This window comes from Pleurodeles waltl, chromosome 4_2 (assembly GCF_031143425.1).
Source record: "Pleurodeles waltl isolate 20211129_DDA chromosome 4_2, aPleWal1.hap1.20221129, whole genome shotgun sequence".
Taxonomy (NCBI): Eukaryota; Metazoa; Chordata; class Amphibia; order Caudata; family Salamandridae; genus Pleurodeles; species Pleurodeles waltl.
The window spans coordinates 204654095-205807527 of NC_090443.1; the positions used below are offsets into that span (position 1 = coordinate 204654095).

General features: G+C 46.8%; 1 protein-coding gene across 1 annotated transcript; it reads right to left on the bottom strand.

The window, feature by feature from the left end:
* Positions 1-164969: 164969 nt before the first annotated feature.
* Positions 164970-789648, bottom strand: NTMT2 (N-terminal Xaa-Pro-Lys N-methyltransferase 2). The gene is made up of 4 exons (XM_069231083.1): positions 789271-789648; positions 574567-574742; positions 370931-371180; positions 164970-166767 (listed from the first exon to the last, which is right to left on the bottom strand). Exons 1-4 carry the CDS (start codon positions 789422-789424, stop codon positions 166511-166513), a joined length of 837 nt encoding a protein of 278 aa, XP_069087184.1. The 5' UTR covers positions 789425-789648; the 3' UTR covers positions 164970-166510.
* Positions 789649-1153433: the final 363785 nt, after the last annotated feature.

Below are 1153433 nucleotides of genomic sequence, written 5' to 3' on the forward strand. Positions count from 1 at the left end.
TGTCTTTCATTTCATGGTTTGTAACAGATGACAACATGTGATGGATTAAGGAAGCTTTATTACGATACAAGAGGGTTCGCTAACTTTGGGGGCACTGAAGCACTGTTTGGAAGGGCTCTAGTTGAAAATGATCCGGAAAACAGAGCACTGGTGAAGACGTGGTTATCTGGATAAGAAGCGTATTCACTCCAGAAGCCCGCCAAGAGGCATTTTAAGAGAAGACTTACTATCTCTAATGCGCAAGCACATTATCAATGGCAGGTGGACATAATCAGTCTTCAAGATTTAGCAAAGCATAATAATGGTGCACGATACATATTAAAGGTTATAGATGTATTGTCCAAGTAGCCTATGCAGAAGTGCTAAGCAATAAAAGTGGGTCTAGTGTAACTGAAGCATTTAAAGCAATCTTCAGGAAAGGGCGAACCCCTCAAAAGCCACAAACAGACACGGGAAAATAATTTTTAAACAAAGTGTTTCATAAATTATTAAAACAGCATAATGTTAAACATTTTGTAATGCACACGCAGGTAAAAGCAGCTGTGAGAGAGCATTTTAACAGAACCCTAAAGTCTAAGATGTGGAGATATTTTATGGCTTGTAACACCTACCGATACGTGGATGCTCTACAGGCTTTTCTAGACGTTTGTAATGTCACTTACCACAGGACCATTAAAATGACACCCGTAGAGATAACGGTTGATAATTTGTTAAAGGTGTGGAGAACTGTGTACGGGAGTTGGATTGCTGCAGATGTAAAGAAGCCCCTTTGAAAAGAAGGTGACCATGTTTGGGTTTCAAAATTGAAAGGGGTCTTTACAAAGGGCTACTAACAGACTTTTAGTGACAAGATATTTATAGTGGAAAGTGTGGAGCTTAAAGAGGATATATATATTTATAGGCTAAAGGACTATAATGGGAAAAGGTGTTGGGCTTCTTTTTACAAGGAAGAGCTACAGAAGGTACCTAATGATCTTCACAGGGTGTACAGGGTTGAAAAGATTCAGAAAAGAAAGGTAGTGGAGCTAACAGTCAGGTTTTTGTCAAATGGCGGGGGTGGCCTGAGAAATATAACAGTTGGGTGTTGGCCAGTTCCATGCAGGTTGTGTGAGTACGACGGGGTCCTGTTGTAGACACCAAGATGGATACAGCGCCATTTTATATCACTCTGCGTCCAATGCCTCAAAGGACATGTTCCTCGACAATCGCATTTCTAATTATACAGTGAAACTAGCTAACCCTGCAGACCTGAAAGGTGATTGGGAGGTAGCCCTAACAGAAATCCAATACCCCAGAATATGGAATACGTTTTCAATGCTCAATGCCAAATTTAATGTAAAGCGCGAGCAGGACACTTTGAGCATCCACATCAGACCCTCCTCCTAAACCTATGTCAGCTCAGTGGCTGTTATGCAACGCTCAGCGAGCGTGGGTTGGCGTTCTGTAGTTCCACTGCACCTCCCTCTGAGGAGGCACACTGCAGCCCATCCACCATGATGCCATGAACATACCCAGACTTGTCCTCTTAGGCACAGAAATGCGGCACACACCTGCACAGCTGCCATTTTACACAACACATAGACCTATACACCAGGGCCAGCATCAGGGCACGTGACTAACACATGATCACACCATGTCACAACCCACGTGATTCACCTACACCTACGTCAGTTCCGGGGCGGGCTCTTAGGGGTACCGGAAGTCCCGGTAACGGATGTTACGTCACTTCAGAGGGGGTGGGACAACTGTCACTTTTTGAATGATGAGTAAAGGTATCCCCATATGCTACTCTAAAGTCACGTAGACAACTTTCAAGACAAATTTATAAAGATACAATATCAGCAAGGGTTGGCCAAGGCGACAAAATAAGTTCAGGCGAACTAATATTAGCAGAACTAGGCACTCTACAAATACAATACAGTACATCAGTGGAATACCTGATGTACAGAAGACAAGCGTTGTAACTTGGTAATTTGGTAAAAGGAAATCTTGGGCAACAGGTCACTAACTAAAGTGGGCAAAAAGTAAGTGAAAAGGGAAGGCGTCAGCATCTCTGGAGCTCAGTCGGAGACTTCTTCTTTGGGTCAGTGGAAAAATCTCTCTGTCTCAGTAAAGCATTTCACTGAGGCAAGGGCAGAGAGGACACTACCTCTCAGAATTCAAGAGGTTTAGCAAGCAGCATGGTAAAAGTGTTCTGATCTCGGTCCAGCTGGGGAACGGTATGTTAAAGTTCATAGGGCAAAATGATTCATCAGTTCATTGATACACAATACTTTGAAGGAGTAACAGCCAATAAAATGTGAGCATGCAACTCAAACTTGAAACATTGGTGTGGATTCTCAGGTTGTTCTTGAGAACGGTGTACATCTGTACCCTTCCATGCAAGATTGCAACAATTGTATATGTTGCCAGTCCACAGTCCTAAATGTTCCATCCTCAAGGACGACTTCCCAGACTAACTAGGCGTACAACAATAGACATCTGTGACCAAGCTACCATTCACATGGGAGCGAAATCTGGAAGAAAGGTTCGCATTAGCAAGATCACTAGACATTTTCTTCACAATTATGAATACAGGATCTAACAGGCCTCACGTAGGCTAATGCAAGTACATTAATTAAACGTCACATTAAATGATGCAAATAAAACAAATTTCAATAAGCAAACTATGAATTCAGCATTAATAAACCTTCATTAGCATTCATGGTACAGTAACTTTAAACAAAATAACTTCAATACATTTCTTTTAATGTGGAGCAGAACTGCATGTCTCTGTTTTTATATACAATTTTAAAACACTTCTCATTAGAAATTTGATATAGTTTTAACACAGACTATTAGTTCATACTCTAAAATATAACATAGTGACAAATGAATTCTCCAAACATAAAGCTCAATCTCTATACCACATGGGTTTTGATAGTCTAGACTGAATGCACACTAATATGCCTTCTCAGTGCATCACTTTACAATCAAACTATTAGAAGTTTGATTAATATAATGCATGAACTTTCATTGAAAGATGATCACTGTGACAGGAAGGACAACTAAAATTTCTGCTACATCATGCATGAGCAAGAAGAGCTTTGAAAAGTATCTAAAGACTTCCTCTGGCTTCTTCTTCGCGAACAACATGTCACCACAAAACAAACTGCACATTTTGATGTGTCAGCTACCAATGAGAAATATAAATGCAATTAATAATATAAAGCAGGCATAGAAAATCAAGACGGAGTTGAGGCCTAAATGAGGCCCAGTTTGTCCTATGCCAGGAAAACATAGCTCTGTATATCACAGCATTAGCATTTTAATTGAAAAATGTCCATGTTAATAGGTATACACAATGCTAATTAGAAATTAGCTGTAACACAAGTAACTATCTACCACTGCCTAAAATGGTAAAATAGTGTGGCTATAGCTCTTCAAACTGCTCAAGATTTCTTTCAGCCCAGAACTATGGGAGAAACTGAGGACCTTATTTACAAGCGGCCTGCACCCCCAGTGCACCACTTTTTGTGATGCACTTGCGGCGAAGGCCTCTGACCCATATATACAAGGATATGCAAAGCCACTTTAGCATGGCTTTTCATGCCCTTACAGATAAAGAGTAAGGCAATGCAGAGCAAATCACTGTGTTGCCTTACTTTGCATCACAGAGGCATTTCCAGGGGTGTTGCGTGGGTGTTCCCATGCAACATCCATGGATCTTGAAGCATTCCCAGGTTTACAAGGTTTTGTGAAGCTGGGAATGCTTCAAAAACCTATTCCACTGCAGGGGTTCCATAAGAATGATGCTACTGGGAGAAATAGCTTTATTTCTCACTGTTTGTTCCTCTTTCTATGTGTGCTGCATCCTACAGCACACATAGATGGAGGGAATCGTCTCCATTGATTGTTTTTGTGCAGGAAGGTGTCCCTTCCTGCACAAAAACAAACATCCCTACAATGCAGAGGGGCCTGCATTAGTGCGTGGTAGCAATTTGTGCATCATCGCAGAGGGAGAGGACAGAAATACATCGCATCATGTAGGCCTTGAGTCTATTTAGCACCATGTTTCATATTGCTTTGGTTTGCTTTGTTTCTGTCTACTGCAGTCAGTCCTGTTTTGCACCTGCAAACCTCCCTGCTTCATGTATTTTTTTCGTGTTTCATGTTAGCTCTGACAACCACAAAAACAAATATAACAAAATAGCATATTATTTGAAAATACGAAACACTTTACCAAATAGAACCATGGCACAAAAAATGCCGCCTGAGTTCTTTTTCATGAAGTGATTTTCTAAACAACTGTTCCAAGTTATGTATCTTTAGACTGTAGTTGAATGGCTCACGTTAGAGTGTTGCCTGCCATCGGGCTACTTGCTAATATGCCCTTCCTTCATTACTATATATTGCATTATTTTGAAATCAAAATGTACAGTCTTAGGGCCATTTCGAAACACATATATAAATATAAAAGTAATTGAATTAATCCTAAGATATTCATGAATTTATTTAGTTTTCAGATCTCATAAAAGGTTCAAGCTAGACAAAAGGAAATCTGCTAGATTTCCAGACATGTACCCGTTATGCTAACCTTACCGCTGCATCTTTTCTATTGGCTTAATTGTACTAGTTTAAAAGTTTAACTGAGTAAAAATACAATTGCACATTTTACTGCCCCTTCTATGTTCTGTCATTAAACATTGTTACATTTTTACATATGGAGAAATTTCCCTACCCACACGACTCCTGAAATGACCTGGGGCATATTTATGAGCCCCTGGCAGCACCGGAGCATCACTTTTTGTGTCGCTCTGGGGGCACCATGCTCTGCGACGTATTTACAAAGTAGTGCCACCTTGTATATACGACCCCTTCACACACAGCCCTTTGCGTGGAAGGGGTGTGCAATGGGTGTTGCTGTGGGCGTGCCACAGCAACACCCATTGCATTTTGATGCTGCCTCAGATTTATGAGTTTTCGTAAACCTTAGGCAGCACCAAAATCTAACGCCACCCCAGGGGTGGCGTTAGCAAGGCGCTACAAGGAGGAATACTTTTATTTCTCCTCAGTCAATCAATCAATCACGGCATTTGTAAAGCGCGCTACATACCCGCGAGGGTCTCAAGGCGCTGGAGAGGGGGGGTGCTACTGGTCGAAGAGCCAGGTCTTGAGGAGTCTTCTGAAGGCCAGCAGGTCCTGGGTCTGTCGTAGGATGGTGGGGAGAGTGTTCCAGGTCTTGGCGGCGAGGTAGGAGATGGATCTGCCGCCGGCGGAGGTTTTTCGGATGTGGGGGACTGTGGCGAGGGCGAGGTTGGCTGAGCGGAGGCTTCGGGTGGGGGTGTGGAAGCTGAGTTGGTTGTTGAGGTAGGTGGGTCCGGTGTTGTGCAGTGCTTTGTGAGTGGATCAGGAACTTGAAGGTGATCCTTTTGTTGACGGGGAGCCAGTGCAGGCCTCTCAGGTGGAGTGTGATGTGGCTGCGGCGGAGGAATTAGAGGATGAGTCGGGCCGAGGCGTTCTGGATGCGTTGGAGTCGTGTCAGGAGCTTGTTTGTAGTTCCTGAGTAGAGGGCGTTCCCGTAGTCGAGTCTGTTGGTGATGAGGGCCTGGGTAACGTTTTTCTCGTGTCGAGGGGGATCCATTTGAAGATCCTGGGGAGCATACGGAGGGTGTTGAAGCAGGACGCGGAGACGGCGTTGACTTGCCTGGTCATGGAGAGAGTCGAGTCGAGGATGACCCCCAGGTTGCGTGCGTGGTCCGTGGGTTCCGGGGCTGTGCCTAGTGACGTGGGCCACCAAGAGTCATCCCAGGCTGATGGGGTGGGTCCAAGAATGAGGACCTATGTCTTGTCTGAGTTCAGAGTCAGTCTGCTGTCCTTCATCCAGTCGGCTACGGCCTTCATTCCTCGGTGGAGGTTAGCTTTGGCGGTGTGGGGATCTTCGGTGAGGGATATGATCAGCTGGGTGTCGTCGGCGTAGGAGATGATGTTGAGGTTGTGTTGTCGTGCGACGTGGGCGAGGATGTAGATATTGAACAGTATCGGGCTGAGGGAGGATCCCTGTGGGACGCCGTAGATGATCTCGGTGGTTTTGGAGCGGAAGGGTGGGAGGCGGACGCTCTGGGTTCTGCCGGAGAGGAAGGATGTGGTCCAGGCCAGAGCCTTCTCTTGGATACCGGCGTCATGGAGGGGTGCTGATAGAGTGCGGTGGCAGACCGTGTCAAAGGCTGCTGATAGGTGCAGAAGGATGAGGGCGGCTGTTTCTCCTTTGTCCATCAGGGTCCGGATGTCGTCAGTGGCGGCGATGAGGGCGGTCTCGGTGCTGTGGTTACTGCGAAAACCGGATTGGGAAGGGTCCAGGATGTTGTTAACTTCGAGGTAGCGGGTCAGCTGTTTGTTGACAATCTTCTTGGTCACTTTTGTCGGGAAAGGGAGTAGGGAGATGGGCCGGAAGTTCTTGAGGTCCTTGGGGTCCGCCTTGGGCTTCTTCAGAATGGCGTTGATCTTGGCGTGCTTCCAGCTTTCTGGGAAGGTTGCTGTCTCGAAGGAACAGTTGATTGTTTTCCGGAGGTGGGGCGCGATGGCTGCGCTGGCTTTGTTGAAGATGTGGTGAGGGCAGGGGTCCGATGGGGATCCAGAGTGGATGGAGTTCAGGGTTTTGATGGTGTCTTCGTCGCTGACGCTGGACCGGACGGTCAGGTGACTGGTGCGAGTGGTAGTCGCACGGGTGGTGGACTCGGTGGTGGGTGCGGGGGGGTCGGGGTTGAGGCTGTCGTAGATGTCGGTGATCTTGCGGTGGAAGAAGGTGGCCAGGGAGTCGCACAGGTCTTGAGATGGCGGGATGTAGTTGGTGATGGAGCGGGGGTTGGAGAGTTCTTTCACGATGCTGAAGAGCTCTTTGGTGTTGTGTGCATTGTTGGCTAGGCGGTCCTTGAAGGCGGCCTTCTTGGCGGTCCTGATGAGTTGGTGGTGTCTGTGGGTGGCGCTCTTGAGGGCTGTGTGGTTGTCTGGTGTTCGGCCGTGGAGCCATTTCTTCTCCAGCTTCCGACAGGTGCGCTTGGAGATCCGGAGGTCCTCGGTGAACCAGGTGGCTTTCTTGTTGGTGTGGTTGGTTGTAGGGGTCTTGAGAGGGGCGAGCATGTTGGCGCAGTCGTTGATCCACTGTGTGAGGTTGGTCGTGGCGGTGTCTGGGTCGGTGGGGTCGGTGGGTGGTCTCAGGGCGAGGGAGGTAGTCAGTTGGTCCTCGGTGACCTTGCCCCAGCAGCGGCGTGGTAGCTGTTGGGTGTGGTGGTGTGTGGTGGGTTTTCTGAAGGTGTTTTTTGCTTTTTGTATGTATGCGGCATTCTGCAGCACGCATTGAAAGAGCAAGATACCATGAATTATTATTTATGTGCTGGAATGTGTCCCTTCCTGCACATAAACAATCATTTCAAAATGACGCTTTGGCACTTCTGTTCTGCAGCACACACAGAAGTGCCAAATTGCCGTTAGTGATTGTTTATCTGCAGGAAGTGACACTTTTCCACACATAAAGAATTAAACCCCTCAATGCAGACATCCTTGCACGATGGTGCAAGCCTGCTTTGGAGCTAGGTAGCTCAATTTAGAGTCAGCGCAGGGGACAGCACAGGGGTGCGCCTTATTCAATTAAATACGGTGCATGCCTGCCTCATGAAAAAGGCGGAGCACGGCGCTGCCAATTTTGGGGCAGCGTCGCACTATTGTGTTGTCACCTTTACACTTTAAATGAACACTTAATGCAACAGTTTTTTGTAGTTAAATGTACTTGTTCCCTTTGCGTGTCAAAATGCATTGGAATATTCAGGAATACTCCTAATATTCCCAACATTTTAAATGGCATCAGCCTTGGGAACACCCACTTTTCTACCTCTTTAATAAAGCAACAATAGAATATGGTCCAAACCTGGGGGTGTAACGCAAAACAAAAGGGCCACTCTGCAGAATGTGGTGTGGGGCCATTGAGATGCATATATATTGCCAATATATTGTGAAGGAACAAGGGTCCCTATAACACACATTTATAAGTTCTTACTGTGAGAATCAATTACGCACAGACCCAATGTCATTAGCCTAATTAAAATCATCACATTTATTTAACAAATAAATCAAATCAGTGGGTGGAGGCACAAAACACAGAGGATACAAAAGTAAATAAACAAAAACAAAAGGCAATAACGTATGATGTAAATCAAAGAAATCTGTGAGTCACAAATAAATCTACAGCAACAATCCTGCCCTTATGTTCATTACTTTATACATTTCATAGGGTAAGTGCGCATGTCGGTGTCATCCTCTAGACATTACAATTGATAGCTGAGGAGTTTTACTCAATAGTAAACAAGAATAAATGGAATGTAAGAACCACTATGCCGAAAAGGTGCCCAGGGGCAAGGGTACTACCAATGGTAGCAGAGAGGCCAGTCAAGAAGGAAGATACCGGTGTGAAATTTGGCTCGGCTCATGGACTAGATCAAGGAATCAGCTGCTTTGGGAATATTTAAGGTGTGTCCAGTAGATGTCTGTGTGCAATTATGCTTGGCTAGGAAGCTAGAGCTAATATTATTAAGGTCCACCAGAAGCCAAGAGGTTTCGCCTCGATCAACCGCTGTGTAGGAGCAGCACAATTATGGTAAAAGCTAGTGTGTAATTGCGAACAGCTTGGAGGCTAGATTTAAGAAGAAGGAATCCACCAGAGAACAGGAGATATTGCTGTGACCGGCCACCTTGCAGGCAATAATATATATTACAAATATTAAAAATATTCATAGCTTTAGGCAGAAAGGAGGTCCTGGGGGCAGGGGTCCACCTGTGCTGCAGGGTCTTTTGGTTTACCCCTGATCCAACCAGTAGAGTTTCCACTGTCATAAGAGGAATTTAAAGGCTGAACGGCTTAGTAAATTGCACATAACTGGCCAAATTAGAATATGGGCATTCCAGGCACAAAGTCCAATGTTTCTGACAAGCAATGATATGCATAATCAGAAATAATTCCAAGAACTGACCTTTTTGTTGTGTTTGAAGTCTACATAATTAGTTCACCAACATCATTGGTCTGACTGCTATGCTTGGATTCCTCTTTGGCACAGCTACTGCAGAAGACCACAATATCATCAGGAATTGATATTGAGGGGGAGATCTGGAAAGGTATACCTGATGGTTTCAAATACAGTTTCAGAATCAGTCGTCTTAAGGGGATCTTGTTCCCGTACACATTAAAAAGAGAAAGGCTGTTACGCAATCCCCTCTCACTTCTTCAATGATTTTAATTATGTCCGACAGTCGACTATTCATTGCAGCAGCTGATCAAAGAGCGATACATCCCTGGGAATAACATCTGAGCTCAGGGCTTTCTCCGTTTTGACCTTCTGCACAAATATTTGACGCATATAATTTGACAGCAAAGTAGAAAGGCATTTCTGATGTGGGTTCTCTGTAAGTAATCTAGATAGTTCCTGGGTCCACTAAGTTGCAATGAAACAGGATTCTCATTTGGGACTGGTGACGTCGATAGCATCAAATGTGATCCAGATTGTAAGACGCTTTCCACCTCAATCACAGATGCACCTAGAATATTTTAGCTCAGTTTCTATGACCACTTGCGCTGGAAAAAAAAGGGAACATGTCTTTTATAACAACTAAATTGCACTTCAAATTCTTTGATCTGTCTCTTTTCCCTCCCGAAAGATAACTTGTGGAAGCTATTACCTAAAAAAAATTCATATTATGAAGAACATTTTTTTCTTATGATAAAGAATCAAAAAAACACTGGCCAGCCTGGTTTACAGCAATGTCTTAAATGCCGTAGGAAAATATTGGCTCACATTCACTGAAGTTTTGCACTTGGGCTCCTGAATGCAGGACGAAATGAATCCGGCAGTGTGCTCAAATGCTCAGCACACAGCTGTGTTGCATTGCACAATTATCCTCACTACCTTTGGAAATTGTGGGCCATAATGTTTTATTGCAATTGCACGCAAAATACGCTGCGCCACTAAAAGTACTGATAAAAGACACCATATGTTAAAATCTGAGGCACAATATTGTCATTCGTCACTATCTCACTTGAAACATCCTGTTGACAATTTAAAAACTATTTCTACTGGCTATGTGCCTTTTTCAGCAACAGCTGAAGTAGTTCTGGGAAAATCCCAGTTGAATTTAGTTTCGTCATGGAACTGTATATGTTTGCTGTCTTCACAGAAGAGTATATTTTTCCTCTCTGATGGGGTACCGGTTTTAGGTATTATTTATATTTATCCAGTCACAATTCCCTTGTTTTTTTCCTGGCATATATAACTTATGTTATGCTAATGTCTCATGCTATGTGTTCAATCACCAGAGATGCCCTTCAAGTCCTGACTTCCAAATCTAATATGCTACCTAACACTGCACAATCCAGAATTCTCGCAATGTGTTAATGAACTGGAATGGATGGGTTTTTCATTTCCATGTAAATTGACAAACGGTACTTTTGTAGTCTGCGGTAGGTTGGCAACACATTCTAGAAAGTATCTGCCTGCACTGAGAAGGCCACTTGTGTGTTAACTACACTTTGGGACTACCACCAATCCAGTATGAAAGGAATGAACGTGATGCTCGGCTTCATATAGCTGAAAGCTTCGAGATACAAGTGAGCGCTTGCTTATTGACTGCTCTGTCAGTAACAAAGGCAGCTTTGCATATGACCTGTAGTCGAGTAGGGAAACAATAGTACCTGGCCAGTGCTTGGTGATATATCACTAAAATGCAGATTATATATCACAAAAATGCAGATTATATAAACTCATTTACTCTTCACTGTATGAGACAAATTAAGCCTTTTAACCCAGCAGCTTATTTACAGACCACCATCCTGAGCCATTTCAAGCTGGAAAGCAACAAAGCTTAATTTCTAGTTAATCCTTCTCTTCTAATGGGTTTATAAGGTGGTACGCTGTTCAGCGGCCCAACGCATCTCAAGCCAGCAAAATATGATCGTATCAACCTACAGTTTCGTGAAAGGTCTCATATTTGTAGTCACAGGGACCCAAGAAGCTGCCATGATGCACTAACCTCATACTGCAAAAAGAGAGAAACACTCTTCTGTCTACCACCGCCTAAACGAAGTCCACATGCACTAGAATATGCAGGCCCGTGCTAACAATTGAGAAAAGAGAGAACACCGGACTCCACCACGCGGGCCATTGGTAAAAATTGAGAAAAGATAGAACCCTGGACTCCACCACTATGACTCACCACTCTTACGGGTGAGTGATGTTACAGGCAGTTTTCGATACCTAAAGGCAAACAGTGTCAGGAATCAGGCAACAGACAAGGAGGGCTGGAAGCACTGAAGGATGTGTGAAGGGAGCACTGGACCACTAACTCTTAGGGATGCAGTCTCGCTCACTTCCCAAGTTCATTTTCAGGTCAGGGTAGGTAGAGCTCTATTTAAACTTCCTGAAACCTCGGCTCAGTATCTGGAAACGAGTTATGTGGTTCCATTGGCTTTTCTGATATTCGCTATAGTTTGCACTCATTTTGACATACCTCACTATTTGTTATTTTGCCCTTTTCAGTTCCCCCAGTTTCTTCATTAGTGCTGTCCTTTGTTTGTCCTCATGGTTGTATGTGTGTTAATCCTCGTTTCTTGTAGAGTCTCGCCTGTGTGTGTCCAGCAGCAGCCTGGGGCCTTCGCCAGGTTTCTGGTCTGCTCCAGGGTGGTCATAGTGTCATCCACTGCTGGAACTACTGGTCAGATCTACACAAGATTCATACCATAAAGGCAAGGTTGTACAGTCCTTTGAAACAGACAAAGTTTTGGAGAGTGAGTGCCTGTCCTGGGTGTCTCTCTTGTCCCTGCTTCTCCCCCGTTTGCTGTGTAAGGTAATACTTATTACCCTGTTGACTAGTGCAGTGGCTAAGGGACGGCAGAGACTTTCAGCAGGAGAGATCTTTATTAATTTACCAAGAACTTTCTTTGTTCAGTTGTAACACTGCAGTATCTCTGTGTAGCCAACTTTCTGTTCTTTGATTTGGAACCTGTAATTCCTGAAACGAAACATACAAATAATGAATACCCTAAATATATATTCACTTAACACTTTTCCCTGTGAACAGAATAACTATCTCTAATTTTGTCACTATGCACTGTTTGTGGAACATGAGTTATAGTTGCTACTTGACTGCTGGCACTGTAAGTTAATTGTTATGTATTCTGCTTGTCTATATGTACCAAATTGTGTAAACACAATAGATCTGTTACACTTTAAAAGTTATTTATAACATGACCACATATTCTTGGCATGGTAGTCCTTCCTTTTCTTCACATGTTGCCTTCTAGTAAAAAGCAACAGACTCAGTTTCACATGAGTTCATATTTTCTTTCAAATAGTTTGTTTGTTTCAATCAACAACACAATTTACAGAAATACATCCTTGTGTTTCCATTCTCCTTCAAAATAATGCAAGGAAGCAACTGGTGTTTAGCAATGTAAACTGAAATCCATGTGTTGAGGTCCCCGCTGCAGAAAGATTGTGACACTCATTACAACCCTTGCGGTCAGTGATAAAGGGGCGGTAATACTGCCAACAGGCCGGCGGTAAAAAATATGGAATCACGACCATGGCGGAAACCCCCAACACAGACAGCCACTTTAACATTCCGACCTCCATGGCAGTAGAAACAAACACGCAGTGGTCACTGCCAACAGACAGGTGGAAGACAATGTACCGCCCACACTATTACAAGGCACCAATCCTCCAGCTTTTCCGGGCGGTACCAGCGCCATCAAAAGAATGGCGGAAACAGTCTGTGGAACGGAAACCATTCACCTCTCGACACCCAACGAGGAACCAGGACGCCATGGAGCCCAAGTTACAGGTGTTACCAATGTTTACCTTCTCTTCTACCAGGAACATCAAAGACAGCGGCGACGACCATGGTGAGTACTGCTCCTAGCACACAGGGGAGGGGGGGAGGAAAAAGAGTGTGACACACACAAACAACACGCAACACCCCCACCCCTCACCCACAACAACAGAGACACAAACACATCCAAATACATCACAGATACACCCCGTCACCCCCTGGAAGAACACAAGGACCAAATGAAATGATTATAACAAGTGTAATCATCGAAAATCCAGATAGGCCAAGATAACTTTAAAAGATCAGTATATACAAATATTTACAGCAAGTACACAAGTCTGTATACTGTTCCATTAAATGTCCGTGGACCAGTGGTCCCAAAAAGCATGGGCGAAGCCCACACATAACACCTGCCTCAAAACAGAGAGAACACTGCAGGGGCATCAGGTCGAAAAAAAACACAGGCACCTCAGGGGGAAGGGGAGGGGGGCACCTCAGCCAGAGAACGGGACAACGCCACTGCTCCATGAAGGGGCTCCATGCCTATTGCTTGCTCCTGGGGAGTGCAAAGCCACAGTCTCTCAAGTCTCTCAAGTGGGTGGGTTGCCCACTGCTTGGTCCTGGGGAGTACAAAGCCACAGTTTCTCTAGTGGGTGGTTTGCCCACTGCTTGATCCTGGGGAGTACAAAGCCACAGTCTCTCAGGTGGGTGGTTTGCCCACTGCTTGGTCCTGAGGAGTACAAATCCACAGTCTCTCAAGTGGGTGGGTTGCCCACAGCTTGGTCCTGGGGAGTACAAAGCCACAGTCTCACAAGTGGGTGGGTTGCCCACCGCTTGGTCCTGGGGAGTACCAAGCCACAGTCTCTCAAGTCGGTGGTTTGCCCACTACTTGGTCCTGGGCAGTACAAACCCACAGTCTCTCAAGTGGGTGGTTTGCCCACTCCTTGGTCCTGGGGAGTGCAAAGCCACAGTCTCTCTAGCGGATGCTTTTCTCCACTGGTTCTGGAGGGGGCATGGTGCTCAGAGTGCTTCATCCTGCCAAGGACTGGGGTAGTGGAGGCTGTTCTCCACTGGTTCTGGAGGGGGCATGGTGCCCAGAGTGCTTCATCCTGCCAAGGACTGGGGTAGTGGATGCTTTTCTCCACTGGTTCTGGAGGGGGCATGGTGCCCAGTGATGCTGCACCTGGGCTACGGCAGTTCCCATTCCCTCACCTGGGTGTCTGATCCACGAGATTTTCAGGGAACAGGTAGCATGGTACTACATGGATTCAGAGACACACTCCACCCTGCGGCGACCTAGCCTGCCAACTGCTGGTAGTGCCAATGCTGGTTGTGGTGCCTCACGTAGGGTCTGCAGGGTCCAGGACATCTGCAGCCTCAGATGGCTGCCCACTTGGGATGCTGCTGATGTCCGCGGTGGTGGCACTGGCTGGGCACGTCGCAGGGCAGGTGGCGGTGGCTGAGGCGGTGTCTGCGGCAGAGATGCTGCCGGTGGTGCAAGTGTCAGCACCTGTGGAGGGAGACACCAGGGCATCTCCTGCAGCCTCGGACAGCTGCCCACTGGGGATGCTGCTGATGACTGCTGTGGTGGCACTGGCTGGGCACATCGTGGGGCAGGTGGCGGGGGCTGTGGCGGTGTCTGCGGCGGAGATGCTGCCGGAGGTGCAGGTGTCAGCACCTGTGGAGGGAGACACCAGGCCATCTCCTGCAGTCTCGGAAGGGTGCCCACTGGGGATGATGCTGGGGACTGTAGTAGAGGCAGCAGACGTGCAGATGGCGGTGCAGGTGGCGGTGCAGGTGGCGGCCATTGCGGCGGTGGCCACTGCCGTACAGGTTGCTGTTCTGTTTTGCAGAAGGGGTGACACCAGTCCCTCACCCGGAGGCTCCGTGCCCTGAGCTGACTTCCCTTTGCCCTTGTGTCCCTTCCCCACCTTGGCAGTCACTTTTGGGACCTTGGCACTGTCCTCTTTGGTTCTGGAAGAGGCCTTGCTGGGTGGTTGGGGCGGCTTTTCCCTTGGGCATTTGGGCCCCTTCTTTACCTTGGCAGGTGGCGGAATAGGGTGGTCATTGGCCTCACTAGGTGGCACACTGGCATCCCTGATGGGTGCCACCTTCGCTTTTCCTGGACTTGCAGGGACCACAGTGCTCGAGGATTTTGTGGCTGAGGTGCTGGGCTGGGATCTGAACATCCTGGCCCGAGGGGAAGGACGGGGAGGTGTAGGGAAGAGGTCAGTGGAAGCTAGGAAACGTCTTTTAGACACACTGGGATGGGAAGATGGAGGGGGTTTGGGAGTGTAGGAAGAGGTAGTGGTTGTAGAAGGTGTACGTCTGCTGAGTTTGGGTGAAGGTGCATGGGCTGGAGGCTGTTGTGAGGTGGATGGCTGTTGAGTGGGTGTGTGCCTGTGTTTGTGTAATTTGGGAGTAGGGCTCACAGACACACTGGGAGAGGACACAAGGGACGTGTGCATGGTAGTGGGGGTTGTGACTGCACGTGAGCGGTGTGTGGTGATGGGCGTGCTGGTGATGGAGGTAGTGGCTGAAGATGTAGTGCATGCAGGTGTGAGTGCAGATGAGACAGGGAGGGAGGTGGAGGACGTGGAGGAGGGGGATACAGTGGAGGCAGTGGATGTTGGTGTGTCTGCATGGGTATGGTGCTTGTGTGAGTGCCTGTGGGATGTGTGGTGCTTATGTTTGCCTGAGACACTTTTGTGTGTTGATGTGTATGCATGCTGGTCTGATGGTGTGCTTGGGATAGGCTGAGGTAGAGGGGATTGGGTCTGGGTAGTGGAAGTTGGAGAGGGGAGGCTGTACACAGGGACAACGTCTGCCATGAGTGCTGAGGCCAGAGCCTGAAATGCTCTCTGTTGGGCCCCCATGCCAGAATGAATGCCCTCCAGGTATGCATTTGTTTGTTGAAAATGCCTCTCGACACCCTGGATGGCATTCAAAATGGTTGACTGCCCAACAGTGAGGGATCTCAGGAGGTCAATAGTCTCCTCACTGAGGGCATCAGGGCTGACTGGGGCAGGGGCTGAGGTGCCTGGGGCGAAAGAGATGCCCACCCTCCTGGGTGAGCGGGCACAGGAAACACGCTGAGGGGCTGCTGGGAGGACGGTGCTGGTAGGGGGTGGCAGCTGTATCTCTTGTTGCAGTGGGCACAGAGTTGCCCGGCACCACAAGGGAGCTCCCATCAGAGGAGGAGTTGCTGTCGCTGGTATCTCCTCCTGTCCCCGTCGTAGAGCTTCCCTCGCCCTCCGTCCCGCTGGTGCCTTCAGGCTCTGTACATTCACCCTCCTGGGCCATGTGGGTTGCAGCTCCCTCCTGCTCCGGTGCCACTGCTCCTCTGCCAGATGATGCTAATGCACACAAGGACAGGTTGACAATACAAAAAGGGGGGAAAGACAGAGGAGACACATGGTCAATGCCAGCAACAACACCACCGTTGGCGAACACAACACACAGGAAGTAGCCCTATGCACTAGGCCGTGCACTAACAGTTCTTAGGAAAATCACCTGGCCATGGGGGACTGTGCCTAAGCCCATTTGCTGCACACCTGGAACCCACAGGAGCCTGACTAGGTGTAGATGGCCACTACCACTATTGGGGTTGGAGTGCCACAGAGCCTGCCTAACAAGGGACCTACCTAGCAAGTTCACCCTGGCCTAGAGGAACCCACAGCCCACTTCCCCTACCCAGATACCTCATAAAGCGTGCAGGGTCAGCTGAATGAGACTTTACTCACCCCCTTGTGGCTGCTGTGATGCCCTCAAGCGCCCATCCAACTCCGGATATGCCACCGCCAGGATCCGGTACATCAGGGGGGTCATGGTGCAACGGGCACCCCTTCCACGTTAGGAGGCCATCGCCAGCTGGGCCTCCGTCGTCTTCTTGCTCCAGCGGCACAGGTCCTCCCATCTTTTGCGGCAGTGGGTGCTCTGTCTATGGTAGACCCCCAGGGTCCGCACTTCCTTGGCGATGGCACGCCAAATACCCTTCTTCTGGTGGGTGCTGACCTAGAGGAATGGTAAAGTAAGAATGGATTTACTCCCCCGTCCGGTTATTCTTCCTCATTGGCCACAACTTCCCAACCATGCCCTGAAACACATACACTGACCATCCTCACATGCTGGCCACAGCCCCCCCACATGTATCTTCCATTCACGCCACTCCATACATTCATGTCCCATCCATCATGCTCACAGTGTACTCACCTGTTTGTCTGGAGGACCGTAGATTAGCATGTACTGGGGGAGGACCCCAGCCACCAGCTTGTCCAACTCCTCTGCGGTGAAGGCAGGGGCCCTTTCCCCAGACACTGTAGCCATTGTCGCTTCCAGACTCAGGTCACAGCAGAAAATGGCGGTCACGTCCGCGGCGGAGCGTACCGTGACCTCCGGCTTACATCGCCATTGGCTCCTGGAATCCATAGAGCCCAATGATAACCAATGCTTAATTGCGCCGCGGTCTTCGCTCGCCTACCGCGATGCTGCACAACGCCAGCGCTGTTACCTCATTTCCCCTTGTCCCTCCTTACAGGTCAGGCAGCCCCCATTTCAGGGGGCCACATGGCAGGGCAACTAACTGCGTCACAGCACTTTTGGGCAGGAATACGGACAGACAGCGCCACAGACCAATTACATCACAATAGTGCAAAACACCCTTGTGCAACCTATGTGGTATATGACCCTCTGCTCACCCTTCTCCTCCATAGGGCACATCCGCTGGGGCAGATGATGAGATGGCGTCATCCTCCGGTATACAGACACCTGGTGGACCTGTCGACAATGGAAGACAGACACATCATTATCACCTACAGACTTGATCGTGCCACAATCCATGAACTGTGTGCACAGTTGGAGCCAGACCTGATGTCAGCTATCCGCCATCCCACAGGCATCCCCCCTCTAGTGCAGGTCCTGTCAGTGCTCCATTTCCTGGCCAGTGGTTCCTTTCAAACAACAGTGGCCAGGGCATCAAGGATGTCACAGCCAATGTTCTCTAACGTGTTGTCCAGAGTGTTGTCTGCCCTGCTGAAAAACATGCGCAGCTACATCGTTTTCCCCCAGGTGGAGGATTTGCCCACAGTGAAAGGTGACCTCTATGCTCTGGGACATATCCCCAACATCATTGGTGCCATTGATGGTACACATGTGGCATTTGTCCCACCCCGCAGGAATGAACAGGTGTACAGAAACCGCAAAAGCTACCATTCCATGAATGTGCAGATGGTGTGTTTGGCAGACCAGTACATCTCCCATGTGAATGCCAAGTATCCTGGCTCAGTGCATGACGCTTACATTTTGAGGAATAGCAGCATCCCTTATGTGATGGGCCAACTCCAGAGGCACCGTGTGTGGCTAATAGGTGAGCCCAAGGTCCCCACACAATTTGAATAGGTGTCTGGGTATGGGAGAGTCCCTAAGGGTTGGTGTGTGTCTAACAGATACCCCTCGATATTTGCAGGTTACTCTGGTTACCCCAACCTGTCATGGCTACTGACCCCAGTGAGGAATCCCAGGACAAGAGCAGAGGCATGCTACAATGAGGCACATGGGTGAACTAGGAGGATTATAGAGCGGACTTTCGGCCTCCTGAAGGCCAGGTTCCGGTGCCTCCATCTGACAGGTGGCTCCCTATACTACTCACCAAAGAAGGTGTGCCAGATCATCGTGGCATGCTGTATGTTGCACAACCTGGCTTTACGACGCCAGGTGCCTTTTCTGCAGGAGGATGGGCCTGATGTTGGTCTTGTGGCAGCTGTGGAGCCTGTGGACAGTGAAGAAGAGGAGGCAGAACAAGAAGATATAGACAAAAGAAACAAAATCATCATGCAATACTTCCAGTGAGACACAGGTAAGAGACTGGCACTGCTCCTCTCATATCAGACTACTGTAGGACATTGCATGATTCTGCCATTTTGCCTCTGTGTATGGACCCTGACACTTCACTTTGCCCCTAATTTTCACAGATCTGGGTACCACATCCTGCCTTCTGCTATATTTACTGCTGCCCAACGACTGTCATACATTGGTATGTGCAAATGAACATTGACATTGATATTTGTCAGAGAGGTTGTAAGAGCACACCTGTGAAAGTACAGACTGACTCCAGATCGTTTTGTGATTCAAGGGTGTTTTTGTTTTAAGTGCTATTCAGTGGAGGGGTATGTGCAATGGGCTGGGGTGATGGTGGAGGAATGTCCATGGTGGAATCCAGCCTCTTTGTATCACAGGTGCATTGTCCAAGGGGTCATAGGAAGTGGAGTAATGGCAGTTCAAGGTGGTCAGGATGACATAGTGGGACAGAAGGGTGACAATCAGGGGAGTCTCATTTCCTGACGGGGATCTTGGCAATGTTCTCCGTCTTGTGCCTGGATCGCAGGAACTGTTTGCGGGGGTGGTTCTCCTTCTGCAGGGGGTGGAGTTCTGGTGGCCTGTTGGTGATGTGGCTGGACCTCCTGCCCACTAGCGCCAGCGGAGGTGGATGGCTGTTTATCATTCAGGCTAGTGTCAGGGGCCCTTTGGTTTGCCACTGTCTCCCTCATGGTGTTGGCCATGTCTGCCAGCACCCCTGCAATGGTGACCAGGGTGGTGTTAATGGACTTCAAGTCCTCCCTGATAACCCAGTACTGTTCCTCCTGCAGCCGCTGGGTCTCCTGAAACTTGGCCAGTACTGTGCCCATGGTCTCCTGGGAATGGTGGTATGCTCCCATGATGTTGGAGAGTGCCTTGTGGAGAGTGGGTAGCCTGGGTCTGTCCTCCCCCTGTCGCACAGCAGTCTTCCCAGCTTCACTGTTGTCCTGTGCCTCTGTCCCCTGAACCGTGTGCCCACTGCCACTGACCCCAGGTCCCTGATTGTCTTGGGTTAGTAGGTTTGCCTGGGGTCCCTGTAGTGGTGGACACACTGCTGATTGACGTGTCCTAGGGACAGTGGCATGGGCCCGCTGGGTGGGTGCTGTGGTGGTGTTTCCTGAGGGGGGAGGTTCAGTGGTGGTTTGTGACTGTGGCAGGGGAACCGGCTGTCCAGAGGTCCCTGATGGGCTGGGCTAGTCATCTTGATCTAGGTGTGCAGAGCTGCTGTCGTCACTGTGGGCCTCTTCTGTGGGGGGACTGGATATGGCTGGCACCTCCTGTCCGGTGACGTTGGGTAGGGGTCCTGTTGGGATGTAAATGCATTTTTATTGTATCTGTGTGTGCCATCTTGTGCAATGGGTGAGTTTCCCTCTACTCCTGTGCTTGCATTATTGCCTTAGCCCTTGTGTGATTGGTGATTTTGTAGCCTGGGTGAGTCTCTCTACTGGACATGCTTTGGTGATGGGTGTCCATGCAGATCTGTAATGGCTGTCCATGCATTGGTGGTACATGCAGGGCTTGGTTTTGGGATGTGTGGGTTGTGATAGTGGGGTATCTGTGAGGTGTTGGGGTGATGGGTGTGAGGGTAGGGGTAGTAGTTTGTGATGGCATGCAGGTAGGGTGGGGGGGATATAATAGTAAATATTTGGCTTACCGGAGTCCAGTCCTCCTGCTACTCCTGCGAGGCCCTCAGGATGCATGGTCACCAAGACTTGCTCCTCCCATGTTGTTAGTTGTGGGGGAGGAGGTGGGGGTCCACCGCCAGTCCTCTGTACGGCTACCTGGTGTCTTGATACCAAGGAACGCACCTTCCCCCGTAGGTCGTTCCACCTCTTCCTGATGTCATCCCGTGTTCTTGGGTGCTGTCCCACTGCGTTCACCCTGTCAACAGTTCTCCACCATAGCTCCATCTTCCTTGCAATGGAGGTCTGCTGCACCTGTGATCCAAATAGCTGTGGCTCTACCCGGATGATTTCCTCCACCATGACCCTGAACTCCTCCTCAGAAACCCGGGGGTGTCTTTGAGGTGCCAAAATGTTGTGTGGGTGATGTGTGAGGTGATGTTTGTTGTGCTGTGTGAAGTGTTGTGTTTGTGTGTGTTCTTTGAGGTGCGTGGATGTCATAAGAATGATGGTGTTGTGTGCCTGTGGATGCTGGTGTTGTGTTTGCTATTCTCTCTCTCTCTGCTTATTCCAAAAAAGTCATTGTAAGGGGTTGTGGGTAATGTGGGTGTGTGTTTTACAGTGGTGTGAGTGTGTGGTGTGTGTATGAGTATCAGGTGTGAGTATTTTGAATTGTCCAATGTGTTTGAGTTTTGTAAATGTGTGTGTATTTTGAGCGCAGCGGTGTGTACCGCCAATGGATTACCGCGGTTGAAAGACTGCCGCGTTGATTCGTGGGTCATGATACTGTGGGCGTATTCCTGTTGGCGTGACGGTGTAGGTTTTGCTATCGCCAGTTTATCACTGACCTTTGGTGTAGTGGACTTGTGTGGGTGTCTGTATTGTGGTGGATTATGAGATGTTAGTCGTAATACCTGTAGCGGATTTCTGCCGCAGCCACGGTATCTTGACGCCCATCAGCACGGCGGTAAGCGGGATTTACCGCCAGGGTTGTAATGAGGGCCTGTATGTTGATTGCACTAGCAAAGATGCTATGGGTTAGGAGGAAAGTTTTACCCAGATGTCCAAGAAGGCTGCTGTGCCTACAGACTCCTTGAGAGTCATGTTCTGCTTGTAAATGTTGTTCATTGTCAGAATGCTGACACATAATGTGTTCTGCACATACATGAAGCATCAGTCCAGACAGCATATAAGATTGCATCTTTCTGCTGCAGATTTTGTGTGCATCTGTTTGTTCCATTGTCCTTCCAACTATGTGTTGCTTTCTGAGGGCTGGGGTGGATCTTCAGTGGACCCATTTAGCACCGCTCACTTTCAAGGATTTTTCCTTGTGCAGACTAAATATATGGATGAGAGTCTAGATCTTTTTGGAGTTGGGAAAGTCCTTATCTTGAAATGCCCTCATTTGACCCTCTAACAAGCCTCTGTTTTGGGACTCTCTCTCCTCAAGTAAATCTTACTCCATCTCTGACTTTTTTCAACGTCTTTCAAAGGCATCAATGTTATATACAAAGGTTCTGTGGAGGAGTACATGTGCCACAAAGTGATACTGAGGGCCAGATTAAAAAAGAAGTCACAGAAAGAAGCTAAGTTCCCAAAGTTGCTGCGTTGCGTGACAGGGAGAAAGCAGGAAAGTGCCATATATACATAAATATGGCATATCTTGCTCTCTCTGTACCACTGGCACAGAATCCTATTGCCTAGAGCCACACACACATCTCTGCACCATAGTGCAAGGGTTGGTGTGTGATGTCTAGCATAGATGTTGTACTTGAATAGTACCCTTCCACTACAAGCTACAATGCCTAGGTGAGGTTTAAAACGTTTCCAACTTCGAATGTGTGCTGTACAGTGCAGCACACATTCAAAGTTGGATATGTTAGGAGAAATAAAAACACATTTCCCTTTAACCCATGCTTCGAAGTGGGGTTATTTGTTGGCACTAAACCTAATATACAATTGTTGGTGTATTGTCTTGTGAGTATGTATAATGGAACCTTTCTGGAGCTTGAAGGACTCTGTATCATGATGGCATAGGTGTTAGAATGTGCGTGAAGTGAATGCAGGCTTAGAATGTTGAGCTTGCGATGACACGCTGAAGAATGAAGACATGTAATACATAGATCTGTGAGTGGTGTATTCATTGGCGGGTACCCAGGCTGAGGAGAATGCTACAACTGGTGACGAGATAGGGGATAAGTAACCTGAAGATAAACAGTGCTCTCCCAGAGTGTTTGCTGTGGTCTAAGCAAACTGCTTGTGTGTGCCATGTGTGCCTTCCTCAAAATGGTGAATCGAAGGTTGGCACATGTGCAGTCAAAGCGCAACTCCAGCTGGTGTGATGCAATTGATAATGAAGAAAGCTCCTCTGAGAACCAATTCACCAAGACCACCAGGTGGAGCCGAAGAGAGATCAAGGGTCAGTGTGAGTCAGTCCTGTGAACAGTTACAATTCTGGTGCTTTCGTGAACCACGACAACCTTTTGATACCGACTAATAGCAAAATATTGGTGATGAGTGGACTGCTCGGATAGAGACATGTAATTATTTTTTGATAGGCTAGAAGGTACACAAAACTGAAGGACACAAGATGATGTCTCCACAGAAAAAGAAGCTGTGTTTTGATGTGGGTTGCCATTTCCACACAAAGGTACATGTCCCTCCATCAGACAGATATGCATAGGCTGTGGTAAAGAGAACCATTTATTGACAGTCTGCAAGATGAAAGAAAATGTAAGTGCATAATGGAGAGAAGACAAAAGGGCCAACTGAAAGTTCCAGAAGTAACATTCGACGTGTGTCAACAAGGCCCAGCGACAACACCAGCTGAGATAAATTGACACCAAACGAAGTAGATGGTCATCTAAATCATCATCAAAAGGCTTGTCAGTATCAGTATCGAGTGAAAGTGAATCAGAAGATTGCGCAATGTCAATGTTCACCTCTTAGAAATGCGCACATGTTGGACTGGCTGCCTGTGAAGAGAAATACTAGTCAAAGAAGTGTCCACATGAGAAAGCACCCGAGTCATTCAAACATTGTTCAAAGACTACACTGAAAGTAAATGTTTGTGCAATACCTTTTAATATTGACAGCAGTGTGTCGATAAATAATATGCCTGAAGACCAATGTAATGAACTATCTCCATCACCAAGACTGACACCATTGAAACCAAAAGTGTACACATGGACTGCATTGATGCCTCTGAAAAGTAAAGGTTCATTTGTAGTGACTAGGAAACACGTGAAAACAAAAGTGCAAGCACCCATTTTAGTACTTCAAGGTACAGTGTCAAGTGCTTGTCTACTTAGCTTCAGCATGACTGTTGATATGGGACTGATATTTGTGAATTACAATATGAATGCTCATCACAAAATATTAAGTCAGTTCCCTTCACTGTTTCATGGGTTTGGAAAATTTAAGACTATTAAAGTACCATTACATATCAATGGAGATATTTGACTTCTTGCTCAGAGTCACAGAAGAATTGCATTTCCTTTACAAGAATGTGTTGAAAAGGAACTTGAATCATTACTTAAGCATGCAATAATTGAGCACCCTACTGATCTGACATCAGGAGTTTCTCCTATAGTGGTAGCGCCGAAAAAGGACAATGAAAGAGATTAATGCATCTGCATGGCTATGTGTCAAGCGAACAAGGCAACTGAAAGAGAAGGACATCCAGGTCCACACATTTCTGATATGATAACACAACTGAACGGTGTGAAAGTATTCTCCTGTCTTCATTTAAGTAAAGGATATCATCAGTTGGAACTTAAGGAGAATTGCAGGTGTATTACAACATTTTCTACATATAGTGGTCTGTTTCAATACAAAAAGACCAAGATTTGGTGTGTCATCAGCTGCCAAGATTTTTCAAGATGTCATTAGACGTATCATACAACCTGTTGTAAATGCTTTCAACTGTAGCAATGACATATTGGTTTTTGGAGCTACACAGAAGGAACATGACAAAGCGTTACCACAAGAGACTTGTTTATTTGTAGATGCCGGCTTAACGCTAAATGTGAGAAATGTGAATTCAATAAGACAAAGCTAAAGTTCTTTGGTAAAATCTTTTCTGATGGGGGCATGACACCTGATCCAGCTAAGGTACAAGCATTGTCAACTGTCAGTCCCTCACAAAATGCTTCCATGGTATGTTCATTCCTTGGCATGGCCAGTTAACATTCACAATATATACAAGACTTTGCTCCTGTGAGTGCACCATTGACAGAGCTAACGAAAAAGAATGTTTCATTTCACTTGTTACATGAATGAGAGCAGAATGTTAAGAGAAATAAACAAGCTACTGAAAACACTACTGAAATGGTATATTTTAATCCAAAGCTACATATTGAAGTTGTGGTTGACACTAGTCCAGTCGGGTTAGGCGCTATCCTTGCACAACACAGCAGACAGCCAAATATTCTAAGACATATTGGGGGTCATTACAACATGGGCGGTAAAAGGCACTTACCGCCGTGCAGAAGACCGCCAATACACCGCGGCGGCGGCGGGAGACCGCCACAGCTATTATGACACACATCACGGATTCCGCCGAAATTCAGACACCCACACAAGTCCGCCACACCAAAGGTCAGCGATAAATATGCGGAAACAAATCCTCCACCTCCACGCCAACAGAAACACGCCCATGCTATTAACCCCCGAATCCACGCGGCAGTCTTTCAACCGCGGCACACCGCCGCGCTCAAAATACACACACACCTCCAAAACACCGCCACATTGGACAATTACAAATACACACACCTGATACACATACACACACCACTCCCACACACCCAACACAATATAAAACACACACCCACATCACCCACAAACCCCTACGACCACAAATTAGAGACGAAGGCCAGAGAGAGACAGCACAGAATAGATAACACCATCACACAGAGGCACACTACACCATCACCCACACAACATCCACGCACAAAACACCACATATCACTACACTCACCACACTCATCAACACATACACCACCCCACACATCACACACACCACCCCATGTCACGCCAAAGACACCCCCGCTTCTCCTAAGAGGAGCTCAGGGTCATGATCGAGGAAATCATCAGAGTAGAGCCACAGCTATTTGGCTCACAGGTACAGTACACATCTATAGCCAGGAAGATGGAGCTATGGCAAAGAATAGTCGACAGGGTCAACGTTGTGGGACAGCACCCAAGAAATAGGGAGGACATCAGAAAGAGGTGGAACGACCTACGGGGTAAGGTGCGTTCCACGGTATCCAGGCACCACATCGCGGTACAGCGGACTGGCGGCGGACCCCCACCTCCTCCCCCACAACTAACAACATGGGAGGAGCAAGTTTTGTCCATCCTGCATCCTGAGGGCCTCGCAGGAGTCGTTGGAGGAACGGACACTGGCAAGTCAAATCTTCACTATCATATCCCCCACCCTACCTGCATGCTATCACACACCCCCACCCTCAAACCCTCCCCTATCACCCTAACTCCTCACTAATCTACCCATAACACCAACCACCCATCCCAACCCCAAGACCTGCATGACACAACTAAGCATGGACACCCATCACTAAAGCATGCCCACTGCACATACCCACAACAACCCCCAAACATCACCACACAAGTCCCCACACAGGAATGCCTGCACTGGGGTTCACGCACACCCAACCATTGCACACCATGAAACACACACATGCAATAATCATGTATTTATACCCCCGCAGGAACCCGAAGGAACGTCACCACACCAGAGGGTCCAGACAACACCACTCCACCCCCAGAAGAGGCCCACAGTGACGACAGCAGCTCTGCCCTACTGGATCTTCATGACCAGCCCGGACCATCGTGGGCCTCAGGACAGTCGGTTCCCCTTGCCCAGCCACAGCCCAACACCGAGCTTACACCCTCTGGTAACCCCAGCACAGCACCCACCCAGCGGGCCCATACCTCCCTACCCAGGACAGGTCAATCAGCGGTGTGTCCACCACTACAGGGCACCCAGGGTAACCCACCACCCCAACAACAACAGGGACCTGGGGGCAGTGGTAGTGGGCACACGGCCCAGGGGACGGAGGCACAGGAACACCGGGGAACTGGGAGGGCTGCTGTGCGACAGAGGGAGGACAGGCCAAGGGAACCTACTCTCAACGAGGCCCTATCCTCCATCATGGGAGCATACCACCACTCCCAGGAGACGATGGCAATGGTCCTGGACAAGTTGCAGGAGACCCTGCGTCTGCAGGAGGAGCAGTATTTGGGGTTCAGGGAGGAGCTCAGGACCATCGGCTCTGCCCTGGGCACCATCGTAGGGGTGCTGACGGACATTCAAAAGACCTTGAGGCACTCCAAGGGGCCCCTGACACTAGCCAGGACGATGAAATGCCCACCACCTCCGCCGGCGCTAGTGGACAGGACGCCCCGCCACAGGACCAACCCACCAGCACCCCACCCCCTGCAGACGGACAACCACCACGAAAGCGGGCCCTGAGATCCAGGAACAGGACAGAGCAAGATGGCAAGACCCCCGCCAGGAAATAAGACCACCCTGATTGTCCCCCCACTGTCCCACTTTGTTACCCTGTCCAGCTTGGAACTGCCCCAGCTCCACTTCCAATGGCCAGATGTGCAATGTACCTGTGAGACTAATAGACTGGACTCTGCCATGGACATTCTTCCACCATGACCTCTCCCCATTTCACAACCCCCCTACATTTTTATGCACTTCAATAAACACCCTTGAAACCTCAATAATATTGGAGTCAGTCAATGATTGTGAACTTTGTATTGTCAATTACAGTGTTAAAAAAGGTTACCCATTGGAAGGTCAACATACCAATGTCACACATCACAAGCCTTTCAAGGGTGCAAGCTGTTGACACGTAGGTTACCACATTACTGAAACTGAAATGGAAGGGGACAACTCAGTTACCAAATAGGGAGTGAAATGTACGTACAGGATAGAGGTAGACGTGTGAAATGTAATAGAATGTGAAACATGAAATTGTACTCACCTGTGTCTCATTGAAAATATTGCTGTATGACTGACTCCCTGTTGTCGTTTTCATCTTCATCAGCTTCATCCTCATCACTGTCCACAGGCTCCACAGGCTCAACCGCTGCAACAACACCGTCATCTGGATCATCCTCCTGCAGAAAAGGCACCTGGCGTCGCAATGCCAAGTTATGGAGCATGGAGCAGGCAATGATGATGTCGCACACCTTCTTCGGTGAGTAGAATAGGGACCCACCTGTCATATGGAGGCACCTGAACCTGGCCTTCAGGAGGCCGAAGGTCCGCTCGATCACCCTCCTAGTCCGCCCATGGGCCTCATTGTAGCGTTCCTCTGCCCTGGTCCTGGGATTCCTCACTGGGGTCAGTAGCCAGGACAGGTTGGGGTAACCAGAGTCCCCCAATAGCCATACACGGTGCCTCTGGAGTTCACCCATCATATCAGGGATGCTGCTATTCCGCAGGATGTAGGCGTCATGCACTGAGCCAGGGAACATTGCATTTACCTGCGAGATGCACTGGTCTGCCAAACAGACCATCTGGACATTCATGGAATGATAACTCTTCCTGTTCCTGTACACCTGTTCATTCCTGCGGGGGGACCAGAGCTACATGGGTCCCATCAATGGCACCTATGACGTTGGGGATATGTCCAAGGGCATAGAAGTCACCTTTCACTGTAGGCAAATCCGCCACCTCAGGGAAAATTATGTATCTCCTTATGTGTTTCAGCAGGGCAGACAACACTCTGGACAACACGTTGGAAAACATAGGCTGGGACATCCCTGATGCCATGGCCACTGTTTTTCTGAAAAGACCCACTTGCTAGGAAATGGAGCACTGACAGCACCTGCACGTCAGGGGGGGATTCCAGTGGGATGGCGGATTGGTGACATCAGGTCTGGCTCCAACTGGGTACATAGTTCCTGGATTGTGGCACGGTCAAACCGGTAGGTCACGATGACATGTCGCTCTTCCATTGTCAACAGGTCCACCAGCGGTCGGTACACCGGCGGATTCTGCCATCTTCCAATATTTCCCAACTGACGGTGCCTAAGAAGGACAACAGCGAAGAAACTGTCAGCATTCCTCCAGGTATGTACCCACAGTCACACACAAGACTACAACAGACAATTAACCCATCCGGGAAAGGTTTTGAGTGTAGGCCTCGGTATGTGTGACGCAGTAGTAATTGAAGCCATGTGGGCCCCTGAAATGGCGGCTGCCTGACCTCTGAACTGGGACATTGGAACTGTGGGGTAACTGCGCTGGCGTTGGACACCGTCGCAGTAGGCGGTCGTAGAGCGCGGCGCAATGCTGCATTGGTTAACATTGGACCCTATGGGTCCCAGGAGCCAATGAACAGGTGCGCTGGCGGTGATGATGCACACCGGCGCGGACGTCACCGCCGCGGACTTCACCACCATTTTCTATCTGTTCAATCACTAGATACCTGACCTTCGACAGGAGAGGACCTACACTGCTAGTGCTGCTGTGACCTCGGTCTGGAAGCGACGATGGCTGCTGCGTCTGGGGAAAGGGCCCCTGCCTTCACTGCACAGGAGTTGGAGAAACTTGTGGATGGGGTCCTCCCACAGTATACGCTACTCTACGGTCCTCCAGATCAACAGGTCAGTACACAGGGAGCACGTTGTATGGGCTAGGCCTGGGTGGAGAGGGCTGGGTGGATGAGGGAAGGGGGCAGAGTACATAGAACAGTCATGCATGGGGATAAATGGGCCACAGGGATAGAGTTGGGAGGGGGCCAATTACAATGACGGTGCTGTAGGTAATGACTGTTCCTCTTTCCTTGTGCATGTCATGTAGGTCAGCGCCCACCAGAAGAGGGACATTTGGCGTGCCATCGCCAAGGAGGTCCGGACCCTGGGGGCCCACCAGAGACGGGGCACCCACTGCCGGAAGAGATGGGAGGACATTCGCCGCTGCAGCAAGAAGACGGCGGAGGCTCAGCTGGGGATGGCCTCCCAACGTGGGAGGGGTGCCCGTCGCACCATGACCCCCCTGATGTTCCGGATCCTGGCGGTGGCCTACCCGGAGTTGGATGGGCGCTTAAGGACATCACAGCAGACACAAGGGGGTGAGTACAACCTCATCCTATGGACTTTGCGTGCAGTGGAGCTGTCTGGGTGGGGGTGGTGGGCTGTCGGTGTCCCTAGGCCAGGGCGAGTTAGGTAGGCAAGGCCCCTCCGTTATGTAGGCCATGTGGCACTCTACCCCAGCTCAAAAAAATGGCAAATTGATGAATAGTTGCCCCTTTGCCATCCATGTGGGCAGATTTCTACCATTGCCATGTAGGCCATATCCCAGAAATTGCATGTGCAGAGGGCAGGAGCACGGCGTAATGCAGGGGGCTGCTGCGTTTGTCTTGTCCGCCAACGGTAGCGGTATGCCATGCACTAAAACTCTCTTTCTTCTGTCTCCACCCTTTTTCTGCTCTCTCTGTCCTTCTGTACATCAGCATCAACAGGCGGAGGTACAGTGGCACCGGAGCACGAGGGAGCTGCATCCCACATGGCCATGGAGGGCCACACCACAAACTCTGAATTCACCAGTGGGGCGGAGGGCGAGGGGAGCTTCACGTCGGCCACAGGATCACCAAACAGCGACACGGACTCGTCCGCCGATGGGAGCTCCCCTGTGGTGGCGGCACCATCTGTGCGCCCCACTTCTACAGGTACAGCCGCCACCTCCCCTACCAGCACCGCCCTCACAGCAGCCCCTTAGCGTTCGCCCCGTGCCCGCTCACCCAGGAGGGTGGGCATCACATTCGCCCCAGGCATCTCAGGCCCTGCCCCAGTCACCCCAGCTGCCCTCAGTGAGGAGGCCATTGACCTCCTCAGGTCACTCACGGTTGGGCAGTCTACCATTGTGAATGCCATCCAGGGTGTAGAACGAGAGTTGAAACACGGTAATGCATTCCTGGAAGGCATTCATTCTGGTCAGGCTGTCTTTCAGCAAACTCTGCAATCTCTGGCCTCAGCACTGATGGCAGCCATTGTCCCTGTGTCCAGCCTCCCCCCTCCAACTTCCTCCACCCAGACCCAATCCCCTGTACCCCAGCCCATCCCAAGCACACCTACAGACCAGCATGCACACAAGTCAACACACACAAGTAGCTCAAGCAAACATAGGCACCACACACACCACAGGCACTCACACAAGCATCAGACCCATACAGACACAGCAACATCCACTGTCTCCACTGTGTCCCCCTCCTCCTCTTCTCCCTCCTCCCTCCCAGTCTCGTCTACACTCACACCTGCATGCACCACATCTACAGGCACTAGGACTCGCACCAGGACACTCAGCACCACAAGCTGCTCACCTGCACTCACCACCTCCACTGCCATTTACACGTCCCCTGTGTCCTCTCCCAGTGTGTCTGTGACGCCCCCTCCCAAAGTACACAAACGCTGGCAATCACTCACCCAACATCCATCCACCTCACGACAGCCTCCAGTACCTGCACCCAAAACATCTAAAGTGACACCTCCTACAACCACCTCCTCTTCCTCCCCTCCCAGAGCCCCTCCAGCTACCCATCCCAGTGTACGTCAGAAACTGTCCCTATGTCAAATTGACCTTTTTGCCCCCCTCCAATTCATCAGTCCCGTCGTAGCGCCTCAGCCAAAAAGCCTCCAGTACCAGTGGTGCGGGTACCAGGTTTTTGGAGTGCCCCGTCCACCAGGGCAGGCAGTAGGACCCGGAGCCAAGGCACTGTCAGCCCACCCCCTGTAAAGGCTCCGAAATTGGAGAGTGGACGACGGGACCGTGTCAAGACTCCTGGTGGGACAAACAGTGAAATGGGATCCAAGGCGATTGGTGAGTCATCTGTAACTCAAAAGAAGGTGGGGAAGGTCCCGAGGAAGTCTCCCCAACCTGTTGTGAGTGTCACGGCGGAGAAGTGCGCCATCATTTCCGGCGGTCCAGACACAACCGCCAGCACCGTCGTTACTGGTCAGGAGACCACCGCCAGAGTCATAGCCCAGGAGGGCTCAAGTATCGTCACTGGTCAGGAGACCATCGCCAGAGTCACAGCCCAGGAGGGCTCAAGTATCGTCACTGGTCAGGAGACCACCGCCAGAGTCACAGCCCAGGAGGGCTCAAGTATCGTCACTGGTCAGGAGACCACCGCCAGAGTCATAGCCCAGGAGGGCTCAAGTATCGTAACTGGTCCGGAGACCACCGCCAGAGTCATAGCCCAGGAGGGCTCAAGTATCGTCACTGGTCAGGAGACCACCGCCAAAGTCATTGCCCAGGAGGGCTCAAGTATCGTAACTGGTCCAGAGACCACCGCCAGAGTCATAGCCCAGGAGGGCTCAAGTATAGTAACTGGTCCAGAGACCACCGCCAGAGTCATAGCCCAGGAGGGCCCAAGTATCGTTACTGGTCAGGAGACCACCGCCACCGCCGGAGTCACAGCCCAGGAGGGCTCAAGTATCGTAACTGGTCAGGAGACCACCGCCAGAGTCATAGCCCAGGAGGGCCCAAGTATCGTTACTGGTCAGGAGACCACCGCCGGAGTCACAGCCCATGAGGGTCCAGAATCCCACAGCCCCGCTGGGCAATGATGGAACGTCAAGCCACACACCAACGTCCAGTGTGGAGTTCGTCATGCCACACACCAATGTCCAGTATGGAGTTCGTCATGCCACACACCAATGTCCAGTGTGGAGTTCGTCATGCCACACACCAATGTCCAGTATGGAGTTCGTCATGCCACACACCAATGTCCAGTGTGGAGATCGTCATGCCACACACCAATGTCCAGTGTGGAGTTCGTCATGCCACACACCAATGTCCAGTGTGGAGTTCGTCATGCCACACACCAATGTCCACTGTGGAGATCGTAATGTCACACACCAATATCCGTACCAGAACCGCCATGGCAAAGCACTGCTGAACAGGGCAAACACCGCCATGGTGAAGACCGCTGAACAGGGCAAAGACCGCCATGGTGAAGACCGCTGAACAAGGCCAAGACTGCCATGGTGAAGACCGCTGAACAGGGCAAAGACCGCCATGGTGAAGACCGCTGAACAGGGCAAAGACCGCCATGGCTAAGCACCGCTGAACAGGGCAAAGACCGCCATGGTGAAGACTGCTGAACAGGGCAAAGACCGCCATGGTGAAGACCGCTGAACAGGGCAAAGACTGCCATGGCTAAGCACCGCTGAACAGGGCAAAGACCGCCATGGTGAAGACCGCTGAACAGGATAAAGACCGTGTGGGTATGAATAGTCCAGGACATCAGACATCGTTCTCCCATGTGCAGCTGGGACTGTGACAGGACATGTACTTTCACGGGGAGACTCATCCAGTCTGGGCACCAGTCCCACCAAGTACCAGTAGAGAATGGCACTCCCCAGGATGTAACAGTGGGCAAGCCACCCACTGTAGAGACTTGAGAGACTGTGGCTTTGCACTCCTCAGTATGGCACAGTGGGCAACCCACCCACTGAAGTGACTTGAGAGACTGTGGCTTTGCACTCCCCAGGATAAAGCAGTGGGAAAACAACCCACTGGAGAGACTTGAGAGACTGTGGCTTTGCACTCCCCAGGATAAAGCAGTGGGCAAACAACCCACTGGAGAGACTTGAGAGACTGTGGCTTTGCACTCCCCAGGATAAGGCAGTGGGCAAGCCACCCACTGTAGAGACTTGAGAGACTGTGGCTTTGCACTCCCCAGGATTGAACAGTGGGCAAACCACCCACTGTAGAGACTTGAGAGACTGTGGCTTTGCACTTCCCAGGACTGAACAGTGGGCAAACCACCCACTGTAGAGACTTGAGAGACTGTGGCTTTGCACTCCCCAGGATACATCAATGGGCATGGAGCCCCGTCGTGGATCTGGCTTCGCATTCATCTGGCTGAGGTGCCCCCCCTTCCCTTCCCCCTGAGATGCCTGTATTGTTTCTATCTGATGCCCCGGCAGTGTTCTCTCGGATTTTGGTCAGGTATCTATTGTGGGCGTCGCCCATGCATTTTTGGACTGTTGGTGCACGGACATTGTTGTGTACATCTCTGCACTACTTCTTGTATTGTACATTTATTTTTGACAGATTTCGTGATATATATATCCGTATATTTTTTAATGAGTAGTATATTGGCACAATACAAAGTTTGACCGCTATTCGCTTTGTCTTTGCATTCTTCTGGGGGGATTGTGGGATGTTACTGTGATTTTTGTGAATGCACTGGTGTGTATGTTGTAATATGCGAGGGTGGGGGTGGGGGTGTTTGGTGGGTGTCCCCGTAACTTTTGCCTCCCCCCTCCCCCATGTCGTAGGTGCTGTACTCACCGGTATGTTCTGCGCCTACGTCGCTGTTGGTCGTAGATGAGCAGGAATGCAAGGGCAGGTAAGATTTGTAGTTCCGGCTCCATGGTGTCCTCGTTCCTCGTGGGATGTGTTGAAGTGAGCGTTTTCCCATAGCACAAGCTGTTTCCGCCGTGTATTTATCCACGGTGAATCTGCCCCGGAAAAGGTGGCGGATTGGTGTGTTGTGATAGTGTGGGCGGTACATTGTCTTCCGCCTGTTTGTTGGCGGTGACCGCCGCGCTGTTTGTCTGTACCGCCGTGGCGGGCGATGTGTTTAAGTGGCTGTCTTAGTTGGCGGTTTCCGCCAGGGTCGTAATTCACTTTTTTTGTCCGCCGGCCTGTTTGCGGTATTACCGCAGCTTTAACACCGTCCACCAGGGTTGTAATGACCACCATTGTGTCCTATACAAGTAAAAGTTTGTCCCAGACTGAACATGCTTATTCAGAACCAGAAAAAAAAGCTTAGCAGTGGTGAGGGCTTGTGAAATTTTCCATGTATTCCTGTAGGGAAAACCTTTCACGCTTGTGACAGATCATCAAGCATTGCTGACTATATTTGACAATCCAAAAGCTAAGATGCCTCCACGAATTGACTGTTGGGTCTATGATGGCAAGAGTATGACTGCACAATAGTGCATCAGCCAGCAAAAGATCAAAACCCTGCTGATTACTTCTCAAGAGTGCCTATACACTGTCAATGTACCCCGTCTATGATTGCTGAAACCTACATGACTCTCATTGTGAAATCGAATATACCAGCTGCCATTTGGCTTGAGCACAATTGTCACTGTCATGAGTCAAGATTGTGACATGTTGAATATGAAAGGCATTATTACACATCAGTCATGGAATCAAAATACTCAACCTCTTACCAGTGACAATGAGTATCAGAAATACAAGAATGTCAAAGATGAACCTCCAATGAAGAGGGAATTGTCCTGAGGGGTTCAGGAATTTTCATTTTGTAGAGTGTACGAGAGCAAGTGATTGAAGTGGCTCATGAAGTACCTCATGTAATTGTTGCCACTAAATGAGCTCTCCGTGATCGATTCTGGTTTCCTCATATGGAGGAACGAGTGGAAGAAGAATTAAAAACCTGTCATCTATGCAACTGCCTGTCCTCGAAAACTACTCCACACTACTTGAACATGTCAGAGATGCCCAAGCATGCCTGGGAAAGACTTGCTGTTGAATTTTTTGATACACTTGGAAATGGACATCACCTGATGGTAAGTGTGGATGAATACTCTTGCTTCCCATTAGGTGAAGATCTCTTGTCCATCACTCAGGACACAGTCATTGAGGGATTAAGTGGCGTCATTGTGACATGGGGCATTCCTACAATTTCAAAAACTGACAATGACCCACCTTTTAATTTAATAGCATAGCAGAGAATTCAGAGACTTCCACAATCTGCTAAAAGGTAAAGCATCAGAAGAGCACATCTCTTTGGCCACATGCTAAGGGCATAGTTGAATGTTTCATGAGTATGTTAAAGAAAGCTGTTCAGGATACTGTATTAGAGAAGCTCAAGACTGTCTTGAATTCTTCTTTCTGAGCTTACCATTTGAGTTCTTATTTGATCACAGGGGAAGGCCCTGCAACATTGATGTTTAAGAGGGTCATAACGACCAAGTTACCTCAGTGAACCATTGTCAGATCCGAAACTGTTATAGAAATATGTACAACTGACTTGAGTCATAAGCAGAAAATGAAGGTCTAAGCTGGCAAAAGGCAACATGGGAAGGACATTGGTTTCAAACGAGGAGATCGAGTGGTTGTTTATCAGCTACGAAAATGTAAATCTTATGCTCCTTTTGATGCCAAGCCATTTCAAGTTGTAACAGCAAAGGACACCTGCTGACAGCCCAACGTATCAGGAAATCTGTCACACAAGATTCCTTGCACTTCAAATAGTTGGCTAATTGCTCCTCAGGTGTTAATGTCAATGTAGATACTGGATCAGAGAGAACCCTTGGAGAATCCCATATTGTCCTTACTCCTACATCATCAAAGCAGATCATGGCCCCTCTGATCATTGATTCCAGTTTCCAAAGACACGATCTGGAAGAGTCATAAAAGCACAAAAAAGGCTCAATGAAGAATTATAATGTGCAAATATTGTAAAAAAAAATTGTTTTATTTAACTGAGGGTGAGATTGTGTGTCTTGTGAGTATGTGTGATGAAACCTTTTTAGATCCTGAAGGACTCCATAGCTTCATGACGTAGGTGTTAGAAAGTGGTGTAGTGAATGCAGGTTTTGAATGCTGAGTTCACAGTGACATGGAGAAGAATAATGACGTGTAATACATAGCTCTGTGTGTGGCGTATTAATTGGCGGAACCCAGGCTGGAGGGGATGCTACAATTAGGAGATAAGGATTTAATAAAAGGCATGGGTGGTTGCGTGGGAATGGCTATGTACCACCCATGGAATGCCACCTTGGCACAGAGTAAGGGAAAGCAGCAATTTGAGCTGTTTTGCATTGCTTTCATGCAACTTTCCAGCGCAAAACAAGTTTTACTCTGAAAAGTAAATTTTAAAAAATTGCACTGGTTTGCATCACTTTTATTTCGCAAATCCAGTTAAAAATGTTTCCAAATCTTGGCCCAGGTTTTGTGTTGATTTACTTACTAATAAAAAAGCCCCCAGGCACAGCAGAAGATTGTACAGCACTATGCGAGAACCCGCAACCCTTAATAAAGTCAGGCCTTACTGTTTATAAACGGACTTTTCTTAAATCTTAAAATGTGCTTTTTTTTTTTTTATTGTTCTATGAAGGTTTTCTTTTGCACTGTATTTTTTTCTGCTTTTGTTTTTTGACTTGCTGACTTTTACTTGTACATTGTTTGCTGTTGCCTCATTTCTTGTATTTCATTCTTGTTTTTGGGAGATTTCTATACTGATCAATAAGAAAATAACTGCTTTTATATAGACTCAACAACACACTAGTCATATAAAGCGCAATAAATCACAGGTGTTACAATTGCCCATTAACCACATTGTATATGGATGACCTAAAACAACCCTACCTTAATCATCAGTCCTTCTAATATCACGTCTCATTTCTAGCAACTATCACTGTGTATGTGCCCTGATCTACATCACTTTGCAACTGCAGCCATCCTCCATTGCCTAACTTTAGCTCCCCCAACTGAAATATTCCTTTGATGTTCTTGTAATTTAGTCTTGTTATTTGTTTTTAAGTATAGATCATAAACCTAGGTCATCGGGATGCTTTGGAAAGAAAATCCCAATACTAGCTTTGCTCCATAAAATAATCAAATTTTCAAATAGAAAAGCATGCATGGTGAAACAGTGAACTATCTTAAAGTTGCTCTTTGTCTTTTCTTTATCTTGGCTCCAGCTTTTTTCCATCAAAATATTACCTCACTGACCCTGTATGTTAAATTCCTTCCAAATAATTTTAATGTGAAAGCCCCAGAAATAGTGGACAGACATGTACATTAAAATAGCTCACTGCATGTGCATAGTTGTAAGAAAAAGAGCCACAGTGTATGATGAATGAGCTATAGCTACCCCAAATACAGCAGAAAGACTAGTGACCTGTATGACACAACACACCCAATATGGCAACCAGCACCCCCGATAGCATATGCAAACATTTAGGGGCATATTTACAAGCTTCTTGCCCCACATTAGTGTCATTGTTTTCATGCTAATGTGGCGTTAAGGAGGTATTTTCACTGTGCCATATTTGCAAAGCGGCAAAACATAAGCATTGCTCCACTTTGTAAATCCTTGCGCCACATTTTGCCTGTGCCAGGCATAATGTATGCAAGGAGGGTGTTCCCCCATTAGGAGGACCAGAAAAATGGCACAGTGAAATCTACAAGATTTCACTGTGCCATTTTAGTGACTTTCCACTGTATTCAATGGGTCTCTCTTTACTTTGGTGGATTAGCACCATCATTTTTGGTGCTAATCAACCAAAGCACAACATTAGCATCTTAATTTTTGACACTATTGGCCTAATGTGCACCATGGTCAGCTGTATTATAAATAGAGCGCACACATGGTGTCGTTAGGGGGTACAATGGTGTGGAAGAAAAGTGGAGCATCATCTATGATATGCCACTTTCTTGTAAATATGCCCTTTAGCATTTTGTTGTGGGTTGCTGTAGGCAGAGATGTTTTAAGGCATGGACAAAGTGGGCAAATACGTAGGGCCCCACCTTTTTAGGTGCCCCCTGGGAAAGTAAACGTTCTCTCTAGCTCACCTCTCTGTATTTTTTGTATCTTCATCTTTAACATATAATTCTAATTTTTAAGAAACATAAGGCTGAAATTTGCAAAAATTGGTTAATAATGTTCAAAACAGGCCCCAGTCCAAGTTTTTCTTCCCAAGGGCCCTAAAGATTCTTTGGATAGCACAGCATGGAAGCCCCAAATACAACGAGTGTGCCCAGAGGTGGGTCCCCTGCTTTTTGTGCCATAGAACTTATACCACACTGATACGACCTAGAAGAGTAAAATGATCCTTGCTGTAACAATCTTGTCGACCATCATCGCCAGTAAAATCGGTGGATTACTTTCCCATTTAAACCATAGCATACCAACTATTTTGTTCATAGGAATTCACTGAGACAGTGACAAGGACCAGTTTGTAAACATTTGGGCATGTGCCAACCACGTATTCGAATTGCTTTCTTATGATCGCACCTTTGCAAGACGGGCTGCTCTATTTGCTCTCTATAATCAAGTTCGAGGATCTGCTGGAGTGATATAGAAGTCATATATTGCACGGTAGACCAGTAGCCCATACTTTAAAATGCTTGTCGAAGTATACATTAAACTTATAGTTTATGTCACATCTATACTGCATATTGGTTCTGATACCGATTTCGACCACATTATTGCCCCTTTTCAAATAACGTCCACAATCGACTATTTGAACATCTATACATAGGCGGTCATTCTGACTGTGGCGGGTGGCGGTCGCCGCCCGCCATGCGGTTACCGCCGAATGACCGCCCCGCGGTCAAAAGACCGCGGCGGCCATTCCAACTTTCCCGCTGGGCCGGCGGGCGCCCGCCAAAAGGCCGCCCGCCGGCCCAGCGGGAAAGCCCCTGCAACGAGAAAGCCAGCTCCGAATGGAGCCGGCAGGGTTGCAGGGGTGCGATGGGTGCAGTGGCACCCGTCGCAATTTTCACTGTCTGCTAAGCAGACAGTGAAAATCTGTATGGGGCCCTGTGAGGGGGCCCCACGACACCCGTTCCCGCCATCCTGGTTCTGGCGGTGAAGACCGCCAGAAACAGGCTGGCGGGAAGGGGGTCGGAATCCCCGTGGCGGCGCTGCTTGGAGGATTCCCTGGGCCAGGGGAAGACCGGCGGGAAACCGCTGGTTCCCCTTTTCTGACCGCGGCGGTCAGAATAGCCCAGGAAGCACCGCCAGCCTGTTGGCGGTGCTTCCGCTGCCCTCTGCCCTGGCGGTCCTGACCGCCATAGTAGCTATATAAGGAGTTGCGCTATTCAGTAAGAAAACAGTAACTAAGGCTGTTGGAGTGGTCTAGTTGAGGTGGGTTTTTGCTATAATCTATATATGGTGAGAATCTGTATTTGTACCTCAATGGCTAGCATCACTTCTAAAAATGAAGATTTTTTATTTTATGTTTTTTATATTTGTATTCCCACATTCTAGGCCGCAATTGCTTTATCCTGGATTTTCTTTTTTATTCCGTGTTTTAAAAAAATATATATTTTTATGTTTCCCTAATTTCCATAATGGTCATGGGAGGGTTTCTGTTTAGTAACAGGGATTGATAGGGAAGTGGTTCATGCAGGTGTCTGTCTGTCCCTTGAAGCTTCTGTAATCCAACACTTAGGAGCTCCTATCAAGCTGTGAGGACTGATATTTTTGTTTGAAGTAGATTAGTCTCTGGTAATTCACGTTTGTGATCTCGTTAAGGAGTTGGTTCCAGCTGAAGGAGCCGGAACACGCGGATTCCATGCTTGTAAATACTACAGATGGAAAGACATGTTTTTTTCTTAAGTCTCTCTGGCCAGGACCTAAAACGGTACGTGAAATCGTGTATCTGCTACTGATCTGCCATGAAATGACGTTGTCTGAACTTTACAAATGATTTTGTTGTTAAATTACAGTTTGGCAATTATATTTTGAAAAGAAAAAACAATTGTGATATATGTACACACCATGTCACTGTGACGTGAAGTATTCACATATATCTGCACATGCATAATCACGGCCAGTGACTGTTGCTTGTAGATCTGTGTAATGAGCTGGATGTTCTTAGATCCGATACCTGCCAGTGGTTTGCACCTATCAGCAAATTTATAACCCACACTTCCTCCCAGTGGCGGTCATCGTAAACCTCAAGGGGAGGGGTGAGAAGAGGGTACGGGGGTGCTCCTCTGGTGCTATACCTAGCATGAGAGCAGTGTCAGAATGGGTCTAAGCGGCTTGGTCTGCCACTCAGTCAGTGCACTGGGGTCTGTGCAGTTTCTCCAACCTGGCCTATGACAGCCGACCAAACTGACATGCACACTTAGTGCACTGACTCCACTCTGCCTCCTCCACCTCCAGTGGACCAGCCCAGCCCCTCCCTGCACATGCTGGCTGAGCCAGCAGCTGAAAAATAAAACAACATTAAAATACCATTTTATTTTTCAGCTTCTGTCTCAGCCAGTGGAGTGACCCTACTTCTCCATTGCGAAGGAGCAGTCCCTGCTTCCACCTACAAAGTCACCACAGTATTCTGCTGTATATAAGAAAACAGTAAACACATGCCCTTAGGGAAAAGCTTGAAATACTCAGGTAGGTTGAGAGGTGAAACTCTGACACTATTTCGAAAGGGACTCTCTGGCTGTCAGGTTCTGATTGGTCTACAGGCAATGCCTAAAAGCTTAATGCTAGTTTGGGCCCATCAAAGCGTCTTTGATGAATCTCAATTTCCAACTGAGGTTAGTCATCAAAATCAATAGCTTTCAATAACGTAAACCACATTAGGCTCCAACAGGAAGACAGAGAGTGGTTAATTTCAAACCCATAAAGGTTTATTGAAGGGTTAACAAGTTACAAATTCAAATCATCCAATTAATGATTAATTGATAATCAATACATGAATGCAAATCAATCTTTATGAAGTTCAAATCTATTAGAATCATATAAGCAAGTTGTGGAATAATAGAAAATCATCACAAATAGAAAAAAAATAGCAAATCATTTCTCTCATGTAGAGCGTACCACACTCTGCTAAATGAGAAAAATGCTCTGAAAGGTTCAGGAAAGGGTTCTCGCAAAGAGCAGGGGCAGCTCCTCGCAATGGTGGAGGAACGTTGCTCAACTGGCTGGCTGATAGTTGCACTATTGTTTTATTTTTCATCTGCTGGCTCAGCCAGCAGTACAGGGAGGGGTGGGGCAGGGCCACCGGGAGTGGGGGGAGGAGGAGGAAAGGGTGTGCACCTAAGTGCGCATGTGTGTTTGGCCAGCTGTTTCAGGCCAGCCAAACACACATGCACACTTAAGTAACTGCACAGACCCCAGGGCTGTGTCTGAGCGGCAGTCACTGCCACTCAGACCAATCCTGACCCTCTTTCATGCTAGGTTTAGCATGAAAGCAGCAAAGCAGCACCAGGACTCCTGGGGAGCATGTGCTGGTGTCCCAGTGAATGCTGGAACACCACAAGAGGAGCGAGGACGCTGGAGGCGGTGGGAGACATGCGGCGCAACAAAAACAGTAAGTGTTATTTTTTTAAACATTGTTTCCCCCATTGTCCCCCATCATGCCCCTGATTCCCCCCCCCCCCCTTGATAGACAAAGAATCTGGTATAAAATCTTCTGAATTCTCCTCTGAATTGTATTAGCTTAAATCACACAATTTTAACATTTGATACACCTACACATTGTTCCCATATAAGGAACCAATCAGGTTAAGGTAAAAGTAGATAATTAAGGGCCAGATGTACAAAGCATTTCTGAGGACACAAATGGGCCACTTGCAACAGCAGAAATGCTTTTTCAAATGTACACACACCAAATTGCTATTCAGTAACTTGTTACCAAATCACAATATAGGTTTGCAAACAAATACCAATTTTGTATTTGGAAGGGGCAGACCTTCCAAATACAGAATCAGTATTGTATGTATTGTTATTTTGTGACTGAATTCCAGTTGCAAAACAGTAATACTTTAACAACAGTTTGAAAGTGGTGGTAACTGATTCACAAATGGAAAGGGGTCCCCTTCACATTTGAGAATGTTAAAAAATATATTTTATTAGGACAGGCACTGCCTGCTCATAAAAAATAAAACTTAAACCTTTCATTTTATTTTTTTAATCAGACCGTACAAGTATTATGCAAAAAAAAGCATTTCACATGAGAAAAAACAAGGACACATCAAAATTGTATTATATTTTCATGTGCACATGTTAAAGTTGATATAAATGCAAACATGTAATGATGATAAATTGCCTTTGCAGGTCAGTGTGTAGGCCTGTTTTCTGGATGTTTGTGGGCATTTTTAAAGGCATTGTGAGACGCTTTTTACTGTTGATTTACCTGATATTACCACAAACATTGTCTGCAGCTAGTAAAAATGCACATAGTCTCCCATACTTTGCAAAGCACGTATACAGCGTGTCTTAACAACTTCAGAACTACCCCGATCTGGAAATGTGGAACACTTTTATAGCTATCTGAATGGCTCATAATCAGCCACATTTCGTTGGTTGCTCAGGCCTATTCTAAGTCCCATCCCAACACTGCTAGTTGTGTCACTTTCTGAGTGGGTAGCTGAGTCACTTAGAGCCCTGATGTGCTTTTATGAAACTGAACAACTTTATAGACTATCTAGAGGATTCACACCAGCTGGAAAGCATGTCTAGCTTAGCCTGCCCAGATCAACAACTCCTTTTCCAGAGGAGGTGGGTTTCACCCTCTCAGTTTCTGCCCATGGGGGAAAATGTTTAAGTGCCAGACTGATGTTTAGATATGCCATAGTCCTCAATTTATGTTCACGCCCAACACCCCAACATAATTCCGTCACTTCTCCCAGTCCTGCTCAAACGTAGAAATGATAGTGCCTTCGAATGTACTGTGTGCCTCATGGTATGATATCAAATGCTACCAAAATCATCACATTTCTGAGCAATATTTGCCGTTGTATGTATCTTTCACCAGTACCATTAGCCTAGCAAAGTGAAGACCATGGTAGAAATCCATACAGGGCTGACCTAACCTTCACATATTTATTGCTCCATGTCTGCCGTTAATATTGCAAGGAATGATTGGAAATCTCACATGGACAGTGAAGGGAATTTTTGGTGAATGGCAAGAAACCTTTATGGCATGATAACAAGTATATTTGATTTGGAGTAACCCCAACTGAACAAAGTCTGTGACAGCTATAATCTGAGGGTTCACAATTCAAGAAAAAAATTGACAATAGATGGCTTCAATCCTGTCAAACACTAACTCCAAGTGGACTGTAATACAGTCTGATAGCCCACTGCTGAGGGCTATACTGGTTATTAAAGTCCCTAAAACTGAGTTCTATGCCTGAGCTGCAGGTGAGCGCCTATAAAGTGGGAGAGGGTCTTTAACAACAGTATCACCTGAGGTAGATTGGCAGAAGGGCTATAAGGCTATACAAACTTTCCCCTACACAAGACATAGGGGGTTATTACAACTTTGGAGGAGGTGTTAATCTGTCCCAAAAGTGACGGTAAAGTGACGGGTATACCACCAGCCGTATTACGAGTCCATTATATCCTATGGAACTCGTAATACGGCTGGTGGTATATCCGTCATTTTAACGTCAATTGTGGGACGGATTAACACCTCCTCCAAAGTTGTAATAACCCCCATAATGTTCTAAATTAAAAAGTGAAAAATAGTAAGACAAAAATTGGAATGTTGGAGCAGAAGGCTTATACCAGCCATTATTAGCCCTGAGACACTTCATTGTCTTCAATAGATCTCCCAACATCCCACTGTTGTAATTCCCATTTGTGCCAGTCAAATCACGACTTTCAAGAGAAGTGGGAACACAAAACTCCCAGTTTTTCCCAGTTGGATGCTACCTGCTCAAATTTGGTAACATCTAATATCTGAAATTGGTCAAAAATGGGGAATTACTATAGAAATCTTGTAACTTACTTTCATGACAAAACCCAATTTTTAAGGACTAGCAATGTTTGATTCCAAATAGCGTAGTATTCTTGCATCTTGGAATAAGCAATCTTGTCAGATTCAGCAATACCCGTCACATCAATACCAATGCAGATTTCCCGACCCTCTTTTAAAGGGGACCTCACTGACTATTCTGTAGCAGTGGAGTGCATGTATACTTGCATGTATGCATGAAATCCAGCACACTGTAGTACCAGGCCACCAAAGAGGCTAGGAACCATGGGTTGGAAGTTTGCAATATGATGGAGGTAACCAGATCGTAGACTAAGAAGTAGTTCTAGGCACCTGTCGTGACAGTTGCCTGTTTGATCTACAGCATTATTATTCCAGGAATTATTTCATATTTAGTTATGTATGGTGTCATGTGATGTATGATGCCCTGATTTAATAACTTTCAGCAATAACTATGATATGAGAAGTAAAAAGGTGGGACGTGGCCAAGATGGCACAGAGTGCAAATGTGCTAGCATGAGGCTCCTGCCTAGCCCGCCCAGATCATGCAGTCATCTGTCCCAACATGACCAACTGGGACTCCCATCGCCAGCTGTGACCCCACCCCCTTGATGCTCCTGGGGGGTATCTGGGATCAGCAGCCTGAACTGGGATCGGCTGCACTGTACCCCGTCTTGTATCACAGGTGTGCTGTGCCCCACTGTGCTTTTTGAAGTGGAAGTGGCAGCTAGGACTCAGCGAGAAGAGGCCCTCAAAGCCAGCGCAGAATGGGAGGCATCAGAGGCGAGCCAGGGGCTGATGCTGGAGGCCCAGGAAATAGGGGCCAGCACCATCCAAGCTGAGGTTTCTGACACTAGTGGGCATGCCCCTGTGGTCAGCAGTGAAGTGGGCCGCAGCCTGTGTGGTGCCTGCAGTCCTGAACAACAAGCATGGGCCATACAGTGAGGCCTGGAGACAGCAAGGGTTGCTTCACAGGTGTGCATTTCTCCCATGGACTCTTAATGGGGGCTGGTGCAGCTTGGTGTTAGCAGGGAACAGGAGGCCTCATAGGAAGAGCTTTGTTGATGTCAGTGGGCCCCGTGGAAGCCTGTTGTTCTTCCTCCCTACTGTTGGATGCTTAGGAGAACACACCCAAGTCGGCCGTGAGTGACGCCTTGAGGAGACCATGGACTGTATCTAAGAAGGCAGCACACTCTGCAATACGAGATCGGATTGGAAGTTCCAGAGTGGGAGGGGAGCTGAGACGCCAGGCTGGTAACCTGCGCATAATGCGAATGGTGGAAGAGGGGCCTTTGCCAGCGGTCCTACAGCCTGACAAGATCAGCTCTTGAGTAGCGGGGACCTGGATGAGAGTAGGCAGCTAAAGACTGGAAGGGACCCTGCTCTGGTGCTGAGGCAAGACACATATGGGCTCTCTTGCATCCACTGGTGGTAAGTGGTGGGCCTAGAGACTGACCATGGTTCGGCCCAACGCCCCCAGGCCATCCTTCAAAAAATATTATGAACATGTTGATGGCTACCCCAGCACAGGTGGACCCAATCCGTCAATTGGAGACAACTGCAGGAAAAATACTGGAATGTTCAACAAAGTTCTTCAAGCTATCCAGGACTCGAAAATGGCCATGGAGGCCCAACTAGGAACCATACAAATGGAAACAGGGCTACTGAGGGCGGACCACACAAAATTGGTGGACAGAATGGATGACGCAGAGTCTACTCTGACAAAGATGATCCCCACCTTGGCGTCCATGCAAGATCAACTAAAGACCTTGCAGACAGCAGTACGGGAGCTGAAGGCAAGAGCGAAAGATGCGGAAGGGATTTCCCAAAACAATATTGTCCATTTCCTTGGGTTTCCAAAAGAGTCAGAGAGCCCCAGCATGGAGTTATTCCTAGAGGACTGCACAGAATCCCAGGTCAGTTGCCCCACGCAGGGTTCCCCTGCACCCAGTGTTAGCGCGGTTGCTAAACATTCATGACCGGGCCTGCTGTTACAGTTGTTCTGGGCCAAGGGGCCCTGGAAATACAACAGACACACCATCACGGCATATCCAGATTATACTGTGGAAGTCCAGAGAAAATGCAGCACCTTTGGGGTGGTCAATGCACAGCTCCATACTCTGGGGGTATCCTGTGCACTACTCTAGTGGTGTAATCAGACATCTCCCACTTCTTTAACACACCGGAGGAGGCCTAGACGTGGCTAAGATCCAAGAAGGTTGTGGATCCCCCTGACATGACTGGGGACACCCTGGGCAATTAGAGCAGTGGTAGGCCCTGCTGCTGTCACCCCACCAACCCCGAGCCTGTCTGACAGAGAAGCATGCAGTTACGGAATGAGCCCAGGAGGTGGTGGAGAGCTCCCCACACATGCTCCAAGAGTTATGAGATCCTGCCCTCCAGAATGATTTGAAATCCATAGCAGGGTCTCCTGCCATGGAGGCCTCAGAGGAGGAGGCTGATGACTCCCCAGAGGGCTCACTGTGGCATCAGATGCCTGGACAGTAAGTGGCGTGGAGTGTGGAATCGTATGGGGGCTAGTTGTCCTGTGGTGATGACACTGGACTGCTCCGGACGGACCACATACTGGAGCCCATTTGTCTGTAGACAAGCCAGAACAGTCTTAATGGTAATTGGATTGCTTCCCAAATAGACTTATGATAAAGACACTGTATTTGCATTGGGTTTCAGCATCATTGTTAACCAAGTTGTATGGGAAGTTGTGGCACAATGCACGTTTTGCATTCAAGACAGGAGTGTGGGAGTTCTTTTTCTTTTATGTTTTGTATAGACTTCATGATTCATTTTGTAAGGGCAGCATAGGGGGTTGGTTGGGGGGTTGAAAGAGGGAGTGCAAATGCATGCATGGGTGTAACAGTCCCTGACCTCTGCACATGTTTTTTCTTAAACAAAAAAATATCTATATCACACCTAACTATAATGTTACTTTAATCTTTGTTGTTTCATTGAATGTGTAAAGTTTTTTAAACTTAAAGTAAAATTGTATTACCATACTTAGAACCAACCCGCCAGCTACGCATGGCTGAAGGGGCGTTGGTCACAAGACCTTCTGTTTTTAAAAAGGAGGATCCCATGTGGACACTCTCCCTCAGCCTTATTAGGCCCTGGGGACCCTATCCACCTGGGCCTTTATGTTAAAGAGGAGGAGGGCAAGTGGCCACCTCGCCCTGATCCTTATTAGGCCATGGGGACCCATCCTCAGGTCATTTTTTAAAGGAGTGGGAAGACACATGGTCCTTCTCCTGAGCTTTATTAGCCCCGGGGATCGGATCCCCTAGTGCCTAAGTTTAGCTCCCCCAACTGAAATATTCCTTTGATGTTCTTGTAATTTAGTCTTGTTAATTGTTTTTAAGTATAGATCATAAACCTAGGTCATAGGGATGCTTTGGAAAGAAAATCCCAATACTAGCTTTGCTCTATAAAATAATCAAATTTTCAAATAGAAAAGCATGCATGGTGAAACAGTGAACTATCTTAAAGTTGCTCTTTGTCTTTTCTTTATCTTGGCTCCAGCTTTTTTCCATCAAAATATTACCTCACTGACCCTGTATGTTAAATTCCTTCCAAATAATTTTAATGTGAAAGCCCCAGAAATAGTGGACAGACATGTACATTAAAATAGCTCACTGCATGTGCATAGTTGTAAGAAAAAGAGACACAGTGTATGATGAATGAGCTATAGCTACCCCAAATACAGCAGAAAGACTAGTGACCTGTATGACACAACACACCCAATATGGCAACCAGCATCCCCGATAGCATATGCAAACATTTAGGGACATATTTACAAGCCTCTTGCCCCACATTAGTGTCATTGTTTTCATGCTAATGTGGCGTTAAGGAGGTATTTTCACTGTGCCATATTTGCAAAGCGGCAAAACATAAGCATTGCTCCACTTTGTAAATCCTTGCGCCACATTTTGCCTGTGCCAGGCATAATGTATGCAAGGAGGGTGTTCCCCCATTAGGAGGACCAGAAAAATGGCACAGTGAAATCTACAAGATTCCACTGTGCCATTTTAGTGACTTTCCACTGTATTCAATGGGTCTCTCTTTACTTTGGTGGATTAGCACCATCATTTTTGGTGCTAATCAACCAAAGCACAACATTAGCATCTTAATTTTTGACACTATTGGCCTAATGTGCACCATGGTCAGCTGTATTGTAAATAGAGTGCACACATGGTGTCGTTAGGGGGTACAATGGTGTGGAAGAAAAGTGGTGCATCATCTATGATATGCCACTTTCTTGTAAATATGCCCTTTAGCATTTTGTTGTGGGTTGCTGTAGGCAGAGACGTTTTAAGGCATGGACAAAGTGGGCAAATACGTAGAGCCCCACCTTCTTAGGTGCCCCCTGGGAAAGTAAACGTTCTCTCTAGCTCACCTCTCTGTATTTTTTGTATCTTCATCTTTAACATATCATTCTAATTTTTAAGAAACATAATGCTCAAATTTGCAAAAATTGGTTAATAATGTTCAAAACAGGCCCCAGTCCAAGTTTTTCTTCCAAAGGGCCCTAAAAATTCTTTGGATAGCACAGCATGGAAGCCCCAAATACAACGAGTGTGCCCAGAGGTGGGTCCCGTGCTCTTTGTGCCATAGAACTTATACCACACTGATACGACCTAGAAGAGTAAAATGATCCTTGCTGTAACAATCTTGTCGACCATCATCGCCAGTAAAATCGGTGGATTACTTTCCCATTTAAACCATAGCATACCAACTATTTTGTTCATAGGAATTCACTGAGACAGTGACAAGGACCAGTTGGTAAACATTTGGGCATGTGCCAACCATGTATTCGAATAGCTTTCTTATGATCGCACCTTTGCAAGACGGGCTGCTCTATTTGCTCTCTATAATCAAGTTCGAGGATCTGTTGGAGTGACATAGAAGTCATATATTGCACGGTAGACCAGTAGCCCATACTTTAAAATGCTTGTCGAAGTATACATTAAACTTATAGTTTATGTCACATCTATACTGCATATTGGTTCTGATACCGATTTCGACCACATTATTGCCCCTTTTCAAATAACGTCCACAATCGACTATTTGAACATCTATACATAGGCGGTCATTCTGACTGTGGCGGGTGGCGGTCGCCGCCCGCCATGCGATTACCACCGAATGACTGCCCCGCGGTCAAAAGACCGCGGCGGCCATTCCAACTTTCCCGCTGGGCCGGCGGGCGCCCGCCAAAAGGCCGCCCGCCGGCCCAGCGGGAAAGCCCCTGCAACGAGAAAGCCAGCTCCGAATGGAGCCGGCGGAGTTGCAGGGGTGCGATGGGTGCAGTGGCACCCGTCGCGATTTTCACTGTCTGCTAAGCAGACAGTGAAAATCTGTATGGGGCCCTGTGAGGGGGCCCCACGACACCCGTTCCCGCCATCCTGGTTCTGGCGGTGAAGACCGCCAGAAACAGGCTGGCGGGAAGGGGGTCGGAATCCCCGTGGCGGCGCTGCTTGGAGGATTCCCTGGGCCAGGGGAAAACCGGCGGGAAACCGCCGGTTCCCCTTTTCTGACCGCGGCAGTCAGAATAGCCCAGGAAGCACCGCCAGCCTGTTGGCGGTGCTTCCGCTGCCCTCTGCCCTGGCGGTCATGGACCGCCAGGGTCGGAATGACCGCCATAGTAGCTATATAAGGAGTTGCGCTATTAAGTAAGAAAACAATAACTAAGGCTGTTGGAGTGGTCTAGTTGAGGTGGGTTTTTGCTATAATCTATATGGTGAGAATCTATATTTGTACCTCAATGGCTAGCATCACTTCTAAAAATGAAGATTTTTTATTTTATGTTTTTTATATTTGTATTCCCACATTCTAGGCCGCAATTGCTTTATCCTGGATTTTCTTTTTTATTCTGTGTTTAAAAAAAAAAAAAAAAATTATGTTTCCCTAATTTCCATAATGGTCATGGGAGGGTTTCTGTTTAGTAACAGGGATTGATAGGGAAGTGGTTCATGCAGGTGTCTGTCTGTCCCTTGAAGCTTCTGTAATCCAACAATTAGGAGCTCCTATCAAGCTGTGAGGACTGATATTTTTGTTTGAAGTAGATTAGTCTCTGGTAATTCACGTTTGTGATCTCGTTAAGGAGTTGGTTCCAGCTGAAGGAGCCGGAAGACGCGGATTCCATGCTTGTAAATACTACAGATGGAAAGACATGTTTTTTTCTTAAGTCTCTCTGGCCAGGACCTAAAACGGTACGTGAAATCGTGTATCTGCTACTGATCTGCCATGAAATGACGTTGTCTGAACTTTACAAATGATTTTGTTGTTAAATTACAGTTTGGCAATTATATTTTGAAAAGAAAAAACAATTGTGATATATGTACACACCATGTCACTGTGACGTGAAGTATTCACATATATCTGCACATGCATAATCACGGCCAGTGACTGTTGCTTGTAGATCTGTGTAATGAGCTGGATGTTCTTAGCTCCGATACCTGCCAGTGGTTTGCACCTATCAGCAAATTTATAACCCACACTTCCTCCCAGTGGCGGTCATCGTAAACCTCAAGGGGAGGGGTGAGAAGAGGGTACGGGGGTGCTCCTCTGGTGCTATACCTAGCATGAGAGCAGTGTCAGAATGGGTCTAAGCGGCTTGGTCTGCCACTCAGTCAGTGCACTGGGGTCTGTGCAGTTTCTCCAACCTGGCCTATGACAGCCGACCAAACTGACATGCACACTTAGTGCACTGACTCCACTCTGCCTCCTCCACCTCCAGTGGACCAGCCCAGCCCCTCCCTGCACATGCTGGCTGAGCCAGCAGCTGAAAAATAAAACAACATTAAAATACCATTTTATTTTTCAGCTTCTGTCTCAGCCAGTGGAGTGACCCTACTTCTCCATTGCGAAGGAGCAGTCCCTGCTTCCACGTACAAAGTCACCACAGTATTCTGCTGTATATAAGAAAACAGTAAACACATGCCCTTAGGGAAAAGCTTTAAATACTCAGGTAGGTTGAGAGGTGAAACTCTGACACTATTTCGAAAGGGACTCTCTGGCTGTCAGGTTCTGATTGGTCTACAGGCAATGCCTAAAAGCTTAATGCTAATTTGGGCCCATCAAAGCGTCTTTGATTAATCTCAATTTCCAACTGAAGTTAGTCATCAAAATCAATAGCTTTCAATAACGTAAACCACATTAGGCTCCAACAGGAAGACAGAGAGTGGTTAATTTCAAACCTTAAAGGTTTATTGAAGGGTTAACAAGTTACAAATTCAAATCATCCAATTAATGATTAATTGATAATAAATACATGAATGCAAATCAATCTTTATGAAGTTCAAATCTATTAGAATCATATAAGCAAGTTGTGGATTAATAGAAAATCAACACAAATAGAAAAAAAATAGCAAATCATTTCTCTCATGTAGAGCGTACCACACTCTGCTAAATGAGAAAAATGCTCTGAAAGGTTCAGGAAAGGGTTCTCGCAAAGAGCAGGGGCAGCTCCTCGCAATGGTGGAGGAACGTTGCTCAACTGGCTGGCTGATAGTTGCACTATTGTTTTATTTTTCATCTGCTGGCTCAGCCAGCAGTACAGGGAGGGGTGGGGCAGGGCCACCGGGGGTTGGGGGAGGAGGAGGAAAGAGTGTGCACCTAAGTGCGCATGTGTGTTTGGCCAGCTGTTTCAGGCCAGCCAAACACACATGCACACTTAAGTAACTGCACAGACCCCAGGGCTGTGTCTGAGCGGCAGTCACTGCCACTCAGACCAATCCTGACCCTCTTTCATGCTAGGTTTAGCATGAAAGCAGCAAAGCAGCACCAGGACTCCTGGGGAGCATGTGCTGGTGTCCCAGTGAATGCTGGAACACCACAAGAGGAGCGAGGACGCTGGAGGCGGTGGGAGACATGCGGCGCAACAAAAACAGTAAGTGTTATTTTTTTAAACATTGTTTCCCCCATTGTCCCCCATCATGCCCCTGATTCCCCCCCCCCTTGATAGACAAAGAATCTGGTATAAAATCTTCTGAATTCTCCTCTGAATTGTATTAGCTTAAATCACACAATTCTAACATTTGATACACCTACACATTGTTCCCATATAAGGAACCAATCAGGTTAAGGTAAAAGTAGATAATTACGGGCCAGATGTACAAAGCATTTCTGAGGACACAAATGGGCCACTTGCAACAGCAGAAATGCTTTTTCAAATGTACACACACCAAATTGCTATTCAGTAACTTGTTACCAAATCACAATATAGGTTTGCAAACAAATACCAATTTTGTATTTGGAAGGGGCAGACCTTCCAAATACAGAATCAGTATTGTATGTATTGTTATTTTGTGACTGAATTCCAGTTGCAAAACAGTAATACTTTCACAACAGTTTGAAAGTGGTGGTAACTGATTCACAAATGGAAAGGGGTCCCCTTCCCATTTGAGAATGTTAAAAAATATATTTTATTAGGACAGGCACTGCCTGCTCATAAAAAATAAAACTTAAACGTTTCATTTTATCTTTTTAATCAGACCGTACAAGTATTATGCAAAAGAAAGCATTTCACATGAGTAAAAACAAGGACACATCAAAATTGTATTATATTTTCATGTGCACATGTTAATGTTGATATAAATGCAAACATGTAATGATGATAAATTGCCTTTGCAGGTCAGTGTGTAGGCCTGTTTTCTGGATGTTTGTGGGCATTTTTAAAGGCGTTGTGGGACGCTTTTTACTGTTGATTTACCTGATATTACCACAAACATTGTCTGCAGCTAGTAAAAATGCACATAGTCTCCCATACTTTGCAAAGCACGTATACAGCGTGTCTTAACAACTTCAGAACTACCCCGATCTGGAAATGTGGAACACTTTTATAGCTATCTGAATGGCTCATAATCAGCCACATTTCATTGGTTGCTCAGGCCTATTCTAAGTCCCATCCCAACACTGCTAGTTGTGTCACTTTCTGAGTGGGTAGCTGAGTCACTTAGAGCCCTGATGTGCTTTTATGAAACTGAACAACTTTATAGACTATCTAGAGGATTCACACCAGCTGGAAAGCATGTCTAGCTTAGCCTGCCCAGATCAACAACTCCTTTTCCAGAGGAGGTGGGTTTCACACTCTCAGTTTCTGCCCATGGGGGAAAATGTTTAAGTGCCAGACTGATGTTTAGATATGCCATAGTCCTCAATTTATGTTCACGCCCAACACCCCAACATAATTCCGTCACTTCTCCCAGTCCTGCTCAAACGTAGAAATGATAGTGCCTTCGAATGTACTGTGTGCCTCATGGTATGATATCAAATACTACCAAAATCATCACATTTCTGAGCAATATTTGCCGTTGTATGTATCTTTCACCAGTACCATTAGCCTAGCAAAGTGAAGACCATGGTAGAAATCCATACAGGGCTGACCTAACCTTCACATATTTATTGCTCCATGTCTGCCGTTAATATTGCAAGGAATGATTGGAAATCTCACATGGACAGTGAAGGGAATTTTTGGTGAATGGCAAGAAACCTTTATGGCATGATAACAAGTATATTTGATTTGGAGTAACCCCAACTGAACAAAGTCTGTGACAGCTATAATCTGAGGGTTCACAATTCAAGAAAAAAATTGACAATAGATGGCTTCAATCCTGTCAAACACTAACTCCAAGTGGACTGTAATACAGTCTGATAGCCCACTGCTGAGGGCTATACTGGTTATTAAAGTCCCTAAAACTGAGTTCTATGCCTGAGCTGCAGGTGAGCGCCTATAAAGTGGGAGAGGGTCTTTAACAACAGTATCACCTGAGGTAGATTGGCAGAAGGGCTATAAGGCTATACAAACTTTCCCCTACACAAGACATAGGGGGTTGTTACAACTTTGGAGGAGGTGTTAATCTGTCCCAAAAGTGACGGTAAAGTGACGGGTATACCACCAGCCGTATTACGAGTCCATTATATCCTATGGAACTCGTAATACGGCTGGTGGTATATCCGTCACTTTAACGTCAATTGTGGGACGGATTAACACCTCCTCCAAAGTTGTAATAACCCCCATAATGTTCTAAATTAAAAAGTGAAAAATAGTAAGACAAAAATTGGAATGTTGGAGCAGAAGGCTTATACCAGCCATTATTAGCCCTGAGACACTTCATTGTCTTCAATAGATCTCCCAACATCCCACTGTTGTAATTCCCATTTGTGCCAGTCAAATCACGACTTTCAAGAGAAGTGGGAACACAAAACTCCCAGTTTTTCCCAGTTGGATGCTACCTGCTCAAATTTGGTAACATCTAATATCTGAAATTGGTCAAAAATGGGGAATTACTATAGAAATCTTGTAACTTACTTTCATGACAAAACCTAATTTTTAAGGACTAGCAATGTTTGATTCCAAATAGCGTAGTATTCTTGCATCTTGGAATAAGCAATCTTGTCAGATTCAGCAATACCCGGCACATCAATACCAATGCAGATTTCCCGACCCTCTTTTAAAGGGGACCTCACTGACTATTCTGTAGCAGTGGAGTGCATGTATACCTGCATGTATGCATGAAATCCACCACACTGTAGTACCAGGCCACCAAAGAGGCTAGGAACCATGGGTTGGAAGTTTGCAATATGATGGAGGTAACCAGATCGTAGACTAAGAAGTAGTTCTAGGCACCTGTCGTGACAGTTGCCTGTTTGATCTACAGCATTATTATTCCAGGAATTATTTCATATTTAGTTATGTATGGTGTCATGTGATGTATGATGCCCTGATTTAATAACTTTCAGCAATAACTATGATATGAGAAGTAAAAAGGTGGGACGTGGCCAATATGGTACAGAGTGCAAATGTGCTAGCATGAGGCTCCTGCCTAGCCCGCCCAGATCATGCAGTCATCTGTCCCAACATGACCAACTGGGACTCCCATCGCCAGCTGTGACCCCACCCCCTTGATGCTCCTGGGGGGTATCTGGGATCAGCAGCCTGAACTGGGATCGGCTGCACTGTACCCCGTCTTGTATCACAGGTGTGCTGTGCCCCACTGTGCTTTTTGAAGTGGAAGTGGCAGCTAGGACTCAGCGAGAAGAGGCCCTCAAAGCCAGCGCAGAATGGGAGGCATCAGAGGCGAGCCAGGGGCTGATGCTGGAGGCCCAGGAAATAGGGGCCAGCACCATCCAAGCTGAGCTCTCTGACACTAGTGGGCATGCCCCTGTGGTCAGCAGTGAAGCGGGCCGCAGCCTGTGTGGTGCCTGCAGTCCTGAACAACAAGCATGGGCCATACAGTGAGGCCTGGAGACAGCAAGGGTTGCTTCACAGGTGTGCATTTCTCCCATGGACTCTTAATGGGGGCTGGTGCAGCTTGGTGTTAGCAGGGAGCAGGAGGCCTCACAGGAAGAGCTTTGTTGATGTCAGTGGGCCCCGTGGAAGCCTGTTGTTCTTCCTCCCTACTGTTGGATGCTTAGGAGAACACACCCAAGTGGGCAGTGAGTGACGCCTTGAGGAGACCATGGACTGTATCTAAGAAGGCAGCACACTCTGCAATACGAGATCGGATTGGAAGTTCCAGAGTGGGAGGGGAGCTGAGACGCCAGGCTGGTTACCTGCACATAATGCGAATGGTGGAAGAGGGGCCTTTGCCAGCGGTCCTACAGCCTGACAAGATCAGCTCTTGAGTAGCGGGGACCTGGATGAGAGTAGGCAGCTAAAGACTGGAAGGGACCCTGCCCTGGTGCTAAGGGAAGACACATATGGGCTCTCTTGCATCCACTGGTGGTAAGTGGTGGGCCTAGAGACTGACCATGGTTCGGCCCAACGCCCCCAGGCCATCCTTCAAAAAATATTATGAACATGTTGATGGCTACCCCAGCACAGGTGGACCCAATCCGTCAATTGGAGACAACTGCAGGAAAAATACTGGAATGTTCAACAAAGTTCTTCAAGCTATCCAGGACTCGAAAATGGCCATGGAGGCCCAACTAGGAACCATACAAATGGAAACAGGGCTACTGAGGGCGGACCACACAAAATTGGTGGACAGAATGGATGACGCAGAGTCTACTCTGACAAAGATGATCCCCACCTTGGCGTCCATGCAAGATCAACTAAAGACCTTGCAGACAGCAGTACGGGAGCTGAAGGCAAGAGCGAAAGATGCAGAAGGGATTTCCCAAAACAATATTGTCCATTTCCTTGGGTTTCCAAAAGAGTCAGAGAGCCCCAGCATGGAGTTATTCCTAGAGGACTGCACAGAATCCCGGGTCAGTTGCCCCACGCAGGGTTCCCCTGCACCCAGTGTTAGCGCGGTTGCTAAACATTCATGACCGGGCCTGCTGTTACAGTTGTTCTGGGCCAAGGGGCCCTGGAAATACAACAGACACACCATCACGGCATATCCAGATTATACTGTGGAAGTCCAGAGAAAATGCAGCACCTTTGGGGTGGTCAATGCACAGCTCCATACTCTGGGGGTATCCTGTGCACTACTCTAGTGGTGTAATCAGACATCTCCCACTTCTTTAACACACCGGAGGAGGCCTAGACGTGGCTAAGATCCAAGAAGGTTGTGGATCCCCCTGACATGACTGGGGACACCCTGGGCAATTAGAGCAGTGGTAGGCCCTGCTGCTGTCACCCCACCAACCCCGAGCCTGTCTGACAGAGAAGCATGCAGTTACGGAATGAGCCCAGGAGGTGGTGGAGAGCTCCCCACACATGCTCCAAGAGTTATGAGATCCTGCCCTCCAGAATGATTTGAAATCCATAGCAGGGTCTCCTGCCATGGAGGCCTCAGAGGAGGAGGCTGATGACTCCCCAGAGGGCTCACTGTGGCATCAGATGCCTGGACAGTAAGTGGCGTGGAGTGTGGAATCGTATGGGGGCTAGTTGTCCTGCGGTGATGACACTGGACTGCTCCGGATGGACCACATACTGGAGCCCATATGTCTGTAGACAAGCCAGAACAGTCTTAATGGTAATTGGATTGCTTCCCAAATAGACTTACGATAAAGGCACTGTATTTGCATTGGGTTTCAGCATCATTGTTAACCAAGTTGTATGGGAAGTTGTGGCACAATGCACGTTTTGCATTCAAGACAGGAGTGTGGGAGTTCTTTTTCTTTTATGTTTTGTATAGACTTCATGATTCATTTTGTGAGGGCAGCATAGGGGGTTGGTTGGGGGGTTGAAAGAGGGAGTGCAAATGCATGCATGGGTGTAACAGTCCCTGATCTCTGCACATGTTTTTTCTTAAACAAAAAAATATCTATATCGCACCTAACTGTAATGTTACTTTAATCTTTGTTGTTTCATTGAATGTGTAAAGTTTTTTAAACTTAAAGTAAAATTGTATTACCATACTTAGAACCAACCCGCCAGCTACGCATGGCTGAAGGGGCGTTGGTCACAAGACCTTCTGTTTTTAAAAAGGAGGATCCCATGTGGCCACTCTCCCTCAGCCTTATTAGGCCCTGGGGACCCTATCCACCTGGGCCTTTATGTTAAAGAGGAGGAGGGCAAGTAGCCACCTCGCCCTGATCCTTATTAGGCCATGGGGACCCATCCTCAGGTCATTTTTTAAAGGAGTGGGAAGACACATGGTCCTTCTCCTGAGCTTTATTAGCCCCGGGGATCGCATCCCCTAGTGCTGTTCTTTTTAATTAAAGGGGAGGGGACTGCATGGCCCCTTGCTTGAGCCTTATTATGCCCTGGGCACCCCCCCCCGGGTCTTTTTTTTTTAATAAAAGGGAAGCATGGATGTGTAGCCCCCACTCCCTGAACCTCATTGGCCCTGGAGACCCCGCCCCATGGCTGTTTCTTTTGATTAAAGGGGAGGGCTCTTTGGCTTCCTCGCCAAGCCTTATTAGGCCCTGGGGACTTCATCCCCAGGGCCTTTTTCAATATAAAAGGAGAGGGTGATAAGTCACATGCCCCAGCCTCCCTGAGATTTATTAGCCCCTGGGGAGCCCATCCCCCAGGGCTACTTTATTTTAATTAAAGGGCAGGGAGACTGCATGGCCCTTTTCCCTGAACCTTATTGAGCCCTGGGGACCTCATCCCGCAGAGTCTTTTTTATTAGGAAAGAGAAGCCTGGCTGTTGCCCCATCCCTGATGCCTGTTAGGCCCTGGAGGCTCTATCCCCCAGGGCTGGTTCTTTTTATTGAAGGGGAAGGCCACATGCCCCGCTCTCTGAGCTTTATTAGGTAAGGGGAACCCCCTCCATCAGGGACATTTTTTCAACTGAAGGGGTGGGAGGCCCCATGCCCCCCCTTCCTGAGCCTTTTTAGGCCCTCGCAATACTATCCCCCAAAACACTACTAAAATTAAAGAAGAGGGATGCCACACGGCCCTCCTCTTCGAGACCTTTCCGGCCTGGGACCCGCAGCATTAAAGGTGGGTGCCCTGGTGCCCCAGCTACCATTTTGTTTTTGCATTTTTAACACTACCACATGAGTCCCATGGGATTGCAGCAATTTTTGCTGATTCGTTTTGTTTTTGGTCCCATGCGGGAGTCCCTCTGGTCCTCCCGATGGGGCCTAGCGGTAAGGGTATCCCCTGTAGAGGCTGTTCTGCAGATTATGCTTTTTGAGTTTTGGTGTAAATCCGTTCTGTAGTTTTGGAGTAATTTAAGGCCAAAAAATATAGATATCTTGGGACGCAGATCCACCACAGATCAATCCCCAGATCCACGAGCACTGGAAGAATCTGATTGGCTGGCTGCAACCTGACAGAAATGTTATGGCCGCCATTTAATTTTGTTCAGACATGGTACCTAGGGCTGAAATGTGGGGGGCAATGATGTTCCCTGACACCATGGGGGTGATATAGTTGTGATTAAGCACTAAATAATGGGTTTGAAGAGCACAAAAAAATATTTTTTTGCTGTTTCACAAGATCCTCGGATCTACCTGCAGTGCTCAGCGTGGCCCCCAGTTTGAATGAGGTGTCGGTGTGGGCCTGAAAGTGTCTATGTGGGTGAATCAGCGGACCTTGCGAAACATAAAAAATATGTATATTCATACACCAACTGAACCACCCAAACACCCTCACATCGACTCTCACACCAAGAGAGATACTGTCACATCCACTCTTATATCCACACAGATTCTCTCATGTTCACTCTCACAGAGAGACACTGTGAGACCCAGTCTTACAGCTAGACAGACACTCTCACACTCACTGTCACACCCAGAAGAACACTGTCAAATCCACTCTCACAGTGACACAGACACTGCTGCACCCTTTTCAGAGCCAGAGAGATACTCATACATCCATTCTCATGCCTTCACACACTCAAATACACTGTCACACTCAGGGAAACACTCTCACATCCAGAGAGACACTTACACATTCACTCTCATACCTAGATAGACTCTCACACACACTTCACAGTCAGACAGACACTCTCACACCAACTCTCACACGCAGAGACACTCTCACACCCCGTCTCACATCCAGACATTCCCTCTCACACCTAGAGAGACACTCTCACACCCACTGTCAAAGCCAGAAAGAGTCACACCCACTCTCACACCCAGCGGAACACTCTTACACACACTGTTACACCCAGAAAGACACTCTCACCCACACTTTCACATCCAGGCAAACACTCACTCTCACACCTAGGACACTCTCAAACCCACTGTCACATCCAGACACTCACACATCTAGACACACTCTTACAAAAAGCGTCACACCCGGAAAGAGAGTCACAGACATACTGTCACAGCCATAGACACACTCTGTCACACGCTCTCACAACCAGATAGACACTCTCACACCCAGTCTCACACCAAGGCTGACACTTGCACATCTACCTTCACACCTAGACAGACTCTCACAAATACTCTCAAAGCCAGAGAGACACTCTCATGCCCACTCTCACACCTAGAGAGACACTCTCACCCCCACACTCACCCCCAGAGACACACTCTCACATCCAGAGGGTCACATCTAGGAAGGCTCTAACACACTCACTCTCACAACTAGAGAGACAATCTCACACCCACTGTTACATCCAGACAGACACTCACAAACCTGGACGCACTCACAAACACCGTCCACATTCTGAAAGACAGTCACACACCCACTCTCACACCCAGAGATCCACTCCCACACTCACTGTCACATCCAGACAGACACTCACGGACACACTCTTAGAAACACTGCCACACCCAGAAAGACAGTCACAGACCTACCCTCACACCCAGAGACACTCTGACACATATTCTCTCACCCATATGGACACCCTCTTCCTACTCTCACACCCACTCTCACATGCAGAGAGACACTCTCACACCCAGAGACACACTGTCAAACACACTGCCTTGCCAAGAGAGACACTCTCACACCCACTTTCATACCCAGACAGACACTCACTCTCACACCTAGAGAGACACTCTCACACCCACTGTCACAGCTAGAGAGACAGTCACACACCCACTCTCACACCCAGAGGCACACTCTTGCACACACTGTTACACCCAGAAAGACACTCTCACCCCCACTTTCACATCCAGGCAGACACTCACTCTCACACCTAGGACACTCTCACACCCACTGTCACTTCCAGACAAACACTCACAGACCTGGACACTTTCTTACAAAAACTGTCACAGACATACTCTCACACCCAGAGACATACTCTGATACATACTCTCACACCCACATAGACACTTTCAGGCCCACACCGACACCCAGCCTGACATTTACACATCTACTTTCACACTTAGACATAATCTTGCAGCCAGAGAGACACTCCAACACCTACTCTCACATGCAGAGAGACACCCTCACACCCACTGTCACAGCCAGAGACACACTATTACACACACTCTCACACCCAGAGAGACACTCTCACACCCACTGTCACATCCAGGCAGACACTCACTCTCACACCTACAGAGACACTCTCACATCCACTGTCACATCCAGACAGACACTCACACCCCTTGAAACACTCTTGGAAACACTGTCACACCCAAAAAGATAGTCACAGACCTACTCTTACACCCAGAGACATACTCTGAAACACACTCTCACACCCACTCTCACACCCAGGCAGACAGTTACACATCTACTTTCATACCTAGACAGACTCTCACACACACTCTCACAGCCAGAGAGATACTCTGGCACCCACTGTCACATCTAGGGAGACTCTTACACACTCACGCTCACACCTAGAAAGACACTCTCACACCCACTTCTACATCCAGACAAACACTCACACACCTACACACACTCTGACAAACACTGGACAAACACTGTCACACCCAGGAGGACAGTCACAGGCCCACTCTCACACTCAGGAAGACCCTCACACCTACTCTTACACCTAGAGACATAGTGACACACCCAGTTTCACACCCAAAAACACACACTCAGACCCACTTTCACTTTCACATACATCCTCTCATACACACTGTTACACCCTGACTAAGACTTATGCACTCACAGAGATACTCATGTAGTGTTGCCTGAGTGTGACCTGAGAGGGTAAATTGTTGCTGTCATTTTGTTGTACTGGGAAAGATCCCAGGGCTAATATATGGCCACTCATGCATATGAAGGAGTCAGGGGAGGAGTTCCTAGTCACATGGCTTTACGTAAATATAGAAAATTGAAAAAAATGTGTAAAGAATATAATAATATTTTTTTTCGAGATCCACGGTTGTAACCCAGACCCAAATGCCATTTATAAAAGTACGTATTTAATTATAAATAAATATGTGCATGGTTAAAGGGTTGGCTCTGAAAAGAGCCTTTATGTTTCAGATGTGTAGCTGATTACTACAGATAAAAGAAGATGCAGTCTCTTAAGCTATGAAGGAATACCCTGTTGCCTTTGTCTGTTAGATGAACAGCATTATTTTAGTATATACCATCCATATTAAATTGTAAATTGTTGTGGTATATAGAGCCCATGGTATGATCTCAGGGTAATGCAGAAAACAGGTTTATTAACATGCTTCCTGGATTTGTGGGCAGAATTGAGGTGACCGGTTCCACTACTGTCTGTGGCAAACGTTAAAAAAAAAAAAGGCAGTGTGCGAGAAACCTGTCATTAATTCTCCAAAGGTATCCTTTGTTTGGATTTCTAAACCAACCCCTGTAATTGTGCCTAAGGCACTTCCGCCACACAGCAAAGTCATAATGTCTTGATGTTGGCAATCCTTAGTAGATTCAACCAAAGAGAGCAACTGATGCCCCTTTAACCCTCTCTGGTCAACTCAAGTAGTATCCACATTGGATAAATCCAGGTCCTTGTCAATACCACTTTTCTGTACTCTCTCTGACCCAAAACACAAAGCTGTGTCCCACAATCCACACTCTGAGAATTTTGGAGGGAAGCTCGAGTAGCTCCCAGGAGAAGCCTGCAGCTGAATGAGGCAAATTTGAAATGAAATTTAGTTAAAAGGGAGGGTGTAAGGTATAATCTGTAAGAAAAAATGTAATTGGTTGTTGTAGATGTGTTTGTTGGTGGAACTAGGAACAGAGGTTAAATGAATAGTAGATAAATGTTGGATTGGCTTTAGACAGATTTCAAAACAGTATTAGTACCTGTGATACGTTTATTGTGAAAGCTTCAACTTCAACACCTGCTAAAGATGGTTTGAAAGTAAACATGCTCTACTCAGAAACTTTTATGAACTTGTGACCTGCTGCAGCAGAATGTTGCAGACTGTATTACTGTATTATAGAGATAGACAAGTTCAATGCACCATCTTCTGAGAAACCAGAGTATGTGTTTATTAGTTGTCATCGCTCTGACTGTAATAACCAAACTCGTAAGGTATTCGTATTTTCTAAAACTGAACAAGATAACAATGATAAGTGACAGGAATTTGGTGCATATCTATTTGCAGAAGAATGCTTTGATTTAGCTACAAAACAAATAATATATAAGTATTGTTATGACAAATTAGAAGATAATAAAATGCCAGCTAGGGCAATTCATAATAGATTATAATTAGTACCAATGCCTCATGACCTTAATTAAATGAATTAAATGTGTATGAATCACCTTTAATACAAACTGTGCACCATGTTTTGAGCACTTGCTTGAATGACGCCAAAAACAGGGCAACTGCCAGAAAGTGAACAACAAAAGGGAAGAGTTGTATATTTACCTATAGATTTAAAAAAAAATGTTGATACTGTGGGTGTAGATGTGCCACTCAAAATTCTGGTAAATGGAGTTCCGACCAAAAGTAAACAATTCTGGCAAAAATTAGACATGTGAATAAAGTAAAAATAAGCTATAATACATTTGAAAGAAAATACAGTTTTTCATAAAAATATTGATATTACTAGAGATGTAAGTTGTGTTGAAGATGAAGTACTTCAATCTAGTGGACAAATTGAAAAAGTGGATAAGCAGAAGTCAGAAGAAAAATATGAACACTACGGTCTACATCCACTCCATTCAAAAGATGTTGTTGGGGATGGTATTGATCTGTTTCAAATGAAATAAGCTAGAGAAGGCCCAATGAGTATGTGGTAAAAAGGTTTAGAGGCTTGTTGCTTTCCACAGCTATTTTCCACAGGAGTAGGTGGCTGATACAATGATCGACCTGTATAAATACCAGCAGCTGAATACAGGTCAACAGGGCTATATTCAGAGGATCCTAGGTTTCTACAATGTATTACTTATATATTCCAACTGTTATTTGAGAGTGACTTCTCAGGACTCTCTTATGTTGTCAACCATGTTCTTAAGACAGGAGTTAATGTACAAAATCTGCGAGAGATTTTGTTGATAAAATACAAGGTAAGAATGAAAATCTAGAGTACAACTTAATTAATTTGATGGCATGTCAACGTAGGACTAATGAATACTGGTATGGTTGTCATGGAGAACTTAAATGTACTTAGGTTCACCTACTTGGTTTGTAATGCTTAGTTGCACAGAGTATGCGTTGGATGATTTACTAGAATTTCTAAGAGAAGCAAACTCTAATGTTAAGGATATCCATTTGAAGACAGCAAGAGAACTTTGCTCTTTGGATCCTACAAATGTATGTAGGTATTTCAATCACGTTTCAAGCAATGATGAGTTTTATATGCAATAAAAAAAACTTGTTATATTTTAGTTCAATGTTATAATTTAATAAGTTATATGTAAATAGTTCCATGAAGGTACAGTCATTAGATAAATGTAGTTGTTAGTTTATTAATGTCATTGGCAACAAAATGTATTAGGTACAGGTAGGACTTAGTTCATAATGGTATGATCCGCCCTCCCCTACGTGGGAGATTGAGGATGGAAGGATCGGAAGGTGGTTGGGATCTGAAGTGCATGATAGAATGTTGGGAGATGACAGAGAGGGAGATGAAGGAAGGCACAGAGTGGAGAAGGAGCAATAAAGTCTGAATTTGAAGTAAAGAAGGCTGAATTGGACTTTGTAATAAAACTCCTCTTGGAGAAGTTACAGAATTTGTTTGGAGAAAAGAATACCAATAAAAAGAGCTCCACACAAACACATACTCTTATGGATAAAGGATTCACTAAAACTTGGAACTGATCCTGATGATTGTCTACTGTCTTTCATAGAGCAGTATGTTACATGCCCCATCCCAGATGACAATAAGAACAAAACCTCTGAGACAGCAAGTTCTGCACTTCCAAACACATAGATGAGGCAAGTATTGCAGCCGGAGATATAGATCCAAAGGAAGATTTTATACACATTTGCCATGTTGGATTTCCAAGGCCTATCATCTCTAAGGGAAGAGTGAACAGCTTTTTATCTGCAGTGAGGCACACACTGACAATAAAATCACTAAAAAATACATATTGTCTCAAACGATCAAAAGCTTCCAAATATATTAACGATTATAATCCTGTCATCCTGAAATTATGGAATATAAATATGGACATACAGTTTGTTGCTGACAAGTCCATTGCTGTTTCTAACTATGTCACTTCATACATCACAAAGTCAAAGAAAACAGAGATGAAGGAAACATGGGAAAAGATTTCTGCAGAGAAAACTCTATCAAAGAAATTATACAGTTTAAGCTTGAAAATATTCTCACATATAAAGATAAGTACATTTGAGTGCTGTGATAGGTTGAGTTCAGTTAGCTTTTTCTCACAGTCTAGAGGAATTGTTTGGATTAGTCTAGGCCTTGCCAACACGCAAACCTGAGGAGCATATTTATAAGCCCCTAGCGCCACCTTACGCTGCCATAGTGTCCTTTTTTATGCGAAGGCAGCACTGAGGTGTCTGTTTCCTCCCCGCACGATATTTACGAAGTGGCACAATGCCTGCATTGCGCTACTTTACAACACCTTGCGCCACACAGGAAGGCCCGAAAAAATGGCACAGTGAAATTTACAACATTTCACCGCACCTTTTTTCTGTCATTTTTAAAGCCTGCTCAGAGGAGGCATTAAAATAATACACCCATTTTAATCAATGCGCTTCCTGTGCTTTGTTGCACTAGCATCAAAAATATTGTAAACATGGTGCAACCATGGTGTTGCTAGGTGGGGCTGGGGCGATGCAAGAAAAGTGGCGCATCGGACTGGATTGCTACTTTCTTATAAATATGCCGCAAAGTCTTGAAATCTTACACAGAAATTCAGTACTTAGCAGAATTTGATTCTGAGAGTACAAGATATTGTAAAAACAAATATGCTGGATACCTACTATCCAAGAAGACATCTGTACCTTGAAAATATGTGTCTTTATGAAATTCTGCAACACTATAGGTACAGAAATAATGTGTTGGAAAACATTGATCAAGGCAAATATGCAGTAGTTGGTTGTGATGGCTGTATAGTTTGGCATGCAAAAAGTAACTTAATCAACCTCAGAAAGCTTACTTGTCAAACTACTGTGAAAAAATATTGTTTCTACTGGGCACTTCTCTTGCTATTTAAATCTTGGCAATCTGAAATAGAGTTACCTGGAGAATCTGATTGCTATAAATACCTTTTCAATGCTGCAAAAGACAGCATTCAGTGTCCAACATTTTCTAACTACCTGAAAATTTTAAAAGAAGAATTTGAACAAGAAGAAACAATTGCTAATGAGATAAGGATAGCTCTCAAAGCAGAAAGAGTTCTGCACCTCTGAGTCAAGAACCCCTTGGTCAGCCAATAATTGAGAATGAAGCTGCCATAGCAATGAACAAAGTGGAGACAGCAGTGCAACAAGCACGAGGAGGAAATGTTAACTTGGAACAATTAGTAGAACAACTCAATGATGACCAGAAATAAACATACATGGAAGTCAAAGAAAAAATATACCATGGATTCCTTCATGAAAACCATAAATGTAAATGGTCAAGCTTTAAACCAACATTTTTGTAGGTCAGTGGTCAAACTGGGACTAGAAAAAGCTTATTTAATACAAGTTTTGACCACCTATGTACAGAAGACTACAGATTCTATTTTATCGTGTGTGTTAGAAATGGGGTCTTTGGTTGGCAGTCAGGTTACCCATGTCCAAGCAAGGACCCTCACTCTAGTCAGGGTAAAGGAAAATCACCCTCAGTTAACCCCGCTCATCCCCTTGGTAGCTTGGCACGAGCAGGCAGGCTTAACTTCAGAAGCAATGTTTCAAGTATTTGTACCAATGCACACAGTGAACCGACTACAAAATTACACAACACAGGTTTAGAACAATAAGTAATATTTATCTAAACAAAACAAGACCAAAACGATAAAAATCCAACATACACACATCAAGTTATGAATTTTAAAAAGAATAAGAGTCTTAATCCTTAGAAAACTGTGACAACGCTGTTATTGCACAAAAGTACCTGGGTAGCGTCACAATAAAGCCGCACGGGCATCATACAAGGCCAGTGATGCATTGATTTCTCACTCGCAAGCAAGACCATGCATCATTCCTCTACTGGGCGGGTCGGCATGCGTCATTTCTTCTCTCATGCAAGAGAGAGATGCGTCGATCCCAGACAGGCACCTCGGGTCCGGGCAGGCTTTGCGTTGATTTTCCACGCCCAGCGATGTTGCATTGAAATCCCATCTCGGGGTGTCAAGAAACCGTGCTGCATGGGCACATGTGTCGTTAATAGTAGCCGCTGCGGGTGTTGAGCTTTGTTTCTCCAGTCGCGTTGCATCGATCCCCCAGCCACGATGCAAATGGAGTGTTGATGTGAGCTGCAGGGCCAGCATCGTGTCGTTTATCAGCCGCGAGGCGGGTGGTGCGTCAAAAGTTTCCCCGCACGGCGGGCTTTGTGTGGATTTCTGTCCTTTTCCACCAGCTTCACCTTTTAATGGCAGAGACAGGTTAGGGCACCACTTGGCAGGCAGGACTCTCAGCAGAAAGCCCAGGTGCTGGCAGAGAGAAGTCTTTGTTGTCCCTGAGACTTCAACAACAGGAGACAAGCTCAGTTGAAGCCCTTGGAGATTCTTCACCAGTGGGAAGTCACACAAAGTCAGACTTTGCCCTCTCTCAGGTAGAAGAAACTACTGCAGGCCAACCCAGCAAAGCACAGTCACCGGCAAAGGGGCAGTACTCCTCCACCAGCTTCTCCAGCTATTCTCCCGGGCAGAGGTTCCTCTTGGTTCCAGAAGTGATCTGATTTTCAGGGTTTTTTGGTGCTCTTCTTATACCCCTTTCTGCCTTTGAAGTAGGCCTACTTCAAAGAGAAGTCTCTGTTGTTTTCAAGATCCTGCCTTGCCCAGGCCAGGCCCCAAACACACACCCGGGGGTTGGAGATGGCATTGTGTCAGGGCAGGCACAGCCCTTTCAGGTGTAAGTGACCAATCCTACCCTCCCCTCAGCACATATGGCCCATCAGGATAAGCAGGCTACACCCCAGCTCCCTTCTGGTCACTGCCTCGAGGAGAGGTACAAACAGTCCAACTGTCAAACTGGCCCAGACAGGGAATCCACAAACAGGAAGAGTCACAGAATGGTTTAGGCACGTTTAACACACACTGCACCCTGCTCATGGGGCTACCTAGGGCCTACCTTATGGGTGCCTTACATGTATAAAAAGGGAAGGTTTATGCCTGGCAAGTGGGTACACTTGCCAACTCGAATTGGCAGTTTAAAACTGCACAAACAGGCACTGCAGTGGCAGGTCTGAGCCGTGTTTACAGGGTTACTAACGTGGGTGGCACCACCAGTGCTGCAGGCCCACAGGTAGCATTTGATTTACAGGCCCTCAGCACCTCTAATGCACTGTACTAGGGACTTACTAGTAAACCAAATATGGAAAGTCTATTAGATATACATTTTACATAGGAGCACTTCCACTTTAGCACTAGATAGCAGTGGTAAAGTGTCCAGACCAAACAAAACAGCAAAAACAGAGTCCAGCACACAGACACAACCTGGGAAGTGGAGGCAAAAAGATAGGGGAGACCATACCAATGATGCCAAGTCTAACAGTGTATAATAACAGCACCTACTGGATTATCTGCACATCATCAAAGGAATTATTTTACGCAATTTACGTATGCTCCCTGTTGAACACAACAATAAACTGGAGTACCAAAAGTTATCTGGAGAAGCTTGTCACGAAGTTTCTAGAGTAATATAGAAACTGAAACTTTTAATCATCGATGAAGTGAGCGTGGTCTCAAATTTAATGCTTGTAGATTTGAGAATGCAACAGATATTGAAGGGAGAGTATGATGTTCTTTTTGGAGGAAAACCTGTTGTTTTTGGTGATTTATTGCAACATACATCTGTGAAAGGACAACCTGTCTTTAAGACACACTTACATGAAGACACTCATAATTCTTTAGGAAGCATTGGAAATGTAAACATTTGGTTGAATTTCCAATACAAAGAACTAATTAGAAACAATCGTCAGTCATCTAATATACAAGATGGAAATATTCTGAATGACATCAGGGTAGGAATACTGACAAAAGAAGGAAAACATTGTTTGAAAACCCGACTTATAAAGAATATATTTTCTTCCAAACATTTGCAGCTCAGCTAATGTTTGAATTTATTCAGCAACAAAAATCCATTGTGTGCCCAATGCCTACTCTTCAAGAATGCACTTCTTTCAATGAAGAACTGCTACAACCAGAGAAAGAAGAAATAATGAATCTCACAGAAATTGCTCAAATAGAACACCGAGGAGTAACAATACTGTTGAATGAAAAACTACAGTCAAAATAACATTCTTTGTAGAAGTCTGTTTCCAGAACTGCAGGATTAGAAAAGTGTCCATGGGTTCCGCCGCCCGCCAAACTCATAACGCCACTATACCGCCAATGCAGGCTAAACCTCGCTGGCCCTATTTTGAGTTTCCCTGTGGGCTGGCGGGTGGAAACACTGTTTCTGCGCACCGGCCCAGCAAGAAACAGGGCCGTCACATTGCAGCCGGCTCATAATTGACTAGCTGCAATGTGGGGGTGCGGCGGATGCAACAGCACCCATCACGCATTCCACTGCCTGTAATTTGGGCAGTGGAATGCGCGATGAGGCTGTGCATGGGAGCCCCTGCACGGCCCATGCCAAGTGTAATCCACCATGGAAAGGCTGGTGGATGGGGACTCGTAATCCCCAGGGCAGCGCTGCTTGTAGGGCTGCCCTGGCAGATTACAACCGCAGGGACTGCCAGGCTCCAGGCAGCCTGTTGGTGTCGGCGGTTGGACTGTGGCTGCTCCGCCACAGTCATAATAGGGCGGTCGGACCGCCCTGTCTGCGGTGGTCCAACTGCCATTGCGAGTGTGGCGGTCTTGATACCACCACACCCGTAATGATGGTCTATGTGTGTGTAAAAACTGTCCGGTGATTTTGCGTCAAAATTGAAATGTTGAAGAAGGATTTGTTAATGGAGTTATGGGTAAAATAATTGATTTAATTTTGTACCCAAACAGAAACGAGGTTGACTACCCAGAAACTAGATTTGATGATCTTTAAGGTGTAAATTAGCAAGATCTGTTGCGCTTTGTTACTTGTGAAAGACCTCTATGTTCTCAAAAAGCATGTTTTAATAATACATAAGTCTGAAGGATTGAGGCCCTCATTACAACCCTGGCAGTAAATGCCACCTACCGCCGTGCTGACGGCCTCCAACAGACCGTGACCACGGCTGTATTGCGCTATGGGTATTATGACCCACACTGAGAAATCCACCACAATACAGACACCCACACAAGTCCGCCACACCAAAGGTCAGTGATAAACTGTTGATAGCAAAACCTACACTGTTACACCAACAGGAATACGCCCACAGTATCACGACCCACGAATCACTGCGGTGGTCTTTCAAACGTGGTACACACACATTTACAAAACACCACCACATTGGACAATTCAAACTACACACACCTGACACACATACACACACAACACCCACACACTCACACCACTATAAAACACACACACCCACATTACCCACAAACCTTTACAGCAAAAAAAACGTAGCTCACAGAGAGAGGCAAGAGGACCCACTCAATCAGAGGCACAGAACACCATCACCCATACACCATCCACGCACATCACTGCATACACCACAACACATCACCCCACACATCACCCTACACATCCTCACACATTTCACGTACACCACATCCATAGCACCCCAAAGACAACCCAGGTTCTCAGAGGAGGAGCTAAGTGTCATGGTAGGGGAAATCATTGGGTAGAGCCACACCTTTTGGATCACAGGTACAGCAGATGTCCATAGCTAGGAAGGTAGAACTATGGCGGAGAATAGTGGACAGGGTCAATGCCATGGGACAGCACCCTAGAACAAGGGATAACATCAGGAAGAGGTGGAACGGCCTACGGGAGAAGGTGCGTTCCGTGGTTACAAGACACTAGGTAGCCGTACAGAGGACTGGTGGTGGACCCCACCTCCTCCCCCACAAATAACAACATGGGAGAAGCAAGTCTTGGTGATAATGCATCCTGAGGGCCCCGCAGGAGTAGCAGGAGGGCTGGACTATGGTAGGTCATATCTTTACTAATATATCCCCCACCCTACCTGCATGCCATGACATATGCCACCCTTACCCTAACTCCCATTACTCCATCACCTCACATATACCCCACTATCACAACCCACCCATCCCAATACCAAGCCCTGCATGCAACACCAATGCATGGACCCCCATCACAGACCTGCATGAATACCCATCACCACAGTATGCCCAGTAAATCACCACTCACACAAGGCCAAGCTGACAAGGAAATCACAATCATAGAGGAAAACACACCCATGCACAATATGGCCCACGCAGATACACTAACACTGCATTTGTATCCCCAAAGGACCCATAGTCAGCGTCACCGGAGAGGAGGTGCCAGCTACATCCAGTCCCCCAACAGAAGAGGCCCACAGTGATGACAGCAGCTCTAGGCGCCTGGATCTCGATGACCAACCTGGCCCATCTGGGACCTCTGGACAGTCGGGTACCCAGGCACAGTCCCAACTCACCACAGAGCCTCCCCCCTCAGGAAACACCACCACAGCACCCACCCACGAATCAGGGGACAGAGGCACAGGACAGCAGGGAAGCTGGGAGGACTGCTGTGTGCGACGGGGGACAGGCCCAGGGAATCCACTCTCCACGAGGCACTCTCCAACATCCTGGGAGCATACCACCATTCCCAGGAGACGATGGGAAAGATAATGGCCAAGCTGCAGGAGACCCAGTGGCTGCAGGAGGGACAGTACCTGGGGATCAGGGATGACCTAACAAAAATATACACCATCCTGGTCACCATTGCAGGGGTGCTGGCAGACATGGGCAAGACCATGAGGGAGGCTGTAGCACAACAACGGGCACCTGACACTAGCCAAACTTAGGAATAGCCTTCCACCTCCGCCGGCGCTAGTGGTCAGGAGGCCCTGCCACTGGAACAACAAGCCATCAGCACCCCACCCCCTGCAGAAGGAGAACCACCCCCAAACAGTCCCTGCGATTCAGGCAGGAGACAGAAAACATTGCCAAGACCCCCGCCAGGAAATAAGACTCTCCTGATTGTCACCCTTCTGTCCCAGACTGTCACCCTGTCCACCTTGAACTGCCATTACTCTCCTTCCTATGCCCCTTTGGACAATACACCTGTGATACCAAGAGACTGGATTCTACCCTGAACTTCCTTCCACAATCAGCCCAGCCCCTTGCACCATCCCCTCTACTTATGAGCACCTAAATAAACACCCTTGGAACAAATACCAATCTGGAGTCTGTCAAATGATTCAAATATGTATTAGTACAACATTATCAAAGCAATGCAAATCAAAAGTACAGTGAAATATACTTTAGGATGACCTCTGCTGGGCAGCAGTACACCTAGCAGGAGCCAGAGTGGGGCACAGAGATCTGAAAATGGAGATGCCAAAGGGTACAGTCAGTGGCCATAGGCATAGGGAAACAGGCTGCCTTGTACAATGTCCAACAGATAACTGAAATGTTAAGTGAAGTTACAGTGTCTTACCTGTGTGTCACTGGAAGTACTGCTGAATTATATTGGTTCTGTTGTCAACATCTTCATCCTCTGCCTCCTCTTCCTCACTGTCCACAGGTTGCACTGCTGCCACAAGACCATATCCAGGCTCATCCTCCTGCAGAAAAGGCACCTGGCATCTCAGGGCCAGGTTGTGCAATGTGAAACATGCCACGATGATCTGGCACACCTTCTTGGGTGAGTAGTACAGGGATCCACCTATCAGATGGAGGCACCGGAACCTGGCCTTCAGGAGGCCGAAGGTTCTTTCTATAATCCTCCTTGTACACCCATATGCCTCATTGTAACGTTCCTCTGCCCTTGTCCTGGCATTCCTCACCGGGGTCAGTAGCCATGAGAGGTTGGGGTAACCAGAGTCACCTGCAAATATCGAAGGACAACTGTTAGATACACACTGACCCTTAGGGACAACCCCAAACCCAGACACCTACTCATGCTCTGTGGGGACCGTTGGCTCACCTATTAGCCACACCCGGTGCCTCTGGAGTTGGCCCATCACATATGGGATGTTGCTATTCCTCAAGATATAGGCATCATGCACAGAACCAGGAAATTTGGCATTCACATGGGAGATGTACTGGTCCGCCAAACAAACCATCTGCACATTCATTGAGTGATAGTTTTTTCTAATCCTGTAAACTTGTTCATTTCTCCAGGGGAGGGATGAATGCCACATGTGTACCATCAATGGCACCAATGATGTTGGGGATATGTCCCAGGGCATAAAAGTCAGTTTTCACTGTGGCCAAATCCTCCACCTGGGGGAACACAATGTAGTTGCGCATGTGTTTCAGCAGGGCAGACAACACTCTGGTCAACACGTTAGATAATTTTGGCTGAGACATTCCTGATGCATGCATGGCCACTGTTGTTTGGAAGGAACCACTTGCCAGGAAATGGAGCACAGACAGGGCCTGGACTAGAAGGGGGATACCTGTGGGTTGGCGGATAGCAGACATCAGGTCTGGCTCCAATTGGGCACACAGTTCTTGGATTGTGGCACGATCAAGTCTGTAGGTAATGATAATGAGTCTGTCCTCCATTGTCGCTAGCTCCACCAGGGGTCTGTACACCGGAGGATGCCGCCATCTCATAATCTGCCTCAGCGGTTGAAGCCCATGGAAGAGAATGGTGAGCAGAGGGTGATGTTCACACTTATATTGCACTAATGATGAATTGTTGACTTTACAGAAACAGTATGTGGACTCGAGAGTCCGTTGATGTGCCAATGTCTGCTGTGACGCAGGTAGGTGCCATGCCGTGTGCCCCCCTGAAATGGAAGCTGCCTGACCTGTGAGGAGGGACAAGTGGAAATGAGGTAATTGTGCTTGCGTTGTGCACCGTTGCAGTAGGTGGTCGATGACCGCCGCGCAAATTAGCATTGGTTATCATTGGGCCCTATGGGTTCCAGTGGCCAATGGTGATGGACGCCGGCGGTGACGGCATGCACCACCGCGGATGTCACTGCCATTTTCTATCTAATCACTCACTTGCTGCCTGGCCTTCAACAGGAGAGGACCTACACTGCAAGTGCTGCTGTGATCTGTGTCTGGAAGCGACAATGGCTCATGTGTCTGGGGAAAGGGCCCCTGCCTTCACAGCGGAAGAGTTGGAGAAACTGGTGGATGGGTTCCTATCCCAGTACACGTTACTCTACGTGTTCTGGTTCTGGTTCCTCCAGAGAAACAAGTGAGTACACTGTGAGCATGATGCGTGGGCCATGAATGTATGTACTGCTGTGTGTGTAAGCCACATGTAGGGGGGCAGAGGGGTCCTGGCCAGAGTGCAGCATGTAAGGTGGTCAATGTATGCGCGTCAGGGGATGTGTGGGATCTGGTGGACAATGAGTATGACGGTCCGAACGGGTGAATAATTCCCTTTTCTGCTGTCTTTTCCCTGCAGGTCAGTGCCCACCAGAAAAAGGGTATTTGGCGTGCCATCATCAAGGAGGTGCGGACCCTTGGGGTCTTTGACAAGCAGAGCACCCACTGCCTCAAGAGGTGGGAGGACTTGCGTGGCTGGGCAAAGAAGACAGCGGAGGCCTAGCTGGGGCTGGCCTCCCAACAAGGAAGGGGTGCCCGTCGCACCATGACCCCCCCTGATGTTCTGCATCCTGGTGGTGGCCTATCCTAAGTTGGATGGGCGCTTGAGGGCATCACAGCAGCCACAAGGGGGTGAGTACAGAATCTGAAACCTGACTTTGCTCACATTAGGCGGTACCTGGGTGGGAGATGTGGGCTGTGGGTGCCCCTAGGCAAGGTTGAACATGACAGGGTAGGTCCCTTGTTGGGCAGGCTACGTATCACTCCTACCACAATAGTGTTGCCGGCCATCTACTCCTGGGCAGGGTACTGTGGGTTTCAGGTGTGCAGCTAATGGCCTTAGACATTGAACCCCATGGGCTGGTGACTTTCTTAGTAAATGGTTGGGCATGTTCTAGTGCATAGAGCTGCTCCCTGTGTGTTATGTACGCCAATGGTAGTGGTGTTGCTGGCATTGACAAAGTGTCCTCTGTCCCCCCGCCCTTTTTTTTTGTCACCCTGTCAAGTGTGCATTAGCATCATCTGGCGGAAGAGCAGTGAGCACCAGCGACGAAGGGAGCTGCATCCCACATGGCCCATAAGGCCGAATCCGCCGAGGGTGAGGGCACAGGTGGAACGGAGGACGAGGGGAGCACCACAACAGGGACAGGAGGGGAGACTACTGACAGCCACTCCTCCTCCGATGGAAGCTCCCTGGCGGTGGCGGACACCTCTGTGCCCACCCCAACAACAGGTACAGCCGCCACCCCCCCTACCAGCACCACCCTCCCAGCAGCCCCTCAGCGTGTTTCCCGTGCCCGCTCACCCAGGAGGGTGGGCATCTCCTTCGCCCCAGGCACCTCAGGCCCTGCCCCAGTCAGGCCTGCTGCCCTCAGTGAGGAGGCTACTGACCTTCTGAGATCCCTCACTGTTGGGCAGTCAACCATTCTGAATGCCATCCAGGGTATTCAGAGGCATTTGCAACAAACAAATGCATACCTGGAGGGCATTCACTCTGGCGTGGCGACCCAACAGAGAGCATTTCAGGCTCTGGCCTCAGCACTGATGGCAGCCTTTGTCCCTGTGTCTAGCCTACCCCCTCCAACTTCCTCTACCCAGACCCAATCCCCTCAACCCCAGCCTTTCCGAGGCACACCTTCAGACCAGCATTCACCCAAATCAACACACAACGGTGGCTCAGGAAAACATAAGCACCACACTTCATCTCACAGGCACTCACACAAGCACCATCCACATGCAGACACACCAACATCCACTGCCTCCACTGTGGCCCCCTCCTCCTCTTCGTCCACCTCCCTCCCAGTATCGTCTCCACTCACACCAGCATGCACTACATCCTCATCCACTACCTCCATCACCAGCACGCCCATCACAACACACCCCTCACTGGCAGTCACCACCCCCACAACCAAGCACACGTCCCCTGTGCACCCACCCACCCAACAGCCACCCACCTCACAACAGCATCCATGCACCTTCACCCAAACTCAGCAGAAAGACACCTCCTACAACAACTCCCTCTTCCTCCATTCCCAAACCTTCTCCATCTTCCTGCCCCAGTGTGTCTAAAAAACTTTTCCTGGCAAACATTGACCTGTTCCCTACCCCTACCCCCCGTCCTTCTCCTCAGGCAAGGCTGTCCAGAACCTAGGCCAGCACCTCATCCACCAAGTTGGCGTCCGCTGTGGTACCTGCAACTCCCAGGGGCTTCAAGGGGGCACCCGTTAGGCCAGCCAGTGTGCCACCGGCTCCTGCAAAGGACCATACCATACCGCCACCTGCCAAGGTGAAGAAGGGGACAGCATGCACCAAGGGCAAGGAGCACGACCCACCCAGCAAGGCCTACTCCAAAAACTGCAGCTGCCAGAGCCAAGGTCCCAACAGCAGCTGCCAAGGTGAAGAAGGGGCAGAAAATCCAAGGCAAGGCACCTCAAGCGTCAGAGCCTACAGGTGGGGGCCTGGTGGCCACCATCAGAACCGACAGCCCGCCACCTGCACCGCGGGCAGCACTGCCAGCATCCCCGCCGCAAGCACCGCCACCTGTACTGCAGCTGCCAACACTACTGTCAGCAGCAGCATCCCCAGTGGCCAGCCATCAGGGGCTGTAGGAGAAGGGCTGGTGCCTCCCTCCACCACTGGCAGCACTGGCACCTGCGCCACGGGCAGCACCGCCAGCATCCCTACCGCAAGCACCGCCACCTGCACCGCTGACAGTAGGACCACTAACAGCAGCAGCAGCCCCAGTGTGCGTCCGTCCGGGGCTGCAGGAGATGGGCTGGAGCATCCCACCTCCACTGGCAGCACCCCCACCAGCACCGCAACAACCACTGGTTTGCAGCCTTAGTCGCCGCAGGATGGAGTCTGTCCCTGCCTCCATGGACTTTCCTGCTACCTGTCCCCTGCAAATCTCGTGCCTCAGACACCCAGGTGAGGGAATGTGAACTGCCACACCCCATGTGCTGCATCACTGGGCACAATGCCCCCTCCAGAACCTGTGGAGAAAGGCATCCACTCACCCACTTCTTGGCAGGATGCGGCACACTAGGCACCAAGCCCCCTCCAGAACCTGTGGAAAAAGGCATCCACTCAACCAATCCTTGGCAGGATGAAGCACACTGGGCACAAAGCCCCCTCCAGAAGCTATGGAGAAAAGCATCCACTCACCCAATCCTTGGCAGGATGAAGCACACTGGGCACCAAGCTCCCTCCAGAACCTGTGGAGAAAGGGATCCACTGACCCAATCCTTGGCAGGATGAAGCACACTGCGCACCAAGCCCCCTCCAGAACCTGTGGAGAAAAGCATCCACTTACCCAGTGCTTGGCAGAATGAAGCACACTGGGCACCAAGCCCTCTCCAGAAACTGTGGAGAAAGGCACCAATTTGAGAGACAGTGGCCTTGCACTCCCCAGGACCAAGCAGAGGGCAAACCACCAATTAGAGAGACTGTAGCCTTGCACTCCCCAGGACCATGCAGTGGGCAAACCACCCACTTGAGAGACTGTGGCCTTGCACTCCCCAGGGCCAAGCAGTGGGCAAACCACCCACTTGAGAGACTGTGGCTTGGCACTCCCCTGGACCAAGCAGTGGGCAACCCACCTACTTGAGAGACTGTGGCTTTATACGCCCCAGGACCAAGCAGTGGGAAACCCACCCACTTGAGAGACTTGAGAAACTGTGGCTTTGCACTCCCCAGTACCAAGCAGTGGGCATGGAGCCCCCTTGAGGAGCAGTGGCGTTATTCCATCTTCCAGCTGAGGTGCCCCCCTTCCCCATCCCCCTGAGGTGCCTGTGTGTTTTCAACCTGATGCCCCTGCAGTGTTCTCTGCATATTGAGACAGGATTCAAGTGTGGGCGTGGCCCATGATTTTTGGCCCAGTGGGCCACAGACATTTGCAAAGGACAATGAATGGTCTTATGTACATATTGTATATTTTTGTAAATACTGTTTTTTGAATCGTTACGTATATCTGCCTATTTCTAAAATATCACTGTTTAACTCAATTCCTTTTGCCCTTGCGTTCTTCCAGGGAGTTACAGGGTGCAAATGGAATGTTGCTGCATGTGTTTGTGTGTATGGTGTTGTGGGTGGGGGTGGGGGTGTTGCGTGTTGTGTGTGTGTGTCACTCTCTTTTTCCTCCCCCCTCCCCTGGGTGCTAGGTGCAGTACTCACCGTGGTCGTCTCCGCCGCCTTTGATGTTCCTGGTGTATGATGAGGTACACCAGCATGGGGAGGACCTGTAACTCGGGCTCCATGGCATCCTGGTTCTTCATTGAGTGTCAAGAGGCGAGTGGTTTCCCTTCCAAACACTATTTCCGCCGTGCTTTTGATGGCGTTGGTACCGCCCTAGAAAATCTGGCGGATTGGCGGGTTGTAATGGGGTGGGCGGTACATTGTCTTCCGCCTGTCTGTTGGCGGTGACCGCTGCGGTATTGGTTGCTACCGCCGTGGCGGTCGGAGTGTTAAAGTGGCTGTCTATGATGGTGGTTTCCGCCGTGGTCGTGATCCCATTTTTTTTTACAGCCGGCCTGTTGGTGGTATTACCGCCGCTTTAACACCGACCGCCAGGGTTGTAATGAGGGTTTAAGTGTAGATGTAGCATTTATTAATATTGTTCACACTGTATTCAACGAAGGTATGTCTTCTGAAGGATTGTAACGCGTTAGAAGTTTGTCTGGTTTGTTGATTCCAGTTGTATACTGGAGTACAACCATTTGAGAAGTTTGTATGCTCCACATTCGGGACAGTATCCAGTTCAAAAAACGCCTGCAAAACAAAAGATTTCAAAGGATCAGAGTAATGTTCCTGAAAAAAAGTAGAATAAAATTGAAAGCAGTATTGGAGAAAAGGAATAGTAAAAGTGATGTTGAAATTATAGGTTACCAGTTATCAAATATTTCTTGAGTCAACTGCTATGCAAATGTAGTTCTCAATACACTGTTCTGTTTACCTACTATGGTTCATGAAGTTAAACAAAGAAAGACAAAAATATTATGCTCTGCACTCTTGAGCTTGTTGGAATGTTTGCGTTGTGCCAAACAAAAACATAATCTGCATCTTCTATTAGGGATCTTGCAGATCTGTGCACTGGATCAGTACAGTTCACTCAAAACACTCAAGAAAATGCATACGAAGTGTTGATGGTCCTGCTGGGTATTTTAGAAGAAGAGATGGTACCTATTGAGGAACTATTTGGAGTAAGTTATTTATAGCAGCATGATTGTGAAAATTGTTAATTTTCTTCAAAAACAGTAATAGATTCAGAACAATGTATCTGTCTAACTCTACCAGACTATAAAACTGTCAGTCATGAAAAATTGTTTAAAGATGCATCATAGAATAATAACTCCACAAAATGTAACTCAGAGCTTCTATCAACTTTGAATATCAGAAGAACTGGCATGTAAATTATCTTAATGCTACATCGATACAAAGCAGATGGAACTGAATTGGAAACTCAAATTACAAATTTTAAAGTTGGACAAATCTCTATTTCTACTAAAACATGTACCTGTACATCTATTATTTTCCATAAAGGAGTAACTGTTACATCTGGGCATTACACCATCTACATACAAAATAGAACTGGATGGACAGAGTGTAATGATAACTTACTTTCAAGCAAAGATTGCCACATAAATTACCAAATGCTCATCTTCTGTTTCTGGAACCAAAGTTTTAAAAAGGATTACTACTGCAAACACGGAGTAATACATCTCTGGGACTTTTAATAGAACAATATAAGACACCATATGGCCTAACAGGGGTGATGTCTTTATGAGGAACTCTACATCTTCAAATCTTCTTACTATTGGAAGAAAATCAGAAAAATACTACCAAACTGGAAATACAGATCACGAAGTTTCAACCAGGACAAATAGCTACAGAGCAGAAAGAGAACACTGCTAAACGTGTGATTGAACAACAGCTGGAAAATAATAATAATACAAGTGATATACTCTACTCTTGTCAAATGGATTACCAGACTTTATTACATCATATGGCCTACCAAGGGTAATGTCTTTATACACCTTTGTTCACTACTACCATGTTTCTTACACATGAATTGTACTATATTATATTTCATTATATTTAACCAGTTTAGGCAAAACAGTTTGGTAAATACTTGTAGTGAGTGTCATACATAGTAATGGTAATTTGAAACAATGTGCTATGTAGCATTCAGATTTTTTTACAGTCCATATGAGTTTTTTCCCACACTGTTCAAGGATGAGTACCTATACTCACTTTATTATTAGTGCAAAAGTATAGAAGCTGAGAACAGAAGATAAGTGAATGTAAGATGCTTAAATGTTATTTCTTATTTCTATATACTAAGATAATTTTGTTGTGTCTTATAATTAAATATATAATTTGTATTACAAAGTGTATACTTTTAATAGATAACTTAATAAAATTAAAGTTTAACTTTTATTTGTGTTTTCTCTCTTTTTACACAGATTGAAGGACCTATTTATTGCAGTACTGTAAGTAACTAGTTACATATTTGTTCATTAAGAGACCATCCGTAAACATACCCAAGTAAAAATACTTTGTTATAATGATAGATCAACATAGTAATGTCAATACAGTTATGTATATAGATAAGGAAACACTGATTCATAAAATAATATACGCAATGAAACACTAAGGTATATACTAACTCACACAGACACACAGTGATGCATACACTCACACATGCATGTACTCACTGATACAGTCAGTGACAAACCTAAGCACACACTGATGCCTACACTAACACACTCAGGTACCCATTGATACAAACACTGACACAACACACTCAGGTACCCATTGATACAAACACTGACACACCAAGGTGCACACTGATGCACACAGTGACATACCCAGACACACTCTCATGCATACACTAAGATACCCAGGCACATACTGATATACACTGACACACCCAGTCACCCAATGATGCACACAGTCACATACCCAGGCACACACTGATGTATACACTGACACGCCCAGGCACACTCCCATGGATACATTAACATGTCCAGGCACACACTGGTACATACACTGACAAACCCAGGCACACAGTGATGCACACAGTCACATACCCAGGCACACACTGACATATACACTGACACGCCCAGGCACACTCTCATGCATACATTAAAATGTCCAAGCACACACTAGTACATACACTGACAAACCCAGGAAAACACTGACGTATATACTGACACACCCAGGGACACTTTCATGCATACACTAACACACCCAGGCACACACTGATGCACACAGTAACACACCCAGGCACACACTGATACACCCAGGCACACTCTCATGCATATACTAACATACTCAGGCACACACTGGTGCATACACTGACACATCCAGGCACACAGTGATGCACACAATAACATACCCAGACACACATTGATGCATACACTGACACACCCAGGCACACACTGATGCATTCAGTGACACATCCAGGCATACACTGATGCATACACAGGCACACACTGCTATTACACTGACACACCCAGGCACACACTGATGCACACAGTAACATACCGAGGCGCACACTGATGCATAGAGTGCGACATCCAGGCACATACTTATGTATTCAGTCGCACACCCAAGTACACACTGATACATACACTAACATAGCAAGGTAGACACTCATATATACACTGAGCTACCCAGACACACACTGATGCATACACTGACACACCCAGGCACACTCTCATGCATACACTAACATACCTGGCCACACACTGGTACATACATTGACGCACCCAGGCACATAGTAACACACACAGACACACACTGATGCATAAACTGACACTCCCAAACTTACTCTCATGCATACAAAAACATACTCAGGCACACACTGATACATACACTGACACACCCAGTCACACACTGATGCACAATAACACACCCAGGCACAAACTGATGCATACAGTGACACACCCACACACCCACATACCTAGGCACATACTGATGCATTCAGTGACACACCCATGTACACATTGATGCATACAATAACATACAAAGGTACACACTCATACATACACTGAGCTACCCAGACACACACTGATGCATACACTGACACACCTAGGCACACTCTCATGCATACACTAACATGCACAGGCACACAGTGCTACATACACTGACACACCCAGGCACACACTGATGCACACAATAACTCACCCAGGCACACACTGATGCATAGAGTGCGACATCCAGGCACATACTTATGCATTCAGTCACACACCCAAGTACACACTGATACATACACTAACATAGCCAGGTATAGACTTGTACACACACTGAGCTACCCAAACACACACTGATGCATACACTGACACAGCCAGGCACACTCTCATGCATACACTAGCATACCCGGGCACAAACTGGTACCTACACTGACGCACCCAGGCACACAGTACCACACCCAGGCACACACTGATGCATACACTGACACATCCAGACACACTATCATGCATACACTAACATAGTCAGGCACACACTGGTACATACGCTGAGACACCCATTCACACACTGATGCACAAACTGATGCATACAGTGACACATCCACACACCCAGGCACATACTGATGCATTCAGTGACACACCTAGGTACACACTGATGCATACACTAACATAGCCAGGTATAGACTTGTACACACATTGAGCTACCCAAACACACACTGATGCATACACTGACACACCCAGGCACACTCTCATGCATACACTAGCATACCCGGGCACAAACTGGTACCTACACTGACGCACTCAGGCACACAGTACCACACCCAGGCACACACTGATGCATACACTGACACATCCAGACACACTATCATGCATACACTAACATAGTCAGGCACACACTGGTACATACGCTGAGACACCCATTCACACACTGATGCACAAACTGATGCATACAGTGACACATCCACACACCCAGGCACATACTGATGCATTCAGTGACACACCTAGGTACACACTGATGCATATACTAACATACAAAGGTACACACTCATACGTACACTGAGCTACCCCGCAACACACTGATGCATACACTGACACACCAGGGCACACTCTAATGCATACACTAACATACACAGGCACACACTGGCACATACACTGACACATCCAGGCACACACTGATGTACACAATAACACAGCCAGAGACACACTGATGCATACACTGACACACCCAGACACACACTGATGCATTCAGTGACACAGGCAGCACACACTGATGCATACACTGACACACCCAGGCACACGCTCAAGTGTACAAATTTAGAATTACATTCTTCTCACCTGGAGCTATGGTACAATACTTCCATATGTCACTCTGCTTTGTTGCACTTGATGCCCACGGTTCCTCTCCCATCATAGAATCTCACTGCTCTTCCTTTTGTGCAGCACTTGCCATTTTTTAAAACAAAAAAAGGAAACAGAACATGCATACCAGACCCTCTGTGTGGCTAGGGGACTCATCTGCAATATGGCTGTGACCCTTTCTCTGGATATTTTCCTAATTCCCTTCTCAATCTGGTGACCCAAATATTTCACTTCTTTCTGATAGTATTGTAATTGAGCTGGGAACACTTTATGGCCATTCTTTCCTAAATGGTTCAGTAAGGCAATTGTGTCATATTTGCACTCTTCCTTTGTTTTGGATGGAATCAACAAATCATCAATGTACTGTACCAATATCGATAGGAAAGGCATTTCCAATGACTCCACCTTCTTTTTTAAGATCAGGTTGAATATGGAAGCTGATTCTGAAAACGCTTTAGGAATTCTACACCAACAGTAGACTCGATCTAAAAATTTGAAACAGAAGAGAAATTGACTATCCTCATGAAGAGGCACAGAAAATAATGCTTGTGACAAGTCTTTAACGGTGAACCATTCAGCATTACATGGAATCTGAAACAAAATCACTGCTGGATTTGGCACTACGGGACAACATTTAATCACAATGTCATTTATTTTTGTGAAATCTTGAACAATTCAAACTTTCTCACAGGGCTTTCTCAATCCCATTATCTATGAATTACATGGACTGTTCAACACCTCTTTCAAAACCCCTTAGTTCACAAATTCTGCAATTATGGGAGCAACCTTTTCAATGATGTCCTGTGTCGTGTGGTTCTGGGGAACCTGGGGAAAAATTGTGTTTGGCTTTATTAGAACCCTAACTGGCTCAACTTCTTTTATCAGACCAATGTCTTTCCCTGTCAAATCCCACACTTTCTCTTTAACTTTTCCTTGTAAATCGGAAGGATTTACTGTGAAAATTGGAAAGAAGTTAGTCAGAGGATACTCCTCATTTATGGTCTCAAAATCTGTCCCTGGGGTTGGGTCATCTTCATCTGCACTGTTTGTATCTCAATTGCATAATTTGAGCAAGTAATCTAGCCCTGTTTTACACAACAAGTCCCTTCCCAGTAAGGATACCGGACTTGAGTCACAAACTACGAATTTGCGTAATCCTTTAAAGTTGCCAATTTTAACCTGAACTGGTTCTGTAATTGGGTCAAATACTGATTCGCTACGCCTACAATCTGGACTGTTTTTCCTGAAAGGGGCAGGTTTGGAACTTCTGCAGTTCTCACTGTAGAGCGTGTAGCTCCTGTGTCAACCAAGAATGGAACTTTGTGACCCATTACTTTTCCCTTCACAAATGGACCTTTCTGATCTACTTCTAAGGAAGATGCAAGCACACATTCTTCTTCAGCCAAACTCTCACTCACCCAATCATTGTTTATTCTATTCTCACTGTGTAATGGGAATTGGTGTACTCTGTTATTACTCTGGGTAAACCTTTGACCTGTGACCTGTTGAGGAAGCATCACCTGCTGCTGCTCCATTGGGGCTTGAGGTATTTGGATTTGCTGTCTAGGTACCGTTTGAACATGCTGTTTGCATCGACTGTGACTGTGCCATCTGCATGCGTGGCATTCACACTTGTTGCATGGGTTGAAAACCTTGCATTGGATTCATATTACTTTGAACATTTGGATTATGACCTCTAATTCTCGGTCCTCTCATGTTTTGGAATTAATTGATGTCACTTGTTTGCTGAATGACATCTTCCTGTACCACCATCGGACACTCCCGCTTCCAATGTCCAATCCCTCCGCAAGCGTGACATGGCAACAATCTCTTCATTCCCTGCACATCATTCTGAACCACTACAGTACCCAAATCAGGACTACGGTTTCCATTTGCTATTCCTCTGCAACCTCTACCTCGTGACTGATTTTGAAATACAAAATTTCCCTGCTGTTGCTGCGGAAACTTTCCCTGCATCCCTATGTGTGCCGCTTAAATTTGCATCACCTTTTCTTTCAACTTTGCCTGCTTCAACTCAATCTCATAAAATACAGTACTTTGCAAACTGCAATACCTCATTAATTGGCTTTGCTTGCCAGCAAATCAAATGACTCTTAATCATCTGGTTAATTTCAGGCCTCAATCTTTCCACAAATCCGAACGCAAAATTAATCATGTCTCTCGGCTCAATTGTTTCTGTACCACTGTAATGTTTAAAAGCCTGCAATAATTTCTCATATTACGCATGTATTGACTCTTTTCCCTCCTGGGCTGTCCTGTCTATTATCTGCCAGTCAATGTTTTTAGGTGAAATTTTTGTTTTCAAAAACTCAATCATCCTATAGAAATATTTAATTACTTCGGGAGTTGGTGAACCTGTAATTGGGTCTCTCTCTGGTTCCTTTGTTGGCCAATCAATCCATAAATCTGCTGGAACTACTATCTCTAACAGGCTGTTCAAATCTTCCCACAGACATTTTGCGAGTTTCACAAACTTGTCTGTCTGCTGGTACCATTTTACTGGCTTCTCCCTCAACCTGGGATAATCATTTGTAAATGACAGAATATCACTTCTGCTCCAAGGTAAATAAAAATTATGAGCTACTATGAATACGACTGGATAGATATTCCTCAAAAACAACATTACAATTTGTATTGATAATAAATAATGATGTATGTCTTCACCAACATATGTACATTAAATCATAAATATGGATCACCTTGGTGTTAGGTCTTGTACTAGATTGATATCTTAATGTAAATCTCCATAGATATATAACATCTCAAGTTTTGAATTATATCAACAATAGATTATTTTATTTAATTCATTTACAACATACACAATGTATAAAACCTACTACAAAAAATATACTATAAGACTAATTAAATCACCCCACAATAACATCAAGCTAAGACAGCCTTAAAATACAATACAAAATACCTAATACTTCTGAAAACAAAACAATGTCTAAATGTACAAATACTATTAGACTTGATATATATGCTAATACATGTCACTGAAGGTTTGATTTACAAAAGTCCAGTAATAATGATTCAACGATCTCAAACCTAATTACAAAAAGGAACCTATAGTCTCCGCGTGTTTCGATAATCCTCTAATATTGAAGCTACCTTCATCAGGGCAGTTCCCAATCTTCTAGTCCAATATTGATGTGGACCCAACTACAGGACATTCTGCCAACTTCATGTGCCAAAATCAGAATAAATGCCACGTATATAAATGATATCAGCAGAGAGAATCAATTATAATTTGTCAGACGAAAAACCTCTGCTAATATTGGGACAGGAGAAATGCCCTTAGCTGCCATTTGAGGAATATACCTAAAATCAAGGATGATATCATTTGTCTGTACATAATTTGGCAAATCTTTAGGTTAGGTGAAACTATGAAATACGCGTCGCTGTATTGAATATCCAGATCTTTTATACAAAATAACATATGCGGCCAATCCGATGATTTTAAATGGACACCTAACCTTAAGACTTGCTAGATCTCAGTTGAAAAATTATTTTGCTCACTTTGACTCACACTCTGACTTGTCGATCACGCCTGTTCGACCTACTAAACCAGAGAAATTACAATCAAAACCAAGTGTCTCATACAATTTTCAATATACTCCAGTGTCTTAGACCTCGCAGGGCCCGTATACCAACAACCACATGGACAATTTTTTAGCACAAAGCGCCACACACGTGACGTTCGATGACTTTCCTACTCTCACACTTCAGAGTACACAAACTCCTTCAACAACTTAATTTGGAGTACGCAAACTCCCTAAACCCTCACAAACATCACAATTCACCTGCAATTTGCATAGGCTGTGCAAGTGCAAAACCTATTCCATTTATGTTGTCACTAGAAAGTCAAAAAAATCTTTAAACAACCATTGGCAAGCTCCAAACTTCTGGGAAAGTCATTCTAAGTACTTAGGGACACATTTTCTCTCCACTTTGTATCATCGAATCTGAAAATCTAAACTTTCTGCAAATTATTTTCTCTTTAGGGGACTAACCATGTACCCCACTCCAACCTCTTGGTACCTGTTATTTCTCGCTTACTCTCTCTGGAGCAAAATACTTTATTATGGGCTCTTAAGGAGACAAACCATGTACCAAGCCTTTATGATGGGCTCTTAAGGAGACTAATCAGCATACTCTGTTACCATCTCTGTTAGCGCGTCTGACCTTGTATAGGACCTGGCTTCTTATCGTTAGTTTATAAGGGGACGCTTTAGAGATTCGATGGACCTTTTGACTGTGCTTAGAGTAGCTTCCACATAAGACTCAGATTCAATACAAATCAATAGCAATACCAATCAATAACATCAATAATTTTAGAATTCAGTAATTTCCGCACACTATGACTCATTTGGCCATGAATAACCACACCTTTATGTAAAAGTTAAAATGTTTGTTTCCCTATATTAACAATGCTAATATCACACAACTCAATCTCAAAATCAAATGATACACATACAAGAAACAATACTGGTTGACCGAATCTTCTAAAGAATCTCAATTTAATCAAAGGCAATAATAACTGTGCAATAGAAATAGCATACATTTAGATTCAGCAAAGAAAAGATATCAACTCTTGTTAATATTTAGCAAGCATCTTCTGTGATTCTCCTAGCTAAGCTTCTGATTAGAATGGCATGTTTGGGCTTCATGCAAAACAATTTAGTCAGCACAAATTAGGAAAAACATCTAACTATGGCTCTATCAAAATTGGCAATTGGTACCTAAAGACAAAAGCAAATAGACATGGCAATCAGTAAAATCGTCTTATACCTTGCCTCAGCATAGTTCAGCAAGCTGCGACAGTCTTTGTCAATTGGACATCGGTTCAGTCAGCATGACATCTGGACTCACCGATAAAGTTCAAGGTAGAAATGTCTCCGGAACGGACAAAATAGAATGTCGCTTCTTGGCAACAAAGTCAGGAAAAGTTAAGCACGTCTCCTGTCGGGATGGTCAGGAAAAATTAGGCCTCTCTTCTCGGTGCAGTCCGGCTAGGTTAGATTCCCTAAAACTTCTTCCCACTTTGCTATTGGTCAAAGAATCATACGTTTACAATTAGTCCAATGAAAGTAGAAACCTAATCAAATCTAAGCTATCACTAAACTGTCTTTCACATGTTGATGATTGGCTCCTCTTCTCCTGTTCCCATCGTTGGGCTTGTCAGGTAAAAACTTTTTAACAGTTTATACTCCAGTCAGTTCATCCATTGTTAGTTCCTGGGAACATCACCTTGTAGGAGACTGGCCTTGTTTTTAGTAGGTGCAACAGGTACTTACACCTTATACCAGGTCCAGTTATCCCTTATTAGAGAAATGTAGTCAATGTCTAGAAGCCAGGCTGTCTAGAGGTAGCTATAGGCAGAACAGCCAAGGCTGAACTAGGAGACATGCAAGCTCTTGCAATACCACTGTAGTCACACAGTACTTACACACAAGAAAGACAATACTTGCAGAATGTTACCAAAAGTAAAGGTACTTTATTTTAGTGACACAAGGCCAAATATATCTTAGAGGCTCTACACCCTTAGGAGGTAAGTATAATACATAAAATATACACTAGTAACCAAAATCAGGTAAGTAAACAGTCATAGAATAGTGCAAAACAGCACAGGTTACAATATGCCTAGGGGGAACACAAATCATATAGTAAAATAGTGGAATGCGAATGTCGGTTTCCCACCTGGGCAAGAGTAGTGTGTAGAGCGGCGCTGGGAGTGTAAGAAAACACCAAAGGTAAGTAAAGTATCCCACCCCAGAGCCCAGGAAAATAAGAGTAAAGTACAGCCAGTTTCCTCAGAACACACTGTAAGTTGTGATAAAGATTAATGAAAAAAACAAGCAAGACTGTAAGACACCAACAATAGATTCCTGGACCTGAAGACCTGTGGAGAGAGGAGACCAAGTCCAAGAATAGCTGAAGAGTCGAGGAAGAACAGGAGCCCCTGCTAACCCGGCTGAAGGTGCAAAAGTGAAACCTCTAGGTGGAAGAAAAAGTCAGAGATGCACCAAAGAAGACAGCTGTGGGTTCCTGCTTGGTGCAAGATATGTCCCATGTCGAAGAGATGAATGCAGGCTGGTTTTTGTCATTGGATTCCACCAACAAGCCTCGGCTCACGCAAGAGATGTGTTTGGCGGGAAAAGGCGCTACAGGAGCCCAGGAGGCACCTAGAGGACCCAACTCAGGCTCAGGAGACAGAGGGGGCTCTCAGCACTTCAGAGAGCCCTCCGAAGACCAGGCAGCACCCACAGGGTCCCAGGACACAGGGACAAAGAAGTTGCAAATCGCGGTCATTGCAGCACTACACAAAGGGATCCCACGCCCCCAGAGAACAACTCAGGGAGTTGAACATCGTAGGATAGAGTGCTGGGGACCTGGGGTAGACTGTGCACGAAAGATTCCTACTAGAAGTACATAAAAGTCCTAGAAGCTGCAAAAAACACAGTGCATAGGGGTACTGTCTGGCACGGGGATGCAAGCTCTTACCTCCACCAAATTTGGACAGTTGGACCTTTGGACAGACAGGGTCACTTTGGTCCACCACCTGTGTTCCAGGATCCACGCTCATCGTCAGAAAAGGGGACCCAGAATACCGGTCGAAACTGCAGAGAGGTACCTGCTGAAGCAGGGAAGTGACTCCGTCACTCCACAGGAGATTCCTTCAGTCCTACTAGTGCAGGATGAAGACAGGCAGTCATCGGAGCGTGCATGACCTGGAAACTGTTGTAGTTGCTGGCAGGTGCTGGAGTTACAGAGTTGCAGGAGCTGTCTTGCTGGAGTTTTGGAATCCAAATCTGAGGAAACACGCAGAGGAGAGACCCTAAATAGCCCTGAGAAGGGATTGGTCACCTAACCAAGTAAGCACCAATCAGGAGGGGTTTCTGACGTCACCTGCTGGCACTGGCCACTCAGATGCTCCCAGAATTCCCTGACCATCCTGAAAACAAGATGGCAGAACCCAGGGACACTCTGAAGGAGCTCTGGGCACCACCCCTGGGGTGGTGATGGACAGGGGAGTGGTCACTCCCTTTTCCTTTGCCCACTGTCGCACCAGAGCAGGGACTGGGGTCCCTGAACAGGTGTAGACTGGATTATGCAAGGAGGGCACCATCTGTGCCCTTCAAAGCATTTCCAGAGGCTCTGGGAGTATACCCCTCCCGTGGCTGTCATACCTATTTCCAAGCACTAAATAAAACCAAAAACCAATTTGTCCGTTTACTATAGGTAGGGTAACACAATCGCTTCAGAAACCTTACAGACTTTTCACTGACGGCATATCACTTTAGCAGCTACTCTTTCTTCCTTAGTTTTCCTAGTTTTTTATTAAAGGAAATGCATTGTTCTGCCTTCCTGGGATTGAGCTGCTCACGCCCCAGGAGGGCAGAAGCCTGTCTGTGAGGTGGCAGTAGCTGGTGCTGCAGTGCAAAGCTCAGAAGGCTGGTATGGTAGTACTGGAGGGCCATGGTGGAGCTCCCACAGTGCATGGGATTGTGCAGCCAATACTGGAATCAGTATTTGGGGTACAATTCCCAGTTGTTAGACACCTCACATGACCATATTCGGGGTTACAATTGTGAAGCTACATATATGTTGTTGGACCTGGCTCTTTTTTGCAGGGTCATCCCCAATCTTTTTGCCTCCTTCCTCCTATTTTTTCTGACCTGTTTTTGTTGACTTTTGAACTCTGGGCACTTTATCAGTGCTAACCAGTCCTAAAGTGCATATGCTCTCTGTATAACATTGTACTGTTGTTTGGTTTTTCCATGATTGGCATATTTGATTTACTGGTAAGTCCCTAATACAGTGCACTAGAGGTGACCTTGGTTTGTAAATCAAATGCTACTAGCAGGCCTGCAGCACTGGTTGTGCCACCCTTATTAGAAGCCCTGTAATCAAGTCTCAGACCTGCCACTGCAGTGTCTGTGTGTGCAATTTTAAACCCACTTGCCAGGCCTAAAAAATTTATTTTCTTACATGTAAGACATCCCTAAGGTAGGCCTTAGGTACCCCCATGGGCAGGGGGCAGTGTATGGTTAAGGTAGGACATATACTAATGTGTTTTATATGTCCTGACAGTGAAATACTGCCAAATTCGGTTTTCACTGTTGCAAGGCCTATCTCTCTCATAGGTTAACATGGGGGCTGCCTTTAAATATGATTAAAGTGTAGATTCCCTTTGGGAGCAGATAGACAACTGGAGTTTTGGGGTCTTTGAACTCACACTTTAAAAATACATCTTTTAGTAAAGTTGGTTTTGAGATTGTGTGTTTGAAAATGCCACTTATAGAAAGTAGGCATTTTCTTGCTTAAACCATTCTGTGACTCTGCCTGTTTGTGGATTCCCTGTCTGGGTTAGTTTGACAGTTGGGCTGTTTACACCTCTCTCTAGAGAGTGACACAAAGGGAGCTGGGGTGTAGCCTGCATATCCTGATGAGCCATCTGTGCTAGGAGGGAGGGGAGGAAAGGTCACTTACACCTGAAAGGCCTGTGCCTGCCCTCACACAATGCAGTCTCCAACCCCCTTGTGTGTGTCTGGGGCCTGGCATGGGCAAGGCAGGATCTCCCAAACAAGAGAGACTTTCCTTTGAAGTAGGCCTACTTAAAAGGCAGAAATGGGTATAAGAAGGGCACCCAAACCCCTGAAAATTAGATCACTTCTGGAAATCAAGAGGAACCTCTGCCTGGAAAGAGCTGAAGATCTGAGGAGAAGTGTTGTCCTGCCTGTGACTGTGCTTTGTAGAGCTATCCTGCAGTTGCTGCTTCTGCCTGTGCAAGGGGACAAAGACTGAACTTTGTTGTGCATTCCTGCTTGTGAATAAATCTCCAAGGGCTTGTCTTGAGCTTGCTTCCTGTTTTTGAAGTCTCAGGGCCATCAAAGACTTCCCCTGCCAGCACCTGGACTCTCTGTTGAGACTCCTGACCTGCCAAGTGGTGCCCTATCCAGTTCCTGGGGCCTTGAAAGGTGAAGCTGGCGGACCAAGACTGAAAATCCACACAAAGACCTCCATGTGGGGAAAATGTTGATGCCCCTTCGGAGACGCGGCTGAGAACAACTGACTGAGGCTGATAACGTTGTAACCCTTATATCACAGTTTTTCTGATACCCTGCGGCAGGATTTTAGATGCAAACCTCGCTGGGCACAGAAAAACAACGTAAAGCCTACCTGGACCCGAGGTGCCTGTCTGGATTGACGCATCTCTGTCCTGCGGAGAGGAAAAACGACACACGCCGACCCAACCTGAGGAGGAACAACGCTCAGTCTCGCTGGAGTTCTGATTAGCAGGACTCCAGTGACAACTTAGAAAACAGTGCAAGTGCACTGGCAAGCAGGCCACAAACCATAAGCACTGGGGTCCTGACTAGCAGTATCCCAGTGACACAGTCAAAACACATTGAAAATCAGGCAGAAATTGGTGGTAACATGCCAAGAAAGATGGTACTTTCCTACACACCTTCACACACAAAGTTTTGCAAAGTATCAATAGCTAGTACAACATATTCTAGCAAGCAGTTCTCATGGGAAAGAATTTTAGCTATTTGCATTGGGTCAACGAAATGGAAAATTACGTATCTAATTCTCTAAGCAGCCATTTTATGATTTGTTTAAGCAATGCAACTTGACATGAGGCAGTGCAAGTAGGCCCAAGACCTTCCTAATTTAAGGTCTATGATGAATTCTGCAAATACATATGCCCTCATTACAACCCTGGTGGTCGGTGTTAAAGCGGCGGTAAGACCGCCAACAGGCTGGCGGTAAAAAAAAATGTATTACGACTGTGGCGGAAACCGCCAACATAGACTTTAACACTTTAACACTCTGACCGCCACGGCGGTACAAACAAACACAGCGGCGGTCACCACCAACAGACAAGCGGAGGACAATGTACCGTCCACAGAATTACAACCTACCAATCCGCCACCTTTTTTGGGGCTGATTCACCGCGAACAAAAATACGGCGGAAACAGGACTTCGAAGGGAAAACGCTCACCTCTGCACACCCCACGAGGAACCAGGACGCCATGGAACCAGAGCTCCACATTTTTCCAGCCTTTATCTTCTTGCTCCTCTACCAGGAGCACGAACGCTGGCGGCGAAGACCACGGTGAGTACTGCACCTACGACACAGGGGAGGGGGAGGGAAGAAACTGTGACACACACACGCAACACACAACACCCCCATCCCCACCCTCACCCACAACAACACACACACTAATACAGCATGATACATTACAGTTACACGCTCCCAACCCCCCCCCGGAAGAATGCAAAGACAAAAGGAAATGAGGTGAACGATTGTAATATATTAAAACTCAGTATTCAAAAAATATACATACACTATTAACAAATATATACACCAATAATATTAGTCCAAGGTATTCCACCATTAAAGTCCGTGGACCACTGGGCCCAAAATGCATGGGCGAGGCCCACACAAGATACCCGAACAAGACAGAGAGAACACTGCAGGGGCAACAGATAGAAATAAAACAGGCACCTCAGGGGGAAGGGAAAGGGTGGGCACCTCAGCTGGTTGAGTGCACAACGCCAAATCCATGAGGGGGCCCCATGCCCACTGTTCAATCCTGGGGAGTGCAAAGCCACAGTCTCTCAAGTCTCTATAGTGGGTGGGTTGCCCACTGTTCAATCCTGGGGAGTGCAAAGCCAGAGTCTCTCAAGTCTCCCAAGTGGGTGGGTTGCCCACTGTTCAATCCTGGGGAGTGCAAAGCCACAGTCTCTCAAGTCTCTACAGTGGGTGGTTTGCCCACTGTTCTACCCTGGGGAGTGCAAAGCCACAGTCTCTCAAGTCTCCCAAGTGGGTGGTTTGCCCACAGTTCAATCCTGGGGAATACAAAGCCACAGTCTCTCAAGTCTCCCAAGTGGGTGGGTTGCCCACTGTTCAATCCTGGGGAGTGCAAAGCCACAGTCTCTCAAGTCTCTACAGTGGGTGGGTTGCCCACTGTTCAATCCTGGGGAGTGCAAAGCCACAGTCTCTCAAGTCTCTAAAGTGGGTGGTTTGCCCACTCTTCAATCCTGGGGAGTGCAAAGCCAGTCTCTCAAGTCTCCCAAGTGGGTGGGTTGCCCACTGTTCAATCCTGGGGAGTGCAAAGACACGGGCCCTCATTCTGACCTTGGCGGTCGGCGGAGAGGCGGCGGTCGGACCGCGAACAGACCGGCGGTCAAAAAAATGGCATTCTGACCGCGGCGGTCACCGCCGCGATCGACCGCCACTTCCCCACTCCGACAGCCACGGCGGTCATGACCGACGGGCTGGAGTCTGCGCACTCCGGTCCGGCGGTCGACCCAAGACCGCCAACGGTATCATGACCCTGCTTACCGCCGCGGTTTCTGGCGGTTGGGAACCGCCATGCGAACCATGGCGGTAGGCACTATCGGGGCCAGGGAATTCCTTCCCTGGCACTGATAGGGGTCTCCCCCACTGCCCCCCCGAGTCCTCCCCCCACACCCTCCACCCCCCTGCCACCCCCCAGAGGTGGTACAAACCCCCTCCCCACCCCCACCCCGACATGCACATACACGCACCCCGACATGCACACACCCCCAACATGCACATATACACACCCCCTACACACACACATACACAACGGGGACACATACCCGCACACATACATGCCGACATGCGCACCCGCCGAACTACACACATTGCCCATAGGCACAGCAGCACTCCCCGCCCGCATGCACGCACTCACACACCCCCTCTACACACTCACACGCACACCCCCATGCACGCACACATCACACAACACCCCCCCACCCCCTCCCCTCACGGACGATCAACTTACCTTGTGCGTTGGTCCTCCAGGAGGCGACAGGAGCCATGGGGAGGTGACCGCCAACAGAAGACCGCCAACAGAAGACCGCCACACAGAAATGTGGGTCGTAATTCTGTGGGCGGTGTTCTGCTGGCGTGGCGGTGGAGGTTGACCAGTCTCCACTTTCCCGCCGACCGCCAGTGTGGCTGCTGGCGGTTTTCCGGCGGAACGCTCCCAGCGGTCGGAATGCGCACAGCGGCATACCGCCGCGGTCGGCGGTCTTCACCGCGGCGGTAACTCGGCGGTCTTGCGAAAATACCGCCAAGGTCAGAATGACCCCCACAGTCTCTCAAGTCTCTACAGTGGGTGGTTTGCCCACTGTTCAATCCTGGGGAGTGCAAAGCCACAGTCTCTCAAGTCTCTACAGTGGGTGGTTTGCCCACTGTTCAATCCTGGGGAGTGCAAAGCCACAGTCTCTCAAGTCTCTCAAGTGGGTGGGTTGCCCACTGTTCAATCCTGGGGAGTGCAAAACCACAGTCTCTCAATTCTCTACAGTGGGTAGGTTGCCCACTGTTCAATCCTGGGGAGTGCAAAGCCATAGTCTCTCAGGTCTCCACAGTGGGTGGGTTGCCCACTGTTCAATCCTGGTGAGTGCAAAGCCACAGTCTCTCAAGTCTCTACAGTGGGTGGTTTGCCCACTGTCCAATCCTGGGGAGAGCAAAGCCACAGTCTCTCAAGTCTCCAAAGTGGGTGGGTTGCCCACTGTTCAATCCTGGGGAGTGCAAAGCCACAGTCTCTCAAGTCTCTACAGTCGGTGGTTTGCCCACTGTTCAATCCTGGGGAGTGCAAAGCCACCGTCTCTCAAGTCTCCCAAGTGGGTGGTTTGCCCACTGTTCAATCCTGGGGAGTGCAAAGCCACAGTCTCTCAAGTCTCCCAAGTGGGTGGTTTGCCCACTGTTCAATCCTGGGGAGTGCAAAGCCACAGTCTCTCAAGTCTCTACAGTGGGTGGGTTGCCCACTGTTCAATCCTGGGGAGTACAAAGCCACAGTCTTTCAAGTCTCTACAGTAGGTGGATTGCCCACTGTTCAATCCTGGGGAGTACAAAGCCACAGTCTCTCAAGTCTCAAAGTGGGTGGGTTGCCCACTGTTCAATCCTGGGGAGTGCAAAGCTGCAGTCTCTCAAGTCACTACAGTGGGTGGTTTGCCCACTGTTCAATCCTGGGGTGTACAAAGCCACAGTCTCTCAAGTCTCTCAAGTGGGTGGTTTTGCCCACTGTTCAATCCTGGGGAGTGCAAAGCCACAGTCTCTCAAGTCTCCCAAGTGGGTGGTTTGCCCACTGTTCAATCCTGGGGAGTGCAAAGCCACAGTCTCTCAAGTCTCTACAGTGGGTGGTTTGCCCACTGTTCAATCCTGAGGAGTGCAAAGCCACAGTATCTCAAGTGGATGTCAATCTCCACTGGTTCTGGAGGGGGCCTTGTGCCCAGAGCGCTTCAAACTGACAAGGACAGAGGTAGTGGATGTCTTTCTCCACTGGTTCTGGTGGGGGCCTTGTGCCCAGAGTGCTTCATCCTGCCAAGGACAGAGGTAGTGGATGTCTTTCTCCACTGGTTCTGGAGGGGGCCTTGTGCCCAGAGTGCTACATCCTGCTTGTGGCGGCCTCAGTAGCGTCAGAGCTTTTGGAGCTCATGGGCCTGCGGTGCATGTTGCGGTGGTGTCCTTGGCAGCGGTGCTTGTGGCGCCGGTGTTTTTGGCAGCGGTGCTTTTGGCAGCGGTGATTGTGGCGGCGGTGTCTTTGCTAGCAGTGCTTGTGGCGCCGGTGTCTTTGCCAGCGGTGCTTGTGGCGGCGGTGTCTTTGGCAGCGGTTCAGCTGCTAGCGGTCCTGTCTTGGGCAGCAGGGCTGCTGGCGGTCGCCTCCTGGGCAGCGGGGCTGCTGCTGGCGGTCCTGTCTTGGGCAGCGGGGCTGCTGGCGGTCACCTCCTGGGCAGCTGGGCTGCTGCTGGCGGTCCTATCTGGGGCAGTGGGGCTGCTGGCGGTCGGCTCCTTGGCAGTGGGGCTGATGGGGGTCTTCTCCGCCGTGCTGATCTTCCCAGACTTGCCGGTTTTCTTGTGCCCCTTCCCCATCTTGGGGAAGGGCCCCATCTATGAGTTTCTCCAACTCCTCCGTGGTGAAGGCAGGGGCCCTTTCCCCAGACGTACGAGCCATTGTCTTTTCCAGACTGAGGTCACAGCAGCACTTGCAGTGTAGGTCCTCTCCTGTCGAAGATCAGGTATTGAGTGATTGAACAGATAGAAAATGGCGGTCACGTCCGCGGCGGTGCGTACCATCACCGCCGGTGTACATCGTCATTGGCTCCTCAGACCCATAGGGTCCAATGTTAACCAATGCAGAATTGCGCCGCAGTCTTCGACCGCCTACCGCGATGGTGTACAACGCCAGCGCAGTTACCTCATGTCCCATTGTCCCACTTTACAGGTCAGGCAGTCGCTATTTCAGGGGCCCACATGGCTTTATTTTTAACTGCGTCACACATACCTAGGCCTTGGCTCAACACTCATACAGGCAAATATCGGGTTATGAATAGTTTTCTGAGTAAGCTGTGTTTACGTACCTCTGAGTTGGTTGACTCTGAGCTCGCTGTTGTCCTCCATAGGCACCGTCCGCTGGGACATGTGAGGAGATGGCGGCATCCTCCGGTGTACAGACCACTGGTGGACCTGTCGACAATGGAGGAAAGACATGTGATCATCACCTACAGGCTTGATCGTGCCACAATCCTGGAACTGTGTGCCCAGTTGGAGCCAGACCTGATGTCAGCTATCCGCCATCCACAGGAATCCCCCTTCAAGTGCAAGTGCTGTCAGTACTCCATTTCCTTGCAAGTGGGTAATTTCAAACAACAGTGGCCATAGCATCAGGGATGTCCCAGCCTATGTTTTTCAACGTGTTGTCCAGAGGGTTGTCTGCCCTGCTGAAACACATGCGGAGCTACATCGTTTTCCCTCAGGTGGAGGATTTGCCAACAGTGAAAGGTGACTTCTATGCCCTGGGACATATCCCCAACATCATAGGTGCCATTGATGGGACACATGTGGCCTTGGTCCCCCCGCAGGACGGAACAGGTGTACAGAAACCGGAAGAGTTACCATTCGATGAATGTGCAGATGGTGTGTTTGGCAGACCAGTACATCTCCCATGTTAATGCCAATTTCCCTGGCTCAGTGCATGACGCTTACATCCTGGGGAATAGCAGCATCCCTTATGTGATGGGGCAACTCCAGAGGCACGGTGTGTGGCTACTAGGTGTGCACCTGGAACCAAATCAGTGGGAATAGTTGTCTGGGTCTGGGGGATTTCCCTAAGAGTTAGTGTGTGTCTAACAGTTGTCCCCCGCCATTTGCAGGTGACTCTGGTTACCCCAACCTGTCATGGCTACTGACCCCAATGAACGCTACAATGAGGCCCATGGCCGAACTAGGAGGATTATAGAGCGGACCTTCGGCCTCCTGAAGGCCAGGTTCCGGTGCCTACATATGGCAGGTGGTTCCCTATTCTACTCACCAAAGAAGGTGTGCCAGATCATCGTGGCCTGCTGTATGCTTCACAACTTGGCTTTGCGATGACAGGTGCCTTTTCTGCAGGAGGATGGTCCAGATGAAGGTGTTGTGGCAGCTGTGGAGCCTCTGGACAGTGAAGACGAGGAAGCAGAAGAAGAGGACATCGACAACAGGAACTCTGTGATCCTGCAATACTTCCAGTGAGACACAGGTCAGAAGACAAACCTGCCTGCTACATGTACTTTAACACTACTACCTCTCTACTGTCTGTCCTTTTCACCCAGTGTATGGCCACTGAGTTTTCACTTTCCCTTACGATTTCACAGATGTGCTTCCCACTGTGTGACATCTGTTTTGTTTCCTCATGGACTAGAGCTGTGTGACATAGGTATGTTGACATTACAATTGAAAGACCATTTTGTCACTGTAATTGCTAATACACTAATTCGAAATCACAGACAGACTCCAGATTGTTTTGTGCTTTAAGGGTGTTTATATAAGTGCTCAATATTGGAGGGGGTTGTTAAATGGTGAGGGGTGATGGTGGAGGAATGTCCATGGCAGAGTCCAAGCTATTAGTCTCACAGGTGCATTGTCCAAAGGGGCATAGGAAGTGGAGCTGGGGCAGTTTGAGGATGGACAGGGTGACAAGGTGGGACAAAAGGATGACAATCAGGGTGGTCTCATTTCTTGGCGGGGGTCTTGGCATCGTTCTCTGTCTTTGTCCTGGATCTAAGGGACCGTTTGTGGGGTGGTTCTCCATCTGCAGGGGGTGGGGTGCTGGTGTGGTGGTCCTGTGGCGGTGCCTCCTGTCCACTAGCGCCGGAGGAGGTGGTGGGCAGTTCATCGTCCAGACTAGTGTCAGGGGCCCCTTGTTGTGCCACAGTGTCCCTCCTGGTGTTGAGGACTTCCTTCAGCACCCCTATGATGGTGCCCAGGGTGGAATTGATGGATCTGAGTTCCTCCCTGAAGCCCAAATACTGTTCCTCCTGCAGCCGCTGGGTCTCCTGAAACTTGGTCAGTACTGTTGCCATCGTCTCCTGGGAATGATGGTAGGCTCCCATGATGTTGGAGAGGGCCTAGTCGAGAGTGGGTTCCCTGGGCCTGTCCTCCCCCTGTCGCACAGCAGCCCTCCCAGTTCCCCTGTCTCCCTGGGCCTCTGTCCCCTGAACCGTGTGCCCACTGCCACTGCCCCCAGGTCCCTGTTGTTGTTGGGGTGGTGGGTTAGCCTGGGTTCCCTGTAGTGGTGGACACACTGCTGATTGACATGTCCTGGGGACAGAGGTATGGGCCCGCTGGGTGGGTGCTGTGCTGGTGTTTCCAAAGGGGGGAAGCTCTGTGGTGGCCTCTGACTGTGTGAGGGGAACCGACTGTCCTGAGGTCCCAGAAGGGCCGAGCTGGTCGTCTAGATCCAGTTGGACAGAGCTGCTTTCATCACTGTGGGCCTCTTCTGTTGGTGGTGTGGACATCTCTGGACCCTCCTGTCCGGTGACGTTGGGTAGGGGTCTTGCAGGGGTGTAAAAGCATGATTATTGCATCTGTGTGTGCCATGGTGTGCAATGGGTGGGTGACCGTGTACCCCAGTGCTTGCATTCCTATGTGGGGCCTTGTGTGATGATGGTTTAGGGGGGTGTATGGGTATGTGCAGTGGCCATGCATTGGTGATCGGTGTCCATGCTTTGTTGTTGCATGCAGGGCTTGGTGTTGGGATGTGTGGTTTGTGATACTGGGACATTTGTGAGGAGTTGGAGTGTTGGTGGTCAGGGCGAGGGTGGGGGTATGTGATAGCATGCAGGTGGGTGGGGGATGAAGTAGTTAAAGATTTGACTTACCAGAGTCCACTCCTCCAGCTACTCCTGCGAGGCCCTCAGGATGCAGAATAGCCAAGACTTGTTCCTCCCATGTTGGTAGTCGTGGGGGAGGAGGTGGGGGTCCGTCGGCAGTCCTCTGATCCACAAGGTGGTGTCTTGAGACCACGGAACGCACCTTCCCCCGTAGGTTGTTCCACCTCTTCCTGATGCCATCCCTATCTCTTGGGTGCTGTCCCACTGCATTGACCCTGTCCACTATTCTTCACCATAGCTCCATCTTCCTAGCTATGGAGGTGTGCTGCACCTGTGCTCCGAATAGCTGTGCCTAGCAGGCCTCACTTAGGCTAATGCAAATTAGTTAAACTGCATATTAATTTAATACATTCTAAGAAAAAGGTTTTAATATGACATTAATTATTTTCCATTAGCATTCATGTTACAGTAACTTTAAACAAATTGACTCTGTTAATAATTTTCAGCCAGTATAACGCAGAACTGCATTTCTCTACCTTTTTCTATACATATTTAAAATATTAATCATTAAAATTCAATATTGTTGCAATACACACTATTAGCTTAAAGTCTAAATTTCTGCTACATCACCTCAGTCCTTATTATTGTATTTCTACAAATTTTCCACACCTCATGTCACAGATTATAATTTCTCCTCTAAAAGGCATCTCCCAGAGCACAAAGCTAATCCCATTAACCAACAATAACCAAGAAAAAAGACTAACCTTGGGGTCTGGAGCAGCTTACTGCCCTTAAAGTGGTACAATATCTCTTCAGTGGTAGTAAGTGCTATATAAATTCAGGTGTAATACAATGCAATATATAATCCTCCTTTATATACTCCTTCCTCATAGTGAGAACACAGCGAGGCAGACACCCTTCCTACACATCAGAACACAAGGACTTGATCTGTGGAGTCACTCAAGGATAATATCTCAGCCCCACCCTGTTCAACATTTACATGACACCACTTGCCAAAGTCGTCAGATTTCACAGCATCTCCATCATATCCTATGCCAATGACACCCAGCTTATCCTTTTCATGTCAGACAAGTCCCCCATGGCCAGATCTGACTTCACTGAATCCATGATCGGTGTAGCAGAGTGGATGAAAACCAAATGCTTGCAACTCAACTCAGACAAGATAAGAGGTGCTAATCTTCATGAACAATTAGTTCCCTTGGGATTCCACCTAGTGGCCATCAGAGCTTGCCCACTAACTAAACAAGAAACATTGGAATCATCTTAAATGATAAGCTCAACATTGTGGTACTGAAAATTCTGGACCCGTGTTATAAACATCGTCGTATCACAACGATTTTGGTATCAGCAGACCAGGAATGATTAGAATAGTATGCACAAGCATTGTATTCATATTCGGGTAACGAAATCACCCGAATATCAGAGTTTCCGTCCTGAACCCTCGTGTTCCATTTAAACGACAGCCATTTTGTGATTGCCCTCACATAGGCCAATGTCTAATGCTGAAAACAAGTCTGAAGGACACGTACACCTTTGCTGACTCCTCTGTGACCTGGGCAAGCTGACTCCACTGCCTGAAGCCAAACCTGTTCGGCCAGTTTCTTTCCCAGTGGCCGAATGAGATTAGTATCAAGGCACAACACATCATAAACCTTTCATCACACACAAACCATGCCTAATCTTACACACACCTGTCCCTCTTTCTTTCTTTATGACTTGCTTTACAAGGAGGAGGTGCCCGTTTATATTGGGGGTCCGTCGATATCTGATGAAAGTACTAAGCCTTGCCGGGTAATTGATTGAGGGCTGGACAAACTGAAATATGGGCTTGTCATCATAAACCTGCTATTTCTTTGTAGTGAAAATATGTGAATGGTCAACTGTAATCCTGTTAAAACACCAAAGGCTACTCACATGTTGCCTCTCTAGCTTTTCTCATTTGTTTAGGAATGTGACTGGTACAGCCCCCTTGCATGCCTAGGGCATAATAAATGATATAAAAGGTCTGAGCTAAGACCATTTCTGGAGACTGCCTCTTTCAGTTGCTATAGGTCAGCTTCTGGGAGACGTAGTCTCACTCATTTGAGTTTAATAAAGATGTCTTTTCATATTTCAGCTCCTTTGCCAAGTTCTTTGTTATATTACCCTGAGAATGAAAATCTCTAGTACTACAAATGGCACAGCCAACGCGGGGCTCATCAGAGAAGTGACTTTCTGTGGGAGTGATCTTGTCAGGAGACTGAAATCTACTGAGGAGGACAGAACAGGATTCTACCAAGAAGGTACTCTGTGCGCAGGGATTCTGGAGATTCTTTGATTATGCAGCCCAGTATATTTCTGATCTTCCTGATTTTGATCCTCCACATGATGTCACCCCTGACTGAGAACCTTTTTGGCGTAAGTAAAAAAAAAAAAAAAAAAAGACTGTTAGGTCATTTAGAACTTGGCAATTAGAATTTGGACAACTATTTGTTTGGTATAGCTTTGATAGGTTTGTTTAGGTTTGTATACGCGAATTGCAATTTGAGTAGGCAGGTAATGAAGAGACTTTTTCTCCATCTGCTTTAGTTGAAGTATAAGTGGGTCGCTCCCAGTCCTTAGTTCTTTGGTCCTTTGGTTCTTAGTTTTTGGTTCTTGGTTCTTAGTATTGGTCCTTAGTTTTATTTGAAGATTGCAATTTTCAAAAACCGAGGGTCTCGTACATTTGCGAGTGTATCGATAGAGATAGCCCCTTGAAGTTTGAAGCTCGGTTAGTGAGCGAAGATGCCTAATCGTAGCAAATTTGGTACTTGGTTTGGTTTTTGGTGGCAACAGGGATTCCCGATTGGAGGATTCATGTCTGATACCTCCGATCGGAACTCCAACTTATGAGTTCTATTTTAAACACGGCGTGGGCCCCATCACGTTTAATAAAGTATGGGTCCGCTATTCTTGGAAATAAATGTCTGTGAGGCTGTTTTTGCAGTTTTTTGGAACACTATTGAGAAAAGTTTTCTTTTCTCTTGTAAATATGACTTACAACTAGGATCTGCAAACGGTTCTGTAAGTAAATTGCGACGGCGCTATTTATGAAAAATGGCTAAAGCGCGCTGTATTGTGTGTCCTGAGTGTTTTCTGTTTATATCTGAAATGAGCTCAATGTGTGTTTGTGGGTCTTCCTGATGTTTTCAGTTTGTTAAGTAAAATGTTGGTTAATTAATATTAAGTAGAAACTTAGAAAAAATCCAGAAATGAACCATGTGATGTGCTAACATAGCTATATGTTGCTCTTTAATTTATAGAATGAGCAATTGTGCACATATACAAAACTGCCGTTAAATGCTTAATAAATTAGAAAACACATTCAATAGATATAAATAGGGCCCCAAAAAAAAAAACGAAATTATCTATTTTTGCAAAAAAATAAATAAATTTACAGCATTTTTCTTAGATGCATTGTATTAGATGTTCACAGGCAAACTTTTCAGCTGCAGTATATTTGATAGGAATGTTCAATTCAGCCAGCACTTTCACAGTTAAACACGGGTGGAATTTTGCATAACCTTCCTTTTAAATGAAAGTGGCGCAAAAATGTGACGCATTTCAAGTTAGGCTTATGCGCTTAGGCTTGTGAGTTAATGTATCCCAAATAATAGGCAAGGGATGCAGCTTGCTTTTATATGTGGAATTATCACAAAAAAAGAATAATTTTTTTTTTTTTTTTTAAAGAAAATTATTAATTATGGAAAAATTATTTAAAAAATAAGTGCCTTTCAAAATCGTTTTTTAATATTTATAAAGCTTAATACCTATACTATGACCTCCTAGCATTAAAATTTAATTTAAGTTATGTTGCACCGCTAAAATGACATTTGTATGTGCAATTTCCCCTTGGCGCAGGAGCAAACAAGCTCATTTCTATAAAGTATAAGTTAATATTTTCAATGGCTGACTCATGGATTGTGTAATAGACATTCTGGTAATGCATATTATGCAAGAAAATTGTAGGATATTGATTTTTAATGCCAAAAAAATATCAAAGTCGATTTTGGGCAAAAGCACTGTTTAAATTGCATTTTCTTTCATTCAGAGTACTTTTTAAAGTGTCTCAGGCTTCAGTAAATGCATACATTTAGGTTTGATATATATTTGCAGGTTGTGCCTTCTTATGATTCAATGAGTCAATGTGCCAGTACAAAGGCTTGTTTTAATATCGAGGTTGAAGGTTCTAACTTCAGCTGGGCCTACTGAGACGTTCATTCATTCGAGGTTGATGAAATATGTACCATTGCATGGGATTGCAACAAGCATTTATTCTAACAACTGGTATGTGTGTTATTAAGGTTTGTGAATTATTCACAGTAAATGTAGTTTAATAATCTGGAAATAGAGATAAAAAATGTTAGCGCCTAAAAAGGAAAAAAACTTTTTTTTAAATAGAGTGAATTATTGCAGGTTAGAAGGAAAATAGGAAGGCCTACTGTCTTTGACAGACTCAGCGTGGCAGAAGCTAGGAGAGCTACAGAGGCTGGCTCAAGTCATGCTGCTGAGATGCTATCTTTAGTTTTCCCATAAACAATGGAGGAGGCTGTCATGTTGACACTTGTGACCTTTTAAATTAGGGCCTTGTCTCTGTGAAATGCAGAATGACCCTACGGGACTCTAAAAGTGGGATTTCTGGTTTCTCCAGAAGAACATCAATACAATTAAAGAACTTAATTCCAAAGGGAAAATATAAAAAAAAGGGGTTTCTTCAAAAGTCCCAACATCATGTTAAATGCTTTGCAGAACTGATACATTTGTGTCTCCGCTCTAAAAAAATAAAATGATGCCTGCTAGTTGCTTTTATTTGACAGAAAACAAAGTGTTGCATTAAGTCTTAGACAGAAAATAAGATGCAGCCCTTTTCTAAAATTTTGAAGGCTACATGCCTTAATGAGAACGATTTACCAATTAAGACTTATTTTTCACAGTGGAAATTGTAGGTGCCAAATTAATATGGAGTGTCAGTGTAACAATTTTTACTTTTAGAAAGGTAAAACTAAGGTGGCTTGATGTTGCGAAGTAACTGACAAGAGGGTAAGAGTTAAGTAATGGAAATTTATTTTCGTGTATTTGGTCCTGTCATGAATTCTTCTTGCTGGTCCTGTATGTTAGAAGAGAAACAGTAAAGTTATTTTTGACAGCAGATTTCCATTGCCTGGTGATCTACTATCAAAAGGAGGGTAAGGATTTTAAACCTGACAAATTAAAAAGGCCCAAATATTGGGTTTTGGGCTGCAGGTTTACAGTGCATAAAGTACATGACATGGTGTTGTGTGTTACCGCTTATTCACACATGCTATTGTTTTGTCTATGCTTTTTGTGCTTGATACACAGCAAGTATATCTGATGGCTTGACGTTTTGTGCGTTTTTATTATTTGTTTTTTTTGCATGTTTGTTGCTGCTTTTGATACTATTACAAGCTCCCCTGTGTTGTGAGGGGATGGTCATGACGATGCCCATCGCTACGCAACAGTTGGTTGAACTTGTTCTGGTTACTAAATTCCACAGATAATGATATTTCATGCTGTGAACATAAGAGACAACACTTCACCAGTGCATGTCTATTTGGCTATAATGGTATTGAAGGAAAATAAAAAGAGATATACAGGATCAAAGTGTGTCACCTGCAGTTAGTCACGTTACTGCCCCTTCCCTTAAAGGAACAGGCAGCCCTACATTTATGTAGCCTTGATTGGACCTAAGGATGAAATTATAGATCTGTGACTCAAGGTGGCCTAATTTCTATATTACATTAGTTAATGATGTTCTGTTTCCTAAGTAGCATATGGCTTTTGTTCCTTAAAAGAAAACCAGGTTTTCATTTTTTCCTGAAGAAGGAACTGAAACATTAGCTAGGAGTACCGTATTTGGTGTAGTCACCAACGGTAGAGTTAAAATTTGTGTAACTTTGGCCTTTGTATATCACCCGTACTCTCGGTGTTGTGTCACATGCCTGACTATCACCCAAATCATTTTTTTGTTTTTCCTATAGATTTTTTCTTTTGTTACTTCCCCTGACCAATGTCGCATCATGCTTAGTTATTGAGATTTTAGCTATGTCCTAGTCCCATTTCTCTTTTTCGAATTCCTTTCACCAGTCAGACCTTTTATTATTATTGATGTATTGTTCAGGTTCACATTTCCAGACTGCAGTGATGTACCAGGGACCCCCATGTTATGTATAATTCCCTTTGGTATGACCAGACTGGTTTTCAAGAATTTGCCTTAGGCCTGCTTCAATGTTTTCCAGCCTGACTGTCAGGGTAGCGATAGACTGGTTAACTGACTCAATATTATAGTAAGACAAGTTTTCCATCTCAATAGGAGATATCTTATGTTTACCTTTTTGAACATGACGAATTTTCAATGTCTATTTTAATTTGGTTTTCGGTTCCCTTCTGTTCCTGCTACTTTAATTTTTGGTGGGATCAGATGTGTCCTAATCATGCAAATATCAGGACCCTCTAGTTCTTGTCTTTTTGTTTGCACATTTGACTATTAGCCTGGGTATTGCATAGTGCACCTGATGCACAGTTTTTAAAGGAAGGTTTCTACATGTCCCTGATAATCGGTATCATGTGATTTCTCTATTGAGATGTTCTAAGATAAGGAGGAACACCTAGACTTAATCATTGAGGAAAATATGTGTTTACCCCATTAGACAATGCAACTGTGTGAGGAAATCCATTCAGATAGAATTCTCATGTAGCTATAGATGGCAGAGAATAATGGAGAGAACCCAATTAAAGATGCTAGAGACCCTGTTTTGCCCTTCTGCCTTTGTCTTTGTATTTTATGCCCATGGTGTATGGCTACTCCTTTGAAGATTGCAGACCACCTGCTTGCAGTCCCCTTGTTAAAAACCATGAACTGTTTTTGTACTAAATTGAAGGGAACTAACAACTGTGGCACATTTCCTACGTCACTAGATTCTGCGGGTATCAAGTCATAATAACCTGCAGGGCATTGATTTAAGCTTAATTCCCATCAGTGACAGCTACAGATGAAAGACGGACGTTTTGGCCCTACAGACTTAGCACCCAGAAAGTAGCAAAGCTGGACAGCGGTCGCCAGCACATGGTATCGTACTTGCTCCATCAGACGGCGTTGGACATCACAAAACCAAAGTTTCAGTGTAAAAGAGCTAAAGAGAAGGATTCCTGTTGTTGATGGCAGAGCTGTTTTGAGGTTTCATTTCTCTACCTGTCATGTGCTGGTAACCTCTGACAGTGTGCAATCCCTTGAGCCCCTTGGCCTGAGTTTTGGCTAAACCCCCCCTTTTCTTTGCTCCAACGGAAGAAGGGCAGTGCACCGGAGATTTCAAGTTTGGAAAAAGGCACTATATTGGGTGCCCATGAAAGAGCAGCTTGAGCGTCCTCTGACACTAAATAATGAGTGTTGGAGTCTGAAAGTGCTGCTGAGCTTGAGCTATTTCCCAATTAATGGTGCTTGGGTCTGCACGAGATGATTTGTGCCCTTGATCAATGAAGAGCACATTGTTTGTAGTGTCTGCCACAGAGGAGAGACACTGGTGCATTGCTTTAAGACATTGAGACTTTTGAGTGAGCTGTGGGTGTTTGCCAGGAGGGCACTCCAACTAAGCAGTACTTTTCTCACGAAGAGGCCTGAATTGAGAGGCCCATGCAAAAGAAAACAACAAAAGAAAATTTGATGGACAATAGAAGCCTGCCAGAGAGGCTTTTTGAACGGACTCTGGGCATAGTTGGTTTCACAAGAGGTTTCCGTGTGATTGTATAGACTAGGTGTTAGGAGACTGATTGTTTTGCTGGCATTGTTTTAAAGTACTATTCTGTTTAGTAAAAGCAGAATAAAGTCCATTTTCTGTGGAAAGAGTACCCCCTTTTCACCTTAGAGCATTGATGAGAGTCACCACTGTTCCACCTGAACATACCAAAATTACTGAAATGCAGAGGAGCCCTAAAAATTTTACTAGATAATTTTAGGATTTGCTTTTTGGTTAGGGTTGTGAAAAATTATTATTTCATTTGTAATAGTGGTCACTACTTTCTCCCGTTGTCTATATGTTCTTAATAACGTGTTTTCTAGTGTCTTTTAAACATGACGTTGTCATTTATGGGTGGCATTGTTTTTCTCTACTCAATTGACTTCTGCACCCACTTCCCAACCTATGTCTTTTCCTACTATTGTTTCTTTGCACTCTTTTCACCCTTTTCCTGAACATGAGCAGGTTAGAAGATCAGAATTCGTAAGCAATTCTTTTGTATAGCTTCTGCATCAACACTAGTTTGTAGTGAACATCACTAATTGTTGGGTGTGTGATCTTATGCCACCTACTGCAGATAGAGGTATTCCTTACTTTGTCCTGCCATATGTGGCCTTTTGTGCTACTTCATGTTCGAGGAGACCTGTCCAGAGAGAGTTACCAAGTACTAGAATTTTGCTCCAGCAACATCTCCATGGCCTTATGAATATAGACCCGGACTCAGATTAGTATGAGTATAGTTGTTGCCTATGTAAGGGCAAAAGGAGGGTCTGTGGTACTGAAAATTCTGGACCCGTGTTATAAACATAGTCGTATCACAACGATTTTGGTATCAGCAGACCGGGAATGATTAGAATAATATGCACAAGCATTGTATTCATATTCGGGTAACGAAATCACCCGAATATCAGAGTTTCCGTCCTGAACCCTCGTGTTCCATTTAAACGACAGCCATTTTGTGATTGCCCTCACATAGGCCAATGTCTAATGCTGAAAACGAGTCTGAAGGACACGTACACCTTTGCTGACTCCTCTGGGACCTGGGCAAGCTGACTCCACTGCCTGAAGCCAAACCTGTTCGGCCAGTTTCTTTCCCAGTGGCCGAATGAGATTAGTATCAAGGCACAACACATCATAAACCTTTCATCACACACAAACCATGCCTAATCTTACACACACCTGTCCCTGTTTCTTTCTTTATGACTTGCTTTACAAGGAGGAGGTGCCCGTTTATATTGTGGGTCCGTCGATATCTGATGAAAGTACTAAGCCTTGCCGGGTAATTGATTGAGGGCTGGACAAACTGAAATATGGGCTTGTCATCATAAACCTGATATTTCTTTGTAGTGAAAATATGTGAATGGTCAACTGTAATCCTGTTAAAACCCCAAAGGCTACTCGCATGTTGCCTCTCTAGCTTTTCTCATTTGTTTAGGAATGTGACTGGTACAGCCCCCTTGCATGCCTAGGGCATAATAAATGATATAAAAGGTCTGAGCTAAGACCATTTCTGGAGACTGCCTCTTTCAGTTGCTATAGGTCAGCTTCTGGGAGACGTAGTCTCACTCATTTGAGTTTAATAAAGATGTCTTTTCATATTTCAGCTTCTTTGCCAAGTTCTTTGTTATATTACCCTGAGAATGAAAATCTCTAGTGCTACAACATGGCCTCACAAGTGAACAGTCAGCTCCTCCTGTTTCCACATACTATGCATCCTCAGAAAAGTCTTCAAATGGAGTACTGTCACTCAAGTCCAGTAGACTAGACTACTGCAACACATTCTATCCCGGCACCCCCAATCATCTTTTCAACCAACTTCAGACCATTCTGAACACTGCAGTTAGATTCATCCTGGACATCTCATGGCCCAATTCACGTCACACCTCAGAGAACACCACTGGCTGCCGGTAGACAAGCATTGCCAATTTAAACTCCTCACACATGCATACCAGGCACTGCACAACATTGGTCCAGCTTACCTCAACTGCTGTCTCCACTTCCACCATCCCACCTCACTCCAACTCTCTGCCTCATTCTCCCTTATCCCTCACATATGCAAAAGCAGAACGGGAGGCCTAATTAGAGAGATCACTACTAGCAATATTTGTTGCAGTAGCATCTATATCCTCGTCCTTGTCCAATAACTCATTAAAAGACAACAAAAGAGCACATATAATACATAAAGTGAATAAATAATGCTTTTTTCAGATAAAAAAGTAAATTTGTTAAAATATCATTACATCGACCGGTATAGAATGTATGTGCTGTAAAAACAGCATAGTCACAAGATTCATGCATCAATCAATATGTCACGCATTGTCAATTAAAAGAAGAAAAAAATCATAAAATATCTATACTTCAGCTAGAGCGAAGCAGGGTCAATGCAAGAATCACAGGAGGATGTCCTCATACCTTTTTCTAATGACTATGCCTTTCTAGTAATAATTTAGCACCGCATTGCATGTTTCTATAGTAGAAAGATTCTGTAGATAAAACAGACCTTCTCTATGAGCTCTCAATTTGAATTTCTATAAAACAGGCATTAGAAAAGAGAGTGTAGGTACTGCACATATTGGACAGAATAGAATAAAGTGACAAGTGTTTTGTTTTGCTGCATGGTCACACTGGCATGGGGGTAAATCATGTGACCATACACATTGAAGGGGGAAAGAAACCTTGAAATGTATCATGCAAAATATGAAAACGGTGAGGTAAATCCGATAGATAGGATTTATAATCCAGACAAGCTATGTGTCTAAATTGGCTATGGTGGAAATTGTTCTCTAGCTTGCGAATGACACTATAAACTGTCATTATTTCAGCAATTCAGCAACAGATGAGGCAGAACACGAAACGAAGGACACACTAAAAGGGATTTGTCAGCAAATTAGGAAGTTTATAAATTGCTTTTGTTGTGGTGAACTGTGCCAGTGTGCCTGCTATAATCATCATGCAAATACAAACTGCTGATACATTTGTTAATAAATCTTTACCTTTGTCATGTCTGTGTTTCATGTGATGACACAACTTGAACAGCTGTACCGGCTTTCACATTCCATGCAAATCCTAAGGATGAGCATGGACATCATTTAGGGGTCCCCATGGGCTGCTGTTGCGACCCCTGGCTTGTGATTTGTGACCCCTGGCCTCAGAGATGCAAAACCAGTGCCAAAAACACAGGGGCAGCACACTGTTTTGTTGTTAGACTTCCTCTCCCTTTGTTTACTGCCCATTTTTTTTAATTTAACTAATAGTAAATAATACTTTATTGTTGACTGTTAGTGCAATAAAAATGGAGCACCAGGAGCTAAAAGTAGACTTTTGCTGGTAGGTAAATTAAATAGACAAATAATTTTGAGTGTATGTTGTGTACATGTTTGCGGGTGAGAGTTTGTGTGACAGAGAGTATATGTGAGTGTACTTCTCTGTATGTGTGAACATGTGTAAGTGTGTGTGTGTGAAAGTGGGTGGGTGAGACTCATTGACAGGTAGAGAGTGACAATGAGTGGGACTGCGTCTCAGCAAGAGAGTAAGAGTAATTGCAAGTAAGCAACAGAGGATGAATGAGAATGAATAAGAATGTATGAGGGAGTTTTGGAGTGAGAGTGAGCAACAAGGTGAGCGTAATTGTGAGTGAGAATGACAGAGCAACAGTGAGCGCAAGTCATTGTAAGTGACAAAGTATAAGCGTGTGAAACTAAAAGTGAATGTGAGTTTGAATGAGGCAGAATGAGCGAGTCATAGTAAGAATAAGTGAGAGTGAGTGAGAATGAAAGAGTGAAAGTATGAGTGAGTGTGACTGAGTAAAAGCCAGAGTACATTGCCTACACTTCCATCTCAGCATTACTGTGATTTCATGTGAAAAGGTCATAGGTTTGCGCTTACGCCTCTTCTGCAGCATTCAGTACATGTACCAGCATATGATATTTGCGGGAGATAAAATTTGAGGATCAAAGTCTTAGCCGGAGTCCATGTTGTGACTGAACTGAGGTTATGCCATTCACCTGAATTACGCGTTGCCTTGTTTTTTCCTACAAAATGTACTCCCCCCGATGGCTCTCTGCTTGGCAAGGTATTTGACAATGACAAGGGGGCTAGAAAGGTGGTTAGACCGGATGTGAAAAGAGTTGCAGAACTCCTAGATGAATGTGTGGGATTTCAGGTGGAAAATACACAATAAGGAGCCCCCTAAGTGTTTCCTGTTCAAAAAGTAGTGTCAAGTGTCAGACACCATCTGACAAACTGCTACTAATTATATTAATTAGCTTGACATGTTCTCTTGGTCTAAGATTTCTAAATAGAATAGGGTCATGCTTCAAAGTAGAGTCATCTTGTATATTGAACCGAATCACACTTGTAGTGGAGTACTGCAGATTTTAAATAGAAAATACAACAACATACCAAAGAGTTCTAAACACAAATATAAATTAAAAGAACTTCGGAAGAAAGGTTTTAGTGTGCTCAAAATGAAATGCGAGGGAAGAAGTCACATTAACTTTACTTTGCATGGTGCATGCAAAGTTGAAACTGCTGTGCCTATTGCAGTTTTAACTCATCACTGGCAAAACAAAAATTCCATCAAGGCATGCACAAAAGGTGCCACGTTAATGCCGGGAACATATGCTGGTGGCACGTGCAGAGGTAAAAATGTACAAATGCATCAACAACGGTGCTACCATGTCGGCCCAGATGTACTCGACTCTCAGGCATTGCAGCAGCCAAAGAATCAGCGCTTAACTGCGTGAGAAGGAGAAAACAGGAGAGCGCCATTTTTACAGAAATATTGCACTGTCCTCCCCTCTCCTTAGCGTCGGCACAAAAATCTTCTGCTGTGCGCCATGCACACACCTCTACGCCCTAGAGCAAGGGTGTGTGTGTGAGTCTAGCATAGATTTTGTACTGGAAGGGTATCCTTCCAATACAAAATACTATGCGTATACACACTTCACAACTTTTCCTATTTTGTATGTGTGCTGCACAGTGCAGCACACACGCAAAGTCAGAAAAGAAAGGAGAAATTAAAACATTAATCCTTTGATCGCCTGCTTTCACAGAACTTTTAGCGCAAAACACTGTCCCAGACTCTCAAAGGTTTAGCGTTGGGCTAGCATTACAGTTGTAACACTAAACCGATGCTACACCTTTTTGGAGATTCACAAACCAACACAAATTGGTATTTGCTTTGGTTTGTATGGAAAAGTAACGCAAAGCAATCCGAAACGCTGCTTTGCATTACTTTGCGTCAAGGGTGCCTTACGTGGATGGTACATGGGTGGTCCCGTGCTACCACCCATGCTTTTTGATGTTGTACCCTATTCTCAAACAATAGTAGGCAGGGTTTAGCTCCAAAAATTAACTACACTGAAAAGCAGGCATTAAACGGAGAACTGTTTTCATTTCTTCCTGCTTTTCTGACTTTGCATGTGTGCTGCAATGTACAGCACAAATACAAAGTAGGAAAAGCTTTTTCACTGGTCTAGCATTGTATATTGTATAGGAAGGGTTCCTTTCCTGTACAAAACCTATGCAAGACTACCGCACACACTCTAGCACTATGGAGCTAAGGTGTGTGTCTGGCACACAGCAGCTGAAATCAGCGCTGGTGCTAAAGTGAGGAAAGGAGAGTGCCATATCTATGTGAATATGACGCTCTCCTGTTCTCTCCTTGCCACCCAGCACAGCACAGCATTTTGGGCTGGTGAACTGTGTTGCCTGTCACCTCTCTGAATCTGGTCCCCTGTCTCTTATTGTTTGTAGATAGTGTTCTGCATCAAAAGCCATGGGTAGTTGACTGGGAACACCCATGTACCACCCATGTAACACACCCTTGACGCTAAGTAACGCAAAGCATTGCTTCACACTTCTCTGCATTACTTTTAGGGTACTTTCCAGCACAAAACATATTTCCACATCCCTTCAAACGGTACACAGAAAACTCCATGATCCAATCAATCAATCTCACCATCTATACCAAAGTAAAGGGTGCCAGAGAGACATAGAGGGCATAGGGCAAACACCCTGATTGCAGGACAAAGCAAGTCTCAATACTAAATCCACAGCAGTCTCTCCTCAAAGCAGACATTGCATCCACAATATTCCAGAAAAGGAGCAACCCCAGGCATGGCTTGTAGGAAAGTACCCTCTTTTTGGCATGTTACCCCCAATTTCTGCCTGTCAGTGTGTTTGACTGTGTTCACTGTGATCCTGCTAACCACATCCCCAGTTATTATGCTCGCTCTCCTCTAAATTTTGTCACTGCATACTGGTAACCCAGTATTCCACACAAAATTGGCATACTGGTCCCCCCTTATAAGTCCCTAGTATATGGTACCTAGGTACCCAAGGCATTGGGTTTCCAGGGGATCCCTATGGACTGCAGAATTTCTTTTGCCATTCATGGGGAGCCCATGCAAAGGCTTCTACAGGACTGCCATTGTGGCCTGTGTGAAATGGTGCATGCACCCTCTCACTGCCATTTACACTGCACCAGGCCACTTATGACCCCGCTATTGCAGGCCTCCCAGCCCTGAAGGCAGGGTGCAGAGTACCCATGTGCAAGGGCACTCCTGCACTAGCAGAGGTGCCCCCATGACCTCCAGGACCATTTTCCCAGACTTTGTGAGAGGGGAATGCCATTTTACAGGTGCACTAAACATAGGTCACTACCTATGTCCAGCTCCACAATGGTAAGTCCAAATATGGGCATGTTTGGTATCAAACATGTTGGAATCATACCCCAATGCTTTTGCAAGCATTGGTTGTATGATTACATGTGCTCTGGGGGCTCCTTAGAGGACTCCCAGAATTGCCAATACAGCCTTCTGAGGCTTTCCAGGCAGCCCCAGCTGCTGCCACCTCACAGACAGGTTTCTGCTCTCCTGTTGCTCAAGCAGCTCGAGCCCAGGAAGGCAGAACAAAGCATTTCCTTTGGGAGAGGGGTGTTACACCCTCTCACTTTGGAAATATGTGTTACAGGCTTGGGAGGGGTAGCCTCCCAGATCCTTTGGAAATGCTTTGAATGGCACAGATAGTGCCCTCCTTACATAATCCAGTCTATACCAGTTCAGGGACCCCCAGTCCCTGCTCTGGCACAAAACTGGACAAAAGAATGGGGAGTGACCACTCCCTTGTCCATCACCACCCCATGGGTGGTGCTCAGAGCTCCTCCAGAGGGTCCCTGGGTTTTGCCATCTTGTATTCCAAGTTGGCAGGGCACTCTGGGAGCAACTGAGTGGCCATTGCCAGCAGGTGATGTCGAAGCCCTCCCCTGATAGGTGCTTACCTGTTTAGCTGACCAATCCCCCTTTCAGGGCTATTTAGGGTCTCTCGCTTGGGTGGTTCTTCAGATTCGGATTGCAAGATTCCAGCAGGAATCCTCTGCATCCTTTACTTCACCTTCTTATCGAAGAAACTGCATCTGGACGCTCCAGGAACTCTACAAACTGCAAAACAGAAACAAAGACAACTTCTGCAACATTGTATCTTCAGCTCCTGCCAGTGGACTGAAGTGGTCCAGATGGTCCTGATGTCCAACTTTCTAACTTTGGTGGAGGTAAGGGCTTGCCTCCCCACACAATACAGTACCCCTGTGCATCACATAATTTGCAGTTGTCTAGGTTTGTTGGCATTCTTCCATGAACTTCTTTGTGCACCATGCAGCTCCGGCCCACAGCACTCCTTCCTGTGATGCACAGTTTCCTGCGTGGTTCTCCGGCGGCATGGGATCCCTTTGTGTAGTGCTGTGTGGGCCTCCTTTTGCACCTTTTTTGTCCCCATGCCGTGAGACTCCTGTGCATGCTGCCTGGTCTTCTCAGGGCTCTCTGAGTTGCTGGGAGCTCCCTCTGACTCCTCCTCCTGGGTAGAGTCCACCAGGTCCCTCCTGGTCCCGGGCCGCGCCATTTTACGTTAACTGCGAGCTTTGCTTGTGCCAATGCTTATTGGTGGAATCCAGCTACGCAAACCAAAATGTAATCATCCATCTGGCGTGGAACATCTTCTGCAGCAACCAGGAACCCGCATTTGTCCTCTTGGGTGCAGTATTAACTGTTGTTCTTCACCGGTGGTTCTTCTTTTGCACCTTTATCCGGGTTAGCAGGGGCTCCTGTTCTCCCTGGACTCTTCATTGCTTCTTGGACTTGGTTCCCTTTTGCCACAGGTCTTCGGGTCCAGGAATCCATCGTTGGTGTCTTGCAGTCTCTTCTTGTTCTTGCATAATCTTCTTTCTCGTGTTCTTGTGTGTTCTAGGAAAGTTACTCTGATTTATTCCTGCTTTCCTGGGCTCTGGGGTGGGTTTTATTACCTACCTTTGATGTTTTCTAAAACTCCCAGAGCCCCTCTATACACTACACTTGCTTAGGTGGGAAACCGACTTTCGCATTCCACTTACTTAGTATATGGTTACTGTTCCCCCTAGGCCCATAACTAACTATTGTGATTTTCACTATTTGCACAATTTTCTAACTGTTTTACAGCTATTTTTGCACACTAGTGTATATAATTTGTTTATTACTTACCACCTAATTGAGTATGGACTCTATGGTATTTTTGGCATTTGTGTCACCAAATTAAAGTACCTTTATTTCTGTAACACTGAGTATTTTCTTTCATGTGCATGGACTTTGCATGTCTCCTAGTTAGGCCTTGGCTGCTCATCCACACTACCCCTAAAGAGCCTGGCTTCTAGACACTGTCTACATTTCACTATTAAGGGATAACTGGACCTGGTATAAGGTATAAGTACCTTTGGTACCCACTACAAACTAGGCCAACCTCCTACATGGTTGTGTGAGGTTTCAAAGAAAGGAAAGAAGGGAGCTGTAACCACCACCTCCACTCCACCGTAAACCGAGATCCCTGGTTGTATCTTGTTTGCCGGAACTGTAGATAGTGAGTGCACATTCAAGTCTAATAGTGTGGGAGAGAGAGATGCACTGTGTACAGTGGTTTTGTATTCCTCCTCTCTCTAGTTTGTTACCTCTTCATGCAAATCAAAGCCTTATTGTTTTGTTTAACTGAACGCCTTTGCCAAAGTAATTAATTTATTGTTAGCCAGATAATATTTGTGAATATAAACCCTGCATCCTTGTACAGGGTATTCCGTTCTTATTTTCTTTGTAAAAGCCTTCTACATCCAGGCAAACTGTGTTAGTGCTAAAGAAAAACAAATGAACAACAAACACTGGCAAAGCCAACGGGTCGTGCATGCACAAGTTATTGGCTTTGTCAGTGTTTTTAGCCATGCTGCACAGCAGCCATACTGCACAACATGCCAGAAAAAAACACGGGCAAAGCCAATACACTGTGTAGGTGGGACCTATTGGCTTGTTAGTGCTTCTTAATAGATGCAGTATACAGACCCACTCCAAACACAGAATATTGGAGTATCTTCAGTTGCTGAAAATTGGAAATTCTGAATTATTAAATAAGGTATTACGTTCAGTAATAGATATGTATTTTTCCAGTTTGTGCAGTGTTTCTATGCTTAGTAGAGAGGAAGCCGAATAGTGAGGACAACAAAATTAAGCAATTTAATTCCATTATCCAGGTTGTAATAGCAAGTGACACTTCCCTCTTTGTTCCTTGGAGCTTCAGCAAGGCAAGAGTTCTCTTACAGTAAAAGGAGGAGAAAGATCTTTACCAGTTATAGAATTCCAAATTCATACCATTGAGGCATGATCACTTAATTTTCTGTATGTGCTAAATTAGTCAGGAGCATTCATGAATGTGACTCTGTAATGTCCAAACAATTGAAAGTCAGCTAGGAGTCCAATTGATGCCAGGGGCTCCAAAATGGGGCATTTGGGGGGGCAGGCTGCTGAGAGCCTTGCCACCTCGTGGTTTTCAGGTGAGTGGAGCAAGCCAAAGTGGCTTGCACCTCGAGCCTGGTTGAAGGAAAAAGGGGTGAGGCTAAAAAGGAAGAAAAAGCAGGAATAGGCTGGGGAGGGCCTCGGAGTTAGCGCAGGCCCAAGTATAGTTAGAGCAGTTGTTTTTGTAGAAGGGTTACTGGCGGGGATAACTCATATCATGCAGTAGGGTATGAAAGGTGCTAAAGGCCCTCCAAGAGGAAGGTTGGACTGACCTCCTCAAGCCAGGGGTCTTAGACAGACTTGGGTGTCTCTGGCAGCCTGATCAGCAAGAAGAGTATTGGGAGGCATAGCAGCTGAAGTATTGGTGCCCCCCCCCAAAATGGAAATCAAGAAAAGAAGTGGCCTCCCGGGGACACAGCATGGAATCTGCAAGGGCAATAGGGAAGGCTGTGTTGTCTGGAAAGCCACCTCATTTGTTCTGAGCAAAAAGGGCAAGCGAAAAAGTAACCAGGTGCTTGGCAGCGACAGGGGAGCAGCTGGCGAGGTCTTGGGTGGCTTCCCTACACAGGTGGACAAAAAGTTTTGGTATGGATCCCAACTCTACCACCAGGTGAGAAAGCAGTAGGGACAAAGGTACCATCAGTGGGGGTTGGTGGTGATGACGGCACAGAACAGGTGACATCATATTTGTGGAAAGTGAGTTACGTAGTTGATCAGAGAACTAGTATAGCAAACATTAAAAAGGACAAAGGTGAGACAAGCGAAAGTAAGTCATAAGACAAGACAGGGAACACTGATGCTAGGAAGGAGGGAGATAAGGACAAGGAAGAGGATGATGGTCAGGCCTCAGGACACGTTAGAAAGCACTGAGGTGTCTAGGAAATATTGCCTAGGTGGGTATAACTAAACCATAAGGGCCACATTTGGTGTTGTCCACGAAGGAGGACATCTGGAAAGCAGAATACAAGGAAGTTTTCAAGTTACTACATAGAGAAGTGAGAGCCAAGGTAAGATCTAAAGAGAAAGAATATGAGCTGGCCAAGAGGCCTGTGGTACCAAAAACATATTAAAATTGGCTTTTTTAATATATGTCAGCATTTGCTGCGAAAAGTACACAGAGTATTGTATTGAGCTGCTTAAATGTATGAATGTTTTCAGAAACGTTCAATTAACTTTCAAGGGCTTGGCTTTAGTCCACTCTGATGAGCAGTATAGAACTCAATTATCAGCAGATGCTACTCGGAAACGGGGTGAGTTTGACAACAATTTATGGTTACACAATGTGGTAACAAGTAAACCAGCACCCACAGTATACACAGTGAGTGATTAGAGTGGGTATTGCAGACAGATCACAAGGGCGCCTGGGACCCCAGGGGTGTGTTACAGTTTTAATAAAGGCTCTTATGTCAGAAAGTATTATAAATTTCGGCACAAATGCTTGGCAGGCACCCAATCACACACTTTGGTGTATTGGCCAATGAATCAACAGCAAGTTAAGGAGCAAGTACCTTCAACCAGAGAAGGGCAGGTTCTGGTAAGCCTCCATCTACTGGGGAAAAGGCACAGACACCAGTTAAACTGGATCAGTTAGGGAAATGGTTGCAGCAGTACCATGGCGAGGAAGCACAGAGGTTGTCACAAGGTTTCCAGGAAGGTTTTCGCCTGGGCTAAAGTGGTCCAAGGGAGGGAAGACAATTTATGTTCAGCAAGGGAATTACCTGAAGTGGTGTGGTCAAAGTTGACAAGAGTTGAGTGAAGAAAGGATGGCGGGCCCATTTACCAAGTGGCATCTACAGGATCCTCATAATATCCCCTATAGAGGTAATCCCTAAGAAAGAAAAAGATGAGTTCTGTCTGATACAGCAACTGTTGTGGCCAGAGGGTACTTCCGTCAATGATCATATAATAGAAGAATTGTCAAAAGTATCCTATTCCTCTATAGATATAGTTTTTGCTTTAGTGACACATGCCGGAGAAGGAGCTTATTTGGCAAACTCTGACATTAAGGGGGTCATTCTGACCTTGGCGGTCCATGACCGCCATGGCGGAGTGCGGCGGAAGTACCGCCAACAGGCTGGCGTTGCTTCCTTGGCGATTCTGACCGCGGCGGTAAAGCCGCGGTCGGAAAAGGGGAGCCGGCGGTTTCCCGCCGGTTTCCCGCTGGCCCAGGGAACCCGCCATGGCGGCGCTGCTTGCAGCACCGCCCTGGGGATTCCGACCCCCTTACCGCCAGCCTGTTTCTGGCGGTGTCCACCGCCGGAACCAGGATGGCGGGAACAGACAGACAGACAGTGAAAATCGTGACGGGTGCCACTGCACCCGTCGCACCCCTTCAACTCCGCCGGCTCCATTCCGAGCCGGCTTCATTGTTGAAGGGGCTGTCCCGCTGGGCCGGCCGGCGGTCTTCCGGCGGTCGCCCGCCGGCCCAGCGGGAAAGCCGGAATGGCCGCCGCGGTCTTTTGACCGCGGTGTGGTCTTTCGGCGGTAACCGCTTGGCGGGCGGCGACCGCCGACCGCCGCGGTCAGAATGACCGCCTAAGTCTGTATGTAGACTATTGCGAGTGTATCCAGATGATTATTTGCTGGTGGAAATCCAGTGTCAAGATTTTTGTTGTAGATAAACCTTTGCCTTTAGGCTTTTCAGTGCTGAAGGCAGCAGGTTCTGGTTGGCTGAGGTAAGTCCCTAGCCAGGCAGAATCTACCACTCGCCAGCGGTGCATGATAACACGCACTGTATAATCTGCGCTCACCCTTGGGTAACTTGGCACAGAGCAGTCAGGCTTAACACAGGGTCAATGTGCAAAGCATTGGCATAGCACTACCACACAACAATTACACTGCGCATCAAACGAAATGTATGTAAATTCAGTTTGTTTTCAACACACACATTAATTAACACAACATGAACACCATGTAAATCTGGACATAAATCACATTTAGAAATATATCTAGTGGCATTAGGCCCAACTGTGTTAATATGATGTTAGCAGTATCTATGTGTGAGTAAATTAATACTATCCCTCCTAGCACTCTCATGTGGTGTAACTCAATTTGCAGTACAAAGACCCGCACTAGCAACCACCCCAAATCAATATCAAACAGTTATAGGATGCATCCCGGTTCCCAACAACAGCACCAATGTGTACATACAGAGAATCTCAACTCTTTTAAAATAGCTTTGTGGCGTGGGCCGCACAAGGTAAACTTCAATGTCAACCATAATAGTAAACAATGTGCACGGCTCCACCACCATGCGATGTTGTCAATCCCTGGCAACAACTCCCACACACTCCCATTTACGCAGTGCCATTGATATCAGGCAGGCCAGTATAGCTCGCACACACTCACTTCCAGCTTCCTAATGCAGTGCTCTGACATTTGGCAGGTGAGTTGTCAAGGAGTTTGCAGACCCCTCTTGGACCCAAACCTCCCTCTACCCTCCAACCAATTTCTGCCCCCAGGAGCTAGAGATATAGTAATCTTTCCACGGATGCTAGGCCACTCATGGCTGGTGGTTACACTTATTCAGGATCTGTAGGCAAAGGTGGAGGGAAGAAAGAAAGAATGGCTGATCAGGCAACAGCCGAAAAAGTGAGTTTTAGCCACAACGTGGGAAGTTCACTCAAGAGTCTCCACACTGGCCTTTCGGAATGGGACCCAGTCTGTAAAGCATGTGGGGAGGGTCATAATGGGACACACGCTGTTCACAGTGGCGCACAGTCAAGCCACACACTCCAATCCACAAATAGTTACCAATTCCGCGCTTCCCAGGAACGGAGGCACCACATCTGGGCCACAATGATTTGGGCCACCCCAGGCATCCCAGTTGCACACAGTTACCAAATCCACACCTCTTGAAAGGAAGCACAATGTCAAATGTGCACTGACTTGAGTCACACCAGACGATTTTGATCACCCACAAAGATTTACCAATTTCCGTGCGCTCCTGGTATGGGCACAATGTCTGATGCGCGATGACCTGAGTGACACCAGATGATTCCGATTGTACATGCAAAGTGACCAATGCAGTGTCTCCCTGGAATGAGGCACAACATCTAGAGTGCAATGACTTGAGTCTCACTAGACAATTCTGCTTGCACACAATAAGTTACCAATGCAGTGCCTCCCTGGAATGAGGCACAACGTCTGGTGCACGATGACTTGGGACACACAAGAAACTTCCGGTCACACAATTAGTTCCAATCTCATACCTCCCTGGAATGAGACACAATGTCTAGTGTGCAATGACTTAAGCCGCGCCAGACAAATCCGGACACACACAGAGATGCAAGTTCAGTGGTGAAGTAGAAAATGACACTGCTCTGTGTATGACCCCACCTCTGAGGGTCGCAACCAGTGACAAGGACACCACACACAATAAGCAATCAGATGGGTGTTGCATGAGAGAAATGCGGCATGCTTGACAAAAGCAGGCCATGCGGGGTCCTGCAACTTTTGAATCCGGTCACTATCCAACCAGATGTTTGTGCGTGTCATGGCTCCACAATGAAATGAAGGTCCACACTCCTTGAATGCAGGAAGTACTTTGAAGGCTCTGCGACAGGCAAATCCAGTCTCCAGACATAATACTTAGTTGTCATGATTCCTCCACTTCGATTGTAGGCGAGCTAACAGACATGATTTGATTCTTGTGCACATCAGTGAGAGTGTTCATAGGCTATTGAGCATTACACTGTTGATAGTGTCCTTTCCCAGTTTGACTGTAGCAATCGGTTGCATTTGCCAAGTCTTGTTTAACTGAGCAGTAATCCTTGTGTCCTTTCTAAGTTTCCATAGTAGCTTCCACAGCCGTCTCTGAGGCTATAAAAGCAGCCCCTCCCCACCCACACATGCAGGTTATTCATGGCGGAGACGGAGGTCTGGTGTTGTCTCTGGGACGCTCTTCATTCTGATTCTCCAGAGAGTCAGTGTGTCATCGCGTGTTGCAAAATCTGAATTCCTTCAATGTTTTCAGTCACCGTCAGGTGGGAGATGGACAGTTTTTTTTACAGGATCGAAAGAGCGGAAATCCAGCAACAAGTTCAAGTGTTTAAGGTTTGGGTTTTTAAGTGTCTATTACAGGGCAAATCACCCCATGAACGTTTGTAAAGTTTTAAACCAGTGAAATCAAAGTCATAGCAAAAAATATTAACATATCAATGATTTTTGTAATTTCATTATGTTCTCATAAAGTGAGAAACGAAATCGAAAGTGAACTTTTGTCAAGTGTTGAAGCAGTGAAATCAGTCGCAACGAACAATATTAATATATTGATGACCTTCGTAATTTCATGATGTTCTCATAAAGCGGGAAACAACATCGAAAGTGAACTTTTGTTAAGTGTTGAACCAGTGAAATCAATGTTGTAATGAACAATATTTATCTTCCGATGATTGTTATACCTTTAATGATGTTCACCTAAAACAGGAAACAAAACCAAAAGTGAACTTTGGTCAATTGTTAAAACATTAAAGACAGCGTCATAATGAACAATACTTATATATCAATGATTGTTATAATATTCATGATCTTCACATAAAGCCAGAAGTGAAACCGAAAGTAAAGGGAAAAAGAGAAATAATCATAAATACAAGAAGGAAGTAAATCTAACAAATTCTTATGGTTTGATGGTGGTTTGAGTGTATTTAACGAAGAATTCAAGGTAGAACAAATACTGAGAACTTTCAAGTATTATAAAATGTATTCTAATCAACCCTTAGACAAAAGAAGGTCACAGTATTCGCAGCTATTAGTGAGCATGGTTTTGAACCTTAATATTTTATTGACTGAGAGCGAACAGACAGGATTTTAATTACTCTATTCTGCTTTCAGGTCTCCCTCCCAGCATTACCCTTCCTAATTCCCTCCCCTTGTCTGGTCATTCTGATACTCTGTATATATACACAATCAGAGTCAGAGCTGCCGGAAAGTGGGTCTCTTGAGGGTACCGCTCCCGAGAACCAATCAAACAAACCTTGACAGAATAACCCACCCAGGAATTAAGGGTCTCCTGAGCAGTGCTACCACGATGTCTTCTTCGGATGATTTGGGTAAAAATGCTAGGGAACATGCAAAGGGAACTAATGGCAACCAGACAAGAAACTAAGGCATTAGCTACCATAGTAACCCCCCTTCAATCACACCTAAACGCTACGTCACCCACTCCTAACGCATCTGGGAGAATTAACCCAGAATCTATTGTCTCATTTGTGGTTCCCCTCTCGATTCCTTTAGCTCCTCCGGAGCATTTTGCAGGTGATCCAGTCAAATTCTAAACATTCCTAACTCAAGTACAATGACATTTTATGGTAAGACCAGCTTCATTTCCAGACGCACAATCTAGAATAGCACTTCTCATCTCATATCTCAGTGGAGACGCCGCAATCTGGGCAGTTCCCTTTATAAATTCTGATGATCCTCTAATATAGAATTGGAGTAGATTTAAGGTTGAATTTGAAATTTGGATCGCAGAACTATTACTGGTTCGGCTGACTGAGAACTTTTGGAACTTAAACAAGGAAAAAAAAACATGATACATTATCTAACCCAATGCAGTCACTTGGTCTCGGAAACAAATTGGCCAGAAGATAAAAAGGTGGCCAAATATTACCTTGGATTAAAAGATGAACTGAAAGATCTCATAGCTCCTATTGACCCCCAACCTAGAAGTTGTGAAGATCTCATAGCATTGACTTTAAGGCTAGATCATCATTTAGCCGAACATAAAGGGCACAAACGTATACCAGAGTATCAATCCTACGTATGATTAAAACAAAAATCTACCCACAATTCCTCTAATCTTGGGGAACCCATGGATGTTGGTGGCATACGCAAACCACTCACTCAGGATGAGAAAGAATCTAGTTGTAAAAATGGATTGTGTTTAGCTTGCCATAAGAAGGGACATTTTGTTAGAGAATGCCCAACACGCCTTAAAGGACTTTTTGTTAAAGAAGAGAGAAGAGACAAAGAAGCAGGGAAACCAATAGGCTTGAGGAATGGACAGGAGACTTCCTCAAGTAAAACTATCATAATTCCTGATCAGTCCGTTGCTAACACATTACAAGTATCTGTACCGAATTTGATCCTTAATATGCACCTTAAGTTACCAGAACTACTGGAAAGGATGATAGTGGTTATGAAAGATTCAGGAGCCACTGGAAACTTTATTGATACAAAATTCTGCAACAAATTAAAGATTCCTACAAGAATGAAAGAGAAACCTGAGATGGTGTGAGCGGTTGATGGGATATTACTTACTTCTGGTCTAATTACTCAGTCTACAGTAGATATAAACATGGAATACCACTCTCAACGAATCATTCATAATAAGACAAACTCATTCAATTTAATTGATGCCCCACAGTTTGGGATCATCCTAGGAATGCCTTGGTTAACACAACACAATCCATGATTAATTGGACTGAAGGACCGTTGTTTTTGATTCACAGTGGTGTAAACAAGAGTGTCTCTCATCTAGTACAAACACCATCTGCACATGCCAACATCCCTCGGAGATGATTGCTAAAAGTCATTACATCCACAGCCGCAGAACAATAGGTACAATTACCAGAAATTTATGAAACCTTCAGAACTGTCTTCAGTGAAAACAGTGCTGAAACTTTACCCCACATCTCACATATGATTGTGAAATAGATTTGATTCCCGGGGCAAAAATACCCTGCAACTGTATTTATGCACTAACAGAACAAGAGAATGAACATTTACGTGAATACTTAGACAAAAATGTGAAAAATGGTTTCATACACCCTCTAACTCTCCGGCAGAATCAGAGCTCTTCTTTGTAGCAAAAGCAAATGGAGAGTTACGTGCATGTATTGATTACAGAGCATTAAATGCCATTACGATAAAAAATAGATATCCATTGCCACTGATTCCTGTTTTCTGGACCAGGTGAGAACAGCCACTATATACACCAAACTAGACCTAAGTGGTGCTTATCACTTGGTTCGTGTTAGAGCTGGCAACGAATGGAAGATGGCATTTCAAACTCGATGTGGTTTATTCAAATATTGTGTAATGCCATTCAGTTTATGTAATGCACCAGCGGCATTCCAATTCTTAGTAAATTATGTCCTCAAGGAGTATCTAGATCGCTTTGTTATCGTTTATATCGACGATATACAGATTTTTTTCAAATTCAGAGAAAGAACATTATGAACATGTTAAAATCATTTTAGCTACACTGCAGAAACATGGACTGTTTTGTAAACTATCAAAATGTGAATTTCATGTAACTCAAGTAGAATTCCTCGGCTTTATAATTTCCCCTCAAGGAATACTAATGGCAGAGCGGAATGTGCAAGCTATCATTGATTGGCCCGAACCAAGATCAGTGAAAGACATTCAACGATTTTTAGGGTTTGCGAATTTTAATCAGCGTTTTATCAGCCATTTCTCAACCAAAGTAACCCCTTTAACACAACTACTAAAAAGGGAGTGAAATGTACATGGACACAATAAGCCAATTCTGCCTTCGTAGAATTAAATAAAAATAATTCATGACCGTTCTAGTTCTGAGACATCCTGATGTTACTCAACGTTTCATAGTAGAAGCTGACACCTCTGACACAGCCATAGGAGCCATATTATCCCGGAAAGATCCAAAGTCAGGCCCCTTACATCTTGCGGCTTACTTATCAGAAAAATTCTTACCTGCTGAACAACAGTATACAGTGGCTAAAAAGGAGTTGTGAGCCATTCGTCTAGCGTTCAAATAGTGGCGTCATTACTTATTAGGAGCAAAATTCCCTATCACGGTGTATAACGACCACCATAATTTACAATTTTTGTGATGTGCCTGAGCACTAACACCCAGACAACTGAGATGGACTCTCTTCTTTGCTGAACTTGAGTTCGTAATAACTTTTCGACCCAGTTGTGCAAATAACAAGGCTGACTCTTTATCAAGATATAAAGAACCAATAAAAGACAAAGAACAGATAAAACCACCACCAATGATTTCCAAAGAACAAATAGTTGGAGCCACGATATCTGATCAATTTCTTCACAAGATCAGAAAACAAATGTCCTTACGAAAGATCATAGCTTAGAAACAAAGGGATGCTAAACGTTCCATGTTAGCTGAACTTCCTTTTCAAGGAGATCTATTATATGTTCCAACCAAACAATTACAGAAACAAGTGTGTGAGTTGTGCCAATAACACCCAATGGCAGGCCATCCTGGAAAGATGAAAACATTAGAACTAGTACAAAGAAATTTCTGGTGGCCTAGTTGGAAAAAAGGTGTAGCCATATATATATAAGATTGTGAAATATGTGCATGAGCTAAGTCGGATCATTTGAAAAAGAAAGTTCTCGTATACCCCTTGCCTACACCAACACACCTTTGGGAAGATATTGCAATGGAATTTGTCACTGATGTGCCAAAGGATCAGGAAATAATACTATCCTACTAATAGTAGACTGTCTATCCAAAATGGCTCATTTTGTAGCCTGTAAAGAAATGCCTACAGCAGCAACCTTGGTGAACTTCTTATTCCAAAACGTAGTGAGATTACATGGTCTATCTCGAACCATTACATCTGATGTGGGTCCCAATTCATATCTAATGATTATGGATAGCATGGTGCGATTCTTTGCATATTAAAAATAATCTTTTTACTAGTTTCCACCCAGAAACGGACGGCCAGAGTGAGAGAGTAAACCAAAAAAATGACTATTTTTAGTGGGGAGGACTGTCACGATTCCTCCACTTTAATTGTAGGCGATTCTTGTGCACATCAGTGATGTTACAGGACAGTGGTGGTGAGTGTTGGCTGTGTTGCAGGCTCATTTTAACATTGTCGATGTTTATGGGCTATTGAGCATTACAATGTTGATTGTGTCCTTTCTCAGTTTGACTGAAGCAATCGGTTGCATTTGCCAAGTCTTGTTGAACTTAGCAGTAATCCTTATGTCCTTTCTCAATTTCCATAGTAGCTTCCACAGCCATTTCTGAGGGTATAAAAGCAGCCCCCCCCAACTAACACGTGTGGGTTATTCACGGTGGAGACGGAGGTCTGGTGTTGTCTCTGGGATGCTCTTCATTCTCAGTCCACATAGAGTCAGTGTGTCATCGCGTGTTGCAAAATCTGAATTCCCCGAATCTTTTCAGTCACCGTCAGGTAGGAGATCAATGGTTATTTATTGGATCGAAAGAGCAGAAATCCAGCAACAAGTTCAAGTGTTTAAGGTTTGGGTTTTTAAGTGTCTATGGCAGGGCGAATCGCCCTTGAACGTTTGTAAAGTTTTAAACCAGTGAAATCAAAGTCATAGCGAACAATATTAACATATCAATGATTTTCGTAATTTCATCAAAAGGGAACTTTTTGTTAAGTGTACAAGCAGTGAAATCAAAGTCGTAACAAACAATATTAATATATCGATGACCTTCGTAATTTCATGATGTTCTCATAAAGCGAGAAACGAAATCGAAAGTGAACTTTTGTTAAGTGTTGAACCAGTGAAATCAATGCCGTAACAAACAATATTTATATTCCTATGATTGTTATACATTTAATGATGTTCACTGAAACAGGAAATGAAACCAAAAGTGAACTTTGGTCAAGTGTTAAAACATTAACGACAGCGTCATAATGAATAGTATTTATATATCAATAATCATCATACTATAAAGCCAGAAGTGAAACCGAAAGTGAAATCAAAAGATTTTAATTATTAAATTCCCCTTTCAGGTCTCCCTCCCCGCAGTACCCTCCCTAATTCCCTTCCCCTCGTCTGGCCATTCTGATACTCTGTGTGTGTGTGTGTGTGTATATATATATATATATATATATATATATATATATATATATATATATATACAATCAGAGACAGAGCTGCCGGAAGGTGGGCCTCTTTAGCGTACTACTCCTGAGAACCAATCAAACGAACCTTGACATTAGCTCTAGGCTCTCACCGCTGCTATCCGGTGGACTCCAGCAGATTACATAGATTCATAGGAGTGCACCACTCTCCAGATGACACAGGTAGAAGGTGTAGGTTCCTCGAATGTGGTCTTTGATGTCCGTGACACCGCTACATAGAACAGGGGCAAGCCAACAGCCTTTGGAGAGCACACTTCAGAGTGCCATACTGCAGCAAGCAGTTTGCCCAGGCCAGCCATGATGCAGGAAGGGTGCGCTGTCCCTTCCCAGGGCAGTAAATATTCTTTTGCACAACAGATTCCTCTGGCAGAGTGCACCACACAGTTCAGGGTCTCCGTCCCACATTCCTGCAAGAGTATCTCTAAGTTGCTGAAGTGTAGTACCTCTAGTTATAGTGCTTTTGATGTTGGGGTGGTTCAAATGGTTTGAATTTAAACAGCAGATGTCTCCATTAAATTTCAATCCCATCAGCCATGTGGCCATGAAATGTAGATCTTAATCTTTAGTGGGGCCATGATCTGGCTCCGAGAGGCCAAGTGTCAAAACCTCTCCCTCCAATCTATCCAGCCAGGCCCTCAAATGGCAGAGGTCTGTTGTTTCATTTGCCCAAGTTTTATAGCTGTTGCTGGGGAATGCAAAGATGTTTTTTCCCCCAGCCTCCAGAGAAATTAAGCTGAATTAAAAAGGTACACAAAAGGAGTTTTAGAACAAAGAAATGCCCACTTTCTAAAAGTGGCTATTCCAAGGCATTACTGACAAAGCCACCTTTACCATTGGAAAGGGCTTGACTTTGTGAATCCAAAGATAGTAAACATTATGGGGGTCATTCTGACTCCCGCCGGGCGCGGTCACCGCGCGCCCGGCGGGAGCCGCCAAAATACCGTACCGCGGTCGGAAGACCGCAGTGGGTATTTTGAGGTTTCCCCTGGGCTGGCGGGCGGCCTCCAAAAGGCCGCCCACCAGCTCAGGGGAAACCGTCCTTCCCACGATGAAGCCGGCTCGTAATCGAGCCGGCGGAGTAGGAAGGTGCGACGGGTGCTACTGCACCCGTCGCATATTTCACTGTCTGCTAAGCAGACAGTGAAATACAAGCGGGGCCCTCTTACAGGGGCCCCTGCAGTGCCCATGCCATAGGCATGGGCACTGCAGGGGCCCCCAGGGGCCCCGCGACACCCCCTTCCGCCATCCTGTTCCTGGCGGGCGAACCGCCAGGAACAGGATGGCGGTAGGGGGTGTCAGAATCCCCTCGGCGGCGCAGCAAGCTGCGCCGCCTTGGAGGATTCCAACGGGCAGTGGTAAACCGGCGGGAGACCGCCGGTTTACCCTTTCTGACCGCGGCTGAACCGCCGCGGTCAGAATGCCCTCGGGAGCACCGCCAGCCTGTTGGCGGTGCTCCCGTGGTCGGTGGCCCTGGCGGCCACCGGCCGCTAGGGTCAGAATGACCCCCTATGAGGCTGCTCCACTGCAATCCACAACTGCAGCTATGATTAATTGTAAATGTTCCCCCATATTAACCTATAGGCAAAGCAGCTCTCAATGGTACTGAAAACACACATGGGTATTCTTCCCTCCCAGGGCACATGTGCACCTGCGCAACAACAATCCTGCAGGGGCAGGCTGGAGACAAGTTTTAAGAACACCTCAAAGGTGCAAGTGCACCCATACAGGCCTGCTGTGACAGGCTCAGTATACATATGAAAACATCCTTGTGCAAGTGTGCACATACTGGCAAGCAGTGCCAGGCTCAGTCTATATGAAAACACAATTGTGCACATGTGTACATACTGGCAGGCTGTGCCAGGCTCAGTATGTATGAAACCACCATTGTGCAAGTATGCACATACTGGTAAGCTATGCTATGCCATGCTCAGTATATACATGAAAACACTAATGTGCAAGTGAGCACATCCTGGCAAGCTGGGGCAGGCTCAGTATATATATGAGAACGCCAATGTGCAAGTGTGCATATATTGGTAGGCGCCACTTCCTAACATATATATGATGGGCACGCACACTTTGACACTGTACTTACAGTGGGAAAGCATCCGAGGCCCTAAGCCCACTCTAAGAGAATCAGTAAAACCTCAGGGAAGAGCCGACCTCCTATGGAAACCCACGTGGGGGTTCTCACCTACCAGGGCATGGGACACCCTTGTGTACCTGCCCTGATGTTTGTCTATCACATGCTCTGCCCTCCAGGGGTGCTCTAGGGGTATGTGAAGGTCTACTCAGGATGGGCCAAGGTGGGGGAGATGCCATCCTGAGCGCAGGCGCACTTGTGCCTCCACAGGCATGCACTATCAGGCCTAATACATGTTGGCCAGGCTACTCTGGTGGGTGGCACACTCAGTGCAGTGTCCCACTCGTGGCCAGGACCGTACCTGCCCCTGGTATGTGGTGTATCTTTTTCCAGGGTACTCCTGGGTATGGCACCTCAACCAATCACATAAGCACCCCTTCCTGGCATGGGTAGGAAGGGTACACAAACTTTTCTACTGCAGTACAGTGGGAAAGTGCCCAGAGTCGGGCCATTCAAAGAGAGTTAGCAAGAAACTGTGAGGAAAAAGCAAAAAGTTTCAGGGAAATCCCCTAAGAAGGCCATGTCCTACATTCAGTTTCTTGGGCATTGTTTGAAAAATTCAGATGTTTCCTGCAAAGGGCTTTTGAGCAATATTTGGTACAAATGTCAGTGACACACTGCCTAGACAATTTCTTATTGGTGGGGACTTCGGAGGTGTAAGTTTGTGACTGGATGTTGAAGGATTTTCAGGTGGTAATGTTGGATTCGGGTGTTCCCTCTAGCTCCGGAGAAAACAGTTGGTCCAATACACATTTTGTCATACTTACAAATTGAGATAGGTATGCAAAACATGGAGGCCAGGCTACCTGAGGACCAGAGAAAAAAACTATTGCACCTCATAAAGGAGATCTTAGTCAGGAAAAAAACAACAGTGAGAGAGATTCAAGTATTGATAGGGCACCTTATTTTGCCTGCAAATGAAAGAGGGGCACATATTCTGTAGGAGACTGGGTTTGGGTTTGGCTTTGGCGGGCAATCATTTGCCACATCATCAAGTAAGATTGACAGCAGGAGTGAAAGTATACCTACGGATTTTCAGGTGTTCCTGGAAAGTTTTAATGGTGTGATTCTAGCTGAAATGGGGGAGAGGAGTGAATGGACAAGGAATCAACACATTACCTACTTAGAGTTTTTTGCAGAGGCGGCAAAGCTCTGGGGTAGTCATTTCCAAAACAGGAAGTTGGATTTATGGTGGACAACAAAAATGTAATTGAAATAGTGAACAGACATTTGGCAAGCGATACCAAATTCCTTCAGCTGTTAAAGGTGTTTGTTTTACTGTTTAACACCTAATGTGTAATTTTGAATGAGACACGTTCCCAGAGTCAACAATGATGCTGCAGATGCATTATCTCTTCGCAACGGAGGAGGTGCTGTGGACTTGTACCAGATGCAGACAGGGAGAAAACCCCTATGTCGATGAAACTTATGTCAGTAGGAGACACAGACTGCTTAATCTGGTGGAGGAGCCACTTTCTGCATCTACAAAAAGTCATATTGAGTGCCCTGGATGCAGTTTATTAAGTCAGGGGTAAGGAAAAGGAATTATTGGTGTAGGGAAGTGGGGGAACGCAGAGAGGATGTAGTAAACTTCATTGTGGGACTTATGGACAGAGGTTTGTCTGCAGTATCCATTGCAGCAAACCTGTCCAATGTGGCATTTTGGGGTAAAATGTCTTAGGGTTACTAGCCATCAGTGAAAGGAAAGAGAAGAAGGATGTTGGAAGGCTGAGCATGGGAATGTGAAGTTGCACAGTGTTGAAAATGGTCCTTTCCACAGCTGGTTGCAGAGGAGAGAAGGCTAGAGGCTGAAAAATCCTTAGCGCAGGAGAGGATGTTGGAAGCTAACAGACTCTTTGCTATGGAAAGGCATGTTTTTGAGGAAAGAAAACTGACCCATGAGCATAGTTTCGTAGCTCTGGACACGCCAGCCCTGCAGATGAAGCCCAGTGGTGGCAGCAATTGTGAGTCTAGTGTTAGAAAAACCACCCATATACCGAGGGACTTAGTGCTTAGCTACAGTGTGCAGGATCCCTGAGGAGGATTGGTGAGCTGGCCTGGGGAGTTATATTTTTATTCCTATAGTTATGTTCCTGGTGATGGGAGGGATGACCTACTGGCCCTACGGGAGAGACAGGCAGAGGCAAACACCCGTGAAGTAAGCCCTGATTGCAAAGTATGGAGTCAGGGCTAGTAAGAAACTGGCTTACGAGTCTTTGGAGGAGTTTGTGGAGAGTTGTTGTAAAGCACTAGATAGATGGATGTTGAATAGCACATCAAAAATTTTGAAGGGCTGTACAGTCTGATTGTCAGAGAGCACATGTTCCGTTGTTGTCTTCCAGAGCTACACCAAAACCTGTCGGAGTGTAATTTATCTGACCCCAGCGAACTTGCAAAAGAGGCATACCTCTGGGTATATACCAGAAGGTCTGATGAGGCACTAAGAAGTGATCCTAAAGGGAGTGGCTCAGGTTCCCCCAGCCAAGGGTGGGGGAGGTTCAGAATAAATCAAATAGCTCCCATTGTAGTGGGGTCGGTACAGGGCCCTATGTCCCTTCTCAAAGGAGGAGAGGTGGGGTTGGGAGACATCACAGGGGGCCCTATGCCCAGTCCCAGAGCCTGGAGAGTATCCCAAGGGGGCTCAAGGAAGGGAATCTAATTTGTTACAGGACACCATTCACTGAGTGGGGCCCGGAGTGATCAGGAGAACTTGAGCTGACCCTTGCGTCCTACCCATTCCAATATCTGGCAGTACGAATCTGCAAAGGAGGGTATGGAAGCCCAGATGGAGGACTGGGTTGAGGAAGGAATTGCCCCTAACCATAGTCCCCATAAGGGAGCAAGGTTCAGCGTATCACCCCTGGCTTGGTTCTAGGGGCAACTTCCACAAGAACAAATACCATTTTGCTTTCTGGGGGTACTGCTCCTGGTGGAAAGGCGTGGAACTCTAGAAGGAGGGGCAGGTGGAGGAAGGACTCACCTCTGTCCCAGGGTCAACCCAGGGTGCAGACCCTGTGTTGGGAGACCAGCTGCAAGGTAGCTCCCCTGAACTGGTGGTAGAGCTGAGGAGGACGGCTGACACAAGTGCCCTCACAGTTCTGGATTCTGTGGGCACCACTCCCAAAAGGAGGGTATGGAACCCAAGAAGGAGGGGCAGGGGAGGAAAGCCTTGTCCCTAGCCCCTGTCCATCCTGAAGGTACAGACCCTGGGCTGGAGAACCAGTCTCAGGATACCACCCCTGAACTGTTGGGAGGTGGAGTGGAGAAAGGATACAATGTACCTGGGGCTAAACACCCCCCCTCTGAGATGCCACAGGGGACAGAGACATCTTGATGGTCCGGGGAGTGGCTTTTGCCACTGACAGCTGTCAGTGGCCTCTGTTGCCTGCTGTCCTTATGGACAGAGGTTTCCTTGGGTTGGGAGCAGAAGTCAGACCCAAACTGTGGAGTGGGCTATATCACTTTGTTGACCATGGTGGTACTGTCGGCCTACTGGCATGAATCTGTGAGAATACTACATGTAGGTTCTTCACAGATGGGGTCCACAGGTGAGGAGAAGGATTCCCTATGGGTTAGTTTAGTGGTTCTTGAGAGCATAGACAGAGGAAACAATGTGGGTTCACAGTGGTGTAGAACTGACAAGTTCCCTTGCAGTTGCGGGCCATTGTCCACATTCTATTGCCCTAAGCAGGGAAGCCCATCAAGGCATTGATTGGTCTACCCTGACTTTAGGCTTGTGAGGGATCATGTTGGAAATGGCCCTGTCTGCAGGGTTATGTCCAAACTTTTTTGCTTCCCCTCCTCCTATTTTTCTGACCTTCTTTTTGTTGGCTTTAGGACTCTGGGCATTTACCACTGCTAATCAGTGGTAAAGTGCATGTGCTCTCTCCCTTAAAAATTGGTATGATTGGCTTGCACCTGTTTGCCATATTTAATTTACCTGTAAGTCCCTTGTAAAGTGGTACACCCTATACCCAGGGCCTCTAAATTAAATGCTACTACTGGGCCCGCAGCGCTGATTGCGCAACCCACAGAAGTAGCCTTTCAAACCTATCTCAGGACTGCCACTGCAGTGCCTGCATGTGCAATTTACTGTCACATTCTCTTGGCAACTCTAACTACTTGCCAAGGCCTAAACTCCCCTTTTACTACACCTCCATCACTCCTAAGGTAGGCCCTAGTCAGCCCTCTGGGCAGGGTGCTGTGTAGGTAAAAGGAAGAACATGTATTTTTATGTTTTATATGCCCTAGGAGAGACAAACAACTTTTTTCATTTTTTGCTACTGTTTTGGCTGCTTCACTCGTCGGTTACCATTGGGAATACCCTTATATACTTTTAATTCGTTCTGATCTGAAAGGAGTAGCGTTCACATGTTTGGTATGTTTGGAATGGTAGTGTGAAATACTGATTACTGGTGCAGTTGGATTTTACATTACTATTTTAGAAATAGCACTTTAAAAAGTGGCCATTTCTCTGTGCTTATAATTCTAGTGCATTGCAGCCTAACTCCAATCCACATCTAGGGCAGAGTGGCAGCTACACTTTGTGCATACTTTCCAGACAGCCACAACATAGGAGGGGCTAGATGTGATAGGAGAGTCATCTGCATCCGTCTGCATACTGATAGTCATCCTGTGCTGGTAGAGAGGGAGCGGGCCCACTTACATTTGTATAAGCTGTGTCCTGCACTGATACAAAGGGCTGATTTACCCCCTACTGGTGTCTGGAGCCAGGGCTGGGTTGAAAGGGGCTGGATTACACTTGAAGGGTTCCTTTGAAGTCACCCCTTGAACAAAGATATTTTAAAGTATAAGTACAGGGGATCAGGGCCCATGTTTTAGAGCACTTTGGAACTATGACTGAACCACTGTCAGAAGAATTGCTGCGCTGCTCAAAGGACTCATCTGTATTGCTCTTCTGCTGTTGGCCTGTAGGACTCACTGGATTGCTTTTCTGCTTGTTGCCCTGTTGCCAGCTGCTATCTTACTTTGGTTTCAATAGGCATTTATGCTACTTGCTTGGTTATACTAGCCTGCCTACAAGTTGGAAGCACTGACATTTTTTAACTTCCTTTGTATACTGGCCTGCTGCCTGTGCTCTGCCCTAGTACTTGCAAGTGTTCTGCTGGAACTGGCTGCCCAGATTTTGTCATGGGACTCTTGAGTTTGGCCCTCACAGCCACTTTCACTTCAGCAAGTGGTTATTTTTTCAGCGTGTGGTAAGTGCGTTTATTTATCTACCAGTTTGGGCTAAGTGCTTCACCTGCTGTTGAAGTAGTGCATGTTTTCTGCATCCATCTCTACCCACAGTGCCACCTCCCCCCAGTGGGAGAGACCTGCTGAAGCAGGAGAGGCAGGCCCTGTTTGCAGGGATTGTCTTCAGGGACTGGAGGAACTCCGCTAGCACTGTGCGTTAGGCAGGGCCCGGCAGGAGAAGCCAAGACCACCTTTGTCATCCTGTGGAGCAAAGGCATCAAGGAAGTCTTGGATTGGTGCGGCCCCAGAGTGCAGGAAGGTATGGAGTCCAAGGCAGGAGTCCCACAGGGTACTCAGTGAGCATGAGACTCTGCACGGTGATATCTGGTGCCAGAACCCACAGCAGTTGTCCCTTGTGTTCACGGGCAGAAGCCGGGCTCATCTTCAAGTGGGGTTCCAGCAAGGTCTTCCCTTTGGATTTCACAGAGTGTGCCTCCACCCCTTTTTGGGACCTACCTGGGGCACCTGTGCTTTGTGACATTTTGGGGTAAGCCCACAACGGAGGCCCCTGCTTCTTGGGTTTAGGAAACCTGCCAAAATTACCATACCACCTCTGGTAGGAGTGCAGATGCTTCTGCAGCTTACAATCTGCCCAATTACCATGTTACCTCTTGAAGGAGGGCAGATGCACCGGAACATAGGTTGGGTAACAATATATATTCTTGCCATGCTCTGTTCAAAGGTTTATGACCTAATGTTGTGATGTATGACAGTTAGAATCTTGTCTAGCGAAGGTCATGAGAAATGACTTAGGATTTGCATAGTGTCCACATGAATAATATCATTTTGGTCTATGTTATATACAATACACATCATTTTTATATAGCCGGTGTGAAGTCTCTTTTGTGGTGTATTTATTGTGTCACTGGTGTGAGTGTGTTGCACAAACGCTTTACACATCGCCTCTGGGGATAAGCCTGAGTTCTCTGCGCCAAACTACCAGGGGGTTAGCACAGGTTATCTTTGATGTGTAACTTACTTGCATTTGCACGTTCCCACTTTAAGACCAGCAACCTTTCACTTGGCCTAATTAACATGTGAGCAGTAGAACATTTTAGCAGCTTTTAACCTACTATTTTATATTATTTGTATCAGGAATGTTTTTCTTGTAAGTTTTAATTGTGGAATTTGAACTATTTTTCTTTTTCTTGATGTTTTGTGGTTTATCTGTGTTGTTGGTTCTGAGTAACCTAATAAAGTAATTATGAGGATTGACTTACTTGCCCTGACAAGAGTGGTGGGTTCTGCCTGGCTTAGGTGCATACCCTAGCCAACCAGAAACCCCAATTCTAACACACACAGAATGAGAAGACTGATCACGTTAGAGATCTCTAAGAAGATGATTCCATTCTTGAGTGCAGTTCAGTGCAGTGAGTCAGTCAGTTGACGAGGTGCAACTATTTAGGATTGTCATGGTGTGGTTGTTTCTTGGGGCTTTTCAAATCTCAGAACTACTAGAAGAATGGTTGGGAGGGGGTTTACAGCAGGGACATGTGTTGGAACATAGGCACTGGATTGAAGTTTTTATCAAAAGGGGCAAAACCGATCAGAGGGGGCTGGGTAGACAAGTGAAAATGAGAAGGTACCCGATTTCTGACATATGTCCGGTGGGAGCATGGTGCAGGTTGAAGGGCAGAGCAGTGGTTGGGCAGTCGCTATTTAGCCACCAGAATGGGCGTTGGCTGTGAAGTGGACAGATCCTGGCTATGTTGTGAAGGCTGTTGAGGAGGTTGGGACTACCAGCACATGAATTTGGTATGCACTCTTTTGGCACAGGTATATCTAAAGAAGCGGAGGCATAGGGTTTTGGGGAGGAATAGATAAAGAGGCTTGGGGTTGAAAATCTGAGTGCTTTAAGCTGTATATCAGGCCAAACTATGTTCTAGTATAAAAAAAAGAAAACAAAAAACAAGAGTTATTTTTTGGGGTGTAATGATTCCATTTCTGTTGGTTGCTTATAAGTTGCATAGAAGGTCCACTGAGCAGTGTCATTATAATTTGGATATGTAGACACTCTTTTATAAAATGGGCGCACAGCAAGCTGTGAGACAACAATATGGCTGTCAATTGGGGCTGGATGACCTTTGTTTACAGATAAAATGGTTTGGTAACGGGTGAATGAGAGGGTGTGATCTATTGTCCACGCTGGCAAAGCTGCAAAGATTGGGTAGTTGCCCTAATGTTCTAGTGCTGCACTTGGGAGAAAAACACTTGGCAAGAATGAAAGGGCCTCGTCTTTTGAGGGAAATGAGAGGGACTCACAGGAGATTAAGGCCCTCATTACAACCCTGGCGGTCGGTGATAAAACAGGTCGGCGGTAACAAAAATGGAATTATGACCACTGCAGAAACCGCTCAGACAGACAGCCACTTTAACACACCGACCGCCACGGTGGTATCAACAAACATCACGGCAGTAACCGCCAACAGCCAAGCGGAAGACAATTTACCGCCCACACTATTACGACAGGCCTATCCGCCACCTTTTCTGGGGCGGTACCAACGACATCGAAAGCACAGTGGAAACAGAACACAGAAGTCAAAGGACTCACCTCTGGAGACTCAGGGAACAACCACGACGCCATGAAGCCCGCGGTGCACATATTTCCGATGCTCATCTACCTTTTCCTGTATTATGAACACCAGCGCCGGCGAAGATGACCACAGTGAGTACTGCCACCTATCACACAAGGGAGGGGGAGGAAAAAGAGAGTGACACACACACGCAAGACGCAACACCCCCACCCCCAACACCATACACACAATCAGATACACAAACATTACATATTCACCCATACCCCTCAGGAATAATGCAAGGACAAAATGATAGGAAAAAAGTGAGTGTAATACGATAAAATAACATGAATAAGTGCATCAATATACAAACTTATATACATATTTACAAATGTAGGGACACTGCCCAGTCCTCAATGTCCGTGGGCCACAGGGCCACATCACATAGGCCAAGGCCCCACCTCACTCCTGCAACAACACGGAGAGAACACTGCAGGGGCAACAGGTCGCAAACACACAGGCACCTCAGGGGGACGGGGAATGGGGGGGGCACCTCAGCTGGAAGATGGTACAACACCACTGGCCCTGGAGGGGGCTACATGCCCTGTGCGATGTCCTGTGTAGTGCAAGGCCACAGTCTCTCAAGTGGGTGGTTTGCCCACTGCTTGGTCCTGGGGAGTGCAAGGCCACAGTCTCTCTAATGGGTGGTTTGCACACTGCTTGATCCTGGGGAGTGGAAGGCCACAGTCTCTCAAGTGGGTGGTTTGCCCACTGCTTAGTCCTGGGGAGTGCAAGCCCACAGACTCTCAAGTGGGTGGTTTGCCCACTGCTTGGTCCTGGGGAGTTCAAGGACACAGTCTCTCAAGTGGGTGGTTTCCCCACTGCTTGGTCCTGAAGAGGGCAAGGCCACAGTCTGTCAAGTGGGTGGTTTTCCCACTGCTTGGTCCTGGGGAGTGCAAGGCCACAGACTCTCAAGTGGTTGGTTTGCTCACTGCTTGGTCCTTGGGAGTGCAAGGCCACAGTCTCTCAAGTGGGTGATTGGTCCACTGCTTGGTCCTGGGGAGTGCAAGGCCACAGTCTCTCTAGTGGGTGGCTTCTCCACTGGTTCTGGAGGGGGCCTTGTGCCCAGTGTGCTTCATCCTGGGTAGGATGGGGTGAGTGGATGGCTTCTTCCACTGGTTCTGGAGGGGGCCTTGTGCCCAGTGTGCTTCATCCTGGGAAGGATGGGGTGAGTGGATGGCTCCTTCCATTGGTCCTGGAGGGGGAATTGTGCCCTGTGATGCAGATCTCGGGGAGTGCAAGGTCACAGACTCTCACCTGGGTGTCAGACCCACACGCTTTGCAGGGGCCAGGACGCACAACAGCCCATGGAGGCAGAACTACACACTGTCCGACGGCGGTGACGGCTGCTCAGTGGTGGCAGTGGTGGTGCTGGTGTTGGTGCTGGCAGTGGTGGGGGGAGGCTCCAGCCCATCCCCGGCAGCCTCGGACGGCTGCCCACTGGGGCTGCTGCTGCTGGCAGTGGTGCTGGTGGCGGTGCTGGCAGTGGTAGGGGGAGGCTCCAGCCCATCCCCTGCAGCCTCGGACGGCTGCCCATTGAGGCTGCTGCTCCTGGCAGTGGTGCTGGTGGCGGTGCTGGTGGCGGGGCTGGCAGTGGTGGGAGGAGGCTCCAGTCCATCCCCTGCATCCTCAGACAGCTGCCCACTGGGGCTGCTGCTCTGGCAGTGGTGCTGGTGGCGGTGCTGGCAGTGGTGGGGGGAGGCTCCAGCCCATCCGGTACAGCCTCAGACGGCTGCCCACTGGGGCTGCTGCTGCTGGCAGTGGTGCTGGTAGAGATGCTGGCAGTGGTGGGGGGAGGCTCAGTCCATCCCCTGCAGCTTTGGACGGCTGCCCACTGGGGCTGCTGGTGGCGGTGCTGGTGGTAGTGCTGGCAGTTGTGGGGGGAGGCTACAGCCCTTCCCCTGCAGCCTCAGATGGCTGAACCACCATAGTTGGGGGTGTGGGATCTAAATGAGTCCAGCACCAGGCCTTCTGTCCTTCCTGCCTGCTGGTGCAGGCCCCTTGCCCTTCCTGTCAGCAGCCAGGGATTTCCCCTTGCCTTTCCCTCCTGCAGCTGGTGGTGCCTCCTTGGCCTTCCCTTATGCAGCCTGTGGGCCCTCCGTGCCCTTCCCTGTCGCAGCTGGTGGTGCCTCCTTGCCCTTCCTTGATGCACCTGGTGCCGGCACCCTGTCAGTGTTGCAGCCTGGTACCCGGGATCCTCTCCCACTTGCAGTAGCTGTCGATACTACTGTTGCTGTGAAATGGGTGGCTGAGGTTCTCATCTGGGTTCTGACTATCCTGGCCCAACAAGAAGGATGGGGGGGAATGGTAGGGAGGAGGTCAAGGGTGGAGAGGAAAAGCTTCTTGGGGACTGTGACGGGCCGACCCGATGTGGACAAAACCGACTGATGCTGGCGCTGCCACAAGTGCTCCAGTTCCTCCTGCGAAGGAAGCCAATCAGCTGTCCCATCCGGCATTGAAGGAGGGACCAGGAAATGGAAACGCGGGACTCCAACGCGATGAAAGGCCGGCAGTCGAGAGACGAAGAGCGCGCAACGGAGGAGCGGAGGACAGCGGCGCTGAAGGAAGAAACAGCGAAATCCGACAGAGACAGGAAGACGAGGGGGAAGCGGGCGGCAAAACGGGCATCTTGGCGGCCCAGGAGGTGTAACGCGAACCCCCCAGCCACGCTTCAGGAGAAGCGTGGCACTCTCAGGTGCATTCAAGTAACCAACGAAGGGGCTCAAGAGGGTTTGGGAGGACGGGAGGAGAAGGGAATAAGAAACAAGGGGGAGTGTGAGGTCGGGAAAAGAAGGGAAAAGGGAATCAAAATTAAAAACTTACACCAGACAAATACCAGAACAAAGGAAAATACCTAGGAGTGAGAAAAGGTTTAAGAAAGGAACACCGCAGTAATTTCACACCTTTGAGAAAAGGAGTCAGAGGACACAAATAGGCAAAAGGATAGAAAGGAAAGAAGGAGAAGGAGGTATATGCAAAAGAAACAAGAAAGATAGAGAGGTCCAGGAAAGAGGCAGTGGAGACGAAGAAGCCAAAGAAAAGGACTGTATACTAGAAGCAATACCAGGAAGAAATAGAGACATAGAACTCTATAGATAGAAGAGGTACCTGAAAGAGAGACCAAAAGTTCATAACAGGATCAGAGAGAGAGAGAGAGAAAGAGAGAAGCACATACGATACGACAGAGAAGAAAGGAAAAAGAAGGGGCAGGGAAAGGGAAAAAGGACACAAAGAGAAAAGGAACTTACCGATACTTCTCTTGCTCTTTCCCACACATGCACTTCCTGGGTGCCCTGAAAGAGAAAAAAACCACGGAAGAGGTGAAAATCCAGGGAAAAGGACAATGAACCAACAAAGGAAACAGCACAAGAAAGACACGTAGATGACACACTATTGAGTCCTAAAAATCCAATAAAGCACATCCGAAACCAACCATATCTCTTTGTGTCGTCCTTGAACCCGACCGGTCACAGGGACATTAGGGTGGGAAGAGGGTGAAGGTTTAGGAGTGGAGGAATAGGAAGTGGTTGTAGGAGGTGTCTGTCTGCTGTGTTTGGGTGCAGGTGCATGGGCTGGATGCTGTTGTGAGGTGGATGGCTGTTGGGTGTCTGAGTGCTTGCGTTTGTGGACTTTCGGAGGAGGGGGCACAGACACAGTGGGAGAGGACACAGGGGACGTGTGCATGGATGTGGGGGTGGGGACTGCCAGTGAGAGGCATGTATTGATAGGAGTGATGGTGGTAGGGGATGAGGATGTAGTGCATGCAGGTATGAGTGTAGATGCTACTGGGAGGGAGGTGGACGAGGAGGAGGAGGGGGACACCGTGGAGGCAGTGGATGTTGGTATGTCTGCATCTGGATGGTGTTTGTATGAGTGCCTGTGGGATGATGTGTGGTGCTTGTGTATGCCTGAACCACTCCTGTGTTGTCCTGGGTGCATGTTGGTCTGCCTGTGTGCTTCGGATAGGTTGGGGTTGAGGGGAATGGGATTGGGCAGAGGAAGTTGGAGGGGGGAGGCTAGAAACAGGGACAATGGCTGTAATTAGGGAGAAGGCCAGAGCCTGGATTGATCTCTGTTGGGCCGCCATGCCAGAGTGAATGCCCTCCAGGAATACACTTGTTTGTTGCAAATGGGCTGCCAGCCCTTGGATGGCATTCACAATGGTTGACTGCCCAACAGAGATGGATCGCAGGAAGTCAATAGCCTCCTCACTCACGGCAGCACGGCTAATTGGGGTAGGGCCTGAGGTGCCTGGGGCGAAGGAAATGCACACCCTCCTGGGTGAGCGGGCACAGGAAACACGCTGAGAGGCTGCTGTGAGGGCAGTGCTTGTACGGGGGTGGCAGCTGTACCTGTAGTTGCGGTGGGCACAGAGGTGTCTGTCACAACCAGGGAGCTTTCATCGGAGGAGGTATCACTGTCAGAACTGCCCCCTCCAGTCTCAGCTGTGGTGCTCCCCTCGCCCTCCTTCCCACTGGTGCCCTCACCCTTGGTGGATTCGGCCTCCTGGGCCCTGTGGGATGCAGCTCGTCCCATTGCTGGTGCCTCTGCTCCTCCGACAGATAATGCTAATGCACATAAGGACAGGGTGATAAAACAAAAAGGGGGAGGAGAGACTAAGCATATCCTTGGTCAATGGCGGCAACAACACCACCATTGGCGTACACGACACACACACACAGGGAACAGCCCTGCGCACTAGGCAATGCACTAACAGTCACAATGCTAGTCACCAGCCCATGGACAGGGATACCTAACCCCAATTGCAGCATACCTGAGATCCACAGACACCTGCACAGTAGTGGATGCCTACTAGCTTGGTTGGAGGAGGTGTACATCAGACCCTGCCCAACATAGGCCCTACCCTGCAAAATCTGGCCTGGTGTAGGGGCACCCACAGGCCCACATCCCCCACCCGGATGCCACCCCACCACGTGCAAGTAGTATATTGGGGCACTGTACTCACCCCCTTGTGGCTGCTGTGATGCCCCCACCCGCCCATCAAGCTCCGGATAGGCCACCGCCATTATGCAGGCCATCCGGGGGATCAAGGTTCGACGGGCACCCCTTCCTCATTGAGAGGCCATCCCCAGCTGGGCCTCCACCATCTTCCTTGCCCAGCGTCTCAGGTCCTCCCACTGTTTGCGACAGTTGGTGCTCCGCTTGCCATACATCCCCAAGGCTCCACACATCCTTGGCGATGGCACGCCATATGCCCTATTTTTGATGGGCGCTGACCTGCACAGAAATACACATAGGAAAAGGTATCAGTCAGACTGTCCTGCCTGTTACACTCAGGGCCCACCATAACCTCACATCCCCTTACGCACAGACATTGCCCAGCATACATGCAGCACCCTGCCAAGGGCCCTTCCACCAACCCCCCCACCACACGAGGCCCTCACACTCAGCACTCCATGCATTCATGTCCCATGCATCATGCTCACAGTGTACCTTGTTGGTCTGGATGCCCATACGGCATTCGGTACTGGGGTAGGACCCCATCCACCAGTCTCTCCAACTCCGCAGCGGTGAAGGCAGGGGCCCTTTCCCCAGTGTCACGAGCCATGGTTGGTTCCAGACACAGGTCACAGCAGCACTTGCAATGTAGGTCCTCTGCTGTTGAAGGTCAGGTAGCAAGTGGGTGAACAGAAAGAAAATGGCAGTCACGTCCGTGGCGGTGCGTACCGTCACCGCCAGCGTACATCACCATTGGCCACTGTAACCCATAGGACCCAATGGTATCCAATGAGGAGTTGCACAGCGGTTCTTGACCGCCTCCCGCAACGGCGCACAACATCAGCAAATTACCTCATTTCCACCTGTCCCTCCATACAGGACAGACGGATGCTATTTCTGGGGAGGGCAGGCCATGTCACCTAACTGTGTCACAGTACACATAGGCACCATTTGGGCCTATCCAACAATATACTGTTACGGTCACAACATGCAATGCAGTGTAGTGTTTGGAAATATGGACTACTGACAAGCTGCTCACTGTATGCCCCCTAGATTGCAACTCTTGCGGATGAATAGGAGATGGGGACATCCCCCTGTGTACAGGCCCCTGGTGGACTTGGCAACAATGGAGGACAGGCACATTATCCTCACCTATAGACTGGACAGGGCCACAGTCACTTAGCTGTGTGCCTAATTGGAACCTGACCTGATATCTGCTATCCGTCAGCCCAAGGGGATCCCCCCTCTTGTGCAAGTCCTATTAGTGTTCCATTTCCTGCCAACTGGCTCCTTCCAAGTGACAGTGGGCTTGGCAGCAGGAACGTCTCAGCCAATGTTCTCAATGGTGCCAACCAGAGTTTTGTCTACCCTGCTTAAACACATGCACAGCTACATCGTTTTCCCCCAGGTAGAGGATTTGGCCACAGTGAAAGCAGATTTCTATGCAATGGGACATATCCCCAACATTATTGGGGCAATAGATGGTACACATATTGTATTTGTCCCTCCCCGGAGAAATGAACAGGTGTTCAGAAATCAAAAGAGCTTTCACTCCATGAATGTGCAGATAGTGTGCCCGGTGGACCAGTTCATCTCCCATGTCAATGCAAAGTATCCTGGGTCTGTGCATGAAGCCTTTATACTGAGGAATAGCAGCATCCCATATGTGATGGCTCAACTCCAGAGGCACAGGGTGTGGCTAATAGGAGAGCCCTGGTTCCCACCCAGTAGCTGTTGTTGTATGGGTATGGTGTGGTCCCTAAGGGTTAGTGTGTGTCTAAAAGTTGTCCCTCGATATTTGCAGGTGACTCTGGTTATCCCAACCTCTCATGGCTACTGACCCCTGTGAGGAATCCCAGGACAAGGGCAGACGAACATTACAATGAGGCACATGGGCAAACAAGAATAATAATAGAAAGGACATTCGGCCTCCTGAAGACCAGGTTTCGTTGCCTCCATCTAACAGGTGGATCCCTGCACTACTCACCCACGAAGGTGTGCCAGATCATCGTGGCATGCTGTATGGTGCACAACCTTACCTTATGTCGCCAGGTGCCTTTTCTGCAGGAGGATGAGGCTGGAGATGGGAGTGTGGCAGCAGTAGACCCTGTGGACAGTGAGGATGAGGAGGCAGAGGATGAGGATGATGACAACAGAAGTGCAATGATACGACAATACTTCCAATGACAGTTTTGTGTTTTACATTGTCACTGGCAGGCTGATTTTCCCACTTCACTTACTGTACCCTTTAGCATCTCTATTTTCAGATATTTGTGCCCCACTATCGCTCATGGTGTGTTGACTGCAGCCAACTACAGGTCATTCCTATGTATACATTACTGTACAGTTGTATTGCAGTGTTTCAAGCTTGTTAAAGAAATACATAGTTCAATTTGACAGACTCCATATTTGTATTTATTCAAATGGTGTTTATTTAAGTACCAATAACTAGAGGGGGATGTGCAATGGGCCGGCGGTGATGGTGGATGAAAGTCTAGTCTATTTGTATCACAGGTACATTGTCCAAGGGGTCATAGGAAGTGGCGCAATGGCAGTTCAAGGTGGACAGGGTGGCAGAGTGGGACACAAGGGTGACAATCAGGAGAGTCTTATTTCCTGGTGGGGGTCTTGGCAATAGTCTCTGGCTTCTGCCTGGATCGCAGGGGCCATTTGCGGGGTGGTTCTCCTTCTGCAGGGGGTGGGGTGCTGGTGGCCTGTTGTTCCTGTGGTGGGGCCTCCTGTCCACTAGCAGCAGCGGAGGTGGAAGGCTATTCATCGGTTTGGTTGGAGTCAGGGGCCCGCTGATGTGCCACTGCCTCCATCGTGGTGTTGGTCATGTCTGCCAGCACCCATGCAATGGTGGCCAGGGTGATGTTGATGTCCTTCAAGTCCTCCCAGATCCCCAAGTACTGTCCCTCCAGCAGCCGCTGGGTCTCCTCCAACTTGTTCAATATCTGGCCCATCATCTCCTGGGAATGGTGGCATGCTCCCAGGATATTGGTGAGTGCCTCCTGGAGAGTCGGTTCCCTGGGCCTGACTCCCCCCTGTCGCACAGCAGTCCTTCCAGCTTCCCTGTTGTCGTGTGCCTCTGTCCCCTGAACCGTGTGCCCACTGCCACTGACCCCAGGTCCCTGATCATCCTGTGTTTGTGGGGTGGCATGGGGTCCCTGTAGTGGTGGACACACTGCTGACTGACGGGTCCTGGGGACAGAGGTATGGGCCCGCTGGGGGGGTACTGTGCTGGTGTTTCCTAAGGGGGAGGCTCTGTGGTGGTATGGGACTGTGCCTGGGTTACCGACTGTCCAGAGACCTCTGATGGGCCAGGTTGGTCATCCAGATCCAGGTGTCCAGAGCTGCTGTCATCACTGTGGGCCTCTTCTTGGGGGGGACTGGATGTTGCTGGCACCTCCTCTCCGGTGACGTTGGGTGGGGGACCTGTGGGGATGTAAATGCAGTGTTATTGTTTCTGTGTGTGTCTTCTTGTGCATGAGTGTGCTGCCCTATATGGTTGTTATTGCCCTGTCAGCTTTGCCTTGTGTGAGTAGGTATTTTGTGGGCTAGGCGATTCTCTCTAGTGTGCATGCTTTAGTGATGGGTGGGAGGTCTGTGATGGGGATCCGTACATTGATGTTACATGCAGGGCTTGGTATTGGGAGGGGTGGGTTGTTATGGGGGTGTGTGTGTGATGTGGGATAGTGATGGGAGTGAGGGCAAGGGTGGGGGTTTGTGATGGCATGCAGGTGGGGGGGTGATAGTAGTATAGAGTTTACTTACAGAGTACATTCCTCCTCCTACTCCTGCCAGGCCCTCAGGATGCATGATTGCCAAGACGTGCTCCTTCCATGTTGCTAGTTGTGGGGGAGGAGGTGGGGGTCCACTCCCAGTCCTCTGTACTGCTATTTGGTGTGTTGCTGCTGTGGAACGCACCGTCCCCCATAGGTTCCACCTCTTCCTGATGTCATCTGTTGTTGTGGGATGTTGTCCCACAACGTGGAACCTGTCCACGATTCTCCGCCATAGCTCCATCTTCCCAGCAATGGATATCTGCTGCACCTTTGATCCGAATTGCTGTGGCTCTACCAGGATGATTTCCTCCACCATGACCCTTAGCTCCTCCTCTGAGAACCTGGGGTGTTGTGGTGTCATGGGTGTAGTGTGTGTGGTGTGGGTGACGGTGTGGGGGGGAATATGTTGGGGTGTGTGATGTAAGGTGCATGAATAGTGTATAGGTGATGGTGGTGTGTGGCTGTGGTCTTGCTATCTCTCTTGTGGCAATTGTTTGTATTCGTAAAGGGTTGTGGGCAATGTGGGTGTATGTTTTATGGTGGTGTGGATGTGTGGGTGTTGTATGTGTATGTGTGTCAGGTGTGTGTCATTCAAATTGTCCAATGTGGTGTGGTTTTGTTAGGTTGTGTGTATTTTGAGTGTGACAGTATGTACCGCCAATGGTTTAGCGCCATTGAATGTCTGCTGCGGTGATTCGTGGGTCATAATGCTGTGGGCGTAGTTCTGTTGGCGTAATAGTATGGGTTTTGCTACCGCCAGTTTATCACTGACCTTTGGGCTGGCGGACTTGTGTGTGTGGCTGTATAGTGACAGATTGCTGTGTGGGTCATAATATGGGTGGCGGTAATCCGCTGTGTGGCGGTATGTTGGGGGCAGTAAGCATGGCGGTAAGCGGTACTTACCGCCAATGTCATAATGAGGACCAAAGTCTTGTTGGGTCGGGATGACGGTGGTGATCACGGACTTGATTCTTAGGCAGAATTGGTGTGAGGCTCAGAAACAGAGTGCCATTGACAAGGCACGTAGAAAGATCAATAGGGAGCTGCAGCATTTCTGCCAGGATTAAAAGACTGATAGTTCGTGAAGACTTTAAGGTTAGCATTATATTATATTTCAGTGGCGATGGAATCAACCTGTCTGGGGTGACAATGGATTTATACTTGCTACAGCCTAGGGAGAGTCTGTTTCGATTGATTAAGTTTTAGCCAGTTAGAGGGATATGGTTAAAGAGTGATCTTTGGCTTCGAAGGCTGACACAGACTTAAAAAGGGGTTGTTGGGGTGGGGTAGAAGAAGCCTCAGATTGGATTTTTCTGAGTGGCAGGTTGTACACAGTAGGTAAGGTTATCAACAGGGTTGGTTTCGCTACAGGTCAGGCAGATTATAAGGAGGAGAGAGGGGTCATTTAGTTTACAGACGTTTACAAGGAAAAGCTCACATTGGGTACTAGCTTTGAGAAAAGACAGAGTTTTAAATGGCGTCACCTTGGGGGACAGTTGTGGTTAACAAGAGGAAACAATTGTGAGGGGAGGGTCGAGGTTTTTGTTCTGGAATATCATGTATTAGCGAGGTTGACTTTACTTTTTTAGTGGAAAAAGATAGGGGATGCTCACCTGTCTCGATAAATCGGGCTTCTGAACACCTATGTGTCAATAGTCAATTTGGTATGCAACATCTCGCCCGATAAACAAAGCCATCCTGGGTGACAGTTGTGGTCAAGAGATAAAAAATGAGTAGAGGATGGGTTTTTTGTGCAAGAATACCATGTATTAGCGAGGTTGGCTTTACCGTGTATGGATTTTGTGGAAAACCCGATATGGGATGCTCACCTGACTCAATAAAAGCGGTCTCTTGCACTCTTATGTGTCAATAGTAAATTTGGTACGTGACATCTCGCCAAATAAACAAACGGACCATGTATTATTCCCAGCCTTAATGAAGTATGGAATCAGCAACTTTGGTACAGTCACTCTTTAAATTAAATAGAACATTCATTTTTCACTATTTATATGACTTGTGGAATGACATTGGGGGCCAAGCATCCCTACTCTAAAAATTGTTCCAGCACCATTGTACATACTTTATATGCTCCACCCCATCCCACCTACCTATTTGCACTTAGGATATTTTTTGCATAAGCGTGTTATATGCTGCATATATTTCTTGGTTTCGTTCATTTTAAAATCATGCTCATTCTGTTCATGATAAAGTTGCAATGTTTGTAGGGATAGTCCCTATAACTCGTGAGATGACGTTAATGGCCAGGACCCAAGTCTGAAAATTCTTCCGGCCCCACTGCGCTGTGACAAAACTGTCAAGCTGATCTTAAATAAAGGGCAGCTGAGTTGCTCGCACGTTTATTAATTGTGGAAAATTAATATATACACAACGTTCAAATACAAGTTCAGTCCCTACTGCCAGAGGCTCCACTTCCAACTGCTGCTTTCTTTCTTATGTACAAATCAAGTCTAACAGACCATCTGATAGCTGAACTGCGGCAGCACGTACTGTGCTGCGTGTTACCTCAGACTGAGAACAAAGAAATACTGAACTGTGACTTGCTGGAATTTCATTAATGTTAGCACCATCCTATACAATCTTATAAAATAATTCAGACATTTGGAGGTAGTGAACTGGGTAGTGTTATTTGGGGCTGTGATAGTGAGTTCAGCAGAGACTTTAAACTCAAAAGCCTTTGACCTAATAAAGATTTGCCCACGTGTGGCAGTGTTAAAAAGAGGGTTGTTATGTCACTCCATACCATCTTCTAATTAGTACATTCTATGACTTTTTATTCTTTATTTGCTTCAGTTACTGTCAATGGAACCAATTGGACTAATGCAGCTGACAGCAATGGTTTGCAGAAGGAAATGATTGGTGAGAAGGCCCTGATGACGGGAAATTTGGCAACCCTGAGTTTATAGCACACAATGGCAAGGGCTGCAACATTCTGGCTGGATATAGCCTGCCACTTAATGCAGGATAGCTTTATAGGGCATTATGTGTATTGAGTGGTCAGTAATTCAGACAGCAGTATACATCTGGTAGGAGAGTTTAAGTTAAACTTAAAGGTAGGAGAGAGGCATGTTGTTTTCATTAACACAATATTTGTGTTTGGCACTTTTCTCATGGCGTAGTGTTTCAGGGCCTGATTCATAAAGGTAACCTTACACGTTTGTGTAAGTTTATGCTCATTCATTACTCACAAAACGACATTTTAATAGTAAGTTTAGGAGAGCGGAGACACCACAGTTGGGGTGGAGAAATCTGCAGGTAAAAAGATAGGCCTGTCCTTTTTGTATGATTGCATTGCAATCATCCAGATTGTGTGTACTGTGAAATAAACACCTCGACCAACCAAATTATGCAAATCTGTTTCCACAATTCCAGTGGGAATACCAAGTAAATTCTACGTATGATTTAATAAAAGGGAGAGAAATAGAGAGGAAGCGAGAAAGTGACATCGCATGACAGAAAGAGAGTTGATAAACTCTTTGTCCTGAATGGCAGAGTCAGCAAGAAAAAGAGAGATGATTATCTCCTTGGGTCTTATTTACAAGCCCCTAGCGCCACTGCTGTGTAATTTGTTTTGAAGCAGCAGTGGTGCTAAGCAGTCCCCTACAATGCCCCAGATTTATTAACTGGCACAGTGTGACCGTTTGTAAAGCCTTGTGCCACATTATACCTGTACCAGGTACAATGTATGCATGGCAGGCGTTGTCACGTAAAAAGCCATGCAGAACTGGCACAGTGAAATTTACAACATTTTGCTGCATTGTTCTGAGACTTTACTTCATCAGAATTTTAACGACTGCTCAGAGCAGACGTTAAACTGGTGTACGGCTTTTTCACATGGGTGCCTTCCTGGCATTGCTTGAGTAGCGAAATTTTTTGGACACTAGCCCAGCAATGTGTGACTTTAGAACCACAGATGCATGAGAATTTCTGAAGCATCTAGGAACTCGGTACTGTACATACATAGCACAATTAGGGCGGCCCAGGGCAACGCAGGAAATCAGACGCATCAGAGCCAGTGCCTCAGATTCTTGTAAATGAGGTCCTTTGTCCTGAATGACAGAGGCAGAAAGAGAAAGACAGATGATGAACTCTTTTTCCTGTCGCAGTATTATCTAGGCTCACCTCTATCACTCAATCAATTTAACTGGTCTGCTAAACTGGTGACAAGCTTTTTGTCATCAGGTGCACTAATACCCATATAGATAAATAATATCAACCAGAAGTTGGGCTAAGAACCCTTGACTCAATTCCCATAGATCAATTACCAGTAAAGAATGGGATATAACCTGATTCATGCTTCTTTATTCCATGAGAGTTCTGTTTGTATATCTTTGTTCCCTAGGTGTAATGCTATCTGTATTTAATCACCGGCTCCATCTTGACCACTAACTCCATTTTGTGCTTATCTATAAACGCAGTCACAGTCACATTTGTGGCACAGGTATTTTTCCGAGCACAGTTTGTTAACACATTTTCACTTTTTCTTACCAGGGAAGGGAATATAACATGGTGGAGGAACATAGATAAGGATGTACCAGACTGATAATGTTTATGGTAGAGGTGGGTAGAGCTCGGTCTTGGAAATACACCGTGAGATCTGGCCAGTCTTGAATGCGTTTTTTCAACACTGACCTGGTACGGCCAGCACTTGAATTTCACAACTCCCTCAAAGGAAGGGGGTTTCTAGAACCTTCCTCTAAGTTTGTTTAAAGTATATAAGGTGGGGTAGCTTGACAAGTGGGAGAAGAACTCATCTCTGGGAATGGACGCATTGCCCTGAGAGTAATCCCATCAGGGTTGTTCTCTTTTGTTTCAGTTGTCCATGGTTCTACAACCTGAAGTTGGCAGACAAGGGATGATGTCGGAGTCAAGCCCCATGGTGATGCATTTTTAATTCTTATTTCTAGCTTTGTGTTGTGCATGCATGATTATGTAGTCACCATATATATATATATATATCAATTCATTGTTGAAGTATTGCATTTTCTTTGATCATCGTTATTCTACTGCTGTGATTATTTTCAGAGTTGCACTTGTGTTGCTCACGTTATATTTGTGTAACTTGGGAGGTGCCTTCATAAATTCATTACTCAGGCTAAGAGTGCTGCATGCTTGCATTCCTGTCACTTTGTTCCCTCTCGGTTTGTAGTGAAGTAGAACACTAGGTTACAAGAACCAGACTTCCTGATGGAATACTGTACCGTTAATTTAAGGTGTTACATGTACTTTATATATAACTTGCCTTTTAATGTCTGTGAGCCCAACTATTGAAAACACATTGACAAGGAATTATTTTTTATAGTTGAACCTGTGGTTTTAGGGAATGCCTAGTACATGCAATCAGACCAAAATGGCAAGGACCTTTTGGAAAAACAGATAGGGTCATAGACAGCCCTGTAGATTTCATTTGTGAAGAGGGAGGTGTAAGTACACTAAGACTTTACCCACCCACAACATCATTTTAAATGCACTCCCAATTGGGATGTTTTCGAGTAGATCCAGTGATACAGAAGATAATCTAGATCACATATAGTCAGGGCTCAAGAGCATGAAGGAGTGTTTTGTGCTTTAACATGAGCGGCCATATAATGAAGCACGCGGTCTTGTGGCGGTGATAGCACTACATCTTTTTTACAACAAACAACAGATGGTGGAGAGTTCATCATTTGTGAAACTCCACTGAGTTTTACTTTTATTAGAGCAAACTACAATGGGGGTTAGGGTCAGTAAGCATGAATAACCAAAGGTAATATAGCTCTGATTAATTAAATATATGTTTACTGTAGTAAATCAGTGTTGTGGTTAAAATGTTTGATAATTAATTACCATACGTTTTATTGCTCTCCTTGCTTTATCAACGGGACGTCATAGTTGTCATTAAAATGCACTAATGCTCAATCTCAATCAAGATTGATTTTTAAATTCTCCTTTTTCTTTCAATTGGTCATTTTTCTAAATTTGGCTCTTGCTTCATCAACTTAGGAATCTTTTTGTTGTTAGACATGTGATACCTTGTGTCAACACCAGGGCAGTGCGCGCTCTACGGGCGACTAGAATGCAAAAACCCAGCACTCTCAAGATAACGTAATTTATGCATTGTGCTCATATGTTGTTGTTTAACCTTTTGCATTGCAGAGTTCAATCCTGAAGACTTATTTTTAAGGTGCTTATAACTACTGTTCATTTGCAATGTATTGCTGCAGGCTTTCAGAGTGTGTCAGGGTGTGGTCCCTTTCCAGGGCATTCTAGAAGCTTTCCCTGCAGCATGCCTGAGTGTGGTTGTGGGCTGGGCCAAGACTCTATAAAAGGGAGACAGCCCAGCTCCACGTGCTCACTATTCAGAGGTCCTGGTGCAGAGCAGCAGCAACTTCCTGAGCTCCTGTTCCGGTGGCCTACTTTGATCTTCCAGGCCTCTACCCTTCTTAGTACATTGGTGCTCCTTAATCAGGGCGGTAAGATGGAGGTTGGGCTGGGCCCCCGACCCCGTTATTAGAGGACGCTCAAATTCTTGGGCCTAATTCTTGCATGATAAACAAATGACTCTTGCGCGTGTGAATGTGTGCTTGGGCGTTTTTGTGGCATTTGCATGCTGTTACTAGAATCGGCAAGACGCGCGATTCGTTTTCTCGTGTTTAACTCTTGATATTCTTTGTGCGCTACCATTTCTTGACAGTTACATGGTGGCCTTCGAATCAGCAAGACGCGCAATTCGTTTTCTCGTGTTTAACCCTTGATCATCGTTTAACAGAATGAAAAGGAATGCGCAAAAAGACTGAAAAATATTCCTGGTGTGTTCACGATAACAGAGACTCAAGAACTCCGAAAGAAAGAACGCCGTAACCGATGGAAATTGGAACCATCAGGAGACCTTTGACCAAAGATGAAAAGGACCTACGCAGAAAGAATGGACAATGTCTCTATTGTGGGCGGAAGCGTCATTTTGCCAAAGATTGTCCAATCAAACCAAAGAGCAAGCAAGGTCCAGTTCAGCAGGTTGCAGCCAATGCACCAGTTGAGTCGGAAAACTAAAACACCAAAGATGCAGAGAAGGGTTGCTCTTGGGTGTCACCGTGGACCCTTCACAATCTAGACATCTTAAACTGGGAATATGAGTTCAGGTTAAGAAAAATACCTATTTCAAGAAGGCTCTAGTCGATTCTGGGGCTACCGGGAACTTTGTTGACGCCCAATTGATTCATGCATGGGGAATCCCATGTTTTGAAAAGAAGACCCCAGAAATCATCTAGGCAGTCGATGGAAAACTCTTGGCTGGAGGTCCGGTAACTCTTCAGACTGTCCCCTTGTCGGTGACTTGTGAAGATAAGAATCAAAGAAAGAAACATAAAGAGAAAATCATCCTTGACGTGATCCACGCCCCCCAGTATGGGATTATCCTTGGCTTGCCATAGTTAACTCATCACAATCCAGAGATTAATTGGGCAGAACGAAAGGTCGTGTTCTCATCTGCGCTGTAAAGAACAATGCCTCCAAAAGATTCAAGTATCAAAAGTTTGCAACTCTTACATAGCTACTGCCATGGAGAAAGAAGTTCAGCTGCCCAAACAGTATTCATCTTAAAAGATGTATTTGATGAGAAAGAAGCAGAGATCCTCCCTCCTCATAGATCTTATGACCGTCTAATTGATCTAGTACCAGGTGCGATACTTCCCAACTGTCGTGTGTATGCCCTGTCAGAACATGAAAATCAACATTTACGAAAATACCTAGATCAATTCTTGGAGAATGGTTTCATTCGCCCCTCTAAGTCTCCCGCAGCTTCTCCTTTGTTTTTTGTTCCGAAGGCGAATGGAGAACTTCGAACTTGTATCGACTATAGGGGATTGAACAAAGTCACCATCAAGAATAAATATCCTTTGCCCCTAATTCCGGTCATGCTGGAACAAGTAAAGAAAGCAAAAATCTACACGAAGCTTGACCTTCGAGGTGCTTATCATTTGGTCAGAATGAGAGAGGGTGACGAATGGAAAACAGCGTTCAATACAAGATATGGCCTTTTTGAATACATTGTCATGCCTTCTGGTCTGTGAAATGCTCCAGCAGCGTTTCAATCTTTCTTGAATGACGTTCTTAGAGAGTATCTCAACATATTTGCCATAGTCTAGATCGATGACATTTTGATCTACTCAGACAATGAAAATGAAGATGTCCAACATTTCAAGAAAATTCTTGCAGCCCTTCGAAAGCACCATTTATATTGCAAACTAACTCAGTGTGAGTTTCATGTTACCACAGTTGAGTTTTTAGGGGTTATCCTTACCCCTCAAGGTATGGTGATGGCAGAAAAGAAAGTAAAAGCCATATCTGATTGGCCCATCCCAAAGACAGTTTGCGATGTACAATGTTTCCTGGGGTTTGCAAATTTTTACCAGAGGTTCATAAATCATTTCTCCCAGACAGTGGCTCCAATCACTAAGCTGTTAAGAAAGAAAGAAAAATGTGTATGGTCCCCAGAAGCTGACCAAGCTTTTTCAACTTTAAAGGAAGCTTTCTCCACTGCCCCAGTCTTGACTCATCCTGATGCAGATCGACCTTTCATAGTGGAAGCTGATGCTTCAGATGTGGCGATAGGAGCAGTCTTGTCGCAACGAAACAAAGACACTGGCCAACTTCATCCTGTAGCTTACATGTCTCGGAAGTTGAACGAAGCCGAACAGAAGTATGTCATTGCGGAAAAAGAGCTTCTGGCGATTTGTGATGCCTTTAAAGAATGGAGACATCATTTGTTGGGTGGCAAATACACTGTCACAGTATATACTGATCATCGCAATCTTCAATTCATGAGTTCCACCAGACTTTTGACTCCTTGGCAATTACGCTGGATGCTGTTTTTTGCCGAATTTGATTTTCTGGTAACCTTTCAGCCTGGTAAAGATAATCGCAAAGCTGATGCCTTGTCCCGCCAAGAGTCTACCACATTGCCTGCAGTTCAAACCACCAGAGCTATCATTGCTCCTGACAAGGTTTTATGTATCATAAAAACTGAAGATTTCTTTGAAGAAATCCGCAATTGTTTCACTGTTGAGAAATGGCAGACGTGGGTCCAAGCAGATCCCAAAAGGTCAATCAAGCAAGGACTACCCTTTCATGATGCTCGTTTGTTCGTGCCCACTACCAAACTTCGCAATATAGTGTTTAATTGGTTGCATGTTATACCTACGGCAGGTCACCCAGGTTCTCCTAAAACTCTTGAATTAATCCAATGCTATTTTTGGTGGCCTACCCAAACAAAAAATGTAAAAGCAATGGTGAACAACTGCGAAGTCTATCCTCACACTAAAACAAGTCATTCAAAACCGAAAGGGTTGTTACACCCACTCCCAACCCCAAGTCGTCCGTGGGAGCACATTTCTTTAGACTTTATTACCGGTCTGCCAGTGGTTCAACAGCATTCAGTAATTCTGGTGGTAGTAGATAGTCTCACAAAATATGGACATTTCATTGCCTGTAAGAAATTGGCCACCTATAGTGAACTAGCAACTATTTTACTGAATAGAGTGGTTCGTTATCATGAACTGCCAAAAGTGATCCTCTCCGATCCGGGGTCGCAATTTGCCTCCAATTTCTGGAAGACATGGTGTAAAACACTCCAAGTGATGTCTACACTATCTACTAGCCACCATCCTCAAACAGATGGTCAAACAGAGAGACTAAATCAGACTTTGAAGCAATACCTACGTGCTTACGCTGAAAAAGCACTTCATTCTTGGATATCAATGCTCTGGTTAGCTGAGTTAGCCTACAATAACTCATTCCACACTTCTACTGGCGTTACACCCTTTTTTGGTTTGTTTGGCTATCATCCTGACACCTTGCCCATCACAATCCCTCAAGAAAGTTCTCTTACTCCAGCTGTGTCAGAAACCATTCAACATTTGCATCAAACCCAGAAACTGATTCAACAGCATTTAGAAAAAGCCAAACAAAAATACAAAAAGCATCATGACAAGAAACATTGTGAAGGACCGCAGTATCAACCAGGTGACAAAGTGTGGCTTTCCACAAAAAATATAGACTTCAAGAAGAAGCACATGTTCAACCCCAAATTCATAGGTCCTTACACTGTCCTTCAGCAAATCAATCCTGTGACCTATAAACTGCAATTGCCAAGATCATTACGGATTCATCCAGTGTTCCACACTTCCCTCTTGAAAAGGTCAGCCCAGAAGATCCGCCCTCATCCAGCTCCTTTTCTAGTACAGGGGAAGAAGAATACGAAGTCAAGAAAGTGTTGGATTCTAAACTGAGAGGGCGTAACCTATGGTACTTAATATCATGGAAAGGTTATGACCCTGAAAGTAACTCATAGGTTTCCGCATCTGATATTCATGCTCCAGTACTTGTGAGACGCTATCATCGTCTCAATCCAGACAAACCAGGCCCTAGAGCGCGTCTGGGAGAGGGGAGTACTGTCAACACCAGGGCAGTGCTCGCTCTACAGGCGACTAGAATGCAAAAACCCAGCACTCTCAAGATAACGTAATTTATGCATTGTGCTGATATGTTGTTGTTTAACCTTTTGCATTGCAGAGTTCAATCCTGAAGACTTATTTTTAAGGTGCTTATAAATACTGTTCATTTGCAATGTATTGCTGCAGGCTTTCAGAGTGTGTCCGGGTGTGGTCCCTTTCCAGGGCCTTCTAGAAGCTTTCCCTGCAGCATGCCTGGGTGTGGTTGTGGGCTGGGCCAAGACTCTATAAAAGGGAGCCAGCCCAGCTCCACATGCTCACTATTCAGAGGTCCCGGTGCAGAGCAGCAGCAACTTCCTGAGCTCTTGTTCTGGTGGCCTACTTTGATCTTCCAGGTCTCTGCCCTTCTTAGTACATTGGTGATCCTTAATCAGGGCGGTAAGACGGTGGTTGGGCTGGGCCCCTGACCCCGTTATTCGAGGATGCTCGAATTCTTGGGCCTAATTCTCGCATGATAAACAAATTACTCTTGCACGTGTGAATGTATGCTTGGGCGTTTTTGTGGCATTTGCATGCTGTTACTAGAATCGGCAAGACGCGCGATTAGTTTTCTCGTGTTTAACCCTTGATATTCATTGTGCGCTACCATTTCTTGACAGTTACATGGTGGCCTTCGAATCGGCAAGACGCACGATTCGTTTTCTCGAGCTCAACCCTTGATATTCATTGTGCGGTACCATTCCTTGGCAGTTACATGGTGGCATTCGAATCGGCAAGACAGGAGATTTGTTTTCTAGTGATTTAACCCTTGGTATTCATTGTGCGCTACCATTCCTTGGCAGTTATATGGTGGCATTCGAATAGGCAAGATGCGCAATTCTTTCCTCGTGCTTAATTCATGTTAATCATTGTGACGCTACCATTCCTTGGCAGTTACATGGTGGCATTCAAATCGGCAAGACGTGCGATTCTTTCCTCGTGCTTCCTGAGCTCCTGTTCTGGTGGCCTACTTTGATCTTCCAGGCCTCTGCCCTTCTTAGTACATTGGTGATCATTAATCAGGGCGGTAAGACGGAGGTTGGGCTGGGCCCCCGACCCCGTTATTCGAGGACGCTAGAATTCTTGGGCCTAATTCTCGCATGATAAACAAATTAATCTTGCGCGTGTGAATGTATGCTTGGGCGTTTTTGTGGGATTTGCATGCTGTTACTAGAATCGGCAAGACGCGCAATTAGTTTTCTCGTGTTTAACCCTTGATATTCATTGTGCGCTACCATTTCTTCACAGTTACATGGTGGCCTTCGAATCGGCAAGACGTGCAATTCGTTTTCTCGTGTTTAACCCTTGATATTCATTGTGCGCTACCATTCCTTGGCAGTTACATGGTGGCATTCGAATCGGCAAGACAGGAGATTTGTTTTCTAGTGATTTAACCCTTGGTATTCATTGTGCGCTACCATTCCTTGGCAGTTATATGGTGGCATTCGAATCGGCAAGACGCGCGATTCTTTCCTCGTGCTTAATTCATGTTATTCATTGTACGCTACCATTCCTTGGCAGTTACATGCTGGCATTCGAATCAGCAAGACGCGTAATTCTTTCCTCATACTTAATTCATGTTATTCATTGTGCGCTACCATTCTAAAGCATTTACTTGGTAGTACTCGAGTTGACAAGTCATATGATTTATTCCTTGAATCTACGTTGTGTTATTCATGGTGCACAATCCTTCTATGGTGTTTACTACCTATGTGAAAATCTGCAATGTGTGCAATTCATGTTCCAACATTTTGAGAGAAACAAAAGGCTAGAGTTTTAAGATGTAATGTTGTGTGTTCCTAATATGTGTTCTCAAAAAGGATTCATATGATGGTTCAGTACTTATTCAGATTGTTTTCCTGATTCTCATGCAAAGGAAAGTACTTGAATTTGAAAGTTTCATTTACCCTCTCTTGATTCCCTCACAGGTATCCAGTCATCTTGAAGCCTAGTCATTTTAAGTCTATTCTTAGGTTGTTCATGTTTCCAGAATGACAATGCTTAGAGTCATAGCCTAGTATTGATTTTATGAGATGTAATTTTGATGTTGTGTGTTTTAACCTTTTGCTTCCTATAGGTCTCCTTCCCAGCTGTTCCCTTCCTAATCCCCTTTTCCCCACTTGGACTCTCTTAGACTCTATGACAAATCTAATCAGAGTATTGGAGCTGTTTTGTGGTGGAAGTGTTGGGAACGTGCACAGACCCCGAGGATCTGGTGACTCTGACACTTTGTCAGAATGTCCGTGGATCTCAACTGCCTTGCTTAGTACACTGTGAGGGAGCTGAAGGAGTTCTGCAAGGGGAGGGGGCTGAATGTGGGTAAGAAAGCTTCCAAGGTCGACCTACTGATAGCACTCCAAGCCTATGAGGAGGTCAAGAGGCTACAAGTAACAACAGAGGAGGAGAACCCTGAGCTGCAGGATGCCCAGGATGGGGCAGAGAGCAGTGTACCTACCAAAGGCTTGTTGCAGATGGAGTTGGACATCAGCACCACTGAGAGCTACAGCAGGGCTGGGCTGAGGAAATTGTGCAGTCAGAGAGGACTGAAAATCCCTAAGGGATATCCAAAATGGAGTATCAGATAGCCCTTAAAGCCTGGGAGGAGGTTTGCAGAATGCAAGCTGCACCACAAGAACAGTCTGAGGAGGACTACTTTGCCACCCTAGAGAATGCAAAGCCTTGGTTATATCTGACCTCAGAATCGGGGCCACAAGAGGGCAATGGCCCTGAGAAGGAGGAGGAGGAAGAGGAAAATGACTTGGCAAAGGAGTCCAGAGGAGAGGGCATCCTTTGCTGGATCCTATGCAGGAGGCAGTGTCTCTTTCCAAGCCCTGTCTCCTGAAGAGCTACAGAGCAGACAGTCTGAGAGGGACCTGAGGCTGCAGCTGGCCCAACTAGCTGCAGAGGAGAGAAAATCTGACAGTCTTGGAGGAAAAGAGGCTGACCATGGAGGAGAACAGGATAGCCCATGAGCTCAATCTCAAGGAACTGGATTTGGTAGCCAAACAGCTAGTCGAGTCTGTCAGAAATGGTGACAGCGAAAGTACCATGTCCAGTACTAAAGGAAGAGTCCACACACCCAGAAACGTGGTGCTTGACTTCTGGGAGGGGGATGACAAAAACAGGTGGTTTGAGGGATATGAAGTCACTCTAGAAGCAAACAGGATCCCTTGGGAGGTTTGGGGAGCTGTCGTATGGAGGCCTATACCTAGCCATGGTAGGGAAGGCCTACTGGCCCACGAAAAGGGGGACAGGTTGAGGTATTCCATCAAAAAGAGACCCTCATCAAGAGCAATGGCTTCAATCCAGAAGAGTGCAGGTTTATATTCAGGGGCAGTAGGAAGCTGTCTCACCAGTCAGGGGGGATTTTGTGCGTTACTTTTGCAAGGCACTGGATGGTTGGGTGAAAGGTAGCAAGGTAAACACTTTTGAGGGGCTGAACAATTTGATTGCTAGAGAGCACATGTTCAGTCACTGTTTTCCAGAGCTATGCCAGCACCTGGTGGATGGTAAACGCACTGACCCCAGGGATCTGGAAAAGGATGCAGATCTCTGGGTAAGTACCAGATTGTCTGAAAAGGAATTGGCAAATGATCAAAGGAGGGTGGCTCAGGTTCCCCCCATCAGATTTAGGGGGGTGCTCAGTGGCCCAGACAGGTCTGAGTGTAGTGTGGGGGGAAAGGGGTACCAAGTACATTCCAGGGTTAGGAGGAGAGGTTAAGGTATGAAGGAGACCCAAGATGCCCCATTTCTAATCCCAGTACTTGGGCTGCTCCCAGAGGGTGGTCAAACAAGGGGACCTTATCTGTACCAAGGGACCATCCACTGATGGGAGCTCCACAGTGTCAAGAGAACTTGGTGAGCGATGCCACAGGCACCCTGCCAGCTCAGGTTTGTGGGGGTACCACTCCAGAGTGGAGGGCACAGAGGCCCAGATAGAGGGGCAGGGCAAGGAAGGACTCACCCCTGACACGTGTTCAGCCTCAAGGTACAGATCCTGGGCTAATTGACTAGTCTCAGTATACAGCCCATGAAGTGGTGGGAGGGAGAGTAGAGAAATGATACCTAACACCTGGGACTACTGTCCCCCACTCTGAGAAACCTCAAAAGTCAGAGACCCTGGGGAAAACTGGGGCCTGCCTCTTGACACTGCCAACTGACAGTGGCCTCTGATGGTTACTGTCCTTATGGACAGAGTTTCCCTTGCATTGAGGACAAAAGTCTGACCCAAGTGGTGGAATGGGAACCACATCACTTTGTTGGCCATGGTGGCACTGTCTGCCTTCTGGGATGCATCTGTGACCAAATTAATATTAGGTGCTGCACACAGGGGGTCTCCGGGTCAGGAGAACGGTTCTCTATGGGTCAGTTCTGTGACCCACGAGAGTGTAGAGAGAGGTCCAACTGCATTCAGAGAGGTATATCACTGACAAGAGCCACTGCATTAAAGGGTAATTGTCCACATTCTATTGCCTAAGCAGCAAAGTCCACAAGATATTGATTAGTCTACCCTGTTATTAGGCTAGAGGGGGTTCATGTTGGAAATGGCCCTTTCTACAGGGTCCCACCCAAACTTTTTGCCTCACACCTACTTTTTGCTGGATTTGTGCTTGTTGGCCTTAGGACTCTGTGCACTTCACCACTGCTGACCAGTGCTAAAGTACTTGTACTCTCTCCCTAAAACATGATTTGATTGGCATATACCTGCTTGCCATATTTAATTTACATATAAGTCCCTTATAGGGTGGTATACCATATATCCAGGGCATGTACATTAAGTGCTACCAGTCGGCCTGCAGCACTTATTCTGCCACTCCCTTAAGTAGCACTAATATGCAGCCTGAAGGCAGTGTTCCACTAGCATGTTGACTTGGCATTTATTACCCTTTCCAAGCCTTAAACTCCCCTTTTATTGCATATATGTCATCTCTAAGGTAGGCCCTACGTAGCCCATAGCAGGGTGCTTGGTATTTAAATTGTAGGACACATACTTTTTTGTTTTACATGTGCTAGAAGTCTTCAAATTCTTTTTTTTCACTACTGTGAGGCCAATCCCTCAAAAGATAACATTGGAATTCCTTATTATATTTAAGAAGCTGTCATTTCCTAACCATCGGTGGTAGAGATTTCATGTTTGGTATCTAGGAACTTGTAATGATAAACCCTTTTTAATGGTAAAATCTGATTTATCGTTGCAAGTTTGAAAATGCCACTTTTAGAAAGTTGGCATTTTCCTGCCCTTAGCCCTCTCTGCTGCAACCTACTTTAGGTCACATGACTGGGTGTGACTGACAGTAAGGACTTTGTGAATTTCTCCCAGAGAGTTACATGTTAGTGAGATTAGCAGAGGCTGAATGGGCCATTAACTGACTTGATGGGGGAAGTGGAGCTAGGCACAGCCCCACTTACATTTGAATAGGCTGGTCTCTACCACTACACAATAGGCTTAACAACCCTGTACTATCAGTGCAGTCAGCTAGGAGCCAGGGCAGGGGAGGCAAGAAACTCCTGGATCGTCAAAGAACCCTTCTGGAAACGTCTCCCAACTTCTAGGAGCTGGGCACCTGGGTATAAAAATAGGGCTCTCTGACCCACTCTTCAGTTCACTACTGGACTTGTGGAAGGACTCTCAGAAGCCTGCCTGCTGCTGTGACCTGCTGTGTACTCTGCAAGACTGCAGCTATACCTGGAAGGACAGCTTTGCTGCCAGGAGCTTGCCATGACCCTTCAAAGGCCAACCATGCTGTGGCGCCATGCATCTTCACCTACACCCAGACTTCAGAAGTGACTCCCTGGGCTAGTTTAGCTGGCCTCCTGTTTGGAGCAACAGGGACATAATAGGCCCAAAACATCTTGAACCCGCACCTGGACCCAGCCTGAGTCTTGAACCCCCAAGAGGGCTCCATCCACTCTTGGACTCCTGGCTGTGGTGCTAAAGGTACCTAGATGGCCATTTTCTAGAAATGAGGACTTGCTATTATGAACGTTAAACTTTAAAAATTCACTTAACTCCGTTTCTATTAATTGGATATTGCTGGTTTTGGTGTCAAATCATTTATTAACATTTACTCCTTAATTGGTTTGGGATTTTTATTGTGTTATGTTTTCACTGTGTTGAAATTTGTGTGCTGCATAAATACTTAACACATTGCCTCTAAGTTTAGTCTGACTGCTTTTTTGCCAAGTTACCCAGGGTCAATGACAGGTTAAATTAGTGACTATTTGTGGTTAACCCTGCAAGGGATTGTGGCTGTTGCTTGACCAGACCAGGGCTCACACCCTAGTCAATCAACAACCCAATTTCTAACACTTTCTAAGTACGAACATAGAGAGAGTTCACTGAGGCCATCAGCAAACAAGACTTCTCTGGATATGGATTCTGGACATTGCCCCCTTAGAGCTTCCCACCGTTGGTGATGACTGTGCCAAGTTTCCCGCCAGAGCCAAGGCTCACACTGAAGTGCTAGGCCTCACCAGGTTGCCGTCGTTAAGCCTTCCTTGGGAACCAACTTCAGCCCAAACCACAAACTGTTGATGAGGACTTTTCTGTAGAAAATCTTCTAAGTCAGAAGGTAACTTTCTACCGGGACAAACCTGGCCCCTATACCCAATGAGCAATAGCTCACAGTCAAAATTAACTCTTGACTTGGACATGGTCTAGTGCAACCAGATAACTGCAAGTTATACTTTGTAGTTTAGGCTCTATTTTGACTTAAAATTTCTAAAAATCACATCTCTTGTTCCCTTTATCCAATTTATTTTTGTTTTGGTATCTATTTGTTCATTAATGTTTACACCACTTTTATAAATTGGAGTGAGATTTTAGTGGTGCTGTGTTTTCTACTTGTTTTGACACCGATAAATGCTTTACACATTTCTTCTAGGTTAAGCCTGTCTACTCTGTGCTTCAGATATCTAGGTTTGAGCTCAGGTTTAAATTGTTGAGAACTAATTAGACCTTGTATAGAATTGTGACACTATTACTCGATGAGGCTCACATCTCGTCCAACTAATAAACCACTGTCTCATATTCCCCAATTCAGCCAATGGTATTTTATTGCCACCTTTGTCTCCAGAGTTTGGCACACTTGCACAACAACTCTGATGACATACAATGATTGTATCTATAATTATGTAAATTCTGAACAGCATTGAAATATACAAAACCTCATTGCACTTTTTTCAATTCTAAATACAGTTTTATGGCTACATATTGAACTTGTGCCAATTGGTACGCAAGCTGTTTTTATTTGGGTTAACAGAAGCCAACACAAACAGGCATCATTCCTGGATAGAAATCAGACACATGCCCATATCATTTTATGTCATAGGTTTATATGAAGGACTCCACATCATTTTAGGAGATTAGACTAGCTGGTGGGCAGAAGCAAAAGATGATCTGAAAATTAAGTACTGAAGATATATGCCAACCTACTTGTTTCCAAATGCTTCCATATGCTCTGTGTTCTCAAGACAATGGAATGCTTAAGGCTATGTTGCTGTCCTCAGGGCCCGAAGACCAGGGTTTCTAAGTCCTATTTCTGTATGTACCATAAAATATTTACCATGCTAGAAAATCACTTTATCCTACTATGTCTCAAATAAAAATATGAGTAATGTCAATAAGTGAAACCAATAATAAAATATACTGCTCACATCAGATATTCCAAACACATCCTGGTTTCTATTGTTTTTATAAAGCATTCTGTTGCTCCTAGGAGCTTAGTATACTATATATCAAAGTATTTAAAAATGCTTCAGTAGAATTGTGTTAATATTGGAAAAATGAATGCCAATGTACACCATGATATGCTCGCATATAGGAACTAAATCGCATCACTATTAGTGAATTCACCTATCATGAACTCTCCATTAACCCCGACTCCAAGGGACATGGTCAGGCAGGCTCTGAGATCTAGGTCTGAGGTTACTGACTGACAGGTCACAGGTGGGGTAGCACATAGCCTGCAAACAAATGCGCGATCAGGAAACTCAAGATCAGTCCCACAGATAGGCGCAGCAATAGCACAATTATCCCAGGAGATTGGTCCCAATAAACCCAAAAGGCCAGAGGGGTGCAGGCATTCCCAAACACCATAAAGTCAGATGCCAAATGCAGTTAGGAACACTCAGCCAATCAGAACACAGCACGCACAGTAACACATTGTAATCATGTGCCCCTAAGGCCGGACCTCTGGACACATTACCCACTGGCCTTCTTGTGTCAATGCAAGGTGGAGGTCCACCTGCTTTTGTTTTCAGGACCCTAATCATGACTCCAAGACAACTGCTTACATCCTTGAGCAAGAAAAGAATATTTACATTGTTTTATGGTACTCAGAGAAATGTATTAAAAAACTGCTCAGAATACTTGTACATTGAGAGACAGTCCTCAGACCCCATTTCTGTAACTGCTCTGCCGAGCGTAATGTTTAATTAAACAAACTGTTCCCGCTTTACCCAGTGCCTCTTGTCTTTTGTTTTTTCAAGGTAAATTCACATTCCAGCAAAAAATGTGTGGCCTGCAGTATTCTCAATTACACACATGAAATGCATTTTTCTTTCAGGAGAGAAATTGTAAAGGTGGTCATTATACGCTGTACTGTCTTTCTGAATTTTTGGTTTAAAGGGCATTAAGAACCCAGTATGTCACTGCATTGCGATCATCCAGATCGGGACAAGGGTCTCAGGGAAGCCATCTTGTTTCTGCTCACTGAGAATGTTAAAGCCAGCTTTATATATGATGCTTCGGAGAATGAATATGTCTCTAATCAGGCAATTGTCTATGGGGTCCAGTCTGCAGCCATCCCGGGCCACGTTGTCTTTGAGGATGATGACCCCATTCTGCCTTAAGGCGCTTTTGCATCTGCGAAGGAACTCCATAAAATCCTTATCTGTCAAATATCCTACAGGAAAAGAAGTGCATTTGATTAGCATTTTGCAAAAAGCAAGGCCTCAAAAATCTGTTTATGCAGCGCTGTACATTAACACACATTACATTCCATTTAAAACATATTCTAAAAGGGCAGTAAAAGACTCCTGAATTTGATCAAACAAATAGCAACATGAAAGAGATGTCAGTTTTAACACTGCATACACATTAATAGGTTTGTAAATAGAGCACAGGAAACCGTACTGAAAAATGCCAGCCATGTTGAAAGGTTTTTATTGAGTGTGTGAACTTGCAAAAGGATTTCAAGGCGTTTCAGTGTATTTTTCCATCAGTGATTACCCAACCTTACCAAAGTAGAATCTAGATATTTATGACAAACAATTATAATTGTCGAAGCTTTGTTCGACCTATTGTTGGACTGTATGACTAGAACTGCATAGGTTCCCTCTGGAAGCCAGAATTAAATTCTGAGCTGCCTGCATAGATTTCAAAACTCTAAAGAAAAACACCAAGAATACTTACATAAAGCCAAAAAAAGATCTGGGGTAAAAAACCTGAGGGGTCTCTCTGTCTGAAAACAGACATTTCTACATCAGGCGTCTAGTAACCAGTCTTGTTGAGGCGCGGTTTCAACTTTGTGGAACTTATTAGAAGAAAACATCATATGTACCAACTACCTGTTATTCATTAAGAAAAGGCTCAAAAATCACTTATTGCAGCTTTACCTACATTGACTTTTCAAAAACCGGACAAATACAAAAATCCAACTTTACAACAAGCAACCAATTCTCTTGATCACCACTGCTAAACATCATTAGTACTGCTAACGTCCTTTCTCCCGTCTAATTGTTATACATCCAATTTGTAATTTTCTCCGGTCTCCTCCTATCTATATTCCAACTAGCTCTTGCCTTTGTTCTCTTCTTCGAATCCCATACTTTCCAAATGATACGAAGTTCACTCAGTGGATTCTTCAAGATATTACTTAGTCGGTTCTTCAATAATTCATGGACTTCGATTTCTTTCTGCAGTTAATGTTTTGTTTAGTGTAAAAAATAATCTCTTTGTTTGATGTAAAGCACACTGATACACATTGGTCCTGCAGAGTTATATAAAATGGCAAATGAAATAGATTAATTTATAAACAACAAACAAATAAATAAATACATAAATATTTATGTATTACTGGCACAAACCAAATAACACGTTGTTTCATTTAAATGACAACGCAGTCATCGTTGGAATACAAAGCATTAATCTCCCAAGCAATGTAGCTTGTTTTTCCTCGGAAAGTGCTAGCTATAGATAGATGAAAAACAAATAATGATTTTATGCTGTGTGCAGAAGCTCGATTGCACATTGGCTCATAGTTTCATGAACAGATGTTGGAAAAACCTAAGTGCTCAAACGGACGGCAAAACACACATGCACACTTAGGTGCACTCTCCCCTCCTCCCCCTCCCACCTCCAGTGGCTCAGCTCCGCCACTCCCTGCACTGCTGGCTGTGCCAGAAGCAGAAAATTAAAACAATAGCAAACTATTGTTTTATTTTTCTGCTTCTGGCTCAGCCAGTGGGGAGACGCTCCTTCGCCATATCGAAGAAGCTGCCCCTGACAGAATGAATGGTGCAGTATGATTTAAACGGTTGTAGTTTCGCTACCACCTTAATATGTATGTATGTGGCTGGAATCTGGTGTTTAATATCAAACTTGTCTCTAGGTATATATTAAATTACAAGCATTTGCCTACCTTCTACAGAAGCAGACAAGCATTACAATTTAATGAAACACGAGGCGGAGTTTCAAAAAACAAGGATCGGGAAATTTGAATAATGTAATCACACAGAATACATTGTATAGGATTGTTAATTTTTTTTTCTCTAGAAACAGTTTCACACACACGAGACGACCAACGCCCACCTTTCAGAAATGTTCCCTAGATAAATGTGTCAAGATTACACCCCGATGGGAGTCTAGGAGGCGCACCTGGAAGCAATTATACATCCAACCCTCTGTAGAGCTCATTCTGCACGGACTACCAGGTTTCAGGTTTTGTCCCTCTTCTTTCCCCTGTAACTCCCTTGTGCGTGATAATACATATTTGTGTGGCATAATTAGCTAATTGTTTTCTTCTTGGAATATGTTCAACTGCCTCACTTTTCTCATCATCACACAAACGGCCTCTTAACTCAAGATATTTTATACTCAGCTCGCTTGCAAAACGCTTACCCCAGAGTCAATGCATGTAATATCACCTTTCCTCTGAATCTCTCAAAATATACAACGAAAAGCTTGAAACCAAAGATCCTGAGAGATTTCGCTACAACCCTATTCACGGAACAACACCTTGGCAATCCGAAAGGAACCTCCTCAAAACCGACCTCCTCCTTCTCACACACAGCACCGACCTCAGACCCAGCTTTTCACAAAACATTCTGCAAGTCTCCTCATTGACAAACATTTTCTTTCGACGTAAGCTTAAATGTGCATCACCACACAACTGAAATGGTAACTTTGCGATATCCATCTTTATAATGGGAAACTCATGTTCCAAGAAAATGTCAAGGGCATAACTCGCATAGTTTGCTGTAGCTAAACTAAGCAAAACTACAGCAAAATTCACAAGATTACGCTGAAATATGCGAGAAGCGTAACCCAAGCCTTGCTACAGTGAAAAGTCCCAACGTGACCAGAAGAAAGCTGGTTATCCTGAGAAGAGCGTTGTTCCGCTAAATGTTACGATTGCTATAGGTACGGACATGTCAAGGTGCCCCCCCCTCCTGCTCTAAGGGACAGCAGCCTCTTACTGGTGGGAAGACACTGGGGATTTTGCGGACACCTGTGATTTCAAAGGTCCAAACCATTGTGTGGAAACCCAGGGCTTAGAATGTCCCCATCAGCAAGGTGTCCTCTCTGGGGACTCTCCAGCGAAGTTTGACTCAAGTTTTGCTCTGGTTTTGGAAGGATTGCACCCACCTCGTGCCTTGAGACCCAGCTGGCTTTCACAGAGGCACGTCCTTGCAGCCTGTGACGAGGACAAGGTACACTAGAGGGGCTACAATAATTTTATAAGAATCAATCAATCAAAGAAATCTGTAGAGCGGGCTACTCACCCATGAGGGTCTCAAGACGCTGGGGAGGAGGGGGGCGGGGGAGGGGGAGCGGGCCAGGGAAGGTCACTGGTCGAACAGCCAAGTCTTGATGTTCTTTCTGAAGACTAGTAGGTCTTTGGTTTTGCGAAGGTCAGTGGGGAGGGAGTTCCAGGTTTTGGGGGCAAGGTAGGAGAAAGACCTGCCTCCTGTGGTGGTGTGCAGGATGCGGGGGACTGTGGCTAGAGCGAGGCCGGCTGATCGGAGGTTGCGTGTCGGTGTGTGGAAGTTTACTCTTTCATTGAGGTAGGTTGGGCCGGTGTTGTGGAGGGATTTGTGTGCGTGGATGAGGATCTTGAATGTGATTCTCTTGTCTATGGGGAGCCAGTGAAGGGATTTGAGGTGTGGTGAGATTCGTTCGTGTCGGGGGAGGCCGAGGACGAGGCGCGCGGCTGTGTTCTGGATTCTTTGGAGTTTGCGTTTGAGTTTGAGTGTGGTGCCAGCGTAGAGGGCGTTGCCGTAGTCCAGTCTGCTGCTGATGAGTGCGTGGGTGACTGTCTTTCTGGTCTCTGGGGGGATCCATTTGAAGGATTTTTTTAGGGTGCGGAGTGTGTGGAAGCAGGAGGAGGTTAGAGCATTGATTTGCTGTGTCATGGAGAGGGCGGGGTTGCGTGCGTGGGTTGCAGTGGTCGGTGCGGGGCCTAGGGCGGTGGGCTACCAGGAGGCGTCCCATGTGGTTTTGTTGGGGCCGAAGATGATGACTTCGGTTTTGTTTGAGTTGAGCTTGAGATGGTTAGTGGTCATCCAGTTGGCGGTGTCTAGGAGAGCGGCGTGTAGGTTGGTTTTGGCGGTGGTGGGGTTGCGGGTGAGGGAGAGGACGAGTTGGGTGTCATCTGCATATGAGAGGATGGTGATTCCGTGTGCTCGGAGAATGTTGGCTAGGGGGATCATGTAGATGTTGAAGAGTGTGGGGCTGAGAGAGGACCCTTGGGGGACTCCGCAGGTGATCTTGGTAGTGTTGGAGTGGAAGGGTGGGAGGCGGACTTTCTGGGTTCGGTCGGTGAGGAAGGAGGAGAGCCAGTCTAAGGCTTTGTGGCGGATTCCTATGTTGTGGAGGCGTGTTCGGAGTGTGTGGTGGCAGACGGTGTCAAAAGCTGCGGAGAGGTCTAGGAGGATGAGTGCGACGGTCTCGCCTTTGTCGACTTTGGTCCTGATGTCGTCAGTGCATGCAATGAGGTTGGTTTCTGTGCTGTGGTTCTTGCGGAACCCAGATTGTGAGGGGTCAAGGATGTTGGTTTCTTCGAGGAAGTGGGATAGGCGAGTGTTGACTAATTTCTCTGCAACCTTGGCGGGGAGCGGGAGGAGGGAGATGGGGCGGTAGTTGGAGAGGATCTCCGGGTTGGCTTTTTTTTTTTTAGGAGAGCGGTAATTTCTGCGTGCTTCCAGGGGTCTGGGTAGGTGGCAGAGTCAAAAGAGGAGTTTATTATGTTGTAGAGTATGGGGGCGATGGTAGGGCTATCTTTGTTGTAGATGCGGTGTGGACAGGGGTCGGAGGGGGAACCGGAGTGGATGGAGTTCATGTTTGTTTCCGTTTCTTCGTGTGTGGTAGGGGTCCATGTGGATAGTGTGGTGGGGTCTTAAGGGGGGGTTGAGTTGGGTGGGAGAGGGGTATGTGTGGTGGGTGTGTGTGATGTGAAGCTGTTGTGGATGTCCAAGATTTTGTGGAGGAAGTGGTTGGAAAGGGCGTCACATAGGGTCTGTGTGTGTGTGTGGGGTCTATGTTGCTGGCTTTGGGTTTGGCAAGTTTGTTGATGATGGTGAAGAGTTCTTTGCTGTTTTGGGAGTTGTTGTCAAGGCGTGTCTTGTAGTGAACTCTTTTAGCGGTGCGTATGAGTTGGTGATGGGTGCGAATGTTGGTTTTGAGTGTGGAGAAGTTGTTTGAGGAGGGTTCTATTCTCCATATTTTCTCAGCTTGGCTGCATTTGTGCTTGGAGTCTTGGAGTTCAGGGGTGAACCATGGGGCGTTCTTGATGTTGCGGGTGGTGATGTGTCTTCTGAGGGGTGCTAGTGTATCTGCGCAGGTAGTGATCCATTTGGAGAGGTTGTGTGCTCCTGCGTTGGGGTCGTTGGTGTGGGGGGTTATGGGCCAGTTGGGAGTTTAGACGTTCTGTGGAGATCTTGTCCCACATGCGGTAGGGTGTGGTGTGTTGATGGTAGTGTGTGGGGGGTTTGGTGAAGGAGAAGTAGACGCAGCGGTGGTCTGTCCAGGGGAGTTCGGTGGTGTGGGTGTAGGCTATGTGTTGGCTTGAGGTGAAGATTGCGTCCAGCGTGTGTCCTGCTGAGTGGGTGGGTGCGGTGACCAGTTGTTTGAGTCCGAGGTTGTTGAGGTTGTTTATGAGGGAGGTAGTGTTGTGGTCTTGTGGGTTTTCTAAGTGAAAGTTGAAATCACTGAGGATGATGTAGTCTGTGGAGGTGAGGGCGCACGGCTGATGCTGTCTGCGATGGTGTCGCAGAAGGCGGGGCATGGTCCGGGTGGTCTGTAGACTAGTGTACCTCTGAGAGTGGAGTTGTTGTTGATGTGGATGAGGAAGTGCATGTGTTCAGTGTTGCCGATAGTGTCTTGGGAGCTAGTGGTGACTTTGATGGTGTCTCTGTGTAGGATGGCGATGCCTCCACTTGGCTTGTTTAGGTGGTCTTTGCATTGGAGTTTGTATCCCTTGGGGGTGGCTAAGCCTATGTCGGATTCTGAGGAGAGGTTGGTCCAGGTTTCCGTGAGGAAGGTGATGTCAGGTGAGTGTGTAGTGATGAGGTCCCAGAGTTCTATGGCATGTTTGTGAAGGGAGCGGATGTTGAGTAGCAGGTAGTTCAGGTGGTTGTGGTGGGTGGCGTTGGTGTGAAGCGTGAGGGTGTTGTTGCGGGGTGTGTTCTGATTTTGGGCTGGTGTGCTGCGGGGTTGGTTGGTGGGGGCAGGGTGGGTGAGTTTTGTGTTGGGGGTGTTGTGTTTGTTGAGGGTGCGGTCGCTATGGTTGGTGTGTGGTGTGAGAGATGACGAGCAGGAGAAGTGGCAGGTGTACCAGGTGAAGGGGCCATGAGTGTGTGTGGGGCTAGATGTGGTGCATGTGAGGTGGGGGCCTGGGTTGAGGGAGTGGAGGGTGAGGGGGGAGTAGGTGTGTCTGGGAGGGCCAAGGGTTCTGGCGCTGGGCACGGTCCAGGCGTGGACGGGTGCAGACGGGCTTGCCTTTGGCGTGTCTTCGGCACCCCAGCGCCGCGCGTCCGCAGCGCGGCCGCGCCGCGGCTGCCATAAGATGAGGGGAGGGTGGGAGTGGCAGCTGGGAGGCGGGAGGGCCTGTCCTATGAGAGGGCTGGGGGGTGGGGCCGCAGGGGATGCAGCGGCAGGGTTTTGGAGAGCGAAGAAAGGTGAAAGAAGAACGGAGAGAGAAGAACGGTGAGAGAAAGGAGGCGGGAGGGGCAGCAGGGGATGCAGCGGCGGGATTTTGGAGAGCGAAGAAAGGTGGGAGAAGAACAGAGAGTGAAGAAAGGTGAGAGAAAAATGGAGAGAGAAGAACAGTGAGAGAAAGGAGGGGGGAGGCGGGAAGGGCCGCAGGGGACGCAGCGGCGTGGTTTTGGAGAGAGAGAGGACAGAAGAAGGAGGTGGCGCGGAGGGCAGGGCGGGGAGCGACCTACCTGCAAGCAGGGTCGAAGGTTGCTCCTAGCTAGTGCGCCGCGGCTGCCATAAGAGATGGGGAGGGTGGGAGTGGCAGCTGGGAGGGCCTGTCCTATGAGAGGGCTGGGGGTGGGGCCGCAGCGGCGGGATTTTGGAGAGCGAAGAAAGGTGAGAGAAGAACGGAGAGTGAAGAAAGGTGAGAGAAGAACGGAGAGAGAAGAACGGTGAGAGAAGGGAGGGGGGAGGCAGGAAGGGCCGCAGGGGACGCAGCGGCGGGGTTTTGGAGAGCGAAGAAAGGTGAGAGAAGAACAGAGAGTGAAGAAATGTGAGAGAAGAACGGTGAGAGAAGGGAGGGGGGAGGCGGGAGGGGCCGCAGGGGACGCAGCGGCGGGGTTTTGGAGAGAGAGAGGACGGGAGAAGAAGGTGGCACGGAGGGCAAGGCGGGGAGCGACCTACCTGCAAGCAGGGTCGAAGGTTGCTCCTAGCTAGCACGCCGTGGCTGCCATAAGAGGAGGGGAGGGTGGGAGTGGCAGCTGGGAGGCAGGAGGGCCTGTCCTATGAGAGGGCTGGGTGATGGGGCCGCAGGGGACGCAGCGGCGGGGTTTTGGAGAGCGAAGAAAGGTGAGAGAAGAACGGACAGTGAAGAAAGGTGAGAGAAGAACGGAAAGAGAAGAATGGTGAGAGAAAGGAAGAGGGAGGCGGGAGGGGCCGCAGGGGGACGCAGCGGCGGGGTTTTGGAGAGCGAAGAAAGGTGAGAGAAGAACAGAGAGCAAAGAAAGGTGAGAGAAGAACAGAGAGTGAAGAAAGGTGAGAGAAGAACGGAGAGAGAAGAACGGTGAGAGAAAGGAGGGGGGAGGCGGGAGGGGCCGCAGGGGACGCAGCGGCGGGGTTTTGGAGAGCAAAGAAAGGTGAGAGAAGAACGGAGAGTGAAGAAAGGTGAGAGAAGAAAGGAGAGAGAAGAACGGTGAGAGAAAGGAGGGGGGAGGCGGGAGGGGTCGCAGGGGACGCAGCGGCGGGGTTTTGGAGAGAGAGAGGACGGGAGAAGGAGGTGGCGCGGAGGGCAAGGCGGAGAGCGACCTACCTGCAAGCAGGGTCGAAGGTTAAGTTAAATGAAGTTTAAATCACATCTTCAGTAACTTCTTATTCTCGCAGTGATGAGTGATATAACTTGCTACAGCCTGATGATCACTGTGGGCCCTGACTACAAGCTCCAGACTTCCTGGTTCCTTCGGGACTGAGCCTGCAGGCCAACGCCATCAGGCGCATAAATTTCGGCCACAGTTACCAGGGTGTGGCATGTGCTGAGGGCACACTCAAGAGCGGGCCGTCTGCGCCCTTTCACACCTGGACGAGGCTGGGGTGGGCCCTCTCTCCCTCCCTGGCGCCTGATTCCTGATACTGGAATATGCTCCTTTAAAGCAATGGTTTTATGGTGCATTCATAAGGTAGGCTGTGACTACACTTTTGCGGTTTACATTACGAATAAGAGGACATTGATTCATTCTAAGTATTGTAAAGAATCACTCTCGTCTTCCTGAACTACAACCAACTATTTATCAACAAACAGGGGGCTTTAAAACCAAGATTGGCCAGTGCATTGGTGTGTTTCAGAGATTAATAAATGAATCCGACAATATTCTAAGGGGATTGCCCCTTGAGGTGGTAATTGAGTCAGGGTTAATATGAGAGCCTCAAGCATTGCTCCCCACCAGCTCCTCTCCCACGAGTCATAAAAGAGCCCTTTAAGCAAAATAACAGTTCAGTGACTTTAACAACACATACCTTGTGTGTCGTTTCGGCACTGCTGTGGAGGAAATTGGCTCTGCATCAAACCCTATAAACTCATCGCCATTAAAGCGCCAGCACAAAGATGGAAAGGCACAAAAACTATTACAAAGATTGACAATTTTGTCTGATAAATTGATAGTAACAGAGATACATTCATGAAAGTAGTCCAGTCACAAATCATCTGCCAAGGGTACTAAGACTGCTCGAAAAACATTGATTTATTAACTGAAGCACAATCTAACATATCTGCTAAGGGTCAAACCTCTTTTGATAAACTAGAAGAAATGTTGAAGGCTTTCCATACTGTTGTTTTTGAACATTTGGTTGATCTTAGCAGCAAACTTATTATGTGTACAAGGGACCAATGTAAGCATAAGTGTTCTTATTTGCACTGTAAAGCCCCCAGCCTATACTAGATACAAATTCTTTAGTTCAACCAGTAAACAGGGCCACATCACCTGTATCTGTAATGCAAACAATTCCTCTGATTAATAGGGGTGAAACTATAATTATTAATCACGATTCACAAGGGGTAGCACCTACTACACAAAGCCCATTTGAAAGTACAACAAAGGGGATGCTATTGCAGTTAACACAAGAGTGCACGCAATTACGTCATAGTGTTGGAAGGTGCACCCCCGTTAGAGAGTGGTAAAGAGAGGATTTGCAGGCCCTGAAGTTTACAGTAGCTCACTGATGCAAGAAAAATGCTAATTGGCACCAGGACCTGGTTAACGAAATTCTTATGGTATGCAGAGTAGAATGGGTTGGGTATTCAGTAAAACCTTCGATATAATCTGTATCATATCCAAATAAGATGAGAGGTTGGGTGAAGGCAGTCGCTGAGAGGAGGAGTACAGGTCAGCATAATGGGAGACCATAACACGCTGCATAGAATTTACCTAAGCATCTGCAGTTTGTTGGTCGTTTAGGAGTTCAACAATATAGTCTCTCACTCAAGGCTTGAGTAGCAATCCAGCAAGAGTCTCTACCGCCCTGCCTCGTTCGCCATAGCACCGGGCACGGGTTTCCCTAAGTGCTTCCTCCTCATATTACATAATTTTGCGGTGGATGGATGCCGAGGTATCCACGTAGCGGGATTCAAAGTACTGGAGTTCCAGGGCATCGATCTCTGCCTCTAACTGTGTCAACTCCTCAAGAGTTTTAGTACCCTTATCTGCTTAGCAATACAGATCCCATGAATTACCACCTTAAAGGCCGCCCACAATAAGGACTGGGAGGAAACAGACTGCAAGTTATGTTCAAAATACTTACTAATGGCCATCTATACCTCGCTCCGGAACACCTGATCCCGAAGCACGCTTGGGGGAAGCTGCCAAACGAATGCGTGCTCAGGAGGGGGGAACTCCAAAAGGACCGAGGCCTGGTCGGACAGCATATGCAGGAGATGCAGAGTACTAGTGGTTGAAGAGACTACGGGGCATATTAACAAGCCCCTTGCGCCTCCTTTCGCCGCCCTAGCGTCATTTTTTTAATGATAATGAGGGGTTAAGGAGGCCCCCACCATGCACCATAATTACAAAGTGTTGCAGTGCATGCATTACACCACTTTGTAACCCCTTCCAACACATTATACCTGTGCCAGGTATAATGTATGCAAGGGAGGGGGGTCGTTCCCACGCAGGAAGGTCCAAAAAAATGGTGCAGTGAAATTTACAAGATTTCACTGCACTATCTTTTCTGTCATTTTAAACGTCTGCTCTGGGCAGGCGTTAAAGTGACGCTCCCATAACCTGTGGGTCTCCGTGTGCTTTGCTGGACTAGCGCCATAATTTATGGCGCTAATCCAGCAAAGCACCACAATAGCATCATAAATTATGACGCTATTGTGCTAACATGTGCCATGGTGCGCTGTATAGTAAATACAGTCCTACCATGGTGACCTTAGGGGGGCACAGGGTGATGTAAGATGTGCCACTTTCTTACAAATATGCTCCTACGTCCCCAGTGACTGGCCAATGGTACATTTTTGACCAGGTGTTATGTGAAGACGCGACGCATGTTGTAAAATGTAAATTAGCACTTGTATAGCACACTACTCACCCGTTAGGGTCTCAAGGCACTGTACTCATACCACTATGGAACCCCTCCTGGCTTTTCCCTGTGAGGCGCCCACTCCTGAGCACCCCCAGGGTGAAGCCAAGCATCCAAGCACTGTTGGGGCCGTTGTGGAGATTAAGCAAGCTATTGCCCAGAGTTAGACCCATGAATTAGATTAGGCACCAAGGCGAGAATTATCTGGTCAAGGGGAATTGAGCCCAAGACCTGCCGAAGCGGGACTTGAACCCTGGTCTTGAGCCAGATCTCTGCTTGAGGGTCTGCTGCTCTAACCATTGAGCCACATGTTCCCTATGTGCTGTGTACATGGCGAGAGTGCAAAATATCAGTTAGGCTATTATCTGTCATTATCGTATGCTGTTGTGCAGAGGCATGAGGGTGTGGGCGTTGCAAATTGCTTAACCTGTCCACACTCACATCAAGAAACATATTGAAGTTCCCGCCCCAGAGCACCGCTCCTAGTTCCATTGAACCAACCAGTCCCCAAACTTCAGCAAAGAAAAGGGGGTAATCGGTGTTAGGACCATACACAGAGATCTATGCCAAGGAATGCCCCCATAAAGTGCCTGCCAGGATAACATAATGACCCTGCTTATCGAGAAGCAACCCAGGCGTGTGCTAAGTGAGTCCCTTGCAGACTTCTTCTGCATAGTTTGAATACTAGGCACCATGTCGCTCTGCTATCCAATTACCCCTCAACAGTGTCTGTATTGATTACGTCAGATGTAGCTCCTGCAGCAGGCAGATGTCAATATTGTGACAATGTAAATATGCAAGTACATGTCATGTTTTGTGCCTATCATTAAGCCCCCTAATATTCCAAATCAATCATTTAACAGATTCCATTTATGAGGAGGAAAGGTGTAAGGGGCATTGATAGTTGAACGTGTGAAATCGATGTAACGGAAGTAGAACCCAGTGCTAAGTGGCTTTAAAGAGGGAGAACACACATAAACCACATATCAGAAACATTGCCCTAACCAGCAACTCATCTCCTACTTTGGCCCCCCAGTCGGCCCAAATATTACCACCGAACCCACTGTCCAACACCCCATATAAATCAAAAAAGCATCCCAAGGGGGCATCCAGGGGACCCAACATTCACCTAGATAGGTTTGAGCTGGCTGTCTAGAAAAAGAAGATCAAGGTGATGGAGGAAAGACCAGGAGCAGTGCCCGGCATCTCCCAGGTGGGGCCACACTATCAAGATGTAATACACTGACAGCTTGCTGGCTCACCATTCAGAAAGGAGTCATTGAGAGAGTCCACCATATCTGGCGAATTTGGCAGCAGCCTTGGGGTCAGCAAAGTCTTGGTTTTTCCCCAAATGGTGTAAGCAGAGTCTGGCTAGGTAAATCAAAGAGTACTTGGCTCTCATTTTCTGTAACGTGTATTTCACTGTTAGAAAGTCCCACTAGACAGTCTGCATGGCTAAGGTAAAATCCAGGAAGAAGGTAATTTAATTGTCCCGATACTAGAGGGGCCAATGATCGCTGGCCAAAAGCAGCAAGGTATCCCTATCTCAATAGTAATGCCTGGTGATGATCGGGCGTGTGGGAGTGCCCAGGGCAGTCTCTGCCCCAGCAATCTATGGAACTTCTCACACTGACATGGGAAAGGATGCATCCCTAAAGTGAGCTTTGAGCATAACTTCCACATAGTCCTCCATTCAGTTCTTCATCGTAGACTCAGGGACTCCTAGGATTCGCAAATTGTTCAGCCTCGAACATGCTTGTAGGTCCTCATTTGTATTGTGGATAACATCAAGTACCTTCTCCATTTGGAGTAGGCGCTCCCCAACTGCGGAGTGTGCCTCTTCCACATTCAACGCAGCATGTTCAAGTTGGTCTATTCCCCCTTCATGCCTGCCAACTTTCTCCTTCAGGCAGTTGAATCAGTCAGCAAGTATGCCTATTTTCATGTTGATATCATTCAGGGTCTACTTCAGGTCCAGAAGCATGGAGTAAATATCTCGCTCAGGGCTGAGCCCTCCTCCATCCTGACGGCCCAGCATCTGATCTTCAGAGGGCAATTCAGTGGTGCACGTCATTCTACATGACTCAAAGGTCAACTTGGACTTCTTATTGTCTGTTTTCCCCATAGTGCATGTCACACACACAGGCAATCATTAAAGGGTTTTTCCACAACACAGGGGATACCAGGCTCACAAACCAGTTGTTGACAATCACGGGGCTTCACCACTCCCAAGGTGTGTCTCACAAGGGGAGTACAGGTAAGTCTGATCAGGCATCTCTGCACAAGGTGCTCAGACCGTCTGCATTCCTCAATGCGATGTCCGTTGCTTAATGTGGCCTCCACAACAACAGTTGCCAGCAATTGCAGGGTGTATCAATTAGAAGGCAGGTTTCATTAGCAGTTCCTCGCCTATAGGGCCCACCTCACTCTAGGGTCCACATCATAGGGGGGACATGAGCAGGCCCGCAGCAGTCAGATGTCCAAGGAGCAGTCTCAGCCAGAGAAGTGATCAGCACCATATGGCACAAGTGATGAAGCAGGCAGCGACTCCTCCTGACAAGCTCCTGTGGGGCCCAGGCAGCACGTGCAATCCATGTGGCACCAATCATATCACTTAGGCTGCGCCGGGGCCAGCCACTCCACACAGCAGCATCACTGCCCACTGAGCTTCTCAGGTAGGTGGATAGAACTTCTCATCCCCAATGACCCTGAGGAAGTAAGCACGAGTTGAACGAGCAGGAACCAGGTAGTCAGTAGGTCTCAATGTTAATACATCCATGTTATCCCCACTATGTTTTGTACTTTTATTGCTACTAAAATATTTACAACACAAAAAAGAGTCCAATCTGACTCTTAATAAACATTCAAAAGTGTCTATGGTGCAGCAGCACCTTTAACGGCAAGTCCCCAAGAGCCTGTTAGACCCGTAACAACTCTTACCCGCTCTGGCAGTGAGCAAGAGTTCAGCATCTCAGCGGGTGTCCCTATCGTGAAATCCTGCTTGGTTGAGTCAATCTGTACTCAGGATCCCTGGCAGCCCCTGACTGGCACAGGCTCTCTTTGAGCTGTGCAACTGGTTCAAACAGCAATAGAAGGTGATCTTGTGATCCGTCCACACTGTAAGTTCAGCACTTTGCAAACAGGGGAAGAGAGGGATTGATCCTGGTCTCCTGATCTGGTCCCAGCCATGTGGTGATGTCCTGTCAGCATCCTCCTGAGTCCACAGGACAGGTCAGGGCAGGTTTTGATGCTGGTTTTGTCTCGTCAAGTGCAACATTTAGTTTTCTGGAGAGGCAGCTTGAACTTCAGATTACCTGGTCCAGGCAGCCCCTCCTGGGTTGATGTAGTACCTGTTGGCAAAGCATTGGTCGTCAAGACCGCAACATACACCACAGCAGCCCCTCATGGAATATGGGGTCACTGCTAAGCCCCACATAGGCCTTGACACTGATAGCAGCAATTATTATTATTATTAACTTTATTTTGGCCATAAGCCATAAAAGCACATCCTATAAATAGCTAAAATACATAGGCCCTCATTATGACATTGGCGGTAAGTCCCACTTACCCCCATATTGACTGCCGCAAACATACCACGACCGCGGCAGAATACCGCTACTCATATTATGACCCACACATAGAGATCCGTTACTATACAGACACACACACAAGTCCGCCTGCTCAAAGGTCAGTGATAAAATGGCGGTACCAAAACTTACACTGTTACGCCAACAGCATTATGACCCACGAATCACCGCAGCAGACATTCAGCCGCGGTAAACCATTGGCGGTACATACCGCCGCGCTCAAAATACACACACATACAAAACAACACCACATTGGACCACACACCCACACCAATATAAAAAACACACACATTCTACCCACAACCCTTTACAACTCCCCAAAAATGTACAACTGAGAGAGAGAGATGCCAAGAGCACCCACTGAACCAGACCCACAGAACACCATCACCCATACACCATCCACGCACCTCACAGCACACACCCCAAAACATCACCCCACACACCCTCACACACACCACTCACACTACACCCATGGCACCACAACGACACCCCAGGTTCTCTGAGGAAGAGATAAGGGTAATGGTGGAGGAAATCATCCGGTAAGAGCCACAGCTATTCAGATCACAGGTGCAGCAGACATCCATTGCTAGGAAGATGGAGCTATGGCGGTGAATCGTGGACAGGGTCAACGCCGTGGGACAGCACCCAAGAACAAGGGATGACATCAGGAAGAGGTGGAACGACCTATGGGGGAAGGTGGGTTCCGTGGTTTTAAGACACCAAATAGCTGTACGGCAGACTGGCGGTGGACCCCCACCTCCTCCCCCACAACTAACAACATGGGAGGAGCAAGTCTTGCCAATACTGCATCCTGAGGGACTGGCAGGAGTAGCAGAAGTACTGGACTCTGGTAAGTCAAATCTTTACTACTTTCACCCCACCTACCTGAATGCCATCACAAACCCCCACCCCTACCCTCACCACCATAACACCACCACCTCACATACGCCCCACCATCACAACCCACTCGTCCCAATGCCAAGCCCTGCATGCCCCACCAATGCATGGACACCCATCACAGACCTGCATGGACAACCATCACCACTGCATGCACACTAGAGACAATCACCTAGCCCATCAAATAACAATTCTCACTAAGGCCAATCTGCCATGGCAATAACAACCATAGAGGGCAACATACCCATGCACAAGATAACACATGCAGAAACCATAACACTGCATATACATCCCCACAGGTCCGCCACACAATGTCACCGGAGAGGAGGTGCCAGCAACATTCAGTCCCTCCACAGAAGAGGCCCACAGTGATGACAGCAGCTCTGCACGCCTGGATCAGGATGACCAACCTGGCCCATCAGGGACCTCCGGACAGTCGGTTACCCAGCCGCAGTCCCTTACCACCACAGAGTCTTCCCCCTCAGGAAATACCAGCACAGCATCCACCCAGCGGGCCCATACCTCAGTCCCCAGGACACATCAATCAACAGTGTGTCCACCACTACAGAGACCCCAGGACACCCCACAAACCCAGGGTGATTAAGGACCTGGGGTCAGTGGCAGTGGGCACATGGTTCAGGGTACAGAGGCACAGGACAACAGGGAAGCTGGGAGGATTGCTGTGTGACAGGGGGAGGACAGGCCCAGGGAACCAACTCTCCACGAGGCACTCTCCAACATCTTGGGAGCCTACCACCATTCCCAAGAGACCATGGGACAGATACTGGCCAAGTTGCAGGAGACCCATCGGCTGCAGGAGGGACAATACCTGGGGATCTGGGAGGACCGGAGGGACATCCACACCACCCTGGTCACCATCGCAGAGGTGCTGGCTGACATGGCCAACACCATGAGGGAGGCAGTGGCACACCAATGGGCCCCTCACACTAGCCACACAGATGAACAGCCCTCCACCTCCACCAACGCTAGTGGACAGGAGGCCCCTCCACATGAACAACAGGCCACCAGCAACCCACCCCCTGCAGAAGGAGAACCACCATGCAAACGGGCCCTGCGATCCAGGCAGAAGCCAGAGAACATTGCCAAGACCCCCACCAGGAAATAAGACTCTCCTGATTGTCACCCTTGTGTCCCACTCTGTTACCCTGTCCATCTTGAACTGCCATTGCTCCCATTCCTATGCCCCATTGGACAATGCACCTGTGATGCAAATAGACTGAACTCTACCCTGGACTTTCCTCCATCATCACCCCAGCCCATTGCACATCCCCATTTATTGCTCAGCACTGAAATAAACACACTCTTAAAAATACAAGTATGGAGTTTGTCAAATGATTTAAGGATGTAATCGTTTAACAATCTGTAGACATTGTAATTAGACTGTACAGTTATGTATACATAGGTATGACCTGTAATGTGCTGCAGTCAATACACCAGGAGCCAGAGTAGGGCAAAAAGATCTGTGAATAGACATGTCAAAGGGTACAGCAAGTGGCCATAGTAGTGGGAACAGCAGCCTGCCAGAGAAAAATCACTACACAAAACTGCAATGGAAGGTGAAGTTACAGTGTCTTACCTGTGTGTCACTGGAAGTACTGTTGTATGATAGTTGTTCTGTGGTCCACATCCTCATCCTCTGCCTCCTCTTCGTCAATGTCCACAGGCTCCACAACTACCACATGCCCATCTCCAGCCCGATCCTCCTGCAGAAAAGGCAACTGGCATCTCAAGGCAAGGTTGTGCAACATGCAACATGCCACGATGATCTGGCACACCTTCTTTGGTGAGTAGCACAGGGATCCACCTGTCATATGGAGGCACCTGAACCTGTCCTTCAGGAGGCCAAAGGTGCACTCAATAATTCTTCTTGTATGGCCATGTGCCTCATTGTAACGTTCCTCTGCCATTGTCCTAGCATTCCTCACTGGGGTCAGTAGCCATGAGAGGTTGGGGTAACCAGGGTCACCTGCAAATATCTAGGGATACCTGTTAGCCACACACTCACCCTTAGGGCCAACCCCACACCCATTTGCCAACAATTACTGGGTGGGGACCAGGGATCACCTATTAGCCACACCCTGTGCCTCTGGAGTTAAGCCATCACATATGGGATGCTGCTATTCCTCAGGAAAAAGGCATCATGCACAAACCCAGGATACTTTGCATTTACATGGGAGATGTACTGGTCCGCAAGGCACACTATCTGCACATTCATGGAGTGAAAGCTCTTTCGATTTGTGAACACCTGTTCATTTCTCTGGAGGTGGGGAGACATACAAGGTGGGGAGAGGTGCAGAGGAACTCTGGTGAATTCTTGCAAGTCGTTATCTGAGGAAAAGCCCACTAGAGAGACTCTAAAGAGCCCTCAGAGGAGGATTGGCCACCTAGTCAGGTAAGCACCTATCAGTAGGGGTCTATGACGTCACCTGCTGGCACTGGCCACTCACAGGCCTCCAGAGTGCCCTCACACCTTTGGATCCAAGATGGCAGAGGTCTGGGACACACTGGAGGAGCTCTGGGCACCGCCCCTGGGCTGGTGATGGACAGGGTAGTGGTCACTCCCCTTTCCTTTATCCAGTTTTGCGCCAGAGCAGGGACTGGGGGTTCCCTAAACCGGTGTAGACTAGCTTATGCAAGGAGGGCACCATCTGTGCCCTTCAAAGCATTTCCAGAGGCTGGGAGAGGCTACCCCTCCCCAGCCTTTAACACCTATTTCCAAAGGGAGAGGGTGTAACACCCTCTCTCAGATGAAACTCTTTGTTCTGCCTTCCTGGGACTGGGCTGCCCAGACCCCAGGAGGGCAGAACCCTGTCCGTGGGGTGGCAGCAGAGGTAGCTGCAGAGAAAACCCCAGAGATCTGGTTTGCAGGTACCCGGGGTCCATAGTGGAGCCCCGGGGATGCATGGGATTGGCACCCCAATATCAGATTTGGCATGGGGGGACAATTCCATGATCTTAGACATGTTACATGGCCATATTCGGAGTGACCATTGTGAAGCTGCATACAGGTATTGACCTATATGTAGTGTCTAATTACACGTGTAATGGTGTCCCTGCACTCACAAAGTCCGGGGAAATGGCCCTGAACTATGTGGGGGCACCTTTGCTAGTGCAAGGGTGCCCTCACACTTAGTAACTTTGCACCTAACCTTTAGCAAGTGAAGGTTAGACATATGGGTGACTTATAAGTTATTTAGGTGCAGTGAAAATGGCTGTGAAATAACATGTGCGTTATTTCACTCAGGCTGCAATGGCAGTCCTGTGTAAAGGTTTGTCAGAGCTCCCTATGGGTGGCAAAAGAAATGCTGCAGCCCATAGGGATCTCCTGGAACCCCAATACCCTGGGTACCTAGGTACCATGTACTAGGGAATTATAAGGGTGTTCCAGTGTGCCAATTGAAATTGGTAAAAGTGGTCACTAACCTATAGTGACAAATTTAAAGGCAGAGAGAGCATAAGCACTGAGGTTCTGATTAGCAGAGCCTCAGTGACACAGTTAGTCACTACACAGGTATGCACATTCAGGCCACAAACTATGAGCACTGGGGTCCTGGCTAGCAGGATCCCAGTGAGACAGGCAAAAACAAACTTACATACATGTAAAAATGGGGGTGACATGCCAGGCAAGATCGTACTTTTCTACAGACAGGTGAAAATGAGGTAATTCAGCTGATGTTGTACGCCGTTGCGGGAGGCGGTCGAGAACAGCTGTGCAACTCCTCATTGGATACCATTGGGCCCTATGGAATACAGTAGCCAATAGTGATGTACGCCGGCGGTGACGGTACACACTGCCGCGGACGTGACCGCCATTTTCTATCTGTTCACTCACTTGCTACCTGACCTTCAACAGAAGCGGACCTACGCTGCAAGTGCTGCTGTGACCTGTGTGTGGAAGCGACCATGGCTCGAGTCTCTGGGGAGAGGGCCCCATCCTTCACTTCAGAGGAGTTGGAGAGACTGGTGGATGGAGTCCTACCCCTGTACCGATTGCTTTATGGGCCTCCAGACCAACAGGTGAGTACACTGTGTGTGAAGGCCTTGTGTAAGGGGGGGCTGGTTGAGGGTTCCTGGGCAGAGTGCTGCATGTATGGTGGTCAATGTATGTGCGTAAGGGGATGGGAGGGATATGGTGAGCCATGGGTGTAACAGGCCGGACGATATGACTGATACCTTTTTTCTATGTGTATTTGTCTACAGGTCAGAGCCCATCAGAAATAGGGTATATCGCATGCCATCGCCAAGGATGTCCGGACCGGGGGGTCTATGACAGGCGGAGCACCCACTGTCGCAAACGGTGGGAGGACCTGAGACGCTGGGCAAGGAAGATGGTGGAGGCCCAGCAGGGGATGGCGTCCCGACGAGGAAGGGGTGCCCGTCGAACCCTGACCTCCCTGATGTTCCGCATACTGGCGGTGGCCTATCTGGAGTTGGATGGGCGCTTGAGGGCATCACAACAGTCACAAGGGGGTGAGTACAGTTTCCAAATCTGCAAATTGCGCGTGGTGGGGTGTTATCTGGGTGAGGGATGTGGGTCTGTGGGTGCCCCTAGGCCAGGTCAAACATTGCAGGGTAGGTTCCATGTTGGGCAGGGTCTGTTGCACTCCACCCCCAAACATGCTACTGGGCATCTACTACTGGGCAGGGTTCTGTGGGTCTCAGGTATGCTGTTATTGGCGTTAGGCATTATTCTCCATGGCCTGGCATTGTGACTGGTAGTGCATCGCCTAGTGCATAGGGTTGTTCCCTGTGTGCTGTGTATGCCAACGTGGTGTTGTTACTGGCATTGACCAAGTGTATCCTCTGTCTCTTCCCCTCCTTTTTGTTTTGTCACCCTGTCCTTATGTGCATTAGCATCATCTGGTGGAGGAGCAGATGCACCGGCGACAGAGGGAGCTGCATCCCACAGGGCCCATGAGGCCGAATCCACCGACGGTGAGGGCACCAGTGGGATAGAGGGCAAGGGGAGCACCACGGCAGAGTCTGGAGGGGACAGTTCTGACAGTGATACCTCCTCCGATGGAAGATCCCTGGTGGTGGCGGACACCTCTGTGCCCACCCCAACTGCAGGTACAGCACCACCCCTGTACCAGCACCGCCCTCCCAGCAGCCCCTCAGCATGTTTCCCATGCCCGCTCATCCATGAAGGTGGGCATCTCCTTCGTCCAGGCACCTCAGGCCTTGCCCCAGTCAGCCCTGCTGCCCTGAGTGAGGAGTCTATTGACCTCCTGCAATCCATCTCTGTTGGGAAATCAACCATAGTGAATGCCATCCAGGGGCTGGCAGGGCATTTGCAGCAAACAAATGCATTCCTGGAGGACATTCACTCTGGTGTGGCGGCCCAACAGATATCATTCCAGGCTCTGGCCTCCTCCCTGATGGCAATCATTGTCCCTGTCTCTAGACTCCCCCCTCCAACTTCCTCTACCCAGTCCCATTCCCCTCAACCCCAGCCTATCCCAAGCACACAGGCAGGCAAGCATGCACCCAAGACAACACACAGGAGTGTCTCAGGCAAACACAAGCACCACACATCATCACATAGGCACTCACACAAACACCATCCAGAATCAGACATGCCAACATCCACTGCCTTAACTGGGTCCCCCTCCTCCTTGTCATCCACCTCCCTCCAAGTTGCATCTCCACTCACACCGGCATGCACTACATCCTCATCCACTACCACCATCACCATCACGCCTATCACTACACACCTCTCACTGGCAGTCACCACCCCCACATCCATGCACACATCCCCTGTGTCCTCTCCCACTGTGTCTGTGCCCCCCTCCTCCCAAGGTACACAAACGCAAGCACTCAGACACCCAACAGCCATCCACCTCACCACAGCATCCAGCTCATGACCTGCAGCCAAACACAGCAGACAGACACCTCCAACCACCACCCCCTCTTCCTCCACTCCCAAACGTTCACCCTCTTCCAGCCCCAGTGTCCATAAAAAGCTTTTCCTCTCCACCCTTGACCTCTTCCCTGTCCCTCCCCCCGTCCATCACTTCAGGCCAGGGTGGGCAGAACTCAGGCCAGCACCTCAGCCCCCCAGTCCACGGCCACTGTAGTTTCAGCAGCTACTGCTGGTGTGTGATGCTCCAAGGAGACAGCCATCAGCACTGGCAGTGTGCCTACACCAGCTGCCAAGGGCAAGGCCAAGGAACAACCACCAGCTGCCAAGGGCAAGAAGGGACCACCAGCTGCCAAGACCAAGGAGTTACCACCAGCTGTCAAGGCCAAGGATGTACCACCAGTTGCCAATGCCAAGGATGCACCACCAGCTGCCAAGGGCAAGAAGGCACCACCAGCTGCCAAGGGCAAGGGTGCACCACCAGCTGCAAAGGGCAAGAAGGCACCACCAGCTGCCAAGGGCAGGCAGGAGGGACAGGAGGCCTGGTGCAGTGACAGGATCTGAGCCGCCACCACCAAACATGCCTCATCAGCCGTCCAAGGCTGGAGGGGAAGGGCTGAAGCCTCCCCCCACCACTGGCAGCATCGCCACCAGCACCGCCAGCAGTACCTCCAGCAGCACTGCCACCAGCACCACCGGCAGCAGCAGCCCCAGTGGGCAGCCATCCAAGGCTGCAGGGGAAGGGCTGGGGCCTCCCCCCACCACTGGCAGCACCGCAACCAGCACCACTGGCAGCAGTAGCAGCCCCAGTGGGCAGCCGTCTGAGGCTGCAGGGGTTAGGGCTGGAGCCTCCCCCAACCACTGGCAGCACCAACACCAGCACTGCCACCACTGTACAGCCATGTCCGCTGGTTGATGGGCTGTAGTCCTGCCTCAATGGAGTGTCGTGCATCCTGCCCACAGCAAATCTTGTGGATCTGACACCCAGGTGAGGGACTGTGACCTTGCACTCCCCATGTGCTGCATCACAGGGCACCAGGCCCCCTCCAGAACCAGTGGAAAAAGGCATCCACTCACCCCCTCCTTGCCAGAATGAAGCACACTGGGCACAAAGATCCCTCCAGAACCAGTGGAAGAAGGCATCCACTCACCCCCTTCTTGCCTGGATGAAGCACACTGGGCACAAAGCCCCCCCCAGAACCAGTGGAAGAAGGCATCCACTCACCCTCTCCTTGCCCGCATGAAGCACACTGGGCACACAACCCCCTCCAGAACCAGTGGAAGAAGGCATCCACTCACCCCCTCCTTGCCTGGAGGAAGCACACTGGGCACAAAGCCCCCTCCAGAACCAGTGGAAGAAGGCATACACTGACCCCCTCCTTGCCAGGATGAAGCACACTGGGCACAAAGCCCCCTCCAGAACCAGTGGAGAAGCCATCCACTTGAGAGACTGTGGCTTTGCACTCCCCAGGGCCAAGCAGTGGGCAAACCAGCCACTTGAGAGACTGTGGCCTTGCACTCCCCAGGACCAAGCAGTGGGCAAATCACCCACTTGAGAGACTGTGGCCTTGCACTCCCCAGGCCATCGCAGAGGGCATGTAGCCCCCTTCAGGAGCAGTGGCGTTGTACCACCTTCCGGCTGAGGTGCCCCCCCTTCTCCTTCCCCCTGAGGTACCTGTGTATTTTCGACCTATTGCCTCAACAGTGTTCTCTCGGTATTGAGGCAGGAGTCAAGTGGGGCCTTGGCCTATGTGATACGGCCCTGTGGCCCATGGACAAAATGGACTAGGCAGTGTCCCTTCATTTGTATATCTGTAAATACTGTTTTGATTTTTGAGGACGTATTTCTAGTATTTTATATTATTACACTCACTTTCTTAAAATCATTTTGTTATTGCATTATTCCTGAGGGGTGGGGGTGAATATGTAATGTTGTTGCATATGTTTGTGTGGATGGTGTTGGGGGTGGGGTGTTGCGTGTTGTGTGTGTGTGTCACTCTCTTTTTCCTCCCCCCCTCCCCTGTGTGCTAGGCGGCAGTACTCACCGTGGTCGTCATCGCCGGCGCTGGTATTCCTGGTGTAGGAGGAGGTAGACCAGCATGGGGAACACCTGCAGTTCGGGCTCCATGGCGTCATGGTTCTTCCTTGAGTCTCCCAAGGTGAGTTCTTTGCCTTCTGTGCTTTTGATGGCATTGGTGCAGCCCCGGAAAAGGTGGCGGATTGGTGTCTCATAATACAGTGGGCGGAACCTTGTCTTACGTCTGGCTGTTGGCGGTTACCGCCGCAGTGCTTGTTGCTACCACAGTGGCAGTCGGTGTGTTAAAGTGGCTGTCTGAGTTGGCGGTTTCCGCTGTGGTCAGAATTCAATTTTTTTTACCGCCGGCCTGTTGGCGGTATTACCGCCGCTTTATCACCATCTGCCAGGGTTGTGATGAGGGCCATAATCTGTTACTAGTACTTTACAATAGTTAAAATCATTAACAAGTTAATTTCTTTAAAACTGTTAAATAGATGCACATTTAAATAAACATATCACTATAATTCATACTTAACTTATAACTATCCCAGATAAAATCCTTTTAATAAAGAAAAAATCCTCTTTTGCAATAATACTTTCCCTACATAGAGAGAGCTACCACATCAGGTAAAAAAAAAAAAGCTTTCCCCTGTTGCTACTACATGTTAACCAGTAGCCTCCTTAGATCTCACAATCCAGGCACTACTCAGAAAACCGGCTAATGAAAACACTACCTTTCCACTAGTGTCAATTAACAACACACGTAATGACTCCCTATATTTTTTAATTCCAAGATTTTGGCACAGCGGAGCAATCCATTTTGTCCTCAATTTTAAATACCTCGGGCAAAAAAATAAGAAGTGGGCTAAAGGTTCAGTTTCTGCTGGACAGAAAAGGCAGGAACTGGTCACTCCACTACTTTTCCTTTTTCTCATCTAGAGTTAAAGGAATTCAGTGGCAAAATTCTCAGTCTAAATTTTATAAACAAAGTCTTTGCCTGATGCATTTGTGGTTAAGAAAATGGTTTGTTCTGCTGCCCATTAGTTGTGCTTGCCAAGTTCAAGTTAATACTGCTTCCCAATATAACTTTTTTACACGGAATGCCACGTCTTTCTTTATATTCAACGGGCATCTCCATAGCTACTCCATTTTAATCTGGTGGAACAAGTCCTTTATATAGTTTAGCCACGGCATTGATGGCACTCTATCAAAAGATAATAGTGCCATCATTACCGTCCTATATGATCCCAGATGGGCAGAAGTCCACAGGCGCATCCAATATAAAAGAGGTTTCAAACCAATTACACAATGTATTGGACTTAATCCTAGATCAAATCTAACAGGAGTAAGTGGGGTGCTGGATGGTAAGCATAACATAGAACGCAAACATTTATTTTCAAACAGAATCAATTTGTGCAAATTGCAATGATCCCAAAGTTCTACACCATAAGCTTCAGCTGTCACTGCTGCAGCCTTATATACCGCAAGTGCCGGGGAAAGAGGCCCTCCAGCTGAGTTTGTTACCCTTCTACTGATGACCATTGTCCTCTTATGTAATAGCAGCAAACGTTTCTCTATTCGTGGAGTCCAAGCGAGGTTGTCTGACATTCTTATGCCCAAATAATCAAATTGCCTGACCTGCTCAATTGGGGTACCCCCATAATAATTTTCCCTCCTAAATGGCCATAAATTTTGATTTCTCTGAGTTAATTTCTAGCCCCCTTTCTTCACAGAATTCTGCAAAAGAATCTAGTTCATTTTGCAACCCCATCGGGGTTCTTGATATAAGCCGTGTATCATCAGCAAACATAAGGATGGGTATAGACATTCCCTCTACTTTGGAGGCATCATGATTGCACCTAATCAACTGGTCCACTGCCCCGTTAATATAAAGACTAAACAGAGTAGGAGCCAATATACATCCGTCTCACCCCCACTTACAGTTGGGATTGGATCAGTGAGGTCGCCTCCCGCCGTCCACCTCACCCTAGCATAAGTGCCCTCATGCAAATACTGTATTAGCCTCAGGAGATCACTATCTATTCCATAAGCATTTAAGTCTCTCCAAAGAGATTCACGTGGGACCAAATCAAAAGCCACCCTCAAGTTGATGAAGGCAACATACAAATGATCATATTTTAAAGTCAAATATTTCCAGCAAAGAAATTTGAACCTAAAAACGTGGCCATCTGTGCTAACTCCTTTTTGGAAGCCAGCCTGCCAATCAGCAACAATATGATGCTCATCAATCCATGAGTACAACCTTGTTAGTACCTGTTTGCAAAAAATCTTTTGACTGACATCAATTAAACTTATTGTTCTATAGTTCCCGGGAAGATCACGATCTCCCTTTTTGTAAATTGGCACAATTGTTGCACCCCTCCACGTGGGGGGATACCTTCTCCCTTCAAGATGGCATTACTTAGGGTGTTTATATGAGGTATCCAAATCTCAGGTTGTGATAAGTGCAAATCACCCAGGATGCCATTATGTCCTGGCGCTTTCCCCTTATTTAGGGTCTGCAAGGCCATAGAAGTTTCTTCCAAAGTAAATTCTGCCAAGTTATAACTAAAGGGGTCATGTTTACTATGCATTATAGGCCCCACAATGGTCCTAGTGGCCATTTCTGGAGTCTTCCCGGTAGTTCTAGCCCCATACAATCCTTTAAAATGAGTCATCCATTCCTCTGGCTGGATTGTTGGTTCGCATTCAAAAACAGAGGGATCTTTCCTACCTGTTACCAGCCTCCAAAATAACTTAGTATCTCCATCAGGGAGGGCATCAATTAATCTATCCCATTGCTTGCCTTCCCATTTCGTTTTGGCATCTCTCAAAGTTCTTTCATAATTGCACCTAGCACCCTGTATCTCTTCTTTGTGCCCTTTATCCAATGCATTCAGGAGGTGCAATTTTGCCAATCTACAGGACTTGCAAAACCACCTAGGTTTATTTGCAGTAGTCACCCCTCTACGTCTCAGCACAGTGAACAAGGGTCTCAGCTTATCCATCAGATCACAATGCAATTGGACAAAATTCAACGCTGTAAGATATCCGAACTCCAAAGGAGACAGACTTTCTATGACCCTAGTATAGATTGTGGACTGGACCTTGACAGCATTTGCCTACTCCTCCCACCTTCAGTTCCTCTTGTTATTTACTACTCGGATGTTATTACCCTCTAATCATGAGGACAGGCCACAATCTTTAAAAAGAGACGCTGCGAAGGTCACACTGGGAGCCTGGTGGTGTCTATCAGCTCTGGGGGTCACTACCATATCCACCAAGGATGGCCAAAGACTTTGATCTAAGAAAATTTAATCAAGGTGGCTCGCATAAGCTACCCTCCTAAATGTGGCCATGGCTGGTACATCTGATCTTGTGTTTCCATTGACCTGTTTTAGCCCCATACTAATGATCAGGTTCTCAAAGTGGACTGCTACCCCCATAGCTCTAGGTGTCTCTTCCTAAACTGGATTTGATCTACCCAGGGGTCTATCACAGTGATAGATGGTTGACAAATAGTCTTCATTAATTCTCAACTTAGCATTACAGTCCCCAGCAACTATAACTTGCACGTTCCCGTGGAGTTTAGCTAACATATCTACAAGTTGGTTCAATGTCGCAATTTGATCGCTTAGGGGGGCAGGTCTAACATAGACATTTATAATGACTGTACATTTCATTCCAAGTTGGGTCCAAATCTTGAGCTCTACTATCAGTATGCCCATACTATTACAGGGGATTTCTTTTGCTCTTAAAAATAACTCTTGCTTGAGCCAAACTACAAGGCCTCCTGCAGCACCTCCTGAGGATGAAGGTACCGCCTGTTTTTGAAAAGTTAAATATCCAGCTCTGTGTAGTATTTCTGGGGCCCAGGTCTCTTGCATCATAATAATATGGTGTTGATCTATAAAATTATACCACTCCGGGTTACTTAGCTTTGTTCTCAGACCCGCCACATTCCACAAGAGAAGCCTGACTGGTTCAACATCACACATTCCAAGTTCCCTTTTTCTGCCTGGTCTAGTTCCAACTGATCTCTCCTGTAGAGCTCTAGGTCCCTCAGTGAGAGCTCCATGATTGGATTTGCACCCTACCTCTCTATTAACTAGCGGCCAATCCAATTTAATATTTATCAGCTCTTCAGTACTTACAGCAGATGGTTCCCCCACAGGTGGTTGTCACACCTACTGTCAATCAACATCTAATGTATGCCCAGTATATTCTGAGTTTACACGTGTTTGGAGATGGGGGGGGGAGCTTTAGTATATAATGCATTTCTAGAGTTTGGAGGAGCCTGCGGGGCTAATGATGTAATCCTTATTTGGGACGTCATGTTTGGTCTAAATCTTTGCTCGAGTGATAAAAGGCCATCCAAAAGCTCTTGACTGGCTAATTCTAAGTCTATGCTTTTCATTCTCATACCATATCTTATATCCCTACTGATCTGCAGCACCTTGTTTGCCTAATTCAGTGGATTATTTTATTTTTAAGAGAATCTTGAGTTTCTCTTTTGTCTACAGACAGTTTGAGGACATTCCCAAGAACAGATCATACTGCATTCCTAGTTTGTTATTCCAGGGAGATGTTTCGAAAATTCCTTGGTTAACACAAGCCATATACCTTCCGTTGTCTCCTTACACCCATTCTTTCTCTCCTACTAGACTGGGGCTACTACTATGTGCAGTGGGTGGTGCTCAAAGTCCCATATAGGGCATATCCCTCAGGGCTTAGGTTTAGGTACATTACTTTGTGTCTTTCCACATTCTGTAATGTCATGCTTGCTAGTAGAAGGAATGGGAGGTGTAGGTTTCTGGCAATGTCTACCAATGAGGAAGGAGATTTGAGCTTTGTGACCATGGTCGTCAGACAATCCAGTTTATCTTCCAACCTTTTACTTAATGAGCTGATATAGGCTTTCACATTCTTAATTTCACCTCTCAATTGTGCTAGATACACCCCGAAGGGACTTCTTCCTTGCTGCCATCATTGTTATCAGCCTTATTAGGGTTAACCCTATCTTCAGAGGAACATTCAAGATCTTTATGGGGTGCATAACGATTAGAACTTTCAACAGATAACTCTACTAAGGGAGTACTGCTCTGCAAGGGACGGGAATGATTCATCAAAGAAGTTGCAAAAAGTCCATCCTCCATATGACCTCTCAAGTGATTTCTCATACTAGTTTCAGGGGCCTGGGTGTGATGACCAACTTTTTTGAAGTAGATTTTAATACCTTTATCAGCAGCCCTAGTCTCCCACCCCCATCAATAGCTTTGTTTTCGGGGTGAGGAGACTTTCTACTTCTCCAATTAAATTATCAATTTCAGTCAGGGTACAATTCTCAGCCAAATGCTTAGGGAGCTTTTTCCTGGTCCCTCCCAATCCCGAATTTTTATCAGAAGCTTTCCTCTTGCCCATTCTTGTACACTATTAGGTAGTGTTATTAGATTTAAAAAATAAAACAAATTAAAAAGAGAGAAGCAAGACAGAGAGCCCTAAAAATTGGTAAACTCAAGAGGGGTGGCCCTGCCCGGCCTCTTTCGGCCACTGACGGGCGCCCCTGCATGCATCCCATGCAGCGGAAGGAAGAGTCTAGTTTTATGCGCTTCTGGGTGTGGTGGAAATGTCAGGAGCGGCTTCTTGTCACAAAGAATGCAGGGATATGAAGTTCTGGCCCACCTGGTCCTTCGGCCGAGCGTCCCGCGCAGCGAGAGGAAGAGTCTAGTTTTATGCGCCTCCGGTGCAGTGGAAATGTCAGGAGCGACTTCCTGCTGCAAAGAATGCAGGGGTATGAAATTCTAGCCCCCGGTCCTTCGGGAAAGCATCCCATGCAGCAGTAGGAAGGGTCTAGTTCTATGCGGCTCACGGCACAGTGGAAATGTCAGGAGCGACTTCCTGTCGCAAAGAATGCAGGGATATGAAGTTTTGGCCCCCCTGGTCCTTCGGTCGAGTGTCCACGGGCTGCTATTACATCCACGGGTTCCCTTTGTGGCATACCTGGTTGCCACAATGAGGTGATATGGACCTCATTCTCCTTATGTGGCACTCAGGTCATTGTTGAATTCACAGTGGCCTTCTTCTGGCATTCAGATGTCACCGACCCACTCCTCCACATGCCCAACGGCCGTCTCCTCACACCCTGTACCGGGAGTCCTCTTGGCACCTTAGTGGACCATGCTTCCTCCAACACTTTCCTCTTCCTCAGAGGGCATATTGATCTTGTCAAGCAGTTAGGTGCTGGTGCTCCAGAGCAGGTGGTCTTGGTTAACCTGAGTGATGTCCTCTCATTCAGCAGGGAGAATAGCAGGCCTGGTCAGAGACGTACGTCTTGGAGAGCTTCTCCTTCTCACACAACCAATCTGGCTGCTTTCCAGATGATAAATGTTTGAGGTCTCAACCTACCCTTCTTTTAGTCCATTTCCAGACACCAAATGTGATTTAGGGTCTGGGTCTTTGAAGTTTTATGTTGGAATCCTGCTTCTTTTGAAGTGCACCCTTCTCTTCTCTCTTTTCCTCTTGAAAGGTTCTGTGTTACAGTAGGAGGGAGTCCGGAGCTGATAGTCCCATAACACAGGCCATGGGAATGACTAGAGTTCACACCAGGGTGTCAGTCTCAGAGATATGTGCTACAAAAGGTTAAACCCAGGGTCTCAGCCCTACTCTTTATGATTCCCTTAAGAGCCCCATCTCCTTCTTGAGATGTTTCCAGGCCCCTTCCTTTTGATCTCTCATTGAATAAAAGAGCACCCTTTGAAGTGTACGGGGTAGTCTCTCTCTTCTTTCTCCAGTGTGTCCCACCCAGCTCACATGAATACATCAATGCACAAATCTGTTTGGGGGAATTCTATTACTCCCTATATCTTCACCAGGCAGGCCCACGCTTCCCAAAATGGGAAAATTAGAAGTAGACCAATTTCAATTTTACACTGCACAACAACTTCAGAGACTGTGTCATTAACTACACTATTACCTAAATTAAAAGCTCTTAAATGAATATGACCCTAACAAAGTTATCTTATCAAACAAAGTTGTACTTTGTACTTTTAGCATTGTTGTGTCCTGTTTCATTGAATACAGGCAAAGATTTTATGTCTCTCTCTCTTTATGCATACTAAATACTTTGGGAATGAGTCTGTTCAGCTAGCTGCTGCCCTTTGTAGTGTTGTGAGACTATGTGCGCTAGGACCCTTGCAGTTCTAGGTGGATTCAACAGAGGGATTACGTAACTTGCTGGAGGAGTTAAGGTGTGGTTATTAACAGTTCTGATAAAATTGGAGTGCAGTGTGTGATCGTATGCTGAGGAAGAAAGAGGTATGCTGCAGAGCTCCATATGTGGCATGGTCATTTGTATGCTCCAGGACTGAGGACGATGCTACAACTGGCAACGAGTAGGGACTACATGCCCTGAAGATACAAGACTGCTATCCCTGAGAGTTTGCAATGATACAGCATGCCACATGTGCATACCACATGTGACCAGATTGATGAGAAGCAATTGGAAGTTGGCGTGTGTCGAGTCAAAGCCCCGCTCCATCCCATATATGGCCCTCGAACAAGATGAGGGCCTTGCGAGGAGAGCATTCAAAAAGCCCACCAGAATCAATTGGTAAGGCTGAAAGGAGAAATACTGGCTTGCACACAAAGTCACCATCAACACAAACTGAAATGCTAAGCGTAGTGACAACCAGGTATAATGCATAAAGCTAAAGGCAACAAGGATCAAGTGGAAGAAACAGAACCATTACTCACTGTCAAGAACTAAGATGACAATCTACAACCTCAAATGGGGCATAATGACCCAAGTGTGAGCACACGGCCACTACTTGCAGAGATTACTGGTCCAGGTGAACGGCAGCAGTCATCTGAACAGCATATGCTCTCAATGGTAGTAGAAAAGAGCATGAAGTATGATGCAGCTGTATTTCTGAAACCACCACCACCATTCGATGCAGCCAAAAAGCTAATTATTAGCAAAATAGTGGTGCCGGGTGGACCGCATGGACAGAGTTGATCGATGATTTCATAAATGCCCCAGAAGAAGTAGATGACAAGAAAATCATTTTGTATTTAGAGAACCTTGCTGGTAACAGAGTAAAAGAAGTGCTGAAGAAAATCTTGCAGACTGATGCAACGTCGTAACGTCAGATCAAAGAAGCACTTGGGACCAAGTTCAATCTGATGCCGAATGTCGACTACGAAAGGTACATTGTCACTCAAGTTAGACAGAAAGCTGGTGAAACAATGGATGAGTTTGTTGAAAGACTTGATGTGCTTATCAAACAATGTGGGCCTCATTATGACTATGGCAGTCTTTTTGAAAGACTGCTGCAGTGGCGGGCGCCATGTTGGCGGTATTCCGACCGCTGTATTAAGAGTCAAACAATGAAGGCCGCCAAAAAAACAGCCACAAATCCAAGGCAGCCAGGACAGAGCAGGGCGGGAAAGAGGCAGTTCCACTACCACCACGGACAGCCAGAAAACCCTCCACCTTTCAGATCACGACCTACAAATCAGCACAGCGGTTCTTCCATGGCAGAAAACCATTGGCGGTCCAAACCGCAGCGCTCCAAAACTCACCTCAGACAGAACACAACACCACATTGGACAGTTCGAATACCCCACACCTGACACACATACACACATCAGATACATCGACTCAGTGCACTATATAACACACCCCTGCCCAACCCACAATCCTTTGCAATAAAAAACACATACAGAGACAGCGAGGACTTACAAACTTATAACTTAGCACTTATACACCATAGGCACATATACACTTCACACTCAGCACACACCACACAACTATACGATCAAGACTATACATGCATCACTTCTGCACACAAACACCACAATCACCACAGCCAAACACCCCCACCCCACCAAGCACCCTACACTGCACCCTGCAGACTAAGGAGCCGGTCACGGAGGGCGCCGTTCCTGAAAGAATATGCCGAGATAATGGCAAGCCTTACCGGGGGATCGCGGAGCTTGATAAGTTGACGGAAGAGGTCCGTTTTCCCTGTTTTTTTTAATCCAGCGGCGGTGTGACGGACGAGGGAGCTGGCAGGAATACACCATTCTTTGAATCGCGGAGCTGCTCCATAGCTGAGTGCTTCACCGAAGCTCATTCGGGTCAGGGAGGCGACGGCTTGTGTTTCCCTCTGGGTGAAATCAAGGCAGAGTCAGCACAAGAGCAGAATCCGGTGGAAGGAAGAACAGGTGCTTCAGGATTTTCCAGCGTGCCGAGGACCTGGGGACTTTTGAGACTGATAGGAAAGTACCAAGATTGGAAGGTTTTTGGCTTCAGGGTTATGTTATCTCTGGTATAAATGCTGTAGAAACTTATTTAGACCTTATGGTGGACAGGGTAAAGGGGCAGGTGGGGTTCAGGAAAGATGGAGGGAAGGTGGCATTTAAACATAGTTTTGGTCAAGTAGCGTGTTCCCTCCATAGCGCTAAGAAAAGTAAGAAAAGAGTTGAAATTGAAAGTGTGATCCCCCCCCCCAGAAATCTTCTACAGTGAGAAGTAAGGCGGAACAAGATAATAGTTCTGTTATAACGAAACTAGATGCAAAGAGTTTTGGTGGATTGAGTTACAGGAGAGCCCGTGTCACCCCTTCAGTTAGGACTTATTTTCGATTATTGCGAGGCTCTCCCAGAATGTTAGCCGGGGGTACGAATTTGCAAGAACTGGACAAAATGGACAGATTAGAGTCTGCCGCTAGTTCAGAGGGTAGCTACTTTGACCTCCAGGTAGATGGGGGAAATGTGTTACAGTACTCTCTCCCTGTAGCATCATAGAGAGGTAAGCAGAAGCAAATGCAGTGCAGGTTTCCCAACCTGTCAGAGAGGATCATGGGCAATCAATTGCGAATATGTTAAACGCATTATCTGTGGAACTGAAGAGCGGCTTTGAGACTTCTAGTGCCAATAAGGTGGAGATTAGGGGTCTCTGTGAAGATTTAGGGAAGAAAATTGATGATTTGGCAGGTCGTACCGCCGCTTTGGAGGAGGAGGTGGGGGAGTTAAGAGTGGCAGTGGAAGAAAATAAGGAGCAGATAAGATATTTAACAGAAGTGGAAACAGGGGTGATGGCTAAAATGGAATCCCTGGAAAATAAATTGAGGAGGAATAACTTGAGGTTTCTCAGGGTCCCTGTAAGGGCTGGAAGAAGGTGACTTAAAAGGTTTTATGGCTCGACTGATAAAGCAAGAGGTGAATGTGGAAATATCAGAGGAAGACATTGTTAAAGATATTGAAAGGGTGCACCGGATTCCGGCAAAAATGCCTTACAACAGGGACAGACCAAGGAAAATCTTAGTTTATTTTCAGACATACTGTCTGAAGGAACATATTCTCGCCCTGGCGCTAAAAAAGAAATCGTTGATGGTAAATGGATCCCCTTTTGAAGTTAGGTCGGACCTTGCGTCTGTGACTTTGAATAAACAGGGGGAACTGGGTAAAAGAATAGATATTTTGAAAAAACTTGGGGCAACAGCTCAGTTGAGATTTCCTGCTTCTCTAAAAGTTATGGTAAATAAAAAGATGTATAATTTTACAGACGGAAGGAGGTGGATGAGTTGATTATGAAAACTGAGAAAGAGGGCAGGAATGAGGCAGGTTTAACCTAAGATTGGATTGTTCCCCCAGTGAGGAGGTTTTGTGGGCAGTGCCCTAACTTAGGAGTGGTGACCCTCCTCTGACCTTGGTCAGGTCAATGTTTGGGTGGGTTCACAGGGAAGGAGGGGGTTTGGGTGGGGTGCAGGATGAGGGTGGAGGGGAGCACTGGGTGGGGAGTATAATAGGGGAAAAAAAGATCATCTTTGGTGTAAGTAGTTTGGTGGGAGCGGGAGTGAGGGGTAGTGATGGTGAGCACTGGGTGGGGAGCATATTAGGGTAAAAAAGATCCTCATTTTGGTAGGTGGACCTGGGGGTGGGGGAGGGATAGGTGGGGAGGTGGAAGAAGGTAGGTGGTTTCGATGTCGGAAAATGGCAATAAAGAACTTGAGACTCCTGTCTTGGAACGTAAATGGTCTCAGGGTAAAGAGTAGGCAGAAAAGGTTGGTGCAATATTTGAGGTATGCCTCGTTTGATGTCTTGATCTTACAAGCGACGCATCTTTCCAGGGAGGAATGTTTTGAAGTTTTTAAGGCATGCAGGTGGGTTCAGCAGATAGCTAGCTCAAATTGCTTGAGTGGTAGTAAAGGAGTGGCTGTTCTAATTAAGAAACATGCCAGTATTACTTTTCTGGAAGGCCCTATAGATAACTTAGGGAGGTGGGGAAGCTGTCTGCTTTTGAATATGTCTTCACTTTTGTAGGATACTATGGTCCTAATAGGGATGATGTAGGCCCATTAAGGGAACACTCGGATTGTCTTTTACAATATTTAGATCCTGTAATATGGGCAGGTGATTTTAATGTTGTACTGAACTACGAATTAGCTAGATCAGCGGGTAGTAGGTCCAAAGTAAGCGAGAAAATGCAGGGTAAGATCTGGGTAATGATGTCCCAATGGGGGTTATATGATGTTTGGAGGGATAAAAGGGGGTCAGACAGAGGTTACTCTTATAATAATAAGTCAGTCCAGAATTGACTATTTCCGGTTGGATACAGGTTTGAGGGACTTTGTTGAGTCAGTAGTACATATTGGGGCCCATTTATCTGATCACTCGGCGGTTAGTTTAGTTATTAGGTTGCCAACGAAAAGGAGTGAAAAAAGGAGGACTCTAGACAGAACTTTGCTTCTGGAAGATGAGGTGGTTGCGGGATTGCGGGCGGATTCAGAGGAATTTTTTAGGCTATATTTGGGTTCAGCTCCCTTAGCGATAATTTGGGACACATTTAAGGCCTTTTTTAGGGGATGTCTGATTAGGATAGCTGCATATAGGAGGAAATTATATAATGAAGAATTAAGTAAGCTGGAGAGTCAAATACGACAGTGTGAGCAGGGAATGTTAAGTAAGGAGCAGGGTGAAGAATTGGACAACTTATATAAGCAACGTCAGACAGCCAGTCTGGAGTTGGCAGCTCTTTTGGATCGCAGGGTTAGATTGAAATATGAAGCTAATAGGGTGATGCATTTCGAGTATAGTGAGAACAGCAGTAAATTGTTGGCTTGGAAGATAAAATTAGACAGGGTCAGGAATCGGGTGACAGAAATTCGAGATGTGGACTTGGGCAAGATTAGTAAAGGTGCTGAGCAGGTGGAAGAAGGCCTTTTAACAATTTCTTTAGGGACTTATATACTGAAGATTTGAAGCCGCCTTCGGAGATTTTGAAGGAGTGGCTTGGGGAATTAGAGTTACCTACTCTGAATGAAGAGGAGAGAAGGGCGGTTAATGAACCGTTGCAGCTGAGTGAGGTGGAAAGGGTCATTTCAGCGTAAACTGGGAAAGGCATCAGGTCCAGATGGGTTACCAATGGAGGTTTATCGAGCTCTGGGTAGTAGCATTCTAAAAGTTCTAAAGCAATTATGTGACATTATCATGGGGGGGATGAGAATCTTCCTCCTTCTTGGAAAGAGGCGATTATTACGTTAATTCCAAAACCCGGTAAAGACCCTAGGAAGTGTGATTCATACCGCCCAATATCACTATTAAATTGTGATTATAAAATCTTTGCCAAACTCTTGGCTGATAGACTAGTGATGGTAATGGGGAAACTCATACATACAGATCAAAAAGGGTTTCTGAAAGGGAGGCATATGCATGAATTGATACAGGGATTGGTAGGGTCGATTGATTTAGCTACGTCATTGCATATGCCTCTGGCGGTGGTAATGGTGGATGCAACAAAAGCATTTGACAGGGTTAATTGGAGGTATTTGATGACGGTATGTGAATCATATAAAATTGGAGACCAATTTATTAGAATATTGAATAAAATCAATTAGGACCCAAGTGCAAGAATCTTGGTTAATGGTATGCTCACTCCTCCGGTAAAAATAGAAAGAGGGACGGGACAGGGGTGCCCATTATCCCCTCTATTATTTGATCTTTATATTGAACCTTTAGCCTGCAGAATTAGGAGAGATAAGAGAATACCGCCTTTCTGGTGTGGAGACCTGGTTAGCAAGGACTCTCTATATGCGGATGATCTAATGATTTATACAGCGAACTTAAGCCAGGCTAAACCAGTTCTACAAGAGTTAACAGAGGATTTGGGGGGGGTTTCTGGTTATGCAGTTAACAATTAAAAGACCGAAATTGTGGCATGGAAGATGGAACTAAATGATGATGTAGTGAATGCAAAAAAAGAAGTTAAATATTTGGGGATCACGGTGACACATGATATAAGTAAAATGGCGGAAACAAATCTTGCTCGGGTTATGAGGGAGGTGGATCTTTTACTGAGAAAATGGCTTAATCTTCCACTAACTATAATAGGTCGGATTAACATGGTAAAAATGGGGATTGTCCCTAAATTAACTTTTATTTTCAATACATTGCCATTAATGTTTAACAAGGTTGCTTTAAAGAAATTGCAGGGGAAAATTAGCAGTTTTATTTGGGCATCGAAAAGTGTTCGTATATCATGGAAAAAGCTCAGGAGAAAGAAAGAAAAAGGTGATCTCGCAGCCCCTGATATACAGTACTACGCATGGGCATATCTGTTAAAAAATGTAAGACAGAGTTTTTATGCATTACACTGTTCTGAGCTGGAGCAGGTGTTAACTGCTATGATGGAAGGGCAGGAGGTCCAGAAAAGTTTCTTGTATAAGGGGATGTACTGATAAAGATCAGGAAGTCTTTTATAACAGTTCGAGAGTGAGCCGACCGATGAGGCCATACCCACAGGAATCTAGAACAAGAATCTACAGTGACTAAAATGGTTTTGCATGGAGCATCTGGTTAAATGGACCACAATGGTCCAGGTACACACATTGTAGTGGCCTGCTGGACACTAAGAGGGATGTCTGCAGTGGGCTTTGATGTTTGAGCCCTTTATCTGCTGGCAAATGTCACAGCAAAGGACATATGGCTTGGTCTGTTTGTATAGAACTGGCCACCAGAAGCATTTCTGAATTGGGGCTGCAATACCAGAATGTGCAGAGGCGTCACCCTCATGCATTGCTTTGATTAGATCTAATCTATGGTCTCGGTTGGGGATCACTTGATCACCAAGCCCAGGAAGTGTTGCATAGGCAACATTCAGTGCACTGATGTGATATGAGTATTTTGTAGGATATGCTTTAAGGAGAGGCTTGCCTTCAGACAAGACTTTCATAGCAGCCAAAATTTCATTATCCAATCTCGTCTGGGAATGAGTCACTGCAGCAACAGAAGCCATTGCTACTGCTGATTTGGCCGCTTCATCAGCCAAAGTGTTGCCAATAACGTGTACTCCTACACATTGATGGCCCAACGTATGGACTGCATAAGCACTAGGTAGCTTATCCTTCAGATCAGCCACCCTCCCCCACAGAGTTTTGTGTTTTAGGGTGTCCCCCTTTGAGTCTCTGAATCCGTTCAATCACCAATGATTAAAATAATCATTGTAGGACTAGACACAGTAGTACGAATCACAATCAGAGTGGGCTGTCCTGGATCCGTATACTGTAGTACTAGGATAAGGGCTTTACGTTCAGCCATCTGAGCTGTGCAGTCCCCAGGGTCTGCATGTAGGTATTGTGAGGGTGGAATATACTATCTGTCATCACTCCGCTCACAGCTGTGTAAGTGGTTGAGTATTGATGTTTAATACCTACAGTTGGTTGTGTTGAACTATCAGTGTAAATGACAGTATGGTATCTCTCAAGCGGCAGGATGTTTAGAGGTGCGGGGTACTCCTGTTCGTATTAGAGAAATTCTTGTGCTTGAGGTTTGGGATCAAAGATGTAATCAACATCGGTGGGAGTCAGAGATGTTGCCCATTGAATCCAACATGGACGTACTGCTTTAGCGTTAGGAATGCTTGCTTTGGAAATGGCCTCTAAGGCTGACACCAGAGTAACGACAATAATGCGTTTCCCATGGGCAAATGGCCTTTCCTTGATGACAGCCATCTGTACTGCAGTTAGAATTTTTGATATGTTGTTCTGCATTGGAAAATAAATGTGATTTATATGCTATTGGCACTGTGTTGCCTTCTTTAAAGGTGACATAAGTGAACCCAATGGCACCAGCAATTATTCTGATGACCAAATTTGTTTTGTTGTCACAGGTGTGTAAGTGTTTTGCTTCTAGCATGTCCTGTTGCAATCCTCGAAGGATGCATGTGTGTTCTACTGCCCAGTGTCTGCTAGAAAACTAGAAAAATCAGGACATATTAAGTCATAGAGTGGCTCGATATGTTGTGCATAATCAGGTATGTAAGTTCTGTCAAAGTTAAAGAAACCAAGTAAAGACTGTAGTTTCTTGATTGTATTTGGTGGCTGGAGTTGAGCACACTTCTCTAAAAAGTGCAGGGTCAGGCTCTGGACCTCATTTGATAGCACATATCCCAGGAACAATATGCTGAGAAAGTCTATTTTAGTTTTCCTAAAATTAAATTTGTATTCTAAGGCTCAGAATCCTAAAAAGATCCAATCAACCCTGGAAAGATGAATGTTGAGGTTGCAATCTGTGAGATAGATGTCAGCACATAAGACAATGCCTCAGGATCAATATCATGCAATATTGGTGTTGCACGGGCTGAAAACAGCCCTGGGCTGTTCTTATAGCCCTGGGGCAAACGGCAGAAGCTTTTTTGTGAGCCAAATGAGAATGCACTCAGGTCCTGACTTTTGTATGCAATGTGTGGCCAGAAAAAAACATTGTTTTGTATTTTTTATGCACTATGTGTAGGAAAGTACCCGCTTTCTAGGCATGGTTACCCCCGTTTTCTACCTGTTGTCAGTGTGTTTGACTGTGTTCACTGGAATTCTGCTAACCAGGACCCCAGTGATTATGCTCTTGCCCTTGAAACTTGGTTACTTGAACCACATACACCCCACATTTGGCATACTGGTGCACCCAAGTAAGTATATGGTACCCAGGTACATAGGACATTGGGGTACCAGGGGATCCCCATGGGCTGCAGCATGTATTATACTACCCATGGGGAGCCTATGTAAAATGCAACTGCAGGCCTGCCATTGCAGCCTGCATGAAAAGGTCCATGCACCTTTTCACTACTGGTCACTGCACCAGGTCACTGTAAATCATCCCTATAGTAATCCCTCCTAGCCCCGAGAGTGCCCCCACAAACTCCAATTTCATTTTCCTGGACTTTGTGAGTACGGGGGTGCAGTTTTATGCGTGTACTGGTCATAGGTCCCTTCCTATGTCCAGTTCCATAATGATAACTCTGAATCTAGGCATGTTTGGTATCAAACATGTCAGAATCATTCCCTAATACTGTTGCCAGTATTGGAAGTATGATTCCATGCACTCTGGGGGCTCCTTAGAGGTCCCCCAGCATTGCTCCCACCAGCCTTCTGGGTTTTCCCGGGCAGCCCAAGCTGCTGCCACCCATCAGACAGATTTCTGCCCTCCTGCTGCTTGAACAGCTCAAGCCCAGGAAGGAAGAACAAAGGATTTCCTTTTGGAGAGGGGGTAACACCCTCTCCCTTTGGAAATAGCAATTAAATGGCTTGGGAGGGGTAACCTCCCCAAGTCACTGGCATGCTTTGAAGGGCACATTTGGTGCCCTCTGTGCATAAACTAGTCTACACCGTTTCAGGGGCCCCCAGTCCCTGCTCTGGTGCGAACCTGGACAATGGAAAGGGGAGTGACCACTCCCCTGTCCATCACCACCCCAGGAGTGATACCCAGAGCTCTTCCAGAGAATCCCTTGCTGCCATCTTGAGTCGAAGGTGGGCAGTGGCCTCTGGGAGAATCTGAGTGGCCTGGTCAGGCAGGCGACATCAGAGCCCACTCCTGATAGGTGGTCACCTGGCTAAGTGACCAATCCACTTTCAGGGCTATTTAGGGTCTTCCTCTGGGATGGGTCCTCATATTTGGCTTGGAAGATTCCAGCAGTACTCCTCTGAAACCTCTACTTCGACTTCTAGCCACTGGAACTCCTTCTGGACCCTCCAGGAACCGACAATCTGCATCCATGAAGAAGACTTTGCTTGCAACATTTTTTCCATGGCTCCTTCCAGCTTCTGCCTAGCTGTTCATCCTCTGAGGGCAGCAAGTAGTCAGTCTGCATCAGAAGGAAGAAGGAATCTCCTCTGGAGTGAAGGAGTCATTCCCCTGCATCCGCAGGCACCAAATGCAAGGACGGATGGCTGCGTGGATCTCCTCTCATCCTGAGCTGTTTGGGTCCTGCATCACAGGTGGTGATCTGGAGCAGTCCTCTAGGTCCTCTCTGCCAGCTGTCCAACTTTGGTGGAGGTAAGCCCTTCCCTTCCAACGTAGGACAGTACCCCCATGCACCACATCTCTTGCAGCTACCAAGGCTTCTTAGCATCTCCTTCAAAGGATCTTCAGGCTCTGTGTAGCCCCAGCTCCCAGCACTCCTTGCTGCGATGCAAAGCCCTCTGCATGCTTCTTCTGCGGTATGGGACCCTTCTCCAGTTGTGCTGCATGGGCTCCTCTGCGACCCCTGGTTCCTCTTCCAGTGGATCTCCTGTGGAGGCTGCCTTTTCTTCTGTGGACTTTCTGCCTTGCTGAGGGTCCCCCTAGGACTTCCCCCAAGGGTTGAGTCCTCCTGGACCTTGCTGGTCCCCGGCAGCTCGACTCTTGCTTCACCACAACTTCTGTATTTGCCAAGGCTTGTTGGTGCCTGTTCCACATCACTGACTGGCTGCAATCATCCATCCAGCAGGGCACGTCGACTGCATCCTCTAGGAACTCTTTTCCAGTTCCAGGACTGTTTTGCTGACTGTCTTCAACTAACTCCTGCAACCACAGACGGATGAGTAGGGTCCACTGGACATTTCTGCGACTTCTGGACTTGGTCCACTCCTTCTACAGGTCTTCCTCTTCAGGAATCCACTGATGGTTTCTTGAAGTCTTGTCTGTGTGTTGCATTATCTTCTTTTTCTTCCTTTTGGTTGGTTTGGGGAAAATCCAGTAACTTAATTCTTTCTTCCTGGTTGCTGGGGCCCCTGTGGTACTTACCTTTGGGATTTCATTATTCCCCCAGCTCCCCTCTACACATTCCACTTACCTAGGTGGGGCTCCCGCATTCGCATTCTATATTTTAGTATATGGTTTGGGCTCCCCCTAGGGTCACTATTGCCTATTGCTATTTGCACTGTTTTCTATTGATATTTATTCCTATTTCTGAGTACTAGAAATAGTACACATATCTAGTGTGTTACTTACCTCCTACTGGAGGGTTGTCTCTCTAGTACTTTTTGGTAATTGTGTTACTAAAATAAAGTACCTTTATTTTTGTAACACTGAGTGTTTTCTTTCATGTGTGCAAGTGCTGTGGGACTACAGTGGTATTGCATGAGCTTTGCATGTCTCCTAGATAAGCCTTGCCTGCTCATCCACAGCTACCGCTAGAGAACCTGGCTTTTAGACACTGCCTACACTACACTAACAGAGGATACCTGGACCTGGTATAAGGTGTAAGTACTTCAGGTACCCACCACACACCAGGCAAGCTATCTACATTATGGCCCTCATTATGACACTAGCTGTAAATCCTGCTTACCACCAAGCTGACGGCCGCCAACTTACAGCTGAGGTGGCAGATATCCGTTCACCATATTATGACACACACACCAATCCGACAGAATACAGCCACATACACAAATCCACCAGACCAAAGATCAGTGATAAATTGGCGGGATAAAAACCCACACCGCTACACCAACAGAAGAACGTCATTCACATTATGACCCACAAATCACCACGGCGGACATTCAACGGCGGTAAACCATTGGCGGTACATACTGCCGCGCTCACAATGGACACCCACATACAAAACCACACCACATTGGACAATTCAAACAACACACACCTGAAACCCATAGACACACCACACCCACATACCCACTACACTATAAAACACACACCCACAATACCCACAACCCTTTACGAATACAAATCATTGCCACCAGACTGACACCAAGACCACTGCGACAACTAGACACACACACCACTCATACCCATACACCCCTCACGCACTCCAAATCACACACCCCAACATATTACCCAACACACTCTCACCAACACACATCACATAACATCCACAGCACCACAAAGGCACCCCCGTTTCACAGAGGAGGAGTTAAGAGTCATGGTGGAGGAAATTGTCAGGGTAGAGCCACAGCTATTTGGAGCACAGGTGCAGCAGATTTCAATAGCAAGGAAGATGGAGCTATGGCGGAGAATCGTAGACGGTCAACGCCATTGGACAGCACCCCAGAAAAAGGGACGGCATCAGGAATAGGTGGAACGACCTACGGGGGAAGGTACGTTCCATAGCAGCAAGACACCAGCTCGTTATACAGAGGACTGGCGGTGGACCCCCACCTCTTCCCCCACAACTCACCGCATGGGAGGAGCAAGTCTTGGCAATACTGCGTCCTGAGGGCCTGGCCGGAGTTGGAAGAGGACTGGACTCTGGTAAGTCAACTTTCAACAATTATCACCCCCCATACCTGCATGCCATCACACACCCTCACTCCCATCATTCCACTCGATCCCACACACTCCACCATCACATCACCCTAATCCCAATGCCAAGCCCTGCATGCTGTACCAATGCATGGACACCCATCACAGCCTTGCATGGACACTCATCACTAAAGCATGCACAGCATAGGGAAACCAATGACCCCACCATAGACCAACATACACAAGTAAAAGCTGGTAGGGCAACACCAACCATAGAGGGGGAGCCAGGGATGTACAAATATCATACACATGAAGCATAACGCATCATTTACATTCCCACAGGTACCCCAGACAAGGTCACTGGAGAGGAGGTGCCATCACTATCCAGTCCCTCAACAGAAGAGGCCCACAGTGATGACAGTAACTCTGGACTTCAGGATCTGGATGATCTAACGGGCCCATCAAGGACCACTGGACAGTCGGTCACCCAAGCCCAGTCACAGACCACCACAGAGCCCCCCCCCATCAGGAACCAACACCAAAGCACCCACCCAGGCCTCCCAAACCTCTGTCCCCAGGACACGTCAATCTGCAGTGTGCCCACCTGTACAGGGACCACAGGCCACACCTCGCACACAAGACAATCAGGGACAAGGGGTCAGTGGTAGTGGACACAACGTTCAGGCCCAACAGGGACACTGGGAGGACTGCTGTGCACCAGAGGGAGGACAGGACCAGGGAACCGACTCTTCAGGAGGCACTCTCCGAGATCCTGGGAGCCATTCAACATTCCCAGGACACGATGGGCCAGATCCTAGATAACGAGCAGGAGTACAGGCGGACAGGAGGGACAGTATCAGGTGATCAGGGAGGACTTGCAGGCCATCAACAACACCATGATCTCCATAGCAGAGATGCTGGCCGACATGGCCAACATTATGAGGGAGGCAGTATCACACCATCAGGCCACTGCCACTAGCCAGTCATCTGAACAGCCCTCCACTTCCGCTAGTGGCCAGGAGGCCCCGCCACAGGACCAACAGTCCACCAGCATCCCTCGCCCTGCAGAAGGTGAACCACCCTGCAAACCTTCCCTGCGAACCAGACGGAAGCCAGAGACACTTGCCAAGACCACCTCCAGGAAATGAGACTCTCCTCATTGTCCCCCTTGTGTCCCACTCAGTCACATTGTCCACCTTGAACTGCCATTGCTACCCTTCCTGTGTCCCCAAGGACAATGCACCTGTGCTACAAACAGACTTGAACAATACCCTGGACGTTCCTCCATCATCACCCCATCCCATTGCACTTTCCCCTCTATATATTAGCACTACAATAAACACCCTTGGATAAAATGTGACTTTGAGTATTTCATGTATTTCAAATATGTACTGATTGAAACAGCTACAACCATTGCAAATGAACTGTACAAAGAATGAGCATAGAAATAATGACCTGTAGCTGGCTGTTGTGATCACACCAGGAGAATTTGTCAAATCACCAACATCTGCAAAATGAATATCCAGAGGTAACAGTAAGTGGGCAAAGTAGTGGGAAATGCCAGCATGCCAATGCCACACAGAATACAACCATAGTCACAGAAATGTAAAGTTGCACTGTCTCACTTATATGTAATTAGAAGTACTTACGGATCTCAGATGTTCTGTTGTCCACATTCTCATCCTCTGCCTCCTCATCCTCGCTGTACTCTGGGTCCACTGCTGCCACAGGGGCATCTCCAGTCTCCTCCTCCTGCAGAAAAGTCACTTGTCGTCTGAGGGCCAGGTTGTGCAACATGCAGCATGCCACTACTATCTGGCAGACCTTATTGGGTGAGTAGCACAGGGATCCACCTGTTAGATGGCGGCACCAGAACCTGGCTTCAGGAGGCCAAAGGTCCTCTCAATGATCCTTCTGGTTCACCCATGTGCCTCATTAAAACGTTCTTCTGCCCTTGTCCTGGCATTCCTCACAGGGGTCAGCAGTCATGATAGGTTTGGGTAACCAGAGTCACCTGCAAATATTGAGTCACGACATTTAGCCACACACTATCCTACATGGCCAACACCATGGGCATACACCAACATATACTGGGTGGGAACCAGGGCTCAGCTATTAGCCACACCCTGTGCCTCTGTAGTTGGAACATCACATTTGGGATGCTGCTATTCCTCAGGACACAGGCATCATGCACCGACCCAGGATACTTAGCATTGATGTGGGAGATGTAATGGTACGCCAAGCACAACATCTGCACATTCATGGAATGGAAACTCTCACAATTCCTGAACACCTGCTCATTCTGGCGGGGGGGACAAATGCTATGTGTGTTCCCTCAATTGCACCAAATATATTGGGGATATGTCCCATTGCATAGAATCCAGTCTTCACAGTGGCCAAATCCTCAACCCGGGGGAATGCAATGTAGCTGTACATGTGTTTTATCAGGGCAGACAACACTCTTGTTAGCACATTTGAGAACATTGGCTGTGACATTCCTTCTGCGAAGCCCACTGTCATTTGGAAAGAACCAGTTGCCAGGAACTGATAGCACTTGCACAAGAGGAGGGGAATCCCAGTGGGGTGATGGTCAGGCTCCAATTGGGCACACAGCTCTATGATTGTGGCCCTGTCCAGTCTATAGGTAAGTATTAGTTGCCTCACCTCCAGTGTAGCCAAGTCTTCCAGGAGTATTACTCCATCTCCTATTCATCCACAGAGGTAGGTATCTAAGGCACAAAAGAGTGAGGAGGCTGTCACAAACTGAGCAATGGAGCCACAACAGCAGTCCGCAATATGCAACCTTGTTATGGGACAGTGTAATTTGTGAAGTATGTGACCATATATCCTGTGCCGCAGAATTAATCCATAGGCCAGTTAACCCTCCCTGAAATGGCATCCTCCTCTCCTGTGTAGAGCTGACGTTGTGCGCCGCGGCGGTAGGCAGTCGTGAACCGCCGTGCAATTCCTCATTGATTATAATTGGGCTCTATGGGTTACGGTGGCCAATGATGATCTACGCGGCGGTGACGGTATGCACCACCGTGGACGTGACCGCCATATTCTATCAGATTCCTCACTTGTTTCCTGACCTTCCATAGGAGAGGACCTACACTGTATGTGCTGCTGTGACCTGTGTCTCGAACCTACCATGGCCTGTGTGACCGGTGAAAGGGCCTGAGCCTTCACTTCAGAGGAGTTTGAGCGACTGGTGGATGGGGTCCTTCCCCAGTTCGGACTGCTGTATGGCCTCCAGACCAACAGGTGAGTACACTGTGAGCACGATGCATGCGGCATGAATGCATGGAGTTGTGTGTGTGAAGGCCTCGTGTAAGGGGGGGTGGGTGGATGTCCTCTTTACGGTGTACACATTGTGTGCCGGGCTATGTGTGTGTCAATGGTGATGGAAGCGTGTATGGTGGGCAATTTGAGTTACTGGCTGGACTATTTGTCTAATGGTGTTCTCCTGTCTGTATTGCCTCTGCAGGTCAGCGCCCATCAAAAGAAGGGAATATGGCGTGGCATCGCCAAGGACATGCAGACCCTGAGGGTCTGTGACAGGCGGAGCACCCACTGTCGGAAACAGTGGAAGGACCTGAGACGCTGGGCATGAAAGACCGCGGAGTCCCAGCTGAGGAAGGGGTGCCCGTCGGACCCTGACCCCCCAGATGGCCCACATAATGGCAGTGGCCTACCCTGAGCTGGATGGGCACTTGAGAGCATCACAGCAGCCACAAGGGGATGTGTACAGTGGCTATCATTGAAACTCACTGCTGGAGGGGTGGTATCTGGGTGGTCGTTGTATTTCAGTGGGTGTCTCTAGGCCAGGCCAGACATAGCAGCATAGGTCCTCTGGTGGCTAAGGGATTGATTGTGAAATACTGCTTACCTAGCTTGTTAGTATTCACTACTGGCAGGGCTGCATGGATCCCAGCTATGCTGCAGTTGGCGGTGTGTACCCCCCCTCATTCCTTGTTGAGTAGCCATTTCACTGGTAGGGCCATGCATAGTGCGTAGGCCTGTTCCTGAGGGTTGAGGGTGCTATGTACGCCAACGGTTGTTTGGTGCAGTCACTGACCAAGTGTATCCTTTGTCGCTCTCCCCCCTTTCTTGTTTTATCATCCTGTCCTTATGTGCATTACCATCATCTGGCGGAGGAGCAGAGGCACCGGCGACAGAGGGAGCTGCATCCCACAAGACCCTGGAGGCAGGGTCCACCGACGCTGAGGGCACCAGTGGGACAGAGGGCGAGGGGAGCACCGCGGCTGAGACTGGAGGTGACCTTACAGACTCTGATACCTCCTCTGATGGAGCTCCCTGGTGGTGGCTGACACCTCTGTGACCACCCGAAATGCAGGTACAGCCACCACCCCGTACCCACACCGCCCTCTCAGTAGCCCCTCAGAGAGTTGCCCATGCCCGCACACCCAGGAGGGTGGGCATCTCCTTCGCCCCAGGGACCTCAGGCCCTGCCCCAGTGAGCCCTGCTGCCCTGAGTGAGGAGGCTATTGACCTTCTGAGATTCATCCCTGTAGGACAAGCAATCATCGTGAACGCCATCCAGGGGCGGGCAGCCCAGATGCAGCAATCTAATGCATTCCTGGAGGGCATTCACGGTGGATTGGTGGCCCAACAGAGATCGATTCAGGCTCTGGCCACCTCTCTGATGGTAGCCATTGTCCCTGATTTCTACTGTCCCGCCTCCAACTACCACTTCCCAGTCCCATTCTCCTCAACCCCATCCCATCCCAAACACACAGGCAGACGAGCATGCACACAAGACAACACCCAAGAGTGTCACAGGCAAACACAGGCACCACACTTCATCCCACAGGCACTCACACAAACAACATTCATTTGCAGACACAACAACATCCACTATTTCCACTGACTCCCCCTCCTCCTCCACCTCCCACCCAGTTACGTCCACTCTCACACCTGCATGCACTACATCATCATCCACTACCAGCATCATCACCACACCAAGCAAAACACACACCTTACTTGCAGACACCTCTACAACATCCATGCACACGTCCCTTGTGCCCTCTCTCACCGTGTCTGTCCCCCCTCCTAAAGTACACAAATGCAAGCACTCAGACACCCAACAGCCATCCACCTCACAACAGCATACAGCCCATGCACCTGCACTCAAATCCAGAAAACACCTCCAACCACTCCCTCATCCTCCACTCCCATTACTCCTCCCTCTTCCCACCCCAAGGTCCCTAAAAAGCTTTTCCTTTACCAGATTGACCTCTTCCCTACCCCTCCACCCCCAGTCCTGCACGTATGGGCAGGGTAGCAAGGACCCAGCCAAGCACCTCAGCCAAACATTCCACGGGCCCAGTGGTAGCACCACCTACTCATGGTGGAAAGGATTCCAGGCCAACAGTACTGAAGGGGAAGGAGCCTGCACCAGCTGCAAAAAAGGGGAAGGGGCCTGCACCAGCTGCAAAAAGGGGAAGGAGGCTGCAACAACTGCAAAAAAGGGGAAGGAGCCTGCAGAGAAGGGAAAGGAGACTGCACCAACAGGCAGAGGGGGGAAGAGCCCATCCACCAGTCCCAGGAAGGATAAGGGACCCCCAACCCATGAGCAGATGGAGAGGAGGCAATCTACGCAAGCGAAAGCTGACAGCCATACACCACCACCACCAGTAGCTGTCACACAGGCCCCACCACCAACCGTGGTTGTGCAGCCATAAGACAGTGCAGGGGCTGAGCAGGAGCCTCCCACAACCACCACCACAGTGCAGCCATCGGAGGGTGCAGGAGCTGAGCAGGAGCCTCCCACAACCACCACCACAGTGCAGCTATCACCGCCGGCGGACGCCCTATAGTCCAGCCTCCAAGGGCTGCAGTGCGGCCTGCCCCCTCCAGATCCAATGGGCAAGTCACCCACTCCAGAGACTGTGGCCTTGCACTCCCCAGGACTAAGCACAGGGCATGTTGCCCTCTCCAAAACCAGTGGGCAAGTCACCCACTCGAGAGACTGTGGCCTTGCACTCACCAGGACCAAGCACAGGGCATGTTGTCCCCTACAGAACCAGTGGGCAAGTCAGCCACTCAAGAGACTGTGGCTTTCCACTCCCCAGGACTAAGCACATAGCATGTTGCCCCCTCCATAACCAGTAGGCAAGTCACCCACTCGAGAGACTGTGGCCTTGCACTCCCCAGGACCAAGCACAGGGCATGTTGCCCCTTCCAGAACCAGTGGAGTATTCACCCACTCGAGAGACTGTGGCCTTGCACTCCCCAGGACCAAGCACAGGGCATGTTGCCCCCTCCAGAACCAGTGGGCAAGACACCCACTTGAGAGATTGTGGCCCTGCACTCCCCAGGACAAAGGGCAACGGGCATGTTGCCCCTTCCAGAACTAGTGGAGTATTCACCCACTTGAGAGACTATTGCCTTGCACTCCCCAGGACCAAGCACAGGGCATGTTGTCCCCTCCAGAACCAGTGGGCAAGGCACACACTCGAGAGACTGTGGCCTTGCACTCCCCAGCACCAAGCACAGGGCATGTTGCCCCCTCCATAACCAGTGGGCAGGTCACCCACTCGAGAGACTGTGGCCTTGCACTCCCCAGGACCAAGAACAGGGCATGTTGCCCCCTCCAGAACCAGTGGAGTATTCACCCACTCCAGAGACAGTGGCCTTGCAGTCCCCAGAACCAAGCACAGGGCATGTTGCCCCCTCCAGAATCAGTGGGCTTGTTTCCGCATCTGGCTGAGGTGCCCCTTCTCCCCTGGGGTGCCTGCCTATTTCCCAACTGATGTCCCTGCAGTGTTCTCTCCAGATTGAGGCAGGATTTGAGTGGGGCCTTGGATTTTGCCCTGCGGCCATGTGTGCCCTGTGAACTATGGACTGGGCAGGGTCCCTTTTTTATACACATGTACAGATCTGTTTAGTGTGTAAATCAGATTGTTGAATTTATTATGGACTGATTACAAACATTTTTGTATATTCCTGTTGCCTTGGCATTATTCTGCAGATTTTTGTGGTCAAATTGTTTTTGTTATGCATATGGCTGTGTGTATGGTGTGTGTGTGTGTGTGTGTGTGTGTGTGTTTCGCGTGTGTGTGGTGCGTGTGTGTGTCACTCTCTTTTTCCTCCCACCCTCCCTTGTGTGCTAGGTGGCTGTACTCCCCGTCATCGTCTTCACCGGCGTTGGTGTTCCAGGTGGAGCATGACGTTGAAGATCATTGGGAAAACTTGCAGTTTGGGTTCCATGGCGGTGTGGTTCTTCCCTGTGTCTCCAATGGTGAGTCCTTTGACTTTTGTGCTCTGTTTCACCAGGCTTTTGATGGCGTTGGTACCACCACGCAAAAAGGTGGCGGTTTCCTGTGTCAAAATATGGTGGGCGGTACTTTGCCTTCCGTCTGGCTGTAGGTGGCTTCCACCCTGGTGACTGTTGTTTCCGCCCTGGGGGTTGGTGTGGTACGTTGGCTGTCTATCTGAGATATCATCACCATGGTCATAATTTGGCAGTAGTTACTGTCAGCCCAACAGCGGTATTACCACCACTTTATCACCCACCGCCAGGGTTATAACGAGGGCCTATGTTATTAATCAGTGCCGTGCTGTGTGAATTTTGTATTGTGTATGTGTGAGATTATATCTCCTTTCGAAGTTCTCTGGGTGTGGAGAATCTGCTCTGTGATTTTTTTGTCTGTCTTTAATTTGCTTTTGTTTATCCCAGTGCTTTTTAGAACCCTCCTTTGCTTGTTTGGTACATTCCTTAGGGGTGGTTCTCTGTTTTTCAGGTTTTTTCAGCTTGGCTCCCAAACTATCCCGTCCTATACTGGTATAGGTATCGGAAATTATTTTGGTAGATGTTTCTCCTGTTCCAAGTGAGGAATCTCTCGGAGCCACTGGCATATATAGCCACTGCTACTGCTTCCCCTTTAATGTTACTAAGTATTATCAAGGAGACCTCATCGAAGTTACTCATCAATTTTACCCCCAAATCTAGGGCTGGAGCAGCCCTGTGTTCGTTCTGAATTAGTTTTAACACTTCCGGTAAATTGGCAAGTGTTGGGGTACCATGTGTGGTAGTATAAATCGCAGCGAAGACTGTACCCCATGTGGCGCAGTTATCCACTGAGGGAACCACCCTGAAGGGCAAGCACATTGTGAGAATTCTGTTTTTGCTGTGGTCCCGTCTGGGGTAACACAGCTTCCAGCTGATTAGTTTTCAGGGCTATCTAGAACAGGATTTTCTCACGTTCTGTAGGCATTTTGCCCATAATAGAATGCACTGTTTGTGGATTAATCCCAGTAGTAGCCAATTGGTATCCAGCAGGTGCTGGTGGCGCTGGATGCGCTGGTGTAGTGTTCAGAGTTCGCATTGCGAACTGAACAAGTCGTCTATATAGTGTTACTAGGTCAATGTATAGATTGCGCAGATCAGCTGCCTGCATATTTTGTACACTAGGGTGAGGTATATATGTGGAAAACATGGGCCATGATGGTCCTTCATTACCTAAGGGACCTAATCTCACGGGTTGTATTATGTGTGGTAGGGCGCCATTAAATCAGTTGTGATGTTCTTGATAAGTAATCAGAATTTCAAGATACTGGTATGCATGGTACTGTTGTGGTACGTTTGCAATTTTGTATGTGTGGAATGTGAATGATCTAGGGTCCTCCTCTGGAAAGGTGACCCAGGAGTAGACTGTTTCTGTTTGGTAAGCTTTGTTATATTCTACGATGAATGTGACATCCCCTCTTCTGTTAAGCCATGCGCTACTCAGTGTATTGTTAATGCTTATCTGGCATTCTGAGAAATATCTACGGCGTTAGCCATATTGCATAATGGGTAAAGAGATGGAATGCCAAGTGAAGAGAAAGTCCTTTTAAAAGTTTGAGCTTGAATAACCGACATCCTAATTAGGTACTCTTTGATCCGCTGAGGAGGATTTACCCTGGACCACAGACATCTCTGTATGATGGTACTTAGGATACCTGTTGTGTGCGAGACAGTTATACTCAGGGCATCCGTAAATTAGTGCCTAAACACCATCGTTGGTGGTGCCATGTTGTAGTTGGACTCTTGCTCTAGGCAAGACTACTGGTTTAGGGGTGACAGCACTTTTGATTGAAGGTGACTAGGCCAATCCTACAACAAGTTGCAACTGTTGGCCCAACCCTCCCGGCTCACAAGCAGTACCTTACCAAAAACCCAAACAGTGAAAGGTGATTTGTGGCAGCCTTTACGCATGGACTCTAGAGTGCGACATCTCAGGGTTGTCATGGTTAAATGGCGATTACCCTTTTCTCAATGTAAAGTTTTCAATAGGTTTTATTAACAAGACTACAAACTACTATAAATTGCATGGGCTGCAGTGATTAGGAGAAAGAACAGTGCAAGAAACAGAATGGTAAAAACAAGAGTTATGAATACAAAGACTCCCACCATCTTGCAATGACATCAAATGTAAAGTAGGTGTGAAATAGGCCCTAATACCGTAGCATGATTAACCTAATCTTTAACCTAAAGAGAGCTATGTGTGTTAAACCTAATCTGCCAGTACCATGTCCATGAGAAGAGCCCCCCCAATCCATGTTACCTAGGAATAAGGTCTCTAGATCAGACTCCGTGGTAAAACGAAGGCTGGTTCTGCATTAAGGCAAAGTGTAGCATAGATAGCGTCAATGGCATCTGGTAGGAGTGCCTCTGATAATCTTGTCTTTGTGAGATGTATTTATACAGATCTTGTAGGACCCCTGACGCAGGTATGTCCCCAGACAATAGATAAGAAGGCATGCTTGGGGCAGCAATTATATAAAAAATTCCCTGAAAAGAAACATTATGTTACTGTCACACAAAAGTGGGAAAGTACATGATGTGAATACCTGCGTATCTCATTTACCTTTGACACTGATAATGACGCCTTTACAGAGTGACACTGATAACATGAAATTAAAACGTCTTCCTAACTATAAACATAGCAGCCATATTGGAAGAAATAATTAAATAAATGTGCTAAAACAGAGCAAGCCATGTAGGTTAAAAGTCACTAGGTGACGGGGGCACAGGCCTGCAAGTCAGACGGCTAAGCTATCTCCAGATTGCCAAAAAAAAAGAAATAGGATCCACTACACAATTACATACCTCGTCCTGCCGTGGGCCTCATTGAAACGGAGTTCCCCTTCCATGGCAGGGTACCTCACTGGTGTCAAAAGCCAGAGAACGTTAGGATAGTCAGAGTCACCTGTGTGCACAGAGGTAGGACCTGTTACAATACAATTACAGCCACAGGATAGATAGCGATGTCAGGTGCCATAACAAAAACACACACATCCAAATGCATACATACCAATGAGCCAAGCCCTCTCCCTGTGTAGTCGTGCAATCATGTGGGGGACATTGCTATTCCTCAGGATGTAGGAGTCATGCACAGATCCTGGATAATTGGGAGATGTACTGGTCTGCCACACACACCACCTGAACATTGATGGAGTGGTAGTTTTTCCTGTTCCTATACACCCGTTCTTTGGCACTGGGAGGGACCAAAGCTAAATAGGTGCCATCTATGGCCCCTATCACGTGAGGAATGTGTCTCATATCACAGAAGTCTTCCTTCATGTAGGCCAAATCTGCACATTTGGGTCAATCTGATATAGCTGTCCAGGTGTTTCAAGAAAGCACACAGTACATCCTGCAACCCAAGATTGAACATGGGCTGTGACATCCCTTCTGCCAAGCCCACTGTATTATGAAAGAAGCCTGTGGCAAGAAAGTGTAGCACTGTCAAGACTTGTACTGTGGGAGGGATGGCATAGGGATTAGAATGACAGGCAATAGATCTGGCTCCAACTGGGTACACAGATCCATGATGGTCTGATGATTCAGACAATAGGTTTGTATGATACCCTTCAGGGTAGCAAGGTGGACTAGCAGACAGTACATTGGTGCATGTCTCAATCTCCTCATGACAGGGTATCTAGGATAGAGAGGAGAGAATGTACAATGTGACAAGCACTCCACACATGTTAGCTGAACTTGTCCTTATCGCACACTCTGAAGACATGCCTCACACTGCTGACACATACAATATTGGGCATGCTGAAGCGGCATGGACACCATCCTTGCTGTACATTGCTGACCCTGATCAATAGTTTGTGACACACATCACATGTGTCATGTTTCACATGTGGTACACAGACCTGTCCTGCACTAACCATGTATGTAGTCAAGCTATACAACTATATGGTCACACCACCTATGAGACTCTGAGTATCTGGACATGCACTTCATCAGACAACCAGCCAAATAACGTCACTGTGTCATGCATGTCACATGTATAAGCCTAACCATGAATCCACAACATAGGCCTGGCTGCATTCTGGATAAAAAACATGCATGGCACATTTATTTTGCTGCAGCAAGGCATGATATGTGCATAAAATGGCAGCCACCTGTCCTGCATGCACTGGACAGATGAAAGTAACCTAAATCCGCTGGCGTATGTCGTCATGGCGGTAGGCGGTCGCAACCACAGTGCAACTTCTCATTGGTTAACATTGCTGCCAATGGGGGACTGGGACCAATGGTGATTACCCCCGGCGGTGATGGTCCTGTGCGCAGCGGCCGTGCCTGTCATTTTCTGCAGACTTGCTCACTTGACTCCTGACACTCTTGTAAGCAAGACCTCCATGACGGGAGCTGCTGTGCACTGTTTATGGGAGCCATCATGCCACGCCCTGCAGGGGATAGGGCCCCAGCCTTCACCCAAGAAGAGCTAGAGTAGCTGGTAGAAGGGGTCCTACCCCTGTATGGACAGCGGTATGGGGCACCGGAGGAGCAGGTTAGCCCAATGCCTTTGTCATGTGTGATAGGGGTGTGTGTGACGGTGAATCGCATAAGTGTACCGGTCAGGGAGTACATGCATGCAGGGGGCATGGAGTTAAGGTTTGTGAACTGTGATGATGAGCATGTGTAGGTCTTTGGTGAGTCTGGTGTTTGTACTCCACTGCTGTTGGTATGGTGCCAGTCTAAATCAATTTCTCCTTCTGTCTGTGTCACCCATGCAGGTAAATGCCCATCAGAAGCAGGGGATATGTCGTGCCATCGCCAAGCAAGTGCGGACCCTGGGGGTCCATAGCTGGTGTAGCACCCATTTTCACAAGTGGTGGGAGGACCTGAGACGCTGGGCTTGGTAGACTGCGGAGGCCCAGCTAGGGATGTCCTCCCAACGAGGGAGGGGTGCTCGTCGGACCCTGACCCCTAATGGCCCGCATCTTGGCAGTGGCCTACCCTGAGGAGGATGGGCAATTGAGGGCAGCACAGCAGCCACAAAGGGGTGAGTACTGGCTGCATCCAGGGACTTGGCAGGCCTTAAATGGGATTGGGTGCCTCACTGCAGGCAAAGTGACATTGTTGTTTATGCCACATGTTTCTCTAAAATTGGAAATGGGTATTAGGCACGCTGGCAGAATATCTGTTGTAGATGTTTGTCCATGCTTTACTGTCAGTGGATGTACATCTCCCATTTCCATTCCTTTCCATGTCTGTAATGTGGAGATGCACTAATGACATAGGCACATGTGTGACTCCATCCTGCCCATACAATGGATGTGAGAGTTTGGATCACAAGAAGCATTGTGTATGACCAGCTCCATCCATCTGCATTAGTGGCTCTGAGGTGTCAGTCCATTCCCATCTGTGTAGCCCACCTGTATATGATACTGTGTGACTCTCTTTTTATCACTGGGACTATATACATCATGTATTTTAGCTGTTATTGACTGGCTGGCATTACAGTTCCATCACATGAATGGCCTTCATGAGACAGGAGTATTGGCCTGATAGCTGACTAGGCATATTAAGGTGATATAATGACTGCGGGATATGTGTAGGTACCCGACCTGGGATACTGATACATGTGGAGTTTATGAGGCCTGATTGCATCGATAATCTGTTCCTAGAAGCTATACTTGTGGGGATGTGTCCTTTAAAAGTATGGGATGGTACTAGAGGTGGCAAGTACCCTGGGAGATCCCTATTTTGTCACCATGGTGTGTATATGGAATGTATGACAAAGCCCTAGCAATTCCTAAGCTGCAATGCTGAGTAACTGCCTACATCATGTCATAATGGAAATTTGTGGACACATCTGATGGCCTATTACTATTACAGCTTGACTTGGCTAATCGGTAGTGGCAGATTAGGAGTGGTTTTGGCATAGCATGACACATGGCATGTAGATGTGATTCACATTTTGTATTCAGTCTCCTCAGGCTGCCTTATGTGGTAGTGGGATGTGTAATTGGTGTACAGCCAGTGGTAGTTGTCCATGTGTGCCTCATGAATGCAAAGATTTGCCCTCTGAGATGTGTATTGTGAAGGCTCAGTGGCAGGTTGTACCATTTGTGGAATGGTGTGTGTGAGGCTGGAGTTGGCATGGTGCATTGTACAACTGGTGTACCTGCGTGTGTGGTGGCATTGATAGTGGTACATGATGTGATATGTGTGGTCCAGAGGTAAATCTGCTGTGACACTGCACTCAGTGGATGTGTGATATGTGGTACATGACCTATTGTAGATGCACTTAGCAGTATGCCTGAGCAGTGATATATGTGTTGGGTGTCAGCTGCTCTGGCTATGTCATAGGGTCTGGCTGATCGCATGGCTATACCACTGATTCACATAGTACACATCAGATGGGAACTGTTTGGGTGTCTGACTCGTACTGGCTAAATCGGAGTTGTTCTCCATAATGGCATCACTGTACTGAGTGGCCAGCAATGTAATATGTCAGTTAGGGGCTGTGTGATCTGTGAGTGGAGTTGTCTTCACTGTAAGAGACATATTGCAGAGGACATGGACTAATCAGGTATTGTCACTGTAGCGGCCTAAAGTGTTGTGTTCAGTCAGCTGCACATCCAATGGGTGTAAGGGGTATGGAGAGGTAAGTTGTGCATTCAGGCATACTATTGATACAGCATCCAGGGCATGCTGTGCCAGCTAAAATGGCTTTGGTTGATGCAGGTGTGAGGGTTGGCATACAGGTGTGGGTAGTAGTGACATGTAATGACATGATGTAGGAAATATATATTGGCAAATGCAATTGCCTAGCCATGATATGTATTGCCACAGATGATAATGTTTAGCTGTGTCTATAGGAGGTATATGTTGACCCTTTTCCCCCTATCTGTCTCTCTCTCCCTCCCTCTCTCTCTCTTTGAGTGCATCAGCATCGTCTGGCAAAGTAGAAGGAGCACAGGTGAGTGGGGCAGCAGCAGCCCATAAGACCCAGTTAGCTGGTACCAGTGAGACCGAGGGACCCGATGGGATTGAGGGCGAGGGGAGTGCCATAGGGGAGACCTGATCTACCACCTCTTCTTCGGAATCCTCCTTCGGTGGACACTCCCTGGTGGTGGTGGACCCATTTGAGACCACTCCAGCACCATCTTTGGACACCATCCTCCTTACTACCACCATCCTCCCTGTAGCTCGCCACCCAGTTGCCCGTGCCTGCTCATCCAGGAGGGTGGGCCTCTCCTTCGCCGCAGGCACCTCTGCCCCTGCTCCAGTCAGCCCTGCTGCCCTCAGTGAGGAGGCTATTGACCTCATAAGGTCCATCTCTGTGGGTCATGCTACGATCGTGAATGCCATCCAGGGACTGGTAGCTCAAGCACAACAGAGCAATGCCCTCCTGGAAGGCATTCACAGTGCCATGGCTGGCCTGCAGAGTTCCTTTGTCAACCTGCACCTACTCCACCTACCTCTTCTCAGTCCCACTCTACTCTGCCCATATCCATCCAAGCACACCTACACACAGGTATGCATCCACCTCAACAGACAAGGGTAGCTCAGATAAACACAAGCACCGCAGGACCAACCACCAGCATGCTCCCAAGCAACATCCAAGGACCCCCCTCCCAAACTCAAACCCGAGCCCAAGGACCCCCCCTCCCAAGCCTGCCCCCCCCACACCTCCCTCACCACTGAGGTGCTTGCCTGCACCCTTGATGGCCCTACCCTGTGGAGGTCATTTTGCAGTCAGGAGTCAAGTAGGGGTACAGTGAAGTGCCATTTGTGCCTTTGGTGACATGAACATTGGACTGGCCAATGGCCTTATGTTTGTAAATAGTTACGTTTTTTAATTCCATGTCACTTTAGTAATACATCTGGGTTTGTGGGCTTTGGTTTGTGTGTGTAACATGTGTGTGTGTTGATTGTGCTAGTTGTTGTGCCTGGGTTGCATGTGTGTGTGTGTGTGTCCCTGCCATTGGTCCCACTGTCATTGCTCTGTATTGTGTGTGGTATAGGTTTGTGTTTGGTACATGCATGTGTGTAGCTAAATTGTGTACTGTTTGTGCTGCCATGTGTAATGGTGGTGTTGTGTACCCTTGTGTGGTTGTTGTGTGTGCATCCGTGTGTGTGGTGATGGCTATGTCACATGCTTTGTGTGTTTTGTGTGTGTGGTGTGACATATGGAAAGTTGTATGGCAGTGTGGTAGTGTTCATTGGTTGTCTGGTGTTGTTACATGTTGTTGTCAGTATGTGTTGTCATGTTGCCAAAGCGTTTGTGTAGTAGCGGTTGGTATGTTGTGTGACTCGATGATGTTGTGCATGATTGTGCTAGACAGGGGTCGTGATGTGTGTGTGCAGGCTGGTGTGTGTGCGGCACGAGTGTGCTGGCCATGGTGTCTATAGTTTGTGTGTGCGTGTGTACGTGAGTGTGTGTGGTTGTATGGGTGTGTGGTTACGTGTGTGTATGGCCATCGCAAGCCGTCCCGGCTGTGCATTTCATGTGTGCGTGTGTACTGATGCCTTTCCCTCCAGTGTGCGCGAGGTAGGTGTACTTACAGTTGTTGTCTTCATCGCTAGTTCCGGAGTCATTGTGCACGCAGGAGCCGTGGGAGGACTTCAAGTTCAGGTTCCATTGCGGCTCTGAACGTGTATGGCTTCCTGAAGATCAGTGTCTCCTTTTATTCTGTTGGTTTGTTGGTGGTGTGCAGCTTCATAATGTGTCTGGCGGAAACATGGTGCCCGCCGGTCTGAAGGTGCCTACCGCCATCTGCGGCGGCCTGACCGCACTGGCGATAATGTGGCTGTGTTCTGTTGGGAACACTTCCATGGTCATAATTTGGCAGTCTTCACCGCTGGCCCGTCGGCAGTACGACCGCCGCTGCCAATATGGCGGTCCTGAGACCGCCAAACTTGTAATGACCCCCTGTGTGTTTAGTGAATATTATGATGAAGAAGCCATACACCTCAGAATCATTGATTGATGTCTTTCAGAGTGTTTTAGGAGATGCATGTTGAGAGAGACTCTAAGTTTAGACAAAATGCTAATGGCTGCAAGAGCAGATGAAAGACCAGATCAACAAGCTGCTAATATGGAAGCTATAACAGCAAAAAAATATTCAGTGTTGGTCATGAAAAGCAAACACAAGTACAAAGTATGTACAGACAAGTCAACATCTTCACATAAGAAAAAGTAGTGTCTCGGATGTGGGTTTCCATTTCCCCATGATGGTAAATGTCCAGCCTTAGGACATAAGTGCAGAGGCTGCAGGAAAGAAAACCAATTCATAAAGGTTTGCAAAGCAAAAGAGAAACCAAATATGTCACAACGATAAGAGAAAATGGATGGCAGAAGGTTTCAGAAACATTCTTGCCATGCCCACAAGACAAAAAGCAAGATGAGTTACGACAAGTAGAAACCAAAGTTGATCGTCATCAAGCTCATCCTACAAAGACGCTTCTAAGCCATTATCAAGTGCGAGTGAAGAAGATGGATGTGCGATGATGGTATTGACCAAGGAGCAACAGGAGCACGTCAGTTTAGCTGCTTGTAAGGAAGAACAGAAAATAAAGGCAAAAATCAAACAAAACAACTAAATTCATTTGAACACAGCCCCAGGATTACACTAAAAATCAACGGTTTCCTTTATCATAGGGAGTGGTGCGTCTATTAACATCATACCTCTTATGAAGCTCAATGTCCTATCTCCTGTGCCACACCTCAACCCCTCAAACATGAAGGTTTACACATGGGCTGCATCCAAACCGTTGCAGAATCAAGGGCCAGTTACAGTGAGAATGAGACATAAAGCAGTACCAGTGCAGGCGCCAAGTCACTTTCTTCAGGGAACTTCTTCCAGTGCATGCCTACTCAACTTTGCCACTCCTGCTGGCATGGGACTGATACCTCTCAATTAGAACCTCCACACTCATTCTGAAATTGTCAGTCATTTTCCGTTGTTGTTTCATGGCCTGGGAAGACAATGAAACTGTGACTTCACACTAATGAAATCAAATCAAATCAAATCATTAACATTTATAAAGCGCGCTACTCACCCGTGCGGGTCTCAAGGCGCTAGGGGAAAAGGGAGGGTTATCGCTGCTCGAACAGCCAGGTCTTTAGGAGTCTCCGGAAAGCGGAGTGGTCCTGGGTGGTCCTGAGGCTGGTGGGGAGGGAGTTCCAGGTCTTGGCCGCCAGGAAGGAGAAAGATCTCCCACCCACCGTGGAGCGGCGGATGCGAGGGACAGCAGCGAGTGCGAGGCCAGAGGAGCGGAGGAGGCGGGTGGGGACGTAGAAGCTGAGGCGTCTGTTGAGGTATTCCGGTCCCTTGTCGTGGAGGGCTTTGTGTGCGTGGGTGAGAAGTCGGAAGGTGATCCTTTTGCTGACTGGGAGCCAATGCAGGTGTCTCAGGTGTGCGGAGATGTGGCTGCTACGGGGTATGTCGAGGATGAGGCGGGCCGAGGCGTTTTGAATGCGTTGCAGGCGATTTTGGAGTTTGGCTGTGGTCCCGGCGTAGAGGGTGTTGCCGTAGTCCAGGCGGCTCGTGACGAGGGCGTGGGTCACGGTTTTTCTGGTGTCGGCGGAGATCCAGCGGAAGATCTTGCGGAGCATGCGGAGGGTGAGGAAGCAGGCGGAGGACACGGCGTTGACTTGCTTGATCATGGTGAGAAGAGGGTCCAAGATGAAGCCGAGGTTGCGGGCGTGGTCTGTGAATGAAGACATTCACCCTGTTTCCCAGAGGCATTGCGTGGCCACTTTTCACTTGCAAGAAGCTGTTGAGAAAGAACTAGAAATGCTATTGAAGTATGACATAATTGAGTGCTCCACCAATCCTACGCCATGGGTTTCACCCACAGTGGTTGTGCTAAAAAAGGACAATGGAGGTGTAGTGTGCATCTGTGTTGAGAAGTGACAGGCCAACAAAGCAAATGCGAGAGAAAGACACCCTGGTCCACACATAGCAACATGATCATGCAACTGAACAGTGCCAAAGTCTTCTCCCGTCTTGACCTAAACAAGGGATTCCATCAACTCGAGGTGGAAGAGAATTGCATGTACATTACCCCTATTTCGACTCATTTTGGTTTCTTTAGATACAAAAGGTTGAGTTTTGGAGTGCCACCAGCTGTAGAAATATTTCAGAATGTTATACGTTGAATAATTCAACCTGTCACACATGCTTTTAATTACAGTGATAACATACTGGCATTTGGAGGAATGCAAAAGGAACATGACAAGGCTTTTACATAAATCTGCCAGTTGCTTGCTGATGCAGGTCTCACTCTGAATGCAGCAAAGTATGAAATTCACAAGACCAAACTTAAATTCTTTATTCACATATTCTCTGATGGAAGAGTGACTCCTGACCAGATGAGGTGGAAACACTGCCAACATGCTGCCATCCTTCTCAGGGATGGCCAGTTATTGCTCAAGGCATATTCATGACTTTGCTACAGTGAGTGCCCCATAGAGAGAGTTGACAAAACAAAATGTCCCTTTACAGTGGTCTGTTGAATGTGATCTAAGCATCAAAAGAAAGAAACACGTGATTGTGAAAGCCATCAGATGGCCTATTTTAACCTCAGTTTACATACTGTAGATGCAAGCTCCGTGTCGCTGGGGGCAATGCTTACTCAACATAGTGAGACCAAGTGTTTCTCCCGGTGCTAGATGAGTGAGTTGAGAGTGAACTAAAAGAGGGTCATCTTTGCAACTGCCTTTCCCCCAAAGTGATGCAACATCCATTGGCAACGTCTGACCTTCCTCCACCCGTTTGGGGAAAAGCTGCAGTTGACTTCTTTGGGCCCTTAGGAAACAGACATCACCTCATGGTAGTCATTGATGAGTATTCAAGTCTTCCTCTAGTCGAGGAGCTATCATGAAAAACCCATGACAAGGTCATTGAGTGAATGTACATCTTTGCAGCATGGGTTATCTCATCTCAAATCTGACAATGTTCTGCCATTCAATAGCAAAGTATTCAAGGAGTTTCCAAGCATCAAAAGAGTACATATCTGTGGCCCCAAATCAATGGTGTTGTGGAACGAGTCATGGATACACTCAAAAGGGTAATTCAATGAGCATCGATGGAAGGGATCGAGCTATACCAGGCCCTGTGTCAAGCACTCTGTGCTTATCATTCAATTCCTCCCTCCACAACTGGTGAAAGTCCTGCCACCTTGCCATTTGGGAGAGCCATCAGAACCATACTGCCACAGAGGACAACTGACTGACTCTTGAATGCTGACAAGGTTTGTGTTAAAGACACTTCTCGAAAGTGCAAAATCAAAACATAGGCCGATTGGCATCAACAGGCTCAGGAAACAGTCTTCGATAAAGGTGAGTGGTCCTGATCAAGCAGGAACAAAAGCAGAAAGCAGACACTCCATTTGCTGCTGATTCTCTGAGGGTTGTGACATGCAAAGGACACATGGTGACAGCGCATAGTCCCAGAAAGTCCATCATAAGGGACTTGTCTTACTTTAATCACCTACCTCAATGTTCATCAGCTCCTGCAATTAGGAATGAGGCGATGCCGCCTAACAGTCCTGATCTATCATCAGAACATGTGCCATTATTGCACAACCAGAGTGCATCTCAACCACCCCATACCACTCAATTTTGCCGATTAGTGTGACTGTCTCGATGACTCATTGAAGAAATATAATGTGACTGTTGTTTGTACTTTTTATTTAACAAGGAGGGAGATGTAGGGGGTCATTTTGACACGAACGACTGAAGCACCGCCAACAGGCTGGCGGTGCTTCATTGCCCATTCCGACCGCGGTCGGAAAACCGGGTCCGGCGGTTTCCCACCGGATTAGCCCCGTCTGGGCGAATCCTCCATGGCAGCGCTGCTGGATTCCGACCCCATTCCCGCCAGCCTGTTTCTGGCGGTTTTCACTGCCAGAAACAGGATGGCGGGAACGGGTGTCCTGGGGCCCCTGTGGTCCCCTGCACTGCCCATGCCACTGGCATGGGCAGTGCAGGGGCCCCCTAACAGGGCCCCAGTATGCTTTTCACTGTCTGCTTAGCAGACAGTGAAAAGCGTGACGGGTGCAACTGCACCCGTCGCACAGCTGCAACACCGCCGGCTCCATTCGGAGCCGGCTTCAGTGTTGCAGGCCCTTTCCCGCTGGGCCGGCGGGCGCTCCCTTGGCGGGCGCCCGCCGGCCCAGGGGGAAAGTCAGAATGGTCCCCGCGGTCTTCTGACCGCGGAGCGGGCAATTGGCGGTTCCCGCTTGGCGGGTGGCGGTTGCTCGGAATGACCCCCGTAGTGTTTTGGGACTATGTGCGCTAGGACTCTTGCGGTTCTAGGCAGATTCAACAGAAAGGATTACATAACTTTCTTGGAGGTGTTAAGGTGGGGTTATTAATGGTTATGCTGCAATCAGAGTGCAGTGCGTGATCATATGTCGTGAGGAATAAAGACATATGCTGCAGAACTCCTTGTGGCATGGTCATTTGTATGCTGCTGGACTGTGGAGGACGCTACATTCTTGAACTTATTTTCCTGAGGATTTCAAAGTTTAAACTTTGGTTAAGTCTGCTGTATCTGCACACAAAAAGGTATCCGTCTACCCAAAATCTAGCGCGTGGCTGGTTAAAGAACTCAGGCAAGCACTATATTTGTTTTAATATAACCCTCACTCACTCTAGTAGTGACATGATTCATCGTCGAATTCATCCTGGCTGCTACTAGCCAGGATGGGCTCAACCATATTCCAGGGAGCATTTTGGACATAAACAAGGTACTGGGGAAAGAAATTAAAGATTAAAAATTAGTCATCCACTCCAAAGTGTCCCTTTATTAGTGGAGCGGATGGGCAAGATTAAAAATAGTATTAACAAGGGGGGACTTCAGGATTAATAGTCCTATGACCTTCAAACCCTAGCTGACAACATGTTTCTGCCCTACACCATCAGCCAAAAATGGTCCTGGGCATTTATCAGAACATCACAAGCACAATTGTCCCAGTGTAGGATTGAACGGACTATGCCTGTAGAAAATGCACAAGCACTTATTATGTATGCAAAATATAGAGGCAACTTCCCTGTCAAAACATGGAAGCCTACATCACAGAATCGTTGCATCTAGAAAGATAAGACAGATTGTTCCAACACAGTCATACAATATTTAGTATACTTGAAAAGGTAGCTATTACGCTTACTAGTCACATACTTATAAACCCTATGACAGCTAAGAGCTATGAGCCCTCACACATATATAACACACCCAAAGGTGAACACAGCACACGATGCAAGTATTAAGCCAAGTGAAGTCAAAACACTATTCCTTTAGGCTGTGCAAGTAACGAGTTACAGTAAAAACACCATATCATCTTGTTGTCGCTTACCATCTAGGAAATGCCCATTAGGCTTCTCAGGGTGCAGTAAAAGTCCGGCCCTGTAGTCACACTCTAAAATGTAATGGTGGAGAGAAAGGCCAGTGAGCAATCATTGTGCTGCACCACCACAATTGGAATAACAACCAAATAAAGAAACCCAAAGGTTCAATTCTGCCCCAATGACCCCGACTGCCAGCATTACTCACTACTCCAAGGGTCCTGTGACTGCTGTATCACCTACTTGATGCCGCACTCCTGGCTCACTGAACATCGGGAGCCAGGAAGGCAGCTATATGCAAGGAGTAGCACGGGCCGCACCAAATTTTTCTCGCCGTACCTGTGAACAGCAGGGACTCAATAGCGCTACGGTGGTGATGTCATCACGCGGGACCTCACCCCTGGAGGGACTGGGAATTGTAGTTTTGTAGTGGGGTGCATATTGTGACAGTGAGCGAGTATTCCCTGACCATATTATGCCAGTTTCATAATCAGCACCCCTATCCCTAGACATGCACTGGGGCCTAAGGCATGAATGGGGGGAAATGAGGGGTGAGGATGGAAAGAGGGAAGGGGGGAGAAGGGGGGAAGGAGTAGGGAAGGGGTGGGGCGCGCATCGGCAAATGGGCACATCTTCTCCTTTTACTGCTCAAAATACAACAGTGGCCCATAGGTGGCGTTAGGGCATACAGTTCTGTGACTGGATATTTAATGTTTTAATTCTTCTCCGAAGCCAGTCATTCATACACATACCCACAGGGAATGTTTTCTATTATTATTAGTAGGCACCAGACTATGGGCCTTATTATGACCTTGACATAGGGGTTTCCTCCATCACAAATGTGGCGGTTATCCCACCCGCCGTATTATGATATCATTATATTCAATCAGGATCGTAATATGCAGACGGGATATCCATCACATTTGTGATGGAGGAAAACCCTCTGTCAAGGTTGTAATAAGGCCCTATATGTTAAGGTTCCTTCCGTTTAGAAGGGGTTTAACTGGGCGTGGCCGGGCCACGAAGGAAGATGGCCGCCTAAGCCCTGAGCTCTGTGCCGCAGTGGTCCTGGGGAGGTGGCGGGGGCCTCGCAGGGGCCGCGGAAAATAACCTGCCTGGCGTCAGAGCTCTCTGGAAGTGGCCAAGACCCCGATACGAGCGAGAAACAGCCTTCAACTACGACCGGGAGGGCCCGCGGCCGTTTGGCAAGGAGCGGCCTGCCCAGGGGGCGGAGCCGCGTAGTCCCGACCCCAGCAGACCCTCCGAGACAGCGAGAAAGAGAAGAAGAATACTGAGAAGGGCCTCGGGGACCCTTTCAACGCCTCGGACCCTTGACCGGAAAGGAGAGACCAACAGAGAAGCCCCCGGGAGCCCCGTGATATGATGCGACTCGGCGCTGGAGGCCTTGCCATGGGGGTGGAGCCGTTCCCTTGTGCTGGTGGCGATGCTGCTTTCCCGACACTACGGTGCCAGGCGTCACCGTCGAGGACCTCCGTGTTCTTATCCCAGCCCTGGCGGGAGGTGAAACATCGATCCAGCCCCCAGCACTCCGGCTCGACACCGACCACTGCGCTCCCCCCCCCCCCACTTAGAGGAGAATAGAAGAAGGGCCTCGGGGACCCTTTCAACACCCCGGACCCTTGGCCCAAATGGAGAGACCAACACAGAAGACCCGGAAGTCCAGTGACATGATGCGACTCAGCGCTGGAGGTGGTACCTTGGAGGTGGAGCCGCGCCCTTGAGCTGGAGGCGAAGCGGCTTACCCGACCCTACGGCGCCCGGCGTCACCGTCACCAGTGAGGACCTCCGTGTTCTTATCCCAGCGCTGGTGGGAGGTGAAATATCGATCCAGCCCCCAGCACCCCTGCACAGTACCGACCACAGTGCTCCCCCCCCCAGGGGAGAATAGAAGGAAGGCGAAGTGGAGCGACGAGCGATAGAGGAAGAGGGATAGAGGCTACACGGATAACCACCAACCAACGTGCCCTGTGCATTTCCCCCTTCTCTTAATGGAGCAGGGAGGAGGTGGAAGAAGAGGGGGTACTGAATGAAACTGGCAAAAAAAGACATAGCAGGGAATGTACCAATAAATAGACAAAAACAGAGACAAAACCGCATAAAAGGAGCAGGAAGGAGAGGACCGGGGGGATAGAGAAAGAAATACCAAAAAAGGGAGGAAAAAAAAAAGAAAACCTTCACTGCTTCTTCCCCCCAAGATACTTGAAAACTGGGACAGGAACAAATATCTCAACTAGGAGGGGCGCTCCTCAACAGGAACTGCAACGTAACCGATTAACAGAGACAAATAATTGGCGCTGCCCTCACAACATACCCTGGATCATTACGAGCCTCACACCTGTCTCATCGTCCTAACATCCTTATAGTCAAAGCCTTTTTACCTATTGACAACAACAGATGGCCGGACCCTACAACGGCCCATGGGTCAATTCAATTAAAACGGGGACAAAGCAAAGAAAAGCACGAACAGAAACCAGAATGAAAACAAGAAAATAGACCATTGAAAAACAGACATGTGAAGAAATAGAAGCGAGGACTGGCCGGCCCGTAAACTCTGACCCTCACTGAATACCAAAGAAGATCTCGGGCCCACTCGGGTAGCCCTCGCAGACAAGCAAGGCGATGCCCGGCAGCAAACCGAACCATAAACCCGCTGGAAAGCCAGTACAGCAGCTATTATTTTCAGAGGCGCTCCACGAGAAACTACCAACCCCCATAGCAACAGAGACCCATCCATCACCACCTTCACCTCAGCCCGTCACAATGCCGGACAAGGAACAATCCACAACTATGGAACGGATACTACACAAGATAACGGCCGTCAGCCACCGAATAGAGGGAATGGATGCTTCCATATCCTCGCTGACCCTAGAACCAAATCCATGCGTTTAGACATTGCAGGTTTTCAATCTAGAGTGACAGGTCTGGAACATCGCATGGGATCATTGGAAACGCAAATGGCCACATCCCAGGATAGAGACCAGGACCTCCTCTACCTTAAGAGTAAACTCACAGACTTGGACGACAGGAGCCAAAGAGACAACATTCGCCTACTGGGGATCCCGGAAAACGAAGAAGGTACAGATATACAGGCCTTTCTGAGCTCTACTCTTCCCACACTGACCTCATTGAAGTTTGATCCACCTTTAGAATTCCAACGAGCATTTAGAGTAGGTCCGAAACGCTCCGACCCATCTCTTAGGCCCCACTCGATCATCACCTGCCTCTTACGCCACAATCAGACCCGGCAAATATTACAAACAGCGCGCAGCCACGGTCCCTTTCGGATAGGCCAACACGACATCTGAATAACAGCCGACTACTCTAAGGACACTAATGAGCGCAGGAAGGCCTTCCTAGCTTTAAGACCCCGTCTTCATCAATTAGAGATGAAATACGGCCTCTTTGACCCCGCAAGAATGTGGGTTACCAAAAACGGAGTATCCAGGGACTTTTACAACCCTGAAGAATTGAAACTATTTCTTGACTCCTTTCAACACCAATCTACGGATTCTACAAGCACAAATCGCCCACTAGACGACTCGGGGGACAAGGAGGATAACCGAACATTACCCCCAGGCCTGAAGGCCGAAAGCGCAACTTTTCATGATACCAACACTGGCCAAAGGGGCAGAGGCCTAGAGAGACTAGCCATATTGTATGATGATAGGGGACAGGTCCTACACGCGGTGGCAGTCCACACCCAGTTATGGGAGAGAGATAAATCCCGCTCACCATTGAAGCCAGCGGCCGCGTCTCCCTGAGATGACGATCCACTGCAGTGCATACACAAGACAACTACGACAACACCGAAGGGCGACCGACGACAATCCTACGGACAGATGAGTACACACTTGGACTTTGCATTTGTGCTCACTCTATAGCTATTATCACCATCTTCAATAACAGATGTCTAATATGCTTATACTCTCTATAGCGTAACATAAGGTTCTATGCTGAAACACCATGGTATGGACTGTCAGCTAAAAGGCACAAGGTACACGTATTAGTGCACAGACTAGACTTCACCGCCCCCCACAGGCCGCACATAAATCAGGTGTTCATCCTACAACGACGTACCCAGACATACAACCAAACTTCTAAGAAATAAGCAGGCACTCCCCTTACTACATGACAGAACATTCCACAGCAACAAGGCAACGCAGCTACATGTGACATAACATATCAACTATATCAATAAACTCTCCCGCCAGATTTCGCTACCCCCAATCCTTACACAGAAGTCAAAATAAAAACGAACCAAGCCATGCACAGGGACACAAACGCTAACACTCAATAGGACAACAGAATGGTGGGAGAACCCGTAACAGGGGATACCATATCACATAAAACAGGGCGTCGTGTGACCATAATCACATCCTTGGCTCAGCTAATAAACTGACATTTCCTAAATGTACTCCACAGTACTATGACGCAACGATACGTTACAAGACACATATACTAAAGTAAGAAGCCCACACTGGATACACATAGATTAGGACTCATTAATCCATACTACCAACCATAAGGTATGCTCTCAGACACACAACCTAATAGATAATAATGCGATTGTATAATAAGGAATTATATTATGCTATGCTATGCCATGTTATAAGAATCAATAGAATATAAGGTTACTAGGATGTATGTTGCAGTGATACTATATAAGTGTGGAAGCATCTAAATTGTTAAATTGTTATACCCAAAATATATTCTATAGTCCCCGCCCGGCCCCATACCACAATGCCCCATGGCCCCCCCGGCCTCTGGGGCCCGCACCCCCCCTTATTCCCCATCTCATATATCATATCTTATAACTTATATCCTGTCTCTCGGTGCTCTCCCCCATTTCTGCGAATTCTCCCCCCTCCTTTTTTCCAATATAGTACCCCCATACCGCAGCACCTACTTTGACGGCACCAAGCAAGCACAGAGGCCAACCAACACCCCGCAGGTATGAGTATGTCAGCCGCACGAGGCAGTGCATCAGATACCGATAGACACCAGAATTTCCAATAATACGCGGGCATTTACATCAACACATTAGGCTCTCTCCAGCGCCCGTACGCTGTCCTCCTTCACCCCGTTGCCCTCCCCGTCTCCCTCCTGCCCAGGACAGTAAATCCCGATCATGATTACTAACAGGGCTACCACCCCTCCTTGAGCTCCTTCCATGGCGTAATAGCGGCTCCCCCCCTTGGAATTCAGAGTCCGCGCAACCCTCTGTCATGAATCAACACCGGCGGCCTTGTGCCCACCCGCCGCCTCTCCGGCAGAGATCACACCGACGGCATTGAGAGCTCCGATAGGAATCGGACTCGCCGCCTACAGATCTACCCACAGGAGGCTCCTGACCCCTAACCTTTATATCTGTATCTATCTTTTCCTCCCCCTTTCCCTTCCTTTCCCCTTTGATCCTCTCCAGCACTTCACTCTATTTCATCCTATATATTAACGTTAACACCCCTCTCCCCCTCTTTCCTATTATTCTCTCTCTATTCTCTCTCCCTTATTTAACCTCTTCTCAACTTACTGCTCCTCTTCCCCCCCCCCAGTTGGAGTGTCTGGTCCCCACCGGCTAATCTCTCTTTCCCCCTCCCCTCTAACTTATCATATTTCAGTGAGCATAGTCCCCATCCCACCGGCCAGGGAACCCCCCCCCCCTCATTTCACACCTGCTACCCATAGGATCGCTGAGATCTAGCCCTACCAACTAGAATGCCAGGGAAAGCCTCCCGTACAACGTGCCCATTACGAATCCTCTCATGGAATGTTCATGGCATGACGAACTATATCAAACGGAAAAAGATTCTATCCTATCTCCAATCCAAGAGAGCGGATATAGCTCTGATTCAAGAGACGCACCTGGGTAACGCAGAAACCAGCAAACTCAAACGTGACTGGATAGGAAGGGTCGCCTTCAGCTGCTGCCCAACCAGCCGGGAAACTGGAGGCAACAAGGCTCGTAAATGTGGTGTTGCAATCCTAATACGCAAATCCCTTCCGGTCACGATCATTAAAACATGGAATGACACGGAAGGGAGATACACATTCACTAAACTGAAAATAGGAAATACCTCCCTATGCGTGGGCTCTGTCTATGCACCAACCGGCACAAAGCGCCCCTTTTTCTTGCACCTAAACCTCCTATTGACCGAAATAGGAATGACCCGCTACATTATAGGGGAGACTGGAACCTCGCCCGAGATGCCATACTAGACAGGACAGGCCCCATAGACGTGGGCAATATCCATGACAGGGCATTATTGACAGACCTAACCACGGACGCAGGTTTAGTCGACTGCTGGAGGCTAACACATCCAAAGGACAAAGAATACACCGTCCTCTCATCTGTTCATGGCACCCAATCACGCCTAGACTACTTCCTTGTATCACTTGTATCCTAGATAGTGGACTCTCAGACCACTCCCCCATCCTCCTCTTGATACAAACAGGGCTGGCGTCTCCCGGTCGTAAACCATGGCGCTTTGCTATACACAGATACCGCTCCCCACAAGGGAAATAGCAACTTAAGGCCCACATATCCACGTACATGACCGAAAATACAGGCTCTGTGGCATCCAAACGGGTGTTATGGGCTGCTGCGAAGGCCACACTGAGAGGGAACATGATGTGAGATGCAGCACTTGCCAATAGAGATAGGAAGGCCCGTCAGCACAGCTTAGACAGCGATATCCAGATCCTCACCAAACAATATACTGCCCTTCCGACCCTTGAGCTACGCCTCTCACTTGAACAGGCCCAAATGGCACACAATGAGCTTTACACAATGCAGACGAAACACGCGCTGCAAAGATTGCGCAGCCGCCACTACGAGCAAGGAGAGAAGGCAGGATGTCTCCTAGCGGCACAGCTCCGGCAAAGAGAAGCTGCCTCTGCCATTCCGGCCATAACGTCCTCTTCAGGAGAGGTACTGACCAGCCCACAAGACATAGTGAATGAATTTGCTACATACTATCAGCATCTTTACACCCCTGAAACACTGACCGACCAAACACGGACTGAAGCGTTTCTTGCCGCAGCCAAAATACCCCACCTATTGGAGGCTGGCTGAGCCCTACTTGAGGGCGATATAAGCAGGGAAGAAATAGTACAAGCAGTCGCAAACTTCCCCTACCATAAATCTCCGGGAGAGGATGGTTCCCAGCAGAATTTTATAGATGGGCGGGAGAAGAGGCAATCATGGCACTACATGAGGCGCTCTCAGAGGCATGTCAGGAGGGCTCCTTGGGCGCCCTCTCCAATAGAGGCACATCCTTGTCTTACCTAAACCAGGGAGAGATCCCCTACTCTGTGACAGTTATCACCCTATCTCACTCTTGAACGGAGATGTCAAACTACTGGCCAGCGTCCTAGCAGCACGTCTACGTAAAGTGATCCCGTCCTTGGTCCATAACACCCAGGTGGGATGTGTGCCGGGTCGCACCTCCAGAAATCACATGCGCACCCTGTGTCATACATTGATCGAATCACTACATCTACCAGAAGAGGCATTGGCCTTATCCCTTGATGCGGAGAAGGCATTTGATCGCATCGAATGGCCCTATCTATTCACCACCATGAAACACTTCGGCCTTGGACACCAATTTATTTCCAAAGTCCGATTACTGTATGACCATCCCACGGCACAAGTTAATTGCTGTGGCTTCATGTCAGACCCATTCTCCATCGGAAGAGGCACCCGACAAGGCTGCCCTCTCTCATCACTTTTATTTTTACTGGCAATGGAACCCCTGGCAGCCACCATACGGAACTCCCAACAAATAAAAGGTATCTACCAGGGGGCTCCTCCAAAATGTATCTATATGCAGATGATATCCTGCTAACCCTATCTGAACTGGAAAGATCCTTACCATCACTGCCCTCCATCATAGAGGACTTTGCGCCCCTATCTGGATACCGGGTAAACTGGGACAAGAGTGAATCGCTGCCTCTATCTCGTGTAACAACGAGGGCCGCAATCCATGGCCTCCCATTCAAATGGGCCCGACCCGCCTTAAATATCTAGGAACATATATCAATCGAGGCCTGGAACGTATGGTTAGGGATAACCTCGACCCCCTCATAACCCGGATGAAACAGGACTTTCGCCAAATGGTCACTACTCGGCTTATCCATGTGGGGCAGGACATAGGCGGTCAGGATGGTTACTCTACCGCGTTTTACATATGTACTAGGCATGCTCCCCTTGCAGGTACCTCTCTCCTTCCTCCGAATGATCGATACCTCAATAAGGTCTTTTGTCTGGTGCACTACACGCCCAAGACTGAAGCCTGCAATAATATTGGCACGATGACCATATGGAGGATTAGGTCTACCCTCAGTAGAACAATACTCTCTAGCCCTACAACTATCGCAACTGGCCTATACATTACCAGGTATACCGGACCCTCCACAATGGGTAACCACGGAGAATCTATTGCAGGGACAGCACACAGAGCTAGGAGGGGTATTCACTGATAGCTCCCATCAGGGCCAATCCTATCCTTATGGCTACAAAAGTAGCATGGCGTAGAGCACACCGCCTACTAGACATACATCCCTTCCTACACGCCCAGGCTCCTATTGCAGGAAACAAATGCATAAAAATAGGGGGAAACGCTCTGCGGTGGCCCCAATGGAGTACCGCTGGAATTCACAATATATCCCAAACAGTGGATGGTGATCACCTTCGAACTTTTGACTCCCTGCGGGAAGAATTCGGCATCGACAACAAGCAAGAGTGGCGATATCTGCAGCTTAAGCACTGCACCTGCAAGGCACTAGGAGCCCCCCCGTGGACAGTTAAGACCTCACCCATTGTCACCTACCTGCAGACGTGGGGTCGACACAGAGGCGTCATGGCTGGCCTATACGCAGAGATAACAAATCACCCCACCTAGGGCGACTGCGTCTAAAATGGCAAGAACGACTGGAGACAGTCTATACTGAAGAAGAGTGGCCGGACATAATTGAAGCCCTTGATAGGGGGGTCCGAGAGGCCTACCTGAAATTCTACCTTTAAAACTCTCCAAGATTGGTACTGGACCCCCATGAAACTCTTCAGGGCAGGCCTGATACCACACGCGAAATGTTGTCGATGCGCAGAACTCCACTGTGACCTACTTCATATCCTATGTCATTGCCCAACGATACAACCCTTATGGGACACAGTACGTCGCACACTCGTGGATTTTATACTGATACCAGACCCGATACCACCACCACTCATCTCCCTACATGACATGCACCCATATCCTTCCCTATCACGGCCCCAAAAACGACTGCTCCATACGGCAATTGCCACAGCTAAAATCTGCATACTTCGACATTGGAGATCTAGGCGGTCATTCTGACCCTGGCAGTAAAAACCGGCTGGCGGTGCTCCTTTGGGCATTCTGACCGCGGCGGTACAGCCGCGGCCGAAACGGAAAGTCGGCGGTCTCCCGATGCCCAGGGGAATCCTCCATGGCGGCGTAGCTTGCTGCGCCGCCATGGGGATTCCGACCCCCATACCGCCATCCTGTTCCTGGCGGTTTCGGCCGCCAGGAACAGGATGCCGGTATGGGGTGTCGTGGGGCCCCTGGGGGCCCCTGCAGTGCCCATGCCAATGGCATGGGCACTGCAGGGGCCCCCGTAAGAGGGCCCCACTTAGAATTTCAGTGTCTGCTTAGCAGACACTGAAATTCGCGACGGGTGCTACTGCACCCGTCGCACCCCTTCCACTCCGCCGGCTCCATTCGGAGCCGGCTTCCTCGTGGAAGGGTGTTTCCCGCTGGGCTGGCGGGCGGCCTTTTGGCGGTCGCCCGCCAGTCCAGTGGGAAACCCAGAATGACCGCCGCAGTCTTTTGACCGCGGTACGGTCTTCTGGCGGTTCCTGCTTGGCGGGCGGCTCCCGCCGCCCGCCAAGCTCAGAATCACCCCCCTAGTGTTGCCCCAACGTCAGCAGAATGGACGACAGCCATGTTCCAAACTGCCACTCATGAACGTGTAATTTACAACCTACAGGACCAAGCAGCTTTATTTGCGGAAGTTTGGAGGCCCTTTCTGACGGGGTCATGAGGCAGTGGGAGGAGGACCGGTGGTCAGCAGCAGCCGACACTCCAGAACCCCCTCCATCCCTGTCTCCCTCTTGCCCCCCCTCCCCTTCTCATCTTCCTTTTCTACCACCCTCCAGATCATCCACTGTGGGAAAAGCCCACTTCCCCGGCCCGGTCATATATGCGCCAGATGACTTGCTCCCTCCCACCCTACCTGGCCAGCCCTGGACCACTCAACGCATCTAAAAAGACCTCAACCCCTGACACACCCAAACCTAGGCCTCCACGGACATCCCCCGCTCACTGTCCCTCAGTATTTCCTCCTCCCTCCAGACAGGAAATACTTGGAACACCTACTTAATTATCTTGAAGCACTAACTCTCGGGCCCTCCTTCTCCCCCACCTCTCCCTCATCCAATCTTTTCTCTCCCTCCCCTTATTTCTATTTCTTTTTCTTTCCCTTCTATGCCTCTCTCCTCTATTCCTCTTTCTCATGGTTCTTTCTCACCCTTTTTCCCCCACACCTCCCCCATTCACTCCCTACTCTTCTAATCACCACCTTCCCGCCTATTAATCAGTATATTTAGCAGACTGTATACATCCACATATGCATAGTGCAATTACCTGATGTAAAGTGGAATATTGAAAATATGCTTATGTATATATTTTGTATTGTCATATCATTTTCCTGAATAAAAATTTAATAAACAAAAAAAAAGAAGGGATTTAACTGATGCCACAGTATTTCTTAATTCAGTCCCATTCTATTGGACTGCAATCTGTAGACCTATCTCTGCTCCTTCTTGAATAGGACGTGGGTAGTCCTAAAGGGGGTTTTGATTTTCTCACTCACAGTCCATATTAAGTCACTATCACTGTATTTCCTTTCAAGATAATGGCCATCAATCTGGTGGAGGACCTCCTACACCAGATTGTGCTTCTATGCTCGCTTATCCTGATCTTTATTTTTCATGATGTCGTACCTACATATCGTACCCCGCATAGACAAGTAATCAAATAAACAACGTGGTCGTTGTTACAGTTTGCACGGTTGGTTTTGTAAGGTTACAATTCATGCAATTCCCACAGTGGTAATATCCAGCCACCAGGGGAAGACCCCAGAGGGTGTCTTGACGCTCCATGATGAAACTGGCTGAACTTGTATGAACCAGAGAATCTTTAATGCCTTTATTCCTTTGAAAGGAAACAATTATTTCTGAAAGGATAGTTTATTTGATGTTTAAATTCTACAGTTTTTATTAATAATCCTCTTGATCTCATTTGAAGAGGAGTTATATATACTGACAGAACCCAAGGCAGCTGTGGTCCCTTTGTAATTTGTATCAAGTTGAGCTTGTCTAGGAACATTCTGGTCCCATTTTTTGGCTTTTGCAATAATACTCTGTATATATTCCTTCTCCAATTTGTTTGTTAGGATGGCCACCTCTTTTCTGAAATCGTCCAATGCAAAGCAGTTCTTCGGGATCCGGAGGAATCAATGGAATCAATCAATCAATCAATCAGGAAATTTGTAAAGCGCACTACTCCCAGACCTCTGCCATCTTGGAAACAGAGGTGTTTGTGGCACACTGGACTGCTCTGAGTGGCCAGTGCCAGCAGGTGACGTCAGAGGCTCCTTCTGATAGGCTCTTACCTCTCTTGGTAGCCAAACCTCCTTTTCTGGCTATTTAGGGTCTCTGCTTTGGGGAATTCTTCCGATAACGAATGTAAGAGCTCATCAGAGTCCCTCTGCATCTCCCTCTTCACCTTCTACCAAAGGATCGACCGCTGACTGCTCAGGATGCCTGCAAAACCGCAACAAAGTAGCAAGATGACTATTAGCAAACTTGTATTGCTTCATCCTGCCGGCTTTCTTGACTGTTTCCAGGTGGTGCATGCTCTGGGGGTAGCCTGCCTCTTCTCTGCACCAGGAGCTCCTCCTCTCTGCACCAGGAGCTCGGAAGAAATCTCCTGTGGGTCGACGGAATCTTCCCCCTGCAACCGCAGGCACCAAAAGACTGTATCACTGGTCCTCTGGGTCCCCTCTCAGCACGACGAGCGTGGTCCCTGGAACTCAGCAACTCTGTCCAAGTGACTCCCACAGTCCAGTGACTCTCCAGTCCAAGTTTGGTGGAGGTACGTCCTTGCCTCCCCACACTAGACTGCATTGCTGCTGCGTGATTTGCAGCTGCTCCAGCTCCTGTGCACTCTTCCAGGATTTCCTTTGTGCACAGCCAAACCTGGGTCCCCAACACTCTAACCTGCAGCGCACAACCTTCTGAGTTGTCCTCCGGCGTCGTGGGACTCCCTTTTGTGACTTCACATGGACTCCGGTTCACTCTTCTTTCAAGTGCCTGTGCAGGTACTTCTGTGGGTGCTGCCTGCTTCTGTGAGGGCTCCCTGACTTGCTGGGAGCCTCCTCTGTCTCCTCCTCCAAGTGGCGACATCCTGGTCCCTCCTGGGCCACAGCAGCACCCAAAAACTCTAACCGCAACCCTTGCAGCTAGCAAAACTTGTTTGCAGTCTTTCTGAGTGGGAATACCTCTGCAAGCTTCATCGCGACGTGGGACATCCATCCTCCAAAGGGGAAGTTCCTAGTCCTCTTCTTTCTTTCAGAACTCCCAGCTTCTTCCATCCGGTGGCAGCTTCCTTTCACCCTCAGCTGGCATTTCCTGGGCTCCTGCCCACTCTCAACACTGTCGCGACTATTGGACTTGGTCCCCTTGTCTTACAGGTACTCAGGTCCGGAAATCCGCTGTTGTTGCATTGCTGGTCTTTGGTTTTCCTGCAGAAACCCCCTATCACGACTTCTGTGCTCTCTGTGGGTAGTAGGTGCACTTTACACATACCTTTCAGGGTCTTGGGGTGGGCTATTTTTCTAACCCTCATTGTTTTCTTACAGTCCCAGCGACCCTCTACAAGCTCACATAGGTTTGGGGTCCATTTGTGGTTCGCATTCCACTTTTGGAGTATATGGTTTGTGTTGCCCCTATACCTATGTGCTCCTATTGCAATCTACTGTAATTTTACACTGCTTGCATAACTTTTCTTGCTATTACCTGCATAATTTTGGTTTGTGTACATATATCTTGTGTATATATCTTATCCTCATACTGAGGGTACTCACTGAGATACTTTTGGCATATTGTCATAAAAATAAAGTACTTTTATTTTTAGTACTTCTGTGTATTGTGTTTTCTTATGATATTGTGCATATGACATCAGTGGTATAGTAGGAGCTTTACATGTCTCCTAGTTCAGCCTAAGCTGCTTTGCCATAGCTACCTTCTATCAGCCTAAGCTGCTAGAAACACCTATTCTACACTAATAAGGGATAACTGGACCTGGCACAAGGTGTAAGTACCTCTGGTACCCACTACAAGCCAGGCCAGCCTCCTACAGCTGCACAAAATGGCCACCAGCCACATGGTCAAACAGCAACAGTGAGCAAAATGGCATGGAGAACAAAGAATGCATTTAAGCCTATGGCAAAAGCACGCTGGTTGAGTACACAAAATAGACGCCATTCACATGGTTAAAAAACAACAGTGAGCAAGGAGGCATAGAAAATAAAGAACGCATGCAAGCCTGTAGTAAAAGCACACTGGCTGGCTGCACAAAATGGCTGCCGGTCTCATGGTCAAACAACAACAGCGAGCTAGGAGGCAGGGAGAACAAAGAATACATGCAAGCCTATGATGGCAAAAGCACACTGGCTGAGTACACAAAATAGCCATAGCCGCATGGTCAAACAACAAAAGCGAGCAAGGAGGCATGGAAAACAAAGAACACATGCAAGCCTATGGCAAAAGCACACTGGCTGAGTACACAAAATGGATGTCGGTCACATGGTCAAACAACAACATCGAGCAACGAAACGTGGAGAACAAAGAACAGATGCAAGTCTACGGTAAAAGCACACTGGCTGGCTGCACAAAATGGCCACCAAAAATATGGTCAAACAACAAGAGCAACCAAGGAGGCTTGGGGAACAAAGAACATATTCAAACCTATAGCAAAAGCACGCTGGCTGAGTATACAAAATAGCCGCCGGCCACATGGTCAAACAACAACAGTGAGCAAGGAGACTTTGAGAACAAAGACACATGCAAGCCTATGGCAAAAGCAAACTGGCTTGTGGTACAAAATGTCCACCAGCCAAATGGTCGAACAACAACAGCGAGCAAGGAGGCATGGAGAACAAAGAACACATGCAGCTCAATGGCAAAAGCGCACTGGCTCAACACACAAAATAGCCACCGGCCAAATGGTCAAACAACAACAGCGAGCAAAGAGACATGAAAAACCAAGAACACATGCAAGCCTATAGTGAAAGCACACTGGCTGGCTGTACAAAATGGACACCACCATTTGATCAAACAACAGCAGCGAGCAAGGAGACATGGAGAACAAAAAACACATGTAAGCCTATGGCAAAAGCACACTGTCTGAGTACCAAATGGCCACCAGCCACATGTTCGAACAACAACAGCGAGCAAGGAGGCATGGAGAACAAAGCACACATGCAGCTCAATGGTAAAGCACACTGGCTGAACACACAAAATGGCCACCGGCCACATGGTCAAACAACAACAGAGAGCAAAGAGACATGAAAAACAAAGAACACATGCAAGCCTATGGTGAAATCGCACTGGCTGGCTGTACAAAATGGACACCAACTATTTGACCAAACAACAGCAGCGAGCAAGGAGACATGGAGAACAAAAAACACATGTAAGCCTATGGCAAAAGCACACTGGCTGACTACACAAAATGGCTATCGGGCACATGGTCAAACAACAACAGCCAGAAAGGAGGCATGGAGAGCAAAGACATATGCAAACCTATGGGAGAAGCACACTGGCTGGCTGCACAGAATGGCCGCTAGCTACATGGTCAAACAACAACAGCAAGCAAGAAGGCATGGAGATCAAAGAACACATGCAAGTCTATGACGAAAGCAGACAGGCCGGCTGAAGAAAAAGGCCACCAGCCATATGGTCAAACAACAACAGTGAGGAAGGAGTCATGGAGAACAAAGAACACATGCAAGCATATGGCAAAGGCACACTGGCTGCCTGCACAAAATGGATGCCAGCCCCATTGTCATACAACAACAGCGAGCAAGGAGGCATGGAGAGCAAAGCACACATGCAAGACTATGGCAAAAGCACACTGGCTCCCTGCACAGAATGGCCACCAGCCACATGGTCAAACAACAACAGGAAGCAAAGAGCCATGCATGGAAAACAAAGAACACGTGCATGCCTATGGCATGGCAAAATCATACTGACTGAGTGCACACAATGGCTACCAGCCACATGGTCAAACAACAAGAGTGAGCAAAAAGGCATGGAGAAGAAAGAGAGCATGCAAGCCTATGGCAATAGCACACTGGCTAAGTACACAAAATGGCCGCCAGCCACATAGTCAAACAACAACAGTGGGCAAGAAGACATGGAGAACAAGGAACACATGCAAGTCCATGGCAAAAGCACACTGGCAGGTTGCACAAAACTGCCGCCAGGCGCATGGTCAAACAACAACAGCCAGCAAGGAGGCCTGGAGAACAAAGACATATGCAAGCCTATGGCAAAAGCACACTGCGTGGCGGCACAGAATGGCCACCAGCCCATGGTCAAAGAACAACAGTAAGCAAAGAGGCTTGGAGATCGAAGAATACATGAAAACCTATGACGAAAGCACACTGGCTGGCTGCACAAAATGGCCCCCAGTCACTTAGTCAAACAACAACAGCGTGCAAGGAGGCATGGAGAACAAAGAACATATTCAAGCCTAGGACAAAAGCACACTGGCTGGTAGCATAAAATGTCCGTCAACCGCATAGTCATACAACAAAAGTGAGCAAGGAGGCATGGAGAACAAACATCACACGGAAGTCCAAGGCAAAAGCATACAGGTTGGCTACACAAAACGGCTGCCAGCCACATAGTCAAACAACAACAGGGAGGAGGCGGAAATGGAGAACAAAGAACACATGCAATCCTATGGCAAAAGCACACTGGCTGGGTACACAGAATGGTTGCCGGCTGTAGGGTAAAACAACAACAGCGAGCAAGGAGGCATGGAGGCATGGAGGCATGGAGAACAAAAAATGCATTCAAGCCTATGGCAAAAACCCATTGGTTGAGTACATAACATGGCCGCTGGCCACATGGTCAAACAAACAACAGCAAGCAAGGAGGCATGGAGAACAAAGAACACATGGAAGCCTATGGTAAAAGCATACTGGCTGGCTGCACAAAATGGCTGCCAGCCACATGGTCAAACAACAATAGTAAGGAAGGAGGCATGGAGAACAAAGAACACATGCAAGCCTATGGCAAAAGCACACTGGCTGGGGATACAGAATGGTTGCCAGCCACATGGTTAAGCAACAACAACGAGCAAGGAGGCATGGAGAACAAACGGCACATGCAAACCTATAGCAAGAGCACACTGGCTGAGTACACAAAATGGCTTCCAGCCACATGGTCAAAGAACAACAGTGAGCAAGGGGGCATGGAGAACAAAGAGCCTATGCAAGTGTATGGCAAAAGCTCACTGGCTGGCTGTACAAAATGGCCCCCACCCACATGGTCAAACAACAACAGCGAGCAAGGAGGCATGGAGAACAAAGAACACATGCAAGTCAATGGCAAAAGCACACTGGCTGGCTACACAAAATGGCCCCCAGCCTCATGGTCAAACAACACCAGCCAGTAAGGAGGCATGGAGAACAAAGACACATGCAATCCTATGGCAGAAACACACTGTCTGGCTGCACAGAATAGCCGCTAGCCCCATGGGCAAACAACAATAGCGAGCAAGGAGGCATGGAGATCAAAGAGCCTATGCAAGTGTATGGCAAAAGCACACTGGCTGGCTGTACAAAATGGCCACCACCAACATGGTCAAACAACAACAGCGAGCAAGGAGGCATGGAGAACAAAGAACACATGCAAGTCAATGACCAAAGCACACTGGTTGGTTGCAGAAAATGTCCACCAACCACATGGTAAAAATAACAACAGCGAGCAAGGAGGCATGGAGAACAAAAACACATGCAAGCTTATGGCAAAAGCACACTGGCTGAGAACATACAATGGCCTACGGCACATGGTCAAACCAACAATAGCAAGCAAGGAGGCATGGAGAACAAAAAAACATATGCTAGCCTATGTCAAAAGCACATCGGCTGGGTATGCAAAATGTCCTCTGGCCAGATGGTCAAAACAACAATAGCAAGCAAAGAGGCATAGAGAACAAAGAACATATGCAAACCTGTGGCAAAACACACTGGCTGACTGCACAAAACGGTTACTGGTCACATGGTAAAACAACAATAGCGAGCAAGGTGGCATGTAGAACAAAGAACACATTCAGACCTATGGACACAGACTACACAAAATGGGCCCTGACTACATGGCATGGTGAGCAAACACAAATGGTGGTGTATGGCCACACAAAGGAGGTATGGTAACACTGACAAAACCATTAATTCAACAATGCCAAACATGAGATTTAACTGAGCTATAAAAGTCCTCTTATGGCATCAAATATTACTCCACATATACACTTTCTGCAGCAACAAAAACATGAAATACAAACAATAGTCAGATTTCGTAATTTAACACAATACCATCCCAGCCCTAAATGATGTTTTGAAAAACATATACCCCAGAAACAGTTATTTCATGCCGTGGGGACTAGTACTGGGCCATCTGGAAAGGGACTGAACTGCACAACATTTTTCCTTTGCAAAAGGTGAAAATGAAATGCAAAAAATAATTAGGTCCCTACTGAAACTCCAGGCCAGCCACCACAGTGAAATTTAAAAATCAAATCAAAGTACAAAGAAATGCTGGTGCATCAAACAACACACTTTTACAATAGTTTTTTAATTTACTTCTGTGATATCACAAAAGCAGAGTACTTAAATCCAAAGGTATATATTCAGCAGACAAAGAGAGTGACCCTTCCACATCGAAATCCTAGTGAAAAGTGACCAGGAGTTTGACAAATGCGCTTGGAGGAGCCTGCTGGACAGGAACAGGAAGTTGCTGTTGGAGTCTCCGGGGCACTACATTCTTGTTGGAAAAATAGAAAAAGTTTTCTAACACCAAAAAAACACTTGAACAGTCTGTTTGCATAGAAACTCCACTCAAAAATTTATTTGAGCAGCACTATAATGGTGCTGTTGCAGCAAGAATTCACACAAGTGGACGCATAATCGTACATGCACTCTCAAGTGGCATGAGACTATTGACATGAGCAAGTGCAAAATAGAAGTCTTGCATGCACTAACTGAAAAAACATTCCGCCGGATTGAGGAATTTCAGAACTCCGTGTTATTCCACATATCGCGGGGTGCCCAAATTCTGCAAACTCCTTGAGTGGAGTGAATTTTACCACATGGCCCTAGTTTAAAGACTTGTCAAAGACTGGGAAATGCTATATAAACTGAACTTTATGCTGTTTTGTTTACTTGATCAGTCAGGGTTCATTGGCCAGCTGAAGAACACATTCTAAAGTGCATTCTTATTTTGAGTTTGAACTATTAAGGGGGAAAAAGACCAGCCTGAGATAATTTTTCTAATTTCTGCACCAGCGGAGACATTAAAATGCCGGTTAGTCTGGCAGAAAACTAAGAAGGTGACAACCCGACCTGCAAAGCCAGACTCCCTTTAGGATACTCACCCCAATCCCCCCGCCCCCAGCTAAGTGGGCAGAGACTTAGACCAGGGCTAGTCAACTTCACCTCTCTTTTTCAGGGGATAGAGTTATCATCTAACACCACCTCTCTTTTTCAGTGGATAAAGAGTTAACATCTATCTTTTAGGGACAATCCTAATGAGTCCATGAACAAAACCAATACATACCTGGTAAAGTAAGTCTGTACTGGAAAACCTGCACTCCTAGTCCTGGCTGCATTACATAAGGAACTGCCCGTCAATCCTGATGAAGGAATTTAATGATGACCTAACAGCAAGACTCTACACATAGGAGCTGATCATCGGCTGAGTGGGAACATTTGGAGAACATGGAGTCCTGGCAAAATGCAGCTCACATACTAAAGTTGACCACTCATAGGGTTGGGGACACACTGATTAAAATTTATTAAGTTGTGAAACTCGCTACTCTAACCAATCATTAATGGGCAGGACCATTCTACAAGAGAGAGTAGGCTACCACAATTGGGCCGTAACTCTTATAAATAATTTGCCCAGTTAACCTTTAGAAGAACTCAGCTAAGAATTTCATGCACAAAGTACTTCAAGACCTTCCTGAAACATTCATCTTGAACAACTGCTTTTGCATGAAAAACTAGACCTAAAACTGGACCTCATTTTTTTCACGTGCTGCATAGTCCAACAGTGTCACTTAACACACTCCTAGATGTCTTGAGTGCCATCATCAAACTACTAAATCACCTCAAGCTCTCTATCACACCCTCCCCCTTTTTCTTGGTGAAGGCAACAATAGAATCTAAACATCTTTGATCAGATCTTCCACAAGATAAAAATCCACCCTGCACCAGAAGAGACCTGGCCAACTGCAGCACTTTAATGGATCCCCCTGACCTCTACCAGAATCTGGACAACCTACACCCTCACCAAACATGACCTACCACTAGCCAACTCACCCCAATTACAACTTGCCCTATTAACAACACCACAAGACAAGTGCACGACTTCCCCTTCTTCCTATATCAATAAAAGATGCTCTTATATCACCCTGGCTTCCCCACTCTACAGAGTCTCTGTCTGGAGGAAACAATTTACAGCGTTGCTCAGGCAAAGACACACAATCCCCTACTGGTATTAGAGGAAATAATCATTATGATTTATCTCAAGCATATCTGAACAGGCCTTCAACCCCACACCAAACATCCCATAACCAACTCAAAGCAGGATGACAGTCCTACAGACTCTGTCAGACATATAATACAAATCCCACAGATTAACCCTTCCATCGAGTCGTCATGGGAGGGTAGAGGCCCCATCATCTTCACCTCCCACAAAGCCAGTCACACACTCACCCACCAAACTTTCACCCTCATTAAAAACATATCCAATTTACGCCACAAAACAGCCAATGAACATGCACAGAAAGTGCTAATAACAGGCCACCAGACACCCAGTGTAAGAAACTGGGTTGCTGGTTGAGGGGGGGTAAAATCCTACTGAAGCAGAAACCACAATCCTTGTCAGGTTGAAGTCACAAGCAAACCTCAAATTAAACTGAGCCCAACCCTCTGGTACAGAGCAGCCAGGCTTATCTTATAGGCAATGTGTAAAGTATGCAGCACTTCTTATGGTTATAAAGGGAAAACAGAACACCAGAAAAAACCCACACCAATTTAGACAATAGAGTACATTTTAATAAATAAATCAAGATCAAAAAGACAAAAAAATCCTATTGGTTGAACTTGAGACATGATATTTTAAAGATTAAAGTGTATATAGCACAAAGTGCCAACTGTGGATATCTGGCTGCGCTAGACTGGGACAAAGTCACAGGTTTAGGCCGACCATGATAGAGCACAGGTCGGCTACAGGGACCCAGTTAGGCCTGTGGAACAAGTGCACGTCAAATCTTGGTTGGAAAGAGTTGCAGAGTCTGTTAGGCCTGTGAAACAAGGGTACATTAAATGCTGGTTGCAAAGAGTTGAGGAGTCTGGCGTCACAGATTTGTCACGCAGCAGATGTGATGCAAGGTCCTGGTTGGAGATGCGTGGTACGGCTTCAGTTCTAAGGCACTGAGAGGCTGCAATATGATGTCATGCGTCATCATCACGGAGGCCGTCAATTTGGGGGCTTTCAATGTGAAGTCCTGTGTCAAAGATGCGTCTCACACCAGCTTGTTCCAAAGAAGCTGCAGGTCTTATTATGTGGAGTCCTGCGTCATCGTCGAGGCTGCCATCAACAATAGGCTTGCTATGTGTGAGCCTCCATTGGGGATGCGTTGGTTCTGCTGGATCACAGATGGGCTGCCAGAGCACCTTCAGGCCCTCTTCCGAGGGGGTCATTACTGGGTGACATCACTAGGCAGGGTATGACTCCCAGATGGCAGAGTACAGATGGTGGGTTCAAGGTTATTAGGGCCTTCTTTCCCTGATGCTCTAGTCAGTAGGCCAGCCAACTAGCTTTGGGAGTCAATCTGAAGGCCTGTATTCGAACAGAAACAGGTCCAGTCCTTGTCACCCTGGCAAGAGGGAAGCCAGTCAGCACAGCAGGACAGCAGTCCTTCAGAGCAGCTGTCCAGCAGAGTAGCAGTCCCATTAGCAGCACAGCAGTCCTTCATCCTGACAGAGTCTGCAGGTGTACTGAGAAGTTGGGGTCTGAGGTCCAATATTTATACCTGGTACCCACTTTGAAGTGGAGGAAGCTTCTAGAGGATTCCACCTCTCTGAGGTGAAAGGCAACCCGTTCTGCCCTGTCCTGGTCGCAGCTCATCTGTGGTAACAATAGACTAGTGACAACCCGTTTGAGGGTACCCAGGCAGTGCTTTTGTGATGTACAAGTTTGGAAGGTGAAAGGTCCTCCCCCTCATTTACTCCGAGTGGCTCATCCTGCCACTACTAGCTTCTCTTTGTCTCACTCTCTTGGAGCAATACACAAAGACCAACTGCCTGCTATGACTAGTCGTGTGACCCAGGATCAGGTAGCAGGCACTAAATAGTTAAGACAAGAAAATGGCAACTTTCTGAAAGTGGCATGTTAGAAATTGGGTCTTTGGCTGGCAGTCAGGTTACCCCCCATCCAAGCAAGGACCCTCACTCTAGTCAGGGTAAGTCACACACAATCCAAATTATCCTGTGCCCACCCTCTGGTAGGTTGGCACTGAGCAGTCAAGCTTAACTTAAAAGGCAATGTGTAAAGTATTTGTGCAATAAATCATACAATAACACAACATAGCACCACAAAAATACACCACACAGTGTTTAGAAAAATATATAATATTTATCTGGATATTTGCAGGTCAAAACAATCAAAGATGCAATAAGTAAAATGTAGAGATTTCACTGAAAAGTGACTTAAAGTGTCTTAAGTCTTTTTAAAGCAAACAAACTCTCTTTTTAGCACAAAGCACCTGGTTCGCGTGAAAAATCTCCGCAATGGGCCACAGAGGAGGAGAAGCGGGGAAACAAAGGAGGTGTGCGTCGATTTCTCGGGCCGCACACAGTGATGCGTTGTTTAGTTTCCACTCAGGGATGGCTGTGCGTCGATTTTCAGCACTTGGTTGTGGATCCTCTTCGGGTTGCGGGTTTTTCCAACGCCCCGGGGTCTGTGCATGGAATCCTGGGCTTGTGGAGCGGTCACCACGCTGCGTCATTCCGGTTCGGCGTGCGGTGAATTTTTCCCCGCGGGGCAGGCTGTGTCATTTTTAGCAAGCTGTGCATCTAATTTTCGCCACACAAGGAATCCAGTTGCAAGAGAGAAGTCTTTTTGGTCCTGAGACTTCAGGGAACAGGAGGCAAGCTCTATCCAAGCCTTTGGAGAGCACTTCTTCACCACAGCCAGGGAGCAGCAAGGCAGCAGGGCAACAGCAAGGCAGCAGTCCTTCACAGAAAGAAGTCAGGTGAGTCCTTTGGGCAGCCAGGCAGTTCTTCTTGGCAGGATGCAGGTTCTGGTTACAGGTTTCTTCTCCAGGAAGTGTCTCAGTTGGAAGGGGCAGAGGCCCTGTTTATATACCCAAATGTGCCTTTGAAGTGGGGGAGACTTCAAAGAGTGGCTTAGAAGTGCACCGGGTCCCCTTTCAATTCAATCCTGTCTGCCAGGGTCCCAGTAGGGGGTGTGGCAGTCCTTTGTGTGAGAGCAGGCCCTCCACCATCCCAGCCCAGGAAGACCCATTCAAAATGCAGATGTATGCAAGTGAGGCTGAGTATCCTGTGTTTGGGGAGTCTCTGAGTGAATGCACAAGGAGCTGTCAACTAAACCCAGCCAGACGTGGATTGTAAGGCACAGAAAGATTTAAGTGCAGAGAAATGATCCCTTTCTAAAAGTGGCATTTCTAAAATAGTAATATTAAATCCAACTTCACCAGTCAGCAGGATTTTATATCACCATTCTGGCCAATATGACCTAAATATGACCTTCCTACTCATTACAGATCAGCTGCTACCACTCAAACAATACATGAGGAGAGCCCCAATGTTAACATATGAAGAGAGCAGGCCTCGCAGCAGTGTAAAAACGAATTTGGGAGTTTTACACTACCAGGACATGTAAACTACATAGGTACATGTCCTGCCTTTTGCCTACACATCACCCTGCCCTATGGGTTACCTAGGGCATACCTTGGGGGTGTCTTATATGTAGAAAAAGGGGAGTTTTAGGCTTGGCAAGTACTTTTAAATACCAAGTTGAATTGGCAGTGAAACTGCACACACATGCCTTGCAATGGCAGGCCTGAGACAAGGTTAAGGGCTACTTAAGTGGGTGGCACAACCAGTGCTGCAGGCCCACTGGTAGCATTTGATCTACAGGCCCTGGGCACATATAGTGCACAGTACTATGGACTTATAAGTAAATTAAATAGTCCAATTGGGTATAATCCCATGTTACTATGTTTAAGGGGAGAGAGCATATGCACTTTAGCACTGGTTAGCAGTGGTAAAGTGCGCAGAGTCTAAAAAACAGCAAAACAGTGTCCAAAAAGTGGAGGGAGGCAGGCAAAAAGTTAGGGGTAACCACCCTAAGGCTGTCAGGTCTAACATGGCATTTTCAGAATTGTGATTAAACACCTGATTTTCCCATTAAATAGTATTTTCAATTATAATTCTTTCGACACCACACTCCACTGGTCTATCTGTTCCCAATTGGAAGTTACAACATAATTAATATAATGGGGTACTTTCAGTGTTATCCTATGGGAGTGGAAGGCCTTGCAGTAGTGAAAAAAGACTTTAGGAATTTTCAATGCCAGGACATGTAAAGCTTAACAGTACAAGTTCTATATTTCAATACAGTGCACCCTGCCCTGAAGGCTGTTCAGGGCCAACCACAGAGGTGACATATGTATTAAAAAAGAGGTTTAGTGTGTTTTTTGCCAGGTCAAAATGGCAGGTTTTTTGCCAGGTCAAAATGGCAGTTTTTAAACAACACATACAAGCTGCAAACAAAGGCCTGGGACATGTTTGAAGGCTGCTAAAGTGGGTGGATCAATCAGTGCTGCAGGCCCACAAGTAGCATTTACTTTACAGGCCCTGGGTATAACCAGTACCACTTTTCTAGGGACTTACGCATAAATTAAATGTGCCAATTGGGTATACGCCAATTCTTATGTGTTTTAAGGAGAGTGCACAATGGCTTTAGCAGTGGTTAACAATAGCAAAGTGTGTAGATTCATAAAGCCAGCAAAATAAAATCAGAAAAACAGGAGGGTTGAAGGCAAAAAAAAGTTAGGGGAGAACCGCACTAAGGATGCCAGGCCTAACACGTGCCCCATCTGAAAGTGGGGAGGATTACCCAACCTCCTGGGAGATCTCATCACTAACATGGAAAAACCTGGAGAGACCATCAGTGTGAGCTATTGAGTTGTTGGTTGACTGGGGTGTGAGCCCTGGTCAAGCAACAGCCATAATCCCTTGCAGGGTGAACCACAAAAAGTCAATAAATTAACTTGTGCTTAACCCTGGGTAGTTTGGCACAAAAATCAGTCACGCTTACCTTAGAGGCAATGTGTAAAGTATTTATGTAGTACACAAACAGTATTAAAGTGAAGACACAACACATTAAAAATCCTAAACCAATTTAGAAAAATAGAGAATATGTTAATAAATTATTTGATATCAAAACCACTAAAGTCTAATTAGTGGAACCGGAATTATTAATTTTTACATAAGGTTCAAAATAGCGCTTAAAAGCAAAAAGTACCAACCACGGACATCTGGTCGCGGAACACAGGGGAAATGTAAAAAGTTAAGGCCGACCATGATTGAACGCGGTTTGGATACACAAAGAGGATTCGGTCCGATCCTTGCTTACCCTCAGACTTAGAACATTTTGGAAGAAAATGTCTCTGAGAAGGTAGAAGTTCAGGTGGGCAAGGCTGCAGGAGTGTCTAAGGAGGGAGCATGATCACCTGATAGCAGTGGAGCGAAGCTGCAGTGAAGATTTTTACCTTCAGACTTATTCATTGAGATGTAAGTTGAAAATCTCTAGAGGGATGAAGCAGAAGGCTGTAGCTGAAGACAGTTCCACGAGGTTGAATACCCCTTTTGCAAAGGACCGCTGAAATGAGTTTGCTACTTCAGAGAAGAACATAGCGGGAGAAGCTGCAAAGTCAATCTGCCTTGCAATGAATCTCATGTTGATATGCGAGCAGGCTGGTGCAGGTCTTCTTGTGCTTCTCAGAGCACTTTTTGACCAGATTTTGGTTAAGTCCTCAGTTTTGGAAATTGGCCATTTGGGCACATTTAGCACTGCAATCAAGGGTCCAGAAGTGAATGGAGAGCTCATGGAGGTTTGGGACTCACTCAGGCTGGATCCAGGTGAGGGTTTTAGATGGTAGGAGCCTATTGTGTCCTTGTGGCTCTGAACAGGAGGCCAGCAAACTAGCCCTTGGAGTCACTTCTTGAAGTACTAGGTGCAGTTGAAGAAGCAGGGCTCAACAGCAGGGTTGGCCTCTGGGGGTTCAAGGCAGGTTCCAGGCAGCAGAGCAGTCCTTCCAAGTACGGCAGCAGATTGGTAGAGGGCATTGCAAGTCACAGCATCAGGCAGTCCTCTGAGAGTCCTTCCGCAGGTCCAGTGGTGGATTGAAGAGTGGGTCTGAGAGCTCTATTTTTATACTATGCTGCCCTGCTCCTAGAAGGTGGGAGAAGTTTCCAGAAAGATTCTTTGAAGTGCGTTTCATGAGTTTCCTGGCTCCTAGCTGGCTGCACTGACAATACAGGGTCATTAAGCCTATTGTGTGGTGGCAGAGCACAGCCTATTCAGGCACACATGGGTCTCTGCTCCGCTCCTCTACCCATCCTGCCAGTGGAAAGGACATTCATGGTCTGCTAATCCCATTATTGTGATTGTCTGGGGTGAATTCACAAAGTCTCAAACACCAGTTACACCCAGACATATGACCAAAGGCAGGCTGCTGATACAGTGAGGCAGGAAAATGCCAACTTACTAAAAGTGTAATTTTCAAACTTGAACTAATAAATTCGACTTTATAATTAAGGAGGGGTTATCGTTACAAGGTCATAGGTACCAAACATGCCATGTCTACTGTTAGACCTGACAGCCTTAGGGTGGTCACCACTAACTTTTTGCCTGCCTCCCTTCACTTTTTGAACACTGTTTTTGCTGGTTTTAGGGCTCTGCACCCTTTACCACTGCTAACCAGTGCTAAAGTGCATATGCTCTCTCCCTTAAAACATGATGACATTGGCTCATACCCAATTGGCTTATTTAATCAACTTATAAGACCCCAGTAAAAGTGCACTACAGGTGCCCAGGGCCTGTAGATTAAATGCTACTAGTGGACCTGCAGCACTGATTGTGCCACCCACATAAGTAGCCCCATAACCATGACTCAGGCCTGTCATTGCAAGGCCTCTGTGTGCAGTTTCACTGCCACTTCGACGTGGCATTTAATAGTACTTGCCAAACCTTAAACTCCCCTTTTTCCACATATAACTCACCTCTAAGGTATGCCCTAGGTAACCCATAGGGCAGGGTGCCATGTAGGTAAAAGGCAGGACATATACATGTGTAGTTTAAATGTCCTGGTAGTGTGAAACTCCTATATTCGTTTTTCCACTACTGTGAGGCCTGCTCCTTCCATTGGTTAACATTAGGGCTACCCTCATATACAGTTTGAGTGGTAGATTCTGATCTGGAAGGAGTAGGAAGGTCATATTTAGTATGGCCCGAATGGTGATACATAATCCTGCTGACTGGTGAAGTTGGATTTAATATTACTATTTTAGAAATGCCACTTTTAGAAATTGAGCATTTCTCTGCACTTAAATCCTTCTTGCCTTACAATCCACGTCTGGCTGGGTTAGTTGAAAGCTCCCTTGTGCATTTCACTCAGACAAACCCAAACACAGAATGCTCAGTCACACCTGCACACATCTGCATACTGAATGGGTCTTCCTGAGCTGGGAGGGTGGAGGGCCTGACACTTACATCTCAAAGGACAATGGCCTGCCCTCACACAATGGACTGCCAAACCCCCTACTGGTACCCTGGCAGACAGGACAGAAATGAAAGGGGACCTTGTGCCCTTCTAAGCCACTCTTTGAAATCTCCCCCACTTCAAAGGCACATATGGGTATTTAAACAGGGCCTCTGACCCTACCAACTCAGACACTTCTGGACAAGATACCACTGGTGAAGAAACTCTGAACCAGAACCTGTAATCTGCCAAGAGATGCTGCACGGCTGCCCAAAGGACTCACTTGACTGCTTTGCTGAAAAAGACTGCTGCCTTGCTGTTGCCCTGCCACCTTGCTGCCCTCTGGCTCTGCTGAGAAGTGCTCTCCAAGGGCTTGGATTGAGCTTGCCTCCTGTTTTCTGAAGTCTCAGGACCAAAAAGACTTCATCTCTGCAAAGAACTCCTTGCATAGCAAAATTAAGATGCACAGCCTGCCAGAAACGATGCACAGTTTCCATCACGGTGAGAAAATCACCGCACGCCGAACTGGAACTTTGCAGACCGGCTCCCTGAGTGGAGATCGACACCACGCCAGCGATGCAACCAGAACTTCAACACACTGCCCACTGGATCAGCACAGATCCAGAACTAGAACTGAAGACCTCAGTGTCACCTCTGTAGACTGCACTGATGTTCTCCAATTCAGCCAGAAGGTGAAGGGCATCATTGGGAACTGGAAGTGGCCTTCTGGGATACAGAGTTCAGACCTCTCTTTGGCCCCCTCAGTCAAGGCAATCTACCAGGATCCAGATGTTAAGCCAAACATGCTGAGGTGCTTAGAAGTTTGCAACTGATCTATGAGCTCAGCAGATCAGGGGATAGGGTGCGCATCAGTCTCGGTATCTGAATTGAGCTCCCAGTAATCCATGCAAAACCTAATTTCAGGGGTCATACCTGGAATGGCAGCCTTGGGAACACCACCACTCGGCTGGTTCTCAGACTGTTTGAGATCTAAATTATCCCTAACTCTGTACAGGTACTCTGGTATCAGTATCCTGGGTACACCATATAGTGAGTCCTGGGGCTAGAGGGAAAAGAGAGTCAAACTGTCCCAACAATTAGCAGCAGTCCCTCTTTTGCTCTAGAATCAGAGCAGGGGAGAAGCTGGCACCGTCCACTGACCAATCCTGCTCCTTGGAAGAAAGAAGATCGGGGAGAGGTTCACTCTACTCCTCCATTCCATCATCCATGACCAGAAGTATGGTTACCTTGGACCTCTCAAAGTAGGGCTCTAGGCAAATGGTGTGTATTTAAATTACATGGACAGCCAATGCAATAGATCACATTATTCAAATTGCAGTTTGAAAATACATTTAAATCATGTTGTATACGGCGATGTTTAAACACCTTGATGTTGGTAGTGTAATTACATTTGTCAGACTACACAAAAGGTAAAAGCCTGCATTTTCCAACTCAAAACCAGAATTTGCTGTAGAATAACTACTGCACCATTGGTTGAACACCTTATAAGTGCTACACACAGCAAGAATGATTTCACATGACAAGTATTTACATGGTGAAACCCCAACCTAAGTGTGGCAGCACTGAATATTTGCTAAATAGAATGGAATGCAAATTGATTTTTCTATGTTAAGCAATTGTTAATGACCTAAACACAATGGAGGAATGGAATGCAATACTATAGTTAATTGTACAGCACATTTCTACAATGTATACTTACTAGACTGCATAAAAAGTCCTTGTAAATAATTTTTCATTTTTTGTATTACGTCTGTTCTTTTTTATAATTTTCAAATCCTTTTGATTTATTCTGTCTTTTTATTGTGTCACTGGAGAATTACCTGTAGTAATTAATTTTCTATTGGTGTTTGTTATTTAATTTTCTATTTGTCTCTTAATGTGGTATGATTATTATTCAGGTTCTTGGTCATTATAAGGATTGTTCAATGTCCAACCTCTGCTTTTATTCTCAGTCTTGATTTTTGTCAGGTTGTGGAGAACTCCTTCCCGATAGCAATGAACCATGCACGCTCCTGCCCATACCATCATTCGTAGTCTACATCCCACATGTCACCAAATTGAGCATGCACGTCTGGGTACAATTGCAAGCAACGCAATGAGAAATGGTGAGACCCCAACCTAAGGGTGGAGACACTGATTTTCTTCTAAATAGAATGGAATGCAAATGGATATTTCAGTGTCAATCAACTGTTATTGCTCTAAACATTATGGAGGAATGGAATACAACACTATAATTAATTGTACACATTTCTAAAATGCATACTTCATGTACTGTATATAGGAGCATAGTAAATAATTGTTATATGTATGATTTATATATGTTTGTAAGTTTTTTTGTTGGCATTTTTGTGCTTTTTTATTTAATTTTTTTGTATTTTGTCTGTACTTTTATATAATGTACACATTCTAATAATGTATTCTGTTTTTATGGTGTCACTGGAGGATTGCCTGTTGTAATGTATTTTCTATTGGTATTTTCTATTTCATCTGATATTTGTATGTTAATGTAGTATGATTATTAATCAGGTTCTTGGTCATTACAAGGATTCTTCCCCCTCCAATCTCTGCTCTCATTCTCAATCTTAATTCTTTTCAGGCTCTGGAGAACTCATCCCCGATAGTAATGAACCATGTGCCTTTCTGCACACACACTATCATTTTTAGCCATCATCCCAAGGGTCACCCAATTGAGCCTACCCCCCCCCCCCCCCTACTATGCACACTGCTCGGTTCATGCAACTGGAAACTCTTTTAAGCCTGTGGCTTGGTCTTCCAGGTTTGAACCTCCCAGTCATCACTTGTAGTTACCACATTGCACCGAGCTGGTTCTTTGATTTAATCTAGGCGGCCCTGCCATTAGAACATTGCCCTATGAGTTGGACACTATACAGCACATTATGCATCTAGCAATGCTCAGGTATACATTAAGTATGTTTTTACAGTTTTCTCTTTCCTTCCCTTCCTTTCCTTCTTTTCCCATCATGGTCCCTCCTCCATCCCGTGCCACCCCTCCCACTTCTTCCCCTATCTTCTCTCCCCCCTTCCTTGTGGATTGATTCTTCTTTTGAATAACTTGACCTGAGCAAGTTCTCTAAATAGTTGCCACTATTTCTTATACATAATTCCTTAGCCCAGCCTCTTGTAATAATGGAACCAACATCTTTCTTTTTAGATACTTAGTGCTCGCTACTCTGTGCTGGTGATGATCTTCAAATAACTAAAGGTGGAAACATGTGAACTACAAATGTATGTAGACCCTATTCATTTGACCCCAAGCCTAGAAATAACTGAAGGAGTCAAGAGTCATCCGTCTTTTAATTCTTGTTTGTGATTCACTATGTTTACTTGTTATTCACATTTTGCACTTTTTTACTTATGTGAGCACTAGATCAACATTAACTAATGTAATTTTGAGAAATAAATTATATTACTGTTTTGCTAATGGTTGTGCTTAAAACATTCTTTATACTGAAAAATGTATTTACATTGAAGATTACAATGTATGTGTATTCTGTTGCGAATTGTATATTCACCTGTGGCTTGCGCTGGCATCTACAATAAAATAGATGTTTCTTTTTAAATAAGACTACAGTGAACCATTGTTTTCTGATACAGTCGGCATCCTTTTTTAAATGCCCAACCTGTTGGCAATGAAAGCACTTAGGCGGTACCTTCCCTGAAGACTTGTTTTCAGAGAACCATTTCTTCATCCTCTGAGATGGGGATTAGGAGTCCTGACCCAGGGAATTATTTTGGGGACCTCTAGAGAGCAACTTGTTTTTTGGTTTGTCTTCCCCTCCTTTTCCTTCTTCTAGTGGTGACCCTGCCCACCCTTGTGGTGATCTTCTCCAAATAACTTCTTGTGGACCCTGGTACACGTCCTTAGCAAGCTCCTTAGGATCAGTGAGCTCAATATCAATCAGGTGCTTGTGCAGATCTGCAAAGCAAAGACTTAACATGTGCTTTCTAGAAATACAAATGTACAGCCCCTGGTAATCCTTTACTTCCCTGCCTTTCACCCCGCCATCCAGTGCCTTGCAAAAGGAATCCACACAATCCACCCAGGACTAATGGGCCAGCTTCTAGCTGTTCCTGAATGTCTGCCTATACTTTTCAGGGGTGAGTCCATAATTGCTGACGAGCGTTTAGTTCATGGGGGAGATACCTCGTCCTGTCCCTCTTCTCAAGGGTGAATATGGCTTTCCTCCCCTCACTAGTGAAATGCTTTCTGAGGATAGATAGACCCCCAATCCTCCTCAGGGATCCTATGCATCTCCAAAGCTACCTCATAAACTTAGCTCCATGCCATGTCAATGTCATCCCCCACAACAAATTCAGGCACAAAATCTTTAGGAAAGAGGCTATCTTGTCTGAGGGTACTGAAGGTACTCTGCCACCAACAATGATGGACTCTGTCTGCCTGGCTTTGAGGTCCAGCTCTGAGGCTCGTTTCAGGAGCCAGCTACTCTAAGGCCAGTTTCTCTTCCATGACCAGTTTCCGTTCCTCCATCCTGAGTTTGACCATCTCCATCCTGAGCTCTCTCTCTGCCTTTCTATCTGCCAGATCTTCTGGGGAACTACAATTTCCTGGTGTTGGTCTTGGCTGCAAGTCCCACAGTGTAGGCCTCTATGTCGGCTAGTTCAAACTGTATCCCAAAGGTTTGGATTCAGACACAACAGTCGAGTAGAATGAGAAGGAACTTGTAAAAAGTAAAAAGGGGGCCCAAGGTTCAACAGAGGCAGGCCCAGTCGTCACCCAGGCAAGAGGGCAGCAGGTCAACACAGCAGGGCAGCAGTCCTTCAGAGCAGCAGTCCAGAAGAATGCCACTCCTCTAAGCAGCACAGTAGTCCTTTTTCCTGTCAGAGTCTACAGGTCCAGAAGTGAACTGAAGAGTTGGGGTCTGAGGTCCAATATTTATACCTGGTACACACTTGGAGGAAGCTTCTGTACATTTCTACTCCCCTTAGGTGTCAGACATCCCCTTCCTCCCTGTCCTGGTCCCAGCATATCTGGGTTCACAATAGAATAGTGACAGTCCCTTTGTGAGAGTGCTTAGGCAGTGCCTTTGTGATGTGCAAGTGTGGTTTGACAGCTTCTCCCCCTCGTTAAGTCACAGTAAGCCCACTGGAGACGGTGGTTGGAGTTGTAACCAGCCTGGCTGATCACAATCCCACTTTCTGCCATCCTTTTCATGGCGGGCACCCCGCCATGAAATAATTTGGTGGAAAGCCAGTGCTGGGAGCCACAGGGGGGCTCTTGCACTGCCCATGCCCATGGCCTAGCACCCTCCGAATGCTCCTAATGCACTGTCTGCAGGGTGCTGGAGTGCTACGGTATTGGCCCTGGCTCCCTTAAAGGAGCTGAGGTCAATATTGTAGCACTAATCCTGCCAGTCAGCCCCACTGGAACAGGTATTACAATGTTCCCGCCAGTCAGTCCAGCAGGAACACTGTAGTATGCTCAGGGGGGACACCAACAATATGACAGTGGCGTCATCCCCACGGCTTTGGCGGTCCACTTTGGCGGTCTGCTTTTAGGACCGCCAAACTGTAATGAGGCCCTATGCCTTTTGAATGAGGATCACAAACCCCTTTAAGGCCAATTCAAGGCTGGACTTGAGATAGTGCAATGTTTAGAGAGTTTGATCTCAAGTCAATCAGTACAGTAAAATATTACCATATTTAAAAGTTGAAATTGGTATGCTCAAGCCAAATATTCTCAAGAAATCTTTACACGGAACAACAATTTCTCAAGGGGTAAATGTGTCCCATAAGTGGGGCGGCAAACTCAACTTCCTTATTTCACTGTTCCCAAAAGTAAACACAGTGAGATGTTAGACATCCCTTTCCTCCCTGTCCTAGCCCAGCCTGTCTGGGGTCACAATAGGCTAGTGACAATCCCTTTGTGAGGGTGCTCTGGCAGTGCCCTTGTGATGTGCAAGTTTGGTAGGTGACAGCTCCTCCCCCTCGTTAACTCAGCATGGCCCATTCTGTCAAGAGCTATCTTCCCTTTGTCCCACTGTCTGGAAGCAATCCACAAAGACCAACCTCCCACTACAGCTAGTCATGTGACCCAGGATCAGACTGCAGGCACCAAATGGTTAGGACAAGAAAATGCCAACTTTCTGAAGGTGGCATTTTCAGAACTGTGATTAGAAATCTGACTGAAGGTTACACCTTATTATATATCATAAGGTAACTCCAATGTTATCCTATGGGAGAGGTGTGCTTTGCAGTAGTCAAAAATGCCTTTAGGGGTTGTCACTATCAGGACATGTAAAGCTTAAACGTACATGTCCTACTTTTTCAATACACCGCACCCTGCCTTTTGGGCTGTTCAGGGTCTTCCCTGTGGGTGATTTGCATGTATTAAAAAGGAAGGCTTAGACCTGGCAAAAGATTTATTTTGCCAGGTCAAAATGGCAGTTTACAAATTGCACATATAGGCTGCAATGGCAGGCCTGAGATATGTTTGAATACTACTTAGGTGGGGGGCACAACCTATGCTGCAGGCCCACTAGTAACATTTAATTTACACGCCTTGGGTACAGGTAGTATCAATTTACTAGGGACTAACAGGTAAAATAAATGTGCCAGTTGGGTATGAGCCAATTCGGCCATATTTTAAGGAGACAGCAAAAGCACTTACCACTGGTTAGCATTGGTGAAGTGTGCAGAGTCCTAACGCCAGCAAAAACACAGTCAGAAAAACAAGAGGGTTGAAGGCCAAAAAAAGTTGGGGAAGAACTACGCCAAGAATGCTAGGTTTAACTCCCAGTACACCTATGAACTCAAGACAGAGAACACCCACCTCTAATACCAGAAAGCGAAAGCTTACATCCATAGAGCAGTACACGGGATAGAGTGGCAGATAGAACAACCCCCTTAGGCTACACCATGGTTTGGTCTGAACTTAATAAGCAACTATATCTCACAGTGGCATTACTGTTTCATTCGACTGGTGCACATAATTATTAACATTAGCCAGGAATTAAAAATCATCACAAATAACTTACACACAGCCTTAATAGCCATTCAAGACTTTAAGATGCATGCACTGCAAGGGAAATCATCTGGCCACAATAAAACTCAACCTCCCACTGATAGGCTCTACCTCGCTCTCATGGCCAACCATACTGGTCTCAGTATGTTATCAGTCATCCAAAGAGATCACTCAGTCAGCTATCTAGGGAGGAAATTGGAGCCCTGCTGCGGCTTCAAGGAATCTCATAGTGTTTTACACTACTGAACTGTGGCATACCAACCATGGTTTACACCAACAAATGTAGAAAACATTTCAAAGGGCAATATGAAAAACCGAGAGAACATGATTGCGAGTCCTTTCATCTTTGATCGGGCAAACAATCCTCAGGAAACAGTGATGACACTGAAGTGTTTGTTACGCAACTGCAGGTCAACTTCCAAACATAACACAGACATAGATGAGGAGATAAATGAGTTTGACGTAATTCCTCACAGAAACTTGGTTAAATTTACGGTCTACCCCTGATGGATATTCTCATACCACCCAACTTCACCATCAAATGTCTAGACTGACCACAGCAACACAGCAGGGGATTGCAGTTATGCACCATAACTTCCTACACATTAAATCATTCCCTGTGGATAAACTGATTGTGTCTGAATATATGAGTATAGAAATCTTCACAGCAGGCAAGTCAATAGTGAAAGGTCCCCTTAATTTACCACCGGCCCTGGGGCAACCAGACGTTCATTGAATAAATACCAAAAGCAAATATGGTACACTTCCTTCTGCAACCAAATGCCATCTTACTAGGATATTTCAACCTCCCCAGGAAGAAGTAGTAAGACGTGCAGGTTTCCACTGTAAAAAATTTCTTTATCAATCACAACCTTGCCCAAATGTGTACAAAACAGACATATGACAAGGGTGCTACACTTAACCTAATCATATCGAAGAATGGATCCTTAAACTCCATCAATCCAAGAGGCAGGTCAGACCATCACCAAATCATACTCCACATCAATACACAAACACAGAAAACAAGAGGTCAAGGGATCAAACCCAAACACTGGTTTGCAGAAACTAGAAACATGAACTTTCCCATAGCAACCTCACAATCCTTGTTTATCCGCAGAGCTTCCAAGATTGAGCTTATCACTACAACCATAATTTGGCTGATATGATGGAGGTAGTAGCCCCACTTCATGTCAGGAGACTTATGAACAAAGGAGACCATCCTGGTTTAACAAGAACGTAAGAGAAGAGAGAATGCTCATAAAATTTTCGGGATCCAATACCATCTGCATAGATAAAACATACCAGCCAACTTGTCTGCCCCATTTCCACACAAATTATAAATGCATCGTTATCACAAGGCACTATTCCAGACTGATTGAAGATTTAGCAGATGGCACCTCCCTTGAAAAAGCCTGATGCTGGTCTGACAGATTTGAATAATTTTCATCCGGTGTCTAATATCCCCTTCCTTGTGAAATTGTGTCAACCTATTGAACAATCCAACTTAGTCAAAAAGTTCCAATCAGGTTTTAGGCCTGCACACAGCACAAAATCGTCCATCCTATACATCGTGAACGATGCACTCAAAATATTAGTCCAGCATAAAGCCTGTCTTCTCACCCTCCTAGACCTATGAATACTTTTGTACCAAGACAAGAATTCAAGATTGCAGTTCAGTTCCTGGTCATGTACAGATAGACTACGGGAGTGCTACCTTAACGGGCCTACCAAAGTCATGCACTACACCACTAAAGGAAATTCTAAATGCTGCTGTGAGATTAATGCCAGGAATGAGGCGCATCAACCACATAACACCCTCTCTAAAGTCTCTCCATTGACTCACATCTGAAGCGAGGATCCAACTGGATAGTCTGTCTGACACACAAAGTCCAGCACCATCATGCACCCGGGGAACCTCTAAAATATGCTTATGATCTCAGAAGGCAGCCGCTCCCTATGGGACGTGAACTCCCTCCTGTTGGAACAGCCCGGATTCGGGAAGAAGGCCTATGCCCCTCCTTTCTCCAGTTCCCTGTGAATATGGAACTCGTTCTCATCAGAGATCAGATCAAACCCATTGACCTTAACCTTCAAGAAAGAGGTCAAAAGAATTTTACTAAACAGATTTCTAATAAAAGACTCAGGACTAGGCTTTCCGGACCTCAGGATACCCTTCTAGTGAGGATCCGCTATTTCAGGAAGCACGTGCTAACAGACCGACACAGGGGTTGATGAGAAAATGAACATTTTTCCTTGTGTGTTTTTGTTTTTATGTTGCCTAATTTTGAATTTTATGAAACAGGATCTTCTATGAAGCTTGATAATGACTGTTATAAAACTTGACCTGGTTGTTATGTACAGCGCTGTGATACCCATGGGCCATATTCGCTCTTTATTTACTCTCTGCATAAATAAATAAATACATAAATTGGCTAAATTAAATGTCATGACTTTAGGCCCAGCCAGTATGAGAACAAACAAAATTCCACTGCAAAAGAGCGTGCCTAGACACAAGCATTTCTTTCTCATTTCTTGGCATAACCTTTGGAGCAAAATTGAATTGCAATCAGTTAATTTGTAATGTGAGTTGCAATGTGGGCAAGATTAACAATGCATATCTAGTTCTACCCTTAGGTATGTTAGGACACGTTACCCCTACTCTTAGCATTTGCTGCACGAGAAGTGTCTCCTCAGCTCGTTACTGAATGAGCCTATGACAAGAATGTTCATGAGATCCGGGGCTGGAATCGTTGCAGTTGTTATGTTTCCCCATATTTAGGGTAGGACCACCTTTTATATGTTGTCCTTGTGGCGATTTATCACCCAGATCTGAATGGATTTTTTCTTTTTTATATGTTTTTTTACTTCTCGAAGTTATTGCTTATCCATCATCGTGAAGCAAATGTAAAAATACATATCTCAAAAATGTGAAAATTAAAAAAGCGCTAGGTGAAGAAAATTGATTCTTATTGAAAGAGTTTCGTTACAGTTTTATAAGCCTACTCCTTTTTCCCCACACATTGCATCTGAATCATATTAGTCAACATACACAGCTAGAGTACCTTGGTAAAAGACCAGATTGACAGGACCGCATACTAAACAAAATATTGCCTGCGATATACTGCAAACATGTTGGTCCTGAAAGGCAACAGCTAAGCACAATGGGATACAGTACCCTCAATGCAGCTAATGTGACATATTGATAGCTTTTGCCTCGGAGTAGCAGATAGAGTTTATGCAGACACCTTTTACTGGAGATGCGCATTTCTTTCGTGAGTAACTTCTCTTCTTAGCAGGATCTTTTCGAAAATCTTTCTGCGTTGCATTTCATGTTTTTTAAGCACAATTTTAATTTGAGAACGTTGTAGTCAGATCAAACCTGATTGGAATTTTAAACATAACTTCAATAATTTGGCACTGTTAAACGCCACTCAGCATGCAAAGATGAGCCTATGTTTAATAACCATATCACTTTGAATACATGGCCCATGCTTTGAAAAGTTCACACCAGCCGAGTGGTGGAACAGATATAGCATCATCGTGAGAATCCGATATTTACACTATTTTCTAATTTTCCAAACTGGAATACATGAAAAGAAATTATTTTTCCTCAGTAGGGCACGCCCTGTCTAGAGATGTGGAGTTGTTGAAGCAGTGTTCGCATGTGTTTTGTCGCTGGTCATGCTTATTCTGTTGTTGCTTCAGAGGATACTTGGTGTTGTACATCTATAGCTATTCATTTCCTGTGCGACCTTCACATGGATTTGCCTCTAGCTGCCTGATTTTCTTTGAGCCAGAGGTATGTGCAGTGTTCATATAGATTGTGCCGCAGTGGGACTGTAGGCAGCAGCGCTGTAAGTTTCTTGGTTTGGTTCGAGGATGTTGTGTGGCACATAGGTTCAGAGGAAACAGAAGTGTGGTTCTCTGGTTTGTTGGCAAACCTGTGTTGGACCGCACAGGATTGTGTTGACGCTCTTAGGATGACACCCATACATGCCTGCTGCTGTAGTTTGGTGGTGACATGCAGTTGTCACTGTGTATGCATTTATGCGTGAGTGAGTGCCAGGGAACGCACTACATCCTCCCTAAACTTAGTTGTGACAACCGAACATTCAACGAATGACCAAACAGGCAATATTTATAGTACACCATCATAAAGACAACCTATTGCTGCACAAAGTCTGCTAGACTTTGGGATTTCCGGTGCTGGAGCCTGCAAGAGTATGATGTCCTTTCCCTTCTTGACAGCTCTACTGGCTAAGATGGTGGTGGTCCACCTTCCTCATCTGTTTCAATTCTGTGTGAACCTGGGTCTTCAAGAGATAGCAATAAAGTCATTGGTACAGTTATATTGTTCCAACTCTGGGTCATCACCTGAAAACCTCTGTGGGTCTATACAAATACTAGCTGTCACTGGTCAGGAAGTGCTCTCGAAAGGTGTTCTGGGTTTTCCACGAGGATGCCTATCCCTAACAAGACCTTTGTCCCCCAGGAGATGTCAGGAAGCTGGGCCCTCTGTTTTTGATTCTAAAGATCATTGTTTCTCTGCTTTCAAAGATGACTGGCATTAAGGTCTAAACAATACAGTAAACTGCTACCTGTATGGTATCCCAGATAGCACAACTAAATAATATGGATGCTGATGTACACTGGGAGGTGCAGTGTGGTGTGTTTCAGCACACGTGCAGGAAATAGTGAATTGACAACTTAATGATTTCACTTTACAGCAATCTATAGCAATTTATAAAATGGCTGCATATAGTGTCCTACTTCCTTATTTGCTTGCTACAATCTCGGTGCAATTTTATGATGGTCAGTCTGTGATGACCTCCAATATTCTTGAGATTCAACTCTGTGGAATGTGTCCATTTTTCATTGTGATCAATAGCAGTCCATACGCTGCCAGCACTTTCTTCACTTTGGGTTTAACATGTTCAAACTCAGTGGATGAAGATATTATTATTATCAAGTAGACTAGCAGTTGTTGGGCAACTGGTAAAATGCAGACATCTGCGCTAACTGTACACGAGGGTACTGACCATTCTTTCTCAGTGATTATCGGTCTGGTTGATTCCTACCTTGGTTGCTTGTCACAGCTGGAATCTTCTCACTATCTCCTCGACCAGTGTGTCCATTCTTGGAAACCATACTTTTTCCTTGACACATGCTTTCGTTTTGTCCATGCCTCAGTGTCTGTGATGTGAAAGTCGTATCGCTGATAACTGAAGGTCACATCACAGTCTTGTCTCCTTTCATGATCAGATGATGTGCTGAGATGATGAGTTCATTGCATACTCTCCTTAGTCTGAAAGTATTTCCTTTAGGTTGTTCTTTTCTGTAGCAATCTATGGCATGCTTCCATGAGTTCGATTTTCCTGCAGCCACTGTTGTTTTACTTAAAATTGTGGATCTTGTGCTGTGAAATGCGGTATCAGGTTCACTAGACCAGTGCCATGATGTATTTTCCTGGATGGAACTGGGAAGGGGTTTTGTTAGTGAGGCCATATAACAATTCGTAATATTTTGCCATCACCCAAAAAACATGCCTTTCTGTATGTTTTGGAGGTGCTGAAAGATGCTTCGATGATGTCTTTGACTTTTCTTGATTCTAAAACTGACGCCTTAATTGAAGCATATGTAGTTGAAGAAAATGATGCTGTCTTTTAGGAATTCTCATTTTTCACAGTGTAACCTGGGACATGACTAACAGTGATTGTAGTATGACTTTCCGTAGATTTTTGTGCCCAGGTTTATTTACAATGATTATTAGGATGTCAGCACTTATGTTTTGGGCACAGCACAACCCTGAATGTACACTGAGAATTGCTCTTGGGAACACGTTCTGCAGTTGACCATATGGGAAAGCATCTCTTACAGTGCTGCAATCCCATATGCGTTGAGAGGATTGTGATGTACCAGCTAGTCTCATCGAGCAGCAACTGGTGATAGCCAGAGTTTAGCTCTAGTCTAGGTGGTGCCCTTAAGATCTAATAAGGCTTTGCCAATTTTTGACGTTATATGACACCCTCTTCTGAGGACAACTTTAGGTAGTATCATACTGAAACAGTTTCAAATAGCATTTGGTTGTGTGTGCTTTGTTATTACTATCATAGGCAACACCCCTAGGACAGGTCCTGTGAACTTCACCATTTTCCCATGTGTACAGGTTTGTTGTGTTCTGCATCTGCCTGTGATCATAGGTAGAACAGGATTCTTCTGTGCCTGAGTAGGTTTCAAACACTTGTCTGTCCGTAGCATAATGAGCTTGGTTGGTTGGCAAACACCCTAGACCAGAGAACAGGTGAACATTATGAGCAAAGAAGCTGTGGCTCAGAACCTCAAATGCTACACAGCTTAGTAGAGCTCCACTGATGTCTTCAGTGCCAAAGATTTTTGGTCTGATGGGCACTGTCCCTTTTGAAATGGTGGGTTTAATTATCTCTACAAGTTGCAGCAGTGCTAGGTCTCATTATGCATTGTTGTGTTTCTCACTGGAATCAATTCAGGCTGAGGTTGTAGCTAGAGGAATTGTCACCTGTCCACTACGTTCATTGGTGATCCTGAATCAATTAGGGATGTGACAAATCTTTGTATCAGAACTTTGCATTTGGGTTCTGGTCTCTTTACTCTGGATGATCTGTCAACAAATTATATCAGGGATATATCTTCTTGTTGCCCTCAACCGTCACTTGTTTGTTGAGGGTACTGTGTCCAATTGAAGTATGTAACCAGTGATCATGTTCTTGTGATATGATAACTAGTAAGTGTGCTGTTGTGCTAGCTTTGTTTAACCTGTTCTGGCCTTCTGTTCCGCCTCTGCTACACGCCCTCCCAACAAGGTGTTGCCTTCCACAGACAGTTTTTCCTGTGCAAGACACTTAGGGAGTCATTATAACATTGGCGGGTGGCAGCCGCGGCCCGCCAAGTTGTAACCACTGTGCGGCCGCCAATGCGGCTGCACTCCCGCGGTGCCCATTATGACATCCCCGCCCCACCGGCCCAGCGGAGATGTGAGCCGCAACATGGGAGCCGGCTCCAAATGGAGCCGGCGGTGTTGCGGCCGTGCGACGGGTGCAGTTGCACCCGTCACGCTTTTCACTGTCTGCTATGCAGACAGTGAAAAGCTGCACGGGGCCCCCATGGGCCACGCGACTCCCCGTACCGCCAGCCTTTTCCTGGAGGTTTGAAAAAGGCTGGGCAGCGCTGCCCTGGCGGATTATCACCGCTGGGGCAAATGTGGCGGGAAACCACTGCGGTCGTAATCCCCTCTGAAGCACCGCCAGCCTGTTGGCGGTGCTTCAGCCAAAACAGCCCTGGCGGTCTCGGACCGCCAGCGTTGTAATGAGTGCCTTAATTGTCTGGGGTGCCATACCACCATAGTAGCCACATTATGTACTTTAAGTTAGACCACCAAACTGCCTGATGGGGGCGCCTCTGACATATGGCCTGACGTTTATGGTGTTTTTTATTTAATATTGTTTCAAAAATATTGCTGATCTTTTATACTGTTGCAAAAATATTGTGATGTCCAGCATATCATTGGCCATATTATAGCAGATTAAAATTACATATTCTTTCTTTGTTACACATATGAAAGCATTTAATATATATTTTTTGTAAATTATAGTTAATTAGGTTTTTTGTGTGCTATAAGTTATTATTATTTTTAAATATTTATAACCAAGTTTATTTTTTTGGTTTGGTAATATATACAAGTAATTATATATATATATATATATATATATATATATATATATATATATATATATATATATATATATATATATATGTAAACTATTTTTATTGAACAATTGCTTCGTATACAGCAAATATAGTGGTTGAGTCAAACATACAGTGTACATAATAAGCAGAGCAGACCATAACATGAACATGAAATTGACAGTTATCAGAAATTGAGTCTTCCCATATTAAAAAGATTTCAGGCCTCTCCCTCAAGTGGAGTTCAGAAATGACAATTCTTCTTGCCCTACTCTAATGTTTATCTCCACCTACTTAATAGCCTCTGTAAGTGCACCAGCGCCCCTTCACCACACCTTTTCCAATTTCTTAGGTCAACCCCTAGTTTGGTAAACTACCCGCTCCACACCTGGCACAAATTTATGTCAGTTTTCAAATCTTCAATTCAGGGGGACGTCACTACACCCTAAGCGCATGCTATGTTGCATTTAGCCACCCCCACAGCCACCACCAGCCAAATCTTTTGTTATCTAGGCTATGTCGTCTTGTCTGTAATATTCAGAAAGTGCCATTTGGCATCTAGTGGAAATTCCAGTCCAAGCGCTTGGGTCATTATCTGCACCATCCATGTCCTGTAGCGTTGAAGTTTTAGGCATTTCCATATTATGTAGAAAAAGTGGCCCACCTGCTCACAGCCCCTCAGACATAGAACCTCCCCTTCCCACCCTGTGTAAAAGCATGCTGGAGTATTATGACCTATGCAATATCCATAATTGGACTGCCTGAAAGTGGGCTTGTATCAGCACCTCCGTAGGACTTTGCACTGTCTCAACCCAGCAGTCTTAATCAGGTGCTGCATGCCTTTTTCCCATGCCTCCCTCAAAGCCATCAACAGGTCTGAGGAATATTTAATTAATTTCTTGCATATCATGGAGATACCCTTGTCTGTCAGTGGGTCTGGGAGGAGACGATCCTCTAGTGGTGCAGCCTCAGGCGGCTAGTCCTCATCTAGAATATGGCATCAGAGGGTGTGCTCCAGTTGCAGGTACCTGATCCGTTCAGTCTCTGCCACATCATATTCATGTTTCAGGACCTCAAAGGTCCCCAATGCCTGTTCTCTCCATGTGTCGCCCAGATGCTCTATGTCGATCAGTGCCATCTCAAGAAACCCTCGAGGTTTCCAATTGCACACTAAAGATCACTGTTAAACAAAGATCCGGTCCACCGGTTTACCTTTCCATCCCATATACCAAGTAGCCTTCCACTACACTCTAACCACTGTCTGGGTGTGAGTCAGCAGGTCAAGCTCTTGGCCTCGTCTATAGGGAAAAGGCTGAGTAGGCCCTGCTCCCCATCGCCTGTCAACTGGATACGCTGGCTCAACTCGGTCCGCGAACACCCAGTCGTTGACCGCCACTAATTGCACAGCCCAATAGTATTTGAGTCATAGCTACCTCTCTGAGGTCTCACTGTGCGCGAGCTGGCCCCATCCCATAACAATAGCCTTATCTCATAGTCAGCCTTTCTGAAGAAGTCTGGGGGACCTCAAAGGGACTATTTTGAAGAATGTAGAGCAGGCATGGGAGAGTCATCATTTTAAAGAGGGCAGCTCTACCCAACAAGGAAAGTGGAGGCATTCGCCAAAGTGCAACATCTCTGCGGAGCCAGTCTTGCTGTGGGATCACATTTTTTATGTAGAAATTCTTTAGAATCTTTGATGACATGGATGCCAATGTATTTAAACCCACCTAGTGCTAGCGGCGCTGTGCATCTCGAGGGGAGCTTCAAGATCACTCCTGCTAGTGGAAATATATCAAGGATTTGTCCCAGGTAATTCGGTACTCAGAATGGTCCCCAAAGATTTAAAAAATGTGCAATATTCGGTTGATGAACAGGATGGGCTGTGTGGCGTAGAACAATATATCATCAGCATATAGGAAAATCTGTTCTTCCCACTCCCAATTGGTGTTCACACCCTGTATAAGGGGGCCTTGATGAAACCAGGAGGCTAAGGGCTGGAGCGCTAACACAAACATCATAGAGGATAAAGAACACCCCTGCCTTCTGCAGGGCAAAGATTTGGGACAGTGCAGTATTAAACTGTACTCGCACCAGCGCGCCTTGGTATAAGAGCTTTACCCAGCCAGAAAACTTGGGGCCAAGCCCCAGTTTGTCAAGGGTTGCAGAGATATAGTTCCATTCGATTTTGTCGCATGTGAGTCTAGCATCTAATGACATGAGCACAGCCTGCTCAGAGTGTGGCATATTGGTCATATATAACACCCCGTAGAGAGGCCACAGGTTGATGAGGGTTCCTCTATGTGGCATGAAGCCTGATTGGTCTGGGTGGATCACTGTAGTGATCACTCCCTACAGCCTGTTCAGCAGAGCTTTTGCTAGGACCTTGACCTCCAAGTTAAGCAACAACATAGGTCTGTATGATCCGCACTCTGCCCGATGGTCTGTCTTTCTTGGGAATAACTACTATATTGGCAGTCCTCTGGTCTTCAGGCAGGCTCCCCACCTCCTATGCCTCCAGGAACTTAGCTAGCATATGCTCCGCAATCTTATCATGCATTTGTACAATTCCACCAGCTGGCCGTTGGGCCCAACTGCTTTCCCTGATATTAGGTCCCCTATCACCTAAGTGTTTCCTCAACTATCAGATCCTCCTCTAGGATGTCCCTATCGTCATCTGGGAGCCTCAGGAGGGCTAGGCCCTTCAGGAGGTCAGCACAGTCTTCCCCAAACTTGGCATTTGTGGAGGTGTATATCCCCTCAGAATATGTGGGAAAAGTTTCTGCTATTGCGGCACAGGTCGCTTGGAGTGCTCCATTGTGATCTTGAATCCCCAGGACCCAATTTCACCCCTTGTCTCTCTTGTTCAACCATGCTAGCAATTTGTTAGCCTTATCACCTACATCATGCAGGCAGCACTGAGTCGCCAATGCGTAGGCGCCCACCTGGTCTTCTGCCAGTTCTCTGAGCTCATGCGGCTTGAGGCATAGTTGGTGTTATAGTTGGAGGTTGCATGTACCCCCTTGCTAAGAGCTGGGTCTCTAGGGAGTAAATATCACATTCAAGCGCCTCACATTTTTGTTTTTGCTCTTTCCTTTTCTCCCAGATTAGGGCCTGCAGGTGTCCACAGACTAGTTTAAAAGCTGCTCATAGTACACAGGCAAACTTAACAGTACCCTTGCTTTCTTGGAAGTAGTGGTCTGCCCTTTCCCCCCTTTATCTTAATTTGCCTTTAAGGGCTCTGTTCTTTATGTGCCAGGGATCAATTCTAGGAGTCAATCCACAGTCCCTATCTAAGCCACAGAGCACCACCTCCACTGGTGAATAGTCCAAGTTACAGCGTACTTTATGTGTTGGATCTCTAAATTTGCTCACATGTACCCGCTGAGTAAAGATGTGGTCTAGGCGGGAGAAACTACCATGGGCTTCTGATAAGTAAGTGAATTGTCCTATCATAGGGTTATGTTCGCGCCATAAGCCTACCAGTCCCATAGCTTCTGTAAAAGCCTGTGGATGACCAAGCTCACCCATAGGCACATTCTTTTTTTCTCTGTTCATACCACAGTCAGCCACAGTATTCTAGTTCCCCCAATATGAGGATTCCCTGTGGCATCTCTAAGAGTAAAGTGCTAACAGCAGAGAACGTCGTTGTATGTAATTTCAGTTTTACATATAGAGAGCTAATGATCAATGGATGTCCCTCCCAACTCCCAGATTGCACGACAAATCTACCAAGGAGGGAACTATACCCCTTTTGTAATATAATGGATCCATACCACTGTATTGTAGGTCATTATCATTAGGTGCGTCCCTCCCCCGGCTAACCAGCACCAAGGTTCAGGGGCAATCAATAGTGCACAGTCACTGCCTAGATCTGAGCCCAGTTCCTCTTCGCAGCCTTCTGCTAATTAAACTTACATCATCCACTACTGGGTGTGAGGTAGGACACTGCCTGGAAGCCATCTGGCTTTAATTGTTTATGAGCCTTTGGGGGGTTTGTTCCTTCCTCAGGTTGGTCCGTGGGAGATCAGTGTGGGTATTGTCCGATTCATCGCTGCTGTGCCCTTCATGTGTTTCTTGTTTGGCCCATTGTCTAGGGGAGCATCAGGCCTCCTTTGGTGTGGTAAAGTGCCAGGATTTTCCCTCCGCTATCACCCTCACCCGAGCCAGGTATAGCATCATTTATTTGAGCTTTTCTGCTCTGACCAATTTCTTGACCTTTTCAAAGCCGCCCTTGCACCTGCATTGTAAAGTACCGAAAGAAGCAAATAGTGCATTTTTATATTTTAAATCACAATGGTAATGGGCCGCTTGCAGGATCATGCCCTTGGCATGATAGTTGAACACTCTTGCAATAATCATCCTTGGAGGGGGGGGCACCTGGCCTCGGAAGGGGTATTGGCAGCCTCATGTGCCCTTTTGATTGAGAAAAGTTAGAGAAGCACTTTGAGCAGAGGGGTCTTCCAGGAAATGATAAACACTGGGGCCTTCATAGAGACCCCCACAACCCTTTCTCTGTGCTCTCCCCTCCTGGTCCCTGGTCCTCGAGTTTGGCTGTGATGGTGGCACTTTGTTTCATGAGATATTGTACTTGATCCTGTAGTCTCTTGGTCATTGACTGGAGGGAATTAAAAGTAGGACTCGGCTGCTATTACTTTTCAGTGATCTTTTTAATGTCTGCTCTGAAGAAGGTGACATCTACAGTTACAGCGTTCAGCTTGGGCTCCATTGTGCCATTTAGGTCCTGTATAGTTGCCATGATAGCACACAGTGAGGGTTCTCCAGTCAACTGATGTTCCACTCCCAGCCAATAAGCCATGGGGACAATTTTATTTACAGCATATTTATCCATTTTGTTGGACTGCATGGGTGCTGGCCCTTTGTTCCTCACCATGGGCCAGATGTAGGTAGCTAAACAATTGCGAGTCGGAAATTGCGAGTCGTTGCGACTTGCAATTTCCGACTCGCAAAATGGTATCCAACAAGAAAAAGCGACTCCCTTTTGCGACTCGCAAATGAAGTTGCACCTCAGATTGCGAGTCCGCTGTTTGAGAGGTCGATTTTTACAACCTCGCTAAAAATGAACACGCAAATTGCGGGTGGGTGTCGCAAAATGCGACTGTGCCGCAAATTGCATGCAGGTGCAGCAGAACACTCTGGAAAACATTTCCTGGCTCTTGATGATGACATCACAGCCAGGAAGTTTACTAATACACCTGGGAGGAGGGAGGACCACACCCATTTCCAACTGCTGAACAGCCAACAGGAGGAACAGCAGCAACAATGGAGGAATCAGCCAGAAAGAGGAAGATAACATTTTCTGAAAAAGAACTGGAGGTGCTGACGGATGAATGCTGCCAGCACCATGATCAACTCTTTGGAAGAGCAGCCCTCAGTGTGCCAGAGCTGGAGAAAAGGAGGATTTGGACTGAAATCCAAGACAAGGTGAATTCAATGGGGGTGAGCCACAGGAGCATAGATGAACTTAGAAAAAGGTGGTATGACCTGCGCTCCCGGACCAAGGAGAGGGTGGCAGAGCGCCTCTGGGAGATGAGGGGCACTGGAGGAGGCCCATCTACCGTACCACCACCCACACCCTTGGAGGAAAGAGTGGAAGAGACCCTGGAGCCAGAGGCAGTGTCTGGAGTAGGAGAGCTGGACACGTCAGCGCCAGGACCATCAACCAGTGAGTACCATGAAACATGCATGTACACCCATATCTGCCATACCCCCACCCACCTAGTACACAGCAGCATGCACAACCAAAATAGCAACCACCATAATGGTGCATTATGGGCAATGTAGTCAAGTAGGCAGCTGATAGGCAACAGTTTATTAGGAAGCATACAACAGATGGTAGATACTGACAGTCACAACGTCCAGGGGTCAGAGGTCACCCACGAGGCAGCACAGGACCCAGGAGCAGCCACCACAGGGACCTGCACCACCGAACCACAGTCCCCTCCAGATGCACCAGTGGCCATAGTGGAGATCGAGCCAGCACCCGGTCCCAACCACAGTGCCAGCCAACAGGACACAGATCCACCACCGCGTCACAGGCGACCTATCCTTGTCCCTACAGTGTCATAGGGAGATGTAGGGGACGCCTCCATGTCCGCCGCCGAGGCAGCACTCATCCAAGGTCAGCGCCTGCAGACAAGGGAAATGAGACTGATTTCAGGGGCCATGCGGCGAATGGAAAGGAATCAGACAACAGGGCTGGCACATGTCCACACAGAGCTACAACACCTGAACAGTAATGTAGGTGAACTTGCGCTCTCCATCAGACAACTAGTGGCTGAACTTGTCACGGAGAGAGAGGGTGCAAGGCGCCGTGACCGGCAACTAATCCACTGACTAGACCGCATGGCTGCCTCCATCGTCCGCCTGGCTGTAAATACCACAGGGCTGTCATGCCGCACAGTCAGCCTACAGGTGGACATAGGCCACTTTGCCAGCGATGTGGCTCGCAGGCTGGGACGCATAAGCCACGCTGTGGACATGATGGAGGCACAACAGGTGGCTAGGGGCGTGGCAGACACGCCGCAAGACAGTGAGGAGGGCTCTACTATAAGTAGTGCATCTGCCACAGACACCAGGGTGTTGCGTAGTGGAAGTGCACGGCAGGGAATTGCAGACGCTCCAGGCACCAGCCATGCTGGGCGTCCCAGGCGTAGGATGTGAGCTACGCACTGACAAACAATGGAGGCACATGATGTTAATGTGTCCTCATAGCAGGTGGACTTTTACAGCCCCTGATCAATAGTTCATTTTAATAGTTTATTGGTTCACATCATTAAAGTTCTTGTTTGTTCCACTTCACACCTGGGCTCTTTGTGTGTGACATTCGTGTGTGTGGTGACAGTTACCAGATACCTTCCAAAGTATTGGTTTGCAATGTGGTCCCGTCTCTGTCTGCCTTGATTTGCAATGCGTCAATCCCCATGATGGCGATGTGGTGGCTCTTGCTCGTCATCCTCCGAATCTGGGTCTTCTGGGGTGAGATGTAGCCCACGTCTGGTGGCAATGTTGTGCAGTATAGCGCATGCGCCAACGATCTTGAATGCTGTTATTGGGGCATACTGGAGGGCACCTCCACTTCTGTGGAGGCATCTGAATCTTGCCTTCAACAGTCCAAAGGTCCTCTCTATAATATTTCGGGTCCTCCTATGTGCACGGTTGTATCGCCTCTCTGTCTCATTGCTGGGTGTTAAGTAGGGGGTAAGTATCCATGGTCGTAGTGCATATGCACTGTCACCTGTTTGGCACAAAATGAACAATGTTAGCTGGGCATAGATGGGTTCCACATTGACCTGTGTGTATGTCTGCAAGGTGTATTCAGCTATACCTAGGAGATATCCGTCTCCAAACTCCCAGTGTTCCAGGTGTATCCCACTGTGCCTGAAAATGTTGGAGTCATGTGTACTCCCTGGAAATTTGGCAACCATGTCAGTTATAACATAATGGGCGTCTCATACCACCTGGATGTTCAGTGAATGGGTACACTTCTGGTTGCGGAACAGATATTCCAGATTTGCAGGAGGGCATATTTGTATATGTGTCCCATCTACACACCCAATTACATGCGGGAAGTTGGCAATCCTGTAGAATTCCAACTTGGTGCTGTTGATTTCTGCCTCATTCCTGGGTAGGTATATGTATCTGGACATGTGTGTGAGTATGGCATCTAGGAATGCTCTGAAGAACCGTGAGAGTGCACTTTGGGATACCCCACCTGTCACTGCAATGACCCCCTGATAGCTACCCGAGGCCAAGAGGTGCAGTGAGCATAGCACTTGCACATGTGTGTGGATGGCGCTGCCGCGCACAGTCTGGCGTTGAAGCTGCGGATTGAGTAGATCTATTAATTCTTATATTGCTGCACTGCTGAGTCTGTATTTATCACATATCTCCTCCTCAGTTTGTTGGAAAAGTGTCTGTCTGGTTCTGTATATCTTCTCCTGTCTCTGGCTCCTCCTCCTCATCTGCTGTGTGGCATGGGCTCTCCTCCTCCTTGCTATCACATATATCTCTGCCATCTTGAGTGACCCAGGTGCCTTCTGGGTCTCCTTTTATACTTTGGTTCTGGTTAGCACCTTCTCTGAGTTAGTGGTAAATTGGAAGTGCAAAATGGGCTTTTTGCGACTAGTCGCAATTTGCAAGTGGCTATTTCCTATGGTTTGCAACTTCCTATTTGCAGGTCGCAAAATGGGGTCGCAATTATTGCGAGTCAGTAATGGCTCGGGCCGCAACTTGCGATTCGGAAATGGGGTTTTTGCATCCCCTTTCTGATTTTGCGGGGTCGCAAATTGCGATTCGGGCCATTTGCGACTCGCAAAATTTTGCTACATCTGGCCCCATGTCCCTTGTCCATGCACTCCAGTAGCACCCGGCATGTCAGCTAGCCAGGTCCCCACCACAGCAGGTGCCTCTGTGTTCAGCCAGTCACAGCAACAAGAGGCTGCGGAGCAGTTCAGTCAAGCAATATTGGTGGGGCAACTCTCTCAGGGCCGCCACTCTGCATCAGGGTGTCAGAAAGCTCTGGTGTCTCCACACAAGATGGGTCACAGGTTCATGGTAGTGGCTGGGCCAGGGCTTAATAATCTAGTTTTGGTCACCACCCAAGTTCCTTGAAAAGGGGATGTCCCAACGTAGGCCTTGCCGTTCTCGTCAGTATTTCTCAGCCTATGCAACACGGCCACGTGTGTGCCTGCCACTGGGCTTATATCGGGTGGCCCAGCAGCAGTAGTCCTCAGTGGTTTTCTCCATGGGATTCCAGTACTTACTGTCCTTCTAAGTAGAATCTTTAGAACAAGAGAGGAGAGTCAGTAACTAACCTATTCCATCTGGGCCCAGCCGTTGTCCCACTCCCTCACACCTCCCTTGGGATGGCCCAGGTGACTGCAACGTGTTCACGATGACTGCTCCCCCACCCTCGGGGCCTCGGAAGGTGGCTCCAACCAGCGGCACTGTCACTTCACTGCAAGTGCCAGTGATAATTGTAAATTCATGCCCATCAGTACTGCTCTGTTCAGCATTACTGCAATACAGTCCAGTAGCGCATCCCGGGCTCCCTCCAGAGACTCACGGTCACACGCTGTGCTGTGGCACTCAGGTAGGTTCCCTCCACTTTCATCAATTGGGCATCTTGCCCATCGGGAAGACAGTTGGGTGTATGGGAAAGGAGGAAGGAAGTGCTGTTGTTTCGCACGGCCAATCTGCGTAAGCCTCATGTTCCAGGCCCTTGTTACCTTGTGCCGTTCGCCACAAGGGCCTCACCACGAGCATCACTTCAGGCTGGAACAGGTAGAGGACAGAAGCAACAGCATCCCTTTTAGCCATTTTGGGGGGCCTCTATGCCTCGGCCAGAGTCCTCTGGGCCCCACTCATTGTGGGCCCCAGCGGTGGCTCCTCAGTTGGGCAGGTCAACAGATATACGGCAAAGCTGTGTCAGGAGCTTCTGTGATTCCACCTCTCACTGCGAGCCTCATAGCTTCTGGCTGGAACGGAGATTTGATCAGATGGGAGTGATTTTAGTTTGGCAGCCATGGAGCTCGCTTAGTTTGCGACCATCTTGGCAGGTACCTAGCCATACCCCAAGATATATTTAAATTGTATCTTTTTGTTGGAGAGGTGTTGGGTTTTTGGAGCAAAAGAGTGGGGTGTGTATTAAATATATATGTACTAATATTTAATACATTGTTACTTAATTTTTAATTTAATTGGTATGTAAATTCTTAATTATTTAAATTTAATTGAATTGTGACTCCAGATTCTTATATGTGGTGAGAGGCATTGTGTCAGTGCCTCAAGGGATATAAAGGGTTGAATTTATGGTTTCTTTAGCCACAGTCTTCTGGTAACCAAGGTGCTTTTCTTCATTCTTCTTCATCTAATGCGCTATCACTTTCACTTACCTTGTGACTCCAATGAGAAGTTTGATGGAGATCTATAGTGAATATTCCCTGCAGTCACTTGTGTAATATTGAACTTCTTGCTGTTTCTTCAAGTTCTTTTTTCTTCTAGTGCACTATGCACTTTTATTGACTGAGTGTGATGCAGCAGCTGTGTCTGAATTGTGAGCAAGGTGTGCTGGTGCCATGTGACATGAGACTGGGCCAGGAGAAGATCTGTAACACAGTCTTTTTCAGTTTCAGCTCTTACAGGGCATTGGGCCAGCGGCGGATCCTCTGTTATGATGTAGGAGCGTCACCCACCTCCAGCAGCAGCTGCTCCAAACCTTTTACAATAAAACAATAATAAACTATGGGGCATATTTAAGTAAAGTGGCACTGTGGCTAGTGCAGCGCCACTTTCCTTGCGCCCCTTTGCGCCCCTCTACCGCCACAATTTGCGTTCCACAGTGCTTAATTTGTGCTTCTTGTTTCCGGTGCGGAACACCAACACTTATTTTTGAGGGCTGGGGTTTATTCTTCTGCCTCAAGCATTTGCTGTAAGCAAAAGACACATGAGAAAGACAGAGGAAGCGTCACAAAGGGAGTAAGCAGAAACCTGCAAGAGTAAGCTGAAAGGGCAGTGAGTGGCTGTAAATGGTTGGAAGCGGCCCAAGATGGCTTCAGGATTACGCTGCTGCACTATTCCGTGTTCGCACATTTAATTGCAGCAGCTGCGTATTTCAGAGGACAGATTTGGGCACGGCACGTTTTTATTCACAAATTAAGCACTGGTGCGCCATATCTAAGATACGGAGCACCATGGCGCAGGGTAGGGGGCAATAGTGTCAGTTTTATTTACGCTATTGATGTATTCTGCAGGAGTAGCACCAAAATAATGGTACTACTCCAGCAGAGTAAATAGGGGCCCATTATAAATAATGGAAGCCCCCTTTTAACGCCTGCTCTGAGCAGGCGTTAAAAGTGCAGTAAAAAATAATGCAAGAAAATCTGTTAGATTTCCTTGCGCCATTTTTTCAGCCTCCCTAACAGGGGAATGCCCCCTTTACATACATTATGCCTGGCGCAGGCATCATGTCGCACAAAGGGTTAGAAAGTGGCGCAATGCATGCATTGCGGCACTTTGTAAATATGACACAAGAATTTTGGCCTTGTTGGGCCACATTAGCGGGGAAAAAAATGACGTTAATGTGGTGCAAGGTGGCTCAAGGGGCTTATAAATATGCCCTTATGTTTATTATCATTTTAATGTAAAAGGGGCGGGGCAATGGAGCGTGACAAGGATGGAGGGGGAGTGCACAGCAATCCCCTCAGTGGGCATGTATGTTTAACTGTCCGTCTTAGGCCGGCCAAACATACATGCGCACTGGGCTCTCTCCAACCCGGCACTCTGTTGCAGGGTTGGAGACAGCAGGCAGAGGCTCCAACTCTTCCTCAGAGCACCAAGCCAGGGTGCTCCAGCCAATCCTAATGCTGCTATCATGCTGCCAACAGCATGAAAGCAGCATTATGAATGGATGCAAGGCAGGTTGGGAGCCTGTGCCTGCTGTGAGGACCGAAGAGCGGTGTGGCAGAGGTGGCAAGGAAGGTGTTTTTTTTTTATTAATATTTTTGCTTGTCCTCCCCCGCCACACGCCGTGCCGCCCCTTCCCCCCAACCTCTCCGCAAGTCACGACTACATTGGGCAAACCCACAACCTTTGCATCCTGCCTACTATTCTGATACATCGGCACAACAGAGCACAGATGGGACACCACACTCTGTCAACTTGATAAAAGGGATTCGGTTTGTGAACTCTATTTCCTATTTGTTACCTCATTGACAATAGCAAGTCCAATGATGTAGCAGGAATAGAATGGGGCTGCTTATACTGTATAGGCAAGAGAAATGGGGATATGCAGTAATGCCAGCTCAGAGCCATGTTGGCTTGTGCTACTTCACCATCACATTAAGCACATTGCTGCCAATGCCAAGAACATGTAGTAGGCACATAAGGTGGTTGGCACAATGATGGAAGTGAAGACGCAGTGGCTAACTTGGGCACTTAGGGCATATGCCCCAGCCTCTGCTATGCAGCTAGACGCATCCATCTGTTGCTCTTCTAAAGATGTTAATTGATGCATAGGTTTTAGAAGAAGAGGGTGGAGACTCGGGAAAGAGTTATGGGAGCAGGACCAGTGCTCCAGTGTGGACTCTGAAGGGTGTGTAAAGCCATTGCTTTCCTGTAGCTACACACAATGGAATGAAAATATGATCCATCTATATTTAGATATGAGCATGAAAGTAATTGTTCCTCACTGAATGAATGGTCAGATACAGCAATCGCTTGTGCATAGTGCCAACACATTTAGAACTGGATAAACCTGCTGGGAAGAGAGTATAGTGTCTTGGCCTTGTGGCCTTCATGCACTTTGGAGGAGGTTAGCTGGAGTAAATGCGCTGCTGTATGATGAGTGAAGAGCAATAGGAACACCCTCCCTCACTGCCCTCCACCCTTTTCTCTGACCCCAGTTTAAGTTCCCACACAATAAGATTTAGAGTGCAGGTGTATTCTCCACCACTTCTCTTGTGTAATAGAGGTGGGGGAAGTGCCAGATGAAACCTTATTAAAGCCTAATAGATTGTGTAAGGAACGTCCTAGGGGCAAACAGGGGCCTCTCCTTTCTTTCCTCATCCCTCCTAACTAGCCACTGGTGGCATTTTCATTCTGACAGTTGGGAGAATGAAAATGTTGTCCCTACGCACAGTGGGAAATATTACACTTCCACTTGGGAAGACCAAATGAAAAAAGGAAAGAAAGGAATAAGTGGATGACAATACATATGTCCTATACTCCTCTTCATGTTGACATGACTGATGTCCGTGCTTTCTTCTGTTAATCAATTCACTTTCACTAATAACTTTTCTTCCTTGGCATTTGCGGGGCCTGATAATCCTCTTCCTTCATTCTGATCCATATGTGCCTTCACCTTCCTCATTCAATGTCTTTCACGGTTTCTGAGCAATACCCTCTCTCACTCTTAAATATGACATATGCTTACTTCCAGTTCCTGGTTAACACCTTTTGGTTCACTCTAATGTTAAGCTACACTAACTAACATTCGAAGTACCTGAACTATTGGACTCTCAAACTACCTGTTTCTGTCACCAGGTGCCACTGTAAATATGATAGCATGATGAAGAGAACAGTCCCATAATGAAGTAAGCACTTACAAAATGAAAGAACCCTCCCCCGTGCAGCGGAAAATATATAAAGGCAAGGACACTCAATTTACTCTAGGCATCATCTTGATTCATGGGCCACCCCACACAGAGGTTCTGCTACACAGCTTTCTATTTCTACCATCTTATACATAAACAATCTGTGCCGTGGCCATGAGATATTTTAGCACATTCTAGTTTTAAGCCCTGTTAATAGAGAACCTTGTTTTAACCTGCTATGCAAATGGTTTATTCCAATTCTCATTATTGGATGCAATTTTCCAGGCTAATTACTCACAAAAAACATTTATTATTCTGAATTCAGATTAAGTCTTAAGCCTTATAGGCAAATTTAAAAAACAGTGTAGAGACTACAGGCATGATGCAACATGTGTATAATGGTGAACAGGTTGCAACCATGTTATTCTGTATAGGTATGTGTTCATGTTACTAGTTTCTGTTCTGGTGCATAACTCATCATAATATCTACAAAGACACAGCTTAGAGATCTAGCATTTTCATCTTAAGCATGTCCATTAGTGCTTGCATTGCCTATCGTCCTAACAAGCCAGAGATGTTCAACTCGAGCGTTTTGAATTCTGAAAACACACAAGTTACCAGTTATTTAACATCACTATCCGTTAGATAAGCTGAGATTTCTATGCTTTATAATAAGACTCCCCTAGGGTCAAGGTTTATCCTGAAAATGTGACCTCTTTGTGCCCCACCACTGGCCAGATGTAGGAAATCCACCTTTTCTCTGCTGCCACTCCAGAGTTTTCACGTTTTGCTGGACTTAGTCAAAATAGTATGTTCCTAATTGGTAGATTTATATTGGCTATAAGTATGTGGTACAAAGTGTACCCAGGGCCTGGATGTTAAATACCACAACATGGCTTCAGATTTACCATTGTAACCTGAGTGTAGCAGTGTAAAACCTGCAGATTGACCTGCCAAAATGAACTCTTTTGACAAGTCAAAATGTCCCTTTAAAATATTAATAATTCACCACTATGTAGGCCTTGTAGCCCACATGGCACAGTGCTATTTGAAATTAGGACATGTAGAAATTTAATGTTAACACTACCTTACAGTAAGCTATTTTCACCATGGTAGGCTTAGCAGTCCTAGGTAGAAAACCAGAGCACCAATGGAAATACTTAAATCTCAGGTATTTGACCAGCTAGAAAAATAAGTAAACAGTTATTTGTAATAGCCATTAAAAATCTAATTCAATTGTGAAGTCAGATTTTTTTAAATTATTAAGCTAAAGTAAACTTTGGACAATTACCTAAGGCAGCTATAAGTTTTTTAATGAATATTTTTACAGCAAATGTTGCAGTGATATTATCTATGATGTTATAAAAGAAGTCATGAGTGCTGTAATATTGGGGTAATTAGCAGTGCATGGCGAGGGTGCAAGTAATAGTTACCTTAGGGCACGAGTAATAGCTACTTGACATACCTATAACAGGTAAATGTATATGATTTTGTGCATTTAAAACATGAGTATAACTATAACGTCCCTGTAACCTTTGTTTTTTTAATTGAATTTCTATGGATTTTTTTTCTATTTCCTAACTATAATGTCCCTGTAACCTTTTGTATGTTTTTTAAACATAAAGTAATTTTAATTACTAAACCTTAATCCAACCACTGCTGCGCACAGCTGGCCATGCGCAGTGAGGGTTGGCCACAGGTTGACCAACCCTCTATAACCACCCAACCACATGCTACGCACAGCCTTTGGCCGTGCGTGGCAGTGGTTGGCTGCAGGGCCTACTGCCCAGCCCTGTGGCCAACCCCCTATAACCACCAAACCCCACATTGCGCAAGATCTTTGGCCATGCATGCTGGGGGTTGGGTCTTAGCAGAAGTTAACAAGAATGAACCCACCCATCACAGTCACTACATGAGATATTGCATGCAAAATAAGCAAGGATGCAAACACCTCCATCAAGGATTACAAATTAAGGTGGAAATTCAGAGAATAAACACTTGCTTTTCCTTGACTATGGAAAATTATGTTAATTAGTACCTTACAGAAGAGCAATCTTTTAATAAAGCTGATTAAACAATAGGAAGTGGACCTTGAACTTGAACCCCTGCTTTGTTTATATTTGTAAGTACTTCCAATTGACAATTGATTTCTGTTCAAATGAGTATTATGCCAGCGTATTATTCCAAGAAGAGTCCACCGTTTTGTGCAAAATGTCTACCCAACTAGAGCACTTTTTACTGGGTAATTAGTAAGAGCTACCTGATTGGGTATATGTATAGTGCATCTCCTACACTATACCTGGGTAAAGGACGGCGAGGATATATCTCCAGCGACCATGTGACTGTAATTTTATCAATGTAATTGATCCTCAAGGCTCTTTATGAGATAATTTTTTAAAGTGGAACTGCAAATCTGCAGTTCCACTTTGAAAATATTTGTTAAAATTTTTGGGGACCACGTGCGGAGCCTAAAGGCTCCCACGGTCCCAGCCTGGTAGCAATGTTTTCAACTCAGCAAGCAGGAGTGGTTTGACAGCTTCCGTTTGCTGAAAGCAAAGTTATGTTTGAATTTGCTTGACCGGAGATGTCATCTCCGGCCAAGCAAAAGGTAACAGCTAGAGTGAGAGTGGGCACCTTGGGAGGCAGCAGGAGCTGGCCCTGGGGATATCAGTTCACAGGACCATCTATGGCTCTAAGAGGGGTGGGTCGCGTGGTTCCCATCTATCTTTTACATTTTGCCCTGGGGAGGTGGTGAGTCCTAGGGCCAGGGGTGTGACGGACCCCTTTGTTAAATGAATCTGTAGCCCCAGGGAGGTGAGGGTCCCCAGGGCCCAGGAGGGGGTCTGCAGGACCTCCCTATTATCTACTTTCAGGTCTTGCCCAGGGGAGGAGGTAGACCCACGGCACTATAAAATGAATATGTTACCCCGGGGAGGTGGTGGCCTCCAATGTGTGGGGGACCATGCAACCCTCCATACATTCTATGCATTGTCCCAGGGAGGTGGTGGTCCCTGTAGCATGGAGGGGCCATGAGGGTCCCACCGCATACATAACATCCATTACTCCGGGAAGGGGTGGTACCCAGGGTGTGAGGGTGCTGCGAAGGCCCCCGCATAAATTATGTGGGTCATTCTGACTCCCGCCGGGCGCGGTCACCGCGCGCCCGGCGGGAGCCGCCAAAATACCGTACCGCGGTCGGAAGACCGCGGCGGGTATTTTGAGTTTTCCCCTGGGCTGGCGGGCGGCCTCCAAAAGGCCGCCCGCCAGCCCAGGGGGAAAACGACCTTCCCACCATGAAGCCGGCTCGTAATCGAGCCGGCGGAGTGGGAAGGTGCGACGGGTGCTACTGCACCCGTCGCGTATTTCACTGTCTGCTATGCAGACAGTGAAATACAAGCAGGGCCCTCTTACGGGGGCCCCTGCAGTGCCCATGCCATTGGCATGGGCACTGCAGGGGCCCCCAGGGGCCCCGCGACACCCCCTACCGCCATCCTGTTCCTGGCGGGCGAACCGCCAGGAACAGGATGGCGGTAGGGGGTGTCAGAATCCCCAAGGCGGCGCAGCATGCTGCGCCGCCTTGGAGGATTCTGACGGGCAGCGGAAAACCGGCGGGAGACCGCCGGTTTTCCTGCACTGACCGCGGCCAAAGCGCCGCGGTCAGAATGCCCTGCGGGGCACCGCCGGTCTGTCGGCGGTGCTCCCGCCGACCCTGGCCCCGGCGGTCTGAGACCGCCGGGGTCAGAATGACCCCCTATGTGTGTTACCCCAGAGAGGTGGTGGTCCCTGGGGCAGACCCCCTGCATACATTAAAAACTATTTTCCCCGGGAGGTGGTGGTCCCTGAGGCATGGGGGATACTTGGGCCCCCTGTATACTTTTAACAGCATTTACCTGGGGAGGTGGCAGTCCCCAGGGTGTGGGGGGGTGCCAAGTAGGCACCCCGCATACATTATATGACATTGCCCCAGGGAGGTGGCAGTTCCTTGGGCTTTGATAAGCCCTATGAGGGGGCCCTTGCACCCCCTCCTATGTTTTGTAAATGCCCCCAGGACCTGGTCCGCCTGGGGTTAAAATATGGGGTCAAAATGAAAAGCAAGCACGGAAGAAGGCCGTGCTTGCTTTTAATTTTTGAATCCATAATGAAATTGGCGACTATTCCTGATTTTTGCTTTCACTTTTTAAAAAAATGCTTTTTAGCCCAGGAGTGTCCCTGAGGAACCCCTGCACCAGGGCAAGGAGGGTTTAGCCACACAGTCAACACTTGGTTGAAGTGTTGGCAGCCAATCATATTTCTGAACAAGATCTGTAGTATTCACAAATTTGTCTCAAATACAAATTTGGATTTCCTTTATTTTTCCTAAACTACTCAACAGATTTAAACCAAATAGCAAAAATCACTCTTCCTGAACCAAGAGCTACCTTCCTGCCAAATCTGGTGTAAGTCCCTCCAGTAGTTTGGGCTGTAGTCGTGTCTAAAATCTCTACAGGAATTAAAATGGAAAATTCATTTTTTTTTGCTCCCCTCCTTTTTTTATTTTGGCTCCCGCTTAACAGATCACCATGAAACTTTCTGTCCACAACAAGATTCTAGAGAGCACTTTTTTTGGAACATTTCATGAAGATTTTTCAAATGGTGCCAAAGATATAGAGAGGTCAAAACATGCTCTTTCGATGCAAATTAGGTCATAACTGTAACTACCTACTAGGGACCACCAGTAGGCTTTATCTAATATAGAAGCGCGTTATCTTAGACACCGATTGAAGGGCAGGAGCCCTTTAAATTTTGCTTGCGTTCCCGCCGTCGCGGGAAGCGCGTTGTCCTGGACACTGATTGAAGAGCAGGAGCCCTTTAAATTCTGCTCGCGCTGCTCCCGCCGTCGCGGGAAGCGCGTTATCTTGGACACCGATTGAAGGTCAGGAGCCCTTTAAATTTTGCACGCGTTCCCGTCGTCGCGGGAAGCGCGTTGTCCTGGACACTGATTGAAGGGCAGGAGCCCTTTAAATTCTGCTCGCGCTCCCGCCGTCGCGGGAAGCACGTTATCTTGGACACCGATTGAAGGGCAGGAGCCCTTTAAATTTTGCTCGCGTTCCCGGCGTCGCGGGAAGCGCGTTGTCCTGGACACTGATTGAAGGGCAGGAGCCCTTTAAATTCTGCTCGCGCTCCCGCCGTCGCGGGAAGCGCGTTTACTTGGACACCGATTGAAGGGCAGGAGCCCTTTAAATTTTGCTCGCGTTCCTGCCGTCGCGGGCAAGTGCGTTGTCCTGGACACTGATTGAAGGGCAGGAGCCCCTTTAAATTCTGCTCGCGCTCCCGCCGTCGCGGGAAGCGCGTTATCTTGGACACCGATTGAAGGGCAGGAGCCCTTTTAATTTTGCTCGCGTTCCCGCCGTCGCGGGAAGCGCGTTGTCCTGGACACTGATTGAAGGGCAGGAGCCCTTTAAATTCTGCTCGCGCTCCCGCCGTCGCGGGAAGCGCGTTATCTTGGACACCGATTGAAGGGCAGGAGCCCTTTAAATTTTGCTCGCGTTCCCGCCGTCGCAGGAAGCGCGTTGTCCTGGACACTGATTGAAGGGCAAGAGCCCTTTAAATTCTGCTCGCGCTACCGCTGAGCGGGACGCGCGCGGGCAGCCCCCGGGCGAAGCCCGGGCCAAGGGCGGGCCCGTCCTTGCCCGTCAGTGCCAGGAAGAGGCAGGGCAGGGCCACCCCCCTGACATTTCTCCAAAAAAACCTTCTGGACTTCGGGACTAGGCACCTTACAAGTGTTTGGCTGCCTGAAGGTATTGTGTTGGTGCTTTGCCTGCTCTCCCTTGTTTTAAATATTTTAGTATTGAGGAAATCGTTTTTATACACCTAAATATAGCCCCTTGAGTAATCCGGCCATTAAATTAACTAAATAAATTACATAACATTTTACAATCATGGGTAAAAGGAAACATTCAAAATTAAACAACCCAAATTTAAAAGACAGCTCATCTATATTAAAATATATCTCTGGGGCGATGGGAATGATAGATAAGCAAATCGCCACTGTTGAAGGGAAAATGTCATCATCTAAAGAGCGCTCCCATGAATCACTAGGGTCTGCACCATCGCAACACAACTCCCCATCTAGCGAACATGGGGATGGACATTCAAGAGTAAGGCTTACAAATGGCTGCGTTAAAGACTCTTCGAACTTAATCTACTCCATGGATGAAATATCCCCTGTCGCCAAGCGACCAAGAAAACCAGAGGTAACTCTGGTGGATAAGACCGCAAAAACAATGCCAGTGATAGACCTAAGAACTACCCCAACTAAAAAATATCCAAGAAAATCAACGCGGAAGAGACCCCTAACCTCAGCAGGAGACACTGTTCGGTCGCTTCTTATAAATCTTCACGAGACAGTGAACCAGTTGAAATCATCTATCGGAGCCACCTTGGACTCTATGTCGGAGCGCCTAAAGGGGGTGGAGTCCAGACTTGAGGCAGGTCATGTAATAATAAAGTCCTTACAACAGGAACACATGCATTCTCAAAGCAAGGACCCCAGAAGTACATCGCGGTCCCCAGAACGCGAGAACAACAGACACTCTATTCCACACAACAGGCCAATCAGTTCACTCCAAAATATTAATTCTCAGACTGAACTACATACTCAATCAATACCTCCCTCGCTGTATCATTCTACCCAACCCTTCTTTCCATCTACTACACTACATAATCCTTCTCCAGATAACAAAATTCCAAATCCCACACTTCGCAAGACAGCAATTAGTGCTACGCATAGGGCAGCGACTACCTATCACCACTCAAATCCAGGGAGAAATACAACTAGCAGAAACAAACCCCCGAATTACATCTACCTCCCTAGTGACTTGCTACATCTCCCCCCGGAGGCCACACCATATGTTGTGGTCTTGGCTAATGTCCCACCGATAGACGATCAACAACGTGAAACATGGTCGGCCTTGAGAAACAAGGCTCTCAACTGGATCGGGACCCGAATGGGCCCTGGCTCAGTGAGGACCCTTTTTGATGACATAAAAATGGTCAGAAGAATTGAATGGATAGGGAACAGCATGAAAGTACTAACTGGAGATTGTGTGGTCCTTTCTTTTGGTTCACCGAACCTAGTGAATAGAATTATCCATGACTTAGGAGCCAGACAAGTTCCCCTACAAGGAATCTTGCTACTACCCCTGGGTTATTTCTATCAAAGACCAATGGGGAATAACTCCATCCACCCACAGCGAGCCGAAGCATCCTCACCCAGCCCAGACTTATCTATAACATGCAACAGATTTTACCCCCTTTCAACGTTGGAAAATATAGATTGACTGGATATGAAACAGTCAGCTATCCCTGAAAGAGTAGCTAAAATAATTTATATATCAGGGACGGACCTACATCAGGAAGTCATATCACACACTATGGTTCCTGTAAGGAACGAGAGTTTACCTTATCTAAGCCAGGGCGATGATCCCAAACGTATACTAAACTCAACCAACAGCAATACCCCCCTCCCCCCCAAAAGGACCAGCACCGTAACTTTAAGCAGTACCTTAACCAGAAACCGGAACTAGTTTTACTATTCTGGAATATTGCAGGCTTAGCCAATAAGCTAGACAATGAGATTTGGGCCAATTTTTTAGTAGACTATTCATGTGTTTGCCTACAAGAGACATGGCTCCTAACTCCCGCCCATCTAAATGGCTATAAAACATTTCATACACCTGCCGAGCAGTCAACGCATGGTAGACCCAAAGGGGAACTGTGCACATATATTTCCAACAAATTACCCTTACAGAATTTAGAGATGCAATTTACGAGTCCATATTACCAATTGATTGAGAGTAACCTGGATCATAAGACCCACTTAGTCATTATTAATTTTTATAATAATGCTGCTTCAGGAGAATTCTCCAACATTTTAGTGGGAATGGAAAATGATTTTAAAAAAATATTCGGAAAAAAACAATCGAGAGATCCTATTGATATGGGGGGGTGATTTTAACATCCATCCGTGTGAAGAAACTTCAGATAAGATATGTGGTTGGGACTCGGAAGGCATAGGTACAAGCCTCCACTTCTCTCATAACACTCAAGGAGAGTAAATAAATTTACTGGCTCAAACCTACAACCTTTCCTTTGTAAATGAACTAGTTTTGGCCGATCCACAGTTTAAACCAACGTATAATGGAAGGGGCGCAAATACAGTGATCGATTATGTCCTAATGTCTACTCACCTCGCTCACTATCTTACAAACTATACCTTGCACGACATCGCAATTAGTGATCACTACCCTCAGAGCATGAATCTCCTAATATCTTCCCTTTTAGCAGCTAGGGAAGATAGTATTATACTGGCAGATGATATTGAACTGGCACCGCGCAATGGATATACTATGAAGTGGGCCCAGACAGACCCCAAGTCTTTATTGAAACAGGTAATATGCCAATGTAAACATGCTTTCGCAGACTGTCTAAGAGAGAACCCACATCCAGGGCAATGTCTAAGTGCGTTTACAACGATTACACAAACCATAAAAGAAGCCCTCACTATTAAAAGCAGTAAGATAGGGAAAAAAAGGATGCGCGGATGGTTTGACCACAACTGCACCCAAGCACATAAGAGACTGAAAAAGGCCCTAAATGCCCCAAAAAGGTGTTGGAGTGACATATGCAAACGCAGACAGGAATATAAGACAGCAATAAAGAAAAGGAAATTGACTATAAAAACAAACTTGTGGGAAACCCTCCATATAGCAAGTCGTAAGAAAGATAACATACTCTTCTGGCAGACAATAAATTCCCCCATGCTAGGGGACAGTGACATTCCTAGGATGGAAATTGCTATCTCCGAAGAAGACTGGGTAGCACATTTCTCTAATATATATTCCCTGACGAGTGATATATTAGACCATACTCACGACCACGATGCACAGGAAGGTCCGCGCCTAGTCATAACCCCCCAATTTAGCCTTCAGGAGGTAGAGGAAGCTATAATAGAAAGTAAATCAGGGAAAGCGCCAGGCCCTGATGGCGTTCCGATCGATATATTCAAGGCCAATACTGAGCTGTGGGGGCCTGTACTGACGCAGACATTGAGGGCTATCTGCACATGCGGACCCCTACCATCTTGGAGAGATTCTAACATAATCCCAATATATAAAAAGGGTGACCGCCTTAATCCAGCCTGTTACAGGCCAATCTCCCTGCTGGACACGACAGCTAAATTAGCAGGGAGAATAATTCTGAACAGGCTACAAACATGGGCAGAGGAAAATAATGTTTTATCCCCGGTCCAGTATGGATTCCGGAAAGGAATCAGAACAGTGGAACAAAGTCTAAATCTAAGTCTTATTATTGCAAAGTACACCAAGATCAGAGCAGGCAACCTGTACCTGGCCTTTATTGATTTATCATCAGCCTTTGACTGTGTAATCCATGACAAATTATGGGATATTTTAAACAGCATGGGGGTGGAACCGGCCCTAATTCAATTTATTCGTGAAATGTACACAGGGAGCAGAGCAAGAGTGAGGTACGGCCTAAAAGGGGAATGTATTCGCCCCTTTGGTCTATACAGAGGAGTGCGCCAAGGCTGCGTTCTTGCTCCGTTCCTGTTTTCAATGTACATAAACAACTTAGACAAAGAATTGGCCACTAAATGTAAAGATCTACCCCAAATAGATAATCGACCTGTTCCGGCATTACTTTATGCAGACAACGCAGTACTAAGGGCCAGGACCCCAATAGCTCTCCAGAAACTCTTAACAACCTGCATTACATACATGACACAGCTGGGACTTACTGTCAACCGCTCCAAAACCTTTATCTTGAACTGCGGAGGGAAGCGCGGCAAGTCTTATAACATCACTATTGCAGATAGCAAGGTCGAAATCGCGCAATCCTTTTCATACTTGGGCATAACACTTGATAAGCTGGGTTCCTGGGCCAACTGCAGGAAGACGAAGAGAGTGCACCTGATTAAAACAACGATGGCACTACGACTCTTCTCCAAAAGGCTTGGGGGGATTACACCACCTAATATGGTAAAGATCTATAAAGCCAAGTGTATTCCAGCTGTTACGTACGGGGCAGGAATTTGGGGTCATACAAACTGCGATCTAGTCCAAACTGTGGAGAATGATTTCCTACGACATCTGTTGAGGGTACCAAAAGGCACTTCATCGTACGTCACACACTCGGAACTTGGGGTTCCCTTTATTGCAGACTTGATAAAGATTCAGCCATTGCTATTATGGCATAAAGTCTGGACCTCGGAACACACCAGTTTTAATAAGGCCATTTTGACCGACTGTATGAAGTCATTATACACATCAAGGGTACCATGGTTAAAATACATCACGACCTTTTTTGAAAAATTGGGCAACAAAGACTACTATTCAAACCCAGCCTCGTTGCAGAAGATATCTAGGAAGGACCTGAGTAAACTGGCATTAAAATACCTAGAAGACATACGCTGGGGTGTGGAATAAAAAAAAACTTCAGTCATTCATAACCAAATAATTTTGACGGCGGAGGGCATGCAGCCTTACTTGGCAAATATGGTACTCCCTCGCCACCGTTATGTTCTTACTAGACTTAGGCTAGATACGTTTCATCGCCTAGTTTCATTTCCAACTATGAACGATTGGTCCACCTTGTTAAAACCATGCCCCTGTGATGCAAAAACACTGCAATCCACAATCCATGTGGTTTTATTTTGTAATTTCTACGCCTACCAGAGGAAACGCCTAGTTGTTCCACTTTTAAGGAAAATCAATCTCCCCCAATGTCGCACAGCCTACGCCTGTCTCCAGTCACTATATTCTTTAGAGACGTGTGGAATTTTAGCTAATTTTTTATGTTCGGTATTAAAGATAAGGAAATCAATGGGGGAGGTGATCAAAATATAATCTACTATGATAGGTTTCTTTCATTGTTGTGTGTTTTTATTACATTTTTATTGTTTTACTTATTTGACTTTTATTGTTTATTGAAACATATGTATCATAACTGGAGATCTTTTTATGACTGTTATGTCCTTTATGACTTGGTGAAAGTCGAATAAAGATTTTGTACTACTACTAGTATATATATATATATATTCACTGAAAAGAAACAAAGGGTACAGGGGCGTTATAGCTAGGAAGTAGCACTAAAAAAAACATAGAAATTCACTGAACAAAACCAAACGTTACAGGGACATTATAGTTAGGCTCACATTTTAAACATGCAAAACCTTAGAAATTCACCAGTTATAGTTATAGTTATCTCAGTTGACTATAACTCATGCCCTAAGGTAACTATAACTCGCACCCCCACCATGCACAGTTTTTTTGTCAAACATTTTACAGCAAATATTACATTGATATTATCAATGATGTAATCAAAGATCTCATAAGTGCTATAATTTGTGGGTAATTACCAGTGCATGGCGAGGTGTGACATAGATGTGAGAGGGTGTATCTGGGGGTGAGTGTGGCTGTCAGATTGTCTGTCTGGGTGTGAGAATGTAAAGATCAGTGTTTTAGTGGGTGTGTCAGTGTGTTTGTGGGTCTGTGAGTGGGTGCATAAGGGTGTCAATGGGTGTGTGAGAGGGTGTGTGACAGACTGAGTCGGTGTGTGAGTGAGTGTGTAACTGTCTAAGCGGGGCTGTGAGTGACTGCATGAGGGTATGAGTGTGCTGAAGCTAAATCAAGATGGGTGCCAACACTTCCTTGCTGAAGTGTTGCCAGACAATCAGATATCAGCCCGAGGCAGTTGGATCTGTGGCGGACATGCATCCCACTATATCTATTTTTTGTTGCCTTACATTTCTCTGAAACTATTGACTGGATTCACACCAAATCTGTTGTGGGCGTGTCTAAAGGTCCTAAGGAAAAATGAATGGGTAAATCGCGTTTTGGGACCCCCCCCTTTTTCTTGGCCCCCACTTGACAGATTAACTTGAAACATTTAAGACAGAAGCTGAATTTAGCAAATTATACGTTTTGAAAATGTTGTGAGGGTTCATCAATCAAGCGTTGCCAAAGTTATAGGCAAAACAAAAAATGCTCTTTCAATAGAAACTAGGTCCTACCTATAACTACCTAGTGGTGATTGCCCCTAGGTAATATATATATATATATATTTATATATATATATATATATAGTTCGTTGATTAGCCAAGTGGGGGCCCAGAAAAAGGAAGGGGGTCCCAAAATGCAAAATCCCAATGCATTTTCCATACACTTCTTTCGGCAGTGCTACCACAAAAAATGCTCAACTGAATTATACCAAATTACTCTGTAGTTTTTGACAAATTAAGTTTCAAATATATTTCTATATCTGGATGGGTGGGTTCAAACACTCTTGCAAGAGTCCCTCAAACCCATTTTTAAGAAAATAGAGCATTGTGATTGACCCAGGGAGTTGTTTTACATTTTGTTACTTCGCTCCCACAGGAAACACGGTCCCGCCGGAACGAGTGCACTGATTAGCTGCCAGCAACATGAGGAAACATTTTGCTGGCAGCCAATACAGGACTTGGGGACTTAGTCCCCTTTCCTGAAGTAAAAAAAGAATAATATAAGAGTTCAGGGTAGATATTCTCTACCCACATAGGCTCTGTGAAGGCCCCCGTGGGGCAAATTTTTTAAAAAAATGATAATTTTTCCAGTGATCCCACAGGAGTCCTGCTGGATTGCGGCAAAAGAAAAAACAAAATGTGACCCGCCATTTTTAATTAACTATATGGGAGATGTCAAAAGGGCCACCCTCCCCAGCCCATTCAGTGATGTCATAAATAATATCATAGTACATGTCATGAGTGATGCAATATGTGAGGTCATAAGTAGTGCATGGCGGGGGTGCAAGTTATAGTTAGCACTGCTAGCTATAACTTGTGAATTTCTGTGTTTTTTTTTGTTCAAAACGTTAATGTTGTCATTGACAAATTCATCTAACTGTAAAATCATGTGCAGCGAGGCTAAAAGTAAAAAAAAAAAAAAGTGCTATGATATGGTCAAAACTGGCCACTTTATAGCACTTCTTTTTACTGTCAACCATTATGCACATGATTGTTCATGAGGTGGGCATTGGCGAGCCCCTTACGAACCACAGATGGTGTCAGGGACACCATCCTACATTCCGATTTGCGACTCACAAATTGCGAGTCGCTCTGACTCGCAATTTGCAAGTCACAAATCGGAACCTACCTACATGTGGCCCATAGTGCTGATTTGGCAGGTTATCAATACTGTGGCCTAAATATCATTTTTAAAAATACCAATTAGATTTTGGGGTTCACGTATGAACCTCCTTACATCTCATCACCACTCCCACTGTCACCTTACAGTAATCTCCACTGATCAAAACACTGTCTTTCAATTTCAGAAACGCTAATAACAATAGAGTGTTTTTTAATAAAGTGTGTCATCTTGTAATACTGCCATTACTAAGTCCAGTAAATAATAGCTATTATTAACAAAATACCGAAATCAGATTATTGGGGTGTTGAGTAGATCTGAACTTTTGAAGGCAGGTCACAGCAGATGACAGCGAACAGCATTAACTCACTGAGAAATGCTTATGTCTAAGTGCTGAAAAATAATGTCAGTGACACCTCTCAACAGACAATAGATGTTTCTAAGGCATTTACACAAAAATCAAACCTTCTGGTTATTAACCCTGAATGACACACCAAGACGTGTGCTCACTTTGGCACCGTTTCTGTTCCTCCATTCTCTCTTTGACAAAGTGAGAAGACGTAGGGTTGTCTTCAAGGATTTCCTCACTCCTGAAAAGCTCCTAGACCGAGTGGTATAGGCCCAGAACTACTAGATAAAGAGTATCCTAAATTCAATCCCCAGTCTGAAATAATACAATCTGTTAGGAGCCCTTTCATGTGGTCGCCAAAATGACAATATCTAGGGGTATCGATATACTCTTCACAAATCCAATGGGTGATCTCGAGGCAACAATTACCTAACAGCTTGACTCCGGTGCCTTTCCCCTGAGTTGAGGTTTTAATGTCAAGCAGACTGAATCACACATTCACAGTGCCTCAGTACTTTAAAGGAACGATAAAGCTGCATTATTTTGAAATCTCCCTTCTATTCAATATCAGTTATCCGTGCACCAAACCTTTCTACAGTAATACGTATTTTTTGTTTTGAAAATCCAATAAACAAATTCAAAGGTTTCTGCTCCTCAAAAGGCAGTCACGGAGGCTCCCTGTTGCCTTTGTGAAGCTCACTGTCTCTCATCCTAAACTAATTACATATTCTGGCGGTTCCCAGCTCCCTAGCACGTACAGATCCTAGTATGCTGAACGTTTAGAGGCCGGACTTGGGCTTCCTCACGGGGCTAGGCTGGAAATACACCCACAAGATATATTCAATTAGACAAACTCACCTATCAATAAACGATCACCTAACCTCTATCGGGTATATCAGGTCTAAGCTACAAGACCTCATTGCCCGTCCAACGTAAATACCTTCCCTCGCTAAAACACGATGTATACGATTCGCTTTTCCTTGCAGCCAGTCACTTGTTTTGTCTGAACACACCAGTGAACAGGTTAGCAGCATTTTCCTGGAAAAAGCAGAAGGTTCAACGTTTAGCATAAACTTGTAAATGAATGGAAAATAAAGTTGGCTGCGCTCACCCTGCGATAGGCCTGCCTTCCATCAAGGGGGCATGAGGCAAATCCGAAAAATACAGCCTCTTGTGTCATGAAGCAATCATTCTAATTGCATTAGCCCTGGCAGAGAATTGGAATCTTTCGGGCCTGTTTCTTAACAAGGAGTTCTGTGTGCCCTCTGGAAAGCGTGGGGAATAGCACGAGATGAATTGCTGCTATATTCCACTCAGGGAGACAAATCAAAGACCGTCGCCCCACCTGAGGGAGGCGGTCTGCATTCCAGCGCCCTTCATGTATCAAATAGCATTTCTCCTGACTGCTCTTGACAAAAGCAGACAAGATGATTTGTTATGAACTCCATATCTCAGATGTGGGATAAATGGCCATACTTATGAGCAGATTTTCTCAAACCCACTGCCAGATGTGCATGTGTACCACGCTGGAGGAAGACTGTCCCATCATATGTATTAAACACGCTGACTTCAATGAGTGTCGAAGGATACGTTTTTGTAGGCGCTGTGTATATATAATAAGTTGTCAACATTAAAAACGGCCCAATGAAAAACTGCTGTGATGAAGTTGTTGAAACTTCAAGAAAGGTTTAGAAAAGCGAGTACTATATGAATGAGATTCGAGGACCCACATACAACAAAGAAAAATGATGTAAGGACGGTATGTGGGATCGGCCTGGAGTTGGGAAATTAACTGAAACATGGAAAGATTCTTAAATACCTACCCCCAAAATCACCACAACTGGTTTTAGGCTATTGGTTGTAATCTGGGCCGCTCTTGTGGCCCTTTGCGACGGCGATATAAGGTAGCTGGAAACGTTATCCGTAATGAGTATCAACCCTGGTCAGGAGCCAGAGTGCAAAGAGGGGAGACGAGGACACAACTGGTGACTGAGGTCGTTTGCCACTGATAATGTAGCAGAGTTGCATGTGCATCGGCTGTTTGACCGCAGAGCAAAGCAACAATTATTGTGATTCAATCCATCTTGACATGTTGTCCTGATGATAGTCTCATTGACTTATTGAGCCGTGGGAGATAGAAACGTCAACCATATACCCTCCATGACTGAATTCATCACATGAAATGCTTGGGTCCATTTGCAGTGATTTCGATTGCCTGATTGGCATCACATAGGACTGTCAAAAATCCTGATTTGGAGCGTCAGGGAGGTTGGTGTCCTCTTCTTGTCACCTAGGTGTAGAGGAAGTGGGGACTAGAGTGTTTACCAGTGCGCTTGTATAAAAATATTCATAACATTGTGCTGTAATTTTTGTTGCTTTGCTAATTTAAGACTATTGATGAATATATAAAATCTTTTATTCTTTTAGAAAAACAACATGCTGTATGTTGATTGACTCATACATGGTATTGATTTATGGTTTATTATAACATTAACTGTTCATATATATTTTTGAAGTATCTATAGAACATTGTGTATGGCATAATTTAGACTACCCAGTTCTGTGGGGAATATTGGGTTACCCTGTCATTTGGAACAATATTTAATACTGAGGCACCAATTTGAAGAACCCTGTTAGTAGATAGAGGTATCCTGATATTGCGATGGTAGTTTGAGTAAGGCTCGAACCTGAAGCTTAGCTCTGGGTCAGCTCGAGGTACTGTTGGGACCACCAGCCCATAATGAGCTGAACTTTCAGGGGGCTTCTGCCTGCCACCCTCCCTCTATCCAGGATGTGGTGTTATGGCCAGAGCTACATACTTATAAACTGGGCTCAACACCCTGTGATTCAGGGAAAATCACATAGGGCCTGATTTAGAGTTTGGCGTAGGGGTTACTCTGTCACAACGGTGATGGATATCCTGTTCACAGAATTATAAATCCCATAGGATATAATAGAATTTAGATTTCTGCGGGCGGGATATCCCAACACATCAGCCATTCTTACAGTGCATCAATATCTCTCATATACAGAGATTGAACAAAGTTAAAACCCTGACTCTCTTAAGTACCTGTGAAATGATAACAAACTGTGTGCCTTTGTTTCCCTCCATCGTATTTGTATTTGAGGTGAGCAGTGCGTAATTTGTCAAAAAATAAGTGCCGGGCCCCCATCAGAAAGCCACCTCAGCTTGTTCTGCTCATTTTCAGCACTGCCAGCGACAATACCGACTTTCAGCTTAATCCGTGCTGGAGCCTTTAACTTCTTTTACGTAGGAGGGCAGCGATTACAGACATGTCAGAAAATATCTTAAGTGAGTAATTGTCTGCAATATGATAAGTTTTGTCCTTAATAGCTTTGGATAAAATACACTCCTTGATCCTGAAGTCTCCAAAGTTCACGAGGATGGTCTGTGGTTATTTGAAATTAGAGGACTGTACTAGAGGCATTCAATGCACTTAAGTGACAGTGAGGTCCGCGCCCTCCATGCCGTTGCTTTGATCCAAATATTTGTTAATGAGCTCCGTGATAAAGCCAGTGACAGATCAGCCATTTACAGGTCCCTCTGGTATCCCTGTGAACCGCGGGTTAGAGAGACAAGACTTAGGGCCTGATTATGACCCTGGCGGACGGCGGAGGCCGTCCGCCAAGGTACCGCCGCTGAATGACCGCACCGCGGTCAAAAGACCGCGGCGGCCATTTAGACATTTCCTCTGGGCCGGCGGGCGCTCTCCAAAAGATAGCCCGCCGGCCCAGAGGAAATGCCCCTGCAACGAGGACGCCGGCTCAGAATTGAGCCGGCGGAGTTGCAGGGGTGCGACGGGTGCAGTTGCACCCGTCGCGTATTTCAGTGTCTGCTTAGCAGACACTGAAATACTTTGCGGGGCCCTCTTACGGGGGCCCCTGCCGTGCCCATGCCATTGGCATGGGCACGGCAGGGGCCCCCAGGGGCCCCGCGGCACCCCCTACCGCCATCCTGTTCCTGGCGGGCGAACCGCCAGGAACAGGATGGCGGTAGGGGGTGTCAGAATCCCCCATGGCGGCGCAGCAAGCTGCGCCGCCATGGGGGATTCTAAGGGCAGCGGTAAACTGGCGGGAGACCGCCGGTTTGCCTCTTCTGACCGTGGTCGAACCGCCGCGGTCAGAATGCCCTGCGGGGCACTGCCGGCCTGTCGGCGGGGCTCCCGCCGACCCTGGCAGTTCTATTTGCAGTTCAATCAGTTCCGACTAAAGTTTGGTAATCGAGCATTGCTAATTCTGCTTGACGTCCTCTAGGTCGGAAATTCTTTTCAACTTCAATTAATTTTGATGTAAGCAGTTGAATATCAACATTATTCTGGCTCAGCTGCTCGTTGTTTTTTCTTTTATGGGCGTCCTCTTGACAGATGGTCATCACCCTCAGTTCCTCCACAATTTGCTGTAGCAACGTCTCCATAGAGTTTGTCTGAAGTTCTGTAGTTCTTGATGCCATCATTGTCATTGTAGTTTGTGTTTGTCCTTGCCGATGTTCCCCGAAGTTGGAACGTATCTCCTGTGTGCTTTCAGAGCTTATCTGCGCGCTTGCAGATGGAGTTAGCGCTGCTAAAAGCACTGAGACATTCTGAGTGGCACCCACACCTTTATCATTTGTGCTTTCAGTCTCAACATTGTTTAACAAATTGACCCCATCTGAGGCTTCCTTCTGCTGCCCCATGGAGCTTCCGGCTCAAAACATTGAATATAATACTTGATTTTTGAATACTGTAATGTCTGCCAGAGTGCTTGTTGAACCAGGATTTACTGTTGTGGGGGTTTCAAAGGCATTGCTTTGTATGCTTCCCTCTATTGATTAGTACTCCAGAATTGGGTCTGATACCACCATTTTTGCAATATCTGATGCAGTTCCATAGACAAAAGCTATGGGCGCTGCCCAGGTAGGCGACATTGTCAATGTCTGCTTCTGTAATCCAATTTCCTTGGATGGTTGAACAGACTGACATTCAACAGGGCTGCTCTACGAGGGCAATCTGCTGTTCGTTTTCCAAAGCCCTGGTACCCTGGCCCATATTACCTGGGTGATTGCCCTGATGGTTCATATTTCTTAAAGCTTTGCCAGGGAGGGTGCGCTGTAGAGGAGCTGCCCCTTAAGAATCACTTCATAAATGTCCACTGGCATCCTTCTGCTAATGATAAACAGGTACTGTTCTCACAGTCACAGGAAGCTTGTGAGAGTTGATAGAGGTTGCCCAAGGGGCTGCAAGCCGCAAATACTGCTACTCAGACCGCCTCCGCAACCTTCCAGGGTTCACTCTACCTGCGGGGACACCTATTAAGCCCTCCCAGGTTGCTAAAGCTCTCTAGGCGACTTGGCAACTGAGACAGAATTGTGCGCTTACTTTCTTTCAGCCTTTTCATGTAGCTACATGTTGGCATATTTCCCAGGCTCCCATCTAAGGGCATATGCCGTTGTTCGCTGTGGTAATTTTCTGACCCCTCTTCCTGCTGCACCATGCCTTAGATCTGGGGTACACAGAGGTACCTTGGTCTCACGTACTGGCTGCTGCTATTACCCGTCCTGCAAATGGCTGCTCATCGATCCTTTCTCATACTCTTGCTCTAGGTGCGGGAAAGATTTCAGGGGTCCTTGCAAGGGACTTTGTCTCTTTTGACTGCGCCACTGCAACTAAGTGGAACACATCTCTGTACCTCTTGGGGCACGTCTGCCCCAGCGTGCTGTATTACATATTGGTTATGCTGGCCACAACATTGCTTTCCTGCACCCAGAGTCCACACCAAATCTTGGGTCCTTCCAAGCTACGGAAGGGGCGGATGTCTCCTCAAGCGCAGTTCCCACCTAAGCTCCACCACATTGGTGAGCGAAGGGGGAAGAAAAACTGCCTTTAATTCCTAAGGCCGGTGAGTATGGCAGGGAACAGCGAAAGGCGACGTGCTACACATACCGGATGCCCACCATTTTAGCATGCGCTTCGGAATCAGCCTCAGTCATGGAGCATGACAAGTGCTCTACGTGACCTCGCATGCATGCTACACAAGGGACAATGTCACATTTTTCATTTAATCAATCAGGCAAATGACCTTTTCGCCTCAATTCACAAGCCTTAGGGTCAGGGTTGGGGCATAGTTGCGACTAAAAGAAGTCAGCCGGGGAGTCCCTCAGGGATCTGCCTGAGCCCAACGCTCTTCAAAATATACATGGCCCTGCTGGCAGCCATCGTCAGAGACCACAAAATGAACATCAATGACACACGACTCATCATATCCTTCACTGAAGACCCAGACAAATCTAAGAGAAACTTTCACATCAGGATGAAGACCGTCACCGTCTGGCAGAGGGAGAGCTGTCTCAAGCTCAACTCGGACAAGACCGAGCTCATCATATTTGGAAATTCCACCTCAGCCTGGGACGCCTCGTGGGGACCCACATTTCTCAGTGCACCACCTACTCTGACTTACAATGCCCGCAACCTAGGAATCATCCTGAACTCCTCCCTATCAATGACCCGATAGGGAAATGCAGTCACCTCTTCCTGCTGGCATATCATCCACCAAATTTGCTAAATCTTCAAATGGATCCCGGTCGACTGCTGCAAAACAATCGCTCATGCCCTAGTTACTAACAAGCTTGACTACGGCAATGCACTCTACGCCAGCACCACATCAAAGAACATCAGGAAACTACAACTCATCCAAAATGCTGCAGCAAGACTCGTCCTGAACCTCCTCCGCCAAGAACACATCCCAAAAACCTGAGGACCGTCCATTGGCTCCCAGTAGAGAAGCAAATCAATTTCAAACTACTCACCCACACCTACAAGGCCCTGCACAACATCGGACCGGCCTACCTGAACCACAGCATCTCTTTCCATAACCCCGCCAGACTCCTCCGCCCCTCCCAACAGGCGCTAGCTACTGTCCCACGCATCCAGAAAACCACTGCTGGAGGAAGATCTATTGCATACTTCGCAGCCAAGAGCTGGAACAATTTCCCCACGCACCTCAGACAAAGCCCATCTCTCACCATCTTCAGGAAGAAATTCAAAACATGGCTCTTCAAAAGAGGCCCAGACCCACCACCAGTGCCTTGAGACCCTCACGGGTGAGTAGTTACACTTTACAAAAACTGATTGATTGATTGATTGATTGATAGATCACTCCTAACAGAAGAGAGTTGGGTAACATGTATGCACTTCGATCTGAAAGATTTGCAATATAGGAATGGCTTCAAATTTCAGTCTGCAGACTTGTAAGGTTTTAATCAGGGGCAAAGCAATTGCATTTAAAGCCCAAATTAACAAGCTAAGGTGCAAAGAGACAGCATCCTTACAGGCTGAGGTAGATCAGGCAGTGAATGAACATCTTGTGAAAAACTCTCCCAAATCTAAAACTAAGGTCATTCAAAAAAGTCAAAATGTAAAAGATTATTATATATCTCAAGGGCTAATAAATCAACGCACCAGCTTTCAGACATACCATGAGGAAAGTGAACATGCAAGGTGACTCTCAGCCTGGTCAGTAAAATACAAGCTGAATAGGGATGCTAATAAATTGATTTCTATGAAACTAGCAATCTTGTAGTCTCATAGCCAGAGTTTATTGGTAAACTATTTCTTGGCCGTTATACTAGTCTTTACACCACTGCCGTTTCATCCTCTGCAGAGCATATAGAGACATTCCTGCATCTAATAGAACTACCAATATTGAGTGGGGGCTGTCAAGCGTCAATATTTGCCACCATTATTTTAGGTGAAGTTAGAACAGCAAAAAAAAGACAGTACCTACACAGCTACTAACCATCACACTCCTGACAAGAATGGCAGTTCAGACTATCCCAGACCCCCAAAGCTATAAGGAGGGCTTGGGTGGCGGGTGCTAGTTGTTTGTAAGGCATATTGAATTAGTAAACAACTGTTGTACTGAACATCTTTAAACTACACCAACAGTGCTACCAAGTAGCAGCTGTCAAAAGTACCAGTGTTGATAATAAAAGTGCTGGCGCTGAGCACTGGAAACCACTGGCTCAAAATAAGCACTGAGTGTGAGTTTCCAGACTGCACCCAGCACGGATCAGATTGGAACGAAGTGAGACCTGATGGCTCTTACCAATGCCCATCCGGAGGTAAAAATAACAAAGCCTTTTCCTTGTCTGCACGTTGCTGTTGAGAACGGAAAGCAGACAACGTGCAGGTGCTGCTGAACGTATCCTGGTGTCTGAAAAGGACACCGGGACAAGTTCAGCATATTTGAGTTTGGCCCAGCTTCTTGGCAGGGTGGACAGCATCTACTCTGTGAAAATAGTGGGTGAATGCCATCTACCCACATGTACCCCTGACTTGTGCCAGGCTGGTTCCCCGACTCCTCGCAATCTCCAGCAAGGGCTTGTGATTGTTGTAGTGCAGGGCCAAACAGCACTGTCCTCAGGAGTCCGGTGCTGTGGGAGAAGAATGCACATTTTATAGAACTGGGCGATCTCCTGTAAGCGTTTGTGGTTGTTGGAGTGCAGGGCCAAACATCAGCGGCTTTGGACATCCCCACTTAATACTTAAGTAATAAACGATAAAAAAAATATTTTGCTTGCAACCTCAATATATTTGCTGGCTCCAACATAACTGGAAGATATGCAGGAAACACAATTGATTTCATTCTTTTCTCAGATGATTAAAAATGTGTTATGCCCAACTTTTAAGTTAATTCAGATTGTGCTAGTTATCACTACTCTGTGCAGGTGTACCTGTCTGTTTGGTACCACAAGGCAACCTGTGATATTAGACTGCTGGAAGTTGGCTACAACACAAATAAAGGGGTCATGATCAAGTAGTCCAAAAGGGGAAAAGCTTGGGGAGGGACTCATCGTATCAGAAGTCAGAAGGGCATAGGAGGTGGCCCCTGTGAATGCTCACCTGCTGTAGTTTGCCACAGCACTATAAAGCACATGTAAAGGGTGGGCCTGTCCACAGGGGAGGCTGAGCTGGGCCATCCCTCTCAGTTCTGTGTTGTGGGTGTCTTGTGGCTGGCCTCTGTAGGTAAAAACTTTCTTTTAAAAGCCTTTCATTTTTTGCTGGGCGCTAGCACATGCTTTCCTGTTTAAGCAAACGTGGGCAAGGAAAAGGTAGGTGAGTGCTGTTTGACCCCCATTCCTCCGTCCAAAGGCACCTCCATCGACCGGATGTTGATGAGGGCCATGGGGGTCATTAACACTGACTTTACTCTAACAGAAAGGCAGCTCTCATTGGTCTAGGAGACAGTGACCCTTTTTCGCCATCATGGAGATGCAGTATACCCCAAGATGAGGCCACAGAGACATTAAATGAATTGCTTGTAGCCCTTGGGGGAGCGACTAACAGTACAAGTGATGTAGATGCACGAACTATTAAGCTCGCTGGTGTGTGTTAAATCTAAGGGGTGTAAGCAGAGAGGGAAAGACCTGATGTTAAAGGCCTCCCAGGCAGCCAGTGAGCACAGGCTACCAGGATCACACAGTCTGCCCGGAGAGCCAGCTACCCTCACAAATCTGAGTCTGACTGCTTCTTTTTATGCAGAGGGCTCCCCCATCTGTGACTATTAGAGGAAAGAAGTTTTGGGGCATCTGATGTGAATGGATTAAGGAGCTGCTCAGAACTGAACTCCTACTCCTGATGGAGAGGCTTCTGAAACTAGATCACCTGCCCCTGCCGCTGGTACCAATCAATCCTCTTTGAAGGAGCTCACCACTCCCCCTCTTGCAGGACATGTTATCAGTTCAAACACTTCTAGGCCGACCAACTATTTGCCTGACAGCCATCCGGTAACCCAGTGCGAGTTTCCAGTGCCAGTGACAGCAACTGCAAGAAGAGAAAATGTAACTTCTGGATTGCCCTCCAGCATGTAAGGAATGTTGCCTCACTAATCACTCAAGGCAGCCCATGCATCTCTTTTAGAGTGTTGGCCTTATCAGCCTCTACCCACTATCAACCTACCTCCTGCTGCCTGTCCCTATGTAGGCGTCCCTGCTGTAGTCCCTCAAAGGGCAGAAGGAGTCCAGTGTAGAGGGCAGGAAGAGTCCAATGTAGAGCTTGGTAATATAGTCCAAGACTGGTTAGCTCGAAATAGAGGGGTTTGTTTTGTTTGTGCTAAGGACATCTTGCTAACAGGAGGGATGAGGTGGATTGGACCCAGCCCGTTTGCTGTAGAAGGGGACTGTATCATTGTAAATTTCAAATCTCTGTCTTTAGTCTCCTCTTTGGACCAACTACCTTGGAGGGAGCGAGGGGCAACACTGGTGTGGTGCTGCTTGGCTTTTTTTCCAGGCCTTCCTCTGGATCTCTGGATGCGTGGCAGGCCCAGTCGGCACATGGGTGCCCAAGTCTGAATCTGGAAACACTAGGTGGGTCTCACTGTGCGGGCACAAATTGAGGTGTAATGCACTGGCCAGTCCATTGAGTCTGTGGGCTTTTGCTCCATTGATGTTCCACCTTCTTTACATAATTAATAGTTTTTATGCAATTATTTTAGGCCCCATTTTTAAGTACAGTGGTACTATTAATTATCATGGCAAAGGTTTTTTTTCCAATTACTTCCACCGTACATTGCTAGCTATTAGTTGGACGCGCACCAGTACACTGCTAGCACTTAATTGGACGTGGACCAGTCTTTTTCCCATATCGCCCGGATTGTTTCCTGTTTCGGGTTCTGCAACTTAGGCTCCAACCCCGCATTCCAATGTTTGCTGGAACGTGGTTCATGCCAACATGGAGTAGCGGTAGCGATCAAACACGGAGTAGTGGTTGCGTGGACACAGAGGGGCACTGCTGCATGAAACAGACTACACAGGAAAGATTACCTTATGGTGTCTTCCTGCTTTGACATGCATATTTGAAGGTTTGGCCGCTAGTGCCTAGTGCTACAATTCTTTGGATGGAGTAGTAGAAAATCTTTTGACAATGCTGCACAGGTGCCTCCCCCATTGTTTCGCATATGGGACGAAACGTGGGCACGAAGTAAGATTAAATGGCCCCAAGTCCTTGATTTGGTTATCTTTATTTATTTACGTCTGGTATTATACTCACCATTCCTAATTTACAGATTGTGGTCGGGTACCGTGAGTAGGAAATAGACGGGCTTTGAGGACATGGACTTTATTATACAGCCATCCTTACAGTGAATTGCTTGGGTTTTCCCTGGATAGGAGGTTCTCAAGGTACATGTTTATGGTGCACTGGCGTGTAGACCTATAATAATCATATGAGTTAATTGCCATAAACTGATTTAGTAGCATTGACGTGTAGACCTTTATTATACATATGAGGGGATGGCCTTGAACTACCTTAGTTGCACTGGTGTGTAGACCATTTTCATACACACGATGAACTGACTTAATAGCACTAAGGGGTAATGTTTATTTCCTACAGCCACTTTTAGGTAGCAGGCTACCTTCCGGCCTGATGTACTAACATGGGTCCTAAAGAAGAGCACCAGTAGTTGCTTTTTCCACTAACCTTGGTAGTATGATTGGACATGCCCTCAGGCAGAGTGGCTAATGTACCCGAGTGGTCATAATGTGTGTTTTTCTAGGGTAAGGTGCCCTGTGGGTGCTATAAGTATATTCAGAGATATGTGTATCTATTTTATTTAGGCAATTGTTTTCTTCTACGGTCCTGAGAAGCCCCATTGTCAAGAGGGCCGAAACGTATTGACTTTTTGATCTAGAGGAGTCCACATAAAGTTGAATGATTTTGGAAACTGTTAAGCACAAAAATCAAAGACACAGAGAACGAGGGTGTCTTCTATTTGTGTATTTTGTTATTTGGACTACCTCTGATTGTGAACTTTGTATATAAGTTGTGAAAAGTCACATAAATACAGAAGTGATGGAAGACTGCAGATAAGCCTTTTAATCATTGTTAATTTTTTTTAGACTGTGTCCTTTTGTCTATTTATGGATTTGTTTATGTTACTGTATAATGTCTCTAGCGATGATCTATTTAAGTATTGGGGTTTGAGCTTGTAAATATGAAAGTGATAAATAACTATGTCAGATGATTAATACATTATTATACCAGTGATTAATTCAATGTCTTCACCGTAGAATAGTTTTTTCTATTGTGATTGATTCTTACATTACCTCCTTGTCCTTTTCAGTACAGGTTGTAATACGGGCACACTAGGCGGGTCTCACTGTGCGGGCACTGCAGCCCGAGCACCCACTCAAATTCTAGTCCCCTAGCCTCTATAACTTTAACAAACAGGTTTGACATTCTTTCCAGTGTAGATTGACTCGAGTGATGTTGATGGTGGGTCTTACCCTCTGGCGTCATATCATCCCACTATTTTTAATCCACTGTGTAGGAACCATCTGTCAAAAGGCTTCGCGGGATCCAGTTTGAGGAACTCTCCTTCATCTTTTAATCTACTGAGCTGGAACACTGCTGGCCTAAAAGACAAGATCAAAGATCCAGCTTGGCTATACATAGTTGCCCGCTATGACTTGTGGTTTTAGAGGAAACATGGGAAACAAGTGTGATCTCTTGCCCAGGATTTACATGTTTTTCCTGCCCAGCCATGCCCTTATGCCATGGCAGTTCTAAGGAGGTGGAGCTCTCAGTGTGGGTCAGTATTACTCTAAAGTTGAAGGTGTCAGCAGTTGAGTCAGGAAATCCAGCTTCCATGGCCATACTGGTTAAGAATGTGGTAAACAGTTTCTCTTTCTATCTGGAGAACGTTTTCAATTTTGACTTTATAAATGTTAACTGTAGTTTCTTCAAACACCTGTTTGCTTTCCTAGATGACCCACAAATCAGCGGTCCTACCAAACTGAAACAACACACATATCTCCTTTGTGGAGACTTCAGTGCAAAAATGGGGTTTAATAACATGGCCCAGGGGCTGGATTCCCTGGGCAGTCATCTGAGCAGATCGTACCACACAGGGGAAGAGCTATAGGGGTACTTGGCAGCCCATGATCTCTTTAAAGTCTTGAAATGGTTCTGTAAGGAAAAGCAGATGTTGCCCACATTTAGGGGACATGGTTGTGCCTCTATTATTAATTACATCTTTTCACCCGACTTACTTTCATGGTTAGCCCAAGGCAGTACTCCTGCCACGGAATGGAGTGACCATAAGAAGTTAACTAGCTCCTCCTGATAGGAGGAGCTAGTTAACTTCTTATATTTCCTTCATGAGAATCTGACTGGCTGAGTTCACTTTGGCAAAGAGGGTGAATTATCCGATGCATTCCTGATGGTTTTGGCGGGGGAGTGCCATCGATGTATTCTGGCCCCACTGCTCTTTGTCGTCTACATTAAAAACCTGTGCTCCATTCTGGGTAGAGTAACTAACGATCTCCCTAAAATTAAGACAGTTTTTGGTCCTGAGCTGCTTTATGCAGACGATGCGGTTCAAATGGCACGGCTCAGCGTTTACTTGTAGGAACCTTTGATCCCTTTTTGAGAGAACTGAATCTAGTCACTAAAAATGTGGCCGTGGAAAGAAACACCTGACAAAGATAATGGGGAAGGGAAATTTCCTGGGTGGGATAAATGATTTCAATTTCTGAAGGATTACTTTTAGTAGCGCAGAAACATGGCATACACAGATTAGAAATGCATGCTTAAAGTTAAGTAGAGCAGCTGCAGCGGTTTCAAATTTACCTTTGGGGGACAGAAGAGGCACTGTCTCCCCAGTTCTCAATATCTATAACACTGAGTGTGTCTACTCTGCTCTTTAAGGGGCTGGCATTTGAGGTCTTGGCAATACTGATGCCCTACCGTCTGAAGGAAATCAAATTTGCAGGAGGATTATGCATTTGTCGCCCTCACGTTTGAACTTTATCCTGCACACAGAACTTTAACTCCGTTTCTTCAGTGACCTGGCCAAGCTGGCTCCACTTTTATTTTGGATTAGCATATGTTCCAACTGTGAGGCAAAGGTAAATAGAGATTATTATCACGAATTGCTTGAATTTAAAGAGTAAACTTGACATCCAGTGGTTACCCTATGTACACAAAATGTGTGACACTGAATTTATCGAATCTGTTTGACTCACAGGGTAAATTAGGGAATCAGTGAAGCAATATACTAAACGGCTGCACTTCGACCTTTGCCAGGAATATTCAGCTCTTATACTGGGCAACAGCAGAAACAGTCTCTCAATATCATGGTAGGATGTCATATAACATGGTAATGCTTCGCCTGTGACACTCTTGTGGCAGCTCACAACAGAAACTGCTCAAGATGCAAGAGTTCCCTCATAGGACACGTCACTTCCGACTTTGCTTCTGAAAGTTTTGGTGCAGTTCAGAATGGGAACTACTACTCACAATGAGAGTCACTTCTGAATCCCTTCCATTTCTCAGTGAGACTCCTCTGAGTGTCCCTCATGTCTTGAACACTCCTGGAAAGTCTCTCTTGCAGGACCAAGCATTTTTCTTCCCTCTCTCAGCAGGCAAGCAGACTTCAAGGCACTAGGCAGACACTCAGCTCACCTGCTAAACATGCAGACTTCTTGTGATGTCCCATCACCTCTGGGAGTCTGTCTGTCATGCAAACATCAGCCCTGGTTACAAAGCATTTCTTCAAAGAAAGTGAGATCGCTGCACATGTCTGTCATCACCCTTTCTGAAGAAGTGATCAGGAAGAATACAAATTGCATACCCTGCCAAGATACATCATCACCTTTAGCAACATAAACCACATACTCGCCCTTCACTCAAACAGTCCACTAAATGTCAATGGTCAGGAAGAACTAAGGAGCAGCCTTCTGGTAGTAATGATCTCAATGAATTTCTAGGTCAAATTCTGTCTACATCCTCCCTTTAGTGTCTGAATCTCCATGCTCCAGCACAGGGATGGAGTCAATACATTTCCAGAGTCTTAGGAAGCTGTATCAATCCTCCATCTTGTGCAAACTTAAAATGAGCCATCCAAAACGGATCCCTCAGGTCTCATTACTCACAGTGTTACCACACATAGGGCCTGATTCTAACTTTGGAGGACGGTGTTAAACCGTCCCAAAAGTGGCGGATATACCACCTACCGTATTACGAGTCCATTATATCCTATGGAACTCGTAATACGGTAGGTGGTATATCCGCCACTTTTGGGACGGTTTAACACCGTCCTCCAAAGTTAGAATCAGGCCCATAGAGCCCTACTGCTACACATGTGGTACATATCCACTGCACATACATGCACTCAGCATCTACACAGAATAGCACTGCAAGACTGTGAGGGCGCATAAAAGAGGAAGTTTACACATCAGGAGTCAGTAGACTGTACTCTCCTTTGTTACTTAAAAAAAATGGTCTGGTCATGCTAACGATTCACATAAACCTGGTAGGCTGCCCCCACACATTAGGTGACTTACTAAGGGCACGGACAGTAGTCCTATGCTAGTGATGAGGGTGCACTTGGTATACACTTCCATGTCTCTGAACATGTCTCAGTACCATTTGTCTGCCGTAGACAGACCTACGCCACTGGGCACACACTACATTAACTTGATGGCAAGGCCAAACAAAAGGTCAGAATTAAACTTTCACAAATTGCGGGGCACTCACAACAGTGGCACCCGTTTTATATATATATATATATATATATATATATATATATATATATATATATATATATATATCCTTTAACCTACTCATTTCAACTAACAGGCTCACATGTCCACTACTTCAAATAACAACTTATTTGTTCCTAGACTAATCCATTTTGGGTTTAGGAGTAGCGTACTACTCAACAAAAAGCGCTTCACAGCCTACTCGCCAAAAGGTGCTTTAATGCCTCCTCAGGGATAGTAAGCGCTATATAAATACAATTACAAACATTACCATGAAGGGAACAATTCTGTCTCAACAATGAGGCACTAGACCTTTTTGTCAATGAAAGTTCTGGCTTTTCACTGAGCAGGCCTTCACACATGCAAAAATCATCTACACAGCCAGATTAGTGATTTCAAAATATGTCATCTAACATTGATATGATATAAAAAATACTTAAAGGTACTCCATTGTCAGAGATAAGGCAATACGTCAATTTATGTACAAAAAACAAGCATATTTACAGTATTATTACAATTACACCCCAGCACAAATGCATCTATTCTGCATCGGGTGCTAAGTAGTACAGAACCAGGCTAAAGGTGTCTTTTGTGGCCCCTTACTAAATACGTGCCTTCACAGGGTGCAATGTCTCTTGAGTTGGCCCAATTTAATTAGTAATCAGTTATATCATAGGTAATGTTGAATTCAAGTGTACTAATCAAAACATAAAGCCATTTTCATATGTTCCATGTCGATAGTAATTGTCAAACCTGGATCAGTATGTAGACAACACCAATAAGTACACAAAACATCCATAGTGCATTGACTAAACTGTGTGTGCAGAGTCATTACTGCAATGGGATTGATTGCTGCAGGTCTGGATTAAGGTGCATTGAAAGAGGTGAATGTTGGGAATCAGTTCTGAAATTGTAGTGAATCCTGCAGGACAGGGTTGGGGGACAGTGACAAAACTGTGTGTGGGGTACTGGTTTTCCAGGGGGTATTATAGGTCACTCTTGAGGTGTACTGACATAGCTACAAATGGGGATGTGTGTACTGAAATGGAAGAAGCTGTTTCAGGTGAGGTTGGAGGAGCACTGATACAGCTGTGTGTGGAGTAGCAGTACAGGATGGCCCACTGCTGTAGGTTAGGGTTGGGTGCAGTGACCTAGGTGTGTGCTCCCCCTGTTCCTCAATCCTGACCTTCTGTGCTTTCCCAGTGATGAAACATCCATAATGATGTGACAAATGAGGAGAATCTGTGCTGTTGCCCCAAAGCACTTTTGTCTTGATTCTCACTATGTGCAGCCATCACAGTATTTAGATGAAGGTTAACTTCTGAAAATGCACATCCCTCCAAACTCTACCATGCACTACTATTTAACAATAACAATACACCACATGCTGAAGTGCGCTGTGTAGCAATACCCAAAACTAAGACACCTACAGATCTCTTGCAAGGTGTCTGTACTGATCTAAAAAGCACACTAGAATCTCAGTACCGAGATCAACCAATACTTTCAAAAGTAGTTTTGACTAGGGGTGGGCGGAACTCGCGGAATCCCACTAAGTGGAATTCCGTGAAGTGGTTAAAAAACTCAGTCGAATTCCATCAGTGGATGAAGTTGCTCAGCGTGCCTGTTTGCGCTATATTTTTCATGTTCATGAGCACAATTTATGTTCTCGCATTGCAAATATCACCCAAACGGCACCACGCGGTTCGCATGGGAATGTCCATTTTGTTTTCTCTGTCTCTAACATGGTGGTGTGCCTATTTTTTCATCCACTCTTAATCTTTACCATCCCACCCTTTTCTAAATTATCCACGCCACATTTTCCTTTATTTTATCAGTGAGTGCCTTTGTGTTTGTGTATTTTACATTTTTTTCATTTTCTTGGTGTGTTTTTGTGACTTTTGAGTACTTCATTATTTTTTTGCTTTTCCCTTTCCCTTTTCTCTTATTTTTTATTCTTCGTTCCTTTTATTTCTTCCCCTTTCTTTTTCACACCCAGCGCCATCGCAGAATGCAGCAGAGGGAGTGGTGGCGCTGATGCGGCTACTAGCTACTTACATTGTGGGCATCGGTGCCACCAAGGGGTGAAGTCCGCTCCATTTTCACTGAGGGGGAAGTGGCAGCACTAGTCTTTTTTGTGCAGCACCACCTCCTCTCTATGTTAGCAGCGTACAGCAGGCTGGGAACAATTACGCCCTTTAGGAGCACCAACTGCTGTGGAGGATAGTGTGCGGTTGTTTCGTCAGCACACTGGGGTCTATAGCACCCATCAGCAATTGATGCACCGCTGGGTGGACGTCATCGACCGGATGCAGGACCTGCTCAATATGTTGATGTCGGGGCTTGGTGAGTAATAGTTTTTTGCTGTCAGTGTTCCACAACGCTCATTTTTTTTCTAATAGCAGTGAAGACTCTCAGAGGTAAGTTAAGGTTATGTTTATTTATTATGTGATCAATTTTGAGCTAACAAGGTGAGTCACTACTTCCTAATTGTACTTGAGGGGGAGCATTTGAGATGATTATTTAAGAAGCCATACAGACAGAGACTACGCCTGTCATTGGCTCATGGCAGCCCATTGTGCGCCTCTGCCAACGCAGGGGAAAAGGACAGGAATGTGCCATATCTGTTGTAGATGTAGCACATTCCTGCCCTTTTCTTTTGATGCAGGGCAGTGCTGCAAGAAGGCTTGAAGCACTGACCTGCGTCAAACGTTTGTAAATAAGATGACCTGTAGTTTAGGAAATTTGAAGTAGGGCTTAGGTGTAGGAATTAGGAAAGTGAAAGTAATGGGTCAACTGAAGTTGAGTCTATCATATTAAACAATCTGATTTTAAAAACTACAACATGACTGTGTTTGCCTCTGCTTGTCAAAATATTTTTGGGGAGATTGACTGTACCACTAATCTTTTTTTTAATCTTCTTTATTTCTTATCTCAGCAACCAAGGTGAAGAAGAGGGCAACATCGGAGGCGGGTCCAGGAAGAGATGAGGGTTCCATTGCCACCACCAGTGTGGATGCTTGCTGTAGGAAAGTACCATCTTGCCTGGCATGTTACCCCCATTTTTCACTGTATATATGTTGTTTTAGTTGTATGTGTCACTGGGACCCTGGTAACCCAGGGCCCCAGTGCTCATAAGTGTGCCTGAATGTGTTACCTGTGTAGTGACTAACTGTCTCACTGAGGCTCTGCTAATCAGAACCTCAGTGGTTATGCTCTCTCATTTCTTTCCAAATTGTCACTAACAGGCTAGTGACAATTTTTACCAATTTACATTGGCTTACTGGAACACCCTTATAATTCCATAGTATATGGTACTGAGGTACCCAGGGTATTGGGGTTCCAGGAGATCCCTATGGGCTGCAGCATTTCTTTTGCCACCCATAGGGAGCTCTGACAATTCTTACACAGGCCTGCCACTGCAGCCTGAGTGAAATAACGTCCACGTTATTTCACAGCCATTTTACACTGCACTTAAGTAACTTATAAGTCACCTATATGTCTAACCTTTACCTGGTAAAGGTTAGGTGCAAAGTTACTTAGTGTGAGGGCACCCTGGCACTAGCCAAGGTGCCCCCACATTGTTCAGAGCCAATTCCCTGAACTTTGTGAGTGCGGGGACACCATTACACGCGTGCACTACATATAGGTCACTACCTATATGTAGCTCCACAATGGTAACTCCGAATATGGCCATGTAACATGTCTATGATCATGGAATTGCCCCCTCTATGCCATCCTGGCATAGTTGGCACAATCCCATGATCCCAGTGGTCTGTAGCACAGACCCTGGTACTGCCAAACTGCCCTTCCTGGGGTTTCACTGCAGCTGCTGCTGCTGCCAACCCCTCAGACAGGCATCTGCCCTCCTGGGGTCCAGCCAGGCCTGGCCCAGGATGGCAGAACAAAGAACTTCCTCTGAGAGAGGGTGTGACACCCTCTCCCTTTGGAAAATGGTGTGAAGGCAGGGGAGGAGTAGCCTCCCCCAGCCTCTGGAAATGCTTTGTTGGGCACAGAGGTGCCCAATTCTGCATAAGCCAGTCTACACCGGTTCAGGGGACCCCTTAGCCCTGCTCTGGCACGAAACTGGACAAAGGAAAGGGGAGTGACCACTCCCCTGACCTGCACCTCCCCTGGGAGGTGTCCAGAGCTCCTCCAGTGTGCTCCAGACCTCTGCCATCTTGGAAACAGAGGTGCTGCTGGCACACTGGACTGCTCTGAGTGGCCAGTGCCACCAGGTGACGTCAGAGACTCCTTGTGATAGGCTCATTCAGGTGTTGCTAGCCTATCCTCTCTCCTAGGTAGCCAAACCCTCTTTTCTGGCTATTTAGGGTCTCTGTCTCTGGGGAAACTTTAGATAATGAATGCAAGAGCTCAGCCGAGTTCCTCTGCATCTCTCTCTTCACCTTCTGCCAAGGAATCGACTGCTGACCGCGCTGGAAGCCTGCAAAACTGCAACATAGTAGCAAAGACGACTACTGCAACTCTGTAACGCTGATCCTGCCGCCTTCTCGACTGTTTTCCTGCTTGTGCATGCTGGGGGGGTAGTCTGCCTCCTCTCTGCACCAGAAGCTCCGAAGAAATCTCCCGTGGGTCGACGGAATCTTCCCCCTGCAACCGCAGGCACCAAAAAGCTGCATTACCGGTCCCTTGGGTCTCCTCTCAGCACGACGAGCGAGGTCCCTCGAATCCAGCAACTCTGTCCAAGTGACCCCCACAGTCCAGTGACTCTTCAGTCCAAGTTTGGTGGAGGTAAGTCCTTGCCTCACCTCGCTGGGCTGCATTGCTGGGAACCGTGACTTTTGCAGCTACTCCGGCCCCTGTGCACTTCCGGTGGAAATCCTTTGTGCACAGCCAAGCCTGGGTCCACGGCACTCTAACCTGCATTGCACGACGTTCTAAGTTGGTCTCCGGCAACGTGGGACTCCTTTGTGCGACTTCGGGTGAGCACCGTTTCACGCATCATCGTAGTGCCTGTTTCTGGCATTTCTCCGGGTCCTACCTGCTGCTGAGAGGGCTCCTTGTCTTGCTCGACGTCCCCTCTCTCTCCTGGTCCAATTTGCGACCTCCTGGTCCCTCCAGGGCCACAGCAGTGTCCCAAAATGCTAACCGCACGATTTGCAGCTAGCAAGGCTTGTTGGCGTTCCTTTGGTAGGAAAACACTTCTGCACGACTCTCCACGGCGAGAAGGATTCGTCCACCAAAGGGAAAGTCTCTAGCCCTTTTCGTTCCTGCAGAAACCGCAGCTTCTTCTGTCCAGTAGAAGCTTCTTTGCACCCGCAGCTGGCATTTCCTGGGCATCTGCCCATCTCCGACTTGCTTGTGACTTTTGGACTTGGTCCCCTTGTTCCACAGGTACCCTAGATTGGAAATCCACAGTTGTTGCATTGTTGGTTTGTGTCTTTCCTGCATTATTCCTCTAACACGACTTCTTTGTCCTTAGGGGAACTTTAGTGCACTTTGCACTCACTTTTCAGGGTCTTGGGGAGGGTTATTTTTCTAACTCTCACTATCTTCTAATAGTCCCAGCGACCCTCTACAAGGTCACATAGGTTTGGGGTCCATTCGTGGTTCGCATTCCACTTTTGGAGTATATGGTTTGTGTTGCCCCTATCCCTATGTTTCCCCATTGCATCCTATTGTAACTATACATTGTTTGCACTGTTTTCTAAGACTATACTGCATATTTTTGCTATTGTGTATATATATCTTGTGTATATTTCCTATCCTCTCACTGAGGGTACACTCTAAGATACTTTGGCATATTGTCATAAAAATAAAGTACCTTTATTTTTAGTATAACTGTGTATTGTGTTTTCTTATGATATTGTGCATATGACACTAAGTGGTACTGTAGTAGCTTCACACGTCTCCTAGTTCAGCCTAAGCTGCTCTGCTAAGCTACCATTATCTATCAGCCTAAGCTGCTAGACACCCTATACACTAATAAGGGATAACTGGGCCTGGTGCAAGGTGCAAGTACCCCTTGGTACTCACTACAAGCCAGTCCAGCCTCCTACACTTGCACATCTGCGGGCCCCAGTAAGTCTTCCTGTTATATTATTATTTTATTTCCCTAATTTTCAACTCTCCTCATTTTGATTTTTTTTTCATTTTTATTGTCCCTGTCTATGTTTTTTTCCAGCTGCACCGACCACCAGTGCAGGGGCCAGCAGCAACACCAGTGCACCGGAAGTGGCAGCAGTCAGAGGGGGAGAACCGGCGGTAGCTGGAACGGTGCTGGTAAGTTATATTGCTCTTGCTCACTGACAATTACCGATATACTCACTGCAAGGGCATTGCTTTTGAAGCAGCTGGTTTAGCAGCTACAGCCGGGGTTGAGGTCCTAATGGCCTCTTCTCTCTGCAAATCAGCAGACAAAAGCTCATAATGAATGAACGCTACAAATGAAGGCTTGATGGAAAAGCGAACGAAAGATGGACGACTAAAAGAATGAATCGGTGAAATGGTTTGTGAGTGAAGAGATGTTTGGGTGAAAGAAAAAGATGCATAAGTGAATGATAGGAGATGCATGGGTGACTGGCAGATAATTATGGACGGCTGGATTGGCATAGTGAAAGACAGGACACAAGAGTGTAAAGCTTAAATGGTGGGTATCAAAGGGTAAATAAAATAGATGAATGAAAAGATTAATGTATAAGTGCTTGGATGAAGAAAGAAGGGAGCTGTTGTGGAGAGGGGCGTGTCTGCTGTTCACCTACTGCACTTGGCTTGCATGGTTATCAAAGCTTTGTTTCAAAGTGGGGATATTTTAATTTTCTCCCTTAACTCACTGTAGTTGAAACAAGGCAGATATGTGTCCTCCCACCCATCATCATACCTCCCTCCCCATTACTTAGTCACCAAAGCTACTGTGACTTAACTGCACTGTGGTTCAATACGACAGTACAATACTGTGTTCTGTGCAGTGTGCATCTGCTTCAGTTAATGCAGAATTTACAAAGTTGTCAATGCATTGCAAACTTAAAAGTTGTGTTTCCCTTCCCTTCCAGTGCCCACCCTGTCACCTCCTAGTACTTCAGGCCTTCATTTCTTTCCAAAGTTGAAAAAACCCTTACATGCCCAACATTTATGTATAATTGATTAATATTTCATGACTTCTATAACTGATTCATGGCAGTTCAAATTTTACCCTTTTAACATTTGTCAACTACAGTGGGGCATGTGTGAGTGAGAAATGGCCCTGTGACTTGTGGTAATCAGCCACATCAAATTCCAATGTGCCTAAGGGACCAGACATTTACTGCTGCTGTGACACTCTACTTTATTAACATTTATTTGCACAGAGCTAATTTGTCCTTTTCCTTTTTCTTTCCTGCTATAGCTATTCCGGGTAGACATCATCCAGCTCGCCAGAAGATTGCAGCCTAGCTGCGGCGGCAGAAGCTGTAGGGCATCCACAATGAATATCAGTGGCTGGTGGCCCTTTAGGAGGAGAAGGAGGAGGCCGAGGAGGCAGTAGCTGCTGGCCCAAGGTCCTCCAACAGGCCGCCAGCACCTCCAGCCTCCCAGCAGCACCACCATCGCAACCACCAGCCAGCATCAGCCTGTTCTACCACTGCTGCCCCCCTTTGTGCTCGGAGTGTATTTTCCAGTGCAGCATCCTCCAACACCTTGCACGCCTGGACCGCCGGATGGCACACATGGAGGTAACCCTCGAAGATCTCCAAACCTTTGTCGAGAACACCCTCTTCTGACTCTTTTTTAAATTTTTTGTTTTGGTGGGAGGGACACTACTTGTGGGTGGAGAGGGCGGGGAGGGAGTTGGGATGTTTTTTTTTTCAAGAACATCACTTTTTCCTATTGGACATTTTGTTAGACTTTTTGGGTATGGGGCTATTTGTTTGGGAAGAGGGGTGGGTCTGTTGTGGGTGGAAAGGATGGGTTTTTGTATTTGTTTAAGTTAATGGGGATAATTTATTTTACTCAATGCATGCCTCAAATGTTTATTTTGGTGTTTTAGTTAGCACTGCTGTCTTTTAGTGTAGGTTGTTTTTTAAATCTGCTAAAAAAAGTGTATCTCATTCACTTATGTCCTTGCTCTATTGCCCTCTGCAACTATATTGACCAAAAGGGGATGATCGCCATTGCCTGTTTTGTCACCGAAAACCTAGATACACATAGGCAAGTAAGATAACAGCTTCTTTAGTAGGAGTTAATTACTAACTAAACAAGTTAACTTCAATCCATAGTTCTTCTCTTATCTGGATAGATGAAGTGAGGAAGTCTTCTTACTGCAAGGTTTTTCCCAAGATGGTGTCTTAGTGGTAAATAGTAGACGTAGCAGACAAGTGTGTTAACAGGGAAGACAGAAGTGCCACTCCCACCTATGCAAACTCTAACTACAGGATTAATCAAAGAGTTCTCAATCACTATCAACTACATTGAAAGAAAAGAGAGTTACTGGGTCATATAATATAAATTCATAACTTTAGGCAGACTGAGACCAGACTACCACAATGACAGTATTTGACACACAGCAAAGAAGACCTGATACGATAATAAAAAATACAAGCAATATCAACTTTTTCTGAGCAATTGTGGTGAGTTAATAGTCAAAAACTAAAGTTAGGAAATGAAATCATGGAGTCAGGAGAAGTGGGCAACAGGCCTTAATGATGATGTTGATGGTGCAGTGTGGAATATTGCTCGGGTAATAGAAGGTCACGCAGTGAGTTGCTGTCGCTTTCACCACATCCGCCCCAGCAAGTGCGTGACCCAATTATGGTGTAAATTTAAGTCACACCTCAATAAATCACAAATCTGGGGGAAGAAGGTTAAGGGGGCTCGATGAATGGATGGAAAAGGGGATTTGGGGAAAGGTGTGACGAAGACAAACACTACACACAAGAAACCATGAAAATTTTCATTGTTATGCAGAGCAGCACACCATCATCAATCTATTGTGGAAGGAAATGATGAAGGGATAAGTATGACACAATTCCGTTAAATGCATTGCAAACAGTCCTTTTGCCCCAGAGAAAGAGTCAGAGCAAGAACATAAAGAGGGGTTTCATGTTTGAGCCAACAACGCAGCTAACACACACTCAGCAGCATTTCCCAAACCAACGCACTTCTCTCCAGTCCACAGAGGGAGTACTAGGCCTCAGAGACTTCACCACCATCATGGTTTGTCTTTGAATTTGATAACTTTCTCTTTCTAGCTGTTGAGGTAGTCCTGCCCTTAGTACTCCCATCTTCCCCCTCCTGATTCTGAGGAACTTCGTCCCAGTCCCAAACTGAGCGAGGTACACCTGTGTAGTCAAGAGCACTGCTATTGAAGAACAAATAGAGAAACCGAACTGGAGTATTTTGTGCAGATTTGTGTTTGGTAACTAAAGTGACTGGTCTGAAGAACCAGAAAAAAGGAGTGGACCATACAGGTAAATTTCATTAACCTTGAAAGACCAATCACTTTCAGGAAATAATGATCAGCCATCAGCCCTCAAACATTGCAAATCATCAGAAACAAGTTTACAAATGTGTTGAACTCCCTCCCTCACTGTCAGACAGCCACCACATACATCAGTCATCACTCACAATCACTCAATATATCACCACTCATTGGTGCAATTATTATTAGTGGTTACCTCTTCCAATCCAGGCACAGTGGTTTAACAAAATATCTCCTCCTTGATGATATCTTCAACACATTGGATTTTGCCATTGGCGCTGGCAGTCTTTTTATCAATGATTTTCTAGGGCAGCCTTGCCAGGTGATGTAAAAAAATAGGATAGGCAATGGCATGTGAGGGAGGCAGGCATCGTTTCCAATGTCCTGAAGGGTTTGTGCGGGCTTCTATCCTGCACACAGGTCAAACTCCAATCTGGGCTTATATGTGACTATAAAATGCTAAGGCAGTATAAATCTGACACAAACATAAAGTTCCACTACCATATTTCTTTTGCAAAGAAAGAAAGAAAAAAAGAGGTTCAACGAGAATTAAAAAGTTCTATGGTAGCACTGGCATATTCAGTCCAGGAAGCAGAGTTCATCCTCAAACTCTGGTAGTTCACCCAGAGATGGTCAGCTATCACACTTGATTCTGACCAGTCATCCTCCTCCTCCTCCTCTGGTGTTTTGGGAAACAGTGTAATCAGGTGGTATGAAATGCTGGTTCATTTTGATCATGGTTAAGCTCTCCACATTTTGAGGTGAGAGACTGGTCTTTGTCAGTGTAACAACTGCACCAGCAGCACTGAACACACATTTAGCAGACACACTGGCTACAGGACAAGCCAGAAACTTTATTGCCAGTCTGCTGAGCTCTGGCCATTGGCACATCTTCCCATACCAATACAGAAATGGGTTTTGATCCACATACACCTCTTTCCGGTCATCCGGATACTCCTGGAACATCCTCTGAATGGTCACTGGGGCTTAGGCTCTCAACCAAAGCTTGCGCTTCTGGGTTTTCATTCGCACCCACAAATGTGAACCTTTCAGACACCTTCTTTAGATGCTCCTGTAGCAGTTGCAATACAAGGATAGCTTGGCCCATTGTACTGTCCTCCTTGCTATCTTTCCAATTGAAAACCTCAAAGGGAAGCTGCATCTGTGTCGGGCCTTTGACTAGGCCCCATTTGTCTGCCTCCATGGTCACAGCTTTCCCAATTCTATGAGCTCCTCTTTGAATGACATAGTAATTGATCACTCTGTACTGCTCAAACAGACATTGCAACATATTATATGTTGATTTCCAACAACATGTTGGCACCTCCTGTGTGCAGATGTGTCTGCAGTTGGTCAGTATGTTACTGACTTTGTCTTTTTTTTTCCCGAAGGTCTTGCACAACCAGATTGACTCAGTGCACCAAACACAGGACCCTGAAATAGCCACTGTCTGCCGTGGCCTTGTTTATGCTACTGCCATTGTCTGTGGCAACAAATCCAGTTAAAAGACCTCTGGGTCGCAGCCATTCAGACTTCTTGCTATTAAATTCCTCCATTGATGCTTGCAGCTGTGTGTGATTTCTCCATGGCGAACATGACTACTGTTGCACACTGCCGAAGGCTCTCAAAAAATTCATCAGTGCCGAAACCTGAAGATAGCTTTTGCTTTACCCCCACAAAAGAGATCCAGTGTGCAGTGAGGCATATGTAATAATTCACCTGACAACTGTCCACATGTCTTTCATCAGGTGGATAGTGAAGATAACACTTTGCTGCAAAGCTTGTCCAACCAATTGCAGCACATCGTGATGCAGCACTAGAACATCAATTCTGGCAAAATAGGTCTGACTTTGAACCTTACGTTTCGGGAAGATGGCTGCCACAAACTCTAAGAATCCCATTCCTTCTACAAAAAGGAAAAGGTAGGAGGTCCAGCGCTAACATTATTGCCAGCTTCCCCTTGTACAAACATTCCATTGGGTGGTTGCGGTCATAGGGACCCTCCTTCCGAAACATGCCCGTAATAGTAATAGTAATAGTAATAATAATAGTAGCCTGGATTTTCTTCTTTTCTAGGGCCACTGGTGCAGGTGACTTTTGAGAAGTACTAGGTGGAGGCAGACTCAGGGTGGGTTGTGGTGAAGTCACTGTATGCCATGGTGTCTGCATCTGACTTTGAGTTTTCCTGTGCCATTGTAAGGTCACTGAATGGGGTGATTCTGGTGCACTGCTGGGGACAGGGCTGCTTTGTGTGAGGATGTCACCCTCTTCTTCCTCACCTTCCACCATGACTTGACCAGTTGTAGCTGATGTTTCCCACCTCTCTTCACCTTCACTACTGCAACCACGTTCAGCCATTTTTTTAAGGTGCTTCTCCCAACGGATTGTGTGATTTTTTTTCATATGGGTTATCTGGCCTCCACTACCATAATGTGAATCAGCCTACCTCGACGAACACTTGTGTGGTAAATGGAGCATATCACAGTGTTCTCCTCCTTTTGGCTAATTGTAAAAGAGTCCCACACTGGGGAGAAGTACTTTCTGACTGGGCCAATGCCTGATGAAGAACTGGAGCAAGGTGGGTGTGTTGATTGCCTCTCTGCATACTTCTACTAAGGTATGGTTTGGTGCAGGTCTCTGCTGGGGCCTTGGAAATATGGGAGCTGGTGGTGCTGCCTGTGTCACATCCCTTGAAGCAGGTTGGATAGTATTGTTGGATTCATCTATGATAGCGTCCACAATGACTGGCTCGTCATCATTATCATCCTCATCATCACCTTCCATGATTCAAAGGCTTTCTGGAACTTGTCTTTTCCCTTGCCTCTCCTGGTGTCTCCCAGACTCTGCCGGGGTCCACTCCAGGTGCCTATTATCGTCATCAGAAGTGGTGCTTGGAGAAGATGGAGGAGTAGTACCCTTCCTTTTTCTTGCTGGAGGTCTGTGAACTCTTAAGTCTAAAAGAGGAGATTCTTGCTCAACAGAAATTTCAACCTCCTATCCTGCTCCAACTTTGGGAAGACCTGCTATTGCTGGCTGCTGCTGCTGTCCACTTTGCTCTGTTTCCTTAACTGAATGGTACTTCTTGGTGAAAGGGACAAATCCAATTCTCCATCTGTTTTAAAAGAGACACCTGGGGTAGTCAAAGGGAGGTGCATGGGTAAATGGATTAATCCTTTAAAAAAACCTATGGCTGCAAGGTGGTCGGGGGGAAATGGAATAATCATTAACAAAATGAATTATTTTTTGCATGAATATTTTTGTTCTTTGTTTATATTTCAGACATGAAAACAAGCTGATGTTACATACATCACTGCTATGTGAAAGGTCAGAGGTAGCACTTCTTTTATAGGACATCAATGTTGAGCACATTAGCTAACTGGATACATAACAACAATTGCCGTTTGTAAGTCCCTCCCAGTGTATGTGGTTTAGTGCGTAAGTTCCAGGATCCACCGCATACCTCTGGTTCCGGATGCTCATCTTGCTGAGGCGTATAGCACCCCAGAATTTCTTCTAGGTGGTTAGCCATTTTGTGCAGCATTATGTGAAAGCAATCCAGCATAACAGTAAGTACAACAGTCTAACCACAGAAACATAACCATAAATGGAGTCCGCTCCCAGCCCCCCCAGTCCCTGCCCTGTAGTCCTGCAAACTTGCCTGTCCTGCCCACCTATATCTTACAGTGTACAGCTGCAAGTACACCTTCTAGTTTATTCCCTTGAGGCCTAATCCGAGGAGGGTCTGAGTGGGGCAATTGCACCAGCAGAGGCATTGTAACTGTTCATTACATGCAAGCAAGCTAGCTAGCTATCGTCTGCGTGTCGTCTTCCTCCCCTGCCAATCTCATGCCCAGGCTTGTGTAGCCTGGGTAGCAGCTCATCCCAGCCGGTAGCCAGGCGGTATTCATGCAGGCCCAGGTTGTCTTCCCTCTGCAGCGCCACCCCTTCTGCCTCTGCCCATACCATAAACAACAGTTTCCACACCTCTGCCGACGGGGGTTCCGTGGACTTCCATCTGATGGTAATGAGACATTTGTCCATCAGGAGGCCCAAGTCTAGGACTCTCGTAGAGACTTTGAGCCTGATGTATCAAGGTTCGCATTAGTGAATACCAAATAGCTATTTTTACTGAATCGCTAACTGGGATTCGTAAAATGCAATATAACAACACAATCGCCAAATTGTTTGTGATTTCTTAAAATTCTTAAAGGTCTACAGCACGTCTTGTGGGGTCCACCTGTCCCAGGAGGCCAGCAGCTCAAGTGGGGCAGAGCCAGGATACCAGCACTTATAGTGCATTTCACCACCCCGCAACGTGGGTCTACAGCACTTCTTGTGGGGACTACCTGTCCCAGGAGGCCAGCAGCTCAAGGGGGGGCGGAGCCAGGACACCAGCGCTTATAGCACATTTCACCGCCTGCAACGCGGGTCTACAGCACTTCTTGTGGGGAATACCTGTCCCAGAAGGCCAGTAGCTCAAGGGGGGCGGAGCCAGGACACCAGCGCTTATAGCGTATTTCGCCGCCCCGGTACGAGGGATGAGCCCGGGCACATCCCTGGCCAAGGGCGGGCCTATCCACGCCCGCCAGAAACCGGAAGAGGCCGGGCCACACCTCTTGATTTTAAAGTAGTTGTCTATTTTTGGTCTGGCATTCTACTCATTTCTGGTTATATCTACTGGTTTCTACAATACTTACTATAAAATGGGGAAGCGTAAAGCTGTGGCAGCAGTCAAATCATCTAAAATCATTAAATGTAAAAAAAAATTAAGAGATTCTCCTACTGTGCCTCCAACAAAATTGACACCTTAATTGAGAAGGTGGGGTCTATGTTAAATGGGAAGGAGAATCGAGCTACAAAAGGGTTAACTAGTACCCTTCTTTCATCCTTTTTTAGGCCTAGATCATCTAAAAGGGCCAATCAAGCTAGCTGCACAGATCCTGCCCTAAACGTGGTAACTGTAGCGGGGTCGGATGATGCAGCTAATTTAGGGGCCAAAAGACGTAGTCTTACACAAACGGTAGAGGTGGGTGCTGTTGATGGAACTATTTCAGTGCATGATATACCTTGTTCAAATAGTTTTTCTGCATTAGGAGACCTTGATCAAAACTTAAAGGAGGGTTGTTTGGATCCTAATTTGCGAATGTCCATCAGACAGGCTATGGGTGGAAATTTTCAGATAGAAGTGGTCAACCTAATTATGGACCTAAAACAAGAGCTAAAGGACTTAAAACGGATGCTGATTGAGGCTCTCACCGTACTTCGCCTGGAAGATAAGAAGAGGGTTGGGGAGATGGTCAGGGAGATTCCATATGGAAAAAGTCGCAAACATAACTACCTTACTACTAAAGATTGGAGCAAGGAATCCGGCGTGGGGCCTGACAAATTACGGACCAGGACAGGACCGCCATTGGGAAGTATAAAAGCCTCCAGAGCATTTAGCCGTAGCATCCATTCTTTGCAGTCCTGCTCCTGTATAGGAGAGCCATGGAATAACCCCGCTAGGCAACCTATAGGGAACTATTATAAAAGTGACAATTTAATCTATATGTGAAACGTCCTGACATTAGCAACAAATATGCACGAAGATAGTCTGTCATTAAAAAACAAGGCTCTATTATTCACTCAGATATTATGTTTGCTAAGCGCCATATAGGCAAGCTAGGCCATCTGAACACTGTTGAGCTAGTATTAGCTACTCCTGACTTGGTGAAAGGCCTGATATCCTTGGAGGCCTGGAATCCATTACAAAATGGATCGAACATTGTTCTTCAAACAAACTGCCCCATTTGGGATACCACAGTTAAGGAATCATTTGTTACCCCTGAAAGTGGGGTCGAAATTACGGGCTCTGTTGAGCCACCTTCTTCTATTCCAACAGTCCCTCCCTCGGGCACTCCCTGTGGGTTAAGGAATCATTTGTTACCCCTGAAAGTGGGGTCGAAATTACGGGCTCTGTTGAGCCACCTTCTTCTATTCCAACGGTCCCTTCCGCGGACACTACCTGTGGGCAAGCGATGGAAATCTCTGAACAAAATGCCAAGCTACAATCTATCAGACATTGATTGACTAAAAGAAGCAACAGTTCCCCCGAATATTACTCCATTGTACACGGGTGGGAATTCATGCAGGAACTTGGATGGTAGTTTCCAGGAATCCATTGTGGGGGGTGTCACCCAGGATGAGAGTCCAAGGAGATCAGATAATTTAGTAACCTTGCCTTTAGTGCCATGTCATAAGGTTGCCAATGTCACCCGTTCTAGACTTAGGCCCTTTCACTCTTCTCTTATTTCCTGGAACATAGCGGGTTTACGGAACAAGATTGATGATCCGGACTGGGGTTCCTTTATTGATTCCTGCAGTATTTGCCTTTTCAAGGAAACATGGGCTATTACTAATGTACACAGACAAGGGTATATTTTATTCTGTAAAGAGGCCATCCCTTCATCTGCGGGGAGGATGGGAGGGGGTCTTATCACGTAAGTAAAGATCTCCCAGGTAGGGGAAGTTAAGGAAATCTATGTGAACTCACCTGATATTTTGATGGTTTCAATTAAACCAAAATTGGGTCCCCTGTTTTTCTGTTTCAACTTCTACAATAGGCCAGGTCCCTCTAGTAAAATCTCAGAAACCATATTCTTGCTAAACACACTTGTGGCTGATTTACTTCCCTCGCATTTTGTTATCATAGCCGGCGACTTTAATGCTTTGTTTGAGCCCAATTCCCTTTTTGTAGAGTTAACCCAGGAAGAGGATGCAACATGGGGAATTCCATCCTTTCCCATGTCGAGAAACCAGTCTAAAACCAGCCCAAGGGTGTTGCAGGTTATTGAGCTAATGCTGCTATATGGCTTACGCCCAGGAAATGGGTGTTTTCCCTCAGATATTCCAGCACGTTCCACTTTTTTTAGAGGCTCCTACAGTAGCCTGATTGACTAGCTGCTTATTGATGCTAGGATCTGGCACGAAATTAAGGCCCTTAAAGTGGAGACCAATGCTATAGTGAACACTTCCCCCTTTTGTTAGAATGGGATAGATGGGCTCCTGGTTCTGGGTCAAACAAGCTAGACAAGAGAGTTACGCCCTCCTTGGAGGTGGCTAGTAACCAGCGTGTTCTAAGATGAGAGGCTTTCATGAACAAAGGTGCTCTAGTGGCTCAAATGTCTGATTTGGTTTCTAGTCATACAGCTGCCCTGGTATCTAACTCTTACTCCCCTGACCAAATCATGGGTGAACACGTTGAGTTCTTTGCTTCCCCAAAGGCCCTGTTTACTTGGGAAAACAGGGGAAGCGGGCGGTGTAGAGTGTGCAAACTAGATCTATGATTCAACAATGCCTGTAGGAGGGCCAAGCATGGCCTTTTGGAAGCAGTTAGACAGCAGGGTAGACCTGCTATAACGATGGCTAGGCGTGACTACACTGCTGTAATCAAGTCTAGTAAGGCACAGTGGGCGGAGGACATATGCAAGATTTGTTGGTAGCAGCCAAGGATTCAAACGCTAAGCGATTTTGGTCCTTGGTTTCCCAAGAAGGACGGAATCTGAGCTCTAGGCCTGATTGTCATAGTCCATTCCTTGTCATATGGACCTCTTATTTTATTAACTCTATAGCCAGGATCCTGCTCTTTCAGTGGATATAGAGGTTGTACATATGGATAAGATTGATGGGGCAAGAGTTCTTGCACCGTTCGCTAGGAAAGAAACAGAGATAGCTATTTGGCTCAAAAAGCAGGGAAGGCTCCTGGGTTAGATGGGATTCCATCCGACCTGTATGAGTCTGATCTGACACTATGGGGCCCTTATAATAATCAAGTCTCAAATGCTATTCTGGAGAGCAACATCTTTCCCCACTCGTGGAAGGGTGCAATAATTGTCCCTATCTACAAAAAAGGGGATACATTGGCTCCAGGAAACAATAGACCGATCAGCCTCTTAGACAATCTTCAGAAAATCTTTGCTTTCCAGGTTTTGGGTAGGCTTAGAGCCTGGATGGAGAAGAATGGGGCTTTAAGCCATTTACAGGCAGGTTTTAAGAGAGGGACGGCCACGGTGGACCAGGTCTTCCTCTTTCTTACAATCAAATAGAAGGTGGTGTACCTCGACGGTGGTAGGCTGTTTCTCACCTTTGTTGATCTCAGATCCGCCTTTGATCTGGTCCACCGTCACAAGTTATGGGACACTCTGGCTAAAACCGGGGTTCCGTGTCCCCTGTTAAATTTGATTAGGGAACTGTACTCAGAGAGTTTTGCTAGAGTAAGGTGGGGGGAGGATGGAGAATTATCTGATGAGTTTCCCATCCAGAAAGGTGCTAGACAGGGATGTGTTCAGGCTCCAATTCTTTTCTTACTTTTCATAAATGCCTGTATCCCGTACTTACTTGATAGCTCAAACGATGCTCCGAAATTGGGTGGTGTCAAGACACCGTGTTTGTTATTTGTTGACGATACCTTGCTCTTGTCCCAAACCGCTTCTAGATTATCTAGGCTTTTGGACAAATTTTGGGAATTTTGTAAGGATTACGGCTTATAAATAAACTGCACCAAAACCAAATGTATGGTATTTGGTGACCCAAAATTTAGAGCAAAAAAAGTATGGTGCGGGATGGTGAGGTCCTTGAACGTGTTAGCGATTTTGACTACCTGGGAATTAGACTAGAAAACTCCCACAAATGGACATTACATCTGACAAACTGTACTATGTCCCTTAAACAAAAGACAGGGGGCATTTTGAGATTTGTTGCTAGAACACCAGCCTTTCCCATTACACCAGCAATAGATATTTATCAAGTGAAGGCTAGAGCAGGTGCTTTGTATGGCGCTGAGCTGTGGGGCCATGGAAAACTTCACGATATGGAGAGAGCAGAGAATCTTTTTATCAAGGCCCTGCTAAATGTTCCCTTGAGTTCTCCTACCCTCCCTATCCGAAAGGACTTAAATTTGTATTCTATTTCTGATATTGCTGCCCTGAGACCGCTGCAATATTGGATTTGGATTTGGTCCACAGCAGCGCTAGATCCTTACAGGATACGGCTAGGAGTGCTCCTAAGAGACTCTGAGGTTGGCAAAAATCCATGATGCCAGTATGTAAAAAGAGGCTTTTTTAAACTTGGGTTGGGCTCCTATTGGGTGGATCCTTTGCATCTTCCAAAAAGCGCCTCACAGATTTTGAAGGATGCATACTGGGTGAATGTACAAACATCAATCCTAGCAGCTGTTCCATCGGGTAGTATGGCGGACAGTTTTGTATCATTTAAGTGTCACTATGAGCACTTTTTTAACATCATTTTGCATCCTATGGCACATGCACTTTATCTAAGACTCAGATTAGGATCTCTACCAGTGCAAGATCTTACCTCCAGATGGAAGCAAACTGTTAGTCTGTCAGACCTTTGCCCGATGGGGCGCAATACTAGGGAAACAATTAGCCATCTTTTATTCCATTGCCCCACATATAAAAAGCAAAGGGCCCAATGGATAAGACCTCTTTGCAACATCATGGGCATTGGGGACCGCCATTCGGCTCTTAGGATTTGTAGTACTAGTACCCATGGGCCGTGGTGTGTGCTATGGCAAAGTTTTTAGCAGCCATATGGCGTATTAGAGCACGTTTTTCATATTGATACAATATTTATTTGAGGTCAGAGACTGTTTTTAATTGATTTATTATTGCCACTTTTAGATTTCAAATATATGTTTGTATTATATTAGACTCTCTTTAATACGGGGAGAAAAATGTTAAAGTATTAGGAACTTAAATTTATTTGTTCAAGTTTAATTGTGTACCTTGCCTGACTTAGAACACAAGCTTGGTCAATTACTCCATGCCATAGGCTCACAAATTTTAAGAAAAACTAAGCCACATGTATCATTTGATAGAGTAATTTGGCGTCTGATTTATATGCAAATGCGAAATTTTTATCTCGAGGATTTTAGTACTGTATTTTTATATGTTGTATTGTGAATCATGGTTTATAAGTGTATTTGCATTGCTTTTATGGTAGTTGCTGCCGAAATAAAGCTAAATGATGATGATGATGAATACAAAATAGCAATTTTTACCAAATCGCTAACTGGGATTCGTAAAATGCGATTTCTTAAAATTCACAATTGTAATTAGTGAGTAGCAAATAGCGATTCTGTAAAATAGCAAATTGGTATTTGGAAATTGCAGATTGCGATTTTTGTATTCTGGAGCAGCTTGATGACATCACAACCAGGAAGTGTGTCAGTGCATGCTGTTTCCAGAAGCCTGAGCCACAGGAGCAGGCAGGGAGACTCAGCACATCACCAGGAAGGCACTCAGGAGAGTCAGCCAGGACCAGAAAAAACTATGGCCACTGATGGGAATGGGATGGCCAAAGAGAGAGAACGTGTAAACTGAAATTCAGTGACCAGGAATTAGAGGTGCTCACAGAAGAGGTGGTAAAGAATCATGACCAGTTATGTGGCAAACACTCACTACAGGTCCCAGAAAGTGAGAAGAAGAAAATGTGGACTGACATCCAGACAAAAATAAGCACAGTGGGTGCTGCGCAGCGTTCCATCCAGGAGATATGCAAGCTCCGGTACTGCATGCGATCACGTGCCAAAGAGAGGGTAGCAAGCAGGGTGAAGGAGGCAAGGAGCACTGGAGGAGGACCACCCACCTAGACACTGTCCACCCCCATGGAAGACATGGTAGAGTCAACACTGCTGCCTGAAGCTGTTAGTGGTGTTACTGACATTGACACCTCAGGAACACACAGTACCAGCAAAGGTAAGGGCAGTAATGATTTGAATCACCGTATGTGCATGTACAAATGCCCCTTGGAAAATTGTAAGGGCACTATGCACAGTGGTAAGTAGTCCATGCCACATATTACATTTAACACAACAATGCCTTGTGGGAGTGGTATTCCAAACCTCTAAAGTGCATCTACTACATAATTAGCAAGGTAGTGTAAAACCATACAGAGAAATAAAACAACAGACAATTAGAGACACTAAGCCAGGGGAAATTTTTATTATTAAAGTAACTGTCATATTACAAATGCAAGGTGAACATCATGAATGACATGCTGCGCATTGTTGTTGCAGATGTTCAGGGCCCTAACGCAGTAGTAAGTGGAAATGGGGGAATGACGAAAGTCAGCCACAGTCCGATTCAAACACCAGTGAGTCCATCATACAAGCAGTAACTAGACGAAGGGCAAGAGTGCTACCCCTCCCTGAGTTTACCCTGGACTCCGAAGAATTGCAGGAAGAAGTACCCACACCACCTCCAGAGGTTAGAAGCACCGACAGAGAGCAGTCCCTATTCCAGCATCAGTTCACTCCCCTCACGAGGCATCGAGAAGAAGGCAGACAGTGCACAGAGGAAGATGAGGGGCCATCACTGTTTGGTGGCCTTGAGGCATCCATGCTGAAAGTGCAGCACCTGCAATATAAACACATGAGATCAATGCACACGCAGTTGGTGTCCATTGATCACAACATCTGATCAATGCACAAGCAGTTGGGGTGCATCAATTACAACATGGGATCAATGCACAGGCAGTTGGAGTCTCTCAATAACAACATGTGCAAGCTACATGAGGGACAGCAATCTACAGTAGAACACATACAGGAGATGAAAAAATGCCATTAGGGAACTCTGCACTGTAATGTAGCAGGAGCATGTCACCCACCATAGGTGCCATCACCAACTGATTGGCAGGTTAGATGGGTTCAGCAGATCTGTCAATCGGCTCACTACCACAACTGCTTTGGTGTCACGACGTGCTGTGGGCATGCAAGTGGAGATGGCATATTGCAGTTGGGACGTTGCATTAGGATTGGTGCAAATTACCATTGTACTGGAAACCATGCAGACAGCCCGGAGTGCTACAAAAAGTGAACTGGGTGGTGGGGAACTCTAGCCTCAGCAGTGTCACAGCCCCTGTGATGGATCCTAGGCATTGCAGTTTCAGACACAGTACTGTCTTTGAACCCGCAACAAGAGGTGCCACTGAGACCACTGAGCAGTGAAGTGGAGTGCGTGGATGTAAAAAGTAATGTGGAGAAGTACAGGGGACTTGCTTATCATGTAGCAATTCACTGATACTATGATGTCAAAAGTGTCACACCGTAGCTGGGACCTGGTTGTGTATTCTGTATACCTATGTCCTATTCACACATATATTACCTGAAGTCAAGGCAATAAATTTGCTACCTACAGCAATAAATTAAAGTAGACGTTGTGTTATTACTTACATCAGAAATAGTTGTGCGTAATCTCAGCACGTCTTTGTCTGCCCTCTGCTGCACTGGTTCTGTCTGCTGGGTGAAGGGTGGCAAGGGATCGTCATCCTCATCGGAGTCTGGCCCTGTGTGTTGCACTGGTTTGCCTCTCATCGTTGTGATGTTGTGCAACATTGCACGTCGCCACGATTTTGCAGGTTTTTTCCCCACTCTTGTGCAGGCATCGGAAACAACTCTACAGCAGGCCAAAGGTCCTCTCAATCGTGCTGCGTGTCCCCCTGTGTGCTGCATTGTATCTACTTTCACTTGGCATGGCAGGATTGAGATAGGGTGTTAAGATGAAGGACCGCACTGCATATGCACTGTCTCCTAGAATGACAGGATAGTAAAATGAGTTTATGTTATCTGTGACATCACATTGCCTTTATGCAAAAGTGTTCACTGTTACATTACCAAGTAGGTATTCTTCGCCAAACTCCCCAGCAAATAGTCATGTGTGCTTCCTGGGTATCTGGCCACAAGATCCATTATTATGTTGGAGGCATGGCATATGACCGGTATGTTTATGGAATGTGTACTCTTCCTATTCCGATAAGCATACTCTGTGGCAGATGGAGGACAGATTGCTACATGTGTCCCTTCAATGCCGCCAATGACATGTGGAAATTGGGCTTCTTGGTAGAAATCAAATTTGTTTTTTGCAAATCCTGTGGGGTTTTGGGGGATTTTATGTGCAGATGGGTTTTGGTTAACATGGCATTTATGAATGCATTACAGAAGCGTGAAACCGCACTTTGAGATACACCTTCAGCTCCTGCTATGACACCTTGATAGCTTCCTGAGGATAAGAGGTGTAGGGATCATAATACCTGCACATGAGTGGGTATGGCATTAGTTCTATGTGTGTGTCACTGCAGTAGGGGTTGTAAATCAGATATCAAGTCAAGTATTATGGTAGAGTTCAACCTGTACTTGTCAAAAATCTCCTCCTCTGTCTGTTCAAATAGGGTAATGTGCACTCTAAAAATGCATTCCTGTCTCCTCCTCCCTCTCCTCAAACCTGCCAAGATCCTCATCCTCCTCGCCATGAGGTAGAGTGTAGCCATTGTTGAAATAGCTGATGTATTCTGGGCCTCTTTATATACGTTGCACTTGTTTACCACCTGATTTCAATTTGTGGTAAACTGTACATGCTAAAACCCTTTTTGCGACTAATCACAATTTGCGAATGCTTGATCCATTGAATTGCGATTCAGCATTTGTGAATCGCAGTCTGCGATTTGCAAAATCTACTCGCAATTTTAAGGAATAGCTATGTTTGCGATTACTTGCACTTCGAATGCGTTTTATACAACGTGAAAGGTGATTTTGCATTTGTAAACAGTGGATTTCACCAATTTGCACCGTTTGCAAATGCAAAATCCTTTGATACATCTAGCCCTTTGTGCTTTTTAGCTCTGGGAAACAAGCCGAGAACACTGGCTTCCCATGTGGACAGCAACGGACGTGACGTGCATTCCCACAATCGTACCGTCACAACTCACCAGTAGGATCCCAGCGAAGGACAGGACCACCTTAAAATGTAGAGCAGATTCGCATCTACCAATGCACTAAGGGGGCACGCAGCTTTACCGCGATGGAAGTACCAATTTATTTTAGCAGGTGTAAGGTAGGCCATATGGAAGATATAGAAATGAATAAGCGAAATCAAGAGGTGCGCAGAATGCAAGTATAACTTTTGAATGCCTCTTCTCACTCTCGGTCAGAACAGGGTCTGGCCAGCCAGTTTGCCCTCAGTGCAGTGCAGGCATGCTCTGTGTGTGTTCGGAGGGTGTTGGTAAGCTATCGAATTCGGTGGCTGCCCTAACCCATCACCAGCACATACTGTACAAGTAGGTGCGTTGGTCTTTCAGGAGAGATGCCCCCCAACTCAAGGATAATGTTGTAATTAGGGAGTTTTGCAACAGGAACTGCCCTGGTGACAAGCTGTCTCTGCGGCAAGCTCATCAAATGGGATTAGTGCGCCCTCACTATAGAGGTATCCCAGCGTTTGTAGCCCAGTTGTATGTCAAGATTCCAACTCTGTTGTGTTCGTGGGCCACGCCCCGCGTGGCATACCCAAAAGAGCCAACACCAGTGAGTAAGGAGTGATCATGCGTGTGAGGTGGAGGCACCTGCGGTAGCATTGATGAGCCACACCCACCAGAAGTAGTTCTGGTACCCTAGTACACGTGAAAGAGTGAAATAAGTGTAGTATCTCAGGTAGGGTCCAGAGCTGCGCCACTGAGGCCATGTCAGACAACTGGAGACCCGAAAGCCACCTAGTCGCCCACTGCAGTTGGGAAGCCAGGTAGTAGTGTTCCAAAATGTGGCACGCCAAACCACCCCGTCCCAGGGGCGAATACAGTTTTTTAAGCACCCCTCTACATCGGTCCTTTTTCCAAATGAATTCCTTAATTCTGGATTCCAACTCCCTGAAGAAATTAGCCAGGACATAATAGGGTAGGTTAGAGAAATAATACAGCAGATGTGGGTGGATTACCATGTTAAGGAGAGAGATTCTTCCACCACTGAGAGCGATAATGATTGCCTGAAGTTCATTTGAGCCCTGGTGGATGTTACAGCTCATTTAAGGTTACCATCAAGGAGGTCTTCCTCCATAGAAAGTATGTGAATGCCCAGGTATATGAACGTCATGGGCTGCCAGGAAGAGACCCAGGTTGTGTATATCAGGGCTGAAGGGGAACAAGCACGACTTCGCCCAGTTAACCTGCAGCCTAGAGAGCGCGGCAAATTTTTGCTACTTCATCAGGGACATTGTTGACACTTTTAAAGTACAGGAGACGGTCATCGGCATAGACACACACACACACACACACACTTACCATAAGAAGGCATGGTGGTGGTAAAACTGAAAAAAAGTAACCAACATGAATTTAGCAATGCAAAACATGAAAATTAATGAGCTATTAAAATTTCACAACATACATCCTCCTATGCCATCAAATATTATCGCAGAACACTTTTTGCAGAAATAAACCCAGGAAATGCAAACAATAGCCAACATTTTCAGTTAATCAAATGCCATCCCTGCCCTAAATAAAGTTTTAAAAACATATACGGGCAGTACGTGCTGCCTCCTACTGGCTAGATGGCCCTTTGGAAATCTAAGCCACATACTAAAATAATATTGCAAATGTTACAAACGTGTAGAAAAGGTACTGAGCTGTGAAACTATTTTCCTTTACAAAAGGTGAAAAATCAATGAAATTCAAAAAATTAAAACTAGGCCTATACTAAAACACCATGCCACCCACTACTATAAATTTGAAAAATCTAACATATAATTAAACTACAAAGAAATACTAGTGCATGCCCAAGCAAGAAAACAACACCCTTATACAATAGTTTTACTTGTGTAATTCAACAAAAACAAAGTACTTAAATCCAAAGGTATATCCAGGAGAAAAGTAGATTGACCCTTCCACCTTGAAATCCAAGTGAAAAGTAACCTGGAGAGAGAAGAAGCACTGGGAGAAGCCTGCTGGACAGGACCTGGACGTTGGAGTCTCTGACGCACTCCCTTCCTGTGTTACAAAAAAATGGCTTCTCAATCTGAAAAACAAATTGCAGGGTCAATTGGAGAAGAAAATCCAGTCAGAATCTTTTTGACAAAATTTAGTGGCTCTGGAGTAGAAAATCTACTCCAGTAGTGAGTTAGCGCTCGCTGCACTTTTTTGGCCACCGTTGTAGCCGGAAGCAAGCGAGTAAATGTGAAGACTCACGAGTGCTCGCTAATGGCCCGGGAGTATCGTTGAGTGAGAGAGAGAGAGCAAAAACCCAATCTCGCAAGTGAGAATGAACTCCACTCAGCACCAGAGTGCGGAATTAGGGAACTCTGCACTACTCCACTTAGCATGAAGTGCCTGAATTTTGCAACCTCCACTGGCAGAGCAGAGTTCTACGCCCAGGCCTAGTTTTGGCTAAACATAGTTTGAGGGCAGGTTTAAAAGACATCTCCGTGGTAAGCAAGATCACTGGTTTGAACCTTGAGCTGGTGAGATCATCCTTTTATCTTTACAAAGATAATAAATCAGTTAGCATTTACTTGGGAATAACACTACAAGTAAATTCAGTTGTTATAGACACATATTTCTATTTCATCTGCTTCTCCTGGTGCTTATGTTACACATTCCTTCATAGAATCATGACAGCACAAGCTGTAGTGTTCATGCTTCCCTTCACAGATGAGCAGATGCTGCAGTGATCTGTGCAAAAACTGGGAGCTGCAGATTTCAGTTACAGTAAAATACATCTGAAGATTGAGGTTGATTATTAAATTCTGTGGAGGGCGTGGTTGCACCGAGCGAATATGGCAGCGTCCCGCTAGCTCTATGCAGGGCAACAGGAGAAACCTCTATGATGCAGGTGTTTTTTTATGATACTGCCGGCCGTTTTTTCCTTCAGAGGCAATGTGAAGCTTGGGAGCATTCCTAGGCCAATTTGTATGGCCTTTCTCAGTCATATTCTAACATTTATCTCCATAACACATTCTCCTCTGCCCCAGTGTGCGTCTTCAGTCAGAAAGGCAGCAATGGAGCGTTCACGAGGTGCCTTCAAATGAATCTCAAGAGAGGTTTAAATTCAATGTTTTCCAGCATTTCCTAGTAAGTTTTTCTTCTCAATACCTCCTGCCACACCATTTCAGGTGTTTATGACTAGAATTAAAATGTTCCCCATAAATTAGCTACATTTAAACACTGCAATGCACGTGAGGCAAAGACTCTTGCCTACAATATGGTTATAGTCTAGATATGAACCTGATGTTTTTCAAGGCTCCTAAGTAATTTCTCCTCCTTAGCTTCTCCTCTGAAACCAATACAGGAATTATATTTAAATTAGCAAATTAGCTCAATTTAAGTCTGCAACGAGGTGCCTGTCAGGAAATGGTTTGTGTTCTTATTTGGCTGCAACCAGTGTTTTAACCTATTCATTTCTCAGTTTATGCTAATATTGGTGTTCTTCCTTCAGTCAGCGCACCATTGAGCAGTTGCCAATTGTTATATTAGTAGACTAAGAATTCTTCAACATCGCAGTAAAGCATTAACTGGTTCTGTTAGGTCTTCTGCTACTTCATTATCCTCTTGGTCATCACAACTTGAGATGGAGGATGCAAATGCATTGACCACTTGAGGCTCTTCCTCAAACACATCCTAAGGTGGCATTACTCCTTCAAATGCAGCAGACAAAGCTTTGACTAAATGGCTAAAAAAGGACACTCCTTCTCCTAGGAAATCTACTTCTTCAGTTTCTATGGATCTTATTTTTAGAAGAGATTAGGGCATTATGCCTTTGCATGGAGGAGAGCAATACAAACCTTCAAAATCTAGATGATAAGTGGTCCAGATTTGAGTAGAGTATGGTGTTAGTTGAGGAACGCATTTCAGATCTCACCAGCACAGTTCATAAAGTTCCCCATCTTCAATCCAGGATCTCCTTACTTCAAAAGCAGGTTGAAGATTTAGAAAGGAGAAATCGTCTGAATAATTTACATGTTTATGGTTTGCTGAATGGTTCGGAGGGCTCTGATCCTGTCTCATTCTTTTGAACGTTTCTTCCTAAACTACTGCACATGCCAGAATCATCTCCTTTGAACATACAGCATGCTCACAGACTTGGTCATCTGACTCCCATAGCACCCACTTACTAAAGGTCTTGTGGTATCATACTTTATATTCTGGACTACAAAGATCACCTTAACGTTTTGTCAGCTAACAGATCTGGGAAACAGATTTTATGGACTGGCAATAAGCTGTACTTCTCCCAGGATTGTGCCAAAAATTCACCAGACAGAAGTAAACAATTACTTTCCTTGAGACCAGCACTCCGTTCTCTTGGAGCCCGTTTTGATAAGTTTTATCCATTTTTGTTCAAGGTCACCAATAATAATAAAACGTACACCTATGAGGACCCTGCCCTTCTGAGAGTTTTTCTTCAGGAACACACAGTGGAGTTCATGGACACTTCCAAACCTACTAAGACCTGAGATGCATTCTGTTTTATCGCTTTTGCAGCCTGTTATTCCTTTTTGATGCATCTTTTGTGCGTTTTATACGCATGATGTTACATTAGTCTTTTTACGCTTAAATATGTATATATACTGTTATCTTATACTTCACCATCAACCTTCTCCCCTTTTATCTTCTCCCTGGACCTCGGATGTGTCATCCATCCATGTGGTCTCAACATGCCCGTCTTCTTTGAAAATATATGTAGGTATGTTCACTCTCACTTGTGTTCTTCATCCTATTTTTACTCTCTTTTGTCTTTCTGTGATTCTGAGCTTCTCCACCACCTCATTCTCTCTGTGCATACTTCTCTTCCTTCTTATGAGATATTTTTCCCTTTCCCCAATCCTCCTTTCTTTCCCTTGTTGTCTCCTGTTGTTTCCAACTTGGTCCAACGCATATGTTCCTCCTTCATTGTCAAATAACCCTTTTCAACTTTTTATTTTATGGCATCAAAAATTGTATTTTGGAATATCAAGGGCTTGGGTTCACCAATTAAACGTCAGAGGGTTTTGTCTCATTTATCACATCTTTATGCTGACATTGCTCTTATCCAAGAAATACACCTTACTGACGCTGAATCTATAAAACTGAAGAGAAGGTGGGTGGGTAATGTTTTGTTTTCACAAGGTAATGGTAAGGAAAATGGTGTTGCTAGGTCACGTTCCTTTAATTTCACAAACATTTGTTTTTTGATAAATGGTGTCCCAGTTTTTATTTTTATTCTGTATGGCCCCACTAGTCCTGATAGTCAATTTTGGTCTGAAATCAGTCAAAAACTTTTATAAAGCCCTGATGAACATTTTATTTTGGCAGGAGATTGTAATCAGAGTCTCCTCCTCTGCCTTTTTACTGAACAAATGTCAGAAACTGTTCACCCAAGTGATTTCACTGATTCGATAGATGCTTGGAGACTTTCCAACCCCACGTTGTGTGAATACACTTAATATTCTCCTATGCACTAATCTCAATCACAAATTGCTTATATATTTACTTCACACTCCCTATCACAAAATTTACATGCCACTGACATAGGCTTTATTCTAATTTCAAACCATGCCCCTGTTTCTATTAATTTGGGCATTTTACCCATGACTGCCAAACCTAACTGATGGAGATTTAATAATGCACCACTTCTACTAGACACTTCTTTTGCTTCTGCTTTGAATTGAATCACACGGGCAAACTTGATTTTCACTGCATTTGGGATGCTTTCAAAGCCGCTGCCCATGATTTTATATCAGATTTGTTTCCAAAAAGAAAAAACGTTCATTACCATAATCACCTGTCATTGTCTATGCTCTAAGTATGGTGTTAAAGTTTTGTAACAACATTATTTTTGCATTCCTTGAATTCTCAGAACCCTGGGCCCCACATAAACAAATGACCCTTTAAGATTTTCTACACAAGTCAGAAGGTCGAGGGTGATCTAATTAGGTGAGGGGGAAATCATAATCCCTTTCCCTTGCAATATGGGCACCCAACATGATGCCTCCTGCTTTGGACCCTAAGGGCAGCCACTCTGAAAAATCAACAATACCTATACTGAAAGTGGAGACTTCTGCCTAGTATATCATGTTTTTATATAGAAGCCTACCTCTTCTCTTCTACCTAAGGTTTGTTAAGCTAAAGAGCTAAAATGAAAGCTCCAGATAATTGTTTGGTCGGTGTCTTTAAAATGCGGATGTCATATATATATATATATATATATATATATATAGCAGATATTGTAGTCAACTACTCACTGCTCACTTCAGTGGATGAGGTGTACCAATTGTGTGGTGTGATGATATGTTTATTTTAGGAGCAAACTGCTTCCATACATCTTATTATGAGTTCATATTCCCTGCCATTTATGGCAAGCATTTTTCTTTATTCTGTATATGTGAAGCAATGCACCTGCAATGTACAGTTGATGGTATTTGTTCAAAATATCTGCAAAATATATTGGTGGTCATTACAACCCTGGCGGTCGGTGTTAAAGCGGCGGTAAGACAGCCAACAGGCCGGCGGTAAAATTGTTTGCAATTACAACCGTAGCCGAAACCACCAACAAAGACAGCCACTTTAACACAGACCGCCACAGCGGTACAAACAAACAGTGCGGCGGTCACCGCCAACAGACAGGCGGAGGACAAAGTACCACCCACGGTATCACAACAGGCCAATCTGCCACCTTTTCCAGGGCGGATTCACCACGGATAAAAACACGGCGGAAACAGGATTCCAAAGGGAAAACACTCACCTCTACACACCCCACGAGGAACTCGGACACCATGGACCCGGAACTCCAAATTCTCCCTGCGATAGTCTTCCTGCTCCTCTACCAGGAGCACGAACACCGGCGGTGAAGACCACTGTGAGCACTGCACTTACGACACAGGGGAGGGGGAAGGGAAAAAACAGGGACACACACACGCAACACACAACACCCCCACCCTCACCCACTACAACACACACACTAATCCATATTGATACATCACAGTTACAACCCCCAACCCCCCCCGGAAGAATGCAATGACAATAGAAAATGAGTGTAACCATTGTAATATATTAAAATCAAGTAGGCAAAAAAAATTATATACACCATTTACAAATATACACCAAGCATAGTAGTCCAGGTAGTGCTCCAATTAAGTCCATGGAACACTGGGCCCACACGGTATGGGCGAGGCCCACACAAGATCCCCAACCATGACAGAGAGAACACTGCAGGGGCATCAGAGAGCAAGAAAACAGGGACCTCAGGGGGAGGGAAAGGGGGGACACCTCAGCCGGTTGAGTGCACGACACCAAATCCACGAGAGGGCCACATGCCCACTGTTCAATCCTGGGGAGTGCAAAACCACAGTCTCTCAAGTATCTACAGTGGGTGGGTTGCCTGTGGAATCACGTTCTCCTGGATCCATTTGGACCTAGTAGACCCTGTGATACACAGTGAAAATACAGGCCTGTTTCTGTTGAACACATTACAATGTTGAATTAACTAGGCCTTGAAGAAATGTCTATTGTGCTTGAAACGCATTATGTTGCAAGGCTTGCTAAACTGACGGCCATCACAAGACACCACTGCATGCTAGCTTGCGAAATCCTCACTGCTAAAAGTACTAACGTATACACTTATAGTTCCTCTTTCTCCACATATAGGTGTATCACAAGACATTTGATTCAGAGGACATTGTGCAAGCTTCTTGTCCATGATTCTAACCCTTATATGGAGCATCACGTGTGCTATATAGAAAAAAGTTAATCATATGACAATTATCAAGAACCAATGAAATGTGTTAATGTGTCTGCGGTTTAATGCTATAAAAGATCATGCATTACTTCCTTGTGCAGACTGTTCGAGCTGGATTTTGCCCGCTCAGTCTCCATGTACATGTATTTCTCATTGTGTCTTATTAGTTCTTATTAAAAGTAATCTAAGGAAGAGCGGCTGGTCTCGGTTTGTTTCCTGAATTGTCTGGATCTGAAATACTCCGACTTGGCTTCGACATCTGGTGGAGGATTGCGGGTGGATTTACGATTTCGCTTGCTCAGCTCCTGCCTCTCTGCGGGTGGGGGCAACAGCGTTTTGGGCTGGTCGGGCCCCCTCCGGGGCAGGGTGCTGGTGCTGTCGTGAGTATCTGTCATTTCCTCGGTCCCGTCTGTTTATGTTTTAATTTTTTTTTCTCTTCTCCTCTCTCTCTCTCCCTCTGTTAGCAGAGGGTGTTGTATAGGGGGGAGGTGGCGGGGTGATTTACGTTTGCATTTTTAAATGGAGTTGTGGATAATTGTACTATATGCTATTCCTATTAGCCTGCTGTTCTTTCTTATTATGTTTGTTCTTTGTTTACGGTGGCATGCGGATGTTCCTGTCCCCATTATTCCAGGCTCTTCTAGAGTACCTCGTTCAGACATTCAGATGATGGCCGTCAGATGGCCGCGTGCTGGAGTTTTGTGTTGATATTATCGTTACTGCCTTATTGCGCCATTTCCTTCCCTCTTTTGTTCTAACGGATTCATGGTTCAGTAGTTGCTGTAAATATTAGCCAAGGGTTTCTGTTTATCCAGCGACGCTACATGTGTGAGACTGTTAATGGTATGGTCTCGGTACACAGTGGGAGGCGCTGTGTGGCCACAGCTCCCAACCGGAAAGGGTTGGTGCAGCATTTCCCAGCCAGAGGGGCTGGGGAGGAATACTCTGGCCGGAGGGGGTGGTGATTGTCCACCACTGTAGGAAGGGCAGGTTGTGCCGGTGATTTATCGAGTGGTAGTTGTCCACTCCACTGTTCTCGCATATTTATTTATTTATTTTCTCTCTCTCTCTCTGCGCTGATAGCGTTGCGGTGTTGTGCTCTGTGGGGGTATTGTAATGATTTTTTTTTCTTCTTTCTTCTCTTTCTCTCTCTCTCTCCTGCTGGTTAAATGGAGAGTTGAGTGAGATGGATGGATGAGGTGTAGGAAAAGGGTGTTGGAGAGATAGAAGGGGTGGATGAATTATGTGTTAGGATAGTAGTGAGAATATAGTGAGGAAGGACATGTGTATTAACTGACTGATTACTACAACTGACAGGGTCTGCCTGTGCACCACACTCTACTGTCACCACGCACCAGCACAAAGGGTGGGAGGCATGACCATCACGTAGGGCAAGTACCTGTTTTTTTAATATTGTTATCGTATTGTCCTATATGTGATTGAGTGCACTGTTCACCATTGTTGCATTACCTGTGCGTCACCCGCCACGGATCTGGTCCGGGTTCTAATCCCATACAGCCGCACCCTGCCTCAGCGCAGGAAAGCAAGGGTGTGGGATCTTTGCCTTTCTCTCTTGACCTTCCTGTCATCTTTTATTCGCTAAAAGGACACCAGTGTACGCCGTCACCAGCCCCTTGGCACTGTTTTTTTCATTCCAAACTTGTGCATGCTTGCGTTGAACAAGGCTGCGTGTACTGTTGTGTGATTGCAGACAAACTCTCCGCTTCACTAATAACAAATGCAGTTGTCAGTGCTGATTTGAGTGCGGGTTTTCCTCATGTGTCATTTGATATGAGCGGCAGAAATAGCCGACTCCCTGGTGTTTCCTGGTGTGACCGAACTGTTTACGTGAAGTGGTAAGGGAAAGCGGTGACCTTTTATTTAGCTATGGGGAACCCCTTTAGCAAGGAACATTTGAACACACACCAAATCACACCCCCTAGGGATAGTCCTGCCTACCAAGTAGCCGTTAAAGCAAGGACTACATGCATTAATGTTTCTTGACAAATGGCACAGGATGACGGCAAGGCGACCAGACTTACAGTTTCCAAGTAATGGCACATATGACATGAACAAGTTGTCATACTTGAGACAAATGCTGATTCTAAAGGGACGTAAGATTCGTAACCTTGAATGGGACTCTTTCTACTCATGGGACTATTGCCTACGAGACCTCAGACATACCAACGACATAAAAGCTAAATTTTGCAAGGAATTGGTGGTGTTGAAAGACGGATTTTATTCTGAAAGACAGAGGAATGAGAGCGGAGGGATAAAATGCTCGATATGGTAGGAACATTACCATGTCTTCCTGTGGTATGTGCACCATCACAGGAACACAGTATGCAGGGAACGACAAAGGAAGAGACCGAGGACGCACTCATAGAAGACATACTGATGGGGAGGTTAGGTAATGAGAACAAAACAGTGAGTTCGGAGGAAAAAGTGCACGTTGAGCACTTAGTGACAGGTACAGAGCCTCCTGAGCTATCTCTGGCTCAGAAAACTGCAGCCCGTGAGCTCGCACATGGTTTAATAAAAGAGGAACTAACAAAAATGAACCTTGAACGATTGAAAGACTTTCAAATGCTGCAGGAAGTCAGAGAGGAAGTGGCCAACATTGCTCAGAAAACGAACAAGGAAAGTGACAGTTTGTTGGCGCAGGCTACAAAGAAAGGAAATGGACCAAAATAGTTGAATACACATTGGAAACAGCAGTTCCAAGATGCGTCCATGGACAGTAGTGAAGGGACAAAGGGATTGCATGAGATAATATGGGAGATATGTATTTTCACACACCACACGAAGCATAACATTGATATTTTGACAAGGTTTTTAGACGGAAGTCTATTTGAAAGGAGGAACAGCCTCACAGGAACACAAACAAAAGGAAATTCACCATACGGTACACCGAGTGCTTCTCCCAGCACACTAAGAAAGACTAAGGCGGTCATTGTGACTCTGGCGGGCGGCGGCAGCCGCCCGCCAGACGGGAACCGCCATTTGGCCGCTACGGGGTCAAAAGACCGCTGCCGGCATTCCAACCTTCCCGCTGGGCCGGCCGGCGCTACCCATGGTAGCGCCGGCCGGCCCAGCGGAAAGGAGGCCTTCAACACAGAAGCCGGCTCCGAATGGAGCCGGCGGTGTTGCGGGCGTGCGACGGGTGCAGTTGCACCCATCGCGCTTTTCACTGTCTGCTAGGCAGACAGTGAAAAGCTTCATGGGGCCCTGTTAGGGGGCCCCTGCACTGCCCATGCCAGTGGCATGGGCAGTGCAGGGGCCCCCAGGGGCCCCAAGACACCCGTTCCCGCCAGCCTCTTCCTGGCGGTGACAACCCCCAGAAACAGGCTGGCGGGAAGGGGGTCAGAATCCCCATGGCAGCGCTGCTTGCAGCACTGCCCTGGCGGATTCGCCCAGCCGGGGGAAAACCGCCGGTCCCGGTTTTCTGACCGCGGCTTTACCGCTGCGGTCAGAATGGGCATGGAAGCACCTCCAGCCTGTTGGCGGTGCTTCCGTCATTCACGACCCTGGCGGTCAAAGATCGCCAGGGTCAGAATGACCCCCTAAGTTCCTGAAATCAGACAGAAAAAATTGTCGTGCCATACTCACAGATCTCATTGATAGAAGACAGACATTTGCGGAGGTAGAAAGAGATAACACTAGGGAATACAGAGAGGAACTTCTGGCCATGGCGCGATCAGAACTGATGGCCCTAGGCCCTGAGATACACCAGATATATGCTCGCTACACTAACAGCACAAGTCCCCTGCCAACAGAATACAGTTGGGACACTTCTCAAATGAGTTTCACAGATGCAGACGTGCCATCCTGGAGTAACGACAAATTGTCTGAAAAACTGGAATACGCTATATGAAAATTACAGAAATGGAAAGAATTGAAAGAAGGGTTAAAAGCAGCTCAGGTCCCGCAGAGCCTAGAGAAAAATAAGGAAGGGACAGAACAGGTACAGAAAAAAGATGATGCCTCTGAGAGAAGTACCTTTGTCCTCCTTAGGGCAGGATGGCCATACCCCAACATATGTCTATGTACCTTGGCATAGAGCTGACCTGTTTTCCTTCACCAAAGACTTCCCAAAATTACGCGATGAGCCACACAAATGGTACACAGAATTGAACAGAATAGTGGCAATGGGAGAAATGCTGTGGAAGGATTTGAACATGTTATTCAGTATAATAATACCACGAGATTTATGGGAGGATTGTAAGAAGGTGGTAGGATGGCCGGCAGAGGAACCGGTGAGGGGAAAAGGGGGGGCACCGGGACAAGAGGTAGAGACAGCAAGAGACAAGGTGATGAAATACATACGAGAAAAAGTACCAGAGGAAAAGGTTGATTGGTCTAAAATAATACATACAAAACAGGAGAAGAATGAAAGTGTGACAAGTTACTATGACCGCCTTCTACAGGTCTACCAGCAGAGTAGTGGAATGAGGAACCCACTGGGTGAGGCGATGCCTGCGTTTGTGACCAACTTTGTATATGGATTACAGCAGCCTATGCAAACTCATTTACAAACGTCTTTTGTGTGTTGGCAACAAGAACCCATTGACAAAGTGTTAGCAGCAGCCAGGTATTGCACAGACTATCAAACAAATATCCAAAGGGCAGATGATGAGAAATTGAAAAAGGATAAGGTAAAACTAATGGTGGCACAAGAACGATTTTACAATAATAATCAAAGCAGGGGTAGGGGAAGGGGCAGGGGCAGAGGACAGGGTGAACAGGTACCTTTCACGCCCCCGCCAGGAACCTCCTGTTTCCACTGTAACCAACAGGGACACTGGAAGGCAGATTGCCCTTTTTTAGCCAGGGGACAAAGAGGTAGAGGTCAGCAGAGACAACAACAGGGCAGTATAGAACACAGGACACAACAGTTACTACCCCCACCTTATACTAACAATGCATATGATGCTGCCACTGTAAATGACCCGGCTTGTGCGGGGTGGGGTACATATCAAGACTTACCACAGGCACCTCAGGGGGGACATGGGTTTCCATACCCACCTCCTGTGGAGACACATTTCACAGGCCCAGTACTGTCGGTTGATCAAGAAGGTCCATATGTAGATGGAACAGTGCTAAGCAGAACTGTGCCCTTTTTAGTTGACACTGGGGCCACTATGTCAATGCTAAAGGCCTCTGATGTACCCAACGCACCTTTATCAGCAACTCAAATAACAGCCGTAGGTTTGACAGGACAACCTATGAGTGAATATTTAACACAACCATTGAAATTCAAAGTAGGCCCTATTACTGTAAATCACCAATTTATTTTTGGGAGACACTGTCCAGTAAATTTGCTAGGAAGGGATCTCCTATGTAAATTACAGTGCACCATCAGCTGCTCACCTGAAGGGATCTTCCTGGAAAGCAAGGAGAATGGGATAGCATTACAGGCTTTCATGGGATGTGACTCTGGATGCAAGGGACAAGAACAAAGTCTCCCACAAGAGTTACAAGACTCGGTCCCCAGTGAAGTGTGGACAAAGGGGCCAAATTATGTGGGAAGAATATTAGATTGCCCCCCAGTGCGAGTGACACTGCGCCCTGGAGCACGTCTACCACAGGTGCCACAATACAAAATAGCCAAAGAGGGAGAGGAGGGGATAGCTCCAGTAATAGAAGAGCTTCTAAAGAAGGGGATACTGCGGGAGGTACGACACAGCCCATGCAACACTCCTATTCTCCCCGTGAAAAAGGCAGCGAAAGGACCAGATGGGTCCCCGGTATACCGATTTACTCAAGATCTTAGGGAACTGACAAGGCAGTTATACCATCATTCCCTGTGGTTCCCAACCCAGCCACCATCATATCAAACATTCCCAGTACAGCTACGCACTTCACAGTCCTGGATCTCAGTAATGCCTTTTTCTCAGTGCCTCTTTATAGGGAGTCTCAGGGTCTATTCTGCTTTACGTACAAAAATAGAAAGCTAACATATACTTGTCTCCCTCAGGGGTTTGTGGACAGTCCAACATTATTCTCAGACGCTTTAAGAGCAGACTTGACATCATTGCACTTTGCAGGAGGATCAACTTTGATACAATAAATTGATGATTTGTTGCTAGCCTCACCATCACGGGAAGCACGTGTCCAGGACACCGTGGCCCTACTCTGTCACCTTGCCATATAAGGACATAAGGTCTCCCCAAAGAAGTTGCAGTTCTGCCAATCAAAGGTGAAGTACCTAGGGCACGAACTGTCACCAGGGTCCAGGAGATTGCTACCAGATAGGATAGCAACAATAACTCAGCACCCCAGGCCACAAACACAGAAGGAGGTGAGGGCTTTCATTGGGGTGGCAGGTTACTGCAGGCATTGGATACCGAATTTCTCCCTGATTGCACGACCACTTTTGAATTTAACACACAAGGATGTGCCAGACAAAGTACCATGGTCAGAAAACTGTGAAGAGGCTTTTCAGAAATTAAAGTTTGCATTGTGTGCGGCACCAGCATTAGGCCTCCCAGATTACACCAAAGATTTCCATTTATTTTGCCATGAAAAAGGTGGTTGTTCCTTCGAGGTTTTGGCACAAAAAAACGGCACCTTCTACCGCCCGGTGGCTTACTATTCGGCTACCCTGGACCCAGTAGCAGCAGGTCTTCCCCCGAGTCTGAAGGCAGTAGCAGCGGCCGCCTTAGCAGTGGAACAATCAGAAAACATTGTCCTGGCTCATACTTTGGTGTTACATGTCCCACACGCAATTGAGACATTACTAACTACCACTAAGACCCAGCACCTGACAAATGCTCGCCTCTCACGCTATGAGTTGACACTATTGGCACCACATATAAGGATAAAGAGATGCACAACATTGAATCCCTCCTGCCTGTTGCCTACCGAAATGGATCACAATGATCCCACCATAGATAATTCTTTCCACGATTGTATTATGGCAGTCGACACACACACCAAGGTGAGGCCAGATCTCAGAGACACCCCATTCCCTGAGGCCGAGGGTGATTTGTTTGTGGATGGTTCATGCATTAGGGAGCACACAGGGATGCTACAAGCAGCCTATGCTGTGGGGACGGCCAAAAGACTACTTGAAGGAGGAAGGCTACCAAAGATTAAAAGTGCCCAGGCAGCAGAATTAGTAGCACTAATCAGAGCATGCAAATTGGCAGCAGGAAAGACAACAAATATTTACACAGACAGCCAATATGCTTTTGGGGTCACTCATGATTTCGGTCAACTGTGGGCAATGAGGGGATTTCTCACTTCAGCAGGCCAACACATACAACATGCTTCATTGATTGTTGCCCTGTTGCAAGCTCTACTACTGCCCAGAAAAGTTGTAATTGTAAAATGTGCAGCCCACACTTCTGCTAAGGACTATGTTTCTGTGGGAAATGCTTTTGTTGACAAAGAGGCACGAAGAATAGCCCTCAGAGGGTGTGAGTATGTAATGGTCCAGGTTAAACCCACCACAATAGCTAAGGAGCAAAGTACATATTTTGATCCAAAATGTGTTCAACAGCAGGCTGATGGGTCAGAACTAACAGATTGGGAAAAGGGCGGTTGCAAGACAGACGGGGAGGGTGTGTGGGTGGGACCCAACGGTAAAATATGTCTACCATCCACGTTACTGTCCTCTATGGCACGCCTTTTCCATGGCCCCTCACATGTGGGTAGGGATGGAATGATACGACTGTTTTCACAATGTTGGTTTAATACCAAATTTCGGCAATATGCAGAACATTTATGTAAGAGATGCACGGTTTGTGCACAGTACAACAAGGGAAAAGGTACACCAACTGCTTCAGGCCATTTCCCATCGCCACATGGACCGTTTGAAAGCCTCCAAATGGACTTCATTGAGATGCCCCCGGTATACAAGCTAAAATATGTTTTGGTAATAGTTTGCATGTTCAGCAAATGGACTGAGGCATACCCCACCAGGAACTGTGATGCACAAACTGTGGCTAAGTGCCTTTTAAAAGAGTTAATACCACGTTTTGGGGTGCCGATTCTTTTAAGTTCAGACAATGGACCAGGATTAATTTCACGTGTTATTCAGGGCCTTTGCAAAGGGCTGGGAATAACACAAAAGTTGCATTGCGCATACCATCCACCTGCAGCAGGGGCAGTAGAGAGAAAAAATGGGGTGTTGAAGAACAGAATAGGGAAGATATGCGCAGTGACTGAACTATCTTGGATTGAAGCATTACCATTAGCGCTCCTCGCTATGAGGAGTACCCCTGATAGAGTCACAAAATTAAGTCCCCATGAGGTGCTATTTGGGCGCCCCATGAAGATTCCAGGCCACATGTCAGTTGCCCCATTGGCAATAACAGATGATCTTTTGTTACAATATTGCAGGAAGATAACAGAGATGTTACGCTGTCTTCACCGCCAGGTACTGCAGGCCCTACCAGAAGGAGGAACGCCACCAGAACACGGACTACTGCCTGGCAACTGGGTTTGGTCAAGGCCCACACTAGACGCCATTGCCTTCAACCACGGTGGAAAGGGCCTTACCAAGTCCTACTGACAACAGCCACAGCGGTCAAGTGTGAGGGTCTCAAATATTGGATCCACAGCTCACACACCAAGAGAGCAATTGAACCTGAGGTCATCCAGCCACCACCTGCGGTACCTATAAAGGTCACACCTGCACCGCAGGGGTACAGCCTTCGATCAACAAGAAACACCAAACAACACTGACAGGGCTGCTCGTGCTGCACTCCTACAGGAGTCAGGAGGTGCAAGCGGGTCCTGCGGTGAGACTACAGGGCTGCTCGTGCTGCACTCCCACAGGAGTCAGAAGGTGCAAGTGGGTCCTGTGGTGAGACTACTGGGCTGCTCGTGCTGCGCTCCTACAGGAGTCAGGAGACGCAAGCGGGTCCATCGAAGAGTTCTTCATAGACTGCTCGTGCTGCACACCTCAGGAGAGGGATGGGTGCAAGCGGGTCTTACCTGAATATCTACGTATATCATGCAAGTGGTTTCAAGTGCTAGTAACCTCTAACACCACTCTGTGGTGTGCCAACAAGAAGATACAGAGAACAAGAGATTAACAGACAAGGACTAAACAGTGCAATTTGTGACACCTGGAGTAGAATAATGCCTAGAAGAAGAAGAAAGGAGAAAAAGTGACCTATGGTACTAACTGCCATATGTACCCCTGTTCCAGCAATAATTATCATTATAATAATTATTATATATCATGAAGAAATACGAATCCCATATCTGGACCAAGAACAGTATATAAATAACAGTGTAAATAAAATATGGATTACCATTGCAGTGAAACAAGAACAAGGGGAGAACTCTAGTGTGGTAGAAAGGGTGGGGAACAGGACACAGTGGATAAAATATACCAAATGGGAGGAAGATGAGAACAATTACAGGGATAATGCATTTGTGCAAATGGTGAAATTTTATAAGGAATTGGCAAATGTGTCTGATTGCTATATTTGGACACTTTTAACCACCTCTGCCCAGGGAAGGACAGATTACGCCCAGATTCCTCTTCCTCAGTATGCTTCATGTCACATACTAAACAGCATGTTTGCAAAGGAAGTAAATGGGACTATAAAGAGAAGGCCACCTAAAAGGAAGAGGAAGGTTGGAAAAGGGAGATTAAAGCAGGGAAACAGTGGGGGGGGGGGGAGAGAAAGTAAAGGAGGAGGTAGGATGGGTGTGTGTGGACAACTCGTACCGGAAAAAGGTGAAACAGAGCTGCTGGAAGCATTCAACATAGGAAGAGATGAGGGTTATGTACAGGGGGAGAAGAACATAGATATATCACAAATGTCCCTTTCTATATATAAGGAGAAAAAGGGGTCATGGTGTTTTCGATACCTCAAAGGCAGCATCCCAAGGCCAAATACATTTTATGATAAGGTGTGTCGAATGGTTACACCAGTAATGAAATGCCCTAACATACACCTCCCCAACCATAATAATAGCAGCATAAAGGTAGGAGAAAGCACCTGCTCCAAATACTCTGATTTGGATAACATACGGAAGGGCCCAGAAGGTTTATCTATAGGTCTCTCAGCTCCAAGGGGAATATACATAGTATGCAGGACATCTGCATATTTTAGACTGCCTGCAGGGTGGCAGGGCTCCTGCTACCTGGCATTCGTACTACCCCGAATGTTACATATAACAAATTTGACCAATGCAACACACGAGGCACCCGGTAGGGTACGAAGAAGAAGGGAACCTACTTGGTTGGATAGGTTCATAGCAGTGGAAGGAATATTTGTGATACCATTAGGGATAGCGCATTCAGAATATCAAATACACAGATTGGCAGTATTGGTAGAAACATTAGCAAGTTCTACTGCAGCAGCCTTAGGTAACATTACTGAAGAACTTACAGACTTAAGAGCTGTTGTAATACAGAACAGACTTGCGTTAGACATCATTTTAGCAAGAGCCGGTGGTGTATGTAACGTGACCCATCAGGAATGCTGTGTTTTTATACCGGACAACAGTGGGAATGTGAGGATGGCAATAGGGAAAATAGAGGTGGTAGAAGAAGGAACAAGGAAAGTGGCGGATGTGACGGATGTGACGGAAATAGGAGGAATACTAAAGGACATTGCAGCATGGTTCCGTGGTTGGGGATCCTGGCTGATAGAAGTACTGGTGGTGGGAATAGTAGGATTTATAACATTATGGGCCTCATTACAACATTGGCGGGCGGCGCTGTAACCGCCGTGTGGCTGCCAATGCGGCCGCACTCCCGCGATGCCCATTTGGACATCCCCGCTGGGCCGGCGGGCGGAAACCAAGTTTCCGCCCGCCGGCCCAGCGGGGATGGGGGCCGCAACATGGGAGCCGGCTCCAAATGGAGCCGGCAGTGTTGCGGCAGTGCGACGGGTGCAGTTGCACCCGTCGCGCTTTTCACTGTCTGCACAGCAGACAGTAAAAAGCAGCATTGGGCCCTGTCAGGGGGCTCCTGCACTGCCCATGCCAGTGGCATGGGCAGTGCAGGGGCCCCATGACTCCCCGTACCGCCAGCCTTTTCCTGGCAGTTCAGACCGCCAGAAAAAGGCTGGCGGTCGGGGAGTCGTAATCCCCTGCGGATTACATCCGCGAGGCTATTGTGGCAGTAAACCGCCGGCCCCGGCGGTGCGACCGCAGCCGCCGGGAGGCACCACCAGCCTGTTGGCGGTGCTCCCGTCGTTTTGGCCCTGCGGTTGTAATACCGCCAGGGTCATAATGACCACCTATGTGTGTTGATAAGGGTGTGTCCTTCCTGTTTGAACATGTTAATGAAGAAAATGTGTCATAAGGACACTGAGCGCCATCGTAAGAGAAGGCATGGGGATGAGGCCAGGGAAGATGATGCTATTGTAATGACATCTGTCCATCAGGATGATTAAACTGTCAATGAGTGTTTTCATTGGGTATCAGAGGGCAGAATGTGGAATCACGTTTTCCTGGATCCATTTGGACCTAGTAGTCCCTGTGATACACAATGAAAATACAGGCCTGTTTCTGTTGAACACATTACAATGTTGAATTAACTAGGCCTTGAAGAAATGTCTATTGTGCTTGAAACGCATTATGTTGCAAGGCTTGCTAAACTGACGGCCATCACAAGACACCACTGCATGCTAGCTTGCGAAATCCTCACTGCTAAAAGTACTAACGTATGCACTTATGGTTCCTCTTTCTCCACATATAGATGTATCACAAGACATTTGATTCAGAGGACATTGTGCAAGCTTCTTGTCCATGATTCTAACCCTTATATGGAGCATCACGTGTGCTATATAGAAAAAAGTTAATCATACGACAATTATCAAGAACCAATGAAATGTGTTAATGAGTTTGCGGTTTAATGCTATAAAAGATCATGCATTACTTCCTTGTGCAGACTGTTCGAGCTGGATTTTGCCCGCTCAGTCTCCATGTACATATATTTCTTATTCTGTCTTATTAGTTCTTATTAAAAGTAATCTAAGGAAGAGCGGCTGGTCTCGGTTTGTTTCCTGAATTGTCTGGATCTGAAATACTCCGACTTGGCTTCGACATGCCCACTGCCATATCCTGGGGAGTGCAAAGCCACAGTCTCTCAAGTCTCTACAGTGGGTGGGTTGCCCACTGCCATATCCTGGGGAGTGCAAAGCCACAGTCTCTCAAGTCTCTACAGTGGGTGGGTTGCTCACTGCCATATCCTGGGGAGTGCAAAGCCACAGTCTCTCAAGTGGATGTATCTCTCCATTGGTTCTGGAGGGGGCATTGTGCCCAGAGTGCTTCATCCTGATAAGGACAGAGGTAGTGGATGGATCTCTCCACTGGTTCTGGAGGGGGCATGGTGCCCAGAGTGCTTCATTCTGCTCGTGACGGACTCAGCTGCGTCAGTGCCCTTGGTGCTCATGGGCCAGCGGTGCTTGAGACGGCGGTGCCCTGTTCAGCAGTGCTTGAAACGGCGGTGCCCTGTTCAGCTGCGCTTGAGACGGCGGTGCCCTGTTCAGCGGTGCTTGAGACGGCGGTGCCCTGTTAAGCGGTGCTTGCAGCGGCGGGCTCCTTTGCAGTGACTCAGCTGCTGGCGGACCTTCATGGCCCAGCGGGGCTTGTGCTGGCAGTCCTTCATGGCCCAGCGGGGCTTGTGCTGGCGGTCCTCTCTGTCCCAGCGGGGCTTGTGCTGGCGGTCCTTCATGGCCCTTCGGGGCTTGTGCTGGCGGTCCTTCGTGGCCCAGTGGGGCTTGAGCTGGTGGTACTCTCTATCCCAGCTGGGATGACGGCTGTGGCCTCCTGGGCAGCAGGGCTGGTGCTGGCATGGCCTCCTGGGCAGCTGGGCTGGTGCTGGTGGAGGCCTCCTGGGCAGCTGGGCTGGTGCTGGCGGTGGCCTCCTGGGCAGCTGGACTGGTGCTGGCGGTGGCCTCCTGGGCATCAGGGCTGGGGGTGGTGGCCTCCTGGGCAGCTGGGCTGGTGCTGGCGGTGGCCTCCTGGGCAGCGGGGATGATGGCGGTGCTGGAAGGGGGGGTGGCAGCTGTACCTGTAGATGGGGGGGCACAGATGTTGCCGCCACCACAAGGGACGAGTCCGTGTCACTGGTCTCAGCTCCTGTCCCCGCCGTGGAGCTCCCCTCGCCCTCCGTCCCACTGGTGAAGTCCGATTCCGTAGTGTGGCCCTCCATGGCCATGTGGGATGCAGCCCCCTCGTGATCTGGTGCCAATGCTCCTCCGCCTGGTGATGCTAATGCACACAAGAACAGGGAGACCACAAAAAGGGGGGGGAACGACAGAAGAAGGACATGTTGAGTGCATCATTACCGCTACCGTTGGCGGACACGACAGACACACAAGCCCACTGCACTACGCCGCGCTCTTGGGCTCCACTGTTCAATTCCTGGGAAATGGCCTAATAGGCTATGGATGACATCTGCACACATGGATGACACAGGGGCACGACTAGGTGTAGTTGGCACTCTACAGAGGTGCGGTGGGGTGCCACATGGCCTGCCTTATGGAGGGACCTTGCCTACGGAACTCGCCCTGGCCTAGGGAAACCCACAGCACACCTCCCCCACCCAGACCCCTCGACTGCGCGCAAAATCAGCGGAATGAGAGTGTACTCACCCCCTTGTGGCTGCTGTGATGCCCTCAAGCACCCTTCCAACTTCGGGTACGCCACCGCCAGGATCCTGAACATCCGGGGGGGTCATGGTGCGACAGGCACCCCTCCCACATTGGGAGGCCATCCCCAGGTGAGCCCCCACCGTCTTCTTGCTCCAGCGGCGAATGTCCTCCCATCTTTTCCGGCAGTGGGTGCTCCGTCTGTGGTAGACCCCCAGGGTCCGGACATCCTTGGCTATGGCACGCCAAATATATTTTTTCTGGTGGGCGCTGACCTACATTATGTGTACAGGGGGAAGATAAACTTATTAGCAACTGCACCGTCAAAGTGATTGGCCCCCATCCCTACCCTTGCCATGTGACACATGCACTCACCGTTGTTTCATGCCCTCCGCACTCTCCCCCCTTCCTTCTTACATCCACCCCTCTCCACACAGGCATAGCCCATACAGCATGCTCCCAGTGTACTTAACTGTTTGTCTGGAGGATCGTAGAGTAGCGTGTACTGGGGGAGGACACCATCCACGAGTTTCTCCATCTCCTCCGAAGTGAAGGCAGGGGCCCTTTCCCCAGACACTCAAGCCATTGTCTCTTCCAGACCGAGGTCACAGCAGCATTTGCAGTGTAGGTCCTCTCCTGTCGAAGATCAGGTATCGAGTAATTGAACAGATAGAAAATGGCGGTCACGTCCGCGGCGGTGCGGACCGTCACCGCCGCATTCATCGTCATTGGTTCCTGGGACCCATAGGGTCCAATGTTAACCAATGCAGCATTGCAGCGTGGTCTTCGACCGCCTATCGCAACGGTGTACAACGCCAGCACAGTTACCTTACATCCCATTGTCCCACTTTAGAGACCAGGCAGCCGCCATTTCAGGGGCCCACATGGCTTCATTTTCAACTGCATCACACATACCTAGGCCTAGACTCAACACACATACAGGCCACTTTTTAGATTGTGATTGGTGTTCTGTGTAAGCTGTGGGTACGTACCTCTGAGTTGTTTGACTCTGTGCTCGCTGTTGTCCTTCATAGGCACCGTCCACTGGGACATGTGAGGAGATGGCGGTGTACCACCGTTGGTGGACCTGTCGACAATGGAGGAAAGACATGTGATAATCACATACAGGCTTGACCGTGCCACAATCCAGAAACTGTGCACCCAGTTGGAGCCAGACCTGATGTCAGCTATCCGCCATCCCACAGGAATCCCCCCTCAAGTGCAAGTGCTGTCAGTGCTCCATTTCCTTGCAAGTGGGTCATTTCAAACAACAGTGGCCATAGCATCAGGGATGTCCCAGCCCATGTTTTCCAACGTGTTGTCCAGAGTGTTGTCTGCCCTGCTGAAACACATGCGGAGCTACATCGTTTTCCCTCAGGTGGAGGATTTGCCTACAGTGAAAGGTGATTTCTATGCCCTGGGACATATCCCCAACATCATAGGTGCCATTGATGGGACCCATGTGGCTTTGGTCCCCCCCCACAGGAGTGAACAGGTGTACAGAAACCGGAAGAGTTATCATTCGATGAATGTACAGATGGTGTGTTTGGCCGACCAGTACATCTCCCATGTGAATGCCAAGTTGCCTGGCTCAGTGCATGACGCCTACATCCTGCGGAATAGCAGCATCCCTTATGTGATGGGTCAACTCCAGAGGCACCGTGTGTGGCTATTAGGTGAGCACCTGGAAGCTAGTCAGTGGGAATGGTTGTCTGGGGATATCCCTCCAGGTTAGTGTGTGTCTAACAGTTGTCCCTCGCCATTTGCAGGTGACTCTGGTTACCCCAACCTGTCATGGCTACTGACCCCAGTGAGGAATCCCACGACAAGGGCAGAGGAACGCTACAATGAGGCCCATGGGCGAACTAGGAGGGTGATCGAGCGGACCTTCGGCCTCCTGAAGGCCAGGTTCAGGTGCCTCCATATGAGAGGTGGATCCCTATTCTACTCACCAAAGAAGGTGTGCCAGATCATCGTGGCCTGCTGTATGCTTCACAACTTGGCTTTGCGATGACAGGTGCCTTTTCTGCAGGAGGACGGTCCAGATGGCGGTGTTGTTGCAGCTCTGGAGCCTGTGGACAGTGAAGACGAGGAAGCAGAAGAAGAAGACATGGACAACAGGGATTCAGTGATCCAGAAATATTTCAAGTGAAACACAGGTAAGAATACAAACCTGCCTACTACATGTACTTAAACACTACTATCTCTCTACTGTCTGTCGTTTTCACCCAGTGTATGGTCACTGAGTTGTCACTTTCCTTTACGATTTTACAGAACTCAGTCCCACAGTGTTGCATCTGCTTTGATTCCTCATGGACTAGAGCTGTGTAACATAGGTATGTTGACATTACAAATGAAAGAGCTTTTTGCCACATTAATTGCTAATACAGTATTCCGAAATCACAGACTGACTCCAGATTGTTTTGTGCTTTAAGGGTGTTTATTTTAGTGCTCAAAATTGGAGGGGGTAGCAAAATGGTGAGGGGTGATGGTGGAGGAATGTCTATGGCAGAGTCCAGTCTATTTGTCTCACAGGTGCATTGCCCAAATGGGCACAGGAAGTGGAGCTGGGGCAGTTTGAGGATGGACAGGGTGACAAGGTGGGACAAAAGGATGACAATCAGGGTGGTCTCATTTCTTGGTGGGGGTCTTGGCATCGTTCTCTGTCTTTGTCCTGGATCTCAGGGACCGTTTGCGAGGTGGTTCTCCCTCTGCAGGGGGTGGGGTGCTGGTGTGGTGGTCCTGTGGCGGTGCCTCCTGTCCACTAGCGCCGGCGGAGGTGGTGGGCAGTTTATCGTCCAGTCTAGTGTCAGGGGCCCCTTGTAGTGCCACAGTGTCCCTCCTGGTGTTGAGTACTTCCTTCAGCACCCCTACGATGGTGCCCAGGGTGGAATTGATGGTTCTGAGTTCCTCCCTGAAGCCCATATACTGTTCCTCCTGCAGGCGCTGGGTCTCCTGAAACTTGACCAGTACCGTTGCCATCATCTTCTGGGAGTGGTGGGAGGCTCCCATGATGGAGGAGAGGGCCTCGTGGAGAGTGGGTTCCCTGGGCCTCTCCGCCCCCTGTCGCACAGCAGCCCTCCCAGTTCCCCTGTGGTCCTGGGCCTCCGTCCCCTGGACCGTGTGCCCACTACCACTGCCCCCAGGTCCCTGTTGTTGTTGGGGTGGTGGGTTAGCCTGGGTTCCCTGTAGTGGTGGACACACTGCTGATTGACGTGTCCTGGGGACGGAGGTATAGGACCGCTGGGTGGGTGCTGTGCTGGTGTTTCCAGAGGGGGGAAGCTAGGTGGTGGCCTGTGACAGGCTGTGGGGAACCGACTGTCCCGAGGTCCCCGATGGGCCGGGCTGGTCATCTAGATCCAGTTGGACAGAGGTGCTGTCATTACTGTGGGCCTCTTCTGTTGGTGGTGTGGACATGTGTGGACCCTCCTGTCCGGTGACGTTGGGTAGGGGTCCTGCAGGGGTATAAAAGGATGTTTATTACATCTATGTGTGGCATGGTGTGCAATGGGTGGGTGACCATGTACCCCAGTGCTTGCATTCCTGTGTGGGACCTTGTGTGATGATGGTTTAGGGGGGTGTACGGGTATGTGCAGTGGGCATGCTTTAGTGATGTGTGTCCATGCTTTGTTGTTGCATGCAGGGCTTGGGGTGAGGATGTGTGGTTTGTGATGTTGGGACATTTGTAAGGAGTTAGGCCCTCATTCTGACCTTGGCGGTCTTTTCGCAAGACCGCTGAGTTACCGCCGCGGTGAAGACCGCCGACCGCGGCGGTGTGCCGCTGTGCGCATTCTGACCGCTGGGAGCGTTCCGCCGGAAAACCGCCAGCAGCCACACTGGCGGTCGGCGGGAAAGTGGAGACTGGTCAACCTCCACCGCCACGCCAGCAGAACACCGCCCACAGAATTACGACCCACATTTCTGTGTGGCGGTCTTCTGTTGGCGGTCTTCTGTTGGCGGTCACGTCCCTATGGCTCCCGTCGCCTCCCGGAGGACCAACGCACAAGGTAAGTTGATCGTCCGTGAGGGGAGGGGGTGGGGGGGTGTTGTGTGATGTGGGCGTGCATGGGGGTGTGCGTGTGAGTGTGTAGAGGGGGTGTGTGAGTGCGTGTATGCGGGCGGGGGGTGCTGCTGTGTCTATGGGTAATGTGTGCTGTTCGGCAGGTGCGCATGTCGGCATGTATGTGTGCGGGTATGTGTCCCCGTTGTGTATGTGTGTGTAGGGGGTGTGTATATGTGCATGTTGGGGGTGTGTGCATGTCGGGGTACATGTATGTGCATGTCGGGGTGGGGGTGGGGAGGGGGTTCGTACCACCTCTGGGGGGTGGCAGGGGGGTGGAGGGTGTGGGGGGAGGACTCGGGTGGGTAGTGGGGGGTGGGGGAGACCCCTATCAGTGCCAGGGAAGGAATTCCCTGGCCCCGATAGTGCTTACCGCCATGGTTCGCACGGCGGTTTCCGCCCGCAAGAAACCGCGGCGGTAGGCAGGGTCATAATACCCTTGGCGGTCTTGGGACGACCGCCGGGCCGGAGTGCGCAAACTCCAGCCCCGCGGTCATGACCGCCGTGGCGGTCGGAGTGGAGAAGTAGCGGTCGGTCGCGGCGGGGACCGCCGCGGTCAGAATGCCATTTTTAATACCGCCGGTCTGTTCGCGGTCCGACCGCCGTCTCTCCGCCGACCGCCAGGGTCAGAATGAGGGCCTTAGAGTGATGGGGTGAGGGTGAGAGTGGAGGTATGTGCTGGCATGCAGGTAGGGTAGGGGATGTAATAGTTAAGATTTGACTTACCAGAGTCCATTCCTCCAGCTACTCCTGAGAGGCCCTCAGGATGCAGAATCGCCAGGACCTGCTCCTCCCATGTTGTTAGTTGTGAGGGAGGATGTGGGGGTCCGCCGCCAGCCTGCTGAACCGCCAGCTGGTGTCTTGAGACCACGGAAAGCACCTTCCCCTGTAGGTCGTTCCACCTCTTCCTGATGTCCTCCAGATTTCTTGGGTGCTGTCCCACTGCATTGACCCTGTCCACTATTTTTCGCCATAGCTTCATCTTCCTTGCAATTGAGGTGTGCTGCACCTGTGATCCGAATAGCTGTGGCTCTACCCGGACGATTTCCTCCACCATGACCCTGAGCTCCTCCTCCGAGAACCTGGGGTGTCTTTGCAGTGCCATGGGGTGGTGTAGGTGATGTGTGGGGTGGTGTGTGGGGTGATAAGTGTGCTGATATGTAGTGGTGTGTGGTGTGAGGTGCGTGGAAGTTATGTGGGTGATGGTGTTGTGTGCCTGTGGATGCTAGTATTGTTGATGGTGGTGTCTCTCTCTGGCCTTCTATCGCAATTGTGGTCGTAAGGGTTTGTGGGTGATGTGGTTGTGTGTTTTATATTGGATTGGGTGTGTGGGAGTGGTGTGTGTATGTGTATCAGGTGTGTGTATTTCGAATTGTCCAATGTGGTAGTGTTTTGTAAGAGTGTGTGTATTTTGAGCGCGGCGGTGTGTACCGCCAATGGAATACCGCGGTTGAAAGACCGCTGCGTGGATTCGTGTGTCGTGATAGTGTGGGAGTATTTCTGTTGGCGTGACGGTGGAGGTTTTGTTTTCGCCAGTTCATCACTTACCTTTGGTGTGGCGGACTTGTGTGGGTGTCTGAATTTTGGCGGATTCCGTGCTGTGGGTCATAATAGCTGTGGCGGTTTTCTGCGGCCATGGCGGTGTGTTGGCGATCTTCTGCACAGCGGTAAGCGGCTTTTACCGCCAATGTTGTAATGAGGGCCATTGTGTGGACAAAATATCATGTCAAGAATATTGAGGCCAAAAATATCATTTGGTAACTTTCTATGGGTAGGCAAACTTTAGCTATGCTTGACTCCAAACATATGTATCTTCATGATGTATCTTAAAGGCATGTAGATGTGGAATTAAGAATTATAAATGTATACTTACCTCATTGTACTTACCTTCTCGATATTTTGGTTCTCAACGTTTTTGACACAATATTCTGTCCACACTATGGGGGTCATTCTGACCCGTCGCGAATGACGGAAGCACCGCCAACAGGCTGGCGGTGAGTCCATGCCCATTCCCATTCTGACCGCGGCGGTAAAGCCGCGGTCAGAAAACCGGGACCACCGGTTTCCCGCCGGTTTTCCCCCGGCTGGGCGAATCCGCCAGGGCAGCGCTGCAAGCAGCGCTGCCATGGGGATTCTGACCCCCTTCCCGCCAGCCTGTTTCTGGCGGTTGTCACCGCCAGGAAGAGGCTGGCGGGAACGGGTGTCTTGGGGCCCCTGGGGGCCACTGGCATGGTCAGTGCAGGGGACCCCTAACAGGGCCCCATGAAGCTTTTCACTGTCTGCCTAGCAGACAGTAAAAAGCGCGACGGGTGCAACTGTGTTGCGGCCCCCATTCTGGCTGGGCTGGCCGGCGCTAACTTGTTTAGCGCCCGCCGGCCCAGCGGGAATGTCCGAATGCGGGAAGCGGTATTTTGGCCGCATGGCGGCCAAATGCCGGTTCCCGCCTGGCGGACGGCTACCGCCGCCTGCCAGAGTCGGAATGAGGGCCTATATTTGTTTCCTCAATCTTCTGTCTGAGAACCGTCACATGTCCTTTAGAATGGGTCTGCTCATGTTGTCAGGTTAGACCTAACAGGTGTTGTTATGATACATCCCACACCTTGATATAGCCCAATAGAACCTGAGGACACTTGAGTAATATTGGAGGAGTTGGTAGGAATTTATAGTCAGTAGGAATATCATCCCCTACCGACACAGGACCTAATGTACCCACTCCTCAGGTTGCCATTTCAACAACCATTAATCCATTAACAATAAATGCTGTAATGGGCATGCTTCCAAATAAGAACCAAGGTATTCTCTTTTGGATCATTGATAGAGCATATGATCTAGAAGTGGTATACCACACAATACTGTATCATACATTTGTGCCTTGCTACGAATAATTTGTTTCCTCAAACACAAAATATAGGCTGCAGTCATATATTTTACAACATGCCACATATGGTACACCATTTCTCGACTTAGAATAAATCCAGAACCTACATGCAAAGTATCATGACATGCAATCGATCTGTAACTATTAAATATTTTCTGCAATTAGCCTAAGTAATATAACATGTGGCGCTCCTATGCTAGTGATTAGACAGTGACTTGAGGTGTAAGCATAAAAGAAGACAGATTGCCCACAATACTATCACAGGTCTACACTTCCAACAGAACAGACTCAGTGGGTACCCAAGTGTACAAACCTCAGCTTAAGGCAAAGCTAAAAACAGATCTTTGAAAGAGAAAGGGCAGGGCCAAAAGAAATCCCAGAAAGATTCAGAGAGGAGATTGAAATCCCAAATGAGACCATATGTGAGATTTTTCCCTTAAGGTATCATAAAGTAATTAGACCACCAGAAAGGTATAGCTATTCTAAGGCGCACTATTCCAGAAGCACACACCCATCAATGGCACAGAAGATATTCAGACAGGTACTCCGAAGACAGGAGGAATGATTAAAAATACTCTCTAAGGAGTGATCATTCTTCTTGCAAGAGAACTGGCAAATTAAAATGACTATATGTTAAATACTTCACACTAGTAGACTCTTTGTTAGTTGTCAATTTGTAGAACCTTTTAATATTGAAGCAATCTCCTTGTACAATGGTGTGATACACTCCAGACTGTTTCTAATGATGAAACAAGTGGCTAACAATATTTCCATTTGTAGAAACTCTGTGTAAGCGAAGCAAGTACCCTATACAGCAGGTGTCTCCAGCCAGTTGATCATGAGTTACTAGTTGCACCCACACCCCTTCAGAGTAGCTCACAGCCTGGAGCTCATTCCTAAATAAATACAAGGTCACATTTTTCCCTTCTAAAGTTAAGGGAGGGCTATGTTTATTTTACATTAATGTCACCAGGCTGCAGACAGTAGGGCCTGATAAGGATCAGTGATGGAGTCAGATTTATGACCCAGGTCACAGAGGTGAAAACCTGAAGCACTAGGGTATTTAACTCTTAAATAAAAGTCCTTGTCAACTCAGTATTGGAAAAAAATAATGTTTCCCAATGCTTTTAATTTGGAGAAAATGAAACTGAAACGCTAACTTATAATTAAGTTATCTTTTCATTTTAATTTCCTCAAATTATTTTTCAAAGTGTTTCATTTTAAAAAAGCAGACCCTTTTGCTCCCAGTGGCCATTAGAACACTGTGGAATATTTATAACTGTAAAATCCAATCATTTTTTGAATGGGAGAAATTTAAAGTGCAGAAAAATGTTCCACATTATGAACATTTTTGCACTTTCAATTTCTCCCATTTAAAAATATGGTTGTATGTTTGTGTTATACTTGTAACGGTGCCAGATATGGTGAAAGGTATTCCCTGTGCCACAAGTACATATGGCACCGGCTCTCAGTTACCCATACACATATATCCTATTCATATGCACACATGTTCATACATCCCCAAAGACCATGTTCCCACTGACGCACGTGGCAGCCCTGTCATATTGCCTCCAGACAAAGTATTTTGTTGAAACCACAGCATCTGGCTCTATGAACAGTCAAGAAAGTTTGATGTGGGGGTGTTTGGTAATAATGCACAAGTCGTTTAGCCTTTGGTAGCTCACGATGATTTTCACTAGTCAGAAGTAGCTCTCGCTACAGAAAAGGTTGGAGACCCCTGCTGTACAGCATTCTGATAAATTAAACAAAAACTCTGTACTGCACTTTGAATCTCTCTAATCATGTTTGTGCTTTAGAAAGATCCAAAACAAATAAAATAAATAAATATGTCACAGAAAAATAGAATTCTCCTGCAGACAGAATAGGGATGACAGTGCTGCTAGACAGCACATTAGAAATTACCAATCACAGTCTCCAGAAGCTTCAGTAGACCTGTCTGACTTCATAATACATTCAGATCGAGACTCCAATGGCCTCAAAACTGAACCTAGTCAAATTCAGAAAATCAGACTTCAAATAGATGAAGATATTAAAAAGACTCATAAAAAAGGTTTTGGTCTCATTTATCAAAGGTTTATGATATAATATTAGCAGACGAAAGGCGTCCACATGTTATTATAGAAGCGGTCAGACAAGACGAATTTTCATTTGGTGTGTGAAATATAGTTCCAAGGCTGTAGCATGAGTTATGAATCGAGCTCCTAACCAAAACTTGTGAATTTCAGTATTTATTTGTTGTAATGCAAGCTTTAACTGAATTTTGTAGACAGGACTAAAAGAGGAGCATGTGGTATTTGTAGGCATTGCAGAACAGATACACAATGAGAGTTTAGTGCATATTGTGCTCTCTACTATTTTGCCAAAAACCAGAAAAAATATGCTTGCTTGTGATACTCCATGATGCTCTTCATTTTGGCACCACAATATGTTAATATAGAACAAAACACAACCTACACTCAGTGAAAGTGTTATTTGGATGGTGGTATTTACCCTAAAAATTCTCACTTGGGTGTAAACAAACCTATTAATAATGTGCACATTAGGTGTGAACCATATTAGCTATGAGTCGTTTGGAGACCCTCAAAGACTTTATCATAAGGAAGATATGGGAATGACCTCAAATGGATCAGGGCTGATAATAATGAAATGCAATCTTGGACTCTAAATATACAAACATCAGTTGTATCCAACATGGCCTACTCACAAATGATACTGAAGGACTCGATAATGGCTCTTAAAATTTTGGATAAATGTTTTGCAAGCCAATTCAGGGGCTCACTTCTTACCTCCCTCCAGTTTAACCATACCATACATGGGAAGGAAGTTCTCTTCGAAGACTAGGCTAAAAAGGTATTAATTAGGTTGGTGAAGGATCTTGGAAATATACCTAACATCCTACTTTCATTTGCAATGCAGCAGGAGAGCTACAAACTCCCAACTATGGATTTCTCCAAACATATTAAGCTCACAGTTGCCTTGGAGAGAATCAATAATCTACATGAATCAGACACCATACGTTTCCTCACCAAAATGACTTCTCATAGTCACAAAGTTGTAAGAATATACAAAATATTCAACAAAACAAAACCCTCAGACACCTCATATGCCCAAATGACATGGCAAAACTTTGTTGACTATTTGAATGACATTCCATTGACAAATCAAGAGTGGTCTATATCCTCGAAAACTCAATGAAACATAAGACCCCCCCCCCCCCACTATACCAAGGTAAATTGTCATTCATAAATCATTCTTGACCCCTGAGAAACTTAATAAGCAGGGCCTGATTCCTCCAAAGGTGGAATTGCTCAGAACATATGGCTGATGTATATGTCAAATCAAACATACTATTTCAAATATCTCCAAAATCAACTTCACCATTGGTCTCCAAACTAACATCCTAGGTCCATGGCATATGACCCTTTCTGATGATCTAGATCAATATGACTGACTCCTATTAAACATCCTGTTGAGGATTGTTAAAGAAACGATCCTCAGCAAGCGGAAATGTTCTAAAAATCTCTCTTTCTACACATGTCGGGCTTAGGTCTGGTTTACAACATCCTTGCTAACTAAAGTTTGAGTTATAGAACCTCTGTCGACTCATGTAGCAAACTCTTATCTCCAATAAATAAAATCACCTTATAATTAGGCTGAAACGTGCTCATCTGCATTCCCATATTGATAATTGAACAGTTAAACACCTGTGATCATACAGCGTCAGTAGAGTTAGTTCCCCTAACCTCTTCCCTTCCTCTGTTCCTGACTTTATATCCCATATCCTTGGGTCATCCTCCCCTTCTATATTCCTTCTCTCTCTTCATACTTCTTTTTCAAGTCCTCTCTCTCTCCTCCTTGTCTTTTCTCTCTATTCTATCCCTCCTGGCAACACCAGTGCAGTTAATACTCATCACCGACCTTCCCTCTCATGTTATGATGCATTCTTCATTTAAATGTAATGAAACAGTTTACACTTTGCCACTGCTTTGTGTATCTAGAACGTATTGAAGCGAAATCCGGTATTAAATTTGTATTGGGTTCTAATTGTTAATATTGTTTTGTCTTCCTTTTCTAAAATAATAACATTTTTAAGGAAAAAAATGCAATGTTAGGTAAATGGGGAGTGGGCAACTAAATATTCATTATTCTACAATGAAAATTAGGCCACACACTACACTTACTCAAGCTAGACTTTGCACTATCCTGCGTAGAGAAGAGTTTTCAAGCAGTTTGGAATGATCTCCCTACCCCTTAGTTGTCAGGGTTATACAGATTTAAACATGCCGCGTTTCTAAATCAGGAAGGGCAGAGACATGCTAAAACAGCAATGTAATATTGCTGTAAGTTTAAAATTGTTAAACTGATTACAGAAGAAGAAAATACACAAATAATTTTTCTTAGCCTTTTTATTTACTATACAAAATACATCTATTCAAATGAGGAAATATACTGGCTTGATAAATGTGCAAAAGGCGACTTTATAAAATGCTATGTTAGGTGCAAGATGACAATTCAGCACTGACCTGTAACCCATTGAATCCAGATGACATCATACTTTTTCATGACTGGAGTAAATTCTTGCAGGTCATAGCAATAGAGCGCTTCAACTTTGTCGACTCCTTCTTCCAGGTAGTTTTGTGCCTCTTCAAGAAAGGGTTCCATCATGTCCACTAGTTCAATATTGTCGAATATTGGCAAGAGAACATTCTTGCTGACCCTTCCAATTCCCGATCCACAGTCCAGAGCGTATCCAGTGCAAGCCTTTCCTGGACCCTGTACAATAAATATTAAAAAGGCAGTAAACATTTGTTAAACTCAAATGAGAGTCAAATCAAAGTGTATTTAGCAAACTTCACTGATTGAAACATCTACCACTGATCACAAAATAGATGTTATGCTCCCAAATGCACTTGTTTTAGAGACTTTGGGAGCTGAAAGCATTTTCCACCCAGAGAGGACTGGTAATGAAGTAAATCAAGTTAATCACTAAATTCAGGTTGGGAAAGGGGAGATGGATCACCTTGCAGTACAACAGGACAGACTTACCTAAATGTAGAGGCATTTAGAAGTAGTTCCACGCAGTAGCTAAATGTGGGATGAGAAGTATTTAGGTGTATTGACATTAGTTGGTACCCTAAATATCTACAACTGTGCAAAAACTATTAGCATATAATGTTGGACTGTATTACATTGGACAATTAAATAAGGGATAAAGCACCCCTACCATACATTATAAGGATATTGCAAGTCACCAAGGAGTTCAATAACCATATAGAGGAATGAGGCCAAAGGTCAAGTTCATTTATAAGGTTATGGTACTCCAAGGTGACATGTATAATTATCATGTACGCCAGGGGATACTTTGCCCCATATAATACATGGTCACTCAGTTTCTTTTCAACTCAACCCCGTCTTCCATCACCCCCTCACAGATACCATCTACCCTCAATTGAGGCCTACACCCCTGTTTGGTGGCCTGAATCTATATGCCGGAAGTATCTACTCATGCCCTACTGTTCGAACTCAAGTGATGCTTTGTTACCATGCTATGTCCATCTGTATTCTGTTCCTATTAACCAAGCTCTGTATCAATATGTATGCTTAGCCAATACGTCATTTCAAACGGCACATCTTGTTGCTTGTATTTACCTTGTTGTGAAACCCTATAAAAACAGTTACAAAAAAAATAAAAAACTGTCACACATCACCTTTCCCACAAACCACTTAAAACCTTGGTATGCAGCTCTTTCATCTGAAAGAGCGAGCATGTTTGCATAAATGAAGAATAAAACTTAAACCTCTAGGGCAAAATTAAGCACTTCAAAAACCTGTTAGATATTTGTTGAAAACAGATGCTAAACACAGTTCAATACAAGTCTTTTTAAAAAAAAAAAAAAAAAAGCTGCAGTTGCTTGGAAGGTGTGCAGAAAGATTATAGGCCTGATTTAGAGTTTGGCGGTTGGGTTACACCATCACAAAGGTGACAGATATCCCGTCTGCTGTATTATGGCGTCCATAGGAAATAATGGAATCATAACATGGCAGACAGGAAATCCGTCACATTTGTGATGGAGTACCCAACACTGCCTTTAATATCAGGTGCCTCATGGCCATCCTTGAAGACAACTCGTATGATCGGAAAAAAGCTGCTGTGTTAGAAGTTGATATTGAGAAGGCATTTGACAGCCTTGAATAGGACTACTTATACAATGTTATGGGCCTCATGGGAATAGGCCTTTGTAGCCTGGACACGTCTTCAATACACTAGCCCCACGGCTAGAGTGATGATGGGCCAACACATCTCTGACAGCTTCACAGTGGCGAGGGTCATGAAGAAGGGCTACCCGCTGTCCCACCTGCTGTTTGCCATTGCTGCGGAACCCCTGGCGTTAGCTAAATCAGAGACATACTACGAGGGCATTAGAGCGGGGAATATAATGCAGAGGATAGCTCTATAAGCTGATGATCTACTTATATTTCTGTGGGATTTGGAGGAGGGCTTGCAGGCAGCCAGATCTCTTTGAACATTTTGTTGGGGTGTCCGGGCTAAGGGTAAACTGGTCCAAGGCTTAGCTTTTCCTTATCAGGGAAGGCAGGGCGCAGAGCATTCCCCTCCCCAAGATTTAGAAATAGAGTCTTGTTGTCTGCCATAACAAGGGATTAAAATCTATCACTCTACCACTGATATGTTTGACAGGAATTATGCGACAGCTCTCCGGGACTTGAAGTAGTTGATCACCTTCTGGCAAGCTCTCCCCTTATTTGTGGTGGGAAGGTTTGCCCTCCTCAAGATGGTAGCCTTACTCCATCTTTTGTATCTCTTTGAAACCCTCCTGCTGTGGGTACCTCAATCCTTCTTCATTGAATTGGACAATATCAATGTAGCCTTTATATGGGGAGCCGGGCGGCATTGAGTAGGGACTGTAGAGGCCACCTTCCTACACCTGATATGCACATGCCCAGTTCTGACCCCATTTAGGATCGAGGTCACTGGACTTCTGGCTGCGATTACAAAAAAGCTGGTCCCTACCACCCTAGCCCACTGTCTGGTTTCCTCACACCTCCAAAAATAAGGTGACTAGTAAGTTTCAGGACTAGGGGATAATACTCGCTAATCGACAGATAACTTGAAACTGGAAGGATCCCAAGTGGCCGGGCTTGCTTCTCTAGCGGCATGAACTGGAGAAATGAGCAGAATGTGAAGGGGCCATACTGCATAGGGAGGAGTGCAGGGGAATGAACAGAATGGAGATAGTGCAGTTGTGGGAACTAATACTTGCCTGCCTAAAGGACCTGGACTTATATGGGAGGGACTATGGTCTCGTAGCTGACTGGGCCTCTAACTGCTGTATACAGAAGAAACTCCATCTACACAAACCACTGTACACATTTTACTCTGTTGAATATTGTTACTATTATTCCACCGACTCAGGGGAGTAGAACTGGGAGGAGGGAGAGAGAGGAGGAGATTAACACCACAGTAGGGACAATTGTCTCTTGCATTGGTCTGTTGATTAGGCCTGCTTTGCAATGGCTAAATGGAATTGTCCACTTTTTTTTATACTTTTCAACATTGAAAGGCCACTGTCTGCACTGTTCACAAACGTGGTTGTATTTCTTGAAAATGTTAATAAAATCTAAATCCAATTTTAGGAAAGTCCTCCTTTTTGCCCTGGTCACCCCCAAACGTTTTGGACAGATACTGGTGGTTACTGACTCTTGGCTGTGCCCTGGGTACTGCTTACCAGTCCCAGGGCCAGTGCTCTGTGTAAAGTGTATATGCAAATTAGCATAATTATAATTGGCAATATTAACCTACCTAAAAGTCCCAAGTTTGGTTTGTGGTAGAGCATGTAGGATTAGGGACCCCAGCATAGGTAGTACACCCATAGGTGCACTGCTGAGGTGCACGGTGTCATTTTAAGGCAGGCCTGCCTTGCTGGCTGCTTTTAAAATAAAGTTACATGCAAATTCAACTTTGGAATTAAAAATACTTCCAAAGTCTTAAACTACCTTATTTTTACATCTAAGTCACCCCTAAGGCATGCCCTATGTGCCTCCAAGGGCTGGGTGCCATGTAACTATAAGCAGGGACCTTATAAAATAGTTGTATAAGTCCTGGTGAGGTAAAACAGCCACATTCTTTTTTCCGTCATTGTAGTGAATGGCCTCCATAAGTTAGAATGGGGAGACTTTATTTTAATTTATAAAGTCCCCTTAAGTGTCAAATACATTACGTTTGGTATCAAATTAATTGTTATAATAAATCCCACAACTTACAATTGTTGGATTTAATATAACTTGTTCAGGCAAAGAGTTTTAAACGTTACCTGAAAAGTTGCCAACTTCAGCCCTGCAGTGTTTTGCTGCTTTGTTCTGATTGGCTGCTTTGATGAGGTGTGAAGTGGCCTGGCTCAACACAAAGAGATGTGCCTGAGGGAGGAGATCTTGCCTCAGCAGATATGGAAGGGGGAGGACTGCCAAACTGGTCTTCAAAGGCAGGGAAGGACATTTGGAGCAACCCAGCAACTCCCTCACATCCTACAAACCCTGACAATTAGGTGCCCCCTTGATAAGATTAGGAGAGGGCAGGAGAGGGGTATGTTTAGGATTTTAGCCACACCAGTGGGTGGGCTCAGCCAGATGTAACCTCCAAAATCATTTTCAGCCATGCGGGATTTTTGAGGAATGTTGCTCCCTGGGACTGATTTTTGCCACACTTCCCAGGAGGTGGTCATCACTGGGGGAAGGACCCTGCACCTGATTGGGGAACCAGGACCCCCCTGTTTTTCACCCAGGAGCAAGGATAAAAGTGGCAGACCTGCACCCACAACTCAGATCCCTACCAGGAAGAACTACAGGAGAAGAAGGACTGTCCTGCTGGACCCTGACCTGCACCTGGGCACTGTACTCTGGAGGACTGCACCAGACGCACACTTAGGCTTCACCACAAGAAGGACTTTGCCTGGTTTCAACTGGTTCAAGGAGGGACTCCCTGTTTGCTACAGGTGAAAACTTGATAACAAGAGCCCCCTGCACCAACTCCTGAAGAAACTGACCACTGTCCAGTGGCCAAATTGGAGTCTGCACCAGGTGCATTCTGGGAGGTTTAGTTGGCACCCTCAAGGAGCATACCAGAGCTTCTGGAACAGTGGGGTGAGCTATGGACCTCAAAAGAACCTTGAAGGAACATCTGGAAGAAGATCCAGAAGTTTGGAGAACTTTTGGAAAAAAGCTCCATAAAGGGACCGACCCGCCACGGCAACTCTAGCCGGCTTGCCTCAGCCGCGACCCGGCCTGACTTGCAGGTTTGTCCCGGTGAAGAAAATCTCAGAAAAAGTGACTAAGCCCGAACGTAGAAAGTTGACCGGGACCTCCCAGGCAGTGTATCCGAAGAGGGTCCAAGGGACGTTGGATCAAGAGTCAGGATTTCCCAGGTCGAAGGATTTTCACCTCAAAAAAACTACTAAGTCCAAAGGTAAAAATCTCCATCGAGGGTTCCCGCAACGCGTATCCGAGAAAGAGTTCCAGGAGGTAGGATTGGCGACTTGGTCCTAAGGTGAACTTTTGACCGAGGCCTCCCACGGGCTGTAGACAAGCAGAGCTCCATCGCGGTCGGCCTTAAACTTTGACTTTGCCCCAGTCGAGGTGCGACCAGATGAATAGATTGGCGCTATTCGTTTTTAAGCACTAAAAAGCATTAATTATTTAAAAATTCATATCTCTGGTTCCCTTTATCTGATTTTATTCATTTTGGTGTAATTTTGAAGCTTAAAATATTTCCTATTTGTTTCGTTTATTTAAACTGTTTCCTGTGTTTTATTTAATTACTGTTTTGTGATATTTGAATGCTTTCCGCTTTGTCTCCTAAGTTAAGCCTTGTTGCTCGTTGCCAAGCTACCAAGGGTTGAGCTGGGTTTAATTTATTGAGACCTAACTGGGCCTACATGGAGGTTAGTGGCATATTGCTAAATGTAGGTAATTACCTGCCCTTACCAATAACCCATTTTCCAACACCAATAAAAAGCCTTTATAGATGGGTGGACTTATTGGGTCTTTGTAATGCCTGGAGTTTCTGGAATCCCACACAGAGGTCATACATTCACATGACCTCGGCCCACAAAACTGAGTCCAGGATTTACCTTGTCTGGGTACTGGCCTGTGATTTATTGTGGCTACAATGCATTAGGATCCTACCCCGGGCATCTCGCACCATGTACCCCTCGCCCAATCTTTGCGAAAAACCTGGCAAACAGACTCACCCAGACTCTCTCCTACCTTATCCATCCAGATCAGTGTGGCTTTATGCCTAGTAGAATTACACAACATTGTATCCGGAGGGAGCAGATGGCCCTTTCCCAGGCGCCCCGGCTCAATAGCAACCGACTTTCACAAACCATTCAACATTTTCTTGTGGGCATGTCTTGAGGCTGTGCTCCAACGGGCGGTCTTTGGACCCACATTTCGTGGCCTGGTGAGACTGCTATACAGCCCTACTTCTGCACAGGTGCAGGTGGAGCCCTCTCCCTGTTATTTCCAATCCGCAGAGGACACAGCAGGGCTGTCCTCTGTCCCCATTGTTCTTTGCCCTGGCCATAGAACCACTGGCGCTTATTGAAGTGTGGTGTGCTATTTCCGGGCTGGTGATGGGACGAGGATGCGGAGGACAGGATTGCCCTTTACGCAGATTACATATTACTCTTCCTTAGTGAGTTCCAAGCATCCAGACTTAGATGTCTAGAGATCCTTCAGCTTTATTCAGAGGCTTCTGACCTGTGTGTCAACCACCAAAAGTCAGCTCTGGTTGAAGTAGCTGGTGACGTTGCAGGTGGACACTGGTGTCCAGACATCCCATTTAGACACCACTCATTCAAGTACTTAGGGATCCATATTTGTACCATTACAGAACTGTTGAGGTCTTTTAATTTTCACCCCCTAGCATCTAAACCGGATAGAGAGCTACGTGGTTGGTCTAATCTGCCCGTGAACCCCTTGGGCAGTACTGCACTCTTTAAAATGATGTGTTTTCCCTGATACTTGTGTGTTCTAGCAAACTACCAGTATTCAATTCCATGTGTGTGGTTTTGATCGCTTATCTCAACATTTAAACCCTTTGCCTTATTAGTGGTTTGCTGAAGGCTGGGATGACCCTGCATATAGGCTAGAGCTCCACCATGTAGGCCTTGAGGGGTCCCTTGGCCTTCTTTACTGTGCAAAGGTGACTATTTTTGTACTAGGAAGCCTATTGTGTGCCAGTGCAGGGTAAAAGGATAGGAAAGTGCTCTTTGACCAAAATACAGTGCAACATTGCCCTTTCCCAATGACACAGTGCTGTGTAGATAGGTGACTTGATGGGCTGCACTGTGCCACCTTCATATAAGTCTGGTCCCTAGTGTCATGTGCACTTAGTGAGAAGAACATTCAGCAATGCGTATCTAATGATTGCACATGTTGACATTCCTACACTAATCTATCGATGGCAGTAGCTACAGAACATCTGTGAGCAGTAATGTGTCACTCTACTCTGTGTGAATGAATGGAACCACATCATCTGCAATGGCTAAAGTATCACGTCAAGCACCATACGTATGCTAGCCAAAACCATATGAGTACAAAGGCTACACAATAGATAATTTTGAGATGAGCGCACCCTCAATGGTGTACCTACACTAGGTATTAGTCAAATGTCCACATTTTGAATGGTGTTATAACAAATACTGTCATAAAGAACAGGTTTGTCACACATGCAAGTGTACTTGTAAGTTGTCCAAAGTGACCGGACCAACACTGGAAGAAGTATATGCAAAGTCCATGTGTGGCATGCAATGTAGCAGCATGCCCCAGTAAGGTTTCAATATGAATATAGTGAAACTTTCTGACACTGGCAATAAAAAACAGACATATGTCTCACCCATAGTGACAGTGTAGGTAAGTACATAAACATAGGGATGAAGCCACCTTGACACATATATCATGATAGTTGAATACTTTTGTGGTAAAAGTTGCCCAAATGAAACTCATATCAATACAGCAATGTGAAGCACACAAAGTCTAACACAATGCTGTCAAAACTGTCTTACATCAGTCATGGACATAGATTAAAATGCTACTTATTATAGGCAGTACAGTGTACTCAGCACACCAATGTCAACTTTGAGTGGTCACAGCAATGATGACAGAATTAAGGCATAGAAGCACTGATTCCCCTACAAGTTTGAGTCAAATACATACATGTTAAAAATAAAGTATTGTGTCTAGGTTTGTAGTAGACAGCTATTTGTTAACAACATCACAATATCCCACATAAAGATGGCCCACATTGCAGGACATATGTGTCAATCAAAGTGCAACATGACAACTTCTCAACCAAAAACAATGGCTGAAGTCTGACAATTGGATAACAATACATGTTTGAACTGCACCACATGTATGCACCAAAATCATGTTAAAGTAAGATAAGTATTGAATGGCTGTGTCAATGTGATGTAGGCCACCAACCATATCAGTGGTTTGACATGGACATATGTACGTGTGAGTGTCTAACATGTTGGCCATGCCCCTACCTACCTAGAGTGGACCAAATATAAAAAAACTCTGATCAATAATCTGTCACTTAACACATGTAGTGAGTGCACATAACATGGAGTGTTCAAGAACATCTCTAAGTACCCATCACAGTAAGCTACTTGATAAACATGAACGTCAGGATGTAGGAGTCTCCAAAGTATCAGGTCATGCCAACCATTTAAAATTACATAAAGAACTGGAAGATACATGTAAACCTGTGTCCAACTGTATAAGTAACACGTAATGTGAAATACTTTAAGGAACATGTATGAGTTATTCAGTACACATACCACACATTTTGCTGAAACAAAGAGCAAAATCATTTACATATGTAATTTCTTTTTAACATTCAGCTGATCAAGGATATGATCTTAGGCCTTGGGTCATGACCCAAACTGCACATCCCCGGACTGACCTGGAATGACACTACAATCAGGCATTGGTCAAGAAGACCAGCAATATTGTGGAGCACACTTCTGGTGTGCTGAAGTTCCAGCTCCTATGCCTATGGTCTGCAAGATGATACTAGTCTGTGCCATCCTCCACAGCATCTGTGTAAGGACAAATGTCCCATAGGACATCAACCTAGATGAGCTCTGAAAATAAGATAAACATTTGAATCCAATCTTCTTGTATGCTTTTATGTCTCAGTCACAGTAAACGTCAAGGCACCCACATCTTTTCAACTAGAACTAGGACTCAACAGGTTATAATCATGTCATCAGACCCATTAGGTAACGTGACCATGCCTCTCATTAAGCAATTCCATTCAAACAGAAATTAAATGTGATGCAGTGTGGTGCATTAAAGGGACAGGTCAAGCATGCCACATTACCAAAACCAAATTGATCATTAGTTACCTCATGCACCTAAGTAGTGTTGAGCTGCTCAGCTAGCAGTCTTGCTGTGTTCTGCATCAGCAAAGTGTGTTACAGATGGCACTCAGTGAAGTTTGGAACACAAACCAACAAGTACCATAACAGAGACAAACCTCACATTGTAGTGTGTTTCATCAGTGCAGTAGCATGAAGAATGGCTGCATTTTGCATGCACTGATGTTGTTGCATATACCATCAGATACAATTAGTGACGGCTGCCATGGATAAAGGCCTAAAGCCATCGGAACCTGTAAGTGCTTTCACTGGTAAAGAACACATACATCCATGTGGGGCATTCTTCAAAACATAGCACATGTGACCAATTCCTGGCTACGTTGTCACAAATACCACATCATGCTTCAGTAGATTATTGACAGCGAGTAACTAGCCAGAGAAATTTGTCATGTTTTATGCTAACATCTGAACAACAGAAGAATATTGAGATGTCAAAAGTGTGATTTCACTTGTATCGAAAGTCAGACAAAACTGTATATGCATACACACTAACTCATTGCAATTTTTCAGGTGGCATGATCTGCATATGAACTTACCATTGCATGGCAAGAATTTTTTACCTCTGACCTGAGTATACAGGTGCATAGCTGAAGAGAATCACAAATCTTGTATAATCCCAAAGGAGAAATGTAAGTTGAGTCTGTGCCATTACATATGTCTGTCAGGAAATGCAGTATACTTGGGCTAGGAGGCACACACAAAGGCGTGCCCTCAGAGTAGATTTACTGCTACCTTTTTTTCCAATTTGATTTTGCCCTTTTTACATACATATAAACCAAAACAAGCAGGTCAGGCTTGAATGATACCTTGTTGAGATTGTGGCAGACAAAGCAATGCAATTCATACATATCATGCCCAAGGCATTGACAAGTGCATAAAAAAAGAAAGAGAAAAGTGCAAGTGTATAAACGGTTATAAGAGAATTAATTCAGCCGCATATATCATCCCAACACATAGCATGATTGATATAACATTGCCAGAGGTCTGAGCTAACTCATTCGGAAAAATGGAACCACTGTGCAAAAGGATACAAGCTTTGCAATTCCAACAAATCTTATACTTCAGCCCCCCCATCTAGCCACTGGAGCCCAAATCATTTCCCCATGCTGTTGTCTCCTAAGCCCTTTGAGCTGGTACAAACTAGATTCCATGTTATATACAGCCACCAATCTGGTGGGGGTTCAGGTTTCAGCTAGTCAGAGGCAATGCATAGGTGTGCCACCGCCATGGCAATAAATACCGGATAGGCTCCTTTGTTTGTTTTTCTGTGACCTTCTGTATTGTTAAAAAAGCCTAAAAGCATCATCATGGGATCTACCAACAACCGTTCTTTAGTGATATCGCTCAAGAACTCCCCAAAGGCATGTATAAAGGACTCTAGCTTTGGACATGCAAAAAACATGTGAACCATTTCAGCCATTTCTGCGCAACAGTGTTTGCACCTGCTATCTGCCAGCCCTACCCACCTAGAGATGTTTGGGGAAGTAAAATAAAGGTTAAAAATTGTCTTCAAGTGTTGGCTTCTCAAGCTGGCAGTGAATAGCACCTTCTTACAGAGAGCCAGTGAGTTCTGAATTAGTACATCATTCATATCCAGCCTAAGGACTCATTTGGTATTCCGTACTTCTAGATCGTCATTTTGGGTCTGCACCAACAGATCAATCTTATGCGACCAATCTTATGTCATTGCCTAACTGCCTCGATAAGCAGAATCTTGGTCATACTCCTCAGCCTTTTGCTGTTCTAACAGAGAAAATCCCCCTTCAGTAGGTCATATAACTCCTGTAAATCTGTCCCCTACTATTGACTGCCTGTTCTTCTTCCATTTCTCCATTACTGAGCCTTGAAAAATACAAGGTAGCAAAGTGGAAGCAGAGGTAGGTGTAATAATTAATCCTCCCAATCTCTAATTGCTGCTTTACCTGAGTCCATACTTTATGGGCTGCATTTAAAACCTTAAATTGTGTTTTTTTTGTAATAGCTAGGTTCTACAACCTTCGAAAAGCCACCTCTTACTTTATTCTCCTTTTCGCATATTCTTGGAGCTTCGGCTGTGTTTAGTCAAATGATGTCCACCGTTAATAATATGGCCATATGTTGCAGCAGGCATGCCCGATAATACAGAGTGAAGTTTGAGACCACCCATCCACCTCATCCCCATTGTAGAATCATGAATTTGCCTGCTCTTCTTGGCTTCTGAAAGCCCCACAAAAAGCTGAGGCAGAGCGACTCCAGCTTCCTAAGCCAGACATTACTAATCTCTAGCGGGATCACTCACAATAGGTAGAGTACCTTTGGTAATATGAGTATTGTTTTCATATTGCTTCTTCCTACAAGGGAAAAATACAAGTGGTTGATTCTATCAAGTTTCTCGTCTAACCTTGTCCAATATTGGGGCTATATTAATCTCTACCATGCGATCCATTGTGGCTGTTATTCATATACCCAGATAGACTTATCAGGGATAGCCTGTTGATCTCTAAAGCCCACTGACTCTGTGCAAATTACCTGTGTTTTGGCTATGTTTAATTTATATCCTGAGTAGCCCCCAACTTGTTTAGCAAGGCTCTCAATTTCTAGTAAAGCCGGACATGATCAGTGGAGACTATTGCTTCATCATCTGCATATGCAAATACTCTGTATTCTATAGAGTGTTGAAATTCTGATTTAATACATGTAATCTTCTCTACTTTGGCTATGAAAGGGTCTATATAGAGAGTTAATAGTAAGAAGGGTGAGTAGGCACACCCCTGCCTCGTTCCTCTTGAGATACATATTCTGTCTGATTCCAGGCTGGCTATAAGCAGTCTGGCTGTTGGGGTTTTAGACAATATTCTGATGGCCCCCATAAGTCCTTCCCCAAAGCCTTTATGTTCCAGAACAGACCAGAGAAACCACTAGGAAACATGGTCAAATGCCTTCTCTGCATCTAATAATTTCAGGCCCAAGGGGGGCTTCATGAACCGCAGCTATATCAAACAATGTAATGACCCTCCTGATTTGATCTACTGTCCCTCTTCCAGGAATAAACCCACACTGCCTGTCTGGCACTAATGGGGATATAACTCCAGCCAGTCTAGTTGTTAGGAGCTTTGCATATATCTTCCCATCATAGTTTAATATATGACCCAGGCAAAAGAGGCGATTTGTCTTTCTTTTAAAGAAATGCTATATTAGCCCTCCCCACGACGCAGGAGCACATCCCAGCTGAGACATTCAAAACAATTGGAGCACATCCTGCTGCAATTCCTGTAAGAATATTTTATAGAATTCCAGCGGTAGAGTATCGGGACCTGTAGCTTTCCGTGTAACCAGGGAATCTATAGCCGACAACGTTTTCCTCCAGGGAAATTAGTGAGCTCAGCATGACCCAGTCTTCCTTATTCAGCCTACCCCTCTCTTTCCCTGGGAGAAATTCACTATAACCAGCAGTCGGAGGATCTATCTCCACTGAATACAAAGCTTGATAATAGTCTTTGAAGACCCTGACAATGACTGACGGATCCTCTATAGTATACCGGGTGACAACATCAATTGCATTTATCATGCCCAGTCAACTCCTTTTGCCTAATCCACATTGCAAGTAAGCTGCCAGTGGTTTCCCCAGATTCATAACAATGTGACCTATATGCATGATATTTCAAAGCAATTTTCCTTTAAAACACTGATTGATTTTGACCTTCCATTTAGCTACTTCTCACTGAATTTCATGCGTATCATGTCCTGCCACGAATTCCTTGGTCTGCTCCTCCTTGGCATGGGCCAACTCCCTATAGAGATTATGGATTTTGCTCTGTTTCCCTTTCTGGAGGTGTAAACCAAAACTCAGAGTCTTCCCCCTAATCCCTGCCTTCAGGGCATCCCACATGACCTCAAGAGAGGTTGTGCCTCTATTAATCCCCAGGAATTCGTTCAACCAGAGTCACATATGGTCTATGTAGGACTCTTCTGATAGTAATTTCCTGTCTAAACTGAACACCCCCTGTGGCCTACAAACCCCTCCAGTGGAACCCCAAGAACCAGAGGATTATGATCTGATAAAATATGGAGAAACTTCTCTATCGTAGTTCTTGCAGCTCCTGAGAGAAACACAAAATAGCCCAAGTGGGCCAGCTTTAGAGTAGAAGGTAAATCCAGAGTCAGGGGAATATCCACCAGCCGCTGATCAGCCACTAGCCACTTCAGAGCTCAATATGCTCTTGGCTTCTGCCTCACAAAACCTTGACCACCAAAATGTTCATTGTTGACTCCTAAGTGAATACTAAAATCCCCACACAGCATCAGAAGTAAAGACCATTGGGCTTACTCACGGTTTAGTGTGTCCAAAATGGTGGCTTCATCAATATTTGACCCATAAACAGAACACAAATTAAATCGAGCAGACCCCAACCTACACTCAACATTAGCCCACCGACCTAACTTATCAGCTACTGAGCAACCGAAGATAAATAGAGAGATTTTGGGGAGTACTGCAACCCCTCGAGATGTGGTCCCCTGCTCAATGCAAGTTAATAATTATAGGCCCAGATCAGATCCCTTAATACATGCTGCCTACCCCCACGGGATATGAGTATCCTGTATACAAACGTAATCTGGGCGCATGGCCCTTAAAACTAGTGCAGTTCTCTTCCTTTACTCCTTATTGTTCAGTCCACAAATGTTAATAGAGCAGATACAAAGCTTATCCCCCTGCATTTTGTTTCCCTTTACACCCCTCACTATTGGACCTTTTAAGCACATAAGACACCACGGTTTGACTACTTTTAGGTATGGCCCCACCAAAACAAAGAGCATTTTCACATTCCACATGATTTTTTACCTTTCCCAGCTTGCTTAAGCCAAACAATCTTGAGTCCACTCTGCCGACCTACTTAAAGTTTTTTGCAGACCAGGCAATTTGCCTCCCCATCCACACCCACCCCAGTCCCTTTACCATTACCCCACCTCCACCTCCCTTCGACAACCCTCCCAACACACCACAAACCCTGAAAACCCACCCACCTTCCTCTGCCATCCACAAGGGGCAAAAGGATCGTCAAGATCCTTTCAAGATGGAGTGCCTTCTCCCTGAGCCTGGATACCTTATATAACTTCATTTACTTATCTCTTTTTTCCCCTTTTCCCCTATATTTCCCTTTCTCTTTTCCCCCTCTGATGGACTTCCCCTTTCCCAACCCCTATATCAAAGATCCCAACACTGCATTTACCAAGAAATGTGCATGTAACTAGCATATTCTTAACCCGGAATCAGACTCTCCAGAGACTCCTTGGCTTTGATTTCCAAAGTGAAAAAGTAAGTCTTGTATTTATCAACCATTTTGAGTTTTGCTGGATTTAGTAAAAATACTTGAGTCTGGAATGTTGACATCAACTGCTGCAGATGCCATCTCATCTCCATAATATTTTGGCAATAATCAGGCCTAACAAAAAACGTATGCCCTTTAGCAGTTCACAGGTCTGACTGTGCCCGATCCTAGAGGGACTTTTGAAGCAGAAAGTTGCCCAGATAGATAAGTATGGCTCTAGGCCTCCCTTGTTCCTGTCCAGCTCTGGCGGTCTGTACAAACGTGAATCTATGTGCCCTTTGCACCTCGACCTCCCAATTCCAGTGCAAGAGGTCCAGGAAGGCATCCTTAAACAACTCCACCACAAAGCGGTGAGTCTCAGTTCCCTCAGCCCCTTCCGATATACTCAATATTCTGAGGTTGTTTCATCTCTATCTGTTTTTGAAATCTTCGAGCTTCCATTGTGTGTCCTCTGTTTGCTCATTTAATAGAACGGCAGCTTCCTTTTGGGCTGATAAGTCCTCTTTCAAAGTATAGATCCAATTTTCTGTCTCCCTCTTTCTGCAAATTCGAAGCAGGATTTAGCTACCTGCCAGATGGCCAACTGTATTTTACGACATGCGGCTTGCGCCTTCCGGCTCTCCGTCCTTGTTTCTTCCCTGTGTGCCATGATGCTTTGTTATACTGTACCCAGTGAGATCCCCTCCAAGGCCTCACGCTTATTCCCATGCTCTGGTTGCCCTCCCATCTCAGTCGCCTTGAGGGCTGGTACAATGAAGTAGACCCTGAGCAGATCTTTGCCGACAAGCATTCTCCTATCTGTTTTGACCACTTCCCCTTTTTGTTCATCTGACAGTGCCAGTACCAGCTGATCTCTGGGAGGGGTCCTCAGTCCTAGGGGGTTTTCGGCCCCCCAGTTGCTTGTTTCAGTAGAATCTGAGTTTCCTTCCTCTGACTATCGTGAGTTATTCAATAGGGAAAATAATTGTTTCACAGACTCTGCTTCCGCCCTGGCTCTTAATTTTGGCTCTGTCTGTGCTTGTTAGAGTGTTTGCTTGCAATGACTTTGCACCTTGCTGTTCTTGGTATGTATCAGAGATGGAGGAGGCTGAATTATATCTTCGCCTGAGAAAGCGGTTGCCCATTTATTGTCATCTTGCTGAGTTTAATTGATTGCAGAGTCTGTTTCTGAAAGCATCAGTGTCCTACCCTCTGCCTGCTCCCCCAAGGCTCCCCGAGGCTCCCCCTAAGCCCTCTGATTGCTTCGACTGCTCTGCACTTACCACCCCATTCCAGGCGGTATTGTCATCAACTGTGGGCCTCTACTTCCGCGTGAGGGCTCTCCTTCGAGTCTGCTCCCAGATGGTGACTCATGAGGAATTTGGTCATTGCATTGGCTGGGAGAGATTTCATTGCACTTCCAATTTGAAGGTGGGTACCACATTACTAGTGCTCCCATAGCTAATGAGACATCATCAGTTTTCTCTCTTGGGGGGGTCAGTACAGCAAAGGGGCGTGACTCAGAACTCGGCTCGTGGATACGCCAATGGCCATACTCAAAGTGACGCCTTCTTGCCCCTCAAAACCCCGTAGATGTACTGCTACTAACATTGACAGAATAAGAACAGAAATGTGTTGCAGCTCTCTCATTCCAAAGGAATATCAGCCCACAGTTTGTTAAAGATACGATAGTCCACGTACAATATGTTTTTGATTTATATATTTATCAAAAGTCTGACCGAAATAATATCGATATGACCTGACAGTTAGAATACAGCCACAATGAAAATTTACAAAGAATTGTAAACAAAAAATTATTGATTTTTTTTTCATAATGTATCATATATACAGTGATGCAATTAGAACGGCTTAATTATACAAATTCAGCCCATTTCAGGCTTATTTTCAGCCTACAGCCATTTGCAGCCAACAATTGTTTCGTCAAGGGAAGTCTCCTTTTGAAATCCTGTACGACTTCTTCAGGGCTACAATTTATAAACAAAAAAGTAAAACATGAGAACCAAAATGCTCCAACTTTGATATGTCCAAATTGTGAAAAGGGAAACCCACTAAAAAATCACCAAAGTCTCTGTCAAAAGCTGAGATGACCACATGCAAAAAATACATAAATTATATAAAGTGATCAAACGACATGCAGCAAAACAAATCAAAACCTTCCAAAGTGCTATTTAAACCATCCACCATCAAAGTGTACGTGTTTGATATATATCAAGGAAAAACCACAGTGACAACATGAAAAACAACCCTAATAGTCCAGAATTTTAATTTCAAATAGAGGACAAACGATTCAGCAAATACCTCGTATTTACACCAATCTCCAAAACTATAACCTTAGTCGAACATTGTAACTGTTAAGGGCCATATGTAAATCCTCTGATACAATGGATGAAAAAGAGAAAGAAAAAGAAAAAGGCCAAGTGACCTATTAAAATTCAGTGCAATCTAAATTATCCATAAATTTCAGATTTCAAAAAATCAAGAAAAATGCCACAAAGCTCCAATAGAATACCTTCCGTCCTAAAACATTATGATCCGTCTTCAATTGAAACTGTAAAACGAAAAAGGGAGAGTAAACTTCTAAATGTAGAAAACCTACATAAATGGCGTACTGCAGCAGGCTAGTAAGCGTGCACAGCCCTGACGGAGAGTAATTAAATTTAGCATTCACAATTCACCTATAGATAGTAAAGTCGCCGTATCAGCTTTATGATAGAGTAGAAGTTCAAAAGTAGCCGCGACGCGAGTACGCGTCTCATCCATAGCCAGTGAACAAAAAACCCGGAAGTAAATATACTTCCGGGATAACCGTGTAAAGACGCGTCAGTGCGTCAAAGACTCAAAATAAAGGTAGGACTAGCCGATAATCTCGTGTTTACTAATGACGGATTCCGTGAGTAACGGAGAACCATTAGCTCACAAACAAACAATCAGATTAATTGAAGTGTACAACGTGAAAGAAAACCGGAATTCTCCCCATTATAACTAATTATTAAGGGAGAAAGACAACAGCAGATCAAGAACAGAAACTTTCCCCTCATACCCTGACAAGGGAGCCTTGTGGTTATGAGGTAACTACAAAAACAGTTTGTTTATAGTGGAGTCGGGCATGAGTAGTATCTATATTAGAGACAAGTTAAAATACGGTGTCAAATCCATACATGAAGACAATGGGGGTCATTCTGACCCCGGCGGCCGGCGGTCGCCGCCCGCCTGGAGGGAACCGCCATTCGCCCGCCCCGCGGTCAAAAGACCGCTGGGGCCATTCTAACTTTCCCGCTGGGCCGGCGGGCGCTACCTAAGGTAGCGCCCGCCGGCCCAGCGGGAAAGGGGCCTGCAACACAGAAGCCGGCTCCGAATGGAGCCGGCGGTGTTGCAGGTGTGCGACGGGTGCAGTTGCACCCGTCGCGCTTTTCACTGTCTGCTAGGCAGACAGTGAAAAGCAGGCTGGGGCCCTGTTAGGGGGCCCCAGGACACCCGTTCCCGCCAGCCTGTTCCTGGCGGTAAAAACCGCCAGAAACAGGCTGGCGGGAAGGGGGTCAGAATCCCCATGGCTGCGCTGCTTGCAGCGCCGCCATGGAGGATTCGCCCAACCGGGGGAAATCCGGCGGGAAACCGCCGGACCCGAGCCGCGGTCGGGATGGGCAATGAAGCACCGCCAGCCTGTTGGCGGTGCTTTCCGCCAGGGTCAGAATGACCCCCAATGTGTCTTAATTAATGAACAATTGGAGAATTTTGGCTCTTGATTATACAGTGAACAAACATTTGCCTATGCAAAAAGGAATAACATATTGTGCTACCTATAATTCTGGACTATTAGGGTTGTTTTTCATGTTGTCACTGTGGTTTTTCCTTGATATATATCAAACACGTACACTTTGATGGTGGATGGTTTAAAGAGCACTTTGGAAGGTTTTGATTTGTTTTGCTGCATGTCGTTTGATCACTTTATATAATTTATGTATTTTTTGCATGTGGTCATCTCAGCTTTTGACAGAGACTTTGGTGATTTTTTAGTGGGTTTCCCTTTTCACAATTTGGACATATCAAAGTTGGAGCATTTTGGTTCTCATGTTTTACTTTGTGATAATAAATTGTAGCCCTGAAGAAGTCGTACGGGATTTCAAAAGGAGACTTCCCTTGACGAAACACGTGTTGGCTGCAAATGGCTGTAGGCTGAAAATAAGCCTGAAATGGGCTGAATTTGTATCATTAACACTTACACTAACCTGAATTGTGCCTCCACCCTGCTGAACTTGCGGTTGGGCGAGAGGGCATGGGGAGCTGTGACCGCGTCCCTCTGGCACAGCATCTTTTACTCTGCTCGGTGGCTCCATATGCGCTGGACATTGTCACTTTTCATCCCATATTGGGGTGGTCCTAGGTAAAGGGAAAACCAAAGCACTCATCACAGGCTCCTCTGGACTGGGCACAGTGCTTCTTCATGCTTTCAATGTGAGCACATGCTGCTAACTTTGGGCCAGATAGGGGGCAGTAAAACAGCGCTCACTATGCACAAGTGGTAGAAAGCAAACTGACAATATACAGCGCTCATCATGTGCCTGGGAAAGCACTTGGGGGAACCAGACAACAGTGGGAAGGCAGACCAGTACAACCAGACCAGCAGACATAGGCGTGATCTCTCCTGGTAGTCCCTCAGGGCCTAGTGTCAGAGGGGCAGCTGGCAGCAGGGCAACAGGCAGAATCCCAATCCAGTGAGTCCTTTAGACCATCCAACAAGTAGTGGGCAGCAGGGCAACAGCAGAAGAGCAGTCCAGATGAGTCATTTGTGCAGTGCAGCAGTCCTTCTGCAAAGGTCAGCCCCCAGTTCCAAAAGTGCTCTACAAATGTGGGGTCAGAGCCTCTGTACTTATACTCCAAAATGTATTTGTTAAAGAGGTCACTTCAAAGGAAGTCCTTCAAGTGTAACACAACCCCTTTCAACCCAGCCCTGACTTTCAGACAGCTGCAGGGGGTAAATCAGCCATTTTTGTGAGGGCAGGACACAGCCTAGTGACATGTGAGGTGTGAACAGCCCTCCCTCTCCCGTCTCTGCAGATGGATGCAGATGCCTTCCCTGTCACACCAATCCCCTCCTGTGTTGTGGCTGTCTAGAAAGTATGCACAAAGTGTAGCTGTCACTCTGTCCTGGATGTGAACTGGAGTCAGGCTGCAAAACACTAAAATTATAAACACAGAGACATGCCCACTTTCTAAAAGCAGCATTGCTAAAACAGCAATGTAAACCCCAACTACAGTGAGCAGGATGTCTCACTATCACTCCAAACGTACCAAACATTGTAACTCTACTCCTTTCAGACCAGAAATTACCACTTGAAATATATAAGGGAATTCCCAATGCTAACCTATGAGAGGGGCAGCCCTGACAGTAGTGAAAAAGTAAATAGGCTGTTTGTGACTACTAGGACATGCAAAACATAAAAGTACATGTTCAACCTTTTACATACACAACACCCTGGGATCACCTAGGGCCTACCTTAGGGGTGACTTAGGTCTGAAAAAGGGGAGTTGAGGCCTTGGCAAGTAGTTTCAAATGTCAGGATAAGGTGGCAGTATATTGCACACACAGGCACTGCAGTGGCAGGACTCAGACAGGTTTAAAAGCCTACTTCTGTGGGTGGAGCAATCAGCGCTGCAGGCCCACTAGTGGCATTTAATTTTCAGGCCCTGGGTATATGGTATACCACGTTATAAGGGACATATAGGTAAATTAAATGAAATATGCCAGAAATGTGAGAGCACATTCACTTTAGAACTGATTAGCAGTGGTAAAGTGCCCAGAGTCCTAAAACCAACAAAAAGAAAGTCAGAAATATAGGAGGAGAAAGGCAAAAAGCTTGGGTATTACCCTAAAGAAAGGGCCATTTCCAACACAATGACTCATGAATATCTACATGTGCAGAACTGTGTGTTTTTCTGTGGAAACAAGCAAAATTATACATGCTGAAAAGCCATGCAGCCTTACGCAGAGTTGGAAGGTACAACAGCTTACTACTACCCAGCACTCTGTGCACCAGTGCCAGTACACACTTATATGGCTTTTATGATGTTACATATGATGTATATCTGTCATATTCCATCATATTTCTGTCATATTTCTCCTAGGGACAATCATGCCTACATATGTGTCTGTTCATGTGATTGATCATATTTAGATGGACATATAGATCTTAGATGTGTTATCCTACCACATGGTATATCTGTTGTAATCCTGTATCAGAGGTACTTGAGCCTCCCTCGGAGTTATGGTGCAATGGTCCATGATAACCCCCTATCCATGTATTAACTATCTGACACAGAGTAAGTGAAGCCAGCAGCCTTGTGATACTCTAGATGGAGTATGCAAGGCCAACCACACTGCCTGGATTGTATCACCTTATCCACTTACACTTTTGTTGATGATCAATGATCAGTACATTTGCATGAAGCAACTCTAAATCCCAAATTTGGTGAAACAGGCCCATGTGTCTAATTTTAGATATAGACATCAACATAAATGTTAATTTTGTCCTGTATGATTTGGGATTTATCTCATTGTGACTACTGTTACATTTTGTGAACCCACGCAGATAGCACCTGACTCAAGTAATGGAAGTCTATGTAGTGACAATTTATTGTACATATATCCATCTTTTTGCTGCTATTGGTCTGATCAGGGAAATATGATTGTGTTACAATGTCAGACTATTTCGCACAGACATCATGTACATTTACTGCACATGCTAACTTTTTTTTCCATTTTCACCCTAGACAACATGACAGCTGAAGAGACAAGAACATTCTAAATGTGTTGTAATTGTTACCACCACATTAAGAATGTCTCAAAGGCATACAGAAGGATGCACAAGCTACATAAACGTGCAAAGGCAGCCAGGTTCTAGGACATCCCTCGACCTACCACACCTGCACTTCCAACATTTGCCAAAGCCAGGACAGAGCAGGGCCAACCTGGCAAACCCTTGCAGCCACATAGCAAAGACCTACACTGGCAAGGAGGCCCAGAAAAAAGGGAATCCGTACTCCACTATACCATCATAAAGGAAGTGGAAAAGGTGAATCGGGAACTGGAAGTTATTTGTCAGGAGCAGACCAACTTACATGTGAGGTTGACGAACATGGAAGGCCATGGAGCAGCTCTCCTAACTTGTATAAACATTTTTAATTACCATGTTTTATAGTTTTTTTTCATATTGTAGTAATTTAATAGTTAAGGTCCTATTTAGTTTGTTAAATGGATACGTTTAGATTAGTTAGGTGTCAGATTTTTATTGGATTTTATAGGTACATGTTTTTATATCTATTTTGATATTTGTAAGGTTTTAGTGGGGGGGAGGGGTTCTTGTTTAGGCTTTGTTAAAAATAATATATATAAATATATTCTTATACCAAAAATGCATATTTTTTTAGTTTTAAATGTGTAGTTAGTTTATGTATAGGTGCAGTGATGTTTGTATTGTGTCACTTTATATGTGTTAATGGGGGACGGGGGTTGACACTTAATATGTCATTTGTGCTTAGTATTTAAGTAACTGTATGATATGTTAAGTTCATGTTAGGTAGTGTTAAGCATAGTTAGCTTAGGATAGATATATTTAGTTAAGGTTTAGATAATATAAGGTAGTGTTTAGGTTAGGTAGTGTAGTTTAGGTAGGTTTAGTTTTCTTAAAAAGATATATCTTTAGCAACACTTTTTATATTTTTACCACCTCAGAATTGTTACATCATTGGGAGTTTCTAACATTGACTATGTTGAGTTGAGTACATGATGCTGCTATTGCTCTGCAGTCTTAATGCAATGTATTTGACACACAACTCAACACAACTCAACACAGATATTTACCCACTGTAGCACTCTGTGTGAAAGAGATACACCATATGTGAAATGGATGGTTTTGTGACAACATATTGCAGGATACGGGCTGTGCTGGAACACACACTGGTGCCTGCCTAACACACACCCTTACACCAGTCTACACATAGGAACTTGTTGTTTGCTGGTTATAAGTCATGTATGGGGCCCCCACATGCCTGGAGAACCTCATTAATCATTGGCATTGAGTACTTGCAATGTGTGACACTACATGCATTTAACTTTGTGCAACTACTTGCAATAATTTGAACACATAAGTCTACCATTTCCTCTTAGCCTGAGGAGATGATGCTTTGTACCTGGGTCTGTGCTCTGTCTCCAAATCTATAATATGTGTGTATATTGTACAATTGATGTAGTGTGTGGTTACACTCCAGTTCAATGCATGTGAGTCCTCTCAGGGGCAGAGGAACACATTTGTCCTGAATATCCCAGTGGACCTTTGTACAGCATTTATCATTAGTAACTTGACCTCTCATAATATGATTTTGTATTACATGCATGCTGACATGCAAGGTAGTGGACTGGCATTGTACATCCTTGTGCAGCATAGATATGATGCTAATTCTGAAGGAGTCTGCCTATGAGCACTTGCATATTATCAGAGCAAGCATATTTAAAGATCTTTAGGGTCTCTTCAGTGTAAGCATTGAGTCTATCATATTTGCTTGTTAAAGTTTCAATGTTCCCAGTGCTAGAAATATGTGGATGGGTGACACATATTCATTGGCTCATATGCCTCACAGGTCTCATTCTGACCATGTACAAATTTGTGTGTTTAGTCAGCCCTTTTCACTGTGTGCCAGTCCAGTAACTGAACTATATTTGACCCCTCCTCCCCCGTGAGTGATTTTAGCAGGGGGGATAAATATGGCACTAAGGCCATAGAGTAATTTTTTGCACACGAAACACCTACTTTGCAGCTCATTGACGCAAAGTAGGTTTCCACGTCCAAAAAATGACTTTAACTCCATAAATTTGGTGCTAGACGGGTTTAACGCCAAAGTATAAATATGGAGTTAGTTTTGCACCGAATTTGCATTTTAAAAAAAGAATGCAAATTTGGTGCAAAACAAGTATAAATATGCCCCTGAGTGGATTAAAGCAGTTTGTTTTGGTATTCTCGAGAAGAAGCAAGGTGGCGTCCTCCTGCGCATCGTAACAAAGTATCTAGAACAAGTAAGTTATCACGGAGTACTTTTGGAGAATGTTTTATACTTTTTGACATATCAGGTCAAGTATATCTATGGACCTAAAAAGAACCGCCCTGTTTTTCAGGGTTGTACGAAGCGAGGTTATAGCGATATTTAACACCTTGAAGGCCGAAAAGTGAGATTAGCGTTGTTTGAAAAGCCGTTTGGGACGTACGTGAGTAACAAGTACAATAATAAATTGGGGCTGAGCGATTTTAAAGCACTTAAGGTTACATTGTAGCACAAAAGTGTAACTGACGAAGCGTTGACGTTTCACATAAAATTCATTACACAAAAGAGGGGAAAGTTAATGTGATACCCATAGAAGGGTTGTACATTTCTTTTTGGAAGTACTGGCCAGAAGTAATTGTAATTTCAATTTAGGGAACAGTCCCAAATGTTACTATGGTAAAATATTGGGTACAATATTGATCCTTGAATTAACCATCTCACAACTGAGGAATATTACATAAGAAAGGGATGAGAGAATGAGTTACTCCACAATTCGAAGATATACGAAGGATGTTCATTTCGTTGTAGAAGGAACGACCAGAGGCGTTTTTAACTGCCATTAGGAAACAGTTTTGAACAGTATTGTTGAAAATCTTGGGACCAGAAGGTGAGTGGCCATTTACTTGGGTTCCAACTAAATAAGAAGATATCTGCCATGAGGATTAGACTTTCCATGAAACGATTAAAGAAGAAATCTTTATTTTATCTATTTAGGTGCTACCGACATAGAGAAATTGTTTTTCCTGACGATGGCCAGTTATTGAATCATGCTTATACATAGGGTCGAAACGTCAACATAATGTGTTGTGGATTAATGTAGAAAAATATGAGGTGACTTCAAGACAACTGGAATTAAGGAGTCTTTTTGAAGATCACTGATCTCATTTTTTAAACACACTCTGTATTTATTGTATATAACACTTTGGCACTTTTCATATCACAGTATTCACTTTCACTGTGCCGTCACTATAAGAGCATCTGAATCCGTTCTAATTGATGAATCTGTTCTAAATGGTAAATATATGAAACTGCTGGAAAAACATAAAAAGTATGAATTGATTTAAGAATACCATATTGAGACAAAGGGTTATTTTTCTGATAAATTGCCTAGATTTGCTGTGAAAGTCAAGGCACACACTTCCCCTTTGGGGCCAAGTTTCAGTTTGATAGTCATTTAGTATGAAGCAGCAATTTTTTATGTCATGGCTAAACTAATATGTTGTTCACTTATTGACATTAATACTGAGAACATTGTACCCTGTCATCAGGGTGCCTGCATGCCCTATAGCCATTACTTAACCCACAGCCACTGACAAAATGCTGTTAGTTTGCTCAACTATTCTTTTTTGTACATCACTCTGCCTTTCACACCGTACAGCACACCAATATACCTCACAGTGCTGTATTGCAAGCAATTTGTGCATTCATGTTGTCAAGGTCTCATACTTGACACACATCCTCACAACTCGACACAGAAAGCAGCCTTACAACACTTTGGGACTGGGCATGAAATTACTATGGTTTACTCATTTGTGTGTACTCCTGTGATTTCCTAACACACACCAACATTACCAGAGCCCACACCAATAGGCACTGTGAACTATTTTCAAAGGGCATATGCACCATCAAACTTGTAAAATAGCCAAGTTGGTAGTCTGCAGAATATCACACATCTGTTCACTCAGCCCTGATCACTTGTACATGAATATGACTCCTCTATCATACATCATTTGGGCCCAGGGCCAGGACTTACTCTCAGACACTGATGCCACTCAGATTGTGCAATGACTCTCTGGAGAAAAGGCACAACCACCATAAAGTACAATATACAATTGGCCTACATGCCTATCCTGTATGTCAGAACTATGTCTTGTGCTGAACCGCTCAAGAGAGTAGTAATGATGATGAAATGTACCATTTATCTACTCTTGTTGCCAACACGACTAGTCCCAGACACATCACCCTCCAACCATCCCTAAAACATGCCCATCATCCGGGACAGCTGACGCATCCTGTCACTTCACAGTTTCTTTTTTAACTTCCTCCAGTTTTGACAATTGTAGCATAGTCAGACATTAGTGGTTAAGGCTCCCTCCTGACACCTGCCACACATTCTGCCAGGCCTAAATCACATGTCAAGTGAAGTGCACTAAAGCCCTCTTCATCAACATTCCTTCCTACTACACAAGTGCAACACTATCAAGAAGAAGCTGTGTATGTCACTGAGGCTACCTTGTCACACAAACATCACCGCTCTGCTCCTTAAATCTAATGGCTCACCATTCATACCGACTTGCAATTCAATGTGCTCAGCTACAACTATATGGCACTACACTACCAGGGACGCACCTAACTGCCACACAATCTATGCTTCCAACAAACACTCATGAGCCTCTGGTGTAATATCACTTGCATTCACCCCCAGCCCCATTCTTGATTTGTACAAGACAGGAGGTAATGTGGTCTCTAATATGGCAGATGACACCTTTGAGATCTGAACCAGCACATCAGGACAGCTGTGGGCATTGTGATTTAATGCTTGTGGCTGTACACATGGCCCTTAACATAAACCTAATGGGACATACTCTACATACTGATGCCCCGGATCCCCTCTCAAGTGAAATGTATATCCTCTGGCAACACCATTCCACAATCTCACACTCCACTTTTGGCTGGGTAGCGCCAAGACACACACATTCGCCTCATGGAACAAGGTGACCGGTACCGTCACAGAAAGGTTGGGTAAGTTTGTCCTGTACATGCATGATGTACTGCTCTCCATTCAAGTTTTTTTGTGTTGTGGTACTTGTACCTCTGACTACTCATGTTAAACATTAGAACACAAGTTGCAGTATTTAAAGGACAACCTGGACTGGGACAGCATATCACACATGGACATGAGAAACTTGGCGGAGTTGCACAGGACAAGTTTTTGCTTGGCAAAACAACTGACATTTATGTGATATATGGGTTGTCATGTCAGACCCTTCCTTGGACACAGCCACATGTGTAGCTTCACTGCACAACATGACGAGCCATATTTATGGCCTGGTTACTGTCACTCTTGCAAGGCTGCACATGAGCAACAACACAAACCTTAAGTGAGATATATGAGGCCGCGCAAAGGCCCCTTGCATGGTCCTGGGTGGCTTCATAAATCTCGAGCAATGTTACACAGCACAATTTGCTGCATTACATTACTCTGCACCAGGAAGGCATTTCAATAGGTGTTGCATGGGCCTTCCCACGCAACATCCATGTATTCTGACGCATTCCTAGATTTACAAGAACTTGTAAACCTGGGAATGCACCAAAAAGATATACCTCTCCAGGAGAGGTGTAACAAGGAGAAATATGTTTATTTCATCTTCTTTTTTTCATCTTTCTGAGGGCTGCATTCCTGCCCTTTCTCTGTGATACAGGGCAGCACTCCAAGGTGATATGCTGTGCCGACCTGTGTCACAGAGCCCATAAATATGAGCTAACATGTTTAATCATATTGTTTATTGATGACACTTACCCTTTAGATCACCCTAGTCCTCAACTGCAGCACTGTTCTGTCTGGCAACTCCTGCCACCAACTCTGTTGGGGTGAGAGACACCACCTGCTCCTCTAATGAGACCAACTCCTCCAGGTCCTCTGGTCCTCCTCCGGTCCAGATGGCCCCCCCCCCTCAGGATCTTGGCCAGTTTCACCTTGATCCTGTGATGAATAATCATGCCACCTTTTTTTCAGCTCAGACAGACCTTTTTGTTTGGCCAACACTGCTGATCTTATCCACTATGGACTGCCAAATGGCTTTCTTTTTTCCTAATGGCAAATTGGAATTGACAAAGAAGGTGTTCATTTTGTGTCACTTCAGCTATTAATATTTGGTTCTCCTCCTCACTGAAATTGCTCTTCCTCTTCCCCTATAATTCTATCTGGATATCTTGTCTGGTGTTGAAGTTGTTGCCCTCACTGCATGTGCTGGCTGCACCCTCCATTTCTTGCTTTTGTTGTTTGCAAAAAATCTTTTTTCTGAAGTGCGTAGTTTTTTTTGTCTTTTCCGACGCACTACTATGTGACATAAATCTGATTTGCGGCACATAAAAATTGCTCTACGTGCCGCAAATGAGCTCTAGGTCACATTTAGAGCAGATGCGCTACAACATTGTGCTGCATCCTTCCCATCAATGTGTCAACATTTTTGATCCACCCAGGGACCTTACGACATAGTGCGTCATACTGTAAATACAGAACATCCGTGTTGCTTCAGAGTTCCATCGCAGTGCAAGTTTTTTTGATGCTTCGCTGCGTTGCCGCAGCGATATGTCACTTCTCATAAATCTGGGCCCCAATGTGGTACTGCTGAAGGCCTTGTCCTCTGTATTGTGCTATTCATTCCCACGGGGCAATCCAGATACTGCACACATGTGCAGTGCCTCTGTGCATCAACTCATCTTTCACAGGCCAAGACAACAGTATGCAGCACTGAATACCAAGGCACTGTGCCATGGCACATTTATTCGTCTATGGAGCAAAACTGTAAAAATAACGCTGTCTTGAACTTAAATAAATGGAGTCAAAGGGCAAAAGCATTTTTCCTCCACAGTGTCAGTGAGTAGATTTAAAGCAACCCTATAAACTAGATTTATGGTATGGTAATGTTAAAGAAAATATTCGGCAATTGCGAACACTTATTTCCCTCTACGTGGCTCTGAACGACTGTTGAAATGTGAGGCAGCTCAAGTTAAACCAGGCCAGGCAGTGGCACTGTTTCATAACTCCATGGGGGGCAGGAAGGGGTCATGTCGAGATGATGATTAACACTTTTCTGAGGAGTGAGAATGAGTGGCTCAGTCATTCATGTTATTGAGAAGGGCAGGTAAAGATGTAAATATATTGTATTACTGCTATAGAAAGGGAAAGCAGAGAACTGACATCAAGAATGTTTAAATTCCGATGAAAGACACCCGACATCCATGGGGCGCCATCTATTATAGGAACAGTCAACTCTACACATGTTTACGGAATGTTAATTAAAAATTATTGCTTCTGAGTGATAAATGACGAGAATTCGACTGTTTAACACACTGCCAGGATCTGTGCAAGAATTTTCAGGGCTTTAGGCAAAACAGAATTTTTCTGGATGGAGCGTTCCACATCCACTGAAAAAAGCAATGTTTAGGTCTTTTCCGACTAATTTTGTGCCATTACCTGGTGGCACCCTGAGACAGCTGACTCACTTCACCTAGGGTCATAGTCTCTCTCCTCACTCTGAAGTGAAGTATTATGTTATGTTAATTTGTAGAAAGCACCCTGGATGATGATAGTGGGCTCATCCTGGCGCTGAGCAGGTGTGATTTCAGCCTTGCCACGGGCATGTGCAGGGAGGGGCTATTTGAACAGACATGTCTTCAACTGTTTGCAGAACTTAAGGAGTGAGAGGAGGCCCTGATTTGTAGTGGAAGGTCGCTCCATGCTTTAGGAATGAGGTAGAAGGCCTGACCTCTAGATCTGGTGCTGCATATGTGTGGGATGTGTTCAAGTCTGTCCAAACAGAGGTGTCTGGAAGGCTTGTGAAAGAAGATGCAGCTGTCAAGGTAGGCAGGTAGGCAGCGCCAGTGCTGTGTAGAGCTCTGAAGGTGTGAGTGCGGAGTGTGAACTGCGTGTGTTTGTGTATTGGGACCCATTGGAGCTTCTTTAGGTGCAGCATGATGTGAGCGCTGTTTGGGAGGTTGAGGATGATTCTAATTGCAGTGTTCTGAATGGCATATAGTACTTGCTGATTCCAGTGTAGAGGGTGTTTCCATATTCCGATTTGCTAGTGATGTGGATGTGTGTGAAGGTTTTTCACACATTGTTCTTGAGCCATTCGAAGATTTGTCTAGGCACCTGAAGAAGAGTGTAGAAGCAGGATGCTGTGACAGTGTTAACTTGTGAGGTCATGTCCGGTTTGCTGATGTAGATTATCCGAGGTAGGAAAAAGACAGACCTTCAGATCCTGTATCTGCATGTGTGGGATGTTTGCCAGTAGAAGTCCCGCCAAACGGAGATCTCTGTAAAGCTTGTGAAAGAAGATGTGGCTGCTAAGGTAGGGAGAGCCAGTGTTGTGTAGAGTGTTGAAGGTGTGAGTGAGGAGTTTGAACTATGTGTGTTTGTGTATTGGGACCCATTGGAACTCCTTTGGGTGCAGCATGATGTGAGTGCTGTATGTAAGATTGAGGGTGATTCTGGTTGCAGTGTTCAGAATGGTCTATAGTCTTCTTGTGAGATGCTTGCTGTTTCTGGTGTAGAGGGTATTCCCATAGTCCAGTTTGCTACTGACAAGGGTGTGTGTGAAGGTTTTGCTCTTCAACGTCTACATGGCCCGCTAGCTAACATCGCCCGATCCCACAACCCCAACATCATCTCATACGAGGAAGACACCCAGCTGATCCTCTCCCTCACCAAGCACTCCGCCAAGACCTACCTCCATGAAGGAATGAAGGCCATCACCGAATGGATGAAGAGCAGCTGCTCAAAGTCAATTCCGACAAGACGGAAGTCCTCATCTTCAACTCCACCCACCTGCAAGGTGTAACCATCAGCTGGAGGTGTATGGTGAGCCACAAGGCAGAGTCCCATGATGAGGTGTAGTTACCGAAGATCACGTCTTCTGTCTTGTCAGTGTTGAGTTTGAGACAGTGGAACTTCATTCAATCAGCAACTTCTGTCATGCAGAGGTGAACTTGTTCCAGGTGTTGGGTGACTTGTCTGGGAGGGAGAGTATGAGGTGAATTTCTTCAGCATAGGAACAGACGTTGATGTGGGCATGGATGACTCTGACCAGAGGGACCATATCAGTGTTGAAAAGGATCGGGATGAGAGACAATCCTTGCAGTACTTTGCAGATGCAATAGCAAACATCTGAAGAGTAAGGAGACAGGCTAACTGCTTGTGCCCTGTCAGTCAAGAAGGAGCAGTTCCAGTGGGAAGTGGGTACTTGGGTACCAGTCTTGTGTATGTGCTGGATGAGGATAGGTTGTGAAACCATGTCGAAACCTTGGGAGATGTCCAAGAGGAAGAGGACCGCTGTATCTCCTCTTTCTAGGATTATGCAGATGTCACATGTGGTAATGATGAAGCCAGTTTCTGTGCTGTGGCCGGGTTTGAAGCTGGCCTGTGTGATGTTGAGGCATTGGTGGCATCTTAGATGGTTGGTGAGGTATCTGTTGATGAATGTTTCTAGGTTTTGGCTGAGTACAGTAGCAGGGAGATTGGTCTGTTGTTAAAGAATATAGATGGGTCCACAGAGGGTTTCTTGAGTATTGGAAGAACTGTAGCATGTTTACTTGTGTCTCACAGCACTCCTAGGTGAATATCAGCCTCGTGAATACCAGCCTGGTGGAGCACCCATTGACTGGACTCAGAACTGTCCCAGAAACATGGTAATGGAGGAAGATGGCTAAGCAGGTACTGCAACCAACGTTTATGGGGAAGGAGACTGATTCTGCTCCTAAAGTTGTAAGTGGCAATGAGCAAGTCACTCTGGTGAAAGTAAGGTTTAGCTGAATATATGGAGAGGTTCCTAAGAGCAGGCATAAGTCCCATGAGCGAACTGTGTATGAACCACAGGCTGTGAGTGAATAACGCTCTTCTGGAAACTGGAAGACTATAGCTCCGAACCCTGGGAGATCTGGGTGGCCACCCACTGGCTGGATGCAAGCGTAGGCCACCCCAAAATAAATCAAATATTTTAGCTGGCTTGCAATAGGAAGCCTGGGGACCCTTCATAGTGCATCAGGCTTCAAAATGGCAGCAAACACGTGCATGCATCTTGAGAGTGCTAGTGCGCTGGGAGAAGGCCACTGTGCTAGATCTACCCCAAGCCTACGGGGCTATTCTAACATGCTCAAGACCCCCAGACAGAGTTGTGAGTGAAATTGTTACAAAAAATTGTCCCTTAGGAGAGAGGGATTCAAGAGAAACATCCTTGAACAGAATGCTGAACAGAAAGCTAGTGGAAAAGAGGAAATTGTGGCCTCCTGAGCCAGCAGAAAAACACTAGAAGTAGCTCCACCCAGTTGTCCTTGATCTTGTGAAGCACTGTGTATGGAAATTAAGTCAAAGGGAAAGCCTCTAGGGGATCCTGTGGCCAAGGAAGTGACAGGGAATTGATCCTTAAAGCACTAGGGGAGGGAAACAAAAAGCAAATTAGGGGCAGTACAAAGTCTTGATCTTATGCAACTAGGTTTAACAAGAGACTGCCAAATCACTCTGAGAAGCTTGGAACAAATACAGGAAAAGACTCTGAGAAGGGGAAACATAAATGAGCAATCCACATGCCCATTAGGATGATCTACATCCATTCATTCACAGGCTAGGATTTTGCAAATAGCACAATGCAGAGGAAGGCAGTTAGGCGGTCATTCTGACCCTGGCGGTCAAAGACCGCCAGGGCGGAGGACCGCGGGAGCACCGCCGACAGGCCGGCGGTGCTCCAATGGGGATTCCGACCGCGGCGGTAAAGCCGCGGTCGGACCGGCAACACTGGCGGGCTCCCGCCAGTGTACCGCCGCCCCATTGAATCCTCCAAGGCGGCGCAGCTTGCTGCGCCGCCGAGGGGATTCCGACCCCCCTACCGCCATCCAGATCCCGGCGGTCCGACCGCCGGGATCCGGATGGCGGTAGGGGGGGTCGCGGGGCCCCTGGGGGCCCCTGCAGTGCCCATGCCACTGGCATGGGCATTGCAGGGGCCCCCGTAAGAGGGCCCCTAAATGTATTTCACTGTCTGCTGCGCAGACAGTGAAATACGCGACGGGTGCAACTGCACCCGTCGCACAGCTTCCACTCCGCAGGCTCGATTCCGAGCCGGCTTCATCGTGGAAGCCTCTTTCCCGCTGGGCTGGCGGGCGGCCTGAAGGCGACCGCCCGCCAGCCCAGCGGGAAAGTCAGAATTACCGCCGCGGTCTTTCGACCGCGGAACGGTAACCTGACGGCGGGACTTTGGCGGGTGGCCTCCGCTGCCCGCCAAGGTCAGAATGAGGGCCTTAGTCTCTTTCTGCTGATACTGGGTGGGATGAGCAGTGGCCGCAAAGATCTGTGTTTAGTCTTTCCATCAGTGTTTCCTCTCTTCGACTATAGCATCTGGTGAAGACCCTTTTTAGGTTGTGTATTTGTTTGGAGGCGGGTCACAGAAAGGTTCGACTGTTAATAAGTTAGCATGGACCAGCACACCCGAGATAAGGCAATAAATATGACCTTGAAGGTCTCTCAACGCCATAACATAATATGTCTATTGTATGCTTCAAGTGGAATTTTGAATGTAATGGGAACATACTGTTGTTGAACCTGACATCCTTGGTGTAATATTCCTCAAAACATTTGGCTTCACTCCTACTGTTTGCGGAATTTGCTTTTGTCTGCTTTAGGACTGTTAACCAGTGATTGTGCTCTCTCCATAAAACCTAGTAAATTTGGCCTACTCCTGATTGACATATTTAACTTACTCTGCAGTAAAGTGGCACCTGTAAAGTGAAGCTACTAGGGGGTCTGTAGCACTCATTACGCGGTAGCCACTTCAAACATATCTCATTCCTGCCACTGCAGCTCTTAGTGCAGCTTTAAACTGACATTTTGATGTGGCGAAATAAACATTTTTTCTGGCCTAAACCTTCTTTTATAATACCAATAATTCGCTAGGCCCTAAAGACTCATTTGGGCTGAGTGAACTGTATTGGAAAATAGGATGTGTGTACTTAAGGTTTACATGACCTGGCAGTCAAAACCTCTTAAACTTGTTTAGCACGGTTGTAAGGCCGCTCTCTCCCATTGACCAACATGGGGTGACTTTATTACATTTAATAAGTGATAATTTTGGATTGGGAGCAGATGGAAACATACCATTTACACTCAAATGAATTGTAATTTAAACTCTCTGTTAATGGTGAAATCAGAATTGAAGTAAAAATTCTGAAAATGGCACTTTTATAAAGTTGGCATTTTCTTGCCCTAGTGCCCTAGGTCACAGGCCTGTGAATGGCTCTGCTGTTGGGGATTTTTGTATTTCTTCTAGACATTAACACAAAGGGGGCTTAGGTGTGGACAGGGTGGGGCATCCTGACAAGACGACTGAGAGTGGCAGCACCCAGCCCCACTTAAGTTTCAAAGGGCTTTGTGTTGTGATCAACGAAGAATCGTCCACACGATGTAAGTAATAAACTGCGTGTTTATTTCTCCAGGATACAGAGCCACCTCCACAGCGTGCTGACAACCGCCCCCAACTGCCGTCTTCACCGTCATCTCCCCACATTCCAGCATCCCGTCACTCTCCCACGAGCCCCGCATTCCACCACAATACCATCGAAGTCCGCATACCAGGTTCCATACATAACATACCATCTCCCTTTTTTTTTTTTTTTTTTTTTCAACAAAAAAATACAGAGAATAATACAACGAATAGTCCCCAAAACCAACAAACACGAAAGGTACAACAAAATTGAACGAAATTAGTGCTCAGGTCTTAGTTTCCATGGTAAAAATCTGTCACGGGAAGATCTGCGTGGAAAATCTACCAACCCATCTGAAGCAGACTGATGAGAATCCACTTTATGTGAATCTTGGGCATATAAATTAGAATTCCCACCATAGCTCCTTTCTCCATCTTCACTGCTATCACGCCCACCACAAGCACCTGAAACCGAACCTTCAGAAAGTTTAACAACTTTGGATAGATTCCACCAACGACCATCCCCAAGCATAACTGCATTCCCACAAACTTTTCTCACTCTGACTGGATTGCCAAAACAAACATCACCTTTTTTAACAGCCACGCTTTTCTTTATACGCACCCAGTCTCCAGGACTAACAATACACAACTTGGTGGCTTTAATAGTATCAAATCTTCTTTTCATGCGCTCTTGTCCTGATCTCACGTTTTCCCACTCAACCACACTCATACCTCCACTTGATGTTTTGTTTTTCAAATTACTCGCTAACCACGACGGGAACAGGACAGTATTAGGTTTTCGACCTCTTAGTGCCTCAAAAGGTGAAATATTAGTCAATGAATGGGGTGTGGAACGATATACCCACAACATGGTACTCACAGCCTTGGTAACGTCATAATTATTGCATCTAGCCCATTTTATACAGTCACCAACCACTCTATTCATCCTCTCAACCAAACCATTAGTTTGGGGATGATATAAAGAACTCTTCAAATGTCTAATACCAGATTGTCTTAAGAAATTCTCCATCTCAGAACTCACGAGCTGTACCCCATTGTCCGAGATAATAGTTTCTGAAAAGCCCTCACGCATAAACACTTCTTTAAGAAACATAACAGCATTGGACGCTGAAGGTACAGCACAAAAGCGAACTTCAGGCCATCTACTGTGATAATCCATAAGAACAAAAGCATACCGTAAATTGTGGGGAAGGAAATTAAACGGCCCAACCATGTCTATTCCCACCTTAGACCACGGTCTTTCAGGTACTTCAATGGGATGTAAAGGTGGCGTACGTACTTTCAGACCCTTTTCCGCAGAATTGCAAACCACACACCTTTTTACCACAGCATCCACCTCTTTATCCATGGAAGGCCACCAATAACTTTCCCTCAATCTCCTCTTGGTCATTGTCGCTCCAAAGTGTCCTTTGTGTGCCAACTCTATCAGACCCGAACGTATGTCATAGGGAGGAATACACCTGTCACCCCTCATAAGAATCTGATCTTCTATTGATATTTCACTGGCAACTTTACAAAATGGTTGTAGTGGAAACGCAACATTCTTTTCTCTCGGCCACCCATTGATGACAAATTCTCTAACTTGGACCAAAACTGGATCCTTGCGAAAGGCCTCCTCCCAATCAGCTTTGCTAAAAGCTTTGGACGCTGGAAGATCCACAGTGGCAACAAAACAATCCTCTCTATCATCTTCAGAATCAAAATCATCAATAGTCGTTATAGGAAACCTAGATAGAAAATCCGCTCTCACATTGAATTTCCCAGTCAAGAATTTAACCTCCACATCATATTGTAACAATTTAGTGGTAAGGCGGGCAATGCGTGGTGTAGTATAGTTGGTTTTATCTCCACTGATAATGTAAATTAGAGGTTTATGATCAGTCACAATAACAAACCTTCTGCCCCATATATAACTCCTAAACTTTTCACTAGCCCAGACACAGGCCAATAACTCTTTCTCTATTACTGAGTAGTTCAACTCAGCTTCTCTCAATACCCTAGAGGCATGTTCAGTGTCCTGGACAAGGACAGCACCCAAACCGTACTTACTGGCATCAACCATAATTTTACACCTTAATGCTGGATCATATGGACATAATGCCCTAGCATTTATCATTTCAGATTTTACCAAATCAAACGTGTCCTGACACTCCGCGTCCCACATAAATTCAACACTATTCTTCAACATATTGGATAACGATTTCATTTTGGAGGCATAATTAGGAATAAACCTAGAATAAAATTTGCACAACCCAACAAAAGAGCGAAGCTCGTCCTTGTTCTTTGGCGGAAGACACTCTCGAATAGCATCCACCAACCCAGGTCTCGGTTTGACTCCTTCCGAAGAAACAACATGTCCCAAAAATTCAATCTCTTTTCTACAAAATTCACACTTGTCCTCTTTAACCACCACCCCATTCTCCTCAAAAATCTGTAAAACAAACTTCAGCACTGTGTCATGTTCAAATAGCTGTTTGGCAAAAATCAACACATCATCCTGAAATACCAGGACCCCGTCAATATCCTTAAGGAGATGTGACATGATACGTTGGAAGACTGAAGCCGCCGAGGCCAGACCAAAAGGCATCCTACGAAATTGAAAAGTACCAAAAGGTGTGTTAAAGGCCGTAAAATGTCTGGAATCTTCATCAAGGACAACTTGGTGATACGCCGACGCTAAATCAATTTTAGAAAACCATACTGCCCCATTCAATTTCTCAAGCAAATCATTGATTCTGGGAAGCGGGAAGGAGTCGACCCAAATCTCTTTGTTGAGACTCCTCAAATCAACACACAAACGCATCTCGCCATTGCGTTTGCGTGCGACGACAATAGGAGATAACCATAAACTAGACTCAATCGGCTCAATTACACCTGACACTTGTAGTTTCTCTAATTCTGACTTAAGGTCATCCCTCAAACTGAAAGGTATTGCTCTTAACTTGTGCTTAATGGGTATGGCGTCACATTTGATTTTGATACTATGTTTAAAACCTTTGATACACCCTAATTTTTTCTCAAATATACAAGGGAACATCTTATGGAGAGTCGATAAATCGAAATCACTATGGTCTTTAACTACCATCACTTGTTCCGAAGTACCCGGTCTCAGTACCATACCAAATAGACCTTGGTGGAACCAACCTAAAATATTAAGACCCTTGACCGCGACATATATCTTTCCACAAATTTTGCGCCCCTTAAACTCCAACACATCATCGATGAAACCCTCCAACTCAATCCTCCTTCCCTCATAGGAAACTGGAGCTCTGTCTGGAGGAAACAGTTTCCTAGTACCCCACGTTTTCTGAAACAGGTCTGAGGTTATCATTGTGATGCGTGCCCCAGAATCCACCAGAAGATGGAGTGTTTTACCCCCCACACGAATATCCACATATGGATCCACACACTCCTCCGGATCCCCTGAAAGAACTTGTTCATCTGTGACAACCACAATCATGTCACGAAATTCATTCTCCAAGCATTGAACAGACATTTCTTTGTCATCACACACACTGCTGATTTTAGTACTCTTATTTCCAGGATTCTGACACACCCCGGCAAAGTGTCCTGTCCTGCCACATTTGGCACACACCACATTCCTGGCAGGACAGCCTTTAGAGTCTTTTGGATGTGGAATATTCCCACATCTGAAACATATATTGCTACGTTTGAAAAATTAATTATTGCTGGTCCTAAGATCTTTGCGAGAAGAAACAACATTGACACAAGCTTTCTCTTCTTCCTTGCGTTGAGCCGAAAGTTCCTTAAGAGAGGCTTGAGCCAGTTCAATGCTCTTCGCTTGCTTAATTACATCATCAAGCGACGGATCACCCATGGTAAGAAGTCTTTGTTGGATGTGTTTGTCAAAACAATTCCCTATGAGCTGGTCTCAGACCAGCTGATCACGGAATGTACCAAATTGACATTGTGCCCACAATTTACGGAGAGCGCTGACAAATTCATCAACTGATTCACTCTGTAGTTGAACTCTCTTGAAAAATTTGTGGCGTAGTACTACAGTACTCGGCAGTTTATCAAATCTCAGTTTAAGTTTTTTTACTGTCTCTTGATATTCATCCAGTTCTTCTTCATCCATCACTTCGACATCGGGAAGATGTTTCACAGTCTCACGGCCTTCAAAACCCAATGAGTGTAGTAATAGAAACTTTTTCCTCTCTGGTCTAAATCGTGAAGCTCCAATAGCTCCTAAATATGTTTCAAACGCATCGAACCATTGAGGCCAAGACACCGGTGGTTCACCAGGTGTGTCAAGAAATGGAGGAGGGGCAGACACAGATTGCATAGCGTTCAATATTATAATATACCAATAATACCCTGTATTGGAGAATGATAAAACTTGCTGCCAATCACAAATTGGTATAAAAGATTATAAACACGTACACGCGCAGATAAGCAGTCACTGAAAAGTGTGTTTCACACAAATAGTTTGTTCCCGATAACCAGGTTGCTAGGTAACGCGCTTGAACAGACTTCTCCAGAAAATCTCCGACAGAGAGAGCGTGCACGCGCACACCTTGCTCGTGCTTATACAAAGACTTGAAGCAGTTCCAGCGCTGAACATGCGGAGAGCTCGAGTCGCGCGCAGGCTGTCCTCAGTGGGGGCCGCACGACCTAATTTCGTAAGAAAGGCACACTAGGATGTTCGCTGCGTCTGAACGATTCTCACCTTAATGGGAGAAGAGACGTTAGAAGATGGTGCAGTGTCCAGCAGTAAAATGGCCCAAAACCGTGCGTGGGTTCCGAGGTGGCTCGTAATGTACCGCTCGTCGCCAAAATTATGTTGTGATCAACGAAGAATCGTACACACGATGTAAGTAATAAACTGCGTGTTTATTTCTCCAGGATACAGAGCCACCTCCACAGCGTGATGACAACCGCCTCCAACTGCCGTCTTCACCGTCATCTCCCCACATTCCAGCATCGCGGCACTCTCCCACGAGCCCCGCATTCCACCACAATACCCTCGAAGACTGCATACCAGGTTCCATACATAACACTTTGCCCCCTGCACACACAAAGGAATCTGACACCAGGTTCAACCTGTCTTTGGTCACCCCAGAATTCTTGGATCCTTGACAGGGGAAGGAAACTAGAGACATGGGTAGAATGCAATGGTTAATGCATTATTACCAGGGTGAAAACATACCTTTGATTTGTTTTAACAGGTGTTTGCACTGCTTTTCTCACATTCATGACTGGTAACCATATTTCTGTCCAGTCCACTATTGGAAACTGCATTACCTGTACAGATTAGTCAAATTGACACTACAAAAGAATAATAAAGGATGAATTTGTTATGTAGGATTCAGATTGTTGGATCCTCTTCCACTTCTCAACCATTTTCCACAGCATCAGCAAAAGAATTGGCAAAACCAACAGGTGAAAACAAAGATGAGACCTATGGGTTTTGCCAATGTTTATTACTTTTCTTTCTTTCTTATTTTGCAGTTATTTCTCTTTTTCTTTCTTTCTCATTTTACCCTACCTTCTATCTTTCCTCTTTTTCCCTTTGTTTCTTTGTTTTTTTCCGTTGTTCCTTCTTCCTTTCTTTCTTTCCTTACTCTTGCTTCTCTTCTTTCTTTCCTTTTTCTTCCTTCATTCCCTGCTTTTCTTTCTTTCTTTTTTCTTCCTTCCAATTTTTTTCTTGGTCATTCTTTCTTTCCTCTTTCTTTCCTTTTTCCATCCTTCACTCCTTTTCCTTCTCTTTCTTTCTTTTCTTTCATTACTGTTTTCCTTCTTTTTCTTTCTTTCCTTCTTTCTTTTTTCTTTCTTTGCCTTTCCTTTTGCCTTCTTTCCTTCCCCCTCTTTCTTTCTTTTCTTCTTTCTTTCTTTGTATCTTTCTCACCTTCATTCCCAAACCCAAGAGGCTGGCAGCAAGTGACAGACAGACTGGCATTTTTAAGTCTGTGTTAGCCAAGACCCTTTGATTGTACTAAATTATAGGGCAGATTTAGGACAGTGATGCAATGCTGCTTTGCGTCAGCATTGCACCATATAACTTGTGCTTTGGTGTGCCATTTCCATGCAACATGGCTACCCAATATCTACAGAAAGGCACACTATGTCGAAAGGCCCTAAGCTGAAGATGATTCAATGTAACCAAAACTGACTTGTGTGTCGTAAAGCCTTCTTCAAAGTGTCGGAAATCCACATTGTTTCACTTAGGAGTGCGCTGCATTGTGGGATGCATTAAAAAAATATGATTCATTTCTAAACATCAAACAGCAGAATACAAAATATTCTAAAAAATGTAGGGAGCACCATCCATTACTTTGAATGGCAACAACATCAACCCCAGCCAAGATGAAAACACAGCAGGCCAGGGGAACAGGAGGAGCAATTTCATTTGGAGGAGAACCACATATTAATAGCTGAGGTGACAAAAAATTAACACTTTCTGTTTGTCACCTCCAAATTGCTATTAGGGAAGAAGGAAGCCATATGGCAGTCCATGGTGAATAGGATTAGCAGCGTAGGTCAAACAAAAAAGACAGTGCCAGAGTTGAAGGAGAGGTGGCATGACTACAAGCGCAGGACCAAAGAGAAACTGGCCAAGAACCTAAGAGCAGCCATGCGGACTGGACAATGACCTAAGGACTAGGAGGAGTTGGACTCAATGGAGGAGCAGGTGGTGTCAGTCAGCCCAACACTGTTGGCGGCAGAAGTGGAAGAACAGAACAGTGTTGGGGTTGAGGACCAGGAAGATCTACAGGGTAAGTATTAACAAAGGACAATATGATTTAAAATGCCACGCATTGCAGCAACACCCTTTGATGCACTGCACTGCGGCGTGTGCCAGAGGAAGGACAAGAAAGTCTAACATCTAATCTCATACATCACATAAATTTAAGCTTCTTTCCCAGTGACATTTGTCTAGCTGAGTCCAGCCCTGCCAAAAGTCTCATGTCCGTGCATGATGTGCTGCCTCAGTCCAGGTTGTCTCTTGAATTCTGTGACTTGTGGTCTTATAATGTTTAGCATGAGTGACCAGGACTACAAGTCCCACAATACAAAGCAAAAAACCAGGACTGGAGCCGGAGCAGCACACCATGCATCATGCAAGAAACCTGCCCAACCTTACTGTGACAATACAGGCCCCCTGGCACCATGAGGCAAATTAGTTTGTCTTCGGCCTATCCAGCCAAAAGTAGAGTGTAAAGTAATGCAATGAAATGGTGTTGCCAGAGGCTTAACTTCTCACCTGAGAGAGGATCCAGGTGTTGATTATGTGGAGTGTCTCCTATTAGGATCATGTAAAGAGTCATGTGTACAGTCACTAGCATTAAACCACACTGTACACAACTGTCCTGATGTGCTGGGTCAGATCTCACAGGTGTTGCCTGCCATTTTAGAGACCATACTACCTCCTGCCTTGTACAAATGAATATTGGGGGTGAGGTCCGTGGCTGTTTGTTGGAAGCATAGATGGTGTGTGAGCTTGGTGTGTCCCTAGTAGTGTAGTGCCATGTCGGTGTGGCTCAGCACATTTAACTGGCAGGGTGTCTGACTGGGGAGCCAATGGATCTCAAGGAGGTGAGGTGTGATGTTTTTTCCACAAAGTAGCCTGAGTGATAGTCATGTCTGGGCCTAGTTGTGTGGGCATACAGGGTAGGTACATGTTACAGATTATCATCACTTCTCTCTTGTGAGGTTCAGCATGAGCCATAGCTTTCTCAACAGGTATGCATGTTGGTAAATTGCATACTGTAACTAATATTAGATAAATTAGGTGTCTATGAGAGTCACTATACGATCTGGGTGTCATCAGTGTGTGAGAGTAAATCCTGGCCTTGGGCCCAGATGATGAGTGCCGGAGGAGTCATTTGTACAAGTGATTGGGGGAAAATGAAGAGATTTGTGATACTCTGCAGAGGACCAACTTGGGTGATGATGAAATGGGGTGAGCTTTAGTGGTTGCATATTTCCAAGTATGACGGAGCTTATCCCCTTTAGAGACTGCTCAAAGTGCCTATTATTCTATACTCTGGAAACAACTGTGCTAGGAATTCACAGGAGCACACACAAATAAATAAACCATGCTAAGTACATGCCTTTATCCATTCATGCAGTGTATCAAGGCTGCTTTCTGTGTAGAGTTCTGTGGATGTGTGTCAAATATGAGTCATTGGCCACATGAATGCACACACTGAATGCAACACAACATTGCAAGGCTGACTGGTGTGGTGTACTGTGTGAAAGGCAGAGTGACGGACCAAAACTAATAGATTATCAAAATAACATCACTTTGTCAGGACCTGTGGGCTAAGTAATGGCTAGAGGTAATGCAGGCACCTTGGTAACAGTAGTAGGGTCAATAAGTGCACATTACATAAATATAGCCGTGATATGAAAATAAGCCAAGTAACATGATAAATGGGGCCCTTTCCTGCACTCAACCTTTCAGCCAGGGCAGACCACCAAGCTGTATAACTGCCTTGCAATTTGTGGTATGATACAAACATGCCCTCCATGCCACATAGTAGATGTGTCAACAATATAACTTGCCCTCATTTACTGTTAGTAACACATGTTCAACACATCTATGTGTAACATAAAGTGGATGATAATAAAGTCTGCATGTCACCAAAATTACTATTGTCAAAATCTATCAAAGTTCTTCATTAACATATTATAAGTTCCTTGCAGAGGAACAAACAGCACGTCCTGTCCAGCAGCCTGTCTTGGATGACCAATCTGTTGGTGATGACATCCTACCCCCAATGGACAATGATATCTTCCAACAACTCCTGGGCTCCCTAGAATCTCAGTCTCTGGTCATAGCGAGGGGTGATGGCATTGCAGGGTCTCCGGATGAACCGTCACCCACAAGACATGCCCCACTTGCCAGTCCTAGTCCAGCTTTGGACTCCGAGGACCCCCCACTTGTCTTCCAATGGCAAATGCTGGGAGTCCGGCAGCAAATTCTTGATGTGGGGCAGCCGTGGATGGAAACCATACCTGGCAGCCTAGGGGGAGTCCATAGGTGCCTCAGTCCTAATATAGATACATCGGAGGCAATTAAATGCACCTACCCTTGGCTCCATAGGATGGATGAGTCCATGGCTGGCACTGCTGGTGTCATGAGGGAGAGGCAAGAACAACAGGCCTCAACTTCTGACACCAGTTAGACTGTCACTGAGCTGGGGAGCATCATTAACTTCATGGCATCTATGGAGCACAAGTTGGACTCCTACATAACAACAAAGGCAGCCCTCCATAGCAATGTTGTTGCATTGTTGAGAAGCCAACAGTCCCTTGTCAGCGCTGTGCTTGCACAGGCAAAGGCTGCCGGGTACAGGGGAGCCACATCTTCTGCCCCTGTTGTGCATGTTCCTCAGATGCCTCTCACACAACACCACCAACGGCAGGTGAGGCACAACACCCATCAGAGGAAGAAGATGTGGACCTCTCCATTTTTGGAGAACTTCCAGGTAACATTTGTTTGTGGCCTCTGCCAGTTTCCCAGTGGTCCATTGTCTGTCATCATGCCACCTTCTTAGTCAATCAGCACTGCACCTTTTTGTTTGTGCACCTGTTAATGTTAAACACTTGTGGGCTGTTGAAGAAGCCTACCCTTCCCTAATGGCAATTTGTACCCCCTCACTGAAATTCTCATCACCTCTACATGTCACATGAGATGTCTCCCAAATGCACTATATCTGGACATCTTTTACCCCCAATAATTGTTGGTGATGTTGCCCCAAACACTGAAAGAAAGCTTACGACGAGCCAACCAAATATTGCTAATAAATTCACTACTATAATCCAGAGTGTTGTATTTTTGTTGATGGACAGACTATTTATTCCATAGTGGATGTGAATTAACATAACTCACTTCATAGCATCTGAAGCAGAGAGAGAAAACTACACTAATATATGCTCTCTTTGCTCTCAGCAACAAGTACATGGCATAATAAGGAATGTGTTGCATCATAATGGAAAGTCAGGGTGTGACAATAATCTTCAGATACTTGACTGACAAACAGTGAGAAACTCCAAATAAGCATGCACATGTTTACCTTCTAAAAATGGGGTCTGTGAGCCAGGTGAGCCAATTAGACGGTTGCACTCATCTACATACATCTGGCTCAGTGAACATGACATCTTGGTCAAACAAATATGATAGCTTCAATGCTCACAATGAAGAGATCCTAAAGTACATAAAATATAATGTGTGCACTAATAATAGGCAGAGGGTCATGCCCATACTCCTTCAAAGTTGGCATCATACCTGTGCCACACAAGGTTGCACAAGGCAAATCCACTACCTTGTATATCAGTATACAATAAACGCACGCACTTATTGTGGGGGCCCAGTGTCTACGGGAAAATGCTGCTAATGCTGACTGTGCCCCTGATAAGGTCTCACATGTTTTGAGTGTGAGTGTAACCACACATTACATCTATGGTACATTTCACACACCTATTGCTGCACGGGAGACAGAGCACAGAAGCAGGCACACAGCAACAACTCCCCAGGGGAACATGACATGGGACACTTATGGCCATGAATCAACCAAAGTAGTTAAAGAAAGTGAACTGAATGTAGTGCAACACTTCCCAATCAGTCAAAGGTAATGATGATGGCGGTTCTATTGGCAGGAGTGGATACATTCATGATTGGAAACCAGCCAACAACAATGAAACACTTGCACAATGGTGCAAGGGTTGGTGCGGTACTGGCAGCCACCAGTGTGTCCCACTGCATCCTGAAATCTGTAATCTGTATTGCTAAAACTATACCAATTATACTTGCTCTATCACTTTCACACTGAGTGCAACAGTAGTATGCTACCTGCGCTGCGCTGTGAGAATATTTTCAAAAAGAGGCCCACTTACAGTGGCTAATGTTCTAAAAGCCACCACACTTGACACAGTGTCATGTAGACTATCAATTCCCCATAGGCCTCTGACAAAAACAACACCTACCTACAAAGCCAGCAGGTCAATACCCACATCATATACTCATCTCAACTTACTCCATGCTAATTAAGAAAAGATGATAAATTAGTGAAAGTAGATTTTCTCTATAAATAACACAAGTCAAATCTAACTTCACCTATCTAGCCTAAACAAACTAAACACTAACTTACATTATAATAATTTATCTAAAACTATCTACATCTACCTAGACTATCCTAATATTAACTCTACCCTACGCTATCTTAACTTATCGTAATCTATCTTAACTACTATACCCAAATGATAAGTTAAACATCTACCTATCTCCCTCTTTAACACACATAGATCAGCATAATACAAACATAAACTACACCTATACATAAGATAACTACATATGTAAACCTAAGCAAATAAATATGTTTTGGTATTTTTTATATTTTTTATACAAAGCCTAAATATCAAACCTTTCCCACTAAAAAATGTATAAATAGAGAAAAATATATAAAACCAGTTACCTATAAAACACTATCAAAAGCTAAAACCTAACTAATCTAAACCTACACTAATCACTAACAATGTATATAACTATTGAAATAATAATAAACAAATATTTAACCATAAACATTGGCCATTAAAATGTCTATAGGAGATGGGAGATAAGGCACCATGGCCTCATCCATGTTGTCCATTCTCTGTCGTAAGCTGGCCTGCTCACTCCTAAGGGCATCCAGTTTTTTGTGTATCTTCCTCACTTCTTGGATGATGCTGTATTTTAAGATCAAATCATGTCATCTTCTGGGCCACTTGGTTGTTGGCTGGGTGGCTGCAGGTGTAGCCGGTGGTGCTGGGGTTCAGGATGCCTGCTGCTGGTTTGGTCCCACTGTGTTAGGGCTTGTAGCAGATGTTGTCCTTGAAAGTGATATGGGCCGAGGACATTCCAAGATCCAGTTGCTTTGGCATGCTCATACAGTTTATTTATTTTGCAGTAGGCCTTAGAGATATCCTTTATGTGCCTGTACCTCTTGCAGCGCATTTCATAGATCCTGGTCTCTTCAGCTGTCATGTTATCTAGGGCAGTGGTTCCCAACCTTTTGACTTCTGTGGACCCCTACTTTATCATTTCTGGAACCTGGGGACCCCCCACTGAATTATTATTAGAATCCGTGAACCCCACACTGAGTCATTACTGGAATCTGGGGACCTAATCTCTTAATAGTTTTCAATTTTCTAAGCAGTCACGGACCCCTTGAGGAGGCTTCCCGGACCACCAGGGGTCCCTGGGCCACAGGTTGGGAACCACTGATCTAGGGTGATAATAGAAAAAAATAGTTACCACATTCTGTATATGCACATTATGTGTGTGAAAGTTAGGCTGACATTGTAACACAAACATGTGCCTGACCAGACGAACAGCAGCAATAGAGATGGATATCTGGACAATATATTGTCACTACACAGACATCCCCTACTTGGGCAAGGAAAACTGAGTCAGGTGCCATCTGCAAAGGTACACAAAATGGTACAGAAGTCACAATGAGATTACTACCATATAATACAGAGCAATAATTCATACTCATGATGATGTTCATATTTGAAATTGGACACAGTGTAAAGTTTTTTCCATTTTGGCATTTCAAGTTGCGTCATGCAAATGTGCTGATCCTTGCTCAGCAACATAAGTGTAAGTGGTTAAGGTGAAAGAATCCAGGCAACGTGGCTCTGCGTTGCATGCCCCATCTGGAGTAACACAGGCTGAACACATTGCTGGTTTTACTTACTCTGTGTCAAATAGTCAATTAATGGATGGGGGTTGTCGTGTATCTCCTGTGGACCATGACTGGGGAACAGTACTAATATTTACCCTCACGCAATTGTACAGAAATGTAACATCTATCTTCTGGTTTACCCTTGTAGTGAAAATCATGGTGAGTCATACTTAAACATGCTTATGTACACATATGATCCCAAGGCTGCGTTTGGATGCCTACATTATAAATTGTATAAAGCATCTCAGTAGTGTGTTTATGCATGCCCCACTACTCATCTGGCCCAAAATATTGTTGCATATGATGCATGGACCCTTCCACCATGACTCTTAGAGAGGCTTAAATAGCACTGAGGCTGGATTACAACAGACATACCTTGTGGTATGCTAAGACATTGAAGAACTATATGTCAATATAATAATGAACAAACACATGAACAGAGACACATGTAGCCATGTCATTTGTTGTTTGTCATGGGCCAAATACGTTACTGATGAAGATTTTTTCCATCACAAAAAACATATGCTGCAACCCCATATTCAAAATTGGTTAGATTTTGATGGCAAACCTACTGACACTGTCATATATGTTTTCACAAATCTGCTTATCAGCTTTAGTTTTGTCATATTGCTATAGGGACAGTTATGTTTTCTACTAACATATTAGGTGCAACACAGCATGAATATTTGCCCGCCCTTATGGTTAGTCAAACCGAAATGTGGTCTCTGGAGAGCTCAAAAGTATGCAACATGTCTGAGCCAAATATGCTGCAAGTGGATGGAACATATGTTGCATAATCACACAGTGTGTGACTCCATTTCTATGATACCTATCCTGTCCATGCTTGGTACAGTGGTTCTGTATAAATACTTCACATCATCTGCACATGTGTCATACACAAGTTTGGACATATACATCAAAACCCTAGCCAGACATGCTTAGCAACACATATTTCACTGTGCTACGGCATACGTTGAATCCATACTTTTTCAGTTTGTGCCATTTGTTGTATGAGATAATGGGGGTCATTCTGACCTCGGCGGTAAAAGGCGCTTACCGCCGGTCAGAAGACCGCCATAACACCGCCGCGGTAAACCGCCACGGTCATTCTGACCCGCAACTGCCAAACCGCCGAAAATCCGACATCCTCAATAATCCGCCACACCAAAGGTCAGCGAAAAAATGGCGCTGACCAAACCTCCACCATCACGCCAACAGAAATACGCCTATACCATTCCGACCCACAAATCCACGCGGCGGTCTTTCAAACGCGGTATTCCGTTGGCGGTACACCCCGCTGCGGTCAAAATACACACACCCATAGAAAACTCAGCCACATTGGTCACTTCGAAATACACACACCTGATACACATACTAACACCACTCCCACACACCCAACACAATATAAAACACACACCCACATCACCCACAAGCCCCTACCACCCGAAATCATTGACGGAGGCTAGAGACAGAGCACAGAATAGAGAATCCCACAACACAGAGGCACACAACACCATCACCCACACAGAATCCACGCACCAATCACCACACACCACCACACGCACCACACTCATCACCACAAACGCCACCCCACACCTCAACCACACCACGCCATGGCACCCCAAAGACACCCCAGGTTCAGTGACGCCGAACTCAGGGTCATGGTGGAGGAAATAGTCCGTGTAGAGCCCCAGCTCTTCGGGGCACAGGTGCAGCACACCACAATTGCCAGGAAGATGGAGCTATGGCAAAGGATAGTGGACAGGGTCAACGCGGTGGGACAGCATCCACGCAATCGGGAGGACATCAGGAAGAGATGGAACGACCTACGGGGGAAGGTGCGTTCCATGGTATCAAGGCACAACATTGCGGTGCAGAAGACTGGCGGCGGACCCCCCCTACTCCCCCAGAATTTACCGTGTGGGAGGAGGAAGTCTTGCACATCCTGCATCCTGAGGGCCTCGCTGGAGTAGGCGGAGGAATGGACTCTGGTAAGGCAAATCTTCACTACTGCTTCCCACCCCCACCCCACCTGCATGCCAAATCATACCCCCACCCTCACCCCCTCCCCCATCACACCAACCCCTAGCAAAAGCCTCACCATCACAACCCACCCATCCCAACACCAAGCCCTGCATGCGCCCCCAAAGCATGGACACCCATCACCAAAGCATGCCCACTGCACACACACATCACCCCCACAAGCCACCCTCACAAAAGCCCCCACAAGGAAATGCCTGCACATGGGTACACAGACACCCACCCATCACACGAAATGCCACACACAGAAGCAATAACCATACCTTTATACCCCTGCAGGACCCGAACGCCACCACACCGCCACAGAGGGTCCAGAGATGTCCATCCCAGCCCCAGAAGAGGCCCCCAGTGATGACAGCAGCTCTGTCTCCCTGGAGCCAGACGACCAGCCCGGCCCATCGTGGACCTCTGGACAGTCAGTTCCCCACAGACAGCCACAGGCTACACCAGACCCAACCCCCTCTGGGAACACCAGCACAGCTCCCACCCAGCGGGCCCATGCCTCTGTCTCCAGGGCACGTAAATCGGCGGTGTGTCCACCACTACAGGGCACCCAGGTTGACCCACCACCCCAACAACAACAGGGACCTAGGGGCAGTGGTAGTGGGCACACCGGCCAGGGGACAGAGGCCCAGGAACGCAGGGGAACTGGGAGGGCTGCTGTGCGACAGGGGGGGGACAGGCCCGGGGAACCGACTCTCCAAGAGGCCCTCTCCACCATCATGGGAGCATACCACCGCTCCCAGGAGACGATGGCGACGGTACTGGCCCGGTTCCAGGAGATCCAGGAACTGCAGGAGGAACGGTACATGGGGTTCAGGGAGGAACTGAGGAACATCGGTTCCGCAATGGGGACCATTGTCCTGGCCCTTACCCAGATCGTCACCACATTGCGGGACCATGTGGCACCCCAAAGGGCCCCTGTCACTAGCCCAGGCCAGGAACAGCCTACCACCTCCGCCGGCGCCAGTGGACAGGAGGCCCCCACACAACGAAAGGCCCCCAGAACCCCACCTCCTGCAGAAGAAGAACCACCCCGCAACCGGAAACTGAGATCTCACAAGAAGACAGAGTAGGATTGCAAGACCCCCGCCAGCCAAAGATACCCCCTGATGTCATCCCACTGTCCCACATTGTCACCATGTCCAACCTTGAACTGCCCCTGCTCCATCCTTGCACAGGCATATGGACAATGCACCTGTGCGACTGAGAACTGGACTCTGCCATGGACATTACTCCACCCCCACCCATCCCCGCTTCCCAATCATTTGCCTATATCTAGCACTTTAAATAAATCACTTATTCCACTTAAATAAACAGGAGTCTGCTTGTATTCTTAACAAATGTATTACGCATAACGGTTCAATATTGTCCAGTTACTTTGTGATGACAACATACCAATTTCAATAAGCTTTAGTCCATGGGCAAACAAAACTGAAGTCAGGCAGTGGGTCATACAGTTCTGAAAAGGGAAGGGAAAGTCACAAATCAGTTAACAGGAACTGGGGGGAAACACAGACAGTGGAGACGCATGAGGCCTCAAGTAAATGTAAATTGGGGTGGCTGTTTCTTACCTGTGTGCTACTGAAAGTATTGTTGTATGACTGTATCCCTGTTGTCCATGTCGTCCCCGTCGTCTTCCTCTTCTTCACTCTCCACAGGCCCCACAGCTGCAACAACACCACCATCTGGACCATCCTCCTGCAGAAAAGGCACCTGGCGTCGCAATGCAAGATTGTGAAGCATACAGCAGGCCACGATGATCTGGCACACCTTCTTTGGTGAGTACATTAGGGATACCCCTGTCATATGCAGGCACCTAAACCTGGCCTTCAGGACCCCGAAGGTCCTTTCTATGATCCTCCTAGTTCGCCCATGGGCCTCATTGTAGCGTTCCTCTGCCCTTGTCCTGGGATTCCTCACTGGGGTCACTAGCCACGACAGGTTGGGGTAACCAGAGTCACCAATTAGCCACACACGGTGTCTCTGTAGCTGTTCCATCACATAAGGGATGCTGCTATTTCGCATGACATACGCGTCATGCACTGACCCAGGGAACTTGGCATTTACATGGGAGATGTACTGGTCAGCCAAACAGACCACCTGGACATTCATCGAATGATAACTTTTTCTGTTTCGGTACACCTGCTCACTGTCTTTGGGGGGAACCAAAGCCACATGGGTCCCATCAATGGCCCCAATGATGTTGGGGATATGTCCAAGGGCATAGAAATCACCCTTCACTGTAGCCAATTCGCCCACCTCAGGGAAAATAATGTAGCTCCGCATGTATTTCATCAGGGCAGACAACACTCTGGACAAAACCTTAGAAAACATAGGCTGAGACATCCCAGATGATATGGCCACTGTTGTCTGAAACGACCCACTTGCCAAAAAATGGAGTACTGACAGAACCTGCACCAGAGGGGGAATCCCTGTGGGTTGGCGGATGGGGGACATCAGGTCTGGGTCCAGCTGGGCACATAGTTCATGTATAGTTGCTCTGTCAGGCCGGTATGTAAGTATGATATGTCGTTCTTCCATTGTCGACAGGTCCACCAGCGGTCGGTACACGCGAGGATTCATCCTTCTCCTCGCAAATCCCAGTGGATGGTGCCTAGGAAGGACAACATGGAGCACAGAGTCAACCAACCCACAGGTTCGTTCACACAGCTTGCACAGTACACGAATCGCTATGCATGGAACGGCTTGTATGAGTGGCAATGCAAGGCCTAGGCCTGTGTGACGCAGTAGAAGTCATGCCATGTGGGCCCTTGAAATTGCGGCTGCCTGACCTGTGAAGTGTGACAGTGGGTTGTGAGGTCACTGCGCTGGCGTGGCACACCGTGGCGGTAGGCGGTCGAAGACCGCGGCGCAAAGCAGCATTGGTTAACATTGAACCCTATGGGTCTCAGGAGCCAATGACGATGTGCGCCGGCGGTCGCGGTACACACCGCCGCGGTACGCACCGCCGCGGGCGTGACCGCCATTTTCTATCTGATTAATCACTCGAGACCTGATCATCCACAGGAGAGAACCTATACTGCAAGGGCTGCTGTGACCTCGGTCTGGGAGATACAATGGCTGCTGCGACTGGGGAAAGGGCCCCTGCCTTCACTTCCGAAGAATTTGAGAAACTTGTTGATGGGGTCCTCCCCCAGTATGCGCTACTCTACGGTCCTCCAGACCAACAGGTTAGTACACAGGGTGCACGCTGAATGGGCTATGCCTGTGTTGAGTGGGGTGTATGTAAGATGGTGGGGAGGGGAGCGAATGAGGAGTGCAACGCACGACAGATGGGAACATGTGCCACATGGCAAGGTTGGGGAGGGGGGGCCACTCACATCTACCATGCAGAAAAGTGATGATATTTCCTTTCCCACCCTGTACATGTCGAATAGGTCAGCGCACATCAGAAGGTCGACATTTGGCGTGCCATCGCCAAGGACGTCCGGGCCCTGGGGGTCCACAACAGATGGGGCACCCACTGCCGAAAGAGGTGGGAGGACATCCGCTGCGGGACCAGAAAGACAGCAGAGTCTCTGCTGGGGATGGCCTCCCAACGTAGGAGGTGTGCCAGCCGCCAATTGACCCCCCTGATGTCCCGGATCCTGGCGGTGGCCTACCCCGATTTGGATGGGCGCGTGAGGACATCACAGCAGACACAAGGGGGTGAGTATCAGCACATTCTGCTATCTTTGCGCGCAGTGGAGGTGTCTGGGTGGAGGCGGAGGGCTGTGGGTAACTCAAGGCCAGGGCGCTTTCTGTAGGCTAGTCCCCTCCGTTAGCCATGGCCCTGTGCCCCCGCCCCCCACCTCTGTAGGGTGCCAAGTACAGCTATCCATGGTCCTGCATCACCCATGTGTGCATTTGTCGTCCATAGACCTGTAGGCCTAGTCACAAGAACTGAGTAGTGTACCCCGATTGCGCAGCGTAGTTCAGGGGGCTTCTGTGTCTGTCCTCTCCGCCAATGGTGTTGCCAATGCATGCACTCAACCTGTCTTCATTTTTCCCCCCCACCCATTTTCTTTTTCTTCCTGTGCATGTGTGCATTAGCATCATCAGGCGGAGGAGAAGTGGCATCGGCGCACGAAGGAGCTGCATCTCACATGGCCCCGGAGGGCCATGCAACGGACTCCGAGTTCAGCAGTGAGACGGAGGGCGAGGGGAGCTCCACAACGGGGACCCGTGGAGACGTCAGCGACACAGACACGTCCTCGGAAGGGAGCTCCCTTGCGGTGGCGGCAACATCCGTGCCCACCGCAACTACAGGTACAGCCGCCACCCAGCGCACCAGCTCCGCCCTCAAAGCAGCCCCTCAGCGTTCGCCCCGTGCCCGCTCGCACACCAAGGCGGGCATCTCCTTCGCCCCAGGCACCTCAGGCCCTGCCCCAGTTACCCCTGCTGCCCTCAGTGAGAAGGTCATTGACCTCCTCCGGACGCTCATTGTTGGGCAGTCTACCCTTTTGAATGCCATCCAGGGGGTGGAAAGGGAGGTGCATCTAAGCAATGCATACCTGGAGGGCATTCATTCGGGTCAGGCTGCCCATCAGCGATCGTTCAACGCTCTGGCCTCAGCACTGACGGCAGCCATTGTCCCTGTCTCCAGCCTCCCTCTTCTAACTCCCTCCACCCAGTCCCAGTCTCCTGTTCCTCAGCCTATCCCATCCACACCATCAGCCCAGCCTGCACACACCTCAACACCCAAGGCAAGCTCATCCAGACATAAGCACCACAGATCCCACAAGCATTCACACAAACAACATCCAGATGCAGACATGCCAACAGTCACTACCACCTTTGTGTCCCCCTCCTCCTCGTCTCCCTCCTCCCTCCCTGTGACGTCTCCACTCACACCTGCATGCACACCACCATCAGCCAGTACTTCCATCACCAGCACACCCTCCATTACAGTCAGCACACGTGCAGTCACCATCCCCACTGCCATTTACACGTCCCCTGTGTTCTCTCCCACTGTGTTTGTCACCCCCTCTTCCAAACCACACAAACGCAGGCAGCCACCCACCCAACAGCCATCCACCTCACGACAGCCTCCAGCCCAAACACCTGCACCCAAAGACAGCACACTTGACTTTCCTACAACCACATCCTCTTCCTCCACTCCCATACCCACTGCACCTACCGTTCCCATTGCTCCTAAAAAACTTTTCCTCTCTAAAATTAACCTCTTTGCCTCACCTGACCCACCCCCTCCATCTGGTAAGAGTCCAAAGAGCACCTCAGCCACCACCAGCCCTGCATCTAGTATCACCATAGTGCAGGGCTATTGGAGTCCACCAGCTCCTAGGGAAGGAACATCGGCCAGCAGCAAGGGGACAGTCAGCCCACCCCCTGGGAAGAGGACAAGAAAACTTAAGGGCCGGGGCGAAAAGCCTGAGACGGCTGCCACCACGGAGAGTGGCCTTGCCACGTCACCTGCCATATCAACTAAGGGAGGCAAGGGCCCGAGAGCTGCAGCGAAGGAGGGCAAGGGCAGCAGGGCGGAGAAGACATGCAGCAGCCGAGCGCACCAGGAGGGCCCCACCAGCCCCATACCGGGTGTGATGGATGACACCCACGGGCACAAGACTCCATCACAGGAGGGCCCCGCTACCGCAAGGTCGGAGGGCGACTAAGCGGGGAGTCTTGGCCAGGTCTGGCTCCCTTGAAAGACAGGACAAGCACCGCTGAAGAGGGCCCCGCCAAGACAGGCACCGCTGAACAGGGCCCCGGCGTGAAGAGCACCGCTGAAGAGGGCCCCGCCATGAAGAGCACCGCTTAACAGGGCCCCGCCAAGACAGGCACCACTGAACAGGGCCCCGCCGTGAAGTGCACCGCTGAAGAGGGCCCCGCCAAGACAGGCACCGCTGAACAGGGCCCGCTGTGAGGAGCACCGCTGAAGAGGGCCCCGCCGTGAAGAGCACCGCTGAACAGGGCCCCGCCAAGACAGGCACCGCTGAACAGGGCCCGCCGTGAAGAGCACCGCTGAAGAGGGCCCCGCCAAGACAGGCACCGCTGAACAGGGCCCCGCCGTGAAGTGCACCGCTGAACAGGGCCCCGCCAAGACAGGCACCGCTGAACAGGGCCCCGCCGTGAGGAGCACCGCTGAACAGGGCCCCGCCGTGAGGAGCACCGCTGAACAGGGCCCCGCCAAGACAGGCACCGCTGAACAGGGCCCCGCCGTGAAGAGCACCGCTGAACAGGGCCCCGCCGTGAAGAGCACCGCTGACCAGGGCCCCACCGTCTCAAGCACCGCTCGGCTGGGCCCTTCCTGTCAAGCACCGCTCCACTGGGCCCTTTCCTGTCAAGCACCGCTCCGCTGGGCCCTTCATCTCAAGCACCGCTCCGCTGGGGCCTTCATCTCAAGCACCGCTCCGCTGGGCACCGCCGTCTCAAGCACCGCTCCGCTGGGCACCGCCGTCTCAAGCACCGCTCCGCTGGGCCCTTCCTGTCAAGCACCGCTCCGCTCGGCCCTTCCTGTCAAGCACCGCTCCGCTGGGCCCTTCCTGTCAAGCACCGCTCCGCTGGGCACCGCCGTCTCAAGCACCGCTCCGCTGGGCCCTTCCTGTCAAGCACCGCTCCGCTGGGCCCTTCCTGTCAAGCACCGCTCCGCTGGGGCCTTCATCTCAAGCACCGCTCCGCTGGGCCCTTCCTCTCAAGCACCGCTCCTCTGGGCCCCGCAGTCTCAAGCACCGCTGGTCCATTGACAGTGCCGGTTCTGTGTCGAGCAGGTGTTCACGAAGCACTCTGGGCACCATGCCTCCTCCAATACCAGTGGAGTCGGTTATCCATCTGATGGACTGTGGCTTTGCACTCCCCAGGATGGTACAGTGGGCATGGAGGCCCCTCGTGGATCTGGCGTCGTGGACTCATGTGGCTGAGGTGCCCCCCTTTCCCTTCCCTCTGAGGTGCCTGTTGTTTTCTCATCTGATGCCCCAGCAGTGTTCTCTCCAATGGTTTCCGGTCTCCTGTGTGGGCTTGGCCCATGTGTTTGTACACATTGGCCCACGGACTATGGATATTGAACGGACTGTGCAGGACTTGTTGACTATGTTTATACTTTGCACTATGTTCATTATTACTTTTGTATATTTCATATGGCATATTTACCATGACTTAAATGAACCTATTTTATACATAAATTTTAAACTTCATTTGAATTATGTCTTTGCATTCTTCCGGGGGGTTTGGGGGGTGTCACTCTGACTTGTTGCTCTGCATTGGTGTGTAGGTATGGGGGGGGTTGGGGGGGTGGGTGTATCACGTATGTGTGTGCCCGTAAGCTTTCCTCCTCCCCCCTCCCCTGTGTCGTAGGTGCAGTACTCACCGTTGTCGTCTGCGCCGGCGTTCTTACTCCTCGTAGATGAGCAGGTAGACAATAGCCGGTAGGATGTGTAATTCGGGCTCCATGCTGTCCTCCTTCCTCGTGGAGTGTGTCTAGGTGAGCGTTTTCCCGTTCGTAGTCTGTTTCTGCCGTGTTTTTATCGGCGGGGCTCCCGCCCCGGAAAAGGTGGCGGATTGGTGAGTTGTGATAGGGTGGGCGGTACATTGTCTGCCGCCTGCCTGTTGGCGGTGACCGTCGCGCTGTTTGCCGGTCCCGCCGTGGCGGTCGGAGTGTTAATGTGGCGGGCTGTGTTGGCAGTTCCCGCCAGGGTCAGAATTCCATTTTTTGGACCGCCTGCTTGTTGGCGGGTTGGCCGCCGCTTTATCACCGACCGCCAGGGTTAGAATGACCCCCAATGTGTTTGCATGGAATACATGCAGAGCATGCACAAGATGATGCTCACTGTGCATAACTATAGATATGCCAAAATAAAGCAAAATAAAAAAAATTTGACATCCTGGGGCCCTGCTTACATATACCCTACATTCACAATGATTTCACTCCTTGATCATTCTTAAAGTGTCTGTGGGCAGGTTGATGGTAGGTGAGTGTTATCTCCCACCACACATCACAAAGTGACATTTCACATAGACACACATATAGATGTCTAAATGGTACATACATCTGCTTATAACACTTACAGGTAGCATTGGGGACCTGGAAGAAGGCCACCTCTCCTCGTGTAAATGGACGACTAAAAGACATGAATGAGGATTTTGCATTGTAAAATGTGCTCTCACAAATGTTTATATTTATATCATTCAAACTATGCTAGCCCAGTATTTCAGATTTACATAACAGCTTAAATACACATAGGTCAAAATAACCAGATTAATGGGCGCAGCTAGTCCACCTGCAGGCCTGAGCTGGCTGCATGATGAAACTCAGATGTACCTATTATCACATGCCTGAAGCATGCCTTAGGCATGTGATGTATTTAGTAACGCTGGGCAGCATCATGTCAGACTCCAGTGTTCCATGACACATGGGTGACATAATTCACCCTAGGATTAACTAAGAGTTGTAATGATGGAAAAGGACAGGCATATGCCATCCGGAGCATCATAAAAGCCATGTAAGTGTTTACTGGCACTAGTGCACAGAGTACTGACTAGTGTTAAGTTGTTGCACCTTCCAACTTTGTGCAAGGCTGCATGCCTTGTTATCATGTTTAATGTTGTTGTTTTGCTCTGAAAAACACACATTTCTGCACATGTAGATATTCATAAGGCAAACCAATCTGTGCACACGTGCAGCACAATGCAGCACACATGGTGGATTTTGCATAAAAGATTTTGGGAAATAGATCTCCAGCTCAGATAGTGGGTGCTCTGTGAATTTGAAAGCATCCCCAAGTCAGTTAGTCAGTCAGCGAGATAATCTTTAATCGAAATATTAAAGACATTCATAAAAGATGCAACCCCTGGTCATTTCTGTATATTACCTAAGGAAATGCTCATAAATCTTTGTATATTAATTTATAAGTACCACCCACAAACCATTGAACCACTCTTTGTGGCAGGGTATGGGAACTGAGCAATTTACCATGTGTTTGCTTTACGTTTGATTATTATAGGCACTCTGAGAAACACAAAGTTTCCTTAGTTTAAATCATATACTTATATTAATTAATCCTGATCTACATCTTGTATGTTGCAATATGGAAAAAATACACATATGATGTACACTCCATGTTTATTTTTGGCATTACTGACAAAGCTACATCACAAAATGCAGAAGGAACATATATACCTATGGGTCCACCAACCTCAAGTCCAAGGAGGTCAATGACATTTGCCGCCCATGACATCAGCCCATTTATGTTTCACCTGTACAGTGGTCCAGGATACCTTGAATGTCTGCTAGTGGGACCAGTGAATTTGCAGGGTAGCCCTGGTTTACCCTGTCCCCAGCCACTAGCATCCTGGGCAGGTAATCGACAATAGGCCATATCAACCCTCCCAAATCTGACTCCGAAAAGTTCTCCCACCTCCCATACATTTCCCTTTCCCTCCCAAACACACTAAACCTAAATACAAACCCCATAAAATGATTACTACCCAAACAAACAAACCCCAAAAAGACTAAAGGCTTGATCCAGAACTTGGCAGGCGGGTTACTCCGTCACTATGGTGACGGATATCCCATCCAGCGAAATCTAAATCCCATTATAATTTATGGGATTCAGATTTCGGCAGAGGGGATATCTGTCACTATTGTGACAACGTAACAGGTCCGCCACATTCTAAAACAGTCCCTAACTCCCTGCAACACATTGAGAAATATTTGTAAAACAAAGAAACAGGACATAATAGGTATGACAGAGACCCAAACAGGGACAGAGCACACACTGATAAGACCAAAACACTAGAAATGTGCATAGAGACTTTGCAAACATCTCTATCACATAGCACAAACTAACAGAGAATAAGAGAAAGTAACGTCACACTTCCTAGTTTGCAGCCAGTCACACCCACTGCATCACTTCCTGGGTGTATCCCATCCGCTTTAGGCAAATGCGTTGTTTTTTACGACGCAACGGCAAATAAATTGGCACTGGGTGATAAAAGCACAGCACATTAGCACTTATGCATTGTTGTCAGTGCATTGGCCTTGATGTGTGGCTTATGACTGGTGCAACGGGTGCAAGGCACTGCGCAAATGGGTCGATGTATGGGTTCTGGCCCATGCAACTGACCTATTGTCTAGGATCCAATATAGGGTATTGTGCAATGCAGGAAAACACACCTAGGGCTCACTTTCATCGGCCCTTTTTTCTTACCAGACAGGTTTAATGTTTTTGTATGTGAGATTTTTCATAGGGAATAGTGTGCAAATGTGTGACATTTTACCTTCTTAGTGTGACATATTGAGTGACAAAATATGTATATGGAAACCAAGTAGATATTTTAATGTATAGAGACATTTAAAAGTTTTTCTTCCTCTTGAGGTTTGTAGTATGCTTGGCTGAATGTAGGTAGCTGCAGTGCAGCCATAAATATATGAAATAAATAGTGTTACTATGCCTATGTGCTACGCTATTGTATTCCCTATTCAACACAATATCTATATTCAGTCCACCTGTCAGGATTCCCACCATAAGATGTGTTACAGATGCAACACACACTTAGGGAAGCACAGAGACAATTTGGATCACCCAGTCTACAGTCTATGTGCCAGCCAGCTTACAGATTTACTTGATGAATCTGATAGGTATGGTGTAATACTAATATGGCACATGTGATTGTCAGGCTGCCATTTATTTTCACACTATTCTAGGCAAGTGGCAACATGTAATGTGGTGGTACAGACACATCTGCACTCAGGGCTATATGTCTGAAACAATATATGTGGCGCTTGTACAATGCACCATTGTAAACGGGTTTTGCAAATCTGCTTGCCTGTTTGAGTACAATAAGGCCAGTTTGACTAGCCAAGATAAGTGTCATTAATCACCAGTGACACAATATAATGCAAAAATTGTATTGCCGTACTCTGCACCAGGGAGAGATTCCTTGACCGTTGCATGTGGGTAGCCATTCATATCTGATGGTAATATATGCATTTACAAACATACGACTCCAGGGTAACCTTCAAATGCGTCAGTTAGTAGCACCGTCCCAAGAGTGACAGTACATGGTGTTACACCTTAACATCTCCTCGTTACTTCATTTTTCTATGTGTTGTGTATACAGCAGCACACAATGATGGAGGAATAGGTTAGCAGTAAAACGCACCTTCCTACTCACATACATTCCTGCATGGAATAGTTCCATCCTTGCCCCATGGTGCAAGTGTGCCTGCATTTAGCCTAGAGAGACAAAATAGCCCTGACAAAGGGGAAAATGCAAGAATTGTAAATGTTTTGTTAGACACAGAACATTTCTTGCAATTTGCTTTCACACATAGCTGCGGCGTAGGGACAATATCTGTGCTGCACTATGTGGACATGCTCATTTTATGCCACTCTGTTTACAGTCACAGGACATTATGGAAAATACACAGTGATCCACATATATAAGACAGAAACAAACATCATGACGTATAGCACACGCAGTCAGTCATCGCACAATGTTTGGAACTACATTCCCTTTGGACTGCGCTAGAGGTGAACACACTGTTGCAGCACACACACTCTAAATATGTGCACACTGGTCCACATCACAACTTTTCTGCTGCGCATGTCTTGCACAGGGACATGTGGCATGCCTGGCCTGTCCCTTTAATGCAGTAAACCGCACTACACTGCATTTCTGTATAGGTGGATTGATTAATGAGAGGCATGGTCCCATTTTGCTCAACAGGCCTGATGACATAATTGTTACATGTTGAGGCCTACTTCTAGTTGAGGAGATGTGGGTGCCTGATGTTTACAGTAACTATGACATAAAAGCCAACACCAAGAATAGATTTCTATTAATGACAGAAAATGTGTTCATCAAGGTAAATGTAATTTAAGTAAAGAAATCTGCACAATGTGGTTGTGTCACTGCTTACTAGCCACTGTGTGTTAGATCTCTCCTCCTCCTCTATTGGTTCCTGCTCATCATGGTCCACGTTGCATGGTACATTGGTACATATAAAGATGTTGTGGAGTTTGGCACATACTAGGATTATCTTTCAGACCATAGGGGGAAGGTATAGCAATCTCCCCCCTGAAATGTCCAGGCAACAGAACCAGGACTTCAGCACACTAAAAGTACAATCTGCAATTTTCTGGGTCTAGACCAGTGTGTGGTTGTACTGTCTTTCTGTCTCAGTCTGAGGATGTGCAATGGGGTCATAACTGATGGCTGAAGACAGTGAGAGAGGACCTCTTTTTGACATGGTTATCCCCCCACTTTGTTGGGGGGAGCTGCTTAGTCCCCAGAAGGGCAGAACCCGGTCTGTGAGGTGGCAGCAGCTGTAGCTGCAGTGCCAGCCCCAGAGAACTGGTTTGGCAGTACTAGGGGTTCATGGTGGAGCCCCCAGGATGCATGGAACTGGCTCCCCAATACCAGACTTGGAAAGGGGGACAACTCCATGATCTTAGACACCTTACATGGCCATATTGGGGATTACTATTGTGAAGCTACATATAGGTATTGACCTATATGTAGTGCTCGCGTGTAATGGCATCCCGCACTCACAAAGTCTGGGGAATTGTCCCTGGACTGCTTGGGGGCACCTTTGCTAGTGCAAGGGTGCCCTCACACTTAGTAACTTTGCACCTAGCCTTCAGTAAATGAAGGTTAGACATATAGGTGACTTATAAGTTACTTAAGTGCAGTGAAAATGGCTGTGAAATAGTGTGTGCACTATTTCACACAGGCTGCAGTGGCAGTCCTGTGAAAGGGTTTGTCTGAGCTCCTTATGGGTGGCACGAGAAATGCTACAGCCCATGAGGATCTCCTGGAACCCCAATGCCTTGGGTACCTAGGTACCATATACTAGGGACCTATAAGGGGGGTCCAGTGTGCCAATTGAAATTGGTAAATGAAGTCACTGGCCTATAGTGACAAATTTAAAAGTAGATAGAGCATAAGCACTGAGGTTCTGGTTTGCAGAGCCTCAGTGACACAGCTAAGCACTACTGACAACACACACATTAGGCCACAAACTATGAGCACTGGGGTCCTCGCTAGCAGGATCCCAGTGAGACAAGCAAAACACACTGACATATAGGGTTTTCACTATGAACACTGGGGTCCTGGCTAGCACAGTAAAAACACACTGACATATGTTTTTATTCTGTAAGCTGTACAAAGAGCAGAGGAGGTTCTTTGTAATGCCACTTCTTAAATCACTAAATATCAAGAGGTGTAAGGAAGCTATTTTTCCTCTGCAGTTACTTCCGTCTGATTTGATATGTATGGTTATTTATTGTTTTATTGCTGCAGCGATAAAAGAAAGGAAATATCTTGATTCTAACTGTTAAGCACTTTGCTATAAATTTGCACAGCTCGGCAAATAATATATTAGATGACCAAATGACTATCTGATCAGGTATGCAAATTTTAAGAGATTCTAATTATTTCACTGATCTTCTTATGTACATATATCCCATTTGCTATTTTTTGATGCACAGTTCGGCAAATAATATTTTAGATAACCAAACGACTATTTGATCAGGTATGTACATTTTTAGATGTTCTAATTATTGTAATGATCATCCTATGTACATATATCCTATTGCTATTTATTGATGTTTCTTTTTATCTTTTTAACTTATTAATTAACTTTGTGCACATGCTCTTTTATGCATATCTGTGAAAGATCCGAATAAAGATTTTTTAAAATTTTATTTGCATGTGCTGGACACTGGTCAACAAGATTCCCAGCTACATGATGGCCACTCTGAACCCTGGGTTGTTTGGTATCAAACAACTCAGAATGATAAATCCAAACTGGTGCCAGTATTGGACTTATCTCTAAATGTACCCAAGGGCCACCTTAGGGGTGCCCCCTGCAAAGGCTAACTATCCTGGCATGGTTGCTGACTGGTCTTATCCAGCTGCCACCTCCAGATAGCCAATAAACAAACCTTGAGGGAGAGGCCTGCCTCGCCGGTTTGTAAGACAATGACCTTCCTGGGTGGAGGAGCTAACACCCCCTCCCTCAGGAATGTGCACTGTCCTGGCGGTGAGCTTCAAGGGGCTTACGACCTTTGAAACTCAACACCAAAGCCTGCTGCTAGCAGCCGCTGGCATCCCCCTTTGTAAACCCCCACTTTTGGCGGACGCAAAGGCGGGAAACCTTACAAAGTGTAGGAGGAGTGGCCTCACCTGGCATGCACCACCCCTAAGGTGTTGCCTGCGAGATGGACCCTCAAATTCAGTTTCCTCCATCTCAAAATGGAGTAAAATAGCCAATTAGGTTTAGGGCAGTGACCCTTCCCACAGGAAGTGGTCACTATGGTGGGTGTAGCCACCCAAAGATAAGTGTCCATTGGACACTGCCAGGTACCCCCTAAAATGGCCCTAAATTCAGTATTTAGTGGGCACCCTTAGACCAAGAAATTAGATTCTAAAGGACAAAGAAGACCAGCCCCAAAGAAGATCCAAAGGAAGAGAACCATGGGCCTGTTGCATCAAGAAAAGGTTCCAAACCATGCCTGCTGCACCCAGGGCCAAAAAATCGCTGCTGCAGAGGAGATGGACACTGGACTGACACCAAGAAACCCAGGGGACCTTCAGGCTTCATAAATCACTCCAGATCTCCCTTCTGAGTGGAGGCACCACTCTGCAAACCAACAAAGACCAACAAGCCAGTGAGGGTCACTTCACTGACCGGCTGATATCTCCCGAACTGGAAGTCACAGACAGATCTGATGACACACCGATGACCGCCAGGACAAACCGCACAAGTGTGCCAAGTTTGGTGGCACTGCACCCTCCAGTGGCTGAGTCATGCCAATACCCCAGGTACTGATCAGTGGACGTTGGAAACCAAGTAAAAGAGCTCCCCCTGAGCAGCAACTGGACCAGAAGGAAGCCTGAAGTCTAGGAACTTCATTAACATCCCAGATCTCCCGCCAGAGTGCCCCCGTTGTCCTGCTAGCAACCCTGACCATGACTGGCAGAAAGGTATCTTTGTGCACAGCCCTTGGATCAACAACTCGCCCTGCATCTGGCCCCCCTGCGCCCTGCAAAGAGGAGCCAGCTGTGCCCCAAGGGGCTCTCACCCCTTGCAACCTCAACACCACAAGGGACCCCAAGGTACCATCTTTAAACCTGTCCCTGCAGACCCTTCCAAGTGGCCTTGCACCAGCTCCAAGAGTCCTTTCAACACTGCTCCTGCCGGAACTGGGAGCTGCCCGAACTTCTCCTGCTGGCACAGCATGCCCACCAATGACTGTGACCAACTTGCCAAAGCTGAACTTGGCAAAGCAACTGTATGATTTTATGTGCATTTTTGTAGGTGGCCTTCCATTGATTCCTATGCTGCATAATTACGCACAGAAAGACTGCATTTATTAAAACTTGAAAAATTAATAAGTTAAAAAGTACTTAACCAATTTTGATAATCATAGTCTCAAAAATGATATAAAAATCTGAAGTATTTTTATAAATTGCTCTTGAGTTATTCCTTTGAGTCTGTGAGTCTCATGATTTATATTGTGAGTACAACAAATGCTTTGCACTTCTCCAAGATTACCCTAACTACTCAACCTCAAAAAATAGAGCATTAGGTGATCTAGTTTTAACCCCTGGAAACCAACATATGGTTGCCAGGACCCCCTACACAGTGTGCATAGTTTGTACACTACATAGAGGGCCAGCCTCCTACAGGGACCAAATCATAGGTCAGCTGAAAGTTAAAGAGAAATTATAACTGTCAATGAATTTGCTCATTGTTACAGCAACATTCCTATCCATGTGTGTTATGTGTATTGAACATATTATACACATTTCTTACAGTGTTTAACAATATGTGTTATATATGTAGTTGTCCATTGGTTTACACGTCTCTTCCAGTCCTCTGTTTAATAGCAAATGATGAGCATGCCCTGATACTTTGGACACCTCTACATCCTGACTTTCATGTTTATCCAGTAGCTTACTGTGATCAGTATTTTGAGGTGTTCTTGTTCACTTTATGTTATGTGCACACACTACATTTGTAAAGTGATAGATAATTGAACAGATATTTGGTCAGTTGATTCTCTCTAGGTAGCTAGTGACATGGCCAACATGTTTGACACTCATACATATGTCCACGTAAAACCACTGATGTTGTTGGTGGCCTACATGACATTGGCATAGCTGTTTAATTTTTCACTTACTTTAGTATGTGAATTTGGTGCATACATGTGGTGTGTTTCAGACATGTGACATGGACTGATATGCAATTTATCATCAGCCTGCAGCTATTTTTGTGACAGAGAACTTGTCATGGTGCATTTTGATTGACACATAGATCCTGTAATGAGGGCAATCTTTATGTGGGACATACTGATGTTGTTACAAATAGCTGTAAACTACAAACCCAGACCCAATACTTTGGTTTTTACTATGTATGTGTATGACTGCCTTGCAGGGGATTCTGTGTTTCTATGCCTTACTTCTGTCATCGTTGCTATAACTAGTGAATGTTGCCATTGCTATCCTGTGTACACTGTGATGCCTTTTACAGGCTGCATTTTAATCTATGTTCGTGACTGATGTATGACATGATTGACAGCATTGTGTTGGACTTTGTGAGTTTCACATTGCTGGATTAATATGCATTTCATTTGGGCAACTTACACCAAAAGAATGGTGAACTAGGACATTGCTTACATATGTCAATGTGGCTTAATACCTATGTACATGTGTGTACCTAGACTGTCAGTGTGGCTGAAACGTGCATTTTGTACTGTTGGTTTCATGAAGTTATCCAATATTGACAGTGTAACATCTCTGAGGCCTACAATTAAATTGCATGCCACTCACGGACTTTGCAAATACTTTTTCCAATGGTGCTCCTGAAACTTTGGACAACATACAAGTATACTCCCAGGTGTGACATACTAATTCATTTCCACAGTATTTGTTATCACACCATTACATTTGTGGACCTTCGACTGATACTAAGAGTAGCTACACCATTTAGGAGACACTCATCTCACGCTTATCTACTGTGTAGCCTTTACACTCATATGGACTTGTCTGGCATGCACAAGGTTTTGAACGTGATGCGTTGACTTGTGTAGATGATGTGGTTCAGTTCATTCACACAGAATGGAATGAAACATTACTGCTCACAGATGTTCTGTAGGTACTGACATTGACATATTAGTGAAGGAATGTCTGTATACGAAATCCTTAGCTACATGTTGCTGTACATTGTTTCCATTATGTGCACATGACACGAGGGGCCATATATTTAGGAAAATGGCACAGTGCATTGCAGCAAGTCACCTCATCATCAACAACAAGCTTTATTCGGTCAAATAACCATCAAAGCATCACAATACAATTTAAAATCCAGATTAAAATATTTAAAACCCAGTACAATTATAAAGAGAAAACTAATAAGTACTTAAAATCTTAAACTTCTCAAATCTAAAACTTTCACCTATAGTCCATCATAAGAGATTGCATAAAAAGCGATTGCACATGTGCCATGCTGCCACTAAAAACGTGCTGACTGCAAGAATTAAATCATTAGAACTATCACTTTTTAAAACCCTTATTGCTGTGCAACATTGATTCAAACTAATTTCTCTGCAATTGGTATGAATCCATTTTGACCTATGGGAGGAGTAGGCATGGCAAAAAAAAAAAATGTTCAACAGTTTCTGAGCTACCACAACATGCTGAACATAAATCAGAGGTAGGAATTGACCCCCAGCTACTTGTTAGGGACATCAGTCGTAAACTCCCAAAACGAAAACGAGGGTATAAACCTTTACCCAATAAATCTGGTATTATATCTAAGTATGGTTCATACTGTGGGTACCCCTTAAAATCAATAAATAAATTAGTTAGTCAACCGAGTGACTTACAACTAATATAATTGTTACTTACATGGGACCAATATGCAGCTTTCAAAATAGTTTTATGGGATTTCTCCAACTTATGGGGGTTCTGCCAAAAGTTTTCCAGGGCCAGGTTTCGAAACCAGTTGGACACATGTCTGACCCAAGGAATGGTAGCCGCATTCGGCCTCTTTAATAAGACAAGAAGTGAGACCCTGTATATATCAAGTTCGGGGCCGGTCCGAATCCTTATCCAATATAACAAGGGTCTTAGGGCTATCAAATCTGCTACTCGATTAAACCCCAGGTCTGAAAACATTGGGATCAAGGGTGTACTATGAGGACACGCAATTAAGGCCCTAGCAAAATTGTTTTCACCTACAGTTGATCTTTTACTATTGGAGAATCCCCATATCTCAGCACCATAGGCGGACGCTCCCTGCGCCTTTGCCAGATAAATCTTGATAGCCGGAGATACAGCTTTTGACAATGAACTTTTGTAAAAACGCAGGATAGCAGCAGCTCTATGCTAAAGAAGCCCCGCACTTTTGCTGATCTGATACTCCCAGTGTAATTTGCTTGTTACCCTCACACCCAAATAATATGTTGAATTAACACTATTTAGAGAGACACCATCCAATTTAATGGTGCATCTCCTGCAGGGTCCAGCATTAAACACCATCAGTTTAGTTTTACTAATGTTCAACTCAAACCCATAATCTGTACAGAATGATTTGAATCTATCAGCAAGTGTTTGGAGGCCCATAGGAGTCTTGGAAATGAGGAGCGAATCATTGGCAAAAAGGAGGATAGGGATTTTCTGAGCATTCAGTGAAGGGGCATCATTCTGGCAAGAGGTCAAAACCTGTACCACCTCATTGATAAATAAAGTGAATAAAATCAGAGCCAGCACACAGCCCTGCCGAACTCCCCTCTGAATAGGATTTTTTTCAGTCAACTCACCTTGATTACCCCATTGCACTTGTGCATATGTATTTTCATGCAACCACTGTAACAAATGAATTATATTGGTTGGGGTTCACAATCTATGTATTACTTCCCACAGTTTTTCCCTTGGGACCAAGTCAAAGGCGGATCGTAGATCCACAAAAACAACAAATAAATGTTGCTTAGCGAGGACTACATATTTCCAATGTAAGAGGGCCAACCTAAAAACCTGATCTACCATGCTAGTTTTGGGGCGAAATTCCATCTGTAATGGGGAAAGGACCTGATGATCTTGAACCCAACTTGTTAGCCTCCCTACTAGTTGTTTAGCAAACATTTTTTGTAAATTATCAATGAGGCTAATGGGTCTGTAATTAATTGGAAAATTTGCATTACCCTTTTTATAAATAGGAATAATTTCAGCCCCTTTCCACATGCTCGGGATTGCGCCTCTTGCAGCGATTTTATTCCAGATCAGATTTATGTACCAGGACCATACAATTGGCTCTGATTTATACAGATCTCCCGGAAGCTTATCCGGACCAGGGGCTTTATCTGATTTTAATGAGATGATTGCGTCAATAGTGTTCTCTATAGAGAAAAAGATGTAATCCTCAGAAGTATAAATACCCGCCCCTGAAAGATCCAGGCTAGTATTCAAACTAGCCTCCAATGGGGAGACAAAATCACAGGTTTGTTAATTACATGGCAAGTAGTTATAGGGTGTAGCATAAAGTTGGGTGAAATGATCCACCCAAAACTCAGGTTGAATGTGGTTCCTAATGTTGCTCCTACCCCCTCTTTGCCTCTTAGACAATAGTTCCAAAATAGAATATTATTATTGGTTTGTGAGGCATCCGATAATTTCCGCCGGATAGAATCTTCCCAAAACCTTTTTGCTTGCAATGTAGATTCCTTAAAAGTACGTCTGGCTAGTTGGATCTCCCCTACAGAACCAGTCATGATGGCAGATTTTAATGCAGACTTAGCCCTAGAGCAGTCTTCATTAAACCATTCATTGTTATTCATATTATCGTCACGGGCCTTAGACCTACCTTTTTATAAAAGAAACTGTAATTTATTTAACATATTATCACGTATGCTAAGAATGGCGATATTGTTAACATCCTGCTCCTCATAAACTGCCAATTCATCTACAAACAGTTGGTAAATCCCACCTAACAAATAGGGGTTGGACATCACCCTTGGCCAGCCAACCCCTTCAGACATGGAGATGGGACCACTGTATGATGGTTATTAAGTGTTCTCCTAAATTCATCCCCAGAAAGAGTAAGAAGCAAGGGGTAATGGTCGCTCTCACATCGGGGTTCCACCCTCATGTCCCTCAAACAAGGGCCACAGCCTAACATCCACCAAGAAATAATCAATAACACTTGTGGACATGCCTCGTTTAAATGTGGGTGCCATGTTTAAATCAGAAGGCATGCGTCCATTACAAGCCCTAAGGCCATGCTTTACACATAGGGAAGCTAACTGAACGGCCACACAACATCGAATCCAATACCGAGGATTGATTAACTGTGGGATTCCCCAGAATTCTTCATCTTCAACAGTTAATCCACTGATCAAAATAGAAGGTTCAAAGGGACAATTAAGGTCACCTACTATTATTAAAAAAGTAAAAGGATGCAAGGTGTCCAAAAGTTCAGACAATAAAACTAAGGTCTGGGACTCTAAACCCCGTGATACGGACCGGGTATAAACATTGGTAAGAATAATCTTGAGGTTCTGTTGAAAGGTAACTTGTATGCCATTAGATCAACAGAATCAATATTTAATATCATATGGTCACAGTGCAACTTCTTATTCATAAGTATCAGTAGACCTCCTTTGGCTTGGCCTTAACCCTTCTCTGGTGGTTGAGCTGAGATACTGAACAAAAGTAACTAATCTATATTAATTTTATCCTCGGCTCAAGTTTCCTGGAAGAGGCAAATGTCCCGATTGTTGATATAAGCGATCCACTCTGAGTCAGCCAATTTCCTGTTAAGGCCAGCTAGATTCCAAGTCATAGTTGTCTGACTCAATTGCATGAGTGGGGTATCCAGCCTCCTTCATATACGTAGCCTCATTATGTATCCCAAGTGGCACCTCCTGAGTGACCTCATTCACCTGTGAATCCTCAAGGTGTATCCCAATGGGCACTTCCTGTGCAATATTTAGTCATTCTGAAACTGACAAGGAGTAGGGATTTTTAGCTGCCATAGGTAATACACATTCTTGGGAATAAGCTGGCCTTTCGTGGGTTGCGGGAAGACAGACACTGGGTGGTTTTAATGCAAGACTAATACCCACCCTACTCTACTCCCTAAAGTGACAAGTGCGTAATTCAAAGTCCATAAGTTGAACCACCAATAACTTATCAACAAGGCGGAGAGAAATTAAATCAGAGTCCAATCCAGGGAGGCTACATCTGTCCACTGCAAGAATATCAGTGCGGATGACTGAAAGACAATTGCGTCGAACACGTAGTCAATGAATAACCTTAATAATCATGGATTTGTGGTTCTCAAAAGAGCCTTGCGACAACTTTGGCACATCAACCATATAGATTATACTGTCTTTACTTTTTAAGCCTAAACCCTGATCCATGATTGCAGATCTACTAGCATCATGGTGAGGAATAGTATCAGTAGGAGGTATAACATTTTTAATCTTAGGGGCAGGGAGACTATCCACCATACCAATAACCATGGGGATAATATTCCTCCTTAACCTGTCTTCAGGAACATCTGGATAGTCAGTAGTACATCTCTGATTCCCCAAAGGATCCCCAGAGTTAAGAACTCTGTCATACTGCCACCTATCACTTGTGAACTTTGGCAATTGACCCCCTACACCTTATATGGATGAATTTTCACAAATGGGAAGCCTAGCTGTCCCCTTGGGAGGAATATTATCCAATGGTCTTGATTTAGATATGACAAAGTTCCCACCCCCCTTGCCTCCCCAACATCCAGCTGACATTTACATCCACACTTCCACACACATCCACACTTCTGTGTCATTTTCTCCTTCATTGGTCCAGTTAATGATAAAACCAAACTCTTAACTTCATCCACCTTCCGAAGGACAAGAGCCAAGTCAATTCCATTATCAACCAGTTCCAACCCACCAGGATCAAGCGTGGAATTAGTCAAGACATTATCATCAATAACAGCTCCTGGAAGAGAGTGTACAATACAGGTGGAAAGATCCCCTTCCTCCATCAATGGGTTGTACTGATTAGTGAACACTATGGGGGTCATACTGACCCCGGCGGGCGGCGGTTCCCACCCGCCTGAAGGGAACCGCCATTTGGCCGCCCCGCGGTCAAAAGACTGCTGGAGCCATTCCAACTTTCCCGCTGGGCCGGCGGGCCATCTAAGGTAGCGCCAGCCGGCCCAGCGGGAAAGGGGCCTGCAACACTGAAGCAGGCTCCGAATGGAGCCGGCGGTGTTGCAGGTGTGCGACGGGTGCAGTTGCACCCGTCGCGCTTTTCACTGTCTGCTAGGCAGACAGTGAAAAGCATGCTGGGGCCCTGTTAGGGGGCCCCTACACTCCCCCAGGGGCCCCAGGACACCCGTTCCCGCCATCCTGTTCCTGGCGGTAAAAACCGCCAGAAACAGGGTGGCGGGAAAGGGGTCAGAATCCCCATGGCGGCCCTGCTTGCAGCGCTGCCATGGCGGATTTGGGCAACCGGGGGAAATCCGGGGGGAAACCACCGGACCCGGTTTTCTGACCGTGGCTTTACCGCCGCGGTCAGAATGGCCCAGGAAGCACCGCCAGCCTGTTGGCGGTGCTTCCGTCACCCGCGGCCCTGGCGGTCTATGACCGCCAGGGTCGGAATGAGGGCCTATATTTGGAACCACCCTAACCTCTGGGCTCAACGGAGGGGGGAAGGACCTTATTCCCTTCAGGGAAATACCCCTCTGGCATGGCATGGAGCTAGAGGAGCTGCAAGATATTACTGGTGATAGGGGTACAATAATTCCCTTTGGACTATGCAATTCCCCCACTTCCAGCAGGCTCTACAGGGGAATGCGATGGTTGGATCCTCTTCCTCCTTGTAAAGATATCTAGGATTTTCCCGCTTCCAGACAACCCCCTCTTAAAGGGCACACCATCTGATGAATGGTAATTATTCTTCAAAATGGCCTCTACTTCCTCAAATAATTGGTCGATTTCATCAAAGGAGAGGTTCTTGGAGTGGTGCCCGAGCTCACTTGTTTACTGGAGCATTTTTTCAATTTTTTGGTGGCATTCAATGGCACAGGAGCATCAACAACTTTCCTTTTCCGCATTGTAGTTAATAGAAGATGAGTATGTATAATAACCCATATAAACAATAATCCCTCTTTGCTCCTATTTTGCACTTACTTCCAACTGCCAAGGGTGCGCCCTGCCCGGCCTCTGTCGGGCGATGATGGGCCTGTCTTGGCCCGATCTTCGACCGGGCACGCGTCCCGCACGGCACGAGGTAAGCGTCTTTTTGTGCGTTGATCCCAGTGACCGGGGAGCCTGGGGGATGAAGTCCCACCCCAGGCTGTAATGGCAGAAAACCCTATCTAAAGTCACCTATCTACGCTGCACTGTGTCAATGGGAAAGGGCAGTAGTGTCCAGTTTTTTGGCCAAACAGCGCATTCCTGTCCTTTCTCCCTGTACTGGCACACAATGGGTTGCACAATTATAGGCAACCTCACAACATGCCTGCAGGATTGTCTTTGTGCAGGAAGGGAGACTTTCCTACACATAAGTAACCCTTGGAGGCATAGGCAACTATGTATGTGTGCCACGGAATGCAGCAGACATAGGAAGTGGTAGTGACTTCAGATACTACAGTTATTTATCCTCCTTAAACATCAGCTGGGGTGCACTATTTTTGGGCAAGTTCTAAAGGTTTCCCTTGTTTGGTATATATGACATACGTCATCAAGCATGGAAGTTTAATGGAAACACCCCTACAGCAGACGTGGAACAACTCCCTTACATACAGTGATGCAACATAGCATTTTGTGAATGGGTGCATTAGTCCAGAATGTTTTGACATTCAAAACCACACAACGTTTCTTTGCGTGTCTTGACATATCAGACTTAGGGATTTGCATTAGGTAGGTAGGTAGGTAGTAATCTTTATTGTTTAGTTAATAAAAACCATAACAATCAACGCATTGTATACTATATATAAAATTCTATACAAAGAAGGCCAAACAAAAAGAGAGGATTCTGTAAGATCTTTGAAATAAAAAAATCCTTTCATACATGAATCTATAACCATATATATACAACTAAAGTGCGATGTGCCGGATTTTTTGGTAGCTTACAATTCTAAAGCAGTCGAGGGACTGGACTGACCATTAAACTAACTTTGCAAACACTTAGGGGGTCATTCAGACCTTGGCGGAGACCGCGGCGGCCATTCAAACATTTCCGCTGGGCCGGCGGGCGCTCTCCAAAAGAGCGCCCGCCGGCCCAGCGGAAATGCCCCTTCAACGAGGACGCCGGCTCAGAATTGAGCCGGCGTAGTTGCAGGGGTGCGACGGGTGCAGTTGCACCCGTCGCGTATTTCAGTGTCTGCAAAGCAGACACTGAAATACTTTGTGGGGCCCTCTTACGGCATGGGCACTGCAGGGGCCCCCAGGGGCCCCGCGGCACCCCCTACCGCCATCCTGTTCATGGCGGGTTTCCCGCCATGAACAGGATGGCGGTAGGGGGTGTCTGAATCCCCATGGCGGCGGAGCGCGCTCCGCCGCCATGGAGGATTCAATGGGGCAGCGGTAAACCGGCAGGACCTGGCTTGGCAGTTCGGGCTGGACTGTTCCCATAGGGCACTGATTCGAGACTGATTTGCCTATAGCTGGGTCAAAACTGGAATGGCATGGCAAACAAAATCAAATCAAATCAAATCATTAGCATTTATAAAGCGCGCTACTCACCCGTGCGGGTCTCAAGGCGCTAGGGACAAAGGGGGTGGTTATCGCTGCTCGAACAGCCTGAACAGGATGGCGGTAGGGGGTGTCTGAATCCCCATGGCGGCGGAGCACGCTCCGCCGCCATGGAGGATTCAATGGGGCAGCGGTAAACCGGCGGGAGACCGCCGGTTTACCCTTTCTGACCGCGGCGGTTCAGCCGCGGTCAGAATGCCCTTGGGAGCACCGCCAGCCTGTTGGCGGTGCTCCCGTGGTCGGTGACCCTGGCGGTCACCGGCCGCCAGGGTCAGAATGACCCCCTTAATGTCCATGGTGCGGTTGATGTTACATACTAACTCAATGTATACAGCCCAGGGACCTGCTGTTACGCCTATGGGCTTCTCTACCAGGTTAGAAGTGCGCCTCTTTTACCTTATTAACTGAGTCATCTTAAAATATGTCCTTCCACGTGCTATAACATTGTCAGAACATTGATACTCAATTAATAAAATAACTGAATGCTTAAAAGTGAGCCAACTGTCAGTTAAAGGTGTGTCCAAAATAGCAAATTTCCGTTTGTGGTGTGGGCAGTCAAAAGTTTTATGAGTCTGCAGATTGACTGCGGATCGTGAGGGTCAAACATTGACATCACTGCTGGCTGACAAGAACGAGTCCCAATCCTCTCAAAAACTGGTTTTAACAGTTGTCGACGTGCTTCTTTTAAGGCCGGGCAAATACAAATCAGGTGGACCATGTCTTCCTTGGGGCCTTTACATAACCTACAGGAAGATTCTCCTCCATTCTTCCAAGACGGTTGGTCCGCTCTAGATGGTAGAGCTCCTAGACGAAGAGCCAGCAAACGACGCTTGATATGTAGTGCGAAAGTTGAGTTCAGATATTGTGATGGCGCTAAGGTAGAAAATAGTGCATAAGAAGCCAGGCGTGCGAGAGTTGTGCAAATTTAGATTTGTCAGCTAGAAAGGACTGCAATCCTATTTCCTTTTTTAGCGCTCGACACAACAGTGGATATGAGATGTTGGAGTCCCACAGGTGCATCATTTCTTTCTCTTGCAGAGAATTATACAGATACCTATTGTAAACTGATTTTGAATTGTTGCTCACTGAATACCATAAGGACACGACTAGGGGGCTAGTCGTGTTTTTACTTATTTTGTACCAGGACTTTAATGTGTGCGCTTTCCTGCCCAACTGCTGTTGTATTAGGACAAATTCTAACCTGACCTGTGCGGGAGAAGCGGAGCGAGGAAGTTTAAAGACCTGCGTGTAGGTTTTTATTTGTTGCTGGTCCAGTAGCAGGGCGTCTTTCCCGTGTAGAGCTGGGCTTCCATATGTAGTGGCTGGGAGGAATTTGGCCAATATAACAGACAGTAACGGTTTATAAGATGGGCCTTTTACAGAAAGCAAACGTTAAAGCTTTGCACTTCTGTGCAACGTAGTGCTTCTGCGGCACGAGATTGGCCTTATTGTCTATAGTGAAGCCAAGGTATTTGTAGCAGCGAATTGTTTCAAGAGTAATGCCGTTCAACTTAATATTGTTTGCTAGATTCAGAGGATATCCCATGGACTTGGTTTTGGTCTTTGAGGTGTTAACTTCTAATTTGTTTGTCTTTGCGTAATCACCTAAGGTACTGACCAACCGCTGCAGTCCTATTTTCGTGTGGCTTAGCAGAATGATATCGTCAGCGTATGAAAGGTGTGATAGGGACAGACTTCCCATCCTTGGATAGTGTGAGTTGGTTGCATCCAGCTTCGAGGAAAGATCTGCCGTGAAAAGGTTGAAAAGGTGCGGGGCCAAAACACAGCCCTGTTTTAGTCCTATATTTGTCGGTATCCTCCTAGAAATTTTCAAGCCATCTGCTACCTTGACCTGCACCCAAGTTTTGTCGTATAGCATTTCTATGCATCTAAGAGTTCGCTCTTGCAGGCCCCATCTTCGCAATTTGCTCCAGAGAAGTGCTCTATCCATTCGATCAAAAGCACTTTTGAAGTCCACGAAACATAAATATAATTTTTTCTTTGAGCATTTTGCTCGGTTGGCGATGTCTCCTAGTGTAAGAATATTAATCACTGTACCATATCCCTTCCGAAAACCAGTTTGATTCAGAGGAACCTGGTTATTTGAGTTTGACCAATTGAGCAGGTCGGCCAGGACTAAGGTAGCAAAATATTTGGCCTCGCTGTCAATTAGCGCTATCAATCTGTAACTGGCTGGGTTTGCTCTACAACCCCCTTTGTATAGTGGATTAATGATGGATCCTCTCCAACTTTCTGGAATGATTGTGTTACACTCAACTTCAGGGTATAGGATTGACAGTGTAGTTGACCAATACTCAAGATCAGCCTTAAAGACAGCTTGCGGAAGACCATTAGGACCAGGGGCCCCATCCCTGTGACCCTTCCTGATGGCTAGGGCGACGTTCTTGGCACTGAACCCTGTCCCGCTCTGACTAACATCTGTGAGTTTTATTGACTCCTTCAGATGCTGCTTTGCTTAAGAAAAGGGTGGTTTAAAGAAAATGTTGGCAAGGTAATCCATCCATTTTCCTTCTGGCACTGATGTGAAGTTTATTGTTCTTACCTGCCGGCCGATTCCATTCACTGTTGCCCAAAAGGCCCTTGAATTGGCCTTCCTTGTATTATGAAGTCATTTGAGCCAGAAGTCGTCCTCCTTTTTGGTTCGCATTTGCCACACCTGATTCTTGTAATTTTTCCATAGGGTTTTTATTTGGGCACATTGGGTTTCTGTGAGAGATCTATCTTTTATTAGTCTAAGGTTGCGCCTCAATTTCTTTCTTAGTTCTAAAATTTTTACTGGTAGGTTTGTAGACCTTGTCTGATTGTTATTTGGCGATTGATGCCTGGCGGAGCCAAGAGAGGGTACTGACAGTAGAAAGCTGGCCCACACTTCCACTGCTGATAGATCCTGGCATATTGCCGATTGAAGCAAAGATTTTATGTTTTTACACAGCCTTGGTAATGAGGACTCCGACCAGATCAGGCGGTTTAGGTTGATAGATTTTATTGTTCCTAGTTCCTTTATAGCTGGAAGAAGGCATGGAGCATTCCAAACGAGTTCTATGTGCTGATATGAGTGATCACTGTGGAGAGTAGGTTTAATTTTAAATTTGCTAACATTAGCTAGCAAGGGAAGAGACACGGCTGTATAGTCTATTATTGTTGCGGACTTTGCGCTACGATGAGTGAAGCTTGGCGGGACATCATCCTTGATCCTGCCATTTAGTACCCTCATACTCATGTGCTCTAGTGCCTCTACCAGTTATTTACCCCTTGTGTCCAGTCTTTTCTGTGCTGGCGATATTTGCAGCGGCACTGACCATATGGCATTTTCAGCTGCCAGTTGTTCATCCAGTTCTGGAGTGTGTATTAAGTTAGCATTAAAGTCGCCTGTCACTAATATGTCCCATGCTGGCTTGGCGCATCTTATCTCTTCTACCTTGTTCAGTATGTCATCAAAGAGCAGTACTTTCAGATTTTTCCACGGGTGGGCATAGACATTAAAAATGACTAGCGGGCGTGCTGATTACTACTAAAGGTGATACTAATGGCCTGCAAGTCGGTCTTTGAGAAAGCCAACTGTTCTGTTGAAACAAGAAGTGCCGTAGAATTGTATGTGGCTAGACCACCGCTTGGCGTGCCTGATTTCTTTGATTTTTTGGCACTAATGTGGTGTAGTGAGTAGCCTCCTAATTCGATCGGGTCTTCCAGCCAAGTTTCTTGTGGTAGGATAATGGAGTAATTGCAACTGGTCATTGCTGTGAACCCGTCTGCTATGATAGTTTTTGCACCGGCAATGTTCCAGGACATTATGGTGATAGCCAAACTTTGATCTATATTTACTGCATTAGATGCGCTAAGTCAATTATTTCTCCTCGAATTTAAAGTGTGAGCCATCCATCTCCATTCATCCTGCTCTCCATTCAGTACAGTTGGGGGGCCACTGATAGTTTTTGAGTTGGGTTCCTTCCATTTAAACTGCCTTTGTTCCAATTCCCCGGATTCCGGGCACCCTACGAATTCAAGGGCCGTTGGCAATTTTCCTCTAGAATTTAACAATAGGGGAAAGGGATAGCGTTGTCTGGATGGTTCTGGTAACCGTATGCCCCAAATTTTGAATTGCTGTTTGACTGCCATAATTAATGTAACAATATCACTTGTTCTCCACATTGTTAGTGTTTGTTCCAGCCGGCTTTGAGCGCTGCCAGAGAGGAATTTCACCAATGTCAGATCTGCGGATACGATTTTCTTAGTTGATGGGAACTCAGCGAGAAGCCTCAGAATGTTACCCCTATTTAAGCTGTCTTGTGGGCCCCGTGATTTATATTGTGGGGTAAAAAGGATGTGCCTTCATTCCCGATCGTTCTCAGTGGCATGAGTGTATTGTAATTGATGGGGGTGATCAGGTGTTTCTATGTTACGATGGCCTTCTCACTGGCCCTCCGACTGACTACTATATGGCCCAGTGGCCATTGGTTGAGGAACCAAAGGGGTTGGCAGGCCCACGTCGGTGTCAAGATTTGAGAAGAAGGCTGCAGCTGGATCTTTTAGAAAGGCAAACTTGTTGGAAACTCCTGTTTTCTTGGAGTAGACCTGCAGAGGAATGCGGGGCAATACCTGCTGATCAGGCCTACTACTTTGCGGGCTCTGTGTGGATCAATTTACCTTCCTTTGCGCCCTCCTTTGAGGTCTTAAAGTTTTGACTTTACCCTTTGTTGGCAGCTAGAGACGTCCTGATCTCATGGCTGCTTTCTCTTGGCCCAGATTACTGCTGGAGAGTCACAATTTGCTTGAGACTGATGGACTACTGTTGATGAACTGAGATGCTCAGTGAGCGGGGCACCCGGGTCTCTCACAAGCGGCACCCGGACCTGGCGCCAGTGCGCTATCTCTGCGGCAGTTTACTAAGACTGCTGAGCTCACCCTGGCTGGAAAAGAGGTGGATGGGTCCTAAGCACAAAGCCTCCTGCCGAATGTTGGTAAGTAAGGTGATGCAGCAGTGAGCTGCAATACCTGAAGAGTTGGACTTCTCAGGAACGAGGGGTTGTCGAGGGGTTGTCGATATTAGGTGCAATTGGTGAGCGGGGCACACAGGGCGGGCACAGGCTACACCCAGACCTGGCTGGGCCGCTTCCGTGCTGCCCTGGTGCACTCACACCGCAGCTGTTAACTAACACAGCCGCGCTCACCCAGCGCTCTCCTAGCCAGCAGTGCAGTTTGAAGGATTCTTGGCACAGGTGTTCCTTTTTTGACTGTTAAAAAAAAATGGTTTAAGATGACATGAAGTTGGCTAGATGGGCGCAAGCCTGGTGAGGGGTGAGTGAGGGGAAAGTGAGGGGAGAGGAGAGGAGAGGGGGACCCTGGAGGAGAGGGAGACGAGGCTGGAGGGAGAAAACCGAGGGGAGATGGTGCCCCAGGCGGGTGGCATGAGGGAGACCGGTACCGGGGGAAGGCGGCGCACAGAGTCAGTGGGATGGTGCAGCCACACTGCCAATCTCCACCACGCTTTTTGTGCGCTCCACAGAACCCGGCGTCACCCCTCACCGACCGGCCACCGACCTCTGACCACCACCCTGCACGCCTCACCACTCCTCACCACGCCCCACCCCCTCACAGGAACTGCCAAGGCCCTCTGCCTCGCAATGCCTCGACCCTCCTGCCTCACTCACCGTTGTTATACCTGCGCCCACCAAGATTTCCACAGGATTCCGATCCTCCTGGTCCACTGCCTGGCTCCAAGATGGTCCAAGTGGCCTCGAGGTTCTCCCTCCTGGCTATCCTGGCTAGCCTGCCACTGCCGGCGTGGAACTAGGCGTGTGCCTCGCGTTGCTCGGGCTGCGGGAGGCGGGGAGAGCAAGTACTCAACAGCTCCCTTCCCCTTCCGCACCTCCAACCTCGTAAAATCGCAGGGGGCAACCCGCTCTCTCCCGCCTCTCCCGCTGCCTCCCGCTACCCTGGCCCTGGCACTGGGGCTTCGGTGCTTCGGGGCTTCAGGGCAACAGACGGGGCTTCGGAGTTTCGCACGGACGGACGGAGCTCTAAGACGCGACTCCTCCTCCTTCCTCTTCCTCTTCCGGTTCAGCTCAAGCTCAAGTTTGAGGTACACCCCTCATACAGATGCCCCTAACTCCATCGACAGCCACAGAGATGGCTATTCTGCATACATTTCTACATTTAAATTGATGTATTGTATACTTCAGATTTACTTACCAACAAGAAGGAAGGCCATTTCCTTATTGCCCATTCTGGAAGTCATTGTCATGATGCTGTTCCGGAAGATGTATGTATCATGGGTGCTTCTTGGGTATTTTGGAAGCACATTGGTGAACCTCCCCAGATGATCCACGATGACTTGTACATTGATGCGATACATATGTTTTCTATTACGGAACAGGTGTGCTGTTTCTGCTGGGTGAACAGATTGCACATTGTGTAGTCCATAACCCCTAAGACATGTGGAAACCCTGCACTGGCATGAAGCCTTGCTTGGTCTTCATCTGTTGCTGTTGTGTCTTGGGTAAGAGGAAGTAGTGGGGTGTGAGGTGAATAATGACATCCAGGACAGTGGGCAAGAAGGCAGAAAAAGATGTCTAGGATATTCCTTCCACTCTTGCTATTGTGACCTGGAATGGCCCAGAAGCCAGTATGTGGAGCACAGCCATCAGTTTCACCTGGGGAGGATTGTTGGTGGGCCTGGCAGTCGGTGCCAGTAGATTTTGCCCAAACGTCTGAAGCAATTCCATAATGGACTCTCTCCTGAGCCTATAGAATTTTATCACCTCATCCTTCCTGCGGTTGATGAGGGAGATGTGCTGCCTTAACACATGCTCCCTCCTCCTTCACTGCCTATGTGGTGGTGGTCTCCTTGCGATACCCAGCTGCAGAATCACTACCTCAATGGCGAAGGTGAGCTTGCCACATTGTTTTTGGATGTTCAGGTTTAAATAGAACAGCCACTGCATCATTTCCCATGCCTTGGCTATCAATGCGCAGATATTTTTGTGCATATAAGACTTTGCGTGCCACATACATATGATGCATCACACATTGCCAAAGCCATAAATATCACTGTGTTCGTTTTCGTTGATATTTTGCAGGGGTAAGGCCTACCTTGCATATTTTAATTTCTAAGTGGCACAGCTGGTGTGGGGAACAGCTTCTATCTGAAGCAAAACTAAATAAATGATGCATTTGGGCAAATTCCTTGTCTCATAGATTTGGAGTAGTGTTTGCGCTGCCGATCAGTCAAAACTTTTGGCGCAGCACAAGCCTCTCAAACATATGTCCCTATGTGTTTAACATAGTTACCTGTAAGGGTTTCAGCCAGACTTCATTCATAAGTCTGTGGTTCTGTCATTCACACTTTTCTTCCACCCACTCCAGCATGCATCAAGGGCCAACGTGTTATCCTATTTCAGCCACTGGCTGACTTCACTATGAATTACAGCTTGCTTACCTTTCACAAGGAGAAGTTCAGCAGACAAAACAGTTCTCTTCAGTGTTAGGGAGTACTATGGTAATATGTGCTTGTTTTCAGACCACAACAACATTTTCGCCTGCAGCCAATGTATTTGTTTAGATTGATGAGGACATGGCAGCTTCCCGATTAATAATATTTGGCAAAAAACATGCCAAAACAGAAAAATAATTGCCAAAAGGCTGGTGCCCACACTAGACCTATTAGCTTTGCCAAAGCTTGTTTTGAATGTTTTTATTGCTTTTCAAAAACAAAAAAAAATGTGTACATCAATACAATTTGTTCCTTAGTTAGTATCTCTGAATCAAAAAAACTTACTCCATCTACACCACATGTGCATGTGCCTTCCTATGTTTGGCACCTATGGCACCGATCACTGTCATCTAGATAAATGTAATATTTGGAGGTTCTTATGTACCCTATGCATATAATGTGGAGAAAGTTTGGATTTTTCTTGATATTTAACTGCCATATATTCTAAGCTATCCTTTTTCCATTTGTCATATCCCATAGTCTTGTGCCCAGGCATCTCCCAATAGCTGCGGTGTCATTTGAGTACTCTGGATGTGGGTACTATATATTGTCCATATACATTTCCCTCCTCAAGCCAGCAACTGTATGGCTTGATTAACAAAATTCATTGATGGTTCCTTAAGAAACTCTAGCCAGGTTTTGCTTATTACAACTGCAAGCTGAGCATGTGCCAGAAAATAAATGTTGTTTATATCCCATGTCATGCAAAATTCCCCAAATCCAATCATAGGGCTTCTGTTTGTAGGGTTTCCAGTAAATATAATCTCGGCCATCTCGATTTACCTACAGCAGTGTAAGACAAATCCCTGCAGCGTCTGTGTTGCATGGGGACTCCCAACTATTCGGTTGGGACCATCCAACCCTGCAGGAGCTCTCTATTCTGCCAAAGACCAATAAATATTTGTGAGATATAGGAGACTCAGGGCACCTCATCATATTCTGCAAGGAAGCCCCATCATTTTGCGTTATGTCAGTGAATGCCCAGCATAAATGTATGGGTGGGGGGGTGTAAAACAGAGTTTCAGAGATATGTTCAACACAAATTTCCGCCATTCGTGTTCCTTGTCCACACTGAATCGATTGTATGAGCTTATTTTACATGAAGGAGAAACAATATGATCCTATCAGTGCTGTCACTAAGTCATGCTCACAATCTGCAAACCAAGGAATTACATATTGTAACTAAGCAATGCAATAGTAATGCCTGAAACCAGAGCTGCTTTCTTTGTTCCACTTCAAACTCAACCTGCTCAACGCAATCCAAGCTTTCTTGTTAACTCATAATACAAATCAGAATCACTGATCTAACTTTCAAATTAGTTCGCAGTTAATAGCATGTGCAACACCTACAGCAATCTGAGAGCCACTGTAATCTCAGTAAACTATCTGTTGCATTAGAACAGTGGCCAACCTTTTCTGCAATAAGAGCTTTTTATGTTCAATGAAAATCAACCTGAGCTATGTATATCGTTAGAGTTATAATTCTGACCACATTAGAAAAGATTGTATGCTAGGCCACCAAATACAAGATTACCAGCAGGGATCAATCACTTCATCAGCAATGGTTGCCAGCATTAATGTAAACAAGCATTAGCAAGATCAATAGGTCTCGCCTATGCAAGAGCTATTGGCTTTGCCAATATGTTTTAGCCATGTTGTACACTAGCGTAGCTGCTCTTTATCATGACTAAACGTTAGTAGCGTAAAGGATAGTGGGGTGGAGTGTCGTAGAGTGTCAGATTGTTGCAGAGTGGAGTGGCCTAGAGTGCTGAGGATGGAGTAGATTGTCATAGAGTTGAAGGGTGTAGAGTGTTGTAAAGTGGAGTGGCATAGAGTGTTGTATTGAAGAGTGGCATAGAAGAGAGTTGAGTGGCACAGATTGGAGTGAAGTAACGTGGAGTAGCATGTGGAGTGGTATAGAGAGAGTTGTATAGAGTAGCGTAGAATGTCAGAGTGATGGAGAGCAGAGGAGGCTGCTGTAGAGTGTAGTGGCATAGAGTGGAATAGTGTAGTAGAGGGTTATGATTCAGAGTGGAGTACAATGCTGAAGAGTATTATATAGAGGAGGGTCGTAAGTGGAGTAGGGTGTCGTAGAATGGAGTGGCATAGATTGGAGTAGTGGAGTGGAGTTGAGTGGAGTAGTGTGTTGTTGAATAGATTGGAGTAAAGTGGCAAGGAGTGGCATAGAGGGAGTTGAAATGAGCGTTGCAGAGTTGAGTACAGTGGATTACATTTTAATGGAGTAGAGTGTCAGAGAGTGTAGCATCATTGAGTGTAACATCACAGAGTAGAGTGTTGTAGAGTGGAGTAGAGTAGCCTAGAATGAAGTGGTGTAGAGAACAATGGTGCAGAGTAGATTTACATAGAGTGCAGTAGCGTACAATGCATCGTTTTTTAGTAGAGTAGAGTGATTTGGTGTAGAGTGCAGTGAAGCAGAGTACAGTGGTTTAAAGTAGAGTTCAGTGGTATAGACTAGAGTGGTGAAGATTAAAGTAGAGTGGCACACAGTGGAGCGGCACAGCATAGATTACAGTGGCATAGCGTGGAGTGGAACACAGCAGAGCAGAGTGGTATAGAGTGAAGTGACGTAGAGTGGAGTGATGCAGAGTAGAATGAAGTGGTGCAGGACAGAGTAAAGTTGTACAGAGTAAAGTGGCATAGTATAAAGTAGAGTGATATAGAGTGGATTGCCGTAGAGTGAGTATAATAGAGTGGCATAGAGTGGGTTGCCATGGAGTGATTGATATAGAATGAGTGTAGTGGCATACAGTGGAGTCATGCACAATAGAGTAGCATAGAGTGTAGTATAGTGCATTGCTGTAGACAGCAATAGACTAGCAAAGGGTTGAATGGTGCAGAGTAGAGTGCATTGATGTAGAGTGCCGTGGCATAGAGTGCAGTGGTGCAGAGTAGAGTGATGTGTAGTTCAGGGTCCAAGAGTGCAGTGTTGCAGAGTAAAGTTTCAGAGTGCAGTTGTGTAGAGTAGAGTGGTGTAAAGTGCATTGGCATAGAGTGCAGTGGTGCAGAGTAGAGCAGAGTGGTGTAGAGAGCAGTGGCACGGAGTACAGTAGTGCAGAGTAGAATAGAGTGGTGTATGGAGTGGTGGTGCAGAGCAAAGTGGCATAGGTTGCAGGTGGCAGAGTAGAGCGGCATGGAGTAGAGTGTTGCACAGCATAGTGGCATAGAGTGCAGTAAAGCAGAGTAGACTGGCACAGAGTGCAGAGGCTTGGAATGCATTGGTTTTGAATAAAGAGGTGTAGAGTGAGTGCATTGGCGTAGAGTGCAGTAATTTAAAGTAGAGTGGAGTAGAATGCAAGTGGCATAGAGTAAAGTGGTGCAGACCAGAGTAAAGTGGCCCAAAATGGAGTGGCACAGTGTAGGTTGCAGTGGCATACAATGTAGTGTCAGAATAGAGTGGTGCAGAGTAAATCATCAGAGTGGCGTAAAGTAGACTGGAGTACAGTGGATTGGCATAGAGTTCAGTGGCACAGAGTGGAGTGATGCAGAGTAGAGTGGTGCAGAGTTTAGTGGTGTAGAGTGCATTTGCTTAGAGTGCAGTAGAGTGGTGTAAAGTACAGGGCAGTGATATAGAATGCAGTGCTGCAGAGTAGAGTGCAGTAGAGGTACAGTGACAGAGTGCATTGGCATGGAGTGCAGAGGTACTGAGTGCAGTGGAGTAGAGAGCAGTGGCATAGAGTGCAATGGCGTAGAGTGCAGTGACAGGGAGTGCAGTGGCGTAGAGTGCAGGGTAGATTGGAGTGTCACAGGGTACATTGCAGTGGCATAGAATGTAGTGGAGTGGTGAAGAGTGGAGTGATGTAGAGAAGACTGTTTCAGAGCAGAGTCAAGTGGCATAGTTGTATATAGTGGAGCAGTGTTGATTGGCATAAATTGCTGTGGTGTAGAGTGCATTGTTTGCAAGTAAACTGGTGAAGAGTGCAATGGCGTAAAGTGCAGTGGTTTAAAGCAGAGTGAAGTGGCACAGCATAACTTGCAGTGGTGTAGAGTGGCATAGAGTGAAGTGGTGTGCAGTAGAGTGGCACAGAGTGCAGTGTCAGTGTGCAGTGGTGCAGAGTAGATTAGAGTGGCCTAGAGTGGAGTGATGCAGAGTAGAGTGGCGTAGACTGTAGTGGCGAAGAGTGCAGTAGAACAGTATAGAATAGAGTGGTGCAGTGCAGTGTAATAGGGCTATGGTGGTTTAAAGTGCATTGGCATGGAGTGCAGTGGTGTAAAGTAGAGTGATGAAGAGAACAGTGGTGCAGAGCAGAAGAGAGTGACATAGAGTGCAGTGGTATAGAGTGCAGTGGTATAGAGTACATTGGTATAAAGTGCAGTGGTGTAAAGTGCAGAGGTGCAGAGTGCTGTGGAGTGCTACAGAGTAGACCGAAGTGGTGCAGGGCCCATTGCAGTTGCATAGAGTGCAGTGGAGTAGAATGGAGTGGCATAGTGTGAAGTGGCACAGAGTAGATTATTTCAGCGTAGAGTGAAGTGGTGTTGAGTGGAATGGTGCAGGGTAGAGTGAAGTGGTGCTAGGCAGAGTGCAGTAGGAGAACAGAGTGGTGTACAGTGCAGTGGCGTAAAGTAGACTGGTGTAGAGTGCAGTGCTGCAGAGTGAATTAGAGTGGCTTAGGGTTGATTGGCAGAGACTGCAGTGGTGTAGAGTGCAGTGATGTAAAGTGGAGTGATGCTCAGTAGAGTGGTGTTGAGTGTAGTGGCATACAGTGCACTGGTGAGGAGTTCAGTAGAGTGGCATAGAATAGAGTGTTGCAGAGCAGAGTGCAGTGGCATAGAGTACTTTGGCACAGAGTGCAGTGGTGCAAAGTAGAGTGGCGTAGAGTTCAGTAGCAGGGAGTGCAATGCTGCAGAATAGAGTGTTGTACAGTGGAGTGACGTACAGTCGAGGATGCAGGGTAGAGTGCAGTAATGTAGAGAGGAGTGAAGCAGAGTGGAGTGGCATGGAGAGGACTGGTGCAGTCTAGAGTGGTGTAGAGTGCAAGTAGAGTAGAGTCATGTAGAGTGCAGTGGGTTAGAGTGCAGTGGTAGAGAGTAGATTAGAGAGGCCTAGAGTGGATTGTCGTAGAGTGCAGTGGCACAGAGTGAAGTGCTGCAGAATAGAGTGGCACAGAGTGTAGTAGTATGCAGTACATTGGTGTAGTGGTGCAGAGTAGAGTGCAGTGGTGTAGAGCACAGTGGTACAGAATACAGTGATGCAGAGTAGAGTGACGTATAGTTCAATGGTACACAGTGGTGCAGATTAGAGTGTCATAAAATAAAAAAATGCAGTGGTGTATAGTAGTGTGCCATAGAGTTCACTGGCATAGACTGCAGTGGCGTAGAGTAGAGTGTTGGGCAGTAGAGTGGCGTAGAGAGTGTGTGAACAGAATACAGTGGTGCACAGTAAAATAGAGTGCAGTGGTGCAGAGTAAATTGGTGTAGAAGAAAGCTGTGCAGAATGAATTTTTTTTCAGTAAAGTTGTATAGAGCTTATTGGCTTAGGGTGTAGTGGTGTAGAGTGCAGTGTTACAGAGGAGGTTGGCATGGATTGGTGTGCATTGGTTGTGAGCAAATTAGTGTAGAGTTCATTGGCATAGAATGCAGTGGTGTAAAGTGCAGTGGTTAAAGTAGAGTGGCATAGGGAACACGTGTGGAGTAGTTCAGAGTAGAGCGGAATGTGTAGAGTTAAGTGGTTGCAGCGTAGATTGAAGTGGCATAGAATGCATTGGCAGAGAGTAGAGTGGGGTTGAATGGAGTGACACAGAGTGGAGTACAGTGCAGGGCATAGAGTGCAGTGGTGTAGACTGCTTCAGAGTAGAGTGAAGTGGCAAGAAGTGGAGTGCTGCATGGTAGAGTGGAGTGGTGCAGGGTAGAGGGCAGTTGATAGAGTGCAGTAGCTAAGAGTAGAGAGACATAGAGTGCAGTGGTGCAGAATTCAGTGGTGCAGAGTAGAGTGGGGTAGGGTGGATTGGCATAGAGTGGTGCGGAGTAGAGTGCTTTGGTGTAGAGTGCAGTGACATGGAGGACAGTGTTGCAGTTAGAGTGGCATAGAGTAGAGTGATGCAGAGTAGAGTGGCATAGAATGCATTGGCATAGAGTAGAGAGGTGCAGAGTGGAGTAGAGAGGCAGACAGTGAAGTGGCATAGAGTGGAGAGGCATAAAGTGGAATGGCACAGAGTGGACTAGTGCAGAGTGGAGTGCAGTGTAGTAGAATGGCTCAGAGTACAGTGAAGTGGGGTAAAGTGGAGTATGCATGATGTGGTAGTGCACTGACATCATAGACAACACATCTTCAATTAAAATGGCTATTACATTTGCACAAACATACAGTTTTACTGATAAAATTATACAGTGCACAAACAATATGTTGAAATGTCATCACTTAGGGCCATATTTATACTTTTTGACGCACAACTGCGCCAACGCAGTTGTGCGTCAAAAATTTTAACGCCATTCCAAAGCACCATGCGGGCGCCTTATTTATTGAATGACGTTAGCCGGCGCAGCTGACTGGTGTGCGTAAAAAAAAATGACCCACACCAGGCAGCGCCGGCGTAGGGGACAATGGAGCTTGGGCGTCAAAAAATGGGGCAAGTCAGGTCTGAGGCAAAATATTGGCCTCAACCCGATTTGCGCCATTTTTGTTTACTCCCAACCCCCATTGAAATGACTCCTGTCTTAGCACAGACAGGAGTCATGCCCCCTTGCCCAATGGCCATGCCCAGGGGACTTATGTCCCCTGGGCATGGTCATTGGGCATAGTGGCATGTAGGGGGGCACAAATCAGGCCCCCCTATGCCACAAAAAATAAAATAAAATACTTACCTGAACTTACCTTAAGTTCCCTGGGATGGGTCCCTCCATCCTTGGGCGTCCTCCTGGGGTGGGCAAGGGTGACAGGGGGTGTCCCTGGAGGCATGGGAGGGCACCTCTGGGCTCCTTCCGAGCCCACAGGTCCCTTAACGCCTGCCCTGACCAGGCGTTAAAAAATGACGCAAAAGCAGCTGGACGTAATTTTTTCAGGCCCGCCCACTCCCGTGCGTCATTTTTGCACGGGAGTTTAAATAAGGCGCACATGCCTTAGAGTCATTTTTTAGAAGGGAACGCCTACCTTGCATATCATTAACGCAAGGTAGGTGTCCACGCTAAAAAATGACGCAAACTCCAAGATCTTTGGTGCTAGACGGGTCTAATGCCAAAGTATAAATATGGAGTTAGCTTTGCGTCGGATTTGCGTAAAAAAAAACGACGCAAATCCGGCGCAAACAGAGTATAAATATGCCCCTTAGTGTATTGATTTATTTTAATTGTATTAAGATACTTGTTTTCACTACACTTCAGAAGTACCAGAAAATGTGCTTTGTTTGTGCTTTCATATTATCAACATTTAACTTTGTTGTGTGGTAAAACAAATAACACCATTCAGCCTCCCTCCAGTAACCGGCTTGATTTGTCACATAAATCCTCTCATTTTAAAGTCAGAGAAGGAAATGTAAACACCAAAGTTCCTCGAAGAAAGAGCCTGACATCTGGCTTCTGTCTTTGAATGCACAGGAAATGTGACAACGTAAGAACAAGATTTAAAGGCCTGTTTCCAGAAATCGAGTTTTTGGAAGCATACATGGAACAAGAGATGGTCCACAGGAGGAACAACCTCAAGCTGGACAGCCTAAAACAATTAAAGCTAGAAACTAAGCAAAAGTGAATGTGAGTCAGGCAAAATCCGTGGCGTTCTACTACACGGAACTCTGTGAAGTGCCAAAAAAACTCCACAGTGATATGCTGAGTTCCGTGAGTGGCAGAGTTTGGTTAAGTTGCACTGCGCACATTGATTTTCAGTGCCAGGAGTTTCTCCTGCGCTGTAAAATTAGCGTGAACTGCATCACGCGGAGTGCCAGAGGGTGCTAACTTCTTTCTGCCACTAGAGTAGATTTTCTACTCGAGGGGCAGCATCCTCAACTCCAGCAGCAGCTTTCTCAACGCAACTGGTCGCAACCCACCCCAACCTCCCACGTTCAGAGAAATCTTGCTTGCATTCGCCAACTTAGCGATTTCTCTCGCTAGCACACGCCAACTTCACATTGGCAAACCGCATGACAGAAAAAAACTCCAGTCCATGTCTTTTCGCTGAGTTTTTCAGAACTCGGCACCTCTGCATGGAGTGGGAAAAACTATGCTAATTCCACCGGCAGAGCAGAATTCTACACCCATTCCTATTACAAACCACAAAACCAATGGCAAGCAATGGGTGGAATGCATTCCCAGGAAAGCTTTCTGATCATCCCCAAGATCTTGCAACTACGCTGCAGTAAAGAGCTGGAACAACCGCCCCCTGCACCTCAGACAAAGCCTGTCACTCACCATCTTCAGGAAGAACCTCAAGATGTGGCTCTTCAGATGAGGCCCCACCTCTCCCCCCAGCGCCTTGAGACCCTCATGGGTGAGTAGCCGCGATCTACTAATATTGATTGATTGAATGATTGATTGATTGAAGATGTCTTTAGCAAACCAGACAGCTGTGCTGTCCGCTAGGCTGCCACCTAAAAAGACGTTGTCAATGTGAAATGCCGCCACATGGGTAATACATAGCAGCCATAGCTACAATGCACCTGCACTAAGGTAATATTATTAGTAATAAGTACATTTCATCACTGAAATGGAAGTTTTATGTATGTTTTAGAAATGCAACTGCTTTTCTAAAAAAATCAGTTTATGGGATCTAAAAATAGACACATTTTCTGGTCCATTACACACTTTTCAATTTTGGTAAATATGATACTTCAACTAAGCACAATCTTCTTATGTAGTAGGCTGGGCTGCAGTTTTGCTTTTTTTTTAATATAGTGCAAACTCGACCTTAAGGTATTGGAGCGCTTTACATGAGCACCAGTTACATTACATAAGGACACATTCATTTTTGGTAAGGACGGGGAGATTAAGGGGGTCATTCTAACTTTGGCGGGCGGCGGAGGCCGCCCGTCAAAGTAACCCCGTCGAAAGACCGCACCGCGGTTAAAAGACCGCGGGGGTCATTTCGACTTTCCCGCTGGGCCGGCGGGCGACTGCCAAAAGGGTGCCCGCCGGCCCAGCGGGAAAGACCCTGCAACAATGAAGCCGGCTCTGAATGGAGCCGGCGGAGTTGCAGGGGTGCGACGGGTGCAGTAGCACCCGTCGCGATTTTCACTGTCTGCAAAGCAGACAGTGAAAATCTTAATGGGGCCCTGTTAGGGGGCCCCACAACACCCGTTCCCGCCATCCTGGTTCTGGCGGTGTAAACCGCCAGAAACAGGCTTGCAGGAAGGGGGTCGGAATCCCCATGGCGGCGCTGCATGCAGCGCCGCCATGGAGGATTCTCCGAGCCAGGGGAAATCCGGCGGGAAACTGCCGGATCCCCTTTTCTGACCGCGGCTTTACCGCCGCGGTCAGAATGGCCCTGGAAGCACCGCCAGCCTGTTGGCGGTGCTTCCGTTGCCCTCCACGCTGTCGGTCATAGACCGCCAGGGTTGGAATGAGGGCCTAAGTGATTTCCCCAGAATCACCAGTTGCTGAGCCAAAGCCAAGGCTCAGATCTGTCTCTCCAGCGCCAAGTCTGCATTTCTGCCCGTTAGGCTACATCCTCCTCACGAGAGGCTGTACACAGCAGGGCTCGTTACAGGTTGCTGGAGAGCTACCAATAGCTCATGAACAACTGGTTGAAGAAGTCTGCATCATCGGAATTTGTAACTGTTTTGTGATTGAATGGTCTCCTTTAGGTAATAGTGTCAATACATGTGTTTCATAAACTTCGCTATGTCATGACTGCATGACTGATGCAAATCCTCTGACCCCTAAAGGGTGTGCGCTACATGACCAACGATATGGCATCTGCTCACCTTAATTTTTGTTCTTGGTAAAGGGTATAGAGGAAGCACGCCATCAGCATACACTAAAATCCCAAGTGGTTCACCCTTACAACGGTTTTATCAGCTGTTTGTCTACACCTCAATATTCTCAACAGGATATCCATTACCATCGCGAACATTAACATTACTAAGATGACACAGAATTAGTGCAAACTCTTGCCCTAGCACCCATGTACAGTAGTCCCACCCATCAAATGTATATGTGGCCTAATCCAAACCTCAGTAACACCTCGAACACATATTACAAAAGTAATTTGTCAAAGGCTCGCCAGTGTACATGGAGTCTCGCAGACATTTCACAGGCAGGAATGGTTGTTTAGTATTGGACATAGTGCCACGTCACCCTGCAAATCCAGACTGATCCTCGTGCACCAACCCACTTATTCTTCTATTATTCTGTTTGGTAAAATCGTGCCTGAAGTGATCAAAGCTAATCATGGCTAATGGTCTGTAAAACTTGTATTTCCTCATATCCTTATTTACTTTCAGAAACACAACAATCAATGCCTCTCTCAATGACACCGGCAACATTTGGCCAGCGGCTGTCAGAACCCTTTTCAGAGGGTCACGGGACAAGCTGGAGCTACTGGGCCCAACCGTAAAGGTGGAGGCCTTTTACTACTGATGTCCCATTGCCTGACCTGCCAAGCAGGTCCCCAGCACCAAATCCGGCCCCCAAAGCAGTGAAACCGACCTCCATCCTGTCCCCCCACTCCGCCCCCTGCGAAATTCCTAGTAGCCCAGTCTGGTCCTGGTCTTAATCTAATACTTAAAATGGGCATAATAACCGCGCAGATCACACTTCAATCAATTCATACTCAAAGGCAATAAATGATTAACAGAGAATATAGGTCAGCTTGACATTACAGTCACTCTACTATTACTAAATGTGGAAATCATATCTGAGCACTGATGCAACAGAGAGATGAAATATCTAGTTTGGCAGTCCACAGTGAAGTGACAGGGTAAAGATGTTGACAGTTGCACGTCAGGAGAAGGGCATAATGTACAGTAGCAACATGAACGCATTCTACATTAGCTTTGGGCTGGAAATTGAAAAAAAATGTAAAACATTTGATTAAGCTAAGCACAGACTACGGGAGAAGGGTGTCCCCTATGCTTGTCTTTCTCCATCAAAACTACTAAGAGATGCTCAAGGCAAAAAACAGTACTTTGATCACCCTGAAAAAGCAAAGCAATTAAGTACATAGAAACGAGCTGATGCCTAATGATTTATAAGCCAACGTTAGCCACTGGTGTCATTGTTGTTTAAATCAGTGCTGCTTCGAAATAATTAAAAATCTGGGTGGAAGGGGATCTCCTGGCCATTTTTATGATTTCCAGATCAGGGTAACTATTGTGATGCACCCTAGTTGTACAGGAGCACTTGGACCCCGGAAGAAGAATTGTTTCTCCCCGGTTCCTGGTTCAACAATCCCCAACGCTCGGGTGGTACACAATCACCAATCTAACCTATAGTGGTCGACTGAACCTTTGGATATGGCGAAGAGTGTAATAGTCAGAATCATTCAGTCACAAATCAATGACATTATATCACAAACAATACTAAACACCATAAACAATTTAAACACTGAACCAAACTCCAAACCGAATGAAGTTTCAAAGCTTTATTACAATACCAAAATCAATGTCACAAATATGGTGCCCAAGACTAAGTTGTAAATACACATGAAAACCATAGGCTGACAGGCTGACCAAAACATTTGAAACGATTTAACCTACTAAACATCAACACTATTAAACACTCAAAAAGAATAATGTAGATTATTAAAAATACGATATGCACATTGTTGTTAGAAGTCAAAGAAGATGATGGTGACATCAGTAAATCATCAAAATACAGTTCAACATTTATTTTCAGGTTTCAGAGCTGGACCATTTCTAACACTAACACAAATTTGGACTTGCATGTGTGGGAACAGGCTAAAACATGTGGGCAAAAGCAAAAATAAAAGAAAGACAAAAAATGTGGAAAAACATCTCAGCTAGGACAATTCACTATAACAAAATGCTGGTATAAGTACCTAACTGAAAAGGAAAGAAGAACCCACATTTAGGTATTCCTCTCCCCATGGGACAGCAGACAGTGCTAGTTCATCAGGCAGAACAATCATTTTTTTCCGGCATCAGCTGACAGCAGCATCAGGACAGTGCAAAACACGAGCTGCATATAGGACAGATCAGGAGTTCAAAATTAGTTGGTCTTATTAGTACTAAACCACATAACAGCATAGGGAAGTTAAGACTATGATGAGAAAATTCATCAGGGGGACTTATATAGAATGGGAGAATGACAGCAGACTTAAACAGACTCTATTCAGTTCTGAACAGCGTCGAAGTAGGGGACAAGACAGTCTGAACTCAAGTTCAAAGTTTCTCACTAATTAAAAGCATGCACAATCCATTCATTCCTCCTTCAAGTGGGTGCACTTCGGACATCAGTTTCAGCATCCAATCATTGCAGATGGCACCATCGAATTCTGTTACTATTGGGAATCTTCTCAGCAAAAGTGCATTGCAATCAAACAATTTCATACATTTCTAACAAAATATTACATTTCCTAATTATGTGTTACTTGCGATCCTTTCTCCCGGCACACAATAAACTAAACCAATACTTTTCACATGAGAACAACAAGTTACCTGTCCTGTTAGAACAAATAGCGTTACATTGTTCTTTCTAAAACATGTCTCTTGCCTACTATACAGTTGGACGTTCAATATTACATTAACAACTTGGGAAAATAATTCAGGTCAGAGAGGACAGAATAAACAATTGATTTTCCATTAATGCTGCAAAATTAATCTTTTTAGGCCTAGTCAAGCTAAGAAGCATTAATACACATTAATACATTTAATACAATAATAATCCTATTGTGCCCTTGCAATTCATATCAAATATGCAAAAGATAATTTAATTGCAAACCTTATTCAAAACATGTTAGAACTAATTTTAAACAAGCATTTATTTTTCTGCACACATGTAACTTGCATTAATAAAATTAATTTTATTCAAGTATGATTAATTAATGTTCATTTAATGCTTTCAATAACACTTTTAATATTAACTAACATTAGTATTTTATTTAATATGAATGCAAAAAAAGATCAGGTTAAAATGTAGTGTTAAATACAAATGGTGGTCACATGGTTCACCATAATTCAAAAGTGCACATTTTACAACTCATGTTATTTTCCCTTTTAGGCCTTCAAAAATAGGTTAATTAATCACCACATGCTAACTTCCATGCTACTGATATATTAATAACATTTGATATCCCTCTCAGTCCCTCCTCTGACTGTAGTCTATGCTGTCACAAAAAAAAACTATTCTTGTTTACAATAAGATAAAATCAAAACCTTATAGTTTGATAATGCATAGATCTAAGCTTGTGCTAATTGTCATTTCTCTTCATCGTTTGATATACCTGTCTCTCATATTCTCCATTTCCACTTCTTCCCTCCTCTGATATTCTTTACTTTTTGTTTTCTCCGGAAATTGTAAGCTTTGTAAAATACAAGTGCACAAATTATGCACACTGTCACAATCAAGAAATGTTTCAAGATAATTCTCACAAAATCATTTCCCTAGCTTCCAAACCAGGATCTTACCTTAGAGAATTCTTCACCTGTTGTCTCCCAAACATTTGTCTCTTTTAGATCATTTAAGTCATTTTTCAGACTTGTCAGATTAGATAAGTATCTCATTATCTCTTTGCTGTTATTGGGTATGTAAGTGTAGCAGTGCTGTGATTTCAAAATATGGCAGACTTTGCCCTCTTTTGCTAAAAGGATGTCTAATGCAAGGTGATTCAGAAGAATCACTGACCTAGCTGCAACCATGTCTGGATCAATTAGCAGCATTGCACCTGAAAAATCAGTTGACATCCTATCTACAATTGTTGATAATGTTCTTATATTAATGTCATTCAAGATCACACCCACTGATTGAATAAATACTCCAAAAATATCTCCTGTAATTTCAGAACTTCTTGCTCCTCTTTTAAATGTCATTTTAGGTCTCCCAATCCCTTCTGGATTTTCAATGTTGTCCACTTGGTAAATATTCGGCCAAACCATTCCTAAGTAGCATATACCATACCAGCCTTTCATCAATTTGTAATAAGCGTTCTTACCACAGATGTAATAAACACCAGGTACAGCGAGGTCTTGTCCATTTAGCATAGAATCCCATACACTCTTGAACAGGAACACATATCTGCATTCACTCATTCACTCTCTTTTTGATTGCCGCCAATATATACAAATCATTCCTACATGTTGCCAATCTAAAGCTAAGCATCCCTGTGTATCAGGTATGTTGTGAACTAATTTCTTCTTACTGACTATCTATCTATCTATCTATCTATCTATCTATCTATCTATCTATCTATCTATCTATCTATCTATCTATCTATCTATCTATCTATCTATCTATCTATCTATCTATCTATCTATCTATCCATCTATCTATCTATCTATCTATCTATCTATCTATCTATCTATCTATCTATCTATCTTTTCTTTCATTGCTTTTCTTCTATCATCTACTTGATTAATTAACTCTTTTTCTACCTGTGTAAGAAGTCAAGTTAAGTTATTCTGGTGTGCATATGCTGTGCCAAAGGTCAATGTAGGCTCAAAGAATCATCTTACTATATCTATGTTCTTAGCCTTTGCAATGCTGCTCAAATGCTGATAATGGGAACAAAAGAAAACACTAACGCCCTCATTACAACCCTGGTGGTCGGTGTTAAAGCGGCGGTAATACCGCCAACAGGCCAGCGGTAAAAAAAATGGGATCACGACCACGGCGGAAACCGCCAACACAGACAGCCACTTTAACACACCGTCCGCCATTGCGGTAGCAACAAACACCGCGGCGGTCACCACCAACAGACAGGCGGAAGACAATGTACCGCCCAACCCATTACAACCCGCCAATCCACCAGCTTTTCCGGGGAGGTACCAATGCCATCAAAAGCACAGCAGAAACAGTGTTTGAAAGGGAAACCACTCACCTCTCGACACTCAACGAAGAACCAGGACGCCATGGAGACCGAGTTACAGGTCCTGCCCATGATGGTCTACCACATAATACATGAGGAATATCAAAGGCGGCGACCACAGTGAGTACTGCTCCTAGCACACAGGGGAGGGGGGAAGGAAAATGAGAGTGACACACACACACGCAACACCCCCACCCCCACCCTCACCCATAACCCTCACCCACAACACCATACACACAAACACATGCAGCAACAGTACAGTTACACCCCGTAACCCACTGAAAGAACGCAAAAGCAAAAGGAATAGAGTCCAATCAGTGATATATTAGAAATAGGCAAATATACATAATGAATATAAAAACAGTATTTACAAATATTTACAATATGTACAGAAGGCCGTACATTGTCCTTTGCAAATGTCTATGGGCCACTGGGCCACAAATCATGGGCCAAGCCCACACTTGACTCCAGCCTCAATACGGAGAGAACACTGCAGGGGCATCAGGTCGTAAACACACAGGCACCTCAGGGGGATAGTGAAGGGAGGGCACCTCAGCCGGAAGATGGAACAACGCCACTGTTCCTGGAGGGGGCTCCATGCCCACAGCGATGTCCTGGGGAGTGCAAAGCCAGAATCTCAAGTGGGTGGTTTGCCCACTGCTTGGTCATGGGGAGTGCAAAGCCACAGTCTCTCAAGTGGGTGGTTTGCCCACTGCTTGGTCCTGGGAAGTGCAAGGCCACAGTCTCTCAAGTAGATGGCTTCTCCACTGCTTCTGGAGGGGGCTTTGTGCCCAGTGTGCTTCATCCTGCCAAAGTTAGGGTGAGTGGATGCATATCTCCACTGGTTCTGGAGGGGGCTTTCTGCCCAGTGTGCTTCATCCTGCCAAGGATATGGTGAGTGGATGCATATCTCCACTGGTTCTGGAGGGGGCTTTCTGCCCAGTGATGCAGCACTTGGGGTATGGCAGTTCACATTCCCTCACCTGGGTGTCTGAGGCACCAGATTTGCAGGGACAAGGTAGCATGATACTCCATGGAGGCAGGGCCAGACTCCATCCTGCGGTGACTAAGGCTGCAAACTGGTGGTAGTGCCGGGGCTGGTGGGGGTGCTGCCAGTGGTGGTGGGAGCTCCAGGCCGTCTCCTGCAGCCTCGGACGGACGCACACTGGGGCTGCTGCTGCTGGTAGTGGTTCTACTGTCAGCGGTGCAGGTTGCGGTGCTTGCGGCGGTGCTTGTGGCGGGGATGCAGGCGGTGCTGGCCATGGTGCAGGTGCCGGTGCTGCCAGTGGTGGAGGTTGGCACCAGCCCAACTCCTGCAGTCTCGGACGGCTGCCCACTGGGGATGCTGCTGCTGACAGTAGTGGTGGCAGCAGCAGTGCAGGTGACGGTGCAGGTGGCGGTGCTTGCGGCGGTGATGCTGGCTGTGCTGGCCACGGTAAAGGTGGCGGGGCTGTCGGTTCTGATGGTGGCCACCAGGCCCTCACCTGGAACTTCCGAGGCCTGAAGTGCATTGGCTTGGCTTTTCTGCCCCTTCCTCACCTTGGCAGATGCTGCTATGACCTTGGCTCTGGCAGCTGGAGTTTAGGAGGAGGCCTTTCTGGGTGGGTCGTGCTCCTTGCCGTTGCTGCATGCTGTCCCCTTCTTCACTTTGGCAGGTGGCAGAATGGTTTGGTCCTTTGCAGGGGTCGGTGGCACACTGGCTGGCCTGACGGGTGCCCCCTTTGATCCTCTGGGAGTTGCAGGTACCACAGCGGACGCCGACTTGGTGGCTGAGGTGCTGGCCTGGGTTCTGGACACCTTGGCCCGAGGTGAAGGGCGGTAGGGAGGGGTAGGAAACAGGTCAAAGTTTGCCAGAAAACATTTTTTAGACACACTGGGATGGGAAGATGAAGAGGGTTTGGGAGTGGAGGAAGAGGGGGTGGTTGTAGGAAGTGTCTGTCTGCTGAGTTTGGGTGAAGGTGCATGGGCTGAATGCTGTTGTGAGGTGGATGGCTGTTGGGTGGGTGGGTGCTTGCGTGTATTTTGGGAGGAGGGGTCACAGACACACTGGGAGAAGACACAAGGGACGTGTACATGGTTGTGGGGGTGGTGACCGCTCGTGAGGGGTGTGTAGTGATGGGCGTGCTGGTGATGGAGGTAGTGGATGAAGATGTAGTGCATGCAGGTGTGAGTGTAGACACTACTGGGAGGGAGGTGGACGAAGAGGAGGAGGGGGACACAGTGGAGGCAGTGGATGTTGGTGTGTGTGCATAGGTATGGTGCTTGTATGAGTGCCTGTGAGATGAAGTGTGATGCTTATGTTTGCCTGAGCCACTTTTGTGTGGTGATTTGGGTGAATGCTGGGCTGAAGGTGTGCTTGGGATAGGCTGGGGTTGAGGGGATTGGGTCTGGGTAGAGGAAGTTGGAGGGGGAGGCTAGACACAGGGACCAGGGCTGCCATCAGTGCTGAGGCCAGAGCCTGAAATGTTCTCTGTTGGGCCGCCACACCAGAGTGAATGCCCTCCAGGTGTGCATTTGTTTGTTACAAATGCCTCTCGACACCCTGGATGGCATTCAGTATGGTTGACTGCCCAACAGTGAGGGATCTTAGGAGGTCAATAGCCTCCTCACTGAGGACAGCTGGGCTGACTGGGGCAGGGCCTGAGGTGCCTAGGGCGAAGGAGATGCCCACCCTCCTTGGTGAGCGGGCACGGGAAAGACGCTGAGGGGCTGCTGGGAGGGTGGTGCTGGTGGGGGGGTGGCGCTGTACCTATTGTTGGGGTGGGCACAGAGGTGTCCGCCACTGCCAGGGAGCTTCCATCGGAGGAGGAGTCGCTGTCCCTGGTCTCCCCTCCTGTCCCCATCATGGTGCTCCCCTTGCCCTCCCTCCCACTGGTGCCCTCATCCTCGGTGGATTCGGCCTCCAGGCCCATGTGGGATGCAGCTCCCTCTGTTGCCGGTGCCTCTGCTCCTCCGTCAGATGATGCTAATGCACATAAGGACAAGGTGGCAAAACAAAAAGGGGGGGGAAGAGACAGAGGAAACACTTGGTCAAAGCCAGCAACACCACTACCGTTGGCGTGAACAACACACAGGGAGCAGCCCTATGCACTAGGCCATGCCCAACCATTTACTGAGACAGTCAGCAGCCCATGGGGTACAATGCCTAACGCCATCATCTGCAAACCAGAAACCCACAGGACCCTGCCCAGTAGTAGATGCCTACGTACACTATTGGGGTAGGAGTGCTCCAGAGCCTGCCCAACAAGGGACCTACCCTGCCATGTTGGCCCTGGCCTAGGGGCTTCCACAGCCCACATCCCCCACCCAGGTACCTGCTAACGCATGCAAAGTCAGGTTTCAGAATCTGTACTCATCCCCTCATGGCTGCTATGATGCCTTCAAGCGCCCATCCAACTCCGGAAAGGCCACCGCCAGGATGCAGAACATCAGGGGGTCATGGTGCGTCAGACACCCCTTCCTCGTTGGGAGGCCAGCCCCAGCTGGGTCGCCGCCGTCTTCTTTGCCCAGCGGCGCAGGTCCTCCCATCTCTTGCAGCAGTGGGTGCTCCGCCTGTCAAAGACCCCCAGGGCACCTCCTTGGCAATGGCACACCAAATACCCTTTTTCTGGTGGGCGGTGAACTGGAGGGAAAAGACAGCAAAAAAGGGAATTATTCACCCATCTGCACCGTCAGTCTCATTGCCCACCAGATCCCACCCATCTCCTGATGCACATACATTGACCACCTTACATGCTGCACTCAAGCCAGGATGCCTCTGCCCCGCCCACATGTGGCTTACACACACAGCAATCCCTACATTCATGGCCCACGCATCATGCTCACAGTGTACTCACCTGTTTGTCTGAAGGACCGTAGAGTAACGTGTACTGGGGTAGGACTCCATCCACCAGTTTCTCCAACTCATCCGCAGTGAAGGCAGGGGCCCTTTCCCCAGACACATGAGCCATGGTCAGTTCCAGACACAGGTCACAGCAGCACTTGCAGGGTAGGTCCTCTCCTGTTGAAGATCAGGCAGCTATTAAGTGAATAGATAGAAAATGGCGGTGACATCCGCAGCGGTGCGCACCGTTTCCGCCGGCGTACATCGCCATTGGCTCCTGGAACCCATAGGGCCCAATGATAACCAATGCGACTTTGCGCGGCTGTCATCGACCGCCTACCACAATAGTGCACAACGCAAGCGCAATTACCTCATTTCCACTTGTCCCTCCTCACAGGTCAGGCAGCTACCATTTCAGGGGGGCACAGGGCATGGCACCTAATTGCGTCACAGCAGACATTGGCACATTAACTGACTCTCAAATTCACATACTGTTTCTGTAAAGTAAACAAATCATCATTATTGCAATAGATGTGTGAATATGACCTTCTACTCAGCGTTCTCTTCCATAGGCTTCAACCGCTGAGGCAGAATATGAGATGGTGCCAGCCTCCGGTGTGCAGACCCCTGGTGGACCTTGCGACTATGGAGGACAGACACATTATCATTACCTACAGTCTTGATCGTGCCACAATCCAAGAGCTGTGTGCCCATTTGGAGCCAGACATGATGTCAGCTGTACCCCAGCCCACAGGAATCCCCCCTCTAGTGCAGGTCCTGTCAGTGCTCCATTTCCTGGCAAGTGGCCATGGCATCAGGAATGTCTCAGCCAATGTTCTCTAACATGTTTACCAGAGTGTTGTCTGCCCTGCTGAAACACATGCACAGCTACATCGTGTTCTCCCAGGTGGAAGATTTGGCCACAGTGAAGGCTGCTTTTATACCCTGGGACATATCCCCAACATCATTGGTGCCATTGATGGTACACTTGTGGCATTTGTCCCCCCCGCCCCAGAGAAATGAACAGGTTTAAAGTAATAGAAAAAGCTATCTCTCTCTGAATGTGCAGATGGTGTGTTTGGCGGACCAGTACATCTCCCATGTGAATGCCAAATATCCTGGCTCTGTGCATGACGACTTTATCTTGAGAAATGGCAGCATCCCATATGTGATGGGCCAACTCCAGAGGCACTGGGTGTGGCTAATAGGTGAGCCAAAGGTCCCCACCCCGTATAAATTGGTGTGTGGGTATGGGGTTGTCCCTAAGGGTGAGTGTGTGGTTAACAGGTATTCCTCGAATATTTGCAGGTGACTCTAGTTACCCCAACCTCTCATGGCTACTGACCCCAGTGAGGAATGCCAGGACAAGGGCAGAGGAACGTTACAATGAGGCACATGGGCGTACAAGGAGGATTATAGAAGGGACCTTTGGCCTCCTGAAGGCCAGGATCCGGTGCCTCCATCTGACAGGTGGATCCCTGTACTACTCACCCAAGAAGGTGTGCCAGATCGTCATTGCATGTTGCATGTTGCACAACCTGGCCTTGAGACACCAGGTGCCTTTTCTGCAGGAGGATGTGCTTGGAGATGGTCTTGTGGCAGCAGTGGAGCCTGTGGACAGTGAGGAAGAGGAGGCAGAAGATGTGGACAACAGAACCAATATAATTCTGCAGTACTTCCAGTGACACACAGGTAAGACACTGTAACTCCACTTTACCTTTCAGTTATCTTTTGGAAATTGTACAAGACAGTCTCTTTCTATATGTCTCTGGCTACTGACTGTTCCCTTTTGAATCCCTATTTTCAGATCTGTGTGCCCACTCTGGCTCCTGCTATGTGTACTGCTGCCCACCAAAGGTCATCCTAAAGTATATTTCACTGTACATTTGAGTTGCAATGCTTTGTTAATGTTGTACTAATACATTTGTGAATCATTTGACAGGCTTCAGATTGGTATTTGTTCCAAGGGTGTTTATTTAGGTGCTCATAAGTAGAGAGGGATGTGCAAGGGGCTGGGGTGATGGTGGAGGAAAGTCCAGGGTATTGTCCAGTCTCTTGGTATCACATGTGCATTGTCCAATGGGGCATAGGAAGGGGAGTAATGGCAGTTCAAGGTGGACAAAGGGACAGAAGGGTGACAATCAGGAGAATCTTATTTCCTGGCAAGGGTCTTGGCAATGTTCTCTGGCTTCTGCCTGGATCGCAGGGACCGTTTGCGGAGTGGTTCTCCTTCTGCAGGGGGTGGGGTGCTGGTGGCCTGTTGGAGGTGGAAGGATGTTCCTCGGTTTGGCTAGTGTCAGGCGCCAGTTGTTGTGCCACTGCCTCCCTCATGGTCTTGCCCATGTCAGCCAGCACCCCTGCAATGGTGACCAGGATGGTGTATATTTTTGTTAGGTCATCCCTGATCCCCAGGTACTGTCCCTCCTGCAGCCGCTGGGTCTCCTGCAACTTGCCCAGTCTCTGGTCCATCATCTCCTGGGAATGGTGGTATGCTCCCAGGATGTTGGAGAGTGCCTCATGGAGAGTGGGTTCCCTGGGCCCATCCTCCCCCTGTCACACAGCAGTCCTCCTTGCTTCTCTGTTGTCCTGTGCCTCTGTCCCCTGAACCGTGTGCCCACTGCCACTGACCCCAGGTCCTTGATCGTCCTGTGTTTGTGGTGTTGCCTGGGGTCCCTGTAGTGGTGGACACACTGCTGATTGACGTGTCCTGGGGACAGTGGCATGGGCCCGCTGGGTGGGTGCTGTGCTGGTGTTTCCTGAGGGGGGAGGCTCTGTGGTGGGTTGGGACTGTGGCAGGGGAACCGACTGAATAGAGGTTCCGGATGGGCCAGGTTGGTCATCCTGATCCGGGCGTGTAGAGCTGCTGTTGTCACTGTGGGCCTCTTCAGGAGGGGGGCTGGATATGGCTTGCACCTCCTCTCTGGTGACGTGGAGTATGGGTCCTGTGGGAATGCAAATGCATTGTTAATGTGTCTGCATGTGCATGGGTGTGTTTCCCTGTATGATTGTGATTTCCCTGTCAGCTTTGCCTTGTGTGAGTGGTGAATTTGTGGGCTGGGTGAGTCTCTCTACTGGGCATGCTGTGGTGATGGGTATCCATGCAGGTCTGTGATGGGTGTCCATGCATTGTTGTTGCATGCAGGGCTTGGTATTGGGATGGGTGGGTTGTGTTAGTGGGGTATATGTGAGGTGGTGGAGTGATGGAGGTGAAGGTAGGGGTAGGAGTTTGTGATGGCATGCAGGTAGGCTGGGGGGATTAAGTAGTTCAGATTTGACTTACCAAAATCCACTCCTCCTGCTACTCCTGCGAGGCCCTCAGGATGCATGATTGCCAAGACTTGCTCCTCCCATGTTGGTAGTTGTGTAGGTGGGGGTGGGAGTCCACGGCCAGTCCTCTGTACAGCTATCTGGTGTCTTGCTACCACAGAACACACCTTCCCCCGTAGGTCGTTCCACCTCTTCCTGATGTCATCCCTGGTTCTTTGGTGCTGTCCTACAGCGTTGGCCCTGTCCACGACTCTCCGACATAGCTCTATCTTCCTTGCAATGGACATCTGCTGCACCCGTGATCCGAATAGCTGTGGCTCTACCCAGATGATTTCTTCCACCATGACCCTTAGCTCCTCCTCAGAAAACATGGGGTGTCTTTGGGGTGCCATGGATGTGGTGTACCTGAAAAGAGAGCTGTGAAAGGAGATAAATGACCTGCAGCTACACATGATCAGGCTGCTGATAAACTCCCATCTATAAGAGAAGCAATTGAAGAGTCAAATCAGAGTGAAGATGAAGATGGTGCTGTAAGGAGAACGAAAAGGAAAAGAGGGCCAAGTCACAGATAGTCTTCACCTGAATGGATCTATCTTGTCACAGTTGAATGGGAGAGTGAGTTTATGGCCTTTTGTTTTGACCATGATAATTCAGTTGAACATTCTGGAACTTCAAAAAGCATTTGAACTGAGCTTTGAAATAACCTTGCCAATTGATCAACAAAGACATTAAACTTGGGAAGTAATAATAAGTGATCTTCAAACTGTGTTCTATTGAAAACGAACATTTGACCAATTTCTTTTTGTACTTTTGCCTGAACTTAAGAAAAATGATTGAAAATCAAGAACTGCTGTAAATAGTGCAAAGACTTTGAAAAGCCGAATGAGTGTTTCAATAAAAGGAGAGGTGCAAAGTACAGCAAAAATGACAACATCTAAGCAGCATAAGTTTTATAAAGATGAGGGATTGCTTCATTTAGTTGACACAAGGGGAGATTTATCTTTCATTGTATTTTATAGTTTGACAATGACAATGAATGTGTGTGACTTTTATGTGTGTACACAAATTTCTTTGTCAGTATAAGAAGGAATCACATACCACTAACTCATGGGATTAGTTGCAGTGTATTATTAACATGTTTGTATAATCAAGAATACATTCAGTATTTCTATTCTAATTATGACTTAGGCCCTCATTACAACCGTGGCGGTAAATGCCACCTACCGCTAGGCTGACGGCCGCCAACATACCGTGCCCACAGCGGTATTCCGCCACGGGTATTATGGCCCACACTGTGAATTCCGCCACTATACAGACACCCACACAGGTCCGCCAGACCAAAGGTCAGTGATAAACTGGCGCTAGCAAAACCCACACGGTTATGCCAACAGAAATATGCCCACAGTATCACGACCCATAAATCACCGCTGCGGTCTTTCAACCGCGGTAAACCATTGGCGGTACACACTGCAGCGCTCAAAATACACACACATTTACAAAGCACTGCCAAATTGGACAATTCCAAATACACCCACCTGATACACATACACACACCACTCCCACACACCCAAGACAATATAAAACACACACCCACATCACCCGCAAACCCCTATGACCAAAATACCGAAAGAAGGCCAGAGAGAGACACTACAAACTACTACCAAGCATCCACAGGCACACAATACCATCACCCACATCACTTCCATGCACCTCACACAACACACCACTAAATATCACCCCACTTATCACTACACACACCACCCCACACATCACCCACACCACCCCATGCCACAGCAAAGACACCCCAGGTTCTCTGAGGAGGAGCTCAGGGTCATGGTGGAGGAAATCGTCGGGGTAGAGCCACAGCTATTAGAATCACAGGTGCAGCACACCTCCATAGCTAGGAAGATGGAGCTATGGTGAAGAATAGTGGACAGGGTTAGCGCAGTGGGACAGCACCCAAGAAATAGGGATGACATCAGGAAGAGGTGGAACGACCTACGGAGGAAGGGGCGTTCCGTGGTCTCAAGACACCACATCGCGGTTCAGCGGACTGGCGGCGGACCCCCACCTCCTCCCCCACAACTAACAACATGGGAGGGGCAGGTCTTGGCGATTCTGCATCCTGAGGGCCTCGCAGGAGTAGATGGAGGAATGGACTCTGGTAAGTCAAATCTTAACTATTACATCCCCCACCCTACCTGCATGCCATCACATACCCCCACCCTCGCCCCCATCACTCTAACTCCTCACAAATGTCCCAATATCACAAACCACACATCCCAACACCAAGCCCTGCATGCAACAACAAAGCATGGACACCCATCACCAAAGCATGGCCACTGCACATACCCATACACCCCTGAAACCACCATCACACAAGGTCACACACAGGAATGCAAGCACTGGGGTACACAGTCACCCACCCATTGCACACCATAGCACACACAGATGCAATAAACATCCTTTTATACCCCTGCAGGACCCCTACCCAACATCACCGGACAGGAGGGTCCACAAATGTCCACACCACCAACAGAAGAGGCCCACAGTGATGACAGCTGCTCTGTCCAACTGGATCTAGATGACCAGCCCGGCCCATCTGGGACCTCGGGACAGTCGGTTCCACTCACACAGTCACAGGCCACCACAGAGCTTCCCCCCTCTGGAAACACCAGCACAGCACCCACCCAGCGGGCCCATACTTCTGTCCCCAGGACAAGTCAATCAGCAGTGTGTCCACCACTTCAGGGAACCCAGGCTAACCCACCACCCCACAACAACAGGGACCTGGGAACAGTGGCAGTGGGCACACGGGCCAGGGGACAGAGGCCCAGGAACACAGGGGAACTGGGAGGGCTGCTGTGTGACAGGGGGAGGACAGGCCAGGGAACCCACTCTCCACGAGGCCCTCTCCACCATCATGGGAGAATACCACCATTCCCAGGAGACGATGGCAACGGTACTGGCCAAGTTTCAGGAGACCCAGCTCCTGCAGGAGGAACAGTATTTGGGCTTCGGGGAGGAACTCAGATCCATCAATTCCACCCTGGGCACCATTGTAGGGGTGCTGAAGGAAGTCCTCAACACCAGGAGGGACACTGTGGCACAACAAGGGGCCCATGACACCAGCCTGGATGATGAACTGCCCACCACCTCCGCCGGCGCTAGTGGACAGGAGGCACCGCCACAGGACCACCACACCAGCACCCCACCCCCTGCAGATGGAGAACCACCCTGCAAACGGTCCCTGAGATCCAGGACAAAGACAGAGAACGATGCCAAGACCCCCGCCAAGAAATGAGACCGCCCTGATTGTCATCCTTCTGTCCCACCTTGTCAACCTGTCCATCCTCAAACTGCCCCAGCTCCACTTCCGATGCCCATTTGGGCAATGCACCTGTGAGACTAATAGACTGGACTCTGCCATGGACATTCCTCCACCTTCACCCCTCACCATTTTACAGCACCCTCCAATATTGAGCACTTCAATAAACACCCTTAAAGCACAAAACAATCTGGAGTCTGTCTGCGATTTCGAAATAGGGTATTAGCAATTACAGTGACAAAATGCTCTTTCAATTGTAATGTCAACATACCTATGTCACACAGCTCTAGTCCATGAGGAAGCAAAGCAGATGTCACACAGTGGGACCCACATCTGTGAAATCGTAAGGGAAAGTGACAACTCAGTGACCATACACTGGGTATAAACGACAGGCAGTAGAGAGGTAGTAGTGTCAAAGTACAAGTAGTAGGCAGGTTTGTATTCTTACCTGTGTCTCACTGGAAGTATTGCAGGATCACAGAGTTCCGGTTGTCGATGTCATCTTCTTCTGCTTCCTCTTCTTCACTGTCCACAGGCTCCACAGCTGCCACAACACCTCCATCTGGACCATCCTCCTTCAGAAAAGTCACCTCGTTGCTAAGCTAAGTTGTGAAGCATACAGCAGGCCACGATGATCTGGCACACCTTCTTTGGTGAGTAAAATAGGGATCCACCTGTTATATGGAGGCACCTGAACCTGGCCTTCAGGAGGCCGAAGGTCCGCTCTATAATCCTCTGAGTTCGCCCATGGGCCTCATTGTAGCGTTCCTCTGCCCTTGTCCTGGGATTCCTTACTGGGGTCAGTAGCCATGACAGGTTGGGGTAACCAGAGTCACCTGCAAATGGCGAGAGACAACTGTTAGACACACACTAACCTGTAGGGATATCCCCAGACCCACACAACCATTCCCACTGACTAGCTTCCAGGTGCTCACCTAATAGCCACACACGGTGCCTCTGGAGTTGCCCCATCACACAAGGGATGCTGCTATTCCTCAAAATGTAAGCGTCATGCACTGAGCCAGGGAATTTGGCATTAACATGGGAGATGTACTGGTCAGCCAAACACACCATCTGCACATTTATTGAATGAAAACTCTTCCGGTTTCTGTACACCTGTTCACTCCTGCGGGCGGGTACCAAGGCCACATGTGTCCCATCAATGGCACCTATGATGTTGGGGATATGTCCCAGGGCATAGAAATCACCTTTCACTGTAGGCAAATCCTCCACCTGAGGGAAAACGATGTAGCTCCGCATGTGTTTCAGCAGGGCAGACAACACTCTGGACAACACGTTGGAAAACATAGGCTGGGACATCCCTGATGCTATGGCCACTGTTGTTTGAAATGACCCACTTGCAAGGAAATGGAGTACTGACAGCACCTCCACTTGAGGGTGGATTCCTGTGGGATGGCGGATAGCTGACATCAGGTCTGGCTCCAACTGGGCACACAGTTCCAGGATTGTGGCACGATCAAGCCTGTAGGTGATGATCACATGTCTTTCCTCCATTGTCGACAGGTCCACCAGCGGTCTGTACACCGGAGGATGCCGCCATCTCCTCACATGTCCCAGCGGATGGTGCCCATGAAGGACATCAGCGAGCACAGAGTCAACCAGCTCAGAGGTACGTAGCCACAGCTTACACAGTACATGATTCATAATCCAAAATAAGCATGTATGAGTGTTGAGGCAAGGGCTAGGTATGTGTGACGCAGTTAAAAATTAAGCCATGTGGGCCCCTGAAATGGCGGCTGCCTGACCTGTAAAGTGGGACAATGGGATGTGAGGTAACTGCACTGGCGTTGTACACCGTCGCGGTAGGCGGTCGAAGACCGCGGCGCAATTCTGCATTGGTTAACATTGGACCCTGTGGGTCCCAGGAGCCAATGACGATGTATGCCGGCGGTGATGGTACGCACCGCCGCGCACGTGACTGCCATTTTCTATCTGTTCAATCACTCGATACCTGATCTTCGACAGGAGAGGACCTACACTGCAAGTGCTGCTGTGACCTCAGCCTGGATGAGACAATGGCTCGTGCGTCTGGGGAAAGGGCCCCTGCCTTCACATCGGAGGAGTTGGAGAAACTCGTGGATGGGGTCCTCCCCCAGTACACGCTACTCTACGGTCCTCCAGACAAACTAGTAAGTACACTATGACTGTGTGGAGTGCGGTGGGGTGGATGAAATATGGGGGGGAGATTGAGGCGTGCATGTAACAACGGTGAGTGCATGTGCCACCTTTGCCAATCGTGCTTTCAGTGTTCCGTTCATTTGCTCCACGATTCGAGATGCCTCTGGTCTGTAACTGCAGTGTAAGTTTTGCACAATGTTCAGCGCTGCACACGACAACTTTATGATCTCATTATTAAAATAAGTTCCTCGATCTGATTCCAAAGAAGTCAGGAATCCATTACTTGGTATCAGTTCCCTTAGCAGCAGCTTAGCTACAGTGAGACATTCCTACGTGTTGGACACACCTCAATCCAATGGGAGAATACACACACAATGACCAATACGTACTTCAATCCATTACAAGCAGGCATTTCAATGAAATCAAGTTGCATTCTGTTAAATGGGCCTCCCAATCTGCCTATGTGGCTCAAAATAACCACTGTGTTCTTCCCTACATTAATTTGCTGGCATGTAACATATCTTGACAGACCCATTCTGCAACTAATCTAAATCTGGGGTTGTACCATGTCTGTTTTAATGTGCAAATCATTGCATCTCTGCCGAGATGAACCTGACCATGATAATACCTAGCCATCGAGTTCAGCAAACAATCTCGCAACACAACTTTCCCTTAATTTGAAATCCATACATCATCTTCCTCTCTTTGAGCACAAAGGGGGTCATTCTGACTCCCGCCGGCCGCAGTAACCGCAGGGCCGGCGGGAGCCGACGAATGACCGCAACGCGGTCAAATGACCGCGGCGGCCATTCTGAGTTTCCCGCTGGGCTGGCGGGCGACCGCCAGAAGGCCGCCCGCCAGCCCAGCGGGAAACCCCCTTCCATGAGGATGCCGGCTCCGAATGGAGCCGGCGGAGTGGAAGGGGTGCGACGGGTGCAGTTGCACCTGTCGCGATCAGACACTGAAAATCTTGGTGGGGCCCTGTTAGGGGGCATTGGCATGGGCACTGCAGGGGCCCCCAGGGGCCCCACGACACCCGTTACCGCCAGTCAGGTTCTGGCGGTCAAAACCGCCAGAACCAGGCTGGCGGTAAGGGGGTCGGAATCCCCATGGCGGAGCTGCCTGCAGCGCCGCCATGGAGGATTCCCCACGGCAGCGGGAAACCGGCGGGGCACCGCCGGTTTCCCGTTTCTGACCGCGGCTGTACCGCCGCGGTCAGAATGCCCATGGGAGCACCGCCAGCCTGTTGGCGGTGCTCCCGCGGTCGTTGGCCCTGGCGGTCCATGACCGCCAGGGTCAGAATGACCCCCAAACTGTTTTATCCAAACTCTGTGTTCTTCCCCAGTTGCTTCTTCCTGCAACCTCTTAATTTCATCCCAGGTATCAATCACTGACATCAAGAAATTTTGATTTGTCTAACTGTCGTCACTTTCATTACTCCACTCTTCATAAAAGGTAACGCAATGAAGTGCACAATATTGGGCAATTTGGTCAGCTTAGGTATTGCCTAACATTACATAATCATTAGACTTCTGGTGGCCTGCACACTTAACAACAGCAATCCTCTCAGGTAACTGTAAGGCATTTAACAAATCATACATTTTCTCACCATTTCAAATGAGTGATCCAGATAAGGTCATGAAACCTCTCAGGTGCCATAACTAAAAGTCATGGACAACACCAAATCCATACAGACAATCTGTGAATATTGTCACTTTGAGCTACTCTGATATGCAGCATGCTCTTGTAACAGCAGTCAATTTGGCTACTTGAGCAGAAACGACTCCTTGAAGCCTTGAGGCTTTGACAACTCCTGAGAGGATGCTGCTCTCAGAGTTCCTTCACTGTCTCTTAAACAGGAACCATCAACAAAAATAACTTGGTCATTCTCCTCTAAAGGAGTATCCTGAATATCAGGTCTGGGTTTGGTGCACAGTTCAGGGACATTGAGGCAGTCATGTTCCACTTCACTAACATCATTTGAATCATCAACATTTACAGGCATGAATGTTCCGGGGTTTAAGACCACACACCTCTTGTCTGAAAGGAGCCAGTGGCAGGAAAGTGTATCACTATCACGACTTATACTGTTGGAGGGATGGCATAGGGATTGCGTATGGCAGGCAATAGATCAAGCTCCAACTGGGTACATAGATCCATGATGGTCAGACGATTCAGACAATAGGTCTGGATGAAATGCCTGTCCTCCAGGGTTGCATGGTCAACTAGATGACGGTCCACTGGTGCATGTCTTAGTCTCCTCATGGCAGGGTATCTAGGATAGAGAGGAGAAAATGTTCAAAGTGATAAGCACTTCACACATATAAGCATGACATGTCATCGTGGCGGTAGGCAGTCACAACTGCCGTGCAACTTCTCATTGGTTAACATTGCTGCCTATGGGGGATTGGGGTCTATGTCAATCACCGCCGGCGGGTGACGGTTCTGTACGCGCCGGGCACGACTGCCATTTGCTGTCACCTTGCTCACTTGACTCCTGACACTCTTGCAAGCAAGACCTCCACGACCTGAGCTGCTGTGTACTATCTCTGGGAGCCATCATGCCACGTCCTGCAGGTGACAGGGCCCAAGCCTTCAACTCAGAAGAGCTGGAGAAGCTTGTAGAAGGGGTCCTACCCTGTATGGACAGCTGTATGGGGCACCAGAGGAGCAGGTGAGCCCAATGCTATAGTCATGTGTGATAGGGGTGTGGGTGATGTTGTAAGGGGTAAGTGCACCCGGAAGGGAGTGCATGCATGCAGGGGACATGGAGTCAAAGCATGTGAGCCAAAAGGAAGGGTATGTGTGGGCACTTGGTGAGTCAGATGTGTATTGCCACTGCTGTTGGTATGGTGCCAGTGTACATGACTTTCTCCTTCTGTCAGTGTCATCCATGAGGGTGAACGCTCATCATAAAGAAAAGGATCTGGTGTGCCATTGCCAAGCAAGTGCGGACCCTGGTGGTCCACAGCTGGGGTTACAACCATTGCAGAAAGTGGTGGGAAGACCTAAGGTGCTGGGTCCGGAAGACCGTGGAGGCGCAGTTGGGGATGTCCTCCCAACGAGGGAGGGGTGCCCATTGGACCCTGATGCCCCTAATGGTCTGCATTTTGGCGGTGGCCTATCCTGAGGTGAATGGGCATTTGAGGGCAGCACAGAAGCCATAAGGGGGTGAGTACCAACCGTATCCTGGGACTTGGCTGGACTTAAATTGGATTAGGTGCCTCACTGCAAACAATGTGACATTGTAGTAAAATCATCCTATTTTTTGTCTATTGGAAATGGGTATTATGCACCCTGGCTGAGTATAATTAGATGATGTGTTGCCATGGTTTACTGTCAGTGGATGTACATCTCACATTTCTAGACTTCTCCATGTCTGGAATGTAGAGATGGTCTGATGACATAGGCGCCTGTGTCACTCCATCCTGCCTATGCAATGGATGTAAGTATTTATATCATCCTAAGCATTGAGTATGACTAGCTCCATCCTTCTGCATTTGTGGCTCTGAGGTGTCAGTCAACTCCCATCTGTGTAGCATATCTGTATATGCTACTGTGTGACTCTCGTTTTCTCACAGGAACTATATACATCATGTACTGGTAATGGTATTGACTGAATGTGGGGATGCCATTACACGTCCACCACAGGTATGGGCTTCATGGGACAGGAGGAATGTAAGCTTTAAACCAATGGGATGGTACTAGAGGTAGTAAGGGTCTTGGCAGATCTTGTATTTGTCACCATGGCATATATATGGCATGTATGACAACGCCCTAGCAATTGCTATGCGACATTGCTGAGTTACTGCCTCTATCATGTCCTAATGGTTAGTTGGGGGCACATCTGATGGACTAGGAGTATTCTGATTGTCTTAGCCCAGCTGAAGTGGCAGATTAGGAGAGGTTGGGCTATTGCATGACACATGGCATATTGATGTGATTCAAATGTTGTATTTAGTCTCCTCTGGCTGCCTTATGTAGTAGTGGGATGTGTAATAGGTGTAAAGGCAGTGGTGTTGGTCAATGTGTGCCTAATGCATCCAGACATTTAACGTCTGAGATGTGTGATGTCTGGGCTCTATGATAGGTATTGTCATTTCTGGAATGCTGTGTAAAGGTGGAAATGTCATGTGGCACAGTCAAACTGGTGTAACTGCATGTGTGGTGGGTTTGTAAGTGGACCATGATGTAATATGTGTGTTCCTGAAGTACATCTGTTGTGACACTGCACTCAGTGATTGAGTATGGATGTGTTACATATGCTATATGGACCATTGTAGATGCACTTAGCAGTAAGATAAATTGAGATATATGTGTTTGGTGTCTGCTGATCTGGCTCTGTGATTGAGTCAGACTATTCACATGGATATACCACAGACTCATATTGTACACATCAGATGTAACCTGTTTGGGTGTCTGACTTGTAATGGCTAAACCAGAGTTGATTTCTGTATTGGCAACACTGTACAGAGTGTTTAGTCTGCCTTGTAATGTGACAGGCAGGTGCTGTGTGGTCTGCGAGTGGAGTTGGCTTCACTGTAATGGATATATTACAGAGGGCATGGACTGAGGAGGTGTTGTAACTGTAGAGGCCTGAAGTGTTTTGTTCAGTCAGCTGCATACCCAATGGGTGATAGGGGTATGGAGAGGTATGATGTGTATTCAGGCATTCAACTGATACTGCATCCAGGGCATGGAGTGCCAGCAAATATGGCTTTGGCTGTCATGTGGATGACTCCAGTTGTGCTGCCCTACTTAGATACTGATGAAGGTGTGAGGGTTGGCATAAAGGTATGGGTAGTATTGACATTTTGTGACATGCTGTAGGTAATGTGTATTGACACCTGTGATGGCCTAGCCAAGATATGTATTGTCACAGATGTGCATGTTTACCAGTCTGTGTGAGAGCTATATGTTAACCCATTTTCGCCCTCTCTCTCTCTCTTCCTTCCTCTCTATTTGTGTGCATCAGCAGCGTCGGGTGAAGGAGAAGGGGCACAGGCGAGTGGGGAAGCAACAGGCCACGGGACACAGGAAGCTGCAACCAGCGAAAGCGAGGAACCCAGTAGTGCGGAGGACGAGGGGAGTGCCTCGGGGGAGACCGGATCTACCACCTTTTCTTCGGAATCATTCTTCAGTGGACACTCCCTGGCAGTGTTGGACCCACCTGGGACCACCCCAGCACCATCTTTGTCCACCACACCCCTTACTAACACCACCCTCCCTGTAGCTCCCCACCGAGTTGGCTGTGTCCGCTCACCCAGGAGGGTGGGCGTCTCCTTCACCGCAGGCACCTCTGCCCCAGTCAGCCCTGCTGCCCTCAGTGAGGAGGCTTTTGACCTCCTGAGGTCCATCTCTGTGGGTCAGTCCACCATCGTGCATGCCATCCAGGGACTGGCAGCTCAAGTCGAACAGAGCAATGCATTCCTGGAGGGTATTCACAGTGCCCTGGCTGGCCTCAGAGATCCTTTCAGGCTCTGGCCTCCACACTGATGACAGCCAGACCTCCTTTGTCTATCTCCTCCCTCCACCTACCTCTTCCAAATCCCAAACCCCTCTCCCCAAACCCAGCCAAAGCACTCATACACATAGGCATGCACCCACCTCAACGCACAAGGGTACCACTGACAAACACAAGCACCACAAGAGCCACCACCGGCATGCACACAAATAACAACCTCCTGCAGACACACCAACATCCACAACCTACGCAGACTCCCCCACCACTGACTCCTTAAGAGACAATATATCAGACACACCTGCAGCCACCACACCATAATTCGAGGATCCAGCCCATAACACATCTTACCCACAGTCAGCACAATATCAGACCTGCAGACGTCCCCCCCAGTCACCACATCCGCACCCACCACAACTACTGACACCCTCACATGCAGCACATCTACCATGCCTGCAGACACCACCCCAACAGACAGTCACCCATCCAGCATGGCATCTCCCTGCTCCTCCTCCCCCTCCCCCGAAGACACATCAACCCCCGCACTCACATCAACGCCCGCACTCACCCACCCAATAGACACCCAGCACACACAAGCATTCCACGCACACACACTTGCACCCAAGATATCCACACCAACACATCTTACAACCACACCCTCTCCCTCCACTCCCAAACCCTTTTGCCATGACCGCCCCATGTGTCTAAGAAGCATTTCCTGTTGGATTAACCTTTTTCCCTACTCCTCTCCCACCCTGTGACACCCCCAAAAACTCTTTGTCCCTCCTCAAGTCCAGTCCTTCCACCTCCAAGTCCTCCCCTGCCCCCGCTAATGTCCATGCCCCTCCCCCTGCCAAGAACTCTACTCCTCCTTAGTTCAGGCCCAGAGATCCCCCTCTCAAGCCCAAGGACCCTACTCCCAAACCCAATCCCAAAGACCCCCTCCCAAACCCAAGCCCAAGCACCACCCCGTTTCACCCTCCCTAGTCCCTGAGGTGCCTGCCTGCCCCTTTGATGGCCCTACCCAGTGGAAGTCATATTGCAGTGAGGAGTCAATTAGGGGCAGACTGAGTTGCCATTTGTGACTTTGGCACTTTGGACTGACTAATGGGCTTTTAATTATAAAAATGTTTGTTTTATATCATATTGCTATTTATAATACATCTGTCCCAACCTGTTGCTGGATTCAATAGTAACATACTTGTCCTGCCTTTCTTTCTACATGGCTGTTTAGTGTTTGTGGGCTTAGGTCTGTGTGTGTGTGTGTGGCAGGCGTGTGTGTTGGTTGTGCTAGCTGTTGTGTCTGGGCTGGATGTGTGGTTGTGGCCATGCCATTTGTCTCACTGTCATTGCCGTGTAATATGTGTAGGATATGTTTGTGTTAGTGGCCTGCATGTATGTAGCAAAATTGTGTGTTGTTTGTGTTGACATGTGTAATGGTGGTGTTGTGTGCCCTTATGTGGTAGTTGTGTGTGCATGCATGTGTGTGGTGATGCCTATTCCATATGCATTGTTTGTGTATTAGTGTGGTGTGATGTATGCTTCGTTGTAAGGCAGTATGATTGTGTTTATTGGTTGTCTGGCGTTGCTACGTGTTGTTGTTAACATGTGTTGTCATGTGGAGGTGTGCAATGCCATTGCATGGCAAAGCGTTTGTGTAGTTGTGGTTGTGATATAATTGTGTGAATTGGTGCTGTTGGGGATGGTTGTGTTAGACGGTGCCAGTGCTGTGTGTCTGTGGGTTGGTGTGTGTATGGCACATCTGAGATGGCTATGGTGTGTGTAGTACAGGTGTGCGTGTGCAGTATTGGTGTGCATGTGTGTATGTAGGTTTGTGTCTATGTGCGTATGGGTGTGTGGCTACGTGTGTGTGTCGCCGTCACAAGCCGTCCCAGATGTGTATGCTGTGTGCGCATGTGTAGTTTGGGTTCTCCCTCCAGTGTGAGGTAGGTGTGTGTACTCACAGTTGTAGTCTTCATCACCATCGCTGGTTCCTGAGTCATTGTCTAAGCAGGAGCAGTGGGAGGACTTCCAGTTCAAGTTCCATGGCAGCTCCAGTCAGGTATGTGTTTCAGAAGGTGAGTGCTTCCTTTTATAGAGTTGGTTTCCTCCAGGGTTTTCGTGGCAGTGCGCTTGCGGCCGAAACCTTGGCGGTGCGCAGCCTTGTAATATGTCTGGCAGAAACATGGGCCCCGCCAGTTTGAAGGTCCCTACCACCGTCAGTGGCGACATGTCTGCACTGGCGGTTGTTTGGCTGTGTTCTATTGGGAAGACCTCCATGGTCATAATTTGGTGATCTTCACCGCTGGTCTGTTGGTGGTACGACCGTCGCTACCTGAGACCACCAAACTCATAATGACCCCCTTGTGTCCGTTTTCACCCAAATGATTCAACAGCGCTAGGGTACCTTGTCAGCAAGCTTTATGTGTATTGGATGCGACCACCAGGTCATTAACATACTGCACTAAAGCAGACTGAAATTGCATGTTCAAAGACTCTATATTCTTCTTCAGGATCTGATTAAAATGGACGGAGAGTCCGAAAACCCCTGTGGAGTATGACACCAGGAATACACATGGTTGCCGAATTGGAAAGAAAAGAGGAACTGACTATCCTCGTGCAAGGGCACTGAGAAAAACACCAGTGACAAGTCGATAACTGAAAACCATTCTGCTTCACATGGAATCTGAAATAAAATCACTGCTGGATTTGCCACTATGGGACAATAGGATACCACAATTTTGTTCATCTTTCTCAAATCCTGTACTATGGAATATTTCCCACTTGGCTTTCGCAATCCCATAATTGGTGAATTACATGCGCTGCCCATCACTTCTTTTAACACTCCCTGCTTCACAAAATCTGCAATTACTGGGGCAATACCTTCAATCACTTTTGGGGTCATTTGATACTGTGGTGTTCTGGGGAAAACTGCATTTGGCTTAATGGTCACTTTGACTGGTTCAACATCTCAAATGAGTCTAATATTTTTCCAAAGAGATACCAAACTTTCAGCGTTACTGTCTCTTGTAATTCATCAGGCAAGTCTTCAACTGTCATGGCAGGAAACGATGTAATGAGAAGATACAACTCATCAGTTTGACTGTAAGTCTCATCATTGCCATTTGTTTGAATTGCTATCCCTTCATGTGTACAAGTGATGGAACATTTTAATTTGCAAAGCAAGTCTCTTCCTAACAGACTCACAGGACTTCAATCACAAGCTACAAATTGGTGCAGACCTTTAAAGGTTCCTATCTTAACTGGAATGGGCTCTGTAATGGGATTTACCAAATGCTGGTTTGCTACTCGAACAACCTGAACTGCTCTTCCTGAAAGGGGCACATTAGGGTCTTCTGTAGATCTGACAGTGGAACGAGCTTCTCCACTGTCAACCAGGAATTAAACATCATGACCTATAACATGCATTCACATAAGGACCAAGCTGATCTACCTCCAATGAGGCTGCCAATACACATTTTCCTCTTCTGAACTCGCGCTCATGTATTCTTCATTCATGTCATCATTACTGAAATCAATCAAAGGATAATGTGTGATTAACTGGTTTACATTTGCATTTGTTCTTTGGTTAGTGTTCTGCTGAGGAACCATCACCTTGCTGCTGTGCTACTGGAGCTTGTGGTATCTGTATTTACTGTGGGACATGAATTTGTTGTTGAGGAAATTGTACTTGTTGCTGGGGAACTTGCATTTGCACTGCTCCTGTAGGAACATTCATGGTTTGATTTTGGGGGTTTTAAACTTACAGATTTTTAAACTGACTTGTCAACCATCTCCGCAACACCAGCACCTTGCAACAAATTATTTACATTACTAAAGGGACTCTCCTGTTTCCAATGTCCAACGTTGTTGCACACATGATAAGGAAGCATTTTCTTCATGTTCTGAACAACAGCCACATTTGCATTCGGATCTACCCGAATTCCACTACCTCTTCCTCTATGCTGAGGCACCATATTTCCTTGTTGCTGCATTCCCTGGATTCCTCCTACATTTACCATTCTCTGAGGACTCTAAACAACTGTTGCTTGGGCAGACTTAATTTGCATCACTATTGCCTTATCGTTCAGCCTTTTCTGCTTCAAATCAATCTCATCACTATGGGATTTTGCGTATTGCAACACCTCATCAATCTGCTTTTCTTGCAAGCAAATCAAATGATTCTTATTCATATTGCTAATTTTAGGCTTCAATACTTGAAAAAATCTAAACACAAAATCAGTCTTGTCTCTCAGCTCAATAATCTCTGTGCCGTTGTACTGTCTTAATGCTTTCAGCAGTCTCTCATAATAAGCATGAACAGACTCTGCTGAAACAGATGTTTTAATTAGAAATTATTAATGAGTGTTTATATATTTTGAATAATGACTTATGTAGAAAATGCATAACGTAGAGAAAAATAATGCACACATTTGAAATTGTGACCTCGAAGAATGGCCACCAGTGTTCACAAATTGTACTAAGTAATGATTAATACTTATGAAATATTGAAAATGTATTAGATTAATGTAGTAATATGTCATATTTAGAGTTAGGAATTATGTTCTAGCTATTAATTGTAGGCCTTAACTTAGCGAGTGTCTTGGCCTAGTTCTGCCAGGCCTCATGCAGAAGCTGTATTTCTTAGCATTTTTTTAAATATGCTGACAGAGTGGACAAACTGTGAAATGTTCATTGTTTTAATAAAATGCTTAACAGAAGCTTTCATGAGAACCAACTAACAGGAGACAGTGTCCTTAAAAATGTAACGAGCTGTGTGTAATGTGTGTGAGAAGTACTTTCCCAGGACGCGAACAATGAAGACACTGACTGGAGAGGAAGAAGCAACAAATTCGATACCTGTTGAGCCGGATGGTGAGGACACCGTAAAGTGGACTAATCAACGTTGTGTGAAGGGTGAAATATTAGAATTCATAGATTTGGTATGGAAATATTATTGGGTAGAGTAATAATATAAGATCAATTGACCAATAGGGGATTAGGGGATAGTTTAGGTGACTTTGATATAACAACGCGACAGAGGGAAAAAGATTTCAGACTAGAGAGAGACTTTTCAGATTACGAGACCAGAGATCTACAGTGACTTTGGGAGAAAAAGAGATTTGAGACTCTGGGGGTCATTATAACATTGGTGGTAAAAGCCGCTTACCGCCATGCAGAAGACCGCCAACACACCGCTGCGGCCGCGGAATTCCGCCACAGCTATTATGACCCACAGCTCGAAATCCGACAAAATTCAGACACCCACACAAGTCCGCCACACCAAAGGTCAGTGATAAACTGGCGAAAACAAAACCTCCACCGTCACTTCAACAGAAATACGCCCATGCTATCACGACCGTCGAATCCACGTGGCGGTCTTTCAACCACGGTATTCCATTGGCGGTACACACCACTGTGCTCAAAATACACACATATCTACAAAACACCGCCACATTGGACAATTCCAAGTACACACACCTGATACACATACACACACCACTCCCACACACTCAATACAATATAAAACACACACCCACATCACCCACAAACCCCTACGACCAAAACGTCTGAAAGAAGCCCAGAGGGAGACACCACCATCCACAAACTAGCAGCCACAGGCACTCAACTCCATCACCCACACAACTTCCACGCACAAAACACCACACACCACTACATATCACCACACTTATCACCCCACACACCACCCCACACATCACCCACACCACCCCATGGCACGGCAAGGACACCCCAGGTTCTGGGAGGAGGAGCTCAGGGTCATGGTGGAGGAAATCGTCCGGGTAGAGCCACAGCTATTTGGAGCACAGGTACAGCACACCTCGATAGCTAGGAAGATGGAGCTATGGCGAAGAATCGTGGACAGGGTCAACGCATTTGGACAGCACCCAAGAAATCGGGACGACATCAGGAAGAGGAGGAACGACCTATGGGGGAAGGTGCGTTCCGTGGTCTCAAGACACCACCTGGCGGTACAGCGGACTGGCAGCGGACCCCCACCTCCTCCCCCACAACTAACAACATGGGAGGAACAGGTCTTGGCGATTCTGCATCCTGAGGGCATCGCAGGAGTCGGTGGAGGAATGGACTCTGGTAAGACAAACCTTTAACTATCATATCCCCCACCATACCTGCATGCTATCACAGACCCCCACCCTCGCCCCCTCCCCTATCACTCCAACTCCTCACAAATGTACTAATAACACAAACCACACATCCCAACACCAAGCCCTGCATGACACAACAAAGCATGGACACCCATCACTAAAGCATGCCCTCTGCACATACCCATAACACCCCCCTCAACCATCATCACACAAGCCCCCACACAGGAATGCTAGCACTGGGGTACACGGTCACCCACCCGTTGCATACCATGACACACACAGATGCAATAATTATGCTTTTACACCCCTGCAGGACCACTACCCAACGTCACCAGACAGGAGGGTCCAGACATCTCCACCCCACCCACAGAAGAGGCCCACAGTGATGACAGCAGCTCTGTCCAACTGGATCCAGATGACCAGCCCGGACCATTGTGGGCCTCGGGACAGTCGGTTCCCCTCACACAGGCACAGCCCACCGCAGACCTTCCACCCTCTGGTAACACCAGCACAGCACCCACCCAGCGGCCCATACCTCCGTCCCCAGGACATGTCAATCAGCTGTGTGTCCACCACTACAGGGAACCCAGGATAACCCACCACCCCAACAACAACAGGGACCTGGGGGCAGTGGCAGTGGGCACACGGTCCAGGGGACGGAGGCACAGGAACACAGGGGAACTGGGAGGGCTGCCGTGTGACAGGGGGCGGACATGCCAAGGGAACCCACTCTCCACTAGGCCCTCTCCTCCATCATGGTAGCATACCACCACTCCCAGGAGACGATGGCAACGGTACTGGCCAAGTTTCAGGAGACCCAGCACATGCAGGAGGAACAGTATTTGGGGTTCAGGGAGGAACCCAGAACCATCAGCTCCGCCCTGGGCACCATCCTAGGGCTGCTGAAGGAAATACTTAACACCAGGAGGGACACTGTGGCACTACAAGGGGCCCCTGACACTAGCATGGACGATGAACTGCCCACCACATCCGCCGGCGCTAGTGGACAGGAGGCACCGCCACAGCCCTACCACACCAGCACCCCCCCCTGCAGACGGAGAACCACCCCTCAAGCGGTCCCTGAGATCCGGGAACAAGACAGAGCACGATGCCAAGACCCCCGCCTTGAAATCAGACCACCCTGATTGTCAAACCACTGTCCCACTTTGTAACCCTGTCTATATTGGAACTGCCCCAGCTCCACTTCCTATGCCCATATGGGCAATGCACCTGTGAGACTAATAGACTGGACTCTGCCATGGACATTCCTCCACCATCACCCCTCACCATTTTACAACCCCCTCCAACATTGAGCACTTCAATAAACACCCTTGAAGCACAAAACAATCTGGAGTCAGTCTGTGATTTTGAAATTGTGTATTAGCAATGACAGTGACAAAATGCTTTTTCAAATGTAATGTCAACATACCTATGTCACACATCTCAAGTCCATGAGGAATCTAAGCAGATGACACACGTTGGAAACCACACCTGTGAAACCGTAAGGGAAATATACAACTCAGTGACCATATACTGGGTGAAATCGACAGACAGGATAGAGGTAGAAGTGTTAAAGTGCTTGTAGTAGGCAGGAATGTTTTCTCACCTGTGTGTCACTGGAAATATTGCTGGATGACTGAGTCCCTGTTGTCAATGTCTTCTTCCTCTGCTTCCCCCCATCACTGTCTACAGGCTCCACAGCTGCCACAACACCGCCATCTGGACCATCCTCCTGCAGAAAAGGCACCTGGCGTCGCAAAGCCAAGTTGTGAAGCATACAGCAGGCCACGATGATCTGGCACACCTTCTTTGGTGAGTAGAATAGGCAACCACCTGTCATATGGAGGCACCTGAACCTGGCCTTCAGGAGGCAGAAGGTGAGTTCGATCACCCTCCTAGTCCGCCCATGGGCCTCATTGTAGCGTTCTTCTGCCCTGGTCCTGGGATTCCTCACTGGGGTCAGTAGCCATGACAGGTTGGAGTAACCAGAGTCCCCTAATAGCCACACCCGGTGCCTCTGGAGTTGACCCATCACATAAGGGATGCTGCTATTCCGCAGGATGTAGGCGTCAAGCACAGACCCAGGGAACATAGCATTTACCTGGGAGATGTACTGGTCTGCCAAACATACCATCTGTACATTCATGGAATGATAACTCTTCCGGTTCCTGTACACCTGTTCACTCCTGTGGGGGGGGGGACCAGAGCTACATGGGTCCCATCAATGGCACCTATGATGTTGGGGATATGTCCAAGGGCATAGAAGTCACCTTTCACTGTAGGCAAGTCCTCCACCTGAGGGAAAGCGATATAGCTCTGCATGTGTTTCAGAAGGGCAGACAAAACTCTGGACAACACGTTGGAAACCATAGGCTGGGACATCCCTGATGCCACTGTTGTTTGAAATGACCCACTTGCAAGGAAATGGAGCACTGATAGCACCTGCACTGGAGGGGGGATTCCTGTGGGATTGCGGATTGCTGACATCAGGTCAGGCTCCAACTCAGGACACAGTTCCTGGATTGTGGCACGGTCAAACCTGAAGGTGATGATCAAACTTCTTTCCTCCATTGTCGACAGGTCCACCAGCGGTCGGTACACCGGAGGAATCCGCCATCTCCTCACATGTCCCAGCGGACGGTGCCTATGAAGGACAACAGCGACCACAGAGTCAAACAACTCAGAGGTATGTACCCACAGTCTACACAGAACACCATTCATACCCAAAATGTGGCCTGTATTTGTGTTGTGAGACAAGGCCTAGGTATGTGTGACGCAGTTGGTAATTAGGCCATGTGGGCCCCTGAAATGGCAGCTGCCTGACCTGTAAAGTGGGACAATGGGATGTGAGGTAACTGTGCTGGCATTGTACACCGTCGCGGTAGGCGGTCGAAGACCGCGGCGCAATGCTGCATTGGTTAACATTGGACCCTATGGGTCCCAGGAGCCAATGACGATGTACGCCGGCGGTGATGGAACGCACCGCCGCGGACGTGACTGCCATTTTCTATCTGTTCAATCACTTGATACCTGATCTTCGACAGGAGAGGACCTACACTGCAAGTGCTGCTGTGACCTCGGTCTGGAAGAGACAATGGCTCGTGCGTCTGGGGAAAGGGCCCCTGCCTTCACTGCAGAGGAGTTGGATAAGCTCATCGATGGGGTCCTCCCCCAGTACACGCTACTCTACGGTCCTCCAGACCAACAGGTAAGTACACAGGGAGCATGTTGTGTGGGCTATGCCTGTGTGGAGAGAGCTGGTTGTAAGAAGTAAGGGGGCACAGTTCTGCGTGCATGAAGGACTGTGAATGCATGTGCCACATGGCAAGGGTAGGGATGTGGGCCACTCACTTTGACGGTGCAGTTGGTAATGACTTCTCTTCTTCCCCTGTACATGTCATGTAGGTTAGCGCCCACCAGAAGGAGGATATTTGGCGTGCCATCGCCAAGGACGTCCGGACCCTGGGGGTCCACCACAGACGGAGCACCCACTGCTGGAAAAGATGGGAGGACATTCGCCGCTGGAGCAAGAAGATGGCAGAGGCTCAGCTGGGGATGGCCTCCCAACGTGGGAGGGGTGCCCGTCGAACCATGATCCCCCTGATGTTCCGGGTCCTGGCGGTGGCCTACCCTGAGTTGGAAGGGCGCTTGAGGGCATCACAGCAGACACAGGGGGGTAAGTACACTATCATTCAGCGGACTTTGCGCGCAGTGAAGGTGTCTGGGTGGGGGAGGAGGGCTGTGGGTTTCCCTAGGCCAGGGCGAGTTCCGTAGGCTAGGCCCCTCCATAATGCAGGCCATGTGGCACCCCACCCCACCTCTGTAGAGTGCCAAGTACAGGTATTCATGCCCCTGTGTCATCTATGTGCGCAGATGTCTTCCATAGCCATGTAGGCCATTTCCCAGGAATTGCATCTGTAGAGCCAAACAGCGCGATGTAGTGCAGGGGGCTGCTGTGTCTGTATTGTCCGCCAACGGTAGCAGTAAGCCATGCATTCAACCTGTCTTTCTTCTGTCGTCCCCCCCCTTTTTGTGGTCTCCCTGTTCTTGTGTGCATTAGCATCATCAGGCGGAGGTACAGTGGCACCGGAGCATGAGGGAGCTGCATCCCACATGGCCATGGAGTGCCACACCACGGACTCAGAATACACCAGTGGGACAGAGGGCGAGGGGAGCGCCACGGCGGTCACAGGATCTGCAACCAGCGACACACACTCATCCTCCGATGGGAGCTCCCTTGTGGTGACGGCTACATCTGTGCCACCCACTTCTACAGGTACAGCCGCCACCCCCCCCCAACCAGCACCGCCCTCCCAGCAGCCCCTCAGCCTTCGTCCCATGCCCGCTTAGCCAGGAGGGTGGGCATCACCTTCGCCCCAGGCACCTCAGCCCCTGTCACCTCTGCTGCCCTCAGTGAGGAGGCCATTGACCTCCTCAGGTCCCTCACTGTTGGGCAGTCTACCATTTTGAATGCCATCCAGGGTGTAGAAAGGGAGTTGCAACACACAAATGCATTCCTGGAGGGCATTCATTCTGGTCAGGCTGCCCTTCATCAAACCCTGCAAACTCTGGCCTCAGCACTGATGGCAGCCATTGTCCCTGTGTCTAGCCTCCCCCCTCCAACTTCCTCCACCCAGACCCAATCCCCTGGACCCCAGCCTATCCCAAGCACACCATCAGACCAGCCTGCACACACCTCACCACACAAGGGAAGCTCAGGCAAACATAAGCACCACACATCCCACAGTCACTCACGCAAGCATCACACACATACAGACACACCAACATCCACTGCCTCCACTGTGTCCCCCTCCTCCTCGTCTCCCTCCTCCCTCCCAGTGTCGTCTACACTCACACCTGCATGCACTACCACTACAGCCACTACGTCCTGCACCAGCACACCCACCACCACACCCTGCTCACGTGCAGTCACCACCCCACTACCATTTCCACGTCCCCTGTGTCCTCTCCCAGTGTGTCTGTGACGCCCCCTCCGAAGATACACAAACGCAGGCACACACACACCCAACAGCCATCCACTTCACGACAGCCTCCAGCCCATGCACCTGCACCCAAATCCACAAAAGTTGCACCTCCTACAACCACCACCTCTTCCTCCACTCCCAAACCCCCTCCAAATACCCGTCCCAGTGTCTCCAAAAAACCTTTCCTGTCCACCCTTAACCTATTTGCCCCCCGTCCAACTCATAGGTCCCGTACTAGCACCTCAGCCAAAAAATCTCCGGGACCAGTGGTGCCTGTTGTTACAGGTATGTGGAGTGCACCGGCCACCAGGCCAGCCAGTGCGGCACGGAGTCACAGCACAGCCAGTCCCCCCCCCTGTGAAGCACCAGAAGTTGGACAGTGCCCGGCGGGGGAGGGGGAAGACTCCAGCCAGCAAAGCCGTTCACAGGGTCCCGGGGGGAGTGTCGACTCAGCTGTGACTCCTCCCAAGGTGGGGAAGGGGCAGAAGAAATCTCCAAAGTCTGGGAGCAGCAGCACAGCGGAGAAGACCGGCATCATCCCCGCTGCCCAGGAGGCCTCCGCCAGCCCCATTGTCACTGCCCAGGAGGCCACCGCCAGCCCCAGAGTCACTGGCTAGGAGGCCACCGCCAGCCTCATCGTCACTGCCCAGGAGGCCACTGCCAGCCCCAGAGTCACTGGCCAGGAGGCCACCGCCAGCCCCAGAGTCACTGGCCAGGAGGCCACCGCCAGCCCCAGAGTCACTGGCCAGGAGGCCACTGCCAGCCTCATCGTCACTGCCCAGGAGGCCACCGCCAGCCCCATCGTCACTGCCCAGGAGGCCATCGCCAGCCCCAGAGTCACTGGCCAGGAGGCCACCGCCAGCCTCATCGTCACTGCCCAGGAGGCCACCGCCAGCCTCATCGTCACTGCTCAGGAGGCCACCGCCAGCCCCAGAGTCACTGGCCAGGAGGCCACCGCCAGCCTCATCATCACTGCCCAGGAGGCCACCGCCAGCCCAAGAGTCACTGGCCAGGAGACCGCCGCCAGCCTCATCGTCACTGCCCAGGAGGCCACCGCCAGCCCCATCGTCACTGCCCAGGAGGCCACCGCCAGCCCCAGAGTCACTGGCCAGGAGGCCACCGCCAGCCTCATCGCCACTGCCCAGGAGGCCACCGCCAGAGTCACTGCCCAGGAGGCCACCGCCAGAGTCACTGCCCAAGAGGCCACCGCCAGCCACAGCCCAGCTGGCCAGGAGGGCCCCGCAAGCCACAGCCCAGCTGACCCATGAAGGACCGCCAGCCACAGCCCTGCTGGGCAATGAAGGACCGCCTTGGCAAGGACCGCTGAACAGGGCAAAGACCGCCGTGGAAAGCACCGCTGAACAGGTCTGACACTGGCAACTCAAGCACCGCTGAACAGGCCAAGGACCGCTGAACAGGGCAAAGACCGCCATGGAAAGCACCGCTGAACAGGTCTGACACTGGCAACTCAAGCACCGATGAACAGGCCAAGGACCGCTGAACAGGGCAAAGACCACCATGGAAAGCACCGCTAGCCTATTTGCGGCAGGGGCAGTGACGCGACTGGGACCGTCACGGGGTGTGTGCTGCACTCTGGGCACCAGTCCCCCTCCAGAACCAGTGGAGAACAGCATCCACTCCATCTGTCCTTGGCAGGATGAAGCACTCTGGGCACCAGTCCTCCTCCAGAGCCAGTGGAGAACAGCATCCACTCCATCTGTCCTTGGCAGGATGAAGCACTCTGGGCACCAGTCCCCCTCCAGAACCAGTGGAGACCTGCATCCACTTGAGAGACTGTGGCTTTGCACTCCCCAGGATGGTACAGTGGGCAATCCACCCACTGTAGTGACTTGAGAGACTGTGGCTTTGCACTCCCCAGGATGGAACAGTGGGCAAACCACCCACTGTAGAGGCTTGAGAGACTGTGGCTTTGCACTCCCCAGGATTGAACAGTGGGCAACCCACCCACTGTAGAGACTTGAGAGACTGTGGCTTTGCACTCCCCAGGATTGAACAGTGGGCAACCCACCTACTGTAGAGACTTGAGTGATTGTGGCTTTGCACTCCCCAGGATACATCAATGGGCATGGAGCCCCCTCGTGGATCTGGCGTGGTGCACTCATCCGGCTGAGGTGCCCCCCCTTCCCTTCCCCCTGAGGTGCCTGTTTTTCGATCTGATGCCCCTGCAGTGTTCTCTCTGTTTGGATCGGGTATCTTGTGTGGGCCACGCCCATGCATTTTGGGCCCAGTGGGCCACGGACTATGAATGGTGCAATACCTGCACTACTAATCGTGGTGTATATTTTGTTTATTGTGTATATATATATATATATATATATATATATATATATATATATATATATGTATATATTTGCTTACTGTATTTTGATATATTACAATATACGATATATTACAATGGTTCCACTCATTTCCTTTTTTCTTTGCATTCTTCCGGGGGGGTTGGGGGTGTTACTGTAATGTATAGATAAGCATTGGTGTGTGTGCTGTAGTGGGTGAGGGTCGGGGTGGGGGTTGGGATGTTGGTTGTGTGTGTCCCTGTGTTTTTGCCTCCTCCCTCCCCTATGTCGTAGGTGCAGTACTCACCGTGGACTTCGCCGCCGGCGTTGAGGATCCTCGTAGAGGAGCAGGAAGACTAGCGCTGGCAGAATATGGAGTTCCGGCTCCATGGTGCCCTCCTTCCTCGTGGAGTGTGTAGAGGTGAGCGTTTTCCCTTTGAAATGGCTGTTTCCACCGCGTTTTTATCCGCGGTGAATCTGCCCTGGAAAACGTGGCGGATTGGTAGGTTGTGATACTGTGGGCGGTACATTGTCTTCCGCCTGTCTGTTGGCGGTGACCGCTGCGCTGTTTGTTTCTACCGCCGTGGCGGTCGGACTGTTAAAGTGGCTGTCTTTGTTGGCGGTTTCCGCCACGGTCATAATTCCAATTCTTTTACCGCCGGCCTGTTGGCAGTCTTACCGCCGCTTTAACACCGTCCTCCAGGGTTGTAATGACCACCTCTGTCATTGGGCTCATACTCTCAGACTGAGAGTCTGATGTCTTGCTGATCGATTGATGACCTGAGGACAAAGACTGATTCTGCTTGCTGACCCACACTTTGGATAGGTAGATATGTTAATATAACTAAAATGCATTTTTATGCCTTTTCTTTCTAGGTACCAACTACGCTATCTTAATAGTTTTCCTTACCTAGATGTTTTCCTAAATTGTGTTCTAAATTGTTTTGCATGAAGCCCCAATGGCTGAGGCTAGTCTGGGTTAGTTGAGGCTATCTACATGATGGCTGATGAATTGTAGGGGCAGATGTTTGGCAAGCTATCTTGCTGAATTCTATGTATCATGTATCGCTATTACAGCTGACTCTACTATTGATTTGCACTGTTGCCTTAAAATTTGCTGGGATTCAAGCCTTGATTAGATTGTGTTTCTTTTGTCGCTTTGGTCAAAAAGTATTGTTCTTACATGTGTTTCATTTGATTTTGAGGTTAATCTACATGACTTTAGCATTGCTAATATAAGGGAAATAAACTTACTAAACGTATGGTGCATGACAATTAATGACTCCATTGATTATTGATTTGACTAATGATTATGGATTATTGTGTACTGATTACTGTTTCTGTTCTGGAACTATGGTAAGAACATCTTAAACGAGTCAAAAGGTTCATCGACCTATACGTGTCCCCTTGTAAGTTTACGCTAACAGTTATGGTAGCAGACTGATGGTTAGTCTCTTTGGGAGCTTGCATAGATGTCCAGAAAAGGTGACAGGTGTTAACATGTGATAAGAGACTGGACAGGTGTCCCTAGTTATGGTAATAGTTTAAAGATTGATCAGTTAAGAGTTCACTATTATTGAGATTTGGATTTTGTTTTTCAAAGATGACATTTGTAGAAAAAACTATGGTCCCTTAGGCCCAGAAATGGCTTTCCCAGATCCTGGATCCTGCTAGTAGTGTTAGGTATGTCCCTGGCGTTCTAGTGATAGAGTGAGAGAGAGACAGGTTGCGCTTGCACATCTTATGCAAATTGCAGGTGAATTGTGACGTGTGGGAGAATTTAGGGAGTTTGTGTACTCCAAATGAAGTTTCAGTAGGAGTCTGCGTACTCCGCAGTATGAGAGTAGGGCAGTCGTTGAACTTCACATGTGTGTGGCGTTTTATGCTAAAAAATTGTCCACGTGGTTGTTGACGTACGGACCCTGCGTGGTCTAAGACTCCAGAGTATATTGGAAAGTGTATGAGACACTTGGGCCTTGATTTATACTTTTCTGCGCCGCATTACAGTCATTTTTGGACGGAAAAGCGGTGCAAACTTACATTTTGTAAGTTTGTGCCACTTTTGCATCAAAAAAATATGGTAATGTGATGCAAAAAAGTATAAATCAGGGCCTTGGTTTGTGTTGTAATCTGTTTAGTAGGTTGATCGGCCATGGTCAACCAGTTAGTGTGTGAGTAAAGTGGCAGAGAGAAAATTTAGACTGAGATTTCGCGAGATTTGGCGAGTCCTTTGTGGACCAGGACAGTCCCATTGATCAGTTGAAAGTAAAATTTGCGAGTTAAATTTTGCTTGCGAATTTGGGAGACCGAGAAAGAGGAATAACTGCATGAGCGAATGGGCCATCAGTGAAAATTCTTAAGGTTTCTGAAGTGATTGTGTTACCTTTCCTGTAGTAACCTGGCAGATTTGTTTTTGTTTTTTGATCTTTGATTACTGCTCGCAATATTCTGCATTAGTTTTGTGGGAATCGAAGTTTAGGAGGACGAGCCGCAAGACTTTGTCAGCCGCCGTAAATGTGAGTGTGACGTCATTTGAGCCACCCTGGGATAGGTTGCTTAGTGAGAAGGGTCACGCACGGATTGGCAGCCGTCTGTGACAGGCAATTGGCTGAGAACGTGGGTGAAAGGAATCTTGGGAGTAAAAGTCATTTCCTGATTTAATTTTGAATAAATAAAAGTGGAAAAGATTAAGTTTTTCAAGGCATTGAAGAGTGCTCTTAGGGGAGATACATATTTTAGAGCGAATGTAGGGGAGCCTACACTACCGGAGAATACACCGGCTTAAATTGTAATGGAGGACCAAGGTGTTGTGCCATGTCTTAAAGCAGTGGTGCAAGTTGACAGAGAAAATGGGAGCTCAGCATTTCCTGAGAATGGGACGTTCAATTTGAGAATTTTTGAACAATTGCGGATGGCACTATATAAATCCAAGCCCCTTCCAAGACCAGCACAGTTTGAGGCGTTAGCAGTTTTGGAGATGGTAGCTAGACAGCAACAGCATATGAAATTCGAGAGGAGAATAAGAAGGGCAGAAAAGACTTTAGCGGAGGCTAAATGGGATTAGGAGCAGAAAAGGTGGAGATAGGAGACTTTGCAGGGAGTTAAATTCTTACCAGCTATTACACAGGAGGATGAGACGGAAGGAAAGAAAGAGATTAGAAAAACGAATAAAAGTCCATCTGAGAGTAAGGAAGCTAAAAGGACTTCCATAATAGAGGAGGAATCAGATGCTGAGGATCTTGTTACGCAGATACTGAGAGACCGACCACCACCGTATGCGGTGCATGAGGGTGGTCCGAGTACTAGTGCTGATCCAACAGCCCTGGCACAGGCAATGGGGACAGTGAGTCCGGTACAGATAGTGCTAGCCAGACACAGGGTGTGGTGCAGGGTAGTCCTAATGTGCTGACTACTCCAGATGCAGCCGCCACCGATACAGAGAATTTATCCTGATGTGCCTATTCTAGAGACAACTTCAAACTTAGTGGTGCCTACGGAGCAAGTGGTTCCAAGGCCAATGCTGATCCAGACTGAGCCGACTATGATCTTGTTGCCCCAGGAAGAGCCGCAGGGGATGCCGAGGTTTACGCCAATGACAGAGACACCGTCGGATTTGACTCCGGTTATGAATCAGAGTACGGGAGTTACTCTCCCACAGAGTGTAGGTGCCAGAGCTGCCCCAGATGCCATATCGCTGCCGATTACTGTTGGTCCAGCAGTACCGTTATTTGCACAGAAGAAACCAATTATGTGTGAACAGGGAGCAATGTCTCTGAGTCTAATGAGGAGGGGAACGAATGAACAAGTTCAGGTAGTCTCTCCCGAGGGTCAGACTTTTGATGGATCAAGATCATTGTTAGATCTCAGTCCACTTGTTGCACTTCCAGATGCTACGAATTAACCTAATGCAGGTCAGAGCCTGAAGCTATTGACACCACAACTCTGAGTGCAGTGGGACAGCAGGTGTCACCGGTTCAAGCAAGTAACATTTCACTACAGGGATTGGCAGCTCAGAAGCTGACTGAATGGTTAGATAAGCTGAACACCCCACAGAATGCTTCTAAGGGTGAGGAGCAAACACATTGTGTCAAACTAAGCATGGAAGTGAGTGAACTAGTTGAGGGAACAATGGGGGTAAACAGATTAGAGTCCTACACAGAAGCAGAGTTGAGATACTTATGCCCGAGAATCACAAGAGAGGTCGGCAAGGTACACCAGAGATTGGCAGATTTGGCAGAAAAGTATGGCATAGAAATTGAGAAAATGAAGCATTTGAAGAGAAGTTACAGATTATATTTTGAGGCAAATGATTTTGAACACATGAGGTCAGCTGGAATGAAGGCACACCTTAAAGAACTATTGCAGAGTGCTCAGGTTTGGGGAGCTTTAGTGAAGTGGGAAGGCAGATGGGTAAAGAAAAGAGACAAAAAAAAGAGATTCTTTGGAGGTGACTGAATGTACAACAAGACAAGGATCCGGTGTAGATTTTACCAATGAGAGAAATCCCCGGAGGAAATTTTAATCATGCCCCTTGGAGTAGGAGTGATGATCTGTCGTTCATGAACGATTATCCAAAACTGAGGGAGAAGCGAAGCCCGCAAAGTGTTTGTGGGAAGACTTGAACACCTTACTGGAGATAGTGGTTCCAGCTGACTTGTAGGCTGAGTGTAAGAGAACTGTAGCTTGGCCATCAAGTGAACCAGAGAGAGATAAGAATACGGGTACACCATCTCCTGAAGTAATTAAATATTACTATAAGGTGATCGAGTTTCTGAAAACAGGCATTTCACCCAAAAATATTGATTGGCAGAGGATTGATAGGACAGTGCAGGAAGTAAAGGAGTTGATACATGCGTACTATGAGAGATTGCTGAAGGCATTCAAGGAGTACAGTGGCAAAGAAGCAACTGAGCTGAAAGACATGCTGCATTTTGTGTTCAGATTTGTTGAAGGGTTGAGACCTGAGATGGTTCAGATGATTAAGAGTCATTTGATTTGCTGGCAAGCAAAGCCGATTGATGAGGTGTTGCAGTATGAGAAATACTGTAGTGATGAGATTGAGTTGAAGCAGAAAAAGTTGAAAGAGAAGGTGATGGTGATGCAGATTAAAGTGGCTCAAACGGGAGTACAGGGAAGTTTTGTGCAGCAGATACTGCAGCAGCAAGGAAATGTCATGTTTCAGCCTCAGATGAGAGGTAGAGGTCGTGGAGGCAATGTGAATAGCGGTCCAGATTTGAATACTGTAGTGATTCAGAATGATGTGCAGGGGATGAAGAAGCTTTGTTGTGTCACATTTGTGGAACCGTGGGACTCTGGAAGAAGGAGTGTCCGATGATGGTGCAGGAGGGTGTTGTTTAGCAAGGTAACAACATCAATACATTTCAGAATGTGAGACGTCCAAGACTAAGGGGTCCTAATTCAAATTTCCAGAATAATTGTGATTCAGATGCAAAATTTCCAGCACATGCAGCAGGTGCAAATGCCCTGTGTACAAGTGTCACAGTTGCAGCCAATGCAGCAGCAGGTTCCCATGGAACATAGACAGTAAATGCAGATACCTCGAGCCCCGATGGAGCAGTAAGAGATGCTTTCTCATCAGGTCAGAGCCAAGATAGAAGTAGTAACGCAATGCACCAATTCCCGTTACACAGTGAGAATGAAATAAATGGTGAATGGATGAGCGACAGTTCAGATGAGGAGCCATGTGTGCTTGCGACTTCTTTAGAAGTAGATCAGAGAGGACCCTATATGAGGGGAAAGGTGATGGGTCACTGAGTTTCATTCTTGGTGGACACAGGAGCTACACGCTGAACCATACGAAGTAGAGAGGTGCAGAATCTGCCCCTTTCAGGAAGAACAGTTCAGGTTGTGGGGGTAGCGAATCAGTATTTGACAAACCCAATTACAGATCCAGTGCCAGTTGAGATTGGCAATTTCAGGGACTGCATAAGTTTGTAGTCTGCGATTCGAGTCCGGTATCCCTACTGGGAAGGGACTTGTGTAAGACAGTAAGACAAAGTGTTTGATTACTTGCTCAAATGATGGAATTGAGATCCAGACAAATAGTGATGATGGGGAAGACCAAGCCCCAGAAACTGTGTGAGAAGCTACAAATGAAGAGTAACCCTTGATTGAGTTTTTCCCAGTGTTCACAATGAAGAGCTTCATTCTGACTTGCAGGGGACAGTACAAGAGAACGTGTGGGATGTGACAGGGAAAGAAGTGGGTTTGATTAAGGGAGTGGAACCAATTAAGGTTACCTTGAAGCCGAATGCAGTCTTTCCGCAACTTCCACAGTTCAACATGCCACAAGATGTGCTGATGAAAGTGACTCAGATAATTGCAGATTTGGTAAAGCAGGGAGTTTTAAAGGAGGTATTGAGCAGTCCATGTAATTCACCAATCATGGGTCTGAAGAAGCCATGTGGGAAGGTTTGAATTGTTCAGGATTTGAGAAAAATAAATGAGATTGTGGTCAAGTGTTGTTCCATAGTGCCCAATCCAGCTGTAATAATGTTCCAGATTCCATGTGATGCAGAATGGTTCACGGTTATTGATTTGTCACAAGAGTTCTTTTCTGTGCCTCTTCATGAGGATAGTCAATTTCTCTTTTGTTTCAAATTCCTGGATCGAGTCTACTGCTGGTGTAGACTTCCTCAAGGGTACACAGAATAACCTTCCTTGTTTAACTAGATCTTGAAAAAGAATTTAGAGTCATTAGAGTTACCTTTTCAATCGACTCTGGTACAGTACATTGATGACTTATTGATTGCATCCAAAACAAGGGATAAGTGTAAGTATGACTTGATTGCCCTGTTGAATCATTTGGGAAAGTATGGCCATAAAGAGTCTCCTTTGAAATTGCAGTACTGTCAGAAGGTAGTGAAGTATTTGGGTCACCAAACTGAGAAGGGGCCAAGGAAACTATCCAGAGAGAGGATCACAATGATAGTGCAGATAAATCCCCCGAACTCATAGAGGGATGTCAGGATGTTCCTGGGTATGGTGGGCTATTGTCGCCAATGGATCCCGAATTTTTCAGAGATCTCAAAACCATTGAAGAAGCTGACTCATAAGGATGTCACTGGTCTCATTGTGCTAGACCAGGATGAGATGAAAGCGTTCACTGAGATGAGAGAGAATTTGTGCAGAGCTCCAGTGTTGGGTATGCCTGATTACACGAAGTCTTTCACATTGTTCTGTCATGAGCGTGATGCATGTTCATTGGATGTCTTGACTCAGGTCCATGGAGGTGCTCATCGCCCAGTAGCATATTTTTCAGCTACCTTAGACCCAGTTGCAGCAGCCTTACCAGGTTGTTTGCGTGCAGTTTCCGCAGTTGGTCAGAGTCTTTCACAGTGTGAAGGCGTGGTGATGGGATATCCCCTGACTGTATTGGTCACTCACTCAATTGAGATTTTACTGACAAGGATGAAAACCCAATACTTAACTGGTGCTAGGATGACTAGGTATGAGACGGGTATTTTGGGTGCACCAAATGTGACACTGGAAAGATGCACAGTGCTGAACCCGGCAACTCTACTTCCAAACAATACCACTGAAATTGAAAAAGAGGAAGATGTGGAACATGATTGTCTCAAAGTAACTGAGTTGTGCACAAAACCGAGACCTGATATTAGAGATACTCGATAGGAAGAAAATGACCAAATTGTTTTTGTTGATGGTTCTTGTCTGAGAGACAACACAGGGACATTGAGAGCAGGATATGCTGTGTGCACAATTACAGGTACCTTAAAAGCTTCTTGGCTTCGAGGAGTGTATTCTGCCCAGGACGCGGAATTGGTCGCTCTTACTAGAGCGTGGCATGTTTCTGCTCCATTGAGAGTCACTATCTATACTGATAGTCAATATGGATTCGGAATAGTTCATGATTTTGGTCGATTGTGGTCGCAGAAAAGTTTTCTGACCTCTACTGGAGCACCAGTGAGAAATGGTGAGAGAATAAAGGAGTTGCTATATGCGATTCAACTGCCTGAAGAAATTGCCATGGTAAAATGCAGTGCACATATAAAGTCGCAGGACTACGTGTCACTGGGGAATGGATAAGCATATCAAGTCGTAAGGTTTTGTGCATTGAACACTATGGCCCTCATTACAACCCTGGCGGTAAATCCCACTTACCGCCGTACAGAAGACTGCCAACATACTGCTGCGGCCGCGGAATTCCGCTACAGGTATTACGACCCACTGCCCGGAATCCACCACAATACAGAAACCCACACAAGTCCGCCACACCAAAAGTCAGTGATAAACTGGCGAAAACAAAACCGACACCGTCACGCCAACAAGAATACGCCCAAACTATCACGACCCATGAATCAACGCAGTGGTCTTTCCACCGCGGTAAACCATTGGCGGTACACACCGCCGCGCTCAAAATACACACACATATACAAAACACAACCACATTGGACAATTCGAAATACACACACCTGATACACATACACACACCACACCCACACACCCAATCCAATATAAAACACACATCCACATTACCCACAAATCCTTACTACCAGAAATTTGAAAGCAGGCCAGAGAGAGACACTACCTAAAACAACACCAGCATCCACAGACACATAACACCATCACTTACACAACATCCATGCACCTCAAACAACATACACCAACACATCCCCTCACACATCACAACAGACACGACCTCACACATCACCCACACCACATCATGGCACCTCAACAACACCCCAGGATCTCTGAGGAGGAGCTCAGGGTCATGGTGGAGGAAATCGCCCAGGTAGAGCCACAAATATTCGGATCACAGGTGCAGCAGACATCCATTGCAAGGAAGGTGGAGCTATGGCGCAAAATTGTCGACAGGGTAAAGAAGTGGGACAGCATCCAAGAACACGGGATGACATCAGGAAGAGGTGGAATGACCTACGGGGGAAGGTGCGTTCCGTGGTCTCCAGACACCAGATTGCTGTACAGAGGACTGGCGGTGGACACCCACCTACTCCCCCACAACTAACAACATGGGAGGAGCAGGTCTTGGCAATTATGCATCCTGAGGGCCTCGCAGGAGTAGCAGGAGAGTAGCAGGAGAACTGGACTCTGGTAAGACAAATCTTTACTACCTTATCCCCCCCACCCCACCAGCATGCCATCACATACTCCCACCCTTACCCTCCCACCCATCACCCCAACAACCCACAGATACCTCACCAACACAATCCACAAATCCCAAAACCAAGCCCTGCATGTAACACCAATGCATGGACACCCATCACCCAAGCATGTCCAGTACAGAGACTCACTCATGCCCCAAAATCACCAATCACACAAGGACCAAGCCAATAATGCAAGCACAGGAGTAGAGGGTCACTCACCCATTGCACACGATGGCACACACAGATACAATAACTATGCATTTACACCCCAACAGGACCCCTACCCAACGTCACCGGACAGGAGGTGCCAGACATATCCAGTCCCCCCACAGAAGAGGCCCACAGTGATGACAGCAGCCCTGCACGCCTGGATCAAGATGACCAGCCCGGCCCATCTGGGACCTCGGGACAGTCGGTTCCCCTGCCACTGGCACAAGCCACCACAGACCCTCCCCCCTCAGGAAACACCAGCACAGCACCCACCCAGCGGACCCATCCCTCTGTCCCCAGGACACATCAATCAGCAGTGTGTCCACCACTACAGGGAACACAGGCAACCCCACTAACACAGGATGATCAGGGACCTGGGGGCAGTGGGCACACGGTTCAGGGGACAGAGGCACAGGATAACAGGGAAGCTTGAACTCCATTAACACCACCCTGGTCACCATTGCAGGGGTGCTGGCAGACCTTCTCAACACCAGGAGGGACACAGTGGCACTAGAAGGGGCCCCTGACACTAGCCTGGACGATGAACAGCCCTCCACCTCCGCCGGCGCTAGTGGAAAGGAGGCATTGCCACAGGAACAACAGGACACCAGCACCCAACCCCATGCTGATGGAGAACCACCCTGCAAACGGTCCTTGAGATCCAGGAACAAGACAGAGAACATTGCCAAGACCGCCACCAGGAAATGAGACCCCCCTGAATGTCACCCTTCTGTCCCACTATGTCACCCTGTCCATCCTTAAACTGCCCTTGCTCCACTTCCTATGCCCCTTTGGACAATGCACCTGTGAAACAAATAGACTGGACCCTGCCATGGACATTCCTCCACCATCACCCCAGCCCATTTTACAACCCCCTCCACAGGAATAAACACACTTCAGTCACAAAACAATCTGGAGTCAGTCTGTGCTTTCACAAATGTGTAATTGCAATAACTATGGAATATAGCAATGTCAATGTACTTGTTCACATACCAATGTAACACAGCTGCAGGCCAGCAGTAAACATAGCAGAGGGCACAAAGTGGGACCCAGATCTGTGAAATGGAAAGTCAAAGTGACAAGTCAGGGTCAATACACTGAATGTAAAATTACAGACTTATGCTAGCTCAAACAATAGTATGAGATGTGGGAGGCAGTTACATCTTCTTACCTGTGTCTCACTGGAAGTATTGCATTATGATGTTGTTTCGGTTGTCGATATCCTCTTCTTCTGCCTCCTTTTCTTCACTGTCCACAGGCTCCACAGCTGCCACAAGACCATCATCTGGCCCATCCTCCTGCAGAAAAGGCACCTGCCGTCGCAAAGCCAGGTTGTGCAGCATACAGCAGGCCACGATTATCTGGCACACCTTCTTCGGTGAGTAGTATAGGGAGCCACCTGTCAGATGGAGGCACCGAAATCTGGCCTTCAGGAGGTGGAAGGTGCGTTCGATCACCCTCCTAGTTCGCCCATGTGCCTCATTTTAGCGTTCCTCTGCCCTTGTCCTGGGATTCCTCACTGGGGTCAGTAGCCATGACAGGTTGGGGTAACCAAAGTCACCTGCAAATGTCGACGGACAACTGTTAGACATGCACTAACCCTTAGGGACAGTCCCATACCCAGACACCTATGTCAACTGTATTGGGACCTTTGCCTCACCTATTAGCCACACACGGTGCCTCTGGATTTGCCCCATCCCATAAGGGATGCTGCTATTCCTCAAAATGTAAGCGTCATGCACAGAGCCAGGATACTTGGCATTCACATGGGAGATGTACTGGTCTGCTAAACACACAATCTGCACATTCATCGAATGATAGCTCTTCCGGTTTCTATACACCTGTTCATTCCTGCGGGGGGTAGAAATGCCACATGTGTACCATCAATGGCACCAATGATGGGGATATGTCCCAGGGCATAGAAATCACCTTTCACTGCGGGCAAATCCTCCACCTGAGGGAACACGATGTAGCTATGCATGTGTTTCAGCAGGGCAGTCAACACTCTGAACAACACGTTAGAGAACATTGGCTGGGACATCCCTGATGCCATGGCCACTGTTGTTTGAAAAGACCCACTGGCCAGGAAATGGAGTACAGACAGGACCTGCACTAGAGGGGGGATTCCTTTGGGATGGCGGATAGATTAAATCAGGTCTGGCTCCAACTGGGCACACGGTTCCTGGATTGTTGCACGATCAAGTCTGTATGTGACTAGGATGTGTCTCTCTTCCATTGACGACAAGTCCACCAGGGGTCTGTACACCGGAGGATGCCGCCATCTCATCACCTGCCCCAGCGGACGTGCCCTATGGAGAACAGCTAGCAGAGAGTCATCCAACACTGAGGTATCACAATGTGTTATTTGCAGAAACGTTATTAATCCGCAATGTGCCGGTATCTGTCTATAATCCCAGCCTAGATAGGTGTGACGCATTTAACATCCATGCCATGTGGCCTCCTGAAATGGCGGCTGCCTGACTTGTAAGGTGGGACAAGGGGATATGAGGTAACTGCACTGGTGTTGTACACCGTCGCGGTGGGAGGTCGAAGACCGCAGCGCAATTCTGCATTGGTTAACATTGGGCCCTATGGGTCCCAGGAGCCAATGATGATGGTACGCACCGCCGCGGACGTGACTGCCATTTTCTATCTGTTCACTCACTTGATACCTGGTCTTCAACAGGAGAGGACCTACACTGCAAATGCTGCTGTGACCTGTGTCTGGAAGCAACAATGGCTCATGTGTCTGGGGAAAGGGTCCCTGCCTTTACTTCGGAGGAGTTGGAGAAACTAGTAGATGGGGTCCTCCCCCAGTACACGCAACTGTACAGTCCTCCAGACAAACAGGTGAGTACACTGTGAGCATACTGCATGGGCAATGCCTGTTTTGAGTGGTTTGGATGAAAGATACATGGGGGGGGGCTGAGGCCTGCATGTGCGCATGGCGAGTGTATGTGCGTGAGGGCATGGGTGGGAACTGGTGGGCAATAAGTATGATGGTCCGGACGGGTAAGTAATTTCCTTTCCCCCTCTACCATTCCTCTAGGTCAGCGCCCACCAGAAGAAGGGTATTTGGCATGCCATCGCCAAGGACATCCGGACCCTGGGGGTCTACCACAGACAGAGTACCCACTGCCATAAAAAATGGGAGGACCTGCGCCGCTGGAGCAAGAAGATGGCGGATTCCCAGCTGGGGATGGCCTCCCAACGTGGGGGGGTGCCCGTCGCACCATGACCCCCCTGATGTTCCGGATCCTGGAGGTGGCGTATCTGGAGTTGGATGGGTGCTTGAGGGCATCACAGCAGCCACAACGGGGTGAGTACACTCTCATTCAGCTGACTCTATGCGCATTATGAGGTGTCTGGGTGGGGGAGGTGGTCAGTGGGTTCCCCTAGGCCAGGGCGAACTTGGTAGGCAAGGTCCCTTGTGAGGCAGGCTATGTGGCACCCCAAACCCACCACTGGTAAGAGCCATCTACACCTAGTCAGGCTCCTGTGACTTCCAGGTGTGCAGCAATTGGTCTCAGGCCTCGTACCCCATGGTCAGCTGAAATTTCTAGGAACTGTCAGTGTGTGGCATAGTGCAGAGGGCTGCTTCCTGTGTGTTGTGTCCGCCAACGGTAGTGGTGTTGCATGCACTGAACATGTCTTTCTTCTGTCTTTCCCCCCCCTTTTTGTGGTCTCCCTGTTCTTGTGTGCAATAGCATCATAAGGTGGAGGAGCATTGGCACCGGAGCAGGAGGGAGCTGCAACCCACTTGGCCCTGGAGGGCAAAGCAATGGAGTCTGAAGCCATCAGTAGGATGGAGGGCGAGGGGAGCTCCACGGCGGGGACAGGAGCAGACAGCAGTGACAGCGACTCGTCCTCTGATGGGAGCTCCCTTGCGGTGGTGGGCACCTCTGTGCCCACTGCATCAACAGGTACAGCCGCCACCCACTCTACCAGCACCACCCTCCCAGCAGCCCCTCAGCGTGTGTCCCATGCCCACTCACCTAGGAGGGTGGGCATCTCCTTCGCCCCAGGCACCTCAGGCCCTGCCCCAGTCAGCCCTGCTGCCCTCAGTGAGGAGGCCATTGACCTCCTGAGATCCCTCACTGTTGGGCAATCTACCATTGTGAATGCCATCCAGGGTGTAGAGAGGCATTTGCAACAAACAAATGCATACCTGGAGGGCATTCATTCTGGGCAGGCAGCCCAACAGAGAGTATTTCAGGCTCTGGCCTCAGCACTGATGGCAGCCATTGTCCCTGTGTCCAGCCTGCCCCCTCCAACTTCCTCCACCGAGACCCAATCCCCGGTACCTCAGCCTAACCCAAGCACACCATCAGACCAGCATGCACACTCATCAACACACAAGAGTGGACATGGCAAACATAAGCACCACACATCCCACAGGCACTCACACTATCACCATCCCCATGCAGACACAGCAACATCCACTGCCTCCACTGTGTCCCCCTCCTCCACGTCCTCCTCCTCCCTCCCTGTCTCGTCTCCACTCACACCTGCATGCACTACATCCTCAGCCACTACCTCCATCACCAGCACGCCCATCACCACACACTGCTCACGTGCACTCACCACCCCAACTACCATTCACACATCCCCAGTGTCCTCTCCCAGTGTGTCAGTGAGCCCTCCTCCCAAGGTACACAAACGCAGGCACACACCCACCCAACAGCCATCCACTTCACAACAGCCTCCGGCCCATGCACCTTCACCCAAATTCAGCAGACGTACACCTCCTACAACCACTACCTCTACCTCCACTCCCAAACCCCCTCCATCTTCCCGTCCCAGTGTGTCTAAAAAACTCTTCCTGGCTAACATTGGCATCATCCCTACACCTCCCCCTCCCCGCCCTTCCCCTAGGGCCAGGCTTTCCAGGTCCCAGCCCAGCACCTCAGCCACCACATCCCCATGCAACTGCGGGGTCATCGAGTGCGCCACACATCAGGGCTGCCAGTGTGCCAAGTAGCGAGGGCAAGGACATTCCGTCACCTGCCAAGGTGAAAAAGGTGCCCACATCCCAGAGTGAGAATCCGAAACTACCAGCCATGAAGGGCTCAGCAAAAACAAAAGGGGATAGTGGCAAGACAACTGCGGCACCATCAAAGCTGGGGAAGGCCCAAAAGCAGAAGAGCAGGTCAGGAGAGGGCATGGTGGCACTGACTGAGGGACCAGTGTCACACTTTCTGTCCACGACCACGCCAACCTGTATGGCGGCGAACAAAGCTAGCTGCCACGCCACCACAACCGCCACCTGCACCTTCCCGGCATGTCCACAGCCTCAACGACAGTCCCCAGCCTCTTCCCCAGTGGGCAGCCGTCCGAGGCTGGAGGAGAAGACCTGCTTTGTCCCTCAGCAGGTGCTGACCCATGCACCTCCGCCAGCACCGCCGCCACAGACACTGCTGCAAGCACCGCCGCGACAGACACTGCTGCAAGCACTGCCACCTGCACCACCCCCGGCACATCTACAGCCTCAGCGACAGTCCCCAGCCTCTTCCCGTCCGAGGCTGCACGAGACGTCCTGCTGTGTCCCTCAGCAAGTGCTGACCCATGTACCGCCGCCAGTACCGCCACCAGCACCGCCGCCACAGACACTGCTACAAGCACCGCCGCCACAGACACCGCCGCAAGCACTGCCACCGGCCCTGCGGCATCCTCGGACACAGGCACCACCGCTGACATGGCTACCATTTCCAGTGGTCGGTCGTCTGAGGCTGGAGAGTTCCTGGACCCTGGGCAGCTTCCATGAGGCATGACTTCTATCACTGTTTGCACCTGCAGGTGGAAGGCAGGTATGTTGCTGCCTCCATGGCATATCATACTACCTGAACCTCGCCAATCTGGTGGCACGCACACCCAGGTGATGGAATTGTACTGGCCACAGTGCACGTGGAGCACTCTGGGCACCAGGCTCCCTCCAGAACCAGTGGAGAGATACATCCACTACCTCAGTCCTTGGCAGGATGAAGTACTCTGGGCACCAGGCCCCCTCCAGAAGCAGTAAAGAGATACATCCACTGCCTCAGTCCTTGGTAGGATGAAGCACTCTGGACACCAGGCCCCCTCCAGAACCAGTGGATACTTTTATCCACTTGAGAGACAGTGGTTTTGCACTCCCCAGGATAAAGCAGTGGGCAAACCACCCACTGGAGAGACTTGAGAGACTGTGGCTTTGCACTCCCCATGATAAGGCAGTGGGCAAACCACCCACAGGAGAGACTTGAGAGACTGTGGCTTTGCACTCCCCAGGATACAGCAATGGGCATGGAGCCCCCTCGTGCAGCAGTGGCGTTGTTCGTGCATCAGGCTAAGGTGCCCCCCACCCCTCCCCCTGAGGTGCCTGTGTATTTTCGATCTGATGACCGAGCAGTGTTCTCCCCGTTTCATTTCGCCCATGCATTTTGGGCCCAGTGGTCCACGGACAATGATTAGTACACTATCCGGACTTGTGTAGTTGGTGTACATATTTGTATATACTGAATTTGGAGTTTTGACTAATGGATTTTTAATGATTACAATCGTTACAATCATTTCCTTTTGTCCTTGCGTTCTTCCAGGGGGTGGGTGGAGTGTAAATGTAATGTTGATGCTTGTATTTGTGTGTATGTTGTTGTGGGTGAGGGTAGGGGTGTTGCGTGTTGCGTGTGTCACTCTCTTTCCTCCCCCTCCCCTGTGTGGTAGGTGCAGTACTCACCGTGGTCGCCGCTGCAGCCGTTCGTACTCCTGGTAGAAGAGGAGGTAAACCAACATGGGTAACACCTGAAGTTCGGGCTCCATGGCGTCCTGGTTCCTCATTGGGTGTCAGGAGGTGAGTGTTTTCCCTTCTGTGTACTGTTTCCGCCGTACTTTTGATAGCGTTGGTTCCGCCCCGTAAAAGGTGGCGGATAGGCGTCTTGTAATACAGTGGGCGGTACTTTGTCTTCCGCCTGTCTGTTGCCGGTGACCGCCGTGGTGTTTGTTTCTACCGTTGTGGCGGTCAGAGTGTTAAAGTGGCTGTCTATGTTGGCGGTTTCCGCCACGGTCGTAATCCCTTTTTTTTTTCCGACGGACTGTTTGCGGTATTACCGCCGCTTTAACACCCACCGCCAGGGTTGTAATGAGGGCCTATATCATTCAAAGACAAGTGGGAACTGTTACCTGAAGAAGACACAACATGTACGAGTTTTGCATTAAAAGTCATTGAAACCTTGGAAGAGTTCAAATCTTTACAGAGTAATGTTGATAAAGAGGAGAAACGGTCCTGGAGTTAAACTAAATGTGTCCAAAGACAAGATAAATTGTGGGTATCTGAGGAGGGTCAATTGGTTTTGCCAAATAGCCTGTTGTCCCAGATGGCGAGGTATTATCATGGTCAGGCACATATTGGGAGGGATGCCATGGTTCGTCTGTTCAAAATTGATTGGTTTAACCCCAAGTTTAGACAAGCAGCTGAAGCGGTTTGCCATTGCTGTGTCATTTGTCAGCAACTGTATGCAGGGAAAGGGACAGTGGTTAATTTGAGCCACATTGGAAGAGCAGGAGGTCCATTCAGCAGAATGCAATTGGATTTTATTGAAATGCCTGTGTGTGGAGGTTTGAGATATGTGTTTATGATTGTGTGCATCTTTAGTCATTGGATTGAAGCGTACTGTACACAGAGAAATGATTGACTCACTTTAGCAAAACTACTGCTTGGGAATTAATACCGCGCTTTGGATTTCTGATCTCTTTAGAATCAGATAGGGGAACTCATTTCAATAATGAGGTGATTAAACTATTGTGTGCAGCATTGAACATTGAGCAGAAGTTGTATTGTAGTTACCGCCCTGAAGCATCTGGACTATTGGAGCAGATGAATGGTACTTTGAAGTCACAAATTGCAAAGATGTGTGCAGCTATGAATTTGAAATGGCCTGAAGCATTGCCTTTGGTGTTGATGTCAATGAAAAACACACCTGACAGGAAGATAGGATTGTCCCCCCATGAGATCCTCATGGGCAGGGCAATGAGGTTGCCAGCAGTTCCATCAAATGCACTTGTCAACATTACAGATGATACGGTGTTGGATTACTGCAAGGGTCTGACTGATGTAGTCCGCTCTTTCTCTCAGCAGGTGGAGGCCACCACATTGCCACCAATCCATCATCCAGGGCACAACCTAAGAGTGGGTTGTTGTCCGAAAGCATGTGCGAAAGATGTGTTTGGAGCCTCGTTGGAAGGGACCGTACCAGGTGGTCCTAACAACTACCACAACTGTGAAGTGTGCTGGGATCCCAAACTGGATTCATGCAAGTCACACAAAGAAAGTCGCATGTCGACTGTGAGACAAATTACAGCACCGGAAAGGGAGAAAGGAGGAACTGATGCTGAACTTGAGCTCGTTGAAGACAGTTCCATCACTCCTGTAAGAGACGAGGGTAGAGACACCCAAGAGGGTGCTGGAGAACCTATCTCAACTGTACCAGCAGGAGAGCCTTATGCAGAGGGGGCTCTCCCAGAAGTAGATGATTCAGGGAGGGAAACAGTACAATTGCCAGACCAAGAAGGTGAAGGAGTTGAGCTGGATTAAAGTCAAAGTGGTCCGACTCCTCCTGAACCAGTTGCAGGTCCGTCAAGAGAAAACACCATAGAGAAAGACAAGGATTTGAGTTCAGTCTTGAAGAGACTATTGATAGAAGGTTCACGAAAAGGAGATAAGTGGCTGAATTCACAAGTGGAGAAAAGGAAAGAGGTGGTTGTTGAACCAACCATAGAGGAAGAAGTAGATACTACAAGAAAGGAAGAACTAAGTGAAGGAGAGCTGAATGGTGATCGGAAGTTGAAAAGAAAGAGAATAGCAAGTCGAAGATACGCAGGTCCTGAATGGGGGTATGCAACTACAAACGAAAGGCAACAAGAGTTTATGGGCCTGATTCTAACTTTGGAGGACGGTGTTAAACCGTCCCAAAAGTGGCGGATATACCACCTACCGTATTACGAGTCCATTATATCCTATGGAACTCGTAATACGGTAGGTGGTATATCCGCCACTTTTGGGACGGTTTAACACCGTCCTCCAAAGTTAGAATCAGGCCCTATGTCTTTTTGTTTTGATAGGGAAGTTCCAAGTCAATATTTTGAGGTAACATGAAGAAGATTGATGAACTGAACTGTTGAAACAATCTGAGAGAAATATTTTTGAGAAAGCAACTGCTGAAAGTAACCAGAAAAGACAATGATAACCTGATTTGGCTTTTGAAACCTGATTTTGACAAGCTGCTAACTGATTTTGACAAGGAAGAAGGGTTCCTGGAGCGAAACTGAATAGCTGAAAGAAGACTTGTTTATTTTTGAGTTTTGATTTTTGCTGCAAGTTTTTCTAAAGTCACTTCTGCTTTCTGATTCTTTATAGATCATGGCTGATTTTGATAAACAGGTTAGGGATGCTAGGCGCTGTACATATATGAGCATTGGTTTGGCAATTATGTGTGGAATTTTGTTTATAGTATTGATTATGGGAATGTTCGTTCTTGATGCGAAAAGAGCCAACCATACTTCTGCTTCTGAGACTACTATACTAACGGTTTAAGAGAGGTTTATGTTAGATGAGAAGCATTTGCATGATTATACTAATGTGCTGGTCGAACTTTCTTCTAACATTTTCTATTGCTTGTTGAGTGAGTATGTTGAGACGATGAATACAAAGGATTGTCTTGTGTGTACGCAGATTCCTTCATCAGTCGAGGAAGGAGTCACCTATCATAGTTTTCCACTAACGTATGGGATAAGTTGCAGTCTGCTACTAATAAAGTTCTATAACCAGGAGTATAATCAGTATTTCTATTCTAATCATGATGTAGTGTTTTCGTTTGTTCCTATTATTAGGTATTTGAGTAGAATAGCTAAGGATAATGACATAGAATTAGTTAGAGGATTCTTTGAACCTACATTAACGTTGGCACAGCTTATGCGCATACAAACAATCTTACATGCTTGCTTACACCTTTAGAGAAGAGCTTCTTAGATCATACTGATGATAGAAGAAAGGCGCTGAAGGAGAAATTAGAAAAAGGCTCAGAGAAGAGGACTTACAAGAATGATTATGCTTATAGTGCAATTAAAACGCAAGGGAAATTGGGTTTAGATGCATTACACATAGGGAAGCTTTGTGTATATAGGCCAAAGTTGCGCACTGACACTTTATTTGGTGGTACGAGTGAATGCAGACATGTGTTTTTGTTTCAGAGTAAATGGACATTTATCTTGAATGGGCAGGTCCCTGGGATTCCGGGGATATATTATATTTGTGGACTTAATGCTTATTACCATCTTCCAAGAGGATGGTATGGGATGTTATTTGGGGATAGTATTCCCAGAGATTTACCAGATGGAGGATTTGAAAAAGTTTCCGAAAAGGAGTGAATTACATTATAAGAGACAGAGGAGGGAGTCCTCTTCTGCGATAGTGGGAGATATATTTGGTGCAGTAATTCCTTCAGTGGGAGTCATCCTGAATTCGATCCAGATTCAAAAGTTGTCTACTATTGTGGATAACATTCTGACAAATTTTTCAGGGGCAATACTCCTGACAGATACTGAATTGGCTGCGGATAGAGCTATGGCTCTTCAAAATCATCTTGCTTTAGACATTCTTTTAGCGAAGGATGGCGGAGTCTGTAAAATGATTAACTCTAGGCATTGTTGCTCGTACATTCCTAACAATAGTAAAGAGATAAGAGACTTAGGTGGTCATTCTGACCCTGGCGGTCTTTGACCGCCAGGGCGGAGGACCGCGGGAGCACCGCCGACAGGCCGGCGGTGCTCCAATGGGGATTCCGACCGCGGCGGTAAAGCCGCGGTCGGACCGGCACCACTGGCGGGCTCCCGCCAGTGTACCGCGGCCCCATTGAATCCTCCGCGGCGGCGCAGCTTGCTGCACCGCCGCGGGGATTCCGACCCCCCCTACCGCCATCCAGATCCCGGCGGTCGGACCGCCGAGATCCGGATGGCGGTAGGGGGGGTCGCGGGGCCCCTGGGGGCCCCTGCAGTGCCCATGCCACTGGCATGGGCATTGCAGGGGCCCCCGTAAGAGGGCCCCTACAAGTATTTCACTGTCAGCTGCGCAGACAGTGAAATACGCGACGGGTGCAACTGCACCCGTCGCACAGCTTCCACTCCGCCGGCTCGATTCCGAGCCGGCTTCCTCGTGGAAGCCTCTTTCCCGCTGGGCTGGCTGGCGGTCTGAAGGCGACCGCCCGCCAGCCCAGCGGGAAAGTCAGAATTACCGCCGCGGTCTTTCGACCGCGGAACGGTAACCTGACGGCGGGACTTTGGCGGGCGGCCTCCGCCGCCCGCCAAGGTCAGAATGAGGGCCTTACTTCCTAATCTGACTAATCCAAGTAGTGATCTGAAGGAGTTAAAAGAACCAGGTGTTTGGGAAAAGGTTGGCAAAGGGTTTACTTCAGTGAGAAATTGGCTTAGTAGTATTTGGAATGGGGTGCTATTGAAAATTATACAGGGAATATTTATTGTTTCGGGTTGTCTATTAGGAATATGGCGATTATGCAAATTGTGCAAAAGAATGACATTGAAAAGATCTAAAAAGAATCAGAGGAGGGAAGAAAAGAAAAAGGAAAGAATTTATAGGGAAAATTCAAAGAGAAGACAACATTTTGAAGAAATAGAGTTATAAACTAGTAGGTGGTAAATTAGTGTGATGACACATTTAGTCATCAGAGGAGGGATTGCTGAAGCAGATGTTTTAATTAGAAATTATTAATGAGTGTTTATGAATTTTGAATAATGACTTATTTAGAAAATGAATAATGTAGAGAAAGATAATGCACTCGTTTGAAATTGTGACCTCGAAGAGTAGCCACCAGTGTTCACAAAATGTCCTAATTAATGATTAATACTTATGAAATACTGAAAATGTATTAGATCAATGTAGTAATATGTCATATTTAGAGTTATGAAGTATGTTCTAGCTATTAATTGTAGGCCTTAACTTAGCGAGTGTCTTGGCCTAGTTTTGCCCGGCCTCATGCAGAAGCTGTATTTCTTAGCGTTTATTAAAATATGCTGACAGAGTTGACTCACTGTGAAATGTTCATTGTTTTAATAAAATGCTTAGCAGAAGCTTTCTATGAGAACCAACTAACAGGAGACAGTGTCCTTAAAAATGTAACAAGCTGTGTGTAATGTGTGTGAGAAGAACTTTCCCAGGATGCAAACAATGAAGACACCGACTGGAGAGGAAGATGCAACAAATTCAATGCCTGATGAACTGGATGATGAGGACATCGTAAAGCGGACCAATCACCGTCATGTGAAGGGCGAAATATTAGAATTCATAGATTTGGTATGGAAATATTATTGGGTAGAGTAATAACATAAAACAATTGACCAATTGGGAATTAGGGGATAGTTTAGGTGTCTTTGATATAACAACGCGACAGAGGGAAAAAGACTTCCGACTAGAGAGAGATTTTTCAGATTACGAGACCAGAGATCTAGAGTGACTTTGGGAGAAGAAGAGATTCGAGATTATGTCATTGGGTTCATACTCTCTGACTGAGAGCCTGATGTTTTGCTGATCGATTAATGACCTGAGGACGAAGCCTGATTCTGCTTGTTGACCCATACTGTGGATAGGTAGATATGACAATATAACTGAAATACATTTTTATGCCTTTTCTTTCTAGGTACCAACTGCGCTGTCTCAATAGGTTTCCTTAGCTAGATGTTTTCCTAAATTGTGTTCTAAATTGTTTTGCATGAAGCCCCACATGCTGATGCTAATCTGGGTTAGTTGAGGCTATCTACATGACGACCGACGAATTATAGGGACAGATGTTTGACGAGCTATCTTGCTGAATTCTATGTATCATATATCTCTATTACAGATGACTCTACTATTGATGTACACCGTTGCCCTAGAATGTGCTGTGATTCAAGCCTTGATTAGACTGTGTTTCTTTCGTCGCTTTTGTCAACCAGTATTGTTCTTATATGTGTTTCATTTGATTTTGAGGTTAATCTACTTGACTTTAGCATTGTTAATATAAGGGAAATAAACCTACTAATCTTTTACTAAAGGTGTGGTTATTCATGGCTGAAAAGTCATGGTGTGTGACAATTACTGACTCCATTGATTATTGATTTGACTAATGATTATTGAGTATTGTGTATTGATTATTGTTTCTGTTCTGGAGCTATGGTAAGAACATCCTAAATGAGTCAAAAGATTCATTGACCTATACGCGTCCCCTTGTAAATTTACTTATTAAGGACAGACACGCTAACAACTCCTTCGTTTCCTGAGGTGTCCTGCCAATCATTTGCCAATGAATATCTTTGGGGGAAACTCTAGTTTTAAAAAACTCAATCACCTCATAATAGTTTTTCATCGCCTCTTTTACTGCATCTCTCGATGGCTCATGCGTTGGTCAATCAATGCGCTACTTACACTCAACTCACAAGTCTGCTGGAACCACAGTCTCAAATAAAGTGTTCAGATCTTCCCACAAACACTTTGCAAGCGTGGCAAACCTCTTTGTTTGCTGGTACCTTTCCACTGGTTTCTCCCTCAACTTTGGGTAATCATTTGTAAATGACAGTATGTCACTTCTGCTCCTAGGAACATGAACAAAATTCCCTCCAGGTATTTCTCTCATTGGCATCATTTTTACAGTTCCATCAGCTTGCTGTACATTATTTGAAGATGTAGTTGGCTTTTTGTTCCGATCTCTTTTCTCTTCCCATCTGCCTTCCCATTTATCTAATGCTCCCCATGTCTGAATACTTTGAATCAACTCCCTAATGTGAATTTTCATTCCAGGTGATCTAATGTTTGCAATGTCTCTCGCATCAAATTCAAATCTGTAACTCTTCCTCAACTGTTTGGATTTATTCACCTCAATTTCTTATTTCTCAGCCAAACTAGTTAATTTCTCATAAACATGTCTTGCTCGAAGAATAACATTCTTGCACATGAAGCGCAATTTATTTTCATTGCTGGAATCTAATCTATTCATTTCAGGGGTTCCTTCAATCATCTCATTTAATTTATATTTTAATCTAGCAGTCTTTTCTCCCTCTGGCATGTTTCCTGGAACTGATGTTCTGCTCAAATTGTCTAACCATTCAGTCTATTGTTATGCTGATAACCCTTGTGAACTAATGTTATTGCCTCCATTTCGGGGCATAAATTGTGATACATTGCATGGGATTCTTATAGCCTGCTCCTGCGCCATCATAGATGATCTCACGGAGCACAGGGGACATGTCAGATCAATCAGTGGACCGACTCCATTATATGTCTGATTTGAACCAAAATAATTCATAGGGGTTATGGCTGACACAGTAGTGCTCAGTCTCTCCATTTCTGCATTAGTTACAAAAGGCGAATTCATTATTGATACTGGATTTGAAATCTGGGGACCACTCTTGTTGCTACCCTGCGCATACAATGGGACTCCTCGACCCATTGTCACCGGAAATGTTAATGCTTTCATTCCTGTCAAAATCATCTGACTTTGCGGGAACATTAATCCTTTACTCTGGCCAGTAAATACTGTACCAAAAGCTTGACTTGACTGATTCGGGGCAATGTGCTGTGGTGTCATTACTGGAGACTACTTAGGCATTGTCTGTCTCTAGTTCACAAATTTTGCAGGTGCCTGTACATTAGGTGCGAACTCAGAGTCATTCCTGCATTCTGAATTGGCTGTGTGTCATAACTTGGTTTGGGACATTCTGAACTGTATTATTATTTGGATCTGTTGGATAAACCGCTGGCACCTGTGCAACATTTGTAGTAGGTACGTTTGGAATTATCTGAACCCGGCTTTGTGCAACTGGGGCTGTGGCAACACTCAGGACTACGTTCTGGTTTACTGACATAACTTCATTGTATAATGAGGGACGATTCTGCAACAAATGAGTTATAAATTAATCATCTGAATCACTCTCAACGTCTGCTACCATTTTATTTACACCCTTCTATTCTGCATCTTCCTCAGATTTGTTTTTGGCTTTAGGCTTAACACTTCCATTGCCTCCCTGAGTAATTGCTGGGAATAACTTCACTGCGTGTAATGCATCTGCTCTCCACATTCTCTGCTCTGCGTCCCATCTAGCTTCTGCTAGTGTCTTTTCTGCTTTCCTCATTCCCCTTTCAAATTTCTCTGCTTCTTTTTGTCTCACAACTAATTCCCAAATAGTAAGTGCTTCAAATTGTGCAGGTCTAGGAAGGGGCTTTGATTCATACATCACCTCCTCAAATTCTCAAATGAAAGGATCTGTAACAGGGAAAAGCTAAGGTACTTTCCTTTTCAGTCATTTTGCACCGTTGATTTACCCAAAGACATGCTGATACTCCTCTTTTCTTCCATTACCTCAAATGGTGGTGTACCTTCAGGTGGAGTAGGCTCAACCCCTGTGAAAATGTAACTGCAATGTTTCGCGACTGCAGCAGTTGTTTAGCATTAGTGCCTACATTTGTAAAAAATGCTTTCATGTTGTTTTGAAATACATGTTGAAAAGTGTTCTGCCAGTGATTTTCAGAGGGCACCTGGGACTGCTCTGCTTCAAGGTCTTGTCTGCATAGTTTCCTGTAACTCCCTTTTAGGAAGCATCTGGTGGCGATAACCTTTCACCCATAGTTATGCTTTGGAATGTTTTATCAGGAGAGACCCCTTCTACTTGCACGTAGTTGCTTTAACTGGCTGGAAATGGTTTGTGTAACAAAGTTTCTTTGTCTGATTAGGTATAAAAACAGTGTGAAGAAGTATGTTTTGGTCACTCTGTCTGTGTGTCTGTCTTTAGACACATTGGTATTTGTACCGCTACAGCAGATTAAATCTTTGACTCAACTGCTCTGGCTCTTTACATTCTTATTATTAGACTCACCCTTATCTTGCAAGTGTGAGGAAACAGGAGACAGGGAAGCCTGATTCTCAAATGGTGACTCGTACGAGGACTCAACATGGGGAGTTTGACAGGCGTTGACACTGTGGCAGAGGCGAAGTGACTTGAGACCTCTTGAGTGGGGGCTCCTACACAGGAGACGAGTTTCTCACAGCTGCCATCCAAAGTCCCAAACAGCTGTCCTGCTGCAACAGGGACTCCCCCGGCTGAGTCTCCAACTTGATGATTGATCCAGAAGGCAGGTTTGCCTGCATGCAGATGCTTTATTGTATTGACCTTTGTGATGCATATTGTCTGCCCTATCCAAAACACACGGGTAGAATATTATATTATGCTCAGATACAATCATTTGACCCACAACAAACGATTAAAGCCTTCGAAGACAGCTTTCAAAATGCTGTTGTAGTACAGAGAGGGATTTATGACTCTCAGAGACATGGACAATCACCTATCCTGCCTCCGGCAGGGGCAGCAGCAGGAGCACAACCCCTGCAGCAGTTTGCTCACACCTTTTGGGCTCAATCTGAGCTACTGGAATGAAGAAAGATTTGCCTGACAATAGGAAGAATCCTGCAGGATTCTATGAAGGGTTTGAATCTGCTGCTAAGTTATATGTGATGACCCTTAAAGACATTGATATGTTTTTTGGGACACTTCTGCCTTACAATGTATGGAATGCTATTCAAAGGGTAGTCATGGCTACGTACTATGAGAATTTTCATAAGCAGAAAAAGGAAGGGCAGGATAAAAAAGATGAAGGATTTAAAGACGAAAGCAGTGAAGCAGTGAAGCAGCAAGCATACCCCAATCGGGGTCGCCCTGCACAGGTTCAGAGAGGAAGAGGACGTGGAAGATGGGCTGGTAGGGCCATTTCGACACCTACACAGCAAGGGTGCAGAGACTTAGGTCAGAATCAATGTGCCTTCTGTTTACAGGAGGAACATTGGAAGGATGAATGTCCAAGTTTGCAAGGACAAGCCAATGGTACAGGGAGAGGTAGAGGAATATCACAGGGCCAAGGAAGGGGTGGCTAAAACAGACAGGATTTTGATCGGACTCCAAATGGAGCATCTGGAGGGAGTAGACAAAACTATTTTGACAATACACAGACCGACAGGTCTTGCTATAGTGATGACATTGATAATACTTTTGAATAGGGATGTCAAGGAAAGGGAGGAGAGAAAGTAGAGTCTGGGCCATATGCGAACATGGCCATACGGGGTGAAGAGCATCCTTTCCTCATAGACACTGGGGCCACTCGCACCTCCATTGCACATCATTGCCTTTCTGGGGCTATCCTTTCTGGCAAAATACATATTTCTATTAGTTTCTCTGGAATACCTGTGCAAAGCCCCATCTCTCAACCCCTGGATATTACTCTGGGACCCTTTTCTTTTATCTCTCCATTAGTACTTACACATAATTGTAAGGTAAATCTTTTTGGTTTGGATCTGCTGAAGAAATTGCATGCTCACATTTATTGTTCTCCATATGGTGTATATATTACCATGGCAGATTCTGATCTAGCTAGAGCCTTTCTGTCAAGACCTGCACATCACATCCCACCTGAGCTTCTACAGGTGAACATTAAAATATGGGAATATGGCGACAATGATGTTGGGAGAATGGATAGTGACCCCATTGTTATTACTATAAAAAGGGAGCACGCCTCCCCCGAATTCCCCAGTATAAAATATTTAAGGAGGGAGAACAAGGTTTGACACAGGTTATTTCTGACCTCCTTAGTGAAGATATTGTTTGTGAAATTCAGGGCAGCCCATGTACTAGCCCTATAATTCTTGTCATTAAGAAAGGAGAGCCTGGTTCCCCTCCTCAATATAGACTAGCTATTGATTTGAGAGCTGTTAATAAGATAGTAGTGCCTCAATACCCCGTGGTTCCAGACATGAATTATATTTTTACTATGATACTGCCCACAGCTAAATATTTCACTGTATTAGATCTCAAAAATGTGTTCTTTAGCATCCCTATAGCTGAAAATAGTCAATATTTATTCCCATTTACTCAAAAAAATCATTCTCTTGTGTCTTGTTGCGCTCCTCAAGGGTATACTGAGTCCCCCAGCATATATTCTCAGGCCCTTAAAAGACAGATGTCTTGCTTCATAAAACACAAACCCAGCACCTAACTAAAGCACGGTTGACAGGGTACGAGTCCTAATTTCAAATTTGAAAAGATGCAGTACTCTCAATCCAGCCACTGTGCTACCCGTCCCTGAAGAGTCAACTGTTATTCATGATTGCATAATAACAACTGAAGAGGAGACGGAGGGACGGGTAGACCTTGTGGACACAACTTTATCTGATCCCCAGGGAGAACTGTACATGGATGGGTCTTGTTTGAAATTGCCTGATGGTACCACCACGGCTGCATATGCTATTACAACGTTAAAAACTGTGGTGGAGTCCTGTAAAATACCCCATAACTCAGCCTAGGCTGAAGAACTCATAGCCTTTACTAGAGCCTGTTAGCTGAGTAAAGGACTGACAGTAAATATACATACTGACAACCAATATGCATTTGGTGTGGTTCATTCATTTGACAAGCTATGGAAAGATTGAAGATTCATGACTTCTCATGAGACAAAAATACAACATGGTGACTTGATTTTAAAATTATTGAATGCATTAACTTTACCCAACAAGTTAGCAGTAGTGAAGTGTAGTGCACATAATAAAATAGTGGATGAGGTAGGCCAGGGCAATGCATTTGCAGATGAGACTGCTAAGAAAACCGCTAGATCAGAAGCAAGTTTAATGTATGTGGTAGGCACTGTTAATTGGCTCCCAGATGCATCTATGGTTGATCAGACAGTAGAGTGTGTAAAAGAGATGCAGACCGCTGCTAGTGATAAAGAATTACAGACATGGATGTCATGTGCTAGGCTAGATGAAGAAAATTGCTGGATAGATAGGTCTGAAAAATGCAGGTGGATGCTCCCAGACGCATATGTTAATGCTATTGTTTCTTCCGTCGACATCCCAGCTCACATTAGTGCTAAAGGTATAGTGGGAACATTAGACCATGTCTGGCACAATAATGAGATCCAAAGGGCCTCTAAGTCTCTGAAGGGGTATAATATGTTTAACACATAGGCCCTCATTATGACATTGGCGGTCTTTTCCGAAGACTGCGTGGTGACGGCCGCAACAGACTGCCGCGGAGGTGGCAATCCGCCCGCCACATTATGACACAAAAGCACAAAACTGACAGAAAGCAGCTACAACCACAATTCCACCAGACCCAACGGAGGCAAAAAACTGTTGGACCCACAACGCTCTCCGCTACGCCTGCAACACACCGCCCTCCAAATTATGAATCACCACAGCGGACACACAACGGCAGTCAGCCATTGGTGGTGCGGACCGCTGCGGTCGAATTGGCCACTCTACAACAACAGAAGGCAACATTGGCCAGATTGAAAAACCCACACCTGACACATATACACACACCGTACACAGCCAATAACAGCACTATAAAATACACACCCACACAAACCACAATTCTTTGCAAACTCGAAAAGACTGCTACATGTTTCCAGCTCACATATCCCTAGAACTGCACACAAAACCACAGCCACCTACACACCCATCACGCATCACACACCACACACCATACTTCAACACCTAACACCTTCTGCACAACACACACACTACACAATAGACATGTACCCACAAAAGAACCCCAGTTTCACTGATGAGGAGTTGCCTGTGATGGTGGAAGAAATCATGAGGGTAGAGGCACAGCTGTTCGGTGCACAGGTCCAGCAGATATCCATTACCAGAAAAATGGAGCTATGGCAGATGATCGTGGGCAAGGTGAACTCCGTTGGAACCTATCCACGCACAAGGGGGGACATTCGCAAGAGGTGGAACTACCTACGGGGAAAGGTGCGTGCAGTGGCCTCCAGGCACCACATTGCCATGATGAAGATTGCCGGTGGACGCCGACCTCCTCCCCCACAGTTGACAGCATGGGAGGACAAAGTCTTGGCTATCCTTCATCCAGAGGGCCTCACTGGAGGGCTGGACACTGGTAAGTCACCATTACTGCCCCACCACCACCGACAGCCTCATTGCATGTCACCCCCTCACCCTTACTTCCTTCACCCTACTCCATCCCATACAGAAAACCACCCCCATTACCACCCTCAACTGTGTACCCCTGCATGCCCTACCCACTGCAGGCACACACCCCCAGCTCTGCATGCACACATAACAGTAACGCATGAGCAGCATGTAGCACAACCAATCCCACAATCCATCACCATACACTAACCAAAGGATGGAAGGACAACACCCATCCCATAGGGAAATCCGGAAATGCTGAATATGTAACTGACAATGACTGTAACAATCTTTTACTTGACCCCAGGTACCCTAGACAATGCCAGCGGCGACCATGTGCCACCGCAACCCAGACCTCAACCAGAAGAAGCCCTCAGTGATGACAGCAACTCTGGATGTCTCGATCTGGATGATCTCCCTGGCCCATCTAGAACCACTGGTCAGTCGGGTACCACAGCCAACACCCAGTCCACCACAGTGCTCTCCCCATCTGACTCCAATATCACAGCAGTCATCCAATGTCCCCAAACCTCTGTCCCCAGGACATGTCGATCAACAGTGTGTCCACCTGTACAGGGACCTGAGTCGACACCACACAGGCGAGATGATGAAGGTCCTGGTGTTAATGGGTGTGTGCACACAGTTCAAGGGACACAGGCACAGGGGGGCAAGGCCAGTGGGAGATTAGCTGTTAGCCAAGGGAAGGCCCTACAAAGGGGAACCGACTGCCCAGGAGGCACTCACACATGTCCTGGGAGCCTACCAGAAATCCCAGGACAGGACCATCTTGCAGGAGAACCAGCGGATGCAGGGGGAACACCACCAGGAGGTCATGGAGCAGTTGCAGGGCTTAAATGCCTACATGTCCTCCATTGCAGGGGTGCTGGGTGACATCGCGAACATCATGCGTGAGTACACAACACTCCAGTGAGCCCATTCCACTAGCTAGTGCACACACCAGCCTTCCACATCTGCTGCAGCTATTGGACAGGAGGACCTGCCACAAGACTCACAGGCCACCAGCACCCCTCCATCTGCAGCAGAAGAACCACCCCGCAAACATTCCCTGCGACCCAGACAGACACCAGAGACTGTAGCAAAGACCCAAATCACGGCCAGGAAATGAGCCCCTCTTGAATGTCTCTCTTGTGTGCCACTGAGACACCTTGTTTACTTTGAACTGTTATTTCTCCTTTTCCTATGGCCCCATGGATACTGAACCTGTGCTACAAACCAACTAGGCCAATACACTGAAGATTTCATCCACCATCAACCCACTCTATTGCACTATCCCTTCCTTTTTGTTACTTCAATAAACGCCCTTGAACACAACTGAAGTTTCTGTGCTTTATTTACAACAATATGCAATGTCTTGACCTGTATTGTCCTGTGCAAATGTCATGTAAACTGTGAATCCCAATACCAAATAGTAACTTTATTTCGGCTAAAAGCCATAAAAGTAAACAATAAAACGCCATATCATGATTGAGCAACATGTCGATTATAAAAGAAAATAAACAAGAAATGCCACGTTATACTTTAAGAGCCCTGAATAAGTTATGAGATCACATAGTTGTAAAAACAGTGCAAAACAAACATTGTTCTTAAAATCTTAAAATCCCAAGATATTCAATGTAAAAAATATTAGGCCATTATATCTTAACTCCAAACAGTTAAAAACTTGTTATGTTAAATAAATATAATCTAAGACCAATATGTTAAAACACACAATTATGGCAATTCTCTGGTTCTTATAGCCCATGCACTTTGCAAATATCTTGCAACTGAAAAAACTATTTTGTCATTTGTGTCAGTTGTAAAAAGGCGTAATGCTATATTCCATTCCCTTATCCCCATTGACCTACATAACGGAGCAATCCACTTCTGCCTAGGTACCAAATATCTAGGACAAAAAAACAAAGTGCGCGAGTGACTCTCTTGTCTTTTGACAATGATGACAGAATGTTGAATTACAATCCTCCACTCTCCATCTCGCTGTAAATGTCTTGAGCGGGAGGATCCCTAATCTGAACTTGATGAAAAGTGTTTTGGTATAGGGAGGGTTTACATTGTCCATATAGGCCTCAAATTTGGGGCTACATTTATGGTCTAGGAACTGTAGGGCCCGACTGCCTTGGTTTTTAGACAAGATTTGAACCAAGATGTTCTCCCAGTAGCACCTTTTTATACGCTCTTTTACTTCCTGGGTCAGGCTATGAGGAGCACTCCACACCTCCTCCATGTTGAGGAGTTTACACGTATCTCTGATGTGTCTAAACCAAGGGATCTTTAATGCACAATCACCTAGAGAAACTCATCTAATACTACATGGAGGGTGGACAGATACTCCGAAGTCCAAAGACGAACCCAATACATGAGTGGTCCTAGTGCAATTTCGTTGTGGATCTCATTTAAGGCTAGGTCAAATCTAAGGGGGGTGAGAGGGGGACTCATCGGCAGCTGCAGAAGATTTTGTATGAAACGGTTTTCTACCATAGTCAAACACCTAGAGTTAGTGAGTCCCCAAAGCTCAGCGCCATAGATTGAAGCTGCAACTGCTGCTGCTTTATAAACAGTGATTGTAGGAAAGTACCATCTTGCCTGGCATGTTACCCCCATATTTCACTGTATATATGTTGTTTTAGTTGTATGTGTCACTGGGATCCTGCCAGCCAGGGCCCCAGTGCTCATAAGTGTGCCCTGTATGTGTTCCCTGTGTGATGACTAACTGTCTCACTGAGGCTCTGCTAACCAGAACCTCAGTGGTTACGCTCTCTCTTTGCTTTCCAAATTGTCACTAACAGGCTAGTGACCAATTTCACCAATTCACATTGGCATACTGGAACCCCCTTATAATTCCCTAGTATATGGTACTGAGGTACCCAGGGTATTGGGGTTCCAGGAGATCCCTATGGGCTGCAGCATTTCTTTTGCCACCCATAGGGAGCTCTGACAATTCTTACACAGGCCTGCCACTGCAGCCTGAGTGAAATAACGTCCACGTTATTTCACAGCCATTTACCACTGCACTTAAGTAACTTATAAGTCACCTGTATGTCTTACCTTTACCTAGTAAAGGTTGGGTGCTAAGTTACTTAGTGTATGGGCACCCTGGTACTAGCCAAGGTGCCCCCACATCGTTCAGGGCAAATTCCCCCGACTTTGTGAGTGCGGGACACCATTACACGCGTGCACTATACATAGGTCACTACCTATGTATAGCGTCACAATGGTAACTCCGAACATGGCCATGTAACATGTCTAAGATCATGGAATTGTCACCCCAATGCCATTTTGGCATTGGGGAGACAATTCCATGATCCCCCGAGTCTCTAGCACAGAACCCGGGTACTGCCAAACTACCTTTCCCGGGGTTTCACTGCAGCTGCTGCTGCTGCTGCCAACCCCTCAGACAGGTTTCTGCCCTCCTGCGGTCCAGCCAGGCTTGGCCCAGGAAGGCAGAACAAAGGACTTCCTCAGAAGGAGGGTGTTACACCCTCTTCCTTTGGAAAAAGGTGTCAGGGCTGGGGAGGAGTAGCCTCCCCCAGCCTCTGGAAATGCTTTGATGGGCACAGATGGTGCCCATCTCTGCATAAGCAAGTCTACACCGGTTCAGGGATCCCCCAGCCCTGCTCTGGCGCGAAACTGGACAAAGGAAAGGGGAGTGACCACTCCCCTGACCTGCACCTCCCAGGGGAGGTGCCCAGAGCTCCTCCAGTGTGCTCCAGACCTCTGCCATCTTGGAAACAGAGGTTCTGCTGGCACACTGGACTGCTCTGAGTGGCCAGTGCCAGCAGGTGATGTCAGAGACCCCTTCTGATAGGCTCTTACCTGTGTTGCTAGCCTATCCTCCTTCCTAGGCAGCCAAACCTCCTTTTCTGGCTATTTAGGGTCTCTGCTTTGAGGAATTCTGGAGATACCGAATGCAAGAGCTCATCAGAGTTCCTCTGCATCTCTCTCTTCACCTTCTGCCAAGGAATCGACCGCTGACTGCTCAGGAAGCCTGCAAAACCGCTACAAAGTAGCAAAGACGACTACTGCAACCTTGTATCGCTGATCCTGCCGCCTTCTCAACTGTTTTCCTGGTGGTGCATGCTGTGGGGGTAGTCTGCCTCCTCTCTGCACTAGGAGCTCTGACGAAATCTCCCGTGGGATGACGGAATCCTCCCCCTGCAACCGCAGGCAACAAAAGACTGCATCACCGGTCCTCTGGGTCCCCTCTCAGCACGACAAGCGTGGTCCCTGGAACTCAGCAACTCTGTGCAAGTGACTCCCACAGTCCAGTGACTCTTCAGTCCAAGTTTGGTGGAGGTAAGTCCTTGCCTCCCCACGCTAAACTGCATTGCTGGGTACCGCGTGATTTGCAGCTGCTCCGGCTCCTGTGCACTCTTCCAGGATTTCCTTTGTGCACAGCCAAGCCTGGGTCCCCGACACTCTAATCTGCAGTGCACAACCTCCTGAGTTGTCCTCCGGCGTCGTGGGATCTCCTTTTGTGACTTTGGGTGAGCTCCGGTTCACTCTTCTTTGTAGTGCCTGTTCTGGCACTTCTGCAGGTGCTGCCTGCTTCTGTGAGGGCTCCCTATCTTGCTGGGCACCCTCTCTGTCTCCTCATGCAATTGGCGACATCCTGGTCCCTCCTGGGCCACAGCAGCATCCAAAAACCCTAACCGCGACCCTTGCAGCTAGCAAGGCTTTTTTGCGGTCTTTCTGCGTGGGAACACCTCTGCAAGCTTCTTCACGATGTGGGACATCTATCCTCCAAAGGGGAAGTTCCTAGTCCTCTTCGTTCTTGCAGAATCCACAGCTTCTACCATCCGGTGGCAGCTTCTTTGCATCCTCAGCTGGCATTTCCTGGGCATCTGCCCAATCTCGACTTTTTCGCGACTCTTGGACTTGGTCCCCTTGTTCCACAGGTACTCTCATCGGGAAATCCATCTTTGCTGCATTGCTGGTGTTGGTCTACCTTGCAGAATTCCCCTATCACGACTTCTGTGCTCTCTGGGGAATATAGGTGCACTTTACACCTACTTTTCAGGGACTTGGGGTGGGCTATTTTTCTAACCCTCACTGTTTTCTTACAGTCCCAGCAACCCTCTACAAGCTCACATAGGTTTGGGGTCCATTCGTGGTTCGCATTCCACTTTTGGAGTATATGGTTTGTGTTGCCCCTATACCTATGTGCTCCTATTGCAATCTATTGTGACTGTGCATTGCATCCATTACTTCCTTTTGCTATTATTGCATATTTTTGGTATTGTGTACATATATCTTGTGTATATTTGCTATCCTCATACTGAGGGTACTCACTGAGATACTTTTGGCATATTGTCATAAAAATAAAGTACCTTTATTTTTAGTATATCTGTGTATTGTGTTTTCTTATGATATTGTGCATATGACACTAGTGGTATAGTAGGAGCTTTGCATGTCTCCTAGTTCAGCCTAAGCTGCTCTCCATAGCTACCTTCTATTAGCCTAAGCTGCTAGAAACACCTCTTCTCCACTAATAAGGGATAACTGGTCCTGGTACAGAGTGTAAGTACCCCTTGGTACCCACTACAAACCAGGTCAGCCTCCTACAGTGATGGCGGGTGATATCTCCCCTTCCGAAATATTAGCAATTTTCCTCCCTATCACTGTTGACCTCTGCCTAAGAGCTGTCAGACTCTTCCCAATCTGCGCCGACCAATGTTGGTCATCAATTAGCCTAATCCCCAGATAGTCAAATGGCTGACTCTCTCCACTGGTTGGCCTGCTATTGTCATTTTCCCCCTAAACAATTTATGCAGGTTAAAAGCAATGAACTTTGATTTTGTTGGATTTATTTCAAGTCCTCTACTAAAACAAAAGTTATAAAAAGCATCCAGTTCATTTTGTAAGCCCATGGGTGTTCGCGAGATTAATAGATTAATAAGGTATCGTCAGCGAACATTAAAATGGGGACAGAGGCTCCAGCTAACTTTGGGGCATCATGGTTGCAGTGTAATAGTTGGTCCGCCGCACCATTGATATAAAGATTAAACAATGTTAGTGCCAGAATACACCCCTGCCTAACCCCCCTATTGACAGGTATAGCTTCCGTTAGATCGCCACTTTGTGACCAACGTACTTGAGCATGAGTCCCCTCATGTAGATACCTAATCAGTCTTAGTAGTTCTCCATCAAGTTGATAACTCTCCATAACATTTCACAATAGATCCCGTGGTACCATGTCAAAAGCAGCTTTAAAGTCAATAAAAGCTACATAACAGATGGCTCTTATTAAGTGACAAATATTTCCAACAGAGAAGGTTAAACCTAAATACCTGATCTATTGTGCTCATTCCTTTTCTAAATCCTGCCTGGAAATCAGAGAGAATATGAGAATCCTCTATCCATGCCTGTAGTCTATTCAATACCTGCTTGCTGAATATTTTTTGACTAACATCAATTAGACTAATTGGCCTATAGTTGGTAGGTTCTTCCCTTGGCCCTTTCTTGTAAATAGGGACTATGATTGCTCCTTGCCACGTGGAAGCGAAGTCCTTCCCCCCTCAATATCTCATTACTGAGCGCATTTAGATACAGAGACCAAGTTGTTGGTCGGGACAGATATAAATCACCTGGGATGCCATCCAGACCAGGGGCCTTCCCTTTACGTATTGATTGAAGAGCCAGAGTTGTTTCTTTTAGGGAGAAACGATCCAGGTCGAATTTGGGTAGTATAACTCTCCCATCAGTTGAAGTATTGGCAAGAAGTTCATTAGGTTTTAATGGAAGAATAGTGGTACTACTTATTTGAGGTTTTCTGTATACATTTTTTAAATGCGTCACCCAAGTTTCTGGCTGAATTACGGGGTAGTTCTCCACACCTTGAGAGCTACCTTTGTCTGCCACTAGTTTCCAAAATAGTTTAAAATCCTTCTCATAAAGTGCATCAACCAGCCTATTCCAATATTTAGTTTCCCACTCTTTTTTAGCGTTTTTTAGTACAACTTTATATGCAGCCCTAGATTTTCTTATCACTCGGCAGTTCCCTGCCTTCAGTGCTCCCAATAGCTGTAGTTTGGCCTGATGGCAAGAGTTAGAGAACCACCTCAACGTTCTAGTCCCAATCTCTGTCCGCCTCCTTGCTACCTGAAAATGTGGTTTTAGGCAGTTGATCAAAATGCTATGCAAATTAATCAAATCCACCAATATAATATTTATATGCTTCAGTGGGAAAAGTGTTGTTACAACTATTCTATAAATTAATAACTGGAAGTTTACATCATCTTCCACCCATTCCCATTTCACATTTTTATAATCATTGGTCATTGCTAGGACATTGCTTTTGGCCCATGTTGTCAATGTTTTACAACTAAATAGAATAGTAGAAAAGGAGGTACTCAGAGCTTGATGGTCACTATCATTACGAGGGAGAACAACCGTGTCGATAAGAGATTTCCAGAGAACGTCATCTACTAAAACATAATCCAGATGGCTAGAGTATGGACCTCTCCTATATGTAGGCGACGCCGGGGTGTCTGATCTGGTATTCCCATTTACTATTCTTAACCCCTTTGTTTTTATTAGATCTTCTAATAGATCTAATGCTCCCCCTTCTTTCTTATTTGTAACTCGAACCGGCCCAAATCTATCCCATGGATCTGCAAACTGGATTCCTCTTTTCTGGTTGTCATCTCTGCAATTCAATTGCATTTTAAAATCTCCTGCGGCAATTAAACCATGCCCTCCGGGTAGACAGTTAAGGAAGTCTGTTAGCATACTCATCAGAACAGTCTGAGTCCTCTGGGTGCCAGGTCTGACATATATATTTACAATTACTATACTAACGGGCCCCCTAACAGTGCTAAGTTCAACCTCGACAGCTAATAGATCCGTTATAGGGGTTGCTAACTCCTTCACCTTTGGGAACAGATCATGTTTTAACCAGATTATCATACCCCCTGAAGCCCTGCCAGATGGTGATGGAAGCGCGGTCTTCTGGAAGGTCCAATAGCCTTCTCTATTAATTGTAGATGAAACCCATGTCTCCTGTAGTAAAATAATATGGTGTTGATCTATAAAACTGCACCAGTCAGGGTTAGCTGTTTTCTGAAGCAGCCCTGCTACGTACCAAGATAGAAACCTAATCGGTAGATCGAATCCATCCCCCATATCTAGCGGCTTCTCTCTGGTCTCATTTAGACGAGGCGTTACTCCATGGTCCTTCTCCTTTACTAGATCACTGCAATGTGCTTTTGACTCCGCTCCCAGGGTGTATGATATCTGGTTGCTTGAAGTAAAGGAGTCTAAAACTGTGAATCCATCCGCCAAATGTGTGAAAGCAGTCTGTAGTTATCACATTAGTTCTCAGTTGTGACCACACCAATATCTACAAAAAGGGAAAGCATTAATGACAGTCAATTGAGAAGTAAAGGTATTAGAGCAACATGAGCCCCTGTAACATTCAGCTGGTCACTTCTACTCAGTAATTTGTACAGCAATTGACTCCAAACACCATCAGTGAGGAGAAACAACCCATCTCAGACCCTCACATGAGATGTCACAGTATTAGCTATGCCATGTTGTTAGCATGCCAATCCCTCCTCTGGGCCATCTAGTCTGGGCAACACCATCAGGGAAATAGAAGTCAAAAATGGTTGTGTAAGCACATTGTAAGTCACAGGGCATTCCTAGCAACATATGCTACATATGGATGAGGACACAATTTGCAGTGGTCATGTATTTGAGAAAGCTAAACTACTGACACATTGCATGGGCAGAATAAGCTTGTACAACATCACCATAACACTGGTATCAGTGAGACCAGATCCTCAGGGTTTGCGCCTGTTTCCAATAAGTCCACCTCGTGTCAGCTCCAAACTCTACTAGCTATCATAGCACAGAGTTAAAGAATGGCCAAGAGGGGGATGGGGTTTTAGGTTGGGAACAGTGGGGAAGGAGACCTGTGGAAGCAAGAGTTAAGAACACAATAGCAAGGTTATTGACAATAATCTTCATGAACTTTGTTTTAATTATCTATACTCTAAAAACATGAGAGATCAAGAACTTTTCAATAACATGACCTTTTTAACTCTGGATTCCTGGAAATAAAAGAAGGATAACGCAAACTTTCATAAGAGCGTTTTCAAAATAACATCTTCTTATAATCATAAACTCTGAACATTGAACTCTCAAGTTAGTCCTTAGAATAGCAATTACGTCATACCAAGAATTAATGAGTACATTCGTTCCCAAAGAATCAACTGCTATAGGATTCATGAATGGTACTGTAGAAGAGGTAAACTGACTAAACTTGTTTTGTCTAGAAAGATCACACTCTGTTTGGTCTGAGTTTCAAGATTCAATTGCCCAGAAATTATTGCGCACCTTATTGCCAGACTGCGCATCAAGACTCAAATACCTGAAATGCTTGCGCACTCTGCCGATCTGAACTGCAAGGGTTAATTGGCAAGAACAAATCGCGCACACTGTTGCCGATTCAACCATCAAGATTCAAATGCCTTGAAATGATCGCGTACTCTGCCGATCCGAACTGCAAGGGTTAATTGCCAAGAATGAATCACGCACACTGTTGACGATTCAACCATCAAGATTCAAATGCCTCGAATTGATCACGCACTCTGCCGATCCGAACTACAAGAGTTAATTGCCAAGTATGAATCGTGCACACTGTAAATCACAAGGCCAAAACTCAAATGCTTCTAAAAACGGAGTTGAGGTCCTACCCCGACCTCCGCCTTACCACCCTGCTTGAAGATCAGCAAAATAATGAAGACCGGGCCAGGTAAATGCCTAAGTAGGCCTCCGGAACAAGAGATCAGGGAAATGCTGCTGCTCTGCACTGGGACCTCTGAAAAGTGAGCATGTGTAGCTGGGCTGGGTCCCTTAAATAGGCCCAAGCCCCACCCACATGCCACACCTAGCCAGGCTGCAGGAAAGGCATCTAGAAAGGCTCAGAATAGGGACCACACCATAACCACACCCTCTATTCCTGCAGCAAAGCCTTGAAAATGAACAATACATTTCAAACAGCATTAATGACATTTCAAGATAAATACCTGCAATGCAAAAGGTTAATATACAATATCAACCCATAATGCATAAATTATTACATTGCATAAGGTTTGTCATTATGCATTATGCTGCCCGTAGAGCGTGCACTGTCCTGGTGTTGATAACTGGCAAGACTGACCACAGATGGAACAATGTTAGCTCACATAATGCACACATTTGTACTTGGCACAACACAGCAGCCACACAGCACTTAACTTTAATGGAGGTATGAACAGAAGTGCAGTCTTATCTGAGTGTCATTGGAAGTCCTGTAGTATCAGATGTGTCCTGTTGCCCACATCCTCCTTCTCCTCATTCTAATCACTGTCTTCAGTGTCCTCTGCTGCCACAGGTGGATTGTCTTCCCCTCCTCCTACAGGAATGGCACATGGTGCCTGAGGGCCAAATTGTGCAGCATGAAGCAAGCCACCACTATCTAGCAGACCTCCCCATTGGCATAGAGGAGGGATCCACCAGTTACATGGAGGCACCGGAACCTGCCTATCAGTAACCCAAAAGCCCATTCAATTATCCTTCTGGTTCGACCATGTGCTTCATTGTACTGATTTTCTTCACCTGTCCTCGGATTCCTCACTGGTGTCAACAGCCAGGATAGGTTTGGGTAGCCGGAGTCACCTGGGAGTAGTAAGAGACACACATTACTCGTGTACAGTGGCACAGAGGACAACTTCAGGTGGCATACAGTGACATGCATTGAGTGAAAACTCAAGCTCACCTATGAGCCACACTTGCTTCATAGACATCATGCACAGATCCTGGAAACTTGGCAGTAAGGTGAGAGATGTATTGATCTGCAAGGCACACCATCCGAAAATTTATTGAGTGGTAACTCTTCCTATTCCTGTAAACCTGTTCATTTGGTCCTGGGAGGGACCAAAGCAATATGGGTCCCATCAATAGCCCCAAACACATGTGGTATGTGTCCCATGGTGTAGAATACAGCCTTCACAGTGGGCAAATCTTCACGCTGGGGGAATGCGATATAGCTGCTCATGTGTTTCATCAAGGCAGCCAAAACTCTTTTTAGCAAATTCGAAAAAATTGGCTGGGACATTCCTGCAACCAAGCCCACAGTCACCTGGAAATAACCACTTGCCAGGAAGTGGAGCACTGTCAGAACCTGTACTGCAGGGGGTATTGCTGTAGTGCTAAGAATAGCAGGAATCAGATCTGGCTCCAATTGTTGACACAGCTCAGTGATTGTGGCCCTGTCCAGACGATAGGATATTATAATTTGCCGTTCCTCCAGTGTAGCCAAGTCGACTAGGGGTCTGTATACGGGTGCTTGCCTTTTCCTCCTCCTCCGCAGTTGTTGCTATCTAAGTAATCCAAACATCAGTAATGTGTGACTACAGGAAGGTTGGACACACAAGATCACAGTACACAGAGCAGTCACATCCAATATACTCCAACAATGATTGTAATTTGCACTGGTGTCCTCTACATGCAAACGGACTGCCTCAATAATACCAATACTGTTCATTAGCCATTGTGTCACACAGATGTAGTCGGAGTCGTGTGTCATGATTAGTAGCATCCCATTTTAAATGTACTGTCAACTACTCATCTTCAAGCAAGGCAATGGTATGAGATCTAATTTGAGTGCTTGAGTCTACAAACAAACCAAAGTATGTAGCGGACTGGAATTGCATTGGTGTCTACCATCGTTGCCTATGATGCACATTGAATTTACTGCCATGAGTACCAGCATTAGGAATTGTCAACCGCCTGTTCTGTATTCAGGGACAGGTCGAAGTGACCTCACTCTGCCTGCGTTTGGCGTCATGACAGAAGGCCATCTGCACCGCCGTGCAACTCCTCATTGGTTAACATGGAAGTCTATGGAGCACAGGAACCAATGATCATCACCGCCTGTGGTGACGGTGTTCACTAACGTGGACGTGACCGCAATTTTCTCTATCCCACTTCACTTGATTCCTGACTATCAACACCTCCACTGCGTGTGCTGCTGAGTCCTGTGTCTGGAACCCACGATGGCCCGTGCTACAGGGGATAGGGCCCCAGCCTTCACATCGGAGGAACTGGAGAGGCTTGTGGTTGGGGTCAGCTGTATGGGCCTCCAGAACAACAGGTGAGCACCTTCTGGGTACTTTGGATATGACATGGCTGCATGTAGATGTATGTATGTGCTGGCAATGTGTCATTTGGGGAGAGTATTTTTGCTGCATGCAATGTGTACGCATAGGTACGAGTAATGTGTAAGGTCGATGTGGGATCTGTGCAGTATGTAAGCCATTGCTGTAACAGAATGTAGTGTGGAGTTCATGGTGTCCTGTCGTCTGTGTTCCCTATGCAGGTCAGTGCCCATCAGAAGAAAGGGTTATGGCGTCCCATCGCCAAGAACGTGCGGACCCTAGGGGTCCATATCCAGAGGAGTACCCACTGCAGAAAGAGGTGTGAGGACCTGTGACGCTAGGCTGGGAAGACCGCAGAGCCTGACCCTCCTAATGGCCCGCATACTGGTGGTGGCCAATCTGGAGTTGGATGGGCGCTTGAAGGCAGCACAGCAGCCACAAGGGAGTGAGTACACACTGTGTGGAATTCTTTCTTGAAGCCTGCCAGGTTGTATGGGTGCAAGGTTCTAGTCAGTGGATGGTCCAATATGCCCGTTTAGCTACTTTTGTAGAGTCCTGCTTAGCAATGAAGAGTGGTATGTACATTTGGCATTGACAAGTAGCTGGCATACCAAGGCAGACATTGGTTTGTGAGTCCCAGTAGGTGTGCAGATGGTAGTGCTTGAGTTCATTTCTGCTGTAGTTCCCAGGGAATGGTTTGGTATTGTGGTTCATGCTACACAGTGTTAGTCCAAGTGAGTCCTTGTGATGTGTATGCCATATGTGCTGTTGTAGCTGAAATTGACCCTGTGCTCCCTTTCTTTCTTCCCCACCCTCTCTCCTTTTCTCATCCTGTCCTTGTGTGCATCAGCATCATCTAGCGAAGGAGCAGGGGCACTGGTGAGTGAGGGCTTTGCAGCCCACAGGACCCAGAGGGAAGAGTCCACCGACCCCGAGGGAACTAGTGGGTCGGAGGGCGAGGGGAGCACCACGGGGGAGACAGGAGCTGATACTACTGACTCTGATTCTGACCCCTCTGGGACCACCCCAGATACTTCATCTTCTGCCACCCCTGTACCAGCACTTCCCTCCCAGTAGCCCCCACCCAGTTGCCTGTGCCCACTCACCCAGGAGGATGGGTGTCTCCTTCGCCCCAGGCATCTCAGGCCCTGCACAAGTCAGTCCTGCAGCCCTCACTGAGGAGGATATTGACCTCCTGAGATCCAACTCTGTAGGGCAGTCAACCATAGTGAATGCTATCTAGAGGCTGGCATCCCAACTGCAGCAATGCAATGCCTACCTGGAGGGCAGTCACAGTGGCTTGGCTGCCCTGCAGAGATCATTTCAGGGTCTGGCCTCCTCTTTGATGTAGCCAGTGCCCCTGGTTCTTTCGTCATCACTCCAACGACATGTTCCCAGTCCCAAAGCCCTCTCTCCACCCATCCCAAGCACACAATTAGACCAGCATGCACCCAAGACAACAAACAGGACTCGCACTGACAAGCACAGGCACACAGATTACACCACAAGCATACACACAGTCAACACACAAAAGCACACACAACAACAGCCACTGCCTCCACTGTCTCCCCCTCCTCTCTCACAGTACCATCAGCACTCACAACTGCAAGCACTGCATCTTCAGTCCCAGATCCTGCCAGCTGTACAGCCTTGCCCAGAGAAACCACAACAGCAGACACGCAGACTAGCACCCCATTCCCCACATGCGCAGTCACCACCACCATCACCAAAACCACATGCAGCACATCCACCTCACTTGCAGACACCACCACAACATACATGCACATGACCTGTTTATCCTCTCCCACCCTGTCTGCCCAACCCCCTCCCAAAACACATAAACGCTCCCACTCAGACACTCAATAGACATCCACCTCACACATGCAAACTGTACATGCACCTGCAACCCAGTCCAGCAGACCTATTCCTCCTACAACTACTCCCTCTACCTCCACTCCTAAACCTGCTCCCACAGCCCACCCCATTGTACCCCAAAAACTGTTTCTTGCCTGCCTTGACCTCTTCCCCCCTCCTCCCCCACCCTGTCCTGTCCGGAAAAGGAAGGTCCCGCTGCCATGGCCCAATACCTCCAGCTGACACTCTGATCCCCCGCTCCAAGCCCACTCCAAGCCCCTTAAACAAAAGAGCAAGGGGCCGTCCCCTCCCAAACCCAAACCCAAGGACCCCCCCTCCCAAGGAAGACCCCCACCCATCCCTGCTCCCTGAGGTACCTGTCTTTCACCATGATGTCCCTGCCCAGTGGAGTGACTTGGGCTGTCAGGAGTCAAGTTGGGCTTTGTACATTGCCCTGTGGGTTGTTCGTTACATTGGACTGGCCAATGGCCCTTTGTATATGGTTGCCTCATTTGTTGTGGGCGCAAGTCCACCGGAATACAGTGCTTGGACCAAAGGTATGTGTCCTAGCTTCCTTTACTTCTGGTTTATGTTGTGGGATTTCTCAGCAGATTTTTCTCAGTGTGTGGTATTTGTGTATAGTATGTGTTGTGCCTGTGGGTGTGTCACTCTCCCCTCCCTCCCTTGTGTGCTAGGCTGCTGTACTCACCGTCGTCGTTGCTGCTCCTGGAGTGCCATCGCATGGTACAGCATTGGCATGGCTTCAAGTTCGGGTTCCTTGGCTGCCGTGGAGTCCTCTGTGTCCCTGGAGGAGAGTGTCTCTTTTTATATGATTCACTTCCACCAGGCTTTTCGTGGTGGTGGTCCCACCCCGGAAATCCTGGCAGTCTGCTCTGTCATTATATGGTGAGCGGGGAATGGTGTTCCGCAAGCCTGAAGATGTCAAACTCTGTGGTCGGTGGCCAGACCGCACTGGCGATTCAGGTGGTAATTTGGCTGTCTATGGGAGGGATCACCGACATGGCCATAGTCTGGTGGTCTTTAGCCCCAGCCTGGCGACGGAACTACCGCCATCTCCTACTCCCCCTGGTCATTTTGCGCCACTAGATCTGCCCTTTGAGGTCCTGCAGATGGATATCATTGAGACGGAAAGAGTGAACAACCTGAAATATGTATTGGTTATAATTTGTGCCTTCAGTAGGTGGGTGGAGGCCTACCCTCTGTGGGATAACACTGCTCTCAGTACTGCCAAAATGTTACTCAAAGAGTTCTTTCCAAGATATGGTTTGCCTGAAATTCTTTGGAGTGATAACGGACCTCATTTTACTGGACAGGTGATGGACTATGGGCCAGATGTAGGTAGGTTTCCGTTTGCGAGTTGCAAATTGCGAGTCCCAGCTACTCGCAATTTGCAACTCGCAAAAGGAAATGCAGAAAGGTGTCTCAGACACCTTCTGCGACTCGCTATGGGGTCGCAAAGACCCACCTCATAAATATTTATGAGGTGGGTCGCAGTTTGCGACCCCATAGCGAGCCTAGGCACTCACGGGGATGGTGGCCTGCTGGGAACAGCAGACCACCATGTCCGTGACTGCTTTCTTAATAAAGCAGTTTTTTTTTTCTTTTTGCAGCCTCTTTTCCTTAAAGGAAAACGAGCTGCAAACAGAAAAAATACCGAAACCATTAGTTTCGTTTTTTTCAGAGTAGGCAGTTGTCCATAGGACCACTGCCTGCTGTGAAAAAAAATTGTTTTGGGCATTCACAAAGGGAAAGGGGTCCCATGGGGACCCCTTCCCGTTTGCGAATGAGTTACCATCCACTTCAAGTGGATGGTAACTGCGAGTTGATTTGTGACCGCAAATCAACTCTACATCGCGATGCGGTCGCAAATAGGAAGGGAACACCCCTTCCTATTTGCGAGTCAGAATCACATTTTGCGAGTCGGTACCGACTCACAAAATGTGTTTCTGCATCGCGTGAGGCCTTTTGCGCCTCGCAAACAGCGTTTTTCGCCGTTTGCGAGGCGCAATAGGCTACCTACATCTGGCCCCTGGTGTGTAAAGGTTCACAGATAAAGCAAAAATGTAATTCTGCCTACCATACCCAGGCAGCGGGATTGGTGGAACGCTATAATGGTATAGTGCAGAATACGTTGGGCAAGATATGCGTGCAGACAAAGCTCAAATGACCTGATGCACTACCTATTGCACTCTTGTCAATTCAGAACACCCCACACTCAAAAATGGGTTTATCATGGATGCCAACATATGGAGTGTACCAAGACCAAATACGTTTTCTGATATTGATGATCCTTTCTTCATTGATTACTGTGCTCAGTTAACTAAAGATTTGCATTTGATTCATGCTCAAGTGAAATAGGCACTTCCAAAACACATTGAGGGACCTGCTTAAACTGTGGAGACTGGTGACTAGGTATTTGTACGCAACTTTCAGTGAAAATCCATCCTTGAGATACGCTGATAGGGACTAATTCAAGTTCTGCTTGCTATGCAGGCAGCTGTGAAGTGTGAGGGATGCAAGCATTGGATACCATATGACCAGTGGGTGAGAGACAATGTGATCACAAGACAGAACAGATACCTCTGCAAGTACCTTTTGGGGATGGGAAAGTAGTAATTCATGATCAGCTATTACCCTTGGAAGAACACATTTCTGGATCAAGTCCCCCTCCTGAACTATTTGATGCTGATTCTGAGCCCCGGTATAATTTGTGCCCCAGTAAGAACAGTAAAAAGAAGAAACAGTTCCTGGAGGGACTGCCACCCATGCCTGTGGTCAAGACCGCCAACTCCTGGACCTGTACATAAGCTTGCCATTGAAGCTTCCAAGTAAAAGACACTGGGGACTTATTGATTTAGCAGAATAAGGTAGTATAGGGATAGTTTTATTGTTAGATTGGGATGAATGAACTTACTGACATATCTCTACGCCCCTTTGGAAAGTTACCCACTGATATGAATCCTGAAGAACAAGAGTTATGTCTACGTAGAGACAATACACCCTTGAGCAGGAAAGGAAAAATGTTGATCATTATGATTATTTTTCTGATTTGTATATTTTTTTCTCTATTGTCTTTCCGGTTGGAATGGGCATATCCTGTGCACAAGATGATTCCCTCGACAACTTCATCTCCCGAGTATAGTTTTCACACATTGTCACTACACAAACCGAACCACAGAGAGAAGTATCCTAACAATTCCTTTGTAAGAACACTACATAACTTGCATCAAATAGTTAACAAAAGAAATTGTTAGATATATTCTCTATTGCCCCCCACAATAGAAAAAGGAATGCCATTTACTACTCTCCCAGTTTCTTTTAATGGATTGTGTAGAATTGCTTCACAAATGGGAGCTGCAACACTGATGGCTTTGAGACAGGATTCCTTAAAAAGCATGTCATGATATCTCAGCTACATGTCGGAATTTAATAGTACATGTGGGGTAAACAAAGGAAGAAGGGATATCGACTGAGGAGGAACATGATATCTATAATAGGTCATTCATAACACCTGAACATGAGAAAAGAACGCAAACTAGTGTGATAGTTACTACTGCAATAGAACCTCTGCGTTTTACCCAGAATGGGATGGAATGGGTAGGAGAAAGTAGATGTAATACATCTATAAAGGTGAATGAGACAGCACCTCATCCGTTTTTCTCTACTTCTAAAACAATATTTGGTTGTGGGAATATTCTATTGTCGTTTGCCAGCAGGATGGTCGGGTGCTTGCTATTTGGCATTTTTATTACCACCTGTTTATATGGCTCCGCCTAATTATCATAAGACACATACAACAGAGAAGAGAGAAGTGCAGGTAAAACAGGCTGATACAGCCTCAAAGATACTCCATGATGTCTTAATGAGTATACTAAGCATGCTCAGCGCCATTATTTAACGCCTGGGTCAGGGCAGGCGTTAGGGGACGTGTGGGTCAGAGACCATGGAAACAGCGCACAGGTGCCCTTCCCTGCACCCAGGGGCACGCCCACCCACTCCCACCCACAGCTGGAGGACACCTAAGGATCAGAGGACCCATCCCCGGTAAGTCCAGGTAAGAATTTTCGATTTTTCTTTTAAAGTGCCATGGGGGGCCTAACTTGGGCCCCCTACATGGCACGGTGCCCAATGGCCATGCCCAGGGGACATAAGTCCCCTGGGCATGGCCATTAGGCTGGGGGGCGTGACTCCTGTCTTTACTAAGACAGGAGTCATGTCCATGGAGGTTGTGCATCAAAACAATGACACTAGTCAGGTTTGCTTCAAAAAGTATAACTCTGGACCAAAATATACAAAACCAGAAAGTCGTTTTCAATCCCACAATCCTTTTCACTAGCTGTCCTCAACCTATAGCAGCACAATCTTGTCCACCAATCCGTGCGTAGCTTTTCTCACCAACCAACCTATTGGTAGCATCAAAAGGAATTAGAGTTTTTAATGTTTAATGTGTGATTTATGAATTTAAAAAAAATGCGCACATAATACAAATCCACTTCTGTTATATATGTAATGTGATGAATTAACAATTTATAATGAAATGTTTTACTGGGAGAAGTGACCCATTGGGCCAGTCACAGCTTCCAGGTGCCCCACAGCTCTCCTGCCTGCCACTGACAGCTCCGCCAGCATTCCTGAGCCTGATTACGACAGCTCTGCCCACATTCCTGTGCCTGATTGAGACAGCTCCAGCCGCATTCCTGAACCTGATTGCGACTGCTTCACCCTCATTCCTGGGCCTGACTGCGACAGCTCCGCCTGCATTCCTGAGCCTGACTGCATCTGCTGACGCCTCCTTTGTGCGAATGCTGCTCCCACCCCTCCCCCCCACCTTCCAGGACTTACAAAGGAGGACGCAGGGCCACAGCAGAACGCACCAAAGGCATGCCAAAGGCAAGCCTTTCTGCACTCATCCCATCTTCTCATCCCCAATCGCAACCCCACCAAGGCGCTCCAGTCCATGGACGTCAGACAACTCATCAACAGCTGTTTCCCGGCCTCCTCACGCTGAGCCAAAGGACCCTTCACCTGCCTTCACTGCAACACAGGCCCACCTGCACACACTAATGCCCACACTGCACACACACAGAAGACTAAGAACAGCCAAGCACCACTCCAGTGCATCCTGCTAAATGCCCATTCCTTATGCAAACATGCCACAGGAATCTGGGACACCATCACCACCCACGACCTGGATGTCGTCTTCATCACCGAAACATGGTTAACACCCTCCTCAAAGTCCGGCATCGCCATGGCCACCCCTGATGGCTTCAAGATGATACACCAAGACTTCACCAACAAACATGGTGGGGGCATCGCCATCATCTTCAAGGAAACTATCCAATGCACCATCACCAAAGACGACCCAACGTCCCTCGTGAAGCAACTCAGCTTCCGACTCCAGACCGATGCCAACACCATGATGGAGGCACCCTTGCATACAGACCCATGGGATCACGCCCAGCCTTGTGCAATGCCATCGCCAATCTGATTGCCCCCCTCGTCATCGACTCCCTCCACTACATTCTACTGGGCGATCTCAATTTACACCTGAACAACGTCAACAACACCTACTCCACTTCCCTCATAGAGAACTGAGCAACATCAGCCTCACCCAACTGGTCACCTCCTTCACGCACAAAGATGGACACACACTGGACGTCATCTTCTCTTTTAGCAACAGAATCAATTTCACCCATGTGGTAACTCACCTTAAATGATCACGTCATCATCCACATAACCATTACCAGTTCCCAGCACACGACCTCCAAGCACCTCAGCACCCCTCACCAAAGCTGGGGCAAGGTAACCGAGACCCTATGGCCCCAGGCCCTAGGCACCACACAACCCGAGCTCATGGTGACCTTGATCTCAACCAGGCTGCCCAAAACTTCACCACCAAATCCACCAACATAGTCGCCCCACTGAAACCAGCTAAAACCAACAACACCTCCAAGCTAGTAAGATGGTACACTCTGGAGCTCAGAAACCTCAAACACGACTGTCACCGACTTGAAAAACAACAGCACCTGACCAAGGACCCCCTCCAACAGAGCCACTTACAAGGCATCCCAAACAACTACCACCACCACCACATCAAGGCAGCACAAAGAGCAGCAGGTACTGTCTGCATCTACACCACTGCCAACCACATGAAAGAACTCTTCAGAATGATCAAGGAATTCTCTAACCCAATAGCCACAGAGACCACTATCTACCTATCCCAGGAACTCTGTGACACCCTCTCAGACTACTTCCACAGCAAGATCACCACAATATACAACAATTTCGGCCACCTCCAACCCTCCACCTCAAGCCTAGACAACATCTATCAAGCAGCAAACATCAGCCACACGATAACCTCCTGGCCCCCGATTACCACACAGATCACCACAGCCATGATGTCATCTATCCACTCTAGGGTACCCACTGCCTCCGGCCCCCACCGGCTTTTCAACCTCAGAGTCAACACTATTAGAACAGAACTAACCTGCATCCGCAACACCACTGTTTCCACAGCAACCTTCCTGGACCAATGGAAGCACGCAGAGGTCAGGCCCTTCCTAAATAATCCCTCCGCCGACCTTAAAAAATTACAGATCGATCTTGCTGCTCCCCTTCCGGCCAAAGTGCTCAAGAAAGCCATCAACCAACAGTACACCAACTACCTCGAACAAAACCACCTTCTTGACACCTCACAGTCAGGACTGCAGACCAACCACAGCAAGGAGACTGCAATGATCGCCGCCACAGACGACATCAGGACCCTCCTCGACCAAGGAGAGTCGGCAGCTCTGATCCTTCTGGACCTTTCCGAAGCGTTTGATAGTCTCCCACCACACTCTCCTCAACACACTCCACAACATAGGCAGTCAACAAAACACCCTTAAGAGGGTCGCCTCTTTCCTCTCAGCCCACACACAGACTATTCGTCTTCCTCCCTTCACTTCTACATCCAAGAACATCACCTGCGGGGTACCCCAAGGATCCTCCCTCAGCCTAAACCTGTTCAACAGCTACATGACCTCCCTCGCAGACATCGCCAGATCCTACAGACTCAATGTACTCTCCTATGTCGATGACCCTCACCTAATCCTCTCACTCACCAAAGACCCCCACAATGCCAAACCTAACTTCCATGCCATGACCAACGTAGCAACATGGATGAAAAACAGCTGCGTCAAACTAAACATCAAAAATATGGAAGTCCTGATCTTTGGGAAGAACACCTCCATAAGGGACCACAGATGGTGGCCAGAAAAACTCAAACACCCTCTCCATCAGACCACGTACATCATCCTCGACTGCCAACTATCCATGAATCAACAAGTAAACTCAGTTGCCCCTCCTGCTTCTACATCCTCCGTATGTTCCTCCCCATCTTCAAATGGAGCCATACCAACACCAGAAAGACAGTCATGCATGCCCTGATCATAAGCTGCCTCAACTATAGCAAAACTCTCTATGGCGGAGTGCTTTCCCAGCTACTTAAAAGACACCAGACACTACAGAACACCACAGCCGTACTCATCTTCAACCTCCCCAAGGGCTCAAGCATCATCTCACACCTCAGGAACCTCCACTTGCTCTGCATCCAGAAAATATGCTAATTTAAAATCCTCACTCTTGCATACAAGGCTCTCCACAACCTAGGGCCATCCTACATCAACCATCGACTGAGTTTCTACATCGCACCAAGACAACTACACTTGCACACACCTCCCGCATCCATCACAGCCACAGCAGAAGCCGCTCCTTCTCCTACACAGCAGCCAAGACCTGGAACAGGCTGCCCCTCGACCTCGGAACAGCTACCTCCCCTGGCCGACTTCAGAAGGAGACTAAAGACATGGCTTTTCGATGGAGACATGGCACCCTCAGCTTCTGGATACCCTTAGGGGTGATAGTGCTGCGCTTTACAAATGCTATGGTTGATTGACTGATTGACTGATTCTGATGGGATATTATTAATGATGAATTTACAAGTTTGCATATTATGTGTGTTTATTAACAAGTATTTTTAATTAATTTTATATTTCTCATATTAGCATAACTTAGGCCTGCAGCAATCGTATTTTAAGTCATGTAAAGTGAGGAATCATTGTTCTTTTTACCTGTGTTTTTCTCTAGATTCCGTTCCCATGAGTAGCAATAGGTTCTTTGTTAAATTGTACGGAGACTTTTAGTTTAGCAACCTTGAAAGGGAACATCCAGCCCTGTGGACTTAATGTGAAGTAATTTGTTCCAATTGACATACGGATTCACATGGAATTGAGACAAGCATATTGTAAACCCTGTGAATAAATTGGACTGTTGAAAAGGATTACAAATTGTTTTGAACTGTTGAAGTCACACGGAAAAAGGAGATGTTCTCAGGCTAGACCTCGGAATCTGATGTACTGTTGCAACTTGAAGTTCACTGATATTTCGATTGGATGATGCCCCTTTTTGCTGATGTGGTGCCACTGGATCAACAAATCACATTAATTTGTGTGTTTTTTATTAGGGATGGAACTTGCACGTTTTAGTAAGTCTTGCATTCTCTCTGCAGCTCTTCAGACCCCTTGACCCTGTTCAGTTTTCTCTGCATCTTTCCTGACGACACTCTTGACTGAACTTTGTTGCTGATCCTGATGCTTTGCTGATGAAGAATCCTTGAATGCTGCCCTTGTAGAGATAATTCTTGCTCTCTCTGCTGATTTCCATTTCCCTTGACATGTCCTTTTTTTACGATAGAATTTATTATGTTGATACTAACTCTTTTTATTTTTCTAGCTAGTATTCTGAAGTCCAAGATATATTCTTTTGCAAATTATTTGTAGTCTTCTTTTTGTATTTTGCCTGCATCTGTTTGCCCCCTCACATGCATTTCCTAATTTGGTAAGTTGTAGGGACAACCTAAATCCAGCCTTAAATTTGCATACTATGCTTAACTGAAGCTGACAAATGTTGGTAAAGTCTGACCTTGTAGGAAAGTACCATCTTGCCTGGCATGTTACCCCCATTTTTCACTGTATATATGTTGTTTTAGTTGTATGTGTCACTGGGACCCTGGTAACCCAGGGCCCCAGTGCTCATAAGTGTGCCTGAATGTGTTACCTGTGTAGTGACTAACTGTCTCACTGAGGCTCTGCTAATCAGAACCTCAGTGGTTATGCTCTCTCATTTCTTTCCAAATTGTCACTAACAGGCTAGTGACCATTTTTACCAATTTACATTGGCTTACTGGAACACCCTTATAATTCCCTAGTATATGGTACTGAGGTACCCAGGGTATTGGGGTTCCAGGAGATCCCTATGGGCTGTAGCATTTCTTTTGCCACCCATAGGGAGCTCTGACAATTCTTACACAGGCCTGCCACAGCAGCCTGAGTGAAATAACGTCCACGTTATTTCACAGCCATTTTACACTGCACTTAAGTAACTTATAAGTCACCTATATGTCTAACCTTTACCTGGTAAAGGTTAGGTGCAAAGTTACTTAGTGTGAGGGCACCCTGGCACTAGCCAAGGTGCCCCCACATTGTTCAGAGCCAATTCCCTGAACTTTGTGAGTGCGGGGACACCATTACACGCGTGCACTACATATAGGTCACTACCTATATGTAGCTCCACAATGGTAACTCCGAATATGGCCATGTAACATGTCTATGATCATGGAATTGCCCCCTCTATACCATCCTGGCATAGTTGGCACAATCCCATGATCCCAGTGGTCTGTAGCACAGACCCTGGTACTGCCAAACTGCCCTTCCTGGGGTTTCACTGCAGCTGCTGCTGCTGCCAACCCCTCAGACAGGCATCTGCCCTCCTGGGGTCCAGCCAGGCCTGGCCCAGGATGGCAGAACAAAGAACTTCCTCTGAGAGAGGGTGTTACACCCTCTCCCTTTGGAAAATGGTGTGAAGGCAGGGGAGGAGTAGCCTCCCCCAGCCTCTGGAAATGCTTTGTTGGGCACAGATGTGCCCAATTCTGCATAAGCCAGTCTACACCGGTTCAGGGGACCCCTTAGCCCTGCTCTGGCGCGAAACTGGACAAAGGAAAGGGGAGTAACCACTCCCCTGACCTGCACCTCCCCTGGGAGGTGTCCAGAGCTCCTCCAGTGTGCTCCAGACCTCTGCCATCTTGGAAACAGAGGTGCTGCAGGCACACTGGACTGCTCTGAGTGGCCAGTGCCACCAGGTGACGTCAGAGACTCCTTGTGATAGGCTCCTTCAGGTGTTACTAGCCTATCCTCTCTCCTAGGTAGCCAAACCCTCTTTTCTGGCTATTTAGGGTCTCTGTCTCTGGGGAAACTTTAGATAACGAATGTAAGAGCTCATCCGAGTTCCTCTGCATCTCTCTCTTCACCTTCTGCCAAGGAATCGACTGCTGACCGAGCTGGAAGCCTGCAAACCTGCAACATAGTAGCAAAGATGACTACTTCAACTCTGTAACGCTGATCCTGCCGCCTTCTCGACTGTTTTCCTGCTTGTGCATGCTGTGGGGGTAGTCTGCCTCCTCTCTGCACCAGAAGCTCCGAAGAAATCTCCTGTGGGTCGACGGAATCTTCCCCCTGCAACCGCAGGCACCAAAAACCTGCATTACCGGTCCCTTGGGTCTCCTCTCAGCACAACGAGCGAGGTCCCTCGAATCCAGCGACTCTGTCCAAGTGACCCCCACAGTCCAGTGACTCTTCAGTCCAAGTTTGGTGGAGGTAAGTCCTTGCCTCACCTCGCTGGGCTGCATTGCTGGGAACCGCGACTTTTGCAGCTACTCCGGCCCCTGTGCACTTCCGGCGGAAATCCTTTGTGCACAGCCAAGCCTGGGTCCACGGGACTCTAACCTGCATTGCACGACTTTCTAAGTTGGTCTCCGGCGACGTGGGACTCCTTTGTGCGACTTCGGGTGAGCACCGTTTCACGCATCCTTGTAGTGCCTGTTTCTGGCACTTCTCCGGGTGCTACCTGCTGCTAAGAGGGCTCCTTGTCTTGCTCGACATCCCTTCTCTCTCCTGGTCCAATTTGCGACCTCCTGGTCCCTCCAGGGCCACAGCAGCATCCAAAAACGCTAACCGCACAATTTGCAGCTAGCAAGGCTTGTTGGCGTTCTTTCGGCGGAAAAACACTTCTGCACGACTCTCCATGGCGAGTGGGATCCGTCCACCAAAGGGGAAGTCTCTAGCCCTTTTCGTTCCTGCAGAAACCTCAGCTTCTTCTGTCCAGTAGAAGCTTCTTTGCACCCGCAGCTGGCATTTCCTGGGCATTTGCCCATCTCCGACTTGCTTGTGACTTTTGGACTTGGTCCCCTTATTCCACAGGTACCCTAGATTGGAAATCCACAGTTGTTGCATTGTTGGTTTGTGTCTTTCCTGCATTATTCCTCTAACACGACTTCTTTGTCCTTAGGAGAACTTTAGTGCACTTTGCACTCACTTTTCAGGGTCTTGGGGAGGGTTATTTTTCTAACTCTCACTATTTTCTAATAGTCCCAGCGACCCTCTACAAGGTCACATAGGTTTGGGGTCCATTCGTGGTTCGCATTCCACTTTTGGAGTATATGGTTTGTGTTGCCCCTATCCCTATGTTTCCCCATTGCATCCTGTTGTAACTATACATTGTTTGCACTGTTTTCTAAGACTATACTGCATATTTTTGCTATTGTGTATATATATCTTGTGTATATTTCCTATCCTCTCACTGAGAGTACACTCTAAGATACTTTGGCATATTGTCATAAAAATAAAGTACCTTTATTTTTAGTATAACTGTGTATTGTGTTTTCTTATGATATTGTGCATATGACACTAGGTGGTACTGTAGTAGCTTCACACGTCTCCTAGTTCAGCCTAAGCTGCTCTGCTAAGCTACCATTATCTATCAGCCTAAGCTGCTAGACACCCTATACACTAATAAGCGATAACTGGGCCTGGTGCAAGGTGCACGTACCCCTTGGTACTCACTACAAGCCAGTCCAGCCTCCTACAGACCTGTAATATGTTTCTGTATCTTAGATAATTTCATTAATGATATGTCTAATTCTTATTAAATGCCTAATTGTGTTAATGCTAACTCATTTGAATTTGTTTCACCACTTTGGGCAACTATGGGGATCATATATCTTTATAATTTGATTTTGTGAATTGTCTTCATGACACTAACTTTGTGGTTGTAAAATAAAGCCCTGATTGGAGTTTTCCTTCCGTGACCACGTTGATCATGGTGTCTAAATTGTTGGGGTGGTGGTGATGTACTTGATGTACTTTACTTGAAAAGGTGGATTCAGGCATTACGGATACTCCATTTAGAGAAATAATACATAGTCATAGAAGAGAATGTTACACAAAACACTGATTCCTTGGAGTCTGCTCCCACATTGTGGAAGGATGTGGAACTGTATGAGTATAACCTATGGTATGAGAAGGGATCTAGCCTGCACAGTCACCAATGCAGAGAGAAAACTGAAGATATTAAAGGAGCAAGTAGCAGCTGGAATGCTATCCCTAAATACAAATAAATAAATATATAAAGGAGGTGATGACAGGGTTAGAACACCAGGATTATAGATCATACACTGAAGACAATATAATAGTGGGGCTAAAGCAGGCTCTCTGTAGGTCTGGCTGACTAACAGGGGACAAAGATCAGGGGCCTTAAAAACCATAGGAGACAGAGAAGGAGACATAGAAATAACCACTAATAGTAGATTTATGAAATATATATTAGATGCAATAGGATTGCCTAATTTAACAGGGTGTCTATGTGAAGATCTTCATAACCCCCTAGATGTAGGAGATGTGAAACTAGCAATCAGTAACTTGACTGTTGGGAAAGCTCTGGTGTCTATCCATTACATTGTATGTGAAGTATGCTAAAATGTTGTTGATCCCCTTATTAAACATGTTCAATGAGTCAGTTGCTGTTGGCATGGAAACGTTCCCTAGATTGTGACAGATGTGCACCCTTGCCCCGAGTGCCACAGCTGCAACCATATCTGGATCCTTGGTTCTGATTTTTGGTCATGGGGAAACACGGATCATGAGTGTGCACCATGGGCTACTCTTGATTTACGGATTATGGTCTTGTTAGACCGAGAGGGGCACCCAAAGTATTGCTTTCATAGAGATAAATGACTACCGCCTCTACCAAATGTTGAGTAGCATGACCAAGGTGGTGGCAGCATACTGTGTTTTTGTAATGAGGATCAGTAGTGTGAACAGGCCTTTTTGCCTGTATCACTGGAGTGAGCCTCACTCATGTGAGGTTCTGCTGCTGTATGCTTTACTTGCCCTTGGACTACTGTGGTGAACACTGTGATAGACACCATTTTAGTTAGGATAAGTTAGCCTGTTTGGACATATGGAAAGAGATGATACATTTTGTGTCCTGATTGCTTAGTCTGATAAGATTTAAATTTTAGGTATTCATTTTGTTTTATAAATACAGTGTCAAATCAGTGGCCAAACCCTATAGAAAGTCCAGGATTTGACATCTGAGTAGGAAAGGTCTTTGTACTTAGATTATCACCAATGATCAGGCCAGATCAGCCAAAGTTTCCCCTGCCCAAACCACAGGGGATGCAGGAGTCTGTAGCCCGAACAGTCCTGGGTTGCTTGTGTTCCCATTCAGAGTGGACCTATCTGGTCCCTTTGGGCTGAACTGTTCATTGGAAAAGGGCCAAAGTTGATTTGCATGTGGCTGATTCCTATATGAAGTGGCATGGTGGGCAAAAAAACGACAAACTGGGATGCAGCTCATAGTAATTACCACTGGCTGAGAATAACCTCATAACCTGTGAATTCCATCCATCACTTTTTTCTTTATAGACATACTATGTAGCCTCCCTTTAGATTAGAAAAGTGTGCCAGAAATTTTTAACTAAGGAAGCACTAGTGGCTACTTGCATGGGCTGTACATAGGACTGTCTTAAAGTAGTGTATTACTGTCATTTATGGTTTAACATATCTACCGAAATTTCTCAGTCTGACTACAAAGAATATTGCAAGCATGCAAATCAATGAAATATCCAATACTAGTTAAACTATTGTCACTATATTGAGTACTAAGAAAGCATTAGAATTACTATTTCAAAGGGGCTGTGGCCCATATTTACAAGCAGCCTGCGCCGAAGGAGTGTCATTTTTAGTGACTCGCCGGCAGCGCAGGCTGCTGGCCCGTATCTACAAGGGCATGAAAAGCCACTCTGCTTGGCTTTTCATGGCCTCGTAGATATGGAGTAAGGCAATGCAGTGCAAGTCGCTGCATTGCCTTACTTTGTGTCAGGGAGGCGTTTCCATTGGTGTTGTGTGGGTATTTCCATAAAGGATCCATGGATTTTGATGCATTCCCAGATTCACAAGGTTTTGTAAACCTGGGAATGCATCAAAAGTATGCGCCACCCCAGGGATGGTGTAAGAGTGACGAGACGGGGAGAAATATCTTTATTTCTCCCTGTTTTTTCCTCTTTCTATGTGTGCTGCATTCTGCAGCACACATAGAAGGGGGAAAACACCTCCATCAATAGTCCCTTCCTGCACAAAAACAATCATCCCTGCATGGTACAAGGGTACTTGTGTCGGCGCTAGGCAGCAGTTTGTGCACCAGGCAGGAAGAGAGGACAGAAATGCACTGTATTTTCGTAGCTATGGCACATTTTGCAAAAGTGGCCCTGTGTTTTATTCATTCACTCTCTATTTGAGGAGAAAATGTATTAAGGGGGCGAATCTCATTCACTGATGATAATCAATATTAAGTATGTTTCATGGTTACCTGATAAGCTTTACAAAATCATAATTTTGAGTTTGAATGAGGGGGGTTTCCATTCACAGATGTCTAAATTGAAAAAATCGGTGCCCAAGATGGAGGACAGGTGAGATATATTCTCCTGTCTTTCCGTCTCCGCCGACCTTTAGCACCCAGAAGCACACTTCCTGCCCACCCTATAAAGCTCCTCCAGCACCTCATGAAAATTGCTTCCTCCCTGGAATAGCTTGCACCCGCTGAACGGATGACATGGCCCCATTTCAGCACCTCCAGCCACAAACATTTCAACCACACAGACACCCAGGACTGCAAAATGGCGACTGCGATGATGGAGTTGTGAGAAGCGTCGCTGCCTGCTCGCAGGGTTCGGGCAGACCTTGCACTAGATAATCATCGTTGCCCCAGACCTTGCTGAGCACTCCTGGCTGGCGGCACAGATTAACTGCTTGTATTGTCACCGGCTCCTTGGGCCCATCACCGCCTTCGGTGATACCAGTAAGAGAGTGGCATCAGCGGGGACAAAACTAGCCACCTGAGGAGGGGGAGTGACAGACGGGTGGTCTCTCCGCCCCCACAACAAACCCTCACCTCTCGGTCCCGCTGCCTCCTGCACCACAGAGCCGCTGCTGCGAGCTTGGTGGGAGGACCCAGCCTTAAGGCTGAAGACACTCACCACCACCTGCACCCGAGGCCTCGGCGCCATGGAGCCGGATAGATCTACGCCTCACCCACCACCCAGCACTGGCTCTGCAATCAACCCTCTGGAGAACAGAGGGCATTTTCTGGCAGCCCTCTTGGGACAGTGAATTGAAACCCAGCATACTTTCACACCTTAAGGACACTAGATCCCCTACAGCCCGCAAGCTGCTCTTGTGCAGATCGCCAGCACTTCATCTATAACTTAGGGATTGACATAGAGGAGGGAGCCCTCCGTCTACTCCCCGCGGCATCCCACAATGCCCCTTCATCCATCCTGGTGTGCGTTCACAATTTTCAAACAAAATAACTTATCCTCCACGAAGCACAAATGACTCACCCAGTGCAGTTCAGGGGACACGCCCCCTTGTTATAGCAAGACTTATCAGTGATCACCCACCAAAAACAACGGGACTTCTGCCCAGTCACTACTCACCTGCACAAACTTGATGTAATGTACTTCTGAGTCCACCCCTTCCGACTCATATTCCGCCTTGATAGAAAACTGCACCACCTTCAATCGCTTAAGGAAGCTTGCAAACTCTTTGACATTGCAGAACCTTTTGCTCCGGACATTTCAGATAGAGCCCCGGACTTCAAGAAACACAAGGCATCTTGTTGGCGACTTGTCAAGAGGTCTCCTCCAACTACAAAGCCTGACCCCACCTCCACGGCCAGGGAGAGTCAATCAGTTATTCAGTCTTTATCAGAGGTTGCTGCATGCTCAGGGGAGCCCTGATGTCTGGACTTGACATGTATCTTACTATAAATTCGTTGGGCCGGAGGGTGGCTGAAGGGTGGGGGTGCGGGATGGAGGACACCCATTGTGTGATGCCTTTGCGGCCCCCCCTTTTGGCAGACAGGATAATCTCCTCCCCCTGGTCAGGCTGATGGTGTAGGTTACCATCAAGGGTGGACGTTTTCATATTTTGTTTCTTATAGTTTGTTTTGCTTATTTAACTGTTGACTGGTGTGTTTTACCTTCACACAGCACAGAAGCACACCCCATTCCCGGGAGAAACTGGCATTGGGCGCTATCATGCACCCCTCAATCCATTAACGTTGCACCTTACCCCATTTGGGGCTCAGGCTTCGTCCTGCAACTCTCTGCCCAATAAACCTGGACATCAAAGTCACAAGTCTCAATGTTAGGGGTCAAGAGTCTCAATGTTAGGGGCCTTAACAGACTTTCCAAGAGGAAAGAATAATGTCCCTATTAGAGCGCTCTTGTAGCAATATATGCTTACTCCAGGAAACTCATCTTCTACCCAAAGATGTACCCTGTATGCATTCACAGGGGTTCCCGTGCCTGCTGTGGTCTACCAACTCTACCAAAAAAGGAAGGGTGGCCATTTTATTCTCAGTGCGGTTCAGTGGCGACATATTCTCTAAGGTGACCGAGACTCAAGGGTGCTTCCTTGCGTACTGACTCCAGCTGGAACATTTCATTTCACCCTAGCAAATATGTATGCCTCCTATGACCAACAAGAACCGTTCATCCTAAAATGCACTCACACCACTCCTTCAAAATCTAGACGTGGCTATCTTGATTGGGGGCAATCTAAATCTGGTCATGGACAATAATATGGACAAATTGGCCCAATGTTAGGACCAAATAGGGGCGTTTTCACCGCCAGGCGTGAATTGGCTGGCACAGTGTGGCCTTGTAGATGTCTGGCGCTCTCACCATCCGGACACCAGAGACTTTACCCAGCACACAAAACCTACGCTTGAATTGATTACTTCCTGACAACCCCAGGCATGCAGGCCCTTATTGTAGACTACGACACAGCCCCTAGATAACCATCAGATCATGCACCATTATCCCTCACCTTCCACACTAAAGCCCTGCCCTCCTTTAGTCCACACAGGCACCTAAGAGACATGCTACTACAGTCACATCTATCCAGAAGACCAGAGCTGACTATTTAGAGGCTAACAACAACAGCCCAACTGCACTATCCTTTCTTTGGGAGGCACTGAAACTGGTTGTCAGAGGGAAATTTATCTCTACATCTGCCTCCAAAAACCAACATCGGAAGGAGAAGCAGGTGACACTGAAGCTGAAAGTTCTGGCGGAGTGCTTTCCCAGCTACTTAAAAGACACCAGACACTACAGAACACCACAGCCGTACTCATCTTCAACCTCCCCAAGGGCTCAAGCATCATCTCACACCTCAGGAACCTCCACTTGCTCTGCATCCAGAAAATATGCTAATTTAAAATCCTCACTCTTGCATACAAGGCTCTCCACAACCTAGGGCCATCCTACATCAACCATCGACTGAGTTTCTACATCGCACCAAGACAACTACACTTGCACACACCTCCCGCATCCATCACAGCCACAGCAGAAGCCGCTCCTTCTCCTACACAGCAGCCAAGACCTGGAACAGGCTGCCCCTCGACCTCGGAACAGCTACCTCCCCTGGCCGACTTCAGAAGGAGACTAAAGACATGGCTTTTCGATGGAGACATGGCACCCTCAGCTTCTGGATACCCTTAGGGGTGATAGTGCTGCGCTTTACAAATGCTATGGTTGATTGACTGATTGACTGATTCTGATGGGATATTATTAATGATGAATTTACAAGTTTGCATATTATGTGTGTTTATTAACAAGTATTTTTAATTAATTTTATATTTCTCATATTAGCATAACTTAGGCCTGCAGCAATCGTATTTTAAGTCATGTAAAGTGAGGAATCATTGTTCTTTTCACCTGTGTTTTTCTCTAGATTCCGTTCCCATGAGTAGCAATAGGTTCTTTGTTAAATTGTACGGAGACTTTTAGTTTAGCAACCTTGAAAGGGAACATCCAGCCCTGTGGACTTAATGTGAAGTAATTTGTTCCAATTGACATACGGATTCACATGGAATTGAGACAAGCATATTGTAAACCCTGTGAATAAATTGGACTGTTGAAAAGGATTACAAATTGTTTTGAACTGTTGAAGTCACACGGAAAAAGGAGATGTTCTCAGGCTAGACCTAGGAATCTGATGTACTGTTGCAACTTGAAGTTCACTGATATTTCGATTGGATGATGCCCCTTTTTGCTGATGTGGTGCCACTGGATCAACAAATCACATTAATTTGTGTGTTTTTTATTAGGGATGGAACTTGCACGTTTTAGTAAGTCTTGCATTCTCTCTGCAGCTCTTCAGACCCCTTGACCCTGTTCAGTTTTCTCTGCATCTTTCCTGACGACACTCTTGACTGAACTTTGTTGCTGATCCTGATGCTTTGCTGATGAAGAATCCTTGAATGCTGCCCTTGTAGAGATAATTTTTGCTCTCTCTGCTGATTACCATTTCCCTTGACATGTCCTTTTTTTACGATAGAATTTATTATGTTGATACTAACTCTTTTTATTTTTCTAGCTAGTATTCTGAAGTCCAAGATATATTCTTTTGCAAATTATTTGTTGTCTTCTTTTTGTATTTTGCCTGCATCTGTTTGCCCCCTCACATGCATTTCCTAATTTGGTAAGTTGTAGGGACAACCTAAATCCAGCCTTAAATTTGCATACTATGCTTAACTGAAGCTGACAAATGTTGGTAAAGTCTGACCTTGTAGGAAAGTACCATCTTGCCTGGCATGTTACCCCCATTTTTCACTGTATATATGTTGTTTTAGTTGTATGTGTCACTGGGACCCTGGTAACCCAGGGCCCCAGTGCTCATAAGTGTGCCTGAATGTGTTACCTGTGTAGTGACTAACTGTCTCACTGAGGCTCTGCTAATCAGAACCTCAGTGGTTATGCTCTCTCATTTCTTTCCAAATTGTCACTAACAGGCTAGTGACCATTTTTACCAATTTACATTGGCTTACTGGAACACCCTTATAATTCCCTAGTATATGGTACTGAGGTACCCAGGGTATTGGGGTTCCAGGAGATCCCTATGGGCTGTAGCATTTCTTTTGCCACCCATAGGGAGCTCTGACAATTCTTACACAGGCCTGCCACAGCAGCCTGAGTGAAATAACGTCCACGTTATTTCACAGCCATTTTACACTGCACTTAAGTAACTTATAAGTCACCTATATGTCTAACCTTTACCTGGTAAAGGTTAGGTGCAAAGTTACTTAGTGTGAGGGCACCCTGGCACTAGCCAAGGTGCCCCCACATTGTTCAGAGCCAATTCCCTGAACTTTGTGAGTGCGGGGACACCATTACACGCGTGCACTACATATAGGTCACTACCTATATGTAGCTCCACAATGGTAACTCCGAATATGGCCATGTAACATGTCTATGATCATGGAATTGCCCCCTCTATACCATCCTGGCATAGTTGGCACAATCCCATGATCCCAGTGGTCTGTAGCACAGACCCTGGTACTGCCAAACTGCCCTTCCTGGGGTTTCACTGCAGCTGCTGCTGCTGCCAACCCCTCAGACAGGCATCTGCCCTCCTGGGGTCCAGCCAGGCCTGGCCCAGGATGGCAGAACAAAGAACTTCCTCTGAGAGAGGGTGTTACACCCTCTCCCTTTGGAAAATGGTGTGAAGGCAGGGGAGGAGTAGCCTCCCCCAGCCTCTGGAAATGCTTTGTTGGGCACAGATGTGCCCAATTCTGCATAAGCCAGTCTACACCGGTTCAGGGGACCCCTTAGCCCTGCTCTGGCGCGAAACTGGACAAAGGAAAGGGGAGTAACCACTCCCCTGACCTGCACCTCCCCTGGGAGGTGTCCAGAGCTCCTCCAGTGTGCTCCAGACCTCTGCCATCTTGGAAACAGAGGTGCTGCAGGCACACTGGACTGCTCTGAGTGGCCAGTGCCACCAGGTGACGTCAGAGACTCCTTGTGATAGGCTCCTTCAGGTGTTACTAGCCTATCCTCTCTCCTAGGTAGCCAAACCCTCTTTTCTGGCTATTTAGGGTCTCTGTCTCTGGGGAAACTTTAGATAACGAATGCAAGAGCTCATCCGAGTTCCTCTGCATCTCTCTCTTCACCTTCTGCCAAGGAATCGACTGCTGACCGCGCTGGAAGCCTGCAAACCTGCAACATAGTAGCAAAGACGACTACTTCAACTCTGTAACGCTGATCCTGCCGCCTTCTCGACTGTTTTCCTGCTTGTGCATGCTGTGGGGGTAGTCTGCCTCCTCTCTGCACCAGAAGCTCCGAAGAAATCTCCGGTGGGTCGACGGAATCTTCCCCCTGCAACCGCAGGCACCAAAAACCTGCATTACCGGTCCCTTGGGTCTCCTCTCAGCACAACGAGCGAGGTCCCTCGAATCCAGCGACTCTGTCCAAGTGACCCACACAGTCCAGTGACTCTTCAGTCCAAGTTTGGTGGAGGTAAGTCCTTGCCTCACCTCGCTGGGCTGCATTGCTGGGAACCGCGACTTTTGCAGCTACTCCGGCCCCTGTGCACTTCCGGCGGAAATCCTTTGTGCACAGCCAAGCCTGGGTCCACGGCACTCTAACCTGCATTGCACGACTTTCTAAGTTGGTCTCCGGCGACGTGGGACTCCTTTGTGCGACTTCGGGTGAGCACCGTTTCACGCATCCTCGTAGTGCCTGTTTCTGGCACTTCTCCGGGTGCTACCTGCTGCTGAGAGGGCTCCTTGTCTTGCTCGATGTCCCTTCTCTCTCCTGGCCCAATTTGCGACCTCCTGGTCCCTCCAGGGCCACAGCAGCATCCAAAAACGCTAACCGCACAATTTGCAGCTAGCAAGGCTTGTTGGCGTTCTTTCGGCGGAAAAACACTTCTGCACGACTCTCCATGGCGAGAGGGATCGGTCCACCAAAGGGGAAGTCTCTAGCCCTTTTCGTTCCTGCAGAAACCTCAGCTTCTTCTGTCCAGTAGAAGCTTCTTTGCACCCACAGCTGGCATTTCCTGGGCATTTGCCCATCTCCGACTTGCTTGTGACTTTTGGACTTGGTCCCCTTATTCCACAGGTACCCTAGATTGGAAATCCACAGTTGTTGCATTGTTGGTTTGTGTCTTTCCTGCATTATTCCTCTAACACGACTTCTTTGTCCTTAGGAGAACTTTAGTGCACTTTGCACTCACTTTTCAGGGTCTTGGGGAGGGTTATTTTTCTAACTCTCACTATTTTCTAATAGTCCCAGCGACCCTCTACAAGGTCACATAGGTTTGGGGTCCATTCGTGGTTCGCATTCCACTTTTGGAGTATATGGTTTGTGTTGCCCCTATCCCTATGTTTCCCCATTGCATCCTGTTGTAACTATACATTGTTTGCACTGTTTTCTAAGACTATACTGCATATTTTTGCTATTGTGTATATATATCTTGTGTATATTTCCTATCCTCTCACTGAGAGTACACTCTAAGATACTTTGGCATATTGTCATAAAAATAAAGTACCTTTATTTTTAGTATAACTGTGTATTGTGTTTTCTTATGATATTGTGCATATGACACTAGGTGGTACTGTAGTAGCTTCACACGTCTCCTAGTTCAGCCTAAGCTGCTCTGCTAAGCTACCATTATCTATCAGCCTAAGCTGCTAGACACCCTATACACTAATAAGGGATAACTGGGCCTGGTGCAAGGTGCACGTACCCCTTGGTACTCACTACAAGCCAGTCCAGCCTCCTACAGACCTGTAATATGTTTCTGTATCTTAGATAATTTCATTAATGATATGTCTAATTCTTATTAAATGCCTAATTGTGTTAATGCTAACTCATTTGAATTTGTTTCACCACTTTGGGCAACTATGGGGATCATATATCTTTATAATTTGATTTTGTGAATTGTCTTCATGACACTAACTTTGTGGTTGTAAAATAAAGCCCTGATTGGAGTTTTCCTTCCGTGACCACGTTGATCATGGTGTCTAAATTGTTGGGGTGGTGGTGATGTACTTGATGTACTTTACTTGAAAAGGTGGATTCAGGCATTACGGATACTCCATTTAGAGAAATAATACATAGTCATAGAAGAGAATGTTACACAAAACACTGATTCCTTGGAGTCTGCTCCCACATTGTGGAAGGATGTGGAACTGTATGAGTATAACCTATGGTATGAGAAGGGATCTAGCCTGCACAGTCACCAATGCAGAGAGAAAACTGAAGATATTAAAGGAGCAAGTAGCAGCTGGAATGCTATCCCTAAATACAAATAAATAAATATATAAAGGAGGTGATGACAGGGTTAGAACACCAGGATTATAGATCATACACTGAAGACAATATAATAGTGGGGCTAAAGCAGGCTCTCTGTAGGTCTGGCTGACTAACAGGGGACAAAGATCAGGGGCCTTAAAAACCATAGGAGACAGAGAAGGAGACATAGAAATAACCACTAATAGTAGATTTATGAAATATATATTAGATGCAATAGGATTGCCTAATTTAACAGGGTGTCTATGTGAAGATCTTCATAACCCCCTAGATGTAGGAGATGTGAAACTAGCAATCAGTAACTTTACTGTTGGGAAAGCTCTGGTGTCTATCCATTACATTGTATGTGAAGTATGCTAAAATGTTGTTGATCCCCTTATTAAACATGTTCAATGAGTCAGTTGCTGTTGGCATGGAAACGTTCCCTAGATTGTGACAGATGTGCACCCTTGCCCCGAGTGCCACAGCTGCAACCATATCTGGATCCTTGGTTCTGATTTTTGGTCATGGGGAAACACGGATCATGAGTGTGCACCATGGGCTACTCTTGATTTACGGATTATGGTCTTGTTAGACCGAGAGGGGCACCCAAAGTATTGCTTTCATAGAGATAAATGACTACCGCCTCTACCAAATGTTGAGTAGCATGACCAAGGTGGTGGCAGCATACTGTGTTTTTGTAATGAGGATCAGTAGTGTGAACAGGCCTTTTTGCCTGTATCACTGGAGTGAGCCTCACTCATGTGAGGTTCTGCTGCTGTATGCTTTACTTGCCCTTGGACTACTGTGGTGAACACTGTGATAGACACCATTTTAGTTAGGATAAGTTAGCCTGTTTGGACATATGGAAAGAGATGATACATTTTGTGTCCTGATTGCTTAGTCTGATAAGATTTAAATTTTAGGTATTCATTTTGTTTTATAAATACAGTGTCAAATCAGTGGCCAAACCCTATAGAAAGTCCAGGATTTGACATCTGAGTAGGAAAGGTCTTTGTACTTAGATTATCACCAATGATCAGGCCAGATCAGCCAAAGTTTCCCCTGCCCAAACCACAGGGGATGCAGGAGTCTGTAGCCCGAACAGTCCTGGGTTGCTTGTGTTCCCATTCAGAGTGGACCTATCTGGTCCCTTTGGGCTGAACTGTTCATTGGAAAAGGGCCAAAGTTGATTTGCATGTGGCTGATTCCTATATGAAGTGGCATGGTGGGCAAAAAAACGACAAACTGGGATGCAGCTCATAGTAATTACCACTGGCTGAGAATAACCTCATAACCTGTGAATTCCATCCATCACTTTTTTCTTTATAGACATACTATGTAGCCTCCCTTTAGATTAGAAAAGTGTGCCAGAAATTTTTAACTAAGGAAGCACTAGTGGCTACTTGCATGGGCTGTACATAGGACTGTCTTAAAGTAGTGTATTACTGTCATTTATGGTTTAACATATCTACCGAAATTTCTCAGTCTGACTACAAAGAATATTGCAAGCATGCAAATCAATGAAATATCCAATACTAGTGAAACTATTGTCACTATATTGAGTACTAAGAAAGCATTAGAATTACTATTTCAAAGGGGCTGTGGCCCATATTTACAAGCAGCCTGCGCCGAAGGAGTGTCATTTTTAGTGACTCGCCGGCAGCGCAGGCTGCTGGCCCGTATCTACAAGGGCATGAAAAGCCACTCTGCTTGGCTTTTCATGGCCTCGTAGATATGGAGTAAGGCAATGCAGTGCAAGTCGCTGCATTGCCTTACTTTGTGTCAGGGAGGCGTTTCCATTGGTGTTGTGTGGGTATTTCCATAAAGGATCCATGGATTTTGATGCATTCCCAGATTCACAAGGTTTTGTAAACCTGGGAATGCATCAAAAGTATGCGCCACCCCAGGGATGGTGTAAGAGTGACGAGACGGGGAGAAATATCTTTATTTCTCCCTGTTTTTTCCTCTTTCTATGTGTGCTGCATTCTGCAGCACACATAGAAGGGGGAAAACACCTCCATCAATAGTCCCTTCCTGCACAAAAACAATCATCCCTGCATGGTACAAGGGTACTTGTGTCGGCGCTAGGCAGCAGTTTGTGCACCAGGCAGGAAGAGAGGACAGAAATGCACTGTATTTTCGTAGCTATGGCACATTTTGCAAAAGTGGCCCTGTGTTTTATTCATTCACTCTCTATTTGAGGAGAAAATGCATTAAAGGGGCGAATCTCATTCACTGATGATAATCAATATTAAGTATGTTTCATGGTTACCTGATAAGCTTTACAAAATCATAATTTTGAGTTTGAATGAGGGGGGTTTCCATTCACAGATGTCTAAATTGAAAAAATCGGTGCCCAAGATGGAGGACAGGTGAGATATATTCTCCTGTCTTTCCGTCTCCGCCGACCTTTAGCACCCAGAAGCACACTTCCTGCCCACCCTATAAAGCTCCTCCAGCACCTCATGAAAATTGCTTCCTCCCTGGAATAGCTTGCACCCGCTGAACGGATGACATGGCCCCATTTCAGCACCTCCAGCCACAAACATTTCAACCACACAGACACCCAGGACTGCAAAATGGCGACTGCGATGATGGAGTTGTGAGAAGCGTCGCTGCCTGCTCGCAGGGTTCGGGCAGACCTTGCACTAGATAATCATCGTTGCCCCAGACCTTGCTGAGCACTCCTGGCTGGCGGCACAGATTAACTGCTTGTATTGTCACCGGCTCCTTGGGCCCATCACCGCCTTCGGTGATACCAGTAAGAGAGTGGCATCAGCGGGGACAAAACTAGCCACCTGAGGAGGGGCAGTGACAGACGGGTGGTCTCTCCGCCCCCACAACAAACCATCACCTCTCGGTCCCGCTGCCTCCTGCACCACAGAGCCGCTGCTGCGAGCTTGGTGGGAGGACCCAGCCTTAAGGCTGAAGACACTCACCACCACCTGCACCCGAGGCCTCGGCGCCATGGAGCCGGATAGATCTACGCCTCACCCACCACCCAGCACTGGCTCTGCAATCAACCCTCTGGAGAACAGAGGGCATTTTCTGGCAGCCCTCTTGGGACAGTGAATTGAAACCCAGCATACTTTCACACCTTAAGGACACTAGATCCCCTACAGCCCGCAAGCTGCTCTTGTGCAGATCGCCAGCACTTCATCTATAACTTAGGGATTGACATAGAGGAGGGAGCCCTCCGTCTACTCCCCGCGGCATCCCACAATGCCCCTTCATCCATCCTGGTGTGCGTTCACAATTTTCAAACAAAATAACTTATCCTCCACGAAGCACAAATGACTCACCCAGTGCAGTTCAGGGGACACGCCCCCTTGTTATAGCAAGACTTATCAGTGGTCACCCACCAAAAACAACGGGACTTCTGCCCAGTCACTACTCACCTGCACAAACTTGATGTAATGTACTTCTGAGTCCACCCCTTCCGACTCATATTCCGCCTTGATAGAAAACTGCACCACCTTCAATCGCTTAAGGAAGCTTGCAAACTCTTTGACATTGCAGAACCTTTTGCTCCGGACATTTCAGATAGAGCCCCGGACTTCAAGAAACACAAGGCATCTTGTTGGCGACTTGTCAAGAGGTCTCCTCCAACTACCAAGCCTGACCCCACCTCCACGGCCAGGGAGAGTCAAGCAGTTATTCAGTCTTTATCAGAGGTTGCTGCATGCTCAGGGGAGCCCTGATGTCTGGACTTGACATGTATCTTACTATAAATTCGTTGGGCCGGAGGGTGGCTGAAGGGTGGGGGTGCGGGATGGAGGACACCCATTGTGTGATGCCTTTGCGGCCCCCCCTTTTGGCAGACAGGATAATCTCCTCCCCCTGGTCAGGCTGATGGTGTAGGTTACCATCAAGGGTGGACGTTTTCATATTTTGTTTCTTATAGTTTGTTTTGCTTATTTAACTGTTGACTGGTGTGTTTTACCTTCACACAGCACAGAAGCACACCCCATTCCCGGGAGAAACTGGCATTGGGCGCTATCATGCACCCCTCAATCCATTAACGTTGCACCTTACCCCATTTGGGGCTCAGGCTTCGTCCTGCAACTCTCTGCCCAATAAACCTGGACATCAAAGTCACAAGTCTCAATGTTAGGGGTCAAGAGTCTCAATGTTAGGGGCCTTAACAGACTTTCCAAGAGGAAAGAATAATGTCCCTATTAGAGCGCTCTTGTAGCAATATATGCTTACTCCAGGAAACTCATCTTCTACCCAAAGATGTACCCTGTATGCATTCACAGGGGTTCCCGTGCCTGCTGTGGTCTACCAACTCTACCAAAAAAGGAAGGGTGGCCATTTTATTCTCAGTGCGGTTCAGTGGCGACATATTCTCTAAGGTGACCGAGTCTCAAGGGTGCTTCCTTGCGTACTGACTCCAGCTGGAACATTTCATTTCACCCTAGCAAATATGTATGCCTCCTATGACCAACAAGAACCGTTCATCCTAAAATGCACTCACACCACTCCTTCAAAATCTAGACGTGGCTATCTTGATTGGGGGCAATCTAAATCTGGTCATGGACAATAATATGGACAAATTGGCCCAATGTTAGGACCAAATAGGGGCGTTTTCACCGCCAGGCGTGAATTGGCTGGCACAGTGTGGCCTTGTAGATGTCTGGCGCTCTCACCATCCGGACACCAGAGACTTTACCCAGCACACAAAACCTACGCTTGAATTGATTACTTCCTGACAACTCCAGGCATGCAGGCCCTTATTGTAGACTACGACACAGCCCCTAGATAACCATCAGATCATGCACCATTATCCCTCACCTTCCACACTAAAGCCCTGCCCTCCTTTAGTCCACACAGGCACCTAAGAGACATGCTACTACAGTCACATCTATCCAGAAGACCAGAGCTGACTATTTAGAGGCTAACAACAACAGCCCAACTGCACTATCCTTTCTTTGGGAGGCACTGAAACTGGTTGTCAGAGGGAAATTTATCTCTACATCTGCCTCCAAAAACCAACATCGGAAGGAGAAGCAGGTGACACTGAAGCTGAAAGTTCTAGAATTTGAGGCTATCCCTAAGCACTCAGGGGCCATGCGGATCTGGAGGGAACAAGAGAGAATGTGCTCATATCTCAAGTGCCTTGTTCTTGACAGGGCCCAGTATGCACTTACCCGACTGAAACAAATTCTACCTCTGAAGCAACTGCCTTGGTAGAATGCTTGCTCATCGCCTATTGGACAAGGAACATACGGGGCCCATCTGGGTCATTCATCCCACTCCCACCACTGAGGTACACTCGGATACGCAGATCGCAGAAGCTTTTCATAATTTTTACAAGGCGTGCTACGCAGCGCCAACAGGCCCTTTAGCAGACCCCGCCGACTATCTGGTGTCCCATCCCTTGACCCTGCTACTGTCGTAGTTGGCAGATTCTCTGGATAAACCAATACAAATTGACAAAGTGGTATCGGCCAATGCCCACCTCAAGCCTATGAAACCCCCTGGACCAGATGTTTTTTCACCAAGATTCTACAAAACCTTCTGTCATGAGTTAGCTATCATCCTCATGCAGTTATTCACTTCTTTTGCATCCGCTGAAACCCTCACGAACTCCATGCTGGAGGCCACCATATCTGTCATTCCTAAACCGGACAAGGATCCTGCTCTCTGCGGGTCCTATAGAACCATATCCTTGAATAACATGGATGCTAATTTGTTCACTGTTGGCCCACTGCTTAAACCCGCTCATGCCGGGATTGATTTCCCCCGATCGGGGGAGATTCATACCAAAGTGTTAATGCAAGGATAACACTACGTGACTTTATCACGTGATTGACAAAATCTCAAGGTCACACAAGAAAGCTCTTCTCCTTTCTATCAATCCTGAGAAGGCTTTCAATAGAGTTCATTGGCACTACCTATTCAAAACCCTAGAGTACTATGGTTTTGGTGTCCCGTTTTTGGGGTGGTTTAGGAGCATATACAGTGCTCCTAGGGCTGCTGTGCGGGTTAATGGGATTAGCGCACTACCTTTCTCTGGGAGTCGGTGGACGCGCCAGAGATGCCCCATTCCCCCTCCTTTTCACTCAGTATATGGAGCCCTTGGCCCAACACCTGCAGGCTCACCCTGACATCTCTGGCATGATGTTTGGCTGTGAACAACATCTGCTCGGCCTCTATGCCGAAGATGTAATCCTGTCGTTACAGAGCCTCTGACCACTCTCCTCACCCTGACTGCAGAGCTCCAACTGTTTGGAACACTCTCAAGTTTCAAAGTAGGCATGCAAAAACAGCTGATTCTTAACCTCTCAGTTACGACTTAGACTGAGGCCTCCACCCTGGCTCATTTCCTGTTTGAATGAGCTACCTCCCACATCCTGTACCTCGGGATTCAATTAGCTAATTCGATCTCCAAAACTATTGCCACAAACTATATCACTCTGGCCAAGCAAATCAAGGCTGGTATAAAAAGTTGGGATTGACTAGGCCTCTCCTGGCTGGGCAGGATAGTAGCTATCAAAATGATCACACTACTACGCATTCTTTACTTTTTTCAGGTACTGCTCTTGAACCTGCCGCCATTGGCCCTCCTCTCCTTACAGGCCGACATTAACAGATTAATCTGGGGTGAGAAGAAATCACGCCTCCACAAAAAGCTCCTTTTTCGGCCGCCGTGCAAGGGTGAATCGGGCTGTGCCCTGCATCTTGAGACACCACCAGGCGCCGCAACTGCGGCTTCTAGTGGAATGGAGCAGGCCACTTAGTAAGAAGCACTGGTGCTTCATGGACCTGCGGTGGCCGGACCCACATCTGAAAGGAACCCTGGCTCCACAAAGAGCACACACAGGGCCTGGGGTATTTACTCCTCACCCATAACAAATGCTATCTTTTGAGTGTGGGATGCTGTAGCAGTAAAGATAGGCTTCACTACCTTGCCTGTGACGCCCATTCTTGAGAACCCCACTCTCGGATTGCACCCTGATCGTTCAAACACGGGCGGAGGCTGTAAATGGATAGGGTGCTTATTCGACCCCCACAGGAGAATCCAATATAAGCAGCCCAAAGCTGAGTATGGATTTGAGGAATCAGATCGGGTACAGTACTTACAAATCCGCCTCTGGGTGCTTCATCCTACTGTGCGTCCATACGCAGAAAGGGCTTTGACACACTTTGAACAAGCATGGGAAATGCAACAGGTCTCGCATTTGCTTGAGTTAGAGCTATTGGTGTTGTAAATTACAATGTATTTTACCACTGTGTTATGGAGTGTATGTATGTGGTGTCTAGCGGAATTATATGGGTTGGACTGGAATTGTTATGTTGTGGAATGGTGTGACCTGGAGTGTACTTGTGTAGTGGAATTATGTGGCATGGTGGGCAGTGGATAAAACATGTAAAAAGCAGCATAGTCACTGAAATGAAAAGTGTGTATCTCATAAAGTTAAACCTGCCTCAAGCAGAGATTCTCCTATTCAAAAGATCTTTTCCGAACTTGGGCATTTAAAGTGGAAACTGAGAACCAAATGCATTGTGCCACTAGCTCAGTTTACGAGTGCGGTTAGATTTATGGCAAAGTGTGAACCATGAAATCAAGCAACATACATCTGAACGTGAACGAGTGACCCATGTTCAAGTGAAGCCTGGTGTTCCATTGAACTACAATACCCAACATGCAATACGTCAAGCCGGTGGTATTGTAAATACACTCACGGTCAAAAACGTCAGTAAAGCTTAAAAATGTAATGCCGGATATAAAATACTTCCAATTGTAAGTGAGACGCACTCACTGGTGAAAACCATCCGAACCTGCATAAATAAATAATGCCTATAAAAAAATCTACTACAACTACTTGTGATAAACCATGCATGTAATCCTTGAGGAGACATAAAAAGAGTACCAGGAAACCAATTTGGATGAGTGTGTCAACCGCTCCAGCGCGCCTGTGTATTCTGGAGTCACCTGTAATTGTAACTGTGAGAATAATTGCGGGGAAAAGGACTGTCTGAGGAATAAATAAAGCACACTTGTTAGTGTCCATTGCAGACAGCGTTGGTTTACCTGAAGAGAGAGCCACTAGCATTTCCTTAAAACTCTGCGCCTCGCTTCAAAGTGCAAGAAACACTGGGCCAGATGTAGCAAAACTAGATTTTGCGACTCGGAAATTGCGACTAGGTGCGACTCGCAATTTCTGAGTCGCAAAACCATATGCAGAATGGTGTCCCAGACACCTTCTGCGAGTCGCTATGGGGTCGCAAAGACCCTCCTCATTAATATTAATGAGGTGGGTCGCATTTTGCGACCCCATAGCGAGTCCCTGCACTCACAGGGATGGTGGCCTGCTGAAGTCAGCAGATCTCCATCTCTATGACTGCTTTTTAAATAAAGCAGGTTTTTTTTTTCATTTTGCAGCCCGTTTTCCTTAAAGGAAAATGAGTTGCAAAATGAAAAAAATAACGAAACCATTTGGTTTCGGTTTTTTAGAGTAGGCAGTGGTCCATTCTGAAAAACCCTTTTTGGCAACATTCACAAAGGGGAAGGGGTCCCATGGGGACCCCTTCCCTTTTGCGAATGGGTTACCACCAGTGTGACACTGGTGGTAACTGTGAATTGCTTTGCGACCGCATTCGCGGTCACAAAGCAATTTAGCATAGCGATGCGAGTCGCAAATAGGAAGGGAACACCCCTTCCTATTTGCGAGTCGCATTCACAATTTGCGAGTCGGTATCGACTCGCAAATTGTGAATGAGCATCGCAAACAGCATTTTGCATAGTGCAAACTGCGATTTTCGCAGTTTGCACCATGCAAAATGTTTGCTACATCTGGCCCACTATGTACAACCCAGTAGTGTTGTAAAAATCCACCAATTATATGTTGATGTGTGTGTGCAATGATAACACATGAACAACAAACCTGGGAATCAAAACGCGTGCGTATGAATGTGAGCGCTTCCTGACATACACGTACATCTGAACAAGAGCCGAGGCAGAAAACAATTAATAAAAGAGTTCCCCTAAACAACAGAAAAACAATCAACAGTAAACTTTACTTCGCCAGTGCTCCTCAGCCAAGAAGGGAACTGAGGTATCCACTGCTCAAACCAGTTAGGAGGCAGCGAAGAGGAGCAACACTTCAGTAAACCTATGGTAAGCACATTGGCAGGGCGTTCAAAACAACTATCCCTAGGTTCCCAGTGTACACAGTCTTAGCGCTCCCCAACCCTTTGACGTTCCACCCCCATTCACGACTAGGCAAACACATGGCACTGGCTCTTGGTGCGACGCATCAGGTGATAGTCGCACTTTGGGGTACTGACAAAATCCCCCAATACACAAGCTGACTGCACAAACTATGGTACATCCTAGGTATGGAGACATTGTTGCTCGTGCTTGTTCAGAGACTTGACGACTATCCCTTAGACTAGGCCTCTTTCATATGTATTTTATACACTGAACTTAATGAACTGACTTGCCCTACATACCTGAAACTCCTTACCTGCTTCCCACTGCAGATTCCTCGCCGACCCTCGTCCTCACACTGTCTAACTGACCTTCTGTATATGCTACAAAGTGACCACACACAAGATTGACCACACTGCTCGATAGTCCCACACACTTGCCAAAGGGATTCCGTGGTGGGAGGATGGTTTCGGGGATTGTATTGTTCATGTTGTTTTTATGACTTGATGAAGCAGCCAACCTCCGGGTCTACAACGTTAGCTGTGCACACTCTTATACAGGATGCGTGGCCGGGCCTTGAGGTTGTAGGCCTTCAGCTGTATATTCCCATGCACCTCCATTTATAAAACAGAAAGGGTCCCTACATCAACAACAAGGTGATGTTTAAATTAATCTAAGCCACTGGCACTCGCACGGTCCGCATCCCAATCCACCCACCATGTCGCCTCAGTTTGGATTCAACCATTGGCAAATTAGCCTTGACCCTGCTTCGGTTCAGGGAGGCCCTGGTTTGGGTGTTTGGGCTGGACTGTTCCTACTGGAGACAGGTCAAGACTGATTTGCATATAGCTGCGTCCAAACACTGAGATGTCACAGTGTGCAAAATATCGATCGATTGGGATGTAGCCCCGAATAATTCCCAATGTCAGAGAATATTTCAAGCATTCCACACATCACTTTTTGTATACTTTAGTAAACTGAGAACATCGGCATATTCCACAAAGGTTCCAAACAATAGTGCCACATGGGAATGTTTTTACATCCAATTAGGACACCCCGCACTCTTTGAGGTGCTGCTTTAATTCTCATGAAATGATCAAGTAATCTCTTTGTAGAACGTCTAAGGCAGACAGCCAAATGTAATGTATGTGTATTTCTGTTTTTGCTGGTGTTCTGAACATTGGTACTTGCTGTTCTGGACACTTACATGCGCGAATTTTTGAACATCCCAACAATATACTATTGAATCAGTCGACTCTTACCAAATTACATCCACCTAGCCGTACATTTATCATATTTTGTTTTCTACGGCATTGCTGTCAATTTATACAAATTTGTGTAAATCAGGTCAGAATAGCCAACAAGGCAGCAATTTGTTCACATGGTAAACGAACATAATCAGATCCAGCACTTTAGTATTTGCCTTTCTGTTGAAGGGAAGGTGAATTGTGTCGATGTTTATTAGACTATGCTGATGGTAGGAAAATGTTTCTCAGCGTAGCAAGCTTTCGGCAACTTATTTTCTATCGGCATTCAAAGAATTTTGTGAGAGATAAAAAAAAATTGACTACCTTCACTGTTGTTGATAACAGAATTGTGAACATTGCGAATTGTTATAACGCCACACAAGACACTCTCCAGCTTTAAACGAGCTTACAATGCGACAACTGTACATGTAACCATTCAAAATGCCAATACAATAGGGCAAGTATTTTCTTGCTTACCCCAACAAACTTTCTTAGAAATTCTCGGGACGAAGCAATATCAGTATCTGAGAGCTCAAGGAAGTCACCCATCATACCCTCCTCTGTCGCTGGCACGTCCTTATAGAAATTTCTTGATCTGGCATAAAACTGCATCTCGCCATCAATAACTTGACTCGTCAAGGCATAAAGTTTAACTGAAAAATATAAATACGAGTCATTATTGAGTTGTTATAATAATAATCCAAATACCACCTGTAGTACTACTATCTTAGTACTATTACTACTGCTACTTCTAAAAATAACAGCAATATACATTATAAAGATATAGTAAGATTAATACTAACAACAAATGAATACATGTTAGAAACTCACTAAAACATGCAACTCTCTAAAGGACGTTTTTGGTGATGTGTGGATATTTATAAGTAATGACCTTTTTTTGAAGTGCAAATTTTGTTACTGGTTACTGAGAGAGACGTTTTCTTGGACCGGCACCTGCCCTGCCTCTAACGCACTCATGTCTCCGGCCGGACTTCTGACCGAGGTACCCGAAGGTGGTCCAAAGCCCCCCCGGACAGCGTGGCTGGTGCTGCTCCTGCACCTGCTGCACTTCCTGGCAGCAGTGCAAGGTAAGGGGGGGTCATGTGATGCCCTTGCCAGTAACACCTGCAGCACAGCTGTTCCTCATCACTTTTCGCTGTTTTCATCACACACCTGCAGTCGTGCACCGACCACTTTAACGCACGTTTGAACTCAGAAGGGAGCACTGCCATGCATGCCAATATCGGCAGCAGGTTTCTTGTGCCAGAGACTAATAATTTGTGCTAACTTTTCATGTTTGCTTTCTTTGCATCACAGATGAATGAATTTATTAACCATGGTATAGTTACTTAAAACCGTACATGATTCCATCGCGGGTTTGCTATCTCTGTCACACTTTCTGTGTGATGCCGGCTGAGGACATGCAGGAGCAATGGTCCTGTCTCTGTACAGGGTGGGGTGGGGGTTTAGGGGACAGTGAGGCAAAGGGATCCGCAGGTGGCTGCTCAGTGCTCGAGGCGGGGACTGGTTAGTGGGGGATAGGGAGGGAGGCGGAAAGAAGATGATAAAGAGAGGGGAGAGACATCTACACCGAGCAGGGGAGAGCCACCTCTCTTGGAGGGAGGGCATCTGTTCAGTAGAAAGGGAGAGTGACCCGTCCAGACCTGAGGGAGATGCGCCTCTTCAGTGGCCAGCGGTCCCCCTCCCAGAAGGGAGGGATGCTTCTTTGGATGAGAGGGAGGAACACCGCCTTCTGCCGGAGGAGGGGGTAAACATGTCATTCTAGAGGTGGACATGATCGCCAAAGAGTGAGAGACCTGGAGAAAGGAAGAGACACCGGGCAACAGAAGGGACGGCCTTCACCCAGCATAGAAGGAGAGGGTCTGTCCAGCAGAGGAGAGGGTCTGTCCAGCAGAGGAGAGGGTCTGTCCTGCAGAGAGGGAGAGGGTCTGTCCAGCAGAGAAGGAAAGAAGCTTGTGGAGCAGACAGGGAGCGAGTTTATCCAGCAGAGAGGGAGAGAGGCTATCCAGTGGAGAGAAACAGGGTCTATCCAGCAAAGAGGGAGAGGTGCCTGCCCAGTACTGAGAAAGGGGGTCTGTCCAGCGGAGAGGGTCTGTCCAGCAGATAGTGGGAGGTTATGTCTAGCAGAGAGGGACGTCTTTTATCCAGCAAGAGAGGGAGATAATCTGCTCACCAGAGAAGGGAAGGCGCCTGCCCATCAGAGAGGAGGAGGGTCTGTCCAGCAGAGAGGGAGAGGGTCCTCCGAGCATAGAGGGAGAGGATCTGTCTGACAGGGAAGAGCAGTACAGCAGAAAGGAAGATAAACCTCCGTAACAGAGGGAGACCTGTGGTGCAGAGGGAGGCTTTCGTCAAGTTTAATGCATGAGGCATCTGCCGTAGTAGAGGTGAGGGGCACAGGTGCAGCACCGAGGGAGAGGCACATGCGCAAGAGTGCCACCTGTACCACACAGAAGAGCACATGCACCATAGAGACGGAGATGCACCCTTGCAACACAGCAGGGGATGTAACTGTGCCATATACAGGAATAAGCAAATGTACCATAGAGACAGAATGCACCCCTGCAATAGAGAGATGTGCACCTGTGCCTTTGAGTAGGAGACACACCTGTGCCACATAGAGAAACATGCACACGTACCATACAGACAGAGATGCACCCTTGCCAATAGAGAGGGAGAGGCACGTGTGCCATAGAGAAGGAGACGCACCCGTGCCGCCTAGAGGGAGAAGCGCATGTACCATAGAGATGGAAATGCACCACTGCAATAGAGAGGGAGATGCACATGCACCAGAGAGTAGGAGACGCCCCTGTGCCACACAGCCAAAGAAACACACATACCATAGAGACGGAGATGCTCCCCTGCAATAGAGAGGGAGAGGCAAGTGTGCAATAGAGTAGGAGACGCACGTGTGCCGCATAGAGTAAGAAGCACATGTACCACAGAGACGGAGAAGCAGCCCATGTAATAGAGAGGAGACACACCTGTGCCACAGAGAGGAAGAAGAACATGTACCCTGGAGACATAGATGCACCCCCTGCAATAGATAGGGAGAGGTACCTTTGCCGCACAGAGGAAAAAACACGTACCATAGAGACGGATATGCACCCCTGCAATAGAGAGGGGGTAGGCAGATGTTACCTATATAGTAGGAGATGCACCTATGCCTTTTAGAGGAAGCCACACATGTACCATAGAGACGGAGATGCAGCCCTGCAACAGAGAGGAGTATGCCCGTCTGCCATAGAGTAGGAGATGCACCTGTGCCACATAGAGGAAGAAGCACCTGTATCATAGAGGCGGAGATGCACCCCTGCAATAGAGAGGGAGAGGCACCTGTGCAATAGAGGAGGAGACGCACCTTTGCCACACAGAGGAAGAAGCACATGTACAGTAGAGATGGAGATGCAGCCTTCTCTTTATTGATGTCAGAACTACACTTTCACAAGTGCTTTATTAACCTCCTTGCTTCCTCAAATTTGCTTGAAAATGCACCATTTGCCCACTCTTTTAAAAAAAATCTTTCCGGGGAGAACCCCCGTAGCTCGGTTGTACAACGGAACACGGACTTTCAAAACAACTAGTGCCTTAACAACGAGGTCGGAACACCGACCTCATTCTTACTACTAATGATTTTACCACGAATGCCTTAACAACGATATTTCGTTGTAAAGGCATTCCTGATAAAAAGCATTACTAATAGGCACTACTCACCCTACATCCCTCACCCCAGCCCCCCAACCCCACCCCAAAACCTAAAACCCCCTGACCCCCCACCCCCTCCTCTCCCCAAAACCAAAAACGCCCCACCCCAAAACCTAAAACCCCCTGACCCCCCACCTCCTCCCCAAAACCAAAAATGCCCCACCCCCCAACCCCGCCCCAAATCCTAAAACCCACTAACCCCCCACCCCCTCCCTAAAACCAAAAATGCCCCACCCCCCAACCCAAAACCTAAAACCCCCTGACCCCCCTACCCCCTCCCCAAAACCTAAAACCCCCCACCCCCCCAAAACCAAAAACGCCCCACCCCCCAACCCCTCCCCAAAACCAAAAACGCCCCACCTCCCCAACCTAAAACTCCCCACTTACCTTAGTCGACCCCTTGTCACCTGCATCGTCCTCCTTCGTCAACTCCCTTCTTTGTACCTTAACCACGCATGTTCGTTGTTCAGAACATACGTCGTTATGGCACAAAATAACGGAGTCGTGGTTAAAAAAAGCGTTGTTGCGCTTTCGTTAACCACGACTTTCGTAAATAAAACATCGTTATAAAGGATGTTTCCCCCGTAACTCCCTTATGTTAGTCAGGCTGGCTCGCTACACTTGCTTGTCACCGTGCACTCACCAGCAACTCTTAAGCCCCACCACTTTCAAATGTCACCAGCCGCCACTGGCCTCAAGGAGCCAAGAAGCCTTCCAACTCAGCTTCCACTGGTGGATCCAACCTCAGGACCAGTGAGGTCATCTGATTTAATTCCAGTATCCAAACGGACTTCGGTATTGGATCCCTCTCCGGCACCAGATCCCATGCCGGAGCACAATCCCAATGCTGATGCCAGAATCAACTTCGGACAATGGCTGCCAACCCATAGTGCTGTCCAATGCAGAGACACCGCCGCCCACACCTCAAACAAGGCTGTATGCTTCTCTCCTGGAGCGAAAGCCTAATGACCACCTCTCTGCTTCTGATATTTTGCCCCTGCCTCTCACAAGAGCTTATGTCCTGCATTAATTTTTTGGCAACTATTTGGATAATGGTGGCTATGATGCTGGGCATGAGTTTTCCCATCCTTATCAGAGGACAGTAGGTATTAAGACCTCGAGAATGTCAGTGCTCTGGATATTTCCCCAGATACTTGATTTGGTTTCACCTCTGGTCCCAGCCACAGAGGAAAATGCTTTCTTTTGCAATGGTTGTGCAGTGGGCAGGAGGGATCCTTAATCTTTATCCCCGTACTCAGGAAATTAAGACCAATGCCCTAACTGAGGTGCTTAAGCCCAGTCAAACAAGTTCTGATCTCCTTCTTCACTTCAAAAATCTGCTCTTACAGACTCGCTCTTAGGGGCCTGGGCTAAACCCTGTTCAGGCCTCACTGCTTAACATTTTCCATATCCAATGTGACACTTGGGGGTATTCAAAAGCTGAGGAATCTGTTAGATAAAATCTTTACCAGAAAGAATGTTACTAAAGGTAAGTAACTTGTTTATCTGGGCTACTGAGTTGAAAGGATCCTATTGTTGCCCCGATGCTGTGTTCACAATTAGAAGGGTTCATATTAGAAGAATATTGGATTTATCAGTGTTTAAATTTCATTTTTTTTTTTACATGTATGGTAAACTATGCTTGTCTTAAAATGACTTTCCAATGTAATGTGTAAGAAAATAAGGGCCAGATGTAGAAGGCTTTTGCGCCTCGCAAACGGCGAAAAATGCCGTTTGTGAGGCGCAAAAGCCCTTACACAATGCAGAAACACATTTTGCGAGTCGGTACCGACTCGCAAAATGTGTTTCCGACTCGCAAATAGGAAGGGGTGTTCCCTTCCTATTTGCAATTCGCACCGCAATGTAGAGTTGATTTGTGACCGTGAAAGCGGTCGCAAATCAACTCACAGTTACCATCCACTTGAAGTGGATGGTAACTCATTCGCAAACGGGAAGGGGTCCCCATAGGACCCCTTCCCCTTTGTGAATGCTCACAAAATTATTTTTTCAGAGCAGGCAGTGTCCTCTGGACCACTGCCTACTCTGAAAAAAATAAAAACAAAAAGGTTTCGGTATTTTTTCTATTTGCAGCTCGTTTTCCTTTAAGGAAAATGGGCTGCAAAGAGAAAAAAAAAACTGCTTTATTCAGAAAGCAGTCACGGACATGGTGGTCTGCTGTCTCCAGCAGGCCACCATCCCCGTGAATGCCTAGACTCGCTATGGGGTCGCAAACTGTGACCCACCTCCTAAATATTTATGAGGTGGGTCTTTGCGACCCCATAGCGAGTCGCAGAAGGTGTCTGAGACACCTTTCTGCATCGCGAATTGCGAGTTGCAATTTGCGAGTCGCTATGACTCGCAAATTGCAAGTCGCAATTTGTCACTTACCTACATCTGGCCCTAAGTTATTAGAGTTAGTAAAGGGGGTGATGGCCTACCTTAAGCAATAAACACATTCCTTGTCAGGGTAAAACACTGAAGACACTAAATTAACCTGAACTTAATCTCCTGTAGCAATGGCAAAAAGCAGACAGGCTCAACTTAGATGCAATGTGCAAAGTATTTATGCAGTACAAAACTGTAATAAAGCCAAGATACAAAACAAGGAAAATCCTATATCAATCTAGAAAAATTGAATAAATTGTATTAAAGTAAATTACACCAAAAGGACAAAAGTCCAACTAAGGGCAACTGAGATATTAATTTGTATAGTTTTAAATAAAAATAGCACTAACAAGGTAAGGGCCAACTGGGATCAACTCGTAATGGCAGACTGGAACCTAGGTGTGAGTTGCTGCCCACCGTGAAGAATTGTGGATCAGATGCAGGATCCAGGTTCGACCTGGTTGGAACTTTTACCTTGGAACTTAGGTTCTCATTGCAAGTTTGGTGAAGGGGATTACTCCGTCACAAACCTGCGTATTACAAGTTCCATTATATCCTATGGAACTTGTAATATGGCGGGTGGGATATCCATCACATTACTGACGGAATAATCCCCTCCGCCAAACTCGTAATGACCCCCAGAGTCTCACAAATGGAAGTTAAAAATCTTTAGCACAGCAAGGTAGCAGGCTGTAGCCGAGGAGGACTCCACAAAGACAAATAGCCTTCGGACGAGGCACAGTGAAGCCATTGGTTTTTGGTAGGAAAGCTCCAAGCTACAGAAATTCAAATTTCATGCCCAAGGAATGTCCTTTACCAGCAAGATACTTTTGTTGCCTTTTCCACGTCAAGATTTCTTTATTCCCACTTAGTAATGTTTCTGCAGCTCAGATTCTTCCAGAGGAGAAAGGTTGCAGCATGTAGCCAAAGAGGGCTTCAGGAGGCCAGACACCTTCTCTGTGAGTTCCTGCTGGTTTGGACTTGTTGCTGCAGAAAACCTCAGAGCAGAGGAAATCTGAAACTGTAGCCCAGCAGCAACACACCACAGCCAGATCGGCGTGGGATGTTAGTCCCGGTCCTCCAGAGGTTTTTGGAGCAAAAAAGTCTCTAAATTTCAGATTTTCATGGGTGGTAGAAAAAGTCCAGCCAGACACGGCTAAAGGTTCCAGGACCTCAGGACAGCACTTGAGGGTCAGGACTCACCCCAGCAGAGGCCAACAGCTGAGTCCAGGATCTTGGAACTAGTCAACTGGGCAGTTGCAGGAAAGGCTTCTTGTAACTTGTTGTGTCCCTATAGCATGAACAGGAGGTCCGCCTTCTGACCCTTGGATTCCACTTCTTTGTCCTTTGTACATGAGAGAGTAGGTCCAGACATTCAGGGCTCTTCTCAGTTCTCAGATAGCAGGGCCAGTCCTCTTCTGATATTCCTCAGGTGCAGTAGTGTTCTTACTTGGTTACCTTGGAATTACACATTTATGCCTGGCATCAGCTTGTGGGTGGGGGTGATTCCTGCCTCCTCCCTAACCAAGGGGGTAAATGTTCCCAGGCGTTACCCTACCCACCTTCGTAGCCTGTGCTTTACTGCAAAGAATCCCACAATGCCTCTTTCTGCCTAAATCCAAGACTGTAAAATCATTCTCCCCTTGCCTGTTTGCCAACCCCAGAGGAGTGCCCAGAAAAATGAGCAACACCTCCTCAGTCATCATTTTAAACCAGTTCGGGGGCCAGTTCTCTCCAAACTGGGATTAGAGCCTGCCTGACTAGGGGAGCAAAGAAGAGACCTGTGCTTGTGTCATCTAACATCTGCCTGTGATGGGGAAGCCTCTTCCAAGTTGATAATTAAGTTCCTGTGCACTGCCCAAATGGTTCCCCTACCAGAGCAATAAAAACACCTCCCCACATCCAGAGCTTTGTCTCTACCCTGGGAGCAGTTTTCACAGCTCATTCAGGCTTGAGCAGTAATTGGGCTACAGCTGGAGGCCAATGCAAAAGAGCCTCCAGATGATTCAGGCATGGAAAAGGTAACTTTCTAAGAGTTCTTTTTTTCTTAAATATTTATAAAAATACTGATTTTACTAGTGAATTAGGCTTTTATTAAGTATTAAAAAGAGTCCAATAATGGATTTGCTAATTGTTTCCTAGCCAAGACAGCTTTATTACATTTATAATTACATCCAAGTATTCCTCTATGAATCAGCCAGCCTTGCTACACTGTGTAAATAGCTTTTATAAGCTAGTCACTGTAAGGACATGGTTAATATTAAAATTCTATATGTCCTACTTTTAAATACTATGCATGCTGCTTTATGGGCTATATCACCTACTTAGCAGTGACATAATTATTTTAAAGGAAGGTTTAAACCTGTCAAAAGGGTTTATTTCGACCTGTTGAATTGAAAGCTGCTTCAGTCAGGCTAGAATGCTAGGCCCAAGGCCTTGTTTGCACTGCTTCTATAGTAGATGGCACTGGCCGCTTTTAATCTGCATACTGTGGGTATACTTTGTACTATATAGTAGGGACTCAAAGGCAAGTTTTAGGGTTACACTAATTCAACCATGTTCTAAAGGGGAAGCACATGCATTTTACTACTGGTTAGCAGGACTAAAGTGCACAGAGTTCTACAGCTTGCAAATACAGATAGGGCATAAAAGTGGGGATATGAGGGTACAGTATGCAAAAGATGGTCATTTCCTTCAAAATGCTTTTTTGGTGTGTCTTGTGAACTTGTCTTTGATTTCGTATTGCGTAAACTAGAATAATTTAAAGCTTTTTGGTCATTTAGTGAGCAAAATATTTTCTTGGTTGAAAATTCATTTGAAATAATCATTCATTCTTGGTCTAAAATGTTCATTACCATTTAAATTCAACATTTAATAAATACTTTGAAGAACATAATTATGTGTTGTACTACCGTCTTCGCAGTGTCACATAGAAGCATGTTAAATGTGTAGTAATTGAAATATTGTACTTTATTACCATGTGGGGTGCTGCTCTCTTATTCCCCCTTTGCAGGTACAAGATGCTATCTGGACTTTAGTCCCAAAAATAAGACTAAAACAAAAAAGGCAACAATGCAGGAACAGTTTTCGGAGCAAGAATGCTGCCATCAATATTAGGACACTAAACTCAAAGGGACTGCGAAAAATCAAAGTGTCACACAAAGAACAAGTATAGCAAATGGGCAATGCCCATTCAACAAGAGAGGGGTAAGGGTGTGGTATGTGGCTACTAGTGCACCTTGGAGCACACTGTTGCAAAAATATTACTAAATCACGATGCTATAGAACACTGTAATTTAAAACGTCACATTTTCCACTGGAATAGATACTAAATTTGCCTAGGTACAGTTGTGCTGATAGAAATACATAGAGCACAAACAAGAATTTGCGGAAATCGAGTTTGTAGGAAAGTGCCACTGTTGTCATGGTTACCCACCACTTTTTGTCTTATGTTGATGCTAGCTTTGATTAAAAGTGATCTGGGACCCTGATAACCAGGCCCCAGCATTAGTTTTCTTTCCCAAAATCCGTACCTTTATTTCTGCAATTGGCACACCCATGGCACACAGTTAAGTCCCTTGTGAAAGGTACCCATGGTACCAAGGGCTCTGTGGCCAGGGAAGTTCCCAAGGGCTGCAGCATGTATTATGACTCCATAGGGGACCCCTCACCAAGCACATGTACACTGCCCTTGCAGCTTGTGTGTGCTGGTGGGGATAAAAAGGCAAAGTCGACATGGCACCTCTCTTAGGGTGTCATGCCCACAATTACTGCCTGTAGCATAGGTAAGTCACCCCTCTAGCAGGCCTTAGAGCCCTAAGGTAGGGTGCACTATACCACAGGTGAGGGCATAGCTCCAAGAGCAACCCCTATAGTGTCTAAGCCCATTCTTAGACATTGTAAGTGCATTGTGGCCATAGTGAGTATATGGTCTGGGAGCCTGTCATTACGATTTCCACAGCTCCATAATGGCTTCACTAAATACTGGGAAGTTTGGTATCAAAGCATAGTGTGGGCTTTATTGAAAAATACACCCAGAAGGCATCTTAGAGATGCCCCCTGTATGTTAGCCAAACTGCTAGTGCAAGGACTGACCACCCTGTGCCAGCCTGCCACTTCCAGGCGAGTTTCTGACCACATGGGATGAGAGCCTTTCTGCTATTGGTGGCCAGAAACAAAGCCTTTCCTGGGTGGAGGTGCTTCACATCTCCCTCCTGCTGGAACTGTAACACTTGGTGGCGAGCCTCATAGACTCAAGCCTCGTGTTACAGTGCCCCAGGGCACTCCAGCTAGTGGGGTTGCCCGTCCCCGGACAAAGCCCCACTTTTGGTGGCAAGTCCGGCGGGAAAATCAGGCAAAACAGGAAGGAGTGACCACCCTAGCTAGGATCACCCCTAAGGTGTCCAGGGCTGAGGTGACCCCCCCTCCCTGCAGAATCTTCCACCTTGGTTTGGAAGACAGGAACCAATAGAGTTAGGTATGTGCCCCTCTCCCCAAAGGGAGTGGACATAAAAAGGGTGTCGCCACCCTCAGGGACAGTAGCCATTGGCTACTGCCCTCCGACCCCTGAAACACCCCTAAATCTAAGATTTAAGGGCCTCCCTGAAGCCAGCTCACCAGATTCCTGGCGGCCTGCAAGAAAGAAGAAGGACTGCCAAGCTGAACCCCGAGCAGAGAAGAAGGAAGACGACAACTGACTTGGCCCCAGCCCTACTGGCCTGTCTCCTGCTTTAAAGAACCTGCACAAGAACAGTGACGCATCCAGTGGGGCCAGAGACCTCTGCCAAGCTCCAGAGGACTGCCTTGCACCCAAAAGGATCAAGAACTCATGTGGGCAGCAGCACTGTCCAAGATGAAACAACACCCAAGGACTCCAGCACCACTCCAAATGCGTGAGTTCTGACCCCACTCTGCACCCGATGCCCACAGCCCATGTCCAGGTGGCCCAATCAGCTAGAGAGGATCCCCAGGCAATTGCCAGCAAGTGCCCACCCTGGATTGACCTCTCCACCCCTCTACGACGCCGCCTTCAGAGGGAATACAGAGGACCCCGCTGACCGCGAAAGCTCCGGACAAAGATATCCAATGATGCAGCTACGCAGCAGGCAGCCCTCCTCCCTGTCGAGCCTGTGGTTTGCCCGAGACGACCCCCTGGACCTCATCTGCAGTATCTGAGTGACACCAGGGGTCCCCTTATAGAGAATCATTGGAAACCCGAGGCCTTGTTTGCACTCTGCACCCGGCCGCCCCAGCACCACTGAGGGTGTATGTTTGGTGCCTTCTTGTGGCCTCCCCAGTGCTCCTCTAAACTCCCCAGGGTTGCCCTCTGAAGACATGGGTACTTATCCGCTTGCAGATCTGAAACTGAGTGCCCCCAGTCTCCATAGGAGCCTATGTTAGTTTTGCCTCATCTTTGACCTCTGCACCCGGCTTGACCCATGTTGTTGGTGGTGGGTGTTTGTGGTTAACTGGAACCCCAACCTGTGGACTTCCTAACCCCAGGAGACTGGAACTGTAAGTCGAATACTTACCTGTAAATCATACTAACTTTTTTTCTCCCCAGGAACTGTTGCTGAAAATTGCACTGTCAGCCTTTAAAACAGATAATTGCCAATATTTCAAAAACTGTATAACTTATAAATTTCAAACAAAGTGCTATTGATATATGTGTGAAATAAGAAACTATTGAAGTACTTACCTGCAACTTGAATCTTGTGGTTCTAAAAATAAATTAAGAAACTATATTTTTGCTACATAGAAACCATTAGTGTGGAGTTAAGTCATTGAGTGTGTGCGTCTTCTATTGTCTGTGTGTGTACAACAAAAGCTTTGCACTACCCTCTGATAAACCTAACTGCTGGACCACACTACCACAAAAGAGAGCATGAGTATTATCTACTTTAGCCTCTGTTAAGCCTCTGGGGAACCCCTTGACTCTGTGCACGCTGTATCTCATTTTGATATAGCATATATAGAGCAAGCTTCCTACAGAGTACCAGCAAATTTGTCATTTGTACATCACCAAGTAAACTGCTGATATATTTTGAAATATCGGTATAGTTAGTTTTTAGACATTTATATTTTGTTGTGTTTTAGAAAAAAAAACATTGAACGCACAGCAAATGTGACAAGAAAAAAACCAAAATTTACACGCATCATTATTACCCATTGCTGGCACTGAGTACCTTCCCCGCACCTCACCCCCCAACACACCTCTACTTCCAGCACCTATGAAAAAAGATAGACCCAGACTAAACCAGACTAAACCAGACACAGAGCTTTACAGGTGTAGCCAACAGACTTCTGAAGGATTCAGATTCTGTTCTCATTTTAAAGATATTGCACTTTGATTCCATTAACAGTAAAGTAGCGTACATATCGTTCCATTTCTTATTCCGGTCAAAATACTTAGATGAATAACACAAGAACTATTTTTTAAGTTTTGCAGGATAACTTCTAAGCACAGTCTTGGGAATGATGCATCATTTTTACTCTTTCACCTCAATTTTAGGAGGGCCTAGAACCTCCTCGCGCCACATTAGCATATTCTTTTACGCTAATGTGGCCCAACGAGGTGAAAATCGCTGCGCCATATTTACAAAGTGGTGCAATGCATGCATTTCACCACTTTGTAACCCCTTGCACCACAATATGCCTGTGTCAGGCAAAATGTATGCGGGGGGGCACAAAAATGGTGCTGTGGAATCTAAGAGATTCCACTGCATAATTTTTTGTGGTTACTTTTAACGCTTGCTAAGCGCAGGCATTAAAAGGGGCCACACCACTGGTTTCAATGGGACCCTATGTACTGTGCAGGATTAAGGCCAAACTTTTGGCACTAATCCTACACAGTACATCAATAGCGTCCAAAATTTTGCTGCTATTGCCTCTACCCTACGCCGTGGTGCACCGTTATTAAATACGGCGCACACATGGTGGCGGTAGGGGGTGCTATGGGGCGCAAGAAAAGTGTTGCTGCACTTTTCTTAAATCAGTCCCTATGTTTGTAGATTGTAAATCCATTCTAAAGTTCCAAAAATCACCTTAAAAACAAGATGACCATAAATATATCCACCATAAATGTATCCCTTTGAAACAGTTCTGCCCAGAGTTCTCCAAGTAGCAGTCACTCGTGGCATGAGAGATATGGTATGGTGATGGACAGTGAGGAACCTACTGCAATGAAGATGCCCCAATTATATGTGGCACAGAAGGTACATATGAATTTGTGGTGGGGTTTCTGCGTCCATACCAAAATCAGTCCCTCATATTTACAGACTCTGTTTGAAAAAAAAAATTAAAGGGTTTTCTTTAGCTCTGTATCTTCAGCATAAATGGATACCTTGAAATAGATGTGTACTGGAAAGAGGCGGTCAAGAGCAGTCTTTTGTCCTTTGACAGTTTCCACCCCTGGCTGCTATAAGAAAATGCACCCTTTGGCTACTTCTTGCGATTACATCACAATTGTAACTCCATCTCTGACTTGACATAAAAGCTTTACAACCACAACTACCTGTAGCGTTGTCCTTAGCCTGGGTACCCACCAATGACTACGCAACATACAGAGCTGTAATCACACGTCTTTAATATTGTGCGTGTATCTGTGAAGAACCAACATTCTAAACCAAGCTTTCATTACATTCTATTCTAGGGATTATGTCACACCGATATGGATTCCGTGGGAGTCAGAAAGGTTCCGTTCTAAATCATGCAAGAAAATACAGTTCCTCCTCTGTTGAAATGAAAAATATTTTTTTTATAAAATCATTAGACATACATATTTATAGAAACATTAAGAACTATGGGCCAGATGTAGCAAAATTTTGAGAGTTGCAAATGGCCCAAATCGCAATTTTCGACCCCGCAAAATCAGAAATGGGATGCAAAAATCCAATTTACACAGTGCAAATTGCGATGCGAGCCATTACCAACTCGCATAAATTGCGACCCCATTGTGCGACCCGCAAATAGGAAGACGCAATTTGCGAGTCGCAAACCATATGAAAAAGCCAGTCTCAAATTGCGGCTAGTCGCAAAAAGCCCATTTTGCACACCCAAATTACCACTAAGTCAGAGCAGGTGGTAACCATAACCAAAGTATAAAAGGAGACCCAGAAGGCATCTGGGTTACTCAAAATAGCTGAAATATATGTGATAGCAAGGAGGAGGAGAGTCCACGCCGCTCAGCAGAGGAGGAGGAGGAGCCAGAGATAGGAGAGGATATATAGAACCAGGCAGACACTTTTCCAACAAACTGAGGAGGAGATTTATGACAAATACAGACTAAGTAGTGCAGCAAAATTAGAATTAATTGATCTACTCAATCCGCAGCTTCAACGACAGACTGTGCGCGGCAGCGCCATCCCCACACATGTGCAAGTGCTATGCTCACTGCACCATTTGGCCTCGGGTAGCTATCAGGGGGTCATTGCTGTGGCAGGTGGGGTATCCCAAAGTGCACTCTCCCGGTTCTTCAGATGTTTCCTAGATGCCATACTCACAAACATGTCCAGATACATATACCTACCCAGGAATGAGGCAGAAATTAACAGCACCAAATTGGAATTCTACAGAATTGCCAACTTCCCACATGTAATAGGGTGTGTGGACGGGACACATATACAAATATGCCCTCCTGCAAATCTAGAATATCTGTTCCGCAATCAGAAGTGTACACACTCACTGAACATCCAGGTGGTATGTGCCGCCCATTATGTCATCACTGACATGGTAGCCAAATTTCCAGGGTGTACACATGACTCGTACATTTTCAGGCACAGTGGGATAAACCAACGCCTAGAACGTGGGGAGTTTGGAGACAGATATCTCTTAGGTATTGCTGAAGACACCCTGAAGCCATACACACAGGTTACTGTAGAAACCATCCATGCCCTGCTAACATTGTTAATTTTTGCTAAACAGGTGACAGTGCATATGCGCTACGACCATGGATACTTACCCCGTACCTAACACCCAGCAATGAGAATGAGAGGCGATATAACAGTGCACATAGGCAGACCAGAAATGTCATAGAGAGGACCTTTGGACTGTTAAAGGCAAGATTCCGATGCCTCCACAGAAGTGGAGGTGCGCTCCAGTATGCCCCAATAACAGCATTCTGGATCATTGGCGCATGCGCAGTACTGCACAACATTGCCACCAGACGTGGGCTACATCTCACCCCTGAAGACCCAGATTCGGAGGATGACGAGCAAGAGCTACCACATCGCCAGCCTGGGGATAGAAGCATTGCAAATCAAGGCAGACAGAGACGGGACCACATTGCAAACCAATACTTTGGAAGGTACGTTGCAACTGTCACCACACTCACTAATGTCACACACAAAGAGCCCAGTTGTGAAGTGGATCAAACAAAACATCTTAATAAGTGAACCTAATGACTAAAGAACAGAACTGTCGGTAAGGGGCTGCACATGTTCACCCTTAATGAGGACACATTAACTGCATGTGCCTCATGAGTCCTGCAGTGTTTGTGCCTAACTCCTCCTCCTGGTACGCCCAGCATGGCTCGTGCCAGGTGGGTCAGCAGACCCCTGACGTGCACTGCCACTCCGCAGTACACGTGTGTCTGTGGCATATGCACTGCTGATAGTGGACCCCTCCTCACTGTCCTGAGGGGTCTCAGCCGTGCCCCTTGCCACCTGCCTGGCCTCCAACATGTCCACAGGGTGGCTAATGCGGCCCAGTTCCCGCGCCACATCCCCTGCAAAGTGGCCCAGGTCCACCTGCAGGCTCACGGTCCGTCGTGACAGGCCTGTGGTGTTCACTGCAAGATGGACAATGGACGCTGCCATGTGGTCTAATCTTTGCACTAGTTGGCGCTCACGGCGCCTTGCACTTTGTCTCTCAGCCACCAGTTCCGTCACCAGTTGGCTTATTGATAGTGTTAGGTCACTGACATTGTCTTTCAGTCTTGAGAACTGTGTGTTCACTTCTGCCAGGCCATGAGTGAAATTGTGTTCCATCCTCTGCATTGCCCCAGAAATAATCCTTAATTGCCTTGTTTGCAGGCACTGACCAGATAGGAGGGATGCCTCAACTGCAGACATGGATGCCTCCCCTATATCCTCCTGGGCCACTGCCTGGACCTGGACTCTGCGTCTGCGACGCAGTGGTGCTTCTGCCTCTTGCTGTCTCACAGTGTGGCTGGGATCAGGTGTCGTGTCTCTTTCCTCCATGTCCACTTCTTCATCTGGAGGGAACTGTGGTGGTGTTGTGCTGGGCCCTGTATTGGCTGCTGCAGCCTCCTGCCCTGCCTGTGGCCTGCTGTCTTCACCCTGGATGGTGTGGCTGGTGGGGGTGTCTTGTGGGAGACCTTTGGGACATAGGGAACACACTGTCAGTCTCTAACATCTGTTGTATGCCTCCTAATAAACATTTGCCTATATGCTGCCTACTGTACTACATTGCCCATAATGCACCATTCTGGTGGTTGCTAGTCTGGAATGGAGCTAGTCTGGTTGTGCATGCTGCTGTGTACTGGGTGAGTGCGGGTATAGCATTTATAGGTGTACATGCATGTTTCATGGTACTCACTTTTGGATGTCCCTTGCGCTGACGTGTCCAATGCTCCCATTATTGACACTGTCTCAGGCTCCAGGGTCTGCTCCACCAATTCCTCCATGGCTGTGGGTGGTGGGATGGTGGATGGGCCTCCTCCTGTGCCCCTCATCTCCCTGAGGCGCTCTGCCAACTTCTCCTTTGTCCTGGAGCGCAGGTCATACCACTGTTTTTTAATTTCTTCAATACTTCTGTGGCTCACCCCTATGGCATTGATCCTCTCCTGGATTTCCTGCCAGATCCTCCTCTTTTCAGTATCTGGGACACTCAGGGATGCCTTTCCAAAAAGATGGTCATGGAGCTGGCAGCATTCCTTTGTCAGCACCTCAAGTTCCTTCTCAGAGAATTTTAATTTCCTCTTCCTTCCTGCACTGCCTCTGTCTTCCATGGTTGCAGCTATTCCTCCAGGTAGTTGCTCAGCAGTTTGAAAAGGGTGTGGTCCTCCCTCCTCCCAGGTGTATTTGATGACTTCCTGGCTCTGATGTCATCAGCAAGAGCCAGGAAGTGTTTTTCCAACTGTTTTGCTGCACCTGCATGCAATTTGCGGCACAGTCGCAATTTGCGACACCCGACTCGCAGATTGCGAGCTCGTTTTTAGCGAGGTCGCAAAAAGCAACCTCGCTAACAGCGGACTCGCAATCTGCGGTGCAACATCATTTGTGAGTCGCAAATTGATGTCACATTTTTTTGTTCAATCCCATTTTGCGAGTCAGAAAATTGCGAGTCGCAATGACTCACAATTTCCGACTCACAAATTTTTACCTTCCTACATCTGGCCCTATATCTCTTCAATCAATCTTCTTGAGCTTTGATCATCTGACCCGATCTGGTTGCTGAAAGCTGTAAACGGTTATCTTCAGTGACAGATATTTCTAAAGATGGTTAAGAAGCAGCAACAGTCACTGAGTCTTCAGAGTCAGTTTTTATTTCACCATTTCAAGTTGAAGACCGATGAAACACAGCCCTGAAGTGAAAAGAGTCTCTGGTGATAGACTTCCCATGGCATTAGGCAGTCACCATGTATCTGAGCGAACAACAAATCTTTTTTTAACAAGATGTCTTTTGCATGCCCCCTCTTGTCTGCTGTTGGGGGAAAATCTGTTAACTTAAACAAAGACACAATTTGACAAAGTAATATGGGTTTAATCGATTATACCAGCTGAGGAAGATCAGTCATCTCCTTGGAGAAGAAACGCTGATGTTCAAGGTGCCACTAACATGCAGTGATAGTTCAGCCGAAAAACCACAAAGGGAAAGGTTACAAATTCATCATTTACGAAAGCAATGTTCAAACAGGATATACAAAATAACATTAGTAGGCGTAGTTTTTTGTCGGAAGCATAAGCACATGTATGTGGACCCAGCCTTACATGATTAGTAGAAACCCCCTGTGTGGTTTTAGCTTCTAAGAATTTAAGCGGTACCAAAGATGTATTTATCTAGCTACACAGTGCAAGGTCAGGCCTTGCTACATGCTGATTGACCCAAGCCACCTGGCTTTTGTATGTGGTGTACTTAGCTAAGTTTATCTGTTTTGTCTTGAGTGTGCTTGCAGTTTCTGCAGAAGCAAGTGACCACGCTATCTGACATTAAGGTGTTATCTCTGCAGAAGCATGTACATTTCATCAGTATGTCTTAAAGCAGTATACGCACCTGATGTGTGTTCCTCCATGTGTATCAAAGCAAGTTGCGGAGGGAACCGTGAGGGCCTGTACAGAAAAAGCAGGCCCTAAAGTGATTGGTGAATCTTGGTTCATCTCTTCTAGAAGATGGAAAATGTGGTCAACTCTTTTGTGACATCTGCACCAACCACCACTGTTGTGTCAGTTTGCTGAAACTTAAGGGAAATGTGACTTATTTTCGTGCAGCAGCTCAGTCAGCTAACCACAAGGTGTTTCTTGAAACTGAAGAGTGCTATGTGACCTACGTGTAAACCACTGATCTCTTCTGAACCCAGTGTGTTCTATTTCATCATGTATATTTGTTCCCATGTTAGGCCTGTCACCAATTACATAGGTTAAAAACTAACTCTAACATGAAATGTTCGCATGGGGGTCTGGTGTCTTGGATTTGTGAGGGTCTCTGCATGATGCATCCCATTTTTCCATGCATCACTGCATAACCTTTCATTTTCTGCTTGTTAACCAAGTCCCTTGTAGGAACCATGTTTTCACTTTCAGCTCTCAGTGGTCCACTGAGATAACTTGATTGTCATTGCTCTCCCGAACATCAAAGACACAGGACTTTCACCTGTGGTCGACTGGGGTGCTGAACGATAAGCTAGTACAGTAGAATTCACTACTGTTTTAAAATTAAGCTTCTCAAGAGTTGCCCGCTGCACTGCTTTTAGTGTACTCATAAAACACTCAACAAGTACATTGACCTGTGGTCATTTCAACAAGTAGATTGGCCTGTGGCCATAAAGGTGTGACATTTAGATGATTTATGTTCAGATGCTCCAGATAATCTTTAAATTCTTTACTGTTGAATGGTGGATCATTGTCAGACTTTACAATGGCTGGTATGCCCCATGTCCCAAAGATGCCAAGTTTTTTAGATCACTCTTTCATGAGTAATGGAGGCGAGATCTTTAAACACAGGAAAACGACGTGAGTATTCATCTACAATCACCATTAAATGATATACATTATCAAGTGGACCAAATAAACTGATGGCTATTCCCTCCCAGGCATGTTTAGGGAGCTCTCACATGTTCAGAGTATGTTGGGTAACCACGGTTGACATGCAATTGCATATGTGACAGGCCTTGAGCTCCTTTTTAACTCTTTCATCTAAGTATGTAAACCAAACTCACTCTCGGAGAACTCTCTTTGTGGCCACAATACCACAATGTTCTTTGTGAGCCACCTCAATCATTTTCTGTAGGTGATTCTCCAGAGTCAGGAACCTTGACCCTCGTAAAATAATTCCTTCCTGAGTTATGGACAATTCATATTTGACATCCTTATTGAGAGATCAAATGTGTTTGTTCCACGACTAATGTGTAATTATGTCTTTTAACTTCAGCAGGTCACTATCATGACTTGTGGCAGTGACAATCTGGGCTAACGATACAACAGCTGGTGTACTTGACTTGGCAGCAAAAATTGTATGTAGGCCTCAGCCATCTTGTATGGAGTAGCCTGACCTTCTCTAGGCACTCTTGAAAAAAAGTCAACAGGATTCTGATCCTTTCCTTAATGATGTACAATTGTATAATAATAGTCTCGTAATCGTAGTCCCCATAGTTCAATGCGAGGACGCTTCTTGGCTTTTGGATTGCCAAGGATGGTCAGCAAAGCTTGATCATCAGTCACCAGCATAATCGGCTTTCCACACAGGAATACATGGAAATGTTCAAAAAGCCCATACCACAGCCAAATTTTCTTTCTAAGGCTGTGAGTAAGCATGTTCTGTTTGAGACAAACTTGTACTAGCATACGCCACAATATGCTGTTGAGCATTTGGGCATCCACTATGCTGTGCATGGATAGCACCTATCCTGACCTGGCTAGCGTCAACCACAACCTCTGTATGAAGCTATGGATTAAAGTACACCATTTTCGTAGTGTTTTTAATGGTGTGTTTGATTCTGTTGAGACTTTTCTCACATTCTTATGACCATTGAAAATAAACATTTTTCTTTGTCATCTTTCGTAATGGAGCACTAAGGGTGTCAAAGTCTTGTATGTATCTGGAACAGTAACTGGCCATGCCAAGAAAAGAATGCACCATTGAAACACATTTTGGGGATTAGCATTTTACAACGCTTGTACTTTTGCAGTATCAGATGCCATACCCCCATCAGAAAATATATGGCCGAAGAATTTAAGGTTTGCCTTGTTGAACTCACACTTGTCAGAATTTAAAGTCAATTATATATATCAATGAGTAAACAACATACTTGTGTGAGGGCTCTATCATACTCCTTGACACACCAAAACTAAGGGCATGATTTAGCCCTTGGCGGACACCATCACAAAGGTGATTGATGGGTATCCCGTCCGTTGAAATCTAAATCCCATTCTGTCCTATGGGATTTAGATTTCGGCGGACAGGATATCAGTCACTGTTGTGACAGAGTAACCTGTTCACCGAGTTCTAAATCAGGCCATAAGTCTTTTATATCTAAACCTGTTCACTGAGTTCTAAATCAGGCCATACGTCTTTTATACCTCAAAACAAACCAACATGTGTTGAAAAGTTCGTAATGTGCCTGCAGTTTTCTTCAAGTTCCAAATGATGATAATCTTTATTCAAATCAAGTAAAGAGAAAAGACCTTGGAACTATTCAATTGCATTATCATGTCAGCAATGTGCGGCCCTAGATGTTGTTCTCTTTTGATTGCTTTGTTTGCCTGACATGTCAACGCATATTTGCACAGATCCTTCATTGTCCTTTTTGGGCACTATTACTACGAGAGAAACCCATGGTGTTGGACCAGTGAAACGCTCAATAATATAATGATTAAGTGACAATTCAAGTTCTTTTTTCAACAACTTCTTGCAAATGAAAAGCAATTTGTCTATGTCTCTGATCCACAGGATGGACATCCTCAATAATATGCAGCTTTACTTTCTTAGTCTTTTATTCTCCTAAACATAAAACAACAAAGGGAGTTAACTTGCTATTTTATGATGAGCATTCATGTTGTAATTCACAGAAATCAGTCCCATGACAGCAGCCACGTTGAAACTGAGCAAACAGGCACTGACCGCTAAACCTTGAAGCACATGGACCAGATCTTGTACCTTAGTTTTCTTATGTTTCACTGTTGCTACAAATTAGTTTTTTTTATTCATAGACATTGATGCAGCCCAAGTATAAACTTGGGATTTCAATGGCAGAAGCTGCGGTAATGGAGACAGTTAATTATATTTCTCTTCAGGCATTACATTTATCAATGCACCACTGTCGATAATGACAGGTATTGCACATACATTTATTTTAATGTAATCTATGGACATTGTTTGTATGATTTTGATGCTTTAGCATGTCGACTTTTCTTTGACTGACATTTCTCTTCACAGGCAACCAGCCCAACAGGTGACCGTTTTTCATCGACATGGCACAGTCACTTTCTTCCCTTCCACTTATTACTGAGGCAGAATAACTGTTTGACGATGACTTAGATGATGATTGACTTTGTTTAATATCTTTTTGCCTCAACTGATGTCGCCGCTTGGCCTTGGGGCCGTGCATCAAATGTTGCTTCTGGAACTTTCTGGCAGCCATTTTGTCTTCACCCAGTGATGTACTTACCTTTTTCTTCACTTTACACATCGTCACAAAATGGTTCTCTTTTCCACAGCCTTTGCATCTTTGTCCAATGGCGAGACACTTTCCTTCATGTGGAAATTAAAATCCACATCTGAAACACAAACACAACTTCTCTTTACATGTAGGGATCACTCTGTGTCCTTCAGTCTTTTGTTCAAATTACTTTTCACACTCATGACTGACTCGCTGTGGGCACCTCCAGCCTCCATGTCAGAAGCTTGTTTCTCAGCATGTTCCTCAACTCTGGCAGCCATTAACACTCTCTCCAGATTAACAGTTTCTCTCAGCATTTGTCATCTGAGTGAATTGGACAGGCATCCATAGATAACTCTAAGCCACATGTTTTCTTCATCGTTAAATTAATTGAACTTACAGTGTTTGATGAGTACGTCAAGTCTTTCCACAAATTCATCATTTGTTTCAACAAACCTTTGACGTTCTTGACTGAAAACATATTGTTAATAATCAGCATTTGGTACTGGACTGAACTTCAGATTCAATGCATTCTAAATCTGACGTAATGTGTCTTCTTCATCAGTTCTCAGCATTTGCTTTATGACTACTTTCACATCATCACCAGCAAGTTTTTTGAGATATTTGATAATCTTTCTGTTATCTGTCTCTTCAAAGGCATCAATGAAATCCTCAAAGGTCTCTATCCAGGTAGTCCATCTATCGTCAATATTTTGCATTTTGGCGGTTTTGAAAGGCGGTGGTGGTTTCAGGAGGCGGCAGCAATGTAACTCTTTATGGGAGTGGCTGACACTGAGGGTGGAGCTCTTTCAGATGCTGTTGGCTGTCTCTGGGAATCTGCACCATCACTGAGGCCTCAGGACAGTTCAGCCTCCAGGTCATCCAGGACAGTCTTCGGTGATTTAACCTTCTTCTTGGTCTCCATCAGAGCCTTATCACTTGTGGAGACCTCTGGAGTTGTTCTGAACCACCACCTGGCAGCTTTGGTGGTGTGCCATTTCAGGTATTTTACAGCTCACTGAGACCAATGCCAGTGCTTCTTCTTGGGTCTCCTTGCCAGGTGCTGAGGTTTTAATGCTCCACTAATCAAGATTCTGGTAAGTTTAATAACTATATGCTTCCTTTTTACTTGTTCTGTCAGCCAGTGCTATTGTTCGAAATGATGCATAGCAAGTTAAGATTGCTTTGACTACACTTTGTAAACCAGGTTGTATCCACCTTCAGCATAAACGCTCTGTACATTGTATAACTTTGTTTTTCATGGCAGTACAGTACCTTTTTGTATGATCTTGGTCGCAGCTTCTTGACCAACAATACATAGACTTCTTAGATACATTTTCTTTCTATTTACACAGTTCACACCTGCTGGAGTTGCACTTTGACTTCTCATACAGCAACCGTCAACCCAGCACTTCGACGAAGGCACACGTGGCTGCAGGATCAGTTTGCTTGGACCACGGCAAACTCTCCAGAAGAGCACTTTCTTTTTCAGATTACTTATCCCCTATTTCGTCGCCAGTTGTAGCATCTTCCCCAAACTGGGTTACCCGTCAATGACTACGCTACCATGGAGCTGTAAATCATGCGTCGTTATTCCTTTGCATGTACTTGACATTCTAAACCAAGCTTTCATTGCATTCTATTCTAGCAATTATGTCACTCTGATACAAAGTCTGCTTGGAGTCAGAAACAATCTGTTCTCAATCAGGCAAGACTATACTACCTCAAAACATTGTAGGAAAGATCCAAAAACTGGCCCCAAAAAATAACATTCTGTAAACATTTCAAGAAAGATACCCTAAATCAACAGACGATCAGCTGGTCTGTGTCATAACATGTAATAAATTCATCAGCTAACCAAATATTATAAATCATAACCCAACAATAACAAATTTTGACGTCTAACAACTTGAGATTCAAGAAGCCTATTGTAGGAAGCTGGCTCGGTATCTACTATCTCAAAGTGAGAGACAGTGTGCACAGAGTCCAGGGGTTCCCCTTAGAGGTTGATAGTGGCAATAATAGATAATACTAATGCTCTATTTGTGGTAGTATGGTTGAGCAGTAGGCTTATCAGAGGGTAGGTTTAAACATTTGTTGTATACACACAGGTAATAAATGGGAACACACACTCAAAGACTTAACTCCAGGCCGATAGGTTTTTATATAGAAATATATTATTTTCTTAAGAACCACAAGATTCAGAATTCAAGTAAGTACACAAATTGTAAGGTACTTGGCATAGGTAAATATAAAACTGTGAATGAAAACAGTAATGTACACAGTTTGGCACAAAATGGCAATAAGCTATTTTAAAAGTGGACCCTGAAAAATTCAACCGTTCTTGGGGGAGGTAAGTAAAGGTTAGTTTGTCAGGTAAGTAAAGCACTTACAAGTTCAGTATCCGGGGCACAAGCAGCCCACCTTTGGGGGTTCAGGTCAACTGTAAACACCCAGCACCACCAACACAGGGCCGGTCAGGTGCAGAGGTCAAAGAGGGGCCCAAATAACATGGGCTTCTATGGAGATTAGGGGTGCTCCGGTTCCAGTCTGCTAGGTGGTAAGTACCTGTGTCCTCAGGGAGCAGACCAGGGTGGTTTTATAGAAAACTGGCAGGGCCCAAACAGGCACACAAAATACACCCTCAGCGGTACAGGGGCGGCCGGGTGCAGTGTGTGAACAAGGCGTCGGGTTTTGTGTTGAAATCAATGAAGGGACCCGGTGGTCACTCTGGCGATGCAGGCAGGGCACAGGGGGGCTTCTCGGGACAGCCACCCACTGGGCAAAGATGAGAGCCACCTGCTGGTCAGTCTTGCACCAGTAGTTAGTTCCTCTCGGGCCTGGGGGCTGCGGGTGCAGTGCTTCTTCCAGGCGTTGGGTTCCTTGTTACCAGGCAGTCGCATTCAGGGGGATCCTCTGGATTCTCTCTGTAGGCATTGTCGTGGGGTGGACACATCCACGCCTGGGGTCCTCACTGCAGTGTTGGTTTCTCTGGACACGGGCCAGGGGCATCAGGTGCAGAGTGTTGGGGACTCACGCTTCAGGAGTGAGGTGGGAGTCCCTTTAAAGACAGTTTCTTCTTGGTTGTTTTGGACAGAGCCACTGTCCACAGGAGTTTCTTGGTCCTTTGGTTTGCAGGGCAGTCCTCTGAGTCGGCAGAGGTCGCTGGTCCCGCTGGATGCGGCGCTGTTGCAGGTTCTTTGAATCTGGAGACAGGCCGGTAGGGCTGGGGCCAAAGCAGTTGTCATCTCCTTCTTCTCTGCGGGGTTTTCAGGTCAGCAGTCCTTCTTCTTGTTAGGTCGTCAGGAATCTGAACTCCTGGGTTCACGGTCAATGGCTACTGTCCTTGAGGGTGGCTACACCTTCATTGTGCTCCCTCCCTTTGGGGTAGGGGAGCACGTCCCTATCCCTATCCCTATCCCTATTGGGCTAAACCCTCCAAAACAAGATGGAGGATTTTCCAAGGAGGGGGGTTACTCAGCTCTGGTCACCTTAGGGGTGGACCTGGCTGAAGGGTTGATTCCTCCTTGTTTTTCTCATTATCTCCCCGGCTTGCCGCCAAAAGTGGGGTAGGCATCTCCACTAGTTTGAGTGCCTTGGGGCATTGTAAAACGAAGCCTGAGCCTTTGATGCTCACTGCTAGGTGTTACAGTTCCTGCAGGGTGTGAAGCACCTCCACCCAGTGCAGGCTTTGTTTCTGGCCTCAGAGAGCACAAAGGCTCTCACCCCAGGGGGTCAGAAACTCATCTCTCATTGGCAGGCTGGCACAGACCAGTCAGTCCTGCACTGAAAGAATGGGTAAAATACAGGGGGCATCTCTAAGATGCCCTTGGTGTGCATTGTTTAATAAATCCAGCACTGGCATCAGTGTGGGTTTATTATTCTGGGACGTTTGGTACCAAACTTCCCAGTATTCAGTGTAGCCATTATGGAACTGTGGGGTTCGTTTTGACAAACTCCCAGACCATATACTTAATATGGCCACACTGTACTTACAATGTCAGAATAGACTTAGACACTGTAGGGGCATATTGCTCATGCACTATGCCCTCACCTGTGGTAAAGTGCACCCTGCCTTAGGACTTTAAAGCCTGCCAGAGGGGTGACTTACCTATGACACAGTCAGTATTTTGTGGGCATGGCAACCTGAGGGGGATGCCATGTCGACTTTGCCTTTTTTTCCCCACGAACACACACAATCTGAAATGGCTGTGTGCATGCGTTAGGTGGGGGGTTCCTTAGAGTGGCACAACACATGCTGAAGCCCTTAGGGACCTTCCCTGGTCACAGGGCCCTTGGTGCCACTGGTACCTTTTACAAGGGGCTTATCTATGTGCCAGGGGTGTGCCAACTGTGGAAACCATGGTACATTTTTAGTGAAAGAACACTGATGCTGGGGCCTGGTTAGCAGGCTTCTAGCACACTCAGTCAAGTCAGCATCAATATCAGGCAAAAAGTGGGGGGATAACTGCAACAGGGAGCCATTTTCCTACACAACCCCTCCCTCACTAGCCCACAGGCCAGGAGACTCAGCCAAAGCTGGGAGAGTCTTCCTATTCTGTCAAGTGAGGGAGAGTAGGGAAAACAGGCTGGTTTGTTGCAGGGTCTGCTCTGCCTTACATCCTCCTGTTCAGATCACTTCCACAGTGATAGGACCCAGTCTGAATTGCTTCTTGTCTGTGTTTTTAGGGTCTTCGCCCAATCTTTTTATTTTGGGGTTAGAGGTATCCACCTCTTCTAATCTTATCTTAGCCAGGGTCACCCCTAGCTTACCCAAAGAGGTTACACATAGCTGGAGTAACCCCACCATGATCAACAGGGTCAGGTGGCCTAATTTGCTATTTGGCATGGGGTCAGACCACCATGCCAAGGACAGTGCAGCCATAAAGGAGAACACACAGCAAAGGCCACTGACAGCTGTCAGTGCCCAGAACCACACCTTCAGCTCTTCACCAGCAAGGGACGGGGCTATGTTAGTTTTCTTTGGGTTCAGGGTGCCTGTCTGCTGTGGTAGCGTGGGGGTTTCCTACTTCTTGTAGTGAACACCCTTCTTCCACTCTTTCTTTTGTTAGCTGAGGAGCCACCCACTCATGTTTAACAGTTGCCTGACTAGTCAGGACTTCTTATCGGTCAGGTTGGACTTTACCAGCGCCACCTTTGGAGTTCTCCCCTACTGGGGCAGAAACTCATTGGCTTACTGGAACCTTGGCTAAAGGTTGTCCACCTTCCCTGTATTGGTTTCTCCTCTTTTTCTTCTGGGGCCTACTTGCAGTTACTGCAGGGGCAGCACCTCCAGAATCATTGGCAGAGGACTGGCACTGGACCAGTTCCTCTTTTGGGCTCTGACTAACCTGAGGGTGGTCATTTCCAAGGAGACAATTAAGGGGGGGTCTGCACTGACTACCACCCTTCTCCAGCTAAAGGTCCCACCCACTTCTAGGGGCACTAAAGCCACAGGCCTATTAGTGGCCTTGTCTGGGCTAACCCTTACTCTGGAAGTCTCACCTGGGATGTACTGGTTTGAGAGTACCAGCCTGTCATGCACAATAGTGTGACTGGCACAAGTGTCTCTCAGGGCAGTGGCTGGGATTCCATTCACCAGTAGGTGGTGGAAGTGTCTACTTCCCTCTGGAATCTCCAACTCACCTGTTTGCCCATTTTCCAGTTGAAGGCTATGAGGACCTCCTCATCTGAGGAGTCATCCCCAATGGCTACACTGGTCACCCCTGGGGTTTTGCTAGGGGATTTGTTTTTGGGACAAGAAGTGTCCTTGGTGTGGTTCCATGTCTGTCTACAGTTGTGGCACCATGCCTTAGTGGCATCCCAGTTCTTACCCTGGTACCCACTTTTGTTTTGGGATGTGTCCTGGGGCCTGCCCACCTGAACAGGTTTTTGGGGGCCTACAGGGGACTCTTTTTCTTAACTTCTAGGAGTGTCACCCACTTCCTCCTGGGGAGGCTTTGTAACCCCTTTCTTTGGGTCACCCCCAATGGAAGTTTTGTTTACCCTAGTCTTGACCCAGTGGTCTGCCTTCTTTCCCAATTCGTGGGCAGAAATTGGACCTAGGTCTACTAGATATCGATGCAACTTTTCATTGAAGCAGTTACTTAAAATGTGTTCTTTCATAAACATAAACATAAACAAATGATAAAGCCCATCATAGTCATGCACTTCATTTCTAGTTACCAAACCATCCACTGTTTTCACTGACTAGTCTACAAAACCAAACCAGGACTGGCTCGAGTTTTTGTGAGCCACCCTGAACCTAATTCTATACTCCTCAGTGGTGAATCCAAAGCTCTCTATCAGGGTAGCCTTCATGAGGTCATAGGATTCAGCATCTACACTAGTGAGTGTGAGGAGCCTATACCTACACTTACCAGTAAACAGTTCCCAAAGGAGAGCTCCCCAAATAGACTTCTTTAATCTTCTAGTTCCACAGGCCCTCTCAAAGGCTATGAATCACTTGGTGATGTCATCACCATCCTTATATTTGGGGATAATCCCAAGGTGTGTCAGAATGCTCTCTATCCCTAGTTATTTTGTTGTTGCCACCATTTAGGGGTTCTAAACCCATTTCTTTTCTCTCCCTCTCTATAGCTAGGAGCTGTTTCTCCAAAGCTAATCTATAGGCCACACTTGCTAAAAGGATGTCCTCTTCATTGAGGCTTTCCTCAACGCTTACAGAGGGAAAGGACTCCCTGTGGAAGAACCAGACTCTCTGACTATGATTTGTGGAGACAGGGTTATTGGAGCCCTGTTCTACCTAATTAGGACAGGAGGGGGACGTTATTTCACTAATTTCTTCCTCATCTGAAGGGAGGTGCTCCACCTCAGTGGGGTGGCCCCTGGAGTATTCTGCCAAGAGCTCCTGGAGCTTGACCTTGGTAGGGTTGGACTAAGTTTTGATATTTTTTACCTTACAGAGGGACCTTAGCTCTGACATCCCTAGATGCAGGTAAGGGGTGAGGTTGAGTTCCATCACCGTCTCCTCTGGGTTATTCATTAAGGACCTCATTATGACCCTGGCGGTAAATCCCGCTTACCGCCATGCTGACTGCCGCCAACTTACAGCAGCGGCGGCGGATATCTGTTCACCATATTATGACACACACACACCAATCCGACAGAATTCAGCCACAGACACAAATCTGCCAGACCAAAGGTCAGTGATAAAGTGGCAGTATCAAAACTCACACCGTTTCACCAACAGAACAACGCCTACCACAATATGTAAACCTTTGGTGGTACGTACCGCTGCGCTCACAATGGACACCCACAGACAAACAACACCACATTGGACAATTCAAACAACACACACCTGATGCCAATACACACACCACACCCACAAACCCACCCCACTATAAAACACACACCCACATTACCCACAACCCTTTACTATTACAAATCATTGCCACCAAGACCACTGAGACAACCAGAGCCACACACTACTCATACCTATCCACCCCTCACGCACTCCACATCACACACCCCAACACATTACCCAACAAATCCTCACCAACACACCTCCCATAACACCCATGGCACCACAAAGACACCCCCGTTTCACAGAGGAGGAGCTAAGGGTCATGGTGGAGGAAATTGTCAGGGTAGAGCCACAGCTATTTAAAGCACAGGTGCAGCAGATATCAATAGCCAGGAAGATGGAGCTATGGCGGAGAATCGTGGACAGGGTCAACGCCGTGGGACAGCACCCCAGAACTAGGGATGACATCAAGAAGAGGTGGAATGACCTACGGGGGAAGGTATGTTCCATAGCAGCAACACACAAGCTTGCTATACTCCACTCCATCCCACACACTCCACCATCACATCACAGTAATCGGAATGCCAAGCCCTGCATGCTGTACCAAAACATGGACACCCCTCACAGCCCTGCATGGACACTCATCACTAAAGCATGCACACCATAGAGAACTAACAATCCCACCATACACTAACATACAAAAGTGAAAGCTGGCAGGGCCAATCCAACCATAGAGGGGAAGCCAGGGATGTACAATATGTCATACACATAAACCATAACACATCATTTACATCCCCACAGGTACCCCAGCCAATGTCACCGGAGAGGAGGTGCCAGCACTATCCATTCCCCCAACTGAAGAGACCCACAGTGATGAGAGTAACTCTGGTCTTCAGGATATGGACGATCTACCTGGCCGATCAGGGACCACTGGACAGCCGGTTACCCAAGCTCAGTCATACACCCCCACAGAGCCTCCCCCATCAGGAAGCAACACCACAGCACACACCCAACGTACCAACACTTCTGTCCCCAAGACACATCAATCAGCAGTCTGTCCACCTCTACTGGGACCCCAGGCCACACCTTGCACACAAGACAATCAGGGGCCTGGGGTCAGTGGCAGTGGGCACAAAGTTCAGGGGACAGAGGCACAGGCCAACAGGGAAACTGAGAGGAGTGCTGTGCACCAGGGGGAGGACAGGCCCAGGGAATCGACTCTCCAGTAGGCACTTTCAGAGATCCTCGGAGCCTACCAACATCCCCAGGACACGATGGGCCAGATCCTGGACAACATGCAGGAGAACAGGCGGCTGCAGGAGGGACAGAACCAGGGGATCAGGGAGGACTTGCAGGCCATCAACAACACCCTGATCTCCATAGCAGGGGTGCTGGCAGACATGGCCAACATTATGAGCGAGGCAATCTCACACCAGCGGGCCCCTGCCACTAGCCAGATATCTGAACAGCCTTCCACTTCCGCTAGTGGCCAGGAGGCCCCGCCACAGGACTCACAGGACTCACAGGCCACCAGCACCCCTCCCCCTGCAGAAGGTGAACCACCCCGCAAACATTCCCTGCGATCCAGACAGAAGCCAGAGACACATGCCAAGACCCCCACCAGGAAATGAGACTCTCCCGATTGTCCCCCTTGTGTCCCACTCAGTCACCCTGTCCACCTTGAACTGCCATTGCTCCCATTCCTATGTTCCCTTTGTAGGAGGCTGACCTGGCTTATAGTGGGCACCAGATGGTACTGACACCTTGTGCCGGGTCCAGTCATCCCTTATTAGTAGATTAGTAGTGTTCTAGCAGCTTAGGCTGATAGAGATAGCTATAACAGAGCTTAGGCTGAACTAGGAGACATGCAAAGCTCCTACTATACTGCTTATATCATATAGCACTATATCACAAGAAACACAACACTCAGTTACTAAAAATAAAGGTACTTTATTTTAGTGACAATATGCCAAACGTATTTCAGAGGATATACTCCATTAGGAGGTAAGTAAAATACACAAAATATACACACAAACCAAAATCAGGTAAGCAAACAGTTAGAAAAGTAGTGCAAACACTGTAGAATACAATAGGATGCAATAGGAAACAATAGGCCTAGAGGCAACACAAACCATATACTCCAAAAGTTGAATGCGAACCACGAATGGACCCCAGGCCTAGTGGTGTGTAGAGGGTTGCTGGGAGTGTAAGAAAACACTAAGGGTGTCCAAGATACCTCACCCCAAGACCCTGAAAAGTAGGAGTAAAGTTACCCTTCTACCCCAGAAAGACAGTAAAGTTGAGATAGGGGATTTCTGCAAAGGCAACAACTGACTGCAAAGCACTGAAGGCGGATTCCGGGACCTGAGGACCTGTAAAGGAAGGGGACCAAGTCCAAGAGTCACGCAAGTGTCCGGGGGGGGCAGGAGCCCACTAAACCCCGGATGGAGGTGCAAAAGAGCTGCCTCTGGGTGGAAGAAACTAAAAATTCTGCAACAACGGAAGGTGGCAGGAACTTCTCCTTTAGTCAAAAGATGTCCCACAGAGTGCTGGAGGAAGCAGAGTTGTTTCCACGCAGAAAGACCACAAGCAAGCCATGCTAGCTGTAAGAGTTGCAGTTGAAGAAAATGGGTGCTGCCCGGGCCCAGGAAGGACCAGGAGGTCGCCCCTTGGAGGAGGGGACAGAGGGGGCGCTCAGCAGCACAGAGAGCCCATGCAGAAGCAGGCAGCACCCGCAGAAGCACTTGAACAGGCATTTAAGAAATCTGAGCAAGGCGGTCATCTCAACACAAAAAAGAGGGTCCCACAAAGTCGGTGGTCAACTCAGCAAGTTGAGCAATGCAGGACGGAGTGCTGGGGACCTGGGCTATGTTGTGCACGATGGATTCCTTGCAAAAGTGCATAGAAGCCCTAGCATCTGCAGATCACGCAGTACACAGGATTACTGTCTGGTGTGGGGAGGCAAGGACTTACCTCCACCAAATTTGGACAGAAGGACCACTGGACTGTGGGGGTCAGTTGGATACCACTCCTGTGTTCCAGGGACCACACTCGTCAAGATGAGAGGGGACCCAGAGGACCGGTGATACAGAAGTTTGGTGCCTGCGTTAGCAGGGGGCAGATTCCATCGACCCACAGGAGATTTCTTCTTGGCTTCCAGTGCAAGGTGAAGGCAGACAGCCCTCAGAGCATGCACCACCAGGAAACAGTCGAGAAAGCCGGCAGGATTAGGCACTACAATATTGCTGGTAGTCGTCTTGCTACTTTGTTGTGGTTTTGCAGGTGTCCTGGAGCAGTCAGCGGTCGATCCTTGGCAGAAGTCGAAGAGGGAGATGCAGAGGAACTCTGGTGAGCTTCTGCATTCGTTATCTGAAGAGAAACCCACAGGAGAGATCCTAAATAGCCCTCAGAGGAGGATTGGCCACCTAACCAGGTAAGCACCTATCAGGAGGGGTCTCTGACATCACCTGCTGGCACTGCCCACTCAGAGGCCTCCATTGTGCCCTCACACCTCTGCATTCAAGATGGCAGAGGTCTGGAACACACTGGAGGACCTCTGGGAACCACCCCTGGGCTGGAGTGGTCACTCCCCTTTCCTTTGTCCAGTTTTGTGCCAGAGCAGGGGCTGGGGGATCCCTGAACCGGTGTAGACTGGCGTAAGCAAGGAGAGCACCATCTGTGCCCTTCAAAGCATTTCCAGAGGCTGGGGGAGGCTACTCCTCCCCAACCCTTAACACCTATTTCAAAGGGAGAGGGTGTAACACCCTCTCTCAGAGGAAATCCTTTGTTCTGCCTTCCTGGGACTGGGCTGCCCAGACCCCAGGAGGGCAGAAACCTGTCTGAGGGTTGTCAGCAGCGGTAGCTGCAGAGAAAACCTCGCAGACCTAGTTTGGCTGTAGCCACGGTCCATGCTGGATTCCCAGGGATGCATGGGATTGGCACCCCAATACCAGATTTGGCATGGGGGGGACAATTCCATGATCTTAGACATGTTACATGGCCATATTCAGAGTTATCATTCTGAAGCTACATATAGGTATTGACCTATTATGTAGTGCACACGTGTAATGGTGTCCCTGCACTCACAAAGTCCAGGGAAATTGCCCTGAACAATGTGGGGGCACCTTGGCTAGTGCCAGGGTGCCCTCACACTAAGTAACTTTGCACCCAACCTTCACTAAGTGAGGGTTAGACATATAGGTGACTTATAAGTTACTTAAGTGCAGTGTAAAATGGCTGTGAAATAACTTGGACGTTATTTAATTCAGGCTGCAGTGGCAGTCCTGTGTAAGAATTGTCTGAGCTCCCTATGGGTGGCAAAATAAATGCTGCAGTCCATAGGGATCTCCTGGAATCCCAATACCCTGGGTACCTAGGTACCATATATTAGGGAATTATAAGGGTGTTCTAGTGTGCCAATCAGAACTGGTGAAAATGGTCACTAGCCTGCAGTGACACTTTAAATAGCAGAGAGAGCATAAACACTGAGGTTCTGGTTAGCAGAGCCTCAGTGATACAGTTAGGCACCACACAGGGAACATATATAGGCCACAAACTATGAGCACTGGGTTCCTGGCTAGCAGGATTCCAGTGACAGAGGCAAAAACAAACTGACACACAAGTAAAAATGGGGGTAACATGCCAGGCATGATGGTACTTTCCTACGCCCTTGGACAATGCACCTCTGCTACAAACAGACTGGAACAATACCCTGGACTTTCCTTCATCATCACCCCATCCCATTACACTTTTCCTCTATATGTTAGCACTTCAATAAACACCCTTTGAAAATAAAACCATTTGGAGTATGTAGTGTATATCAAATATGTATTTTTTGAAACAGGTACAAACATTGCAAATTAGCTATGCATAGAATGAGCATAGATTAATGACCTGTAGCTGGCTGTAGTGATCACATCAGGAGTATTTGTCAAATCACCAACATCTGCAAAATGAATTGCCAGAGGGAACAGTAAGTGGGCATAGAAGTGGGAAATATCATCATACCATTGCCACACAGATTACAACCAAAGTCATTGAAATATAAAGTTACACTGTCCTACCTGCGTCATTGGACGTATTGAAGGATCTAGATGTTCTGTGGTCCTCATCCTCATCCTCTACCTTCTCATCCTCACTGTCCACATGGTCTAATGCTGCCACAGGGGCATCTCTAGTTTCCTCCTGCTGCAGAAAAGGGACATGGAGTTTGAGGGCCAGGTTGTGCAACATGCAGCATGCCACTACTATCTGGCAGACCTTCGTGGGTGAGTAGCACAGGCTAGATGAAGGCACCGGAATCTGGCCTTCAGGAGGCCAAAGGTTCACTCAATTTTCCTTCTGGTTCACCCATGTACCTCATGCTAAAGTTCTTCTTCCCTTGTCTTTGCATTCCTCATAGGGATCAGCAGCCAAGATAGGTTTGGGTAACCAGAGTCACCTGCAAATATTGAGGGACAACATTTAGCCACACACTATCCTATATGGCCCACACCATACCCATACACCAACATATACTGGGTGGGAAACAGGGCTCACCTATTAGCCACTACCTCTGTAGTTGGCCCATCACATTTGGGATGCTGCTATTCCTCAAGACAAAGGCATCATGCACCGACCCAGGATACTTAGCATTTACGTGGGAGATGTACTGGTCCGCCAAGCACACCATCTGAACATTTATGGAGTGGAAACTCGTACGATTCCTGAACATCTGTTCATTCTGCCAGTGGGGCAGGAGGGGACAAATGCAATATGTGTACCATCAATCGCACTAATTATGTTGGGGATATGTCCCATTGCATAAAACTCGGCCTTCACTGTGGCCAAATCCTCAACCTGGGGGAAAACAATGTAGCTGCACATGTGTTTTATCAGGGCAGACAACACTCTTGTCAGCACGTTTGAGAACATTGGCTGTGACATTCCTGCTGCCAAGCCCACTGTCACTTGGAAAGGACCAGTTGCCAGGAAATGGAGTACAGATAGCACTTGCACAAAAGTGGGGATCCCAGTGGGGTGAAGGATAGCAGATATCAGGTCAGGCTCCAATTGGGCACACAGCTCTGGGATTGTGGCCCTGTCAAGTCTATAGGTGAGGATAATGTGCCTGTCCTCCGGTGTAGCCAAGTCCACAAGGTGTCTGTACACGGGGGTATGTCTCCATCGCCTAGTCATCTGCAGGGGTAGGTATGTAAGGGACACAAGAATGAGGAGACTGTCACAAACTGAACATTGGAGCCACAACAGTAGTTTGCATTCTGTAAACATGTAATGGGTCGGTGTGACTTGTCCAGTATGTGCCTAATTCTCCTGTGACGCTGCATAATTCCATAGGGCTGCCCCCCATGAAATGGCGTACACCTGTCCTGTGTGGAGGGACAGGTGGAAGTGAGGTAATTCCAGTGGGGAACCGCCGGGCAAATCCTCATTGGTTAATATTGGCCCCATGGGTTACTGTGGACAATGGTGATCTACGCCGGCGATGACGGTATGCACCGCCACAGATTGTAATTTTCTATCATATTCCTCACTTGCTACCTGACCTTCCATAGGAGAGGACCTACACTGCATGTGCTGCTGTGACCTGTGTCTGGAACCTACCATGGTCCGTGTGACCGTGGGAAAGGGCCTGAGCCTTCACTTCGGAGGAGCTGGAGAGACAGGTGGATGGGGTCCTACCCCAGTACCCCAGTACGGACTGCTGTATGGGCCTCCAGACCAACAGGAGAGTACACTGTGAGAACGATGCATGTGGCATGCATGTATGGAGGTGTGTGTGACTGCTCCGTGTAAGGGGGAGGGATGTCCTCCTGGCTTGGTACACACTGGGTGCCGGGCTATGTGTGTTCCAATAGTGCTATAAACTGGTATGGTGGGCCATATGAGTAACTGGCTGGACTGTTTGTCTAATGGTGTTATCCTGTGTGTATTGCCTCTGCAGGTTAGCGCCGATCAAAAGAGGGGTATATGGCGTGCCATCGTGAAGGATGTGCAGACCCTGGGGGTCTATGGCAGGCGGAGCACCCACTGTCTCAAAAGGTGGGAGGACCTTAGACGCTGGGCACGGAAGATGGCGGAAGCCCAGCTGGGGATGGCCTCCCAACGAGGAAGGGGTGCCCGTCGAACCCTGACCCCCCGCTGGCCCACATACTGGCAGTGGCTATCCAGACCTGGATGGGCGCTTGAGAGCATCACAGCAGCCACAATGGGGTGAGTACAGTGGCTATCATTACAACTTACAGCTGGTATGGTGGTATCCGGGTGGTGGATGTGTGTTAGTGGGTGTCCCTAGGCCAGGCCTCACATAGCAGCATAGGCCCTGTGGTGGCTAGGATTCTGAAGGGATAATCCTGCCTACCTTGCTTGTAAGCATCCACTACTGGTCAGGGCTGCGTGGGTCCCAGGTGTGCTGCAGTTGGCGGTGTGTGCCCCTCCTCATGCTTTGGTGGCTAACAATATCAGTGGTGGTGCAATGCATAGTGCGTAGGCCTGTTCCCTGTGTGTGAGGGTGCTGTGTACGCCAACGGTGGTGTTGGTGCAGCCATTGACCCAGTGTATCCTTTGTCTCTCTCTCCTCCTTTTTTGTTTTGTCATCCTGTCCGTATGTGCATTAGCATCATCAGGCGGAGGAGCAGAGGCACCGGTGATGGAGGGAGCTGAACCAACAAGACCCAGGAGGCAGAGTCCACCGACGCTGAGGGCACCAGTGGGACGATGGGCGAGGGGAGCACCATGCCGGAGACTGGAGGGGACAATTCAGACTCAGATACCTCCTCCGATGGAAGTTCCCTGGTGGTGGCGGACACTTCTGTGACCACCGCAGCTACAGCCGCCACCCCGTACCAGCACCGCCCTCCCATCAGCCCCTCAGCGAGTTGCCCGTGCCCGCTCACCTAGGAGGGTGGTCATCTCCTTCGTCCCAGGCACCTCAGGCCTTGCCCCAGTGAGCCCTGCTGTCCTGAGTGAGGAAGCTATTGACCTCCTGATATCCATCTCTGTAGGGCAGTCAACCATTGTGAATGCCATCCAGGGGCTGGCAGCCCAGATGCAACAATCTAATGCATTCCTGGAGGGCATTCACACTGGATTGACGGCCCAACAGAGATCGATTCAGGCTTTGGCCTCCTCTCTGATGGCACCCATTGTCTCTGTTTCTACCGTTCCCCCTCTAACTACCACTTCCCAATCCCATTCCCCTCAACCCCAACCCATCCCAAGCACACAACCAGACGAGCATGCACACGGGACTACACCCAAAAGTGTCACTGGCAAACACAATCACCACACTTCATCGCACAGACGCTCACACAAACAACATCCAGTTACAGACACAACATGCACTATTTTCACTGCCTCCCCCTCTTCCTCCTCCTCCAGCTCCCACACAGTTACGCCTACACTCACACCTGCATGCACTACAACCACACCAAGCAGAACACACACCTCACTGGCAGACACCTCCACAACAGCCATGCACACGTCCCCTGTGTCCTCTCCCACTGTGTCTGTCCCCCCTCTTAAAGTACACAAACACAAGCACTCAGACACCCAACAGCCATCCACCTCAAAACAGCAAACAGCCCATGCACCTGCACCCAAATCCAGCAGACAGACACCTCCAACAACCGCTCCCTCATCCTCCACTCCCATTACTTCTCCCTCTTCCAGGAGGATGGGCTGCTGTGCGGCCTGTCCCCTCCACTCGAGAGACTGTGGCCTTGGCACTCCCCAGGACCAAGCACAGGGCATGTTGCCCCCTCCAGAACCAGTGGGGAAGACACTCACTCGAGAAGCGGTGGCCTTGCATTCCCCAGGACCAAGCACAGGGCATGTTGCCCCCTCCAGAACCAGTGGGGAAGACACCCACTCGAGAGACTGTGGCTTTGCGTACCACAGGACCAAGCACATGGCATGTTGCCCCCTCCAGAACCAGTGGTCTTGTTTCCACATCCGGCTGAGGTGCCCCCCGATGTGCCTGACTATTTGCCAACTGATACTCCTGCAGTGTTCTCTCCATATTGATGCAGGTGACAAATGGGGCCTTAGACTTTGCTCTGTGGCCATGTGGCCCACGCAAACTGAGAACTGGGCAGTGTCCCTTTTTCTGTACATTTGTACATATCTGTAGCATTGGCTAAATTATTACTACTGTGTTGATCTTATTACAATCACTTTGGTACATTCATGTTATCCTTGCATTATTCAGCCAATTTAGGGGGATTCATTTGTTTCTTGTGCAGCTGGTTGTGTGTATGGTGTGTGTGTGGGGTGTGTATGGTGTGTGTGTGTGTGTCACTCTCGTTTTCCTCCCCCCTTCCCTTATGTGCTAGGTGGCTGTACTCACCATCGTCGTCTTCGCCGGCGTTGGTTTTCGTGGTGTGGCAGAACGTAGAATATCATCGGAAATACTTGCAGGTCTGGTTCCATGGCAGCGTGGTTCTTCCCTGTATCTCCAATGGCGAGTCCTTTCACTTGTGTGCAGTGTTTCCGCCAGGCTTTTGATGTCGTTGGTATCGCCCCGGAAAAGGTGGCGGATTGTCTGGTCATAATATGGTGGGGGAAACTTTGACTTCCACCTGGCTGTAGGCAGCTACCGCTGTGGTGCCTCTTGTTTCCGCCCTGGCGGTCGGTGTGGTACATTGGCTGTCTTTCGGAGATCTTTCCGCCATGATCATAATTTGCTGGTAGTTACCGTTAGGGTTTGTACACAGCAAAGAGCATGTCCCCTCTCACTGCACTAGTGGGTTCTGTAATAGCTCCCTTTTAAACTTACTATTCAAAGCCTTTCTTGTTATCTCACCTTCCCCCCCCCCTAGGCTTCTGTGTATGTTGTTTAATGTGCTGTTTTGTTTACACATTGGGCCTTGCTTTTACCAAGGCTTCTTTAAAACACTCCTCCCTAGGCCATGTGTTAATCCAACTCATTTGCATAATAACTGAAACTCTGCACACCTTTCAAGAACATGTGCAGCATGTGAGGACCACACCCAGCTCTTCAAACCACACCCAGCTCTGCACACCTTCCAAGAACATGTGCAGCATGTGAGGACCACACCCAGCCCTTCAAACCACACCCAGCTCTTCGAACCACACCCAGCCCTGTCTATAAAAGGCATCCCCCGAGCCTCACCCAGTGCTTGTGCTCGTCTACCTCCCGCTTACCTGAGAACAGATCCCTCGGCGCTGGCACTCCTGCTCTTTACAGACTTTCTTTGACTTCAATTGGCGCAGCTGCTGGCTCTTCCTTCTTCCGGTTTCCGGTTCCTCCTTGCCTCAGCCTCTCTCCTACGAGTAACCTGCAAAAGAGAAAGAAGACAAGGTTAGACTGATCAGTATCTCTTGCCAGCAACAAGTAAGTGCAAAAAATTTTAATACCTGAGGGAGCTTTGACGGCAATTTCTGGATTCGTGTATAGACAGTTTGAGGCGAAGTGCCTTCCACGAGCATTGTGATTAAGGCTCTTTGTTGCAGGATTATTTTGCAGGACTTTGTGAAGCGGACATTGTTTTTTTTCATGGAACTTTTGGGAATCGAACAGTGGAAACCATTGACAGCAAGGAAAACAGTAAATCAAGGACTTGCACAAATTACATGCTGTATTTTGATGTAAAAGTACAGTATTTGTTTTATAAAAGATTCTGGAAATATGCGAAAAGTGAGTCTGCTATTGGGAATTTAGGCTTTAGTTATATTATGATGAATGTTTGATATTGGTAATTCTGATAACGGTATTTGTTTAATTTTTTAGAAGCTTAACAGTAATAGAAAACACATCCCAGAGCAGTAACACATTCCAAACCTGGAAACTAGAGACCAGGATCCAAGAGGTACTTTTAGAAGAGAATTTCCAATAAATAAAGGGATAGTCAGGAACCCATTTAGGAATAGGTTGCACTTATCTGTTCTTTGTTTATGTTTCATTAGGCACCAGTTTCTACAGAAGTCAGAAAGGGCCGCAGATTTGTGCAGCACTTCAACAGTGGAAACGCAAGAACGGTGTTGTCTCTCTTTTTTTTATTTTATCCACTTCCCCCCTTCCCTTGAGCTTCTGTTCTTAGTGCACTGTTTTAAAAACTAGTGTGCTGGAACAAGCAGTTTCAGGGTGGGGTCGGATTGTCTTCAACCTCCATCAGAACTGAACAAGAACTCAGGTGAGCTGGGCTTTGACAGAAGCACAAGCCTTAAAAAATAATTTCAGTTCTGGTGGACGATGAATACCGGGGAAGAAATAAAGGGCATTGACGTCACGGATATGGCGCAGGCCCTAAATGAGGACTTGGCTCATAATGAATCAGTGTCTGGCATCTTGCAACATATGCAAGAGGAAATAGAGAGATTAAAGATGGAGAATACCTCTTTAAAACAGGATTTAAGCAGGTATAAATTTAGGGGATCTCAGTGGAACACAGCTTCTACGCCTTTGTTTAAAACCTCCTCAGAGACAGGGGCGCCATCAAAACATACAACTTTGCCTTCCCCATTTGAGGTTACTGTTAATGTTCCTAATGTTGTGCCCTTAGCAGCACCTGAACGTTTTCATGGAGATAGTAACAAATTCCATGTTTTTATCAATCAATGTCAATTACACTTCATTTGTAAGCCACAACAGTTCCCTACTGATGATACGAAAGTGGCATTCGTCTTGTCTTATTTGGGTGGCACAGCAGCCAATTGGTCAATTCCTTTCGTGGATAGAGATGATCCCATCCTCCATAATTGGAATCAATTTAAACGTACCATGACCAGCCTTTTTGCAAAACACACTTTCATGCAGGCAAGTGATAATGAGCTTTTAAATCTTAAACAAGGTAACAAGGATTTATTGACCTATCTCACTAGTTTTAATCGTTTACTCACCGAGACACAGTGGCCAGAAGAAAAGCGTGTCTCCCTTTTTTATAAAGGTTTGAGAGACGAGTTAAAAGACGCGCTGGCTCATATCGTTGATTTGCCAAAAGACTATTCAGACTTTGTAGATTTAGTTGTGAAATTAGAACATAGACTAGGAGAAAGAAAGAGAGATAAATACAAACTGGAATCACGGTTAACTTTTATTAGACACGAGAAGAAAGACACAGATAATAAACTCCCTGAACCAGAGCCTATGCAAATAGGGACACTCAGAGGTCCACTCACATCAGAGGAAAAAGAAAGAAGGAGAACATTTCAATTATGTTTATATTGTGGCAGGGCAGGTCACTTTGCCAGAGAATGTCCAGTAAAGCCTAAAACTCCACGAAAGGGTGCTGTTTCCTCCACCTCCTCAACTGAATCGGGAAACGATTAAGCTCGACAAGGGGAGAGGTTACTTGTTCGAGAAAACATCTTAATCAAACCTCTAATGCTGCAGCCTTCAGGGTACCGCACATACCTAGACATTTCATAATTCAGGTCGTTTTAATTGTTACTACCCAAGTGAGGCATTCTCTCCCTGTCCTACTGGACTCAGGCGCGACAGGAAATTTTGTGGATAATAAGTTAGCTGAAATCTTAGGACTTCCTATGTGCCTAAAGCCTTGTCCAGAAGCAGTATGTGCAGTGGATGGGTCAGAATTGACCTCTGGATTAATCACAAAACAAACAAGTCCACTTGTTATGGTCTGTCAGAACGGGCACACAGAGGTGATTAGCTTTGATCTGATAGATACTCCTAATTTTGGTTTGATTCTCGGGGTACCCTGGTTAACAACTCATAACCCAAAAATTGATTGGGTGAATAGAACTGTTACTTTGGATTCCTCTTTCTGTAGAACCAATTGCTATCAAGAAGCAGGTACAGAACAGAGCACAGTATTACACTGTGCTAGTGTTACACAAGATGAACCAAGTCTCCCTCCTGAATATTCTGACTTTAAAGACGCCTTTGATCCAGTAAAGGCTAGTGTGCTGCCCCCACATCGGTCTTATGACTGCCGTATAGATCTTATCCCAGGGGCCCCTTTACCTAATAACAGAGTATATGCTTTGACTGACGAAGAAACCAAATACTTAAGAACCTACCTAGATGACCTACTACAGTCTGGGTTCATCCGTCATTCCACATCTCCAGTGTCATCTCCACTCTTTTTTATCCCGAAGCCGGATAAATCCCTGCGCGCGTGTATCGATTATAGAGGACTAAATAAGGCTTCAATAAAGAATAAATATCCTCTTCCTCTAATACCTGTGTTGTTGGATCAATTAAGACATTCTACTGTATACACTAAACTAGATCTGCGGGGAGCTTACCACCTGGTCCGAGTAAAAGAGGGGGATGAGTGGAAGACAGCTTTCAAGACAAAGTTTGGTTTATTTGAGTACACAGTAATGCCCTTTGGGTTATGTAATGCCCCTGCGGCCTTTCAGTTCTTTATAAATGAGGTCCTACACGAATTCCTGGACGTTTGTGTCATAGTATACATAGACGACATCCTCATTTACTCTAAGAACTCAGAAGAACATACCCAACATGTTCGTGCAGTATTATCAAATTTAAAAGAAAATCATCTTTTTGCTAAGTTAAAAAAGTGTACTTTTAATGTCAACAAGGTGGACTTTTTAGGATACTGCCTGTCACCTCAAGGAATAACTATGGATGTAAAGAAAATCAGTGCTATTGCTGATTGGCCAGAACCATCCTCTGTAAAAGATATTCAGAAATTTCTGGGTTTCGCCAATTTTTATAGGAGGTTTATTGCACATTTTGCAGACATTGCAGCCCCAATAACTACCTTGTTGCGGAAAGGGCAACGATTTCTTTGGACTGATGAGGCGGCACACGCCTTTCAACTCCTAAAACAAAAGTTCACTTCAGCCCCAATTCTGAAACATCCTGATCCTGACTTGCTCTTTTTTGTTGAAGCGGATGCTTCACAAGTAGCTTTAGGAGGAGTTCTCTCTCAACGAGATGCAGTAGATGGCCAGTTACATCCTATAGCCTTCTATTCCAAAAAGTTATTACCAGCTGAACAAAATTACACTGTGGCTGAAAGGGAACTACTAGCTATCAAAGTAGCCTTTTCAGAATGGAGGCACCATTTAATGGGAGCCAAGTACCCAGTTACAATCTTTTCTGACCATAAGAACCTACAGTTTTTTGGATCACTTAAAGCACTAACACCACGTCAGATGCGCTGGTTAAATTTTTTTAGCACATTTGACTTTGTTATAACCTATAGACCAGGTGCACAACAAATTCAATCTGATGTGTTATCTAGATACGGACATACCTCAGACATGAAACAAGATAAAATAGGAGAACCCATTATTCCTCCCCAAAAGTTGTTGGCACCAGTACAACAGAAGGATTTCATCACAGATCTATATAATGCACACATGCAAATAGCACCTCAGGATTGGTTAAAGGATTCCCATAACACAATACAACGAGGTTTATTGTATCACGACAACATGCTGTTAGTGCCCACCTCTGAATTACAAACACAGGTGATAATTTGGCATCACGCCTCACCGTTGGCAGGTCATCCTGGTTGGGTAAAAACCCTGGAAAATGTGCAAAAACACTTTTGGTGGGACACTATAAGAAAGGACATTAAGCAATTTGTCACTACCTGTCCAATTTGTGCAAGACATAAATCTTCTCATAAGGCTCCTGACGGCTTGTTAATACCAATGCCAACACCCAAACAACCTTGGCACACTGTGAGCATAGACTTTATTGTAGGTTTACCACCTGTAAAATCCTTCACAACAGTGTTGGTTATAGTGGATTTTTAATCTAAAATGGCACATTTTGTACCATTACGGAAATTACCCACGGCGGCAGAATTTGCCGATATTTTTATAAGGGAAATTGTGCGTTTACATGGTTTGCCAAGCAAAGTGGTGTCAGACCGAGGGAGCCAGTTCAACTCCAGATTTTGGAAAAAATTATGTGAAAAACTGAAAATAGATGTGGCCTTATCCACTGCTTTCCACCCAGAGACAGATGGACAGACTGAACGACTGAACCAAACCTTACTTCAAACGCTACGTTGTTTATTGGCTGATTATTCTAGTGAATGGTTGGAAGCTCTTCTTGTAGCAGAGTTTGTTTATAATAATACTGAGCATTCAGCTCTACTTTGCTCACCATTCTATTTCTTGCAGGGGTATCATCCAAGAGCTATACCCATTTTGTTAGAAGATTCCCTGTTGCCTACAGTAACGGATAGACTAACGAGGTTAGGTGACATACAAGACAAAGCCAGGAAACATTTATTAAAGTACAAGGAAAGCATGAAAAGACAAGCAGACAAACACAGGTCTGAGGCCCCAATGTATAAAATTGGTGACAAGGTATGGCTCTCCACAAAAAACCTAAACATAGAGGGATCCCGAAAGCTGCAACCACGTTTCATTGGACCCTTTAGTATAACTGCCATAGTAAACCCGGTAACAGTAAAATTAGATTTACCAAAAGAATATCCAGTACATACTACATTCCATGTGTCCTTGCTTAAGCCGTACAACTCAAAAACCCGACCTGAACCACCACCTCCACCCATACCAATTAAAGGAAATCTGGAATATGAAGTGAAAAGCATAAAAGACTCAAAAAGAATTAGTGGACGTCTGTTTTATTTAGTAGAATGGAAAGGATATGATGAATCTGAGAATTCATGGGAACCAGCATCATATGTACATGCCCCACAGCTGATTAGACGGTTTTATTTAAAAAATCCAGGAAAACCCCGTCCTGTAGGAGGGCCTTTGAGGGGGGCAACTGTTAGGGTTTGTACACAGCAAAGAGCATGTCCCCTCTCACTGCACTAGTGGGTTCTGTAATAGCTCCCTTTTAAACTTACTATTCAAAGCCTTTCTTGTTATCTCACCTTCCCCCCCCCCAGGCTTCCGTGTATGTTGTTTAATGTGCTGTTTTGTTTACACATTGGGCCTTGCTTTTACCAAGGCTTCTTTAAAACACTCCTCCCTAGGCCATGTGTTAATCCAACTCATTTGCATAATAACTGAAACTCTGCACACCTTTCAAGAACATGTGCAGCATGTGAGGACCACACCCAGCTCTTCAAACCACACCCAGCTCTGCACACCTTCCAAGAACATGTGCAGCATGTGAGGACCACACCCAGCCCTTCAAACCACACCCAGCTCTTCGAACCACACCCAGCCCTGTCTATAAAAGGCATCCCCCGAGCCTCACCCAGTGCTTGTGCTCGTCTACCTCCCGCTTACCTGAGAACAGATCCCTCGGTGCTGGCACTCCTGCTCTTTACAGACTTTCTTTGACTTCAATTGGCGCAGCTGCTGGCTCTTCCTTCTTCCGGTTTCCGGTTCCTCCTTGCCTCAGCCTCTCTCCTACGAGTAACCTGCAAAAGAGAAAGAAGACAAGGTTAGACTGATCAGTATCTCTTGCCAGCAACAAGTAAGTGCAAAACTTTTTATTACCTGAGGGAGCTTTGACGGCAATTTCTGGATTCGTGTATAGACAGTTTGAGGCGAAGTGCCTTCCACGAGCATTGTGATTAAGGCTCTTTGTTGCAGGATTATTTTGCAGGACTTTGTGAAGCGGACATTGTTTTTTTTCATGGAACTTTTGGGAATCGAACAGTGGAAACCATTGACAGCAAGGAAAACAGTAAATCAAGGACTTGCACAAATTACATGCTGTATTTTGATGTAAAAGTACAGTATTTGTTTTATAAAAGATTCTGGAAATATGCGAAAAGTGAGTCTGCTATTGGGAATTTAGGCTTTAGTTATATTATGATGAATGTTTGATATTGGTAATTCTGATAACGGTATTTGTTTAATTTTTTAGAAGCTTAACAGTAATAGAAAACACATCCCAGAGCGGTAACACATTCCAAACCTGGAAACTAGAGACCAGGATCCAAGAGGTACTTTTAGTAGAGAATTTCCAATAAATAAAGGGATAGTCAGGAACCCATTTAGGAATAGGTTGCACTTATCTGTTCTTTGTTTATGTTTCATTAGGCACCAGTTTCTACAGAAGTCAGAAAGGGCCGCAGATTTGTGCAGCACTTCAACAGTGGAAACGCAAGAACGGTGTTGTCTCTCTTTTTTTTATTTTATCCACTTCCCCCCTTCCCTTGAGCTTCTGTTCTTAGTGCACTGTTTTAAAAACTAGTGTGCTGGAACAAGCAGTTTCAGGGTGGGGTCGGATTGTCTTCAACCTCCATCAGAACTGAACAAGAACTCAGGTGAGCTGGGCTTTGACAGTTACCGCCGGCCTGTTTGTGGTCTTACCGCCACTTTATCACCGACCGCCAGGGTCGTAATGAGGGCCCATATCTCTCAAAGTTGGGATTACTTTTAAAGAAACTAAAAACTACTTCTAGTACTGAAATCCTAACTTTTACAAAACTCTAACCTTAAAAAGAAATGCTAACAGGGACTTACACAAGGCCCTAGCAGAACTTTAAAAAATTTAGAAAAATAATGAAAATTCAAAAATCTATTTTCTAATGACAATTTTGAAACTTAGTCGTGAGATCAGGTAGTGGCTGAGTAGTCCAGCAAACGCAAAGTCTTAGACCCCACTGCTGATCCACCAATGTAGGAAGCTGGTTCTGTATATACTATCTCAAAGTGAGAGATAGTGTGCACAGAGTCCAAGGGTTCCCCCTTAGAGGTTGACAGTGGGCAACAATAAATAATACTAATGGTCTATTTGTGGTAGTATGGTCGAGCAGTAGGCTTATCAGAGGGTAGTGTTAAGCATTTGTTGTACACATAGCGGCAATAAATGGGAACACAGACTCAAAGACTTAACTCCAGGCCAATAGGTTTTTATATCGAAAAATATTTTCTTAATTTATTTTAGAACCACAAGATTCAAAATTCAAGTAAGTACATAAATTGTAAGGTACTTGGCATAGGTAAATATAGAACTTTGAATGAAAACAGTAATGTACACAGTTTGGCATAAAATGGCAATAAGCTATTTTAAAAGTAGACACAGTGTAAAATTCAACAGTTCCTAGGGGAAGTAAGTAAAGGTTAGTTTGTCAGTGTAGGAAAGTACCATCTTGCCTGGCATGTTACCCCCATATTTCACTGTATATATGTTGTTTTAGTTGTATGTGTCACTGGGACCCTGCCAGCCAGGGCCCCAGTGCTCATAAGTGTGCCCTGTATGTGTTACCTGTGTTATGACTAACTGTCTCACTGAGGCTCTGCTAATCAGAACCTCAGTGGTTATGCTCTCTCACTTCTTTCTTAATTGTCACTAAACAGGCTAGTGACCAATTTCACCAATTTACATTGGCATACTGGAACACCCTTATAATTCCCTAGTATATGGTACTGAGGTACTGAGGGTATTGGGGTTCCAGGAGATCCCTATGGGCTGCAGCATTTCTTTTGCCACCCATAGGGAACTCTGACAATTCTTACACAGGCCTGCCACTGCAGCCTGAGTGAAATAACGTCCACGTTATTTCACAGCCATTTACCACTGCACTTAAGTAACTTATAAGTCACCTATATGTCTAACCTTTACCTGGTAAAGGTTGGGTGCTAAGTTACTTAGTGTGTGGGCACCATGGCACTAGCCAAGATGCCCCCACATGGTTCAGGGCATATTCCCCGGACTTTGTGAGTGCGGGGACACCATTACACGCGTGCACTACACATAGGTCAATACCTATGTGTAGCTTCACAATGGTAACTCCGAATATGGCCATGTAACATGTCTGTGATCATAGAATTGCCCCTCTATGCCATCCTGGCATTGTTGGCACAATCCCATGATCCCACGGGTCTGTAGCACAGACCAGGGTACTGCCAAACTGCCTTTTCAGGGGTTTCACTGCAGCTGCTGCTGCTGCCAACCCCTCAGACAGGTTTCTGCTATCCTGGGGTCCAGGCAGGCTTGGTCCAGGATGGCAGAACAAAGGACTTCCTCAGAGAGAGGGTGTTACACCCTCTCCCTTTGGAAAAAGGTGTTAAGGCAGCGGAGGAGTAGCCTCCCCCAGCCTCTGGAAATGCTTTCATGGGCACAGATGGTGCCCATTTCTGCATAAGCCAGTCTACACCGGTTCAGGGACCCCTCAGCCCTGCTCTGGCACGAAACTGGACAAAGGAAAGGGGAGTGACCACTCCCCTGACCTGCACCTCCCCTGGGAGGTGCCCAGAGCTCCTCCAGTGTGCTCCAGACCTCTGCCATTTTGGAAACAGAGGTGCTGCTGGCACACTGGACTGCTCTGAGTGGCCAGGGCCAGCAGGTGACGTCAGAGACTCCTTCTGATAGGCTCCTTCAGGTGTTGCTAGCCTATCTTCTCTCCTAAGTAGCCAAACCCTCTTTTATGGCTATTTAGGGTCTCTGCTTTGGGGATTTCCTTAGATAACGAATGCAAGAGCTCATCCAAGTTCCTCTGCATCTCTTTCTTCACCTTCTGCCAAGGAATCGACTGCTGACCGCGCTGGAAGCCTGCAAAACTGCAACAAAGTAGCGAAGACGACTACTGCAACTCTGTAACGCTGATCCTGCCGCCTTCTCGACTGTTTTCCTGGTGGTGCATGCTGTGGGGGTAGTCTGCCTCCTCTCTGCACTAGAAGCTCCAAAGAAATCTCCCATGGGTCGACGGAATCGTCCCCTGCAACCGCAGGCACCAAAGAACTGCATCACCGGTCCTCTGGGTCTCCTCTCAGCACGACGAGCGAGGTCCCTTGAATCCAGCAACTCTATCCAAGTGACTCCCCCAGTCCAGTGACTCTTCAGTCCAAGTTTGGTGGAGGTAAGTCCTTGCCTCCCTACGCCAGACTGCATTGTGGGAACCGCGTGTTTTGCAGCTACTCCGGCTCCTGTGCACTTTCCGAGGGAATCCTTTGTGCACAGCCAAGCCTGGGTCCTCGGCACTCTAACCTGCATTGCACGACCTCCTGAGTTGTCCTCCGGCGGCGTGGGACTCCTTTGTGCAACTTCGGGTGAGCACTATTTCACTCCACTTCATAGTGCCTGTTCTGGCACTTCTGCGGGTGCTGCCTGCTTTTGAGAGGGCTCCTTGACTTGCTGGGCACCCCCTCTGTCCCCTGACACAATTGGCGACATCCTGGTCCCTCCTGGGCCACAGCAGCACCCAAAAACCCTAACCACAAGCTTTGCACCTAGCAAGGCTTGTTTATGGTCTTTCCGCAGGAAAACACTTCTGCACGACTCTCCACGGCGTGGGACATCTATCCTCCAAAGGGGAAGTTTCTAGCCCTTGTCGTTCTTGCAGAATCCTCAGCTTCTACTGTCCAGTAGCAGCTTCTTTGCACCCACAGCTGGCATTTCCTGGGCATCTGCCCACTCTCGACTTGATCGTAACTTTTGGACCCTCGACTGGAAATCCATCGTTGTTGCATTGCTGGTTTTGGTCTTTCCTGCAGAATTCCCCTATCACGACTTCTGTGCTCTTTGGGGAAATTTAGTGCACTTTGCACTCACTTTTCAGGGTCTTGGGGTGGGCTATTTTTCTAACCCTCACTGTTTTCTTACAGTCCCAGCGACCCTCTACAAGGTCACATAGGTTTGGGGTCCATTCGTGGTTCGCATTCCACTTTTGGAGTATATGGTTTGTGTTGCCCCTATCCCTATGTGTCCCCATTGCATCCTATTGTAACTATACATTGTTTGCACTGTTTTCTAATACTATACCGCATATTTTTGGTATTGTGTACATATATCTTGTGTATATTTGCTATCCTCATACTGAGGGTACTCACTGAGATACTTTGGCATATTGTCATAAAAATAAAGTACCTTTATTTTAGTATATCTGTGTATTGAGTTTTCTTATGATATTGTGCATGTGACACTAGTGGTACTGTAGGAGCTTCACTCGTCTCCTAGTTCAGCCTAAGCTGCTCTGGTAAGCTACCTTTTCTATCAGCCTAAGCTGCTAGACACCCCTATACACTAATAAGGGATACCTGGGCCTGGTGCAAGGTGTAAGTACCCCTTGGTACCCACTACAAACCAGTCCAGCCTCCTACAGTCAGGTAAGTCAAGCACTTACAAGTTTAGTCTCCGGGGCATAGGCAGCCCACCGCTGGGGGTTCAAGTCAACCTCAAACACCCAACACCAGCAACACAGGGCCGGGCAGGTGCAGAGATCAAAGATGGGTCCAAATAACATAGGCACCTAGGAGACTAGTGGTGCTCCGGTTCCAGTCTGCTAGCAGGTAAGTACCTGTGTCCTCGGGGAGTAGAAAAGGGGGGTTTTGTAGAGCACTGGGGGGGTCCCAAACAGGCACAAAAAATACACCCTCAGTGGCACAGGGACGGCCGGGTGCAGTGTGTGAACAAGGAGTTGGGTTTTGTGTTGAAATCAATGGAGGGACCCAGGGATCACTCTGGCGATGCACGCAGCGCACGGGGGCTTCTCGGACCACCCACCAACTGGGCAAAGATGAGGGCCGCCTGCTGGTCACTCCTGCACTGGTAGTTGGTTCCTCTCGGGCCTGGGGGCTGCGGGTGCAGTGCTTCTTCCACACTTCAGGTTCTTTGTTACCAGGCAGTCACGGTCAGGGGGATCCTCTGGATTCTCTCTGTAGGCGTCACCGCGGGGGTGCAGGGAGGTCGTCTGAGGGTGGTCACATCGCAGGAGTCGCCTGGGGGTCCTCGCTGCAGTGTTGGTTTCTGTGTTTGGGACTCACGCTTCAGGAGGAGGTGGGAGTCCCTTTAAAGATGGTTTCTTCTTGGTTGTTTTGGACAGAGCCACTGTCCACTGGAGTTTTTTGGTCCTTTGGGTTGCAGGGCAGTCCTCTGAGTCGGCAGAGGTCACTGGTCCCGCTGGATGCATTGATGTTGCTGGTTCTTTGAATCTGGAGACAGGCTGGTAGGACTGGAGCCAGGAGCAGTTGTCGTCTCCTTCTTCTCTGCGGGATTTTCAGGTCAGCAATCCTTCCTCTTGTTAGGTCATGGTCCTAGGTTCATGGTCGCCCCTAAATTCTGAATTTAGGGGTATGTTAGGGTCACAGGGCAGTAGCTAATCGCTACTGTCCTTGACAGTGGCTACATCCTCATTGTGCTCCCTCCCTTTGGGGAGGGGAGCACATCCCTATTCCTATTGAGCTAAATCCTCCAAAACAAGATGGAGGATTTTCCAAGGAGGGGGTCACTTCAGCTCTGGTCACCTTAGGGGTGGACCTGCCTGAGGGGTTGACTCCTCATTGGTTTTCTCATCATCTCCCCGGACTTGCTGCCAAAAGTGGGGGCTGTGTCCGGGAGGCAGGCATCTCCACTAGCTGGAGTGCCCTGGGGCATTGTAACATGAAGCCCAAGCCTTTGAGGCTCACTCCAGGTGTTACAGTTCCTGCAGGGCGGAGGTATGAAGCACCTCCACCCAGTGCAGGCTTTGTTTCTGGCCTCTGAGAGCACAAAGGCTTTCACACCAGGGGGGTCAAAAACTTGTCTATCAGTGGCAGCCATCTCTAGGATGCCCTCGGTGTGCATTATTTAATAAAGCCAACACTGGCATCAGTGTTTGTTTATTATTTTGAGAAGTTTGGTAACAAACTTCCCAGTATTCAGTGTAACCATTATGGAACTGTGGAGTTCGTTTCGACAAACTCCGAGCCCATATGCTTAATATGGCCACACTGTACTTAGAATGTCTAAGAATAGACTTAGACACTGTAGGGGCGTATTGCTCACGCAGCTATGCCCTCACCTGTGGTATAGTGCACCCTGCCTTAGGGCTTTAGGGCTTTAAGGCCTGCTAGAGGGGTGACTTACCTATGCCACAGGCAGTATTTTGTGGGCATGGCACCATGATGGGGATGCCATGTCGACTTTGCCTTTTTCTCCCCAACAACACACACAATGTGCAATGGTTGGGTGCATATGTTAGGTGAGGGGTCCCTTAGGGTGGGACAACACATGCTGCAGCTCTTAGGGACCTTCCCTGGTCACAGGGCCCTTGGTACCACTGGTACCTTTTACAAGGGACTTATCTGTGTGCCAGGGGTGTGCCAATTGTGGAAACAATGGTACATTTTTAGTGAAAGAACACTGGTGCTGGGGCCTGGTTAGCAGGGTCCCACCACACTTCTCAGTCAAGTCAGCATCAGAATCAGGATAAAAGTGGGGAGGTAACTGCAACAAGAAGCCATTTTCCTACACCTATGTTTTCTTAAAGAAAAAGCTGCAGCCTATGAGACACCAGACCAACTACCCAGAACACTAGAACCTACATCGCTCTCTGAGGTCTCCCACCAGTAAAGTGATATATTTCATGTGAAAACTATAGCATTTGCCATCTCATAAAACACACTAAAAGCCTTAACTTAGGCCTACCCACTCCCTCATCACTTAATAAACACACTAAATGAAACTATTTCGTAACATGCCTATGCAGTTTGAAGTATGTTGGAACCACCAGAAGCAAAGTAAAAATAAGAATAAGTGAACACAAAAGCAATGTGGAATGTAAGAAAATAATGACAAGGCTCAGCTGCCACTTTCTTGAAGCAGGTCATACTGAAGATGATCTACAGTGGGTAGTGATAGACAAAACCCGGATTCTGGCAAGATACCATAACCTGAAGATCATCCTCCTTAATCTAGAATAGAGGTGCATTTCCACCTGCACTAAGGGAACAATGATGCAATCTCATGAAATCAACTTAATTCTTTGTGACATTGTTATGTGTAACAGGCTTTTTCATCCTTGTGTTCCCTAGCCGCATACTACTGTCATTTCATTTCAAGTGTCTCATTCGTCAGTATCGTGCCAAATGTTGCACAATTCTGGAAGTGCATTTCATTGGCACCCTTTTTTATTAACATCATTACTAGTAATTATCTGATTTTTGTTCACATGAATTGAGAATTTCATTCTATCTATTAAGCAGTATTCCAATTTCATAAATTGTTCACTCATTTAATATTGAACCAGCAGCACCCAATGTGACTTTAATCCCCAGCACTTCCAATTTTCCATACTCCTTTACTGTGGTAACAGCGTCTTTGAAATGTATGATGCAGCACGCTCCTGATGCATGTGCAGCATGAAACATGAAGTAGGTCGTTGGATGCAGAAGCAGAGCTCACTCAGAACTTTAAAAACAGTTTCCTGGGGGCGTGGCCAAGATGGTAGTGATGTAGCAGCTCTTTTGCAGAGCTGAGCCATTTTTGAGGCAAATTACTGCACCAGAGCCGCAACGACAACTGCTTAACCATTGATTTGACCTGCGACGACTGGCGATCCATCAAGGCACCACCTCTGCCTTGACCAAGGGCTAACCAGGTCTGCTGTAGCAGACTCAGAGAGAGGGCAAACCGCTGTTGGTGATGGCCTAAAATGGCAGTGACTTATCTGAGGAAACGCAGCTGGTCTGTGGCACCTGAACCCAGCGACTGCCGTCCCCTGACTGAGGCTGCCAGGACAGTGAAAAGAGGTAAGCGATCCCGATTGTGTACTGGGACCAAGAAGGTGAGCACTCTTATTGGACTTGCTAGCCAGCGGCTACTGGGGGAAGGTCCTGGGGTGACTTCCCCCCACCAACTCCATCTCATAAAAGACACACTACAGTGAGGTGAACCCCGGTCACCACAAGAACATAAGAACAGTATTTTGACACAGTTGTGGCACTATGCTTGGCTAGATGTCAAAAGTTTTGACACTAGTCCAGCAATGCTAATGGGGTCCCATTGCAAACAGCACAGCATAATTTAAACGCCTGCCCTGAGCAGCCTTTAAAAATTATATTAGAATGACACAGTGAAATCTTGTAGATTTCACTGCGCCATTCCTGCAGGCCTCCTAGAAGGGGAACGCCTCCCTTGCATACATTATACCTACCACAAGTATAATGTGGCACAAGGGTTTCCAAACTGGCACAGTGGTACTATTGTTCCACCATGTAAATATGGCTTAGGGTGGGGGACAGTTCAGCAAACCCGTAGCATAAAAAAACAGAATGCTACAGCAGCGCAAGAGGCTTGTAAATGAGCCCCCAAGAATAATTTTTGCCTGATCCAAGAGACCCACCTCTTAAAGAGGGACTGGCACCACCTGCGTTCTTGGTAATTTGACTGCCTGTTTTTTGACTCTGGATCCCAGAAACGAGCAGGTGTGCGATACTCCTGGCCACTCACTTCCTGGGCTGCGTTATATATACACACGACGAAGTGACGGGCCGCTTGCTTCCAGTCAGGATTTCCTTGCATGCTTATTCCTTTACTGTTGCTATCGTGTAAGCCTCCAATGACCACCAAGAATCATTTTTATTAGCAACTATGGGGAAGGTGTGGACGACTTCCGACTCCGATGTACTAATTAGTGGAGACTTTAACTTAGTGCCCAATACAAATATGGGTTGATTGGCTCAAAGGAGAGGCAAAACTGTGGTCTCTTCTGAAGCTAGCCTCGGCTAGATACGGGGATGGGTCTTGAGGTTAGTTGGGGGAAGACACACCCCACAGATAAGGCATACACCTACTTTTCAGCATACCATCAAACGTATGCCTGCATAGATTTGTTCCTCACCTCCCTGGGCTTGTCTACTCCTGTGATGGGTGTGGACTTGAATACAGTGGCATTTTCCGACCATTCTCCAATTACTATTAACATATGCACTCAGCACTGCACAACACAAACTAACACCTGGCACTTGAATTCCAAACTTTTACAATATTTGTCAGTGATGGATAAAGTCACTATAACCCTGCACACATTCCTTGAGATCAATGGCACCATAGACACGCCCATTGCACTTCTATAGGACTCCCTTAAGGCAGCAGTCTGCAGCGCTTTCATTGCTATCTCAGACAAGAGAAGGGCACTGGATTTGCGGGTGAAGGAGTTAGAGTAAAAGCATAAATGCTCAGGTACCTATCAGATCAGGCATCAACTTACCACAGCCATCAAGGAGCTCAGGGCATTGGGCACTGGCAGGGCTGAATATGCCCTATTGTAGGTTAAACAAAAGTTAAACAAAAGTACTATACTTTGGGTAACAAGTGGGGGCTGACATCTAGTTAATAAACTACAGGACCCGAAACGTAGACACCGGACAGCAGAATTAGAGACTCAGCAGGAGTACCAGGTATACCTAGATTTTCCAACTTCTCACAAATTTTAAAGCTTTTACACCACAAGGTACACCGCAGAATCGCTTAACGCAAGGGATGCCATTCAATACCTTGATACACTTCCGGTCACGCAAATCCCAGCTGGAGATGCAGAACAAAAGGACTGTGACATTCATTCATTTGCACCTGCACTATCCCCACTCCAGGCCCATCTGTACAACTCCTTTAGCAATTCCGGTGCCCTCACAGATTCTATGAGAGGTGCCACCATCACGGTGATACCCAAGCCAGGTTAGAATCCTGAACATAGTGCATCCTATTGCCCCATATCTTTATTGAATATAGATGCTAAAATATTCACAAGCATTCTGGCAGCCCATTTGCCCCCCTACATGCAAGGCTTTGTTGATCCCGACCTAGGGAAATATACCCCCAGAAAGAGGATGCAATGACAACACTAAACACATATGTCACCTAATAGTCAAATCTCACAGATCATGCATACCTGCACTACTATTATTGGAAGGCACTGAAAAAGCATTCAGTTGAGTCCATTGGCTATACCTCCGAGAGGTGCTTGCCAAATTCGGCCTAGGCCCCTGCTTTCGGCAGTCGGTATGAAGTAATTAAACCAACCCAAGGGCACAGGTTAGAGTCCATGGAGTATTTTCAAAACCCTTTATTATCAGGCGAGGCACTAGACAGGGCTGACCTCTATCCCTGGGAAGCTGAGACCAAAAACCGGGCTTATACGCCGATGATGTCATGATCTTGTTCACAGGCCCACTATCATTCCTCCCTCACTTGGTTTCAGAGCTTGAGGCTTTCGGTAAGGTATCAGTGTTTAAAGTCAACTTCCAGAAAACAATGATGCTGGGACTCACAATACCACAGTCCGATAAAATCCAACTAGCCGGCCTCTTCCCATTCCAGTGGTCCACACAGGGAATACAATACCTGGGTCTGCCGATCCATGCCACACTAGAGAAAACTGCGGAGCACAACTAGGGTGCACTACTGGCAACGGCCAGGTAGTTGGGGAGACTTGCAGTCGTGAAGATGACCCACTACTATCAGGTTGCACAACCTAGATATATGGTCAAATGGTCCCGCCCAATGACTGAGAAGCATTGGTGTTTCATTGATCAGGCCATTGCAGGGATACACAGCTGGAAAATCCCTTGGCTACCCAAATCGCATTGACCACTGAGAGTCTATGTCTCCCCAATACTAAGGCCCACTGTAAGCACAAGGGAAGTTGCAAAAAACCTGTCCGCAAGGGTCTCACCCCAAATGCCAGTCCTTGACACCCCCTATCTCCCTTCTGCCACAAGAGGAACTGCCTTTATCCAGTGGCAACATGAAGGGTGCAAGAGAGTGGGAGCCCTCCTTGACCTAGAAGGGATAATGGATTTTGCACAAATCCAGATGGCATATAAAGTCATGCCCAGCCCACATTGGCAGTATGTGGCTATTAAACACTGGGTCGCACAACCCCACATTAAAACACATGCAAACCATCTGCTAACACGCTCCTCAGACAAGAAACTCCTATCAGATAGGGAGGCAGAATGTGAACGCACATTTACTTCCAAAGAATGGTCAGATATTATACATCTGACCTGTACATCAGCTAGTAGCGCGGCTGGTAAAGACACACTCATAAAAATAACACACTACTGGTAATATACACCGGTGCGGCTTGCCAAAGCGAAGCCAAGTGGGGATGGCAGATGTTGGCGGCACTGTGGCTAAGCGGGGGCACTTACACGTGCTTTGGTAGTGCCACAAACTGCAGCAGTTTTGGTCAGAGGTCTTAGCAGATATGGACAAGATGTTTGACACCGCAATCCAGCTCTTCTTCAGCTATGTTTTATTGGGACTCCCAGATGCTCTACACTACCCACTCAAATCTTGGAAGGGGAAAGCCCTCTGCGCAGGTAAATAGATAATAATATCCCGGTGGGGTAAAGACACTCTCGCATCCAAAACTGATTGGGTCCATAAAATCTGGTATTTACTGGGCATGGTAAAGCTCCCAACAGTGCTTGGCCACAAACTGCCAGAGTTCAATAAAACATGGGGAGCTTGTGTTTGTTTCTTCTCACAGGAGTTCAGAGAATTGTCATGCCTGTGATATCCACGCATAGTCCGCCTCACATAGGTAGACTAGGGCAATTTAGAGGACACACTTACTAATTCTTACCCACCATGAAATGCCACTACTGCCCAAACAATGCATTACTTATAACGAAGAGCAAACACCAATACCTTTCCTTTGTCCCCTCACATTACCGCTCCCCAATCCCACTTCCTATCTATCTTCTCAACTCTTAACCCCACTTTTTTCTTCCTCTGGATATTAGCTACCACAGGCCAGTGGATGTAGGTGGTAAGTTGTGTATTGTTACCACCCTTTAAAAATTAATAAAAATAGATTTGAACAATAAAATTGTTTCCTCTCTCCTCAGGCATCACTGGGGAGAAAGAAAGACTCCCAATCTAGGGATATCCTACCACTGACAAAGTAAGTGCTTTATGGGGATTTGGTATTAACACATTACAACAATATATTTTTCCAGTTCTCATTTGACAGCCTGGACCTAATCAGTATAAACATTTCTCTCAACACACAGTGTGTGACTATAGGGAGATGAACCCTTTCCTTCTTCTATGTGGCATCATGCTCATAAAATCAGGGTGGGACTTCCACATTTAACAATATTGCTCAACCACCTACCTCCTAATTTGAGTGCAGTGCTGAGCACAGACTGCAGGGTATCACCAATTGCATCTGCATGCCAAATTTGTTTTCATCATTTTATATGTATAAGTAATGTGTGTGGCCATTTCTGTTCCTATAAGATCATTCCTGAGAAGATACAAGTATCTGTGCATGTTTGTTTTATGATCTATGTTTGTATATTCACTGCCAAGACATGATGTCACTAAGAAGTGGACACAATAAATAATGTAGGGATTTTACAGTCCTGACAAATTGCTCGTAACCCACACAGGCTGTTATAGTACTTTGAAACATGTTCATTAAAACTTTAATGATGACGGGCCAATAATTTCCCAAGACCAACCACATTTAATTTTTCACCTTGTCAGATTAACCAATTCTCTTATGGTTAAGTTTAGACATATTTGTATCCTCTTATGTACCTGACTCCTATACCCACATATAATATCAACAACTCTCTTATTATCTTGTTTAAACCCATTCCGACATGATCATTGTCAGGATAAAGACAGGCCCAATAATGAAGCATGCCACAAAATGTGGGTGAAGGCTATCTCATTTTTCAAGGCGGGTGTGGACACATACCTTATACAACCAAAGAACCAGCTTCTTTACTCTATAGACAGTACCTCACATTAAACTTTGTACTTCTACCAAACCGCCAATGAAACTGTCCCACTGGTTTATTTGTACTTTTTGCAACAGACACACATCTCTTATTACAGAACATACCACTTTATCACCACTCCTTCCTTATGGGCTGCTCTATGTTAACCACTTGTTCAGTAGCAACAAAGTGTACTCTGTACACAGGGGCTTTGTTGGGGGGTACAGGAGGCCCAAGGGTGAGCCTTGTGTCCTCCTTTCCTCTCACAGGCCCTCACCTCCTGTCAAAGACTGTCAAGTGAGACAGGGGCGTGAGGGTGGTTGCAAACACACCATCAATCCTGATAAAGCCCCCACAATGGATGGTGGTGATATTAGCTTCTAAAACTTTGTGTCTTGGAAAATAATGGCACCTATGCCATACCCAAATGCTTGAATTAATCTCATCCACTGTTAATTACTCACGGGCACATCCCAGCCCATCGTTATTTTACACACCATGCTGTCTCAGTTTGGACCAAGCCCTATGCAAATGAGCCTTGACCTTGTTTCAACAGGCCAGCCCAAACTGCCAGGCCAGGTTCCCTCTTAAAAGGAACACAAGAACTCCAGGACTGGTTCTGCCCTTATTAGGGCTCATCTGCTGGGTATAACTTGGTTCCAGTGGCACATTGTCTATGGGAGTTATCTCTGGCCATATCCATCCCTTTTGGGTAAACCTGCACCCATGCACAGCCGAGGGTTCGCACAGGCCATGGTTTCGAGCCAAGACCTGCACCCAACACCCCCGCCCAGCCCACCCCACAAGTGACCAGTCCTCCAACATTCAGTCCACTCCACAGATGGCAAACCCCCAGCTGCACACAGCCTTTGGCATATTACTCATTGGGGGTTGGACAAGAGCCTTGCATTTGGCCAGGCCACAAGCCCAACTCCTACTGGCTGGCAATCTCCCTGTTTTGCATGGCCTATAGATGCGTGTAGAGGTGGGTACGCTGCTTGGCCTGGCCCTCTGCGCCCAGCCCCCGCACCACGAGTGACCATCTTCCTGCTGCATGTAGTCTTAAGCCATCTTCAGTGGGAGGTTGGACACAAGGCCTGGCCTCCAGCCAAAGCCCCGGCCCAGCCCAGGCCACCCCAACCCATTCCATGGGTTGCCAACACCCCCACACCCTAACCCACATCAAATGTGGCAAACCCTCTACCGCGCACAGCCTTTGGCATATGCAGCAGGGGTTCACTGTAGAATGTAGCCCTTGGCCAGGCCATCTACCCAACTCCTTAGGCTGCCATCACCTATGCAGTGTACAGTCTTCATCTGTGTGTAGTGAGGGGTTGGTTGCAGGGTCTGGCAGGGCCTGGCCCCCTACACCCAAACCTGCACACCCTCCCTATGTTGTGCATGGCCTCTGGCTGTCTGCAGCAGGGGTTGGCCAACCCCGGTGTGCACCTTCTTCAGCCATGTGCAGTATGGGGTTGGCCGCAGGGCCTCTGTGGCCATGCCCGCACTCAATCCACCACAGACATCAATCCTTGAATGAATACCTCCCTGCATCCTAGGACATGGGGACCAAGTAACTGCTGCTGCAACATTTTTCTCTGGGTTGCAGGCAGCTAATCAAATTGTTTAGGATTGGGACTGGTACTGAAAGAGCAGATGAAAGAAAAGCACCCTTGGCCATAGTATCTTAAGTTACAGTACCACATGACTCCCAAGGGACCAGCCATTTAGATATACCTAACTTTTTAACCCCTTTCAACCCCAGCCCCACCACCTCTTTAAATGCAGATTTTTCAATGCTGTGCCAATTTACAGAGAATCACGAAAAGCATGCTTTAGGGGCAAAGATTTAACTTTTTCCCAAATTTGATGTCAAATATGTTCAACTGTTGTTCTGTATCAGAGAGCAAAGTTTCCTATGGGAACTAACATGGGAAATAATCGTTTTGGGACTCCTTCTTTTTTTCTTGGCACCCGCTTGACAGATCAGCAAACATTTTTCCAGAAAGTTGCTAATTGGAAGAACCTTTTTTCTGGGAAGTTTCATGCAGATGCCTCAATTGCACCAAAGCAAGGTAAAAAAAAACCTTTGTATGGAATCTCCAAGTTAACTGTAACTATATAGTAGCAACCCAACCTGAAATCTAATCAATCTAAAATATATGCAAAGTAAAGTAAATCTACACTTCCATATGTATACTTATCTTTAGAAGATGTTTGTAATCAATATTCTGTCTGTGATATTTTCAGAACACAGTATTTATGGCTGTATGTTCTGGGTGTGTGCTTCCTTTTGCAGTGTTTCAACTCCCCAAGTGGTGAACAAGACTCCTTGGGGAGTTGAAACGCATTGGTGGTTGCTATTTTGAAATAAATATGCACTATTGAAACTTCGTGGAGTGCGGTGAATACTTTTGGTGATATATATATATATATATATATATATATATATAGTGTGCGGTTAGTGCAGTGGGAGTGTGTGTGATTTGAATGTGTCCGTGAAAGGTAGGTTACTGTATGTGTACATTAAATTATTCGTAAGTGCTATGAGAAATGGGTGTGATACAGTAGTGTATCGTCTCTGTGTGTTGGTAGTGCACCTACATCGCTTTCTTGCTGCCAGACTGCTTGATTTTATTTCTCAATTTCGCTCTCTCTCCTGGGCCTGCCATTCTGTTGTGTCAGTGTTTTTTTCCCCCTATTTTATATTGCACGTTGTTAATCCCACCTGAGCTGACAGCTGCATTTCTACTTACAACGCAGCTTAACAAGGTGGGATTTTATTTATTACCAGACAATAAAGAGTACAAAGGTGCCGCACAGACCCTAAATCCCAGATTGAGAGAGACAGAGCAGAGGAAAATCCACAGAAAGAAGCTGAATTCAGAGAGCCAGAGAAGCTGGGATCAGACTGGGTTTACAGTAATTTGTGCCTGTTTTTTTCTCATTAACAGAATATTTCAGCTGAGGGTAGGCAGGCCAGACCAGGGGCCTCCTGAGCCAACGCTGCTCATTATGCCTGTTTTGTGTTTTATTATTTACTTGTGTCATCACTTTCTTTTATCGACCCTGATGTGCGGGGCTGTTTCCATTGTGGCTTTAGGTGATGTCAGGCCTAGTTGTCGCTGCATGGGGTGATGGAGTTCTCAGACAGCTGAGCCGGGAATAGGGAAATGGGGAAGAGAAAAGTAAACATATACATCTAAAACATTATTATTCAAGTGTAAACTTTACTGACACATTAAAATCCACACAAAGTCATATTTTAACTTCCATCTAAACTCCTATCTTAACTTCAGCAATCAACACTTTCAAACACCATATTTCACATCCAAAACCATTACTCTGGCAAGTATTGCAGTGCACCGGTCAAAACAAAAATTAGTTTTTAAAATGGGTCAGTTTTCTGAGCAAATGTTTTTGGGCACTGGACTACGTAAAGTTAGCATATAAACATGGGTCAAAATAAAATTGCCAACTCTCCACAGTAGCCACCAATAACTTTTTAGGTCGAGCACAGCAGGGCGCATGCGCTGCTTTTTCAACGTGCCGGTATGTATCTACGCTTTTAACCACGCCCACCTCACGCCCATCACTATCACTCGGTTTCGTGGGCTTGGCCTTCAAAAATCCTTTGATGACATTGGTACATAGTTTAGGTTTGTCCCTCCTTGGGGAGATTTTGTTACCGCCTTGGCCATCTCCACTGCTACATGGCTAATAGCACTTTCGCCTATAAGTTTGACTCCGAGCGAACTTCTTTTTCCTTTTGTGTCTCTCCTTATGGCTGATGCTCATGGTGGCCGTGGTGCTGTAAATCGGCTCGCATACTGTTTAACTTTTGATTTTCAAGTTATGTGGCAAGAAAAGTCCGGTTAGGAGTTTACAACGTTAGTAGCTCTACTTCGAGCTTATGCGAGACCCATTGCATTGCAAATGCTTGTTTTTAATTCAGATTGCTCATTCAAACCATTTTCGGCAATTCGCAATTTCAAAATTACCTGTAATAATGCCAGGGCTGCATCTCCCCAGGTTTCGGTGGATCACTTAAAGCACTGTCCTTTTCAAATACTTATCAGTTTGTCCTTTTGTGGAAAAGTTGTTCGCCAGCGGGACTGCCAGCACTTTTATTTGATTATTTGCAACTACAATTAATGCAAAGCTGTTGGCATTTCAGTATGGTACCAGCGTTTTGTTTTCGTCAAAGGCTGAACTGAAACTCAAACTGAAAATGCGCCATAACTGTGAAATTAATTGTAAAACGTATTTCAACAAAATAACTTCCACTCAGACTGCTGGTTAACTACTAATACATTTCTGATCATGTTAATTACACTAAACCACGTGTGTTCGTCACTGCCCATTCAGATAACACTCGCCCTTTTAAGCTCCTGCAACAACTGGCGTAGAACATTATTTTGGTGTTCCTCGCTCACCAGTCACTGCTTGACCCTCTCCGGTTCGTGTGTGACCTCCCCATTCCAAAGATATCTTTAAAATATATCTAATAACATACCAGTTGCCAAATCCAAAAGAAGTTTATGTCCTCATCTTACAAGGCACTTCTCCAGCCTTCAGCGCAGTCATATCACCTCCTCTACAAAACCACGACTTTCAAGAAACATGCAGGCTTGGCATTTTCCTAGCACTCTTCTTACTCCAATAATAATGTGTTCAATTTAGGGGAAATTATTAGCAAATAATGTGTGCATTATATGTGGGATAAAGCACCCCCTCTGTCGTACACTAGAAGGATATTGCAAGCCAGAAGGAGTTGGTGACTCTATAAACGAACGAGCCCGAATCAGGGGCTTAATGAACCCCCACCCCCAGCTTTAGCAGCTACAGCGGAGGTTTGCCTGCAGGCCATATGTCAAAAGCTCGTAACACTTTAAAGCAATGCAGAGTCTATAGAAGACCAAGGGAGAACTAAAGACGGGTAAATAGTAAAGGGAAATTATAAAGGAATATTGAAGGAAGGAAGGGTGTAAGGAAAGATGGATGGACGACTGGGTAGATGAATGAGGAGGTGGATGAACGAGTGGGTAGAGGGATGACGGGTGAAAGGGAGAGAATGGGTATATGGATGGACAGGTGAGAGAATGGGTAGGTGGCTGGATGGATATGTGGCTAAATGGGTGTAAGGACGGCAGTGTAAAGGGTGAATAGATGGATGGACAGATTGAAGGATGGCAGAGTAAAATGAAAGATGGTTGAATGGGTGGAAGGACAAGTGAATGGATGGTAGAGCGGATGGATGAGTGAATCAATGGCAGATTGGATGGATGGGTGGGAGAGTGGGATGGCTGAATGCAGAGGGAATGGATGGATGGCAGAGTGGGTGGGTGGATCAATAGATGGCAGAGTGGATTGATGAATGTATGGAATGAGGAAAAATTGAATGTTGGATGAAAGAATGAATAGATAGAATGTAAAGGAGAAATAGTGGATGGATGGGTAGAATGATGAATTGATAGCTGCTTGCACGAAAAAGACAACGGAAACTATTCTAGGGAGGGTTGGACTCGCTTTGCATGCTTAGTGCCATCAGAGCTTTTATTGAAAGTGCGGAGTATTTTCATTTTCTGGTTACTTCTTTGGTCCGAAAGTAATACAGCTCAGCAGCTACGTCATTTCTTTCTCTATTGAAGGTGAATAGAGATATCCGAAGTCATCTGTAATGCCTAAATAAGAGACAAACGTTTATCCAGGGATTGCATGTTTTATATGTAAAGAGTTTAACAAATCACACTCTACGGAGGTAATTTGGTACCATACATATGATATATCATTGCAAGGTTTAAGTGAAGTTTTTACATCTTCAAACTTGAAAGGTGTATTTACACAGTTCCTTTATTAGTAGCATCAATCATGAACATTGTGATTTACAATCAGCAGCCACTCTCCGAAGGTAGCGCATGTATACTGACAGTACAGAATAGCAGTTCCGCACATATGTGCGCATGTGCCAACCTATGAGTGAGTGAATGAGAAAGTGTTTGAATGAGTAACCAAGCGAGTTAGTGAATGGGTGAGTGAACAAATAAGTTAGAGGGAGGCTGTATTGTGGACTGTAGTGTTGTAACACAGCACCATGTAACTCTCACAATATAGGGGGTCTACCAAATCTCAGCATTCTAGTATAACTCAGGTGTAGTTGATTTGTACATCATTCTCTTTATTTAATCCAATGTAATGTAATGTATTTATTCTAATGTAATAAAATCTTATATAATTTGTAGGGACCCCGAAGAAGGCCCTCCTTTTTATTTTCTGTAAGGCCACTAAATAAGGAGGTGCTTTTATTGAGCAAGTATTGTCAGATAAATGTCTCTGACGCAATCATTTTGGCAATCCTGGTGACAAGGATTGCTGGATCTTTTTAAACACAGGAACCAGTCACTACTAAATGCTCACCGAACTGCTGAGTAATTTCTCTTTAAGCTTGGACTTTCAGGTACAGCCAAGTCAAAGAGTCAAGATTTAATCTTGCAAGTGGTGTGGGATAAACCATGTAGTTCTTGCACCATATGCATCACAATAAATGTAATGCCCAAGCAGTGTTATAAATAAAATATGTAACACGTAATTAGAGTAAGATAGTATGCTTAGAAACTTCAGAACTTTGTATGCCATTTACAATACATCAAAAGACATATGTGGTTACCCAGTAACACAAGTATGCACGTTAGGGTTGCATACAGATCACAAGGAATACAGTAACAATTACTATGAGACTTTCTAACAAGCATCTCCTTTGGAACACAGGTGCGGTACATAAGTGTCTGTATATCAACTGCACTCCTTTGAAGAATGACCATGGTTGTTATGCGTAGGTGGGAACCTGCTTGCCTCACGCGACTAGCTGGTCCACCAAACTGATAGGAGTAGGCAGGGATGCGGTAATGGCCACAATGCTTTGGAGCTGTAAGTGATGGTGCATGGCTGAATCTAAGCCTTTGGCTCTGCAAAGGAAGTGTCACAAGAACCACATTTTTTGAGGGACCACAATGTGGTAGAGTTTCTAAGCATACAAACAAAACCTTAGTGGATAAATGAAAAATGGACAGGCGTTTCCAATCCCTATCTCTGAGTATGGTAACATGAATGAATGATTGAATCTGACAAGCCTGTTTAAAAATCTCTTGTCCTTACATGAAACTGATAAGGGGGTCTGCCCCAAACCCCAAGGATCTTTCCAAACACAAACCTTGGTATTCACAATAATTAGTATTTTATGGGATATTCTTCTGTAAATAATGTTAGAATTACCATCATGATATAAGTGGATAAACGTTACACCTCATACATTGTGCATCACACAACCCTAAGTAATTAGTCTAAAACGCCCTAGTTGCCTTGGTGTATCATAATATTCACTGTTTAGTTTTCTGATGAGCATATCGTACTGCTGCATACCAGTAGACCAGAAGGTCTTGAATTCAGAGTCCTGATTACCAGGAACTCTCTTTTCCTCTCACATTAGTGTGAGTGTGTGATATTCAGGCAAGGGCTGTTGCCTGAATATAGTGTTAATGTGGGTACAATATTGTAATGTCAAGATTTCTAATGTTCCTAGGTTATTATTCTCGTGTTCGATGTCAGTTGATGAGAAAGTTTGGTGCTGACACAACACAATTGGGGTGGCTCCTGTTGTTAATAAATGTACAGTTACAGCTGAATTTCTAGTTGTCTCAGGATCTTCTTTGCCAACCACCACTTGTTTATTGTGGTGACGAGGGGAGCAGGAGTTACCAGAACAAATCCATGCCAGAAGGTTGTCATTTGATGGTTTGTTCCACGTGGTACCCACGCCGGAAGACTCTTGTTGCATGATTACACCGCAAGTAATTTATTGGTTTTAACACTGTGTTGCAGACACTAGCTACTGCACTTTTGTCAGACAGTCGGAGCTTGCACAAGTAATTATTCTTTAACTGTTGACAGGCCCAGCAGTTGAATAGTCAGCTCAGTCTGTTGGGCACCTGTAACGTAGTGTGAGTTTAGGTGACATCAAAGCACTTTGCATAGTAGCCATCTTGAAGTGGATCAATCAATCAATAGGTTCTTGTAGAGTGCAAGCATGTCACCCCGGGGGATCTCCAGGTGCTGATTTTGTGCTGCTGGCGAGGCCTGCTTGGTGGTGGTTGAACAGGCAGGTCTTGAGGTAGCAGTGTGGCAGTGGAGGGGAGGTTGTTCCAGGACTTGAGGGTGAGGTCGAAGAAGAAGCATTCTCAGAGGCAATAGCAGCATATGCTGGAGGTGTAGGCCGGGGGAAGGTGGCAGATCGGAGTTCTCTGATTGGTTGGTGAAATGTGAGGCGGATGTTGAGGTCGGCGGGTCCAGCGTTTTCCAGGGCTTTGTATGCGTGCATGAGGAGTTTGAAGAGGCATCTTTGCTGTACAGGGAGCCAGTGTGGGGTCTTGATGTGAGGGTGATGCTGGTCCTTCTGGGAAGTTTGAGGCTGAGTCTTGTTGCAGCATTCTGGATGAGCTGCAGGCCATTCAGAAGTTGTTTGGTGATTCAGATGTAAAGCGCATTGCCGTAGTCAGGTGGCTGGAGATGAGGGCCTGGGTAACTGTCTTCCTTGTGGATATGGGTATCCAGTTGAAGATTTTGCAGAGCATGCGGAGGGTGTTCAAGCAGGCAAAGGAGACGACGTTGATTTGTTGCTTCATGGTTAGATGGGTGTCCAGGATGATCCAGGGGTCGCATGCATGACTTGTGGGTGGGGGTCAGAGGGTGGTGGGCCGCCATGTGTCATCCCAGGGAGAGGGTTTGTTTCCAAAGATGAGGATCTCGGTTTTGTCTGAGTTTAGCTTGAGCCAGTTAGACCTCATCCAGGTGGCAATGTCAGTCACGGAGTTCTGGAAGTTGGTTTGTGTGGAGGTGGCGTTGTCTACAAAGGAGACGATGAGCTGAGTGTCATCAGCGTAAGAGATGATGTTGAGTCCATGGGTGCGGGCAATGCCGGCTAGCAAGTCATGTAGGCATTGAAGAGGGTGGGGCTGAGGGAGGAGCCCTGGAGGACGCTGCAGATGAAGTCTTTAGGGGTGAGAGGAGGAGATCCAGTCGAGAGTTTTGTCATGGATGCAATGGCGAAGAGTCTGTTGAACAGGATCTGGAGGGAGATGGTATCAAATGCTCCAGATAGGTTTAGGAGGGTGAGGGCCACTGTTCCACCGTGTTCGATGAGGTATCTGATGTCTTTGGTCGCCGCAATCATGGCAGTTTCAGTACTGTGATTGGTCTGGAAGCCGGATTGTGAGGGGTTGAGTAGATTGTTGTGTTCGAGGAAGTGTGTGAGCTGACCGTTGATGGCTTTTTCCAGGACCTTGGTGGGGAATGGGAGGACAGAAAATGGGCAGTAATTTTTGAGCTCATTGGGGTCGGCAGAGGGTTTCTTTAGTAGTGGATTGATCTTGGCGTATTTCCTGATGCTGGGGATGGTGGCTGTGGTGATGGAAGCATTGAGGATTCCGGTGAGAAGTGTTCCAATTACTTCTTTTACTAGGTTGTAGAAGTGGCACGGGCAGGGGTCCACAGGGGCTCGGAGTGGATTGAGGCCATGATGCCAATGGTATCCTTAGCAAAGAGCTGCTTCCATTCGGAGACCTGGGGGAGGGAGGTGTGGGTTTGGGTGCGGGTGGTGGAGGTGGAGGTCGGTGTGCTGGGTTTCAAAGTTGCTATAGATGTCGGTGAACATGTGGTGGACTTAAGAGGGGTGGATTGTGTTTGTAGTTGGCTGAAGGGCAGGAGAGTTCTCTGAAGACGTTGAAGAGTTCTCTGGTGTGGTTGGTGTTGGTTTGGATGGGGGTTGTGAGTGCTTCTTTTTTGTTTTCCCTGAGTCAGAGGTGGTATGTTTTGAGAGTGGTCCTGAAGGAGTCCTGTTAGTGCTCCAGTCTTGTTAGTGCGCCAGTGTCTTTCTCTTTCTAGTTTCCTGCAATCCTGTTTGAGAGTCCAGAGTTCTGGGGTGTACCAAGTGGCTTGTTTGGCGGGTCTGATGATGGCGGGGTTTTTCAGGGGGCTATTGTGTCGGTTGCGGTTGTAAGCCAATTGGAGAGGTTTTGGAGGTTTTGTTCGATGGTGCCTGCGGAACTAGGTGTCGATTTCTTGATTGTGGTGATCCAGTGGGTTTCTGTGACTTTTCCCCAGTTGCAGCAGGGGATGATGGGGGGGGGGTCTTGTTGGGTTGTAGCGTGGTTGGTCGATGGTGAAGTGTACAATGTTGTGGTCTCTCCATGTTACATCTGTGGTATGGGAGAACTTGACTCTGTCGCTGGTGGAGAAGATTGGGTCTAGTGTGTGCCGTGTGCTGTGGGTAGGAGTGATGACTAGTTGAGTGAGGCTGATGATGGTCATGGAGTTGAGGAGTGAGGTGGGGTTGGGGTTGTTTGTGTCTTCTAGGTGGAAGTTCAGGTCACTTAGGAAGGAGTAGTGGTCGATGTTAACTGCCAGGGGGGCAATGAAGTCTGGTATGGTGTTGCAGAAGTTGGGGCGGGGTCTGTAGGCGAGAGTTCCTCTTATGGTGCTGTTGGGATAGGGTTTAATTTGGAAATTGAGGTGTTCCATGATCAGTGTGGCGTTGTCTGTGGCAGTACAGAGGAGTGTGTCCATATGTATGATGGCAATGCCTCCACAGTGTCAGTTGGATCATCTTGTATCCGGGGGAAGTTGCGATGGCGATTTCTGGGGTGGATGTGGGGGTAAGCCAGATCTCAGTGATTGACTTTATGTCTGGAGAGAGGGTGGTGATGGTGTCCCAGATTTCTATGGCGTATCTGCAGAGAGATTGGGCGTTGAGTAGAGCACAGTGGATTTAAAGATTGTGGCTGGAGGTTTGCTGAGTGGAGACTGCAGGGGTTCCTATGTAACAGGAGAAGCAGCAGTTTCTATTAAGTAGGTCCTGGAGGGGTGGGGGAATGCAGAGGGAGACAGGCAGGAGGGAGCGCGGGAGAGGGAAAAGGTGGGGAAAAAGGAGGTGAGGACCAGCGACACTACAGGGCAACAAAGCAGTGGGCAAACACAAGAAGCCTAAACAATGCAATACAATATGCAGGCAAACAAAAGAAGACTGAACGATACAATGAAATCTGCAGGCAACACAAGAAGACTGAGCAATGGAACATAATACGAGGCAAAGACTAATACCGGCCAGACAATACAATGCATGGGCGGGGTAAAGCTGTAAGGACAACAGACAGCAGACAACAGACGGCGCTAGAATCAGAACAATAGCGCAGGGGCAGCGCTGCTGCAGGTGAGATGCCAAATGAGTCTGAACTAGCAGACGAACACAGACGGGGCGTGGGCAGCAAGGGGAGCAGGGGTCAGGACTTGCTCAGAGGGATTGTGCAGCGACTGCCATTAAGCAGGTCCTGGGGGGCGAGACACAGAGGGAGGTGGGTGGGAGAGGCACATAGGAGAGGGAAAAGGAGGCAGGCTGGGGGCACTACAGGACAACGAAGCAGCGGGCAGACACAAGAAGCCTGAACAATGCAATACAATATGCGGGCAAACAGAAGAAGACTGAAAAATACAATAAAATCTCTGGGCAACACAAGACTGAACAATGCAATAGAATAGGAGGCAAAGACTAATACTGGCCAGACAATACAATGCAGAGATAAATGGACGCAGTGAGGAGAACAGGCAGAAGACAGGACAATCGAGCTGAGGCGGTGCTGCTGAAGAGGGGATGCCAAATGAGTCAGAACTGGCAGACAAGCACAAGAAGGCACAGGCAGCCAGGGGAGCAGGGGTCAGGAATGGATATTATGCATCTTGCATCTTGCGTCCGCGCACTAAGCATTTCCAATCATAACGTCCTCTGCGTTCCATTGGTGTCAGCACATTGCTATGTATCCATTTTGAATGTAGAATTGCACAGTTATTCCAGTTACAATCCACGCACTGTGTGACGCACACCGATATTTAGCCTGCAGCATATTCAGCATCCACGCGTTCACCACAGCAGTTCTTTTATTTAAATTTGGAAATATCGCACGTACAATAGGAGTGAGACATGTATATCACGACTTACGTGCTGCTTTAACCTGCAGTCCGCAGAACGAGTGGCAAGGATCTTGTTCCTGAATGTTTGGCCTTGGCCCAGGTAGGGGCGACTCTTTCTGGTAGCCACGGTGCTGCAGGCAATGGAAACGCCAAGAGCAGGCTGTGTCCTTCAAAAGTAGTGCCAGAGGGGAAAAAACCCCTGAAAGGGGAAAAAACCTCCAAAAAGGAAAGGTTTCTGAAAATGGAGCGAATGAATAGGTAAATACAAGAGCAAAGTACAGGAAAAACACTGGAACAGACGTTAGCCAGTATCGAATACGAGGAAGCAGGAGCAAAGACACCATCCAAACAGAAAGTGTTGCAGCGCAAGGAGAGAAAGAATCACAGCCCTTAAATACCAACAAACAGGAAGTGACCAACAGGAAGTACAAGGACACCATCTTAGATAGGGAAAAACACGTAGAACATAATGGACAAGGAGCCATAGAGAGTAGGGAACAAAGGCATGCTGGGAAGAGAGGGGTAATATGTGAAAAAGGAAAAAACATAAAGGAAGGCACAATGAAGGACAGGAAAAGAAGAAGAGAAGTAGAACAGGTGAGTGGGGGAGGTCAGACCTGCCTGGAAGCGCATTGCGCTAAGAAAGAACGAGGCCCCATGCCCAATTTGGGGCCTCGTATTGTACACAGCAGGCTGGGGACGTGGTGCGTCCTCAGACAGCATGCCGCGGCCCGAGCTGAATGTTTGGCTCGTGCCGCATGCAGCAGCGCGACAGTAGGCCCCCCCCAAAGGTACAGGTTTGTGTGGAAACAAGCGGTGAAAATGACGAATCAGAAGAGGGGCGTGAACAGAAGATGCATCTTCCCAAGAGCATTCACTGAGAGGGTAACCCTTCCAATGAATCAGATACTGAAGACGTTTGTGAAAGAAACGAGAGTCACAAATTTCTTGTACCTCATATTCTGGTACATCATTCACTAACAAAGGAGGAGGACAAGGAAACCGTCGAGAGTAAGGATCAGGTACATGCAGGTTTGAGCTGGAAAACATGAAAGACCGGATGAATCCTCCAGGTACGAGGCAAGTGAAGACGGACAGAGACAGGATTAATCAGCTGAAGAATACGGAAAGGACCGTAGTAACGAGGTGTGAACTTATTCTGAGAAAGGCGCAAAGGCAAAAATTTTGAAGAAAGCCAGACTTTATCCTGGAGGTGATATACTGGAGCATCCCTACGCTTCTTATCATGTATTCTATTCTCTTCATGTATCTCTTAGTGTTCAGCAAGTTAGATCGAATCAATCTATAGATCTGTAAAAGTAATCTGGAAAATGAAGTGACAGCAGGAAGAGAAGAGGTAGACTGAGGAGTAGTAGGAAAAGAGGTAGGATGATAGCCATAAGAACAGAAAAAGGGGGTGACCTTGGAGGCACTATGGACAGTGTTATTGTAAGAGAATTCAGAGATAGGAAGGTAAGTGTTCCAGTTGCTCTGGGTAGAATTACAAAAGCAGCGATGGTACTGCTCCAATCCTTGGTTGAGACGCTCGGTCTGTCCATTGGTTTAGGGATGGAAACCAGATGATAGTGCTATACTGATATCCAGTATCCTATAGAAATGTTTCCAAAACCGGGAGATGTACTGAGGTCCCCTGTCAGATACAATGCTGTGTGGGAGTCCATGGAGATGGAAAATATGATGGATAAATGTAGGAGGCTGGACTGGCTTGTAGTGAGTACCAAGGGGTACTTACACCTTGCACCAGGCCCAGTTATCCCTTATTAGTGTATAGGGTGTCTAGCAGCTTAGGCTGATAGATAATGGTAGCTTAGCAGAGCAGCTTAGGCTGAACTAGGAGACGTGTGAAGCTACTACAGTACCACTTAGTGTCATATGCACAATATCATAAGAAAACACAATACACAGTTATACTAAAAATAAAGGTACTTTATTTTTATGACAATATGCCAAAGTATCTTAGAGTGTACCCTCAGTGAGAGGATAGGAAATATACACAAGATATATATACACAATAGCAAAAATATGCAGTATAGTCTTAGAAAACAGTGCAAACAGTGTATAGTTACAATAGGATGCAATGGGGAAACATAGGGATAGGGGCAACACAAACCATATACTCCAGAAGTGGAATGCGAACCACGAAAGGACCCCAAACCTATGTGACCTTGTAGAGGGTCGCTGGGACTATCAGAAAATAGTGAGAGTTAGAAAAATAACCCTCCCCAAGACCCTGAAAAGTGAGTGCAAAGTGCACTAAAGTTCCCCTAAGGACAAAATAGTCGTGTTAGAGGGAGAATGCAAGGAAAACACAAATCAGCAATGCAACAACGATGGATTCCTGTCTGAAGGTACCTGTGGAACAAGGGGACCAAGTCCAAAAGTCACAAGCAGCTCGGAGATGGGCAGATGCCCAAGAAATGCCAGAGGTTGGTGCAAAGAAGCTCTTACTAGGCTGAAGAACTGTGAATACTGCAGGAACGACAAGGGCTAGAGACTTCCCCTTTAGAGGATGGATTCCCCACGCCTTGGAGAGTCGTGCAGAAGTGTTTTCCCGCCGGATGGACGCCAACAAGCCTTGCTACACGCAAATCGTGCGTTTGGCTTTTTTGGACGCTGCTGGGGCCCAGAAGGGACCAGAAGGTCGCAAATTGGACCTGCAGAGAGAGGGGACGTCGAGCAAGACAAAGAGCCCTCACTGAAGCAGGTAGCACCCGGAGAAGTGCCAGAAACAGGCACTACGAGGATGCGTGAAACGGTGCTCGCCGAAGTTGCACAAAGGAGTCCCACGTCGCCGGAGACCAACTTAGAAAGTCGTGCAATGCAGGTTAGAGTGCCGTGGACCCAGGCTTGGCTGTGCACGAAGGATTTCCGCCGGAAGTGCACAGGGGCCGGAGTAGCTTGCAAAGTCGCGGTTCCCAGCAATGCAGCCCAGCGAGGTGAGGCAAGGACTTACCTCCACCAAACTTGGGCTGAAGAGTCACTGGACTGTGGGGGTCACTTGGACGGTGTCGCTGGATTCGAGGGACCTCGCTCGTCGTGCTGAGAGGAGACCCAAGGGACCGGTAATGCAGCTTTTTGGTGCCTGCGGTTGCAGGGGGAAGATTCCGTCGACCCACGGGAGATTTCTTCGGAGCTTCTGGTGCAGAGAGGAGGCAGACTACCCCCACAGCATGCACAAGCAGGAAAACAGTCGAGAAGGCGGCAGGATCAGCGTTACAGAGTTGCAGTAGTCGTCTTTGCTACTATGTTGCAGGTTTGCAGGCTTCCAGCGCGGTCAGCGGTCGATTCCTTATCAGAAGGTGAAGAGGGAGATGCAGAGGAACTCGGCTGAGCTCATGCATTCGTTATCTGAAGTTTCCCCAGAGACAGAGACCCTAAATAGCCAGAAAAGAGGGTTTGGCTACCTAGGAGAGAGGAAAGGCTACTAACACCTGAAGGAGCCTATCACAAGGAGTCTCTGACGTCACCTGGTGGCACTGGCCACTCAGAGCAGTCCAGTGTGCCAGCAGCACCTCTGTTTCCAAGATGGCAGAGGTCTGGAGCACACTGGAGGAGCTCTGGACACCTCCCAGGGGAGGTGCAGGTCAGGGGAGTGGTCACTCCCCTTTCCTTTGTCCAGTTTCGCGCCAGAGCAGGGGCTAAGGGGTCCCTGAACCGGTGTAGACTGGCTTATGCAGAATTGGGCACATCTGTGCCCAACAAAGCATTTCCAGAGGCTGAGGGAGGCTACTCCTCCCCTGCCTTCACACCATTTTCCAAAGGGAGAGGGTGTCACACCCTCTCTCAGAGGAAGTTCTTTGTTCTGCCATCCTGGGCCAGGCCTGGCTGGACCCCAGGAGGGCAGCTGCCTGTCTGAGGGGTTGGTAGCAGCAGCAGCTGCAGTGAAACCCCAGGAAGGGCAGTCTGGCAGTACCAGGGTCTGTGCTACAGACCACTGGGATCATGGAATTGTACCAACAATGCCAGGATGGCATAGAGGGGTCAATTCCATGATCATAGACATGTTACATGGCCATATTCGGAGTTACCATGGTGAAGCTACATATAGGTAGTGACCTATATGTAGTGCACGCGTGTAATGGTGTCCCCGCACTCACAAAGTTCAGTGAATTGGCTCTGAACAATGTGGGGGCACCTTGGCTAGTGCCAGGGTGCCCTCACACTAAGTAACTTTGCACCTAACCTTTACCAGGTAAAGGTTAGACATATAGGTGACTTATAAGTTACTTAAGTGCAGTGTAAAATGGCTGTGAAATAACGTGGACGTTATTTCACTCAGGCTGCAGTGGCAGGCCTGTGTAAGAATTGTCAGAGCTCCCTATGGGTGGCAAAAGAAATGCTGCAGCCCATAGGGATCTCCTGGAACCCCAATACCCTGGGTACCTCAGTACCATATACTAGGGAATTATAAGGGTGTTCCAGTAAGCCAATGTAAATTGGTAAAATTGGTCACTAGCCTGTTAGTGACAATTTGAAAGTAATGAGAGAGCATAACCACTGAGGTTCTGGTTAGCAGAGCCTCAGTGAGACAGTTAGGCACCACACAGGGAACATATACATGCACACCTATGAGCACTGGGGCCCTGTGTGACAGGGTCCCAGTGACACATACATATAGGCCACAAACCTATGAGCACTGGGGTCCTGACCAGCAGGATCCCAGTGACACATAACAACCATACTGAAAACATGGTGTTTTCACTATGAGCACTGAGGCCTGGCTATCAGGATCCCAGTGAGACAGTGAAAACAGTGACAAACACCCTGACATACACTCACAAACAGGCCAAAAGTGGGGGTAACAAGGCTAGAAAGAGGCTACCTTCTCACACAACCCCCCCCCAAACGAAGGACAATAAGGCTAACCTTGGCCAGTTGAGACTTTATTGTCTAAGTGGTGATAAGTAGAGAGTAGCTCTGCAATAGACTGGTTACTCCCTTTATCATCCACTATATGGTTACTTCCCTGTGGGGATGTAAACCACCCTGTTTGAAGTTTTTTAGCTAAGTAACAATGTGAAGATGTATTTTCAGAGTTTCTATCAGTAAGTTTTAGTTTAGAGCAGTGGGAATTGTCCACTGAACCTATTTGTAGTGATGGAAATGCCAGACAGGGATGCTGTCTCAGAAAAGCCATAGCTGGGCAAAAACTTTGTCCATATGGCTGGAAGAGAGAACAGGGATGCTGTTTCTCTTGGGTTGGAGCAGGGCAGGGATGCTGTCCTATCCGCTCCACACTAGGGCAGGGATGCTGTCCTAAGTGTTGTGAGGCAGTGCAGAGTTTCTGCACTAAAGTTTCTCTGGGAGGGTTGGAGGGATGCTCCATGTTAACTAAAATGGTGCTCTTTTTGTCACCAATGTTAGTTATCCCACAGAGAGGTACTTCTACCTCAGGGAGTCCAGCTATGCCAGCTGATGATTCCCTTGGAACAGGTGCCACCCCAGGAGAGGTTTCTCCCACCACAGGAATGGTATCCTGAATGGTAGGGTGGTTAGGGGATACTGTGATACCCTTTTTACCTGTTGATGGAGAGGGATCCTGAGTTTTCAGGCCTTCTCTCCTTTGCTTTTTCATTTCAGTAGAAATGAGAGGGAACAATTCCTCAGGGATGCCCAGCATGGCTGCATGGGCATAAAACTCTACATCAGCCCAACCTGAGGCCTCTAGGTCATTACCTAAGAGACAGTCTACAGGTAAGCTAGGTGATACCACCACCTGCTTAGGGCCAGTAACTCCACCCCAACTAAACTGAATTATAGCTAAGGGAAGAAACTTAGTGGAGTTATGGACATCAATAATCTTATACTGTTGTCCAATGATGTGTTGTTCAGGAGGCACTAGGTTTTCAGTCACCAAAGTGAAACTGGCACCTGTGTCCCTGTAGGCCAAGGCCTCAACACCATTTATTGAAACTGTCTGCCTGTACTTATCCATTGTAAGGGGACAAGCAGCCAGTGTGGCAAGGCCAATGCCACTAGGTGTGACAGAAACTGTCTTGGGACTGATTACATCAGTTTCCACTATGGACCCATAAGTGAACCCAACTACACCCTTTGCTTGACTGTTGCCAGCAGTCCCACCACTAGTACCACTACTGCTAGGGGCACTAGAGCTTGATGTATTAGTGGTGGTAGGCTCAGGAGGTTTACCTGGACAGGACTTATCCCCTGGCCTATGGCCTCTGTTTTTTCACACAAAGCACCAAGGCTTTTTAATGTGTGCAGGTTGGGAAGAAGAGGAAGAATTTGTTTTATCCCCACCCTCTGAAGAGTGTTTAAGATTTGAAGTGGGATCTTTGGTTTTACCCTTATCCCCATGCTTATCTTGAGATTTTTCACCATCTTTCTTCTTATTGCCATCTTTGTAACCACCTGTATGAACTTTTCTGTTCACCCTTGTTCTGACCCATTTGTCTGCCTTCTTTCCCAATTCTTGGGGAGAGGTCAGATCAGAGTCTACCAGGTACTGGTGCAACAAATCAGACACACAATTATTAAGTATATGCTCTCTCAGGATTGTGTTATACAGGCTTTCATAATCAGTAACTTTACTGCCATGTAACCACCCCTCCAAGGCCTTCACTGAATGGTCAATGAAATCAACCCAGTCTTGTGAAGACTCCTTTTTGGTCTCTCTGAACTTTATCCTGTACTGTTCAGTGGTTAAGCCATAACCATCCAGGAGTGCATTCTTAAGAACTGTAAAATTATTGGCATCACTTTCTTTCACAGTAAGGAGTCTATCCCTACCCTTTCCAGTAAATGATAGCCATAGGATAGCAGCCCACTGCTTTTGAGGGACATCCTGTACAGCACAGGCCCTCTCAAGTGCAGCAAACCACTTGTTAATGTCATCCCCCTCCTTGTAAGGGGGAACTATCTTATGCAGATTCCTGGAATCATGCTCTTTTGCAGGATGACTATGGGGAATACTGCTGCTGCCACCATGGGTATCTAAACCCATCTTCTGTCTTTCCCTCTCTATTTCTAAAGACTGTCTATCCAAATCCAGCTGTTGCTTCTTGAGCTTCAGTCTGGTTTGCTCCACTCTCAATCTATTGAGCTCCCTTTCTAACAATCTGTCATCAGGGTGGGTGGGAGGGACATTTCTAGATACAGAGGTATGATGGGAATGAACAGAAGGAGACCTGTCCCTTACCAAGGGCACCCTAACAGCTTGGCTACCAGCATAATGTGAGAGCACATCATCAGTATGATGTGATTCAACCTCTGTACCAACTATGCTAGACTGTCTAGTAATGGGCAGGCTGAGAAGTTTCTTTCCTGAACCTTTTCCTGGGGGTGTCCCTGGATCAGATTGAGAACCATTAGCTACTTTTTCTACAGATTGGGCACTTATGGCCTTATCCTGTACTCTAAGCATATTAATTAACAGTTCGAAGGAAGGATTCTTCCCTACACTCAAACCTCTCTCTATGCAGAGACTCCTTGCTCCTTTCCAGCTAAGGTGATCATATGCAAGTTTGGACAGTTCAACTTTTTGGCCTGTGCCAGACATTTTTTAGAGAGAGTTAAAGTGATAGACAAAGAGAAAAAAGTTTTCAGAACTTTTTGGAAAGACAGAAAAAACTTTTTAAACTTTTAAGAACTTTTTGAAAGTTTAGAAGTACTTTTCAGCACTTAGAAAAGAGTGAAAAGAGGAAATGCAAAACTTTTTGGCTATGTGTATATACACTGACCTTGTTTTGTATATTTTTCTCTTATGAAAAGTACAATGACAAGAGTGGTAAGTAGTCTCAAAGCACTTATCCCACCGCTGCACAACCAATGTAGGAGGCTGGACTGGCTTGTAGTGAGTACCAAGGGGTACTTACACCTTGCACCAGGCCCAGTTATCCCTTATTAGTGTATAGGGTGTCTAGCAGCTTAGGCTGATAGATAATGGTAGCTTAGCAGAGCAGCTTAGGCTGAACTAGGAGACGTGTGAAGCTACTACAGTACCACTTAGTGTCATATGCACAATATCATAAGAAAACACAATACACAGTTATACTAAAAATAAAGGTACTTTATTTTTATGACAATATGCCAAAGTATCTTAGAGTGTACCCTCAGTGAGAGGATAGGAAATATACACAAGATATATATACACAATAGCAAAAATATGCAGTATAGTCTTAGAAAACAGTGCAAACAGTGTATAGTTACAATAGGATGCAATGGGGAAACATAGGGATAGGGGCAACACAAACCATATACTCCAGAAGTGGAATGCGAACCACGAAAGGACCCCAAACCTATGTGACCTTGTAGAGGGTCGCTGGGACTATCAGAAAATAGTGAGAGTTAGAAAAATAACCCTCCCCAAGACCCTGAAAAGTGAGTGCAAAGTGCACTAAAGTTCCCCTAAGGACAAAATAGTCGTGTTAGAGGGAGAATGCAAGGAAAACACAAATCAGCAATGCAACAACGATGGATTCCTGTCTGAAGGTACCTGTGGAACAAGGGGACCAAGTCCAAAAGTCACAAGCAGCTCGGAGATGGGCAGATGCCCAAGAAATGCCAGAGGTTGGTGCAAAGAAGCTCTTACTAGGCTGAAGAACTGTGAATACTGCAGGAACGACAAGGGCTAGAGACTTCCCCTTTAGAGGATGGATTCCCCACGCCTTGGAGAGTCGTGCAGAAGTGTTTTCCCGCCGGATGGACGCCAACAAGCCTTGCTACACGCAAATCGTGCGTTTGGCTTTTTTGGACGCTGCTGGGGCCCAGAAGGGACCAGAAGGTCGCAAATTGGACCTGCAGAGAGAGGGGACGTCGAGCAAGACAAAGAGCCCTCACTGAAGCAGGTAGCACCCGGAGAAGTGCCAGAAACAGGCACTACGAGGATGCGTGAAACGGTGCTCGCCGAAGTTGCACAAAGGAGTCCCACGTCGCCGGAGACCAACTTAGAAAGTCGTGCAATGCAGGTTAGAGTGCCGTGGACCCAGGCTTGGCTGTGCACGAAGGATTTCCGCCGGAAGTGCACAGGGGCCGGAGTAGCTTGCAAAGTCGCGGTTCCCAGCAATGCAGCCCAGCGAGGTGAGGCAAGGACTTACCTCCACCAAACTTGGGCTGAAGAGTCACTGGACTGTGGGGGTCACTTGGACGGTGTCGCTGGATTCGAGGGACCTCGCTCGTCGTGCTGAGAGGAGACCCAAGGGACCGGTAATGCAGCTTTTTGGTGCCTGCGGTTGCAGGGGGAAGATTCCGTCGACCCACGGGAGATTTCTTCGGAGCTTCTGGTGCAGAGAGGAGGCAGACTACCCCCACAGCATGCACAAGCAGGAAAACAGTCGAGAAGGCGGCAGGATCAGCGTTACAGAGTTGCAGTAGTCGTCTTTGCTACTATGTTGCAGGTTTGCAGGCTTCCAGCGCGGTCAGCGGTCGATTCCTTATCAGAAGGTGAAGAGGGAGATGCAGAGGAACTCGGCTGAGCTCATGCATTCGTTATCTGAAGTTTCCCCAGAGACAGAGACCCTAAATAGCCAGAAAAGAGGGTTTGGCTACCTAGGAGAGAGGAAAGGCTACTAACACCTGAAGGAGCCTATCACAAGGAGTCTCTGACGTCACCTGGTGGCACTGGCCACTCAGAGCAGTCCAGTGTGCCAGCAGCACCTCTGTTTCCAAGATGGCAGAGGTCTGGAGCACACTGGAGGAGCTCTGGACACCTCCCAGGGGAGGTGCAGGTCAGGGGAGTGGTCACTCCCCTTTCCTTTGTCCAGTTTCGCGCCAGAGCAGGGGCTAAGGGGTCCCTGAACCGGTGTAGACTGGCTTATGCAGAATTGGGCACATCTGTGCCCAACAAAGCATTTCCAGAGGCTGAGGGAGGCTACTCCTCCCCTGCCTTCACACCATTTTCCAAAGGGAGAGGGTGTCACACCCTCTCTCAGAGGAAGTTCTTTGTTCTGCCATCCTGGGCCAGGCCTGGCTGGACCCCAGGAGGGCAGCTGCCTGTCTGAGGGGTTGGTAGCAGCAGCAGCTGCAGTGAAACCCCAGGAAGGGCAGTCTGGCAGTACCAGGGTCTGTGCTACAGACCACTGGGATCATGGAATTGTACCAACAATGCCAGGATGGCATAGAGGGGCCAATTCCATGATCATAGACATGTTACATGGCCATATTCGGAGTTACCATGGTGAAGCTACATATAGGTAGTGACCTATATGTAGTGCACGCGTGTAATGGTGTCCCCGCACTCACAAAGTTCAGTGAATTGGCTCTGAACAATGTGGGGGCACCTTGGCTAGTGCCAGGGTGCCCTCACACTAAGTAACTTTGCACCTAACCTTTACCAGGTAAAGGTTAGACATATAGGTGACTTATAAGTTACTTAAGTGCAGTGTAAAATGGCTGTGAAATAACGTGGACGTTATTTCACTCAGGCTGCAGTGGCAGGCCTGTGTAAGAATTGTCAGAGCTCCCTATGGGTGGCAAAAGAAATGCTGCAGCCCATAGGGATCTCCTGGAACCCCAATACCCTGGGTACCTCAGTACCATATACTAGGGAATTATAAGGGTGTTCCAGTAAGCCAATGTAAATTGGTAAAATTGGTCACTAGCCTGTTAGTGACAATTTGAAAGTAATGAGAGAGCATAACCACTGAGGTTCTGGTTAGCAGAGCCTCAGTGAGACAGTTAGGCACCACACAGGGAACATATACATGCACACCTATGAGCACTGGGGCCCTGTGTGACAGGGTCCCAGTGACACATACATATAGGCCACAAACCTATGAGCACTGGGGTCCTGACCAGCAGGATCCCAGTGACACATAACAACCATACTGAAAACATGGTGTTTTCACTATGAGCACTGAGGCCTGGCTATCAGGATCCCAGTGAGACAGTGAAAACAGTGACAAACACCCTGACATACACTCACAAACAGGCCAAAAGTGGGGGTAACAAGGCTAGAAAGAGGCTACCTTCTCACAATAAATATCTGACTTAGTTCTTGAGAGGTAGGTAATTTCTTCAGGGCAGTGAAGTGGGCCATTTTTGTAAAGGAATCTATTGTGACCATGATAACCCGGTTTCCTGCTGATGGAGGTAGTGAACACATGAGATCAGTAGAAATGGTGTGCTATGGAGCTGGTGGAACAGGTAAGGGTTGTAGTAATCCTGCAGGTCTGGTATGGGGTCTTTTTACTTGGGCACATATGGGACAAGCCTGAACGTATCTTTCGACATCCAATTTCCAGGTAGGCCACCAGAAAGACCGCGAGAGCAGTTCCTGCGTGGCCTTGATGCCTCTATGACCAGCAACCGGAGAATCATGGCACATTTGTAGCGCCTTTTCTCTTACTCCGTTAGTAGGGAGGAACAACAGGTTCTTCTAATAATAATAATACCCCTTCTGTTTACGTATTAGGGGGTTTAGGTTCTTTAACTCTTGATCAGACAGGTTGGAACATTCCAGTTGTACCTCATCCAGGAAAGATTGAGCTACACCGATGATTTTATTGGGCTTAAGTAGGTATTGTGATGGGGTAGGAGTACAATCTGGATAACGGCGAGACAGAGCATCGGCCAGTATGTTTTGGGATCCAGGAATATAGGTGACATAAAAGTCATACTGACTGAAGAAAAAGGCCCAACGAGCCTGACGACTGTTCTGGCACTGTTCTGTTCTCCACTCTAAGCAGGCTGTTTTCAGGGCTAATAACTCCCTTTCTAGTACTGAGTAATGTTGTTCTGACGCAGAGAGTACATGGGACAAATAGAAAACACGATGTTCAAGACCGTCATCTTCTTGTTGTTGGAGTAAGGCATCTCCGATAGCTCTTTCAGAAGCATCAGTAACAACAATAAATTGTTTGTTGGTATCTGGGTGTCTCAATATCGGTGCTTGAGTGAAGGCCTTTTTTAGACTCTGAAAAGCTGTTTCAGCCGCCCTTGTTCAGACAAAGCCTTCATTTAAATTCTCCTTCTTTAATGTTTGAGTTATGTGGCTGGTTTGTTCTGCAAAGTCAAAAATAAACTGTCGATAAAAATTAGTCAGTCCTAGAAAACATTGTGTTTCCTTAATAGAGGAAGGGGAAGGCCAGTCTAGGATGGCTTGTACCTTTTCCTGGTCCATTGCTATTCCAGTGGGACTAAGGTGATATCCCAAATATTTGACTTCGGTCTTGTCAAACTCACATTTTTCTGGTTTACAAGACAGTTGATGTTCCCTGAGTCTTTGGAGGACCTGTTTCACATGAGTAGAATGAAGTTCAGGACATCTAGAGTAAATAAGGATATCGTCTAAGTAGATGACGACCGTATGGTTCAAGAGATCAGAAAACACAGAGTCCATAAATCTTTGGAAAATTGAGGGGGCGTTAGTGAGACCAAAAGGCATAACTCTGTACTCATAATGACCAAATGGGGTTCGGAAAGCAGTCTTCCGCTCGTCTCCTTCTTTGAAACGCAAAAGGTGGTAGGCTCCACGAAGATCTAGTTTGGTAAATCGTTGAGCCCCTCTGAAGCCTCTAGAATATCCTTGATGAGGGGCAAAGGATAATGGACTTTTATAGTTATTTTATTTAGACCTCAAAAATCCAGACAGGGACGAAGATCCTTCGTCTTCTTGGGAACAAAGAAGAGAGGAGCCCCTGCCGGAGAGGATGATGGTACAATCAGACCGCTATGCAAGTTTTCTTGCAGATACTCCCTGAGAACTTCCCTTTCGGGTTCCGTGAGTGAATACATTCTCCCAAAAGGAACGATCGCCCCAGGTTCCAAGGGAATAGCACAATCGTAATCTCGATGTGTGGGTACCACAGGTCTGGATGGTTTTTGGAATACATCTTGAAATTCTAGATAGTAATCGGGGACTCCTTGGACAGTATTGATGGAACATCCAGTAGTAATTTCAGTAGGCATCAACCTCTTGGATGACCAGTATGTGTCTGAAGCAAAGCAGTTTTCCTAACAAAAACTGTGAGGACGAGGAAATAGTCCGGGTTTCCCAATTTACATAAGGGTTATGTCTTATGAACCACGGAATTCCTAAAATTATAGTATGATTGGGGGATGATATTAGGTCAAATGAGATGTGTTCTTGGTCGTTCCCAAATTGTAATCTTAGTGTCAGGGTGGTAGTATCGACTGGACCAGAGGATATTAAGGATCCATCCACTGTGTGAACTTGTTCCGGAACTTCATTGGGTTGTGTTGGTATTTGTTGTGATGTGGCCCAAGTCTTATCCATATATGTACCACTAGCACCACAATCAAGTAAAGCCATTGTTCTTTCTTCTCGACCATCAGGTAACTGTAACGTCACAGTTAACATAACAAAGTTGTGGCATTGTCCTTGTATGAACTGATGGAAGGTATAGCAGATGATCCCGTCCCCTCCCTTCTTACAGAGGACGGGAAGTGGCGTTTCCCGATGGCCTTAGAGGATGAACGGGGCAGGTACGAAGGATGTGACCGGCAGCACCACAATACAGACACAATCCTTTCTTACGTCTTTCTTCCCGCTCGCTGACAGAAAGTGGGCCTCGAGTAGTATCCACCTGCATAGGTTCACCTTCTGTGTCTCTGACGGGAGGACGAGGTTCCTCAGGACGATGCAAAAAGACGTGTGAAGTGCTTGGCTGTGAGGATCCTCTACTTTTTCTCTTCTCCATACGTCGTTCTTGGAGACGGTATGCGATGGAAAGAGCTAGATCCATCAGACCACGAAGATCTTCGACTCGGGTGGAGTGTACTAACTCATCTTTGATCTCCTCTTTAAGTCCTCTACGGAATAAAGTCACCAGAGTTCGTTCCACCCAGGTTGTCTCAGCCGCCAGCTGTCGAAAGTGGGTAATATATTGGAGGACATCTTGTGAGCCTTGTTGGATGTCACATAATGCTTCTTCAGCAGAGGCCTCCAATCCTGGATGACTAAACATCTGTTTGAACTGATTCACAAAGGCTGGATAGTCAGACAATACTGGGTCATTGGATGATACTATTGGGGTTGCCCAGGCCAAGGCAGGACCGGATAGCGCACTGATAAGATAGCCCACCTTTGTCTTGTCGTGGGAGAATTGGGTGGGTCGGAAGGTGAAATACACAGTTAATGCATCAAGGAACTCTTGCAGTTTATTTGGTTCAGCAGAGAAACGAGGAGTTGAGGTGGAGATGGTCGGAACATCTGCACTGCGGTAAGCCAAAGCCTGTCGTAAAGCAGCATTCTCATTGCGTAATTGTTGCAATTCCAGAGCCTGTTGCTGAATGGTTGCCAGAAGAGATTGATCAGGATCTGCAGCAGCTGCCACTGTATCATCCATGGTGTTAGACGACGTCAGGAGTATTTGGCGCTGCAATCTGTCACGACGTACGCGCTGCTTTAACCTGGAGTCCGCAGAACGAGTGGCGAGGATCTTGTTCCTGAATGTTCGGCCTTGTCCCAGGTAGGGGTGACTCTTTCTGGTAGCCACGGTGCTGCAGGCAATGGAAACGCCAAGAGCAGGCCGTGTCCTTCAGAAGTAGTGCCAGAGGGAAAAAAAAACCTGAAAGGGGAAAAAACCTCCAAAAAGGAAAGGTTCCTGAAAATGGAGCGAATGAATAGGTAAATACAAGAGCAAAGTACAGGAAAAACACTGGAACAGATGTTAGCCAGTATCGAATACGAGGAAGCAGGAGCGAAGACACCATCCAAACAGAAAGTGTTGCAGCGCAAGGAGAGAAAGAATCACAGCCCTTAAATACCAACAAACAAGAAGCAACCAACAGGAAGTACAAGGACACCATCTTAGATAGGGAAAAACACATAGAACATAATGGACTAGGAGCCATAGAGAGTAGGGAACAAAGGCATGCTGGGAAGAGAGGGGTAATATGGGAAAAGGGAAAAAACATAAAGGAAGGCACAATGAAGGACAGGAAAAGAAGAAGAGAAGAAGAACAGGTGAGTGGGGGAGGTCAGACCTGCCTGGAAGCGCGTTGCGCTAAGAAAGAACGAGGCCCCATGCCCAATTTGGGGCCTAGTAATGTGCACAGCAGGCTGGGGACGCGGTGCGTCCTCAGATCGTGCGCCGCGGCCCGCATCGAATGTTCGGCTCGTGCCGCACGCGGCAGCGCGACAGTGTAAAGTTGTGAGAGAGGAAAAAAACATACACTGTATTCTGTTTCGGTATACAGCGTGATACACACACTCACCTCTTTTGGGAATTATGTGTATCATTCAAGGGTACTGCATACACTAGGTCACAGTTTTTCCAGTTATTCCACCATTGTAGCAAAAAATATTAGGAAGACACAGTGCAGCTGTAGGAAACTGCCCTCTTTCTTGGCATGGTTACCCCCATTTTCTGCCTGTTGTCAGTGCATTTGACTGTGTCCACCAGGATCCTTCTAACCAGGACCCAAGTGATTATGCTCTCTTCTTTCTAAATTGGTAACTGTACCTTTTTCTTCCCACAATTGGCACACTGGGCCCCCCATGTAAGTCCCTAGTATATGGTACCTAGGTACCCAGGGCATTGGGGTACCAGGAGATCCCTATAGGCTGCAGCAGTTATTCTGCCAACCATAGGGAGCCCATGCAAAGGATTCTGCAGGCCTGCCTTTGCAGTCTGCGTGAAACGGGTGCATATGCACCTGTTTTCACTACAGGTCACTGCACCAGGTCACTATAAGTCACCCCTATGGTAGGGCCTCTCAGCCCAGCGGGCAGGGTGCAGGTACCTGTGTATGAGGGCATCCCTACACTAGCAAAGGTGCCCCCACAAACTCCAGATCCATTTTCCTGGACTTTGTGAGTGCGGGGATGCCATTTTACGCATGTACTGGACATAGGTCACTATGTTGAGCTACTTAATGGTAACTCCGAACCTGGGCAAGTTTGGTATCAAACATGTCCGAATCCCAATACTGTTGCAAGTATGATTCCATGCACTCTGGGTGCTCCTTAGAAGCCCCCCAGCATTGCTACCACCAGTCTTTCAGGGTTTTCCGGGCAGTCCAAGCTGCTCCCACCCCTCAAACAGGTTTCTGCCCTCCTGCTGCTTGATTTGATCAAGCCCAGGAAGGTAGAACAAAGGACTTCCTTTTGGGAGAGGGAGGTAACACCATAACAAATGCTGTGAAACAAATCATTGGAATCATAACAAATGCTGTGAAACAAATCATTGGACTCATAGTAGCACTATGAAGGCCTCATTGAATACAGTTTATGTGCAGATTCTAGATCAAAACAGCTCATGTAGTTCACAATTCAAGCACCATCATGGTCAACTGAGGATAACTATGTTGCTGTATATTTTGACAATAATATTTTGAAGAAACAAGATCAAAACGACACTACTAAAGAGGAGTACTGGGGTAAGTGAAGACAATTAAGTTGTATAAAATATCCAAGAACGAATTACAGTGTTCCTAGGGTTTGGTGAAAAATATTAATCAATCCTTTATTCACTGATTTAAGATTCATAGCCATTCCTGTATTATGAAGCATGGAAAATAGCACATCAATGAATTCAAGCGTCTAGGCTGTCTGCAGTGAGACTCTGGACCTGATTTAGCATTTGGCCGACCAACACTGTATTACAAACTGATATTTTTCTGCCTTATTACAAAGGCATTAGGATATAATACTCATGTAATAAGGCAGACGTGATATCTGTCCCCTTCGTTATGAAGTAGCCGTCTACCAAACTCTAAATCAAGTGCTCAGTTAGTTATTATATGCTGTACAGCACTTGACCCATTATTTCAAATTGTACAAACTGTATAGATTAGTTGCAATGGCATAGTTAGTGAGCATTTGATTCCTGGAATAGTGAAGTTGCATTCTGAATACAGCATGGCTTTTTATGAATTAACAAAGTCCCAAATTGACTACTGCAGTCTGTTGTACTTAACAGTCATTAAAAGGTAAGGTAAACTGTATAGCATTTTCCACTGATTAAATATAGTAGCATTTCCTTTGAGAGTATATCATTATATCGACTTAAATCATTAGCACTAAGCAGCGGCCGGTAATATATCAAAATGGTAGGGCAGTACAAAAACATGCACAATAAAAACACAAGCATGCATTACTTGTCCGGGCTGCGTCGTCCTCTGTGTCCTTCCTAGTCTCTGACAAGCATGAGTGGAAGTGGAAACTTCCCTAAGCAATTCTGGCGCTGCTCTCATGCGGGTAATCAGCATAAAAGCAGTGCCAGGACTCGATGGTGCGGGTTGGCCAGATGCTCTTTCAGGCCCTTTAGGCCTGTGCTTGGTCTCCACACAGCTGTCCAAGGCAGACTGTGGATAGCTTCAAAGTGTGCATGTGAGTTTAGTCGGCAGAAATCTGCCGGCCAAACTCACATGTGCACTCTGCAGTGTCTACCTAGCACTGCTGTAGTGCTCTGTAAAAAGAAGGCATGCCCCTTATTGCTCCGGGGGGAAGGCTGACTGCTGTGGTGTGCTATGTGAAAAATAAAATGGCAATGAAATAGTTCATTGCTATTTTATTTTTCACGTTTAGCGCGGGTCACAGTGACAAGGCCCCCCTCCCCCAAGAAGAAACCGCCGCTCTTAGCAACCCTCAAATATCCATATATTTATGGGCAAATAAATGTCTCCTTATATCCACTACAAAAGTCCAGGGTTCTCTGGTGGTAAGAATGGAGACAACTCAAAATTTCGAAATCAACAAATTCAATGGATCTCTTTTTTTTTATGCACAGGATTCAAATTTAACTTATAAGGCTGGAATATGACTGTGCCATTTAGAATATTACAAGGTACACCATGGGCCTTCAATGCTAATAAAGCAGATTATACAACATCCCCCAAGGATCAATCATCTCACCTTTGCTTTTCAACATCTACATGATATCTTAACCAGAACTGATCAATGATTTCCATCTCACATGCTACAACTATGCAGATGACACACAAATACTACTTAAATTAAAATGCCCCAAAACCATTGAAATCTCTGAAATCTTCAGTTGCCTCAGAGCCGTTGATCAGTGGATGACCTGGAGCCGTCTCAAACTAAATACCTCCAAAACAGAAATACTCATATGTGGTGATTGGAAAAATTATGACCCTCTGTGCGTCTGGCCTGACGATCTCGTACCACCTCCTCAATTATCCAAGGAAGTTAAAAAACTAGGAATCACCATGGATTCCAAGTTAACAATGAATGCTCAAGTGGACAAATTAGCACGAACAAGCTTCATCACCTTGAAGACTTTACGACGCATCTTCCCCCACCTCGGATTTCCACACAAGGTGCAAGCTACTATCTCGCTTGTACTATCCAAACTGGATTATGCCAATGGCCTCTACCATGGATCATCTCGATCTATTATGAAAAAACTACAACGTATCCAGAATTCCACAGCCAGGCTACTATTACATGTAAGCCCACATCTCCCCTGCCTTGAGAGCACTACCCTGGTTACCTGTGCCAGAAGATGCACTTTCAAGCTGCTTTGTATCACCCACAAAGCTATACATGGAACAGGGCCGCTTTCTATCAGAAACAAAATAACCAAATACATCCAACAAAGAAACCTCCACTCAAGATTGGCACCACGCATTAGAACACCACCATACAAGAAAAAGACTATAGGTGGTACATCCTTCTCCGTTCAAGCAGCCAAACTATGGAATTCTTTGCCCCCAACTATAAGAGCCACAGATAACTTTCTTGTCTTCAGAAAACTACTCAGGAGTTGGCTCTTTCCTTCATAACCACCATATTCAAACAACTATGGACTGCATATGCCTATGTTGATAAATATTTTTTTCAGATTATGTGTATATTTCTAGTTATATATAGTTCTTTAGAAAATGTGTATCGCTACTATGTCATAACAATAAAATACACACACACTCTTTAAACCTGTTTGACTAAGTATATTTTACCCATGGTTCTAATTATGTATTGTATGCGCATATGTGTGTGTGTTCATGTGTGTTTGTATGTGTGTGTGTGTGTATGTGTATATATATATATATATATATGTGTATATGTTGTTTCTGTGCTTGGCATGTTCGTGGGTCATTGCATGGCTCCTGGGTGGGTTGTTATACTAGATATCTATGAATTCCTGCTCTCATATTATCACACTTATCTACCCATCATCATATGTCATGTCTCTATCAAACTATCCTCCATTCTCACTCTGACTCATCCCAAATCCTTTCTACTACTTTCATCTCCTTAATAACTCTGCTAAGTTCGTCCCTCCGCTTCCACATCTAACTCACCAAACCTCACTCTACTACCGTGACCTCCCACACAACCCTACTAAATTCTCCCGCATTTATCTCACCCTGCTACTATACTCTCCCTAACCCTTCCACATACTCTTCCCTCCTCCATCCCCATTTACTCATCCCAGGCCTTTGGGTTGAGTAAATGAAGGATATACTCCCAATTAACACTTTTGGATTTCTTTCCTCCTCCACCCCTCCATTACTCCAGTCAATCTAACTAACAAACTCTCATATCCGCGGCTCAAATTAACTCATAATAATACTAAAACTGTACTCATTATTTCCCGATACTGATCCATCACTAATTCTTGTTCGGTTCCAGAGTAGCGTGTTACTCACCGAAAAGCACTTGGATGCCTTATCAGGGGTAGTAAGAGCTAAATAAATACGATTACAATACAATACAATACAACATAGACTATCTTGTACTGTTCTTGTGTTGTTTTATATCAATCTAACCTATTATTATCAATATTAAATTCTGATGATGTGAGTGTAGGAACCGAATTCCACTTATCTTTTATAATTGGAAGATTACTGGCTGCCAGTGAACCTGCATGAGGAAGACATTTAGACACAGTTGACCGCTGTGGACCCGTGAGAAAAAAGAAAAACATTTCTATTTGAGTGTGTATGTTCATTAAAGGATTCAATAGTATAAATGAATTCAAGGACTGATCATGAGCCCACTCCACTTGTTTGTGTGCGTAGTGGAATACCTTTGGAAATCAATGATGGCACAAATGTTTGTTTACTATCCAAATGCTTGATCCCCTGGGTGTTTCCGTCATGGTGTGAAAAGTGCCATTAGCAGGTTATGCACTAATGCCAGACCCTTCTAAAATCCAATCTGGAAAATGTAAATTGCCTTGGTGTGAAGTCTTTGGGTGTAGTGAAATAGCTTATAAGACGAAAACCAAAGGATGTGTAATACACTCTCAATGTAAATCTTGAGAAACAAACGTATTCCAATAATAACAACTAGGCATCAAATGAGTAACATATGATAGAGTGTTGCTCTGGAGCGTGCAGTGCCAATGCCTGCATGCAACTCTGAAAAGAAGCTGACTCACATATAAAACACAAAGTGCACTACTGTTTTGCCATGAAACTTCACCAATGAACAAATACCAAAATTATATATAACAATAAAAATGTCCTTGATGCATAATCTTCTCCTTAACAGTTTATTTTCGAGCATAATATTCCTCAATTTTCATAGTTCCATTACAAATGTTGCTTCACACTTGTGAAGAGGAAACCATGTAATGTTTTAACATTTAACAATTCTTCTTGAGGTATACATTGATCAGATAACCCAATGAAATTCCGGGAGAAAACCTTTCTTCAGGGGTAACTGTAACAACTGAGGCCAAACAATGTATAAGTTCCCCATATGTACAAGGAACACTAGCAAGAGAAACTTCTTTCAGAAGCAAAAACATGAGGGAAAGACACTGACGTGCATGCAGCCGAAATACGAGATATGAAAAAAACTGAATGTAAAGAAACCAAAATTCCTCGTGCTTAACGATGTCATGTATGGTCCCAAGAACTCCAGCGCCCATCGTGCATATTCTAAAATGGTGGGCCTCCGAAAAACCCTTACAATTGTGTCACTAATACATCGTGAAGAATACATAATCTGCTGCCAACACCGTACTGTATGCATTAATGATTACCATATCAGTACATGACCTGTAACAAAATGAACTAGATGAATATGCAGTCTGGCAGCCACCCACGTCACGGGGAATAAATGTGTTCTAGTCATATAATATAACTGGTTCAGAAGTGGTCACAATTGCGTTCGTGGTACTAACCCTAAATTAAATAGCTGTCATTTTGTACAACATGCCAACCACCCCAAAGCTGGGCGTGGGGCGCCCAAAAGGGTGTATGGTAGTAACTAGTAACACCTGCTGCAAACATAAACAGGGAACCCAATCGACATCTCATAATCAATTCCTTTGCACCACATCCATGTGACTGCCTGCGAAGAAATTTAGTGGAAATCGAGGACAGAACCATGACCCAAGAAGGAACCGCAAATTAACCCAACCATGTGTGTGTGCTAGTAGCAGAAATGCAGTGCATAAAACTATCTTGGAAATTTAAGAATCCTAATAACGAACAAAAACACGCTATTTGTGATCATACAAAACATAAATAATATACCACACAATTATTCGTTACATATATTAACTGAGATCTCATAGCGTCCAACAGATTTTCCACAGAGATCATTAATAGACGCGTATATAACATTAGCGCATAAATTACATGTGCACCAATAGGCTGATACATAAATCAACAGCTTCACAGGGATACATTATTCTGTAACAAATACATGACATAACATGAAACATTGTCAAGTTACTCCTCCGCCTCAAAAATTGCTTCATGGATTGCTTTGTGGGATTACCAGAATGAGTCATATAAATGAAAATATTGCTAATGTGATTCAAACACTTTTTAACAAAACAAATTGTTGATTGTACATTGCCGAGAGTTCAGTCTCGAGGCCTCCAAATCATAAAATATCTAGTCTAGAAATACAAACCTTTTCTTAAGAAATACATAACTTTGATGCACTATATATAGTACGTGTAAACAATATAATTGACTACCACGCCCAACGCCCCAACGCCACCTCAATTATACAGCGTTACCCGCTGTGTGCATCATTGTAGTATTTATCTGTATGACTCGTGTAGAAAATATCCATAGCACAATACTAACTTGTCAAAAGCCTTGCAAGGTATGTACAAACAAGCGCATTCAGTCACAATATGTGTGTGCAAATTGCACGTGGAAGGACAAAAAGAATAACAAATGGCTAAAAACGAAACAGAGAAAACCTCCTCTGTGTGGTACGTGTCATTCCCCCGATGGGGAACCAGGCCCAAAAACTCAAGTATGATGCTCCTTATAGAACATTTCATAAGAAACATGACATTTCCAATCTGGCACTGAGACCGTATGGCAATAAGGTGTACATTTTTTCAATACAGATTGTTTCTCTCTGAGAAATAATTTTTTGTGTATTGGTTTGAAGATACAGTTTGATTACCCCCAGAATCAGAAACCGCAATGGAACTATGTTGTGTTTGATTCTACCCAGTGCACCGCCAGGCTGGAGATTTTGTTTTAATTTCTTATCAATCTCTTATGTTCAGTAAACCGAGTCTTGATTTTCCTTTCTGTTTTGCCAATGTACATTAAGCCACACGGGCATTTGATGGCATAAAAGACACATTTTGCGTTGCAATCTGTAGTATGCTGCAAACGTATAGATTGACCAGTCTTGTGGTGTTGGACTGTGTTGCCCACAATTACGTTCTTACAATGTATACAATTCTGGAACTTAATACATTATATGTAGCTGGTGATAATATTTTGGTTGATGTTAAGATCTCTTTTAGATTCCTTGTAGTTGGTGTGCAAACATGGGATTTTGTTAAAACAACCCTTTGAAGTCTGGTTCAGATTGTAATAATTTCCACCGTTTATGTATAATGGATTTGATGCTGTGTGATCTAGTCGAAAATTTGGAAGCTAAGGCCCTCATTACAACCCTGGCAGTCGGTGACAAAGCGGCGGAAATACCGCCAACAGTCCGGCGGTAAAAAAATTGGAATCACGAACATGGCGGAAACTGCCAACACAGACAGCCACTTTAACATTCCGACGGCCACGGCGGGTAGCGACAAACACTGCACGGCGGCGACGACCATGGTGAGTACTGCACCTAGCACACAGGGGAAGGAGGAGGAAAAAGAGAGTGACACACACATGCAATACGCAACACTCCCACCCCCAACCTCACCCACAACACCATACACACAAACACATCCAAATACATCACAGATACACCCTGTCACCCGCTGGAAGAACGCAAGGACAAAATGAAATGATTGTAACAAGTGTAATAATCGAAAATTCTGATAGGCCAAGATAACTTTAAATAATCAGTATATACAAATATTTACAGCAAGTACACAAGTCCGTATACCGTTCCATTAAATGTCCGTGGACCAGTAGTCCCAAAAAGCATGGGCGAAGCCCACACATGACACCTGCCTCAAAACGGAGAGAACACTGCAGGGGCATCACGTCAAAAAAAACACAGGCACCTCAGGGGGAAGAGGAGGGTGGGCACCTCAGCCGGATGATGGGACGACGCCAATGCTCCTCGAGGGGGCTCCATGCCCACTGCTTGGTCCTGCGGAGTGCAAAGCCACAGTCTCTCAAGTCTCTTAAGTGGGTGGTTTGCCCACTGCTTTATCCTGGGGAGTGCAAAGCCACAATCTCTCAAGTCTCTCAAGTGTGTCGGTTGCCCACTGCTTTATCCTGGGGAGTGCAAAGCGACAGTCTCTTCAGCGGATGCTGTTCTCCACTGGTTCTGGAGGGGGGTTTGTGCCCAGAGTGCTTCATCCTGCCAAGGACTAGTGTAATGAATGCTGTAATCCACTGGTTCTGGAGGGGGTATGGTGCCCAGAGTGCTTTATCCTGCCAAGGACTGGTGTAGTGGATGCTGCTCTCTACTGGTTCTGGAGGGGCATGGTGCTCAGTGATGCTGCACGTGGGGTGTGGCAGTTCCCATTCCCTCACCTGGGTGTCTGAGCCACGAGATTTTCAGGAAAAAGGTAGCATGATTCTCCATGGAGGCAGAGCCACACTCCACCCTGCGGCGACTTAGCCTGCCAACTGCTGGTAGTGCCAGTGCTGGCTGTTGTGCCTCATGTAGTGTGTGTAGGGTTCAGGACATCTCCTGCAGCCTCGGACGGCTGCCCACTGCGGATGCTGCTGATGTCCGCTGTAGTGGCACTGGCTGGGCACGTCGCGGGCAGTTGGCGGTGCCTGCGGCAGTGTCTGCGGCAGAAATGCTGCCGGTGGTGCAGGTGTCTGCACTTGTGGAGGGAGACACCAGGCTTTCTTCTGCAGTCGTGGAAGGGTGCCCACTGGGGATGATGCTGGGGACTGTAGTAGAGGCAGCAGATGTGCAGGTGGCGGTGCAGGTGGCGGTCGTTGCGGCAGAGGCCACCGCCGTACAGGTTGCTGTTCTGTCTTGCAGAACGGGTGACACCAGTCCCTCACCCGGAGGCTCTGTGCCCTGAGCTGACTTTCCTTTGCCCTTGTGTCCCTTCCCCATCTTGGCAGTCACTGTTGGGACCTTGGCGCTGTCCTCTTTGGTTCTGGAAGAGGCCTTGCTGGGTGGTTGGTGCGACTTTTCCCTTCGGCATGCGGGCCCCTTCTTTACCTGGGCAGGTGGGGGAATAGGGTGGTCCTTGGCCTCACTAGGTGGCACACTGGCAGCCCTGATTGGTGCTGCCTTAGATTTTCCCAGACTTGCAGGGACCACAGTGGTCGAGGATTTTGGGGCTGAGGTGCTGGGCTGGGATCTGGACATCCTGGCCCTAGGGGAAGGACGGGGAAGGTGTAGGGAAGAGGTCAATGGAAGCTAGGAAAAGTTTTTAAGACACACTGGAACGGGAAGATGGAGGGGGTTTGGGAGTGGAGGAAGAGGTAGTGGTTGTAGGAGGTGAAGGTGCATGGGCTGGAGGCTGTTGTGAGGTGGATGGCTGTTGATTGGGTGTGTGCCTGCGTTTGTGTAATTTGGGAGGCGGGCTCACAGACACACTGGGAGAGGACACAGGGGACGTGTGCATGGTAGTGGGGGTGCTGATTGCATATGAGCGGTGTGTGGTGATGGGCATGCTGGTAATGGAGGTAGTGGCTGTGGATGTAGTGCATGCAGGTATGAGGGGAGACGAGACTGGGACGGAGCTGGACGACGTGGAGGAGGAGGAGACAGTGGAGGCAGTGGATGTTGGTGTGTCTACATGGGTATGGTGCTTGTGTGAGTGCCTGTGGGCTGTGTGGTGCTTATGTTTGCCAGAGCCACTTTTGTGTGTTGATGTGTGTGCATGCTGGTCTGATGGTGTGTTTGGGATAGGCTGAGGTACAGGGGAAGGGACTGGGTCTGGGTAGTGGAGGTTGGAGGGGGAGGCTGGACACAGGGACAATGGCTGCCATCAGTGCTGAGGCCAAAGCCTGAAATGCTCTCTGTTCGGCCGCCACACCAGAATTAATGCCCTCCAGGTATGCATTTGTTTGTTGCAAATGCTACTCGACACCCTGGATGGCATTCAGAATGGTTGACTGCCCAACAGTGAGGGATCTTAGGAGGTCAATAGCCTCCTCACTGAGGGCAGCAGGGCTGACTGGGGCAGGGGCTGAGGTGCCTGGGGCGAAGGAGATGCCCACCCTCCTGGGTGAGTGGGCACGGGAAACACGCTGAGTGGCTGCTGGGAGGGCGGTGATGGTAGGGAGGTGGTGGACACAACACACAGGGAGCAGCCCTATTCACTAGGCCATGCACTAACAGTTCTTAGGAAAATCACCTGGCCATGGGGGACTATGCCAAAGCCCATCTGCTGCACACCTGGAACCCAAAGGAACCTGACTAGGTGTAGATGGCCACTACCACTATTGGGGTTGGAGTGCCACAGAGCCTGCCTAACAAGGGACCTACCCTACCAAGTTTGCCCTGGCCTTGGGGAAACCACAGCCCACTTCCTCCACCCAGACACCTCGTAAAGCGTGCAGAGTCAGCTGAATGACACTGTACTCACCCCCTTGTGGCTGCTGTGATTCCCTCAAGCGCCCATCCAACTCCGGATTTGCCACCGCCAGGATCCGGTACATCAGGGGGGTCATGGTGCGACGGACACCCCTTCCACGTTGGGAGGCGATCCCCAGCTGGGCCTCCGCCTTCTTCTTGCTCCAGCAGCGCAGGTCCTCCCATCTCTTGCAGCAGTGGGTGCTCCATCTATAATAGACCCCCAGGGTCCGCACTTCCTTGGCCACGGCATGCCAAATTCCCTTCTTCTGGTGGGCGCTGACCTAGAGGAAAGGTAAAGTAAGAATGGCTTTTACTCCCCCATCCGGTTATTATTACTCATTGGCCACAACTTCCCAAACATGCCCTGAAGCACATACACTGACCATCCTCACATCCTGGCCACAGCCCCCCCATGTATCTTCCATCAACACCACTCCATACATTGATGTCCCATCCAGCATGCACACAGTGTACTCACCTGTTTGTCTGGAGGACGGTAGAGTAGTGTGTACTGGGGGAGGACCCCATCCACCGGGTTGTCCAACTCCTCCGAAGTGAAGGCCCTTTCCCCAGACACTGTAGCCATTGTCGCTTCCAGACTCAGGTCACAGCAGCACTTACAGCGTAGGTCCTCTCCTGTCGAAGGTCAGGTATCAAGTGAGTGAACAGACAGATTTTGCGAGGGCTTTGGTTGCGTGCCCCCGTAGTACACCACTGACCCCAATATTTTTTGATCTGGGTTTAAATCAAATAGCTGATTTAATTGTCTTAAGACCCCTATTATATTGGGTAAGGCTTTGGACTGTTCCCAAACTGGACATTTTCAAGATCTCACTTCTCAAATTGCTAAGGAGACCTAATTCGGCTGCTATCCCTTGGGTTAAGCACGTATCCAATTGGTCTGCATCTTGGGCCTAGGAAACTTTTAGGAGAATCCCCATATTTTAGAGAAATCTCACATAAAAGTTTTGAAATCTGTATACTGGTCCCATGTAAGGAATGATTATGGGGGTCATTACAACACTGGCGGAGAACCGGCGGTAAGACCGCCAACCGGCTGGCGGTCTTACCTTGGTGTATTATGACCATGGCGGTTACCGCCATGGTCAACCGCCGGTTCTCCGTCCCGCTTACCAGGGCGGAGACGACCGCAGGGCTGGAGACCTGGGTCTCCAGCCCGGCGGCCGTCAGTATACCGCCCGCGGTATTTGGACCCGGCTTACTGTTGTGGATTTCCAGCAGTTTCACCCGCCATGAAATCCATGGCGGTAAGCACTATCAATGCCAGGGAATTCCTTCCCTGGCACTGATAGGGGTCTCCCCCACCCGACTCCTTCCCATACACCCCCCACCACCCCTGCCACCACCCAAAGGTGGCAGGGCCCCCCTCCCCACCCCGACAACCAACATAACATTACTCACACACACCCGACATGCATGCAGGCACCACCAACACACACACGCACACACCCCGACATACATGCCTACATCCACACACACAGTCAGACACGCACACCCACATTCAAACATACACGCACACATCCATACAGACATTCCCACAGCCATACACGCACTCACTCCGATACACACAACACCCCCGCAAGCATACACGCACTCACACACCCCCTCTACATACACACAAGCACACCCCCATGCACCCACACAACACACAACACCCCCTAGCCCCCACCCCTAACGGACAATCGACTTACCTGGTCTGTTGATCCTCCGGGAGGGGACGGGAGCCATGGGGGCAGCTCCGCCGACACCACACCACCAACAGAACACCGTCACGGCGAATCACAGGACGTGATTCGCTGGGCGGTGTTCTGTTGGTGTGGCGGTGGAGGTGGAGCAACCTCCACTTCCCCGCCGCCCGCAAGTATGGCTGTTGGCGGCTCTCCGTCGGAATAACGATGGAGAGCAGCCAACAGTCATAATACGCCGAGCAGCAAACCGCCTACACAGGAGGTCTTCCGCACGGCGGTCCCTCGGCGGTCTTACAAAAACTATATTTGTTGTAAATCCAATGGTCGATTAACTAACCTTTTTATTGATTTTAAGTGGTACCCACAGTTTGAACCCTATCTAGATATGATACCCGATCTTCTAGGCAAAGGATTATATGCTAGATTTCGTTTTGGGTCCTTGCCTTTGAAGTCTCTGACGAGTGGTTGGGGTGATATTTGTTGTGCTGTCTGATGTGTTGTGTTGGGGTGTGTTCTTTGTGGTTCGTGGATGTTGTATGGGTGATGGTGTTGTGTGCCTGTGAATGCTGGTGTTGTGTTTGCTATTCTCTCTCTCTCTGCTTCTTCCAAAAATGTTGTTGTAAGGGGTTGTGGGTAATGTGGGTGTGTGTTTTATAGTGGTAAGAGTGGGTGGGTGTGGTGTGTGTATGTGTATCAGCCGTGTGTAGTTTGAATTGTCCAATGTGAGGGTGTTTTGTAAAAGTGTGTGTATTTTGAGCACAGCGGTGTGTATCGACAATGGATTACCGCGGTTGAAGACTGCTGTGTTGATTCGTGGGTCGTGTTACTATGGGCGTATTCCTGTTGGCGTGACGGTGTAGGTTTTGCTATCACCAGTTTATCATTGACCATAGGTGTGGCAGACTTGTGTGGGTGTCTGTATTGTGGCGGATTACAAGATGTGGGTCGTAATACCTGTAGCGGATTTCCGCTGCGGCCACGGTATCTTGGCGGCCGTCAGCACGGCGGTAAGCGGGATTTACCGCCAGGGTTGTATTGAGGGCCTAAGACTGGACTTGTGGCTATTTAGCTGCTTTTTTGTGTAACAGGCTCATCCGATCAAGCTCTTTAACCCTTTGTAACGTGGAGTTCAACAGAGCCTCAGGGTAGCCTCCCGCTATATTATTATGTTTTGTATGCTTCAATACTTTGGACATCAACCTTTTGATTCGAAATAATTCTCTTGATGTGAAGAAACTGTGAAAAAATCAGGTGCTGTTTTAATGCTTGTGGGTGAATGCTATGGAAAAGTAAAGAGTTATTTGTCTGTGCTCTTCCTGTGTACACTGGTTGACAATCTCATCGGTGACAGATGTATTTGAACATCCAGGAACGTAATGGAAATGTTTCCCCTGTTTGATACTAGTGTTCCCCCTACATATGGACAGTTGTTTGAACTCAGTTGTGTCTGTTTTCATTTAAAGTTACCCCCAACAAAGAGTTTTCTACCGAAAATACATTGGGTTATTGTTAGAAATGGGGTCTCTGGTTGGCAGTCAGGTTACCCCTATCCAAGCAAGGACCCTCACTCCAGTCAGGGTAAGTCACACACAATACAAATTATCCTGTGCCCACCCTCTGGTAGCTTGACACTGAGCAGTCAGGCTTAACTTAGAAGGCAATGTGTAAAGTATTTGTGCAATAAATCATGCAATAACACAGTGCAAACACCACAAAAATACACCATACAGGTTTAGAAAAATATAGAATATTTATCTGAGTAGATTAAGGTCAAAACGATCAAGATTTGATAAATACAAGTTGAAATGTCACTTTTGTAAGGATAAGATGAGTTTTAAGTTCTTAAAAGCAACAATGGTCTCTTGCAAGCACAAAGTACCTGGTTTGCATCAAAATTACACGCACGAAGACCACAGAGGAGATGCATTGATAAAGGTAGGTGTGCATCGGATTTCCGGGCACACACAGACGAAGCGTTGATTCTTTTCCACGCAGCAGGGGCTTTGCGTCGAATTCCGGCATGCAGGCTTGAATCCTCTTTGCAATGCGGGGGCCTTTTGACGCCCAGGGACGATGCGTGGAAAACTAGGGCACATAGGATGAAGTCACAGGTGCTACGTCGATCCAGGGGGTGTTGCGTCTGAGTTTCTGTCGCACGGCAGGCGCTGCGTTGATTCCTCTTGGAGGAAGTTGGGCTTCGTCATTCTGGCTCGGCGATGCGTCGATCCATGGGGCTGTGTGTCAAAGTTCCGGTCACAACGCTCGCACTGCGTCAATCTCCACTCGGGGCCCCGGGCTGCATCATTCCTGTTCGGCGATGCGGGGATTCTTTCCCTACTAAGCAGGCTGTGTCTCGTTTCTGGCAAGCTGTGCGTCCATTATTCGCTGCACAAGAAGTTCTTTGCTGAGATGAAGTCTTTTTGGCCCTGAGACTTCAGGAAACAGGAGGCAAGCTCAATCCAAGCCCTTGAGAGCATTTCTCAGGAGAGCCAGAGGCCAGAAAGGCAGCAGGGAAACAGCAAGGCAGCAGCCCTTTACAGCACAGCAGTCCAGGTGAATACTATGGGCAGCCAGGCAGCTTCTCTTGACAGGTTGCAGGTTCTGGTTCAGAGCTACTTTCGCAGGAAGTGTCTGAGTTCGTAGGGACAGGGACCCAATTTATAAACCCAAATGTGCCTTTGAAGAGGGGGAGACTTCAAAGAGTGGCTTAGAAGTGCACAAGGTCCCCTTTCAGTACAATCCTGTCTGCCAGGGTCCCAGTAGGAGGTTTGGCGGTCCATTGTGTGAGGGCAGGCCACAATCTTTTGAGATGTAAGTGTCAGGTCCTCCACCTATCCAGCCCAGGAAGACCCATTCAGTATGCAGATGTGTGCAGGTGTGACTGAGCATCCTGTGTTTGTGGTTGTCTGGGTGAAATGCAAAAGGGAGCTGTCAACCAGCCCAGACGTGGATTGTAAGGCACATAGGGCCTGATTACGACCCTGGCGGTAAAAACCGCCAGGGCCGTGGTCCGCGGGAGCACCGCCAACAGGCTGGCGGTGCTCCTTTGGGCATTCTGACCGCGGCGGTACAGCCGCGGCCAGAAACGGAAAGTCGCCGGTGTACCGCCGGCTTTCCGCTGCCCAGGGGAATCCTCCATGGCGGCGCAGCTTGCTGCGCCGCCATGGGGATTCCGACCCCCATACCGCCATCCTGTTCCTGGCGGTTTCGGCCGCCAGGAACAGGATGGCGGTATGGGGTGTCGTGGGGCCCCTGGGGGCCCCTGCAGTGCCCATGCCAATGGCATGGGCACTGCAGGGGCCCCCGTAAGAGGGCCCCACTTAGAATTTCAGTGTCTGCTTAGCAGACACTGAAATTCGCGACGGGTGCTACTGCACCCGTCGCACCACTTCCACTCCGCCGGCTCCATTCGGAGCCGGCTTCCTCGTGGAAGGGTGTTTCCCGCTGGGCTGGCGGGCGGCCTTTTGGCGGTCGCCCGCTAGCCCAGTGGGAAACCCAGAATGACCGCTGCGGTCTTTTGACCGCGGTACGGTCTTCTGGCGGTTCCCGCTTGGCGGGCGGCGGGCTTGGAATCACCCCCATAATGATTTAAGTGCAGAGAAATGCTCACTTTCAAAAAGTGGCATTTCTGAAATAGTAATATAAAATCCAACTTCACCAGTCAGCAGGATTTTGTATTACCATTCTGGCCATACTAAATATGAGCTTTTTACCCCTTTATAATCAGAATCTACCATTCATACAATTTATGAGGGTAGCCTAGATGCTAGCCTATAAAAAGAGCAGGCCTCACAGCAGTGGAAAATGAATTTAGGAGTTTTCCACTACCAGGACAAATAAAACACATAGATGTATGCCCTGCCTTTTAGCCACACAGCACTCTGCCCTCTGGGTTACCTAAGGCCTACCTTAGGGATGACTAGTATGAAGAAAAAAGGGAATTCAAGGCTTGGCAAGTACTTTTAAATGCCAAGTCGAAGTGGCAGTGAAACTGCACACACAGGCCTTGCAATGGCAGGCCTGAGTCATGGTTAAGGGGCTACTTATGTGGATGGCACAACCAGTGCTGCAGGCCCACTAGTAGCATTCAATCTACAGGCACTGGGCACATGTAGTGCACTTTACTAGGGACTTACCAGTAGATCAAATATGCCTATCGGGTATGAACCAATCTTACCATGTTTTAAGGGAGAGGGCATATGTACTTTAGCACTGATTAGCAGTGGTAAAGTGCGCAGAGTCCTAAAACCAGTAAAAACAGTGTCAAAAAGTGGAGGGAGACCACCCTAAGACTGTCAGGTCTAACAGTCATTTGATCAATTTGTATCTCAAGAAGAAGTGTTAAAACATCACACGGTTTTCTCTTCACATGTGCGAAGCAACATTTGTAATGGAACTATGAGAATTGAGGAATAGAATGTTTGAAAATAAACTGTTAACAACAAGAAGATTATGCCTCAAGGACATTTTTACTGTTAAACACATAATTTTTGTATTTGTTAATTGGTGAGGCTTGAGGGCAAAAACAGAAGTGCACTTTAGATCTGGCCCGCTGGTGTGAGTCAGCTTCTTTTCAGACTATTGTATTGTACCACTTACGAATGCAACATCGTGTTGATAAACCATTAGGGAAAATGGCCTGAGTTTGTTTCATAGATTTACAGTAAAGGAACAGTAACTTTCCATACTTGACAATTATTTTCTATATAGGCGTTTAAAAACGAAGCTTTCTATACCATTATATGCCTCAAAAGATAGATACACATCAGGTTTTCATAGTTGTAGCTAGAGAAATGTGTGTCTGAATCAAATCTACAACTGCTTGGTACTTTAAAAGGATTGAGATAAGCTATGCTCTCTCAGAATATAACTTTGCTCCCATTGATAGTAAAGCAACACAACTCTCTTGATATCACAGAGATGTAAGAACTATGCATACCTGTTGAAACAGTGCAAGTCTTTGTGATTATCTCTTTTTAAATATTGATCAGCATCACACAGAAAAACACACACCTGTAGATCAGTATGGAGACTTTTGACAGTATCTACTTCCTATTCATTGCTGAATGGTCTAGGTAAGATGATGGAAGCTCTGTTGCACTTGTCTCTATTGTTCCAAAAAGGTCTTCCCAATTGACCCCATCTTGTAATGACAAAGCAGTCAGATTGACAGCAGACAGGCTTCTCTAAGAACAATGAGACAGACAAGATGCACTTTTGTGATTTAACTGTACCACAACTGGTTCAGGCCCTTCAAAGTCTGGAAAATGCACCACTTGATCAAGAAATATCACTGTCATGATTCATGTAGCAAACGTATTGATGGTTAGTACTAGCTCAACATAAGTGTGGCAGGACTATGTGAACTCACTGAGTGCACAGGGTATGCCGTCCATTGATTGAGCCCACTGATATTTTTATTTGGAGCCAAGGCAAATCAGTATGAATAAAATTAATGTTATGCACATAGTTCAGTTCTTTATGTTGTGTTGTTCTATGAAAAAACATGCCAATAATTTTGAGTTTGAATGTGGTGTTTTTTGATTGCACTGATCATAAAGTTCAAAATTATTTCTATTGTCATGCACTCCCAGAGCAGGTAATGCTAGTGGTCATGATGGAATAACAACAGGATTCACATGCTCTTATTTTTTATTCATTTTTTTTAAAAACAAATGTTATTGATTTTACAAAACATAAAGACATTATCACCTGCAATATGCATTTCTGTCTTTCTATCACAGTGATATTAAGAACACAATATCTAAAGCAATAAGGAATCAACTCTCCCTCTGTATTACCAACCTTCCGTCCACTGCTGTCCACTGAGGTTATCGTAAACTAGAGATGTTAATTGTCAATGTAGTGCAGACTGTTAGGTTATAGTTCAGGTCCAACTCCTACAGGTTAATGCATAATCACTGCTCCCTCTAATCCCAGTGCTGGAATACCGGTTACTCAGTGAATGGATATGCTCTAGGGTGTTGTCTGTGATGATTCAGGTGGGGGGTCAGAGAGTTTACTGACACTTCCCAGGCTATGGCCACACCAATGGATCCCCATCCGCGTCTAGCCTCTTGGAGCAACATTACACCTTCATAGTCAGCCCATTGCTCCAGTTCCTTTCACGAAGTCATTTACTTAGGTCCCACTGTTGCTTTCCAATTCCTTGTAATTTCCCTCTTTGCCAGTATAAAAGCTAAGTCCTGGAATCTACTGGTGGCTTTAGTTTTTGCTGTTTGCAGAAAACAGCTCAGAAGGCAGTGGGCTGGCTCACTTGGGACCTCCTTGTCTATGATATCTGCAACTGTTGCAGTGATCTCTCCCCAATAAGTAGCAAGACTCGGTCAGGACCAGGGCATGTGTAAAACTTCTGCACCCACTTACCTGTATCGTGGGTATTTTGCATGTGCTATATGGACAACCTAGTTATCCTCCCAGGGGTAAGGTATGCGCTGTATAACACATAAAAGTTTATGAGTTTGAATCGGGCATAACTTGATGTTTTGGGTACTCTCTCAAGTATGATTTCCCAATCCTTCTCCGCTATGGGGTTCCCCAGATCTTCTTCCTAGTGGGCCCACAGTATGCCCAAGGGCAGAAGCATGTCTTCACGGACCTCCCAAAATAGGCAGGTAATCGCTTTATATCTTTCTGACGATGTTATGATATATGTACAAATATTGTGCTGTCGGGGTTCCACTAAACCCATTTCCCAATGTTTACATATGCCCGCGGTCACTGCACAGTGGAGTAAAAAATGGCTAGGGTGAAGGTCGTACTGCATTCGGAACCCTTTGAACAAGAGGAGCACCCCTTCTCTGGTGAAGTCCCCCAGGGTTGTCACTCCTACTCTAATAGTTTTCTGTAGAATCCCGCATGGGAGAGTTTCTCCAGCAATCTAAGCAGTATGTCAGGGGTTTATGGAACACCCCCACTGCGTTTTTTGCAACCATCTGATCCAGCAGTGCCTTAGCACCGCAACCTCTTAGCATCGGCGGGACGTTTAAGCCATAGTTTATACTTTGGTCAGATGTCAGAGTTCAGGTACGTCCTATCCCATCCCCCTTTCAGGAGTCAGTCTTCCTGCCACCCATTGTGGCAGCTATTAGAGCTGTCCAGCCAGGTAATAAGATTCAAAATCTGGGACGCCTAAGCCTCCACCCCCTACCGGTCTCTGTAGTGCAGTCGGTGCCACCCATCTTCAGCCTGACCCCCAAAGGAATGCTACCACTAGTGACAAAATTTCCCTAAATGTTGCCAGCAGGATCCATACTGGCAAAACTCCAGAGTAATATAACAGTTGGGAGAATGCAACCCTTTTCAATAATGCCACTCGGCCTGCGACTGATAGGGGGAGGCTTCTCTAAAAATCCATTCTTAGACAGAGGGCCTGAATCACCCGGCCAAGATTTCTCGCTAATAGATGTAGGAGGCTGGTCTGGTTTGTAGTGGGTACCAAAGGTACCTACACCGTATACCAGTCCAGTTATCCCTTATTGGTGAAATGTAGTCAGTCTCTAGAAGCCAGGCTGTCTAGAGGTAGCTGTAGGCAGAGCAGCCAAGGCTGAACTAGGAGATATGCAAAGCTCTTGCAATACCACTGTAGCCACACAGTACTCACCCACATGAAAGACAATACTCAGTTTTACAAAAATAAAGGTACTCTATTTTAGTGACACAATGCCAAAAATACTTTGGAGACTATACTCCCTTAGGAGGTAAGTAATATACACAATATATACACCAGTAACCAGAAACAGGTACGTACACAGTCAGAAAACAGTGCAAATAGTGGAAATCACAATAGGTTGCAATGGGGCTAGGAGGAACACAAACCATATACTAAAATAGTGGAATGCGAAAGTCGGTCTCCCACCTAGGCAAGTGTAGTGTGTAGTGGGGTACTGGGAGTGTAAGAAAACACCAAAGGTAAGTAATAGACCCCACCCCAGAGCCCAGGAAAACAGGAGTAAATCACAGTATGTTTACTGAAAGACACAAGAAGTTGTGATAGAAGATAATGCAAGAACCAGAAGAAACTGCAAGACATCAACAATGGATTCCTAGACCTGAAGACCTGTGGAAGAAGGGGACCAAGACCAAGAAGCACTGAAGAGTCCAGGGACAACAGAAACCCCTGCTAACTGGAATGAAGATGCAAAAGAAGAACCACCGGTGAGAAGACAAAGTCAGTATTGCACCAAAGAAGACGGGTTCCTGGTTGGTGCAGAAGATGTCCCATGCCGGATGGATGAATGCAGTCTGGTTTGCGTCACTGGATTCCGACAACAAGCCTTGGCATATGCAAAGCTTGTGGTTAGCGGAAAATGGCGCTGCCGGGACCAGGAGGGACCTGCTGGCCTCTACCCAGGAGGAGGAGGAGGCAGAGGGGGCTCTCAGCAACTCAGCTAGCCCTCAGACACCAGGCAGCACGCACAGGAGTCCCACAGCATGGGGACAAAGGAGGTGCAAATGGAGGCCCACACAGCACAACACAAAGGATTCCCACGCCGCCGGAGAACCACTCAGGAAGCTGTGCGTTACATGATGGAGTGCTGGGGGCCTAAGCTGAGCCGTGCACAAAGAACTTCTTGGAAGGTGGCACACAAGCCTTAGCAATTGCAAATCATGCGGTGCACAGGGGTACTGTCTTGCGTGAGGAGGCAAGCTCTTACCTCCATCAAAGTTGGACAGGTGAACGTTGGGACTGTTGGAATCACTTTAGTCCACCACCCATGTTGCTGGATCCACGCCTGACGTCTGGAGAGGGGACTCAAGCAAACGGTCGTCGCTGCAGAGAGGTGCCTGCTGATGCAGGGAAGTGACTCTGTCACTCCATGGGAGATTCCTTTGGTTCTTCTGGTGCAGGCTGAAGACATGCAGTCCTTGGAGGATGCACAACCATGGAAACTGTTGCAGTTGCTGGCAGGAGCTGAAGATGCAATGTTGCAGGAGTTGTCTTTGCTTTTTTGTTGCAGTTTTGTAGAGTTCCTGAAGCTATCAGCATTTGTTCCGTTGGTAAAAGATGAAGTAAAGGATGCAGAGGATTCCTGCTGGAGGCTTGCAATCCGAATCTGAAGAAACATCCAGAGGAGAGACCCTAAATAGCCCTGAAAGGGGGATTGGTCACCTAACAAGGTAAGCACCTATCAGGAGGGGGGCGTGGCTTGGCCACCGGGCAAGATGGCCGTCACTCTGTGAGGCTCTGCCGGGGCCGGGCAATTTATCCGACATAATCTATCCTACGGGCGGCGGTGAAGGAGCGGGCCCCTGGGGCTTCCCCCCGGGGACTCCAACGACGCTGTTTGAGCCGGGTTTGGCTGCTGCTGGCACCCGGGGGGCGGAGGAGTGCCGAGGGGCCTGGCGCCGGCAGTCTACTGCGCGCGCCGGCTCCTGCGGTGTGCACGGAGAGAGGGGAGGCTGCGGCGGCCCCCCCCGATCGAGGGGAGAGAGGACGGGAGCGCGAGGGACTTCGGGGGAGCCTGATCGGCGGTCGTGTCGGACCGCGGCTCCCCCCCCCCCCTTTTTCCTGCTGATTGGATCCTGGTGCGTGTGGCGGCTGGGGGCCCCGACCTCGTGGGCCGCTCCCGACCCCCGGCTGGAGTTTCCCTCCGAGCTTTCAGATCCCCGGGCCCCCAGCAGGAGAGAGCGGGGCCCGGTTGATAATAAACGCTTACTGAGAGCGCTGCGACTGGAGGAGGAGAGGGCCTGAATTCGGGGCCTGCTGAGGGATCCGCCTGGTGGTCTCTGATATCGCCCCGGCTGCCTGCACACAAACTTTTCTGGTGCCCTGCGGATCGCTTCTGGAACCCTGCACTGTGCTAGTAGCACAGAACCAGGTAAGGGGCGGATTGGGATTGGATCGGGGGTCGGAGGCCCTGGCTGGTACGGCGCTGTGCTCCTGAGGTCCCTCCTGGCTCGTGGAGCTTAAGTATCCTGGTTTTGTAATCTGGTGGCCGGCTGACCCACTCCCCCCCGCCCCCCCTGTGTTGTGTCGAGCCCCCCTGCTGCTGGTGGAGATTATGGAACCCATACATGGAAACGGATTGACTTGGGAGAGGAGGTGATCACCAGGTGCTCCCGGGGGCCGCCTGGTAGCCTGGTGAGGTAAACGAAGCAACTGACCAGGTGATTTTTTGGGGACAGAGACTTGCTATCTTGGATAGGTACATTTGGTCCGTGCTAGTTGCACTATACGTGTAATACTGCAAGATGGGAAAGGCAGATAAGCGACAGGCTAAACTCTCCTTCTCTGGAGGAGAAAAACGCGGCGCCCCTTCCGCCTCCCAGTCTGGAGATGCAGGCGCTGAGAAGGAGTCTCCAGAGATGTCTGTGAGATCCATGTTTATAGAACTCAAGACCAGCTTGGTGGGGATAGACGCTAAGCTGGATCATGTATCGGAGCGGCTTGACCGCATCAGAGCCCGGGTAGATGACCACGATGCTAGGTTTGAGACTCTGGAGACTCGCACATCTGAGATAGAGGATGCTCGCAGTGGCGATAGAGAACAGATTGCACAGATGGAACGTCTCCTGGAGGTGATACGAAACAAGAATGAGGACCTGGAGGCCCGGTCCCGACGTAATAACATCAGCATCGTGGGGCTGCCGGAGGCAACAGATATGGGACGCATGGAGGACTTCGTCAAGACCATGTTACAAGAGCTGTTCGCTGGCGAGCTCTCTCGGCTGTTGGTGATTGAGAGGGCACATCGATCCTTGGGCCCTCGCCCCCCGCCTAGCACTCCCCCACGCCCAATCATTGCACGACTATTGAATTATAGGGACCGAGATACTGTGCTCAGGTTAGCTAGGGAGAAAAGTCCTCTAATGTATAAAAACTCCGAAATTAACTTCTTTCCCGATTACACCCCAGGTGTACAAGCTCAGAGGCGGGCTTTTCTACCGATAAAGCGTTTGCTCAGCCAGGCTGGAATCGGATTTGCTCTGTTATACCCAGCTAAATTGAGGGTGCGACATGAAGGCAAAGTGCTGTATTTCTCGGATCCAAAGCAGGCGAATAAGTTCGTAAGACGATTATCTAAGCAGCGGGGGACGGGGAAGCCGGGGGGGGGGGAGCCTCGAAGACGCCTCTCTCAGTGACAATGATTAAGTGCTAGGTTCAGGACTCCGTTACCTCTGAGGCTGCGGGGGCGTGTGGGTCCACTCCGAGATCTGCCCCTGATGTGTAGCTGCTGCTTGCCCGTGGCCCCTCTCCCCTAGACCATCTGGGTGGAGAGTTGTATGGCAGGCTTCTGCCCCACGGATGATTCCGGTTTTTTTCTGTTACACGCCTGCAGTTTGGGCTTTAGGGATGGTTGGATGGGACACTATGAGGGTCCGATTGGGGGGCCTGGGAGGGAGGTGGGAGGAGGGGGCGAATTGGGAAATGTTCCTGGTTCCTTTTTTGTTAAGTTTTTGACATGTGGAGGGCTGTGTCCATGTGCGGAGTTGCATGACTGTGGTTCTGGATGGGGGATGATGTTTCTTCTGCTGTGAGATGCTTGACATGGAATGTGCGGGGACTTAATGATAATCGGAAAGCCCGGCTGGTGATGGCTTATGTTAAGCGTCATGGCATTGACATTTGTATGGTCCAAGAAACGCATCTGCTGGCATCGACAGTTGGTAGGCTGAAGGCTGGCTGGGTTGGGGAGGCTCACCATTCGGCATACTCTAGCTACGCTCGTGGGGTTGTAATCATTATCCGTAAGGGACTGCAATGGCGCACCCGTGAAATTATTGCTGACCCCAATGGTAGATACGTAATACTGAGTGGAGTGTTGTTAGACAGGGCTTGCCGGCTAGTGGCAGTATATGGGCCAAATGTGGATGACCCGGAGTTTTTCCTGGAGGTATGGCGCCAAGTAGAGTCGCTGGGAGCTGGGGCTGTGATCTGGGGCGGTGATTTTAATGTTGTTCTAGATGCGTGGCTGGACCGGGAGAGTGCGGCCAGGATGCAACATGTTTCTGCAGCAAGGTCATTGACAGCAGTAATGGATAGCGGCGCGCTGGTAGATCTGTGGAGGCAGAGACATACAGGAGTGCGGGAGGGTACCTGCCTGAATTACTTTCATAGTAGCTGGTCCCGTATTGATCGGTGGCTGGGCACTAGAGATGTGGAGGCCTGGACTAGAGCAATAGACCATCTCCCCCGTACGCTGTCAGACCACTCACCGGTGTTGTTAGACCTGGCGATACCTATTGAGCTACAACCGATGGTGATGTGGCGGCTGCCCAGCGGTGCTCTCCGGGACGATACCTTCCGTGCGGAGGTACGGGAGGCTAATCGGTTATTTTTTTAGGAGAACCGAGGGTCTGTGGACTCCCCTGGCACGGTATGGGAAGCATTTAAAGTAGTTATCCGTGGGGTGTGTCTAGCAAAGCAGCATGGGATAGTGAAAGCTTTAAGACGGGAGATGGCTGATATCGAAAGGAGGCTTGAGGACCTGGAACGGCGCTTAGAGGCGACATGGTCAAACGAGGTGCTTGCCGAAATCAGGCGCGAGGTGTCACTGTATGAGGAGGCCTCTCTTCGAGAGGTTTGCTTCCTTGGGAGACATGCGCGGGCTCGCAGGTATGGCGAGGGCGAGAGAGCCGGGAGGACACTAGCGGGATTATTGCGCAGCCCCTGGGCCAGCAACTACGTCACTGAGGTGTTAGATGCCGAGGGAGGCAGGGTGACTGGAATGGGAGGCGTGATGCAGGTATTTACTAAATTCTTCTCGCAGCTATACGCGCCTCCGGTGGGACTTAGGGAGGCAGATATGAAAGAGTATTTTGAGAGCATTGCGTTAGTATGGTTCGAAGAGGCACATAGGATGTATTTGGATATGCCGTTCACAGTGGAGGAGGTGGTGGCGGCGATCCAAAGTCTACCTGGGGATAAGTCTCCGGGCACCGATGGTTTGACCCCTGCCTTTTATAAAGAATATGGGGACATCCTTGCCCCCTATTTGCTGGAGGTGTATGAGGAGTCTCTGGCGACGGGGTCGCTTCCGACCTCCCTCCGGGAGGCTTTAATAATAACTATTTTGAAGCCTGGGAAGGACCCGACGCGATGCGATTCGTATCGTCCACTCTCCATGATAAACATTGACAATAAGATTCTTGCAAAAATGATAGCGACCCGACTACAGCCACTACTCTCTAGAATGGTGCTTCCAGATCAATCGGGCTTTATTCCCGGGAGATCCACGAGCCATAATTTGCGCACTTTCTTTGCGGTGCTGGGATCACTAGAGACAGGCGATGATGTGGCTGCAGTGTTTCTTGATGCGGCTAAGGCCTTTGATTCTCTGGCCTGGGAATATATGTTTGCGCTTCTGAACCGAGTGGGTCTCAGCGCGCGTTTTGTGAATTGGATCAGGTTGCTGTACACTCTGCCTACTGCCAGGTTGCTCCTTAACGGGGGTATATCAGCCCCATTCCTGGTCTCGCGGGGAACGCGACAGGGCTGCCCGCTGTCTCCGCTTCTTTTTGCGGCTGCTATGGAACCTCTGGCGGCAGGACTGCGACAGAAATATAGTAATAGCGGCCTACAATTCCGGCAACGTCCTGTCTTGATATCTTTATATGCAGATGATATCGCGATATATGTGCGCAATCCCGGGCAAAATCTAGATATCTTACTAGATGAAATTGTTCGCTTTGGGAACTTTTCTGGGGTCACTATTAATTGGTCGAAATCAATGATCCTGCCACTAACCCCTGGTGTAGAGAGATTCGATTCGCGATACCCTTTGGTTTAGGCAGATGGGCCAGTACGTTATCTAGGCATACACCTGTGCCGCGACGCGGAAACGCTTCGGCTTGCTAATTACGGGATAGCGCTGACATGGCTAGAGGAAAAGGTGGAGGTCTGGAGAGCTCTGCCCCTTTCGCTGACTGGTCGCATTGCTATTGCTAAGATGGTGGTACTCCTTAAATTTTTGTATTTATTCGTGAATCTTCCCCTGCCACTCACTAAGGCTTATTTCCGGCACCTGAGATCTGCGCTTGTACGGCTGGCGTGGGCGGGGCGTCAGCCCCGCATCGCTTGGGAGAAATTGACGCTGCCATTTGAGCAAGGCGGATTGGCAGCCCCAGACCTGGAGTTATATTATCACTGTGCACAGGCACATTTCGCGTACTATTGGCTGAATCCGACCCGTTATATGCCACACCTTGCACCGGAGAGTGATTCTGTCTGGCCTGACGGCTTGGTATGCGCACTCGGCGGACGGGTTCTCCCCCGTTCTAGAGGAATAGATACGGTCTCCTGCACTGCGGGAGCATGGAGAGAGTTGATGCGGCGGGCTGGGATGTCGGCTCCCTTTGCTCCATCGCTGCCTGTTATGGCAGTGGCGGATGCCCAGATGTTTCTGGATGGAGGGGTGCGCGGGTTTCTACGAGACGCTGACTTGCTGGTGCTGGGAGACTGGGTGGTGGACGGCCGGCTGCTGGATGTCCCTGGTGCACTCTCGAACTGTGATGGCACCCCGATGCAGCGCTTTTGTGCTCTCCGTGTCCGCGCTTTGTTGCGGGATCGTTTTTTTTAAGAGCTGGATGCTCCCTCCGAGTTTCGGGCTTTGGAGGCACTCTGTAGCGCGAGATCCCCCTCCAAGTTGATAACCAAGCTGTATAATGCTGTGCAGGAGCAGGGGGGCGGCCTTGTGGTACCCGCTCGGGTTGCATGGGAGAGAGATGTGGGGGAGCCCATACCGGAAGCGATGTGGCGCAGCTGCTGTGCTCATATGAGGATATTGTCCCCGAATTATAGACTGCCCTTGCTGCACTTCAAGTTTCTGCACCGAATATATTATACGCCTAGGAAACTACATTCCATGGGACTGCTAGCGGACACACGCTGCGCCCGCTGCGGAGCTCCGGACGTGGGCTTCTTTCACCTGGCATGGGAGTGTGCGGAAGTGTATAAGTTTTGGGAGGAGATAAGACGGTCGATTGTTGAAATGACAGAGGAGGAGATACCCCTCTCTCCTAAGATAGCGCTGTTGGGATATATGGACGAGGTGCATGGCCCGCATAGACGTTTAGTGGGCCTACTCATGCTGCTGGCTAAGCGAAGAGTAGCAATGTGCTGGGGCCGAGGGAGAGCCCCCCGCAGATTGGATTGGTTACGAGATGCGGCTTTCTGCCATGACCAGCTGTTAGTATACTGGGAACTCATGCCAGAGAGATCCCGTCCCAAAGATATTTGGAGCCCTTTGAATGAATACCTGGTGGCGCAGACTGAGAGTGCTGTGTGACTGATGTCCCCTATCTGCGCGTTTCAATCCCCCCCTGAATAATGCGAGGTACCTTGCTGTGTGATAGCCCTGCGCGATGTGGCTGTGTCCTCCACCTGCCTGTTTTTAGAGGTTTTTATAATCGGTATCCTTTTGCAGTTCTTCCTGCTCGACATTGTTAGATTAATACCATTGGGGGTCTCTGCCCTTTCCCTACTACAGGGTGGTGGACTGTTGCACTCCTCCGATACGGAGGGCTTTTTTTTCTTTGTTTTCCTTTTTCCTGGAACGGATCCCTGGATATCAGTATACAGTGAGAGAAATCGGCAGAGTTACGCCTGCGATATGGGATACCACAGTAGTTATATGATGTGTAATGACTTTCACATATCCTTATCCTCCTGTCGAGAGATCTGCTGAATTAATATTTGTTTCTTTGGTTTGTGCTTAACTGAATAAAACAATAAAAAAAAAAAAAAGCACCTATCAGGAGGAGTCTCCAATGTCACCTGCTGGCACTGGCCACTCAGATGCTCACAGAGTGCCCCACCACCTCGGAATCCAATATGGCAAAACCTAGGGGCACTCCAGAGGAGCTCTGGGCACAACCTGTGGGGTGGTAATGGACAGGGGAGTGGTCACTCCCCTTTCCTTTGTCCAGTTTCACACCAAAGCAGGGGCTGGGGGTCCCTGAACCGGTGTTGACTGGATTATGCAAGGAGGGCACCATCTGTGCTGGGAGGCTACCCCTCTCATGCGTGTTACACCTATTTCCAAAGGGAGAGGGTGTAACACCCGTCTCCTAAAAGAAATCCTTTGTTCTGCCTTCCTGGAATTGAGCTGCTCAAGCCCCAGGAGGGCAGAAGCCTGTCTGTGAGGTGGCAGCAGCTGGGGCAGCCTGGAAAACCTCAGAAGGCTGGTATGGCAGTACTGGGGGACCATAGTGGAGTGCCCAGAGTGCATGGGATTTTTCAACCAATGCTGGAATTAGCATTGGGCTACCATTCCCAGTTATTAGACACCTTACATGGCCATATTTGGGGTTACCATTGTGAAGCTGGACATAGATATTGACCTATGTCCAGTGCACTGGTAAAATATTATCCCCGCACTCACGAAGTCTGGGGAAATGGGTCTGGACGATGTGGTGACACACCTCTGCTAGTGCAGAGGTGCCCTCACACACAGGTACTTTGTACCCAGCCTTCAAGGTTGGAAGACCTGACATATAGGTGACTTATAAGTGACCTGGTGCAGTGAAAATGGCTGTGAAATAGTGCATGCACTATTTCACACAGGTTGCAATGGCAGTCCTGTAGAGCCTTTGCATGGGCTCCCTATGGGTGGTAAAAGAAATGCTGCAGCCCATAGGGATCCCCTGAAACCCCAAAGCCCTGGGTACCTAGGTACCATATACTAGGGACTTATAAGGGGGGACCAGTATGCCAGTTTGGAGCAAAATACTGAGTTACCAGTATGTAAGGACAAAGTTGCAACCAGAGAGAGCATGAGCACTGGGGTCCTGATTAGCAGGATTCCAGTGAAAATATAGAAAACAGTGAAACACACTGACAAGCAGGCCATAAACCATAAGCACTGGGGTCCTGACTAGCAGGATCCCAGTGACACAGTCAAAAACACACTGACATCAGGCAGAAATTGAAGGTAACATGCCAAAAAGAGGGTACTTTCCTACAATAGATCATGAGGGTCATGAAAAACCAGCCCCCCACCAAGTACTGTAGGCATCTGGGCTTCCACTATAATGACACAAGGTCTTGTGGTGGTTCAATATCAGACCTCGTTGAGAATAGCCTCAACTTTTGCCAGCTCTCATTCCAGAAAGCGTTCGGAACTGATCCAGGAGCCCCTTGGCACCTGTTAAATCCTCAGCCCTATTGTGGAGGAACAGCAGGAGATTGTCAGTATATAAAATTATATGGTGGGCCCGACCATCTATCTTTATTTCCCGGTAGTTACTTCCCACCATTGCGTGGCAGGCTCAGGGCTCCATCGCTAAAGCAAAGAGTATGGGTGATAAAGAGCATCCTCATCCCACATCATAGCTCTTTGAAATAATCTTACCAGTTTTTACTCTGGCTATATGAGTTGAGTATAGCAACTTGGTCCAGTCCAGAAACCCTTGTCCCAATCGGGAGCGTTTCATGACGCCGTATAGAAAGACCTTTTCTAGGCTGTCAAAAGCCTTTTGTATATCAACGGCGAAAATTGCTGCTTCTGGCTGATTGTTAATGTCAGCTTCTAGTATCATAAAAAGCTGGAGAATATTAAGTGTTGTGTTGTGGCCAGGGATAAACCATGCTTGGTCTGAACTAATAAGCTTGGGTATTTGGAGAAGTAGCTTGGTGGCTAGAATTCTACTAAGGATTTTGTAATCGACCTTCAAAATTGACAAAGTGCAGTACGCTCTTTTATCATAGGCAGGCTTCCCTGGTTTTAAAAGTAGTACTGTTAATGCTTCACGAGTGGAGTCGGAAGGTGTTCCCACATCCCCGGCTGCCTTATATAGGTCCACCAGCTAGGGGGCTAAATCCTCAGCATATGTAGCACAAATTCCACAGGAGTCCATGTGTTCCGGGAGTCTTTCCCCTGGCCATATTTTTAATAGCCACACATATTTCTGGCAGTGTAATCTTCCCACCCAGCTCTTCGACCTCCTGAGGTGATATGGTCAGGAAATCTATGGGGGCAAGAAAGTCTCGGCTACTTACCTCGCTTTCTGTGGTTGCCCTTATATAGAGGCTCAAACAATAGGTGTACAATTTGTAATTGATATCCAATTGTCTGAAGATTTTAACTCCCTGGTCAAGCTCAACTATCACAGATCCCCATTTGGATGGGTTGTAAACCAGGCCAAGAGTTGGCCCCTGCAATCACATTCCGCATAAGCCCTGATAATATAGGCTTTGTAATCAAAGCAGTGAAGTCTTTTGACCTTACTCTGCAACCTTGTCCTTTGCTTCTAGTAGGGAGGTTTGAAGGTCCAGAGAACCAGGTCTATCCAACTCAAAGGTCCCCAAGGTGTTCACTAAAGCTAGCACTTCAGCCAGTAAAATACGACTCACGCCCACTGACTCAGCTATGCCCCTTCCCTGGAGCTCCACTTTAAATGCATCCCATTCCACTCACAGGGAGACGTTGTACCTGAGTTACCCTCAAAGTATTGTCTAATGCTCTGTCCGATTGATTCCCGGAATATAGTATCCTCTAGGGATTCTGGTTTCAGTCTCCATGTGGGTAAACAGGGTAGGGACCCTTCCCATCTCAGGGGCAGCAATATCAGGTGGTAATTGGATGTGGTCCTTGAGATGTATTCTATATTACACTCTAGGCCATGAACCTCGGTGTTGTAGAGGAATGCATGTGGAGATAATATAGGGGCAAGAAAAATCAGTAGCCCCACTCTTGTGGGTAGTATAGTCTCCAGGAGTCTGCTATCCCCACTCCGCCTGCCAATAGAAAAAAAGTCAGGACGTTCTGATAACCAAAGAACCTCCTAGTGATGGGTGGGATTAGTCCAGTGTCAGATTAGCTACATAATTATAGTCTCTATCCATAATAACAGGGCCTACTAAGTAGGGGGATACTTTCCTTGACAGATCAGCTAGGAACCAGGCCTGATCTATGTTCAGGGCATATATGCTAATTATGTCTGTACCATTGAGGCAACTTGTGACCACTACATAGCAACCCTTCCGATCAATGAGATCCCCCATGTGCTGAAAGGGGATCCCCGGGTACACCCATGTCAGCGTTCCCCTTGTAAATGCTCAATAAGGGGTATAGCAAGCCTGGCCGTGCCATATACGGTGGATTGCCGCCCTTCTTTAGCAATGAGTTGTGTCTCCTGGAGGAGTTCTATCTGGACCCCTTTCTAGAAAGATATGAAAAGACTTTCTATCACTTGACCAGTGTGTGCAATCCCCTTACATTCCAGAATAGTATTTTATATGTCATGGGGGCAGCCATCGCAAGTAAACAATGGAGGACCCTATTCCGTGATGGGACCTAAACACAGTAGAATTAGACAGTATTCATCTACATCTTAGAGCAATATGTACCCCGGTATGCAAAATGTATACCCCTCCCCAACATTTGAACAATAATCATCCCAACTTCCACTCCTCAGGACAAGCAGGCAAGTACCCCCCATCCAAACTTATACTAAGAACACAAACACTAGTGGGTGAACCCACATAGACACAAATAAAAGGGTTGTGAGTCATCTGGGGTGGGTCAAAGAATTAGGTGTGCAGATTCTTCAGGCATAGAGGAGGGCTAACGGGTCAACTGCACACCCCTCACATCCCTCCAATGCCATTGTGAGGTCTCTAACCAATTTACTCATTCTCCTCTTACCACACCGTGGACCTGCCATACAAGTTCACCTGTTGTCTCAGGTGCCACCAAAGGTAGTTAAGTAGACCCTTGATCAATATCTGAGGCATTTCCCTCCTCCTCACCCAACAAAGTAGGTGGTCTCGCCCAACTGCTGCTCAAGGCTGCCTCTTGCTACAGTTCCCTCTGAAGTTCTAGCTGAACTTCTGCTCATGATGGGGTTCTCCCAGGGGCGCCCCTTGGTCTGAGCTGAAGTCACTTTCAGAACGGCGAGCACTCAGACGAACCCTGGCGGGGGCCCAGCTGTAGGTGGCGATTGATCCAGTCCCATATTTCTTGAGGGGTGCCAAAAAACTGTACTCCATTGGGTGTAACCACCCACAGTCGGGCAGGGAACAGCATGTAATCAGTTACACCAATTTCCTGCATGCAATGTTTAGCTACTAGGAATATGGAACATTGTTTCTGCATTTCTCTAGTAAAATCTGGGAAAATCTTGACTTTGCTATCGTTTACTGTAAGGTCACCTTTTTCCTCGCTTGGGTTAGTGTCAACACCAGGGCAGTGCGCGCTCTATTGGAGACTAGAATGCAAAAACCCAGCACTCTCAAAACAACGTAATTTATGCATTGTGCTGATTTGTTGTTGTTTAACCTTTTGCATTGCAGAGTTCAATCCTGAAGACTTATTTTTAATGTGCTTACAAATGCTGTTCATTTGCAATGTATTGATGCAGGCTTTCAGAGTGTGTTAGGGTGTGGTCCCTTTCCAGGGCCTTCTAGAGACTTTCCCTGCAACATGCCTGGGTGTGGTTGTGGGCTGGGCAAAGACTCTATAAAAAGGAGCCAGCCCAGCTCCAAGTGCTCACTATTCAGAGGTCCCGGTGCAGAGCAGCAGCTACTTCCTGAGCTCCTGTCCCGGTGGCCTCTTTGATCTTCCAGACATCTCACTTTCATTCTTCATTTGGAGATCCTTGTTCTGGGCGGTAAGACAGTGGTTGGGCTGGCCCCCCGACGCCGTTATCGAGAACTCTCATGTTCTTGGGCTTAATTCTTTTATGATTTGACAGAGTACTTTGTGCGTGTGAAATATGCGCTTGAATGTTTGTGACATTTACAGGGTGGCTTAAGAATCGGCAAGACGCGCGATTCATTTTATGGTGTTTTAACTTTGTTGTTCATTGTGCGCTACCATTTCTTGACATTTGCATGGTGGCTTAAGAATTGTCAAAAGACGCGCGATTCGTTTCATTGTACTTTGATCTTGTTATTCATTGTGAGCTGTTATTTCTTGGCATTTACTTCGTGGTTTACGAATCAGCAAGACGCGCGATTCGTTTAGTGATGATTTGACTTTGATATTCATTGGGTACTACCATTTCTTGGCTTTTTACATGGTGACACTCGAATCGGCAAGACGCAGGATTCTCTCCTCAAGTTTAATTCATGTTGTTTATTGTATGCCACTATTCTAAGATATTTATCATATAATATTCGAGTTGACAAGTTATGTGATTTGTTTTTCCTGAATCCATATTGTGTTATTCATGGTGCACAATCCTTTAATGGTGCTTACTATATATATATATATATATATATATATATATATATATATATATATATATATATATAAAAATCTACAATATGCACAATTTGTGTTGAAACACTTTAAGAGTACACAGAAGATCAGAGTGTCTAGATGCAATATTGTATGGTCCTAGTATGGATTCTCAAAAAAGGATTTATATGACTGCTTTAAAATTTAGTCAGAACGTTTTTCTGATTCTCATGTAAAGGAAAGTACTTGAATAAGAAAGTTTTCATTTCATCCATCTTGATTCCCTTACAGCTATCCGGCCATCTTGAAACTTAGTCATTTTAAACTTAATTCTTAGATTGTTCATGTTTTCAGAATGACTATGCTTAGAATCAAAGTCTAGTATTGATTTCAGGAGATATAATTTTCATATTGTGTGTTCTAAACTTTTTCTTACTACAGGTCTCCTTCCCAGCTGTTTCCCTTCCTAATCCCCTCTTCCCCTCTTGAACTCTCTTAACCTCTGTGATTTATCTATCAGAGTCTTGGAGATGTTCAGTGGTGGACGTGTTGGGACCGTGCGCAGACCCCGAGGATCTGGTGACTCTGACAGAATAGTGAGCCCACAAATTATTATCCTCCTGGTTTGTGTATGTTCTCAACATGGCCACGCTGGACGCGTTAGTCAAGGCTATCACCCAGCTCCAGGCAGAGGTGGTATCATCCAAAGAATTGACAACTAGCTTAGCTGAGATAGTGAGTCATTTGCAAGATAAGGTAGAGAAGAAGGAACAAAGTCCCACAGGTGTGTCCTGGCAGGTACTTCTTCTCAGGCTTCTGGAAGTAATCCGACAAACATTTCCCTAAATGTTTTTTCCGCAATTCCTTTAGCTCCCCCAGGACGTTTCTCAGGTGACCCTTTGAAAGCGCAATCTTTCCTGGTTCAAGTGGGACTACACTTCACCTGCAGACCACATACTTTCACCGATGCCCAGTCTAAAGTAGCTTTCTTGTTATCATATTTGGCTGGGGATACAGCTACTTGGGCAATTCCTCTTGTGCGGAAAAATAGTCCCTTGTTGTACAACTGGAGAAATTCTGTTCGTGAGTTTGAGAGAGTTTTTGATCGTAGAACTGTAACACAGTCAGCAGATCGTGAATTATTAGATTTATGCCAAGGGAATCAAGACCTAGTGTCGTATTTAGCCAACTTTAACCGGCTGGTTGCCGAGACATCCTGGCCTGAAGAAAAACAAGCGGTCTTGTTTTACACGGGACTCAAAGAGGAACTAAAATATACCTTAGCGCAAATCGACCCACAACCTACAGACTGTCAAGAATGAATAAACCTTGTCTTGAGGCTTGATCATCGTTTAGCAGAACGTAAAGGAACGTGCAACAAGATTGAAAAATATTCATGGCGTGTTCATGATAAAAGAGACTCAAGAACTCCGAAAGAGAGAACGCCGGAACCGATGGAAATTGGAACCATCAGAAGACCTTTGACCAAAGATGAAAAGGACCTACGCAGAAAAAATGGACAATGTCTTTATTGTGGGCGGAAGGGTCTTTTTACCAAAGATTGTCCAATCAAACCAAAGAACAAGCAAGGTCCAGTTCTGAAGGTAGCAGCCAATGCACCCGTCGAGTTGGAAAACTAAAATACCCAAGATGCAGAGAAGGGTTGCTCTTGGGTGTCACCGTGGACCCTTCACAATCTAGACATCTTAAACTGGAAATAAGAGTTCAGGTCAAGAAAAAGATCTATTTCAAAAAAGCTCTAGTCGATTCTAGGGCTACTGGGAACTTTGTTGATGTCCAATTGGTTTGTGCATGGGGTTTCCCATATATTGAAAAGAAGACCCCAGAAATCATCCAGGCAGTCGTTGGAAAACTCTTGACTGGAGGTCCAATAACTCTTCAGACTATCCCCTTGTCGATGATTTGTGAAGATTTGTGAAGATAAGAATCAAAGAAAGTAACATAAAGAGAATATCATTCTTGACGTGATCCATGCTCCCCAATATGGGAGTATCCTCTGCTTGCCATGGTTAACTCATCACAATCCAGAGATCAATTGGGCAGAACAAAAAATGGTGTTCTCATCTGCGCTATGTAATGAACAATGGGGGTCATTCTGACCCTGGCGATCTTGGACCGCCAGGGCCACGAATGACTGAAGCACCGCCAACAGGCTGGCGGTGCTTCAATCCCCATTTTGGAGCCGGCTCCTGTGTTGCGGCCTCATTCCCGCTGGGCCGGCGGGAATGTCAGAATGGGGGCCGCGGAATTTTGGCCGCGTGGCGGCCAAATGCCGGTTTCCGTCTGGCGGGCGGCGGTAGCCGCCTGCCAGAGTTGGAATCACCCCCAATGTCTCCAAAAGATTCAAGTTCCAAAAGTTTGTAACTCTTACATAGCTACTGCCGCAGAGAAAGAAATTCAGCTGCCCAAACAGTATTCATCTTAAAAAGATGTATTTGATGAGAAAGGAGCAGAGACTCTACCTCCTCATAGATCTTATGACTGTCAAATTGATCTAGCCCCAGGTGCGAAACTTCCCAACTGTCGTGTATATGCCCTGTCAGAACATGAAAATCAACATTTACGAAAATGCCTAGATCAATTTTTGGAGAATGGCTTCATTCGCCCCTATAAGTCTCCTGCAGCTTCGCCTTTGTTTTTTGTTCAAAAAGCTAATGGAGAACTTCGAGCTTGCATCGACTATAGGGGTTTGAACAAAGTCACCATCAAGAATAAATATCCTTTATCCCTAATTCCGGTATTATTGGAACAAGTAAAGAGAGCAAAAATCTACACGAAGCTTGACCTTCGAGGTGCTTAACATTTGGTCAGAATGAGAGAGGGTGACAAATGGAAAACAGCGTTCAAGACAAGATATGGCCTTTTTTAATACACTGTCATGCCTTTTGGTCTGTGTAATACTCCAGCAGCATTTCAATTTTTCTTGAATGACGTTCTTAGAGAATACCTTAACATATTTGCCATAGTCTACATCAATGACATTTTGATCTACTCTGACAATGAAAACGGGCATGTCCAACATGTCAAGAAAATTCTTGCAGCCCTTCGAAAGCACCATTTATATTGCAAACTAACTAAGTGTGAGTTTCATGTTACCACAGTTGAGTTTTTAGGGATTATTCTTACCCCTTAGGGTATGGTGATGGCAGAAAAGAAAGTAAAAGCCGTATCTGATTGGCCCATCCCAAAGACTGTTCGTGATGTACAATGTTTCCTGGGGTTTGCAAATTTTTACCTGAGATTCATAAATCATTTCTCCCAGACAGTGGCTCCAATCACTAAGCTACTAAGAAAGAAAGAAAAGTTTGTATGGTCCCAAGAAGCTGATCAAGCCTTCTCAACTTTGAAGAAAGCTTTCTCCACTGCCCCAGTCTTGACTCATCCTGATGCGAATCGACCTTTCATAGTGGAAGCTGATGCTTCAGAAGTAGCAATAGGAGCCGTCTTATCACAACGAAATAAATACACTGGTCAACTTCATCCTGTAGCTTATATGTCTCGGAAGTTGAACGAAGCCGAACAGAACTATGTCATTGCTGAAAAAGGGGTTCTGGCGATTCGTGACGCCTTTAAAGAATGGAGACATCATTTGTTGGGTGCCAAATACACTGTCACAGTATATACTGATCATCGTAATCTTCAATTCATGAGTTCCGCCAGACTTTTGACCACTCGACAATTACGCTGATTGCTGTTTTTTGCCAAATTTGATTTTGTAGTAACCTTCCGGCCTGCTCTATATAATCGCAAAGCTGACGCCTTGTCCCGTCAAGAGTCTACCACGTTGCCTGCATTTCAAGCCTCCAGAGCTATCATTGCTCCTGACAAGGTTCTATGTATCATAAAAACTGAAGATTTCTTTGAAGAAATTCGCAACTCTTTCCCTGTTGAAAAATGGCAAAAATGGGCCCAAGCAGATCCCAAAAGGTCAATCAAGCAAGGTCTACCCTTTCATGACGCTCGTTTGTTCGTACCCACTACCAAACTTCGCAAGATAGTGTTTCATTGGTTGCATGTTATACCGACGGCAGGTCACCCAGGTACTCCTAAAACTCTTGAACTGATCCAACACTATTTTTGGTGGCCTACCCTGACAAAAGATGTAAAAGCAATGGTAAACAACTGCAAAGTTTGTGCTCGCATTAAAACAAGTCATTCAAAACCAAAAGGGTTGTTACATCCACTTCCAACCCCAAGTCGTCCATGGGAGCACATTTCTTTAGACTTTATTACCGGTCTGCCAGTGGTTCAACAGCATTCAGTAATTCTGGTGGTAGTAGATAGTCTCACGAAATATGGACATTTCATTGCCTGTAAAAAATTGCCCACTGTAGGAAGTTGGCTCTGTATGTACTATTTCAAAGTAAGAAATAGCATGCACAGCGTCCAAGGGTTCCCCTTAGAGGTGAGATAGTGGCAAAAAGAGATAATTCTAATGCTCTATTTTGTGGTAGTGTGGTAGTGTGGTCGAGCAGTAGGCTTATCAGAGGGTAGTGTTAAGCATTTGTTGTACACACACGGGCAATAAATGAGGAACACACACTCAAAGACAACGCCAGGCCAATAGGTTTTTGTATAGAAAAATATATTTTCTTTGTTTATTTTAAGAACCACAGGTTCAAGATTTACAAGTAATACTTCAATTGAAAGGTATGTCACTTAGGTACCTTAGGAACTTTGAATTAGCAAAATAGCATGTACAGTTTTCACAAAAATGGCAATAAGCTATTTTCAAACTAGACACAGTGCAATTTTCAACAGTTCCTGGGGAAGGTAAGTGTTTGTTAGTTTTGCAGGTAAGTAAACCACCTACAGGGTTCAAAGTTGGGTCCAAGGTAGCCCACCGTTGGGGGTTCAGGGCAACTCCAAAGTTACCACACCAGCAGCTCAGGGCCGGTCAGGTACAGAGGTCAAAGTGGTGCCCAAAACGCATAGGCTTCAATGGAGAAGGGAGTGCCCCCGTTCCAGTCTGCCAGCAGGTAGGTACCCGCGTCTTCGGAGGGCAGACCAGGGGGGTTTTGTAGGGCACCGGGGGGGGGACACAGGTCAGCACAAAAAGTACACCCTCAGCGGCACGGGGCGGCCGGGTGCAGAGTGCAAACAGGAGTCAGGTTTGCAATGGAGTTCAATGGGAGACCAAGGGGTCTCTTCAGCGAAGCAGGCAGGCAAGGGGGGGGCTCCTCAGGGTAGCCACCACCTGGGCAAGGGAGAGGGCCACTTGGGGGTCGCTTCTGCACTGGAGGTCGGATCCTTCAGGTCCTGGGGGCTGCGGGTGCAGTGTCTTTACCAGGCGTCGGGTTCTTAAAAGCAGGCAGTCGCGGTCAGGGGGAGCCTCTGGATTCCCTCTGCAGGCGTCGCTGGGGGGGCTCACGGGGGTCAACTCTGGCTACTCACAGGGTCGCTGTCGCTGGGGAGTCCTCCCTGTAGTGTTGTTTCTCCGCAGGTCGAGCCGGGGGCGTCGGGTGCAGAGTGCAAAGTCTCACTCTTCCGGCGGGAAACGTGTGGTCTTTAAAAGTTGCTTCTTTGTTGCAAAGATGTTTCTTCTTTGGAGCAGAGCCGCTGTCCTCGGGAGTTCTTGGTCCTTTTAGATGCAGGGTAGTCCTCTGAGGCTTCAGAGGTCGCTGGACCCTGTGGAACGCGTCGCTGTTGCAGATTTTCTTGAAGTGGGGAGACAGGCCGGTAGGGCTGGGGCCAAAGCAGTTGGTGTCTCCGTCTTCTCTGCAGGGCTTTCAGGTCAGCAGTCCTTCTTCGTCTTCAGGTTGCAGGAACCTAGTTTCCTAGGTTCTGGGGAGCCCCTAAATACTGAATTTAGGGGGGTGTTTAGGTCTGGGAGGGCAGTAGCCAATGGCTACTGTCCTTGAGGGTGGCTACACCCTCTTTGTGCCTCCTCCCTGAGGGGAGGGGGGCACATCCCTAATCCTATTGGGGGAATCCTCCAAAATCAAGATGGAGGATTTCTAAAGGCAGGGGTCACCTCAGCTCAGGACACCTTAGGGGCTGTCCTGACTGGTGGGTGACTCCTCCTTGTTTTTCTCATTATCTCTCCTGGACTTGCTGCCAAAAGTGGGGGCTGTGTCCAGGGGGCAGCAATCTCCACTAGCTGGAGTGCCCTGGGGCATTGTAACACGAAGCCTGAGCCTTTGAGGCTCACTGCTAGGTGTTACAGTTCCTGCAGGGGGGAGGTGTGAAGCACCTCCACCCAGAGCAGGGTTTTGTTTCTGTCCTCAGAGAGCACAAAGGCCCTCACCACATGGGGTCAGAAACTTGCCTCTCAGCAGCAGGCTGGCACAGACCAGTCAGTCCTCCACTGAACAACTGGGTAAAATACAGGGGGCATCTCTAAGATGCCCTCTGTGTGCATTTTTTAATACATCCAACACTGGCATCAGTGTGGGTTTATTATTCTGAGAAGTTTTATACCAAACTTCCCAGTATTCAGGGTAGCCATTATGGAGCTGTGGAATTCGTTTTTGACAGACTCCCAGACCATATACTCTTATGGATACCCTGCACTTACAATGTCTAAGGTTTTGCTTAGACACTGTAGGGGCATAGTGCTCATGCACCTATACCCTCACCTGTGGTATAGTGCACCCTGCCTTAGGGCTGTAAGGCCTGCTAGAGGGGTGACTTACCTATGCCACAGGCAGTGTGAGGTTGGCATGGCACCCTGAGGGGAGTGGCATGTCGACTTAGTCATTTTCTCCCCACCAGCACACACAAGCTGGCAAGCAGTGTGTCTGTGCTGAGTGAGGGGTCCGTAGGGTTGCATAAGACATGCTGCAGCCCTTAGAGACCTTCCCTGGCATCAGGGCCCTTGGTACCAGGGGTACCAGTTACAAGGGACTTACCTGGGTGCCAGGGTTGTGCCAATTGTGGAGACAATGGTACATTTTAGGTGAAAGAACACTTGTGCTGGGGCCTGGTTAGCAGGGTCCCAGCACACTTCTCAGTCAAGTCAGCATCAGTATCAGGCAAAAAGTGGGGGGTAATTGCAACAGGGAGCCATTTCTTTACACCCACTTCTAGTGAACTGGCAACTATTTTACTGAACAGAGTGGTTCATTATCATGGACTGCCAAAAGTTATCCTCTCTGATCGGGAGTCGCAATTTGCCTCCAATTTATGGAAGACATGGTGTAAAACACTCCAAGTGACATCTACGCTATCTACTAGTCACCATCCTCAAACAGATGGTCAAACGGAGAGACTAAATCAGACTTTGAAACAATACCTACGTGCCTACGCTGAAAAGGCACTTCATTCTTGGACATCTATGCTCTGGTTAGCTGAGTTAGCTTACAATAACTCATTCCACACTTCTATTGGCGTTACACCCTTTTTTGGTTTATTTGGCTATCATTCTGACACCCTGCCCATCACAATTCCTCAGTAAAGTTCTCTTACTCCAGCTGTGTCAGAAACCATTCAGCATTTGCATCAAACCCAGAAACTGATTCAACAGCATTTAGAAAAAGCCAAACAAAAATACAAAAAGCATTATGACAAGAAACATTGTGAGGGACCGCAATATCAACCAGGTGACAAAGTGTGGCTTTCCACAAAACATATAGACTTCAAGAAGAAGAACATGTTTAATCCCAAATTTATAGGTCCTTACACAGTCCTTCAGCAAATCAATCCGGTAACCTATAAACTACAGTTGCCCAGATCCTTACGGATTCATCCAGTGTTCCACACTTCCCTATTGAAAAGGGCAGTCCAAAAGGTCCACCCTCATCCAGCTCCTGTTCTAGTACAGGGAGAAGAAGAATATGAAGTTAAGGAAGTCTTGGATTCTAAACTACAAGGGCGTAATCTATGGTACTTAATCTCATGGAAAGGTTATGGTCCTGAAAGTAACTCATGGGTGTCCGCATCTTATGTTCATGCTCCAGTACTTGTGAGACGCTTTCATCGTCTTAATCCAGGCAAACCAGGCCCTAGAGTGCGTCTGGGAGAGGGGAGTACTGTCAACACCAGGGCAGTAAAACCCAGCACTCTCAAAACAACGTAATTTATGCATTGTGCTGATATGTTGTTGTTTAACCTTTTGCATTGCAGAGTTCAATCCTGAAGACTTATTTTTAATGTGCTTACAAATGCTGTTCATTTGCAATGTATTGCTGCAGGCTTTCAGAGTGCGTTAGGGTGTGGTCCCTTTCCAGGGCCTTCTAGAGACTTTCCCTGCAACATGCCTGGGTGTGGTTGTGGGCTGGGCCAAGACTCTATAAAAAGGATCCAGCCCAGCTCCAAGTGCTCACTATTCAGAGGTCCCGGTGCAGAGCAGCAGCTACTTCCTGAGCTCATGTCCCGTGGCCTATTTGATCTTCCAGACATCTGACTTTCATTCTTCATTTGGAGATCCTTGTTCTGGGCGGTAAGACGGCGGTTGGGCTGGCACCCGACGCCGTTCTCGAGACCTCTCCTGTTCTTGGACCTAGTTCTTTTATGATTTGACAGAGTACTTTGCACGTGTGAAATATGCTCTTGAATGTTTGTGACATTTACATGGTGGCTTAAGAATCGGAAAGACGCGCGATTCGTTTTATGGTGTTTTAACTTTGTTGTTCAGTGCGCGCTACCATTTCTTGACATTTACATGGTGGCTTAAGAATCAGCAAGAAGCGCAATTCATTTTATGGTGTTTTAACTTTGTTGTTCATTGCGCGCTACCATTTCTTGACATTTACATGGTGGCTTAAGAATCGGCAAAAGACGTGTGATTCGTTTCATTTCACTTTGATCTTGTTATTCATTGTGAGCTGTTATTTCTTGGCATTTACTTTGTGGTTTACGAATCAGAAAGACGCGTGATTCGTTTAATGATGATTTGCCTTTGATATTCATTGCGTACTACCATTTCTTGGCTTTTTACATGATGACACTCGAATCGGCAAGACACACGATTCTCTCCTTGAGTTTAATTCATGTTGTTTATTGTATGCCACTATTCTAAGATATTTATCATGTAATATTCGAGTTGACAAGTTATGTGATTTGTTTTTCCTGAATCCATATTGTGTTATTCATGGTGCACAATCCTTTAATGTTGTTTAATATATATATATATATATATAAATCTACAATATTACAATATGCACAATTTGTGTTGAAACATTTTAAGATTACACAGAAGATCAGAGTGTCTAGGTGTAATATTGTATGGTCCTAGTATGCATTCTCAAAAAAGGATTTATGTGACTAGTTTAAAATTTAGTCAGAACGTTTTTCTGATTCTCATGTAAAGGAAAGTACTTGAATAAGAAAGTTTTCATTTAATCCATCTTGATTCCCTTACAGGTATCCGGCCATCTTGAAACTTAGTCCTTTTAAACTTAATTCTTAGATTGTTCATGTTTTCATAATGACTATGCTTAGAATCATAGTCTAGTATTGATTTCAGGAGATATAATTTGCATATTGTGTGTTCTAACCTTTTTCTTACTACAGGTCTCCTTCCCAGCTGTTTCCCTTCCTAATCACCTCTTCCCCTCTTGAACTCTCTTAGCCTCTGTGATTTATCTATCAGAGTCTTGGAGCTGTTCAGTGGTGGACGTGTTGGGAATGTGCGCTGACCCCGAGGATCTGGTGACTCTGACAGTTAGGATACAGTCTCTGTCCCTGGTGTATGATAATTTGGCCACCCCTGGGTGCAGCGGTGCTCCTGGGCGTGGAGGTCGTTCTGGTACTCCATTCATTCTTTTGAGGGCATAGAAGGATGAGAGACCCTCAGGGGCTACCTCCTGTCTAAGCCATTTCTCCAGGAAGACCACCATATTGTTGCCTTCCACTTCTTCAGGTAGCCCTATTACTCAAATATTATTCCTCCTCAACCTATTTTTCACATATTCCAGGGCTCTGAGGTCAGTGGCAGTGCATCTTCATGGGGTGGAGGAGCCACTGGTCCTGCTCTGGTGGGGCATCTTCTCTCGCCAATAACAGCAAAATAACCTCTGATGGGGACAATGCAGGTAGGGATTCTCCACTCAGGACTGCGTGGGTGGGAGACAGCCACAGGTCCAACAGCAGGAAGCCGCCTCCGGGTCAGGCAGCCCTGGCAACTGTGTAAATCAGGGGGCCATTTCCTCCATGGCAGCCAGTCCTACAGGGACCGCACTTGAGGCAATGCTTGGAGCTCACCTCGGTATGCACGACTATGCAGGTCCGAGGGCTACAGTCTCCCCTTGCCGCTTTGGTCACCGATCTACCAGGGCTGTACAAAGTATGTTCTTTTTGGCTGCCACATCCACACAGCGCTGAAGATTCCAATTACTCCTTTGCTGCTCCAACAGCTGTCTACGGGTGATCAAGGCCTTATGGGAGATTTTCCCTTGTTTGCAGCACACTTTCGGGGAAGAGGAATCTGCCCCCTTCTTCGTGGTCTCTGCATCAGTACAGTCCTATGGGAGGCACTAGGTTGGCTGTAGACATCACTGATTCTAGCTCTTGGTAGATGGGTCAGATTGTTTGCATCTGCAACTGTGTTTCTTTTACAAAGTCTCCAGCCTGGAGTACGGAGTGAGCAATAGCAGATACAGAGAGAGACCTGTGTAAATAAGTTTGTGCTTAGGACAAACTTTGTAATGTCCTTTACGAATCCTGCCACACATCAAGGTGTGAGGGATCTTGAGGATTTACACCCTCCACAAATGTCTGTCATCTTCATACCAAACTTTTATCAAGCGTATGATTGATAATACATGTATTGGCAAGTTATTTAATGCTCACTGATCTCTATAGAGGTTAATTAGCTGTAGTGCACCATTACTCAAAACCCTCACAGACAAACCTTGTTCAATCATGCTAATCAACCTCTCTACAAAGTGATTTATTTGTTTTATGCTGTAGAATTGGTGTATTGTTCATACATCAATAGGTGCCTCTGCTAAGACTTTGGAAGTAAAAGTCAGCCTTCGCCTTAGTGAAAGACACACACCCCTTCCATAGCTACTGTCGGTATTATGTCTTACGGGAGCCCATCTGATTCTAGGAAAGTTGGAGGCTTTGTTATTGTGTGATACTTGTACTGCTGGGTTAATTTTAGTTGGAGCCCTAAATCAAGCTGCTATTTTGCATTCCTGAACTACAGACTTTGCAGCCTTGCAGCAGCAGAATTGCCTTTTCAGTGGATTCCTTCATATTGGTGTGCCAGCAAATGGATCAGTCAACGGATCATGTGCAGTCAACGTAGTCTTTGCACAGTCCCTGCTTTGAGCAGTTCCTGTTGAGGGTGCTAGGCCCAGACACACAAGTACTTTACTGCTTTTATCAGACAGTGTGAGAACAATGGAAAGTAGGAATCTTCCAGAACTTTCTGTGAGAGAAATGAGAGGAAAATGTTTGGTTTTAGCCACAGGTTAAGGTTTGCAGAGCTTTATGGGTAGCCAAAGGTATGACTTGTGTAGATTCACAGGTCACACTACTGTGGACTCCCTTGGGTAGCTAATCTTCAGGAATGTTGAGGTTTAGTAGGTTTCCCTGAATGGTGGCCTACGTCCGGGGTCAAAATCTGCAACTGCCCACATTAGCAAAACAGTTAATTTCACTCTCAGGAATTTGAATGTCTCCACTATGCATTTCAGGGCCTTCTATGTTACGGCTGCTAGGCCCAGTCACAAAAGCATGGTACTTTTTTATTGACAGAAGTGTGGGAATATTGGCTGGTGGGAATCTTTCAGCTACCACCAGCTTCCTGAACTTTGTTTATGAGAGATGAGAGAAAAATGTATGTTTTTAGCCAACATTAGAAGTTTGTAGGCCATTTTTGTTAAGAAAAATTAGGGGGATCCAAACAAATCACACCTAACTGGACTACCCTCGGCGTCCAGTTTTCAAACATGCCTGGGTTTAGTAGCTTTCCCTGGGTAGCAGATTAGTTCAGCGAAAGATCCTTAGCTAACCGCAAAGCTAAAATAGGCAATCTTTCTCTCAGAATTTTCTATATCTTCATGTTGTGCTTTAAGGCCTTTTGTGTCAAGGGCCATAGACCCAGCCAACAAAGTGAGCTATCGCTGTTATCCAGTTAAGTGTGGGAATGCTTCATGGTAGGAATGATGTGGATCCCTGCAGCTTGCAGAACTTTCTTTGAAAGAGATGTGTGGAAAATGTGTGTTTCTGGCCAAAATGTGAGGTTTGCAGGGCATTATAGGTAAAAAAAAAAAAGGTATTGGAATCCACCTAAGCCACACTACCCTGGACTCCTCTGGGTGGCTAGTTTTCAGAAATGTCAAAGAATGCTGGCCAAACCCAGGCTCAAATTCTGAAGCCATCCACATCAGCATAATGAGTTATTTTCTGTCACAAATATTGATGTATCCACTAGGCTTGGACAAAATATTAACCACGCAGGAGTAATTGGTGTAATAATGATTCATTTTCGTAACAAAATGTAAGCAAAATTACCAAAATTATGCCACTATGCCATATCATGGCAAAGTTTCGATGTGAGATGTACCATTCTGGAAATGTTTGAATGCAAATAGCATTTCAGGTATTTTCTTACTCATGCAGACAGATTCTGGTAAATTTTGAGGACACAACTATAAATCTGAATGTGAACGGCATTGTTACGAATACAAGCTGCGGGAGGTTCGCATACATTTCAGGTTGATGTTTTACCTGAGAGGACCACTCAGAGATCCAAGTGGGGCAAGATGGAGCCTCTGCAGTACACCGGCTTGCTGCTCTCCGTCTCTGCGACCAGTATGAGAAGAAGATCGAAAAATCTAAAGAATACTATCTGGCCAGCACTCCTCCCCGGTGCTACCACCACAGCATGTTTGGTGTTGACGGGAAGTATCTGGCTAGAGATCGTAATTTCTTGCCTGTTTGGTTAATTCTCAAGCGAGCTGCGAAGCTGTTCTGGGCTGTGTATGCCTCGGATTTAGGGCACGGCATCCCGCAGACGATTAGCCCGCTCTCCCCCCCCCCAGGGCGTTCGGATCACTCACCTGGTGGCAGTCTAGTGGGTGGCTCATGGCCAGCAAAGGAGGCAAGGGGTCACGAGGACTCAAGAACATAAAAAATCCGTCCGGAATTCCTCCTCTTCATCGCAGCACAAAACAACAACCGCGTAAGGGGGCCAAGACGTCTGCTAATGGGCCAGCAATGGTGACGCCACCCGCAGATACGAGGAAGGTGCTTGGAAATGGAAGACGGCGTGCCTCTCTTCCTGGCAATAAAACCAAATCCCTGCAGCCCTCTGTGAAATACATGTTTCCCTTTCCTTCGTCAATAGGCCCTCTGGACATTCCTGTTGTGCACCTAGAACCTTCGCAGGAAAACCCAAATATCGAAGGAGTTGGCCACGACAAGACTTCCACCTTGCCCAAGGGGAGTCATTCAGGATGGTATAACTAACCTCTCAGCTGTTTATTGTGACTGCTGGCATCCGAACAGGTACGGGAGCATGGCGGTATGACTGTTCTTGTGCAGGGATTTTTGGGAGAACATATCTGCCTGTCTGAAGCTGGGCCAGTAGAGGGTCGTCCTATGGGAGAGTGCCTTGTTTCTGGTCCTCCCACTAACAAGTGAAAATTATTTCTTTAGTATCCCAATTAGGACCAGGATTAAGTGCTGAAGTTATGCTGAGCTCCACAGGTTCCCCTGATACTGGTGATAAATTATTTTCGCTCACGGAGGAGTCCTATAATTCAGAGATTAGTGGAACATATTCTGCAGAAAACTTTGCCTCTGACATTAATCCCAGTAGCTCTTGGGTGAAACGGCAGTAACAATTAAACGTGGCCAAAATGGGGGGCCACGAAGGAAGAAAGGAGGGCCACTCGTTGGTACTAAATGGGCATCGGAAGAGAAAGTGGCTCACAAATTTAAGTGGGATTACTCGGCCACACGACAGGTATATACGAAGGCCCAAATTGGCCTAGATCAATCGCATACCAAGCAGCTCCAAGAGGGGCTACAAAGGGTACTGTAGAAGGCTGCGACACTTCATTGTCACTTATCCTACAGTCAATAAAACAGCTGCAGGAGGACGTGCACTCAGAAAACTAGCATACCTGCCTAGCCTCTATAAAACTCCAGCCGGCTATTAGAAATTTCAATAAAACTTGTTCTGATATCGGGGAGCGAATCGATGTGGTGGAGGAATGTTCTGGGCCACTCAAGTCTGAGGTCAGTGCAATAAAGGTTCAACAAGGATCACAAGAATCACAAATAACAGATGTTATGTGGAAGCTCGAAGAATTTGACAACCGTCAGCGAAGGGACAATCTTCGCTTTTTAGAAATCGCCCAAGGGACCAAAGGCAGCGATTTTCGTTCCTTTATGATAACACTTCTGAAGGGAGCGTTCCGAGAGCTAACCCAGTGGGATTGGGATTCTGAGTTGCATCGCTTCCCCATGACTAACAAAAAGAAACAGACAGTGGCAGGGGAGAAACCTCAAGCTATATTGGCATACTTTGGAAACTTTTTTGTGGGAAGCTATATGCCCGAAGGCTCGTCCTGACGCAAAGAGGGAGTATGATGGTCAATTTTTTTGTAAGAGCCGCTCATCATTCGAGCGACGATAGCGCCTCAAGCAATTTATTACCCCCTTCCAAAAACTGGGTGGGGAGGTCTTTCTCCTTAATCCTTATCGTAAAGGATCTTGGATCTAGCTCCCTAGGAGTACTTAATTGTTTTTATTGGATTGAACTGGGGAGCTTTGTTCTTAGTGTGCTCTTTTTTGTTGGTGGGGTGGTGGAATTGGGGGTATGGGTTTGGGAATAGTAGGGGGCCAGCAGTGGAGGGGGGGGCAGTTCTGGTTTGGTCTGGAATGGGGGGGAGTAGGGATGGAGGTTGGAGGTGGGTTATGGGGATGGGTGTATCCTCAACACAAGAGTGAAGGGTTGGCTTTTCATCTGCATAGATCTCCTAAATGCAGTATGAGTCTGGTAGGCTATGGATCTTTTTTGGAGGCTGCAGATGGCTAACAGTATTAGTATCACTTCGGTAAATATCTGCAGGATAAATGATGTTAAAAAATGCCATAGGATGGCTTTGGAATTACAACTGCTAAAGGCAGATATAATCTGTCTACAAGAAACTCATATTCAGGGGTCTAAACGTGAGGTTCTTGAATCACTTGGCCCGGAGGTAATTGGCGCCACCTCGTTCGGAGCACGGGCGAGAGGTGCCGCAGTTCTTACGAGAAGGCAAAGCCTTTCTTTTCGGCATACACAAGCTGACAGACAGGGATGATGGGTTTTAGCGGAGTGCCAGACGGTTAGCAGAACATTTACACTATGCTCAATATATGGCTCCATTGCGGATGATCCGTCAGTGTTCAAATGGCTCAATGGCGAGCAAGCCCTTTAGACATCACCAATTATCATCTGCGGTGATTTTAACGTAAATGACTGGTACTTGGGGGCAACAATGCATACTCGGGTTGGAAACCTTGATTCTCCCACTCTCTGTGGGACCTGGCTCAGAGTCAGGGGTTGGTAGATGTTTGGAGATCTAAGATGCACCAAGACTCCGGATATATGTACTATTCAGCTCCTCATCAAAAACATGTCTGCCTTAATTATTTCTTGGTCTCTAATTCATTGATTCAGGACTATAGAATCAAAAGATTCCCTCAATATATGTTGGATCATAAGCCTTTGGTTGTATCTCTTACATTTAAAGGATGGATAAGGCAGTCCCCGAAAAAGATCTTTGAACGTGCCCTCCCAGTACATTAATACTATATGAATACTGGGGGTGCTCTGTTAGGGGTAGTTTGGTATACGTTTAAAGCTGGTATACGTGGGGAAACACTATGCTATAGTGTAAACCGTTAAAAGGAGGAGAAGCACCATACAGCCGAGTTGCATGCAACAATGTTTAGAGAAAGTATGAACAGATTTCCAATTCAATTCAAATAGCTTTTTTTCTGCAAATAACGCCATAAAAGCACAATACATTATCGAGTTAAAAACAGTATTAAAAGAAGCCAACAAACAATAAAAGAAACCGCAAAAATATCCAAGACCTGACAGATAGATAGACCGTACAAGCTATAGCACTCAAAATAAAATATACAGCATATTACATAATAAAGTGCAAAATTCAATAGCAGCAGAAAAAAGGTTCAGCAGCATATCCATCATTCATTCCCTTCCCATTCCTTGATCGCCTTTGCTCTGATAGACCAGACATTCCCCAGAAATTTTGCAACTGCACAGGCAGACACAGGACTTAGGGCCAGATGTAGGAAGCCTTTTGCATGTCGCAAACTGCGAAAACGCAGTTTGCGGCATGTAAAAGGCCGAATGCGATGCTCATCCTCAAATTGAGAGTCGGTACCGACTCGCAATTTGAGGATGCGACTCGCAAATAGGAAGGGGTGTTCCCTTCCTATTTGCGACCGCATCGCCATGCTGAGTTGCTTTGTGACCGCGAATGTGGTCACAAACCAACTCGCAGGTACCACCAGTGTCACACTGGTGGTAACTCATTCGCAAAAGGGAAGGGGTCCCCATGGGACCCCTTCCACTTTGTGAATGCCGAAAAAATATTTTTTCAGAGCAGGCAGTGGTCTACTCTGAAAAAAACGAAACCAAATGGTTTCGGAAGTTTTTTCTTTTTGCAACTCGTTTTCCTTTAAGGAAAACGGGATGCAAAAAAAAAAAAAAAAACTGCTTTATTTAAAAAGCAGTCACAGACATGGAGGTCTGCTGACTACAGCAGGTCACCATCCCTGTGAGTGTAGGGACTCGCTATGGGGTCGCAAACTGTGACCCACCTCATTAATATTGATGAGGTGGGTCTTTGCGACCCCATAGCGAGTCGCAGAAGGTGTCTGAGACACCTTTCTGCATCCCATTTTGCGAGTTGCAATTTGCGAGTCGGTCAAATTTTCCTTTCCTACATCTGGCCCCTAGGATCCAACCTCAAGATTCTCAGTGCAGTTGCACTATTTTGCGTTCCTAAACCCTGGAAACAGATTTAATCCATATCCTGCAGGCCTTTTCATACGCCCAGCATGCAAAAAAGACATGGCCAAGTGTTTCCTTGCATTGCTTGCAGCCAGGGTATAACGGTGAAACAGAGGTTCTGATGCCCAACAACTTGTGAAGGGCCTCTGGGGAAGAGACCCTATTCTCAACTGGAAGTAGAACTTCCTACCCCTAGGAACCAAAACTAAAATCTAAATATGGTCCTAACAAACTACTGCCTTTAAAATACAAAAACACACTTGTCAAACTGCCTCTCCCCCTGACGCTAAGCCCTCCTGCAAGACCCAGGCTCAGTAAAGTTTTTTTAGTTCAGCCTTGGATGCAATCTCATCTCGATGTTTCGAGCCCAAAGGTATCTCAAAACTCAGGGTACGTAACATCATCTTTACGTTTGTAAGCCACTGTATCTTGTGCACCCCAATACATCAATAGCTACCCAAAGGTGGCTGCATACTGCTCAAGCTCATGTGTAACCCACAGCCTTCATCCAATATAGCAGTGGGCACAACCTCGCCTTATCCCCGATGGACTTTCAGCCCAGGTCCAGTTTTAGAGGAAGATGCGGGGTACTAGGAGGTACCTGAATGAGACTTCTAATAAACTTGTGTTCTATCTGAGCCAGACCACTGACGCCAGAAAATCCCCAGAGCTCAGCACCATAATGTGCCTATGCAACAGCTTTGGCATCACAGATCTGTTTGGGCGCTGCCACAGGCTTGAAAGTGGCAGCTCTGTGCTACCGCAGTATTACTCCCATTCCCTGTCCTAACTTGTTGCCCATTTGGTTAATGTGATGATACCAAACCATATTATCTGGCAACTTAATACCTAGATAACCGAAGGTGTTCACTCTCTCAAGAATCTCACCCCCCACGGTCAGCCTCCCGCTGAATGTCTTATGCGGGTTGATAACCAAAAATTCTGTCTTGCTAGAGTTAAAAATCAGGCCTGAATTCCACATAATTCCTCAAATCTAGCCAGAAGCCTTTGAAGACCAGGTGGAGTCTTAGACACCAATAAGGTATCATTCACATATAGCAGGGTTGCAAGCGTATGCTTCCCAATTGAGGGGGCATCTTCCAAGGGAATGGTAATAAAGTTTACAACTTAGTTCAAAAACAAAGAGAAAAGAGTAGGGGCGAGGACGCATCCCCTGCCTCACACCTTTATCCATTGCAGTGGGTTTGGTAACTTGTCCTTGATCCACCACCGGATTACTGCTTGATTATTCTCATGCAGGCGGACAAGAACCAACAAAATGTTGCCAGGTGGACTCCTGTCCGCTAAGACAAACCAGAGTTTGTCTCTTGGGACCATGTCAAAATCCGATTTTAGGACGATAAATGCAACATGTAGACTGCCTTTACCTACCACTACAGTCTTCCAATATAATAAAACAAATCTAAACACTTGATCAATTGTACTTGTCTACGGCCTAAAACCGGCTTGATAAGGGGATACAATGTTCTGGTCCTCAATCTACTCTAGAATCTTCCCCAATAGCACCCTGCTAACGACTTTCTGTGCTGAATCTATCAGGCTCACCGGCCTGTAATTGGTGGGGGAATCCCTTACCCACTTCTTATAAATCGGTACCACCTCCGCGCATTTCTAAGAGGGTGGAATGGGTGCCCCTTTTGCAATGTGATTGGCTAGTTCTAGCATGGTGGTAGCCCAAACTTCCTTGTCATGCTTGTATACATCACATGGGATTCTGTCAGGGCCAGGAGCCTTACTGGCCACAATACCATCAATAGAGCTTATGCTGTCCGTCAAATTTAACATATCCCAACGGTTGGGTAAGACCGCCATTATGTTGAGCACACATGAACCAACTGTATGGTCTTCAGCGTAAAGAGATTTTGAATGTTCCGCCCACACCTCAGGGGCAATCACATTTCAGAAAACAGATTTCCATGTAGCTGCTTTACAAATTTCTGTTATTGGGACATTTTTTATCCAGGCAAAGGATGCAGCCTTACTACACGTAGAATGAGCTCTAGGTTTTCTGGAAGTGACTTGTTAGCCAATTGGTAACCAAGATTAGTACAGGAAACTATCCATCTAGCTATAGCTTGTTTAGAAGAAGCCATACCAGTTCTTAAAAGTCCATAATTTATGAACAACATTCTTGTTTTGGGACTTTCTTTAGTTCTGTCCAAATAAAACGTAATCACTTTCGAACCTCTAAGGAATGAAGATTCCTTTCTGCTTTTGAAGAATGTTACTGAAAAATTCGGGAAGTGAAATTGTTTGTTTTATGTGAAAATCTGAGACAGAGTTTGGTGAAAAAGGAGGATGTGTTCCTAATAGTACTCTATTGCTGTGAAAAAGTGTAAAGGGTTCCACAGAAGAAAGAATTTAAAGCTCTCTAACTCTTCTTGCTAATGTAACAGCTACTAAAAAAGCTACTTTCCAGACAAGGTGCGACATAGAGGTCTTACATATGGGCTCCAAAGGAAAAGCTATTATTTTGGATGAAACCAGATTTAACTCCCAAGGAGAAGCAGGCTCTCAAATAGGAAAAAAAGTATTTTTCAATTCTCTTAAAAAGTTGTTAACAACTGGTTAAGCAAAGAAAGATCTCTGATTTGGTACTTTTCTATGTGCTGTTATGGCAGCCTAATGTACTTCTTTTTTAGTTGAGTTGAAGCTTTGATTGTGCCAAATGAAGTAGATAAGGTACACTGACATCCTCTTTGCATTTAATTGGATCCTTGTTATTTTGCAGACAACATGTGACAAATCCTTTCCACTTAAAAGCATAAGATGCTCTTGTGTTCAGACGTTTAGCTTCCTTGAAAATGGTCACACTGTCTGGAGGAAGATGCAAGTGTCCATAATGAATGACTTCAGGAGCCATACACCCAAATTCAGGGAGTGTATGTATGTATGTGAGAGTGGAAGATCTTCCCTTGTATCCTCAATAGAAATTTATGTTTTCACAGCAACCTCTTGTGGGGTTTGATGGAAAGGTGAAGTAGCTCTGGATAACACCTTTGGCTGGGCCACTCTGGTGCTATTAGAATCATTAAGGCTTCTGATGCTTTGAGCTTGAGTACGACTGTTGCAAATAATAGGATCAGAGGAAACACATAGAGAAAGCTTTTTGACCAATCAATCAAAAGGGCATTGCCCAGGGAGTTTGGTTCCCACATTCTCAATGCAAAGTTTGGGCATTTTTCACGTTTTCTTCTGTGGCAGATAAGCCTATGTCAGGAAACCCATAGTCTTGGAAAATATTTAAGAAGGCCGAATTGTTTAATTTTCATTGGTGATTGCCTATGAAGTATCTGGTTAGTAGATCAGCTTGACAATTTTGAATGCCAGTAACTAATGCCAGATTGCTTGAGCTTTGAAAGAAAGAATCCTTGATCTGGTGTTCCATTGTTTGTTTAAATAGTGTGATGTTGTTGTTGTTGTATTGAATTAATGTCCTGTTTGACATTAGCAATGGAGCAAAAGCCTTCAAAGCTAGATGGACCGCCTTCAACTCCAGAACTTTTATGTGGTACAATAGTTGTTTTTATGATCACTGACCCTGTAGTATGAGATTTTGTAGATGAGCCCCTTATCCTGTCAGAGGAGCATCTGTGACAACTGTCTGTTATGGAAAGTCCTGTAAAAAGGAGATTCCCTTCAGTAAGTTTCTTTACTTTACCACCACACGAGGGACTGATTGGCTTATGGGGTGAGAGAGAATGTGTCTTCCCAATTGTCTTTCCACTGGGACCATTGTAAAGGTTTCATTTGAAGACACACATTTGGAACTAGATAAATGTGAGACACAATTAACCCGAGTAGGGATGAGACCTGTCAAGCCGTTGGATGTAACACCTGAAACAGAAGGTGACATTTCTGAAAAATGGTAGACACTCTTTAATTCAAAGGATACACTGCTCCTTTTATAGTAACCAGAGTGGCTCCTAAATAGGCAAGAAGTTGGCGAGGTGAATAAATCAACCTGTCATGGTGATATGTAAGCCCAGTTGTGTCAGACATTTGGCCTTTATATTGAAATTCAACTGTGCTTGACGATAAGATGTTGCCTTTATCAACCAATTGTTTAGATGGGGTACAAAGTAAATTTTCTTTCATTGAAGAAAAGCTGCAAACATAGTAATGCATTTGGAAAATATTATTAGTGCAGACTTGAGTCCGGATGGAAGGGATGTGTACTGATAATGGGATTTTCCCCACTGTAAATCTTCATATATTGTGGCTGGAGCTGATGCAGAGGTAGCATACTGAATTTTTGTTTCTTGATCCCTTTGTGTGCCTGTCTTAGGTCTAGAATAGGCCTGAAGTCTGTCTGTTTTTTCTTCCTGGGTACCAAACAATATATTGAATAAATACCTTTTCCTTTTTGACATGAAGGAAGTGGTTCTATTGCTCGTTTTTGGAGTGGAGATTGGACCTCTTATTTTATTTGCAGCTATTGATGTTTTGGTGCTGCCTTTGAGTTATTGAAGGTGGAGGATTTTTGAACTGGATGGTATAGCCATTCTAGATGATCTGCAAGACCCATTTGTCAGTAGTTATTAACCTCCACTCTGTTTGATGGTATGCTCAATCCCTTCCACTGGAGTAGGAAACTGAACAGGGGAAGTGTGATTCTTTCTGTTTTGATGTTGCTTGAGTATTGTAAGAGTATTGGCGCTGTGCCTGCTGTTGATGCTGCTGACTTCTTCCTCAATTGCCCCTATGATGGAACTGTTGCTGTTGCTCTTGAATGCCTTGGAATTGACGATAGAATGACCATTGAGGGGTTAGAACCTTCTGTCTGGACTGAAAGCTATAGTCCTTGTGATGGTATTGGTAAACGATAAAACTTATTTTCCTCGACATCCACTGCTTTCGTCGTTTTTGCCCCTTTCTTCAATCTCTCCATTTCTTCATCAGTGGGGGGACCAAAAAGGACTGGCCCAGTGAAAGGATGGCTCATGACCTTCAACTGAGCATCTGGTTTCAGGGAAGTTAGTCTAAGCCAAGGCAACTTGTGAAGAGAGATACAATTGCAGAATTATGTTAAGGCTGGATCTTCTTGGATGCACTGATAGTTTGATTTGAGATAGTTTGACCCTTCTTCTTGAACAATTTCCATGAAGTCTTGTCTTCTGTCTTTTGGAAGGTCATCTGCAAGCACAATGAGAGATTCCCACGGTGCTCAATCATATCTTGCTAAAAGAGCAGATGCACTAGAGTTCTAAAAAGTCACAGCTGCAGAGTTACAGATTTTTCTTCCTACTGCATCCAGTCTCTTGTCATAGTTTGACTCTTGCTCTAGGTAAGACTGCTGGTTTAAGGAGGACAGTACTTATGTTTGTAGTCAACTAGGTCAATCCTACAACAAGTCAGAACTGTCGTCCGAAACCCTTCCGGCTCACAAGCAGTACCTCACCAGAAACCTAAACAGTAAAAGGTGATTTGTGGCAGCCTTTACACATGGACTCAAAGTGTGACATCTCAGGGAAGTCGCGGTTAAACAGAGATTACCCATTTCTCACATGAATAACATTTCTCAGTCAAACACACAGGCAATGAAAGAGATTCAGTAAAGTTTCAATAGGTTTTATTAACAAGACTGCAATCCATGATAAGTTGCATGGGCTGCAATGATTAGGATAATAAATAACCCAAGGAGCAGAACTGTAAAAACAAGAGTCATGAATACAAAGACCCCCACCATCTTGCAATAACATAAAATGACACACGATATGAAATATGTCCTAATACCCCAATATGATGAAACTACCCTCTAACCTAAAGAGAGCTAGGTGTGTGAAACCTAATCTGCCAGTACCCTGTCCATGAGAAGAGCCCCTAAACCTCGTTACTTTGGAATGAGGTCTCTAGATCAGACTCCATGGGGGCACCCCCTTATATCCAGAATGAAGCAAGACTTTGCCAAGTGGGCATTACTAGGCCTGTCCATGTGGGGCAGGACACAGGCGGTCCGAATGGTTACCCTGCCACGATTTACATATATATTAGGCATGCTCCCCTTATTGATACCCCTCTCCTTGCTCCGCTCAATAGATGCATCCATAAGGACCTTCGTCTGGGGCTCCTTACGCACATGGCTGAAACCCGCAACAATCCTGGTACGACGACCCTATGGGGGCTTAGGCCTACCTTCCGTAGAACAATATTCATTAGCCTTACACCTGTCACAGTGAGCCTATACACTCCCAGATATACCAGACCCACCGCAATGGGTAGCCACAGAGAAACTTCTAAGAGGACAAAACACAGAGACAGGAGGGATATACGCTGATTACCCCTCCTCATCTAATCCCATCCTCACGGCCACAAATACAGCATGGCGCAGAGCCCACCGCTTGCTCGGTGTACACCCCTCCCTGCATGCTCAGGCTCCTTTAGCAGGGAATAAAAACATAAAAAATAGGGGGAAACCCTCTCAGATGGCCCCAATGGCACGAGGCAGGTATCCATAATATATCTCAAATCATAACTGGAACTAACTTCCAAACTTTCGCCTCTCTCCAGGAAGAGTTTGGCATCCACAGTAATCAAGAGTGGCGATATATGGATCTCAAGCATTGTTTGCGTAGAGCACTAGGAACCCCCCCATGGACGCTTAAAACCTCTCCCATTGTCACCTACCTTCAGAAATGGGGACGTCACAGGGGCGTCATGGCTGGTCTAAATGCAGAATTGACAAACCATCTCTATTCGCAGCCTCTTCTTGAACGGCTACGTCTAAAATGGCAAGACAGATTAAGATTGCTTATATGGAAGAAGAGTGTTCTGACGTATTAGAGGCCCTTGACAGAGGAGTACGCAAAGCCCACCTAAAATTTAGTCTCTTTAAGGTTCTTCAAGAATGGTACTGGACCCCGTCAAACTTCTCAGGGCTGGCTTGATGCAGCACGCGAAATGTTGGAGATGTATAGAACCCCATTGTGACTTACTGCACATCCTATGTCATTGCCCGACGATACAGTCTTTATGGGATGTGGTACGCCACGCCCTGACAGACTTCATACAGATACCAAACCCGACCCCACCATCGCTTATCCTCTTACATGATACACGCACATATCCTTTCCTATCACGAGCCCAAAAACTGTTGCTCCATACAGCAATCACCACAGCCAAAATATGTATACTCCGGCATTGGAGGTCCAGTATTGCCCCTACACCGACAGAATGGATGACAGCCATGTTCCAAACTGCCACCAACAAGCGGGTAATTTACAATCTGCAGGATCAAGCAGAGCTATTCATAGAAGTCTGGTGCCCCTTCCTACCAAGATCATGAAACAGCTGACGGACGGCCAATGGCCAACGGGTGATGAACATCAACCACCCTCTTAGAACCCTTTGTTTTTCTTCCCCTTCCCCCCCTTGCTCTTTACCCCCTCCCAGTTATCCTTCCTCCTCCTTTCTCTTTCCGTCTCTTCTCTGACTCTTTAGAGGCAAACGCCTTGGACCTCGGACCGAGCAGTCAGACATCTCTCCTTATCTTCTTACCTGATCAGTATCTAACAATTTAACATATATAAGAAGAAATCACCCCTTTCTCTTCACGCACTCACTTCAACATACATACTCCTATGGACAATCAGCTATCCACACCTTTCCTGGCACTTTCTTTTCTCCCGTCTAGGAGCCCTCACCTTTTACTCTGTCTCGTATCACAGCAACTTAGACGCTTATACTGCATTGTCCATCCCCATACGATAACACATATTGGAGGGGGAACTGTAGAACTATATACACTCTAGGCCCGCCAGGTTGGCCCCAGAGCTCCTAGCCTCCTCATCTACTCACTAATTCACTTATCCAATACTCATGTACCCGCTTATCAACCCCCCCAACCCTCCTCCCCTCCCATCTCCCATTCTATAAGATATATCCACTTCCTTCCTAACCCATGGTCAATCCCTCTCCCCGTTCTTTTCTTTTCTCTAAATATTCTTCTTAAAAGCCTAGTCACAAATCTTTGACCAATTAACATGAACATTTACTAGACTGTAAAAATTTACATATCTACCATGGAGCCTGCTGATGGTGTTAAAAAATGCTTTGAAAATTTGAAAGTATGAATTTTCATATTTTTTATATATCATGTATCATTCCATATTCTCAATAAAACAATTCAAAGTAAAAAAAAAAAAAAAAGACTCAATGTGGGCACGAAGACTGGGTCAGCATCAAGGCGACATGTAGCATCGATAGCGTTGATGGCATTCTTCTTCTGGTTTATGACTATCAGAAGCTGAGAAAACAGAGATTTCTGAATGTCTCAGTGTTGATCTCCTTAACATCGAGTGTCTTGAGGGCAAACTCAATGTCCAAATCAATGAAGTCGATCTTCTTGGCATTGACTGATGATGTGTTGTGTCGAGTACTCCGCAGTAGCAAATCTCGCTGTTGATGGTTGTGGTGTTGGCGCTAGTATCGATGGTGATGGTGGATTGAACGGTACCTACGGTGTTGTCATCGACAATGTTGGTATTATTGTTGTATTCTTCGATAGCATGCAAGTCTGTGCCGACATCTGCCTCAAAATCAACCACTGTTTTCATGGGCTGTGAGAACGTCCAGAGTGATGATGGCCATGTTGTATTATGCTTCCTGTCTTTAGATCTTCCTCTATGGGAGTTTTGAGTGCCAGAGGTTCTGGATTCGGAAGAAAGAGCCACTTGTCTATCCTTGTTTCTCTATTTTTTTCTTCTCCTCTTCATGGTGCAGATTCTCAAGCTTTCCTCTTAAGCGAATGCTCTCATGGTCCTTTAGGGTTCTTTTTTGACATTTTCTGACAAAATTCATATTCCTTTTCTGAGTGAGAGGCAGGAAGTCAGAAAACACACATGGAATGTAGGTCTGATGAATCTTTCTTTTCACCCACATGCTTCAAAGGCATCAAATGAAGCAAAAAAACAAACTTCTTTTGATAAAGTTAAGGCAAAACTAGGTAAAGAAACCCAGAGAGTGTTCTGAGATTCTTTCAGCATGACATGGATAAAAGAACTGAAGCTGTGAGTCAAACTGCCAGTACAGTGCTTACTGGGAAGGGGAGGTGCTGGTTTCTTAAAGTAGCAGTATATTTCTTCTTTGTAGTCCTCGACCCTATGACCTGACAGGCTCCTTTTCCTTCATTTCCTACCTATAACTACAGCCCCACAATGCACTGCTTATAATCTCACATATTACATGATTCATGGCATAGCCAGTGAAATCACTGATGACATCACTGATGTATCAGCATGTGAGTTGGTGTGTGAGTGGCTGTATAGGTGTGTGGCTGGGTGTGTGAGTGGCTGGATGGGTGTGTAGCTGGGCTTATGGGTGTGTGAGTGGATGTGTGTGTGGCTGTATTAGTATGTGGCTGGCTTTGTGAGTGGCTATAGCAGTGTGTGAGTGTGTGTGTATGTCTGCATCAGTGTGTGGCTCACTGTGTGAGTGGCTGTAGTGGCTGGGTCTGTGAGTAGCTGTGTCAATGTGGGAGTGGCTGTGTCAGTGGCTGTGTCCATGTGCAGCTGAGTGTGGGTTAGTGGCTTAATTGATGTGTGCCTGGGTGTATGAGTGGCTGCATTGGTGTGTGGCTGGGTGTGTGAGTGGCTGTACCGGTGTGTGGTTGGGAACATGAATTGGTGTATCAGTGTGTGAGTTGGTGTATGAATGGCTGTATCAGTATGTGGATCAGTGTGTGAGCACCTATATTAGTGTGTGGCTGGGTGTGTGATTAGATGTATCAGTGTGTGAGTGGGTGTGTGAGTGCCTGTATCGGTGTGTGAATGGGTATGTGAGTGCCTGTATCAGTGTGGGGCTGGGTGTGCCAGTGGTTGTATCAGTGTGTGAGTGGCTGGATCAGTGTGTGAATGGGTGTGTCAGTAGCTGTATCAGTGTGTCAGTATGACTTGTCGATGGGTGTAGTTTTTTTAATTGTAGTCTGGAACACCCTTACAATGTTATCTTATGAAGCAACAGTGAAAGAACTAATTAGTTTAATAGATGGTGCCATTTATCTGTATAAAAAATAAATATGAATTAGTATTACAATTTATAAAAGTATAAATTAAACTTAGAAGTTTCAGCAATGCATAACTTAATAAAAGGAACAAATCACTACACATTTCTCATGCTGTAAGGCTATGTTATAATAAAAATAAGCATTTATTTTTCCTTGTTGTACTGTTCTCAGCTTTTATGCTAAAATACACCATAAATGACTGTACTATATGAAGGATCTTCCTTGAACAGTGGGGAAAAAAAACAATCACACAGATTGTAGAAAAACCCCAAACTGCACATCATGTCATTGTAATTACGCAACAGGGGGCATTGCCCTCACTACAGGTTTTTAAACAATCATTTTACCTATACTTGCGCTACTAATGTGAATAAATATATGCTGACAATAAGGCCTTCATCATGCCTACAGTAGTACTAATAGGTATATTAAGCAAATAGAAAACCTTATAAATACATAACCCCGTGTGATGTCATTAATACTGATAATGCATCTACTATAACTACACTATTCCACTTTTACAACTGTAATCCTCCTTAAAACTTTGTTTCCAGAAACAAAAGATTAGAATTTGTTAACTTTTAGGGCAATTGTTGCTTGAGTTTTAGGTTGCTATCATCACATTCTGTCCATCTACGTTTACTTTTTAGATAGACAGTGTAGTGACCGGATAAAATTCTAGCAATAATACTATATGCTTTTCCTGAAATAGTTGTAATATTAAATCCAATATACATATTAGGAGATTATTAGCATATATTTCTAATGCTTTTATGAGATATGATGATTCAATCAATAAACAGGATTTGTAAAGCCCACCTATGAGGGTATTCAGGTGCTGAGGATGCTGCATGGAGCCTCAGTCAAACAACCAGGTCTTGAGGCATCTTCTGAATTCCTGGATGGAGGGAGGCTCCATAGGTGGATGAGGAGGCTATTGCAGGCTTTTTCTGCGATGAAGGAGAAGGCACGGCCACTGTAGGTGCTGCTGCGGATGCGGGGTGTGCACAAGGGAGAGCAAGGCAGAGTGCAGTTATCTCGAGGGGCAGTGGAAGTTCAGGTGGTGGTTGAGGCATGCAGGTCCTTGATTGTACAGGGCTTTACAGGCATATGTCAGCAGCTTGAATTTGCATTGTTTGTGTACAGGAAGCCAGTGTAAGTGCCTTAGGTGGGGCTAAGTGTGGGTCCACCTTGGGAGGTCCTAGATGAGTCTGGCTGCTCAATCAATCAATCAATTAATCAATCATGGTATTTATAAAGCGCGCTATGTACCCGTCAGGGTTTCGAGGCGCTGAGGGGGGGGGGGGGGGGAGCGCTGCTGGATTAGCGGTCGAAGAGGCAGGTCTTGAGGAGCCTTCTGAATGTGAGGAGGTCCTGGGTCTGGCGAAGAGATGTGGGGAGAGAGTTCCAGGTCTTGGCGGCGAGGAAGGAGAAGGATCTGCCGCCGGATGTCTTGCGCTGGATTCGGGGTACGATGGCGAGGGCGAGGTTGGCGGATCGGAGTTGACGTGTTGGAGTGTAGAAGTTGAGTCTGGTGTTGAGGTAGGAGGGTCCGGTGTTGTGAAGTGCCTTGTGAGCGTGGGTCAGGAGTTTGAAGGTTATCCTCTTGTCTACCGGGAGCCAGTGGAGTTCCTTTAGGTGAGGGGAGATGTGACTTCGGCGAGGTATGTTGAGGATCAGTCGGGCGGAGGCATTTTGGATACGTTGGAGGCGTTTGATGTCTTTGGTTGGTATGCCTGTGTAGAGTGCGTTGCCGTAGTCAAGTCTGCTGCTGACGAGGGCCTGGGTCACCGTCTTTCTGGTTTCTGTTGGAATCCACTTGAAGATTCTGCGGAGCATTCGAAGGGTGTTGAAACAGGAGGAGGAGACGGCGCTGACCTGTTTGGACATGGTGAGGGCGGAGTCCAGGATGAAGCGAGGTTTCTTGCGTGGCTGGCAGGGGTGGGTGGGAGTCCGAGGACGGAGGGCCACCATGAGTCGTTCCAGGCCGAGGGGGTTCGTCCGAGGATGAGGACTTCCGTCTTGTCGGAGTTGAGTTTCAGGCGACTGTTGTTCATCCAATCGGCGATGGATTTTAGTCCCTCGTGGAGGTTTGTTTTGGCGGTGAGCGGGTCTTTGGTCAGGGAGAGGACGAGCTGGGTATCGTCGGCGTAGGAGATGATGCTGAGGTGGTGTTGGCGGGCCAGTTGAGCGAGGGGGGCCATGTAGACGTTGAACAACGTGGGACTGAGGGAGGATCCTTGGGGGACGCCGCAGATGAGGTTGGTGGCTTTGGAGCGGAAAGGGGAGAGACGGACTCTCTGCGTTCTGTCGGAGAGGAAGGATGAGATCCAGTGGAGGGCTTTATCTTGGATGCCGGCATCTTGGAGGCGGGTCAGTAGGGTGCGGTGGCAGACGGTGTCAAAAGCGGCTGATAGGTCGAGGAGGATGAGGGCTGAGGTTTCGCCGTTGTCCATTTGATGTCTGATGTCATCTGTGGCGGCGAGGAGGGCAGTCTCAGTGCTGTGGTTTCGTCTGAATCCGGATTGTGAGGGGTCCAGGATGGAATTGTCTTCGAGGAAGTGGGTGAGCTGAGTGTTGACAATCTTCTCGATGACTTTCGCTGGAAAAGGGAGGAGAGAGATCGGACGGAAGTTTTTGAGGTCGTTGGGGCCAGCCTTGGGTTTTTTGAGGCTGACCCCAACGACCTCAAAAACTTCTGTCCGAGCTGCTGAGGTCTGGGTGATTTAAAGTCTTTTCGTGAGATGTTTTGTGAGCCCGGCATATAAAGAGTTGCCCTATTCTAGATAGCTAGTGGTGAGGGATTGCATAATGGTTCACCAGGGGTGAACGGGAGCCATTTGAAGACCTTAAGGAGCATGAGAAAGGTAAGGAAGCAGGCAGAGGAGACCACATTCATCTGGTTCTTCATGTTGAGGCTTTTTGTCAATGATGGTGCGTAGGTTTCGGGCATGGCTTACGGGGGTTGGGAAGGGATCCTAGGTCAGCAGGCCACCAGGAGTCATCCCAAGGTGAGGTGGTGTTTCCGAACAGCAGGACTTCTGTTTTGTCAGTGTTGAGTTTGAGGCAATTGTCCTTCGTCCAGTCAGCAATGCTGTTCATTCAGATTTGGATGCTGGCCTTTGCGGTGGAGAGGTCTTTGGATAGGGAGAGGATGAGCTGTCTGCATAGGAGATTTTGTTTAGTCTATGGTTTCTGATGATGTTGGCCAAGGGGGTCATGTATGTGTTAAAGAGGGTAGGGCTGAGGGATGATCCCTGGAGGACGCCGCAGATGGTGTCCTTCAACTTTGAGTTGAAGAGAGGGTTTCTTGAGGAACGGTGTCACTCATGTGTGTTTCCAGTCTACAGGGTGTGGTGATGGACCTGTGGTGATGGAAGTGCAGATTATGTCCGTGAGTTTGCTTCCAATGGCGCTGATGCTAGGGTTGAACATGTGGTGAGGGTCCATGGGGGATCCTGAATGGATTTAGCTCATAATGTTGGGGGGGTTTTCATGGTAAGCTGGTTCCAGTTGGGGATTCTTTGATTGGTGGGGGTGTCAGTGGAGTCAAGAAGGCTTATGATGTCGGCAGCAGTGGTTTGGGGTGCAAAGTGTTTGTAAATGGTGGATATTTTGTTTTGAAAGTAGTCGGTGAGGGAATTGCATAGGTCCTGAGATAGGGTGGTGCTGTTTTCTGTTGCTGATGGGTTGGAGAATTTCTTGACAATGTTGAAGAGTTCTTTGCTGTGGTTGGAGCTGGCTTGTATGCAGGTGGCAAAGGCAAGCTTCCTACCATCTTTCAGGTGTTTGTGGCATTGGTTGAGTGCCTTTTTGAAGGTGGTTCTGTCACTGGGATTCTTGGTGGTGTGCCATCACCTCTCAAGTTGTTTACACTTGCACTTAGTGGCTCTGGTGTGTACCAGCTGGCTTGTTTCGCAGGTCTGTTAGGTTTGTCTGGTTTGCTGTGGGCAGCCATGTCAGTGCAGTCTGAAATTCAGGTGATTAAGTTTTTGTTTGTTTTTCAATTTCTGTTGGGATGTCTGGGAGGTGACAGTTGAGGGTGTCGGACCACTGGCTCTGACATACCTTGCTCCAGCTCCAATGGGAGGTGTGCAGTGGTCTGACGATGCAACTGGGAGCCATGGTGCAGGTGAAATGGACCATGCAGTGGTCAGTTCATGTCAGTTTGTGGGTGTGCCTATATTTGACTCTGATGCTGGATGTGAAGATGCAGCATGTGTCCTGCGAAGTGTGTTGGGTCAGTGACTATATGATTGAAGCAGATGACGTTCATGCTGTCCAGGGGTTGGCATTAATGGGATTGTCTAAGTGGAAATTGAAGTCTCCCCGGAAGATGTAGTGTTCAGTGTTGATGGCTTCGGGTGCGATGAGTTTGGGAATGGCATCGCAGAAGCTGGGTCTTGGTCCTGGGGACCTGTAGGCAGGGATGCCTTTGATGGTGATTTTGTCATCTAAGCTGAACTGGAAGTTGAGGTGTTCCATGATTTGCATGATAGTTTTGATGCAGTGGAAGATATCTTTGTGTATTATGGCGATTTTGCCTCTGGGTTTGTTGATGCGGTCATGGTGGATGCAATCGTCTGGCGTGGCTGTGGCGATGTCAGGTGCGGAGGTCGCATTGAGCCAGGTCTCTGTGTCAGGAACAAGGGTACCTCTGTCACATATTCCTAAGGAATTCTTGTATTGGAAGTTTAACCACATATTCACATTTCTAATGCTTCCCAAAGGATTTCGACTTTCATCGGGGCTGTCCTTTCACATGTGTAATTTGCAGTAGATTTCCAAAAGAATCTCTACAGGCAGACACACAGAGTAAACCTATACTCCAATGAAAGGAGAGCTGTTTGGCAGTACAGGAAGTTTCTAGAGGTTTCCAACATCCTGGTGTGTCAGGTATCTCCTTCCTCCGCTGCCCTGACCCCAGCTTGTCTAGGGTCACAAAAGACTACTGTCAAACTCTATGTGCGAGTGCTCACACAGAGGCGGTCATTACAACATTGGCGGTATAAGGCGCTTACCGCCGTGCAGAAGACCGCCAATACACCGCCGCTGTAGACCGCCACAGCTATTATGACACACATCTCGGAATCCGCCGAAATTCAGACACCCACACAACACCGCCACACCAAAGGTCAGCGATAAACATGCGGAAACAAATCTTCCACCTCCATGCCAACAGAAACACGCCCATGCTATTACGACCCACGAATCCACGCGGCGGTCTTTCAACCGCGGTATTCCATTGGCGGTACACACTGCCGCGCTCAAAATACACACACAGCTCCAAAACACCGCCACATTGGACAATTCCAAATACACACACCTGAGACACATACACACACCACTCCCACACACCCAGCACAATATAAAATATACACCCACATCACCCACAAACCCCTACAACCAAAAATTCTGAGAGAAGGCGAGAGATAGAGCACAGCTATTGACAACCCCATCACACCAAGGCACACAACACCATCACCCACACAACATCCACGCACAAAACACCACATACCACTACACTCACCACACTCATCAACATATACACCCGCCCCACACATCACACACACCACCACATGTCACGCCAAAGACACCCCCGCTTCTCCGAGGAGGAGCTCAGGGTCATGGTGGAGGAAATCCTACGGGTAGAGCCACAGCTATTTGGATCACAGGTACAGCACACATCAATAGCCAGGAAGATGGAGCTATGGCGAAGAATAGTCGACAGGGTGAACGCCGTGAGACAGCACCCAAGAAATAGGGAGGACATCAGGAAGAGGTGGAACGACCTACGGGGGAAGGTGCGTTCCACGGTCTCCAGGCACAACATCGCGGTACAGCGGACTGGCGGCGGACCCCCACCTCCTTCCCCACAACTAACAACATGGGAGTAGCAAGTCTTGACCATCATGCATCCTGAGGGCCTCGGAGGAGTCGGTGGAGGATGGGACACTGGTAAGTCAAATCTTAACTATCACATCCCCCACCCTACCTGCATGCTATCACACACCCCCACCCTCACACCCTCCCCTATCACCCCAAATCCTCAGTAATGTACCCATAACACAAACCACCCATCCCAACACCAAGCCCTGCATGACACAACTAAGCATGCTCACCCCTCACCAAAGCATGCTCACTGCACATACCCAGAACACCCCCCCAACCATCATCACACAAGCCCCCACACAGGAATGCCTGCACTGGGGTTCACGCATACCCACCCATTGCACACCATGAAACACACACATGCAATAATCATGTTATTATACCCCTGCAGGAACCCGAAGGAACGTCACCACACCAGAGGGTCCAGACAACACCACTCCACCCCCAGAAGAGGCCCACAGTGACGACAGCAGCTCTGCCCCACTGGATCTTGATGACCAGCCCGGACCATCGTGGGCCTCAGGACAGTCGGTTCCCCTTGCCCAGCCACAGCCCAACACCGAGCTTCCACCCTCTGGTAACACCAGCACAGCACCCACCCAGCGGGCCCAAACCTCCCTACCCAGGACAGGTCAATCAGCGGTGTGTCCACCACTACAGGGCACCCAGGGTAACCCACCACCCCAACAACAACAGGGACCTGGGGGCAGTGGTAGTGGGCACACGGTCCAGGGGACGGAGGCACAGGAACATAGGGGAACTGGGAGGGCTGCTGTGCGACAGAGGGAGGACAGGCCAAGGGAACCCACTCTCCACGAGGCCCTTTCCTCCATCATGGGAGCATACCACCACTCCCAGGAGACGATGGCAACGGTCCTGGACAAGTTGCAGGAGACCCTGCGTCTGCAGGAGGAGCAGCATTTGGGGTTCAGGGAGGAGCTCAGGACCATCGGCTCCGCCCTGGGCACCATCGTAGGGGTGCTGACGGACATTCAAAAGACCTTGAGGGACACCGTGGCACTCCAAGGGGCCCCAGACACTAGCCACGACGATGAACTGCCCACCACCTCCGCCGGCGCTAGTGGACAGGACGTCCCGCCACAGGACCACCACACCAGCACCCCACCCCCTGCAGACGGACAACCACCATGCAAGCGGTCCCTGAGATCCAGGAACAGGACAGAGCAAGATGGCAAGACCCCCGCCAGGAAATGAGACCACCCTGATTGTCCTCCCACTGTCCCACTTTGTCACCCTGTCCATACTTGAACTGGCCCAGCTCCACTTCCAATGGCCAGATGGCCAGTGCACCTGTGAGACTAATAGACTGGACTATGCCATGGACATTCCTCCACCATCCCCCATCACCAGTTTACAAGCCCCCTTCATTTTTTGAGCACTTAAATAAACACCCTTGAAACACAAAAAAATCTGGAGTCAGTCTATGATTTGGAACTTTGTATTATCAATTACAGTGTCATAATGGGTTACCCATTGTAAGGCCAACATACCAATGTCACACATCACAAGCCCTTCAAGGATGCAAGCAGTTGACACGTAGGTTACCACACTTGTGAAACTGAAATGGAAGGGTACAACTCAATTAACAAATAGTGAGTGAAATGTAGGTACAGGATAGAGGTAGACGTGTGAAAGTTAATGTAATGTTAAACCAGGAAATGTTCTCACCTGTGTGTCACTGGAAATATTGCTGTATGACTGAATCCCTGTTGTCGTTTTCTTCTTCCTCAGCTTCATCCTCATCACTGTCCACAGGCTCCACAGCTGCCACAACACCGTCATCTGGATCATCCTCCTGCAGAAAAGGTACCTGACGTCGCAATGCCAAATTATGGAGCATGGAGCAGGCGACGATGATGTCGCACACCTTCTTCGGTGAGTACAATAGGGATCCACCTGTCATATGGAGGCACCTGAACCTGGCCTTAAGAAGGCCGAAGGTGCGTTCGATTACCCTCCTAGTCCGCCCATGGGCCTTATTGTAGCGTTCCTCTGCCCTGGTCCTGGGATTCCTCACTGGGGTCAATAGCCAGGAAAGGTTGGGGTAACCGGAGTCCCCCAATAGCCATACACGGTGCCTCTGGAGTTGACCCATCAAATCAGGGATGCTGCTATTCCGCAGGATGTAGGCGTCATGCACAGAGCCAGGGAACATAGCATTTACCTGCGAGATGTACTGGTCTGCCAAACAGACCATCTGGACATTCATCGAATGATAACTCTTCCTGTTCCTGTACACCTGTTCACTCATGTAGGGGGGGACCAGAGCTACATTGGTCCCATCAATGGCACCTATGACGTTGGGGATATGTCCAAGGGCATAGAAGTCACCTTTCACAGTAGGCAAATCCTCCACCTGAGGGAATATGATGTATCTCCTTACGTGTTTCAGCAGGGCAGCCAACACTCTGGACAAGACGTTGGAAAACATAGGCTGGGACATCCCTGATGCCATGGCCACAGTTGTCTGAAAAAACCCACTTGCAAGGAAATGGAGCACTGACAGCACCTGCACGTCAGGGGGGATTCCAGTCGGATGGCGGATTGGTGACATCAGGTCTGGCTCCAACTGGGTACATAGTTCCTGGATTGTGGCACGGTCAAACCTGTAGGTGACGATGACATGTCTTTCTTCCATTGTCAACAGGTCCACCAGCGGTCGGTAAACCGGGGGATTCCGCCATCTTCTCATATGTCCCAGCTGACGGTGCCTAAGAAGGACAACAGCGAAGAACCAGTCACTATTCCTCCAGGTATGTACCCACAGTTACACACAAGACTACACCACACAATAAACCCTTCCTGTATGTGTGTTGAGTATAGGCCTAGCTATGTGTGACGCAGTAGTAAATGAAGCCATGTGGGCCCCTGAAGTGGCGGCTGCCTGACCTCTAAACTGGGACAATGGGATTGTGGGGTAACTGCGCTGGCGTTGCACACCGTCGCGGTAGGCGGTCGTAGACCGCGGCGCACTGCTGCATTGGTTAACATTGAACCCTATGGGTCCCAGGAGCCAATGAACAGGTGCGCCGGCGGTGATGATGCGCCCCACCGCGGACGTCACCGCCATTTTTTATCTGTTCAATCACTAGATACCTGACCTTCGACAGGAGAGGACCTACACTGCTAGTGCTGCTGTGATCTCAGTCTGGAAGCGACAATGGATGCTGCGTCTGGGGAAAGGGCCCCTGCCTTCACTGCACAGGAGTAGGAGAAACTTGTGGATGGGGTCCTCCCCCAGTACATGCTACTCTACGGTCCTCCAGACCAACAGGTTAGTACAGATGGAGCACGTTGTATGGGCTAGGCCTGGGTGGAGAGGGCTGGGTGGAAGAGGGAAGGGGGCAGAGTTCATAGTACATTAATGCATGGGAATGAATGGGCCACATGGTCAGAGTAAGGAGGGGGCCACTCACTTTGACGGTGCAGTTGGTAATGACTGTTCCTCTTCCCTTGTGCATGTCATATAGGTCAGCGCCCACCAGAAGAGGGACATTTGGCGTGCCATCGCCAAGGAGGTCCGGACCCTGGGGGCCCACCAGAAACGGGGCACCCACTGCCGGAAGAGATGGGAGGACATTCGCCGCTGCAGCAAGAAGAAGGCGGAGGCTCAGCTGGGGATGGCCTCCCAACGTGGGAGGGGTGCCCGTCGCACCATGACCCCCTGATGTTCCGGATCCTGGCGGTGGCCTACCCGGAGTTGGATGGGCGCTTGAGGACATCACAACAGACACAAGGGGGTGAGTACTACCTCATTCTGCGGACTTTGCGTGCAGTGGAGGGGTCTGGGTGGGGGTGGTGGGCTGTGGGTGTCCCTAGGCCAGGGCGAGTTAGGTAGGCAAGGCCCCTCCGTTATGTAGGCCGTGTGGCACTCCACCCCACCTCAGCAGAGTGCCAAGTTGAGGTATAGTTGCCCCTGTGGCAGATTTCCACCATTGCCATGTAGGCCATATCCCAGAAATTGCATGTGCAGAGGTCAGGAGCACGGCGTGTCTTGTCCGCCAACGGTAGCGGTATGCCATGCACTAAAACTCTCTTTGTTCTGTCTCACCCCTTTTCCTGCTCTCCCTGTCCTTTTGTACATCAGCATCATCAGGCGGAGGTACAGTGGCACCGGAGCACGAGGGAGCTGCATCCCACATGGCCATGGAGGGCCACACCACAGACTCTGAATGCACCAGTGGGACGGAGGGCGAGGGGAGCTTCACGTTGGCCACCGGATCACCAACCAGCGACACAGACTCGTCCGACGATGGGAGCTCCCCTGTGGTGGCAGCACCATCTGTGCGCCCCACTTATACAGGTACAGCCAGCACCGCCCTCCCAGCAGCCCCTCAGCGTTCGCCCCGTGCCCGCTCACCCAGGAGGGTGGGCATCACCTTTGCCCCAGGCACCTCAGGCCCTGTCCCTGTCACCCCTGCTGCCCTCAGTGAGGAGGCCATTGACCTCCTCAGGTCACTCACTGTTGGGCAGTCTACCATTGTGAATGCCATCCAGGGTGTAGAACGAGAGTTGCAACACGGTAATGCATTTCTGGAGGGCATTCATTCTGGTCAGGCTGCCCTTCAGCGAACCCTGCAATCTCTGGCCTCAGCACTGATGGCAGCCATTGTCCCTGTGTCCAGCCTCCCCCCTCCAACTTCCTCCACCCAGACCCAATCCCCTGTACCCCAGCCCATCCCAAGCACACCTACAGACCAGCATGCACACAAGTCAACACACACAAGTAGCTCAAGCAAACATAGGCACCACACACACCACAGGCACTCACGCAAGCCTCACCCACATACAGACACAGCAACATCCACTGTCTCCACTGTGTCCCCCTCCTCCTCTTCTCCCTCCTCCCTCCCAGTCTCGTCTACACACACACCTGCATGCACCACATCTACAGGCACTAGGACTCGCACCAGGACACCCAGCACCTCAAGCCACTCACCTGCGCTCACCACCTCCACTGCCATTTACACGTCTCCTGTGTCCTCTCCCATTGTGTCTGTGACGCCCCCTCCCAAAGTACCCAAACACCGGCAATCACTCACCCAACATCCATCCACCTCACGACAGCCTACAGTACCTGCACCTGCACACAAAACACCTAAAGTGACACCTCCTACAACCACCTCCTCTTCCTCCACTCCCAGACCCCCTCCAGCTACCCATCCCAGTGTCCGTCAGAAACTGTCCCCATGTCAAATTGACCTTTTTGCCCCCACCCACCCCTCCAATTCATCAGTCCCGTCATAGCGCCTCAGCCAAAAAGCCTCCAGTACCAGTGGTGCGTTGTCCAGGTTTTTGGAGTGCACCGGCCACCAGGGCAGCCAGTAGGACCCGGAGCCAAGGCACTGGCAGCCCACCCCCTGTAAAGGCTCTGAAATTGGAGAGTGGACGACGGGACCGTGTCCCTCCTGGTGGGACAACAAGTGACATGGGATCGAAGGCGATTGGTGAGTCAGCTGTAACTCCAAAAAAGGTGGGGAAGGTCCAGAGGAAGTCTGCCCAGCCTGTTGTGAGTGTCACGGTGGAGAAATGCGCCATCATTTCCGGCAGTCCAGACACAACCACCAGCACTGTCGTCACTGGTCCAGAGACCACCGCCAGAGTCACAGCCCAGGAGGGCCTAAGTATCGTCACTGGTCCAGAAACCACCGCCGGAGTCACAGCCCAGGAGGGCACAAGTATCGTCACTGGTCCAGAGACCACCGCCGGAGTCACAGCCCAGGAGGGCACAAGTATCGTCACTGGTCCAGAGACCACCGCCGGAGTCACAGCCCAGGAGGGCACAAGTATCGTCACTGGTCCAGAGACCACCGCCGGAGTCACAGCCCAGGAGGGCACAAGTATCGTTACTGGTCCAGAAACCACCGCCGGAGTCACAGCCCAGGAGGGCACAAGTATCGTTACTGGTCCAGAAACCACCGCCGGAGTCACAGCCCAGGAGGGGCCAGGATGCCACAGCCCCGCTGGGCAATGATGGAACGTCATGCCACACACCAATGCCCATTGTAGGGATCGTCATGCCACACACCAATGTCCAGTGTGGAGATCGTCATGCCACACACCAATGTCCAGTGTGAAGATCGTCATGCCACACACCAATGTCCGTATCAGAACCGCCATGTCAAAGCACCGCTTAACAGGGCAAAGACCGCCATGTTAAAGCACTGCTGAACAGGGCAAAGACCTCTATGTCAAAGCACCACTGAACAGGGCAAAGACCGCCATGTCAAAGCACCGCTGAACAGGGCAAAGACCGCCATGTCAAAGCACCGCTGAACAGGGCAAAGACCTCCATGTCAAAGCACCACTGAACAGGGCAAAGACCGCCATGTCAAAGCACCGCTGAACAGGGCAAAGCCCGCCATGTCAAAGCACCGCTGAACAGGGCAAAGACCGCCATGTCAAGGCACCGCTGAACAGTCCAGACCCGCCATGTCATAGCACTGCTGAACAGGGCAAAGACCGCCATGTCAAAGCACCGCTGAACAGGGCAAAGACCACCATGTCAAAGCACCGCTGAACAGTCCAGACCCGCCATGTCAAAGCACCGCTGAACAGGGCAGAGACCGCCATGTCAAAGCACCGCTGAATAGGGCATGCACCGTGTAGGAATGAATGGACCGCCACATCAGGCATCCTTATCCCATGTGCAGATGGGACAGTCACAGGACAGGAACTTTCACGGGGAGACTCATCCAGTCTGGGCACCAGTCCCCCTCCAGAACCAGTGGAGACCTGCATCTACTTGAGAGACTGTGGCTTTGCACTCCCCAGGATGGCACAGTGGGCAAACCACCCACTGTAGAGACTTGAGAGACTGTGGCTTTGCACTTCCCAGGATGGCACAGTGGGCAAACCACCCACTGTAGAGACTTGAGAGACTGTGGCTTTGCACTCCCCAGGATACATCAATGGGCATGGAGCCCCGTCGTGGATCTGGCTTCGCATTTATGTGGCTGAGGTGCCCCCCCTTCCCTTCCCCCTGAGGTGCCAGTAGTGTTTCCATCTGATGCCCCGGCAGTGTTCTCTCCGATTTTGGTCAGGTATCTTTTGTGGGCCTCGCCCATTTGGACTGTTGGTGCACGGACATTGTTGTGTACATATCTGCACTACTTCTCGGAATGTATGTGTAAATAAGAGTGATTTAGAGATATATATCTGTAAATTTTTGTATGACATGTCTATTGGCACATTACAATGTTTGCCCGAATTTCGCATTGTCTTTGCATTCTTCCGGGGGGATTGTGGGTTGTTAATGTGATTTTTGTGACTGCATTGGTGTTTATGTTGTATAATGCGAGGGTGGGGGTGTTTGGTGGGTGTCCCCCTGACTTCTGCCTCCCCCCTCCCCCCTCCCCTGTGTCGTAGATGCAGTACTCACGGTATCTTCTGCGCCTACGTAGCTGTTGGTCGTAAAGGAGCAGAAAGACAAGGGCAGGGAGTATTTGTAGTTCCGGCTCCATGGTGTCCTCGTTCCTCGTGGGATGTGTTCAGGTGAGCGTTTTCCCATTGCAGAAACTGTTTCCGCCGTGTTTTTATCCACGGTGAATCCGCCCCGGAAAAGGTGGCGGATTGGCGGGTTGTAATAGTGTGGGCGGTACATTGGCTCCCGCCTGTCTGTTGGCGGTAACCACCACACTGCTTGTCTGTACTGCCTTGTCTGAGAAGTGTGGCTCAATGGTTAGAGCGGCAGACCCTGAAGCAGAGATCTGGCTCAAGACCAGGGTTCAAGTTCTGCTTCGGCAGGTCTTGGGCTCAATTCCCCTTGACCAGATAATTCTCGCCTCGGTGCCTAATCTAATTCATGGGTCCAACTCTGGGCAATAGCTTGCTTAATCTCCACAACAGCCCCAACAGTGCTTGGATGCCTGGCTTCACCCTGGGGGTGCTCAGGAGTGGGTGCCTCCCAGGGAAAAGCCAGGAGGGGTTCCATAGCGGTATGAGTACAGCGCCTTGAGACCCTAACGGGTGAGTAGTGCGCTATACAAGTGCTAATTTACATTTTCTTGTATGGTGGTGTTCACCAATCCACTTTAGATAGTACAAGAGAGATAGTAGCCTGCACCTTGTGTGGAAATTTGAAGTGGGGGAAGATGTGTTGCAGAGTCTTCAAGGTGATGAAGCTTGATCGTGTTAATTTGTCCACTTCGGCATTCATTGTTATGATCAAGACAATGGCAATTCCAAGGTTTTTAACTTCCTTAGATACTTGAGGAGGTGGTCCCAGATCGTCAGGCCAGATGCACAGTGAGTCATAATTGTTCCAGGCGCCACATGTGACTATTTCCGTTTTGGAAGCATTCAGTTTGAGATGACTCCAAGTTATCCACTGATCAACGTCTCTGAGGCAACTGAAGATTTGTGAGTTTTCAATGTCTTTGGGGCATTCCAATTTAAGGAGTGTTTGTGTGTCATCTGCATAGTTGTAGCATGTGAGTTGAAAATCATTGATCAGTTCTGGTAATGACATCATGTAGATGTTGAAAAGTATTGGTGAGATGATTGATCCTTGACGGATCACTGCGTTTGTGAGGTAGGGTTTGAACGAGAAGGGGGAGATTAGTTGATATTAGTTCTGTTTTGAAGGTAGGATGTAATCCAGTCGAGAGCAGTCCCTTCTATGCCGGCTTCCTGGAATCTTTGAATTAGGGTGTCATGGTCAACAGTATCAAAGGCAGCTGAGAGGTCCAAAAGAAGTAGTGCAGCAACTCCATTGCTTTCAACTGTGTTTTCAAGATCATCCCAGATTGCTGTGAGTGCAGATTCAGTACCTCTTCCTGGTTGGAATTTGTTTTGGTAGTCTGAAAGTATGGAGTATGGTGTTGTCTTCAATGAACTGTGACATCTGAAAGAATGCAGCTCTTTCTATCAGTCTGCCCAGGAAAGGTCAATTCCTGGGCAATTTACAATTGGTATGTAGTTGTTGGGGTCATGCGGGTCCAGGTTTGTTTTCTTTAATAAAGGGCATATGTATGCCTTTTTCAAGTCTTCAAGATAAGTTCACATAGTTAAAGAGTTATTGATGATTCTTCTTACAGGTGTGGCGGCAGAAGTAGATAAAAGAATGTTCTTGAAGATGTGTGGTGGACATGGGTGTATATAAATATATTCACTTAAAAAAACAAAGGTTAGAGGGGGGTTTTAGTTAGGTTCTTAATTTATACACACAAAACCACAGTAATTCAGCAGCTATAGCTAACTCAAGTAAATATAACTTGTGTTCTGAGGTAACTATAACTATAATAATAATGCCCCGTCATGCACAGTTTTCTTCTCAATAATTTTACTGCAAATATTACATTGATATTATCATTATGTGGGGTAATTAGCAGTGCATGGCAACCACCAGTAGGATATATATCCCTGTGGCCAGCCCCAATAACCCACCAACCCCGCACTGTGCACAGCCTTCAGGGGTGCACAGCGAGGATTGGTTGCAGGGCATGGCCGGCAGCCAAGCCCCTATGACCACCCAGACAGAAAATGAGAGAGGGAGGGAGAGAGAGAGAGAGAGAAAGAGATGTTTTTCAGGCTTTGATGAATGATATATTTAGAAATAGATATTTTCAGACAAATTGAAAAGAAAAATGCATTTGTCAAGTAAGTAGAGTGAGGTCATCTTTTGGTTTATATATATAAATAAATATTTGAAGTTGAGAAATGGAAATGACCACAATAGCACCTAGGATAGAACCCACAACCTTCAATGTGACAGTCTGACACCTTAACCACTACGTCACAGGTGACATTACTTTATAGTATCCAGACATAATTATGACTTTCAACCCACAGCTTTTGATGGCAAAAACACGTAAATGCCCATCCCTAAAAATGTTTAACATTCAAAGCACTAGCAAATAAACAGATACATAGCATGAGATACCAGGACTTGAACCTTCCACATACTGAGTGACAGTTCAATAACTGTCCCAGTAGGCCATTTTATTAGTTTTCTCTTTTTTTTACAAAAGTACAGGACTGCAAGGGCAGCCTGAAGGCTCCTGCAGTCCTAGTCTGCCCCCCAGCATTGTTACTGCAAGCAGGGAGCTGCTTTAAATAGTGGGAGTAATGTTTTCATCTTCTTCCTTGCACACATATTTGTATGCAGGGAAACAGCTGAAAACTCTGCTTTCTGCAAGCAGTAGCTGTTTGACAGCTCCCACTTGCAGAAAGCCTAGTTATTTGCTTTTGTTTGGTGGGAGCTGTCAGCTCCCACCAAGCAAAAGCAAACAGCTATGTTCCAAGGGTGGGCAGCCCGGGACATAGCAGGAGCCAGCCCTGGGGGGTCGTGGTCCCCAGGGCCATCATTGGCTCCTTGAGGGGGCTGCGTGCCCCCCTTCCAATGTGTATTAGCTGTGGGGAGGTGGTGGTCCGTGGGGCTGTGGGGGGGCCGCGTTCAATTGTCCCTTGGCTTCAGCAAGCTGAGGGAGGGGCCCGTGAGCCCCCCTTCTTATTTTTGACATGGTCCCGGTACATGGCCAACCCGAGCACTTCATTAAAAACAAGCATGTGAGCCCAGGCTTATTATATATATTTTTTTTTTTCGCAGCTGATTCACATCCTCATCAAGAATGCGTGGCAAGTTTTTTTTTAAATGCTTTCTTGCTCTGGAGGGGTCCCTCTGGGGCCACAGCGCCAGATCTAAGCAGTAAGGGTGTGCCTACCCTGGCCCCTTTTCTTTTTTTTAATCTTTTTTGTTGGGACTGAAGCCAAGTCCCAACATGGCTGCCAATACTTCCTTGTTGGAGTGTTGGCAGACAATCAGATCTCAGCACAGGATTGGGAGGGTTCATGAAGCCTTCGCGTCCCTATATATATAAATGTGTTTTTTCTTTAAGTTCTCAAAAACAGATTTAAACCAAATCACAAGAAGGGTGCTTTCTGGTCCAAGAGCTATCTTTGTGCCAAATTTGGTGTAATTCCGTCCAGTGGTTCGGGGGCCATTCCTGTTCAAAATCCCTATGGAAAAATGCACAGGAAAAAGCATTTTGGGACCCCCCTCTTTTTCTCGGCCCCCACTTGACGGACCACCCTGAAACTATTTAGACAGACACTGAAGTGAGCGTTGTATTTTTTGGGAAAATTTAGTAAAGATTCATGAAACGGTGTCAAAGTCATTAGCAAAAACAAATTTATTTTTTTTCTATAGAAACTAGGTCTTAACTATAACTACCTACTAGCGACTGCCCATAGGTTTTATATATAACTATATATATATATATAAAATGTAGTTATAGTTAGAACCTAGTTTCCATTGAAAACACATTATTTGACTTGCCTACATCTCTGGCACCATTTGACGAATCTTCAAGAAATTTTCCCCAAAAAAAGTGTGCCAGAGAATCTTGTTTTGCATCGGAAGTTTTGGGCTGATCTGTCAAACCTGGGGGCGATAAAATTGGGGGGGGGGGGGTCAAAGAAAGTGCATTTCCCATGTTAATTCCCATCGGAGTTTTGAACACGACTATATGGCACTGGACCGAATTACACTAAATTTGGCAGAAAGGTAGCTCTTGGTCCAGAAAGCACCCTTTGTGTGATTTTGGTGTAAATCTGTTAGGTAGTTTTTCAGAACTTTCGGAACGCAGACTACGCTTTTTGTTATTTGGTGTAAATCCTTTCAGTAGTTTAAGAGAAATTAAAGAAAAAACAAATTTGCATATGTAGCGGCACAAAGGCTTCGCAAATCCTCCCGATCTCGTGCAGAGATCTGATTGGCTGCTAACACTTCAACCAGGAAGTGTTGGCAGCCAGTTTAAGACTCAGCTTCAACTGAGTAAAAAAAAAAAAAAAATATGTAAAGAGGGCAATGTACTGTCACCCTACCTCTAACCTTGGTGCAGGAGTCCCCCAAAACTTAAAAATATATTTCTTTTAAAAATCAAGGAAAAAATTGTGGTGGATCTGCACATTTTGCCGTAATTTCATAAAAAAGCCAGCATGGTCTCCCACGCTTGCATTTTTTTTGGACCCCAGGTGGACCAGGTCCTGGGGGCATAGCATAAAAGTAGGAGGGGCTGAGGTGGGGCCAACCAACATGGCCGATCGGACATGAGCTCCGTCGGCTCCGTCCAAATTCCCCCAGGCCCGATGGATTGAGGCGATAAAGAGGCGCCAAAGGATTCCCACCGACCTGGGGACATGCCTCAGAGGGGGAGATCCTGGCGACATTGCCAGCCGCAAGAGGCGCGTCTCTTGAGGCGGAGCCCGCCTTGCGGCCCCGCGCCGGCCGAGATGGAGCCAAGTGGAGATAGCGGAAGGCCGGCGTCCCGCCATGGAGGTGAGAGCCGCGGGGCCTGAGCAACAGGGTAGAGAGGTATCCCCAACGGCAGAGCCACGCGTGGGAAGGGCCATGTTGAGGTGATCGACTATACGCACAGCAGTGACAAGGTGAAGTCCAGGAAGGTGGCAGCCCAAATTGGAGCGCGCGGCTGCCCTCCACAATTAACCCCCTTGCCCATCGGAGAAGCCGGAGCTGCAACAGGACGATCTCCCCTGGAGGGGGGGAAGCAAAAACTTCAGGGAGTAAGACCCGAGCTCCGATGGCGCGGCTATGCACATGGGGGACTGAGGAAGGGGGAAGGAGGCCAACTTGAGGAGCGCGGAGCTGGAGAGAGCCACCCAAAAGGGGCTCTGAGAGAATAGGGCCCAACGGTGCGAGCACAGGCGATAGACGCAGAACACTCCAAATGGGGGCCACGCCCGCAAGGGGGGCGAGAGACAAGTGAGGTGAGCGGAAACAAAAGTGATGCGGGGGAGGGGGAGAGACCATTAGCCCCCCCCCCTTGAAAAGTGGGTTGGGAGACAAGGGCGAAGACCTAGAGGAGGGCCCCGATGAGAAGGAGAGCAGTTCTGAGGAAAGTGAGAGTCTCCAAATAAGCACTGGGGCCCAGTCCCTGACAGACACATATGCCACAACGCAAAATCCAGGCAAACAGAGTCTCCAGCTACTTTTCCCCGGCCAGAGTGGGGAGCGCTGACCAGATACAGAGGGGAGAGATGGCGCTTACAAAGGAGGACCTCCTGTCCACCCTTCGCACTTTCAAAACCGAGCTGGGTGAAGAGCTCACAATAGATATCAGAGCGATGCTGGATGCCTTCCAAGCAGACGTCAATGGAAGCTATCCGCACTCCAAACAGATGTAGACTAAGTAGGGGCCCGTACTATAGACTTGGAAATGCAATTGCAGAACTTACAGCAGAAAGTTGCCCCGGTGGAGACAGGGATTACAAATATTAAAGCGCAATTACATCTTGCCACATTAAAATGTGAAGATTTGGAAAATCGAGCACGTAGAGACAGCATAAGGGTGAGAGGTCTGGAGGAGGGCGCCGAGGGGACTGATCTGGAGGCCTTTGTGGTCAGGCTGTTTTCCACCCTTCTGGGAGAGGATCAACCGGAGGTGCAAGTGGAACGAGTGCACTGCGTGAGCAATAGAGTCGCGGGCGAAGACCTAGAGACGTTCTGGCTAAATTAAGCTTGTTCAAGGTGAAGGAACAAATTCTTTTAAAGGCAAGACAACAAGATCCTATCTCCTTCCAGGGTGCAAGATGCTCCCTCTACCAGGATATAGCTCCAGCAATCCTGGCCCGACGACAACAGTTCCGTCCGATGACGGAGGCTCTGAGAGAGAAGAACATAAGGTATCACTGGATCTTCCCCTTTGGTGTGGCGTTTGAACTCCACAATAGAGCGTGCCATTTCTCAGTGGTGGATGAGGCGGCAGCAGCGTTGGGCCTAGAGTCCAGAGGAGAGAGGGGCGATACGGATGTCACGGTTGGAGAGGGGCGAGGAGAAGATATCCCCCCACGCCAGCGGATCAATGGAAACAACAGAGGAGGGGTAGGAAGACCCCAGAAGGTAAGATGGAGGTCAGGTATCAGGGAGGGCCCTAGCGGCCCACTGAAGAGAGCTGGGGAGCAACCCCAGTGGGGGGTTCCGATGGAAACGGAAGGACAGGGGGTGCCTCCCCCCGGGGAGATGGTGTGGAAGTGAGAAACATGATAAAGGTTTCAGAGATACTTGTCACTCGGACATACTCCGCTCCTGATGTTCGCAGGAAGTTTGGGGGGGTCCCGCCATTGAATTGTACTCTGATTTGACGAGGCCTGGGGGGGCGGAGGGGGCAGATTTGGACCCTGTCCACGAAATTAAGATTGTAGGGAAATTTGTTGTTTTATACTGTCAAGTCTATGTTTATATTTCGCTTTTGAGATGTTCTTTCGGTTTGTTCATTGTTTACCATCCCTTTTGATATCCAAAGAGTCATGGGGAAAGTCCAAAGCAGGCTAAGTGTTCCGAGAGAAGGAGGACGGGAATCATGATGCGGGGTATTGGAGATATTATCAGAGGTCTAGTTGAGAGCGTTGTTGTTTCGGGGAGATGATGCTGGAATTACTCTCATGGAATGTGAAAGGACTCAATTCCCCCAATAAGCGATCACAATTGAGAAAGTACCTCGAGGATCACCATTACCACATAGTGGCCCTACAAGAAACACATTTGAAGAGGGGGGAGGGACATCGTCTCCGTCACAAACACTACACTCAGATTGCTTTGGCTTCAGCACCAACAAAACATTGCGGGGTGGCTTTGCTGTTTAGCAGATCAATCCACTTCAGGGAAACAGGTTCTAAGAAAGATAAGAGGGAAGATACTTGATGGTGAAAGGCAGCCTAGATGGGAAAATGTGTACGACAGCTACTGTTTACGCCCCTAATAGCGGTCAAACCCAATTTCTGTTACATTTCCTGAGAGAACTAGAGAGCTATGCAGAGGGCGAAATGATCTTGATGGGAGACTTTAACCTGGTGTGGGACCCAGCTCTGGACACAACACATCCACAAAGATCACAGACAAGTGCTTTTGCCAAATCAGTGAAGTCCACCTTTTGCCGTTTGGGGATTTTCGATTCCTGGTGGACCCTGAAACCCTTGGAGGGGGATTATACTTTCTTCTCTCATACCCACCGCTCATATTCAAGGATTGACTACGTATTTTTGAGCAAACCGTTAAGACAGATTCTTAAGACTGTAGCCATTAATCCAATTGTTATATCGGATCATGCCGCGTTTAAGGTAAACACGGGAAAGTCATATCTCCTCAACCTGTCGATGCCCGCAGGAGTAATGACCCAGGTAGCCTCCCTGACCCCATTTGCATGGGCTAAGAAAGAAATCACTTATTTGAGCATTCGAACTGTTGCTCAGGTGTCAGATCTGTTCAGAGCTAATTATCCCCCCCTGATCAGGTCACTACGAGAAGACTTTAGGAGGTAGTCTCCACTATGGTTGTCCTGGCTGGGGCGCATTAATAGTATTAAGATGCCAGTGCTCCCCAGATTTCTCTATCTCTTTCAAAGCCTCCCTATGGAGATACCACCAGATTTCTTTGCTGAGACCTGGACGTTGTTCACGAAGTTCATTTGGCAGGGAACAAGAGCTAGAGTATCAAATAAAGTACTGGTGCGCCCCAGTGAAGAGGGAGGACTGGCGCTTCCTGACCTCCTGCAGTACTATAGAGCTGCACAGCTGCGGGTATTGCCTGGGTGGTCCCTCCGAGAGTCAGACAAGGTGTGGCTGCATATGGATAGGGCGGTGACCTTGTGGGATGTCCCATGGAAGCCCAGAGGGGCACAACCACAAAACGCATACATTAGCACACCCACCGCCACTACCTTTAAAGTGTGGGACAAGGTAACTAGAACCTATGAGCTTACATCCTTCCCCTCACCACATACCCCTATCTATTTTAACAAGGCATTCCCACCAGGGGAAACTCCGGGGCCTTTTGATCGATGGAGGGAAGGGGGCTGCTTACGCATTGCAGACTTATACCACGGGGACCAACTCCGTACGTTTAATAACTGCTGCAGAGATTTTCAGCTTCCTCAGTCCGAACATTACCATTACACCCAGTTAGTGCATTGGGTTTCATAGCCCCATATGAGGGAGGCAGCCACAAGGGATCTTCTCCCGGTGGAGAGATTTGTGCAGAGGGGCGGAGTGGCGAGGGGCAGGATTTCTACACTAAATTCTATACTAGTCACTGCACAGAAAGAGCCGGCCCCTCGACACATCCCCATCCAGGGGACAAGTTCTGGGCGTCACAGTGGGAGAGGACCAGTGGGGTCATTTATATCAAGACATATCCAAGCACAACCGCTCAATGGCAGCTAGGGAAGCCCACTACAAGCTGCTTTAAAGCGGGTACCTCTATCCCGAGAAGCTTAAGAAACTATACACACAGGTGTCCGATAGATGTTGGCGGGGCTGTGGCATGCTGGGGGACTTTAGACACATATGGTGGGACTGCCCAACGATTCGCCCCTATTGGAATGAAATTCTCTCACAACTGAAAGAGATGTTGGGTTACCCCATACCGACCGCGCCGGAACATGTTCTCTTGGGTCTTCGGGCCCAGGAACTGCAGCACCAATCATACGGGGAGCGAGCCATTCTTTGGTTAGCTCTGGGGGCGGCGAAGACAACATTAGCGTCCTTCTGGAAAAGAACAGCCACACCCCCTGTAGCCCTGTGGTTCTCTAGGCTGTGGAGATGCCTCACCATGGAGCGTCTGGTTGACAAAGGGGAGGGCTCATGTAGAAGTTTTGATTGTATTTGGGACCCCCTGGTTAGGTTCCTCTCCAGGGGTCTTCCCCTTACTGCATGTGGTCCCCGGCTAAGAGCTCTACACCTCTTCCATATCTAGGAACCAGATCCTGAGACAGGGTGAGGGAACTTGATAGGGCCCCCGTTGGTTTAGAGAGGGGAGCCGGCAACCACTGACTTCTATCAGTTACTCCAGACACACCCAGGGATGGATTATTTGTTGTATGTTTAAAGTTTTTATTTTATTTGTATCACTTACTGTAATTGATGGCTACGCTTACCACTTGCAAGATGACAAGCATGTCTTAGATCTGCGTACTCTCAATAAACAATGTAAGACCTACCCCAGACGGGGAGATACTAAAAGGGGATGGAACTGCAGTGGGTAGCCTACGATATCATTTGATTGGATATGTTAATATTGTTGTACAAAAATGTAAATAAAAATAAATTTACAAAAAATAGGAGGGGGGCACATGGGGCCCTTCTCCTAGGGCTTAGGAAACCCCAGGGACTGCCACCTCCCGGGCCAAATGTTTGCATATTAATACGGGTGGCCCACCCAGCCCTCCTGCAGCCCCGGGGGCCACCACCTCCCTGGGGCACTTAAAAATATGTTTTCATGTGGGCCCATTGGGCCCGACTGCACCCCTGGAACCACCACCTCCCCAGGGCAAATCATATAAATTATGGGGGGAGCGCACAGACACCCTAGCCCCTGAGACCGCCACCTCCCCAGGCTTAAATAAATTATTATAGGGGTCTGCCGTGGCCCCTGGCCTGAAGGAACCACCACCTCCCCGGGGCTTAGTTTTACGATGGAGGGAAGCCACATGGCCCCCTTTGTGTAGCCATAGATGGCCCTAGGGACTGACACCCTCCAGGGCTGGCTCCTGCTAGTTCCTGAAGTGCCCATTCGCCCACAGGTGGAAGCTGACAGCACATATCTTAACCTTGAATAACCTGTTTTTCTCCTGCAACTTCTCTTTCTAATTAGCCCTAATGTCTCTCGTGTACATATACTTGATTGCCTCTAATAGTTTTACCTTAGCCTGCCAGCATTCCTGATCAAACTACCCTCCAAAAGGATGTAAATGCATATTACCTATTCAGCAAAGAAAGTCAGGGTACACAAATATTGACATCTTCTTAAAGATAAAGCATCTCCATCAATCTCTTCATCGACCTACTTAACTGTACATCTACCTTCTCCAACCATGGAGCTTGCTGAATGCAAAAATATTGAGACACAAACTGCCAAAGAGTGGCCCTTGAAATCAACTTCAAATGTTTCAACAAGGAGTTTGATCTGCAAATCCAGAATACTTGGTAAATTTACCATTCTCATAAAAGTGTAATCCAGCCTGCTTGCCACAATCCCTTTCTCAAACGTAAAAGAGTCAGGCCTGCTCTAAGGCAGCCTGCCATTAAGCATGTGCAGCCCATTATCTATAATAGGGTTTATAAAGTCAGAATGCTAGTTATCATTTACATGCTCTATTAGGGTTTTCAGGAGGGTTAATATCCATCGAAGAGTGATCTTCAAACTACTGTGCAAGACCCCCTAGGAGTGGTTGTGAATTGATCCAATGGGAGCACTAGGGTCTTGCTAAGAGAAGCATGGGGAGCACAGGCAAATATCATGCTGAAAATCTACACTGTGAGTTTAGTGAAAGAAAAGGGTGAAGGTGAACAACTCTGTATTGGGCAATTAGTAAAGTCCATTGTCAGTCATGACCTAGCTCGGAGCAGGTGTCAAAGGGAGTGACGGGGCTCTAAAAAACATCCAGTATCTCATTTCTCATGGTTCTGTTAAAGGATTACACTGTGGACACCTTTAGGATGATAGGTCTGCAAATAACACATTGGCAATTTAATATTTGGCTGCATTTTTAAAACAGATATGTGCACATATCTGTAGTTTTCAAATGATTAAAAATGGACAGAGTTGTCAAGTGGCCCTTTTGCATGTGAAGCATCTTCAGCCAGTCCTGGTATTTTAGCCAGGAATGCATTGCATTTGAGGGACTTGTAGTTTTGTATATTAAACATTGTAAAGATGGGCTTGCTAAAGCGCCCAGTCCTTAATAAGTAAACTTATAAGGGGACGGGTATAGGTTGATGAACCTTTTGATTCGCATGGAGTATCCTAGCTACGAAGTAACCAATGTTCATCAATAATCAATTAACAAATCAATAACCTTTAAGCAAATCATTAATCAGCAGTTAACAGCATCACACCATGACATATCAGTCATGAATAACCACAAATCAATATACGTTTTAGCAATTTTATTCCCCTATTAGTTACAATTCTAAATCATGGGATTAATTCAAACTTTATTCAAATCAAAATTAATTCATTAGTGACCACCATTAACATAATCTAATCAAAACTTGAGACAAAATATATTCTAACGCATCAACATAAGCCAACATATGAATCAAAGGTGAATACATCAACATGAGTAGCAGAGTTCAGCAAATCAGTCCGTCAATCATTTGTCACTTTATATGTCAACGTCCTCAGAATAGGAACCTTTTCTAACCCAGATTGGCATTAGCATGTGGGACTTCATGCGAAAACAGTTTAGAACACGAATTTGGAAAAACATCTAGCTAAGAGAAAAAAACTAGATAGACACCGCAGTTGGTACCTAGAAAGAAAAGGCACACAAGGTAATTATGTTACATTGTCATAGCTACCTATCCACAGTATGGATCAGCAACAAAGTCAGTCTTCGTCCTCAGGTCATCAATCGAGCAGCATCTAATCAGGCTCTCAAGAGCATGAGCCCCATGATAGAATCTCGAATCTCCTCACCCCAATATCGAATACATTTCAGAACAAGGTCTCTCTTCGGACATCTGCACCTAACATCTCCCTCATCCATCTGAAGTTTTTTCCCTCTGTAACGACATTATATCAAAGTCACCCAGACTATCCCCCAATTCCTAATTGGTCAATTAATCACACGATTTCCCTTTAACCAATAGTCCTTGTTTTCCAAATCTATGAATTCTAACATTACACATTTGCCATGTAGTTGATTGGTTCACTTTACGACGTTCTCATCATCCGGCTCGTCAGATACCAAAAATGTTGCATCTTCTTCTCCAGTCAGTGTCTCTATTGTTCAAGTCCTGGGAAAGCACATTCTGAATGCTTTACACAGTCCTTGATACAAAATTGATTCCATCATCTTCTGTCCGTCAGTTCTTCGGAGAGGATTTTAGCTGAGCAGATTTTTATTAAAACAACAAGCAGTTCATGGTCATTCCAGCACATCAGCATTTCTACATTGAACGTTAATATTCACCTTCTGCACGAGCCTGGCACAACTAGGCCATGACTTTGGCTAAGTTAAGCTTTACAATATAATGCAAAGCATATGTTATCTCTCTTAATATGACATACTACTACATTATTTTTACACATTTCAAATGTTCCACATGTTTAGTCACTTTTTAATATAATTCGTGAACTTTGGCAGCAACTCTTCGAGGGCACAAATTCAAACATACACACTATTTTTCTGTGTTAGTCATTTTTTACTTCTTTTCATTATTCAAAATACATAAACATTCATTAAAAATTTCTAATTAATATACCCGCACTAGCAGGCTCAAAATACTAATATGCAAAGTGCTTTTGGCTATGAAGCCTGGATGGCCTGCAGATGTCATACATCCCATGGGTATAATAATGTGGCAAAATAAAAGACAAGGATGACTGTCAATTGTTGTCAAAATGTCCTTGACACCCTCTTAAGTGCCTTACATATTGTGGCTCCTTTGCTTACAATATGTTTTCCAATTCACTTATGGGATTTTTGAAAGAAAAAGTAAGATAAAACATTGTTTCAGATTTTCTAATATGTTCCTCCAACCCACAAGCTGAAAAATTGAAAAGCACTACTGTAATCAACTTTTTCTATATTCATTAAAGTATATGCCCTCAAGAGCCACAAAATGATATAACTTGCTTTCACTGTTTAACATTGTATAGAAAAACTGTGCCAATTTATGATTGTCATTTGGTGGGCTCTACAGTGGTGCAACAAAGCCCCCTGCAGGCCCTGCGGTGCAGTGGGGCCCCTGAGCTCCAGGTGGCCCCCTCAGCACAGTACAGAGGCCTGAGGGCTCCTGAGTAAGTCCTGAGGAGGGGCATCAATATACTTTGCAGGGGGGCCCCATCAAGTTTCGTTATGCCGCTGGGGCTCTGATGATTTTTACAGAGAGGGCCACAGCATGAAAAAGCTCAAGACAACTGCATAAGAAGCAACTCCAACATTTTGAAAGGTAAAGCTATACAATCTTCAAGGGCTGAGTTAATCATTTTCTCTCATGAGTCTTTGTAATCATTGAACTCTATGGCCCATATTTAAGAGGGCCTAGCGTCATTCTAATGAAACATTAGCGTCATTTGTTTACGCTAACTTGGAGTAAGGGGGCCAAAAATGCTGTGCCTTATTTAAAAAGTGCCCCAATGCATGCATTGCACCACTTTGTAACCCTTTGCACTACATTATGCCTGCACCAGGCATAATATATGTAAAGGGGACATTCCCCGTTAAGGGGGCCAAAAAAATGGCACAAAGAAATCAAAGAGATTTCTTTGCGGCTTTTTTTTCGACATCAGAGCAGACATTAAAAGGAGGCTCCATTTGTAGTAATGACCCGAGCGCGGTAGAGGCTGGATGCTCAAGCGTGGTGATAAATCAAGACAAATGTACATTAGAACTCATGTCATGGAACATTGCCGGCCTGGCAAAGAAATTAGATGATGATGAATGGGCCTCTTTTATTAAAAAAATAGACATATGTTTGTTTCAGGAAACCTGGGCGGAGGATGCTACTAATATTGATGGATTTCTCTCATTTAGTGCACCTGCTATACCTTCAGAGAAGGGGAGGGGTCGGGCAAAAGGTGGGCTCCTATTACTTGTTAGCAAGAACTTGCAGTGCGACCATAAGCTTTTTGAAATTGATTCTGTAGATCTAAAAGCCATGTGTATTACGTTCAACAGAAGATTATCAATTGTTATTGTTAATGTTTATATACGATCGGTCCCAAATGGCTCCGAGTCCCGTACCCTGGCTATTCTGTCTGAATTTGTAGGAAGCCTCGACCCCTCAACTATCCTAATCATAGCTGGAGATTTTAATTGTACCTTCGAGCCTTCTATTCTCACAAGTGGTTTAACAGATGAAGAAGATGAGCAGTGGGGGATCCCACAATTATATATTACCCGGCCTTGTAAAAAATCTCGGGTGGCCATGCAATTAGCCACATTATGTTTAAACCATGGCCTTAGGGCCTGTAATGGTAGAACTCCATCTGATATGAATAGTGCACCTACTTTTAAAAGGGGCATGTCGATAAGCACTATCGATTATTTCCTGGTTGATGTTAGGCTGTGGCCCCATTTGGTAGACATGAAAGTAGAAGTGTGATGTGATAGTGACCATTTCCCCTTGCTCCTTACCCTTTCTGGAGAAATGTTCAGGAGAACACTCAACAACTATGCTACAATAATTCCGCCACCTTGCTGGAACAACAAATTTACCAAGATTACTTGGCCAAAAGTGATGTCCAACCCCCACCACATCAGAGCAATATATCAGATTTTCTTAAATAGTTTGGCTGAGTATGAAGATCAGGCTGTAGGGAATATTCCGATTCTCAAAATACATGACAGCATGACTACCCAGCTATGGGGGTTCTTTTATAAAACAAAGCGGTCTAAGCCACATGAAGGGACAGGGGCACGCAAGGGATGGTTTGATGAGAGGTGTTCAAAGGACAAGTCCGGGTTAAGAGTAGCAGTAATGTCTGGCTCCCAGGGGGAAATTAAACAAGCCAGGTCTCTATACAAAGTAACCTTGTCTAACGCTAAAAAGCGGTGGGAGGATTCCCTGTGGCAGGAACTATTAGATGCTTCCAGAGAGAAGAATAACAAGCGTTTCTGGGAACTTCTGTCCAAAAGAGAAAATGGAGGCAGGAGCTGTCCCAGCAACCATATTCAACCAGAAAGCTGGGTAGAGCATTTTACTACTCTTTATGCCCTACCAGAAGGCCCAATGGACACTAATGTGGTCCACTCTCCAACTAAATTGTTGGAATCAAACTCCAGCATGGCCCTCCAAGTGGTGGCTCAGTGTGTCCCCGAGGGTTGCCTTATCTTTAAAATAGAAGAGACCCTTGAGGCTATAATTAGCCTAAAACCTGGCAAAGCACCTGGACCAGACAAGCTCCCTGGAGATCTTTATAGATCGGAACCATCCATTTGGTCCTGGTATATTAATGCCATCTCAAATAGCATAGCTGCAGGGGGGCTAATTCCAGATACATGGAAGGGGGCAGAGATCATACCCATTTATAAAAAAGGAAATGCTAATCTTCCAGCTAACTACAGGCCAATTAGCCTCATAGACAACCTACAAAAAATATTTGCTAAACAAATTTTGCAGAGGCTAATCAACTGGGTCGAGAAGCACCAAATCCTCTCTCATTTACAGGCAGGGTTTCGTGGAAAAACTAGCACGATAGACCAGGTCTTTCGATTAGCCATATTGCATTGGAAATACGTTCTTGTGGCCAAGCAATGCCTGTATGTGGTATTTATAGACCTGCGATCGGCTTTTGACCTGGTCCCAAGAGCCAAGCTGTGGGAAGTGCTGGGTAGATTGGGAGTCCCAGAGGATCTTTTACTCCTGTTAAAACGACTACATGAGAACACCTATGCCCAAGTGAGGTGGGGTGAACAAGGCGAACTGACAGAGCGGATTCCAATTAGACGAGGAGTTCGCCAAGGTTGTGTGCTAGCCCCCCTACTGTTTACCGTATTTATTAATGAAGTAGTAAAGACTGTGTCCATAGGCCAGAATGATGCCCCTTCCCTGAATACACAAAAAATTCCCATCTTGCTTTTCGCCGATGACTCACTTCTCATCTCTAAGACACCAATGGGGTTGCAAACCCTTGTTGACCGGTTTAGCCAATTTTGTAGTGATCATGGGTTGGAGGTTAATATTAACAAAACTAAACTGATGGTGTTATCTAAGGGACCTAGGAAAAAATGTTCCATCCATATTGAGGGAGTACTGTTGAAGGAAGTAAGCTCTATAGATTACCTGGGAGTTAGGTTAACTAACAAACTATTATGGGAAGAGCAGATTACAAAAAGTGCAGGGCTCCTACAACACAGAGCCTCATCTATATTGCGTTTTTATCAAAGCACCTCTACAAAAGTAGTTTCCCCAGCAATAAAAATTTATACAGCTAAGGCTCAAAGTGCAGCCCTGTACGGAGCGGAGGTATGGGGTTACGCTAACTGTAACAAGATCAGTGTGGGGGAAAACAATTTTGCAAGGGCTTTAATTGCATGTCCACGTACCACACCCTTGCTCCCATTATTTCTAGATCTGGGGTTAAGCCGAGTAGCAGATCTAGCTACTCTAAGACCTCTCCTCTATTGGATTAGGTTGTGGACAACCCCCGAACTAGATATATACAAGACCGCACTACTCGATCTATTAAGATGCCAAAACGCTAATACTCTTCCCTGGGTTCGCCATGTGGCCCATTGGCTCCGGCTATTGGGTCTGGGCGATTACTGGGATAATCCCCATAAATTAGAGAGACGGCACAAAAACGTTTTAAAGTTAACCTATTGGTCTTATGTTAAGGATAACTACATAACTCACAAATCCCATGGTCGCTTAACTAATTCCTTCATTGATATTAAATGGTCCCCAAAGTTTGAATCCTATTTGGATGTGATACCGGATTCGCAGGGCAAGAGCTTATATGCAAGGTTTCGCTTTGGCTCTTTGCCCTTGTTGTCACTGATTCATAGGTGGGGGCCGACTAATCTTCCCGATATATGCCCTGCCTGTGGCAGTACTTTCGAAACCATTGAGCATTTCATGTTCTTCTGCCCAGCCTATGCGATTCCACGTTTAAAATGGATTCGCAATATTTGCAGGGACATGGGATTCAAGAACTGCTCTTTGGCTCTACGGGTTCTAAAAAGCCATAATTCAACTGATGTAATTCTCTCAGTAAGCAAGTATCTAGCAACAGCTTGGCGCATACGATGCCGTCTCCAAAAAGTAATTCAAAGTCCCATCCCTTTATAGATAAGTTTTAGAGCCACATGTGCAATTCAAGTTATTGTCCTAATGTTTTTACACCAAGTTAAAGATGTGTACTTATTTATTCCTTAAGAATTATTTATTATCTTGTTTTATGTGCTTTTATGGCCATGGATCGAACAAAGTTGATGATGATGATGATGATGATGAATTATTGACCATGTGGTTTAGACAGGGCTTTGGAACAGATTTTTCTTAGATAATACGTGGGTAATCATTTTGTGGTTCTGCTACTGTATCACTAGTGTTAGCCGCAAAGAGCTATTTTTATGCACTTGTCTGGCATTAGTGCCATTTTAACATGAATCTGATAACCATTTTAAGTTACTATATAAGCTTTTATTACATTGTGCTTGTGTTTTTAATGACTTGACTGTGCCTAAATTTGCCTATACGATTGTGCCGGTTGCAGGCGCCCTTACTAAAGTATGCCACTTAAACTACCAAGAAACTGTACTATTATGTAACATCAACTCAGCACTCTAAAGCTTAAATCATGGGCCTGATAGCTTGCACTTATCTTGGTGATGGTACCACCTGGGAAACTTGAATCTGAAACCATCTCATATTGTTTTAAGAGCCTTAAATATTTCTATTATTTTTAACACTATGAAGCAGATGTTCAGAAACCTTGGCATCTAAATGTTAAGTTATGTATCGGGAACAATGGTGGACTATAGTAGGCCATGGCCTATAGAAGCTATTTTTATTCTAAACTCTATTTTATGCCAGTGTGAAAGTATAATGGAACAAATGCACTTTCTTTGTATAATTTAATGTGTAACTTTTATGACCCATGGTCGAATAAAGTATATATATATAAAAGGAGGCTCCCATTGGTTACAATGGGCCTCTGGATACTTTGCAGTATTAGGATGGAAAATGTTTGACGCTAATCCTGCAAAGCGCCGAACTAACATCAAATATTTTGATGTTATTTCCCGTGGCGGCTGGTAATTTTAGGAGGGAGGGAGGCGGACGGGACGCACATACACACTCACACTCATTCATTTACACACACAGGCACATCCATTCACAACACGCATTATCAAACATTCAAACATACACGTACACACCATTCATTTAAAAACACACACACACACTAACCTTCAGCTCAGCCTCTAAGGTCTCAGGAGGGTTGGGATTGCTGCCTTCCCTCATTGGCCGCAGCAGTACCGCAACTAGCACACAAGGGGGGGGGAAGAGAGTGACACACACACGCAACATGCAACACCTCCACCACCATCCTCACCCCCAACACCATACACACAAACAGATGCAACAACATTACATATACACCCTGTAACCCTCAGGAATAACGCAAGGACAAAAGGAATGGAGTAAAATGAGTGTAATAGTACAATTTTAGATAAATAAGTACTCAAATCAAGAAACAGTATGTACAATATATACAAAAGGAGGGACAATGCCCACTCCAAAATGTCCGTGGCCCACGGGGCTATAACACATAGGCCAAGGCCCCACTTGACTCCTGCCTCAATACGGAGAGAACACTGCAGGGGCATCAGGTCAAAAACACACAGGCGCATCAGGGGAACGGGGAATGGGGGGGGCACCTCAGCTGGAAGATGGTACAACGCCAATGGCCTGGAGGAGGCTCCATGCCCACATGCTTGGTCCTGGGGTGTGCAAGGCCACAGTCTCGCTAGTGGGTGGTTTGCCCACAGCTTGGCCCTGGGGAGTGCAAGGCCACAGTCTCTCTAGTGGGTGGTTTGCCCACTGCTGGATCCTGGGGAGTGCAAGGCCACAGTCTCTCAAGTTGATGCCTACTTCCACTGGTTCTGGAGGGGGCTTTGTGCCCAGTGTGCTTCATTCTGCCAAGGAGGGGGTGGGTGGATGCCTTCTTCCACTGGTTCTGGAGGGGGCTCTGTGCCCAGTGTGCTTCATCCTGGATGGTGCAAGGTCACAGTCTCTCACCTGGGTGTCACACCTACAGGTCTTGCAGGGGCCAGGACACACTGCAGCCCATGTAGATACGACTACACATTGCTCGCCGGCGGTGACGGCTGCTCAGTGGATGGCAGTTGTTCTGCAGGTGGCGGTGCTGGCAGTGTTTGGGGGAGGCTCCAGCCCTTCCCCTGCAGCCTCGGACAGCTGCCCACTACGGCTGCTGGCAGTGGTGCTGCTGGTGGTGGTGCTGGCCGCTGTGCAGGTGGAGGTGCTGGCAGTTGTGGGGGGAGGCTCCAGCCCTTCCCCTGCAGCCTCGGACGGCTGCCCACTGGGGCTGCTGGCAGTAGTGCTGCTAGCGGCGGTGCAGGTGGTGGCGCTTGGCGGCGGTGCAGGTGGCGGTGCTGGCCACGGTGCAGGTGGCGGTGCTGGCAGTGGTGGGGGGAGGCTCCAGCCCTTCCCTTGCAGCCTCAGACAGCTGCCCACTGGGGCTGCTGGCAGTGGTGCTGCTGGCGGCGGTGCAGGTGGAGGTGAGGGCCGCAGTGCAGGTAGCGGTGCTGGCCGCAGTGCAGGTGGCGGTGCTGGCAGTGGTGGGGGGAGGTTCCAGCCCTTCCCCTGAAGCCTCGGACGGCTGCCCATTGGGGCTGCTAGCAGTGGTGCTTCTGGCAGCGGTGCAGGTGGCGGTGCAGGTGGCGGTGCTGGGAGTGGTGGGGGGAGGCTCCAGCCCTTACCCTGCAGCCTCAGACGGCTGCCGACTGGGGTGCTAGCAGTGGTGCTGCTGGCGGCGGTGCAGGTGGCGGTGCTGACCGCGGTGCAGTGCTGGCAGTAATGGGGGGAGGCTCCAGCCCCTCCCCTTCAGCCTCGGACAGCTGCAGTGTCATGGCTGGTGTTGTGTGCCCCTTCCTGCCCTTGGCAGATGGTGGTGCCTCCTTGCATCTGCCACTTGGTGTTCCTTTCCTACCCTTGCTGGCTGGTGGTGCCTCCTTCCCCTTGACACTGGTGTTGCCTCCTTCCCCTTGCTGGCTGGTGGTGCTTCCTTCCCCTTGCTAGGTGGCAGCCCCTTCTTGGCTTTGGCAGGTGGCGGCCCCTTCTTGGTCTTGGCAGGTGGTGCTGGCACACTGGCTGTGCTGACGGATGCCTCCTTGGAGCCTCTCACACCTGCAGTAGCTTTAGAAACCACAGTGGCAGTGGACTGGATGGCTGAGGTGCTGGGTTCTGGCCACCCTGGCCCGAAGTGAAGGACTGGGGAGGGGTAGGGAAGAGGTCAATGGTGGCGCGGACACTGGGGCGGGAAGAGGGTGAAGGTTTGGGAGTGGAGGAAGAGGGAGGGGTTGTAGGTAGTGTCTGTCTGCTCTGTTTGGGTGCAGGTGCATGGGCTGGTTGCTTTTGTGAGTTGGATGGCTGCTGGGTGTCTGAGTGCTTGTATTTGTGTACCTTGGGAGGATGGGGCACAGACACAGTGGGAGAGGACACAGGGGACATGTGCATGGATGTGGGGTTGGTGACTGCCAGTGTGGGGCATGTAATGGTAGGCGTGCTGGTGATGGACGTAGTGGATGAGGATGTAGTGCATGCAGGTGTAAGTGGAGACACTACTGGAAGGGAGGTGGACGAGGAGGAGGAGGGGGACACAGTGGAGGCAGTGGATGTTGGTGTGTCTGCATCTGTATGGTACTTGTATGAGTGCCTGTGGCATGATGTGTGGTGCTTGTGTTTGCCTGAGCCACTTCTGTGTGTTGAATTGGGTGCATGCTGGTCTGAAGGTGTGCTTGGGATAGGCCAGGGTTGAGGGGATTGGGACTGGGTAGAGGAAGTTGGAGGCGGGAGGCTGGAGACAGGGACAATGGCTGCCATCAGGGAGTTGGCCAGAGCCTGGAATGCTGTCTGTTGGGCTGCCACGTCAGAGTGAATGCCCTCCAAGTATGCATTTGTTTGTTGCAAATGCCCTGCTAGACCCTGGATGGCATTCAGTATGGTTGACTGCCCAACAGAGAGGGATCTCAGGAGGTCAATAGCCTCCTCACTGAGGGCAGCAGGGCTGACTGGGGCAGGGCCTGAGGTGCCTCTGCTCCTCCGCCAGATGGTGCTAATGTACACAAGGACAGGGTGACAAAACAAAAAGAGGGGGGAAAGACAGAGGATACACTAGGTCATTGCCAGCAACAACACTACTGTTGGCATACACAATTCACAGGAACCAGCCCTATGCACTAGGCCATGCACTACCAGTTACAATGCTAGTCACCAGGCCATGGGGTACAATGCCTAACGCACACCTGAAACCTACAGGACCCTGCCCAGTAGTAGATGCCTACTAACATAATTGGGTTGGAGTGCATCTGAGCTTGCCCATCATGAAACCTACCCTGCCATGTTCGCCCTGGCCTAAGGGCACCCACAGCCCACATCCCCCACCCAGGTAATACCTTAATGCGCGCAAAGCCATGATTCTGAATCTGCACTCACCCCCTTGTGGCTGCTGTGATGCCTTCAAGCGCCCATCCAACTCCGGATAGGCCACCGCCAGGATACCGAACATCAGGAGGGTCGGGTACGACCGGCACCCCTTCCTCGTTGGGAGGCCAGCCCCAGCCTTGCCCAGCGGCGCAGGTCTTCCCCCCGTTTGTGGCAGTGGGTGCTCCGCCTGTCAAAATCCCACACGGTCGACACCTCCTTGGCGATGGCACACCAAATACCCTTTTTCTGATGGGCGCTGACCTGCAGAAAAAATACAGCAGAAAAGGTATTAGTCATACCATCCGGACTTTTATACTCATGGCCCCGAATATGGGCCCTTACGCACAGACATTGACCACCATACATGCAGCACTCTTCCCAGGACCCCTCAGACGCCCCCTACACGAGGCTTACACACACAGCACTCCATACATTCATGCCCCACGCATCATACTCACAGTGTACTCACCTGTTGGTCTGGAGGACCGTAGAGTAAAGGGTGCTGGGGTAGGTCCCCATCCACCAGTCTGTCGAACTCCTCCAAAGTGAAGGCAGCAGCGCTTTCACCAGACACTCGAGCCATTGTTGCTTCCAGATACAGGTCACAGCAGCACTTGCAGTGTAGGTCCTCTCCTGTTGAAGGTCAGGTAGCAAGTGAGTGAACAGATAGAAAATGGCAGTCACATCCGCGGCGGTGGTACCGTCACTGCCGCCGTACATTACCATTGACTCCTGGAACCCATAGGCCCCAATGATAACCAATGTGGTGTCGCACAGCGGTTGTCAAGCGTCGACCACAAAGGTGCACAACGCCAGCGGAATTACCTCATTTCCACTTGTCCCTCCTCACAGGTCAGGCAGCCGCCATTTCAGGGGGGCACAGGCAATGGCACCTAACTGCGTCACAGCAGACATAGGCACATTAACTGAATTACAAGTTCACATCCTGTTGCTGTAAAGCAAAAATTGCATATTAATCTGAGAATATGTTTGAATATGACCTTCTGCTCACCGTTTTTCACCCTAGAGTTCAACCACTGAGGATGAGTAGGAGATGGAGACATCCCCCGTGTACAGGCCCCTGGTGGACCTGGCGACAATGGAGGACAGGCACATAATCCTAACCTACAGAATGGATCGGACCACAATCCAAGAACTGTGTGCCCCCCATTGGAGCCAGACCTGATTTCAGCTATCCGCCACCCCACAGGTATCCCCCCTCTAGTGCAGGTCCTGTCAGTGCTCCATTTCCTGGCAAGTGGTTCCTTCCAAGCGACAGGGGCCATGGCATCAGGGATGTCACAGCCTATGTTCTCAAACGTGCTGACCAGAGTGTTGTCTGCCCTGATGAAACACATGCGCAGCTACATCGTTTGGCCACAGTGAAGGCTGACGTCTATGCACTGGGACATATCCCCAACATCATTGGTGCCATTGATGGTACACATATTGCCTTTGCCCCCCCCAAGAGAAATGAACAGGTGTTCAGAAATAGAAAAAGCTTTCACTCTCTGCATGTGCAGATGGTGTTTTTAACGGACCAGTACATCTGCCATGTCAATATAAGGTATCCTGGCTCTGTGCATGATGCCTTTATCTTGAGGATTAGCAGCATCCCATATGTGATTTCTCAACTCCAGAGGCACCAGGTGTGGCTAATAGTGAGCCCATGATCCCCACCCAGTTGATGTAGGTATATGGGTGTGGGGTTGTCCCTAAGGGTGAGTGTGTTGCTAACAGGTATCGCTCGATAGTTACAGGTGACTCTGGTTACCCCAACCTCTCATGTCTACTGACCCCAGTGAGGAATGCCAGGACAAGGGCAGAGGAACGTTACAATGAGGCACATGGGCGAACAAGGAGGATCATTGAGCGCACCTTTGGCCTCCTGAAGGCCAGATTCTGGTGCCTCCATCTGGCAGGTGAATCCCTGTACTACTCACCTAAGAGGGTGTGCCAGATCATTGTTGCATGTTGCACAACCTGGCCTTGAGACGCCAGGTGCCTTTTCTGCAGGAGGATGAGCCTGGGGATGGTCGTGTGGCAGCGGTGGAGCCTGTGGACAGTGACGAAGAGGAGGCAGAGGAAGAGGATGTGGACAAAAGAACTTCAATAATTCAACAGTACTTCCAGTGACACACATGTAAGACACTGTAACTTCACCTTCCAATGCAGTTTTGTGTTGGACATTGAACATGGCAGCCTGATTTCCCTATTTCTGTGGCCACTTACTGTACTCTTTGGCATCTCTATTTTCAGATATCTGTGCCCCACTCTGGCTCCTGGTGTGTTTGCTGCTGCCCACTACAGGTCATACCTGTGTAAATATTAAAGTACATTTGAATTGCAATGTTTACAGCTTGTTAAACTAATACATATTTCAAATAATTGACAGACTCCATACTTGTAATAGTTCCAAGTGTGTTTATTTCAGTGCTGAAGAAAAGTAAATGGGGATGTGCAATGGGCTGGGTTGATGGTGGAGAACTGTCCAGGATAGAGCCCAGTCTATTGGTATCCCAGATGCATTGTCCAAGGGGCCATAGGATGTGGGGCATTGGTAGTTCAAGGTGGACAGGGTGACAGGGTGGGACACAAGGGTGACAATCAGGGGAGTCCTATTTCCTGGAGGGGGTCCTGGCAATGTTCTCTGGCTTCTTTCTGGATCGCAGGGACCTTTTGTGTGGTGGTTCTCCTTCTGCAGGGGGTGGGGTGCTGGTGGCCTGTTGTTCCTGTGGGCTGTTCTTCGGTGTGGCTAGTGTCAGGGGCCCGGTGGAGTGCCACTGCCTCCCTCATGGTGTTGGCCACGTCTGTCAGCACACCTGCAATGGTGACCAGGTTGGTGTGGATGTCCCTCAGATCCTCCCTGATCCCCAGGTACTGTCCCTCCTGCAGCCGCTGGGTCTCCTGCATCTTGGTCAGTATCTGGCCCATGGTCTCCTGGGAATGGTGGTATGCTCCCAGGATGTTTGTGAGTGCCTTGTGGAGAGACGGTTCCCTTGGCCTGTCCTTACCCTGTCGCACAGCAGTCCTCTCAGCTTCCCTGTTGTCCTGTGCCTCTGTCCCCTGAACCGTGTGCCCACTGCCACTGACCCCAGGTCCCTTATCGTGCTGTGTTTGTGGGGTTGCCTGGCTTCCCTGTAGTGGTGGACACACTGCTGATTGATGTGTCCTGGGGATAGAGGGATGGGCCTGCTGGGTGGGTGTTGTGCTGGTGTTTCCTGAGGGGGGAGGCGCTGTGGTCGTTTGGGTATGTGGCTGGGTCACCGATTATCCAGAGGTCCCTGATGGGCCAGGTTGGTCATCCTGATCCAGGCATGCAGAGCTGCTGTCATCACTGTGGGCCTCTTCTGAGGGAGGACTGGATGTGGCTGGCACCTCCTCCCCGGCGACGTTGTGTGAGGGTCCTGTGGGGATGTAAATGCAGTGTTATTGTTTCTGCTTGTGCCATCTTGTGCATGGATATGTTTCCCTCTATGGTTGTTATTACCAAGGCAGCTTTGGCTTGTGTGAGTTGTGATTTGGTTGGCTAAGTGATTGTCACTAGTGTGCATGCTGTGGTGATGGGTGTCCATGCAGGTCTGTGATGGGGGTCCATGCATTGGTGTTGCATGCAGGGCTTGGTATTGGGATGGGTGGGTTGTGATGGTGGGGTATATGTGGGGTGGTGGAGTGATGGGGGTGAGGGTAGGAGTAGATGTTTGTGATGGCATGCAGATAGGGGGGGCTAAAGTAGTAAAGATTTGACTTACCAGAGTTCATTCCTCCTGCTACTCCTGCCAGGCCCTCAGGATGCATGATTGCCAAGACTTGCTCCCCCCATGTTGTTAGTTGTGGGGGAGGAGGTGGGGGTCCACCACCAGTCCTCTGTACAGCTATCTGGTGTCTTGCAACCACGGAATGTACCTTCCCCCATAGCTCATTCCATCTCTTCCTGATGTCATCCCTTGTTCTTGGGTGCTGTCCCACGGCGTTGACCCTGTCCACGACTCTCCGCCATAGCTCCATCTTCCTAGCAATGGATGTCTCCTGCACCTGTGATCCGAATAGCTGTGGCTCTACCCAGATGATTTCCTCCACCATTACCCTTAGCTCCTCCTCTGAGAACCTGGGGTGTCTTTGTGGTACCGTGGGTGTAGTGTGTGTGAGGGTGTGTGGGGTGATGTGTTCTGGTGTGTGCTGTGAGGTGTGTGGATGGTGTATGGGTGATGGTGTTTTGTGGCTCTCATTCAGTGGGTGCTCCTGGCTTGTCTCTATTTCACTTGCCAAAATCTTTGGGTCGTAAAGGGTTGTGGGTGGTGTGTGTGTGTGTGTGTTTTATAGTGGTGTGGGTGTGTGGTGTGTGTATGTGTGTCAGGTGTGTGTAGTTTGAATTGTCCAATGTGGTGTTGTTTTGTTAGGTTGTGTGTATTCTGAGCGCGGCGGTCTGTACCACCAATGGTTTACCGCGGTTAAATGTCCGCCGCAGAGATTTGTGGGTCAGGATACTGTGGGCGTATTTCTGTTGGCGTAACGATGTGGGTTTTGGTACCGCTAGTTTATCACTGACCTTTGGGCTGGCGGACATGTGTGTGTGTCTGTATAGTGGCGGATTTCTATGTGTGGGTCATATTACCCATAGCGGTATACTGCCGCTGTCACGGTATGTTGGCGGCAGTCAGCATGGCAGTAAGCGGCACTTACCGCCAATGTCATAATGAGGGCCTAAATCTCCAAAAGCAAAATGGACAGATGATGGATGGAATGCTGAACAATGCAAACATTCACCCCAGTCCCAAGGATCTGGGTTTAATCCATCGTTTTTTTGCCCGACACGCCACCCCAGTTTGGATCCAGCCATATGCAAATCAGTCATGACCCTATTCCCCATGGGAACAGTGCAGCCCAAACTGCCAAGCCAGGTCCTTCCCAGAGCCTCTGGTTGGACTCATAGATGGAACCCATGGTCTTGTATGACTAAAAGGGTTTCCGTCCTCTAGAATTGACATGACTAATTTGCTTTCAGCTCAATTGTGCAGTTAGGGCTTGTGGCCTTTGACTGCAATGGGATATTTACTCTTCATACATAAAACCCCAATATATTAAGTATGGGAACAATCTTTACATAACCACCATTTGAGGACAGCATCTGTTGTAATAGTTTTTACTGTGTACCATTTCTCACAGTCTCAACATGTTCTGTGCTTGAATGGTGCCAAACCAATTATCATAGTGGAGGACAACCCTGAGGTAGACACCACTCAATGTGATAGTTTATGATCTATAGAAACAGACCAAGCTGCTCCAGAGAAACCAAATACTTGTACATAATGTTCATTGTTTACCTCATATTTGCACAACTAGATTACACAATCATCTCCAATCCTACAAACACATTGTTGGATGGAACCTAAAAGACCCATCTTCCTTCCTTGGCTCCTATGGAAACAAAATTAGGGCTTTTAAAGTGAGTTTCTTGCAGTCACACCTTTTGGGCACTGAACAAGCAAAGTTTTTACACTCCTGGCTGCCTGTGTTTGAGAATTTTAAGGAGAGGACTACAGATTACAATATACTACAATAATCCAAGTGTATTAAGAAAAAAGTGAGAGAGATGCTCATTGAGTACATATTTTTGAAAGGATTCCCAACATGTGGCCAGATATCTTCCTGCTACTGGGACATGACATCTACTAACAGATTTATATTTAACAAATCAATGCATTCTGGGACTCACAATTTGGCCTGTTTAATTGAATCAGGAGAATTATTTGTATCTATGGACTAACAGGATGCATACCAACAGGTGGTCCTCAAACAAATGCATAGGAAATACCTTCACTTTCCATCTTGTTGGACTATTTCGGCTCAGAGTCCCTCCTTCCAGTGTAAAGTCTGCCACAGAGAGTTTTCCAGGGTGATGAATCACTTAATAGATTTTTCTCTACAACCACCTCCAACTGGACAGTTAATCGTCAGGGAGGTAGCCAACCATAGCACATGTTTAAGAGTTCTTACAAATGAGGCTCCTAAAATGAAACACAAGTGAGCTAGGACCGCTGTCCAAATTTTACTTATAAGAGAGTGGATAACATAAAGGCAAATGAAAGGTTAAGCTATGTTTTCTGATCCTTTTAGGCTTTCTGTCTGTCACAGCATATTTAAATGTGAGTGACCTAGAAGTTCAGGAATCTGATCCCAGATCATTTTTGATACCCAAAAGATGTGTTACGAAAAGATATGTTAGTCCTCGGGTTCTACGTCTGGTGCTTCCATCAATGCCCATCTCTGCCCGGGGCTGTCAGCCATTCTCCAGGATGTCATACTTTCCCCTCTTTTGTTAGTTAGTAGCATTCAGGAACGGTTCTTCTGGTTGCCCTTACCACTTATGTTTCTTTGTATTGGCCACTCAGGTTCTCAGGAGGATCCTCTTTTGGCACGGAAAGCCAGGGGACAGGTTTGCAGCAGCAAGAGGTGTCTCAAGAGCTAGCCTTGGTCATAGAGGCATCTTGTTGCATTTCCTCTACATGTTCCTACGTTCACCACTGGGTAGTCTGATGTAACGGTACGAGGCTTTGCCCTGGGATCTGTAAATGCACATTGGTCCTTAAGTTCTTGGAACATTATGTAAAGCAGGGCTTGGTGCCATCAACCCTGAGGAGTCAATGCTTGGCAGTTGAGCCTTCCAGGGAATCTTGAGCTGGCCTTGTGAGGCAGAGTGTTTTACATTCAGACTTCTTGGTAGCTTTGTGATCAAAAGTTAATAGCGTGGGAGCTCTGGTGTGGGCCTACCTTTGGTGTTATTACCACTTCAAGATTGAGTAGGTTGCAATCTAGCCCACAACTTAGAACTTACCTGTGTCTGCTACTCCAACCAGCTCCAACCTTTTGGGCCCCCTTCTTTTTCATAGAGGCTCCCATCTCACTCCTTTGCTTCAGTCTATTTCTCTCTCTCATTGTGCTTCCTCTTTTCTTTTGACATCCTCAGTGTTGCTTATTCTTATAGCTCTTTGCTTTTTCCACTGTACTCTTCTGAATTGCCTCCCCTCTCACACATGTTCTTAGTGTCATCTCTCTGTCTGTTCACTTGTTCACATGTTGCCTTTTTGTCTTTTAGCCTCCTTGCCATTGTTCAAGCCTTGTTTTCCACTCTGTCCTTCCCTCTACCTCCTTTTTCTTGTTCCCATCTCTTGCACCCCGCCCATCCCCACCCACTACCCATTGCTCTCCTCCACCATCCCAGGACCTACTTAATTGCATCAATAGTGTGGACTAACCATTGAGCAAGTGTCAACCTAGCCACCACCTAGGACTTACCTGCACCTGGTCCAACTAAACACAGCCCTTTTGTACCCTGCTCCTGTGTGTAGAGGCTCCCTCCTCGCCAGTTCTCCCCTGTCACTCTTACTATCTCACTCTCACCCTCTCATCTCTCTTGTGCTCCTTCTGTCACTCAGGCTTGTTTTTGTGTCTGTTTTTTTGTTCCCTTGTCAAAGGCAAGCCTGTCTGCATCCACTTGCACCCAGTGCTAGGAAATCTGGTCCTCCCTCTACCTACCGCTATACTGCCATGACCCTCTCTGCTCCAAACCCCAGCCACCACTCTCCTCTTTGCTGCCGCGCTGCACCTCATAACAATGAAGCGACTTTATGCTGTGCTGACTGCATGTTCTCATACACTCTCCCATTCCCACAGAGATCTAGGACTTGCTGCACAACCAAACATCGGACATTTTATGCATCACGGCTGACACCATGTTGGCTCCCGTCATTGCCACAGCCATTCCCCATGAATAGAAGATCTTCAGGCAGGAACTGGGAGCACAAGCCTAGACTCAGAATCACCATCATCTTTAAGGACAAAATCAGCTGCACCACCTCCACAAACACTACTGTGAGCTGCATTAAACACCTGTCTTTCAAACTCTAAATCACAGGCAACTTGACACTGATTGGCACACTCATCTACAGAACTCTAGGACCATGCGCCACCTTCGCTGACACCACTGCAGACTTTTTCACATCCCACATCCTCAACATTAGTGTCTTCATCCTTCTGGGAGACCTACACTTCCATTTGGAAGACCACACAGACCCGAAAGCGACCATGCTACTTGAAGCCCTCAGAAATCTCACTCTCACACAAAGTGTGAAAGGATCGACAACTGACACCTCCTGGACCCAATCTTCATCCTCTTCGACAACATTTCAGTAGACAAGCCCATGACGATCGTCTGGGCAGACCACACTCTTGGCAAGTTCACCAACCAAGTCACCCACACCACAGACCTACAACCCTAGGCCACCCAGTTGAAACTGAAACAATATCCCAGAGTAAGATTGGATGATAAGACTCACAGAACACTGGACCGAAAAAAACAGCAGCAGCCTTCTCGAAATCCATCAACAATTGCAACAGCTGGATAACCACCTATGCCAGCTCCCTGGTTCCCCTCACACAAAGTAAATCCACTACGTCTAGACTTCAAGTCAGGTGGTACACAGAGGAACGCAGTGTCACTGCAAACAAGTGGAATGCAAGTGGAGAACAAGCCAAGAGAGTAACATCTGTGAATCCACCCTCAGTAGTTACCACCAGAAGATCTGGACTATCAAACGCACCATGCCAGCAGATCGCATTGTCGCCTGCACCAACAGCAGCAAAGGGATTTTTGTCGTCATGAAAGACTTCAGCTCACCAGCGACCACCTCCAACAGCATTACCCCCGATGCAGGACATCTACAACCAAATCTCATAGTTCTTAGGCAGCAAGATAGCCTACATAGGCAGCAATTGTGAACCTCAACCAATCGCTACAGACCTTGCAGCAAGACTCCCCATCACATCCAAGGAAATTTCTACAACCGCATCATACAGTCTGGACCCCTGCCCCCACCAGGCCTTCACCAGAAGTCTTCTACCCATAAGAAAGGTGCATACTACAATCACCTCCATGACCTTCCCAGATGCAAGGACACATGCCACAGTTCTCCACCTGATGAAAACGCCTTTTGGGGCCCCTTAATGCTCATCAATTACAGACATATCTCCCTGCTGCCATACCCTGCCAAAGTCCTAGAGAAAATCATCAATAAACATTTCACCAACCATCTCACCCAACACTAGCTCCTCAACATCACACGGTCCAGGTTCAGATCTAACCATAGCACAGAAACAGCCCCCATCGCACCACAGGTTACATTTATATGGCCAGGGACAGAAAAGACACAGTTACCCTCATCCTCTTGGACCTCTGTGCAGCATTGGACACATTATTCCACCCCATCTTCATCCAATGCCTACATGAGGTTGAAATCCAAGCCCCTGCCCTCTGCTGGATCAGCTGTTTCCTCACTGGGTTGCCCCAGTCTGTCTGCCTAGCTCCCTACTCTTCAGATGCTCACTACCTCATCCATGGAATACCGCAAGGATACTCACTGAGCTCGACCCTCTTTAACTCATTCATGATCCCTCTTGTAAGCATCATCCACTTCATAAAATCGATGTCCACCCCTAAGCCGACATCACTCATCTGATACTCTCTCTCACTGACAAGACTACCACCACCTGCATGACTGAATCGGCTGACTGGATGAGGACCAACGGCTTCAAACCGAACACCAACAAGACAGAAGTTGTGATCTACAGGAAGAACCCATCGCCACAGGACTCCAAATGGTAGCTGGCCGAGCTAGGTCATGCACCTACCTCCACCTTCCACACCAAGAACTGCGAGATTGTCATCAACAGCAATCTCAACATGGCTGTCCAAGTCAGTGCTGTGAGAGCTTCATGCTTCTACAGCCTCATAATGCTGAGGAAGATCTTCAAATGGTTCCCTACCTGCTCACACAAAACGAATACGCTTTCATCACCAACAAGTTGAACTAAGGGAACACCCTCTATGCCAGGATCAGCAAACAACTCAACAGATGACTGCAAACCATTCTAAACAAACCTGCAAGAGTCACATGTAACTTCTCACACCCCATACACATCACATTACACCTCAATATACAAATGAGTACAGTTCACACTCCACACTCACACCTTCACAGTACTACACCAACCAAGCCCACAGCAATAGCCACATCTCCTTTCACAAACCATCCAGACACATCTTCTCACCTGAACTCCTGCTTGCACACATCCCATGCGTATGTAGTAACAGAACAGGAGTTTGGGCCCTTTCCCCCATTACCCCAAAATCCAGAACACCCTGCCGCTACGCATCAGAGCCTCCTCCTCAATTCAATCAATAACAATATTAGGGGTGTCAGAGAACACATGAAAGCACAAACAGATGAAATGACAACATATATATTAAAACTACACTGAGTTACAATGATGTACTGCAGATTTTAAAAATGAGCCAACAGCAAAACATACAGATTCATCTGAAAGCATCCATAAAAAGCATAATGCAACATAACACTTTTTACAATTGTACTTTCTCAATAAAGGTAATATAAAATGCATATTAAAATGTACAAGAGAAGGTGAAGTGCAACGATGTCTGGTTGGACGTACCAATGCATGGGCAGGTAGAATGCCTTCTAAGCTGTGTTGTCCTAAAGGGCAGCACAAATAAAGTCTGTACAGTACCACACCAAAAACGGAAGAGTAATGCTTGCTCCCAGGTTCCCTGAACCAAATCCAAATAAGGCTCAATGTTGCAGATCAACTGTAAGATCACAAGTTGCCTTATGGTTAATTTTGTCAGTTCAATGCCTTCTCTCTCAAGGCATAAATGGTCCAGAAATATTGATTTTACTCAGATTTTGTCCTCTTTCACAATGATGATGAGTTGTCAAACGGACCAGCTTCACAAAATTTGCTTTGACATACATCAACAAGTAGATAGACAACCCTTTGTCACAAGTTAGACAATCCATAATGGTTGAATGAGTGAGGTGCGCTTGAGAGTTTAACCGATAAGAGATCTACAACAATAACGGTTGAGATAATTCATTCTAAGATCTTTGTGGCAGCAGTAATGCGCAGTACGTTGTGGCACAGGCAAGAGACATCTTAAAAAATAGTTTTCCTCAATTTGTAAAGAATGGGAATCAGCATATCCCCCAAACTCCCACCCAATATGTTACAATGGGCAAACAGTGGCACTTATAGATTTCAAGTATGGAGGCAATAGGTTTAAGAATGGCCCCCAGAGACTGATTACATTTGTGCAAACTCACTGAAATGTTATGCTTCGAGGTAGAAGAAGCATCAAATACAGTACCCAGATAGGGAAAACAAGATTCGCATGGACTAATCAGTGATTTGGAAAAGTTGATTCTCAAGTCTGGGCCAGACATAAAGTCAGTAAAGGATGCCACCAACTTTCTTAATGCCCCTCGGGGTCTGAGCCAAAAGCAATGTGGCATTCTCATAAAGCAGTAATAGAATAAAAGATCTATTTATCAAGGGGACATCAGCCCAACTTTGCAGCAAAATAAATTCATATTATTTACATACAAAATAAATAATAAAGTATCCAATATACAGTCTTGCCGGGACACCCCGTTCAAGCCAAGTGGTTCAGTAAGCTCCCCCTTAGGTCCATTCCTCACCCTCGTTGTCGAAATACTGCGCAAACGTGAAAGAAAAGTCATTAACACAGTATCTAGGCCTACTTTCAAAAGAAAGTGCCACAGCTTAGAGCGGTTTATCCTGTCAAAGGCTCTAGAGGCGTCCATAAATGTTAAATAAAGGGGGCATTGCCTAGCGATGGTATACTTGCCAGCCATTAAGTTAAGGTTTAGGCATTGCTTCCTAATGCCTAAATGTTCTCGGAAGCTGTATTGATAAGGGCTTAAAAAACTCTTCAAGCCTGCTCACTCCTGGATTCGGTTGAAAAATCTTATGAATCGATTAGTGAGATTGGCCTATAAAATCTTGGTTAAAGTCTGTTTTCATTTTTGAAAATGGGTACAATAATTGATGTGGACAAGGACAGGGGTCCATTTTTTTTTAAAGAGATGCCCATATACACATGTTACATTTAAAGAGGTCCAACAGCACATCGTCCAGCCCAGGGGCTTTAGCGGGGACCTCTGTCAGATAGGTAACCTGACTTCTAAGTGCAAAATAATTTAAAATTGCTACCTGTGCTGCGTGCAAGGTCAGTAGTATAAATAAATTCACCTTTGCCGTCAAAAATACTGTGCAGATTTGAAAGAAAAGTGACTAGTACCGTATTTAGACCTAAATTCAGTAGAAAGTACCACAGCTTAGAGCGATTTCCACTGTCACGTGCACTAGAGACGTCTAGAAATGCAGAATAAAGCAGGCTTTGCCTCTCTATGGAATACCTGCCAATCATTAAATCAAGGTTTATGTATTGCTCCCTAGTGCCTAAGTGTTCCCTGAAGCCATACTGAAAGAGCTAAAAATATTCATGCCAGCCCACTTCTGGATTCTATTGAAAATATTTCTGCCCAAAATCTTCACTGAGAATTGATGAGTGGGATTGGCATCTTGGCTCAAGTCTGTTTTCTTTTCTGAAAATTGATACTATAATTGATGTGGACTAGGATGGGGTAAATTGGGGAAACAAAAATTGTTTAAAATGTTTGTTAAAAGAGGTACTAATCTCTCAAGGTTACATTTAAAGAGGTTCAACAGCACACTGACCGGCCCAAGGGCTTTATCTGCTGACCTCTATAACATAGGTTGAATGTCCTCAACTAAATGCAACAGAATTTAAAATCGTTACCTGTGGTGTGTATAACCTCAGGAGTATAAATAAATTCACTGTTAAAAATACAAACAGACTGAAAATGTAATACTCATTTTGTGTCTCTAATAGGTGTGCTCATTATTGATAATGTGCTGTAGTGGTTTCAGTAGAAATAACTGTCTGCCAGAAAAGTATGCATTTAGCTGTGGCCTCTGTGAGTCATTCCCAGGGCGCACTTTGTAGATTCTTTTTTTTCAATTTTTGCCAAGGTTAATTTATATGACACACGACAGGTAATGATCTCTTCCTTACATCTCTGTTTTCTAGCCAAAGCCTCACATTGTCCAAAGAGTAGGAAACATGAAATCAGCCTTAAGACGATTCTACCATTTGAATTTGTGGTTTGAGAAGAGCTTTGTAAATTATGCCTCAAATGTAAGTAAAAGACTCCGTAATTCGGCCAGATCTAATGGAATCCGGATAGAGACAAGTCATAAAAATGTCAAGATTTGATTTTATCTTGGGATCTTGAAATAAAGATGAATTAGGTAAGTGCCATACTAGTCTTATTTTATAAACGTTGTGAGAACTAACCAATTGAGTGGATAAACACAATGATACAGAGGGCAGATTATGACAGCGGCAGCTCCTCCATTAGGGTGGAGGAGCGTCACCCCCGCAAGCAGCAGCTGCAAAACATTTACCAGAAAACGATAATAAACTGTGTTTATTATCGTTTTTTTGTAAAGGGGCGGGGCATCGGGGGTGACAAACACTGAGGGGAGTGCACAGAGCACTCCCATCATTGCGCATGTATGTTTGGCTGGCAGTCTCGGGCCGGCCAAACACACATGCGCAATTGGCTTTCTAGACAGAGCCTGCACAGGCTCACAATCTGCCTTGGAGTGCTCTGGCTGGGTGTTCCAAGGCAATCTTAACACTGCTTTGAGCAGCATCAGAATTGGCCGCAGGGCAGGCTGGGAGCCTGTGCCTGCAGCCTGGAGCAACGACGAGGGAAAGAGGAGTGACGTGGGGGCAACGGAGGAGGTAAGATTTTTTTTTTTATTATATGTTACCCCCTCTGTGTGCCCTGCACCCGCCCTGCCCCTTTAGAGGTCAGCGAGCCACGACTGGATTGTGATCCCTAAATTTGGCATCCAAGATGTCACTGCTTAAAAATCGAGAGAGTAAACCACACGACATAAAAACATAATTCCTAATTGAGGGATACTCTGTCAAAAATAAGTGGATAAAGGGATGGTTATGGTAGAATCTGTATTGTGTATGTAAATTAAATCTTGATTTAAAATGAATTACCCACTGTTTTGCCCCATGGATCTACGCATACGTTAAACAAATTAACATATAAGTTATTTGCATGCAAACACAGGTCAAATGTATTAATGCAAACGTTGGCATTGAAATCGCCACAAATTAACAAATTTGGAGGGTTATTACATGAAGCAGACCTTTCACAAAAATAATCAGATTATTTGAAGTAGTGAAATCAGTATTTTTAAATCTAAACCTTTAAATAAGAGGTTGTAAATAATACACTTTTAAATTAATCATTATTTGAATTTAAACCATGTGCCTGTGTCTTTTTTTACATGTGTGAGCCCACATAAACTGCCGCCATAGAATCAGCCCCTATACATTGCTACACTCCTAGCTGTAGAGCAAAAAGCTCCAGCCTAAGGAGTGCTGTAAAATCAAGGAAAATCCTGGGGTGATCATCTCTTTTTTTAGACCCTCCAAAATTAGGGTCAGCACTTGTGTAAAAGTCCTTTTAGGGGAGCTGCTACACTCTGGCAGTCCCTGTCCACACTCTCTTGGCATTGTTGGTGGTGCCTCTACCATCCTGAGGCCACCATGTTGCCAAATCTTTGAGCTGGGCAAGGTCCTGCCAGGCATTATGGGGTGCTTCCTCTAGGCAGTGTGCATATTTAATTAACGGCTCTCCCACATTCATTTCTGCTATCACGCAACCTCGCACCATACAACTTTTTCCTTTTGAGTTTCCTTTCTTTTCTTTGGGATGCCTGGTCCAGCCTGGGCACACTGCATGCCTTTCCCATTGGGGGAAGCTGGGGAGCCCACAGGGCACCCCGCCCAGGCAGCAGTTTCCTTTGCTCCTGGCACAAAAGAAGGTAGCTCTTTTCCCGGAGCAGGCAGGTAGTTCCTTTCTGTTGTTGCCACCCCGCTTCCCCCATGTACGGGTGCGGCAAGAGGGAGAAAGGCCCATTACTATACTGGTGTTGCTTGGCCTGCTTCACGTACATTGGGAGCCATATCTCTGGCCCTTTCCTTGCTCCTTGGGGCCACAACAGTGCTCTTCACTTTTCCTTTGGTGGGGGAGGGCCTGACATTGGGGTCCCGGGCCCCTCTATATGAAATCTAGCCCGGGAGCTTGTAATTCCTGGGTCTTCTAAGCTCTGATTAGGGAGCCCCCAAGCACATCCCTCCCAGGGTTGAAAATGAACTATAGTCCTTGCACCAACCCCTGGACCCTGGCCCACTCTAGATGTTTAGCAACCTCGGGCAGAAGAGCTCCACGCACTCTGGGACCATGCTGGGTGTCAAAGGTCAGATCACTTTGTCTTTCATCTTGGGGCCCATTGGACTGTTTTGCTTGGTCTTAGGCTCATTTTGCTCCTGGTAGCAAGCCCTAGCCTCTTGGAGTCTTTTCCATAAATCTCCTGGCCTCTAAGGTGGCAGAACTTGCAGGGAGTGGGTGCTACTGGCTCCCTGAGCCAGCCTTTATCCTTCTCCTCCTCTGGTGCTTTTCTCCTCCTTGGTGCACAATTCCAATTCTTCTTAATTGGTACTTAGGGGGTGTAAAGAGACCAGCTTCCCTAGCCCTGGGGAGAGCCCCACTGGTCCTAGGGTCAACTGTAGTCAGAGTCTTTAGTCCAGGTGGGAATCAGCTGGTTCCTCATTCCATTCGCCTCAAGTCCCAATGTTCAGCTCCAAGTAAAAGCACCCTCTACCCCTTTGTGAAAAACTTTTAAGTGGGGACATAAACGTCTAGAAGCCACGCACCCCCAGCCAATCCTAGGGTGCCACATCACCTCTCAGCCCCTGTCCCTACCCTCCTACACAGCAAGCTGGGACAATTAAAAATGGCGCTTTCAGGAGTCACTGGTCGCATCTACTCTGGAGGCCTCAGCTCAGTCCCTCACTGGCATCACCAAAGGTTTTAAAAGGAGCCCCCTCCTGTGTTTGCTCCAAAGGTCTGGGCTCCCTCCTTTATTCAGTGGGCTATGTCTCACCCCTGGTACGGCATGGAAGATAACTGATGAATGCAGATTTTTCTCCCCAACCCTTCCTACTCAGGAGCTGGGTGAAGCACTGTTAATTGCTCCCTTTGTGTGGGGAGGTCTTTGCTCCTGCTGCTGGAGAGCAAGGTAATTATCTTGGCCCAGCATAGTGACAAAATGCCTGTGCTCTCACTGTGCAAGACACTGTGACCTCACCTGGAGGACAGGGCTGACCTGGGGAACTCCATTTGCACGGGCAGCTCCCATGCCAAGCATGGGCCAAGGGCAGGCCCATCCTGCGCAGCTCAGTGCCAGGAGGAAGTGGGTTGGGGCCACCCCCTTTGGCTCTGCGGCAACAGTACTGTGTCTCCTCTCTCTTTTAATGTATGGCCAGCCACAGAACATATCCTCATTGCTGGACTTGAGAAACTCTTCCCCAGGATTATTCTTGCATTCTTGCATTTGTACATGTGTAGCCTCTTTTAGGAAGCGAGTAGCCACGAACATTGCCATCATTCATTTTAGGATCAAATGCTGAACATTGTTACATTTTGACTAGCTGCTTGCTGTGTTGAGTTTGCTTTTAATTTATTTATAACTTTTTAAATAAACCGATTTCATAGCTACTGTAAGCTGTATGTGGCAGGGTGTAATATTTGAATACTTATTTTGCTTTGACTGTACACCTAAACTTGCATTATTTGCACAACTCTGGTTAAAGTAAGCATGAACCATCTTTATTATTGTTGATTCATGAATTATGGGGAAGAGTAAAGCGACCGAGCCACTCCAAGGCCCCACAAAACATTGCAAAAAGCAAAAGAAATCAAACAATTGCACACTTGGTGAGATCAAACTGTTGATTGAAGAGGTTGAATTCATTATCGGCGCTACTAGTCCACACAAGAGGAAAGGAGCCTCAGCTGCAAAACTGAAGCCCGCCACCCAAACACTCCCTGAACTCTTTAAGCAGAGGGTTGTGAGAAAAACGTCTTGCATAGCTGCCCCCATGCCAGATCATATTCATCCTGCTAGCTCCAAGAACCAGGGTGCAGTGTTCCTCTAGAAACAAGCCTTCTAGACATCAGGATATACTTAGTAACAATTGTTTTCTTCCCTTACTAGATAGCCCCGAAACATTTGGAGAGATTAGAGGGGGAGGGAGGCCTGACAATCCCAAAGTCACAACCCTACCAGAAAAGGATAATATTTTAAAATGCATCAAATAGCTGAGGACAGAAATAGGTGACCTTACGTCTATGGTAGGTCTCTTCACAGGCATGGTCAAACAACTGCTAGCAGGAACGGTGGGAACACATTTGAGGAACCATCACAAAAACACAACCCATGGAGATAAATCTCTGGAGCCATACTCAACTGGGCCAATGGCAAACAGTCCTTCATCAAGTTTAAGAACAATGCATGGAGTATTAGAAAGAGGTGTTGCAGAAGGAATATTGACACAGGAAAGCGCCGGGAATATAGCTAGGTAGGAAAGGCATGCACCTCTCATCCATCTAACATATACAAAGGCAATAAAAAGGCTGAGATAATAGGGAATAGCACAAGGCACCAGCACCCAGCTCACAAGAACCCTGACAATCTCATTCCCCGAAAAATGTATATGTTTAATGTGCCCAAGATTTTGCCATACATAAGATACGAAGGGGGGGACTCACTTTAGAACAAAGCCATACCTTGGATACATCACGTGAGGGGCTGTAGGCCTATTCTTTGGGAAAACATCTTGAGGGCCAAAAGATGGGATACAGTAAACTGTTACAATGACTGCATTAAACTAACTTTGGCTAATGAAAGATTGGCTGATAGCTTGGTGGCACTTGACATAAGAACCAGTCCGCCAACATGGACTAACATTCAATTAAAGTACCATCCTATTTCCAGTAGATTGCCACACACCACCCAAAACTCCCTTTCCCAAGCAGTAGACTTCTCTGTACTGGGGAAAATTGGTTGACTGTGCAGACAGAGCACCTTGACATCAATAGCCTGAACCACTTTTGAACCATCCCACCCTATATGTAAGGAAATTCCAAGGGAGTTCTTAACACCTGAGATGGTCTCTGCAAACATTGAAACCTTGGAGACGAGTCTGGGACTTACATCTCGAACTGCCCATGGTGCAAGGCATCTATTTAAGAACTCTGGAACTATTTGTAGTGTAAGTGCACAAGCTTCCATGACCAATTTGTCTTGCTGTCCAGTCCTAAACCCAGTAGATCCATGCATAACATCATCGCCACTTCCATCAGAGGCGCCTCCAAAGTTAGCAGTGTTCTCTTGTGACATGGTAGGGTTAAAATAAAAAATGTCCTTGCCAGAGTGGAAAGAGTTCATAAACGATCTTGACATCTGCATATTGCAAGAAACTTGAACCAGCCCTTTGGGCAAGGTACTTAAGGTACTGTGTACCCACTGTCCCTAATCAACAGGGGCGGCTCTCCAGAGGGCTGCTGACATGGATGAAAATCTCCCTCAATTGCTCCATAATCTAATCTAATTATCCATCGACTGCCTGGATATTTTAGGAATCCAAGTAAGGGGCCACATGGATACCATTGTAGACATTTACAATATATGTGCAAGAGGCATCATGGGAGGAAAGCAATCGGAAATCCTGCAAATACTAAAGGAACCTCTGGATAAGTGGGACTGCATCACCATCTTATTCTGGCTGGAGACTTTAATATCACCTTTGAACCCCTGGGTGTGGAAGATCTGAGCATAGCAGAAGAAAAAGATGAACTATTGGCTATCCCTTAGTAGGATATAGCCCCAGTGAAAAAATGGTCCAGAGCAGCACTCCAAATGAAGGTCCTGAGTTTGGTCTAAGGGCAACTAACAGTAGAACCAAATCTGATTCAACTGGGCATCCACATGTAATAGGTCCAATAATATGAGTTGTATTGACTATGTTCTGGCAGACTTGAGACTTTGGCATAATGCTGAGGACATGGAAGTGTGGGAGACAATACAGTGTGACCATAACCCCCTCTGCCTTAGCCTGTGGTCTGCATGGGGTAGACAGCTTATCGATTCCTGCCCACGTCGCTCAACTCAGGATGTGGCACTAACCAATGACAGACCACGGCTTAAGTGGCATAACCTAGCTATACAGGAGGATACTATCTTACGTATAAATCTTAAACTACTAGAAAGTATAGCCATGATTGACGCTTTACAGACCAGGGAAATTAGGTTAAGTGAAGTTACATCTATCCACTAATGCTTCTTCGAATATATTGCAGTGTACTTTAAAGTGCCTATATCCCACTCCTAAAAGAAACAACAAAATACCCGCCTATGGTTCAATAAAGAGTGTAGGCACTCATTGTGTTTGACTGTGTTCACTGGGATCCTGCAAACCTGAACACCAGTGATGATCCTCCTTCCCTGCTAACTTAGTAACTGTACCTTTTTCTTCCCACAATTTGCATACCGGCCCCCTCATGTAAGTCCCTGGTATATGGTACCTAGGTACCCAGGGCATTGGGATACCAGGGATCCCTATGGGCTGCCACAATTATTCTGCCACCCATAGGGAGCCCAAGCAAAGAGTTCTGCAGGCCTGCCGTTGCAGTCTGTATGAAATGGGTGCATGCACCTGTTTTCACTACAGATCACTGCACCAGGTCACTGTGAGTCACCCCTATGGTAGGCCCTCTCAGCCCAGAGGGCAGGGTGCAGGAACCTTTGTGTGCAGGCACCCCTGTACTAGCAGAGGTGCCCTCACAAACTTCAGGGCCATTTTCCTGGACTTTGTGATTGTTGGGACGCCATTTTACAAGTGTACTGGACAGAGGTCACTACCTTAATCCAGCTACATATTGGTAACTCTGAACCTAGGCATGTTTGGTATCAAACATGTCGGAATCACACCCCAATACTGTTGCAAGTATTGGAAGTATGATTCCATGCACTCTGTGGGCTCCTTAGAGGACCAGTCTCACAGGGTTTTCCGGGCACCCCAAGCTGCTGCCACCCCTCAGACAGGTTTCTGCCCTCCTGTTGCTTGATCTGATCAAGCCCAGGAAGGCAGAACAAAGGATTGTTGGGAGAAGGAGGTAACACCTTCTCCCTTTGGAAATAGGTGTGACTGGCTTGGGAGGGGTAGCCTCCCCAAGCCACTGGTATGCTCTGAAGGGCACATTTGGTGCACTCCATGCATAAACCAGTCCACACGAGTTTAGGGACCCCCAGAGGGGAAGCCATGTTAGTAGGACCCCAGTGGTACCCAGAGGGTTAGCAAAAGTAGGGATAGATCCTATTCTGCCCACCCTCATGTCACCTCAGTATCTGAGGGGATCACACTGCTCAATTCCAGAAGAAGATTCCTTAGACAAGGAGCTCAGGAAACTGAGGTTGGAGGTGGACAAGCTGAGGCTGCAACAGCTAGTCCTAGATAGAGAGGCCTTCGCAGTGGAGAGAGACAGGCAGGGGTTAGGGTTAACACCCCATGGTGGCAGCAGCAACTTTGGTTTCAGCTATCCTAGGGTCAGGGGGACTCTTTTGATTCCAGAAACCTTAGTAAAGTTGTTCCCTCCTACAAGGTGGGGGATGACATTAACAAGTGGTTCTCTGCTCTGGAGAGGGCCTGTAAAGTACAGAGGGTCCTCCCAGAGACAGCAGGTTGCTATCTTTTGTCTCTCCTTCACTGAGAAGAGTAGGGATAGACCCCCTACTGTCAGGGTGTCGCATTGCGGCCCGCCGCGCCCCGAACAGGACGATCGGCTCAGGCCGTGGTTTGGGCTGCAGTTCGTTTTTCGTACCGCAGGGCTTACCGCGGTCCTTCCGGCCTCAGCTTGCACAAGGCTCTAGATTGGGCATCGCGTCTTGGTGAGTTCAGGGCACGGCACGCACTCAAAATTAGAAGTGGGCACCCTCTCCCCACCCCTCACTTACCTGATGTTTACCTGGTGTTTACCTGTTCTTTTCTCTGTCTTCTTTTCTCTTCTTTCTCCTTTTTTTCTTCTTTCCTTTGTTCTTCATAATCGGAGCCATGTTCTTCTTTTTCCCAACATGCCCTTCTGCTACCTTTTTCCCTGCATGCATTAGGTTCCTTTTCTAAGATGGCGTTTTCATCTATTTTCTCCTATAGCCCTTTCCCAATCCAACATGGCGTCTTTTACCTTCCTGTATGTCACTTCCTGTTTTAGGATATATAAAGAGTGGGATTCTTGTTCTCCTTTTGCTGCAACACTTCCTTTGGTGGTGATCACACTCTGGTTGTTTTTCCTCCAGTATTTTTCCTCACCTGTTCCAGTTTCTTCCAGTTATTGTTTTCTTTTTATTGTAAGACTTACCTTTTTCTTGTGCTTATTCTCTGTACCAGGGAGTTCCAGTCCTAGAGGTTTTTTCCCTTTGGGGTTTTTCCTCTGGTACTTCTACTGGAGGGCACGGACTGCCTTTTGACGTCCCATTGTCTGCAGCACCGTGGCTACCAGAAAGGTCCACCCTAACCTTGGTCAAGGCAGGACCTACAAGGATCAAGACCATCCTGCAGTTCCAGTTGACCCAAGCCATAAGCAACAAAGAAACCGTGAAAGAGTCCTCCCAGAATTGGGTTGATTTTGTAGATTGCTCTGTGAAGGCTTTGGAAGGCTGGTTACATGGTAGTAAAGTCACTGATTATGACAGCTTATATAATCGTATTCTGATGGCGCATATACTTAAGAATTGTGTGTCTGATTTGTTGCACCAGTACTTGGTAGTCTCAGATCTCACCTCTCCCCAAGAATTGGGAAAGAAGGCAGACAAATGGGTCAGAACAAGGGTGAGCAGAAAAGCTCATACAGGGGGTGACAAAAACAAGAAAAAGGAAGCAGGTACATCTCAGGACAAGGGTGGGGACAAAACAAATCTAAAGAGTCTTCACCTGGCCCACAAAATTCCTCTGGGGGTGGGTCCAAAACCTCTTCCTGCTCTTCCCATAACAAGAAACCTCAGTGCTATGTTTGTGGAAACAAAGGCCACAGGCCAGGAGACAGCTCCTGTCCTAAAGCAAGCACCAGGCCACCCACCACTACAATCCTCACCTCCACCACTAGTGCCCCTAGTAACAGCAGTAGTGGTGGGTCAGGTAACATTAGCCAATCAATCCAAGGGTGTAGCTGGGCTCACTTTAGGAAGTGTGGTGGGGGCTGGCTTAGTTAGGGAGACTACTGAGGCTGTTTTAGTCTCAAATTGGGGGCATTGATCTTGCCACCCTTGCTGCCTGTCCTGGTAGTGACAACCAGCCTATTTGGTTTCTCACTGCTGTGAGTGCTGCCTTCTCATAGGATTGCATTAGAAATTCCCTGCCTTATGTGTAGGGGGTATTGTCTGATTTATGAGGGGTAGCATAGGCATGTTTGGTATTGTTGTAATGGAAGTGAGAAATGCTGCTAACTGGTGTAGGTGAATTATTTATTATCATTACAGAAATGCCACTTCTAGAAAGTGAGCATTTCTCTGTGCTTATGACTCTGGTGTTTTGCAACTTGACTCCAATCCACGTTTGGGCAGAGTGACAGCTGGGCTTTCTGCATACTTTTCAGACAGCCTGTACACAGGGAGGTTGGAGGTGTCACAGAGGTGCATCTGCATATTGAATGGTCTTCCTGGGCTGACAGGAGGGGAGTCGGGCACACTTGCATCTGTAAAGGCTGTGCCCTGGCCTCACACAAAGGGCTCATTTACCCCCAACTGATGTCTGGAGCCTGTGCTGGAGGAGAGAGGTGACACTCCTGGAACTAGTGGTAAATAGTTGGAACCTCCTGGCCCTATCTTTGTTAAACCTTTGCAAAACTGAGTATAAGGTCAGGGAATTTTTCCCCACAATTTGCAGAAATTCTAGACACTTTTAACCTAATTGGAACTGGACACAGAATGCTGCTGGAGGGACTCACCAGGAAGTGCCTTGGCCTGCTACTGCTGTGCTGGCCTGTGACCTGCCAGCTCACTAGGAGGAACTACCACTGTCTGCATCCCCTTTGTGCTGGCCTGTTGCTGGGCCCTACCGCCCTGTGCTCTACTTTGTGTCCCCAGGGGCTGGATGCTGTGGCCCCTGAGCTCTGCATCCTTTTGCTTTCTAGAGTGAGGAGCGCTTTCTTTTGTCTGCTGGAGTAGCGCTCTGCTGGAGCCCCCTGACGCATTGTGAGAGCGCCCTTTCCCTTTGAATTACTGGATCTCAGCGCTTGAAGAGCGCCTTTCTTCAATTTTCGCGCACCTTGAGGGTGCCTTGTTCTTAATTTCTGGAGCATCTGGAGAGCGCTCCCTTTGGTCCTGTTGCCGGAATAATCACTGTTGAGGCCCAGGCAACTGGTGTTTCCGAACCGTGTTGGAAACGTGCTGGGCTGTGTGCACATGGGGCCCGAGAAGGTGAATATCGGAGTCGCCGCTCGGTGTAGGTACCCCCAGGAAGCGGGAGTCCATCAAGGAGCACCCCAGGGTACAAGCAGGCTTCCATTCCTGGAGCCTGGAGCTGCCACAGACCGACTGCGGGGAAAGAGGGAGCTGGCTTCCCATGCCGAGGCAGGGGAGCTGCCGGAGTTAAACCACCACAGCGAGGTGTTGGCGAAGGAGGCCCTGGAGAGTTTCCCTGGTCAGACCTGCAGTCAAATGACTGCCGGAGGGCACCAGGAACTCGTACTCACGCCGCAGGGAGGCAGGCGTCTACCGTGTGGACCAGTGAGGCATCCCCGTCCGGTAGGAAGGTGCAGGCTCCTCTAGTTATTCATTTGGGACCGTGTTGGGTCAGATGGTGGCCCCCTCTTTGCGTGCTTAGGGATGCGCTAAGGTGCTTCCATACCGTGTCGCAAAGGGGAAAAAGAAGTTCTAGCCTCTTCTCATTCCCCTGAGGGCCATCTCTCCAACAGGGTGGAGGGGTATTCGAGGCCCTCCATTACAGTATCGGACAGATGTCCTTGAGGACCAGGATTCCTAAGGAGGTCGTGACATCAATGGTTACTATCAGGGGCAACCCTCAGTGAGAGGTACAACCCGAACTGCTGTTTTTTCATTATGTGAATATCATGAGCCCTATACTGCTACCTGTTAGGCCAACTCATAGCAATGTGTTGGCAGAGATGAGTATGTATGCCTATAGTGTTTAGGGTGATCTGTTTCATGACCTACCACTAGTTTTCTAATGTTCCTGTTATGGGCATTTATGCTAATATGTTTTCATGACTTTTCATGTGTTTCCTAATGTTCCTGCTATGGGCATTTATGAGGATCTTGTAACGTGCATTAGTGTAGTAATGTTTTTCCTGACTACTGCTTATGTTGCAGAATAATGAGTAACCTGTGTGTTATATGTGACTACTGCTGATTTCTGCAGGGTAACAGTACTGTGTAACATTCTGACAACTATTGGGTAGCAGAGTATGACTGAGTTGTTGTGTTTGCTCTAATGATGTTGTTGACAATACAGTTTATTTTAATATAACTTGGGATTGTGTTTCCTTTGTGGTGGGGATAGTGTGTCATGTGTGTTGTGTGTGTTGGGCAAACGCTTTACACAGTGTCTCTGGGATAGGCCTGACTGCTCGTGCCAAGCTACCAAGGCGGTGAGCAGGGGTTATCTTGGTTGTGTAACTCCTTCGCCTTGACTAGAGTGGGTGGGTTCTGCCTGGCTTAGGTACATACCCTAGCCAACCAGAAACCCCATTTCTAACAAAGAGTACATGAAAAAGGCCACTAAAACCTTCAAGCTAGCCAAGAACTGCAGAAGCAGTGGAATGACCAGAAGGCTGTCCTAACTGTGTACCAGCCACGGCAGAAAGTGTGGGTCCTGGAGCCCGTAGTTCCCAGGGCACTCTAAGATAAGTGGAGTGGTCCTCACACTATAGTGGAGAAAAAAGGTGAGGTCACATATTTAGTAGACCTTGGCACTCCCAGACGCCTCCTCAGGGTGCTTCATGTGAACTGCCTTAAGCCCTACTATGACAGGGCTGACATGACCCTGCTCATGGCCACTGATACAGGAAGAAGTAAGTGACTCTCTCCCTGACCTCGCCTCCACCACTGCAGATGATGGCTCAGTGGATGGGGTTGTCCTAGCAGACTGTCTTTCTGAGTCCCAGAAAGAGGACTGCGTGAACCTCCTGGGGCAGTTCTCAGAACTGTTTTCTCTGAAACCTGGTCAGACAACATGGTATGAACACACCTTTGACACAGGGGACAGTTTGCCTATCAAAAGCAAAATTTACAGGCAACCTGACCAGAGACTGCATCAAGGCAGAAGTGCAAAAGATGCTAGACCTATGAGTCATTGAGCACTCTGATAGCCCCTGGGATAGCCCAGTGGTGGTGGTCCCAAAACCTCACTCCAAAAATGGTAAAAGAGAGATGAGATTCTGTGTTTATTACAGAGGGCTCAACAATATCACAAAAACTGATGCTCACCGTATTCCAAGGGCAGATGAGCTCATAGATACACGGGCATATGCCAAGTATCTTAGCACGTTTGATCTGACTGCAGGCTACTGGCAGATCAATTTAGCAGATGATGCTAACGCAAAAACTGCATTCTCAACCATTGGAGAGCATTATCACTTCACAGTAATGCCCTTTGGTATGAAAAATGCACCTGCCACTTTTCAGAGCCTGCTCAATACAGTCCTCCGAGGTTTGGAAGCCTATAGTGCAGCTTATCTACACAATATTGCTGTCTTTAGCTCCACCTGGGAAGACCACCTGGTCCACCTCTGGAATGTTTTGGAGGCTCTGCAAAAAGCAGGCCTTACTATCAAGGCTTCTAGGTGGGAGCCAGGGAAGGTTGTGTATCTGGGCCACCTCGAAGGTGGAGGTCAGATCCAAACTATTTCAGATTGGACTCTTCCTGCTACACAGACCAGGTAAGAGCCTTCTTAGGCCTCACTGGGTACTACAGGAGGTTCATTAAGAATTATGAATTATGGCTCCATTGTAGCCCCTCTTAATGACCTCACATCTAAACAAATGCCTAAAAAGGTTATAGTGGACAGATAGCCATCAAAAAGCTTTTGAGGACCTCAAACAGGCCATGTGCTCTGCACCTGTGTTAAAAAGCTCTGACTAGTCCAAGAAGTTCATTGTTCAGGCTTATGCTTCAGAGGTAGGGGTTGGGGTAGTTCTTTCATAACTCAACACTGAGGGCCAGGATCAACCAGTTGCTTTCATAAGCAGAAGGTTGACCACCAGAGAGAGATGCTGGTCAACTATAGAAAGGGAGGCTGTAGTCTGGGCCTTGAAGAAGCTGAAAGCCATACCTGTTTGGCAATCACTTCATTGTTCAAACAAACCACAAGTCCATTCTGTGGCTCAAATAGATGAAAGGAGGAAACCCTAAATTGTTGAGGTGGTTCATATCCCTTCAGGGAATGGACTATACAGTGGAACATAGACCTAGAAATGACCACTTCAATGCAGATGGACTCTCCAGATATTTCCACTTAGATAACAAAGACCTATCTGGGGAAGGTTAGCTTTCTTGTCCTTCATTTGGTGGGGGGTCGGATGTGCCCTCTTTCTTGGCATCTTGGCATGGTTACCTCCCTTTTCTGCCTGTTGTCAGTGTTTTTGACTGTGTTCACTGGGATCCTGCTAACCAGAACCCCAATGATTATGCTCTCTCCCTTCTAACTTGGTAACTGTATCTTTTTCTTCCCACAACTGGCTTACCGGTCCCCCCATATAAGTCCCTAGTATATGGTACCTCGGTACCCAGGGCATTGGTGTACCAGGGGATCCCTATAGGCTGCAGCAGTTATTCTGCCACCCATAGGAAGCCCATGCCAAGGGGTCTGCAGGCATGCCATTGCAGTCTACGTGAAACTGGTTCATGCACCTGTTTTCACTACAGGTCACTGCACCAGGTGACTGTAAGTCACCCCTAAAGTAGGCCCTCTCAGCCCAGAGGGCTGGGTGCAGGTACCTGTGTGTGAGGGCACCCCTGCACTAGCAGAGGTGACATACTTCAGGCCCATTTTCCTGGACTTTTTGAGTGTGGAGACGCCACTGTGCAGGTGTACTGGACATAGGTCGCTACCTATATCCATCTACATAATGTTAACTCGGAACCTGGGCATGTTTGGTATCAAACATGTAAGAATCATACCCCAATACTGTTGCAAGTATTGGAAGCATGATTCCATGCACTCTGGGGGCTCCTTAGAGGACCCCCAGCATTGCTACCACCAGTCTTACATGGTTTTCCGGCAGTCCAAGCTGCTGCCGCCCCTCAGACAGGTTTCTGCCCTCCTCAAGCTCAGGAAGGCAGAACAAAAGATTTCCTTTACACCCTCTCCCTTTGGAAATAGGTGTGACTGGTCTGGGAGGGGTAGCCTCCCCAAGCCACTTGCATGCTTTGAAGGACACATTTGGTGCCCTCTGTGCATAAACCAGTGCACACCGGTTCAGGGTCTCCCAGTCCCTGCTCTGTCGCGAAACTGGACAATGGAAAGGGAAGTAACCACTCCCCTGTCCATCATCACCCCAGGGGTGGTGCGCAGAGCTCCTCCAGAGGGTCCCTGGGTTCTGCCATCTTGTTTCCAAGGTTGGCAGAGATCTCTGGGAGCGTCTGAGTGGCCAGGCCAGGCAGGAGACGTCAGAGCCCGCTCCTGATAGATGCTTACCTGTGTAGGTGACCAATCCTCCTTTCAGGGCTATTTATGGTCTCTCTCTTGGGTGGATCCTCAGATTCGGCTTGCAAGACTCCAAAAGGATTCCTCTGCAACCTCCACTTCACCTCCTGGCCACTGGAACTGTGACTGGACACTCCAGGAACCGACAAAGCTGCAATCCTCTAAGAAGACTCTTCTGTAACTTTGTTTCCATGGCTCGTGCCAGCTTTGCAACATTTCCCTGGCTCTGCATCCTCAGAAGACAGCAACTCTTCAGCCTGCACAAGAAGAAGAAGGAATCTCCCTTGGAGTGAGTCACTCCCCTGCTTCCATAGGCACCTGCTACAACGACGATGGCTGCGTGGATCTCCCGTCATCTTGAGCTGCGTGGATCCTGCATCACAGGTGGTGGTCCAGAGTAGTCCTCTTGGTCCTCTCTACCAGCTGTCCAACTTTGGTGGAGGTAAACCCTTGCCTTCCCACGCAGGACAGTACCCCCATGCACTTTATCTCTTGCAGCTGCCAAGGCTTGTTTGCATCTCCCCCAAGGGATCTTCAGGCGACGTGTACCTCCAGTGCCCAGTACTCCTTCCTGCGATGCACAGCCCTCTGCGTGGTTGTCCTGCGTCGAGGGATCCCTTTCTGTGGTGCTGCATGGGCTCCTTCTGCAACTTCTGTGTCCCCATCTTGTGGGACTCCTGTGGGTGGTGCTTTTGCTCCTGTGGGCTCTCTGTGCCACTGAAGGACCCTTCTAACTCCCTCTTCTGGGTTGAGTCCTCCTGGTCCTTGCTGGTCCCCAGCAGCTCCACTTTTCGACTAACTGCAAATTTGCCTTTGCCGAGGCTTGTTGGTGGAATTCTTGCACCGACACCCATCTACAATCTTCACTCCAGCATGGGACATCTTCTGCATCCATCAGAAATTCTTCTCCACCTCCAGGGCTGCAGTGCTGACCTGTTCTTCCTCACTGTCGACCAACTCATGCAAGTACAACTGGGTGGGTAGTAGCTCCTACTCCTCCTGGACTCCACTGACACTTTTGGACTTGGTCCCCTCTCTCCGCAGCCCTTCTTCTCCAGGAATCCACCGCTGGTTTCTTGCAGTCTTGTCTGGGTGTCTTCTGTTCTTCTTTTCCTTCCTTTTGGGTGGTTTGAGGAAATTCCAGTGATTTACTCCTGCTTTACTGGTCGCTGGGGGCTACTGTGTTACTTACCTCTGTGGTTTCTAGTACTCCCAGCTCCCCTTTACACATTACATTTACCTAGGTGGTAGTTCTGTGTTCGCATTCCATTTTTTAGTATATGGCTTGGGCCCCCCAGAGGATCACTATTGGTTATTACTATTTGCACAGTTTTCTAACCTTTTCTATGCCTATTTCTGATTACTAGTGTACATATTTAGTGTGTTTACTTACCTCCTAAGGGAGTATTGCCTTTTTTGTAATTTTGGTACTGTGTCACTAAAATAAAGTACCTTTATTTTTGTAACACTGTGTGGTTTCTTTCATGTGTATAAGTGCTGTGTGACTATAGTGGTATTGTATGAGCTTTGCATGTCTCCTAGGTAAGCGTTGGCTGCTCATCCACAGCTACCTCTAGAGAGCTTGGCTCATAGACACTGCCTACACTTCACTAAAAGGGGATACCTGGTATAATGTGTAAGTACCTTAGGTACCCACCACACACCAGGCCAGCCTCCTACACTCTGGCTTTAAAATCAAAAGATATGGCTTCAATAGGTGCTGTCAGGAGAGTAAGCTTGGATCGAAGCAAAAAGGGATTGGGATGGGAAGAGGTGGCAGGACATTAAGAAGCAAGCAAAGGCAAAGACTCCAACAAATTAAGGTGTCTGGTCACTTGGGGGACAACAAGGCTGCATCTCAACCATAAAATCACATCTCCGCAACCGACTGGTTCAATCACTTCAAAACACTCTATACTGACAAAACTCAAGATCATCCACAGGAAGTTCTCTTTTTACCTGACCAGCCAAGGAACGAAGATCTGTTCGATCTGGGCGATGTTCAAATATCTCTAGATGCTATAGTATGTGCCAAAGCCATAGGACCAGATGGCATACCAGGAGACATTTTTATTCATGAGAGGACCAACTGGTCAAAGTAGATACTGTTAAATACAATTACAAGTAGCACTCCAAATCCTGAATCTTGGAAAGGTGCCGAGGTGGTACCCATTTTGAAGAAGAGTGATAGAAGCCTACCCACCAACTGTAGGCCTATCAGCCTTATTGACTTATCAGAAAATTATTCTGCTGCGTGTCCTGGCCAAGATCCAAGAACAGATTGATGCAAATGACATTCTAATACCCTACCAGGGTGGGTTTAGAAAAAGAAAACCAGTGCATTTGACCAGGTTTTTCGCTTCCTACTTTTGTTTTGGAAAACTGTTGTAAACGGTAAGTGCAGCCTTTATGTTGCTTTCATAGAGTTAAAAACAGCTTGACCGGGTCCGAAGACATAAGCTCTGGTACGCATTGCACAACATGGGAATGCTAGTGGATAGTCTATCCCTAATCATTTGTCTACATGAGGATAACTTCACCAGAATATGCAGGGGCGAGCAAGGGCAGCTCACTGACTCGATCCCAGTAAACAAAAGCATCCGCCAATGATGCGTGTTAGCCCCCACTTTATTCTCATTATATCTGAATGGTGTAGTGCAGTTTCTTTCTCTATATGCTGCTGATGATCTGTCCCTTATAAAACAAAACAGCGCGGGGAGCCCTTATAACCCTTTAGTGCCTGGGCTACACCACTGGACAAAAAAGCAAAAGGAAAAACCTCTAGCAGGATAATTATATTGGATTTCATAGAGAGGCAACCTTATTCAAGCCTCACTAGGACTAGAATCACCCTTTAGAAATCAGTCGTAAATGTCCAATAGCAAAATCCACACATCATAGGAGGCATTGTTGCACCACAAGAAAGGCAATGACACCAAATTTTGCATCACCACAACCAGTTTTATTTATTGAATGTTACCTATTTACTTCACAAAAAAAGCTCTCAAATCAAAATTCCGCTATACAAAACAAACAATTGATCTCGCAGGGAAAATTACTTAAATACAAGTGAACATTAGGACCGCAATGAAGGACAATACACAATTTGTTAATGTTGCAGTCTCTAGGTAGAAATGCCAAGTGACTATAGATCTACTCAAATAATACACAAATCAATTGGTGTATATAATTGTAACTAAAACATCAGTCTATAACAAAATGTAATTTGTCTGTTGTTTCTTCCTGTTTGGCACCAATCCTAGAAAGTGTAAGTTAATGAATTTCGGCCTTATGATTAAAAGCCTCTTCCGGTCTAGACGGAACAAATGTCACCCCAAAACTTTGGTTCAAACAAAACAGCAAACAAATAAGCAACTGTTGGCAAGGCAAGATGAAAAATACACCATCAGCTTTCTTATGGAAGAACTGAAAAATCCTGGCATACAGTCAATAAGGCCCCTTTAAAAATCACAGTCCCCATACAAGAATATCACAACAGATATCACATTTGTGGATCGCTATTGTGACCCTAACCTAACTCCAACCATCTTTGAGCTACATTGCTGGAATTCAAAAGCCAGTTCTATTAAGGAAGTCTGACTAGTAAGTTTATCTTTGTGATATTCGTTGTGATATTCTCGCCCTAAACACGTCCCTTCCTAATACCAAATTGCAAAAGCAAAATGTGATTCGGTAACAAGTTGCTGAGTCGCATTTTTCTTGTTGTACATGGCAAAATGCATTTTACCGGCTGCAAATGTCCCAATGGGCTCTTTGCTACCAGTAAAATGGTTACACCTGGCCCTATCAACTTATCCCCTGTTTTTTTCAGATGACAGACATAGTGAAGCCTGGCAAAGGTCCCTTTGTGGAAGCAGGACTTTTAGTAGGAATATACTTTACATGCTGGTATTAGGGCATGCCTTTTGCGATCTAGAAATCAAAGAAAGTAAGAACAGGCAAGGATGGACATTGAGAAGAAACAAAACTAAACTGTACTTACAGAAAGCAGCACTTGAACTTGGCTGGTTAGTTCCAAAACGTTAAGTGCCACACCAGTTATGTCAGTTAGTCAAACAAGTTTTCGCAGGTGACAATCAATAAAACCAAATAAAATGGAATAAAAAGATTTGGTAAATGACACAATACTAAAAACACAATTAACAATTAATCTGACAATATCATAATATCTGAGCAACCAATAACACGAAACGTTTGATAGTATAGTTATTATAGTTCAGTTCTCACTGGCTAGTCACAACCTTCCCCTCCAAGCCAGGAGCTGCTTTTCTATTTCTTGTAGGCCCTACAGTATAATAGCACCTGCACCCTAAGGGCAATATTTATGAACTGATTTGCATTGCATTTGCATCACGCAACTTGGTACATGCACATCACATACCTTAAATAAGATTTATTAAGCCACATAAGGGACGGCTTGGATTTTGAAGCATTCCCAGATTTACCAGAAGTGGTAGAACTGGGAATGTGCAAAAAACCTACGCATCCCAAGGTGAGGTTTAACAAGGAGAAATATCTTTATTTCTCCTTGTTCTTTCCACTTTCCACGCATGCTGCATTCTACAGCACGCATAGAGCAAAGAATCCACAAAAACAATTCTCTGTGCAATGCAAGTGTGCTTGCGTTGGTACCAGGCTGCCAAAAGGGCCCCAGCGCAGGGGAAAGGACAGGAATGAGCCATATTGCCTAAAAAACGGCACACTCCTGCCCTTTCCCACTGGCAGCACAGCAAGGTGACTTGCTGCGCTCCGCGACTATTTTATAAATATGCCCCTAAGTCTAGAATGAGTTTATAAACTGCTACCTTGTCTGGAGCTTTGATTTTAAGTAGATGCCTATTACAACATACGGTGTCATAACTTCATCTGGTTCGTACACAGATGAGATGCAGGCTTTGAAGCGCTAAGCGAGTTATAAAAAGAAACAATTAATTATGACTTAATACCACTTTGTAAATAGCAGCTGCAAGGAAGAGTGGTGATCATGAGTGAAAATACACACACACAACAGATTCTCGCATTACATGTTAATGAGGCAGCTGTTGAGTTGAGCAGGTCGTGAAGTTACTGATATCACACTCATAAATCGACATAGCCATGTTAGAAGAAAAGTGAAGCTAAATCTCTTAAGGCTTCATTTTAACGTAAAATATGCAAAACCTAACAGGGGATTCACAAAGGAGTAAATGTGAATTACACCGTTACAAACACTAACAAACAACTGTACGTTATCAATAATTCACTAAGTGGAAGATGTGCAAAAGCATGTGATTTATATGACTGCATAGAAACTCCCTCAAATGTAGACTATGGCCCTCATCAAGAGCGGCTACTTAATTTATCAGAATAATTATGAGATCCCGGGAACATCCGGGATCTGTGTACTTTTACCCAGAGTTCTCAGCTGCTTTTAGCAGTCCGGGCTAAAATGAGGGTTTAACCTTCTCTAATTAAGTCACCCAGTTCCCAGGGTTTGTGTCAGCGAGAGGGAAATTCAGGAAGATGTGATGAACACCCACTTAGTCTGTTCTTAGTCATGACTCACAAACATTTGGCACTTCGCACACTTTTTCAAAAGATGGAAGTTACACCTTAAAGAAAGAAGTGTAAAAGATGCTAACATTTTGGGAACTAGACCATTTGCTACGATTTTCACAATGGAAGTTTAATAACGAGTGACGTGAGGAGAACAGAAAGGTAAACAATTAACGAAACAAAATGAAAATCTTAAAAATGTTTCACATTTCCTAATTCTGTGCATGTGGACTATAAGCATCTACAGAAAAGGACAAGTTGGTGTAAATGAGAATTTTTGCAAGGAATCTCACTTGAACATGAATCTTATGACAAGCATAGATTGCTATCCAGAAGACGTTTGTAAATCAGATATATCTGTGTAGAATTTGACTATGTGTACATGTGAGTGACCTTGAAATAAATTACATCTTTTTGCGTGAGTCAGAGTGGCTTACAATTCAGGAGCTGATCATCACTAACTCTTCTGGCCCAGGCACGAGGCATTGTGACGTCAGACGTCACCCATAACAAATTAGTACAAAAGATCAGTGATGTTAGTTTCACACTACTTGTGAGAAGTGATGACACAAATAGTTTTTTAATAAGTAAATAAGGCGCAGGTGTTTACAGCAGAATGCATGCATTTATGTGTGTTATTTTACTAATAACAGAATGCAAAATAAAATGCGCTAGATGTTCAAAATTACGAACATAAAAAGAATGGTGCAGAGTGGTAAAGCTGGATTTTAATGTTATTCCAGCACTTGTTCACAATCTAGTGCATAAGAAATTTAGAACTCACCTAAGGACTCCCGTTCCAAAAGATAAAGATAACTCTCAAAGAAGTCGTTCCTGAGCGCCTGGTGCAGGATAAAGGACATGCTGTGTCGACATAGCTCCTGGTCTGTCTTGTGCCAGCGAGACCTGAACGCTAGATGCGCCCCCAAGAACTCCATTTTGTGTAGTATGATTTACAGCCGACCGATGTGCTTGGCCAGGGCTTCGATCACCATGCTTCGGAGGGTGAGTGCGGTGACCGACCGTGAGACTTTTAGAGTTGGGAGCACCGTGCCATCTAATCTCAGGGGTAGCTGTTGACATTTGCTCAGAATATTCACAGGAGTATGATCTTTCAGGCACCATGTGCTGAGGGAGAAAGCAAACCATAAAAACGTAGCCAGCGGAGAACTGCTTAGCAAGGGTAAATGTATATCTGCTCCAAAGGAATTCCGTGTCGTGAAAACGACTCTATTTTAAGTTATAGTAGAAGGAAGAAGCAGTGGCGCAAAAAAAAAAAAAAAAGGCAGCCACTACTCACAGGTGCTCTACAGTAAGAATGTGTGCGGGCTTACAAAATAACCACGCTGTACTTCCGAAGGTGAGTGAGCATTAAACCTGACTCATTGCTTTTCACATTTGATGTGTATTTAAAGACAGATGGCAACTGTCTGTCTAATCTTCTGAAAAATTGCTGCTTATTAATTTAACATGGAGACTTATTTCTCGTATTGGAAAGTGTGAGGATTTTGTAAGGTGAACTATGTGACAGTTTTTTTTAATTCTGAAGTTTGATGGAAACACATATTTAACAGAATCCAGACAAATCAATACACCTTGCTTGGCAATGCGCAAATGGCAAATATTAGCTGAAACATACATACAAGCTCTATATGGCTTTATCAGTAAAACTGTTTCTGTGCAAACTTAGTGATTATTTATGTGGAAAATGTGCTTGCTGTAAATGACAGTCATGCTTTATTAGTGTAGTTGTAACAGTGTACTTCTAAATGGAACACAAATGAGCCGCACCCATTCAGCAGTAGAGTGATAAGCCCCCGCTGTCCTGCTGAAAGTGTGTGGCTCATTTGCAAAGCTTGTTAGTGTGATGCTTGGATTTTTCAGAATCCTCATACGTTTAGTGAAGTAACATTGATGGCAGTGTAAACACATTTTACATCCTTCCAAGAAATGCACAACGAGGTTGACCGACCTTTTGACCCAATAAGATGTGTGGTGAACCATAAACAATTACCTCTAAACCACCCAAATAATTTAGACACCATGGCCAATGTGGCCAAAGAATGAAAACTCCAATCAGGAATATAGTATAAAGCTCAAAGTCATGTACACTATGAGTAAAACCAAGTAGTAGAGATACATAATCACCAAGGGTTTCCCAAGGCGACAAAATAAGTTCAGGCATACTAACATTTATAAAACTAAGCATTCAAGAAGAATGATACAAAACGTTAACAGAAATATCTGAGACGCAGAAATCACAAGGTGATTTAGTCAATTCAAATTCGAGCAAGCCAATAATCATTGGCTGGGCACAAGTCAACCCTACAACTAAACAAATTAAGGATATATATATATGTGGTGAGTAACACATGCTGGCAAAATACAAAAAGGACTTTATAATTCGGAAAATAAAATAACTTGCGTTACAGGACACAAACTACAAAAAAAATAAAAGAAGCGTCAGCATTTTGGAGTTTCTAACCTAATAGGGCATGTCAAGGGGCAAGGGCAAATCGCAGAGTGGAAGATATTCCTCCAAGGGATACATCATTCAGTAAATCTTTGTCAGCAAAGCATATGGTCAGCATCAGGGAAGTGTCTGTCTCAAGCCAAGACAGGACGAGAGCTGCTCTGCATCTGAACATCTGAGAATCTGGGCATCTTCTGAGCAAAGTTCGATCAGCAATGAAAAATTAATCCACATGAAGTGGCTTTCCAGGATAAACTCATATTACAAAAAAGGGGCATCATCCAATCAAAATATTAGCAAACTTCAGGTAGCAACAGTGACATTTTTCCAGGTTTGGCATGAGAACATCTCTTTCTGTGCAGCTCCAAATCATTTGAAACAAAAGTGCGCCGTGTTCCTGCAATATGTACTTTCAAGGATGAATAACTACGGTTCTTCCAGGGTTAAACAATAGACTTTTCACAAGTAGGGCTTTGCTTCTCATGAGAAAAAAATCTAAAATAAAGTTTCACATTATGAAAAAAAAAACATTCAGTGCGTTTACATGATTGCGAAATGCAAGCTCTGTAGGCCTTAGTTATGCTGACACAATAAAATATAAAATGCAATTGAATAATGTTTGTTAATTGAACACACTTAATATGCAAATGTATAAATTCATCAGTAATAATATATTATCAGCGTAAGTAAAACATTTCATTTAAATTGTAAAAGTTTTGTTATTGCATTACATCAAGCAGAATGGAGAAGTGCATTTTTCTCAATTGCACATGATTTTGAAAGTCATTAATCAAACGTGTTTCCATATTGGTTATTAGTTTAGAGTCTAAATGACATTTCAACATAAACTTTAACCTTCTAGCATATCATTTAAATAGAGTGGCACAACGTTGACCTCTGAAATACAAGCAAATGGCACACTTAAAATGTGTGTCAGTACAGCTTTCTATGTTGTGGCTGAAACTTGTAGGTCTGCTGGCTTCAGTAGTACGAGGAACAAAGCTAACATTTATGCTATATCAGCAACACCCCCTGTCTGAAAATTGTTCCAGCACCACTGCTCCTATACAATACAGTGTGCCCCCCATCTCACACACCACACCTACAAGTGTACCACAGTACCTGCCCTGCACTTACCACCTCCCCTTGTGCACCAACACATACAGATGGTAACCATGATATTCTTTTTTTTTTTTTTTCTTTTTTTTTTTTTGTCCTCCTTCCCTTAATTCCCTGGTCTGGGCCACTTCCAAATACCTAACTAGTTTATCGCAAAGACACCCAGACCTGGGAAAAAGTCCATCCTTGGGCTAGGTAACCCTCCGAAACAGTAGGTGTACCATTTCTTAAACTTCTAAGAGTATAATCATAGGACCGATTACAATTTACTACCTTGCAAACCAGTTAATTAACAGCTCCAAAAATCCAGAACAATTACTAACTCTCACTGCTCTAGCGCCACATGCTAGATTATAGAATAACAAACCCTTCCAATTTTCAAAGGTTGGGGGCAGCGGGCTAATCCACTTTCTACATATCTCTCTTCTAGCCAACAAGAGCATATAAAACAGCAACTTGGCGCAGTCTTTTTTTATCCTTTTATCTCTATGAAAACAACCAAAGATGATCAAGGAAGGGCTTACCTCACTCTCCATAAGCAAGATCTGGTTAATCCACCTCGGACCAGAAGCGTTGGAGGCCGGGGCAGTTTGCTAACATATGCAGGTCCCCTACCGACTTGCGACAACATATCTTACTGCCCGACTCCAGCCTTTACAGTTTTTCCGGGGTCCAGAAAACCCTGTGAATTGTAAACAGATGATTCCTTCTTAAACAAGCAGGTTTGACTGCAGAATACATCAAAGCTACTAATACTTGCCACAACTCTGTAATCTGCACTCCTGGGAGGTGATCTTTCCAAGTATCTTCCAGCAGCACAAAATCACCATCCAGCGTATCCAGGAGGGTCCAATACCATCTTCATAGTTCTTTTTTGCAGATTTCCTCCTCCTGTAGTAGCTTCTCCACTGGGTTTGTGCTGCCCACTCCACCTTTGACTTGCATCACCCAACTCCTTATTTGCCTGTATTTAAATTTGGATGGATTTCCTGTTGTGCCCCTTAAACGTTCACTGTAGGGGATCAAACCTTCGTTCGTACATAGCTGCCCCCATTGCAACAACCTAGACTCCCGCAATGAAACAGCTAAAATATCCTTTGTCCATTCAGGAGACCCTGGAGAGTTCCCCACAATGAAACAGCTAAAATATCCTTTGTCCATTCAGGAGACCTTGGAGAGTTCCATATGGGTGCCCATTTACTGTAACAAGGCAGGTTTGTACCGCTCCTTATTTCATACCAGATTTTAGCCGAATCAGCTAGTACTCTAAGTCTCTCCTTCTTGTACAATTTAGGGTCTCCAAATTTGTACAGAAAGCCCTCCTATGCAACCTTTGCAACTTTCATCATTTCCTTTAGGAGTGAACCAAAATCAGAGGGGGCAGCACCATTACAAGCCTTCCTCATATTCTTTATAAAAGTTGCCCAAGCATACAATTGCAAATCTGGTAGTGCTAGACCCCCTTTCTCCTTCCTCCGCCTCAGCTTTTTTCATGCAATGCGAGCGCTTTTTTTGCCCCAAATAAAGCTGCCAGTCTTGCCTTGAAATTTATGTATCCAATCTTTATCAAATCTTAAAGGTAGTGCATTGAAAATAAACAGCACTCTCGGCAAGAGCATCATCTTAACCAAGTTGACCCTATCTAAATTCGTAAGTGGCAGATTAACCAACTTCTTCATCTGTTTACTTGACTCAATCATAACACTCCCAAAATGTCTTTCTGCGGTCACCCCCAGGTCTTCTGTTATCGTAATACCCAAATACCTCACCTCTCTACTTATTTTAACATTCCCCCCGAGCGGTGACCTCAGGCATGTTCCAAACCATGACCTCCGTTTTATCTTTATTAACCATATATACCCCACCATCCCCCCAAATTCTGTTATCAATTCTTCCAAAACATGTAGGGATTGATTAAAATTGCTTGTGTAAACCAACAGATCGTCTGCATATAACGCTACTTTCTTATACCAGCTTCCACACTGGAAAGGGAGTATCAAAGAGTTGTGCCTAATTATAGTAGGCAGAGGTTCAATGTATAAATTAAATAACAGGGGAGATAGCGGACATCCCTGTATAGTCCCTCTCTCAATCCTGACAGGGCCGGTCAGGGAACCATTAACTAAAACTCTTGCCACTGGATCATTTTATATAATACATAGGGGGTCATTCTGAGTCTGGCGGGCGGCGGAGGCCGCCCGCCAGACTTCCCCCCTCCAAAATACCGCTCCGCGGTCGAAAGACCGCTGAGGGTATTTTGGCTTTTGCACTGGGCTGGCGGGCGACCGCCAAAAGGCCGCCCGCCAGCCCAGTGCAAAAAAACCCTTCCCACGAGGACGCCGGCTCAGAATTGAGCCGGCGGAGTGGGAAGGTGCGACGGGTGCAGTTGCACCCGTCGCGAATTTCAGTGTCTGCAAAGCAGACACTGAAATTCTTTTTGGGGCCCTCTTACGGGGGCCCCTGCAGTGCCCATGCCATTGGCATGGGCACTGCAGGGCCCCCCAGGGGCCCCGCGACACCCCATACCGCCATCCTGTTCCTGGCGGGAGAACCGCCAGGAACAGGATGGCGGTATAGGGTGTCAGAATCCCCATGGCGGCGCAGCAAGCTGCGCCGCCATGGAGGATTCAATAGGGCAGCGGAAAACCGGCGGGAGACCGCCGGTTTTCCCTTTCTGACCGCGGCCAAACTGCCGCGGTCAGAATGCCCTGCGGGGCACCGCCAGCCTGTTGGCGGTGCTCCCGCCGACCCTGGCGCCGCCGGGGTCAGAATCACCCCCATAGTGTCCTTATAAACCTATCCCCCAAGTTAAAGTGTCCGCAAAGAGTGACCAGGAAGGGCCAATTAACCATGTCAAAAGCCTTAGCAGCATCAATCATTACAACCGCGAGAGGAAGCTTACAGGTGCTCACTAAATCTATTGTCCCTATCAAATCATGTGTCAACTCATGCAAATATCTACCCTTTATAAACCCCCTTTGATCTACATGAGTAAATTTCCCAACAAGCTTACCCAATCTATTTGCCAGGATTTTTGCAAAGATTTCATAATCGCTATTCAGCAGGGAGATGGGCCTATATGAATCACACCGTGTAGGGTCTTTCTCTGGCTTAGTTATTAAAGTAATTGTGCCTCCCTCCAAGAAGGAGGAAACCCTGCCCCCTCCTTAAAAATACAGTTCCACAATCCTACCAACACCTCAATTATGCTGTCTCCTAAAACCTTATACACTTCCAGAGGTAATCCATCTGGACCAGGCGCCTTCCCCAATTTCCCCGAAGCAGTCACTCCTTCCACCTCATCACACCTAATTCCTTCATTCAGGTTCCCTTTCTCCACATCCTCATTACCCAGAGGGAAGAGCTCTACACCCCGCAACCAGGCCTGGACCCGCCCTGGGGGTATGTTTAACCTTTCTCCATAAAGATCCCAAAAGTACTCCCAGAACACTTCTTCTATTTCCTTTTTCCCTGTACAAGAAGCCCCTCCATTCTCCCCCTGAATCTCCACCACTCTGTTCCTCGTCAACTTTGATTTTGTTTGCCATGCTAGTATTTTTCCGCTGTTTTCCCCGTATTCAAAAAAGCTCTTCTTATTAGCCTCACATCTCTCCTTGACTCCTCTATCTAGTCCACTACAAGTTAATTGCGGTATTCTTGGAGTACTTTAACTAATTGTTTCTTTTCTTCTAAATGACCATCCTTGCCTAGTAACTGTTCCTCTGCTATCTGTATAAGCTCTTCCAAACCCGTAATCTTGTTTTTATACACTTTCCTTTTAAAAGAGGCTGCCCTCATCAATCTACCTCGCAAAAAGGTCTTATATGCGTCCCAAACCACCTCTGGTGCTGCTGAACCTTCATTTGGCCTAAAATACTCTTCCGTATCCTTCTTCAAATTTGCCACAGTAGCCTCATCCAGAAGGAGAGTCCTGTCTAATGTCCACCTAGACTGCATAAGACTCCTACCAAAATTAAAGCACAGACTCACTGCTGAATGGTCCGACAAATGGACTCCAACATGGAAATCCTCTTCTACACACTCTCTCACTCTCCCATCAACTAACACATAATCAATCCTAGATTGATGTTTACACTTTTTGTTGTACCCTCGCTTTGTTCCCATCCTCTCTCTCCAAATGTCGTGTAACCCAAAATGGGAGATCATATTAATTACCTGAGATCTCATCTTCTCATTCATTTTTGCCCAGCTCGACTTAGACCAATCAAGATCATAGGCTAGCACAACAATAAAATCACCCGCCCAAATTATTGGGTCTGTGTAATAGAGCAGGTGATGATATAACTCTCTCAGAGGCTGAAGATCGTCCCTATTTGGGCCATAATATCTCACTAAAATGAGGGGCTGATTAAAAGCCAGCAACCTCCCTATTACCCATCTCCCAGCTCTGTCTACTATACCTCCCTGAAAAGATATTTCGGGATGGTTCTTAACTAATAAAACCACCCCCTTGCTACCTCCCGCCTGAGTGGAACATAAGACGTGCTGAATCCAATTATGCCGCTTAAACAACTTTCTACACTCGTCACCGGAAAGATGCGTTTCTTACAATATTATCACCATAGCTTGAGAATCCCTGCAGTATTGCAATAACCTCTGTTGTCCGGCCCTTACTCTTAAACCATTTACGTTCCAGAAAAGAAACCTTAGTTCTTTATCCTTTATCCCTGTTTCCTCTTTTCCCGCAAGCTCTCACCCCAACCGTAGAAAAGAATGAACGTTTTCTAACTAAATCAGGACACATTTTAGTTTTTTTGTTTTTCCCACATGCTCCCCACCCTGTGCCCTCCTTTAACCCCCTCCCATTTCCCAGCCCCCCAAACCCACCACCCATACCCTGAGAGAACCCACCATTTCTCCTCACATGGCACCTTGCCGTAGGAAGCTTCTGCCGGCTTGGAGTTAACCTTAAAAAAAACACACACACACACAAAATGAACGCGCTCCTTAGCCCACGGACTGATAGTCCTTTCCAGTGTCTTGATCAGACCTTCGACGTCTCGAGAATCTCTAAATAAATACATTTTATTATTTGCCATCACCTTCAACGAGGCCGGAAATTTCAGCTGGGCCGTAGCCCCTAAAGTTTTAAAACATCAATTCTCTTCCCTAACTCCCACTGTCTATTCAGAGTCACAGTAGATAAATCTGATCTAATCTCAAAACTGATACCCTCTGCTGTTAAAGTCTTATTCTTCAATGCCATGGCTAAAATCCGTTCTTTGATGGCATATGTATTGAAGCACACCAGTATCTTTCTTGGTTTATCCCTGTTAGCAGATTTCCTAAAAGGGTCTCTATGTACCCGCTGTATATCTTTTAATAAGACTTCCTCCTCCTATTCGATCCGGGTACCTTGCTTAATCAGACAGACTACCAAGCTTTTCAAATCCCCTTTTTCCAGTTCCTCCGGGACTCTCAGGAGTCTCAAGTTGTTCCTCCTCATTCTATTCTCCATTATTTCAAGTTTCGCTTGCAGACTCCCCTCCCATAATTTCACCTGACAAATCACCTCCCTATTTTCTTCTGTAACTCTCCTCAGATCAGAAACCTCAAATTCCATAGCAGCTGTCCGCTTGGCAAAATCGCCCAATTTTTGCCCAAGAGTTTCGCATAAACCTCTTATCTCTTTTTGATTAGTATTTGAGGTCTCAAAACCTCCTCTCACCTCCCCCACCAAGTATCGAATCATCCCTGCAATAGATATGACAAGAGGTTCATCCCTTAAGGCTTGGCACTGAGTGGGTACTACCTCCTCATGTTGCTGGACCACCTCCTCACCTTGCTTCTCTGCTAGCTTCGATCCTGGAGCATAGTAGGGCCCTCAGCAGAGAGTCTGAGACCCCCTCTTGGCTTACGACCCTGCTGCCAACACTATTCTGGCATAAATGATGAGACTCTGGCAGCTGAAACCTATTAGGGGAGAGTTCAATCTGTGAAATCAGGCTGCTCTCTACATCCCCTTCTGGACTATCCTCGAGGTCCCCAGACCTGCTACCTCCACCCCCTTCTCTTTCTCCTATGTGCCAGGGAGAACCTTAAAATATGCCCTAAGCGACTGGGTAATTCTTGTCTTTTTAAGATCCAAAAGTGAGTGACTGGAATTCGGCCAGGCTCCTTCTAAGTCAGCCGAACTGCCGCTCTTCCCTATTGCCTGGACCGCAACCACAACAGACTTACTAGCTCTACAGCTCCTTACAGGGGGAGGAGATACGCCCTGAGGAACGGAAGTTCTTTTTAGGCTTGGAGTTTTTTTTGCTACTTCTCAAGGAATAGCCCAGGTCACCTCTCTTCCCACCTGCTCCACCTCCACCTTTCCTTCTGCCTAGGATGACTTTTGTACTCTGCATCCTAAAATTAACCAGGGGAACTGCTCCATACCATGAGGAAAATAAATGTGAGGTATCAAACAATGAGGCTGCCCCCCCAAAAAAAATCCCAGTACCTCTTTCAATTGTTAAGGTCCAACGAGGGGGCAAAGTCTTCTCTGTTCCTTCGTCCTGCCTAATCGGCGTCCTTGTGGAGCTGGAAAACAGAGTGCAGCATGTGCTGACTCTTCCGTTGTTCCCCCGGAGGGGAATTCTTGCCACAACGTGTCTTCCGCATTGAAGATTCTGAATGGCCCGTTTCCAAATCACGGGCTGAGAAAACACCGGTTTCCGATCCGTCCTTGCTTTAGGAGCAGCCGCTGCCCACGAGGACCTGCACGGGGGCAGAGCGCAAACAGTGTGCACGCCTCCAGGCCAGCTGAGAGCTCCTCTCTGGCCCACGTCAGCCAGCCGCCATGTTCTCCCTCTGCAACCTTGATATTTTTAATTGTTTGAAGTGCATGACCTCAAAAATGTCTGGATGTAATGAAAGAGTCTAGTTATTTGCTCAGCACAAACACCATCCATTTATCTGACTTTTTGTCCACCCACTAATAAACAAATTTCAACATAACGCCATGCCCCTCCAGCGACCTGACCACCCAGAGAGACAAAAAATGCTGAAGGCATGCATCACCTTGCTTCTATCTCCCTAATGCCTGATTCTGTGTCCACCTAAAAATCAAGGCTGTCCAATGCATTCCAAATAGGAATTGAAACCCTTTCCTCTTTACGGTAGCAGTGGTTCCTTTGTAATTTTGGAAGACATATTTTTATTGTTATTGTTGATGGCTCGGAAGAAGATAACAATAGGGCTGAATTTAGTAATAATGTTAATGTGTGTTTATAAAGCCTTACCTAATTACAAGTTGCTCTTTCTGTTGAGAATAGCAAGATAAAAAGTTGAATTGGCCCAACTGGGCTTCAAACTGGGATCAGCAGGATGCATGCTAAACTCAGGCACAGGCATTCCAACCACTTAAGTTACCTCTATGTGAGAAGAACATGTGGCCCACTGTATGATCATAGATCTCTCAAGCAGGCACATTAATCTCCTCAATTATCATAGTGGCCTGCACAAATAGTACCTGAAGCTGAAACATGCAATTTGCAACTTTTTGCGATATATGTATAATGCTAACCTCACCAAAAGTCAGTGGAAGACTGTACAGGGCCGATGGCAAGTAAGTAGTCATCATGAGATAGGCAATTCAGCTCTGAAACCATCTTAATGGGATGATACTCATAAATTGCAATTTATACTCACAGTTCAGCACTACAGCTGTATCCACGTCTCGGTGGGACTGTGCTCTGCCAAAACAAACAAAGCTGCCTACTCAACAGACATCTTAATATAACTGATACTGTTAAAACAACAATACTTAAGCCTGAAAGAGATACAATAACTCTTCAATTATTTCCATTCATTTTCTTTATTTATATATATATATAGCCTACATTTTTCATTGACCATATAAAGCAAATAGACAAAACCAAATTGGGGACTTGGGGGGGAACCGACCATAGGGAGGTTTTCCCCCAGAGGACTTTGGGGAATGGTGCAGTCCTTGGGCTGCATGGGCTTCCCTTGGTCTATTTGGGCTACGTGGGAAGGCCATGATGTATAGCCTGCCATTTTAAGGAGGGTCACCATATGGAATTGGTGACACGGCGGTTGGAAGCAGGCTTTGTAGTTTAACTAGGTAGTTTCATTAGTGCTAATGAATTGTTAATTAATTATTTAAGTAGTGTTATTACAGTAGTCGTTTAAAGGTGGTGAACGCACTTACCATGGCTGACTACAGGAGACAGCAACCAATGAGGCTGCTAGAGGAAGCAGGCTGCCTTGATTTAGTGGCCTGAATCGCAGAAAAGGAGCATGGGCGGCCACGGCGTAGAGCAGCTGGTGGGGTAGCCGCAGCAGTATTGGTGTGCATGCCCGAGCTTGGAGCTCGGAGTTGGCTGGCATTGGGAAGCGAGTGGGGCTGCCCTAAAGTACAGAGATCAGCCTCGCAGGGGGCCGACTCTGTGCCTCAAGGGGGGTTTGTTTGTGAAGAGAGAGAGGGCACGGTGCCCGTTAAGAGAAGCCACATGGTGCTGGTGGCAAGTGAAGGGCGCAGCGGTGATAATGTGGCTACATGCGGACAGCTTCAGAGAGGAAGCTCATCCACATGCACGGAGGCTCACGGCAGCGTTGTAGTGAATGCGCGTGCTGCAAGTAGAAAGGGGTGGCCTGGGGCTTCACACCCAATCCAGGATGGCAGCCATCCCACCGTCGTTATGAATGGCAGAGGAGACAGGGGCAAGACGAGCGTCAAGAGCTGGGAAGAAGAGATGGGGAGCTCATTCACAGAAGTGTAAAACACAGAATCCAACAAGAAAGAGGAGTTATATGGTGCTTGAAGTGGAGAAGGTGGTCCTTGGATTGAGGAGGCAAGTGAGGGGAATGAGTCACAAGACGCATACATGGTTCCTTGGATTGAACAGAGGTGGGAGGGGATACAAGGGGACAGTTTGGAGGGAGTAATGCAGAGATGCCGGAGGAAGAATGGTGGGATGGAGGTTGTCTTGGGGGAATGCAAGGTACAGAGTCAGCACGGGATAGTGTACAAGGCAGTAGTTGTGGTGCGGCAGCCATTGATTTGGCTCAGTTAGAGTGGAGTGAAGAGGAGGTGCAGAGTGATGATGTAGAGCTACAATTTATAGCCCAAAATGTCGATAAGGGTATAGGGTAGGTGCTCAAGTGATGCCAGGGTAAGGAGCAGAGAGGCACAGAAGGAGATTAGCATATGGCCGGGCAGGGGGCTCAAAGGGAGTTGAGTAACCAGGAGTATGTGGAAAAAAGGATTTGAGGACAGATGGTAGACTTGACCAGCACGCCAGACAATTTCTCATCTCCACAGGTAGGGTCGTTGTGAGACATGGCAGACTCAGGGGAGCATAGTTCGGCTCCACAACCCTGATAAGAAGTGAAGTTGTGGCACCAGGGTGGCTGGCCTGATGGGGGCAAGGGACAAGGTGGCGGGTTAGCCACAAGATGAGGGTATGGGGTGCCATCTGATGTCACTGGACACCTGACAATGCGTCCTGCACCACATGAGGGCCAGGGGAGGTTACGAGCAGTCACTCACATTACCACAGGCGGCAGCAATCCGGTGCACCCGGGGGCAACAGCTCAGGTAACAGCGCGTGAGAGTTACTCACGGGCAGGCGAGTATGAAGAAACTGTTTTGGACTATGATGAATAGAGTTCCGAAGAGGAGGAAGTTAGAGAGGAGGATGTGCAAACTCGGGGGGAGCAATGGTGGGCTTTTGGGGAGGAAGACGGGAGTGGGGCCATCTCATTCTGTCGTGCCTTATGCTTTTCAGCCCAAGCTTTGTTGTTATACAAATTTCCATGGGGAGGATACATCGAGGCAAAGGCAGCCGGTGAGGCGACAGGCTCACAAGCAGGCTTCGGCATTGACGCCAGGTAAGCCCTTTGGCTCGAAGACGCAAAGTAAGAAGGTATCTGTCAGAGCGAAGGCTAAGAGGTCTCCAGAATGTGGGAAGTCCCACTTACGGAAATGGGTATACATGTTGGACACTGGCATGGGCATGGAAGAGTGGAGGGGATAACGTCAGGGGAGTGCAGATGAAGGTTACTGGAACAAACGGTCAGGTTGAGGTGGCCTGAGACAGAAGTAAAGGGGAGTGAGAAGTCTTGAAAGAGCCGTTGGAGAATAAATAACTTAAAGTGAGGAAGTTGCCCTACATGGGTACTTCCGAGCCTTTAGGGGCCCATTTAATGGTGTCCACAAAGGAAAAGATTTGGAAGGGAGAATATGTGGAAATGCTAAAGCTGTTTCACAGAGAGGTGAGTGCGAAAGGAGGGTCAAAGGAAGAAGAATATGAATTGACTAAGAGACCTAAGGTGCCAGTTACGATAGAGAATTGGATGGCAGTATTTCTTATTTATGTCAGAGTATATTGTGAGAGGTATCCTGATCGTTCAGTTGCATTGTTCAAATATATGGATGATATACACAAGGCGTACTTCAATAATGGTGGTTACGCCTGGATACAGTACGGTGGGGAATTCAGGCCACGCATGGCGGCCAATCCAGAGGTGCAGTGGGGTGAAATAGATGCTGACTTGTGGCTGCATACCATGGGACCAGCAAAGTTCGGCAAAACGGTCTTCACGGCCAGTGGTTTGCCGAAAGTATACTGGCCCTATCAAGGTCACCCCACTCCGGGAGGAGTGGGGTCAACCACAAAATCTCAGGCCCAAACATCCAGCAATTCTGCTTGCTGGGACTTCAATAAAGGAGCTTGTACCAGAGAATACTGCAAGTTCCGTCATGAATGCTCCAAATGTGGTGGAAGACATGAAGTAATCAACTGCCTTGGGACAAACCACACCAGCGGTGGGATTTCAGGAAAATGGCCGGCAGCACAGAGTTGGGGGGGCAACCACCAAACAGGCCAGACAGGCAGTTTCAGGGGGGGGGGACGGCATGCTCACTACAGTGGGTGGAAGGGCTCCCATGCTAATTGACATTGGCAGGCTTCTGTTCTAGCTAGAGTTTATGACGGGAAGGACAATGCTTAATTATTGCGAGACAGTTTCTTGTGGAGTTTCAAATTGTGTTATCAAGGTCCCAGGACTCGTAGATGGGTGAAAAATCTCTAGTCTGTGAGTCAACACAGCCTCGCAGTGCACGAGAAACTGACCAAAAGGTACGCAAAGGACGAATGGCAGGCCCTTTCATGGACTAGCCGTTGAACGACTTGATTATATCAATAACTGGCGTTGATACCAAAAAAGAAGCAGGTCAATTCCGGCTAATCCTGCACTTTTCTTGGCCGGAGTTTTTTTTTTTGATGAATTACTTCATTGCAGTTGACCTCGTGACAATGACATTCTAAACTGTGGATGTGGCACTGCAAAATGGTGGAACAGGTCGGACAGGGGGAATTCATGACATAAAATCAGCTTTCCGCTTGTTGCCGATATTGACGTCCAATTACTCGGGCTGCTTTTCGAAGGGCTGTGGTATGTGAACAAGATCTTACCAATGGGTTGTTCCATATCTTGTGCACTGTTTGAGTGCTTTAGCACCTTCTTGCAGTGGCTGTTCACTCACATTATGGGCCACGCCCAGATCACACATTATCTAGATGACTTCTTCATTGTTGGTAAGTCCGGGTCTCTGGAGTGCCATGATATGCTTGAGAGATTCCAAGCAATAATAGTTGAGATTGGGGTGCGTCCGGTGCCCAAAAAACGACATGGCCCTCCCAACAATTGACATTTCTTGGCATTGAGATTGATTCTTTATCTATGACAGCATGGCTGCCTAGGGATAAGAAAACAGCGATGCTGCTATTGCTCGACGACGTGCTGCGGAAGCAGAAAGTGACTGTGAAGGAGGTGCAGATCTTGCTCAGCCTCCTTAATTTTATTTGCCGGGTGAACCACACCTTTTGTAGAAGAATAGGGCTTGCTCTGCAAGGAAAATACTTATCTCACCACCATATTCAGCAGGCGCAGCATAGCCTTCCTGTAAAGTTTTCCTGTGGTAGTGGCATTGATACTGTGGGTGCACGGCTGGCACATAAAAAAGTCATCTTTCGAGTTGACAATATGGCAGTGGTGCAGGTTATCAACCACCAATCTTTGAGGGATCCTCAAGTTTCGAAGTTTGTGAGGGTGTTTATCTTGGGTTGTCTCAGGCATGATATTGCATTTAGTGCTTCCCTTGTGCCGGATGTGGACAATGACATTGTGGACACTTTGTCTCATTCATAGTGGAGGAGATTCCATGTCTGGCCACGGAAGCAGATCCCATCAAGATTCAGATGCCAATAGAGCTGTGGAAGAAAGGAGACAGAGGATGTTACAACTGGTTTTGCATTCAATAATGATCTTTGCTAGATCGGCATATGCACAGGCATGGGTTGAATTTCTTGACTGCGGGGTGCAACGCAGGCGTCAGGCATGGGCAAGAGCAGACAATGTCATCCAATACATATTTGTGCTTATTGGAAAGGGTCATTCTAGAGTCACCATTACCGGGAAGCTGGCAGGTATTTCCTTTATTGGGAAACTGCTTTGGGGATACCCTCCTTCGGTGGGGGACCTGGATAAGAGAATACTAGAGGGTTGGGCTAGAGAGTCAGGGGCGAGTGAGCGGAAGAGGTTACCTATATCGCTAGACTTGCTGGGCCAACTATCTGGGGTTCTTCCTGAGGTGTGTTCAGATACAGAGGAAACAGCCATATTCAGTACACTCATGTCATGTATGTTTTTCGGGGCATTTAGGGTGTCTGAGTTGTTGGGAAGCAAGGGAACCATAGGCATGACTTGGCAGGATATCCAATTTATGAGGCAGGGTATGCAGCTGAGCTTGCACAGGTCGAAAATTCACCAACGAAGCAAAGGAGTAGTGGTGAGTTTGTGCCCCTACCCAGAGGTCAGAATATGCCTGGTTCAGTGGGGCCAACAGCTTTATGCTGTTAAGCATGGGGTCGCCTCGGTTTTTTATACACAGGCAAGGGAACCCAGTCACAGCATTCCAACTCTTGGCCATACTGCGCAAAGCTCTGAAGAAAGTAGGGAAAAATGCATCACAATTCTGTATGCATTCTTTTTCTATAGACCTGACTACGGAAGCAGGTCAGCGGGGATGGAAAAGGGAATGAATCATGCACACTGGTAGGTGGGTAGCGGATTGTTTCCAGAGATATTTTTAGGGGAGTAGGTTATGAGTGTTGAACTGGTCGCCCCACCAAGGATTTGTTTTCTATTTGCTTTTACTGGTTTGGTGGCAGGCCCAGATACAGAGGCCTTGTATATCTATTTTTTGGGGCATTCTTTTATTAAGATGGCAGAGAGACAGGCCCGGCAGAACCATTTTGGTGTACATGTGGGGTTTAATAGCAAGTTATATTGCCTGCAATGGCACAATAAAGGGGGCATGTTATGGAGAGAGTTGGGGCCAGATGTAGCAAAGGTTTTTACCCATTCTGTGTCTATGGGAAAAAGTGTTCGTACATATGGCCCTTAATTCCTTGTTTGAACAAATTAATGAGGAGGCGAACATGCCCAGACATCTTATTGCTCCACTTAGAGGAAAATGATTTATTGGTGTCTAAAGGCCTGGCTGTTATCAAACAGATCAAAAGGGATCTTAAGGACATTCAGGCTCTATGGCATGGCTGCTATATCATTTGGACAGCATTCATGCCCAGGAGTTCAGGGCGTGGGCCATTCGGCCAGTGGCTATTGAGAAGGCGAGATGGAAATTGAACAAGGAAATGTGGGGGTGATTCTAACCCTGACGGGCGGCGGAGGCCGCCCGCCAGAGTTCCCCCCTCCAGAACACCGCTCCGCGGTCCTAAGACCGCTGCAGTGATTCTGGGTTTTCCACTGGGCTGGCGGGCGACCGCCAAAAGGCCGCCCGCCAGCCCAGTGGAAAACACCCTTCCCACGAGGACGCCGGCTCCGAATGGAGCCGGCGGAGTGGGAAGGTGCGACGGGTGCAGTTGCACCCGTCGCGAATTTCAGTGTCTGCTGAGCAGACACTGAAATTCTTTGTGGGGCCCTCTTACGGGGGCCCCTGCAGTGCCCATGCCATTGGCATGGGCACTGCAGGGGCCCCCAGGGGCCCCACGACACCCCATACCGCCATCCTGTTCCTGGCGGGAGAACCGCCAGGAACAGGATGGCGGTATGGGGTGTCAGAATCCCCATGGCGGCGCATCGAGCTGCGCCGCCATGGAGGATTCATTTGGGCAGCGGAAAACCGGCGGGAGACCGCCGGTTTCCACTTCTGACCGCGGCAAAACCGCCGCGGTCAGAATGCCCTGCGGGGCACCGCCAGCCTGTTGGCGGTGCTCCCGCCAACCCTGGCCCCGGCGGTCCATGACCGCCGGGGTCAGAATGACCCCCTGTGTCTCTTTTGCAGGGAAAAATGAAATGGGAGAATATAACATAGGGATATTAAGTTTGAGGTAAAGATTTTTTTCTGGATGATGGAGTACATTTGTCTTTCATGGGCATGGGATGCTGCTTGCTGCAGGTAAGAGAGACATTGAAAGATGCATTGAAGGTTTCTTAAAAGCCAAGGTCAGTGGCTTGGGGGTAGGGGGAAGTAGAAAAAGTCCACTAGGGACTTTTCCTGGGTGGGGGGTGGAGGACAGGTTATCCTCATTTTGCACAGTTCATGGTTGTGCTTGGGGGCAGGGCAGGCTGGAGAGACAAGGGTACGTAGGACCAAGCCCCGACAGGAAGGGCTTTGAAGGTTGGTTTCAAATGTTATAAATGTTATCCATTCAGTGGTTTACAGGTTTACAATATTAAAGTGCTGTTATGGTTGAAATGAGTATAAAGCAACTGGTGGGAACTTTGCATTACAAATGATTGGGATAGGGAGGGTACTTTAGGGGAGGGGGTGGAGGAGATGGGATAAGTTCATGTTTAGTGAGGTTTTAAATGTTGTGAGGAAAAGTCCAGGTTTTCTACACACAAGTACTTGCAGTGGTCATTGATTGCATCCCGTTTGTCCAATAGATAATTTTGCACCCGACAGTCCACTCAAGCAACAGTGTAACATTCATACTCATACCTATACCAATCATCCCCATTCATACAACACTTGCAAACTAACAACACAATAAAAACATAAAACATGTGGAACCAGAAGGCACCAAAAGATACAAAGAATATTAATACATCAATCTTTCCATAAAGTAAGCAATGGGCCTAACTGTGTATTGCCACAATTTGCTAGTAAATTATTCAGCACCTACATAAATATGTAGTTGTTTATCATCACAATATTATTTGTCTTTCTGGTTCCTAGAAATCATGAGCGCGCCGATGCACATTTCAGTGAAACACAAAAGTGGGGGACCACTTTCCTCAGGACGCTAACAAGCTCAAAGAGTAAAAGGTCTAAAACAGAGGAAGGCGGGGGTCATCATACCAAACTTCCAAAAATCAAGAAAGAGATGAAAGGCTCAAATAAGAAACAATAACTCGTATTTCTACAGTTCCTGTGTTGCCAACCACCAGTATTTTGAAAGAAAAAGGCCTGCCCGTGTCTCACATCAACAGTCCGTGAACTTTCTTACCTAGGACCCAGGGGCGAGTTACCTATACAGATTCAAGTAAAGATGGTGATAATGCGTACAGCAAACATACTCAAAATTTATAACGAACGGAGAACTCAGAGATAGATAGATGACTATAACACTTAACATATGAACTCAAGATAGTCACCCTTGTGCATAGGCAAAAGAAATATAGGCCCGTATTTATACTTTTTGACGCTAAACTGCGCTAACGCAGTTTAGCGTCAAAAGGTTTAGCGCCGGCTAACGCCATTCTGAAGCGCCATGCGGGCGCCGTATTTATTGAATGGCGTTAGCCGGCGCTAGCAGACCGGCGCTGCCTGGTGTGCGTGGAAAAAAACCACATACACCAGGCAGCGCCGGCGTTGGGGAAAATGGCGTTAGGGCGTCTTAAAAATGGTGCAAGTCAGGTTGACGCAAAAAAATCGCCTCCACCCGATTTGCGCCATTTTTAACGACGCCCAGACGCCATTTACATGACTCCTGTCTTAGTAAAGACAGGAGTCATGCCCCCTTGCCCAATGGCCATGCCCAGGGGACTTATGTCCCCTGGGAATGGTCATTGGGCATTGAGGCATGTAGGGGGGCACAAATCAGGCCCCCCTATGCCAAAAAAAAATATAAAAAAAATAAAAATGTATACTTACCTGAACTTACCTGAATGTCCCTGGGATGGGTCCCTCCATCCTTGCGTGTCCTCCTGGGGTGGGCAAGGGTGGCAGGGGGGGTCCCTGGGGGCATGGGAGGGCAGCTGTGGGCTCATTTTGAGCCCACAGGTCCCTTAACGCCTGCCCTGATCCAGGTGTTAAAAAGAGGCGCAAATGCGGGGTTTTTTGCCCCGCCTACTCCCGGGCGTGATTTTTGCCCGGGAGTATAAATACGACGCATTTGTGTCGCAGTCATTTTTTGGGACGGGAACGCCTACCTTGCATCTCATTAACGCAAGGAAGGCGTTCACGCAAAAAAATGACGCTCTTTCCTCCTACTTTGGCGCTAGACGCGTCTAACGCCAAAGTATAAATATGGCGTTAGTTTTGCGCCGAATTTGCGTCGAAAAAAACGACGCAAATTTGGCGCAAACAGAGTATAAATATGCCCCATAGTGAGGAACAAATTGAGTCATTAGGCCGACAGAAATCCAAAGAAGAACATTTAAAATCAATTGTAAACCTACCCATACAGGCATCACAATAGAAGGAAAAAGTTGTCCAGCACAGTTTAATCACCAAGGTAGTGCAAGATTTCAAGACTGGCCTAGGAAAGACCACTAGACGGGGTCGTGCCGTCGAATGAGGTAAGTCTGAACAATAAGATCACTCGAGGGACAGGCAAAAATGCAAAATTTCAAATGTATGTACTGTGCAATGCGAAAATTCCACCTTTGGTACTTACCCAGGAGCAAGAAGTAACAAAAGGTATTTTGGATTGAGGACATTTTAATCAAGACAATTAGTTAAACGCTCAGCTGCAGTCAGTACAAGCAAACAGCATTCAAGAGATGTAAAACCTGTTTTGGTAATACCTTTAAAAAATAATTTATAAAAGGAACTATAACATTAATTACAACCTATAATCTTATAAGGTGGATATGATCAGATGAAAACACATTTGAAACCATCTTATTGAAGCATAGTTGTGACCCTGAACTTTACAAACAAACTGGCCTCAGAGACGGTCGAAGACTCATGCATACAGGGATTTTGGGAAATTAGGCCTAAAAATTACAAATTTCTTTCACCCTTAATGAAAGCAAAGATACTTTTGCTGTATCAAAAGTAAGCATATTATTAATATATAGATGGATAAGGCAGTATTCCACAGTGTGTCCCCAAAGTCACATCTTAAAAGGTGAGAAGACGTGAAGCCCTCAACGTGCATTCTTAAAGTAAACTCCGTAGCACCGCAAGAGTTAAAGGAACCAAAAACGGGCTCTTTTTATCCAGGTGACTAACTCCTGAATTGCTCCAAGGTAGCGATAAAAGTGGAGGGGTAATCAGGCCAAGAAATGTCAGGGTTCAAATGGGACAAACTACTTGTTTTAGGCTAAGAAAGCCAAAAACCATCACTAACTGACAAACAGGAGGTGTTCATCGAGTTGCAGGACAAACCTTGAGTCGTGATTCGCTCCCAGATCTCTGAAGCCCACCACCAAGGGGTTGAATTTTTGGACTGTCCAGTGCTCTAATAAGCTTCCTGACTTTCCCCTGCATGCATATCGTGATTTCAAGCCATTTGGACCCTCTTTTAAATTACCATCCATTCCCAATCTATGCCAGGTTTTGTGGAAGCCGGTTTGCTTATGTTTGGAACTTCAATACCTACAATGCCCTGATTACTGCTTCCTCTCCACCCCTGCAGGCCAAGGATATTCAGCATACCTGTGGCTGGCTGCTGCTAGCCTGCTCACACATGATGCATGTGATTCCTGTAAGCGCTTTTAAGCCTCAGCTCCCTTCAGCCCAGTGTTGGAGATTGTAGCTGTTTTCCAGCAAGACTGACCCTTGTTTCCTAATGTTTCTGAGTCATGGTTATTCCTTGTTCCTGTTCCAGAGCCTTAGTTATTCTGCCCTTGTTTCCAGAGCTTTTCTTATTCTTAACTCCTGAGTTCCTGAGCCATAGTTAGTCCTTGTTCTTGAGCTGTAGTTATTCCTTGTTCCTGTTCCTGAGCTGGAGCAAATCCTTGTTCCTGAACTAGCATCCCCCCACAGTGCTACCTTGTTTTCTGAGTCTTAGCAAATCATTGTTCCTGAACTAGCAGTCAATTAACAAATCTAAATTATGCCCGATGGGTTGTAAAAGTGAAGAGACTGTTTCACACGTTTTTTTCCACTGTCATGTGTACCATAAACAAAGAGCACTTTGGCTCATCCCGCTTTGCAAACAAATAGGGGTTAGATCTAGTTTCCATGTTGAGAGAATTTGTAAATGCGACCCGTCCGTCCAGATAGTTTTACCAGTGGCAAAATTTCTCGAGTCAATTTGCCGGTTGAGATTAGCAATTTTAAGGAAAAAGACTGGGTAGTTAATTCTTAGTTTTATCTATGTATATTTATTGAATTTTGATGCATGATTGTAGTTTCTGTTTCATAGGATATAGATATTGGTTTATAATATTATTGATTATTTATTGACCTAGGGAACCGGTCCCTTGCCTTATGTTGTGAGAATTTCAAAATGTGATTCATCCGTCTAGATAGTTTTATCAGCGGCAAAATCTTTTGAATTGTTCTGACGGTTAAGATTTGTCATTTTAAGGAGTAAGATTGGGGATTAAATTTTTAGATTTATTTATGTATATTCATCAAGTTGGATGCGTGATTTTAGTCTTTACTCTTTAGGATACAGATATTGGTTCATTATATTATCAACTATTTACTGATTTATGGAACCAGTTTTTTGCTGAGTGGCCCCTTTTTTATACTAAGAGGTGTTTATCTGGTTGTTATTTTGTTTGATTTTTAAACATTTTAAATTTCCTGCTGTGTTTTTATCTTAGTATCTTCTTGTTCTTAAAAAAGTCCTTTTTCTCTTTGATGTGTATTATACTTTTATGGTATGTTCTTTTACTTACCGAAATAAAGTTAAATGAAGTTAAATGAAATGAACTAGCACTCCCTCCAGTGCTACTTGACTCCTGAACCTCAGCTATTCCTTGTTCTTTATACTATTTCTGCCTGTTGTGTTTCCTTGTTACCTTGATTCCTACACCTCCTCTCCTTGTGCTCCCTTGACACCTCTTCTTCTCTATTTTCCTTTTCCAAGTCCCTGCCTTTCTCTCCTTTTCTTTGTACAAGTTCCTAGTTTGCTGTTTTCCTGCTGTTTTGCTTCTAGTTTCCTTGTATGTTTGTTACTTGCTTTCTTTTAAGCACTCCTCCTTTCTAGCTTCTTGTCTATTGTGGTTGTATTTAGTTCTACACCCTTGCTGTTACCACCATACGTGTTCCTGTTTGATCAGCAGGATCCATGGGATCAGCTGACAACCTAGGTGGTGCTTCTTGTCCACCGTGAGTATTGTCTTTCAGTTACTTTTTATAACATCACCATAGGGGTCAGCTCCAAAGACCCTGCCTTTCAATGTATATCCAATATATGGGTATTAGCAGTCAGAATCTGTAACAGCAATTGAGGGTGAGGAGCTTACTGAGCTTAAGTCTTACAATGTGTAGCTCCTGAGTGCTTTACCCCATCGTTATTGTTAATGTTGTTATATATATAAATGTCTTGCATATTCGTCTTGGGGTGTTAGTTAGACTGAGGCCCTCATTACAACCCTGGCGGTCGGTGTTAAAGCGGCGGTAATACCGCCAACAGGCCGGCAGAAAAAATGGGATCAGGACTATGGCGGAAACCGCCAACATAAACAGCCACTTTAACATTCCGACCGCCACGGCGGTAGAAACAAACACAGCAGCGGTAACTGCCAACAGACAGGCGGAGGACAAAGTACCGCCCACTTTATTTCAAGACGCCTATTCGCCACCTTTTACGGGGCGGAACCAACACCATCAAAAGCACGGCCGAAACAGTACACAGAAGCGAAAACACTCACCTTTCGACACCCAACGAGGAACCAGGATGCCACGGAGCCCGAGTTACAGGTCCTGCCCATGTTAGTGTATCTTCTCATCTACCAGGAGTATGAACGGCGACGACCACGGTGAGTACTGCACCTAGTACACAGGGGATGGGGGGGAAAAGAGAGTGACACACACTCGCAACGCGCAATACCCCCACCCCCACCCTCACCCACAACAACATACACAAAATACATGCAGCAACATTACATATACACCCCCCACCCCCTGGCTTCTCCCTCTGGGATGTGGGCACCTTTTTCACCTTGGCAGGTGGTGGAATGTCCTTGCCCTCGCTACGTGGTACACTGGCAGCCCTGATGGGTGGCGAACTCGATGACCCCGCAATTGCTGGCACCACTATGCCAGGGGATTTGGTGGCTGAGGTGCTCGGCTGGGACCTGGAAAGCCTGGCCCTAGGGGAAGGACGTAGGGAGGTGTAGGGAAGAGGTCAATGTTATCCAGGAAGAGTTTTTAGACACACTGGGACGGGAAGATGGAGGGGGTTTGGGAGTGGAGGAAGAGGTAGTGGTTGTAGGAGGTGTACGTCTGCTGAATTTGGGTGAAGGTGCATGGGCCAGAGGCTGTTGTGAGGTGGGTGGCTGTTGGGTGGGTGTGTGCCTGCGTTTGTGTACTTTGGGTGGAGGGCTCACAGACACACTGGGAGAGGACACAGGGGATGTGTGAATGGTAGTGGGGGTGGTGATTGCACGTGAGCAGTGAGTGGTGATGGGCGTGCTGGTGATAGGTGGTTGTGGCTGAGGATGTAGTGCATGCAGGTGTGAGTGGAGATGAGACACGGAAGGAGGAGGGGGACACAGTGGAGGCAGTGGATGTTGCTGTGTCTGCATGGGGATGGTGCTTGTGTGAGTGCCTGTGGGATGTGTGGTGCTTATGTTTGCCATGTGCACTCTTGTGTGTTGATGTGTGTGCATTCTGGTCTGATGGTGTGCCTGGGATAGGCTGAGGTACAGGGGATTGGGTCTGGGTGGAGGAAGTTGGAGGGGGAGGCTGGACACTGGGACAATGGCTGCCATCAGTGCTGAGGCCAGAGCCTGAAATGTTCTCTGTTGAGCCGCCTGCCCAGAATGAATGCCCTCCAGGTATGGATTTGTTTGTTGGAAATGCGTCTCAACACCCTGAATGGCATTCAAAATGGTAGATTGCCCAACAGTGAGGGATCTCAGGAGGTCAATAGCCTCCTCACTGAGGGCAGCAGGGCTGACTGGGGCAGGGCCTGAAGTGCCTGGGGCGAAGGAGATGCTCACCCCCCTGGGTGAGCTGGCATGGGACACACGCTGAGGGGCTGCTGGGAGGGCGGTGCTGGTAGGGGGGTGGCGGCTGTACCTGTTGATGCGTGGGGCACATAGGTGCCCGCCACCGCAAGGGAGATCCCATCAGAGGAGGAGTCGTGTCACTGGTGTCTGCTCCTGTCACCAAGGAGCTCCCCTCGCCCTCCGTCCCACTGGTGGCTTCAGACTCCATTGCTTCACCCTCCAGGGCCAAGTGGGTTGCAGCTCCCTCCTGCTCCAGTGCCAGTGCTCCTCCGCCTGATGATGCTATTGCACACAAGAACTGGGAGACCACAAAAAGTGGGGAAAGATAGAATAAAAACATGTTCAGTGCATGCAACACCACTACCGTTGGCGGACACAACACACATGGAGCAGCCCTCTGCACTAAGCCATGCACTAACAGTTCCTAGAAATTTCACCTGACCATGGGGTTCGAGGCCTAAGCCCAATTGCTGCACACCTGGAAGTCACAGGAGCCTGACTAGGCTTAGATGGCTCTTACCACTAGTGGGGTTGGGGTGCCACATCGCCTGCCTCACAAGGGACCTTGCCTACTAAGTTCACCCTGGCCTAGGGGAACCCACTGCCCATTTCCCCCACCCAGACACCTTGTTATGCGCGCAGAGTCAGCTGAATTAGAGTGTACTCACCCCCTTGTGGCTGCTGTGATGCCCTTAAGTGCCCATCCAACTCCAGATACGTCACCGCCAGGATCCGGGACATGAGGGGGGTCATGGTGCGACGGGCACCCTTTCCACGTTGGGAGGCCATCCCCAGCTGGGCCCCCGCCGTCTTCTTGCTCCAGCGGCGCAGGTCCTCACATCTTTTACGGCAGTGGATGCACCGTCTGTGGCAGACCCCGAAGGTCCGGACATCCTTGGCGATGGCACGCCAAATACCCTTCTTCTGGTAGGCGCTGACCTAGAGCAATGGTAGAGGGGGAAAGGAAATTACTCACCCATCCAGACTGTCATACTCATTGCCCACCAGTTCCCACTCATGCCCTGATGCACATACACTCTCCATCCGCACATGCAGGCCTCAGCCCCCCATGTATCTTCCATCCACACCACTCAAAGCAGGCATTGCCAATGCAGCATGCTCACAGTGTACTCACTTGTTTGTCTGGAGGACCGTACAGTTGCATGTACTGGGGTAGGACCCCATCCACTAGTTTCTCCAACTCCTCCGAAGTGAAGGCAGGGGCCCTTTCCCCAGACACTGTAGCCATTGTTGCTTCCAGACACAGGTCACAGCAGCACTTGCAGTGTTGGTCCTCTCCTGTTGAAGGTCAGGTGTCAAGTGAGTGAACAGACAGAAAATGGCAGTCACGTCCACGGCGGTGCATAACGTCACCGCCGGCGTACATCATCATTGGCTCCAGGGACCCATAGGGCCCAATTTTAACCAATGCAGAATTGCGCCGCGGTCTTCGACCCCCCACCGCGGCGGTGTACAACGCCAGCACAGTTACCTCATATCCCCTTGTCCCACCTTACAGGTCAGGCAGCCGCCATTTCAGGGGGCCACATGGGATGGATAATAACTGCATCACACCTATCTAGGCCGGGAATACAGACAGATACCAGCACATTTCTGATTAATAACGTTTCTGCAAATAACATATTGTGATACCTCAGTGTTGGATGACTCTGCTCGCTGTTCTCCTCCATAGGGCACGTCTGCTGGGGCAGGTGATGAGATGGCGGCATCCTCCGGTGTACAGACCCTTGGTGGACCTGTCGACAATGGAAGAGAGACACATCATAATCACATACAGACTTGATCGTGCAACAATCCTGGAACTGTATGCCCAGTTGGAGCCAGACCTGATGTCAGCTATCCTTCATCCTACAGGGATACCCCCTCTAGTGCAGGTCCTGCCTGTACTCCATTTCCTGGCCAGTGGGTCTTTTCAAACAACAGTGGCCATGGCATCAGGGATGTTCCAGCCAATGTTCTATAACGTGTTGTCCAGAGTGTTGTCTGCCCTGCTGAAACACATGTGCAGCTACATCGTTTTCCCTCAGGTGGAGGATTTGCCCACAGTGAAAGGTGACTTCTTTGCCCTGGGACATATCCCCAACATCATTGGTGCCATTGATGGGACACATGTGGCATTTGTCCCCCCCGCAGGAATGAACACGTGTACAGAAACACGAAGAGCTACCATTCGATGAATGTGTAGATGGTGTGTTTGGCAGACCAGTACATCTCCCATGTCAATGGCAAGTATCCTGGCTCTGTGCATGACGCTTACATTTTGAGAAATTGCAGCATCCCTTATGTGATGGGGCAACTCCTGGGCACCGTGTGTGGCTAATAGGTGAGGCCAAGATCCAAATACAGTTGACACAGGCGTCTGGGTATGGGGTTGTCCCTAAGGGTTAGTGTGTGTCTAACAGTTGTCCCTCGACATTTGCAGGTGACTCTGGATACCCCAACCTGTCATGGCTACTGACCCCAGTGAGAAATCCCAGGACAAGGGCAGCAGAGGAACGCTACAATGAGGCACATGGGCGAACTAGGAGGATAATCGAACGCACCTTCGGCCTCCTGAAGACCAGATTGCGGGGCCTCCATCTGACAGGTGGTTCCCTATACTCCTCACTGAAGAAGGTGTGCCAGATAATCATGGCCTGCTGTATGCTGCACAACCTGGCTTTGCAACACCAGGTGCCTTTTCTGCAGGACGATGGGCCAGATGTGGTCTTGTGGCAGCTGAGGAGCCTGTGGACAGTGAAGAAGAGGAGGCAGAAGAAGAGGATATCGACAACTGAAACAACATCATCATGCAATACTTCCAGTGAGACACAGGTAAGAAGATGTCACTGCTTCCCACACCTCATACTATTGTTGGAGCTAGCATAAGTCTGTCATTTTCACTCAGTGTATGGACCCTGACTTGTCACTTTAGCTTTCCATTTCACAGATCTGGGTCCATCTTTGTGCCCTCTGCTATGTTTACTCCTGGCCTACAGCTGTGTAACATTGGTATGTGCACAAGTACATTGACATTGCTATATTTCAGAGATGTTGCAATTACACATTAGTGAAAGCACAGACTGACTCTAGATTGTGTTTGTGATTGAAGTGTGTTTATACCTGTGAAAATAAGTGGAGGGGGTCGTAAAATGGGCTGGGGTGATGGTGGAGGTATGTCCATGGCAGAGTCCAGTCTATTTGTTTCACAGGTGCAGTGTCCAAAGGGGCACAGGAAGTGGAGCATTGGCAGTTTAAGGATGGTCAGGGTGACATAGTGGGACAGAAGGGTGACATTCAGGGGTATCTTATTTCCTGACGGGGGTCTTGGGAATGTTCTCTGTCTTGTTCCTGGATCTCAGGGACCGTTTGTGGGGTGGTTCTCCTTCTGCAGGGGGTGGGGTGCTGGTGTCCTGTTGTTCGTGTCGCGGTGCCTCCTGTCCACTTGCGCCGGTGGAGGGCTGTTCATCGTCCAGGCTAGTGTCAGGGGCCCGTTGGTGTGCCACTGTGTCCCTCCTGGTGTTGAGAAGGTCTGCCAGCACCCCTGCAATGGTGACCAGGGTGGTGTTGATGGACTTCAATCCTCCCTGATCCCCAGGTAGTGTTCCTCCTGCAGCTGCTGGGTCTCCTGAAACTTGGCCAGTACCGTGCCCATGGTGGTAAGCTCCCATGATGTTGGAGAGTGGGTTCCCTGGGCCTGTCCTCCCAGCTTCCCTGTTGTCCTGTGCCTCTGTCCCCTGAACCGTGTGCCCACTGCCACTGCCCCCAGGTCCCTGATCGTCCTGTGTTAGTGGGGTTGCCTGGGTTCCCTGTAGTGGTGGACACACTGCTGATTGACGTGTCCTGGGGACAGAGGGATGGGTCCGCTGGGTGGGTGCTGTGGTGGTGTTTCCTGAGGGGGAGGCTCTGTGGTGTTTTGTGACTGTGTCAGGGGAACCGACTGTCCCGAGGACCCTGATGGGCCAGGCTGGTCATCTTGACCCAGGCATGCAGAGCCGCTGTCATCACTGTGGGTCTCTTCTGTGGGGGGACTGGATATGTCTGACACCTCCTTTCCGGTGACGTTGGGTATGGGTCCTGTTGGGGTGTAAATGCATAGTTATTGTATCTGTTTGTGCCATCTTGCGCAATGGGTGAGTGACCCTCTACTCCTGTGCTTGCATTATTGGCTTGGTCCTTGTGTGATTGGTGATTTTGGGGCATGAGTGAGTCTCTGTACTGGATATGCTTTGGTGATAGGTATCCATGCATTGGTGTTACATGCAGGGCTTGGTTCTGGGATGTGTGGGTTGTTGGGGTGATGGGTGTGAGGGTAAGGGTGGGGGATGTGATGGCATGCAGTTGGGGTGTGGGGGATAGAGCAGTAGAGATATGTCTTACCAGAGTCCAGTCCTCCTGCTGCTCCTGCGAGGCCCTCAGGATGCAGTATTGTCAAGACATGCTCCTCCCATGTTGTTAGTTGTAGGGGAGGAGGTGGGGGTCCACCGCCAGTCCTCTGTACAGCAATCTGGTGTCTGGATACCACGGAACGTACCTTCCCCCATAGGTCGTTCCACCTCTTCCTGATGTCATCCCGTGTTCTTGGATGCTGTCCCACTGCGTTAAACCTGTTGTCAATTCTGCGCCATAGCTCCATCTTCCTTGCAATGGATGTCTGGTGCACCTGTGAACCGAATAGCTGTGGCTCTACCCGGACGATTTCCTCCACCATGACCCTAAGCTCCTCCTCAGAGAACCTGGGGTGTCTTTGAGGTGCTATGATGTGGTGTGGCTGATGTGTGAGGTGGTGTCTTTTGTGATGTGTGAGGGGATGTATTGGTGAGTGTTGTTTGAGGTGCGTGGATGTTGGGTAAGTGATGGTGTTGTGTGTCTGTGGATGCTGGTGTTGTTTTAGGTAGTCTCTCTCTCTGCTCTTCTTTCTAAATTTTAGTTGTAAGGGTTTGTGGGTGATGTGGGTGTGTGCATTATTTTAGATTGGGTGTGTGGTGTGTGTATGTGTATCAGGTGTGTGTATTTCGAATTGTCCAATGTGGTTGTGTTTTGTAAATGTGTGTGTATTTTGAGCGCGGCAGTGTGTACCGCCAATGGAATACTGCGGTTGAAAGACCGCTGCGTTGATTCGTGGGTTGTGATACTGTGGAGTTTATTCGTATTGGCATGATGGTGTCGGTTTTGGTATCGGCAGTTTATCACTGACCTTTGGTGTGGCGGACTTGTGTGGGCGTCTATATTATGGCGGATTCCGAGCTGTGGGTCGTAATACCTGTAGCGGAATTCCGTGGCCGCAGCGGTATGTTGGCGGTCTTCTGCACGGCAGAAAGCGGGATTTACCACCAGGTTTGTAATGAGGGCCTGAATGCCATATTGCCTCTTGAATGCCTGTTCTTTCTGAGCCTTAGCTCTCTAATTCCCTTAAATAGAGCTTCCTTTTTGGATCCCCTCTCTCCTCTGACTCTCCTTGTGATCTTGGGCAGCTCTGTACCCAGTAGCCTGCCTGCTTGTCTTCCCTGCCATCGTCCCATCCAGCACCCCGACAGTTCCTGACACCTTGGGGCAAAATATTCCCTGTGGTACATAAAAGCGAAATTCCACTATTAAATAGGACTTGTCAGAAGGACCTAATCGCTTGCCTGCATGTAAGTCAATAGGTCAAACCAGAGACCAAACGCTCATATGAATATCCAAACTCCGAGTAGGGAAGGGACTGGTTCCCCTGGGTAGGGTTCTTCATATAATGCGGGCAACCCTATAAGAACCAGGGGATAAATAGATCAAGACCAGTGACTATAGAAAGGAATATGGCCTGTTGCAGACTAACTGGAGCTAGGTAACTACTGAAGAGAGTGCACAAAGGTAACATCCCTAGGTCGACCATGCCATGACCGCCACTTACCTCGCACAAAAGGGAAGTTCCATCTCCTTGCATAAAGACCTCTTTCTAATGGTGCAGAATGGGAAAACACCTCTGTTTAAATAGTAGGGCTGGAAGTCCGGAATTCCAGCACCACATGTCAAAACAACGTATCCCATTCAAGGGCTAGGACTAATACATCAGTTCAAGCGCAATGTTGGAAAGGGGTCATGATTAGTGACAGAAAAACTGTTTGGAACATAAACAAATACATACTGAGTCAAACAGCCCACTGGCCACAAAATAAGGGAACCCCAAATGTTTATGAATCCTACATATTGCCTAAGAATCAAAAGAGCAAAACAGCAGAAAACTTCATTACTGGGAAATAGAAGCACACCACAAAAACAATGGAACTCAGTTCGCCATCAGCACTCCTGAATTTTTTTAAAAATAGGATATATTCTTAAGAAATAAGCAGGTACAAAGTAAGAAAGAACAACTCAAATTATAAAGCACAGAAGGGAGTTCAAGGAGGGAAGCCATAAGCCCAAGGTGAATACCAAGACAAAATCAAATACAGTAGAGATCCACTAGAAGATTTCCCCACAGGGCAACAGGATGACTAAATTATTGCGTACTCCCATTAAATTATTTCATTCAGGCCCTATTTGTGAGTTCCCAATGTATAAATCCAACAAACCTCTCTTTTCTTGTGCTGTTGGGTATCATCTTGTCCTTTTATTGGTTTTATTTTCTCCAAGATAGTACAACAGAGGTCGTTTTCTGATGTTTCTTTGTTGTCCAGTGCTTAACCAGTAGGGCTTCAATTTTTTTATACGAATGGCTGATGTATGTTCATCAAACCTAGTCCTGAACTCACGTCTGTTTTATCCATGTGGGCATTGGAAGAGGTATGAGACATTAGATGCTGGCAGTTCCTCTTGCCAGTCAAAGTAAATTTTCTTTGCCCTTATTGTATGACTTCCTCTACCATAAAAGCAAGGTATGAATCACATTTATGGTTCCCATTGATAGGTCTCTGTTCTGTAATAGATTTCGGACAGAACGTTTTTCTGTTATGAACCTGAGCCTTCAACAGGATATTTCTCAGATTAGGTAACATTATAGGATGACTCCGTATTAAGGATGTTCCATTGGGAGTTCACTATATGTCTGATCTTATGGTTCAGGTTTGAGTGTCGAACCACACAAACCAATTTATCCTTGTTGGTTTTCATTTGATTCTAGAACATGTATACAAAAGTATTGTGCTCTCTTAAATGCATTTTGGACCAAGCACTTAGGGTACCCTCTGGATAACAGTTTATTCTTCAGAGTTTCTTCATTCAGTAAGAAATTCTGGATGTTTGGGCACTTCCTGCACAAGCATAAGAACTGGCTGAAGGGGATTCCTTGTTACTGACAGAGTGGATGGAAGCTAGTATAATGTAGCAGGGTGTCGCTAGCTAAGGGCTTGGTGAAAAGGGAAACCTGTATCTGTTGGTAGTGATGCTGAATCCATGTACGCAGGAATTCTATTTGTTCCATGCTAGTTTTGGGAGTAAACCTCATATTTGGGTCACAAAGATTGGTCTATAAGAGGAGTTCCTGGAGTTGTTCTTCCTCTTCCTTCTGGATAAAGAAGATATCATCAATATATCTACTCCATTGCTGTATGCTTTCATAGAGGGGGGCACCTCATTGTAGATACATTTTTCTTTGAAAATCCCCACGGAGCTTCACCATACTTGAGGCGCAGGCCACTCCCTTACTTACCCCATTTCTCTGTTGGTATATCCTGCCATCAAATTCAAAGAAATGCTCATCAAGGAAAATGGCTATACATTGCATCACAAACTCATGAAGTTCATTTCCCCCCCGATATATTCAGGACCATTCTCTCACAACACTATAAAACACACACCCACAATACCCACAACCCTTTACGACTCAAACATTTTGGCAAGTCAGAGAGAGACAAGCCAGGAACACCCACTGAATCTGAGCCACAAAACACCATCACCCATACACCATCCACGCAACACACAGCACACACCCCAACACAGCACCTCACACACCCTCACACATACCACTCACACTACACCCATGGCACCACAAAGACACCCCAGGTTCTCAGAGGAGGAGCTAAGGGTCATGGTGGAGGAAATCATCCGGGTAGAGCCACAGCTATTTGGATCACAGGTGCAGAAGACATCTAGTGCAAGGAAGATGGAGCTATGGCGGAGAGTCATGGACAGGGTCAACGCCGTGGGACAGCACCCAAGAACAAGGGAAGACATCAGGAAGAGGTAGAACGACCTATGGGGAAGATGCGTTCCGTGGTAGCAAGACACCAGGTAGCTGTACGGAGGACTGGCGGTGGACCCCCACCACTCCCCCACAACTAAGAACATGCGAGGAGCAAGTCTTCGCAATCATGCATCCTGAGGGCCCGGCAGGAGTAGCAGGAGGACTGGACTCTGGTAAGTCAAATCTTTACTACTTTATCCCCCACCCTACCTGCATGCCATCACAAACAACAACCCCTACCCTCACCCCCATCACACCACCACCTCACATATACCCCACCATCACAACCCACCCATCCCAATACCAAGTCCTGCATGCAACACCAATGCATGGACCCCTATCACAGACCTGCATGGACACCCATCACCACAGCATGCACACTAGTGACAATCACTTAGCCAAACCAAGCACAACTCACACAAGCCAAAGCTGCCTTGCTAATAACAACCATAGAGGGAAACATATCCATGCACAAGAGGAGGTGCCAGCCACATCCAGTCCCCCCGAAGAGGCCCACAGTGATGACAGCAGCTCTGCATGCCTGGATCACAATGACCAACCTGGCCCATCAGGGACCTCTGGACAGTCAGTGACCCAGCCACAGTCCCAACCCACCACAGAGCCTCCCCCTCAGGCAACACCACCACAGCACCCACCCGGCGGGCCCATCCCTCTGTCTCCAAGACACATCAATCAGCAGTGTGTCCACCACTACAGGGACCCCAAGCAACACCACAAACACAGGACGATCAGGGACCTGGAGTCAGTGGCAGTGGGCACATGGTTCAGGTGACAGAGGCACAGGACAACAGGGAAGCTGTAAGGACTGCTGTGCAACAGGGGGAGGACAGGCCCAGGGAACCGACTCTCCATGAGGCACTCACAAACATTCTGGGAGCATACCACCATTCCCAGGAGACCATGGGCCAGATATGGGCCAAGTTGCAGGAGACCCAGCGGCTGCAGGAAGGACAGTACCTGGGGATCAAAGAGGACCTGATGGACATCCACACAACCCTGGTCACCATTGCAGAGGTGCTGGCAGACATGGCCAACACCACAAGAGAGGCAGTGGCACACCTACGGGCCCCTGACACTAGGCAAACCGAAGAACAGTCCTCCACCTCCGCCGGCGCTAGTGGATAGGAGGCCCCACCACAGGAACAACAGGCCACCAGCACCCCACCCCCTGCAGAAGGAGAACCACCCCGCAAACGGTCCCTGCGATCCAGGCAGAAGCCAGAGAACATTGCCAAGACCCCACCAGGAAATAAGACTCTCCTGATTGTCACCCTTATGTCCCAGTATGTCACCTTGTCCACCTTGAACTGCCATTGCGCCACTTCCTATGCCCCCTTGGTCAAGGCACCTGTGATACAAATAGACTGGACTCTACCCTGGACTTTCCTCCATCAGCAACCCAGCCCATTGCAATACCCCTACACTTATTAGCACCTAAATAAACACCCTTGGAACAAATTCGAGTATGGAGTCTGTGAATTCTATGACAAATGTATTTGTTTCACAAACTGTAAACATTGCAATTCAAATGTACTGTAATATTTACATAGGTATGATCCTGTAGTGGGCAGCAGTAAACACACCAGGAGCCAGAGTGGGGCACAGATATCTGAAAATAGAGATGCCAAAGGGTACAGTAAGTGGCCATAGAAATAAGGAAATCAGGCTGCCATGTCCCATGTCAAACACAAAACTGCAATAGAAGGTGAAGTTACAGTGTCTTACCTGTGTGTCACTGGAAGTACTGTTGAATTGGTGTACTTCTTTTGTCCACATCTTCTTCCTCTGCCTCCTCTTCGTCACTGTCCACAGGCTCCACCGCTGCCACATGACTATCCCCAGGCTCATCCTCCTGCAGAAATGGCACCTGGCGTCTCAAGGCCATGTTGTGCAACATGCAACACTGATCTGGCACACCTTCCTGGGTGAGTTTTACAGGGATCCACCTGTCAAATGGAGGCACCGGAATCTGGCCTTCAGGAGGCCAAAGGTTCTTTCAATGATCCTCCTTGTTCGCCCATGTGCCTCATTGTAACGTTCCTCTGCCCTTGTCGTAGCATTCCTCACTGGGGTCAGTAGCCATGAGAGGTTGGGGTAACCAGAGTCACCTGTAAATATCGAGGGATACCTGTTAGCCACACACTCACCCTTAGGGCCAAACACACACCCACATACCAACATCAACTAGGTGGGGGCCATGGGCTCACCTATTAGCCACACCCTGTGCCTCTGGAGTTGAGACATCACATATGAAATGCTGCTATTCCTCAAGATAAAGGCATCATGCCCAGAGCCAGGATACTTGGCATTGACATGGGAGATGTACTGGTCTGCCAAACACACCATCTGCACATTCAGAGAGTGAAAGCTTTTCCAATTTCTGAACACTTGTTCATTTCTCCGGGGGGGGGACAAATGCAATATGTCTGGAAGCGACAATGGCTCGAGTGTCTGGGGAAAGGGCCCCTGCCTTCAGTTCAGAGGAGTTGGAGAAACTAGAGGATTCCTACCCCAGTACACTATACTCTATGGTCTTCCAGCCAAACAGGTGAGTACACTGTGAGCATGATACGTGGGCCATGAATGTATAGATTGCTATGTGTGTGAGCCCCGAGTAGGGGAGGGGTCTGAGGGGTCCTGGGCAGAGTGCTGCATGTATGGTGGTCAATGTATGTGCGTAAGGGGATGGGAGGGATATGGTGGGCCATGAGTGTAACAGTCCGGAGGGTATGAGTAATCCCCTTTGTGCTGTATTTTTTCTGCAGGTCAGCGCCCATCAGAAAAAGGGTATTTGGTGTGCCATCGCCAAGGAGGTACGGACTTTGGGGGTCTTTGACAGGCAGAGCACCCATTGCTGCAAAAGGTGGGAGGACCTGCGCCGCTGGGCAAGGAAGACGACGGAGGCCCAGCTGGGGCTGGCCTCACAATGAGAAAAGGGTGCCCGTCGTACCCTGACCCACCTGATGTTCCGCCTCCTGGCGGTGGCCTATCCAGAGTTGGATGGGCACTTGACCTCATCACAGCAGCCACAAGGGGTTGAGTACAGATTCAGAATCATGACTTTGCACGCGTTAAGGTGTTACCTGGGTGCGGGATGTGGGCTGTGGGTGCCCCTAGGCCAGGGCGAACATGGCAGGGTATGTTCAATGATGGGCAAGTTCAGATGCACTCCAACCCCAATAGTGTCAGTGGGGATCTGCTACTGGGCAGGGCCCTGTGGGTTTCAGGTGTGGAACTAATGGTGTTAGGCATTGTGCCTCATGGGCTGGTGACTAGCATTGTAACTGGTAGTGCATGGCCTAGTGCATAGGGCTGTTCCTTGTGTGTTGTGTACGCCAACGGTAGTGTTGTTGCTGGCATTGATCAAGTGTATCCTCTGTCTCTGCTCCCCCTTTTTGTTTTGTCAGCCTGTCCTTGTGTGCATTAGCATCATCTGGCAGAGGAGCAGAGGCACTGGCAACGGAGGGAGCTGCATCCCACATGGGCCTGGAGGCCGAATCCACAGATGGTGAGGGCACCAGTGGGACAGAGGGCGAGGGGAGCACCACAACGGAGACAGGAGGGGACACTACCGTCAGGGACTCCTCCGATGGAAGCTCCCTGGCGGTGGCAGACACCTCTGTGCCCACCCCAACAACAGGTACAGATGCCACCTCCGTACCAGCACCGCCATCCCAGCAGCCCCTCAGCGTGTTTCCTGTGCCCGCTCGCCCAGGAGGGTGGACATCTCCTCCTTCCCAGGCACCTCAGGCCCTGCCCCAGTCAGCCCTGCTGACCTCAGTGAAGAGGCTATTGACCTCCTGAGATCCCTCTCTGTTGTGCAATCAACCATACTAAATGCCATCCGAGGAGTTGGAGAAACTAGTGGATGGGGTCCTACCCCAGTACACTTTACTCTATGGTCCTCCAGACAAACAGGTGAGTACACTGTGAGCATGATACGTGGGCCATGAATGCATAGATCGCTGTGTGTGTAAGCCCCGAGTAGGGGGGGTCTGAGGGGTCCTGGGCAGAGTGCTGCATGTATGGTGGTCAATGTATGTGCATAAGGGGATGGGAGGGATATGGTGGGCCATGAGTATAACAGTCCGGACGGTATGAGTAATCCCTTTTCTGCTGTATTTTTTCTGCAGGTCAGCGCCCATCAGAAAAAGAATATTTGGTGTGCCATCACCCAGGAGGGTGGACATCTCCTTCGCCCCAGGCACCTCAGGCCCTTCCCCAGTCAGCCCTGACGGCCTCAGTGAAGAGGCTATTGACCTCCTGAGATCCCTCTCTGTTGGGCAATCAACCATACTGAATGCCATCCAGGGTGTACCAGGGCATTTGCAACAAACAAATGCATACCTGGAGGGCATTCACTCTGGCGTAGCGGCCCAACAGAGAGCATTCCAGGCTCTGGCCTCCACACTGATGGCAGCCAGTGTCCCTGTCTCCAGCCTCTCCCTCCAGCATCCTCTTCCCAGTCCCAATCCCCTCAACCCCAGCCTATCCCAAGCACACCTTCAGACCAGCAATCACCCAAATCAACACACAGATTTGGCTCAGGCAAACACAGGCACCACACTTCATCTCACAGGTACTCACACAAGCACCATCCACATGCCTATCACTACACACCCTTCACTGGCAGTCACCACCCCCACATCATGCACACATCCCCTGTGTCCTCTCCCACTGTGTCTGTGACCCCTCTTCCCAAAGTACACAAACGCAAGCACACACACACCCAACCGCCATCCACCTCACAACAGCATCCAGCCCATGCACCTGCACCCAAACACAGCAGACTGACACCTCCTACAACCACTCCCTCTTCCTCCACTCCCAAACCTTCACCCTATTCCCGCCCCAGTGTCCCTAAGAAGCTTTTCCTTGCCACCCTTGACCTATTCCCTCCCCCTCCCCCGTCCTTCACCTCGGGCCAGGGTGGCCAGAACCCAGCCCAGCACCTCAGCCACCCACTCCACGGCCACTGTGGTTTCTGCAGCTGTGAGAGGCTCCAAGGAGGCACCCATCAGCCCAGCCAGTGTGCCAGCACCACCTGCCAAGGCCAAGAAGGGTCCGCCACCTAGCAAGGGCAAGAAGGGGACACCAGCCAGCTCGGAGAAGGAGGCACAACCAGCCAGCAAGGGCAAGACAAAGACTCCAGCTGGCAAAAGCAAGGAGGCACCACCATCTGCCAAGGGCTGGAAGGGGCACAGACCACCAGCCATGGCACTTCAGCCGTCCGCGGCTGCAGGTGAAGGCCTGGAGGCTACCACCACCACTGCCAGCACCACCACCTGCACCGCGGCCACCACCGCCACATGCCCCGCCGCTAACAGCACCACTGCCAGCAGTAGGAGCCCCAGTGGGCAGCTGTCCAAGGCTGCAGTTGAATGCCTGGAGGCTACCACCAACACTGCCTGCACCGCCACCTGCACAGCGGCAAGCACTGCCACCTGCACCGCGGCCACCACCGCCACCTGCACCGCAGCCACCACCGCAACCTGCCACGCCGCCAGCAGCACCAGTGCCAGCAGCAGCCCCAGTGGGCAGCCGTCCAAGGCTGCAGGTGAAGGCCTGGAGGCTACCACCACCACTGCCTGCACCGCCACCTGCATTGCAACAGGCATCCACTGAGCAGCCATCACCGCCGGAGAGCAGTGTGTAGTGGTGACTACATGGGCTGCAGTGCGTCCTGGACCCTGTAACACCTGTCAGTGTGACACCCAGGTGAGAGACTGTGATCTTGCCCCATCCAGGATGAAGCACACTGGGCACAAGGCCCCCTCCAGAACCAGTGGAAGAAGGCATCCACTCAGCCCCTCCTTGCCAGGATGAAGCACACTGGGCACAAGGCCCCCTCCAGAACCAGTGGAAAACTGGCACCCACTTGAGAGACTGTGGCATTGCACTCCCCAGGACCAAGCAGTGGGCAAAGCACCCACTTGAGAGACTGTGGCTTTGCACCCCCCAGGGCCAAGCAGTGGGCAACCCACCCACTAGAGGAACTGTGGCTTTGCTCTCCCCAGGACCAAGCAGTGGGCAAACCACCCTCTTGAGAGACTGTGGCCTTGCACTCCCCAGGACCAAGCAGTGGGGATGGAGCCCCCTCCAGGCCAGTGGTGTTAGACCATCTTCTGGCTGAGGTGCCCCCCCATTCCCTGTCCCCCTGAGGTGCCTGTGTGTTTTTGACCTGATGCCCCTGCAGTGTTCTCTGCGTATTGAGGCAGGAGTCAAGTGTGGCCTTGGCCTATGTGTTTTGGCCCAGTGGACCACGGACATTTTGGAGTGGGCATTGTCCCTCCTTTTGTGTATATTGTATATATTGTACATATTATTTATTTCTTAAAGAACATATTTCTCAAAATTACTGATGTTACACTCTTTGTACTCCATTCCGTGTGTCCTTGCGTTATTCCTGAGGGTTACAGGGCGTACATGTAATGTTGTTGCATGTGTTTGTGTGTATGCTGTTGGGGGTGAGGGTGAGGGTGGAGGTGTTGCGTGTGTGTGTCACTCTCTTTTTCCTCCCCCCCTTTGCTAGGTGCAGTACTCACTGTGGTTGTCTTCGCCGGCGTTCATGTTCCTGGTGTATGAGAAGGTACACCAGCATGGGGAACACCCGCAGTTCGGGCTCCATGGCGTCCTGGTTCTTCCTTGAGTGTCGAGAGGTGAGTCGTTTCCCTTCAGTGTTCTGTTTCCGCCGTGCTTTTGATGGCGTTGGTACCGCCCGGTAAAAGCTGGCGGATAGGCATGTTGAAATGCAATGGGCAGTACATTGTCTTCCACCTGGCTGTTGGCGGTTACCGCTGCGGTGTTTGTTGCCACCGCCGTGGCGGTCGGAGTGTTAAAGTGGCTGTTTGTGTTGGCGGTTTCCGCTGTGGTCATAATTCCAATTTTTTTACTGCCAGCCTGTTGGCGGTATTAGCGCCGCTTTATCACTGACCGCCAGGGTTGTAATGAGGGCCTATGTGTCCTGTGTCTTTAATATAGGCTGGTAAAGCACTAACTAAGGGTTTAAGAAATGTATCCACATATTTTGACAATGGTTCAATGGTGGCCCCAATCGTAGATACAATGGGACTTAGGGGTGGAGAGGGTCCAAAGGTATTTTTATGGGTCTTCGGCCTTCCGTGGATCAGTGGTAATCTTGTATTGGTATGGTTTAGGAATTCAAACTCCTGATAATTCCCTTTTTTGCTGCTTTGTCTGTAATAGTAAAAACGCGGTAAGTATTTTTTTTCTCTGGGTTTCCCTTAGCTTGACAGCAATGATCAGGAACATTAAGCATTTGTCTGATTTTGTCCTTTTATGCCTCTGTATTTAGAAGCATAATTCCTCATCCTGTATCACAAGGTTTGATTGTAATTTCTTGGTTATCTCGCAATCTTCTGAGGGCTGTATTTTGTGGTGCAGACAGATATAAGGTGGTTCAGTCACAAATGTCAACATGTTCTGCATCTTAAGCATCACTGCTTTTTCAAAGACTTCTACTTTTGGGCCCAAGCTGTCTAAAGTGGATGTAAAGGTTGAGGGTGGTTTTATGCAAGACATATTGGTTTCCATAGCTGTTTTTTTGCTTATAAAAATGTTTTTGAGTCTGATCCTCCTGAAGAAGGACCACAGATCTTTGGTCAATTCAAATTTGTCCAAGATGGTGCTTGGTACAAATGAAAGCCCCTTACCAAGACGTTCTTGTGCATCTTGATCCACTTCATCAGGGGAAAGATAAAAAATAGGGATAAGATGTAATCTCTTGAGTATTGGTGGCATCTGGTGTGTAAGAAATTAGGGGAGGGATCTGTGTCCTGGTGCCTGCTCCTTTGATGTTAAAAAATGATTATTGCAACCAGATACTTCAGACTGACCTCATCTGTTGCCGTATGTGTCAAATTGATATGAGCTCCTTCACCTTCTCACTCTGACGTGTCCGACAATGTTAAGATTTTATTACTGGTCAAATATTAGTTCTCCTGTGGACTTATAATCTCTCTGTCAATATTATAGTAACCATCACCCAGGTATAGATACACTTTCTCGTGAGAGAAAAGCCTGATAGCTGCTATTCTGAATTTGTCAGTAATTTTAAAATAAGTAAATAGTCGTTGAAAGCATTCAGCTCTGCATTAACCTCCTCTATTTGTTTTTTGGCTACCTCCAAAGCATTGGTTTTTCTCAGGTTATCTTCAAGTGACTCTATATCTTTGATCAGGGATGCCCTTCTGTCGCCATCTCAATGATCAAGATTATCCAGTCGCAATTGCACCTGTTGGATATCAGGGACCACTTCTCAAGGAATTTCCTAATTTCAACAAAAAGCTCTTGGATATTTCTTAGCCTTAAGCTGCTGGGTATAACGTCTGCTGGGATATACTTCAAAGGGTGGAGTTAAGTAAGGAAGCAGTAATCCAGGCTATACAGACCCACACCAATATACGAAAAAACAGACTTACTCAGTTGACTGCCAACACCTCTGGAACCCAACAGTAACATGAGTAGAATTTAAGAAGAAATGAAAACAAAGAAAAATGCTCTGCAACCTTCATGTGATACTCTATCCTCTGTTACTGGTGCATCAACCAACCGTGCTGCCTTACTTAGCAACCAACCTCGCTGTCCTTGTACATTAAACACAGATTTCCGCGATGGGCGCTTAACCTTGAGCTGCGCTAATTTATTGGGATTAGAAACTGTGACCTGAAAATTACACCAAGATTAATGCTTCATGAAATCCCGTCGCTGATCTCCCTAACAAGACAATTTTAGTCTCTTTTGATATCAGACACAATCACTATTTAGTTCACTTGGGCCGAAGTGTTTTTTTCTACTCCATGCTAGGTAATGTGTCACATTTACATTTCCATAGCCATAAAAATTAGAATTGTTTTACTTGGCATTGTAAACCAAAAATGTTTTAATACAAATTCTCTTCATTGTCATCCTGTTTATAATCCCCACTCTCCTTAGCAAGGTGCACTCCTGTCAGGAAAGGTTGCATATTGTTCAGGCCTATGGCTTCTTTAGGCTAAACAGCTATATATTAGTTTTTTCATATTTCATGGACATTCATTTCTTCTAGCTTTGAGTATAAGATCGTTATATCAATATTGTTGGATCTGTCTCAATCTTTAAGTCTGTTATGTTAGGTATTCTATTTTGTTATTGTACAAAGTGAATGATATTAGGATCACTATATTGTAATTTTTGTAATTTTTGCATTCTGCACTTTTTGAGATTTTAGCTCGGTATAAACGTGGAATGACTGAATTGGGTGAATGTTAACATCCTCTTTTTGTATTTGGTTTTATATCTTTAAAATGCTGTAAATGAACTGAATAAAAATATATATTGTTGATAGAGCTTCTATCCTGTTAGCCTATTCTGTTTGTAGCCCAAACCGTCCATCTAAAAATTGCTGTAGTATATGACATACAAAATTATGGATATTGATATTTTTAGCGATACGGCTTTTGAGGAATCCCATTCCCATGATCAATGTTTGTGGTTCATAATTTAGTTTTACTCTTCAGTACACAGTCAGTAATGCCAGTCAAAGTAAACAATTAGATGGGGTGCTGGGGGTTGTTATTAGGGAACTTTGTGGTCCCCCGCTCTGCAGGGCTGTGATGTCTTCAGTTACACACCTGAGAAGAAGTATAATCGTACACTCTTGATACAGAGAGCTAATGTAATTCTATGAAGAGAACAGATGGTACACGCGTATGAAGCAATGGGGCATTTACAGGGGCGGTTCATCCATACGGACGTAGGGGCATTGATCCCCTGACTTTCACACTGCATCATAGCAATACAGAGTGATGACCTGAGACTGTTTCACCTGAACTACGCATGTCAGATTTGCTGTTTTTTTTCATTTTGGCCAGCCTAACTTGCGCATGTCAGGCTCCTGCAAACAACAGCTGAAAGGCAGCTGGGAAGCAGGGGCACAGACCTGTAGGTGTCCGATGGAGCACTGTGTTTGCCTGCTCCAACCAATTCTAGCACTGCTCTTATGCTGTTTAGCATTGTAAGCAGCAAGAGAGAGATGCTTAGATTGGTTTAGATGCCATTGTCTAGCAAGCAGCGCAGGGCAGGAGAAACTTTGGGGTACATATGCTGCAGAACATTAAGGTAAGTTTATTTTTATGTTTAATTGGTCTTCAACTTGATCGCATAAAAATCATAGGGCCTGATTTAAAGTTTGGCGGAGGGGTTACTCAGTCACAACGGTGACGGATATCCCATTCACAAAAAATCTAAATCCCATAGGATGAATTGGGATTTATATTTAGGTGGGCGGGATATCTGTCACTTTTGTGATGGAGTAACCCCTCTGCCAAACTCTAAATCAAGCCCATAGTCTGGCACATGGTCACAACATTGAAAGCTGAAAGTGAAGGCAAACATGGGTGATTTATTCTATTATATTTTTTTCCACATAGAATGTTGTTAGTATGGTTGCCTAAAATCACAATGCCTTATCCCTAGATGAACATTTGCAAAAAGCCTGAGCAATCGACCCCTGTAGCTCTAGATTGTAGTCAGTATCAGCATGCATGGTAATGTGCGTTTTGACACTGGCAGAGACCGGCTCTACTGTATTTTTAGCACTCCCATCTGCAGCAACATCAGTGCCTTTCTCTCTTTAATTATGGAAGAGACGTGCTTGGCCAACAATGATACTTCTGCATTCAGAGAACGTCTCGTGCAGAGCAAGCTAAATAGGTTTCACATGTCTGCTCCACTTGAACAGGCCACCGGTATGTGCCAAACCACTTTTAAAATATAGCAGCCACAACAGGACATTTATGATTGCGCCGTGCAGATAGCAGATAAAAAGGACTACTATCAGCAAAGCGAGGCTAGGACTGGTCTGTGAGCATGGCCAGACTGGCAAACTAAGAGGCCACTGCTAGGCTGCTGACATGTGGGCATGAATGGCTCTTGGCAGCCCATCTTACACTAAAAAGCCTGCTAGCATGCAGCTCGCTGGAAAAATTCCATTGTGGTTCAATGGCTAGTCTAGCCCTGAATGTGAGTCCATAACATAAAGTTTCAAGAGAGGCATGCTGTACACATGAGGGAATGTTTTTCTTGTTCAAATCAACTGAATGCTCCGATTGCCTGATGTAGGCTGATACTGTCAGTTACTCAACAAACTACACTTCTTTTACCACAGTTTCTCAGCATAGGTGTAGGCTTGCTCCTTTAGGAAGCAATTACATTGGGATAGTGTAACAAGCACTGACAAAACCAATAGGTCTCACCTTTAAGACCTATTAGATTCCCTGATGCTGCGCAGCATGGCTAAAGATAATATTATTAAAAAAATAAAACGCTATAGAAATGTGGTTGAGTCAGTTAGAAGGTACGCACAACACACATACATGCGTATACAAAATGACAAGAGCAATTTTTTAAGTAGTGCTTAACTATTTTATGGGACATGGTTGTGGGGGACCCTCACATGGTAGCACAGCGGAGCAGTCCAAGGCCTACTCGAGGAAGGTTGTGTGGGTTAGTAATCACCAATCACTGGCGCACAACAACCACACTGAATAAATGATTGTCCAGTCAGTACTTTTTCTTTAGAAAAAGAAGTTCATTTACTACACCCACAATACTATGCAATAATTTACAAATAAGTACATTGGCAGATGGAACATATGATTGATGACATTGTATAATCTCTGGTGACCCCCTAGAGGAGTCATCCAGACATATTAAGTGAGTTTAATCGTTTGGTTTTATTCTAAAACACATTTAGATACCTTTTGCAGAGTTCTTTGTCATTATTGCAGTAAAACATTTAAAACCATTATGATTTACCAATAAGGCATTTGCAATCATTATATGAGCCAATAAATTGTTTGTTTAGAATAAACCCTGTGCTTGTGTATTTTTCATACCTTTTGTTTGAAAGTGCAATTATAAAATCATCCCCTAGAGAATCTCACATTGAAATAACATTGCATTGCATCCATACCATTGGCCCTCTAGGGGCGTATCCATGTCAACATTACATATATGCATTTCAGGCCTTTCAAGCCCTCCTGAATGTCACCATGCAGATGGCCCCTAGAGATCATAACACTCCCAGCTACAAAAGATAAACTCCAGCCATGGGAGTGCTTGAAAATGCGAAGAAGATCCAGGGGAGGCAATCATTTTGCCCCCCCCCAACATAGGGTGAGGGCTGAAGAGGTCTATGCAGGAGAAAGGCAGGATCCTAATGAATGATTGGTGGTAGCTCCATCATCTTGGGGTCACCACAAACAGAAATATGGGCACAAATGTGGCCAAAATAATATCCTGCAAGGCATTAAGAGGCAATTTTTGAGAGGAGGTGAATACTGAAGTATCAGCTCTCTCGCTGAACCAAGAGAGCTGTGCTGCTTTTTCTTTCAGTTTTTATTCTTTTTGGGTGGATACCTAGCCCACTCAGGCACTTGTTCTCCATGGTGGTCCCAGCATCCATCAGATTAGCGCCTAAAAATCCACATGAAAGAGAGAGAGTCTCCCCCTTGTGCAAGAGTTTTTAAAGGGGGAAGGAAGGTTCCAGAAGAAAGACATGCCTGCCAATCCTAAGGTGCCACATTACCTCTCCACCCCTGTCCCAACCCTGCTGCACAGCATGCTGGGACAGTCCAAAATGGCATCATCTGGAGTCACTGGTCACATGAGCTTCTTGGGTCTCAGCTCCACCCCTTGCTGATATCACTGCCAGGGACTTGCACACTAGAATTTCAAAAGGAGTCCCCCGGTGAGTTGGCTCCAGTTGTCTGGGCACTCTCCTTCATTCAGTGGGCTTGGGCAGGCAATCCCTGGTACAGTGTGGCAGCTGGGTGATTGATGCAGATCATTCCGTCTCACCCCTTTCCTCCTCAGGAGCTGTGAGAAGAACTGCTAATTGTTCCTTTTGAATGGGGTGGCCTTTGTTCCTGCAGATGGAGAAAATGTAATAACTGGGTACAGCAGGGTGACACAGGACCTGTGCTCTGATCCTGAGGTGAGCCAGGGAAATATGAAAACTCTGGATGACCCATAAGATGTACAGTTATCATTTTGGAAGTTACATATTTGGTTTTCTCGCAGGTCACACTCCAATTCAAGACTTCAATGGTCTCTGTAGGCCAAGGGAGAGTAAAACAACACTCTAAGACAGTTCTCTCCCTATGTGTATAATGGGGTGCCAAGAGACAAAACAGTAGAGCGCACTGACTTTCCCTAATAGTGCACACTACCCTCAGAAGGCATATCCCAGGTGAATAACTATTCCAGTAGAGTCTCATTGTGCTAGGCTACCTGTACGCTGTTACAGGGCTGTGAACAACAGTAGTCTCCATTGCGCAGTCTGCATACATGTGCACATGCGTGTGCACACATGTTCACATGCAACCATCCAAGGGCCCCTTACCCTTGCTGAGTCGCAGTGGCCTTACATTAAAAGGCAGACACTGGGGCTAAACAAGCGCTGTCCGTTTGCCATGTGATTACCCTAGGTGCGACACCAGTAGTGATACTCCCCCACAGTAAAAAGTCTAAAACAGGTTGATCAGAAAAGTTAAAAATCAGGTGTGCTGAAAGGACAGAAACCAATTGCAACAGGGACCAACAGTACATACCTGCTCATTTAGGAAGCAAGTAAATTAGAATGGCAAAGTGAATGGGTCTCACCTTTAAGCCCTATTGGATTCCCTGATTCTGTGCAGCATGGCTAAAGTCAATATCATAAGAAGAAAACACTAAAACCTGGTGGTCAAGTCAATTAGTATGTGTACACATGATGCATATATGTGCATACAAAATGACAAGAGCATTTTTTTTTATTTCAAATAGTTCTAAACCATTTTTTTGAGACATGGTTTTGTGGGAGTAACACAAAGTGGGGCTGGGGAAGCACAATGGAGGGTTGAGGTGGGGAAGCAACAAAGAGGGTGCGGGTGGGGGGAAGTAATGCAGGGGAACAGAAGCAACATGGAGGGCAGGGTTGAGAGGAGAATCAACTGGTAAGAGAGAAGAAGGCTCTTGGTGGGGAGAAGTAACACAAAGTGTGGGGTGGGGAGGAATAGCAAGGGGCGAGAAAGCAATGGAGAGGAAGTACACATGGGCAAGTGCTGGGAGCAACAGGGAATGTAGTGGAAGAGAAGTCCATGAAGGAGACAGCTGGAAAACACATGCACTTTCATAGTGCTTAGCCCAAAAGAAAAAAGTAGTGCTTTCAATGTAAGCGGTGGAAGCATAGATGTTAGTCAAAAGAGATGGTAAAGAGGCCATACTCCATGGGAGAGAAAAACCAAGATGGACAAGCTGGGACACAAAAAAAAAGAACCCAAATGAAAGGGACAGGAAAGCTAACCAATTGTAAGCAACAGGTAGGCCGTAAGCCCCTGTATGTTCTTGGTGAGTGCACCATTTGTCTTTTGCATCCAGACAGCTGCACTGCTGGTAGACTCAACCTAAATATAATGACTGTAAAGCTCTAATGACCATAAACACACATTATTGAGCTTCAAGACGTATCGACCGGAGCCATATGTGAGGGTGCATAAGGAAGGTAAAGCACAATAATTGGTGGTAGTGAGTTCTTCAACTTCAATAAAGCTATTAGCACTTACATATGTCTGCTCTATTACCACCCACTTCCTCTGTCTTTTCACAAAGTAATTTGTCTATTGTCAGGGCTGCAGTGTTTGTTTTCAGCGTGAGGAACTTGGTTGTCTTTTTCTCAACATTTCAAAGAATGTGGTAGTTACCAATAGAAGAACTGAGCTGTAAAATAAATACCATCAGGAAGACTGTGCCATGGGAATCATGTCAATGTAGACATTGTACTGGGAGAATAGAGCAACTATAATAGCTTACCAAGACAATGTATTCAATTATGCCTAGGTAGATAGGAACAACATGGCACATTTTTAACTGAGGGGTTACATGTAACATCATAAGCAGCAGAGGGCAGCTCGAGTTGTCTGTGAGATCATTTGGTATGTCAATATAGAACCCCTGTCCTTTGGTTATACCTACCCATATAAAATTTGTAGGCCTGGTTGGAGTTCGCAGAACCATGCTAGGCAGAACTCCACAGAGTAGGTAAAAAAACTCTGCTGCGCGAAGCAGAGTTGCATTGGTGGGCAGAGTTTCTTGCTGCACACATTTGTGTTGAGTTTTATGTCAAACCCAACGTGGAGTACATCCTCAAATTCAAAATCGTGTGCGTGCTGCACCACACGGTGCATGGGCACACTGCACCACACGGTGCATGGGCACAGCCATCTTGTTTTCTTACTCTGTTTATGGTATTGCGCCTGTTTTTTGAATGTATGAATCCCTTTCTTATCTTTTCAATCCTCTGCCCTCCTAATTAATTTACCACTCATTTTTATTTATTGTATTGGTGTGTGTTAGTGTCTCTGTGCATTCTTATGTTTTTTTCAAGCTTTTCATTACTTTTAGTATTTTGTTTATTTTTCCCTTTACTTCCTTGATTCTTCCTTCCTTCCTTCCTTCCTTCTACTGTTTCTTTTCTTCACCCCACCCAGTGCCTTGGCAGAGCATGGTGGCGAACAGGGGAGTGGCAGTGCCAGGACCCCCTACCCTGGGGACGGTACCGCTGCCAAATTGTGCAGGCCTGGGCTATTTTTTGTGAGGTGGAGGTGGCAGCAATGATTTTTTACGTGCAGCACCACCTCCCTTCAGTGCTGGCAGGAGGCATTACAGTGAATATGCCCTGTGGGAGTGTTGACTGCATTGGGAGAGGATGCAAATGTGTGTGCAGTGCACCAGTCAGGTCCAGTACACCACCCAGCAGCTGAAGCACCACTGGGCAGATATCCTCAACTGGGAGCAGGACCTGCTCAACCTGCTAGGCATTGAGATTCCAGGGCTCTGTGAGTATTAAATATATACTCTGAGGTAAGTTATGTTTAGTTTATGTTAAGAATATTATTATGTGATCCAGGTTGAGCTAGGCAGGTGCTGGGCAACACCTCATCATACTCGTCAGTGTTCGCTTTGGTTGATTATTTAAGAAGCCATTGCAATTCAGACTCCTCTGTCCTCCTGTCACAATAGTGAGTTAGTGATATCAATGAGTTAGCAGTCTCTGTGGCTTTCTTCATATAGCTCGTACAGTCCCAAGCAATGTCACACTGTGTAGTACTAGTCTGCATTTATGCATTGCAAAAAGGGGAGACTAAGTTGGTCCACCAAGAGTGGTGAGACAGGAGAATAGAATCAGAGTTCATTCATGGCAATGCATTAGTTCCAAAAGTAGTTTTGGTTAAGGAAATTTGAAATAGGGATTTTAGGAATATAGCCAACACAACAATAGTCGATACTAGTACCATAGGCAATCTGATTTAGATAAGTACAATGTTACTGCGATTGCCTGTTATTATAATATTGCGGCGATTAACTGTATCACTAATCTATTTATTTTATCGTCTTCATTTTTTTTTTTGTCCTCATACACTTCAAAGCTCCTAAGTCAGCTCCATAGTTACTCTTTGCACCCTCTCAAGCGTAAAGCTCATCATGCCGTGGAGCCCCCTTTTCCTCTCATTCAGTTGTCCCGCAGTAGGAAAATATCCATACCAACACATCTGAAGAGGAGGGGGGAGGAAAAATAATCATTGGACATTGAAATGCAGACACCTGATCTTAAACGCTTATTATGCTATTGTCGCCTCTCTTGACCTCTTTTTAAATTTATCAGGGGGGCCTACATCTCCTCCTTCCTCTTATTTAAACAACCTGCCTCCAGATCTATTCTTGCAACATAAAAGAGAGCATGGAGCCAATCCATGAGAAGGGGGGGATTCCATCATCCATTTTCGGCATATTTCTCTCCTAGACACCAAAATAGAATAAAAAATCTAATTCTTATGACCTTTATATCCTTTACCGCCATCACCTCCTCGTGAGTCTTGCTCCTGTAAATGCCCGAATATAATCAGAGGAAGACTTGCCCCAGTATCTCGTCCCAACATACTTGACAAGGCATTACACACTTCTTTCCAAAAAAGAGCCACCCCTGGACAATCCTGAAACATATGTATATCAGTAGCATCCTGTTGATGGCATTTAGGACAGTTTATTGTCTTGCTTTTCCCTATTTTGGAAAGTCTTTCTGGGGATAAATAGGCTCTATGTATAGTAATCAGATGGTTCTTCCGTAGAGATGCAGGCTTTACTATCTTGAACAAAGAGGACATAGATGATTCCCACCATAACGTTACTTGGTCTTGAGGCATAACCTTCCCCCAGAGAATGTCGGCCAATATAAATTCACCATCCAAACCTTCTAAAATCTCGCAATACCATCTTGAAACCAGCTTAAGTCTGGGGGACTCTGATGACACACCCTGCTCCAAAAAAACTGCAGCCCCGGAAGTTACTCGGGCCTTCAGCAACCAACCTTTTAATTGAGCATATTTCAAGCTGGAAAGGGCTCCCCCCATTTTGTCCTCAAGCTCCTCCAGAGAGATTAAAGCCACTCCCCTGAAAGATCACCCCAGATCACTATACCAGCCTTCCTAATAGGTAGCGCTAAAACATCTTTTAGGCAGTCAGGGGTGCCTGGTGAATAACAAATAGGGTCATAAGGACTATAGTAGCTAATTCCCGCTGCAATTCTTAAGTGATACCAACTTGCCGCAAGGTCGCGTAGAGTCTTACATTTTTATTTTTTTATTTTTTTGGGTCTCCAAATGTATAAAGAAATCCCTTAGAAGCTCCAGTAATTGTAGCAACCATAGCTTTAAACATATCTCCAAAAGCCGAAGAGTCAGGGGCAGAAAACAACATTTTTGTGGTGTTAAATTGAAATGCCCAAGCATAGTATTTTAAATCCGGAAGTGCCAATCCCCCCTTTTCTCTCCTGCTTCTCAATTTTTTTCCAGGAAATCGTGAGGCCTTTTGATGGCCAAACAAAAAAGGTAATAGCTTCCTGAAACTTCCCTAAATAATGTTTGTGCATTGAAAGTGGGATGGAGCTATACAGGAAGTTTACTTTAGGCAAGATCATCATCTTTACAAAATTAACCCTACCCACAATTGTCAGGGGGCGATACATCCATCTTTGTAAGGACCTACTCCCTTCCTCTACCAAAAGCTTTAAATTCCCTGTTGAGAGATGGTCAATTTCCTGTGTAAACAAAATCCCGAGATACCTAATTTCCCTATTCAATTGTACTTGTCCCTTCTTCTTGTGATTCCATGCCATAACCTCTGTTTTCTCAGGATTCACATGTTAACCGGACACTCTACCAAAATCTTTCGCTAGGGCCAACAGTTTGGGCAAAGCTGATGGTGAATCAGCCGTATATATTAAGAGATCATCAACATACAGGGCCACCTTTTTCACCCAGCCATTACAAATAAAGGATACCATGACCGAATTTCCCCTTATTTTCCTCGCAAATGGCTCTATGTAAAAATCAAACAATAAAGGGGAGAGCGGGCAACCCTGCCTGGTGAGGTTACCATTTACTAAAACTCTTGCGATAGGATCTTTATATATAAGACCTATTGTTCTACAAAAGTTTTCTCCCAAACCATATAATCTCAGAATGTGGCCTAAAGAATTCCAATTCACTCTATTAAAGGCCTTCATTGCATCTAAAGTAATTGCGGCCAGAGGCATTTCCAGAGAGGTAGCCATATCTATAGCCCCTACCAAATTATACATCAGTTCAGGTAAAAATCTGCCTTTGATAAACCCTTTCTGGTCCCGCCACTCCACTTAGTCTGTCTGCAAGTATTTTAGCGAATATTTTAGAATCACAATTCAGCAAAGAAATAGGCCTATACGATTCACACTTAAGCGGGCTCTTACCCGGTTTCAAGATTACCGCTATCGTGGCCTCATTCCATGAACTCGGAATAGGAGCCCTTCTTTCAAAAATCGCCGAGAATAAATCTACCAAAACTGGAATTATTACCTCACCCAACGCCTTATAAAGTTCCATCGGAATACTATCTGGTCCGGCTGCCAAGCCTTCCTTACTACCTTTCAACACCGTCCTAATTTCCCCAGCGGAGATTGGGCTATTTAAAAGAATCTGCTCCTCTTGTGTGATGGATGGGAATATATCATCCCCCAACCACTTTCCTATAGCCTTCTGCCTTACATCGGTCTCCACCATATATAGGCCAGACAAGAATTTTTGAAAGGCGGCCTCCATTGCCTTATTACTCAATGACCTCTCACCTGACTGATTTATCTCCATCTACTTAATATAATTACTCACTTGGTCTCACTTACACTTCCAGCTAGTAATTTTCCTGCATTTTCACCATATTCAAAATGGGCTAACTTATTAGCCTCTTCTCTTTTAACTACCCTGGCTTGTAACACCCCATCAAGCTGACATCTCAGCCCCCTCAACTTATTCTCTAAAACCTCAACCTCCTCCTTCTTTGTATTCAAAGATAGTTGATTCTTTACTTTAAACATTTCCTTTTCTAAATGCAGGATAACAGACCTGTACTGCTTATTTTTATAGCTGGCTATGCTCATGATTTTACCTCTCATAACAGCTTTAAATGTATCCCATACCACTGCTACTGGAGCCGATCCCATGTTGTCTTTAAAGAAAGCTTCCGTCTCTATTCATAATTGACCCATATCCTCCACATCTTGTAATAGCGTTCAGTAAAGTGTCCATCTACTGCCGCTCAGCCCCGCTGACAACCTTAAATCTAATGTCACAGCTGCATGGTCTGATAGATGGGCGGGCAGGTAAGTGATATCGTCTACTAAGCCCCCCAACTTCATATCAATAAGAAAACAATCAATGCAAGAGGCATGCTTATACTTTTTATTATAAAAAGAGAAACCCCTTAGTTCCCCTATTCTCTGCCACCATAGATCCCTTAACACCTACTCTTTCTTCATTCCTCTCAAATAACGCTGAGATTTTGGAGTCCCTAGAGATCCTCACTTCTCAGACCTGTCCCCTGACTTGATAACTGCCAGCAATTCATCCGCTGCCTTACCATCTCTAACATTATACATCTTGTTATTGAACATGACTCTAAGGGTAGCGGGAAACTTAAGTTGTGCAGACGCCCCTAACATTTCAAATTCCTCGAGCCGCTGCCCCAACTCCCATTGCCTGTTAATAGTAATCCTAGACAGGTCTGATCTAATCTCAAACGAGAAATCCTGAGCTTTAATGGTTTTCAACTTGAGTGCCTTAGAAATATTTTTTTCCTTCAGACCATATGTTAAAAAGTTGATCAGAATTTTCCGGGGCTTACTATTGCTTGGGTTTTTCCTAAAAGGATCTCTATGTACCCTTTGAATGTCACGAGTGATTTCTTTTTCACTCTCCTCTAACAAGAGCGCAGACTTCATAAGTGATACCAGAAATGCTCTCAGATTATCTCCTTCCGCTCCTTTCGGGACATGCAACACTCTCAAGTTGTTTCTCCCAGAGCTATTCTCTAACTTTTCCAATTTACTCTGTAGAGCCAGTTCAGAATCCTTCAATGCCTGAATATCTGCTTTGTGTGCTCCTAATTCATCTTTTATGGCTCCATCCGTATCTTCCAGAGCCTGAGTTCTTAATGACAAGTTTCCTTTCCAAAGCCTCACATGCCTCTCTTATTTCCCCCTGAGTTTTTTTTCAGAAATTGAGAAACCCTTTCCAATATCTTTAGAGAGGGAGAGAAACATCATATTTTAGTGAAGGATCACCACCAGAATCTCTGGGGGGCTCTGAATGACACACCAGATCGTGAGCAGAGGCGCTATCTTCTGGGGCTCTTTGTCCTAAACTGCCAGCAGGGAGAGCCACAGCTCTAGATACCTGTATGGAAGGGACCCCTTTGTACATCTGAGATGACTCCTCATCGACTCTTGAAGCGATCTGAGTTGCATGGAGTGGGCCTCTTAACCCAGGATCCCCAGGCTCCCCTATATCTCCTTGCTCCTCCATATCTGCAGTGCCTCGAGAGCACCTATCCTGTTGTATTTCCAATTTCTTAGATGGAGAATCTACCATCCCAGGCTTAACTCTGAAATAAGTTCTCACAGATAGAGTAATTTTAGGGACATTTTTACTCTTCTTTTTACTACTCAAACACCGAATCTGTTTTTTAGGCCCAGTAAATTAGAAGAAATAGCTTCACCTCCAGGACCCAGAGAACCCTCAAACTCCTTTAAGGCGGCAGGGTTAATGATATTACAAGCTGCTTTCAAACTGCTTTCAAACTAAAAGGGTCACTGACCCTCCTACCTTGAATTTGATCTCCACTCCAGGTGTTCTAAGCCAGGCCCCCCCCCTCTTGGCCTCTTGGAGAGTTTCTGGGTCTCTCCAGAGCTTCAATCCTTCTCCATGCCCGCTTCCCCCTCCTTACCGTTGCCTTGACCAGCTCAGAGCTAATCCAGCATTTGCTTGTGCTGGCTCTGTCTCTACCTGTGCCACCACGGAGCGGGCCTGCACCACGGCCACAGAGCTCCAGGCAGCTCTACTCCAGCACAACGCCCCTAAGGTGCTGCTTTGGTCGCCTGAGCCACTCCCAGGCTCCTCCGACCTCCAGAACTCCTGCGATCCACGCCGACACATTGGCGCAAGCAGGAAATCACCGCTCTGCCCCCGCCCTGGAAAATGCAGCGTTCAGCGCGCGGCAGGGATGCTGCATCCCGCCATGTTCTCCTGTTGTCATGCATTTCCTTTATTTCTTACATCAGAACCTAAGGGCAAGACGAGGGGCAGCACAGAGGTGGGTCAGGGAATAGCTGGGGAGGAGGCACCGACCACCAGCGCCAATGTTGAGGGCTCTACTCATCCCAATAAGTACTATTATTTATTATTATTTCCCTAACCTTTAACTCTGCCCAATATTATACTACTTTTAAATTGACATTGTTTATTTTTTTATACTTTCTCCTTTGTTTCCAACTCCACTATCCAAAATTTGTTTAACTCCTGTTATCGCTGCATTATCTTTTTTTCCCCTTATTTCAATTTCTTTGGTAGCTGATTTTTTCTGGTCTGTACAAGTCTGTAGATTTCCTTTGCTTTGTTGGCAATCTTTCCTTCTCCCCTATATATCTTGTGGTACTGGACGTCTAAAAACAGATGTTTGGTACTCTACTGTCTACTGTGAAGACTGCAGACCCAAGTAAGCTAGTATTATAATTAATATTCACCATGAATGTTTGTTGAGAAGGCTTTCTTTTTCTTGCTCCTGCTCTAAAAGTTAACAAGAGAGTCTCCAATTTTGTGCGGTGTAATTCATTTATACGGTATACCAGCAGTTCCCATGAAAGTGCAGCATGGCTGGACAGTATGAGGTCCCATTGCATTTGCCAACCAACACCATATTTCTTTCATTAAACATTATTATTCCACCCCTTCATTGCGCTTCAATGATTCAGAGTCATCATCATCATCATAGGCTATAGCTCTGCCCCTCCATTATGAATTACTTTTGATAGGCTGGACTATCTGGCTTTTCTAACATTGTGAACCAACAAAATGCCCAGAGTGATATTTTTGATAGAAGATACGGCAGTGCTGCTAACCAAACTGCATTGATGCATGGCAATTGTATTTTGTTGATTAAAAACATTAAGGGGAGGTGTAACTTGCATCTAAAAAATTTATAATTTTTTTCTAGCCACACTGACTACCAGTGCCGCTGGTTCAAGTTCCGCTGCAGGAGGAGTGTCAGTTGGAGGGGGAGAAGCGGCAGCAGGGATGGCGCGATGGTAAGTCACATTTCTTGCTTATGTACAATTACTATTATACTCACTAGCTACAAGGGCATTGTTGTGACTCGTGATTGGTAACCCCCTGCTTTACTAGCTACAGTGGTGGTTGATCTATGGCCTCTTACATCTGCAGCTCATCAAAACCTCACATAATGTATAACAAAAATGATGGCTTGATGGAAATGGGAAAGAATGGAAGATTAAAAGAAAGGATGGGTGAAATGAGTAAAAGGAAAGGATGCGTGGGTAAGGTGGGTGAAAGGATGTATGGGTAAGTATTGGGTAAATGGATGGATGGGTGGAAGGATGATTGAAAGAAAGGGTGGATACTGAATGGATGGATAAATAATTGCAAATGTTGGTGAAAGACTGGATAAGATGAAATAAAGCTTAAATAACAGTGGCTATAGGCCAATATAGTGGGAACAATGAAAGAATGATTGAATGACTGCTTGGGTGAATAAACAAGGGAGTTCTTTTGGAGAGGGGCATGCTGCTCAACTACTTAGCTTACTTTGTTTTATTATTATCAAAGCTATAGTTAAAAGTGGGAGGTACTTTAATTTTTGTTCTAATCCCTTGACTCACTGTATTTCTTGAGCGAAGCAGATAAATATTCCAGCCATCATTATTTATTAACCCCTTCCCTGCTGAAAGCATTTCACTACCCATGACCGAAATGCAGTATGGTTCAATTTGTGACTGCAGTGTTGGCTCTGCAATGCGTATCTGCTTCAGTTAATGCAGCATTTACAAAGTTTTCAATGTACTGCATTCCGAACACAAAAGGCATGTTTCCCTTTGCCAACTCAGTCACATCTTAGTACTTCACTCCTTCATTATTTCCTAAGTTCTTCTGTTCCAGCCTTCCAAAAATTTTAAAAATCCATTCTTGTCATGTACCACATTTCTATGGCCATGTGAAGTGATTCCAAAATATATTTAATGGTTTTCCAGAACAGATTTATTTTATGCCTGTTCAGATTTTTCCCTTTAGACTTTCATCTATTGCAGTGACTAAATAAGCAAAAGGTTAGGAACATGACAAATCGATTATCAGTGCCATCCCTCTATTATATGGCAAAAACTCTACCTACCCGCCTAATCCCACTACCTTGCAGTAGAGTAAGTCAAGAATATTTTCCTTACTGCCCAGCAAATGAATTTGTTGGAAATAATTTGTGGTGGTGGGCGAGACCAGTGAATAAAGTGGGACGAAGTGCTTGATTTGATTTCAACTTTGACGTAAGGGATACTCTGTGACAAACATGCAAAATACAATCTATGTAGCCCTTTCCTTTCCCTGTAGTGCAGTGCATCATTTTTCCCACCATATATTTACGGCAGACAGGATAATAATATCCACATTTTATATGTGACATGTGTGACATGGTATCTTATTTATTGTTCAACTGCCTCTTTAGAGGTATGGTAGAAAGTGAAAGGCATTTGGAGAAGAGCAGGGCCATTGGAATTAGAGATAGATAATTGTCAACTACAGATGCCCCAGCTGCAGACGGTAGCAAAGTACCTGAAGAGCTGGCAAGCATACCTCAATTAATTTAGCAGCACAACAACATGTACTCCATAGGGCTTACTGCCTTACTCATAAATGAGAGGTAATTTATTTTTATTTTTCCACTCAAAGTGTATGTTTAGGTACTATAAAAGCCTTTAAAAGAAAAAAAGAAAATTACTGTTTTTTAATCTAGTGTTATTCTGCCTTAATTCTTTTCTGCCAGACACTTGGTGCTTTTTTATGTGAGGCTTGTGTGGGTACAAAATAAAATTGGCCCTGTGTTTGCACAAAACAGTGTTTACTTTTTGTCTTTCTTCTTTTTGTTTTTCTTGATATTGCTACTCCTTCTGGTCCACCAGAGCCACCCACCAGGCAGAAGACAGCGGCCCGTCTCTGGCGGCATATGCTGGAGACCATCCATGCTGAATACTGGTGGCTGGTGGTCCTAGAGGATAAAGAGGCAGAAATGCAAGCTGCCTCCGACCCGGGCCCTATTTCAGCAAGCTAGTTCCAGCCTCCCAGCCATTCTATCACTGGTGCCGCCACCAGCTGTCAGGAACTGTTGCTGCCTGCTCCTGAGCTGACTTGCAGAGGACATTGCTGCGGCCCATCCTGCAGTGGCTGGACTGCTTGGAGAGGCAGGTGAAGAGCTGCTGGAGAGGATCGAGCAGAGTCTGGAACAGCTCCAGACCCAAATCAACCGTGCCCTCCTTTGAGTCCTTTTTGAATTTTTTTGTTTTGGCAGGAGGGATTTGTTGTGGGTGGAGAGGGTAGGAAGGGAGTTGGGACCAGGTTTTGGACTATAGGCTTTTGTTGTGGACTTTTGACTTTTGGAGACGGGCCATTTGTTTGGGGAGAGGGGTAGGCCTGTTGTGGGTGGAAAGGTTTGGTGTTCTATTTATAAAAGTAAAAGGGAATACTTTATTTTACTTGATTTATGCCTCAAATGTTTATTTTGCTGTTTTAGTTTACACTGCTATCTTTTAGTGTAGCATGTTTTTCAACTCTACTAAAAATGTGCATGTCATTTACTTATTAGCGAGGGCTAATAGTACCTTAGTCTTCTTACTGCAGGGTTTTTCACAAGGTAGCATCTTAAGGGGTTGGTGGTAGTAGTAGCAGGCTAGCGCACTAACAGGGTAGACCGAAGGTGCCACTCCCATCTATGCAAACTCCAACGGCAGGGTTAATCAAAGTGTTATCCATCACTATCAACTAGATTGAAAGAAAACAGAGAGTTAGTGGGAACATATATTATAACTTTTGTAAGACTGACACCAGTCTACCTCAATGACAGCATTTGACACACAACAGAGAAGGCCTGATATGATAATAAAAAGTAGCAAGACCAATTTCTGAGAAATGGGGAGCTAGTATTTAAAAGAGAAAATGAGTAAATGAAATCCTTGAGTCAGGAGAAGTGATCTCAGAGTCAGGAGTAGTTGGACAAGGTTAAGTGTCCACAGAACACAAGGCTTTAATGATGATGTTAATGGGACTGGTGTGGAATATTGTTCAGGTAATAGAAGGTCATGCAGTGAGTTGGTGTCGCTTTCACCACATCAGCCCCAGCAAGTGTGTGATATATGGTGTAAAATCAAGTCACACCTCAATAAATCACAAGCCCGGGGGAAGAGGGTTTGGGGCTCGATGAATAGATGGGAAAGGGGACTTGGGGAAAGGAATGACAAAGACAAATACTACTCAAAAGAAACCTGTAGGAAGTTGGCTCTGTATGTACTATTTCAAAGTAAGAAATAGCATGCACAGAGTCCAAGGGTTCCCCTTAGAGGTAAGATAGTGGCAAAAAGAGATAATTCTAATGCTCTATTTTGTAGTAGTGTGGTCGAGCAGTAGGCTTATCAGAGGGTAGTGTTAAGCATTTGTTGTACACACACAGGCAATAAATGAGGAACACACACTCAAAGACAATTCCAGGCCAATAGGTTTTTATATAGAAAAATATATTTTCTTAGTTTATTTTAAGAACCACAGGTTCAAGATGTACAATCAATACTTCAAATGAAAGGTACTTCACTCAGGTATCATAGGAACTTTGAATCAGCAAAATAGCATGTACAGTTTTGGCACAAATGGCAATAAGCTATTTTAAAACTAGACAGTGCAAATTTCAACAGTTCCTGGGGAAGGTAAGTATTTGTTAGTTTTGCAGGTAAGTAAACAACCTACAGGGTTCAAAGATGGGTCCAAAGTAGCCCACCGTTGGGGGTTCAGGGCAACCCCAAAGTTACCACACCAGCAGCTCAGGGCCGGTCAGGTGCAGAGGTCAAAGTGGTGCCCAAAACGCATAGGCTTCAATGGAGAAGGGGGTGCCCCGGTTCCAGTCTGCCAGCAGGTAAGTACCCGCGACTTCGGAGGGCAGACCAGGGGGGTTTTGTAGGGCACTGGGGGGGACACAAGTCAGCACAAAAAGTACACCCTCAGCGGCACGGGGGCGGCCGGGTGCAGAGTGCAAACAGGCATCAGGTTTGCAATAGGTTTCAATGGGAGACCCAGGGGCCTCTTCAGCGAAGCAGGCAGGCAAGGGGGGGCTCCTCGGGGTAGCCACCACCTGGGCAAGGGAGAGGGCCACCTGGGGGTCGCTTCTGCACTGGAGGTCCGATCCTTCAGGTCCTGGGGGCTGCGGGTGCAGTGTCTTTACCAGGCGTCGGGTTCTTTGAAGCAGGCAGTCGCGGTCAGGGGGAGCCTCTGGATTCCCTCTGCAGGCGTCCCTGTATGGGCTCAGGGAGGTCAACTCTGGCTACTCAAGGGCTTGCAGTCGCCGGGGAGTCCTCCCTGTAGTGTTGTTTCTCCGCAGGTCGTGCCGGGGGCGTCGGATGCAGAGTGGAAAGTCTCACGCTTCCGGCGGGAAACGTGGAGTCCTTTTAAAGTTGTTTCTTTGTTGCAAGTTTTGGTTTCTTTGGAACAGGGCCACTGTCCTCAGGAGTGCTTGGTCCTTTTAGATGCAGGGTAGTCCTCTGAGGCTTCAGAGGTCGCTGGACCCTGGGGAGCGCGTCGCTGTTGCAGTTTCTCTTGAAGTGGGGAGACAGGCCGGTAGGGCTGGGGCCAAAGCAGTTGGTGTCTCCGTCTTCTCTGCAGGGCTTCAGGTCAGCAGTCCTTCTTCATCTTAGGTTGCAGGAATCTAGTTTCCTAGGTTCTGGGGAGCCCCTAAATACTGAATTTAGGGGTGTGTTTAGGTCTGGGAGGGCAGTAGCCAACGGCTACTGTCCTTGAGGGTGCTACACCCTCTTTGTGCCTCCTCCCTGAGGGGAGGGGGGCACATCCCTATTCCTATTGGGGGAATCCTCCAAAATCAAGATGGAGGATTTCTAAAGGCAGGGGTCACCTCAGTTCAGGACACCTTAGGGGCTGTCCTGACTGGTGGGTGACTCCTCCTTGTTTTTCTCATTATCTCCCCTGGACTTGCCGCCAAAAGTGGGGGATGTGTCCAGGGGGCGGGCATCTCCACTAGCTGGAGTGCTCTGGGGCATTGTAACACAAAGCATGAGCCTTTGAGGCTCACTGCTAGGTGTTACAGTTCCTGCAGGGGGGAGGTGTGAAGCACCTCCACCCAGAGCAGGCTTTTGTTTCTGTCCTCATAGAGCACAAAGGGCCTCACCACATGGGGTCAGAAACTCATCTCTCAGCAGCAGGCTGGCACAGACCAGTCAGCCCTGCACTGAACAATTGGGTAAAATACAGGGGGCATCTCTAAGATGCCCTCTGTGTGCATTTTGTTTATAAATCCATCACTGGCATCAGTGTGGGTTTATTATTCTGAGAAGTTTGATACCAAACTTCCCAGTATTCAGTGTAGCCATTATGGAGCTGTGGAGTTCGTTTTTGACAAACTCCCAGACCATATACTTAATATGGCCACACTGTACTTACAATGTCTAAGAATAGACTTAGACACTGTACGGGCATATTGCTCATGCAGCTATGCCCTCACCTGTCATATAGTGCACCCTGCCTTAGGGCTGTAAGGCCTGCTAGAGGGGTTACTTACCTATGCCACAGGCAGCATTTTGTGTGCATGGCATCCTGAGGGGGATGCCATGTCGACTTTGCCTTTTTCTCCCCACCAACACACACAATCTGCAATGGCAGTGTGCATGTGTTAGGTGAGGGGTCCCTTAGGGTGGCACAGCATATGCTGCAGCCCTTAGGGACCTTCCCTGGTCACAGGGCCCTTGGTACCACTGGTACCTTTTACAAGGGACTTATCTGTGTGCCAGGGGTGTGCCAATTGTGGAAACAATGGTACACTTTAGGTGAAAGAACACTTGTGCTGGCTGGGGCCTGGTTAGCAGGGTCCCAGCACACTTCTCAGTCAAGTCAGCATCAGTATCAGGCAAAAAGTGGGGGGTAATTGCAACAGGGAGCCATTTCCTTACACAAGCTCCCCCCCCCCAAACCCACAGGCCAGGAGACTCAGCCAAAGCTGGGAGAGTCTTCCTAGTCTGTCAGGCGAGGAAGAGTAGAGGAAATAGGCTGGTTTGTTGCAGGGCCTACTCTGCCTTACATCCTCCTGTTCAGGTCATTCCCTCTGAGGAACTGACTCACTTCCACAGTGAAAGAACACTGGTGCTGGGGCCTGGTTAGCAGGGTCCCAGCACACTTCTCAGTCAAGTCAGCATCAGTATCAGGCACAAAGTGGGGGGTAATTGCAACAGGGAGCCATTTCCTTACAAAACCACAACAATAATAATAATTGGGGCACTGAGCGGCACACCATCATCAATCTTCTGTCCCAGAGAGACCCAACATATTATATCTCTAAATGTTATGTCATCTAGGTTTGAAAAATGCAATGTATGGAGGACTGAAGTTAACCCATCCAGTTCTAAAAATTATTAAAAGGAAAATGATACTGTATTGCCAAATTGGGCAGTGCATCTCCATTCTTCTTGAAATGTCTGTCACTCTTGGGGGCGTGGCTGAACCTGTCCGGTAGATAAGCTAGAGTGTTGACCTTTCACCAAGATTTGTTCATGCAGGAGAGGGCTAGGAGAAGGCTTGCTTATGAAAACCAGCAACTGTATTATAGAGTAAAGGAAAAGGACAAACTGAAGCAAGGTAAGCTTCATGAGAGGTCAGGAGTGTACCAAGAAGACTCAGAGGCAGAGCAGGAATGTAAAGAGGATTTTCACATTTGAGTCTGTAATGCAGCAAAAACACACTCAGCAGCATTTCCCAAATCAACACACCCCTCTCCAGCCCACAGAGCTGAGTGAGTACTAGGCCTCAGAGTCATCACCATAATCATGGTTTCTCTTTGAAGTCAATATCTTTCTCCTTCTAGCTGTTGAGGTAGTCCAACCTGAGTCCTCTCATCCTCCTACTCCTGATTCTGAGTAACTCCGTCACAGCCCCAAACTGAGCGAGGTAGACATGTGTAGTGCACTGCTGTTGAAGAACAAATAGAGAAACAGAGTTGGAGTATTTTGTGTAGATTTGTCTTTAGTAACTAAAGTGACTGGCCTGCTCTCTGAGGAACTAGCACACAAAGTGGAGCAAGCGGCTGGGACACGGAGCGCTTAGGTTTAACGACGAGATGCCGCCTTTCGAGTAAGTGTGACTATAAGGGGCAACTCCCCTCTGCATGTTCCCAGACTTGAAGCCAACCGCCTTGCCTTCATAGGGCTATACCTCTATTGTTTATTCAGGTAGGCCCCCTGTGCATTTTAAAATTATCTGCTCAATGGCTAGTATATCCATCTAGCCCCTCATATTTTAGGGATCCTTGACCCTGAAGAATGCCCCAGACTGCTTAGGCTCTTAGAGAGGGCAGAAACATGTTGGTCCCCATTTTTTGCAAGACACTTTAAATCACCATATTCAAATGTGTCCCTACTGTTCTTTTAATCTTACCTGCAAACACCTCCATTAAAATACTATGGCCCTCATTCTGACCCTGGCGGTCTTTTCGCAAGACCGCCGAGTTACCGCCGCGGTGAAGACCGCCGACCGCGGTGGTATGCCGCTGTGCGCATTCTGACCGCTGGGAGCGTTCCGCCGGAAAACCGCCAGCAGCCACACTGGCGGTCGGCGGGAAAGTGGAGACTGGTCAACCTCCACCGCCACGCCAGCAGAACACCGCCCACAGAATTACGACCCACATTTCTGTGTGGCGGTCTTCTGTTGGCGGTCTTCTGTTGGCGGTCACCTCCCCATGGCTCCCGTCGCCTCCCGGAGGACCAACGCACAAGGTAAGTTGATCGTCCGTGAGGGGAGGGGGTGGGGGGGTGTTGTGTGATGTGGGCGTGCATGGGGGTGTGCGTGTGAGTGTGTAGAGGGGGTGTGTGAGTGCGTGTATGCGGGCGGGGGGTGCTGCTGTGTCTATGGGTAATGTGTGCTGTTCGGCAGGTGCGCATGTCTGCATGTATGTGTGCGGGTATGTGTCCCCGTTGTGTATGTGTGTGTAGGGGGTGTGTATATGTGCATGTTGGGGGTGTGTGCATGTCGGGGTGCATGTATGTGCATGTCGGGCTGGGGGTGGGGAGGGGGTTCGTACCACCTCTGGGGGGTGGCAGGGGGGTTGAGGGTGTGGGGGGAGGACTCGGGTGGGTAGTGGGGGGTGGGGGAGACCCCTATCAGTGCCAGGGAAGGAATTCCCTGGCCCCGATAGTGCTTACCGCCATGGTTCGCACGGCGGTTCCCGCCCGCAAGAAACCGCGGCGGTAGGCAGGGTCATAATACCCTTGGCGGTCTTGGGACGACCGCCGGGCCGGAGTGCGCAAACTCCAGCCCGGCGGTCATGACCGCCGTGGCGGTCGGAGTGGAGAAGTGGCGGTCGGTCGCGGCGGGGACCGCCGCGGTCAGAATGCCATTTTTAATACCGCCGGTCTGTTCGCGGTCCGACCGCCGTCTCTCCGCCGACCGCCAGGGTCAGAATGAGGGCCTATATCTAATAGGTAATTTGTAAGTTAATTGTATAATCTATTTCACCTTTCAACTAGATCCCTTGATTTATCCAGGAAGATAAAATTTCAGCACTCCCTCAGAGTTCATTTAACAACGAGGTTGAGTCCACCCAGGTAGTATTATCTTACCTGGGAGGGGCTAGGAGGTCATATGATGAAGCATGACACTATAGTGTGTGTGTGGGACCACCTAGTCCATAAAGGGAACTCCCTTATACACCTAACTGCCACTTTCATGCTTATGAAGATGATCGCCTAACTGGCATACTCTCAGCCTAAATAGGCTACAAGAGACCTGTCCTTGACATCCCCCACACACTTTGTGTGCTAGTTCCTTGGGTTTGGGAGTTAGTGTGGGGTTCAAGCACTCCCAATACTCTCTTCTTGTGTTTCAACTTGTCTCTGAGGAACCAGAAAAAGGAGTGGACCCATCAGGTAAATTTCACTAAGTTTGAAAGGCCAATCACATTCAGGAAAAAATGATCACTCATCAGCCCCCAAACATTGCAAATCATCGAAATCAAGTTTACACATTTATTGAACTTCCTCCCTCACTGTCAGCGACCACATACATCATCAATCATCACTCACAATCACTCATTATATCACCTCTCATTGGTGTAATAGTTAATAGTTACCTCTTCCAATCCAAGCACGGTGTTTGATACAACATTTTATCTCCCTTTTGATGGTAGCAACACATTGGAATTTGGCATTGGCACTGGCAGTCCTTTAATCAATGATCTTCTGAGGCAGCCCGGCTAGATGATGTCAAAATAAAAAAAGGATAGGCAATGGCATATGAGGGAGGCAAGCATTGTCTTGAATATCCTGAAGGGAATGTGGGGGCTTCTTCACTGCATACTGGTCCAACTCCAATCCAGCCATGTATGTGATTATAATAAATGGTGGGGCAGCATAAATCTGACACAAACAATGTTCCAGTAGCTGTTTTTTTTTTATTTTTTGCAAAGAAATAAAGAAAGAAAGAAGTTCAACAAGAAATAATTAAACATTTCTATGGTGGCACTGGCATACTCAGTCTGGGAAGTGGAGCTCTTCCTCAAACTCAGGTGGTTCACCCAGAAGTTGGTCAGCAAACACACTTGATTCTGACCACTCATCCTCTTCCTTCTCCTGTGGTGTTTCGGGGACAGTGTAGTCAAGTGGTATAAAATGCTGGTCCATTTTGCTCATGGTTAATCTCTCCGCATTTTGAAGTGAACACACTTTCAGCAGAAACACCAGCTACAGGACTAGCCAGAAACTTTATTGCCAGCCTGCTGCACTGTGGCCATTGGCACATCTTCCCATACCAATACACTAATAGGTTTTGATCCACATACACCTCTTTTGGGTCATCCTAATGATTTTGAAACATCCTCTGAAATGACATTGGTGCTGCCTCTTGCTTGACCACTTTTGCCTTCGCCTCTGCACTGGACTTAAGTCCTTCCACTTGAAACCAAGCCAATGTAGAGGTTGGGTCAGATTCTTCTGATGCTGTTGTTGCTGGTGTTGGCTGCTATGAGACAAGACTTCCCTCTCTGGAAGTTGAAGGCGATACCCCAGAACTGAGGAATGGGACTCTAAGTTCCAGTTGTTCTTGTTCCAGTTCTCCGGCTTTCTCAACAATCCACCTCTTGTATTTTGAAACATCCCCTTCAGAAACAGGAATGAAAGTGGGAAGAATTTATTGTAGCCTGGATCAAATAGGGTAGCACAGATGTACTCTTTTGACTTGATGATGTCATTTTGCAGCCTTGAATTACAAGTCAAGCAAGAGCTTAGGTTGTCAACCAAAGCATGCGCTTCTGAGTTTTCATTCACACCTCAGACAACAAACCTTTCAGGCACTTTCATTAGCTGCTCCTGTAGCAGATGCAACAAGGGGATAGCTTGGCCCATTGCACTGTCCTCCTTGCTAAATTCCAGCGTGAAAACTTCAAAAGGGAGCAGCATCTGTATCAGGCATTTGACTAGGCCCCATTTGTCCACATCCATGGTCATAGCTTTACCAATTGCATCCCCTTCCTTTAGAATGACATAGTCATTGATCTGTCTGTACTGCTCGAAAAAACGCTGCAACATATAATAGGTTGAGTTCCAACGTGTTGGTACCTCCTGTATCAGGGATTTAACTGTAACACTGTTACCATGCTGAGTAATCCACAGATTTATCTGCAGGTGGTCAGTATGTTGCTGACCATGTCTCTTTTTTTAGAAAGTCTTGCACAACCAGGTTGATACAATGCCCCAAACACAGGATCCAGAAATAGCCACCATCTGCCATGGCTTTGACTATGTTAACACCATTATCTGTGGCAACAATCCAATCTGGAGACCTCTGGGTCGTAGTGATTCAGACACTTTGCTATTAAATTCATCCAAGATGTTTGCAGCTGTATGTGATTTCTCCATGGCGAACATGGCTACTGTTGCATGCCGCCAAACGTTATTAAAAATGTCTTCAGGGCCAAGACCTGTAGGTACCTGTTGCTTTACCCCTGCAAAAGAGATGTAGTATGAAGTGATGCACATGTAATCAGTAGCCTGACAACTGCTCCAAATGTCTGGCGTCAGGTGGATAGTGTGGATAACACTTTGCTGCAAAACTTGTCCAACCAATTGCAGCACATTGTGAGGCAGTTCTGGAACATCATCCCTGGCAAAATAGGTCTGGCTCGAAAGCTTCCATTTCAGACAGATGGCTGCCACAACCTCTAAGAATCCCACTACTCCCACAAAAGAAAAAGGGAGGAGGTCCAGCTCTATCATGTTTGCCAACTTCCCATTTTACAAACATGCCACTGGGTGGTTGAGGTCATAGGGGGCCCCTGCCTAAACATGCCGGTAATAGTAGCCTGGATTTTCTTTCTTTTCTTGGACCACTGACGCAGGCGACATATGAGATGTATGTGGTGACAGACTTAATGTGCATTGTGGTGCACTCTCTGTATGCCGTGGTGTCTCCATCTGACTCAGAGTCTTCCTGTGCCATTGTGAGGTCACTGAGGCAGGAGATTCTGGCACACTACTGGGACAGGGCTGCTTTGCGTGAGAATGTCACCCTCTTCTTCCCCACCTTCCACCATGATTTTACCAGTTGTAGCCGATGTTTCCCAGCTCTCCTCATCTTCATTACTGAGCCCACGTTCAGCAATTTTTTAAAGATGCTCCTCCCATCGGATTATTGCGTGTTGTTTTTTCTTATGGGTCATTTGTCCTCCATTACCATAATGTGAACCAGGCTTACCTTGACGAACACTCATGTGGCAAATGGAGCATATCTCAATGTTCTCCTCCTGTTGCTAATCGTAAAAAAGTCCCAAACTGGGGAGAAGTACTTTCTTACTGGGCCATTGTGAATGTCTGAAGAACAACTGGAGGTAGATGGCTATGCTGATTGCCTCTTTGCAGTGCATACTTCTACTGAGGTAGGGGTTGCTGCAGGTCTTTGCTGGGGCCTTACAAATATGGGAGATGGCAGTGCTGCCTGTGCCACATTCCCTTGGCGCAGGTTGGGTAGTAATGTCGGACTCCTCTGTGCCAGCTTCCACTTTTCTGGAACTTTCCTTTTCCCTTGCCTCTAGCATCTCATGGACTCTGCTGGGGTGCACTCCATATCCCTATCATCGTCATCAGAAGTGGTGCTTGGAGAAGATGGTGGAGTAGTACCCTTCCTTTTTCTTGCTGGAGATCTAGGAACCATTGATTCTAAAAGAGGATGTTCTTGCTCAGCAGGAAACTTGACCTCCTGTTCTGCTCCAACTTTGAGAAGTTCTACTATTGTTGGCTGCAGCTGCTGTCCACTTTGCTCTGTTTCCTGAAATGATTGGGTACTACTTTGTGAGAGTGACAAATCCAATTTAATGTCACTGCTTGTCGGTATTGCAATGATTGCATTGGCTGCCTCACTGACAAACATGGTCATGGGCTTAGATTGGGGTCATACTGTAGATGTGGAATTGCTGCTCCCAGGATCCTCCACGGAGGCCGGTATGTAGGCACATGTCCCCCAAAAAGGGTTACGGCCGGCTGCTTCTTCTCACTCACTACTTTCTTGGGAGCACCTTTCATTGGGGCCATCGTAAAGCTCTCGGATGGCAGTAGCACTAAGCTGCACAAGTGGAAAAGATTGGAGGACTAACTGGACAAGCTTTCTCTTTTGCAGTGCTGCAGGTGATGTGACATCTTTTCACCTGTGCACCTAAAAGCAACCAAACAAGAAAAACATGTAGTTAGTGAAACGTGGCATTGTTGCAGTTTGAAGTAGTACAGACAAATGCAATATTAATGCAGTTGGTTACTGATAATAAATACCAATTTAATCAAACATTATAAAGTCTAACCACACCAGCACACCATAACATTTCATTTCAAATCAGGCAGTACAACATTCAGATATAGCTCTTTGCTTTATCTCCAGCTGCTTTAAAGTAGACACCTGTGATAGTCAGAGAGAGGAGCATAAGCAAATGGAATAATCCTTAAAAAACCAACGGCCGCAAGGTGGTCCAGGGGAAATGGAATAATCATTACAAAAATTAATTATGCTGCTGATTTCTCTGCAGTGCACCTCAGCCAGGGTGTTCAGAAGGAAATGGAATTATTATACACCTAAAGAAACCGAATGCTGTAGCGCGGTTGTGTGCCTTTGGATGGATGGATAGATGGATGGATGGATAGATGGATGCAGGAATGGATGTGGATGGATGGATGGATCAAGACAAAATACAGAATTACATAAAATGAAATTAAAAATTTTAAAACTTACATTTTTTTAACTAAAATTAAAATTAAAGTAAAAATAAAAGAAACTGAAAAAATAAATTCTAACATTAAAATAAAAAACTAAAATAAAAGACAAAAAATATAATTGAAAAAAAGTAATTAAAAATTCAAATATAAAGTGGAATAAAAATTAAAATAAAAAATTAAAATTAAAATTAAAATAGAAAATTAAAATAAACAAATGATCAGGAATTAACAATGTTTGTGTGCAAGTTTATAGCAAAGGCACACTGGCTGCAAGCACAATATGGCTGCCAAGTATATGGTAAAACAGCAACAAGGAACAAGAAGGCATGGCAAACAAAGCACGTGCAAGCCTATAGCAAGGGGACAAAATGGTTGGATGGACAAAATAGCCACCAGCCACATGGTCAAACAACAACAATAAGGAGCAAGGAGGCATGGGGAACAAAGAAGAACTCATGCAAACCTATGGCAGAGATGCACTGGCTGAATGCACAAAATGTCTGCAAGTGTCAGCCACACGGTAGAACAACAAAGAGCAAGGAGGCATGGCACACAATGAAAACATACAAGCCTATTGCAAAGGGACACTGGCTGGATGCAGAAAATGGCCACCAGCCACCTGGTCAAACAACAACTGTAAACAAAGAGGCATGTAGAACAAACAGCACATGCAAGCCTATGGCCATAGACTACACAAAATGGTCCCTGGCCACACAGCATAGAGAACAAAGACAAATGATGAACTATGACAAGCACACACACTGGTCATAAGGAGGCATAGTGGTAACACTGAAGAAAAGTCTAACATTAATACAGCCATGCAAAACATGAAAATGATCCAACTTAAAAAAAGTTCACTACAACTGTACACATTCTCCTATGTCAGCAAATATTATCCAACATCATCTACACTTTTGCAAACAAAAATGAAATGCAAACAATAGTTAACATTTTTAATCTAATCCAATGCTATTCGTGACCTAACTGAAGTTTTAAAAACATATACCACTAAAACATTTATTTTCTGCACTGATGACTACTAGTAATGGACCTACTGGTTAGTGGGTCTTTATCTAGGCCACATAGTAAAATAACATCATAAATGTTACAAACATGTTGATAAGATACTGAGCTGTGCAACAATTTTCCTTTACAAAAGATATAAAATCAATGAAATGCAAAATAAATAACTAGGTCTGTAATTAAAATCCAGGCCACACACCGCTACAAATGTTTAAGATCAAATTCAAGTGAAAAGAAATATTAGTGCATGCCCAAGCAAACAAAAAACACACTTATTCAATCATTTTGGAACTTATTTAGGTGATTTCACAAAAACAAAGGGCCTCATTATGAGTGTGGTGGTCCGAGGCCCGCCACACTCGCGGTGACGGTCAGACCGTCCCACTCCAGGCGGTTTGTCAGCCACATTAAAACCCTGGTGGACAAACCCACCAGGAAACCGATGTCACCGCCAGGTACATCATTTCCAACAGGCTATAGGCGGTCTGAGTTGTACTCAGCCACGGCTGTGCTGAACTCAGTGCCACCGTGCTGATTACAACTCAGCTTTCCGCCAGCGTTTCCATGGCAGTCATCCCACCATGGAAAGGCTGGCGGAAAGCCAGTGCTGGGGGGCCACAGAGGGGCTGCTGCACTGCCCATGCTCATGACATGGGCAGTACAGGTGCCCCCTGCCCAGCATCATTGGAATGCACACTGTCTGCTCTGCAGGCAGTGCACATTCTGATGGTGCTGGTGTGCTACGGTATTGGCCACGGCTCCCTTAAGGGTGCTGAGGCCAATGCCGTAGCAATGTTCCCGCCAGTCATCCCAGCAGGAATGGTGTAATACAATGTTCCCACCGGTCAGCCCGACAGGAAAGTTTTAATACGCTTGGGGGGGAACACCACTGCCATGGTAGTGGTGTTCTCCCTGCAAGTTTGGCGGTCGGCTTGTCTGACTGCCAAACTCGTAATGAGATCCAAAGCCCTTAAATCCAAAGGTATATCCAGGAGTCAAAGAGAGTGTTCCTTGCACCTTAAAATCCAAGTGAAAAGTGACCAGGAGATGGAAAAGCAGTGGGAGGAGCCAGCTGGACAGGAACAGGAAGTTGAAGTCTCTGGGGCACTTCCATCCTGTTTGAAAAAGTAAAAAGGCTTCTCACACTAAAAAGAACTTGAAGAGTTCATTGGAGAAGAAACTGCTCTCAAAAACCTCTTTTTGACTAGATTTAGATACATTTCAAGTAGAAAATCTACTCCAGATCCATTCACACTTGCGAGCTGGACTGTTTTGGCTTCCATCTTGCATGCGCAGCCGGAAACAGTGGGAGGAAATATAAAGTCTTGCGCCCACTTGCTTTTGGCCCTAGAGTATCGTGGCACTGACGAGAGAGTGCCAAAACCATATCTTGCTCAAACTCTACTCCGCACAGATTGCAGAATTGGGGAACTCCGAGCTACTCCGGGTAGCACAGAGTGCCTGAATTTCACAAACTCCACCAGTGTAGCAGAGTTCTATGCCCGGGCCTAATCATTTTTTGGTAACTATAGATAATCCAGTGGGCCAACTATGAAGAGGCTAGGATTCAGCAAGGCCTCAAATAAAAATATAGCATCCCTTAGAACTACGAATCCTCTCTACTACAACAACAGACATTTCTAGGAGATGCCCTTTATATGTAAAATACAGTCCTTAAAAAATAACCTGGAGCCTTTATAATTAAAGCATAGTGAGTGGTGTAAGGTACTACTCTCACAAAGGCTATTTGCTAAGGCTTGGATGGAGAACTCCATCTACACTTCTCCTGCCACTTATGTGGCATGAATGTGGTGAACACCACACATGAAGGTCTACGCTTTGGATGTAAATAAGAGGGACAATGGGAAAGCTAAAAAATAGGGAATATGAGCTACACAAGGGGAGAATAAAAGCAAAAATAAAGAGGTGCTCCCAAGTACTATCTGTACATGTCAAAATACTGACTACAAGTAACTTGTAGGCCACTGGATCTTGACAGCAGGTCATTGGGGACACAGTAGACAGCTCACATACAAGCCAATCAAGCTGCCAGTGCCACTTTCTAAACATCACCAAAAGAGTGCACCAACAGATCACTATGCCACTGCAACTGGTGGAAAGACAATGGCAGGCAAGAGAATTATATTCCATTGCCCATTTTCCCTAGGTATTAGGTGCCAATATTGCCACAAATGGCATGTCAGCCACCATGCTACAGATTACACATTTGCACCACAAACAGCATTGGCACTCATCAGCGTCCAAGCTACCTGATGTGCCTAGGGCTGCTTCACTGATGTGTACTCTGCCATTCCAGAGTGCTTACAGAACAGCTCATGCATGTCAGTTGGTTGCTGTAATTTTTGGCTACATGTGGATACTCAATGAATTTAACTGACTCACAATGGCACTCCATGCAACCTATAACTTCACCCCATCTGACCAATAAGAGTAACATTGTTTATATGCATGTCCACAGCATTCTTATTGTAACCACATTAAAGCAAGCATCACATTTCTTTGCTGCAGGTTGTGCCGAGCCAAACCTTTCTATTTCTTCACTCAGTTCTGATGTCCAAGCACTCTGCCTCAATAGAGGTGCTACGGGGTGCACATATGCCTATGCATGCCATTATTAATCACACCTTTCAAGCCCTTAAATTGTATTTCAGATCATACATGGTGGGTACTCTAGTATTCTCTAGCAGTAGTGTACAAGATCATTGTTGCCTGCTACACAACATTAGCATGTAACAGAGCTTACATGTAGAGTGTACCCCTAAGCCTCAGCCCAATCCAGGTTCCCAAGGTGGGCCACAATCTAGAGGTCGGGGTCTTTGTTTGGCTGACAAATTATCTCACATTTTACCTGAGCTGCTAGTTTGATTGCTGCATTACCATGACAACGCCTACATATGCTATCCTGTGAAACCATTATTGGGTCATATCATGCCGCAACCAAACCTTAATTTTAAATGTAATAAGCATTTGCAAACACTTATTAAACCACACATGTAGTTAGTCATTGACACACATCATTCAGCCATATGTAAATCTCCCCACAGATTAGGGTGACGCTGAACATATTGTCAGGTGAAAGGCACCTAATACTTGTAGAGGTGTTTGGACAAAATATTGAGTTGTAAATATCGGAAGACAGAAATATCAGAAATAAAATATTGTGATACATAACTATTGTGATGCAAGAATATAATTGACAGGAATATTGTTTTTGAGGTAATTAATATTGTTTTAAATAATATCAATGTTTGTATTATCTTTTTCAGTAATATAGTGGTTATAAATCTCATTTTTTAAATACTTTAATATGTTTTAGTTGTATGTTAACTTTATGTGCTACTATTGTTCATATGAATAGTATTTTTTTTTAAATATAGCACGTCATTTTAAGGGATTTAAATTTTTTAATTTAATGTTTAATATTATGGTTTTGTAGTGGGTTGTTGGGAGTGTAGTAGCATATGTTGGGAAGTTAATTAGGTACTAGTTAATTATGCATTTCTTAATAAATGTTATTTAAGTGTATGAAATTATGTGATGCTAAACTTTTTTGTTGTATGTTAAGTGTGACAATTAGGTTTGTAGGGGTATCAGGTGGGAAGTTAAGTAATATGGTTATTAATTGCTAATTACTTCTTTAAATGATTTTGAATTATGTAATGTATGCAATATTGATTTATTTTATTTATAATTTAGTTGTGGGCTGCTAGGTTTATAGGGTCTAGGTTGGGAAGTTCATTAAGTAATAATCAATTAACAATGTGGTATTAATTGCTCATTTATTTAATTGTTTTTTTTACTTAGTAAAATATGGAATACTGGTATATTTTACTTATATTTTAGTTACCGGATGCTAGGTTTGTAGAGGTATAGGATGGAAAGTTAATTAAGTGATAATTAATTAACTATTAATTTTTATGTGTAAATTAAGGGGGTCATTACGACCCTGGCGGAAGGCGGACAACCTGCGGTAAGACCGACAACAGGCTGGCGGTCTTACATTGTGGAATTATGACCATGGCGGTTACCGCCATGGTCATCCGCCGGTTCTCCGTTCCGCCTGCCAGGGCGGAGACGACGGCTGGGCTGGAGACCTGGGTCTCCAGCCCGGCGGCCGTCACTATACCACCGGTGGTATTTGGACCCGGCCTACCGCCGTGGATTTCCAGCGGTTTGAACCGCCATGAAATCCATGGCGGTAAGCACTATCAGTGCCAGGGAATTCCTTCCCTGGCACTGATAGGGGTCTCCCCCACCCCTCACCCCCACCCCGACTCCCTTCCCTACACCCCCCCACCACCCCTGCCACCCCCCAAAGGTGGGAGGGCCCCCCCCACCCCGACCCCCAACATCACATAACTCACACACACCCGACACGCATGCAGGCACCACCAACACACACACGCACACACCTCGACATACATGCCAACATCCACACACACAGTCAGACACGCACACCCACATTCAAACCTACACGCACACATCCATACAGACATACACGCACTCATTCCCAAACACGCATCGCCCCCAGAAGCATACACGCACTCACACACCCCCTCTACATACTCAGATGCACACCCCCATGCACGCACACAACCCCCCCACCCCCCTCCCCTAACGGACGATCGACTTACCTGGTCTGTCGATCAACCGGGAGGGGACGGGAGCCATGGGGGCTGCTCCGCCGACACCACACCGCCAACAGAACACCACCACGGCGAATCACAGGACGTGATTCGCTGGGCGGTGTTCTGTTGGTGTGGCGGTGGAGGTGGAGCAACCTCCACTTCCCCGCCGCCCGCCAGTATGGGGCGGAGAGCTGCCAACGGTCATAATAGGCGAGCGGCAAACCGCCTGCACTGGCGGTCTTCCGCACGGCAGTCCCTCGGCGGTCTTGAAAAAAGACCGCTGAGGTCAAAATGACCCCCTTATTCTTTAACTGGATTTTAAATACATGCATTTTGGAATATGGATATATTTGAATTATATTTAAATTGTGGGCTGCTAGGTTTGTAAGGGGGCCAGGGTAGAAAGTTATTTAGAAAATAAAGAATTAGCAATAAATTATTAATTGTTAATTCATTATTTAACTTAACTTATTGAATGCTTATTTTTTTAGTTATATTTTAGGTATGGGCTGTTAGGTTTGTAGGGCTATGGGCGGAAGGTTAATTAAGTAATAACTGATAAATTATTTATTAATTAATAATTAATGAATAGTAATTGTACATTGATTAATAGTGTGTAGCTGTTTAATATACACAAATACACACACATACATATATATATATATATATATATATATATTATTTCATGTTCACTAATAATTTTTATATTAAGAGCTTAAAAATGTTTCTACAGTCGTGGGGTTGCTCGTATATGTTATGTCTGATGTGAAGTACTTTCCCAACTCTTGCTTAGACTGCAGTAGGAATAGTAAAAATTAACCCCACCGAAGGCCAAAGCTTCACATATTGTTTTGTGGTTTGGAGTGGGTATAATAAATTTCACCCCTCCAAAATCCATCTCTTTCCCAACTGTTGCACAGTCTCAAGTGGGAAAAGTACATTTTATCCCTGTGAAATCCAAGGCTTTCCCTACTGTTGCACTGTGTGGAGAGGGAATGTTTGATTTAACCCCGCAGAAGTCCAAAGCTTTTCCTACTGTTGTATAATCTACAGTGGGAATAGCATATTTAATATTATTAGACTCCAATAGGTTTCACTGTATATATATACTGCCAGTCGCCAATAAGTAGTTATAGTTAGGACTAGTTTCCATAGGAAAACCATTTTTGGTTTTGCCAATAACTTTGGCACCATTTGATGAGTCTTCACAAGATTTTCTAAATTAGTAAACCAGTCACTTCAGCTGCTGTCTTGACAGTTTGGAGTTGATCCATCAAGCGGGGCAGAGAAAAAGGGGGGGTCCTAAAACGCATTTTTCCATAGGGTCTTTAGACACAACTACAGTCCGAACTGCTGAACACAATTACACCAGATTTAGCAGGAAGCTAGATCTTAGTGAACAGATCGTGCTTTTTTAGGTCAAGCATGCAATCGCTCTGACGTGTTGTAATCTATCTGTGGGCTTTTGATCACGCCCACTGCATACCCATCACTCGTTCATGGGCTTGCCTTTCAAAAATTATTTATCGTCATTGGTAAATGCTTTACATTTGTCCCTCCTTTGGGCAGTTTTGTTACCGCCTTGGCCATCGACCCTGTTACATGGAAAATTGCACCTTTGTTGATGGGTTTGAATGAAAGCAAACTTATTTTTCCTTTTGTGTCTCTCCTTTGTGCTCATGCTCATAGCGGCTGTGGCACTTTGAATTGGCTTGCTTACATCAACTGTTTTACTTTTACTTTTCATTTTCAATTTATGTATCAAGAAAAGTCCAGTTAGGGTCTGCCAGGGTCAGAGTCTGTCTTTGAAAGTGAGAAGTTGTGAACTAAGATGGCTAAAAGATGATCTGGAGCCTGAGATGAATGAGTATAATTTTTTTTTTAAAAGTCCAGTTAGGAATTTACAACGCTACTATCTCTAACTCGAGCAAACAAGAGACCTATTGCATTGCAAATGCTTGTGTTATTAGGCATAAGTCCATTCAGTAATTTTTGAGATATTAAATGAAAAAGAAATATGTATATATGGACAGTTGGTGTTTAGATATGCTCTGACTTGCCAATTTAAAAGAGACTAGTCAATCCTGATTGTTTGGTGACAGCCTGAACAATATGTGTTGGCAGCCATTACAAGACTCAGGGACTTGCTCCCTGTGTCCTGAAAATGAATTAAAAAATATGTAAGTAGGCAGGTTGAGCACACCCAGATGTTTGGCCACAACATGGACACATGCTGTGGCAGCATCTAAGGGACTCCGAGGCATGGTACCCATTGAAATGCATTGTAGTGAATGGCAGATTTTGAGGGTGACAAAAAAGAGAATGTATAAAGGGTGATAACAGATTTTATTTACAATATACATTTGTTGATGGTATTGTTAGCACATCTGACCTTATTTGGTTTCTTATCTGTAATTTATAAGGGGACGCGTTAGAGGTTCAATAGACCTTTTGACTGCACTTACAGTAATTCCCCACATAAATCCCAAATTGCAACACAAATCATCAACAATATCAATCAACAGGATTAATAATCTTTGGAGTTAGTAATCTTCACGCACAATGACCCATTTCTCCATGAATAACCACATCTTTATGTAAAGTTAGAATGTTTATTTCCCTATATTAACAATGCTAATATCACGTAAATTAATCTCAACACCAACTGATACACATACAAGAACATCACTGGTTGACCAAACCGTCTAAAGAATCTCAATTTAATTAGTGCATTGATCACTAAACATTCTAGAGTCACAGTACAAATTAGCAATAAGATTAACTGTGCAATAGAAATAGCATACATCTAGGTTCAGCAACTGAGTAACTTCAATTATTTGTTAATAGCAACCTGATAACATATCAGGATTTCCCTAACTAACCTTCTGATTAGAATAGCATGTTTGGGCTTCATGCAAAACAATTGTAGTCAACATAAATTTGGAAAACATCTAACTATGGCTCAATCAAAATAGAGGTTGGTACCTAGAAACAAAAGACAATTTACATCAAATACAATAGCACTTTTTTTATACCTCTTCTCATATGGGTCAACAGGCTGCGATTATCTTCATCAGTTGACATCAGTTTGGTCGGCATCAGCAACGGGCCATGAAAGGGGATGGTTCAGAAATGGGGGCTCTAAGCTATCCGAACCATCAGAAAGCAATGTCTAAGGGGTCAGCATTCAGCATCAGAAGTTTAAGCAAAGAAGTTAAAGATAGAATCCTCTCAGGAGGAAATAGGAATGAGCATAACTGTTCTTTTTGCATTTGATACCTCTATAACTCTACAGAGTTATACCTCTTCTCATATGGGTCAACAGGCTGCGATTATCTTCATCAGTTGACATCAGTTTGGTCGGCATCAGCAACGGGCCATGAAAGGGGAGGGTTCAGAAATGGGGGCTCTAAGCTATCCGAAACATCAGAAAGCAATGTCTAAGGGGTCAGCATTCAGCATCAGAAGTTTAAGCAAAGAAGTTAAAGATTGAATCCTCTCAGGAGGAAATAGGAATGAGCATAACTGTTCTTTTTGCATTTGATACATCTATAACTCTACAGAGGTACAATAGGAATGGGTACACTTCTCTCTGTGCAGTCGGGCTAAGTTAAAATCATTTAAAGAACTTCCCACATTACCATTGGTCACATAATTTTACGTTTACAATTATTCCAATAAGGACTTATTTGTAAATCTAAGAAATAACTAAACTGCCTTTCACATGTTGATGACTGCCTCCTCTTCCCCTGTTCCCACTGTCAGGCTCGTCAGGTAACATTTTTGTATCCATCCATACTCCTGTCAGTGCATCCATTGTTAGCTCCTAGGGAAATCACTGTTTCACACATTAAGCTATACAATGAGCAACTACTAATACAAGACATTCTAGCAAACAGTTCTCATGAGAACGTGAAAGACATCTGCTAACGTTTGGTCAACTCAGTGAAAAACAATCCATGTATTCATTTCTTCAGGCGTACATCTGTCACAGTATTATTTAAACAGTGCAACTTAACGTGAGGCTGTGCAAACCTGGGCCCAAACCTCGCTAACTTAAGGCCTACAATTAATAAAGCAAATACATAAGGCAAAACCATTAATATATTGCACTTCTACAATAACCTAAACATATGCATTTCAATTAATATTAATCTGCATTTAATGAGGACACTTTGTGATTTATGACGGCCACTCAAGTGGGCACATTTTCAAGTCACACATTAATTTCTCTATTAGTCAAATTCTATAGAGATTCATAATCCAAAATACATGAATATTTATTAGTAAAAAGTCAGTGTTCACAGTATCATAATAATTTTAGAAATTATGGTGTGTTGTAAGGTGATTTTATCCTGTAAAATTGCTTCTGCTGGGATTTCATGAATCCCGTTTGAGAGAAAACGGTTTTCACATGATTTTCCCATAGAGGTTATGGAAGGTGCTCAAGAGTCTAAAATGAGAGCATATTTTCAGTAAATTCTATCTTTCTCAGCCATTTGAAAATGAGTAAAACAAGTAATTCCAAGAGCAACAGCCTGTCAGTTGATTCCTTTATGTTCTACTGCAGCCTCCTGAGTGTTCTATAGAACAACCAGAGCATCAATGACAAAAGTGTGACACATCTGAAGCAATTTTGATTGAATCAAACTGGTAAAATGTAAAACATTTAATTTACAAAGGAAAAAATGAGGGAGTTAATTTTGTCTTAAAATTATAGAAAGAGAAATTAGGACACATTTTACGTGAGTTTTCAAATATCTTCCTTTTCAATTTCATTTAAACATTCTGACAAGCAGGTTGAAATATGCACTTTCAACACAAGCAGCAGATTGCCAGTTAACTCTCTGGTAACCAGCATCTTCACTACAGTGTTCTAATCAGGAACTAGAGTGCTAACATTCTGAATTTATGCCAAACGTGTGGCACATCTGAATTCCATCTTGATGGAATCAAAGCGGAAAACTGAAAGCATTTTCTACTGAAGATACTGCAGTACATGAGGAAACTAGAGAGCTTTGCAACAAATAAGTCTTCTACGATGGTTACCAGAGGAAACAAAGAGCCAAAATGTAGCACAAATGCCATTCAAATTTAGCCTACGTATAGCTCAGTGACAGAAGTGTGCAAAACATGTATTTGTTTTGTTTATTTGCAGTTTTATATAGTGCAGACTTGACCCGAAGGTATTGGAGCGCTTTACATGAGCATCAGCTATATTACACAAGAACAAATTCATTTTGGTTTTAAGCATAGGGAGATTCAGCTGTAACACCACATCCTGTCTTCTAAAAGCAACATATAAACAAGCGATCAACTGGATAAAACAACAGAAGGATAGCAAATAATTTAAAAGTGCTCTGTTGCTATTTGACAATTTAGAAAATATGTCCTCATTTTAGGTTTTTTAGAGCACTAACCATACCTGGGAAATCAACCCTCTCATTTTTATAATTTCTAAAGGAAATGCTTTAGGAATTACAGTTTTAAATACATTAAGGTGTCAGGTGTGCCACACTTTTGTAATAAATATAGAATGATAGCAATCTAGTTTTTCATTAGAATACTGTGGAGATGCAGATATCACGGGCATGGACTCGGATAATGGAGGTCAGGGAGGAGGGTGCAGGGGGGACAATTTGACCATGCTGAGCAGGTGGAAGGGACAGAGGCAGCACAATGGACCATAGAGGGCAGGGGAAAGGGGGCAAGGGCAACAAACCAACCATGTAGGACTGGCAAGAGAGGTTGTGGTAATATAACAGACAATGGAAGGCAGAAGGAAGAGGCAGTAGCAGTACAACCATACATGCAAACAGACCCCATTCAGGTAGGAAACTAAAAGGGCTTTATTTTACCTGTCTCCTGCATAAAATCTCATCTTTTTCATTGTAAGTCAATGGGTAGGCTCTATATCCCTGTTTTTGTTTTCAAAATATCCCCTTCACCACATTCAAAATGTTTGCAAGTATGGTACATTGAATCACAGAGGACAGGAGGGATGGGGTAGGGACATGGACTTGGAAAGCAGAGGGCAGGGGTGCCAAACTGACATTACACGGCTGGCGCAATGGGTTGCAGCAGCACAATACACCACACAGGGCAAGCAGGATGGCAGTGAAGCATGACGGACCATGGGAAGCAATAAGGAGGGGACAGGGCTATGCACAGGGAAAATGGAGGGCAGGACAGGAGCAGCAAGCTGCCCATGGAGGGCAAGCGGGATGGGCACCAGAAGCACAACACACCATGGAGGGCAACAATGAGATTGTAATGGTATTCACACAGACAACAGAGGAAAGTATGGGAGGGGTCAGGGGTAGCAAGCTGACCACACTGGGCAGGTGGGAGGGGCTCTGACTGCACAGAAGACCATGCATTGCATGTGGGAGGGTTCATAGCAGCACAGTGGTCTTGGTGGGAAAGAGGGAGAGGGCAGGGGCATGTACAAAGGACCATAGAGGACAGAGGGTAGGGGTAGGGGTAGTGGTGGGGCTGCACATGTACAATAGAAGTCAGGGTCATGGGCTTCACAAAAGACCATGCAGTGCAGGCAGGAGGAGCAGTTGCAGCACAACGGAGCATAGAGAACAAAGAGAGTGGAAGCAAAATGGACCATGGAGGACAGGAGTGAGGGGATAGTGGCATGGCATTTGGACAGGCATGGTGGAGGTGGCAGGGACAGGCGGCAGCCACATGACCATGCTAGGCAGGTGGGAGGAGGAGTGGCAGTTCAACAGAACCCTCAGAGTAGAAAGGATGGCCAGTGGCAGGTCCATGAAACACGGTTCCAAAAGGAGAGAGCAGGGGCATGCACACAGATATTGGAGAGCAGGGGTAGGAGGGTAGGGACAGCAAGCTAAACACAAAGGCTAAGCAGAAGAGGGCATAGAAATGGGAAATAGAGAGCAGGAGGAGTAGACAGGAACATCAAGCTAAATGGAGGGCAGTGGCAATACATCGGGCATGCAGGGCAGGAGGGAGGAGGCTGGTGCATGGACTCAGATAACAGACGGTAGGGAGGAGGTGGATGGGGCAGCAAGCTAACTATTCATGGCAGGTAGGAAGGGCTGTCCCAGAACAACAGCTACACAGGGCTATAATGAGGAATTAGGGGCATGGACTTGAACGATGGATGGCAAGGAAGAGCGGGGAAGGAACAGCAAGCTGGAGTGGGGGCAGCACAATGCCAGGCCAGGCCCTGCATCCAACCCCCCCACCGTGCATTGTGATGGGCATCTTAATTAACATTAAAAAAAACTAGAAATTCACTGGGAAAAAAAAAGTGAAAAGGATGTTATAGTTAGGAAAAAGATTTTTTTTTAAACTTAGAAATTCACTAAAAACCCAAAGGTTGCAGGGACATAGTTAGGTTCAGATTTCACATGCACAAAACCATAGAAATTCAGTGGTTATTTCAAGTAACTATAACTTGCGCCCTTGTCATGCACTGCTAATCACCCCAGATATTACATCACTCATGACACCTTCTATGACATCATTGATAATATCACAGTAATATTTGTAGTAAAATTATTGATAAGAAAACTGTGCATGGTGAGGGCGTATATAAAAGCTGAATGCTTTTATATGCTTTTATGGTTTTGTGTGTGTAAAATCTCAACCTAACTATAGCGCTAACCTTTGGTTTTTAGTGAATAATATATATATATATATAAATATATATATATATATATATATACACACACACACACTCACCATCAGGTAGCTATAGTTAGGACCTAGTTTCTATAGAAAAAGCAATTTTTTACATGCCTATATCTTTGGCGCCGCTTTATTAATCTTCATGAAATTCTCCAAAAAGATGTGGCAGTTACGTCAGCTGCTATCTGGAATGATTTGGGGTGATCCATCAAGTGGAGGCTAAGAAAAATGAGTGTTTCCAATGATCCCATATGGAATTTGAACATCGTTGGTGCCTGAACCACTAGACGGAATTACACCAAATTTGGCAGAAATGTAGCTCTTGGTCCAGAAAGAGCCCTTTGTGTCATTTGGTGTAAATCTGTTACGTAGTTCTTGAGATATTAAAGAAAATCCAAATTTGCATATAGAGGGATGCAAAGGAATCATGACCCCTCCCGATCTCATGCAGAGATCTGATTGGCTGCCAACACTTCAACAAGAAAGTGTTGGTAGCTAAGTCCCAGAAACAAATCTTACAAAATCAAAAGGGGCCATGGTAGGGAAACCCTGATCCTTTAGATTAGATCTACTGCGGGTGTCCCAAAGGGACCCCTCCAGGGCTAAAAAGCACTTTACAAAAAAATGTTGCAACAGAATTGTGACAGGGCCACAAATCCATGGCAATTTTTTTTTTTTTTAATGAAGCGCGGGCTCCTGTGCTTCTTAATACCTAAGCCCCTGGGTGGGTAAAGTCCCAGGGCATCAATATTTGTAATGTGTGGGGGGTGCACCTGTCCCCCCCTGCAGCCCCAGGGTCTGACAACTCCTGGGGCTTACAACTAATATAATGTGGGGGCCGTGCAGCTCCCCTGCAGCCCCAGGTAACGCCACCTCTCCGGAGCACAAGAGTAATGTAACGCTAGGGGGGGGGCGTCTGGTCCCCCACAGACCCAGGGACGACCACCTCCCCAGGGCACAACAGTAACTTAATGCAGTGGGCTCATACATTGTGTGTGGGGGGCCACGTGGCTCCCTGGCAGCCCCGGGACTACCACTTTCCCAGGGCATCCATTAAACTGTGTGCAGGGGCCACACGGCCCCACCCAGACCTGGGGACAGCCACCTCCCTGAGGAACAAGACTAATTCAACAGAGGCACCTGGCCTCCCCTGCAGCCCTGGGGACCACCACCTCCCTGGGGCACAAGAGTAATCTAACGTGGGGCTGTCTGGCCCCCCTCAGCCCCGGGACTATACCAAAAGAGTAAAGAGCGACTCTTTCGGACCCCCCAAGCCCCAGCAACCACCATCTCCCCAGGGCTATACACATTGGAGGGGGGCTGCGCGGCCCCCCTCATGGAGCCACTGATGGCCTTGGGGACCACCACCTCCCAGGGCCAGCTCCTGCTTGTCCCGGGGTGCCCACCCCTGAGACATAGCTGTTTGCTTTTCCTAGGTGGGAGCTTTGACAGCTCCCACCAAGCAAAAGCACACAAACCCCACTTTCTGACAGCAGGAGCTGTCAACCAGCTCCCTCTGTCAGAAAGCAGTTTTCATCTGTCTTCCCTTATGCATGCAGGGAAGACAGATGAAAACATTGCTCCCACAAGCAGAAAGCCTGCTATTAAAAGCAGCTCCCTGCTTGTGGGAGCAATGCCGGCTCCCACAGGATGTGGGAAGCCAGCATCCCATAATGGGATGGAAGAGAGAGAGATTGTCATTGCATGGTCTCTCCATGGAATTACTTCAAAGAGTTAGACTAGCAACATGTGTGGTTTGAATGTTAAAGTTAGATTTTGATGTAAAGCAGAACAGTTACCTGTGGCCAAATGATTAAGGTCACAGGCCCTCACACTGACAGTTGAGGGTTCTACTCAAGGGGATTATTACCCTCCTATAATTTCTTTTAAACTTCAATCATTTGAGGTTCATGCTAAAAGGTGATCTCACTGTTTTTATTTGACAAATACATTTTTCTTTTCAATTTGTCCAGAAGTATAGCATCCATCAAAGCCTAAAAAAACTTCTCTCTTTCACTCTCTTTCTCTCTCTCTTTCAATCTCTTTCTCCCACTCACACACCCACTCAGAGCCCTACGCACCCACTCACAGACCCACTCAGACTCTCACACACCAACTCACAGCTGTACTTAGACCCTCATGCACCTACTCACAGACCCCCACAGACACTGATGCACCTACTCACAGACCCACTAAGACACTGACGCACCTACTCTCACCCTCAGACAGACACTCTCACAGCCAGTCTCACACCCAGATACACCCTGTCACACCTATTCTCACACCCAGAGAGACAGGCTGTGGCCAACTCCTGCTGCTCACATCCAAAGGGCCGTGTGCAGTGTGGAGTTAGGTGGTTAGGGAAGTTGGCTCCAGGGTATGGCCACAGGATGACTCCCTTCTGGGGCTGTTTGAAGCCCTGGGGACCATCACCTCCCCAGGGCTAAAATAAAAACATTAAAGTTGTGGCCACGGGGACACACCGAGCCCTGAGGAGCACCACCTCCCCAGGCCATTTAGAAAACTAAAACATGGAACTATAACTTGCTCCCCCGCCATGCACAGTTTCCTCTTCAATCACTTTCTTTCAAATGTTGCAGTGATACTTTAAAAAATGCCATAGAAGATGTCATGACTGACGTAATATGTGGATTAAATGGCAGTGCATGGCGAGGGCGCAAGTTATAGTTACTTGAATAACTCTAACTATAACAACTGAATTTCTATGGTTTTGGAGTTCAAAGCCTAACTATAGCTTCCCTGTAACCTTTGGTTTTTTAAGTGAATTTCAATGGTGTTCTCAATTCTATTTCCTATCTATAACATCCCCAAAGCGATGGATGTCCATCCTGGGGCTTGTACTCCTGATTTTATACTGTGATATACAGGACTACAGATCTCAGAATGCACAGCAAAAACATGGACTTAGTGATCTCCTGAGCACAGACACTGGAACCTTAACAGCACTGGATTTCTGGTGCGACCATGGCCAGACTGGGTAGCTATATATACTTTCATGTAAAAGTCTATATAGCATAAAAGTGACGCAGTCCTATTTTTGTCATTGACTATTGGCACCTGTAATTTTTAGAAATGTAGTCGGGCGTTATAGGGATGTAAAAAATACGAGTACCGGAACGTAAAGTGTGCAGAAGGGCTGGACGAATAAAACAAACTGCACATGGGACAACTTGAGAATTCTCCATTTGCTGTACTCTGTCTTCCATAATACCCCCTTCAGTTCCCTCCACCTCCTTTCAAGAGAAGCAGTGTGATAGCTGCACTAAAAGACTGTATACAAAACGTCTTATGGTTCACTTTCCGATAAAAGGCTCACATTTACTAACACGTAGTTAGTTCAGTGATACAAGAAGTAATTTAACTACGAGAACGTACAACTGCAGTTTACGTCCAGAAATTATAATTATCAAAGTCCACTAACAATGAAGGGTTAATTGCTAGAAACACATGAAACAGTAATTTCTGTCCGTCCCACAGTGGGGCCTGTTCTTTCCAAGGTGAAACAGCTGGTAGCTCCAGCTAATGTGTCACATCCTTATGCACCAGTTTATCTGCAGGCTGATTATCAAAGGAATGACTCAGCTCCACTCCTCCAGACACAAAAAATCACAGACAGAATACTGTATAAAAAATGTGGGATTTTGTTTCCATTTTAATAATTAAAAAGTTAAGCCGTTTACAAGTTTCGGCTTTAACAGGAGTTCGTGAGTCTCAGTGATACTATCAGTTATTGTTCTCGGGGTGGGAGCCATTAAAAAATCCTTTTATATGCGAAGAGGTCAAAAAATCCCTGGCTGAGGATACAAGTTTTTATCCCCCACGTTTTGAGGGTGTTCTAGTCTGAGTAGAAACATTTGTGTCCAAAGTTTCTTTAACACTCAAAGACTCCTGCAGCCACAAACACAGTGAGGTAAATCCCAGAAAGGAAATAATGGAACATGCTTCAAGAGGTGCATAAAATGAGTATGCCCTAGAACCTGGCCCACCCGGAGACAAAATTAAAAGCAAGCGCGAGAGACCGCACTTGCTTTTTCAACAAAAAAAAAACGGAGTGACATTTATGAATATTTGCAAATTTTGCCGTGATTTTTTTTAAAAAAAAGCTTTTTTTGCTGTGGCGGACCAAGGCTAGGGGCTCAGGGTATTCCTATTCTGGCCCCTGTTCTGTTTTTTTGCATTTCTTTTTTGGGACTCGGCTGAAGTCGAGTCCCAAAATGGCGGTCAACACCAAACAAAAAGAAAACACGCTTTCTGGACCAAGAGAAATTTGGTGTAATTCTGTCCAGCGGTTCGGGTTGCAGTCCTGTTCAAAATCCCTATGGAAATTAACATGGAAAACACACTTTTTTGATGCCCCATTTTTCTCGGCCCCCAATTGATGGATGACTCAGAAACTTTCCATGCACAATAAGACTAGTAGGCACATTTCTTTTGGAACATTTCGTGAAGATTCATCAAATGACATCAAATATATAGCCAGGTCAAAAAACGCTTTTTCAATGGAAACTAGGTCCTAACTATGACTACTTACTAGTGACCGCAAGTAGGCTATATGGATATAGATATTGATGTAGATACAGATCTATATAGGTCCTTGCGCTGCTGTCCGTATGCCTCAAGGTGCCGATGCCAGCAACGGTAAACAGCACCTGTCAAGAATATAACAGCTCTTCGTTTCCAGGAAGGACAAGAAGAAGCGGTACGCCAACTTGTTGCACACCAACTTATTTGAGTAGAAACACAACATGTTTCAGTTTACACAACATTTGTCAAGATTTCACAACATGCTCAATTTCTCATTGAAATACTTCTTGTAATTCATAGAAACAACACACATACTCTCAACCGGTGCAGCCACTCCATGCAAAAGCAGTATCGAAAAGGGAATATATTGAATCTCAAATTATTATGCCTTCTATTAGTCCAAAATTCATGCTCATTAATCAAAATATGGAATTAAGCAGTAAATATGCATATTATATCTAGCGCAAACAGTTGCATACTTCTGGGCTCACTACAATTCCTGGACAGCAGCCATATGTGTCTCATAATGCCAATTCGTGAATTCAAACTTTGTGTGAAATCATGATCATAAATATAAAATAAGCAATTAAAAATACAGAAGCATATTATGCAGAGTTCAAACAGTTGTATACTTGTATGCTAGCTACAATACATAAATAGAGACAAAATATCCTCCACAATGCTGATTTAAATCTCTGAATTTTTCCTAATTGTCCACGCCTTGAATGACACTGGACAACTTCCTTTGTAATACACAATTAATTGAAGCAACATTTTGTTATGACATTTATGAGAACTGCCCCGAAAAAGTATAAGCTCTATTCTACAGAGACTTTGCGTTATTTAACAAAATAATGCAATCATTGTGCACAATACTGCACCGAAAAAGTATAAGCTCTATTGTATGGAGACTTTGCATTATTTAACAAAATAATTCAATCATTGTGCACAGTTATGTGTGTCCCCAAATATCCCTAACGCAAAAGAATGTTTAAACTAAAGAAAAAAATCGATGGGTTTAAAAACACATTATTATTCAACCCCACAATAGCATCACTGTCTGTTGAGTTTCTTCAATCATATTCACATAGAGAAATCCTAAAACAGATCTTTCTGCCCCAATCACCTAAAAGGAATATAATTTGTGATATATGGCATATATTTAATAGCAATAAATGTAAAATATTAAAACAAATCTTAGACTGTAGTAAAACATTTATTATTTGTGTTACACTATATATATGTATATATATATATATATATATATATGCACAAACACATTTATATATTTATTTGTTTTTTTAAAATAAATATATATATATATATATATATATACACACACACACAAGCGTGTGATGAGCCTCTTATGGAAAAGAATAGTGAGCATGTAGTCGAGGACATGTGAAGCAGAAGGCTCGCAAGGAAACGAGCTGTGCCCAGCTCTGCAGGTGCTGCACAGTCGAAATTAGATGACTGTGTCAAGGGGCAAGCATGCATCACGAGCCTTCAAGTCCCACAAGGTCAAGAACTCCTCAGGGGGATACAGGTCACCCATCTTCACAAGACCCAGCCTGCGCAGTTGATGTTTGGTGGAGTCCTCCATTGCAAGAAGCAGGATTGGTTTATCAGCTGGAGAAAGACTGGCTGAGTAAAGGCTGTCCAATCTACCCCATTGGGACAGATTCTGCCATGCCAAGAGTTACATTGAACAGTATTTCTGTCCCTACAGGGGTGCCTAGAGGAAGTGCAAACTCCTGTTCGCAGAGGGCACTCACTGGCCACATCTGCCTCTATCACAGGATGCAGAAGGTGCTGGGCAGGGTGAACCCAGTAATAAGTGAAGTGTGCCTGGGCGCAATAGTAGTACAATTCAATATCAGGGGTGCAGATGCTCCCCTTCTTAAAGGGATAGCTGTGGCTGCCCACCAGCCCACGTCAACTCAATCAAAAAGGAAGTACCTAAGAAACACCACCATAAGAGGGATTGGGATATTCACAAAAAGATTAAGTACATTCGGAAGAACCACCATTTTGGCAATAGTGACGTGCCCAGTAGGAGACCGGGTAGACAATCCGCCACCACTCCGCCACTTAACCATAATTCTCACTCTAAATCAGAACCATATCCCTACTGATGACAATCCCCAAGTAATGGGCACTTCCAGAAGACCATTTAAGAGGATATTCAGTGGAAAAACTCTCAGTGCACTCAGTAAGTCGAAATACGGTGGACTTAGGTAAATTGATCTCTATTCCGTGAGGTCCATGTAGAGGGTGAACACGCACAGTGAGGGTGCAAGATGTGTGACAGGGTTCCTCATGTGGAGGTTGACATTGTATGCATACAGGGACACCACCAGCCATCACAAATACAGAGGCCTTGATCAGCATGGTGCTGCCACAAGCATGCTGCAAACAGTTCCATCACAATGGCAAAGCCCTGCCTAATACTTCTATTAATGGCAATGGGCTAGCAGACTGCACTGCACAGATGGGCAGTGGGAGAAGTATAGAGCAGCTTGATCCAACAAATGAAACCATGACTAAAACTCAGGCACTGAAAAGAGATGAGATAAGACCACTCAAGAGAATCAACCACCTTGGTAGCATCCAAGAAGGCAGCAAATACTGGTAGTAGTGGGATCAAGGTGTAAAGCTGAGCGAAAAGAGTGCCAAGATTGTGGCTCCAATTGCCAGGGACAAACCCTGATTGGTCTGGTCGCACAATCACAGGGAGAGGGGCCAGGATACGAGTCACAATAATTTTTGCAAAAACATTGTTGTCCAGATTGATCATAGAGAGCAGCTGTTAGGAATCACAGCTATTGGGCGGTTTGTCAGGTTTAAGGAGCATGACTATGAGAGCCTCTCACTGAGTTGGGTAGGAAGCCAGTCTCCCTGGTTTCTTCATAATGACAAGGAGATGGGGTGTCAGTAGCTCAGCAAATTCCTTGTAAAAATGGGCTGTGAGTTCATCCAGGACTGGGGCCTTACCCCCAGCCATGCTACTGATGGCCTGAACTATGCCTTCATCAGTGAAAGGGGCATCTTGGTAAAGCCTGTGATTGTTGTCAAGCCAAATTAACTGTATGGAATCAAAATGTTCAGTAAGCCTATCCAGCAGTACTTTCCCATTAGAGGTATAAAACTGTGTAAAATTGGAGCATATTCCGAGTAATACCATTGGAGGAGCAGCAGAGTTCACCATCTGGATCCAGTAGTTCTGTAACATAGAAGCTGCACCAGCGTTGTCTGAGAAGCGATGCAACGGTAGGATCCACCCTGTCACCCTCGCCATATTGAAGAGTCATTGCCTCCCTATGTAGGAAGCGTACTTCACCATCAGCACATTCCTTATAATTTAACAGTTTATTGCGGAACTGAGCAACGAGTCACGCATCCAAAAGGAGGCAAGGAAGCAAAATTAGGCAACTAGAGCTTCCACAGCTCATGCTCCAAAGTGCTCAGGCACGTGCGAAGATCACTTAAAATACCAGACTGCTTGGAAATACAAATGCACTAAATATAGGCCTAGAATCTTCCCAGAGCACTCTGGGAGAGTTAACAGAGCCCACATCATGCTCATAGTAGTCAGTGATTGCAATACGTATCTCAAAGTGGAATAGAGGGTGGCAAAGCGCATTCGGGGGAAGTCTCCAGCTTGAAGGCATGGGACGACCATTCTGTCAAAGATGAGGTCAGTAAGACCAGTGCATGGTCAGAAAAGGCCTGCATGAGCTGCTTGACCATAGCCACACAGTCACACAAATGCCAAGTAAGGGGCCTACTTGGTCTCGCCAATACATTCATCAGCGCATTTGATTGTAGATTACGGCTGACGCCCGTACCTACCCCACTTAGCATAACTAGAAACCAGTTATCTGCAATTTCCGCTGGGGCCCATCCTGTAATTTTGCTGTTTCATAAACTACACTGACTACAGTTATGAGAATTAGGTGTGATTATAGCTTAGGTCCTGACGAATCGGACATGGATCATTTTAGACCACTTAAGCGAGAAAAATGTTGACCTTCTTTCATCTTGGCAGTGTATGGACATCCAACCCTGCCTCACACATAGCTGGTCTCTAAAATTCAGGGTCCTTCAGACCTTCTTTCATATAGGCAGTGTAGGGACTTTCAAGCCTGCCACACACATAGCTGATCCTTAGAATTCAGGGTTCTTCAACTTGTGACTTCATTTTTTCAATAGGGTAAGACTGACATTATTCTTTCTTCTCCTGGTTTGTTTTTAATCTTGACAGAGGCCCATATTTCTATTAAACATTTCATTACATGGTTCTTTTAGTCAATTTTAACAGTCCTTTCACCAATCCCACATCATTGCATTAATAAATTCACAGCAATTTTCTATAAAGATCTCGGGTAAAGATTCCCCAGGAGGGGCCCGTCAGACATTGCAGTAACGGTCTGACGAGGAGCAAAGCCCAATGATGAAGCATGTCACCTATTGGTGAGTGAGGGCTCTTGTTCCTGACTTAGGTTATCCACAGGAACCACAATTTGTTCTCCCCTAGACTGAGGTGAAAACATTATCTGTATGCTCTTTTTAATACTGTGCATTCATTGTCTTTTGTCTAAACGATTATTCATGTGGTCCAGGCAGCTGGTTGATGTGCTTAACTTGGAGTCAATGGTTTTGAGACTAGTCTCACCTCAGCAAGGCTGGCTTCATTACCCGAGGAGTCCTCTGAGGATCCGTTGGGGGAAGGGGGCAGCAGAGGCATCCTCCTCAGTCGGTCTGTGGCTACAACACTTGTCAAAGACTAGCTTGGACTGCTGTCTAACAAGTTTTCTCATCTCCGATCCACAGGCGAGGCAACAGAAAAGGCAGGAGGGTCCAGAAAAGCAGCAGTGGAAAAAAATGCTCCAGTCCCATCTAGCAGCCTCCCAAAGGTGGAAAGCCATGGGAGGGGAGCTCCCACCGACAATTCTCTGATGTTACTCCCAATCAAACCCCCCATGTCAAACCAGTCTCAGGGCTAGCGGGGTGCACAGACAGGCTATAAGGTCAATGGTGTGATAAGAGGAGCAAGTGCACAGGGTATTGTGACATGCAACCGACCAGAAGCCGGGAGTTCAGTGGCAGCCCCACCACTACCTGGACCAAACCTGAGGGCATGAGCAGGCCGCAGAACATAAAAGGAGGCGATAGGCCCCAGATGGTCAGACCATCTGTATCCGTAGCACTTGATCAAGGGAGGAGGAGGCAAGCACTTTACCCACATGGGCAATTACAAGGCAATTAAAGCAGGAAACTGCCTCAACAAAGGCATCTTCTGGCAACTCTGCCTCACCCCAATCTGCATCGGGGGCAGACCAGGCCATGGGTCCCAGAGGGCATTGATGCGCAAACAGCAGGTCACCCAATCAGGTGAGCAGCAGGCCAGGGGAAAAGAGCTGGAGCTGCGCCCTAATCAGACAGACAGGAAGCACAGGGAGAGATGTGGCAACTCCCTCAATGGCATCACAGTGGGGCCATGGTCCGCCACAGCAAATACAGGCCATGTCATCACACGATCACGGCTATCCAGGATCACTGCAAGTAGCCAAGGGGGCTGGCCATAGCCATGCAAGAGCACCCAGGCATCACTGCAGTAATGAGGTGAAGCAGCAAGAGCCCATGCAGTGAAAGACATCTGGAAGGACGCAGAGGTGCGGGCCTTCTGGGCCCTCACGTCAACCATGCAGCGGCCAGCACTCTGAGCCAAGCGGCTGTGCAAAACCACCCCAGCGCGCTTCCCAGAATGTAATGTTCAGATCCCAGCATCAGTCTAAGGTGAATCTGGCACCAAGGGACATGGAAGGCAGTCGATTCAGAAGAATTAGTCAGCATATTTCCTCTGGGCCAGCGGAGCTTCGCAGGGAAGCAGACATCCTGCAGCCCGGCTCTCTGGCACCCCCTATTCAATTCACATAGAGACTTCCCAGGCTCTGACATTGATCCAATGTCTGAATCCAGTCCACATGTCAGGGCAAGTAGTGCAGCAACAGATGAGGTGGTGGCAGGTGACAGAACGGGCTGACAACACAGGGCCTGCCAAGTAAAAGATGACATGATATTGATGAATATATCTGAGGCATAGTTCAGTACAATCTAAGTTTGTGATAAGAACAATGTCATAGCATAAGCTGACATGACACATTAATGGAAGCCTTTCTCAGGAGTGTGACACTGACATCTATGAGGCATACCTGGATTGGTGAAAGGGATGCATTGAGATGAGGGGCATGTCTGTAGCCCTGCCACAGGAGGGGCTACTGCTGCTCCAGCTGTCACAAGTAGTACTCTAGATATGGATGCTATGATGAGGGAAGTTATAAGGTGCCAAGATTAGCATAATTAGTTGACATTCAAAAGGGGGCCCTGTGTATGACTTGTGGAATGTGTGCCTGCCTATGAGGGGGAAATGTGTGCTGTTTGAGGTCAGCATGACATGATTGGAGAGGCAGAAACTAGATGAAATATAGAGGTGTTTTTGTCTTACGTGGCCTGACATTGGGATACCCTGGAACAGGAAGGCCAGACAGTTGGTCATGATGCTTAGTGAAAGAGAATATGTTAGTGGGAGGTGGGACCAGGGAGTACTTCCGAGAGAAGATTTTGTCACCTGTACCCTAAGAAACTAAAAGCGACCATGGTTCATGCCCCCACCTGCAGCAACTTCCTATCAAATGGCCACCTTCTCGCTCCTCTCTAGGTGTGTGGAGGCATGCCAGCTCTACCTCCTCCTCAGTGAAGTTCCTCTTCCTCTTTAATGTTGTGGGATGCATCCCAGAGCATAGAGTAGTAGGTTGTGAAGTCTGCAAGGTCAGACATTACAAGGGCAAGAGGGTAGAACACAAGGTGTGGCCTATACTTAGGTGCTTGCAGGGTTGATGTTTGTCAGGTGTGAGTGATTTTGATAAAGTGAATACAGTTTTCCTATTCTCTTCCATTCCTCATTCTACATAGGGGAAACAGAAATCTCCACTTCTGATGTCGATAACTATACTTACAGGTTTATTCTTGAAATATGGTCATAGAGTCCTTGTAGCAACCTATGCTCATAAACTTAGTCACACATATCTCTACCACCTCATGTGAGGGGGTAGACTAAACACGTACTACCTCTACTAAGCAGAAAATTCTACTCGAGTTGAATAGCATCCATGCTGTGATTTCCACCTAGGTGTAGATGGAAATCAATGTGTTCAGAAATCAGCCTAACTGAATAGGGCCCTTGAGGTCCTGCTATCATCCACACTTTCCTCTGGCTCACTTCTTCCTTCCTGATATTAACAAATACACGTGGGTTGTCTGCCACCCTCTATTCATCTGTGCTTGCCTTTTGGCCATCAACAGTCCAAGCCATTTATTATCTGCCAATGCACTCAACCTTCTTTTTGACTTTCTTCCCCCTCCATTTCCAAGTGTCTCTAAAGAGAGCAGACACAGACATTGTGCTGAGCAGCAGTTGTCTGACTGAGATGATGCTGAGAATGCCAGATATTTGATGCTTCCTCCTTCAGCCGAGAGTGAGGCAATGGAACCAGTGTGTCACAATGACAAATGTCATCCCCAAATGTACTTTTTCCTCAGATATTTGGAGACACAGAGGAGGTGGCAGGACACCGTCAGTTTTCCGAAGTTCCAGGGGAGGTGGGAGCAGACAGAGAAACCAGCCACCTACTCCCAATATCCAAAAAGAGCAGTGAAAAAAGGTTTTTGTTTTTTTCACTGCTGTGATATCGCTCTAAACAGTCTTGTGTCATAGCAGTTTTTTATATGGTATGATTGTTGTAACTGGCTTCTCATGACTGCACTCACAACAATGCCGTTAGGAACACTTCCAAGAGAGTAATGCCATCAGAAATACTTTCTGTAAAATATTCTCCTTCCTCCTCTCACGAATATAACGCTGGGGTAATTCGCCCCTCAGAAATAATGTGCTGCAAAGCAAATGTCTATCAGAAATACATTGCTGGGTTGAAAGGGGAACAATATCAAACACAAAATATTGCAGGATAAATATGTAATCCCATTATTAAAAATATGTTTCTCCTAAGACTCATACACCCAGAATACTATGATCTAAGACGTTTTCTAGCACGCAGTGTAAGAACAGGTTCCTTTGCCATAATATATATACTCTGAATTTGTGCAACGGATAAATAAACTTTATACATAGGTTTGTTGCACAAGATATTCAATACAAGTAAAGAGCATAATAAATTACAGAAATTAGCAAGATGCCTCAGTATTCTTAATTGATAGATAATGTGTTCTTCTTATGATATGACTTGACAGTCTTTTGAAGTGATTGAAGACATAACAGATATGTTCCATATATAGGGGGTGATTCTGAGCTTGGCGGGGCCGGCGGGAGCCGCCCGCCAAGCGGGAACCGCCAGAAGACGTACCGCGGTCAAAAGACCGCGGCGGCCATTCTGGGTTTCCCACTGGGCTGGCGGGCGACCGCCAAAAGGCCGCCCGCCAGCCCAGCGGGAAACACCCTTCCACGAGGAATCCGGCTCCAAATGGAGCCGGCGGAGTGGAAGGGGTGCGACGGGTGCAGTCGCACCCGTCGCGAATTTCAGTGTCTGCTAAGCAGACACTGAAATTCTAAGTGGGGCCCTCTTACGAGGGCCCCTGCAGTACCCATGCCATTGGCATGGGCACTGCAGGGGCCCCCAGGGGCCCCACGACACCCCATACCGCCATCCTGTTCCCAGCGGCCGAAACCACCAGGAACAGGATGGCGGTATGGGGGTCGGAATCCCCATGGCGGCGCAGCAAGCTGTGCCGCCATGGAGGATTCCCCTGGGCAGCGGAAAGCCGGCGGGAGACCGCCGACTTTCCGTTTCTGGCCGCGGCTGTACCGCCGCGGTCAGAATGCCCAAAGGAGCACCGCCAGCCTGTTGGCGGTGCTCCCGCGGTCCCTGGCCCTGGCGGTCATTCGGAATGGCCCCCATAAATCCTAACCTTATTTAAAACTGTAACAACATATTGAATGTTCTATTGGAGTACAGCTAGCACCTGTCTTATGGACTTTTTCAAGGCAAATCTGGACTTGGAACACTGTATTAAGATTATCTTGGTGGTGAATGGTAACGTAATGGACTGTCACCTTCCTGTATAGTTCCTTGAAAGATTGACGAGGAAAATTAACTGCATTCATTTGAAGAGTCCTATGTATTAAGTAAAGGCTCTTATGGATCCATGAAAACAACCGTATATGGTATAAAACTACTACAAAGCAAGGGCGTATTCCAATTGTCTGTGTGACGTGTGTGATGTGTGCTGATGTGATGACTATATGAACATATCTGTCATGTCTTCAGTCAGATCAAAAGACTGCCAGGTTTACTGTCTTGATGAGGAGCCAGGGTGACTCAGGAGCTCAGGAGCTGGAGGAGGAGCCATTGCCTTTGCTGGTGCCACATGCAGCATGCTGCACACAGGAGCCGGAGAACTGTGAGAGGCCATGGGGGCCTCCTGTACTGCAGCTGCTGTCATCTGATGCCCCACCTGCTCCCAGCAGGCCTGTCCGCAGCCACCCACAACCTGCCATCAGGCCTCACCGGATCCTACTCACCCCCGAGGAGCAGCCAGCCAGTTGAACTCTTGGCGATGCGAACCAGGAGCAACCGTGTACGACATGCACGACAAGCTCACGAGCAGCGGTGAGGCAGACAAAGTGAGGCGAGGGAAAGCAGCTGGTGAAATAGGCAGGCAGCATTCGCGCTTCTGTACCCCTTCACAGACACCGCAGACACCGAGGACTGGCAGTGACTAAATTTGACTAACCTGGGGTAAAACGTGCCCGCAAAACACCATAGGGGAGATAAACGGTCAGCAGGAATTGAGGTAAGCGCGTGGCTAAGACTCCTGGTGCGAGCCCCCCAAGTGGGAGGGGGCTCACCAGGGGTAAGAGTGTGCAGGTAGTAGAAGTGCCACATTAGGACAAGGTGCAGCATGCTATCTCACCCCCCCTTGTCCCGCTGTCACTCCTCCTCCTCTGTTTAGCAGTTTTAGGCAACGAGTCCAACACAAGACCAAGGACAGCCTCCTATATGGCATTCCTCATTATGTCAAAACCACGTGGGAGTACCTATCCATAAAGTTTGAACTTGTTTATGACTTTCTGCTCTATTTGGAATCTCATAAGGGATGGCCAAATACATTTTATATGTTATAAGAAGAGTGTCTCTAATACTGGTATTAGTGGTAGCAGTGAAGTATAACTATGATGACAACAAGGAAATTGAGATCTGGAATCCTGATCATGGGGTGGCATGTACTGAAACTAAATCAAATCCACTGTGAAATAGAGCCCCTCTAATAAACACACTAAAAGGCAAGAATCAAATCTTCTCTCTCAGGGGTAAAGAGAAGACGACCCAAGAAGAACCGAAGAATAGCATGAATCTTGCATTGGGGCAAAACGTGTCCACCCCACCTGAAAGTTCCTGTGTGTTAAGCACGGATGTGGTTGTACCATGAGTAATAACAGCGACGGACCATGAAAATCTATCTCAAAGAGAAGTACCTTGTTCATCAAGCGCAGACTTTACTCCTTCCAATAAACATTTTTCCTTATTGTGCTTAGTCTCTGATACACCAACAGTAAATCCACATGCGGAGGATAAGTCAACACCAATGGCTCATGAAGGCACATCTCAAAGAGAAGCATCTTTCATATTTAATGAGAAGTTATCCCCAAAGAAATCCTCACTGGCCGGGAAGGGGAGCACAGAGATGGGTCTGTAGTTCTGGAGGTCTGCCGGGCCTGCGGATGGTTTCTTCTGAAGGGGGTTGATCTCTGCTTGTTTCCAGTCTTCAGGGAAGGTGGCGGTCTCGATGGAGCAGTTGATGGTGCAGCAGAGCTCAGGGCAATGGTGTTGCTGGCTCGGTTGAAGATGGGGTAGGGTACGAGGGGGCTCCAGAGTGGATGGTCTTCATGATCTGTAGGGTGTTGGTGGTGAGGGTGGTCCAGTCGGTCAGTGTCTGCTGGGATCCAGAACCTTTGGGTGCGGTGGTTGTAGTTGTGGTTGGGGCTGGTGGGTCCTGTGTTGTGAAGCTGTCGTAGATGTCAGAGATCTTGTGATGGAAGAAGGTGGTGAGGTTGTCACAGAAGGCTTGGAACGAGGGGATTTCCTTGGTATTAACACTGGGTTTGGTGAATTCAACACAAGTCACTCAGGAACAACATAAATGTAGAAAAGGAATTGCAGGACAAATGTATACCCAAAAAAAACACAACAGTTTGGGTTTATGAAATGTAAAGCTTCAAGGCCATTACCCAATCCATGTGGTTCTGCACCGGATCATCACTGTGCCATCACTTTACTCCTAACTGCCAGGGAACCTCCAGAGGAAGGGGTATCAAGTAAGCAAGCAGGCACCTCAGGGATCATTTTGGGGGTGGGGGTGCGTCGGCTTCGGGATGGGTAGGTTTGGTTTTGGGTTTGGAATGGGGGGACTGCTTCTTGAGAGGGGTGGGCTTCTTCTCTGACGTGGATGGGAGGGGTTGGGAGGTGTGTCGGGGCCTCTTGGGTTTGGGATGTGGTGAATGGAACAGAGGAAAGGTCAAGGTCAAACAAAAAACTTTCTTTATGTACATGGGGATGGTCAGTCAAAGGGGTTGGGGATTGGAGGTCAAGAGAGCGGTTGTCTGGTGTGTCGATGTGGATGGCATGGGCGTGTGTGGGAGGTATGCTTGTGTTTGGGTGGTGTCCATTGCATGGGTGAGTGTGTACGTTTGTGTTTCTTGGGGGGCTGGGAGGTGGAGGTGCTGGGGATGGAGTGGTGGATGTGTGTGGGTCTGTTGGGGTAGTGCCTGTGGGTATTCTGGATGTGATGGATGTCTGTGTGTCTGTTTGGGTAGTATCTGTGGGTATGGTGGTTCTGGTGGATGTCTGTGTGACTATTGGGGTGGTGTCTGCAGGTATGCTGGGTGCAGTGGATGTGTCATTCACTGTTGTGGTAGTGACTGTGGGTATCCTTGATGTCGTGTGTGAGCTGGTGGGGGTGTCTGGGATAGTGGTCCCTGATGTGTCTTTGGGTGTCTGCTGTTTGCTTGCATGCCGGTGTGCTTTGTGGTGCTTGAGTCTGTGTGTGCTGCTCTTGAGTGTTGAGGTGGGTGCTTGCGGATCGGTCTCTATGCTTGAGGGAGGTAGGGGAAACAGGGATTTGGATTGGGAAGAGGGAGGTAAAGGGGGACAGAAAGTGGGGTGTAACTACCTGCCGTCAGTGTGTCGGTTAGAGCCTGAAAAGATCTCTATAGGCCGGACATTGCACCATGAATACCTCCCAGAAATTAATTAGTCTGCTGGAGTTGGGTTGCCAATCCCTGGATAGCCTTCACTGTGGCTGTCTGACCCACAGAGATACTTCCCAGCCGGTCAATAGCCTCCTCAATGAGGGCAGCAGGGATAACAGGGGCTTAAATGGAGGTGCCTGTAGCAAAGCAGACGCCCACCCTCTTAGGTGAGCGGGCAGGGACAATTGGTTAGGGAGCAACAGGAGGGGGGTGATAGAACAGGGGTGGCTGACAAAGATAGTATAGGGGTATGCCCAGATGGGTTCGGCACCACTAGGGAGTGTCCAGTGGACGAAGATTCGGATGATGTTCCATTCTTCCCATGGCACTCCCCTCACCCTCTGGGCCACTGGGTTCTTCTGTGTCCGTGATGTCTTGACCCGAGGTCCAATGACCAGATGCTTCTCCACATTTGGCTGTGCCCTGCCTCCTTCGCTTCCCTGGGCTGATGCTACAAATACAAAGAGAAATAGGGTCATGACCAGGATCACACTTGTACAACAGCTCTGATTATCATGATGTCAAGTAGGCCCCAGCAACAAACTCCACCTAAGTCGTCCATACATATGCCATGCCATGTTCATGCATGCCATCTGAACTGTCAACAGTTGCCCACAGGAAAATCAGGCTCTCAGACCACTATCATTGAATGGCTTAAGATGTGCAATCACAGTTACCACGGAACTAGTAGGAAACCTCATCACCCTCAAAGCTTTGACCCATGGAGCAGACTTCACTGTTGTCATACAATAGCAGGCCAATGCCAAGTCTATTCCCAGAGATCCCACACAAGGTCATGTACACATCTATCTGTCACATACATAATGACCCAACAATAAGAAATGATGGTCCAAAATCCTACCATGTTGGTGACAAAAGTACAATATCCTGGGGAGGTGATGTAGGAAAGTACCATCTTGCCTGGCATGTTACCCCCATATTTCACTGTATATATGTTGTTATAGTTGTATGTGACACTGGGACCCTGCCAGCCAGGGCCCCAGTGCTCATAAGTGTGCCCTGTATGTGTTACCTGTGTTATGACTAACTGTCTCACTGAGGCTCTGCTAATCAGAACCTCAGTGGTTATGCTCTCTCATTTCTTTCAAATTGTCACTAACAGGCTAGTGACCAATTTTACCAATTTACATTGGCATACTGGAACACCCTTATAATTCCCTAGTATATGGTACTGAGGTACCCAGGGTATTGGGGTTCCAGGAGATCCCTATGGGCTGCAGCATTTCTTTTGCCACCCATAGGGAGCTCTGACAATTCTTACACAGGCCTGCCACTGCAGCCTGAGTGAAATAACGTCCACGTTATTTCACAGCCTTTTTAAACTGCACTTAAGTAACTTATAAGTCACCTATATGTCTAACCTTTACCTGGTAAAGGTTGGGTGCTAAGTTACTTAGTGTGTGGGCACCCTGGCACTAGCCAAGGTGCCCCCACATTGTTCAGGGCCAATTCCCCGGACTTTGTGAGTGCGGGGACACCATTACATGCGTGCACTACATATTGGTCATTACCTATGTGTAGCTTCACAATGGTAACTCCGAATATGGCCATGTAACATGTCTATGATCATGGAGTTGCCCCCTCTATGCCATCCTGGCATTGTTGGCACAATCCCATGATCCTACGGGTCTGTAGCACAGACCCGGGTACTGCCAAACTGCCTTTTCAGGGGTTTCACTGCAGCTGCTGCTGCTGCCAACCCCTCAGACAGGTTTCTGCCCTCCTGGGGTCCAGCCAGGCTTGGCCCAGGAAGGCAGAACAAAGGACTTCCTCAGAGAGAGGGTGTTACACCCTCTCCCTTTGGAAAATGGTGTGAAGGCAGGGGAGGAGTAGCCTCCCCCAGCCTCTGGAAATGCTTTCATGGGCACACATGGTGCCCCTTTCTGCATAAGCCAGTCTACACCGGTTCAGGGACCCCTTAGCCCTGCTCTGGCGCGAAACTGGACAAAGGGGAGGGGAGTGACCACTCCCCTGACCTGCACCTCCCCTGGGAGGTGCCCAGAGCTCCTCCAGTGTGCTCCAGACCTCTGTCATCTTGGAAACAGAGGTGCTGCTGGCACACTGGACTGCTCTGAGTGGCCAGTGCCAGCAGGTGACGTCAGAGACTCCTTCTGATAGGCTCCTTCAGGTGTTGCTAGCCTATCCTCTCTCCTAGGTAGCCAAACCCTCTTTTCTGGCTATTTAGGGTCTCTGCTTTGGGGAATTCCTTAGATAACGAATGCAAGAGCTCATCAGAGTTCCTCTGCATCTCTCTCTTCACCTTCTGCCAAGGAATCGACTGCTGACCGCGCTGGAAGCCTGCAAAACTGCAACAAAGTAGCGAAGACGACTACTGCAACTCTGTAACGCTGATCCTGCCGCCTTCTCGACTGTTTTCCTGGTGGTGCATGCTGTGGGGTAGTCTGCCTCCTCTCTGCACTAGAAGCTCCGAAGAAATCTCCCGTGGGTCGACGGAATCTTCCCCCTGCAACCGCAGGCACCAAAGAACTGCATCACCAGTACCCTGGGTCTCCTCTCAGCACAACGAGCGAGGTCCCTTGAATCCAGCAACTCTGTCCAAGTGACTCCCACAGTCCAGTGACTCTTCAGTCCAAGTTTGGTGGAGGTAAGTCCTTGCCTCCCCACTCCAGACTGCATTGCTGGGAACCGTGTCTTTTGCAGCTACTCCGGCCTCTGTGCACTTCCGGCGGAAATCCTTTGTGCAAAGCCAAGCCTGGGTCCACGGCACTCTAACCTGCATTGCACGACCTCCTGAGTTGTCCTCCGGCGACGTGGGACTCCTTTGTGTAACTTCGGGTGAGCACCATTTCACTCCTCTTCATAGTGCCTGTTCTGGCACTTTTGCGGGTGCTGCCTGCTTCTGAGAGGGCTCCTTGTCATGCTCCACACCCCCTCTGTCCCCAGACGCAATTGGCGACATCCTGGTCCCTCTTGGGCCACAGCAGCATCCAAAAACCTTAACCACACGATTTGCAGCTCGCAAGGCTTGTTAGCGGTCTTTCTTCAGAAAAACACTTCTGCACAACTCTCCACAGCGTGCGGGATCCATCCTCCAAAGGGGAAGTCTCTAGCCCTTGTCGTTCCTGCAGAATCTTCAGCTTCTACTGTCCAGTAGCAGCTCCTTTGCACCCACAGCTGGCATTTCCTGGGCATCTGCCCATCTCCGACTTGCTTGTGACTTTTGGACTTGGTCCCCTTGTTCCACAGGTACCCTCGTTTGGAAATCCATAGTTGTTGCATTGCTGATTTGTGTCTCTCCTGCAGAATTCCCCTATCACGACTTCTGTGCTCTTTGGGGAACTTTAGTGCACTTTGCACTCACTTTTCAGGGTCTTGGGGTGGGCTATTTTTCTAACCCTCACTGTTTTCTTACAGTCCCAGCGACAAGGTCACATAGGTTTGGGGTCCATTTGTGGTTCGCATTCCACTTTTGGAGTATATGGTTTGTGTTGCCCCTATCCCTATGTGTCCCCATTGCATCCTATTGTAACTATACATTGTTTGCACTGTTTTCTAATACTATACTGCATATTTTTGGTATTGTGTACATATATCTTGTGTATATTTGCTATCCTCATACTGAGGGTACTCACTGAGATACTTTTGGCATATTGTCATAAAAATAAAGTACCTTTATTTTTAGTATATCTGTGTATTGTGTTTTCTTATGATATTGTGCATATGACACTAGTGGTACTGTAGGAGCTTCACTCGTCTCCTAGTTCAGCCTAAGCTGCTCTGCTAAGCTACCATTATCTATCAGCCTAAGCTGCTAGACACCCTATACACTAATAAGGGATACCTGGGCCTGGTGCAAGGTGTAAGTACCCCTTGGTACTCACTACAAGCCAGTCCAGCCTCCAACAGGTGATATGGAAATACTCATCGCACACTGGAAGCAGTTCCATAATGCATGCTTCAGGATGTGATATTTGTCCCAATGAAGTCATGGAGGTAATACTAATGTTGCTCAGACAGGCCACACATGTGGCATGGAAATAGACACTGTAGACATCATGTGCAATATGTCAGGGAGAGATGTCCCCAAAATCCACAACACAATCAATCAGCATCCCCCAGGGTAATCACGCCTTACAATTACATTCTCTGAATGCATCAGTAGACGGCACTAGTCCCTTGGACGTTGGAGAGGCCCAAAGCTTTGCAAGTACTTGTTGCAGGCCCTCAAGATGTTGCCCAATTGGAAGCTACATCATTGTCTCCATTATGGTCATGCAGACCTAGATGTCTGTATATGCATGAATGCTTGTACCCAAACACAAGTGATTTCAACATAACTGCAAGTCACTCCATGATGCATGCCAACAGTCAGGTTACAAACCTTACCCATTTCACATGTGCAGTGCACTTTGCTAAATGCTTCCACATCAATGACATAGAAATGCACATTGTGGCTCAAAACTCTAGGCCTACCTGTCATGTCCTTCACTGCTACGTCAGTTGTACATGCCAAATGCCATGTCATGACACATGAGGGAATCTGTCAGTCAATAAACAATGGTGGCTCACTCCTGTACGTGGCACAAAATGAAATGTACCCCCAATGCTAATGGCTTATTCTACACACAGGTTGCATGCACATATATGTGAGGGAATACGGACATCATCCCATCAACACAGGTAGACAATGCATGAAATGGCAGCTTACAACTGTTTTGCTAATGAAAAAGGGACATATGCTGACATGTAGGCACAAGGAATGTTGGCAACAGTGATGGCATATAAATCATGTCAATGGACATTCCCCACTTACCAAGGGAAGGTACTGATCTGTAGCTGCACCCAAAGTACCTTGTATGCTCTCTCATATGTATGATGGCCATCTTCACATTGCAGACCAAAGTGAGGCACCAGCAACTGTCATATGCTGAAGACAACCAGCCTCTGGGTGTCAGATGTCAATATACGCATTTCACCAGACACATGGCTGAGGACAGTGATCCATCACTACCTTACATTTGGCCTGTAACACTGGGGAGTAATGGTCTGTTGAATTTATGTCCTCTACAACAAAAAAACAGTACTTGATTGATCAGTGTACACAGCCAAGTATTGTCAATCAATCAACCAATCAATCAGGGATTTGGAAAGCGTGGCTACTCACCCATGAGGGTCTCAAGGCGCTGGGGGAGGATGGGTGGTGTCCCTGGACAGCAAAATGTTTGTGGATTGTACACAGTCCCTGGGCTAATAGGCCAGGCACATCAGTATACAACACATGGCATGTCTACACAATCACTCATCTACTGTGTTACACATTGTGCATTCCTAAACGTCAGGGGGAGCTGTCAGAACCTAACACATTCACTTGGCAATGTGACAGGCAGGAATATCCCCACTGTACTCACCCTTTCATGGCTGCTGTGCTGTCCTCAAATGCCCAACAAGGTCTGGGTAGGCCACTGCCCGAATGCAGGCCATTAGGGGGGCCATGGCTTGGCGGGCACTCCGCCAACATTGCGAAAACAGCCTCAGCTGGATCTCTACGATTTTCTGGGCCCATTGTTTCGGGTCCTCCCACCATTTCCTGCAGTGGGCGCTCCGCAAGCTGTGGACCCTCAGAGTCTGCATCTTTTTGGCAATGCCTCTGCATAGGTCCTTCTTTTGATGGGTGCTGACCTGCATAAGCCAAGAGATTATAATCACACAATGCGGGGGGCGTGGCCGGGCCACGAAACAAGATGGCCGCTTAGAGTGAGTGCTCCGTGCCGCGACGATCCCGGAGGGGCGACGGGGGCGAGAAGACAGCCGGACAACACACCGGGTCCGAAGCCCCTTCACCCCTAGAACAGCGGCGACACAGAATCATGCCCGGGGACCCCGTAGGAGCGGGACGCAAGGCAGGAAACTCGATAAAGCCTGGCTAAAGGGGCGGAGTCGCATCTTCGGAAGACCGGGGACGGCATGCCCACAGCGGCAAGGAGCCAGCTGAACAGGCCGCGGGGACTGCGGGAGCCGCGACGACCCGCATCCATCTCCCTACAGCGCCAACAAACATCCGTGGACCTTCGACCCCCCACAGGGAGACGGGGAGACGCAGCAAAGGGGTGCGGCCCCTTCGACAGCCGGGAGAGGAACCCGGCCAGAGAGGTAGGATCGAGCCTCTTCAAAATAAGAACTGCACCACCGGAGGCAGATGCACGACTTCTCCCCTCTTTTCCATCACAGAGGGACAACAAAACCCTCCAGTTGGGACTCTCTAATAAACGCTCGCCCCCCTCAAGACAGCTAATACTGAGGAGGGCAGAGGAGCACGACGGGAGGCACGTGGAGGCGGAGAGGCGAGGGGGGTGAGCGACCGGAGGGGCAGCGGAGATGAGGGGAGCCAGAGGGAGCCAAGAGAACAGAGATACAGGAGAAGGGAGAGGACTGGCACCAGTGTAAGAAATCAAAGCCCTCATCGCCCCTTATACTTATACTTATACTTACTGCGGGCTACTGACGGGGACAGCCGAAGAGCCACACATACCCCTGCTCAGATCAGTCAGATCAGACAGACGGCAAAAGACCTGGAGGAAAGTAAATCAGCTCCCCCCCCTCAGCTATTCAACGCAAACAACGTCAACCACTGAAGAATCAACCTTGGCAGACACAAGCCACAGCTTTCCAACAATAAGGGCCACAGTAGGCTCTACAACGACCCCATTGCAACTGACTTCTCCTTGAATATAACGTTCTCTGCCCCATAGACATTGACAGGCCTCTGCCATTTACAAAAAACGCTAGGAGGATACACTAAAGAGAATGAGGGCAAAAAAGATATACGGAGAACAATAAATAAGGGGGCGCGGAGACAGGAGGAGGGAAAGAGGGGGAAGTCAAGTCTATCACCAGCAACCAAGGACCCAGAAAAACGAGAAGAGACAATATAAATTCGAGACCAGGCTGGCATAGAACATCTATATCCTTATCGGAACTCACAGAGGGAGACCCGGGCCCTACGTGTCCAGACTCTGCAGACAATTGAGGCGATGCCCGGCAACAAACCGAACCATAAACCTGTCAGCAAACCTGCACGACAACTATTATTCTCAGAAGCGCTACAACACAAACGCCTAACCCCCACAAAGATAAATCCTCAAACATCGCCACCTTTAAACGAGTCCACCACAATGTCTGATAAAGATCAACCCACAACTATGGACAGGATACTACAAGAGATCACCACCGTCAGCCACCGCATAGAGGGGATGGACGCCTCTATAACTTCATTGACACTAGAAACCAAATCCATGCGATCTGACATTGCAGGCTTTCAATCTAGAGTGACAGGGCTAGAGCAACGCATGGGATCACTAGAGACGCAGATCAACACGTCTCAGGAGCGAGAACAAGACTTCCTCTACCTCAGGAGCAAACTAACGGACATGGAGGACAGGAGCTGGAGAGACAATATCCGCGTACTTGGGATCCCGGAAAACGAAGAAGGCTCGGATATGCAGGCTTTTCTGACCTCCACTCTTCCAAAAATGATTTCGTTGGACTTTGATCCGCCGCTAGAATTCCAACAGGCACACAGGATAGGCCCAAAACGCTCTGACAACTCCTCAAGGCCCCGCCCAATCATCGCATGCTTGCTGCGGCATAATCAAACCCGACAAATACTCCAAGTAGCACGCAACCACGGCCCTTTCCGAATAGACCAGCACGAGATCCGAATAACCGCGATTACTCCAAGGAGACCAACAAACGTAGAAAGGCTTTCCTAGCCCTACAACCCCGGCTTCGCAAACTAGAGATGAAATACGGTCTCTTTGACCCTGCAAGAATGTGGGTTACCAAAAATGGAGTATCCAAGGACTTTTATAACCCCGACGAATTGAGACTCTTCCTTGACTCTTTCCAATCTCAGCCTATGGACTCTCTCAACACAGACAGTGAGCATGACATTGTAGGAGGCAGTGATAGGGTCGAAACCCCCCACTCAGGATTGGAAAAGGCGAAGACGGCTCTACACGACACCAGAGCCAGTCATAGAGGTAGAGACATGGAGAGACTAACCAGATCATATGACGACAGGGGTCAGATTTTACACGCAGTAGTAACCCACACCCAACTATCGGAGAGAGACAAATCCCGCTCCCCTTTAAAGCCTACAACTGGATCTTCTTGAGAAGGCAACGCGACAAGACGACTTGTGGGATTAACGCTAGAGAGTCGAAAATAACAACTATAGACCCCGCGGAAGGATGAGTACCTTTCCAGATCATATGTGTATTACTATTGTAATTGTCTAAGACTGCTAGTATCAATGTTAAAACTAGATACCTGAAAAATCCATGTTCTTTATGACTAGAGCCGAGGCCCTATAATGGAAAACTACCAGTGAATCGTTATTTGCCCTCAGTACACGACAGATGATGATTACTAGAACAGGGACCAGACCCCACCGACTCCCTCTACGTTGAATAAGGGCCCAGTCCCGACCCTATAACCCTTTAACAAGGTAACAGGGGCATTAAATAGATAACAAAAAATAAACAATAACTAACTATCATGGAACCTGCCTTATATTCCACACACTACAAAATATCTCACGGTAGTAAACAACAAAGTATGTGAAATCTTCCTAATACACACCACACTCGACCAGCGCTGACATTAGAACCGTCTAGCCCCCATTATCACCCCAAGGGATGGGACTAGACCACGTAAAGATAAATTAATTCCAATACAGGGACACACAACACGATATAACCTGAGACATATTAACGCTCCCATTACTTGACTTTACTTTATTCTACAATAAGAAAATGGGAAGAAAAAAAAATAGAACACAAGGACATAATACAACATAATACCGCATAACAAAGCGAAATAATATGACATCTTACACTGCCACACCACACCACATTATAACATCACAATGTAAATTATAAACTATTAGCTATTCCTTTCCCCGGACGTTCGTACCTACCCCCATCCTAATCATTATTACTATCTTAAACTATCATCTACAACAGAACGACTATGATGGTGGCACATACCAAGTAAGACCTTAGTAGGTCAGTATTATGATGTAATAATACACGGCAAGGAGTTTGTAATGGGATGAGATACGCATTATCCTCGTGTAACCCGGGGCTCAGCTACACCCATTACCTATCCTACGATTAATAGAGAGACGCCTGGCATAATGGCTCTTAACATGATAATGTGATAAGATACCAGGATATGTTATGTTGATCAACCTAATATGTCATTGAAACGTTGTAAGGCGAGACGACCATTACTTCTGCCAATATACACTTTAGTTATATAACTAATACACTAGTCACTAACCATCGATGAACAGACCCACTTCTCAATACATAAACTTAAGCACTGCTGTGTACCCCCCACCCCTCCTTATCACCGACATATCAACAACTGGCTGTCTGTTATTTCCCCCCTCACCACCCCCCGATCGAGATCGCCCGACGGCACGAGAGCTCTGAGAGAAATCGGACCTGCCGTTTACAGACCTAACGAACGAAGGAGGTTGGGCTCCTAACCTCCCTCATCCCTATCCTCCTCCACTTCTCCCCCTCAATTGCACGTACTCTTGCTATACTCTCAATTTCATCTTCAGCACACGCATCCATCCCTTCCCCCTCCTTCTCCCTCTTTTCTTCTCCCTCTCATTTCTCCTTGTCTTCTTTTTCCCTCATATTTCCCCTCCATCTGGCTCTCGTCCTACTTATATTGCCTCTCTTCCTTCACCCTCTCCTCTCTCTTCTCTTTCTTCTCCAGAGGACTCCCTTGGCCTCCACCAGCTGCTAACCCCCGTATAAAATAAAATACCGTATCATATCGAAACACAACTCCCACTCTAACAACTAAGTCAATATCTCCCACCCTCCCTCCTCCCCCCACCAACACCAACCCTGGAACGAGGGTGTTTACTCACAATTATCCAAGATGTTGAAGTCCCACCCTCAAGCGAAGCGACCATTAAGTATACTCTCTTGGAATGTACATGGCATGACGAGCTATGTTAAGCGGAAAAAGATACTGTCCTATCTTCAATCCAAAAAAACAGATATAGCTCTGATTCAAGAGACTCACCTTGACACCCTGGAATCCAGTGAACTTAAACAGGATTGGGTAGGGAGGGTTGCCTTCAGCTGCCGTCCAACGAGTCAGGAATCTGGAAGTAATGGGCCCCGCAAATGTGGAGTGGCGATACTAGTGTGTAAATCCCTCCCGGTCACTATCATTAAAACCTGGAATGATACGGAAGGAAGGTATATATTTGCTAAACTAAAACTAGGGGACACTGTTTTATGCGTGGGATCCATTTACGCAACAACCGGCCCAAAACGCCCATTCCTTCTACAGCTAAATCGCCTCCTGACAGAAATCGGAACAACTCGATACATAATGGGGGGAGACTGGAATCTCGTCCAAGACGCCATAATGGATAGGACAGGCCCTGTTGATATATGTAACAATCACGACAGAGCGCTTCTGACAGACCTGACCACCGACGTCGGTCTAGTGGACTGCTGGAGAATACAACACCCGAAAGATAAGGAATATACTTTCCTATCCACCGTCCATGGCACCCAATTGAGTCTGGATTATTTCTTAGTATCACACACTGTAATCCCTCATATACAAGACACCTGCATCCTAGACAGCGGGCTCTCAGATCACTCCCCAATACTAATCCGGATCCAGGTGGGATTTTCCTTCTCTGGTCGAAAACCATGGCGATTGGCTGTACACAGATACCGCTCTCCCCAAGGGAAGGAACAATTAAAAGCTCATGTAGCTACATACATGGCAGAGAATACAGGCACCCTATCCTCAAAAAGGATCCTATGGGTGGCAGCAAAATCAACCCTAAGAGGGAATATGATGCGAGACGCAGCACTGGCCAACAAAGACAGAATAGCCCGCCAAACCACCTTAGAGACCACGATACAGGACCTCACTAAACAATATACCGCCCAACCATCCCCTAGGCTGCGACACACCTTAGAACAGGCCCGCATGGCACACAACGAACTCTATACATCTCAGGCGGAATACGCACTGCAAAATTTGCGAGGCCGCCATTACGAACAAGGAGAAAAAGCAGGTCGCCTCCTAGCGGCGCAACTCCAACAAAGAGAGGCAGCCTCTGCCTTTGCGGCCATAACATCTTCTTCAGGAGCAGTGCTAACTCGCCGACAAGACATTGTAAACGAGTTCGCCAAGTACTACCGACATTTGTACACTCCTGAAACAACGACAGATCAAACACAAATGGAGACATTCCTTACCGCGGCCAATCTACCTCATCTGTCTGAGGCAGGCAGGGCCCTTTTAGACGGTAATATAAGCAAAGAAGAGATAACCCAAGTTATAACAAGCCTCCCCTACCATAAATCTCCAGGAGAAGACGGATTCCCTGCGGAATTCTATAAATGGGCTGGGGAGGAGGCAATAACCGGAGAACATGAAGCACTGACGAAAGCATGTCAGGAAGGCTCCCTGGGCGCTCTATCCAATAAAGCCACGATTGTCATCCTGCCTAAGCCAGGGAGGGACCCCCTTCTCTGCGGCAGTTACCGTCCTATCTCCCTTTGGAATGGGGATGTCAAACTCCTAGCCAGTGTTCTAGCAGCGCGGCTCCACAAGGTGATACCATCATTGATTCACAATACCCAAGTAGGATTTGTACCGGGCCGTACCTCCAGAAATCATATGCGAACTCTTTGCCATACACTGTTAGAATCCATACAATTACATGACGAAGCCCTAGCCCTGTCCCTAGACGCGGAGAAAGCATTCGACCGCATTGAGTGGTCCTACCTATTCACAACCATGAAGCATTTTGGCCTGGGGGAACAATTTATCTCTAAAGTACGTTTATTATATGACCACCCCACAGCACAGGTTAACTGTGGGGGCATCATGTCAGACCCATTCCCTATTGGTAGGGGCACACGCCAGGAATGCCCCTTGTCCCCACTTCTATTTCTATTGGCCATGGAACCCCTAGCTGCCACCATACGAAATTCTCACCAAATAAAAGGGATCCACATCATATCCAAAATCTATCTCTACGCAGACGACATTCTGTTAACAATGTCCGATCTAGAAACCTCGCTCCCAGCACTACTTTCCACTATAGAAGACTTTGCATCCGTATACGGATATCGGGTACATTGGGATAAAAGCGAGGCACTACCATTATCCCGCATAACGACGAGGGCAGCGATACACGGCCTCCAATTCAAATGGACCCCGACCCGCTTTAAATATTTAGGAACGTTCATTAACCGAGGTCTAGAACATATGGTCAGGGACAACATAGACCCCCTTATACCTAAAATGAAACAAGACTTTGCCAAATGGTCCCTACTAGGCCTGTCCATGTGGGGCAGGACACAGGCGGTCAGAATGGTCACCTTACCACGTTTCACATACGTGCTAGGCATGCTCCCCCTACAGATACCTCTTTCCTCACTCCGACTAATAGACGCATCCATGAGGGCCTTCGTCTGGGGCTCTTCACGCCCAAGACTGAAACCTGCAACAATACTGGCACGACGGCCCTACGGAGGATTAGGACTACCCTCAGTAGAACAATACTCTCTGGCCCTACAACTCTCACAGCTAATATACACCATTCCAGATATAGCCGATCCACCGCAATGGGTGATCACAGAGAAACTCCTATATGGACAGTATACGGAGATAGGAGGAACATACGCCGACCATGTTCCCTTAGCTAACCCCATCCTCAAGGCTACAAACACAGCGTGGTGCAGAGCCCATCGACTACTAGGAGTACACCCCTCCCTGCATACTCAGGCTCCCATAGCAGGGAACAAAAGCATTAAAATAGGAGGGAATATTGTCAGATCGCCCCAATGGTCCGAGGCAGGTATCCACAATATATCTCACATAATAGATGGATATAGCTTCCACACATTCGCCTCCCTCCAGGAAGAATTCTGTATCCAAAGTAACCAGGAGTGGCGATATCTACAGCTGAAACACTGTATGCGGAGAACATTAGGAACCCCCCCGTGGATGCTCAAAACCTCACCCATCGTCACCTATCTTCAGAAATGGGGCCGACAAAAAGGCGTCATGGCTGGCCTCTATGCCGAATTAACTAACCACCTTTACTCGCAGCCTTTACTTGAACGACTACGCTTAAAATGGCAGGACACACTAGAGATAACCTACACGGACGAAGAATGGCCAGACATACTGGAAGCCCTCGACAGGGGCGTACATGAAGCACGCCTGACATTTTGCCTATTTAAAATCCTTCAGGGGTAGTACTGGACCCCCGTTAAACTCTTTAGGGCAGGGTTGATACCGCACGCGAACTGTTGGAGATGCACAGAGCCCTATTGTGACCAACTCCATATTCTATGCCACTGCCCAACGGTACAGTCCCTATGGGACGTGGTACGCCTCGCCTTATCGGACTTCATACAGATACCAAAACCGACCCCACCAGCATTTATCATTCTACATGACATTTGCCCGTATCCCTCCCTATCGCGGGTACATAAACGATTAATCCACACGGCGCTTGCCACGGCCAAAATATGCATACTCCGGCACTGGAGATCTAGCATTGCCCCCACACCGATAGAATGGATGACGGCCATGTATCAAACGGCCACCCATGAACGAGTGATTTATAACCTACAGGACCAAGCAGAACTATTTGCGGAGGTCTGGCGCCCATTCTTGATGAGACCATGAAGCGGCTGGTGGATGACCAACGGATGACCAATGGTCAATGATCAATGATTAGGGAATGTCAATTACCAATCACCCTCTGAGAATCCTAGACCCCGGAAACATATTTAATCTCCTACTGTCCCCTCTCTCTCTCCCTAGCTACGTTCTCCTCTCCCCTGTCTCTCTTTTTTCTCTCTCTCTATCAACCCACAGGCCTCTAATTTTTACATATGCTCAAGACCCTGAACTACCCAACTTAATAATACAAGTCGCTCCCTAACACAAACAAGGACGGAGAAATCAACTCATATAAGACGTAGACACTCTCTAACCGACCTCACCATATCTAACATATATACTATCTACCCCTAGATAGTAACTTGCTACAGACGGAGAAGTACAGAACGATTTACTCTTCGGCCTGAACAAGCTAGTCTCAGGATACAAAGACCCCCTGCCTACCCCGAGTCTCTTCATCTTACATCCCCCGCGATTACCCTTCCTCTTTCTCCCCCTTCCCTCCCACCCCTCATTTCATATGACAATTTCATCGCTCCCTTATACCAAGATCAACCCCCCCACACAACCCTATCCTCGCTCCTCCTCCCCTTACCCCCCCCCACCTGTCTTCCTTTTTTCTTCAAAATAAGGGTACAAAACTCAACTATGCAACTGGGAATTTTTACTTGCCTGACAGTACATGCATATATGCCCACAATGGAAATAATTGTGGTAAAAGAACGAAAACAATGTTTTGAAAGCTAAACAGTTTATTTATATGCTGTATGTACCGCCTTATATATTCTTAATAAAACTTTTGAAACTTAAAAAAAATAATAATAATAATAATAATCACACAATGCATACAGCAGCCCCAGAGCCTGGGAACATCACAGCCTGTAGCCAACAGGAAGTGATGTATGACGCTGCTGTAGTTACTGCCGGGAGGCTGCCGTCACTGAAGGTGTTGCTGCCGAAGACGCTGTTGCTGTGGCGGAGGTGCTGTATGCCCAACGCCTTGGAGCTCACAATGGTGGTCGGCGTTATTATAACCCCCCCCTCCTGCTGATGGTCAAGCAGGCTGGTAGGCTGTCCAGGGTGGGGGGCAAGGGAGCAGGTCGGAAGAAACCACAGAGCCACAAAGCCAGTAAGCAAAGCGGCAAGTAGGCTCAGAGCAGGCATGCCTAAAATAGTGGTGAACTGTGGAGGCTTAGAGCAGAACATGGAGCAGGCAAGCACACAGGTGGGCACGTGGCAAGGGCAGCAGGCAAGGTACAGCAATGTGCAGCAGGAATAATAAGGAGTAAGGCGCAAGAAGCAAGGCGCGGGAAGAGGAGCCTGGAAGGAGCCTACGAGCCCTATGGAGCTTTGGTGTTTTGGTTCTTTGGTTCATTTGGAAGGTTCGGGTCCTAATATTGATTGTGTGGCTGTGTCCAGAAAAATTAGCCTACGTCCCCTACTTCGCTTAAGTCAGCTTGGTAAAGTACCGTCTAAACGGCAGGACTTGGTCAATATTTACGTTGATAAAATATTAATATAAGTTGCTTTAAAGAACTGCAGTTCACCCCTAAAATGGGGTCGGGATGTGAAAGACAAGCACAAATAAGAGAAAATGAAAGGAAAGTGCGGCAGATGGGCAAACAGCAAAAACACTGAAGGTAAACACTGCAAGGGAAAATGTATCTGTAATATCACCTGTGACACGAATGTTTGAGAAAGTACTGAAAGTGCCAGAAAGGTTTGACTTTTTAAAGGATCCAGTGGAAATAATCTTCTCTAGTTCAACGGACACAAATTGACTTACAGCACCAATTACACCAATAAAATCCAGTCAGTACAAATGAATGAACAAATGGGCAATGTGAGAGAGAACTTGTCAGGAAGTGGTTTAAAAAATAGTTTTAAAAATCAAAAAGAAGAAATAAAGAAGGAAGATAGTGTGATGTTGAGGGTGGGACTCGGTTAGTGACATGGATCTATTGTCAGTAATGTCTGAGTCACCTCCTCAGCAAAACAATAGAAGTGAGCATATAATCCCCTTCATGAAGAATGGATATCCAATGCCACTAGACGTTATTGTGGAGGCTGATGGAAAAAAGATGAGGAAAGCAGTGATACCTTTGCTCAAACTAAATAAAATTGATAAATTCGATAAAATTGAAAGAGGAATGGAGGGCAAAAATCTAGTAAGAAAAACTACTGAAACATTCCAAGACATCTCACTAGTAAAACAAACTCAACAGGAGAAGCAGGACGCACTTGATATTCAGAAATAAGCTATAGACCAACAAAACGTGAAAGGGCCAGCAGTTGATATAGTAAATGAGTGGGAAGTCATATTTAAAACATCGCAACTGACTATCGAGGCACTGATATAACTATAAAAAAAAATGGACGTCCAAATAGATCTATTGAACATAATGGCAACTTAAATATTAAGTATTGATCAGAGACGTGTGGACTTAAATAGTCTTAGTACACATGCACAGTTGCTTGCAGCATCAGCAAATGTCGAATGTGTATGTGCCCCAGTAGTGGATAAACTGAAGCAAATTCCAGAGGTCCTTACTACTATAATAGAGACTTTAAAAACAAACAATTATGTGGGAAATCTAAAAATACAGGAGAAAGAAAACAAGTGATGTGGTCCCAAGAGAGAGGATAAAAAAAAGTTGTTGGAAATAACAAATTAGGAACAGATGGAAAAGATAAAAAAAAAGATGATCTTAAAAGTTGTAATAGAGTAATAAATTGCAACGATAAGAACAGTTGCAAGAAGAGGAAGAGTGATGTCATAGAGGAAGTTCTGGAAACAACAAATGCTCCAGTTGTGCAAGCAATAAATCACTCATTAGAAAAGGGAATGACAAAAAACAGAGGTAAAAGTTGCGGAAAGCCAGAAAAAAAGCAACAAATAAGCTCAGTAAAGTTGGAGGTCCTAAATGCGCAGCAAAAGATGGAAAGAATTGGTGAGGCGACGCCGGAAACAGTGAAATCGGAGACAGAATGTATAAAACTCTATCCAATTTTTCAAAAGTTGACAGAGGAAGATGCCAGAAAGACCGAAAAATACAAAGTTAACAAAGGGGGGTACATTTGCAAAAAGCACAATGAAAGCAGATAAGCCTCCAGCTGTAGTGCCTCTAAACAAGGGGGAAAATTCAGAGTCCAAATAGGGGGCATGGGCCCAGAAAAGGCAGCAAGTAGTAGTATTTAATATGGGAGCCTCTGGAAGTGTAGATAACAAAGTATCAACATCAGCAGATAAGTGGGTTGGTGAATAACAAGGAATTGAAACCCCAGCCACCAGAAACAATTGATAATACCGTAGAGTGCTGAAAAAAAAGATATGCGGTCTCAAGCATTGGATCATGATGATGAAGGAGATCAAATAAATATTGAAGGAACTATGAGCAAAGGCCAACTCAGAACATCAGTAGAAAAAGTGGATTGGAAAATTAAGGGAAACGTCCTTTATGCCGAAGGTTTCTTAACGAAGTTGTGGTTAACGAAAGCGGGAACAACGCTTTCTTTAACCACGACTCCGTTATTTTGTGCCTTAACTACGCATGTTCTGAACAACGAACATGCGTGGTTAAGGTACAAAGAAGGGAGTCAGCTAAGGAGGACGACGCAGGTGACGAGGGGACGACTAAAGTAAGTGGGGGGTTTTAGGTTTTGGGGAGGGGGTGGGGGTTCAGGGGGTTTTAGGTTTTGGGGTGGGGTTGGGGGGAGGGGCGTTTTTGGTTTTGGAGAGGGGGTGGGGGGGTCAGGGGGTTTTAGGTTTTGGGTTGGGGGGAGGGGCGTTTTTGGTTTTGGAGAGGGGGTGGGGGGGTCAGGGGGTTTTAGGTTTTGGGGTGGGGTTGGGGGGGTGGGGTGAGGGATGCAGGATCAATAGTGCCTATTACTAATGCTTTTATGAGGAATGCCTTTACAACGAAATATCGTTGTTAAGGCATTCGTGGTAAAGGCATTAGTAATAACAACGAGGTCGGTGTTCCGACCTCGTTGTTAAGGCACTAGTTGTTTAGGACGTCGGTGTTCCTTCGTACAACCGAAAATTAACACCCAACAGTTGCTCGCATTAAGTAAAATGATGTTTACCCCCATATATAGGTCCAGAGGCTCACATGACATCCTGGACTGGGGGAATAAATTGAACTTATTGCATGCAATTCTATCACTGTCAAAATTAACCTTGAGTGATATAGTGTCAATCGAGTTTCTGGCCACGCAGAAGGGAGGATGTAGGAAGCTCCTATGGTCTCCTTCTAAAATAAGTTATTAGCACAATCAGTAATGTGAGAAAAAGATATTTTGGTAGCTTGGGGGTTGGAATTATCTTTACCCCCAAAAGACAGGTACCCAGTGCCGTTTGTGCAGGTAAAAGCTCAAATTAATCTGCCCCTATTGGACAGGGAGGATTAACTACATTTAGATCTCAGATCTGCAAGAGGAAGGATGGAGATGCCTGAAGAGTTTTACCATCCCCCACGTTTACTGAAGAACGAAAGGAGTATACAAATAAACATGGGTTGGTTAACAGAGGCATTACCTGCCAAATGTAGGAAATGAACTAATCAGAGTAAGGTCATAAATAGACAGTATGACTTGCTATTTATTTGTTCGTGGAATATTAATGGAGTACAAACAAAGTCGCAGAAGAAAGATAGTGCCTTGTTGTTACAAGGAAGTCAGATAATATGCCTCCAGGAAACATGGGCGCTTGAACTTTTTGATGTATCGGTTACTATAGAACAGCAGTCAAAACAAAAAATCGGGGGACAGCCAAAAGGAGGGTTAGCAATCTTTCTCGAGATAGCATTAAAAATTGAAGTAGCAGAGGTTCCTTTAGAAAATAATAACATTCTGGTGCTGAAGCTAAAAAACTGGATAAAAGATCATAACATTCCATTATACATAATAAATGTGTATATTCCTCCTAATGCAAAAATAAAGTGTTCAATAGTATCTGAACTTTCTGAAGTGATGTTAGCTTTATTACAGTAGCCACATCTACCTGATATTTTAATAACTGGGGATTTTAATATGGATTTGATGTATCCTTTTGAGCGTGAAGATCAGGTAACTCAGCAAGATTACATATGGTCAGCTCCCCCACAAACAAATAAGGACCATATGAGAAAAACACAGGAGAAAACGACAAACAACTTATTAAAAAACTTGGAGTCCTTAGAAATGCAAGTGTGAAATGGGAGGTTTCAATTATATAGCCTGCCTAGTGGGACCTAATGCTCGACTACTGCATGTTCTATTATAGACTATATAGTGATTACGCTAAGTCTCTGGGGTAGGGTAAAGTCTTTTAGCATTAACAAAACACAGAATAGTGACTATGGACAGCAAAGAATGTTGCTTTCAGTGCAAGTACAGCATCACCAGCAGGTACCCTTGCTCTTCGGGGAAGATTGGTCTAGTAAAGTGGATGCCCATGGTAAGGTACTAGCTGAAAGTTTAGTAAATGAAATTTTAGTTGGCAGTTAATGCAATAAAGTTAGGCATCAGGAGAAGTTTCTGAATAGAATTACTGAAAAATAAGTAGCAAAGAGGTCTCTAAAGCCCCATGAAGGAAAATAGGGACAGAATAAAATTATTCATCTCATCTCCTAGGTTAAGGAAAGAGCGAAAACTATTGAAAAAGAGTATTATGAAAGATCCATCAAATAGAGACCTATTTTGTGCTTTTTCTAAACTAAATAGGCGCTTTCAAAGATTCGTCTGGGAAGAGAAAAGGAAAGTAAATTATCATTTTTGGGCCAAGGTGCTATATTTATCAAAGCAAAAGAATTCAAGGCAATTCTGGAAAGTTGTAAACAGGATAAATCACCCACAAAGCCCAATTGTCAACTCTAATATAGCAGAACAGACAGGGGTACATTTTGTAAAATAATTATTTAAACTATCATTAACTGGGATGCGTGGGATGCGAGAAGAGGACTCTAAATATGAGGGGGGTACTAGGAACTGAAGTCTCTGTTATAGATAGTATTACAGAGAATCGGATAAAGAAAAAAGTGCTAAGTTATAGGCAAGATGGCACCCCAGGGCCAAATGGGTTACCCCAAGATTTGTACTCATCTAATATAGAACTATGGGCTTCTGTACTAACTTCAGTCTATAACTGTGTATTACAGCAGCAGATAGTGTCAGACTCATGAAGGGACTCAATAATAAACCCCATATATAAGAAAGGCAACAGGGACTTACCAGAAAATTACCGGCTGATTACCCTTCAAGACATAGAAGCGAAGTATTTTCCTAGTTTATTACTACTGGGCAATAGATAGAAAAATTGTACTATTAAACCAAACAGGGTTTACACAATGTGTTGGAACGGAGATCAGTATACTGACCTTGTCCTTCTTAATGGATAAGCAACCAATGTATCTTTGTTTTGTCCATTTTTAATCAGCTTTCGATTCTGTGAATCGGAACTTGCTTTGGAAAAAACCCTCAAAATTGGGTATTCCATCTGGTCTTCTTAAAGCTATTCAGCTCCTCTACACAAATAACTGGGTGAGGATAAGAATTGGGAATGGATCTGTCTTGTTAATGAAAATATATACCTTTCAGCGACTAAAACAAGGTTGGGTCCTGGCACCCTACTTATTAAATCTGTTTTTAGCAGATCTGTCAGATGAACTTCAAGCACTAAACGCACATGCACCTAGGCTAGACCCGATATGTATTTCTAATCTGCTTTATGCTGATGATGTTATTCTGATAAGTCAAACGTGGATTGGGCTACAAAGACTCTTGGGAAAGCTATTGGTTTATTCGCAGAACACTAGGCTCATAGTAAACCCAAAAAAGAGGAAGATAATGGAATGTAGCTGGAGGAGAAATAAAAATTATAGATGGTTTTTAGACAGAGAATAGGTAGAAAAAGAACAGTCTTATCGATATCTGGGAGTACTGTTCGATGAATGCAGATGATTTATCCATCATAAAAAAAAACTTAGAATAAAAATCACACCATTGGGTTTAGCTTTTTCATCTTCAAAAAGAGCCTTGAAAGGCCCCAGCATTTTACCATTATTAAAAGCGATATCCGCAAAATTGGTACTCAGTTTAACTTATGCTAGTGTAGCATTGGGTGGACGCAATGCATTATGTTTAAATACAAGTATAACAAAACTGTGTAGGCAGCTATTCTTTCTATGCCAAACACATCTCCGGCACAAATGCATTTGGAGTTCGGGTTAGTAAACCAGATAATAGCTAGAAAAGGGGTCTACTCGAAGACCTTTTACAGGATAAAAACAGATAAGAGGAATAATGATCTGTGCCAGGTGTTGTGGCAAGTACATCAAGGAAACAGCAGGACTCCTGCCCCGCTTTATTTGGATCTGGTAATAAATGATTTAGGGTTGCATGAAATCTGGAAAGGTAATGTATCGGTAGCATGCTTTAAAAGAAAGTAAACAGTAATATAAAGAGGCTGTCCTAATTGAAAGATAAGGAAGCATTATCAAAAAGATCACATGCATGGGGGTGCTGAATGATTATAAGTTCCTTTGACATCAGCTGTATTTTTAAATAGGCTGGTCCCTTGTTTTAAAATTAGTTTTTTTGTATCATCGATTAGGGAAGTTGCCAGGTGATAAGAGTTACTACTTAAGAGAAAGGCTGCACATGAAGGAGAGTTGCAGGTTATGGAAGTATGGGAAGATGAACTTGAAACACTTCTTATGTTTTTACCCAGCCTTAGTGCAAGAAAGAAGATGCTTGTTAAAACCTCTTTTTTTCAACATGGTATACGAACATGTAGACAAGCAGTATTAGCATGTCTAAAACCAGATGATCCAATCTTGAACTCCTGTATGGTATATTTTTAAAGGAGACAGAGAAGAAAATCCTAGTAAGTCAGAGTTTACACTCCCTCTGATAGTAGAAGGATGGATAATAAGATTTATCAGAAGTATTTGCCTTACGAGTCTTGCAAAAGGTTAACTTCATGTTAGGACTTCAGAGGAATTGACAATTTAAAATTGTATTTTTCTTTTTCTTTTAGATAATTTGTATATGTAATTTATATTGTGGTACTGTGATTTTATTACGATAATATATAGTATATTTTTGTAGTGGTTTTTATCAACTGTACAATAAACATATTCATTCATTCCTCACAAATGCGACCACACTTCACAGAGGCCAATGCGAGTTCTGCATTTAACGGCTGACGCGACCTCCCTGGCTACCGACTCTACACTTCACCCGCACAGCCCTCTTTGCATCAGCAACGACCCTCCAATGCGAAGTTCAGACTGGTGACTATCTCTTCGAACTAACAATGATCTAGCTACAAGCTCTTTGGGCAAACAGCAACTCCTTCATTTTCCCCCACAAACTTGAAGCTCCAACTGAGCTTCCTCTCGTCTAACCTTCCCCTGGGACAAACCTGATCATGGTATTCCACCCATGTTCCATCATGGTCGGCCTGAACTTTTGAATTTGACCCAGGTAACCATAACTAGTGCTTTGTGCTATTTTAACCTAAAACTTAAAAAATTAATAACTCCAATACTACCTATTGGGTTTTTGTGGCTTGGGTTGATTTTATTTATTAAAATGTATTCTTTTTTTTAATTGGTTCAGGATTTTTCTAGTGTTGTTGTGTCATTTTTTTAATGCTGCATAAATACTTTACACATTGTCTTTAACTTAAGCCTGACTGTTTTCGTATCAAGTACCAGAGGGTTAAGAGCAGCAGCAGGTCATTCTTAATAAGTATGGCTCTGCGCTGCTTTCTCCCGGTCTCGAGATAAAGAAAGCAACTTTAGTTGTGGTGCTGTGTTATACACACAAAATAATGCATTTGCAGAGAAAATCCGTTTTGCTACACCAAAGGACAAGTGATTCTAAACCAGGCACACACTAATTCAGTACTATGGTTTCTGTAGGGGAGGAGCAAGACAAAGATATGTGCAGGAAGATGTGCAGCTGAGGGGATTCAGCCCTTTCTGCCCACTGCTAACTCTGAGAAGACCCTTCAAACCTTGGGCTGTCTACATTCAGAGGGAATTACAGGCTGGATACCACATCCCTCCTGTGTCCAAGTACTACTCACATATAAGATTCACATCCAAGGTGAACGAGGGGGTAGCTGTGGTAGACTAAACCCATTTTATTAAACAAAAGTCTGAGGGCAGTCTCCTCACTTTGGGATACAGATAAAAACAGTGATTAATTTGAACTGGTGGATGCAGATGGGGCCCACTGGCACTTATTTTTGGGGACCAGCACTTATTTTTCACCTTCTCATATTGTTTGTGAGCAAGAGAGAGAAAAATACACACTTGGAAAATAAGAATGAATAGAAAGACGGAAAACGGGCATAATGGGAGAAAGCAGGGATCGGCAAGAGGGAGATAAAGAGGCAGCTGTGTCTGGTAGTAGATCAAAGAGGGTTGAGGTGAAGTCAACACTATGCAGGCCATGCGCCGATCTTTAATACCACCTCTGGGGAAGAGCTCTGGGCATCTGTGCTCATTCATTTACAAATTAAGGGGCATATTTACAAGCCCCTAGAGCCTCCTTGCACTGCCCTATTTTCATTATTTTTACGCTAAGGAGGAATCAAAGAGGCCTTTTCCCTGCGCCAGATTTACAAAGTGGCAGAATGCAAGCATTGCACCACTTTGTAACCTCTTGCACCACATTATGCCCGCGCCAGGCAGTGCGCTTTGCCCTAGATAATTTAGGATATTTCACTGCACTGCACCATTTTTCCTGTCATTTTTAACGCCTACCCAAGTGTCACTCCCATTGTTTCCAATGGGCCTACCCATGCATTGTTGGACTAGCGGCATAATTTTTCTTGCTAGTCAACCAATTTGCCACAGTAGCGTAAATAATTACGCTATTGTGCTAATGTGCACCATGGTGTGCCGTATTGTAAATACGGGGCTACCATGGTAACGTTAGGGGGGAGCAGGGTGTACAAGAAACGTGGCGCATCATAGTTGATGCACCGCCTTCTTGTAAATATTGCCCTAATTACTGGGTAAGAATGGCTGTACCAAACAAGATAGATGTGAAAAAAAACATCGGAAATGTATTTTCAAATGTTTGTGAATCATCAGTCAGTTAAAAATGAGGGAATGTTTAGCACATTTGTATAGGTTTTTCCTGCGTAGTCCTCAAAGAAACCCTATTGTGATTGAACAATATGAGTGGCTCGTCTAGGCATGAGTGAGTAAACTAAACACTAATGTAAGCCATACACTTATTGCTTCATCACGCTTTGTGAATGCCTAAGTTATGGCATTTTCAAAGCGTAACCATTATGAATGTCTGGAAAAATCCTTTGCTGATCGGGCCCTCAATGTTACCACATCTGAAGGCAATTAAACAGACTCAAATCATGTACATTCCAATCAGCAGCAAAACAGCCAAAGTCCTGGAACAACTAGAAGGCGCACAGCACCAGGAAAGGCCATAATCTCTCAATGAAACCAAATGTCAGACTGAGCGTAATATTACACCGAAGTGAAACGGACACCACCAGAAGGTTTAAAGGAAGGGGAAATGGAGGCCTTGCCCATGATGAAGGAATACCAGTGAATGCACTCGAAAATGTCGACTATTGACATTCTTGACAGCAACGTCGCTCTATGGAACAATAAATTAATGGGTGAGATTTGTCTCAAGCCTACAATTCACCTTGTGTATTCACTCTTACTCTTAAAGGTCGACAGTACGAATACAACTGAGTTGGGTAAAAAACACCCTCGTGGTCACTTCTTACAGTTACTCCTCCTACTTTTCAAGTAATTTCATAAGTTTGAAGAAGAGTTTTCTAGAACGCAAACGTGCCACAATAAAGCCTAACAGATGGCAGATACCGGACATCTTCTGAGGATCCTAGTGGGGCAAACTTGTGAAGAAGCTCATCTTGGGGGTGACTTTTCAGCAGCATCAATTTAACAGCTGGATTGGAGATTCTTGGAGAAGGAGACCTGCTGGATGTACAGCTTGTAGACGCAGAGGTACTTTTTTCCAGCTCCCTTATTAGGACACAGTTACTGCACCACATCATTTGTTGTGTCTTTGCCTCTGTGTGCATTGCTTGAGAACTCTTTCCTTAATTGATATTTACCACCGGGTTTACTCCAGCATATTCTGTTAATTTGTTCAGCAGATCCCCATTCCCTTTATTTGCAATAATATATTTTTCACAGACCTGGAGTGGCGGCTGTTGACCTTTGAAAACAAGCAGCGTATAATACCTTAATTTCCAGCGAGACAGCAATTTCTTTTGCCATGGTTTGCAAGGGGCTGGAGGGTTGGGGCCTTAGGTATCACTTTGAGATTTTTTTAAATAAAAATGGGTTTAAATGGCACACTTTAGAGTGCAATTTTCACATACATTTACTAAAAAGCCATATGCTCTGTGAGGAACCACCTTCACTACAGGTATGTCAGGACTTGTGTGTTAGCGCATGAAAACTGCGACAGGCATATTGTATGCTGAGCAACGGGCTAGCCAAGTGTTTGGAGATCTAGATGGAGGCAATGTATCTAGTCCAGAAAGGGAGGCTGATTTAATAAAATGGTTCTAGGTTTCTGGCTGTCTAGGGTTGTGGCTCTATCTGATTGGCTGCCTGCACATGAATGTGACAGTATTATATTGACACATTTGAGAAGTATAGAGTCAGATTAGAGATGTGTTGGAAAATGGCCCTCTTTGAAGGGTCACCCCAAATTTTCTGCCTTCCTCCTCCTTTTTTTCTGACCTCCTTTTTGTTGGCTTTAGGACTCTGGGCACCTTACCACTGCTAAACAATGCCAAAGTGCATGTGCTCTCTCCCTAAAACATTGTAACATTGGCTCATACCCAACTGGCATATTTAATTTTCCTATAAGTCCCTAGTAAAGTGCACTGGATGTGCCAAGGGCCTGTGAAATAAATGCTACCAGTGAGCCTGCAGCACTGGTTGTGCCACCAATCTAAGTTGCCCCTTAACCATGTCTCAGATCTGTCATTGCTAGGCCTGTGTGTGCAGTTGCACTGCCACTTTGACTTGGCATTTACAACTAATTGGCAAGCCTTACACTCCCCATTTTCTACAGATAAGCCACCCTTAAGGTAGGCCCTCAATAACCCATAGGGCATAGTGCTATGTAAGTAAAAGGCAGGACATGTACTTAAGTGTTTTACATGTCCTGGTATGGGAAAACTCACATATTTGTTTTCCACTACTGTGAGGCCTGCTCCTTTCTTAGGTCAGCATTGAACTGCCCTTATATACTTTTAAGTGGCAGATTCTGATCTGAAAGGATTAGCCCTGTCATGTTTAGTACGGTCAGAATGGTAATAGAAAATCCTGGTTACTGGTGAAGTTGGATTTAAAATTACTATTTTAGAAATGCCACTTTTAGAAAGTGGACATTTCTCTGCACTTACTGCCATTTGTGCCTTACACCCTGTCTCCAATCTACATATGGTATGTGCTGGTTGACAGCTTCCCGTGTGCATTCCACCCAGACAGCCATAAACACAAGACACTCAGTCACATCTGCATTAATCTGCATACTGAATGGGTCTCCCTGGGCAGGAAGAGTGGAGGGGTGCTCTCATACACCTCAAAGGCCAGTGGCCTGCCATACAACAAAGGACTGATAACCCCCCACAGAGATCCTGGCAGACAGGACTGGGCTGAAAGTGGAATTTCCACACTTCAAAACCACTCTCTGAAGTTTCCCCCACTTCAAAGGCATTTAGAGTGTATATATGCTGGTTCTCTGACCCCACCAAATCAAACACTTCTGGATCTACACCTGGACTCTGTCAGAGGGACTGCCTGGCTGCCCAAATGACTCATCTGGACTGTTTTACTGACAAGTACTGCTGCCCTGCCTGTTGCCCTGCCGCTTGCTGGCCTCTGAATCTGCTGAAAGGACTCTGCCTTCCCCACAAGTGCTCTCCAAGCGCTTTCATTGAGCTTCCTTCCTGTTCTGAAGTCTCAGTGCCACAAAGACTTCACCAAAAAGAAGAAAATTCCTGTGCATCGGAAAATCAATGCAAAGTCTGCAGAAATCGACGCAGCCCCTGCCTCACGGCTGAAAATTCCCTGCATCGCCTGCTTGATTGACCCAGCGTCTGCTCCTTTTACCAGCGCATTAAGGATTTTCAGTGAATCATCCTTGGTTGTCTAAATACCCCTGCATCACAGTGAGGAACCAAGGCTGCACTCCTGGAAATTGGCGCATCACCTTGCAGTGTGGAAAGAGACAGCGCATCTTCTGTGTTGCACCATAAAACCGACGCAGCGCCTTATTTTTCAACGCATCTCCTCCTCTGCTGCCCCCGTGCGTTGGTAGTTTTGGCTCATCCCAGGTACTGTATGTTACAAGGATACAACTCCTGATTCTTAAGGATTGAGAAACATTTAAACCTTTAAAAAGTTATATCTTGACTTGTGCCGAATGGATTTTTGTCATTTTTATCTTATGTTATTCAGATAAATATCATCTATTTTCCTAAACTGGTGTGAGTACTTTTTGTGGTGTTTTCACTGTGTTACTATCTGAGTTATTGCACAAAATTACACATTGCCTTCTAACCTAAGCCCGCCTGCTCTGTACCAAGCTAGCAGAGGTTGAGCACAGGATCGTTTGAATTGTGTTGTGACTTACCCTGACTAGAATTGTGGTCCCTACTTGTACAAGGGTGTATACCTGTGCCAACTAGAGACCCAATTTCTAACAAGCTGGTTTCGAGGGGAGCACAGTGACAAATGTGGATTGTGCCCAAGGAATGTGCCAAGATGGCTTCTGCCCTGCCATGCACAACATGAATGACTGGTACATAGTATTGTCCTGAATAAAGAGGTAGCAGTGGTAGTCTATGGTTCTCAGTCACAAAGGAAGAACTAGGTCAATTGAGAACACAATAGTTGCATGGGAATGTACCAGTCTTCTTTGAGCCACTGGTGGGCAGATTTCAGCAACGCTTTGTCATGGATCCCATCAGAGAAGCTGCTAGATAGGCACCCAGAGAAGATAATACAAAAAATGCCACATTTTAAATAGCATAACCACAGGAATGTATACAGCAGTATTTGCTTCTAAGAAAAATTGAAATATTAAGACTTAAAAAGCTCTGGCACAAGGGAGCAAGGAAAGATCAAACGGCAACAGCAGAAATGGACCTGTCCCCAGTATAAGGGCACCACAAAGGCATGGCAATTGTGTTATCTGTTAACAGACATAAACTGATATTGAACTTGAACATCTAAAAATGTTGGAAACATTAACCTAGAGCCCGAGAAAAGGACAATTTAAAATACATTTTAAAAAATAGGATGGACAATGATTACATTTCTAGTGGTCGGTAACTTCCTTGAAAAGGGGCAGTTAGAAAATAATTAGAAAAATATGATTGGATTATCTTGCAGTGGGTTCAAAAAAGTTCGCAAGGGGGATGGGGGGTGCAGAGAGGTTACTACTCAGGAAAGAGACAGCAATGATCCTCAAAGTTTCCGTAGCTATCAATGAGTTTATGTATCTCTGTGCCAGCTAATAGAAATAAGTGGCAATGTGTCATAAACCATAATTGAAATCTATAAAGATACACACTCACTCACAAAATGGAATGCCAGATCCACAAATAACCCAGTTGGGCACAGGACACCTTTAATCATCAAATGTTCAATTCACAAACCCTCAGAAAATTGGGTCAGAAATGAAACATATTGACATGTAATTGTAGAATGTAGTATTTTATTGAGAACGCAACAGAACAATGATGTCTTCTACCTAAGCAAGAGTGCTGCTTGTACAACATGATGTAACTTAATACAGAGAAATTTTAATACCTGGAGTAAAACTCTACAACCTTTTAACACATTGTGACAAGCATGATTGTTAGAGCAATAGTGCGATCCTTGAAGTTGTTCTGTTTACCACAATTGTAAGACAGAAGTATTGCCAGAAGCAGAGTGGCAGAATTAAGAATTAAAACTGCAAAGCTCAAAGACAAGAATAAGGTATGAAGTGAATACCAAGATCCTTTTTTATTGTATGGTACTGAAGCATTTATATTGTGCCTTGTGATAAACTGGTCTATTGGTTGAGATGCAAACAGAATCAAATGTCATGAACAAAGGCATTTTCAAGATGGTGAAAGATTCTGGTCACACTAAATGTGGGCTCTGAGGGCTTGTTTGGAAGTGGCCTATGGTAATCACTAGTGTTTACCCACAACTAACACCAAAATCTAGTTTTAAGCAGGCACTGTACAACACGACAGACAGACATTTGTTGGAACAAAAGCAGGGACCTTCAGTACACAAGAACTGTCTTGGCATTTTGTTCTGTTCCTTTCAAGGGGACCCCAACTGTTACAAGTTGCTCAACAGGCCTGTCAAGCAGTATTTGTCAGTTACAGGATGTCCACAGCCTCACTCTGATGATTGTGGGGAGTTCAGAGGAATCATCTCTGTTCAATCAGGCCAGCCTACTGTTTACTTCTGGGAGGTATTTCATATCTCTTTCACACTTATTCCCGGGCTGAGCAGAGACTGGGAGAAGTTGGAGATTGTAGGAGGCTGGACTGGCTTGTAGTGAGTACCAAGGGGTACTTACACCTTGCACCAGGCCCAGGAATCCCTTATTAGTGTAGAGGGGTGTCTAGCAGCTTAGGCTGATAGAAAAGGTAGCTTAGCAGAGCAGCTTAGGCTGAACTAGGAGTCAAGTGAAGCTCCTACAGTACCACTAGTGTCATATGCACAATATCATAAGAAAACACAATACACAGATATACTAAAAATAAAGGTACTTTATTTTTATGACAATATGCCAAAGTATCTCAGTGAGTACCCTCAGTATGAGGATAGCAAATATACACAAGATATATGTACACAATACCAAAATATGCAGTAATAGCAATAGAAAACAGTGCAAACAATGTATAGTCACAATAGAATGCAATGGGGGCACATAGGGATAGGGGCAACACAAACCATATACTCTAGAAGTGGAATGCGAACCACGAATGGACCCCAAACCTATGTGACCTTGTAGAGGGTCGCTGGGACTGTAAGAAAACAGTAAGGGTTAGAAAAATAGCCCACCCCAAGACCCTGAAAAGTGGGTGCAAAGTGCACCTAAGTTCCCCAAAGAGCACAGAAGTCGTGATAGGGGAATTCTGCAGGAAAGACCAACACCAGCAATGCAACAACGATGGATTTCCAGACGAGAGTACCTGTGGAACAAGGGGACCAAGTCCAAAAGTCACGATCAAGTCGGGAGTGGGCAGATGCCCAGGAAATGCCAGCTGTGGATGCAAAGAAGCTGCCACCGGATGTAGAAGCTGAGGATTCTGCACGAACGACAAGGGCTAGAAACTTCCCCTTCGGAGGATGGATGTCCCACGTCATGAAGAGTTGTACAGAAGTGTTTTCCCGCAGAAGGACCGCAAACAAGCCTTGCTAGCTGCAAGGGTCGCGGTTGGGGTTTATGGATGCTGCTGTGGCCCAGGAGGGACCAGGATGTCGCCAATTGCGTGAGGAGACAGAGGGGGCACCCAGCAAGAGAAAGAGCCCACTCAGAAGCAAGCAGCACCCACAGAAGTGCCAGAACAGGCACTACAAAGTGGAGTGAATCGGTGCTCACCCAAAGTTGCACAAGAGAGTCCCACGCCGCCGGAGGACAACTCAGGAGGTCGTGCAATGCAGGTTGGAGTGCCGGGGACCCAGGCTTGGCTGTGCATGAAGGAAATCCTCGGTGAGTGCACAGGAGCCGGAGTAGCTGCAAAACACGCGGTTCCCAGCAATGCAGTCTAGCGTGGAGAGGCAAGGACTTACCTCCACCAAACTTGGACTGAAGAGTCACTGGACTGTGGGCGTCACTTGGACAGAGTTGCTGAGTTCAAGGGACCTCGCTCGTCGTGCTGAGAGGAGACCCAGAGGACCAGTGATGCAGTTCTTTGGTGCCTGCGGTTGCAGGGGGAAGATTCCGTCAACCCACGGGAGATTTCTTCAGAGCTTCTAGTGCAGAGAGGAGGCAGACTACCCCCACAGCATGCACCACCAGGAGAACAGTCGAGAAGGCGGCAGGATCAGCGTTACAAGGTCGCAGTAGTCGTCTTTGCTACTTTGTTGCAGTGTTGCAGGCTTCCAGCGCGGTCAGCAGTCGATTCCTTGGCAGAAGGTGAAGAGAGAGATGCAGAGGAACTCTGATGAGCTCTTGCATTCGTTATCTAAGGAATTCCCCAAAGCAGAGACCCTAAATAGCCAGGAAAGGAGGTTTGGCTACTTAGGAGAGAGGATAGGCTAGCAAGACCTGAGGGAGCCTATCAGAAGGAGTCTCTGAAGCCACCTGCTGGCACTGGCCACTAAGAGCAGTCCAGTGTGCCAGCAGCACCTCTGTTTCCAAGATGGCAGAGGTCTGGAGCACACTGGAGGAGCTCTGGGCACCTCACAGGGGAGGTGCAGGTCAGGGGAGTGGTCACTCCCCTTTCCTTTGTCCAGTTTCGCGCCAGAGCAGGGCTGGGGGATCCCTGAACCGGTGTAGACTGGCTTATGCAGAGATGGGCACCATTTGTGCCCATCAAAGCATTTCCAGAGGCTGGGGGAGGCTACTCCTCCCCAGTCCTGACACCTTTTTCCAAAGGGAGAGGGTGTAACACCCTCTCTCTGAGGAAGTCCTTTGTTCTGCCTTCCTGGGCCAAGCCTGGCTGGACCCCAGGAGGGCAGAAACCTGTCTGAGGGGTTGGTAGCAGCAGCAGCTGCAGTGAAACCCCGGGAAAGGTAGTTTGGCAGTACCCAGGTCTGTGCTAGGGACCCGGGGAATCATGGGATTGTCTCCCCAATACCAGGATGGCATTGGGGGGTCAATTCCATGATCTTAGACATGTTACATGGCCATATTTGGAGTTACCATTGTGAAGCTATACATAGGTAGTGCCCTATGTATAGTGCACCTGTGTAATGGTGTCCCCGCACTCACAAAGTCCGGGGAATTTGCCCTGAACAATGTGGGGGCACCTTGGCTAGTGCCAGGGTGCTCACACACTAAGTAACTTAGCACCCAACCTTTACCAGGTAAAGGTTAGACATATAGGTGATTTATAAGTTACTTAAGTGCAGTGGTAAATGGCTGTGAAATAACGTGGATGTTATTTCACTCAGGCTGCAGTGGCAGGCCTGTGTAAGAATTGTCAGAGCTCCCTATGGGTGGCAAAAGAAATGCTGCAGCCCATAGGGATCTCCTGGAGCCCCAATACCCTGGGTACCTCAGTACCATATACTAGGGAATTATAAGGGTGTTCCAGTATGCCAATGTGAATTGGTAAAATTGGTCACTAGCCTGTTAGTGACAATTTGGAAAGAAATGAGAGAGCATAACCACTGAGGTTCTGATTAGCAGAGCCTCAGTGAGACAGTTAGTCATAACACAGGTAACACATACAGGGCACACTTATGAGCACTGGGGCCCTGGCTGGCAGGGTCCCAGTGACACATACAACTAAAACAACATATATACAGTGAAATATGGGGGTAACATGCCAGGCACGATGGTACTTTCCTACACAACCTCCCCCCCCCAAATGAAGGACAATAAGACTAGCCATGACCTGATGAGTCTTCATTGTCTAAGTGGAAATATTTGGAGAGTCCATCTGCATTGGAGTGGGTACTCCCAGGTCTATGTTCGACTGTATAATCCATTCCCTGTAGGGATATGGACCACCTCAACAATTTAGGGTTTTCACCTTTCATTTGTTTTAGCCAAAGTAGAGGTTTGTGGTCTGTCTGAACAATGAAGTGAGTGCCAAACAGGTATGGCCTCAACTTCTTCAGTGCCCAGACCACAGCAAAGGCCTCCCTCTCTATGGCAGACCAACGCTTTTCTCTAGGGGTCAACCTCCTGCTGATGAAAGCAACAGGTTGATCCTGGCCCTCAGAATTAAGTTGTGATATGACTGCCCCTACCCCTAATTCAGATGCATCAGTTTGGACAATGCATTTTTGGAGTAACAGGGGCTTTTCAGGACAGGTGCAGAGCACATGGCCTGCTTCAGCTCCTCAAAAGCTTTCTGACAGCTAGCTGTCCACAATACCTTTTTAGGCATTTTCTTAGATGTGAGGTCATTAAGAGGGGCTGCAATGGAGCCATAGTTCTTTATGAACCTCCTGTAATACCCAGTGAGGCCTAAGAAGGCTCTCACCTGGGTCTGAGTTGTAGGGGGAACCCAATCTATAATAGTTTGGATTTTCCCCTGAAGTGGTGCAATCTGTTCTCCACCTACCAGGTGTCCCAGATAAACCACTTTCCCTGCCCTATCTGGCACTTTGAAGCCTTGATAGTGAGGCCTGCCTTTTGCAGGGCCTCCAAAACTTTCCATAGGTGGACCAGGTAATCATCCCAGCTGGAGCTAAAGACAGCTATATCATCTAGATATGCTGCACTAAAAGCTTCCAGCCCTTGCAGGACTGTGTTCACCAACCTTTGAAAAGTGGCAGATGCATTTTTCAATCCAAAAGGCATTACTATGAATTGGTAATGGTCTCCAATGGTTGAAAATGCAGTTTTTGCTTTTGCATCCTCTGATAACTTGATCTGCCAATACCCTGCAGTCAAATCAAAGGTGCTTAGATACTTGGCAGATGCCAGTGTATCTATTAGCTCATCTGCCCTGGGTATAGGGTGAGCATCAGTTTTGGTTACTTGGTTGAGACCTCTATAGTCTACACAAAACCGCATTTCCTTCTTTCCATCCTTGGAATGAGGTTTTGGTACAAGTACCACAGGAGAGGCCCATGGACTTTCAGAGTGCTCAACCACTCCCAGTTCAAGCATTTTCTGCACTTCTTGCTTAATGCATTCTCTGACATGGTCAGGCTGCCTATAGATCTTACTTTTGACGGGCAAGCTGTCTCCAGTATCTATAGTGTGCTCACACCAAGAAGTGGTGCCTGGCACAGTAGAGAAGAGTTCAGAAAACTGACCCAGTAGATTTATGCAGTGGTCTTTCTGCTCAGCAGTAAGACAATCTGCCAAAACTACACCTTCCACTAGAGCATCTTGTTCTGTGGAAGAGAAGAGATCAGGGAGAGGGTCACTCTCTTCTTCCTGTCCTTCATCTGTTGCCATGAGCAGGGTGAGATCAGCCCTGTCATAGTAGGGTTTCAGGCGATTGACATGGAGCACCCTAAGGGGACTCCTGGCAGTGCCTAAGTCAACTAAGTAGTTTTTTCAACAATTATGTGGGGTCCACTCCATTTGTCTTGGAGTGCTCTTGGGGCCACAGGCTCCAATACCCACACTTTCTGCCCTGGTTGGTACTGAACCAAAACAGCCTTCTGGTCATGCCATTGCTTTTGGAGCTCTTGGCTGGCCTGAAGGTTTTTACTGGCCTTTTTCATGTACTCAGCCATCCTAGATCTTAGGCTAAGTACATAGTCCACTATGTCTTGCTTTGGAGCTTTAAGAGGTTGTTCCCAACCCTCCTTAACAAGTGTTAGGGGACCTCTTACAAGATGTCCAAATAGGGGTTCAAAGGGGCTGAAGCCCACTCCTTTTTGGGGTACCTCCCTATAAGCAAAAAGGAGGCAAGGTAACAGGATATCCCATCTCCTGCGGAGTTTTTCAGGGAGTCCCATTATCATACCTTTGAGAGTTTTGTTAAATCTCTCCACCAGTCCATTTGTTTGTGGATGATAGGGTGTGGTGAACTTGTCACACCACATTCCTTCCACATGGCCTTTAAGCAAGCAGATATGAAATTGCTTCCCCTGTCTGATACCACCTCTTTTGGGAAGCCCACCCTGGAAAAGATTCCCAGGAGGGCCTTTGCCACTGCAGGAGCTGTAGTGGTCCTTAGAGGAATTGCTTCAGGATATCTGGTGGCATGGTCCACTACCACCAAGATAAACCTATTGCCCGAAGCAGTAGGAGGGTCGAGGGGGCCAACTATGTCAACCCCTACCCTTTCAAAGGGAACCCCAACCACAGGCAGTGAGATAAGGGGTGCCTTTGGAGTGCCACCTGTCTTGCCACTGGCTTGACAGGTTTCACAGGACTTACAAAATTCCTTTGTGTCCTCTGACATTCTAGGCCAATGAAACAAGGGAACAAGCCTGTCCCAAGTTTTCATTTGCCCCAAATGTCCAGCTAGGGGAATGTCGTGGGCTAGAGTTAGGAGGAACTTTTTGTACTCCTGAGGAATCACTTATCTCCTGGCAGCTCCAGGTTTTGGATCCCTTGCTTCAGTGTACAAAAGGTTATCCTCCCAGTAAACTCTGTGAGAGTCACTGACATCCCCATTTGCTTGTTTGACAGCTTGCTGCCTTAGACCCTCTAGTGTGGGACAGGTATGCTGTGCCACACTCAGCTCCTCCCTGGCAGGCCCCCCTTCACCCAAAAGCTCAGCAGTGTCTGCTTCCAGCTCTTCTGGTGTAGGTTCTGCACAGGGTGGAAATTCTTCTTTCTCAGAAGTTGAATCCACTGTAGAGGGAGGGATAGTAGGTAGTGTTTTACCTTTACTAACCCTAGCTTTAGGGAGCACTTGGTCCATTATTCCAGGATCCAAGTCACCCTGTCCTTTTTGCTTTTTGGCCTGAGCCCTGGTTAAAGCAAAAATATGCCCTGGAATGCCCAGCATTGCTGCATGAGCCTCCAACTCCACATCTGACCAAGCTGATGTCTCTACATCATTTCCTAGTAGACAGTCTACAGGTAAATCTGAGGCAACCACAACTTTCTTTGGACCAGTAACCCTGCCCCAGTTGAGATTTACAACAGCCATGGGGTGGCTAAGTGTGTTGTTATGAACATCGGTTACTTGGTACTGGTGACCAAGTAGGTGTTGTTCAGGGTGGACCAGTTTCTCTATTACCATGGTAACACTGGCACCTGTGTCCCTGTAGGCCTGAACCTCAACACCATTTATTAGGGGTAGTTGCTTGTACTTATCCATATTAAGGGGACAAGCAACCAAGGTGGCTAAATCAATAGCCCCCTCAGAGACTAACACAGCCTCTGTGGTCTCCCTAACAAGACCAACCCCAACTAAATTACCAAAAGTGAGCCCAGCTACTCCCTTGGATTGGCTATTAGTAGGTTTGCTCCCACCACCACTGCTATTACTAGGGGCACTAGGTGTAGCAGCAGGGGTTTTAGTGGTAGGAGGCTTGGTGCTTTTCTTTGGACAACTGGGATCTGTTGTCCAATGGCCTGTTATTTTACATAAATAGCACCATGGTTTCTTTTCTTTGTTTTGATTTGAAGAGGATTTGGGCCCACCACCCCCACCAGAGTGTTTTTGTGGGCCTGATGAAGACTCATTTTTAGATTTGTCCCCACCCTTGTCAGAAGACTTACCATCCTTCTTCTTGCCATCCTTGTCACCCCCTGTATGAACTTTTCTGTTCACCCTTGTTCTGACCCATTTGTCTGCCTTCTTTCCCAATTCTTGGGGAGAGGTCAGATCAGAGTCTACCAGGTACTGGTGTAACAAATCAGACACACAATTATTAAGTATATGCTCTCTCAGGATTAAGTTATACAGGCTTTCATAGTCAGAAACTTTACTGCCATGTAACCACCCCTCCAAGGCCTTCACTGAATGGTCAACAAAGTATACCCAGTCTTGTGAAGACTCCTTTTAGGTTTCTCTGAACTTCATCCTGTACTGTTTAGTGGTTAAGCCATAACCATCTAGGAGTGCATTCTTAAGAACTGTAAAATTATTGGCATCACTTTCCTTTACAGTAAGGAGCCTATCCCTACCCTTTCCACTGAAAGATAGCCATAGCATAGCAGCCCACTGCCTTTGAGGGACCTCCTGTACAACACAGGCCCTCTCAAGTGCAGCAAACCACTTGTTAATGTCATCCCCCTCTTTGTAAGGGGGAACTATCTTGTGCAGATTCCTAGAATCATGCTCTTTTGCAGGATGACTATTGGGAATACTGCTGCTCCCACCATGGGGTCCTAACCCCAACCTCTGCCTTTCTTTTTCTAAATCTAAGGTTTGCCTATCTAAATCCAGCTGTTGCTTCTTGAGCTTCAGCCTGGATTCTTCCACTCTCAATTTATTGAGTTCCCTTTCTAACATTCTGTCTTCAGGGAGGGTGGGTTGGGCATGCCTTGACACAGAAGAATGGTGTGAATGAACAGAGGGAGACCTGTCCCTAACAGATGGCACTCTAACATTCTGGCCTATAGCAGTCACACTCCTACTATGATGAGAGGTAACACTCTTACTGTGATGAGAAGTCACATTTGTACCAGCTATGCTAGGTGGCCTGCTATGGGGCAGGTTGGGAAAGTTTCCTTCTAACTCTCTTACTAGGGGTGCCCCAGAATCAGAGTGGGAACCATCAGCTAATTTCTCACCAGAAGTGCCAACAAAGGTCTTGTCTTGTTCAACTAGCATTTTAACTAATAGTTCTCTAGAGGGATTCTTACCTACCCCTAAACCTCTTTCTACACAGAGACTCCTTGCTGCCTTCCAGCTAAGGTGGTCATAAGCAGTCTTGGACAGATCCAGAGTTTGACCTGTACCAGACATAATAGAAAAGGTTTAAAGGACAGAAAAAGAAAGAAAAAGTTTTCAGAACTTTTTAAAGGACAGAAAAAAACTTTTACAACTTTTTAAGAACTTTTTTGAAAGTTTAGATGTACTTTTCAGCACTTAGTAAAAGAAGTGAGAGAAGAAAAGCAAAACTTTTTGGTTAGGTGTACATACACTGAACTTGTTTTGTATATTTTTCTCTTATGAAAAGTACAATGACAAAAGTGGTAAGTAGTTGCAAAGTACTTATCCCACCGCTGCACAACCAATGTAGGAGGCTGGACTGGCTTGTAGTGAGTACCAAGGGGTACTTACACCTTGCACCAGGCCCAGGTATCCCTTATTAGAGTAGAGGGGTGTCTAGCAGCTTAGGCTGATAGAAAAGGTAGCTTAGCAGAGCAGCTTAGGCTGAACTAGGAGACGAGTGAAGCTCCTACAGTACCACTAGTGTCATATGCACAATATCATAAGAAAACACAATACACAGATATACTAAAAATAAAGGTACTTTATTTTTATGACAATATGCCAAAGTATCTCAGTGAGTACCCTCAGTATGAGGATAGCAAATATACACAAGATATATGTACACAATACCAAAATATGCAGTAATAGCAATAGAAAACAATTCAAACAATGTATAGTCACAATAGAATGCAATGGGGGCACATAGGGATAGGGGCAACACAAACCATATACTCTAGAAGTGGAATGCGAACCACGAATGGACCCCAAACCTATGTGACCTTGTAGAGGGTCGCTGGGACTGTAAGAAAACAGTGAGGGTTAGAAAAATAGCCCACCCCAAGACCCTGAAAAGTGAGTGCAAAGTGCACCTAATTTCCCCAAAGAGCACAGATGTCGTGATAGGGGAATTCTGCAGGAAAGACCAACACCAGCAATGCAACAACGATGGATTTCCAGACGAGAGTACCTGTGGAACAAGGGGACCAAGTCCAAAAGTCACGATCAAGTCGGGAGTGGGCAGATGCCCAGGAAATGCCAGCTGTGGATGCAAAGAAGCTGCCACCGGATGGTAGAAGCTGAGGATTCTGCATGAACGACAAGGGCTAGAAACTTCCCCTTTGGAGGATGGATGTCCCACGTCGTGAAGAGTCGTACAGAAGTATTTTCCCGCAGAAGGACCGCAAACAAGCCTTGCTAGCTGCAAGGGTCACGGTTAGGGTTTTTGGATGCTGCTGTGGCCCAGGAGGGACCAGGATGTCACCAATTGCGTGAGGAGACAGAGGGGGTGCCCAGCAAGAGAAGGAGCCCACTCAGAAGCAAGCAGCACCCGCAGAAGTGCCAGAACAGGCACTACAAAGTGGAGTGAATTGGTGCTCACCCGAAGTTGCACAAGAGAGTCCCACGCCACCGGAGGACAACTCAGGAGGTCGTGCAATGCAGGTTGGAGAGCCGGGGACCCAGGCTTGGCTGTGCACGAAGGAAATCCTCGGTGAGTGCACAGGAGCCAGAGTAGCTGCAAAACACGCGGTTCCCAGCAATGCAGTCTAGCATGGAAAGGCAAGGACTTACCTCCACCAAACTTGGACTGAAGAGTCAATGGACTGTGGGAGTCACTTGGACAGAGTTGCTGAGTTCAAGGGACCTCGCTTGTCATGCTGAGAGGAGACCCAGAGGACCAGTGATGCAGTTCTTTGGTGCCTGCGGTTGCAGGGGGAAGATTCCGTTGACCCACGGGAGATTTCTTTGGAGCTTCTAGTGCAGAGAGGAGGCAGACTACCCCCACAGCATGCACCACCAGGAAAACAGTCGAGAAGGCGGCAGGATCAGCGTTACAAGGTCGCAGTAGTCGTCTTTGCTACTTTGTTGCAGTATTGCAGGCTTCCAGCGCGGTCAGCAGTCGATTCCTTGGCAGAAGGTGAAGAGAGAGATGCAGAGGAACTCTGATGAGCTCTTGCATTCGTTATCTAAGGAATTCCCCAAAGCAGAGACCCTAAATAGCCAGGAAAGGAGGTTTGGCTACTTAGGAGAGAGGATAGGCTAGCAACACCTGAAGGAGCCTATCAGAAGGAGTCTCTGACGTCACCTGCTGGCACTGGCCACTCAGAGCAGTCCAGTGTGCCAGCAGTACCTCTGTTTCCAAGGTGGCAGAGGTCTGGAGCACACTGGAGGAGCTCTGGGCACCTCCCAGGGGAGGTGCAGGTCAGGGGAGTGGTCACTCCCCTTTCCTTTGTCCAGTTTCGCGCCAGAGCAGGGCTGGGGGATGCCTGAACCGGTGTAGACTGGCTTATGCAGAGATGGGCACCATTTGTGCCCATCAAAGCATTTCCAGAGGCTGGGGGAGGCTACTCCTCCCCAGCCCTGACACCTTTTTCCAAAGGGAGAGGCTGTAACACCCTCTCTCTGAGGAAGTCCTTTGTTCTGCCTTCCTGGGCCTAGCCTGGCTGGACCCCAGGAGGGCAGAAACCTGTCTGAGGGGTTGGTAGCAGCAGGAGCTGCAGTGAAACCCCGGGAAAGGTAGTTTGGCAGTACCCGGGTCTGTGCTAGGGACCCAGGGAATCATGGGATTGTCTCCCCAATACCAGGATGCAATGGGGGGGGGGCAATTCCATGATCTTAGACATGTTACATGGCCATATTCGGAGTTACCATTGTGAAGCTATACATAGGTAGTGCCCTATGTATAGTGCACGCGTGTAATGGTGTCCCCGCACTCACAAAGTCTGGGGAATTTGCCCTGAACAATGTGGGGGCACCTTAGCTAGTGCCAGGGTGCCCACACACTAAGTAACTTAGCACCCAACCTTTACCAGGTAAAGGTTAGACATATAGGTGACTTATAAGTTACTTAAGTGCAGTGGTAAATGGCTGTGAAATAACGTGGACGTTATTTCACTCAGGCTGCAGTGGCAGGCCTGTGTAAGAATTGTCAGAGCTCCCTATGGGTGGCAAAAGAAATGCTGCAGCCCATAGGGATCTCCTGGAACCCCAATACCCTGGGTACCTCAGTACCATATACTAGGGAATTATAAGGGTGTTTCAGTATGCCAATGTGAATTGGTAAAATTGGTCACTAGCCTGTTAGTGACAATTTGGAAAGAAATGAGAGAGCATAACCACTGAGGTTCTGATTAGCAGAGCCTCAGTGAGACAGTTAGTCATAACACAGGTAACACATACAGGGCACACTTATGAGCACTGGAGCCCTGGCTGGCAGGGTCCCAGTGACACATACTACTAAAACAACATATATACAGTGAAATATGGGGGTAACATGCCAGGCAAGATGGTACTTTCCTACAGAGATTTAATGCAAAATAGCCTCCAGAAAGTTCATGCAGGTAAAAGGTAACTTGCCATAAGTTATTTTTCCTTAATATTTATTATAAATATATAAATCCTTTATTATAAATTCAGACTTCATGATTGAACTGAATGACTACCAACTAATAAAAATAGTGTTTTAATTATTTTCTAGCTGGCCCCATTCCTGAGACACACTATTAGTATTTGAACCTATACTCTGATTTTTACATAGAAAAACAAAGCCTGCCAAAGTGAAAATAGCTTTCATGGCCTTGTCACTTAGGGCCACACTAAAATTAATTTTTTACATGTCTCACTTTTGAATACCATGAACTCTACCTTGTGGACTACAGGATCTACAGAGGGGTTCTGTACTAATATGTAAACTGGAGGTTTTTACCTTCCACAAGGGTAATTTTAAGAGGTTGCCCACCAGGTTTAAAACTGCAGTAGTCAGGCTACAATAGTACAATAGGCCTGTAGTCAAGTTTTCCTTTACACACTACTGGATGGCACAAAAAGTGCTGCAGTTCACAATTGATGTTTAACTTCCCAGGCTATGGGTGAAGTTTGTACGACAGATACTATGATCTTATAGGAAAGTTAAAAATGCCACTCAGGGATTAGCCAGTTTGGACATGTTTAGGGATCACAGCATATACAGAGGACATTGGGCAGCAGTGCCCCCTTGTGCAGAATATAAAAACCAGCAACACAATTCAACAAACAAATGAAGGTGACTACGCAAAAAGGGGCACTTTCTCACATGCTACACATCCATATGTAGGGTGCTAAAGGACCCTGTGTTTTTGGAAGTGTATTGTATTTGTTGTGACCTTATGTGGGGTGCCATGCATGAGTGACTGGATTTATCTTAGTCTTGGGGCACAGCGTGTAACAGAGTGATGGAAAAAAGAGGTGTGAGAGGTAGGTGCACAATTTCACGGCAAAATTCTTTCCTGGACCTTTGAGGCCCCAGTAAGTAGCACATCGAAAGAAACAAAAATGCAATAGAAACAATAACACACTGTGACCTTTTAAGTGCAACAGCAGTGTCAGAGGGCCTGATTCACAAACTTCATTTTGTGGTACGTTTTTGTATTACTACAAAACATACTACAAACAGCTGCTCACAAACCACTTGTGGCGGTTACCCTCTATATTACCTATTTTTATCTGTACAGAGCTCTCCACACTGACTGCGGAGCCCTTGCACACATAGATGTACGTTCTAGTAGTAAATGTGGTGGGGATACAGAGGAGTAGACTAACAAAGGTTGATTATCAAGTGCAATAAATATTTCCATTTATGGCTTTCCCTATAACAATGTGTAATAATGTGCAGATTTTGCTTGCCACTCTAAAATCTTCATGCCTCAATAATTAGTGTGCATTTTTCTCCTTGGGAACTTGATAGGTTTCACAATTTGAAACTGACTACGGAAAATTGCAAGGGTGAATTCTGCATTGGGTTTCCTCCACATCACTTTTATTTGTTAGGTGGCAGGGTAACAGCTTTTGTGAACCCAAGTAGTGCCCGCTTCTTCTCTCAATGCCTTCTAAGTGCAAAAGAACAAAAGCACTGTGAACTTTCTCGAGAAGTGTCATGTCCATGCAATGGGACTGCCAAAGTGAAGTATTTTTCATTAATGCATTTGAATTTCATTGTATTTATTCTTTACTGTATTGGTGGCATCTATCACTAAACAAATGATCAAACAATTCATTTTCCTCACTCTACAATGGCCAATTAATCTTGGCTAATTAACTTGTGGGCAATGACTGTATGGCCAATGACCATTGCAAAATATGGAATTCCTGATTTGGAATCAGAGCCATTATCATCTTTAGAAACATGTTACCAGGGGATAGATTATCAGAGTTGTTGGACTTGGCCCTTTTTGCAAGGTTACCCCTGTTTTGTTGGCATTAGGACTCTGTGTACTTTTTCCCTGCCAACCAGTGGTAAAGTGCTTGTATCTTTCCCTGAAGATGGTACAATTGGCATCTACCTAATTGTTACATTTAATTTACTTGTATGTCCCTAGTAACTCATACTACATATACCCAGGGCCTGTAAATTAGATGATACTAGAGGCACTCATTGGGCTACCCACTAATGTAGCATTTTAAAGCATGTCTCAGGCCTGCCACTGCAGCTAGTAGTGCAGTTTTAAACTGCCATTTTGATCTGGCAAAATAAACTACTTATAAGTCTCCCCTAAGGTAGGCCACAAAGGTTTATAGAAAGGGGTGCATTGTATTTAAAAAGTAGGACATTTGAACATATCTCTTACGTGCCCTGGCAATGAAAAACTCCTAATCTCATTTTTCACAGTTTCACCGTCTATCTCTCCCATTGTTTAATAAGTGCTAATTTTAGATTCAGTGCAGATAGAAATATGCTGTTATCACTCAAATTAATTGTAATTTAAACTCCTCTTTACTGGTGAAGTCAGTTTTAAGTTACAACTGACACTTCTAGAAAGTTGGCATTTTCTTCTCCCAGCAAACGATGCCATTTTTACCAGTGACCTGGTTCACATGACCGGGAATGGCTCAGCTGTTGGGGTTTGTGTGTTGCTTCCAAATAAGGAGACACGAAGGGCTTATGTGTGGACAGGTTGGACTATCCTAGCAGGATGACTGGTGAGGGGCCGTACCAAGTCCCACTTACACTTCAGAAGCCTTGGCTACAGCATTCACAAAGGAACCTGACACCAGGCCTGCCCTGCCTCTTGTCATCCCAGACAGTTTGGAGCCTTGACCAGGAAAAAGGAAAGAACTTTTCAGAACTAGTGTTGTGTAGGAAGGTAGCCTCTTTCTAGCCTTGTTACCCCCACTTTTGGCCTGTTTGTGAGTATACGTCAGGGTGTTTTTACTGTCTCACTGGGATCCTGCTAGCCAGGGCCCAGTGCTCATAGTGAAAACCCTATGTTGTTAGTATGTTTGATATGTGTCACTGGGATCCTGCTAGCCAGGACCCCACTGGTCATAAGTTTGTGGCCTATATGTGTTCCCTGTGTGGTGCCTAACTGTATCACTGAGGCTCTGCTAACCAGAACCTCAGTGTTTATGCTCTCTCTGCTTTTAAAATTGTCACTGCAGGCTAGTGACAAATTTTACCAATTCTGATTGGCACACTGGAACACCCTTATAATTCCCTAGTATATGGTACCTAGGTACCCAGGGTATTGGGGTTCCAGGAAATCCCTATGGGCTGCAGAATTTCTTTTGCCACCCATAGGGAGCTCAGACAATTCTTACACAGGACTGCCATTGCAGCCTGAGTGAAATAACGTCCACGTTATTTCACAGCCATTTTACACTTCACTTAAGTAACTTATAAGTCACCTATATGTCTAACCCTCACTTAGTGAAGGTTAGGTGCAAAGTTACTTAGTGTGAGAGCACCCTGGCACTAGCCAAGGTGCCCCGACATTGTTCAGGGCAAATTCCCTGGACTTTGTGAGTGCAGGGACACCATTATACACGTGCACTATATATAGGTCAATTCCTATATGTAGCTTCACAATGGTAACTCCAAACATGGCCATGGAACATGTCTAGGATCATGGGATTGTCACCCCAATACCATTCTGGTATTGGGGGGACAATTCCATGCATCCCTGGGTCTCCAGCATAGAGCCCGGCTACTGCCAAACTAACTTTCCAGGGTTTTCACAGCAGCTACCGCTGCTGCCAAACCCTCAGACAGGTTTCTGCCCCCCTGGGGCCTGGGCAGCCCGGTCCCAGGAAGGCAGAACAAAGGATTTCCTCAGAGAGAGGGTGTTACACCCTCTCCCTTTGGAAATAGGTGTGAAGGGCCTGGAAGGAGTAGCCTCTCCTGGCCTCTGGAAATGCTTTGAAGGGCACAGATGGTGCCCTCCTTGCATAAGCCAGTCTACACTGGTTCAGGGATCCCCCCCAGCCCTGCTCTGGCGCGAAACTGGACAAAGGAAAGGGGAGTGACCGCTCCCCTGACCAGCACCTCCAAGGGGAGGTGCCCAGAGCCCCTCCAGTATATCCCAGACCTCTACCATCTTGGATGCAGAGGTGTGAGGGCACAATGGACAGCTCTGAGTGGCCAGCGCCAGTAGGTGGCGTCAGAGACCCCTCCTGATAGGTGCTTACCTTTCTCTGTAGCCAATCTTCCTCTGTGGGCTATTTAGGGTCTCTCCTGTGGGGATCTCACCAGATAACGAATGCAAGAGCTCACCAGAGTTCCTCTGCACTTACCTCTTCGACTTCTGCCAAGGATTGACCGCTGACTGCTCAAAGATTGTAGCACCTCATCCTGCTGGCTTTCTCGACTGTTTCCTGGTGGTGCATGCTCTGAGGGCTGTCTGCCTTCACCCTGCACTGGAAGCCAAGAAGGAATCTCCTGTGTGTCGCTGAATCTTCCCCCTGCCAACGCAGGCACCAAACTTCTGCATCACTGATCCTCTTGGTCCCCTATCATCCTGACGAGCGAGGTCCCTGGAACACAGGAGCTGGGTGTCTTTGACAGTCCAGTGGCCCTTCTGTCCAAATTTGGTGGAGGTAAGTCCTTGCCTCCGCACGCCATACAGTAATCCTGTGTACTGCGTGAATTGCAGCTGCTAGGGCTTCTGTGCACTCTTGCAAGACTTCCTTCGTGCACAGCCTAGTCCAGGTCCCCAGCACTACGTCCTGCATTGCCCAACTTGCTGAGTTGGACTCCGACTTCGTGGAACTCCCTTTTGTTGTGCTGAGTCGACCGACATCCTCAGATCTTCTAAGCGCCTGTTCAGGTGGTTCTGCAGGTGCTGCCTGCTTCTGCGTGGACTCTCCGTATTGCTGAGCACCCCCTCTGTCTCCTCCTCCAAGGGGTGACCTCCTGATCCTTCCTGGGTCCTGGCAGCACCCAAAATCATCAACCGCGACTCTTGCAGCTAGCAAGGCTTGTTTGTGGTCTTTCTGCATGGAAACAACTCTGCATCCTCCAGCACGCTGTGGGACATCTTCTGACCAAAGGAGAAGTTCCATGCACCTTCCATTGTTGCAGAATCTTTGGCTTCTTCCACCTGGAGGCAGCCCTTTTGCACCTTCATCCGGGGTTTAGTGGGCTCCTGCCCCCCCCTGGACTTGCAGGTCCTCAGGTCCAGGAATCCGTCTGCAGTGCTATGCAGTCAGTTGTTGTCCTTGCAGAATCCCCTATCTCAACTTTACTGTCTTTCTGGGGTAGTAGGGTAACTTTACTCCTACTTTTCACGGTCTTGGGGTGGGGTATCTTGGACACCCTTAGGTGGTCATTCTGACTCTGGCGGTCTTTGACCGCCAGGGCGGAGGACCGCGGGAGCACCGCCGACAGGCCGGCGGTGCTCCAATGGGGATTCCGACCGCGGCGGTAAAGCCGCGGTCGGACCGGCACCACTGGCGGGGTCCCGCCAGTGTACCGCCGCCCCATTGAATCCTCCGCAGCGGCGCAGCTTGCTGCACCGCCGCGGGGATTCCGACCCCCCCTACCGCCATCCAGATCCCGGCGGTCGGACCGCCGGGATCCGGATGGCGGTAGGGGGGGTCGCGGGGCCCCTGGGGGGCCCTGCAGTGCCCATGCCACTGGCATGGGCATTGCAGGGGCCCCCGTAAGAGGGCCCCTACAAGTATTTCACTGTCTGCTGCGCAGACAGTGAAATACGCGACGGGTGCAACTGCACCCGTCGCACAGCTTCCACTCCGCCGGCTCGATTCCGAGCCGGCTTCATCGTGGAAGCCTCTTTCCCGCTGGGCTGGCGGGCGGTCTGAAGGCGACCGCCCGCCAGCCCAGCGGGAAAGTCAGAATTACCGCCGCGGTCTTTCGACCGCGGAACGGTAATCTGACGGCGGGACTTTGGCGGGCGGCCTCCGCCGCCCGCCAAGGTCAGAATGAGGGCCTTAGTGTTTCTTACACTCCCAGCGACCTTCTACACACTACACTAGGCCTGAGGTCCCTTCGTGGTTCGCATTCCACTTTTGGAGTATATGGTTTATGGTTTGTGTTGCCCCTAGGCCTGTTCTTCCCTATTGCATTCTATTGTGTTCAACAGTGTTTGCACTACTTTTCTAACTGTTTACTTAACTGATTTGGTTTGTGTGTGTATATTTTGTGTATATTACTTACCTTCTAAGGGAGTATATCCTCTGAGATACTTTTGGCATATTGTCACTAAAATAAAGTACCTTTGTTTTTAGTAACTCTGAGTATTGTGTTTTCTTATGATATAGTGCTAAGTGATATAAGTGGTATAGTAGGAGCTTTGCATGTCTCCTAGTCCAGCCTAAGCTGCTCTGCTATAGCTACCTCTATCAGTCTAAGCTGCTAGAAAACCTTTATTCTACTAATAAGGGATAACTGGACTTGACACAAGGTGTACGTACCACAAGGTACCCACTATAAGCCAGGCCAGCCTCCTACATGTTGAGGGTAGGTCAGGGAATCCCCCCACACACAAACTGGCTTTGGGTTTCAATATAGAACCCGCAGGGCCTCTTATCAGAACACACCTGGGCCTGTGGAAGATTAGAAGAAGGACTGCCCTTCTGCCAGAGGACCACCCTGCTGCTTGAAGGACTCCCTTACTGTCTGAAAAAGGGAGACTGGACATGCTTGCAGCACTCACAGGCTACACATAGTGACACTAAGAGTCAGTTGGATGACCTTCTGTGAAGACACAGGGACACAACAAGCTTCAGAGGCCTCCCTACAATTGCCCAGCTGACCTGCTGCAACCGGACCTGCAACTGGACCTGCCTGAGCCCTGCTTCTGGCTTCTTCTTGAGTGCGTCCTGATCCCCAAGGGGTGCTCCCCAGTTCCTGACCCGTTGGCTGGAATTATTGGAAGTTTGGGGTCCTCACAAACGTGAATGGGTCATACATACAGAAACTCTGGCACCTGCAACAATCACCGAAAATAAATCTAGTGACATCTGCTCTTTGTGCCTACCGCTACTGCCTGTGACAACCGGAAACGTGAGACCTACACCACGCCACAGCAATAACAGCCTGCTACATCCGCCCATGTGAAGCTTCAATAGTGACCTGATTTTCTTGTGTTCTGTTTTCATTTGATTACTGTTTGTGTACTGCATAAATACTTTGCACAATGTAAGCCTGACTGCTTTTGTGCCAAGCTACCAGAGGGTTAAGCACAGATTAATGTAGTAACTTTTGTGGATCACCCTGATAAGGGTTGTGGTTGTTACCTGAGAGGGGTTTCTATCTGCCTCAACCAATAACCCAATTTCTTACAAGACTTAACTGCCAAAAAAATCTACTACTGTAGTATCCTTGAATACCATAGCATCCTGCAGGCATATGCCATGGATCAGCATCAGCAGCCTCTCAGCTCGGGTATCCCAAACATACTTATTGGCCTCATCTAGATAGATTTATAAGGAAAGAATGAAGGTAGGCTATTGTTTTATAATGATGAATTGCTTAGCTAACAATAATTATCTATAATGATATTTTTATATCTGCCAAAGACAGTGGGATGCCCAGCTGTTGCAAGCTTCAATGAAGGTGAAGCCCTAGCATACTACACGAAGGGTAGAAAAAGAAACACAATTTAGTAACTGATATGTGCAGTTCTCCTAATATTTGGACACGATACAGCATAGCTGTTAGCTGTCCTAACTAGGCAAGTTGAGTCTGAAAAAGAAGTCACATACCTAGAAATATTTGAAAACGCACTTGGGGGAAAATTGATGTTCCTGTAGCAAGCCAATAAAATATTGACCGCTCAGTACTCGAAAAACTGCTCACGCTTAAGCTTAATCTCAGGTCCAGAGTTAAACATCATGGAAAATATGTAAATAAAGATTGGAGTTTTGGCTGATAGGGTTATGATCTTGAATGATGATGATGTGCTTTCTCGGAGCATTTCCCATCAATCCCGGCACCCATCCTGAATGGCCTTTAACGTCACCTGTTTGAAATACCTTGGCCTTTCAACCTTCATTGGATAGTCTCTCGTATTCCTATTTCCCAATTGAAATACCACACTTTTCCCGCCCACCATCTGAAGCAATCAACTTCCCTTGGAACTCATCAATAAAATTTCGACTTGGGGAAAGCCCGGCCATTCATCACAGCATGTCAGGGATTATTATATCCTCAGGTAAAGAAGAAGATGCATGTGCAGCAGCCTGCCGTTGTTTATAGTACACTCGAGATCTAGTGAATGAAAAAGCATTTTAGCTACATAACACTGACCTATCTGTGGGATTAATCAATTGTTTCATTAAGATGCACACTGTTTGAGGAGGCAGACGTAATGCAATAAACTGTTGTAGGATACATGCACGCCTGCTTTCCCAGCTGTGCTTTCTTAGTGTCACGCGACAAAAATGCAAACTATCACTATTTTGCTCCACTGGTTTTCATTTTGTATTATTTTATTGTAAAGCCAATTTATTTTTGACCTGTGTACACTTGTTTTTAGGGGCATGCAGGTAGTGGCATTAAGGTCACCAGAAATTTGGGTTTGGTTGGTCCTAAATCTCGAGGCTATGCCTGAACTCCCTCTGTCACCCTCCCCGCCACGACCACCACCACCCACCCCCAGTATCACATGCGCCATGAGATTTACAGTCATATGCCAGTGAGTATCTCCCCCACCCTCTGACATATCACTGGTGGAATACGAGGAAATCAGTAAGGGATAAAACGCTGCAGGCGCAAATTAAACTTTGGAACGGCACTAAAAGAGATTGCATTACTCAATTTAAATTAGAGCTTGGGGCTTGGCTCACTTTCAGAATGTCTCTGGTGAGTGCTGAGGCCACTCCAAAACCTAACAACGATGACGTAAGGCGTTTTCCCTGCACTTAGATGTCAGTAATAGATCTGTTTTAGCTATAAGAGCTTTTTGTAGGATTTTAAGCAAGTATTGCATTCCACCGTCAGAGTGAATGTGGAAATAACACAGTGTAGCCTTTCAGGAGACAAATAATTGTATTGCCCGCAACATCTGGTTTCGGTACATTCTTCCCCGCGGTTCCAGCTTGCGGTTATTTTAATTGATCGAGCTTGGTCGTGTTTCAGTTTAGGCAGGGTTTTATCAGCAGTTGGGGTGTGTGAAGAGTTATAAATAAAAAATCTATTTTTGAACTCGAGCGAGTTTTCGGGCTTTTTTGTGAGGGATAGCCTGGTAATTAATGTTGCCTGAGATCTTTCTACTTTAAATAAAATGAGCAAGGCCGAAACAAACTCGAAATATGTTTCTTATTAATATAACGGCTCTTTAAAAAAATTGAAATTCTCGTAATTGATGCTGTAGTATCCTTCACCCCATGTGAGTAAGGAAGCCCAGTTAAACAGACTGTGCATTTTACAAAATGTTTCCATGCCACTGCAATGTTTAGCATATTCTACTGTATTATATCATTTGTTTAGCACTTACTACCCTATCATATAATTTGTTAAAATATATCCAACACGATTGTCTGCCCAATTAATAATGACCCATTTCCCTCACATGTTTCAGGTAGGTCCTTCCACAAACCCAAGAAAGACAGATATGGATACATCGACAAGCAGAGAGAGTATACAAACCACATTCTAATCTGGCAATCGATAAGAAGCATAAGCTGTACAGAACACTATAGAAACCTTATCCTTATAGATTCAATCAGAACTTTCGCCGGGCAATAACACCTAAATTCCCATTCTACCTATTGTGAAGATAACAGCAGTTTTAAATTTGTGTGCTACACGCTCCTTCCAGCACACTGTTAGTGGCTCCACTAGGATGTCACAGCCAACCTTCTCAGCTGTCCTCAGCATGTCGCCAAATTCATGCTCAGACATATGAGTCACTTCATGCAATTCTGACAGAGAATGCTACACTGAACGACATCAAGGTTGAGTTCTAGGGGTAGGATGAATACAACATATTTGGTACCATAGATTGAACACACGTTGCATTTGTGCTGCTTCACGCCCAGGAGCAAGTTTACTGCAATCAAAAACATTTTCCCCCGTTAATGTGCCGGCGGTTTGTATAGCAAATCTCTATATCACCAGTGTGTGTGCAAGATTTCCTGGATCCACCAATGACTCGCTAGTGTTGTGCAACAGTTCCATACCATAACAGATGGCAGACCTAGCTCCAACGAGGGTTTAGCTTGTTGATAAGTGTTAATTATAGAGTTGTGCGAACTGTTATGTGCAACAGTGTAAATAGGACATACTTTAAATTATCTTTTTTTTGTCCCTATATTTTTCAGGGAACTCAGCTTATCCCAGTCGAACATGGATTTAAACCCAGGGAACCCAACAAAACCAGGGGATGTCCACTTCAAAGAGGCCCATGTGTGAACAAGGGAGCCTGCTGAGCGGACCTTTGGGCTTCCCAAGGCATGGTTCGGTTGCCCAGACAAGACCTTCCTCTTTTGGGAAGGTCTGAAAGATAGTTGTGTTTTGTTGTATTCTGCACAACACTGCCCTGCGCCAAATAAAGCCCTTCATCCCTGATGATGGCTATCAATGGGAGTCTCAGGGTGATGTTGCTGAGATGTGTCAGCAAGATGACATTGAGAAGGATGAAGGCAGTGACTGATGAGTCAATTTATTGAAAACATTTTTGTCTGATGGTAAGAGGCATACATGGATAATTCACTTTAAAAAATGCTATATGGACATCTCCTCTTCGAAAGTTTATGTAACTTATCCTGTATTGCATTTGTTTATTATTTAACATTGTAATATTTTTATTTATCTGCAGCAAAATATTTCTTATGATACAATAGTAGATGGATGATGAGGTACTGTTTTGTAGCGGAGTAACATACAAACAAAAATAATTCACATCAGCCTTATTGCAGGTGTGTTAGTATATGTCAAGTGTAAGAAATGGTCCATTATATACAGATTAACTTTGTTGCAGGGGACATAGCCTGAAAAAACAAACCGACACACATTGTTTAAAACTGAAATATAATAATGAGCATCCAATGTGAAATTGTCTTTATTACAGTTTTAGATGTTTGTGGCTATGGTGAATGAAACATATTTGACTGTTTTAAATATTAATTTTGCACCATATTATTATGTCTGTTTACTAATTTCTCTGTCATTTTATTCTGCCATCTGCTGGGGCACTAGCAAGTCACAGGTGGGTGATGTTTTATCTTGCACATACACTGGTGTTGGAAAGAACTGCAGTGCAAATTGCCAGATATATGTGGACCAATTGTGAAATCAACATGGATACACTTGTTCTCAGTTGTTGAGTGATACAAGTGTAACTGAGGTTTATGTCAGGTAACTGATATGGGTGTGTCTCCAAGCTGAAAACATTAAGGCATGCCAAGGTGTGGCTATGGACTCCCATTGGTGTTGCTTATTTATTGGATGGATCAGTAGTTCAGTAAATGTAACATTGACTTGTTATCTTTACAATAAGGTGTTTCCCCCATGATTTAATTTACACTGTTTTGTTTATCTTTCCTTATTGATCTTCACGTGTTTTCCTCTAGCTCCTAATGTTATTTCTACTCTGCATGTTTTCCATTTTGATAAGTGGTTTTACACATTGCTGAAGTGTCCTTCCCCCGGGTGGGATTTCTTCCTATTATTTTTCTCTAAAAAAACATAAAAAATAAAACAGGGATTTTCTAATTGCATTTATGTTTAAATTAAAAATGTGTTTTTGGTTATGTAATAAAACCGTGTTTTAGTCTTGTGATTTATAAACTGAATTTATATATTAATAACAGCACAATGCATTAATATATCATTATTTTTTCAGCAATAATGTGACAACCCAGAATTTACATTGTAATGCTTTATAATATTGCGAAAAATAGTTATCACATTACAGAGTATCAGAAAATGATTTAGCTTCTATGGTGTTTGATAAAATAAAGATGAGGCATCAATGGCTTAGAGCCTTTTCATGACAACTCCATAAGTGGATGGGAAACCTGTTTCCAGAATGTGTATAATAGTCCAGATGCTCACATTAGAACATTATTTTTTGGGTCTCTTGGTGGTGGCTTGTTGGGTGTTTGACCTCAATGCGGAAGATGACTGACCCCTTCTAAGGAACACTGAAGTGGCCTGAATGGCAACAGGTGAGGTGGTGGCAGGTAACTCTGTGGGCAACAGTGTCCCACTTTCCATGGACCTGACAGAAGGAGATGTATGTGGTATCGAGCAGGCAGCAGACGGTGCTCTCTTCGGAAAGCAGCTGCTTAGTTAGACGTTGCTTCAGACAATACTCTTAAGCCATGGTGCACCATCACAGAATGTATATTCTACACACTCAGGTGTTGGCTTTGGGACTTCATTTCTGGGCCACCGTGAGATTATTTTTTGGTTCTTAGAAGATCAGTCAGCTGGAGCAGCTGCTCCTCCTGCTGCATAGCTGCACCCACCAGGTTTCTGCCCATAGTGGTAATATTGATGGTAAACCATTAGCCTTCATTCCTACAGCATGTACTGCCCCAGCCCTTTTAAAACAGTGATGTATCCTAGCCTGGGTAGCCACAGATGAAGTATGTCCTGTTTGCACAGCGCAGGAGATGTTAGCATTGTGGCTTACAGGTATGGCCAGAGTTGTTGGGAGTATGGGTCCAAGGTGAGCTTGAGGGGTCAGTGATGTAGGTAATGAAGACAAGACTCTCCTGGATGTAGTTGTTGTTGTGTCCTTAGGAAGAGGGAGAGGCATAGAGTACTGGCCACACAAACCTGATGGGTCAGGCTGTTCTTCTAGATATTCAGCATTTACAGGAGTTCAGCTCCCCTTAAGGGTTCAGAGATCCTCTGTCCTCAAGCAGAGTGGCCAGCACAGGTGACGAAGATTCAGATCCTATTATTTGACCTTTGAATAAACAAAACCCAATGTTTACTCTACGTTACTCTAAAATAAATTTTATTTTAATTATAATTATTGCATATGTGAATACTTTATATACTGGTGCTTTTATGGGTTAGTATTTCATAAAAATCTTTAAAAAATCTTTCAAATAGTGTATGAATTGAGTGTCCTTACACATTAGAACCTTCGTAATAGAGTGACATTTTCATAAAAACATTTTTAATAAAGCAATACTATGAATTCTGATTTCAGATTGTGGACGTGCAATTGTGTGGTGTAATTAATGGCTCACGTCTAGGCTTTTTTCACTCTGCTGTCAAAGTACAGAGTAATATCATTATCATCTAATTTAGTTTTTTTTTAAATTGTAAAAAAATATTGAGGTATAAGTTAAAGATATATGTGTTACATGATTCTTTGTCACTGCAACAGCAGTGTTTGCTTTAAGTAGTTTTACTCTTTATGCACACAGTGGAGATGCTGCAGTAGTGCTGTTTTATTTTCTACTGTATCTAATCCTATATTTTAGCAATAAAGTGAGTCTTGCTTATGGCAGCTGAAATATTTTGATCAGTAAACACATGTAACATTATAGCAGTTAGAGAAGCTTATAAACACAAAATGAAGAAACACTTCTATGAAAAAATGTCATGCATGTATTAAATGTATGTTTATCTAAATGATTAGTCCCTGAATTGTAATGGAGATTAATTATTATTAGGTATGTATGCTTCTAATGTATTATAAAACAATGTCTGTACTTATCACAAATGAATAAACATATTTCTGATGCAACTTTAACATTGGTTTCTTTTTCATTATCATACTATAAATGTTCTAAATGAACAACATGACTTAAAACATGGAGAAAAAATACACTAGTTAATAATGTGCCACTTTCAAAACCAGAACTGGAACACTGTAGCCCTAGAAAGTGGATTAATCTGATCTACATTATACTATCAGAAATGATCTATTAAAAAGGCATCTATCGGAATAAAATATTCTGTGGAATGTGAATGTGATTATAGTGGTTAGCCCTTACATTAGTGTGTGTTTAGTATCAAAAATGAAGCTTTACACCTGTTTAGATATTCTTCAAATATGAGCTTTTGTAAGGATCATGGTATAGCAGAGTGAGGGAATAGTAGATTGAAATTAGGTAGAGGACGTAGTGAGTTGTAACAGATATCATATAACACATTTGTTAAATATAATGACATTAGTGTGACAATTTTGACCAGGAAACATCGATGGTAGATTGGTAGACAGTCAAATTGTTAGCGACAGAGAGGTAGTGCTTGTTCTTACCAGTCTCTGCTCAACCTACATTTTCCATAATACCTTCAGTGTAAACTATGGACAATGCCTTCTTCTTCTGGTTCATGAGGTCGAGGGGCCTGGAAGAACACCCACCAGTTGCCAGGGCATCAGACTCTGCCTCACAGGTTATTCCACCACTTGCAGACGTCCTTCTGTGAGCATTCGCTGTTGTAGGTACCATTCACCGTATTCACAATTCTGGCCCACATTTTCCTTGCCAGGTTCATATTTGTTGTTTGCACCAGCACTCCAAACAATTGTGGCTATACCGTAATTATCTCACCCACCATAGCAGTTAATTATTTTTTTGATAATCTGGGTTGCCTACTTCCAGTCATCTTTTAACTCTTGTAGCAGGGAACTGTACTGCTGCTGCAGTGTGTTGTGAGTGGTATATGTTTTTGTGGTTTGTGGGGTGAATTATGTAGTGGAACTGCAGGTGTGGTTGATGAGTTGCTGTAGAGCATGTGTGTGCTGATGGATACATCTGTCAACGTTGACTGATGCATCTGCCATTAGAAACCCTATCTGCCATTGCTGTCCTCTGCCAGGAGACTCCCTCTTTACCATTATGGTGACAGAGAAATCTAAAAAGTCCGCCATACCAACACTGATGGAGTTGTATCAGTTGACAGTGGATTGTGGGACCAGTGACAGAGGATTGAGAATTGGCTGAAGGAATGTCCTAGATCATGATCAACAACATTCCCTCAGGCCAAATTCTAAATACGTCAGCCTGATAGAGGGATCAGTCCCTCTGTGACAGAGGAATGATGGCCCATCCTTTAAACAGCTAAACTCTGCATCAGGTCCTAAATCTTTGTTGTATGTAATAAGAATATCTATAACATTGCCCCTGGTGTATTTTCTAAGAATAGATTATAAATTAATCTTAATTGCAGAGTGTTTCTTCCAGAGAAGCTACATTTTCCAAATCAGCTGTCATTTAAAATTCCATGTCTTTGGTTTGTCACATATGTTCTGTGAATTAATGCTAGTTATAATTATTTCTAAAACTTCTGATAGGTTTTTGGGCTTCTCTATTTTTTGAAAATTTGATATACTGGCTGTCACAATGCTGACTTTGTCAATTATCAAAATGTTCATTGGTTGTAAAACGGAACTAACTTTCTGTATTGCTTCATTATTTGGATTTTAATACTGAGGTTTCGGTCTAATGTCACAATAACAACCACAAAAATACAAAAATATTGTTCCCTAAATTACATCTACACCAATATCAATTTCCAATACACACAATGTAAAACACCATATCAACAAACACAAATATTGACAAAAAACATCAAAATCACAATATCGAAAAAACATAGAAATCAAAGATATTGTTTTCCAGACAGCACAATAAAATAAAGTACAAAATCAACAACATAAAAATCCCACCTATGATTTTGACAAAATATGTTTAAATAAATATCAGCACCAATCTAAAACTCAATTTTTTTTCAATAAAAAATTTCAAATGTCACCTTAAAAACATAGCAATTAAAATAAATGTGCATGTAATTACACATATCTAAACAATAAAAAATAATTATGTAACACAATCACATTAAAACCTAAAATGGTTAAGAAATACAGAATCATAAGAATTAAAAGGTACAAACAGAACACATAAAGGCAATCACACCTCTTGGCAGATCTGCCTGAGAAGAAAGGACAACTATAACACAGACATGTAGGAAAAGTACAATTAACTAAACAAAACAGAAAACAACTAGTGAGTTATAACATACTCTTTTATAAACTTTTAAAAGCAAACTTAAATGTTACATCATCTAATATGTAGACATATACAATTTCTTATAATTTATATCAATTCAGGCCCAACAAGATTGACATATACAACTTATAAAAAAGGGAAACCACCATTAGCGTGTTGCTCAATTATAAATTTACCTTGAAAAAAACAAAAGACAAGATGTATTTGGCAAAGCAGGAACAGTTTGTTTCATTAAACATTACGGCTTGGAGAACAGTTAGAGAACCGAGGTCTGAGGACTGACTCAAAGTACAATTGTTCTGAGTGGTGTTTTATGCATTTCTCTGAGTATCCTAAAACAATTTAAACATTCCTTTCTTGGTCAAGAATGTGAGCAGTTTTATAGGAGTCGTAAGTAAGGTCCTGATTACAAATGCAGGTTGACCTCAACCTTGCGTGGACACAATGAAGGCCAGTGGATAACGTGTCCAGATGTCTGGCCTGAGGGGTGTATGATCGCTGTGTGTACTGTGTGTGCTGTGTTCTGATTGGCTGAGTGTTCCTAACTACATGTGGCATCTGACTTCATGGTGTTTGGGAATGTGCACACTCCTCCCGCCATATGTGGTTTACTGGGGCCAATCTCCTGGGACCATAGTGGCGTCACTGCATCTATCTGTGGGACTGACCTGAGTTTCCTCTTCGTGAATTTGTCTGCAGCTACGTGCTGCCCCACTTGTGACCTCTCAATCAGTAACCTCACGTCTAGGTCTCATAGCCTGCCTGACCACATACTTTGGGGACAGGGTTGACAGGGAGTTCATGACGGATGCATCAGACAGTATCGAAGCGATTTTGTTATCATATATAAACGTATCATAGTACAATTGACATCGATTTTTCCAATATTAACCCTCCCCCTCTAGTTGAATTTTCAACTACACCATCTAACGCGTACTTCATGACAGTTACATTATTGGAGGCATGTTGTTCTACACCCCTAGCTAGCATACTATCCAATTTGAGGACTGCATTTTAACAGCAGGAAACCCTCACTTACAGGAAAACACATAGGAACAATAATACCATGAAAAAAGTCAACAATGACGTGCACAGACTGGTCAGCTACGGGGGGAGCTAGGAGAACAAGATCATGAACCACTCCTGCTCAGGGGCACCTCCCTCCTCACGCACGTCTTTTTGCAAATGGTGCAATGCTTGAATGGAAAGAGTCAAAGTTCTGTTGTCTGTTTTGTTGCCTGGCATAGCAGAAGGCACCGATCTTGGTGCACAACCTCCCTCCATTGCGGTCATTAAGTGCAACACATATCGATGTTGCATCACCATGAGGCAGATGGCTCTCAGTTCTTCCTTGATGGAATTAAGGCCGAGCTCAGTGCTTCTTGAGCATCTCCCAGCTGGTTATCTGTAGCCAGATGGCGTTCAAGGTCAGTGTTACTTGAGCATTTCCCACCTGGTTATCTGTAACCAGCGGGCGTTTGATTTTTTTTCTACACAGTGAACAAGGGTATGAACCCTCCCTCTGAAAACTGTGCATCAGAGAACAGCCTAAATTCTTCTGGGATGTTCTTGTACTAAGCCCAGACAAAATAATCAGCAATTCTTTTTTTTCAAACCTGATGCAACAGAGTTGTCTTCTTTCTTAGCGGGTGTTGGTACTACTCTGACAGATCTTCTCCGGGAATGACCAGGGTTGGGTGTGTATGGTGACAGGGGAGCAAAGACCACACCGTCCAGGGATGAGCTAAGTGTAGGCAAATTCACCACATTGCCAGTAGATGTCCATCAACATGGAGGTGCCCCATTGCATGTCTGTAATATGCAGGATTGTGCCACCATTTTCATTTGTTCCCAGCAGAACTGTTCCTTTACCTCTGAAACACAAATAATAGAGTGTGAGTTTCCGTACGATTAGGGGTTGCCCCTTCCATCCTATCTACATACATTTATCTGTCTCAGAATCGCAGATTTCCTGACATGGGGTATCTATGCTGTCATTCAACCCTCCCGTACGAGACTCATTTACCTTTGTATCATGGAGGTGGATGATCCTATACTGGAATTCCATTTCTGGGGTCCGTTTGTTATTAAAAAAGAGAGACCCATATATGTTAAGGACCACCCTGGAAACGGGAGCAGATGTTTTCAAGCATTGGTTTGGGGGTTTTATCACCTCCAAGAATCTCTTTTCTGGAACGTATTGGGGCCAAACTGTATCCTTCCCTGTGGTGCCCTTCCTGTGCATCATATCTAGTTGAGTTTGGATGTTGTTAGGCTATGTGTTAAGTTACAGTGCAGTGGGATTGGTAGGTATTGGGTCAGATTTACTACTAACCTATGGGGTTCTACTCTGTTGGGTTGTAATTTAACCATAATCCTACATAGGTATAGATGGAGCAGGCATTTTTCTTTTGCAGGGGATACCCCTTGGGACAAGTAAAGCCTATCTGCGCCTACTGCATGCGGTATCAGCAAACAGACATAGCATGACCTGACTGATGTCTTAGAACCCACGTTGGTCATGTGCTGATACCATGTGTTGTATAAAAGGATGCTGTGTAGTGCGTGTGGAATGCTGGTGTTAAGTGTGGTGTAAATGTAGGTGACTTGGGAGAGATCCCTACGCAAATGCAGTGACAATTTCCGAATAGACTCTATTAGACCAGGCCACTCTTTGGCAATGTATGGATGCAACAGAATCCCTACTAAACAGAGGATATACAAATGTAGAATAACACATAACTTAGAGAACATTGTGGGTCTTAAGATGAATCCAAGGGAGACATCTGTAGTCCTCTGGTGATGGGAGTTTCTTAGTTGAAACTGTTAGAAAAAAGTTCTTGGAGCAGTTCGTAGTTCTCGATCCTATTGGGAGTATTGATGCAGAAAGTTCTTGGGGCAGTTTGTAGTTCTTGATTCTGTTGGGAGTAGTGATGTTGCCACTGAAAAAGTGATGGTCCACTGTAGAAATGGTGCACTTGGCGGCTCGATTGCAGACCTGTTGTATGAGAGCTAGGTTTGGTTTCTTATTTGAAAAAACATTGCATCCTTGCATACATTGTCACCAATTATTTCTATGAGGTTCCTGTGCTTTTCTTTGGGGGGTTGTTTCTTCCACACTTCATTCATATATGTGAGACACTGGGGGTGGCCCTACTCAGGGTATCATTTTATTCAGTAACAAAACAGAAAATGCATGGCAATAGGTGTCAGACTCATAAAGCAGAAAATTAGAGACACAATCGCTGATAAACCAGACACACATAATCAATACATGTGTTGAGATAGTAAGCAGATTGTAGATGTCATAAATCCAGATAATTCACACTCAACAATGCCATTTCTCTTATAGAATGCAGAGTAATGTCTCCTCATAGCTCTGAACACCCAAGATCCAAGTCTGTATCAGCGTCACTGTGTTCATTAAATGAGTCCAACATCGCACACCAGGCCATCAAATCCTCCATAGCCTTATCATCTGTATGAGAGATCCTCATATGTTGTTCCTCAATGACCCCCATTCCAAACATCCATCACCCATAGGGTCCCATTAGGGGTCCGTAATCACATCCATTCTATTGCTATTCCATTCTTTGCAATAAGATATGCTAGCTGTAGGAGCTTGTATAAGATCTTGCAACCCTTGGGCCGTTGTACCCGCCCCAGCAAGCATGCACCAGGTGTTATGGTGATATCAATTCCTTCTGCTTCAGAGATGCAGGGTATTACTGCTCCACGAAATCTATGGATTGCCACACAATTTCAAGCCAAATGAAGGAAAGTGGTCCCTTCCTCCCCACAACGGACACATCTTACCCTCCTATTAGGATTAATTTGATTGAGTCTGGCCTGTGTTATGCATGCACAGTGCAGGAAGTTAAAGTGGAATAGTTTAAATCAATTATTGCAGGAGACCGATTTCACGAGACTGCACAAATGCTCCCAGTCTGAGTCGGCAATAGGTTCTCTTAGGTCTGCTTCACAGGACGTCCCCGCTTTATATTCCAAGTTCATTTGATCCTCACAGAGTGCTCTGTAGAACAGGGAAATAAGGTGCCTGCCCTCCCCCAGTGAAACAACCACCCCTAGTGAGAGTGTAGGGGCCATTCGGTGTGTGTACCATAGTTCTTTTTCAATGTTTTCCAAATTGGCATAGTGTAGAAAGTTTCCCTGCCCTACCTCAAATGTATTCTGTGCTTCCTGGAATGTGATGAAGGTTTCCCCAGGATACAGATTCCCGCTAAAAGACATCCACCCTCTCTCTACCTAACATGTCCCAGTCAATGGAGCAGAAGGCCTCCAATTCCCAAAGGGTAACTCCATGTTGAAGGGAGCTCTATACAGTACGCTCTTCACCACAGTCGCCCATAGGTGTGCTGTATGTCTAATCAGATGGGACATTGAGGAGTCCACCAGACCTCCATGCATTAGAAGATGTGACAATGTGTTCTCTCTCATCGATCCCTGTAGGAGCCGCTTCTCCCAGTTGTTACCATCAGTAAGCCATCTGGCAGCATGCTGCAGATGCGCTGCATGATAGTATGGTCGTATACATGGGAGAGCTAGACCACCCTCCACCATGTCTTTTTCAGTACTGCAAATGCAACCCTACTGCGTTTCCCTGCCCACACCAATGAAATAAATAGACTATCTAGCGTCTGAAAAAAAAATGTGTGCAACAGAAAGAGTGCATTTTGTATACGGTAGAGACATGTAGGAAGGAAGACCATTTTTGCAACTGATGCCCTCCCAATGACAGATAGGCGAAATGTATTCCAGATATTGACGATTTAGTGAGCCCCTGTACTACCCGGTCAACATTAATTTGCTGATGCTCTATCGGCGCCCTGGTGACCATGATGCCCAGGTACCAGAAACTCTCCAGATCCCATCTGATTCCCAGGCCTGGTAATTGGTCCCGAGGTATCCAGGCCAGTCTGCTCAAAGGAAACATTAGCGTTTTTCTAAGATTTATCTGTAGGTCCAACACAAGTCCAAAATTCTCTAGATTTTGCATTAGTGTAGGAACTTCCACCATAGGAGAATGGACATAAATTAGTGCATCATCAGCATTCAGCGAGATGACATGAGTAGTCTTGCTCCCTCGTATGTTCCACCCCTCCAAATTTCTATGTAATAGAATTGCCATAGGTTAGAGTACATTACAAAAGAGGCCCAGCTAAAAGAACTACGATAAGATGGATAGGAAAAAGGATTTTCCTGTTGGAAAAACCCTAACCGACCAGGGTTACCCCTTGGTGGCATGCTTCATCATTGGATTTCTTCCCCTTCTGCCACAGAGCGGGGCATGCTATGACCTACGGGATACGTGGGAGCACTGATGTAGTCTCCTCAATGTGAATCAAAGGAGGGATAGGAATGGTGGGGTCTTGGGTGAATTAAAAATACCTGTCTCCTAGTAATTCTAATGATTTAATAGATCTCTTGGAGGCAGTATGATTAAAAAGGGGGCTGTGGAAGTAGGGGATGTAGTAATGTACCTGACTACCTACTCCACATGTTTTGGAGCCTTACCCCTAGGCCCCTCTTCAGGGACAAGGTGGACTCCCTGGTGCCACTCCTTGTTTGAATACCTCTAATGAAAGCATAAATAATACGTGCTCTGTGATATGGTGCAATTCACCTAACTAATGTGGTGTCATAAGATGATACCTATAGTTTATGGTGTCCGTCATTGATACTCAGTAGTATTTGGACTCTCACATCATAGTTCCTCCGGGAGGGTGGTGTGCTTGTAGTCACACTTTCTTCAAAGCGACACTCCCGCTCTGTACCTAATGCTCACCTACCTGGGGTCTGAATCTTAGGTTTGAGTGCCAAGGGTATCTATTTTGATAAAAATGGGTTCTTGTACATGGGCGTATTAATTTTATGGGTTGCTGCGGTTCCCCCCTCTTCAGACCTGACAAGATGTACAGTGGTAAAGCAGTTTTTTTTTTTTTATGGGTGATTTTGGAGCATGTGGGTGCTTATAATTATTAACTAGCTCTCTGTGGGTGCAGCCAGTTCTCCAAATTCCTAGGATGCGTATAGGTGTGTCATCAGTACAGCCGGTGTACTTTGCCCTATACATGCACGGGGCAATGTATAAAGAGGAGGCACGCTGCAACTGAATGTTATTTGGTGATCGTAATTTGCCCAGAATTTACGTGTATACCCCTCTATGCCCATCTCGTGGCGTGCAACGTGACTTACCCTAGTTGTGCTAGGTGTCTTCACTATGCCCGTTCAGTGGAGGCTTCTTTTGGGCTAGTTTTGGGCTCCTTTTTATTGGTCTTCAGGCACTTCCCTAGATATTTTCATGATTTGTTATCTTCAACTATTGTGAACCGGATGGGGCCAGAGAGTTGTTCTGTAGCCCCCAAAGTGTATCTGAATTGCAGTGTCTGACGCTGGGACTACTTCTCACTTCAGACAGTGAGTGTAAGGCCTTGTTTTGGCTCATTGCTAGGCCAGGTACAGGGGTGAGCATATTTCTGTATTCTATTGTGCTTGGAGCTTTGATGGATCTATTTGGACTCCCTTTTCCCCGGCACCGCCCTCCTTCGGAGAGAAAGGAGAAGGCAAATATTGCTTCATGGAGAGTCCAGTGAAAGGCCAAGAACTTGTCAGCTTTTGCCCAAATTATGGTAATGGACTTTGATGGCTGGTTTGTCTGTGAACTCTTTGTCTCCTCTACTAGTTCATCGCCATGAGATGCTTTGCAAACTATTGGATTTTGTGTGTGTGCTGTGGAGGTTATGGGGTCTTCACTATCCCAAGAATACAGGAAACCTGTTCACGGCACTGAATGACAGCTTTGTTTTGGAACTAAAAAGCGAGCTTCTGTTTGGCTGGAGGCTGTTTAGCTTTCTGGGGTCCCTATTACTCTTGGGACTGCATGCCATAAAGAACATTTGGTCAGGGCTAGGTGCTCGAGAATGGGGGCTTTCCAACTTGGTGATTCGAACCTTACCCGGTTGCCTTGTCGGTGCAAGGACCTGAGGTGCCTGCTTTTCAGCACTGGTCGGAGAGCCGCCCTGCCCTCCTCATAAGATTGCCCTTTCCCTCTGGGATCATCAGCAGAGTGGGGCCTATGCTCCCGCAGGCACCCTGAATGGCGGATTTTAGTGAGAATACCCGATCATCAAAACACAAGCAGCAGTCCTCAGCTTCCCAAACACAAGTAAAGGCTTGAATCTTTAATGATGCCTCGTTTGTCCTTCTTTTGAGGTTTAGTACAGCAAATTTTAAGGTGAAATGGATACTAACTTTACTGCACATTTGGGTTCCACGGGTGTGTGAAGGCATTGCTTCCCCAAACAGTTACCCTTCCCTGCCGTGGTTGTGACCCCAGTCCTTGTTGGGCTGGGGTCCCTGTCTGTGGTTGCTCTTGCCATGTGTTTGTCCAACTACCTGACCCCTGTTGGGGTGGTGTGGCAGTGGTCTGACTTCCCTGCAGCTGAGTGTAAGGTACATTCGGGATTCCCTGGGCGTGGTTTTGTGGATGAAGATTTTGTGGGGACTGGCACCAGCTCATCAACCTCTGTTCGTGATGTGCCTTTATCCGGCAACTGTCAGCCATGTGGCCCATTCTGTGGCAATAGTAACATTCTCTAAGCTCTGACTGCTGGCAACCTCCCTGGTTTCTGCTGTTATAGCTAAGTTGGAGCCCTCTGGGGTTTTGCGGCGGAGCTCCCTTCAGGACTGGTGCCATCTCCACGCTGGCAGCCAATGCAGTGCCCCTGAGCGTGTTTTTTCCAATTTGTGTTTGACCAACCTAGCAGTGTCCCTCTGGGCTTGCTCCTGTCTTTCCCTGTACTTTTCTTATTTCTTTTTGTGATAGTGTAGTACGTGAGCATGTATCTCCCACCAGAGCTTGGTGTCTAGCCCTACTACGCTGCCCAGTCTGTTTTGTATTTTGGTGGACAGCCCTTTTTGAGGATATTGAAAAAGAGTGTGACCAGGGGGCCCATATCGGACTATGGCTGTCCTGTCTATTGTCCCCATCGTTCTCTCATCCTATCGAAAGAATAGGTTATGGTCTGTCCAGTTTTCATGGTTTCTGCCATTAACAGTCCTACATCTGGGCAGTCAGGGAACATTTCCCTTAGGACCATCCATCTTTAGTGTCTGTATGAATTGAATGCAGTGCCATCATGCTGGTGTTTGTCAGTGTGATTTCTGGGATGCAAGCTTGGACGAGCACTATGTTAGTCTGTTCTCCGATAAGACTACTTAGCAGACTTTTGACATCGCCTTTTGCTAGGTTTATTCCCGCTCTGTTCTTCTAAAAACATGAGATATAGTTCCCTGCCCCACCCAACAATGGTGGCAATTTGGTTCTTAGCCTTTCTTTGCCCATCTGAGCCATGACACATAGATGGTCCCTGACTTGCCCTTCTGCAATAGCAGGCATATTTTGGCTGTGGGTAGCTGCACTAATTTCACCCAACATGGCATTCCCATCTACTTAGACAATCCTGCATGTAGGTGAATTTCCATTTTGGATCTCCCCTTCCATGCTGGATGCAGTCTTCTGCAACAGCCATGGTCTCTGGTCCGAAGGATCCCTCCTCTGGCCAGGGTCTATCGCATTGGTCTCTTCCCTTAGTACAGTGGGCTAGCAGGAGACAAAGTGGTCCAGCAAAGATCTTGCCTTCTTCTCAGGCCACTATCTCTCTTGGGGTTAGTCTGACTGTCCTGCACTTTTGGGAGGAGCAGCAGACGTCTTTGTCGCTGCTCTCCTCGTGTGCACACAAACAGCCCATCTTGGTTCTCCTGTGTCTAATTGAGTTTGCACCAAGCTACCTTGGTCTCTTATTTCCTGGTCAGCCCCCGCCTTTACTCTAGTTCTTCCTCTGACTCTTCCTCGAACAGTGCTCTGTACCTACCCTTACTCTCCTCAGGTGGAAGACGCTCTACTCTATTTTCTCTTTGTTTCCCGGAAGCATAATCTCTCTCTCTCTCCTTAGTGTGCGCCTTTCCCATAAATCCCACACAGGCTCCCTCCTTGGTTCTTAGCTATGCGCTGTTCCTTTTGGTTGGGACTTGCCTTCAAACTCACTTTCTGTTGTTTCTTTGGCTACCTGAGCAAACCCTGTGGCTCCCCTCTAGTCATTGGATCCCAGAGGACTGAACCCCTATCCTCATCCCCACTAGTTGTTTCACTGTCCAGAACTGCTATGAATCTCCCTGGTACTTGAGTGTGCTCACTGGAACTGGGGGGAGTGCCTGTTCTCTGTGCCATTGAGGTTTGATGGGCTGAACGCAACTGGCGGAGGTCGAACTTCGGGGAGCTCTAGAGCTGCATTGGGATGATGCTGGGATTACCCGGTCCTGCTGGCCTGTTAGATTGTCTTGCGTGGACCTAACTGTTTGTTGTTCGGTAGGGGACACTCTGGCTCCCTCGACCGGCAGATTGGTATGACCTAATGCAGGGATAGCAGGCATTAGGGAGAGCACTTCCATTCCTGCATATGGCAGGGGAGGTGCTGATGCCTTGCTGCTGATTGCAGGTTAGGTGCATTGGTCTGGGCCTCCTTGAAGATGGTCAATAATTCTAGTAGTGCTTCTCTTCTGCCCTTCCTTTGCCCTATGTACATTCAAGACGAAACATAGTTGCATTAATTTGCCAGCATCACACTATCAAAGATACATCAAGTTTCATCTATTTTCAAAGATAGAAAACACTGACAGAGAAAAAATAATGACTTTGTCAAAAAATACCTTAACCACCATTGGTGCATGCTATTCTGTGACCAGGGGAAGCTCTGCACAGTATACAGGACTAAGTGATCCCAATAGTATGTCAATATCAGCTCCAGGACAAAAATAATAACAATTTATGTCGAGAAAGAGGAATAACTCGACACGCACAGGCACTTCTTGGTCAAGCACAAGCTACAGCTAATCTCCCAAATCAAAATCCTTTTTTCTCCCAAACATCCAAATCACACCCTACATCACACCCAGGGGTCATGCATACCATAGATGTCATACCCAGCGGTCCAAGTGAATAACACCTCTCACTTCTTTCAGATACCAACAGTGTTAAGAAACCAGTAGCACCAAGAAAACCCTTTTAGACTAAAAAATAAGATTGGGGTGCGGGCCCTATATCACACCCAGGGCCTATGCGTACCATCTGTGTCACATCCAGCATTCCAAGCGGTGAGGCTTCAATCAGTGTATCACTCAGAGGGAACAAATGCACTATCTGTGTCTTGCCTAATGGTCCAAGCCACAAACAAAAAAAAAGAATCCTATTTCACACCCTGGGGTCAGGATACCATCTGTGTCACACCCAGCAGTCCAAGTGATAAGGTCACAACTATGTATTACGCCCAGGGGACAAGCGTACCATCTGTGTCACGCCCAGTGGTCCAAGCAAATAAGTCTCAACCCTGTATCACACCCAGGAGACAAGTGTACCATCTATGTCATGCCCAGCAGTCCAAGTGAACACGTGTCAACCCTGTGTCACATCCAGGGGACAGGTATACCATCTGTGTCACGCCCAGTGGTCCACGTGACAAACCTCTCCCCTGAGTGAAACCCAAGGGACAAGTGCACCATTTGTGTCACATCCAGTGGCCCAAATGACAAACCTCAACCCCGTGTTAAACCCAGGGGACAAGTGTACCATCTGGGTCATGTCCAGCGGTCCGAGCAGTCAACAACAAACAATATTCACTTTTCCTAGCATGCCGACTAACCAAAAAAGGTGACTTCTATGAGAACGCCTCTGAGACTGCCCTGTGACTACTCAGTTAGGACACATCAAATAGGTAACATGCCAGATTTCTGTCACTTGCAGGGTGCTCAGGTTAAATTGTTATGCTTTTCCTAGTTTGCCATACTCCAAATGTTGCGACTAAGGCTCTGATGTAATCTTTTACCCTGTTGACAGCGGCTTCAGGACGGACTTCCGCCCTGCAGATTCACCAGAACTTCCAATCAATTGCGGCATCTGCTCACCTTTTCTTGTTGCGCAAATGTGAATCCGTCCGGGCGGGGTTCCCTTCTTTCGGCTGCAGTCGGGTCCGAGGTGCCAATCAACTCATGGCTGGCTCGCCAAAATGTCGCTTGAATGTGAATTTACCTTGAAAAACAAAAGATAAGAGACGTTTGGCAAAGCAGGAACAGTTTGTTCAATTAAACATTTTGGCCTGGAGAATAATTACAGAACCAGGGTCTAAGAACTGTCTCAAAATACAATTGTTCTAAGCGGTGTTTTATATATTTGTCTGAGTACCATAAAACAATTTAAACATTCCTTTCTTGGTCAAGAATGTGAGTAGTTGCTTGGTGTCATAAAAAAGGTCATGATAACAAATGCAGGTGGGCCTCGACCATGTGTGGACACGAGGAACGCAAGTGGATAAAGTGACAAGATGTCCAGCCTGAGGGGCGCATGATTGCTGCATCTATACTATGTGGCATCGGACTTTATAGTGTTAGAGAATGCATGCATCCCTCTGGCCATGTGTGCTGTTTTGGGGCCAATGTCCTGGAGCCATTGTGGTGTCAATGTGCCTATCTCAGGAACTGGCCTGAGTTTCCTATCTGTGTGTTTGTCTGCTGGCTATGTGCTGCTCCACCTGTGACCTGTCAATCAGTAACCTCAGGCATCAGTCTCATAGCCTGCCTGACCACATACTTTGGAATCAGGCTTGATGAGGAGTTCATGATGGGTGAATTCGACAACAGCGATGCAATTTTGTTATTACATATAAACGTTAATGGTATGCATTGACATAGATTTTTCCAATATCAACATATTGATTTGGGATAAATGCTTTCAAAAGAAAATACATTAAATGAATGAATGCACTGAAAATTAAGGTGGTTAGAAGAAAATTTGTTTGATTATATTGCTGTTGGGAAACAGCCCTCTCTGAAGGGTCACCCCAACATTTTGCCTTCCTCCTCCTATTTTTCTGACCTCATTTGTTGTTGGCTTTAGGACTCTGGACACTTTACCACTGCTAACCAGTCTCACCCTAATAACATGGTAACATGGTCTCATACCCAATTGGCATATTTAATATTTGTAAGTTCCTAGTAGAGTGCACTACATGTGCCCAGGGCCTGTAAATTGAATGCTACTAGGCACTAGGAGTGTGCCACTCACAGATTTAGCCCCTTAACAATGTCTTAGGCCTGCCATTGCAAGGCCTGTGTGTGCAGTTTCACCGCCACTTCTACTTGGCATTTAAAACTACTTGCCAAGTCTTAAACACCCTTTTTCTACATATTAGTTACTCCTAAGGTAGGCCCTAGGTAACCCATAGGGCAGGGTGCTATGTAAGTAAAAGCCAGGGCATGTACTTATGTGTTTTCTATGTCCTGGTTGTGAAAAACTCACACATTCATTTCTCACTACTGTGAGTCCTGCTTCTCTCATAGGCCGGCATTAAAACTGTCCTTATATACGTTTAAGCAGTAGGTTCTGATCTGAAAGGAGTAGCCCTGTCATGTTTAGTATGGCCAGAATGGTAATCGAAAAATCCTACTTACTGGTGAAGTTGGATTTAATGTTACTATTTTAGAAATGCCACTTTTAGAAAGTAGGCATTTCTCTACACTCACTGCCTTCTGTGCCTTGCAGCATGTCTCCAATCAACCTCTGTGCTGGTTGACAGCTCCCCATGTGGATTCCACTCAGACTGCCATAAACACAGGACACTCAGCTGCATCTCCATACAGATGAGTTTTCCTGGGCAGGAAGGGTGGATGGGCTGTCACACTTCAAAGGCCTGAGGTCTGCCCTCACACAAAGGACTGGTAACCCCCCACAGGGCTGCTGGCAGAAAAGGCTGTGTTGAAGGGGGAACTTGGGCACTTCAAAACCACTCTATGAAGTTTCTCCCCACTTCACAGGCACTTTTGGGTGTATACATACTGGTTCTCTAACCTCACCATATAGCACACTTCCGGATTTACACCTGGACTCTGTCAGAGGGACTTCCTGGCTGCCCAAAGGACTTATCTGGACTGCTTTGCTGAAACAGATTGCCGCCCTGCTTGTTGCCCTGCTGCCTGCTGCAAGCTGCCTGCTGCCTGCTGCCTGCTGCCTGATGACCCCTGACTCTGCTGGAAGGACTCTGCCTTCCCCAAACGTGCTCTCTGAGGGCTTGGATTGAGCTTGCCTCCTGTTCTGAAGTCTCAGGGCCACAAAGACTTCACCAAAGAGAAGAAAATGCCTGTATGTTGGAAAATGGGCACAAAGCCTGCTGAAATCAATGCAGCACCTGCCTCATGGCTGAAAAATCACAGCTTCGCCTACCAGATCAACGCAGTACCTGCTCCTTCTTACCAGCGTGTCAAGGATTTTCAGCTCATCATCCCCAGGCATCAAAATATCAATGCATCTCAGTGAGGAACCAAGACTGTGCACCTGGATATTGATGCATCACCTTACAGCATGGAAAGAAATGATGCATCGTCTGTGCTACATGGAAAATCCGAAGCAGCACCTTATTTTCACCGCATTTCCTCCTCTGTGACTCCATGCATCCTTATTTTTTTATGCATCCTAGGTACTGTGTGTTACAAGGATACAACCACTGATTCTTAAGGATTGAGACTCATTTAAAACTTTAAAAAGTGATATCTTGACTTGTGCATATTGGATTTTTGTTGTTTTGGCCTTATTGTATTCAGATAAATATTATATATTTTCTTAAACTGGTGTAAAGTACTTTCTGTGGTGTTTCACTGTGTCACTGTATGAGTTATTGCACCAATACTTTAACCATTGCCTTCTAAGTTAAGCCTGCCTGCTCTGTGCCAAGCTACTGGAGGGTGAGCACAGGGTAATTTGGATTGTGTTGTGACTTACCCTGACTAGGCTTGTGGTGTCCACTTCAACAAGGGTGTATACCTCTGACAACTAGAGACCCAATTTCTAACATTATTGATCCATGGTGAGGATAGGACTTGTGTTTGTGCAGTGCCTCACAATAGCTACGTGTACACTACTTACCCACAGTTAAACTATTTCGATTTTTTTTTTCTTTCTACAAATTTTCCCTTCTTTACATTTTTAATCCATCCAATACATCATGTCTCTGGCTGGGTCCACAGGTGGAGCTGGGGACTTTGACCTGGCTAAGCTGGAGGATTACACAGTTACCCATCTGAAGGGATTTTGCAAAGAGATGGGGGTACCCGCCCAAGGAGTTGCCAAGAAGGTAGAGCTTCAAAGGGAGCTGAGGGCCTGAGCAGCGTCCTGCATCCAAGAGAATGATGAGTTGGAGGAGCCTGAGAAGGGCTCTTCCGAAGAGCAGCCAGCAGCAGTTGAAGATGACACCCCCGGATTTGTGATTCCTGCAAGGGCAGGAAGCAGTGTCTCAAGTCATGGCCTGACCCCAGAGGAAAGGAGAGAGAATTCAGCTACAGTCTGCAAAATTAAAAATGGAGGCAGAGGAGAGGAAAGCTGAGAGAGCCTTAGCAGAAAATAAATTACTTCTGGTTTATGAATTGAACAGGGTGGTGGTTCGTTCTAGTGGGCGGTGGCATGCGGCAACTCATTTCCAACCCTGCTGCTTTGAGTACTCCCAGCTAGGACGCAAGCAGGGCGACTGTGTCTAAAAAAACCACCCACTGGTTTAACCTCTACAGGGGTGGCCAACGTGTGGGTAACTCCAGCCCATGGGGAGGATTTTTTCTGCATATGGCCCTGGTATCCCTGGAGTGAGGTGAGGAGGTGACCCAGAGAAGGGTCATAGTTAGTCCCCAGATGCCCATAGATTGCATTCTAGAGAACAAGTTACCCCTGGTGGCAGTAGAACTGGTACAGGTGGACCGAAGGGACCCTGACAGTTCAGTTTTCTGGAAGTACCACTCCTCAGAGGAGGGTATGAGAGCCCAGATGTAGGGGCAGAGTGAGGGAGGATTCACCCCTTCCCCCTGTTCAACCTCAATGTATAGAACCTGGGTTAATTGACCAGTGTCAGGTTACCACCTCTGAACTGGCAGGAGTTAGAGTGGAAATAGGGTAGAAAACCACTGCCACTGCCCACCACTCTGAGATGCCTCAGAGGTCAGAGAAACCTCAGGAGCCTATAGCAATCTTACTGCCAGCCCCAAGGATGGAGGAGAAGCTTACCCAGTGGCCTGCTTAGGGCCTCCACTTAGCAGTGGATAGTCTGGGACCTGGATCTTGACATTGGCAGCTGTCAGTGGCCTCTGCTGATTGCTATCCCTATGGACAGAGTTTTCCCTGGGTTGGAGATTCTGATCTGTCATGTTTAGTATGGCCAGAATGGTAATGGGAAATCCTACTAACTGGTGAAGTTGGATTTAATATTATTATTTTAGAAATGCCACTTTTAGAAAGTAGGCATTTCTCTACACTCAGGGCCAGATGTAGCAAAGTATTTGCACGTCGCAAACGGCAAAAATCGCCGTTTGCGAGGTGCAAATGCCTCTTTGCTATGCAGAAATGCATATTGCGAGTCAGTACCGACTCGCAATATGCATTTCCGACTCGCAAATAGGAAGGGGTGTTCCCTTCCTATTTGCGAGTCTGAGTGGTATGCAATACCATTTTCGACCGCGTACGCGGTCGCAAATGGCATCGCAGTTACCATCCACTTCAAGTGGATGGTAACCCACTCGCAAATTGGAAGGGGTCCCCATGGGACCCCTTCCAGTTTGTGACTGGACCCACAAATATTTTTTCAGGGCAGGGAGTGGTCCAAGGGACCACTCCCTGCCCTGAAAAAGTACCTGAAAAAGTACCGAAACTAAAGGTTTCGTTTTTTTTTAAAAGTGCAGCTCGTTTTCCTGTAAGGAAAACGGGCTACACGTAAAAAAAAAAAAAAATGCTTTATTTAAAAGCAGTCACGAACATGGAGGTCTGCTGACGACAGCAGGCCTCCATGTTTGCGAGTGCCTATACTCGCTATGGGGCTGCAATTTGCGACCCACCTCATGAATATTCATGAGGTGGGTCATTGCGACCCCATAGCGAGTTGCAGTCGGTGTCTGAGACACCGTACTGCATACCAATTTGCGAGGTGCAAATTGCAAGTCGCATGGACTCGCACTTTGCACCTCGCAAATTGGCGTTTTGCTACATCTGGCCCTCAGTGTCTTCTGTGCCTTACAGCCTGTTTCCAATCCATGTCAGGACTGTGCGGGGTTGGCAGCCCCCCTTGTGCACTGACACCCATAAACACAGGGCCCTCAGCTGCACCTGCATTTATCTGCATATCGATGGGTTTCCCTGGGCAGGGAGAGTGGAGGGGCTCTCATTTATACTTCAAAGGCCAGTGGCCTGCCCTCACACAAAGGACTGATAACGCCCAACGGGGCTCCTGGCAGACAAGGCTTGGTTGAAAGGGGAACGTGTGCACTTCAAAATCACTCTTTGAAGGTTCCCCCCACTTCAAAGGAACTTTTGGGTGTATATACTGGGTCTCTGACTCCACCAAATCAGACACTTCTGGATCTACACCAGAGGGACTGCCTGGCTTCCCAAAGGACTGCTGCCCTGCTTGTTGCCCTTCTGCCTGCGAACCCCTGACTTTGCTGGAAGAATTCTGCCTTCCCCAGAAGTGCTCTCAAAGGGATTGGATTGAGCTTGCCTCCTGTTCTGAAGTCTCAGGGCCACAAAGACTTCACCATAGAGAAGAAAATCCCCATGCATTGGTAAATAAGTGCAATGCTTGCAGAAATTGATGCAGTGCCTGCCTCGTGGCTGAAAAATCACTGCATCGCCTACCGGATTGACACAGCGCCTGCTCCTTCTTACCAGCGTATCAAGGATTTTCAACGCATCATCCCCGGGCATCAAAATATCCCTGCATCGCAATGAGGAACTAAGGCTTACTCCTGTAAATTGACGCATCACATTGCAGCGTGGAAAGAAATGATACATCGTCTGTGCCGCACAGAAAAATCCAACACAGAGCCTTATTTTGGGATGCATCTCCTCCTCTGTGCTTCGTTATTTTTGACGGATCCCAGGTACTGTGTGATACAAGGAAACAACCACTGATTCTTAAGGATTAATACTAATTTAAAGCTTTTAAAAGTGATATCTTGACTTGTGATATTGGATTTCTGTTGTTTTGATCTTATTTTATTCAGTAAATATTATCTATTTTCCTAAACTGGTGTGAAGTATTTTTGTGGTGTTTTCACTGTGTAACTCTATGAGTTATTGAACCTCTGCCAACTAGAGACACAATTTCTAACAATTGCCATATGAGAAAAAATATGTTCTGGGTCAGATCAGAGGCAAGGGCTTATAGAGTTGTCAGACATCTCACATGGCACTTACGAGACCATAAGGTGCATATTTAAAAAAAATAGGAACCGTCTATTATTTTTAGTACTGCTGTGAAACATCACTGCCTGGGTAAGCTATTTCATTTCCAGACATATTTAACTATGAACCAGACTTTTACATTTTGCCTGATAACTGTTGAAATTGCTAAGGTTTCACCACTGTTGCTATGTCGCTATTCAGTTTCCAACTTGCTTTTCATGTCCTTCACTTCTGTCATTTTTCTCCTTTCTGTGGTTCTCTCAGTGTTAGGAATTTCTGTCAAAGTTGACTCTGCATAGCTTGTTTAGCTTCTTTCTATATGTGAAGAACGGTTCACAGTGAGGCTCTTGATTTAGACTTTTCCTGGTTCCAAAGGAATGGGTCCTGGTTGCCTATGTGGAGCACCACTGCTCCTGTGGGTGCATGCCCAACAAACCATTCTTGTTATCATATCTTGTTTGGTATATTGGCATTAAATATCCTCTTCTTAATTATTGTATACTAGCAATTTCCCAAAAAGAAGTTACCGAGACCAGCTCAGCTGAGGAAGAGCCTTGCCACAACCAAACCTCCTAATTGAGAAAACTAGTACATGACAAGATTTTGTTTTCCCTTTCATTCCTTTCGCACGCTTAAACTCTCTAGTGGTAACTGTATACCCTCAGAATTTCTGAGACACAGAGGAGGGTTTGGGATCAACATTGATGTGCATTGTTTCCTCTAAATCCTGGCAGTACTATTCCAATGGCTGTTATCGATAATCTAATACTATTAATGGATCCATTGAAAAGATCAGGCATCACAATCACCAACATTCAATGGCTGAAATCAAAATCAGGTTCACTGTACATGATTCAACCATTATAGATTCTACAGGTACCATAAATAAAGACTATACACCCAAATCCCTGCAAATCAGCAGATCAAATTCCAACTTTGCAAAATCCTAAAAGAACTATCAATAGATAGCACCCAACAATTTTCAAGAATTGGTGTCCCTGAAACTACTATACAGCAATGATAACAATGATAAAAGAATAATAACTTCCAATACTACCAATACCCTATAACCTGCAATGCTGTCATGCCTCTATCTTTATCCAAACAAATCTAAAGAATTCACAGGCAATATCACACTAAAATGTGTTGTCAGTCCGTGTCCTTTTACCTAGCAAGCAAAATAAGTAAGCCTTTACCTAAAACATATTTATTGAAATAACTTTTCAATGAGCAACACATTTTCATAATTAACAAGCATTTATATTCTTAAATATGAAATTATAAACACCATAATAAATCTTACCCTGAAACACAAAGATAAAGCTGTTGTTTTCCTTTTCATCAAGCTTATTGAAGATACAATTGTTTCACTTCTAAACTACATGGAGACGACATGGGTGGAGCACCTGCAGTGCTCAGGGGATAGAAATGCACCATGGGCTCAAGTACAACAGTGGGACATGTATACAAATGTTTTTAAAAAGCTAAAATTAATAATGCCACAGAAGGATGGCATGCCTTTTTGCAGGTAACACATAGGTGACACCACTCATTCTCCAAACAAAGGGGGTCATTCTGACCCTGGCGGTCATGGACCGCCAGGGCCAACGACCGCGGGAGCACTGCCAACAGGCTGGCGGTGCTCCCATGGGCATTCTGACCGCGGCGGTACAGCCGCGGTCAGAAACGGGAAACCGGCGGTGTCCCGCCGGTTTCCCGCTGCCCAAGGGAATCCTCCATGGCGGCGCTGCAAGCAGCGCCGCCATGGGGATTCCGACCCCCTTACCGCCAGCCTGGTTCTGGCGGTTTTGACCGCCAGAACCTGGCTGGCGGTAACGGGTGTCGTGGGGCCCCTGGGGGCCCCTGCAGTGCCCATGCCAATGGCATGGGCACTGCAGGGGCCCCCTAACAGGGCCCCACCAAGATTTTCAGTGTCTGCCAAGCAGACACTGAAAATCGCGACGGGTGCAACTGCACCCGTCGCACCCCTTCCACTCCGCCGGCTCCATTCAGAGCCGGCATCCTCATGGAAGGGGGTTTCCCGCTGGGCTGGCGGGCGGCCTTCTGGCGGTCGCCCGCCAGCCCAGCGGGAAACTCAGAATTACCGCGGCAGTCTTTTGACCGCGCAGCGGTATTCTGCCGCCGGGACTTTGGCGGGCGGCCTCCGCCGCCCGTCAAAGTCAGAATGACCCCCAAAGTCTAAGAAGAAACATCATGGCTACCACAAACTAAGACTTTCTGCCCTAAAGCCTCCAAGTAGACTAAACATAAGTATGACCTGCTAACTACAAAAATTCTGCTAGTTGGAAACTACACTGTTTAAAGTACAAGGAATCCATTGAATACACCATAAAGCGACTCAAACAGCAGAAGCAAATTAACACTAACAATAAACTAACAAGCCATACTAAACCAAAAACTAAAACTCTAATCCTGGGATGTGATTTTTTATTAAAAAATAAACATTACTTAAGTAATTTACATTGAGGGTGGCTTTCCCTCTATTTATGGACTTACTGTGAGTTACACTCCAGCTCATTGTATCAAAAATAGAGCTACAAGTCTCCACATGCAAAGGAAACACATTGGGGGTCATTCTGACCCCCGCCGGCGGCGGATGCCGCCGGCCTGGCGGGAACCGCCAGAAGACCGTACCGCGGTCGAAAGACTGCGGCGGTCATTCTGAGTTTCCCGCTGGGCTGGCGGGCGACCGCCAGAAGGCCGCCCGCCCGCCCAGCGGGAAACCCCCTTCCACGAGGATGCCGGCTACGAATGGAGCCGGCGGAGTGGAAAGGGTGCGACGGGTGCAGTTGCACCCGTCGCGATTTTCAGTGTCTATGCAGACACTGAAAATCTTTGTGGGGCCCTGTTAGGGGGCCCCACGACACCCGTTCCCGCCAGCCAGGTTCTGGCGGTCAAAACCAGGCTGGCGGGAAGGGGGTCGGAATCCCCATGGCGTTGCCTGCAGCGCCGCCATGGAGGATTCCTCAGGCCAGGGGAAAACCGCCAGGAAACCGCCGGTTTCCCTTTTCTGACCGCGGCTTTACCGCCGCGGTCAGAATTGGCCTGGATGCACCGCCAGCCTGTTGGCGGTGCATCCTAGGTCCCCGGCCCTGGCGGTCTATGACCGCCAGGGTCGGAATGACCCCCATTATGTTAGAAAAACCACTCAAAAATCAGTAAACAAGACTTCAACACATGTTCAAAACTGTGTATATAGCATACAGTGTATCAGAAATTGAATTAACATACCAAAACAAATTACGATAACTATAAAACATTTTGAAAATCCAATCTAATAAATGCAACATATTTCCCATGAATGAAGTATACAGAAACTTCATACAAAGTTATTTTGTATTCCAATATAAAAAATAATGCCCTCAAACATATAAATCTATGGAAATGTATGCAAATAGTTCACTATATAAAACAATTACACAAACAGTAGTATAATATAAACAAAACAAATTAATTTATAAATTGTTGCTGTACAAAATCCAAGAAGGCCATTCCTCCATGGCAATTAATCCAAAAACGTATAGCCAGAGAAAATGTAAAAAAAGTTTTTAAAAAAAAGGATTTAAAAAGAGGTTTGCATTTCAAATCTAGTGACATCGGCAAAACTCAAAAAATGATTTAAAAAGTCTGACAAGCACAAAATAAAAGAAACTAGGGGAAATAGTTGGAAAAAAAAAACATACAAACATATTTCCTTCAATCACTATACAAAACAAGACTAAACACAACTCCAGAAAGTTAAATCTCCAGCACCTACATTGTTTAAAAGTACACATTTGAACCCAAATGCTATCACTACACAGTATGTAAAGAAATAGCAAATACTAAAATACATAATAATTACTAAATATTCACACCCACATACCTCCTAAATGAATACACCAATACATCAACAAACAACACAATACACTAACAATATGTGGACCTAAGCCTAGCCAACAATTTAGTTCAAATATATATAACATTAAACCTTTCTTCCCTGATCTGACAAAAAAGGAACCTCCAGCAGCATAGCTAAATGTCCACTGGACAATGAAATGACAGTCAGACTATGTTATCTATTAATCTGAAAAAATTATAATACAATTAAATGGAAACACAGATTCCACACAACTGCCAATGTAAAACGTATATAAATTTGTGTATTACTGTTAAAAAGGTATGCAATTTTCTAAAGTACAAAAAATTCTAAAAAGATGTTGTGAACAATAAACATGTATTACACTGTAAACATGTAAGTAAATATGTTTATTATGTAAAGTGTTAACAAAATATTTACACTTACTTGACATGCAAAAATATATTTTTACATATTTTACTAATAAAGCTATTTTCCAAATATTTCCCATATCCCATATGCGAAACCATAGAAATTTTGCAGCTATGCCCTAAGGTAACTATAACTCGCGCCCTAACCATGCACAAATATCCCATCAATAATTTTATTGAAAGTGTTGCAGTGAGAATATGAAAGATGGCATAGAATATCTCATGAATATATAACATGTGGAGTATTAGCCATGCATGGTAAAGGCGCAAGTTATAGTTAGCGTAGGGCGCAAGTTTTAGTTACTTGAAAGAACTCTATAATTGCTGAATTTGTGAGTGGGTGCATAAGTGTTTGAGTGGGTCTGTGAGTGGGTGCGTAAGTGTTTGAGTGGGTGTGTGAGTTCTTTTTACCCCAAAGGACGACGTCTGGGGATCCTATAAAATTGGGAAGGACAAAAGCGAGTGGATAGAGTCTAGATGGTAAGCCCCCCACCCAAACTTCCATCCTGATTGGAGGACCACTGAAATAAGACCAAGAAGGAAGTAGGAGGCCCCATACTCGGAGGATGTCAGATGTGAATGTGGATGCGGGCACTGGGAGGAGCAGTCCGAACACCGGGAAGCTGAGGTCTGGAGATCCCCTCACCACAGCTGAAGCTGGAATGAAGGAAGACACAGCAGAATGGGCTGTCCTGGAGACCGAGCAGGAGGGAACCCGCCAAGACGCCGACAGACCCTGTCACTTTCCTGGAGGGATGTGGCTGCAGCAGGTGCTTAATTGTCTACAGGGCTGGGAATACCAGGCATGGCACCTCAGAATCTAGTTGTTCACTTACTGGGTCATAAAATGTTCACTTCCTCCTACGATGTCTCCCGCTTGAAGCACAGGGCCTCAAAGAGGGGCATAGAACCAACGCTCACAGTAATTCAAACAGAGGCACCCCGACCTACATAGAATTTCCTCACTCACAGTAAAGTCAGACGACCTCAGAGCACATAGTGTATTAGTGGTGGTTTAAGAAAAATAAAATAAACAGAGTCACTTATCTGCGGCCTTCTTCCTTTCTCCCTGAGGTACTTGGCGGGACAGAAAAACTGGTCTAGGGACACCACTGGAACAAATAAAACAGAAGTCATTAAACCATTGCTCTTGATTTCACTTAAGAAGAAAGTAAAGCACATGTCTTGAAACACTATCAAACTGTTCTTGCCTTACTCTAAAAGGACATACATTGCAACAAGGACAAATGTCAGCACTTCAATGGACCTTTTATAAATCCAAGAACTGACATGACAATATTTGTCTACATAAACACAATGCAATGTACAAATCACGCATAAAAAAGTAAAACAAATCCACTGCTCAAACAGAATCAACAATGTCAAATGCCCATTCAAAGAACACCATCAAATTCTATCAGAATTCTGTGATCCAGAAAGCAGCCAAGTTTCCACTTCCAAATTTCAAGATTTCTGCAATAACTTAGCAACTCATTACCTAACCAAAGGAGACAGATTAGACTCACATATAGGAATCAGGGAATCCAGCTGTCTCCTGATCATACAACCTAAAAGCATGAAAGTAGTAGAAATATCACAATTTCTTTAATTCTTTCAAGAAAATACAATGTCAGAATGTCATTATATTGGAAAAGCAAAAGGCTCAGCTGCCTGTCCATTTGATCCTTGCCCTTCACACATTTTCAAGAAGGTTTTTCCCTCAACATCAGCAACTATTCCAGTCAGGAACATAATGGATAACTCCTAATCCTTGTGAAGTTTTTCAGAAGACTTAAAGAAAGCATATATACACCCAATACTCGGACCAACAAGACCTCCAACAATTGGAGACTGCTCTCTAATGAACTTTTCATTGGCAAGCCAATTAAAACAGTAGCATTTCTTCATTTCCATGGAAGTACCAAACTAAATTTCACCATAAACAAGCACTGGCTTTGTTCTAATCATGATGTGGGTTAACCTAAGCTAAAAACAGGTTTAATTAAAAAGGCAGGGCTCCCTTACTTGTTTTGGGTCTTTTGGCAGAATTCAACTTAGTACACCATAAAACCTTAACTCTCATACTCAGATTAAGCTGTATGGAAGGTATCTTTCTTGCTTTGATTTCATTATTCTTACACAACAGGATTAATAATTTGAATGCCCCCTTTCTCATTGATACTTTACAACATAAAAACACGAGGTCCACAAGAATCTAGCTAGGATATCACCTCCTATCTTCAATATTTACATTAAATCATTACCAGAGCTAATCAGCAGCTTTGAACTTATCTTCTACGGTTATACAGATCACACAAAGATTAGTCTCAAATGGAAAACCATAGAGGCATACTAAAATCAACCCTTAACAGTTGTGTCATAGGCGCAGCCAATGGATTACGTGGAATCAGCTCAAACAACATGCTTCAAAAACAGAGATACTCACCAGTGGTGAATGGAAAAGTTATTGCATACTCTACCCTTCTGACCGGTTGAACTGGGGCCTTCAAGATAAATACCTATAGCAGTACAAAATATTGAATCTGTCATGGACCCTTCACTTTCCATGAACTCTCAAGTAGACCAACTGCCTCAATTCCCTTTAACACAATGCAAACTTTATAACACATCTGTCCATATCTTTCAATGATCTAAAAAAGTTCGCGCAACAACACTACTCATCCTTTCAAAAGGGGATTATATTAAAGGACTTTACCATAACATCCCATCCTCGTCCATGAGAAGACTGTAGAGAATTTGGAACTCAACGGCAAGATTTCTTCGATATGTAAAGATACAAACTCACATCTGTCCTGTTCGGATAGCACTCCACTGATTACTGGTCGCATGCTCCCCATTGAAGCTACACTGCATCACACAGAGCTATAAATGGTAAAAGTCTTAAATTCTTACAGACAAAATTGACCAAATACCACCAATCTAGAAACTTAACATTCCACATTAGCACTGTGATAATAATTACAGCGTGCAAGAAAAACATGTATGCACTACTTTCTCCATATACAGGATGGAAATTATGGCATTCCTGTCAGGATTAGTCAGAAAGATCTCGCCAATCAATACAAACACCTGTTGCTCTGTCCACCAACAGCTACCCAAACATTTGTGTAAGGTCAAGGGGGAACATTTCAACACTATTACCAGACAAATGTCTTCCCTGAGGTCTTGCTTAAACAACACAGAACAAAAAGGTCTTTACAATTTACAAAGATAGTCCACTCCTTCAATCTCCACCTACGCAAGTCCTGGGACTACTCAAATGATCAAAATGCTCAGCATTATATTTTCACACTAAGAAGATGTCGAGTAGGAAATCAAGAAGTATGGAAATAACATTATCACAGTTTATGTCAAAGAATGACATTTAACACTAAGAATGCAACTGAACACTATTGATGGTCAAATCTGTTGCCCAAAATGACAGAATAAGAAGCACCTCGTGCATGAAGTTACCATTTATCTTTTAAGACTGTACATGAAAATGAACGTCATCTTTCCACAAAGGTTCTCCTGTGACTGTCAAAACAGCTCCTCGCTTACTCTACTCCTCTTATTCACCATTTGCTACATCGCCTGGCTTTTGCCTTGTGCACACTATTATGCTTCTCCCACAGAACATAACAATCTCTAAATTACCACCTAATCCATATGTGCGCTTTACAGGTCATTAGCATGAACTCACAAATCTACTGCTTGGAGCTACTTTACAACTCCACTAATGTAATCAATTAATTACTTAATTTTTGGTTCTCAGAGTAGTGTGCTACTTGCTAAAAAGCACTTCAATGTTTGTCGGGGATAGTAAGCTGTATATAGATGCAATTACAATACAATAAAAATATCGAGGGCAGTGTGAGTATCACGAAGTAGATAGCAATCACCGGGGTCTGTGGTGATAATGCTAGAAAAATGAGTACATCTTTTACTTAAAGACCCTGCATCTCTCCCTCTAACCATGACCGGCAACTTCCTGAATGATCCTCCTCCCTCATGTGTTGAAGCTGCATGTACTATGCTCATGCCACCACCAGAGACGCAGTTGAAGCAGGGGGGCTCCTCCATTAGGGCAGAGGAGCGTTCCCCCCCCCCCCACCCCCCCCACCCCCACCAGCAGAGACAGCTGCAAACCTTTTACCAAAAAAACAATAATAAACTGTGTTTATTATTGTTTTTTGGTAACGGGGGTCACAGCCTGTGACGAGCACTGAGGGGGAGTATGCATGTATGTTTGGCTGGCTGTCTCGGGCCGGCTAAACAAGATGTGCAGTAGGCTCTCTCCAAACCAGCAACACAGTTGCCAGGCTGGCGAGAGCAAGTGCAGGCTTCCAGTCTGCCTCTGAGCAGCATCAGGATTGGCTGCAGTGCAGGCTGGGAGCCTGTGCCTGAAGCAGAGGAGCGGATGGAGCGCTGCGGCGGCTGCAGTGGCAATGGAGGTAAGTGTTTTAAAAAAAATTATTTTTAATTACATTTTTGTTCCCCCCCTCAAACCCACCACCTCCCATGTGCGTGGCCCGCCCCTTCTTCTTGACGTGACTGGATGACAGTAAGAAACAGGAGACTCAGGACTCAGTAAACACTATATAAATACAAATTAAACGTACACACTTCACAGCACAGTTGTTGACTCTATGCAATGTGTTAGAAATGGGGTCTCTAGTTGGCAGAGGTATACACCCTTGTCCAAGTAGGGACCACAATCCTAGTCAGGGTAAGTCACACACAATCCAAATTATCCTGTGCCCCCCCTCTCGTAGCTTGGCACTGAGCAGTCAGGCTTAACTTAGAAGGCAATGTGTAAAAGTATTTGTGCAATATGTCAAGCAATATCAAAGTGAAAACACCACAAAAATAAACCACACAGGTTTAGAAAAATATAAGCTTTTAATCTGAATGAATTAAGGTCAAAACAATCAAGATTTGATAAGTACAAGTTGAAATATCACTTTACAATGATAAGAATAGTCTTAAGTCTTTAAAAACCAACAAATGTCTCTTGCAAGAACAAAGTACCTGGTATGCCTCAAAATTACACGCACAGAGGAGGAGATACGTGGGAAACGAAGGGTGTGCGTCGGATTTCCAGGCGCACACATCCCATGCGTCGATTCTCTTCCGTGTGGCAAGGACTTTGCGTCAAATTCCGGCACGCAGACTTGAATCTTCTGTGTGATGCGGTGTCCTTTGACGTCCAGGGACGATGCATGGCAATCCTTGGCATGATGAACTAAGTCGCAGGTGCTGCGTCGATCGGGTGTGCGATGCAGCGCTGTTTCGGTCGCACAGCAGGAGCTGTGTCAATACCTTCCGCAGGAAGTCGCGCTGCATCATTTTGGCGATGCATCGATCCGGTAGGCTGTGCATCGAAGTTCCGGTCGCAATGCTGGTGCTGCGTCGAGCTCCACTCAGGGAGCAGGGATACATTGTTCCAGTTCGGCGATGCAGTAATTCTTTCACTGCTAGGCAGCCTGTGCATCAGTTCCGGTAGGCTGTGCATCAGTTTTCACCACACAAGGAGTTCCTTTGCAGAGATGAAGTCTTTTTGGCCCTGAGACTTCAGGAAACAGGAGGGAAGCTCAATCCAAGCCCTTGGAGAGCATTTCTCAGCAGAGCCAGAGGCAGCAAGGCAACAGCAAGATAGCAGTCCTTCACAGCAAAGCAGTCCAGGTGAGTCCTTTGGGCAGCCAGGCAGTTCCTCTTGGCAGTTTGCAGGGTCTGGTTCAGAGTATCTATCCCAAGAAGTGTCTAAGTTGGTAGGGACAGGGACCCAGTTTATATACACAAAAGTGCCTTTGAAGTGGGGGAGACTTCAAAGAGTGGTTTTGAAGTGCACAAGGACCCCTTTCAGTACAACCCTGTCTGCCAGGGTCCCAGCTTGGCAGTCCATTGTGTGAGGGCAGGCCCTCCACCCTTCTAGCCCAGGAAGACCCATTCAGTACGTAGATGTGTGCAGGTGTCACTGAGCATCCTACGTTTGTGGTTGGCTGAGTGACATGTACAAGGGAGCTGTCAACCAGCCCAGCCCAGACATGGATTGGGACAAGCTGTAAGGCACAGACGTTTTTTAAGTGCACAGAAATACTCACTTACTAAAAGGGGCCTTTCTAAAATAGTAATATAAAATCCAACCTCACCAGTCAGCAGGATTTTGCATTACCATTCTGGCCATTCTAAATATGACCTGTCTACCCCTTCCTGGTCAGAACCTACCACTCAAACAGCATATGAGGGTAGCCCTAAAGTTAGCCCATGAAAAGAGCAGGCCTCACAACAGTGGAAAATGAATTTAGGAGCTTTCCACTACCAGGACATATAAAACACACAAATATATGTCCTGCCTTTTACCTACATAGCACCCTGCCCTGTTGGTTATCCAGGGCCTACCTTAGAGGTGACTTATATGTAGAAAAAGGGGAGTTTCAGGCTTGGCAAATACTTTTAAATGCCATGTCGAAGTGCAGTGAAACTACACACATAGGCCTTGAAATGGCAGGCCTGAGACATGGTTAAGGGGCTACTTATGTGGGTGGCAAAAACAATGCTGCAGGTCCACTAGTAGCATTTCATTTACAGGCCCTAGTGCACTTTACTAGGGGCTTAGAAGTAAATTAAATGTGCCAATTGGGAATGAGCCAATGTGGTCATGTTTTAAGGGGCGGAGCCTATGAACTTTAGCACTGTTTAGCAGTTGTAAACTCTGCAGAGTCCTAAAACCAACAAAAACAGTGTCAAAAAGTGGAGGGGGCAGGCAAAAAGTTGGGGGTGACCACCCTAAGGATGTCAGGTCTAACACACTACCACTCAAAAATAAATCTTTATCATTGCAATGCTTTGAGTGACTCGATCAATAAAAGACAGTACCAGCTCCCAAGCGTCCTTTACATTTGCAGATTGCCCGATTCATTTACAGATTAACTTGTTGCACACTTTTACATTTCTTTCACGAAAGGCGGCACCCTGGCAGAAAGGCTTGTTTAGCTGTATGCCTGGCATTAATTTCACAACATAGGAGACTCATTGCATGATGCTTCAGCTTAAGCAATTAACATATCAGAATTAGTCGTCCTGGTATGGTTTTCATATGTCAGAAAAGTAGGGGCACACTGTGCCCCTCCGATTCCACACACTTATACCACTGAGCACGTTACACTTTCAGAACACACATAAAAGGATGAACAGGGCAAGGCTCTGCAGAGGCCCCAGTGATTTCTTCTCATTTCCGCTTTTCTGGGCCGCTTTTGTGTTTTAATCAGTGCAGCACACTAGGATTGGCTGAGGGATAAATAAAAAAAGCTATGATGCAGCCAGCATTGATGGCATCTTAGCTCTGAAAAATAGTACCTGAAACAATGATTTCCATAAAAGGACTAAGCACCCTTCAAAAAGGTAGAGGTTTTTACCATATTCTTTTCCATATTCAGTCATGGAAGTTTAAATAATTCAATTGTGGATGAAGCTGATGAACTGGTTGGAGCAGGCATGGGGATATCTGACCCACCCATAGGGGATATGGGGATAAGTGGCTTGAAGGAGTTTAAAAAAAAGCTACTATAAGGCACAATGAGAAAGGCCTGAGACAAAATACCAGGAATTCTCTGTTAAACTCAAAACATCTGTAACTGGAGCATCATCTATGATAAACGTTTTATTTCTTCTAGAAAAAAACCTTACACGGCATTTAGATACAATTGTCTCTAATAATTATATTTTGAAGAGGAACAATATTTACTAAGATCAATTGACCATGAGCTAAAATTAATCATTAGCTGCATGTCTGCTTGAATAAGACCAATAGCAACTTCTATTGAAGGACACAACTACAGATTTGCAAGTAGGTACAAATGGGGCCACGCAGATGGAGGGGATGAATTTGGCCTGAACCAGTCAGTCTTTGTTTGTAAAAAGACAATGTTGATTGTAAGAAGCTGTGTTTCTTAATATAGACAAATACATTTTCCAACAAGGTGTAGAAGGAGAATATTGAGAGCTTCCAGGAGAGCAAAGCCCCTAAGAAAATGGGCAAAAGGAAGAGTAAAAGCAAAATGAGGAATATGGAGACAAAGAAATTAGAGGTAGAATTTGTGAAAACATTAGTAATAGGAAAAGTAAGGATGACTCAAAACATAATGGGAGATAGGAGAACCCAAAAGAAGAGCAATGTTGTGAAAATTTCAAATTTAATAAGATATGATGGGGCCTAAGTACCAAAAGGAAATAAAAAGTACCACCTAGGCGAAGAGAAAAAATAAAATAGTGGCCAAATGTAGGGGGAGGATTAACAACTGCCCCAATAGGGAAGGGCCTGAACAAAATGCAGGAGTGCTAGAGAAAGGGTATATTAATAAGCTAAAGGATGCATGTAAAGAAAACGGCCTATTGCTAAACTTTGACCTCCAAAGATCAGAAAAACAACCTAGAAAATGGAGACCCCTGAACAGATCTCACCTATTACAGACATTTGACCAGTGTCCCTCTTTCCATGTGATAACTAATGACCTTAAGCAAGTGGGGTTTGCCTCTCATATCGATGGCAAGGAGTTTTCAAGAGTAGAGTTTTACTCCCAGGTGGTAAAAATGGATTGCCAAGCTGTGGATAAAAGCTAGCAACCCAGGGAATAAGGCTAGTCCCAGATGAAGATCTTATTAAAACACATACATTTCTAAGTAATAATGCAGGGCTCTAAATTGCGGTGTGGGGGGATGCCAGTGGTGGTCAGTAGGGACAAGAAAGGGTAGCCTACAGGTAGCTATACCACATTGCAACAGAGAATGGAAAGATATAGATTTACCAATTGTAAATCAATATGACTGTTTGAACTCAAGCTGGGACTGGGGAAATAGAAATATGAGTGATTTAGATTAGGATGAATTTACACTGGACAATTTTACATGCTTTAAATAGACTTTTTGGAATAGATTGTTTTAACAGCATGTTGGAAGAAAAGCAGATTATCTGCTTACAAGAGACCTGACAGTCTTGTGTATCCCAGAAGTTTGACCGTTATGTTCAAAATTATTACTCAAACAAGGCCATTAGGTACAGGATATCCATCAGGAGGTTTATTGTCTTTAATTTCAACCAAGGTAGAACAAAAGCTGAAGCAATTAAAAACAGAAAGTGATTGGCTGCATACATGGTATATCAATCTTTTTAACAACGCTGTAGGACTTAACTCTATTATTGTGATAAATTTACATATTTTAGTAGGAGTTAAGCAGTTTTATGTGAATCAGGGACTCTGAGGGGCTCAGCTGGTTTTGGTGGGATTATGGCCCTCATTACGTTCATGGCGGTCGATGATAAAGTGGCCGCCGATAGACAGCCAATGTACCACACCGACCGCCAGGGCGGAAATAGCAGTCACCGCGGCGGTAGCCACCTACAGCCAGACGGAAGCGAAGTACCACCCACCATATTTTGACTCACCAAACCACCCCCGTTTCTGGGGCGGTACCAACGTCATCAAAAGTCTGGCAGAAACACATCACAAAAGTGAAAGGACTCACCATTGGAGACACAGGGAAGAACGACGCCGCCATGGAACCCGAACTGAAGGTCTTTCCAATGATCTTCTACGTTATGCTCCACTTGGAACACCAACACCGGCGAAGACAACGACGGTGAGTACAGATGCCTAGCACACAAGGGAGGGTGGGAGGAAAACGAGAGTGACACACACACACACACACACACACAACATACACCAGGCATACACACGCCATGCACACAACCAGCTGCATAACAAAAACAATTTGACCAGGGGGGCGTGGCCAACAGCCGGGAGATGGCGCACGCTTGATCTCCTTGCTCCGGAGGGGCCGCTTTAACTTTTACCTAAAAGCGTGCCACCCCCGGGCGAATTAATGCTGGAGTCGGCGGCTGAACAGGGGACGCTTCCTGGGTGCGACTGAGCCCTCGTCCCAAACCCAGGTTGCCCGGAAGAGCGAACTTGGTCCGCTGATGCCGGAGCGGATCTGCGGCCTTTCCCGCTGCGAGAAGCTGGGGCCTCGGGTGAGGCTGGAGCCCGCCGACAGGCGGACGAGTGCGGCCTGGGCTCCCGAGGCGGTCCCGGCCGCCTGTCTCCCGGCGCGGGGGGCTGAAGCCGAGCGTCCTCTCTGGAAGGAGGCAGGGCCTGGACTGGGAGGTGCCCAGCCCTGAATAAGACGACGCGGACCGGAGGCGCCCGATGAGAGGTACGGGAAGCCGCCCCTCTAACCCATGGGACCCAGAGCCTCCGAGGGCGGCGTGAGAAACGGCGCTGAGTGGCTGGGGACCCCAAAGGGTCCCCCAACAAGACACCACCCCGGGGGAGGCAAGAAAAAAGAAAACCCGAAGCAACTTAAAAGGGCAAAAAAAACGAAAAAAAAGGAAAATCAAGCGAAGAAACGGACAATATTAAAAGGGCAAGACAAGAAGAGCTACCTGAACCCAGAAAAAAGAGGGGAAAAAAACAAAAAGAAAGCACAAACTGTTGAAAACAGAGCCCAGCCATGGACGCATGACGTAATTTTCCCGGCACAGTGACAAACAACCAAGGGCACCCAGTGCAATCGACACGGACCTACCCAGCACCTGTCCGGGGATTGAGAACGGGCCCGCGCTTACCGAGGTATGTGACCACGGGGGAAAGTGGGCCTACAAGGAGACTCGAGCCCACACCTTGGGGGTACGGCCCTTCCCACCCAACTTGGCCGATGCCCTCCAAGACTCGTCACAAGAGGAAGATCATGGACTCCACGTCCCCACCAGCATGCAAAGAAATGGAAGAACAATCCCACCCGCCATCCAACGTACAGGAAACCCTGGACAGAATACTAGGGGCGATTGAGGACACGAAGACGACACTACAACACGATATCAATCAAGTGGCGGTCGAAGTAGGCCTCTTGAGAGCAGAACACCATAAACTGGCGGACATGGTCAAGGAGACCACACTGGCAATCGTTGAACCGAAACAGAAAGACCTAGCAGCTGAGGTGACCTCTTTGGGTGCCAGAGTAACACGACTAAAACAAAAGGCTGAGGACGCGGAAGGCAGAAACAGAAGGAACAATGTGCGTGTGGTGGGGCTGCCTGAGGGGGCCGAGGGGGCTAATATGGTGGATTTCCTCGAGAGTTGGTTTAGTACAACGGTGGTGCCTGGATGCCTAACGCCCTTTTAAACGCTGGAGCGAGCGCACCGAATGCCAACGAGGCCCCTCGCCCCCGGCAGGCCACCCCGAGTGGTAATTGCCAAATTGCTGCACTACAAAGACAGAGACACTCTTATACAGAAAGCCAGAGAGAAGGGTCCGTTTAAAGTAGCAAATGGAGAGGTGACGCTATTCCCGGACTAAACCTTGGATGTCCAGAACAGACGAGCCTCATTCCTAGCAGTCAAAAGAGCCCTGAGAGACGAAGGGATTCAATATTCATTGTTGTATCCGGCCAGACTGAGAGTGATACTGGAGGGGAAAACCACTTTCCTCCAGACCCAGGAGGAAGCATGGGAATGGCTCGAGAAACGAGAAATCCAGTTGGAGCGGCTTACGGATGGGAACACAACTGCGAGCCGAACCCGCCGAGCTCCTGGGGCGCGAAGACAAGGGAGTCGTCCGAGGCTGGCACCAACACAAAAGCAAGAGGGCGGCTCTGGAAGCGGCGGCCCGAGTTAGTGGTGGAACCCCCCCGGGGGGCTCAGGAGAAGAATCAGACGATACAGTGATATCTTCGACGGGGGACTCGGCCTGCTCGGCGCATGGCCCCAAAGTGACTCCGCAGACTGCCGATGAGCTCTGATAAGCAACGCGCGAATGGACCTGGCGATATGGCACAACAGTAGAATGTGGGCCCCTCCGGACATGGCCGCCCCTCCAATCAGTATCTCGTTGGTCTAGCTACCCTGGCGAGAACTGTAGCTATATGTTGGAACAAGTTGCACTGTTGCGTGATTTTCTGGGCTACCTGCAGGTTAGTGGGTGCCCTGGGGAGGGGGAGTTGGGGTTTACAGTTATTAGTTAACTTGGCTAAATGGGTGGCAATGCACGTTGATAGTGAAGGTCTGAACAAGGGTAGGAATAGAGCGGCAACCTGGGGACATCAAGGACGCTATCACCATAACACTTTACTAATATGGCAGACTATAATCTCTTAACATGGAATGTCAGGGGGATGGGTACCCCAGCCAAAAGGCACAGAATCCTTTCCTATCTGAAGAGAAGAGAGGTGCAAGTGGCAATACTTCAAGAGACCCACTTAATAGCTGGAGAGGTTGAGAAGCTGAGGCGTAGATGGAGGGGACAGGTGTTTGCCACAGAGTACTCAGCTTATGCGAGAGGAGTACTGATATGGGCCAGGACTGGGGTCCCACTGATAATAGACTCATTTGACATAGACCGAGAGGGCAGGTTCGTGGTCTTAGAAGGGAGACTACACGGGGTCTCGATTGTCATGAGTTGCATTTATGCCCCCAATCAGGACCAGGTCCCCTTCCTGACTAAACTATCGAGCCACCTCACCCGCCAATGTACAGGTGAATTATTAGTTGGTGGGGACTTTAATGCAATACTGGACATTAACAAGGACAGGTCGACCCCACCATTGCGGGGTGCAGTGTCCACTAGAATAGCTAAAAAAACTCTGTGAATGGCTGGACACCTGGGGGCTAGTGGATATCTGGCAGGAACAACACCCAAATGACAACGACTACTCATATTATTCAGGCCTCCATCGGTTGCATACCAGAATTGATAGAATGACTTGCACTGCGGGCCTAGCGCGCTATGTGACCCACTCAGAGTACCTTGGTCGCACGCTCTCAGATCATAACCCCTTGCTGGTGACACTGAGCATATTAGAGGACAGACCCCCAATCCCATCATGGAGACTATCCCCCGCTGCGTTAGAGGATCACTCGTACAGGGAGGCTCTTAGTTGCCACTTGACAGAACACATTAGAATTAATACTGCATCTACTACATCTAGAGCCACAGAATGGGAAACGCTTAAGGTGGTAGCGAGGGGCTTCTGCCTGGGTCATTCGGTGGGAGTGAAACGCACATTAGAAAGGGAATTGACCTCCTTAGAGAAGAAAATGCACGAGTGGAAAGTGAGACAGAACCCTGGAACCCAAGAGAACGAGGAATATAACAGAGCTCGTAAAGAACATTCCCAGATCGAGGCACAGCTCAGGTGTCACAACACACAAAAATACCTAGCATCAGTGCAGTCAGAGGAGGGTAGATCAGGAAGATTGTTGGCCTGGCTGGTACGCCCGGGCGAAGGGGGAGAACCCATTACAAGTGTACAAGACAAAGAGGGGCTATGCAGGCGAAGTCCAGGCCCAATTAATGATGCTTTTAGGGAATATTACACGCACCTGTACAGGAAACTCAGCGACCTGGGGCTGGAGGCCTTTCAGGTCTTCCTGCAGCGAGTTGCACTTCCAGCCATGGACCCAGGGGGGAGAGATAGCCTAGAGGGTCCCATATCAGCAGAGGAGATAAGCGAGGCTATATCGCAGCTGGCTCCCGGAAAGACTCCCGGTACTGAAGGCCTCCCAATGGACTTTAAAAAAAAATATATGACATTGTTGGTGCCCCAGCTGGCCGAGGTATACGCGGAGGCACTGTGCCGAGGTGAATTACCAAGCACATTACGTGAGGCCCTGGTGGTGCCGCTACTTAAAACAAAAAACAGGGAAGCACCAGTGACCGACTTCCGCCCTTTATCAATGCTGAATAGTGACTTTAAGATCCTCAGCAAGATTATGGCTAACAGGCTGCTCCCCCTAATGACTACACTGGTGCACACAGATCAGAATGGTTTCATCCCTGGCCGCAACACATCGCTGAACTTAAGGCGGATCTCTGCTATCCTGCACATGCCAGCAGCAGTGAAACCTCCTGCAGGGGTCTTGTTAGCAGTGGACTTCGAGAAAGCCTTTGATTCGATTAGGTGGGACTACCTAGGGCTGTGATGCTTAAGATGGGTCTGGGTAAAAAATGGGTGAAATGGGTGGACTTACTGTATTCCTCCCCGCTAGCTAGGGTGAAGACGGGCAGAACAATATCCGATACGTACCCGGTATACCGAGGAACTAGGCAGGGATGTCCCCTATCCCCACTGCTTTTTACCCTGGCAATTGAACCTCTAGCAGCCCAGCTGCGACAGGAAGGAATCGGTAGGGGAATTACCTGGGGTCCAAGAGAGCATATCATTTCCCTATACGCGGACGATATACTGGTGTACCTAAGAGATGGAACCAGTGGTCTCCCATGGGTCTTAAAGATACTGGGGGACTTCGGGGAATTATCGGGACTTCACCTTAACCGAGGCAAAACAGTTGTATTCCCAGTGTTTCCAAACTGCAGGTGCCCCAAAACGTGCCCAAAAGATGTGAACTGGGCCCCCCGGACTTTCAAATACCTGGGGATCCAAATATTTCATGAGCTAGCTGACCTCCGTGAGGGCAACTTAGGTGGGGCGCTCCGGTCTCTACACTCCTCGAATGAGTTTTGGAGGTCGCTGAAGCTAACAGTGATGGCCAGAGTGGCATTGTCTAAAATGGTAATGCTGCTCCGCCTCCTCTATTTCTTTGCTAACCTACCGCTATGGATCCCTCCTACATGGTTCCGTGAATTAAACGCTCTGCTGCGGGAACTAATATGGGACGAGGGTCGTAGGCGCACAGCATTGACTACCATTTGTAGACCGACACAATCGGGCGGACTAGGAGCTCCGGACTTCGAGGCATATTATTTGGCATCCCAACTGCAATGGGTGGCCGGCTGGATGGCGGGCAAAGGGCACCTAGACCTGTCTACCCCCCATGGTTCATTAGACATAGACCAAATAATAACACGAATGATAGAGAGGAGGACCTCCCCCCTCGGAGACAACCTAATGACCAAAGCTGCAACGATGTGCTGGAAAAGATGTATGAGTAGAACGGGGATTGGTCCACCCTACTCACCTGCGCTGCCACTTTCAGCCCTGGTGGCGGACCCAAAGGGAGCCAATTCCGGGGGCTGGGGGATGTGCCCATGGAGGAGTGCGGGAGTGACAACTGTGGGAGAGCTTTTTAGGGGAGGTAAACCACAGAGCTTCGCTGAACTGGTGGGAAGAGGGGTCCCTCAGGGTCAATTTCTGATGCACGGGAGATTAGTGCATGCCCTGAAAGTTCATTGGGACACGATTAATGCAGAACTCGGGGTCCATGGAGTGCTACACCTCCTCCTGACCTCAGGGGAAGAGCCCCACTTGATCATGAAAATATACCGAGCCCAGATAGAATCCGCATTGGTTCCCATGCAGTCACTAAGGGAGAGGTGGGAGAAAACGATTGGGCATGCAATGTCAGATGCAGACTGGAAAAGAGCTCTGGCTTATCCCCGGAGGATCTCCCGTAATACCCGACTACAATATATCCAATATAACTTCCTACATAGAACGTATCTTACCCCTCACCGACTGTTCCGTATATATGCGGGGACCCCCAAGATGTGCCCCAGGTGCAGTGAGGGCGAAGCAGACTTCGACCACATGATGTGGAAATGCGCAATGATACAGCTGGGCTGGAGGGCAGTGATTGAACGTATCTCAGGGCTGTATGAGGCGGAATTTCCGCTTACCCCTGATGTCTGTCTGCTGGGCCTAAGATCGGAAGTCCCAAGAGGGAAGATTAGGAGTAGCTTCTTGGATCTTGCGCTGGCCCTCTACAAAAGATTAATCATGAGGGGCTGGAAGGCTCCTAGCCACCCCTCACTTATTGAATGGAAGGGCGACGTCACGAGGTGGGCCAGGGCGGAACTACAGGTTTTAAAATCCGAGGAAGCAAAGGGCATCCGACAGACCCCCATAGCCTCAGGGTGGGAAGAACTAATATTGAACTGGGAAAACGCAGAGAGAAGACCATCAACTCCCAACATAGAACCAGCAGAAGCAGAACACTGAAAGAGCAGAGAAGGGAGGAAAAGATACACTTATAACACCGCCCATGACTGATCATGATGAACCACCAGGGGCAGCGCAGAACTAGGCACACCCAACTACAAACAACCGGGGATAGTGCAAATGATTAGAGAGATGTCCCTCCAGGTATAGCCTACTCCAAGAATGACCCTCCTTACCAAACACTAAAAGCACCCACAGAATGCCACCAAGTGTGTACATAGTTTAATGTTAGTCTGAAGCTGATGAGAGAATATATAAAAAGGACGGGTAACATAAAGTGACAAGAACCTAGGCACTCAAGGAAAACAACACGAGAACTCCGGTGCTAACAGAATACAGAAATCATTTAAAGACATAGATGTACGTTAAAATAAGACACAAGATATATGTAAACGCATGTAAAAAGATGTATCCTCTGAAATTATGTGCATAGCAAGAACCTGATGATCCCATCAATGTATATGTGGAACGTAATCAGCAATCTGTTAATAAAAATATATTTAAAAAACATTGACCATGAAAATCTGCAGAATAAAGCAGAGGCAACAGGAATTTACGAAAATTATTGTAATCAGTCCAACAATAAAATTAGATATTGGATTTACACATTAAACAGATCTGTACACGTATATTAAAAAGGGACACAGTCCAGTTCACAGGGCCCACATGGCCACAGGGCACAGTCCAAGGCCCCACTCAAATCCTGCACCAATCTGGAGAGAACACTGCATGGGCATCAGTTGGCAAATAGCCAGGCACCTCAGGGGGCGGGGGGGCACCCCAGCCGGATGCGGGAACAAGCCCACTGGTTCTGGAGAGGGCAACATGTCCATTGCTCTTTGTCCTGGGGAGTGCAAGGCCACAGACTCTTGAGTGGGTGACTTGCCCACTGGTTCTGGAGGGGGCAACATGACCATTGCTCGTTGTCCTGGGGAGTGCAAGGCCACTGTCTCTTGAGCGGGTGACTTGCACACTGGTTCTGGAGGGGGCAACATGCCCATTGCTCGTTGTCCTGGGGAGTGCAAGACCACAGCCTCTCAGGTGGGTGGCTTGCCCACTGGTTCTGATGGGGGCAGGCCGCACAGCAGCCCTTGGAGGCTGGACTATATGGCGTCCACCGGCGGTGACGGCTGCACCATGGTGGTGGTTGTGGGAGGCTCCTGCTCAGCCCCTGCACCCTCCGATGGCTGCACTGTGGTGGTGGTTGTGGGAGGCTCCCTCTCAGCCCATACACCCTCCGATGGCTGCACTGTGATGGTGGTTGTAGGAGGCTCCTGCTCAGCTCCTGCACCCTCCGATGGCTGCACTGTGGTGGTGGTTGTGGGAGGCTCCTGCTCAGCCCCTGCACCCTCTGATGGCTGCACAACCGTGGCTGGCGGTGGGGGCCCTGTGACAGCTGTTGTTGGTGGAGGTGTTTGGCTGGCAGCTTCCGCTGGCGTTGAGTGTCTCCTCTCCTCCTGCTCATGGGTTGGGTATCCCTTACCCTTCCTGGCACTGGTGGATGGGCTCTTCCTCCCTCTGCCTGCTGGTGCAGGCTCCTACCCCTTCTTTCAAGCTGGTGCAGGCTCCTTCCCCTTCTTTCAAGCTAGTGCAGGCTCCTTCCCCTTCTTAGCAGCTGGTGCAGGCTCCTTCTCCTTCTTTGTAGCTGGTGCAGGCTCCTTCCCCTTCTTAGCAGCTGGTGCAGGCTCCTTCCCCTTCCGAGCAGCTGGTGCAGGCTCCTTCCCCTTCTGAGCAGCTGGTACAGGCTCAATCCCCGTCTTAGCAGCTGGTGCAGGATCCTTCCCTTCTTCGCAGCTGCTGCAGGCTCCTTCCCCTTCAGTATTGTTGGCCTGGAATCCTTTTCACCACGAGTAGGTGGTGCTACCACTGGGCCTGTGGAATGTTTGGCTGAAGTGCTTGGCTGGGTACTTGCTACCCTGCCCATACTTGCAGGACGGGGGAGGGGGAGGGAAGAGGTCAATATAGGAAAGAAAAAGCTTTTTAGGGCCGTTGGGGTGGGAAGAGGGAGGAGTAATGGGAAAGGAGGATGAGGGAGTGCTTGTTGGAGGTGTTTGTCTGCTGAATTTGGGTGCAGGTGCATGGGCTGTATGCTGTTGTGAGGTGGATGGCTGTTGGGTGTCTGAGTGCTTGCGTTTGTGTACTTTAGGAGGTGGGGACAGACACAGTGAGAGAGTGCATGGATGTTGTAGGGGTGTCTGCCAGTGAGGTGTGTGTTCTGCTTGATGTGGTGATGCTGGTAGTGGATACTGATGTAGTGCATGCAGGTGTGAGTGTGGACGTAACTGGGTTGGAGGTGGAGTAGGAGGAGGAGACAGTGGAGATAGTGGATGTTGTCGTGTCTTCAACTGAATGGTGTATGTGTGAGTGCCTGTGGGATGAACTGTGGTGCCTGTGTTTGCCTGTGACACTCTTTGGTGTTGTCTTGTGTGCATGCTCGTCTGGTTGTGTGCTTGGGATGGGTTGGGGTTGAGGAGAATGGGCCTGGGAAGTGGAAGTTGGAGGGGGGATGGTTGAAATAGGGACAATGGCTGCCATCAGAGAGGAAGCCAGAGCCTGAATTGATCTCTGCTGGGCCGCCAATCCACTGTGAATGCCCTCCAGGAATGCATTTGTTTGCTGCATCTGGGATGCCAGCCCCTGGATGGCATTAAAAATGGTTGACTGCCGTACAGAGATGGATCTCAGGAGGTCAATAGCCTCCTCACTCAGGGTAGCAGGGCTCACTGGGGCAGGGCCTGAGGTGCCTGGGGCGAAGGAGATGTCCACCCTCCGGGGTGAGTGGGCACGGGAAACTCGCTGAGGGGCCACTAGAGGGCGGTGCTGGTACAGGGGTGGTGGCTGTACCTGCAGCTTGGGTGGTCACAGTGGTGTCCGCCACCACCAGGAAGCTCCCATCGGAGGAGGTATCAGAGTCTGTGTTGTCCCCTCCAGTCTCCACCGTGGTGCTCCCCTCGCCCTCTGTCCCACTGGTGCCCTCAGCATCAGTGGACTCTGTCTCCAGGGTCCTGTGGGATGCAGCTCCCTCTGTCGCCGGTGCCTCTGCTCCTCCGCCAGATGATGGTAATGCACATAAGAACAGGATGACAAAACAAGAAAGTGGGGGAGAGACAAAGGATGTACTAGGTCAATGACTGCACCAACACTACAGTTGGTGTACACAGCACCCTCACACACAGGGAACAGGCCTACGCACTTTGCATGGCACTACCTGTGAAATGGCTAGTCACCAAGGAATGAGGAGGGGTACAAACCGCCAACCTCATTACACCTGAGACCCACGCAGCACTGCCCAGGAGTGAATGCTAACAAGCTAGGTAAGCAGCATTTCCCATTCAAACCCTTAGCCCACAGAGGACCTACGCTGCTATGTCTGGCCTAGGGGCACCCACTGACACACAACCACCACCCGGATACTACTCCTCCAGCCGTAAGTTGTAATGATAGCCCTTGTGGCTGCTGTGATGCCCTCAAGCGCCCATCCAGGTCAGGGTAAGCCACCGCCAGTATGCAGGCCATCAGAGGGGGTAAGGGACTGATGGAAACCCCTTCCTCGTTGGGAGGCCATCCCCAGCTGGGCCTCCGTGCTCTTTCGTGCTCAGTGTCTCAGGTCCTCCCCCCGTTTGCGACAGCGGGCGCTCCGCCTGCCATAGACCCCCAGGGTCCGCACGTCCTTGGTGATGGCATGCCAGATTCCCTTATTTTGATGGGTTCTGACCTGCAGAGACAACACAGACAGGAGAACACCATTAGACCAACAGTCCAGCCAGTAACACAAATGGCCCACCATACCCGTTTCCATCACCATTGGCACACACATGGGCCAGCCCACAACATGTACAACGCCAAGAGGACATCCACCCACCTCCCTTACACAAGGCCTTCACACTCAACTCCAAGCATTCATGCCACATGCATCGTGCACACGGTGTACTCACCTGTTGGTCTGGAGGCCCCTACAGAAGTCCGTAGTGGGGTAGGACTACTTTCTCCATATACAGGATGGAAATTATGGCATTCCTGTCAGGATTAGTCAGAAAGATCTCGCCAATCAATACAAACACCTGTTGCTCTGTCCACCAACAGCTACCCAAACATTTGTGTAAGGTCAAGGGGGAACATTTCAACACTATTACCAGACAAATGTCTTCCCTGAGGTCTTGCTTGAACAACACAGAACAAAAAGGTCTATACAACTTACAAAGATAGTCCACTCCTTCAATCTCCACCTACGCAAATCCTGGGACTACTCAAATGATCAAAATGCTCAGCATTATATTTTCACACTAAGAAGATGTCGAGTAGGAAATCAAGAAGTATGGAAATAACATTATCACAGTTTGTCAAAGAATGACATTTAACACTAAGAATGCAACTGAACACTATTGATGGTCAAATCTGTTGCCCAAAATGACAGAATAAGAAGCACCTCATGCATGCAGTTACCATTTATCTTTTAAGACTGTACATGAAAATGAACGTCATCTTTCCACAAAGGTTCTCCTGTCACTGTCAAAACAGCTCCTCGCTTACTCTACTCCTCTTATTCACCATTTGCTACATCGCCTGGCTTTTGCCTTGTGCACACTATTATGCTTCTCCCACAGAACATAACAATCTCTAAATTACCACCTAATCCATATGTGCGCTTTACAGGTCATTAGCATGAACTCACAAATCTACTGCTTGGAACTACTTTCCAACTCCACTAATGTAATCAATTAATTACTTAATTTTTGGTTCTCAGAGTAGTGTGCTACTTGCTAAAAAGCACTTCAATGTTTGTCGGGGATAGTAAGCTGTATATAGATGCAATTACAATACAATAAAAATATTGAGGGCAGTGTGAGTATCACGAAGTAGATAGCAATCACCGGGGTCTGTGGTGATAATGCTAGAAAAATGAGTACATCTTTTACTTAAAGACCCTGCATCTCTCCCTCTAACCATGACCGGCAACTTCCTGAATGATCCTCCTCCCTCATGTGTTGAAGCTGCATGTACTATGCTCATGCCACCACCAGAGACGCAGTTGAAGCAGGGGGGCTCCTCCATTAGGGCAGAGGAGCGTCCCGCCCCCCCCCCCCACCAGCAGCGACAGCTGCAAACCTTTTACCAAAAAAAAAATAATAAACTGTGTTTATTATTGTTTTTTGGTAACGGGGGGGCACAGCCTGTGACGAGCACTGAGGGGGAGTATGCATGTATGTTTGGCTGGCTGTCTCGGGCCGGCTAAACAAGATGTGCAGTAGGCTCTCTCCAAACCAGCAACACAGTTGCCGGGCTGGCGAGAGCAAGTGCAGGCTTCCAGTCTGCCTCTGAGCAGCATCAGGATTGGCTGCAGTGCAGGCTGGGAGCCTGTGCCTGAAGCAGAGGAGCGGATGGAGCGCTGCGGCGGCTGCAGTGGCAATGGAGGTAAGTGTTTTAAAAAAATATATTTTTAATTACATTTTTGTTCCCCCCCACAAACCCACCACCTCCCATGTGCGTGGCCCGCCCCTTCTTCTTGACGTGACTGGATGACAGTAAGAAACAGGAGACTCAGGACTCAGTAAACACTATATAAATACAAATTAAACGTACACACTTCACAGCACAGTTGTTGACTCTATGCAATGTGTTAGAAATGGGGTCTCTAGTTGGCAGAGGTATACACCCTTGTCCAAGTAGGGACCACAATCCTAGTCAGGGTAAGTCACACACAATCCAAATTATCCTGTGCCCCCCCTCTGGTAGCTTGGCACTGAGCAGTCAGGCTTAACTTAGAAGGCAATGTGTAAAAGTATTTGTGCAATATGTCAAGCAATAACAAAGTGAAAACACCACAAAAATAAACCACACAGGTTTAGAAAAATATAAGCTTTTTATCTGAATGAATTAAGGTCAAAACAATCAAGATTTGATAAGTACACGTTGAAATATCACTTTACAATGATAAGAATAGTCTTAAGTCTTTAAAAACCAACAAATGTCTCTTGCAAGAACAAAGTACCTGGTATGCCTCAAAATTACACGCACAGAGGAGGAGATACGTGGGAAACGAAGGGTGTGCGTCGGATTTCCAGGCGCACACATCCCATGCGTCGATTCTCTTCCGTGTGGCAAGGACTTTGCGTCAAATTCCGGCACGCAGACTTGAATCTTCTGTGTGATGCGGTGTCCTTTGACGTCCAGGGACGATGCATGGCAATCCTTGGTGTGCTGAACTAAGTCGCAGGTGCTGCGTCGATCGGGTGTGCGATGCAGCGCTGCTTCGGTCGCACAGCAGGAGCTGTGTCAATACCTTCCGCAGGAAGTCTCACTGCATCATTTCGGCGATGCATCGATCCGGTAGGCTGTGCATCGAAGTTCCGGTCGCAATGCTGGTGCTGCGTCGATCTCCACTCAGGGAGCGGGGATACATTGTTCCAGTTCGGCGATGCAGTAATTCTTTCACTGCTAGGCAGCCTGTGCATCAGTTCCGGTAGGCTGTGCATCAGTTTTCACCACACAAGGAGTTCCTTTGCAGAGATTAAGGGCCTGATTCTAACTTTGGAGGACAGTGTTAAACCGTTCCAAAAGTGGCGGATATACCACCTACCGTATTACGAGTCCATTATATCCTATGGAACTCGTAATACGGTAGGTGGTATATCCGCCACTTTTGGGACGGTTTAACACCGTCCTCCAAAGTTAGAATCAGGCCCTAAGTCTTTTTGGCCCTGAGACTTCAGGAAACAGGAGGGAAGCTCAATCCAAGCCCTTGGAGAGCACTTCTCAGCAGAGCCAGAGGCAGCAAGGCAACAGCAAGATAGCAGTCCTTCACAGCAAAGCAGTCCAGGTGAGTCCTTTGGGCAGCCAGGCAGTTCCTCTTGGCAGTTTGCAGGGTCTGGTTCAGAGTATCTATCCCAAGAAGTGTCTAAGTTGGTAGGGACAGGGACCCAGTTTATATACACAAAAGTCACAAACAGTTAGGAGCGCACCTGCCTGACATCCCAGCAATTAATCTGCCCCATTGCATCATGGTAGATGTAGTATCTTCAAAAAACGAACTCCATTAATTTTTAAATATTTCACCTTTAAGTAGGTACAGCCTTTACTGTGCATCTCTGGACACATGTGTTTCTGGGTTAGTCCCTTCTTCAGCAGAGAACATATTTGCGGGGTGCTGGGAATGCTGCCATAAATCACCCGGTTTCAGTACCTCTTCCCTGGCCTGCTGGTGCCTGCTCCAGAGCTCGTCAGCCCAATAGCTCAAGGGAGCCTTTAAAGTCACAGTTAGGAGCGCACCTGCCTGACATCCCAGCAATTAATCTGCCCCATTGCATCATGGTAGATGTAGTATCTTCAAAAAACGAACTCCATTAATTTTTAAATATTTCACCTTTAAGTAGGTACAGCCTTTACTGTGCATCTCTGGACACATGTGTTTCTGGGTTAGTCCCTTCTTCAGCAGAGAACATATTTGCGGGGTGCTGGGAATGCTGCCATAAATCACCCGGTTTCAGTACCTCTTCCCTGGCCTGCTGGTGCCTGCTCCAGAGCTCGTCAGCCCAATAGCTCAAGGGAGCCTTTAAAGTCACAAACAGTTAGGAGCGCACCTGCCTGACATCCCAGCAATTAATCTGCCCCATTGCATCATGGTAGATGTAGTATCTTCAAAAAACGAACTCCATTAATTTTTAAATATTTCACCTTTAAGTAGGTACAGCCTTTACTGTGCATCTCTGGACACATGTGTTTCTGGGTTAGTCCCTTCTTCAGCAGAGAACATATTTGCGGGGTGCTGGGAATGCTGCCATAAATCACAAAAGTGCCTTTGAAGTGGGGGAGACTTCAAAGAGTGGTTTTGAAGTGCACAAGGTCCCCTTTCAGTACAACCCTGTCTGCCAGGGTCCCAGCTTGGCAGTCCATTGTGTGAGGGCAGGCCCTCCACCCTACTAGCCCAGGAAGACCCATTCAGTACGTAGATCTGTGCAGGTGTAACTGAGCATCCTACGTTTGTGGTTGTCTGAGTGACATGTACAAGGGAGCTGTCAACCAGCCCAGCCCAGACATGGATTGGGACAAGCTGTAAGGCACAGAAGTTTTTTAAGTGCACAGAAATGCTCACTTACTAAAAGGGGCCTTTCTAAAATAGTAATATAAAATCCAACCTCACCAGTCAGCAGGATTTTGCATTACCATTCTGGCCATTCTAAATATGACCTGTCTACCCCTTCCTGGTCAGAACCTACCACTCAAACAGCATATGAGGGTAGCCCTAAAGATAGCCCATGAAAAGAGCAGGCCTCACAACAGTGGAAAATTAATTTAGGAGTTTTCCACTACCAGGACATATAAAACACACAGATATATGTTCTGCATTTTACCTACATAGCACCCTGCCCTGTGGGTTATCCAGGGCCTACCTTAGAGGTGAATTATATGTAGAAAAAGGGGAGTTTCAGGCTTGGCAAATACTTTTAAATGCCACGTCGAAGTGCAGTGAAACTACACACAGAGGCCTTGAAATGGCAGGCCTGAGACATGGTTAAGGGGCTACTTATGTGGGTGGCAAAAACAATGCTGCAGGTCCACTAGTAGCATTTCATTTACAGGCCCTAGTGCACTTTACTAGGGGCTTAGAAGTAAATTAAATGTGCCAATTGGGTATGAGCCAATGTGGCCATGTTTTAAGGGGCGGAGCCTATGAACTTTAGCACTGTTTAGCAGTTGTAAACTCTGCAGAGTCCTAAAACCAACAAAAACAGTGTCAAAAAGTGGAGGGGGGCAGGCAAAAAGTTGGGGGTGACCACCCTAAGGATGTCAGGTCTAACACACTACCACTCAAAAATAAATCTTTATCATTGCAATGCTTTGAGTGACTCGATCAATAAAAGACAGTACCAGCTCCCAAGCGTCCTTTACATTTGCAGATTGCCCGATACATTTACAGATTAACTTGTTGCACACTTTTACATTTCTTTCACGAAAGGCGGCACCCTGGCAGAAAGGCTTGTTTAGCTATATGCCTGGCATTAATTTCACAGCATAGGAGACTCATTGCATGATTCTTCAGCTTAAGCAATTAACATATCAGAATTAGTCGTCCTGGTATGGTTTTCATATGTCAGAAAAGTAGGGGCACACTGTGCCCCTCCGATTCCACACACTTATACCACTGAGCACGTTACACTTTCAGAACACACATAAAAGGATGAACAGGGCAAGGCTCTGCAGAGGCCCCAGTGATTTCTTCTCATATCCGCTTTTCTGGGCCGCTTTTGTGTTTTAATCAGTGCAGCACACTAGGATTGGCTGAGGGATAAATAAAAAAAGCTATGATGCAGCCAGCATTGATGGCATCATAGCTCTGAAAAATAGTACCTGAAACAATGATTTCCATAAAAGGACTAAGCACCCTTCAAAAAGGTAGAGGTTTTTACCATATTCTTTTCCATATTCAGTCATGGAAGTTTAAATAATTCAATTGTGGATGAAGCTGTTGAACTGGTTGGAGCAGGCATGGGGATATCTGACCCACCCATAGGGGATATGGGGATAAGTGGCTTGAAGGAGTTTAAAAAAAAGCTACTATGAGGCACAATGAGAAAGGCCTGAGACAAAATACCAGGAATTCTCTGTTAAACTCAAAACATCTGTAACTGGAGCATCATCTATGATAAACGTTTTATTTCTTCTAGAAAAAAAACATACACGGCATTTAGATACAATTGTCTCTAATAATTATATTTTGAAGAGGAACAATATTTACTAAGATCAATTGACCATGAGCTAAAATTAATCATTAGCTGCATGTCTGCTTGAATAAGACCAATAGCAACTTCTATTGAAGGACACAACTACAGATTTGCAAGTAGGTACAAATGGGGCCACGCAGATGGAGGGGATGAATTTGGCCTGAACCAGTCAGTCTTTATTTGTAAAAAGACAATGTTGATTGTAAGGAGCTGTGTCTCTTAATATAGACAAATACATTTTCCAACAAGGTGTAGAAGGAGAATATTGAGAGCTTACAGGAAGAGCAAAGTCCCTAAGAAAATGGGCAAAAGGAAGAGTAAAAGCAAAATGAGGAATATGGAGACAAAGAAATTAGAGGTAGAATTTGTGAAAACATTAGTAATAGGAAAAGTAAGGATGACTCAAAACATAATGGGAGATAGGAGAACCCAAAAGAAGAGAAATGTTGTGAAAATTTCAAATTTAATAAGATATGATGGGGCCTAAGTACCAAAAGGAAATAAAAAGTACCACCTAGGCGAAGAGAATAAATAAAATAGTGGCCAAATGTAGGGGGAGGATTAACAACTGCCCCAATAGGGAAGGGCCTGAACAAAATGCAGGAGTGCTAGAGAAAGGGTATATTAATAAGCTAAAGGATGCATGTAAAGAAAACGGCCTATTGCTAAACTTTGACCTCCAAAGATCAGAAAAACAACCTAGAAAATGGAGACCCCTGAACAGATCTCACCTATTACAGACATTTGACCAGTGTCCCTCTTTCCATGTGATAACTAATGACCTTAAGCAAGTGGGGTTTGCCTCTCATATCGATGGCAAGGAGTTTTCAAGAGTAGAGTTTTACTCCCAGGTGGTAAAAATGGATTGCCAAGCTGTGGATAAAAGCTAGCAACCCAGGGAATAAGGCTAGTTCCAGATGAAGATCTTATTAAAACACATACATTTCTAAGTAATAATGCAGGGCTCTAAATTACGGTGTGGGGGGATGCCAGTGGTGGTCAGTAGGGACAAGAAAGGGTAGCCTACAGGTAGCTATACCACATTGCAACAGAGAATGGAAAGATATAGATTTACCAATTGTAAATCAATATGACTGTTTGAACTCAAACTGGGACTGGGGAAATAGAAATATGAGTGATTTAGATTAGGATGAATTTACACTGGACAATTTTACATGCTTTAAATAGACTTTTTGGAATAGATTGTTTTAACAGCATGTTGGAAGAAAAGCAGATTATCTGCTTACAAGAGACCTGACAGTCTTGTGTATCCCAGAAGTTTGACCGTTATGTTCAAAATTATTACTCAAACAAGGCCATTAGGTACAGGATATCCATCAGGAGGTTTATTGTCTTTAATTTCAACCAAGGTAGAACAAAAGCTGAAGCAATTAAAAACAGAAAGTGATTGGCTGCATACATGGTATATCAATCTTTTTAACAACGCTGTAGGACTTAACTCTATTATTGTGATAAATTTACATATTTTAGTAGGAGTTAAGCAGTTTTAAGTGAATCAGGGACTCTGAGGGGCTCAGCTGGTTTTGGTGGGATTATGGCCCTCATTACGTTCATGGCGGTCGATGATAAAGTGGCCGCCGATAGACAGCCAATGTACCACACCGACCGCCAGGGCAGAAATAACAGTCACCGCGGCGGTAGCCACCTACAGCCAGACGGAAGCGAAGTACCACCCACCATATTTTGACTCACCAAACCACCCCCGTTTCTAGGGCGGTACCAACGTCATCAAAAGTCTGGCAGAAATACATCACAAAAGTGAAAGGACTCACCATTGGAGACACAGGGAAGAACCACGCCGCCATGGAACCCGAACTGAAGGTCTTTCCAATGATCTTCTACGTTATGCTCCACTTGGAACACCAACACCGGCGAAGACAACGACGGTGAGTACAGATGCCTAGCACACAAGGGAGGGTGGGAGGAAAACGAGAGTGACACACACACACACACACACAACATACACCAGGCATACACACGCCATGCACACAACCAGCTGCATAACAAAAACAATTTGACCAGGGGGGCGTGGCCAACAGCCGGGAGATGGCGCACGCTTGATCTCCTTGCTCCGGAGGGGCCGCTTTAACTTTTACCTAAAAGCGTGCCACCCCCGGGCGAATTAATGCTGGAGTCGGCGGCTGATCAGGGGACGCTTCCTGGGTGCGACTGAGCCCTCGTCCCAAACCCAGGTTGCCCGGAAGAGCGAGCTTGGTCCGCTGATGCCGGAGCGGACCTGCGGCCTTTCCCGCTGCGAGAAGCTGGGGCCTCGGGTGAGGCTGGAGCCCGCCGACAGGCGTACGAGTGCGGCCTGGGCTCCCGAGGTGGTCCCGGCCGCCTGTCTTCCGGCGCGGGGGGCCGAAGCCGAGCGTCCTCTCTGGAAGGAGGCTGGGCCTGGACTGGGAGGTGCCCAGCCCTGAATAAGACGACGCGGACCGGAGGCGCCCGATGAGAGGTACGGGAAGCCGCCCCTCTAACCCACGGGACCCAGAGCCTCCGGGGCCGGCTTGAGAAACGGCGCTGAGCGGCTGGGGACCCCAAAGGGTCCCCCAACAAGACACCACCCCGGGGGGGGGCAAGAAAAAAGAAAACCCAAAGCAAATTAAAAGGGCAAAAAAAAAAAAAAAGGAAAATCAAGCGAAGAAACGGACAATATTAAAAGGGCAAGACAAGAAGAGCTACCTGAACCCAGAAAAAAGAGGGGAAAAAAACAAAAAGAAAGCACAAACTGTTGAAAACAGAGCCCAGCCATGGATGCATGACGTAATTTTCCCGGCACAGTGACAAACAACCAAGGGCACCCAGTGTGATCGACACGGACCTACCCAGCACCTGTCCGGGGATTGAGAACGGGCCCGCGCTTACCGAGGTACGTGACCACGGGGGAAAGTGGGCCTACAAGGAGACTCGAGCCCGCACCTTGGGGGTACGGCCCTTCCCACCCAACTTGGCCGATGCCCTCCAAGACTCGTCACAAGAGGAAGATCATGGACTCCACGTCCCCACCAGCATGCAAAGAAATGGAAGAACAATCCCACCCGCCATCCAACGTACAGGAAACCCTGGACAGAATACTAGGGGCGATTGAGGACACGAAGATGACACTACAACACAATATCAATCAAGTGGCGGTCGAAGTAGGCCTCTTGAGAGCAGAACACCATAAACTGGCGGACATGGTCAAGGAAACGGAGACCACACTGGCAATCGTTGAACCAAAACAGAAAGACCTAGCAGCTGAGGTGACCTCTTTGGGTGCCAGAGTAACACGACTAGAACAAAGGGCTGAGGACGCGGAAGGCAGAAACAGAAGGAACAATGTGCGTGTGGTGGGGCTGCCTGAGGGGGCCAAGGGGGCTAATATGGTGGATTTCCTCGAGAGTTGGTTTAGTACAACGGTGGCGCCTGGATGCCTAACGCCCTTTTAAACGCTGGAGCGAGCGCACCGAATGCCAAAGAGGCCCCTCGCCCCCGGCAGGCCACCCCGAGTGGTAATCGCCAAATTGCTGCACTACAAAGACAGAGACACTCTTATACAGAAAGCCAGAGAGAAGGGTCCGTTTAAAGTAGCAAATGGAGAGGTGACGCTATTCCCGGACTAAACCTTGGATGTCCAGAACAGACGAGCCTCATTCCTAGCAGTCAAAAGAGCCCTGAGAGACGAAGGGATTCAATATTCATTGTTGTATCCGGCCAGACTGAGAGTGATACTGGAGGGGAAAACCACTTTCCTCCAGACCCCGGAGGAAGCATGGGAATGGCTCGAGAAACGAGGAATCCAGTTGGAGCGGCCCACGGATGGGAACACAACTGCGAGCCGAACCCGCCGAGCTCCTGGGGCGCGAAGACAAGGGAGTCGTCCGAGGCTGGCACCAACACAAAAGCAAGAGGGCGGCTCTGGAAGCGGCAGCCCGAGTTAGTGGTGGAACCCCCCCGGGGGGCTCAGGAGAAGAATCAGACGATACAGTGATATCTTCGACGGGGGACTCGGCCTGCTCGGCGCATGGCCCCAAAGTGACTCCGCAGACTGCCGATGAGCTCTGATAAGCAACGCGCGAATGGACCTGGCGATATGGCACAACAGTAGAATGTGGGCCCCTCCGGACATGGCCGCCCCTCCAATCAGTATCTCGTTGGTCTAGCTACCCTGGCGAGAACTGTAGCTATATGTTGGAACAAGTTGCACTGTTGCATGATTTTCTGGGCTACCTGCAGGTTAGTGGGTGCCCTGGGGAGGGGGAGTTGGGGTTTACAGTTATTAGTTAACTTGGCTAAATGGGTGGCAATGCACGTTGATATTGAAGGTCTGAACAAGGGTAGGAATAGAGGGGCAACCTGGGGACATCAAGGACGCTATCACCATAACACTTTACTAATATGGCAGACTATAATCTCTTAACATGGAATGTCAGGGGGATGAGTACCCCAGCCAAAAGGCACAGAATCCTTTCCTATCTGAAGAGAAGAGAGGTGCAAGTGGCAATACTTCAAGAGACCCACTTAATAGCTGGAGAGGTTGAGAAGCTGAGGCGTAGATGGAGGGGACAGGTGTTTGCCACAGAGTACTCAGCTTATGCGAGAGGAGTACTGATATGGGCCAGGACCGGGTTCCCACTGATAATAGACTCATTTGACATAGACCGAGAGGGCAGGTTCGTGGTCTTAGAAGGGAGACTACACGGTGTCTCGATTGTCATGAGTTGCATTTATGCCCCCAATCAGGACCAGGTCCCCTTCCTGACTAAACTATCGAGCCACCTCACCCGCCAATGTACAGGTGAATTATTAGTTGGTGGGGACTTTAATGCAATACTGGACATTAACAAGGACAGGTCGACCCCACCATTGCGGGGTGCAGTGTCCACTAGAATAGCTAAAAAAACTCTGTGAATGGCTGGACACCTGGGGGCTAGTGGATATCTGGCAGGAACAACACCCAAATGACAACGACTACTCATATTATTCAGGCCTCCATAGGTTGCATACCAGAATTGATAGAATGACTTGCACTGCGGGCCTAGCGCGCTATGTGACCCACTCAGAGTACCTTGGTCGCACGCTCTCAGATCATAACCCCTTGCTGGTGACACTGAGCATATTAGAGGACAGACCCCCAATCCCATCATGGAGACTATCCCCCGCTGCGTTAGAGGATCACTCATACAGGGAGGCTCTTAGTTGCCACTTGACAGAACACATTAGAATTAATACTGCATCTACTACATCTAGAGCCACAGAATGGGAAACGCTTAAGGTGGTAGCGAGGGGCTTCTGCCTGGGTCATTCGGTGGGTGTGAAACGCACATTAGAAAGGGAATTGACCTCCTTAGAGAAGAAAATGCACGAGTGGAAAGTGAGACAGAACCCTGGAACCCAAGAGAACGAGGAATATAACAGAGCTCGTAAAGAACATTCCCAGATCGAGGCACAGCTCAGGTGTCACAACACACAAAAATACCTAGCATCAGTGCAGTCAGAGGAGGGTAGATCAGGAAGATTGTTGGCCTGGCTGGTACGCCCGGGCGAAGGGGGAGAACCCATTACAAGTGTACAAGACAAAGAGGGGCTATGCTGGTGAAGTCCAGGCCCAATTAATTATGCTTTTAGGGAATATTACACGCACCTGTACAGGAAACTCAGCGACCTGGGGCTGGAGGCCTTTTAGGTCTTCCTGCAGCGAGTTGCACTTCCAGCCATGGACCCAGGGGGGAGAGATAGCCTAGGGGGTCCCATATCAGCAGAGGAGATAAGCGAGGCTATATCGCAGCTGGCTCCCGGAAAGACTCTCGGTACTGAAGGCCTCCCAATGGACTTTTTCCAAAAATATAGGACATTGTTGATGCCCCAGCTGGCCGAGGTATACGCGGAGGCACTGTGCCGAGGTGAATTACCAAGCACATTACGTGAGGCCCTGGTGGTGCCGCTACTTAAAACAAAAAACAGGGAAGCACCAGTGACCGACTTCCGCCCTTTATCAATGCTGAACAGTGACTTTAAGATCCTCAGCAAGATTATGGCTAACAGGCTGCTCCCCCTAATGACTACACTGGTGCACACAGATCAGAATGGTTTCGTCCCTGGCCGCAACACATCGCTGAACTTAAGGCGGATCTTTGCTATCCTGCACATGCCAGCAGCAGTGAAACCTCCTGCAGGGGTCTTGTTAGCAGTGGACTTCGAGAAAGCCTTTGATTCGATTAGGTGGGACTACCTCAGGGCTGTGATGCTTAAGATGGGTCTGGGTAAAAAATGGGTGAAATGGGTGGACTTACTGTATTCCTCCCCGCTAGCTAGGGTGAAGACGAGCAGAACAATATCCGATACGTACCCGGTATACCGAGGAACTAGGCAGGGATGTCCCCTATTCCCGCTGCTTTTTGCCCTGGCAATTGAACCTCTAGCAGCCCAGCTGCGACAGGAAGGAATCGGTAGGGGAATTACCTGGGGTCCAAGCGAACATATCATTTCCCTATACGCGGACGATATACTGGTGTACCTAAGAGATGGAACCAGTGGTCTCCCATGGGTCTTAAAGATACTGGGGGACTTCGGGGAACTATCGGGACTTCACCTTAACCGAGGCAAAACAGTTGTATTCCCAGTGTTTCCAAACTGCAGGTGCCCCGAAACGTGCCCAAAAGATGTGAACTGGGCCCCCCGGACTTTCAAATACCTGGGGATCCAAATATTTCATGAGCTAGCTGACCTCCGTGAGGGCAACTTAGGTGGGGCGCTCCGGTCTCTACACTCCTCGATTGAGTTTTGGAGGTCGCTGAAGCTAACAGTGATGGCCAGAGTGGCATTGTCTAAAATGGTAATGCTGCTCCGCCTCCTCTATTTCTTTGCTAACCTACCGCTATGGATCCCTCCTACATGGTTCCGTGAATTAAACGCTCTGCTGCGGGAACTAATATGGGACGAGGGTCGTAGGCGCACAGCATTGACTACCATTTGTAGACCGACACAATCGGGCGGACTAGGGGCTCCGGACTTCGAGGCATATTATTTGGCATCCCAACTGCAATGGGTGGCCGGCTGGATGGCGGGCAAAGGGCACCTAGACCTGTCTACCCCCCATGGTTCATTAGACATAGACCAAATAATAACACGAATGATAGAGAGGAGGACCTCCCCCCTCGGAGACAACCTAATGACCAAAGCTGCAACGATGTGCTGGAAAAGATGTATGAGTAGAACGGGGATTGGTCCACCCTACTCACCGGCGCTGCCACTTTCAGCCCTGGTGGCGGACCCAAAGGGAGCCAATTCCGGGGGCTGGGGGATGGGCCCATGGAGGAGTGCGGGAGTGACAACAGTGGGAGAGCTTTTTAGGGGAGGTAAACCACAGAGCTTCGCTGAACTGGTGGGAAGAGGGGTCCCTCAGGGTCAATTTCTGATGCACGGGAGATTAGTGCATGCCCTGAAAGTTCATTGGGACACGATTAATGCAGAACCCGGGGTCCATGGAGTGCTACACCTCCTCCTGACCTCAGGGGAAGAGCCCCACTTGATCATGAAAATATACCGAGCCCAGATAGAATCCGCATTGGTTCCCATGCAGTCACTAAGGGAGAGGTGGGAGAAAACGATTGGGCATGCAATGTCAGATGCAGACTGGAAAAGAGCTCTGGCTTATCCCCGGAGGATCTCCCGTAATACCCGACTACAATATATCCAATATAACTTCCTACATAGAACGTATCTTACCCCTCACCGACTGTTCCGTATATATGGGGGGACCCCCAAGATGTGCCCCAGGTGCGGTGAGGGCGAAGCAGACTTCGACCACATGATGTGGAAATGCGCAATGATACAGCTGGGCTGGAGGGCAGTGATTGAACGTATCTCAGGGCTGTATGAGGCGGAATTTCCGCTTACCCCTGACGTCTGTCTGCTGGGCCTAAGATCGAAAGTCCCAAGAGGGAAGATTAGGAGTCGCTTCTTGGATCTTGCGCTGGCCCTCTACAAAAGATTAATCATGAGGGGCTGGAAGGCTCCTAGCCACCCCTCACTTATTGAATGGAAGGGCGACGTCACGAGGTGGGCCAGGGCGGAACTACAGGTTTTAAAATCCGAGGAAGCAAAGGGCATCCGACAGACCCCCATAGCCTCAGGGTGGGAAGAACTAATATTGAACTGGGAAAACGCAGAGAGAAGACCATCAACTCCCAACATAGCACCAGCAGAAGCAGAACACTGAAAGAGCAGAGAAGGGAGGAAAAGATACACTTATAACACCGCCCATGACTGATCATGATGAACCACCAGGGGCAGCGCAGAACTAGGCACACCCAACTACAAACAACCGGGGATAGTGCAAATGATTAGAGAGATGTCCCTCCAGGTATAGCCTACTCCAAGAATGACCCTCCTTACCAAACACTAAAAGCACCCACAGAATGCCACCAAGTGTGTACATAGTTTAATGTTAGTCTGAAGCTGATGAGAGAATATATAAAAAGGACGGGTAACATAAAGTGACAAGGACCTAGGCACTCAAGGAAAACAACACGAGAACTCCGGTGCTAACAGAATACAGAAATCATTTAAAGACATAGATGTACGTTAAAATAAGACACAAGATATATGTAAACGCATGTAAAAAGATGTATCCTCTGAAATTATGTGCATAGCAAGAACCTGATGATCCCATCAATGTATATGTGGAACGTAATCAGCAATCTGTTAATAAAAATATATTTAAAAAATAAAATAAAAATTGACCATGAAAATCTGCAGAATAAAGCAGAGGCAACAGGAATTTACGAAAATTATTGTAATCAGTCCAACAATAAAATTAGATATTGGATTTACACATTAAACAGATCTGTACACGTATATAAAAAAGGGACACAGTCCAGTTCACAGGGCCCACATGGCCACAGGGCACAGTCCAAGGCCCCACTCAAATCCTGCACCAATCTGGAGAGAACACTGCATGGGCATCAGTTGGCAAATAGCCAGGCACCTCAGGGGGCGGGGGGGGCAACCCCAGCCGGATGCGGGAACAAGCCCACTGGTTCTGGAGAGGGCAACATGTCCATTGCTCTTTGTCCTGGGGAGTGCAAGGCCACAGACTCTTGAGTGGGTGACTTGCCCACTGGTTCTGGAGGGGGCAACATGACCATTGCTCGTTGTCCTGGGGAGTGCAAGGCCACTGTCTCTTGAGCGGGTGACTTGCACACTGGTTCTGGAGGGGGCAACATGCCCATTGCTCGTTGTCCTGGGGAGTGCAAGACCACAGCCTCTCAGGTGGGTGACTTGCCCACTGGTTCTGATGGGGGCAGGCCACACAGCAGCCCTTGGAGGCTGGACTATATGGCGTCCACCGGCGGTGACGGCTGCACCATGGTGGTGGTTGTGGGAGGCTCCTGCTCAGCCCCTGCACCCTCCGATGGCTGCACTGTGGTGGTGGTTGTGGGAGGCTCCCTCTCAGCCCCTACACCCTCCGATGGCTGCACTGTGTTGGTGGTTGTAGGAGGCTCCTGCTCAGCTCCTGCACCCTCCGATGGCTGCACTGTGGTGGTGGTTGTGGGAGGCTCCTGCTCAGCCCCTGCACCCTCTGATGGCTGCACAACGGTGGCTGGCGGTGGGGGCCCTGTGACAGCTGTTGTTGGTGGAGGTGTTTGGCTGGCAGCTTCCGCTGGCGTAGAGTGTCTCCTCTCCTCCTGCTCATGGGTTGGGTATCCCTTACCCTTCCTGGCACTGGTGGATGGGCTCTTCCCCCCTCTGCCTGCTGGTGCAGGCTCCTACCCCTTCTTTCAAGCTGGTGCAGGCTCCTTCCCCTTCTTAGCAGCTGGTGCAGGCTCCTTCTCCTTCTTTGTAGCTGGTGCAGGCTCCTTCCCCTTCTTAGCAGCTGGTGCAGGCTCCTTGCCCTTCCGAGCAGCTGGTGCAGGCTCCTTCCCCTTCTGAGCAGCTGGTACAGGCTCAATCCCTGTCTTAGCAGCTGGTGAAGGATCCTTCCCTTCTTCGCAGCTGCTGCAGGCTCCTTCCCCTTCAGTATTGTTGGCCTGGAATCCTTTTCACCACGAGTAGGTGGTGCTACCGCTGGGCCTGTGGAATGTTTGGCTGAAGTGCTTGGCTGGGTACTTGCTACCCTGCCCATACTTGCAGGACGGGGGAGGGGGAGGGAAGAGGTCAATATAGGAAAGAAAAAGCTTTTTAGGGCCGTTGGGGTGGGAAGAGGGAGGAGTAATGGGAAAGGAGGATGAGGGAGTGCTTGTTGGAGGTGTTTGTCTGCTGAATTTGGGTGCAGGTGCATGGGCTGTATGCTGTTGTGAGGTGGATGGCTGTTGGGTGTCTGAGTGCTTGCGTTTGTGTACTTTAGGAGGTGGGGACAGACACAGTGAGAGAGTGCATGGATGTTGTAGGGGTGTCTGCCAGTGAGGTGTGTGTTCTGCTTGATGTGGTGATGCTGGTAGTGGATACTGATGTAGTGCATGCAGGTGTGAGTGTGGACGTAACTGGGTTGGAGGTGGAGTAGGAGGAGGAGACAGTGGAGATAGTGGATGTTGTCGTGTCTTCAACTGAATGGTGTATGTGTGAGTGCCTGTGGGATGAACTGTGGTGCCTGTGTTTGCCTGTGACACTCTTGGGTGTTGTCTTGTGTGCATGCTCGTCTGGTTGTGTGCTTGGGATGGGTTGAGGAGAATGGGCCTGGGAAGTGGAAGTTGGAGGGGGGATGGTTGAAATAGGGACAATGGCTGCCATCAGAGAGGAAGCCAGAGCCTGAATTGATCTCTGCTGGGCCGCCAATCCACTGTGAATGCCCTCCAGGAATGCATTTGTTTGCTGCATCTGGGATGCCAGCCCCTGGATGGCATTAAAAATGGTTGACTGCCGTACAGAGATGGATCTCAGGAGGTCAATAGCCTCCTCACTCAGAGTAGCAGGGCTCATTGGGGCAGGGCCTGAGGTGCCTGGGGCGAAGAAGATGACCACCCTCCGGTGTGAGTGGGCACGGGAAACTCGCTGAGGGGCCACTGGAGGGCGGTGCTGGTACAGGGGTGGTGGCTGTACCTGCAGCTTGGGTGGTCACAGAGGTGTCCGCCACCACCAGGAAGCTCCCATCGGAGGAGGTATCAGAGTCTGTGTTGTCCCCTCCAGTCTCCACCGTGGTGCTCCCCTCGCCCTCTGTCCCACTGGTGCCCTCAGCATCAGTGGACTCTGTCTCCAGGGTCCTGTGGGATGCAGCTCCCTCTGTCGCCGGTGCCTCTGCTCCTCCGCCAGATGATGGTAATGCACATAAGAACAGGATGACAAAACAAGAAAGTGGGGGAGAGACAAAGGATGTACTGGGTCAATGACTGCACCAACACTACAGTTGGTGTACACAGCACCCTCACACACAGGGAACAGGCCTAGGCACTTTGCATGGCACTACCTGTGAAATGGCTAGTCACCAAGGAATGAGGAGGGGTACAAACCGCCAACCTCATTACACCTGAGACCCATGCAGCACTGCCCAGGAGTGAATGCTAACAAGCTAGGTAAGCAGCATTTCCCATTCAAACCCTTAGCCCACAGAGGCCCTACGCTGCTATGTCTGGACTAGGGGCACCCACTGACACACAACCACCACCCGGATACTACTCCTCCAGCCGTAAGTTGTAATGATAGCCCTTGTGGCTGCTGTGATGCCCTCAAGCGCCCATCCAGGTCAGGGTAAGCCACCGCCAGTATGCAGGCCATCAGAGGGGGTAAGGGTCTGATGGAAACCCCTTCCTCGTTGGGAGGCCATCCCCAGCTGGGCCTCCGTGCTCTTTCGTGCTCAGTGTCTCAGGTCCTCCCCCCGTTTGCGACAGCGGGCGCTCCGCCTGCCATAGACCCCCAGGGTCCGCACGTCCTTGGTGATGGCATGCCAGATTCCCTTATTTTGATGGGTTCTGACCTGCAGAGGCAACACAGACAGGAGAACACCATTAGACCAACAGTCCAGCCAATAACACAAATGGCCCACCATACCCGTTTCCATCACCATTGGCACACACATGGGCCAGCCCACAACATGTACAACGCCAAGAGGACATCCACCCACCTCCCTTACACAAGGCCTTCACACTCAACTCCAAGCATTCATGCCACATGCATCGTGCACACGGTGTACTCACCTGTTGGTCTGGAGGCCCCTACAGAAGTCCGTAGTGGGGTAGGACCCCATCCACCAGTCGATCCAACTCTGTCGGAGTCACTAGTTCCTCGGGGTCTGTCCACGTTCCCACCATGTCCACCACAAGACAGTTCCAATACTCTGATTAGAATATCACAGAGTCTAAGAGAGTCCAAGTGGGGAAAAGGGGATTAGGTAGGGAACAACTGGGAAGGAGACCTGTAGGAAGCAAAAGGTTAAACAACACAATTTCAGACTATAATCACATTGACTTTCACTAGAATATGGTTCTAAGCATTGTCTTACTGTTACCATGGAAAAAACTAAGAAGTGACTTAAAACTAGGCCTCAAGAACTCTGGATACCTGGAACAAATCAAGAATGATTAATACAATCTTTCATATGAGCTTTCATAAAATGTCACATAATGCTTAGAAATACATGAACCTTCTAGAATACGGTTTTCAGAATAAACACTGCTTTTGTAACATGAGGACCGAAGTCAATCTGAAAAAGGTTCCTGAAAAAACAATTGGAATTGTACCGGGGACTAAATATGCACAGAGAACATCACATTTTGAATTTGGCGTCTTCACAGGAAAAACCATAGACTCAGAATCAATGTGTGCACTTCCACAAACATTACATATCAAAGATTTAGTTGCCATGAAATGATTGTGCACACCTTTGCCAATTTGAACAGAAAGTTTAGCATGCGGGAAATGAATTGCGCACTCTGCCGATTCTACCAAGAATATGTAAATGCCATGAAATGATTGTGCAAGCCTTTGCCGATCTGAACATCCAGTTTTATATGCAGGAAATGAATTGCGCACTCTGCCGATTCTACCAAGAATATGTAAATGCCATGAAATGATCGCGCAAGCCTTTGCCGATCTGAACACGAAGATTTGCATGCAGTAAATGAATCATGCACACTGCTGATTCTAACAAGAACATGCAAATGCCATGAAATGATCGGCAAGCTTCTGCCGATCTGAACATCAAGTTTTACATGCGGTAAATGAATTGTGCACTCTACTAATTCGGACAAGTATATGCAAATAGCAGCATCCCAAATGTGATGGCCCAACTACAAAGGCATAGGGTGTGGTTAATAGGTGAGCCCTGGTTCTCACCCAGTATATGTTGATGTATGGGTATGGTGTGGGCCCTAAGGGTTAGTGTATGGCTAACAGTTGTCCCTCGATATTTGCAGGTGACTCTGGTTACCCCAACCTCTCATGGCTACTGACCCCTGTGAGGAATGCCAGGACAAGGGCAGAGGAACATTATAATGAGGCACATGGGCGAACTAGAAGGATCAATAAAAGGACCTTTGGCCTCCTGAAGGCCAGGCTCTGGTGCCTCCATCTAACAGGTGGATCCCTGTGCTACTCACACAAGAAGGTCTGCCAGATAGTAGTGGCATGCTGCATGTTGCACAGCCTGGCCCTCAGAAACCATGTACCTTTTCTGTAGGAGGAGGAGACTGGAGATGCCCTTGTGGTAGCTGCGGACCCTGAGGACAGTGAGAATGAGGAGGCAGAGGATGAGGATGTGGACAACAGAACATCTGTGATACATCAGTACTTCCAATGACACACAGGTGAGACAGTGCAACTTTACATTTCTATGCATTTGGTTGTATTTGGGGTAGCATTGGCATGCTGGCATTTCCCAATTCTTTGCCCAATTACTGTTACCTCTGGATATTCATTTTGCAGATGTTGGTGATATGACACATTCCCCTGGTGTGATCACAACAGCCAGCTACAGGTCATCAATTCTATGCTCATTCTATGTACAGTTCATTTGCAATGGTTTCGATGAATACATATTTGCAATATATGAAATACTAGTAGTCAATTTTTAACCAAGGGTGTTTATTTCAGTGCTAAAAGATGGAGGGGAAAGTGCAATGGAATGGGATGATGATGGAGGAACGTCCAGGGTATTGTTCCAGTCTGTTTGTAGCACAGGTGCATTGTCCATGGGGACATAGAAAGGGGACCAAAGGCAGTTCAAGGTGGACAAGGTGACAGAGAGGGACACAAGGGGGACAATCAGGAGAGTCTCATTGCCTGGCGGTGGTCTTGGCAAGTGTCTCTGACTTCTGTCTGGTTCGCAGAGAACGTTTGTGGCACCCCTGCTATGGAGATCAGGATGGTGTTGATAGCCTGCAAGTCCTCCCTGATCCCCGGATACTGGACCTCCTGCAGCCGCCTGTTCTCCTGCACATTGTCTAGGATCTGGCCCATCGTGTCCTGGGAATGTTGGTAGACTCCCAGGATCTCAGAGAGTGCCTCCTGGAGAGTCAGTTCCCTGGTCCTGTCCTCCCCCTGGCACACAGCAGTCCTCCCAATGTCTCTGTCCCCTGAACGGTGTGCCCACTGACACTGACCCCAGGTCCCTGATTGTCTTGGGGTGAGGTGTGGCCAGGTGTCCCTGTACAGGTGGGCACACTGCTGATTGACGTTTCCTTGGGACAGGTGTGGGTATGCAGGGTGGGTGCTGTGGTGTTGGTTCCTGATGGGGAGGCTCTGTGGTGGTCTGTTACTGGGCTTGGGTGACCAACTGTCCAGTGGTCCCTGATGGGCCAGGTCAGATCCTTAAGACCAGAGTTACTGTCATCACTGGGGACCTCTTCTGTTGGGGGACTGGATAGTGATGGCACTTCCTCTCCAGTGACATTGGCTGGGGTACCTGTGGGGATGTAAAGATGTATTATGCTTCAGGTGTCTGACATTTGTACTTTTCTAGCTTCCCCTCTATGGTTGGTGTTGCCCAGCCAGCTTTTGCTTGTGTATGTTGGTGTATTGTGGGATTGTTAGTTTCCCAATGCTGTGCATGCTTTGGTGATGAGTGTCCATGCAGGGCTGGGAGGGGTGTTGATGTATTGGTACAGCATGCAGGGCTTGGCAATAGGATTAGTATGATGTGATGTGATGGTGGAGTGTGTGGGATGGAGTGGAATGATGGGTGTGAGGGTGAGGGTGTGTGATGGCATGCAGGTATGTGGGCTGATAACTGTTAAAAGTTGACTTACCAGTGTCCAGTCCTCCTCCAACTCCGGCCTGGCCCTCAGGATGCAGTATTGCCAGTACCTGCTCCTCCCATGCTGTGAGCTGCAGGGAAGGAGGTGTGGGTCCACCACCACTCCTCTGTATAGCGAGCTGGTGTCTTGCTGCTATGGAACGTACCTTCCCCCATAGGTCGTTCCACCTCTTCCTGATGTCGTCCCTTGTTCTTGGGTGCTGTCCCACAGCGTTGACCCTATCTGTGGCTCCTCCCTGACGATTTCCTCCATCATTACCCTTACTCCTCCTCAGTAAAACGGGGGTGCCTTTTGTGGTGCCATGGGTGTTATGTGATGTGTGTTGGTGAGGGTGTGTTGGGTAAAGTGTTGGGTTGTGTGATATGGAGTGTGTGAGGGGTGTATGGGTGTGAGTGTTGTGTGTGTCTAGTTGTTGCAGTGGTCTTGGTGTCTGCATGGGACAGCCCAGGCAAAGACCAGGCCAAGGGCCGGCTGTCCTTTCCCCGTCAGTGCCAGGAAGAGGTGGGCTGGGCCACCCCTTTTGGTCCGTTCACAGGGTACTGCACTGTCCCCTTGGATTGGCCAAGAGATCTTTTTTTGTGCAGGGACCACGGCTGAGGCACAGGTATTTTCTTCCATGGTTCTTGTGGATTTGTACCGCCTTTGGTGTGGCTGTATGAAGAATGTTCCTGGTGGCAAATGGACTTTCCAGAGTTTCTCATAGTAACTGGTAGTTACGCCGTCTGGCATCTCGAGTGGAACTGTAGCCAGCTTGTTCAGCAGGCATAAGTGCTTTTTCTTTGGGGACTTTATTGCTGACTAAGAAGCCCAGCAGCTGTTTTTGTATTTGGGGCCTATTGGTATCTAGTTTTTGGGGGGTGTTGTGAGGCCTGAGCGTCAGAGACTATTGGTAAGAGAAAAGTGAAAAGTGCCTACCTCTAAGTTATTGACACCAAATAGTGCTCTGCAATCTCCACCAGGAAGTAGAGCTGTGGGGGTGGCTTCAAAGGATACTTAGTTGGCTGAAAGAAGACTGTCTCTAACTATGGACAGCCATTCCCGTAATGTATCCCTGTTCTGCTTGTCACCCTGCCATCCCCAGGGACTGGGGAGTTGGGTGGTATAAGTGAGGGTGGTGGGTTGGGAGACGATCGGGCGGCTCCTCAGTCATGGCTCTGCCTCCAAATGGAGGGAAGGAGGTGGAGGGTTATGCTCAGGAACTGCCCTCAAGCCCCATTGGCAGCCCACGATGCAAGTGGAGGAGGCATGCTGCAGCCCTTAATCACAGGAGCACTCCAGCTAGTGTGGTTGCTCAAACTGATCCACAGCATTGCAGTCTCTCGCAGCCTGACCCTTTGAAGGATGATCTTTGTCCGAGTTTAAGGTTGCTTTGAATGCCAAACTAGACACTATACTGTCCAGAGTTTTATCAATTTGGGACCAAATAAACAACGTGTTAGTTTTGCAGCCAGGGCAGCACACCTCATCTGTATAATGTAACCTACCTGATTAAGCCCCTTCATTCAGCACCACCTTGCCCCCCCAAGGACTCTGTTGCAAAGGTGTATGTCCTCCATTGTATTAGGTGTTCCAAGGATGTTCCCTTGGTTACCCAGGGTCAAGCTGTTCCTACAAACATCTTAGCACTCCCCCTGGGTTTCTTTTATAAGCCGATGAAGGTCTACAGTCTTCGTTGGATCCAGGTTAAGCACAGGTAGGTCCACCATGGTTGCTTTTGCTCAGCCCCACTGCAGTCCTCTGATCTGAGTCTCTCGAATAGAGTTGCTTCCTTAAGTAATCTCAAGTTGTGTGATTAACTGAGCTTCCCTGAGCTACCTCCGCCACCATCTGGGCCTGCTTCTTCACTGGGCGTTATTTTGGTTAGCAACTCAAGTGACCTCAAGTTGTGCAAGCATTTTTAGCTATCACCCAGAAATCCCTTGAACTACTGTCGGTCTCGGCACCAAAATCAGCCAAGCAGGCTCCTAAAAGGACTGCTCAAGGAGCTTTCACTGTCTGAAGGTGTCTGTTAAGGCGGCCACCTGAGATCCGAACGAGGAGGCCTATTGTCAGATGGCAAAATAAAAAGGCACTAGTCAACCGTAAATCCACATTAAGGGAAATTGCCTGGGAGAAGCTAGGATAGGCGTGTATGTTTAGAGATAGCTCTCTCTTATGGAGGGTGATGAATAGGCCCTTCTTTTGCAGAGGGAACAACCCAGCAATAAATATTTGAAGGGGTTTACAACTTTGGGGGCATTGAAGGTGGGGTCAACAGTGTGGCACTATTGATGAGAAGGACCCGTGTGGCGTCTACAGTAGATGAGGTTACTTTGGGCATTTGTGCTATATCACATAATAGGGCCATTGGCCCTAATGGGATTCCCCTGGATTTGTTTCTGGACAATATTGAGATCTGAGGCATTGCACTGGTTTTGAATGTGGCAGCGTGTGAAGGGACATTGCCTTTATGGTCTACAGTAGTGATTGCAACAGGCTTCAAGAAGGGGATAAGGATAACCCCCAGTGCAATCGCCCTCTCTCATTGATCAATGTAGTAGTCAAGATCCTAGGAAAAGTAATCCTAAATAGGCAGATGGTGTGGTCAGATGCCAATGATATTCTCTCTGAGATTCAATATGGCTTTTACCCTGGTAAGTCGACCAGCGATCAGTGCTTGAACCTACGGTTGCTCAGTCAGAATCTCTTCATCAGGCATTCATGGACCTTACATCTGCTTTTGATAGTGTCAATTGTGCAAAAGTATTCGGTGTGCTTCTCGCGATAGGGTTGGACCCAAAAATAGTAGCCCTTTTTATCTGATTTGCACTCTGGCATTTTGTCATTGGTGCAGTTCTCTCAAGGAGCTGACTGCACTCAGCTTTTTCTTATCAGTAGGGATCTTCATCGGGGTGCATTCTTGCACCCTCCTTCTCTGCCCTCTACATCAATGGTCTTGAGCAAGCCCTTCTCCCTGTCCAGGCAGATTGTCCGAGAGTGGGATTGAGATCGCTTCTGGTATTGTGATATGCTGACAACACAGTTCTCATGGCCCGGACTGCTGTAAAGCTGCAGCTACTCCTGAAGAACTTTGCTGCTTTTATGGGGAGTTTGGATCTGACAATAAACTTCTCTAAATCAAATGTCATGGTCATAGGTCCTTGGTCGACTAGCTTTAAGTCATTTAAGGTGGCTTCCCATGTCTGGGCAGCACTCTCAAGCAGCTGACTGCACTCAGTCTTTTCTCACTAGTAGGGGTTTTCACCATGATTGCGTACTTGTGCCGTTCTTGTTCACCCTCTACATTAATGGTCTTGAGCAAGCCCTTCTCTTTGTGCAAGGCAAAAATAAAGATGACGGACAGAATGTTGAACAATGCAAACATTCACCCCAAGTCACAGAGATCTGGGTTTAATCCATCTTCTTTTGGTCCACACTCCACCCCAGTTTAGACCCAGCCATATGCAAATCAGCCTTGACCCTGCTCCCCATGCAAACAGTCAAGCTTGAACTGCCAGACCAGATCTGCCCTGGACTGGAAACAAGCATTCTGGGAAAGGTTTTGGGGGATCACGCCTCATCATCCAGGCTAAATTGAATTCAGTGGAGAAGTGAGCATGGGGCCTTCCCACTTAGGGTGGCAGAGGCAAAAAAAAGATGATGGATGGAATGCTGAACAATGCAAACATTCACCCCCGTCACAAAGATCTGGGTTTAATCCATCTTTTTTTGTCCACCAAGCCACACCAGATTGAACTCAGATGCATGCACATCTTGTCTTGACCTTGTTTCTCATGGGAAACGTCTAGTCCAAACTACCAGGCCAGGTCCTCCCTCGACCAGAAACAAGCGTCCTAGGGCCAGTTTTGGGGTATCACCCCTCATCAACCAGGCTAGCTAGAAAGAATCCAGTGGCACAGTGAGTACGGGACCCACGTCTGGGCATCCCCTTCCTAATTAGGATGACAAAGACAAAAAAAAAAGATGATGGACAGAATGCTGAACAAAGCAAACATTCACCCCCAGTCACAGAGATCTGGGTTTAATCAGCTTTTTGTTGCCCACCACACGACCCCGGTTTGGACCCAGCCACATGCAAATCAATCTTGACCCTGCTCCCAATGGGAACAGACCAGCCCGCACTGCTAGGTCTCGTCCTGCCTGGACTGGGAACAAGCATCCTGGGATGATTTCAGGGTATCACTCCTCATCATCCAGGCTATGCTTGAATCCAGTGGCTTAGTAAGCACAGGACCCACATCTGGGAGTACCCTTCCCACTTATGGTGACAAAGTCAAAAAAAGTGATGGACAGAATGCTGAACAATGTAAATATTCACCCCCAGGCATGGAGATCTAGATTTAATCTATCTTTTTTTTTTGCCCACCACACCACTCCAGTTTGTACCCATCCATACGTAAATCAATCTTACCCTGCTCCCCATGAGAGCAGTCCAGCCTGAACTGCCAGACCAGGTCCTCCCTGAACCAGAAACAAGCATCCTGGGACCAGTTTCTGGGGATCACCCCTCTTCAGCCAAACTAGCTTGAATCCAGTGGCACAGGAAGCCTGAGACCCACGTCTGGACATACCCTTCTCAATTAGGGGGACAAAGGCAAAAAAAAAAGTTGATGGACAGAATGCTGAGCAATGCAAACATTCACCCCTGGTCACAGAGATCCGGGTTTAATCAGTTTTTTTGCCCACCATGCCACCCCAGTTTGGACCCAGTCATATGCAAATGAATCCTGACCCTGCTCCCCATGGGGACAGTCCCGCCTGAACTGCCAGCCCAGGTCCTCCCTGGACCAGAAACAAGCATCCTGGGATCGGTTTCGGGGTATCACCCCTGATCAGCCACTAGCTTGAATCCAGTGGTGCAGGGAGCACGAGATCCACGTCTGGGTATACCCTTCCCACTTAGGGTGACAAAGGCAAAAAAAGATGACAGACGGAATGCTGAACAATGCAAACATTCACCTCCAATCACAGAGATCTGGGTTTAATCCAACTTTTGTATTATTCTTTGCCCAACACGCCACCTGTGACCAGTGCTAACATGCTTCCCTCACCCTTCGCAAGATTCACAAACGCTTCTCCTCCTTCAGGTCAATTGATCTTTTGGCTCAGTAAAGAGTGTGATAACCATTAACAATCAATTCAACCCAAACAACAATTTAGATACCATGACCAATGTGGCCACGAAAGAAAACTCCAATCACAGAAAAGTTTCAAAGCTATTTTACAACCACAAATCCAAGTCACATAAATTGTGTGCAAAATCAAATTATAAAGGTAAAAGAACACCATTGGCTTACCAAATCAGTTTAATCTATTCAACATCAACACCATTAGGCATGCAAGAAGAATAATACCTATTAATAAAGCAATCACTTGTGAGACGGAGACATGTTTCAGTTCAGACAGTGGATTCATTAGTCAAGACAATTTGCGAAGATTCAGAATTCAGGGGTTGAGACATAGGTTCTCCCTACTACTAACCAAATCAGGTCAGGACAAGCATGTGTACGAGCGGGATAACACATGCAGGCAAATGTAAAAAAAAAATAATAATAATAATTTAGAAAACATCTATCTCGGACTAGATTAGACTAACTAAGAAAAACAAAGACAGGTGTCAGTATGCTAATTCTACTGAGGAAAGCAGGTCAGGGAAAAAATAACATTTGCATTAAAATATACCTTTCCTAGGTTCAGCATTCAAAGCAGTTTCCTCAGCAAAGCATGCAGATCACCATTGAAGTCAGTTAGAAGCACCATTAGGGGGAAAGTGCAGAACACGGGCTGCACATGGAAATGATGAACCGTTAACAGAACAAGATTCAAGAGGGGACTGCCACTGAAACGTACTAGTCCTTCCTGCTTAGAAATACTCAAAATAGTTTTATGGGTCAGTTCTGTGACGCCACCTTACACAAAAGGGGCAATACCCAAACAAAGTTATGGCATAAAATCAAGTTTACAACATCACAGCAGTTTCACACATTTGGTCCGGTTTCATCTCCTGTTTCTGTGTGACTACAGTAAATTTAACAATGTGTACATCACTTGTTGCAATTCATATTCCTTCCCATGGCAAAAGCTAATGTTCTCTTTACTCATGGGAACAGTTCTCTCCAACAATGGTATTACTCTACTTTCAGTCATCATGCTCCAAAGTTGAAACAACCAAGGACACTACAGGGCAGTACTTGCACATAATGCAATAGGACTCTTACTAATCATGTGAAACAGCCTAGTGGAAAAATCCATGTTAGAGGGAAAGAAATGATGAAACATCTTACGTGACTGCAAATTGAAAGCTTCAGTCTAGTTATGCTAACACAAAAATCTAATGCATTAATATCCCCATTAACAAAACACACATAATATGCAAGCATATGAATTCAGCATTAATAATGTATCATCGAAAACCATGCAAAGCACTTCATTTAATATTTGCAACCTTTTTTGAGGCATCATTTTAGATATGACAGAAACGTGCATTTATTTTTCTTCACGCCTCTAACTTTATATCAATAAGTCATCAATCATCTATAAATCAAATTAATTTCTATTAATAAAAATCAATTCTAATGATTAAAATATTTTTTCAACATTTTTAAATCATGTTAGCACTTTGTCAGTTCTGATAGGCACAACATCTGCCATGGAAGGCACAATGTCTGCCATAAATATAAACATGAACATTGCAGCTCTATAGTTATGCTTTTAAGCATGAATATAAATGCTGCCTGTTGCTGAAGTCTGGTATACTAAAAACATTACTAGGCTCCAACACCGGTCGTGGGGTATCACCTCGCATCAGCCAGGCTAACCTGAATCCAGTGGTCCAGTGAGCATGCAACCCATGTCTGGGCATACCCTTCCCACTTTGGGGCAACAAAGGCAAAAAAAGATGATAGATGAAATGCTGAACAATGCAAACATTCACCTAGACACTGAGATCTGGGTTTAAGCCATGTGGAAATCAGTCTTGATCCTGCTCCCTGTGGGTACAATCCTGCCCAAACTGCCAAGCCAGGTCCTCCCTGTATCAGAATCAAGCATCCTGGGGCTGGTTTCGAGGTATCACCCCTCATCAGCCAGGCTATTTTTAATCCATTGGCGCAGGGAGCACGGGACCCACGTCTGGGCATTGCTTACTAGAATGTGGGGTTATTTGTCTAAATGGTTACTTTACAACAGACTCCCCTGCCTGGCAAACATTTACACAGGTGCAATAGAATGGGCCAAAGGATTATGGCCCTCATTTCGACCTCGGCGGTCTTTTTTAAAGACCGCCGAGGTACCGCCATGCTGAAGACCGCCAGTGCAGGCGGTTTTCCGCGCAGCGTATTATGACTTCTGGCAGCCCTTCATCCTTTTTCGGACAGAGAGCCGCCAGCAGCCATACTGGCGGTCGGTGGGGAAGTGGAGGCTGCTCCACCGCCACATCATCAGAACACTGCCCACCGAATCACGGCCCATGATTCGGTGTGGCGGTGTTCTGGTGACGGGGTGCTGGTGGTGGAGCAGCCCCCATGGATCCTGTATCCTCTCGGAGGATCACCGGACCAGGTAAGGTGATCGTCCGTTAGGGGAGGGGGTGGGGGGGTGTTATGTGTTGTGTGCGTGCATGGGGGTGTGCGTGTGTGGCGGGGGGGTGTGAGTGCGTGTGTGCATTCGAGGGGTGTTGTGTTTTTGGAAATGTGTGCGTGTCTGTCTGTTTGTATGTCTGTGAGTATGTGTGCGTGTGTCTGTATGTATGTGTGCGTGTGTGACTGTGTGTGTCTGTTGGAATGTTTGTTAGTATGTGTTCGGGTATGTGTGGTGGTAGTGTCTGTGTGTGTGTGTAGGGGGTGTCGATGTTGGGGAGGTGGCGAGGGGGTCCTGCCACCTTTGGAGGGTGGTAGGGGGGCAGGGGCATGGGGGGAGGACTCAGAAGGGGGGGTGGAGAGACCCCTATCAGTGCCAGGGAACAAATTCCCTGGCACTGATAGTGCCTACTGCCATGGATTTCATGGCGGTACAAAACCCCACGAAATCCATGGCAGTATGTAGGGTCGTGATACCGCCAGCAGTGTTGTGACAGCCGCTGGTCTGGACACCAAAGTCTCCAGCCCAGCGTTCATTACCACTTGGCGGTCGGAGTGGAGAAATGGCGATTTAGCATGGCAGTCACCGCCATGCTTGTAATGGCATTTTTTCTTCCGCCGGCCTGTTGGCGGTATTACCGCCATTTCTCCACTGACCTCCAGGGTTGTAATGAGGGCCTGTATATTTACAGTATCATGGACTTTTATATCCATTAAAGCCTTACAGGTGGATAAGACAGGGTGACTATTCGCCTCTTAGTGTGGGAAATCAACCTGAATATGACAAAAGGAAGTGGATATTACCCTTACAGCTGTATTACACCAAGCGAGCGACTATTTAAAGAGACGATAAACAACTGGATCATCTCAGACAGTTTCAGAGTTAGGCCTACTTAGGAAATATGGCTTTTAAGGGAAAAAGGAAATTGGGGAAAAATATACAGAAGCATAAGATGTAGTAGGGTGTAGTAGCCTGTTTGAAAATCTTTACAAATAATACAATTAGTATCCCAGATAAGGTATAAAAGAGAGCTAAAGGTTAGTAAGATGGTTTGATGATCAATGTCACAATTTGAAAATGAAGATGAGATAGCTGAGACAAAAAATGGGGAAAAACTGTAACTTCAAAACAAAAAAGAAATGACAGCAAATTAATAGTGGGATATACAGCTAGAATGAAAAGAAATAAGAATAATTAATATGCTAGGAATTGGGAGGAAACGATTAATGTGATAGAATGAAAAGACAGGAGTACATTTTGGTGATTGGTCAAAAAAAGGAAACTTTAGGAAACTTAAGAGTCCATGGCAATATGGTTCAAGAGGAAGATTGGGTAAACGTTTTGGGTAGACACTATGAGGGTAGTGATAACAATAAGCAATAATTCAGAGTTTACAGTAGAGAAAGACATATTGGCTTATGTATTAAGTACTTTGTTAAGAAAGATAATCTCCACGGCTAAGCTATCAAAAGCTGCAGGCCCTGATGAACTGCCTGCAATAACAATAAAAAATAACACAGATTGGTGGATTGCATTTCTTGCCTAGTGTTCGAATAATTTAGAACAACCAGTGGATTCCCAAATAGCAGGAAAGTGGCAGACATAAAGCCAATATTCAAGAACAAATACCCCTTTGATCTGACAAATTATCACTTGATTAGCCTGATCAATGTAAGGGTTAAGACATATGCCAAATCAATTCTCCAATATATGAAACATTGGAATTCTCATAAACCCATTGATCCCAATTGAGCAGGGAGGTTTCAAATAAGGTCATGGAACAGCTGAACATTGCTTGAGTTTATGAGCAATTGCTCAAAAAGCAATAGAAAGGAGGGGCAATTTATATTGCTGTTTTGTAGATTTCTGTTCGACCGTTGATCTTATAAATAGGGAGATATTGGGGGTTATTCTAACTTTGGAGGAGTGTTAATCCGTCCCAAAAGTGACGGTAAAATGACGGATATACCACCAGCCGTATTACGAGTTCCATAGGATATAATGGACTCGTAATACGGCTGGTGGTAAATCCGTCACTTTTCCGTCACTTTTGGGACGGATTAACACCTCCTCCAAAGTTAGAATAACCCCCATTGTGTCCCAAATTGGAAGATTTGAAAATTGCAAGGGCCCTCCTAACGTTTTTAAGAGAATTGCATTAAGGGAATTGAGGTAGAGTGGAGCTAGATATTAAAGGGTCCCTTTAAAAAATCCTATAAATGGGCTTCATCAAGGATGTGTTTCATCGCCTTCTCTTTTTGCACTGTTCTTAGCAAACCTCACCTTAATAATACAGAGTACACATTCATTTTCACCTAAAATGGGGGGCTGGGGCTCCATGTTCCTTGTTTACCATTATTGCGTAGCCATCTTACTTATAGCTCCATGCATGTTATTTTAGCGAACTAGGCCTGAAGCTGTGCACTTTAACCTAGATATATTTTATTCAGCTTTGCTTATTATTTTAACAATAGCCACATGTGCGGTCTTGTTTTATTTCTCTCTATCTAGCTGTTCTTTGCCTAGGTCAGCACTGCGTTCTTAAACAAGACATTTCGTTCACTCTGTGCTTTCTCAAGGCTGCAGTAAGATAGGTTGCCAGTAAACGTGGTAACGCTTTGTCTCTGGTATTCATAGAAACATACACATCCTTACGTAGGGACAGTTTCTCAGAACATCAACTGTTTTATTATAAAAACACTTCTCCGTCCTATACACGTTACAGGGAGATTCCAGTCAGATGACTACGACTGTATGCTGATTGCTGAATGCTTTGCTACAGCTGTTTATGCAGACTTCAGGCCTCTTGCTCAGGTATGAGGGATGATGTCTTCCCAGGGGAACCTGAAGGGCAGAACTAGAGCTTGACATGCTGTGCTCTAATATAGCCTAGGTAGGAATTATATTAACGACTTTAGTGACAATATGGTACTGTTATTTTTTTGCTTCACTCTTCTTGTCACAATTCTAATCCTGTCATGCTTTATCATCCTGGTTATTGAAGTACATGCTTTATTATCTAAGATGCAGTTGCTTCATTAAAACCTTATTGAACCATATACTGCCTCTGTTTATCCATGTACATGTGAGACTAATGTAACTGAGAGAAACAGATGCAATCTGAGCTTCTGCAACATTTCCTCGGCTGTGCCTCCTCTGAGGAGGGCAAGTCTTCAGTCTGCACAAGGAGGAAGGAGTCACCCCCCTGCATCCACAGGTGCCAACTGCAATGAGGACCGGCTGCGTGAATCTTCTCTCATCCTGAGCTGCGTGGATCCTGAATCACGGGTGGTGGTCTGGAGTAGTCTTCTTGGTCCCCTCTGCCAGCTGTCCAACTTTGGTGAAGGTAAGCCCTTGCCTTCCCATACAGGACAGTACACCCGTGCACTGTGTCGCTTGCAGCTACCAAGGCTTGTTGGCATCTCCTTCACAGGATCTTCAGGCTCTGTGTAGTCGCAGCCCCAGCACTCCTTCCTGCGATGCACAGCCCTCTGCGTGTTTCTCCTGCGGCGTGGGACCCTTTTCTAGCCGTGCTGCATGGGCTCCTCTGCGACTCCTTGTTCTGCTTCCAGAGGATCTCCTATTGGGGCTGCCTTTTCTTTTGTGGACTCTCTGCCTTGCTGAGTGTCCCCCTAGGACTTCCCCCGTGGGTTGAGTCCTCCTAGACCTTGCTGGTCCCCGGCAGCTCCACTTCTGCTTCACTGCGACTCCTGCCTTTGCCAAGGCTTTTTTTGGTGTTTTTTCCACACCACTGACCGACTGCAATCATCCAGCTGGCGTGGTAGGTCGACTGCATCCTCCAGGAACTCTTCACTGACTCCAGGGCTGCTTTGCTGACCGTCTTCGCCCTGCCGTCGACCAACTCCTGCAACCACAGACGGGTGGGTGGTGGATCATGGCCCCACTTGACTTCTGGACTTGGTCCATTTCTTCCATAGGTCTTCCTCTTCAGGAATCCACCGCTGGTTTCTTGCAGTATTGTCTGGGTGTTGCATTATCATCTTTTTCTGCCTTTTTGGCGGTTTGGGGACCATCTAGTAACTTACTCCTTTCTTCCTGGTCACTGGGAGGCATTGTGGTACTTACCTTTGGGGTTACCTAGTTCCCCCAGCTCCCCTCTACACATTCCACTTACCTGGGTGGGGGTCCTGCATTCGCATTCCATTTATTTAGTATACGGTTTGGGCTTCCTCTAGGATCACTGTTGTCTATTGCTATTTGCACTGTTTTCTATTGCTTTTTATGCCTATTTCTGATTACTAGTGTACATATCTAGTGTGTTACTTACCTCCTATTTGAGGGTTGCGTCTCTAGTACTTTTTGGTAAGTGTATCACTGAAATAAAGTACCTTTGTTTTTGTAACACTGAGGCCCTCATTATGACATTGGCAGTAAATCCCACTTACCGCCATGCTGACTGCCGCCAACATACCACCGCCGTGGCGAATATCCGTTCACCACATTATGACAGACACACACCAATCTGTCACTATTCAGCCACAGACACAAGCCCGCCATACCAAAAGTCAGTGATAAACTGGCAGTATCAAAACCCACACCGTTACGCCAACAGAACAACGCCTACCACATTATGACCCACGAATCACCACAGCGGACATTCAATGGCTGTAAACCATTGGCGGTACATACCGCCGCGCTCAGAATGCACACACACATACAAAACAACACCACATTGGACAATTTAAATAACACACACCTGACACACACACCACACCCACACAACTATAAAACACACACCCACATTACCCACAACCCCTTCCGAATACAAATCTTTGGCACGAGACAGACACCACGACTACAGACAAAACCAGAGCCACACACCACCTACACCTATACACCACCCACGCACCCCACATCACACACCCCAACACATCACCCTACACACCCTCACCTACACAACTCACACACCACTCATGGCACCACAAAGACACCTCAGATTCTCAGAGGAGGAGCTAAGGGTCATGGTGGAGGAAATCATCCAGGCAGAACCACAGCTACTTGGAGCACAGGTGCAGCAGATATCCATTGCTAGGAAGATGGAACTATGGCAGAGGATCGTGGACAGGATCAACTCCATGGGACAGCACCCGAGAACAAGGGACGACATCAGGAAGAGGTGGAATGACCTACAGGGAAGATACGTTCCATTGCAGCAATACACCAACTCACTGTACAGAGGACTGGCGGTGGACCCCCACCCGCTCCCCCACAACTAACAACATGGGAGGAGCAAGTCTTGGCAATCATGCATCCTGAGGGCCTGGCCGGAGTAGCAGGAGGACGGATTCTGGTAAATCAACTCTATACTACTATCACCCCCGACCTGGATGCCATCACCCACCCCCACCCTCACCCTCAATCCCATCACTCCACCACCTTCCACCTCCCACACCCCCCACCATCACATCTCACTCATCCCAATGCCAAGCCCTGCATGCCACACCAATGCATGGACACCACTCACAGACCTAAATGGACACCTATCACTAAAGCAAGCACACTAGAGAGAACTAATCATCCCACCATACACCAACGTACACAAGTGAAAGCTGACAGGGCAAATACAAAGAGGGCAACCCACTGATGCACAATATGTCACACACAGAAACAATAACACTGCATTTACATCCGCACAGGAATCCCAGCCAATGTCAGCGGAGAAGAGGTGCCAGCACTATACAGTCTCCCAACTGAAGAGGCCTATAGTGATGACAGCAACTCTGGTCGCCTGGATCTGGATGGCCAACCTGACCCATCAGGGACCTCTGGACAGTCGGTTACCCAGCCACAGTCACACACCACCACAGAGCCTCCCCCATCTGGAAACACCACCACAGCACCCACCCAGCATACCCATACCTCTGTCCCCAGGACACGTCAATCAGCAGTGTGTCCATCATTACAGGGACCCTAGGGCACTCCTCGCCCCCAAGACAATCAGGGACCTGGGGTCAGTGGCAGTGGCAGTGGGCACACGGTTCAGGGAAAAGAGGCATAAGACAACAGGGAAACTGGGAGGAATGCTGTGCGCCGGGGGAGGACAGGCCCAGGGTACCGACTCTCCAGGAGGTAATCACCGGGATCCTGGGAGCCCACCAACATTCCCAGGATACGCTGGGCCAGAACCTGGACATTGTGCAGGAGAACAGGCGGCTGCAGGAGGGAGAGTATCAGGGGATCAGGGGGGACTTGCAGGCCATCAACACCACCCTGGTCTCCTGAGAAGGGGTGCCAGCAGACATGGCCAACATTATGAGGGAGTCAGTCTCACAACAGTGGGCCCCTGCCACTAGCCAGACATCTGAACTGCCTTCCACTTCCGCTGCCGCTAGTGGACAGGAGGCCCCGCCACAGGACCAACAGGCCACCAGCACCCATCCCCCTGCAGAAGGTGAACCACCTCGCAAACGTTCCCTGCGATTCAAGCAGAAGCCAGAGACTATTGCCAAGACCCCTGCCAGAAAAAGAGACTCTCCAGATTGTCACCCTTGTGTCCCACTCTGTCACCCTGTCCACCTTGAACTGCCATTGCTCCTCTTCCTATGGCCCCTTGGACAATGCACCTGTGCACCAAATAGACTGGAAAAATACCCTGTACTTTCCTCCACCATCACCCCATCCCAATGCACTTGCCCCTCTTCTTCTTAGCACTTCAATAAACACCCTTGGAAAAAAAAACAATTATGGAGTAGGTAAAAACTATTTAGGTATGTTTTCGTTTAACCAGTTTCAAACATTGCAATTCAACTGTATAGTAATGTTCACATAGGAAAGACCTGTAGTTGGCTGCAGTGATCACACCAGGAGCGATAGTGGGGCATCAACATCTGCAAAATGAGTTACCAAAGGGTACAGTGAATGTGCATAGAAGTGGGAAATAACAGCATGCCAGTGCCAAAGATAATCTAAATAATGACAATGAAATGTGAAGTAACACTGTCTTAGCTGTGTGTCATTGGAAGTATTGTTGAATCAATTCTGTTCTGTTGTCCTCATCCTCATCCTCTGCCTTCTCATCCTCACTGTCTACAGGGTCCACTGCTGCCACACGGCCATCTCCAGCTTCCTCCTCCTGCAGAAAAGGCACATGACGTCTCAAGTCAAGGTTGTGCAACATTCAGCATGCCACAATTATCTGGCTGACATTCTTGGGTGAGTAGCACAGGGATCCCTCAGTTAGATAGAGGCACCTGAACCTGGCCTTCAGGAGGCCAAAGGTACGTTTGATTATCCTTCTTGTTCGCCCATGTGCCTCATTGTAATGTTCTTCTTCCCTTGTCCTGGCATTCCTCACAGGGGTCAGTAGCCATGATAGGTTGGGGTAACCAGATTCACCTGCAAATATCGAGGGACAACATTTAGCCACACACTATCCTATATGTACCACACCATACCCATACACCAACATCTACTGGGTGGGAACCAGGGTTCACCTATTAGCCACACCCGGTGCCTCTGGAGTTGGGCCATCCCATTTGGGATGCTGCTATTCCTCAGGATACAGGCATCATGCACCGACCCAGGATACTTAGCATTGACATGGGAGATGTACTGGTCCGCCAAGCACACCATCTGTACATTCATGGAATGGAAACTCTTACGATTTCTGAACACCTGTTCATTTTGCCGGGGGGGGAGACAAATTGAATATGAGTTCCATCAATCGCCCCAATTATGTTGGGGATATGTCCCATTTCATAGAAGTCAGCCTTCACTCTGGCCAAATGCTCCACCTGTGGGAAAACAATGTAGCTGCACATGTGTTTAATAAGGGCCGACAACACTCTTATTAGCACTATTGAGAACATTGGCTGTGACATTACTGCTGCCAAGCCCACTGTCACTTGGAAATAACCAGTTGCCAAGAAATGGAGCACAGATAGGACTTGCACAAGAGGGGGATCCCAGTGGGGTGACGGATAGCAGATATCAGGTCAGGCTCTAGTTGGGCACACAGCTCTGTGATTGTGACCCTGTCAAGTCTATAGGTGAGGATAATGTGCTAGCCCTCCATTGTGGCCAAGTCCACCAGGGGTCTGTACACGGGGGTATTTCTCCATCTCCTGATCATCCACAGTGGTTGCAGATTAAGGGACAAAAGAGGGAGGAGCCGGTCACAAAATGAACATCGGAGCCACAACAGTACAGTGCATGATATTAATTTGTAATGGTTAAGTGGTATTTGTCTTTTATGTCCCTGAAATGGCGTCTGCCTGTCTTGTGTGGAGGGACGGGTGGAAGTGAGGTAACCGCTGTGCCACTCCTCATTGGTTATAATGGAACCCTAAGGGGTACAGTGGCCAATGGTGATGTACCCCGGCGGTGATGGAATGCACAACCGCGGACGTGACCGCCATTTTCTATCTGATCACTCATTTGCTACCTGACCTTCCGCAGGAGAGGACCTACACTGCATGTGCTGCTGTGACCTGTGTCTGGAACCTACCATGGCTTGTGTGACTGGGGAAAGGGCCCCTGCCTTCACCTCGGTGGAGATGGCACGACTGGTGGAAGGGGTCCTACCCCAGTACGGACAGCTGTATGGGCCTCCAGACCAACAGTTGAGTACACTGTGAGCACGATGTATGTAGCATGAATGCATGGAGTGGTGTGTGTGAAAGCCTCGTGTGAGGGGGTGGGTAGATGTCCTCTGGGCAGTGTACAGGTTGTGTGCTGGGCCATGTGTGTGCTAATGGTGATGTGAAGGGGTGTGATGGGCCATAAGTGTAACAGGCAGGACGGTCTGACTGATACCATTTCCTGTGGTGTATTTCTCTGCAGGTCAGCGCCCATCAAAAGAAGGGTATATGGCGTGCTATCGCCAAGGACATGCGGACCCTGGGGGTCTACCGCAGGCGGAGCACCCACTGTTGGAAATTGTGGGAGGACCTGAGACGCTGGGCACGGAAGATGGTGGAGGCCCAGCTGGGGATGGCCTCCCAACGAGGAAGGGGTGCCCGTTAAACCCAGACTGCCCTGATGGCCTGCATACTGGTGGTGTCCTATCCAAAGCTGGACGGGCGCTTGAGGGCATCACAGCAGCCACAATGGGGTGGGTACAGTGCCCATCATTACAACTTATGCGTGGTAGGGGGATACCCGGGTGGGGGATGTGTGTCAGTGGGTGCCCCTAGGCCAGGCCTGACATTGCAGAGTAGGTCTCATGTTGGCCAGGGTTCTGTAGTGATAATCCTGCTACCTAGCTCATAGGCATCCACAACTTCTTAGGGCTGTGTGGGTCCCAGGTGTGCTGCATTTGGCGGTATGTGCCCCTACTCATGCCTTGGTGACTAGCATTATTACTGGTAGTGCTTTGTATAGTGCGTAGGGCTGTTCCCTGTGTGTGATGGTGGTATGTACGCCAATGGTGGCGTTGGTGCAGCCACTGACCCAGTGTATCCTTTGTCTCTTCCCCCCCCCTTTTTGTTTTGTCACCCTGTCTTTATGTGCATTAGCATCATCTGGCAGAGGAGCAGAGGCACCGGTGACGGAGGGAGCTGAATCCCACAGGACCCAGGAGACAGAGTCCACCGATGAGGGCTGAGGGCACCAGTTGGATGGAGGGCGAGGGGAGCACCATGGCAGAGACAGGAGGGGACAGTTTGGACACAGATACCTCCTCCAATTTAATCTCCCTGGTGGTGGGAGACACCTCTGTGCCCACCCCAGCTCCAGGTACAGCCGCCACCCCCGTACCAGCACCGCCCTCCCAGCAGCCACTCAGCGAGTTGTCCATGCCCGCTCACCTAGGAGGGTGGGCATCACCTTCGTCCCAGGCACCTCAGGCCTCGCCCCAGTTAGCCCTGCTGCCCTGAGTGAGGAGGCTATTGACCTCCTGAGATCCATCTCTGTGGGGCAGTCAATCATTGTGAATGCCATCCAGGGGCTGGCAGCCCAGATGCAACAGACTAATGCATTCCTGGAGGGCATTCACACTGGCTTGGCGGCCCAAAAGAGATTAATTCAGGCTCTGGCCTCCACTCTGATGGCAGCCATTGTCCCTGTTTCCACCCTCCCCCCTCCAATTTCCTCCTCCCAATCCCATTCCCCTCAACCCCAACCTATCCCAAGCACACAGGCAGACAAGCATGCACACAAGACAACACACAAGAGCGGCACAGGCAAACACAAGCACCACATATCATCCCATAGGCACTCACAGAAACACCATCCAGATGCAGACATACCAACATCCACAGTTTCCACTGTCTCCCCTTCCTCCTCCTCCTCTTCCACCTCCCTCCCAGTTGCATCTACACTCACACCTGCATGCACTACATCCTCATCCACTACCAGCATCACCACCACACTTAGCAGAAAACACACCTCACTGACAGACACCTCCACAACAGCCATGCACACGTCCCCTGTGTCCTCTTCCACTGTGTCTGTCAACCCCTCCCAAGGTACACAAATGCAAGCACTCAGACACCCAACAGCCATCCACCTCACAACAGCATCCAGCCCATGCACCTGCACCCAAACACAGCAGACGGACACCTCCTTCAACCACTCCCTCTTCCTCCACTCCCAAACCTTTTCCCTCTTCCTGCCCCAATGTCCCTAAGAATCTTTTCCTCTCCACCATTGACCTCTTCTCTACCCCTTCCCTACACGTCCTTCACGACTGGCCAGGGTGCAAAAACCCAGGCAAGCACCTCAGCCACCCAGTCCATGGGCCCAGTAGTCTCCACACCCACTCGTGGTGGGAAAGGATCCAGGCCACCAGGCAGACTGTACGACGAAACAACGACTGCAAAAAAAACTACTGCCTTAACAACGAGGTCGGAACACCGACCTCGTTGCTACTACTAATGATTTTACCACGAATGCCTTAACAACGATATTTCGTTGTAAAGGCATTCCTGATAAAATCATTAGCAATAGGCACCAATCACCCTACATCCCTCCCCTCACCCCCCCCAACCCCACCCCAAAACCTAAAACCCCCTGACCCCGCACCCACTCCCCAAAACCAAAAACGCCCCACCCCCCAAACCCACCCCAAAACCTAAAACCCCCTGACCCCCCACCCACTCCCCAAAACCAAAAATGCCCCACCCCCCGAACCCCACCCTAAAACCTAAAACCCCCTGACCCCCCACCCACTCCCCAAAACCAAAAAGTCCCACCCCTCCAACCCCACCCCAAAACCTAAAACCCTCTGACCCCCCACCCACTCCCCAAAACCAAAAACACCCCACCCCCCCAACCCCACCCCAAAACCTAAAACCCCCTGACCCCCCACCCCCTCCCCAAAACCTAAACCCACACTTACCTTCGCCAAGTCCCTTCTTTGTACCTTAACCACGCATGTTCGTTGTTCAGAACATACGTAGTTAAGGCACAAAAAAACGAAGTCGTGGTTAAAAAAAGCGTTGTTGCGCTTTCGTTAACCACGACCTTCGGAAAAAAAAAGTCGGAAAAAAGGATGTTTCCCCACCAGGCAGCCTCAAGGAAAGGGTGCCTGCCCCAGCTGCGGGCCAGAAGACCAAGGAGCCAGACCCAGCTGCTGCCAGGAAGGGCAAGGAGCCTGCCCCAGCTGCTGCCAGGAAGGGCAAGGAGCCAGCAGGCAGGAAGGACAAGGGGCCTGGTGCAGGGACTCAGACACAGCCCCCACCACCAACCATGGTTGTGCAGCCATTCGAGGCTGCAGGGATGGGCAGGAGCTTCCCCCACCACAACCAGCAGCAGCACCACCACCACCAGTGTGCAGCCATCCGAGGCTGCAGGGGATGGGCTGGAGCCTCCCCCCACCAGCAGCAGCAGCACCACCACCACCAGTGGGCAACCATCCAATGCTGCAGGGGATGGGCTGGAGCCTCTCCCCACCAGCATCAGCAGCACCAACAACCAACAGTGGGCAGCCGTCTGAGGCTGCAGGGGGTGGGCTGGAGCCTCCTCCCACCAGTGGCTGCAGCCGCACCACCACTGAGCAGCCATCACCGCTGGCAGACGGTATTCAGTCCTGCCTCCATTGGCTGCAGTGCAGCCTGCCCCCTCCAGGACCAGTGGGGAAGACACCCACCAACCCCAGCCTCCCCAGGATCAGGAGCACAGGGCACAATACCCCCTCCAGAACCAGTGGGGAAGACACCCACCAACCTCAGTCTCCCCAGGATCAAGAGCACAGCGCACAATACCCCCTCCAGAACCAGTGGGAAAGACACCCACCAACCCCAGCCTCCCCAGGATCAAGAGCACAGGGCACAATGCCCCCTCCAGAACCAGTGGGAAAGACACCCACCTGAGAAACTGTGGCCTTGCCCTCCCCAATTCAGAGCACAGGGCATGTTGCCCCCACCAGAGCATGTGGGCAAGTCACCCACTTGAGAGACTGTGGCCTTGCACTCCTCAGGACAGAGCACAGGGCATGTTGCCCCCTCCAGAGAAGGTAGGCAAGTCACCCACTTGAAAGACTGTGGCCTTGCACTCCCCGGGACCAGTGGTGTTGTTCTATCTGCCGGCTGAGGTGCCCCCGTTCCCTGTCCCCCTGAGGTGCCTGCCTATTTTCCAACTGATGCCCCTGCAGTGTTGTCTCCGTGTTGATGCAGGTGACAAGTGGGGCCTTTGACTTTGGCCTGTGGCCCACGCACAGTGAGTGTCCCTTGAACTGTACATATGTATATACCATTACATTGCATTTTCGTATTTCTACTGTGTTGTTATTATTACACTCACTTTTGCACATTCCTGTTGTCTTTGCATTATTCCTCAGGTGTATGGGGTAAATATGTTTTATTACTGCAGCTGTATGTGTGTATGGTGTGTGTGTGTGTCACTCTCTTTTTCCTCCCCCCTTCCCCTGTGTGCTAGGTGGCTGTACTCACCATGCTCGTCTTCGCGGTCGTTGGTGTTCTTGGTGGAGCAGGACATAGAAAATCATTGGAAATACTTGAAGTTCGGGCTCCATGGCGGCGTGGTTCTTCCCTGTGTCTCCAAAGGTGAGTCCTTTCCCTTCTGTGCAGTGTTTTCTGCCAGGCTTTTGATGTTGTTGGTACCGCCCCGGAAAAGGTGGCAGTTTCCTGTCTCATAATATAGTGGGCGGAACATTGACTTCCGCCTGGCTGTTGGCAGCTACCGCCGTGGTGGCTGTTGTTTTCGCCCTGGAGGTTGGTGTGGTAAAGTGGCTGTCTATCTGAGTTCTCACTGCCACGGTCATAAGTTTGTGGTATTACTACCACCTTGTCACCAACTGCCAGGGTTGTAATGAGGGCCTGAGTGTTTTCTTTCAAGTGCTGTGTGACTACAGTGGTATTGCATGAGCTTTGCATGTCTCCTCGAAGGGTCTTGGCTGCTCATTCATAGCTACCTCTAGAGAGCCTAGCTTCTAGACACTGCCTACACTACACTAATAGGGGATAACTGTACCTGGTATAAGGTGTAAATACCTTAAATACCCACCAAACACCAGATCAGCTTCCTACAGTGGATATCTCTCTTAAAGTCTCCTCTCAGTCTTCCTGGGGAGCCCTTTTATTATATCTATCACTTTTTCAGGATGGAGGTTTCAGTGCCTAGCATCTTGTAATGCCTATCGCAACAAACATTTTAGTGATAGTCATCTGATCAAATTGCTCAGAATCTTGAATTTCAAAGGATCCAGTAAGCAGGTATTGTAAGGGTAAAAGTGCTCCCTCTTACAATGGCATTTGTTTAGTTCTCAATTTTTGTGTGTATAGGTTTATATTGGCAATTAAAGTGTAACACTGTCAAGACGTTATTATTGTACATTTAAGTGGGTTACTTCCCAGTAAGCATAATGTATACATCAGTTGTCGAGTGGAATCCCCCCATCCCTTCCATTTCAGCAGTACATGTGTTACACACCCCTTGAGATAGATCTTGCCTGATCTTCAGTGCCACAGCCAACTGCAGTGGCTTTTTCCATATACCATGGTGTCATGACTTCCAAGCCCCCTGTCTTGACTCTCCCTAGCTGCAACTGCCGGACGTGGCAGATCCACAGTGTCCCTGCTAGTCCGACGTATATGGCTCTCTTCAGCACTTGCCCATTCAACCATTTCTTTCTTCCACTCAGTTAATGTAGGAGCCCTGGGGGATAACCAACGTATGGCTATCCGTCATTTGGCCAAAGTGAGTCCCAAAAATATGAAATTCTTCTTCATTTTTCTTTTCTTGCTAATCGGGATCCACCGCGATAGACATTGCCGTATCTCTGAGGATAAAGTTCCCTCGGTGGCCCCATTAAGTGCCAACAGTATCTCATCCCAATAGACCACTGCCTCTGGACAACGCCATATCATATGTATAAAATCTGCCTCCTTCTGCCCACACCTTGGACAGGATGGGGTATATGATAGGTAAGGTCTTAGGGGATAAGTACACCTGGTGTATGACATTCTAATGTGCCAGCTTGAAGCGAGCATTGGAAGACACCACCTAACACCTTCATGAATAGCGGCCCAAAGCTTAGGCATCATTGATTCGTTCAGGAGTGCTTGCCATTTAACTTGCATTGGGAGCTCCTCTACTGGTAGGTCCTCCCTCGTGGCTCTATGTAGATGGGATGCTAAATGTCAACATCTCCCCAGGGTCAACAGGGCCTCCAGTGCCAAAGGCCCAGGAGGCACCCCCGGAAAAGAGGGCCACACTGCTCGGGCTGTCGCCGATATCTTACCATAATGGAGGGACTGCCCTGACTCTAATTCAAGGGTGGTCAGAGCATCCATCAGGGATATAAACCAGCCATCAGGATATAGGTGGCCAAAAGTTTCACATCCTCCCTCATGTCACTGGGACACAGACACCGACTTGGCTATCTGATGGAAGGGCATATCTGCAGCAAAAGGCACTTGGCGCAGCACCCCTTTAACCACTCATTCCCAAGACCCACAGATCTGCCTGATTACGACCAGCATCTCATTCGGGACTCCAGAGCCCATCATAAATAATTCTAGTAGGGAATGACCCTCATATGTTCCAGCCAATAAGAATTTTCCCAATTTGCATTGTCTGCCAACCAATATACAGGATGCTGCAGCTGTGCAGCCGAGTAGTACGTTTCCAGGTTAGGCAACTTGAGTCCCCTTCTGTCCCATGTTCGTCAAAGTGTAGCAAGGCTTACCCGCTTCCTTCCCGTCACCACCACCAAGTCAGTGATTAGTTTATCAAGTTCAGTAAATTCCTTCCTGGAGATGTCATATAGCGTCCCCTTAAATATGTGTAGGCAGCGGGGCAATACAATCATTTCTACTAGTTCCACTTTACCCATTAATGATAAGTGTAAGGTATTCCAGAATTTTACGGATGACTTCAGTTTGTCCAGGACTCTGCCCATGTTGAGTTCCCTGAAGGAGTGTACATCATGGGCCAGTCTTATGCCCAAATATTTAATATTATCTACCACCCAGTGTATGTCGGTCGTGGGGAGAGTGACCAGAGGCCTACCAGTCAGCCCTCCCATGGGAAATACCTGAATTTAGCACGGTTAATTTTGAGGTCAGACAGTTTGCTAAATTCGGCCAGAAGTACTAGCAATATGGGGAACGAATATTCAGGGTGTCTCAAGTAAATTAAAGCATCATCAGCATAGAGGGAGACCACATGAGTGCAGTCCCCGATCTGTATGCCCCAGCCTTGTAAGGCCCAGTGCAGACGACAAGCCAATGGCTCCATAGCTAAAGCAAACAGCTGGGGAGACAAGGGCCACCCCTGCTGGGTTCCGCAGTGGAGCACGAATTGCTTATATACTGTGCCTCCCGCCCAGATCCTAGCAGTGGGGTGTGTGTAAAGTAACTGTACCCAGCATCTGAAGGTGTCCCCCATGCCGCTCTGGGCAAGACGTCCCATAAAATTCCCAAGAGAGGGAGTCAAAGGCCTGTTCAATATCCAAAAAGGCCACAGCATATGGGTTCCCATGTCAGCAAGGGCATGCCTTACCAGAGCAAGTCTCCGAAGGTTACGAGTAATATTTCTGTGTGGAATAAACCCACTCTGATCCTCAGGTACGAGGCTGGGCATGTGGGGTAGGAGTCACTCTGCCAGGACCTTACTTCAAATCTTGATGTCAACATGGAAAGGGGGAGGAATGATGTGAGCTCCTCCAGGTTCCTATCTGGCTTAGGGAGCATGACCACAACCGTCTTGCGCATAGATTTGGGAAGTATGCCCTTCTCAAACGCCTCCATACAGACCTCCAGGAGTTTTTCAGCCAAGACTTTTGCTCTATGTTGGTAATATTTTCTACTGGCCCGGCCATCACAGCCTGGGGCCTTAGCCATCTTCAGCAATTGTATGGCTGTCACTATCTCCTCTTTGGTGATAGGAGCCCCCAATTCGCCTCTCTGTTCCCTAGTTAGGAAGGGAAGCTCCAGTCCCTCCAGGTATTGCGTTCCCGTAGGTACCGTATTAATTTGTGGACATGACTAAAGCACTTCCAAATGGGTAGCAAAGACCTCAGTTATGCCATGTTGGGTTCAGACTCTAACCCCCAAGTTATTTTGTACCCCTACCAACAGGGGCGGCTCGGGTTTCGGTGCGTAGGAGATTGACCAGCATTCTGTTTGCCTTATTTCCCTCCGCATGCAGCTGCTTCCGATAACTTGTATGCACATTTTCCTAGTCGGTCCCACGTTTCTAGTAGCTCCCTCTTGCATTTGTGCTCTAAAATGCTCAATTAGTGCCCCAGTGTATCAAGGGATTTGGTCAATTGTTGTCTCACCCCATCTGTTACTTTTAAGTACTCCACTCACAGTACCAGTTTTAGTGCGTCTCATTCGATATCTCATGTCCACGTGGTGCCCCCATTTTCTGCTAAGTAATGATCCAATGTTTCCCACACCATCTCTATAAACCCAGAGTCAGAGTTGGCCTCAGTGTGCACATACCATAAGGGAATTCCCGGGGGCTCCTTAGAAAATCTAAACTTCCCCATCAGAGAGGAATGGTTGGAAATATACATAGCCCAGTAAGTTGCATCTTCTACGCATTGTAGCAGGGAACAGGTCGTCAAATAGTAGTCCACACAGCTGTACTTCCCAGCCACGGGACCTTGGCAAGAGTATACTCTTGTTTGGGGGTTACTTACTGTCCACACGTCCTTTAGCCCCACCATATTCCTGATTTCCAGAACAGCGTCCGTCATGGTGGGTTTAGTGTCCCTTCAGGGTGGATGACGATCCGGTTCCCCATCAAGCATGCACTTGAGGTCCCTCATGAATACAATCTCATTGCCCATGTACTCAGCAAGTGTGCCCATCACTGTATTACAGAATTCTCCATCATCCAGTCTAGGGGCATAGACATTCACCAGGTTAGACCTCCCTAGCATCCAACATTCCCACGACAATTACATATCTCCCATTAGGGTCTACCATAGTTTTTCAAGCAGCAAAGGGTTCTCTGGGGCCACACAGATTAAGGCCCCCCTGGTATGATTGAAATATGATGTGGTGTAGAGATGACACCTCCATCTACATCTCAGGGAAGTCACACAGTTCCCCCAAGTATGTGTTTCTTGTAAAAATGCAACTAATACTCCATAGCATTGTATATAAGAGTACATTCTTCTCCCTTTTTCTTGGTGACCCAACCCCTGTACATTCCAAGTCAGTACCTTCCAGTCTCCTGCTGTTGGTCCAGTAATTTCCACACACCTTACCTTGTGCCTCTGGGAATTGGGTGCACACAGACATGCGCTATGGGCAGCCCAGCAAGCCAAAAAGAATGCTGTAAGTTCAATCAGGCAATCCCTATACACAGTATTGCAACACTCAACAAATGTAGTAACATGACCCCCTCTCCGATGGGCAGTGAGTCTAAACAACAGGGGTCTCAACATGTGTGCCCAACATCCAAGCCCCTCCATCCCAATCCCCCCACATAAAACATATTCGAATCTCTAAAGTCATTTACCCATGTGAGCTTTTCATCCCATTGGGTGGTGAAACCTAGGACACTCAAGCCCCCTAAAACAGGATTGCAGCCCACTTCAAGTCCCCGCTGGAATATTCAGCTTTACCTCCCCCAGAAACAGTGTGAAATTAGTTCTCAGTAATGTTAGATCATGATACCACCCCCAACATTTGCAAAATGTGCATGTAAAAGGCATAATCTGAGGGGTTTATGCTCTCCCGTAATGTGTAGAAATTTTAAGCCAAGACAATATACCCCCCTCCCACTTCCTTATTGCTCCAGCATGAAAGGATATCAGGCAACAGTTCGACCTTCTGTATCAATTTGGGAGCGCTTGTCAGTTCGTATCATCACTGCAGTAATCAGTATTGTCCCTTTGGGCCCGGAAGGATTTAACAGCATCTGAGACACAGTTGGAGTTGGCCAGGGTTCCATCGGGGCACACTAGCATCCTCCCGGTACATCGACCAGCCGTGCTATGAACGGAGCCTTATGAGTTCCTCCAGCATTGCGAGTTCCTCTGGACCTTCCCAGTGCCCCCCGGTCCGGATATAGGCCACAGTCGAGGAGGCCACTCGAGGGCTTCCTCTGGAGTTGCAAAGAATAATGCCCTGCCCTCGTATTGTACTTGCAGTTTGGCCAGGAACATAAGAATATAACAAAGTTCTCTGTCTCATAACCTTTTCTTAACTGTCCCATAGTCCCTGTGAAGGGTTTGGGCTTTATGTGTAAAGTCCAGAAAAATCATTATGGCATTGTTCTTGTAACTTAGTCCCTGCCAGGTCCTGACATGTTTAATTATAGCATCCCTGTCCTGGAAATTAAACAAACGAGCAATGCTGGCTTGTGGTGGAACCCCAGGTTTTGGTTCCAGTGCCATTGTGCAATGTGTGAGCTCTATGGTGAAGAATTTGGAGAGTCTTTTGGGTTGAAGTACCGTCATTATCCAGTCCTCCAGAAACAGTTCAGCTGATTGACCTTCAGACTGTTCAGGAAATCCAGCAAATCTAAGATTGTTCCATCTGGAACAGCCTTCCTCATCCTCCACCCAGTTTTCTAGCATTGCCACCAGGGATTGAAGGTCAGTGACAGTTTTTTAGAGTGCTGACCTCTTGTTGAAGCTTCAAGACCAGTCCCACTATTTCAGTGACTCTCTCCTACACCTTCCTTAGATCCGTGCGTAGGAGGCCCACCTCGAGTGCACACAGTCAATTTTAGGCAACGTCTGGTCCCTGGATCACCTGATCTCCTTTATGAGGTCGGACAATGTTGGGGTCTTGTCAGTCCCGGGTGGGGCTTGTTTCTGTGGGTCCCCCTCTGCACCCTCAAGTGATACAGGTAAGGTGTAATTGTCTATTTTGTTAGTTTGGAACCCTTTATTGGTTTATCTATTGCCATCTTCAGTGTTCAACAGCTGCCGGCACGATGCCTCACAGCGGCTCTCAAGGTGTCGCTATCACGCTAGGTGCCTCTGAGGGAAATTTATAGAAGTTCCCCTCAACCTGAGTCATCCTGCACCCACCGCACTCCGGAGACCCCAATAGGCCCTAATTGCAGGGAGGTGGGCAATCGCTGACCGGTACACTGCAGTAACTTGGGGGGGATCCTGTATTTTCCTCAAGGCCTCACCTCTTGTGCATCCAAGTAGGAAGAACCATCAGGTGTGCCCCGACTCCAGTCGTGGGTTCTTGAGCCTCTCCCACCCAAGTATCGGTTCAGCTAGAGCGCATCTGATCAGGAGCCCAGCTGCTCTTCTCTCAAGCCGGGGACCAGTCTTCCAAAAGGGAGAGGGCCCACACTCCCAACCGGGCACCCGTACCACCAGTCTCCACTGATGCTGTATAAGATAGTAGCGACTGTGGCCTCTCCTATCGCGCCTCACATGAGATATCGATTTTCAATCAGCCCAACAGGGCCCCAGGCCTCCCACAGGTACGTGGGGTAGTATTGGACCCACCAGGGCAACAATATTCATAGGGGCCCTTTCAGTGCATGTGTGAGCCTCGCTCTACAGTACCGGTCCCCCAAGGCTTTTCTTACTTGCTCTTAGGCCCGCATTGCTGGGCTCATCCATTTCGTGCTGCCACCAATAGTCTTTTTAAAGGAAAGCATTGCCCATGGGGTCTGCCAACGCGCTTCAGGCGCCTCGTGGTGGAGGAGGAGTCCCCCACCCTCCTACCTTTAATCTTTGTGGCATCCGCAGCTCAGGCCCAGTGTAGACAGCACTGGTACCCAATACCTCTGCCAGTATCCTCTGTCATGTCCTGGGCCCCTTGAGTCTCCACCAAAATCCCGGCCAGGACGGAAGGCAGGACAGTGCATTCCAGGGGGGCTACGGGCCCAGGCCTCCTACTCTCAGCAGTCCGCAGTGGTCCCAGGGCCCAGTCTCACACATGTGGCCTCCGCTCTTTGATGCAAGACTCTGCCCCCTGGGGAGTCTGGTGGAACAAATGTCAGTTACAAAGGGCATCGGTGGCCGGGGAGGGCTACACCTGCAATTAGGGAGGCAGTTTTAGACGTGCATAAAGGAGGATTCAGTTAGGATTATTTAACTGCCGGTAAGAGTTCTGGGAAACATGACCAGGCAGCCATCTTGCATGGCCACACCACCCCCCAGCTTACTCTTGTTTAGTTCTCAAATATACTATCCACAAACGATTTGAAGATCCTGATCCTCAAATGACATGTAATGCTAATACCTTAAACCTTACTGAAAAGATTTACAACAAACCAAACAAAGGCACTCATTGCGGTAAAGTTCTAATTCAATGTTGTGCGTTGTGTAATTCCATTCAGAGCTGTTTTTTCGCTTTAGTGGAGAACAAAGTTACCAAAGGCAGTTAAAATTAAAAATGCTCTTTTTTGTTCACCTCTTAGTTGTCGTTTGGAAAGTTTTGTACAGATTTGTCGACTAGTACTAAATTTATAAGCACAGCAATGATCACCTTTTCAAGTGAAAGTTATATCGAACCATAACTGCACAGTTGCATGTGCACACACACATGTAAGCGTGGTACTTCGCTTTATATTGAGTTAAAAAAAAGCCTCATGGAGCATCATCAGTAAAGTAGTAAAATAATCGCTGCCCTAAAGCTATGGGTGGCTAGTGTTTCTGGCCGCCAGGGCTTTGGGATTACAAGCTTGGTAAAATACAGAACCGCTGACAAGGAAAGTTTAAATCTCCATTTAAATGTTTGGGTAGATCTGAACATGAAACTTCCAGCTGCCCCTGGGGGGCTATATTTCTGTAAGAAAGCTGCGTGTGAGTTTATCATGTATCCAACACCTCGTAATTTCGCTACAGGGGCCTCTAAAATAATATTTCCTCGGGACTAGTAATAAAGTCTACAAGTGAAGTTTGCGAGTAGCCCAATTTCGAGTTTAAGAGCTTATCCTGATTATTAAATGAGGCCATTAGATCTAGTCTACACGGAAAAGAGAAAAGGGCATGTTTTTATAAACTGGTTACCTCTATAGCTTTCACTCAAAATTTGACCTAGAAAACCCGAATCTAATCATGAAAAGAATCTCATTATGCTCAGTTGCTCGTCCTGGCCGCAGTCTACCTCGTGTGAAATTAAGTATTGTGAGGTGGCCATTCTGGGTTCCCTTAAACTCGCTCAGTAATGAAGTTCGAAGATGGCTAATGATCTGATATTAGCTTAAGTAACAAACGTTAAATAAATCACTCAGGGCACATTCCAATTGCATGTTCTCACCCCGAAGCCAATAATCAGTTTTTTTAAAAGAATGGTTTACAATATGACTTTCCACTGAGAGTTGATATGAAAGAGTATCTGACTTGGCGGTACACTTACATGCATAAAAGTTACAAGTATGTTAAAGTTACAAGCACTGGAAAAAAGATGGCTTCTAGTGCCTGCTCTTTGCAGGTTGTGATTGGGTAGAAACTAATGGAACAGGAATGTTTTTTGTTTCTTTCTGACCTGAAAGTGTGATTAAAGCCGCTTTGGATGTGGAGATTGTGCAGCAAGTTAATTCTCTTTAACATGTTTTAAGGTCTCGGCTAGACAGCGCCTGCACTGTCTCGAAGAGACATGTTGTTTACAATCTGTGGGCTTCAGTTCGCCCATGCGCTTGCCATTTGCTTCCTCCAATGTCACTCTCTTATTTCTTATCCCATTGTCCGTGGCCTGCAAACATCATGCCTCTTCTTTTGTTTAGCCCTTCCCAGATCATAGACCAAGTACTTGTGTCCATTCACTGGTCCCTTTTAAGGGGCTACTTTTTTTGTTGTGTTTTGAGCACTCCGCGTGAGTGCCCATGTTTTTACTCGTCCTGTCCTCTGTTTCCTGTGGCTCCTTCACACCCCAATTGCCACAATCCCAATCCTAGCCAGATCGCCCTCACATATGAACGCTGCTTTATCTTATTTTTCTGGCCCCGTTACTCCCACAAAGCTCATCATCTTTTCTTTCCCTCTGCAGTCTGGTCAAATTAAATCTGGCTCACTGGCTGACCCCATTAAGTCTGTCCTTTTATGGAGTTACAAGAGTTTCTCCTCCCTCCATGTTTAGAGAGTATAAATATTTCTCCGTCTTCTGTGTCTGTGCCCAGCTCTTGGAAGTAGTGGAGGCTGCCACAGATATCAAGGGGAGGGGCGGGGAACGACAGGGGGTGGGATGAATTAAATTTGAAAAACAATTACCATTTGTCGCCGCCGCTGTCCTCTCCTGCCTCCTTGCTCGTCCACTTTCCTGTTCTGGTGTCCCAGCATTTGTTGGGACACCAGAAGAGGCTCCCCAGCAATCCTGGCACTGCTTACATGTTAAACATAGCATGTAAGCAGCATCAAGATTGGTCTGACACAATCCTGGGGCCTGTGCAATTACAGCCGGGCTGGAGAAACCTAAGTGTGCATGTGTGTCTGGACGGCCATCTTAGGCCGTCCAAACACACATGCGCACTTCGTGCACGCAATTGCTCATCCCACCTCCCGAGGCCCAGGCCCACCCGCTCCCTCACCTGCTGGCTGAGCCAACAGGAGAAAAATAAAACAATGTTCAAATATCGTTTTATTTTTCTGCTGCTGGCTCTTATCCAGTGGGGCGACGCTCCTCCACCATTGCGAGGAGCTGCTCCTGCTTGGAAGCACGCTAAAGTCCTCCTTCTTTTGAAAAATATGCACTTGCATACCACCAAGCCAGAAAAGGTTCGTCCTATTTCCCTCCTTCCTTTCCATGCTAATCCGTCAGGGGTGTGGGATTTAATCAAATAACTACTTGTCTATGGGACAGGTTGCTTCAGAAATCTACTTGTTCTGTAAAAAAATCTACTTGTCCCTTTGGTGACCTGCAGTGCCACTATAAATTATGGCTGCAATCTCATTATATAAGAGCTCCGATAATAGTCTCTCTGATCATCTCAGGGCTAATACTATACTAGGGCTTGAATACTAGAAATTTCCTTATTTTGCCACCTTTCCACAGATCTACATACTGGGGCTGGAGGTAGCAGTGAGCAATAGTTTCAGGGTTGGAATGCCCTTTTGAGTCTGTGCAAACACACTAACGTGCATGTTTTAAGGGTCGAAACCAGCTCTTCTTTAATAAATTCCCATGCTGAGAGAGGTTGGAAATGTACCCCTGATTGGGTCAAAATTAAAACCTTTTCCAGGGTTGGGGTAAAAGTGGCAGGAAAGTGAACTTGTAAACGCTAAACAGATTTTCCCATGCAAAATTGCTCGTGCTAGAAGACAGTTCACAAATATTTTCTAGCATCATGATTTCCTGGTCTACTTCTGTAACTTCTTATGAATTCTCAAAATCCAAAAATCTGGACTAATGCAAAGACATATACTATGGGTGCACTTTTGTAACGTTCTTTAAGAAATAGGCATTTCATTGGGTCTGGCATTAACCAAGACCTTTTTGTCTTTATTAAAATTCTATCTCTCTCTATATCCATCTTTCGGCTTTCTTCACTGCGAATAATCGCAATCTACTTTTTTACAAGGAGCATGTCAGCGCACAAAGTAGTTTTGTTCAGTGCAAGAAACTAACTACTATAGCAACGTGTGTTTTTTTGTTTAGACCAAAAAAACTTTTTCGCTTTTTACCAATGCTTGCTAATGTTTGTTACAATAGCGAAGACCCAGCAGCCCCCACATCAATAGAGTTTTACAAAATCCATATCAAAACAATTAACAGATTGACAAAACCAAAAGACTGATCACCAATGTCAGACTTATTGGCCTTGCCAATGCTTGTTTATTGTCATGTTTCCCCATAATCCTGTTCAAACTGGTTACACTGACTTTCCATTGTTAATATTTTTTGGAAATACTAACATGTTCAACACATATTTCTAAATGATGCTTCAAAGAAATGGTACCTAAAATATCACAGCAGTTTAGCAGAACATTTTTTTCTTGTTGCATTTTTTGTGAACATTTTATTTTGGGAGCAAAGAATCACAAATCTTGCTTTCAAGCTTCTGCAAATATTTGCATCAAATCAGAGAGCATTCTGGGAGCATTACACATAGGGGGTCATTACAACCCTGGCGGACGGTGTTAAAGATGCGGTTATACCGCAAACAGTCAGACGGACAAAAAAAGGGAATTATGACCCTGGCGGAAACCGCCAACAAAGACAGCCACTTTAACACTTCGCCCGTCACGGCGGTACAGACAAGCAGCGCGGCGGTCACCGCCAACAGACAGGCGGGAGACAATGTACCGCCCACAGTATCACAACAGGCCAATCCGCCTCCTTTTCCGGGGCGGATTCACCGTGGATAAAAACACGGCGGAAACAGCTTTTGCTATGGGAAAACGCTCACCTGGACACATCCCACGAGGAACGACGACTCCATGGAGCCGGAACTCCAAATACTACCTGCCCTTGTCTTCCTGCTCCTTCACGACCAACAGCGACGTAGGCGCAGAAGATACCGGTGAGTACTGCACCTACGACACGGGGGAGGCAAAAGTTAGGGGGACACCCACCAAACACCCCCACCCTCGCATAGTACAACATACACACCAATGCAGTCACAAAAAGAACAGTAACAACCCACAATCCCCCCGGAAGAATGCAAAGACAATGCGATTTTCGGGCAAACATTATAATGTGCCAATATACATGTCATACAAAAATATACAAATATATGTATTCCAAAATCACTCATAATTACATAAATAATCCGATAAGTATTGCAGGTATGTACACAACAATGTCCGTGCACAAACAGTCCAAAAATGCATGGGCGAGGCCCACAATAGATACCTGACCAAAATCCGTGAGAACACTGCCGGGGCATCAGAAAGAAACACTACAGGCACCTCAGAGGGAAGGGAAGTGGGGGCACCTCAGCCACATGAATGCAAAGCCAGATCCACGACGGGGCTCCATGCCCATTGATGTATCCTGGGGAGTGCAAAGCCACAGTCTCTCAAGTCTCACAAGTGGGTGGCTTGCCCACTGTTACATCCTGGGGAGTGCAAAGCCACAGTCTCTCAAGTCTCTACAGTGGGTGGATTACCCACTGTTCAATCCTGGGGAGTGCAAAGCCACAGTCTCACAAGTCTCACAAGTGGGAGGCTTGCCCACTGTTACATCCTGGGGAGTGCAAAGCCACAGTCTCTCAAGTCTCTACAGTGGGTGGATTGCCCACTGTTCAATCCTGGGGAGTGCAAAGCCACAGTCTCACAGGTCTCTACAGTGGGTGGCTTGCCCACTGTTACATCCTGGGGAGTGCAAAGCCACAGTCTCTCAAGTCGATGCAGGTCCATACTGGTACTGGGGGGTGACTGGTGCCCAGACTGGATGAGTCTCCCCATGAAAGGTAGTGTCCTGTTACTGTCCCAGCTGCACATGGGATAAGGATGCCTGATGTGGTGGGCCATTCATTCCTACCCAGTGCATTGCCCTGTTCAGCGGTGCTTTGCCATGGGGGTCGCTGCACTGTTCAGCGGTGCTTTGCCATGGCGATCTTTGCCCTGTTCAGCGGTGCTTTGGCATGGTGGTTCTGGACTGTCCAGCGGTGCTTTGCCATGGCGGTCTTTGCCCTGTTCAGCGGTGCTTTGCCATGGGGGTCTTTGCCCTGTTCAGCGGTGCTTTGCCATGGCGGTTCTGGACTGTTCAGCGGTGCTTTGCCATGGCAGTCTTTGCCCTGTTCAGCAGTGCTTTGCCATGGCGGTTCTTGACTGTTCAGCGGTGCTTTGCCATGGCGGTCTTTGCCCTGTTCAGCGGTGCTTTGCCATGGCGGTTCTGGACTGTTCAGCGGTGCTTTGCCATGTGGGTCTTTGCCCTGTTCAGCGGTGCTTTGCCATGGCGGTTCTGGACTGTTCAGCGGTGCTTTGCCATGGCGGTCTTTGCCCTGTTCAGCTGTGCTTTGCCATGGCAGTTCTGGACTGTTCAGCGGTGCTTTGCCATGGGGGTCTTTGCCCTGTTCAGCGGTGCTTTGCCATGGCGGTTCTGGACTGTTCAGCGGTGCTTTGCCATGGCGGTCTTTGCCCTGTTCAGCGGTGCTTTGCCATGGCGGTTCTGGACTGTTCAGCGGTGCTTTGCCATGGCGGTGTTTGCCCTGTTCAGCGGTGCTTTGCCATGGCGGTCTTTGCCCTGTTCAGCAGTGCTTTGACATGGCGGTTCTGATACGGACATTGGTGTGTGGCATGACAAACTCCACACTGGACATTGGTGTGTGGCATGACGATCTCCATACTGGACATTGGTGTGTGGCATGACAAACTCCACACTGGACATTGGTGTGTGGCATGACGATCTCCATACTGGACATTGGTGTGTGGCATGAAGAACTCCACATTGGACATTGGTGTGTGGCATGACGAACTACACACTGGACATTGGTGTGTGGCATGACGAACTCCACACTGGACATTGGTGTGTGGCATGACGATCTCCATACTGGACATTGGTGTGTGGCATGACGAGCTCCACACTGGACATTGGTGTGTGGCATGACGAACTCCACACTGGACATTGGTGTGTGGCATGACGATCTCCATACTGGACATTGGTGTGTGGCATGATGTTCCATCATTGCCCAGTGGGGCTGTGGCATCCTGGCCCCGCCTGGGCTGTGTCTTGTGCGGTGGTCTCAGGACCAGTGACGATACTTGGGCCCTCCTGGGTTGTGTCTTGTGCGGTGGTCTCAGGACCAGTGACGATACTTGGGCCCTCCTGGGCTGTGTCTTGTGCGGTGGTCTCAGGACCAGTGACGATACTTGGGCCCTCCTGGGCACTGACTCTGGCGGTGGGCTCTGGACCCCTTACGATACTTGGGCCCTCCTGGGCACTGACTCTGGCGGTGGGCTCTTGACCAGTGACGACGGTGCTGGCGGTTGTGTCTGGACCGCCGGAAATGATGGCGCACTTCTCCGCCGTGACACTCACAACAGGCTGGGCAGACTTCCTCAGGACCTTCCCCACCTTTTTTGGAGTTACAGCTGACTCACCAATCATCTTCGAGCCCATTTCACTTGTTGTCCCACCAGGAGTCTTGACACGGTCCCGTCGTCCACTCTCCAATTACGGAGCCTTTACAGGGGGTGGGCTGCCAGTGCCTTGGCTCCGGGTCCTACTGCCTGCCCTGGTGGATGGTGCAGTCCAAAAACCTGAAACACGCACCACTGGTACTGGTGGCTTTTTGGCTGAGGCGTTACGACGGGACTGATGAATTGGAGGGGGGGGGTGGGGGCAAAAAGGTCAATTTGACAGAGGGACAGTTTCTGACGAACACTGGGATGGGTAGCTGGAGGGGGTCTGGGAGTGGAGGAAGAGGAGGTGGTTGTAGGAGGTGTCACTTTAGCTGTTTTGGGTGCAGGTGCCGGTGCAGGTGCTGGAGGCTGTCGTGAGGTGGATGGATGTTGGATGAGTGATTGCCGGCGTTTGGGTACTTTGGGAGGGAGCGTCACAGACACACTGGGAGAGGGCACAGGGGACGTGTAAATGGCAGTGGACGTGGTGAGTGCAGGTGAGCGTCGTGTGGTGCTGGGTGTCGTGGTGCGAGTCCTAGTGCCTGTAGATGTGGTGCATGCAGGTGTGTGTGTAGACGAGACTGGGAGGGAGGAGGGAGAAGAGAAGGAGGGGGACACAGTGGAGACAGTGGATGTTGCTGTGTCTGTATGAGTATGATGCTTGTGTGAGTGCCTGTGGGATGTGTGGTGCCTATGTTTGCCTGAGCTACTTTTGTGTGTTGACTTGTGTGCATGCTGGTCTGTAGGTGTGCTTGGGATGGGCTGGGGTACAGGGGATTGGGTCTGGGTGGAGGAAGTTGGAGGGGGGAGGCTGGACACAGGGACAATTGCTGCCATCAGTGCTGAGGCCAGAGATTCCAGGGTTCGCTGAAGGACAGCCTGACCAGAATGAATGCCCTCCAGGAATGCATTACCGTGTTGCAACGCCCTTTCTACACCCTGGATGGCATTCACAATGGTAGACTGCCCAACAGTGAGTGACCTGAGGAGGTCAATGGCCTCCTCACTGAGGGCAGCAGGGGTGACTGGGGCAGGGCCTGAGGTGCCTGGGGCGAAGGTGATGCCCACCCTCCTGGGTGAGCGGGCACAGGGCGAACGCTGAGGGGCTGCTGGGAGGGCACTGCTGGTGGGGGGGGTGGCGGCTGTACCTGTAGAAGTGGGGCGCACTGATGGTGCCGCCACCACAGGGGTGCTCACATTGGCGGACGAGTCTGTGCCGCTGGTTGGTGATCCGGTGGCCGACGTGAAGCTCCCCTCCGTCCCACTGGTGTATTCTGAGTCTGTGGTTTGGCCCTCCATGGCCATGTGGGATGCAGCTCCCTCGTGCTCCGGTGCCACTGTACCACCTCATGGTACGACGGGCACCCCTCCCACATTGGGAGGCCATCCCCAGCTGAGCCTCCGCCGTCTTCTTGCTGCAGCGGCGAATGTCCTCCCATCTCTTACGGCAGTGGGTGCCCCGTCTCTGGTGGGCCCCCAGGGTCCAGACCTCCTTGGCGATGGCATGCCAAATGTCCCTCTTCTGGTGGGCGCTGACCTACATGACATGCCCAAGGAAAGAGGAACAGTCATTACCAACTGCACAATCAATGTGAGTGGCCCCCTCCCTACTCTGACCATGTGGCCCATTTATTCCCATGCTTTACTGTAGTATGACTTTGCCCCCTTCCCTCTTCCACCCAGCCCTGTCCACCCACGCCTAGCCCCTACAACGTGCTCCCTGTGTACTAACCTGTTGGTCTGGAGGACCGTAGAGTAGCGTGTACTGGGGGAGGACCCCATCCACAAGTTTCTCCAACTCTTGTGCAGTGAAGGCAGGGGCCCTTTCCCCAGACGCAGCAGCCATCGTCGCTTCCAGACAGAGGTCACAGCAGCACTAGCAGTGTAGGTCCTCTCCTGTCGAAGGTCAGGTATCTAGTGACTGAAGAGATAGAAAATGGTGGTGACGTCGGCGGCGGTGACGTCCGCAGCGGGGCGCATCATCACCGCCGGTGCACCTGTTCATTGGCTCCTGGGACCCATAGTGTCCAATGTTAACCAATGCAGCATTGCGCCACGGTCTACGACCGCCTACCGCGACGGTGTACAACGCCAGCGCTGTTACCCCACAATCCCATTGTCACAGTTTAGAGGTCAGGCAGCCGCCATTTCAGGGGCCCACATGGATTCATTTTCAACTGCGTCACACATACTGAGGCCTACACTCAACACACATACAGGAAGGGTTTTGTGTCTGGTGTAGTCTTGTGTGTAACTGTGGGTACATACCTGGAGGAATAGTGACTGGTTCTTCGCTGTTGTCCTTCTTAGGCACCGTGAGCTGGGACATATGAGAAGATGGCGGAATCCTCCGGTGTACCGACCGCTGGTGGACCTGTTGACAATGGAAGAGAGACATTTAGGCCCGTATTTATACTCCGTTTGCGCCGAATTAGCGTCGTTTTTTTCGACGCAAATTTGGCGCAAAACTAACGCCATATTTATACTTTGGCGTTAGACGCGTCTAGCGCCAAAGTATGGGCAAATAGCGTCATTTTTTGGCGTGAACGCCTTCCTTGCGTTAATGAGATGCAAGGAAGGCGTTCCCGTCTAAAAAAATTACGGCGACGCAAATGCGTCGTAATTATACTCCCGGGCAAAAATCACGCCCGGGAGGTGGCGGGTCAAAAAACCCCGCATTTGCGCCACTATTTAACGCCTGGGTCAGGGTAGGCGTTAAGGGGCCTGTGGGCTCAAAATGAGCCCACAGGTGCCCTCCCCTGCCCCCAGGGACCCCCCCTGCCACCCCTGCCCACCCCAGGAGGACACCCAAGGATGGAGGGACCCACCCCAGGGACATTCAGGTAAGTTCAGGTAAGTATAATTTTTTATATTTTTTAATTTTTTGGGGGTGGCATAGGGGGGCCTTATTTGTGCCCCCCTACATGCCACTATGCCCAATGACCATGCCCAGGGGACATAAGTCCCCTGGGAATGGCCATTGGGCAAGGGGGCATGACTCCTGTCTTTACTAAGACAGGAGTCATTTAAATGGCGTCTGGGCGTCGAAAATAATGGCGCAAATCGGGTTGAGGCGATTTTTTTGCCTCAACCTGACTTGCCCCATTTTAAGACGCCCTAACGCCATTTTCCCCCTACGCCGGCGCTGCCTGGTCAACGTGGTTTTTTTCCACGCACACCAGGCAGCGCCGGTCTGCTAGCGCCGGCTAACGCCATTCCATAAATACGGCGCCCGCATGGCGCTTCAGAATGGCGTTAGACGGCGCTAAATTTTTTGACGCTAAACTGCGTTAGCACAGTTTAGCGTCAAAAAGTATAAATATGGGCCTTAATCGTGACCTACCGGTTTGACCGTGCTACAATCCAGGAACTATGTAGCCAGTTGGAGCCAGAACTGATGTCACCAATCCGCCATCCGACTGGAATCCCCCCTGACGTGCAGGTGCTGTCAGTGCTCTATTTCTTTGCAAGTGGGTCATTTCAAACAACAGTGGCCATGGCATCAGGGATGTCCCAGCCTATGTTTTCCAACGTGTTGTCCAGAGTGTTGCCTGCCCTGCTGAAACACATAACAAGATACATCATATTCCGTGAGGTGGAGGATTTGCCTAAAGTTAAAGGTGACTTCTATGCCCTTGGACATATCCCCAACATCATAGGTGCCATTGATGGGACCCATATAGCTCTGGTCCCCCCCGCAGGACTGAACAGGTGTACAGGAACAGGAAGAGTTATCATTCCATGAATGTCCAGATGGTCTGTTTGGCAGACCAGTACATCTCGCAGGTAAATGCTATGTTCCCTGGCTCAGTGCATGATGCCTACATCCTGCGGAATAGCAGCATCCCTGATATGATGGGTGAACTCCAGAGGCACCGTGTATGGCTATTGGGGGACTCTGGTTACCCAAACCTTTCCTGGCTATTGACCCCAGTGAGGAATCCCAGGACCGGGGCAGAGGAACGCTACAATGAGGCCCATGGGCGGACTAGGAGGGTTATCAAACGCACCTTCGGCCTCCTTAAGGCCAGGTTCCGGTGCCTCCATATGACAGGTGGGTCCCTATTCTACTCACCGAAGAAGGTGTGCGACATCATCATCGCCTGCTCCATGCTCCATAACTTGGCATTGCGACAGCAGGTGCCTTTTCTGCAGGAGGATGATCCAGATGACGGTGTTGTGGCAGCTGTGGAGCCTGTGGAGCCTGTGGACAGTGATGAAGATGAAGCTGAGGAAGACGAAAACGACAACAGGGAGTCAGTCATACAGCAATATTTCCAGTGAGACACAGGTTAGAACATTTTCATTTTTACCATTACATTAACTTTCACACATCTACCTCTATCCTGTACCTTCATTTCACTCACTATTTGTTAACTGAGTTGTCCCCTTCCATTTCAGTTTCACAAATGTGGTAACCTACGTGTCAACTGTTTGCATCCTTGAAGGGCTTGTGATGTGTGACATAGGTATGTTAGCCTTCCAATGGGTAACCCATTATGAAACTGTAATTGTTAATACAGATTTACAAATCAAAGACTGACTCCATTTGTTTTTAATGTTTCAAGGGTGTTTATTTAAGTGCTCAAAAAATGATGGGGGGTTGTAAACTGGTGATGGGTGATGGTGGAGGAATGTCCATGGCAGAGTCCAGTCTATTAGTCTCACAGGTACATTGCACATCTGGGCATTGGAAGTGGAGCTAGGTCAGTTCCGATTTCGACAGGGTAACAAAGTGGGACAGTGGGGGGACAATCAGGGTGGTCTCATTTCCTGGCGGGGGTCTTGCCATCTTGCTCTGTCCTGTTCCTGGATCTCAGGGCCCGCTTGCGTGGTGGTTGTCCGTCTGCAGGGGGTGGGGTGCTGGTGTGTTGGTCCTGTGGCGGGGCATCCTGTCCACTAGCGCCGGCAGAGGTGGTGGGCATTTCATCGTCGTGGCTAGTGTCAGGGGCCCCTTGGAGTGCCACGGTGTCCCTCAAGGTCTTTTGAATGTCCGTCAGCACCCCTACGATGGTGCCCAGGGTGGAGCCGATGGTCCTGAGCTCCTCCCTGAATCCCAAATATTGTTCCTCCTGCAGACGCAGGGTCTCCTGCAACTTGTCCAGGACCGTGGCCATCGTCTCCTGGGAGTGGTGGTATGCTCCCATGATGGAGGAGAGCGCCTCGTTGAGAGTTGGTTCCCTTGGCCTGTCCTCCCTCTGTCGCACAGCAGCCCTCCCAGTTCCCCTATGTTCCTGTGCCTCCGTCCCCTGGACTGTGTGCCCACTACCACTGCCCCCAGGTCCCTGTTGTTGTTGGGGTGGTGGGTTCGCCTGGGTGCCCTGTAGTGGTGGACACACCGCTGATTAACCTGTCCTGGGTAGGGAGGTTTGGGCCCGCTGGGTGGGTGCTGTGCTGGTGTTACCGGAGGGTGGAAGCTTGGTGTTGGGCTGTGGCTGGGCAAGGGGAACCGACTGTCCTGAGGCCCACGATGGTCCGGGCTGGTCATCAAGATCCAGTGGGGCAAAGCTGCTGTCGTCACTGTGGGCCTCTTCTGGGAGTGGAGTGGTGTTGTCTGGACCCTCTCGTGTGGTGACGTTCCTTCGGGTTCCTGCGGTGGTATAAGTACATGATTATTGCATGTGTGTGTTTCATGGAGTGCAACGGTTGGGTGTTCGTGAACCCCAGTGCAGGCATTCCTGTGTGGGGGCTTGTGTGCTGATGGTTGGGGGGTGTTGTGGGTCTGTGCAGTGGGCATGCTTTGGTGATGGGTGTCCATGCTTAGTTATGTCATGCAGGTCTTGGGGTTGGGATGGGTGGTTGGTGTCATGGGTAGATAGGTGAGGATTTGGGGTGATAGGGGAGGGTGTGATAGTAGGGGTGTGTGATATCATGCAGGTAGGGTGGGGGGTATGATGGTTAAGATTATACTTACCAGTGTCCGTTCCTCCAACGACTCCTCCGAGGCCCTCAGGATGCAAGATGGACAAGACTTGCTCCTCCCATGTTGTTAGTTGTGGGGGAGGAAGTGGTGGTCCGCCGCCAGTCCGCTGTACCGCGATGTGGTGCCTGGATACCGTGGAACGCACCTTCCCCCGTAGGTCGTTCCACCTCTTCCTGATGTCCTCCCTATTTCTTGGGTGCTGTCCCACAGCGTTGACTCTGTCGACTATTCTTTGCCAAAGCTCCATCTTCCGGGCTATGGATGTGTGCTGTACCTGTGAGCCAAATAACTGTGGCTCTACCCGGATGATTTCCTCCACCATGACCCTGAGCTCCTCCTTGGAGAAGCAGGGGTGTCTTTGGCGTGACTTGGGGTGGTGTAGGTGATGTGTGAGGTGGTGTATGTGTTGATGAGTGTGGTGAGTGTAGTGGTATGATGGTGTTGTGTGCCTCTGTGTGATGGGGTTGTCTGTTCTGTGCTGTCTCTCTGGCCTTCTCTCTGAATTTTTGGTAGTAGGGGTTTGTGGGTGATGTGGGTGTGTGTTTTATATAGTATTGGGTGTGTGGGAGTGTTGTTTGTATGTGTGTCAGGTGTGTGTATTTCAAATTGTCCAATGTGGCGGTGTTTTGGAGATGTGTGTGTATTTTGAGTGCGGCGGTGTGTACCGCCAATGGAATACCGCGGTTGAAAGACCGCCGCGTGGATTTGTGGGTCGTAATGGCATGGGCGTGTTTCTGTTGGCGTGGAGGTGGAGGATGTGTTTCCGCCAGTTTCTCGCTGACCTTTGGTGTGGCGGTATTGTGTGGGTGTCTGAATTTCGGCGGATTCCGTGATGTGTGTCATAATAGCTGTGGCGGTCTACCGTGGCCACGGCAGTGTATTGGCGGTCTTCTGCACGGCGGTAAGCGCCTTATACCGCCAATGTTGTAATGACCCCCATAGTCTTATATTGTTAAACTTTGTAAATGTGTGTACACATTTTATTATTGCAACCACTGTCAGTCGTGAAGGCCGTGCTTACAACATTTATTTAGAGCACTCACCCAAATAATAATGGCTTTTCATTAATGCACCATAAATACAAGTTTGAACAGCATTAACCCACAGACACAAATATTACCTCAATTGCAGACAATTCCCTTCTCTGCTTCATAATGTGGTACAGTAAATTTGCAACGAAAGTGGTTGTGCTGTAGGGGGTTGGGTCTACACGTCCCAAGGGCAAAATAAACCTGAAAGCCTGTTGCGCTTGACCCCAAACAATATGTCCTGGGCATTGGACTATAGGAATTCCACACCCCTGCAGTCATGAAGAACCAGCTGGAAGATAATATTCCTGACATCTCTCAAAATGGATTCAGGGCTGGACACAGTACAGAATCTGCTCTCCTTGCAGTCAGAATCTATGTGATGCCTTGGATGAGGGAAGATCATCAGCCCTGATCCTGCTTGATTTGAGTGCCATTTTCGATAGTGTCTCAAAAAGTCTTCTTCTGCACCTGCAAAACATTGGTATAGAAGGGTCCACTTTGTCCTGACTCACCTCCTTTCTTTCAGAGTGCACATTTCAGGTAAAGTCTCCTCCCCGTGATTCCCAACTATGGCGGCACCCCCCACGGCTCTTCATTGAGCCTGACCTTACTTAACCTATACTTTCAACCTCTGGCACAGGTCATTAAACCACTCAGGCTTAAGCTGGTGGCATTTGCTGATGGCACCCAGATTGTTCTTTGACTCTGAAAATTCCACACAAGATATGGCCAATTTCCAAAAAGGAAGGCTTGCAGTGGTGGAGTGGATGAATAACATTTGTTTTAGCCTGAACACAAACAAAAACGAAATTCTGCTACTAGCCCGACATATTCATTCCTGGGGTGATTATTGGTGGCCTACTCTGCTTGGGCCTTTCCCCAATTCAAAGGGTTCTATAAAAAATCTAGGAGGTTGGATAGACAATACTCTGTCCTTTAAGGCACAAGCCAAAAATGTAGCCAGAATTTGCTTCGGCTTTTGAGATCAGTGAAACCCATTTTTGGTTTTCCACTCGTCAAACTATTATTCAGGCAGTATTCTGTCTTAACTGGACCAGTGGCATAACAAAACTGGAGGCCCCCCCCTGCAAAGAACATGGTGGGGGCCCCCTCCGGACTCACTCTGGCCAGGTGCTGTGCAGAGGGTCCCCCGAGCTAAGCGGCCTTTGTTACACCTCTGGAATGGACCATTGCAATGTATTGTACTTAGCAGCCAATAAAACAGTCACCAGAAGACTACAGTTGGCCCAAAATGCTGCTGCTAGGCTGCTCTTTATTCTTCCCAAATTCTCTTCGGTTTCTGGTCTCCTGTGGAAGTTGCAGTGGCTCCCTGTGGATAAACAAATATGTTTTAAACCCCTTTGTATTGCCCCCAAGATTTTGCTCTTAAGAGGAGCCACCAATCTGTCTGATTTTTAGCTCCTTACGTGCCAACCTGTTCACTGCACTCTGCCAATCACAATTTTGCTGTTATTCCTCCAGCTAAGAGAGTTAGAGTGGGGGCGTTCCTTCCTTGTTTTGGCACCCTCTCTTTGGAAAGCCCTTCCGTTGCCTCTCAGGAAATTCCAGAACCATCTTCTCTTTAGGAAATCACTTGACATATTTTTTTCTGTCTAGCCCTCTGTTTTCCTTTCCTTGGTCGCTAAGTGCTGCTCAGTTATCTTAGCTGACTAGCACTGGGACGCCCTGTCATGGGGCAGCTTTGCGTTTTTAAAACCCCTTAACACAACATAATAGAACATAACTGTACACTGTTCAGATGGTGCATTGCCTGTTCGCCTTTAATTTTTAATCGGCTCGCAGTACCTTGGGACTCATAAATAAAATAGTTTTTTTCTTTCTTTATAAAAGACAGTTGAATGAGCGAATCTTTGTTATTCCTGTGACGGTTGTGAATTCAGAGAGGCAGTTGCTTGAATATCATTGATTTATTGTAAACAACTGTATTTCACTGGTGTGTCTATGTATACAAATAGCGAGCAACAAGTCCGTTCCTTGTAATATATTTGTGCTGGCGGAACATTGGGGGATCATTGTCAGAATGATTTTACACTCAGAAGGATAGAATTCCAACAGTAAGGCAAGGGTGTCTTTAAAAACATTTCCCCCAAAATATCATGAAATTGTGGCTCAGAGGCGGATCTGAGGCTAGGAATTCCTCCTGAATTGTGATCACAGCTCCCTATTGACAATACAACGTGATCCTGGATACTTTACTCTTGATTCCATCTGAATCATACGGTTTGTGTCACAAGGTAAAAAATGACATAAAGCATGACCTTCCCCTGCGTGCATCCACAGACTCTGGCCCTCATTATGATCTTGATGGTAAAACTGCTGAGATCCGCGCTGGCGGTCAATAGATGACCGCCAGCGCGACTACCCTCCGCCGGCCGTATAATGTTTTGCCCACTGGGCTGGCGGGTGTAAACAGTGTTTCCGCCTGCCGGCCCAGTGGGGAAAAGGGCCGTAATATTGACAGTGGCTCCAAATGGAGCTGCCACCAATGTTGGTGTGCGGCGGATGCAGCTGCACCCGTCACGCAGATCACTGCCCGTAAATCGGGCAATGACCTGCACGATGGGGCATTGCACAGGGCCCCCAGGAGACCCCCAAATCGCCCCAAGATACCTATTCCGCTAGCCTTTCCCTGGCGGTGTGAACCGCTGGGAAAAGGCTGGCAGAATGGGTATCATTATCCGGAGGACAGCGCTGCTTGCAGTGCTGCCCTGTCGGATTGGAATACACCGCCCCCGCCAGCGTTTCCGCTGGCGGTGCGGTGTATTCCGCCGTGGGGTTTAGGGCAGGTTATTACATGGCGGTATGGGCTGCCATGCCGTATGGTGGTATTTACTGCCGCGCCTGCATGGCGGCCCAGACCACCAGGATCATAATGAGGGCCTCTGTCATAAACTCATTTGCCACTCAGATGGACGTTCAAAGATGTTAACTCATGCCCAAAAAACTTTAAACGTGACCCTCTGTAATTAAGTTGTTTCATATGTAGGCTTGAACCCAGGCAATACCAAAAAGCACTGTTTGTCTCTGGCCCATAAGCCATGTAATAGGCAGACGGACAGCGTCTTCGGACCATCCTCAGGAAGGGGTTAAAACTGCTTACGTTCATTTCCTCAGACATCACCTTTTACTTTTAGCGCTTACTGTGAACAGAAGAACATCTAGGTACTAGGCAGGGAGGAAAGTTGAGAGGTACTATTTATTTACAGTTTTATAGGTAAACGTTCACACATTGAGGTCACTTTTGAGCGATGCTTATATAATGGTATGTTTCGTACTCGATGTGCGTTCATTGCTTTGACTCTTTGCTGACTCTCTAAGCAGGATGTGCCATGCACAATGGGATATAGTGGGTAAGGTAATGGAGCATGTGATTGGTAGGGTCAAAGAAATGATGCAATTGTGTGACTGATGATTTCTGCACGGTCGTGGACTCACTGCAGTTGCACATGTTCCACCATACCTCACATAATTATGGCTTTAATTGGGACAAAAAAGTGGAGGGTCTCGAAAGGGAGCGCAGTGTATGTAATTAGTGTGTCTTAAACACAAAAACTAAAATTCTGTGATTTTTAAAGGGTGCCACGTAACCAGTATTTTGGTTCCTAACTGAGCTTTCTGTTATTGCATTCAGATACAGAATGTAACTGACATACTTCTAAAACAACCGGGGACTTTTGGCTGTATCAATGGTTGTTTACTCTTTAAGATAAATGACTAAAGTAAGGTCTTGCAAGTTTTATTGCGGAACCTTTTTGGTGCCACATGGACTCTGTAGTAGTGTGAGGTAATTGCTAGAATAGAATGTAGTGAAAGCTTAGTTTAGAAAGTGGAAGCTCAGAGGTATATGCAAAAGAATAGAAGACATGTGATTTACAGTATAGGATGGGGAGGATGCTACAACTAGCAATGGGATGGGGGATAAGTAACCCATTAAAGACAGTACTCTCCCAGAGAGTTTTCCGTGGTCCAAGCGAACTGCTTGTGCCTGCCATGTGCGTCTTCTTCAAAGTGCCGAGTCGAGGGCTGGTGCAACTCCAGCCGGTGTGAAGCATTTGAAGATAAAGAAAGCTTCACTGAGAAGTCTACGAATCAGTGGTCAAGAAACAACGACCAAGGTCATACTGAAAAGATAGCGTGCTGCCACGCAGGATAAAATTATACATTGTATGGAGCATTAACGTTAAAGGTGTACAAAGCGCACTCAAGGATCATCATAACCTGTATAATAACGCTGCAAACAGAAGTGCTACAAGACAGAGATCAACCAGGTGTCGGAAAATGCAAAGTGAAGTGAAGAAAGGAGAAAATACATGATTTGCAGAGTCTGCTAAAGAGAGGCATTGCGCCACCGCATTCATGAAAGTGGCTCAAGAAGTTGGGTGTGTCCACGGAGCTGTCCAGTCCCGAGGCTGTTTGCCCACAAGGGTGCCAGGTGGGGCTCAAAACAACTTCATAGATCTTCAAAGAGTAAAGAGTTGAAGGCAACAGTTGGATTCATGAAATTTGACAATGGCAGCTAAGAGAGAAGACACAGTTCCAATTAATGTTGAAGACGATCCTGAGGCCCACACGTCAAAAGACTTTGGAGAAAGCTCACATAAACATGATCACCACACATCAGAGAGCACGCTACTCTCAACATCAGTAAGGTCCACACTAGTTTACAATGCTGCCGCTCTCCTGAAACCACCACCTCCTTTTGATACCACCAAAAAGCTGAATATTGGAAGATAAACTACTTGAGCGACCCTTGACCCTGCTTCAGGCAGGTCGCTCCCCTACATCGCTGCCTCTGCTCCAGGTGCCCGTGTTTTGGGATTTTTTTTTCTGGCTCCCCTCTGTCCCTGCCGCTGCGTCCCCGCAGCCCCGCCCCCTCCCTCCACTTCAGTTCCCTTTTCCCACCGCTGCATCCCTGTGGCCCCGCCCCCTGCTCTCCTATTCACTGTTCCCCTCCCTCCTCCCTGCTGCCACTCCCTCCCTCCTCCCGTCATATGGCAGCCGCGGTGCAGACGCACCGAAGGTGCGCCTAAGGCAAGTCCATCTGCGCCCGTCCTCGCTCAGCGCCAGGACCCCTTGTCCCCAAGACCAGCATGGCCAGCACCCTCCACGCACTCAACACTGGACGAGCACACGCCTGCTTCCTGGCCTCCTCTAAGCACACCGAGGGACCCTTCACCTGCCGGAACTGCAGCCTCACCAGCCTCCAAATCACCATACCTCCTGCCGAGCCTGACCGCAACTACCTCCGATGCATCCTACTTAACACCCGCTCTGCACGCAAACACGCCATTGAACTCTGGGACCTGCTCGACACCTCCACCCCGGATGTCGCCTTCCTGACAGAGACCCGGATGAACGCCTCCTCGGCCCCAGAGATCGCCATAGCCATTCCGGATGGCTACAAGATCACCCGCAGGGATCGCACCAATGGAGTTGGAGGCGGAATTGCCATCGTCCAGAAGGACACCGTCAGTGTCACGACCTATACCGACAACACCCTCAGCGCCGCCGAACACCTTCACTTCCAGATCCACACCAACCCCAACACCACCCTCAGAGGAACCCTCATCTACAGACCCCCCGGACCTCGGCCTCAGTTCTGCGACTCCATCGCCGACCTTGTCAGCAGGCATGCCCTAGCCTCCGCCAACTACGTCCTCCTCGGCGACCTGAACTTTCACCTGGAGAATAACAACGATCCCAACACTACCACCCCAATCGACAACCTTGCCACCCTCGGACTCAGACAACTCATCACTACCCCAACACACTCCGCTGGCCACACGCTGGACCCCGTCTTCTCCGCTAGCCCCCACGTCACCTTCAGCCACACCTCCGAACTCCCATGGACTGACCACCGCTGCATCCATTTCACCTTCCAGAAACCCACCACGCACCACCGCACCCAACAGATCCCCTGCCGCAACTGGAGCAAAATCAGCCAAGACCAGCTGAACACCAAACCACCCACCGAACCCACCAATCCCGACATTGCAGCCTGCAACCTCTGGCACTGGATCGACGACTGTGCCAACACCCTCGCCCCACTCAATAAACCTTCCAACAGAGGTGCCAACAAGAGAGCCAGCTGGTTCACCTCGGACCTTCAAGTCTCCAAGCAAACCTGTCGGAAACTGGAGAGAAAGTGGCTCCTCGAACAGACTCCGGACAACCATGCCGCCTTCAAGAATGCCATCCGCAATCACCATCACCTCATCAGATCTGCCAAGAAAACCTCCTTCAAAGACCGCCTGGGCAACAACACACACAACAGGAGGGAGCTCTTCAACATCGTGAATTAACTCTCCAGCACAAACGACATCCCACCCTCACAAGACCTGTGCAACTCCCTCACCACCTTCCTCCACCACAAGATCACAGACATCCATGACAGCTTCAACAGCCAGACCACCCCACCAATCACCGACTCCTCAGACCCTCCTCCCACCTTCAACTACAACCCCCTGCTCGCCTGGGCCAATGTGAACGAAGACGACACAATCAAAACCATGGGCTCCATCCACTGTGGATCTCCATCAGACCCATGCCCGCACCACATCTGTAGCAAAGCAAGCGGCATCATCGCACCCCACCTCCGCAAAGTCATCAGCATCTCCTTCGAGACAGCGACCTATCCCGAGAGCTGGAAGCATGCTGAGATCAAACCCCTACTCAAGAAACCCACGGCGGACCCGAGAGACATCAAGAACTTCCGCCCCATCTCCTCTGCTCCCATTCGCGGCCAAGGTCATCGAGAAGATTTTCAACAGACAACTGACCCACTACCTCGAAGAAAACAACATCCTGGACCCATCCCAGTCAGGGTTCCGCAGCAACCACAGTACGGAAACCGCCTTCATCGCCACCACAGACGACATCAGGGCCCTGCTTGACAATGGCGAAACCGCGGCTCTCATCCTCCTGGACCTCTCGGCTGCCTTCCACACCGTCTGCCACCGCATCCTACGCACAAGCCTTCACAACGCAGCGATCTGGGACAAAGCTCTGGAGTGGACCACCTCATTCCTCTCCGGCAGAACCCAGAGCGTCCGCCTCCCCCCTTTCCGCTCCGAAGCCTCCAAGATCATCTGCGGCGTTCCCCAAGGTTCGTCCCTCAGCCCTGCACTTTTCAACATCTACATGGCCGCGCTCGCCCGCGTCGCCCGGCTACACAACCTCAACATCATCTCTTATGCCAACGACACCCAACTGATCATCTCCCCCACCAAGGACCCCTTCACCGCCAAATCCAACCTCCACGAAGGAATGAAGGCCATCGCCGAATGGATGAGGAACAGCAAACTGAAGTTGAACTCAGATAAGACGGAGGTCCTCATCTTCGGTGCCAACCCCTCAGCCTGGGATGACTCCTGGTGGCCGACCGCTCTGAGAGCAGCCCCAAAACCCACCAACCACGCACGCAACCTGGGCATCATCCTCGACTCAACACTCTCCATGACCAAGCAAATCAACGCTATCTCCTCAACCTGCTTCAACACCATCCGCATGCTCCACAAGATCTACAGATGGATCCCCACAGATACAAGAAGAACAGTCACCCAAGCCCTCGTCAGCAGCAAACTTGACTATGGAGACACCCTCTACGCAGGAGCCCCGCCCAAACTCCTCAAATGACTGGAACGCATACAAAACGCCTCTGCTTGCCTGATCCTCAATGCCCACCACCACAGCCACATCACTCCCCTTCTGAGAGACCTACACTGGCTCCCCGTCAACAAAAGGATAACCTTCAAGCTCCTCACCCACGCACAAAAGGCGCTCCACAACACTGGACCAGACTACCCCGCCAACTCCGCTCAGCCGACCTCGCCCTCGCCACCGTCCCCCGCATCCGAAGAGCAACTACATGAGGCTGATCCTTCTCCCACCTCGCCGCCAAGACCTGGAACACCCTTCCCGTGCCACTACGACAGACCGAAGACCTGCTGACTTTCAGGAAGTGGCTCAAAACCTGGCTATTTGAGCAGTAGCAGCACCCCCCTCAGCGCCTTGAGACCCTCACGGGTGGTAGTGCGCTCTACAAATACACTGATTGATTGATTGACTTGAATAGAGACATTTGAGGATTTCATTGATGCACTTGAAGAGACTAATAACAAAAAGATTATCAAGTATCTCAAAAATCATGCTGGTGATGGTATGAAAGACGTTATAAAGAAAATGTTGAGAACTGACAAAGAAGTAATGTACTATCAGATTAAAGACACTTTGAATCTCAAATTAAATCCAGGACAAAACGTTGAGTATGAACAATACATTTTCAGTTTCGAACATCAAAGAACTGATGAAACTATCAATGAGTTTGTGGAAAGACTCAATGCACTAGTCAAACACTGTAAGTTCAATTAATTCAATAACGAAGAAGTTATGGGGGTCATTCTGACCCTGGCGGTCGGTGATAAAGCGGCGGCCAACCCGCCAACAGGCTGGCGGTTCAAAAAATGGAATTCTGACCCTGGCGGGAACCGCCAACAGAGCCCGCCACTTTACCACTCCGACCACCACGGCGGGACAGACAAACAGCGCGGCGGTCACCGCCAACAGGCAGGCGGCAGACAATGTACCGCCCACCCTATCACAACTCACCAATCCGCCACCTTATCCGGGGCGGGAGCCCCGCCGATAAAAACATAGCGGAAACAGACTACGAACGGGAAAACGCTCACCTCTATACACTCCACGAGGACGGAGGACAGCATGGAGCCCGAATTACACATCCTACCCGCTCTCGTCTACCTGCTCATCTACCACGAGTACGAACTCCGGCGCAGACGACAACGGTGAGTACCGCACCTACGACACAGGGGAGGGGGGGAGGAGGAAGGGTTACGGGCACACACATACGCATCACACCCACCCCCCAACTATCTACACACCAATGCAGAGCACCAAGTCAAAGTGACCCCACCCAAACCCCCCGGAATAACGAAAAGATATGATTCAAGTGAGAAAGAACATTTATGTACAAAATAGGTTCATGGAAGACATGGTTAAATAGGAAAATGATGTAAAAAAATTAAAATGTAAACATTGCGTGACCGAGAAATAGAGGCAGAAAGTCCCGCACAGTCACAGAAATTGCAAATGTCCGTGGGCCAAAGTGTATCAACACATGGGCAAAGCCCACACAGGAGACCTGAGTCCGTTGGAGAGAACACTGCAGGGGCATCAGATGACAAAACTACAGGCACCTCAGGGGGAAGGGAAGGGGGGGCACCACAGCCACATGAGTCCACGACGCCAGATCCAAGAAGGGGCCACCATGGCCACTGTTCAATCCTGGGGAGTGCAAAGCATCAGTCTCTCAAGTCTCTACAGTGGGTGGCTTGCCCACTGTCATATCCTGGAGAGTGCAAAGTCACAGTCCATCAAGTGGATAACAGTCTCCACAGGCAATGGAGGAGGCAGGGTGGGCCGAGTGCAGCGTGAACATTAGCACGACACAGAATCGGCACAGTCATTGGGCCAGCGGTGCTTGAGACGGCGGGGCCCAGCGGAGCGGTGCTTGACAGGAAGGGCCCAGCGGAGCAGTGCTTGAGACGGCGGGGCCCAGCGGAGCGGTGCTTGACAGGAAGGGCCCAGCGGAGCGGTGCTTGACAGGAAGAGCCCAGCGGAGTGGTGCTTGAGACGGCGGGGCCCAGCGGAGCGGTGCTTGACAGGAAGGGCCCAGCGGAGCAGTGCTTGAGACGGCGGGGCCCAGCGGAGCGGTGCTTGACAGGAAGGGCCCAGCGGAGCGGTGCTTGACAGGAAGAGCCCAGCGGAGTGGTGCTTGAGACGGCGGGGCCCAGCGGAGCGGTGCTTGACAGGAAGGGCCCAGCGGAGCGGTGCTTGAGACGGCGGGGCCCAGCGGAGCGGTGCTTGACAGGAAGGGCCCAGCGGAGCGGTGCTTGAGACGGCGGGGCCCAGCGGAGCGGTGCTTGAGATGAAGGGCCCAGCGGAGCGGTGCCTGAGATGAAGGGCCCAGCGGAGCGGTGCTTGAGACGGCGGGGCCCAGCGGAGCGGTGCTTGACAGGAAGGGCCCAGCGGAGCGGTGCTTGAGACGGCGGGGCCCAGCGGAGCGGTGCTTGACAGGAAGGGCCCAGCGGAGCGGTGCTTGAGATGAAGGGCCCAGCGGAGCGGTGCTTGAGACGGCGGGGCCCAGCGGATCGGGGCTTGACAGGAAGGGCCCAGCGGAGCGGTGCTTGACAGGAAGGGCCCAGCGGAGCGGTGCTTGAGACGGCGGGCCCAGCGGAGCGGTGCTTGACAGGAAGGGCCCAGCGGAGCGGTGTTTGACAGGAAGGGCCCAGCGGAGCGGTGCTTGAGATGAAGGGCCCAGCGGAGCGGTGCTTGAGACGGCGGGGCCCAGCGGAGCGGTGCTTGACAGGCAGGGCCCAGCGGAGCGGTGCTTGACAGGCAGGGCCCAGCGGAGCGGTGCTTGAGATGAAGGGTCCAGCGGAGCGGTGCTTGAGACGGCGGGGCCCAGCGGAGCGGTGCTTGACAGGAAGGGCCCAGCGGAGCGGTGCTTGAGACGGCGGGCCCAGCGGAGCGGTGCTTGAGATGAAGGGCCCATCGGAGCGGTGCCTGAGATGAAGGGCCCAGCGGAGCGGTGCTTGAGACGGCGGGGCCCAGCGGAGCGGTGCTTGACAGGAAGGGCCCAGCGGAGCGGTGCTTGAGATGAAGGGCACAGCGGAGCGGTGCTTGTGACAGCGGGGCCCAGCGGAGCGGTGCTTGACAGGAAGGGCCCAGCGGAGCGGTGCTTGACAGGAAGGGCCCAGCGCAGCGGGGCCTGTCTTGGCGGGGCCCTCTTCAGCGGTGCCTTTCTGGACGGCGGGTCCCTCTTCAGCGGTGCCTTCCTGCACGGCGGGGCCCTCTTCAGCGGTGCCTTCCTGGACGGCGGGGCCCTCTTCAGCGGTGCCTTCCTGCACGGCGGGGCCCTCTTCAGCGGTGCCTTCCTGGACGGCGGGGCCCTCTTCAGCGGTGCCTTCCTGCACGGCGGGGCCCTCTTCAGCGGTGCCTTTCTGGACGGCGGGGCCCTCTTCAGCGGTGCCTTCCTGCACGGCGGGGCCCTCTTCAGCGGTGCCTTCCTGCACGGTGGGGCCCTCTTCAGCGGTGCCTTTCTGGACGGCGGGTCCCTCTTCAGCGGTGCCTTCCTGCACGGCGGGGCCCTCTTCAGCGGTGCCTTCCTGGACGGCGGGCCCTCTTCAGCGGTGCCTTCCTGCACGGCGGGGCCCTCTTCAGCGGTGCCTTTCTGGACGGCGGGGCCCTCTTCAGCGGTGCCTTCCTGCACGGCGGGGCCCTCTTCAGCGGTGCCTTCCTGCACGGCGGGGCCCTCTTCAGCGGTGCCTTTCTGGACGGCGGGTCCCTCTTCAGCGGTGCCTTCCTGCACGGCGGGGCCCTCTTCAGCGGTGCCTTTCTGGACGGCGAGTCCCTCTTCAGCGGTGCCTTCCTGCACGGCGGGGCCCTCTTCAGCGGTGCCTTCCTGGACGGCGGGCCCTCTTCAGCGGTGCCTTCCTGGATGGCGGGTCCCTCTTCAGCGGTGCCTTCCTGCACGGCGGGTCCCTCTTCAGCGGTGCCTTCCTGCACGGCGGGGCCCTCTTCAGCGGTGCCTTTCTGGACGGCGGGTCCCTCTTCAGCAGTGCCTTCCTGCACAGCGGGGCCCTCTTCAGCGGTGTTTATCCTGTTATTCCAGGGAGTCAGACCTGGGCAGGACTCCCTGCTCAGTCGCCCTCCGACCGTGCAGTTGCTGGACCCTTCGGTGACGGTGTCCTGGGCCCTTGGGTGTCCTCCCTCACACCCGGGATGGGGCTTGTGGGGCCCTCCTGGTCCGCGCTCCTGCTGCCTGACTTCTCCGCCCTGCTGCCCTTGCCCTCCTTCGCTGTGGCTCTCTGGGCCTTGCCTCCCCTGGATGTTGTGGCAAGTGAAGTGTCCGAACTTTGGTCCTTGGGGGCAGACGTGGCACTCCTCCCGCGGAGGCCCCTCACTTTCCGGGTCCTCTTTCCAGGGGGGGGGGCTGGCTGTCCCCTTGCTGCTGACCGATGTCTCACTGCTGGCAAAGGGGGGACTCCAAAATCCATGGACTACGCTGACACGTGAACCCGGGCTGGTGGTGGCTGAGGTGCTCTTGGGACTCTTAGCAGATGGAGGGGGTGGGTCAGGTGAGGGAAAGAGGTCAAGATTGGAGAGGTAAAACTTTTTAGGACCAAGGTAAACGGTAGGTGCAGTGGTTATGGGAGTGGAGGAAGAGGAGGTGGTTGTAGGAGAGTCAGGTGTGCTGCCCTTGGGTGAAGGTGCATGGGCTGCAGGCTGTCGTGAGGTGGTTGGCTGTTGGGTGAGTGGCTGCCTGCGTTTGTGTGTCTTGGAAGAGGGGGTGACAGACACAGTGGGAGAGGACACAGGGGACGTGTAAACGGCAGTGGGGGTGGTGACTGCACGTGTGCGGACTGTACTGGAGGGTGTGCTGGTGATGGGTGTACTGGCTGTTGGTGGTGTGCATGCAGGTGTGAGTGTAGACGTCACAGGGAGGGAGGAGGGAGACGAGGAGGTGGGGGACACAGAGGTGGTAGTGGCTGTTGGCATGTCTGCATCTGGGTGTTGCTTGGGTGAATGTTTGTGTGATCTGTGGTGCTTATGTCTGGATGAGCTGCCCTTGGGTGTTGAGGTGTGTGCAGGCTGGTCTGATGGTGTGGATGGGATAGGCAGAGGAACAGGAGACAGAGACAGGGTGGAGGCAGTTAGAAGAGGGAGGCTGGAAACAGGGATAATGGCTGCCGTCAGTGCTGAGGCTAGAGAATTGAACGATCGTTGGGCAGACTGACCCGAATGAATGCCCTCCAGGTATGCATTGCTACGATGCACCTCCCTCTCTACCCCCTCGATGGCATTCAAAAGGGTAGTCTGCCCAACAATGATGGTCCTCAGGAGGTCAATGACCTCCTCACTGAGGGCAGCAGGGGTAACAGGGGCAGGGCCTGAGGTGCCTGGGGCGAAGGAGATGCCCGCCTTCTTGGGCGAGCGGGCACGGAGCGTAGGCTGAGGGGCTGCTGGGAGGGCGGAGCTGGTGCGCTGGGTGGCAGCTGTACCTGTAGAGGCGGGGGGCACGGATGTTGGCGCCACCACTAGGGAGCTCCCATCCGAGGACGTGTCGGTGTCGCTGGTTTCACCACGGCTCCCCGTTGTGAAGCTCCCCTCGCCCTCAGTATCACTGGTTGGCCTCGGTGTCTGTGCCATGGCCCACCGGGGCCTTGTGAGTCGCAGCTCCCTCGTGCTCCGGTGCCAAGTCTCCTCCGCCTGATGATGCTGAAGCACACATGCACAAGAAGATAAAGAAAAAGGGTGGGGAGAGACATAATAAAAGTACATGCATTGTCAACACCGTTGGCGGAGAGGACAGACACAGGAGCCTCATGCACTAAGCCGAGCAATCGGGGTACACTACTGAGTACTTGTGACTGGGCCAACAGGTCTAGGGACAACAAACGCGCACATGGGTGATGCAGGACCATGGCTAGCTGTACCTGGCACCGTACAGAGGTGGGGGCGGGGGCACAGGGACATGGCTAAAGGAGAGGAAAACAATACAGAAAGCGCCCTGGCCTAATGTCACCCACAGCCCTCCTCCCCCACCCAGGCACCTCCACTGCGCGTAAAGATAGCTGAATGTGCTGGTACTCACCCCCTTGTGTCTGCTGTGATGTCGTCACGCACCCATCCAAATCGGGGTAGGCCACCGCCAGGATCTGGGACATCAGGGGGGTCAGGGTACGACTGGCACCCCTCCTAGGTTGGGAGGCCATCCCCAGCAGTGACTCGGCGGTCTTCCTGGTCCCGCGGCGGATGTCCTCCCACCTCTTGCGGCAGTGGGTGCCCCGTCTGTTGTGGACCCCCAGGTTCCGGACTTCCTTGGCGATGGCACGCCAAATGTCGATCTTCTGATGGGCGCTGACCTATTTGACATGTACAGGGTGGAAATTGAAATATCATCAAATTTCCGCATGATAGATGCGATTGGCCCCCCCTCCACAACCTTGCCATGTGGCACATGCTCTCATCTGTCGTGCCTTGCACTCGTCATTGTCCCCCTACCCCACCATCTTACATCCACCATACACAACCCAGGCATAGCCCATTCAACGTGCACACAGTGTACTTACCTGTTGGTCTGGAGGACCGTAGAGTCGCGCATACTGGGGCAGGACCCCATCCACAAGTTTCTCCAACTCTTCTGTAGTGAAGGCAGGGGCCCTTTCCCCAGTCGCAGCAGCCATTGTATCTCCCAGACCGAGGTCACAGCAGCACTTGCAGTATAGGTCCTCTCCTGTGGATGATCAGGTCTCGAGTGATTAACCAGATAGAAAATGGCGGTCACGCCCGCGGCAGCGCGTACAGCCGCGGTGCGTTCCGCGACCGCCGGCGCAGCTAGTCATTGGCTCGTGAAACCCATAGGGTTCGATGTTAACCAATGCGGCTTTGCGCCGCGGTCTTCGACCGCCTACCGCCACGGTGTGTCACGCCAGCGCATTGACCTCACATCCCACTGTCACACTTCTCAGGTCAGGCAGCCGCCATTACAAGGGACCACAGGGCTTAATTACTACTGCGTCACACAGGCCTAGGCCTTGCATTGCCACTCATACAAGCCATTCAATGCATTGAGAATCGTGTACTGTGCAAGCTGTAGTTACGTACCTGTGGGTTGCTTGACTCTGTGCTCCATGTTGTCCTTCCTAGGCACCGTCCGCTGGGACTTGCGAGGAGAAGGATGAATCCTCCCGTGTACCGACCGCTGGTGGTCCTGTCGACAATGGAGGAACGTCATATAATACTTCACTACCGACTTGACCGAGCCACTATACATGAACTGTGTGCCCAGCTGGAGCCAGCCCTGATGTCCCCCATCCGCCAACCCACAGGAATCCCCCCTCTGGTGCAGGTTCTGTCAGTCCTCCATTTTTTGGCAAGTGGGTCTTTTCAGACAACAGTGGCCATGTCATCAGGGATGTCTCAGCCTATGTTTTCTAAGATTTTGTCCAGAGTGTTGTCTGCCCTGACGAAATACATGCGGAGCTACATTATTTTCCCTGAGGAGGGTGATTTGGCCACTGTGAAGGCTGACTTCTATGCCCTTGGACATATCCCCAACATCATTGGTGCCATTGATGGGACCCATGTGGCCTTAGTACCCCCAAAAGACGATGAGCAGGTGTACAGAAACAGGAAAAGTTACCATTCGATGAATGTCCAGGTGGTCTGTTTGGCTGACCAGTACATCTCCCATGTAAATACCATGTTCCCTGGGTCAGTGCATGACGCGTATGTTATGCGAAATAGCAGCATCCCCTATGTGATGGAACAGCTACAGAGACACCGTGTGTGGCTAATAGGTGACTCTGGTTACCCCAACCTGCCGTGGCTACTGACCCCAGTGAGGAATCCCCGGACCAGGGCAGAGGAACGGTACAATGAGGCCCATGGGCGATCTAGGAGGATCATAGAAAGGACCTTCGGCCTCCTGAAGGCCAGGTTTAGGTGCCTGCATATGACAGGGGGATCCCTAATGTACTCACCAAAGAAGGTGTGCCAGATCATCGTGGCCTGCTGTATGCTTCACAATCTTGCATTGCGACGCCAGGTGCCTTTTCTGCAGGAGGATGGTCCAGATGGTGGTGTTGTAGCAGCTGTGGAGCCTGTGGAGAGTGAAGAGGAGGAAGACGACGGGGACGACACGGACAACAGGGACACGGTCATACAACAGTATTTTCAGTAGCACCCAGGTAAGAATCCCCCACGTCATTTTACATGTACTTCTGGCCTCCTTCATCTCTACTTTCTGTGTTTCCCCCCAGTTCCTTTCAACTGAATTGTGACTTTCCCTTGGCTTTTCAGAGCTGTATGACCCACTGCGTGACTTCTGGTTTGTTCGGCCATGGAGTAAAGCAAATTGACATTGGTATGTTGTCATCACAATGTAACTGTACATTTTTAACCCGTTATGTGTAATACATTTGTTAAGAATACAAGCAGACTCCTGAGTGTTTTAAGTGCAATAAGTGATTTATTTAAAGTGCTACATATAGGTCAATGATAGTAAAACGGTGATGGGTGGGGGTGGAGTGATGTCCATGGCAGAGTCCAGTTTTCGGTCGCACAGGTGCATTGTCCATATGCCTGTGGAAGGATGGAGCAGGGGCAGTTCAAGGTTGGACCGGGTGACGATGTGGGACAGTGGAATGACATCCGGGGGGATCTTAGGCTGGCGGGGGTCTTGGCATCCTACTCTGTCTTCCTTTGTGATCTCAGGCTCCTCTTGCGGGTGGTTGATCTTCAGCAGGAGGTGGGGTTCTGGTGGCCCGTCGTTGTGTGGGGGCCTCCTGTCCATTAGCGCCGGCGGAGGTGGTAGGCTGTTCCTGGTCCGGGCTGGTGACAGGGGCCCTTTGGGGTGCCACATGGTCCCGCAATGTGGTGACTATTAGGTTCAGGGCCTGGACGATGTTCCTGAGCTCCTCTCTGTACCCCATGTACCGTTCCTCCTGCTGTGCCTGGATCTCCTGGAACCTGGCCATTACCGTCGCCATCGTCTCCTGGGAGCGGTGGTATGCTCCCATGATGGTGGTGAGGGCCTCTTGGAGAGTTGATTCCCTGGGCCTGTCCTCCCCCCCTGTCGCACTTCAGCCCTCCCAGTTGCCCTGTTTCCCCGGGCCTCTGTCCCCTCGACGGTGTGCCCACTACCACTGCCCCCAGGTCCCTGTTGTTGTTGGGGTGTTGGGTCAGCCTGGGTGCCCTGTAGTGGCGGACACACCGCTGATTGACCTGTCCTGGAGACAGAGGCATGGGCCCGCTGGGTGGGAGCGGTGCTGATATTCCCAGAGGGGGTTAGGTCTGCTGTGGCCTGTGTCTGTGTGTGGGGAACCGACTGTCCAGAGGTTCCCGATGGTCCGGGCTGGTCATCAGGTTCCAGGTCGACAGAGCTGCTGTCCTCACTGCGGGCCTGATCTGGGGGTGGGATGGACATATCTGGACCCTCCTGGCCGGTGTGTTGGCGTTCGAGCCCTGCAGGGGTGAAAGAGTATGGTTATTGCTTCTGTGTGTTCCATGGCATGCGATTTGTGGGTGCCCTTGTCCCCCAGTGCTGGCATTCCCTTGTGGCAGGAGTTGTGAGGGTGGTTTGTGGGGGGGGTGGGTATGTGCAGTGGTCATGCATAGGTGATGGGTGTCCATGGTTTGTGTTGGCATTCAGGGTTTGGTTTTGGGTTGGGTGGGTTGTGCTGGTGAGACATTGGCAGGGAGGCTGTGTGCTGGGGGGCTGGGGGTGAGGGTGGGGGTGTGGGTTGGCATGCTGGTGGTTGGGGGGGGGAGTAGTTGAGACTAGACTTACCAGAGTCCATTCCTCCGCCTACTCCAGCGAGGCCCGCAGGATGTTAAGGACCTCTTGCTCCCATGCTGTGAATTCGGGAGGGGTGGGTGGTGGTCCGCCGCCAGTCCTCTGCACAGCGATGTTGTGTCTGGAGACCATCGACCGTACCTTCCCCCGTAGGTCGTTCCAGCACTTTCTGATGTCTTCCCGGTTTCTGGGATGCTGTCCCACAGCGTTGACCCTGTCGACAATCCTCTGCCATAGCTCCGCCTTCCTGGCTATTGTGGTGTGTTGCACCTGTGTGCCGAAGAGCTGGGGCTCTACCCTTATGATTTCCTCCACCATGACCCGGAGTTCTTGGTCCGAAAACCTGGGGTGTCTTTGGGGTGCCATGGGGTGGTGTGGATGAGGTGTGGGGTGGTGTTTGCGGTGATGTGAGTGGTGGTGTGTGGTGATGTGTGCGTAGATGTGGTGTGGTTGATGATGTTGGGTTCCTGTGTGTGTTGGGGTTTTCGATTGCTGTGCTCGCTCGCTCTCTCTCTCTCGCCTTCTCTCCGATTTCCAACTAGTGGGGGTTTGTGGGTGATGTGGGTGTGTGTTTTATAGTTGCTTGGATGTGTGGGGGTGGTGTTTGTATGTGTATCAGGTGTGTGTATTTCAAATTGTCCAATGTGGCTGGGTTTTGGAGCCTGGGTGTGTATTTTGACCGCGGCGGTGTGTACCGCCAATGGAATACCGCGGTTGAAAGACCGCCGCGTGGATTCGTGGGTCGTAATGGCATGGGCGTGTTTGTGTTGGCGTGGCGGTGGAGGTTTGGTCATCTCCAGTTTATCGCTGCCCGCTGATGAGGCGGCCTTCCGTGGATGTCGGGTTTTTGGCGGCTTGGCGGGTTACCGCGGCCGCGGCGGTAGAATGGCGGTCTTCTGACCGGCGGTAAGAGCCTTTTACCGCCGAGGTCAGAATGACCCCCTATGTGTCTTAGAGTTATTGATGAATGCTTGTCAGATTCATTCATACGATGAATGCTGAGGGAAACTTTTAGTCTGGAGTGAGTGTTGATGGCTGCCAGAGCTGAGAAGTGTGCTGAAAGACAAGCTACGGACATAGAGGCCGGAGGTGTCCAGAGCGAATCAGTCATAAGTGTGAAAAGCAAGCCAAAGACTAAAGGGCACAAAGTGATATCTACACATACAAAGAAGTTATGTTTTGGATGTGGGTTTTTGTTTCACACAAACGTAAATGTCCTGCAATTGGACAGATATGTAAAGGCTGTAGGAAAGAGAATCATTTTGTGACGTGTGTAAAGTGTAGTAAAGAATAAGTGTGTCACGGCGTGAAGGCTACTGCCTCCTGAAAGAAACAAAGAACACTCTTGCAGACCGCATATGAGCCCAGCACAAACCACAGCAAGCAGCTCTTTGCCATCGTGAAGGAGCTCTCCAACCCCGCAGCCACCAGGAACAAGATCCCCCCCCCAAGAAATGTGTGACACCCTAGCGAACTTCTTCCACGACAAAATTTTGGTGTTCTACTGTAACTTTAAACTCCAACCCCTGCAACAGCATCAGCCTACTCCCACTCACAAACACAAATCCCTAATTCCTACTCACCCATTGGGACCATCTCACAACTCAAGCCACAATCTCCATCATGAACTCCATACACTCAGGAACACCCAAGACCCTTGTGACCACCACATCTTCAACATTGGAAGCAAAATGATTGGTAACAAGCCCAAGAAACTCCTGAACGCCTCCATCACCACAACCTGCTTCCCTGAGGACTGGAAACACACTGAAGTAAGGTCCCTTCTGAAGAAACTATCTGCTGACCAAGCGGAACCGGATAACTACTGGCCCATCTCCCTGCTCCCCTTTCTAGCGAAGGTTCTCAAAAAGGCAATCAGCCAGCAACTCACTGAATACCTGGAACACTACAATGTCCTGGACCCCTCCCAAACAAGATTCTGAGTCAACCACAGCAAAGATGACATCAAGTCCCTCCTGGACACAGTGAAAGATGAATGTTGAACATCTCAAACTGGATAAGTACAACTGTCTCAAGCTCAACACAAACAAGACGGAAGTCCTTGTCTTTGGGAACAAAACCTCACCATGTTATGACACTTGGGGCCTCATTCTGACCCCGGCGGTCACGGACCGCCGGGGCCAGGGTCGGCGGGAGCACTGCCAACAGGCTGGCGGTGCTCCTCAGGACATTCTGACCGCGGCGGTTCAGCCGCGGTCAGAACAGGAAAACCGGCGGTCTTCCGCCGGTTTTCCGCTGTCCTGCAGAATCCTCCATGGCGGCGCAGCTTGCTGCGCCGCCATGGGGATTCTGACACCCCATACCGCCATCCTGTTCCTGGCGGGTCGCCCGCCAGGAACAGGATGGCGGTATGGGGTGTCGTGGGGCCCCTGGGGGCCCCACAAAGAATTTCAGTGTCTGCTGAGCAGACACTGAAATTCGCGACGGGTGCAACTGCACCCGTCGCACATCCTCCACTCCACCGGCTCCATTCGGAGCCGGCATCCTCATGGAGGGGTGTTTCCCACTGGGCTGGTGGGCGGCCTTTTGGCGGTCGCCCGCCAGCCCAGTGGGAAACCCAGAATCACCGCAGCGGTCTTATGACCGCGGAGCGGTGTTCTGGAGGGGGGAACTCTGGCGGGCGGCCTCCGCCGCCCGTCAGAGTTAGAATGACCCCCTTGGTGTCCTGCTGAACTCAGCCCTTCCTCCACCCCGAAAGACCAAGCCTGCAACCTCTGCATCATCTTGGACAGCAAGTTATCAATGTAGAAACTGGTAAACGTAGTTTCATCTGCCAGGTTCCACACCCTAGGCATGCTCCATAAGATTTTCAGATGGCTCTTAATCAACACCAGAAGGATCATTTCTGAGGCCCTCATCACCAGCAGGCTGGACTACAGCAGCACTCTGTTACGCTGTTACATAGTAATCACTGCACACCTCCTGAACAGACTACAGACAATACAAAACTCAGCAGCTAGACTCAACCTCAACCTCCCCAGACAGACTCACATCACTCCGCATCTCAAGAAGATACAGTGGTTCCCAGCCCAGAAGAGATGCCAGTTCAAGATATTGACCAGAGCCTACAACGCCCTGCACAAAGACGTACCAGCATACATCAACAAACAAATCACCTTCCCCCAACCGACCAGATACCTGCTGTCAGCCTCCCTCTCCCTTGCAGATACCCCCTGGATCCACAAGGCAATAGCAGAGGGCGCTCCTTCTCTCAACTGGCAGCTAAAGCCTGGAATGACCTTCCCCTGCACCTTAGGATCACCTCATCACTCCGGGAATTCAGGAAAGGACTCAAGACCTGGCTGTTCAAATGAACAGAGCACCACAAAGCAGCTAGCAACTTCAGCACCTTGAGACCCTCATGGGTGACTTGCTGCACTGTATAAATCTTGATTGATCAATTGCAGACAAAATGGCCACCAGAACATTCCAGAAGCAACGTTTGAAGCGCGCCACAAGATCAAGCAGCGACATCAGTTAAGGCAATCTAAATTATTATCAAAATAGCTTATCTGCCTCAATATCAAGTGAAAGTAAAGAAAGTGATTGTGCCATGTTGATGTTTACCTCAGCGGAGCGTGAGCATGTTGGACTGGTTACATGTGAAGAAATATGTCAATCAAAGAAAAGTCGACATGTCAAAGTGGCAAAATCATACAAATACTGTCCAAAGATTACATTGAAAATAAAAGGTTGTTCGATACCTTTCATTATCAACAGTGGTGCATCAATAAACATAATGCCTGAAGAGAAATACAAAGAACTATCTCCATTATTGCAGCTTACCCCATTGAAAATCAAAGTGTATACATGGGCTGTATCAACGCTCATAAAGAGTCACGGTTCACTGTAACTACTGTGAAACATAAGAAAACAAATATTCAACCATTGATCCATGTGCTTCAAGTTAAAGCATCAAGTCCCTGTTTACTCAGCTTCAATGCAGCTGCCGATATGGAACTGATTTCGGTGAATTACAACATGAATGCTGATCATTAAATAGTAAGTCAATTTCCTTTGTTGTTTCATGATTTAGGAAAACTTAAGACCACGAAAATAAAACTGCATATTAATGAGGATGTCCATCCTGTTGCTCAGAGATATAAACAAATTGCTTTTCATTTACAAGAAGCTGTTGAAAGAGAACTTGAATTATTACTTAAGCAAGACATTATTGAGCGTTCCACTGGTCCAACACCAAGGATTTCTCCCATAGTAGTAGTGCTCACAAAGGACAGTGAAGGAGCAATATGCATCTACATTGATGTGTCAGGCAAACAAGGCAATTGAATGAGAACACCGTCCAGGTCCACACATTGCTAACATGATAATGCAATTGAATGGTGCAAAGGTCTTTTCTCGCCTTAATTTGAATACAGGTTATCATCAGTTGGAATTCGAAAAAAGTTGCAGGAACATTACAATCTTTTCTATGCATGCTGGTTTGTTTTTGATACAAAAGACTTAGGGCCTGATTTGGATGTCGGCAGAGAGGAATACTTTGTGTCAAACGTGACAGATATCCCGTCCACCGTATTATAATCCCATTATATTCCATGGGGATCATAATACGTCAGAAGGGATATCCGTTACGTTTGTGACAGAGTATTCCATCTGCCGACATCTGAATCAGGTCCTTAGTTTTGGTGTGACATCGAATGCAGAACTTTCCCAAGACATCATTTAATGTATCATACAGCCTGTTGTGAATGCGTTCAAATATAGCGAATATATAGTTTTTGGAGCTACACAGAAGGAGCACAATAGAGCTCTCACACAAGTTTGTTGTTTATTCATTGATGGAGGTTTGGCTTACAATGCCAACAAGTGTGAGTTCAACAAGACAAACCTAAAATTCTTTGACCATACCTTTTCTGATGGGGGTGTGACACCTGATCCTACAAAAGTAAAAGCTCTGTTAAGTGCTGGTCCCCTACAAGAAGTTTCAATGATACATTCTATTCTTGGCATGGCCAGTTACTGCTCAAGGTACCTACAAGAGCTTGCCACTGTTAATGCTCCATTATGAAAGCTGATGAAGAAAAATGTTTCCTTTCAATGGTTACAAGAATGTGAGAGAAGGTTCAAGAAAATCAAACCCACTGTATGCCACCAAACCCTCCGCACAAGCCTCTTCGATGCTGGAATTCACCACAAAGCCCAGGAATGGCTCACCTTCTTCCTCTCCGAAAGAACCCAAAGAGTTCGCCTCCTTCCTTTCCAGTCTACAGCCACCAAGTCCATCTGTGGGGTCCCCCAAGGATCATCCCTCAGGCCCACCCTCTTCTCATATGTACATGGCTCCTCTCACCAACATCATCCGCCTCCAAGGCCTCACCATCATTTCATACGCTGACGACACCCAGCTCATCATCTCCCTCACGAGGAACCCATCTACCACCAAGAATAACAGACAACCCGCACTCCTCGCCATCGCTAACTGGATGACAGTAAGCCACCTCAAATTGAACTTAGAAAAAACCGAGATCATCATCTTCGTTCCCAACAAGACAGCATGGAACGACTCTTGGTGGCCCACGACCCTTGGACCACCCCAAACACCCACCATCCACGCACGCAATCTTGGCATCATACTGGACTCATCTCTCTCCATGACTCAGCAAATCAACGCCATATCATCCTCCTGCTTCAACACCCTTTGCATGCTACGAAAGACTTTCAAATTGATTCCTTTAAAAACAAGAAGAACTGTCACCTACGCCCTCATAAGCAGCAGACTGGACTACTGCAACGCCCTCTACGCAGGGACCACAGCCAAGCTTCAGAGAAAACTTCAGCGAATCCAGAACGCAACCGCACGTCTCATCCTCAACCTCCCTCGCCACAAACACATCTCCGCCCACCTCAGATCCCTACACTGGCTGCCCATCAACAAAAAGATAATTTTCAAAATCCTTGTGCACGCTCACAAAGCCCTCCACGACACTGGACCGGCCTACCTCAACGAACAAATCAACTTCCACAAACCAACTCGACAGCTCCGCTCTGCCGACCTCGCCCTTGCTACAGTCCCCCGCATCCAATGCACCATCTCCGGCAGCAGATCCTTCTCCCACCTCGCCGCCCAAACCTGGAATTCCCTCCCAACAAACCTACGCAAGACCCAGGACCTCCTAACCTTCAGAAAGCACCTCAAAACATGGCTTTTCGAGCAGTAACCCCCTCCCACCGCCTTGAGACCCTACTGGGTGAGTAGTGCGCTTAATAAATTTGTTTAATTGATTGATTGATTGGAAATGCTACTGAAATGGCATACTTCAATCCAAAACTTCATCCAGAGGTTGTCATTGATGCTAGCCCAGGTGGGTTAAGTGCTATCCTTGCACAGCACAATGGGTGTCCAAATGCTCCACAGCTTATTGTACCTGATGCTAGTAGAAGTTTGTACCAAACAGAACATGTGAAGAAGGTGGCGGATGCCAGAGAGTGCTTGCACATCTGCAAAGCGTATGTCAATAGTGAAATCCGAGCGAAGTCCTAAAATTTCAACAATATGGTGTTGGGTGCCAGGCTAGCCCTAACACCTGCCACCACAGGTGTCGGAGGGCCACACACTGAAGAGTGGGTGGTTGCCTAAATATTGAAAGAAGAGTGGCCAGGGCACACCAATAGCATGAATCCTGATCCTGATAATGTTCAAGAATAAGTAGAAAGTTCGTTCTTGAAGATGATGTGTAGATATTTATTATAAGTGCAGGTAGAAAGTAGAAATCTCAATCAAAAGACTGCGTTGTACAAAATGACCATGTGTCCAGAGCAGCCATATGGTGATAAATGGTCAAAGTTACAATAGGATGTTCGAATGTAACAATAAGTCCATACAGCAAAACAGCCAACACATGTTTCGTCTTCAAGACTTTGTCAAGGCTTCAGATGTATATAAAACATTATATGTAAACACGAAAGGTACATAGATCAAGCTGCTGGTAGTCATGAGTCCTTGGGAGAAATCAAATAGTATAGGCAAATGATGGCCATGATAAGCCTCAAGTATTTGTGGAGCGAATAAACCCGTGCCGTGCGCGTCAGGGTTTTGTTAAACTTATTGTTACATTCGAACATCCTATTGTAACTTTGACCATTTATCACCATCTGGCTGCTCTGGACACATGGTCATTTTGTACAACGCAGTCTTTTGATTGAGATTTCTACTTTCTACCTGCACTTATAATAAATATCTACACATCATCTTCCAAGAACAAACTTTCTACTTATTCTTGAACATTATCAGGATTCATGCTATTGGTGTGCCCTGGCCACTCTTCTTTCATTACCAAACAGAACATGCTTGCTCACAACATGAGAAAATAAAGTTTAGCCATGGTATGGGCTTGTGAGCATTTTTATGTATTCCTGTACAGAAAGTCTTTTATTCTGGTAACTGATCATCAAGCTTTACTGACGATCTTTGGCAAACCAAAAGCCAAGATTCCTCCTTGCATTGAATGCTGGGGACTCCGATTGCAAAAATATGTTTATACAATTGTGCATCGTCCAGGAAAGGATCAGAATCATGCTGACTACTTTTTGAGAGTGCCGATACAAGGTCACAGTACTCCATCCAAGACGGCTGAATCCTACATTAATTTGAATGTCAAGCCAAATACATCTGCTGTTATCTCGTTAGCCCAGATTATCACTGCAACAAACCATGATAGTGGAATGCTGAAGTTATAAGACTTAATTACTAATCAGTCATGGAACCAACACACTCAACCTCTCACCAATGATGGTGAGTATTATAAATATAGAAATGCTAAAGATGAATTGTCCAGAACTCATGAAGGAGTTATACTGCAAGGGTCGAGAATCCTGGTTCTGGAGAGTCAGCAACAGAAAGTAATTGAAGTGGCTCACAAAGGACACCGTGGTATCAGAGCCACAAAAAGAGCTTTCCAAGACTAAGATTGGTTTCTGTATTTAGATGAAAGAGTTGAAAAGGAACTCAAGGCCTATCTGATATGCAATTGCATTTCTATCATTGTTACTCAACATACTCTGAACATGTCTGAACTCCCTAAGCATACATGGGAAAGAATAGCCATCAACCTCTTTGGTCAACATGATAATGGACAGCAGCTGATGGTGATTGTGGGTGAGTATTCACATTTCTCTTTGGTTTAAGATCTCTCTCGACTATGACTCACAAACGAGTCATTGAAAAACTTGATGGAATCATTGCGACCTGGGGCATTCCAGTCATTGTGAAGTCTGATAATAGCTCACCCTTTAACAGTAAAGAATTAAAACAATTCCTGGAGCATCTGAACATAAAGCAGCAAAAGAGTACACCTTTATGGTCGCAGGCCAATGGACCTGTTGAGCATTTTATGAGCACACATTAGAAAGCAGTGTAGTGTCCAACTCCTGAGAAGCTCAGTTAGGAATCAATACTAAATTCTACCCTAAGAGCTTATCGTTCAATACCCCACTGAACCACAGGTGAAGTCCTGCAACTTTGATGTTCAGTAGAGCAATGACACCTAAGTTACCTAAATGGACCACCAAGAGAGAAAAAAGCAAGAACACAATTCTTACCAGGGATTTGGTTAACAAACAGAAAACGAAAGTTTACACAGACAAGAGGCAACATGTACGGGACATCACATTTGAAAGAGGTGATTTGGTGATCGCCCGACAGATGCCCAAAAAAATCTCATGCTGCATGTGGTGCTAAACCTTTGCAAGTGGTACCTACCAAGGGACACAGGGTGACTGGCCAGCACCCTGGGAAGCCTGTTACCTTAGACTCTTCTCACTTTAGGCCTGTGATTTATCAGTCGTTAATTCTAAATGACGATAGAAATACTGACCCTGAAAGCTCAGTGACTGCTGCTACCTCTCTACCATCATTTGCAATCCCTAACACTGAAGATGACAGCTTACAGTTTGTAGTAACCAATAATAATAATAATATTATTAACAACCATATTACTTACCTTAAAAAAAGTTTTTTTTTGTCCTCATTTACCTCAGACTCCGGACGATCTTCTAACTATTTCAATCTCATACCTTTTATGCCAGGTGCAAAGAATGACCACTGAGAGATATGTATGTCTTGCTTACGGGTTGCCCTAGTCCAAGAAAACCGCATCCCTTACTCCAGGATGCCATGGTAAGTGTAATCACTGGACATATATGAGCTCTTTGCATTCAACCTAAATTTACCATTATTCTAACCCAATCACTCCATCAAAGGTAACCATACCCTTTTCTTCTAAGACAACCCTCCAGTTACGTCCATTTTAGATACATATGAGATTGCATTAAGCCAATATGGACAAAGAGGAGTTGTGTTGTCTATCCATTTTCTGGAAATTTCCCTACAAGCTAATAGAAACACGTAGAAAAGCAACTTGCTTCTATTGCCACTCACCCTTATAGGGCTCCCTGCTACCCCAAAGTTAATTAATGTGAGGATCACCTTAAAGTTTATCCCAGAATTATAGTGGCACTCTTACCCACTTCTTCGAAAAATTGCTGAATTCCAGGACACTCCATAAACATATGGATATCCATCACCTTCTCCAGCTCACATTTCTGGCACTTTACAACACTCTCTTTCCCCATCTTTGAGATCTTGTAGGGTGTTCAATAGGCCCTATGGAGGAAAAATAGATGGTTCTTTCCTAAAAAAAAGCAGTTTTAACAGTGCTATATAATGTGTTCATCGTTCCCTGCCATAGATCTAGTAACTGCGTTCTCGGAAAGTATCCTTCCCAAAGCTCCTGTGTCAGACTAAAATCACCATTCATAGACTCCAGCAGCTCCCAATACAAAACCGAGGCTTCCTTCTTCCCTGGGGGTTTCCTCATCAACTGTTCTTCTATTTCAGTTATGGATCCCTGTCGACTACCAAATTCTGAGACCAACGTTTTAGGCGGAAATAATTGAACTTGGAAAAGGTTCCCTCAAAAACTGCAGAGATCTCATTTCAAGAAAGCAGTTTACCATCACATGTGAGATGTCCCCACGATTGAGCACCTGCTTACCTAATGGGTAGTTTTGATGCGTCTTTCAAACACTCTTGGGTGCCCGAGTAATGCTAGCTGGGGGCCCAGTTGCTATAATTTTGACCTTTTATAGTGCTTCTTATACAAAACCACATAGAGGCCATTGCATGGAGCACTTTGAATCTCAGTTTTTTAAGGTGTTTTACGTCTCCAAATTTGAGCAAAAATGATTATTAGCCCCTCTAAGCTCTTTAACATGGCTTACAACAAGAGGCCAATCTCTGAATTGTCTGGGGAATTAAAAAGCATCCTAGCATTCTTCAACTGAAAAGCCCAGGCATAACACTGCATATCAGGAAGAGCCAGACCCCCCTTATCCCTTCTACTACTGAACTTTTTCTATGCTATTCTCATCCCTTTATAAGCCTAGGCAAAGGGGCTAATAGCCTGCTGTATCTTTTCTAACTACTTCTTCTTAAAAAGGCGAAGGGATAGTGTTAAAAAGAAAATTAATTTAGGGAGGATAATCATCCTCACCATGTTCGTTCCACAAAATACCATCAAAGGAAGATGGGCCCACGCCTTCATCAGTCTGCTTGATTTAGTCATAACTTTAGCAAGATTTACATCAGGGATCTTATCTACATCTTCAATACTTTTAACTTCCAGATATTTAATGCCCCTCCTAATTAAGGTGTTATCACTGTCCTGATTCCAAGCCATTATCTCTAATTTACCTGTATTAACACCCAAGCAAATCTTGACACTGTCTCTGCTATAGCTGGAAAAGCAGTGCATACGTCTGAGGTGTAAACCATTAGATAATTTGCGTATAAATACATTTTTCTTCCCAACTGTTACATGTGAAGGGAGAAATTGAGTGATCTCGCTTGAGCCTTGAAGCTAAAGGCTCGATGTAAAGAATAAATAAAAGAGGGGAGAGGGGACACCTTTGCCTTGTACCTCTAGTAATCTTAAAAGCTGAAGTTAATACCCCATTCACTAAAACTCTTGTTACAGGGTCCTGATACATCAAACCAATACAGTGACCAAGTACATCCAATTTACCCTATTGAAGGCCTTTGTGGCATCTACAGTTAAAACAGCTAGAGGGATATTAAGGGCTGTGGCCAAATCAATAGTGCCATTAAGGCTGTACAGATGCATGGAGGAAAATACCCCTTACAAAGCTCTTCTGTTCATTATGTAACAGGCTACCAACCACTCCACTCAACCTCTCTGCCAAGACTTTTGCAAAAATATTATAGTCACTGATAAGGAGTGAGATGGGTTCCAAAGATTCACAGCAAACCGGGCCTTTCCCTGGTTTCAAGATTAGCATAACAGTCACCTCATTCCAAGACTTTGGCAACTGAATACTTTTCTCATAGATTTCACCAAACAGAATGGTCATAAACGGTGGAATAGAATCATCAAGGCCTTTGTACAACTCCACTAGGAAGCCGTCAGAGCCTCACCTCTTCCACTTTGCTTAAACAAATAGGCCTCTGTTAGAAATGGGGTCTCTAGTTGGCAGAGGTGTATACTTTTCCAAGTAGGGACCACAATCCTAGTCAGGGTAAGTCATAATGAAACCCAAATTATCCTGTGCTCACCCTCTGGTAGCTTGACACAGAGCAGACAGGCGTAACTTAGAAGACAATGTGTAAAGTATTTGTGTAATAACTCATACAGTAACACAGTGAAAACACCACAAAAATGCACCACACCAGTTTAAAAGAAATGGACAATATTTATCTGAATAGAATTTGATCAAACAACAAATATCCAACATGCACAAGTTGAGATACCACTCAATCCTTAAGAATCAGATGTTGTATCTTTGTAACACACAGTACCTGAGATGTGTAAAAACTGACGACGCACGGGGTGCGCAGAGTAGGAGATGCATTGAAAAATAAGCCGCTGCATCAGATTTTCCCACACAGCACAGACAATGCATTGTTTCTTTCCACACTGCAAGGTGATGTATTGATTTCCAGGAGCGCAGCCTTCGTTCCTCACTGCGATGCGGGAATGCAGGGATGCAGGGATATTTTGATGCCCAGGGACAATGCGCTGATCAATCCTAGATGCACTGGTAGAAGGAGCAGGTGCTACGTTGATCCAGAAGGTCATGCAGAAAAATTTCAGCTGCGAGGCAGGTGCTGTGGTGAATTCCGGTTGCGAGTTTGGTGCTGCGTCATAGATCCTATAGATACCAAGATAGAAGTACTGAATTTCCTCCGTAAAGTCAGACTGAGGGCGTACTTTAGTGATGTAATTCCACAAGAAGATAGCTCAAATAGTGGTCTTAAACCAAAATCTACTTTTTTTACCTGAAAGAAATGATATGCCTAGAGAAATCAAGGTTTTTGAAGACTTAGGGGGTCATTCTGACCCTGGCGGTCCATGACCGCCATGGCGGAGGGCGGCAGAAGCACCGCCAACAGGCTGGCGGTGCTTCCTGGGCTATTCTGACCGCGGCGGTAAAGCCGCGGTCAGAAAAGGGGAACCGGCGGTTTCCCGCCGGTTTTCCCCTGGCCTAGGGAAACCGCCATGGCGGCGCTGCTTGCAGCACCGCCATGGGGATTCCAAACCCCTTCCCGCCAGCCTGTTTCTGGCGGTGTCCACCCCCAGAACCAGGATGGCGGGAACGGGTGCCTTGGGGCCCCTGGGTGCCCCTGCACTGCCCATGCCACTGGCATGGGCAGTGCAGGGGCCCCCTAACAGGGCCCCACAAAGATTTTCACTGTCTGCTTTGCAGACAGTGAAAATCGCGACGGGTGCCACTGCACCCGTCGCACCCCTGCAACTCCGCCGGCTCCATTCCGAGCCGGCTTCCTCGTTGCAGGGGCTTTCCCGCTTGGCCGGCGGACGGCCTTTCGGCGGTCGCCCGCCGGCCCAGCGGGAAAGTTGGAATGACCGCCGCAGTCTTTTGACCGCGGTGCGGTCATTCGGCGGTAACCGCATGGCGGGCGGCGACCGCCGCCCGCCGCGGTCAGAATGACCGCCTTAGTACTTAAAGAATTAGACTCCCTGAAGTCAAAAAATATGTTTTTTAGAGATAATTGCTCTAAAATAGAAAAAGAAGCAATAACAAGCTTGGCTGAGAACAAAAACATCGTAATTAAACCAGCGGATAAAGGAGGTGGTATTGTGATCTGGGGTGTAGAACAATATAACAAAGAGGTGATGAGACAGTTGGACAATCGAATACATTACCGTGAGCTGACAGCTAGCACACCTAAACAAGTGCAGCAGCAGATCGATGTATTGACACAGACAGCTAGAGAGCAAGGTTGGATTAGCAAAAAGGAATTTGAATTCCTAAACCAAAATGATGGGAGAATACCATGCTTTTATATCCTTCCAAAGATTCATAAAAATATAGAAGAACTACCAGGTAGACCGAAAGTTTTGGCGTGTGGGTCTATATTGGAGCCTCTTGCCCAATTTGTTGACGTGTTTTTGAAGCTATTTGTAGTGAGGACGTCAGCTTATGTTCGAGACTCTATGGACATTATCAATAAGCTTGAAAATCTAGCATATAATGAGGACAACTCCATCTTAGTCACTTTTGACATAGAGTCTCTGTCTACAAATATTCCACAAGATGAGGCACTAGAGATCATCAACCAGGTGCTGAACACAGAGCCAGCAAGCACTACTACTGACTTTCTTGTTGATGTAGCATCATTGTGCCTGAAAAATATTTTTTTTAGGTATAATGAGCAGCTATATCGGCAAGTAAAAGGAGTAGCAATGGGGTGTAGCTGTGCCCCAGAAATTGCCAACCTGGTAATGGATTATTTCGAACAAAAATGGATTTATGAGCAAACTAAGGGCCAGATGTAGCAAACGTTTGCGACTCGCAAACGGGCCAATTCGCAATTTGCGACAGTGCAAAATCGGAAATGGGATGCAAAAAGCCCATTTCCGACTCTCAAAAAGCGATGGGACCCGTTTGCGACTCGCAACCAATATGCAATTGCAAGTCGCAAATTGCGACTAGTCGCAAAAAGCCCAGTTTGCATGTCGCATTTACCACTAACTCAGAGCAGGTGGTAACCATTACCAAAGTATAAAAGGAGACCCAGAAGGCATCTGGGTTACTCAAGATGGCGGACATATACCTGATAGCAGTGAGGAGGAGAGTCTACGCAGCCCAGCAGAGGAGGAGGAGGGGCCACAGACAGGAGAAGATATATAGAACCAGGCAGACCCTTTTCCAGCAAACTGAAGAGGAGATCTATGATAAATACCGCCTTAGCAGCGCAGCCATTCTAGAATTAATAGATTTACTAAAACCACAGCTAGAACACAAGACTCTGCGTGGCTGCGCCATCCCTACGCATGTGCAAGTACTATGCGCACTGCACCTCTTGGCCTCAGGGAGCTATCAGGGGGTCATTGCCGTGGCAGGTGGGGTATCCCAAAGTGCAGTGTCAAGGTTCCTCAGGGCCTTCCTAGATGCCTTAGTCACGCACAGGTCTCACTTCATATACTTACCAAGGAATGAGGCAGAAATTAACAGCACTAAGCTGGACTTTTACCGCATTGCCCACTTCCCCCATGTCATTGGATGTGTAGATGGGACACACATTCAAATATGCCCCCCTGCTAATCTGGAACATATTTTCCGCAACAGAAAGTGTACCCACTCACTCAACATACAGGTTGTTTGTGATGCCCATTACGTCATCACGGACATCGTTGCTAAGTTTCCAGGCAGTACCCATGACTCATACATTTTTAGGCATAGTGGGATACATCAACGCCTGGAACGTGGGGAATTTGGAGACGGATACCTCCTAGGTAGAGCCACAGACACTTGCAGACATACACACAGGTCACTGTGCACGACTATCTGGACTTACTAACAGTGTACTTTTGTGCCCAACAGGTGACAGTGCATATGCTCTCAGGCCTTGGATCATGACTCCGTTTTTAACACCAAGTAATGAATCTGAGAGGCAATACAACAGTGCGCATAAGAGGACCAGGAACCTGATAGAGCGGACCTTCGGACTCCTGAAGGCAAGATTCAGATGCCTCCACCGCAGTGGAGGCGCCCTCCAATACACCCCCATTACCGCATTCAAAATTGTGGTCGCATGCGCCATCCTCCACAACATAGCCACCCGACGTGGGCTACCTCTCACCCCTGCAGAGCCAGATCCTGATGAGGAAGAGCAAGAACAACCACATCGCCATCATGGGGATAGGAGTCTAGCTAATCAAGGCAGACTGAGACGGGAACACATTGCAACGCAATATTTTGGACGGTACGTGTCAACTCCCACCATACTCACCCATTAACCAAACACTCCTTTAGTTAAGTGGAAGAAAAATAACTGTTTTAATAATGTAATGAATGAACTATATACAAGATGAATTTGTCCATGGGCAGGGAAATGCCAACCAGTCATGTGGCACATTAACGCCATGTGCCACATTTATTTCTCCGGGCTGTTCTCTAGCTTCTCCTGCCCCTCCTGCCAGCCTGGCTGGTCCCTGCTGCGTCCATGGTGCTCTGCCTCCCACTCCTTAGCACCCTACTGTCAGTAGCAGATACACTGCTCACTGTGGAGCCCTCCTCACTATCTTGGGGTGTTTCCCCGGTGGCCCTCGACATCTCCCGTGTCTCCATTAGTTCTATTATATGCGTGAGACGTCCCAGGCCCCTGGCAACATCCCCAGCAAAATGGCCCATCTCTATTTGCAGGCCAACTGTCCTCCTCGACAGGCCTGTTGTGTTGATGGCTAGCCTGCCGATCGATGTGGCCATCCTGTCCAGTCTTAGCATAATCTGGCGATCTCTGCGCCACCCAGCCTCTGCCTGGCCCAGCAGTCCGGCCGCCAGTTCCCTGATGGCAGAGGCAATGTCCCCAGTGTTCTGGCACATCAGGTCCATGCGTCTGTTGAGGTGCTGCATGCTTGCATGGTTGTGTCTTAGAAAGCGGTGCAGCACCCCACTAATCCTGCCCAATATTGTGTTCTGCAGGCGCTGACCCCGCAGCAGATGTGCCTCACTGCTGGTTGGAGGAAGTATCCGGGATCCAGACGCTCTTGCCCTGCGACGCCTGCGCTGTGGTGGCTGCCCTGTGCTCCCACCTGTATCCTCCCTGGCTGTTGCTGGGGCAGCTCCTGGCGTTGTTGTTGCAGCAGGCGTTACCACTGCAGGAATGCTGCTGACTGTGCATGTGGGGGTGCTGGCGGGTCCTGGGGTGTCCTCCTGGGCCTGGGTGCTTGGGGTGTAGGGGGTGTCTTGCTGGAGACCTGTGGGACATGGGGAACACACCGTCAGTGTCTAGTATCTATTGCACAATTCCTAATAAACATTTGCCTATGAACTGCCTAGTGGACTACATTTCCCATAATGCATCATTCTGGCTTTTTCTACCCTGAAATGGAGCTATTTTGGTTGTGCATGCACCTGTGTACATGGTGGGTGGGGTATGACATTGATAGGGGTACAGGCATGTCACATGGTACTCACCAGTTGATGTGCTGGGCTCTGAGGTGTCCAGGTCCCCAAATCCACACACTGCCTCCGGCTCAAAGGTTTCCTCAATCATGTCTTCAAGGGGTGTGGGTGGTGGCACAGATGATGGTCCCCCTCCAGTGCCTCTCATCTCCCGGAGCCTTTCTGCCACCCTCTCCTTGGTCCGGGAGCGGAGGTCATACCACCTCTTCCTTATGTCCTCAATTGTCCTGTGGCTCACACCCAGGGAATTAATTTTCTCTTGCATTTCCTGCCAGATTTTCTTTTTGGTGGCCTCAGGAACAGTGTGGGCTGCTCTCCCAAAGAGCTCATCATGGTGCTGACAACATTCTTCGGTCAGCACCTCAAGCTCCCTCTCAGAGAATTTCATTTTCCTTTTTCGGGGGGTTCCCTCCATGGCTGCTGCTGCTTGTTCAGTGTAAAGACTGGCAGTTATAAAAGGGTGTGGTCCTGCCTCCTCCCAGGTGTATTTGTTAACTTCCTGGCTGTGATGTCATCATCATGTGCCAGGAAGTGTTTCCAGAGTGTTCTGGTGTGCTTTCTGGAGTGTTCTGCTGCACCTGCAAGCAATTTTGAGGGTACTCACAATTTGCGACACCCACTCGCTAATTGCGAGTTCGTTTTTTGCACACTCGCAAACAGCGACCTCGCAATCTGCGGACTCGCACACAGCGTTGCGAGTCCGGCTGCGAGTCGCTAAATCGGACCGGTTATTTTCCTGGCATACCAAATTGCGAGTCGCATTTTGCGAGTCGCATTGACTCGCAAAATGCGACTCGCAATTTTTATTTTTCCTACATCTGGCCCTAACCCTTTCAAAACTTGTATTATTCAATGGTTTAGATATATAGACGACATCTTAATGATTTGGCAAGGGACGGAAGCCATGCTTAACTCTTTTTTCGATTGGCTTAACCAACGCTCAGCAGACTTTAGGTTCACTATGAGTAAAGACAAATTTAAAATCCACTTTTTAGATCTATGGATCCTGGCTAGGAATGGGAGGTTGGAAGTAAGTCTGTATAAAAAACCGACAGATCGCAATACACTACTACATTTTTCCAGTGGACATCCCAGAACTCTCAAAGAGAATTTACCGTATGGACAATTCCTTAGGATTAGGAGGAATTGCACAGATAAAGACGACTATTTTAGTAATGCTGAAGAATTAGTGAAGAAATTAATCTCTAGAGGGTATCCCAAAAAGCTAGTCAAATCGGCCATTAAAAGAGCGTGGTTTACTCCAAGAGAAACACTTTTGACACCTAAAATACAAACGACAGAGATCCCGTTAACATGTTTTTTGACGTTTAGCCCGAAGGCTAATAAGGTCCGCGCAATCATTGAAAAAAATTGGCACATTATTAAAGACCTTAATATTGAGAAACCATTGTTCTCCTTTAAGAAAGCCCGGAGCCTAAAAGACCAGTGGGTGCAGGCTGCAGAAAGAGGAAAAACAGATAGTAAAGATCTAAGGACAATGTTCCAGTTTCCCACAATTCAGGGACATTTTAGGTGCTGTAAATGTACTGCTTGCCAATTCACACTAGATTCGAAAGAAGTAGTAATAAATGGAAGAAAGCATGTACAATATGATTTTTCAAATTGTAACACAAAAAACGTAATCTACTGTATCTTGTGCCCATGTAATAGAGCATATATTGGTCAAACTTCGCAAGCAGTAAAAAGCTGGATTCTCCAACATCGATCTAGAATTAAATGTGCTATAAAAGGTGCAACGTTGGTTGAAATTTTTTTGCAATTTGAACATAAAGCAGACGAAATCCAATAGACAGTGTTGGCTGTAGTACAGCCCAAGACAGATGGCCCCACAACGTTGACAAGGCTGTTGAAACTAGAAGCAAGATTGATTGAGGAATTTCAAACAGCCAAAACGGGACTTAATGACTGCGATGAAACTTGGGCCTTAATTAGATGATGTATTTACCCTCTCTCTCGCTTGTTAAGAGTTCGCTTACAATGTCTATGATAACATAAGTTGAAAACAACTAGTATAAGTTTTGCACTAGCACATGTAACACCGACAATTTTTGTGGGTTTAGCATTTGCAAAGTGAAATGAAAGAAGGACTTTGACAGTACCTTCATGAGCATTGTATAATTGAATGTAATATGTACAACATAGGGATGGTTTACATATATATGTCTGTGTGATTCACCACCTGGATTAGTCTTACAGCAGTTGAATGGTGCTTCTGGATAATAAGGTTCGAAAGTAAGGCTTCTACATGACTAATATGATTTGAGTTATTTGAAGATGGCCTCCGCAAATGTGACTAGATTTGTACTTTGAACCTGGCATTTCCTTAATAGGTTAATGGCTTAAACCTAGTTTGTTCTGAGTGTGAGCAGCGGTAGCTTTCCCAACCTTTTACAAATAAAAGCTAGTCCCTAAGCTGGAGGTTAGCCGAGTCGCATAAGTGTAAAGAAGCGCCGCGGTACCTCCAAGATGGCGCCCATGGCCTCCCATAAACAAAAAACAAGCGCAAGCTAGTTCTAGCCTACAAACAACATTAAATGCCCGCGCACGGGGTCCCCAGTGTACGTAGCTCATCAAAAAAACAGAAGACAGCGTTTTGCAGCCGTCGCGCTACGCGAGGCTTGCGAACGCATACAGAGTGGAGGATCTAGATAAGTAAGTGAGTAAGCTTCGAACCGGGTGAACTAAGCAGTGCCATTAATGGGGGAAGAGAACTACTTTAACGACCTGAGGGGCTTCATATACTGTTGTTCATGTTGTTTTCAGAATTCAATACCCCAGCATATACATGGCTATACTTAGACCGAGCAGCTTGGCCAAATAGGTAAGAATATGATTCCTAGATATAACAGCACACTTGACGGCACCTGCGGGGTTCTATTGTACATAATAGTTATGGCTTTTTCAGTTGGATCCTTCCCCTTTTCCTTCCTGAATGAGGAGCAGAACTAATAAAGGAAGAGGATATTAACTCGTAAGGTTGGATAGACATCATAACGGAAAGAAAGGTAATGCCTTATATCAGAAATGAGCACTTGGGCTCCATGACTAAGGTTGCATGGGTGACTATTTTATACACTTGGTAAAGTTTTGGTGCTGATGGTCTAATTAGGAAGTGACATAAACTACTGGTATAGAGCTATTAATGGTAGTGCGTGACCTTTTTAAGAGCATGACTATGTTTTTATATAAGATACACTGGTATTTAGTATTGTAAGTTCGGTACTGATACGGGTTACATTTGGTGGTGGATGGTATAAGTATTTATTGAATGAGGATGATTGTAATATGTGTGTTAATTTTTTTAGTGGTGCCAGTGCCCCTTGACAGTCCTGACGAGGCCCTGAGTGTTAAGGCCGAAACACGTCGACATCTTGCTAGTGGAATCAAGGGCTTGGAGCAATAATGAACTGATAAACATAAGTGGTTTAGCACTACACAATACCTGTCCAAAAAAACTTTCAGGCATTGTACAGCTGGGTGCAAGACCCTTGGTTACCATTTGGTATTAGATCACATTGCGAATTGTGCTATAGTGACTATTTGTTAAAACTTTAAAAATGGGCACATGTTGTTTTGTGGTGTCTTCCTGATTTTTGTTATATGTGAAATCATTTATGCACTGTTTGTAAGATATGTTTGATGTAAATATAAATGTATGTAGATTTGTATATACCTTCACCATAATGATAGAATAAGAGAGATGTTGCTCTTCAATGAGTCTGATGCTGGACTTTGTGAATTAATTGAATAAATAAGGGCAAATAATTTACCCCCTGAAACCAAGAGCTAACATTGGTTATTTTAAACAAGTATTCAATTTATCCTGTGCCTGCTAATTGTTGTGAGTGTGCGTCATTCCGGTCGGCGGTGAGACGATTTTCTAACTGTGATGCAGGTGCTGCATTGATTTCTGCCGGCGTTGTATTGAATTTCCTTGAATTTTGTTGGCCTTGAGACTTCAGAAACAGGAGGCAAGCTCAATACAAGCCCTTAGAGAGCACTTTTGGAGGTAAGCAGAGCTCTTTCAGCAGAGTCAGTAGCACCATGCAGCAGGGCAACAAGCAGGAAAGCAGTCCTTCAGCAACGCAGTCCAGATTAGTACTTTGGGCAGTCAGCCATTTCTAAAATAGTAATATTAAATCCAGCTTCACCAGTATCCAGGATTTTCTATCACCATTCTGGCAATTCTATACAGATCAGAGTCTACCATTTAAAAGTATATGAGGGCAGTTCTAATGCTAGTCTATGAGAGGAGCAGGCCTCACAGTAGTGGAAAACGAATTGGTGAGTTTTTCACAACCAGGATATGTAAAACACATAAGTACATGTCCTGCCTTTTACTTACAGAGCACGCTGCCCTATGGGTTACCCAAAGACTAACTTGGAGGTGGCTTATAAGTAGAAAAGGGGGAGTTTAAGGCTTGGCAAGTAGTTGTAAATGTCAAGTCGATGTGGCAGTGAAACTGTACACAGGCCTTGCAATGGCAGGCATGAGACATGGTTAAGGGGCTACTTATGTGGTGGAACAATCAGTGCTGCAGGCCCACTAGTAGCATTTAATTTACATGTCCTAGGCACAGGTAGTGCACTTTACCAGGGACTTACAGATAAATTAAATATGCCAATTGGGCAGGAACCAATGTTTAGGGGAGTGAGCACATGCATCTTCGCACTGGTCAGCAGTGGGAACGTGCGCAGAGTCCTAAAACCAGGAAAAACTGGGTCAGAAAATGGAGGGAGGCAGGCAAAAAGTTGGGGGATGACCACCCTAAGGCTGTCAGGTCTAACACCTTCCCAACCTTGTCCTGTGTAATACCCCCATTCACGACAAACTGTTCACTCAATGCCAGAGTAGGCAATGCCTCCCTGCCTAACCACTGGTTAACCACCTCCTCCATTGTGTCTAAATCTTCAGAGTACAGATTTTGAAAAAAACAATAAAGAGCTGCCTCTATCTCCCAACTATTTGACATCTTTAGGACCAACTGCTCACATTTTATTTCCTTAATGATGTTCCTTGCATAATCCATTTTGATCTTCCACACAAGCAGCTTCCCAGCGTTCTCACTGTACTCAAAGTGGGCTAGCTTCCTTGTATCCCATCTCTTCTTCAGTCTATCCCCCAGTGATGCTGATAACTGCTCTCTCTTCAAGCATAACCTATTCTCCAAGGATGTGGCCTCATCAGTATCACATACTGTATAGCAACCAATAACCACTTCAATTTTGCTACTTCAGACTCCAAGGCCTTAACCTCATTATTGTATCTCTTGATCCTAAAACTGGACAAGCTGGTGATCTTTCCCCTAAAAAAGGCCTTAAGTGAATCCCGTACAACTGTCACGGGGGCTAAACCTATATTAAACTTGAGAAATTCCTCCGTATCCCTGCGATGATTGTTAACCAGGTCCCCTTCCAACAATAAAGTGCAGTCAAAGGTCCATCTTCTTAACTCAGTCTTAAATTTTAACATTATAGCTGAATGATCGGACAGGTGGGATGGTAAATAGGTAATATCAAAGATACCCTCCTTTAAGACCTGATCAACTAAAATATAGTCAACCCTAAAAGAGTGGCCCTACTTTTTTATAATTAAAGGAGCACCCCTGGGCTGACCCTGCTCTTTCCCTCCCTAAGCCGCACAGTGTGAATTGACCCACCATATTTTTTAGATGCGCTTGCAATTTCGGATAACCGATAGACCTACGTTTGGCCGCTCTGTCCAATTTAGTGTCTAAAAAACAATTAAATGACTGGCCATTATAATAGGAGAGGTGAAATCTAAAAGATTAAGGAAAATTGTCCTTGGGGGCTCTGTGTCATCCGCATTCAGACCATAATAGCCCACAAGTGTAAAACTCCTGTTGTATAATTCCAGTGAGGTAATAAGCCACCTGCCCGATTTGTCTACAACACTTCCAGAGATAGACACAGATGCCTGTTTCTTAACCAGTAGGGTGACTCCTCAAGAACTAGAACTCTGGTCTGTACATGCCAATTGTTTGACCCACTTCTGGGACTTAAACAGCTCTACTGATTCTTCCTTGGTCATATGGGTTTCCTGTAGAATGATGATATGGTTGGCGACTCTCTTAAGTACTGCAAGATCCTAATTGGCCTCCCTTTTGTGCATAAGCCAATATTGTTCCAGGAAAGCATTTGTACTGACGGACTTATGTGTCATGATTATCCTACAAATTCGAACAAAATACTGTTGCGTAGGTTCTCATTATGCTAATGAGGCTACTGGATTTGGGAGATAGGATCACATGGATTGTGGATACTAAGTATGATTCCACACCACATGACTTTAGGGGCCAGATGTAGCAAGATACAAATTTGCGAATCCGAAATTGCGAGTCGGTGCGACTCGCAATTTCCGATTCGCAAATTCGTATGCAGAATGGTGTCTCAGACACCTGCGAATCGCAAGGGGGTCGCAAAGACCCACCTCATTGATCTTAATGAGATGGGTCGCAATTTGCGACCCCCTTGCAATTCCCTGCAATCACAGGGATGGTGGCCTGCTGGAGACAGCAGACCTCCATGTCTGTGACTGCTTTTTCAGTAAAGCAGTTTTTGTTTTGTATTACCGCCCATTTTCCTCAAAGGAAAACGAGTTGCAATACAAAAGAAAAAATGAAACCATTTGGTTTCGTTTTTTCAGAGTAGGCAGTTGTCCATTGGTCCACTGCCTGCTCTGAAAAAACATTTTGTGCGACATTCACAAAGGGGAAGGGGTCCCATTCCCTTTTGCGAATGAGTTAGCACCCACTTCAAGTGGGTGCTAACTGCGAATTGCTTTGCGACCGCTTTCGCGGTCACAAAGCAATTCTGCATCGCGGTGCGAGTCGCATATATGAAGGGAACACCCCTTCCTATTTGCGAGTCGCATTCCCATTTTGCGAGTCGGTACTGACTCGCAAAATGGGAATGTGCATCGCGATGGCCGTTTTGCATGGCGCAAACTGCGATTTTCGCAGTTTGCGCCATGCAAAACGTTTCGTACATCTGGCCCTAGGAGTGATATATATATATTTTTATCCTACCTACACTATGTTTGAGCACAGCGTAATAAGCGTAATCTGCCCTTCGGGGTACATCATCCCTCATATCTGCAGGAAGAAGCCTGTGATCTAGAGAGGCACTGTCCCCATGTAGATCAGGGGTCTGGCCATCTAAGCAAGTAGCTGCAGTGAAGCAGTCAGCAATGAGCAAGTGGTCGTGGTCATCTGGCTGGACTCTCCCTCTAACGTGTCTAGGACAAAGGGGTGTTTTATAATAAAACAGCTGACGTTCTAAGAAATAGTCCCCACGTATGAGTGTGTGCTTTCTGTGAATGTTGGAGACACAGCATACCATGTTTGTCGGCAACCCTATCCGACGGTAGCCTTGGAGAAAGCACAAAGTGAAATAAATGCCCTACTAATAACAAGATGCTTTCCTAGGCGAAAGCACAATGAGATAAAGAAAATAAAACAGCACCTCAAATGTGACTATTGCTAGAAAAATAAAGCTGTACTGAATAAAATGTAACAAGGTTAAAATGCACAGCGGCAAGCCTAGTTAGCTTCAAACAAAGGCCCTCATTCTAAGTCTGGCGGGCGGCGGAGGCCACCCGCCAAACTTCCTCCCTCCAGAATACCGCACCGCGGTCGTTAGACCGCTGCGGCTATTCTTAGTTTTACACTGGGCTGGCGGGCGACCGCCAAAAGGCCGCCCGCCAGCCCAGTGTAAAACCCCCTTCCCACGAGGACGCCGGCTCAGAATTGAGCCGGCGGAGTGGGAAGGTGCGACGGGTGCAGTGGCACCCGTCGCGTATTTCAGTGTCTGCAATGCAGACACTGAAATACAAAGTGGGGCCCTCTTACGGGGGCCCCTGCAGTGCCCATGCCATAGGCATGGGCACTGCAGGGGCCCCCCAGGGGCCCCACGACAACCCATACCGCCATCCTGTTCCTGGCGGGAGAACCGCCAGGAACAGGATGGCAGTATGGGCTGTCAGAATCCCCCGTGGCGGCGCAGTAAGCTGCGCCACCACGGGGGATTCCCAGGGCAGCGGAAAACCGGCGGGAGACCGCCGGTTTTCCGCATCTGACCGCGGCCAAACCGCCGCGGTCAGAATGCCCTGCGGGGCACCGCCAGCCTGTTGGCGGTGCTCCCGACCGCCGGGGTCAGAATCACCCCCAAAGTGTCTAAAACATGGCTAAAATAGCTATACAACAATACTAGCTGAGGATTTTTTTTTCTTTTTTACCCAATGCTCTCCACCCTGTGCTTGCAACCCACTAACCTCTGTGCCCACGGCCCAATGGGGAATCCTCCCGTGCATCTACACGGACTACATTTAGTCCTAATTAGAGCACCCTGGATGCCCAGACAACGCGTAAAAGTGAAAAGGGAGAAAAGAAAAATATATTCTTCACAACAATATTTCCTGATACTATAGCTAGAGGGAGAATGTCCCTTTTTAGCTTTCTTGGATTGTTATAGTGGCAGCACATTATTCCTTTCCCACTCTTGTGTGTTTTTAATCTTGACCAAGATCCTCGAAGCCCCAATTAAATGAATTTTTGTTGATGTTCTTGAGCCAATTTTATCTCTCTTTACTCCTGCTCTTCCTCACAGTAGGCTCACTTCATCCCTACTGTACCTATCACTCCACACACATTATATTCAAGATCTCCGGCAAAGCCCTCCCTGTCAGACATTGCAGCACCAATCTGACGAGGAGCTAGCCCTAGGATGAAGCATGACATCCAGTGGATGTGTGAGGGCTCTTGCTTCTAATTTTAGAAGTGTCTTGAGCACCCGTGCCCTGGGAACAGTGTACCGATTTGATTTTTAACAATACTTCTACATCACCATATTTTTGTAACAATTCATTTTCCAATATATCTTCCTCTCAATATTTACAACTCAATATTTTTGTCCAAATACCAAATATTACACTCATGGCAGGCATGTTCTATCTCATCACTGATGACTTCTCAAAGGACATCATTGATGACATCATTGATGAGATCTTCCAAGCTTCTTTTGTACACATTGCTCTAGTAACAGCATGCGTGGTAAAGGTATATTCATGGTAAAGACGTGCATCTTAAAGCCACTGCAGTGTAAAGGCTTTGCATGGTAAATGATGCATGGGAACAGCATGCATGGCAAAGGAACTCATTGTTTTGTCATACATCCATTAGAAAGAAGACCTTGGAGAAAGATTTGATTATCCAAATGCCTGGAAGAATGGGTAAGTCTTTAAGGATTCTCATTGTTATATAACATTGTGAGAAAGTAGCCTCTTTCTAGCCTTGTTACCCCCACTTTTGGCCTGTTTGTGAGTATATGTCAGGTGTTTTCACTGTCTCACTGGGATCCTGCTAGCCAGGGCCCAGTGCTCATAGTGAAAACCCTACGTTTCCAGTATGTTTGTTATGTGTCACTGGGACCCTGCTAGCCAGGACCCCAGTGCTCATAAGTTTGTGGCCTATATGTATGTGTTCCCTGTGTGATGCCTAACTGTCTCACTGAGGCTCTGCTAACCAGAACCTCAGTGGTTATGCTCTCTCTTTCCAAATTGTCACTTACAGGCTAGTGACTAATTTCACCAATTCACATTGGCATACTGGAACACCCTTATAATTCCCTAGTATATGGTACTGAGGTACCCAGGGTATTGGGGTTCCAGGAGATCCCTATGGGCTGCAGCATTTCTTTTGCCACCCATAGGGAGCTCTGACAATTCTTACACAGGCCTGCCACTGCAGCCTGAGTGAAATAACGTCCACGTTATTTCACAGCCATTTCCCACTGCACTTAAGTAACTTATAAGTCACCTATATGTCTAACTTTTACCTGGTAAAGGTTGGGTGCTAAGTTACTTAGTGTGTGGGCACCCTGGCACTACCCAAGGTGCCCCCACATCGTTCAGGGCAAATTCCCCGGACTTTGTGAGTGCGGGGACACCATTACACGTGTGCACTATACATAGGTCACTACCTATGTATAGCGTCATAATGGTAACTCCGAACATGGCCATGTAACATGTCTAAGATCATGGAATTGTCACCCCAATGCCATTCTGGCATTGGGGAGACAATTCCATGATCCCACGAGTCTCTAGCACAGACCCGGGTACTGCCAAACTACCTTTCCCGGGGTTTCACTGCAGCTGCTGCCAACCCCTCAGACAGGTTTCTGCCCTCCTGGGGTCCAGCCAGGCTTGGCCCAGGAAGGCAGAACAAAGGACTTCCTCAGAGAGAGGGTGTTACACCCTCTCCCTTTGGAAAAAGGTGTCAGGGCTGGGGAGGAGTAGCTTCCCCCAGCCTCTGGAAATGCTTTGATGGGCACAGATGGTGCCCATCTCTGCATAGGCCAGTCTACACTGGTTCAGGGATCCCCCAGCCCTGCTCTGGCGCGAAACTGGACAAAGGAAAGGGGAGTGACCACTCCCCTGACCTACACCTCCCCTGGGAGGTGCCCAGAGCTCCTCCAGTGTGCTCCAGACCTCTGCCATCTTGGAAACAGAGGTGCTGCTGGCACACTGGACTGCTCTGAGTGGCCAGTGCCAGCAGGTGACGTCAGCGACTCCTTCTGATAGGCTCTTACCTGTGTTGCTAGCCTATCCTCCTTCCTAGGTAGCCAAACCTCCTTTTCTGGCTATTTAGGGTCTCTGCTTTGGGGAATTCTTTAGATAATGAATGCAAGAGCTCATCAGAGTTCCTCTGCATCTCTCTCTTCACCTTCTGCCAAGGAATCGACCGCTGACTGCTCAGGAAGCCTGCAAAACCGCAACAAAGTAGCAAAGACGACTACTGCAACCTTGTATCGCTGATCCTGCTGCCTTCTCGACTGTTTTCCTGGTGGTGCATGCTGTGGGGGTAGTCTGCCTCCTCTCTGCACTAGAAGCTCCGAAGAAATCTCCCGTGGGACGACGGAATCCTCCCCCTGCAACCACAGGCACCAAAAGAACTGCATCACCGGTCCTCTGGGTCCCCTCTCAGCACGACGAGCGTGGTCCCTGGAACTCAGCAACTCTGTCCAAGTGACTTCCACAGTCCAGTGACTCTTCAGTCCAAGTTTGGTGGAGGTAAGTCCATGCCTCCCCACGCTAGACTGCATTGCTGGGTATCACGTGATTTGCATCTCCTCTGGCTCCTGTGCACTCTTCCAGGATTTCCTTTGTGAACAGCCAAGCCTGGGTCCCGACACTCTAACCTGCAGTGCACAACCTCCTGAGTTGTCCTCCGGCGTCGTGGGATCTTCTTTTGTGACTTCGGGTGAGCTCTGTTCACTCTTCTTCGTAGTGCCTGTTCTGGCACTTCTGCGGGTGATGCCTACTTCTGTGAGGGCTCCCTATCTTGCTGGGCACCCCCTCTGTCTCCTCACGCAATTAGCGACATCCTGATCCCTCCTGGGCCACAGCAGCATCCAAAAACCCTAAGCCCTTGCAGCTAGCAAGGCTTGTTTGTGGTCTTTCTGCGTGGGAACACCTCTGCAAGCTTCTTCACGACGTGGGACATCCATCCTCCAAAGGGGAAGTTCCTAGTCCTCTTTGTTCTTGCAGAATCCACAGCTTCTACCATCCGGTGGCAGCTTCTTTGCACCCTCAGCTGGCATTTCCTGGGCATCTGCCCAATCTCGACTTTTTCGCGACTCTTGGACTTGGTCCCCTTGTTCCACAGGTACTCTCGTCCGGAAATCCATTGTTGTTGCATTGCTGGTGTTGGTCTTCCTTGCAGAATTCCCCTATCACGACTTCTGTGCTCTCTGGGGATCTTAGGTGCACTTTACACCTACTTTTCAGGGTCTTGGGGTGGGCTATTTTTCTAACCCTCACGGTTTTCTTACAGTCCCAGCGACCCTCTACAAGCTCACATAGGTTTGGGGTCCATTCGTGGTTCGCATTCCACTTCTAGAGTATATGGTTTGTGTTGCCCCTATACCTATGTGCTCTCATTGCAATCTATTGTGACTGTACATTGCTTGCATTGCTTTCTATTGCTATTACTGCATAATTTTGGTATTGTGTACATATATCTTGTGTATATTTGCTATCCTCATACTGAGGGTACTCACTGAGATACTTTTGGCATATTGTCATAAAAATAAAGTACCTTTATTTTTAGTATATCTCTGTATTGTGTTTTCTTATGATATTGTGCATATGACACCAGTGGTATAGTGGGAGCTTTGCATGTCTCCTAGTTCAGCCTAAGCTGCCCTGCTAAGATACCCTTTTCTATCAGCCTAAGCAGCTAGACACCTCTTCTACACTAATAAGGGATAACTGGACCTGGTGCAGAGTGTAAGTACCCCTTGGTACCACTACAAACCAGGCCAGCCTCCTACAAACATGGTAGAGAATTACACAGCAGGGAGCCCTGACAGGAAAAGCCATGACATACTACTTAGACAATAGTTTTCTCAGTGCTGCAACTGGGGTGAATTCCCACTAGGTAAAAAACTTCAGTGAATGCCACAGTCGGTGTTGATTCACAGCTAAAGTGAAACTGCTTTTCCTATTATTTGTCAGCAGGTGAGACTTGTAATGAGATTGTAGTTTATGAGCTTTCTTGGGCAGAGTCTGTTTTTTTTTTATAGAAGAGGAAGGATTTGGACAGTTTGTGGAGGGGTGGTAAATGTTCATCTGGAGAGGGAGGTTACTCGAGCTGCCCTTAATGAAGGCCCTGGAACCCCAACCCTCAAAACTTTGATCTAACAGTAATAGCTCCTTATAATTATTAAAGCCCACTTTTTCCATATGGACTAAACACTAAACAGAAGACATTCAGTGCCCAAAGTCAAATACATTCTGAATATTTGCCTGAAAGGAAACTTATAACCAACTTGTCTGAGCTAAATTATCAGTTGCCATCTAACAGCAAGTCAAGATAGTTATCTGTGAGTATCCTGGCAAGAAATTGATTATTCCAAATGGAAATTGCATGTCAAGACAAACTTTAGACAGAAGGTGAATTGAGACATGTTAATCAGCTAAAATCTGCTCTACTCTGTCTTCATACAACCAATATTTGGGGCTGGCACTCATGAAAATATAACTTTTGCTCATTCGTCTTCCTCTAATCAGAAAAATATTTCTCACTTTAAGACTGAATCAGTTAAAATAATTTCTATGGTTTGGTCTTACCTAGCTCTTCACACAATATGTCCCTGCAACTTCTTGAGAAATTACTACCTAGAGCAGCCAATCTTTCTATTAATGCATGTTAATCCTAACCACTTCATCAGAAAATGTTGAGTGCTATAACCTAGAAAATAAGGGAGTTTAGAATCATTGATATTTTGTTCAAGAGGCAGTGTCCTGTATTGTATTGTACTTCATGCATTTTAGTGCTGCATATCTCTGAGGACTCACAAAGGCACTTTTGCCGAAGGACAGCATGGGATGGAAGAGCGTCTGTCATGTGTTTTACGTGAGTAAGCTTCAATATTGTGTGTTAGAAACAGAGTTGTGCTCTTATCATATTTTTGATACTGTGCCATGGCATGTAGTGAAAAAAAGGAATGAGAGCTGGAACACTGTGGACAAATTTTTCATCCTTTGCAGGAATCAAATGCACAACTTGGTTGATGGACCTTTTGACCCAGAAAGATGTGTGGTGAACCACAAACAATTACTTCAGAACTACCCCAATAATTTAGACACAATGACCAATGTGGCCACAGAAGGCAAACTCCAATCAGGAATATAGTTCGAAGCTTTATTACAAACATAAGCTCATAGTCATGTAGACTATGTGCAAAGCCAAGTTATAGAGATACGTAATCACCAACAGTTGTCCAAGGTGATGGAATAAGTTTAGGCGTACTAACATCAATAAAACTAAGTATTCAAGAAAAATTATACAGAAAGTCAATGGAAATATCTGAGACACAGAAATCACTCAGTGCTCAGTTTTCACAATCCTTTAGTTAATTCAAATTCAATCAAGTCAATAATCAGAGGCTGAGTACAGGTCAACCCTATGGCTAACCAAATTAGGGACATATATGGAAAATAATTTGGAAAAAAGAATAACTCCAGCTACTGGGCACCAAGAAAAAGTAATAGAAGCATCTGCATTTTGGAGAGTCTAACCTAAAAAGGCAAGGGCAAATGGCAGAGCGGAAGATCCCTCTCCAAAGGATACAGCATTCAGTGAATCTTCTTCAGTAAAGCATCTGGTCAGCAGGCATCAGAAGAGTGTCTATCTCAAGTAAAGTCAAGACAAGGGCTGCTCCGCATCTGCATCTACATCTGAGCAAAGTTTGATCAGCAACAACATATTAATCCTCATGAAAAGTTCTGATTGGCTACCAGGATATGTTCATATTACTAAAAAGGGGCATCATCCAAATAGGATCATTTGCAGACTTCAGGTTACAACAGTCCAACATTCTCCCAGGGCTGTCATGAGAACATCTCTTTCCTTATAATTCCAATGGGTTGAAGCAATTTGAATGTGATTTCAGACCACGTTCCTGCATTACAATAAATTCAAGGACAAGTGAATACTGTTCTTCTATGGTTAAACAATAGACTTTTCACTAAAGGGGCTTTGCTTCTCATGGGAAGGCAATCTTCAAGAAAGTTTCACGTTATGAAAAAAACAGATCAATACTTTTACATGACTACGAAATGCAAGCTCTCAGTTATACTAACTCAAGGAAAATATGAAAAGCAATTGAATAATTCTTGTTAATAAAACACATATAGTATGCAAACTTATACGTTCAGCATTATTAATATTTAATCAGTATAAATAAAACATTTCATTTAAAATGTAAAAGCTTTGTTATTGCATTGCATTAATTATAACAAAGAAGTGCAAATATCTCACGTGCACACAATTTTGGTCAGTATCTTTCCTAAAACATAAGAAATCTAAATTTGTTTGGACATTGGCTATTAGTTTAGAGTCTAAATTACATTACACCAAGGTCAAGGTTAACCTTCTAGCACTGGATTGATGAAAAGGCACATGTCAACCTCTAAAAAAAACAAGTAAATGGCACGTTTGAAATGTGTGTCAGTGCAGCTTTCTATGTACATTTTTCTCTCCTACCATGAGCTTGAAAGTGTCACAGTCTGCTGACGTGTGACATGGGGAAGAGAACTAAAATGTATGCTCTAGCAACACTTATATAGGTTCTGGTGTTTGGACACTTGTATGCATAATAACCACAATGTGATGAACACTATTATTATTCATTTTTTATATTCTGTTGATGCACAGTATTCAGCTGTGCCTGCCTTTCATCTTTCATTTTTAATAACATTTCTGCAGTATAAATTCAACTAGAAGGAAGCTTGCAGTGACCCTGGCTTTTTGAAAGTGCACTGTTGGTTCAGAGGCCAGAGTTTTGCCTACTTTGGTCAGCTAAGTAAAATTGTGACGGTATCACTCAATCAATGAATACCTTTGAGGTGGAATGGTTGTGTATTTTGCCAAATATTTAGTTAAGAATTATATTCATCCTAACTCATTTATCTTTTGTTCATGGGTTGATTTTACAATTTTAAATTACACGTACATTTATTGTTCTTTCTTAAAAAAGATTGCAGTTGCTTTCATAAATCCTATGCAATAACCTTCTGATGTCTTCCCACTCTTTCTCACAGATTTCACTCTCATTTTGATCTATTTAGCAGTCATTTTATATCAGTGTGCGTTGGTGAGTATGTAATTCATACGTTCAGCCTTGATTTGCACGGTTCAAGGCAAATGATTACTAACTCTAATAAACTTTTCATGGTAATGTGTGAACCTCCACAGTAAACGTGGTAGTTCGCTAAATTTAGAACTGCGTAGTGACATATCCATTTAAAATCCATGATCTGAACACTGATTTTTATATTTAAGTACAGTACACAAACAGTTAAAAGGCTCCAAAATATATCCAAAATATGCCAAACCGAAAAATAATAGAAAACGTTGGTGAAAGTGTACCTCGCTGAAAAAGTAATAATCAAATCATGCACTATAGTGAAGCAATGTTTGCATTTTATTTCAAGATGAAAGCATTTACCTGAGGAGCGGCTCGCGGGGCACGGAAGGGCCGGGGCAACGCACAAGGGTGGTGTGGGGGGTAGGTAAATAAAAATTACATTAAAAAATAAATTACACTTACCTCCCGCGCCACACCGCACTGCACTGCTCCATCTGCTTCTTCTCTGCTGACTGCAGGCACAGGTTCCCAGCCTGCCCTGCGGCCAATCCTGGCGTGATTGGCTGGGAGCATTCAGCCAGGGCGCTCCCAGGCAGACTGGGGGCCTGTGCAGGCTCTCTCCAGCCCGGCAACTATGTTGCTGGACTGGAGAGAGCACACTGCGCATGTGTGTTTGGCCGGCCCGAGACGCCCAGCCAAACATACATGCACAGTGAGGGGGAGTGCTGAGCACTCCTCCTCACTGCTCATCACCGCCATGGCCCCACCCCTTTATTATCGTTTATTTTAAAGGTTTTGCAGCTGCCGCTGCTGGTGGGGAGGCTACACTCCTCCGCCCTATTGGAAGAGCCACCCCTGACTTACCCTCAGGGGCCTAGCTAGTAGTGGTGCAAAGCACTGGCGGACTGACATGGGTGGGGGAAAACTACAACAGCCTCTTCAGCCCTGAGAGGGCACTTAAATAACCATGCTGGAGTCCTGAATGTAAACAAGCATTGAGGATGACTTTAAATTGTATTTTAATTTTGTCATATTTGCTGTGTCTTCAAAGATGGAGGTCAAATGTCAATCTATTCTTCTGACAAATTGCTGATTATTTGTTTGACATGGAGACTGGTGTTTACTTTTCCTTTACCTACTGCAGTGTGTGAGGGCTTTGTAAAGCAAACTATGTGAAAATCCTGCTGGTGTGAAAGGAAAGGCTGTAGGATAAATGATCTGTATAAATACTTCAAAATAAACAGAAAAGCACAAATGAAGCGTTTTAACTAATTCTGAAGTGTGATGGAAACAGACATTTTATAAGTGTAAAAAAAAAATCAAGACACTTTACTTGGTGATGCGTAAACAACATAATTCGATGACACCCAATTACCACACATTATTGTTTGTGTGCTATATAGATTTATCAGTAAAATTGCAGGTTCGGGGGTATGGCCAAGATGGGACACGGACGGGAGTGAAGTCTCCAAGCTCTGCCATCAGACAGAGGCTTCTAGGGGAGATCGGGCCTCCTCTACTCCCCTGCTTGCTCGAGGGGTGCCTAGAACACTACTGAAGGAGAGGGGAGCTCGGGAGACGCGGGAAGAGGCGCCCCAGGCCTCTCTGACAAAGCACCCAAGGAAGCGCTCTGCGTCACGCCTGACTTTAAAATGGCAGCCACGTGGCGGTAAGCCCGATTGGAGGCCTGCTACCTCCGACACGATGGCGCACTCTCCCTTTGCACTGAAAGCAGTCCCTGAACACGCACAGTGATCCTACCTCTGAAAGCTGCAGGCTCCATGCAAGAGGCAGCTCTGTCCACCCAGGAGCAGGCTTTAGGGATTGCCTGATGCGGTCCCCGTGTGGCAGTCAATGCACATGGTGATACCAGGGCCCCCTGCAGAACGCGGAGGGGACACAGAGTAATAGACTGGAACCCCAGAGGGGGAATGGGGCCAGTGGCATCTACCCTTAAGAACTACCAGGAGCAGCTCTGAGTATAAAGTGAGGCAGCACTTATGAAGATTGAAGCGCCAGCCAGATCCAGTGAGGACACATATCCCCAGCCAGGGGAGCGGTCCCTGCAGCCCATGTATGTAGAGAAGGGCTGGGCCCAGCGAATACTTCAGCACCGATCAGAGGAATGTGCACACCTGTTCACTCAAAAATAATGAGACAGTGTCTGATGGTTTGGGTAAGCCAAAACACTTAGGGCAACCGACTCGAGGGCCACATCAACACTTGGGAGGTAGCGAGGACAGCGCAAAGGCACAAAGATACTGGTGGTAGATTGATGCTCAGTGAGTTGACGAAGTGGCTCAGCAGCAGGAGAGAACATGGCGGGCCCAGGCTCACATAAGAAAGATGCTTCGATTAGAGACTTACTCACGAAGACACCAGGGAAAAAGCAGACCGATCAGAGGAAGACACCGAAGCAATCCAACGCACTGGATGAAACCACCATACCACCCAATGAAACCAAATTAGTTACACGCACTTTCCTGGAGACCCTATTTGGAGCCCTACGCACAGATATCACTACACTTAAGCAAGATCTCGCAAAAGACAGAAAGGGCCTCACAAACGACATAACTTAACTTGGAGGCCGGGTGGATGCCCTTGAGCAAAGCAGTGAGGCACAGGTGAAAGAACTGGATGGCCCCCGACGTGAAATATTGGAGATACAGGAAAAAAATGTGGAACTTCGATATCAGGTGAAAGACCTTGAAAAACGGCCTTGGAGAGCCAACATTAGAATTAAGGGAGTCCTGTGACAAGCAGCCGGAGGGAATCTGGAAGATTCTACCTGTAGATTGTTTCACCTTATCGCACCAGAACTCACACCACAAGAGATCATCATAGACAGAGTTCATAGGGCTAGGAGACCGGCTACATCCCCCGGGCAACCACAAGACATTTTAATGTTCCTGCACTACTACATGCAAAAGGAAATCATCATGGCAGCAGCACGTGATCGCAACCACATAGACTTTGAGGGTAACAAGATCTGGCTCTATCAGGACCTCTCACCCATAACATTAAAGCGATGCGGCCAACTAAAAGCAGCCACGGAGTTCCTACAAAAGCTAGAAGTGCTCTACCGCTGGGGCCACCCTTTTTGCTTCACATTTGTCTGGGAAGCTAATCCACACAGTGTGGGCACACTGGAAGTGGCACATGCAATATTGCCCCTAACCAAGAATCAAAATGAGGAAGAACTACACTTGCTGCAACTCAGCTCATCAGGCTCATCGGTGCCCTCCAGATGCCAAGCACGAAAGAGGAGGGGGAAGACGGTTGGGCCAACTGCGCTGGAGAGCTGTAGTGAATGGGCAGCCACACTCAGACAACTGAATCTACAGGAGCAAACATCCGATATGGACAATGACTGAGAGATACCGGAATGGCACTGAACTAGCGAAAGGCCCATTTATGGGCCCAAATTCCTGCGCTTCAGACACTATCCGACGAGGGGCTGGGGAGGTCAGTTTCCAGTTCTCAGGGGAACATGAGCCGGCGGCAGGGCCTTTGATCCAATGAAGGGAAGCTGCCCTTGAACCCGAATGCCTTGCTATGGACCCCGTTTTACTAGTTCGAAGTGGTACTAGGGAAGACCGCATTGGTTCTTATTTCTGTTGACATTTTTGACACTCTATGTTATCTCTCTCTGCCTTTCTTCCTACCTCCTATGCAATATGAGTTTCCATCGGTACAAAGTAGCTACATATGGCAAACTAGCTAGGTATTCACCAGCGACCAGGGACACACCTCACAGTTTTGCATCTGCGTGCCAATCCCATAATGATATGCATTATTAGTTACAATATTCGAGGGCTTGACTTGCCGGCAAAGCGCCTAGCATTTCTATCCTCAATTTGAGACTCTGGGTGTGATATATACCTGGTACAGGAAACACATGTGGTGCAAGCTGACTGGAAACTTTTTAGATCCAAGTGGTTTGACAGACAATACTTCTCGTCTAGTACAGGGAAAAAAGCTGGTGTGGCTATTCTGATAGCTACCCACTTTCCAGGTATGGTTAAACAGATTCAAGTTGAAATCCCTGTCAGATTACTGTCATGTAGCATTACACTACATTTAGACACGTTTATGGTGGATACAATGACCACCAAGAGGCTTTTATATCAGAGGCCTTAGACAAGGTAATGGTCACTGCAGATAAGGCTGTGCTCATTGGAGGGGACTTTAACTTAGTGCCAGACACCAATCTGGAACGGTCAGTGCAGCGAGTGGGACAAACGGGGGCTTTCTCAAAGCAGAATTTGGAGACATTAGCAGATTTTGGGCTAACGGATGTCTAGCGACATCACCATTCCACTGAGAGGGATTACACTTTTTATTCTGCAGCCCGGCAGACATATGCACGCATTAATCTAAATCTAGCCACACTGCAATTTCTGCAATCTGTCACACAAGTAGACATTGGTACAGAGGCACTCTCGGACCACGTCCCACTCCATATAACTACATCCTCTCCTGGCCCAGCACAATGATAGGCTTCACACACCTATAGCAGTGCTCTGGGGTGCGTTAAAATCAGTCCTTGACAGCCGGATAATTACAATAGCGATCCGTCTTAACAGAAACCGTAGAGACAAAAGGGCAGCACTCGAACAGCAGGTAAATTGAGTAGAAGTGGAGCACAAAAGATCAGGATCCACAAGATATGCAGACAATTAAACACGGCTCACAAACAACTATGGGAATTGGAAACGGATAGAGCAACATATGCTCTGATCCGCACTAAACAGAAATTCTATGTGGGGAGCAACAAAGTGTCTCGTCTTCTGGCACATCACTTATGGGCCCAGACAACACGACAAAGGGTGAAGGCATTGATAGGACAGCAAGGAGGGTGTATTGACCACGATGACCAAATAGTTCAAGCTTTTGGACAATTTGATGCCTAGCTCTACACCGCTGACCCGTTTGTAGAAAAGGATTATATGTCCTACCTAGAACAAAACCACTGAAGAGACTGCCTACTATAGATGCTCAGCAATTGGATCAGGACATAAAATTGGATGAGGTACTCTCTGTCCCTGGGGCCACGCCTCCAACATTGCAAGGCCCCTGGGAGGGATGGATACCCCTCTGAGTTTTATAAACTATTTGCTAACCAATTGACCCCCATCCTTACAGGTTTATATAATTCCTTTGGTGGCACGGTGTGAGAAAGTAGTCTCTTTCTAGCCTTGTTACTCCCACTTTTGGCCTGTTTGTGAGTGTATGTCAGGGTGTTTTCACTGTCTCACTGGGATCCTGCTAGCCAGGGCCCAGTGCTCATAGTGAAAACCCTATGTTTTCAGTATGTTTGTTATGTGTCACTGGGACCCTGCTAGTCAGGACCCCAGTGCTCATAAGTTTGTGGCCTATATGTATGTGTTCCCTGTGTGGTGCCTAACTGTCTCACTGAGGCTCTGCTAACCAGAACCTCAGTGGTTATGCTCTCTCTTTACAAATTGTCACTAACAGGCTAGTGACCAATTTTACCAATTCACATTGGCTTACTGGAACACCCTTATAATTCCCTAGTATATGGTACTGAGGTACCCAGGGTATTGGGGTTCCAGGAGATCCCTATGGGCTGCAGCATTTCTTTTGCCACCCATAGGGAGCTCTGACAATTCTTACACAGGCCTGCCACTGCAGCCTGAGTGAAATAACTTCCACGTTATTTCACAGCCATTTTACACTGCACTTAAGTAACTTATAAGTCACCTATATGTCTAACCTTTACCTGGTAAAGGTTAGGTGCAAAGTTACTTAGTGTGAGGGCACCCTGGCACTAGCCAAGGTGCCCCCACATTGTTCAGGGCCAATTCCCCGGACTTTGTGAGTGCGGGGACACCATTACACGCGTGCACTACATATAGGTCACTACCTATATGTAGCTTCACAATGGTAACTCCGAATATGGCCATGTAACATGTCTATGATCATGGAATTGCCCCCTCTATGCCATCCTGGCATAGTTGGCACAATCCCATGATCCCAGTGGTCTGTAGCACAGACCCTGGTACTGCCAAACTGCCCTTCCTGGGGTTTCACTGCAGCTGCTGCTGCTGCTGCTGCCAACCCCTCAGACAGGCATCTGCCCTCCTGGGGTCCAGCCAGGCCTGGCCCAGGATGGCAGAACAAAGGACTTCCTCTGAGAGAGGGTGTTACACCCTCTCCCTTTGGAAAATGGTGTGAAGGCAGGGGAGGAGTAGCCTCCCCCAGCCTCTGGAAATGCTTTCTTGGGCACAGATGTGCCCAATTCTGCATAAGCCAGTCTACACCGGTTCAGGGGACCCCTTAGCCCTGCTCTGGCGCGAAACTGGACAAAGGAAAGGGGAGTGACCACTCCCCTGACCTGCACCTCCCCTGGGAGGTGTCCAGAGCTCCTCCAGTGTGCTCCAGACCTCTGCCATCTTGGAAACAGAGGTGCTGCTGGCACACTTGACTGCTCTGAGTGTCCAGTGCCACCAGGTGACGTCAGAGACTCCTTGTGATAGGCTCCTTCAGGTGTTGCTAGCCTATCCTCTCTCCTAAGTAGCCAAACCCTCTTTTCTGGCTATTTAGGGTCTCTGTCTCTGGGGAAACTTTAGATAACGAATGCAAAAGCTCATCCGAGTTCCTCTGCATCTCTCTCTTCACCTTCTGCCAAGGAATCGACTGCTGACCGCGCTGGAAGCCTGCAAACCTGCAACATAGTAGCAAAGACGACTACTGCAACTCTGTAACGCTGATCCTGCCGCCTTCTCGACTGTTTTCCTGGTGGTGCATGCTGTGGGGGTAGTCTGCCTCCTCTCTGCACTAGAAGCTCCGAAGAAATCTCCCGTGGGTCGACGGAATCTTCCCCCTGCAACCGCAGGCACCAAAAAGCTGCATTACCGGTCCCTTGGGTCTCCTCTCAGCATGACGAGCGAGGTCCCTCGAATCCAGTAACTCTGTTCAAGTGACTCCTACAGTCCAGTGACTCTTCAGTCCAAGTTTGGTGGAGGTAAGTCCTTGCCTCACCTCGCTAGACTGCATTGCTGGGAACCGCGACTTTTGCAGCTACTCTGGCCCCTGTGCACTTCCGGCGGAAATCCTTTGTGCACAGCCAAACCTGGGTCCACGGCACTCTAACCTGCATTGCACGACTTTCTAAGTTGTTCTCCGGCGACGTGGGACTCCTTTGTGTAACTTCGGGTGAGCACCGCTTCACACATCCTTGTAGTGCCTGTTTCTGGCACTTCTCCAGGTGCTACCTGCTGCTAAGAGGACTCCTTGTCTTGCTCGACGTCCCCTCTACGGCCTGGTCCAATTTGCGACCTCCTGGTGCCTCCTGGGCCACAGCAGCATCCAAAAACGTTTACCGCACGATTTGCAGCTGGCAAGGCTTGTTGGCGTTCTTTCGGCGGGATAACACTTCTGCACGACTCTACAAGGCGAGAGGGATCCGTCCTCCAAAGGGGAAGTCTCTAGCTCTTTGCGTTCCTGCAGAAACCGCAGCTTCTTCTGACCAGTAGAAGCTTCTTTGCACCCGCAGCTGGCATTTCCTGGGCATCTGCCCATCTCCGACTTGCTTGTGACTTTTGGACTTGGTCCCCTTGTTCCACAGGTACCCTAGATTGTAAATCCACAGTTGTTGCATTGTTGGTTTGTGTCTTTCCTGCATTATTCCTCTAACACGACTTCTTTGTCCTTAGGGGAACTTTAGTGCACTTTGCACTCACTTTTTAGGGTCTTGGGGGGGGTTATTTTTCTAACTCTCACTATTTTCTAATAGTCCCAGCGACCCTCTACAAGGTCACATAGGTTTGGGATCCATTCGTGGTTCGCATTCCACTTTTGGAGTATATGGTTTGTGTTGCCCCTATCCCTATGTTTCCCCATTGCATCCTATTGTAACTATACATTGTTTGCACTGTTTTCTAAGACTATACTGCATATTTTTGCTATTGTGTATATATATCTTGTGTATATTTCCTATCCTCTCACTGAGGGTACACTCTAAGATACTTTGGCATATTGTCATAAAAATAAAGTACCTTTATTTTTAGTATAACTGTGTATTGTGTTTTCTTATGATATTGTGCATATGACACTAAGTGGTACTGTAGTAGCTTCACACGTCTCCTAGTTCAGCCTAAGCTGCTCTGCTAAGCTGCCATTATCTATCAGCCTAAGCTGCTAGACACCCTATACACTAATAAGGGATAACTGGGCCTGGTGCAAGGTGCAAGTACCCCTTGGTACTCACTACAAGCCAGTCCAGCCTCCTACATTGGTTGTGCAGCGGTGGGATAAGTGCTTTGAGACTACTTACCACTCTTGTCATTGTACTTTTCATAAGAGAAAAATATACAAAACAAGGTCAGTGTATGTACACATAGCCAAAAAGTTTTGCATTTCCTCTTTTCACTCTATTCTAAGTGCTGAAAAGTACTTCTAAACTTTCTAAAAGTTCTTAAAAGTTTAAAAAGTTTTTTTCTGTCTTTCTAAAAAGTTCTGAAAACTTTTTTTCTTTTTCTATCACTTTAACTCTCTCTAAAAATGTCTGGCACAGGCCAAAATGTTGACCTGTCTAAGATTGCATATGACCACCTTAGCTAGAAAGGAGCAAGGAGTCTCTGTATAGAGAGAGGTTTGAGTGTAGGGAAGAATCCTTCCTTGGAATTGTTACTTAACATGCTTAGAGAACAAGATAAGGCTAAAAGTGCCCCATCTGTTGAAAAAGTAGCTAATGGTTCCCAATCTGATCCAGGGACTCCCCCAGGAAAAGATTCAGGAAAGAAACTTCTCAGCCTGCCCATTACTAGACAGTCTAGCATAGTTGGTACAGAGGTTGAATCACACCATACTGATGGTGTGCTCTCACATTATACTGTTAGCCAAGCTGTTAGGGTGCCCTCTGTAAGGGACAGGTCTCCTTCTGTCCATTCTCACCATACTTCTGTTTCAAGGAATGTCCCTCCCACCCACCCTGATGACAGACTGTTAGAAAGGGAGCTCAATAGATTGAGAGTGGAACAAACCAGACTGAAGCTCAAGAAGCAACAGCTGGATTTGGATAGACAGACTTTAGAAGTAGAGAAGGAGAGACAGAAACTGGGTTTAGAAACCCATGGTGGCAGCAGCAGTATTCCCCATAGTCATCCTGCAAAAGAGCATGATTCCAGGAATCTGCATAAGATAGTTCCCCCTTATAAGGAGGGGGATGACATTAACAAGTGGTTTGCTGCACTTGAGAGGGCCTGTGCTGTATAGGATGTCCCTCAAAGGCAGTGGGCTGCTATCCTATGGCTATCATTTAGTGGAAAAGGTAGGGATAGGCTCCTTACTGTAAAAGAAAATGAAGCTAATGATTACAAAGTTCTTAAGAATGCACTCCTGGATGGTTATGGCTTAACCACTGAACAATACAGGATAAAGTTCAGAGAGACCAAAAAGGAGTCTTCACAAGACTGGGTTGATTTCATTGACCAATCAGTGAAGGCCTTGGAGGGGTGGTTACATGGTAGTAAAGTTACTGATTATGACAGCCTGTATAACTTGATCCTGAGAGAGCATATTCTTAATAATTGTGTGTCTGATTTGTTGCACCAGTACCTGGTAGACTCTGATCTGACCTCTCCCCAAGAATTGGGAAAGAATGCAGACAAATGGGTCAGAACAAGGGTGAACAGAAAAGTTCATACAGGGTGTGACAAAGATGGCAATAAGAAGAAAGATGGTGAAAAATCTCAAGATAAGCATGGGGATAAGGGTAAAACCAAAGATCCCACTTCAAATCTTAAACACTCTTCAGAGGGTGGGGATAAAACTAATTCTTCATCTTCTTCTCAACCTGCACACATTAAAAAGCCTTGGTGCTTTGTGTGTAAAAACAGAGGCCATAGGCCAGGGGATAAGTCCTGTCCAGGTAAACCCCCTGAGCCTACCACCACTAATACATCAAGCTCTAGTGCCCCTAGCAGTAGTGGTACTAGTGGTGGGACTGCTGGCAACAGTCAAGCAAAGGGTGTAGTTGGGTTCACTTATGGGTCCATCATAGAAACTGGGGTAGTTAGTCCCAAGACAGTTTCTGTCACACCTAGTGGCATTGGCCTTGCCACACTGGCTGCTTGTCCCCTTACAATGGATAAGTACAGGCAGACAGTTTCAATAAATGGTGTTGAGGCCTTGGCCTACAGGGACACAGGTGCCAGTATCACTTTGGTGACTGAAAACCTAGTGCCTCCTGAACAACACATCATTGGACAACAGTATAAGATTATTGATGTCCATAACTCCACTAAGTTTCTTCCCTTAGCTATAATTCAGTTTAGTTGGGGTGGAGTTACTGGCCCTAAGCAGGTGGTGGTATCACCTAGCTTACCTGTAGACTGTCTCTTAGGTAATGACCTAGAGGCCTCAGGTTGGGCTGATGTAGAGTTTTATGCCCATGCAGCCATGCTGGGCATCCCAGAGAAATTGTTCCCTCTCATTTCAAGTGAAATGAAAAAGCAAAGGAGAGAAGGCCTGAAAACTCAGGATCCCTCTCCATCAACAGGTAAAAAGGGTATCACAGTATCCCCTGACCACCCTACCATTCAGGATACCATTCCTGTGGTGGGAGAAACCTCTCCTGGGGTGGCACCTGTTCCAAGGGAATCATCAGTTGGCAAAACTGTACTCCCTGAGGTGGAAGTACCTCTCTGTGGGATAACTAACATTGGTGAGAAAAAGAGCACCATTTTAGTTAACATGGAGCATCCCTCCAACCCTCCCAGAGAAACTTTAGTGCAGAAACCCTGCACTGCCTCACAACACTTAGGACAGCATCCCTGCCCTAGTGTGGAGCTCATAGGACAGCATCCCTGCCCTGCTCCAACTCAAGAGAAACAGCATCCCTGTTCTCTCTTCCAGCCATATGGACAAAGTTTTTGCCCAGCTATGGCTTTTCTGAGACAGCATCCCTGTCTGGCATTTCCATCACTACAAATAGGTTCAGTGGACAATTCCCACTGCTCTAAACTAAAACTTACTGATAGAAACTCTGAAAAATACATCTTCACATTGTTGCTTAGCTAAAAAACTTCAAACAGGGTGGTTTACATCCCCACAGGGAAGTAACCATATAGTGGATGATAAAGGGAGTAACCAGTCTATTGCAGAGCTACTCTCTACTTATCACCAATTAGACAATAAAGTCTCAACTGGCCAAGGTTAGCCTTATTGTCCTTCGTTTGGGGGGGGGTTGTGTGAGAAAGTAGCCTCTTTCTAGCCTTGTTACCCCCACTTTTGGCCTGTTTGTGAGTGTATGTCAGGGTGTTTTCACTGTCTCACTGGGATCCTGCTAGCCAGGGCCCAGTGCTCATAGTGAAAACCCTATGTTTTCAGTATGTTTGTTATGTGTCACTGGGACCCTGCTAGTCAGGACCCCAGTGCTCATACGTTTGTGGCCTATATGTATGTGTTCCCTGTGTGGTGCCTAACTGTCTCACTGAGGCTCTGCTAACCAGAACCTCAGTGGTTATGCTCTCTCTTTACAAATTGTCACTAACAGGCTAGTGACCAATTTTACCAATTCACATTGGCTTACTGGAACACCCTTATAATTCCCTAGTATATGGTACTGAGGTACCCAGGGTATTGGGGTTCCAGGAGATCCCTATGGGCTGCAGCATTTCTTTTGCCACCCATAGGGAGCTCTGACAATTCTTACACAGGCCTGCCACTGCAGCCTGAGTGAAATAACTTCCACGTTATTTCACAGCCATTTTACACTGCACTTAAGTAACTTATAAGTCACCTATATGTCTAACCTTTACCTGGTAAAGGTTAGGTGCAAAGTTACTTAGTGTGAGGGCACCCTGGCACTAGCCAAGGTGCCCCCACATTGTTCAGGGCCAATTCCCCGGACTTTGTGAGTGCGGGGACACCATTACACGCGTGCACTACATATAGGTCACTACCTATATGTAGCTTCACAATGGTAACTCCGAATATGGCCATGTAACATGTCTATGATCATGGAATTGCCCCCTCTATGCCATCCTGGCATAGTTGGCACAATCCCATGATCCCAGTGGTCTGTAGCACAGACCCTGGTACTGCCAAACTGCCCTTCCTGGGGTTTCACTGCAGCTGCTGCTGCTGGCAACCCCTCAGACAGGCATCTGCCCTCCTGGGGTCCAGCCAGGCCTGGCCCAGGATGGCAGAACAAAGGACTTCCTCTGAGAGAGGGTGTTACACCCTCTCCCTTTGGAAAATGGTGTGAAGGCAGGGGAGGAGTAGCCTCCCCCAGCCTCTGGAAATGCTTTCTTGGGCACAGATGTGCCCAATTCTGCATAAGCCAGTCTACACCGGTTCAGGGGACCCCTTAGCCCTGCTCTGGCGCGAAACTGGACAAAGGAAAGGGGAGTGACCACTCCCCTGACCTGCACCTCCCCTGGGAGGTGTCCAGAGCTCCTCCAGTGTGCTCCAGACCTCTGCCATCTTGGAAACAGAGGTGCTGCTGGCACACTGGACTGCTCTGAGTGGCCAGTGCCACCAGGTGACGTCAGAGACTCCTTGTGATAGGCTCCTTCAGGTGTTGCTAGCCTATCCTCTCTCCTAAGTAGCCAAACCCTCTTTTCTGGCTATTTAGGGTCTCTGTCTCTGGAGAAACTTTAGATAACGAATGCAAGAGCTCATCCGAGTTCCTCTGCATCTCTCTCTTCACCTTCTGCCAAGGAATCGACTGCTGACCGCGCTGGAAGCCTGCAAACCTGCAACATAGTAGCAAAGACGACTACTGCAACTCTGTAACGCTGATCCTGCCGCCTTCTCGACTGTTTTCCTTGTGGTGCATGCTGTGGGGGTAGTCTGCCTCCTCTCTGCACTAGAAGCTCAGAAGAAATCTCCCGTGGGTCGACGGAATCTTCCCCCTGCAACCGCAGGCACCAAAAAGCTGCATTACCGGTCCCTTGGGTCTCCTCTCAGCATGACGAGCGAGGTCCCTCGAATCCAGTAACTCTGTCCAAGTGACTCCTATAGTCCAGTGACTCTTCAGTCCAAGTTTGGTGGAGGTAAGTCCTTGCCTCACCTCGTTAGACTGCATTGCTGGGAACCGCGACTTTTGCAGCTACTCTGGCCCCTGTGCACTTCCGGCGGAAATCCTTTGTGCACAGCCAAACCTGGGTCCACGGCACTCTAACCTGCATTGCACGACTTTCTAAGTTGTTCTCTGGCGACGTGGGACTCCTTTGTGTAACTTCGGGTGAGCACCATTTCATGCATCCTCGTAGTGCCTGTTTCTGGCACTTCTCTGGGTGCTACCTGCTGCTAAGAGGGCTCCTTGTCTTGCTTGACGTCCCCTCTACGTCCTGGTCCAATTTGCCACCTCCTGGTCCCTCCTGGGCCACAGCAGCATCCAAAAACGTTTACCTCACGATTTGCAGCTAGCAAGGCTTGTTGGCGTTCTTTCGGCGGGAAAACACTTCTGCACGACTCTACAAGGCGAGAGAAATCCGTCCTCCAAAGGGGAAGTCTCTAGCTCATTGCGTTCCTGCAGAAACTGCAGCTTCTTCTGTCCAGTAGAAGCTAATTTGCACCCGCAGCTGGCATTTCCTGGGCATCTGCCCATCTCCGACTTGCTTGTGACTTTTGGACTTGGTCCCCTTGTTCCGCAGATACCCTAGATTGGAAATCCACAGTTGTTGCATTGTTGGTTTGTGTCTTTCCTGCATTATTCCTCTAACACGACTTCTTTGTCCTTAGGGGAACTTTAGTGCACTTTGCACTCACTTTTCAGGGTCTTGGGGAGGGTTATTTTTCTAACTCTCACTATTTTCTAATAGTCCCAGCGACCCTCTACAAGGTCACATAGGTTTGGGATCCATTCGTGGTTCGCATTCCACTTTTGGAGTATATGGTTTGTGTTGCCCCTATCCCTGTTTCCCCATTGCATCCTATTGTAACTATACATTGTTTGCACTGTTTTCTAAGACTATACTGCATATTTTTGCTATTGTGTATATATATCTTGTGTATATTTCCTATCCTCTCACTGAGGGTACACTCTAAGATACTTTGGCATATTGTCATAAAAATAAAGTACCTTTATTTTTAGTATAACTGTGTATTGTGTTTTCTTATGATATTGTGCGTATGACACTAAGTGGTACTGTAGTAGCTTCACACGTCTCCTAGTTCAGCCTAAGCTGCTCTGCTAAGCTACCATTATCTATCAGCCTAAGCTGCTAGACACCCTATACACTAATAAGGGATAACTGGGCCTGGTGCAAGGTGCAAGTACCCCTTGGTACTCACTACAAGCCAGTCCAGCCTCCTACATTGGTTGTGCAGCGGTGGGATAAGTGCTTTGAGACTACTTACCACTCTTGTCATTGTACTTTTCATAAGAGAAAAATATACAAAACAAGGTCAGTGTATATACACATAGCCAAAAAGTTTTGCATTTCCTCTTTTCACTCTATTCTAAGTGCTGAAAAGTACTTCTAAACTTTCTAAAAGTTCTTAAAAGTTTTAAAAGTTTTTTTCTGTCTTTCTAAAAAGTTCTGAAAACTTTTTTTCTTTTTCTATCACTTTAACTCTCTCTAAAAATGTCTGGCACAGGCCAAAATGTTGACCTGTCTAAGATTGCATATGACCATCTTAGCTGGAAAGGAGCAAGGAGTCTCTGTATAGAGAGAGGTTTGAGTGTAGGGAAGAATCCTTCCTTGGAATTGTTACTTAACATGCTTAGAGAACAAGATAAGGCTAAAAGTGCCCCATCTGTTGAAAAAGTAGCTAATGGTTCCCAATCTGATCCAGGGACTCCCCCAGGAAAAGATTCAGGAAAGAAACTTCTCAGCCTGCCCATTACTAGACAGTCTAGCATAGTTGGTACAGAGGTTGAATCACACCATACTGATGGTGTGCTCTCACATTATACTGTTAGCCAAGCTGTTAGGGTGCCCTCTGTAAGGGACAGGTCTCCTTCTGTCCATTCTCACCATACTTCTGTTTCAAGGAATGTCCCTCCCACCCACCCTGATGACAGACTGTTAGAAAGGGAGCTCAATAGATTGAAAGTGGAACAAACCAGACTGAAGCTCAAGAAGCAACAGCTGGATTTGGATAGACAGACTTTAGAAGTAGAGAAGGAGAGACAGAAACTGGGTTTAGAAACCCATGGTGGCAGCAGCAGTATTCCCCATAGTCATCCTGCAAAAGAGCATGATTCCAGGAATCTGCATAAGATAGTTCCCCCTTATAAGGAGGGGGATGACATTAACAAGTGGTTTGCTGCACTTGAGAGGGCCTGTGCTGTACAGGATGTCCCTCAAAGGCAGTGGGCTGCTATCCTATGGCTATCATTTAGTGGAAAAGGTAGGGATAGGCTCCTTACTGTAAAAGAAAATGAAGCTAATGATTACAAAGTTCTTAAGAATGCACTCCTGGATGGTTATGGCTTAACCACTGAACAATACAGGATAAAGTTCAGAGAGACCAAAAAGGAGTCTTCACAAGACTGGGTTGATTTCATTGACCATTCAGTGAAGGCCTTGGAGGGGTGGTTACATGGTAGTAAAGTTACTGATTATGACAGCCTGTATAACTTGATCCTGAGAGAGCATATTCTTAATAATTGTGTGTCTGATTTGTTGCACCAGTACCTGGTAGACTCTGATCTGACCTCTCCCCAAGAATTGGGAAAGAAGGCAGACAAATCTGTCAGAACAAGGGTGAACAGAAAAGTTCATACAGGGTGTGACAAAGATGGCAATAAGAAGAAAGATGGTGAAAAATCTCAAGATAAGCATGGGGATAAGGGTAAAACCAAAGATCCCACTTCAAATCTTAAACACTCTTCAGAGGGTGGGGATAAAACTAATTCTTCATCTTCTTCTCAACCAGCACACATTAAAAAGCCTTGGTGCTTTGTGTGTAAAAACAGAGGCCATAGGCCAGGGGATAAGTCCTGTCCAGGTAAACCCCCTGAGCCTACCCCCACTAATACATCAAGCTCTAGTGCCCCTAGCAGTAGTGGTACTAGTGGTGGGACTGCTGGCAACAGTCAAGCAAAGGGTGTAGTTGGGTTCACTTATGGGTCCATCATAGAAACTGGGGTAGTTAGTCCCAAGACAGTTTCTGTCACACCTAGTGGCATTGGCCTTGCCACACTGGCTGCTTGTCCCCTTACAATGGATAAGTACAGGCAGACAGTTTCAATAAATGGTGTTGAGGCCTTGGCCTACAGGGACACAGGTGCCAGTATCACTTTGGTGACTGAAAACCTAGTGCCTCCTGAACAACACATCATTGGACAACACTATAAGATTATTGATGTCCATAACTCCACTAAGTTTCTTCCCTTAGCTATAATTCAGTTTAGTTGGGGTGGAGTTACTGGCCCTAAGTAGGTGGTGGTATCACCTAGCTTACCTGTAGACTGTCTCTTAGGTAATGACCTAGAGGCCTCAGGTTGGGCTGATGTAGAGTTTTATGCCCATGCAGCCATGCTGGGCATCCCAGAGAAATTGTTCCCTCTCATTTCTACTGAAATGAAAAAGCAAAGGAGAGAAGGCCTGAAAACTCAGGATCCCTCTCCATCAACAGGTAAAAAGGGTATCACAGTATCCCCTGACCACCCTACCATTCAGGATACCATTCCTGTGGTGGGAGAAACCTCTCCTGGGGTGGCACCTGTTCCAAGGGAATCATCAGTTGGCAAAACTGTACTCCCTGAGGTGGAAGTACCTCTCTGTGGGATAACTAACATTGGTGAGAAAAAGAGCACCATTTTAGTTAACATGGAGCATCCCTCCAACCCTCCCAGAGAAACTTTAGTGCAGAAACCCTGCACTGCCTCACAACACTTAGGACAGCATCCCTGCCCTAGTGTGGAGCTCATAGGACAGCATCCCTGCCCTGCTCCAACTCAAGAGAAACAGCATCCCTGTTCTCTCTTCCAGCCATATGGACAAAGTTTTTGCCCAGCTATGGCTTTTCTGAGACAGCATCCCTGTCTGGCATTTCCATCACTACAAATAGGTTCAGTGGACAATTCCCACTGCTCTAAACTAAAACTTACTGATAGAAACTCTGAAAAATACATCTTCACATTGTTGCTTAGCTAAAAAACTTCAAACAGGGTGGTTTACATCCCCACAGGGAAGTAACCATATAGTGGATGATAAAGGGAGTAACCAGTCTATTGCAGAGCTACTCTCTACTTATCACCAATTAGACAATAAAGTCTCAACTGGCCAAGGTTAGCCTTATTGTCCTTCGTTTGGGGGGGGGTTGTGTGAGAAAGTAGCCTCTTTCTAGCCTTGTTACCCCCACTTTTGGCCTGTTTGTGAGTGTATGTCAGGGTGTTTTCACTGTCTCACTGGGATCCTGCTAGCCAGGGCCCAGTGCTCATAGTGAAAACCCTATGTTTTCAGTATGTTTGTTATGTGTCACTGGGACCCTGCTAGTCAGGACCCCAGTGCTCATACGTTTGTGGCCTATATGTATGTGTTCCCTGTGTGGTGCCTAACTGTCTCACTGAGGCTCTGCTAACCAGAACCTCAGTGGTTATGCTCTCTCTTTACAAATTGTCACTAACAGGCTAGTGACCAATTTTACCAATTCACATTGGCTTACTGGAACACCCTTATAATTCCCTAGTATATGGTACTGAGGTACCCAGGGTATTGGGGTTCCAGGAGATCCCTATGGGCTGCAGCATTTCTTTTGCCACCCATAGGGAGCTCTGACAATTCTTACACAGGCCTGCCACTGCAGCCTGAGTGAAATAACTTCCACGTTATTTCACAGCCATTTTACACTGCACTTAAGTAACTTATAAGTCACCTATATGTCTAACCTTTACCTGGTAAAGGTTAGGTGCAAAGTTACTTAGTGTGAGGGCACCCTGGCACTAGCCAAGGGACCCCCACATTGTTCAGGGCCAATTCCCCGGACTTTGTGAGTGCGGGGACACCATTACACGCGTGCACTACATATAGGTCACTACCTATATGTAGCTTCACAATGGTAACTCCGAATATGGCCATGTAACATGTCTATGATCATGGAATTGCCCCCTCTATGCCATCCTGGCATAGTTGGCACAATCCCATGATCCCAGTGGTCTGTAGCACAGACCCTGGTACTGCCAAACTGCCCTTCCTGGGGTTTCACTGCAGCTGCTGCTGCTGCCAACCCCTCAGACAGGCATCTGCCCTCCTGGGGTCCAGCCAGGCCTGGCCCAGGATGGCAGAACAAAGGACTTCCTCTGAGAGAGGGTGTTACACCCTCTCCCTTTGGAAAATGGTGTGAAGGCAGGGGAGGAGTAGCCTCCCCCAGCCTCTGGAAATGCTTTCTTGGGCACAGATGTGCCCAATTCTGCATAAGCCAGTCTACACCGGTTCAGGGGACCCCTTAGCCCTGCTCTGGCGCGAAACTGGACAAAGGAAAGGGGAGTGACCACTCCCCTGACCTGCACCTCCCCTGGGAGGTGTCCAGAGCTCCTCCAGTGTGCTCCAGACCTCTGCCATCTTGGAAACAGAGGTGCTGCTGGCACACTGGACTGCTCTGAGTGGCCAGTGCCACCAGGTGACGTCAGAGACTCCTTGTGATAGGCTCCTTCAGGTGTTGCTAGCCTATCCTCTCTCCTAAGTAGCCAAACCCTCTTTTCTGGCTATTTAGGGTCTCTGTCTCTGGAGAAACTTTAGATAACGAATGCAAGAGCTCATCCGAGTTCCTCTGCATCTCTCTCTTCACCTTCTGCCAAGGAATCGACTGCTGACCGCGCTGGAAGCCTGCAAACCTGCAACATAGTAGCAAAGACGACTACTGCAACTCTGTAACGCTGATCCTGCCGCCTTCTCGACTGTTTTCCTGGTGGTGCATGCTGTGGGGGTAGTCTGCCTCCTCTCTGCACTAGAAGCTCAGAAGAAATCTCCCGTGGGTCGACGGAATCTTCCCCCTGCAACCGCAGGCACCAAAAAGCTGCATTACCGGTCCCTTGGGTCTCCTCTCAGCATGACGAGCGAAGTCCCTCGAATCCAGTAACTCTGTCCAAGTGATTCCTACAGTCCAGTGACTCTTCAGTCCAAGTTTGGTGGAGGTAAGTCCTTGCCTCACCTCGCTAGACTGCATTGCTGGGAACCGCGACTTTTGCAGCTACTCTGGCCCCTGTGCACTTCCGGCGGAAATCCTTTGTGCACAGCCAAACCTCGGTCCACGGCACTCTAACCTGCATTGCACGACTTTCTAAGTTGTTCTCTGGCGACGTGGGACTCCTTTGTGTAACTTCAGGTGAGCACCATTTCACGCATCCTCTTAGTGCCTGTTTCTGGCACTTCTCTGGGTGCTACCTGCTGCTAAGAGGGCTCCTTGTCTTGCTTGACGTCCCCTCTACGTCCTGGTCCAATTTGCCACCTCCTGGTCCCTCCTGGGCCACAGCAGCATCCAAAAACGTTTACCTCACGATTTGCAGCTAGCAAGGCTTGTTGGCATTCTTTCGGCGGGAAAACACTTTTGCACGACTCTACAAGGCGAGAGAAATCCGTCCTCCAAAGGGGAAGTCTCTAGCTCATTGCGTTCCTGCAGAAACCGCAGCTTCTTCTGTCCAGTAGAAGCTTCTTTGCACCCGCAGCTGGCATTTCCTGGGCATCTGCCCATCTCCGACTTGCTTGTGACTTTTGGACTTGGTCCCCTTGTTCCACAGATACCCTAGATTGGAAATCCACAGTTGTTGCATTGTTGGTTTGTGTCTTTCCTGCATTATTCCTCTAACACGACTTCTTTGTCCTTAGGGGAACTTTAGTGCACTTTGCACTCACTTTTCAGGGTCTTGGGGAGGGTTATTTTTCTAACTCTCACTATTTTCTAATAGTCCCAGCGACCCTCTACAAGGTCACATAGGTTTGGGATCCATTCGTGGTTCGCATTCCACTTTTGGAGTATATGGTTTGTGTTGCCCCTATCCCTGTTTCCCCATTGCATCCTATTGTAACTATACATTGTTTGCACTGTTTTCTAAGACTATACTGCATATTTTTGCTATTGTGTATATATATCTTGTGTATATTTCCTATCCTCTCACTGAGGGTACACTCTAAGATACTTTGGCATATTGTCATAAAAATAAAGTACCTTTATTTTTAGTATAACTGTGTATTGTGTTTTCTTATGATATTGTGCATATGACACTAAGTGGTACTGTAGTAGCTTCACACGTCTCCTAGTTCAGCCTAAGCTGCTCTGCTAAGCTACCATTATCTATCAGCCTAAGCTGCTAGACACCCTATACACTAATAAGGGATAACTGGGCCTGGTGCAAGGTGCAAGTACCCCTTGGTACTCACTACAAGCCAGTCCAGCCTCCTACATTGGTTGTGCAGCGGTGGGATAAGTGCTTTGAGACTACTTACCACTCTTGTCATTGTACTTTTCATAAGAGAAAAATATACAAAACAAGGTCAGTGTATATACACATAGCCAAAAAGTTTTGCATTTCCTCTTTTCACTCTATTCTAAGTGCTGAAAAGTACTTCTAAACTTTCTAAAAGTTCTTAAAAGTTTAAAAAGTTTTTTTCTGTCTTTCTAAAAAGTTCTGAAAACTTTTTTTCTTTTTCTATCACTTTAACTCTCTCTAAAAATGTCTGGCACAGGCCAAAATGTTGACCTGTCTAAGATTGCATATGACCACCTTAGCTGGAAAGGAGCAAGGAGTCTCTGTATAGAGAGAGGTTTGAGTGTAGGGAAGAATCCTTCCTTGGAATTGTTACTTAACATGCTTAGAGAACAAGATAAGGCTAAAAGTGCCCCATCTGTTGAAAAAGTAGCTAATGGTTCCCAATCTGATCCAGGGACTCCCCCAGGAAAAGATTCAGGAAAGAAACTTCTCAGCCTGCCCATTACTAGACAGTCTAGCATAGTTGGTACAGAGGTTGAATCACACCATACTGATGGTGTGCTCTCACATTATACTGTTAGCCAAGCTGTTAGGGTGCCCTCTGTAAGGGACAGGTCTCCTTCTGTCCATTCTCACCATACTTCTGTTTCAAGGAATGTCCCTCCCACCCACCCTGATGACAGACTGTTAGAAAGGGAGCTCAATAGATTGAGAGTGGAACAAACCAGACTGAAGCTCAAGAAGCAACAGCTGGATTTGGATAGACAGACTTTAGAAGTAGAGAAGGAGAGACAGAAACTGGGTTTAGAAACCCATGGTGGCAGCAGCAGTATTCCCCATAGTCATCCTGCAAAAGAGCATGATTCCAGGAATCTGCATAAGATAGTTCCCCCTTATAAGGAGGGGGATGACATTAACAAGTGGTTTGCTGCACTTGAGAGGGCCTGTGCTGTACAGGATGTCCCTCAAAGGCAGTGGGCTGCTATCCTATGGCTATCATTTAGTGGAAAAGGTAGGGATAGGCTCCTTACTGTAAAAGAAAATGAAGCTAATGATTACAAAGTTCTTAAGAATGCACTCCTGGATGGTTATGGCTTAACCACTGAACAATACAGGATAAAGTTCAGAGAGACCAAAAAGGAGTCTTCACAAGACTGCGTTGATTTCATTGACCATTCAGTGAAGGCCTTGGAGGGGTGGTTACATGGTAGTAAAGTTACTGATTATGACAGCCTGTATAACTTGATCCTGAGAGAGCATATTCTTAATAATTGTGTGTCTGATTTGTTGCACCAGTACCTGGTAGACTCTGATCTGACCTCTCCCCAAGAATTGGGAAAGAAGGCAGACAAATGGGTCAGAACAAGGGTGAACAGAAAAGTTCATACAGGGTGTGACAAAGATGGCAATAAGAAGAAAGATGGTGAAAAATCTCAAGATAAGCATGGGGATAAGGGTAAAACCAAAGATCCCACTTCAAATCTTAAAAACTCTTCAGAGGGTGGGGATAAAACGAATTCTTCATCTTCTTCTCAACCTGCACACATTAAAAAGCCTTGGTGCTTTGTGTGTAAAAACAGAGGCCATAGGCCAGGGGATAAGTCCTGTCCAGGTAAACCCCCTGAGCCTACTACCACTAATACATCAAGCTCTAGTGCCCCTAGCAGTAGTGGTACTAGTGGTGGGACTGCTGGCAACAGTCAAGCAAAGGGTGTAGTTGGGTTCACTTATGGGTCCATCATAGAAACTGGGGTAGTTAGTCCCAAGACAGTTTCTGTCACACCTAGTGGCATTGGCCTTGCCACACTGGCTGCTTGTCCCCTTACAATGGATAAGTACAGGCAGACAGTTTCAATAAATGGTGTTGAGGCCTTGGCCTACAGGGACACAGGTGCCAGTATCACTTTGGTGACTGAAAACCTAGTGCCTCCTGAACAACACATCATTGGACAACAGTATAAGATTATTGATGTCCATAACTCCACTAAGTTTCTTCCCTTAGCTATAATTCAGTTTAGTTGGGGTGGAGCTACTGGCCCTAAGCAGGTGGTGGTATCACCTAGCTTACCTGTAGACTGTCTCTTAGGTAATGACCTAGAGGCCTCAGGTTGGGCTGATGTAGAGTTTTATGCCCATGCAGCCATGCTGGGCATCCCAGAGAAATTGTTCCCTCTCATTTCTACTGAAATGAAAAAGCAAAGGAGAGAAGGCCTGAAAACTCAGGATCCCTCTCCATCAACAGGTAAAAAGGGTATCACAGTATCCCCTGACCACCCTACCATTCAGGATACCATTCCTGTGGTGGGAGAAACCTCTCCTGGGGTGGCACCTGTTCCAAGGGAATCATCAGTTGGCAAAACTGTACTCCCTGAGGTGGAAGTACCTCTCTGTGGGATAACTAACATTGGTGAGAAAAAGAGCACCATTTTAGTTAACATGGGGCATCCCTCCAACCCTCCCAGAGAAACTTTAGTGCAGAAACCCTGCACTGCCTCACAACACTTAGGACAGCATCCCTGCCCTAGTGTGGAGCTCATAGGACAGCATCCCTGCCCTGCTCCAACTCAAGAGAAACAGCATCCCTGTTCTCTCTTCCAGCCATATGGACAAAGTTTTTGCCCAGCTATGGCTTTTCTGAGACAGCATCCCTGTCTGGCATTTCCATCACTACAAATAGGTTCAGTGGACAATTCCCACTGCTCTAAACTAAAACTTACTGATAGAAACTCTGAAAAATACATCTTCACATTGTTGCTTAGCTAAAAAACTTCAAACAGGGTGGTTTACATCCCCACAGGGAAGTAACCATATAGTGGATGATAAAGTGAGTAACCAGTCTATTGCAGAGCTACTCTCTACTTATCACCAATTAGACAATAAAGTCTCAACTGGCCAAGGTTAGCCTTATTGTCCTTCGTTTGGGGGGGGGTTGTGTGAGAAAGTAGCCTCTTTCTAGCCTTGTTACCCCCACTTTTGGCCTGTTTGTGAGTGTATGTCAGGGTGTTTTCACTGTCTCACTGGGATCCTGCTAGCCAGGGCCCAGTGCTCATAGTGAAAACCCTATGTTTTCAGTATGTTTGTTATGTGTCACTGGGACCCTGCTAGTCAGGACCCCAGTGCTCATACGTTTGTGGCCTACATGTATGTGTTCCCTGTGTGGTGCCTAACTGTCTCACTGAGGCTCTGCTAACCAGAACCTCAGTGGTTATGCTCTCTCTTTACAAATTGTCACTAACAGGCTAGTGACCAATTTTACCAATTCACATTGGCTTACTGGAACACCCTTATAATTCCCTAGTATATGGTACTGAGGTATCCAGGGTATTGGGGTTCCAGGAGATCCCTATGGGCTGCAGCATTTCTTTTGCCACCCATAGGGAGCTCTGACAATTCTTACACAGGCCTGCCACTGCAGCCTGAGTGAAATAACTTCCACGTTATTTCACAGCCATTTTACACTGCACTTAAGTAACTTATAAGTCACCTATATGTCTAACCTTTACCTGGTAAAGGTTAGGTGCAAAGTTACTTAGTGTGAGGGCACCCTGGCACTAGCCAAGGTGCCCCCACATTGTTCAGGGCCAATTCCCCGGACTTTGTGAGTGCGGGGACACCATTACACGCGTGCACTACATATAGGTCACTACCTATATGTAGCTTCACAATGGTAACTCCGAATATGGCCATGTAACATGTCTATGATCATGGAATTGCCCCCTCTATGCCATCCTGGCATAGTTGGCACAATCCCATGATCCCAGTGGTCTGTAGCACAGACCCTGGTACTGCCAAACTGCCCTTCCTGGGGTTTCACTGCAGCTGCTGCTGCTGCCAACCCCTCAGACAGGCATCTGCCCTCCTGGGGTCCAGCCAGGCCTGGCCCAGGATGGCAGAACAAAGGACTTCCTCTGAGAGAGGGTGTTACACCCTCTCCCTTTGGAAAATGGTGTGAAGGCAGGGGAGGAGTAGCCTCCCCCAGCCTCTGGAAATGCTTTCTTGGGCACAGATGTGCCCAATTCTGCATAAGCCAGTCTACACCGGTTCAGGGGACCCCTTAGCCCTGCTCTGGCGCGAAACTGGACAAAGGAAAGGGGAGTGACCACTCCCCTGACCTGCACCTCCCCTGGGAGGTGTCCAGAGCTCCTCCAGTGTGCTCCAGACCTCTGCCATCTTGGAAACAGAGGTGCTGCTGGCACACTGGACTGCTCTGAGTGGCCAGTGCCACCAGGTGACGTCAGAGACTCCTTGTGATAGGCTCCTTCAGGTGTTGCTAGCCTATCCTCTCTCCTAAGTAGCCAAACCCTCTTTTCTGGCTATTTAGGGTCTCTGTCTCTGGGGAAACTTTAGATAACGAATGCAAGAGCTCATCCGAGTTCCTCTGCATCTCTCTCTTCACCTTCTGCCAAGGAATCGACTGCTGACCGCGCTGGAAGCCTGCAAACCTGCAACATAGTAGCAAAGACGACTACTGCAACTCTGTAACGCTGATCCTGCCGCCTTCTCGACTGTTTTCCTGGTGGTGCATGCTGTGGGGGTAGTCTGCCTCCTCTCTGCACTAGAAGCTCCGAAGAAATCTCCCGTGGGTCGACGGAATCTTCCCCCTGCAACCGCAGGCACCAAAAAGCTGCATTACCGGTCCCTTGGGTCTCCTCTCAGCATGACGAGCGAGGTCCCTCGAATCCAGTAACTCTGTCCAAGTGACTCCTACAGTCCAGTGACTCTTCAGTCCAAGTTTGGTGGAGGTAAGTCCTTGCCTCACCTCGCTAGACTGCATTGCTGGGAACCGCGACTTTTGCAGCTACTCTGGCCCCTGTGCACTTCCGGCAGAAATCCTTTGTGCACAGCCAAACCTGGGTCCACGGCACTCTAACCTGCATTGCACGACTTTCTAAGCTGTTCTCCGGCGACGTGGGACTCCTTTGTGTAACTTCGGGTGAGCACCGTTTCACGCATCCTTGTAGTGCCTGTTTCTGGCACTTCTCTGGGTGCTACCTGCTGCTAAGAGGGCTCCTTGTCTTGCTCGACATCCCCTCTACGTCCTGGTCCAATTTGCGACCTCCTGGTGCCTCCTGGGCCACAGCAGCATCCAAAAACGCTTACCGCACGATTTGCAGCTAGCAAGGCTTGTTGGCGTTCTTTCGGCGGGAAAATACTTCTGCACGACTCTACAAGGCGAGAGGGATCCGTCCTCCAAAGGGGAAGTCTCTAGCTCTTTGCGTTCCTGCAGAAACCGCAGCTTCTTCTGTCCAGTAGAAGCTTCTTTGCACCCGCTGCTGGCATTTCCTGGGCATCTGCCCATCTCCGACTTGCTTGTGACTTTTGGACTTGGTCCCCTTGTTCCACAGGTACCCTAGATTGGAAATCCACAGTTGTTGCATTGTTGGTTTGTGTTTTTCCTGCATTATTCCTCTAACACGACTTCTTTGTCCTTAGGGGAACTTTAGTGCACTTTGCACTCACTTTTCAGGGTCTTGGGGAGGGTTATATTTCTAACTCTCACTATTTTCTAATAGTCCCAGCGACCCTCTACAAGGTCACATAGGTTTGGGATCCATTCGTGGTTCGCATTCCACTTTTGGAGTATATGGTTTGTGTTGCCCCTATCCCTATGTTTCCCCATTGCATCCTATTGTAACTATACATTGTTTGCACTGTTTTCTAAGACTATACTGCATATGTTTGCTATTGTGTATATATATCTTGTGTATATTTCCTATCCTCTCACTGAGGGTACACTCTAAGATACTTTGGCATATTGTCATAAAAATAAAGTACCTTTATTTTTAGTATAACTGTGTATTGTGTTTTCTTATGATATTGTGCATATGACACTAAGTGGTACTGTAGTAGCTTCACACGTCTCCTAGTTCAGCCTAAGCTGCTCTGCTAAGCTACCATTATCTATCAGCCTAAGCTGCTAGACACCCTATACACTAATAAGGGATAACTGGGCCTGGTGCAAGGTGCAAGTACCCCTTGGTACTCACTACAAGCCAGTCCAGCCTCCTACATTGGTTGTGCAGCGGTGGGATAAGTGCTTTGAGACTACTTACCACTCTTGTCATTGTACTTTTCATAAGAGAAAAATATACAAAACAAGGTCAGTGTATATACACATAGCCAAAAAGTTTTGCATTTCCTCTTTTCACTCTATTCTAAGTGCTGAAAAGTACTTCTAAACTTTCTAAAAGTTCTTAAAAGTTTAAAAAGTTTTTTTCTGTCTTTCTAAAAAGTTCTGAAAACTTTTTTTCTTTTTCTATCACTTTAACTCTCTCTAAAAATGTCTGGCACAGGCCAAAATGTTGACCTGTCTAAGATTGCATATGACCACCTCAGCTGGAAAGGAGCAAGGAGTCTCTGTATAGAGAGAGGTTTGAGTGTAGGGAAGAATCCTTCCTTGGAATTGTTACTTAACATGCTTAGAGAACAAGATAAGGCTAAAAGTGCCCCATCTGTTGAAAAAGTAGCTAATGGTTCCCAATCTGATCCAGGGACTCCCCCAGGAAAAGATTCAGGAAAGAAACTTCTCAGCCTGCCCATTACTAGACAGTCTAGCATAGTTGGTACAGAGGTTGAATCACACCATACTGATGGTGTGCTCTCACATTATACTGTTAGCCAAGCTGTTAGGGTGCCCTCTGTAAGGGACAGGTCTCCTTCTGTCCATTCTCACCATACTTCTGTTTCAAGGAATGTCCCTCCCACCCACCCTGATGACAGACTGTTAGAAAGGGAGCTCAATAGATTGAGAGTGGAACAAACCAGACTGAAGCTCAAGAAGCAACAGCTGGATTTGGATAGACAGACTTTAGAAGTAGAGAAGGAGAGACAGAAACTGGGTTTAGAAACCCATGGTGGCAGCAGCAGTATTCCCCATAGTCATCCTGCAAAAGAGCATGATTCCAGGAATCTGCATATGATAGTTCCCCCTTATAAGGAGGGGGATGACATTAACAAGTGGTTTGCTGCACTTGAGAGGGCCTGTGCTGTACAGGATGTCCCTCAAAGGCAGTGGGCTGCTATCCTATGGCTATCATTTAGTGGAAAAGGTAGGGATAGGCTCCTTACTGTAAAAGAAAATGAAGCTAATGATTACAAAGTTCTTAAGAATGCACTCCTGGATGGTTATGGCTTAACCACTGAACAATACAGGATAAAGTTCAGAGAGACCAAAAAGGAGTCTTCACAAGACTGCGTTGATTTCATTGACCATTCAGTGAAGGCCTTGGAGGGGTGGTTACATGGTAGTAAAGTTACTGATTATGACAGCCTGTATAACTTGATCCTGAGAGAGCATATTCTTAATAATTGTGTGTCTGATTTGTTGCACCAGTACCTGGTAGACTCTGATCTGACCTCTCCCCAAGAATTGGGAAAGAAGGCAGACAAATGGGTCAGAACAAGGGTGAACAGAAAAGTTCATACAGGGTGTGACAAAGATGGCAATAAGAAGAAAGATGGTGAAAAATCTCAAGATAAGCATGGGGATAAGGGTAAAACCAAAGATCCCACTTCAAATCTTAAACACTCTTCAGAGGGTGGGGATAAAACTAATTCTTCATCTTCTTCTCAACCTGCACACATTAAAAAGCCTTGGTGCTTTGTGTGTAAAAACAGAGGCCATAGGCCAGTGGATAAGTCCTGTCCAGGTAAACCCCCTGAGCCTACCACCACTAATACATCAAGCTCTAGTGCCCCTAGCAGTAGTGGTACTAGTGGTGGGACTGCTGGCAACAGTCAAGCAAAGGGTGTAGTTGGGTTCACTTATGGGTCCATCATAGAAACTGGGGTAGTTAGTCCCAAGACAGTTTCTGTCACACCTAGTGGCATTGGCCTTGCCACACTGGCTGCTTGTCCCCTTACAATGGATAAGTACAGGCAGACAGTTTCAATAAATGGTGTTGAGGCCTTGGCCTACAGGGACACAGGTGCCAGTATCACTTTGGTGACTGAAAACCTAGTGCCTCCTGAACAACACATCATTGGACAACAGTATAAGATTATTGATGTCCATAACTCCACTAAGTTTCTTCCCTTAGCTATAATTCAGTTTAGTTGGGGTGGAGTTACTGGCCCTAAGCAGGTGGTGGTATCACCTAGCTTACCTGTAGACTGTCTCTTAGGTAATGACCTAGAGGCCTCAGGTTGGGCTGATGTAGAGTTTTATGCCCATGCAGCCATGCTGGGCATCCCAGAGAAATTGTTCCCTCTCATTTCTACTGAAATGAAAAAGCAAAGGAGAGAAGGCCTGAAAACTCAGGATCCCTCTCCATCAACAGGTAAAAAGGGTATCACAGTATCCCCTGACCACCCTACCATTCAGGATACCATTCCTGTGGTGGGAGAAACCTCTCCTGGGGTGGCACCTGTTCCAAGGGAATCATCAGTTGGCAAAACTGTACTCCCTGAGGTGGAAGTACCTCTCTGTGGGATAACTAACATTGGTGAGAAAAAGAGCACCATTTTAGTTAACATGGAGCATCCCTCCAACCCTCCCAGAGAAACTTTAGTGCAGAAACCCTGCACTGCCTCACAACACTTAGGACAGCATCCCTGCCCTAGTGTGGAGCTCATAGGACAGCATCCCTGCCCTGCTCCAACTCAAGAGAAACAGCATCCCTGTTCTCTCTTCCAGCCATATGGACAAAGTTTTTGCCCAGCTATGGCTTTTCTGAGACAGCATCCCTGTCTGGCATTTCCATCACTACAAATAGGTTCAGTGGACAATTCCCACTGCTCTAAACTAAAACTTACTGATAGAAACTCTGAAAAATACATCTTCACATTGTTGCTTAGCTAAAAAACTTCAAACAGGGTGGTTTACATCCCCACAGGGAAGTAACCATATAGTGGATGATAAAGGGAGTAACCAGTCTATTGCAGAGCTACTCTCTACTTATCACCAATTAGACAATAAAGTCTCAACTGGCCAAGGTTAGCCTTATTGTCCTTCGTTTGGGGGGGGTTGTGTGAGAAAGTAGCCTCTTTCTAGCCTTGTTACCCCCACTTTTGGCCTGTTTGTGAGTGTATGTCAGGGTGTTTTCACTGTCTCACTGGGATCCTGCTAGCCAGGGCCCAGTGCTCATAGTGAAAACCCTATGTTTTCAGTATGTTTGTTATGTGTCACTGGGACCCTGCTAGTCAGGACCCCAGTGCTCATACGTTTGTGGCCTATATGTATGTGTTCCCTGTGTGGTGCCTAACTGTCTCACTGAGGCTCTGCTAACCAGAACCTCAGTGGTTATGCTCTCTCTTTACAAATTGTCACTAACAGGCTAGTGACCAATTTTACCAATTCACATTGGCTTACTGGAACACCCTTATAATTCCCTAGTATATGGTACTGAGGTACCCAGGGTATTGGGGTTCCAGGAGATCCCTATGGGCTGCAGCATTTCTTTTGCCACCCATAGGGAGCTCTGACAATTCTTACACAGGCCTGCCACTGCAGCCTGAGTGAAATAACTTCCACGTTATTTCACAGCCATTTTACACTGCACTTAAGTAACTTATAAGTCACCTATATGTCTAACCTTTACCTGGTAAAGGTTAGGTGCAAAGTTACTTAGTGTGAGGGCACCCTGGCACTACCCAAGATGCCCCCACATTGTTCAGGGCCAATTCCCCGGACTTTGTGAGTGCGGGGACACCATTACACGCGTGCACTACATATAGGTCACTACCTATATGTAGCTTCACAATGGTAACTCCGAATATGGCCATGTAACATGTCTATGATCATGGAATTGCCCCCTCTATGCCATCCTGGCATAGTTGGCACAATCCCATGATCCCAGTGGTCTGTAGCACAGACCCTGGTACTGCCAAACTGCCCTTCCTGGGGTTTCACTGCAGCTGCTGCTGCTGCCAACCCCTCAGACAGGCATCTGCCCTCCTGGGGTCCAGCCACGCCTGGCCCAGGATGGCAGAACAAAGGACTTCCTCTGAGAGAGGGTGTTATACCCTCTCCCTTTGGAAAATGGTGTGAAGGCAGGGGAGGAGTAGCCTCCCCCAGCCTCTGGAAATGCTTTCTTGGGCACAGATGTGCCCAATTCTGCATAAGCCAGTCTACACCGGTTCAGGGGACCCCTTAGCCCTGCTCTGGTGCGAAACTGGACAAAGGAAAGGGGAGTGACCACTCCCCTGACCTGCACCTCCCCTGGGAGGTGTCCAGAGCTCCTCCAGTGTGCTCCAGACCTCTGCCATCTTGGAAACAGAGGTGCTGCTGGCACACTGGACTGCTCTGAGTGGCCAGTGCCACCAGGTGACGTCAGAGACTCCTTGTGATAGGCTCCTTCAGGTGTTGCTAGCCTATCCTCTCTCCTAAGTAGCCAAACCCTCTTTTCTGGCTATTTAGGGTCTCTGTCTCTGGGGAAACTTTAGATAACGAATGCAAGAGCTCATCCGAGTTCCTCTGCATCTCTCTCTTCACCTTCTTCCAAGGAATCGACTGCTGACCGCACTGGAAGCCTGCAAACCTGCAACATAGTAGCAAAGACGACTACTGCAACTATGTAACGCTGATCCTGCCGCCTTCTCGACTGTTTTGCTGGTGGTGCATGCTGTGGGGGTAGTCTGCCTCCTCTCTGCACTAGAAGCTCCGAAGAAATCTCCCGTGGGTCGACGGAATCTTCCCCCTGCAACCGCAGGCACCAAAAAGCTGCATTACAGGTCCCTTGGGTCTCCTCTCAGCACGACGAGCGAGGTCCCTCGAATCCAGCAACTCTGTCCAAGTGACTCCTACAGTCCAGTGACTCTTCAGTCCAAGTTTGGTGGAGTTAAGTCCTTGCCTCACCTCGCTAGACTGCATTGCTGGGAACCGCGACTTTTGCAGCTACTCTGGCCCCCGTGCACTTCCGGCGGAAATCCTTTGTGCACAGCCAAACCTGGGTCCACGGCACTCTAACCTGCATTGCACGACTTTCTAAGTTGTTCTCCGGCGACGTGGGACTCCTTTGTGTAACTTCAGGTGAGCACCATTTCACGCATCCTCGTAGTGCCTGTTTCTGGCACTTCTCCGGGTGCTACCTGCTTCTAAGAGGGCTCCTTGTCTTGCTCGACGTCCCCTCTACGTCCTGGTCCAACTTGCGACCTCCTGGTCCCTCCTGGGCCACAGCAGCATCCAAAAACGCTTACCGCACAATTTGCAGCTAGCAAGGCTTGTTGGCGTTCTTTCGGCGGGAAAACACTTCTGCACGACTCTACAAGGCGAGTGGGATCCGTCCTCCAAAGGGGAAGTCTCTAGCTCTTTGCATTCCTGCAGAAACTGCAGCTTCTTCTGTCCAGTAGAAGCTTCTTTGCACCCGCAGCTGGCATTTCCTGGGCATCTGCCCATCTCCGACTTGCTTGTGACTTTTGGACTTGGTCCCCTTGTTCCACAGGTACCCTAGATTGGAAATCCACAGTTGTTGCATTGTTGGTTTGTGTCTTTCCTGCATTATTCCTCTAACACGACTTCTTTGTCCTTAGGGGAACTTTAGTGCACTTTGCACTCACTTTTCAGGGTCTTGGGGAGGGTTATTTTTCTAACTCTCACTATTTTCTAATAGTCCCAGCGACCCTCTACATGGTCACATAGGTTTGGGATCCATTCGTGGTTCGCATTCCACTTTTGGAGTATATGGTTTGTGTTGCCCCTATCCCTATGTTTCCCCATTGCATCCTATTGTAACTATACATTGTTTGCACTGTTTTCTAAGACTATACTGCATATTTTTGCTATTGTGTATATATATCTTGTGTATATTTCCTATCCTCTCACTGAGGGTACACTCTAAGATACTTTGGCATATTGTCATAAAAACAAAGTACCTTTATTTTTAGTATAACTGTGTATTGTGTTTTCTTATGATATTGTGCATATGACACTAAGTGGTAGCTTCACACGTCTCCTAGTTCAGCCTAAGCTGCTCTGCTAAGCTACCATTATCTATCAGCCTAAGCTGCTAGACACCCTATACACTAATAAGGGATAACTGGGCATGGTGCAAGGTGCAAGTACCCCTTGGTACTCACTACAAGCCAGTCCAGCCTCCTACACACGGGTTCCCTCACAGACTCCATGAAACTTGCCACGATTACGGTCTTACCCTAGCCGGGTAAGGATTCACAGTACTGCTCATCATAAAGGCCAATTTTGTTAATCAACGTAGACGCCAAGATTTTTACCTCTCTCCTGGCAAATCGACTGGCCTTTTATATGCAAGGCATTATAGATCCAGACCAAGCCTAGTTCATTCCTGAATGTAATTGCAGCGGCAACAAGAGACATATGTGCCACTTGCTAGATAAATCCCAGTGTTCCCATGTACTAGCACTAATGATATCTATAGACGCCGAGAAGGCGTTCGACTGAGTACATTGGCCCTACCTGTTTGCAGTGTTGCGAAAGGTGGGCCTGGGCGGGTGATTCATTACTTGGATACACTGCAGTTACAATGGTCCTAAGGCAATCGTTGGGGTTAGTAGGCTTATGTCATCTCCCTTTCCAGTGACTAGAGGCACTCGACAGGGCTGCCCACTGTCCCCACTACCCTTTGCGCTATACATGGAACCCATGGCAGAGCGAATTAGACGAAACCCCCTGATAGGGGGTATCCCAATGGGGGGAGGGGCATAAATTAGCATTATAAGCAGATGACATTATGGTAACTCTGACACATCCCCTTCGGTCCTTTCCTTCACTGATGGAAGAACGAGAGGTCTTTCGGAAGGCTTCTGGGTTTAAGGTAAACCTACAAAAATCACAGATCTCAAACTTAACAATTGTGGCTGCAATGCAGACATTTCTGCAACAACAATTTCCATTCACCTGGGCCACAGGGGGAAAAGGATACTTGGGACTACGCATTCACTCCACTACAGTTCAGACTGCCATCTACAATTATGGTGCCTTATAAGTGAAAAAACTTACTGATCTACACAATTGGAAAGCTCACGCACTTTCATGGTTAGGTCCCATCACAGCAGTCAAAATTACCCTATTGCCCAAAATTCTCTATGTTATGCAGACGTTATCCTTGACCCCTCCTCCCCAAGTTTTAGTTAAACTACGACAACACATAGAAGAGTTCATTTGGGAAGGGAAGAAAGCGCGTATAGTCAAGAAGCAGACCTACCTACCATTGGGGATAGGAGGTTTGGGGATTCCTCACCTAACCCACTACTTCCAGGCAGCCCAACTGCGATGCCTAGTGGAATGGAACAGATCCCACACGGCAAAACATTGGTGCTTCATAGATCAGGCAGCCGCAGGCATACATATATGGAAGATACCATGGCTTCCTAAATCCCATAGGACACCATGAGTTCATATCTCCCCAATTTTGAGAGCCACCACGGGGGTATAGGACAGAATACAGACAAGTAACTGGCTTTCCACTCACATTTATCCTCTCACTCCAATTATGAGTAATCCGGACTTTCCCCCCGCGTGTCAGGGTTTTAGCTACTCAACGTGGCAACAGGCAAATTGAAAAAGAATTAGGGATTTGTTAGATGAACCAGGCTTACTGACCTTTGCTCAACTTCAACAATACTATGGGCTGCCGAAACTGCCCAGTGGCAGTACCTCGCTATTCATCATTGGGTTACACAACCGTCTATTAAGCCTCATGCAAGCTGTCACCTGCTCCCATTTGAGAAATGGCTCCTAACTGGAAGGTCTGATAAGCATTTTCTTTCTGATGTGTACACCTTCCTCAACAACACACAAACATCCTTAAAATCATCAGCACAACGCCGATGGGAGAAGGAATGAAAGCGCTCCTTTACAACTCAAGAGTGGTGGGATATTTTTAAACAGGCTGCTTTCTCAGCCCGAAGTGTTGCGGGGCAGGAAACCTTACTAAAAGTTGTGCATTATTGGTATAACATGCCAGCAACAGTGTCCAGATGGAGGAGGGATGGGGCGGCTTGCTGTTGGTGGGGGAGCACACATGAAGGGACACTGATCCACTTCCTTTGGTGATGCCCAAAGCTCCATCGCTACTGGATTGAGGGCCTGGATGCCCTTGACAAGATGTATAGTATACAGATACCTAGGTTTCCGAGTTATATCCTCCTGGTCTTACCAGATGTCTTCCACTACCCACTGAAATAATTGCAGGGACTGGTCATCACTCTAGCCCTCTGTGCAGCTAAGCAGGTGTTACTAGCATGATGGGGCACATACCTACACACTTAGACTGGCTTCACAGACTGTGGGACCTAGTAAGCATGGAGAAATTAACAGCCACAGCTGAGCAAAGACTCTACCAATTTGACGAAACATGGGGACCTTGTTTGTCATACTTGTCACAGGAATTTGTAGAACTTATATGCCCCATTTACCTATGGGTACTCCATGTTATGCCCACAAATCCAGTATCAGCTTAGTTCTACGTATATCAGATGAGGACCCTGGACATCCCTATGCTATGACGCAAACATTAGCCACATGGCCATAGTAATCAGCTCAGCAGCATAGACACCCTCCCCTCCTCCTTTTCAATCTCTCACCAATGTTCCTCATTTCTTATTGTTCCTTACCGGCCTACGGTTGTAGGAGAGTGTTTTATATTGTACTACAAATTTAGAAAAAAATCAGTAAAAAGATTCAAACCTAAAATTGCCGCTTCATGCACATTTAGTGGTCGTTCCAATGGAAAATGTATTCTCTGTAAATGACAATGGCTATCACACCATGCTTTAGCAATCTATTTGTGAGACTGTTCCTAAATGCAACACCAGCTATATACTACACTCTTACCACTCTCCTGCTGAATCGGAGTGGCTCATTTGCGACCGTAGTTATTTGTGTGATGCTGGGATTTTTTGAGAATCCCTATGAATTCAGTGATGTAAGATTTTTGCCAGCTCCACCGGTCTGTAAATTGTTCCAGCACCATTGCCTGGTAGGGCCACAGGAGCTCTTACGGCACTACTGTTATGTCCGTCTGATTCCCTCACCTGCAGGAGTCAGACTCTGAGCAGCAGAATCTATGGAAGCACCTGCGGGGGCACTGCGAAGGCCTCAATATGCTCACTGAATGGCCGAGCAGTGTGCATGTCCACTTTTGTAAATGCAGAGTGTGCCATTCAGCCCTTGCTGTCTAGCCCTAACAGAGGTCAAAGAGAAAGTTATGTCCTTACAGCAAGGAGGCCTCTGAATACAAGACAGTCACAGTAATCAATGTATTTAGCGTGATGTGTGGGGGCAGATGATGGCAGTTCATTAAAAAAAATGTTTACTTTGGAAAGAGTGCTGGAACTGGGAAAGTTAATGATTTGCGTAGGTAACATAAAACATCTTCTTGAGGTTACTAATGCACAATTTGTCCTTATTAAAATAAGATTTGGTGATGGTTATTCTTTTGAGAGCCATGGAAGGCAGCCAGTGTAGGAGGCTGGCCCTCTATGTAGTATACAAAGCTAGGCACACTGTGCAGGGGGTACAGGCAACCACAAGATGATTTACAGGGGTAAAAACTAGATCACCTAATGCTCTAATTTTTAAGGTAGCTTGGTTGAGCAGTTAGGCCAATTTTGGAGAACTGCAGAGCAGTTGTTGTACTCACAGCACCAATCTTGCAACTCACACACTCAAAGGAATAACTTGAGACCAATTTACAAACAGACTTCAGATTTTTATGTAATTTTAAGACCGAGATTCTCAATATTGGTTGAGTACTTTTTATGATATGATTTTTGAAGTTTAATAAAATTTTAGTTTTGTACGTAATTACACACCACAGGAATCAATGTAAAGTCACCTTTAAAAATGCATATAAATTCGTACAGTTGGTTTACTAAGTTCTTCTTTTGCTGGTTGGTCGAGGTTGTCAGTCGCCACCCTGTGCAAGCTGGAGAAGTTTGGGTGGTTCTGGCAGGAGCAACGATGAAAGGTCTCTGGAGCTGGTGCAGGGCTACTGCGAGGTACCACTTGGAAAAGCAATGCACAGGTAAGTTTAGAGGTGGTTCCTTGGGTTCCCTTTGGAGTGTTGAGATCGCAAGGGATGGGGACCCTTAGGGCACAGCAGGTTCTTTGATGCAGGGCATATGGCTGCCGGGTGCAGAGCGAATGAGTGAGCCAGGAGCTGTGCGCAAGGATGCTCTTAGGAGCCGTAGGTAAGTCGGTTCAAGGGTTGTTTGCAGGACAAATGGGGCACTCTGGCAAGAGGTCTGGGGTGTTCCTGAAGACCCTCAACTGGGGATTCCTCCTGGTCCTTTTTGAGCCCAGGACGGGCTGGTTTTCCTGGTGTCAAATGTTAGGTGACCAATGCCCAGGGTATTGGTACGGTTTGACCACTTGAGGGTCCAGTGTCACCAAACTTAGCATACTTGCAGGGTTGGTCCTTGCGGTTGTTGATATTTTGTCAGGTCCAGCTAAAACTTCCAGTTCAGGAGTTATTGGCTGGTCAGTGAAGTGACCCTCACTGGTTTGCTGGTTTCTTCTTGTTGCAGTGTGGTACCTCCTCTCTGGAGGGAGTTCTTGGGCGATTTTCATAGCCTGGGGGTCCTCTGGGCTTCTTTACAGTTTTTCCAGTTGTCCAGCAGCTCCTCAGCAGTGATTATTGGGTCCTGGTGCAGCAGGCAGGGTTTGGCACCTTTTCTTTGCTGTAGCAGGTCCACAGTTCTCTTGTCTTGGATCTTCTGGTGATGGTCTTCTTTTGTCTGTGTTGACCAGTGTCCAGCACATGTATTAAAATGGCTACTGTGTTCACTCACTATGTCCCAGGTTTGGCAAGGGTGAAGTGGGGGCATATTGTGCCCTCACATATAATATGGAGCACCCTGCCTTAGGGCTGGCAGGGCTGCCAGAGGGGTATCTTATTCATAGCACATGCAGTGTATGGTGGGCAAGGCACACAGGCAGTGTGCCATGTCGAGTTTGTGTTGTAGGTTTGCACTAGGACACAGTGGCAGTGTTCGGTGCTTCTGGATACATGGCTCTAAAGGGTGGCACAATCAGTGCTGCTGCCCTCAGGAGCCCATCCTTAGTACCCTATGCCCTCTGTACCCAAGTAACTTTTACTAGGGATTTATAGTGGCAGCTTAAGGTGTTTCAATTGTGCCAATGCATCACAACAGTTTAGGGAAAGATCTCTGGCCCAGGAAACCTGGTTAGCAGGGGCCCTGTGCACTACAATTTCTAGGCTACACCATACATCAGGCAAGAAGTGGGGGCTAACCATGTCAAAAAGAGGCCTTTTCTCACACTACCCCCTCCCTCAAATGAAAGAGGAGGAGATTACACTTTCCCTAGTGAGTCTTCATCATCTAAGTGGAAAAACCTGGAAAGGCCATCTGCATTGGCATGGGCAGTCCCAGGTCTGTGTTCCACTTGAAAGTCCATTCCCTATAGGGAGATGGACCACCTAAGTAGTTTGGGGTTTTCACCCTTCCTCTGTTGTAGCCATCTGAGAGGCCTGTGGTCAGTCTGAACTATGAAGTGAGAGCCAAACAGGTATGGCCTCAGCTTCTTCGGGGCTCAAACCAAAGCAAAGGCTTCTCTTTCTATGGCACTCCAATAGTGTTCCTTAGGGAGTAGTTTCTTCCTTATAAAAGCAACTGGCTGGTAATGTCCATCATCATTTTTCTGGGAAAGGACCACTCCTATCCCCATTTTAGAAGCATCTGTTTGGATTATGAATTGCCTGGAGTAGTCTGGCCATGTAACATGTCTAAGATCATGGAATTGTCACCCCAATGCCATTCTGGCATTGGGGAGACAATGCCATGATCCCCTGAGTCACTAGCACAGACCCGGGTACTGCCAAACTACATTTCCCGGGGTTTCACTGCAGCTGCTGCTGCTGCCAACCCCTCAGACAGGTTTCTGCCCTCCTGGGGTCCAGCCAGGCTTGGCCCAGGAAGGCAGAACAAAGGACTTCCTCAGAGAGAGGGTGTTACACCCTCTCCCTTTGGAAAAAGGTGTCAGGTCTGGGGAGGAGTAGCCTCCCCCAGCCTCTGGAAATGCTTTGATGGGCACAGATGGTGCCCATCTCTGCATAAGCCAGTCTACACCGGTTCAGGGATCCCCCAGCCCTGCTCTGGCGCGAAACTGGACAAAGGAAAGGGGAGTGACCACTCCCCTGACCTGCACCTCCCAGGGGAGGTGCCCAGAGCTCCTCCAGTGTGCTCCAGACCTCTGCCATCTTGGAAACAGAGGTGCTGCTGGCACACTGGACTGCTCTGAGTGGCCAGTGCCAGCAGGTGACGTCAGAGACCCCTTCTGATAGGCTCTTACCTGTGTTGCTAGCCTATCCTCTTTCCTAAGTAGCCAAACCTCCTTTTCTGGCTATTTAGGGTCTCTGCTTTGGGGAATTCTTTAGATAACGAATGCAAGAGCTCATCAGAGTTCCTCTGCATCTCTCTCTTCACCTTCTGCCACGGAATCGACCGCTGACTGCTCAGGAAGCCTGCAAAACCGCAACAAAGTAGCAAAGACGACTACTGCAACCTTGTATCACTGATCCTGCCACCTTCTCTACTGTTTTCCTGGTGGTGCATGCTGTGGGGGTAGCCTGCCTCCTCTCTGCACTAGAAGCTCCGAAGAAATCTCCTGTGGGAGAACGGAATCCTCCCCCTGCTGTCGCGTGGGCTCTCATTATCCTAAATGAGACTACTGGATTTCTAGGCAGCAGGATCGATAACGGTGTGGGGGACTGAGTCTGACCCACTTGTAAAGAACTCTGTCACCCTAAATCCGGTTTTTGCTCCGGCTAACTAGCAGTGCCTCATTTCTCCCACGGGGAAGAAATGATTAGGCAGCCGAGCGCATGACATCTTTGGAACTTCTCAGGGAAGTCGTGGTCACTCAGATCCAAACCACCTCTCTCATTTACAATATGATCTCATATACAAATGACAAAGACAGTATAAGTTTTATATAATGTTTTAATAAAACAACTGTATTTGAGATAATAAGGCGTGAGCCGCAATAACCAGAACAATACAACATAGTAGGATTGAAATAGTCACCAGGAGAGTAAAACATACGAACAAAGCTATCATAGTGCCTAACAGTTTCTACTCTCCCTCTGCTTGTTCTATTTAGAGCACAGCATGTTAAGCTTCTAGCTTGCCTTTCCGAATCACTGGGGAGACATCAGCCCTCATACCTGAGCAAAGGCCTGTGATCTGGTTCAGCATCTGCAACGAGGCATCTAGTTGTGGTTCCCTGGTCGGAATCTCCCTCTTGCGTGTATTGAGACAAGGAAGTGATTTTATAACTAACATGTCATCGTGATCACAAAATGTCCCTACGCAGGAATGCCAAATCTAAACTCCTACCACGTCTCTCGGCAATGTACCAGACTGTGGGGGTCATTCTGACCCCTGCGGGCGGCGGAAGCCGCCCGCCTGGCGAGAACCGCCAGAAGACCGTACCGCGGTCAAAAGACCGCGGCGGTCATTCTGACTTTCCCGCTGGGCTGGCGGGCGACCGCCAAAAGGCCGCCCGCCCAGCGGGAAAGCCCCAGCAACGAGGATGCCGGCTCCGAATGGAGCCGGCGGAGTTGCTGGTGTGCGACGGGTGCAGTTGCACCCGTCGCGATTTTCAGTGTCTGTCAAGCAAATGAAAATCTCAATGGGGCCCTGTTAGGGGGCCCCTGCAGTGCCCATGCCAGTGGCATGGGCACTGCAGGGGCCCCCAGGGGCCCCACGACACCCGTTCTCACCATCCTGTTTCTGGCGGTGAAAACCACCAGAAACAGTATGGCGGGAAGGGGGTCGGAATCCCCATGGCAGCGCTGCTTGCAGCGCCGCCGTGGAGGATTCCCTGGGGCCGCGGGAAACCGGCGGGAAACCGCCGGTTTCCCTTTTCTGACCAGAATGGCCCCAGAAGCACCGCCAGCCTGTTGGCGGTGCTTCCGCGGTCGTTGGCCCTGGCGGTCCATGACCGCCAGGGTCAGAATGACCCCCTGTATCCTTGACTGAAGCACAGAGTGAATATGTTATGGAGAACTCCAGTGCTGAAGTAGGCAAAACAGTGTGATATGAATAAAAAAACAACACCGTAGAACTGGCTATTTGAAAAATAACAGTACGAAGCCTAATAAAAAGCATTTAGAGCAAAGTGCACAGAGGCTCTAAACTGCCAGCAAATGAATAAAACACATCCAGGGCAAAGTGCACAAAGGCCTAAAGCCTGAAGCTAATGCGCAAAGGATACGTAAAACTAACCACACTACACCCTCCCCTTGTCGGTAGCAAGTGGTTCAAATAATACAAAAGTATGCCCCAAATACAACAATACATAAAACTATATATTTCGACAAGGTCAGAAGACAACAAAGTCATAAATTTAGGAAACATGTGACGATAAAGCCAAATTCAATATAGTGTCAATTTTGCAGGAGAGAAAAAAAAAATCCAATTGTCAGACAGAAGCAATAGAACGTAGGAGCTCCTCCACTTCGATATATGTTAATATCGGAAGATCCACGCCACAAAGTACCATGGAGCAGGTGTGTTCCAAAGCCCCAAAACCAACCAGGGCGGCACCCCGTGCAGGGCCTAGGAAAGAGACAACACCATCTTCCTCCAGGAAGGGAATCTCATAAACCGCCTCACGAAGCAAACGCAACCGTAGTGCACAAGTCTGGGAATGAGCCCTAATCGGGAACATCAACAGATCAGTTTCGACCACTGGAGGGCGCTGCAGTGAGAGACAGAAAGCCAGTGCATGTTCAAACGAGCACCAAAGGCACCGAAACACGGGTTGCACACAATCCAACACTGGTCGGAATGATAGAGACCAGTCACACTCCAAATGTCCCAGGAGTGTTGCTCCAAAATGCTGCATCATGCGTTCACGACACAGCTGCGCTGACGGGAGCAGCAATATAGGATCTCGTCGTGGCGGGACAGCCATTGCGAAAAAATAGCAACAATAGCAAAACTCCAGCCAACAAAGCCAAAGTAATCGGGAAACCCCCAAAAATGCTTCCGAAAATAGAGTGTATAGCCGAAGGTATCAAACCGAATATGGAAGAGAAGGTGTGAGCAAAACCAACACCAACGGCTTTGAAAAAATGTGCAATACCAGCAGTGCTGGATGCATTAAATATACGTCCCACAAGTTCACCGAAGTGACTCGGAAAGTTAGTATTCAAAAGGGACTGTATCTCCGCCGATGACCTTGCCACCTGAAGTGCGTAGGTCTCGCTAGCAGATGTAAGGGCCACATGCTTTTGAAACAATAAAGCTTTTAGCAGACTCAACTTGTCGAAATTAACCTTGGAAGTAGCAATATGAGGCCAGATGTCCGCTACCTCCCTAATTTGAGTGGGGGGAAACAACACATTCCCGCAGCACGTAACGGCCTTGTTGACAACGACAACGTAAACTATTCCGGCACGCATGCCACAGCAGTGTTCGCTGTTAAGAACAATGTAACTGCAGTTAGAAAGCACCTGGAAAGTGTTTTTAATAACCGGGACTGGAACTCCCTTCAGATAACAAGCTAAGTTAGCAATCGAAGCATTACACGCTCCGTGCAAGGACAGCTGTTTACAAACCATAGAATGGCTGACAGAAATTTCGCATTCACTACCGCTAAGAAAAACCTCCCTCAAACCATTAATACATCTGTATTGAAAGGGAAGCTCCCACACCTCGTGTATGTAACTGTCTCCCAATAGTTCATATCTACCCACCGGAATGTGCTTCAAACAAGAAGTAAATTGCAGAGTGGAGATAGGCAGATTAATAACCCCATGAATCAACCACTCAGCTGACGGAATCTCAGCAACCGTGAAAGGCAGTTTCTCCAATTTTTCAATATTCAACATGAAATACGTCGCTTCCTTTTTAGCCATCAGCTGTTGTTGACAAGTCAAATTAAAAGAGATAAAGATCTCTCTGGCACGAATGTGCTGCCATGGAACGCGACCCCCCTTCAAGGTCTGAAGAGTCCAACCCAGCTGCATGATGGACCACGTCTGACTCTGCCCATGATATAAAGAAGACTTGTCCGATTTAATAATGTCAATAGCAGAGGAAACAATGCTGTCAATCGTGTAAACACGGTCAGAAAGGGTATGCATGCCATTATCAACAACAGACAAAGTCTGCAGCAGATTTTCCTGATCAATCTGCCTTAACCGGGCTGCAGCCTCCTGTTGTGAAAGCTTCCAAATCTCATTATAAACTTCGTATAAAAATCTTTTCTTCCGTGGTACCTTGGGACCTGACAAAAAATCTTGTAAATCAGTACCATTAGACAGTAACGTGAGATGTGACTTAACTGCATCCAGCGTGGATGACTTCAACCATTGTTGACAAAGCTTCCCCACGCTGTATGTAGTTATAATATCAGAATGTTCTGGTGAAATGTAACGAGGGTCTGCCCTACTAGTCCTGAACCCCCCTGAAGAGGTGACAAAACGTTGATGACACTTATTAGTGTCTACAGGCCATAATAACCACCCGCCCGGATGTAACGATGAAGTGTTAAGCGTACCATTCTGGACCCAATGTGTAAATTCACTAAAAGTAGCATTCACATATTGCTGCCAGTTGTTTAATTTGGAAGGGACAGGTATACTAGGCAAATTCAACTCTCTAATTGTCGCCAAGCCCAAACAGCTAGTCTGTTGTACTGTGTCATTGAGGAAAATCATCTGCACAGGGATAATACATGCTCTAAATAATGTATCCCTGCCTTGCATCTGCCAATTTTTCGTACCCCAAACACTTTTCAAGTCAACAGTTTTAAACCAGTATTCATACCCCTCGACCGAAAGTTTAGATACAAACAAATTTGAATACAGTAATTTAGTATCGGTCAACAAAATTTGCTTATTAGAATACGGTGCAACTTTAAAATAGTAAGACTTAGCATTCCCCTCATCATGCCCAGAAAAATATGCAAATTTATCATAATACGTTTTCGAACTCCCTTGTGGAGGAGTCGAGCAATGTTCCCATTGCACATAATTAAATATGGACTTAGGGCTACTAGCTTTATAAATAAAGTGGTGTCCATAAGAGTTGTAGCAAAACATGTCACCATGATTATCTCTAAATTGGTAAGCATCTTCATCGTCATAGACAGTATAATATTGCAAATCTGTTAGCATAGAATCTACTGTCTTCACATCCCAATCATCAGAAACAATGCCTGGTATAACAATATCATTCATTGATAACTTGAGGACATACGGTATTTGAATCAATTCAGTGTGACCATATATATCAAACATTACTTTATCCCACACAATCCCATCCGGAATCGGTATTGCAGAAATGTTCACATTGGACAAGTCTCTTCGAACCATATGAGACGAAAAATGTGGTCTCAACACAGTCTCCACGTGCTCAATGTCAGATCGATCAGGAAGAAAATGACCATGTATTACTAGAAAAAAAGTAACCACAAATCCCAACCATAAAAAAAAAGTCATTACAGCCATAAAAAGCCACAAATAGTTCCAAGGAAAAACAAAATATGTGCGTTTAAGCCAACCCAGCAGCTTACGTGGACCTCGGACAGAAGACATCGAGGACGAGGAGTTGGACACTGCATCATCAGTGTCGTTGAAGCAGCCAGAGGCGGTTCTTGCAAAAGGTGCAACTGTGAACAAAGAAGCAAATGGAAGCTCTCGCCTTGGCACACTATAAACCACATGTTCAGAAACCTCAGTAGAACGTACAGCAACTTGATCAAAAGATTCCAAATTAATCGTCGTCTGTGGAACAATCGCAAGATCATCATCCACCCTCCCAAGCTCGGAGAGGAAACAGCGTCAGTGTAAATCACCTGCAGCGGGACTTCTTCCCCAGTAGCGAGAGGGATTCCGGAACTACTGGGTGTCCCTCTTGGTCTGCTGTGCAGAATCGGCCACATGTTGTAACTTGACATTATCAATGGAAACAAAGCGATTTCCTTTGGCCCCTTGCAGCGGCGGTAAAATCACAGTTCTCGTGCCGCTTACCCCTAACACAGGGACAGGTGCTCGATAAGAAGGACCAAATTCTTTCTTTACTGCGACCTTTTCACGCACTAGATCCCCAATCCTGGGTATCCAATCAGTAGGTGTTACTGGCTCATCCTTAATTCCTGAGGAGGCAGCACTTGCAGAAGAGTTATCCTCACGGAATTGTTGTAAACCCTGCAAAACAGTGACACGATCATTTATGTCAAAGGGCGTAACTGCCGCCTCCACACCAGGACCATCTAGATCAGGAACATACATTTGTGTTCCAAACAGGCACTCATATGAAGTACGACCCCCCAGTGACCTTCTAGGCAAGTTATTAAGTGCTCTCTGTACTCCATACAGGTGGGCTAGCCAACTACGACCCGTACCTATAACTCTGGCCGTTAAGGATTGCTTTAAATCATGATTTAAACGCTCCACGACAGAATTTCCCTCGGGATGAAATGGAGACGAGAACTGGAGTTGGCCCCCAACGAAGCCATGGTGTCCCTGAATGCCTTAGAGGCAAAAGCAGGGCCCTGGTCCGAATGAAAAGCCGCAACTGCAAATGTATCGACAAAGATGAGCAAATCTTTAATAACAGTTCGAGCGTCAGCCGAGCGTTGTGGCCATACCCACACAAATCTGGAGCACGAATCTACAGCAACCAATATATATTTGTATGCACTATCTGGTGTCAGCAGACCACAATGATCCAAGTACACACACTGTAAAGGTTTGTTTGAAATCAGAAGGGGCGTCTGCTGCGGGCGTCTAGCCAACGAAGCTTTAATCTGTTGACAAACGTCACAACAAAGGACATATTGCTTTGTCTCTTTATAGAGACCAGGCCACCAGTAACGAGCCTGTAAAATTGAAATCGTGGCAGCCACACCAGCATGTGCAGATGCCACCCCCTCATGTGCTGCAGAAATTAATCGAGGTCTCTCAATTTTATTGGGTAGTTCACGTACACCAATGCCTGGAATATTAACAACAGCATTTAGCGCACTACTCAAGCAGTAACCATATTTAGAAGGAAATCCTTTAGGAAACGGCGTGCCATCAGCCGTAGCTTTTATGGCAGCCGAAATCTCTTTGTCTGGTTTGGAACTCAAACGAGTCACTGCGGCCACAGTGGCGACAGCCACTGCCGACTTTGCGGCTTCATCAGCCAAAGTATTCCCAGCAACATGTATTCCAACGCGCTGGTGTCCAAGTGTATGCACAACATGGACCTTAGGAAGCGTTTCTTTCAGATCCGCAACCTTACCCCACAACAATTTATGTTTAATGGTGTTGCCTTTAGAATCTCTGAACCCATTCAACTTCCAATAGTGCAGATATTCATTGAAAGAATGAACACAGTAGTAGGAGTCACAGACCAGCAAGGTCAAAGTCGCCAGATCCGCGTGTTCCAACGCTAACAATAGAGCTTTGAGCTCAGCCAGCTGTGCCGTGCAATCTCCCAAGGTTTTAGTATAAGTATGTCGGGGGCAGAACACTTCCCCCTCCATAGTGCCGCTCACTACCGCACATGCAGCAGAATACTGCTCTTTAGTCCCAACCGCTGGTTGCGCAGAGCCATCGGTATACATGACCACCTGATATTGGTCAATAGGCAATGTGCCAGCAGGGACTGGGTACTCCATTTCATATTGAAGAAATTCTTGAGTCTGCAGTTTAGGGTCAAATATGTAATCTACATCAGTGGCTGTCAAAGACGTAGCCCATTGTATCCATCGCGGGAGTAAAGCTTTCGAATTAGGAACACTCGCTTTTGTAACAGCCTCTAAGGCCGGAATCGGGGAAACGACAATGATGCGTTGGCCCTGGGCAAGCGGTCTTTCTTTAATCACAGCCAACTTTACTGCAGTGAGTATTTTCTCAGTCTGTGCAAATCGTTGTTCTGCAGCAGAATACAAGTGGGACTTGTATGCAATCGGCACTGTCTCACCCTCATTAAAGGAGACATGCGCAAACCCAACAGCCCCAGGTATCACCCTGATGACTAAATGTGTCTTATTGTCCCGTGTGTGTAAGTGTTTAACTGCTAAGAGATCAGTCTGTAACTCTCGCAGTATGTGTGTATGATCAATCGTCCAAAATCTACTCGAAAAATTTGGGCGGATCAATTCGTATAAGGGTTTTATATGCGTAGCATAATCAGGAATGTAAGTTCTGCCAAAATTCAGAAACCCCAACAATGACTGGAGCTTCCGAACCGTATTAGGAGGCTGCAATAAAGCACATTTCTCCAAAAAATGTGGCGCTAAGCTCTTGCCCTCACTCGACAACTCATATCCCAGGAAAATGACGCTGAGGAAGGCAATCTTTGATTTCTTAAAATTAAACTTATAGCCAATATCAGCAAACCCCACAACAATGCGCGATACACGCCTTAGATGTTGCAGAATCTCATCGTCCGTCAGATATATGTCATCAACATAAGATAACGCTTCAGGGTCCAACTCGTGTAGCATTTCAGTCACACGAGCCGAAAACAGTCCTGGGCTATTCTTATACCCCTGAGGCAAACAACAACACTTTTTCTGAGAGCCAAACGCACTGAAACTGGTATAGTCCCGACTTTCGGGCGCTATATTTTGGCAGAAAAATCCATTCGAGATATCTAACGTTGTTTTGTATTTCTTACGTACTATATTATTCATAAGCGCTGCGCTATGTGAATTCTGTATTGCATATGTGCGTGTATGACTATTCAAATGTCTGTAATCTACCACTATCCTATATGAATGGTCCGGTTTAGCAACCGGAAACAAGGGATTATTCATCGGTGAGACACAGGGCTCAATTACCCCCTGGTACTCCAATTGTGTAAGAATTTTCCTAACCGATGCCCTTGCCTCAAATTTGATAGGATACTGCAGCTGTGGCTGAGGTTCGCCCTTTATTGGAATTACATGATAAGGTGATTGTCTATCCCACCCCACGTTATTTCTATATAGGGCGGGAGCCTGTGTTAGAGCCCATGTTTTACTATAGGACTCCGCTAGTTCTCTCGGAACAAGTGGTGAGAAGGAAGGTCAATAACCTCCTCCCCAACCGGACAGTCGCGAACAAAGTCAGGTGGCCAATCCTGTTCGGCCAGCAAAACATCATATGATTTTACCACATGGTCCCAAAAGATGGCGTGTACAATGCGGTCAATGTCCCCTTCTAATCGCAGAGTCACTTGATATACTCTATCATGATCAGAGACTCGCATATCTGCCGTTTCGACTTGTATGAAGTCATCAGTTGCTTTCACCTCCAGATGCTCTAGAAGACTCCGGCGAACTATTGTGACCTCTGCCGCGCTGTCTAACAGTGCTAACGCCCATGTCTTGTTCGTCAAGAGAACTCTCTTCTTGAGCGGCATGTCGAACTGAGACTGTTGCCACTTTCTTCTTTTTAAATTGCTGTTTCTGTTGCAGCAGTTTCTCTTCTTGTTTAACAGAAACCTCCGCCGAGCGTTGTGAATCCTGTCTTGGTTTCACGTACTCCGTCCTCCGCTCTGACCGCCCACCTCTCTCACTTCTCTTCTCTGAGGAGTCCTGAAAGGAACGAGATTGGCGTGTATCAGTATATTGATATCTATCAGGCGTCTTCAAATTATCCCTATTCCTGAGATTATACCTATTCTGCGGGGTCTCCGGTTGCGGAGACTGTCCCCCATCTTTTTTAGGTGTTTGCTGTTTCTTTTCCCAGCGCTTTTTTGTACCCTCAGGTTGCTGTTGCTTAGCATTATCTTTATTATTTTTACCCTGCAATTGGGGTTTTTGCGGTCTAGCCCCCAGGCTATCGCGACCAATACTGGAATAGGTCTCTGCTATTATCCTCGGAAGTTCCCGCTCCTGATCAATCTGCAGAACATCCCGAAGACGCATTTGCACTGCTAGTGCTACTACCTCTCCCTTGAGATTACTCAAAATAATAGAAGAAACCGCGGCAAAATTGCCCATTAACTGCATGCCCAAATCTAAGGCAGGGGCAGCCCCATATTCATCTTGAATTTGTTTAAGCACTTCCGGTAAATTAGCTAATGTCGGTGTACCGTGTGCTGTAGTGTAGAGCGCGGCAAACACCGTGCCCCATGTATTACAAAGGTCCACCGGAGGAACCATCCCATACGGCAAACACATCGTCAATATTCTATGTTTATCCTGAGGTCCCGTACTGGGAAATACTGCTTCCAGCGTATTAATTTTCTGCGCCAGCCAAAATGGAGTCTCCTCACGTTTAGCCGGTACCTTACCCATAACTGAGTGTACAGTGGCTGGATTGATACCCGGAACCACTGCTTGTGGGTGAGCCGGAGCAGCACGCGATGCATTAGTATTTAATGCCTGCATTACAAACTGAACCAGTCTTCTGTATGTAGTTGCTAAGTCTATATATAAACGACGCACGTCGGACACTGCCAAATTTGCAACCGCAGGATATTGTGTGTAAGTAGCCAATAAAGGCCAGGTCGGACCATCATTACTCAGTGGACCTAACCTTACTTGTGCTACTGTGTGTGGGAGGGCGCCATCAAGCCAATTATGGTGTTCTTGATAAGATAAAGGTATCTCTAAGTATGCGTAAGCCCTGTATTGTCCAGGGGCATTCGCAACAGTGTATTCGTGAAAAGTATTTGTTCCCCCATCAACTGCTGGAAATACGACCCAAGAATAAAAAAGTTCTGTCCTATAGGCTGCATGGGCGTCCACCACAAAAGTGACCGGACCCCCCTGGACTGTCAGTCCATGTGCTATCAGATGTCCTGTGAGCGGGTGACGCATATTGATTGCTATATTCACTACATTAGGATTCGCCATTTGTTAAAAAAAAATAGCTCTAGGTCAGAGAAGGCACACCAATATTGGGGTTTTTCCTTTCAAAGTTCAAGCGTGAACAACCAACCACTAAGCAATAGGATGTACCTATCCCGTGGTGGCGGAAACCCTCAGCCCCACGGACGTCTCCGCGTACGGAACCGAGGAGTCAAAATATATATGAGACCGAGAGAGTCAGTCGGACCTAAATAATAGAGCCAGACCAATCGTTGGCGGCGCCATGTCGCGTGGGCTCTCATTATCCTAAATGAGACTACTGGATTTCTAGGCAGCAGGATCGATAAAGGTGTGGGGGACTGAGTCTGACCCACTTGTAAAGAACTCTGTCACCCTAAATCCGGTTTTTGCTCCGGCTAACTAGCAGTGCCTCATTTCTCCCACGGGGAAGAAATGATTAGGCAGCCGAGCGCATGACATCTTTGGAACTTCTCAGGGAAGTCGTGGTCACTCAGATCCAAACCAACTCTCTCATTTACAATATGATCTCATATACAAATGACAAAGACAGTATAAGTTTTATATAATGTTTTAATAAAACGACTGTATTTTAGATAATGAGGCGTGAGCCGCAATAACCAGAACAATACAACATAGTAGGATTGAAATAGTCACCAGGAGAGTAAAACATAAGAACAAAGCTATCATAGTGCCTAACAGTTTCTACTCTCCCTCTGCTTGTTCTATTTAGAGCACAGCATGTTAAGCTTCTAGCTTGCCTTTCCGAATCACTGGGGAGACATCAGCCCTCATACCTGAGCAAAGGCCTGTGATCTGGTTCAGCATCTGCAACGAGGCAGTCAGCGTCCAGTTGTGGTTCCCTGGTCGGAATCTCCCTCTTGCGTGTATGGGGACAAGGAAGTGATTTTATAACTAACATGTCATCGTGATCACAAAATGTCCCTATGCAGGAATGCCAAATCTAAACTCCTACCACGTCTATCGGCAATGTACCAGACTGTATCCTTGACTGAAGCACAGAGTGAATATGTTATGGAGAACTCCAGTGCTGAAGTAGGCAAAATAGTGTGATATGAATAAAAAAACAACACCATAGAACTGGCTATTTGAAAAATAACAGTACGAAGCCTAATAAAAAGCATTTAGAGCAAAGTGCACAGAGGCTCTAAACTGCCAGCAAATGAATAAAACACATCCAGGGCAAAGTGCACAAAGGCCTAAAGCCTGAAGCTAATGCGCAAAGGATATGTAAAACTAACCACACTACACTGCAACCGCAGGCACCAAAAGAACTGCATCACCGGTCCTCTGGGTCCCCTCTCAGCACGACGAGCGTGGTCCCTGGAACTCAGCAACTCTGTCCAAGTGACTCCCACAGTCCAGTGACTCTTCAGTCCAAGTTTGGTGGAGGTAAGTCCTTGCCTCCCCACGCTAGACTGCATTGCTGTATACCGTGTAATTTGCAGCTGCTCCTGTGCACTCTTCCAGGATTTCCATTGTGCACAGCCAAGCCTGGGTCCCCGACACTCTAACCTGCAGTGCACAACCTCCTGAGTTGTCCTCCGGCGTCGTGGGATCTCCTTTTGTGACTTCGGGTGAGCTCCGGTTCACTCTTCTTCGTAGTGCCTGTTCCAGCACTTCTGCGGGTGCTGCCTGCTTCTGTGAGGGCTCCCTATTTTGCTGGGCGCCCCCTCTGTTTCCTCACACAATTGGCAACATCCTGGTCCCTCCTGGGCCACAGGAGCATCCAAAAACCCTAACCGCGACCCTTGCAGCTAGCAAGGCTTGTTTGCGGTCTTTCTGCGTGGGAACACCTCTGCAAGCTTCTTCGCGACGTGGGACGTCCATCCTCCAAAGGGGAAGTTCCTAGTCCTCTTCGTTCTTGCAGAATCCACAGCTTCTACCATCCGGTGGCAGCTTCTTTGCACCCTCAGCTGGCATTTCCTGGGCATCTGCCCAATCTCGACTTTGTCGTGACTTTTGGACTTGGTCCCCTTGTTCCACAGGTACTCTCGTCCGGAAATCCACCTTTGTTGCATTGCTGGTGTTGGTCTTCCTTGCGGAATTCCCCTATCACGACTTCTGTGCTCTCTGGGGAACATAGGTGCACTTTACACCTACTTTTCAGGGTCTTGGGGTGGGCTATTTTTCTAACCCTCACTGTTTTCTTACAGTCCCAGCGACCCTCTACAAGCTCACATAGGTTTGGGGTCCATTCGTGGTTCGCATTCCACTTTTGGAGTATATGGTTTGTGTTCCCCCTATACCTATGTGCTCTCATTGCAATCTATTGTGACTATACATTGCTTGCATTACTTCCTTTTGCTATTACTGCATATTTTTGGTATTGTGTACATATATCTTGTGTATATTTGCTATCCTCATACTGAGGGTACTCACTGAGATACTTTTGGCATATTGTCATAAAAATAAAGTACCTTTATTTTTAGTACATCTGTGTATTGTGTTTTCTTATGATATTGTGCATATGACACCAGTGGTATAGTAGAAGCTTCGCAGTCTCCTAGTTCAGCCGAAGCTGCTCTCCATAGCTACCTTCTATCAGCCTAAGCTGCTAGAAACACCTCTTCTCCACTAATAAGGGATAACTGGTCCTGGTACAGAGTGTAGGTACCCCTTGGTACCTACTACAAGCCAGGCCAGCCTCCTACATTGGTTGTGCAGCGGTGGGATAAGTACTTGTAACTACTTACAACTTTGTCATTTTGTACTTTTCATAAGAGAGAAATATACAAAACAAGTTCAGTGTATGGACACCTAACCAAAAAGTTTTGCTTTTCTTCTCTTACTCTATTGCTAAGTGCTGAAAAGTATCTCTAAAACTTTCAAAAAGTTCTAAAAAGTTGAAAAAGTTTTTTCTGTTTCCTTAAAAAGTTCTGAAACTTTTTCTTTCTTTTTCTGTCCCTTAAACCTTTTTCTATCATGTCTGATACAGGTCCTGCTCTTGCTCTGGTCAGCTCTGCTTATGACCACCTTAGCTGGAAAGGTGTAAGTGGTCTCTGTATTGATAGAGGTTTAGGGGTAGGGAAGAATCCCTCTAGAGAATTGTTGATTAACAGGCTCATTGAGAATGATAAGGCCTTAGCTGGCACATCTGTTGAGAAGTTAGGAGATAGTTCACACTCTGATTCTGGGGCAGCCCCAGCAAGAGTGTTAGATGGTATTCTTTCCAACTTGCCCCTTAGCAGACCACCTAGCATAACTGGAACAAATGTGAGTTCTCCTCACAGTAGGAATGTCATTCCTGCAGGTCAAGTTGTTAGAGTGCCAACTGTTAGGGACAATTCTCCCTCTGTTCATTCACACCATTCTTCTGTGTCTAAGAATGCCCAACCCACCCACCCTGATGACAGAATGTTAGACAGGGAGCTCCATAGATTGAGAGTGGAAGAGACCAGGCTGAAGCTTAAACAGCAACAGCTGGCTCTAGACAGGGAAACTTTAGACTTAGAAAAAGAAAGACAGAGGTTGGGGTTTGGACCCCATGGTGGCAGCAGCAGTATTACAGATAGTAATCCTGTAAAAGAGCATGATTCTAGGAATCTTACAAGGAGGGGGATGACATTAACAAGTGGTTTGCTGCACTTGAGAGGGCCTGTGTTGTACAGGGTGTCCCTCAAAGGCAGTGGGCTGCTATCCTCTGGCTATCTTTCAGTGGAAAGGGTAGGGATAGGCTCCTTACTGTGAAGGAAAGTGATGCCAATAATGTTACAGTTTTGAAGAATGCACTCTTGGATGGTTATGGCTTAACCACTGAACAGTACAGGATTAAGTTCAGAGAAACCAAAAAAGAGTCTTCACAAGACTGGGTAGACTTTGTTGACCATTCAGTGAAGGCCTTGGAGGGGTGGTTACATGGCAGTAAAGTTTCTGACTATGAAAGCCTGTATAACTTGATCCTGAGAGAGCATATTCTGAATAACTGTGTGTCTGATTTGTTACACCAATATCTAGTGGACTCAGATCTGACCTCTCCCCAAGAATTGGGAAAGAAGGCAGACCAATGGGTCAGAACAAGAGTGAACAGAAAAGTTCATACAGGGGGTGACAAGGATGGCAAGAAGAAGGATGGTAAGTCTTCGGACAAGGGTGGGGACAAATCTAAAAATGAGTCTTCATCAGGCCCCCAAAAACACTCTGGTGGGGGTGGTGGGTCCAAATCCTCTTCTAATCAAGTAAAGAAACCATGGTGCTATTTATGTAAAGTAAAAGGCCATTGGACAACTGATGCCAGTTGTCCAAAGAAAAGCACCAAGCCTCCCACTACCACAACCCCTACTGCTACACCTAGTGTCCCTAGTAATAGCAGTGGTGGTGGGAGCAAACCTACTAATAGCCAATCCAAGGGAGTAGCCGGGCTCACTTTTGGTAATTTAGTTGGGGTTGGTCTTGTTAGGGAGACCACAGAGGCTGTGTTAGTCTCTGAAGGTGCCATTGATTTGGCCACCTTGGTTGCTTGTCCCCTTAATATGGATAAGTACAAGCAACTTCCCCTAATAAATGGTGTTGAGGTTCAAGCCTACAGGGACACAGGTGCCAGTGTTACCATGGTAATAGAGAAACTGGTACACCCTGAACAACACCTACTTGGTCACCAGTACCAAGTGACTGATGCTCATAACAACACTCTTAGCCACCCCATGGCTGTTGTGAATCTCAACTGGGGGGGGGGTTACTGGTCCAAAGAAAGTTGTGGTTGCCTCAGATTTACCTGCAGACTGTATACTAGGGAACGATTTAGAGACATCAGCTTGGGCAGAAGTTAAGTTGGAGGCTCATGCAGCAATGCTGGGCATTCCTGGGCATATTTTTGCTTTGACCAGGGCTCAGGCCAAAAAGCAAAAAGAACAGGGTGACTTGGATCCTAGAACAATGGACCAAGTGCTCCCTAAAGCTAGGGTTAGTAAAGGTAAATCACTACCTACTATCCCTCCCTCTACAGATGATTCTACTTCTGAGGAAGAAGAATTTCTCCCCTGTGCAGAACCTTCAACAGAGGAGCTGGAAGCAGACACTGCTGAGCTTTTGGGTGGAGGGGGACCTGCCAGGGAGGAGCTGAGTGTGGCACAGCAGACCTGTCCCACACTAGAGGGTCTAAGACAGCAAGCTGTCAAACAGCAAAATGGGGATGTCAGTGACTCTCACAGAGTTTACTGGGAGGACAAACTCTTGTTTACAGAGGCAAAAGACCCAAAACCTGGAGCTGCCAGGAGATTGGTTATTCCCCTGCAATACAGAGAGTTCCTCCTAACTCTAGCCCACGACATTCCCTTGGTTGGAAAATTTAGGGCAGGTGAAAACATGTGATAGGCTTGTCCCCCTGTTTCATTGGCCTAGAATGTCAGAGGACACAAAATAATTTTGTAAGTCCTGTGTCACCTGTCAAGCCAGTGGCAAAACAGGTGGCACCCCAAAGGCTCCCCTTATTCCACTGCCTGTGGTTGGGGTTCCCTTTGAAAGGGTAGGGGTTGACATAGTTGGCCCCCTTGACCCTCTTACTGCTTCAGGCAATAGGTTTATCTTGGTGGTAGTGGACCATGCCACAAGATATCCTGAAGCAATTCCTCCAAGGACCACTACAGCTCCTGCAGTGGCAAAAGCCCTCCTGGGAATCTTTTCCAGGGTGGGTTTCCCAAAAGAGGTGGTATCAGACAGGGGTAGCAACTTTATGTCTGCATACTTGAAGGCCATGTGGAAGGAATGTGGTGTAACGTACAAATTCACCACACCTTATCATCCACAAACAAATGGACTGGTTGAGAGATTTAACAAAACTCTCAAAGGAATGATAATGGGACTCCCTGAAAAACTCAGGAGGAGATGGGATGTGCTGTTACCTTGCCTCCTTTTTGCTTACAGGGAGGTACCCCAGAAAGGAGTGGGCTTCAGCCCCTTTGAACTCCTATTTGGACACCCTGTAAGAGGTCCTCTTACACTTGTAAAGGAGGGTTGGGAACAACCTTTAAAAGCTCCTAAGCAAGACATAGTGGACTATGTACTTGGCCTAAGATCCAGAATGGCTGAGTATATGAAAAAGGCCAGCAAAAACCTTCAGGCCAGCCAAGAGCTCCAAAAGTAATATCATGACCAGAAGGCTATTCTGATTCAGTACCAACCAGGGCAGAAAGTGTGGGTCTTGGAGCCTGTGGCCCCAAGAGCACTCTAAGACAAATGGAGTGGACCCCACATTATTGTTGAAAAGAAGGGAGAAGTCACCTACTTGGTTGACTTAGGCACTGCCAGGAGTCCCCTTAGGGTGCTCCATGTCAATTGCCTG

Excerpts from the sequence above, each read along its gene's own strand:
- NTMT2 (XM_069231083.1), bottom strand. The coding sequence starts at position 789,424 with ATGGAGTTCTTGGGGGCGCATCTAGCGTTCAGGTCTCGCTGGCACAAG. Across the intron at positions 574,743-789,270 it reads TTTGGAACGGGAGTCCTTAG|TTAAACTTTATGCCTTGACG; the intron begins GTGAGTTCTAAA and ends TATATTTTTCAG. Across the intron at positions 166,768-370,930 it reads CTGGATTCAATGGGTTACAG|GATATTTGACAGATAAGGAT; the intron begins GTCAGTGCTGAA and ends CTTTTCCTGTAG.